Source organism: Fringilla coelebs, assembly GCF_963513975.1.
Source record: "Fringilla coelebs genome assembly, chromosome: 2".
Classification (NCBI taxonomy): domain Eukaryota; kingdom Metazoa; phylum Chordata; class Aves; order Passeriformes; family Fringillidae; genus Fringilla; species Fringilla coelebs.
Genome location: NC_140029.1, coordinates 42,638,958 through 43,792,390, shown reverse-complemented (window position 1 = coordinate 43,792,390; position 1,153,433 = coordinate 42,638,958). Strand labels below are relative to the sequence as shown.

At 36.0% G+C, this 1,153,433-nt stretch overlaps 1 protein-coding gene across 1 annotated transcript; it reads left to right on the top strand.

Moving 5' to 3' along the window:
- Nucleotides 1-572,716: 572,716 nt before the first annotated feature.
- GPC5 (glypican 5) lies at nt 572,717-1,153,150 on the top strand (the record flags this gene model as incomplete). Its single annotated transcript, XM_084226708.1, has 8 exons — nt 572,717-572,882; nt 581,038-581,199; nt 664,116-664,810; nt 682,032-682,165; nt 686,226-686,351; nt 763,645-763,765; nt 875,783-875,945; nt 1,152,993-1,153,150. The coding sequence occupies 8 exons, from the start codon at nt 572,717-572,719 to the stop codon at nt 1,153,148-1,153,150; spliced, it is 1,725 nt and encodes a 574-aa protein (XP_084082834.1).
- Nucleotides 1,153,151-1,153,433: the final 283 nt, after the last annotated feature.

Genomic DNA, 1,153,433 nt, shown 5'->3' with positions numbered 1-1,153,433 from the left:
CTACAATCAGATGACAAGGCTGATGGATCAGCCTCAGCCTTGTCTCCAGAATCTTGGTTACTGTCTACAGTTACCTCATCTAAGGACAGAGAGGAGATGGAATTCAGATTTTCCAGGTTTTATCTGAAGCTGTCAAATGGTCTGAGGAACTGACAGATAATCTACTACAGTTTCGTGTTACAGTCAGATTGGGAGCTAAGTGTAACATAATCTAATTTGCTCTCATCTGCTTTCGACTGTGATTTGTTTCCAATTTTTTTCCTTTAGTAAAGCTACTGGTCTTGTTTATCTGTGCAGATAATTAATTACTGCAATATCAGAACAGCTCTCACCAATCAGTGGTTCACAATCTGCAATTCCCTGGTCACAATATCAAAAAAACCTCTGGCAGATTTATGGAGTCATTAATTTGAGGTGACCCCTTTGGTTTTAATAAGGTTAAATGAAAGGTGGCAGCGCCAAATGTAGAACATTGAACTTGATGTTTCCTATACAGACATGCACAGCAAAATATGATAATGTATTTGCTGTCAAAGTTTCTGGTAGACATTGGGAGACACTCATGTGTGTTTATCCAAGGTGGACTTGGGACCAAAGTTCATAACGTAAATAAAAATCACTAAATTTTTAAGGTGTCAGATACTGATAGGAGTTTTAGTAAAGAAAAATTTATTATCTAAACTGCTACATAGTTTCCTAACTGTCTCACTAAACTTGCTTTGTTTATAAATAGCACATCTAGGTATATGGATTAATTGCATTCAAAAAAAGATTGTTCTTGATATCTCATTGGGGTCACTCTGAAAACATCTATAAAGTTAAAAACAGGACACAGAGTGGTGATCCACTGCATTTTGTATAAAATTACACTTGTCTCTGGAAGGCTGCTTTTTTATCAATTGCTGAGTTCTTAAATATTAATATGACTATATTAACTTCAACAAAAAAAGGAGCAATACAAGCAGGAAATTAAAATTGCCTAAAAAAATAAAACTAATCTAAGAAGAATTATGTTTGCAACTGCAGTGAAGGAGGCTTTCAGATTTACAGAATATTTTGATTTTGGAGTGAGTTGTTTGGGTTTTTTTTTAATTAAACGTTATTTAATTTTCTTTTAGGAAGTTGCTTAGGGTTATCACATTAACAGTCTTATATAATTTAAGACCATTACCATTAGTCATTGTGTATGTCTTTTTCCATATCTTGGAAAGTCATTCAGCTGTATTTACTTGGAAAATTGTTTCATGTTCTAGTTCTTGGAAAATACATACATATATGTATATATATATATTTTTAAATTGTTTCTGAAACACTGTAGACACAAAAATCTGAAAATAAATGCTGAAGAAGAATTAAAGGGATATTACTCAAAAGAAACTGGAAACCTGCCAGTAGTAATGAATAGCTTTGGAATACTGGAAGTTAAAGGGAATTTATATGATTTTTATGAGGTCTATGCTGTATATCAAAAAATACATAACCAAATTCCATCTGTAAAATAAAGTTACTGTCTTATTTTTCCTCACCTCTTTTGATCACTCAGCTGGGAAGTCATGTGGTATGATCTTTAACTGTAGCTGAGCAGCCTTCTCTAAAATAAGGAAGAAAAAAGAAAAGGAAAACACTCATTAGAAGAATGACATTTTTATACAACTATGTTTATACAAAGTTCCTAGGACATTTTGATTGATATCTTGACTTTGCCTGTACCTTACTCATGTACTCCAGAAACTTATGTATATTTTATAAGGACTGAGGATGGTGTTTGTTAGAAAGACATAGAACTTTCTTTATATCCTCTAAGATTTCCTTTAACTCAGGAAAACTCTCCACCAAAGTTATTCTTTGTCTTCACATCACCAAAAGAGCATTTTCACAGTGACCTCTTGGTTAAGAGACTTGTGTAAAGTAGTGGTTTCATGTCTGCATTCAACTGCATAACTAAAAGTATTATCCACTCACCCCCACAAAAAAAAATCAGTGGTGACTTAATAGTTTTTGACCTTTCAGGAAAAGATACATTCCACTTCCCTGCTGGAAGCTAGACTCTGTGACACAGAAGATGCCTGCCAGGCTTCACAGTTTCCTAAGATTCAATATAGCAAATGAAAGGTACTGTGAAGAATAAAGAATTCTTAAGATAGATATCAAATATAGGTATATTGAACCAAGCTAACACTTGCAAAATCCTGGTAGACTTTATCAAAAATCAACATTATATTACTTCTGTTTCCTACCCTATATATATTAAGCACTTAATTTGTGAACTGAATACAAGGTGGTAGAAGCCCTTTGTAATGGACTTTGTTGGTCCAGAGGCAAGAAATTGTGATTGTGATCCCTGTTATCTCAATGTAAATATGAAATAATGTATATAGGTTTTAAAACTGAAAACATTTCAATTACAGTTATGTATGTCCTAGAAATTTGGAGTTCTCTGCTTTTATTTACCTAATCAAATCTTTCAGTTGTCTCTGTAAATAATAAAAGATTAGATAACCCTTTGGGACTTTAATTTAATTAGAGCTTTTGTACAAAATGATGCTACTGTTTTGGAGACCACTTCATTGACGACAGTTAACAACAAAACACTGATACAGCTGCATGCTGCCTCCCCCCTCCCATGGAACAGGGTAAGAATGGAACAAGAGTCTTGCCTTGGGAGTGAGAAGTGTTGTGGGTCAGGTTGGGTCCTTCAGGTCTGCCCCCAGCCCATCTCTTGCCCACCCAGCCTGTTCTCTGGGGAAGTGCAGAGCGGGGACAAAGAGAAAGCCTGAATGAGGCGCAAGCACTGGTGATGACACCTCTAGAATACTGCACTGAGATTTTGGATCCCTCACGCAAGAAGGATTTTGAGATAAGCAAAAGATACATCCTAAGGCAACCCAAATCATCCACTGTGTATATTGTGTGTTCTACCTGAGACAGGGAGAGGCAGCAGGGGCTGCTCGGTCTCCTGAAGAGGAGGTTAAGGGGTCATTACACAGCAGTCAGGACCTGAGGGGGAGTTACAAACAGGAAAATGGCCAGATGATACAGCAAAGAAAAATGGCCACAACCTGGGGCTTGAGAGGCTCCTATGAGGCATTAGGAAAATTATTGTAACCCAAAGGGTAGTGCAATACTTAAACTGGTTGTCCTCAACAGTCCTGGGCTCTGCACTTCTGGAGGTCTATGAGATTCAGCCAAAGTTATAGCCAACCTGATCTCATGTTGGCAAACATATCTACTTCAAACAAAACATTTAAAAGATGGCCTTTAGAGTATCATTAAAACAACTCTTTTTATAATGTCATGACTATCTGTTTCTTGGGTTCATATTACAAACATCAAGAATTGTTCATTTCTGCTGAGAGCAGCTTGGAATCTGTTTGCCTAATATTTGCTTTGAAAAGAAATTACCAGTTTCCAAAGAGTAAGGTATCTAAAAAGCCATAAATTTAAAGCTTTAAAACTACAGCCCTAAATGTATCTAAGCATAGTCAAGAACTGGGAATTATTTCTACCATTTCAGTTTCAGAATGTTTCAATTCATTAAAGTCAATATATGCTGTCAGGATAGTGCAGGATCACCGATGCTGTCTAAACAGTCTGTGTTATCTGTTGTGTCAATACAAAAGGAATTTCAGCTCATGGGACTCCTAAACAGGATCATTCAGAAGTGTAAATTGAATAAAAAATAATTTAAAAAATCATAAAAAAGAAGGAAAGATTGTTCAATGTCAAGTTTGTCACTGTCACATTAGTTTAAAGCTGATTTATTTTATTTCATTAAAAGGATGATCATATGAGAAGCTAATTCTTTTTCTGGATGGTTTTGAATGGAATCAACTTGAACTAGAATTTGAGTTGAAATAAACAAAAACCTATCAACCTATTCAACAAAAATTTGTTGAATCTCAATATTTTGTTTATTTAAACAAAATAAATGATGATGATCCTTAATCAAAACTTTCTTCAAATTAGGGTAACAAATCTTTTCAAGAACGTGTAAACAGTTTGTTTATAAGACATTTCTAAACAGCACTGAAGATCTAAGGTAAGAAATCAAATATGCCACTACTACAACCTGTTTCTTACTTTAAAGATTAGGCTGTATCTTGCTATGGAAAACTGTGAGGTTTATCAAAAAAAAACAAAAAAAAGAAAAAAAAACATGCAGTGTTCCCAAATGATGGGAAAAAATATACAAAATGCTTCAAGCTTTTTTTTTCTGATTCATATCACTTACTTTTGATTAGTTTGAATGGATTAAATGTAACCCTTAAAAGCAGAAGTCCTCTAGCTATATGAGCATCTATTCTCCATCAACGAGGTCTTCTGTACCCCCGGTGGATGCAGATGGCTAACGTGGAGAGGAATGCATGGGGCATGGTGCAGTGGAACTGAGCCACAAGCTTATTGTCAGAGAAATCTGAGGGAACACAGATATAGTCCTGCTACCACTGTTTTCTATTTACTAGCTAAGATCAATTATCTGTTTGCATATAGAAAGCCAAATAGCTATGAAAGTCATATTGGCTCCCTGTAAAGAGGAAAGACTTCTGAATCAGGTACTCTTAAACCCTTTAAATTGTGTGATACCTAAATGCCCATTTTTAGAATTCTGAATTACCCAGTAATTGCAATGCTTACACTCAGCTCTGAGAACTGAACCTGACTTCTAATGGCTAATCTGAAAAATTGATGCAGTTACCTCTTCCTAGAATTAGAGTATTTGATTGTCAAAGAAGAGGATTTAAAAAAAAAAAAAAATCTGTGAATTTAGACTAGCACAGCTGCTGCTGTTGTTAATGAGGAAAAGAACATGAAATGCAAAAAAGGATGGTGAGTTAGTTTCACTGACAGGGCATTCAAGCTGATTTCCAGTTGTTCTGCCCTGAATAAATGTACTGATACTGCAGTAAAGACTTCACAATGATTTCCACGTCTCATACTTGGCTTTGTCACCCATACACATCAGCTGAATGCTGGAAATAAAACTAATTAAAATCCTGCCCCTTTTCACAGTAAGAAAAGATTTCAAACAACCATTGCAGTCTTAAGCCAAAGTAATTATAAAGTACAAACCTGTATCAGATATATTGGTATCCTGTAGTTATTAATGTTTATAGCCAATAGAAATTTAATTTCAAAATCACAGTTTCTTCCATATTAGTTCTACTTCTCAAAAAGAATATCTTTCATGTGGAAGTCCTAGCTTTCAAACTTTTCAAGCCTTACAACCCTGACATTATCATGCTTCCTGCAGACTTCTGCTCCTATTGTAGTAACATGGAGATGAAAAAGACTTCATGGATTACTGAGTCTGGTCCCCTGCTGTGTATATAATCCTGAGCCCACTGAAATCAGTGGGAGTTTTAGCTTTTTTTTCAATAGTAGCATGATTAGGTGTAGAGTATCTCAAAAATGTTCAAATTAAAGTCAGGGGGGTTTTTGCACATTTCTCTAATGACTTGTTAAAGACAGTATTAAAAGGTCTTAAGTTCCAAATGTAATTGGTTCAGTGTAGTTGCAATTTGTTTCTAAATTCCTTATTCTATGAAGAAAATCTGAAAATAACACTAAAGAATTTATTCCTATTCATGTCTACTCATGAAAGGTCACACTGAGCTTATGTGTCTCAACCAAAGGACAGACTAGAGGCAAAGGGCCACAGCCTTTAAGCTGATTTAACTCTTCATAACCATAATGATCCAGGGAATTGTAGTAACAACAGATACAGATGATATTCATAGGGGAAATAAATGCTTACTGCCCCTGAAGATCTGTATTTATCCTGTTCTGTTCCCTTAATAAGGTTAAAGACAAAAGATTAGTCCAGTGGATTAATCTTCCAGATCCACATTTTCACAGAGTGAAGAGGATATATCTGAGGTACTATCTGATATCTTCAAGCTGTGCTAGGAAAGAAAGACAGCAAAGTAGAGCCAAAACATATGTTAGCTTACAAAACCTGCTGAAACAGTTAGTTTTTCCCAGTTTATTTAAAACTAAAATTTATTGAGCCAACATCAGTTATCCAAAGTTACTTATCTGGTCAGAGGCAGTGAAATTTCCTTTATATGATCAACAGAGACAATTGAAGCACCTTGGGAATACAAATTAACATAAGCACCTTTATTAAATTGCAAGGATCCATCCTATGAGAGAAAAAAACCAAAACAAGCAAAAAATCAAACAACCAAATATTCAAAATCAACAAAAAAGAGCATCAGACTTTATTAAAGGTTTTCTTTTTTGTGTGTGTGTGTGTGGTTTTTTTTTTTATTTTAAGAATGTAAAACAATTGAACTGATGAAATATATTACCTTGTAGGGTTACTTTAACCTTGATTTTAAATTATGCCATTATATTTAGGACATCAACACCTTTAAAGATTTTACAAAAAACCTAATATAAACTCCCAACAAATGTGTGTCTTTATTCCACAAAACTGAAAAAAATATGTAGAAATATAGCTAGTTGAGATGTCTTTAGTATAAGAACAGCTGTAGGTTAATAGCCACCACTGATATCTCAACCAGCATGAAAACTGATTTACTTCAGTTTGTAAACAAGCAGTTTATGGAGGAATGAAAGTAGCAGCTTTAACTTAGAAGCAGACTTCAGAGAAGTGCTATGGGCATTTAATGTCCCCAAAATTCTAATCATTATAATTTCCAGCTTTTTCCTTGCAAATATTTTCTTAAAAATCAAGCTTTGCTTTATTTTTTCTGTTGAGAACCCATAAACTCATAATATATTTCCTTATTCTATGAATTTTGCCTCTTTTCTAGGCATGTCCAATGATTTTTTTTGTCTTAAAGTGAATCACAGTTGAATGCTGGGTTTCCTGACCCTGGGTTTTTGCCTTTGTTTTATTTTGTTGTTATAACCACTATAAGAAATTGATGGTGGTACAGTCAGTCTGGGATGAACCTGTGAATAAAAGCAATAAGAATTTAGGTACAAGTTTACCTTCTAAACTAGGTGATTTCAGAGTACTATTTAGTAAGTTGTGAAGAGGTCTACTCCAGGAGCATACAGTGGAAAAGAAAAGGAAAAAAAATATCCAAACAAACACACAAACACACAAACACAAAGCTGAAGCACTTACTAAAACACAAAACCTCATATTGTTTCATACCCCATTACAAGTCAATTTTCATTTACAGGATAGATCCTTTAAATAATTTTTTTAAAAGAAAAAAGAAAATATTAATTTTTCTGTGGTGAGTCACCATAAGGGTTATTTTTAATGATGAAAATATACTATACCACAATGAAAATATTGATGGAACTAATGCAAATATTTTCTGACTTCTGCAACTGGATGAAAATTACTGCATAAATCTTTTATCTGTTCACAGGTAAGTTCAGATGCTTTCTTCTCATCAATAACACATAACATAAAATCAACAATTCAAATTTATGCCATTTATGCCAGCTAATACCTATGGGTACCCATATAAAGCAGCCATTTTTTAATATTTTGGGTTTCATATAAACATCTGCTGTAGAGATGAATATGAGAAGTACAAGATAAAAATCATAAACTACTTATCTGAAGTTCCAGTTAACACATCTAGGCCTACATCATTTTGAGGAAAATATTCTGTTGTTTCTTTTCCACAATAATGCACTCCTGGAGGCAAAGATAAATGAAACAAGACTCAAAATAAAATTGCAAATCTATATATCACAGGAAGAAAACAAAACTGAATAGAACCAGGAACTGACATTCATTAAAGACTCAAATATATGAAAGATAGCAGTTTATAAAAGCTGTTCTTTTGCACTGGGATTTGACTACCACACAACATATTTATCTATCTGAGTTCCTAGCTGCTACTGCCCTTCATATTCGACATTAAGAGAATTTTTAACAATGTTCCTGAACTAAAACAGTAAGTTGTGAATTGGAAGCAGATTATATTGAAGAAGTTTTATTTAAGTCACTGGTTTTGTGCCTCCTAATCGAATTTTTATTTATAACCTTTTTGTAAAGATATTGGATCTGATCACAATAATTTTACCCCTTTAGACTCCTAACTTTTTAACATTTTAGCTATTTTTTAATAGCATGTGCTTTCCCTTTATATGTTTTAGACAATTGCAATGATCTAAATTGCATTTTATCTTTTTATCTTTTGCTAAAGCATAGAACACTACACTCTGCACAGACAATGATCCATCCTAAAAATGGATCATACTGAAATATATTGAAATTTGGCCATCAGGGACATGAAAAGAGCCTCAGCTGGGTGTTGCAATCCACACCTCCCAGTGAATAGACAGGCTTTCCTTAAACTCCATCAGTAGACTGAAACCTGAAAATAAAAGGGATTAACAAAAGCTAGAGTAATCTTCAAGCCATTTAAGCTAACTAGTCTAAAACGTTTCAAGTCTAATTATCTGTATGTCTTCTAGAGACCTCTTAAAAGAAAATTAGCCTTTTTTTCTTTAAGTACAGACCTCATTTCCACCAGCTCCCTTTATTTATTCCTCTCTCTGTACCCGCATTATAGCCTGTAATAACTTATTAATTAGAACAGTTACCCAAAATGATGTGACAATTTTGCATTCTTCCTCTGAAAGAGAAATTTATTTATATACTTGCATATTTTTATTTATTTATTAGTGCTGCATGAAATATTTTTCAGAAAAGAGGACCAGGCAGGTTTTATTAATCTCACACTATACAATATGGATCCTCAAATTAGGCATGATAAATTTAGGTCAAACTTCACTAGCAGCTTCTTAATGTGAGAATTAGTAAATTTGCTCACACCTGGTCTCTTCCATCTTTCTAAAAGTCCATTGGAAATTTTGTAGTTCAAAACTTCTAGCTACTACCATAGGGGTTTGCAGCTGAAACCATGACTCAGTGTCTGTTTCTTTATTTCTATTTTCTGTCATAGTATATTCATTTTGGGAATATGTTTTTATAGTCAAGTCTCATTTTTCATACCATTAAAAATATTTAAACCTGAAACACTCTGTGTCTCTGAAAGTAATTCCAGCAGTTTCTGCATTGATTAAGGAAAAGGGAAAATTATATTTCAAAAAGCATATATAATTTGACCCATTGCTATACATTTGTTTTCTCTCAGCAAGTGGTTTCAAATTATATAAAGCAGCTCAAAGGAAAAACTGTAATAAGATTCATTCAGGTATATTTAATTCTTTCTAATAAAATGCCAGAGTAATTCAATAAAAAGTATTCCTGGTCTAATTACAGAGTTTTCATGATTGACAGAAATCCATATGATCACTTTGAAATATAACACCTTTATTTGAGTAAATTAGAAAAAATCTAAAGCACTTAAATATATGCAAATCCAGAGTTAAAAAAGGATTAAGTATCACTTACAACTCCCATGAAAAATAACAATTTTACCATGCTGTAGGAAGATTTCACCTTGTATGAATCAAGTTTTGTATTTTTCATGTTGTTGGAAAAGGAACTTGTTTCTCCTCCAACCATTCCTGTAATTTCTTTTGCTAATTGTGACTGACCATTTTCAATGTTGATTCAGTTTTTTAACACAAATCTTTTTCTCTTTTCTTTTTTAAGTAGTAAGTTCTCTCAGTGTTGACATTCTAATGTTAACACTATCAGAAGATTGCTTCATATGTTCCTTTTTTTGATAGAAAATGTCTTATGTTGTTGTTTTTATGTTGTCTTATGTTTTCTTCAAATCTTTTTATTTTGCCTTTACAGAATCACACAACCATTTAGATTGCACAAGACCCTTAATATCATAAAATCCAACAATTAACCCAGCAGTGCCAAGTTCACCTCTAAGCCATGTCCCCAGATGCCGCATCTACAATATCTTTTTAATGCCTCCAGGAATGGTGACTCAGTCACTTCCTTCAGCAGCCTGTTCCAATGCTTGACAATTTTTCTAGTGAAAACTCATTTTCTGATATCCAACCTAAATCTTCCTTGAAACAACTTGAGCCCATTTTCTCTTGTCTCTGTATCTCTTCCTATCTGGGAGAAGGGACTGACCCCCACCGTGCTACAACCTCCGGTCTTGTAGAGCAATAAGGTCCCTGATGAGCCTCCTTTTCTCCAGGCTAAACAACCCCAGCTCCCTCAGCCTCTCCTCACATAACTTGTGCTCTAATCCTTTTACCACCTTTGCTGCACTTCTTTATTCCATAGATATGTCTTGATCAGCAAAATTGTTGCAGGTATATTTTAAAGGCAGCTGTTGGATGGTAAGATAAATAAAATTAATTATTTTGATAGATAGTTGCTAAGATGAAGATTTGTTTCTTTGACACCTGAATTTGATTTCTTTCAGAGCTCACACGAGTCACCAGGAATTGCTAATATTACATCTGTGGTGTCTGTATTATCTTTAACCTACTGGAAGTTTGCAGCAACATACGTAAATTGCATAGCATTGTGTGACATAGGCATATACAGAAAACCTCAGGAAGGGAGCTATAGCAACCAGTACTTGTGCTGAAATTAAGACATTATCGCTTCACTCAGACCATTTGCCATGTCTTGATTTGGGCTCTTAATACGGTGATATGCTGAAAATCTTCCCAGGCCAGAGAGCATTCCTGATGCAACATCTAGATTGCTTTAGAAAGCATTGTGTTAATGGAGCCATCCTCTTTTTATGTATTTATAAGACACTCAGATTCAATTCATTGCACTTCTTTAGAAGATTCAAACTTACTTTTCTGGCATGAAAAATGTTTTAATCATCAAGCTGTAGGTGGGGTTAAATTTAAAATAAAGTTAGTTGTTTCCAGAGTACTCAGAGCACTTACCATCTAAGGAGTTACCTCAGGGACCTCAGTGTAGTTCTAAACAGATAAATGGAAAAGAACTAAGATAGCAATGTCTTCTCATTTTCTGCATTTATTAATTGCAAGATCACTACCAACAACTGCTGTCTCTGGCACAAGCTTATAAGGAATGCTAGCCTTAAACAGTGTGGTGTGAGGTAATCAATGTCATTTGGCTTCAGGTTCTTTTTTATTTGCTAGCAGTAAGACAGCTCAAGTACAAACAAATTATGCAATGCAGACATGCTGTTGCACTGAATCTGAATGAAGATTTCCACAGCCAGGGAATACATCACTGCATATTACAATAGAAATAATATTCCCTTTCCACTTGGAGTTTTCATTTGCAATAGAGTCCTTAACAAAATAAGTCATATGCAATTTCTGGATTTTTAGAGGTAGAAAACATAAACCATAAACCAAAAAACTTTGTTTTCTTGGATTACCTATTGCACTCATGGAAGTAATCCCAGTTCTGCCAAAAATTCCCTGCAATAATTAAAAGGAGATTTAAATTATGTGAGATTTGATTATTTTATTTACAAACCATGAACAACTGAGGTGTAGATCCACAAAAGACTACAGGAAGCTCTGTGTATGCTGAGTTAAAAGATCATAGTACAAGGAAATACCTAATTTTTAGGAGTCCTGCTATTTGACATTGTCCTAAATTACTTCCCTAGGCTACTCTTGCACTCATGCTGAGGGAGGATTAAATGCTCAAGTCCAAGAGTCAAAATTAGCAGTTAAGTGTGAGTCACATACTATAGATTACAGGATAAATCATAAGCTCTTCTCTCTTCAACGTTTAATTATGTAACTGTAGGAATGCACTTATCTTCAATCAGGATCCCCAACAGAGTTTATGTAGTCCTTAGCTGCTTAGACCTAATGGTAAAAATGAAAGGTCTCAGACTATACAGAAGCTGAATAAAAAAAGGTATTTGCCATTTAACATCTTGTCTTTATTTCATATGCAACTGCCTACAGGGACAATTTATCAGGATTTAAGTGCCTTTTTTTTTTTTTTCCAGACCAATTTCTTATTGTGTGATATCTAAAAAACAATGAAGAAAATAAAGTGTAGAAATGCACTATAAAATCTAACAGTCTTGAACATTACTGTTTTAATTGTATAATAATGCTCCATGAGATGGAACAGGGTCATTCTTCTGACACACGTTTCAACTCCACAAGACTGCAGTTCTTCAGATAAAATAAAAGCTGGTCAGTTTCCTCTTCTAATTCCATTAAATGATTCTGATAAAAAGATATATGTCTATATATTTATGTGTTTATGTGTAGTAAATATTAAAAAACCCCAAACATAAAAACTTTTATTACCAGGCTGAAAACCACTGTAAGATATGCAATAGAGCCACTTGCATGATTCTAAGGGGAATAAGAGAGGGAAATATGGATAAAATACCTGACCTAACATCTTGCAAAACACAAAAAGTCCCTTTCAGATTAAAGAATTCCAAATTTTTTCTAGTCAGAATGTCTTTTCATAAACAGTCAGATACTAAGTTTTTTAAGTGATCAAGTAAACATACCCAAGATTTATTTTTTGCACCCCATGCACTTCATTTTAATCTTGAAATAAAGCACATTTTACAAATAAATGGTCCCTGAAAAACTTCGATATTATATCCATAGGAGTTATATATTACAGCAAAAATTACTTTGGATAAACTTGTCAGTGAAAATTAAAATGCTATTTTTAAAACCACTAATTTATCTCTCTTCAGAATATAGGCACTTGCACTAATCAAATACAGTGTAATACAACGTGATGCAATGACATCATTACCTCTCCTGTCTTTTTCTCTGCCTTTCCTTTTTTTTTTTAAACTGAAGATTTTAAAAAAATTTATAACCCATAGAAAACCCACAGAAATGTGAAAGAAATGTGTATACACCTGTCTGCTCATGGGAAGCAATGAAGTAATTGCTTTTTTTGTTTTGCTTGTGTGCATGGTTTTTCCTTTCCTTACTAAACTCTCCTTACCTCAATCCACAGATTTTCTAGCTTTCAGCCATCCAATTCTCTCCCCTATTCCACTGGTGGGGAAGTGGGGAAGTGGTTCTATTGTGCTTGGCTGATGGCTCAGGTTAAACCATGACACTCATATTTGATATATCATGTAGTATGGACTCACAGAAACACAGAACAGGTCAGGTTGGGAGGGACCACAGTGGGTCATTTGATCCGACCTGTCTGCTCAAGCAGGGCCATCCTAGAGCACATTGCCCAAGACTGCACCCACGGTGTTCTTGAATAACTCCAGGAAAGGGGAATCTACAACACCTCTAGACAATCTGTTCCAGTGAGTGGTCACCTATTGGAACCCTGGATGCTGAGAATTTTAAACTTTCTGTGCTGAAAGGCACAGATCCACAAGAGAATGCTACATTTGACCTGAGGCTGTGGAGGAAGCTTCCAAAATTAATTGGTAGCATTGGGATTATAGGTGTGTATTTTGAATAGAAGTGTGTAATATCACAGGATGGAAAACTTAGAGTTTAAGGAATATAGTTAGAATATAGCAATATATATAAGGCAAGATGGAGGTTTTAGGCCTGTGGCCGGCCCTTCTTCTTCACCTTCTTCTTCATGGGTTTGGGTGGTATTTTGTAACTGGACAGAAAAGTCCACATTGAGAGACACAAGTGGGTAGTTATTCAGTTAAAAGTGAGTAATTTAGGTGTAATTTCTTAATTGGATAGCTTTTCCTTAAAAGATCTTGTAAAGATAGGTACGGGGCCATTTTTGTTGCTTGTTAGTGAAATACTGCAGAACTCATGGCTTGTAAGACTGTGATATAGATAAGAAATAGTAAACACCTGAGTCTGAGCATGGAATACCATCTTGAGCACTTTCAATCCCGATCCTGACAAGGAAAAGAAAAGAAGATAGAAATGCAATAGTCACTTCCACAGTAAAGAAGTTCTTCCTCATGTTCTGGTGGAACTTCCTGTCCATTGGCTTCTGCCCATTGTGTTTTGTCCTATTGCTTGGCACCATCAATAAGAGCCTGGAAACTCCTCTTGTCACCCTCCCTTCAGGTACTGATAGACATTGATGAGCTCCTTTCTCAGTCATCTCTTTTTGAGTCTGAGCAGGCCCAGCTCCCTCAGCCTTTCCCCATAAGAGAGACGTTCTAGCCCCCAATAATCATCACAGCCCTCCCCCGGACCTGCTACAGGAGTTCCATGTGTCTCCTGTACTGAGGAGCCCAGAAATGGGCACAGCACTCCAGATGTGGCCTCATCAGGGCTGACCAGTGTGGCAGGATCACCTCCCTCATGCTGCTGACAATGCTCTTCCCAATGCACCCCAGGACATCATTGACCTTCATGGCCACAAAGTCACACTGCTGGCTCATGGACAGCTTGTTGTACACCAGGACCTCCAGGTCCTTCTCTGCAGAGCTGCTGTCCAGCAGGTCAGTCCCCAGCCTGGGCTGTTCCATGGGGTTTTTCTTCCCCAGGTGTAGGACTCTGCATTTGTCTACGCTGAATTTCAGATGGTTCCCCTCTGCCCACCTCTGCTGACTGTTGGGTCCTTCTGAAGGGCTGCACAGCCCTCTGGGGTATCAACCACTCCTCATAGGTTTGTGTCATCAGTGAACTTGTGGAGAACACATCTGTCTCTTCATCCAAGTCATTGATGGATAAATTAAATGGTTCTGGACCTGGCATGGAACCCTGGGGGACCCCAATAATGACAGGCCTTCAGCTAGACCCTGTGTTACTGACTGCAACACCCTGAGATCTTCTGTTTAGCCAATTCTAAATCCATCTCACTGTCCACTCATCCGATCCATGCTTCTTGAGCTTACCTATGGGTATGTTGTCAGAGACAGTGTCAAAAAACCCAATCCCACAAAAAAAAAACAAAACCAAACAACTCCTCTCAACAAACACCTTCTGAGTGAAAATGGAATGACAAAGCTTCAAAATGCACGAATGGAAGGCAGTGAGGATAATGATACATTGCCTAAACTCTGTCACCAAAGGTTCAGATTATGTGGGCTATAAGAAAAAAGGCAAACTAAAACTGCAAATATCTTTAACAATAGTAAAGCATTAGACATGCAATATGTAAAGTCTTCTGTTTTGATCTTCATAAAATCTCAGGCTCAGTATCTCACTGAGCCAACATTTCTTCATGTAGTATCTGCAGGAATATTTAACTTTGTGCATGAAACAACTTTGTCACACCTGCTAATTCTCCAGGCCTTGAAAAAGTAGAGTTAGGCCAAATAGCAAAGACAATAATTAACACTAGGCAGAAATTTCTTTGATTTTATTAGTCTGAAGACAGAAAAAAAACCCCAAAACTGGGCATGCTGAGATATTTTCTCACAAACAGTAAATGAATTTTTAAAGACAAATACCCTTAACAACATAAATGGAAAAAATTAAACCTAACTAATTTTTTAAAATTTTAATAAGATAATTAATAGTCCTCTCTCTTTCTGTCTTTCTCTCTCTGAGCAGTATCCTTAAAATAAAAGTATCTTAAGATAGGTAGAAAGGAGATGGAGAAATGTAAAGACAGCATAGAAAATCATGCACCTTTCCCCAAGAAACTCACTTTCTTAGTAGATATTTCTTTGCTCTCGTGTTTCATTAAGGTTATTTTAGAGCAGGGGAAATGAAATCTTGTACTTTGGTAATAATCCATAATGAAAGAAACAGGAGGAAGGTGTTTTCTTGCTCCTTTTCCCATTAAAGTATAATATTTCAGGCTAGCAAACTTTTTCATTACAATGGATTTTCTTCCCCTGCAAACAAATGGAATATCTCATTTGCTCAGACAGATCTGTGATGATGCACATACAGCTCTACATATCTATTGTGTAGGTGTTTCCAACTGAATATAGCAGCTAAAGCCAGTAAACAGAGCCAGAATGTTCTGTGGAATTGACTCAGGGGAAAAAGGTCAGCACAAAGGGACACCCCACATCATTGCCCCCGTGTTTCATCCACCACTTTGAATTTTTGTTATATTTCTGATTTATAATTACCTTCTTTACCCTTAGAAACTGGTTAAGCAGGAGATTGGATTATGGCTGGAATAATACGGGCACATTGTTCTTTCATAATGCTCAGAGCCTGCACCTGGATGATCTGAGTCATATTATTTGGTAGGTATTATTTATACTAGAGATGTAAGTGGTTTTAAGAGCTTTGGAAAGAGAGAGACCAGTGGGGGGACACTGGTCCATTCCTTCATATGGACATGGGTGATTTTATTAAGTTGTACCATAACGATATAAAGCATTCAGGTTTTCTTTTGCATGACACTAATATTAGCATAAGGTTATTGCTTCAGCTTTAGTGAAGCTAGATTTGGATTTATCACTCCATGGTATTTTTATCTCATCTAATTTTATTTATGATATGAGTATCAGTCTGGCTGTTGCCATAGGCATAAAGGATTAGAAGCAAAAAGGAGCAGTAAAGAACATATACATGCAGGCTCATCTGCAGAGTTCCAGCAAGAGCTTATCTGTATTCAGTGACTTCAGCCAAACTGCTTGTCTGCCAGTCTCTGCTTCCAGTTTTGGCGTTACTAGCTCATAATGCCACCCTAAATACATTAAATTACTGTTGTAAGATTACATATCTGATTTGTCACTCAGTCATGTGAGTTGTGGTGTTGAAGTGCATGTGTTGCCTCTGGATATGTTTGTTGTATCAATACATGCAAAGTTGTTTCATTACCAATTTTAGACCCTAATATTTGAAAGGAACTCTACTTATGTAGATAATAGCATACATTCTACTCAGCATTGTTTAAATTAGGTGCAGAAACGTTGAAGGATTAAAGTTTTTAAAAGCTTAGAAAGAAGATACTTGGATCATGTAAACTGTCCACTTATAGTCTATATCTAAGATTGTTTTATTTGAGAAAATAAATTGATGTCAGGGAAAGGAAAATGAAACAGACTTTAAAACACCAAAAAAATAATAACTGAAGTTCAAATTTAAAGCCATTTTTTACAGGTTTGGTTTGGATGTTGTTTGCCATTTTTTGCAGGTTTGTTCTGGATGTTGGTTTTTTTTTATTCAGAAAATTCATTTGGAATACAATACAAAATAACCAGATTCTTTATGTAATCTCATTTTAACATTTATAGTATTCAAATTATGAATCTAAGATGATGATATTTTCAAAACCCAAGTTTTTTTCAGAATTAAAATATCCAAATTTTTGAAATCAAACTCCTCATGTAAAAGCTTTTACATGCATAGCTTATCAAGTTAGGTGTTATACAATGGATCTCAACAGTTTATTACATGAGGTGATTGGGAAAGCTATTTGTCAGTAAATATGTTGAATGCCTTCCTTTTAAATCGCACATTCTCAAATCCATGTAAGACATTAATGTCATTGATGAAGTCTGGTGCAGAAAGTGGAACAGCTACTATAACTTAATTTTTTTTAATGCCACAAAGCACATATTTATTACTGACCCCCAGAGTTTGCCATATCCATTGTAAACAGATGTAACCAATCTTTTCTGCTTTTCTCAGGTACATTTCTGAGCTTTTATAAATAGAAAATATTTTTGGAACCATATTTTTGGAAACTTATCAGCATAGATTATGTAGCAGACTATTTGAAGGAAGGTTCTCAGGCATGAGAAATAGGACACAATGATTACATGGATGATTATGATTAGATGTTTGCTATTGCTGATACAGGATCTAAATGTTGCTAATGCCATATCTAAATAATAACTCTGTCATCTGTTACATCAGATTATTGTATCCTCAGCTCTTTATCCCTCCTGTTGTGTCCCAAGCTTCAGTGAGACCCCCTTGCTTTCTGAATTTATCAGACAATGAGGTGCAGCTAGGTTCACTTAGTCTCAGATTTGACTCTTAGGGCTTATGAGTTGTATTTATAAGCATGTTTGGCTAGAAAGAATTTCACTGTCTGATCTTGCAGAATGCACAATTAGAAAGCAGCAAAACTCCTGTGTGGCTATTTTAAGATTTTATCTCTGTATTTGACCAGATCTTAATGCTTTTTGTCACTCATTCAAAAGTGAGTGTTCCCTGTCTTTGGGCTGGTCACACCCAGCAGGCATCCCTCTGGGAGTGGGTATCTATCCAGAAGCTGCCTCCAGCCTCAGTAGGCCAGTTTGCCCAGCTAACCCAATCTCTAGAAGTATTTTGTACACTTTTGCAGGCTGAAATGCACCAAAGTCACATCTCAGCCCTCCCAATCCCTGGAATACATGAATTATGGCAGGGTCCACACAGTTTCTCCTAAAATACCCACCTGTTATTCTTGTTTTAGGTTGCTGCTCATCAGAGATAAAGATGGACCGGCGTGTGTGGAGGGGGTGGGGGTTGTGTGTGAAGGACACCCTTGAAGACTCAAGTCTCTTTTCCCACCAACACATACTACTACTCTAATGACATTGGTCAGACACTCATAATGTATTTTTGCTATTTCATCTGAAATAGTGGTACTGTAAGTGTTCATAATAGGATGTATATCAGTCCAAAAATGTTTCCATAGCAACAGGATTAGAAACAGTCCTCAAGAAAATTGTCAAAAATCACATTCTACCAACTGAAATTTTCTGAGGCAATATTAATTTAACAGTACCTAAATGGCTAAGTTCCTAATATCTAATTATTTAAAAAAATTTTTACTAAAGATAAAAACAAACAAATAAAAAATTTAAGATCTTTAAATGTTTTATAAGGGTTTTTTAAGAGCTATACTAAAAATCCTTTATCAAGTTTTAGATATCCAAAAATACTTATTACAAAAGTATTTTTTAAGGTGGATTTCAATAGTGATTTAATGTCCATGGGACTTAAGAATTTATCATACAGACACTACTATATTCATTGTATTCTTTTGAATTTTTTAGATTTTATTTTTATATTTTTGGTCATTCCCAACAAGAAATCTGCTTGTGCGGGAAAATGTGATAGCAGATTCTTCTGTTCATCTTCTCAAAATAACTGTAATCTTTGTTATAGCAGCATAGTTCCTCCAAGGTTAATGAGCTCAAAATCTACTTTATGTTAAACAAAAACAAGTGCAGAAGTACACACCATCTCTTCTAAAGCCCAATATGTCATCTCTGCTTTTCAAAAACACTACTTGCCTCAGTGAGATGAGCAATTAGTTGCTCCCTCCTGATCTGCCTTAAGTGACCAGAAGCTGGAAGTACTATCAAGACCTTAATTCTTATGTTCCTTGCGCCTGAAGGCAGCCTGGTTTTGATCCTCTCTGACTTTGCAGCAGGAAACATAGAGGACACTCCCAAGAAAGAAGTGGATCTTCTTCATTTGTCTATTGCAGCACCTCACAGACACATAGACACAGGTATGGCCAAGACCAGTTCTCAATGCCAGGATAATGCTGTCCTGTGGTGCACAGGGCATACCCTCTTCCTCACTGTCATGGTCTGCTTGTCCTTCAAGAGATAAAAATGTTAGATACTTGATGGGAATAATTTGTAAGGTCAGTAATGTTGCAGTTTCTGTTATAGTATCTGATTGTTCAGTCAGTTCACTTACATATGCAAGGTTGATAATAAGCAGGTTTCCTGCATATGGGAATTATTAAAAAATATATTTATTATACCCTTATATTTCACAATTGTTCACTCAGACCACAGCAGTTACAATTGCACTGGATATTCACCTGGCAAGTAGGCATCTAACCCTTACTATTATAGAAAATTATTTAGTTCTCTTTTGTTCTGTAAAGATTAACAGAGAGCAAGAACTATGAACCAAACTCACAGTTTAACAAATATGGATAGCAGTATTAAATAATTTCTATTTTTGATCATCATTGTAATAGATCAAAGAGTTAGACACATTGTTTTCAACAGTCATTCTTATCAAAGATTAAGTAATTCTTGAACAGGCACACTCAGATTAATTTTTAATATCACCTTTGAGGAAAGCTACAACAGTAGCTGTCCTCTTTTCTGTGTCATCTGAAAATCAGTTAATCTAATTTGAATACTACAGAGAAAACAGAAATCAAAGGACACATTTTTGGTGTGGGGATCAACTGATGTCTTTTAAGTTTTTTGTAAGGATGCCTTGAGAAGTAAACACAACAAAAGTCAATCCAAACTTGAAAATGACACTGTAATTGATCAATTAACATCCCTAGTCACAGAAACATGTCAATATCTCTTTACAGCAAAAAAAAAAAAAAAAAAAAGGCAAATTAAAAGAAAACTCCAGCTGATGCTTGTAAAAAATTTGTATGTTTAAATGAGGTTTCTGTTTGCTTATTTGGTTTTCTAGAATTAGCATTACTAACGGTGGGATGGAGGCAATATTTCTGGTTGTATTTTTAAGCCCCAGGAAGCTTTATTTTAAATGTCTGCTATATTCTTTGTTTAAACTTGCAGAGCTCTTTGGCATCATGATCAGATGGAATCAAGTTCTCTGGAGGCAATTATTTTTCTGTTTGTTTTGGAGGCTTTTCTGGATTAACAAACATAAAAATCCTTACTTAAACATGTAAATTGGAAGCAAATTTTTTATTTTTGTCCAATTGTATTAGTCCATATCTTGTGGTTGAAGAATAGAATATGTGCGAAATTTTTGAAAGTATATTGTAAAAAAAAGTATAATAATGATACTTTGCCACAAAATCTTGAGGATTTTGGAGGACTGCACTAAAAATATACTTTTATGAGGGGAGGGGGCAGCCTCTCCTTCCAGGCAATGAATGATGCAACAAGGGGAAATAGCCTTAAGCTGCAGCAGGGTAAGTTCAGGTTAAATATTAGGAAAACTTTCTTTGCTGAAAGAGAGGCTAAGCAGTGGAATAGGTTCCCCAGGGAAGCGGCAGAGTTACCATTCCTGGAAGTGCTACAAAAATGAGTGGATGTGGCACTTCACAATATGGTTTAGTGGGCATGGTGGCAGGTCAGAGTCTGGATTTGATGGTCTTGGAGGTCTTTTCCAACTTTAATGATTCTATAATTCTACTGAATGCTGTGTCTGCAGTTGTGAATGGAAAAATGCCCACACACTGTTATTAGTAACAAATTTTCTCAGCCTGGACATAGTTAAGTATGTGCTACTTAAGCATTTCTAGAAATCAACAACAACAAACATAATAATTATTGAGAACGTTTAGGATCTTGAAGTCAGGATATTAAAATCCAAAGTATTTCTGGCTCTGAGAAATTTAGCAATGCTAAAGTTTGAGGGACTTGGTTTAGATGTTGTCAGTACATTATTGTTGATGAAGTTCATTATGAACAGGCTGAATTATAACCTCTTATACACCAAAATACTCTTGGGAAAAAAGAAAAAGATGGTTTGTTGTTTTTTTTTTAATTTGCAATGGGAGCTTGTGTAACCCACACCACTTACAAAACTATGAATTGTCTGGAATACAGGCAGTAAGACTGCATTGCTGGAGAACTGCTGCAGGCATGCTTTCTGAAATATAAAGGACAGATTAATCTTGCCACCCGCCTTACAAGCTTTTATGATATGTCCAAAAATCTGTTGTTAAATTTCAAGTAAAAATGTATGTAGATTATTTACACAACTATCTTAAAATACAATGCAATATTGAAATTATCAATTTTAATTGGCTGAAAGTGTTAGATCCCTGGCACAGAGCCTGAGTTGCTTTTCTTATATATGATTTTCTGTTGCAGTTTTGAATGAATCAATCAAAAAAAGTAAAACTGTTAAATAATTTATAGGAGACTAAATAATCTTTACAAAAACATGCAACTTGAATGCTGAGGTATGTTATTTGTCCAAATGCAGCCTGTTACAATATGTCCCTCATGTGTACCTGAAAATTAAACCTGTTTGTAAGTTGGGAGTCTAAATGACCTTATAGAAAGGAAAAATGGGGTTTTTTGTAGTTTTGGGTTTTTTTGGTTTGGTTTGGTTTTTTTTTTTTTGAATAGTCACTATCATCTAGTTTAATATCATGGGCAATCATATCCCAGTGTTGCATCAGCCAGACCACCAGGGGGTCTCCTGACTGGTGACCAAAATCTTTTCATACATCTCTCAGCTCACCCAGGGATAGGGATCTTTAGGTAAACACCTTGAAAGTATTAAGGAAGACAGAACTATTCTTGCTATGGGTATTTGCACTGGTAATTAATATTATTATTTTTATTTATATCTACCAGACCCTCTTTTTCAATTTAAGAGAGTTCAGGCTCTCAAAATATTTATTTCCATCATATTAATTGTTTAATAGCCTACATTCATGGTTAGTAATCTTCTTTTACATATTTTCTCTCCTTTTTATTTAAGCTGAACATGCATGCTGTCAAGTCTATTGACATGTTTCTCCTTGAGACACAGACAAAATTAATTGAAAATAATTATGTCTGGGTTTTTTTCTGCCTCACTTTTTATTTATTTCTCAATAACAGAATTGTTAAATATTAAATTTTATGCATGTATTCCTTCACCTCCATCTCTCATCACCTTATTAAGCAGAAATTAAATACTTATTTGGAGGTACTTAATTTAAATGGCTGTCCTTTTACTTGTTCTAATTGAGTTCCCAGATGCCAAATGTAATTAATAATCAAAGCCTGTATTTTGACAGGGTGCTGCACAATAAGTTTGTTTCTATTTTCATATAAAAATTGTTTTCCATTTTAAGTCATTATTGTCATATTCATTAAATTTATTTTCATGGCAAGAGGCAGGAATTACAGTTTGTTCAGAGATTTGCATGCCAGCATCTAATGGGAGAAAGCAAAGACACCCGGGAGAATTGGTTGATCTTCAAGAAAATCCTTCTCAATATTCAGGGAGGAAAAAAAAATTTCACTCTATTGAGGGGGGAAGTCAAGGGAACATCTCACTGGGACAACAAGAATGTGCAGAGAATGTACAGGTATGTTCAGCATGTCTGAGCTTTCTAGCAGAGAAAATCTGCTCAATTCATAGTACAGATGTGGTTTATTACTCTATTAACAGTCGTCGTTCAGAATGAATGCAGCATAAACCAAGAAATTCTGCCTTCCCATCCATATGTAGACCTTTGCACGCTGGTGTGCATATTTACCCACCCCTTCCAGCCATCCAGGTAAGCACATTCACATCGCCCCACACCTGGGAATGGGGGCTCCCCTGTGTGCACATCCTTCCTCTTGGCACTGTGGGTGTGCCAGCTCAAAGTGTAACTCTGATTTCCTACCGTGGAAGGGATGGTAGGGAACCATCAGGGATGGTAAAGTATCATCCTAGTAGTTCTGCCCACACAACAGCAAGTATTTGTGCCAGGCTGTGTCCTCTGCAGCCAGGGTGGAGCTCCCTGTGTGCAAGACCCCCTGTGATGGCCGCTTCTACCTCCATCTCTCCACATTGTCACAAATATTCATGCTTGTTTTAGTTTCTTTTCCTGTCTACTGTTTATTTTTTGTTGTCCCAACAATCTCTTGGTCATTCCCTCATCACTGCCTGCTTAGTGCACCTGATCAACAATATTGCTTTTTCTAGGAGCCACTGTTTCCTGCATTTAACACACATAACTCTGTTTGCACTTTTGTTTCTATAACAGATGCTGTTTGCTAGGCTATTTCTTTATCATCTTCAAGAGAAAGGCAAACCTTAATGGCAAACCTTGCCATACTGTCTTCAGTATGGCAAGCTGGAGGATTTAAAGAGCTACTGTCTGGAGTGCTGCACCTCAGTCCCAAGAAGAACATGAAGCAATTTCTCTTGAACATCACTTCCACTCACATAAAGGGCAAGAAGATGATTAGGAACATCTAGAATAGATTATCTTTTTTTTTTAATGTTAAAATATTTATCTCAACAAGCAGACAGCCAAAATTACAACTAAAAAAAGTGACAAAAATATTTTATGATGCAGAATGAATTTGTTTTAGGCAGCTTTCAAATTGTGTCTTGAGTGTCTGGCTCTACAGATAAACAAGATTTGCTGACAGAAAAATCATAAATTTTATTGAACAGAAGGCCTATAGTCACTGATGTGATATTTCTCAATTTATAACAGACTAACGAAAAAGAATGATTTTCAGGCAAGTTGGTCCTACCTCGCTTAGGAGCTGGGTATATTCAGTTTATCGACTCATATTTTTCAGGTAGAATGAAGTCTGACCAGATAGATAACCATTAAACCATGATCATATAACCATGTAAAAGTGAATAAATTTTGATTTTTATTTTTAAGACAGCTGATAGACTTTGCCTAATTGAAGTCATGGAAGATACATTGTACTGTTTTGTTATTTTCTGATTTGGGTAAGAAGTAAAATTTCTTTATTGAATCATTTGCATAATTGAAGGATCTGTCATCAGATGTAAACTTTTGGGTATCCCTATTTCTTTCCTCCATGCATTATGATTTCTACTTAAGGTAGGGCGATGATTCCAATTTCGAATATGACATTTTATGAATTACCTAGAACAAGAAAATTTGAAACACAGAATAGCTTAAAACTTAAATGACATTGGTCTAATTCCCTAGATGAGTGTCACCTTATTCAGAAATACTTTTGCCTCTTCCTGATAATTTGTAAGCAGACAGCAAGTAGAGATTCTGTGCTGTCTCAAGAAGAGTGATCTTATAAGTATATGAGTTTTTTGAAGACAATTGAGTGTTGTTGTGTGTGCCTTTGAACACAATGTTGTTCACGTACCACATCTCTGATTTTCCTGAGAAACACTGACATATATCACTAAAGTTAATGTTAACTTCTGTCTGTCACCAGATGGATTTATTTTGTTTTTCTAGCAGGGTGTAATGATAGATGATTGGTATTAAAATACATTTTATATTTACATCTTTCAAAATACACTACAAAATCAGCTTCTTCATGTTCACTACATTTTACATGTTGTTTTATGATACTTTTTAATGTGACTCAGGAAACCCCATTTTATGAAAAAATATCTGCACCATTGATGTCAGTGGGAGCAGTGAATACAATTGGACTAGACTTCCTAAAAATGTGAGCGTCAGATTTTTAGTTCCGTATCTTTGCAACACTTCTTCTTAGGTGTCTGTTTTTTAAGCTTCTGGTTTTTTTTTTTTTTTTTTGACAACTATGAAGATTGACTACACATTTGTATATAATCTGTAATTATAATTTATATTCTAGCCTGGCTTCATATAATGTAGTAATTCCACAGTGAATGTCAGGGGCCTTATTTACCATGCAGTGCAGCACTACTTTAACAAAAGCTAAGCTAGCTGTGAATAAGATTTTCTACCGGGCAGCTAGAAGTCTTCTTGCTTGCTTTACAAGGCAGAGCAAGTTAAAAACAATGTTAGTTGTGCATGTGGAAACCATATACTCTGTCAACACATCATTGTGCCCAGAGTGATGAGCCTTGACTTCTCAGATTAGATCTTGTTTCATTATCTTTGTATGGCTTACACCGTGTATGTCATGTCAGTAAGAAAACTGAGGAACAAGTGTATCTTGTAGCATAGCATGTTCTGAGGTTACCAGTCCGTGTCTCTCCAATCACAACAGATAATTAATGCATGGACTAGAGGTATTGAACTAAACAGGACTCTTCACATAACTATTCTAGTGGAAACTAAGTAGGAGAGGGCATAGAATCACTCCAGATATGTCTGTGTGACAACTTCTGCATCATCAGAGTAGACCAATCTCTAGTCTGTCATTATTTCAGTCATCATTTGATTTTGAACTTTTATTATGTTGTTTAAGTCTTTTAGGACCAGTTATGGAAAGAATGTATTTTTGTGTTCCCTTCTCAATTAAAAAGTGCTCTAATTTCACTGTATTTTCAATGAAGGCTCCAACACCATGACCAGTGTCACTGTTTGCACGTTGAAGCTGAGCCAAATGATAGCAAAACTAACACATGGCATGTTCTCATTGACAAGAATCAGGGTCAGGCCTTGGAAATCAGCTTATAAAGCAACTTTTTTTTCTTTTTAACATATATTTCATTATATGCATCCACCTTCACTGTCAAGGATTTTTTTTCAGTAAAAACTTTGTGCAGAAAAAAATGCACAATTTGGTGAACTCCCCAAAGATTTGGTTTTCATATAAAATGTACTTTCTTTTGATTTTATTGAAAGCATCTCAAATACATGTGCATGAAAACGAGCTCACCTGTTCTCTGAAGTTATCTGCATCTAACATCACCATTTTTCATATTACTCAATCAGTATATTGTCTTTATATTTCCTCCAAGACTTACTAGCTTGCAATTTCTATTAAAATTTAATTTTACTGTAGATGTTTTCAATGCTTATTGCTCTTCCTCTTGTGATTATTTATATATCACATGCATAATCCTTTCAAAAGTTTAATCATAATCCTTTTCCAAAAGTTGCCCAAATATCACTAATGTGAAGTTGATGCAATGTACAATACTGGAAAACTTCAAGTCCTCTCATCCACAACAGAAGGACATCAAATTTTCACAGAAAAAAAAATCTATTTTTTTTACCTAAAGACTCTGTCGTAATTATTAATTTACTGCTCTTCAGTACTTATTTTCTGATTAAAGGGTTGTGAACAGTTGTTGAAATTGTATTTTGGATGGAAAGATATTTCATGAACTGGATAATATGTGATGGCATCAAAAATAGAGCTCTAGCATTTTCATTTACTCCGTACAAGCAGGACATTGTAGAGAAACCTCTGGCTTCAGTGAAGCTCTGTGTGGCTGTGAAAGAGCCTGAACAGTCAGAACACTGTTGAATCCATGATGAAAAATGCAGCCTACCATAACTATCAGAGAATTCCACAATGCAAGTGAGACAGTTGGCTTACAGAGCATTTATCACGTGCAACATTGCAGATTCAGAGCTGAACTCTAATTCTCCAATTTGAAATGCTCAATCCTGTATGAGGACCAATTGCCCCAGCATGAAAAATTGTGAGAAGCCAACTGTGCAACTCAATATGATCTTCATATATGGCTACTCATGTGGAATAATCTCAATTTTTAAGATATTAAATTGTGAACATATGGTCACTTATGTAGATGCTAGCTGTACAATGCAACAGATTTGCAAACTTTAGATATCGGGAAGGTTTTTTTTGTTGTCTTTAACAGAACAGTATTTTTTTGTTTGTTTTTGAAGAGGCATGGCTTTTATTTTTCTGTGCTTTATAATTAAGTAAAAGCCTTAAAGCATCAACAACTATATAAATTCTGATATGCTTTGAAATTAATAGCATATTAATGTGTTAAAATAGTCTCTTTTACTGAATTTAACTAAGTAATTCATAGCAGTTATTCTCCATTTTAAAGTACATTGCTTTAATTAAATTATGTGTTGTTTCCCCTTTTTCAACTTTGATTACAGCAATAGAATCAAAAATGTGTGATGTGCTTCTATTTTGAAACATTTGAAGGTCAAATATGGTAAAAAATTATCATCTAAGTGATCAGTGGTATTTGTTGTTCAAATAATGAGTTTAAACAATTAATTTGTTGTCAAGTACACTACACAGCATTAGTCTAAGTGTGCATTTCCCAGCTCACTATGCGAGCTAGATGAGAAGCAGGCATTCTGCTCTTCCTCCAGTATGCACTGGAGGCTACAAGCTGTAAAACTGGGTGATAAAGTGGCAAACCTACATGATTGCACTGGAGAGCACACGGGTGTGACAGCACTGTTGCCACTACTCCTGTCCGCTGTCCATAACACATCAAAAGTAAAAAGCATAGGAGAGATAGTTTTGCACTTCCAGAACAATATAAGAAGGTGACCTGTACTTCCTGAGAGAAGCTTGAAAAAATGTTTTCGACTTGTCACTGTAATTCAAGACTTTGTTGGGTTCGTATAAATTTTCATTGCAAGCTCAGATCCCAAAAACTTTGTATTTATGGTTTCATTTACTACTAAGCTCTTAAAGGGATACAGAAAATACTTATGTGAAAAAATATTTTTACTAGAAAGCTTTCTCTGTATCTTAAATACCTCTAGAACTTCATGAAATGTTACCACCTATTACATGCTTGTCAGATGAAGTCATTCATTTTCATGTAATCTTTTTACCTAATATCAATTTGTAAGCATAAAAAATGTCCTAGCTTCAAAATATTTCTGTGCAAGAAGACAATTCAAGTAAAATTAAATGGGCCTTGCCATAAATAAGTGTTTATATAATAAACAATCACATATATTTCTATTAGTTTCCCATAGAACATATATTTTATCTCTCACATTTTTTCAGTGGTCAGTACTAAAAACCATGTGTTAGTGTCCTAATCAAAACTGGGACTTAATAAAAATAACTTTTTTGGTAACAGATAAGGTTTTTAATAAAAGAAGATAAATTTGAGCTCATCGGTTGCATAAGTTCTAGTGCATTTTTTAAAAAATACTTATGTTAAAATATAAAGGACTTGAATTATTCTGGTTTTTAACAATTTTTCATTAATTTTGGCACATGTTTACCTTTCACAATGTGATCTTTTATATCTTCCTGTGCTAAGTTTTAGTAATGAGAACAATGGGGAAGACAACATAATGGGGAAAAAACAAAACCTTTCTCATTGTTTTTTCCTCATTGAAATCAAGTGCAACTAACCACCTGAAAAAATTGAGATAAAATGAGGCATTTTACAGAGTAGACATTGTTCTTTTTTTCTTGTTCAGAAAGAGGGTTACTAAAAAAGTGAATTATGGTCCTGGTTGATCTCTGATCTTCAAGTGAAGATACCATATATGTTTCTTCAGTAATTTAAAGACCGTAACTTGATCATCACAAACCAAAAGTGAGATACAGAGTTGTTAAGATGTATGATATTGTAATTGCTAAGTTTCACCTCCCAAGTGAAAAGATTTAGGAGAAAATTTTAATTACATTTTCCTTAAAAAATAAATTCCATGGAAAATGTGATCTAAAGTAACCAGGCATAATTCACCAAAAAAGATGTGTGTCATATACAAAAACCATTATAAATTTAATTATTTCATTCAATTTTTATAGTATAGTTACAAGATAATTTAGGGAGTTACCTAAAGTTATTTTTGCACTTACAAAAGCTGCATAACTGAACTTCTTGTTTCTCATATCCATGGGGAAGTCTTTGGCAGCAGGAGTAGTGAGTGTTCCACAACATGAAACAGAGATACTTGACTAGGTCAACAAAGAAAACGTGCTTCCATAGGAAAGGTTCTGTATCCAGGCTAATTAACCCTGTTCTTCTACAATTACCTGTACAGGATAATTAGAGCTTCCAAGTTAGCTCATTTATTGCTAGCCTAGATACCTGTGCTCCCCATAATTCATAGTTCAGAGAAGAAATGTTTATTAGCATAACTAGGCTTTAAAATGTGCAGTGATTTAGCTAATTAAAGGACTTCCAATATCTGTACCTCTGAAAGTCAGGTCTTAAATCAAAAAGAAGATGATACCATTGTCCAGAAAATATTTTAATGAGTTTTTTTATAGATCACACAATAGAATGTTTTAACACATAACTTGTTGAATATACTTGGACTATTTGAAAACATCTGAAACTCTTAAGGTTTCTATAAAGTGTTCAATGCATTTAATTGGAAGCTATAAATGTATTATAATTGCTATACTTAAGCTTAAGGGAAATTTTGAATACAGTCATTAAAGAAGCACTGTCATAGGTTGGGCAAGCATTCAAGACCAAAAACAGCTCAAAAATAGATTTACATTCAGACCGTGTATTTTGAATGCTATTCTCTAGCTTTGAGAAAAGGCTATAAAGAAGATTCCAGGCACCCAGAAACCCTGAGAAAAACCTGTCTTGACAAGCAGTGAAAGGATGACAGCAGTTGTTTTGTTTTCTTTGATCTGTGTAGTCATGAAACGAATATGTTTTTCACTTACAAAATATTATGTGAAAAAAGGACTTATTAAATAACTCACTGAATTGAGCAAGAAATAGTCTCTCCTCTCCTTTGTTCTCCTTCCTCACCACAGTGGGCTCATCACAGACTATCTTTTCCTCTTCTATAAGCAGTCACACTCTGACAGGCCAACAGAAAAAAGAACAAAGAAAATTATAATGATCATACAGAAAAACAACCTCCTAGACCTGACAAGTAGAAATTCAGCACTTAATGGAAAAAAAAAAAACCAAACAATTACTCTGACCGGTAAAAGCAGGCGACCTTGAGGACTCTAAACAGGCTAAAATGTCATAGGTCAGAGTGCATACTCAGACACTTTGAAATAATGTAATTCACATCTTGTTCACAGCTGTGAGCTCAAGAACGCAGCTGTACTGTCTCCTAGTGAGCCACTGTCCAAAAGCTCACTAAAAAAAGAATGACAAAATTGAGTATCTCACAGTAGTTCCCTAAAGATTTATATGATTCATTAGATACTATTCTTTACCCTTTTGTATGGTTCTTGGCCATCTTACCTCTATTAACCTGTTTTCAGAAATGCAAATGAAATGCCACCAGTTTAGTCTACAAGTGCTTCTTAATGTTCATGCTTTTCTTTCCACAAATGGAAGGTAAAAAAAAAAAGAAATCTTTCCAGATGGGCTGAAAAGGCTACATTGATAACACTAATATAATTCCTCTCTTTTGATTTTCATTCTTCTTATTCAGATACCTGAAGAAAAGAGTCTGACTTTTTTTTGTTGTTGTTGTCTTTTAATTAAGAAAGAAGAGTAAATGATGGGGAAGAAAACAGTATAGTTGGTTATAGATGAAAAGGTGTGAAGAACGTGTGTGATTTTCCATGTTAAAGGGAAAGAAGCATCTTGGAGCCAAAGGAAAAATAAAAGACATTGGAGAAAACAGAATTTTTCCTTTTTGAACTTTGGTAGCAGTTGCATCAAAGTGGTAACTGCTCCATTTGCACGTTCTTAAAATTCTTTGCCTAAGTTTTATGTCAACATGCACTTCTAAGTTTTAATTATAAAAAATGTGAATTCATCTTTGTAAGAAAGATACATTCTAAGTTTATGCATACAGAATTATAATATTCAGATTAAAATTTAAAGGGATTTTAGCTTCCTACATAAATCCAGATTAAATTATATATATGCTTAATCTACTCAGCAAGTATCTTTTTCTCTTTAACCTGCATTGAGAAACCCACAGTTTTTACATCTTCAAAGAATGTCATAATCTTAGTTAGGTTTCCAATAGACCTACCAACTAACTTACTCTAAATGTGGAGGTGATGATTATGGAAATAAATTTTGCATCCAGAAAACATTTGGGCCAAATGAAGAGTGTATAGTGGTGATTGAGATTTAGAATAGACAATGCAAATTGCCTAAGTTTTTATGTATGTAAACCAGTTTCTATTCTGTGCTGTTTACTTCAAGAAACAACAGAAAAACCTAGTGATTGATGTGATTGTGGACTGTGGATTGTGGCAGATATTTCATCTTTATTTCTCAATTGACTCTGACTCTGCTCCCCAGAATGAATGACTATGTAATCTAGAGCCAGATTACTGAGGAATTAAGCAATTTACACCATTCGGTGTGACACACCTAAACTCTGCTCTTTCTGCTCACTTCATATTCAATCCTTCTCTTAGGAGATGAAGTACTTTTATAGTTTCTCTCTGTCTCCTTTCCCCTCAACATCCTGTACATGAAACTGGTACTAATGACTTTTTGCATCACAGACAATCTACTTGACATTTGCTGTCCTGGAGGAAATGATCTCAGCCTGGATAGGTAAAAACCTGGAGAAATTTTTTACAACTTATATTGACTTCTGTCCATTTTTCCTAAAGGTTTCACTTTGCCTAATAAAAAAATATTAACCTTAATGTACAAACAATGGATTACTTCACTCATTACATTATTCTGGTTCCGAGAATTGCATTTTAAGGTGCCTAACTCTTCCCACTTACAATATAAGGATTTTAAATTCCCTATCCAGATCTGAAATTTCTACCCACCAAAATGAAACAGAAGGTGTTACAATGGTCAGAAATACTTTCAAACCTGGAAGGGTTTGAGAATCTCCTTCTAAATTTAAGAGTTAAGGGTAAAAAGACAGAAGGTTATACTGTATAAAATGCAAATGTTTTATAGTGTACAGAACAAAAATACAAAGGCATGGATTTTCATATATGCAAAACTTAGGAAAATAAATATTTGCAGAGATTAACAGAGGGATTATTTGAAAATAACAGACAGAGTCTGAGAAAGCTTACAAAATAATAGGAAAACTTTTTTTATCAACTACTATAAGTTATCTATTGAATGCTGTATTTAAAAAAATGTTAAGACAATCCACAAATAGCAATGACTTATGCATGTCTTATAAATTCTACTTATGAAAATATAAATTACAATATATCTAGAATAATATAAAAACAACCAAAAACATCACCTCATCCATATTAAAAATGTTTGCATGCTTACATAATATTTAGTTCCTGGTACTGTATTTTTATTATATCTATTATGGGGAGTAACTTGCATTTTTGTATCAGAAGAGGAAAACAGATGATATAAATACTTAAGATCAAAGTACAGCATCAGAAAAACATGCCAAAATCAAATCAACAGAAATGCATATAAATACTTGAAGGCAGATTGTTTCTCTGATGAATTGCGTCTCACAGACAAGAAAAAAACCTTTGTGAGATAATTAAGCATCAACCAAATGCTCTACTTTTCTCAAGACTGATGTTGAACAAATATGAATAGTCTGCCGAAGGCCACTCTTCTGGCTTCAGCAGACGTCTCCCACTTCTGTCAGCCTTCTGCCTCGTGACACAAATGGCTCTTGCTGTCCCCACCTTGAGTCTGCAGGGCTGTCGTGTCTGCCTGCTTGTTGGGGACCCTGAGCCAGCAGCAGCTCCTAGGGGCTAGTGACAGCCACAGGAATGTGGGGGAAGAAAACTGTTTTCAATGGGTTTCTGCTGTCTCCAACCAGCCAAGGCCACTCCAAACCTCCAAGAGAGACACAGAGACCTGCCCTGTCCCTGCTACCACAGATGTTTAGCACTTGCTCTATTTGGCGATCAGAATTGTCTGATAAACTGCAGAACTACACCATAAAATAGTTATGCATCTCTGAATAACTTTTACCTGTAAATAAACATGGGATTTGTTTTCACAAACCATAATCCTTGCATACTCTTTACCTCCCATGAGAAAGAGGGGCTACACTGAAGTTTGTTTCTTATTCTCTGAAATCTGACACTGGTGCTGACAGAAAGAAGCCCTTCACTTCCAAAGGCATAACACTGTTACAGAGTGTTATTTCTACTCATAGAAAAGAATAAAATTAATGTCCTGACATCTGATTTTATAAGGGCTCAGTTCTGTGTGAGGTTATGGTGCCTTTCCGTGCCCCTTATCTCTCCTAATAATTAGGGTTCCTTGCTTTGAAAATGCAGAGGGGGAAAAAAAACCCAGGGCAAGAGAGCTGCAAGGATACAGAAATTGATGCCATGGCTTGTGAAATGAATTCTCCTTTCAACACCTCTTCAGGATGAACTGCTCACATACAATATGAGCCAAAAAGCCCACTGAGACTGTGATGCCAGATCAAATAATCTACTTGCTTCAGAACCTTAGCTGAATACTTCTATTTTTATCTGGTGCTGACATGCTAGAAATGTGGTGAGGGGGGAGAAGGGGGAAGTGTTCTTCAGATTCAGCCATTATATTTATGAATATTTTTTTCTTTCCTTGATTAGGTATCTGATATTGGCAATTTCTAAGAGATGCGTGTCCTAAGTAAACTCTTGTCATGAATAAAACCTCTTGTGACTGATACCTTTATTTTCAGTATCATCTGATAAACCTACAACTAGTGTGATCAAATAAGAACTCACTCTAGAAGAGTTTAGAGGAATTTTTTTTGTTCATGTGATGAAAAAAGACTCAAGAATCACTATGTCTGTTCCAAAAGCTTCCTTTCATTTTTATGGTAAAACACTCAGACCTAAATTGTTGAAGACACTAAGGGCAATGACATTATTTCACAGTGCAGTGCTTAATGGGCAGGCTAATGACCCAGACCTCAGTTAAGGACTCCAAGCAGTATAAGAGAAGCATATGAAATAAATAAAGGAATAAATAAATAAAATCTCAGCAGAATGATGAAAAAAAGAGTGCAGTACAGTGGAAAGAGAAAGCTGTAACCATTACAAATATAGAACACAACTGGTGATTTGATTTTCACACACGTTCACACTGCATGATTTTTGATATTTCATTTGGTCACTTCTATTAGGAACAGAATTGTTTGTGCAGGCAACACAAATTTCTCTGAAGAAAAGGAAGATAAGGTAAAGGAAGATCTCTATCCAAGCATACCACACAAAGCATCTTACATGCTTCTTTGGTTCTTGATGTGAAATACTGGTGAAATTTTCAAAGCAAATGGGAAATTTGCTTGTGAAACTCCAAGGCTAAGAGCTTTCGTAAGAAGCATGACACAGGCTGTAATCCCAGACATAAAGGTAATTTATGTATCTAAATTTTAGTTTCAGGAGACCACTTTGTTTCCCTTTGTTCTAAGAGAAGGCTTTCTGCTTTCCAGATTTCTAGTGAGTTCGGCTAGTCAACTGAACTGCCTGCTTAAATAAGAGAGAAAGCAATCTTTAGAAGAGATGCCATCATTCAAGATTTTAGGATAAAAAATAAGTCTCTGCATTTATGAGTTGTACTGTGGGTGATTAGGATTTTATTCTAACACAATTTATAGAAGTATTTCTACTTCAGTATTCTATTGCACGCATAGGAGGTCTAACAAGAAATGTACTAGAGACAGCTGAAATAATTTCTTGGGCTTCTACCTACAATTCTCACACATAGTATGTAAGAGCTCTGAAAAGAAAGCTTAGGCAGTAGAAAATTATGAAGCAGGTCACCCACTCAGAAGGACAGTGTGGTCCCCTTCTTTCCCTCTCAACCTGACCTCTATTATCCATAACTCTGCTCAAGGGATAATCCCCATGGCAGTCCTAATGAGTGCGCCCAGTCATAACGGCTGCATCCAGCCCAAAGTAAATTCAGGAGAGACAGGTATGAGTGCAGTATCCATGGGCTAATTTGGGCAATGAACCCATCTAATTGTATTGCTGGTTGAGATCTGGCTCAAAGCAAATTTAGAACAACCTAATATTTGTAGTCAGGATGCAAATATGACAATAAGCTCATTGTCTTATACCATACATACTGAAAAGCCAAGGGTCCATTGAGGTCTTCTGCACAGCACCACCATTCCTTGAGAAGATATGCATCCCAAGGTTACTCCTTGAGATTGAGAAGATCCTTATCATGTCAGATACTCAGTAAGTGAATTTGGAATAAGTACACTGGCACTTTGAAATTTAGCTAAGTGATTATAAGGGATTGATTGTGCACACATTATCCTTCAGACATATGTATCAGGATACATAAATTCTATCAGTACCTTTGTAGTGGTACCGTACAATTAATGAGTAATTGCTATGTCAACCTGCAGCCTCCATTTTTCTGAGCATGCATGCAAGAAATTGTGAATATTCTAGAGATATGACCTCTGGATTTAATAATTCTAGTTCAGCCCTTCAGAAGCTGAATCTTGTCCAAGAGTTCCAAGGTGCTTGTGAGTAGATCAGTTTCATTTCTTAGACGGCTTCATACACAAGATTATGAAGGAATGGAAAAGGTAAGGAATGCAACAGGTAAGTGATGGGTTTAAGAACATCAATAACGTTTAAATTAGGGATTTATATATGAATAGAAGCAAGGAGAAGGAACACATAATTTTAAAAACTATCATGCATTTTAGATAACAACAGATTGCATTTCATATTGGGTAAATTTGTAACTCTCTAGTTTCTGAATTATTTACTTAAGATATAATTATTGTAGCAAGCTATGTATACTACTCAAAACATCACTTGTCTTAATTAAGATATTCCCATTCAACCTGCCATCTGTACTGAAGTCTCCATCAGTTCCATCTGTGTGGAAGTATCAGACATCTCAGGAGCTTTCTCTGTAGAAGCACTGGTTTAACTCTCAGCTGAGTGCAGACATTTATAGAAGCAATCTCTCATTCAATATATTACACATTCCATAGAAAATTTGCTACTGTTTGTGGAAATTGACACAGCTAGAGACAAAAAAATGGGCACGACAATAAAATATTTAAAATAAATTTTCTGTCCTATACTTCAATTACAGATTTTCCTCCTCCTGAGGACAAGATATGTCACAATGCCATTACTTCATAGTGAGATAGATCTTCAGAATTCCTGGCAGGTCACACAGTCTCTGTTGACATGAAAACATAAAGCTGTGGCTGCAACTAATGTTAAGCGCTGTCCCTCAAAGGGAGGGAGACAAAGCCACCAAATTGTTCACAGAGTTACTGTCTCTTGTGGTGCCCTCAGAATCACTGAATCCTTTCTACATAAACTACCCTGTTACTTTTCCCAGAATATGATATGAAGATGCAGACAGACAGCCTCAAAGGCTACCTGCTTTCCTACTGAGTCCTGGATTTGTGCATTTGTCAGATCTATTCAGGGTTAAATTATTCTTCATTTCATCAATCCCTGAAAGTAGCTTGGTAGACATTACTGTATTTTTTTTTCCACTGGAAGTAGCTAAGAGGCAAGAGGTTATGTATGCAAGTCTTAATTGTTTGTCTCTTTTACAATGCATTGAAAGGTGTATTTAATTGCTAAAGTCTGATACTTGAACACCACAAAGCACATATGGTAAATAGTACACAGCAGAAAGCATGTTTGATTTATGATGCTGATTAAATTGATGTAGAAATGTCAGCTACATCTCACAGGCTGGAAGGGATGGGATTCCTTCCAGCCTGTGAGATGTACCTGACATCATGCTGTGGGTGTTATACTTCATTTGCTGTGATAAGTTTAGTTTTCAAATGACAGTAAGAAAAAATATTGGAGTGAGGGAACACACAAAAGAATAAATTCAGTCATTTTAAAGGCAGATGCACTGCATCTAGAATTTTCAGCCAAGATCAGTGTTCAGTCTAAGAATGCTTAGTCAGTAGAATTCAACTTCTTCATCTTCTAGATTATTTGAGGATTGATCATGACATATTTGACAAGTCACACTTGGAGAACTGGATACAGAAAAGATTATAAAAGTATTTAAAATATGAAGAAACGGTACAGAAGAAAACAGAAAACACTGTGCAGTGTTCTGCAGAAAACAGAACTGTGCAGAAAGAACAGTTTATTGGATTCTTTCCTCTGACATTTTCTGAATCAATAAATACATCATCAAAGTAAGGCATCAACTAAACCAATCTGTTTGACAAGACCATAGTTTTTAAAGTTGATGCTTCTTGGGCATTCATCTGCAAGTTAAAACCAGTGCTTCTACAGAGAAAGACCCAAACAAGTCTAATGCTTCTGCACAGATTAAACTGGTAAGGAAAGATACTTCAATACAGATAGCATGTTGTAACCAGTGGCCAGACCCTTCTTGTGGAGACAAGGTAAGTACCTGCAAAAGGTGTGCACAGGTTGATGATCTGTTGGTGAAAATCAAGACCCACCGTCAGTGAAGGAAGGGTTGGTTTGTGAAATGTTACAGGCAATCGTTTCTGACAGAACCAGCGGCCCTAATAATATCCACCCAAGGGTGGACTGATGCCACTGGAAGGCTGCTTTTCCTAACGTCTGAGAACTTGTGGAGATCTTTGAGAGAAGTTGTAGAGATCAAGAGACTTCCTGGCAGAGTGGATGTAACAGGTTGACTGCTGGCTTAGACAGTCAACAAGGCTAAGGTCAGCCCTGTCTACAAGAAAGGCATAAAGGAGGATTCAGGAAATTATAGGCTCATCAGTCTTACTTCAGTTCCCATGAAAGTGATGGAACAAATCCTTCTGGGAGCTATCACATGTCAAATGAAGCACATGACTGGGGAAACCAGCATGGAATCACCAACAGAAAATTGTTCTTTACAAAGCTGACTACCTTTTTAGACAAGGTGAGCCACTCAGTTGGTATAGGGCAACTGGTGGACATTGCCTACAGTATCTTCTCCAAGGCCTTTGATACTGTATTCCAGAAACTTCTCCTAGAGAAACTGATGTATTTGAGTTTAGATAAGTGGTCTGTGGGGCGAGTGGGGACACGGCTGACAGGCAGCACCCTGAGGTGGCATCAAACCGCTCCTGTTCAGACTGGCAGCCTGTCATATGTGGGCAGAGACTAAAATTGGACCTAACACTATCTAATATCTTCCTAAGTGACCTGGATGATGGGATCAAGCATATCCTGATGGAGTTTGCTGATGATGCCAAACAGTGGGAAAGTGGGCACTTTGGAAGGGAGAGCCACCCTGCAGGAAGATCTGCTTAGACCTTAAAAGTGGGCTAACAAGAGCCTTATGAAGTTCAACAAGTGCAAGCCTCATACCCAGGAAAACAATCCAAAATTGTAGCACAGGCTGGGAGTGCCACCCAGTTGTAGAGCAGCCGTGGGGAAAGGGACTTGGGGGTTCCAATGGGCGTCAAGCTCAATAAAAGCAAGCAGCATGCAGCTGCTGTGGCAAAGAAAAGCAACAGGGTTCTGGGATGCAACAACAATGGCATGACCAGCAGAGATACAAAAAATATTATTCTCCTCAATGCTTGTCAGGTCATATGTGAAATACCTTGCTCAGTTTTGGTTCCTGCCATAAAACAGATGAGAGGAGGCTGAGAGTCCACAGAAGGGTCACAAAGATGATCAAACAACTGGGAAACCTGCAATATGAGGAAAAGCTCAAAGAACTGGGTTTGTTATACCTTGAGAAAAGAAATCTTATCATCTGTATCATCATGCACCACTAGTTACAGGGTGACTGCAAAAAGAATGGAGATTTCTTTTTCTCAGTGAGCAACCTGGAAAAGATGTGGCGTAATGGTTACAAGTTACTTCTGTTGAGATTCTGATTGGATGCAAACTTACATTTTTTTTTTACAATGACAACAAGAATCCATTGGGATAATGTCCCCAGGAAAGTGGTAGATTGTCCAGGAGTAAGATTTTTTAAAGATTCATCTGGACAGATTGCTGCTCTCTTGTCTAGACCATGTTTTTGCCAGGAAAATTAGGACCAGATGGTGCATGAGGTCCTTTCCAACCTGGTACTCTATTATTCAACGATAGAAGTATTGGGGTACATTTCTGATGAAATTAGATATTCTGCTTAAACTATTGATTTCTAGATCCCCACTGACTGCATTTGAAACTTATATACCTACCTGGTATTATTATGCCTGCATTCACTCTTCAGAATTCAGTGTCTACAGCCAAAAATCACACACTCCTCTAACTTTTATTCAGTTGCCTGAAGACATCTGAGATTCTATCAGCCATCTAAGACATTGAAACAGATGGCTGTCAGATATGATGTGATCAGTGGGAAAGCCAGGCACTTCTGCAGCAGCAGTTAGAGGCCAGGTGACCCTAAAAAGCATCTATATTTTCTTTAAATAGCCAAGTTTAATCAGCAATGAATCAAGGGCACGGTGCATTTGTTTGTGAATGACAAACAGCGGGAACAATTGGGGAACTGATGGATATTGTGTAAAAGCTCTAATTATAAGCATACAGATGAGCAAAGCCTGCGTACATAAAACCTTTTTAGTCTCATTATTTACAGACAGCCTAGACCTGGAGGAACTTTGTAATACTTTTTTTAGTAAGAGCTATTCTCTGTCTGACTTCACACAACCATTATACTCTTACAGTACTGACCTCAAAGAAACCATTGTTCAGTTCATATCTGTGAGTTGTATTCTCACGAGAAGAAAGAAGAAAAACTGATGGACTCATTCCTAAATGCATATATGATGTGCATGTTAAGTAGAGAAATATTCTGCCAAACTCTACTGTGTTACAGAGTGAACCCAGCAGCTCTTTAAATGGCAGAAATGTACAACTGGGAGGCCAATACCACATCCCAAGACTGCCTGCTCCAATGCTCAATTCTGAATTATCCAGAATCTAGTAATATTCTATTACTAGAATATCTGCACTGTTGTCATTTATTTTATTCTTTAATATTTCAAAACATTAAGCAAAAGAGCTTATCCTGGCAGGTAATTTTTCACAATTTGCATCATTGAAATCATATGATGTCTTGAGCTGGAAGACACATACAAGGATCATTGTGTCCAATGCCCAGCACTTTGCAGGGCTACCTAAAAGTAGACCATACGACTAATACGTATAGATGCTCCTTGAACTCTGGCTCACTTCTTGCCATGACCACTTCCTTGGAAAGCCTGTTCCAGTACCCCACCACCATCCCAGAGAAGAGCCTTTTTCCTAATGTCCAGTCTGAACTACCCTGACAGCGCACCAGAGAGGAGATCAACTCTCCCCTCCACTGCCTGTCTTGGGGAAGTTTTAGGCTGTGATGAGGTCACACCTCAGCCTTCTCTTCACCAAGGAAGTTTGTACTTACAGGTCTTGCCCTCAAGACCTTTCACCATCTTGGCTGCCCTCCTCTGGACACGCTAGGAGACAATGCCCTTATTTTGAGACACCCAAAACTGCACACAGTACTCAATGTCAGGCCATACCAGCACAGAGGAGAGCAGCACAACCACCTCCCATGACCAGCTGGTGATGCTGTGCTTCATGCACAGGACGCAGCTCACCCTTTTGGCTGCCAAGGGCACACTGTTAAACTTGCCATTCACCCAATTGCACAGATATTTTTCTGTGAGGCTCCTCTCAAGCTCATTATCCCTCGGTTTGTATCGTAACCAGGATTACCCCATCCTAGGTGGAGAATCATAGCTGATATAAAAGTTTGGACTGAAAGGGATGTTTAAAGGTCATCTAGTCCAATTCCTCTGCAATGAGCAGAATCTGGTTCTTGCACTTGTTAAAGTTCATACAATTGGTGAATGCACAGCTCTCAGGTCTACCCAGATCTCTCTGTAAGGCCTCTGTGCCCTTGAGGGAATCTGTCACTGTTCTTAGTTTAGTAAAATAAGAAAATTTCCTTCTTGTACTTTTGATTCCTACACCTAAATAAATTACAAAAACATTAAAGAGAACTGGCCCAAGGGAATAACCAATAACCTCTTCATCAAGTCCTCCTTTGCTCATAAACAGCAAATCTGGAAGGGTTCCTTTACTAGTTGTCTTCCTTAATCCTGCTCCATGAAGTTATCCTTGACACGCTTCAGGAATTTCCTGAACCTGTTTGTGTCTGCTGTATGATACCCCTAGGTGATATCTAGGAGGTTAAAATCACCCATGAGGACAAGGCAGCTGATCTAGAGACATTCCTTAATTCCTTGATGAAATACTCAGGGGCAATTCAACAAAATAAAACCACGATACTTTAGAGACATTATTTGCAAAACTGCATATATAAGTAATCTAACTTTCCTAGGAAAGGGAAAGTTAGATTTAGGCAAGAAAAAATGTCTTTTGACATCTCTGATCAAACTTTTTATTTGAGCAGTAATAGCACCATGTAAAATTGGACCAATTATCTACTTAATTCATAGTTGCTGTAATGTCCATCACAATTTGTATTATTTTATCACTTTATTCACTGACTCCTCCCTACTGAAATTTTCCCTGGTTTCTTTTCAAAGGTGGCTTTTAAGCTTTTTTTTTTTGGTGGGGGGGGGGTTAAAACTTTTCCTACCCTGTTCTTAACAGTGATAAGGTAAAAGTTGGTAACATGAGATAAAAAATGGACCATCAGAAAAGGCAGCAATTAACAATCAAAGGGATGGTCATCTTAACCTTATTTTATATTAGTTTTGATAACTTAAAAAAACGTTTTTTTAAATTTATTTAACTTCAGAAACTCCAAGGGTTTGCAATTTTATTCAAAGATCTCTGCATCAGACCTATTTTTGCTAAAAAAGATCAGTATTTGACCACTAACTATTTGCAAAACTACATCTTACTTGGTCTGCTACCTTCTGTGATTTTAATAATCCAGTACAATAGAAATACAAAGTTAACACAACTTTGGGCAAGAGGCACATCAAAAGGCAAAGCAAGGGATAAGAGAAAAACAAAGCAAGGCAAAGAATCCTTTGGTTGAAAATCCCTGCTAGTAGTGGGAAAATGGAAAACACACTGTGTGTGTATATATATATATATGTATATGCAGAAAATTAAAATTCTGTGACTCTCTAGAGAAGCTTGTATCTGTACAGCTATTCTTATGCTCATTTTGGAAAAACACTTTTGATTTTACATTTCTACTTATGACCACTGTATAACCTTAGGAATTCATTTTATTGTAGCACTGATAATTATTTATAAAATATTTGTTATCTCTGTTTTCTCACATTTTCTCATATTAATAATTTATTTTTCCAAAAGATTTTAGTGTTTCTGATGAAGCCATTATCAACATGACTTATTAATTGAAAACTTAAAATAAAAAGATTTTCCATATTTTGTCTTCATGTTTAGGTATTCACTTAAAATATTCCTAATGAGGTCAACAAAAATAGTCTCCAGGCACTCTAAGCTGGCACTTTCTGGACTCTCAGTCATAATTGCCAGGTAATTTACATTTGACCTGTACCTCTAAGTCAGAATGTTAATGCGTTTTGCAAGGTGAATTCAAACTTGTCCTTAATTAGGGTGCCAAATAGGAAGAGTTATATTTTATCTGGTATATCACCTCAGCATTTCTGAATAATGGAATTAATGTGCAGGATCATAAAAATATGCATTAGTAAGCACTTCCTCTGTTATAGAATAACAATGAATTGATTTTTGAAAAATTGAATAATTTCTGTTGCATCATCAACTATTGGTTTTTTCTTTTACTTCAGAAAAAAAAAGACATACATACATATAAATGTGACTACACATATAGCTAGATATTACAGATATACTAGGAACACAAAAAATGCAGATGAACTGAAATTCTCTGGTCTCAGAATGATAATTTTTATTTTCCATACTTCATGTTCATCCCTCATTCATGTATATCCAAAAATCTCAGTATCTGGAATTTCCACAGAAAGTAGTAAAAATGGTTACCCAAAAATTAAGAGAAATTGAATTACTTTTTTACACCTAAGGAATTTAATTTCTTCATTCTGAAGTGTGTTTCTATGCATCCGTTGCATTGCTTGACCACAAATTTACAAAGCAATTGAGAGCATAAAATATCATAATTAACCAAATGCCTACAAAAAATGGGCCTACAATCTGAGTGTAATCCAGTAACTGGTTAATATATTTCTTCAAGATGCTGTTATTGGTCTAGCCTTTCACTCAGCATCTTCCTTCCAGTGATTATGATCTCCTTGCAGGATTTATGAACAGCAAAATCTTCACTTAACTAAGTGCTTCTTTTACTCTACATCCTGACCCAACACAGAACTAAACTGGTGATTTTCCCTTACTTTAAAGAATTTATCCTGTTACTATTTGTAAAGCAATTGTCATATCCCACAGTAAAGGATGGTTCTAGTTGGCATAAATTATTTCTAGGAAAAGATGGTCTTTTTTCCAGAAACTTTATTTGCAAAGGATTTATGTATTTTGTGAATATTGCTAATTTTTTTAGGATTGAAAAGAAATAGCTAAACAAACAAACACCAACATAAAGTTCCTCTTGCTTGGCAGTCCTGTAAAGCTCAGTTTTGTCAATATACCCAGAGGTTTTTTATTGTCTGACTGACCAACTCTGGCTTTGCTAGGCCACTTCCACATGCAAAAACACTAAAAGGAACAGAAGATCTTATAAACTACCAATGGGAGCCATAAAATTTGGGACACAGATGGGAGAGAGAGTTGTAGACCTACAACATGAAGCAAGAGACTGTTTCAGCATAAAGTCGAGCTGTTTTTTTAAAGAGATCTATCACATCACTGAAATACAACTCTTTTTTTTTTCTTCTCCTTTTTTTTTTCCTATGGGTTCCTTCCTTTGAAGTGTCTCTGATTGATCTTTCCCTTGTAGAAACATCCTTGTCCTTCCTGGGACTTGTGGAAGATTGAGGAGCTGTATTCAGGAATGATCATTAAAATTGAAGTTTAAGAACCAGTAGCTCTGTAATGGAATAATACAGCCCTTTCCTCTGATGGGAGCAGATTATCCCTGTGCAGCCACTGCAACGATGGAGTTAGTTAAATCTCCCCCTTTCAAAGATTCAATTAACCTTAAAAGGTATAAATTCTTTGGGACTACGTCTGAGCATTTTTGTCTTCCAGCATTTCTATGGATTTCCAATATTTCCTGTTCCCCTAAATTTAACTGTCTCTAAAATGAATGAAATCCATTTTAATTTAAAGAAATTTATTTTAAAAACAAGAGAGATAACAAAACCCTTTAAAAGGTTTTAAATAGAGCCAATGTTTTTGGGGCATAGTCTTTAAGTAACACTATAAAGACCTCGAATAACATCAAAAAGAAGAAACAGCTGAACAATTACACGTCTCCTCTTTGACAACACGGTAATCTCAACTAATTTTGCCAGTGAAGTATCACTACTCTGCAAATGCCCCCCTTCCTAAATCTCTTGACTTTGACCTTAATGCTTCAAATGTTGGATCAAAGACTCATTGTATTAACAAATCCCTTGAGGAAAGATCAGCTTCTAAAAATATCTATTTTTAGGTTGACATTTTATTAAATGAGTTTACATCAAATACTGGCATTTCATAAGGATAGAATTGGGTACTTCTAATACCTAATTCTCTGAGATATTTTTGTTTTCACCTTCATGTAATTTTGTATAGATCTGAACAAAGGAAATAATTTCCCTGTGATTATTTTGTTTGTTTTTCTAAACTGCTGAATTAAATTAATTCCAGCTGTTCCAAACATATTCTTTTTTGTCGTGAGTTCTTCATATAAATCATATTCAGATCTCTTTTTAGATAGAATGTGGAATTCATCCACTAACTGAAGAAAACATTAAGTTCAGAATTGCAAAGTGGAAAGGGCAGGGGAGCTGGACCAGGAGCCAAAAGTCTTAAATGAAGAACAAATTATTGGTTTTCTAGTTTGGGAGATTTTCAGGTTCAATTTATATTATATAATCCTATATAGGTCTGAACATTAAAAACATATTAGGTCTCCACATATAACTGACTCGGCACAAGTCACTGATTTTTAATCATATGCATTTCTAAGGCTGCTTAGCTGCCCAAGGAATGATTGCTTCTAAATGAAATGGAGGTTGTCATGGTTGATTTCACTGAACTCAAAGATAAATTTTACCCAGCTATCTATCAAAGATTGATCTTGAAAAGAGGTTGTTACATACAGAGGGGAAAGACGACATTAAATTCTATACAGCACAGAGCAACACGTGGTGTTGTGTGGTTTTGTCCCTCAAAGTCTAACCTCCCACGTCAAGACACAATTATTTTCTTTTTGAATGAGTAGTTTGAGCCAGAAATAGTAATCAAATTATTATGGTAACTGAAGCAGCAATAACACTGAAAGGAACAGATCATTTTCCCATCTGTTCATCAGGACATGAATACAAGTAAGAGCATCATTGCACATGGGTATTTCATAGCTCTAATTTATTAATTGGAAATGTAAACAAAACTGCCATTCTAAAGGATCTTGGTGTTATAATCTATTGGTCTTCAACCTTAAACTGAGGTGATGAAATGCATTTCTATGAATACAAAAATAGCAGATTTCCATGGAAATTTCCTTTAGAAGTAAGTATGCAAATAAGAACAAAGCCAATATATAGGAGCTGATTATTACTTTCTCCCCTACTATATGAAACATTAAAGGATGAACTACTACTGTGCTCACTGCCTTTGTGACCCTCTGATGTAGTAAAAATCTCAGGTGTTGTAAAAGAGGTCATGTGTATGATACTCTGGAATGTAAATCTGGCTGCAGGGCATTAAACTTCTGTTATTCTCAGCTAGTGGACTTAGAGATGACTGCTAGAACATTCACAGCACCACTGCACTGATATATTGAGCAAAGAATTGAAATGATACATTATTTTCTTGACCCACATAATATTTCAATAAACAACAGCTGAGCAGAAAAGAGAATTTTGCCTTGCATATAAAAAAAATTTGCAACACTATGCATTGTATATTAATATTTTTTCCCCTCAGATCCTGGAGTTAATATAATCAGCCAACATTACCAAAAATAATATGTTTTAAGTTTTAATTTGTTTAGATGAAGTACTCTTAAAGCATTTCCTCAAAGGCTGCAGCAGAGTAACTAGTCTGCTTGCCATTACTAATTCTGTCCTTTACCACAACAGAGAGGATAAGTTTCAGTGGAAAGAGATTGCAACCAATGTTTTTTATCCACACCATGCCTTTAAGAAATTGAGGAAAATTGCTCATGCCAGAAGGCTCAAGGCTTGTTTTTCACATCATATTCAGTGTTATTTGGCTGAGTATCTATGTTCTGTTGGATTTGAAGGGAGCTAAATAACTAGTTTAAGGACCCACTGTCTAGTATAGATTAAAACAAATGCCCTCCAAATGTTGAAAAACTATCACAGCCAAGGTTTATTTAATGTAAAAAATAGAAATGTCTATTCCAGCTAGATAGCCAATGCAGATAAGCATATACTCTCAAGAAGGTATTTATCAAACTTTTTTTAAAAGTATTGTAAGGTGAAAAAAGTTCCCAGCTGGAGGTACCTATTTCTCACTACTGGCAATAAAAGACCAAACAGCGAGTAGCTCATATCTGGATCTCTAGTGTCTGGATGTCTAAATTAGAGCAGATAATTAAGCCTTGCTCAGAGATGTCAGAAATTCTTTTAAGTTTCTAGTGTAATATACTACATGATGACTAAACTTCTTTTCTGCATTTGCTTCCTTCCTGCTCCACAGTCGCATGAAAATTTCATACTTTTTTGCTACAAACATTTTGAAAAGCCTCAGTCTAGAACAGAACTGATACTATTATTAAATTTGAGATCAGGGACAATTATAGAAATTTATAAGGGAACAATTATAATTTTAAAGAAAGCAACCAGAAAGAGAAAACACCAAATACAAAATATTATTGTGGTCTCGCATTCATTGCCAGAGGTTTTCATGAATGCTAAAACCTAAAGTTGATTCAAACAAGCATTGAGTCATGTGGAAGGAAGAGATTTTCTCAACCCTTAGTCTGAGGAGATTTCTTCAACCATTTATTGGTTGATTTGTCTGTCCACAACCCAGGAAAGCTGAGACCCTTTTGCCTGACCAGACTGTCAGTGTCCTATTATGGGCACACTTCACTGGACAATCCCAATTGATTGGGGGATGGTTCGAGTGATTTATTCAGGGACACACAGCAGCAGCATAAGGGAGAGCCCTCAGTGGGTCTTCCCACAGTTCTGGGAATACAAATATGCTGAGGATTGTCAGCAATAGTACCTGATTTCAAAAACATATTCAAAGTAATACACAGACAAGCTCTAATCCCCAATGAAAGTGTTCAGCATGCATAAAGTGTGGTTCTTACCCAACAGGTCGTCCCTATGGGGGAAAAGACAGGTCCAGTCCTTTAACTGATCCCAGCACTTAAAATGGAGCCTTTATTTTTCCCCATTCTCAACTTGCTTTTATACTATTTTGTCACGTTTAGGTGGAGCTTGAGTCACTCTAGCCATGCGTACCTTTGTTACTGATGGGTGTAAAATTGTCCCACTTCAGTTTTAAAGATACAGTAAAAAAAAAATATAGCAGGCATGCCCAGTGAGGTGTGGTCATACCTTGGAGGCAGGTAACTTTGGCATAAAGTGCATTATTATTATAATTAGGTTATAGTGAAACAAGTTCATCTCAAGAGAGAAATTCTACCACAGGTGCCAGCTCAGCAGCAGGAAATCTTCTTTCTCCCCTGGTTAACAGATGCTATGCAGTTCATCCTCTACAAAGTACCTTTAACTTCCACTCCTTGTAGGGGTTTCAACAGAGCCTGGCCAAGGTGTCTCCACTCTGCTCCAGCATTTATTCCATCCCCATGGCAGGTGCTTGCAGTTGCATGTTGCATGTATGAAGAATCATCATGGAATAGGCTTTGAGCATGTTCCATTTCGGGAGTAGCAACTGTATTTCTCTCTATAATTCTTGTACCACTGTAACTTCTGTTAGGGAATGCTAATTTTACCCCCAGTCATTTTTTCACACTGGCATTTGACAAATTCCTGAAATTAGATTTTATTTAAAAAAAAAGATGGGAAATCATCTCCAGTTCAACTAACTCTTAAAATATGTGTTTCTTAATTGATCAGAAATATATGTCATGTGTAGCATCAGTATTCCAAGAACACCTCATATTCTGATGAACTTCAGCTTTAATAGGCTGCTCACTGAGCTATGTATTTGTATTGCATCAATAGCAATCATAATTAAGAGAAAGGAATAACCTCCAGAACATTTTGATATTTAAGATTGTGGTGGGTTGCACTTGGCCAGCTGCCAGAGCCCCACCAAGGTGGTTTCTTCAATAAGATGGTGGGGGAAATGAGATGGAAAAATTCATTTGTCAAGGTAAAGAAACAGTATTTACTTACCGATTGTCATCACAGGCAAACAAGACTTGACTTAGGGAGAAGTAATTTAATGTAATGCCACTTAAAAATGAAGAAGGATGGTAAGGGAAAAAAGCACCAAAACTCAAAATCCATTTTGGTTTTCACCTGTCCTTCTTCATTTGGTGTCACTGCTGCATTTCCTACACTTCTTCCCCCTACCGTGTGGCACAGGGTGATGGGCACTGGGTCTGGCAGACAGTTAATACTATTTCTTCTGTGATGCTCCTTCAATCTCACACTTTTCTCTACTCCAGCATGGAGCCTTTTCCCCCTCCTCTGACATTAGTGATCACAGGGTTATGCACTTTACTCTCTCACAACCAGTGCATACCGATTATTACCTTTCTTTAAGTATGCTTTGTGGGCTCAGATGTGTCCTGAGGTATGTCCATTAGAGCTGACTGGAACCAGCTGTGTCCAGTTTGGGGAACCTCTGCCCTCTCCTTTCAGAGGCCATCCCTGCAGCTCAGCCACTGCCAAAACCTTGACACCTACACTCAATAAACAGCTTTATAAAAAACAATAAGAAATCTTGCTTCAGTTAAAGAAAGCATGCTGGGATTATTTTACTGGTATATCCACATTACAATACCAGTATTTATCTTTTAAAGTACTACTTTTTGGGGCTCTATACCTTAAAAACACCGTGATCAATCTGGCAGCCTCAGAGGACCTCTCCAGGTATATGTCTAATGTCCTCAACAAGCAATCAGTTGGCTACATGCAAAGGTGTAATAGAAATGTTTATTGTGTGGTGGGTAGAAAACGATTAGAGAAGCAGAGACTGAAACCAATTTAGCAAATGCATTGTACTTGAAGTTTGGCTGGCTGTTATTCAAGTCATTGATTCTTCAGGAGAAAACTTACATCAATATGGCTAATGGAGAAAGTACAATAACCTAAAGCACAGCTTTCACATTTCCAATCTTTCCGTCATAGAAATGGTGCAAGTTTGAGCTACACAGGCAAAATTTCTTCTCTTAAGGAAGCAATAGATTTATAATGTTCAGGCATTTGAGGTTAACATCACTTTTATCAATCTCTATATCATCTATGTCATCTGTTGGGGCATTATAACCAAGGTAAAGAAGACATATTTTTGTTTTCCATTTCACTCTGAAAAGAAGAAGGAGCAATATAGGACATAGGAGCAACTTCCTCCAATGCCAGCTGTCTAAAAATAATTGGTATCTCTTTCAAGTAAGCCGTCCATTAGTTAAACTCGAGAACCTGAAAGGTTTTTTCCAGCCAAAATGAATCTATGATTCTGTGATCTAAGTTCGCTTTCCATCTAGTGGAAGGGAAAAAAAATTTTCTGAATTCTTCCTGTTAGAAGAGTTTGGCAGTCTAAAAAATGTAGCATGGATAGCTTTCAGTGTCTCTTCACCCCTTTATATGTAGATGCAGGTTCCAGAGTACTACTGAAGTGTAACTGCACTGTGAAATTTGACAGTCTATTTAAAATGTGGTACTAAAATCTTGTCCTTTATATTTATCTACTTATTTTCTGTTAGACAAAATATCAAGAACAACTAATATTTTTTTAGAGTGCAGTAATTTTCTCCCTGTTCAAATTCAGTTTCTTTTTTCCCCTTCCTCTCAATTCAACAAGGCTTAAGCAGTACTCATTAAAAAAATGGCTTTATTTATTTTTCTATAATTTTCCTTTTCAGTGGTGTATTATATAATCAGTGGTGTTCATATAATCTTGATGGATTTCAGTAAAACATTCACAAAATGCCTTTCACAAAATCCCAAACAAAATGTCCAGTCCACAGCTGGATAAACACATCATGTGATGGGTGAGCAAGTGGCTCATGGGTTGGGCATAAGGAGTTTTAGTGAATGGGGTGACCTTAGATTGGTGACCTGTCACTAGTGGGGTTCCTCAGGCTTCCATCCTCGCCCCTGTGTTGTTAAATATCTTCATAAATGAGCTGGATGAAGGACTGGAGAGGTACTAAGTAGGTTTGCAGATGATAAAAATTGGGAGCTGTTTAGTCCCTGGAAGGGAGGGAGATCCTGCAGAGAGACCTTGACAAATTAGAGGGCTGGATAATCACCAGTTGTATGAAGTTCATCAGGGGCAAGTGCCAGATTCTGCATCTGGGAAGGGGTAATCCTGGATGTATGTACACACTGGGGATTGCAATGCTGAAAAGCAGTGTCATGTAAAGGGATTTGGGGTTGTGGGTTGACAACGTATTAAAGAGTTCACAGTGAGCTCTGGTAGCCATGAGGGCCACCTGTGTCCTGGGGGGCATCGGGCACAGCATTGCCAGCTGGGCAAGGGAGGAGATTGTGTTGCTCTGCACTGTGCTGGGCTCCCTTGGGTCCTCTGTGCAGTTTGGGGTGCCACTATATAAGAAAGATATTAGACTATCAGAAAACATTCAAAGGAAGGCTCCCAAGATGGTGAAGGACCTGGAGGGGAAACCATATGAGGAGCAGCTGAGGTCACTTGGTCTGTTCAGGCTGGAGGAGACTGAGGGGAGACCCCATTGCAGTTACAGCTTCCTCAGGAGGGGAAGAGGAGGGGCAGGCACTGATCTCTGCTCTGGACAGTGACAGGACTGAGGGAATGGCCTGGAGCCATGTCAGGGGAGGTTTAAGCTGAATATTAGAAGAATGTTCTTCACCCAGAGGGTGGGTGGGCACAGGAACAGGCTCCCCAGAACAGTGGTCACAGCACCAAACTCACAGAGTTCAAACAGCATTTGGACAACACCCTCAGGCACACGGTGTGATTCTTCTATTGGTCCTGTGTGGGGTCAGTGGCTAGACTTGATCCTTGTGGAATTTTCTAACTCAAGATATTGTATGATTCTCTGGATCTGTGCCTTTGATGTTTCAGGTGGAAGCTCGTTCATCTGAGCAAGTTGTCATATCATGAGAAGAGTCATTCAGACATTTATGGATTTATGTGAACTTATACAGGTATTAAAAGCATCAAAAGACTGCAATATTAAAACAAAGTTACTCCTCAGGCAATAATTTCACTAGATAAATGGTGCCTCAGGGTGAGTTTTTACACATTACTTATATTGTGCACTTTCAGGCTTTTTTGTAGGGATATGAAAAAGAGGTTCATGAGGAGATTTGGATGCTGCAAGAGTATTTTAAATTTTACAAAATTTGAGCCCAATACTTTCACTGTGAAAGAGAGAAATTTTGTCTCCATTCAGCATCTTTTCTCCTTGCATTTCAAAAGTTCTCCAGAATTCTCCTTTACCCATATGAAGAGATACTTATTCAATCTCACAAGTTATTCTTCACAGAGCAAATATCAATTTCTCTATAAGAGACATTCTCTTAGGCTGAAGTTCTGGGACAAAAAATAAACCTAGTTTGTATATATTCACACACCCATCTGGATAGAGGCACTCTGTTTCCTCCTTTCTGGGGCAGGCCTTTCATGAAAGGTTTTAGCTGTTTCCCAGAAAAACCAGAACCTTAATAGAAATTGCATATTATTTTTTCTTGCTTGATATATTAAGTAATTATAAAACTAATCAAAGAGAGTGTTATTAATTGATTTCTTTTAGTGCTTTCAGTAAAGCAAGAAACTATAATGAATATATATATATATATATATATATATATATATATATATATGTATGTATGTCTCCCTGTTTTTTACTGTTCCAGGAAATCAGTTGTAGTTACTACAACTGTGTAGCTACAACTGTGTCAGGACAAGATAATATGTTAAATGAACTTTTGGACTCAGCCGGTTGTTTGCTCTTAGTTGTCTTCATTACTCCTAAAATGTTTTTCAGAATATATATATATATATCTTAATATATATAATCCCAATATTAAAAGCTCAAGACAAAGTTAATCTACCCCAATATGTCTGACTCTGGCAGTATGATATGATTCAAGAAACTGTAGAAAACCACAAGAAATACATTGCAATTCTTTCCTCCAGGTCCTCCAGGATCCTCTTCTCATTTCATTAATAGAGAGATTAGAACTTCCTAAAATAGATTTTACATCTATTTTATATATATGTATATTTTATATATATGTATATAAAACATCTGTATGTTTTAATATACCCGCCTTCATTGGTTCAGTCTTTGTGAATATTTCTAGACATTTTCTACATACTTTGTTTTCTCCCCAAAAAATGAGTTGTACAATTTCAACACAAAAAGAGAAAAAATACTTTTTTTATTTGAATAAAGATCACTTGGGGGAAGAAAGATATTTTTCAAACAGTCTAAAGAACAAAAAGTTTGTAGTGACACTCTTGGTGGTGGTTGGGACAAAAATATTTCTTAGAAATGTCACAGAAGAAAACTAGTGCATCAGTCAGAGAAAGAAAACATACCCTGAGGCAGGAGGACTTGTTCAGTGAAAATTTTATTTTCTTTCATAAAATATTTACAATACACTTGAACAATAATGTTTACGGTTAGTCACTAAAGAAAAATGAAATTACTACTTAGGCAAATGTGGTTAATAATTTAGAAATAATATTTGGGATGAAGTTAGAGTTTAAAGTTGGATATTAACAAAAAATGTTTAAAATAGTGTTCATCACCTTCTGCTTGTACTCACTTTTTGATTTTTATTGTTAACAGGTAGTACTGTCAACAAAGAAAAAATAATTTATTTTTTTAAAACAGATTTGAAACTGAGAGTTTAAAATATCATTGCAGCAATTAACAAATGTCTTAGATCCACCTTATATTGATTATCAATGGAGGCCTAATAAAATTTCTGTGCTATTTCCACCTCATCATGAAATAAACAAGGGTCTTCAAAGGTGGATGTGTCAGGTGCATGAAATATAATTTTATTTTAAATAAAATGGTGTTGCAAGACACTTGGGATATGAAAATAGCTTTCATAATGGACCAATTTGAAGTAGTTATTTTTGCCATCTGAAATGATATCACCTATTTTAACTGTGTGTGCAAAATTAACATTAGTGATCTGACATAGTCTCTGAATTTACCTGGCTTCAACTCCCATTTAACTTTTAAATATAGATTAATAATGAATGTTCAATCTTTCCATACTAAATTAAAAATGCATCGGTATATCAACTTTAGTTCATGTCTACTGAAATCAGGGTTATTTTAATAATAAAAAATTAATCACATGTCAATAAAAAAGGAGTTTTTAGAATGTGTTAATATTGTGCCCAGCACCTTGAATTCACTACTCCAGAAATGCCTGGTAACTATTTGCCAGTGATTTGTTCAGGTAACCTTATTTCCTGTTCTTTTTCCTTTATCTTTCACCTTGCATTATCAGTTCAGTCTCTAAATATCACAAACCAGATTCTACTACTTAAAAACATTTTATAATCATGAGTAGAAAGATGTTAAACCTTTTGTTTGTAAGTAATTTTTTTAAGGAAAACCCTTACACCCCCCCATCCCCCAGAAACTTTGCAATATATTATAAATATTGTTCTTATAAACTGGGCTCATAGATATAAGAAATATTAGTCTGTGAAACATTTCACATGTTCAAAATGTGTAGAAATCTTATTTTTTACAGATTTTTTTGTTATTTTTTAACTGGAATATATTTATTCTGATAATGTGCATCAAAATTTAAAACTAATATTTTATAATTTTTTAAAATAGATGTGTAAGCATAATCTGAATATTTGTCAACTATATTTTGTATGAAAAGCCTACACAAAGGACTTTTTATAAAAACAGAATTTTCTCTAGCAATTTTTTCCTTTAAAAAAATACAAAACCAGCTTTGAGTCCCTCATGCAAATGCATCAAAATGCAGAGCTCTTATTTTAGTATTAAAGATAATTCCTGTATGTCTTTGGCAACACAGTCTTCTCCTCTGCTTCCTAAGCTGAATTATTTCTCTTTTCTGAATTCTTAAACTACCTTCTCACTCCTTGAGTCTGGTCATAATTTCCATTCTTTTCTTAACTCCAAAACAGCTTCAACATTCATTAATTCCATTTTTGTTGCATCTCTCTCACACAATTATTAGCTTAGCAAAGACTGAAAACATTTATTCTATCATTATGTCTGATATCCAGCAAGAAACCCTGATGAAGAGTCAGGCTGCAAGTAGCTTAGACACAGTGAAAAAACCACACCAAAACTGCCAGAGTCCCTACCCTAGAAATATTCAAGCTGTGTAAGAGAATGTAAGAGAAATAAAATTGCTTTCCACCTCTAGTGAAAAAAATACAGCAAAAATCTTTTCCTTCATAGAAGCTATTGATTTATTCTAGTTGGATAATTGGTCCCAAGAGTCATGATCAGAAAGTGAAACAATTCCTGTGTCTTATTAAGTGAATTAATTTAGCAAACTTGCAGTACAGTTGTGAAAAATTACCTGTCTTCGTATATAAGCTACTTTCCCCCCTTTACCTCAATTACTGACAACAATTAAAAAAAAACCAAAACCAATCTTTATTCCTACTTTATTTGTCTTTAAAGAAAAAAGAAGGTAGACCTTGTCATATGCATTCAGTATCAAAAATTCCTTTTAATTTAATCAGAAACTCTAGTTTGGACCTGGAAAGCTTACAGAAAATATTTGCATTAAAAGTTTGAGTGTCCTTACGGGGGAGGAAATGGCAAACAATTGTATCTTGAGCATCTATTATTTATTAGACCATTATAAGAATAACAAACCCAGAAAGAGAGCCAGAACTGTCCTTTTGCGTGTGAGTGCCTTAGCCAAAACTTTGTGAGTAATTTATACGATAGACTTTCTTTTTTGGTTAAAATTCTTGCATCATTAAAAAGTCGCTGCACTGGATAAAAAGGTTCCCCTTTCCTCATTTATTTCTGGTCTCAGTTACCCTTGGATACTTGATTGCTCAGTGGCTGGGTTTGCACATCCATTTTTACAGAATGATTCTTTTTAATGAAATTCTCTTGTCCTGAGATGTGTGGAATTCATCATTAAAACCCATAAACACTGTTTTGATCTCAGGAAAAAATTCTTACTATTTATCTCCTATACAAAAAGATCACCATTACTACAACCAAAATGCAGTCTAAAAAAAAAAAGTGTTATGCGGAGGACAACTGGCTTCCCACAAATTCTTGAATGTAACAGACCTTGTGTGAGAAATTTAATACATTCTTATAGCACAGCTTGTCTAAGCATAGGTATTTTAGCAAGATATAGACAGCTATCTGAAGATCTAGGCAAGACTCCTGGAAATAGAGCCAGGGGGTATTTTGATTCCTAAGTCTGCATGTAAATTAACTTTACAGATCAATATTTGTTTGCACATGACAAAAAGAGGAAAAAAAGAGCTTTTAAAGCATTCCTTTGAGATTCAGCCACTACTAAAACCACCAGCAATCAAGTGTTGCTGCATTTATGTATGCTGGAGTCTTTGTAAATGTTTTATTCACAGAAAATCAAGAATATTAACTGAGAAAATAAAGCACAAATTACCTGAATCTCACTTTCTATTGCAATGTTTCTTTTATAGACTCAGATTGCTAAATGGCTTGTCAGATCATGATAATGGGATGAATTGACTACAATTTTATGGCTTGGTTTAAGGAAATTTTCAACTTCAGACCCTACACAAAGTTTTCAAGCACTGAGCATTTATCTAGAGATTTTTTACAAGGTATTGATTTTAATTATTAAAATGGTTGAGCTATTTAGTCAAGACATGGACACAGTGATACCCCGTGACTTCATTATGAAAGACACAAAACAACAAAATAAATTTTATTTTTCTTTTCGTGCGAGTTATGATACCATTTTAGAAAAAAAATAAAAGCTGAGAAGAATTCATGTGTGAGACTTGAAAAAAAATCTGCCATAACAGAGTTCTGCTGGGAGGTACACACACCTTCTTTCTGTGAAAACTTCTAACTTAAGAAAGTGGTATGTTTTCATAAGACACTTTCTGTGCAAAGACAAAAAAATAGGAAAGGTTTTTCCAACTGCAGTGTTTAAGCTCCCTTTGTACAGAAAGGAGTTTTATAGTTTTTTGTTATCTGCAAATCTTGCCCAAAGTGCAATTTTACACCAGCAGTATCATAACCTAATAAAATTCAGGACTCTAATTTTTTTTCATCAGTAACAGTCTCAGCTCTGTAAGCCAATTAATTCAGAATGATTTACCGGGCCCATTTCTTGTCTAACACAGTAGAATGTATCCTATATGCTTTTAGTTCCTTTTGTTATTTTCTCCTTTGACTTATTGATAAAACAGCATCCCTCCTTTCTCCTACTTATTTTCCAAAATTTTTTACATATTTTTATTCAGAACTGTTTGCCAGATTTATTTTGATGACTTTTATTCACATTTTGGTCTTTCTGAGTACATGGACCCTGTAATTTTTAAGGTCAAAAAAAGAATATAGATAATTTTTTTTTAGTTTTAGTATGGCAACATTTTATATAAACCATACATGTGAGTTTTTCCCTGTTGAAAACAGGCAAATAAAGGATTGTTTCTTTATAACCATCAGCTACAGCAAACTTGACCCCATAAATGAAGGTCATTGAATTGATTAAAACATCAGAAGGTGATCCACAGAGCCTTACACTACTAAACTGCAGTTAATATGCTCCTAAATGCATTTGAATCTGGGTGCTTAAATTGTATTGCTCTCACTCACATATTTCATTACCACTGAAAATTTCAGATAAAACTAAGTTCTTCTTACTACTACTGATAAGCCCTTAAATCCAAGCTCTCCTACTGATAATGCTGGAAGGTTATTATTTTATCCTTCTTTATGATTAACCTTTTTGTCTTTAAAACTAAAGGTGTTTCCCCAGAGACTGGAGGACAGCTGTGATAACAGAATGGGAAGAGTGTTTTGCTTTTGATTCTACAATAGCTTGTGTGTAGTGTTCAAACGTGCAAGTTGCAGTATCAGATATTCCGCCCTAGCAGGAGACTCTACTCCTCCTCAAAGGTCTCTTTGATACTGACAGCAAACCATTGCCAGAGATCAGCTCAATAGCTGCCATGAAATACTGGGAACCACTTCAATGATTGTTAACATATGAATATCTCTGGAAATAAGCAACAGTTTATGTAATATCAGCTGTTAAACATTGACCACCTAAAAAATATTAATGAGAGTGTAATACATTTCACCTACCCCTAACTGAAAATGCTTTATCTTATGTTCAGTTAAAGAACTGTAATAATCACATATAATTTCCACATTATTTCACTGTTCTCCCTTCTGTTAGCAAATTATTCAAATGAGCTGTGATAACAGTGCAAGATTAAAATGTTTAGAAAAGGAAATAAGGTGAAGTTTTGTCTGTCTATAAATGTTTCTGCCTTCCTGTTATATCACCTGAAGTTGCAGTAAAAGAATGAGGCCAATAAAATGTGCAATCTTGACACAAATAACCTACCAGCTGAATTATATTTGTTAGCTTTCCATAGTTTCCTGTGTTTTTGTAAACTCAATAAACAAACAAAAATTGTAATAGCTCTGTTGTTGAAAGGACTGCATAATATATCCCTGCTTAGTGGGTGATCATAATATTTTGCTGTCAATCAGCAGTGAAGAGTAAAGCTTCATAACATACACATCAATATCTTACCATTTGTTCTCCCCGTGTCTGATCATTAAAGAAAACAGAAAAGCAGCAAGGGTGCAGTGGTTTGGTTTGGGGGTTTTGTAGCTGTTTTATTCAGCTTTCACTCACAAATATCAAGAGTCTGTGATCAAAAACTTATTAACTTTCTTCATTTGTGATTAAAGTGCTCTTTCATGTGGCCATATTCCCTTATGCCTGTCATTTCTGTTGTATTTATATACTACAGAAAAATTATTAAAATTCATACCTAAGTGCCTTAACTTTGGTAAGCCTGACCTGGAAAACTACTGTGTAAGATCAAGTTTTCTCTTGCCAGCTTTGTCTTGCTGCTTGAACATTTGATATTTTCTTCCTTTCTCATATGAATTTGCTGTCAGCGTTATTCCTCCTGAGAAAGCCCTCTATAAAAAATCAGCAAAAACATATTCAAAGAGTAGGTCAGAACTTCGGTGTCTATCAAAATCTTCAGGCTCCCTCCATTCCCATTGTTCTACAAGGATGGTTTTTTTTCCTGGAAGAAAGCTTTGTTCCTCTCATCACAGTTGAAGTCAATTTATCTTACTATTTGTTTTTGTTAACAGTTTTCTCTAGCAAACTGACTGGCTTTAGTATATTCACAAAAAGCCTAGAGGTGGTCTTTTTTTTATGTTTTAGAGCTCTTAAATTTCATGCATGTTTGACAAAAATGCAGAGGCCAAAACTTTTCAACAAATGATGGCTTGCTGTGCAGAAATCCTTTATATCCTTCTAAACATAAGTGGCTGAGAATGTCAAGACCCTATTCTTACTCAAGTGAATTATACTTGCCCTGAACCCCTGGAAGTGTGATGTACATTTTCAAGTAAATTTTTAAGTATACCAAGACACATTTTATTGGCATTTGCAACTATTATATATTTGATAGGTGAAGTTTTGTTAAGCCAACAGCATTCATTGAATACATAAATGTAATAATTTCAAGTTTCCATGTACTTCCCTCCTTAAGTTTTCTGTTTTTTTTTTTATTATATTCTTTATGCATATTTTCAGAGGAACATTTTTGTTAAATAGTAACATGAAGTCATTCTGTTCTGTCTATACTCCGCTGGTGATAATATTTGTTTCCTTACACTGTGTCAGATTTGCTGAAACCAATCTCAAAATGCCAGAGATGATAAAAACTCAGGAAAGGATCAGAAAATAAATTCTTGACAAACAGTAACCCTAAATCCTGTGGTTTATTTTCTTCCAAAAGTCTCTGAAAAGCAGTAGTATCAGAACAGAAAACGTGGAAATAGAGGGAATAAAATAAAATTCTGAGAGGGAATAAAATGTACTTCTTCTGTTACACATACAGATAGCCACAGTGAGCTTTACCCAATCCAACTTCAGCCACCTAAAGCATAAATTTTAAGATGGTATCAAGCTGATTTGACACAGGAAGTTCTAGAAGATTTAATTTTCCATACAACTAGATTAGTTACCCTTTGGAAGCACCAATTTATATTGACTAGGAAGAAAATCTGAACAGGCTGCCCTGTACTCTAAAGTCTTCTCTTAGAAACCTGTAGTAATAGTAAATACTTATTTGTGGAGAGAGCATAAGTAGTATAGCTGTTCTAAAATACATGGAGCTATCTGATTTTACAGCAGCTGTAGAAAAATCTTCTTCATCCTAATTTTTTTACAGCAGCAGGCTTGTTATAGGGGTAAGCTGAAGCAAAGTACACTCTAAATTATAAACTGTAGTTGATAAGAAAGAATGCAAAGATCTGTTGGGAGATATGACTAAAGAATATGTAAGTATAAAAATTAGAAAACCTTAGAATTATTTAGTAGCAAGTCTTCATATGCAAAACTTGTAAATTGCTTACAGGTAACACAGTTAAATATTTTCTCATATTTTAAATGGCCAAAATAGACTGAATAAAATAGAGAACAATTGTCCCATACTATTTGGTTTCTTTGGACTTTGATCCAACTGCCTCCTTCTTCCCAGTTTGGCTTTTGTGCAAGCTATTTGAGATTATTTTCAAGTACATAAAAGATTATGGTATTTGAGATGCTGAGATTTCATTGGTACTTTTCAGAAGTAAAGTGTAGTTTTTAATTACTTTTTCTACTGGTTCTGACCAGGAAGGAGTTAACTTTCTTTACAGCAGGCCATATGGTGCTGTGTTTTGGACCTTTGGAATGTTGCAAACACATCAATGTTTTGGTCATTTATAAAGAATTCTTGTAGTGTCAAAGTTTTCACTTTTCCTCCCTGCAACTCTGTTTCCTGAGTGAACAGAATGAGGGTGTGTTTTCGTTTCAGCCAGGACAGAGATGATTTTCTCACAATTATCATGAGGGGAGAGGAGCCTGGAGGCGTGTGGGAATGTAGAGGGTGTTATTCTCTACCGTGCTCCTTTATCACCAAAAGAAGTGGGGGGGGGAAGGGAAGGGGCTGCTTGGACTTTAATTTCCAGCTAGTTTTAAGCCACAACATGACAATCAAGAAGCTGGTAGAGGATGCAGATGGGACAGTTGACACAAATGGGACAAAACAACAGTCCATATCACAAGGTGTGATATTTAGCAATAAGAACTGTATATAAAGGAAGGTTGTTGTCTTCCAAATGGGAAATTACTTAGAGGCTGTCTGGGCATCATTTTGCTTGTGGGAGGTGCTGAATGATTTTAGGGTTTGGTTTTTGGGGGTTTTTTTTTGCATTACTTGTTTGTTTTTTGTGTGTTTTTTCCTCCTTCCTCCACTTAGGGATCTGTATTTATCTTGATGCACAAGCTTTTCTGCTTTTGCTCTTTCTATTCTCTCCACCACTCCACCACCCTATTGGTGGTGAGGAGAGAGAGCAAGAAGTTGTGTGGCTGCTTAGCTGCTGACTGTGGTCAACTCACCCCATTTCTATAAACAGTTTTTTTCATTCAGTAGTTTATGTTTTTTTCTGAATCCCTGCTCTTAAGGAACTGAGTTCAAAGGCTGTCATCACTATCCAAAGAATGCACTGAAAATTGGTTCATCAAAATAATTGCAATTAAAAAAAATAATTGCAATTAAAAAAAAAATACACAGAAGTTTGAGAAGAAATTTTAAAAAAACCCCATAGTCATGATTTAGTCTGTCTAAGGTTTCGAGTCCTTAGAAACAGAATTTGGATAATTTAACTCTAACATATATTTTCCTTCTTAAGAAACAAAAAGATAGAATCAAGATGTAAAGTCACTTTAAAACAGACCAAAGAGTTTCTGTAACACTCCCAGCATTTCTTAAGGGTCCTGTCTTGTCTCCATGAAGAAATGACTTTGTTGATAAACTCTACTAGTTTGTGTCTCAAAAAGAACATCAAGACTGCACTCAAGACAGAGATCTCCAGAGGTCCCTTTTATCCAAGCCACTCTGTGATTCTATTATATAATTAAAAGAAAAAATACAGAGCAATTTTTAGGATGAAGAACTTTACATTCATCACAATATTATAATGCACTCCCGTGACTTTTGTTCAAAGTTCTGTCTTTGAAATACATTTACGGGGACATCTTGCAGGTTTGGAATTTGGAACTACACCTAAACTACCTGAGAACAGGAAATGAGAAAAGTGTCGGATTTAAGGTGTTTAAAACTTTCTTAAGTGACTGTAGGTTTTTAAAGTATTTGGGGGTAACCTTAAGAAGCATGACTTGATGCAGGTTAAAGAATTAATAGTTATTTAGCATCATGTGGTTATTATAAGCACATATATATTACTCAGATCCTTTCTCTGATTCCATAATGCATTTAATATTCTGGCTGCTCCTGCTGAAGTCACATATATTTCTGCAGTGTTGAGGTCAAATTAAAATAAAAGACCTCAGGACATAAACATGAAAAATGCCTGAAGTTAGCTGATCACATTTAGAATTAACAAAGTGATACAACTTCTAAATTAAGCTATTAAATGTAAAACATCTGCTTGTCTTAGGCTGAGCCATCCAGTAACAGATTTGGTTCCATTCATCTTTGTCAAAGTGAGCTACTTTTGCTTGCATACCCTAGAGAGCTACCCCCGTTTTTCCAGCTGTGCTAACATTAGTGCTTTAACCAAGATCCAGGTAACTCTTTACCGGGAGCCTTTTGTTTTCTCCTTAGGAGTCAGCTTTTTTTCCAAAGTTATTTTTAATTCAAACAACTCTTTAGTCACAAAAAGAGCAGTGTCAAGCACAGAATAACAAGATAGAGGCAGAAGCTCAGCCATAGCACCAGGCTAACTTGCCTGCAAGGCTTTCCAGTTGGAGCTGACAAGCACCTGGCTAGTGACAGGCTGGTCTGCAACACTGCATGAGCTCGCTTGTTTCTGTTTGCAAATTACCATGTAAACATGGGTAAAGTAAAACAGCAAATTGTTACTGCATCTTGTCTGTCAGATTTAGTCTCTCTGTGGATTCACTGGGCTGATAAATAAACAAAAGCTTTTAAGATTCTCATAAAACAAATAAATGCTCAGTCTTACAGCATTTTTTCCATCTCCAGCATCCTCAGATAGTAGAATTCCAAACACACATATTACATTGTTTTTTGTAAGTGCTAGAACTTCAATCATAATGTTTGCAGAAAATTAATATAAAATAAATTCTGATTCTTTTTAGATGGATACAAATTTAAATTACCATAGATTGTAAGGCTACTTTATTTTTTCTTTCTTTCCAATACTCACTTTTTTTTTCTTTCCAATATTCATAGTTTTTTTCCTATCATTAGCATATTTAGGTTATAATACTTTTGGGCTGACTAGAACTCAGTACTTGTATTCCTTCTGTATGCAGCTGGTTTCATTTTTATATTCAAAGCAACAAATTATGTTAATTTCTTCAGTAACTTATCCCACTCAAATTCATTTTAAAGTTCCATGTTGTGAACAGCAGGAGTGTGATCCCTCAGCTAGCAGAGGCCAGGAAACAATAGTGTTATTTGAGTGCAAATGGTAATTCCTTTTTTCCGTCTTGTTTTTTTAATTTCATTTGGCTTGGATTTGTGGCTAAAGGCAAACAACATTATGTTTTACTTACCCAGAAACCAGCTGATATTGAAATAACCATTTTTGAAAATATTTATGTCCTTTGTTTGCTGTAAACAAAACAGGATATTGACACTTAAGATATTGCTGATACTTATATTGCATCTCCATCAGAAGTGGGCACATTGTAGCCATGCAAACACCCAACAAACTAACTAAGACCATGCCATTAAAATTGATAACACATGAATTCATAATGTCAGAATATTTTTTATTGTGTCCATATTTCATTTTAAGTTTCCCACCATTATCAATAGTTTTGATATTCACTGTGTAATAGTGATCATTACTAATTTGTTCAGAACTGTCCTGGAAATTTCCACCAAAATCTGACCATAATTCTTATTTATGAAAACATTTAAGCCCTATCCTTGAATAATTCTGTCTGATATTACCGACGAGTTGAAGTTAAACAGCTTAGTTAAAAAATGTCACTTCTGTTCTGATCTTCGAAAATATGTTATCACAGATACAAAAAACTTCAGACTACAACCATGAAATAATAAAAGTGATTTTTCTGCAGTCTTGCAGATTTTCATACTTTAACTCAGAAAGATAATTTTTAGTCTTTGAGTGTAATGTAATTATTTTCTGATTTTGTAGGAGGCAAAAAGAGACCAGTAAATTTACAAGACAGGCAATGATAATTTTCAAGTTTGTTTGTGTTATGTTTATGTAATAATAAGATGAAATAGGTAAATTAAAAATGCATGAATGTATGGAGGTGCAGGGAAGCTTTTTTACCACATTTCCTGATTGCTGTTGTTGGCAGGAAGGATTATACTATTCACTGAAACCTTGGATTGGATTTTATTAGAATTTATTCAGTAGGATCTTATTTTGTAAGTAGCTATACTGGTTACACTGTTAAAAACATCTGGCCTTAAACAGATCCAAAATTACATCATAGAATGCGAAACCGCATGTCAGATTAAAAAACTGAGCCTTTATAGGTTTTGGTGCAGCTAATCACCATAGAGCTGCTCACTTACTGCCCAGGTGGGATAGGAAAGAGCATTGGAAATGTAAAAGTGAGAAAAGCCATGGGTTGAGATAAAGACAGTTTAATCACCAAAGCAAAAACTGCATGCAAAAGCAAAGCAAACCAACGAATTCATTCAATACTTACCATGGGCAGGCAAGTGTTCAGGCATCCCTAGGACAGCAGGGCTTCATGATGTATAATGGTTACTTGGCAAGATAAATGCCATCACTCTGAACATTCCCCCTTTCTTCTTCACCCTGTATTATAGATAGCACCACACCATTCAGTGTGGGATACCCCTGTGGTCAGCTGGGGTCAGCTGTCCTGCCTCTGAACCCTCCCAACTTCTGTTGAGCCCCACTTGCTCGCTGGTAAGGGGCTGTGAGAGGCAAGAAGACCTTGACTCTGTAGAAGCACTGCTCAGCAATAATCAAAGTGTCTCTCCATTATCAACTCTATTTCCACCACAAATCCAAAACACAGCCCTAGAGCAGCTACTATGAAGAAAATTAACTCTTTTCCAGCCAAAACCATCGTAGTAGGTAATTTAATTGCTAAGATGTTCAACAATGCTTCTTTTTTTGGTAATAATGGGCCAAACAGGCTTTAATTATTTTGCACTTGTTCAACATATGTGTGCTGTGCTATCACTGAAAATAACTCACACATTAGTGAAAGATGCATGTTTGAATGTGTTGAGAAATAAAAGATACTTAAACCTGTGAATTACACATCTAGGACAAGGTTCATGTATACGCAGGTGTGAATAAAAGTGAGCTTAACACTTTCAAGTATGTAAAAACTCCAGCTATTATTCTAGAAATATTTTTGTTTTCAGTAACATGTTTTTTGCTAGCCCAAGGCATCTCAAAAGATACCAGATATTAAATGAAGACACCTGAATTTTACTCTTAGAGTGGTATTTATTTGCAAAGAGATAGGTATCTAATGTAATTTCAGTTTTTGTAAGATATTCCTTCTGGCCTTGAGCAGTAGCAAAAGATGACAATTGGTCATCTCATATATTCTATGTCATTTTCACTGCCTGGTGTTCTTATCTCAGATATTCTGGGGCATCTACCTGTGTTTAAGTAACTTAATAGAACTCTAGACTTCCACTGACAAAAATGAAATTATGAAGGTGAATTTGAACAACGTGTTTTCATTAAAAGCTCACCTATATGCTCCTGTATTTAGATACCTACAACCTGGAGCTGAACTGTGCCATTGTGTCTGGATTTAAAATTATTCCTTTCTGGTTTTTCTCATTGATTTGAATTATATTTGAAAAATACAATCTAAAAGTACTTCTGAGTCTAGGACTGAATAATTTAGATCCTATTCAGTGGCACCCAGATCTTCTAAAAGCACCTCTTTAAGATTTTGGACACTCTTTTGGCAAGCTAGATGAGTAAGTATGTGAAATAATCAAGGAGAGTAAAAGGCCTAATAGTGGTACTTCTTAAATAAACTCCAGTAATCCAAAGCCACCAAAGGTTAATCTGTGTCACCATAACAGAAGACAGATACCTGACATTGCGATTCTGCGGCAACTTGTTGTTCCAAAATGCTCTCCAAACTTTTTGTGGCAGTGCTTTGCATCAAATCCAAAAGCTGAGACCATGTAAGTATATTTGCTTTTTGGTGTGAGAAAAGGGAAGAGGGAACAGATCTCCTGATTCCAAAATTAATCACTGGAGATGTAGTAACCTCTGGAATCCCTTTAGTTCAGAGTATTGACTGACTATTCTCTGTCACATGAGGAACAGTTCAAGTAAGCAATCCCACCTTTCATCTCACAACATCCATTCTCATAGGACTTACTGGTAAGGTATTTTTAAATTTCATTTATCATTCTCATTTCAGGTAATTTAATTTTCTCTTCCCCAATGCCATCATTGTCTGCGTATGAATGTACATGCTCCATGGCTTCTTTGAAGAGGAAATTGCCTTTTAGCTTCTTAGTCTTGATATGACATCGCATTTCTTTTCTTTGAAAAGTCTAGGGGCATATACCAAGGCAAAGTGAATCCAATTACTGCTGCAACCTGATCATTTTTTTCTTGCCTACATGCTCCTCCAGTGCATGTTGAGCATATATTTCAGGCATTTCTAATTTATTAGAATTGCATGACTATTTGTGCTACCAGTCTGAACTTGTCCTTGAATTTGTTACAGGAGGGCAGCTGTGAGGAGTAAAAGGATTCTTATATTGTATTAGGTGTAGTTTTTGCCTTCAGTGATGGAGTCCATTTTCCTTAGAACCTAGTTTAAAACAGCTACAGTATTCTTCACCAAAATAAAAGATATTAGGAATACAAGTCATTTCTATGTTAGAACACCAGCTAGTACATTAGGAAACAAAGATCTGATTCTTTCCTGCATCATACGTATTAATCAAAATTTGTTTTAATGATATCTAGTTATGAAAATGCCGTAATCACATTTAAATTTGAAACTTTGATATCATTACTTTAAAAAAATTAATTAGAAGTCTGTTACTTAAATATTCTTTATTTCTCTATATTTAATATTTATTTGTAGTAGAATGAAAACATTCTTTCTTCCCTGCTCTTAAGGAAAGTTTTGTGGTTTTGACATTCTTCAGTTATATTATCATGCCTTCTCAACAATTCCTTTCTATTAAAGTCATCTTGTTCTTTAAATTTTTTAATACATAATTTTTTTCTGTGTCAGCTGTTATTTATGAAAAGAGTAGCTTTAATTTCATTTCAAAATTTCTAGATGCTTGTCTTTTTTAGAAGCAGTTTCTTTTTCCATGACAAAACGTTGATATTTGCTTTAAGATTAATGTTTTTCATATTTTGAGTAAAATCAATATTGCTGTTTTGATCACATGTATTTATTACATATACAGGATACTTAATTAATATCTAGAAAAATATACAACCAAAGAGTCAGTATGTATCTACCTACAATTACTGAAAATTGGCTTTGGCATTTTTTCCTAACATATCTTTTGTATAGTTCAAGGCAAAGGCCCCTGTCAATGTTGTTTTAATTATCTAAATATCATGATCTCTAAAAAAAACATGTCTAGTATTTTTCTTCCTTTGAAATACTTTAAACTATATCAATTTTAAATGTAGTAGGAATATGATTTATAACCAAAATACTGAATATAATTTAGTATTGAAAGAATATTTTTTCATTTTTTGAATACTTTAAAATTTTCAACCTGAAAGGGAATATATGATCACATTAAAAATAACAAAAAAAATATACAACCAAACAAAAATTTAAAAAATTTCTCTGGAAATATTCTAAATAATGTTATTTTGAAACAGCCTTTCTGACACAAATTGTGATGTCAGTGCTGCACGTGAACAAAATGATTAAATGACTGAAATCAAGAGAACATTTCAAACATGCTTACTCATTTCTAGTGGGAATTAAGTTAAAAACATTTTTTTTTCTTAATTTTATTATTTGTGAATCAGGCCTTTAACTGAGATAAAAGAGTCAGATACGTTCCATGAGACTGAAACAGTATAGTTAGACACCAAAAAACCCCAACCAACCTATTACCTTTGGCATTCAATCTTATTTACAATTAGTTGCCAAAAGACACCAGTGATCCATGTGAAGGTAATGTTGAAATAAGGAGCTTAAACTGGCATCATAGATTTTTTTTTAATTAATGACTTTTCAGAGAATAAACAAAGTACTATTTTGTTATTATCTGTGATGGTGTTTGCAGGGGTCTCAGGATGAGGGAAGAGATGAGAAATTTGACTCAATGCTCAGAAGGCTGATTTATTATTTTATGATATCTATTATATGAAAAACTATACTAAAATAATAGAAGAAAAGATTTCATCAGAAGGCTGGTTAAGAATAGAAAAGGAATGAATAACAAAGGCTCAGACTGACTGAAACAGTCTGAGACAGGTGGACTGTGATTGGCCATTAATTAGAAACAACCACATGAGACCAATCACAGATCCACCTGTTGCATTCCACAGCAGCAGATAATCATTGTTTACATTTTGTTCCTGAGGCCTCTCAGCTTCTCAGGAGGAAAAATCCTAAGGAAAGGATTTTTCATAAAACATGTTGGTGACAATTATCCATATAGAAAAAATTAGCAAAGTTTAAATAAATTTAGCCTTCAGTGAATTACGTAAAAAAATTCTTTCAGGGAAACAAAGGCAGAGCTACCAGCCTGTTTCAAGAGTGAAAGTTTTTTCAATATTCTAGGCTAGGTATATAGGCAAAGAAATCCTAAAACTCAGTAGTGTGTTATTAAAAAACCCAACCAAACAAAAACATGATAAGTAGGGGAAAATTTTCAAGTTTTATAGAATTCAATCATATTTAGATGCAAAAATTTATAGGAAAATTGCCATCATATTTCAAGTCAGCTTTTATTGGGCCTATTTATCTTCCATGTTCAATCTCAAAGCCACTAAAAATTTTAGATTTTTCTTTTTTTTTAAATAACAGTGGAAAAGTAGACCAACAAATATTTTTGGCTATAGTAAGAAGTGCATTCTTGACAAGAGCTATTTTGTAGTCAAATTTGCTGTTTCACAGGTGTTTATTTTTATGTTTTATCAACATAAGAAGGAAATCTTTCCTACTGCAAACACTGTGCACTACTAAAAAATAGGCAATCTTAACACCTTTCCACATTAATTTCTTGTTTCTTGAGAGATTATCTAATTTGCTTAGCTGAGTATGACATGTGATAATGCAGCTCTTTTTTTGGTTTGTTATATAGTTGTCCAACAGACAAAACCCTTCAAAAAGGAAAATATTGAAAACTTTAAAGCATTAGGATAGATTGAAATGGATTTGAATGTTAATCAAGCTATCTCAGAAAATTGACATTTTTCCATTTCTTAATGCAAGGTCTTTCAATGTCTAGAAATTGGGGATTCAGCTGTTTTGACACTTGATGTTTTGTATCCTGTGATGAAATATCTAAGTAGATTGAACTTGGTTGGGTGGCACATGCCACCCTTTATGCACCTTTATGACTCCCTCTTCATAAACAGGATAAGGGGAAAAATACAACAAAAGTCTTGTGAATTGTGATAATGAATGAAGTATCTGTAGTGATAGTACAAGGAGTAATGGGTGATTAAAAGAGGGGACATTGTTTAGAATAACAGGAAGAAATTCTTTACTGTGAGGATGCTGAGATATTCAAACAGGTTGCCCAGGGAGGTTGAGGATGCCCCAACACTGGCAGTGTTGGATAAGGCCATGTTGGATAAGGCCTTGAGCAACCAGGTCTATCGGAGGGTGTCCCTGTCACTAGAAAAAAAATCTCTTCTCCTCAGAAACACAGACCTTGTAGAATCTCAAAGAAGAAACAACATTTGTAATATCTGGCAGATGGAACTTAATCCTATGTAAGAAATAAAATCTGAAATTATGACATTTTCTTCATCTGCACTTTATAACTTACAACACTTGTTACTTATACCTTTGTATTGGGAGATCATTTTTGTAATGCTGCAGATGTTTAGCATGCATTGGATGCAACAGTATTGCTACAAAGCAGAAATTAAATCACAGCAAAATTATTAATGCAAAGTCTGGATCAAATGGCAACAATAAATCATTTTCAAAAACATTTTTGTCACTTCTGTTCTTCAGTTTTCATTAAGGCCATTGAAATTTTAAGTACAATCTTTTGCAAGTGAAATTTGTCTTTTACCAAGTTTTAACTTTTGAAGGTGATCAGAGTTCCTGGAAACGTTAAATTATAGCTATAGCTGAATTGACTAGTTTTTGAAGATGAATGGAAATCATAGACTTTATGCACTTATTAGTTTCTCTTTTGCTTAGATATGGAATATGGCAGAAAGTTTTAATTTGTTCAGATTCTTTACTTTATCATTAGATAAGAATGTAAAATGAAATCTTTGGAGTTTTCCATGGTAAATCCTAAACAGTGTTATAATGATGAATGTACTGCACTTCCTCATGAACAAATTGATTATCACAGACTCATGGATTCAGAGAAGGTTTGAGCTGGAAGACTATTTAAAGATCATTCAGTTCCAATGCCTTTGCCATGGGTGGGGAAGACTTACACTAGACCAAGCCGCACAAGGCCCCATCCAGCCTGGTCTTGAACACCTCAAGGGATGGGGCATCCACAGCTTCTCTGGGCAACCTGTTCCAGTGTCCCACCACCATCACCATAATGAATTTCTTCCCGATATCTAATCTTTTAAATGATCCTCTTTCAATTTAGGGCCATTTCCCCTTTGTTATTTCACTACATAGTCTTGTAAAAAGTCCCTCTCCAGCCTTCTTTTAAGTCCCTTTTAGGTACTGGAATGTGTTTTCTCCTCTCCAGCCTGAAGAGCTTTCTCCATGACAGAGGGGTTTCCAACCTGTGATCAAATATGTGGCCCTCTTCTGGACTCATTCCAACCTGTCAAAGCCTTGCTTGCATGGGGGGCTCAAGACCTGGATGCAGCGTTCCATAATGTAATTCCTATTTTGGAAAAGTTTAAGCAACATCTTGAACATCTGAACATCACTCAGTGTGTGGTTGTTCTCGCTATGACCAAACACTTGTGAAGGGAATATCCATAGTGCAACTATGACAACAGAATAATTTTTCTGAACATAATTGGATTTTCAGCCAGTGCATTGCTTTCAGCTGGGAGAAGAGCTGAAAAGTGCAGTGATAGTGACACATCACTTGCAAGACTGTACAAAAAAGAAGTGTTGGTGAAAGGGGACTTCATACATGTTAGAGGTTTTTTCTTGACTTCATGGAAATTAGAGATAAAAACAAACAAAAAATGTGTTTGAATATTTTGTGTAGTATATTTAAATTCATTGGAAGAAAATATCTTACATAATTAGTACAGAGAGGGAATTGTGATTTTGAAATGTCTTTTTGCTGTTTCCTACTCTGAGAAATGGCCATAGTTATATTCATGTTGAAGAAGACAGATTTTGGTCATCATAAATACTTGAAAAACTCTTCATGGTAATTTCCTGCATTTTCAAGATACGTTTTAATATTCAGTTGCTTTGCAATTATCTGGGCAGCTAGGCTAAATATCTTAGAGTTCTTAGTTGTTAAAAATTTAAAATTTTTCTCTGATGGTAATATGCTATTAGTTTGCCATCAGTATATAAAAATTTTGAGAGACTAACACTCAAAATGGGAACTTAAATTACATCCTTCCCATATAAATATATATTATTAAATTATATTTTCATTTGTCAAGTATTTGTCAAATTTTTAATTGTTAATACTAGCACATTTTCTTATCATATCTGTTAAACAGCTATTACAAACTGGAAACTCAGTAAATTCTTCATTTTTTCAGAGAATGATGAGTGTCATCAAAGAGATGAGGTGTTCTAAAATTTAGTAATTACTATCCCTTCTCTAATTTTTTAGAGACCTATAAAATATTCTAAAAGAAACTGTCCTCCCTTACATTCCAAAGGAGAGAAAATAATACCTAGATAATTGACATAATTTTCCATTACTGTCAGAGACTTTACAGAAAATTGAACAAGTGAAATAATGCATAATTACAGGTCAAAAGCCATATGTTATCCAAGGTCTCTAACTGCCTCAGACAATCCCATTTCATTTTCAGGTTTCATCCCAGTTTTTTCTGCATGTGATTTTACAAAAATAGCAGTATCCCTGCAGTTAGGTTTTTCTTCGATGATACTTTAATGCACTCTCATTCTAAACTATGACAGGAGAAATGGCATCAAAGATTAGATGTCAAATTTCTCTTAGTGGTTACAAAAAAAAGAAAACTCACTCCAATTCTATTTAAATCAATCAATAATAGATCATGAATCAGCAAATATAAAGATATGTATATTCATTTTTGTTTTCCTACCTACAAATTAAATCTTTGGCCCAAAAAGCCACTGCTACTTTCTACTCTTCTTCATTAATCACAAATGGTTTTTGCTCATATTTTATTCGTGTTCACACTCTTAAAATATTCTGATCTCCTGATTTAAAGGGTCAATTTGCAACACCCTTTATGTCAGTTCTTGAATGTAGGTTTCCATGGAATCAGAAATGGAAGATTCAAAAACTCAAATGAATAGACAAAGGTCTGAATTCAAGTCAAATCACTACCCTATTATAGAAAAATTGGCTGCTGCTCCCATAGTGCTGAATCCATCAACAACAGTGCTCAGTACAATCTATGCACCTTAAGTAGAGTTGAGGTCAGTTTCTCAAAAGGAAGATAAGTGCTTTTTTTCTTCCACATGGCACATCAGGGAATGCTTGGACACCCACAGTATGGTGCTTTGTAGGACTTAAAGGTCAAATTTGCTGTAACTAGAAAATGTAACTGACTTTTACTGCAGGTTGTGCTTGAGTTGCTGGTTGAGACGGAGGTGAGTTTTGGGTTTATTAGCAACCATTTCAGCAGACAAGACTTGGCTAATTGGTAGTACTTCACTTTCAAATCTAAGACACTAGCACACTAATCTGGTCTGTGAGCCCTTCTGCTCCACACTGGTGAGGTCACACTCAGCTTCAAAGAGATAATTAAGTGAAGGCTGAGGATGTTGCTACTGTCTAACGTAGAGGGCAGAAGGTTTGGAAAAGGGAGATCTCATCAATGTGTATAAATACTGAATTATGTTTGTTAAGGGTCTGGATGATGACTCAGCAAGTTTGCAGATGACACTAGACTATGATGAGTGGCTGAATGATTCCTGAAAAAGTCAGATAAACCAGAAATTTATAGTATATTGCTTTCACATATCTTCAGGAACTTTGCTAGTAATATACATGCCTTGATAGTCACAGGGACCATATGTGATATAGGAATCCCAGCACAGGCTACTGCTCACTGAGAATAAATTCTCATGGCTTAGACAATGTTATTGGTGAAGGGTTTGTCTGTGTGTTAAAGTGTAATCTTTATTGCAATGCTGGTATTGTGCCAACACTAATCATCTTAAACAACATGTGCACGTTCAAGATTAAATTGAAAAGTATCTCAGAAATAGAAAATAAACAGTTCAGATTAGAAAATAAGAGCCTTTAATAGCACAACAGTTCATATATTGATGACTGGTTATTTTCAAAGCTGGAATGTTGAAATCACTTTCAAAGAAATAAAACTCCTGATAGAGCTATAAACTCTAATGTAATTTTATGTTTAACAAGTGCCTATAATCAAGGTAAGAGAGGGATATGAGTTATGATGTGAGACATTCAGAACATAGGAAACTCTCCAAACAATATTTGTTAAACCCTAGCCATTTGTGTCTAACAGAACATTAAAAATTTGAAAACAAAATCTTTTGAAGTACCAGGAATGATACCTGCAGCTGAGATATACTAGGATGCATTTATAATTATTTAACTTGTAATCTTTTGTTCCCCACTGTTAGCTAATTGCTGACCTTGCCTCTGGTTAAATTACCCTTTTTACTTTTTTGTTTAGATTGTCTAGCTGTCTAGACAACAAGATGCATCTAGATGAAACTAATATAGAAAAATATTGAATCTCAGCTATGATCAAAGTCAAATCCTGTTTTTGAAGAATATTAAATGGCACATTTCAGGATAGATTTAGAAAAAATACGGGTCTGCCAAGGTGAAAAGATGTGAACTTACATCTCCTTCTTGTAAGGAAATCCCTGATTTCTGAGTGAACCAATTTTTCAACCTTTCTTGGAGTAGCATAATTTGATTAATGAATTACGGAGTAGCATAAGTTTATTAAATATTTTTGAGCAAAGTATTCAAATTGATGAAACTAATTTTCTAATGAAAAACTAGCCATAATTCCCCAAAAGAAAAGAGTCAAACAAAAGAAGTGGTTTTCTTTTCTTTTATTCCTCATGATATCTATGCGTCCAACACATATCTAATAGCTAATAGAAAAAGAGATTAAGAAAAGGTTTTAAAATGCTATGATCAGAACTCAGGATGTGGTACTCAAAACTATTTTTGACACTAGAACTTGATAATCATCATGAAAATTCCTCAAAATAACTTGCATAGTTTAACATAGTAGGCAAAAATAGAAAAAAAAAATTAATGCAATCTATCTCTGTACCACAGCACTGAGCTATGCCATAAATATGTACTTGTAAATCAATGTCAGTTAGTTGCACCATTAGCATATATTTTTAATCTGGCTCACTGAGTTGGGTTACTGAAGCATATGACCAAAAATATTTTCATCAGATTTACTCCCATATGCCACTGATTTCTTCAGTCTACAAGCATGTCACACAGTTTCTGGGCGTGCTGATTTGTCCATCTTTGCTAAAATTTTATCTGTGTGTCTAGTGGCATTACACACAAAAGTGAAAATGTTTGCTCTAGAAATGTTCATCCTGGCTTAATGTGCTGCAAAAATGTTGTAGATTATCATAACACTAGCACTTCATGAATGTTATGAAAACTAATTAATTATAGTTCATAGAGTATTTTTAGTTCTTAAAAGTGATTATTATTCTTATCTTCTCCTACTTAAGGACTCCCTTACCAAATACCCAATTATTTCAGTAAAAACTTAATGTAAAATCTCACTTTACATTATAATAATTTGAGCCTTTTAATTAGTAAATACCAATATAATTTGTATAGAATATACAAACTAAAAAGAACTAAAACTAAACTGCAAATGAATGGGTTTAGTCTCCACCAGTATTTCTGTATTAGTATGCTAAGACTTAAAAATAATATAGTCATGTTTTACATGAATTTAACAACATAAAATATTTACACAAGGGAAATTAATAAATATTTACTTATCTGTGGTTCAGACAAGATAAAGGAGCACAACAATTAATGAACTGCTATACTTAATACAGTGCATTTTTCAGAGGAAGAGGAATCACACTGTCACAGTAAAAGCCCTCTAGTTTGTCTTCAGACAGATATATAAATGGAGTGAATAAATCTGGAATTGAAATAAACAAGTTTCTAGAAATTTCTACAGTGATATTCAAGAATAATCTTTACATTTGATAGTGACAACCACCAGCCTTCAGTAAACTTATGACAGGGATTCCTAATATGATAGCACAGAGAACAGGGACTCTCTTCTGTGCTTATATGGATGGTGCTCCCATTTCAAATATTTTCCTGAAGAACTTTTGAGAATTTTCTAAGCATCATGTGTCTGAGGTTTTCACTAACATAAAGGACAATGTTGTTCCCATGAAGAAATTAACACTTGTTTATGTATGTTAGTTTTAGACCTAGTTCAAAGATGAGAAGAAGACAAATCAATGTACTAATAGAACTGCTTAGTTTTAACTACAATTAAAAAGAAATAGTTGAAAGTTTGTTAGGGAATGGGATTAGCTTCTGACTTCATGCCTCAATTTAAGTCTAGAAAACTGAGAAAAGAAGGACAGACCCTTAGATGAGGTTTGTTCTTCCAAACACTCATGCACTTTTCCAAGGAAAAAGAGCTGATGTTTCAGGCACAGTTCCTTTGATGAAGCATGCATTTTGGGAGGGTGAGGACATATGTGAACAAATAAATAAATATAAAAATAAAGTTTTTTTTTTTCTCAGCGTGCTACAATCCATTGAATCAAATCCCTGGACAGCTGTCATGCATTCCCACTAGGACCTTTCTAGGTTTGTTTCCTTGAAGAGCAGCAAAAGAAGTACTCTCTTCTCATTACCAAAGGTCAGATGATTTAAACCACTTTCCTAGATTTGGGACATATGAGTTAACTTTTGTTAATAAGAATCTACCTGGATAAGAATTCAGAACACTTTAGGGTAAGAATCTATGTAAAAGCAAATAACTGCTGCCATCTCTCTGGTAGCACCTCTGCATTTGGCTGTTTGACCATGGTAATCTGATTTATGATAATCTAATTTATGCTAGTGTCTGGAGTGAGAGAGAAGCTATCACTACCAGAGCAGTTTCTGAGAATATAGTGGAAAGAGGTTATTAGGAATGTAGATAAGGTGACATTCCACTTTTCATGCGGCACTAGTAAAACCTTTCTTTTCTTTTGTTGAGGAAAAGAGGGAATAATATTGTCTCATCTGTGCTAATATGATATTGTGTCAAGTTGTAGTTGATTACAATGGTGGCATCCCTTCTTTCAACATAAAAGAAAATCCTCATCTTTAAAAGGCAGAAATGCAGTACTGCCTCTTAGATACTAGATATTAAGGCATTATTTAAAACATTCTTGACACTATGCTATGGTTTTGCACTCTATAGTGTTTTAAGGTATATAATTGACAGAATTTTAACTTGGAGTATTAAGGAAATACCTTCTAATACAGCACTATTGCAAACTCAGATCTATGAATATTAATTTCTTTATGCCAAATTTTAGGTTTTAATAAGTTTCTTTCTTTTTTGCTGTAAACCAGATGATACTTTTGATTTGTTTTTTCTATTTATGAAAGAAAATAATTAATGACAGAGAAAGGAAAGCAAATGAACAGATTTTTAGCAGTCATATGGTTTAGGTTTATTTTTTCTTCTGATTCCAACACATGGACAAACTGCTGTCAGCAAGTGCCAAGCTGCCTGATCATGGGTCTGACTAGCTGTTACATTTTTCGTCTGACATGGTAGGCATCTTCTTGCATCAACTTCAGATGTCAGCAGCAATGAGGCCCCTTGCTTTTTCTGGAACTATAAAGTTGGAAAAGACCATCTGCTCAGCCTTCTGTTATCTGAACTCTTCCCTAGAAATAGTTTTCAAGAGTATATTAAGAACTGCAATAAAAGAGATAAAGTGTAAGATGTTGGTAAGATAATTTTAACCCTTTCCTTTCACTTCATGAGATATATATTTTGTTATAGATGTTTCAGCAATGATAACCAAAAAGAAATTTGTGCAGTTAACAGCAATTTGGTGTAGAGCATTGAATTATTCAGCACTACTATTTGTACCTCATAATTGTTTTCTGTATGGCTTTTAATATTATTGCAATATATTTAATAGTTAAGATTCTTTTGATGTTCTGCTCCAATACAAAGTTTAGAAAGTGTGTATTCAGCAGTAGTTTGTGCCAGAACAAGAAATCTACTAGAACACTCCAAAATAGCAACAGATGAAATATACCTTATATATAGAGCTTTATATAGAAAAAGGAATGAGTATGGATTTAATGAAAATTGTTCTGTACAAAGCATTGGCTTTTCTTTCTTAAAAAAAATCCACTCTACAACTGCTTAAAGTTAAGCTTATATGCACAGTTTTTTTATTGACACTTTGTGGGCTGTGTGCCCTGTTACCAAATTCAGCAATGACAGCACAACATAAAAGTTATCTAGCTGTGTACAGAACACTGGGGTCCCAAATATGGGTAGTGCCAAAAAGGAAGTTAATTTTGAAAGCCAGCAAATGAGAGCTCAATTTTATGACAGTTGCAGAGAGTATAAAGAAACTTTATTTTAATTTTCCGTATTCATACAGACAGAAATCTCTAAAAGGTTTCACATTAAAAAAAAATGAAGTTTGTGGGAACATTCTCATTGTCTTGAATGAACAGTGGATTAGGATTTCCCTTCATTAACCATTCACTGCTTGGGAAACAAGAAATACCATAGGCTGTAAAGCTATTAGTTTTTCAATATTGTCTTAGTGCAATGGTTTCTAACACTGAATATTCTTAATCTTTTCTTTCTTTTGAAAGCTATTATTACTAGGAAAAAGAGAAAAATTGTAATTACATTTTCCATAGAATAGAATTAGTTTGAAATGCACTTTGGCAACAATTCATTTTGTAAACTTTTAATTAAAGAGTAAGAATTATTATCTTCTCAAACAAAACAATGAGTGCAGTAGGATGCAATGATCACCTTATCAGTTTTAATTGTCCCAATGCCTCACACTTATCTTTTCCTGGCACTGACATGTCATTCTTGAATTGTACAGATCAAAAGAAATGGTATGCTTTTTTAGACAGTTCTTTTACTCTCAGCCACAGCCAATGTTTTTGTTTCCTTGGTAATACATATCTTTATATTTAAAAACTCATGAAAAATTTATGAAGTTCCCTCCTGGTCACTGTGATATTTGAAATTAAAAACTCCTGCTTAATTTCCAGTGTAATGAATTATCCTGATGTCATGAATTGCATAAAAATTATGGAAGTACCAACAATTTTTCCTAAAAGTATGTTCATAATTTTTCTTTAAATCCAAAATCCCAACTAACTGTCCCCAAATGCTGTAAAATTTATTGCATTAAGTTGGTCCTACGTTCTATTTTGACTTAAACAAGATTAAATTATCAAAGAATTTACTGTTTCACTGGAACAGTTTGAACTTGTGAAGTAATTATTTTGAGTCATGAAAACCCACTGCATTCCCTTGCAGGTACATAAATAAAGCTAAATGAAATCAAACTGCCAAATGATAGCAATGTGAAGTCTGACATGTCTGGCCTCCATCTCCAGAGACCTTCATTGTCCTTTCTCTTTGGGAATGTCATATTTGATAGCATGAACATAAAAATGGAATTTAATTATCATCCTTAAGAGGGTTTACAGAACCAAAAATTTTCTGTATTGGTGGGTTTTTATGAGAGGGTGGCTTGTTGTCCCCAAAATGTGTAATAGTAACAGGAAGAAATTGTCCAGTTTGTGTATTTGTAGTTGCAAAGTACAACATTTTTTCTGTTCAGAGATGTCTTTAATGTGCTGGCAATTAGTCCAGGACATAGTGGCTAATTTTCCAGGGAACTGGAAGGCCACTGGGGATCGTTCAGGTTAGCAGCCAATGAAAAATATAGACAATCTATGCGTTTTAGAAGAGAAACTTAATATAAACAGAAGACAGTAAAAAAGGCAACTATTGCTTTAGTCAATAACTGTGTGCTTCTCCAGTCTTCTATTCCATTTTATTCTTTTAGGTTAGTAAATGAAAACAAAAAATAAAAAAAAAAAAAAAAAAAAAAAGAAAACATATAAACTCTAGTTTCTGGAAAAACAGATATTAATTATATAAGCCCACCTGACAGGTAAACCAACACAATTTATTAATTTAAATGTCAAGACTCAGATCAGGAAATTTCAAGGAAAAGAGGGAACAGAAAAAGGTATGGTGTTGCACAGGAGAAAAGACATCAACTGTATGTTTTCTGCATTCTGAATACAAACTTGCCACAGATTCTACAATGTCAAATGAGCAAAACGATTATGAGGATTACAACTTTCTCCTGACATTACTATCATAATTTTTCCTGATGAATAATCCTTTAGATGTCTTTAATTTATCAGTGTCAGAAATGTGACTTAATTCTTCTGTTTCCACTAGTGGTATTATGTCTGATATGTCACTGAGTCAGTGCTTTCAGTGATGCCTCATGCAGAAACACCAGAATGAATAATATAATCAATACCACTCCAGCTGAGCGTTCACCCATAGAAAAGAGTATTAGGCATTTACCTTGTGTGCAGTCTTCAGTTGTTTATTGACTTGCTTTAAGGCTTAGTAGGAAGTCAGTGACTTAGGGGATACATAAAATACCCAGCCTTGGTCGTATATTTTTCCTATGCTTGAGGAAAGACTGAAAAGAAACGTAAGTATATGCAACTTTTAATTACTTTTAAGAAGTAATATACCAGAGTGAGGCATGCTGCGAAACAATTCACATGAACATTGTTAAAATTATGAAAAAAAATCTAATTACTACTAAATATTAAAACTAAGTTCAGAAAATTTAAATAAAATCTGATATTCATAATTGTATGGCTTTTAATAAGCCCAAGATATCTGAGATCAAAAAGAGTTTGAGAAGTCCTTGGCAATTTTGAAATAAGCCCAGAATATTGCAGGGTACTTAATGTAACTGTTTCATGCCTGGATTAAAAAGCTGTAGGTATCATGGAATAAGAAGCAAGCTAAGGGTAAATTAATCACAAAAAATTTGCTGTTTTTAAACTGCAATTTTTTTCAGTAGTATGCTCTACAGTTTAGGGAATTGTATTCCTTGACCTTCCTCTTTAGAAAGAGAACATATAATAACAATGTTGGAAAAGCATTAAAGAGGTGCACGTTCTTGAGCTTTTCCATTTTTTTTGTCTTTGATATAATGTCAGATTATAGTTACAAACCTTTACTAGTCCTCATTCCCAGGAAATTTAGGAAAATATATATAAAATAATAAGGTCAGAAATCTAATTTGCCATTGCAGTGGTAGTGCAAAAGATCTTGTTGTGTTTTTTTTTTTTTTTAATCTGAGCTATGTCTGTAGACTCTGTTTTGATACTTCAACTTTTATGTAGTGACAATACAGGAATGGTAATTTTGTAATTATAGTCATCATTGTCCCACAAGAAAGTAGTCACATTTTTCTAGTTATTTCAGAGTGCCATAGAAAATGGCATGCTATTTTCCATGAAAAAATAATTTTGGGTACATAATAGAGCATTTTTTAAAAATTACATGTATATTTTTGCTGTATTAGATGCCTTCCTTCTCTTCCTTCATTGAAAAAACCTTATGTACCATTTTCCTTTTGAGTACTATCCTATGGTTACACCTTGAATAGTTCAGTCTCTGATTTGGCAGAACTGATGAATTCTATGAGTCCAGAAAAAATTTTGGATATTCATTATCCAAGTTATTGTTTCTATTTACTTCAACAGTGATTGTCCAACCACAACCTGTGAATCTAGAATAGAAAGTTCTCTCCACAGTGAGCATCACTTTCACAAAGCTTCTTCCTAAAATCCTGCTTGTGTTCCCCTGTTAGTGATTCCAGTAAGTCATGAACAACTAGTAAGGTTGATAAATTGGTCTAGCTGTTTGTAACTAGTCTTTCCAGCAGAACCTTCTGTTTGGCCTTTTAAACATTAAGACATCAACAGACCTATTATGGTTTATTTATAGTTATTCAATTGTATTAAGTCTTTCAAAATCCAAAGGAAAACATTTCCCTGTTCAGCAATAAGGTAACACATGTCTCAAAGAGTTATAGTTTGAGACTGAATACTGGTTCTGCTGCCTGGAGTATGAGATTTTTCTGCTGTCTCCTTAAGGTACAGATATAGTGGGATATTTTTTTTACAAAATTATAAAAGGATGAGAGACTTCCATGTATTTCCTTTAAAAGTTTTTCAGTAGATAGATAATCAACTAACTGTATACAGTTTTTCAAAGTTCACCATATATAAAAGTCCAAGGTTTCATGGGATAAACAGAATTATCATGTAAGAACATTTACTGTCCATAACAATAACAGCAATGCTTTCAGCATTCATACACATACAGATAAAATGCCACTGTCTCATAGATAAGGTTTATTTCAGAGATTCAAATGAGAAAGTATGAACTTCGCTAAGTGCCATAAAAATTCATCACAACCACTGCTAATACATTTAAGTGAGCATTTTGAGTTAGCAAACTTAAAAAAATATAATTCAGGGAGACTCTGCAGAGAGACCTTGACAAATTACAGGGCTGGGCAATCACCAACCATATGAAGTTCACCAAGGGAAGTGCCAGATTCTGCACCTGGGATGGGCCAACCCTGGAGAATTGAGATGCCCTCTGGGAAATGAGTGGAAAGGGTCCTGGTGATTGATGAGTTGAATGTGAGTCAGCAGCACCATGGCAGCCAGGAGGGCCAGCCTGCCTTGTGGTGTGTCAGGCACAGCTGGGCAAGGGAGGGGATTGTCCTGGAGTATCCTCATCTCAAGTGCTGTGTGCAGGTTTGAGTGCCACAGCGTAAGAAAGATCTAGAGAGTGTTCAAAGGAGTGCAATAAAGATGGTTAAATGCCCTGAGGGGAAACCATATGAGGAGAAGCTGACATCCCTTGGTCTGTTCATCCTGGAGGAGACAGGGGAGTCCTCATGGCAGTCTACAGCTTCCTCATGAGGTGAAGAGAAGGGGTGGACACTGAGCTCTTCTCTATGGTACCCAGTGTGCAGAGCCAGGAGTTGGACTTGATGATCCTTGTGGCTACCTTTCCATCCAACTCAGCATATTCTGTGATTGTGTGATTCTGTGAAATATAAGCAACAGGACAAATGCAAAGAAAGCTTCTCTGTGATGTTCAAACTTATTTAATTTTTTACCATGCAAAGTTCATCTTGAAAAAGGCCACTCATGTAGAATTATTACTACTATACCAAAAAAAAAAAAAAAGCACACTCTTAAACACTGTACAAACCTAACAGTTTTCTCTGTTGTAAGATGATATCAATTTCATTTCATCTAGGTTGCAGATTGAAAAGTATCAGTTTGAAACCATAGAACTGATCCGGCATTTCTCCTTGTTGAAATCATAAATGTGATTACAATTTATTACAATTTATATTTTAATAGAGACAGCATTTAACTACAAAAACCTTTGAGAGAGCAAGACAACAGCACACACATTTCACAATAAGGCAAAAGCCATTATTTCTCTAACATATCAAGAACAGGGCATACAATTCTTGATGTCCCAGATCCTCATGTATTTCCTTTTTCCACTTGTCAAGTAGTCAGTGAGAACAAATTAAGGCCAGTATTTCTTCAGGGCAAAAAAAATAATTACCTGCTCAATTACTCAAAAGTGATATAGCTCTCCATTCTCGCTTGTCTTTCTATTCTTTCTGTTTTATATTTAAAATTCCCTGATAACTCAGTCTCCTCTTTACCTGCTTTTATGTTCGTTTGGTTTTTTGGGGGCTTTCTTTAGCAAGGAAAAGTACCAAATTCTGATCCTAATTCTTTTTTCCTCTTATTAGTCAAGTCAGTGTAAGTCTGGGGTTCATTTTTTGTCTAACAACATTATTCATCTTTTTCTCTTTTTTCTATACACAATCTTATTACTTTATTTCCCTGTTATTTTACCAATTTTTCTCTAATTTATTCTAATATTTAGATATACAGCAGCTTAAAATTTTACAGTGAGGATACAGTTGCAAAACAAGAGAAGATGACCATGCATATTTTTGTAAAAGATCTGTCCCTTAGAGTGATTGTACATCTTGTGTTTTAAGGACAAAATTCTTATTTAATTCATTTATCACAACAAGGGAAAACTTCAATCAATCAAAGCTTCACATGGAAGCACTAAGTTGTAACTGGTGATTGAATCTGTCTTCTTTTTATAGTATTCAAAGAAAAAGAGGGTTTCTTAATAAGAAATGCAAGGTAAAATACTTTTTTTTTTTTTGGTTTCTTGGACATGGTCCAATAGCATATATTGTAAGTTAAATATTTTGCCATTTAAAATGTGACATTAGTCTAAACTTTTGTATTTCCTACTTGAAACCTTAAGGTAGTGAAAGAGAATGAGAGAAAAAAAATGGAGATTCACTTCTTTCCTGGAAATGTTGAGTGAGTACTGAAAGCAGAATGCATCTTTGTTTTTCATTAACTATAGGTTCATTTGTCACGGCCAAGAATTCTCTTATGAAGGCTATAAGCCTTCCTAAGCTGGCTCTCAGGAAAGTACATTCCAGTCTCACCAACTTTTAAATAGAGGAGGACTGTGTTCTTGGCTACTGAGGAGATGAAGGCGAGCTTCAGAGATGCGTGTGGAACAAAAGGCAAGGCGGTTCTTTTGAGCTTAAGAACAGGCCAGCATGACTTTCAAAAGAGAACCAAAGAGGAAGACTCCTGCAAAAACGAACCACTGTGCTGGTATTACTTTCAGAACCTCTACTAAGATAATTTTTTGATGGATGAAGAACATGAGACGGAGGTAAAAATCTGGAAATTACAGAGTGAATAACATTATTACACATTCTGGCGTTCCTCCAAAATAGAACATGAACTGTCTTTGATGAAAGCTATAACAAACACTATGCTCTGATCTCAAGAAATGATAGTATTAATTTCTTTAAAACTTTTCATACTGGAAGATGTTGAAATTCTTTTAAAATTTTATCAAAAATTTCTTCTCCAGAAAGAAAGAAAATAGAGAGCAAGAAAGAGATCTAATTTCTAGGAGAACTGTAGATAGAATCATCCCATATGTTCATACATTTGTCATATAAAGTTGAAGTTTACAATTTAAAAAGTCATAATTCTCACAATAGCTATCTGTCAGGGTGTAGTTTGCATCCGAAATTCATGTTAAATTGATCAAGGTGTAGCTGTAACCTTTATGAACATTATAATTATAAGTATATCACCAAAAGCTAGCTACTTTAATTTCCTAAAATTTTATTTTCAGATCTTAAAAAAATAAAACAGCTTTAGCCTTAGCTTTGTCTGAAGGATTTCATAAGCTGCATTCACTACACTCGTACCAATTTCCTCAGGTTACAGAAGCCATGCCAAAGAAATATTCAGCAAAAGTTCAGCACACTGGTTAAGTGGTCTTTCTCTGACCAAAGACTGCTTGTAGAAGTATCAAACTGAAGTGTGTAGTTTATGCTGAATATTTATGCTAAGTGACTTGCCCTAAAACTGGCAACTGCTACCACCTTAGCTCCTTTTTAACAAGTGTTTTGAAGTAAAGACAGTGAGTAATTAGAAAACCAAAGTGGAACAGACACAGTGAGTACAGAACTGCAAAGATACTGTGAATTCTTATAAATCATTATAGAATCATTTGGCTATGTAAAATGTTTAGTAGCTTCTTAATACGAGTTACCCTCAGGTAACAACTGGTAGTTTGTAATATCATATCAGTTTTTCAAGAAAAGGGAGATGGCAAGACATATATTCTTTTAATGTAATTATCACAATATTATTTATTGGGTAATTGAAATTCTATTGTCCTGAAAACATAGAGTTTTTATTTTCTCATCTCAAAATCTGATGTGAATTTTTTTACAAATACAAATCCTGTAACCCAGTAAATGTCTGGATCTTCATGCTCTGATTCAGCAAAAATTCCTGCCATAAAACTTTATAAAAGAATCTTCATATCTGAAAGGAAAGAAAATTTGAATATAGAGATTTAAAGCACTCATTTTGGGGTCCCACAGTGAGTTCAGAAAAAAAAAAAGTTTGTTAGTCTGTTTAAGACTTTTCTTTGACTAAAGTGAGATTATTTGTATTAAGATGAAAATAATTTGGACCATGAATATGCAGAGTTACTGTTACATTCTCGCTTTCATAATTTCTGGTTTTTGGTGTCAAAAGATCTGTTGGAGTTAGAGCATGCAACAAGGGAGAAAACTGAACGATGTATTGTGTTATAGAGTCATAGAATCATTTAAGTTGGAAGGGGCTTGCAGAGGTCATCAGGTCCAAACTCCAGGTCATACCAGGTCGAACAAGATCAGGTTGTTTCAGGACGTCTCTGGTCAAGCCTTGAACACCTCTGAGATTTCACTATCTTTTGAATGACTTGCTGTAGTGCTTTTCCCCTCTCTCAGTGATTTTCTTTTCTCCCTTAATCATGCTTTCCCAAGTTCTGACTTGTGTCTATTATCTTTCATCCTATCACTATATACTCTCACGAAGAAGAGTTTAGCTCCATTTCTTTATATATTCACACGCGGGAACTGAAGAAAATAAGGAAGCGTTTCTTAAATTTTTAAGACTCAACAAAACCAGGCCTCTCAGCTACTCCTCATTATAAGCCTGCAGTTTCTGACATCTTCCTTCTTTCTTTTTCTGAAATTAAACATGGTATTTGAGATCCTTCTGCCGTCAGGTAACTAATCACCAAGAGCTTTCAGAGATGACAGAGGCCTCATACCATCATCAGCCACCTTCTGTAGCACCCCTTGTTGTAGCCTCTCTGGACTTAAGCACATTAAATTATAAGTGCTCCCTAACCTTATCTTCCTTCACTGTGGGCAGTATTTCACTCCCAAAAAACACAATTTTGTCAAAAAATGCCTGAGAGCAAATTTTATGGAAAAAAGAAAGGTAAAGAAGACACCCAGTATGTTCTGTTCTTTGACACTTGGTTTCCTGCCCTGTTGAACAATAGGCCTCAGTCTTGATGTAGATTTCCTTTTTCTGTCAATGTCCATACTGAAGTTCTTTCAATTGTATTTTCTATAGTTTCAGCTTCAGTTATTTGTTGGAATTTTGACAGTTTTTCTAGACACCTTGTTCCTTAACCTACTTCCTCGCAGTTATCTCTGTCTTCTCTTCAGGTCATTTTAAAATCCTTCTCACTAGAATTTGCAAGCCTGCTAGCAAAGGTGCTCTTTTCCCAGTTTTTCAGATGGACTATGTTGCAGTTCTCATTCTTGAAAGAAAACCTGAAGCCCTATGACATCACCTGCACAGCAAGGTGTGGAGCTATAAGGTGCGTGCAGTCGTACTTCGCTGAGTCCTTCTCCCTCACTGGAAGGACTGAGGAGAACATTATCTGTACCCTACCCCCAGAGCTTACCATTTCACTGGCTTTTTCTTTTCTTTGTTCCTTCCTCTGTTTCTACCTGTCTGAAATTTTTGTTTGACTGAGGTTTCTTTTACAATGGGGGTCAACAGCAGATCTTTTCACTCATCAAAGCAATTTTTTATTATTCACAGACTTATAGAGAAGGCTTAATTTGTAAATCTAAGGGACCTTTTTTTGAGAAATACTATGAATCTCAAATTGGAAATATTTTCAAACTATATTGGAACTCAAATTGGAACTATTGGAAATACGTTCAGGTATTTAGAACTATGTTTGAAATTTAGGGCTGCAAACAAGAAATGAAAGTAAAAACAAGGTAAAACATTTTCAGGAATACATTTCACCTACAAAAATTATGCTGTGATTTGTTAAAAGTAGACACCAGATCTCTGCAAGGATTCAGAAGATTTTTTTTCAAGGTTTTGATTTTCTTTTTTTAATATCGTTTTTTCCTCTCTTTTATGAGAAAATTAATGAATTTAAAGTAAAGGAAAATATTTTTTTCTTTGTTCTATTACTCTCAGTTTGGCATGTCTAGAGTTTCTAGCATTAACTCTTCGACTTAACTTTAAATGCTGATCTACTCTGCTTTTTATTATTTAGAGAAAAAAACTCCAGACTTTCACCCAGTGTATATTTTGAATCATAACAGTGGTTTGTGCACTAGCAATAAGTGACAATTTTTAGCACTATACATTCAAAATTTTTATAGCTATTTTTATTTCTATGAGTAGGGAAGATAAAATATGGGAATAGGAAAATGTCTAGATTAAATTAAAATTTAATGAATAGCATTGGTTTAGCTCCAATTATAAGGCTGGATTCAGCCTTCATAACTTCATGAATAGCCTAAGACAAGAAATTCTTATGAGATTCTCAACCACAGATTTATCTTGGCTTTGAAAGAAAGGGTATGTATTATGCTGAAGTCTCTCTGCACTTGTTTTCACAGGCAGAAGGAAACAAAATCCATTCTATGTGAATAATTAGGAAAAAACAGACAGCTTTATGATAGTGTTATTTTTTACCTCAGTCCCACACAGTCTTTCACATTGATTTCTTACATTCTTGTCCTGAAGCAGAAAAGACCCTGCTCAAAAAACTCATCAGCTTGACAATGTGAAAGCGATTCTGTACAAACAAACATAGTAAAAACACAAAAGGAAGGACGAATCATAGGGTGGCAGCAGCCTCAGAGAATCACAGGTAACAGGTTATCAAAGGAATTAAGGCAAATTGGAAGCAATACAGGGACAATTTTTTTTTAATGGTACAAAAATTTATTTACTTGGAAGTGTTTTATTTCTGCATTGCTCTATCTACTCTTATACTCTTGATAAGGAGACTTTGGATAGACCTTTATAAATCGAACCATACAGAGCTGCCATTTTCCTGTATGATCAGAGAAGAGTTTGAGCTGGAAGGCACATTTGAAGGTAATCTAGTCCAAACTCCTTGCAATAAACAGGGACATCTTCAACAAGATCAGGTTCCTCAGAGCACTGTTCAATCAGACCTTGAATGTTTTTAGACATGAAGCGTCTACCACCTCTTTGGGCAATCTGTTCCAGGGTTTTACACCTCTCATTGTTTAACAATCATTTCCTGCTGGAGAAATGTGGAAGGAGAATTCCTATATGTTTTCAGACTGTTTTTTAGAAAAATAATAGCTTCTCAACTTGAATGCAACATGTCAAAACTTATAAATAATAAGAGCACAAGATAAAGGGAAATATGTGGGAAACTTGTTAGATCAAATACAGAGATCCCTTCTTTTTATTCTTGATAATTAGGCAATATTGGGACACAGTCATCTTGTCCTGTTAGTTAGACTGTTCAAATAAAGCAAATGAATCCCACTGTCTCAAATGTTAATTTAGGGGTACTGATTTTGGAGAACATCTGGACAACTTAACTATAAATCCATATACTGTAGAAGTGTTAAATTATACAAAATTGACTTACACTCTGATGCAGTATTTTAAAGTGAAATCAAACTTTGGAGTAATATATCAGTATCTTATCTTGCAACATTATCTTTCCACAAAATGGATATAATTCATAAAACAAAAAACTTTAAAATCTATTTAATACTGTATTGTTTACTCCCAAATGAATGCTTGCAGAGTATAGAGGTTAGGTATAGTGAGTTGTATGTCAGTAAATAATGCAAATATTCTTCTTCCACTAATTCTCTTCTACCATTTTGGTAAATTTTAAGAAAATAATTTTTAGACAAAATGGCATTTTCCCGTCTAATTCAGAAGGCTAGCCAGCAACATAATTAGCTGACTAATTATTGTTTTATTTGTGAAAGAAGTCACCTTTGAAATGAATTTGTTCAAACATGAAAAGCTGTATATTTGACATTCACTTTTTTTCCCTGCTGGTGAAGTGCCAAGGACTCCATTTTCGTCTTGTTTCACCAGCCTACTTTAATCACTATAAAAATCACTCAAAGGATCAACCAATGTCTAAATGACATAGGGCAAATATCTTGAAACTTATATAGAAATTTTCAGCTGAAATACTACAAATAATATGGTTTTATCTCCCTTGTGTTTCTGTAATATCAGGCTTTCAAGTAATCCAGAAAAAGTTTTTTTGTTTTTTTTTTTTTTTAATATCAAACTACTAAATATAGAGAGCTTGTTTGCTCTTATTTGAAACGAAACCTCTTGAAATACTTACCAGAAAGTGTTTCCTCACAGTCACAGGAGGTAGATCTTAATTAACCTTTCCATGCCCTTGCACTGTAGTTAATTAAACCTGTACAAACCACACTAGTTTAATTCTGATTTACAAACTTACAATGATCAAAATGGTGAGTATAACCCCCTTTTGGAGCTTTCAACTGACCTTGCAATTTGGCATTATAAAGCTTTTATTAAGAAAACACACTTTTAAAGAAACAATACCTTCATATTAGGTTTCTCTTGGTGTATTCAGTCAGCCATTATTTCTAGAGCAAGTTGATGGCAGTTACTGCTCCCATACTGTGACAGGTACCTTGAAAATAATTAGGTATAATACATTTATACATATATGCACATTCATACATATAAACACAAATATAATAATAATCTTTAGACAGTTTCCTAGATGGGAATAAAAATTCTACTGACCACCCATACCATTACAATTAGAGGTAAAACTGGACATTTAAATCTTTATACTGAATCGCAAAACATGCCAAACCTGTATTTGGGACTATGTGAACAGGAGCATGTGTAAGAGCCAGTGAGATTTCAAGACCAAGGCAGCAGATCCACCTGAAGTTCAAGACCTACTGTATGCTGATTTGCAGCCAACTTCTCAGTGCTCACATTTTCTTTCCCAACATGGTGTAAACATGGCACCCCAGAGAATCTGGGAGTCACTCACTTAGCCTTCTTATGTACAAAACTTCTCATGTTCCTCTGCTTGCTCTCCCCTTGCTCCATTCATTGAACACTGCAAAACCTATTTTGTTGTAAGTAAAAGTAGAAATTTTAGGAGGAGATTGATGTATGCAAGCACAATGTTCACACCCAAATAACTATTCTTCATCGAAAAATATCGGCAAGCTATATGAAAAGACAGGAACAGAAGAGTTGTAAAAGACCTGCATTCTTTTTTATTTTATTCAAATTAAACATTTGAAGTGTACACAACCATTAGTTTACAATTCAACAAAGAAGACGTAGGGCACCTTCCTTATTTTTTAATCTTCTTATGGCTATCTTCCTGCTCCAAATCTTAAAGCAAAATATCTTACAAGCAATATTAGTTTTTTCCTTACATAAATCCTCAGCAGTTTCTGTTTGTTCATATGATGCTGATCTGTCTTGTTACCCCAAATGAAAAAATTTAGACTTCAGTTATAATTTAAATCTTAATATATCAGTAAAAATTCTATATTTCATTTAAGAAGGAGGATGTATAAAATGACCAGAGTGGCATTTAATGAAGATGGATTACAAACATGCAGAATTATACATGGATACAGTTAGGACTTGATTGTGTTAGGTTTTATTTCCATGACAATTTTCTCACTTTATCTCCAGGTCAAGGTATGTTCAGTTAAAGAATTACCAAGATCATATTAAACTGGTAAAATAGATCTTTTTAAAATTTACATTTAATTTTAATAAATTTTGAAGTTCCTGATATTAGGCATTCTTGTTTCACTTGTTGTCCATCAAATACATAGCCTTTCACAAAAAAAAAAAATCCCCCCAAGAAAACCTCAAACAAACCAAAAAAAAAAAAAAAGCAAACATGAAAACCCAAAACAAAACACCAAAATGACCCCAAACTTAACTCTTTTCTATCCAATATTTCAGGAGTCTTTGAACAGTAGCCACATAAGGACTTAAAGAGGAATTTATGCATATATAACATCTACACTGATACTCTGGTGTAATGTCAGGACCAGTGGAAAATTCTCTACTCAACAATATTATGTAGATTTCTCATAACAGTAATTTTTTTAAGATATAAAATATCCTGCACTGGTGGAAGCCAAGTAAAAGCCTGAGTGTATTTTATGAATACATGTCATCCACAATAAAAGCTTGGAGCGAAAGTGATCAGTCACTAGTAGTCTAGTCTAGAATGGAGTGTATTATTTACATTCCACTATATAAGAGCAAGCTCTTCTAAATATATTTTCAGCCTTACTGATAAGAAGGCCTCAGTTTCATGAGAGCTTCTAGGAAAGTCCAGGTCTGTTCCTTGAACAGCGTAATAGATTTAGACTGTTTACCACAAAATCTGCAAAGTGTAGTGTTCACACATTCCATGCTGGGGCACACCTTAATTAATGAGCAAAGATTTTCTTAATCAGCATTAGGAAACAGTGGGGTTTGATATTTTTTGTCCAGACTTCTGTAGAAGAATGTTCTATAAAAAATTCAGCAAGACTGAAGAATTTTCTTTTTCTCCTATAACATCTGCATGGGATTATAGGGTAGAAAAAAATCTAATGTACTTCATTGGATTCTAATCTAGTAGAATGAGATTGTACATTCATAAATACCTGTCATGCAGACTAAATTTTCCATGCATCTGTCTTTTATTTTTCTGCCACTGGGATGTAAAATGGATGTGTAGTCTCCCAGGCTACATTTACATTTACTTTCTGGACATTCTGCAGTGATCTGGAGGGATTGCATCCTCAGCTAGCCCATGCTGGTCACCAGGAATTACACTGTTTTATTAAAGGTTCATTCTAAGGCCAAATCTTGAAACTGTTGTGCCAAGAACACACAGTGACTTTGGCATTAAGAAGATTTTTTGCTCTGTTGACAAAAATAGAATGCCAATGAACAAGCTATACTGAGAAAGAAATGTAGGCAAATCGAATGGGGAGTAAAGTCTCCCATCGGAAAATACCCTCAAATTTAGTGATCACAGGACCTAATCTGATCTGTTTGGCAGGAAATTACTAATTTTCACACAACTTCTCAATGAGAAAGACAGTATTATGCCATCTTTCTTGCCTGCTCTGAGCAGAAGGAGTGTGCATCTGTCTTCTTTCACCTCCAGCTCGTAAAAAGGATGGGATGGACAGTTTCTATATTTGTTATGCATTAATTTACTTCAATAGAACAAGAGTTCAGGTGACCTCATTTCTCCTTTCATTAACTTATCAGCTTGGCATTTTTTCTTATGACATTTTTAATCTATGTGGTTTGTTCATTTGTGACTATAAATAAGATTATCTTAAAACAATGCTTCTTGACTTTCAGCATGGCCATTAAGTACCTAATTCACACACTGAGAAGCTCAATAAAAATTTGCATTGTTATGTTTAGGGCATTGAGCTGCTAATAAATTAATTGATAAAAGAATAGGAATATAATTTCTTTGCATACATATGTTTTCATTATCAGATTTCCCTTGTAGGTCAGTGAGTGAATGATTTTTTTTTTTATTTTCTGCTTTTAATATCCCTTTTGTATTTTTTAAAAATTAGGGTTCAACAAATTTTTACATTAATTTCTAGAGTTATCAAAATAATTTTATTAAAATATTGATTTGTCTACTTTAATTCTCAAACACATCAGTACTTTTAAAATATGAGGTATTTTAAAATCTTAGTGAAAAAAAGCAGTCATATAACTCCCACTTTCAAAATCCATATTTAGCAAGTTAAACAATGGGGATTTTGGGGGGAGACTTTTTAGCTTCTGTTTTGGCCAAATGAGAGACTTCTAATACAAGCACCCTAATGCTAATAGGGAACTTTCCAAACTTTTCCCTTTTGGTTTCCCCCCTTAAGAAACTTATAAATAGGAAATATTACATATTGAAAAAAGTATTCTATTGTTATCAATGAAATCTTAGTAGAAGAACAAAATCCTGTTTAATAGTGAATAGAGATTTTAAAAACCCCAAGAAATCCCAAAGAAATCAGAAATTGCATCTTGAAAATATAGTAAAAGGAAGTATTTTCTCATTTTTTATATGTGAAAAGAATAAAATATTGCACTAAGGTCTATCAGAGGAATTCTGTTTTCCACCTGTCAATATTGAATATCTTTACATGCAAGAAAATACCAAGCATAAGATATTAGCATATTTTATGTGTGAAAATTTTTAATTCTTTACTGTGTGATTGCATGGGAGGTTTTTGATACAGCATAAAAGATAAAGCAGTAGTTGTCAAAAGTTTAAATTGCACAAGTCTGTAACAGCTCAAATGTCTTTCATAAGACCCATTAGATATAGCCTTTCCTTGAGGTTTAAACAAATGTTAGGTTTTGCTGTGTGCTGGGCAGAAAGAATGTTTTATTGACCGGTTAGAAAAGCCACTGATGAGATCACAAAAGTTATGAAGCATCATGAAGCATTGTGTGGAGCCCTTGAACATTAGTGAAACTAAAAGAGTGTAAATAAATAAATAAAAACAGACAGAAAATAAAATAAATCCGGCAAGAGGAAATAGCATTGTTCCAAAAATCAACATCACAACAAAGCAAGACAAGTCTTGGAAACAAATCAAAACTGACGCAGGAAAAATGAGAAACACAAACACATGGAATGAATCATTCATAAGTTTGTTTGAACACACTAGGGAGCCCTGTGAGGTTTATAATTCACTTCAGTGAGGGTAGAATTAAAATTAGAGACAGGCTTTTAGATGTACTGAGACATTTCATTTGTTAACTGCCAGAATTTAAGCACTATACTAATATTAAATGTAACTGCCCTCCTTTCCTGTCTGAGCTGCTTTTAGCAACTTAGAGGCAACTTCTTTCCTGCTTTAGACATCTGAGTTCAGTAGATTATTATCAGGCTAGTTACAAGGAATGTTGCCTAGGTTTCTTTTAGAGTCTTTTAATTAAAAAAATCAAACAAACCTACCAAAAAAACCAACAGAACAAAACAAAGAAACAAAAAGAAAGCAAACAAAATAAAAAACCAAACCAAACCAACCAACCAAAAAAAAACCCCCAAAAAAACCCCTTCTCCCCCAGGTGATAAGCATTTGAGAATTTGTCAAGAAGCAATAATAAGATATCCCAAAGACACAGTTAAAACTGAACTTTCACTTCTCAGAAATATGTGGTCTAATTAAAGGTGACACACTGGGCATCTCCACCCTTCCACCCTCAAGATTTCTCTCAAAAGATGCTTAGAAACTGCAGTGTAGCTGAGTCTTTTCAAAATTCTTACATTTGGGGGTGAAGGAATGAAGCTGATCCTGAGAAAATGGGGAAGACAAGTGTTGATTTAGCGCTGATTTTTTTTGCCTACTTCTACTTGAAATGGTGATTAAAAATTTAAAGGGCAATAAATTAAGTTTGTTTTGCCCAAATTGATTTTTTTTTTTGCCCAACATAATAATTAGTAGCAATTTCATTGTCTTTACATCTACCTTTGTTTTTCCATTCCTATTCTTACTATTTTCTACCCTAATCCTGCTGAAGGATGAGAGTGAGCAGGTGGCTAAGTAGAAGCTCAGATTTTCACCAAGGCTAACTCATCACAAACAAATAAATACAAACCCCCACTGTTATTTTCCATGGATATATTCACTGAAAAGCAGGAAAAAGATATTTAATATGTATACAATTTATTTTTATCTTCCCCCTTACTAACAGATTATCTCTGAATTTATCCTGTTCATTAGCTCGATTTTGGCCAGATTGTGGCAAAGAGATGAAAGAATAATTTTGCTATTTTTCCTCACTTTCACAGTATTTTGTCCAATTTAACACCTCTTATTTTTTTAATAAATTTAGTTGAAATTAAATATTTACAAAACAAATCAGGTGATTGCAGACAGAGAAAAACAATTTGTTTCTCTTTGGACCTAATGATGTTTTGCAATGACCGTAAATACGTTACTCTTAACCTATCCAAAAAACCTCAAGTAAACTTCACATTTTATCCACTATCTACAAGCCTGCCACTTAGTCAATAAATCTTTTTCTAAAAGATTTTAGAATTCATCAGAACAGACTTGTTGAACATTTGGAATTTAGTAAATAAAAGGAATATCATGTGTTGATTAATATACTATACACAAAATGAATTTAGTTTTTCTGTTGAGCAACATTTTCCTTTATTAGCAGTGTGCAGTCAGAGCAAAAAAAAAATAGGATTACTTGTTTAAAGTGTACAATGTTGTAAATTATATTAATTTCAGCTCGTTTGTTTCACATTGGAGGAGAAACATGAAAAGCTAGTGACTACAGTAAACAGTTTTGGTTTGAATTAATAGATGAGTCTCTCAATATGCACAAAATGTAAATTTGAGGGGAATTGCTAAAACATGCTAGAGTTTTCTAATCTAGATACTGTCTCTAAGGGCGGAAATATTCTAAATGCCCTTGCATATATCATAGTCTAATGAATATTCAGTATACCTCAGTGGTCCAAAGAGTGAACAGAGTGTCTCAGTTATGTTGTAAAGAGAAAATCAGTAATCCAGACAGGCTTTCTTCATAAAACTTGATTTTATGTAGTCTGTTCACTTAGCCACCACTAAAATTTAGCTAAATTTTAAAATGAATGACTTCTTGGCATTTTTGAATAACTTAAAATCAAATAGGCTTAAAGTTTGCTAAATTAATGCTTTGAGAAGTGTTCTTTGTTGAGTGAATTTGCCAAAGCTCTCTGATTTTCTAGTTGTCAGTAAAGTCTTTTTTGTTGTTTTGACCTCTTGAGAATATCTTCTTGGTATTTCTCCTGTGTCTCTTACTCAGAATATGTAAACAGCCATAAGCCCTGTTAGAAGTCTCATCAAACGAGTTTTTTGGGGCCTTCCATGCTCCTTACCAGACTGTGTAATGCCAGCAGGGTACGTGAGCAGGGGCTGAGGTACCACTGCAGCCACTCAGGCTCCGTGCAGGCAGGAGCTGGACTCCCCCAGCCACAGCCTTGGACAGCCTCAGACACAGACCTGTTTGCCTTCTCCTCTCCTTGCACTCTTTAGTAACTGTGATTAAGCTGCTTATACCTGGGGAGGCAATAAACCCCCCCATCACTACTGGAGGAGGAAGAGGAGTATGCATCCCACCCAAGACCTCTGGTTCTCAGTGGGAACACTTCAGTTATTTGTGTGTTTTTCTGGATTACCATTTTCTTCCTCCAGTTTCTTTACTTTTTTTTTTTCCATGAAAATACAGCATAAAAAGGAACAAGTCCACAAAAATGCTTTCTATTAGGGAATCAGGGAGGTTTTTTTCTTATCCAGTTCATAATTTATTGCCTAAATATTTTGCCAAGTCTAATCCCCATGCACTCACATTTTAGGATTCAGCAACAAACCTGAGCAATGCCTGCCACAAGGGCACCCCTTGCTGTGCCAAGCCATTGTGGAGGGCAATGTCCTGATGTAGTCTCAAATCTCTGTCCCTAACACCCACAGAAATCATAGTACAGTTGACTTTGTTCGGAGAAATTGGAATCCCATTGCTAATGGTAAAATTTACTACTAATTTAACAGAACTCTTTTGACCAAGAGAGAAATAACAGAGGCTGAGAGTAAGGCTGGTTGACTCAGTATTTGTGTCCCCATCCATACAGTGCTGGCTGCTGGTTACTGTGAGATTTTCTGCACATTCTCTGAGATACTGGGATTGCCTACTCTGCATTGTTGTAGATCACCTTTCAGGTCCATGTTCTTACTATTATTATTTTTATTAAGTAAAAGTGGAAATGGGTTTCCTACACTTTATTTTTGTATCCTAGTGGGTAACTCTTCCACCTGGGATTTAAATTTCAAACAGTCTTTAGTTCAAAAGAACTGGGGTTACTTAGTAAAATGCACCATCCGTAGCTAGGGAGCTACAGCACATTACTTTCCCCTGAGTATAGTTTGGATTCTTATTTGCTGAATTTGAAAGTGCTTCCCTTATAACCCTCTGTTTGACTGCAGCTTTTGAAACAAACTAGGAAAAAAAAGCTCTTTCCTTTATGCCAAACTTTTGCTACAGCTGTAGCAAAAGTTTGAGGGATTTCATCTGTTTAATGATACTAAATTAACTACAACATTTTAAAAAGAATGGTGAAAATTGTATTGTTCAAGCTTGCACATTCCGACTGCTGAAATATTTTCCAACTTTTCAGATGCCAGATCTTGCAGTATGTATCAGTTAATAAAAAATGTTAGTATATACAAAAATAGAACTAGAAATGGGAAATAAACTGAGGTAAACAATGACAGAATTAAAAGAACAGAAATTAGGTAGAAACAAAATGAAAACAAAGTGATAAATACATAATAAATGTACTGAATATACTTGGATTTGATGAACAGTCAGCTTGTTACCATAAATATATTCCAAAAATAAATATTAAAGTAATATTTTCTATACTATATTGATTTATATGTAAAATATGCTTACATAAATGTTCAGACTATTTTTGTTATTTTGTTAGATTTATCATTTTCAGCTATTGAGGGAGAAATTGCTATTTCTTCAGTTATTCAGCTGCAGTCAGTTTAGAGAGCAGTCAAGAATACCTGTTAAAATTATGTCATAGTTAACATTAACAATCAACTGAGTACAGTTGTAACATATTTCTAAAAGTACTAAACTTTTAGAATAATACAGAAAAGTTCATATAATTTTTTCTATTCTGATGAGGTAATTAGCTCTTGTAAAATAAATTTCATGTAATAAATATTTTCTAAATATTATCAATTATGTATATCCTAGTAACACAGAGTTTTAAAAATCCCTTACACCTGGTAGTCCCAAAGGTAAACATTTTGTTCACTTCTAGAAGCATATGCCTTTCCTACTTTTCAATAGTTTATTTTTGGAATAATATTTAACCTACTTATTAAAAGCTGTATAATGACGTGGTAACACATTCCTTCAGAATAATTCTCTTCAAAATGATTAGATTAGGAATGAAATGAAGTAAACTGTGATCACATGAGTAACAGATAAAGTTCCTAGAGAATTACTGTTATTTTTTCTAAATCTCTTTCAAAGATGTTAATAATGATTTTAGTCATATTTGAAAAGCAAATAAAATGTTATCAAGAAATCAAAATATGCACAATATGGTGTATTTGAAAGTAATGGGTTTTGTGATATTTGAAAGCCAAAGCGTTAGCAATAAATAAATATATACATAATTTAGTGTATATGGAAGTGTGATATTGCTGGCATCATTCAGGGTAAGAGTAACAAATCAGACAGCTTCCTTCCTTAGTCAGAAGCTGAGCTACATGCTTTACTGATGAAAAATCATGTTTAGAATGTATTAGAAAATTGAATGTGCTCTGTGGTATTCCCTATTCTTTGATTTGGTTTCATTTTACAGTGGTAATGAAATTTAATTATGACAATAATTCAATTATTAGCAAACTCTTAGGTGACAGCAGGTCAGCTAGAAGGAACCCAAAATTTCCAATTCAGCAATTACACAGTTAAATCAAGATTAAAAGAGAAACAAACAAGGACTGCTGGAATTGACAAATTAAAGCTTCAAAAATTACTTACAGAAAAACTTTATTTCCTGGAATAAATTAACATATTCTTATACATATAATACTTTGGCCTAGACATTGTATTTTATTTTTTTCTTATAAGATTAGTATCTGTCTTATTTTTGCCCTGGGTATTGTTTTACCTTGGATGTTGTATGGAAACCTGGGAAAAGTGCCTACAGCACATTGAACCAATTACAGAACTGCCCCAGCTGGTGAGAAGAATTTTGTTCTGTTTCACAGCTGAGACTTAATGTAGGATGCTAATGGCTGCAGAGAAATGAACTTGATTTATAATCCCCAAATAAATCTCCCTCTGTAGTAGTTAATTAAGAGCAATGCAACTGCAAATTATTCTCATTCTAACTTCTATAAATCATACCCAGGATAAAGAAAACAATAATTATTTCAAAAACTGTACTTGGAATATACCATTGGATTCTTAAGCGAGAATTTAAAGTGAAAGATGTGATCTTTTCTAGAGAAGGGAAACTTCCAAAGGCCTGGTGGAATGGCCACCTTTCCTTTCTGTCTAAGCATGTCCTGCCCTTAACCAGGACAGCCCCATTCAGGTTGTACCATTCTTACAATGCATGAGAAAGACTAAAAAACTGTAGATTGGGAAATACAAACAAAGGAAAATTAGCATGCTTTGAACCATTACGGTAAAAATGATGTCAAAGTAGCTCTGTGTTTTGTTGTGCCTATATATAGTACAGTTTTGAGGAAAGAAAGAACTTGTTTAAGCTGAGTTTTATGCTGTCCTGAAAATACTTGGTGAATTTACAGGTGTATAGGAATATACCTATTAATAATTCTGTGCGATATTCAGTTTCTAGATATGAAATTCTGAATCACACATGCATTTTTGGGCCCATCCTTTCTATCATAGTCTTACAAATTTTTACAAAACAAACAAACAAAGAGGAGTTTGCAAGAATTATTTTGACATAAGGTTTTCAGTAAAAAATCCAAAAGTTTCCCAGTAAACTTCCTCAATTTTGGGAGCTCCCTATATCCTGAATCACAGCAGCTTTTAGCCTGGACTAGATTACTATCTTTGGGTTTTTGTAGTGAATACTGAATGTTATTATTGAAGTTTAGGACAAAGCCATTCTCTTAAATTCAGACTATTTTCTCCTTTTATACATATACACAAAAGGAAAGTATTCAGTGATGAATTGCACATTTGACTTAAATAACTGCCCTTGTAATATCTCTTCCTTATCCCTTCAGCTCAGACTATCAATCTGGTATCTGGAAAACAGGCTAATTTAATGATTTATATTAAATCCTTGTCCTAAAAGAATGACACTGTTGATGATAAAATGAAATGATAGGCCAGTTTTATGATGCATTGACAACTTTTCCCCCATAGTTTATTATGTACTTTTCTTATTTTTCTTCAAATTGCAGAAAACATCTTTGTAATGAAATATTTCTTTGCCACCTAATTATCAGTGCAGGTTTATTTGTTCTTCTGTTTTTATTTTAGTTTTGCATGACTTCACATAAAATATAGTTTTACTCCAATAATAAAACTATTAAATCATAAAGAAAGAGCTATAACTAGTTAGAAAAATACACTTGACCAAAATTAATTCAGCTAGATGAGACTGGATTAAATGCAACACACATTTAACAAAGATAGATCATGTCCAGTTTAACTACTATATCCTTAGACAGGATAATTGATTTTTTTTTCACAGTAGTAAAATATTCTTGATTTAATCTTCTGAGACATCAATAAAGACCTTGGTACACTGCCACATCAGTAGGAAAGCTTGGGAAAGTAGAGATTTGTAAAACAAAAACCAAGGATTACTCAAAGGGAAAGAAACAGTTGATAATGATGAAAGGGGACCACAAGTTTATTTGCTCAGGAAGAGGTTCCTCAACAGCCTTATTTAATATTTAATATTTTCACCAATGATTTTTACTAAAATAATGGTTTAAAAGTTAATAAAATTGCTGACAGACAATAAGGAAGCAGTAATACTTTGGATGATTGGAATATTATTCTATTATGTTGAGAACCTTATTTATTATTCAGAAATGTAGGTCACACATTTTGGCATCAAAAAAAGAGTTTCTGATACAATATGGAGCCTCTTCGTTTCGGAAAGAGAAGAAGAATTGAAGAATGTAGCTATGTGTGTAAATCATCCGGGGGATGCCACAGGTTTCAAGGTACAAGGTTGGGAAAACAGCAAAAAACATCCTCAGAATGTATTCTATATCATACCTAAGACCTTATTAAGATTTATAATCATTTAGTATAAAGAGCACTTGAATTTTTTTTTATCGGTTTAATGACTGAATATAACACAATTGCTTTTCAGTGTACTGATGCACTTTACATAATTTTTTCTTGCCACAATCAAATTTTTTTCAGATGACCTTTAAAGAAACCCTCTTTCCCTGTAGAGACTTTTTCTGCTTCCTATGGTTGAAAAGTCCCTCATTTAGCCTAACTGCAGTCCTCATGCAAATTTAATTTTTTTCTTTGATTAAATGAATAGTAATTATATAGAAATACAGAAAATACCTCATTATCATTGTTAAATGGAACATCATAAAAAGTGAACTGTTCAGAACCACCACCTACTTCTATTCTTCTAGTCTTTGAACTGGTTCCTTTTCCCCTATAGCTCTTCCTATTCTTAATACAGCAAGCATTTTAATTTTCTTCATTATAAACAGTAACAAAATCTTATAATTTTGTAGACAATTGTTAGATGTCATAAAACATTTCATATTCTAAATATAGATAAATGTTGCATATTTTAGCACATTTGGTATATATTTACTTCTAAATAATATCTTCCCTTGTGCCATTGGAAGATTCTTCTTCCCCCAAGGCCTCGCAATCTGTGTCTTCTCCTATCTCCTTTATGGAGTGAAAATCTTCAGAATTCAGTTACTACATCATGTTTGACCCATTAAAATTTACCGTGTAGAGTAATTGCTTCTGTAGCAAAATTACAATCTTCCTTCCTCAGGATCCCTTTAAATTTTATTCTTAGTCTGCAGTTTCCCATGTTATTTTACCCTGTAAGGTGACTAGCATTACCCAGAGCTAAAAAATTAGTGATTGTTTATTTGTGCTGGAATGTGTAATTTTAGTAATATTTACTTTTTACTGTTCATATCCATCAATGAGTAAGTAAGACTTGATTTTAAGTAATATATATTTATTTAATTTAAATTATATTATTATTATTAATATTATTAATAATAGTTATATAATATAAATTATATTTACAGGCAATAATAAAATCTGTCCTCTATTTTTTGCACATAAAATTATAGGAGGTGTCATTTCAGACTGCTTATTTGTTCATTTTGTAACAGCTTGGACCTAAAATGCAGTTTAATATGGAGCCTAAGCTTATTTGTTTTTGAGTTCTTTGAGTTGCCATTAATGTTTCAGAGATTAAACTCTCTGCAAAATCCATTTTGGCTGCATTATTTTATTTTTAATGATTCCTTAGGTTGTTTTTTTAATTATTGTTTCTATAGAAAACAGAACTGTGTTGTTTCATTTATCATTTCTTATTAGATTAATAACTTTTATTATACTGGAATTGAAATGGTAGATAATAACTTGTCCTCTGTGAGTTAAGTGCAAACAATCTGATCTATGCTTTTGTCATGCTTCAACTTAATTGCTAGGCTAAAGGTTTCTGCTAGCTGGCAGGTTTAATAGTGAATGTCCTGCCAGCTCTCATTATTCAGCAGACTGCCTGTATTTTTCAGCTCTGCAAAGTGAAAGGGTTGTTTTTTAAAATTAAATTATGCTGGAAAAAAAATGACAACTTCCTATTGTCTGTTGCTGACTTCCTTCCCAATCAAAACAAAATATTTTCCTTGTAAAGCCTGATGTAACAAACTGGATTTGGATGATTAGAAAATGCACAGAAGGAGTTAAACACTAGAAGAACAAAATACCAAATGAGCTTAAGAGGAAGTTTTCACTTTCATTTTACACCCAGTTCTCTTCTCATAAGTGATAGCTACAGATGTAGCTAATTTTTTTTTTTTTTTTTTGTGAACTGTAACCCCCACCCAAACATAAAAATTCTGTCATACTGTCACAGGGGAATAGTACCTGCCTAAGGTAAGAGCAAGTCTCAATGCATCATACAGTTATTTTAAAGACTGGTTAATATAACTGAGACATAAAAATCATGCTTGTATATAATGCTATTTCATTTTCTTAAGTGTTCTAGTGTCATGATGAGTTTTTGTTGACTGGCTCAGATTGTACTTCCTCTGTATTGATGGCTCATGTTACAAATCACCTGACGCTGCCATGTTTCTCCCCGAAGGAAATTACTGCCAGCAGAGATCACAGTTGTATTTGCCATGTATTCTTTACTCTTTCATGGCAAAATGAGAATATTTTCCCCATGACCACTTTTATATCACTTTTCATGAAAAGCATACTTACATTTGTTCTAATGTTCTTTTAAAATAATTGGTCTGGAATTGCAGCTTATGAACCAATCTTCAAATTCCAGTAAGTGTATGAGATGAATAGGTCTTTTTGAGGCCAAACCCATTTATCACATCATTGGTTTAATACAAAATCCTGTAGTCTGCTGGCTGATCACTTAGTCTGCAAGAGGAAGTGCTGATAAAAGCAGCCTCTGGTATCAGAAGGAGAAGCTGAAACATGGTCATGAAGCAAAGACATTTATATCACTATGCATGTCAGATATGGGAGGGGAGGGAAGGTGGGGGAAGGTGCCATAATGTGTTTCTATAAATAGTGTGGAAAGTGGAATAATAGACACTACACTTCAATGCCCCGCTGACAGAAATTATATGGGAAGCTGGGACAGACGGTAACTTTTATATAAGATAGATTAACCAAGGGAGATAAGAATGAATTTTCATAAACTTAGTGTTTCTCTCAAGACATGAAGGAGAACTGGAAAATAACCAGTCTGCAGAAAGGAGAAATAGAAGTCAGGAAGAAGTAATGATGAAAGTGAATGTCACTTCTACTTTGAAAAACAGATTAAAAAATGTAGTATTTAAATATTCAAGGCATAGAAAGAATAAAAAAAAATAGGTTCTCTGAGTCTTTAACTTAATAGACTTCACCCAGATTACCTAAATAATACTACATGATGCCAAAGTAACAGGTTTTATGTATTTAAGATGGCAAAGTAAATCAGCATCACCTCTGTGCCTCATGAGATCATTGAAGTGCTCCTTCTCAAAGACACATGTAAACAAGGGAGGCAGGGAGGTTATCTGTAACAAAGTGGAGAAACTAACAGGATAAAGGCTCCATGTCCTTTTGTATTGCATAATTCTGTGGACTCATGTCAGGAGCCCCATATGCCAAAAGCATGGTTAAGCCTTTAGGTTGTGACAAGTTGAAAATAATGGGGTGTTTTATTCCATCAAAGCTGGTTGAATAAAAAAAGGTATGATTACATCCTCTGCTGGATGAATATGAAACTTTACCTAGCTATTTCCATATGGGTACTAAGAAGAATAGGCTAGACCAGAGTAATAATTCCTAAGATAGTCCATACATACTGCACTTACAGAAAGGACCTAAACAAAATTTTCAATACTATTCTTGTAAAACCAATAGCTTATGCTAGGATTGGGCTTGCAGAGTAAGTTATAATTTTGAATAAATAAAACCACAGGAATTAAGACTTTATAAAACATGCCCCAAAAACTATTTATTGAACCATCTGTTTAATGTATTTTAACAACTTGTAAAATTATTATTTTGAAAAGATTTCTTAAACCAAGAAAGGCATAGCTAAAATCTGAAGAAAAACTGAACTACATTGTAATGACAAATAAAATAACATACTGAGTGATTTCTACTGAATGTAGAATCTTTATGTTACTCCAGCAAAGAGAGAGTGAGACATTTATCCAGTGAATGGGTTTAAAGCCATATCCTGCATTTCCTGAGCCTCCTATATAGCTGGGCTACATAGCCACATCTTCAAATAGCTTTTAGAAACTATAGATAAAGCAAACAAATGGAAACATAATTATTTATTATTAATTATGGTTTTATTATAATTAACGATAAACACTTATAAATAACACAGGGAAGGGGAACACACTGTTGTTTGGTGGGATGTCAATCACTGCTTTTAGACATGGCAGGATTGTATTGCTGATTGTGAATTGTTTCATCTGAAGCAATAGTACTAGGAGTTCTCCTAAATAGATACACAGAGGCAATATTCAATCTAGAGTATCTCTCTTTGTATTTTGATTTTCATGCATTCCAAACCTCCGACAGAAATTGCTCTGAAATATGACAAAAATTATGTTTTATTATCAATAATGCCAAAAGCAAGCTTTAAATCCTAGATATCTTAGTCTAAATTTTGATTCTGTCATTAAATTGACAGAATAGTCATGACTTTAAAAATATTGATGAACATTGTGGTTTTATACCTCTATTTTTAATTCAGTATGTCATGTTTTTATACCTGCATTCTCATACAAAGTTGGTAGTTTACTTAAAAAGGAATTATGGCCTAGTGTAATTACAAGGTTGTAAGAACTGAACCCCTGAAAAGCAGTGACTTAAAAAAATTTTGTAATTTGTGTGATATGGATACACTCCAACTCTGAAGGTCCTTCTCTAGTTTGTCTGAATTTGAAAACCATAGTCTACACTGACTTCCTGAACAGGCATGAATGCCTCCTACTAATTATCCCTAAGATAAAGCAAATAAATACTACATGAATAGTTCTTATTGTACTCTGCTTAATGATGTATCTTCTTAGATCTTTGCCTACCCTTCGAAAATTGGAAGAACAGCCATTTTTTTTTTAGAGAAAAAATGCTTCTGTTCTCATTAAGTAAATAGACCAAAAAAGAACAAAACATGCATGATAGAAAAAATGGCATGAAGTGTTACTGAAGAAGTAAGAGATAAATTCTTGTTGAGTTAGAACAGAAGTCTCTGCAAAATAAGAACACGAAGGGGAAAAAATATATTTTAGAATGCATTTAAATTCTATGTGATTTAGAAAATTTGTTTTCCCCTTGTCTATTAATTTCCTTACAGTACTATTATTGTGATTACTTGTTTTTTCATCTATATAAGTATCATGCTTAAAACAAGTAATTTTCATCCATTATGTTTATTTACAGAGAAAAACAATAAAATATTCTGCTTCCAGTGCTAATAATATTACCGAATTTATTTTAGTGGCACTTGCATGGATTGACATCTATGTAAATAAAATGACCATCTCACCCAGACCAGGAAAACTATTATCTTTTAATCCAAAATGTCTGCAGAGGACTGCCATCTCAAAATTGTAGGTAATATCTCTTTTCATAAGTTAATGCTGGCTCATTTTCATGGTAACATTCTATTCAACAGTGACCAGTTCTGCCTTTGTACTTAATTCTCTTGGCATTTTCAGTAAATGCTTGAGACCTGCCAAATGGGTGCCAAGATAAAAAGGTCTTAGCTCAGAGTTTCATAGATATGAAACTGCTACTCTGGTATTTAAGTATGTGCAAGGTTTTTTTGCCACAAATTATTTAATTCTATGTCTCTTGCCTGGACTAAATTCTTTTTTACAATTCAAATAATGTAAAGTAACTCAATAGTCTTGTTTTCTTCCCCCAACACTGTTTTAAGTAACCTCAGTGTATTGTGCCATTTTAGAAGCTGCTAAGTTATTTTTTTCATATAAATTCTCTACAAATCTGTGTCATTTATCTGAGTGGTGCTACACCCCTCAGAAATATGTTAGTATTGTTAAAATCAGGACTGAGTTTTTTACCTAATTGCTTTTTGCTCACAGAAACTGCTGTAGCTCTCTCTACAGACTGAAGCCCTTATAAGACATCAGTGTCAAAAATGTAATGAGCTCAGCTAACATTCTACCTTCAAATGTCACAGTAATTTACAGACATATAGGCCTGTTTAAGAGGTTCCTTTTTTCAATCCCATCATGGGCTTAATGTATTAAGGACAATAGACAATCTTCCAAAATGTATAAAATTTCATTTATTACAACATTCTCTCCATTCTCTTAAATCTCTAAAAGGACAATCAAATCAATATTACATAGCATATAAAGCTCTGACACCCATATCTCAGCTATATCTGAAGTAATCACAATTAACTTTTTATATTGTTTCAAAGACATATTTTTAGAAATGTCTGATTCATTTAAGTGTACCCTGGAGGGCAAAGGGGTTAATTTGCTCTATAAGCGTCTCTGTCTTCCCATTACCTATAAAGTAATCTGACAGCCTCATTCTCTCTCTCTACAAAGTGAGACCAATGAGTCATTTGTTTACATGATACTCATCCATCAAAACTCCTGGCAAGACAAAAATGTTGTTACTTGGCTTCAGTCAAACAAGTTAGGCAAGAGACCTAGTAATTAATAGTCCTGCCATGGCTTACATCTTTCTTTTTTAAAAAAATAAAGCCTTTGAAATTACTTGGTGTGAACAGGAGTGGTCATGCTACTTTCCTTTTTCCTGCTCACTCATTTGTTACGGTATGCTTAAAAGGATGCATTACAGGCTACAAACAAATTGGGCTCACTTGTAAGTTATGGACAATTAGCACAGGAACTAAACAGGAAGATGCTGAACAAAAAGGGGAGAGAACCTAGCTTTGAATTTCTTGTGTGGTTCTGTTGCAAAAGGACTTTTAAGACCCTTGTGAGCTGTAATTCAGCGATGTGACATCAAGGCTCACAGTCCCACAATTCACTGACCCATCATAACAGCTGTTTGCCAACCTGCTGTCAAGAATCTGAATGTGGGAAGTTACTGGTAATGAATCTATAACGCATTTGGAAAAAATTTCAGCCCCACACCTTCTCATTACATTATTGGATAAACTCTTATTTCCTTGGTGTCGATATAGAATGAGACTTGCTGGCTCAGGCTTCTAGTTTGCTGAACTGATGTAAAACAACAGCTACCTATTACTGACCACTTGTTTGGTTTGTTTGTTGAATTTTTTTGCTCTCTTCAAATCAGAAAGAAAGATGAAAGTCCATATTATCATCAGAGTAAAGACCTATTAGTTATATTAGCATAATATATGCTAATATAGCATAAGCATATTAACATAAGAGCAGTGGCTGTAACAGGATTGACACGATCTTATAACCATGCTGTTGAAACAGTCCAAGAAATATTTGTCAATTCCAAATTGAGACAGGTGGTGAGAAAAGATAACTGATTTTGGTTAAAAAAACAGGAGCAAAAAGATATCCCTGAATGAAAATTAGCTATTTAAGTATATAGCTTTCTACTTATCTTGAGGAAAGAAAAAAAGTAGATTACATCCTATCATCTGCACTACTGTGTCTTCCCCATATGCAGTTTGCTTTATTGATGTTGAGGGTGTTTAGGCAATGGCTAATTAGCAGATACTATTTCATGTAGGTAGTCCACTTTTTTTGGATAAACACAAGCTGCTCCTCATAATAATACCTGAACAATATTACTATCCTAAATTAATTAACTTTCAACTAGCCATGAACTGTATGAGTGTGTTGCAACTGCAGCAGATGCTTTTTTCTCTATTTTTCAGTACAGACAAGGGCACTGAAACCAGCCTGTCTCAGTAACAGACCAATGCAAAAAGGTCTTATATCAGAAGTCTGAGAATTGCCGTTGTGCCTGACCCTACTTAACACTAGTTGCAGAATGCTTCTGATGGCCTGTAGCGATCTAAATGTCTGAAGTACAAATGAGTCAAACCACAAGCCAGTATTCTCCATGGAATAGATGACTCAAAAACGAGGCCTGAAGTTTTCCAAAGCAGAAAGTTTATGATCTGACATGATCCTTGGGAGTGAGCTGTGCCTCACAGAAGAGAAGGAAGAAAAACTGTCCAGCAGTCTTTGTAGATATAAAAATTCCATCTTGATCCCAGACGTGATTTTACAACTAAGCTGACCCTCAGGACATGGTGACTAAATGCTTTAAAGATGCTTTGCAGCAGGCTGTGGTCCAGAACTATAACTGTCTATGACCTTTGTTTGCTAAATACCCATGTTAGCTATGGCTTTAACCTGTAGCATGTTGATTCCTTAACCTGCTACTAGGAAAATGTACTTCTATGCTTTAATATAATGTTTTTCTCATGAATATGTGTTTTCACTCATGGTGCCACCATTTCCTGTTGTAAATTGTAACTGTGAGGCTGTTCTCTGGGAGGTGAAAATAGTTGCAGCCCATTGTTAAAACACCCTTGCCATTTGTCAGTGGTTAACATCAAATTTACCAACATAAGCCAAGGATGTCCTTCTAATATTTTTTTATATCTTCCTGATCTTTCAGACTTGTTAATAAACTTTATTCTAGCAGCAATAATTGTAGGAATTTTAGCTGAACCTTTGAAAACCAATGTCTTAGAAAAAGAGTTTATTGTACTTATAAGGAAATTTGTAAGGGAAAAATCGTGAGCGTTCATGTTTAAAGTTACCATTACTTCACAGAACAATTTAATCATAGCGGTAACTGTGCTTTAAGGAAAATTTTTTTAATCCTCTGAGGATATTGGTTAAGGAGAGAAAAAAAGTAGGAAACCAGTCAACTGTATCCCTCAGAGAAATACTAAACCCTTCAACTGGATGATAATAGCATAAAAAAGACTATAGGTCTGTTAGAAGCAGCAGGTGGAAAAAGATGAGGTTACAATAGTTTTTTTGCAAAAAATCCATTTTTTTATACAGTGAGTGGGCATCACATTGTAAATACACACATTTCTTCAGCATCCTATGATCATTTATAATCAGTGAAGAGATTCAGGCACTCATTCTGTACAGTTTCACAGTAAGTAGAAGAAAAGTCCAGCTCAGATAACTCACATCATGAGTGTGAAATATAACCTCACTTGTAGACACTCCAAAAGCTTCAACTTCAAGTGTTAAACTTGCTGAAAAATATTTTTTAAAAACCCCATGTTTTCATACTCAAATTATAAGAAAGCATGTGAAAGAGTGAAAGAGAACTCTTTCTATGTGAAAGAGTTCAAAGAAAGCTTGTTGATTTCAAACAATTATTTTCTGTGTTTTGCTCCATAACATTGAGTTTTCATGGTTTTTTTCTTTTCATTACAGAATGAATCTGTAACTAGCAGCAGATTTAGAGCTTTGTTTAAGCCTAAAATTTGATTTTACATGGATAGTTTTGGTTTTTTTCTGTGTGTTGCGAGTCAACCCTGCTTATAACCTGGTATAATCTCAATTAAATCCTGAAAGACAAACAGACACTGTGTTGTTCTGAAATATTTTAAATAGCTTAGCTACATTTTAAGGGTTCAGATCCATTAGGAGAAAAACAGAGACTTCATAGTGAATAAGTAATGACTATGCTTTGGTGTACGCCAGTTTTCATGCTGGCCTGCAAACATTATAATTTAAATACTTTCATAATGGAAATGTGAAAGTTCATGAACTTTGCTCGTCTAAATGCAGAGTCTTAAAGTTAGACCTGCCAATGAAGCTGGAATTTCAATAAAGAATTAATTTCTTTTGAACTAAGGAACCCCAAACCTTTCAAATTTTGACACCCAAATAATAAGGTGGGAGTTTGAGCTATGTCTCCTATAGTAAAATACTGTAAACACCAATAAATGAAATCATATTAGTTTAGTTCAGATTATTTAAAAAATCATTTATTACTGAAACAGAGGCTATGAGGTGTTCTTATATTTCTACAAAAAAGAAAAAAAAAAGGCTGTAGAGAGAAGGAAAAGCAGAATATATTGCAATTTTAACTAGGCCACATAAAACTGTTGTTGAAGAAACAATATCAGCTAGTTTTTGTAGCAACATTATAGAAAACATATTAAATAAAAGCAAAAGTAAAATTTCTTTGCCAACAGAATCATTACAGTACTATAAAATACAGAGTGCAAGAGTAAACAGAAGGATTTGAATTTTAAAAAACTCCAGTCCTTCACACTTCAACGATTTTTGTCATAGAAGTACTTTGTGTCTGCTTTGCTCTACAAGTTCTAGGTAAGTTAAAGCACAAAATTATTAAAAACTAAGATTATGGTTTTTTTTCTGATAAATTTTCTTTCTAAAAAGAATTTTAAAATAAAACTTTATTTTCCACCACCCATACCATGGCACCCTAAAAGAAGGTCAGCTTTTCTCCTTTCTTCCAAAAATACAAACGTTCACAGCCTCCTTTATTGACTCACGTCCAAGCTCATAATCTTTGTTTGCCACTAAAACAAGACAACTGCCTTTTTCTGAAAGACTCACACTGTGAGCAGGTGTTGATCCTGCTGGGGAAAGAATTAAATATAATTTATGACAACCAGGCATATGAGCTGTTTTTACCTTATCCTGTGGAAAGAAGGCAATGGAAACTTTTCTGACAGAGAAGCTAGACAACTGGTTTGATTGCCCACAAGGAGAAATTCTTTGGATCAATCAAATATCAGAACATGAGTTCCCTGGATTTAATGCTATACAAGAGTTTGTTACCCAGGGTAATATCAGATAAAGTATTCTATATAAAGAATCTCTTGGGAACAACTCATGGGAAATAGTAGGTGTAGTCTCGGTATGGAATGGAGAATATAGATATAGAAACTTAGTTTTGCATTACTGCACAGGAGTGAATTCAAGGCAACTTCAGGTTGAGATGGCTGTAACACTCTGCCTTCTGATTAATTTTCTTTGACTGAAGGACTCAAATTTTTGCTCAGCATCCAACCTTGTAGACAGACTTACTCTTGGCAGAGAGGTCTTAGGTTTGCTACATTCTACAACTGACACAGCAGCACTTAGTATTCGGTACTCCTGTCTTGGTTTCTGCATTGCGTAGAGCTCAGGTGAAAGTAAGTTGACTGCTCTTTGAAATGTTTAGTAGAGAATTTAATACACAGTGATCCTATTCTGATGTCAGCTCAATTTTTTTTAGTTGCTCTCAAAATTATTTTGTTGGATGCTTTGAACCTTCTGATGGAGTCAATCATAGCTGTAGTAGCCAGACTATTGTGTGCTGTATATAAATATTTGATTATGTAAAACAATATTAACAAATTAAGGAAGTAGCACATATATATATATCAGAAAATTTTAACTATAGCATTTACCATACCTATGAAACAGAAACTCTTGTTACAAACTTGTATTTTAGTCTCATGTGTAAAATGGAGTCTGCTTCTGCATTAATCCTTATGTTCCTCAGATTGTACTAATCATAATCTTGGTTTATAAGAGACAATATGAAACTTGTTAACCTGTTTATGGTGAAAGGTGCACTTCCAGAGGGATGAAGTGACAGCAGAAAATCTACACAGAAAGTTGATAAATTTGACCTTTGCCTCAGTAATATTCTTGAGGTGAATATATAGTAAGGTCCCTTGAATAGCATTATCTTTTAAATTGATAAAATAAAGCAGTTACAATGAGAAAACAATTTCCATGTTTCTTGACTGTTGTGATTTTAAAATCTCAGTCTTGTGTTTGAATAAAGTAGACTTCTGCTGTGTCCTTGAAATATAAATTTCCTGATGAAATCAAGAGAAAGGATATACCAGTATGGTAGTTTTGCTCCTGCTGAGAAAAATAATCTTTACCTCAGCTAAAGAGTATTTTTTGGGGTTTTTTCATGTAAAAATGCTTATTATAGTATGCTAATATTCATAAGAGTTCTTTTAGCATAATTATAAATTATCTTATAGTTGGTTTAATTTAGCCAATAATTACAAGTCTGCTTCCCAATAAATAATTGCTCTATCAAATGGAACATAAAATATATAGCAAAATATATCAATGATTCGTTGGATAAAATATGACTGCATGATTAATGTATAAAAAGTGCATAGCAGAGACCTGTATCTGCTTTATGTAGGTGAACAAGGGAAATATAATTATATTTTCATATTATTTTTTTCAGAATTTAAAGGACTTAAATCCAAACATATGTCAACATACACACACACAAATACACATGCACACTCACAAACTTATAAATGACTTTGCCTGAACACAATGAAGTGAAATTTTTTTTCATTCATATTTTCCTTTATTATCTCAGGACCAGTAAATGAACAACCAAACCCTTCTTTTGCTAATTCTAAAAGTTACACAGATGCTAGCCAGAGAGGTTTACAAGGGAATTCCTCTCTAGCAAGACATTCCATTCCTAAAAGCTTTACTTATGCTTCTGCATCTCTTCCAGTAATTCCCTTTTGTTTGCCCATTTTTAGCCTTACACCTTTCAGTCTGTACTTACAGCCAAAGTACTGTTATTTTTGAGGAATCATTTGTGAACTGAGGTGAAGTTTCTCTTAACACCAATGTTTGCATTTTCAATTTAAAATTTTTTGGCCAAATGAGGTACCATTTCAGTTTAGTCAGTGCTTGTATATGTTAGTGTTTGCATAAATTTATGTGTCTGTTTGTGAGTGTAGGTATACTTATATATGGGATCAGGAAATGGGATGTAAATAATCTTGCCCCATTGAAAAAGCTCTGGAAGACCTCATATCATCCTGCTCTTCAGGGATTCTTGGAAAATTTCTCTTTACTGTAATGAATTTAAGATTATTAAACTGTGCTATTCTATTATTACTTTAAAGTTTGTTTACAATGCATTGTGTTCTTAGGACACTCTTCAGCACATAAACTCTGAAAGGCAATGAAGAGTATTAAGCAGGTGTCAATTTTCATCCTCTGACAAGCCACTGACTAGTGGGTTGTCTTTAAAAACACACTCCAGGGAAAGGGAATTTGAATTCATGCTTTGCAAGAAATTGATGGTTGGCACATATTTTGTATGGATTCTCACCATTTTAGAAGGCCAAACATCGAGCTGCTGATGGAGCAGGGGAACTGACTGTGCTTCATCTGCAGGATTTGCTATGACTTGTTTAGTTAGTGTATTTCCCTATTTTGTAAAATTTTATATGTATATTTGAAAATTCTAAATATATATATTTGCCTCAAACAACTTATGGTAATTCCCTAAATTTCAATATTACATTTATTCTCAAAATTTTTGACTTTTTTAAAATTCTTTTTTATTGATTACATCTAATAGAACAAATCAAATCTTTCCAAATTTTCTGAAAGATATCTTGAATGTTACTTTTATGTTATATTTTAGTGTTGCTGCCTTTTCAGGAATCTCTAGGATACTGCACCCACTTATGAAAATGAACTAATGAAAATTTTAATTTTATGTAAGTACAAAAAAACCTTTTTCAACAAATGTTCACAGTAAAAAAAAAAAATTATGAAATTCACTGTTTTAGGTACAAAACAAATATGTCTGTCTATTTTAAAGTAAATTAAAAAGAGAAAAATGTATAGGAGATATGTATACATATAGTCTCTCCACAGAAATATAAATGCTTGTTTCAATGGAGTAATTTTTGAAGTTGAAATAATGTTATAGCTGCCATATCTCTTATGAAATTTTTAGGCTTCTTGAGATTTTAGGATTTCAGGAAATTGAGATGATTTCTTGTATATATATATAGATGACATATGGATATTCTCACACAGTTCATCAGATGTATATACAACTGTCATAAATAACATCTGGAGACTGTAAAGCTATTAGGGTCTTTGAAGAGAGCAACATTTTCATGTCACCATTATAACTACAAGTACTTGAGGAAATTAGTTTTTTGGTCTCATCTCCCCTTAAACCAAGAAATCTGGTGTATAGGATTTATATAGGATTTTCTTTTCTCTTTTCATTTATAGAACATATGGAGAGAATTCTTACCATTTGGTGCTATGACTCTACCACTCAAAAGTAGCCAGAAAAGGTGAGACAGCTCAATTTCTGTTGAAATGCTTTGACTGGCAAGATAAGATATCTGACTGCTGCTAATAGTAGTGTATAAAACACTCTTGCTTAAATCTGTCTACTACAGTCCTCTCAGTGATAATGGGGTCCTGTAGATGGGTCTCCTGAGGCTTTTAACTCTCTGAATTCACAATAGTTAATATAATGAATTTCTGAAGTCTTTAGTAATAAAAATACCCAGGGAGATTTTTTTATTAAGTAGACCCATTTTACACTCTGATGTATTTTAATTCATATTGGGCTTTTTTTCCTTTTTTTAAAATCTAAAACAAGATAGCAGCAGTGCTAGCAGAATGTCTATCTTATATTCAAGTGTATTTTTCCATGTCTCCTAACACTCCTGTGTAAAAAAAGTAGTACTAGAAGAGATCAGAATAAATTTTCTCTCAAAATTCAGCTAATTATTAGGTAGCAGATTATAGTGATATACACAATATGGTCCCAAATCCTGAACTGAGGACCTACTATAAAGGAATATTATAGGGTCTTTACCAGAAGAACATTTTAGAAAATAGCAGAATAACTCAGTAAAGAGTTAGAGATGTTTACAGTTGGAAGGCTTGCTTAAAATAATGCCTCTTTTTGTAAAAGCATTCCCTTGGGAACTTTTTTCACTGCTGTTTAACCATAAAATTAACATCTCATGACATAATTTGGAAGCATTATAGCATAGAAGACGTCTCCCATTTCCAGATGGAGTATGGCTGTGAGCAGCTATTACTGAAAGACATAAAATGATGTCCAGAAACACATTTAATGAGTGTCCAAGCAGAGTAGATGGCTAATGTTGTTGACTATATGGTACTAGATATGAAATATGCATTAGCTGAATTGTTATGCGTACTAAGCTTTAATAGATTCAATTTGATGTTATCTGTATTCTACTTTATGTGGAAAATCAAATGAGAATGCATAGTGTTGAACTCTATAATGCATGACACTTCATTTTCACTAAAAAACATAATATAGTTTCAGTAATCTTGTAGGATTTTGTAATTATTTATAAAAGAAACACAGAAGACGCTATCCAGAAAGGGTATGCATAGGCAGATCATGAGGCCTGCTCTGGAGGAACTCAGGAAGACAGAGAAAAGTTGATGAACATCTTGGGAGATATCTTTCAAGTACTAGCAAAATAACCAGTACTTTCTCAGTACTGCTGAGAAATAGAAAGAAAAGCAAACAGGTTTGTCAGGGATATCGCATAATGTCTCATTTTACAAACCAGCACCTTCAGCCTCGTGTCAGCAAAAAACTGAGCTGATTAACATGGAAGTAATCTCTAGATTAAGAATTTATAGAAACCTATATTTTTCTCATTGGAGAGTGGGGAAATTAGAAACAACTATTTCATTGTATCTTTAGGACTAGAAAAAGGGGCAGTGAATGAAATTGAGGATGGCATGCTCAAGGAAAAATAAATAGCAATTTTCTGCTCATTCTTTTTCTTATGCTGTCATTTCTGTCTCATAAATTGTGGTACATATTATGTGTTTCTCATCCTCTGTGCACTAAATATGTACATAATTCCTCACTAATCTCAGGAAAATAATCTGAAATAATCATACTTGTATCATACGCACTGCATTTACATAGCTCTTTTTTTTTCAAAGAACCTTAATGTCACTAATAATCTGCTTTATGTAGATAAATAGAAATGGGGAAAATTAATACCAGAGAACCTTTGGAGCAAAGAAATTTGAAAAGCTGGGCATAATTCACCTTGTCACCCATTGTACCTTTCAGCACTGAAACAGAAAATGTCTTTAAAAACATTAACATTAATTTAGAAAAATTAACAGAATTAGGTTTCAGATATAAATCCCCAGATTCTTTCACATGAATTCAGGAATTTTAAAAATTTATCAATTAGACAATGATTGATCAAGATTCACATTGAACTCAATGGAACGAGATAAACATTCCCAAAGTCGTCTTATAATAATGCATGATTCCCTACTTTGACTTTATTATTGGCTGAAGGAAAGCTGTGAAGTATAGTTTAGATTTCAAAACTAATTTGAATGAAAAAAGACTTAAGTGTTTTTTAAAAAGACGGACCTATTCTCTTTCAGTAAGCGTGATTACTGACACATTTTCCAGTTCAATGGTACGATGCAAAACATAGAATGGCTTTTTTCACTTTTTTCATCAGCGATGACTGTTACACCAGACTTCTGAATTTCCTAGATACCCATATATCAAACTGCACAGATAAGAGAAACATCATTCCAATGTGTAATTTAATTCCTAATCTGCAGAATTTTTGCCATTAGCACAGGCAGATATGTAAAAATGTTTCTGTCAGTCATCTTGAATGATATCTTAAGAGTATGGAACCGAGGCAGCTACAAATTATGAGTCAATCTGATCATGGAATAGAATGTCATTTTACTCACTTTTTGAACTACTTGGCACATTACTTAATATTTTATTTTTAAATTTTTTTTTAGATGAAGGTTGTGTGAAAAAAAGGTGCTATTTGGAGCTAAGATTACATGTGAGCCTTGTAAGGCTGTAAGCAACAGTAAAATGTCATCATCTCAAGCTGTAAGAGAAGACAAGTTCAGTAGACTAAACAGACCCTAAAAGTACTCCATATTTGTTTATGCAAATCAGATAGAGAAGTCTTACTTGAAAGTTTTGACAAATTTGTAATCGTTTAACACTTTCAAACAGAAATATATCAGAGCAAGTACAATTATAGTTTACACCCACTATTTGAATAGTGGTAAAAATAAATGTTTGTATTTCCTTCTATGTTGCTATTGGACTTGTAAATTGGTCCTTTGTTTAAAAAAAAAAAAAATCCTGAGGAGAAAAGTTATTTAAATATACTTTTGTCTTTTTTTTTTTTTTTCTGTTAAGGGATTTTTTCCCCTGAGATTTTCTGACAATAAGGGTTTTACTGTACCAAGGGTACCAAGGGACTGTGTTATCAGCATGGCAAAATAACACACATGCACAGAACTCATGGACATCAGTCCTTTCTTTTTTGATCTTTTCTCTTCTCTTTTTCTAGTGGCTTTGTATCAATGGCAGACTTTTCTAGCATTTCAAATCTTCAAGCGCAGAATCTTGGTGGAAGTACATGCTATGCCAGTTTAAGTCTTCTTTTTTGCTTTGCCTTTGTCAGAAATATATTTCAGCTTATTTCAGCTGTGCTTTTAGAAGTATAGTATCTTACAATAGGAAGTGGAAAATTTTATAAAAGATGGGTATTTCTGGATGTCATTCCTAATATGCCTCCCTCTGTTCTGTCAGAACAGAGGTAACTTTTCAATAGAAGTATGCCAGCTTTTAAAAGAAAATGCACAGAGGAGATAATCTTAACAAAATAGTTACAGTCTAAGGTTCAGTGAATATCAACTGGTGTCTTAAATAGCAGCTTTACCAGAATACAGTAGGTGTAAAAACAAGAGATGTAAATTAAATGTAGGTAATATTTGCACATTTTGTGATATATTGTAATGGTCCTTCCATTTGAGTTGGATTCTGAGGAAAACAGTGCATGAGATTCTAGAAAATTACTGTTCTTTAAAATGAATTCAAGTAACTGAAACGAAGAGAAGTAGCACTGCATTATGACAGGATGATTCTCAAGTATATACAAAAGTGAGATGATCCTACAGTTTTCAATTTGGGGAAACTAGCACTCTATATAACAATATACTTCACTGAAGCAAAGTTACTACGTATTAAATCATTCTGTTTCTTTAAACTAGTCCCTTCATAAAGTCAGCAATTCCAAGTAGTTGTTAAATTACTGGCTATTTAGACCTAGGGATTATTTCAAGTCCTGCTAGGTACTGTTCATATAAATTACTGAGAAGTGACATTATCAATAATCAATTTTTCTAGGCTCTTTTACTTTCTTTTACGGTTTTTCATGGGGTTTTTTGTTTTTTGTTTTTTTTTTCTTGTAGTAATGTCTTTTTCTACAGAATTATGATTTTATAGTAGTATTCTCTATTGAGAAAATTGTATTTGTGGAAATATTTGAGATGAATACTGGTGGGACTTAACATATAAAGAACTTACCACAGAGTCTTCAGTGAGGGCAGAAAAGTTGTATGTATTACCTATAGTTGCTGGATATCACAACTTCTGAGTCTTCTTCCCTGGTATTCCTTTTTAATTTGGATCACAGCATCCTGTTGTTGAGTATACTGATCTCTCTTGATAAGGAGTATCAGCATTGTCAAAAAGTCTTTTTTCAGTATGTACCAGCTCTCATGAGATCATGTTCAGTTCTTGGAAGTATTTTGATGTGTATTCCAAGTCTAAATGCATGTAGTTCTGAAAATGTTATGCACAGTTCTGCAAGTTTCAAATGGCAGAATCCTTTTCCAAGGTAGAAAATTTTATTTGGTAGGTATTTCACTCTATCAGTTGTCTCTGTTAGCATATTATTGTTGTTTTCTCTGCTTTATTTATGATTTCATTAGTTCATTAGAAATGCCATCTTCAGGCAGTTTCCTCATAATTTTGAATTGCATCCGGATCATCTTAGACAAAACTGTTCTCTCTTCTTGTAAAAGGAACACAGGAAACTTAGTTTGAGTACAATCACTTAGTTCTCAACAATTAGTTTGAACAATTTTCCAACAATGACAGAAATCAAATAGTCAATATATAAATTACTTGGAACAAAAAAATAAGCATGCAAACCCCAAAGTGTAAGTAACCAGCAAAATCATCATTCTCTAAGCTTTTTCTAAGGAAAGCTTTTTATAAAAAGCATCTTGCATCAAGATGACCTGCAACCTATATGAGTGACAAAAACAATCACACTTGCAGTTGTTGCTATATCACATTAACTTCTCTCTTCTTTTCAAGGGACAGCATGCTTTTTCTTTTTTTTTTTAATGTACAAAGAGGATCATTAAAAAGAATACAGAAGAAAGGAAAGGGAACATGGAAATACCACTGATACAGACAAATGTAATGCTGGAACAGGAGGCTGCTGTAGGCTGCTTTAGCTTGAAGTGAATTTATAATACAGCATAATTAAATAGTAGTAGCAGTGGCGTTGGTGGTGACCTATTTGAATTGAAAAAAAACAAAAAGCCAAAAAAACCCAAACAGTTCTTTCTACTTGGATTCTGGAGCAGATGGTTGCATTTAGTCTGGAGAAGACATTTTAAAAGTGGTCTGTTTTTTATATCTTCTCTTGGTTACCTTAAGAACCCCCAAAATTATGTGCAATACATCTAGTTTGAAGGATCTTTTTCATTAAAAAGAAAAATGGTAACATGAAAATAGCTGAACTTCATCAATTAATTGTAGAATCATTTTGTACAGAAGGATTATACTGCGTGCTTAAACTTGAAATAAAAATTTTTCTGCTTTTGTTGTGTTAGAGAGGGTAGATTTATCTCTTGTTTAGAATCTGCATTGTCTACACCATTGATCATTGTATTTACTGTCTTGTTTTTGTAGGAAATAAAGAAAGAACAGAAATACATAAATATGCATATTGTGAATAAGTTTCTTATGTTTATATTGGAATTAAAATATATTTTACTACTTACATGAAATACTTTTATTCTGCTCAGAAACATTCTACACAGGAAGACAAACTCATGCGCACTTCAAGAATCTGGTTTAGCTACAGGTAGAGGAAGAGGTGAGAGGAAAATATCACAGATATGGAATGCATTGTCTCTAAAGTTAAAATTCAGATTTTTCTTCAGAAGTAAATAGATAAGTCACATATTTTTAAAAATAAGTATTTTATCTCTGCCCCAGCAAGCCATACTAAGAGTACATAAAATTGAAAACTGAGATTGCTAAGGCGATTCATGTGCTTAATAACCAAATTGAAGATCCCCAGTTGAATCCTTCTATGTTTAAAAAGGAATCATGCTTTTATGTGTGAATGTGACATATTTTTCATGTATTTTTTTAATACTAACAAATATATAATATCTAACAGTACTTGTATTCTAATACCTTTTCTTGTATTTGAACTCTTCATCTCATATCCAATCATCTCGGACAAAATCCCTATATCAGCTCACAGAAGTTCCAACCAAAATCTTCAATTATTAATATTTTTTTCAGATCCATTTTATTCTAATAAAATCTGGAATCCCTTATGTGACTGTTTTTGAAAGTGAAAAACAAAAGGAGCACGCAGTGCAAGAGTTAAAGGACCAGTGATATCTGAGGTAAACTGCTGTGTCTCAAATATTCAGTGAAGGTCTAACAGATATGAAACAAAACCTATCAGGGTCTGGTAAGGTCTTGGGGAGGCAACTGAGCAACAGATGGGAGACTTGGGCATCTAATGGCATTGAATTGAGTCAATTCAGTTATGCTCTAAATAAAAACTTGGCACATACAGAAAATGTGTCAGTAGCTTCACTGTAGTAGCCCTGAAAATTTTAAGAAAAATTTGAGGTTTTTTAAGTACAAAATGCTTTCAGTTCCCACTCAGTACAGCTGAAGTAAATTAAGATCTTATCACTATATGAATTCTTTTTAAACATATATGTAATTTCAGTGTATGCAGTATATTCTTCATATATGTGATCCCTGTACTTATGTACTTATGTAAAATAAATGCATAGGGACCTGCTCTGTTGCCAGGATAAACCACCTATATTAATATGCTGAGTGACTACCTAACAATTAAAGAGAACCAGAATAATACTAAATTGATTCTTGATGTAATTCTGAGAATCAATCTGTTTTTTGATGTATCAACCAGGTCATTATTATATTCTGGAAAACAAAAATATTCTAGGAACTCAAAGGTGCAAATGGAAGAAGTCTGCTGTGCTTCCTTTAAAGCGTTACAAAAAAGTGTTGCCAGAAAGATGTCAGTGGAACTGTGAAGACCTTCAAATAAGTTTTGAAAAGAATCTGTATTATGAGACAAACAAATTTCTACTATGAGAGTAGTTTGCATGGTAAATCTGGTGGAATGGACATATTATGGAGCAACTGTGGTGAATCATGTGTGTAGTAAATCATCAATTGCAGTAAATCGTGTTGTATTGTAATAAATCATCAGGTCAAGGTAGTAGTCATGTACTGAAATCCAAAGCAAACCATATTAAAGTAGATATGTGACTTCTTATGCAAGTTATAGGCCCTTGCATATTGTATTATTATTCACATGATTTTTTTAAAAATAATTTTTTTAGAGTTACTTCACATTTTTCTTGCAGTTGTCATAAAACATAAGGCATTAGCAACCTCCTTACATGTGTAATAGGAGCTGTCAGAGACAGCGCCCTTCAGCAACCCTTCATTTTACCTAGGCAGTTTTAAACAAAATAAAAGGCATAAATCCTAGTAGAATTTTCATCCCAGTTCCATACTTAGAATTTTTACCATGAATACTCTTGATTTCTACCTTTATCTCAGCTGCTATACTCTAATCAGTGTTTTTAAGCATTCTTTTTGCTTCTAGAAGGATATGAATAGGTGAACATAAACCACATTACCTACCAAAAATCGTACCTGAGTAGAATAACATTCGGGAAGCGATATTACTTACTTTTTGTAAGGATTTTCATGGGACTGTCATATGACATTCTTCCCTTTCATGGTAACTAAGAATTAAGGTAGATTCTGGATCATTAAATACAGCTGTGCCATATATATCCAAGGAATGAACACACAGTTCAAGATTTTGGACCCAAGGGACAGCAAAATGTACTTTAAGTATCACTTATCATTCATCAGGTACTTTATGCTCACTAATCAGGATTTACTGCCAAGTCAGAAAATTAAATTATGTGTATACAGCTGTTACAAGATACCTTCAGGTTCCATGGTTTTCCTCTTGAAATAATTAAATAGTTTGTTCCTGAAGATCGTGAAAGATAACTTTTTTTTCTGCATTGCCATACATTTTTATTCTGTTAAAATGATAAAATATTATTTTAATCAGTGTTAACGATAGCATGACAGAAAAATTCTATATTTTTACAGGTAAAGAACAAGAATTAAAATAGCAATGTTTGAACAAAACTCCAGTAAACCAAGACGGTTGTTTCAACACCTAATTCTTTTTTCAGTCAATGTCCTGGCTGGAATTCCATTAGACATTTTTCTTTCCTGAAATTGCTTGACTAAGTTACTTCTATTTTAAATCTGTAAGAAATATGCTGATTTTTAACACTTTTGCTGCTTAGCACCAAGAGGTTTTGATTTTTAAAAGTGAAATTTGGCAAGTGAGTCATACATATGTCCTGACTGCTTGCAAATTGACTCTGAAAGAAGGACATTATGCCTCCACAGAAAGTAAAAACTTTCTGAGAATGTTTTGAGGATTTTTTTCAGAGAGATCTGAATTACCTCCGTTTTGGTTAGGAAAAAAGTTTAAGGAGAAGTCCAGTGTCAAAATCCTTCATGAAACCAAATTATTATGATTATTTGCCAATATAGTGTCATGTGAAACTATTAATTTCACTTTCCCAGCATCTCTATAAAACTACTCAGAACTGCTCTTCTCCTTACAGGGTCTGTTAGGCTAAGGAAGTTATCAATCCTTTTAAATAGCATGGATATTATGATGGGCACCATACAGAAATCCTGTGAGAACATGAGTATTTGGCTGTTCAGAACAGAGGTAGAAAAATATGGACTAAGCAAAGGAAACAAAACATAAATACTGAAACCCTGCTTATGAGGGAAATCCAACATCTTTTTTATTGGCTAAGAAAATGGTACAAAAGGGGAAAATAATGATAATTATTAGGCTAATTCATAGGCTAGTTCATAATGAGCCTATACAGATGGTCACACGAACACCTAAAATGAGGGTGTGTGATCCCAGGTGTGCTCTACTGCAGTGAAACAATAAGGAACTAGCTTCTCCAAATGGCTTAATTGAAATTGAAGCCTTGAAAATAGATCATAAAATCTCAAATTTCTCTCTAGATATTCTGAGGCTAAGACCTACACATATTTTGCAACTGATTCATAGGAAAAGCAAAATTTTTACTTTAGATTGAAAAAAGACAACTTGATAAGTCTACTGAAGAATCATTTGAAGAGTCTACTGAAAAATACCAAGACAATGGAACATTATTTTTCATTTAAGTGTTTATACAAGAGACTCAGTGTTTGTTTGAGCTCACAGCATACACATTAAAAAGTATCCAGTTTAAAATTCCAGAAGTCTGTCTTTGTATACACTAATCAGAGTCTGGATAACCAGATGGTTTGATGATCAACAATCAACAAAAATCCCATGCCATACCCTCCCAACCTCACTAGGAGATAGGAGAAAAACCTTTTATTCAGCCTATATATTTCTTAATAATTTTTTTCTTGCCAGCACCAGTAAAAGACACCATTTTAAACATTTTATTCAAATTTTTGATGATGGACATAATACTGTTGCAGTTTCCAGACAACACGAAGAAATGCTGCATTAGTGTTCTTTTCCTCTGGTATTATGTTATTTGAAATATCATATTTCACTTGATGAATATAATGACTCAGAAAAAAACTGTTTTCCTTTTCTGTAAGAAGTTATGTTCTAAGAGATTTAATTCAAAACATAGATGTTTACAATACAGAATCCTAAAGCTAAAAATAATACAAAGGGATGTATGATTTTCATGCTTTGTGGAATAAGCAGTCTTGCTGAAATAAAAGATTTGAACACTTTTGAGAACCATTTTTATAAACCACTCCTTTTTTTGTTAAATTACAATATCTTAATGTTTCATATCTACATAAGTTAATACATTCTGGGGAGAAAAAAAAACCACAACTCCAAAAACCCACTGAAAATAGTGTCACTTGCTGTACAAAACTAAACTGTAAGACAGGTATTTTAAAGGATAAATTTATTGCCTCTAACTAGGTAAATGCCAAACATTTTTAGCACTTTTGGTTTTTCTGCATCTCTTAGGCACACAAGCTCAACCACAATCTCAGCCTTCAGATTTTGTACATAATTTCTTTTCTCTTTGAAATAAGATAAATCAGTCATTAAAAAGTGGAGACCTGCGAAAGTAAACCTTCTTGTTTCCTTCTGTGGGGACTGTTTCATAAGCATAGAGACTGAATAACATCCTTTGAAGGCAGAATTGTGTGACACAAATATTTAAAGGAGCACATTTTTTTATGTAAAATTTTTCCCATGTTGCCTTCAAATGGCCACTTGTACCACTTTTCATATCACTTAAAAGGATGTGAAAAGTAACACTGTGAACATACTTCATAGATGAATTTATCCTTATGTGCTGTGATTTAGCTGTTATCATTTCTCCATGGAAATAGGAAAACTGCAAACAAAACAATGTGCATGTAGATGTTTTTGTTTCCTTCAAACAGACAATTTCTTATTAATTGCCACTCATGATGTTATTTTCCATAATTTGTATTCTGAATAGTCCAGGAGTGGAAGAAGAAATTAATAAATAGGGGACTTCTGTTTTCATACTGAATGGCACTGCCAGAATACATTCCAGGAGCAAAATAAAATAACAATAAAATTGCAACTTTCCTCAGAGGCAACCAGGAGAGAATGTAATACTGTGCCAGTAATTCCCTTAAGTAAGCAGATTAACTTGTATATTACAGTCTAACTTAATGAAAGAACACTTTGTCGAAATTCCAAAAAAGAGGGGTAGATTTTTCTTAATGTTGTTTTTGTACTTCATATAATTAGGAGTTACAGAACCTTAACACTCAATATATAGGAAAGAGAGATATTGTTACAGGGGGCAGGAAAAAAACCCACAACATCAAAATCAGATTTACTACTATATGTAGAACAAATACAAAAGAGACAGAAACAGACATTGATAATGCTGCTTAATAATCTCAGTTTGAATTATTTATATGATGCTTTTTTTGTGTTTCTTACGGTAGTAATTGCAAGTTTTATCAATATTTTACAAACCTTCTGAAAGAAAGCAAAAAATATTGTATAAATTTTTTCAAGTGAATATCTACTGAGGTGTTTATTGGCTTATTGTGGGTTTTATCTAAAATATATTTAAAACACAGGTGAATTTCATGCAGACTGCACGGAGCCAAAGATAGATAGATAGATAGATATAGATAGATATAAATATAGATATAGATGATATAGATATAGATATAGATATAAATATAGATATAGATAGATATAGATAGGGTGTCTGGAGAAGAGGAAATTTTTATTTATTGCATAGCTTGAAAAGAAAAATGGAAAGAATTCATGGTATGCATGACTTCAGAGAAGATCCCTAATTCAAGGTATTGACAACACAAATGAAGTATCCTTGGGATCATTTCAGGAAAACATCATGCAATGATAGATTTTATACTGCTGGAGGAGTTTAGAGTTCTGGAAGTTACCCATGCATTTTGCGATGAGACCTTCTCACCTGCAAATATCCAACAGTTAGAAGCATTAGTTCTTGGTACCCCTACAGAGTGGAAGCATCCCATCATCCATTCAGCATAATTTATGGCACATTCAGAGGTGTACAAATGTAACTTATTTTTGAATGCAAAATGTGCAAATCTTTTAAAAAACATTACTCAAGAAGGTCCAAAAACATACACAGCTATATATTTATCAAATAAAAATAGAAGTACAGCTGAAAAAGAAAATACTTGAAAACTCATGCAGATTACTTCCCTTCTGGTTTAGTGTTTTATTCATTTAAAGCATAGTCATATATCAATGACAGCATGGCTAACTTAATTTAATCTCTGATTGTGGACTCAGCTGCATTTTGTGAAAAAGATCTTAGAGATAAAACAGGCTATGGTGCTTTTCCAAAGCAAAGTATCTGATGTCTTACATTCAGAAGAGACAGATATAAGCCCCAGTTCTCATTTGGACCGTGAGAGCTATTAAGGCTCTTCACTTGCTATATGATCCAGCACATTCCTCCATCACTACAGAATGCAATGTTCTAAAAGCAGTACCTGTCACTCACATGAGCTTACAAAGGACTACAGCATGCCTCAAGAAAAAAAGGATGCTTCACTGCTGTGGAAATGAAAGGGTTTCTTTCCATGTCTCTGTTGTGCTTCTAAACTGAAGAAAAGCAAATATTAAACTGACCATTTAAACTAAGATAAGCACTGTTCAGCAGCCTCTTCACTAAAGTAAATAAGAAAACTGCATGTTTTTTACAGTACTGTGTGTTGGAAGACCACTAGACATAGGCTTAGAAAATAGTGAGTGTTTGTCTTCTCTTTGCTATTTGTTATTTTAAAAACAACTCTTAAACAAGATTTAAAAACCTCCCTCTGGAAGAACTACCCTGTGGTCTGTGCTTCCCTCAATGTCACAAACCCCTATCTTACTTTAAGACAACAAAAGGGCAACTTAAGAAAACCATCCTAAAGCTTGGCAAATTTTTGCTTTCTCACACATGAAATTTGGAAGAAAAATTGTTGAACAGACATCTGTCATGCTGTTCATAAGGATATGCAAATTTAATTGGGAAAAAATGCCTTCTCTCATGCTACATAAAGTTTCCAATATCCTGGTTTATTAACATATGGAAAAGATTTAAAAGAAAAAGTCTTGATCATTTTTGCTCACAATATTTCTGTTACATTTTCTTACAGTATTTTCTACATGCATTTTTCATGTGAAATTCTCAGTAAGAGGTTTTGCCACCAAGTTTCAGAGAACTGATTGGTTTGGTATGGCTTACAAATTTATTGCTTATAAAATTTAAAGTCTATCATATTTTTTCAACTGGAAGACAATTCCTAAAAGAAAATTCCTCTGTTATCTATGCCGTCATAAGTAAGACTTCAAGACTTAGGCAAATAAAAGGAATTCAGGTGTGAGACAATTTCAGCTGAAATATCTCAAGATGGATGCTCAGATAGATTCTGCATTTTAATTCGCAATGTTTCTGAAGTCTGACTAAAGAACATGAACATATAAATTATATATACATATATATGCACATGAGCTAACTTTAAGGGACAGTAGCAAAAATAACTAGAGTATATATCAGAGCTCAAAATTAGAGCCAACTGCAATTTCTGCTTATTTGGTTTGGTGGGTGTTTTTTTCTGGTTTTTTTTTTTTTTTTTTTTTTTTTTTGATGTTGTTGTTTTGTTTTGGTTTGGTTTTGTTTTTTGTTTTAAATGCGGATTATTGCAAAACCGAAATGGGGTAAATCAGAATGCATACAAATATGCACCTAAGCTGGAGTTCAAACAATCTTCTATCTGCTGGGAGATGTTCTATAGAGGATGAAAATAACTACTTTCATCCCATTTTCCTAAAGAGAGAAGGCTGATGCTATCATCCTGCATGCAATCTACCTGCCATTACCTGTAGTACCCATTAGCAAACTTGACTAAAGCAAGGCTCTATGGTTACATTTTCTGTAAAAATGAAAAAGAAGTTAAAAACAAGAAGAAAGAGTGCACATGAGTGCACATAAAATGACTGACCAAGAGAAAAGCTTCAGAATGAGGTCATGTGTTCTTAGAAATCAGACAATTCAAAGAGGAAAAAGACTTCATAAATGGGGTACAAGTTCAGTAGACCTGTGCACAGTATTAAAGAACAAAACCAGCCAATGACAGAGCTGGAATTGGGTCGAAAACTTAAGAAGAAAAATTTTTAAAGTCAGTGTTAAGTTCTTATTTTCTAGAGTGGTGAAGAAATAAGCCCAGGATACATTCAGAAAATATTTTATCATTGATAAAAATAATTACTTATTAAAAATGTTTAAAGTATTTATAATTTTAGCACTCCTTTACAGAAAATTACCTTCAAATTATTTCAATCTTCCAAAATCAGTAATTACAAAAGCGGAGTGTAAAATTTAATATTGGGTTTTATTTTTTTTTTCACTCTGATTTTAGAATGGGATCAGGGATGGAGTTGTTCTGAAATTACTAATCAAATATTATTTGAATTACACTTTTTTCAGCCTTCTATACTTATACTCACAAGAAAAAATATTATGTGAGAGTCAGTATTTTCTTAAGTCACCCTCATGCTAGCAAGGTAATGACATACACAGTGCAAGTTCTTCTGACTTTACAAACATGCCAGTTTTTAAATACCTACAACCTGAGTTGGAATTAAAAACTTTGTTGAGGTTGTCGAACAGACCATTATAGTTAAGAAATTTACATACCCAAATTTTACTTGCTTTTCCTCCTGAGGTCTTCAAAGACAGCTACTTATTTTCTCTGATTCAACAAAAGAGTTAAACATTTCCCATTCTAGCTCGTTTTGGAGCAGGGCTTGGTGATGGCACACGAGCTTAGTGAGAGAGAGAAACAAGTCACAGAAAGACACTGGTGGTTGTATTGCTTAAACCAAAGAATTTTAAATTCTGCTGGGAACAGATATCACTATTCCCAAGGGAAAAGTTGCCCCTAGATATTATTAACTCATAGGTCTAGTTTTAAGATGTTGAAGAAGGCAAATTTATTTTAGTCTTTCTGATTTAAACATACAGATCTTTCTTATGAGTTATATCTGACCCAAATAATTCCCTCTTGGTGACAAATAATAGGGAATGTACAAACTACAAATCTCCATAGCGATATTTAGCTGTTAAAGTTATTCCTAAGACATTCTTCTCTCCAGGCAATCAAAGTTTAGAATGCCATGATTTATGTTGTTTTCCTTTGCTTGGTTTTGCCCCAATTAAAATGTAACAAGATTGTTATGTCTTATCAGTTGTCTCAAAAATTAGTTTTTAATGCCTTTTACATCTTTCCTAAATATTTTTTCTTTATTAATGATTCACGCTCATCCTATATGATCTTTTTGTCTATGCAAAGTACCTTGACTTTGTTTCATAAGCAGGTAAAAGGGAGAAATTCCTCTATTGCTCCATGCCTGAACTATTTGATAGGAACAGGAAAAATGCTAAAAAAGGAAAAAGCAATGTCATTGGCTCACCTGCTGTTTACCTGTTTAGACTGACAATATTATACTACTGCACCTCAAATAGGTTGTGCCCAGTATGTTATGCACTTACTCACCCTTGAATGTATCTGGTGAAATTTCAGAATCTGCAGATTGTGGTTTCCAACAACGAGTGAGGCTAAGTATGTCTTTCTCACAATATACAAATTATAAATACGACAAAAAATGCAAAATAAGGCAAAGCTCTGAGCACAGGTATACAAATTTGTTTTACTTTAGATTTGAGAACAGATACGTTATTTTGCAGTTTACATACCTCTCAGAAAAACTGCTGACATCTTACTGCTAGTATCAAAAGGAGTAGGTTAATCAGTTTTGAGATACTGAGAAATAAAATATTGCTTCAAAATTTGTGTTCTAGCTGTTTAAAAATTACCTGGAACCTATTTTCACAGGATAATTTTTGTTCACTCTAAAATAGGCAACCAAGGTTAGATAAGTTACCCCTTGGAACTGCTTCTGTGTTAAGGCCATCTGAGGTGACCATTTCAGATTTAAATACTCAGCCTTTGGACACCTAACGTTAAACTAGATTATTCGCTTCCTTAGACTACAAGGACAGAATAAAAAATGCCAGAAACATCAATTCAGGATAGCATTTAAAAATTCACTGATAAATAATTTTAGCATATATGATTTTATGCTATTTATACACTATTATATGTTATTCATACACTATTTTATGCTATTTAACTTCAGCACTATTAGTATACACTAATAGTGCATACTAATACACTGAGTATACACTATTTTGTGCTATTTAACTTCAGCAAAATGTAAAGCAAGCACATTCATGTGTTTGTTCAGTATACTCATTGTTATTGTGATCTCCTGATTTAATGGGGACAGAATAATAAACACTACTGATAGTGTGATACCAATAGCTAGGGATTTATTTTTTCACCAGCTGGAAGACAAAAAATTACAGATTACAGAATTTTATTCACTTCAGGTGTCCACAGAGAATTGCTTGTTAAACTGAAAAATGCCACAAACATGAGTGTGTTCCATGGCTCTGAAAAATATAGATATTGTTTTCTCATAGATATGTTAAATAAAATAAAAAAAAGAAAAATAGCCAACTGGATTGCAGGTAATTGGTTTTTTATGGCCATTTTCTATGTCTCCATTCTATTTTAAATTTTCAGTGTTGCATTAGTTGCAAATGAAGACAAATTTTATAAGTATACAATTCTTGATTCCATATTTCTCGGTTTGTTTGTTTGGAGTTTTTTGCCTAAAAAATTTAATACTACAGAACTTTTAAATTTCCTTCATGTTAGGTATTTGCTTCAGTGTCTTGAGACTTGTATCTTAGAAGAAACCAAATTGGACTCTGAAAATCCTCATTTCCACTGGGATTTTTATTTTTAGAGTTTTTTTGCTTTCCCTCCATCTGCCTTTGAGCAATTTTTTGTGCTTCAAGCATGAACAAGCAATATTAATCCAATTCCTAGTTTTTGTGAGGCACATTAAGTGAGATGAAATGTACCTCAGATCACCTCTTTAGGAGCTATGCATTTGTTTAACTGTTTCATCATCTCACTGACATAAAATCTTTGTAAAACCCTATAGAGAGCTATATACTATGAAAAATATGAATATGCCTGAAGTGGATGTGAAGATGAGAAGGAAAAGCAGACAAATAGGCACCATATTGCTTTTTGACAAGGAAGGGTTGTACTCTGATTTTCAAGCTAGCAATCAGTCAAATCCATCACATATTAGGATTATAATTTAGTCACCTCAATTTACTCACAGGTAAGGTACAATAGCAGACAGTTAGTACTTGCTCTCAAAAAACACTTCAAAGACTATGAAGAAAAAAAGGCAAACAATCAGTTTCTCCTTTCTCCTTACCTAGCTTTGAGTCAATTGCAGCAGAAAGAAATGAGTGTTGGCCTTTTCCTCCTGCCCATCCATAGGGCAAGGTATCTTCTGTACTCAGGAGGAGAATCAAGGTTGACCAAAGCATTTCTCACTTTACCCTGCTTCTATTAACTGAGCTTCACATTCCCTTTCTGTCACAATGTTGTTCCTTCGATATTTTGCATTGGTTTTTATTTACTGACAATTGCAGAATATTCTTGTAGAAATAGCTTCAGATGCTCTATTCCAAATGAAAGCAACCCTTCAACATACTTGCATTTCTTAGTTATTACTAATTGTTACTTGCAGTTGTATATTTTTATATATATTTACATGCTTGCTCTCTCTCTCTCTCTCTATATATATATATATACTGATTTAGACTTATAAATTCAAGCCAGGAGGGACTAATTTGTAGGTCACTACAACAGAGCAGTTGTTCTGGTACCGCTGTTTGGGACTTTTGTTAGATTTTTGCGACTAACCTGGATAGTTTTTCTGATTTCTTTGCCAGAAAAATAATTTCTTTGCTTTGTCTGTGTTCTCAGAATGTTTCCCACGTAACAATTATGTGTGCTTAGATTGTTTCCCCAGAGCACACAATATCCATCTGCTGAGACAGAGATGGGTAGATGTCTCAGTAGATGTGGCCAAGATTCTACAAACCTGAGTGGTTCTTTTGGGTGGGTTTCACACCCAAATACATTAATAGTTGTTCTGATAGAAAATACTTTCAAACATTTGCAGAAAAATTAGTCAGATCTTTGACATTTGAAAAAGGCAAATGGATATAGAAATAATACTGGGTCCTAGTATTTCAGTCAAAAAGTTATGCAAACTCATTCATTAACTGATTAAAATTTAAAAAAAACCCCAAACACTCAAAATCCAATGCTTCCCCTCAAAACCCTTGTCTTTGAGAACTTACTGTTGTAAAAGTTGGACTGCATTTGTGGATAATAACTACTTTCTTTTTGCTTATATTAGGATCAAAGGATAATTCAGACTGGGACATGAGGACTTTAGGACTTTGGCCATTTTGAGGTCAGACCAAAATGCTCAAGACTTTGTCCACCCTGGTCTTCAAAACCTCTAAAGATCCAGATAGAGACTACATAAGGCAACCTGGTCCACTGTCCTAAAGTGGATAATGCTTTTCTCCTTATAGCTAGATTGAACTTTTCTGGTTTTAGCCTCAGACTCAATATCCAATGTCCATACCATCTTGCTGACCCTTTGCTGAATTTTCCTATCTTTGATGTCTTTTTTCTTATATATGAACCCCAAAGTGGAGTGCTGAGTAAAAGGGGTAATCACTTCCCTTGATCTACTGATTGTGTCCCCATAAATACATCCCAGGATTCTGCTGACCATCTTTGCTATCTAGGCATACTGGCGGCTGATGTTAAACTTTTGTGCACTCCCCAGCTGTCATTCCTCAACTTGTATCACTGGTCAGAGGATTTTACATGCCAAGGGCAGGGCTTCACTTTGGTCCTTGTTGAATTTCACTGTGTCCTTGTCAGCTCATTCCTCCAATTTTCCATTACTCTCATAATGACAGTGCTATCCTCAAGAATATCTACTGGTTTCTGTGATTATTGATTTGAATATGCCTTCCTGTTATACATGACTTCATACCAATACTCTTGGAAATGAGGTCCTGTGCTTGTACAATGGAAGTAAAGGTTTATGGCTCTGTTGAACATACATATCTTGACCTGTCTTAAAAAGATATTTATCATTTGCTATACATCATCCTTACAACTTACCACCAGAACCTGGATTTTTTAGCTGTTTTAATTCTATCTGCATTCTAACTTAACTCAGAGATTCCTGTTATGAATACTCCTTCATGGTATGGCTTGTCACAGTGTTGAAGATGAGTAAGAAGGAGGACCCTGATTATTAACAGTCCTGTCAGTCTCACTTCAGTCTCTGGTAAAATTCTGGAAAAGGTTTTTTCAGGAGTTATTGAAAACCACTTTAGAGACACTGCTGTCATTGGTCATAGCCAGGACAGATTCACGAGAGTTAACCATTAAGTTGGTTCTGCTTAAATAAACTTAATTTCCCTTTCACAATAAGATCTTTCAACTAGTTGACCAAGGCAAGTCATAAGATGTGGATTTTTAATTTTTTTTTTTTAATTTTAGCAAAGTTTTAGATACTGTCTCTCATACATTCTTCATGACTAATGTCCAACATACAGATAGACAAATCCATAATACATTTGATGAGTAATTGGCTAATGCATTTGGCTCTTACACTGGGATGGTGGCAGTCATCAGTGGGGTGCTGCAATGTTTAATTCATGAGCCCTGTCCTCTTTAATATTTTTATAAACATTCTGGATGCAGGAATTCCGCATTAGTTTTGTCAGCAATATAAAATTAGGAGGTGCCATGGACTCACTCAAGGGTAAAGGCCTTTCAGATCTGGACAGACTACAGAACTTCAACCAACAACTCTACGAAATTGAATAAGAGCAAGTGCTAGATGCTACACCTAAAATTGTGTAACCCTTGTTGTACATATAAATGGGGGGATGAGAGCTTGGAAAGAATCACTCTGGAAGCAGATCTGGGAGTTTGGGTTTACTTTAGGTACTCCTGCAAGGGGCAGGGAGTTGGGTTTGATGATTCCCACTAATCCCTTCCAATTTGAGATATTCTATGATTCTACAAATCTTTGACTTTTGTATCATTGAATCAAATATCTATTTCTGCGCTCACAGCTATGGAGTTTGTTTCTCTGAGACTCCCATTCAAAGTTTCCCTGTCTTGTCATTAGCACATTTCAAACGTACACTCATGGTTTAGTTCCAAGATAATTAAAATATTATATAAAATTACTTCCTCAGTCAGTCATTGTGACTGACCAAATGATCACTTCTCATAAGTAGGAAATCTCATATTTCTCTAGAGTGTTTATTATGTATTGTGTTAATCAAGCGTTTGCTGTAATAGAGCATATTTGTAATAAATTTCTGAACAGTTACCTGAAATACCTTTTCAGAAATTCAGGAGTGAATGGTACTACAAATGAAAAGTAGGAGCACAATGCAAATACAGTACTAAAGTCACAGACTATCCCATTACTTAGAACACATCCTTTTGTTTGTTTCTGTGTACAATATTCAGCACAGATTTTTATAGTCAGGCAATTATTATTAACTTTTAAATAGTAGCAGCAATTTATTATGCATGTTGTTTCATGATAACACTGTAGAGTACTAAAAGCCAAACATTTTAGTTTCCAATAAATCACGAAGTCTAGAAATCCCTCTTATTAATACTGGTAATAATAAAAAGTTGCAGATTTTGATTAATTGTTCCTGCGTTGAAGTGGCATCTATTTAAACTTGCAGAGTGCAGCCATGCTTTAGCTGTCATAACTGGTTTGTTACCCACATTCACCAGATCTTTCTTTTTACATGGTACTCAAAAAGTCCTAGTTCAGATTCACTGAGATAAATGGAAATCATTATGTTGAAATTATTCCTTTAACTAAATATTTTATAATGAAGATACTGTATGTTCCATGAGGGATTAAAAAGAAAAAAGTAAAGTATCATAATTCCAAGACAAGCTACCATAACAAATTGAGAAGGGCATTCAGTGATAAGCCCCAATAATCAATCTTAAGTATTTGGGTGGTCTGTTAACACAACTTGTAGTGGCACCTGTGATCAAATGGTATTCAGGTTTCCTTGGCAATCTTATGTAAGCCCTTTCCTACCTTTTAAAAAGCTTCAATCTAAGAGTCCCTATCATACTGCTAAAAACAGATGTAATGACTGCTTTACTAAAACCATGAACTGGGAGATGTAAAAGCAGAAATTTGTAAGAGACACCTTGTTTCCAGTGAAATATATTGTGTTGTGACTCCCTTTGGGATATGCAAATTTACTGTTATCTTAAAACTATTTCTGGGAACTGGACAGAAAAGTCATATACAGCTTGACCCTTACTGATTCATGCACACTTTCCATGGGCTACTTGAGTCAGTTAATAAATTCTTTAAATCATTCTGGGAAATCCTATGGATGCATTTGGTGCAATACTCTGCTGTCTCTAGCTCTCCATAGAAGTTGAGCTCTAGACATAACAGATTAAGATAATATAGGCCTCCCAGCTACAACTTCTAGCTTTTCTGTGTCTACATGATTGTTAGGAAAGGTATTAAAAGGAAAGGCACATTAAATGTCTTTATACCTTTGTCTCTGAGACAGAAGCAGATACTGATTACAAGTCTCTGATTTCCCAGGCGGCTTCTCTAACAGTAAGAGATTCCTGTAAAGGGAGTAACACCATTTCTTCTAGTCAAATTCCTATATTTCTTTGCAGCTGAACACAATTTGCAATGTACTTTACAGAACCAGGGGAAGACATGATTATACAAATACTCTATAAACTATAACCATAATGGCTACTTAGCCATTCTAAGATTCTAACCCCCTGGTTAGATTATTGCCATGCAGGGATCTAGCAGAAAAGTAGTTTTTTAATAAAGAATATGTTAGTTGTTTTTAATCTGTGTATTATTCTGAATTATTCAGGCAGTTTGAAGGAAGCAGAAAAGAGTGTTTTTTTCACTGAATAGAAGAAGTTAATTCTGCATATCACCTGAGAACCTAGAGAGTGGCAGATGGAAAGGGTTTAAAAGTCACAGGCCAACACATGCAAACAGACTTCTTTGTGCTGAAAAGTAAGCTCTGGTCAAGTCTTGTTAAATGTGACTTTATTTGTTCATTATAGATGTTGAGTAATTCATCCTCAAAAATTATACCTGATTATGAAGGTAATATTTGCCAAGGAACTTGGAAGACTAAAAGACACAGGCACCAAATGAAAAATTTGGCACACAGTGAAATATAAATAAGCTTAAATATTAAGGATTTCCCAAGAAACATCTACAAAAAATGAAATCTTTTGGTATGCAACATAAGTGTAAGAAAATGTCTTAAAATATGTCTGTGTATACAGATATAAATGTACATAAGTATATACATAAGTATGTATGTACATATATATACATAAGTATATATTTGTAACTGATACACTACTATAGCTCAAGTAAAAAAATAAAGCAGGAAATTATAAATGCTATAGAAGTACGTTTTGGTTGGAAATATTAAATACCTCCACAGGAGACTGCTTTAAAATATATAATACTCAAGCACTCAAAGAGGAAATGCAAGAAATATATGTAAAATAACATCCAAAATATATAACATCCTAATTTTCTTCTCTTCCGTGCTGCCACATATCACAGAAATATTACTCTTCTTTATTTTGACATCTTATGTTCTTGAGGAAGGAGACAGGAACAGAGTTGTGGGAAATGCTCATAAACAAAATGAAACTCCTTTTAAGTTGTGTGCATTACTTAAACCAATACTTGCACATTTGAAATTACTGAAGAAAATATTTTTTAAAATAGATGAATAGGTTTAATTTGCTGTTTTGGAATAAGTACTTGTGTGAAGTGTCTGTGGAATAAAACACCAGAATCTTCAGCTAAAGATTCTCTTCATCAGAATTTCAATATAGGGAAGAGACCCTATTAGATATATTTACTTCTGTCTATAATTCTTACATTTTAAAAATCTAATCACCCTATAGAAAGTAGTTTAAAAATGCAAGAAAGAGAAGAAAAAGAAGAAGTCCAGAGAATTTTTTTCATTGTTCTTGTTGCAGATATTTTTAGAAGTTATGACCTTAGAATCATGTAATCAAAAGAGTGTTAATACGATTTAGAAGATCTGAACTGTACAATGTTTCTAATACAACAGTTTCTAACAAAAGAAAAATTATCCCAATAAGAGATTAAATTACTTCTGTTAATAAGTATGAATAAGTACTCTGATGCGCTCACATATTTTAATGGTCCCTAGCATTTATTTTTGTTGAACCACAGTATGTCGTACCCCTTCAGCTACTTAGGTCTATTGTCCACAATTCAGTCACACTTCATCTTTATTAATAAAGCTTTATTAATATTTAGGCATATAGGCTAAGGAAAATAATCTAGACTTCTTCCACAGTCAGCGAAGAATTAAGTCTTTAAAAGGCTGCTTCGCCCTAAGGTTGTTATTCAATTACCTTAAGAAGGGGCAAAATACCCTCTGCAGGTTCAACTCTACTGATTGGAGAGCTGGGATTAAATGGCTGCATTTGTATGCCTGAAAGAGATAAATACGAATTGCATCCTTAACCTGTTGGAGTCTAACAAATGTTTCTCTTCTGTTTGCTTCAAATAATTTTTATACAGTAAAATTGTTACCTCCAAACCCATAAATTTATGGTAATGTTTTAATAAATTAAACAGTATTTGCATAAAAAATAGTATATTAATATTTACTGTATGTATATTACTTATCTTGGCACATGAACAATAAAACATCTTTTTTGTGGTTATTTTATGTCCACAGGAGATAATTATGAAAACGTTGTGAGTATAGCAAACATAATGCTTATTTTAGGATTTCCTGTATTGTCTGTTAACAAGTCATCAGGTAATCATCACTGATTTATACAATATGTAAAGGAGTTTTAGAATTCCATTACTTTCCTCTGGAGGAAGAGAGAATTTCTTATTGCTACCCAGGCAGACCAAACTACATGAAATGGTTTAAAATCACTGAGCTATCATGACTCTATATCCTAAATCTGGTGTTCAAGATTTTATTGTAGTGAGACTGAGTTGTCAGAACTACAGAGTAGATATAGCTAGAAAACTAGTGATGAGCATATAGATGGTTTGCAGGTTTATCTTGTTCTTATTCTAAGAATAAAATTAGTGTCACCTACAGTACAAGGTACTCTTTTTTAATGCACGTGGTTTCCAATTCACTAAATGCTGTTAATTAAAATGAACGTGTTTATTGTGCATGGTGTATAAATGGGAGAAAGGAGCTTATTAACTTGAAATATTACACCTGAGGTAATAGGCCTTTGAATCCTTAAGCAGCTTTTATCTGATCAAAGTACATTTCTATATTATTTTCTGTATCCAGAGACCGAGTCATATAAGAATTGGAGAAGCAATTTTTTTCTTAAAACTACAATCTATTATAATAATGATTCTAGAGGTCTTAGTTTAGCTTTGCCAAAGAGATAGAAAACATTAGTGCAGACTTTTGCTTCACTCAGTATCAATGCCTGGAACCTGGTTATTTTTCAGGTGCTGAACTTCTCATCACCTAACTTAGGCTGAAGTTCACTAATGGTTACATGCAGATGTGAAATACAGTCATACACCCCTGTAATTGGCTTCAGTCACTCATCATTTCCAGTAGCTGGATCTAGACCCTACTGTCCTCTGGTAGCTGGCTTTTAAACTTTCAAACTCCCTGGCCACTCTGCTCTCTTGTACTACCTGCTGGCTTGTGTGACTTGTGAACTCTCTAGCAGCTCATGAGGGTGAAAATGGAGAGATCATTACTGTAGATGATAGTCAGAATTAGAATTTATTTCAAAGCCAAGCTAGACTGTAGTGATAAGGTGTGAGGGAAGCCAGCTATGTAATAAGAATAGGTCATAAAATTGTACAAATGGATAAAGTAAAATCTAAACAAATCAGTCTTGTCAGAATTCTACACTTAACATTTTACCTGTTACAGCAGAACTGACACCATACAGATTAATGGACAAAAGACTCATTTGTATCAGAGTCAAAATTGTGATATAGAAAGTTTTTTAAACAAAATATTCTCTTGGATATGCTTCTCCTTCCTAGGTCATTTTGAGTGCTAAATTTAATAGAGACAGTCTCTTGTAAGCAGTGAGCTGGTAACTGTCACTGCGTCCTCAGCATCTTGGTTTGCTCAATCGGGAGAATGTAGGACCAGGAAAGATCCCTGTCCCTTAATCTTAGATATACATGACCTTGTATTTATGCACTCAGTGGTCACAGTCTGCTCAGCTCTCTGAGGCTCCCAGCTAAACTGTGAAAGCCCAAACATTTCCTGAGATTTTGTAGTGCAAATCCTGTAGTTTTTACTTATAATGGGGAAAAATTATCTGATTTAGTAGGTGACAGTGCTTGGTTTTATTTTATGAAGTTTGCCATCAGAATATTACCTTTCTTTATAACTTATCATGAAGAACAGAATGGCCTATATGAGAAATGTATAAACTTAAAAAACTTAAAAATCTTTTCATGTAAGTTTTTTTTTAAGTTTTAAGTAAACATTTTAAGTAAAAAATGTTTTGCATTGAGGAAAGTACTTAGGCAAATTCATCATTGTCCATAGTTCCGGGAAGTCAAATCCCTCAGGTAGTAAACCCTCAGGATTTGGCAAGTTAGTACAGCTGATATACAGGGCACTGTTGTTAAGAGTTCAGTCTAACAGTGGGAGAACTGCATGATTCCACTTGAGAAGAGATAAAGGCAAAAAGATTGACATTTGAGAAGTATAATTAGAGAAACTGGGAAGAATTGCAGCCAGACCATAACTGTGATCTCTCTCTAAAAAAGTGTAAGAATCCTTTGTCTATAGAAAACCACTTAGACTGTCAAGTCTTCAGGGAATAATGTACCACATAAAATTTGCCTTTTTTTATTTGAAAAATATTTCAGGCCTTCCTGCATGTCTGGTCATTTAAATGTCAGCATGGTGCTAAAGGTTCTTCTTGTATTACAAAGTGAATGGAAGCTCCTAAAGGAGCTGCTAGACTTTTAGTTTGGTTTGACAGAATAGTTATAATCATTAAATGAACCAATACATATCTACTAAATTTTATTCTGAGCGGTTACTTGTTAGTTCACAGCCCCCAGCTACCCTAGACATATTTTTGTGATTTAGCAATTAATTCATTAGTATCAGTACTATTTTTGCATTAACTTTCAAAGAAATTCTTATTGCCATTTACACAAAATCAAGGTTCCTTAGATTTGCAAGCAATGACTCAGGAGCCATTCATGTGCCATTCAGCTATTCAAGTCCCCACTGAAGCACAACTCACTGTATTTCATTATTTGATACCTGTTCATATTAGAGCATTTTATTTTAGGGGAAAAAAACTCAAAACCACAAAAGACCCCCATCCTTTTTTTTTTTTTAATGGCCATTATGTCAGATGAATACGCCTTCTTGGATTCCTTATATGGCAAATAATTTTTATGCAAAACCAAATTACCCTCATTTTCATTTTTATTTTCTTCTTCAGTGTTTAAAATCTCTGCTGAGAGCTCTCAAAAAGTTTGCTTCCCCTAGTAGGTGCCTACTGTTCAGTGATCATTCTTGCTTAACCTTTATGCAAGAGACAAGCTTTGCCTTGCTTCTGTTTCTGTTAGTGCATGACAAACGAGAGCTTCACAATTTGTGCTTAAAGACTTCTTAGGAAATCTCTACTTTTCTCCTTTTCCTTCTGCTATCTGCACATAATCTTTCCTAAGCTAAAACAAAGCAATGTTTCCCAGATATGTGTTTTTACTCCTATACATTCCATTAACATTTTATATATTATTATAAACTTATATTAGACACAATTTTTTGTTATATGCTTTTCCCACTGAACTTGGAGGGGGGAAGGGGAAGCTTCTTCTTGCAACTTTTGTAATTTAAGATCAGAATCGTTTTATAAGAAAAATGCAAAAGTGATTTTCTCTCATTTTGGATTATGTAAAACTTGTTTCTATAGATTACATGATAACTGTTGATTGTTTCATTTTAAATTTTAATACAGTGATGAACTAATCCACTAATTCTTACTTAAGGCAAGGGTAGGAACCTTCATTTATACATCAGAACAGCAGTTCAGCAGGCACTCACTATATGTCAAAAACATAAACTCCTACAACCACATATAATGATTTACTGATTTATCAATCTTCAAATGCCTAGCATTGGTACTCCTATTTCTGTCAAAATTAATTATAAAGCACAGATCTTATTCATTTGAATAAGAACACTAATCCAGCACAATATTATGTTCTACAACATTTGTAAAACATTATAGCTGGATAATTTTCTGAAGAATTCCACATTATGTTCAGGAATATTTAAATGCCAGAAAAGTAAGGCATGTGAGAAGCTCCCTGCAATACTGACAGAAATAAAATGTAACATTTTATGGTGAATTTTCAGGGAAATATACTTCATTTGATTATTTTGGGTTTCAAAAATCTCACTGAAGTTATCTGCTACTGAGGAATGAAAGACTGGCACAGAATCAATAAATATTCAGAGATTATAAAGACCTCAGCTCTATAAAGAAAACATTTGGCTGCTTAGCATATGCATGCTTTGAATACCCATTTAAAACAAGGAATTCAAATCAAAATGTAGTTTCTAGAACTTACAATTTTTCTAGGCTTCCTGGGTTTGACTGGTGAGTTAGTGGGTACTCAGCTCATTGGTAAATAAGATCTCAGGAAAGGACAAGAGTCTTCTTTGATTGTAAGATCCCTAATTGTGAGAGATGCCAGAAACCAGTAGCATGACATTTTCCGCCTCCAGTATCTCCAGGCACAGTTTATTTGCAGAAAATAGATTGGCCCAAACTACAGCATCTAACACAGCCTACCATAAACCAGGGGGACACAGTGCGTATCTGTAAGATGCAGGTGTAGACAGGGAAAGAAAAAGTAAGAGAAGGGTCAGACTTATCAGTCTTATGTCTGACATATACAAAGTGACGTGATGGTTTTGGGGTGTTGGTTGAGGCTGTATTATGTTCAGCCGGAGGCAGGGACTTAGATCAGTAAAGTTGTGTTTATATAAGGTTAAAAGTTGGAAACCACACCTAATACCCATTCAGAGCAGTTTAGTGGCTCCCAGGATGAGAATTCTTCTCATACAAACTTAATATCTACAGTCTATTTTATTGCATTTCATCTGGTCAATTTCACCTGAATTCCTAATTCATGCAAATAATGAAAACTTTAGAATGTACAGCTAAAGTATCCATTTTGATTCTACAGTTTAAAGGAGAACATCTGTAATTTAGCTTTACACAGGTAGCAAGATAGCTGAGATTAATTTTATCTCTAAAGGCTTCATTGGGCAGAAAAGTATTACTCCATTTATGTCCACATAAATAATCTGTGTAAGGATTACTCACTTAAAGTATACAAAAGTGGTAAAGACATGAGGACTGATTACACAGAAATGTGAGAAAACGTAACAGATCATCAAATCCCTGACTCCACTGCAGTATAGACTTCTCCCTTGAGATCTGGGTTACAGTGCATCTACTACATAGGGACAGATTACATAGCAAAACAATCCTTAAGTTCCTATACTGTCTGCCCTATCAGTTGAGAATATGGTCTCCCCAAAATTGCCATGCTGGAGCAGGTGGATTCCTGAAAGACTATGAACCCATGGGAAGCCCATGCTGGAGCAGGTTCCTGGCAGGGACCCAGGCTGGAGCAGGCTGTTCTTGAAAGACTGCACCTCAGGAAAGAGTGATGCACACTGGAGCAGTTCATGGAGAACTGCTGGCTGTGGGATGGACTCACATTGAACGGGTTTGTGGAGGACTGTCTCCTGTGGATGGGACCCCATGCTGGATCAGGGGAATGACTCTTCCCTGGGGAGCAGCAGGAACAATGTGTTAGGAACTGACCATAACTCCCACTCCCCGTCTTCCTGTGCTGCTGGGAGAGAGGAGGTAGAAGGAGGAGGGGGTAAAGGGAAGGTGTTTTTAAGACTTATTTTGCTTTTCATTATCCTGCTCTAATTTGCTAGCAATTCATTCAATTAATATCCCAAATTTCAGTCTGCTTTGTTCACTCAACATGCTTGGTGAGTTATTTCTACCTGCCCTTATCTCAACCCATGAACCCTTTGTTACATTTTCTATGCCCTGTACATTTGTAGAGATGAATGATTGAGTGGCTTTGGGGGGTGCTGAGCATCCAGGCAGAGTCTGCCCACTACACACAGCATAATATTTTTGAATCATTCTACTGGTATAGTTTGATATTAAAAAAGCACTTGCTTTTAACAAAATAGTGATAACAAAACAACCACAGAATTAAAGGCAGATAGTATGTCTTAGAAAATTCCTGTTTAAAAAAATATTAAATTGTTAAAAGAATGTTTGAATCCCATTCTTATACAACACTATAAGTTAAAAAACCAAAAATCTTTGAAACAGTTATTTGACAACTTGTTTTCTAAAATAATAGCTTTTACAATATTACCCACCTACTACTCCAGTTATATGCCATTTCATAGATTAGCACAAACCAAAACTAGTTACAATCAAAATAAACATGTTTATATTCTCCTAAGTAGATTTTATTGATATTTCATTGCTGCTAGATTAAATCAGTTCTTAACCACTGTCATTAGGTTAAATCTGTTCTTAAAGAGATGTCCCAACAAAAATTGCACTTGAATTATTCAATGTCTTTCTCTTCTCTTTTTCCATTGGAAATGCACATCACACAATGCAGGTATAGAGTCTGTAAAACATAAAATAACCTCCACAATTTTAAAAATGCTATCAAGTAAAGCGTTGAAGAATTTTATTCCCAGTATTGGTGGGATTTCCTTGGACTTGTCTGCCAGAGGGTCTGTGAGCCACAAAGATTTTTTACCACCATAATCCACCCTGGGATGAGTCTGCAGACAGCATTCAATGTTCTACACTGTGTTTGCATACGTAAGGCTTATCAGCTCTAACAGGACTTCAACACTGAACATATTTTTGAGGTCGAACCCTTAACGTATTCTGAGTATTACCAACCACAAGAGATGAATGCTCTTGCTCTTTTATAGATTACTTAGCACAAAAAAGAATTCATAGCCATAGCAGTAGAATATGTACAACAAGGTGGAGAAGAATTGTTTGCTCACAGGAATTGTTCTCTATATTTAAACACAATAGCCAGGAAACATCAGAAGGAGGCATAAGGAGGGACAAAATACACTGGTTTTTTTCCTGCACACACACACAATATGTTTTTAGACTGGGAAACTTTTTCACAAAAGTTTACATCATTCAAAAGAATGCTGTGTTAGCTTATGAAAAAGGGTGGTTAGGTTGGTGCCTAGGGGTTACATAGGCACTTAATTAGACAGATGACAATTTTTTGGAGGAAGATTATTAGAGGAAAATATGTGCTTTCCCTTTCCTTATGCCCTTTATGGTAGGTTGACATTTGGCTGCTATCAGAGGTAAGATGTTGATCTAACCCAGTACCTTTGACCTCATGTTTTTTATGTTCAAGAAGAAAGGTACAGGCCAAGAACTGGAAATATCCCAGGCATTATTATGATCTGAAGACCTCTGCAGAGTGTTAGAGGAGAATACTTGCTGAATAGGCTAGGAATGTGACTGTGGTGATGAAAGCAAGAACTATGAAATTTTAAGTTTTACTCCAAAAGAGTTTCAGGAGTTTTCTCTAAACAGAAATGGCTTAAAATTTACTTCCTTCATATAGGGCAAAAATAGATGAAGTATTATTATACTCAAGATTTTATTTGAAAATGTCCTATTTCTGACTGAAGATTGGCACATTGAATGAAAACTCCAGAAAAACCACTGACATGCATACTATCAAAATTAATCTTCTCCATGTACTCCAGACAAAAGCACTATGCTACCTAAATCGAATTCTAGTTTTCACGACTGTATCTTCTGGAGTTTCAGTATTTTTTAAAAATCTAAAAAGATTAATTCAGCATTTTCTAAAAACTTGCATTCAAAAATGTAATTTTCATTCCTGGAAAATGCCTTTTACATGCAAAAATCCTTTTAAGATTGGAATTAATTACCCATTTTTAAGGTTTGAAAATTCTTCTTGTTATTCTGTGTTATTGTTCCATTTCTCTTTTAATACTGGGAACATTAGGTTTGATTCTATATCTTACACAAAATCTTATGGGAAATAGTTTTCATTTCTGAAGTTTTTGAGACAAGCTTCAATTCTCAAAGAATGAAAGAAAGAAATTATTTGTTTTCTATAAAATAAAGTTCAACATAAATAAAGATTTACCCACAATCTAAATTATACTTGAACTGCACCTTACTTATCTATCATTGAGTAAATACTAGAATTTTATCTAGCAGACAGTCTGAATTTCATTTTCTCCATCCCTCCTTCTGTCCCTGTTTCCCTCCCTTTGGCTCTGCCTTCTCCATCCCTCCCTTCTGTCCCTGCCTTTCTCCCTTTGGCTGTACATCCAACTATCACATCCTTACTTCCTTTCCAGAGAACCAAACAGCTGATCTTGGTAGGAATAACCCTAAGTCTGTGTAAAAAAAACCGTTTGTAGAAATTGTTAACATCATGGTCCCTCTCCTTTTTCAGTTCAGCCAAAGCAGAATGTTACAAGTGCTAAGGACATTTATCAAGACAATCTGCAGTTGATGCATTTTTATATCCTTTTCTGTTTGAGCTCAGCCAAGAAATAGGATTTGCTCTGAAAATAGTAATGCCAAATAAATCAAGCTACACTCTTTTGCAATGTATTTCAGTATTTAATCCACTATCAGTAAGCTTATACACCATAAAACTTTCTCCCCATTGACAGCTCCAACAGCAGAATTTGCACAAAGCATAGAGCATAAATTTTACATTATTGATATTATCCCAATTATTTGCCCAAGGTTTTGCAACCCAATAAAACAATGGAGTTCACAGAGAAAATGTTTCCTGTAAAGAATACAGAAACTGCCAATGTAATAATTTTAATCACCAAAATAACTAGTTTAATAATTTCATAGTTTAAAAGTTTATAAAATCTTAGGGTGTATTCATGTACACATGAACACATGCAAATTTCTGTTTTAAACAACATGGGGAAAAATAATAAATTATCATGAATATATGAAACAAAATAGGTACAACTTTGAAAATTCTTTGGCATCTTGCCAGGACATAAAGCAGATTCCGAGAGAGTGTTTATACAAGATTTCTAATATACTTTGCTAGAACTGATCATGAAACTTGTTTTTGAAAAGTATGTTCTAAAACACAATAACTAGCAGTCCTAAGTAATGGTACCTAAGGATGCACAGTTTGGCTTGAAAAGGTGTAAAGGGTCTTGAGAAATGGTTATAAATTAGATTGCCCCTATGCTGCCATCCATTAAAAAAAGCCAAACCTATGTCCCAGGCAGCAACATGCATTAAACTATACAAGCACAATTATAAAGTCACAACCAAGTAACTGCAGAATTTTTCTGCTATCTTATTTAGGATATATCTCTCATAGGATGCAATGGCTCTCATGCTCACGAGGAACACAAAATAACTGTATTTTCTTGCACTCATTTTATTTGTGTCAGAACAAGCCTACTAAATTTTTTATCCCAAGTAGCTATTTCTTTACATTCTATGAGAAAATATGGTAAATTCAGGAAAAATCAGATTACCAAATGTTTCACATTTTAATTTGCTTCTTTCATGATCCTGAAGCCCAAAATGTTAAGTAGACTTTACTTTGTGTTGCTAAAGCAATGGGGAGAAAAACAGTGATGTTCAATTTGGTGTCTTAATAAAAAAAAAACCCTTGGGCTTTCCATGAAATTAATTATGGTTTTGAGACAGCTACATGTTGCAACTGATGTTAAGAGAGTTCTAAAACACATCTTGCTGTAAAAATTAGCTTCCACTAGGGATACATTTAGAAGCCCATCGTGTTTGTTCTATTTTATGCAATGGTGCATTTTTTAATATTTAAACACATAGTTGGCTTGCTTCCTGAAAAGCTTTTAAAACTTGTCTTCTGTTATTTTCACTGTTACAGTGTAAGTGAATTACTGTCTTCCACTTCTCAAATATGAGATTTACTCATGGTGAACATTTTGATCTTTCAAAAGACAAATCCCCTGTACTATTGTTATCTCTAAGGTTTAAAATTCTGTAAAGCCACTACGTAACTTTGCTCAGTAATTAAAATGGGTAGTGCAGTTATATTAGTATTTAAGTAAAGTATCCTGTGTTTTTGCCAGAAATAATTAGCATGTCAATGTGATAATTAATAATTAAAAATTCAAATTGTCATATTTAATGCCTTGCATGTATTCATAATTGTCATTGACTGTTTCAGGACCTTAATTTTAATTAAATATAAACAAAAATGAAAGTATGTAGCATTTTCAGATAAAATATTAATTAGTTTGTTGTGAATTACAATGTCCAGTGGGAAATAAGGAATTTGCTAAGCTGCCCTAATTGCCCTACAAAGTGTCTGTAAAAAAATTAAGTTTTATGAAAGACATTCCTGTTATTTGACAAAAAGCAGCCTCTACTGGTTTATTCAGTGCAGCAATTTTTAGCAGTCTAGCAGAGAGTAATGGGATCATTAAAACTAAATTCTCCTCTCCTGTCTGCACAATAGAGCACTTATTATCTATTCTGCTCCTCTTCCTTGCAGAGAACTCTTATTGCTGGCACTGGTGTTTCTACACATGCAGGAAAATCAGAGTGGCCCTATGAATCTGTTCTGTTCACATGAAAGAGGAAAATTTGGACAGAAGATTTTAACAAAAGATTAGGGCTGAATTTTTCTTTTAGACACTGAATAGAATGCCTGTTGATACCTGTTGGAAAGTCACATAAAGATTGACAATAAACAGCTGGGACTATATGTCCTTAATTTCCATGAGAAAAAAGAAATTCGTTTTTGTCTGTCTCACAGGTTTTTAACATACCCCACTGCTGTAATAACTTAAGGGTCACCTGATTCTACTTCTCCTAGATGCTTTGTGATGCTATAGCCTTGGCTCAGCATATTACCATGAAAAACCAAGCCAGGCTGGACAGAAAATACTGTCCTGATTTCTCAGACAGGGTGAATGTGTCTAAGCAGAGAGCCTATGAGACATTTCTCTGTTCAAGGGACACCACTGACAAGCTTCAACACATATGAGACATGGAAGCACATATTTCTCTTAATTTTTTAAATTGCAGTCAATAAAGATGCAGGGAGTTAATAATGAAAGATAACTGAGTGGCTAATTGAAGTGTTCAAAATTTTTCTCATATGCTCTGCTCCAGCTTGGTGTAAGCACTCAGTGTGGTCTGTCATAATACAGTGTTCAAAATATCTCACTCTCCCATAATTCAGAACATGTTGCTTCTTTTACTCAGATTATACATAGTGATTTCCTGTGGAACATACAGTATTATGTTCCTGTGGAACATTCTCTTTGGTGTCCATCCAACCTGAAATATTTGTAACTATTTCCATTATTTACAGTTTTCTCTATTGATTTTTTTAATACATTTGCCATGACAATTATTTGTTCTGCATTTTTTTCTCTCTCCCTCAAACCCCTAAAAACCCCCAAAACTATAAACACCATAAACCTCATCCAAACCACAAAAAAAAAAAAAAAAGAAAGAAAAAAGAAAGGCAGTCTTCTGAAAAAAACATGGACATAATGAAAGATTTGGTTCTTACAGAGAATAATATAAAGGAAGTTTATATTAAGAGAAAATTTATATTAACAGAAAATACATTGACAGAAAATGCATTAAAAGAAAAACAATTTCAGCACAGGATGCTGTCTTTAGCATTCTCTATAAAAATCAGAAGGAAAATGCAAACACAATTATTTCCTGTATGTTCTCAAAAAATAGAATTTGCAAGGACATCCTCCAAATAAGTGTCTTTTTAAGTGAGCTGGAACATCGGTTTAAAACATATGCAAAGACAAGGCTTGTTGGTGTGTAATTTTAGCTGCACTGACGGACAATGTTTAGGCAATTGTATCCTACTACTTAACTCATATGCAGGTATGTATGTAGAAAATTTTAATCTGCTCTTTGAATCTAGATTCCATCCACAAAGTGTGACATCATCACCATTCTCTTACTTAATGGATACTTAGAAGGCCGAATGAAAATTCTGACTAATGAATCTAAGCAGCAAGTTGCATAAACAAGGTGAATGAAATGTGAATTTTTTCTTTCCTTCTCCCTTTTTTATGGCAATCCTGAAATAGAGAGTGTGATCATATAATTAAGGACTATATTATCAAGCATATGCACAAGAACCCTGAACTAACAATTTCATCTGACCTTAAAGCTAATATTTCCTCCATGCAAATGCTCAACAATTTACCACTCTCAGAGAAACTAAGTGTACTAAAATGTACGAGACAATCTCGTGTATCATGACAAAGCCATGTGGATCTTCCCTGACTGAATTCAATTCACAAGTTCCATTCCCAGTTCAATTCATAAGTCCCAAAAGCCAGATACCAAACCAAAGACCCAAGCAGCTTACCTGGGATAAGGAAACATAGCTAATATGTACAAACAAAAAATTGTTGATAGTGCAAATAAATCATTAAGAATCTGACCATGTCATTAGGAATGAAGTTATCACTATACTAACACATACCCTCTCCAGTATTCTATCAGTGCTACTTCCCAATAATAACAATTTAAACTCATATGTGCGAGCCTTCCAGTTTATATCCCTATTTCTGCTATTTTACCCTTGTTGAGCTGATCTGAGTCCTTAAGAAGTTGGGTGTTGAAAGGGTTGCAGCAAATTTTCAGTATGACAAATTCTTTGCCAAGGGATATAGAGTAGTAATGGTCAGGAATTCTACCTGCTTCCCCTAGAATTCACTGAGGACTACTTTAAGACATTTTCTAATACACAGTATGCCTTGCTCTTTCTTCATACATGATCTTTTTTTTCTCTTTTCATCCCCATAACCTCTTCACCCGTCACTTTAAGTTGCTTTCCTTTGATGGCAAACAACTGGTGATCCATGACCTGCATGAAGCCCTGGGTTTTCCAACTTCATCCTGTGCCTGCATTTTAAAGACTGCTCTCATGTATTATATTCTACGGTCATAGGTCGTTCTGCACTGAATGCCTCCTGGTTAGTCCTACTAGTGAAAGTTATGGTGGTAATGGTTTAACAACAAAACTGAACAAAGCTAACAACAACTAAATAATTTAACAGTCATCTGTATGTAGTACAGTTGCTGTTAACTAACCTAAAACAAATGTTCCTGGCAGACCAAGACATGTCTGTACAAAGTAAGCCTCAAAATCCTAGTCCCAAGTCCATGCAGAGTTAATGAAAAGCCTGAGGTCTGTTACTTGGAATGGAAGTACTATAATTACAGGTCTACAGTGTTATGGTCCACATTTCCACTTAAAGATTAAATTTTTTTTCCCCAGGAAAGTTCCTCTTAGGAATTGTACTTCTAGTTAATGAAGAGAAAATCATTGAATTGACAAAATTGTAATTATTTGACGATTTTCTTTTGTAAAATCTTTAAAGAAAATTTAAAAATTGTCCAGCAAATGGAGACTTAACTGTTCAAGTGTAACTACTACAGAAAATTCATGGTTTACCCCAGAAAATACTGCAGAGTGATTTGCCCTATTCCACTTAATGAAAGATCTCAATAAAATTGTATTCAGATAGCTGGGTTGGGGAAGGAAAGATGGAGCAACAATAAGAACTAGATATGTTTGCAAGGTTTATGAAATTTGTCAGAGACTCAGAACTTTATGTGACTTTAAATAATGCAGCAAATTCCATGACATTTCAGGTTATCAAAAAGAAGTATTTTTCTTAATTCTGGTGCAGATGGCTTTATTTTGTACAGTATAAAGCTGTTATCACAATGTATGCATTGCTTTTGCAATTGGTTTTATTATCTGGGTATCTGCTTTGACAAATATTTTCAACAGCTATGTAACTGCAGTGGGTAAATGCAAAATGCAAATAGCTCTTTGATGATGTGTTACTAGGTCTTCATTTGAAAATCTTTGCAGTGATAGTGCTTTAGTAGAAAAATATATATTGGATTCCTTGTATAGCTTGTCTCATTGACGGTCTAACACTTTCTGAAAATTTCCCATGCTTTATGTCTTTAAAAACTTAAAACAACAAACCCGAAAAACAACAACAAAAAAACCCACCAACTCAAAAAAAAAGAAATTACAGTCTTTTATAACTATAGCTAGCCTATATATGGAAGTTCAGTAGTATCAAAAAATAATTTTGTTCTGAAAGAGCAAATAGTTGGTTGAGGTTGAGATTTCTTGATCCTTAGAGATCTTTATGAACACAACTGGACAAGGCAGAATTATCTTTCTGCAACTAGACCTGCTCTGAGAGGGAAGTTGGACTAACTAATCATACAGATTGCCTGAGGTCTGTTAAAAAAAAAATTTTATGATGAGCATAGGTTTCTAATGTGATATAGAATCATTAAGGTTGGAAAATACCTCCAACATCAACAAGTTCAACCTTAATTAATATGAGACCTTTTGAATTATTCAAGATATCCATATACAGAGTATATACATAAATGGCTTCCAGGACATATAAATACTTCTGTAGGGTAAACAAAATAAGGAAGCCTTAAAAAGGGAAGCAGAAACTTAAGAGTTTTCTGATATGGAGGTTTCAGTAAAAAACTGTGAGTTTGGGAAGCTATGTGTGGGCAAATTGTAACTTGTCAATCTGTAATTCCAGATAATAATTATGTCTTGGGTGATTACATGTCTTCCCCAAATAATGTGCTTTCTGCTTAAGACGATAGCAGGCATCCTTTAAAGAACAGATGACACAGATTTATTCTTCTCAGCATCCCACAGAGAAAAACTTATTATTTTTTAAGAACTTAAACTAATAGTTAGAAGTATGCAGAACATCATGTTAATGTGTTCTAGATATGCTGATAAACCCTCATACAAATATATTTCTAAACTATGTATGATATTCTCCACAGATTGTGTATTTCAATACTACCATCCATCAAATTGGTCTATCTTGGCTAAAAGGAGCAGAAAGTAAAATGTCAAACCTACATGATCAAGCCTTTGTTTTGGAGGAGACAAAAGGGCTAAATGACCCAGAACTGCTTCGGGAGAAGCCAGTAGAAAAAGGACAATAAAAAAAAAAATTAAAGGTGAATGTAGAAATGTACCCACTATTCTTCTGGGTTTCTCTTAAGGGATATGTTTATTCTGTAATAATCTGCTTAGCTGCTCTTTAAACAACAATTTTGTGGGTGTTTACTTTTATTTTTCATACTTAGCAGTGTCAGTATATCAGTATATCTGAAATATGTAGTTGCCATCATATCACCTCTGTTAAGAACAAGAGGTAACACCTTCTCCTCAGTCACACTTTCTGTAGAAACCCTCATGTTATCCCTCATTCACCAAAATGCAATGACTCTGGGGAGCCACTAAGCTGTGGCAATAAAACACAGCTAAAGGGGATATTAAGCAGAATATCTTTTTGCCTTGGAGATAAAAATCCTCTCATAATCTGAACAGAAACCAATGCCATATACCAGAGACATATAAATGCATTTTATACACCTGCCTGGAGACCAGGCCCTGTACCTGGTATGTTTCTTTCTTTTATAGGTACCTCTTTACCAGAAAGATAATCAATAGCTGGAAAGACTTCAGAAGGTGTGAGGAATTGACACATGGGCATGAGTCTTAAATAAATTAGGCATATAATGCTTGTCTTGAAGATTAAAAAAAAAAAAAAAGTTACAGTATTGGTATTGAAGACAGAGAAAAATATCTTAACCATGTGAAGAGAAATTAAAAAAAAAAAAAATTGATACATTTTGAAAGAAGTTGTTACATAAAATAGTTTTCACAATGAAATATAAAATGGCTCTGCAAGGGAAGTAGAAAAATTTCTAGAGCCTTGCACACTTGAAATAACAAAATAAAAATAATATTTTCAAGCATCCAAAAAATGCAGCATCTATGCATAAAAGCTTTTTTTGAAGCTGTAGTCCCATTTGCACTCCCATTTAAAATAGCTGTAGCACTAGATTCAGCTGTACATCCATTTTTCAAATATTTTGTTATACTAAATGCATATTTCATGGTTCTGCTTATCACTTACAGCAGATGGGGAAGATTTTTTCCTGGCCTTCATATACAATGTTTAAGGTTTTTTCACTTTCATATCAAACATTAGATGGCGATCACAGAAAAAGATAGCATGCACAGCAGAACGTATAAGTTTTTTCACTGCTGTTCAGATCTGGAATTTTGCTTATTGATGTCTTGCTCAAGTACTCAGTGTTTACGTGACTTCGGCACAGGAAAAAATTCTCAACACATTCATTTTTGACAAACTGCTAGGGATTATTATTTTTCCCCTTTGGCATGGAGATCATTAAATTGCATACTGATAAAAGTAGAATACTTGCAGCACACTTGATATTTCTTGCTCCCTTTTCCTAGAACTCCACAGCTGCGAGTGCTAGTCTTCAAGTATATATATATATATATAGATAGATAGATTTTCTCGGTTTCAGAAACTGCAAAGTACTTTGTGAGCTGTAGTTTGTCAGTTTTTACAGTAGATACTTTACACACACCTCAGATAAAATTTTGAGTGCTTGGGTGTATGTGGTTGCAATGGACAAAATTCAGTGACAAGCTGACACCTTATTCTATTTCAAATACTTTCTGACAAAATCATTATTCTTCTTTTTCAGTGCAACAGTTCTGCAAGCTTTCACCAAATATTCTTTGTCTGGAGTTCTCTAAGATTTTTTTTTTGTTACGTTTCTTTTCTCTTAACTTTCCCTCCAATCCAGCTTCCATCACCTACTTATCCCTTTCTATGCAAAAACGTCTGATTCCATTTATTTCAATGTTTCCAATTAAAAAAAAAAAGAACATGTAAGCCTGTCATTGCTTCATTTTGGATATTCTCACATAGGTACTGGAGATCCTGACTTTGTCACATTTCTGAAAATATTCTTCCTTTTCCATCTTTTTTGATAGTTTTCAATCTGCCATCCAACCCACCTTGTATGAACACTTCTCATTTCCTATACATAATATAGTTTTCCTTTTGGCTGCCATACTTTCTGTTGATTATCTTTGGGTTTGGTTTTTTTTTCATTACACATAATTTTATTTCTGACACAATTCTAAAGTACACACGATGCTGGTTTTCTTGCCTGTTTCTGTTCGTTTGTTAAGCTATCTCTGCATGCACACAGCTGTATCATTGCCTATGTTTCAATAGTTTGACTTTAGGACCAAGTTTCTTGAGCATGGCTGTACAATACTCCTACATTTTTCCTGGTCTAGTTATCAAGCCAGCTGAGCTGAAACCATATTCCCAACATGGGCAAGGGATGGACCAGAGGAAAAAGTAACTTCAAAAGTACATCAGGACACGGTTTAATTCAGAGAGCTATGCTGAACTTTCAAGTGACATCAGGGAAAAGATGCATTTTACCTTGGAGCATCTCTTGCTGCTGAGTCAAATCCAGCCACCTGAGTCAAGACTTACACAGCTCCATGTTCCCTGGACCAAGAATAATGAACTTGAGCTCGTATTCCCAGTAGGCACAAAAACTCACATTTACAATACATATGCACATGAAAACACCTTCAGCCACACACATCACACAAAGCACTCACATGAACACAGCATCAAGGGCCTCATCCTGTGCCTGTCTTCTCCCACACATCCATTAGTGTGAGATCTGTCCGTACGTATAATACAGATTGCCTCTACAAGCTGGACACAGACAGTCTCTCTACCTATCACAGGGACAGAGCAGAGCACCTGAGACCATAGTGCTGCTCTGCCAAAGTCCACTGGAACCCAAGCTAGCTCTGTACACTCCTGTAGCTCTGACAGGAGTGGGGAATAGCTGGGGACTGGGGTTTGCCCACAGCTGAACCAGAAGAGCTGCAAACTCTACAGTGCCTGCTGTTACAGCCACAGCAGGGACCACAGAAAAGACTCATGGGCCAGCGCGGTGTGGTGGATTAGGAGATTTCCAAATGGGTGTTTCAATCAGGGATTGGCCCAGGAGGTGAGTGGAAAGGAACATTCAGGATAAAAAGGGGCAGGCTCACCTTGATAGGCAGGGAAAGAGGGGCAGGGTCACCTTGACAGGCAGGGAAGGGACTAGAACAAAGCGAGGGGAAGAGCTTGAGGGACAGCTTTAAGAGAGGGTGCAACTTGGAGAAGAACCAATTTGGAGAAAATGTGGAGGGATAACACAATGAACCATTTAACAATAACTTAAGGAAATAAACACAAACCGCAAGACCACTCCACTTTGCTAACACACTTGTGCACTTGTACACACTTGTACAGACATGCACACCCCCAAACTGACACACCACAGATTCCTCAGGAGCTGTCCTTGAACTCATGGTCCATGCAGCAGGTGGTCCCAGATCCTTACAGTCCCCATCTGCCTCCCCTAGATACAAACATGCACAGACTCCACAGTCCCCCCAGCAGCTGGCTTTGGTCCCACAGATGGCCAGCTCCTTCTGTAGTCCTGGTCTCAGAAACATCTCCCCATCTCCTAGGCCACTTCACCTGGCCAGGTAGTCTAGTTTGATCTAGCTAGTGATCACGCAGTTGGCAAACCTTTAAACATCAATCTCTTTCATTTTTCTGGAAGCGATTCCATCATATAGCTATGATGACTGACAGTTTTTAACCTTACAGCTCTCAGCACTTTAGGTTTATGAGATCAGTTCCTGTCATTTCCCACATTGAACAGTTTCCATTTCTCTATCTTTTTTATTTCCTTCTCAAAAGTGTTTCAGAGATATGACATTAAAAAAAAAAAATGGGAGTCTAAGGCAAAAAATGAGAATAAGGATTTAGATATACACATATGAACTAACCTGACATTCACCAAATATTTTTTAAAAATAAAAACACTTTGCAAAAAACCCTCTAGCACCATGCATTTTATTTCTACTCCTTTCCCTAGTTCTTTTGTTTTCTGCTTTATTAACATGAAAAGAAGTAAATTGCAGACCTTTACTTCACCAAAGCCATATGCAGAATATAGTACTTTAGATATTATGAACAATACCTAAGCATTCTTTTTATGTTGTGAGTTTTAAACAGCATAAATTTCCTCAGACCATAGTAGTGAATTCATTCTATATAATTAAAGAAATCAGAATAGTATTTTAAACCCTACTTCTGAATATATTAATGCTTAAGTAAACTGATAAGAAGTATTATAAATAAGAACTTCTAGAAAGTAAAAAGTTCTCTTTAGACTTTGCGGAATAACTTCATGGCTTGAACAATGGAAGCCATACCAAGCTAAAACAATTAAATTTCTGTAACCTTTGCAACTGTAAAAATAAATTAATACATGAGAAGTGCGTACCATAGTTTTAACCAGCTTCTGGAACCTTTATGTTCATTTCTTGGTTACCAAGTGTAAGAGATAAAACAGAAGAAATATTGGAATACACATTCACCCTACTGGAATGAATACTGGAAAAGGGAAGGGAAGGGAAGGGAAGGGAAGGGAAGGGAAGGGAAGGGAAGGGAAGGGAAGGGAAGGGAAGGGAAGGGAAGGGAAGGGAAGGGAAGGGAAGGGAAGGGAAGGGAAGGGAAGGGAAGGGAAGGGAAGGGAAGGGAAGGGAAGGGAAGGGAAGGGAAGGGAAGGGAAGGGAAGGGAAGGGAAGGGAAGGGAAGGGAAGGGAAGGGAAGGGAAGGGAAGGGAAGGGAAGGGAAGGGAAGGGAAGGGAAGGGAAGGGAAGGGAAGGGAAGGGAAGGGAAGGGAAGGGAAGGGAAGGGAAGGGAGAAGGTTTTAAAGAGATAGAAAAATTACTTGTAAAGTATAGTATGTCCCCACTAAATCTTTTGATAACAATTTTATAAATATTAAAAGAGAAAGTAGGAGTATTTCCAAATTTTTAAAAGCAACTTCTATGACTTCTCACTATTTTAGAGCCTAAAAATTAAAACATATTTTTTCATAGGTCATTTTTTGTCTACAGTAAGAACCAGAACACCTCAATTTCTTATTAGACCTACACAGTGAAAATTTATCTATTTTCACTAATACTGTAAAATTGGAAGTGTAATTTACAACTTTTCAGGAGATTAAAATCTGCACAATTGGAACACTTTCCTATAAATCTAGCTTTAGTTACAGTGCTAAAGAAAGTTTCTGTAAAGATTACAGGCTTTTCTCACAAGTCAGCATATGACACAAATAATATGTGTTAAAATGTGAATGAAAGGTAAAAAAATATGCTCCAGCAGCAATAATTCCTTTATCCTAAAACAATAAAGCCAAAAAAGAATAGAATATTTTTTGCCATTGATTTTTTACTCATTTTAAAAAAGTGTGGTTATATTTCTATATTTTCCTTCAAGAAAAAAAGAATTTAATTTATATGAGGTTTATATCTGCAACTATCAGCTTCTACATGTTAGTATTATTTTTAATGGGTTTTTTTTATCATTGAATTTTATAAAATCAGAAAGGTTTCTGAATTAGAAGGGACCCATAAACATAATTAAAATCCAACTCCTGGCCCTGCACAACAACATCCCCAAGAATCACACCATGTGCCTGAGAGCATTGTTCAAATTTTTCTTGATCTGTGTCAGGCTTGGTGCTGTGACTGCTCCCCTGGAGAGCCTGTTCCAGTCCCCAAACACCCTCTGAGAGAAAAACCTTTTCTGAATATCCAACCTAAACCTCCCCTGACACAGCTTAAGACCATTCCCACGGGTCCTGTCACTGTCCAGAGCAGAGATCAGTGCCTGCCCCTCCTCTTCCCCTCAGAAGGAAGCTGTAACTGCAGTGAGGTCTCCCCTCAGCCTCGTCTTTTCCAGGCTGAACAAACCAAGTGATCTCAGCTGCTCCTGATTCAGCTTCCCTTCAAGGCCCTTCACCATCTTTGTTCTCCTCCTTTGAACACTAATAGTTTTATATATATATACATACATACATATATATATATACACACACACATACATACATACATATATGTATGTATATATGTGTATATGTGTGTATATATATACAGATAGATAGATAGATAGATAGATAGATAGATAGATAGATAGATAGATAGATAGATAGGCAGGCCCCCAAAGCTGCCCCCAGCACTCGAGGTGAGGCCACCCCAGTGCAGAGCAGAGCAGGACAATTCCCTTCCTTGCCTGGCTGGTGATGCTGTCCCTGATGCCCCCCAGGACAGGGTTGACCCTCCTGGCTGCCAAGGCACTGCTGACTCAGATTTCTCTTGCCACCAACCAACCAACCAGGACCCCCAGGTCCCTTTCCAAGGCATTGCTCTCCAGCATACTGTAATATGGACTGATACGAAATGTAAGAAATTGAGAGGTCTTAGAAAAGTAAAAATGGCAAAAGATTGCCATTAGAGGTTGTCTCTATCTTGACCCTTTGTAAATATAATCATAATTTGTAAACATAATCATAGCTTAGTATATTCAGGCATTGGAAGAAGACCCAGACACGGTAGTTGTAAATCTGTAGCATGGTAATTCGATATTCCATTTAATACTGCAACAAGATATAAAGGAGGACATTATTTATACAAAGAAGATGTAACACTGTGTTTATTTCCTTCAATTTTACATGTTTTTTTAAAAAATCACTTATACTTTGTCTTTAATAAGATTTATGTAAACTGCTACCAAACCCTTCTGTTAACTGATTTTGAGGAATCTTTCCTTGGAATGATGAAATAATCCTTCAAGTTTAGTAAATAAAAAATATTCAAACATTGACATAAAAGACCTTGACATGTTACAGGGGAAAAAAGGATATGTATGACTTGCTATTCACTGAGAAGTTCAAAAATACTTTCAGCTCATGAAAATTCTTTCATCATATTTCTGAAGCAATATGTGTTTTTGAAAGATACCTTTTTGCACATTATGTTGATGCATAAATGTATAAAACCTCTACAAATAAGAGTTCTCTTTCTGATGCAATCTCATCTGAAATTCTTTGAGATGACATAACAGCACTAGTTTGAACCCATAGAAATAGCAAACAGCTTCCAGCAGTAAGTGCAAAGCAGTAAGCTGATTATTATAATCACGTCTTAGGGTTTCAGGAGGAGCTATGCAGTCTATGTTTTCTGATATGATGTCTTTTGAAACACTAGCTATTTAGACCAGCCCATCAACTTAACATGTGAACAGCTATGACTGTCCATCACATCACATTATTAACTATTGTGCTCTATTAGTATTGTTCAATCACATCAAATTATCATTGCATTACACTGTGATGATATTAAGGCTTTTAACATACTGCTAAGAAAGAAAAGCTTTTAAATAATAAAACACAGCAGAGAAATGTTTCTTGAGCTTGCCACAAGAACCAGTACTAGAAATATGTCCATATATTTTTTCTTTCTTTTTTTTTCTTTTTTATTTACTTTATTGTACATATAAGCAGGATCTGAATTCTTTTGGGATTAGAATATTTTTTTAAAGAAATGGCAAGTAGATAAATATTTCCTGTAACCTCACAGATAGTAGAAGACTTACTGAGGCACACTGCTGCAGAACCAGTTTCCTCCCTCTGAAAAGGATGGAATAGTGGCAGCAAAACATGCTATTCCTGAATGAATCAATGAGATGTGTTTTGAGAAATGTCCATTACAAAGAAAAATACTAAAGCATTAGGTGAAAAAAAAAATCAAAAAAATCCCAAATATATCAGACATAAAAAGAGTACAATAGATACAACATTCAAGGAATGAAGTATCCATGGAAATATACAGATATGGAGGAAAAAATGCCTCCCCCCCACAAAACAAAAGTGAAAAAAAAAATTTAAAAAAAACCCAAACACTGTCAAGAACTAATCTAGGAAATTGATACAGAATCAGCATTCATTAAGAACTGAGATATCTCTTTACTTTTCAAAAACAAATTGAGGAAAAGTCTAAAATCTAAGAGAAATTTCTATATATATTTGATCATCTCACTTAGAGAATGTTTTTCTTCTACAATGACAAAGTCTATGAAAAAATACAGTGCTCTCCATTTGGAATTTGGAAATTTGGAATTTTTTCTAGAGTAATTTTTTCAGAACTGTCATCAACTCCAGTAAATCCTCTGGCTTCTATGAAAAGGTGTAAAATTTTTCATTGAATTTTTGTTCATGGATTTGTTAGAGAGTTTTCAGTATCACTGAAATACTTTGCATTTTGAAAATGTTGACTCATGGATTAGGCTTGGCAGAAGAACTCACACAAAGTGCACAGTGAATTTAGATATAAGTAAAAAGTCCCATTTGATCAAGACTCAATAGAAAATTGGCCCAGACCTTATTTTCAATCATTTTGTCATTCTGTCTCCCACAAGTTCCACTTGCAGACAGATGAGAGAAATGAAGTGCATTTATCATACAGGTAATTCTTTCACTACTTTGCTGCTCACAAATGTGAAGAATTTTATTCAAAGCACTGCATCCTTCACAGAAACAGAAAAGAAACAGTGTATTATATATTTCCTCTTAGTTATACTTTGCTCACAGAATTATTTTTATTTTTAATGAAGATTAGGGTGTTTCTTAATTCACATTAAAAAAAAAAAAAAACAAACCTAAACAAACAAAGAAAAAAAAAACCAAAGAAACAAACAAAGCAAAACCAAAAAATCAAAACCACCTTACTTCCCTTTGGTTAAGCTGATCACTTCTGTTCATTCAGATTCAGCTAGAAAGATACTTTAGATGAGGTTAGTAATCACTTTCAGTCTTTGAAAGTAAACAAGTTCCTTTATAAGACAGAAAATTTTTTGTATGATATAATGGACTTTGAAAACAATGCAATTACAGGTTTCCTATGCTTCATGAGTACCACTCTCAATCCAGCTCTCAAGGGAGCAAAGAAAACAACACCAGTAAATTTGAACACTTCTTGGCTGTTTTTTGCATTCCAAAAGCAGAGCCATATTTTAGAAAATGCCCACTAACTTCATACTACTGATCAATATTTTTTGAAAGTTTTTGGTTATACTATTCTTTCCTTTAATCAGTTTGTCTGCATTGGAGTGGCCATGATTCATGTTTTACCTAGAGAAACCCGAAAGAACATAGAGTAGAAATACTGTCTAGGGAAAACTAGTAAAGGATAGTGTTTATCTCACCCAACTTCAAGTCTCCAAGTCCCATTGTGGACAGACAATTCCAGTGGGTTCCAACAGACCCATCCTAGACACAGCTGAAACCCTCGGCTAAGATGGTGGCGCCTCTGGGAAAATGTATTTGAGAAAATGCTGCTCCAGGAGGGAGAAGTGGAAAATTTAAACTCAAACAAACTAAAAGAAACCAACAAACAATCTGAAAAGAAATAGCTCTTCAGACATCAAGGTGAGAGGTGAAGTAAGGGAAGGAGGTGCTACGTGGAGAGGACTGCATCAGCATGGATGTCCACACTGCAGACCATGGAGGTTCCCACACCAAATTGGGTGGATACTTCCTAAAGGAATTGAGGATCAAGGAGAATACATCTGCTTGGGCAGGGAAAAGGCGTAAGGAGGAAGGAGAGGTGAAGTTGAAATGTTATGAGCGGACCACAACACTATTTCTCATGACCCCTGTGCTGCTCAGACTAAGGGTAGGTAGACAAGTCAGAGGTGACGGATTAAAACTGAGCTGGAGAAAAAAAAGGATGGGTTTGGGAAAAGTGTTGAAATTATTTTATTTGTTTCTCACTATCCAGGTCTTTTCTATTTGGCAATAAATTGAATTTATTTTCCCAAAGTCAACTGTTTTGCCTATTACAGTAATTGATAAGTGATCTCACTGTGTCTGTCTGGACCCTTAAGATTTTCCATTTATTTTCTCTCTCTTTCCTGTTGTGGATAGAGGGTGAGAAAGCAGTTGGGTGGCAGTATGGAAGGCTGCCTAGGTCAACCCACAGCTGTTTTTCAAAGAATTTGTTGATCGAAGCTTTTCATAAAAGAAACTCTAAGTATTGGTATCTTACAGAGAGCTGGTTTTAGATTAAAGGTTTATGTTTTAGCTGAAGAATAATAATTAATTGTCCTTCAAACACCTTTGAAGAGTTGATGGCACAATAAATCAATATTCTCTTAATTTATCTTTTATTGATAATCTCATTTCTCAGTTCTATCTTGTTTTTTATGTCTTTTGTATAGACTATTGCTGTGATTTCTGGGGGAGAGGGGTGTTTCTTTGATTGTTTATTTTATTTAGGTCTTGGTGTCTTTAGTTTATTTGTTTGTTTTCTCCTGTCACCTCTCTTCTTCACATGTAGACTTCTATAGCCCTATACTCAGAATCTTCCTGAAAATGGTATTAATACCTCATAAAACAAATTTTCATGATTTTCTAATTACTAGAGCTGCTTTATTTTAGTTTTGTTTTTTACTATTTGTGCTGTTTTTGGCAGAGGTAGGTAGATTTAAATTTTTCACAGCAGCTAGCATGAGGCTATGTTATGGATTTGTGCTGAGAACAGTATTAATAATGCAAAGATGTTTTGGTTAGTGCTGAGCAGCACTTACACAGAAACAAGGCATTTTCTGTGTCTCATACTGCCTCACCAGTGAGGAGGCTGGGGGTGCACAGGAAACTGGGGAGCAGCACAGCTGGGACAGCTGACCCCCAACAGACCAAAGGGGTATTTCACACTATATGGCATCGTGCTCAGCATATAAAGCTGGGGAAGAAGAAGAAAAGTGAAGGAGAAGAAAAGGGAAAATCTTTGGAGAGATGGTGTTTGTCTTCCCAGGCAATTGTTACATGTTGTGCATCCTTGCTTTTCTGGAGATAGCTAAACACCTGCCTGACCACAGCGATAAAATAAAAGACAATTAGCTGAAAACTGTAGAATATTTTCACTGTGAGAGAAGGATGATCAGTCTTAAGTTGGTATCAGCTTTGAACTTTGAAGTGCTAGTGACAAGGCAGAGTCAGACCATGGTCAAAGTTGAAATAAATTTTACCTCTAAAACATACTTTGTAAAGTCTTGGTAGAACTGAAACTATTTACCACAGAAATAGGCCTGGAAGAACATATGTGTGAAGTTAAAACAATCTGAGAAGAGTCATTGGTATACAGTAGTGACCTTAGTGTTCTGCAGAAAAATTTACTAATTCAGTGACAGTTTTTACATTTCCTATACCATCTATATATCATTTATCAGTGAACAACTACGCGGTGTTTACTGGTGCTGATTATTTTCTATTTTGTTTGTTTGATTATTGTTTCTTTATTTTTAATGTTTTCACTGTAATTGCATACCTCTTACTTAAAGCACTTAAAAGAACAAGCGCTTAAAAAAACCCCAGTCTATCAATACATGGATCCCTGGTGGTAGAAAGGATATTTTTAAAGGTGTGAGCAGATGTTAAGCTAAAGCGGAATAGTTAATCATGCTAATTGCTCATTTACCTAATTTCTACAAAAATATATCTAACATGAATATCACTCATGACTCTGTACACATTTCTGGCAGAAGTTCAGGTAGTCCTGAATTTCCATATTAAACTTATGAACCTATGCCAGACTCCCCTCCACTTTTTTTTCCTAACACAGAAAGAGCAAAAGGGTAATAAATTGACAATGATGTTCTTTGCCTTACTGTTTTCCTAATTCCTCTCCTGTTGTTTCCAGCAACCCCTCAATTCTCTTGCAAGTGTAAACTGTTGCTGAATGAATATGGATTTACTCAAATAAACCTACACCAATTTTGTATAAGATTCTACTAGAAAAAATTGCAGTCGTGAAATGTTAGGAATAACTGATGTTAATAACTAAAAATAGAAGGAAAATTTACATATTTTTATGCTTCTCCTACAATTTCATTACATATACCTTTAAATATCCATGTGTTCCCTTAAATACTAATGATACTTTTACAGAGATAGCCTTTAGAAATGGTCTTGTTATGTTATAATAAAGATTGATTTTTAAATGAAATTTACTGTTGAATTTCTGTTGGGTTTTGTTATTACTGTCTCTAGTACAGCATGTTGACCTTGGTAGAAGTGAAGGAACAGGGATGTGAACAAAAGAATCATAAATGAATCCTGGCACTGTGCAGCACTGATGTGGAAAGTGGCAAAAATTAAATAAAATGTCTGCTCTCAAGTCTTGTTTCTGCTAGAGATGCCTAGTGTGCTATAAAGTTTTGTGATTTACATGGAATCTCATTTTGGTCAATGTCATTAAGCTTATGTTCAGTAGTTCATTGCAGAAGGCCATGAAGTAGGAAGTACTCAGTTTTGGATTGGTTGAATAAAGGTCCATGATTATTGGAACTTAATTTTCTTTCCATTAGAAAAACCCTGAGAATAAAATATTATTATTCCTTTCACTTTATTAATAATAATAACAAAGGCTAGTATTTCTGGTGTTGTTCCATTTATGGCTAGAAATTCTGCAATAAAAGCCTTTCTATTAGTATTTTATCATTTCTGGATCTGGGTTGCAGATAGAATCCTTAACAGGAAATTAAAAGCAAAGGCAAAGAATTAAGAATCTCCAGACTGCCCAGTGATTCAGAATTAACTTAAACCTTGGTTCAATCTTAATTTACCCTGTCTCTTTCTATTATATCCTGTATTTAAAAGAAACTTTGTTGCATCCTCTCAATATTTAAATATTACATTAGAGTCACTCAGGAAAGGATTAATTTATTTTATCTTGAGTAGCCTCAGAAGTAGTCATCTTGATTCTGTCTTCAGTCAATGGAAGAAGTTAGAAACCAAGGTATTGATCTTATTCTGTGTTCTGAGTCGCTGTCTAATCTAATTTATGATCTAAATTAGATAAACTGAATCTTGGATCATGGGTTGCTGTTATATACAGTTAACATATTTAGCTATATGTAAGTCTGCAATCTCAGACTTTGAAAACTAATTGCTTAAATTCTTTCTTACGCATCTACATTCAAAAATATTTATTGGGTGTTCAGGATTCTGGAATTTGTCCTAAGAGTTTCTAGGGTTTTGAATAAAATTGTACTCTAGAACATGAATTGGCAACTATACCTGAAAGTCTGTCTTCTATAGTCCTGACTTGAAAACTTTCTGTGATGTTGATATAAACATCACTTTCTGTAATGTTGGTATAAACATAACAGTTAAAGGTTGTGTGCCCATTGAGATACACATGCCCCATAAAAAGACAACAGATACCTCTTAAAGTAAAGAATTTTTAAGAAAACTTAAGGACAATCATTACAAATGCCAAATGTCTGCATCACTGTAAAACTCAAAGGAAATAGTTCTTCAAATTAACAACATAGGAATAACAAGTAGAGCAAGCTGACCTGCAAAAAATTCCCACTTCCATCACAGCAACTATTAAAATGACACCAGTCCTGCAAAAGAATTTGTCAGTTTTAGCAGCTGCCAAGCAATGTACTTTTCCTGAAGTGAGTTAGGTACTCTTGGGACTCGGTAGTCTTCTCTACAATGTTTCCTTTATCTCACAAGAGTGTTTGCAGTTGCATCACAGAGATGTTTCTGAAAATGACAATGGTTTGGGTTCTAAATCCTATACATCGTTTCTGGACATAAAAAGGGAAATTTTGTAGGAAGTGGAAGTTGGAAGCATCTCACATGATTTTTTTTTATTTTGTTGTGTAAACAGATAGGTCATTAGTCTAAGCCAGGTATAGCTGTATCTGATGAGGAGAGATAAGGCACTTTTAAAAGTCCTGGATAGATATTTGAGATAAATGACGAAGTTACTAGATATTCCTGTTCACGTTGGAACTTTTTCTTTACATGCCTTTAAAAGTACAATGTTTTATTACGATATCTGTTTTCAAAAATCATTATTAAATTGCCACATAGAAAAACACAGGAATATCTTTGGCAGTGGTGGCATTATGTGTTGCAAAAGCAAAAAAACCCAAGAACAACAACCAAAAAAATCTTACTTACTAAGGCAGCATATATGTACAGTGAATACTGGTCTGTGGGAATCCTGACTCCTGGTGAGGAAGGCTCTTGATTGGTTCATGGGCCTAGGTGGTTTGGTATAAAGGGAAAGTAGGTCTGATTTTTTTATGAGTATAATCCTGAATCCTGACTGTTCAAAATGGGGAACTCTGATTTAATTTTCTTTCCATAAGAACCATAAGACATGAAGGAATGTTCTGTACCTAAGTCTTGTCCCAACACAGATTCAAGCTAGAGTCATAGTATCTGTCTATCTAGATGTGGGATCTGGACAACCACCAGGATTTCCCTGACATCTTGAAAGCATAAATTAAGACTTTGATATTTCAGTGGCAAGTATTCAAATTTTACAACTCTTGCTATTTAAATTAGCTAAGAGACATTGCAATTAAAAGTGCATCATCACTAAAAAAGAATCAAATTAATTAAAAAGCAAAAAGTCTTGGAAATATCTTTCTATTGTAACTTGGAATCCAAAGGCATTCTAATTCCTTGCTAATAGGTTCCATAAATAAGACTAGTGCTTTATCATTTCAGGGTTAAAATTGCCTAGAAAAGGACACTATGCACATAAAATTAAAATGGCCTGATTGAATTCAAATATAATGCAAGAGAGAGCCCTGCTGGCCAAGCTTAATAAATACAATCCCTATTTTAGTAGCCTAAATAAATAATTTACCTTAAAATAAATAAGTGAAAAGCACATTCTGGAATATTTACCTTCAATTTAAATGGTTCATTGAGAAATCCAAAAACATATTCATGCAGTGTAGCTGCCTCATTATCCCATTGCCCTTGGTAGTGGTGCTATTATGTAAGATCCTCCTCAGTGGAATAAATGGACTATGAAATGTTTTACCACAAGAAAGCAGGCAAGCCCCCTCACTCCCTGCTTCTGGGTGCTCTAAAAATGTGAGAATAAATATGAACTTTTAAGTTGCTAATCACTCTGTGTTGCATACCCAGGAAGTTTTAGTTAAGAGAGCAAGAATTATGCACCCAGAAAAAAAAAATAGAAGGCTGAAAAGGAAATCCTTTTCTGCTTCATTTGGGCAGCAAGGAATATGAAAATATTTATGCAGCTTGACTAAACATCTAAACTATAGCTTTCTGAAATATACTTCTGTCATATGTGGGTGGTGGTGGGGGTTCCGGGTGTTTCAGCAGATTTTCCATGTACTTAAATTTGTTCTCCTGTATAAAAGCAAGAAAAATTCCAAAAACAGTTGGATTTGAATAAAGCTGTGTTCAGCAGACCAGCATCAGCTCTAAATGAAGTCAGCATCAGCAGGATACAATGCATACAGGAAAGACTTAATTACTGGAAGAAAATAAGAAAAAAAAAGTCTCAATTTACTTTATAGTTTAGTAGATATATTAATCTCAGTCATCAGCTTATGAAACAATCACTACATGAGAAAAAATTGAGACTGGAGTAGAAGCAAAAAGAACTCTTAATGCCTGTGCATGTTTTAGAGAAGACTTTTCTTAATCTTCCATTCAAAGCATCAGTGATATCCCAGTGTAAAGCAGGTGCAGCACTAAATACTTGTTTATATGGAATATTAAGTTCCTAAACTAATTCCTCCAGTAGTTCAAACTAGGCATCTAGTGCAATACGAGGCACAGTAAGAAACCCACAGCACCTGCACGTGGTTGGCAGACTTGACACAGAACCTACAGCAGACCCGCAGCCAGCTGGAGCAGCAGGTGGAGGTCATGTAAAATGTGTTACAGCCTCCCAAGCTGCACTGAAAGCCTTTGATTAAGGCATAAGATACTTGTGCACAGAGGTGTCCAGGTTCTTGCTACAATTCAGGGGAGAGCTAAGAGAAGAATCAGTTACCCCATGAAATTTGCCTCAGGGAAACCTGTCTGGCCTGTGAGTGCCAGTTTGTTGGATGAGGATATCCCCGGATCATACCTGTTTGCCTTCTGTAGATTTCCCAGACGGCCTGAAACACCTCAAATAACACTAGAGGTCTACACTTAGGCAAGAGGATCAAGCTCCCTCTCAGTACTGGCAGTAAAGACTTGAGAGCAATCCAGCTCTTCATGCAAGAGAAATTTACATCTCAATTGGAGAAAAGCCTTCAGAATCAACAATTGTATTGGCTAAATTGCCCCTGATTATAATAGTACTTTAGATGAATTAGTGGCTGGTTAAGTAAACTTTTGTTGTTTGTTCATAAGGAAAAAATATTAAAAGTTCATACTGATTGCAGTTTTTTCCTGGGAAAATATAAGTCAAGAAGCATACAAGGTAATTCTTTGAAATGTTCATTTTGGGAAAAGATTAAATAAGCCAGACAGAATAAAATTAAAAATAGAAATTAAATTAATTTCACTTATGGTTTACAGATGCAGACCTCTGGTTGTTTTTAATGAAAGGAGTCATGCCAAGATTATACATGATGCACGTTTTAGATGTGTATGACTTCGCACATAAAACGAGGAATCCAGAGTGTGAATAAAGATGAATACCTACTTGAGCGCAAAACAGAAAGAATGGTCTGTACAGCCAGTCTATACATCTTGTACCACAAACCCACATATCAGGTTTTGTGATGTTATGCCAGGAATTTAAATAGGAGATTAACTGTGCTCCCAAACAATATATACAGGAACTAAAAAACATCATTAGCATTTCCAAATACACTCACCAGAAGTATATTTAACCACCTTCTGTATTTTAGCAAGCTATCATTGGATGCAATCCAATTACTTCCTGCACAGATGCTGTGCAGGTATACAGTGCCCCCATGACAACTGCTTTCCCATTGTTGCTGCTGACAGGCTGTGTATCCATAAATTCACAGGAAAAATGCTGGCAGTTTCATCTCTTCTTTTCATCCTTCTTAGTTTCTGTATCTTTTGAAATAATGTGACCAAAAAAAGAGAAGAGCAAACGGTTTATGTATTTTTAATGTATAAAATGGCATAATGATGTTCTTACTAGCAATTCCCAATGTCCAATTTCTTTTTTGATTTTCATTATGCAATGAGTTAATATTTTCACAAAAGCATCCACAGTAAATTCAAGGTCTTTCTTTTCAGTTATAGTGGTCAGTTCTGAGCCCACGAATACTTTATGAGAGATATAAATAAAGTAACAGGAAATTTAAAAGCTAGGTCAGATTATGTCACTAATACAAAGCTTAGTTCTACATATGAATGAACCCCTACAGAGGACCCAGCTCAAAGTTTCTCAGCTGTGTAAGCAAAAGTGAATTTACAATAGTCTGGCTGGATAAGAAATGTTATGTGACATTTGAGTTATGGTCAGGTATACATGAGAAGTATCCATCGCTGCCACCACTTCAGGATGGAGAGTCTGATTCTCAGTAGAGCTGATCATCCTTCTGCTGCACAGGCAGGAGAATACTGACAGACCTCAAAGTCCAATGTATTGGTTTTCCTCACCTGGAAATACTACTATAGCTTAGTAGCAGAAACTTCCACCTTCTTCTGCCTTTTTTGTCTGCTTTTTTCTCACAGTCTCTTCCAACTGCTTCACACAATTCCAGCCAGCACCAACTGAGCATACCTTCTGTGCAGGAACAGCATGACTGCACACCAAATGAAGAGTATGGCTGGTGACCTACAGGCTGGCTGGCTGAGGGAGTACTTTGAGCTCATTCACCGGTGGATCCTTAAAGGTGGGGGGGAAAGGAATTTGTGCAGCAGGACAAGAAGGTATTAAAGCTTGCCATATAATTTCAAGATACAAATGAAGTGCACTGTAATACCCAAGGTGGGACTTAAAAGCTATATGGGATAGAGCAGATCAGTCCCACATCTACTACAAATAAGTAAATCCATGGTTAAGTGAGGTTTAATCAGATGTTATGCAAATGCTTTGAGAAATCCAGGCTTTACTCCAATTCTCTACCTTTAGTGCTATTCTTTGATGATAGACCAAGAAATTACTTTTTGTTTGCTTGTTTTGTGTGCTTTTCCTCACATTCCTAAATCATCAGTCACTTCTTATAGAATCCTTCATGTTATACAATACTGAATTCTTCTATACCTTTCAAGCACACCCAGCACAGCCAGCCATCACATCACACTCTGCAGAGAATGCTGCAGCTTACAAAATTATGGCTGACCATATTAAAATAGATTCAGTATTCCTTGCTCGTCATGTTTTTTGACCAGGTCAATCTTGATGCCACTTTTGTGATCTGAATGATAACATTTGCCACTGACTACACTTCATTGGTTATTTACCACATGCTCTTAAAACTTTTTGGAATTCCTAACTGCGTTAGCACTGTCTTTAAACTAGATATGTGGAATATCTTTTTTTATTATGAGAGTGGTGAAACACTGGATCAGGATTTCCACAGAAGTGGTAGATGCCCCATCCCTGGAAATATTCAAGGTCAGGTTGGACAAGGCTCTCTGAGTAACCTATTCTAGGTACAAATGGCTCTGCTGATTGCAGGGTGTGGGGAGAACAAGATGACTTTTAAAGGTCACTTCCAACTCAATCTATTATGGTTGCCTTGTGTTAGGGAAGAGTCCTCCATGGCCTGAGTGTTGTACTGGATCATCATGGCTTTGTACAAGATAAAATACTTTATTTTCATTTAGACATCTTCCCTGAAGATCTCAAATGAAAAATTAATTCCTTTCTGTCTACCTAGTGCAGCTAATTAATCAGTACGTCGGGGCCATTTAGTTTACATGGAACTTCTAAAGAAGACCCAAAGGTATGTTGTGCTAATTAAATGAGTTGCTAAAAGCTTGCCTCCAAGAACAATCTCAAGTGATTTTAGTGGGAAAGGTGAGGAAAATGTAAAGGTATGCCCACATAATGTGTATTGTGTAAAAAAAAGGTTTGGGTGGGAAAAAATGGAAGTTTTGTGGATTTTGCTATCTTCTAGTCCAACTAAGCATAGTATCTGTTTCAGGTTACCCTGGTCTTTGAAGAATGTCTTTCCTTTCAACTGAAATCTATAGAAGCAAGAGGCTTAACAGTGTGACAGGTTGTTTCTAGTTCATTAAAATTTTTGATAAAATATTCTCATTATTTTCTAGTTCCCATCAACTCATTGTTATACAGGCATGATTTTTTTTAGAAAATTGAGGAAATCACTGAAAAAACCAAAAAGCTCAGTAAAGAAAGGGAAAACACATATCTACTCTGAATGTCCCCATCTTGCAGTCAGTCAGCTCTCTAATGAACACTTCTGAGATAACATCCAATGCTATTTCACTGTTAGTGCACATGAAGATGTTCTTTCTTAACAATTTCATGTCCCTTACTCTTTTTTTTTTTTTCATTTCATTCAGCAGTAATTTTTCTGCTTCGGGAATTTGTGCCAGAATTACCTGCAAAATTGTATGAAAACCTGCTTCTTAGATTTGTTATTTGCTCGTTCCTGTTCAGGTTTGATGTTTCTTTTCATCATACATGCCTGTGCATTTTAGTGGGGCAGTCAAGTGTGTTGACACTGATGAATAATTTAAAACTCTCAATATATCTCTCCTGCATATTTCTGAAGCCTGCTTTTTGCATCACCGTACAGCCTTCTCCTCTGCTTCTGCCATACCTGTTTGCTGCATGAAATACAAAATGTGTAGCAGAAATTTCAGCCCCATAAATCTGACTTTCTGCCATAGAGCCCCAAGCATTGTGGGGGCTCTGCCCTCTACACCCCGTTTGCCCCATGGGCTCCCCAGGAGGAGACAAAGGAAAGTGTGGGGGGAGAGATGCAACCCCAGAACCCCATGCAAGACCCCGTCTGAGGAGTCCACACTCACCATGGGCATGCTGCTCCTCAAGGACCTGCAAGCACCACAGGTCAGCTGTGACTCAGATCCCTGCATGGGTAATGTTGTAAAGCAAACAAATGGTTATTGAAGATATACAGATTTCATGAAAACTTGCTGGAAAGCCTAGATGTTCTTTTAGATAACAATAGATGTCTGTCTACGATGAAAAGCAGACTATTTTAGCACCAGAAGAAAGATATAGGCAGTAGAGAACTGCCTATAAAAAAACCAACAAAAAACAAACTAAAGAAATTTTTAAGCTATAGCTATAGGTCCAATGCCCTCAATTCTTGTAGTAAGAAAAAAAAAAAAAAGAAAAAATTAGAAAAGAAGTTACAAACTCTCATATTCTTGCAAACAAATCCATGTGAAGTCAGTGAAAACCATGAAAACATGCACGCACAGAGCTTGGGACCTTGCTGTTATGTGGCATAGGAATGAGAAGTGGGAATTAAATATTTGAAATGTATAACTTTGTTGTTCCCTACATGCATCTCACTGAGCCTTAAAGGAGCATTACAGCTGATCAGGAGCAGTCACTCAGTACTATGTGGTAGCCTATAGTACTTGAGTTACCTGCTCAGGGCTGGATAGTATAGTGTGGGATCTTGAGACCAAGGCTTAGAGCATCACAAATGGCACTGGGCACCTATGAAAAGAGAAAGCTCACCTGGGGTGCTTAAAAATGAAGGATGGCATTCATTTTTTTTATCCAGGTCATCTGAATGTCAGCTTTCTAGTCTAAATTACCAAATAGATGTAGATAAGATCTTCCAGAAGTAAGTAATTTATTTTTCTTAGAAACTTGCTATGTGATAGAAAATTGAAGATAATCTGTCTCATTTCTTTGACCTAGAGGGAGCATAGCTTATAGATGTGCATATATATGTGCATACATTAGCTACCATTCACCATAAAAATGGCATTTTCCTATGAGGGACAGTCTCATGGAATCGTATAAACCATAGTTTTGGTTGGAGGGGACATTTAAAGGCCACCTAGTCAAACCTCTCTGCAATGAGCAAGGATATTTTCTAATCCAGGTTGCTTAGATATTTACCCAACAAGACCTGTTGGAACCCAGGACATTCCTCTGACTGCCCTGGATGTCTCGAGCCCCTGGCTGGGGGCTCAGAGACCTTGGCATGAAGCCAAAGACACCTGTGTCCTTGATTTTAACCCTTGGAGAAAATTACCAACTTTATGTGAAAATTTACAAGCCACGAGAGTTTAAGTAGAATGATAGTTAGTTTGCCACAAGGTAGAAAAATAGAATTTTGGGGTTTTTAGAATGGTGGTTCAGAGGCCAAGATGGGGGGATTTGGACGTGCCTTGTCCTTCTTCTCTCTTCATATTAGCCTCCATCTTCTGTGTGATGGTGGCACTTTTGGATTGGTTTAGAGTAGAAACTGACTGTCTAACACAGGTGATAGGTATTGGGAAATTATTGTAAATAAAGTACACATAGTTTTTAGTATAAAAAGATAACAGCACCCTGAAGGCAGTCAGTGTGCCATGGACCGACTTGCTAGACACACCTCGGCAGGTCAGAAAAAGAATGTTATAGATAACAGAAAATAAACAATCTTGAGAACCACAGCTGAGGAATCCTGACTCCTTCTTCAATTGCGAGACAATTGAAGAAAAGAGGCAATCTGTTCCAGTATTTTACCACTCTCAATGCAAAAAGCTTTTCTTATTTCCAATCTGAATGCATCCTTTTCCAGTTTAAATCCATTAGTCCTATAAAAGGTCCCTCTCTGGCTTTCTTTTAGATCCCCTTTAGATACTGGAATGCTGCTTGAAGGTCTCTGCAGTCTTCTTTACTTCAGACTGAACTACCCTCTCAGCCTGTCTTCATAAGAGAAGTGTTGCAGACCTCTGATCATACTCACCGTCCTCTTCTGGATGCACTTGAATAGGTTCTTCTTGTGCTAGAACCACCAGAACTGGATGGAGAATTCCAGGTGGGGTCCCAGAGGATCCGAGTAGGGGGAGAATCATCTCTCTGAACCTTCTGGCCATGCTTCTTTTGACCCATCCTAGGATACAATTGTTTTTCCAGACTGCAAGCACACATCATTGGGCCACATACAGTTTTTCATTGGCCAGTTCTCCCAGGTACGTCTGCTCAGCATTTCTCTTGATCTGTTCAGCCCCCATTCCATATTGAGAACCGGAGTGCACCCACCCCAGGTGTACTTGGCCCCATTGAATTTCATAAGGCTGCCATGGGCCCAGGTCTGGAGATTGTCCAACTCCCTCTAGAAGGCACTGTGGGGTATGAATGTAAGAAAATAAAGGTAGTGAAGAAAGCAATCTCACCCCTGAGGAGTTGCAGCTGTACTAATCACCAAAGATTAGGAACAGGCCTGCCCTTAGCAGGCCACAGCTGTGTCCAATAAGGATCAGTGCTAAAAAAGAGTGGGTTAGCTAGGTGGGGAGAGAGTGGGAATTTCTTGGCTGTACTGTGAAGAAGAAGGAGTCAGTGCTGTGAGGAGCTGCCCATGAAAAATCACCAAGAAGGTATGGAACTTTTGCAATAAGATGACAACAAGATACCATGTCCCTCAGGTTGTCAACAGCTTGTGTCATCTGGTGGTACACTCAATCCCACTCCATCCATCCTGTTCTTTGGGTATTCACACAAAACCTTTGCCTTACAGGCAATAATACTGGAGTTAAGTTCAGGATTGTGCACACAACCCTTTAAGATGACAGTACTTTAGCATATCATGGACTTGCTATCTTATATCTGATAACTGTACCTTGGCCAGCATTGCCCATTTTGCACTGTGTAGTCATCCTTGTGTCCTTACAAGTGTACACATAGGAACTTGCCTGTAACAAGAGTAGGACCTCTGGTTTTCATTTAAACAAACACATTCAGAAATAGTTTGATGAGAAGTACCTTAATAGCACAAAACTGATACCATGTCTGACATTACTTTTGCCTGACCCACGGTTGCAGAATGGGTTTGTGACTAGCAGTGGTGGTATAACATAGCAGTAAGTGAGGTTGTAACACATCATATTTTATCACTTTTGAGAATTGGTGAATAGATTGTTCATAAATTTTCAGCTTTACTGTAGTTATGACCAACACCATTAGGTTGTGTAGATTATTCTCTCAGCTGCTTACCTTTCATTTTCTTAAGGTCATGAGCATCCACTGCATTGTAAGTCTGTATCTCAGCTACATTCAGCAAATGTTTCTTTACTGTCAGTATATTTAAATTAGCAGAGTCCAATAAACATTCACAACCACTAAAATTGCTTTTTATCTAAGTAAGCAAAGATCAAGCTGCCTCTTATCTAATGAAAACTTGTTTGGAATTTTGACCTTTTAAATGGTAGTAGCACTTCAATTTTTCAAGTCAGTGTACTGCTTTTGATTTGGAACACTGTATTTATCTCCTCACAACCAGTGAGAACCATCTAGCAGCTTCCATCCAGTTGTCATTGAGGGAAGTGTTTTGGTTTTTTTTGGTCTTAAACCCAATGAGCCAAATTTTTCATGCTATAACTCTAGAAACATTTGCTACAGACTGACTTTTGCTGAGCACACAGCGATGTAAAAGACACTTAATGTCATGTTTTATAGCTGGCGCCTTTATAGCCTCTGCTTTTTTTTTTAATATGCAACATTTACTGTTGCACTTTTCTACTTCAATATCCAGCAAAGAAATTAACTGAAAATATTACAGACATACCATAGTTGATGAGAACAATAAAGCAGTGAACTGTGTAAGTAATGTGTGAGCTGTGAAGAGATAGGTTCAGCTGTAACTTCTGAAGGTTTTGTTGCTTGTTTGTCTCTTTTAAATTGAAGAACCATTAGTATACCCAGACAGAGCATCTATGTTGATCATTAAAATAAATCAAAAATTTTTGAAACACATTTTAGCACTAATGTTTTCCATGCAAAAACCTTGCGTAGGATTGTACATATCCTGTAATCAGGCTTTTCTGACATTTCTGTGCTTCTGCTTCTATCCTGGTCTGCCATTCTGCCTCATTCACAGAAGGGAAAAACTACAGCACATAACAAGACAGCTGCTTAAGGGAAATTTCTTTCTAATATTGGATATAAGACTGAAGTACTTGAAGATCATAAAACAGGGAACTATTATGGCTCAACTGTATTTTTCATTTAATGAAAAATTTTCTTCATTGCTCTCTTGCTTCCAATTTTTGGGGCAGCCCTCCAGAAAAGGATCTGGAAGTCCATCCTTATATGTAGCTTTCCTTTAAGAGTCCTCTGACACTAACTGAAAAATTTTTGCATAATCACATAAATGCCCACAGGTGATTGCATGACTATAATCCTCGTTGACTGCAGTCTCCTTTCCCATTAATACTTGCTTGAGTATATTTTTGTCTTACATTAACAAACTATGTGTGCAAACAAATTATCTTCTTGCAAAGAAGTGATTGCCAAATTTTGTTTAATGTGATGATTACTATTTTACTCTCTGTAGACATTATTGTTTCTCCACAACCAGACTCACTTGGGTCTTTGTTTATTATTGACATTTTAAACACACACAATAAAAGTCTTTTTGTTTAGTTGATTTTATGTATCAAATTTGTATTGGAGCATTTGAGACATTAGAAAAAAAAAAAGGTAGTGAGTTATTAAGCAAACAGAGATGCTCCAGAAATGTTATCAGTATTAGGCTGGTAATTTCCATATGAATATGTGTACATAAGGGATCTTCTCTCTACACCTACCCGACAGTTACAATTTTAATCCAAGAATTTTCTTTGCTGTTTTAGTTACAGTATCACATAATGATCTATTAACTGACATAAATCAATAGCGCTACTTGGAAGAATGGCTTTCTTTATATGGAAAGGTGGTGCAAGTGATGTTTCTAGGTGACTAACATATATAATGTTTCATAATTCTGCAAATTTTGGAGGACTTTCTTTTAAATAAATATAGAGACATCCACATTTAAAACCATGCTTTTGTCACACAACAAGAGTAGCCAGAGGATATGTATTCACATGTAGGCAATTAGGTTTTAGTTGGTCTGAAATAAAATTAGTTCAGGTAACTGGGTTTTTAAAATGTTAATAATTGTGTATCACTTGTAATGACGTTACACAAGGCACAAAATGAGACTTCTTGTATTTATTGGCTTCCTTAAAATTGAGTAAAATAAAGTCTATTTTTTAAAAAAATCCTTAATTTAATGAAGCTTTGATTACTTATCTATCTGCCCATCTATTTATCATTTGTTTCGCTATTTTTTTTTTAATGATTAATAATTTCTGTAACATTTGAGAAGAGTGAAATGCTCAAAGATTATTTATTTTGTGTTTCATCAGCCAGGTGGCTGGAAAGGAACACCTGGCCTGTGTATTTGCAGCCTGAGAAAGGCTTAAGCTCATCAATTTTCTTTTCTGTTTGACCTGTTAGCAGCCAAAAAATAACAAATGGATCAAGATGCACCCCTTCTTATATAACAGGTAATTAATGAGCGAATGAGTGAGTCTGAGTGATCCTGGGAACCATGTGCAAGGTCGGAGAGAAACAATGTAGGGAAGTGTGGGAAGTAATTCAAGGGAAAATACAGATACAGGACATGTCATGGAATCTGAATTTTTTCTGTCATTGAAGCACAGTTCAACAAGCTATAGGAAATCAAGCTGCACCTTTTTCACTGCTCAGAAAACAATTTCATCACTCTTGTTAGAAATAAATGCTAGAGAAACTGCTCATCCTGTTGCTTGTCTGATTTGCCAGTCTACAGATGACCTCTGCCAAAGTGCCATTGTGTGCCTTGTTCCATACTGTATTTATATCGATTTCCACTCACAGCACCCCTGCTCATTTCTAACTTCTCTACAAAGCCTATGTCCCTTTCTTAACTTTCCAGACAAGGGTAACTGAAGGCATGCATTCCTATGGAGTAAAGAATAACTGAATTACACTGTGTCCTGGAAAATAAGAGGTATTTTGATTTTGCTTCTTCCTTTCTTGATTATAAGCTCTTACACTAAGGGCATTCACTCATTTACTTTTTGTTTATATGACAATAAGTAATTAGAAGCACAATATTTTTAAGTGACAACAACAGCCAGCTCTAGTTAAAAGGGAGTGACCATGAAAGCAGTCAGATGTTGCATTCAAAATTCTGTAAAATATAACAATATTTTAAACAATTAATTTTGAAAATTTGTGCCCATTGGCACTCTTGCATTACCCATTTATTACATCTATCGCATTTGTGAGTGGCATTGCTTAACCAACAAAACTCCTGTACAGGAGCTTCACAATATCCCCATTGGGACACGTATGTTAAAGAAAGGAGCAATTTAAAGAAAAGGGGAATTTATCTGAAGAGATGGCAGAAAGTTAACAAGCTGTAGTTAAAACATAAATGCCCATTTCTGTATTAATATAGAGGCTTCACTACTTCACATGTTATAATACTACTAATTCCCATACTTCAGTGAATGAATGTTTTTTGTGGCTTTTAGTCTTCTCACTGTAATGAGTCCATTTCTTTTTCGTTTTTTCACCCTACAGACAACACTGCTGCAGGAGTACAGCAGTGAGTAGGAGACTGCAGTAAATAGGTCACAGCAATTATTTCACAACTTTCCTTTCAATCTCCTATGACTTTAGGACATTAGGTGTAGACGTGATGATGAAAATATCTTTGTCCAGCTCAGCAACATGCTGTGAGAGGCAGTTTGTGGAACAAGATCCTGAAAAAGACAGCAGCATGAGAAAGTGTAAAAATATAACATGAGGGACAGAAAAAAATTGTCTTTGACATTAAAGCAGTATAAAAGGGTAAGACCTGATTCTCTTTGCAGTTGCTACTCTAAATCAAGAAAAATGGTATCAAAGCAATAGAGTTAACATTAGTTTACCTGAGAAGATATGCAAAGCTTTAACTTTCAGAAATATCTTCTCTTTTGTCTAGAAAAATAAAATATGAAAAGAAAACATCATGAGGCAAAGGGAATTCTGGAAGCAAAGGCACAAAAATTAATTCTTTAAGTTTTGACCTTATTGGTAGCATATAATAAGTTGTTTGCTTGTGAAACTTGCAGGTCTGTACAGTGTACACTCTGAACTCAGTTATCTTTTACTGTTTTACTTACAGAAGCAGAATCCTGTGAATTGTGATGCATAAAAAGACATAATAGATAGACGACTCCAGGCTAAAGCAGAATTATTTTTGCTTTTTTTCATAACTGTGATGAGAGAAAACAGTCAACTAACTTGAGCTGAAAGTTAGTGGTTTTTTATGCACAGAAATAAGCATTGAGCAATTCAATCAACAACTGAAACTGATCAATCAACCCAATTCCAACATCATCAATATATGAAGCCTATTAAGAATTCTGAAACCTCAGACATTACATTTATGACACTTTAACCAGAAATACATTAAAAACAGTTGTATCTCTTTCACTGACCCTAGAATAGTTTTTGCCTTGATATGTGTCCAGTTTAATGCGCTTGGGTTTTTTAAAATTTTTGTTTGTTATGGGGAATATTTTTTTTCTTTTTTTAGCAGTATTGATGAAGGGATAAATATTATCACAAAACTGAAGGATTTTTTGGGTGACTGTCTCCAGTATTTGCAGCCGAAAATTTCACCTATTTCCAAAAATATTCATAAAAGAGAACTGGTTAAAATTCAAAACCCACAACAGTATCAAAGGGAAAAAATGAAGGTAAATGGTCCACTATATTTTTAGTGGTTAGGAAACAAAAATCTCAGATTACCCTAAGGTTTCATATTTGTATTATACATGCTTGTTGTCAAAAATTTTATTAACTTATTCCAGGTCCCTGCAATCAATTTAAATATATATATGATTGTTTTTTTCAATACGCTTTCTGAGAAAAGCCTCCTGGTCTGATTGGAAAAATTTAAGAATGTACCTAAAATCTGCTTATTTCAGTATGAACTGCCTCATATCTCTCTATGAAAGAGTATAAATTCTGAAATTGTGGCCCTCTGCAATTTTTTTTATTTACTATTTTTTACCTGTTTTGAATGCTAGCTCAAGTAGTCATTAGACATACTCCTGCTGAGCAAATGTAGCTGTAACAAATAAATATGAAATTACTCTCCCATTAAAGCTGTTGTGATTTTCAAATTGAGTTTAAAGAACTTATCTTTACTTCTTGGGTTGTTTTGTTCTTTTTTTTGAAAAAAAAAAAAAATCAAAGAAAGGTTACTTAGTCAAAGTTATGACAGCCACATAGAAGGCATGTTGTGTGGTATCTCTGAAAAGGCCTGGGGACTTTGGAGCTTGAAGCCGAAGTCTGCTATCTGCTAATTGCATAATGAAGTGCTGACTGAAAGTTTGAGATTGACTTGATTGGTTGATCAAATTTTTGGTTTAAAAAAAATAAACCGGAAAATAAAGATGAACAGGACAGGACTCGTGTAGATTTACTGGCTATACCGGCAGTATGAACAATCTAGACTCAAAACTAACTGTGTGGTGAGATGAAGTCTAATGCCTTATCTAATAGTGACTGTACATATTCATACATGTGCTTTACACTGGATATCAGTGTGCAAAGCAAAGCTTTTAGAGAATAATATCCTTCTGGATATTATTCTCTAAAACCAAAAATAGACATCTTTAGGTCATTATTCTTGTTTGCTTATCTGTTGCCCATAAGCTGAAACTGCTTCACATTTGCCTGTTTATTAAATGAAGACTCATGCTCTAAGTAAAGAAGTAGAGCAGCAATGGGTATTAAATGCCTGTTGCTTTGGAGCACTCTCTGTTTACCTATGCATCTCTTATTCCTGTCAGATATCAAAACCCCAAAACTTTAAAAGCTTTAGAAACATAAAAAGCAAAATGCCAATCTCATTACTTTATCAAGGATCTACAAACTGAGTTTTTAGGTATTTTGCCCCCTATGGGCTAAATAACACCCCACATTTAAAGACAAGGCATAAATGTGTTAGATAATCTAGGGCACAAAGTGAGCATGAAGAGCAAAAAAAAAAAAAAAAAGCAGTACATTTCTCCCGGATCTGGTGCATCAGCTCTAGTAATACACTGCTGAGATGTAGAGGAAACTTTGAACAAAGTGTTAATACCTTCTGTAAGTCTTTCAATAGTGCAAGCTGAATCTGATCATTAATACCAGGAATATTGCAGACAACCAAGTATAAACAAGAAGGACAGAGTCCCATCTTAGAGGTGTAAATATTTTTATGTTGTGCGATGCTAAGTCATGTCATGTTCTGAATGGCTATCCTTTACTTTCATAAACAAAACAAGGATGACTATTAGATTTAGTATTTTTCTCTAGAATGAGACTGTAGCTACCCAGGACAGGATTTATTATTCACTCTTCTGTTTCAGCAGAATATTGGCCAAAGATTGTTAAAACCAAATCATTTAACCTCCTCTGTGAGATATCTTGGATGGCTAAGAGCTATACTTCTTATGTCTCAGAAGCCTAAGTCAAAGTGATATCCTTTTTTTGTTTTTTTCCATAATAGATTATCTGTCAGGAAGCAGAAGACTATTATTCAAGATCCAGCTCAGAAAAAAGGGGCTTAAGCCAGCATCCAACACACTCAAAAAGAAAACAACTGTAAGCAGAGAAGGCATTTGGATGGCAACTTTTCTTCATTAAAAGCTGGGACACTGTTTAGCAAAGAGGGAAGAGGATGTTCAACTACTCCGTACAACTACTTGAAAACAGGTTGTAGCCACGTGGGGTTTGGCCTCTTTTACCAGGCAACCAGCAACAGGACAAGAGGACATAGCCTCAAGCTGCACCAGGGAATGTCCAGCTGGAATATCAGAAGGAATTTCTTCACTGAAATGTTTTTCAGACATTGGAACAAACATCACAGAGAGGTGGTGGAGTCACCATCCCTGGAGGTGTTCAAGAGATGACTTGATGTGGCACTTAATGCTTTGATGTAGTTGACAAATATGATGATCCATCAATGGTTGGACTATTTGATCTTGGAGATCTTTTCCAACTTTAGTGAGCCATGCTTCTGTGATTCTAGCTTGGCAAGCTCCTAGGTTAGTAAGACCTATATCACATTGGGAAATTATAAAAAAGAAGAATCGTTCAATTTCTACTAATAACTGCATTTTGAGGAAAATTGCTCTAGGCATATTCTCTTCCATGATTTTTCATATAAGCTTTAGGACTGGTGTTCTAGTGCAAGTTCAGTAACGTTCTCAAAGAGGAGACAAGAAAATAGTGATATAGTAACTTCTCTGTGGGTATTGCTCTTGGTGAGTGTAGCTAAGAGATATTATTCTGCTTTTATTTATCAGATATTGTAGTACTGACAGCCACGCTTCTCTTGCTTTGACCAGATGGAGCCAAACTGCAGGATTCTTTAGACTTTACATTTTTAAAACCTTATGTCTTGAAAGATTAATATTATTTTCATGATCAAGTTCAGTTTTGCCTTTGGCATTATGTGATTTGATAAGTCAGCACTTAGTGTGTGACTTAAATTAATGATTAACACAATATAAAATGTGTTAACTTTTCAGTTGTAATGGGAATTAATGAAAATTAACAGTCCTATTGGTTATAAATCAAAATTACCACACAGAAGAATAATCATCTGGTTTTTGGTTTGGTTTTTTTTTGATATGTTAACTATATTTTTATGGAAAACTGTTCCACAGTAGAAACATAACTGCATAATGTGATAAGAAAGATTGTAAAATTGCATAGCAGTGACTTATAAGAGTTTTCAAAATTACTTGTCCTTACCAAAGTCAAACCCATAATGTAATATACAGGATGCAATAAGAAATAATATGGTCTGCCTTAAAACATTTTTATACCTTTAATTTAAAGTAATGTGTATTATAGTCTTAATAAAATAGTAAAAGAAGTCTCTTAAATACAATAAAACGTTACCCTGTGTGTGCAAAAAGAAAACACTGGTCAGCATAAGGCTTGCAGAATTAAAAAAAAAAAACAAAACCGAACAAGCAAACAAAAGAAAAACCCCCATAATAACAAATTACCTAAGATATTTTAAATATAGAAATTATTAATATAAGTAAACTGAGATACTTTTAGCATTTGAATTTCCAGTTGCTCCAAATTATTGATTGTATAAATTCTGCTTGTTTTTCTGCTTGTTTCATATTTGTGACAACAAGTAAACACTGAAAATGTGGCCTCATCTTTGTGGTATGTCAAGCAAGGACACTATCTTATGCATATGTCATAATGATGAATTAATTAAAACTTGAGAAGTGCTCATATTATGTTGATGAACTCTGCTGCCAAAGCTAAAAATAAACAATTTCAAAAATAGCCATTTAAAAACCTTTAGAGTGGCAATTATTTAATTATAGGGCACCTTTAAAGAACTGAATGATAACTCAGGTGACTATAAGTATTTATCCAGTTATGCAACTTCAAAACAGCAGCTAAAAGCAGCATTCAAAGTGTAGAGCTTCAGGTGACATAGATCAAGGCAGTTCCATGGACTTAAGGTCAGTGACAACTGTTTGTGATAATTATGCATTAAGTTTTAATTGTTTAGTTGCTGTAACTGTCTTTGACTTTAGAGATGTCACTCAGCTTTCTGCTAAATTTATCATTAAAAATATCATGAAGGTGTCATGGACTAAGCTCTTAATATGTTATCACACATAAAAGCCCTGACTGTATCTTCAGAAAGGTCCCAGTAGAGCTGAAAGATGCATTAAATAAAATAAGGATAATGCTCAGATATTATGATAGTCCAGTTTTAATGGATTATTGATGATGTTTTACACCGTTAATTTCTATTTGCTGCACAAGGGACCAAAATGAAGCCCCACAGTGTCTTCAATTTAGGTCAGACTGAAAGAAAAAACTTGGTTATATCTAACTGTTTCAATCCACCTTTTGTGATTGAAGACACCTGGTAGCTGTCTACATAAATTCAGTAGGTTCTACCCTTTTTGATCTGAATTTTTTTCTCCAGAGCTTTTGTAGCAGTAGATATAGCTTCCCCTATGACAGTAGTCAGATTATTTACTCTTGAAACAAGACCCACTGGAATTAGAAAATAGGCTGACAAGATCTTAATGTCCTGAGGGACTCAGCTGACAAGCAATGCTCTAAAACCACTCTGCATTTACAGACTTCACTGAGATGCCAAAAGCAAACCAAGAAAAATACAAGAGTTAAAGTCTCTTTCATTTAAGAAGTGAGAGGTAGAGATGCTCTCTTGTAATATAATATCCTACCAAACAGCTTGGGTAGATTTAGGCACCCCTCAGCCCAGCATGATTCAGACACGTTTTCAGCACTTAAGCACTTGACCCATCCGTCTGACCTGGTCAGAAACTAAAAGTGCTGCAGGTGTTCTGTTCTAGTGAGATCGAGCTGCTGTGCAGCAGTCACTAGGAAACATGGCCAAAAGACAAAGAAGAACTCCTCATATAGGGGGCCTTCATTTCCACACCTTCTGTGCTGTTTCTTGCACAACATTTGACCATGAGCATTAAATACAATTGAATTTGATGGTTTTGCATTGCAGCAGTATTTTCCTCTATTACTGAGCTATAAAAGCCAGAGATGTCAAAAGGAACAAGGCAGACAATATTATTCACAGTTTAAAGCTCAGAAAACTCAGCCTTTTATGTAACTCCAAACCAACCAACACATTTCTACACCATGGAAATACAGCAATTGTTCTTAATGTAAATAGGATCAAAACAAAGTGTACTGAAATTCCTGAAGTTGCTAGAAGAATAATTATAAATATCTAAATTACTTGAACTGATAGTAAATTTAAGGATTCCATTCTAGAGTCAAAAAAGTATTTATGTTACACCTCTAGATAGTTCTGCAGTAGATTCCTGGCCTTCCAGTATCAAAATAAAACTGAGTTAAACTGTCTGTGATAGAAAATAATAGTCCCTGAGACTCATTAACATCTGTTAAATAAATGTACTGAACTCAAAGCTTTTACTGCAGTTTTTAGAATGCGCTTCAGAGAAGAACAAAGAAAGGGTCATAGGGAATTTTGCCGGTTGACATCCTGTCTTTTGGGGGTGACTGCATTTTCTTAGGTTCAGCAAGCAAACAGTGTAGTACTGATAATGTATGTATCTCTCAATAAGGGGTATTTTTAATAATTTATTAAAAAAAGTCTAAACATTTAACAGTTATTTAATGTTTGCCACCTAGCTAGTGGACACTTCTCTCAACACACTATCCATATAGTTCATACAGCCTCCTAAAAATGAGATCCCAGGAGCATCAATAGTATTAAATGTTTCCAGTACTTTAGGAATGGGCTCAAGCTTATTTACTGTGTTTTGGAGACTTTTATTTTGTTTTGTATTTTTTTCCCCATTGTCATCTCTTTTCAGGAGTTCCAAACTGCTAAAGAATCTCCAACATCTAGATTTATTTGTAATATCTACCGTCATAAATGTTAACATATCTGTTCCTAGCTAGAGATTCTTGTAAGGTGTAAAAACAACACAAATTCTCATTAACAAGTATAAAGACGAGTTTATTATCCTTGTGATTATTGTTTATCAGCGAATTTAGCCCAGTATTTTAATTGTTAGAAACCATGGATTATGGGCCAGATTTCAATACTGACCTTAGTATTTTTTTACCTTGATTTGCTAAAAATATACAGTCACTATTTCTTCCTTTTCTTTTCTGAGCAAACCCCCCAAATTCTGCTAAGAAAATATATGATGTTATTTTCTGTCATTCTAACCAGTGGTATTGTATACTGCTGAAAAATATCTCTCCTGCTTTCTTAATGTCTTACATGTCAGCAGTGCCCTACTATACAATAGGTGTCTTCTACCACACCTCATGCAAACCTCGTGCACATCTGTAAAACATGACCTTTAATCTTTTCTTCTCACATTGTGCTGTCACAGAGACTACAGATTTTCAGTTGACTGTAAAACTTCAGATTCAGAGACAGTTTTGATACAATGACTAGTTTTATGCAAAATACATAGAACTGCATCACAGCTGAATCCCAGGGTTTGTATTTATCGTTAGTAGAATTTAAACAAAAACTCCAAGTGGTGTACTTTTTAATTAAAAAAATCTAAAATTAAATCTACAGTCTAAAAAAACTAATTAAAATTAAAATCTCACTGAAAAAAATCTTGATGTGGGCAATAATGTTAAGGTTCAGTATGCAGTAGCTTTCTATTCCTTGCAAACTAATTTCAGGATAGAGATTTTTTATTGTCTTCCTTATAATAGCGGGTAAAATGTTGGTTTTAACTGAATTTTCTCTGAGTTTTCTATGTCTATAAATGTTTAACTAAAAATAACACTTTTTCTATGAACCTAGACTCTTGAGCACTAACTTCAGAGATAAAAAATAATTTTGATAAAGTCTGCAGTAAAAAAAGGACCAGTTTTCATACAAGTTTGAGAATACTTTCTGGTTGGATGGATGGATAGATGGATGGAAGGAAGGAAGGAAGGAAAGAAGGAAGGAAGAGAAAGAAAGAAAGAAAAAGAAAGAAAGAAAGTGAAAATGAAAGAAGATAAAAAAAAGTTAAAAAAAAAAAAAGTAAATTCTGAAGACCTTTATTTGACTTACCTGCTAGAAAAATGCTGAGACTGACCCTGTCAGCATTCATAACTACCTGGAATTCTCCAGATGTGCAACTTTTCTGTTGCAGGCTGACTCAGTTTTAAAAGGAAACTGAAATGAGTTTTGAGGATCACAACAATTGCATTGAAGTCTGAGGGTGTCTTAACCTAATGCCCAATATTTCATTCTTTAGAGCAAAGAAGTAAAGAGGGATATGGTATCTTCTCTACCACAACCATGTCTATATTCTTTAATCTGTATGTAAAGAGAGTAGCATGTAGTCATTTTTGTATTTTGTTTTGTTATGATAATAATAAAAATGTAATTAAAAAGAGAGTCAAAGTAATATGTCATTAAATTCATGATTGTATCATAATCAGTTTCTTTTATGTCATAAGCAAAAGTATGATTTTGCTTAGAATAGATTAAATATTATTTATTCTTTTTACTTCAAAAAGAGCAAAATCTTTAAATAAACTACAGACTTCAAAATGACCCTCACTTCAAATGTCAGTTACAACTAACTTCTGTTTCTTGTGTATCATCTATGACTAATGCATTTGGCATAAACACATATTTTTATTCTGAATATCAGGATAGGTGAATTCTTTGATCCTGGAAATTGCAGAAAAGCTCTGTTTTGGTATTATTGATTTTGATGAAAATTCAAGAATTTTTTTTTTTTTCACTGGTAAAGAATCCTATGAAAATGGCTTAACTCTTCTTTATTGAATTGGAAAAAAAACCTGAATTTTTCGTGATAACTAGTTCAACACACAAATATAAATTCAATTATTTACCTTTTTTCAGCCTTACTGGGGCAACAATCTCAATAATTCTGCTTTCTAGAAATAATTATTATATCTTTCCTCATGCTCGGATATTTGTAGTATAGAAATGAAATAAGATTAAAAGAGCTGGAAAGTAAAGACAATATTTTGAACACACCTGGCAGCAACTTGAAGTGAGATGGAAAACTGTAGGTCAGGGTGGACTCTTGCAGGGAATAAACTCTTGTAAATTAAAGACTCAATTCCCCAATTATATTCCACCAAAAGCATTTCAGTATCTCAGTCATTCTCCTTCTCCCACCTCTAGAGCCTAAATACTATTTTGATGATAAATTTGTTTGATGTTTCAAACACAATAACAAAATAAAACACTGAAACTCTATTTTGTCTATGTTCCTTAGAAGTCTTGAGTTCAATCTGCTTTCTATATTCACATATGTTCTACTTTCATATTCAACAGTGTTTCATCTGTGTCTCATGAAACCTCTCTTTAGCACATCAAATTTCAGTGAAGATGTAAATTGAGTCCTGGAAATAAGTTGGACAAGAAGCTCTCAGTATTTTCACTCAGTATTTTTACTTGGCATATTCACTCCTTTTACTTTTTCTTCATAAATTTTAAAGATTCCATAGCTCAATCATGTGTGGGGAAATTTTTTTGGAACTCCCTGATTTTTTGCTCACTGAAATCCATTGTGTTTACATGATCAACTTTGTGTCAAAACCACAGAATCCTACAGTGCATTCTGGCTCTCACTGCACTCTGTGTGTGTATTTTATGGACAAAAATAGAGTTTCATACCTACTTTTACCTCCATTCAGAACATTCTTTAGTGTCTTAGTCTGTGTGGGCTTGTATTTTCCCTAAAGAACTTGGACACTACATCTAGATGTGAAAATACAGAACGATCTCATCTTCTTGATAACTGAATCATCAAAATAAATAAACACAATCCCCAGGATGATAAAAATAATCTGGCTTGAAAGAATTAAATGATACTTTCGAAACCTTCTCATTTTTTTAATCCCACAATGTCTGATTTCTGTACAAGTATGGGGAAAATTGGAAAAAACATGTTAAGATCTTTAGGAAAAGGGCCTAAAACAACTTTTCATGGATTTGTGCAGCGTGAACAGAGAAATTGAAAAATTCAGGAATAAGCATATCTACCTAAAAGAATTTGAGCCAAGTTCTTACTCCCTTGAACACTTGACAGTGTTGTGTGATTGTTTCTTAATTAGCAACTCAGCTTTAATAGTGAAGATACATAAGATATTGAAAGTCAAAAGCTGCCATTTATTCTGACTATATGTTAGTCATTGTAGTTTTCATTGTAAGTCTGTTTAGCCTAGTGGGTTTTTTAACTGTTTTGTTGAAATAAACACTGCTGAAAAAAAAATAATTGAAGCATGAAAGAGCTGAAAGAACATTGATGACTAATGTTTCAAGGTCTCTAAAATTAAGAGAAGCTAAGCAACATGCAGCACTGGAGATGGGCTTCTAAAGTGGGAGGAAATTCATATCCCAGTATGCATGAATGCTAGCCCTTTCTTTCCAGCCCTGCTGGAAAATCATGCTCCTTGCAGGAATATTTGCAAATGAATTCACTCTGTCTTTGAAAGATATGCTTTACCAGCCCATGAATGATGAGCAAATTATTTGGTATCTGAGATAAAAAATGTCTCAAACATAGCTGAAGACTCCACAAAGGTGTTAAAATGAAAAAGAAGCAGTTTGTAAAAAAAAACCCATATAATGACAGAATTCCTCTAAAAATCTAGTGTTTTAAATTCCTCCAACAGCCATGTCATTTGTCTGAAATAAATCAGAGAAACAGAGATGTTGAAGCCATTTCAGGATTTAAATTGAGATTTTTCAGCTAATATCTATATGCCATAAATACACATTTCAGATTATGCTTTCTTAGTTCTTCAGTTTAGAAGAAGAAATTCCACAAACTATCTTTCTGATTGTTTTCATAGAAATTTTAAGTCTTTCCTAGCATGAATATCTCTCATAATTTTTATCTCATAAGAATTTGTTCACAAATCACAAATATTTTTAAGTACAGTATCTGCACCTTAAGTTGTTTGCCAGATTTATAGATGTGAGACATTGCTAACTAATAGCACTAGATGTATTGGAAAATAGGTAAATTAGGTCTTAAAGATGGTCAAACTTAAACCTAAAAGTGCTTGTGACTTTAAAGTTCCATATTACAGCCTCATATTTCAAGTTGAAACAAATTTGTAACTGTCTGAACATTCAGGAATCTATTTAATTTAGTAACTTAACTCTATTTAATTGTTAGTCCGCTATATTACCTCAAAATTTGTACAAGATTTCCTCTGGTAAAAGAGATATGTTTAATGCAGTTAGGGTATATTTTCAGCTTGATTAACACATCTCATAATCCTTAAAACAAATTAGTCTAGAGTACCTAAAGTTCTGCCTCTGGATATTCCCCATAAGCCTTCAATTGCTTTACATCTGGGGCAAAGTCATTAAAAAGCTTTTATGTTTGAAGTGTAAATTAAGCAGAATTTCAGAGTCAGTGTCCAAAGTAGTGTTAATGTTCTGCCTCCTGCAAATGTTGAAGTACTTGACAAACCTGAGTTTTTCACAGAATCATTAAGTCATGCACCTGGAGTTTGATTTTGTACAAGTCTACATTTACTGAAATGTTGAGTGACCTTTGAAAGTGGTCTGCTACCTTATTTTTGAAGTTATTTGGGCATAAAAAAAACCTGCTGTGATGTAAATTTAAGCTTCTTCCTTGTGAGGTTATTTATACGTTTAATCATAGGATCAGAAAAACAGGGCAGGATAGGATTACAGAAGGTCAGCCATTTTCTGTCAGGATCACCTCTAATGAAACCATTCTTGACAGGTATTTACTGAAGATGTATTTAAAAACCTTGAGTTATGTAAATTTATCAGCTATGTAGGCAATGTATAATTTGGAAATAGTTGCAATTTGTGCCAGTGTACTGGACATAGTGTCAGTGTAGTTGAGCTTATTGTCCTCAATTGATCTGCTCTGAGTTTCTGAGGTCTCTTCTGGAATGCAGTTCTTTTAGGAGGAGAGAAAATCAGGCCTCTCCCTACGAAGCCTGTATGACTATGGTCCACAAGTAATTTCCTTACAGAAACCTCTCTATTGTCCACTGATCATGCCAAGTCATTCTCTTCCAGGCCATGTTTGTTTGCTGGCACCTTGGTATCTTGACTTAGAAACATAAATGTTGTATATGTGAGACAACCAAAATAATATGATTAAGTTGGCCACATTATGAAGAATGTAACCTCAAAAGAACAATACTTCTCGTATTGAGCAGAACTTTTCTTGTAAAGTGTTTTGAGCTATTCCAAACTGAGTAGGAGAAGGGATGAAGTAAAAACTATGTGATTCTTCCTATCCATCTAACAGGACACAGAAGGACAGCTTCCCACAGGGGGATTTTTTTGCCTCTTTAATCATTGCACAAAATTAAACTCTCCCTTCCCACTTGGTGAAATCTTCCACAGTCATGCCATGAGCGGGAACAAACAAGGGTGGTGCACACCATGCACCTGACAGATTGATCTCTGAACAAATAAGTACAAACAGTGGAACCAAGATTTTATGCTAAGCAGTGTGTCATGGACAGTACCAAATGCTAGATGTGAATACCTGGGTCTCTGTGTGTCTTCTAGAAGGGAACCAGGGACTTCTTCCTGAAGCATGTTATTGGAACAGTAATTTACACTATAATTTAATACTCGTTATTCTGTCAAGTTGTTTTGGTTTTTGTTTTGTTTTGTTTTGTTTTTTAATTTAAACCCAGTATTATGACACCTAGTTTATTATCATCCTATATGCTTGAAAAATTAGAATGTATATTAAAGCAGTTAACTTCCTCTTTTCACTTTGGTCACATTTTCCCTAAACTCGATTACTCCAGCTCTATCCAACTGTAAGCCCTGATAAGAGTTGTGTTATAAACCTTTCAGCTTAAAGAGAGGCATCACTGTAGTACAGACTGAAGTAGATTAAGTCCCCTGAGTCTTTGTCTCTTGATTATCCATATGGCTTAATTTTTAAATTACTTACAAGCTCTCTTCTCACAGAAACTTCTAGATCCCTCTAAGACAAACTTGGATGTAATTCTGCTGTATAGTTCACACCAGTGTGAACTATATGGTTTACTTCCCAAAGCAAATTTCAAAGACTACATGAGTCTTTGAAAAGACATAAAAAGTCAGTAGACTCTTTTGATTCTGACACGCTGTAGGTAATGCCACGCTTAGTAAATTGTGCGCCCTGTAACTTCCCCATTAACACTCTCATGTCATACCATGGGGCACACTATATAGACTTTGAATTTAAAACTGCAAAGACACTATTTCTTTTAACTAAACTAAGTCCCTCACATTGCTTGAGAAACTTTTTACTAAAAGTCCCATTATGCACATGTAAGAAAAACAGTAATTAGGACCTAAGGCTAAAAAGACACTGCATGGAAGCAAAAGTGGAGCTAGCCAAGTTCTAGGCAGTGCAAATATCATCACTCTGCTGTTGAGGGTCGGTGTTTCCAGATAAATACAGACGTGAGACATCCTGCAGCACTAAACTTCAAAGAAGCTGCTCCCTGGAGATCTCTTCAGTAGCATAGATAAATCTAGTAGATCTGGGATGTCTGCACTTATATGTATGTATTTCCAATATTCTGTAGAGTTCATAGATGAAAATAATAGTTTGCACATGATAATGATAATAATTTACACAACATTAATATATGTAGCAATAGTAGTGGGGCTTTCGGACTGTAGGGTTCTTTTTTTTCGTAATAGATAGGTCTTAAGTTCATCATAAAACAATTGCAAAAAGACTATCATAACTTTTGTTTCTTACTTTGATATAAGCATCTTCAAAATTTGTGGAGTATTTTTTGGGCTTTCCACAGGCCAGTCTTGCCTTCTACTTCATGATAAAGTGAAGCAGAAACTGTTACCCAGCAAATAACCCTTCAACTTGACACTAATTTCACAATGAGAAAAGTGAAAGAATCATGAATTTGACTAAGTTTCAGGACAAAATTCCTTGATTTTTTACAGTTTTCCAGTAAACTTTTGTTGTGATTTTTACCTCTTGAGAATATCTGGTTGGTGTTTCTCCCATGTGTCTACCCAGAGCAAAAGAACCTCAGTTTAGCCCCATACATGAAGTGTCCAGAGTGTTATAGGTGGCAATATCTCTTTGGAAACATCCTTAAGACACCATTGATGGAAGTTTCCCCTAGATAAAAAGATGCACTAAAAAAAGATTTGGTACAGTATTTTCAAAATCTGTTTGTACTGTTTCTTATGTTTAGCATAATAAAACTGAAGACAGTCTATTTCAACCAGGTATTGCGTACCTTTTTCATAAACATTACACTTAATAGTACAACAACATTCAAAATATTACAATGGGAAAAGTTATTTTATTTTTATCCTTATACTTGCATGTTCTTATTCTGTTTTTATCATAGTTTCAAGTAATGGGATCTCTTTAGGTTTATATGGAAAATGTTTGAATAAACCAAAGACTGCAGTCTATTGTATTCCAGGAAGAAAAATCAATGGGCTTTCTGAAGGCAAGCTAAGATATTGGAAAGGATGTATTTAGGATAATGAGAAATTTCTGCCACAGCTCATATTTATTGAAATTTGCAATTCAAGCCTGATGCTGAAAGTCATATGCACACCACTAATCTTTATTTTGTGTCTTATCCATCAGCTTCAATATCACTGGATACTGAAGCTTTAGTATTATTAATCTCTTTAAAGATTAAGTAATCAGCTTTATTAACCTAAAAATAAGTCACAGAAAATATCATTACTTCTTAGCCAGAGGTGCTCACACAGCTGCACCTGAAGAATTTTGGAAGTGTGATTCAGAACTGTGAGGCAGCTCCAAAAACACACTGAGATGTCTGTGATTTAGGTGTCTTGCTGAGCCAGATGCTTAAATCTCCAATGGAGATAATAGAGAACTAGTCACTGGGGGGATGTAGTCATTCAAAGGTAGAGAACTACCCAGTAGACCAAATTCATGTATTTATTTCTGCTCTCTAGTCTCCATTTGATTGTAGTTACAAACCAAATAAAATATGAAGAACAATATTGGTTTTAAAAGAAGATGAGCGGTACCTAGTATATTTTCCTCAATGATCATGGAATTAAATAACATGTCCTATTTCTACATGAATTTGACATTCTTCTTCTGCTGCCAATATTCATATCAAATATCTTCAGCATAACTGAAAAGTTTTTGCAAACAAATACCTCTTTGCTGCACTTATTATTTAGGAAAGAAACCAGATGGAAGTAAAATATGTCCAACCTTGGGTCTGTGCTACACATCCAATATTAATCTTATTTAGCTTTGAAAATGTTATTAAGCAAAATGTCTATGGGTATCTCTTCCAAGGGTAGTTAGGCTGCCACCACCGTTTATCTTTTCTTATTAATTTAGACTGTGGCTGCTTTGCATAACATTTTAATCTTTAGTGTGGTTTTGCATAACTCTCACATAGTGCCAGCAAGGTCAGTGCAAATTCTCATTCTTTAGTACTCAGTGTCACAGAGTAGGCAATGTCTCAGGAATTTCCTGCTCTTGCTGCATCAGGTCCTTCATCACTATTAATCCACATGTGTTTCAGGAAGCCGTCAGAGAGCATGGGAGTGAAGAAATGAAAGCATCAAAAAACTGCTAAAATGAAATTCTACTTGTTTATATAAGAGAGGAACTTTCAATTAGAATAAAACTTTAAAGGTTGAGTATTATGAAAGGTGAAGGACTTCCTGGTCACTGGGCATTTCTGACCTTAATTCTTTTTTTAATGGGTACAATACAAGACAGGAAGAGTAAAGAATAAAGGAATCCTAATGCTGCACTAAAGACTGAAAAATAAAAAAAAAAATCTAAGTAAGTTTTGGCAAAGAGGGATGGTCCTAAATATATACAAGATGCATTTTTTTAAGATGCTTTCCTGAAAAAAAAAAAACATTACTTAGAGGTTAGTGTATTTTCTATAGTGACAAATACTTACATGGCTTGCTTTAGATTTTTTTTTTTTTTTTATTTTTTGTCTCCCACAAATATCAATGATTCATACTTACTTAGAGCATTTCAAGGAAATAATTTTTTTGTGTGCATAATTTTTGTTGGTTTGGGGAGCGGTTGGTTGGTTGTTTTGGTTTTTGTTTTGCTTTGTTTTGTTTTGCTTTTCATTAAGTGGTTTTGTTATTTCCCCCCTCCCCCATCCCAGCATTTTGGTAATCACAGAGGAATATAATTGTGCATGACATAGTACTGAATGAACTCCTATATAAAGGGAGTACATAATTTCTCATCCTTAGCAAGGAGACGCAGCTGTGGTGCTGATACAGGTAATTAGCTGCTTCTTACAGCTGGCATAGGGTGCATTCACTGATGCCTGGCTGCTCTGTGCTACATGAACAGACAGCTCCTATTCGAACAAGGCAGAAATATTAATGTACAATAAATACAGTCTGGAATTCTACTCACATTAAACAATGCAAATAGCTTTGTGTTTAAATGGTTGTCATAAGATCTGAGAAGCTGGAAGTGTTTTTCAGAGTGGCTCATGTTGAATTTGTCATATAAACAGGCACAACTGATGTCTTTGAAATTATTGAATAAAAATGGTTCAACATTTTTTAAATCTGTAGAATGTAAATAAAAGCATTACTGGCAGTTAAATATAATGTTTGCATCATACTTTTTATGTGTTGTAGCACCTGTGGAAGACCTGTGTGGTAAATGTTAGAAATCTGAAATTTGGCAGGGACATTCATTGACCTGTGAAAATCTGTTTGCATTTGGTCAAGAGATTTTGAAGCAATCCTCTGTATATGACAGCTGTTTTTATGGGCAACTGAAAAATGACAAATGTAATGACCCATCAATATTTTATCTCCCTTATGCCACTGTATGAATACTCTTAGTGGAAGTTTTCAGTTTGTGATTGTCCTGCCCCTATCAAACTGGAGCAGGAAAAGAAAACCATGTTGAGATAGAGGAATGTATAAGTTGTTTTCCAGATGGGAGAAAGACATGATGAAATGTTTCAAATGAGCGCTGTTATCCCAGAGTTAGCAGGGCATTTATTATGTAGTGACTACCTTGATACAGCAATCATTTGATATGGCAATCAGAAGGTAATTTCTCATGCTGTGAAAGTGGTATGGAAAATGTAAGAACTTCCTCTGGTGAAAGAAGCAGACTTGTGTCAGGCAGGACTGGAAATCCATCTGCACATTGTCCTCAGCAAATCGGGAACATACAGGGATATACACAGGAAGATCTGTGCAGTCAAATTAGCACCTATTGCAAAAGTATAAATCATAAATATATTGTACAATTTCAGAAAAGCAATAGCACATAACTTTCTTCAGATAAGCCAGTACCTTCCATGAAAAAACTTCAATATGGTTTGATTTGTTCGTTATGTTCATTCTTTTTACCTGATTTAATTACATTCTATGAAATTAGAAAACAAATAATATCAATCTATAAACTAAAATACAGCATGCAAAGGAGAGAAATAATTATAGTGTGGATTTTTTTCTGAAATCATATTGTCTTCTAGTGGGCAGACAAAGTGCTCTGGGTGCATGTGCAAATATGTTCATATTTGCTGTTCTATTCCATACAATGGAATGCATTTTATTTCATAAAGTATTGTCTGCAGTTTCTTCAAATTACAGTACAGTAGAAACATAGTAGAGTAACAGAGAATTAGAAGTGCTGCTAATAAAATACAGTCTAATATAAAAATTTTCCTATTAAAAATAAAATTTTTTAAAATGAAAGAGTCCCTTTGGTTTTCTTATTATAGGAGTATATAATTTTGTGGTCTACATACACTTTGTTCTGACTAGATTTTGTGCCTCTCGAATTACATTGTTGGTTATGGATAAAATTTCAGCTGCCTCCACAAAGTTCTTAATAAAATCTGTGTCAATGAGAACTGCCATGTGTTTCATTCTACTTCAAACTTCATATTTATATGATTATGAGAACACTTGAGCAGAGCCTGCACAGGTGATTTTTAATCTCCAACTATCATTATGTACTTCCCAGGCCAATTCACTAGACAGCCAATGAAATTTTTGTTCAGTGGAAAGGAGATTTTAATAATCTAATTGCATTCAGACTTACACCCTCTGCATTATTATTCAGTCAGGTACAGTACAAAAGGACAGAACATCCTGCTAACAAATTATATCCCTCGCTCTGAGTAGTGGTATACTTGTATTTAAAAATGAAGCTTTCACAGTTCTTGCAAGAAGAATATATTTCTACAGAATCTCCAGCTTTTTTTATGTCTTAATCTTTGTGTGGATGTCATTTTACAGCTATTCTACATCTAGTCTTCAATTCTTATTTTTCTATAAGACAAATGTTGTCTGAAAAATGTTAGGAATATTTTAGAAGTGAACCCCAGTTCCAATTATCTTCAAAAACCATGTATTTGATTGTTGTAGATGAATGTCCAGATACAATAAAGAAAGATACATGCTTAAAAAGAGGTATAAATGTCCTTGATATCAACATGATGCTAAAAACCTAGGATGCTGGAAGAATGTTGGGATGCAATGGAAGATCCAAGAAATAAGGCTTTTGAAGACATGTTTCTTTTTGTTTCCCTTTCCATTTCTGTCTATATTTTTTTAAGTATTGAGAGTTGCCTATGAGCACTAAGTAAGCACTGGGGAAACTGAAGGAGGGTGGAGTTACTTAGGAATCCTAAATGCTGAGTTGATGGTTGATGTTTTCTAGATAAACAGCTTTGTATAGAAGGGTACTTGAACTGGATTTGCTTTCTCAAAATTATACTTGCTTGCATTTTATTTTCAAGAATATTCAGAAATAGTAGCCCAAAAATACAAATTTCAAAGATGCTGTCATTTGTTTCAGTAGTACTACTACTGAGCTAAGAAAGGAAAATATTTTATCTAAGTGTATGTCATAAGAGCACATTCTTCTTCTTCTCTCACTTGCTCAAAGTTAGACAAGACTACAAATTCACCAGCTTGTTCATAGGCAAAATCAGACAACACGAAGAAGACATGGGACCATTCTTTTGTAGAACCGTTTCCATTTACTCAGGACTCTGAGGTTCACTTGCTGTATTGGAAATTTGCTGTAAGGGTTTAGCCTGAAACTGGTGATGGAATTGTGTACTGAGCTTTAACAGATAACATGAAAGTTCTCCAATGTGGGCAATTGCCCAGTAGGCACCAAACCACAAACCCATTTCCAGAAGAACCTGCAAGCTCATTTTCAGCTGTTAATTAAGATAGAGCTCATAGTGAAAGAGGGCCCTGCATGTTGCATTTTCTGTCATATATCCAAACCTCACTCTGATTCAGTCAAAAGTTTTTAAAATCTTATGACATAATATCATTGCTATATCATTAGATTATTGTGCAGGCTGTCTCACGTGGATGACAGTCAATGAGCTGCATTTCATTACTTTATGCCTTTGATTTTCAGTGAGCCATTATGAGTCATTAAGTGATCAGAGTCATTTGTGCAGAACTGCAGCTTCTACACTTTTCATCTCACTGTCTATTTTTGCACACGGGATATGTTTCCACATTTGTGTTAAATATATATATAAATATCTATGCGCATATATAAAAACACTTTGCAGTAAGCCATTGTGAATATATTAATATAGATTAATGCCGAGTTTATAATTACAAGGAACTTCAATCCATGAGAAACAGGTGATAGTAAAAATTCTCTCTTGCTTTGCATGTGCAACTGATGACAGGGAGGTGGTATTTTTGACATGATTACCTGAACACTTTGCTTTACAGCTGATGCTAATGAATATAGCCCAACTCAGCCATGCATTTGGATTTTACATAGTCCTCTAAGAGTCCTTGAGCATGGGAGTGAATCCTAGCTCTGAGTGAAAGTCAGGGAAGGCAGTCAATGTTGTAAATGCTCAACACTTCATGCAGATCTCTGCAGAACTGAGCCAAAAGTGAATATAACCCAAAGTATTGACTATAAAATTGCTTTGTTTCAAATGCATTTAGTCATGGCACCCTAAGGAGAAGTAACAGATTCTTTTCCTCAAAACAGCAAAACATGTGAATATATGTTTATTCATATATATGTATGTTTGCAAACCTTTGTAAAGCTGATGTTTAGAACAGTGCTAAAACACATATTTTGAAAAATCAGTACATGAAAAATACAAGAGTTCATACACTTTCATCCAATGGTACAGATGAAAAAAAATTCTTGAATTTAGACCTTGAAATGTGTAAATAATTTATATAACTTTTTTTTCTAAGTAAAATGAACAAAATTCATTATGCTGTTTTTTTAATTACCAAATAACAAGAATTTCAACAACTAGATGCTGACCAGAAATTTATCCATGAAGAAAATGTAGGGCTATTTTTTTTTTAAACAGAATTAAGTGTAAATTATTTTTTTCTAGACACAATCTATTTCAACCTTTTGCTAAGCTCCAGAGTTCCTTCTGAGTCAACATTTATATCTTAAGTTTCAACAGACTGGAAAGCAGTGTTCTAGACTCAATAACACATTTCCCTGTCCTGTTTTTATGAGAAGGTCAGAATCAAAACAGGAACAGGGCAAAGACAATATAAAGAAAAAGAGGATCTCTTGTGATCTGAATAGTAGTAGATGCTTTATTTGAAACTTTAAGCACAGGATATAATGTTGAAATGTTGCTTCAAGGCTCATTCTTATTGACTACCCTTGCAGTCTAAGACATTTCCTTCTTTAAAAAAATAAAGGACAATTTATACATCAAAGTGAAGGTGACTGTTTACCAGGACACCTTTCTGATTGCATTGTCAATGCAAGAGGAAATAGGATCTGTGCTCAGGATCCAGGACCCATTCTGCTGGTAATGTAAAGGCTTATCCCTGTAAATGTGGGGCTGGGACATAAACAAATGAGGTTTATTTTGTCAGGCTGGCCTCTCGGTGTGTCTTGCACATGGCTATTTTTATCTTCTTCCATCAGCTCTTAATCTTAGCAAAACACTACCAAAAAGCCTTCATCAGCGTTGGGGGAAGGTATTTTTTGCATAAAGAAATTAATCCCAAAACATCTATTCTAAAACTTTCTTCTGCCATCTTATTCACTGTTGGAAATAGAGAAGCAATATACCATCACTAATAATTATTATGGTTAAGCTATATTGGAACAGCACCAGAATTTCCAGATGATCTTTACTTTCTAAACAGCCCTACTAATTTCCCAGTGTACTTGAATAACATTTGTGCATGATTTATGTGCCAGATCTTCAGCTGGTCTAAAGCAGTGCAATTTTGCTAAATCCAGTGGATGTATGCTGTTGTACAACAGGGGACCTGAACAGTGTTCTGTTCTTCAAAAAGGATCCAAATGGATTATTGAGTTTACATGAAATGAATGGAACTACTTGCAGAACAAGGTGAACTGTGGGGGGATATTAGCTGATCCATGAAACCAAAAAGCTCCTTAATAATTAATAAAAATATACTTGTCTTACAAACACTCTACAGATTCTCATTGCAAATATGCATATGACTGCTTTTTTGTAGTATCTAGATTAATGTTATTTTAAATGAGAGGAATGTCGCTTGAGGATGCAATTAAAAAAAATCGCTGAGAGGAGAAATAAAAATGGCTCTTTTTTCAGTGTTTATTTTCACAGAAATTCGCAGCACCAATCAGTCACTGGACCTAGCTTACTTAAACCTAAGGCATTAATGCAAAAAAGATGAAAAATGTTGGCACAAAATAAAATTATTTAAAACTCCTCACTAAACAGCACTCTGCCATAAGTGAATATACTCCTAGAACATAATATTGACCCCTCAAACAGAATCATTAATCACAGAATCATAAAATGCTTTGGGTTGGAAGTGACCTTAGAGGTCATCTACTTCCAATCCCCTCTCCCATGCCATGGCTAGGGACACCTTCCAGTAAATCAGGTTGTTCAAAGTCCCATCCCACCTGGCCTTGATCATTTCCAGGGATGAAGCATCCACAGCTTCTCTGGGCAACCTGTCTTAGTGCCTCACCTCTCAGTAAAGATCTTCTTCTTAAAATGTAATCTGAACATATTGCTTTCTGTTTAAAGCCATTCCTACTTGTCATATCAATACATGCACCATAAAAAGTCCCTCTCCAGTTCTCTTGTAAGCTCTCTTCAGGCACTGGCAGACTAATAGGTCTACCTGGAGTCTTTGCTATGCTGAACAACCTCGCCCCTCTCAATCTCAATTCATAGGAGAGGTGCCTCAGCCTTGTGATCATCTCCATGTCCCTTCTCTGGATACACTCCAGCACGTCTGTCTTTCCTAAGCTGCAGTCCCTGGAGCTGGAGGCGGCACTCCAGGTGAGGTGTAACAAGAACAGAGGGGGAAAATCACCTCCTTCCACTTGCTGACCGTGTTTCACACACTTTACAGACAAAGATTGGAGAAAATCATCATAACATACCTGTTATCATCATAACATACAAGCAACAAATTTTGCTTTATGACCAGTTTTTTAATTCCTAGTATTTTATTTATTTGAATGCTTTCCTGGGGTTCATGAGAGTCAATATGTGTTGACCTTGTAAGAACATCAAAGTCACCTAGATAAGGCTATGTAAATCCTTCTTGTTATGACTTAGGTCTAGAAACAAAAGCTTTTGAAGCCAATGTATGTTACTCAAGGCTGTCATTTATCTGTAGGGTTTCATAGTTCAGAAGTAAGACCATATGAACATTCCCAGACCATTTCAATACAAACTAGTTGATAGATGAATAACTTTTTTAACCGCTACATCTGAATCTGTGAGAATACATTTGTCCAGCCCTTAAAGGTAAAATATCATGAATCAAGCCCATGTTATTGAGTAAAGGAGGAAAGTCACCACCCTAAAGCCCACAGTGTTTTGAAAGACTGTAGTAAAATACATTAAATTTTACCTTCAATTAACTATTAGTCCTAGTGTGGTTTATTGTCACTCAAGGTCAATACTTTAATTTTAAATTAATTAATTATAATTTCACCTCATCAAGAGTTATTACCTAATTATTCTTGATTGTGTATTACTGTTACCTAGCTTAATAAGGCAGTTGAGATGAAGCCCTTATGTAAAGTTGAATTTAACTGTTTTTTAATGAATTTTGCTTTAAAAGAATATGACAACAATAGCTAATAAATGGTAAGTAAAAAAAGTGAGATAAGATAGGTTTGTGAGGAACCAAGCTGTGCCTCAAAATATTCTTTTTTGCCTCAAAATATTAGAACAGAAGTTCTAATTCAGGGGTTTAAAATACAGCTTAAGTGTAAGTCTTGCATGGGTATGTAACTGTCAGATGAAAACATCTCTGCAGAAAGCGGAAGGATGAAGGGGTACAGATGTGATTTCATCTGTACTATACCTTGGATGATTTGTGATAGAAAATGCAGATACATACCAGCCTAAAATCCATGGTCCCTGTTGAACTTTTGTGGAGGGGTTTTTTACCACACCTGACTCTATCTGTCAAGATTTAATTGGAGTTAAAATGCCTTGGGGAAATAGACTCCTTTTTTCAGAGGGTTGGTCTATCAGAGTTCTAATTTGTAATTTTCCTTTTGAGACTGTCAGAGGCCCTCTTTGCAACTCAAAAGTTTAATTACTACATTTGCAAGGGTCATCACTCAGTCACTGCAGGGAAGATGAATTGTGCAGCGCTATTAAATAAAGGATACTTTCTAGAGCTACTTTTAAAAGCAGTTATGACAAAGGTACCACTGTTCTTTGGGACGATACCTTGATGTCTCATCTAAATTTCTACAGTCACTTAGAATAAAATGATCTTCTATCTATTACATGGACTTATCTTTTAAAATGTTCCACAGTTCACAGCTACGGCTAATGTCACCTTAGCTGGTATCTGAAATTTTATAATAATAAATTAAATTGTTAATTCCTTATTGGTTTTACTATATTCAGCTAATTGGAGGATAGAAATAAGATCTTCAAAGACACATTCATATACAGGTCCAAATCAAATATGATTTGCTGGGTAGGTTCAAAACCTTTTTGTGCTTTCCCTCTGTGGACATTTAGATGTTCAAACAGAACAAACACTAGTACACATACAAAGGACTGTATTTCACCTCAAATATTTATCAGAAGTTCTCTTCTGGTGTTTTGCTTCACTTGTCTACCCAAAGAACAGCAACAGCAAAGAGTAATGTACTTTTGTAACTAACCCAAACTCTGTCAATTCTAACAACGGCTTTGAACTCAAAATTCTTATTTGTAAATTAGCTACAAAAGTCAAGAAATATTTATTTTAAATTTTTGTCACTTAACTCATATCTTTATTTAAAGTATTTATTTTGAGTTTATCATATCACTTAAATAAAGCACCTACCTGGGAGATTAACCCATAGGAAACAAGTTTTTCTTTGTGTCAGGTGTTTCCTGGAGAAGTCAGTGCTTACATTAGACAATGATGATGTGTTTTTTGCATGACCTCAATTCCATAAAACTTTTCCCCAACATCTATAAAAATCAGATATTCCATCCACATGCTATATATTTTAACACAATCTCTGCAATGAACCAAAATATCATGATTTTGTTAAAAGTAATATTTCCTTCATAGGGCATTTCTTCTTCATTTTCTCAGCTTCAAGGAATTTCCTCACTTTTGACTTTTTGATATATAATGTTTACACTCTCTAAATTAGTCATTTTTAACTGATAATTAGCTAAGGACTAAGATGTGCATTACAAATCGTACAATATGATGGAAATTGTACTGTCACTGACTGTCATTTCTATCAACATTAGAAAAAAAGTTACTTTTTCCTGGCAATTTACCTTCAAATAAACTGATTAAAAATGAATTAAATTTCCATAATTTATAGCTGGACATTTTAAAATATCTGCAAAATAATGCATTATATTGATTATTTGATCAAATTATTTACCTCTTTAAAAAATTTCTCCTCTCTGACCCCTCTCTCTCCCACCCCTGGGTAATTCACCGTGATCACTCCTCTAGGTAGTCTGTGAGAAACACAATTTTTCATTTTCGTGTCTCTCACTGTCTCTTTCTTCTTAACACCATTTTATTTCTCAATATTTTTAAAGACTGATCTTGAATATTGATATAATCTGCATTTAATAAATATCACAATCAACTCCTCTCTTAGTGTAAGACTACTTTAATTAAAGTGCAGTTGTGCCATCTTGGAGGTTTGCAGAAAAAAAAACACTCCAAAACTTAATCACATTGAAAATCCAACCACTCATTTTAATGATGGAAAGAATCTTAAATTCTACCTGAACAACCCCAGTCGAAGCATATATCTCTTAACTGTGATTTCATGATTTATGGTTTCAAGTATACTCTGACATAGCCAAGACCTAGAGTAAGTGCTAACAGGTTTTTCTGTTTGATTATGTTTTCCCTATGAAAATCAGTGAAATTTTGTGGTTCAGTTTAGCCTGATCCATAAGTTACTGTAATCAAATGTAATCCTTCATTACTAATATAATATCACAAAGTTTAGACCCTCATTTAAAGCTGAACATAGCATATATATTTGAAAATTTGATTAGATACTTCACTGCTTGCACTCTAGTATTTTTAACAAAAACACAGTTGTTGTATTTCACTGAAATTTGTTTAGACTTGCTGTACAAGGAGACTTAGCTTGAAATACAAAGAGTTTCTGTTCCAGTTAAAATATATGAACAAAAAAAACAACCAAACAAACAAAAAAAAAACCCCAAACAATTTTTAACCCATAGAATGCATAATCCCTTTGTAATGATGAAAGGCATGGACTAGAAGTCAATTGAAAGACCAAGGTTTTATTAGGTATTTGATTAAATTCAGTGTTTCACATCCATTGGAGAGTGTATGTGAAGTAAAGGTAAAGATAAAAATACCTGTTGGTAATATAGCTGGTTTGGCATTTGTGTAGAAGCCTACTGAAATGGAGCTATCTTAAAAAGAGGGAGTTGGAAAGGTTGATAATTTTAGAGAGTCTGTTTGTTTACCTATTTTAGGCTCAAATCAATGACAGCCATATTATACTTACTCTATCTCACATTCTCCTATTCCAAAATTTAATTCTTCTGCAGGTGGGAGCATGGGAAGAACTTAATGAACTGGTGGTAAGCACAGAAAGAGCCCCAAGAGACTAAGCTGACATCCAAAATCATGTTTGGTTTATTTCATCTTTTTTTTTTTTTACAAAGAATGAAAATAAAATCAAGTAATTGAAATAAAATTGCCGCATCTTTTATTTACACTTGAGAGACACCTGGAGAAACTGTACAGACCACTTAAGATTCTTTCTGTACGTTATCACATTTCCTTAGCAACATACTTGAAGAAGAATTGAAATTATAAACTTTTAAAGACCCCAGCTACAAGTTTGTAGAGGCAGAATTAGATACAGACAAGGGAATTCTTCAGAGTATTTTTTGTCTTTTGTTGCTCCTGTGGAGATCTCCGTCGTCCTTCAGGCTGTCATCCCCTGCAAGACATTTTCTCTCCAAATAATACATAATTTAGTGAAGTACTAAGTCAGAGGTGTTTTGTGATCCATCCTTGATATGAACATGGCAAGGGAGCCTTGGAATTCAGTTTGTATATATATATATATAATATCCTACAATATTTGTAGTGAAAGATGCACATGACATGCGTCCTGTTGAATTATAGGTCACACATATCATCAAGAACTATCTTCATATCTTCCTTCAGTTAAAATTTGGAGACATTGAAATCAATTAAATCACAAAATGTTAATACTTAAACAGGTTTTCTCCAAACACTACCAAGGGTCATCATACCTAAATTGAAAGCAGGTGAGTTAAAAAAAATAGCTGCCATACACTGTCTTAGGAATCAGTGAAGAACAAACACTGAAGATTAGCTGCAATTAGACGCAGACAATAAAAGGGGCACAAAGTTTGAGGTTAATATATTTTATTTCAGGGATCCACAGGACTAAATAAAAGAAAACCAGGGAAATTCCACTGGATTCTTATCACTTATGTTACATCATTGCAAGCTGTCTGACTCTATTTCTGTCTGTTCCAAACTCTTAAAAGCCATTATTTAGACATAGTTTAAGAGATAGTGGAGCCAAAATCCTTATCCAGAAGGCTGCATCAAATACACTGTCAATAACACCCCACACTGGCTTTTGAGTATTCTTTAAAAGTACCCTGAAGCACTCCAAACCATTCTTAATGACATGCAACATCTTCAATTTCACGTTAAAAGGAATTCCACTCTGTTGGATGGAGTAAAAATCCTCTCTATTATTTCAGACTTTGAACACAAAAAAGCAGTGTTCTCAGAAGAGCACAAGGCTCAGAGGAGATTCATGTGCTGCTCAACACTAATATTTTAGTATGCCTTAGCTTCAGTTCTACTTGTCCTGGAACCTGTGATAATTCACTATCTTTGTTTAAGTTAGCAAATTACAACTGAAAATGCATAAATATAGAATACAATAAAAATACAAATACAACAATAATAATAAAAAATCCCTCAATAATATCTTGGGTTAGACATTTAATGATTTCTCACTGGAAGCATGGTTTCATCTTTCTCCCTTTGCTATAACCTCTTTGGAAATAAAGAAGGCTTCTGACAAAAGAGGCCATTTTAAAGGCTAGGTTAGCAGTAGGACACTCTTACAGCCTGCTTATTGATCACTCAGAGAGGTAGAATAGGTAGGATTGGCTTTGCTTAGTGTCTGCCATGCTCACTAAGGCAAGTCTGATTTAATGTGAATTCCTACTTCTCACTTAACCATTCTGGGATACAGAAACAGGCATTTCCAAGGAACAATGGATCTGCCCTGTTCTGAGCAGTCAAAATAGGATGAAGTGCTCATTACCTTCTGTCCATTAAAAGTGAAACCCATCTCAGACACTGTAAAGCCAAAGGCTGAACATCTTAATCACAGTGTGGACATTGGTTGGCATAATGGTAAAAATCTGCTCAGATCAGTTTTATAATTTTAGATACTCAGGAATTGGCGCCTACCAATTTTCGAGATAAAATTCTCCATTTAAAAACCCCCAAAACTAAGCTGTGCAGCCTAGGGAAAGTCAGCAAAATACATTCAATTGCCCCCAAGCATTTTTAACAAACCTTTGTCATATATTTACATACGACAGGAAAGAACTAATAATTGAATAAGCCCATTCTCTTGTCATTTCTTTCAGCACCACTGTATTATTTTCTTTCTTATCAAGTGAAATAATACTGAAAAATAAATGGTTACATTTGTTAGAATCCTAGCAAAACCAAGAAATCTTGTCTGCCAACATTTACTGCTTTAACACAAATTTAACCTATTTACCACTACATCAGGATAAGTTTTTATTAAGATAAATTTAAAAAAAAATCAGAATATATTTAAGCTATGGTATAAAATCCACACAGTCTTCTAGTCAGTTAATGAAACTTTCCAGTGCAGCATGAAAACACTGTGGACATTATTTGTCTAATCTGTCATACCCACATCACTTTTGGTAGAAACATTAAAATTAATTAAGATTTTAGTGTTTGTTTAGATAAGTATTTTTAAGGCTTTCCTACTTAATTTCATTTTATTTTTTTATTGAGGGCAGCGAAAGTCCAAAATATCTCAGAGAAATACTGTAACTTTTATGAGACAAATAAAATTTACAGGAAAGAACAGCCTGGAAAATGTTTTATTTTTCTTCTATTTGTCTATATTTGACAAGAGTAAAAATGTACATAAGAATAACTCTCACTTCTTAGGCATTGAAAACTTGAGTAAAAATTGTCAATATATAATTAATGGATACATGAAAATATTATTACACAGGTGGCACAGGTTATCTTTTACATATAGCTTATTGGGTTTATTTGAAGATATTAAGTACAAGGTGCTGTTTCAACCTTTCTTAGCTTTAGCATTCAGTAACCATTCTGGAAATTGTCTTTGACAAAAGATGTCCTTTCAAGCTAAGTTTCAAACAAAAAACTGTTTCATTTTTTTGTTGTAATACTAAGCTACAGTGTCACAGAATTTAATGAGAGCACTTCTGTGGGAAGGTACTATCCAGTAAATGTAAAGCCTGAAAAGCTGGTTTTACAATTCGTAGCTCTTTATCCCACGTGTATTTGGATTATAACCACAATCTACAAAAGGTGAATAACTGGAACTTTCCAGAGGATTAGTGATGAGCATTTTCCATTAAATGGTTATTTTCAAGTATCTTGCCCACCTTGCACTACATCAAGTGCATCAAGTATCATTCAGTGTCTCTACGGATTACAAAAAATGAATTTTCTTGCTTTTCAGATCTGTAAGCTATGGTAAGTATTTGAGTAACCAATACCATCTTCATACTTTTTATCATACTAATTTCAGGGCAGAGCAGAATGTGGGTGCCAAAGCATGATGAAGAAAAAGTGCTTATAGGGTTTATAAAGTTACCTCTACTCAAACTAATACATTGTTGAAACCAAATAATTCCTAAAGTGTAGTACCAGCATGCAATTTAACTGTGACTATTATCCTACACATAGGAAAAAAAACCTACACAGAGGAAAAAAAACCCTGTGGTTTTGGTGATTTCACACATATAACAAAAGGGATATAAATGATAATTTAAAAAATCTGCCAATCTCAAGCTGTTCTAAAACTTAAAGAGGAACAAGTTTAAGAAAGAGGAAAAAGTTAAGTTACTGTGAAATGTTACGAATTCTTTTGATTTTGTCTCACTGTAAGAAGCTTCAGAGAAATATGCTAATTTTAAAAAGTTAAGGAAAGACACTCTTTTATTCATTAAGTGACAATCAAATATCTCTGTTTGATAGCTATGAAGGCTTGTAACAGATTGCTTGCCATGTTGCTGTCCTCCTACTTCAAGGGCAGTTGCATTACAGGATTCCACCTCTGATTGTATTTTATGGTTTGCCTCAAGCTGGGCAGCATTGAAATTCAGGTATTGTCATATTGGATCAGGGCATCTGGGTCCACTGTCCTAACCCTGACTGTAAGAAGTTCGTAGAATTCATACTCAAAAGTTTCTGAAGCAAACTTCTGATCTGCTATACAGAGAGAAATGTTTCCTTACTTTTTCTCTAGTTAGTGGTTGGCTTAAGATCTGAAGCTTGGAGGTTTTGTTTCCCTCTGTGCATGTGCTTGCACAATACCATATGTGGAGTTTGTGAATGTGTGTATATGAAGGTGTGGTATGATGGGATAATTGGTACCTTATTACCCCTCTAAACAGACAGACAATGATTTTTTAATAAGATGGTAAGGCAGTATCTGGATAGCTAAAAGAAGAAGGGAAGGGCAGAACTGTGATTTTTTTCTCACACTGTAGTCCTTTCACAAGGGGAACATGAGATGGCAAGTTATTTTTTCAGCCTCTAGATAAGGCTACCTTAAGAAGACCATCTGTGGAAACCATTGATACATACATGTGGCAGCAGTCAGAGCAAGTTATCTGGTACAGATAAATGATTTCTGGGTGCAACCTTAAAAAACCAATAATTTGGTTTCAATAACTTGGTGTCAATAGTCTCAGCCTGTAGAAAAAGTTGCTATCCCCTTAGCAAGTATGTATTCTTTGTGGTCTTGGAATACACTAAATACAAGACATTAGTCAAAAGACAGAGTGTGTACTTTGCTCTGTCAAAGCCCAGTAGTCACTGAAACAAAAGAAAAAGAGGCAGAGCTCAAAAGCTCTCTTGACACACGTTTGTTGCAAATGTTATATTAGGGTTATATTAGAAATACCAGCTAGATATTTAATTAAGACTTTATCCTGTCAGCTATTAAACCAAAGAATATAGTTTGAACAAATTAAGAACCCTGGTTGCTGAGAATTTTAAACTTTCTGTGCTTAAAGGCACAGACCCACAAGAGAACACTGCATTTGATCTGAGGCTGTGGAGAAGGCTTCCAAAATTGATTGATAGCACTGGGATTATGGGTGCGTAGTTGGTTAGAAGAGTATAATATCACAGGGTGGAAAACTTAGAGTTTGGGGTTTTAGAATATAGAAATAAATATGAAGCAAGATGGTGGTTTTAGGGCGCAGAGAAGTTTTTCTTCTTTGCCTTCTTCCTTCTTTGTGGGTTTGGGTGGTGTTTTGTAATGGGACAGAAAAGTCCTCATTGTGGGCTTCGAGGGATTAGTTATTGAGTTAAAAGGGAAATTAATCTAGGTGTTGTTTCTTAATTGGGTAGGTTAGTTTTAAAAGACCTCATAGCAAGAGATAGTTAGCCATTTTGTGCCTTGCTAATGAAAGAGCAAAGTTGTGAGGCTGTAGCACTGATAGGAAACAATGAATATTGGAGCCTGGACATGAGCTATGGTCTCAAGTGTATTCAATCCTGACTACGACAAAGGGAGAAAAAACAAGCTGAGAACCCACAGGAAAGTATGAGTACAAAAGCTAAACATTATAAAAATAGAAGTGCTGTCCAGAATCTTTTGGAAATACTTCCTTGTAGCAGAGAGCTTAGTATATTTTTTGTGTCATGATAGTTTTACAAATTTTAACTTTCTTTTCTATAATTGTATATCCTTCTTATCTAAAAATTGTTGTTATCTGTTAACATAGAAATGGATAATTTCTATAGTTTTCTTTGATTTATATAAATCTTTCTTCTCATTCTCCATCTTTTTAACTGCTTAACTTCAGATAGCTTTTACTGCACTTACTGCATCCCAGTATTTTATGGAAACAGTCTCACTGTGGTTGAGAAACCTCTATTTCACTTTTTTTCTGTTGGATATACTTCAGCTGAATCTTTTGACTGTCATATTTCTTTTCAAATCTGATTTCTATTGTGATTAATAATGTAGCCTACATATTCTCTTCTTTATTTGCTGCCAGATAACTTGCCATCTTGCCATCTTATAGCTGAAATTCATTTGATATTTGTCCTTGTCAGTGTATCCTTGCATGTTGCCCTGCTTCAGTATCTTCAAGATCAATTGTTGCTTCCTATGTGATATTTCAGTCCTTCTCCATGTTAACATTTTCTCCCAGCTTTGATGCTGTTTTTTCATACAGATTTGTTTATTGACAACACTATGACCCTCCCCTCCTGCTGAATTACCCAGCACACTTAAAAAAAATCAAAATTGTCTGCAATGTAGGTATAAAACCTTATTTTATTATAAATTAGAATGTTTATTTCTGAAATGCAAAGCATCTGGCGCATGTAATTAAAAATACTAAACATTTCAAAGCAGTCCTGATATATGACTAGTCAAAGAGCTTAGAAGTCTTGTAAATTAATTTTTCCCTATGATCTACTTTTTTTTTTTGAAGATGCTTCATTTTTAATCCCAGCAAGAAGTCTTAAATGTAATATACTTGAGATTCTCTTTGCAACTGTCTTTTCAAATGCAATAGCATCTGGACATGTCTTAACAAACATTTTTAAAGTCCTTGATTAAGCTTTCACTAGATAAGTTCAAAGACTTGTAGCATACAAAAACAAAACTCCATGTAAATATTATTCAGTCAGCCATATTTTTTACTCCCCAGTGACAGCTATGAAATGAAATTCCTATTACATTTTTCAGCTGGGTTGTATACTGAGGAGTCCCAAAAGACTGAAGCAAACACATATTTTACAGTGTATGCATGATAAGCATTTTGCCTCCAGGATACCTGCCATTTGACTACAAAATGTATTAGATTTGCATTCTGCATATCTAATAATTGCTATAATGTTTCCTATCAATAAATTAAAATATAAAAGTTCTGATAGTAAAGGAGTAAAATACCATTTCAAAGTCAATTTATTTTCATATTTCTCTAGCCAAGAAGTACTCAGTAATAAACCTTGAGGAAAAAACCCTAAAGGCAAATAAATAAAACAAAGGATTGTTCGGGTTTTTTGGATTTGGGTTGTTTGTTTTTTTTTTTAAATAAAAGATGTACTTGGTGATATGCTTCCTCACCCTGTGATAGTTTCCTCTACTCAGAACACAAAAAAGAAAAAAAACAACAATTGATGCTGGAATTAATGTATGCTCTACTGACACAGTTTCCACAAGAGAATGCATGTCTTTGCTAAATTACTATGTGGACAATTCAATATCTGTGTGGTCTAGGCAGTTTTATTTAAAGTACTCACTTCTTTTACTATCGACTGGAGTTTAACTTCCTTTTCTAAGCAGTAAATTATCTTGGATACCAAAGAGAATCAGTGATATGATACAGATATGTTGACATGTCATCCCACTGGAGAGAAACAAAATGAAAACATAACTCGGTTCCAGGTTGTAACCCAGTGACAAAGACTCCTCCATTCTGTGCTCAGCGATGCATTCTGGAGAATTAGCCTATCAAAATTTCAGTTACAGAAAAGAGCTCGGTATTACTCAGTTCATTCTAAACAGAAACAGATAAAGAATTTAATTTATCCTTTTTTTTTAATACATGAGTCCATTAAAATGCATTTGTTGATTTACAACCAAGTTGGAACAAAATATTTTAAAAATATTCAATTTGGCAATATTTTTCAATATATATATATGCAAGCTTTATGTACATATTACATCTGTTTTCTCTGCAGCACTGTACATTTTGAAATAAAAGTCTACATAAATTATAGTAAAATGATCATTTATGGAAAGCGGAACATTTGGCAGGAGATACTTTCTGACTCTACCTTTCCAGAAAGGAAATCCCACGTTATTGGAATATATATGGAAGTGTAAGGGAAATTAAAAAGATGAAGTAAAATAACAAAGAAAGTTGGTGGCAAAATATAGTACTTGACTGCTTTCTGTGTTTTGTCTCATTGTGGACTCCAGTCACACAATTCTGTTACATTGCCTAGCTTTTTCTCCTTCTTCTTCTTATTCTCCTTCTCTGGGCTTCCAAGTGGCTTTGGGCGAAGCTGTAACTGTCTGTGCAAGCCAGCCCATGGCCCCGGGTCTGAAGCACCAGGTGGAGGAGCTGTGGGAGGAGTTGAGCAGGTTGTGTAGAAACAGGGGCTTGACAGAGTCTTCACAAAAACCCAAGGATTTGAACAGCTTGCTGCAAGAAAACAAGGACAGCAAGAGGCTATGGCTGAACAAGTGGAAGAATGATACTCCAAGGCTGGAAGCTCTGGGAAGATTTTGACTTCTGGCGTCAGGAGACAGGTGGAGGGGAAAATTCCAGACAGGACTGGAGCCAGCCTGTAAATTAATAGCTACTGGTACAGCTGGTGGTACAGGTATTATTTCAGAATTTATCAGCATGGATCCCTCTTAGAAGTATAAGGAATGCTAGTGAGAGACAAGATATATTTGTCACATTGAGGTAAAGGGAACTTTGCTAATAGGAGGAGGGCAAACTTTAAGTATATCAGGGATTAGAATGAACAGTGAGGATAACAGTCAGGAGAGCTTAATATAGAAAACCAGTCAAGGCAAGGGACTATGGGCAGACTTATCTTAAAACTTGAAACTTATCTTAAAACTTATCTTGGACTTGATGAAGTCTCTTATGGGGACTTGAAACCTCCTGCTAGGTAATCAACAAAAACAAGACAACCCTGAATTGTCAGAAAACCACTGCAAAACTGACTAAGTTGATTCAGCAGAAAAAAATTTCCAGGATGCCCTGTAAAGTAAGACAGTTAATGATTTAAATTACTATAGATTTTATTGTAGCAGGCAGGGGAAAGAGAGTTCTGGCATGGAGCAGAAAAAATTTTTGGGACCGTGTAAAATTTACTATGGGATGTTTTAAGGAACTCTTTCAAATGGATTATGAGATGTATGGAACAAAGGAAAGGAAAGAATGATGATGCGTAGGGATGGAACGAGTATGGAAAAATGAAGGGGCGAACTGTTATACATTCATATATTCTTACATTTTCATTTTCATGCTTCATGTCTCATTTGGGCTCTCCAGTGTTCCACAGTCACTCTAGCCATATTAGGCAGCCAGTCAAAAACATCCCTACTAGTAATCCATCCCTATGAAGTACTGGATTTGACTTTCAGTGTTTTTTCAGGAATCCAAGCACTTTATTGTGAAGAACTGACATGCTTCTTTCTCCTTAATCCATTATTTATTTATTGCTAAGGTTAGTTGCATTTTTTATAGATTTGGGGAACACATCTTAATCTTCACATGGCAGAATTCTCTTTTTTTTAAAAACTGTATTCCCTGTTCAAACTATCCTTTAATTTGTTGACTTTTTTAAAGCTCATATTGAATTAGAATGAGACTTTTATTTTTTACATCATTAATTTCAAGATGTCGACAATATAAATCCTAGTAGAAAAAAAAAAGGAGTGTATTTACTGGAACACAGAGTAGAAATTACTCATGATTTAGTCCTTAAGTGGGTAGAATTCTATACTTAATTCAGACTATGAGATTAATGTGCTAAAATTTGATATCTTTAAGCAAACAAACAAAAACAACAAAGAAAAAATCCAAGCTGACAAAAATTCTTAGTAACTTTCATTTTGAAACAAATATGTACATTATACTGAAGAAGAAAATTAAAAGGAATATCTGAAAGATTAATGCTAGCTTGCAGACAAAATGAAGGTACTGTTAAGATTAAATTTTAGAAGTACAGAGCAGATATATGGTACCTATCAAAAACCATTCAAAAGCCATTATGTTTCAACGGGAAAGAAAAGACAACTATTCTAACTAAGAAGTGAAAGTTTTAGCCAAATGAAAAATTAGACAGGATACCAACTCTAGAGCTGGAAAGTATGGAAAAGTTTTTGAGAAGAACTGGAAACGCATTCAAGTGATCTGCAGCTGAGGTATTGAAAAACATATATTAGTATACGTGCACTAATTATTGCTTAGCCTTGTGTGATTGATAAGTAGAACATAGAATCATAGAATAATTTGGTTTGGAAAAGACTTCTCGAGATATCTAATCCAACTCCCTGCAATGAGCAGCAATATCTAGATCAGGTTGTTCAGAGCTCAGTCCACCCTGACCTTGAGTATTTCCAGGGATGGAGCATCTGCCGCCTCTCTGAGCCACCAGTCTTTTACCAACCTCATTGAAAAAACTTCTCACTTACATCTAATGTAAATTAACCCTCTTTTATATTTATGTGTTTGGTTAACATAGGTTTGTGATAGACTTAGAGACACACTATTGAATATGGTTGAGACTCCTGTCCTACTGTGGGAAAGACCAAAACACAGTAGTAAATTACACCTGCCAAAATCTCTGAAAAACAGCTGATAAACAGCAGAGGTGGTGATCAAGCAGAGCACAGACTGAGCTCTGCTGTGCCTTTGATTTCACTTTTGTGCCTCTGCCTGGGTATTGCTTTGGGGATCCCCCAGCTGGTGAGGAAATGAAAATAAATTTTCTTGTTGCATTTCATCTGAGGTTTCAAGGTTTTTCCTGCAACCTGCCTATGCCAGCTCACGTATCCAGGAAGTTAAATACAGAATCATAGTAAGATGTTTCAAGAAATATTTGAGCAAAAGTCTGCCAAAAGTGTAAGAAAAAAAAATCAAAAAACCTCTTAAGTGCTTCAAAATCAGGAGATCTTCCAATGAGTGGGTGCAGCCACTAGATGGATGTAATAGAAATATCCTAGGAAGATAAATCAATACCAAAAGTATCACATTATTTTTTTTCACAATATTGTTGACTGTGGAATATTCTCATACTGAAGGCATTATTTATATGGATGAACCAGGTGGATAATTCCAAACAAAATCTAGGTAGCAGGAGTTTTAGAATAAATCAATAGAATGAACAACTTGGCCAAATGCCATTTACCCAAGTAAGGTACTGAAGGGAGTCAAATACGAATGTCAACAACCCATCTGTTTAAACCAGCCTCAGCAGAAAGTGAAAATTATTGCATTTAATAGCACATATTTGAAAAAGGCCTTTATCAGTGAAGGAGAAACTACAGCAGGTAAACCTGTATTTGATTAAAGATCAAATTTATAGACACATAACTATATGCAGCATACAAAGGGGAAAGGACTACAAATATTATGTGTCAGAAATTGTTACCTCAAAAACATGTGGGAATTTTAAAAGAAATCAAGTAGCATGTCATCTGGTCATAACGCATTCAAATTTCAAAAATCTGGCAATGGTCTTCGTCTCCAAAGGCTTTTAAAGAAAAAAAAAATGAAAACAGGAGGCTGTGTAAAAAGATGGTCACTTAGTACTTGACAGGAAATAGAAGGTTTAAACAAAAGTTTTCACTCTCAAGGAAATTTACAAATGTTGCTATTTGAGGACAGTGTGGTTCAGTATATTTGTAAATATTCTAGAAAAAATGAATAACAAGATGACTAAGCTTGCTGGTAATGTCGAATTATTAAAGATATATGATTAGAGAGAACTTTTAAACAAAAATCCCACTATATTGACACAGTGTGCAATGAAAATGATATCCCATGTCAGTGAATGCAAAAAGTTCTAGAGAAAAATGTTTAAACTACACAGATAAAATATTATCTGTCAAATTAATTAATATCACTTAAGGAAAGCGGCAAATTTATTTAATGGGTGTCTAAATAAAAATAAAAATAAAAGGATGTGAAGGTCTTTCTTCATTCTTTGACATGATTAAATTGTGAAATTTGTCAGCATCTATACAGAGCAAAACTATAATGGAATTAAAACAGGACTAGAAGCCACAGAGGACAGATTTATTAGTGGACTTCAAGAATAATAAGTCCAAATAAAATCTATATCTGAAAAAATCCTTAGAAGAATAATTTCCAAAAGTAATGACAGTAGAAACACTATTCTTCATTTACTTTTATACTGATCATCCTAAGTGTATGCTAATAACCTTTGGATTGATTTTATCAACTTTGCATTACAAGAGCAATAATTCATTTTTAGTTTTGAACAAGCTCATACATTGTCCATATGAGCTAGCTTGAACAAAATAGTCTTGACTGATATTTTTGTATTTTTATTAATATACATAAAATCATTTTTCCTTTCTGAAATTGTCTAAGTTTTATTCAATCTCTAATTGAATTGATGAGACTTATAATTTAAAACTAGTTTAGAAACAAAATTAAGAACTGTAATTTAGCATATTCTAGGTAATTGCTGTGATTTTTCTTTTTTTTTTTCATTAAACAATAGCAGAAAGCTAATTTTTAGACTTGGTCCCAGACTACTCACCTTCCCAGTATATCCCAGACTGTATGTTTGCACTAATTATGTTCATTTTTTAAAATAGATATTTATGTTTTCCTCTTTTAAATGGAAGACATATAGCCTAAACCACAACACCTAAAGACTCTACACACTGAAATACTAAAAGTTATTTCTGCTCATGCTGCTCAGAATCCTCAGTTAATAGTTTACCTCTTTAATTCAAGGAGAAACAAAACTTACAGCTTGTACCTAGAAGCAAAGAAAAACTGATTTGCATAATGCCCAATTTTAATGCAAAATGAATTTTGAGATGAAAATTTTTTACATAGCTATTCAGAACCACTCAATCACCTGGGAACATCCAAAGGTATTATTGAGCTCAACTCATCTTTCCATGTGAAATTCTGACTAAACTGTGTTTTATGTATCTCATTCTTTTTAGATTAAAACCAAATTATACCTCTTACAATGTTCATCATTATCTGCTTGTTCTGGAATGTAAGAATTTATTTCTGTAGGCTTTAAATGTATTTTGCCAGTAGGAACAAAAGCATTCAGAGAGGCCCAAACAGATACATTTAGATTTCACAATTACTCCATTTTATGACATTTCATCCTGCCCTGCACATAATCGAACCCTTCCTGCCTCTGGTTTATATTAAGGATTGATTTGGGGTTTTTCTCTGCGGCTGTGGCTGTCACTCAGTGGAGAGTTCACTGTTCATCCATGCTGACTGTCTGCTGAATTTGCTCAGCTTTCTCTCCAATTCAGTTTTCCAATGGAAATTCAATGAGCAAGCTGAATTTTACTCTCCTGAAATCCAGGGCTGTGGCTATGCTATTGATTTTTCTCACTTCTTCCAGGATTTTAATCTCCCTAATCTCATGGTTATACTGCTGCCAAGGCTGCCCTCAGCCTTCATATCTGTAGTGAGATACTCTTTCTTTGTAAGAGATCCAACAGAGTACCACAACTATTTGACCCATCAATCAAAAGCATAAAGGAATCAATATTTTATTTTAGAGTAACATAAACCTGCCTGTTGACATTAACTTGGCTGTACATCTGATGAGGTTCTAACCCAATACATTCTCATAGAACTTACTTTCTTAATGTGATTTGATCACATGGTTATATCAACTACAATGCTGCTTTTAAATCTTATGCAAAAGTATCTACACAAAATATCTACACAAAAAAAAGCTTTTTAACATTATTACCTTCCAAATCACGTGTAAGCATATTTTAAAGGACAGATCATGAGCTGGCTGACAGTGAATCTGAGAAAGCCAAGTGATTCAGTTCACTTTAATGTCATATTTACTTCAAAAGCTTCTTTTAAGGTAAAATGGCAAATATTTTTAGTCTACAGGTGAAAACTCTAGTAAACTATTCCAGATCAAATAAATCTCCTTAACAGTACTAAACTCAATTTTTTCTTATTGTTTTACTGTTTTAAATTATTTAAAAGACTACTCCATTTACTAACCTCTCCAAGGAAATTTAAAATCCCTGATTAAATTCTTCCCCAATGTTATCATTCTTATCACCTTGAAATAGCCTCCTGCTAGACTGTCATGCAATCCCTTAAGGGTTATCTAATTTAATAATCTTTCAGAATTTTAATATTATATTTATCAACTCCATTACAGAAACTGTTGCTAAAATGATTCTCAATAATAAATCTGTGTTCATCTTTTGTATAATTTAGTGGCTGGAGAGTAAAATTGCAAAAGATCTCTTTTTCAGGACCTGTCTCAGATGTGTATCCAATTAAGATACTATTCTGCTCTGCAATTTATTTATTTATTTATTTATTTATTTATTTATTTATTTGCTTTGGCACTTCATTTGGATTTTAGCACTTATTTTACTCCGTTTGTAATTTGCCTTATTCTTTTGTGGAAGATTTGGTCTTCTTATTACTGATACGTCCCTGAAGAAATTATGCACACTCATCTAGGTTGTTTATCACTGCTTAAATGGAGAGAGTGACCTGTGGGAAAACCAGTGTTTCTTTGCTTGAAAACTTTAAAATATTAAAGTTAATATTAAGTCAATCGCTACTGCTGACAATGCTCATTTTCTTTTAAGAGTTACTTTGTTTGAAACAACTTTTTCGAGGCAAGGAAAAGAATTACAGATAGAAGGAAAGAATTACATAAGGAAAAGAAGGACAAGAATTACATATTCTGTAACCTGGTTTCATGCTTAGCCGAGACTGAAATTGCCCTGTAAAAAAGAGGTATCTTTGACATTGCATTGTTTAAATGTGTTAATAAATGCAAATGTATCCAAACCAAAAGAATAAAAATGCTAATGACCTTCAAATATTTGCAATAGAGCATCAGTGATACATAAAATTAACAGATTTGCAATCTGAGTGCTGTTTATATTTATATGTGTGGTGAGAATAGATGAGATTTTGCAGCAAAATTTTGCCTCTGACAAAAAAACATTCTCATGTTCTTGGAATATTCATGTAAGACTGCACATAAATACATATTTTTCAAGTATAAAACAAAGCTTTGATATACTTGCATCCTCTGTTTTGAAAGAGGAACCTATATAGGCTTGTAATTTCTAAACCATTTTTAATGCAATTATGATTGTCTGGAATAGTACAAGCCACTGAAGATTATCAATGCCTTTAGCAGATGTGATGTGGTGTATTCACATGGGTGTATGATATTCAGTAATGGGTGTATGATATTCAATATTCTGAATCTTTTCACTAATACCCTGGTGTTGAAGAATTTTTTTTTTTTTAATAGGGGAATGGGGGAAAAATGCAGTTACACACACAAAAAAAGGACAGAAAAAATAAAACGCATGCTGTTTCTTTCACTATATATGGATCATTTTCACCCCTTCTCACAATCTCTTTCCACCTTTTCTTTTTCACTCTCTCAGAGGGTATAGGAGATTTCAACAAAAATTTTCATATTAATGGAAGCAGCTTTTTTCCTGCATTTTTTTTCTTTTTCCAATTTGTTTGCAATATTTTTAAAATTGTATATTTATAAATTTTTATTAAATTCAACCTTAGTACATCTTAATTTTTGATAAATAGCTCTTTTCTGGTTTTAGGAAGTTGAAGGAGGAACTGTTGGGTAGAGTAGGTTTGTTAGAAGCTGGTGTCTTTATTGTATTTAACTCCCCCATTTTGAATCACCTCCAGTTCTAATCTCAAATATCCACCTAGCTACACGATGTCTTTACCAAGAGACTCTTTTAAGGGAAAAAAACTTGGAATATGACACCTTGGAAAAAAAGTTATAAAAACTTAACTGCAGGAAATTATCTGGGGAAGATAACAGCAAGATGACAATGAATATGCTTGCATAAAGCACAGATGGTGAGAACTTACCCTGATGTCTTCATTGCCCACTCCTTCACTTTGTTTGCCTAATTGCAAATCAGAAGATAAAGCCCTGAGTTGCATTTTAAAGAGAATTTAGTGGTCGTAAAAACAGTGTGAAGGTTTTTTGTCTTTGTGTTATCCATCTGCATCTTCTGTACCATTGTTCCACTATGGTTTTTAACAGACAAAAAAAATCAATATATGCATCAAATTCCTAGCTGAAAGATTTTATAGAGAGATTTTATATAAAAATATGCAAGCACATAGAATGTAAATTTCTCTATTTATTCATATTAAATATGGGTGTGTATTCACACATCCACTCACACACAGATATTGGGGGCCTTTTAAGAAGGTCTCATTTGAATTTCCACAACTTTTTACCATCTAGGCTTCAGCTTAAGGAATAGGACAAGGAATAATTTCCTGTGGTTTTGGCTGAGGTAGAGTTAACTTTCTTCACAGTGGCTTATATGGGGCTGTGTTTTGGATTTGTTCTGGGAACAGTGTTGATCATTTAGAGATGCCTTTGTCATTGCTGGGCAGGGCTTGGACAGAGACAAAAACTTCTCTGCTTGTACTGCCATGCTGACAAGGATGTTGTGAAAACTGGGAGGAGACACAACCAGAAGAGCTGACCCCAACTAACATATGTCCATATGACATCATGACCAGTATATAAAGCCAGGGGAAGAAAGAAAAATGGGGCTAGGGAGACATTTGGACTGATGCTATTTGGCTTCCCAAGTCACTGTTACCCATGATGGGGCCCTGCTCTCCTGGAGATGGCTGATCCCCTGCCTGCCTGTGAAAACAAGTGAATTAATCCCTTGATTTTGCTTTGCTGACATATGTGGGTCTTTCTCTCCCTATTAAGTTGGTTCTATCTCAACCCACAAGTTCTCTTGCTTTTACCCTTCCGATTCGCTCTCTGAGCCCTTTGCAGGGGAGTGAGCAAGTGGCTGTGTGGGGCTTGGCTGCTGCCTGAGGTTAAGCCAAAGCATGTCTTTAAAAAACTAAACTTATAAGTTGTACTCTTCCTGGAATCTCTCAGTGCTAAGGGGAGATAGGAGAATTACTGCAAATAAGTGAAAAGCGTTGAAAATTCAGAGAAGCTATGCAAGCTTTTTACAAAAGAACTCCTATCATTCATAGAAGAATCTGATATTTCTATGACACTGAAGCTGTCATGAACACAAGTGCACACACAAAATATCATGTTATTTTAAAGTATGGTCTTGGAAAGGATTTAACAAAGGGACAACAAACATCTTTGCTATATATTCTGGGTTAGGAATATTCTGAACAATGAATACTAGAGAAATGAAATTACTCTGTATTTCTCAGAAATAGAGATCAAGCTTCTTTCCTTCTCTCCTAGTATTTGCCTTCCTTTCCTAGTTATAGGTAGATGTGTAACAAATATTACAAACCTTTTTGTTAAGCATGTTCTGTATTTTCTGAATGAACTCCTCTATATTATTAATTCTTTATCTCAAGTCCTCAGAATCATCAATCACACTGAACACTCAGACACATAGATGCATATGTACCTATGTGCATTGTTTATCTGTCCTTAATCAATATAATCAATATAATCAATATGTACATAAAAACGTACCTATAATATTTTTTTTTTAAATCTTATAAAATAGTTAATATAGACAGTCTTCTTTCAGATTCTGGGATAGTATAACGATCTGATATTCTAAATTTATAGTTGAGATTCATTTTTATTTGGCTATTTTCTCTGTAAATCTCGAGCTAAGTTACAAGTTAAATGTGAAAAAAGAGCTAGAAATACTTTTAAAAAAGGAGAAGTTAGCCTTTATATCAATAACATATAGAAAATATTCATCTTCTGAAAGTACCTTACGAAGGAACTGGAGGTGATAGGATGACTAGCTTGGATGAAGACCCCTGCTCTGTAGATAAATTTACTGTGCAATATGAGTTTCTCCTGAGTACATAAATAGTATTTACAAAGCTAACTTAACTAGTGAGATTTGCAGCCTGAGTCATAATAATTATACGCAGAAAATCTTCTCTGAGTGCTCTATCTTAATGTAATATTACTGTATTGAGTAACTGAAGTATTGCAAAGGAATTGCAAATAAATTATTGTCCACATGGCCTAATAGGTTCAAGAGAAAAGTGCTGGCAATAAATTGTTATTCATTTACTTGACACACATTAAGAAAAAGAATAACATGGATAAATACACCTTTACTGTGGAGAAGTTTTCAATACACCTTTACTGTGGAGAAGTTTTCGCTTTTTATCTGATGACAATTGCCTTAATTTTTAATTTTTTTAAAATTTGTTTGCTTGTTTAAGTAGCCATTTAAGTAACATTCCCTTCAGCTGGTCAGAGAATAAAGATGGCTGGCTGAAAATTTATCAAGTCTGATGTGTAACGTAACAGCAGCATTAAAGTTATTTCTTGAGTTACTCTGCTAAATTCCCATAGTAAAATTGCTCATACTGAAAAAAAAAATCAGACATATAGTCAGTATGATCTTAACAACATAGATACATTGACCAGTAAATGAATTACAATGCAATGTGTACACACATCTTAATTTTCCACAGTGACCTGGATTCACTCCATCCTCATTTTAAAAACTCCTTTGAGGCTAAAAAGTGAATTTCTATTATGCTTTCTCAGTTTAACAACCATTGAATGCCAAAACTAGATGATTCCCAGATGAAACAACGCAGGAAAATGCAGTTTGGGAGAGCACCTGGTGTACTGCAACCCCTATGCAGAACTTAGCCATGGGAGCACTCTATAATCAGCATGCATCACAATGCCTAAAAATAGTATGGCTTGGGCTGCTGGTCCTCCCACCAAATATTTCACTCTTTAGGTCCACTCTAGTGGTGCTGCACTATTTGTTAATGTACACACAGCCTCTCTTTAGAATTTTGAGTATTGCCTTGTCTTCCTACTGGAGTCAGCTGGGAAGGGTGGCTGCCTTCAGAGTTTTTTCCTGTCCTGATTAGGTCTGTTACCTTTCAAGTGACTGCAGTCATTATGGGAAGCTGGGCTAAGGTTTAGTGCCAATTATAAGTGATTCAAGTGAAATGTCTTGAAGGTGTGTCTCTTTTCTCCCTTAGACCTCCATCCTGCAAGACCCTTTCTTAAAATGAAATCACCTACTTGCATCACCTACTTTGACTTTAAAGTTTCATAAGCACATTCTGCAAGTTTCTGTAAAGAACCCAGTATTAGGAAAATTAGAATTAGTGGTGCTCTCCTACCAAGTGGAAAACTTATATAGGCTGACCATCCCAATTATATTCTACAAGCTAATTTAATTTTTGTATTTCTTCTAGAGTAAATAGTGCCACATACCAAAAGTATAAGAATTTTTCTTTAATAGCTTTATTGAAAGCTGAAGAAAAATCCTTCAGCAAGAATTTGAAGTAATCTGCAATTAAAATGCTGCATGAATATAAAAAATTTAAAATTATTAGTGATGTTAGAAAAAATAGAATGAAAAGATAATTTTTGAGGTTAAACTTAAGTATAAACTAATAAAAATTATCAGAACTGAGCAATGAATAAATCAGCCTGCTTTGTTTAGTCAAGCGTTCATCTTCTATGTTAATGCTTTCTGAAATGCTTAAGGTACAAGTAGCAAGAAATCAATGGATCAAGGTTTTTGTTGGGTCACTAGGTATTTTTTGGCTGGGTCATGTTTTTTGGGGTGTATGTGTTTTGTTTGCATTATTTTTCCACCTGAAAGAAGTTATTTTATTTTTTTACAGGCTCTAGATGAAGCTGTTAGAACAAAAAACTAAATATCTTTTTTTATGATGCAAAATTCCCTGCATAAATATCACCTGAACATTAATTTTTCTCACTCATAATAGTTACTTATGCAAGTGAACTTTCAAATATTATATATTCAACTGGGAATGCCTCTGGAAGTACAACTCTCATAGTCTCTCCAGCCAATACAATCTTTACTACTTTCTGTGGATTTCATTTTTATCTATAATTCATTAATTCATGAAGGTCAAAAGTCCTTCAGCTAGTATGAAAAAACTCAAGAGTTTAAAATCCCACAGCAGAAAAAGTAAAAAAAAAACTTAAATATCTTTAACTTTCCACTTCTGCCTTTTAGAAGGTTGATCAGTCCCTATGTGACAGTAATAATAATGGTGATTTCTTGAAGAGTAAATGTCCTCAATTATGCAGTATAAATTGCAGGTAAAAACAAAACTCTATTAGTATGCATCCTTGTATTTTTTTGCTCTTTCACAGTTCCCTCATTACAATGCACTTTCTCTTCTACTTATTACAAAGAACTATTCCCTTAACTACTCCAGAGTCTTTCTAATAGTAATACATTAAGCTCAAAAGCACCTGGATTGTGGTATTTGAATAGCTGAAGGGAATTTTTATTTTCCTTTAGTTTTCGTCTTAAACAAAAACAGGATAATAAATTAAAAATGGGAATGTCACAAGTATTGAAAAATTATTCAAAAGCATCACCTGGAGAAAAACGAAAATTGCCATCTGCATGCAATTTGAAAACCTTGTTCCTTTGTTATAATGTATCTTGTTTTATTCTATTTTCAGTAATTGTAATTAAAACATAGTAGCAATTGTAATTTAGTAACGCTGATAAATTTCTGGACACATCCATGCAGTGAACTCATCCCTGTATATTGTTCTGTGATGGTCCAATGTAAACTGGGAAACCAGTCTCAAATAGGAGAATTTGGATGCTGAAGCCATGAGAAAAGAACCGCAGTACTCAGTTTTACACAGTCTCAAATTTATTTATAAGCAATATGAGTACAACTGTTGGTTAGTGATTTCTATGTTTTGATGTGCACAGAGTTCACACTAGTGAAAAATTATGGCTTCGTCCCCCCTGGTCCATTTTAGACCTCTATGAAGGATCCAGAGTATCCCCCTATTTAGAGCTAATTAGTGTTTTTTAGTTAGTTCATAAGTACAACTCCAAAATGACACAAATATAAAACTGTTAGCAGTTGTTCAACAACTTGTGTCTTTCTTTCTTTCTTTTTCTTTCTTTCTTTCTTTCTTTCTTTCTTTCTTTCTTTCTTTCTTTCTTTCTTTCTTTCTTTCTTTCTTTCTTTCTTTCTTTCTTTCTTTCTTTCTTTCTTTCTTTCTTTCTTTCTTTCTTTCTTTCTTTCTCTTTCTTTCTTTCTTTCTTTCTTTCTTTCTTTCTTTCTTTCTTTCTTTCTTTCTTTCTTTCTTTCTTTCTTTCTTTCTTTCTTTCTTTCTTTCTTTCTTTCCTTCTTTCTTTCCTTCTTTCTTTCCTTCTTTCTTTCCTTCTTTCTTTTCTTCTTTCCTTCTTTCCTTCTTTCCTTCTTTCCCATATATATACCAGATCAACCTAAACAGACAGAACTGAATAGGCTGTACCCCTTTGCAATAGGAAAGTTAAGACTGACTTAGGTCAAAATTCAGTATGTAAGGCTTGAATAGGGAGTGAGTCCAGTGAAGGCCACAAAGGGAATCTAGGACTGAGGCATCTTTCATTTGAGAAGAGATGGAAAGGTCTGTGACTGTTCAGCTTGAAGAGAGGCTTTGGGAAATGTAAAACAGAAAGACAGATTCTTCTCAGTGGTGCCCTGAGACAATCTGTGTAAATTGAAACACAAGCTATGTTCAAACACTGTCTGAACATAAGAAAACATTTGCTGAACATTTGTAAGGGGGGGTGAACACTGGAACAGGTTTCTTAGGGAAGTTGTTGTGTCTTTATCTGTGAAGATATCTAAAACCTGACTGAACACTGTGCTGGGAGACTTTCTGTAGGTGAAGATACTCTTATTTGGGTAGAGGGTGGCTGAAACAATCTCCAGAGGTGTTTTCTGACTCCAGCCATTCTGTGATTCAGTGATTTGACTTTTAAGGTTTCCTTTTCAGCCATCCCACTACTTGCATCAATGCTCTTTGCCCTGTCTCAGGGAGGTATCATACGCCAGGTGGACACACATGCATGCCACCTCTAATGAGCTCACCCTTCTTGGTGAGATTAAAAATAATACTGTGGAATGAGTAATGAGTAGGTCACTGTTTATATGGTCCACATTATCTGCATGGGTTTTTGCATTTGCAGCTGTGGAGTGAGTCAGCTTCATGAAGAGGGGTGCTCAATGCCCCTTTCAGAGCCCTAGAATTATTCCTACGATAAATAGTTTTTTCTGATCACTTTTTAATATAAATTAAGCATCTTAAAAACGTCCTGTTAGGCTAGGCAATACATGAAAGAGAAGATTAATCTTCCCTTAAACAAAACCTTATTTAGAGTTAGATAATCAAGTTTTTCTGGTTCTCATAGGTTAACTTTAAAGTGAACAAATGGAGTTAGCTCTGTGGGGTAGAAATTCCAATCAGGATCGTATATCAAAGAAATGGTTTTGAGCTAACATTGTGAACAAGCTATACATTAATATCTTGCACTGCATTTTTTAAACTCTGCAAGGAAATTATTGTTCTCACCCAAATGAGGCTGCATAATCACAAAAAAAAGGAAGTCACACTAAATCATATTAAAAAAAATTTATGTTTTTTATGAGAGTTAAAATATGAATCCATCTATTAGCCATTATTTAGTTATAAATTCACAAATAAGTTGCTTATCTGGGTCACTTTATTCATAATTCTGTTTGGGGTTTTTGCTAATTTTTTTTAATTGGATTTTACTTGTTGTTTTTTAGAGGGAGGTTGGTTGCTTGGTTGCTTGGTTGGTTGGTTGGTTGATCGATCAGTATTTTTTCAGGCATGTTTAAATACCACTACAGCTGGCTGAAAAATCTAGAGCTTGATTTAGGAAAGTCTTACTTCTTCAAGCAGCTTCACCAGTTTGAAAATATATAGGTTATGAAAAGATAGTTATGTGGTTAATGAGTTCAAGATATGTCATGGAACAATGGTGGTGTGAAGTGAGTGCTGAAAATAATTAAGTTTTCATTGTAATGTGAGTATGGAGTAGTAGTAAAGCAGTAAAGTCCTAGAATCTAATTGCCCTATTTAGGCCTCACCGTCACCTTAATTGATATTTAATCATATTTAATCATAGATTAAATATGAAGCCCCATCATAGATTAAATATGAAGTATTGCCTTTTGAAGGTTAAGCAAAACAAAATCTGTCTAATTGGTTCAAGTGTAATAGTTTTTTAATCAGGAAGTCTTAGAAAGAAGACAGTTATCTGAAGAATACTGTGTTACTGTTAAAAAATGTAAAAAGCCAAGAACAAAAGAGACACTGTTACGATGGCTGAATCTGTCTATAAGTAACGTAAATCTGTTATGTCTTTAAGAATTTTTGCTAAATATGGAGCTAAAGAAAGTTCCAAGTTAAACACTAGGTTGAAATACATTGACAAGGTTTGTTTCAACAATGAGAACCCCTACTCCACGATCCCAAATACTTATTACTTCCAAATTAACCAGATATAATTCTTCCATAGAATGAAGTCCAATATTCATACATGAGCAGTATTTATCCGCTTTAAAATATGAAACAAAATGTTCTTTATATTAGACAAAAAACTACCTACAATTAACCAATTGGAAATGTAATTTTAATATTCACGTAGAGTTGGGTAGACATACATACAGATTGTTGACAATTGTTGACATCCTCATTCAGGTGGTGGAATATTTGACTTTTTCTGCCTTCCTCAGACTGAAGAATCAGGAATGCTGCTAGTATCAAAAAGAGTTGTGTGAACTTCTGTCACCTTCAACAATTTGGACAAATTATACTTTCATTTTTAAAAACTAAATTTTAAAGTTCACATCCAGTGGGGGTTTTACTACAATGTGCATAAATAAACCAGGCAAAAGAGCAATAAGAGGTACAGTTCTTGCATGATCTTTCTAACTGAAAAGCCATTTGTCTTTTTTTTTTCTATTTATGAACCTTTCATCCTTTTCTAGATGTGATCTCACTTCAAAAGAATGGCACAATGACTTTTCGTTTTTAAACACCCGTCTAGAGCTACCACAATGAACCAAACATTTATAGGAGACTAGAAAGACAAAATTAAACAAGAACAAGATAACTGAAGAAAAAAAGCACCATTGCTCGATTAAGCACTGTCTAAAGGTAGATAACAATCAGACTCAACTGTATTTACAGAGGCAAATGTGAGAGATATACAGGCCATTGCTCCTTTGCTTCTCCATTTTTTCACACATCCAATTTTTTTCCTGAATTAGTTTCATTCGCAGACATGCACTACCAAGGAAATCAAAGGTGTTAAAGGACTGCCAGGTCACCTCATATGCAGAGAGTGTAGGCTTCTTAAGCACAGCAAAGCAGGGCCTGATTCATTCTAGCACCTGTATTTTCATCTATTGAGTGTTACAAAAATTCACAAGCAGTGAATAGAATGTTTCATATTAGAGAGGAAAAACCCCTTATGGTGGTATTTATTTTTCTTCTGTTTATTTTTCTTCTACCACAATAGAAAACCTTTTTTTTTCTTCCTTAAGATTGCAGCGCTCTTCAGAGAGCAACGATGAAAAGACCTCTTTTTCCTTTTTAAGTATTCTATGGCTTGTCTCAGACTTTTGTGTGGTTCATCCCCCATCTCTATTTTTATCACTTTCATGAAGAATTAGAATAACCAGTTTAATTTTGAAAGTGCTAAATGTTCCCATTTGAAATCTAATTGCAGTCCATCTGGCCTTAGTTAAAGCAACTGCTAAATAGAAGATATTAAGTAGAACATAATTACATATTACATTTCAAAATTTGAAAATTAGAAAGTAACTTGATTGAATAAACTGTGTTGCAACACTATATATCACAGAGAATATGCATTCATTCCAAAACTAACTGCTAACTAGGATAATTTATATAATCATTATCATGTGCTTCCTCTTTTTAAATTTTTCTCTTTGACATTTTTACATTAAGAAATCATTAAGTTTTGTATTTTAATGTAATTTTTTCATTTAAATTACCCGCAGGTACTCATTATGGTTATGACTATGCATGGCTTTTAGTACTAATATATCTCTGAAAACACACTGTTTATAATTCCAAATCCTCAGCTTTATCACTTAAAATTTTAACTCCTCTCTGAAGCTGGACTAATATGGTGCCTTTTTCTTCAGCAAAGCTACTTCAGTTTAGAGAAGCTGGAGAATTTTTTCCCTTTTATTGCCCCTTCCTTTCTCAGAGGATTCAATTCAGTTATAGAGTTAAATATGTATTTCCCATACCTGCTCTAGAACTTCCTGTTTTCCTTTCCAGTTATGAGTGTGGACAGTTTCTTACATCAACATATCTGACATGATGGTGACATTAGATTGCCTTCCCCTTCACTACTGCCTGCACCAGCTTTTCCCTTCTGCACCCTTTCAGTTGTGTCTTCAATTGTCCTTTATTGTCTCTTGCCAGTGCAGACTGTTACTTGGTTTAACCTCCCCCTTTCTCATCATTAACTGCTGTCATATTTTACTTTTTCAGAAAAATTGCATGCAAGACTGCATACTTGGCCCTTGCCTGTCCTTCTGCTGGCCACCTGTTTTCCCATTTTTAAACAGTAGGAGCTGGGGACAAGAAACAGCGGAACCAGTTTGCTCTTCTCTCATGCAAAAGGCTAAAACCACTCTGGACACTAAATCACAGCAGACTGGTTATAGGACACTATGTCCACACCTGATATACTGTGCTATTTTCATTAAAAAATTCCAGATAAGTGCATGTCCACAGTCCCAGTATCTTTAATAATATTAAGGTTTAATCCTAACACGCATCTCTACAGTTTGGAATTTAATGCCCAGCTATGTCTGCAGTGATCTTTATATCAGGTAAACAACAAAAGAGAAGAAAAAAGAATGCAGAGACCTGCAAATGTATTGTTGACATATAAAGACGTGAAGCAAATACATATGAGAAACTGCACCACTTCCTGAAGCAGTCTGCTTTAAATATATCTCATAAAACTGAAAACAACCCCAAACCTCTTCACACTGCACCAAGTTTATTAAATTGTGTATTTACCAAAGAAGGATCTGAAGACATGGCAATTCACATACATATTTCACATAAACTAGTAAGTAAGTGAATTGCTCAGTAGTAGGTGCTCTTTAGCTTCCTTTCTCTAGCTGAGAAGTTGACTAGAGCAAGTCTATGTAATGTTTAATGTTTATAGAGTGCTAGAAATGTCTATTTTCTTTTGTAAAATGACGTTATTCCTCTTCAAAATAAAACGTTCTGTTCACCATTTGACTTAGCATAAGGCATTAACTGCTAATCTGAAAACGTACATAAGCAACAAGGGTTGCTAAAGTTATCTCTAAAAGTATATGGAGTTCAGCATTATGAAAGAAGTATAGATAGCATGATATTTTTCATCAAAACTTTTAGGAAGAACACTACAGATACGAAGTGACCAATGATATCAAATAAGGGCATTTAAGGCATCAGTAGTATAAGTGCTTGGCTTTGGTGGATTGTTGATGAATTTAATGCTATGCTCTGCTGTCAAAGGAGAGAAAAGCCCTAAAGCCTGTTTAGCTATGCATAATGATCTGCTTTTGACTGCAATTTTTTGCTGTTACTGAGGAAATCTGTGGTGGCAGGATCGCATTTCAACATGGAGTTTATCTTTTTGCTATAAAAAATGGATGTTCTTCAAAGGAGTACGACAATTTAATTCAAGTTGCTCATGCTGGAATGTTGTGGGTTTGGGTGGGGTAGAGCTCATTTTCTTCACAATGACTAGTATGTGGCTGTATTTTGTATTTGGCTTGGAAAAGGTGTTGATAATATAGAGGTGCCTTTGTTATTGCTGGGCAGGGCCAAGGCATTTTATTGCTTTTCTGTACTGACACGCTGGCAAGGAGACCGGGGGTGAGTGGGAGGTTGGGAGGAAACACAGCCAGAAGAGCCACCTGAGCAAAGGGATATTCTGTATCAGATATATCATGCTCATTATATAAAAGTGGGAGACAGAGGAAGAAGGGGGGACATTTGGAGTTTGTCTCCTCAAGAAACCATTGTGCATAATGAAGCTCTGCCTTCCTGGGAATGGCTGCATAGCTGTCTGCCAAAGGGAAGTGGTGAATCAATTCCTCGTTTTGTTTTTTTTTTCATGTATTATCTCTGCCCATGCATTTTCTCAGTTTTAGTCTCCAGAATCTCCACTACATCGCATAGCTGGAAAAGCAAGGAGGGGGCTGTATGGAGCCTTATTGCCAGATGGGCTTAAAGAATTTAAAGAGGGGTTGAACCACATTCTCTGTTTCTTTCAAGATAGCCATTGTTCACTTTTTGCAGTATCTCCTTGCAGACATTATTCCATTTATTTCTATCAAATGACAGACATGTAATTACCTCCAGCAAAGATTCAATAAAAGTTTGAGACACCTGAGAAAATATGGGTTTTTATGTGGAGTCATAGGTTAGAAATAATATCAAGATTAGGAATGTGTCTATAGAGAGGTAGGGGCCTGAATCTGAAGATCCAATTACACATAGAAGTCAACAACTCAGTTACTTATCTAAAGTTATGTTTGTGCTATTTGAGATCACAGACTCATAGAATGGTCTGAGTTGTAAGAGACCTTAAACATAATGTAATTCCAACCCATCTTGCCACGGCCAGGGACACCTTCCACTGGTTGTGGGAAAGATACTTTGGCAGATTCCTCATGCTTGAGGAATGATCATGCCCTCCTTCAATGGCAAACAGGAGCTGAGCAGGTTCATAGCCTGCACAGATGAAACCCACATTTTAAAAAATGCACCTCCTAATTTATGCACAATTTATTGAAATGGAGACTGCTAAAATGGGTAAAAGAAGTGTTTTCCTTTGAGCATTTAAAGTGCTCAGGAAAAAAACCTAAGCGCTCCAAACCAGTCAGCTTCTTAATTCAAGTCAGAATTAAAATACAGAGATTTAATGCTGTCTCTCTTTTTATTTTCCTATATCAGAAAACAAAAGCAAAAATAAACCCCCAAACCTATGAAGAAACCAAGTTCAGGGATATTAAATATAAAAATACACAATAGAATGAAACATTGAGTTCTCAGCATGTGCCTTACTTATAAATGTCTCTTTTTTCTTTTCTTTTTCTTTTTTTTTAAATTTTATTCAAGGAGAAAAGAAAAATGACACAGAAATTATGCAAACACTACCTTAATTTCATTCTAAGGCAGCTGTGGACAGAAGACAAAGGAGTATGCCTGATTAGACCACTGAATACCATAGTAAATCCTAAATGTCAACCAGGCCATATGAAATAGGAACCTTTGAAAAAATTATTTTGTGGAATGGTTTAAATGTCTTCCAAACATCTGTAATTATAAGAATGAGCATGTGTCAGTGATGGAAGAGCCATCTCTGTTTCATGGTTATAGCATGAATGGGGTGAATTGTCACCCTATCAATGTATATTTTTTTTTTACCCTAGCTACCTGAAAGTAGAATTTGTTTAGCTACTAGCGTATATAGATTTTTAAATATTAAAATACTGATATGAAATTTTAGGAGTGGAGCTAAAATACAGAATTTGCTGATACCTTTCTTGATCTATTATTTTTTATCTCCTTAATGAAGAAAGAAGTCACTCTCAGAATAAAGCTAGTGAAAAGAAAGACATTTAGCCTTCATTACATCAGTTCAGTTAGAAGGAAAACAAACATGATAATGTGGGCTGTTAGTTTTCCTCTCCATTGCAGTTAATACAAATGTGTCTTTTTAAAATCTCTGTCGCCTACCGCATTCCAATCAGCATTAATGTTAGGCAAAATTACTTAAAGCACTTGAAAATGAAAGAGAGAAAACACAGTTAAAAAGAAGTAACAGAGGTTCTTTTTCATGATGAGTATTGGAAAGTACAGATGTCAGAGAACGTGAAAAAGATGGGAACTTTTTCACAATAAATGTGTTCTCCAAATTTGCTGAAATTAGCTTTTTGTTCATATACTTATTTCTAAAGTAATTCAGATTTACTGGCCACAATTTTCAACTTGACTGTAATTGAGAACAGCAAGACAAAGTCCCCTAATGGAAAGAGCACTCAAGAAAAGCTCCTAATAAGTAGCACAGAACATTCAGGGGTAAAGATGTGATACCTAGTGCATTTTCCTGCACTTACCAATTCAAAGTGCTGCATTTATACCACTTCCTAAGTGGGAAGAAATTATTATGTCAGAGCATTTGGTTATCTAAGATGATAAGTCTTAAAAAATAAAAGTCTTAAAAGTGTTAAAAAATCAGTCATAAGTTAACTTAAAAAATCAATAAAATGTATGTCTGAGTAAATGACAGAGTTGATGTGCTTAAGCTATGCCTCAGGACGCTGCTGCTGATGAAGGGGTTCAGCTTCACACTTGTGTGAGTGACTAGGGAGTCCCCCTAGGAAGACATCCTCCCAATGTGATAGCCAACAAAGAGAAAATCCAGCAAATAGGAAAGGAAATTTTATTTATGGCTATGCAAAGAAAAATATTTCCTGGAATATCCATATCTTGAATAGCTTGATTATGAATGTTTGAGATAACAAAATCCCTCCCACAAGTACAGTCCTGATGTAGATATTCACAGGAGAAAATTGTGGACTGTGAATCAACAGCAAGGCAGAGGCTTAGTAGTGATCTTCTCTCTTTTGAGTAGACTAAAAATAAGTAGTAGGAAAAAGAAAAGAATGAAATAAGAACTTATTTACTTGGGAAAAGCAAGTTAAAGGAAAGTTTTCACCAGAAGTGATAGTAATGGAAGGAATGGATTCTCATGTTGGCATAAAATACTACCATAGACAATAAATTTAATGGATAAAAAAAAATGAAAAGGATATTTTTTTCAGACAAAATCTATTGCTCTTGGGGGAACTTATGAGAAAAACTGACAATAATTTAAATACAATTACAAATATACCGCCTATCATCTCTTCAAGACTGATTTCTACATAAGACAAGCTGAATCTGAGATCTCAACAGTAAAAAAAAGGGCAGGATAAGAAAATTACATGTGAGGAATAAAGAAATAATTAAAAGTCAGAGAACCTTCATAAAACTAAGAATATACAACTTTGGAGAAAATATTAATCAAATCTTTTATAAAAGGTACAATGAGCCATTGCTACCTAAAGGTTTTCAGTCAAATTTGGCTCCAAACTTCAGTGATACAGAAAAAGAAAATATGAAATAGGTTTTCTAAATTGTCGCTTAGTGAAACAATGCTGAAGAACAGAAAGCTTATTTTGAATGACTAGACAACAGAAACAAAGATATTTCTTTTTTATTTGAGACTAGATAGTGCAAGAAAGAACTATCATCTGAAATATTAGCAGGTTTCAATCAAACACTATTTTCATCCACATAAAGAAAATTGTTTGAGGAAAAAATATACCATTTTTATTATAAAAATTGAGGTTAGCTCTTCAGATATGATTAAAAGAAGATGGACAGAGACAACCAATGTGAGTAATTCATATTTTAAATTATTTCTGAACTATGTAGTTATTGGTTTAATGAAGGAATTTATCAGCATCATTCACATGTCAAGTGATCCTTGTAGTGCTCTACCAAATTTTACATAACATTCAGCTGCCAGTCCAGAAAGCATAGGTTTTCCCTGTCTTATGCTTTACCTCCCAGTCCAGTTCAAGTGTCTCTTATATCTGTGTAGCAATGGCACTAGACACTGTTCAAGGAGGTGAATAAATCCCCAAGTGTTTTCTGTACCAATTAGGGACAGAAAAGCATGGAGGACCAAGATTATTATGGCTGACATGTACAATCATTATCAAAATAAAAGCACTTTAAGTGCTTCAGAAAGTAGAAAACTGACCTTTTCACAAATGTTAAGTCTCATGGCAGAAGAACCTCTATCGTAGTGCAGAGTGCTTCTGTAAGTCAGCATTTTAATTACCTGAATGATTTACATTTCCAGTTTACTTGCCTGCTCTCAAGAGCCAGCTCATCTTTCATCTTATGTGTGCAATCACAAGCAGTGTGAAATGTTATTAAAATGCTTAGGCATAATTGATAGAGTCAAGTACCCAGCATGCCTAAATTACTTTCATCAGAACATTTTTTCTAAATTTATTTTTAAGATCCTGCCCTAAAGGTTTTCTAAAGCCTGGCCTCCAAACTCAAGATTGCTGTGGTTTCTTATGAAAGACACTGCTTAATTCTATGAGCCAATGTAAGCAACTAGTGCAGAAAAAGATACAGAGGCAGGGAAGAAAGGAAACACAGAATTAAATGTGTTGGTTATCCCTATTCACTTTCAACAGAAGAAATTGGGATAAGTGCCTTCTTAATAGTGATTTCAGAAAGGCAGTCCTGCTTTACCTTTTGCATAAATGTCCCCATTCAGTCAAATGTAGAACATGGACTTTTCTGATCACCCAAAGACAAAGATGGTAAACATACTTAGCTTTCTTCAACTACTTGAAAACCATTTCCCCCCAATATTAATTAAAAGGAAGTTGATTTTTTTTTCCAAGGTGATTCTCTTTTTATGGGTCTATAAAGTGGCCATATAACTAAAGGCTTTAATCTACACATCTTATTCTGAAAAGCCTTTTTCTTTTAGGCAAAACTAAGCTCCTGTTCCAAACAGCCTAATTTCTAATTACTCCATTGCAAGTAAGAGGCTGTTTTATTCTTATCAGCAGAATTTTATTAAAAGAGAATCTGCAATCTTCAGCAGACAAGATACATTATCTGAACTCTGCCTTCATCACCTAATCAAAGCTGATTTATAGAAAATTGTGCATCTCTGTGGCAGTGAGCATTTTGTTGAAAGACCATATTGCAAAGGGATGATACCTACATCATCAAGGACAGAATGTTATTGGATTTATAGGCTCCCAGGCACCACAAAAAAACATTGCTGGCTGAAGCTGTGCTGTTTACGGTGTGATGTCACACTGGATACAATGTAACAGGATCTGGTGATGTCATTAAAGAATAATGTCCCTTTTTAACTAAGAAATAATTCAGTTCCTAGGTAGCAAAATGAGGCTAAATAGCTAATAGCTTATTTCCTGAGATTATTGCAAGGAAGTGTAGTTCATGACTCTCCAACTCTGATTTTATGAATAGGCATCAAAAATTGTTTTGATAATTTATATTTGCAACTATTTCTGAGGTTAAATTATGCATTTAGAATTTGCTTATTAATTACCCACCCTTACTTAAGATAGCTGTCTTGTTAAACTAAAACATTCATTTTAGGAGACTCAGTGCTTAGAATGTCACTTCAAGAAAAAGCAATTCAGTCTCCTTCACTCAACAATTCTGATTATAAAGGGATCAGATTACCCATCTGTGTGTCAGCTCTTCAAGCTGATACCTGCTTTCTTTTTTTTCTGAAAGGCACAGTTTTCTTGAAATGAATTACACTAGCAGTGTCACGTTTCTCGTAGGTAATTGCTTACTTCATATATTGCAACATAAAACCTTAAACCATAAAGCTGATTCTCTCTCTCTTTGGTCTCCATATAAATTTTGCCTTGTGTTTCATGCTTACAGCTGTAGAGACAGTATTTGATGTGCTAATAATACAGATAGCTGACACCAAGGGCTTTGTTGGAAACAGCTTCTATATTTTACTGAGAAAATAAACTCCTTAACTTCCACTGCCAGTATCTCTCATTCTGGAAATGACTTAACCCCAGAAACTGAAACTGAAGTACTAACATATTGGTGGCAAAACTGTATCTTCAGTGAATCTAGGAATTTGTCTTCTTTTATTATTTTTGCTTTCCAAATGATATTTTTAATAATCATACAACTCAGAGTGTAGTTCAAGAAACATTATTTGCAAGGGACTGTTTTTCATGGGTAACCTTTTGGGGAATCACATGGTGGGGGTGTCTGGGATGTAGGAAAGAGCCTGGAAGGGGAGTTGTGTATGCTGTTCTACCCCCATACCAGCAAAAATGTTCCTGGCTTGTTTATTTACCAGTAAAGACATAGCTTGGAATTAGTTTTAGTTCCCCATGTTTAAGATACTACTACCAAAGCTTTTTGCAATGCATTTTGTTATCTAAGTAGAAAAACATATACTTTAAAAAAAGGAATTTTATTATTATGCTCTTTAGACCAGCAAGCATTCTATTCTGGAAAATCTAAGTTTTTTCATTTTATTAAGGTCTCCCATTTTCAAGAATTTTCCCAACTCAATTTACCCCTAATTACAGATTTTCATCTCATATCTGTTGTTGCTTAACTCCAGCTGGCAAATGAACACCACATAGGTACTCACTCCCTTCCTTCTAGTAGGACGGGGGAGAGAATGCAAAGTGCAAAAATGGGAGAACTTGCATGTTGATTTAAAAGACAGTATAATACTTAAAAGCAAAATCCATGCAGTCAAGTGGAGCAAAACAATTGGTTTATTCTCCACCTCCCATAGGCAGGAAGGTGTTCAGCCATCTCCAGGAAAGCTGGGCTTTGTCATGCATAACAGTTCCTTGGGAAAAAAAACAAACTGAATTTCCCCATTCCATGAAACTCCCCCAAGTTATATACTGGTCATAATGATCTATGATATGGAATATCTTTCTCCAGTTCTGGCTCCCTGTCCTGGTTATTTTCCTCCCAGCTTTTTCTGCTGTTCCTCTCTAGCAGACCATGAGACACTGAAAAGTCCTAGGCCAAAGGCTGTTTTGGCTTGGAAACAGCTGAAACATCAGGGTGTTATCAACATTGTTCTCATACTAACTCAAAAACCCTCAGCATTGCAGCAGCTACTAAGAATATGAACTCTGTCCCAGGACAATCTCATTACCATCAATGCACTGCCTCTGATCTGCAGATAATGCCAGCCTTAGTTGGTTTCTCACTTTTCTCTTGACAAAAATCTCCCTGGGTCTCCTACTGAGGCAGTGCTCTAGACCTGGCTGATAAATTTAATATATTCCTACCTTCAGTAATCTGTGAGGGCCCAATTTTATGCAGTTTTTACAGTAAATCACCAATACATAACTTAGAAGTGGACAGCTCAAGAAAATGAGGTATTTTTTGTAAACAGCAACTAAAAACATTATTAAGAAAACATGATATATATAGGGTTTTTCCCTCTATTAAGTCCATTCTTTCTTTTTCAATTTTATTTGCTTTTAATTAGACAGGTATTAAACCTATCTCTTTATGTTTATAAGTTTATAAAAGTAGAAGCCCTAAGAAAAGGGGTAAAAGACAAACAAACATAAATTACATCATAATCACTTAGTGCATCTAAATTATTAGTATGCAACCACACCTGTATGGTCCAGTTCTAAACATAACATACATTCTGTTTGTGCTTGTGAGAGCAGGTATAGCTAAAAGACAGAAACTGAAAATATTGTGGGACTAGGTTTATTTCAGACTTTTTAAACTAGGGTGTGAACATGTTTATAATAAATTCAAAATCAATAATCCCTTTTATCAGCTGAGAATAGCAACAAGTGTAACTTTTTTTGTAAATTTCCAACAACTTTCCATTACTTTGTTTATAAGTTACATAAAATGTTATTACATGTTATAATTTATGCCTGCAGTCTGGTTCTTGGTACACCTCAGTGTTTAATATCCCTGTTTTGTTTCTCTAAAAGGTCTCCCTGCACATAAGGAGTTTTTATTTTTCGTTCTTAAATATACTACATCTCTTGGTTCAATAGCTGTGTTTCAAGTTTTGCTGATATTTTAATTTTGTCTACATAATTGCTTTACTGTGAGTCTTCTTATAAAAGAAGAAACAGAAGGTTTTATTTAGGGAGCCAAATATTTACTTTTCTTCACAATCTCATAGCTCCTCTATTACATGCATTTGTCATAATTTGATCATAACTAGTCAAATCCAGTAGTCACTCTGAGCAAAAGGTCTATAATTACATATAAGCTGATATGTTATGGAATACACAGAATTCCAAAGCATTATTGTTGGCCCCAAAGCACTGTTATTGACTCACACCTCTAACTGTGAAATAAATATGCAGTTACTACATCAGTTAAAGTTACCTGCCATATCAGTTCTCCTTCTTAAAAATAGGAGTGAGAAATGGAATGATTCTTGTTTTGAGCAGAAAGGCAGTAGAACTATCCAAGGATAGCTTAAAATGTCATGGGAAGTTTATTTCAGGTTAATTGAATCTAAATCTTATTTGGCCTTCATTTTTGCCAGGTGAAGATTCTTTCTGATATTAAGAAATCTAAATCCAATTATTTACCTGTGGGTCAGGAATCTTTTTCTTTGAAAAAAAAAAAAAGAAAGAGAAGGAAAAAAAATTTTAAAAAGAAAAGCTGTCTCTACTCTCATGGGCAAAATATAAGGTCTTCTGGAAGAAAGCATCTATCCATAGCATCTCAGGTATGAGAAAAAAGTGGATTTATATTAATATTTAATACTTGTTACTACTGATAACTATCCTACACCTCCTACTGTGTGATCATATGTCTAATATTTTTCCTTGTTTAGTTCTATGAGTAAAGAACACATTTCTTAAAGTTAAAAGTCTCTTTTGTGCTTTTCAGAATGCAGGATGTATATCTTCTTTCATAAAGAGTAATTGCATATTCAGAAACAAGTATGGCTCTAGTATTTTAACAGAAAATTCTTGAGGATATTTGTTTAACTGCTACTTTGCAGATCCCTGTTTTAGGTCAAAAAACTGCAGCCACTGCATAAGTGCATTAAAAGTTCAGGTACTCAGATATATCTAAAGTAGCATGGCAGCAATAATATTTATGCCTATTTATCATTTTTGTGCAAAATCAGATGCTCCAACCCTCTTGGTCAAAGCCAGTAGTAGTAAAAAAAAAAAAAAAAGTAACATGCTCTAAATATATCCAGTGGATGGCTGCTTAAAGATCTCTTAGAGGATGTGAATGAAGTAATTCCTTTCACCTCTGGGGATGGGATATGAACCACCTGTCATCACTGAAAACAAATTTAAAAAGCTGTCTGGGGTGACAGAGGTAAGAAGACTCAGTTCCCTGCAGCTAAACAGAAGTATTTGTATTATGTGTTGCTGGAATAACTCACTGTGCTCTATACAACTGCACGTCGGATAAAGGACTGCTGAGTTACAGGATATATTTCACTTACTTTAAAAATGGAATTATTTATAATAATTTGGTAGTGCAGGAAATGGAAGCTTGAGCGTTCCCATAGAGGGACACTTGATGCATTGTCTGCTTTAGCAAACTGAAAAGTACTGCAGGCTTCTAGCCCAGTAACATTGTATTGCCATTGCTAGAAATGAGTTTGTAGGTCCTCCTTCAGAACAGGGCCTTGTCACACTTGTCTTGTCTGAACCTGTTATGAATATTTGCAGCTTCATTCTTTTTACTTTATCTGTGAAAATATTTTTCTAATTTCTTTCTTTTTCTAAAATGTATAACACAATTTTTTCTTTCTCATGACTGTGTCTATCTACCTTTGCTTATTTCAATATGTAAGGCTTCCAGTTTTTGTACAAATAGTAACAGTAAGCATGATCTCTTTTTATAGCAAGCTACTTATGGCTGAGGTATTGATGTTGTGCAGAGAAATACAGTCCTGGACTCATAGCAGAAGCTCTAGGAACTAGGGATACACAATGTGGAGGAAAGAACACAGGTACAGGATGATGGGAAACAGAGACAAGGTTGGCACTGGACACCCTACAGTTGTGAGAAACACACTCATGATAGGTTTAAGCAATGCAGCCCAGGATCTGAACTAGTTTTTGTCATGAGAGAACAATAGACAAATCTCTGGCATAAAATGCACCACATTTTAGTGCAGAATTGCATGTAGCTTGCAGACCAAGAACAAGGTATAATTTTATTAAATCTATTAAAAAAAAAAAACAACACAAAGGGGAATCCTAAAAGATAGAAAGGGAAATAGCTGACAAAAAATTATGCTTCTTTCAAGCAAAGAGGGATGCTGATCATTCCCCACACACAACCAAAGAGATTGCATTAACCTTAAGACCAAGGGAGACAGTGGAAGAGTGACATAGCAAGAAGAGGACTGGATACTGGGGATACACACACATAGTGTGTGCATCCTGCACTTCCCAGGATTTGCTGGAAACACATCCCAGAGGAGTTCTTCTGCATTAGGTATAGCTCTCGTCTTGCTGTATGCTTCCAGCACACTGATTGTCCCCAGGAGACATCTGGGACATCATCCAACATAGTCCTGTGGAACTTCGTGCATGAGCCACCTGGAGAAGAGCACCAGTGCTAGAAAAGAAATGCCTGCAGCCACAGGAAGAGTATGGTGCCCTCTAAAAGGGCCTGTACACAGCAGAGAGTGTCTTTGGTGCAGCTGGATTTGCTTCAGCTGTGTTGTTAGAGTCACACTTAGGAAAACTAGGAAGGGTGAAGCCAAGCATTTATTCAAATTAATCTGTGCTGTCTTTTTTTCACTGTGTTTGGTAGAGACACTGCCAATGTTCTTTGAAAAGGAAGTGCAGACAACTGTAGCCACTGCAGGGCTCGATGATCATAAAGGTCTTTTCCAACCTTAGAGAGTCTAGGATTCTGGCATTTGAACTGAATTAATAAACAGAAAGTATTTGAGAAAGGGGGATATTCTTTGGAAATTTAGTCTGAAGCATATTGCTGATTTTTCAATTTTAATTTCTCCTATTAGGGGAGAAAATAGCAGGGAAAATATATTCAGGTAGACATCATACTTAACAGCTGAAAGAGATGGCATTTGAAAACAAATAGAAAATATGCCTTTCATTTATATGCTGGTTTTTTTCAGGGTTATATTTCTCTTGAAACTAGATTGATTGCACAGACTTCAAATATTAGAGTTTCACTTTAAAGCAAATGAACAAATGATTTATCTTTGCCACGTACAGAAAACAGTTCTGAACCTTTTCAGAAATCCTATTTTCAAAGTGATAAAGAAATCACCAGAAAAAGAAAAAATTTATACCCCATGGATCAATTTATACTATCAAAAATAGAATATTTCTCACTCTTGTCTGAAAACCATGGTTTCTTTAGATAAAGGACTTTTTCTATTTCCAGAACTATACATAGTTCTAATCTAGAATTTTAAGAACTCTCATGTTGCTCTCTTTTTTTGGGTGGGTATTAGGTACCATATGATCTTTTCTTTAAATAAGTACAGTCTGAAGGATGCTATTTTCTCCTGACAAACTAATATAAAGTCTGAGACAATAAGGAAATAAGTAAAGAAGTTGGGCAAATAAATAATTTCAGTCATTCACCATTCTGTGTCAGTAACATTCCAGTTGATACCAGAAAAAATTATAGAATGCTTTGATGTATTAAAACTAGTAGAAAATAAGAGTACAAGCTGGTAGTTACTTCCAGCAGAGTTCAATACCTTAATCATACTCAATAATATTTTGTTTTGAAGATACAATCAATAGAAGAAAAATAACTAATTATTTGAGTTAGTTGCTGCTCAGCGTGTGTAAATCTTCCACAATTTGGTCCTGCATATTTATTCTGAACTTAAAAAATATGTCATTTCTAGAAATATTAAATTAAATTTATCACATTAGCGATAAAATATTTTGAAACTTTGAAAAGTTATCATGGGAACTGAATTTCTGCAAAGAAGGTATTACACAGTGTTTCATTTAATAGGTAATGCATATCTTACTGGTAAAAATAAGGAATAATGAGATTCTTCCAGTAGGGTTTGATCATCTGGACAAAATAAATACGCTATTTGCAGACATCACTTGGATTAATTCTGCAAGCACATGTCTTTGAGAAGGAATTAGTTCATTGTGGTGACTATATTTTTTTTTTTTTTGACAATCCTTGATACAGGGCAGAATCCAGGTTCCTGAAGCCTTTGAATGCTATTCTGTACATTCTTGTAGTTTCTCGGGGCAGGAATGACATGCCCAATATATATATATATTTTTTTTAATAAATCCTTTGAGTTTCAATCTGTTTGCCTTATCTAGAGTGTTCTGTCATTGGTTCTATGATTCTGCGAGTGATCAAATTTCCCTCCACCACAGCTTCATCCATTGTTAGAAGCAAAAAAACTTTGGCCACTCTAAGAATGTAGAGTAAACAGCAATTTAAGAGATAGTATATAAATATGACTCACCTTTGTGTAGACATAAAGACTCAGCACTTTTTCTACCGTGAATTTTATAACATTAGAATGAAAGGCGTGGTGAAAAAATGGACAAGATTTTTTGATCCTGGAAGTGAAGGAACTTCATCTGTGCCTCCTAAAATATCTCCCCAAACAGGAGGATCATGTCTCTAACTGTTATCATGCCTTTGACATATTGCAGCTAGATCAATATTACAGACTTGCTTTAGTTTTGTGCTATATCTTCCAACCCCACAAGAATATTTTTATTGTTTCTCTGTATGATTTCAATAGCTGAATCTAATCTATGATCTCCACAGGAGCCCTGACATTTTAATAATAGTTTGCATGAAATTCCCTGTGTAGTAGGGTTCAGCTCTCGATTTGGAACAGAAAAATATCTGTGACTGAAGACATTACAATCTCTTCTACCACATATAGTATAGAGAAGAGCAAATGTCTGCAGTCTGATGAAATCATTGTTGGGTGAAAAGAGTCAGGCATGCAAGACACATTTTGTAAGTACCTCTGCATATAAAAAAATAGTAGCCATTCCTCTGTGTTCTAGCATAGCATACAAAGCCAGAAGTCCAGCAGCTGTGACAAGCTGCTTCTGCTAAGCAAAAAAACACCATAAAAGCTATGTGTACTTTTGACAAATGGAAGATAACTTGGAACACTGGGAAAAAAAAGTGACATTTTTTCTGTCTTATTCAGAGTCCTGGGATTCTGAAGTCAACCCGTTGATATTTAACTAACTTGCAGGGCATATGCTTTTTGGAAAACAGTGTATGGATTCTGTATAAAAGGCATTCCAATATTTGGATTTTATTTCCAATACCACCTCTGGTAACATTTACAAAGGTTTAGCCTCTAGGAAATATTTAGCACATTATTTAGAAGGAATTTTTTTTTATCACTGGTCAAAATCATATACTCATTTTTGAAGATTCAGGCTCTTATTCCCTATTTTTTAATGTCAAACACAATAATTCTTTCAGACACCTCATATGCTTGAAAGTAAGTATTCAACTAAATACTTACTGTAGTAAAAGTTCGATATTTAGCAATCATAAGAGTAAATCCCCTTTCTTGGTTTTTTCTGCCCCTTTTTTATTCTTTGAAATACAGGAAATCTTCCTCTCTTTCATTCAAAAAGTGTCTTAGTCGAACATATGTAAAATTTTTTAAAGATATAATTGCTGATGTGTTTATTACTGTCTTTTAAATGCCTAATTGAAAGTTTTTTGTGGTCTTTTTCTCTTTTATTGGAGGAGGCAACTATACAATGCAAAACTCATTATACAAGTCTTTTAAAAAAGTAATTAACATTTTTTCTTCTCTATGGCAATTATCATGTATTTTCTTTATGTCATTTGTCCTGCATCTATAAGTCACATTAAACATCTCTGTTGTATTTCTGAGCTGGGATTGCTATAATGAATTTTCACAATCAGGTTTTTATGTGAAATCATTCCCTCCTTTGGCTATTTTAGGAGTAATTGATGTCATAATAATGACATTAAATTTGGAATAATCTGTATATATTTTATGGCTGATATATCCAGTATTTTCAAGACATTTGTGTATACCATATTATTACAACTGCAGAAAAAAAAAAAAACCACAGCAAAATAACCAGAGGCTTTTTTAATATTATTTTTAAAAATATAAAAGGTTTAATATAGCTCCAAAAGGAGTGCAATTAGTTAGTTATTGAGTTTACTTACAGTTAAAAAATGTAAAAATGGGATCTAATCAATACTCTTCAGTATTTCATATATATTATGAAGGCATTCAGATACATTAATAATCACTGTGAACTTTATATATATATGGAAAATCATAAAAGTTTTAAAAGGAAGGTCTTGAAAGCCCTACATTCATATTAAAATAAGTAGGAAAAAAACCTCAAAAACCAGCAAAACCATCTTCGTTGCATCATTAAAATGACACACAAAGACTCAGAAATCAAGGAAGAGACATTTAATGCCATACATATAACTGAGAGAACTTGGTAAAAATATTGTGCAAAAAAATTAATTTGAAATAAATTCCTTTTAATTGGAATGACTTGAATTTCACTTCAGTAAATAACCATGCTCGCAGCTGTGGGAGCATCTGTAGACTTTACTGAATTATACAATGCAATGTGATACAACAGAATAACAGAGCTCTAGAATTAAAGCAGTAGGCAAAGAGAAGAAAACAGAGAAATATGGTTTCAGGAGGATAATATAGGACAGGAGATGATAATGGAGATAGATATGAGTACACAGGTAACTGGTCTAAGAATCTCAGATTTCCTGAGAATAGTCTATGGCAAAAGAGAGGATAGTAAAAAAAGTTAATTAGGGAGAAGAAAGAGCACATGTGCATCATCTGGTATTTTTGCACAGCCACTACAGAGTCCTTTTGCTGATTAGAAGAAAAATACAAACAGCAGGTGGGTTGTTTCAATTTTGACTACATTGCCACAGAAAAAAATAGGAACATGCTTTTCTCCATTACCTTGCATCATCTATAGTTTGCCTCCACTGCTGGTGACTGAGAGTTATTTCTGTATTATTTCTCCCAGCTTCCGTCTCATCTTTTATGATTCTACTAACTATCTTACTCTCTCAGATGCATCAAGAAATTAACTGAAATGCAATACTGAAACAAGGGACAAAATTAATACTAGCAAGGTGAGTAATATCACTTGTTCACAGAAACTCGTAAACATTCCTCTCTATTCTCCCTTGGCTTTGTTGTATTGTTTTGAAAAAAATTATTTTCTTTTTCACAGGGCAGGATGTTTCAGTACATACCAGTGCCTTTGAGCACTACAGGGATGAGTGGCTTTGTAAGTCTGCATGATAGTTGCTGGTAAATTAAAAATCCAGATGATCCATTCTGCACTTTAAAACTGATTCCTTTCCTCTCATACCCTTCTGGTTTCTTGCAAAGGACATGTTAGGGTCTTTCAGAGGTGGAACTTGTGTCTGGATCATGAATGGTTCTGGTTCAGGTAGAATAATCAGAACAAATTAATTATATGCACAATTTAACATTAACTTATGTTGAATTTGACAAGCTATATAAATTAAACATGCAAAGTTTTTTTCCTAATTCACATTGTCTTCTTTTGGGAGATCTATATATAGGCTTTTAGTAGCCGAGCAAGATGATACAGCATGTAAAAGTACCTAATGTGTACTTGCTTCTTAGAGTTTATTTTGCCCATTTCTGTACAAGGTATAAGCGGTAATGCAAGCTGAAAAGACAAGATTATTGTATTATTCTGGCTTGATTTGAGCATTACAACAGTGATTACACATAGAAATTCATGTATTTGTACGTGCAGCTCGGTAGCTTGCTAAGTTCAAGCACATGATAAAATGGAGACAGAAGTCATACTTAGTCACTCACCATAAAAAATATGCAATGATATTGGAGTAACTTTGAAGATACTGACTCATCAACGATTAAGTGACAACTGTGAGCCCACATTTCCCCCATTTGTTATGTTCAATAGCATCTCTAAGTGTTCGTTGATTTGTTTTTATGATGAAAGCTGCATAGAAGGATTATTTATTGCCTCTGTGTTCTGTGCTGTTATCCTCTTTGCTCTTCAAACCTTGCCAGGCCAATTAATATTCCTTATCGCTAAGAAGGGTAGTTCTTTTTATCCCTGAATAAATGTAGCTTTACAGCAGCTCCCAACACACCAATTATTCTAGAATACCAGTATGATTCCATTATATTATGGATAAATGCAGACTTTGCTCTACTTATCAAACTCAAGACACTCAGAATATGTTATATAAAGCATTAATAATACTTTTTGCTTTCTGCCTCAATTTTTCGAGCTTATCCTTTCTGAGAAAAATTATTTCTCAACATGGTTAAAAGGAAAAATCTTAAATCTAAATATCTATTGACATGATTTTTTTGGTTTTCACAAGTAATATTTTCATTTTCTGTTTACACTTGAAGCCTAACTAATAAGAACTTACTTACATAATTGACTGATGGAGAAAAGGAACCTAAATAACTCAAATTATGCGCAGGAATGGATACCCAGCTTCACACAGGTGATGTTCAACCCAGTGACCTGGATTTTCAGCAGATGTCACATGGGTCTTCTAGACCTGTTCTAAAATAGATCTATGTTAATATTTCATTGCTGCCTTTCTTCTTTAGCCACTACAGCTATATTATAAAACTCCAAAGTAGTACTCCTTATGGCACCATATTTAATTAAAAAATGTACCCAATTTCTCCAGGTCCTACAACTGTGAATACCTTCTCTCAAACCAAAGTATCTTGCCTCCTGTCAGGAGTGATGAGAATTAAGATTGCTCAGCACTATCACACAATAGTAGTACTAAGTAAGGAATAAAACAAGAATTTGATTATATTTTCATACCTTTTAAATTATTTGAACCGATAATTAAGTTTGTGAATTGATAAAAAATGAAGACAAAATGCCTTTCTGACATGGGCAAAGCAGTCCATTTTGCAAAATCTGTTATGGTGGTGTCTTAGGCACCATTTTACTAGACTCTTATCTGCAGTCTTCTCAGAAGGCTGCATTACAGCATTACTTACAAGCAGAAGAGGATTTACCCTAAAATGCGAACATTTCAAGTAAAAACCATACTTAACTTGTGTAAAAAAACAGTCTGAACTACAATTTTCTCATTGTGAAAGTTCCTATAAGTAATTTTATGACACTAATTATTAAAATTCACATTTTTTCAGAAATCTTAGAAAGTATCTTTTATTCATCAAGGTATAACTCGATATATATCAGTGCTGTTTCTTATAGACAAATCATTGAAAAAGGTCAGACTAAGATTCACTGCCCATTCTTCTAGTTCTGAAATATTTCAAAGTAATTTACTCTTGTGACTTTTTGCTTACCTTTAAGTTTTAGGTATGATTTCCTAGCTATTAAAAAAAAAAATCCTTGAAAGGTATTTCGTGGGTTTTGTCACTTCTTATGACGATATAAGGGGATGATAGACCTTGCTGTGCAATAAAATGCATTTAGTTTTGAGAGTTCTCTGGCTTATGCAAAAACTTTTTAGGACAAAAACTATATATATTTAAAACAGTAGTAAAAAAAAAAAAAGAAACAAATAAGACAAATAAAAACACCACAGAAAAAAAGAGAAAACAGCCTTGTTTACATTTATCTTTTTTCACATCACCATAATTTTACCAAAGTTTTTTGTGTATGTGTCTTGATGGAAACTGCAGAAAGAAGCTTTCCTCACAAGAGTCACAAAAGATATGATCCATTTCAATCGATTTTAGCATATAATTTCAGACTAAGTGTACTGATTCATCAAGCTCCATTTGTAATAAATAGAGAGACCTTTGTACTTCCATTTGCAAAACAAAAGGGATTCCATTTCTCTTGATTGTCTTTCTCACTCCATTTAATAAAGAGTGCTAGTTTATATTACCTCAAAAGAAGAAAAAAATTTATTTTTAAAACAAAACATCAGTATTTTGGTCTAAATACATTTCTTTTGCCATTAAAGGGCTTTTTTAGAATTTCCTTCTGAAATAAAGAATGTGACAGACTGTCTTTCTCTATGTATATTTATATTTTGTTATCTTTTTTGAAAATATTTCAAGATCATGAAGAATACTCAGAGTCTTGACAGACCAAGTTAAAAATAAAATCATAATGTTTTCACACATTTTCTGTATCTGTAGCTGATTTGATATATACATATCTGTGTAATATATGAACAATGTCAAAGATACATATTCACTTTTGTCCGCTCCCCTTCTCCTGAAATAACTTGTATTCTATTTATCTGAAACTGGTCCAGAGATAACTACAGGATTTCTGATAGTACATCCAAATCAAAGGGAGGCACCCCTTATAATTTTGATCTTTAAAGTGGAACAACTTATTTTACAGCAGAACATTCCTCTGACTTCTGTAATATCTTTATAATGTTATAAACTGCAATGTGGGTTGTTTTAAATTTTTTGTGTTCTTACTCAGGGCATAAATCTAAAGGTTTGGGCTACAGAATGCCAGAAACAATATGATCCTTTTATTCAGAAAAAAGTCCCAATGTCACTTGGAAGCATGTGGATGGTAAAAAAAGGAAACATATCTCAGTAGCCATAAATAGAATTCTAGATACCTTGCTCTGCATCATAGCTGCATTGTTGTATTCCATGGTTAGGGAGAGAGGTTCAAGTGGATCATATTTTAGACTGGCATAAATAGGTAGCCCAAATCTTCAAGGATCAGGCTGGAGCAAAGACTGACTTAAGGAGAGGGAAGACAAAGTCATTGATGGGGTGAGGGGTTTGCTTTGAAATTTGAAGAAGATGCTTTTTTGGAAACCTTGTTATGAAGTTATGTAAGTAGAAGGAGAAGAGAGATGAAAGTGAAAAACTGGGAAAACAAAGTTTTTCCAGTATTTTCCATTAAAGAGACAGAACACAGGCAGCATTCTATTTCAGTGTCATCAGGTACTTAAGATTCCTGGTAGCGTTTTACATTTTCTGTATTTGTTAAATTCTTAACACTGTCACTGAGTGGTTGGAATTAGGAGACATATTTATATGTCTCCTTTTATTGAATTAATTTTTTAGGAATGAAAATACAAGAGCAACATATCACATGATTAAAATATGCTCTCCAAGGAAGAAAATGCAATATGTCCCAGTGAGGATATTAAAGGCTGAATCATAGTCTAGTTCAACGGCAATCTGTATTGTTTCCATGGGTGTTAAATTTGCAGCTTTGAAGGGGTTTCAGTTTTAGAGATGAACTAACTTTTCAGAAACAAAACTATCTATTTGGAATAGTTGTGGTAGATTTTTTTCAATTTCTTTGTCTTTGAAGATAAAAATTGTGACCGAGAGAAGTTCTAAGTAGATGTGATTGCTTATGTAGAAAAATGCCTTCACTATGGTTTGAGCCATGTTTCCAAGGAAAACTACACAGGATGAATCAAAATTTTTGAGAAAATGGAGTACAGAGGGAGGTCACTTTATGCTGTCCATCTTAGTCATTTACTCATTTAGCTGCCTTTTAAAATGTTGCCAGGTACTTAAATCTTCGTTTGGGGCTGAAATGGCTAATCCTAACTGACCCAAAGTTTAATAGTTCAAGACTAGGTCTCAGACTAAAATGTAATGTACACAATGCTTCATTTTACAGGTGTACATATATATCCAGTTTTTATAAGCAAAGTATATATAGCAGAAATATTTCAGAAATTTATTTTAAAAAGAGGATCAAAAGAAAATTAATACAGGAGAAATGCCTGTGTCAAAAATATATGACCTGGAGAGGGCAATCAGGTTTTATTAATTTTTTTGGCAATTAGGCATAACCTGTAATAATAAGGAGAAATTTTTATTAGAAATTGGATTTGTTTGTTAATTATGAATCATTGGTGTTAAATAATGTACAGGTTAATAGCTGTCAAGTATGTCCTACATTCAGTAATACTGAACAGAAATTGTTCTTCCATTTAGAACAGAAATAAACTACATTGCTTATAGCCTGCTTTTTGCTCCTACATACCTTCATAGACGTGGTACTCAGAGTAGCCATTATAATGCCTTTTGCATTTGTGAGGGTGACAAAATCCACATCTCATAATGCCATAATGCAGAGTAAAGAGACCTGCTCTCATGAAATGGTAAATGCTGGAATAGGCAGTGGGCAGGCTCTTGCTCTTTGACTGGCTGCTGCTTGAACACTGTTAACACCCTCAGTAATTCAGTTCTGACAAGTGCTACTGTCATCCTTAGTGGGGCAGATAGACTGGAACTGCAGCAGTGAGCAAACCTGCTGATATGTAGAAAAAATCCTGTTATTCTGGATTTTCTCTCTTCCATTATAAACCAGGAAGTTATTTTTAAAGTGTGCAGGTTCCCAGCTTTTATGCAAAGGTATCCTTCAACAGGTCCTGTCACAGTTAAAAACCACCTCAAGTTCCCACAGCAGCAATATACACCAGCCTTCTTTCTTCATATGATTGACTGTAGTTGGGAGAAACATGTGAATGTGAAACAGCAAGCATTGCAATTGATTTTTTAATATATAAAAATGAGGTCATGTGCTCACATAAAAGAGAAGTAATTCTATTTTTCATCTACAATTAAAAATATACAACAAACAGCAGTTGATAGTAAACTCTCTCCATGAGACTCAAAATCTGATACATTTAGTCTGTATTTTACTCATTGTTGCCCATGCAAAGAGGGAGTTAGTAATAAGTAGTGCTCTCACAAGTAAAGTCATTCCTCAGGTTCATTCAAGAACACAAAAAATAGAATCATATGGTTAATGCATAATATCATCTTGGGGCAAAGTCAAGTTGTATAGATAGTTTCACTTTTCTTCTCTATGCCTTAATATTTTAAAAATTTTTATGTACTCTTTTTTATAGTTTAGTTTGCAGATAATTTTAATATATTCCAATAATAGATTGCAGGGAGTGTTAGTAGTTTTGTTGGCTTTTTTAAATATAAATTATTCATATTGTTAGATATAGGCTCTTATATTTAAATCTTTTAGAGTAAAGATTTTCTGTATGTTTTATTTATTTTATTTTCTGCTCTTCCTCTTAGAACACAGAGGATTGTTTGGGTTTTTTTTTTTTTTTCCCCTCCAGGGCTTTTTTTTTTTGTTTATCTCTCCACATTATTGCTTCACTTGAAAATGTTTTTACTCCTCTGGGCTTCTGCAAAAACAAGCCTAGAGCCTGGCTGTAGAACACTTAACCTCTGATTCTGACCTTTCACACACAGGATGAAATTCTTACAAGAACTCTTTTCTAACTGGAATTGTCAGTCAGGTAGAGTTATAACTTATGCTGAAAACAAAAAGAAAAAAAAAATCAGTGTACATTTTCTTCTTGACTAAAGCAGGCTGCTGTGTTTATCTCTGTGGGATTTAATACCACTGAGATTGCAAGTCTCAAAGTTTGTGCACCACATACCAATAGACCACATGGGGAATAATTTTCTTTTTAAAAAATTAAAAGCTATATCTGGAATTTAATCAAAGGATGGATCCATGCAAGAAAGAATTGTAAGGTCTTACTGGGCATGCATGATAAACATGGAAGCTATTTGCAATCAGACAAATGGTTATATGTCTGCTACTATAATAATATGGTTTAAGTATCTCTGTATTGATTGTATAGTCTGGTCACTAAATAAAATATGGGGGTTTGTGACTGAGTCTGGGAAGGGAATATTTCTTTCTTCTCAGCTGTAGGGAATAGAATCCCTGTAAATAAAACAGAACAAGCTTTATTCTGTGAGAAATGTCAGGGTTCAGATTTTGTGCCTAAGGCTCTTTCTCCTAACTCAAGGTGACCTCATCCAGACTGCATATAGGAGAAAATTTCCAGCCTTTCCTGAGCCCTTTATCTCTGTGCTGGCAGCCTGCTGTCCAGCACAAACATGAGCTGTGCTTCCCCACAATTAACAACACCCACAACCACAGGCTTGTGCTTGAGTTGAATGCCCTGACTTTGCTAGGTGCTATTATTGATCACACTGTAAATGGACCCCACCCTTTAAGCAAAGGCACAGCTGCTAGTACCAGAGCATTGGTTCATGTTAATTTTTATATGACACCAGAGGAAAAAAAAAAGCACAATAAACTTCAAGAAGATTCACACAGCAGGGAGGAAGCCTTGAATAACGTTCCTGTGATTCCCTCTGCAATGGGAAGGATTCTCTTCTCCTTTAGGGAAACACTATTGCATCACAGAGGATTAAGACACAGCTTTTACTTGTAAAATTTCCCAGCCTATTATGATGTACTAGGCTATAATATGCTAGGAAAAAACAATGTTAAAATAATCCTCAACACTCTGATTTCCTTTGGTAACTGCAAATAAGACAGCGTAATGTAGCCATGATATTTTATGAAAAATCCTTTCTTTGAGATTTTTCCTCCTGAGAAGCTGAGAGGCCTCAGGAACAAAATGTAAACAATGATTGTTTGCTGCTGTGGAATGCAACAGGTGGATCTGTGATTGGTCTCATGTTGTTGTTTCCAATTAATGGCCAATCACAGTCCAGCTGTCTCGGACTGTTTCGGTCAGTCTGAGCCTTTGTTATTCATTCCTATTCTATTCTTAGCTAAGCCTTCTGATGAAATCCTTCCTTCTGTTCTTTTAGTATAGTTTTTAACATAATATATATCATGAAATAATAGACCAAGCCTTCTGAACATAGTAAACTTTCTTGTCTCTTCCCTCATCCTGGGACCCCTGTGATCACAGTCACAGTGCAAGGCAGTCACTACCCCTGAATCCAAAATATTGTCCAGAAATACAACATCTTTTCAAGGAATATTTCGGGCCCTGGTATTGACATAATCATCCATGTTTGAGAAAAAGCACCATATTTTCCAAATACAGGGAACAGACCCTTCAGAGAAGGATCACTGGGTAACAGCAGGATGAGGAATCATAAAACACTGCAGGTTTCAAACTGAGGGCTGTCTTGGGAAGCATTTGGAAGATCATTTCTCTGTCAAAGAGGAGCTCATTATTTTTTCCACAATGTTATTCCATCTTTAAACTTAATATATATCAGCTTTACTTTTAGGTGAGTCATTTCAATTGTCTCAGAACTTTTCCCAAACAAAATTCCTACTGTTCTGAAAAGAGTACAGAATTCTAAATAGACAATAGGGTGTAATTTCGCATTTTCTTACCTCCTTTGAAATATATTTTAGTCCTTGAACAATTAAAGAGTTTAAAAGAGCCAAAAAACCCTATCTCTTTGGTGGATGTGTTACAGCTTTGCTTGCAACTAATGAGAACAATGAGATGGAGATTACTATAAACAGCCACACTGAGAAGTTTAAACACAGTTTGAACATTAGTGACATGACTCTATGACTCATTTTAGAATGTAGTGCCCAAGGCTGTTTAATTAAATCCTCAAATGGCAATAGTAGTGTTCTCCAATGTTATCAAAATAATTGCTGCCAATGTAAATTAGTTCAAAACCTGAGAGTCAATGAAAATACAAAATGTTGTCAGGGAGGTCAAGACTGATAAATGCAACTTTATGTGCAAGATACGTCACAGTTCTGACCCTTTCCTTAAAGCAAAGCTTTTTTATTTTTTTTTAATGGTTATGTGAATAATATTTTTACCTTTTTGTTGTTTGCTTGTTTGTTTGGGGGTGGGGGGGTGGGGAGAAGGGGATGTGATGGTGGGGGTTTGAACATGTGTGAATTATAACTCCCTGGAACAATTGATAAAAATAGGCAACCAAGGTTGCTTCATATAATGATAGAAAACAACAGACATAAAAATACATGGATTGCTGATTTGCCAATTAAAAAAATTAAATGTTTAAAGACAGATAAACTTTGAAAAAGGGAAATTCCTTAAGATAATCAGAAAAGACTAAATTAAAACTTAAGATCTTATTACAACTTTTACTTACTCAATAGACAAAAAAATCTAGATTATCCATATGCCAGGTAACTGCTTATATCCAGCCTACAAGGCGTAAAATTAGCACCTCCTTCCGTTTTGTATAATATGTTTTGTATATTTGTATATATAATGTGTTACAAATATGTTTGGTTTAAAATCAACTCCTATGTTGGTTCCCATAGACAAAACTTCAACTGTCCACTAGATAGAGACTTGAGAAACTCACCATCACCTTGAGCATCAATCAACAGTTGAATGAGTTTTGAAAATCAGCCTTCTTGATTTTTGACCTACAATGACAACTGGGTGTTTTATCTATCTACTTTTGGAGGTCTTGCTCCTTATACTGATCCATTAATATGCACTAAAATCCTTTTTATGTCACCATTTAATTTCACAGTCAATCACATGCTGCAAATAGATCGTCTATGTTTAAATATGTATATGGATATATTTCTTCTCCAAGAGGCACTGAATGCTAATGTTACTTTCACTACCATGATATAAGGAGCACTAAATATCTCTGTCCCTAAAGGTGATTGCAATAAGAAAGTCTTATTTTGACTCAGAGGAAATCACAGTCTCTCTTTTGTTTCCCAGTTATTATGCTTCTGTGAGTGTTTTTCTTCAGGTATAGTATTTTCTCTTTTCCTAACGATATTTTGTGATCTCTGCTTAATAGTATGACAAAGCACATTGCAGATTCTGATTTATTTAAGTAAACTACAGATCCCTTTGTCAAGATTTTGCTGTGACTTTACTATTCCTGCTCTGCCTTAAAATTACTCAAGAAATATTCTGTGGTCCATTATACTAAATCAATAGCTTTTAAAATGTGAGTTAATAATTCCCACACTGTATTTTCTTCTCCAAGCAGGAACAGCATATCCAAATATCCCCTCATAGACCTCTTCAGATTTGGATTCCCACAGATTTCTACATTATTATTCATTATCTGTTTTAAACTGCTTAGTAGAATTGTTCTTGCCATGCTCAGCTTGAGAGAATAATGTACTTTCATACTGTGTAAAACCTCTCTGTATAATAGCTGAAAAGATTTTTTTCTTGTGAGGAATATGAAGCATTTTGGGTTGATTGCCAGTGAAATGCAGAAAATACACATATAACTATTTGCTTTTTAGGGGGCTGGAGTCAGGGGATTAAGCATCTATGAAATCAATTGCATGCTTGGTATCTCTACTATGCATCATTCATTTCCCCTGCTTCTGTATCATTAGATTGCAGGATTTTTCACCTCATAGTAGGGATATTAAGCATTTCATTAGCAGTAGGAAAAATACGTGGTATCTGCATTATGTTGAATTCACTCTCTAAATTGATTCAACTTACAATAATTTCAACATAGTCAAAATCAAAATACTTCAAAATTCTTCCAAAACCTGTCATCAAGGGGAAGGGGTGGGGGAGAAAAGGTGTAGGAGAGGGAGAGTAAGAGGAAAGAAAAATGTGAACATCCAAAGAAAATTTTCTGAACAATTTCTGAGTCAGAATCCAACACCTAAATTCGCATTCTACATCAAGCAGGGACATCTAACTTTTCTTCAAGTAAGTATTTGTGCAGAGAAGAAAAATTGACCTGGGATCATTATTAGCAAGAACTGTCATTGTTATTGTTTTTCTCTCCAGGGTTTATCTCAAAATGGAAGCTTCTGCTTGAAATAAAGAAATTAAGAAATCACATATGTGAGTCTGAGGCTATGTAACATAAATAATCCAAATTCATATCCTTATGTAAGTTCTCCAGAAAAATACAGGGAAGAAGATTTCAATTTGGTAAAAAATATAATTAAACAAATTTCCATTTCAAGCATAATAACACTTTCATATCACTATATTGATTTACTTAAAAAAAAGTAAATCAAAAATGGACAATGAGTATACGCTTAGGATTTTGAATTTCCATTATATCTTAGTCAGGTAACTAAACAGCAGGCCATTAAAATTTACTCTTTATTAAAAATAAGCTTTTATACAAACTTTTAATTCACTTCCATATTTTAAAAGAAATATAGAATAACTCTCTCTTTTGTATAGTAACATCGTTGTGACCTTTCTCTCTGGGTTACATTATATAATACATTCTAAAGTATTATTTTCTAGCTAAATTGAATAATACCAGAGATAAAAGGTGTTAAACTGTTTAGAGAATTCTTTATTACACCTTAGAAGGTGAGAGAGCAGGAAGTTGGCAATTCTGGTCCCTTAATAATTCTGCTTTATTCCATGGTATTTCTTCACTAGACTTTCATTTTTTTACTCCACTGCTACCAACTTCTCAATTTTTTAAAAAGAAGAATGGGCCATATGTACCTGTGTTATCTTCAATTTCTGCAGTAAATTACTACTAGTCCTTGACATGTATTAACTTCTTGTTATGGATGCATTTCTTTAGTTTCTAGAAAATAGTTTTCGTTTATTTTAGTCTTCTACAGGGATGACAGCACTGTTTTTGCTTTTTAAACGATCTTGATTCAAGCTCCTGTTCTTTAAGCTCTTTTCTTACTTGTAAGTCACAGTTTATGGAATAAAGGACAACATAGTATGAATGATTTGATTCGTGAGGGAGCAATGCAGTGAAACAAAGGATTACATTTCAAAGTCATGTTCATTTTAACATTTTTCTATGCAGTATTTCACTATCTTTATATTTATATAGCAATCAGTTGATTGAACTCCCCCAGGTTTTCTACTGCAACTCAAGGACTTTGAAAATCAGAGACACATGAGATGATTCTTCTCATCTGACTTTATGCACATAAAACCTAGGGAGCTTAAAGAAATACTTTAAACTGTGAAAATCACTCTAGGTTTTCTATTTAATCTTCTGGGAAGAAAAAGGCTTCTGTGCAGAAGTGTCATCCTGGACATTTATTTTGGGATGAAAACAGAATAAACCCATTCTAGAGGTATGCTTTTTCTCCACATGCTAAGAAGACAACCTGGTATCTCTAGGTCAAAAGCAAATTTCTGACAGGGTATCTCAAGGAACTGAATTACATGTCAAGATATTAAAAATTTGTGCCTGTGATTTTCAATTCTTTGGTTTAGTTTTTTTAAGCATCAGTTAAATTTCATGGAAGATGTTTATAGCTGCAGTTGATATATGTGCTTCTAAGGCTTCCATATGTAACTTTTCAGACTAAAACTGGTTAAAAATGTCAGAACATCTTCATTGACAGTTGGATTTTTAAAAGCCTGTTCAGAAGGAAAAAAATTGAAAGATTGGTGTATTTCTATTTAAATCTGTCATTAGAAAAGTTATTTCTTAATTGAGATCCAATTTTGATGTTTTTTTAGAAGGGTGAAATACATAGAATAATAATACATATAACTTGATAAGAGCATAATCTGAGTGAAGGATGATTAGTGAGGATCCAGTTATTGATCTATGTCTGAAAAGTACTTTCTGTACACCCACCCTTGTAATCCTTGTACCAAGCACAAGAATTTAGGTGATTGATACCAGCCTAACTGTAGATGTTCATTAATTCATCCTAGATAGCCTTAATCACTTAGTCTTGATCTGCTCTTAGACCTCATCACCTTTGACTATCCTTTGCAATAAGATAGCATGGTACAATTCTGTAAACTGTTTCTTTTGCTATCTTTACCTCTTTTTCTTGAAATATCTGAAGGAAAAAGCTAACCCTAGTCAGAGTGGTCTTTTCATTAAAAAAAAAATGGAAAAAAAAATTATGATATATCTGTAAAGCTGCTTCCCTTCTGGCTCTGTGTTTCAGAGCTGTTTCATGAAAAACAAGGTCAAGTGGATGGTATATAACAGAAGTAACAAATTCCTGAGTTATGGGAGACAGTGAGGTAGAGAAAAAAAACAAGGGACCAAAGAAGAATCTAAAAGTTAAGGCTATTAATGGCTAACATACAAACAGGTAACTACAGATTAGAACACAAATAAAATCAGTAGACAACGAATAAAGTTTTGTGTATCTTGATCAAGAGATTTCATTACTAGATATAATTAATAGGCTTTTTCTTACTTTTTTATGCCATAAGGATTAAGATTTTCATATTGTCTATTACAGTTTTCAGTGTGTTGCTTGGAGAGGATAATACTTCTCTTGTGTTTAAGAACTGGTTCATTTTTAGGGTGTTTTTTAAAGGGAAGAAATATACAGTGAGACTTAAGAGAAATACCGAATGTGTGGGCAGCAAATTAAGAATGAAAGACCCAAAATCAGCTCTTTAATCAACAAACTAATACTAATATTTTGAGATAAAAGTGATATCTTCTGAGTCACTGTCTGACTCGTGATATTAAAACTAATTATTCAACCAGGAAAGTACAAAGAATATGAATATCTAAGGTGTTTTAATTTGTATGTCATAAATAATTTTAACAAGTCCTTGAGTTGTTTTTTTGGGTTTTTTTGAGTCAGCATAGAGAAAGCTTTCATCTATGTCCATTTAAACTATAAGAAAGCAAGAATTTACTATGCTTACTTGAGCAGTTTCACTGACTTCATGACTTTTGATATAAGGAAGCTGAAAAGCTCAGCAAACTTTAGAGCTAAACTCTTTATTTAGGCAATTTGCCAGAGATGACTACTTTATATTGTGTCCATAGGAAACAGAGTGGAAATGTAAGTAGGAATAGCAAAGGTAAAGATTTCAGATATTATTATATAAGTGAACACCTGCCTGCAAATTAAAAGAGCTTAAAAATTCTGATTCAGTTTTCCTCTTCTGTTATAAAAAATGTCTGTCTCTTTACATCTGAGTATAAAGTTGAGAAAACAAAAGCAGCTCTATGTTACTTTACAACTGAAAATATGTGTGTGTTTATATACACACAGTTAAAAACAAAGAAAAAAACTGATCTCTGTGACAAGAGTGCTTAGAAAGCAGACGAGCCAGATTGCCTCTAGACTTCAAAAACAATGTCTACTAAATTCATTCATTAACAGCACACTTCATGATAGTGCTTAGTTATTGCACATTAACAATCAATAATGTTTTAAAGTTTATTCCATTGTCTTCAACAAAGCCTCAACACAAAGTTTACAACGTGTTTTCAACACCCAAATTCTGAATTACCTGTGTGTGTGTGCAGCTCCACATCACTGATCAGCCTTGAGAGCTGTTGGCAGCATAAGTCAGATGGGCATTGTTTTATCTTCTTTCTTCTGCAGTTTTTCTCACCTGTGCCTGCTGTTTTCATGCTATTTGCTGCTACAGTTCCCTCTCCCATCCTCAGGAGGAAAATCATCTCCTCCTGATCCTGCTTACTTGGTTGGAAGTTCTTGTGTTGTCCTCTGCAACTTTGTCTTGGATGGCTCTTATATGCAACTTCTCTTTTCCCCTTTGGTGGTCACATTATTCTCATAAATTGCTGAATTGTCTGGCTCACAGTGTTATGCCCTGACAATGCTGCAAAATGCTTACATAGTCTTCTTGCTTGCACTGTTTCAGTGTGCTTATATGCAAGTTAGAATTAATTGTATGATGATCAATTTATTTATAATTCCTAGATGTCACAGTGGCTCCTAGTACTTGTAAAATACTGTCTCTGTGCCTGCTGTGAAACATACAGGCTTCTCACAACGAAAGAACACCCTCTGCTTTCTCACTATCCACTCACTACATAAAGCTTTTCTGGCAAAGGAGTTCCAGCCAGTATGTCTCTGAACCTGGTTGTCAGAAAGCTCCAATTTTTGACCTTCCATGTTCAGCAAACACTATTTATACTGACTTCCTCTTTGCAAAGATTATTTCTAGGATTTTGTCCAGAGCATAGTGTAAATTTTGAGGAACAAACATACTGAATAGATGTGTACAGTTCAGATGTGCTGAGGTCTTTTGTGCCTTTTTTCCTTGCCACAAAACCTCAAATCTTGCTGGCTTGCTGAAATCATCTTTGTCTATGCTATTGGGAACTGCCTCCTGTTCTTCCTAAATAAAAAAGCTGATTACAACATTAGGGACATTTCAGCATTGAAAGCCAAGGAGATTAATGTCTGCACTGAAAAGTCTTGGCTAAGAAAAGGTAAGTGCTGAATGAAAGAGATGTGGCTGTTTGCAAAGAGAAAGAGACTTAAATGGAGCTCAGAAGTACTGGAAGCACACTTTAACCATGATGGAACAGAATTCTACTGACAATTTTTCTTTCAGTTCTTCCAGCACACAAAATCCATAAATCCTAATCAGAAAGCCACATTTGTCAGGTTGTCTATCCAAAGTAATTAGCTGCTAAGTGGTGACATCAGCTAAACTCTTTCCTTTGTAATTTAATAGAAAAAAACATTGAATTCCATCCTGCAAGTCATCAACAGAACTTTTTGTATAACCAATTCTTGCCTATATTATCAGTTGCAAATAAATCAAGTATTTATCTTTTTTTTCTCATTTGATAAAGAATGGCAAAAATTATTCTGATTTCTCCATGCATGTTGGAGAGGTTTTTTTGAAACTATTCTAGTGTGCATTGGAAAAACATAGTATGGGTTAATTAAACTGAAATTCTTCACAAACTGTGCATGCAGAGTTCTTGCAGTCAGTGTTATATGGTTTTGGTATCTGATGACCTATTATATTTAATTGTTTCCACTTCTATCTGCTGTCTCATTTAGGTGAAAAGTAAATACTCAAAAGTGCATGAAGAATGCTGTGTCCAAAACAGAAAGCAGTTTTGTACCATAGGACAGGTCTTCTATATCAAAATACCATTTGAAAAGTGCCTCCATTGACAATATATGAAATATTTAAGATACAATATGGCTTTTACGTCCTCTAGGTTAATTTTACTCAGTTTCACTGGGTAAATGTCCCTTCCATCCTGATATAAAGATGTCCAAAAGGAGAAATCGTTTGTTCCAACACTTAATCTGCCCCAGCACTTTAAGTGCATCCAAGGCCAATCTGAGCCCAGAGCTCCTGTACTGGTTAACTTTAAAAATAATCAAATGCTTTTTAAGGCATATCCCTTTCAAACTGAATCAATGCTCAGGGATAGCCAGAGGATTCACTTTGAAACCTCCTTATTGCTCTTAGCAAGCACACTGATGTGGACACAGACATTTAAAAGATGTCTGTGCTTTTATTTTTATAACTTTTGTCTAGAAATGCAAGTTATTGCACTTAGAAATACAATAACAAACCATGTTAACACATATTAAAAAAGCCCAACCATTCCTACAAACATACATTATTTATAGGAATAATATTCTTAGCAACAAAGGGATGTTGAGAGAAAAAAAAGTGCAGTTGAAACAAAATATTCACAAATAATCTGTTTTTTAAGCTTCCTTTCCTCTTTGTACTTATTATTTTTTGGTTTGGTTTCAGTTGTTTGTTGGTTTTTTTAGTAAGTGCAATGTTATTGCTTGTGACATACCAATAGCTAATTTAGTTTCTTTTAGTTTAAAGCAAGTTCACATCTTTCTTCTTTTCTTTTTTTTTTTTCCTGTAGTTTCTTTTATCTTGGAAATAATTGGGGCTGTCTTAAGACTCTTGCTTAATTTTGTCTGCTTTGACCTGTGATGATTAGTACACATATCAGTCATTTAGTCAAACATTGTAACTCTGCCCTGAAAGATTAAGTGAATTTCCATCATAGAATACATTTCTTTTCAACTAGAGACAGATTTTATTCTGCTAAAGACACAGATGTGTGTTTCATTATGCAGTTTCTCAATTAGAAACGCATCAATTACTTAAATATAGCACAAAACATACAAAGTATATCTACAACAGAATTTTGTCCATTCTAAATTGATTTTTGGATCTGAATTAGCTTTTTTTATAAGTAGCACTACAGTAGCATTATTACAATGGTAATCTATAAATTAATAAATCAAGCTGCAGCACTGAAAAAACCCTTAAATGCAAAATTTTATTCAATAAAAATAGAGGAAAAGTTTTGTTTCTATGGTTTCCTAAAAAATTATTAAAAAAATGAATGTGTATTGTGGTGACAGGGATAATGTAGCTATTAAAGATATAGAGGCACTTGAAAAAATAGGTAAAATAGAAGTATGTATAAAATGAAAGTATGTATAAAATGCTTTATTGTATTCAGTTATATTCCTTTCTTTGTTTCCTTTTTTTTTTTTTAATGGGTTTTATCCCTTTGCATTTTTTTTTCTGTTCTCTGTCCATGAGATTTGTATTACTTGCATGATCTCCTGATACGTAATGTTGTCAGGTATTTCAGCTTAACGCTAGAAAAGATTGAGTTGCTAATAATTTTAATGCCTGTGCAAATAATTCTGATTTAATCAAACCCATGTATATTTAGAAAAAATATACTCTAGATAAAAACAGACTTTAGAAATATTTATATCTAGGCTCCTTCCTGGGCTGACTATGTTATGGCTCTCATCTTGTCCTTTCCATGTTCTGCCACCACTAACTTGCTTCCTCTAATAGTGAGGGGAAATCTACCAAATTGTTTCACTAAAGATTTGAATGTAAAGCACGTGATCTCAAAAGGATGAAGCTGTTTCATGTGGAAATATCATATTTCCTCTGGAAGAAAATAAGATTAAATAAATGCACCCTTATGTCTTCCTCTCTGCAGTATAAGGCTGTTTAAAGACTATCAAAATTATCAAATTATTTACCCATAATTCTGTAACAAATTCACTGAAGACTGTTTTGTTGGAGGGGATTGTTTTGGGGATTTTTATCAGCTCTTCTGATAATGACACTGAGGAATCATTCTTCCATTTGTTTTTGCCAACTCCCTGCTAGTTTTAACCTTGTTTAGCCTTACCTTTATCATATTTAGTTGCATCAGCCCAGCTGCTTCTGCTTGCCAGGTTGTACCGTTGTAGGTGTAAAACCATCTTGATAATGTAAGGGAAATGAATCCCCCTGACTGAAGCCATGTAAAATGTTGACAGTCAGTTTAAACTCTCATCAGAATCATTGCTGAAAGAGAGAAAGAACAAAGCATCTATAATTCAGACTGCTTAGCAATATATATCTCTGAGGGAAGACAGGAGTCAGCCTTTGGAATAACCTTCGCTGCAGACTATCAAGGGAACCAAGATGATCATATCAGATAAAATTCCCAGCTTTTACAAGATTAAAAGAAATGACTTGAAATTGACTCTTTATTCCAAAGCAATCATAACTGTAGGTATTTATTGTCTTAGTTCTTCCCATGCCTCTTCATTATTTTAATTCTTAAATCTCTCTCTGTCCTTTTGTTGTCTCTCCCCTTCATCAGCTTTCTCCATTCTCACTATTCAAACAGGTGATTAACAAATGCTGGTTCTTCTTTCCAGCAAAATGTCCTCCTTCTCTGACCCTTGAAAAGTTTTCCAGCTGCTGTAACAGCTAGTTTAGTTCTTCCTCGCAATTTTGTAACCTAAAATAATTTTGATAATCTATTTTTTGCAATTCTATAATTCTTCCTTCTAGAATGCATTTAGTTCTTCATTACACCGCTATTGAAACTGAAAAACATTATGCTCTTCAATTTGACTTAGTGACCCGAATACAATTTTAATATACTGAAGATAAGCATGCAAAAAACTATATGTTTGTTGAATGGCATTTTCCCTGCAACATTTTTAGAATAAATGGTGGCATAAATGTGTTGACAGCAGCTAATCTCAGAGGATGAAGTATGCATTCCTAATAAGCTCTTTACTCATGTTAAAGGAGAGTGAATGACAGGCAGTGCAAGATCTTATCTAAAAGGCAAAATACATTGCAGTGCATAATAATGCACGTAACAGGTCTGCTCACTTATGAGCTGTGGATAAATGCAAGAAATCACTACAATAATATGCCTGAAGACAGAACACTTATTCTCCTTGTGTGGGTGAGTGTGCTGTAGAGATCAATTAGATCACGTAACTCCTGCAGACAGTAAGAATAGCAGTAATAAAACCTAAAGCAAAGAACATATTGCACAGTGTGCTGACAAGGTCAAATTGATAGTAATGATGTGTGGTGGCAGCACTGCAATAAGGTTGTCTTATACTGTATGCATCTGATATTGGCTTTCATTACCAATATCCTGGAGTACAGTCAGAAGCTTACTAAAATGATAGTGATTACCCAAAGGGCAAAAGCAAATAAGACAGGCCTTTCAGTTCTTGTGCACCCTTGCAAACTTCATGAAGGCAGAAAAAATTGTCCCTCATGCTAGATCTACAGTGCTTGCTACCACTGGGATCAAACTGAGTTTATACTGCCTTTTGTCCATTTTTAAGCTGATGGAGTTCTTTAAAGCATGTATGTGCTTAGTGAGCTTATTAAGTTAGACTATCAGAGACAGTGATAGCTCTCTTCATTCAGTACAAGTCTACAATTATGTACTCTAAATCAGCCTATAAGACATATCATACTCAAAATGTACTGTTGTTCTGGAAACTTCAATTCATTACTGGGTGGGCACTTAAAAAACTTAGGGTTGGGCCTGGTTTGAATAAACCCCAAATATTTGGACGAGAGTCTAGTATTTTTGCAACACAGCTTTTTTTTTGCAACAAAGCTTATTTTCATAGCTTTTTAAAAACCAAACCAAAACAAAACTAATCCTATACTTTACATAAGATAAAATACCTTCTACCACTCCCTGAAATTCATCTTCCCTTACAAAAGAAGTAATTTAAACACAAGGAACTTTAGTCTCTACTGAAGAAGGCATGCTCATAGACAGAAAGGTTAATGAAAAACAGTGTCCTTTGGAATGATATATCAAACATTCCAAAGAAATGCATCTGGGAAGTTACTTCTGGTCTTATCTGATGTCCTCGCAGCTCCTACAAAATGTGAAGGGCTAAATAAAATTTTACAGAGAATTTTTCCATGAGGTATTTCTCTGGCTCATTTAAGCATTTAGGTGAATATTAGGTTTTGTGATGTGGTAATGTGCAATGCTCCTATCCACACAAAGAAAAAAAGAAAAAAAAAGAAAAAAAAAAAGAAAAAGGTTTAACCCTGAAAATATTGAGGTGATATTCAAAGCAGAGGTGAACATTCAGAAAATGGGAATTTGTGAACTTGACTGCTCTTGACTTTCCTTCTCATTACAACATTAAAATGAACAGCTGCTCTTTTCCTAATGCATGACATTTTCTGGGTATTATGATTCTTCTCTTTTGTGGTGTTAACTACTCAAGGAATCAAGGCTGGCATAACAGGACTTCAGTTAAGTATGTTAGTCAGGTCCGCCCACATACTCTGGATTTTTCTGTTTGTGCACTTGACACTGCTTTGAATTTTTTGAGGAGGATTTTTTGGCTGTGACTTCTTGTACAACTGTGTCATGTTGGGGGAAAGACACCTGTGAGGAAAAGGCTGGGTGTTGACTATGATTCAGACATGGTGGACGTGGGTAGGAACAGCAAGGAAACAGTGCCCCTGACGTTTGGATTAACCAGATGAGTCACCTCAGGTATTCAGTTATTGCAGAAGGAAAATCATAGAATCGCAGGATGGCTTGGGTTGGAAGGCACCGCCTTAAAAATCATCTAGTTCCAATTCCCCTGCCATTTAAAAAGGTTGCTGGAAGACCCATCCAGCCTGGCCCTGAATACTTCCTGTGCCTGTTCCAGTGCCTCATCAGCCTCACAGTAAAGAATTTCTTTTTCAATTTAATCTTGATATTATCCTCTTTCAGTAGAAAGCCATCAATTGTTCTACTGCCACTAAATGCCCTTTTAAAAAGTCCCTCTCTGGCTTTCTTGCAATCTGGCTTTTTGTGTGTTTCAAACACTAATTTAATATTTCAAATACAGGTTTCTGTGTATCAGATGCATGATTCATAAAAACTAGAGACTTCTGGGGAGCTGGTCTTTAAACCAGGGCAAGCATATGTGATGGCCCCATTGCCACCCTCAACATCCTCTTACTATGCAGCACTGCCATGGCTGCAGCTATAATGCTATCTCCTACTATCATACTCCTGGTTCCTTGTTCCTGTCAATCTCCTGTCCCTCACTTCCTTCAAAAGCTTATTTTTTTAAAATGTGTGGGCCCTCTCTTCTGTCATTACTCAACTGAAGAATTATATCCTCTTTGGAGAATCATTACTGGTTATACATATTCAGGAAAACAATCTCATTGTTATTGGTATATGTTTGGCCTTAAGCATGTTTGATATGCTTTCTGAATACTGATTAATTTTTTAATTTATATTATACACTTTTTCCTCCCAAAAGCTGGATTTCTCACAAGACTTCTCAGGAAACAAAAAAGTCATCTTAGAAAATGCCACAGAATTTTGTCCTTGCAAATAACTTCCTAAGAATTCACGTTCATGCTTGCAAATGTTTGGGAAAGTTGATGTAAGTTAATAATCCTTCTGAAAAAGTATCTAAGCTCATAAGCACCTAAAAACACCTTTTAAAAAAATCTTAACATCAATTTTCCAATTCCCGTTTAACCTATGCACGACTTTTGTAAAAAATTACACATAATGCACTTCAGTTGCTAAGCACAGTATTTTCTTTTTCCCTATGTTTTCTTTTTATAAGATGAAAATCCATTTTCTTAACATGTCTCTTTTATTATATTCTTCCTTTTCAGATTAACTGCAAACAGCCAAAGTGATTTCTTACCTAGATACAACAATTTGGAAGTTTGCTAATATCAGTTTATTATTAAAAGAATATTATCCTAATACCTTCTTCTACATACATTATGCGTCTTTGATCAAAGAGCCTAAAGATTTGTCAGTGCTTCAGTTATTCCATACACTCTCCTTGTAACAGCAGGTATGATTATGACTAATGCAGCCTGCATCAAGATGACTTCCCTAATATGCTGAGATTAAAAAGGAAAAACAAAAACACATTCATTATGGTGCAGCCCTGAGTTTTTGTGCTGAATAGGAAAACATATACGTGTAAGCAGTATTACAATGGTTGTAATTACTTCTGCAGTAAAAAATGCATTACAATTTACTGTTCTTTATCAGCTGGAAAACCCTTCCTTTTGAAACACTGCATGTGCTTTCATGAAGAGCAGAACAAGAGAGACTCCTGCTGGTTCAAACTCTACAGATATTAGCACTTTTTTACTAACTCTCTTTTTTCTATTCCTTATGTACTTACACTGTCATTCTTCCATAAAACCAAAAGGCTCTGAAGCTGAGTGAATGCACTAGACACTCTCCTGCAGCTCAGAAGAACTGACTATTTGATTTTTTTTTTTAATTTCTGAGACATATAAGTAGGAGGAAGAAGGCCAGAAGTTAAGGATACACACATACAATCACACGAAGTACCACATAGTAGTTTATGTGGTTCTATTTCGTCTAGCAAATTATGAATCTACTTATTCAACAGGTGCTCCTCTTAGTTGAGAAAGTGGTTATTTGGTGAAAATATTTATGTATGTACATATCTCTTATGCAAAAGTAAACCAAATCAAACCATCAATGAGAGCACAATTCACAAAATTGTTTCAATAAGCTCAGCTCTATTGTCAGGCAAAATTTCAAAATATTGTGACAAAGTATTCTGAGTAACAATGACTTATACTGTTGTTTTTCTCACAGGATGTTTGCTTTGTTCTGTGCACGGGAGGATGGCCACTTCCTAGAGAAGGAAGAAATTGTGACTCAGTATTCCCCAACCCTCCTCCTGCAATTGCCTACATTCTACACAAACCTGTACTGGAAGGAAGTTTAGACTTTAATTTTTATACTGCTCACCTTTGTATCTGAGGGTTAGATATTTAAAAGGATTTAAGGGCTGGACAAACGTGCTTAATATCCAAGTCCCAGCTGATGTAGTGAGAACTGCACAATGTGCAGAAATACTGGTGTGTCTTTGAGGACCACAGCTCAGGAGTGTGAGTGTCCCCTAGCACAGCCTATACTGCACCACAGGGTCAGCACTAAGACACCTATGGAAGCCCCAGATTCAGGTGGTATTTTGAAATAAAGGAACAAAGTCCTGTGCAAAGATAGAGCTGCATTCCACAAAATACTGAAAATGACAGTCCACCTGAGCCACCTCAGAAGGATAAATGACTTCAGCAACTCTTGTTTTTGGAGGTAGCAAGTGTTTCTATCCCTTGCTTTGTTGTGTACACTACCAGGAGATACTCTAATTCCAAAATGAATACTCTAATTCTAAAATTAATATTGCCAAATCTTTTGCCGTTGCCCTTCCACCTTTGAGGTACCAACCTTTACTGGTAATAATTTTTTGGGGTGCTTAAGTATCTGCATCAAATTATGGTGTTTTGTCAACAATGAACAGACCTTTCCTGATCTCAGCAACCACTGGAATTTAATATCAAGGGTTTTCCCTATTATGTCAGCTAGGGTTAAAAAGGAGTTTTCTCAGAGATTATTAACCTTACAGAAAATATAAATGGAAGAACAGTAACATTTTCTTTTATTGAATAAATTAGCAGCTATACACTCTTCTTGGAAATTGAACATTCTCATTAAAAACCCTTCTTTTTAAGGGAACTTGAATAATCATATTCAGGGCCATCCTGGCTCTCACTCTTTTCAGATTACAGTTGTCAAGATGAGACATTTCTGGAAATAAATTTTATGTACTTCATCTTGACAAATGCTCCTGTACTACATTAAAGGGAGAAATGTCAGTGATTTTTTCAGTATCACAGCACATACTTATAATAGGTTTTACCATAGCATCCTTTTTGCAGAATTTTTCAAAAACTTTCATAAGTCTGAGTCATCATCTCTCCCTCTCTCTCTCCTCCCTTTATCTTTGATGTCTTTCCTTCCTTCTTCTAGGAATAGTAAAGGTCTTCACCAACACATGAAGCGACAGCAGGCAGCAGTCAGAAAGGAAAGGTGATACAACACAATGCAATCAGAGTTGGCATTGAGGTGCACAGGAACATCTAACTGTAAATGGCATGGTGCAAAAGGCACAGCACAGGAGATGTTGCTGTCAGGTGAGGAGACTCAGGCTGTCTCTGAGGTCACAGGCTTTAGCTCAGCATGATGTAGCCCAGCTGGGAGATCTCAAAGCGCTCTCAGGCTCCTCTGCTGGGGGCTTAGAGCACATGCCTCCTGTTAGAATGTACCTGCCACCTTCCTTCCTGGCAATGAAGCTTCAAGCCTACAAAGAGCCTCAAGGCAGGAGTTCCAGCTCCCCAAAGGGAAAGCAGCCCACAACTCTATAGCACACACAGCCCAGCTGAAGTTGTGCTGCCATCATGGAGGGTACCAAAGCAGGGGAGGATAAATAGGAAAACCCCAGCACAAGGTGAGCATGCTGACAATTATCTGCACTAGGGAAAGCAGCTTCATCTCTCATTCATCTGAAGTGACAGGAGGCCAATTTTGTTTCAAGGTGCTGATGCTGATTGAGTTTTAATCTGTACCTGTGAACCAGATACAGAATAGAGTTTTGCTTTGTGGGTACAACTGCATGACAACTTGCTACAATATATGCTTTCTGGATAACTACAGGCTGTTCTATTATTCAGTATCATCAACTTTTTAGCAATCAGTTAAAGTGCTAACTCACACTGCATCTGTGGGCTAGACTAATTTTCAGCTACTCAATACCAGTAAATTATTTAAAGCGCTACGGAGGGCTTGTGTTTTCTTACTGCTTGACAACTTGCAATACATGAGCCAAGGATTTAGAAAGGCTGGGAACTTCCACAGCAAAAGTGGATGATTGCAAGCATTTTCCTCTGAAGTCTGAAACAGCAGGGTATAGGGTACTTGCAGTAGACAGCTGTCACCTGCTCGAGTACATTTATGTTGCTTTGCCCTGGTGACACTGGAGATGTAAGTCAGTTCAGAGAACTCATGTTTTTATTTAGGTTTTTGAGGTATGCTATTTAGAGCTTCAGCTTAGCCTTCAAAGCAGAGATGAAGTTAAATGTATTTTACCACCTAAAGAGTTAGGTGGGACATTGATGTATTAAGTTGAAAATACAGAGCCAGGCTGGAAGAGAAATTCAGCTTGCTCTAGGAAGTCAGGGGCAAGGACAGGACGGTGGCAGGACAGAAACTCTCTTTGGTTCCTTTCACATCATTAAAATAGGACATGAAGAGAGATTCCAGGTATAGTTATTTCACTCTTCATTTCACAGAGGTGGTTGAATCTCTTCAATACTATGATGGAAAGGTTTTAGTGATATCAATATTGGCATAGCTACTTCAGAATTTGCAGCAGCAAAGTGATACTCTATGAGGATGTAGCAAGGAGTATGCTTGACTTTTCTGAGCCAGGTGCTAATTAAAGATAAGCAGAATTTACCTATAAGTAAAAAATTATTAATCTTGAAGTTTCAAAATCTCTGCTTACCTTTACGCAATCCATTAAATTTTCTGCAGCTGGGCCGTGTAAACAGGTTCATTAAAAAAAATAATTGTATTTCACAAAACTAAGCTGATTTATCAAGTTCATTAATATTGTATTATTTCTAAATTTATCACCACAGTTACAAACAGATGGTCTTGTAATGCTTTTCTACTTTTGCATGGCGGAGATAACAGCAAAAACTGTTATCGGCTGTTATAGCTGTCTAAATGTAAATATAAAGCAGAGCTAAGTCTCTTATATAAATAGGAACTATTGTTTTTGACCCGGAAACTTTTTAAAATATGCCCAAAAAGGTAAATATTTTTCTGTTGCTGCTGTTAGGCCTGATCTTGAAGTTGTTAATCAGAACAAATAGATCCTTTTCTCTACTCTGACTGTATGTAGTCAATATGTAGTATGATGCTGCATGTGTTTATTAATCTCTGTCTTCCTCTGCATTAACACTTTGGACTCATTAAAAATAGAAATCTGGCTTTTAAGTGGAGCTGTGAAAATTAGATAATAAGTGCTATTGCCAAAGAAATGCAATGATGTATTTATTTCTGTGTTTGACCAAGAGGGATTGGCATAAGTTTTCAAATTAATTAGCATCCCTTAGGTCACCATAAATTTAACGCTCCCTTGTTTCTGTTGAGAATATACTAATTGCAGATTTTTTTGCTGATGAGCATCATATTGTATAATAAATATATGGAAGTGTCAGTGAAACATCCTTTCTTTTCAGCATATTTGCATGTAGAGGACATTCCCTAAACGTACTCATTAAACTTTTTAAGAAAGAAAAAATACAAGTTACTTCTAGATGGAGTTATTTTATAATAATTTTGATCTAAAATTTCTGAACAAAAAAAAAAAATTGAAACAGTGGTTCAAATGCAGATGAATAATAGATAATTGGTTTAAAAATTTTGATTGTCCTGCCTCAGATAATAACACATTTGTACAAAAATAGTATGACTGACATTGTTAGGGCAATTTGCAGGGAATGGTACTATTAAGATGACTTTGTGAAATAATCTAATCCAAATGTATTTTACTTCAGTGATGATTTTCAAATATATTTGTGCTGAAGCAAATATTCCAACTACGTAAAGAATTTATTTTTAATCATTTTTTCTCATTCTGATCACTAAAATGCTGCATATTTCATTCAGGCATGAAAATCTTAGTGATATTGATGGGTTTTATATTTAGGAGAGACTGTATTACCTTCTGCATCTGCACATTCACAACTCATCTTCTCAAATAAATCTGTAGTGATGTTTTCTATTACATTTGTACCACAACATTAGGGATTCTGGAAGCAGTAAGAGAAGATGAAATTTGCGATAGAAAGATTTTGATAAAAAACTCAGACTTCACAAAAGCAGAAATAGACTTGAAGTTGGTTTTTGAAGAGTCATCACAAACTAAATACTAGGTTTCAGTATGTGAGCATAAGAGCACAAAAATCAAAAATAATAGTTATGCTATCCGTGCAATTGTTTCCCATTTTAAACTTAAATTTTGTTTGAGAGAAAAAGAGAGAAAAAGCCTCTTTTTGTATGAGAAAAAAAAAAAAAAAAAGAAAGAACCCACCAACCCAAAGCCCAGATTATCTTATTATTATTTTTATGATTGGTACAGTGCAACTTTTAAAACCAGGAGATTAAAAAAAAAAAAAAAAAAAAACAAAATAGAAAGAGGAAAGAAGCTTTTTTGGTTTTTTTTCTTATTACACTTTATTGGTGTGCAGTGTGTTTAAAAATGCTACTTGTATCCTATTTCAGGCATAGTGCTGTTTGATAAATGAGTTTAATACACTGATGTTTACCTCAGAGAAAATTCTGTCTATTTTTCTGAGAGGCTTTTGTGCATAAAATCTGTTTATCACATTTTCTAATAAAGAATGTGGTCAGCATTTTTACCATGGGAAAAGCTAAAACATTTCCCATTAGTCTTTACAAAAAAATCATTTATTAATTACAGAAACTAAAATAAATGTAACCTAAGACTTTGTGCATTGAGAAATACCATGATACTTTTACTTATATGTTGTTTCAGGAAGCTGACATGTATGCAGATGACAACACCTTCCTGGCCACCAACATACTAATCCAGCTCTCATTTCACAGGAAACCTGAGTAAGGGGGGTTTCTTTGTTTTATGAGGGTTTAGTTAGGTTTATGGTGGTTTAGTTTGAGGGGTTTTTTTAAAAATACAAGGCCAAATTCCTTCAAAGAAAGACATTTTTATTACAGAGAAGCTACTGTTTTTCTAACGTGCATGCCAGCATTTCAAGGGATGGTCTAATGACATTGACATCTGAGAGTGATTGAATGAATGAGCAGACTTGGAATTTGCCCAAATCATGTTTTTCCAGAATTACCTATCACATCCAATACTAGTGCCATCCATTACACTCTACTTCATTGCATCTTCACATCACAGTCTGCAACAGAAATATGTTCCACAGAATCTGCATTTTGTTATTCTCCTTTGCTAAAGACATTATTACTTTATACAGTTCTTGATCATATATACTTAGTGTAAAATCCATCAAGACTTACTCCATGTTTTTCAGTTTTTCTGCAGTGATTGTGTCATGTCTATGAAAAAAAAAAAAGAAGCCGTTTTGCCAGTAATTCTTATATAGAAATGAAAAAACATATTTCTGCAAAATCAGAATATTACCATGCATGCCTTTATGCATATTAATGTGACAGGCATTGTTTTTTAAATTAATGGTAAGGGGACAACAGAGTTAGAGATTATAAAAAAAACTGGACATTGTATATTTTTACATACTTAAAATTTTATAAAACATTAAAAACTACATTTGTAAAACATAGATGACCTAGTGTACTTATTTTTAGGAACTCTGTGATTTGATATTTTAATAGGTATTGATTCCCATGCATTTCAATCAACACCATATTCAATATTTTTTCAATATTGAAATTTTTTCTTTAATTGTCTATACTTTTAAAATTGATTGATGTAAGACTGATTGTGATCTAAATAGTAATGGTGTATAACATTGTAAAGTATAACTTTATTGACACCTTTATTGAAAGTTTTATTGTATCATGGTGGGATTCTTGGGCTGTTCTGTGCAAAGCCAGGAACAGGACTTGATTATCCTGGTGGCTCCCTTCCAGCTCTGTGCATTCTGTGACTCCGTGAAGCTGTGAGAAAGACAAGGCACAGTGTGCTCACACAGTGACTGACTCACTCCCCAGGAGCAAACAGAGGGTCACAAGTGATGCCATGGCTCTGCTGGACTGCCTGGGACCCTGAGTCTGGGTCATCTGGCAGCAGCAGTCAATGACACAAATGACACATGGAGGTGAGTAAGTGCCACACCAGCCCTTGGCTCCTCTGATGTGGAGACTGTGCTTTGAGACAGGCATGACCTTCCTGGATAATAGGGGCAGCATCCTGCCTATGCTGCTGATATTTGCCAGGGAACAGGGTGCCAAGAATGAGTATAAGCTGGGAGGAGAATAGATTGAGAGCAGCCCTGAGGAGAAGGACTTGGAAGTCTAGGTGAATTAAGAACTTTTCATGAGCCTTCAGTGTGCATTTTCAGCCTAGAAACACAGTAATCTCCTGGGTGGCATAAAAAGAAGTATGACCTGCAGGTGAAGGGCAGTGGTTCTCCTCATCTACTCCCCTCTCATGCACTACCACCTGGTATCCTTCCAGTGCCTAAAGAGATCCCGGAGAGAGCTGGATGGAAACTTTTCACAAGATCTCAATAGGATCGGGGTGGTGAGGCACTGGAGCAGGCTGCCCAGAGAAGCTGTGGATGTGCCATCCCTGAAAGGGTTCAAGGCCAGGATGAATGGGGCTTTGAGAAGGCTCCTCTAGGGGAACGTGTTCCTTTCAGTGGCAGGGAGGCTGGAACTAGGTGATCTTTAAAGTCCTCTCCAACTTTGCATAGGTGAAAACCCTGGATCTTAATTTTGTAGAAATGTTTAACAGTGACTAATTGCCAGTTGATTATGCAAGACAAACTTCAGGAAAGCAGAAATGGTCTGGTATCAACACTCAAAAATTAATCTGACTAATTTTCTGATAACTGAAAATTGCTATGCTCAATTCAGAAGCTATAAATCCACAATACTGTAGGAAATTGTTCATATGATTATATTTAAATGTTATCTTGTTTAGAATTAGGATTGCAAGGTGGTTTTTCTCCTGTGCTAAATGTAATAGCTTGTTCCTGAAAATGCAGAATTTGGTAGTTCCACTAAATGGAATGAAAATGTAAATACGAGTTACTTCCCTGAATATACGATCGCTGAATTGGCTCTGAACATCTCAATTTTCAATGTAGCGTGTGTTCATTTAGGTATGTGATATATTCTAATAGGAGACACACTACTAAATCTCTGTGAATCCCCTTGAAAATTCAGATATGTAAGAAAAGGTATTTAAAGCTTTTATTCATAATACTACCATAGATATTATGATGAGTAAATGGCTTAAGCTATTTGACCTTTTCTACAAAGAGATGTAATGCTACTTTATTCCTCAGCTAGACAAGAAAAATGATGTGTTTTTTGAGGTTTTTTTAAAAAACAAGTTCTTAAATTTAACAGGAATATATCTTCACATAATGCAAATTATTCTGTACTAAAAATCCTTCTTTTATGTGTTTTTGGATTCATAGAGGGCTCAGAATTTTGCATACTTTGAGTTAGTTCACCATTTTTCATTATAAAATCTGGAAACTTTGAAGACAAAGACTAAGGTAATGGAAAACCAATAGTCTTCTGAAGATATAGGGAAGCATTCCTGTGTATTTCTCCACTTAAAAAAAATATTAGTTTGTGACCCCTGAGAAATAAATAGTATTGAGGGATTGGGGGAGGGGAGGTTATATGTTTTTTTTCTATTTGGAATGGAGTTCTTCCAGGGTTGCCTACCAAATAGTTTAGCTCAACTCAGAAAATATTCTGCTGGATGTAATTTTATCATATGGCATCAAGTTTCTTTTTCTGGTATCAAATTAATTTACATTGAAACCTCTCAATAACATTGATTCCATAGCAGCTGATGTATCTTTCTGGCATATATACTAGCTAGTTTTAAACACTGGTGACTTGTATGTTTTGGATATTGAAACACAAGCCTCAATAGAAATAAGGTTAGTAACTTTTCTTCATGCAGGACAGGTAAATGGCAGATTATTTCAGCAATATTTTCCATCTGTGCTATTTCTTCTACTACAACTTGCTTGACATTATCAATCTCCTTATACCTACAACAAGGCTTTGGAATTTCTTTACATCACCATCCACACAAAAGAAAATTACAACAATCTTCAAAGGCATAAAATATATAAATGCTGTAGTCATATTCTTAGAAATATTGACTCCATTTCAACTTTTATTCCTTATTCTATTTTTATTATTTCCATTTGGTTAACACAGTCCTATTGGTCTTACTTCAGAAATCTCATCTGTAGCTTACATTGTTTAAAGAAGATCACATTTATTTCTTATTCATTTATGTGTCTTTATTCCCCTCATAGATGAAAATATGTAGGATACTTCAAGTGAATAAATAAATATTCTTTCTCTAGAATAACACAGGTAAAATTAAGCTTTCTCTAGGAGTATTAATTTTCCTCCAATAGCAGTACATTGGCCTTGGGTGAGTCACTGAATTGAAGGTTTCCACTGTAATTCTATGATTTATTTAAAATTAATTTTACCCCATCTGTCTTTCCAAATCAAAAACAAATATTCCATGGCAGTAAAGCTTGATGAAGATGCACAATAAGATAGTGCTTCTTCATGCCCTTTTCCCTTACATTTTTAAGATTTCAACTCTGTAAGCAAATTGCTTTAACTGAGTTCATCTCTTGACGCTTCTGTTTTAGTCAATAGTTAGACTAAAAGAATGTTTTTGGGAATACTAGAAAATACTGCTAAAACATGGATTTTGAACTCAATAACATGAATATTCAATACAGAACTGCAATCCCAAGAGTTTACTTACTAGTTTAGTCAGTGACTTCCAATACTTGCATAACTGAAAAAAATCATTTAACTCCAAGTTATTTATTTTCCCTAGAAAAAAAAAAGCTAGATTAGACCTGTGAAGAAAGGAAACAATGAAATCCATGCATTCCTGACAGTGCAATACTCATTTATTGAGATAAAACCTGTCCTCATCGCAACTTAAGTATAGATACACCTATATGTGAGAACATAGAATGGAACATTTGATCTCGGCTTTTCTGGTATATTTTGCTCCTGAGCTTCATTACAAGCAAATTGAAAATGGGGGAAATAGAATCTAAATCTCTAACCACTGCAAAACACTCACCACAGGAACTGGTGTGCCACTAGGTTACAGGGAGGTTTTTATTATTTAGAAATATTATATAAGAATTTTTGCAACATTGATTAATTTTGACTGCATCTTCAACAGCACAAAGGGCTTTCAGTTTATCCCTGGACACTTTCCATAGGCTTATTTCTGCTGGGTTTGCTTTCCAGTATACACTTTCCAACTTTGACCTACCCATTGAGACAAGGACCATATCCATTCCCCTCTTGTATTCTGACTACCCTCACTCATCATAGGTGTCCACGTGCAATTTTCATGTATATCTTTCATCCATGCTTCAATGCCAGAACAGCAGTCTCCCTAAAATAATAATTTAAAAAAAAAAAAAATTGGAGGACTAAGTAAAAAAAGAAAAGCATCCTCTAATTTGTGCTACTATGATCAAACTTTCGCCATCTGCACCATTCAGCAGAACAACTTTGATAGCCCAACTGAAATAAAAATACTTTATCTGAAAAAATTTTATCTGACTTCTTTTACTGAAATGCAAACCTTTAAATTTTATAATTACCGACTAAATAATTACTAAATAAACAAGACTCTTTCACATAACATGATTATTACTTCAGCCCCCAGAAAATGCCTAAAATATAGTCTACATTACTTTAATTTTTCAACAAACTTATTTAATGTTCATTATCTTTGCTGTTTTGCTTCTAAAAGGCTGAGCCACTTGATTCATCATAAAATAAATTTTTGAAGCACAGAAAGGAAACAAAGCAGGCAAAGCACTTTATTTAACACTGGATAATTTTTTTAGGAAAGTTTTTTCTTGCTTGTTAAAGTAAGATGAGACGTTTTCTATTAACTAGGCTGGGAAGCCTTGGGGGCCACTGAAAGCTTTTTAATTGCATATTTAATTAGAAATGTGCTAGAAAGCTGGTGTTCAGCTTTTCTGAAGCTCATGGTTCCTGACAAAATGTCTGCTTTTAAGCCATTTTGTCTCTTGAAATGTTTTCTAAAAAGTGGGTTAAACAGAAGAAGCTTTAATTTTGCCTATTTTCACTTCAAAGGGATTTTACTGTTTTATCAATCCTACTGTAAAACCAAGGTGAAATGACATCTTCAAAAGTAAGCATTTTCAGGTAAAATAAATCTCTTAAAAGAGCAAACTTTAAAGATTCTAACAATTTGTTTCTCTGCCTATCCCACCAGCAGGATGGAAGATGAAAGAAGGAAAGAAGAGGAGGATTATGTCCGGTTACTACAGGTGCAGAATTTGCAGAAGCAAACCAACAGCCACTTCATCCAGTAGCCGGTGTCTGGAGGTGAAGCAAAATAAATTCATAAATATTAACTCTATATCCTGGATTGAGCAATGCTGACAAGGCTGCCTGCAGTGGTCAGGATGCACAACATTTGCTCTAAACCTGGACAAAACATGACAATCCCAGTATGTCTTATGCCCAGTGCTTGGTCAGGGCGCCTTTTCCAAGTTTTCTGACAGAAGTTTGCTTGGAATTTACGTTGCCTCAGAAGTCCTACCTTCCCCTGAGGTAATTTAGTGGATAAAGGAGGGCAGCCCCAACACAAACTGACAGCACTTCAACCCTTAGCATTGCAGGTATGAATACGCATTAGTTATGGCTGGATAAAAATGCTTCTGAAACACAGGCTATAGCCAGTAAAGTAAGCTGCTGACTTTTTAATGAAACACAGTATTTGAATAAGCATAGTCTCTTGGAGGCAGAATGGAAAGCCTTTTTTTTAGGTTGTTTTACATGAAAAGCCCTGTTTTTTAAATAAGTTGCATTAAATAGAAAAGTTAGAAATACATAAAAATTTGTTGATTAAGTGTGATCTCGTACAATGAAAGCTAAGTCTATGCTGAAAAACAACTCAGTGATTAAATAACATGTTATACTAAACAGTACATCTAAATGAATAGAATGTGGAAATGCCTTTTGATACACTCAACAGAGAAATTTACCAAATTTGACATAATATACAAATGGTAATATATAAATGAAAATGCATCGGTGTCCTTATATCATTTTCACTCAACAGCGCAGCCAGAGACGTGAGACTCCCTAGACTACCCTACTCACATAACTTAATCTATGTATTTTATGGCTAGTAAAATACAGCAAGTAGCACCCAGGCCTTGTGTTAAGACCAGAATTGGAATTTTTCTATTTTTTGAGCAAATCAGATCCATGCATCATGATAGTCCATGTATTTCATGACAGAACTTGGCAATTATATTTGAAGGGTAGGAAATAATGTTTGTAGGAAGTAACTTGATTTGAGGAAATAGACTTGCATATCACCCAAGACTAACTCTTATGAGGCACTGTCATTTAATTTCTGTCATCCATGATTAATTATCAAGTTTTTCCAAAACGTGATCCATTTAAAATTGTTTCAACTTTACATTTAAATTCTCAAAGAATATTTGACAGTAATAATATTTCCAACTTTCTCTAGCTCTGCTACCTCACTTTTTTCTCATTTAATATTTTATTATTTATTAATTAATTCATTCATTTCTTTATTTATAAATGGGGAAGTTTTTAGTATGTGTTTGCACACTCATTCCAGTAGCATAGGCTAAGCAAATGCTTCAGACCTGGCTATGGAAAAGAGAGCAATTCAGGTTAGCAAATATGTTCCTGCAATAACCAGAAGTGACATCACTCTTACTATTTGGTGCAAAAACAATACTTATAATTTAATTGTTACCTATTCAAATAAAAGTTGCGCATTTGACACAGTTTTATGAAACGAAAGTACAGTGAGTTCATTCACACCTTATGTTCTGAAACCAGAGTTGAATACATGGATCAATTTGCCCTCTGTTCTTCAGATTAACACAGACAGAATTTGGTCTTGTCATAGCTGCACAAGCCCGTAAAACAGAGGTGTGAGGTAAGATGAGTGTCATTATCATCAGTACTCCATCAATGTTCAGCTCTGTGTTTCAGCATCAAAACTAAATAGAGCGGATTCCTCAGTAACTCTGTGTTTGGCATAGACAGGCCTGAGAGGAAATTGGCTGATTTAGCCTAAATCCTGTTAAATACTGATGCAGTCTGGCAAGAAAAATTCTCTGTAGTCGTGGCTGATGGCCATGACTGCACCTTCTGTTGAAAGCACCTGCCAAAGGAGTTCTCAGGTTAGGGACAGTCCTAAACTCTTACTAGATTATTGTTGATATTGGCACAGACAGCCACAACATCTGAGAAAAACCTGAATGCCAAGCAGCCAAGAGTGACTCAGATTTTGCCATATCTTTCCTTCCTCCCTCGAGTTCCCAGGCAATGCCAAACTTTTCTAATTCAGTCTTAGTTGGATAACCCTTCTAATTACGTTTCCACATGTGGGGATCATTTTACACTAGATATCACACAAAGAAAAATTGAAAGAAGGCTCAGGTGATTATGTTTGCCTTAGAGTTTTCTGAGAGAAAGAGAAGAAATTTGTCTTAGTGGCCCTTCAATCCAGGGACATCCAGTGTGTCTACTGAAAACCCATTTGCAAAAATTCCAAAAGACTGAAAAGGCAAGCACAATAAAGTTGAAGCTATCATCTGTCACTATCATTTTCCTTAAAAGCTGTGGTGAATTAGTTACCCTGCAAAAAAAAAAAAAAAAAAAATCAGCTGGGTATTTTGTGTACCACAGCAACAGATTTAAGAATCAAACTCAATGTTTTTATCTCAAATATTTTTAATCTAGATTGACTTTTTAGAAATGAACAATGGAGAATGAGATACAGTTGAAAGCACTATGAATAAATGATAATGTTTTACTCATTTCATATTAGTTCCACATTCTTAAGCTTTTTAGTATCCAAATTAGTTAACATGTCTCTGCAGATACGCTTAATCCATAAAACTTAAAATAAGAAATGTCTTAAATGGAGCAGGGCTGAAAAGCAATCTGGCTATTTGCCATATTGATTTGCACTACTGACATATTTTACCCAGTGTTGTAACTTTTTGTTTCACCAGTAACAAATGAACAAAAGAGTGCCCTTACTGAAAACAATTCTTCTTTCAAATACACCCTTGTTTATTTCCAACATGAAAACTCATAACTGGTGAAAAAAAACCAGATTAAAGGACATGTAATTTAGGTCTTCTCAGATGAAGTCATTCTCTTTAGTTTAGAAAGAAATACTGTTCCTACCCTGGATGAAATCCTCAAGCAAAGTCTGTGTAATACCTTCAAGGGTTTGCTCATCAGGTTTGAGTATCCTATTTAAATATGTTGGCATAACCCCTTCAACTTATCAAATAGGCTGAACACCATTGTTTTCTTCTTTAGGTTTTTCCAAACTGTTCTGGATAAATGCAAGTTTCTTTCTATTATTTTTATTTCCTTTTGTTTTTTTCTTGCTGTCTGTGAAGAGAGAAGAACTCTTCTGATTTTTAATGATTTTTGTTTTTTTCTGTGGGCCATAAGACAGCTCCAGAGTTTCTGGAACACACTTCTACTTTTAAGAATTTTCAGGGAAGACAGAGTTTGCTTTGAATGCTTGCTTATTGCTCAAGGAATGATTTACTAGTAGCAGCAAACAAAATACTCTAAGGCCATAGCAAGTTTTTAGCTGGATGGCATCTACAGAAAAGTAGAAAAAGTGCAAAAAGAACTAAAATTAGAAATGGAAAAATCTTAAAGGCTTCAGAATAGGAGATGAAGCAAAGTGAAATGTCACTACAAGGCATTTGCGAACAAAGATTTTGATTCTCAAGAACAATTTCTGTATTTTTCCTTTATTTTACTTTCTGACAGCACAAAGCTTTTGCCTCACAAAGAGAAAGGCAGTCTGCTTCATTGAATCTGAGAGAACTCAGCAAGATTAGGAAGGCTTTCCTTTTCCGAGAACAGATGATTGTCTACATGTAACAAGGCACCTGCTCCTATCTAATAGTTTCTCTGAGTTCCCATTTTGCACAGATTGACAGCTTGTGCTATGTAAGGCGGCAGTATTCCCATCATCAAGAGATCAGCAGGAGTCCTGCAAGGTAGATACTATCAATCAGTTGATCATGAGTCAGTAAGTGCCAGGGATACCTCTTTGCACAGAGCCCAGTGCTGCTTTCTAGCAAAACAGTTCAGGAAGCAGCAGGAACTCACTTCTCCATTACAAAATTCATTGGAATTGCTAGAGGAATTACAGCAAGATGAACACATATGTCTGTGTCTGTGCATACCTTGGCATGCATGTCTGTGTGTGCAGGTATCGCTGTACATAGATCTGTGCTTCAGGATGTGATGGGAAGGTTGATTAGGGGTTTTTCCCAGTTAATTTCCTTGAGATCAAAACAACTGTGTAAAGTCCAAGTGGCCTTTTGCTCTAACCATGTCCCCTGTGTCTTAAAATCACTCTGAATTCAGCAGATATTTGCTAGGAGGAAATCAGAGGAGCCAGGGATTTGCTTTTCTCCATCTTCAGCAGTTTATCAGTGTTGGATTCCTACAGTGCTGGATTGAGACAACGAGGTGCAAATACTTGACTTTTCATTAATTTTGAACCTTGACTATTTAATTAAAAGAGAAACTACCTAATGCACAATTGAAAATCTACTAAATGTAAATACGTTATTAAAACTGGTTGCAACATTTATGCTTGTGATAATATATTTCTGTTTTGCATTGCCATATTAATTTCTTCCATCTCTCCCTCTGGAAGTTTTTTATTTTATAATGATGTCTAAATTTCAAATTTAATAATGTTTTTCAGCTGCAGAGTCCCATTTTGATCATTCTCATGGATCATTACTTAACAGTTTACACTCAGCAATTATGCTCTTTGCCTAGTGGATATTTTGTATAAATAGATTGCTTTAAAATATATACCTATATATATTAGATAGGAAATAGGAGTCTTTAATAGATTTTTTTTTCTAATTTCCTGATGTGTTATTTAAAACCAAGAAGAGTAATTTTAAAACTTAGGAAAATGTTGGCTAGATAGACAGAAACTGATACTGGCGGTAGCATTCTAGTGGTGCATTTATCCACTATAGTCCTAAAATGAATGAGAGTTGCACTTGTATATAAAATAAGAAAGACAAATATCATATAATCTGATTACTTTTGTCCAAATATGAATCTTTTAAGATGATTTTATTGTTCTTTCACTTGCTAGCTCACTCTTCTAATTTCTCTTATCATGCCATTCCGAAGAACCGAATCAAAATTATGTATGCATATAAATTTTCTCAAACTGTAAATGCTAATTATTTCTTTGAGTGCAAAGTGTTTCTGGAGGGTTTCTTGATGAAGAACCAGATGCTTATTATGAAAAATAAATACTGTCTATTCTTGTAGGAAATTCCAAAACAACATCTAAAGCCTTGGGACATCTGTTTTCTAAACAGCCAAGAACTGCCGCAGAAAATCTGTGCCCCCTTTATTTGCCTCAAACTGTGACACTAAAACATATTTTGTGTATAAGTATTTCAACCTTGAAATGTACCTGTAAGGGAAACGCCTTTCCCCTTTCCTCCTTGTGACTGAAATTTCAAGAGTAACTGATGGCCAAGCATCTTATCAGGACTAAGGACATTACAAAAAAACACATCAAATTAATAATCTGCATTCTAGTACCACTATACAGGGTACTGAATCACACTATAAAACATTGCACTTCAGGACTTCTTTGATCCTGCCTGAGACTCCATACAGAGAGTAAGAAAAAAAACATAATTGTACTTGAAAAGGAATAAAAGTGATTGCTTATGCAAAACAAGCCTTTAAAATTTCCTACTGTGACAAGCCTAGAAGCTGTGATATATTTAGGAGCAAATTAATAGTGACATGGCCTTCAAACTCATCTGAATGCGCAGTGGGAAGCAACATCAATCATTTTTCTTACTTCTTTTCACTCTCAGTTGATTCCAAAACATGCATCTAATCCATTTATATCATAATTAATCCTGGCCTTCCCTTAAATGTTGCCCTTTTCTGCTTGATGTCCTCTGACTTCCACAAAAGTATATTAAGATGCATCAGAAAACAGTATTTTGATTGCAAAAGGGATCACTGTATCTTCATGCAGTCTACATATGGACAAGTCTATGGGAAATAATATTTGTGATGTTACCTTACAAAACCTAGAATGGCAGAATGATAGAAGAGGTTGAAAGGGACCTTAAAGATCATCTAGACTAAATTGCCTATTGTAGGAAGGGACATGAGATTAGACTGCTCAAAGACCCATCTAACCTGGTCTTTAACAGTTCCAGGGATGTGACATCAAGAGCTTCTCAGAGCAATCTGTTCCAGTGCTTCATCACTCTCACAGTAAAGAATTCCTTGCTAATATGCAGCCAAAATCTATTTTCATTCATTACAATCTAGTGCCTCTTGTCCTGTCACTAGAGGAGTTGATAAAATGTTTTTCTTCACCTTTCTGATAAGCCCCCTTTAGATACTGAAAGGCTTTTGAGAAATCCAGGTAGACGACATTTGTGCTTCTCCTCCTGATTCAAGAGACAAGGGAAAATGAAAGGGAACATAATTTTATTTCTAATATTATTTCTATGTTTGGAGGTAGATCTATAAATTCTGTCAATTAGAATGGGGTAATATTGTGCAACCCAGCAAAGAACTTATGCCTAATTAATAGAGATGGTGAATTAATTGTGCAGGTACTTTGTGTGTTTGGGGATTGTTGTTTATTTAACTAGCATATCAGGAAACAGGTCAGAGAAGAAGCACCAAATCTTTGAAGTCAAAGTTTGCATATCAAGATCCTTTGGATGCTCTCTACACTGTCTTAGTTTTCCTTAGTTGAACAAAGAGCTCTTTTACATTCTTGGCATCACCGTGGTCTGCTTCTAACTAAAGGACTAAGGTCTCTTCTCATTTTCTGTGGTAATGAGAAGAGTACTCAGGGAAGGAAAATGTGTAGATTTCAACGCTATCAAGACTGTTAGAAAAAAACCTTCAACACTACCAACTGCTATATTTATGAATGGTATTTCTGTGCAGAACTTCAGACACCTAAAAGAAGGATCTCTACTCAGTGGATCCCAAACAAAGACAGAAGATGTTTGTCTAGATATCCACTTAGCTCCCTCAAAAATTTTCAGCAGAAGCTTCCTCAGATGTCAAAAAAGGCTGCAAAGGTCATTGGGAGGGTAGGGAGGGTGTTCACTCATCTAAAACCACACCAAATTTAAATTTAGGTATTGAAAAACTATTTTAGTCTTGTCATCAATGCAAAGATGCTTTATAATTACTGAAAGTTACTTTCAAAATTAAGAGAAATCAGGTAATTGCTTAGATGTTTAGACTACTCACCAGGTCTACTGATAAATCTTAGTTCTCACTGGAACACCATTACAGACTTTTGGGATGTATTCTTTATTAAATCTCTGAATAAAATTCACCTGTTTTGAAATCTTTAAGAAACCTTGCATTAAAATATTTATTTATTCTCATTTCCCTAATCTGTGTTTAAAATATTTTTCTGTATTCTTTTTTTAAGATAAATAAAATTAAAGGATTTCTATTTACTGTAACATCCACAGGTCATAAATCTTGTGACATAGATCCTATGAGTAAAATGTATTGATTCATTATATTTTGATTTAAAACTTAATACAGACACTGTATGTATGTCAAGTGCAATGTCAAAGCACTCTCTGGGCTGAAATGTGAATGTCATGCAGAACCCATATTAGACTTTATAAAAATTCAGCTATATTAACAGCAGTATTTGGACATTCTCTGAGAATTTTATTTCTAATCAGGCTTTAATGTATTCAGAAAGACTAGTCTGCAGTGCGTGCATTCACGACACGGCACTATAGATTCAATCCCCTTTTGTATGTCCAGAACAGAAGAGACAAAAATGCAATATAACAGGATAATACTTCTCTATTCTAGAATGGGTTGTCATGTAAAAATCAAAAGGTTTTTAATGCAGACTTAAATTTAATAAATGCCACCAATATTTTTGATGTAAAAAAGGATTTTTTTTTCAACAAATGCAATGTTATTGGAGAGTATTCAATATTTAAAGACCCTGGCTGCTTGCTGCAAGAGTCTAAGAAACTTCACTCCCTCCCCCAAAGTCCATCATGAACTGAAAGATGCTTGGAACCTTGAAGAAGCAAGCCAAAAGCAATTACTTAATATAAAATTTGTCAAACTGCCTACCAGGGATGATGGGGAGTAAGATTTATTTTTATGCTGTGGAAAGTGTGCTTTGTGCTTTGCAGACAGAATCAAGAAAAACTGTTTGCCCTGAGGATCTTGCAGGCTCCTTACAAAAAGCTTTCAGTGTTGCACCTTCTGTGTAAGCCCTGAGGAGCAAAGATCTTTAAACATTTGAGAAGAAAAGAAAATATATAAAGTATGTCTTCAAAAAAGGTCAAGAACAGGAATTGATATTGTAAATGCTAGAAACCCCTCCTGTTCCAGGTTGGTAAAGGAAATTGAACATAGGGGGCAAGAAACATAGACTCTTATATAAATTACAGAAAGATAAATAAATATAACTCATTGATTTCTCTGAGCTTTGTAAGCAGGCTACAGTAACCTATCTAATCAGTTATTCTTTCTGCTAGTCCCTCTGGGAAACTGAAAGCAGTTCCACATCTATCAGTAGACAACTTCAAGTTCTCCTAACTGATCACTATTTTTCTCAGTGCTCCAGAAATAAAAATAAATAATTCCGTCATCTTTCTTTACAAAATAACCCTTGGTGTCTTTATGATCTTTCCAAAAAGAAAAGACCTAAAGAGCTAAGAACATACAGGCTTTCACACAAAATTTATTACCTTACATTGCTAAAGGCTAAAAAGGCAACTTCAACATTCCTGAACATTTATGAAAATATACTCACACTTTGTCTATTTTAAGAAAGGTTATTGCCTGTGAAACTAGTTGAGTATTTTACTTTGCTCTAGAAACCTCTATTAAAAAAAAGTAAGGCCTCTTCTGAATTTTGAAGTCTTAAATGTTCTTTACTTTTCCACAGTTACACCATCATACATTTTTTACCATACATATTTTACTGTATTTTTAAAATACCATTCTATCAGTTTCTTCAGTATTTGGCCTGAGTAAAAGATGTCAAGCATTTTATGAGGTGTCTCTTTGCAGTTTGCTATTGGCAACTTAGTGAAGGAAAAGTAGAGATAACTCACATTACTTCAATCTGGATATAACTTTCTTTAAAATAGTCTGAACAGTTAGAAAGAGGAGGTCTCATTTTCCCCCTTCCAAATCTGAAATTAGTAAATTTAAATACTTATATTTTCTGCTAAACAAAACCTCAACACCTAAGTTCTACATCTTTGTAAATATCTCATAGATCCACTTGCATGTCATGGTTCAGTGTGGGAATTGAACACAGTGTGAAACGCAAAGCTAAAATTCAAGGGGAAATATTTTACATCTAGATGCCTATTGTTATTACACTAAACTAAATAGATGCCTATTCTTCTTCTTCTGGCAAAAAGAGGAAGCAGTGTCTTATTTCCATCTTAAGGCATATTATGTCAGGTCACAAAGCTTATGGCATTGTCCTGTACTTTTTTTTTTTGTTGTTTCTTTTAACCTTTCAAAGCTGAAGAACAGACAGTCATTAAGTACATGTTTTAGATCAGAAGGAATGTAATGGAAAATGGTTGATTCCAATAGCCTTGAGTATTTCATCCTGCTACTCTGCAATGCTCAGATGTTAACCGTGATGGTAAGGAGTTATCAATTAGTTAAGTAAAAGGAAAGAAATCCCCAAACCGTAAGACCTTTCCTATACAGGAGAGATTTTATATCATTATTTTTGAAATATGACCTTCTCAGCAGCATCTGTAATTTTACTTCAAATTAAAACTAATATACTGTCAAAACCAGTCTCCCAGTTACTGAGCATAGCAATTCCATTCCATGGACAAAAAAAAAAAGCTTGAAAAATAATGTTGGAAACTTTATACCACAAAGAAATTCAGATATCCTTTAATCCTAAATAATAATAAATACCATCTATGCACTAGCAACAAATATTAAATGCAGATTAATCTTGCTGTCGGACTTGAAAATAAGATGTAAAATGAAATAAAATAGAATTTACTCATATTAGAAGCATTTTTTACTCTTCTGCCTACTTCTATAAATTAGTATAATAAATAGTGAAATAAAAACATCCGTACTGCTCATAGGCTATCAGTTATTTTCTGCTATGTTTCTTTTGACAGATGATTTAACTTATATTGTGTTATATTTATGGTGTGAAGCTACATCCTGAATCATAAGTTAGTTGAGACCTTACAAGAAGAAAAGGACAAACACAATAGGAAGAAAAGTGGAATATTCTAGAGGTTGTGACTGAACTTCCTATCTTCATTGGTAGTGGATCTTTAGGGCAGCAGAAAAACAGTTCAGGCTACTGAAAAAAGTCTTCGTTGTGACTCTGTGGTGATGGATTGCTCCAGAGTGAGGGTAAATATTTCTGAGAGGTGTACAAACCACTTTCCATCTTCTTTACTTTTATTTCACCTTATAAGATTTGGTTCTTTTCTCTAGAAAGAGAACACCTCTGTAAGTATTCTCCAACATTAAATCAATTCAGATAGAGATTAGAGGTAATTATATATTCAATCTGTGAGGATGACCTCATGTTCAGTTTGCAAAAGCCTTCATCTGAGTACATGACACACCTAATGGCATTCATCCAGCTTCCAAGCTATTTATCCAACACACAAAGTCACACAAACTGCACGCTGAAATTATATTTTGACCAAATACATATACATCTTTTCCCTGTGGCCCCCAGAGACACAGTCTTAGACTAAAAATGATACACCTGAAAGGAGGACCCACAACTTTCCTCAGTCGCTGAGCCTAAGCTGCTTGGCACTATAGATCAGCGTATCTGCTTTCCTGCTAATTTAAATCTTATTATTCTTACATTTTTATGATTACTTACAAAAGAAAAAAGGCAGAAGATTATTTTGTAGTGCACAAGGCTAGTCTTTTAGCTGCCAAGGGGTTTTTTGGAGGATGGCAAAAATTGATGTGGGGGTAGAATCAAGCTGTTACTCTTCCCAGGAGAATATTTTTACCAAGGATCACACAACAATATATAATCTTTGTTTCGTGTTGACAGCCAGTGCAGCTGTTGGGCACTGAACTCAGCTCTGCCTGCTCTGCAAACATCTATGAATATAAGTTCCAGAAAGATTATTTTGAAGCTAATTTCCTGATTTCCTCCACTTACTATGCTTTGTATCACAGAAATGGTTTATTCTTCTAAGTGAAACTAGAAAACACCCTCCAGAAGAATGCCTAATTTGGGACTGTACTCAGCACTGGTGAGGTCAGTCCCTGAGTCCTGTGTCCAGTTCCAGGCCCCTCACTTCAATGAAGACATTGAAGTGCTGGAGCAGTTCCAGAGAAGGGCTGGTGAATGGTCTGCAAGAGTAAGTCTTATGAGGAGCAGCTGAGGATGTTTAGTCTCCCGGAGGCTCTTCTCCAGACTAAATGGGAGCTATTATCACCCTCTACAACTGCCCAAAAGGATGTCACAGCAAGGTGGGGGGCAGCCTCTTTCCCAGGAAATTACAAATTACAACGAACAAGAGGACATAGCCTCAAGCTGCACATGGGGAGTTTCAGGTTGGACATCAGGAAGAATTTCTTCAATGAGTCAATGGTTAAGCATTGGAATGTGCTGCTAAGTGGTGGAGCCATGATCCTAGGAAGTGTTCAAGAAACAGCTGAACATGGCCCTTGGGGATAAAGTTGAGTTGACATGTTGGTGTTTGGTCAAAGATCAGACTCAATGGACCTTGGATATTTTTTCCAATTTTAATTATTCTGTAGGTCAATTTTTTGTAAGGGGAACAGTCAGTAACAAATTGCAGCATCCAAAGTCACTGTAAAAGTAGTTTGAGTTATCAAAGGATAAATCCATACTACCTTATATTCTGAGGCGTGCTGAACCAGACTGTGGTGTGACTCTGGCTTCGGATGGCACAATCAGACCTTGGCAGAGATTTTTGGAAACTGAATGATCTGCACCACCTGTGCTTGGGTGCCCCCCAAGAGACGGGCCTCACATGGCATTATGCAGTCATACATTCCACTCCCTGAGTGAGTGCCTTTAACACCAGCTGAGAATGAAAACTGTGGTCAAACATGGAAAGAACCACCACTCCTTTATAGCACTGTTGGCTGAAAAATGAAAACAGAGGATATGAGTAAAAGGTGCATTGTCTCAGTGCAGGGAAGCCACCTGAAAAACTTCTATGCTATTTATTATACACATATAAATAGCTGCATACATATATGTGAATCTATATATGCATGTATATGTGTATACACATACATATGATATATATTTCTGTATATATAAAATATTTGGAAAGATGAATGAGAAATGAAAAGTTGACTACTTATATAGAGTGTTCAAAGGACTAAGGACCCAGTAGATTATGAAGGATGTTATAATATAGGGCAATAAGTTAGAAGATGAAGTTGACTATAGATTATCACAAAATGAAGCACACACAGAGAAATTATTCCACATTGATATATTGAAATCTGGGCTTAGTAATGACCATTAGTACTCAGAATCAAGACAGTTTAATAAAAAGACCTGCTCAGTGCTTGGCAGAAGTAAAAAAAACAGCTGAAGTGTAAAGAATTATTAGGAAGGAACTAAGAAACATATCTATACACACCAAAATGTTTGGTAAATGTCCATGACTTAATCACTTGGTATATTTATATTAGTCTATTTTATTTTTAATTTAATATTAATCATTTTTAGTCTATACAATACTGTACCCTTAATGGCATCCATAGTTATCTTCACTTTCAAGGAACAAGGAAAAAAACTCTTAAAAAAAAAATATTGTTTTCTCAGTTGCTACCTCAGATCCAGCAATACAGCCATTCAAAAATATTTGACCATACCTAGGCTTAACATTTTGATGCTCAATCAGTTTGAAAAACAATTTCCAAAGACTAATTTAGGTAGAGCATAGATAACTAAGTCAGTACTCTGATTCTCAAGACTTAACATGCACCATTGGGAGTTCAGATTCTTCAGGTAATCAAAATTCTGCTTATTTTTATGCTTAAAGGCACTCTGAAATTGACAGTTTTGATTTATGGCTTTATGATTTTGATTTTTGGCTTTCTAGACCAACCCTGTCTTCCACAAGAATCCCAAAGCTCTTTATTCCCATTTTTAACTTTTTTCACTTTGAAGGTCAGAGGTTTGGAAGGAGCACAAGTAGAAGGGTTTTCACAGAATACATTTATTGGATAAGTACAATAACCCCCCTCCCACCCAAAACTTTATTACTATTTTCCTGAAGAAGGAGGCCAGAAGAGTTATCAGTGTTCTTTAGATAAGGATTTAGTGCTCAAGACGTTTATCCAGTACAAGAAATGTTCTTGGTTTATTTCTCCTCTGTGTGAGGAGACTTAAAACCAGGGTTTCTATTTATGTGCTTTACATTTCAAATACTTAATCAGCCCTCGAAGCTGAATGCAAACTCCAGATGGCCCAGAGGAAAGTCGTAAGCACTAAATTACAGTGCTTGTTCTCTTGCTTTTTCTGTATTCCATCTTGTCTTCTCCAACAGTCCAGAGCTGCTTCAGACCACGCAGAAAACTTCCTATGGTGCAGATGGAACTCCTCACATTCTCATTCCTCAGCCTAACCTGGCTCCATCTGTCCGTCACATGGCTCCAGATGTGACAATATGGCAAGATCCAAGATGTACAGTCATTGGGCAGTGCGGTGTTTCAGTACTTGCCTAACTAGTGAGGCTAAGAGAGTCTTAGCCTGTTCCTCTTCCACAAACTATTTTAGTTTAAACTGTATCTTGATATTACAAAAGTCCAGCAGGTTTTGCCTAAGAAAAGCCCTGCTGTGCCAGAGGAGAGTGAGGAAGGCTGTTCTTCCCCTTTCAAAGTTTATCCAGCAGTTAAAAAGAAAAAAATCAGGTTGTTTTAAGAAAATATGACCCATCAGCCACACTGGTGCAGGACTACAGTGGGATAGGCCCGCAGAACTCCTCCTTTGGATACCTGATGACCTGTTGTGTTAAGGCATCTCTTTTCCTGAGGAAGACAGTCTGCATGGATCTTAATTAAGATTGAGGGAGTCTTTGGAAGGGTGAGCCTAATTGCAGAGAGAATAAGATACAGTCAGTTGTCCTGTGTAACATTTTCAAAAGCTTTATGAAGCTCTTACGTATTAATACAGGTTATGGCTGTTAGTGTTACTGTGCCTGGACTAGTATCTCTAGTTTGATTACCACTAAAATGTTAACTAGATTTGCAACAAATTCCTAAATGCCTATACATGGGATGTTCTATTTCATCTATTAAAAGATTTTGTTTATAAGAAAAAGAGTGACTATTGTCAAACTTCTTAAAGAAAAAGCCCACTCTTTAGCTGTAGAAGGTTACAAGCTGTAACGACAAGTACAAGATGCTAAATTTTCAGTGTGCAAAATACCTAATCCAAAAAGGACAGGGTTTAAGACAGATCCTTTCCTTCTTACTTTGCTTTTGGATTTCCAAACAAAATGGAAACCTTTTGCCAGTATGCCATTTCTTGAACTTATCATGTTCTTGTGAGAAACCTATTCCAACAGTTGGGCAACAAATATTTAAATATTAAAAATTTTTCAAGCAGCCTTTGTTATGATGTTTTCTTTGTTTTATGAAATGACCTACTGAAAAGTAGTTTTGGTTAAAGTTTTCTTTACTGACCTTTCAAAATCCTAAAAAAATGCTCACGATTCCAGAATACTCATCAGGTCCTCTGCTGCACAGACAAATGTAAATTAATTACCTTATTTTGCAGTCTAAGATTAAAGGCTAGTGATAATAAATGTCAATATAAAAGAACATTCAGATACTCAACAAGCACATAAGTTAATTAACTATTAGTTCCCTTCTTAAGAAATTGCTTCTCAAAATCTGTTACCAGCAGTTAACAGCCGGTATAGTAGCTAATGGGGAGAAGCAATTCCAAGGACAAAGATAATATAAAAACAGGCACTAACTTTAGTAGAGATTATTTTTTTCCCCAGAAAACTGCTAATATTGTACAAGGTAGCATTTATACTGTAAAATAGGAGAATTGGACAGCAAGCAATACATCTACATGGCATCATTAAAAATTTTTAGTTACAAATGTATAAATAATTTTATTAAATTTAAGACAGCCTCATGTTTCAATTACTATTTAAATTTGTTGCATAATCTTGGGCATTAGTCTAATTCCAACAAGAATATTCAGCTCTTTCACACACACAGAAAAATTATTTCTTGAATAACAAATGGTATTACTATTAATGCAAACATCATCAAAAAGGTGAACTTATTATCAGTGTATGTTTTATCAAGCAGAAAATGAAGTGAATTTGAATTTTGTCCTGAATTCACAGTTTGGTACATTTTAGTGATTACAAGAAAATGCAATTGAAAAAATATTACATAGAAATCTGTTTTCATCGCTCATGTGAAAAAGAGGATAAATGGAAGTAAACACTGACATTCTTTTTAGAATCTGCTTGTGATTTTGCTTTTCAATTTTAAATTTTATTTAAGACCTGAAAATTGAGCTACTTCAAAAGTTCTCATCCTATGACATTAAAGCAGTACAATGTTTTGTCTTGTTTAAGAAAGCACACATTCATGTAAAAAAATAAATTACGCTTCAATTAGCATTTTACTTCATCCTTGAAAAAGGGGAGAAGAATTTTCAAACATGAAAAGTCTAAGAAGCAATTTGAAGGTAATCTTGTTTTCCCAAAATGAAAAACTACATCTTTCCAGAAAGAATGCCTTGTTTTGCATATTTTGACCTCCGAGGTGGAAATAAATAGGTAGCCATCCCTGGAATCTTTATGTCAGGTTTATAATATAATTGCATAATTTTGTTATGTTCAAGAAACCTAATAGAGTTGCTACAACCTTGGAATTGGCATTTTGTTTTCATCAATGTTTGTATATTCCTGGGAAAAAAAAATTAAAGGACAGCAAAAACTATTATATTAACAATAAATTATTTGATCTGTGAATTTCTGGCTCATACACCTGTATAGTTCAAGAAAGAATATGCAAAAAGCTCATGTGAACATAAGGCTTTCATGATATGGCACTATATATGTTTTACTTCATAGAATAGAAACGTAGAATGGTTTGGTGTGGAAGGCGCCTTAAAGATCATGGAGTTCCAAGCCCCCTGCCATGAACAGGGACACCATCCCCTAGACCAGGTTGCTCAAAAGCCCAGTGAAGCTGGCCTTAAACACTTCCGTGGATGAAACACCCACCAACATGTTCTGATGTCTCACATACTTTGCAGTTGAGAACTCCTTCCTGTCACCTAATCTAAACCTACTGTGTTTCTTCCTATTCTTTGGAGGTCTGATTATGGAATGACAGTATGACATTTGTCATTCAGCAGCAATGGTTTTGGTTTACAGTAGTCATTTTTTAAAAATTAGAAAGACAAGCATCATATTATAACCAATATTGTTTAATCAGTCTATATTAATAAATTTAAGTGACTGTGATGGGTAAAATGGTGAGTCAGATTTGATTGAGACTAAACCAAGAGAAAAAGTCCTTAATAAATCAAAGAATAGAAAAATGTCCATGAATTAATTTTTTGTTTCCTACACATTTCCAAAAATCAGTTTTACTTTTCTTTTGCATCATGCCCTGAAACAAAACACAGATTTTCAGTATAGCCTGTAAAATATTTTCATGGTGTATCTACATAATCATGTAGGCTGTTATTTCAACAGTGTGTAAAAACAAACAAAAACAACCCAAAAAAATAAAAACATTGTCATATAGAGAAAAGACCTAAGTGACTCAATTTACTCTAGATATCACAACTGATAGTTGATTTTTTTTTTCTCCAGGGTCTACCTCTGGCTTATTCCTTGACATAAGCAAAACACTAAGAAATATCTTAAAAATGAAAGTCTGGATACATTGACTACTTCTAGAAATAAATATAAAATGCTCAAAAGTGCAACAGACAGCAATGAATTAATTAATTTTACCCTGTTCATACCTTAATATATCTGGAAGTAGCAGAATTGTGGTAAGCTAAAAACCTAAGGGGAAGAAGAGAAAGGATGGAACATTTTGGGTGATGACATTTGTCATCCCAAGTAACTGTTGTTCATGATGGAGCTCAGCTATCTGGAGCCATACTCGCCTGCCTGTGGGAATGGTGAAGGAATTCCTCACTTTGCTTTGTGCATGTGTTTTTTTGTTTTACCTAATAAAACGTCTTTAGCTCAACCCACAAGTTTTCTTACTTTTACCCTTCTGATAAAGGGTATTTTTCTCCCTATCCCTCCAGGGGAGAGAGACCAGCTGTGTGGAGCTGATGCACCTACTGGGGTTAAATGGTGACATTCCCACTCTTTGGGAGTGTGAAGCATTTGCACAGTTTATTTTCTTTAGCAGTGATTTAGACAAAACAGAAAAAAAGATAAATGCAATATTAATAGATATGCATGACACAAAGGCAAATATTTCTTAGGAAGAGATTTTTTACTGTATAAAACACACCAAGTTACAAATTGCCTTACTGCTTAGTGATGAAAAATTCAGAGAAACAATCCCAAGGTAATTATTCCATAAACAATATGACTGACAACAGAGCGCTGCGACTCCTCCTAGCACCATTGGCTGTTAGTAAAAACTCTAATTTCCCTTCAGAGATAATTAAGAAGATAATTTCACATTCCATTGAAATTAAATTGGAGACTATGTGAAAAGACCTGAGAATAAGTAAGTTTATTTTATTGGGTGTTATCTTTATAATGGACATTTTTTATCTGTTCTCACTTAATCATAACATAATGAACTTGTATTAACTTTTAGCATCTTCAAATCTTGTGTTATAGGAGCTGTGTATATGAGGTCACCTATTGTTATCATCTTATCACAAAAGCTCCATACCTTCTAGGTGAGCTCTCATGGGCAGCTCCTCACAGCACTGACTCTTCTTCCTCCTTCATCACAGCACAACCAAGCAACTCCCACCCTCTTCTCAACCCCCTAACCCACTCTTTTATAGCACTGATCCTTATTGGACACAGCTGTGGCATATTAAGGGCAGGCCTGTTCCTAATCTTTGGTGATTAGTACAGCTGCAATTCCTCAGGGGTGAGGTTGTCTTCTGCACTGTCTTTATTCTCTTACATTCCATCCATCCACAACCTATATGTGCAAAGGAAAACAAAAGAAAAAGTTATTTTTCCAAGAAGGGTAACGTAGGAGTTTGAACTCCAGATGGTAATTTTCACTGGGCTAGATGTCAATTTCTCTCCTATATGGTCTTATGGGTAAACGAAAAAAAAAAAATTCGTTTAGCTGCAATATTCCACTCAAATATGCGGAACAATTCCTGGTTGTATATGAGGTTTTGTGGGGTTTTTTTAACATCTGAATTTTCTGTCTCCATCTTCCCTGTTTTACCTCAGTAAACACAGTATATCTGTGTGTTAAATCTTTTGCCTTTAAAACATTACCGTTAGCAAAGCCTACCTCAATTTCTACATAGATTAAAATTATATCAGTCTTGTCCTTTGCCAATTGCACATTCTGCTTTCCCTTATATCCAAAAAAATCACAGAATGGGTCGGGTTGGAAGGGACCACAGTGGCCCTGGCTACTTGCTCATCTGGTCCATCCTTCCTGCTCAGGCAGGGTCATCCTAGAGCTCATTGCTCAGGATTGTGTCAGACTGGCAAAGCAACTTTTAGAACGAAATGTTGGCTTTGGCTCAGTTGACAACCTGAGGCCTAGAAAGCCTTTTTAACACCTTATCAGTTGTTCACCACTTTTTTTGGTTTTTAAATATATGTTATGGCTAATGTGTTTGAAGAAAAAAAAATAGAAAAACTCCGATAAAAGATATGCTCAAACTTATTTGTTCGCATAAATGAAAACATATCTGAAATCACAAATATACATATTTAAGGAGTAAATTTTTCAAATAGCCACATAACCTGATAAATCACATGACTTCAGACAATATATTTTGCATTATTTAGAATAAATATATTTTCTCTGATATCATATAGAGATATCCTTTCTCTAATTTCATTTTCATTTGAAAGAAAAAGAAAACAGGTCTTGATACACACAAGTCCCAATGTATTTGCAGGTTTACCTAAAAGCCTGATTAAAAACTCATCTAGAACTTTAATCCCAGGTCATCAATGCAAAATATGAGCAAACTAAAATATAAATTTGTATACATTTACTAATCTTTTCTTTTGTTCCATTCAATCCTATAATTTATTTCTGTCAAGACGAAAACACTTTTTTCTCTTTTGGAACTGTTTCGTTTTGAGAATGCATCTTGTATTACATTTCAAGAATTTTGATTATTTTTGTAACAGTGGTAGAACTTTATTATTTTTTGAAAATCACAAAACCCTTTTGAAATAGGAAGTAATTGTATCCATCCTGTGAGATGAATGATACATTGGGGTCTTTTTACACAGCATCATGTAGAACTAAGCAGTCATGGCTCAATATGCACCAACAGGTTGAGATGAATATAATTCATTCAAGGATTATGATGCTATTACCTGTAATATCTGCAATAACATCCCTGAAGTTGGAGAATGAGTTGTAAATAGAAGTGAACCAGTTGTTCACACACACAGACAATTTTTTTTTCTGCTTCAGAAAGTGAAAATTTGATGCCTTTAATGAAAAATGGTGATCAGGATCTCTTTCATTCCTACCAAATACAACAGTAAAGCTATACATAGGTGCATCCTATGGTAATGATTAACATTTAGAGAGGTACTTTGACTATTGTGTGACAAATACTTGTCCTTAATGACAAATATAAGGAGAATACCTCTCTTCTAAGTGTGAATGGGGACAAGGTCAATGCCATCACCACTGACACCTCTTTACAGTTCTGCACTTTACCATTAGGATTTTACAAAGAGCATTATTTTTCCAATGTAGAAGCTATTACAGTATTTCAACGCGCAGTGGAATATGTGAATTTTATTACTTATGCATAACTTATGTTTGCATTTTATCTTCTGTTCCTAACAGGAGAGAAATTGCTACAGAGCAAGAAGAATAACAGAAAACATTAACTCATAAATATCATTACTTTTTTATTCTTCTCACTGCTATATAAAAAACAGTTGCAAAGTTATTTGATGACATACATATAGAAATAGTACAATAAAAATCAGTCTGATGGTTCTGAAGTTAGCAAAGTAATTTTAAACTGCCAGAAAAAAATGCCTTGTTTATTCTCCTGCAACACTCAAAGTATTGAATATCACTGGAGTATACTGATATAAGACTGAAATTGGTGAGTAACACCGTTTTAATAGAATATTTTTATGAATCTGCTTCCTGAATGCACTGAGGACTTGGAAAAGTAGAAATTTATAAGGATGCCTAAATAGTATTTACTGATAGACACCCTACAGAATCAGTTAGCACAATAGTATGCCATTTTTTTCAGAAAAGTTTATAAAATTGGCAAGATAATACAAATTTTAATATAGAATTCCAAATAAAAACTATTGAGAAAAATACTTAGGACTTAATATCTGAGAGAAGGGAATAGAACTGTTAAGCATGCTTTAAGTCATTTTTATCATGTCAATTCTGATGTTGTCTCAGAAGTATTTAATCATTGTTCTAACATTTTCAATTCTTTCTGGTTCTTTTGCTTCAACTTAAGCATAACTTTTACTTCCTGGCTCTTTTTTTCTTATTACAGTAATTTACCTTCCTTCTATTTTTGAGAGCAGTCATGCCAGTTTTTATGAGTTTTTGTCCTGTAGTAGATACTTTAAATGTATTAAATCCTATGAGTAAGTCAGTAGTGGTCTAGAGATTTATTTATGCCGTTCTAAAGCACACATATTATTTGTGTACATATTACTAATTTGGTACACTCCAATTAGCAGTGTAGCAGTGCAGTGTCACTTGTTCTACTCAATGTTTGCAAGCTTAAGGACATCAAGAAATCTGACTACTACAAAAGATTTTAAACACCCTCTACCATAATATTTGAGTATATAATGCCTTAAGTATAAATGTTTGCTATTGGTGTCAAACTGCTTTCTAATTACCAGGCCAAAGCCACAAGTCAATTTTATATCTCCCAGGGGCAGCTGCTGGCCTTCGAGGCACCTCATAGTCAGACCAAAGTGCTGGGACCTGTCACTGTCTAATTACCAGAGTGTGTTGGAGGACAGCTTGTATTCCTTTTAACTGATGCAATGAGGGCTTGGCTGGTTGGCTCATTTTCTTCTGCCAAAAATCTATGCAGCTAAAATTAATTCTAAACTCATTGAATTATTTTGAATTTGAATTTTTGTTCCTTTTTCTTTTAACAGTCACAAAACTATATTTTTTTCTATTTCTAGCCTTGTGTTCTTTATTTTCTAAGCTGTATGGAGCAGGCCACTCATTCTCACTATCTGGGATAAACCCCAATGCCTGCATAGTACTAACAAGTGTAAGAACTATATGTTTGCACTCTGTTAGTTGAAAAGTAAAAAGACTGAGAGAGCCTGGTCTGTGAGTCCTGTTTGACCCTGTGGTAACACCCAAGGCTAGGTTGTACTACAGTAATTTGGAAGAAGTTTTATCCTTTCAGTGAAAACCTTTTTATATTGTTTTCTCCTCTTTGCATCTCAAATTAGAACTTATTGACAAGCAGTGTGAGAAAATCAATTAATATACTATATGGATTGACTAAAACCCTGGTTTTTCTAAGACTATTTAGTAACTGATGTTCTAAAAGAGACAACAGTGGCTCTTATAAAAGAAAAGTAAGAGAAAAATAATTAATGCAAACAAAAGGGTATCTATGGGTGTAGAATCAGTGCTTAGACACAGTGAGTCCTTCAGCATCTTCTGATGTAATGTGCAGTATGATGAGGCCAAAGCATCTTGTTTCATCCACTTATTTCACAGTCAGTATAAGACTCTGCAAATCCCTGTTCAAGGCAATATTTTGCCATTGTCCTAAGATGTGATCTTGACCAGCTTGCTGTGTTTCTGATTCCCTTCCTGTTCTTTTGAGCTTTCTAAAATGTATCAGTTTATTTATTTATTTGTTTATTTTAGTGACTGCAAGGACTTCAAAAAAAAATAATTTCCTCATGTCTTTCCAATGTTCTTGACAGTAATAGAATTGTTATGTATTATTAAGTGAAATATACTGGGGACTCAGGAGAAGATAGACCACCAGCTGATCTACTTAAATTTTGTACAATAGAGGGAAGGAGATAAAAGCCCTCATCCACCCATGTCCTCAGAATAAATACTTCTAAATACATTGGGAGACACATTTATGTATTTGTAGAGTTGGTAAGAATCCAGTTTATAAGAAAACGAAAAATAAATTAGTCGTGTGAAATACTCTGTTAAGAGTCTGATAAGACTGAAACGTGCACATCATCTTGTGTGGAGATTCACACAAGCAGCCTAACCACTGCTCATAAACTTGCACAGGTTGATATTAAATGCAACCTAATCTGAGAAGTCCTAGTTTCATGGAACTTGAAAGTATACAGAAAAGGCTGTGTATGCACTTAGAATAACTGTACAAGTCTTATTTTGAAGTTAATTTGCTCTATTGTATTTGTTTGGTTTCTGTTTAGTAACATAAAACGTGTAAATCCCTGAGGATTATTTTATTGTTCATTGTCATTTTGCTGCCTTGCAGCACTTTTTAAGTCTTCTTCTGAACTTCATTCTTGACATTAAGGAGAGCTCTGAAAATTGGATGCATATTATCTTTGAGTAGTCTCACATAGGAGCCAATTGATATAACAACTTTAGGTCCTTGGTGTCTGTCAAATGACATTATTCTAGGAAAAACACATAAGGTAAAATCACTTGACATAAATACTTAATCAAGAATCAGAGTCTTGGCAAAGTTTTACTGTGTTCCTAGAAAATTATTCTAACTTAGAGTATGGAAGGATCATCTTTCAGAAGCTTAAAACAACTGAATTCACTAAAGAATGACTACCAGCAATTCCCTGGTTTTGTTCCCTCCAATCCTTGGCAGAAACTATCAATATTGGCGTATCACTTATTGCAAAATATTTCCTAAGATACATGTGAAAGGCTGTTGTAAATGTTCAAAGTGCTAGGTTCTAACCTTCTCCTTACATATTTTAGAGGTTTTCTGAATGGTCAGTTTACCCTGCTTCAGTTCTAAACCTCCTTTTCCCAGGACATGGCCAGCCATCTAGGTCTCAGACTTTCCCTTCTGATAGAACTGGATTTAAAACATAGGAAAACACTTCGTAACATACTTCTATAACTATTTATCTCTTCAATTTTAACTGTCTTAACCATGTACCTGTTTTTCTAATATTCTTTTTTATATACCACATATAATAGTGGTATATGTTGCTGTGGAAGCAACATTCTATGCAAATGTCAATAAAATTGTCCAAGTCAGTGTTTTTAACAAAATGCTTCATACTACAAAAAGATAGCTCTGTTATGGTCATTATTCTCCAAAAACATCATCCTTTCAATGACAAGAGTGCACAGCTTTGATATTAATATATTTTATATATACTTGATCTTCTTTCTGTTTTTATTTAAGCTTCCAAAAGAGCTAATGTTCCTTTTTCAGCCCTGTTGGTCTAATGAACTATAAACCAGAGACTGTGGATTTATATCTTCTTTGTAATATACAGTTTTTCGGGTTTTTTTCATAATAATATGGATTACTTTCCTTGTTCAATCAAGCTAGAGACAACATGCTTAAGTGAGTAAATCTCATGTTTATTGCAGCCCCAGTGACCACCCTCTGACCACTGTTAAGCTCTTGTCTAGTCAGACACATCCCCGGGTAGGCTCACTTACCAGTTACATCAGGAAATTCTTTTTCACACTCTCCAGGAAGTTCCTACACTTGATGCTCTCTCCTGTGCTGTACCTCCATTGGGCATCTGGCAGATTGAAGATCCCCGTGAGTAGGAGAGCTGGTGATGATGACCATTCTGCTAGGCACCCGTAGAACTTATCACCTGCCTGTTCGCCCTGGCGAGGACATCTGTAACAGACCCCTACCAAGACATCCACCCTGCTGTCCTTCCCCCTGATCTTCAGCCACAGGCTGAACCTTGTTGTCAAATTCATCATCATCATCATCATCATTGATTTCAATCCAATGAAAACGTGTGGCTAAGATGCCACTTTAAATTGCATTTCTTTATTAGTGATATTTTCCCCTGTCTTCATGAATATTCATATTTCATTTCTCAATGCATGCTGGCCTTTTTGGCCAATGAACAGCTAAAGCCATCAGAAGTTTCCAGAATAGTAAAAATTACAATAGCCACTCACATCCAAAACAAGTAGTCGGAAGCTAATGCAAGGAAGGAAAGTTTGTACTATAGAAACCGTCACATCAATCTTGACATGTGTATGCATGTCTTCTAAAAATCATATACTGTGCAAATTCTACACTTTGATAAGAGCTACCAGATAACCTTAAAATGCTGAAGTTTACCTTTCTCATCTCTAAAGGCATTATTTCCCAAGGCAATTATTACATAGAAGATGTATGTTTATAAGTTTCTAAATTCATTTATCAAAGTTTAAATATGAGCACAATGTAGTAAATTTCACATAATGTCAAACCACTTTTCAAAGCAATCTTTATGTGATTGCTTACTAATGGTATTTAAATTTTTAATTGCTAATAAGAGTGTTTTAAGGAGGTATAAAATAGAAGTACTACTATTGGTTGGTCAAACAAAATCGCCTGCAGATATCTTTCTACATTTGCTCCCTACTAAATCAGGAAACACATTTAAATAAAGATTCCAGTAAAACTAGCAAATCCTCCTTCACAATTTAGGAACCCTATTTTCAGCAGTGATACATATCACCCAATCTGATATTGGTTTTGAAAGCATATTTTATTTATATTGTTTATTGACACATATCCACACTCATCCTCATGGCAATACACCTATCTTACTCTCTGCAAATAGAGAAAATTGACTAAAAGGAAAGTCATTCAGTATCCCAGGCACAGGAACCAGTACAAAGCAGTAATTGGGAATGATGTGTTTGCTTGGAAACTGCTGAGAATACTGCTTTGTTTCAACTGAAAAGAAAAATAAACTACGCAATAAAATAGCAAAATCTTTTTCTTCTTAGGTGTGATTGATCTCAGCTTGAAGAAACAGCATCAGAGAACATTAGATACTTTCTTCAGTCTCAAAAATCTCTCCCACAAATATTAGAAGACATCCAAAAATTAGCTAGATAGCATTAGACAATTCAGATGGAGTTATTAGGTTATGGGCGCATAGATTTAAACTCAGATTAACAGTAATGAAATATGCCTACTAAGAATAATGGCCCTTTCAGAAAAGAGTACATCTAATCAACTGTGTTATGCACCATTGAGTTTTTGTTCAAGGGGCTTGCTGTTTAATAGCTGTTTGGTGGCATTTGGAGCTGGATGCAGTTATTAAACAACGTAAAAAGCTAATTTGTTTCTTGGCAGGAGGAGTTAGCCCTTTTGCTCTCACTCAAATTCAGATAAAATGACCCACAAGTAAAATAACTGCAGAGAAGGAAGGGATACGCATGTGATAATGAAGAAACTGACAGCCTATTATTTGCAATCCTGCAGTATTCTGTTGGAAAATTAAATTTAATAGAAATGTAGATGTATTTCCAAGTACCCTGAATCTGAAATAACTCTGAACAAAATATGGGAAATGGAGACAAAATCAAGAATATTTTCGGTAAAACAGGTTTGTTTTGCTTATTTTTCATTTGTCTGATGACTGTATACTACAATGTAGCCCATGATTGTATATCATAAGATATTACAATGGCATAAAAACTATAGGATGGCAAGATGTCCCTGGCCTGGCACCTTTATTCAAGAAAACACTTCCTGAAATTAGTTTAGAATGATATAAGAACAGTATTCATAAGAAGTAGGCAACAGGTTCATTAATGAATCCTTTCAACAATTATGAGGTTTATTGTGATTTTACCTGGTTTCACAATATCAGGGATACCCAACATACAGATGCGATTAATTAAATAAAACAACTAGCTTTTGCTAGAGATTCAAATGGAATAATTCCCAATAGCTTCTTTATAAATAGTAAGAAAAATATAATTACTGCAGATGTCTATGACTGTCTGATCTGTTATACTCAAAGGTGGTGTACAAAGACAATTTAGAAAGTTAGGGTAGGCACTCCATAACTGCCACACCAGAATGATTTATTGCATCCATTTTTGGGAAACTTGAGATTCATCTGACCGAACAGGTACATATAAATAAGCAAATACACATCATTCTAACATGGATGTGAGCCCACAGTGTCTATTCATTTATATTGTGTACAAAAAATTTAAAACACCTGGCACAGATTTTGCTACCCACATCCTGTTAGATGACTTCCAGACACAATGATTGAGTACATCTGATCATGCTATGGGCCAGGTCAAAGATGGAGAGTTTAAATTGCCTATGAAAACTCTCATTTTTGATTTCAGTTTTTGAAATAACAAAATTCATAAAATAGTAAATCTGGTTTTGTATCTGTGTATACTTAACTGAACTGGGTCCATCTGATCTCTCTGTTATTCCAGCCAATTTAAAGCCCATACTGACAGAATCAGTCTGGCTTTATTGTAGATGACCTGAGAGTACAGGACTAAAATTTTGTTGAAGGGTTTAGAGCTCTATTGTAGTGTAAATGTGGATGGTCATAGAAATTTCAGTTCAACTTGGAACAAATTAATAATCTAGCCACTGGGGTTTGCCTTTGTTTCTATGGATGTGTTTGCAAACTAAATGGGGACGGATTGCTTTTGGCACCAGTGTGAAATTTTCATACTGTTAAATTATTAGCATTGTCTTTATCCTGTTTTAGACTGCCCTAACTTGTGATTTTGAACAAATGCTCAGGCAAGACAAACTCTGCATCTGTAATCTCTCTGTAACTGAGATTATTCTCAGTAGATAATTTGGTTATGGCCACCCTCTTTGATCAACATGGACAAAAAAATGTGCCCTGCAACTTATTTTTAAGGTCAGAGAATCACTTCTAATCTTTTTTTTTTTTTTTTTACTAGTATAGGTGTATTCTGCATGAGTAGCATGGTCCCTGGATCATTTTAGACCTTTTGAACTACTACTCTAAAAACTACTACTGCTCTCTTGTATGGGCAAGGCTGTATCAATTTATAGTCCGTCCTGTGTAGTCCTCTAACTCTGTTCCAGGAGGCATTGGTCTATGGCTCAGCTTTCCCTTCCTGCAGACACTCCAGACTAACATGCCCCCTCAATTATACTTACTTCTGCCCTGGAAGAAACCCATACCCAAGTATCATGAAGACATTCAGACTTGGGCTCAGAGTTAAAGGACATCTACAGCCTTTGTTTTACATAGCTGTCTACTCAAGCTCAGTTACCATTCTTCTACCCTGAATTATGTCGCTTCAAAGGGATGGACTGCTACCTCTGTATGCTTGTCAATTATTGTGATGAGCACCATAAAGGACTTGAGTCAATGATTCTTTTTCCCCATATTTCAGGATTCATATTTTAACTTTATTTTTCCTCCAAAATTTAAATGAGCACTCAAAATATCAAGATTACACAAAATTTAAAGTTTCAGAAAAATTCTATTCAACAGTATCATTAATTTCTTTTTTTTTTTTTTTTTTGAATTAGGAAAAAAATATTATGAGATAGGGAATGTTTCAGTCTTGAAGGAATTGCATGGAGAAATTTCATGCGTCCATTTCATGTGTCACACAACTGTATCTATGACCACTCTAGCAGTATGCATGTATTCTCATTTGCATAAATCTATATGAACCCATATGGGAAAAAAATTCCATATGCTAACCTAAGATTGTTATTAGTTTAGTTGATAGGATTTAGAGCATGATATTTTCTTCCCAAGTGCTTAAATGGATGTCTCCAAATAAATTTCTGTCTGAGATAGATGTGGTACAAAGGAGTTGATGCCACAAGATGACTTTTAACAATCACCAATTAAGTCCTGATAGAAAAAATGCCAGAACTGCAGACTCACATAGGTCTGAATTAATTGCTGTCAATGCCTCAGATGTTTTTTAATGAAAAAACTAATATTGAGGAAGCCTGTTGAGGAACAAGTACTTATGGGATTTACAAGCATTGTTTTAGAGGCAGATTTCAGAAAGTGTAGACTAGTTTGGAAGGACACTTAAAGGAACCCATGTATGTGACAGAAAACCAAGCACATCATAGCCTCTGATTTGTGGCACAGAATCATTTCACATATAGCCTATTCTTAATTTTCTCAGTCTTTTTCAGTCTTGTATAGTGCTTTGATAAAATGTTTGGAATATTGCAAGACAAAAGGGGCAGCATGTCAAATAGTTTACATCTTGTTATCGCACTGTTCTTATGGGAAATACAGTTTCTGTCATTGTGAAGTATTTATCTCAAGAGGTATACATACAAGATTTCCCATACAATAAAGCATGGCATTTCTAAACGTGTCACTTCCATTTCAAAACAAAAGGAATTAAACATAATTAACCTGGAGAATAATTTTCTCTCATTTTCAGCAAGCTTTTCCTGAAATTTATTTTATAATTTTCTCCAGAATTTCCACCTAAGTTTCTCTTCTATATGAAGTACCAGGAGCAAATAAGCAATTTTAGCCACTTCAGAATCTAAGAATTATGAAATTTGATATCATTTTACATAGAAAATCTATTCTTTTGTAAAATATGAAACACTTGGAAAATAGTTTCAAATTCTTGATGGAAACAATATTAATATTAAATCCTCTGAATGGTTCAGAATACTTACAATAATTAATTCCTTTCATAATATTTCAAAATATCAAGAGAGACTTTGACAGTGAATTATGCTGTTTGTCATACTGCTATCTATCACCACAAATGAAGTTAAATTTGGAGAAAATCAAACATAATCCTATTATTCTAATCAACCTGTCCTTTGCTGTACTACCTACCTTATTTTATTTTAGCACAGTTCTGTGAATCCACATAATGTGTTAATTAGGATGTTAGGTGGGTTAGGCTATATTAAGATTATGATATGTTTAGTAGGAATTCAATGTCAGCAAAATGCAAAAGAATTTATAATAATTCTTAACTGTCAGTTCTGTTTATTTTATTGTTTCTGTTAAGGGATGTTTCTGTCAAAATACAATTTCAAATGGAAGATAATAAATTATCTGATAAAAGTACATTAATTTTACAGACTACTTGAAGAAATTTGGCACGAGATTTTAATGCTGAATTCTGGGTGCACTCAGCAGTCATGTTCTTAGGGATTTGATCAATGTTTATCCCCAGAAATGAAATAAATAAATGAGCTTTCTGAGGAACTTAATTAGAATCCACCTGTAAAGAGAGAAATATTTTTCCTCTTAAACATAATATGCCAGACTTTCATATCAGGTGGCAGCTAACAACACCCCCGGTGTATAAATACTGGTCCTGAATTTGCTTCAGACTAAGTTATGTTCTCATACCAAACACAGTCCAGTAGCAATCCTATTATAACTCTATTTTTCTTTTCTAGGTCATGCCCAAAATTAACCACAGACATGGCATGTTAGGATGCTGACGCTGAATCCCATACACATAGTATTTAACTGTCAGCTCACTGTCAGGATCATTTTGTGCTGTCCTGAGGAGCTCTCCTCAAAATAAATGTGCCACAGAAAAGCCCACTCCTCAGCAGTGTGGGTGGAACAAAATTGTTGTCTCTCGGGCTTGGGCTAAGGACCAATCCCCTTTTTTTTTTAGCAATATCATCATCTGTAGGATTCTGCTGTCTCTGAGACATACATAGTGTCATGGTATTTCAGTACATATCTCCCACACCCTAAGGGAAGACTCAAAAGCATTTCTTTCACTTGGCTTTATATCATCAGCAATTTTCATTTTATAGAGAGAGTTGAAAATAGGATTTTTTTCTGGTGGCAAGTTACAACTAGAATCTTGATTGAAGAAACAAAGATGTTGGAACGCAGTACAAAGTCTAGGTGAACTAGGTCAAGAAGCTTAGGTTTTTTTCTTTCATCAGGTCTTCAGTAATTTCCTGCTCTTTTGTGAATAAAATATCCTTTTTTTCAAAATGTAAAATTATTGATATCTTCTGTTTGTTTCTCAAGATAAGTCTATCTTATTAATGATTGTATTCCACAAGTATTCTCTTTTCAATTTTTCCTGAATTAAGATGAAACTGTTAGCAAAGTAAAATACCATAATTTTTTTTAAAGTATTTGAATCTTCAGTCTCACAGTTTTGACAGTCCTGTTATCAGGATTTAAGTGATGACTGCTAGAAGCCAAAATACTTGATTTAGAATAATGTAGATTAAGTAATAATAGAAGCCAGTAATACATAGAACGCTGTTTTAAATAAGTCAGCAGACTTCAAAGGCACCTAAAAAGTTGTTGTTACTGGATTATCATTTTCATGCTGAAAACTGTTTCACACCTATTCACCAGTCTTGTGATGACATGTCATATTTTGTTTCTGTTCTTTTCCAAATTAATTTTGTCCTCATATGTGCTTCCCTTTTAAAAGAATGAAATCACACTGGATATTGATTAATAAAAGCCACTAGGGAATTTAAATTTTAAGCAAAGGAGATGTTTGTGGGAGCTTTTGCCAAAACAAAATGTTAAACCATTTAAATTTTTCAGACTTAAGGGGTGCTCCACCCCCTATCACTGTAAGCAAACATTTTTAAATTGTAGATAGAAGCAACCTACTTGAGGATTTCAGTCTGGATTCATGGTGCTGAAAATTATTAAAACACAATAGGCTAAGAGGTTGGCAAGAATAAGAATAAATCTTTGCTCAAGAATCTTTTAGGAAAGATAAAATTGCATAATTATATGAACATAAGTAGAACAGGCATAGAGGATTAAAGGTTTTAATTTTTCTATTGTACTTTCTATTGTATCTACCCTACATTTTAAAAGATGTCTGTTAAACTCGTTACTCCTGGAAAAGCCATTAAACAGGAAAAATTAATGACTTTCACAAACAGCACTCACTTTTCTACATTTCTATCCATCACCCTCCATTAAAATGGTGAAAATAAGCAAATTGTACATTTTGCAATTTTTTTTTGCCCTGTAAGGTGTTTTGCAACTTCTAGAAAGCTGTTTCAGGGAGCTGTCAGTCTGAGGGTGTTCTACTTTCACACAGACTGGGCAGAAAAGCTATATCCACAGAAGGAGAAGACACTGCTAATGTATGTAAAATAATCTGAGAAGGACCATGGGCAAAATTCTCAGAGATTAGCAAGATAATTGTTACACTGCTACAGAAAAGTATATTAAATATTTCCAGTTGTTTGTTTTCCTTTGTTGTTTAGTATTTAACCCTGAACAAGTGTAGTGATAGACATGTTATGCACAGAGCATGTTATTTTACTCACAATACTTTTTCCTATAGTAAAACTCCTCTGTAGTATCATTATGGTATCATAGTATACTAATTTCATCTTGAATTGGTATTTTTGATGAAAATTTATTTGAGATTTCCTTAATATATTAGCTCATTGTGTGATTTTCTTTTAAGGGAGAAAATTTCCTTCTTTTAGATTTTAAAAAAAATATTTTAAAACAAAATAAGAAGAACTGGTAATGTAAGAAGAACTCTGCTATGCCTACTGAAAGAACAGAAAAAAATATATATAATGCTTTAGTCTGTCATGATGATTCTTTCCAGACTGCTTCTTCCTACAGGTAATTGAACATGATAAGCAAAACCACCTCTATGTAGCATAGGAGTCCCAAAAAGAAAAAAAACATGGGGATGAAAGGATTGTCTTTATTCATGTACTGCAGTACAAATTAATTTATTAAGAATTAATTTTGGGTTGTCCAATAACCTAATCATAATTGTCCCTTCTTATTTGTTGGGTTAGGAGTACACAAGCATAGAGCAGTTTAACAGATGTCCCGGCTTTGTATAAAAGAAACTATCTGCCATATATTTCTAACAGTGTCAAGAAAATCTGCAGGGAAATGTCTGGGCCGTATGTTTGATGTAGCATATCAGGCAAGAACTGACCTTCTAGATAGAAATGTTCAAGCCAAGAGCCTTAGCAATGTCCTTTTCATTTGCTTTGCTTACTCTGTATTCAGTGTACAATAAGTACGCTTGGGGATTGAGAGCTGATGTCTGTCTCGTGAGAGGCAGTAATAGCTCTCATTACATCTGCCACTGCAAGTAAAAATGCAGATTCAGCTGACAAACCATCTAAATTTGGCTGAAGGATGGAAAGCAACTTGGTGAATCAGAAATTAAAACTACTACAAACCTTTCTTTGGTTACTCCATCTTTACACAAGTACTGAGCTGAGTTCAGCAAACTAAACTTGCAGAAAATCATAAAATAGCAAGTCAGGCCTATATATTTTATTATGAGAAAAGTATTAAATCTCTTAAAATATACACATAATCAAAGACAAGTGAATGTTTTGCAGAAATTTAATTTTTTTCTTTTTTTTTTAAATTACCTTTTCCATTGTAATGTCACATAATTTTTTTAAAGCTGTTTCTAGAAGTGCAGTTTCAAAGGCCTGCATATTTCAAGTTGTCATACTCTTAAAGATCCTACTGGGAAGAGTCAGGCTGATGGACAGACATAAAGACCCTCATTTCAGCTTGGCAAAGAGGTAATTACATGGCTTCCAAATGCTTCCAAATGAACAAAATGGACTCAGGTGAATAAAACCCACCTTCTTTTAGAGCAATGTTATATCCATTTAAATGGAGAGTACTGATTTTTGTCACTGAGAAATCCTAAGTCTATAGACTTTCAACTATATTTCTACAGTCTGACTATCTCATATTCAGTAATTTGTTGTCCTGAGTGAACTCTGCTTGAGGGGTTGAGGGATGACGGAGATATTTCTCTCTCTGGGTGAAATATTTCTTACTGGGTACATGGAATATTAACATGTCTTTCATTTCTGTCAGCCTTTCTTTACACCTAGAAAAGAGAATACATTAAACATAAAGCATACCAAATGACCAGAAGGACTAAATACATGTAAACCATGTTTCAGGTTTCAACTGTAAGCAAAACCATCCCATCCTCCAACACGGCAAGAAAACCATCCCATCACAGACATCCAAAGAGAGCAACCCTGGAAAAGGAGTCGTTTAAGTGAAGATGCAGCTGTGAAAACAAAAAAAATGGAAAGGCCTTAGATATGCTTGGATTTGGTAGTGTTGTGTCACTACGTTTGTAAGATACTCCTGTTAAAAATCAAGCTATAGCATAAGAGTATGTTAGCAGTGCACAGAAATCTAAGCCATCTAACTCTACCTAAGTGTGGTAAGGTAGGTTCAACCAACAGAAATAGCTTATTTTATTGACATACAAGTTTTCAAGCGGCAAAGAATTCATCAACTTTTCTGTAAGGATCCTTCAAAATAGGTGGAAATGGAAAAAGCTGTGAGCACACCTCCTGTGTAGCAGGAGATAGCATTTATTTTCCAACTTATTTTCCAATTTTGTGTGTATCCTTTCCAATAAAATATAATAATATCCTTTCCAATAAAATATAATCATAACTTTTATTCTTAACTACATAAAAATTCAAGCACACATTTTGGAGTTTTTCAGAGTGGCTGGGAGAGTGCAGTGCTGACAGAGCCAGGGCTAGAAGACAGAGGAGCCCTATGAGAGGTGGGTAGTGATAGTTGCTAGTGGAAGAAGGACCTTCTGGTAGAAGAAACAATGCACATGCAGCAAAAACAAGTCCCAGTAAAAGATTTTCAAATAATTTACATTATTTCAAATGTAAATAAAGGTTACTGAAGGAAGGGCAAGTCAACTAAATGGTCAATTTTTCAAGGAAAGACTATAAAACCATTATGATTATATACTAAGGATTAATTATTATTAGTGTTCTTATTTATTTGTACTCTTATGAGTTTTTTAATATCCTTTGAATAAAAGCATTATTTTTTAAACTTTAATTCATGCCGGCACATGGAAGAATTAGATAAAACTTTCCCAAAAACTTAATACAATTATCTCAGGTCTGCTTGACCTGGTGTTTAAGAAGTCCTTAAATATCATTTCAGTTTTTTGCTGTCTGTCAATTCTTGCCAGGAGGATTACACAATCTTTTTTAGAAAAAGGATTATAACAAACTACAAAATAAATCCAATTATCAGATTGATAAGATTATTTCTAAATTAATCCTTAGGCTCCATAGAAAAAATTTGGATTGTGATAGCTCTGCTTAGCTATCAGTCCTCCGAATAAAAAAGTATTTTCTATTCAGTGGCATTTGATATGGGAAAGTACAACTACATAACAGATGCAACTTTTGCAGGTTATAGTGAATGTTGATACTATGGTGTAAAGGTAGCCTGCCTGAATTATATGTTGATTAGTGTGAGAAAACGACCTGATTCCCAACACTGAACTTTCCTACAAAGGATTTAATATAGGTATTAATTAAATTAAAAACATCAATTAAGGAAATAATCGATGGGTACAGATTAATAAATATCTGCTGTTAAATACACAGAGACAGTATTGCATACAAGTGTTGAACACTTTTCAACAATTCCTGTTGAGATGTCTTAAATGAAAAAACTCTTTTTGGAATACTGGTCACAGAAGATGAGGTTTCAACCTAGTTGAGAGTTGATAACTTAGAACTTAAGTTAATGATTTTTAAGATTCCAGGATTAAATGTTGTAGAATATCTTGATGGGTTAGAGGTTACTTGCTTGTGATTGTGTAACTATAGATGTTGCTGAAGCCATCAAATTCTTTTAACAATGCAAAAAAACCACAAGTCTCTGTATCAGGTATGGTAATTTTAAGAGGCTAGAGAATAGAAATCATTGCAAAAAGAAAAATAAAATTTAAAAAAAAAACAACCAAAAACAACAACAACAGCAAAAAACTAGGATTAAAAAAGGGTTTTTAATAAGAGATTTAATTTCTCCCTGCATTTCTAAGATGATGGTTTCATTCATTTCTCTCCCTCATAGTCCTTCAAAAGCTGTTTATGAAATGAGGTCACTTTTCTCACCCTAATAATTTCTTAGAAGATAATCTCATTATCAAAAAAGGTCTTTCCATTTCAGATATTTTGAGTAAGAAATTTTATATATATAATCAATACATAGACCCAATGGAAAAATCAGATGTCACAGAGATGTTAAAAATTGCAAAGGTAAAGGCATTAATTTGTTTCCTTAAAAGTCCTAGTTCAAAATTCAAGACTCAAAATAAATTTTAAAATACAAGTTAGAAAAAAAATTACAGCAGGAAGAGTACAGCAGTTATGTTCCAAATAAGGAGATATATATATATATATATATATATATATATCTCAGTGTTAAAAGTTTTTTTCATCAAAATTATATTTTGAGGGTTTAATATTTATATGCTTTTATGATTCAAAAGGATAGATTCATGTCTGCTTTATCTCTTGTAAAAATTTATCTGCAGTTCTCACATCATGGTTCACAAGAAGTTTTTTTTCAGGTCTTAAAACTTTACTTAAAACTAAATCTTCAGATTTCTCTTCCAGTACTTTATATCAAGCATCATTATGATCCATGAAGCATAATAAACTTTTAATATTCCCAAAAGGGGAAATGCAAAATATGAATCTAAATTGCCATCATGATTAATATCTATGAATATATAAACATTTAAAACTACAGTGATGTTATAGAGAAAAAGATATTTCCCTAGAGTATATGTTCAAATAAGGAAGACTGGACAAACATGTTATCTCGCAGAGAAGATAGGAATTGTGAACAGCTTTGGAATTAAATAGTTTCCCTAATCTGCAGGAACCTAATAAAGCCTCTTGATGAAGCCAATTGCCAAGACAATCTCTTCTGTGCAAGTCTGTAAGAAGTTAGACTGGAAATAAGAGAAAGGATCTTCTTTCCTTTAAGAAGAATCTCTGCCCTTTTCATACTGCTATCCTCCTCTGCACATTTTAGTGGGCAGCTTTTGTCTTATCAGTTTCTCCAGACCTCCATGACTTTAGAGGTCAAGCTGAAACACTTGCTAAATTAATTAGTACCATATAAAAATGTTCCTGTCATAGTGAGGAGTAGCATAACACTCACCATTTAACCTAGTATTTGGGGTAAAAAGGAAGGAGCATCCTTTCCTTTCTACCCCATCTCTGCTTCTTTCTTCTCATCTTTCTGTGTTTAATGTAGCTCTAGCTAGAAGGATTTTTGTGCATATTTACCTCTCCCCATAAATTCTTTTCACCCTATTTTCATCATCTGGAGGCACCTGACTTACTTGTTTTGTAATTCATGTAAGTAATGAGCAGTCTGGATTTCTATCAGCACACCAAGTCCAAGATAATTTCTTATAAAACTGGGAAATACATTTTCAAAATTTTCTCATATTCTCAAAGACATGCTTGATCCCAATGAAGTTAAAAAGAAAAACAGAAAAACCTTTAGTTTAAATTGCTGCAATTTGGACACTAGATAGATTTATTAAAAGTACTGTCAGAAATTATTTGCATCACTGAATTTTAAAAATCATGCCTCTGATACTTGTAACTTAAAACACTTTCACCAGTCTGAAAATTTTTGCTGCTTCAGCAAGTATTTTCTATTGCTACTTGCTGTAATCTTTGGGAAGTTGTAATTCCCTCCCCCTTTGCTACTACCTAGCACAATATTATGCAGATACTTCATATGATGGTTAATTCATATATAGTTTCAAAGTAAAATACAATAAACCACAGAGTCACAGAATATTCTGATTCAGAATGGACCTGCAAGGATTATCGAGTCCAACTCCCCAGAAGTCACACCACATGCCTGAGAGCATTGTCCAAATGCTCCTTGAGCTCTGTCAGGCTGGTGCTGTGGCCACTTCCCTGGGGAGCCTGTTCCAGTGCCCAGCCACCCTCTGGGTGAAGAACATTTCCTGATATCCAACCTAAACCTCCCCTGACTCTGCTTGATGCCATTCCCTCAGTCCTGTCACTAGTCACCAGGGAGGGGATCAGTGCCTGCCCCTCCTTATCCCCTCACAAAGACGTTGTAGTCTGCAAGGAGGTCTCTCCTCAGTCTCCTCTTCGCCAAGATGAATGTGAAGGATCCAATTGACCTCAGCTGCTCCTTGTAAGACTTCCATACGGTTAAATGCAAGAAGAAAATAGGTGGCTGACACGTCAAAACTGATATTTCTATCCATTAAAAATGCAAGTCAGCAAACATTAAAAGGCAATCTAACACTTTTACATTATTAAACTGTTTTGCATATTTATACGTATGCGTGATTTGCATGCCAGATGAATGTGGAGTTATGCACATAGAGCAGAGGCACATCTACTAACCCAGAGTGGAAATTACTGGGAAGTGCTGTAAAGGTCCCTTTCCAGAGACAGCTCTTTCCTGAGGGACTAAGACACTCATTCCACACCATAGGAAGCGTTATGATGATGCATGACCCCCAAAAATGCCAGACCTGTCTGCTTCTGGTCCTGCTCGGCCAATCTATTACAAAATTCTAAAAAATGCTACCAAGAAACAGTCTTTTAGATTTGATAACTAAGATTTTTTCATTTTCTTTGTGTCAAAAATTAGAAACTTACACAGAAACTACCCTTAGTCCCATACTAGAATTTCAGTTAGTTTCAATGAATTCATAAAGAGAAATATGGTATAAAGGATATATTTAGCACATCAATAAGAATACACGAGTACTGACCATTGTGACTGACATTATGTAAAACTGATTTTTTCTTATTATTTTTCTTCTGAAATGCTTTTAGGTGTAACTTTACCATTCATAATATTCAGTCAAGTAATAGTTTTGGAAACTTTATAAAAAGCAATACTTTTAAAAACTTTAAAACAATTATGAAAATTTTCTAAAGTTATTGAACTGAATTCTGTGAAGTTAACTAGCCTTCAGATGCTTTTAAATATAAAAAACTTATATTGAAGGCATCCAAGATTAACCTGTATCAGATATCAAAGAGAATTTCATATATAGTCATACATATAATGTCAAACTTATTGAGAATAAGAACTTCTAGTGTTAAGAACTTCCTGATACCTTTTTTTATCTCTGTAACTTACAGTCATTATAGATTTTTCAATGATTTATGAGTCACACACAGACCTCAGTTTCCTTACATCTCCAGCCACTCATTCAGAGCAGGTGATGGTTGTGTGTGTTTAGTTGACAGTAATATTTCACACCTTGGATAAAAGTGAAAGGTATTATTTTAATGAAAAAGGGTAGGTGGGATTATTAGTTTTCATATTATGCAGTGGAGCAAGATTGCTTTTGCTAGGCTTAATAATTGCTCTGTTTAGGACTCTTTTAACCATAAAGCCTCTTGTGTTCAGTAAGATGTGTTTCACTAAAAAAGCATGTGTCCTATAATTTTTATCAAACCTGTTGTTCTCTTATTAGTCGAGTACAAACAGTCCTGCACCAATTGCGTCCTAAGTTGCTATGTTTTATTTAGAGCAGTTCTATACACACTTCCATGAAACTTAAGGGCAACTGAATCTATTAAATGGCAAATTCGTCACAAAATTATGAGGATTTTCTTCATTATTCTTTCTAGGAATTTTCTAAAGGACTTCAGGAGAATTTTTGCTGGGTTTTTTTATTCTTGCGTCTTTTTTTCTCTGGACTTTTTTTTCTCCTGAAAGAACTGGACTCTCTTACTGTAGAATACACAAAGACACAAAATAAGCACCAGCTTATTACATTAGGATCGCTTCTACCTGGAAATGACAATTACATTTGCTCAGGAGAGGCGGAGAGAATTGTTGGAATATTATTATGAGCAGTCATGTAGCAGTTATCATAGTCAGGACAAAATAACCTGTTATTTTCCTTAATTCAATTTTGGATTTTAACACCAGCTGTTCAGTAGAACCTGCAGACTGGGTCTTAAGGATATTATTTTCATCTGCAATATTTTTATTTCAGGTGATTTGTAGCAATCATTTCAATTCACATCTCTTATGTCAGGGCATAAAAAACAAGCACTTTGCTGTTTTCTGATTGGAATAGTTGTGATTTCTATTGGTAATATTTCTGCCCTTTTTCTCAGAAAACCTACATCCACGTTCACAATCTTTCATAGGCAGCGCAGGGTTCTGAATATTGCTTTTCCAGTTCAATTCGGTACAAATGCAGAGAATTCACTAGTTGTTCAATAGTGTGACCTCAGCATCCAAATGTGCACTGTAATTAGTGGAGATCACCAGTACACCCAATGTAGTCCAGCCTCATGATAGACACATCTCTAAGCTCCATTAAGCTGCATTCCCAGCCTCATAGGGAGATATGTTTTAGATATTGAAGGCAGGACTCAGTTCTTGAAAAATTGATTTCTTGCACATTTTGTGTACCTTATTGCATCCTGTCTCCAGCTGCCACCAAGAAAGCCACAGGTCTTCCCCAAGTTCTGTATTTTATCTTTCAAATGTCTGCAGGTGCCTCAGAACTATTAGGGCATAAATAATGATACTAGACAGATATGCTTAGACAGGTGAATCCCTCATGAGGCTATCTGGATATGAACTCTATTATTCTGGCTGAAAACCTCATTCCCATGCTCATACTGTTTTCAAAGAGATATTAGAGCATGAGGAGTACAGCCATACTTTTTCCGAGCACAGGCTGACAACACCTGTGTTCTGATGACAGATAGTAGTGAAGGCTTATGGAAAACTACAGGAAAAAACTGTATGATGGAAAGGGTACTGAAGTACTACTGGTGGAGCCAATCTCAATCTTCTTTACAAGACATTTTTAAGGCACAGATAAGTCAAATGTCTCAGACAGTGACTGTAGTGATCCCGAATTAATGCCTGAGCTTGGGTTAAATAATATCTTGAAGTGCATTCCTGCCTTTCATTCATATGTTGCACAAATTTTAGACAAGAGAACAGCAGAAACTAAGAGAATGGATTTGGGGTTGTTTAGGGTATTCTTTTCTTTTGGTTTTTAAGCCAAAAAGAAAACATCTTTATCAGGTATTTGCCACTCCTGAATACCATAGCAAGTAGCCCAATGCTCTGAACTTCTATAAAAATGTAGATAAAAATTATCAAATTTTAATATTAATATATGGATATTAAATTTTACCATTATGCATCTATAAAATGAAGGTAAGATCTACCAAAAATCCTTAAAATTTTTGATAATCAATGGAGGAGGTTAGTCTAAAAAAAAAAAAAACAAAACTTCAACAACAGATCTGACCATAATGGTCATTTACACTTATCACTCCTGAAAAAGAAGTAGTTATTCACCAAACACTGATAGGTGGAGGTTTTTTTCCTTTATTTCAAACACATACTTAGAACATATATGAGTACAACAAGCATAAATTATTTCCTCATGAGAAAGGACTCTACAAGTCTGTAGATAAGCCCTTTTCTTAATTCAGACTGGTATCAAGATTTCACAAATGATGTAAAATTTATCTGGCCTCTTAGAGACTATCAGCTAAAGTATCAGCCAAAGAAATTTCTTTCTTCTCCTCAGGGTGCCCAGTTTTGAACACAATTACATTAAAAAAACACCAGGTACAACACAACATGTCCTATCTTTAAATATGTATAAATACAACTTCCTTTTACTTGTTTCTGGTCTGGCTTGTAGGAAAAAACCTACTCTTTTCTTCTAGAAAACCATTTATGATTAAACATGAGAAATGCTTATGAAGGACTACTGACTTTTTAATTTGAACATGGTTTCACCATACAAAGGGAGAAGGAGAAATTTTCAACATAAGGGCTCACCTAAATAGGGAATCAATCAAGTAATATGCATCAGTTTAGTCAGAGACCTGTCTGAACTCTTGGTCCAGTAACTGTGTCTAGGCTTCAAAATCCCAATTTGAAAAGTTTCAGTGGCTGTTATATAGCCATCAAGCCACCCTCACCACAGCTACCTAAATAATTAGTAAATTCTTAGGAGTGAGTTAAGATTCCAATAATATTCTCAGTACCACTACTGATTTTCTATAGCTGGAAAGCAATCAGTTTTCTTCTCTCATGGAGAATCTCTTTTTTTTTATGAAATATTTTAGTCTATCTCACAACAAATTAAATTCTGTTTCTGTATAGTACCCTCATTTTTCACTCTGAAAATGAATCAACACAGTCTCGCCTTCACCACTGTAAGCGAGGGAGAGGGGGCTCATGTTCTTTAATCACTTCTAGCTCAAGGTGCTTGACAGAGATCCACTTTATCTTTTTACTTAGTCAGTATTAAATACTGTAACAGAAAATGTGCTTTTTCACTATTTTTTCTTCAGAACTTTCTCTCTGATATGAAGCTTTATCACTTAAAAGTGCAATTCCCAGTAACAAAGATAGCACCAAAAACCCTACAGCTGTATATTCCTTTAAATGGATTCAAGTTCCAGCAAATCCTTTGCTTTCATTTTGGCGCTGGTTTTGTAAGGGGTATCTCCCTAGCCTGGAAGTGAGCAAAGCAGCTTTTACATAATTACAGAAATGCAATGAAGGGTTTGTCCCCTCCTATGAATCTATGTGGAGTTGTCATACTTGTCAACAAACAGAAACTGTTTTGCAGAATTAGAAAATAAAATATCTTCAGGAATTACAGGTTTGTTTTTTTTTTTTAAATCAGGGTGGGGCAGTAGCCTTGACCTATCACTGATTTCATATATATATATATATATATATATATATATATATATGGGGAGGGGGGTGTATATGTATATAGATATACATATATATATGTGCATATAGGTCATATATCTATGTGTAAGAATCAGCTACTGAATCTGACAGTCCTATATGCAAATCAAAGAGATGGAGTTGGACTCTGTCTTTACAGCTCTTTAGGAAAAGGAGGGAAGGGGAAGGAGAAGGAAGGAAGGAAGGAAGGAAGGAAGGAAGGAAGGAAGGAAGGAAGGAAGGAAGGAAGGAAGGAAGGAAGGAAGGAAGGAAGGAAGGAAGGAAGGAAGGAAGGAAGGAAGGAAGGAAGGAAGGAAGGAAGGAAGGAAGGAAGGAAGGAAGGAAGGAAGGAAGGAAGGAAGGAAGGAAGGAAGGAAGGAAGGAAGGAAGGAAGGAAGGAAGGAAGGAAGGAAGGAAGGAAGGAAGGAAGGAAGGAAGGAAGGAAGGAAGGAAGGAAGGAAGGAAGGAAGGAAGGAAGGAAGGAAGGAAGGAAGGAAGGAAGGAAGGAAGGAAGGAAGGAAGGAAGGAAGGAAGGAAGGAAGGAAGGAAGGAAGGAAGGAAGGAAGGAAGGAAGGAAGAAAGAAAGGAAGAAAGAAAGAAAGAAAGAAAGAAAGAAAGAAAGAAAGAAAGAAAGAAAGAAAGAAAGAAAGAAAGAAAGAAAGAAAGAAAGAAAGAAAGATGCCTATAGTATCCTTTATGTGACATTGCTCGCAATGTGACAAACTGTGAGCTGTGGTTCAAAGGTGAGTAAAAGATTTTAGTAAGACAAACAGGTATCTTGAGTCCTAATGGAAATAACTCATATTCCTTCAGATAGTACCAGAGATAACCCACTAAACACACAGTATTTGCCAAAAGAAAAAATGAGGAAACATGGCTTTAAGCAGTATATATTTCCATGTGATAATCACTGCTGCCTTTCACCGATAGCATGCAAGCAAACAAGACTAATCCCTTTGTTCCAGCTGCCCAACCCTTGCACAGTTGCAAAATATCTGTACTTTCTACAGTGCTTTTTGCCCATTCAAGTAATCTCTTTTTAGGGTGTGGGATTCTGGGAGGTGAAGAACTGGGTGTGAAGGTGGTTTATTATTGTATGGGACATGAAGGAAAGATTGGAAGGAAAGATAGGAACGCAAGGAATATGATGATAGAATCATAGAGTGGTTTGTCTTGGAAGGGTCCTTAAAAATCAATTCCAGCCCCTCTGGGATGGGCAAGGATACCACCCACTAGATCAGGAGGCTTGGGGCCCCATCCAACCCAGCCTTGGACACTTCTGGCTTCTCTGGACATCTGAGACACTTCTCAGAACCCTCTGAAGAGCTTCTTCCAAACTTGTAAGATCCTGGATCAACTGGACCAGATGTCACAAAGGCACATGAGAGGAACAGGCCAGACAGAAACAAGATTAAAACTGACAGGAGAATAATTATGGACATTGACAATGGATTGTTGTAAATGGAGAAGCCTGAAGAAATTAGTATATTTCTAGGGAACAAATATCAGGAATTTGTAGGAAACTAGAAACTGTAAATTTTATTAAAGATTAAATAATTTTGGGGGGTTTTTTAATACTATACTTCTTTACAGAAAAATCCCCTGATCTTTTTATGGCCACTTATGGTAACTAGTAGCAGCTTTATGTTTAGATTACTATAGAATGCATAGATCTGAATTTATATTTTATCATTCTCTTCTGTCTTTATCCATGATGTCTTTTTCTGTATGTAATGCTGAAGAGCATTTTGTTTTGGAATACATTTTACTTTAAACAGAAAGTGAGTTAATAAAAGGACAATTAGACAGAAAGATAAAGGACTCACTAAATCACCTAATGCATTGCACTGCTATTGTACCACTGAAGCCTGAAAGATCTGATACTTTTTGTTCAGAGCAGTAATAATAGTCCTGAGCAATTCAGTTTCTGTGACTGCCTTAGAAAGTTAGCCCAGAAATTGATTTATTTCTACCAGGAAATTTTATACACTTCATTCTAGTTTTTCTGCCCTTTTTTTCACTCTGTTATTCCATATTAACCTTCATTTATTACCCTAAATAATTCCCCTTTCTTCTTTGAATTTTGTCGTCTGAATATTTGTAGATAGTAAGAAATCTTACTCTTTTCTCAAAGTTAATCCCTCAGAAGTCATTGTTTCTACTCCACTGATAGTGATTATTTTCTTGTATTCTGAACTCTGTCTAAACTGTCAGTATCATTCTGGAATGAGGTGGCAAATAGAAAAATTCAGCTGGAGGAAATCATTTCAGTTCTATGTTAGAAACTCAGTTTTTTGTTACTGAGTCACCAGGATAGAACATCTCTTGCATGAAGAAAGGCTGAGAGAGCTGGGTTTGCTTGAGAAAGGGGTTGACCTCCAGAGATCCCTTCCAACCCCAGTCATTTTGTGATTCTGAGATTCTACACCTTTATAGATGAAAAAGCATTATGTCCTTTTTCTGATACAAATGTGCGCTTGTACAGACCTTGTACAGAAGATTATTTTTCATGTTTCTTCATTCCAATTTTTTTATTCCTATTTTCATACTGAATATCAGTGGTTTAGGATCATTTATGTCACATAATTAATAATTATGTCCCAATCTCTTCTTTTCCAGAAAAATATTTGGTTGCTTTAATTTCTGATCTTTCACATTTCTTGTATTGCTTCTTCATTGACATTTTTAATGTTTCTTTAATTATCATCCAGAAACTTGTATGAGCATGTTCTATTTCACATTTTAAAACTGAACTGCATTTCTCAGCAGTGAATCAGGGTGATCTTAAAATGTTTCTCCAAGAACTACCAGCTGAGACTACAGAAAGGGGAGGAAGCAACAAATTCCATGTCATCTTCTGCATACTCTTGATCTTTGGTTGTCCCAGGACCTGGATGCCAATATGCACACAAAGGAATGTTCAAATATTTTCTTTGGCAGCTCCAAAAAATACCATTGTAATTGGAGACCCACGGCATGAGAGAAGAACATACTTCTCAGCAGAGAGATTTGCTACTTTCTTATTCTGTAATATATTTAGTTGACAGATTTGTCAGTTCTTCATCTTTTCTTTGTCTATCCATTTTCTTGACATTTAAAATAGAGAAAATATCACACATGGAGTTTTTTGAGTATATATTTGAAAAACCCATAATTACTTGGCATACAATGTCTTGCAATGATGCATTCTTTTTTTTTTTTTTTTTTGTGATTTGGAACTAGCTTTTTTATTTTTAATTTTTATTTCTGTACTAATCTTCCCTGCTAGCATATAGTTTAAAATTTTAAGAGTCTGCAGCTTGATATTTCTTTTTATTTTCCAATCTAAATTGGCCTCTGTTGTCTTTTTATGTCTCTTCAGAGTTCTCTGGGTTACATTTCAGCTTTTTCTATAATCAAAGCTGAAGTCTCCTGGAAAATGTTGCAATGCATTCTATTAAAAATCAGAATTTTATATTAGTGTTTGGAGACTCCTGCTTTGTTAAAAGCATTTGGATAAACATGATTTCTTTGCCTTCTATGCTTTCACTTTTTCTTGCTTTCCCATATGCACTTGTCTACTCTTTCTCTAGCTTGTAGAAATAAGCATCTTACAACCAGGTTTGGGGTTGTTTTTTAGTTCTTCAGCTGTTTTCCCGTGGAGATACTGGCTCCACAAAAGGCAAAGATGCAGGTCCTTGCAGATTCTTTCTGCATCTTAGTTTCTGTACAAGAAAATTTGAACACGTTTTCCAGAGGATAACCATCATATGTTAAAAAAGACACTTCATCTTTTTTTTTCAGGCTACTCTGTAAGTTGCCTGAAATATACCATGATATATAGACCCTGTGTCCTTGTCTTCTTCTTGGGCATTATTTTACCCTTTCCTCTCTAGATGACTGCAAAAGACATCTATTTTGCTTTCCAGAATATAGATGATATAGATATAGATAGATATAGATATAGATGATATAGATAGAAATAGATAGATATAGATATAGATATAGATATAGATATAGATATAGATATAGATATAGATGATATAGATATAGATAGATAGATAGATAGATAGATAGATAGATAGATAGATAGATAGGGGTTTTTTTAGTTCCAAACTATTTTACTGCTACCTGTTTTTCTGACTCACTTATCTCTTTCTGTATAATACTATTCTATTCTAATAATACCATTTTTGGAGGGTTTCCCATAATATTGCCTTTTTCAGAAGTATTAAAAGCCACTCACATAAACAAAGATACAAAAGATACAGTAAGACCTTTTAAGGCATTGATAAAACTTAGTAGAGGGCATTTTATTTATTTTAAAAATTCATTTAAAGTAAAAATACAGTATTCATTATGTGAAAAAGTTCTGAGAACTGACCGCTATCTCCACAACAGCCACCCATGCAAAATCTTCATCAATGGCTGGTTTCCCTGGGTTCCAGAGCAGTAAATACATTTTCACTGTTGTCAAGGAAGAAAACACAGTAACAATAAACTTTCTGATGGCTAAACATTGACAAGAAAGGTAAAGAGCAAAAGAACAGAAAGTCCACCTAAATGAATTTGAAAAAAATGTAATTCTTCAAACAGAATTAATTCTAGAAGATCAGGTACAAAGCAGTAATATTTAATGACAAGTAATGCCAGCTAATGGAGTACATATGCTGGAAATACCTAAATTAGTGATGTAATAAACTGTTAAGTCAATGCCATACTCACATGATTAAATGTCGTACTTATTTTAAAGCAAGGGAAAGAGCATTGATTTTGTATTCTATGCATCACTGATGAGATAGTACAGAAAAAGTCTTCTGAAGTTGCCATTTGTGGATAAATATCAGTCATTCTTCCTAGCTCAGTAATTAGGAATTGATAAGAAATTTCTTTTATTGTTCCAATGCATCTATGACCAGAAAACAATTACTAAAGTTTTTGCTCAGAAGTTGAAAAGGGAATAACAAATATACCAAACCAAAAGGGAAGAACAAAAAATCACTTTGATTATAATAATGAACAGAGCCCTGGGGGGCTTTTTGGCTGCAAATGCGCCATCATTTTTATGCACATATATGGTAAAGAAGAGTTTAATGGTTCCATGCTCTTCTTTTGGGAGAGCAGTGAGATGTCTCTATGGATGTTCTGAGTCAGCTGTTCTGATACTGAATACTATAAGAAAACATAGAAGTTTAGCCTGAGGAACTATCAAGAGGGAAAGGCAGACAACCTTCAAAGTAATCTCCTGATAGTTCTCCACATCAAAGAGTACGAAATTAAACCATGTATTTCTGAGTCACAGAATCACAGAATCACAGAATATCCTGAGTTGGAAGGGACCCTCAAGAATCATCACATTCCAACTCCTGGGCCTGCACAGCAACAGCCCCATGAATCACACCATGTGCCTGAGAGCATTGTTCAAATTCTCCTTGAGCTCTGTCAGGCTTGGTGCTGTGACCACTTCCCTGGGGAGCCTGTTCCAGTGCACAACCACCCTCCAGGTAAAGAACTTTCTTCTAATATCCAATCTAAATATCCCCTGACACAACTTCAGGCCATTCCCGCAAGTCCTTTTACTGGTCACCTCAGAGAAGAGATCAGTGCTTCACCTCTTCACCTCCTCAGGAGGCAGTTGTAACTGAAATGAGATCTCCTCTCTCCTCTTTTCCAGGCTGAACAGACCAAGTGACCTCAGCCTCTTGTCTTACAGCTTTTCCTCAAGACCCTTCACCACGTTTGCTGCCCTCCTTTGGATGCTGTCTAATAGCTTAATGCCTTTCTTATGTTGTGGTACCCAAAGCTGTCCCCAGCACTTGAGGTGAGGCCACCCCAGTGCAAAGCAGAGCAGGATAATCCCCTCCCTTGCCTGGCTGGTGATGCTGTGCCTGATGCCCCCCAGGACAGGGTTGGCCCTTCTGAATGACAGGACACTCCTGTTCAAGTTTCCACTGACCTGGACTCCCAGGTCCCTTTCAGAAGCACTTCTTTCCAGCATCTGATTCCCCAGTCTGTACATGCAGGATTGCTCCATCCCAGGTGCAGAATCTGGCACTTTCCCTTCTTGAACTTCATATGGTTGGTGATTGCCCTGTCCTCTAATTTGCCAAGGTCTCTCTGCAGGATGGTGAGATACTTATTGAGAGTGAGGATTTAAAGATGTTTTGCCTGTGCTGAGCTTGGACTTTCAGGTGGAGGGAATTAAAACTACACTGTGTTTCAGTCTGCTTTATTCTGCTCATCCCATGACAAGTTTTCCATCTTTTCCCCTTATTCACTTTCCAGTATCTCCAACTGAAACACAATATGCTATCCATGTTTGGAGGCTTTAATATTAGTTTGATCTCTGTATTACTTTCTCATTTACAGATTTCACTGCAATTTTTACTCTTTGTTTCTGCATTTTTTTTTAATCTAGTCTATTAGCCCGAATGGCTTGCATACTGGTTCCCATTCTTGTCAGCTTCTGTTTCTCTTGTTTTCACCATCTATCGAACATGTCAAGTCTTGTTGAATGCAAAACAAAATAAAAGAAGATTGTGTTACGTGCCCAGGAAACATGTTAAGATGTTTTTTAAGTAATTTTGCACACAACTTTGGTGTTTTTCCAAACTGAAGAAAACTCTATATTTCTAAATGAAGTCAGCATATGGTCATGCAGAAAGAACTTTTCTTATATACTACCTATAAAGATGGATTTATTTGTCTACAGCCATGATTGTGGGTGGAGAATGGAAGATGGAAAACACACTTATTCCAGTTCTTTATTGCCACAACTTAACAAGCAGCTGTAAGGCCTGCAAGTCAGACAACAATTCTGGATATATCTGTTTGGCATATGTGGAAAAAATGGAAATTGGCAGTCGGAGTAAGGACCAGTTTTAGTGCAAAAGTGGCATTGCAAGAAAGAATATCCTGGATGAACAAAAACCACGTTCATAACTCACCTCACAGTCACCCGGATACCAATCTGAACTATCATCCTTGTTTGTGTCCCATTCAGAATTGAATGAAGAGGTGGCAGAGCAGGCACCTGCTCCGAGGAATCCCACAGGATAGGGCCCTAGAGGAGAAGGAAGTCCAAGAGACCTGGTCAATATTTAAGCACCACTTCCTCCAAGTTCAGGACCAGTGTATGCCATTATTATGAAATCAGCAAAGGGGGTGGGATGACCATGGACCTCTAGCAAATATCAAACAGAAGAAAGGAAATTATGGGATGTGGGAAAAGGGACAGGCCCACATGGGAGTACTATAGGGCCATCATCAAGGTATGCAGAAATGCAATGGACAATGCCAAGGCCCACTTGGAATTGACTCTGGCAAAGGATATCAAGGGCAACAAGAAAGGTTTCTACAAGTACATCATCACTAAAAGAAAGATTAGGGAAAATGTGGGGCTGCTGCTGAAGCATGTGGGTGTCCAGGATAGAGAAGGAGGACACAGAGAAGGCAGAAGTATTGAATGTCATCTTTGCCTCAGTCTTTACTGCTGAGCTCAGCCCCCAGGACTGCCAGATCTCAGAGGTAAGAGAAGAAAGTTGGGGAAAGGAAGATTGCCCCTTGGCAACTGGGAGCTGTGTTACAGGTTAGCTGGGCAGACTAAACATCCATAAATCCATGGGCCTCGGTGGGATGCATCCATGGCTGCTGAAGGAGCTGAGGGCTGACCTACTAGAGAACAGCTCTACAGAGAAAATCCTGGAACTCTTGGTGAATGACAAGTTAGCAACTAGCCAGCAGTATGGCCTTGTGGCCAGGAGGACCTGGACTAAATTGGGAAGAGTGTGGCTGGCAAGTCCAGGGAGATGATCCTGCCCCTCTACTCAGCCCTAGTGAGGCCACATCTGGAGTGCTGTGTCCAGTGCTGGGATCCTCAATACAAGAGAGAAAAGGAACTACTGGAGAGGGTCCATTGGAGACCACAAAGATGATGAGAGGTCTGGGGCATCTCTTATGAGGAGAGACTGAGGGAGCTGGGCTGGTTTATTCTAAAGAAAAGACTGAGAGAGGATCTCATCAATGCACATAAATATCTCAAAGGGGTGTTCCAAGAATATCATGCCAGATTCTTTTCAGTTGTGCCCAAAGACAGGATGAGGAGCAATGTCCATGAACTAAAACAGAGAAAGTTTCACCTCAACATGAGGAATAACTTCTTTACAATGAGGATGGCAAAACATTGGAACAGGCTGCCCAGGTAGGTAATAGTCTCCCTCTCTGGACATTCAAAGCCCACTTACATTCCCATGTTCCCTGCTCTAGGAGACCCTGCCTTGGCAGAGGGGGTTTGAGTGAGTGAGCTACAGAAGTACCTTCCAACCCTAACAATTCTGTGCTCATGTGATTCTGTCAATATCCTTATTCAGAAGTTTAAGCATTAGTTTTACCTTTTGTATGGGGCATGTGGTCAATCCCTTGTGAAACCAGCAACACCTTAGAATTTGGTTATTGTGTTTTGCTTAATAAAGATGAATTTAAGAATATGCTTAAAAGATATGAGTGAACTGAGGTCCAATATTGAAATCAAAAATTCTCATAATGTTTGAAGAGTTTCACTATTAAAAATGGTAGACATTACTCTGATAATGGAAGACTGTGTGCATGCTTCAACTGTCTGTACGTTTAAGTCAAAAAAATAAAATATTATCAGAATGCTCTAAAATGAAAAATTGTCAAAACAGAAGAGATTGGGCAAAGGAAAGATAAAAAAATTTTATTGAAAGAGAAATAAAGGGAGGCTGTAAAAGGAAACTGCAAAAACAAGGCTGCCACTACATAAATCAGTGGAGAATGATTTGAGATCTAGGACACAACCGTATATAAGGAAAATATAGAATAAAAATCTTTTTTTTTTCATAGAACTACTTTTTCTTTCCTTTTTTTCCTTTTTTTTCCTTGTTCATTGACTACACAATTTCATATTACTCTCTTTGAGTGGGAAGTGTGGCTTACTCTCTGACAAGACAATTAAAAAAAAAGAAAATATAACTTTCTATCTGAAAATATGGGATGTCTTCTGTAAGTTTGAACAACATGCAAAAGCTGGGTTCCCAAGTTTAAGTTTCCCTCATTTGGAAAGACATTGAAGTATTGTTCCTGAATTCTCATGTGACTTGCACATGTGTCCCAGTATTGTTGAGTTTAAATCTAAGATCCTGTTTAAGTGTAATTCCCAGTTTTTCATGTATCAAGTGAGTGTCATGTTTTGCATAATTACTACTGCTTCCATAAACCCAGAATAATTCTGTTAGATTTTTCAAACTTTCCTGCTGTAAACCAGAACTGGGAAATAAACAAGGAAGAAAAGATTTCTTTAAAAACAACAACAAAAACAATGACCAAAAATAGAAAAAAAAAATGCCTCAACGTCATGATTTTTCTCTTCCCCTCCTATAGGTTTGATTTCTGAAAATACTCTGACAAAATTTCTCTACTAAAATTACTGAGAGAAAATGAAATGCTGTGGGAGGATTTTTTGCAAGAATTCCATTTTAAATCATCATAAGCACTGTGTCATATATGTCAGAAACTATTTATCTTCTCAGTCATAACTATGAAACAAAAACCAAGCTTTGAATCATCACAATCAAGGCAGAAGTAAAACACAAAGCAGGCAGTCAGTCCCCAGAATAATGCTGTGGCTTTACATAAGGAGAAAGAACCTGAAAAAAAATTGAATTTATTGCTTCTTGTGAATTCTTAGTGCAAATCTATCAGCTCTAAACCTTTCTCCAAATATAGACTACATATTTTTTCTTATTTTTGGTTAGGTTTTGTTTGGTTTGGTTCGGTTTTTTCCTAGACGGTTAGTTAACAAATATATCAGGTACTGTGTTGAATGTTTCATCTAATTAGAAATGCCTGACAATACAACCTTAAAAAGAAAATGTGGACTGTGGGGCAAAGATGCCCGGTTTTACTGCCCTTCCAACTGTATTTTTTATATATTTGCAAAAGTAGCTTACAACTGAAGCAGTAGAGAACTCGTGATAATAAAAACTTTAGGGCTTACAAAATCTCGTAAAAAGCTCATGGACTATTTCTAGAAAAGTCATGAATTATTTATGAAGCAACTTTCAGAACTAGGTTTTCTGTTCTGCTTCCATTTATATGTCTCAGGGTCATCAATTTCAGTTTATTTTAACATATCAAAGATAATCTTTCATTTTTTCACTAGAAAGTAATAAACTTTGGGCATAGTTTCAAATAAAAAGAAGCCAGTAATTTATGATATATACGTAAGGCATGTTTATTAATTAAAAATAGACATTTAAAAAGAACAATCTTGAAGTGTCCACAGCTTCAAGACAGTTTAAATCTGTGAGAGCTTAAATTATTCTTTCCTGTTTCATCTGAAAATTAAAGTTGTATAGATAATTTGCAGCTAATATTTTTTTTCCTAGCAAAATCATCCTGTTCTTCTCTTTGCAAACTGAGTAACAATTTTTGGGTCCTGCAGTTGGGTTGATCTTAGCGGGATTCCAAGCTGCTCTATCACTCCCCCTCCTCAGCAGGACAAAGGAGAAAAAATCCTTGAGACAAAGGCAGCTTAACAAAGAAAAGTAAAAGCAGTGGTTGGAAGCAAAGGAGAAAGAGACTAATTCTGTGTTTCCCCAGTCACTTCCTGGGAAGCAGGGCCTCAATATGCATAGCACTTGCTCCAGAAGGCAAATACCTTAATGACAAATGCCTTACTAAAAAATGCCCGCTCCAATCTTTCTTTCTCTTAATGTTTCATGCTGGGCACGATGTTGTCTGGTAAGGAGCACCTCTCTGGTCAGCTTGGGTCAGCTGTTCCAGCTGTGTTCCCCCACAGCCTTGCTCACCCTCAGCCTACAGGACATGGCAGGGCAAGCTAGAAGGGGCAGCACTGATCTTGTTATGTGCAACACTGCTCAGTAGTCACCAAAACCCTGGAGGGTTACCAACATTGTTCCTGTTACAAACACAAAGCACAGCACTCTAAGTGCTGCTATGAGGAAAGTTAACTCCTTCCTAGACAGGCTAAATAGAGTTTCCTGGCAAGAGAAATAAAAGGTTGTGTGCTAGAGACTTCCACCATATCAGCGCATGAATAAAAAGGGCAGAGTTTCTGTGGATTAAAATGATATTAGCTCACATACTGTTAGACTGATCAACCACATTCCACCCTCATAGCCTACAAATATCTTCAAAAATATTTATTCTTCTCTAGCAGAACTTTGGAACCAACAAGTGCAGAGACATCTCCAGCAGACATGGGCCAAGGAGTAAAAACTGATCTAGAAGGTGTGTTCATCACTGAAATGTTAGCATCTCCATGTATGAGGCAGTTTTAAAGTTGTTTCTTTGAACCAATCTAGGGGTAGTTAATGAAGGAAGGGAGGACAAGGGAAGCCTAAACTGGAGAAGAGGCTCTCTGTCTCAGTGTTTGTGAACTGAAAGGGCAAACTGATCAGCTTTGTAGTGGGACGGGTAGGAGGGTTTCTATTCACATTTTAGTGCAGACTGTGTATCTCAGATCATCTGTCTAGATTCCCCTTTATAGGACATGGGGAGAAATTACAACTTCTACCGTACAACTTATCTCATTTTAGGGGGATCAGCTAAATTTGATCAGTTGAAGTTTGCAACAGATGCACACATTTCTCTCAGTTGAACAGAAACAGAGCTAAGGGCAGACATCCCATCAATAGATGTTGAAAGCCAAGTAAGATGAATCCTGCCTGGGGTCTCTGCCTTCAGAATATTCACAAACTCATAAGCTGTCTTTTGAGATTGGATCAAAATTCTCACCTAATAATTGCCAGCAATTGTGGAAATTGTAGCATATGGTAATGAATCATCAGTTGCTACCTACTGTTGAGTCACTGCACATGTAAACAACATACTGTTTACCAGTTCTGGAAAGACCGATTCTTAATATCTATTCAAATAATAAAATAGTTTCAGTAACGAAACAATGAAGCTAAATCACTGAATAATGTCAATTTTATGGGGTAAAACTCATGGTATGAGTTGGCTAAGCTAAAATCACTGGCCAAAATATATTTGGGGACTCAAATAATTTTCACCTATCTGTCACAACAAGAAAATATCAGGTTATACAGCACTGAGCAGATTGTAGAAAGAAGCTGAATTTTGTAGCTGAAATACTGAATTTTCTGCCTCAGTGCTGCAGTTATTTACCTACATCTAGCTAGGTATTCTAAAGCCATTATAAGAAATGGAAGGGCAGGGAAAGGAAGGAGGGAAGAGAGGGAGGAGAGAGGAGCCCCCAGAAATTAAAAACCTATTGCTAAGCTTAATACAGTCACCTTTCCAGCTCAGCACAGGATAGAATTTCTCTGAGCAAATATGTATTCTTTAACAAGAAAATCAAACTAGACCTGGTATGAATCAAAGACTATCGCAGGTTGAAGGGGATCTGCTCCTTGCAGGGGGGCTTCTCTCCAGCCTGTCACCCCCAGTTTGTGTGTACAGCCAGGTGCAGAATCTGGCATTTTCTCTTGTTGAATTTCAGATGGTCATAGAATAATGGAATCACAGTATCACAGAATCATAGAATGGTTTGTGCTGGAAGGGAACTTAAAAGTCATCTAATTCCAACCACCCTGCTATGGGTAGGGATGCCACCTCACACAGATTATAGGGATATATGGATGCCACCTCCCATACTAGATTATATCATTGCTCACCTTCCTAGTTTATCCAGATCTCTCTCTAAGGCATCTTTATCCTTGAGGGAATCTGTAGCTCCTCCTCATTTAGTATCATCAGCAAACTTCCTTAATATACATTTGACTCCAACTTCCAGATCATTTACAAGGAAAGAGAAATAAAAAGGGAATGGAAAAAATTAAAATAAAAAAATTCTTGATAAATATAATTTTTAAAGGCCATGAAAAATGAAACTTTCAGTCTTTGGGTTGAAGAAAACAAAACAATGAAATTAATTTATAAATTTTATTACAGGTGGTGTTAATTTCATTTAATATAACAGGGACTTTACCTAATTTCTTCAGCTATTTCTGTAGTCATTTGACTATACACACTATTTCAAATCAAAAGTAAGCCTTTACTATGGCTCTTTTCATAATACTGTGAAGGATGTGACAAAGGTTCTGTTTCTAACTGAGGTTACCTTCCTATATTGAAGTCTTTACTTCTGAAATGAGGGAATCAAATACTGTATAGAGTAGGTAAGCCACTTCTCCAGGGAACTTAGTCCAGCATGAGCATTCAGTTTTCAAGGAAAAAAAAAGCTGAAAAAATGGCTTGAACCACATAGTAACACTTCTTTCTTCTACTCTTTTAAATAATTTTTTCACTTGGAAGCTTTTAGGTAGGCAGAAGACTTTCTAGAAATAGCATGACAGCATGCTAAATAACTTACCCATATACCCACAAAAAGAGTTAACTTTCATGGTGTTAAATGTTAATGCCTGCTAGAACCACAGATTGTCAAAGAACATTTCAAACAGTGTTGAGATGCAAGCTTAGGCAGGGTCCTTCCAGCCTCATGGATAAAAAGGATTGTCTGGCTAAAGAAATTGAATTCTGCATGCACATACTATAGTATTCTATGGATCTGCATTAAATTATTGATCTCCCTCCTTTATAAATAATAGGCAGAAATATATCCAACATTTAATATGGACCTACAAACATTATAATAATGAATAAAGTTATATTTTGGTTTTATATCTCCATTCAGAATTGCAAACCGTTTTTATCCTTCTACATTGATGAACTACTAGAGCATACTACAACAAGTACCACTAGAAAAAATTCTAGAAGTTGATCTATTTGATTTTTTAAAAAAGTATTAATTCTCTTTCAGGGTAGGGAATCCTTAATATCAGGTGATAAGTCTACACGATTTTGAAATTCATGCAATCCAAGATCTTTAAACTGTACTTTGCTCTAAAGCTCTATTTGATGTCCACTGCAACTACAGAGTCTGAGATCCATAAACTGCACAAATTTGCTCTGTAACGCTGCAATACCCTGTAATTACTTCAGACAGTTTCATCAATGACTGCAAATCAGTTCTTTTTCTCAAATACTTCTTTTTTTAAATCCTGGCAGGCACATGGAAGTTTGTTTTCAGTATAGCAGTTTAGGCTGTAGACAGTTTCTAAAAATCTGCATATTCAATCACTATTTCTTTACTTTTTGATATACTGCCAAAATATCTCTAAGACATCACTATAGAATTCTAATGACACTGTCAACCTGTTGCATATAACTGACAGTTTTAACCTTTATGTTTTGAGAAACATTCAATAGTTTTTCCCATAACACTTCCCCAAAATAACTGGTTTTGTATTTATGGATGATGGGCTTCAACCACCCTCCCGCATGCCAGGTTATTCAAAGCTGCAATGTAACACACAGTTAAATAGAGAATTATATGACATAGATTTTGCCATCTGGCATAGGAGCATAATTTTGTTTTTAGATGCTCTAAAATTATTTTTCAACTAAGATTTCATTAGATAGTTTTTATACAGCCATGACACTCTTCATTATATGCAAAAATAACTCCAAAGTTCAAGCCATACACACTTTAGGCAAATTTATACAGGAGGAGTATAAAGACATTTTGCAATGATTCCAAAATACCTAATCTTTGGGGCAACTTAGTCCTGAAAATACTATAGTTACATTTAAATGATAACAAGCTGAAATCTGTAAGTTCAATTTACAGGGAAAGCTTACAAGAGTGCCCAATAATTTCATGTTCACAACAGTGATTAATATGTAGACTTCAGGTAGGAGGTGATCCAGACATTCTTGTACAATGTCTTTAATACATGCCAGCTCTTCACTAATTCAGAAATTTTTCTACTAGACTTCACTCTGTCTATTTGTATTCTGATATCATTCTTAGTTGGTAAGAGGAATTAAAAAGATAATATGGTTTGAAATTTTTGTTAAGGTAAGGTGTCACATTCACATTTTCTGGAAAAATTCCTTTGCCCAGGATTTTTCTCCTGGGAAGCTGAGACGCCTCAGAGAAAAAGGAAAGCAATAATTATCTGATTTGCTTTTCCTGTGTTTTGCTCCTTTGGAATGTGTTTGGAGACTGTTTACCACAGTGATTGTTTCATTGGTTTCTGCTGTGGGTTGTTTTCTCTCATTGGACAATCAGTGCCAAGCTGTGCTGGGACTCTGGAAGGTGTCATGAGTTTTCGTTATTATCTTTTAGCCTTCTGTAAATATCCTCTCTCTATTCTTTAGTATAGTTTAGTATAGCATTCTTTAATATAATATAGCGTCATAAAATAATAAATCAGCCTTCTGAGAACATGGAGTTAGATTCATCATTCCCCCCTGACACGAGGGTCACAGCAAATAAAATAGTAAGGTTCTTGGCTCACATAAATATAGTAACCCCTTGAATTTCAACAGAGCTGTATCAATTTGGTTCTGTCATTCACTTTCTGAAGGAGTATACCTATTTACAAGTTTATTTTAATTTGTATTACCATAAACAAGGTTTTGCATAGAAATCCAAACTAGAAACAGGTTGTCACTGTTTTTCATTAGCATTACATGCTTTACTGTAGTACACTTTGAGGAATTACAGACAGAAAGTGGAATAAATTGCTGAAAATGTTTTTTCATGCGGTTTTAGTGATTTAAAATAGACTGGCATACAAGAAAAAACAGTGATAGAAAAGAATCCAGGGACAGTTTTTTTTAAAAAAATGCAAATTCACTGAGAGATACCTATTAGAACTGGTCAGGATAAAACTTGTAATTCTCAAGGGGTCTAGTGAAAACCTCAGTCAGTAATTGTCCATGTCCTCTTATGAGTATCTTTTCCTTTAATCTGGCTCACAGTTCTTAAAAACTGTGACAATTTTTTTAAAATTAATTTTTAAAAAAGAATAAGCTCTGTTTTAAGCTCTGCGATAAAGAAAGCCAACAGATCAGTGAAGTTACCCTGCTGCTCCATTGTTTTGACACTGCCAGACTGGTAGTTCTTCTCTCACTAACTTTGCAACAGTGGCTTCTAACTCAGAGTAACCAGAGGGGAGGCTGAAGAAACACAATAAAATAGGAACACAATAAAATGAGGAAAGGAAGGTAAGCTTCAGGCAAAAAGGCTTGAGTGGACAGTTGCTTTTGTTCCAGGAACCTGGTGTGCTGATGAGCCACTGGTGCTTGAACAGCTCATGACTGATTGTGCACAGGAGAAGCCAAGTCATTTGAACTCTGAGCTGGCCACCTAAGAAGAAAATCTGAGCACAGATATGCTCGACTGCTCAACTGCAGTGCAGGGAGTCCTTCAGCTCACCAAATCTGTACTCTGTAAGCAAATGGCACCGAAAGCAAGCAAACATGATGGATTCTACCTCTAACCTTGCCACCTCTAACCTTGTCAGCTACAGCTGGCAGATGGATTAATCCAATCAGTGTATTTTACTGGAGCCTAACACTGTGGGGGTAAGAGCAGTGTAACTGAATGTCTAAAATCAACCCTTACTGGAATTGTTGAATTATTAGGACAATAATCCACAGTAGCATTTCTGTGTCAAATTATTTGATAAGTGTGTCGTCAGGAAAAGTGAAAGGAAGAATACCTCAATTTTATCCCTTTTCTGCCAGCCTGCATATCTTATTTCTGCTTAAAAAAAAAATCTATAGAATACTTTCTGGTTGTCTACAGAAAGCTTAAGGCATTTTTATGTATCATTAAATAATCTAAAAACCTATTTCCACATGTGATGGGGAGGTCAGTTGGGCTCAGTTAAAACTCATATCATTACCTAGTTGTACTTCCCAGTACTTCCCAGTACTTGGAGTGACTGTGTTATTCTATTGGCTTTTTTCTCATCAGGATTTGACATGCTTCAGTGTGTGAATGCAGTCAGCTAAATGTTGGTGTTTTTTTGACAGGACATGACTAGTATTTGCTTAACCAAAGAAAATACAGTTAGAAGTCATAGACTGTGTTTTAAACACAGGGTAGTATGGTTTCAGCTACACCATTTTAGCGAAGACTAGTTGTTCTTCTATAATCTTGGTCCTTTAAAAAGGAAGTTGTCAATGCCCATACTGAGGTAACTAACATGAGTAAGGTAGTCAGCATTTGGTCCTCAATCCAAAATTATATTTGAATCTGTACATTTTTGCTAATGGACCTGTCAAAATCCATGTGATGCAGAAAAAGAGAAGATATTGTGTACAAATCTGAATTCCTTCTTCTGGCAAAAGGTCTTATAACCCTAATGAAAATATCTGAGGGAAAAATGCAGTGATGGGCCTTTTTAACTTGAATATTATGGATTGATAAATATAAATCACAAAACTATTACTCATAGCATGTATACTTTTTACTGATAGAACTAATCTCATTTGTGCAGGAGGGTGGGGCTGGAAAGGGGCAAAGCAATGGACTACCTTCATTTTTGTGAACAAGTCACAATCTGTCAAGAGCTTGTTTTCCTTTGTTGAAGCATGGCTTTGCCTAGTAACTATTGTTATTAGACTATGTTTCTTTCCTAGCTTTCAAATATTTTATCCAGCTCAGCACAAGCTTTAAGGCCCCAGAGGGACCTAAAACTTCTAAGAGCTTTTGCAAAAATAAATGCCTCAAACCAAACAGCACCTCAACAGGTAAGTTATTTGAAGTTGGTTTCTCTCAAAGAGAATTTCAGCTCTTAAGGTGAGCCAACATTTTAGAAATATCTTATATATCCATCATCAAACTCAAATTAATAATTTCCCTAACATCTCTGTAAAACCAGGGCAAATTAACTCTTGTTTCTATTTGGAGATACTTTCTTCTTTTTTTTTTAACATTTGTTTCATTTTTTTTTTTCATTTTGCAGAACTGTGATTTTTTTTCCTACTTACTTATATAGATATAGAATGGACACAATTTTTTTCATTGCATATGTTTCAGAATCACTTCATTGTTATTGTGGTTTTTGTTTTTCCTCAGCATCATTGAAAATGTCAGAATTTATTTGGGAAAACATTAATCAGCTAATGCTTCAAGGGCATAAAAGGGAAAACTAGTTATTTTTTGTTGATGAACTTTCTTCCTCCTGAGGAAGAAATTAAGTTGAAATATTTAGGGAGGAATTTCTTTTTTCTTGGTGATATAAGAATACAAAACAATATTACTGAAAATAAGAGGTATATTCTGCCTGAAATGCAAGCACAGGATAATCTGAACTACAAGAAGGCATTGAAGAACAGTTCTCATCCACACAGGAGGTCAAAGAGACAAAGGCACTTCATGCTTTAACAGATCCATGCAAGAAAACCCCTCATCCGTTCCTTTGTGAAGAAGCCATCACCTTCAGTGGATAGAGAGGCAATCAGATGTAATTCAGGAAGTGGAAAGCTTCTTTTTCTCTGGCAAAGCAACTCTGTCATACAAAAGTAATGGTTTTATTCCTCTAAAGTAAAAGAGGAGTCAGTTTTGCTCAGATAATAATGAAATGGTTTTTTTAACCCACTCTGGTTTTTTTTGGCAAAGGCAATTAGCATTTTCCAAAAGTGGAATGCTTCGTCATAGGTCAAAGAAGGTCCACACATATAAGACAACATATTTACAAAGACTGGACTAATCTCATCCACCTGGTTAAAAAAAAATTTAAATTAATGTCTTTATATATATATTTAATTAATATGTATTAGTGAATATGGCTTCATTTTTATAATTGTTTTGTAGGAAGCTGAATTAAAGAAAAATTAAACAAAAGAAAGAAAATTATAAGCTTACATTTCTCTTCCTCAAAGTAGAATAACCTACCCTTCAATCACATTTATAGGTTTATAAAAAGTGTCCTGGATAATTCCAAGGAAAACCATGTTTTGGACAATATCAGTATTACAAGAAAATCCAGAAAAGTAAAGCAAGTGAGCCCCCTTGTGTCCTGATTCTCCTCTAACAAAACTGCCATTCAGAGGTTCTAATAAAATACCTTGGAAATAATTACATTTTCTATAAGCAAGTATGATAGATAGTACACAATCCTAAATGCTCATAAAATCAATATATAGATTTTTGGCATAAGTTAGCATATCTTGGTTTTACTCTTGGATTAAATAGAAATATATGGTTCTCTTCAGTCTCTAAAATTGAGAGTGCTATCTCTCAGATAATTCATGGTCTAAAATGTCTCATTGATTTTTTTAACTGAAAATGAAACCTATCATTCTACTTTCAGAATATTTTGATGAAAAATGCAGTCATTTCTAGGTGGATTTTTAAACTGTGTTGAGCCTGTAAGCTAAAATTATTAATAATTGCTTGTTAAAATTCCAAATATTATTTTCTAACTTTTGTAGAAAAAATTGTGCATTAAATTTTTCTGATGCCCTAATAGACATAGTCACTGATTTTATTTTTTTTCTTCACAAAATACTTATTAACTAAAAAAATAATAAAATCATAATTATCTGGCAATCAGTATGGTAAAGTAGACTGTCTAACAAAACTGTTCAAATTTTTGGATTTGGGTTTGGTTTGAGGGGGTTTTTTTGGGTTTTTTTGGGTTTTTTTTTTGTTTGCTTTGGTTTTTTTTTATTATTTTAATGCAACTGAAGAGAGTTTGCTGTAGAGAGGCTGATAATCCATAAGCACTCAGACAACCTCAGGCAGAACCCAAGATCTCTGGAAGAGAATGAACAGAAAGAGAGAGGAAAAAGATTAGAAATAGACTGTCAGGCCCTCAAAATGAATTCATAAGCAATAAGGAAAGGGAATTAATTACTTTACAAGATGAGGAAGTAGCTTATACATAAAGGAGCAACTATCATCCTATCTCATTTAGGAGAAAAATTATAAAAGCCTGGTGGCAGTGAGAGATCAATGACTTAGCAGTGCTAGTGAAAGATACAGCTGCTCTAGATTCCTCAGCAATGTGATTTTCTCATGAGGGAATAGGGGCACAAAAGGAATAAGGGCATAAGAGCAGCCACTCTGCTCTTAGCAAAAAGGGTTGATCTCCACTTGTCTTCTCTCTATGCTTTTGTTGTAATTAATTCTATACAGACGCAAGTAAAGCAAGCCACAGGTGACAGACACATTTTGTAAAGCACAGATCTCTTCAAACCAAGGTTCTACTTACAGCATTAACTACCCCCTCTACACAACTTGAAAATTTGGGATATTTTCAAAAGTAAAACACTTTAATAATTCATGGGGCACTAGTAAAAGAAACAAATACCCCAATTCTTGGTTCCTAAGGAAATCATGCAAATATTTTAACTCTTTTTTCATATTATATAAACATTCTGATGAGAAGCTTGGCTGCTGTAGCCACACAGACCTGCAAAAGGAACACACATATCTCAAACAGGCAGATTACCTGTTGTATCATGTTATCACCAAAGTACCCAGGTTGCTCCTGTAATCATCTTAAAACTCAGTTGCAAAGGCCTGGAAGTGTAAGGCTAGATGAAAACAGAAAGACTGGCCTCCAGATTAAGACATAAACTGAAGTTCTACACGGTGAGAATTGAGAACTTTCTTCAAGATTGCCTCTAAGAGATTTTTATTAATTATTAATGCCAGGACCTATGCCAGTGTGAGGTTACAGCCCCTGTAAGCACCTTGTTCCCCCACCAGTGCCCAGCCATGGACTTGGTGACAGCAGCCCTATGGTGGATCTTCTGCTCTTGTGGATCTTCTGCTCTTGCAACTTTCAGAACCTCATTATGGCATCAGCAAAACACCTCTCCTGTCAGCCAGGACCTTATCACTAGTCCAATTAATATTTTAACAGTCTAAGAGTCCACATAATCTAATTATTACAGAAAGGCTCATTAATCATCTTCTTACACCTTTTAAAGAGAAATCCCTTAGATTCTACCACTTTTTTCCCTACTATTGCACTTCCCAGTCCAGTACTTCTTGGGAGCATTTTATGCTGAATATTTCAGCCTTCCAGGAAGGTCAGGGTCCCTGCAATGAGTGGAGCAAATGCAGAGGGTATGGTCCCATGACCACTGTCCTCTTTGGGTCTCTGAAGGTACATTTCCCTCCCTGCCACTTCCTTCTGGACACCCCCTGGGGGACTGCAGAAAGTGCCCCTTCACCCAGTAGCACAAGGGGCAGATTTTCTCTCTGTTTGTCTGCTGGCAAGAGATAATTAGCTTGGCCTCCTTAAACTTCAGACTTCTTTATGTGTGATATGCATATCTTTGTTCCTGGGAGTCACACCTTGCTTTTTTTCCTGTAACTCATGTCCTCAGGACTAAAATTGCATTTGTACATGTATGCCCACGCTGGATCAGCCCAATAAATTATCTCCATACGTGACTCCTTGAGGACTCCTATGATGAGCAATGTCTAGATAAACAGGTAATGCACATCCCTCTACTCTGACAGTCTGATTGTTTTCAGCTCCCAAACACACCATCCATGGATTGGGGATTCTCTTAGACCTGTTAGGTCTTCTTTGTAGTGACCAACATTTGATCAGTCCTTGGATGCTTGTCCAAATATCTTGAAAGCTTGAATCTGCAATTCCCTTTGGCAGAGTTCCACAGGCCATGGACAGGCACTACCCTTCAATGCTTTTCTAGTTCTTGTCTAGAAAAGACAAATTACATTTTACCCACCCTCTTCATGATGCTCATTTTTCATTTATTTGCTACATGCTTCCAAAACTGGGTCAGGCTTCAAAATATTGAAGTAGATAGAAACTCTCTAGGCATTTAGAAGTTGTTGTGCAGGTAAGTCATGCCACAGAAATCCCACTAGATGACTTGCTGTATCTTGATATGTCTAAACACTTATAAAAACCTATGGAAAATTATGAAAAGCAAAAACATACCTCACTTCTGTTTGCAGTATATCTTATTCTAAACCATTTTAATAAAAAGGGCTTGCATCAGGCTGACTGAATTTACAATGTGACTGAATGGTTGCTGGGGTCAGAAAAACAATTCTTCTCAATGAGAATATTGACAGATAATATTTGTGAGCTTCCTTTCACTATGGAGGCATGTTGTATCCTCATATCATTTATAAATTACATTGATTTAAAACTGAAACAGAATCATGACCACTGAGTTGTACCATGCCTTGGCCCTCATCCCCTGTCCTTCCAAGTATAAGTTACCTAGGAATTCTGATGACTGTGGTGCCATTACAAAGTACAACTGATAGTGTTGTTTTGGTGATTAAGTGTTGTTTCCTTTTTTTTTAATTTAGCCTGGACAGATATTCAGAGCTTCACTTTACCAATGCTGAGCCAAGGCATAACATCTAATAAAACTTTCTTTTCAAGAGATTTAATGGTTCTGTAACCAGCATGTAACTTTCTCTGAGGCATCACGTCTAGAATCTGTCTTTTGTCGTTATACAGTACTTTGTATGCCCTTTTTATGACTCCAAATTAAGAATGATCTCATATGACAATTCCTAGTTTCCACAAGGAGTGTAATGTCCCAAATACTACTTTTTAGGTTACACATTACCTGTGTAAGTCTCATTAACCTTTCTCACTGGTAATTATTTTTGTTCTCCACTTTTAAGCCTTTAATACCATGACAACATGCTAATGTAATTCCCAGTAACAGAATTTAGTAATTGTCACAGAATTCCACATTACCTAAATAATTATGCACTCTGGTAGGCCATCTAAACTAGATTATTCTCTGTATCACATACATAGCTAAACCAAATTTTTAAAATCTCCTTCAGGGAAACATTACATAGAGAATACCACTGTTTCTCTTCCTTAATTATTTTTATAATCTTAATTGCACTACATTATGAAAAAAAGAATATATGCAAGCTGTTAACATGTCAATCATTAAGAATGTTTATAACCAAGTAAATATAATAAAACCTATGTTACTTTCTTTTATCAGAAACTAAATTGACAGGGTTTTTTAAGCAGTCACTAATAAAGCAGTGATAATATTTTTACTCCCCTCTTTCGTTTTCTCCATAAGGAAAGCAGTGCTTACTGGCCAAGGCATTTGACCTTTAAACACTATGTTCTGTCCTAAACAACACAAATAACAGATACTAAAACAGAAGCTGAAGACATCTGCAATGGTTGAAAGAATTGATGGATATTTCAGTATCCAGAAAACCTGTTGGATCCCTGTGTGCAAAGAATATGAGCAATAGTACAATGTCCAGATGACAGCCACGGACAAGCAGAGTGTGCAGGGGTCAATAGTGAGGTCTGTTTTTTCAGCATCTTTATCAGTGAACTGAACAATGATGTCAGAGCAACAGCAGGAAAGCTTTTAAGGACACTAAAATGGGTGGAGTGGCTGACAAAATACATGGCAAAGTGTCAATTCAGTGACCTCAGAAAGTAGAGGACTTGATCCACAGAAACACCATGAGGTTCAAGAATGATGGAATCACAGAATCATGTATTTTGGAAAGGACCACTTGAAATTATCCAGTCCAGCTCCCCAGTTCAGGCAGAATCAGATTGAGTATGTTTTCTGAGAGTCTTCCTTCTCCAGGCTGAACAGTACCAGCTCTCAGGTTCTTCTCATATGAAAGATGTTCCAGTTCCTTACCACAAAGGCTTTATTCTGGACTAACTTCAGTAAGTCTATGTTTTTCTCACTCTCAGCAGCTCAGAACTTAACATGGTACTCCAGGCACAGTCTCACCAGTGCTTAATAGAAAAGGATTGCCTCTCCTGAACTGATGGTAACACTTTCCTTAATGCAGTCCAGGAACATTTTGGTCTTTGCTATGAGAAGGGATTTCTGCTGTCCACCAGAACCCTAAAGTTCTCAGTAGGGCTGAGAAGTGCTTTCCAGACACATGGCTCTCAGAGAACCCTGGGATCTGGAGTTATTTAACCCAGAAAGAGAACTTTGCTTTTCGTTTTGCTGAACTTCACAAGATTCCTCTCAGCCCCTTTCTCCAGCCTGTCTAAGCCCTGCTAGATGGTAACGCAACCATCCATCAGCTGTTCCTCTCAGTGTTGCAATATCTGTGAGAACTTGCTGAGGGTTTGTTCTGTCTCAGCATCCTGGTCTTTAATGAAGGTATTGAAATATTGTCCTCAGCATCAACCCCTAGGCTATACCACTAGTTACTTGCCTCCAGCTGGACTTTATGATTCTGATCAAAACTAAGTGGATCTGCTTATTTACTCAATTTTCAATGCACCGCACTGTGTACTTATGTAAATCAATTTGTCTGCTTATATTTGAGGATGTTGTGGGAAACAGTGACAAATGCTTTACCAGTCAAGGTGAACTTCATGCAAAACTGAATTTGATCTATATTCAAGAGGCCTTTTTGTTTTCTAGAAGACACATATCCAGTATTTTTTGAAATTCTGGTTCTTTTATTTCCTTAAGTTTCTCAAACAAATGTCAAGGAACTTCCATCAATAGGCAATTGAGAAACTTTTGAGCAAGACATTCTTTTATCTGCAAAACTCAATCAGAATTTGAATATTGGTATTACAATAGAAAAGTACATGCACCACATCTTAAGGAAAAAATAGATCATTACTATTATTTATATATATCAGCTTAACAATTCAGGGTGTTTACGATCCCATTGAAATTACAAAAGAGTACAAGTACACTTCTTTCTCTTACTGTTTATCCAGATATAGGTAACTTTCCAAAGATCACTAAGTTTCAGCAATGACCATCAAATTCTGTCTTCAGTTAAGGACTATACATGGGACGAGATTCCCGTGTAGACAGAAGGAGCTAACACTGATTCCTACAGACACTGCATGCAGTGTGCAATTCATGTAGAATTCACAGTTGCAGGATGCTGTGAACTCTAAAAGTGTGCTTGAGTTCAAGTAAGGACAAGTAGGCAAATAAATGTAAGAAAAAAACAAGTAGATAAAGACAGTGGGTAAAATGAAATATCTTGCTCAGGAAAGCAAGAAACCTCTGACATATACAAATTGAAAAGTTGTATGATGTTCAGGATCAGTCTGTACATCTTCTTTTGGTTACAATATTTCTCTAAAAATCTACTACCATCCCCAGTATTATTGCTAATACTTCATACCAGCATCATGGTTTATTGTTGCTATGCTTAATAAAAGAAGAAAAAAAAAAGAAAACAAAACAAAAAGCAGTACGAGAGCTTGAATAATATGGGTGAATTCAGTAGGACTATTCAAATACTACAAGTTAAGAATGTGCATAAATAATGCATGGGATATGAGCCTTTCTCATGTTTAAAGCGCAAGTATTTATTTGTTCAAAAGGTCAAAAGTTTTGTGACATCAAAATTCTACATCATAGATAGATGGTGCTTCCTTTTATTTTTTTTTAACAGGGAAGTACTTCATTTGACTTCATGACCTTATACTTTCATTTGACTAAATGAATAGGGTTGTAACTGCAGCTCCAATCAGAAATTATATCACCTCTGTTGAAAGTAATAGGGGTTTCCAAGGACTAGTTCCACAGATGGCTGAACTCTGAGTGGTTTGTACTGCTGTGTTGTAGGAATTTTGAAAACAATCATTATTTCTTGTTAGCATTCCGTGACAACATTTTACACTGCCTTCAAAATAAAGACTTTGGTTGTCAAGAGGTGATTTGATTTTTTTTCCAATTGATGTTCACGTAATATTCCTATAGAATAGTCTCTTTCGAAAAAAAAGTCTCCATTTTCTTACAGTGAAGGGCAAGATTATATGTTAATTAAGGTCATATATTCTGTTATTTAAAGATAAAACTAAGAATGGTCTATGTCTTATGTTCTATCAGCCATTAACTGATATCTGGATTCTGCACACATCTACATGGATTGATAAGAGAAGCAAATATTTAGGCTGCAAGCAATGTAAGGTTGCTTATAATAAGATTGACAAAACAATCGCGACTAAAACTCAAGTGTGAAAAGACAAGGAAAAACAACCTATATTCTTTCCTAGCTTACTGGTGAAACTGTTAGTAGAGGCAATGAGTATGTATGTTATTTGCAGTTAAGCCTACTTATGTCATTTCAACTTGTTAAAATGGCAAGGTTTTCAATATTTGTTACTGATGTTAGTACTTATGCAGAAGGAATAATAGTAGTCTATTCAAACTTCAAGTCACAGAATTATTAGTGAGAAATAATTAGGCAGGTTATGCCTTTTTTGTCTCAATGAATTCTTTATACATTGATGTAACTTTTCATCATCATTAATATCGTTGCAAATTTTCATTATTCATAAACTATGAAATGATAAGAAGGATGCAAAATTGTTCACGTCAGTTACCAGTGCATGAACGAATCATTCTTGGAGAATTCAAACTTCATGATAGATTTTTCTATACAGAATATCAAAACCAAAGTAGTTTCTGTAGTGCTCTCTTTCTATTATTTGTATTTTGTTCAAAAAATAACAGGAGTATTTTTTGCAGGAGTATTTATACTGCAGGAGTATTTTTGCAAAACAAACCATTTATTTTTGTACATGATTCAGTGTTCTTTTTAATGGTCAGTTTTAACAAAAAATTTAGCTCAGCATTTATAACGAAAGCTTGAGGAGTATGTTTTCTGCCAATCAGTGTGGTCACCAGAAGCATATGCTTAAGGACTAAGATAAGTAAAAAAGTAGTTCTTACAAATATGCCAGTAATAGCTGAGCTTTCTAACTCAATATGAGAACCTCCACATCTAAATTTACATATGAATAAACGTGACATAAACTTATTATGTAAATGCAACTCTGCTGATCAAGGATAATGTCTGGGCCATACTAGTTCATTTTACTCCTGAAATCAGGTGTTTACTACAGTTATTCTTTGTCCTAATAGGGGGGGAAATCACAGAATCACAGAATGACTAGGCTGGAAAAAACCTTCAAGATCATCAAGTCCAACCCATATCCTAAACACCTTAATTAAATCATGGCACCAAATGCCATACCCAGTCTTTTTTTGAACACATCCAGGGACAGTGACTCCATCACCTCCCCAGGCAGGCCTTTCCAATATTCTATCACTTTTTCTGTGAAAAACTTCCTCCTAATATCCAACCTATGTTTCCCCTGACACAGTTTGAGACTGTGTCCTCTCGTTCTGACAGTTGTTGCCTGGAGAGAGACCAAGCCCCAGCTGAGCACAATCACCTTTCAGGAAGTTGTAGAGAGGGATAAGGTCACCTCTGAGTCTCCTGGTAGAGTAAATGCTGGTACACAGTCCACTTACTCACACTTACACTGTTTATGATTCTTTAACTCTCTTTAACATTTCCAGGTGTAAAGTAAGTTTTTGGTTAAAAGTGAACGTATTTGGGCTCCTGTCTCTTAGATTTAGTTTTTATTGTAATATAGGATGCTGTTTACTGCTCTACAAGTGTAACTTATATGGTTTTCCTTGACCTACAAGGTCACCTGTATTTTCCCATGAAAGTCAAAACATGAGAGAGAAATTCAAAGGTACCATGAAATGTAACATTACATGGGATTTTCATTTTAAGTATTTTTGGTTTGATCTCAATGAGAGACACAAACTGCATTTCTCATTATACAGATACTAAATTAAAAAAAAATAAAGAATTTGAGAAAGAACCCTCAATGGAGCAAATTTAAGACCTCTTTCTCATGTGAATTCTTTATCTACTAAGTTAGGAACAGATTTTTCTTCTATTCTCACTTCATGCTACCTTCAACTTTGAATGTTCATCTACAGCAGTATAGACAGTCCTCAATCTTGATGATCTTTTCAGCCTGAACAGGGAGGGTACAAGCATAACCTTGAATCCTCCCTTTTTCCCATACTCAGGAGAAAGAAGCAATTTACCCAGACTTTGCACTTCACGCTCACATTGATACTGGTGAATAAAAGGAATTGATGTGGGGTTTTTTTCAAAGTGGAGTGCAAATGGTTCCTTTCTCTAAAAGAGTGGTTATTAAATGTCCATGGTCACAAAAAGATTCAAGGTAAATTGTGCCAAATAATTTAAGTGCCTAAACTTTCAGGAGGGGTAAGATTTCAAGGAAACCTGAAAAATGCAAACTTAGCATTTTTTCGTGACTACCACTACTGCACCTAATATCTATTATGTAATTTGGACAAGAAATTCTCCTTATACACTGAATAACATACACAGGCAGCAGCATTTAGATTTTGGACTCTGGCTTTGAGGTGTAGAAAATGAAGCACCAATTCATTTGTCTTGATGGCATCAACTTTCCGTTTTGGATTGTCAGTTATGACTTTTTAGCCAAATTTATCTGAATTTATTAAAGAAAAAAAAGTATAGAGCTGCAGTTAGCATTTTTATCAAATCAGTGAATGAAATTGGGTGGGAAAACAAAAGAAAACAAAATGACATTTTAAGTTAAGATTTTTCACTTCCAGCTGTATAATCACTCAGTGAAGTAAACTATGTAAATAATTTCCCCTGAAACAGACATACCAGGTTTCAATTTAAATTACATAAGGTGAAATAGATTTAGATTATTCAAAATCCTGCCTTTTTTTTCTTATTTATTTGTAATGAATTATGTTGGAAAAAAAACCCCACAGTAGTCTATGCCTCAGCATTTTTCTTTTGCTTTTGAGAATTTCTAGCATTTATAGTTTCTAGCAGTTAAGTAAGTAAAGCCAGAATTATTTATGTTTGTGAGTCTCATTTAGTTATTCTGTAACAGTAAATTGATCTAGCTCTTGAGGGAAAAAGGTGCAAATAAGCAAAAGTAAAAAAAAAAACCTCCTTCCTGTTGGGTTATTTCCATAGACTAATTCTAGAAAATTCTATGCCTTTTTCTTTAGTTGACTTTATTGTGTTTGTTTTGTATGTCACCTTTTCAAAAGAAAGAATATTTTCTTCCCCATTTGTTTGTTCTGCCAGGAGAATAGCCAAAGCTTTTTTTCAAGTTTAACTATATAACTTGTACAGTCTTGGTATAAGGCTTTGATTCTTTGTTTGATTCTTTTTCAGTTGTTTTCTGCATTGTTTAATGCCACTAGGAAAAAAAGAGGAAACTTTAATCACTCACTGAGATAGATTTCTATCCAGCTGGATCTCTGACCAGAGACATCGCCTATCAAAGACAAGGCAAAAAAATTGTCCTGGAACTGTCAAAAATCTTCACATTTGCAATCAATCCTTGAGGGAGAAACCTTTTTCTCTCTCTTTTTAAAATGTTTTCCTCTGGCCTTTCTTGTTAATATATGTTCTCTGATCATAGTTGACTTTGAAAACTGATCTGAAAAAAAAGGGAAAACATTCCTCTTTGAGTAGGCTAGGACCAGTTTGCTGTAACCCAGTTTTCACTTTTACCATTGAAGAAATTGCTAGGACAAAAATGTAGGTTTGTAATTTGGGTATTCTGTTCCCAAATTGCAAACTTGTATTTAGAAGATCATTTAGAAAGAATGCTCATGCAATGAGGTGATAGTAACACCAGCTGATACTGGAAAAACAGAAATTTCTTGTTGGGTAAGTACTATATGATGTGATAAAGACAAAAAAATAAAAAAGATGCCAGCCCTGCCTTGATTTAGCACTGCTGAGGCCAAACATGAAGCACATTGTTCTGTTTTGGGCTCCCCAGTGTTAGAAAAGTAGGGAACTACCAGAGAGAGTCCATTGAAAACCCACAAAGCTTACCAAGGCACTAACTTATCCTCAATGAGCAAACGATGAGAGTGCTGGGATGCTTCAGCATGGAGAAGAGAAGGACCATGAGGAATGACATCAGTGTGTACAAACAGCTGAGGATAGAGGCAGGCTCTTTGCAGTGCTGCCCAGTAACAGGACCAGAGGCAGTGGCAACAAACTCAAAACCAGCAGTTTACATGTAAACATCAGAAAACACATTTTCACTGAGAGGATGACCAAGCAGTGGGGCAGATGGCCCAGTGAGGTTCTGGATTCTCCATCCTTGGAGATACTCAAAAGCTGTCTTGACAGGGTCCTGGCCAACCAGCTCTATGTGCTTCTGTATTTTGATATTTACCTCTCTTACACCACCACCAGCACTTAGATAGTTATACATTCCAGGAACTGACCCAGGTGAAACACAGACCACCAAAAAAAAAAAAAAAAAAAAGAAAGAAAGAAAAATAAGAAAAGAAAAAGAAAAGGTCCTGATTCAGCTATCTTGAAGCCACTGAAATATTAGTGCCCGAAGAAAGAAACCCCCGGCTAAAGGAGAAGAGGAAAGGACCACTTAGCAACACAGCTAATTTTTCTGTAGCCACAGTGGGATCTAACAGGCAGCCTTATCCTTTACCACCCAGCTATTCCTGTTGTAAGTGTCCTGTACAATGAGCATATTATAAGTCAGGGGCAGAGAATAAAACCATCCATAACCATATAAAAGACAGTTTTATTACATTCCCAGACCCAAAAGTACTGTAGAGTCAGATGTAGAGACATCCCAATACATACAGTCAGCTTCACTTTAGCAAGGGTTATTAGTTTTGCCTCAGTCCCAGCTTTGCAGGGCTCAGACAACTTGCACAGCAACTCAACTGTTTCTCCTAAGCTCCAGAGTCAGAAGGGCTCATTACCTGGGACACTGGAAAAATACACACAGACAGCTCTTGCCTGGCACTGTGACTGACCTAGTAAGCTTGATCAAGTAAGCTTGGTGCTCTGGAGACCTAGGCCAAGAGCAGCTGACATTGAACCAGAGCTAATAAGCTGTGCAACTTTGAAACTGCTGGGGCATTTGGATCTCTTTCTGTCATCCTCCTCCATGCTTATTGCAAGAGCACAATGGAGTGCTATCAGTGTCTTTTAGACCTGAGCTATCTGTGGAAATAATACATTTCTAAGACATTATATATGCACATATACTGCAGCTCAGTAGCAGGACATCTAACTCCCCTAGGAACTTACCTATTGTTTGTTAACTGATCAGATAACTCAAACAAGACAAGCTGTCTCCCAGTGAGATTTTTTTGGCACCATGGGGTTAACACAGGTGTGGCATTTTCCAGCTACCAACAAACATCTGACTCTTGAATGAGATTTGACCAGGTAAGCTGGATTTCTGACAGACAGCCATTCACTTCACAACTGTAAAAGTCACACCAAACTTCCACAAAGCTGAAGGCTTCTATAGATTTTTCTGGAAAAGTGTGAATTTTCTCCCATGAGTGGGAATTCCTATTTCACAGTTACTTTCCAAGGGATTAAGTGAAGCAACCTGTTTATACTATTGTCATTTCAGGGGTAAGTTATATTTGATTCCTAATCAATACCATTTCTTTTGCTAGCTTTAATATAGGTATCTTCATATAGTGCACTATTTTATGTAATACTGTAACATAGTATTTCTTTTCATCTTATACAGTGCAGTATTATGATCCAGATCTTTCATCCATAATCTTTTGTCTGTTCAGTTGTCTTAAGAATTAGCTTACCTTTTATATGTGATTTGGCATCATTAAAACCTGTGGGACAAGGTTAAAAAACCTAAACCATTGATAATCTGATAATAAGATCCAGCCTCCCCTAGACTTTTCCCTCTGAGAAGAGTTTTAGAAAGCAAGGGGGTATCCTTGGCCTCTCATGACTCAGTGGCAGTTTATTATTAAATTTTGTCCAGAGCCCTCACTCTGCCCTTGACAGACTCCTTTATAAAACAGGCCTTTTCCATGCCTGCCCTGAGTGTTTCTTTCCATGTTTGCCGCATTACCATTGGCTTGTTCCCAGAGCAAGAAAAATAGGCAGATAGAACAACAGTCAAAAGAAGGAAGTTTCAAGAGCAGGTTTTAGGGAAAAAATGTAACAAAAGAGGTTGAGCTGCTGAAAAATTGTATGCAGAGTGAGAAGCCCTGAAACTGGCATCTGACACAAGCACGAATATGCTAAAAAGACCTTAGTGGATGAATCTGAGAGAAGCTAATCCCATATAATTCCAGTATTTCCACTAATGCAAGCAGTCCTGATAAGGTGATAATGTAATTAACAGCTATTATTAATTTCATGCCTTATTTTTATTTTGTCTAAATACTTTTATTAGTTTCTTACTTACTGCACATAATCCTCTTTCTTGGTTCGCAGAGGTCTGTTTTTTTTCACTTTGGTTTCCCCTAATCTTTCTAATTACTTTTTAACTGTCTTTGGTTTTATTTTAGAAATACTCAGCTGTGGCCATTTTAACTTTTTCTTTTTTATTCTATGTTTTCCTATACCACTTTATTTTTTCTAGTCTTTCTCTCCAGTCACTTTTTCTGTTGATCATCACATCTTTTGTCCTTGCCTTTCTTCAACCTCTAGCTTAGCACCCTTTTCCCCCTACTCCTTTTCATTTTTGAAAAGATTCAGGAATGAACTAGAATGCCTAGAAAAAAGGATTTAGCAGTAGAGATGAAAGAATAAGGTGTGAAAACTGACACAGACCTCTAATGTTAGTTTCCCTAAAACCAAGAGACAAAAGTATATCTTACCATGTGCTTAATGTGCTTCATTAAAAAAAAAAATCCTATGTTCCTGTATCATAGGAACATTTTATATTTCTATTTATGTGTAGATCCTTAAGAACTGAGAGCAGCAACCTCCCTAAACCAGCCAGTTAGAGAGTATGAATAATAAGAAGTTATGTGAAAATGTCTGTATCCTTGGGGTTTTTTCCCCACTGGTCATGAGACAGAGGGACATCCAGACTCCTTACAGTATGTAAATATTGTATCTGAAGATGTTTTATCTTCTGTTCTGCACTCATGTGCACTAGCATGTAGCCAAGATAAGTAAAATAGGTATCTAAGTTTCAAGAGTGTAATTCAGGCAGCTGTGACTCAAGGCAAACACACATAACCCAAATTTCAGCAGGAAAATGAATCAAGCATATAAGTGAAGGCTAATGGGAGTCACCTTTACATTCAAACATCTCAGAGGCATTTTTGAGGAGCTAGTAGCCCTGTCAAAAACCTTCCCACTGCTGTCTATGAGTTTTTAAGTCAGTTAGTCTATCAAATACGCAGAAAAGGCTACAAGGAAAATGTTTATTTTAAGCTATTCCAAGATACATGTGGCTTTGTGTGAAAAAGAAATCTGGTATTTGAGAATTCTTTGACCTAGAAGACAAAGGCAGAGAAAAATTCTGTGGGCATATATCAATAATGAACTTGCTTGTCTTTCACAGAAGTTGCCTCTGTGTTAAACTTTGGAGTTGGTTCCACCAGCAGGGTGGAAGTTGTTGGCAGGTGATGCATCCACAGAAGGATTTACTGAGAGAGGATATGAATAACTGATGCAACAGGAAGACTAAGTACATGACCATGCACTAGATTACACAGCATGAGATCAGACTTCTGGGAGGACAGAAAATATCACTGGATGGGAATACACATGGATCAAAACTAGGTGCACCGCTGGAGAACCATTACATTCCAGGAAGATACTTTCTTGGGAAATAACTTGCAGATAGCATCAAATAATGCACCCCTAGTAGGACACATTGTCTGCCTTGTCTTCTGATTACAGGCATCAAACAAAGAAGCAAGCCTAGCTTAAAATTGCTAAATAGAAATTCCTTGTCATGTATAAATAGTTGATTAAATTGAGTTTGTTATGTAATTTTCCATTTTCAAAGATAATGCAGTAAAACAACTAAACTTAAGAATCAACTCTAAGTTCAGATAGCAAACATCATCTAGCATTGTATTAACCATAACTAAAATATAAGGAAGAAGGAACATATGGGTAACAAAACGTATAATACATAGTCTAGATACCTCAATCATTTGAAAATAAGTTCAGAAAAAAATATACCTATAGTAATTAATTTATACTCTTATGGTCAAGTTAGATAACGTTATCAGCCAGGCCAAAACAGTGCTAGCAAGACTTACAAAGTGCTTAAGATGATGTAAAATAATGTCAGGGTCAATGGTATCTGGAGAAGATGTTAAATTGAGTAAAATGAGCCATGAAAGAACATTGTTAACAGCCTGAAGATGAAGAACATTACAAATGTTTTCAAGGGCAATGTTGACAGAGCCTTCCCATTTTAAATTAGCACTATTGTCAGGAGATAGTAGGCATGGAAGTGAATCTCTGTGTTGCGATTTTTTTTTTTTACTTTGAGCACCTCTGCAGGAAGAATAATCAGTTCTCCTTATGGCTAAGTCTTGAAATTATTAAATAGCATATAACACTTAAATTTCAAAAGAGAATTTGCCTGTAACTATAATCTATAAGGTATTACCCCCACTGACAGGAAAATAAAAATTAACACATTACAAAGTAAAGATAGATACAATAGAGATAAAAAATTGTAGCATCACATAGTAGAAGCACAGGAAAACCTTACTTCCTTCTTGGAATAGCTTAAAATAAATATTATTGAGTGCTGTTTCAAAGGGGAAAAAAAGATTTATATTAGAAATGTAAAAGATGTCATAGAAAATAAATGGTTTAGCACTGATAACAGCTTTTTCTGAACAGTAAAAAACTTATATGTGTTGCAATCTATGTTCTCATAGAGAAGAAAATATTAAAATCTGGTGTGTAGGTTATGCTTGTCACTGTTTACAGCAACATGGATTATGTTTTCACAAAACCCACAATAACAGCCAATATTCTTACAGAGTAGTTGGCGAGAATTTCCTTGGTTTCAATTGATTTAGACACTAAAAATTATTAGTGAATTTGAAAATACTTATCATTATCCTCATTTGGAAAATTGAAAATAAATATTTAGAAAAAAATATCATCCAGAACGCAATCCACACACATAAGCCAGAAAACCTTTTCTTAGTTACATATTCCCACTTCCAGAATTTTGAAGAAAATGCAGGGTTGAATTTATTCTGAAACAGAGCAAATTGCAGTTCCTTGAAAAAATTATTTAATATTGGTATCGTAGTAACCAATTCATAGTCAAAACACCAGAAAAATTAGAAAATATTGTGTGAGACGATAGTAGTAGAACAAGAGCAGATATTTTAAGGATTCATACATAGTAATCTGAAAAGAAAAAGGGGGCTGGGGAATGGGGGAGCTGTGGTCATTTTTAAAGTTTTTATCTACCTTTCTTCCTCCGCCTGCCTTTTCCCTGCTCCAGTGTGGGCTCTCCACAAACCACTGTTCTTTCAGGGTATATCCCCCTGCTCCAGTCTGGAGTCACCCACAGGCTGCAGTGTAAATATCTGCTGCACTGTGCTCCTCTCCATGGGCTGCAGAGGCCATACCTACTCCACAGAAATCCCACTGAGAAATTCCTGCTTCTCCACTTGTATATAGCTAGGGATACGATCACAATGTTTGTATTCTTTTTTATATTGTTATTTCACACTCATATTCTTTTTTATATTGTTGTTTCACACTCATGTGCCAGTTTGAGGCTTTTTTTTTCCATAGCCTACTTATTCAGTATAAAGATAATGTGCATGTAAGCCCAAAGAAAGAAGCATTGAGATTGAAACGAAGAAAATAAAAATCTTCTCTTTATAATTGTGTTAACAGATATGAGGGGACCCTGAGGAAGCAAGGACCTTCAGTTCCTTCTCCAGTGGTATCTATAAACAATGGAAATAAAAACAATAATACTTGAAAATTTGTGTAAATAACTATTTGTCATAAAATTAGATTTATATTATACACTTTCCACACATAAGTTCTTTATGTAAATCATACCTTAGGACACGATAAGTATGCTTTTTAGCAGTGTTGGCTTTCATTAATGATGACAGGGTTCACAGAACACTCATACATTGTTTTGACAGTAACAGCGTTTAATGCAGTTATCACTGAATTCTCAGTCTTACAAACCTTTATTGAAGTACCTGAGTTTAGTAGTGAAAAGCAGGTTTCTGTATCAAACTGGCCACACAATAAGGCCTGCCATACTGATTTTGCCCTACAATAAATAAAGATCAGTACACAATACATATGGTAAATTACTGGACTTTCTCTGAATCCCTAACAAGTAACTGTGAGATTAGAACAAGTGTATGCATTTTCTCCAGTGGCAATGTTCTTTGTGGGGAAACTTAATAATATTTTTGCCTAGTAAATATTTAATTATTGGAATTTTATTATCTCCTGTTCTTTAATGTCAGAATAATTTTAGAGATTGTCATGCTTTTTGTTCTATTTAATTAAAGTACATCTCATCTGATATCCTCAGTTTCTAGTAGAAAGCCAGGAGACTATCTGGGTTTATAATAGAAATGTTGACAAACCATTAAATACAAAGACACTGTTGGGAATCTCACTTTTTCTTTTAGACTTTCTCAGTAATAATTTGTCCTTTACCAAGGAGTTTTACTATAGGAAATAAATCTGAAATGCGTTCATTTTTATTTCAAAAAAGAATTTGATATCGAGACTGCAAAGGAAACAAATTAAACCAAAAGATGAAATCACATCATGGCAACTGGTTTTCTCTTCTTTCTAGTTTTATTACACATATTGAGATCTGAAATACCTTTGGAGTCAGAAGTCTATTACCCAAATTCTTCATGAAGAGCCAGCTATCTAATCCTATTTAATACTAGAACAGAATGATTAGAAGACAGAAAGGTCTGAACAATTTTGTTATTTCTCAGTGAACGCTGTGTCCTCTACTATACCTTTTTTGATAATTTTTTAATATAATTTTGAACACTGGTTCATAAAGCAATGATTAGCCTCACTTTGTGCTGTGGTTACACTTGTGATCTGCCAGCCCAATAGTCCATCCCCACTCCAGGTCTGCACTGCCTTTTCCCATTCACTGCAATTATTTCCAGATAAAGCTCCAGCTGGAGCTCCTGACTGTGCACATGCTAAATGCACAAAGCACAGAACTTTCCTGTGTACCTGTATGGAGACATCAGGAGACCACAGGACAAAACAAAAAGTAGGCAAGTAGTAGGAATAGTATGTCAGCAATGTACCAATAATTTAATTAATTCTACTGCATGTACAAAAGGAAACTCTGAAAACCATGCTAGTGTGCAATTTGAAGTCATCATTCCTATTACTGGAAAAGCGGTTTTTATGATTTTTTGTCATATGTTCAAAGGAATTGCACTGACCTGAGGAACCATCATCGCATTCATCTGAAGAATAGTTAGAAAAAAACATTGTATTTACTAAATGAGCTTTTCTTCCTGCATAACGATGACAACAGGATTGTAATTTTACACACATGGGAGCTGTATTACAGCTTATACCTTTCTTGTAAACATGCATAACCTTACCATTATTCATCTTAAATATAGGAATTTTTTAAAGTCCAAATTCCTTAAATTTAATGATAAGTTAAAGTCTTCTATGTTGATTTATTTATTTGTAATGTATTAGGTACAAAAGAAACCCTGGGAAGAGAAAGAGCTCCTATGCTTCCCAATATCAACAATTAAAAGAAAAAATTGAACTATCAGAAATTAGGGAATTCTTATATTCTTACTATTTGATATTTCAATATTATTAAGTAATGTATCTCAAAGAAAAACTTAAAACATTTCTGAAAAGCAAAAATTATAGTAATACGTTATCAGAATATTTTTAAATTATTTCTTTTTGATTTAACGTAGTTTGGCATGTGCAGTATGAATTTCACCTGATTCAGATGTATTACTGGCCATTGTTGGCATTACTCTTTAATTAATCTTGGTTCTTTTCTTAAAATACATTAGAAATTAAAGATTTCCTCTGATTCTTTAATGAAGGTTTGATTTTAATTATATTCACTTATTATGTAAATTAGGTCTAAATTACTCAGTTTATTAATAACATATCTGGATATGCAAAATAAATGTCATTTAAATTTCATTAAACATGCTTGCAGTTTTGAGCTTTTACAGAAATGCATATTTAATTATGTCACAAATTAACAGATTGCTTTACTTGGTACAACAATGTTTCTTGTTAGCTGATTTAAACGTTTACAAATGTGGTACAGATGTGGACACTTTTCTTCTCTCACAACTAATAGGAGAAAAAATCTATGAAGTTAATTTTCATTTCAAAATGCAAATTAGGCTACACTGATTTCCCCATTGAATTGCAATCTGTAATCATATTAAATTTATACCCTGTTCCTTCATGCTTTTCTGAACTGTATTTTCTGATGCAAACTTGTTTCTTGTGTGTGAATCAACAGTTTCTAAAGTTTAATTATTCTAACAATCAACAGTTTCTAACACTTCTAATTATTTTGACTTTTAATAATCAAATATTTAGAATTTAATTTTTTAGGCCTTCAGAACACTTGAGTTGCATTTCAAGAATTGAAAATGAGGACAGATTGCATGTCAACGATGCAGTACATACAATTCAAAATAAAGAGTTAACAAATGTCATCTTCTGTTTGCTTATTGCAATAAAAAAATGATGAGGAACAGTAAGTCTTTCTCTCTCTATTGCAGTTTCTTTTTAAAAATCTGAACTAAGCTGATAAATGTTACGTATAACTTCTGGTTATATTCCTATTCTCAAAAACCAGAAAAGATGCTCAGAGAGGTTAAGAAATTTGTTTAATGCTTTAAGGGCAACCAGTAGCAGAACTGGCAATAAAATGCCCAAGTTCTTTAATTGTTAGGTCATAAAAATGTTTGGCTAAAACAGGAAAACTTCCCTCTGGTATATGCAGACAAAACTGCCCTTTACATATTTGAATCTGTTACAGAAATAAACCTAAATATTTTGTATACTTTTCTTTAATCTTTTATTCTGTCTGTAATGGGGAAGGACTTAATCCTGCAAAGATTTTCACAGGGTTTTACACAGCATTAAGTACTTCAGGGAACTAACTGGAACAGGTCACAAACAATAAAGCTCAGCATATGTAAATCTTTTATAAACAAAGCTATAGTATCAGTACCCCAATCTTCTGTGTGCTGCAAATTACTTCTACTTTTATTAAGATATTTTCAGAAAGTAGCTATATTATAGTGGAATGGTAATTGATGTTTAATTAATTTCATTTGATTAGAAACAGAAATGAGGTATCTGTTATATATATCTGCCTTAAATCAAATGAGTTCATCATGATAAGTACTATTACACCACATGACTAATGAAGGCAGAATTTGAGGACAGAATGAAATTCTGGTGATTTTTTTTTCCCATTTCAAAGCAAATGGAAGAAACCTGACAAAGCTTTTATATCTCCATTACTAATATTAGTGTAGAACTGATAAGAATTATTCAGCTACTATAATGGAGCAGGGAAGTGGCAGATAAAGCAGCTTTTCTCCTATCTCACAAAGTATGTTCCAGTCCTCAAATCCTCCTATTTCTAAAAACTCTCCTGTTCCCTGATGTATATATGTGATTCTGCATAGATAAAGGGAAGTTCAGTCAGGGCATGTCTGCCTAAAGCTCACTGAGTGTCAAGCAGCTATTCAGGCTGCCTGCTTTTCCAGCTCAGTTGACTCTGGTATTTCCTCCATTTTAGCTAAAAGTTAATTACATCACCCAGGCATGATCAGACCTACTTGTTCTGAAGAGATGGGCCCCTGCCTCTTGAAGAGAGCAGCACTGAAACTCTGGGCAGGCACCTACTTTGTGGACTGTGCTTTGGAAAAAGTCTCATGGTAAAATCTGCAGTGTGGGAAAACCTTAGTTTGTGCCCTAAGAGAGTGAAGAGAGAGCAGAATGCTGACCTGGAAGCACCAACAGCACTTTCCTGAATGCAATTTGCATTAGATGAACAGTGAATTAAAGAAAAACATTTTCAGGAGTCATGATTTATCTGTGGACTAGTTCTGTCTTTTTTTTTTTCCTTTTTTTTTTCCACTCCGTTATAGTTGGTTACAGAGAGGCTTTGATTCAGTGTCAGATAAAAAAAACAGACCAGAATAGAAGTTTTCAGTTTCCAGGAGGAAAGCTTCAAAGAACTAGATCATTATGCACAAGTTGGGCAGTCCTGCCTTTGTGCTGTTTTATTACATCGCTCTCTTTGGTGTCCCTCTTCAGAACAGGACTCATTCCCTACATGCCTACAAGACTATTCTGACATATCTATGTTCCCAGCAGTCAATGCAGAATGGATGAATAAGGAACAATTATTCTCTGCTTTTAGATGTACCTTCTTCCTTCCTTGGACTTTACAGGGATTTAAGTGGGATTTTTTAGAGGAGGTTGAATCACCACTATTTGGGAACATTTTATTAGATGCTAAACTTTAGTTGGTAATCATGAGCAATGATTACTTTCACTACTCGTGTAAAATTGGATTCTAAGACTTCTTCAAGTCAAGTCACAGCAATATAGATTTTCTTATTTGGTGTTTACAGCAGAAGATATGCAGGTTTAAGTCCAATTAGATTTTAAATAGAATCTCCCAGTAATTACAGCAGGAAAAATTGCTGCTGCACTCAAGTGCTTAAGTACTGCTGTATTTAAGCAACTGAAGAGTAATTGGGAGATCTATATACAGGCAGAAGAGAATCAGAACTATTGGAGCAGGTTTTTAAAATCTTTACTTTTCACATTATTAAAAGAAGTAAAACTAAACTTCAAAGTTTTGCCCGATTAATTTTTTAAAACTAGTATCATTTTAGAATTATTTCTCCTAGTATTTAATTTTGCCTGTTCCACTATGGTTTTGGCTACTGTTTTAGCTATTAATTGCAACACACTGAAAATTCTTGATGGAAAACTCCTATGTGAAAATAATCTAAATGTCAATAACCTGTCTACATATCTCATGTGGTTAATATTGTTATGAATTTTAGCTGCCAGGTGACAACATGCTCAGAAGTAGTTGCTGTCCTTTTCAAACTGGAGATTTACCTTAATAAGGCTTTGCTTAACACCCTTCTCTTTCATTTTTGTTCTTGTCTGTTCTATTGTCATTATGGAAATGTCAGATCAGAAAAAACCAAAGCAAAACAACACAAATGTATCCATCTTAAAAAGTGTGAAATTATTCCATCTAAAAAGTCTGTAAAAGAATTTCAAAGGAAATCAGGGTGATTTTTTAGATTTTATCAATTTAACAATTTCACATTTAACAATCAAACTAGATAAAGCTTCTAAGAAATTAAAGGAGCCATGACTTAATATTAATACAGCTTTAGATTCTGCACCTAAAACTACATTTCAAAAATATACATTTTTCACCAGCTGGAAAAGGTATTGTGGTGCAGCACATTATTAAGCAGCCTTTCAGATCCTAATACTGCTAATTTGTTACAGATGTTACTTTTGAAATGTGTTATGTCAGAGACGGTTTTTATTATTATTATTATTATTATTATTATTATTATTATTATTATTATTATTATTACCACCACCACTACTATTTTCAAAAATATGCAGCTATTTTTCCTGTCTTACTTTGTGTGGGGTCTGCTGTTTTACCTATTTTTTAAAGATGTTCCACGTACAGGTGATGCTGGTCCCAGCCTGCTGCAATTCAGGAGAGCACAAAGGCCTTCACTTAGGACCAGTGTCACAAGACAATTGGCTTCAGTCATCTGTCAGTTTCCATCCTGGCTGGAACCCAAGATGGTAATGCTGGAATTTTTCAAAAGTCTAGTAACAAAAATACTGTTCCACTCTGGGTATGACTCAGTAAAGCAATGTTCCAAGGCTAGCAGGGGATGACTGATTCTGTCTCATCCCCTTCCTTGGTTAGGCAGCAGAAGTTCCTGGTACAGACAGTGTTTCTGATAATCTCAAGAGGAAGAGCATCATCTGCAAGCCATTTATCAAGGCCCAGGCTAACAAGAATTTCTGACACTGTAGAGCAGTCTGTGTTGGGGGAGGTGGGGATGCACCACCACAGTGCATGAAAATAGATTTTTTTTTGTTAGACAGGATACCAACATAATTATATTCTATTGGGAAGTGATAATCAGAATCGACACAAATGCCCTCTGTAGAGTAAAAGACATTAACTATTTTCATTTCTGAAATTAATCTCCATCAGTGTTAGACCCATAATGGCACGTGCCCTTAATCACTGGCGCAGAACCTCCCCAAAGACTTATCGCTTGAAAGTGTTAGATGAGAGCAGGATGAAAATAGATTTCCTTAAAAGGACGGCATAGCCATCATGTCTTCTGGATATGAGCATATCAGTTCTGCAAGGACAAAGCTGTGATCTAATAAGGGCATTGGGAGGAATCAGGGAAGAAAACTCATCTATAAAATATTGCTCAAAATGGGTAGCCCAAAGGGGAGGCTGTAGGACATAGATCTTTGGCTTTGTCCCTTCATTGGTAACAGTCACAAAATAAGCGTAGGAGAACTCCATGTGCCTGTGAATTACCAGTTTAGGGAATTGCTCTTATACAGGTCCCAAAAATGATAGCATAAGGAACAAGGACAGAGGCTGAACCAGGAGCTGAATGCAGTTGACTCCAATTGTTCTACAGGAGTGGGACATAAAGGGATGTTTTACTCATGCCTCAAAAGAACACTTATAATTTAAAATGTATATTTAGGTGGAAGGGATGGGGACTTAGTTTATTTGTATGTTTGTTTCTGGATCAAATTCTGCCCTAGTTACTGCTCTAGCAGTTAGAACACATTTGTTGCAAGTAGTTTGGTCCAAAGATTAAGATATTATTTTTCATGTACACACATAGATTGACAGATAATTGGAAGTGGTCACTCACTACTTCTCCAGCACAGTTGCAAGTTTTACAACCACACCAGGAATACCATTGTCCAATATTACTGGATGTCCAAGCTACATCCTTCATTTCCTTTCAGACATTTCTTTCCACTCCTTAGTGTTTTTCTCTTCATTCTAACACAAGAGCTCAGTTATCTCATGGAACTGGTTCTGGAATATAGAATCATTTGTTTTCAAATGGCCTTCTGCTGTTCAGTGAGCTGTGTGAAACTAACCAGTAGCTGAAATTCAATTCCTGCAGCACAATTGCTTCACAAAAAGTGCAACTATCATCAATTTTATTAGAGGGATTAGGCAAACCCTTAGAGACAGGGTTAACACTGAGAAATTTTTCTGTCAAGCACCTTGCAATATTATTTCCTCTTTGTATTACTCTGTAAATACACGGAGCAATACAGTCACCAATGCTGCCAAGGTGACAAACTACAAAAGCACTACAATAGCTTTCTAATTACTATATATTAATTATCAGGTAGCCCCTAATCAACATTTCCATGCAAGAAACTGAGAGAGAACACAGAATGCCACATAGGTCACTTCTATGTTCTTGTTACTAGAATTACTTTTAGTAGAATTACAGTTTCTTGGGACACCAGCTGTTCCAAAGACCTAACCCAGGTCCCTCCTTCTGTGCCAGTTATGTCCTCAGGAGAAGTGCAACTGCTCCATCCCCTGTTGGCACTTCAGCAGCCTGTTTCCATAGGCTGTTCCTCAGGCAGGAGGTTTGCAGCTTCCATGATGACACTGTGCCCTGCTGCTGGAGTGGCCCAGTCATCTAGTCAGAGGGGCTTTTTGAGATCATTGTCAAAAATTCTTCTCTACACATTTGGCTGCCTAGCAACCTGCTCCTCTGGAAGAGTCTGAAGCCTTCTATAGCTCTGCACCATATCTGTCAGCTGCATGTGGATTCCTCAGATACCTTAGATATTTAGAATATCATTCAAAAGAACATTTTTAAAGTAGATAGCTTCTTATCTGACTCCTCATTTTCATTTGAAGATTTTTTTTTAATGGTTTTTATTTGGTGCTTTCTTTACTTATGTCTCTGCTTTTATGTTAAAATTAGATTTTTGCCTTGGGGTTCAACTTGGTTTTGTTCCTAAACATGAAAGAAAAGCTCTTGGAGGTCTGGATAAGAAGGTATGGATACTGTCCTGGTATTATAACATCAAAATTCTAGCAATAATCCTCGTCTTAGCATTTTTCTTTACACTTAGTTTTTAATTGGTCCACACAACTCCTGAAGGCTTTTATTACCTAATCTAAAAATGTATTAACAGTTCAAAATATATTTGCTTCCAGTGATGAAGTATGCATCTTGAAGGCAGTTTATCTTATATAGGCTTAAAGATTTGTGGATTTTTGTTGATAGGTTGCAGAGCATGGAACATGCAATGAAAAATTACTGCAACATGACTTTTGAACTGTTCTGTCAAAACACTTTATCACTCAGCTACTGGGACTAGCTTTGCTGCAGTGAATTAGTGCTTCTTTCCTCTCTTCTCCCTCTTAAAGCCTTTTGATGTGAAAGGGTGAATGTTGCCACTCTAGTTATCACCAAAGGAAGGATAGAAAGCCTAATATACAGTGTGAGACACATCAGGGTGACAAGTGCTATTTCAGCATCATTAAAAGGAAGTAATTTTCAGTTGTTGAAGCGCAGGGTAGAACAATTCAGTAACTGGATGGCACAAGATAGCCTGAGAGCACATGCACTTGACTTGTGTTCTTGTCAATTTCTGACCTCAGTAGGTGTGTTTGATAGACACACAGTCATCTAGATATCATTCATTACCCATCTATCTAGCATGAGTTGGGGAGGGAGGGGGTGTTATTATTTTTTTCATGATTGACAGGCAGACATTATTTTTCATGCTTCTGTGAATCAAAATTAAAGTCAGATATCAGAAGCTACATTGTCCATGGCCTGTTTATTTTAAATTATTTTGTCAGTTATGCTACTGCAAACTAAATAGTGTTACACTATTGAATATAAAGTATTTTGGGTTTTGTAGCAAGATTATAAAAAAGTACATGGGTTAATAGGCTTGGAAAAATACAGCAGGAGTGGTACAAGGCCTTCTGAGAAAAATATCTACATTCTGTGATTCCAATTTTTAGGAACTTTGAAGAACCCAGGAAGAATCTAATAACTTTTCTCTGTGCAGAAGTCTTGGAGATCCAAATCTATAATAACTCTCTTTGTGAAATTCTCATTGAAGTCAATGTAGTTTTGAACCCTTATCAAAAGCAAGATTAAGGTTCATTGCCTTTCAATGTTTTCTTTTCTATAATAATTTCTTTTTTATTTATTTAACAGGAGTACTGAAAATACTGAATTTAGACATCATAAGGAAAAGACAAATTAAAATGTTTGGTTCCTGCAAAGTTTTGGTAAATGCAAATATCATTACATCTGATATCAGGATCCTAACTTAAATGTCTAGAAATAGTCAGAAGAGTTATTCAGAACCCTTCCTACAAAGTGAAGCATTGTGACTCCAGTGGGATCAGAGCTTCAGGGAGCACACCTTGACACCACTTGGTAACAAGGACTCGTCCTAGGATTTACACCTGTCAGGGAAGAAAAACACTCCCAATGTCAGCAAAGCAGATATTTCAAACACAGTTCTTTCCATTTACAAGGAAGATGATAAAAATGATGGGAATGCTGCTTAACCCTGTATCACTGTTTCCTCATTCTCTTTCATAGAAGGCAGTGTTTTAGAAATCTGCTGCCTCCAATGCTGTTACATTTTATTATGTGACATCAGCAGGACATGTGCTGATGATACCTTGTGCAGTAACCTAGAAAGAACATATATTGGGACTTTATATGGAAAGTCTATAACTAAAATGCTTCATTAATTGATTAACTTTGCTTCCTATCACCCTATAAATTGATTAGGCTACAGTATTTGTTCCTTGTTTACTGTGGTGCACAAAACAACTTCTATTTAGGAGTAATCTGGGGTTTTTTCTCCCCTTTCTGGGAGGAGGGATTTTTAACTGTTTTTTTAAAGATTAGGAAAGCTAAGTGTATACCTGTAAAACAAAAAGGACACACACACATGGACCTTAGCAATCATACATAATTTTTCACATTCTTTCACACACAGGCCATGTCATACTTTTAGCCCATGCAGACTAGCATATTCTAGATTAAGACAGTGGCAGGTTTGGGGTTATCTGTTAGATCTAATCCTAATAAACATTTAAATTTCCTTCCTTATTTGGGGAGGGGAATAAAAGATATGTGCAAGATGTATGTATGTGAGTTGAATGGATATGGGCTTACCATGCCATTTGGCCCCATAAATCAAAGATAATTTCCTAGATCATTTAACTTGAATAAATTTAAATTTTGAGTACCACATTATACATTATAAAATATCATTTGTATTCATCTTAAAAGCAAAGACAGTTGTGACATAATCTATGATAAATTTCTATTCAAAATCAGTTATAATGAAAGACAGTAAGCAGAAAGATCCAAACTGCACCAGTGTTATTATTCCTGAAAATAAGCTATTAAGTCATTTTGTCTCTTTGTTCTCCCAGGAGTTTGTTTGCAAACAGATGCTGATTTCTACGAATGTATTCACAACACATTTACTGAAGAACTGAAATTCACAATACACTTAATGCACACAATATATTTACTGAGCAGGTGAAACAAAGTACAATTTATGTCATGATTAGCACGGCATATATTAGCACATATGACTGCTGATTTGTATTAAAAATAGTCAGGTATACACTACAATGAAAAGAGTATCTGAATTACAGATTAATGTCTCTGTAGCAATGGTTTACTGCCTTTCTGCTTTAACAAAATGCTGATACAAATGCAAATGCACTGATGTGTGTTATGGGGTGTTCTATGAAAGCCGTGTCCTTCTGCCCTCTAGTTAAACCTGGGATCCTGTTTCCAGTTTATAATGATGAATTTGAGATATCACTGCTTTCAGAATCTAGGCGGGGGACTTAAAATTTTATTGCAGAAGAAATAAACTTAATGAAATTTTCTGAATATATCCTTTTGTGATAATTACTTCATGCTCTAATTTTCATTAAACTTGGAGCTAAAAAGTGCTGGATTGAACTCAAAAAAGGGGATTGAACATAAAAGGATGACAATTTCTCATTTTTACTTCATAGAAGTGAAATTTGATGCCTCATTTTCTCAGGAGTTATGCTTGTACATCTTCTGTTAAAATGTTGCTGACCATTTAAAAAAATATTTTCTGAGTCAGCTTCCTTAATTTCAATCCACTAATTGGCATGAATCTATAGAAAGAGATGGGCTTTTTCACACCACAGTTTAGCCAAAGCACGTTCTTAGTAAATCTATTTATGTTGTATTTCCTCGTAATAAAAACGTTTCAAAGAAATGGAATAAAATCTGATATATTTTGGGTTATTTACGATCAAATTCTGTATGATTTTATACAAGATTGTATTTTTCACAAATTTTATGGGTGCATTTAGAAAGCAGAGTAAAATTAAAATGCCTGCTACTAATAAAATAGTAGAGGAATGCTTTTTCCTGTTCTAAACAGAATGCTCTTTCACAAACCATTGCTTGCCTAGCAAATGAAATTACCCCTGTATTACTTTCTCAATATTTCAAATAATTTTCTAGAATGGCTTTACTAAGTAGGAAAGTTTACAGCAAGGAATACCTCCAGACACTCTATATAGGAAGAGAATTACTGTTTTCAGGGCCTGTATTTCCACAACTCATTTGCATTTAAGCTGATGAGCAAGTTCAGCAGGGATTTAGGACCAAGGGGATTAACTATGACTGGTAATATTCATCTTCTTGCTTAAGTTTTTGTTTACTTTTCTACAAGGTTTTTTAAGAAGCCTGAGTCTGCACTAATCCTTCAGTATCTACTTTGGACAATCCTTGACAGGGAAAGGATAAATATGAACATAATAATTGGTGTCACTGGCACCCTCCCACGGATAACAATCTGTTGCTCCTCTTCAACACTGTAGGGAAAATTGCTGAAAAACTTGAGTCCCTACTAAGGAAGTTAAATGTTTTATAACCTGCATCTGTTTTCTTGGTTTCGACACCAAATTATTCTGGCTATTTTCCTAGTTTGATAAGATTTTTAAATTAAGGTATTTTCAATAAGACGGCAGCAAATATGAGAAGGATTGGAAATTTTGATTGAAAAAGCTAAAAATAAAAAATAATTTAGCAAGTCTTTCCAAAATATTAACTATTCTACTATCTGTATCCAAGAAGAATCTTTTTTACATATACTATTTTCAAAGCAAACTCTTCACTTTGTTTCCCTACATAGCATTTTCTTCATATGTAAAAAAGTACACAGAACAGGAAAAAAAAATTCTCGAATATAAAAATGTACATGTCCTTTTATTAGTTGTGAGAATTTTTTGCCAATTAAGAAAACATATTGGAAGTAGAAATTACACAATAAAAGTGAGGCAGCAGATAAAATGAGGACTCTTCAAAAAAGAGATGGTGGGACAGAATGTAGTGAAGATGGTTTGTCTTCCACAGAAAAGATGAGTAGTAACAGTTTTGAGGTCTATTATATTTCACACTGAACTATGAATTAGAGAAACTATCACTCTGCTCAAGGAAAACCCACGAGATCCAAGGAAGTGCCAAGGCTGAATAAAGTGCGAAGCATAAAACCCACATATTTCTCTCCAGGACAGGCAATCTGGGAAACAAACACTACCACAGGGATTGCATAAATGTTAATAAGTTATATATTAGAGAAAAAACCTGTGGATCCAGAATATTTGTGCATGAGTCTGCATGAGTAGGACATGAGAATTTCTATAAAGATCTGAAGCCTTGACAAGTCTTTATGAAACTACATCAAATAGCAGAGTTGAGAATCAAAAGGAATTCAGAGAATTCCCAATTCAGTTATTTTCCAGCAAACAGGATGCCATATGGCCAATTCCATAGCATAACCTACTTCATTTTTAAAGCTGTTAACTTTCCCAATTTCTGACCTTCCAGCACTGTGTTTGAAAGGATTTTCTAAAAACTTATTCCTTTTATTATTATAGATCTCTTTTTATTATCTTACTCTAACATTTCTTATCATGTTGAGTTGACTGGGTTAATTTATATGCAAATTATTCAGAAATGAAATGGCGATAGATAAATGTTATAAAACCATCATCAATTTCACAGTTAATGTAGCACATTTGATGTAGGAGACCAAGGAGGTGATAGGAAGCAGGGTGTCAACTGTGGTTGGTCTTAGACATGGAAAAAGCCCAAGAACTTGACCTGGGTTTATGTGATGGTGCCTTAAGCTGCCTTTGGTGGCTTAAGTTAAAAATCTCATTTATAAAAAGAATAAATAGATGAAACAAAAGGTTCAGAGAGGAAGTGGCTTTACACTTGAATACCTGACGCTGCATCAATGGCTCAGTATGAGGCAGATCCTGTGTACCTATGAGGAAAGGCCCCAAGGCAAGACCTGCATGAACATTTATAGAAATATTCATAGACCCTCACCTGCGCCTCACAAGTTACACAGCAACTCACAAGGCTGTTGACAACTGCACATAACTAGTGGAGTATCAAAAAATCCAATATTCATCCATTTGTGGATTCCACAAGTAGTTGACAGGTGTCTCTGTTAGAGCAACACTCCTACCCCTTCTTTCTGAGAAAACTGAAAGAATGTTCATGGCTAATCACATATTCTATCCATAGATCAGTTGTACAGAATAAATTTGTTAGTTTTTTTAGGAATTCAAATAGATGTCTCTGTGATGCTGCTCATAAATTTTTTTTTTTTCCTAGTCCAAGTAAAACAAAATTATTTAATACTTATGATGAGTTCAGGCCTTCGTAGGATACTATTAGGACATTAAGATTATGGTGATGGGAGGGGAGAGCTGGTCCAAACAAAGCTCTGCCAATGGTATAAACCTATGATCTAAATCAAGGTTTCATTTTCTTCTGTTCTCCCGTGGATTTTTATATACCATTCCTTAATTTTGGGCATGTGTACCTCCAATTAAATTTCATTGCTCTATTTAATTAATTCATTACTCTATTTAATTAATAATTTTACTTAGTTGCCTCTTATAAGCATTTCACATCTTTACTACCATTCCCACATTTGTCAATAAACATGGAAAAACTGTATCCTCGGTATCTCTGCTGTGCTCTCAGCAACTGAACAAACCTTTTTGTTTTTTTGCACAAGCCTCCCCATTATCTGTGCATTACAATTATGAAAAAATTAACTAACAGGTGTCTGTACTTTCAGAAAGCAAAAAACAAAACCATAAAAACCCAGAAACACTATTCACCAGTATTCTCTAATGAGGATTGAAGTTCTCATTTTTAATGGGACAAGAGATGCATACTAAGCTGAAATGTGAGATAAATAGGTAGCAACTAACTTTTTTATTCTGAGAAAAGTTCATTATACATTTTAAAGGACAACAAAATCTCTCATATCATCCATAAAAGGTTACTTTTAATTTATTCAGTAAGATGTCATGGTTAATAAAAACAAAATTATTTTTCAATATCCTACAACTTTGAGATGTGCTTAAAGCCTTCATACAGATATTCACCTGATAATTTAAAGTTCATGGTTTATTCATCCACAGCAGCTGTTGTAAACCCTAGGTTGTCATTTATTTTACAGCTCTAGAAAAAGATTTATAGTCTGATTTTAAATGCAACAGATATTTAGCCCTCAGATCTGTTGCAAAAACAATCACTTCAATACTACTAGATTCAGAAAAAGGTGGGGGGGGGGGGGATATTGTCATGATAATAAAGAAACAAAGTAAAAATGAATGGACTTTCCTCTCTTTTCTTTTTAAACACCCCTTCCGAAATCTTCAGTAAAAAGACAGAAAAAGATTTAAAAGCCCGTTGAGATATTACCAAAAGAATTTATTTTACTTATTGTTGCAAAGTACTAATGAATCTGTTTAAAGAGGGTTTTCTTTGTCCCTCTAAGAAATTGAGAGATTTGCTCAAAAGCACAGTGATTTAGAATGGCATTCATCACAAAAAACATGATTTCCATATATATAAATATATTAAATATATATCCATATATTTAAAATATACTTTTCCCTGCTTTCATTAAGAATTAAACCTCCATCACCTTGTCTGATGTCTTTGGAAAATTTTAAACATATTTTAAGGAGTAAAAAAACAGTCTCTAAAAAACATTTTAAGAGAACAGACTTTCTTAAACCCAGCAGAAAAAACTGAACAGGAGAAAAAAATATCCCTTTTCTGAAATAATGAATGTTTGGACATGCCTTATGTTATAGGTCATAATTTGGAAGCAGAAACAGAGGTAATGTACTATGAGCAGTCATTACAGAACTTATGCACAGCCATCACTGTGCATCTGCACGATGCATATATTATCATTCTTTCGAGTCTTGGCATTATGGTGTTAAAAGACCAGGCACACCAATTTAAAAATATTAAATTCTCATATATTTATGAACCAATTTATTGCATTAAGACATTCTGATGAGTCTTAAGTACATGAAAATTATAACAGGCAGCAAGGATCCCCTTTTTACAAGAGTCCACCTCACAGACTAGCAAACAGGTGGAAACAAAAGGACTTTTACACATTGCTCTTCATGTGGAAGCCCCCGTCCCAGTGACACTACAGTAGGGACAGTTTCCAACTCCCCAAAGTCCTGCTCTGCCTGGGCACCCATAGACAATGTCCCAGCCCAGCCTTAAACTGATCCTGTCCCCAAGGAGGGGACCAAAACTCATGGCTGCAACCACCCCAGTGTGCCCTGGCTGCTTTGCTCCTCACTGGGGAGTGGGACAGGCTCTGGTTCCTGTCCTGACACCCTGCAGGGACACCCCACTGCTCCCAATACCCCAGAAAAGGCCAGCAAACAAGGTACCTGATAGACTAATAATTACTTTGATAGGAGGCAATCTTAGATTTTAATTACAGGATTTATAAACCTGCAAACCAGAATTAAGCACGTGCAAAGTCTTTATGTTTGTATTTAAAAAGGGAAAATGCCTAGAAAGTCATATCAAAACTTTCCCAAAATATGCTTTTTGCTAATGTAGATATACTACTGTAGCAAAGTTACATGAACACTGACAGTAACTGTTAAATTTTGTTTGGGTTCAGGATCAAAAAACATGCATAAAATAATAATGTTTTCACATGAATAACAAAAACTTATGCTTAAATATCCTTTCTGTATCTACCACATGCTACAAATATATACTTTTCATCTATATCCCAAATCACTTACTCTAAGCCAAACCTCAGATCCATTCATGTGAGTGACTCACCTGTTTCCTCAGGCCAAGGGAAAGTTAATGCACACCAAAATTTACTCTTCAGATATGCACAGTCATACTTCCTCATCTTCCTGTGCATTCCTAGAAGTGTTGTGGTTTAATTAATACTCACTGTCTGAATGTGTTTGGCTTCTGTGAAGCAGTAGCTCTATAAACAAAGTTACTAGATTTTTATTCATTTCCAAGAGATAGAGGTTCAATAGGTTGAAAGAATATAATGCACGATATTCATCATAATTTCTTAGCATGACTCCAAATTGTATGCTTGCCTCTAAACTTTTTAAAAGTTATTTCAGGCCTCTAGGTAAACTGACCACTTTTCAAAGACACTAGAGATTCTAATTACATTGCAGTATGATGAAATTCAGATCACTAACTTAGGAGCTTGGATACAGATATACCAGAAAAAGTCATAGAATGCACTCATTAAAAAACTAGATTATGATCTTCCTTTATCAGTTTGAAATAAGAAATATTTTCTGTACTATTTTATCAGCCATGAATGAATTAGACACTCTGGTGCTGACTCTTCAGGTCAGTCAATGAAGAAAGTTATGATCATTTTAGTTAGAGTACTTTCTTCAGCCAGTTAATAAATATATATTAAACTTGCTGATTAAAACAAGTATGTAACACCATTAGATTTGCTCATTGGCTTCAGCTACTTCACAAGATTTGCCATAAAATTACTTTTCCATCCTCATTTGGATAAATTAGGCAGATTGTTTTACAGTCTGCCTAGTGTCCAGAAGTTTTTATACTTCTTTTCAGAATCTAGGTGCATTTTCAGTCATCTTCACATGTGCAGCCAGAATACCCTCACCAAGACTAGAGGCAGTGCTTTTGACACCTTTCTTATGCTTTTTCTCCAATATCTATTTGCACATTTCTGTTATTTAGAGCGCCCGAACAAGAGATCTTTTTGGAGGATTTATTGACAATGTTCATAATCCAAGATACAAATTTCTGTTTTACAAAATGTGATCACCATTCTTAGATTGGATATTAGAAATTGCAGGCAACATTCTACATTAAATCTCGTCTTTAGAAGGTTGGATTAGGTAAGTATAATGCTTTCAGCTTCTCTCTGAACCTCTGAATGAAGCCAGTAGAGGAGTCAGAGGGAACCAGGATATCCTAAAGTGCTTCCACTGCATTCAAGTATGCAAATAGGCAAGTATTCATCTAAGCATATAGCAGGTAGTAGTACATTCTTGATGTATTAAATAGTTGAAATATTAGCTATAATAAATCATGTTTGAAAGATCACTTTGGCAAAGCCAGTGTTGGGCTACACCCCATGTCCTTAACATGCCACAGGAGATTACTTGATAGTTTTCTATTCTTTGTTCTCCTGTACAGAATGAGAGAAGCAACAATCAAATCAGTCACACTCTTCAGTAAAAAAAATGTGAGATTCCCTTTCTGATTGATTCTACTCTTATCATCTTTCAAAAACATCTGTGGCCTTAGATGTTCTTCAAGCCTGAAATCAATATAAAAGCTTAGCACACATAAGTATTAGTTCTTATCTCCTGCTTTCCAGGTTGATTATATGACAGTATTGCCAAGGCATCTTCTCTAGTGTCTTAATCAGCACATACATACAGCTGATTTTAGTGCTATCTTTTGCCATTTTTTGACTTGGGACCACGCCCTCATTCTCCCTATTTTTCTAAGTCATTCTGAAATATCCTCTATTGCATACATGATCTCTCTCATTTTCTGGTGAGATTAGGCATAAATATTTGATATACATTTATGTATATTTCCTATACATTTCATATCACTTCTCTTTCTGAATTTTTTTAAATTACCCAGAAATATGCTTCAATATCCTTTTTATTTTTATTATTCCTTTGGAGCTAAAAATTCACTAATAATTTTAGAGCAGGAGGGAAACCAACAAAAAAACCCCCAAATTTTCCAGAATTATCATTTCCTGACTGGAAGTGATTAGTAAATGCAAAGGGAAAAAAATTAAAGCTAACCTTTACATATCCATGATGGTTTTTTCCCCTGATACACCAACGTAGTTTTGCTGTATTGCATTAAAATTGATGAATCTTTATGTCATGATTTATGTTAATTAGGACATAATTCTGTTCTTTGGCATCTCTATGTTCTCACTGTCTTTTCCAGTTTTGAAAATTTTTATTGTTATCAGTAGGCTCCTTACCTATTGTTGACCTTTTGTTCTGTATGAATGCAATTATCAGGCACAGGAAAAACTTTTGGTGTCTTCTCACAGAAGCCACTCTTTTACCAAAACCTTACCCTGAAAATCCAATACACTGTGTAGGAAAAACAGAGAGCTCAACTAGAATGTTAACTTAGGTCTATGATTTAAATGCCTGAATTTAGATCAGCTAACATTTGATCAACACAATAACTTTCACATGAAAATTGGACTGATAATAGAATTGATGCTGGTGAAACCAAATAATACTGATATTTACTTTTAAATTACATGAAGGAAAAAAATTGTCCTTGCATAGAAATTAACTTTTAAATCATTTTTTATAAAAATACATTATTAGAATCATGATTCTCATAACCTGAAATAAACTATACTTAACAATCATTAAACTTATCATAAAAGCTTTTTTAATCTTCCTAGGAAATTTAAAATTCTAATTCCTTGCATCCTCCTTCCACAATTTTCCATGCCAAGGATTAACTCACCACCAACTTCTCTTCCTAGGTGAAGTAAATAGTTCTTTCTAGGGTGAAAACAAAGCATAGCACAAAAGACAATATATTCCAGAGAGGAATGTGGAACAAAACTACAGCATCTGTATCCTATCACATCCCCTCATTCTACAGAATGTTGTATCCTGAAAGGTCCACACATATCCCTTGTGCCATGCTTTTGCAAATTCATTGCATGCCTTCAGCTTCATAGTATATCAACTTAATTCTGATAAGCCAAAAGATACTCTCACATTATTTCAAGCACTTTTAACAGATAGAAAGAATCAACACATTAAGAATTGTATCCTAAGGCCAGAAGGGTTAAAACAAGCCCCAGGACCAAACACTGTGTACACAGATATGACAAATTTCTGCTGGACTGTGTTAGCCCTGCAGGGTGGCTTACACTAAACCAGTAACTTCCTGGTAGTGAAATCAGAATTACCTCAAGTCATATTCAAGTTCCTTCTTCCCTTAGGAAATCAAATTATATAAATACTAAACGGCAAAGAAGCGAACCTTCTGTTTCCCTTCTGTTATTGCTGCATTGAATCGAGCCACACTGACTTTCACAAAAGTCAAAAGGTACCTGCCATGACTAGTGAGCAGGAGGGAGGATACTCTTCCAGGTAAAATGCAAGAGAAAATTCTTGATATTCGTAAATTTAAGTCCCTTGGATTTTATAAATCCACTTAAACTCCAGATTATAGACATTAAAAACATCCTATATAGTCAGTAAAATGCGTCTTCAGATTTCATTCCCTGTGTTGACTGGGGACTTTATTTACTTCCATTCATGTGGGCATTTAGTGCCAATTCATACAGTCTGAGGAACAAAAGATGCAGAGATAGCACTGGCAGATGCAAAATAGCACCAACAGAAGCATGGCTGTTCAGAATATAAGGCAAGAGAACAGTCAGGAGGATCTCCTGAGGCCCATCATAGAGCATTGCACGCCTGTGTTTGGGCAAGTTAATTAAGTCATTGACTTCCAATGACTACAAGACCTTAGACATATAATTTGAATATAAATGATTGTGTATAATCTTCTTAACTTGGAGCCAAATCCCAGCCTGGGCATCTGCACTCTGAAGTCACTTTGAAATCCTCCATGCTTATTCCATTTGCATAAACATAGGTGCCTAGACTATTTTCAGACATCTAAGGTCTCCAGGACACCCATAAACCACTGGCAAATAGAGTGCCTGAACTAAGGCAATACAAAGTCTTTTTGGGATGCAAATAAGCAAGGATGAGCAAAATAGCACCACAAACATTATTGCATCCATTAGTAGAAAAAGATCTTCGAAAAAGTGCCATAGGAACTCCACTAATAACACCTGGCAGGGTTGACCTAAGTTTTGGGCAGTTAAATTAAGTTCAGTCAATAAATATAATGCAAGGTGACTGTCATAGATCTGTTTATTTTTTTATAGCAATGTCATTATGTTAAATGAATTCCAATTCACTAAATTGTAAGCTATATGCCTAAAACCTTTCTGGGTGTTCTATTCAATGCAACTGTTTTCCATTTCCTTCCTAGCATTGTTAAAATATTATTTTGCATGCTTTATTTATTCAGCTGCAGGTATCACATCACTGTAGGCTGAATTTCAGTAATACACTCCATTATTTCTATGTGATCTTTATGTACCTCAGAGTGATGCTGTAAAAAATAATAAATGGGTTTGAATTATTTGGAAAATTTTAAATTGAGACCAATGGAGAAAACTAGAAAAACTTAAGGCACAAATGAGAGAAATCATTGGACCATAGAATATTCTGAGTTGGAAGGGACCTGCAAGGATCCTCAAGTCCAGCTTCTGGCCCTGCAAAGAACACCCCAAGAGTAAACCGCATGCCTGAGAGCGTTGTCCAAATGTTTCTTGAACTCAGACAGGCTGGTGCTCTGGCTACTTCCCAGAGGAGCCTGTTCCAGTACCTAACCACCAAAGAATTATTTCTGAAATTAAAATAAAACTTACAAAATTTGGACTTCAGCAATATTTAATACAAACGGTGGATTGGTGATAACATTATCAGGCTAAACTAAGACTGTCAAAATCAACACAAGATAATGAGTGGTGAGGGATTTAAGTATATAACTAGAAAGCCTCAACTCTTTGTGAGGCTTCAGAATATGTAATCCTGTAAGAACAAGGATGAAGTGAGATAACATTGCCGTAAAAAATTTAATTTTCCCCCAACTATTCAAATTACAGGAAGAAATCCTTTTTCTTGTAATCCCTTGTAATCAGGGGAGATCCCATTGCTTTCTACAGCTACCTGACAGGAGGCTATAGCCAGGAGGAGGCTGGTCTCTTCTACCATGCCTGCAGGGAGAGGACTGGAGAAAATGGCTTTAAACTGAGAGAGGGGACATTCAGATTTGATATTTGACAAAATGTCTTTACTCTTGTGGTGGTCAGGCATTGGAATAGGTTGCCTGGGGAGCAGGTGGAGTCACTTTCCCTGGAGGAGTTCAAAAGATGTCTGGACCTGGCATTGGGCGATATAATTTAGCGAGTTAGGTGTTGTTGGGTGGACTTGATCTTAAAGGTTTCTTCCAGTCTTGATTCCACGATTCTAAGTGAAAGTAATAGAATAAAACAATGGGAAATCTCACAGAAAAAATTAAACCCTCTCATATAACTTGACCTAGTCCTTCTCTCTGTGTACTCAACCTTTACAGAAAGAAGAAAACATCTCATTGCTGTAAAATCTCTGAAGGAAAATAAAAATGCAGTACAATCAAGTCTTGATGATGTAACTGCTTTCATTAAAAATTTCACAGATATTATACATTATATTTTAAGTGTATATTTTAGGGTAATTTTAAAAAAAAACAAACAAAAACCACACAACCCCCTCCCCCCAAAAAAAACAAAAAAGAACCCTGAAAAATACTCCAAAACCACAAAAATCCCCAAAACAAAGCCAACAACCAGAAAAAAAAAACCCTTGTCTTCTTGATTTGAACTTACTCATACTCTCAAAAGGAAATGTACTTTTCTGTAATCATCTTGGAAGACATTCATGTAACGACAAAGTTATTGCTAGAATGTTGTAGCTTGCTGTAAGAAAACTTCTTTCCCAGTCATGTTAAAAGCAGGTTTCCATGGCTTCCATTACCCCAAAAATGAAAGCAGAAAGTCAAATAGCATTCAAAGACCACTCTCTCAAAAATAATTGCTAACATGGTAAATTACTCTGAGTAGTTCTAAACTTCATCCTGTCAATACATCCACAAGTTTTCTCACATTTAAGTTTATATTTATTGCTTTTTTTTCTCTGTAGGCTTAGACAAAATGTCAAGAAAAATCAATGTGACAAAATCAACTTGAATATAAAGATGAACAATTTCCATTGCTGTAAAAAAGTCATGAATACATACATACTTACTTGAGAGTAGATTTTGGCTCACTGGATATAGAAAAAACCCAGCATTATAAATTTTCATGGACAACGAAAATAAAGCAGTAGCAGCTCATTCCTTTTCCATATTCCACTCATTAAGGTGATATTCTAAATTAGAGTGCAAAAACTGTAATGAAATTAGCATTTCCCATTAAATACCTTAAACAATTCCCTAAGCATCTGTTGCTTCTCTGTGCCTGATATCTAAAGAACCTAAGCATTTCATCTGAAACAGTAAAGTAATTCCATTATTCGTATGGCCAAGTACTCAGAAGTCAAGCGAAGTCTGTTTATTGTGTCACTGACTCCATATGAGAAGGGCTGAAATGGGAGAGTGCATTGGCAGCTGTTATTATACAGGATTGATGAGGGAATTCAAAGGAAAGAAAGGACCATTCAATTGCATTTAGAAGGCAAAGAGCATAGAACACTGCCCGTGAAGCTGGCCAGAATGGCTCAGATAAAAAAGATGTCTGCTATGTATTACTTCTGCTGAAAATAGATTAATTCTGCTATGGCGTGGATTTTTATTGCTCCCAGACACAACACAAATGACATCACTTTAAGATGTGCCTAAATTTCTGCACAACTCTGACATTTCATCTACCTGTTTGAAATATTTAAGTATGGATCTGTTTACAGAGCTTTGGTGTCCTTTTCCACAACATTATTCACCTACTCTATAATTAACCTTTTGTTTAGCAATAGCAATTAAAATTAAATTAGCATTCTGAACTATATAATATTTCATGCTAAGCCTACAGCTCTTGACTTCATTTTAATTTGAATTTAGGCAAGGTTCTGAAATAGATTTTCCTCCATATCATCCTATTAAAATAATTATAGGCATCTTTAAAAAAGTATAATCTTAATGAACTTAAGCTAACTTTAATTTTAACATTTGGCCTTGCCACTAATATATTACAGGTGCTATGGCTCACCAGGAAACATCAAATATTTAAGGAATTATATGGAGTACTATTTTAAGTATATCCTTCATACTGTTATGGTATTTAATTGAGTCTGATTGTTAAAATCTGTTATAGAAACTGTTTGACTTTTGTCATATCCCTTATAATTTCTTCTTGTTCTTTATTTTTCACTTATGGCCTTCTTGAAACTTACCCTTTCCACAGAACTCTTTGTACATCTGTTAAAATCTCTACCAAGCTGCTAACTAAAGTATCTCAGCTTCAGAAAAAAAATCCACAGCACTCCAAAATTATATTGTTTTCTATATGTTTTTCTAGAATAAATATAGCCTGCTTTGGGGGTAGTAGTGTTAATTGCATGAAACCAAACTGAGCTCTGTAATTCCCTTTTCTAGTTCTTCAAATCCTTAGTGGTGCTCATCTCCAGCCTAAACAAAAAAAATAAAACAAAACAAAATTTTAAAAAAATTTAAAAAACAAAACAAACAAGAAAAAAGATGCTTTTCCAGAAGATTTTCCATCTCTCTGCAAAAATTTCCCATCTATTTCCTTTGGTTCTAAGTTACCCCTTTTTTTAAAATCATTTTCATGTCTATATTACTACATGCCTTATTTTCAGACATTTAGTGGTCTAGTGCAGTGTAATTTGTTCTGATACACCCATAATAATAATAAAATAAAAGTTAATTGGTTAAGAAAGGAAAAAGACCCTGCATGCAGTAGGAATGGAATTTACCTGCCTTATACTCAAGCTATACACCCTTTCTAATCATTGGGAAGAGGTAGATATGTTTAAAGAATAATTCACCTGTCCTATCTTAGCATCTTAGCTCCCCAAGGATGATGATTTCTATCTTTTGAATATGAAGATTGACAGGAATGACCAAATAACTTTTAGTTAATCAGAACAGAGAACTCTTGGGCTTAAGAGTACACCTTCCAGTATGCTCCATATGTTCTCAGAATTCATACTCTTAGAACAGGACTGCAATTGATATCTCAATTCCTTCTTCTAAAGGGTGACTAATTTCTTCCAAACACTGCAGGAGCATAGAAGATTTTAATTCCATGCCTTATTCTTTCCCCTTCATTTATTTATTTATATGTTTGTTTGTTTATTTATTTATCCCAGAAGCATACATGTGTAGTGATGTTTGAGTAAATATATAATGTACCATAAAAGCAAGGACTTGAGCCTGTAAATCATACTTCAATTACTTAATGAAAGCAAAATAATCTTGCCAATATGAATCTGAATAGATTTATGACAAAATCTAATAATGTTATGAGGTAAGAGGGTGCTGTACTGGATCAAGTAGGTTCGACCAACCATACTCCAATCAGGAAACTGGAGTCCAGGTTCTGGAATTGTAAGTCCAAGTATTTTTTTAGCTGTGGCACATTTTGTTCCAAACAGACCAGTAGTCCAGAACAAAGCACAAATCTGAATGTGAAAAAGACTGTGTTGGATGCTTCTGTAGTCATTCCTATTGCTTGAGTCTCCACTTGGCTCTTTTCACTGTCTCATCAAAAGCCTGTTTTATTAGCATCTGGGAATGCAGGACAGATCTCAGTTGGCAGACAAGGCATGCAAAGGAACAGGCTGTAGATTTTACAGTAGAAGCAGACCTATTATGCTGCGCTTGATGTAAAATGTTTTTGGCACACTTAGATTCTCATATAAAAAATCTCTCTGTTTTGCACCAATAAATGTTTACATGGTCAGTCAGCAGCTATCAGGCTTGGTATGAAGGCAGTTGCAGTTTTGGATTAGGAAAATATGTAGAGATAGTCAGACAATTAAAACTCATGCAAGTCCTCATATGGACCCAGAGAGCAGATATGTTTTAATATTTAACACATAGAGGCAATTTGCTTTTGTCTGCATTCACTAGCAATTTATCTATTTCCATCTAAAATACTCCTCAGAATTCCTTTTGAAGACAAGCACAATAACCATTCTGCCAAATGTGGATTGACAGCCAAGCTGGCCAGGATCAGTTTCTGAGCAGTCTTTCCAAAAAAACAAACAAACAAACAAACAAACAAAAAAACAACAAAAAACCAAAACTACTTAAAGAAACTAATCCAGTTCCTGGTTATGCACAAAGACATTATTGGAAAGCTTCCCCTCCCTCAGACAAATCATTACTTTCTAGACAGCACAGGATTTACACATATGTCACTGAAATTTATAGCTTATGCTATGCCTTTTGGTTAATCAATTTATTAATACATATTGGATGGCATCCTTAAGCCAAACTGATGATTCCAGATATACCATTAATCATTATTTAGAATTTTTCAGTGGTCCTGCAGCTTCAGTGACTTGATGAAATTATCCATTATTTACATCAGGATGACAAATTAAAGTCAGTCTTGGATACCAAGAGATATAAAGACCAGGAGGACAAAACCCTATCGTTGTCCAGTTCTTCAAATTTACCTGAGCAACAGTGTATAAAGGAACCTTCTTTACTATTTTTAAGACTAATTATATAATATAGCTAATTAGAACAGCTGATTGTATAAACACAAGAGTTTTAAATAGCCCTTCATACTGACTATCTGCTGTACAAGCTGAGAAGCATTATGGAAAGGAAACTCAGCTTTTCAGCTGGTGGTAAGGAAACTTCCCCCTCTGGCCATTCTCGGGCTCCCCACCAGTCACACTCCCAGGGCCAGACCTCCACTGTGGGACTGAAGCCCCTTCCCAGCAGGCAGCTCCAGTGACCTGATGGGAGCCCTGCTTGGCTCCTGCTCACCCCACTCACAGTCAGACCAGGTTTCCATGTTGTCTTGGATGTCTCATTCCATTATTCCTGGAACACTACCACAGACACAGCCCAAGCTGGTAGCTCCAAGGAGGAGCCTCAAACAAAGGACCCCCTGGTCTTTTATTCCCTTTTATCCCCTCCAGATCCAAGCACACAGGACTCTTGACTCTCGTTCATCTTCCCAAGTCTTCGGCTCCTGCTGTGTCTCTCAGGGTCCATTCACCTGGCTGGCAGCACCCATCTTCCTACCCTTTGTTATCCCAAAAGTTGGCAGCTCCCAGCCTCTTCTCTCAGGCTCCCACCGAGAGCTCAAGCCACATTTCAAAGTGCATCCCAATGTGCTTCTTGCAAGCCCAAATGCCTGCACCAGGGGTATTCCTCAGCAGTGTGTCAATCATTGTGGTACATTAATGTCAGTACAGATAACTCTGTATAGATTGCCAGATTTATACCAGCTAAGAGTTTTAATTTCCTTTTTCTGCCTTCACTGATATGTGTTGGTGCTTTGGATAGATTTGAGGTTACTACCTACCTCTGCCTTGTTTACTTTCTGAAGATGAGCTGCACAGTACAATGAAATTATGCTGATAGAAAAGTGACATCAGACAGCCCTTGGGGAAATTTCTTTGTTGTGCCACCCAGATTTAATTAGGCAAAACTAGAAGATGGGGCAAAAAAAGAGCTTAGCTGACATTGATTGCCATTAATGTATTTTTAAAGATTAAAATTCCCTGTGACTTGGTACAGAAAATATAAGTCATCTTATACTTGATTATAAATCAATTTTAAGAAAGCATTTTATCTTTCAATGTAATTAACTGAATAATGAAAAATAAATTAATCACTTCCAGAGTGAAAATGTTTTTGCAGGTCTCTCAGGTTCTTTTTATTTTGCAGTATATGATGCCATTTCTTCCTCCTTTTTTTTTTTTTTTTTTGATTAGGGTACAACACACAGTATCTACAGAAATAAGTGACTAGTTTTCTTTTTCACTCATGTGGAAAAAAGATGACAGTAAGAACTTTGATTCTGTTCAAACCACTTGAATTTTTTGTTTCATGTAATAGCCTGATTAAATTCAACTATTAGCACTGAAATTCAGGGTAGATAATATTTTGTAACTATAGCTATACACAAAAAAGAATAAAAAACCATCCTTGCACAGTGATGATCTCCGAGCTGACCGTGCTATTCAGGGAGAAGATCCTAAAAGTACATTTGATTCTCTGAAAGATGTCTAGTATTCAGTAGTACCAAAAAGTTCAGCTGAATTTTAAACTTTATTAGGAAAAATTACAGATAGCAAAGGAAACAAATGCTGCTGCAAATCATTATTGCAGTGGATCTATAAAACTTTGTACAGCTCTTGTCCTTCCATTTCAAACTGGATGTAATTAAATGAATCTTCAGAGAGGAGAAAAGGCATCATCAACAAGGATCTGAAGGAACTTGGAACTAAGAATCTACAGACTGGAGAAGCAGAAAGCAGAGCACAAGCAAGAGAGAGAGAGAAAGAGAGATGATGTTGAAGTAGGTGGCCATGAACATTGCAAAGATGAACAGTGAATGATGAACTGCTCATTGTCTTCACTTTTCAAAAACTAGAGGCACATTTCACCTGGCTTTTTTACATCATGGTCTCATGCAGGGCATGAAAAGAAAAAAGAAAAAATCCAAGCAAAGAGGATTTAATTTATAATTTTACATTCTAGTCAGCAGTAAATTTCACAATAGTGCCACTGGTCTAGTAAATAATGAAATTTTTCATACATGGAAACTATGATTCTTGAGTTCATCTCTGAAAGTCTGACCCCTCTGTAGGAGCCTATGGAATGCAGATCAGAGATTTCAGAAAGTGCATGAAGATCTTATATATTAGAATTAAATTTTAGTAACAACTCTTTGCAAGGTCTTTCTTCTTTACAGTCTCTTCCTCCATTTGAAAGGAAATCACATTGTGTGATTTCTGTCTAACACTCTGAACATAAAAAATGTTCATATTACATGGTTTGACATAAGGTACCAGAAAACTAGGACATACTAGAGGAATATAGTTTGGGAAGGACACTGAAAGAGTAAATTCTGGAAAACAGATCGTAGTATTTTAAGTGTTTTGCCTGCAAAAGTTATTTTTCCTTTTATTATTCCTTTATAAGCAGTACTAAGTGTCATGATTATGGTTCCCAGCTCAGTCTTCCATGCTTCTGAAGCAGATGGTGAAAGAATTCAGGTTACTTACATCACAATAATGTAACAGTTTTATTTTCCAATACTAAAACAGCATTTCAAGAATATGTTTCATGTTATATGAATCATAGAAGGGTTGTGAGGCCTTTTAAGAACTACTTTATTTCCTTTAAGTATTTTCAATGTAGAAAATTAATGAAATAAAACTAGCTCATTGAAGTCATTGAACTGAATGGTTTCTGCCATAAGCTATAGTAGTTGCTGGATAGATAATGCAGTAACAGCCATTCCCATGGTTTCAAAACAGCAAGTGCAACATTTTGCAGAAGGGCTCTATTACAGGAACTCTCTTATCACATTCAAACACTTGGGGGTTTTATTTGTCTGAGTAAATTGCCTGCACTGTGTACCCCATGGACTTTACATATAAATTTTTTTAAAAGCCAAATTCACATTTAATATAATATTGTGAAACAACATACTCTGCTCAGATTTCAACAAAAACTTTTTTAATTCTATGAGGATCAGTTCTAGCTAAGCAATATATTAGTATTTTACTTAGATGTTTCCTTCATTATCTTACAACCTTTCCTAAAGACACTGAACTATTATGAATTGTAGGTAAAAGTGTATAAAATCATTTACAAAATGTGGTGCATCAACCTTTTAAAAATGACACCTGTATGCTCACAGGAGTTTGCCCTTTTTTGTCACTCTGCTATCTAGCAAATTATTTCTGTTACTTTTAAAACCTGTGTGAACTTAACAGCTTTGCAGTCAGATAATATTGGGTTGAGATTTGTTAAAGTAGGTGGCCATGTTGTAAGCTTTCCTTGCAAATTCTGCTTGTACTAGTCCATTCAGAGTGGCAGACCCAGAGGCTTGTTGTGTGTTCAGATTCCAGGCTGTCCTCTCTATTTAAAAAGGAAAGCAAATCAGAGATTTAGACATGTGCATAGCAAAGAATCCTGTTGACTTGATGTACTTTTTGAAGCTAAATATGTAATTGGGAGGAGTGAGCCATGTGTCAGTCTAATTAAATTTATTAATCAGTCCTGTAGACTGTGTTATGCAGTTTTGAAGAAGTTCTGCAAGTATGTAAATTTTCCTGGTGACTGAATGAAGTAGCATTATTTTACTGCTCTTCCCCATATTCTTCTTAGATTTAAACAGTTTAGGTTGATAACTTCAGTTTTGGGTAATCCAAGGGTCTGTTTATTGTGATAAATAAAATATGATCAAGCCTGGAATGCTGATCAGATCCACACAGCATTTACAAACTGGATTAGTCCATTGTTTGTTTTGAGATGCTCAAATGACTCTTCTGTAACAAGCAGGGCATATTCAGGAGTAAATCCATCTCACTCGTTTTTTCAGAAAGGTCAGTTTGCAGAAATCTGATCCAGTGTTGATTTTCTCTGCCTGCAGTAGATCTCCAGTACTACTCCAAAATGCTTTTTTGTTGCAAACAGCCTGTGTGCCTTAATGCCATTGCCAGATAGAACTGTTTAGTAATTAAATCCCTTCTTGAGTTCAAGCATGGATTTCAACTCACTTAAATTTAGCTTACTATGTTTCTATCACACTCAGTGAAAATCTCATAAGTACAATAGGTGAAATTTGGGCAGATTGATTATACACTATGATACACTATGTTTATCTGATTTTTTGTTACCTGAATATCCTTCTAGACTCACGATTGTATTGTTATGGGGATTATTTCCATTTCCTAAATATGGGAGTCTAACACTGTACAAAATACTTGAAGCTTTTAAAATCACCTGCCTGATGGCAGCTGACATAAGATGGGACCTGTAGGAAACCAGTGCCTGCAGGTGGGCACAGCTCAGTGGTGCCCAGAGTAGGGGAGGGCAGGGCTGAACTGGAGGCCAGCCCTGCTCCAGCATCACTGGGATATGGGCTGGTGGCCCTGGGAGGGAGTCACGTGGAAAAAATCTAGAAAACAGTTACATGATCATGGTATCAACATAAGAGATTCATACATCTATTCATCAGTGAAAATCCAAAGAGATTTGCTGAAGTAAATTTAGACATGACTAGACTCAGATGATAGAATTTTAAGATGCACGTAGACAAGAATTCTTACACAATTATTTTTCAAAAGCATTAAAATCACTAAAAACATTCAGAGAACACCAAAAAAGTATATTCCAGACCTATCAGTCAGGAAGCTCTGCTATATTAATCAGTATCTTACTCAATGACAGGGCCACAGTATTAGTAGTTTTGTATTAAAATATTATCCAAATTCTTAACACACCCTTGAGGTGCTGAACAAGTTATTCTGTTACAGCACAAAAATAATTTTTGTTCAGGTACCCACAGGCAATGCAGAGTTAAGCAAGAAGCAGTGAATTGCAAATATTACTGAAATACCCATTATGCAGATCTAAAGATAATTTACAGTTTAAATTAATTTGAAAAGATTCAGAAGCAATTTCTGAAACACATATGAGGGGATTCACTTAATTCTAGATTCAACACTTAAGTGCTAGCATATGGCTTAACAATTTCTCTGACATATACAAGTGCTGATTGTCCAAGAAAAAGCCATTTTTTATTCTTCACTCATTAATTTCAAGCAACTTGAATTCCTCAGCAGAAGGGGGACAATAAAAATACATATGCCATTAGCAAAAGACAATCTAGAAATAACATTGGTGTGTCACTTGATGACAATGGCCACCTCACAAACACGACAGAAAAGGCAGAGAAATATAATGCCTTCTTCATTTTGTTCTTCAGCACTTATGAAGGACTAAAGGGGTCTCAGTGCCATGAGCTGGAGGACCAGAATGATAAACTCCCAGTGGACCCTGAAGTTGTGCAGGAACTGCTCCTCAAGCTGGGTTCCTATAAGTTAAGGGTCCTGGTATGATTTATGTAAGAATATACCCAAAGAGCTGGCTGATATAATTTTGAATAATCTCTATGATTCCTGAACAGTCTTGGGAATCTCAAGTGGTTCCAATTTATTGGAAGCTGGCTAACATTGCCCCAGTTTTCATGAACGGCAAGAAGGATGACTCTGGAAACTACAGGCCTGTCAGTTTCACTTCAGTGGCTGTTAAAATTATGGAGATGATTATACTAAAACACCTGAACAGCAACACAGTCACCAGAGCATCTTCATGATGGGAAAATCCCGCTTGTTGAGCTGAATTTCCTTTTACAACAAAGTAACACACCTAGCTGATCAAGAGAAACCATTTGATGTAATCTTCTTGGACTTCAGTAAGACTTTTGTTGCTCTCTCAGGATCCTTCTGGACCACATGTTCTGCATAAACACATCATGTGCTGGGTGAGAATCTGGCTCACGAGTCGGACTGAAGGGGTCACAGTGAATGGGGTGACACAGACTGGTGACCTGTCACTAGTGGGGCACCACATCTTCAGCATCTTCATAAATGACTGGGATGCAGGACTTGGAGAAACACTAAGTTTACTGATGGCACTAAAATCTGAAGAGTTGTGAACTCCCTTGAAGGCAAAGGAGCCCTACAGAGAGATCAAGACAAATTAGATGACTGAGCAATCATCACCCTTATGAAGTTTAAATAAAGGAAATTTCCACGTACTGCACCTGGGACAGAGCACCATCAGAGCACCATTGGATGCATGCACAGACTGGTTAACTGGGCTCTGGAGAACAATGCCACAAAGAGCAGCCTGGGGTTCCTGGGTGCTGACAAGTTAAATATGAGTCAGAGGTGCCCTGGCAGCCAGCTCTGTCCTTGGGGGCATCAGGGGCAGCATCTCCAGCCAGGCAAGGGAGGAAATTGTCCCACTCTGCTTTGCACTGGGGTGGCCTCACCTTGAGTATTTTGTGCAGTTCGGGCCACCACAATATAAAAAAGACCGTAAGCTATTAGGCAGCATGCAAAGGAGGGCCAAAAAATGGTGAAGGGCCTTGCAGGAAAGTTGTATGACAAGTGGCTGACTTGGTCTGTTCAGCCTGAAGAAGAGCAATCTAAGGGGAGGTTGAAGTCTACAACATCCTCGTGAGGAGAAAAGGACAGACAGACACTGGTCTCTTCTCTGTAGTGACCAGGGACAGGATCCAAGAGAATGGCCTGAACTTTTATCAGGGGAGGTTTAATTTGTGTATTAGGAAAAGGTTCTTCCCCCAGAGGGTGGTTGGGTGCTGGAACAGGCTCCCCAGGGCAGTGGTCATAGCACCAACCTGTCTGGGTTCAAGAAGTTTTTGGACAATGCTCTCAGGTGCATGGTGTGACTTGGGGGTGGTTCTATGCAGGGCCAAGTGCTGGACTTCAATGATCCTTGCTTTTACCTTCTAATTCAGGATATTTTATGATTCTTTGAATTACAGTTTATAATTCCTTTTACCTTTCAGTGCGTAGATGGAGAAGTGCTTGTCATAATCCAAAAAAAAAGGTACCATTAGAAATTATAATTCTTTTTGTGCCCAGCATTATCGTGGCAGGAGTGAGTTAATTGCTAGCTAGACAAAAAGAAAACTAAGAAACCTCACCTTATAAAATTGAAATTTTGAATTATTTATTTCAATATGAACTATTATAGAAGCTGTCATTATTGTAACTTATTTCTAACTACAGCAGGGTGTCTTTTCTTTTGTAAAATATTAGTGTAAATTTTAAAATTGAACATTTTCTGACACTTTTTCTGGTTGGGTTCATACAGTGTCTCTTAATTTGCAGTGCATTTTTTCTACTGGCTCTGGAACACCTTAAGTGGATATTAAGACTGTATGTGTAACACTTTGTTTTTCTTTTTATTCGCTATTGATCCTTTATGTTACTTGAAGTCATTCTGACCCCTCAAAGACTCAAAAAGCAGACTTGAAGAATTTATTATAAGTGATGTCTATTTGAGGTAAAAAAGAGCATGTCATTTTGGCAGAAGCACAGTGTATTTCTGTTGTTGTGTCACAGGAAGAGAACAGTCTCTTCTCAGGGACAGTAGGGGAAGAGAACTGTATTTTGCCTCATAGCTATCTCTTCTGTTGATCTGTTAAAAATGCACAGGCTCATAAATATGTAAGATTATATATGTTTGCAGGAATGAACCTTTGAAAAACACAGCTATTGTGCTTTCTTCAGGTCTTATTCGATGAGTTAAAAATTATTTCAAAGAATTATTCTAAATGAGCTCCATTTTTTTCCAGGTGAGGACAAGTAAAGTGTGTGAAGTCTTAATATGTGGTTATTAGACTCAATCAGAATCTGCCCTTTCCTATTCTTTCCTATATTAACTATATTCTTTTTCCAGAGCTAATAATTTCAGTGAAATCATAAAATATAACCTCTATTTTTTCCCTAAAATTAATGTTAAATTATTAAATCTCATGTTTTTGTAAAAAGGAAAATTAAATAAAGCAACAACCTAGTCTTCCAGACCTTGGGTGCGCTATGGAGATTTCCTACTGTCAGTATTTTTCCTTACCTTCCTCCTGTGTCTTTCAACAACTCAGATATAATCTCGTGACTTTATCAGGTTGCCAAGTGACAGATTTTTATACCCCAGAAAAATTCTTCTCAGAAACAGCATGAAGTTTAGCTGAGTGAAGGAGTTCAGAGTCTGTTAGCTTTTTGACAAAACCTTCCTTGATCTGCTTAAACTCACTCTTCTGAGTCTCTGTCCCGAGGTTAAGGTCTGCAACTAAAAAAAACCATTTCACTGAAATAATTTAACTCTCACTTCCACCTGCCTGTAAATCCTTTTATGGCACTAGCATCGATCAGCACATCAATAAGTGTTTTTCCCAACTATTGTTTGCACCCCAGTTGCTAATAATGGCATGAGAAAAGACATTACAGAACAGAATGGGATTCTTTCATACCTAGTCATTTCTCATCAGTTTGAACCCCAAATACATGATAAGTGAAACATTACATGGAAATCATTCAGCTGGACAGCATAGTGTGTCATTTTTAGTATCATTTTTAGTCAGCACTGATTAACTGTGGGTGAGAAGGGTGGGTGGGGTGTGGCATAGATACAAGATACTAGTACAGAAACAAATAAGTTTTTCCAGATCCTAACATATCATTACTTTTTTTTTCTTTTCCTATAAAAGTGTGGATAAATTCTACAGTGATATCATGAATATGACCTCTGGAATTGATTCTTGAAATCTGAATGGAGCTTAACAGTGATCTTGCTCTGACCTGACTTCTCTTTCAAGAGTTAATAGTGAAAAAATCAATACATTAGCTCTTTGCCCAGCTTTTACAGGATTTAAAATATATTTCTTTCAGCACATTTATGTATTTCCAGGTGATAGTTCTTTCACTGATGACATTTTAGAGATATGAGGGTCTCTCAAAAAAGCAGACTGGAGTTTTAAGTCTGAAACTCACTCTCCCAAGAATAGCTTGGCAACTATCTCTGGTCTTGACCAGCATCTAAGACATTTAAACAAATGTCTTTTATATCTTGCAACTATTTAATACAATCCATTTATAAATTTAAGTATACAGAATAGGCTAATATGATAAGCAGTCTTCTCTTCCACACCGGTGAATAATACACAGTATTCAAGTTACATTAGAAATTTGGTGTAGTCCAGTCAATTATCAGGACTATTAACGACAATTTTTATCTGTGATCAGATTGGGAGCTAGACCTACTTACTAAAGCCTAACTGACATTTACAGTGGAGTGATAATGTCACTTCTGGAAGATAAGAAGTGGCTGGGAATAATCTTTCAAGAAAGCTGCCAGAGCTTATATTCAGGCTTAGCTGCAGAAAGGAATTTTTAATCTCTGTATACTATACTACATGAATTTTCAAATCCAGGCCATATTTAACAAAACTATACATAAGACAATTTATTTTTTTCTATTTTATAATACAGATGAAGCAGAAGTTTTAATGAGCTGCTAAGATCCAGGTAGCTATGAACTTAATTCTATACTCTCGATGCATTAAGTGTAAAACAAAATATTGCCTAATTTCTACTCAAGTTTGTCTAATGCAAAGAGTAATTTCAGACTAAAAACAGAAAAAAAATATTATACCTTCCATTCCTTAATGTATAAAATAAAAATCTCAGGAAACAGGTTGCAAACCATCTTATCAGGGCACAGTGACCCAGCAATCATTGAATGTTGCTCTGTTTTCTTCTCTTAGTCACGATGGACCACTTTGTGCAGAGGTAATGTAGCACAATCCTCTCAAACAGATGTTTGCAAGTGCCTGATCTTAAATACAGGTTTTTAAATGCCTTTCTGGACACTGAGGAATATGCCTAAACTTCAAGATCTCACAGGGAGTTTGCAAACTAAGTGAAAATCAACCAGCTTTTTTATTGTTTCCTTAAAGAAAAGCAATATTTGTGGTAATGTCTTTCTTTACTTTTAAACTGTCAGTTTGGGCAATTTATTACAGTATATGATATTAAAGTGGACTAATTGCCTGACATGTAACACATTCATTCTTTTTTACAGATTTTTTTTCTTGTAGCAATAAACCTTTTTACCAAATTTTATTTTAACATAACTATGTTGTCTTTATGACCACAGAGATGTGAGTGATAGTGTTGAAAAAAATCACTGAGCATAGTAAATCTTTTGAATTCTGCCAACACCCTCAACATTTCCCTTAAGTTTGGGGTTTTTTTCATTCAGAATGAAATTTCCTAGTCAGCAGCAAACAGCCAACACCTGGCTTAACACCAAATTGCTTAGGCTGGTTGCGAATTAAATCATGCTAACAGGTTCCTTCCTATGCACCACAATAAAGATAGCTGGCAGTATTTTCAGATTCAGCACATTCTCTTTAATGTTTCTTCTTGACCTTCTGCCTCTACTAGGTTTCAATGCTTTCAGAAATATCACCACTGCAGTTACATATGTTGTGGCCTGCCATTTGTCTGCATCCACAAAAATAATTCTCCTACCCATTTACATTACATCCTACAATATTCATTAGGTTTTGTGTAGGCTTGCAGGAAAAAACTTATTGAATATCTCATGTAACTCGAACTGGAAATGCTCCCTCTGCAACTGAATTTATGCCATTGAGAGAACTGCGGCTATAAGTCTTCAGATTAGTAATAGGGATAGCTTTGAGGTCCTCTGTAGGAACATTTATGTATAGATGTGCCACAATATGAACATGAAAAAGCCCAAATTCAAGGAAACACAAAAATTTTACTACAAGATGTTTATTAGAAGCGACATGATTTTCTTCTTTTGCATTATCATTACTTAACGTGCTATTGCACAGGTATGTGCATTCATAAAATTCCATAGGTTCTTTATTTAATTAAATTATTTTGGCATGCCTTCTGGAACAGATAGACAATGACTTACTATTCTGTACTTTTGAAGTATGAAATGCTCTCTGTGCAAATGGAGAAAAACTTACCCAATTGACTAAAGTGATGCTGATAAATCATCATGCAAAGTGAAATAGGTTATTCAGCTCTCTGTGGGAGGTAATCTTAGAATACTGCTCCATGTTAAAGCAAACCTTTTTCAAAAACAGGGACTTGAAGAGCCCTTAGAGACAGCAAAACCCCAATAAAGTTCTCTGTCTTAGGTAACTTCTTTTCATTAATGAAGATCATCCAATCAATTGGGACATTTCTAAAAGATTTTAAGAAAAAGAATTAAGATTTCAAGGCAGATATAGTACTTGCACTAAGCAAGCACTTTCTAATGTCTAGATAACAGTGATGTTAGTTTCATAATAGTTTTCAAAACAAGTCTTTTGGATCTTTCAGAAATTAATCTCTGAATTTCTCTTCTGTGAAATCTGAAGAACTTTTTTTTTGTGACAAGTTCCAACTTCTTGTAAGGCACAGTAATAATCATATAGAATTGATGAAAATATTCATATAGAATATATGAAATAAATTATTGGTCTACAGGATAGAAAAAATATAAAGCTTTAAAAAATTCCCATAAATGTTCTATAATAATCAGAAAAACTATGGAAAAAAAAAGATATATTGATGATTTTTAATTTTTTCTTAAAGTAGATGATTAGTGGATGCTTTTTAAATGAAAAATACTATTACAAAACAGCTGTAATACTGATGAATGGTAAAATGTGCATGAAAATAGTAATATCATAGATATCAGTGTAAGAAGAGGAACACAAACATAGGTGCAAATTTTAGCTTTTTAAAGACTTGGTCAGAAAGTCTAGTCTGGCATACATTTCAGCTCAAGTCTGAGACAAACACAGTCAGGTATTTAAAGGTTGTAGCTGAACACCATGCTAGGAGTCTTCACTCAAGCACATTTTTAGGTAGTTTCTTTTGCTTTTGGGGTTTTTTTTTTAGATTGTAGGTAAAGAATTTTGATTTGTTTCTATCCACCAAGCTTTTCATAGGTTGTGGCTGCAGATCTGAGTTCAGAGACATGGATTTTTTTGTAACACAGAAACAAATACCACTGACTCTAGAAGTCTCCAGCTCAAATTCAGTGTCTGCTAAGACAAAGGTCCATACAGGTAAAATTATCCAATGAGAACACATAGAACCTTACATACATGCCCGGGTTTTGCAAATTTATGTAAATTTTTGTAAATCCATTCTCTCAGTGAAGTTAAAGGTGAGACTGGAGGGAAACAACTTGCTCTGCTTCCTTCATCATCTGGAAAAATGTTCCAAAGTTTTTTCACCAACATACTGAGTTTGCTGCCACTTTACAACAGGTTTTTAAGACAACAAAATAATTTAATGAAATAGCACTAATAGAGACTGAACAAGAATACTTACCTTGCTACTCATGCACACTTACAACTTCTTTGCACTACTGAAACAGAAGATTCCATCCAGCTTTACTATATTTCACCTTAATATGCCTTCTCACCTTCCTAAAACATTATTAAAAGTGCCTGCCAGCAGATCCATCTCTTTCAGACTGGAGCATACTCATCCTGAACAAGCCAGCTGATTGATTATGGTGATCTGCTACTGAATGGGAGCAGTTACCACCTCTCAAGTAATTATGTTTTATTTACAGTGCAGTTTGAATTTTATTTTTGCATTCTTTATTAGCTATAAATTGATTCTTCAAGTTAAAAAAAAAAAAAAACTCCAAAAAGGGGGTAGAGCATGGGTTAAAAAACATCTTCTGTGTCTCTGTATAGAATATATGGAAGGAAATGCATGCATGGTGCAATAGTAGTTGCAATATTCTTGTTTAGGTATTTATCAAATTCAAGGAACATCCGTCTTTTAGCTACCTGAAAGGTAATGTAGAAAAGTGGAACATGTAAACAGCAAATTAATCAGTGAGGGGTCTGGGAGCCTGTAACTCACTCCAGCTGACAGGTTCTGGTAAGGGAACATGCAGAACCTCCACTGTCATCCTACACATCCCCTGCAGCTCTGCCCACAGTGTGCTACACAGATTATGGATACAGCTTCTGGGGGCTATTGCTATGAGAACGTTCACAATACAATTCTAAAACTATATCCACACATTCATTAGGGAGGAAAAAAAAAGGGGTTTTTTTGGCAATCAGAATGAGACCTAAAGGTCTTCAGATCCTGAAGGGACACTACAAGAAAGATGGGCATTTACAAGGACATGTAATAGGACAAGGGGGAATGTCTTTTAACTGAGAGTGGTTAGATTTAGGTTAGATATTAGGGAAAAAAAAATCTTTACTTTGAGAGTGATGAGGCACTGGAACAGGTTGCCCAGAGAAGTTGTAGATGCCCCATAATGAAGACAAAATCTGTTAAATCATTTCTGTTCCCAGCATACTTTAAAATCAACAGAAAACCTACTCAGAAAATCTAGAGAGGAGCTCTTCAGATAATTCAAAATCTGGTTTGCTGCATTCAAAATTTTCTCAATCTCTTTTTTTTTTTTCAAATTCTAATTTGGTTTGAAATGCCAAAAATAAAAAATTTAGAAGGTTTTTATTTTTCCCCCTTGGTACCTTTAAAAAATTGTCAAAGGGTATTTTTTTCTGCCTTGTAGCATTGGACCAAAAATTCTGATTACTAGTATTTGTCCAAATAGAATTGACCCTATAAAACTGAGTGAAGATTTACAATAGCATTTAACTTTTCAGCAATTTTTCAAATACCATCTAATAATCAAATACCATCAAAGAATCAAAACTTTGGAGCTCTATATTAAAGTACTGGGGAGATGATCTCAAGAGAACAATATTGCATTATGCAATTATTTTTCAGTTTTTGTCATTGGTTTCTACACAATGTTACACTTTACAAATCTCAGCCAAATAGATCTCCAAGCAAAGAAGCTGTAGTAAATGGAAACCACTGTCCAATGGATTTCACACTGACACAAGACATAAAAGAAAAAAAAATTATATGCACAGTTCTGCCTTATTTTGGGACAAAATCCAGCTGTTTCTGAAATCTGTGGCGATTTTTCCATAATCTTTTGAGACTTTGGAAGAAAATTCATTATGCCTTTGGTATTTATAATATTCGTAGCACGCTGGCACCCAGGACTCAAATTTTCATAAATGCATTAAATCTATTTTCCCTCATTCATTTTTGAAACCAGGGAAAGTACCCACAAAATTAGATGCAGTTTCTTATAAGGATAACAAAGTCTTGGCATTTTACAAGTTAAAAGCACTAAGTAGTGTGGGCTGGTGGTAGTGGGTTTGTTTCCAATTATTATTCTGTAAATAAAATGTGATGGTTTTATAATTAGACAAGATAAATATACTATTCAAAATCCAGGAACAAGAAAATGAAGTACTAAATTATGATCTTGCTAAACTAGTTATTACCTACAACCAATGTGAGCTTGACATGAACAAATTATCTTAAACAATATTTAATTCAATTAACTTTTGTCCTCTGGTGTATTTCCTATTACACTGTAGAAATATCATTCTTCTAGACACGTTATTTATTGTTCAAGATTTGGGTAACTCAAACAATGAATTCTCAAAAGAAAATCATATAGCCTTTTCATGGGTATTAACTTTCTAGAATTTGTTTAATCTCTCCAATCAACACTACTTCTACCAAAGAAGCAAAATTATGGTTAAGGGTGGAGCACACACAGATATGAGCAAGGGCATAAAATAAAGACAGAAAGCACTTTGGCTTTCTGTGATTTCCACTGTGCTTTGATATTTGGCTCAGAAAATCCAGGCCAGTATTTCTTCAGCATATACGCTTTTGTTTCCATGTTAATTATCTGTCCTGAGCAACTTTGCTGCTGGTAAATGCTAACTTCATAGTGATGGGTCCATAACTTCTAGTAGTATAGACAAATTTAAACTCCCTGCTCTGTCCTGAATTTTCCATGAAAATGCATTGCCAGTCTAGTTCATTCTTCTTAACCCATAAATAAGACTGCAGTCCTGGGAGTTCAGCATGCACCACTGAATTTTAGCCTAAGCCAAATGCTCCACAAGTATTATCTAGATAATTTTCATATTCTTTGCATTTTTCAGTGTGAAAGAACAATAAGGCTACCTCTGCCTCCATCTTTGAATATGCTTTTAGCTTGTCATGTTATTGTTTATGCTTATAAATTAACTTTGGAACTTAAATTTTTTTGTTAGGTTTAGACCCTTAACTAGAATTCGAAAAGTGATCATAGTTAATTTAAATCCTCAAACCCTCAACTAAAGCTTCAAACATCTAATTTTGTATTAAATCTGCCCTCACCCATCTAGTCATATAAAACTCTTTTGTTGTAAGAGTTGTTGTTCAACACAAATTGAGTGTACTTCGAAGTTTCTCTGAGAAGCTCAGTCTGGATTCTGCTGAATCCATCCTGCTGTACACTGTGTTTAAAATGCTTTAGCACTTCAAAGGACTTCTGTTTTAGTCTCCTTTTTCAATTTCTTGAGAGTTTGCCACAGCTATCAGGCATTCAAGCTTAGTGGGATAGCTGATGGACAGCACTGCACAGATGGGACACCTGATGCCCACTGATCCAAGGGGTATCCCAAGACATCATGTTCAGCATTGAAAAGCAGATGAAGAAGGAAGAGGGAGTAATGGAATTTGTCTTCCAAAGCACAGATTGTGTGTGATGGATCCTTGCTTTCCTAGGGCTGTCTAAACACCTTACTATCCTTGGGAAGTGGTGAATGAATTCCTTAGTTTGCTTTGCTTGTGTGTGTGTCTTTATCTATTGAATTGTATATATCTCAAATCATCAAATGATGATATCAGAAAGCAAGGTAAGGTGTTTGGCAGGAAAAATTACCCTTCACCATGCCAGAAACTGCAGTGATGTCTCATAGGTGCCAGAAAGGAGAATCAGAAAGGGATGACGAAAGATGCCTCTGTTTTCCAACAAGAGCTGAGATCTTGCTGAATTTTTTTTTCTTCTTCAGAGAGCTGTCACACAACAAATGTTCTTTTAGGTGCCCAGCAGACTAGGCACCTTGGCACATGGATATTAGTAAACTAAGCTGAAGAAAGATCCATTCTCTGTCCCCAAGGCAAAGTTGCACAGTAGAGCCACCTCCTCAGAGCATAGCACTTGGCTACATATCTTTTTCAGGCCTTATGTAGTACATGTCTGGCAAGGAGACCTGGTTGTTATTTCTATCTTTTTTTACCAGTTCAAAATCTCTAAAGAAAAATCTACAGCTGACTCTGAGATTACATGACACATACACTAAAGATCTGCAGTGAATCATAAAAAATATATGGGGGAGTATGAGGATTCAAAGTCTGCTGGGACAGTGCTAAGGAAGTAAACAGAGCAGAGAGACCCAAATATGGAGCAGCGCTGTCCATAATGCCTTATGGGAGTGTTTCTTGGCCTCTTCTCTCATCAGTTTGTATTCAGGCAAAATTAGAGTGAACAAATTAGAGCCAAAACTGTACCAATGATGACACTAAGAATTCAGTAGGCAAAACAATCACAGGTTGGTGCAGAAGGCTATCTCTTGGGGATATCTTTTTGTGGTGGTGTTTTTTCTTTGCGCTCATGTTTTGTTTTGGTTTTTCTTAACACAGACATAATCAGCAAAGGTTTAATTGAAATCATAATAAAAAACTGATGAGAGCTGTCCTATTTCAACTAGGAATTAAAATAGAGTTCCTATGCCAAAGCAAATATAATTCCCACTGATCTAGTAAAGTTTTCAAGCTAAGCCAGAGACTCACTACTATTCACCAGACACAGCCAGAAGGACAGACTGGACACATAGAGGCAGTTCCTGCAAGCATCACTGTGCTGGCCTTCTCTCACAGTGCCCAAGTCCATAGTTGTTTCAACAAAAAGAGGTCCCACAGGTCTAAGGTATTTGTTGAGTTCCCTTGTGCTTCCCTTCCTTCTCTTGATGGTACCCTCAACTTTGCACTCCTTCTTCTGTGCTCTGAGTGTGAGAAGTTTGGTCTAGATCACAGACTCAATCCTACCCTCTACACTTATGATAATTTTAGCTGTTGAAATCCTTGCAGTAGTGAAACAAAAGTAAGGTGCAAAAGTTTTTCAGGGAGTTTTTCCATCTGTATTTAGGGCAACTGTGGGGACTAACTGGATGTGCCCTCTACTACAAACCAAAAAAATAGAGACTAATATATATTTTTTCCAGGTTCTAATGTGCAATATTTGAAAAGATAATAGATCACCTGAGTTTCTAAAGCTGCTTAGGACTGGCACAACAAGTTCAAACTAAGCTCTTCAAATACAGTTCTAACATATGTTGATTCATACACACTAAGCTGACAAACATAGTAGAAAGTACCTTTGATTTTAGTTGTCCTGTTAAATATTTTGGGAAATTGATCTGTTTGTGCACAGTATCATTGCTAGCTTTTTACCCCTTACAAGTTCATCTTTGTGTTTTAAATCTTAGTGTACAGTTTTTGGGGATTCTAAAAGCATTTTTTATCACTAATCAGATCTTTATCTATCACCAAATGCTTTCCTTCTGCAGTAACTGTCCTTGAAATTTGAAAAATAAAGTCTGTGCAGCAGCCTAGACTAAAGTAGTACGCAGCATTTTTTCCTTTTCATTTAGCATTCCCAGTAGACATCTCATTATTAAATTTTTGCCCTAAACTTCTTAGAATTTCTTCTTCTAAGATCTCTCTGCTTTATCTCAGCTTTTTTTTAACATAAGGGAGAAGCTCATATTACTGTAATAGTTTTGCCCTATTAACTAGGACTTCTTCTTATTCAGCTGAGCAACAACACACTTCTTTTGATTTATTCTTTACATTTCTCTTATGCTCTTTAATAAGTTATAACAGTTGTTTTCTTTTATATATATTTATATACAGTTCCTCTAGACTGCATGTTCTTTAAATTTTTTTCCTCCTCTGACAAGGAACTATCCATTTCATTTTCATTTTCACTTACTTCATTAAGCACAACTACTGTTGGCATTTAAAGCACTAGCTTACAGCAAAAATTAATTACAATTAGTCAAGCTGCTTTGCCAAAGGACAGGAATTGCTCAGTTTAACCAGGGGACTAGACAACGAGGGCAACTGGTACTGCATAAGCAGATCATCTGTTCTATTGCTTGAGATCATTTGCATTAAATCTGACTTTCATCATTTTGGAACAAGATGTTTTAGGGTCTGAAGAGAAAGGCATCTTAGGAGCAGCCAGGCATCTGGTGTTGTTGAGCCTGGAGGAAAGGAGAGTGTGGGGAAACTTTATCACTCTCTACAGCTACCTGAACAGAGGTTGTAGCAAGGTGGGAATCGACCTCCCAAGCAAGGAGTGACAAGACAAAAGAGGAAATAGCCTCAAGCTGCATGAGGGCAGGTTCAGGTTTTTCACTGAAAGTGTGGTTAAGCATTGGAACAGGCTGCCCAGGGAGTTTTGTGGAGTCACCATCCCCGAAAAATTTTCGAGAAATTCCAAGACCGGACTTTTTAATATAAATTCCTGACTGGTATTTAGCTCTATGGTTTAATTGATATGGGGGTGTTTGAACAAAGCTTTGACTTGATGATCCTGGAGGTCTTCTCCAAACTTAAAGATTCTATAATTCTATTTGGCCTTTCATTTTTTCTGCTATTTCTGCCTCAAAGAAGGTGAAACTATTACACTTTCCAGCACTTCTACTATCTTTACCAATAGCTAAGTGCTTAGAAGTATATCAGGTGTCCCAAAAGTCAAAAAAGTCACTTCCATTGAATAACTACCAACATGAGCTGTGTTTTTCTCACAGAAGCTATGCATACACTCTTTCAAAACGTCCCTACACCTCACATTCTTCTTTCTTCACCATCCTAGACTACTCATGAAGATGTTGAATCCTGATCTGGTCTCATTTCTTCTATCCCTCTCTCCTATCTATTACCAGGAGTGACTACTTACTGCATGAATAAACTCCTCCCTCCCCTGACAAAAAAGCAGTGAATTTGTGAATTTCAAAGCTGTTCTGCTACTCAGTAACACGAGTGTGAAAACTTTCCCTTTATCTAGGACTATGCTTTTGTTGTTTCTTGCTGCTCCCAATCTGCCACTGTTTTGCTCCACTGATGTCCAAGGTTTAGTTTTAGTAGAATTCCTTTCCTGATTCAAAGGACACCTAAATGTAATGTAATAAAGCACAAAATAAAGAGCTAAACCCAGGATCTAGAAGGCAGTGATTTGACCTATATTCGACTCAGTTCCATTCACGTTCCTTATTCCCACAGATTTCATCGAAAAGTTAAAACCCAAATTCATGGATTGATGGTCCTGCTTGAGCAGGAGGGTTGAAAGTAATTCCTGAGGTCCCTTCCAACTTCAGCTGTGATGCTGTGATATACATGGCTTTTGACTACGGGATTTTGGGGCTTTACTATATTAAAAAGAAACAAAATTGTCTTAAAGAAAAGAAAAATCAGTGAAAAACAATGCTCTAGGTGAAACTGGATGACAAGAAACTGGGATATCTAGATTTCCAAAGCAACAATATTTCAGAATAAATTTTTCAAGTAGAGCTGGATTGTAACCTCTCTTCCTCTCTTTTGACAAACAATTGGTGAGACAGAATTTTTAGCTTTTGAGTGTGGTTTCTAGTTGGCAGAAAAACTGCCATTTACAAGTGGCCTCTGTATTGGAATGCTTTCTTAAAGTGACTGGATTCTTCCAAAAATCAATTTTTAAGCTTTATGGGAATTTGAACTCTCATCCATCCAGTCCAGTCAATACCAGTGGGATGTCCCAGAAAGCTTCTAAAATGTATTGTTCAGCTGTGGTACATTCTAAGAAAACTGCAGCAAAAGACATTTAAACTAATGCTAGTGTGGAAAAGGACAAGAGTTCAAAACTGCAATTAATATAATATGGCTAGTGTGGGGGCTTTTAAACATTTATAAGAGAGCTTGTTCTTCCAGCTGGTTCCTCTTCTATCTTTCCAATAAAATTTTGCCTAAACTGGAAATTAGAAGTAATTTAAATTATTTTTTATCAAACTAAAACCTGGGAAATGTGTAAATGCTGATAATTTCTGTGTCATTCCTACAATGTCTCTAAAATAAAACAAGAAACACTGCAGAACTTTAAATGCTTTAGTAATGGGTCTTTTCTTTTTGATTCCAATAAAATTGTTTCAGGTTAGAAACATAGAATTGTGATTTTGTTTTTTTAAGCCTGTTTTAATGGTGCTTTTTGTACTATACATAGGCTGGTTTTCTTCCTTTCCTTTTTTAATCAGGTTGCTTTGTTTCAGTGTTTCTTCAGAGTGCAAGAAAGATATATTGTTTTATGTTCAGGAAAAATATTTTCAGTCTTTTCAGATAAGTGGCTTATATGTGGAAAAAAAAGAGCAGGATTAAAGAAAAAAAAAAAAAAAAACAAGGACAAGGAAAGGGAATGCATACTAAGTGGCCTTCCATCACACAAGAGATAGAAGAAATCTCCAAAACCTGCAAGTCAGAGAAGCAATAACGCAAACAAGAGAAAAGTGAACAGCAGAGCACATAAACATCATGAGTAAATACTGAGAAATTAATGAAATGCTCTTTTAGAAGAGGCTGAATTATAAGTGCTATTCATATTTGTATTTATCTCTGAAGAAAGCTTACTGGAAAGGCAAAGTAACAGTGGGGAGCAGGGAGGGTAATATAAGAACTCAGGCTGTTATAATAACTATTCAGGTGGTTAAGAGAAAAGCCTGTATAGGAAAAAAAATGTGAGGTTCTAGTGGTGGAGAAATTCTGAAGAGTTGAAATTATTCTAAACCTTAATAAGGGCTATTATGTACCACCACTATAAGGTTACAGAGAAGACTTCTGAATTATGCAATGTTTCAAAGTATTTAGACTCATTTTTGAACAAACATCTATGCTGGCTATATGCTGACTGTTACAAAGATATAAAATGAGATTATAATCTGTAGAGGCGTACAAAACGCATGCTTCTACCTTCAGATAAATCACATTTCTAGGAGTCTCCTTTAAAAAAAATAGTTGCCATTTTGTGGGTAACAGGGACATGATATCTTAGAGCAGATACAGACTATTGGTCCCTAGATTACATTCATTTCCTGATTAATTTGATCTCAGGCCTCAAGCACACAAAATAAGGAACAGGGAGGGTGACTGATTGCTTACCTGCTCCCCATACACCTGACTCCATTTAAAAATGACAGACTTGGGTATGTCCATGCTTATGTCCTCCACTTACTGATGCCTACTGGACTGTCCTTTATCATCCTGACAATGCTTGGAAAGAAAGTCATACAAGTTTTCAACTCGAAATGTCTCTAGCATCATCAGAATTATAAGGGACATTTCATGCAAGTGAGGACATACTGACTATCTACAGTGATAAGTAGTAAAAGAGCAAGGGAAAAGCCTAAGCAAAGTGACACCATCTGATTTGTACCCATATTGCTTTGATTTAGATCCCTGTAGGCAAGTGTTACTTTAGAGAGAGCCAGCCCAGCCCAAATCCAGGGAGCAAGCTGCCATTTAAGCAGTGAAGGCAGTCATGGCTCCTGTCCCTGACCATTCTCCATCTAGTAATACATGCATACTCTCTTGAGGGCAAACCATTTGCCTTATAATGTTTCATCTAACTGAAGGACACCCGTAAACAACCCCTTTAGTGGTTGTCAGCTGTGCTGTGTCACAGTGCCATTCTCTCCTCTTAAAATCATACTCCCACAACAGCTGTTTTCCTAGGAATAAGTCCTGTGCTTTTCCTTCATTTCAATGTACAATAGATTACATGTCCATTATTTTCAGACCCTTATCACATCAATGAATTTGTAACTAGCAGAAAAGGAGACCAGAGGATTTATATTTTTAGATACTGGAACAATAAGTTGATTCAAACTAGAGGAAGCTGAAGAACTGGATCCATACACTACCCCCATCAGAGCTGGATAGTAATTAGTGCCTTTGAAAAATTCAAGTGTCAATGTGTAGCTGAAATATAAAACTCTGTCTTATGCGATAGAAGGAAAGAAAGCGTAGAAAAAGGTTTTCTTTTATGAACTTTATCTAGATTTTAAAATAGACACAAAAGTTCTGACACTGGACAGCACTCAAGTAATCTTCAAGAATTGTGTCATTATCTGAAGTGTGCTACACCATAAAGACAGTGTCAGGCTTCATAAATTGACCTTACTAATATTTAAAGACACAGTTTTATTTATGTATTTATTTTTACATGGGAAAAGGCTTTTTAAATTTTATCTGTGATTCATCATTATCATCGATATAGCTATAATTTAAGCTCAAATATTTTTCCCAACAAAACATTTTCTCTGAACTATGTACTTTTCCATGCAGTGCAAAGGAAAATTGCCTCCATTCTTTTCAGTTCCAGTTCTCTATATCACATGATTAATGTACTAAAGTATTGACCAAGACTCAGAATCTTGCTTTATAAATTCAACTTGAATGTTTAAAAATAATCTGTTTATATTTCGAGTGCCCAATAACAACAAAAAAAAATTATTACCCATTTTTAAAACAATAAAAGCTTAGAGATTTCTTTCTCTGTGTAGCCACACTTACTCATTTCATTGTAAACAAAGTTTCAATTTTGTTTACACCATCCCATGGACTTCAGATAGATTATTCTTTTCTGCAAAAGTATCCATAAAATCAAGCATTTTTGGGATTGAGGACAGAGTCTATGTATTTTTGACAATTACTTTCCTTGTCTTTTTGATCTACTCTTTGTTTATTTTTGGCTATTAATTCAATGTTTGAACAGGTATTTTTTCTGAATATATATATATATATAAAAAAAGCAAGGTTATAACTTTACAAGAAAGTTGAATTTCACAAGGTCTTAAAAATATCATGGATTTTACTACCTGTCCATCTAAAATATGAAAGAAAAGCAATTCAATTGCATCTCCATCCCAGATGAAAGTTGGGGGAGGGGAAAACAATGTCATACACATTATTAAAGAGATTTCATCACGGCAGATTTAATGAAAGATGCACCAAACTGAACCCTAGCATTTCATTACTTACAAAAAGCTCCATATGCTTACATGAGGCAAATCAATGAGACTTAGACAGCCAATAATGCTGCAGCTTTAAAAAGTCTAGAGGAACAAAATTACTTTTGTTCACTACAGACGTATATACATAACAATGGTTTTTATCAATATTGCATTAATCTGTGCTTAAAAAGAATTCATTTCCTGAAGTGATAAGAAAAGTGATTGTTTTCTGTCAAGAGTGAAAACATAATAAAATGAGAGAGAAAACACATACTGCTAAGAAAAAGCTTTTTTTTTGGCTGCAAAGCAGCCTTCTTGAACATGAAACTCAGTTAAGGATCTTTGTGGGGTAGGGGCTGAATTTGTTGCATCTGTTGGGATGCATCTCTTTTTCGTCTTTTTATAAAAATGAATGTGTAGAGCACACAGGTAGAAACTATCTGTGTTGTTCTGTACAAATATTTGGTACACAGAACACTTGGTAAAATTCTTATTTTAAAGAGAATAAGCTGAAAGACTTGAAATTCCTCTTGTGCTCTATGCTTCATCTAGATTCTTCTGTAGTAGACAAGAAGGCCATAGTAAGTCCACAGGGAGCAGTGTTTAGGATGATGGGAAAATCTGTTAAAATTTGAGGTCATACCATGGAAACAATGTACAACTAAAACGTTGATTCTTAACAGAAACAAAATGCATTTTTCAGGAGCAATTAAATAACTAAATTCTCAAAGACATGAATGAAGATATCGTCTGCTGCTCTGGTTTGATTGAGATGTGGAAATCAAATATGCAGGGCAGTTTCTGTAGTGGCCACTATGTCATGCAATAGATATTATGGCATTTCATATGCAGAGAAATAGATCCTCTCAAAACATTTATTCTATTACTTGAGAATGATACAGTATAGGATTAAATCCAGAGGATTGGAAGCTAGACTTTCTTTTGAATAAACTGAAGAGACTGGCAAAGAGTTTTAGCACTGCTAAATCTTATCTTGCCATCAATTAATCAATACTATCAGGATTATTCTTAATAAAACCTTTTAAGTACACTGGATTACTGAACATCTTAGCCTGTGGGGCTCATTGGGTACAACTCGTGTCCATGCAATCTTACATTGGATTCTTCTTCAGGAATCTTGTTTAATTGTTAATTGTATGGAAAATTTGGGTCCTGAAACATTGACACCTGAGGTAAAACAGGTCATCAATACACAGACCTGATTTATTCCTACCAGTAAATTCTTCCCACTACCCACTTACCCACTACTTCATGCATTAGACTGGCAACTTTTCTGGTCCTCCTTATTTAACAATTAAAAGTCACTTTAATTTTATATGATTTTATTCCTTGACGAAAGTTTTATGCCTGTAAATTTTATCCCTATTTTCAGACCCCTGATTTATTTCTTACACTTGATAAAACAACTGTCTTCACAAATTGAGGAAAACTGCAAAATGTTGTCAGGACATTCCTTCCTTCTTTGGGAGCTTAGTAAGCAACCACGTTCTATTGAACTGATTCTCTTAAAATTACAGGATTGTTTACAGATAATAAATCAATTGTAAATTCCTAAATATCGCTAAAGCTTCTTCCTAAACAAGCAAGACAAACCAACATAGCAAATACCCCCCATTTGATCTGCAGTTTCTACACCCAGACCATTCACTGCATTCCTGTTTCTGTATTTTCTTCAGTGAAATCATTATTTTTTCCTCATTGCCACGTGTTTTCTTCTCTCATCTGGGTTTAGATTGACTGTTAGGAAGAAATTCCTTACTGTGAGGCACTGGAGGAGATTTCCCAGAGAAGTTGTAAATACCCCATTCTGGAAAGTGTTCAAGGCTGGAAATCTGATCAACCTGGTCTGGTGGAAGGTGTCCCTGCCCAGGGGAGGGAAGCTGGAACTATATGGTTTTTAAGGTTCCTTCCAACCCAGGCCATTCTATGATTCTATAGGAATATTTTTTTATAACACTTCTACCAAAGGTTTGGGGAGGGTGTATCTGCATATGTTCTTTACTGGATCTGGGTCTTGAACTTTTGCTTTGATATGGAGATATCTATTCTTTCACATTTCTTTTTTTTTTTTCCTCCTTTATATCAAAAAGTTCTTTGAGGCATAAGCCATTCCTCTAAAAAAAAGCAAAGCCCAGTGAGAATCACAACATCTGCCAGGGCTTACACATGCTGTTATACACCATTTAGTTAACACTAATTGTAACCAGTCCATGAGGCTCAGTTGTTGATTGATGGAATTAATGGTCAGTTTCTGGCTGATACCAACTGAAGCAGTAGGATTCATATGTATCTATCCAACTACAGGACTAATGAATCACAGGTCACAGCTGCATTGCTACTACATGCTTAACAAAAATGTATTGTTAACAGGGCAACTGGGGAATGTAAGGGATGGCTGCTTTTTACTACCCACCTCTTTTTGAAGAACAGCCAGGGCACTGGAAGGCAGTAAATTGGCCTGTTCCCTCCTTACAAGAGATCTTTTTTTTATCAATGGTACTTGAAGATAGCCTGCTGTTGTGGTTTAACCCCAGCTGGCAACTAAGCACCGCAGAGCCGCTCGCTCATACCCCCACCAACAGGACTGGGGAGCAAATCAGAAGAGTGAAAGGGAAAAAGCTGATGGGCTGAGCTAAAGACAGCTTAATAGGGAAAGCAAAACTCATGCATGCAAGCAAAGTACAGTAGGAAATTCATTCACCATCTCCCATGACAGGCAGGTGTTCAGCCAGCTCCAGGAGGGCTGGGCTCCATCATGTGTGACAGTTACTTGAGAAAACGAGTGCCACCACTCTGAATGTTTCCTCCTTCCTGCATCCCCAGGATTTATATGCTGAACATGATGCCATAAAGTTTGGGAGGTCTCTTCAGTCAGATGCAGTTACATGTCCCAGCTGTGTCTCTCCCAACTCCTTGGTGGGATGTCAGAGAAAGAGAAAAAACACTGTGTAAGCACCGCTCAGCAGCAACAAAACCATCCCTGTGTTACCAACACTGTTTTCAGCACAATTCCATAAGACAATTGTGAAGGACTCTTACTCTACCCCAGACACAATCAGCACCCCCACTGAGCTGATTTCCCGCATCTTGTCTCTGCTGGTCTCTGTCTGCACAGAGGACTGGCCACAATTTTGCTGGGGACAGCTCTCCACTCCTGCAGAGATGGCCTATGTCAGTGCACATAACAAAAACACTTTTGCTTCAGGCTTTTTAATGTTGACCTCTCTTTTTGATGAAATTATAAACATCAAGACATGCCTATAGAGATTCTGAGCACTGGTCTAGAAGGCTTCACTTGCCTATTTTCAAAGGGAAGGGACTCTTCTCCATGTCATGGTTTGACCCGGAAGTGAGTTTTTTTTTTGGAAAGTTATGGTCAAACCAATCAGTGGCCAGATGTGAAATTGGCATTTGGTGTGGCCACTGAGGATTTGGGTACGCCTCCGAGAACACACTCAGTGGGTTAAAAAGCAGAGGATTTAGAGAAGACCTCCCTCTTTGGAGTCCGGCCGGTGAGTTGCTCTGACCTCTCCCCTGCCCAGCGGCGTCTGGGCGGGGGAGGGGAGGCCATGCGGCCTGGGAAGGAAGGCCGGAGCCCCGGCAAGGTGCAGGGGTGGAGGAGTCCTGGGATGGTTTGGGCAGCCCCCCCTGGGAGAGAGGATGATAGAGACTGTGCAGGCTGGAAATTTGTTATCTTGTGCTGGGAGCACAGCCAGGAGGAGAAAGTGGGGGGGGGGCGGCAGGTGCCCAGCTGCCAGCAGACCGGGCCGAGTTTTTAACCTTTTTGTGAATTTTTGGAAGCTGTAAAAACACTGATCCTCCCCAGCTGAGGAGTGAGAGGGGAAAGAGGATGGGAAAGAAGAAGAAGTTTGACTAGGTGAAGGAATGCTTGCAGATGAGAGTGCCCTAGGTGGAGGAGATGATTGGAGTGGCTTTGGGCTGGACTTTTCTCTTACACAGCCACGGGCGAAACCAAGTTCTTCTGATAATACAGAGACTGCTCCTTGGGGGAGGCGGTTGGCTAGAAGCCAGGAGTGACAAAGCCGCGAGGAGAAGCGGAGAGAACAGAGACTGAGGGGGAGAGTGTAGTGGAGCCCTCTGCCTCCAGGGAAAGATCTCTGTTCCTGAGAACCCCAGGCCCCAGGGGAAATAATATGGGGGGGACAGGTGTCCCAAATGGTGAGAGGCGGCCACTTCTTGGAACTGGGCAAAGCATTCTTAAAAGGACCTAAGGAGCAGTTTGGATCCATGGACAGTGGTGAGAGCGCTGGACATGGAAGGAAGATGGTCACCGCTACAGATTTTCTTCGGGCGGCTGCAGCGTGTGACATGGAAGCACTGGGAACTTTGCAGTGTTTCCCTGGGGAGGCCCATGGTGTGAGAGGAAGACTCCTCTCTCCTGATGAACTGGGGAGAGTGTGTGTGAAGGAGGGTATTGGATTGAGAATTGATGTGTTAGAAGGGATTTGTTTGTTGGAGAGGTGGGGGGAGGAGAAGTGTTTTTGAAGATGTTTCCATTGTGGATTGTTGTGTGTAGTTTTTCCCTTTTCCCCTTTTGTGTCTATGTAGATTAATAAAATGTTGTTTTTTTTTTCTCCATTCCCAAGTTGGAGCCCGTTTTGTTCTGTTCCTGGGTCACATCTCACGGTAACCATTTTGGAAAATCCACCTTTCATGGGGGCGCTGGCACTGTGCCAGGGTCAACCCATGACACTCCATTAACTTTCTTACAAAGAAGCATATGTACAAATCTTTCTTGCATAAGACAACTCCGACTTCTTGAAAGATGATGTCGGATCACAGCATTGCCTAGTCATGTCTAATAATGAGTAACCAGCATTGTCTGTTTAATTTTTGTCAGGTGCTCATGGAATTTCTCTGTGGAAGTTAAACTTCCACTTATTTATTTTCAGTAAATAAGTGTCATTAAATAAAAAGAAAACTTTTGAATACATTTCGAAGTTTTGTTTTTAAACTCCAGTCAATACAATTAAGGAAGCAAATAATTCTTCCTAGCTATATACCTCCTGAGGATGAACAATTAGTGAAACCGATTATTTAGTGAATTTATTTTTTTTTACCTGCAAAAAGATTCTTTGTCTTTCCAGAGACAGTCTTCATGGATTGAGCAAGAAGCATGTACACTGTAATTTTTCACTATATTATAATAAAGTGAACTTTTTCTAAATGTCACCATTTAAATTTCATGGGGCATGAAATCTACTTTCGAAATGAAAATTAAAGTCCTTTCCCAAATAAAAAGTCTAATCTTATAGCCAAAACCACTTCATATTTCCTGAAATTATTAACTTTGGAGGGCTGCCTGTAAGATGATAAAACTATCTGACATATTAAAACTGAATTTCCTTTATATAATTATGTTGCAGAATGCTTTAAATATATAAGGTTCTAAGACTAATATTAATGTGAATTTAGCAGTATTTTCATTTACTAATAATAAATCTAAATGCCCTTCATTTAAACATGCTAATGGTAACATAAATACTAACATATTACTTCTGAAGAAAACTATTTTTGGACTTAAAATGATGCTTAATGTCAAAAAAATATAGCACTGCAGTAATCTCAAGGAAGCTCAACATCAAATATACTCACTTGCTATTGAAGTTATAATACATGCTGTATTTTCTGTTTGAAAAGATGAACAAAGATTTTTATCACATTCTAAACAGTTGTAATAGCACTCATACTTTATAGCAATCCATAATCATTTATTCATTATTGTGACACCTAAAGCCAAGGGTTTTTACAGGGATTTAAAAAGAAATATAGAAACAGAACTAAAGATTTTCAAATGTTCTCAGTTCAGAGTTTCTAAAACACAAACTAGATGGAAAAAAAAGAGAAACCCATAAAACACAAAAATACCCCATAATATCTCTTTGGAGGCTATTAGGTTTTGATTTTTAAAAAATTGCCTTTTCTGTAGTTTGGTTTTTGAACATAAGACTTGGTGTTATCTCTGTGTTAAAAGCAGAACAATAAGATAGACAGATGTATAAAAATAAAGTTTACTTTTTATGTCAGTATAGCATTGTCCCCTGACGCAGAACAAATACTGAAGTCTGATCCTGTGTTATTTAATATCTTTATCATAAAGCCCAGACATATATTTGAGGATAAAACATCTTGAGAAAATAAGCATGAAATATCAACTGTGTTCACAGCATCTTTATAGTGCAAAAGTATGGAAAATTTACCAATTTTTTCATAGGTAGCAATAAAATATGCTTTCAGATGTTTAATTGGAAAGGAAAAATAAGTCTGATGGCTTAGACACTGGGCTGAATTTTGAAAACTCAGTTTTAATTTCTGAATTCAGAACTCCTCTCTGCTTGTTAATTTTATCATCATCTAATCTACAGTGAATTTTACCACTGTCCCAAGAACTGGCCCTAGATCAGTTCCTTCACATTCCAGCTGAGAGATCTGTGCTTCCCCTGACCCTTTAAACTTAAAAATCTTCTGTTTACCTTTTTTTTGCAGGTAATGCATCTTCCACAGATTTGTCCAGGATAAATCCACGCTCAAATCAATCTGTTGGCACCAGGTGCAGCGGTCAGAAAAGCTGCTGCCAACCAAACATTTTTTTTTATCTCAGTTGTACCTCTTGCCTTGAGTGTAATGGGATCCATCCCCATTCAGTGTTGAAAGTCCCCTGTTAAAACTTGTTTGGTTTCATTTTCCTGTGGGGCTAAGGGCAGGGCACACATGCTAGCAGCAGTGCCAGCAGCGTGACACACCACAAGAGGAAGTGCACAGCAGCACAGGGAGCACAGACCACAGCTGGGATTCCCCCGGCTACCCCCAAAGCCAGGGAGCTGGGTGTGCTGTGACATGGGCTGAGCATGAAAAACAGGGAGCTGGTCGGGCCTGCTACCTCTTTTCTCCTGTGGTTTCATGCATGAGGTGATTTGTGAGACTTTATTGTGTAACTGTTTGCTTTGACCCTCCTTTGCATTGTGAAATTGAAAGACAGGTGTTTAGTGCTGAAAAAACAAGTTCAGTTACAGCGCTGCTGAGTCCGCATATTTCCATGCACCTGTGCCTTAGAGCTCAGTGTTGTCAAGTGCTCAAAGTTCACAGAAACAGAGAATGAAAAGGAAGAAAAAAGAGAAAGTAGCAATGCCCTTTTACCTTGATCAGAGTAATTTTGAGGTGTCTCAACAGAGAACCTTTAAATATCCTCCTTGATCTAGTACTGTCATGATAACTTAGGTAATTTATACTGTTCTTGTTTTGTATATAGTGTTCTCTTAAATTTCAAGTGTGTTATATGTAGGGATGCACAGGCACATACACATGCTCACACCTACCACAAAATATTTTTTTGACATTCCCACTAGATAAAAAGCACTCAAGTCACTGCTTCCTGCAAACACCCAATTGCAGTTGCCAGCTATAAAAGAGCATTAGTGATCTCCCTCTGAGAGAGCTACTTATCTCGTTTCACTTAAAAATTAATTAAAAAGGCATAAAATCATCTTTATCAGATGTTTAAACTGTATTTTATTTGACATGGACTGTTCACATGATCCCTTTTACCATCTGAAGCCTCTGTTGTCTTTAGGTATCAAAATCTTGAAGATCTCAAGGATAGGTTTAAGCATAATTAACTTCAGACTTGAAAAGGTTGCATTCACATCTGAAGCCAGAGAGTCCTTTACTTGGAGAAAGACACAGTCCTAGACAATTCAAGAGACATATCTTAAACACCCCTTAGGAATGAATCACCCTTAGGAGGTTCATAACTTTCTTACTTGGCTGACAAGGGAGTCTAGGCTGACTAGATCATATTTCAACTTCTGACTTTCAGACATTTAACAGAGGACAGAGGAAGCCAAACACATTAGTCTGTGGGTTTCATTGTCACTATGAATTGTTACAACAGAAAAACTTAAGTTTCCTGCCATTAACAATCTTACAGAGAAGGGTTATCATCCATTAAAGAAAAACATTTTGTCCAATATCCTTGAAGATTTCCTATGTGAATCTGAGATTTGAAGCCTGCCATATGTGCAGACTCCAGATGTCTTTTTCAACTGCCAGATAAGGTAATAAAAGACAGCAAGGAATATGGAAAGCCATTATACCTACCTGAATACTGCAAACCTGCAGGAAATGTAAAGTTGTTTCTACTGCAATACACACCAAAAATGCATGTGGCATGCCACAGCATATCTGTAAAGAACAGTAGCCAAAAAATGTTTTGAAGATGTCAGATCAAGGAAAGTACATTCATTCCTATTTTATTGGAAGCATTTTCAAATTACAGTGCTGTCATGAATATAAAGCTGTGACTTCCTTTAGTTTTCTGTATCACTTCATGCAGACTTTCTAAAAGTGCTTATGAGACAAATGTTTTCAGAGACTAGCCCTATCACAGAAGCTCCAACTGAACTTTCATGCAGGCTAAAACTAAGATTTTATTTGAGCAGCACTGACTTTTATTACCTTTGTTATCTGTTATCTTTTCTGTTGCAATCAATATGGTGAATGTCTATTCAAATGAAACATTTTCAGTGCTGAGCTCAGATGTGTATCCTGCAGGAAGCCGCTGCACAAGTCTTTCCCACCCTATACAGACTGCAGCATTTTGCTTTTGAAATATGAGGTGTCTCTGAACCTGCAACTTTACCAGACCATGCTGAATAAGGAAGTGAAATTAAGGCAATATTTTGCCAGAGTCCAGAAAACTTTAACTCAATATTGAGAATAATAGATTGTTTCTAACCTGATGTAAAAGTAATCACTAAAACCTGCAATTGTTTGTTTGCAAGGGCATGGTAGAAATGAAAAGGGAAAAAAACATAGATATTACAAAAGAAGCAGATAAACAGATCAACTTGAAGTTTCTTTAAACCTTCTGAGAGGACTTTCTGTGGAACTGAGAAAGGAAATACTTCTTGATTTATGTTTTGTAGGATGCAGTTCCATTTCCTCTCTTACATTTTGAGGAGTCAGAAAGACAACTTATCAACAGAAAGACAACTGATCAACCTGTGATGAGGGATCTTGCTTTCATTAGGCATGAATTATCTAAAGTCTTAAATTACTACTGTTTCCTACCCTGGTTCTGAATATGCTACCATAATGATATCAGTATTCAAGGCTGAATCACTTTTTTCCATGTTCTTTGAGAACACAAAAGGTCCGAGAAAAGTCACTAATTTGCCAAAAAACCTCACTGAGTTAGATCCTCCACAGGCTCACTCAGTTCCAATTAATGTTGTGTGACTTGAGTATACAATAATAACTTTTCAAGGCGGGGTTTTTTGACAGTATGTCTTGGGTTTTTTCCTATCATGTGATTGAAGGCTTAACTGCTGAAAGCTGTTAGATATTGTACCAACAGATTTTTATAGCTAGTCAAACTAAAGTTAAATTACTGAATTAATGAATTTTCAAGTGAGTAAATTAGAAACCACATTAACAATTATCCTCTATATTCTGGAACAACACCAAAAAGACAGAACTAAAGCTCTACTAAAGCCAGAGTGATGTGCATTTTTGAAATCATGGCATTAGTCAACTAAAATAAGAATTAATCTTGTACTACCTAAAAGTATACCTCTCCTAATCAAATCACACCAACAGCTTCTTATGTTTTACATCTGTTTATACTGAAAGAGAGGCTGTGTGTTTTTGTAAAGCCTGGAAAAATGAGGCTGTGAGCTCAGCTGGGGACTCCAATTGTTCTTGAAATATTTTTCAACATATGATCGTAATCATTGATATCAATAATAACAGCAAATAATTGATGCCAGTAGTATCTCTATACATGTAAGAACTCAGTAAAGCATTTCAAAACATTCTTACAATTTATGATTACAATTCTAACAAGGATAGTTACAGCTAATAATAATAATATTAATAGCAACTAATTGTAACAGTAAGAAAAATGGTACCTCTTGATGTGACTCTTATAGAAGTTTTATAAATATTTTTGTTGAAACCTAAAATAAACCTCCTTTAAAACTTCAAGTAGTTGGACTTGATGCCTAAGAAGATTTGTGTGTGCTGAAGTCTTCAACAGCTGCTTAAAATTAAATATCAAGAGTTTAAGGGTCTCCTTAACACTAATATCATAATTTACAGGGCAACTGAGGGAAATAAGCTGTCACCTAAAGACCCTTATAAAACACCATTACAGAATTCCAAACTGAAGAATACTCTGCAGGCTTCTACAAGTATCTCTTCTGACTTGTATTTTACAACCAATTTCATCTTGTGCCAAAAGCAAGTGGAAGCAGCTTATATACTGGGATTTCATGTAAGTGCTCCTTCTTCCTTGAATAAAGCTCATAATTTAGAATAGCTATATGGAAATTCTAGCTTTATATATCTGCCAAAAGCCCAGAAAGACTTTCAGTTCCTAGAGAGAGACAAGTTGTGAATGTCCCAGCCTTGAAATGGTTTAAAGCCAGGTTGAATGGAACACTGGCAACCTGGTCTAGTGGAAGGTGTCCCTGCCCACAGCGAGGTGTTTGGAACTAGATGATCTTTAAGGTCCCTTTCAACCCAAACCAGTCCATGATACATGATTCTATGATTCTATGCTAGTGATGATGGGCTTGGTGTCAATGCATCAGCTAAGAGCAAGATTCAAAAAAATTAGCTTCCCTTCTTTCCCTTCTCTGACTTTTCTAATGTATTTCTTATTATTATAGTTCTTATTATTTCTCTTATTTAGGTAGGTCAAAGTCGGCTCTCAGTGAACATAGTTTATTGAACTAAAGCCTTAGTATGTTTCCTTTTAAATAGATAGGTATTTAGAATTTAAAATTTATATACAGGCAAATAAATCCAAAAGGTTTTTTAAACATTATCCCTAAATCCTTTGTGAATCTTAAGTTTGATTTTGATTATCAAGACCTGATGTCTGAAGACAGTGAAAAAAATCAGTCAAGGGCAACAGGTGACAAAAGAGGCATAGCCCCTTTCTAGCCCAGATTTTTCATTCCTTTTTCCTTTCTCACCGCTAAAGCTTTACCTCAAAATATACAGAATGATCCCAGAGCAATACCAGGCCAGGAGCTTTGTCTCATCTTTTCCAGAAGAAAGGTCTGACTTTAAGACCACAGACTTTTTAGCATTCCCTCTCAGTGGTTCATTGCCCACATTTTATTTGTCTCTGAAACAGCTTCCATCAGGACAGGAAAAAAATATCCCCATCTCATCCTTGCAGTACCTTACATTTCCTATGACAATCTGAAAAATGTGAGAAGCTGACCAGTCTCTGCAACCACTACTCAATTTTCAGAACAGCAACCTTCTCTTGGCAATTCTGAAACTCTTCCCTGTCCTACCCTGACTTCTTCCCAATTGTTCCCTCAGCATTGGAAAGTTGCCTATAAAGCCAATCTTTGTTCTTCATTTTTATTAATATAACTGTCTTTCATTATTTTAAACAACTTCTGGATGAGCATATTTTGGTTTTCATTATGATTTTAAAAAGTAATGTGTCTTTCTGCAAATACACAAGCCATAAGTATCCTTCCGGCTCATGGTGAGGTCCTGGATTACATGTGCCTTTTAGGTCATGTCTACTATTGAATTAATTTGACATTTGCACATGTAAGAGCAAGCTGACAGTCCTCTGTGAACTGCAGAGGACTCAAGGAGTCGAGCAGTTTGGGTTCACCCTGCCCTTAAATGTAAATCTAGGATCATTTCTAGCTGCAATTTAGACACAAACACAGTCTGCTGAATTGACTATAATCAGTAGCCATCCACTCAGTGTAATTGTCTTACCTAGCAGAACAGCAGCACATAATATGTCTTACAAAATAAACCCCAAAACAAAGTAAAACAAAACCAAAAACCTGTGTAAACATTTGAAGCCCTTTCCAAGACCAAATTCAGAATAATAGCTCAGGATGTTTTCAGATTCACCAGATAATTATCTTCTTGCTTGAAGGATGATCATGAACAAAATACATTCAAGAATTTAAATACAGTGAGCAGAATTTAATTAGTCTGACTCTGCTAATGAAAGCATCAAAGCAGATGGACTAGATCTACAGGAATCTGTGTTTAATTTTAAATAAATTGTATAATTCCAATTTATTTTGACAGTCTCAAGTTATTCCAGGCCGTAGAAATTTAAGACATCAATACAAATTGAGACAGTTAAAAATAGGGCATAAAGGGGTCAGACAAATTTTTTAAAAAAAAGAAAAAAAAAACCAGCAACCATTGCACAGTAATCCAAAACAATAAAGCAGAATGCAGGTTTGAATAATGGTTCACAATTTGAATAAAGCATGAGAATTTTAATATGTATTTAAGTGCAAAACAATAGTGTGCAAGGACTAGATCAAATTCTTTGTCTTTGGGGACAAGATAAGTGCTTTTGTATTTGATTTGGTTGACTGTCGGAAATTTTATGTCTGTGAGGCAACCAAAATCACCAGACATTTTTTTAAATGCAATTACAGCTTTTGGCCCATATTTTGATTCATCATTACTGTAAATTACTAATGGCTGAGAACTACATTCTGTTAGCTTAGTAACAAACTAGAATATGTCTGAGGTTTTAATGAAAGATAGAATTCATAATCCAAAAAGAAATTGGGTGTTTCTTCTACCCTTTCTTAGGACAAATCTAAGGTCAGCTTCCTAAAAGTCTCATAAATCATGCTGAGGTGGAAACCTAGACAACAATTATTATTTATTATTTTAATTTCTTCTTAGGCCATTTTATGGTTTATAAGACAGGATCCAGCTACTTCATTATAGTTCATGGCAATGTTTACCCTGTCAAGACTCCAACATCCAGTAAAAAGTCAGCAAAGCAATCAATACACAGAGGTGAGACAGCATCTCAGTCTAAGTGCCTCATGAAGGAAGGTTTGGCATTATTACAGACAACTTTTCCACTGTGTGGTTTTGGGTGTTTTGTGGTTTTTTTCCCTACTGTGGATGAATAAAAAGCCAGGATTGCCTAATTCAAAATGGAAATCTTATTTTTCTTTATACAGATTCACTTCTTGTTCCTTGTTGTATATACTGATGAATGTATATACTGATACTGTTGTATATACTGATGACTCTGAGAATTTTTGTTCTGCTTTTACAGTACTGCACCTCATGGAAGTACTGGGATTGTGATTCTTAGATTCTATGATAATACAAACAATTATCTGTAAAAAGAACAGAAAACAAAAAACCACTTTCAATTGTTCTATTTTTCTTATGAGGGGTAAACAAGAGTTTTGCATCTTTGTTCATTAGCTAAAGAAAATTATACAGCTATTCCAGACTCTGACTAGCAGTCTAATGGGAATAAGGGAAACAAATGATCACAGAATTTATTATTCCTCTCTACTTGGTATTGCAAAATATTGGTAATTGGATACAAGTACATTCCACTAATATTAACTATGATCAAGCATCAGATCAAATGGAATCGTCTGTAATGTCAGTCAGAAGAAGGTATGGTGAAGAGTGGAATCTGTCAAGGGAGAGATAATCTGCTCTTTATTTTTAATGTACTTAGAGTAAAATCCAGAATAGGTTTGGATAGGATCCGACATCACACTTAGCCAGATTTCATTCTCAGTGGCAAGGGCTCTCATCTATTCCATCCACACTGGCAACTGTTATAGAGATTGGTCAGGTGCTTACTTATAGGAGAATTTATCATGCACACAGGTTCCAGTAAATAGCTTGATTCCCTGAAACAGCAATCATGAAAACATGTATCACCCTTGGCTAATCTGTCAATACCACCATCTGATTAGCAAGGACAGAGGGAACAAGAAAGAAGAAAAGAAAGACATGAAAGAAGAAAAAAAATAAAAAGAAAGAAGAAAAAAAAAAAAGAAAGAGAGAAAATGGGATGAATATCAAGATAATATACTTACTTCCTACAGAAGAACTTTAAATAATTCTTTAAAGAGTACTGGCGCAGTAAGACTGCAACAATTAATGAGTTATAAATTGCACAGAGAACTGTATAGGAGTTCTTTCCAATTCCCATTGTAATTCTACTGATTTCATTGCAAACCTATTAAATAAGCATCCACCATTTCTACATTCACACATGCAAGCTAAAATTTCTACAAATATGCTCTCATGAGACAATGGTGCTTCATCCTTTTGCAAAACACCCAAATGTAGAGAAAATACAGCTAACAAAACCACTAAAAGCCCTACTACAGGAACTAAACAATCATCAGATCTCTCTAATTACAAGCCATATTTCTCAGAACGTGCCCTCTCTCACACGTATCCCTGTGTGCCTGTGCATTGCTTTAATTGCCTGAAAAAAGCCCTCTCTCACACACACTTGCCTCCTTGGGAGAAGCTGACAGCACAAATATGCAGTGGATGTTAATTATTCAATGCACCCACCCTAAGACACTCGGGTATTATGACGATAAGTGCAGTGTAAGAGCACGTATAAAAAATAATAGAACAACCCACACTGCAAGAGTCTGACAAAGCTGGAATAAATTAAAAGCTGGAGCAGCAAGCAAATATTAATCATTCCACTAGAAAAATGTTCTTTAGCAGATTTTGGAAACCTATGTCCATGCTTCTTTTCTATTATTCATATTAGCACTAACCCATATTGCTTTTCAGACTGATTGATTTTCCCTTGGTCTTCCAGAGTACTTAAGAATTGTGTGCCTCTCTGAGGTCATCTGTGCCTCAACAAGGCACGTACAGTGTCTGGCACGCCTTCAGCAGCTGCCACTGAAAATACCTGTGTAATACTTTAATTTGGCCTTTAAAATTCTATGACTGCAAATCTATTCTAATCAAGAGAGGCTCTGTATTGTTGCATAAAGCCACTAGAAGAAATTGAAACAGCTCCAGACAATGTATTATGAGATCCAGCAGAGTGTTTGTTACATATAGGAAAACAACTGTTCTTTTACAGTAGCTTTTTTGTTCACTCTTAGCTCCAGGAAAATGAAAGCATGAGAAATGAACAAGTTTGACTTCAAGGTTAATGCAGCAGAAATAATTTCATTCCAATCCGTTCTCTTTCTAACCTGTGATTTACTTATTATTATTATTAATATATAAGGGATTGTGAGAGTTCAGTGGTACTTAAAACAAAATGTATTAGGAAGGAATAACATTTTTAACATGCAGGTTCTCCTAAACATCAATACAGATTTTTAGAAATTAGAATAATCCTCTAGTTTAGGTATTTACAAAATTACAAAGAAATATGTAGTCTGCATCTGCCACCTACTGCAAGAATAAAATACTGCAGCTTTCCTGCCTGAACAAAAATAGAGATTAGATTGTTTTACGATTTCAAAAAAAAGGCAAATAAATAAAATAAATTTAAAATTAGGACCAAAAATTAAAAAAACAAAGAATTGCTAATAAAAATGTGATGAAATCATAGGTGTACTCTAAAAATGTATAAATCTATAGTTTGGAAAATGCATTTGTTTATTTGCTGTAATTTTAAAAATGGGGGTTCAAACATCATGAAGAAAATGAGCCTATAATTTTAGAATGTTTAGCACTACTGGGTAATTGTCTGTGAGTAACAACTGCAAGCATCATAGTGAAGGTATGAATGTTGGATTTTCTTCAGTGTTTGCATAATTCTCTTAATATATAAATATAATCCAGCTTTAAAATCTCATTAATATATGCAGAAACAGTGTAAAAAAAATAACTCTTTTTTACAACTCAAAAAAACTCAAAAAAAGTTGTGGTGGGATTTTGTTATCGGGTAACCCCTATAGATATGTGTACATTCAAGCACTGATTTCCCTATCATCTACATCTGTTTTAACTTTTCCCATAGATCTGAGACCAAATTTGCATGAAGAGACTCCAGAGGTGCACAGTCATCAGCTTTTTTTACCTAATCAGGACAGTAATAACATCACCTGGGAAAAGAGATGGTGTCAAAGTGATATTGGTAGAGCTGTATTAGTCGAGCTCTCTTTAAAGCACAGGCAAATATTTAATGTTTAACTGGGCAGATTTGGGGACATTCCTTGTTGCATGACCATCAACAGACCCAGATCCTGAATAGTAAAGAAGGATTTTCAGTTTTTCACAGATTCCCAGAATGTTCTGAGCTGGAAGGCACCCACTAGGGTCATCAAACCCAGCACATAAGCCAGCTCCTCCTTGTGAATACTAACCATCAGCTTTGAGGAAAACCAAGATGGCTTCCTTAGGCTTCAAAGGCCAATTTTGGAATCCCATATGAAAAAGATTTTTAAAACAAAATCAAGTCAACTTGGAATAAGACTGTGACAAGCCTTCACAGAGGCATTACTTCACTCAAAGGCAGACCTCTTCATCTTACCTCTCAACAGAAATTTGAGTGCTACCCTTTAACAGACTAATGCCTGAAGAAAGCCATCATCTGCTAGCAGAAGAAACCTTAAGCCACATTACAGATGTCAGAATTCTTTTATTTTAATCACAAATTATCCTTCTAATCTATTTATACCTGGGAAGATAATATTTTTCATTTTCAAGGCATCCATCTAAATTTATTCAGCATTTCTTATGCCCACAATACCTACAATTTTATATCATTCTTTTTTTACAAGGATGTGCCATGAATGAGACCTCTACCTTCCAAAGGACAATGCTATTGAGAATGTGGAACTTTTACAGAATGTGTTTCATTTGAAGTATGTCAAGCATTCTAGGAATATATATAGAATATAGATTTTTCTATATAAGCATTTAAGTTCATGTTCCTTTTCATAATTTTTTTTTTTTTAATATTGTTTAGAAGTTCTTTTAAACTGTGAGCATACAATGTCCAGCTAGGGGGGATTACATCATGCAAAATTTAGTCTGCTCATTTTCTCTTCTGTTCTTGGTTAATTTTCAGTTCTCACCCTCCAAGTCCAACTATCACACTGGTCTCTTTCTCTAAAACACCAGAATGGGCAAAGTTACTTTCATTATTTACTTCTGTTTTCCTGGGAAGGAAAAAGGAGCTGGGGGTTTTGTTTTTGCTAACACTGTTGGCAACAGGACTGTTTTCAGATGGGCACTTCATCCTTCAGCAGGGCTGTTTTCCACTCGGATCAAGGAGATGCTGCTGTTTATCCCGAGCTCAGATAACCATCTACTTCTCTTTCATGGAGACTGGGGAATAGGCGAGTAGAGGATGATACACATCCTACATCACCTGAGTTCAAAATGTAGTCTCAGGCCAGGCAGCTCAGTTCAGTCCCACTTGCTGCTTTTTTTTTTGGGGTACTCGCTGTAAAACTCAAGCCCTCTTGTGTACCACTGCATCCAGTTCTGCTGAAAAAAAAAAAAATATGTGAAGGAAAATAAAAGAGGAGAGCATACTAATGGAAAAAGGTCTATCTTTTGTTGAAAGGCCAAATATGAGCAGAGTGTCAGAATTTATTCTGTTTGACAAGAATCCCTCCCAAACATGACAGGAAGCTACATTATCCAAATAATGAAGATTCCAGCTGAGGTAATTCAGGGAAACGCATGGACTAGTTTATGCAAATACAATGCCTCATTTAACACTTAGGATATACAGACAAGTTCAAGAAGGCCTAGTGTTAATAAAAGCGCATTAGAAGATTTTGAGCATATTCAAAATCCAGTCACATTTTGCAATAGACATACCTGTCCTAGAAACTCAGTATGGTCTCTAGGGGATTTACTGCATATTTTTGAACAGCAGAGCAAGTGCAGCATGGTTTAGAGAGATTTGCTGCTATAAAAATGCAGAAAGCAGCAACCTGTATAACTGCACATAATGCTGCTATCCAAGCTTTGCATTAAGAGGAATTTCTTTCTCTTACCCTACCCCCTCCCTCTGCAGAAGGGGATTGCAATTGGAGATAGCATCAGTCATCTTAATGCCACTTTGTTAACCATCTGTGTGTTTCAGGTACTAGACAATAATTTCAATAGGAAACTACTGTACCAGAAGGTGTCTCATCTAAGAAATTACCTTTATTTTTCTTATATTTTCCTTATTAGCTTTTCCTTATCAGGAGTTCATTTCTATCTGCTTTTTCTATTTTAGAAGAGCCCTTCCTTAGACACTGTGTGACACCAAGTGGCATTGGAACTTCAATACTTGTGGAGACGATTGCTCTGAAAATCACAGCTGAACACAGTCAAAATGCTCAGGGTCATGGCAGGGGAGTGACTTGCTCTGTTCATATTTCAAGTGAAGAGCATGCAGATGGGAGAAACTACATATGCCCAAGCTTTTTCATGTCTTCATACACACAGAAACTGAAAAAACATTTGTCAATTTAAAGTTTCTCTTACTTTAAGTAACTGAGAACACTCTGCGTCTCTTTTCTTCCTCAAACAATAATTCCCAAAATATAGTTAAGATTGCAAGACTAGATAAGTAACTGCCTTTTTCATTTACCACTATGAAGGACTGTTATAGCACATCTTGGTCTGGATACCTCCTGCTATTTATTTTATTTTTTCAGCCCACACAGCGAGCACACAAATACCCTTTCTTTTATGCAGTTGCAGTATCCCTCTCAGACAAATAAGGTAGCTTGCACAGCCCACTGCTAAGTTTCTTAATAATTGAAATTAGGCAAAAAAAAGCAGGAACAAGTGGATTATTCTCCATTAAAAGCAGTGTGGCAGAGAGGAAAGTTGCTTCTGTTTTCTGTCTTCCAAATATTGATCCAAGACTTGCTGTCTCTGTTTCTGACACAGAACTCAAATTTGTATGCTGTGTGCATGTATAAACTTTACTACTAGTTTTGCCACAGAGACCTATTCTGGTTCAATAAAGGGCTAAATTTGCCCCAGTAATTTGCTGCACATTATAGCAGATGACTTTTAGGAAACTGGTGACCTTCTGACACCTCTGTATTTGGAGCCTTTCTCCAAAATTGAACATAAAACAAGTGGGTAGTGCAAGACAAAAATATGCTATAGAAAAATTATATTAAAAAATTACATATTTCTGAATAATCAGTCCCAGGCTGGCTTGTGGTTTAAATATGTCAGTTAAATTAACCTACAACTGAAAAAACCATGAGAAAAGGATCAACCTGCTGAGTGTCATGCTGTCAAAAAGACAGGACTAAAGGAAACTTTGCTAACAAATTATCAGGTCTCAGGGTTGCCACTGGAGAATGCAGCAAAGCCAGAGATCCTTTGAAAATAAATGTCCATTGTTACAATCACAAAGAATGGACTAATTCCCTCCACTCTCTTTTCTCTAATCCCTGGTCAGTGAAACTTATTGCTTCTAGTTACAAGGGCAGTATGGCAGAATCATTCACCTTATGTTGCGCTATGTGACTGTAAGAAAAGAGAAAAAAAGGTCAAAAGCTGGATTCTTCACTTTATTTTCAATACCTATTGTCAAAACAAGCTACATAGCTACTTTCTCAGGATTCTCTAGAACCCCTATGAGTATTTTATCAGATTTCAGATTAAATGGATTCTCACAAGCAAAACACAAATATGAATCATGGTTTCCTACTGAAAACTAACTAACTAACTAAATAAATAAACAAATAAATAAATAAAGTTGCTTTGTGTCCCTCCTGTGGAGAGAAATAATTGTCGAGTCGGTGAACCTGTCTCTTTTCCTGTCTCCTGTCTCTCCTTCTTCCCCTGGGACAGTATGGATGGCACACATCTACTGCAATTATTCCTAGACTGCAAGAACACCCCTTTTTCTGTTGAGGGTGGCCCTATGAGGAAGTACCCAGCTGCTTATGCACCCGTATTTTAGAACATGAGGACTCTCAAGGAGAAAGAAATACTTCAAAAACTATTAGACTTGTCATCTGGAATTTGATATCTGTGTTACAAAAGGTTTGCCTGGATTTTAACTGAGAAAATTACCTAGAAAATTCACGGCATAGGAAAAAAAAAGCACTTTACATAGTCGTAGGAGAGGTGCTCCTGAATTCCCTTGTATTTCATAGTGCTCTCATCCCTAAAATACAGTCTTTAGGTGCTACCCACTGGGAACCAAGGCCGTGTGAAAAGTGATCCTGCACCTACCAGCCAGCAGAGGGGGCAGGATGAGTAAGGAAGAGTCAAATAGAGAACAGGAAATTTGCATTTTTATTTTTTAGGGACAGCACTGAAAAAGTTAGCAAAATCAGTTTTTAAAAGTAATTAATTCCTTCCTTCTAATAGTCTTCTCTGTGTACAGCTTTGATAAGTGTACAATCTCATGTCAGAAGTTCTTTCAATGAAAATGTAGACACGAGGTGGTGGATTCCACAGCAGATCAGTAAATCTGCCCCATAAAAGAGCCCACTTTGTAATGGTGTATTAAAGAGAGACAGCTAGTCCTGCACAGTCCCTTACATGGATTAAAACCTAGGTGTTTCTACTCTAAAGAGAATCGTTACAGCACGAAACGCAACTAGTAGTACAAAAAATGTGCAGAAGGATGATGTCCCATGGCAGGTAATGCTGTGTAAACCCTTCTGCCTCAAAATGAGTATTTTTAAAAGCCTAAAATCTGTCGTTACTGATTAAAAGTCAGTGATGTAACACCCACATGGACTGTGGCCTCTGAGTAAAAGTGCAAAACACAACACAAAAAAGGTACTTTAATTATTGTTGTTGTTGTTATTGTTAGTGTTAGTGTTATTGTTTTTATTTTATTTTATTTTATTTTATTTTATTTTATTTTATTTTATTTTATTTTATTTTATTTTATTTTATTTTACTGTGCAAATGCTTACACACAGAGCAAATCAGCAAGGGGGTAAAACACACGCAGCCTACAGCAATGTCTAGCTATCTCAAAGGAAGTAATATCTATTACACAGCACTGCAGCAGTGCAGCCTCCCCCTGCACTGAGAGCTGTTCCTTGTGTGCATTGTGCTCTGCTGTACCAACACAAAGGACAGGGCTTGTCTCACCTAACCTGGGATGCCCACGGCATGAGCTGCTCACTGCAGGATCCAGGGAGACAAATAGGCAATTCTAGAGTGCAATCCTCGCCATTTATTTCAGACCTGCAAATTAGGGTAAGATGAGCTGCACCCTAGACAGGAGCCCAGAGTGATTAGAGCACATGTGGAAGTCTGGATTTGAGAAATGAACCCCACCCACGCTGTCTGCTCCCGAGGGCCCATTGTCTCCGCACACTAGGCAGGCAAAGAGCAGAAGCTGAAGCACTGGCAAATTGAAGAGTGCTCTTATGGCTCACTGCTCTACTCCTTGGGAAAGCTGGCTTTGGGGAGATTTTTTTGCCCATAGTGCTAGTCTAAATTTTAGTTAAAATATTCTAAATTCAATGAGCAAATTCATCATAAACCTCAAAGAATTTTAAAAAACCAATAAATCAATATGATCTCCAAAACTGAGGTACACTCTAAAGCTGCCTTCATGCTTCTTCAAAGAGCCTCTGACTAGAATTTTTCTCCAAACTGGCTGATTTCCTGATACAGCTGTACAGAAAGATTACAAAACTGGTCACAATTTGTACTGTCATTACCCCTCAGCAACCAGCACATTAGGGTTGCAATTTACCTGCTATGGTGAGACTCAGAACATTTCAGCCACTATTTTAGCAAACTACCTTAATCACAAAAGTGATGGAGTGATAACAAATGAAAAGAGTTTGTGATTTGGGGATTCTAATGGTCATTTTTAACTCAAACTGAATCACAGCAATGATAGAGTGAGTGGAAGAATGATATCGGTTCCTGTGACTGCAAAATATAAGAGTTGTATTCTATTTTTAAGGGTTTTTTTAAGGATGAGAAAGAATATTTGATGCTAATGTTGAGGTAATAGTTTCATTGGTTTGTTGGTTAAAATTACCTGAGACATCCAGACATTCCCATTTTCCCTCCAGGTTCTCTGAAGGGAATAGAATAGCAAGCAGCATCTTGTGTCATTTGCTGACTGCTTCCCTTTTTCTTTTTCTATTGCCTTTAGTAGTTTATTTTATTTCAGATGGTTTATGCCTGCCTAATAAACTGTTCCAATAGCAGTGGCCTGTTCTGTAGGACTGTTTTTTATAATAATATAATGGAATACAACACTCATCTAAGAGTAAAGCCTAACATTGTTGCGTTCTATATAATCTCTAGTTGTAAAGTCATTAAAAGCATTTTTAACTACACAGGAAATATGTCTCTTTGCATACAATATTTCACTTTTAATGCTCCTGTATCCATGACTTTGAGGATGCAGAAGATAAATGAGTTTTGGTCTAGTTTTGAGAAAAGAGGACCTGTCAGAGTTCTTTCTGATTTGGGCACATCCCATATAGCAATCAAATTATTTTCTCAAGCTGCATTATTCCAATGCTGCATTTCAATAGTACTCTAAATTTGCACAGTGGCATAAAAGAGGTTAATTATATACAAAGTCTCTCCAAAAGCAGCTCATAGTCTAAGATTCTCCTCATTAGGGAATTTTCACAGGTAGTTAATTTCAGGCATACTTTCTTTAATTTCATGGGGACTACTTGAGCATTTGAAGCAATGTATCTCCTTCAGTACCCTGGTGAACTGGGACCTAAGTGAATAAAAGGCCATTAGGGAATAGAACATACCAAGGTTATCATATGTTCTTATAGAACTGATTTTGAGGAAGGCAAATATTCTGCTCTCCCTAAGATCAGTTTCGTGGGTGTTGCATCCACAGTATAAGTGAAATTTTATAGCTCTTCTAAAAATTCTGGAACTGGAGTTTTGGTCTAAGAATTGCAAAATCCATCCATTGACTTTTCATGAGGAAAATTAAATTTGCAACAGTCTATGTTCTTAAAGAGGCATGTAAGGACATTTTAGTTTTAATGTACTGCACAGTCATATCTGTATGTATATAAGGCAGATTTAGCTTTACCAGAAACAGTTACTTATTTAAATTAGGGCAGTTGCAATTCAAGCACACATCTACAGACAAATGCCACTAGGGCTTTCCTCAGACAAATGTTCAGTACTAAGCAAGTTCCTCAGACAATGCACCATGCACACTGACATAGCACATTCATGCAGTCCAGGAGTTCATATATAATCTCTGCAAAAATTATTTTTGTAATAACAAAAATCCCACTGTTAACTTTAATATTTTTGGTGCTGTTTAAGTATCAGAAAATCCTCACTGCAAGCATCAAAGAGTTAAGTCAGGTATTCATGGCTTCAAAATCCTGTAATCCTCCTGTTTGAACTCCTTTACCCAGGTCCTGCAGACACATGTCAAGCAACCCATCATAGTCAGTTCTCATTGCTGGTACCTAAAAGGATTCCCTGCTGCAGAACAGCCCTGTGCTGCAATAGGAATGGCAGGATACTGAAAACAGACTCTTTTATAACAACAGGAGCTTCATTTATAGTGCACATGTACTGTATGAGCAGTCCTGGGTTTCCTACCAGCATGCCTGAGCTTAATTACACCTGCTGTAGTCCTGAATCACCAGGCAAAGGCCTGGAGTAGCACTTCAGTGCCTCGCTGAATTCAAAGAGCAGCTGAGATGGAGCCTGCAGACAGCTAATGTGCTCCAAGAACAATGCACCAGTCGCTTCATGGGGCGAACTGAGGGATTTCAAAGGAGCTGCCACAGAGACTACACATTGTTGAGAAGCCAGAGATACTGTTTTGTGTACTGCTCTTCTCTCTAACACTTGCACTTGGAGGCAAGCTTTTCAAAACGAAATGAAATATGAAGTCTCCTGGATTAAATTTTAACATCGGGAGGTTATTTGTTTGTTTTTCAGCTGCTGTGTTGGGTTTTATTTCAATGTATACATCCATCATTTTTCCACCTTGTAAATAAGTCTCTTTCCAGTTTTCCTTCTTTCTGCAGGTTCCAATGTTTCCTTCATCTTTTGTGTGTTCACTGTTGCTGTCTGGCACAAGTGAAAATTGGGGTCAGCATTCTGGTTACCCCCCAGAGTTATTTCTGTAGTCTGGAACTTCTGCTTCTTCTGCAGTCCACCTTTCTTGTAATGCAAGGGTGGAAATTCTCTGGCTCCTGGGCAATTTCTGACTCTCAAGACTTTCAAGGCACAAGACTTGCTCCTGTCACAAGCAGCACATCTTGCTTGAGAAGGGCTGCACTCTTCATGAGCCAAGGAGCCTTAGCTGGCTTTAGAGAGGAGTGTCTCTTTCTTCACGCACTCATTGCCATCTCTGGTGTCCCTGCAGCTGCATTCAGCATCCAGAATGTGTTTAAAGGCTCTCAACCAAATAAAAATAATTATTTTCCAACTAATTTTTGGGAAAGCTCCAAAATCTTACTTTACTCTGCCCTTGTTTATAACTACTTCAACTATATTCCAGCATAGGTATTTTTTCTGCTACATCAGATAATTCATTTTGTCCACAGCTGCACTTACACACTCTGCTAAACTTTTAAGTTCTTCATCCTTGTTCTACATAAAAATTAACAGTGTCTGTTGACTGAAATCTCTCTTCCACTGAATAAAATAACTGTTGAAAATGCATTGGAATAGAAATACAGACCATAGTTAAAGTCACTGACAATTTACACAAAATTTCTGGTTTCATATGATATTTTAGGCAAACTACTATTAGGTAGTCCAGCCTGTATACGATACATCTCTAAGACACAAAAAAATGGAGAATGCATATTCAATCATCTTTCAAGGTTTTTTTTGGGACAGCAGACTTATAAAAGTAATATATTCGATAGAAGAAACAAAGAAGGTGCTAGGGGGAAATTCCTACAGGGATTTAAACATCTAGAAATAAGGAACTTTGTGGTTAGCTTACCCTAACTTGAAACAGCTTCAAAGAATAAACATGTCTTTATGAATAATATAGTATTCAACCATGTTTGACCCCACCATAAAAATTTATGCCAGGATTTCCCTTTGGATAAAAAGTAAACACATCACATTTTCAAGTTACCTTTCCCAGAAACTCAAACAGAAACTGTGCTATAACCTCACTGGGAAGGCAAGGCATCACTCTGTGCATCTGAAATACTGCTAAACAAAAACACTCAAGGCAAGAAGCTTGAGCAGTGGTGCTTCCATCACCTGAACTGCTTAACTCTTAACTACATAGGTCAAGTTTAAACTGTGCCAAGTAGCATCCCCTGGGGCAGTGTCTAGGCAAAGTGCAGGAGACACTGCGTGCCCGTCTGCCTTTCCCAATATGTGGTCTGGATTAGACTGCATCAGCCTTGGCTCCCTTCACACACTCCATCTCAACAGGGCTTGCAGAGCCTGAAGTGTCCCTGCTGGCCCTTGTGACACATCCCAGACCTTGCAAAAGATGTTCTCAGACTTTTAGTATGAATTTACCAACACAGTGAACTTCCTTCATGTTGTTTCAGACACTTTGAACTGAAAAACAAAAAGGAAAAAAACCCAAACAAACAAAACTCCCACAAAATTATAACTATTTTCTAAGAACAAAAAAGCATGGCATGAAGCCCAGAAGAGATCCAGAGCCAAGTGAAGTTTGGTTTCAGCCAAGATGTAATACTTGGCCTTAAGACCAGAGGAAGGTCCCTTATCATGTTTTATTTAGCAGTAGAGAAGCAGTCATTGCATCCTTCTTTTCTATCATCTTCACAACATTAGCCAGTACCAGATGTTAAGAGGAAATATGTATGAAAAGGTTCCACAGGCACACCTTTCCAAATTGTAGAAATCCTCTGGTTCAGGATTTCCAGGTTCAGATGTTGACTCCAGAACACAGTGCTTGATAGAAGATTTTGTTCTGTACTATTATTTGGACTAACACACACTTTCGATTTCCAGAATGGCTTGTCACAGATGAGCCCTACAACTTAATGTTCTGTCTCTGTAGAGAAAAAAACCAAACAAAACAGCTTTCCATAATTTAAAAATCTACTGTGCAGTTGTTTCATTGGGTAACACCTTGAATTTCTTTTCACTAAAGACAGTTAATCTGCAAAGATCCTTCTCTCTGAAACTCATCCATGTCTTGGCCCATCCTGCCTTACGTTTCTTATCTTCCCTAATTATACTGTGGGCCTTTCTTGTCCTACTTAAATCCTGTGGACTTTACTGCATACCTTAATCAAGATGTAGATAATTATATATATATATATATATATATATATATAGCAACATATATACATTATATGCAGTGGATACACCATAGCAAAATAATTTCCTTTCTTAATAGATCTACCATTTCCTAACATTGCACTGTGTTTTGACCTATTGACCATTGAGTTGATGTTGTCAGAGAACTACCACAAAGTCTCCAGGACTTCTTCAAGGGAGTCACAGACAAATTACAACTCAGATGTGTACATATGGAAGTCAACAGACCATTGTCTGTTTTTTCTGTTAATTTTTAATAACCTGTAAAGAAACTAATTATTCATTTTAAAATAATATTAAGGTACAATAATATATAGATTTATCAAAAAATATTGATTTTTCTCATGTTACCAACTTCATTGAATGAATTATACTTACCTACAAGAATAAAACACAAACTTTTGTTCATTAAGTAGTTAAACTTCTAACTCTTTCAAATCTAGGATCCTATGTTGTGCTGATACCTTAAGGCCGATTCTGCACTAGTTGCAAACTATAAATCAAGAGCAGAATAACTCAGATAACATGACTAATCAACTCAATATACAAGCTTCTACTTACACAATATAATAGTGGCTATGAAGAAGCACAATTCCCTACCATTAATAGCAGCTGCACCAATTTATTACTCTGTATTACTCATAACAAAACAGTAGCATTTTCTGCCTCCTTTACTCTCATGTAAATTACTTCATAAGCAACAAGACAATGATGAAAAAGCACTCTTTTTTTCTACTCACTCTAGTTTAATGCCCCCTGAGGCTGTACAAGGCAAGACTTTTATCCCACATAATTTACTTTTACACTGAAAAGACAGTAATATATGGAAATAAATAAATAAATAAATAAATAAATATTTAAGGAGAGTGTGTGAAGCAAAGATTATAATCTTAAACAGGTAAGAGCAAAGAAGGAACTTTCTGTCATGCAATCAGCCTCCCCTGGCTACTACTTGAATTTCTTCAAATAAACATTGCTGCAAAAATACTACTTCAACAGCAAAGAAATAACAAAATTCCATGTGGCAACCATTTCCCAAATAGAGGATCAAAGAAGTCTCTGTGGACCTATACAGTGCATTCCTGACAGAAAACAATAATATAGCATGTATTTAAAGTAACTGAAGAAAGAGAACATCCAACTTTTATTCAAAAAAATTAATAATATATTTAATTATTCATTAAATCTTTTCCTTATCAAACTCTACAATTTCTTATCCTGAAACTATAGTTCACATGTAAAAGGAAACTTTTTGTAAATCATCATTTAAATATAATTTTATTTCTCTTCTACTGAACTACACTCCATCCAACAATAATAGTCTTTACTGTATCTTTACTTAATAATTCATTTTTCATATTATTCAAGTGCTTTCAGGGCTTTGGAATTGTGTTTCTGGGGTTTGATTTTATTCATTTCTAATATATCCATTTTACAGAGTCTCCAAAGAAAAAGTCAGAAAGGAGTTGGCACAATAAAATAAAAACGGCACCATAATGTAAAGAGCTGATTTTTGGAAAGGACCACTCTGTAAGATTTGAAAGTTATCATTATCCCCATAGGGCAATTCAATTTGAAATTTCTGAACTTAGTTATACACTTTATAAGGCATTCTAAAGATAAGAAGAAAGACTAATTGGAGCTTTAAGAAAATGTTGGTGGCATTTAAACGAAAGACTACCCACTCCTTTTCATATATTTGTTTCACCACATTATCCTTGCGTAAACAGGACTACTAATCTCTTCTTAAGAGTAGGTAAGTACTGAATAAGTTTTTTTTTAAAAATCAGAGAAACAGCTTTGTACAATTTTCTAGGTGACTTTATTGGATCTTAAGATAAAAAGGATCTAGGCAAAAAGAGTGGGTTTTAGTTCAGTCTTTCCCCACTCTTTCTTGTAATATACAAATGTGCTATTGTCAACTGGGACCACTACTTGCTCTTGCAATACAATGCATAGCCTCATCCCATATTTCTTAACATTTAAAGGAATGTTTAAAAAGGGATCAAAGAATACCGAAATCCCAGGCCTGAGGTCAACACAGATGCACCCAGTAAAGACTAGTTTTTATTTTGGCTCACAACCTGAGGAAAAATCCACTGTTTGTCCTTGATGAAGAGAAATTGCTGCATACCTGAGTACACCATTCACAGTTCTGCCAGTAGAGCAGAGCCTGGGAAGCTCCCAGACAGGCAACATGTGCAGAATTGCAGGATCTCCACTTCCATTTCTGGATCAGAAGCTGTTTTATGGTTTGGTATACAACATTGATAGGTACACACCATTTAGATAAGGAGAACAATTGCAATGGGTTCCAAATCCCATTTTCTACTGACCTTAAAGCACCCTTTTTCTTGCAGTTTTAAACACTAGAAATTTGTGTCATGGGTTGATGCTGGCCAGATGCCAGGCACCCATAAAAGCCACTCACTGACTCCCCTCTGCAGCTGGACAGAGGATAGAAAATTTAACAAAGGGTTCAAGTGTTGGGATAAAGACAGAGAGAGATTGCTCATCAAATACCATCATGGGCAAAACAGCTTCAGCTTAGAGATGTGAAGGGAATTTCTTACTTAAAAAATCGGGGCAGAATAATGAGCAGTAAAATAAGCCCTTAAAAAACACCTCACACCCACCCCTTCCTCCTTCCCAGCTTTACCTCCTACTCCAGAGGCACAGGGAGACAGGGCATGGAGGTTATGGTCAGGCTCCTCCTGCTGCTCAGAGAGAGCAGGCGTTCCCCTGCACCATGAGATCCCTCCCACAAGAGACAGCTCTCCATTAACTTCTCTGACGGGGCTTCATCTCACCAGCAGCAGCTCTGGGCAACCTGCAGAATATGGGTCCATCCCATGGGTAACAGTCCTCCCAAAATTACTTCAGTGTGGGTCACTCTTCCACTGTAGTAGATGCAGTCCTCCAAGGACAGGCTGCTCCAGCCTGGGACCAGGGACCTCTCTCTCCTCTGTCTCCCATGGGGTCACAGCCTCCTCCAGGTTTCCACCAGCTTCAGCACGGGCACCTCCCCGGGCTGCAGCTGGATCTCTGCATCTCTGTGGACCTTCATGGGCTGCAGGGACACATCTGCCTCACCATGGTCTGCACCACAGACTGCAGGGGAACCTCAGCTCTGGTGCCTGGAGCACCCCCTGCCCCTCCTTCTGCCCTGACCTTGGTGTCTGCAGAATTGTTCTTCTCAAATGTTCTCACTCTGCACTTCTCTGGCTGCACATAGAGCTGTCCCCTCACTTTGTGTTTTGATATCACAGAGGCATTGCCACCATGTATAATTGGCCCAGCCTTAGTCAGAGGCATGTCCATCTTTGGAGCCACCAGGGACTGGCTCTGCAGGACACTGAGGAAGTTGCTGGCAGCTTCTTACGGGAGCCACCGCTGTAGCCCCAAACTCATGGCCGTACAAACCCCATACAATTTGATTAAATCAAAATCATGACAACGATTTTAGGCTGCATAGGGAGGTTATACTGTAGGTTATAATGTACATAAAAGGGTATTTTCAGTCCAAGGATACTTAAAACTCTGACAATATTATACACGCCACTATTTTTAATGCCCACAACTTACAGGGTTTGGCTGGAAAACAAAGAAAAATAAATTCTTCACAGCAATTTGTCTCTAGGAATTTGATGGCTAGAGATCTATCCAGCATGAAGCTCCCATGCCATGGTCTGCATGTTTGGAGCTTTCCTATCAGTGGAAAGTTAGCAGTGAGTTTGTCACAGTCTTGTGCTCTTAGGCTAAACTAAAGACCCTACACCAACACACATTTAAATATTTCCCAGAAAAAATTATACTGTTTCTTCATAACATAAGAGAGACAGTTTATTGCCACCAGCATTCATCCTCCTGTTGCTTCTGAAAACATTTTTGCCATAACCTTTAGGAATAGAAAATCACATGCAAGCTGGAGAAATGAAGGGTCAAATCTAAGATGGGGAAGGAGTTGCCTTTAGTTAGCTGCTATCTGATTATGTAAAAACAGACACAATATTCTTACCTGATGAAATAAGTACTACCTTCCAGAGTCTTTACCCAGGTGAAATGGCTAAATTATCAGACTCCCAGTTTGAAAATTTAATATTTACATACAGGCATCAGACTTTTCTAGGCATAGATTAACAGCAGAAAAAAACCTGCCCAGAAATAATTACCATATTAAAAGACAGCAGGTAGCAAGCTTTTGGAAGCTTTTTTACTTAGAACACAGCAGAGGGTAAAATTAATTTCTCAATTATCTTAAGTCAACCTGTTCGAGCACACTTCTGAGTCACAGGTACACTTATCAACAGCATCAATTTTTCACTAGATTTCTCAATTTTTTCAGTTCCAGAAAAGTTAGCTAGACCTACTGGTGAGCATTAATCACAGTTAACACTGCACATTTTTTCAAAGTATATTTTTTCAAAGCTAAACTCTATTAGGCAGAAGTAGGAGTGAGAAAATGTATCAAGAGGAATTTTTTATTATTCCATTTCCCACCTCCTACTCATCTCTCCTCCTAAGTCTCCCTCTCACCCTTCCCCTCCTCTTCTTCTTGGAAAGTACCACATATAAAATTCCACAAGTTCTTAATTAAATGGAACTAGGTTGATAGAAATTATCAAAAAATCTAATATGATTTACTGACAATTTAAAGATCACTAAATATACCGACATACATTTAGGCATTTCTAAAGCTGGTCAATTAATTGTCTCAGAACAAAACCCCACATCCCACAAGGTAAGGTGACTGACATAGTACCCAGTATGTTGGCAGCTTATTCAGCACATTGTTCACTGAAACAGACCAATTTAATGTTCTTTACAAGTTCATTAGTATGTTCAAATGAGTAAGCACTTGGCAAACCAACGTGTTGAACCACATAGTGATCACCACAATATCTAAAAAAGTGGAAACAACGGAACATCTGAATTTGTCACTCTCTGTTTTAGAGAAGCAGAGTGCTAAAGATAGTAAGTCATCTGGCTCTAGCAATACTTATCTGTGGAGAACTCTCATTCTGACCACTGGCAGTTAGATAACAGTACAAGCCACAAAAAGAGAGAGAGAAACAAACAAATCAAACTATTTTCAGAGGCACCCACAGGCTATTAGAGCTAAGATTTGCCAATGTTAGCTCTGATAAAATCTCAAACTGGCTTGTATAACCATCACACTAAAGACTTCTGATTTCCTTGTTATTAATAATGAAATTGCCATTAACATCTGAAACAGAAAGACAGGAAAAGAGGAAAGATGTACTTCTGGAAGGAATTAAACACTTCTGAAGATCATTAGAGTTGATGTCAAGCTTTTTATTGGAAACACCGAGGCTGAACTTTCAATTAATAAAGCTCTGCTTTTGGATTTGGGCTTGATTAATTAAGCCTGTAACTGAACAAAAATAATAGCAGCAATGAAGAAAATGCAGAGCTCAAAACCAGATTGTCAGCGGCAGAAAAGGCACGAACACTCTGTGAATTCATTTGGAAATTTAGAGAAGTAGAATATCAATAAATTCAGTCAAGATACTGAACTTTTGTAGAAGGACTCCTGATTTCAATATAACTCTGTGGTTACACCTGAGCAGCTTTGTGTGCTACAGGTCCAGGGCGGGGCCCTGTATGATCTATGGCTTTCATGGCTTATAACTGTGGGTTCAGCTCTGCAGTATTCATTGTGGGGTGGCACAGATGTGTGCCCAAGTGGCCTGACACAGGCTCACCCAGGCCATTCCCAGAATTTGCTGCTCTCAGCCAGTGTTTTCTACCCTTTATACCTAGAGCTGATACTGGAAGACTCATAATTGCAATGAGAACTGCAAATGATTCCACTTTGAGAGGCAACTCTACTCTTCTGACAGTTTTTCCATTTTTCTTAGCTGAGAGTGCAGAAATGCTGACATTCCTCTAGCTTACCTTTAGCATGCATAATGTGAAAATTCTGCCATCTTTTATTAAAACACTTTGAGATCTAAAAACACAAACAGCTATAGAAATGCATAATTGTGTTGTGCAGGTTGTTTACATGCACGAATGTCACAGGTATCCATAAGAACATAGAAGGCACACAGCAGTAAAAGCAGCATGTTTGCAGTTGTAGCCCACAAGCCTTTCTCACTGTATGCCTTGAATTTCAAGTCATGAAAATGATAACAGAAGATCCAACAGTCTTTTTCTTGAATAGATATATAAATATTTAGTTTGAGAAGTTTTGATTTGCAAATCTTCACATTTAATAATTGCATGGCTACTGATACGAAATAATAAGCTCTGCTACTTCTGTTTCTGTAGAATTCTCTCATACATAAATATGTGGATGTACACTCATACCCTGTAGAGACAATCTTGCTACAGTACCAAACTCCATTTAAAAGAACCAAAAGAGATAGGATTTATAAAATAGAAACTAATTTTCATTCTTCCGGGCATATAATAATAGTGAGATTAAAAGAACAGCTTTGTCCCCTAGACACACTGTTCCTGTTGACTGAAAGATTTTGTGTCAGGCATCTGGGATGGGCCAGACTTGTAACCATCTTTAAGAAGGGTAGAAAAGAGCATCTTGGGAACTACTGACTGGTCAGCCTCACCTCTGGGAAGATCATGGAGCAGATCCTCCTAGAAACTGTGCTGAGGCAAATGGAGAACAGGAAGGTGATTCCAGAGAGATAGCATGGTTTTTTCAACTACACGAATGGGTGGACTAGATGGCATCCTCTTCCAATTCAAACTATTCTATGATTCTAATAATTACTATGCCACTCAGTACGACACTTTCCATGATCCTGATCTCATGTATAAGTAAGGAAGATCTAAATATTGGTTGTTTTGAGGAAGCAACTTATCAGCTTTTTTTTTCACACATACCAAAGAGCAATTATTTACAGTAGAGAATCAGTCTTGTTAAATAACGTCATTTGGAATACCAAATTTGTGTGCGGTGTCATGGTTGATGATGCAGAAGCCAAAACTGACTTCATGGGTTAGTATGTGACAGAAAGTGGGAAGAAGATGCTCAGAATGAGTGAGAACAAGGCGTCACATATACTATTTCCATGTTGCTCTTTATTGAAAGAAGGGGTTACGGTAGCTCAATTTTATTTCTTGCTTGTATTTGCAATATTCAGACATTTAATGTGTTCAGCAATGACACTAAGTAGTCAGTGGTGGTACTGTAAGAAGCAGGACTATATTTGCATCCTAATGGCACTAGAAACTTAATTTTAAGGATCCTTTCCTTTCCTTTCCTTTCCTTTCCTTTCCTTTCCTTTCCTTTCCTTTCCTTTCCTTTCCTTTCCTTTCCTTTCCTTTCCTTTCCTTTCCTTTCCTTTCCTTTCCTTTCCTTTCCTTTCCTTTCCTTTCCTTTCCCCTTTCCCCTTTCCCCTTTCCCCTTTCCCCTTTCCCCTTTCCCCTTTCCCCTTTCCCCTTTCCCCTTTCCCCTTTCCCCTTTCCCCTTTCCCCTTTCCCCCAGAGAGACTGGAGAGCAGGTAACTGGTTTACACTAAAAGGGAGAAATATTACTTTCCTGCACAATTAATCCCATAATCATTTTTAGGGCTCTCTAGATTAAATAGAAGAATTGAGGTAATAAACCATGTAAATGGGCATTATAGAAGTAAAACATTTTCAAAATCAGATAAGAGACTGGAAATTAAATGAAATTTAGAATTGCTATCAAATATAATAAAAGACAGGTGCTTAGCAATTAAAAAGGATGATCATTGTAACTGGGGCAGCTGAAAATGGTAAGAGAACAGATGTTCCTTAATAGTACTTCCATATTAGTTCTATTTTAACAAAGAATGCTTGATTTTCATTTACTTCCTTTAAAATACTGCTCTACTGCTAACTAGTAAAAATATTGGAAGCTCGAGATAATAGTTTCATTAGCAGTTTCATGATACTATAAAATTGCACAATAAAAATAATTGTGCAATGGTTTTACACATCAGTTAGGAGGCTATTGAACAGTTATTTGCGAGACTTACTGAACATTAAATAATGCTTCTCAACTACAATTTCTAAAAAACCATCAGACGGTGGAGGAAACGAACAAAAAATTCTTCTGGAGAATCATCTGTTGACTTGATGAAAGTGCTTTCCTACTTCATTCTTTCTGATCCTAGCAAGTCCTAATGATAAAATATCTCACTTAATATTAGTCTCTCTTTCCAGAAGACATTTTAATGACCAGGTATTTTACTTATTTATTTTCCTACTGGTGAAATATTTAGAAAAATTATATTTGCACTCTAGCATTTTCATAGCACTAAATTAATAAGGATGATTCACATTTTTAACAGGGTAATTTTAGAGAGATTTTCTAATGACCGATGCTGGCATTATTCACATACAAATGTAAAACAGGCATAAGGTTAGATTTTTTAGATTTAGCTTTTTATTTTTGCAAATGTCATTTCACACACAGCTGGAGTGAAGAGGCATGTTTATATTCTTGATTGAATACCCTACCACCAAAGAAACTGACAGAAAGCTGAAGAGAAAGGTTTCCCACTTCTGTAGATTTATGTCTATATCCAGAAGTTATACTGTAGGTAATGTATTACAGATCACAGAGATATGTCAAAACCCACTTTCAAAAATACCTGAAATATAATGATGAAAAATACACATGAAATAAAATATTTACCTCAAACTTATCTGTACCTGATGCAAAATTTTCTTCTCTTTTTTCTCTTTTCCCAATATAATTATCCTCTGCCTTCAGCGTTGCTGCCTAGTTGGCTTTCAATAAGCATGTGAACTGACTGCCAGGATTACCCTGACTACTCAGAAGAGGCCTGTGCTGCTCTCTGATAACATGACCTAACACCCAAGTGAGAAAGTACACACTACAGACAGCAGCTGAGTCCACTGGTTGATTCAAAGTGCTCCTGGTGGGACCATAGCAACCATTTACTGAGTTTGCTCTGAGCTGGCCAAAAGTACATCATTTTCACATTGTTCACAATGTTGTTCACAAATTTTAGAGAATTAGCAAAAAACTGTAACTGAATTTGTCATGTGTTTATTTTTTATGCAATGGGAATTTATTGTAGATAAATTAATTTGAGGGGGAAAATACTAATCTTTCTAGAAGATACACTAAACACACATGTGCAGAAGTAAAATATCCATACTGGGTCTTAACCTGAAGACAGAGATTTCTGTCTTCAGTGTTGTTACTAAGATCTAATACAGTTCTTATGTGCCTAAAGCTCAGAGATGACAAAGCATAGCTTTTAGATGCCTCAGGGGTGATTTAGGCTTATATACTACGTAGAAAAAATATTGGGACAGGGGAAATTATTCTTGTTTCTATGTTGAACTCTTGTTTTTTAATTTCCTGAAATGGGATTGAAAGTTTCCTTCTGAAAAAACAGAACTGACTGATGTGGAGTCAAAAAATGGCGTCAAACCAGCATCTAAATAGCTTCTAATGTCACCTTTTGAAATGAAGATAAAAGACAATGATAAGATAATGGAAGACAGGGAAATGTGAAAGAAAGGTGTGAATAATATAAAGCAACAGATAAATTTGTCTAATAACTGAGGTAAAACTGTAAAGTGTCATGGCTTATTCTGTCTGCTCAGATGAATGTGGTCAAACAAACTGCATAATAAAATTAAGATGCATTTTTGCTTTCAGTAATTGAATTTACTAATAATTATTTGGAGAAAAAAGCTTATCAAAGCAAAGCAACAGTATACTGTTTACATCATTATTAGCAGTGTAATTTGGCACTTAATTTAAACATTTAGAAGGGCACAAATTGTTCCAACTGTATAAAAGGTTTTTGGTGTGAAGTGTAACTTGGTACTGAGATTAAATTATTCTGTTGTCTAAGATTTCCATTTTAATAGTCCAATTTAAAGAGAATGATTAATACATTTTAGTGGTTCTAAACTAAGTATAAAAGACAAACCCAGCATATTCTCACAACCATTTCCCATGTGTTTGGCATTCTGTCCATATAATTAATGCCTCATTGAATTTAAAAGGCCTTTCATGCAGTGACTCCAGTGTATTTCACAGTTATTAAAACTCCCAACATTTCATGACACCATATGAACAAACAAACATACTCAGATGAAGCTGTTCTTCCTCCTGCAGATTGATTTTACTCGTTTTGTACCACTGGCCTAAACGGGGCAAAAATTTTGCACTTGCAAGTTTCCACACAATTTCTGCCTATTCAAAGCATCTGTCACAGAATCAGAAATTGGTGTGGGTTCTTCACAAACTATTTTAAGGCACTTTACACTCTGAATGCAATAGGAATGAGGCCTTTCAGCAACTGTATTTCAGCATGGTGATTTAAATGTTTTAATGATTTCATACTGTTCCTTTCTCTGTTCCCAGTGTATACAAAAAAGTGAGTCTATGCCAGAATAATATTTATTTTGCTTCACCAGGAGCCATTCACTTAACAGCAGGAGAGTTACCTATATGAGGTATTTGGAACAAAAGTTACCTCTAGGGTTATGCTTTGTGTGGGGAAAATCTTAATTAAGTTACATTGCAATATTGAAACTTGAGAATGAGGTCGTAGCCTGCTGCAGCATGAAAGCCTTTAATTTGCACACTTCTGTTGTATTGAATAATCAAGGAAAGTTTAATTGAGCACTCTAGAGCCCTGGGTGTTCAGGGTTTCAATGCACTTATATTGTGCTCTCTGTGCTGTGGTTTAACTCCACATAGTTATTTAGGAGCTCATTTAAGGCAATTAAAAACTACAGCTGGGTTTTTGTTGGACTGGCTGTGCTCAGCCTAGTTGGGCAATTAGACTCAAATGGATACCTTTGCACCCACTTCAGCCCAGAGACATCTGTGAAGCAGAAAAACATTTTTTTCCTCAGATTTTTTGCTCTTACAGAGAACAAACAAATATGTGTGATTTACAGTAGGGTCATAAAATTATTTCTTCATTGCTAATAACAATTTCACAGTAAGGTGACATTTTAAAAAGAATCCAAGGTAGCTTATATTCAAAATATTTTGGCAGCTCTTGGGATTTCTTAGTATTGGCTTAAATCCCATTTAAGATTCTTTGAAAACCTTACTAGCCTCAGACCTCATAAACTTGAAATGTTTGCTGGGGCTCATAAAACCACCTAAGTGCCATTTTTGTGTCAGTAGTTGCCTAGGTCTGAAAAGCAGGTCCTCAGGAGCCTGCCTCAGCTGCCAGGCATCCTCAGGGCTCCTGCATCACTTATGCAAACAGCTTCTGCAAAGCAGGTAGGCTGGCAGCTGAGCCTCTGCCTCCAGACGTGCCCACAAATCCCCAGGTGACATCCTGTTCGGGGCCATCAAGAGTATTTCACAGCTGTGTCCTGCAGGGAGTTACAAAGCAGGTCCTGCCTGCTCTGCCTCCAGCAGCTGGAGGCTCAGAGAGGCGCTGCAGGGACATCTGTGCTGCTTGGCACGCAAGCACCAAGGAGCTCAAGCGCTGAGCGCTTCAGCACAGAAACTGCCCCTGCATTTATTCCTTGGACATGTTTTGTACCATCCCAATTCACCCCCTTAAGGATGAGGTGCTGGCCCTCTCTGGCCTGGAGGCAATCAGCATTACACAACTTGTAAGGCCAGGGGTCAATTTTTTGACTCCATAATCACTGGTCACGGACAGCGAGACCCTCTGTATTGAACTGTGCTTCCTCCAAAATGCAGCCTGGTCTATGATAGCATTCAGAGGTTTAATTCTCAGCTACACATGAGGAGATACAGAACACCCTCAGCCTACAAATACAGCATATTTTAAGGCAGAAATTACTTTCTGAAAGTAGTGGGAGGGGAAAGTCATACAAGAAGAAAAAAAAAAAAGGAAACAAAAAACTGATTCTGCAGTCTTGTAGTCTGCCCTTGAGTTGACAAAGATCAGCTGAAGCAAAGAAGAGTTTAAATCATATCCCCAGATACCATATATTTTGTATGAAATAGAATAAATTCATCCAAGAAGCTACACAAGGAATATGCTGCCTCAAAACACCCCATAGAACAGCAAACAGAGAGCAGTTTTAGAAAGCTGGAGTTAGAATTCAAGAACCTACTCCAAATTAGTCAAAACAAAGGCTGAAAAGCAATTTTCTGCACTTCAGACATGGACATCTTAAATTCCATCGTGCTGCTTCATTGTGAAAAGCCTGAGGAAACTGTTCTTCTCTTTAATATTTACTGTTGATTAACTTATAGATCCTGGTTCTCAGTAAAATGACCCCTGCTAAAATCATCATCAGAATCTGAATTTCCCCATGCATGCTTACAGACATGTGTATCTCTGACCCTTCCAAAGGCAGAAAACTTGTTTGCAGAAATTCAACATTTCCATGCCTAACTACACTGAGTACAGGAAATACTATGGGTGTGTTTTTCCCCATTTGGATTTACACTACACCCTGCACAGGGTTGGTTACCCTGCACAAACTCTTGCAGCAGTGTCACTATACTGCTTCTTGATCTGAGCTCCTTTATGTTTTTCCATAGTGTTGCTACAAGGTAGGAAGAAATCTCCAAAAATAAAGCATCTGCGTCTTTATCAAATTCAGGCTTCTATCTTCAGTTTTCAGAAGAGCATATATTTAGATCTAATAAAACATGTACATGCCTGTGCAGAGCTAAAAAGAGTCAAATATTCAAAGAGATGGCAAGGAGAAATATGGTAAGAGCAAGAAGTAAAAACTTACTTCTAACTGGAGATTTGATGTCTTCTGAAGACAAACATATATTGGGGGACTAGAAGAAAAAAAAACAAGGCATCTGCAACAGTAGGACAGAAAGAGAAAACTTACTCATAGAATCCAGGAGAGGAGATGTGAGAGTACCACCACCTTTTTTTCCTTTTCCTGTGAAGCGCTTGCAGTTGTGACTTGCATAATGAATGGCATCAGAAAGAGAATTGGGTATTAAAGCTGATTTTCTCTATTGAAGAGGTTTAGGCTTTCTGCTCCATTTAGTTATCTTTATGATGCTGAACTCTGAAAGTAGAGAGCTGCAACTACTAATAGTATTATGCAAGATAATATATGAGTAGTAAATATCTGCAGTAAGGAAACTATAAAGGAAAAATATTTTTCTTTAAAATATTCTTCAGTGATATCAAAGAAATATAAAGAAGCTGTGTTCTCTCAAAAGCACAGAATTAAACCAATTCTAGAGTAGTGTAACTACAAATGTAGTTTTGCTTACTCGTCCTGCTACATACGTTTTCTCCATTTACATTAAGAGATGCATATCAATTTTATCAGTTGCAGTGTTTTTCTTCCTCACAGGAAATATTAAAAAGTTCTGATTATAGCCTTCATTTTTATGTTGACAAGTTAAAAGAATTCTGAAGGGAGATTAAAAAGGATATGTATGCATCTGCATGCACATGCACTGTGACCTACTTAGTTATATTAATAGGGCAGAATGTTGCAATAAAACTGAGGCAGATCTGAAATACTCACAAACTGTCACCAGTAACAAAGTCCTAAAGCATTTTATTTATCTATTAATTTCGTACTTCAATAGTATTGTGTGCTTGTTTACAGTTGTGTAAGTGTAACTACAAATACACAACCTCTTGGATTTAGAGATAACCAAAGAGAAGACAATGAGAAATTAAAACTTCTATGGAAAATGGTCATGAAGGGAAATTTGACCTTCAGGCCAGCAGATTTTTTCATTCAGCACCATAATAAGAACAATGTGCATTTTTAATTGGCTTGTGACTCCTTTCCAATTTCCTGAAATTATGTTGATTGAGACAGTTAAGAATATAATCAAGTTTGCAATAGTAGCTGATAAATGACCTGTATTATTGCTATATAACATTAGGATTAAAATCTTAATTAAATTGACTCAATTAAAAAACAGTTCGTGTATGCCTCTGTGTTCCACCAGTGAAAAAGGAATTTGCCAAATGTGTTCAATGAAGGAGAACTTGTGTTGGGAAAAGTAGTTCAAAACTTGGTTGATACTTTCTACAGTTTTAATTTTAAGGTCTTGAAAATGGATAGAGGAAACCTTCAGAAAATAAGTTTTTTTTTAAAAGATTCAAAGTTTCTTTACCTCCAATTTAGTTTACTTCTCAGTCGTGCCTTTCTCCTACATGGTTTAACATATTCATACTTTATCCCTGCTTGCTTTTGGCCTGTACTGAGAAATGAGCTGCCCATTAAATAAATCTGGACTTTTTTCATATTTAAGAAAAGCACTCTATGTATTCATGTCTTTATACTGTTTCAGAATCCATTTATATATATTTTTCAGTTCAGGATGAAGCAACAGGATTGATATGCAAAAAAGAAAGAAATTTCAATTTAATAAAGTAAAGCATTTGAGAATGGTAGTTCCATCAAAGCAACTGACCTGCTCAGGACAGCAATCAAAAATTTTTAAATTACACACAATGAATGCTAGGTAGAAACAAACAAAAAAAAAAAAAGCAAAATCAGATGCCATCATAACAACAGTCTTTTGCTTTGCTACACTTCATATTGCACTACAGTGAAGTTAGACCCCACTCCAACCTCACTCTACCACATCCAGAGGTCTGAGTTCACATCCTCTCCTTCCCTGTCAGTAGTGTTAACTTCAACTGGAAAATGCATAATTGTGACAGTGACTTCAAAAGATTTAAACTTTCACAGAAAAGTTCAGCACCAATGTAATTTTATGGTTTTTGAAAGAGTTGCAGAATAAAATCTTATGACCTGCTCTGTGCAAGAGGTCAGGCTATCTGGCCTTGGAATTTATTATTTCTTGAATTCTTCTTATCAGGATACATTTGAGACATCATGTATGGTGCAGAGGTCAGAATTGTTTTGATCACAACTTTTCTTTCCTTGGGTAAGAAGAATACTCGCAGATGTCATGAGTCAAATCCTGTACAAGCACAAGATATTTCCAGACATGTTCACCAGAAATCCAAAAGAGCAAAAAGTCCTCAGTGTATCTTAAAGAGCTTCTGCTTTACAGACCCTAGGGAGCAGAGGGCCAGGGAACAGTCACTTCACAATGTCATGAGTATATCCACAGATACATCCACTGTGGCTGGAGATCACTTATTCGCACACAGCCCTTTGCTGAGGCAGTGCTGCCTGAGCTCTGAGCAGATCTGCAGTTATTCTTCTAATTTTTCAGAGAAGAGGTGGGTCAGCTCCAGTCCTGAAGTCTGTATTAGCTGTAACTTTATAAAACCATCCTCTTCAGGTATGATACCAGCCTGATTGATGTCAGGTTTTTGTAATCATCTCAGAATAACCCTGCACTGTTACTGAACTCCCATTTGCCTTACACCTGCCCTCTGTACACTGTGCCACACTTCACACTGCAGAATAACAAGGTTGTCCTAAAAGGCCGTGTCATCATCATTTACTTTTAACTATTTATTTTTCTGCCTAGAGAATGCGTTAGTGAACATTACCTGATAGAGAGGATAATTGTAATACATCTTCCCTCATCAAATGCAAATGTAAGAATATTCATGATTAGAAACCTGCTGAATTACATCAGTAATTACAGGAAGTTAGAATCACAGAATCACAGAATCACAGATTCTGGGAGTTATAATGATTTAACAGGAAGTTATAATGATTTAACTGAAGAATGGCATACAACCATGAGCCACAAGTAAGACAGAAAAAGAGGTCTGGTTGAATACACAGAACTCCTAGATGCAAATCTCCCATAATTGTGAAAAAAATGAGTGAGAGGCAAAACACATAAATATTGGGAGTAATCCATACTTCTGCAGAGGTAGTACAATCTCACAACTGCAGACTTATTTTTGTTAAAATGAAAGAATTCTGCAGGCCATAAGGGAAAATAATGGGGCAAATACATGAAAAAAAGAGATGGAAATATCTAGAAGTGTCTGAAACTCATTAGCTGAATAACAGTTGAAAGTAGGAAAATTAGAAAAGAAATTTCTACTTCAATGTGCTATAGTTAGGGGCTGTTCTGAAGAAGGAGACTATAATGCAATCTCCACATTTTGAAATATACAGGAAGACAGATGTACATTTTAAAACCATTCCCTAGTCATGACTATAATTTCTGTTCTGTGCTTTGGTGTAGCATTAATAATTACTAAGAAAGTCATAACCCAAGAGAGAGTATTTAATAAGCACATTTTTCAGTTAGTAGAGCTTGCTGAAAATGAACAAGAAAAAGATCAGTCTTTGGGAAATGGAAAAATACAGGGCTTCCTCTGTTTAAAGATGAGTAGTCATCAGGGTTTAGATCTGAAATGGCACACAAAAGACTGTGTGACTATAGTATTGACAGAACTAGAGAATCCAATAACATTGCAAAATCAGAAACAATAGTTAAGACAAAAAAAAAAGGGAAACAAAAAAAAAGCTGGTGACAACAAGGCTAAAATTTTAAGTATAAATGTGGAAGTACTAAAAGAAGCCTAGGAAGGATGATAAGAGTGACAGCAAAGCATTTAAATTCTTTTATTTTTATAATTTCCTAAGGTGCTTCCCTCAGCTTCATCTGAACAAGTCAGTATTTTATCTGGCATAAATCCCAACTCTCTTTAGGGGATGTTTTTAGAGGACTTTGAGATTGATAGCTCATCTAAATATATCAGCATCTGGTATTCTTGATCAATTTGAACCAAAGTGACTACCCAGAAACATCAAACAATCAAGTTTTAAATGTCTTTGCTATTTTTTCCCCAAAACCCGAACATTTTCCAGGTGATCCTGGGCAATGGCTGATTTTCCCATCCCAGTTTGCAGATTTCTACACTGTTCAAATTACTATCCTGTGCCAAATGCCTGTTTCATCATATGCTGCTGCAGAAGGAAGATGAGAAATTAGATCAGTGTGGAGGTATGGAAGAACAGAAAAACAGTTTAGGGCCAGGCCATGTATCCTGCAGCCATCAGGTGTGGTACCTCTGTGGTGGATGCAAGCTGACTGGTTTTCAAGTGCATGGTATGAAAACTTCACTTAACTTGTTCTATTTATCCATGCATAGGTTTTTTGCCTATTTAAACAATTAAGTTAATCCTCTGAATCTTTCAGTGCTTCCTGCCTTCTCTGTGCTCCTTCAGTTATTTTCTGCTCAACAGTGGACTGTATTGGATTGTTTACATTTGCAGTTCAAGTAGAACTACAAAAGAGAAGAAAATCTCAGAAAAATCCCAGATCATCCCTATCACAAAACTTTTTATTTACAAATATTATAATCAGTATCATCTGATTTTTACCTCTTCTGCAAGATTTTAAGGTATTTGCCAGGTTTTTATACAAGCAAGGGGAACAGAGATTGCATATGTAGTTATTTTATGTGTAGATATCGAAGTTTTGGCAATGGGGACTGCAGGATTTGCCTCTGTGAAATGGGAGCAGGGACTGACGAATGCCAGAACAGCTGACTGCAGAATGGACCCACCACGCTGAGCACTGTTGAGCTCATCAGCCAAGCCTGTGGTGCCTTTGTGATGACACATTTCAGAAAGGGCAAAGACACAGAAGAAGGAGGAGCTGCTGCATGCCCAGGAGCACAAACTCCCCTGCAGCTCATGTAGGACCTTGCTGAAGCAGGTATTTCTCTGCAGCCAGTTGAGGATCTCATTCTGGAGCAGGTGGATGGATATCTCTGAAGGAAGCTATGGACCATGATGAGGCCTCACACAGGAACAGAGGGAAAGTGTGATGAGGGAAGAGGAGTACCATGACGCCTATTTGCCAACCCCCCGCCCTGATCTTCTCTGGAAGAGATGGAGAAGTTTGGCATGAAGTTGAGCTTGGGAAGACAGGGTGAAGAAAAATTGCTGGTTTAAGGTTTGTCTTTTTTCCTCACTCCCTGAATCTATTCTAATTAGCAGTAAATAATTTTTTGCCCACAATACGAATTGGCAAATGTTCTTCTCCCTGTCTTTATCTTGACCCATGAGCTTTCTTGTCCAATCTTCTCCCACTGCCCCACTGAAGAGAGTAAGGGAGTGTCTTGGTGGGAGTGCAGCCTTAGCCAAGGTCAGCCTACCACAGCTGTTGGACATGGTAGGCAAGACTCCTACTCCAGTCTCTGCTATGGACAACAGTGAAACTGCAGCGAAATTGGCTGTCAGCCAGTCACTCTGCTGTCTTGTCCACTTTTCCATCTGCCATGTTTGTTCTTAGAGCAACCTTAGCACTTCTCCTCACTATATTCTCAATGGGGTTTTCCACTGTCTACAATTCTGCATAGATAATTGAGTCGAGTGGTAACACAACAGAATTTTGAAAAGACAATGATTAGCTGAGGTTTGCATTCAAAGACAGATTTTCTTTATACTGTTTAAAATGGGATAGAGTGGAACATAATAGTAAAAAGGGAGCATAAGGGTAAATAGAGTTTATTGAGAAAATCTTCCATTTGGAAGAGCCAATGTATGCTTGTGTGGCACTAATCTATTTTTTTGATTCAAGAAGCATAAAATGTTTAGATTTGATGTTCTAACAGATAGTTTACTTAGCCATAGAGAAATATCTAAGAATGGAAAGGTGATAAAAAGATGATTAAGAAAGCAAAGATGATAAATAAATACTATCTTGCATAATATTGTATAGACTGTATTTTTGTCACCACAAATATACTCAAATATTGTGAAAACAGTACAACATAATTTCTTTGATTTAGAGTGTCAATAACCTGATTTATTGAGCGCATCTAATGCAGGTCTCCTACCAACTATTACTGCAATTATTTAAAGATTAAGACTCCCTAAAGGTACACAATATGATAAACTACAACAAATCCTCTAAAATGTATGGTCTGAAGATATCCCACTGAACTACAGATAATGATTTATGGTCTGTTGGTAAGAGATGCAATTTAATTGCGCTTTGAAATATTCCTAAAGCAGCAATCATCATGTCACAGAGTACCTGCAAAATGTCAAACTCTAATTAATTTTCATGAGAGTGTTTCTCTAATTTGTCTGTGGTAATCTTTCACTCTGAAGGCTTACCCACGGAAAATGAAATATCAAAAAAATTATGCTCAGCTGTCATCGTTACCATGTGCCATTTTGTCTGAATTTTGTCAGAATGTGAAAATGGAGAGGTGACCTGGACTGCTATGGAGCTAATCCTAATTTCCTTCATACTTACCAAGCTACAGCTAATTTAGAAAATTATGCTTAGGGATTTACAGGTAGATACATAGATAGAAGCTATATCTATTTCGAGAAAAAATATTAACTAATTTTTAGCCTGTGGTTAGACTCCAACCTGCTTTCCTGTATTTTGGCACCTGTGGAACTGTAGTGCTTTTAATGGAATTAAGGTATACATCAGCATACATTTGGCCAGAGTGAAAGCTGTCTTCCTCAGTTTCACCAAGGGAAACAAAGCCAAAAATACACCCCCAAAAAAACAACTAACCAAGCAAAAAAAACCCCAAACCCCTCAGCCAACTGCTAATTAGGTATTCTATGAAATTCTTATTCCCTTATCACAAACTCTAAATTTGCAAATACATTATTTCACTCTATCCTCTTCAAGCAGATCCACTCTCTCTCTCCCTGTGCTTCTCTAGCTGTTATTTGTGGTGGTGTCTCTGATGCTTGTTTTACAACTTGGAAGTGCCACAGAGATTTTTCCCTTTATCTCATAGTTGCCCTCTGATCTTTATCTCACAAGAATACCTCCTCAGCTGGTCCTGCAGGTCCATGCTGTGATTATGTCTGGATACACTCCCCTCTGGAATCCACAGAGAGGTTGTTCTTGGCTGTCCTAGAGGCATGTAAGTCAATCCACTGCAATTCAAACAGAAGCCTAAGGGCAAATCTTAGTTTAAAATTCAGTAATTGTGAGTCTGAATGAAGTTATTACTCATTCCTATATTCATGTCACGAGCCTCCAAAAATCTCTTCTTATGGGCATGCACCATAAAGTTAGAACATGAATAACAAACCCGAAAGGCCTGCAGTCAGAAAGTATGGGGGAAGACAGGAAACCTTATCTGAAGGTCAATAAAAAACTGTGGAAGAAAAGTTGAAGGACTTCATTGAAAGCAGTGGTACTGTGTGCCTGGGCACTGCAAAGCAGTGCACATGGCTCTCTGGGGAGACACTGGCCCTGCATATGCCCTTTGAGTCCAGGACTGACTTAAGCACATATCTCAAAGGGCAGAGAGACTTAGTTCCCTTCATTAAAACCTATAAAAACTACAAGTGATTTGCTTTTTATACTATTCAAATTGTATAGAGAAATTTGGTAGAAATGCAGAGATTTTACTGCACAGATATATAATTATAACAGTTTGCACAAGCATATTTCCAAGAAATTGCAGACACAATTTATATTGTATTTCTCATTGTGTTCAGTACAGCTCAGTTGCAAAAGTTTTAAAGTTATTTTGCATATAAAGCTTTTGTAATCAAAGATAAGTAAAATGCCTCTTTTTAATGCAGAGCTTAATGCTTATGTGCCACCTAAGAATTTTGAGTGAAACTTTTGCATTATTTGTTACTGCTCTACCACTGGGAAGCTTTGAGTCATACAACAGAACCACTGAACAACTGAGGTCAGAAAAGGCCTCTAAGACCATTGAGTCCAACCAATAATTGATCCACCATTAAGTCCACCACTAAACCCCTTGCCTAAGTGCCACATCTACATATCTTTTAGATACCTCCAATGATTGTGACTCTACTACTTCCCTAGGCAGCCTGTTCCAATGCTCAACAACCCTTTCAGTGTAGAAATTTTTTCCTAATATCCAGTCTAAACCTCCTCTGTCACAACTTGAGACCATTTCCTCATCCTGTCACTTGTTGCCTGGCAGAAGAGACTGACCCCCACCTCAACAGGAAGTTGTGGAGAACCATAAGATTTCTTCTGAGCCTTTCCTTTTCTATAAGCCAAGCAACCCTAGCTCTCTCAGCTGCTCCTCATAGGACTTATGCAGTAGACCAGAATTTGCCTTTTTTCATATTTATCTGAACCATGGGCTCAGCCGGACCATGCAGGTGACAAGAATGGAGAAATCATCCTCTTTCTATATTCTGCATTGTTTTGGGCATTGCACTGGCCCATAGTGAGTTGCACAGGAACAGAAATGGTTAAGCACAGAGAATTTTACCATTCAGTGCATATTCAATACTGTTGCATATTCAAGGTAGTCTAGATATTAAATTAGATGTTAGAGAACCTACCTTTTGAACATCAATTGCCTAATCTTCTTCGTGAGTCTTCCCCTTATTTCTTAGTTGTAATACTGTCCAAAGACCTGGTCTTACCTCGTAAATGTTTCCCTACGCGGAGAGAGAAAGCAAGTCCACGCTCTCAGATGTATTAAACAAATGGCTTTCTTATTATCCTTTTATGGATGAGCTACCATCGTAACCCTTAGAAGGAACAATTAAAACAGTTTGAGGCAAAAGAGTTTTGTTGCAAGACAAGAGGATATGTCACTGAAAAGTGTCCTATAATGTAATATTAAGCTCTAAAATTTATGGCTGTTTTCTTCCTTCGGGTGTTTTTCAATACACTTTTATTACAGGCTCTAAATTACACTCTCACAGAAAAGGTCTCTCTTTAAACCTTAAGGTCAGAATTGTTCAGATCTTTTCACACTGAATCAAACAGTTTTAAGCTGGCACAATCCTTGGCAGGCTTGTAAATCTTTCAAAGATCTTATCCAATTACCCTTCATGGTCCATAGGCTTCTACTGTGTGATTGTTTCCTACCACGTGAGGAATTAAGTGCTCATGAAAGGTTAGGAACCAATAGAATTGAAAAGTAAGCCAGGACATTTTTCTGTAGTTCAGATACCATGATTGGGCCTTGAGAGACAGTGTAGAGATCTCTGAAAAAAACCAGTCATGATCAAGAACACTGACTGTTTTGTGTGTGGAAGTTAAAGGCCAGGAATTTTCAGGGTTTTTTTACTTCTGACAAAGGATATCAGGAGAAACCCAAAGCTGACCATTAGGGTCTTGTAGCCAGGGTTATTAAGGATCAGAAACCCTCTACACTCCAACTGAAAAAGAAATATTAGCATCCTATGAGAAGGTCCAAACCATCTCAGAAGTTGTTGGGAAGAAGCCTGTCTCCTAGGGCTGTGATTGCCGTTCTACTCTGGGTGCTCAAAGGAACCATCCCCTCAACACATCATAACCAGTGCTGCGCTAAGTAGCATTAATTACACAATGAGCCCAAATGTGAAAACCCAGTTCCTCAGGAAGAGATTATGGACTAGCCAGAAGGAAGAGATTTTGGAATATTGCATAAAAAGGTGACTTGTGCCCAAGAAGCCCCACCAAATAACGAGTTATCAGAAAATGAAAACGGCTATGCTCTATTTACTGATGGCTCCTAAGATGAAAAGCTGCTGTGTGGAGTCCCACACAATGAGTTGTTGGGGCTGCTGAAGAAAAAAAGCAAGTCAAGCCAATCTGCTGAAGGGACAGCCATCCAACTAGCCCCAGAGATTGCTGAATGAGCAAAGTGGCCTGTACTCAATACTGACTCCTGGATAGTGACTAATGCCCTGTGGGAGTGGCTGCAGCAATGGAAGAGCAATTGGCAATGCAGGGATGAACCCCTCTGGGCTGCTGCATTATGGCAGGACATCGATGTAGAGGTAGAAAACATGACTCTGAAGGTACTCATGTGCCCAAACTTTGGTGCTCGTGCCCAAAAGTTGTGTCACTGAAAAATGTCAAAACAGGTAGATAAGGCTGCCAAAATTAAGATAGCTCAGGTGGACTTGGATTGGGAGTGGAAGGGTGAGGTATTTATAGCCCCATGGGCCCATGGAATATCAGGGCATCTAGGAAGAGATGCAACACACAGGTGCGCTTGTGACTGAGGGGTAGACCTGATCGTGGAGGCTATCAAAGAGGTCATTCATGAATGTGAGATGTGCTGCAAACAAGTGAGCCACGTAAGTGAAACCTCCTTGGAATGTCAGACATCAAATCTAAGGGAAAGGAAGAGGAGGAGATGCTGTCATTCATTGTTTACAATGCTTCCCTTCCAGAGAAACAGCTACAGGTTCTGAAGCCCTGCTTCCTGGGAAGGTGCTGAACATCATTTGCTGATAGGAAGTAGAGAGGAACTTTTTTTTTTCTCTGCTTGTGAGCATGTAAATTTCCACATTTGCTTTTGTAAACTGCCTCATCTGAACCTACAAGCCATTTTCCACATCATTTTCTCTCCCTGGTCCAGCTGGGAAGGGGAGTGATGGAGCAGCTTGGGCACCTGGCATGCAGCCAAGGTCAACCCACCACAACATCTAAGGTCTTAAATCTTGTCTAGGACCACAAAATAGATCTCATTTTATCTGTACCTATCATAAAGCTTAGTCTTTGTTATATGTAATATACTTTCTTCAGGAAAAGCGACAAGAGGTCACAGATCTCCTAGGGTTTTTAAACACAAAAAGGATTTTAGTGAAGAACGATCTCTGAAGAAAGTACTTTTTTTTCTTTATTTTATATACTTTTGTAACATCTTCATTAACTAAGGGAATATAAAAACTAAATATTTACTAAGGTTTTATTAAAATCAGAAGGAATTTTGATGTCAGCAGGTTTAACCTGCAGTATTTATTCCAGTGACCTGTAAACTGCAATTACCAAGCTCTTGCAGACGTAGAAGAAAATCACTAAATCAGTTTCACATGTAGCATAAAGAAATATTATTCCATCTCACTCTCTTGGCCAGTATTACTAGAAAAATGCTCTTCCAAAAACATGACATGGATAATAAAATCACAGTTAAGAACAAATGAGAAAATGCATGCTGTATCTTTGAGGGAGAGCTTAAAGAATTATTTTTTGTAATTAAAAAAAAAAAATATTGCACTGAGAGAAATCCAGCTGCATCTTCAACCTCTGTTAGTTGAACCTCTCTTAGTGGCCTGTAACTAAGCTCTGACATACTGTAATTTCATATTTATATATATACGCACATATTGAGATATATATATATATACATTCATTTTGTTAGGTACATATCTGTTTATTTATATAAAATTTTCTCTTTTTTTTTCACTTCGCATTAAATAGGACTGTTATTTCTCAGCTCAAGAGTTATACGGCAATCAGCTGATATTCCAGGACCTTTCTTTGGTACTCCAAGACCTTTCTATGTCTGATTTCAATTGTATCTTTTATAATTATTCATTTTTATTGGTACAAGACAGCAGGATCTTGAAATGGGAAACTTCACTCTATGGAACTAACTGAAAAGCAATCAACACAAGTAGAATTAGCTCCTTGTTAGTTCATTTATTTCTAACACATTTCCATTCTGAATAGGGAAATTAAGTTAAAAGAAATTTTCCTATGCAGGTCTTAAAAAGCTTTCAATTTAACAGATTGTGCTTCGTTGTATTGTAACCTCACCAAAACTTGTACTCATTTCAAACAAGAGTGTAAAATGGAGGGAGGAAATAAAAGCTCTATATGATGCCAAAGTCCATAATTAGAGGGCTTATATATGTATAAGAAAAACACTGTCAGTCATTTAAAGAAGAATATTAAGGTGGTCTGGGTTTCTGCAGAGTTCAACTTTTCTGGGACTTTCATGTTTAGAGATAAAACATATTCTACCTAATGACACTTTGTCCAGTGCAGATTCTTGTGAGCTTGTCAATGTCATGTCACCTCAAACCAAATTTCATTTATAAGCTCATCTGTCACATAAATAAAAGGTCACGTCTTCCTTTGCAGCAAGAAATTGCTTATTATTTAAAAGGAATTTTCCAGATCCAGTGAGAGACTAGTGCTTCATCCTAAAGAAAGGAAAGTTCATTACTAATTGTACTGCTTATGGTTATTCCACAAAATTAAAAAAAAAACAACCCAGAGCTGGAATTAAGCAGACAAGTTTTTTCTATGTTTTATTTACCAGTGCTGTACTTTACAATTTGAGTACCTACATAAGTTGTTGAGAAGGTCTTTTTATATGGTGTTTAACCATAGCCTTGGAGCTTTCCAACTTAATAGACATACAGGGGAAAAATGGAATAAAGAAAGTTGCATGGGAGCACTCAATACAGATAGTAAATCTGGAAGGTCATCAGCGATGTGAGGTATATCAAACTTCTGTATAAAAACTGCACTTCATTCAAATCACATGCATAAATGTTTCACCTCAACTGGTAATGCCTATTAGAGCAGGATAAATAATTTTGTGTACCATAAACATAATCAATGTCTTATAAAAATTGGTGTTTGTTAAAGAAAAAGAAAATGAGAAAAATATTTCACTTTATGAATTCAGAAAGGAACACAATTTTAAACATGAAGCAAAAAAATAATGCTGCTCTAAATAGGTATATTGGTGCTTTTGAACCTCTTCTATCTGTTTTTTACTAAAAGAAAAAAAAATCTTTACTAACTGAGTTCCATAAGCATTTCCTCAACATTTTCTTGGGTTTGATTTTTAAAGATTATTTGAGTAATGATTGTTATTAGAAAAGATTGAAGACCAAGTAAGGGTCCAACAAGGGAAACATCACCCCTCTTCTTAAAAAGATGAGAAAGGAAGGTACAAGTAACTGCAAACTGGTTAGCATCTCTCCCTGGGAAGATCATAGAGCTGAATCTCATGGAAACAGTGTTGAGACACATACAAGACATGGAGGCAGAATGGCTTTTCTGAGGCCAAATGTAAAAGAGCCTCAGAGAGAAAAAACACCAGAATGTAGTGAGAAACTGAATATTCTAGCCTATCATTTTGATTTTGATACTTTCAGGCTCTAATTCAACTGATTCAACTTAATATGAAGACCTCAAGAGTAAAGAAAACATTTGTTTATATCTTTTATCTACAGTCATTGTATAATACTTTTCTGGAATGAAAAAGGTTACATATCCTCAAATCACTAAAACTTGATGTGAAATCATGGCACCATCCAAAGATTATATTACTGTGTTGTAGTTATGTCAGTCATTAAGATGGAAAGTGTCTGCTCTTACTGTTAGCTTTTGTTAACACTTGAACCATTTAGAGTCAGGTTTCTCTTTCAATTGTGGGTTGACAATCATTATTGATGAAAATGTATAAACTGCCAGCTCAAGCTGTTATGTCATGAGTAATGTTTCAAACCTTGAAGGATTAGTCATTATGAAGAGGGAAGGCACAAAACAAAAGGCATATCTATCCAAGCAAATGAGAATTATTACAGTACCCAGTATAATTCAGAAAGGTTTTTGAGCCCATTCAACTTTTGAATGGCCACTTACAGCTCCAGAGGCATTCAGTGATGGGCTGGGTTTTTGGAAGACCTATTTGCATGATCCCTGGCTGAGGGAAACAGCAGATTGAGTCCTTCCTGAATTGTTTCTGCAGTGTGAACATTCCCTTTGAAAACAGAGATAATCAGGGCTTCCACAGAGACTTTCCCCAGACGGGGAACAAACCATTTTATTGACACCTTCTACATTTTCAAACCTAGCTTTTATCATTTTTTTATTGTCAAGTTTTAATTAAATTTAAGATAAAAAAAATCCTTCCATATTTTGCCAAAATTATGACTGATTTCAGTAATAATATGATTTTTTAATTTTCTCATTTCATCAGTCTTTTTGATTTATCAAACTGTGACTAGTACAAAATAGAATAAATTTGTAAAATGTCAAAAGCTTTTAAATAAGGTCATTCAGGTAAGCTCAAAATAATTCATTTATTTAATTCTTAGTACTTAAGATAGGGTGTTTATTTATTTTTTTTAATTTAAAAGTGTCCAGTTCCTGTGAACTTGTTATTCTATTCCTCATGCTTGTCAACATATATCATTTAGATTTCCCAGGGTTCACATGAGTAACGACTAATCTTCACTTCTACTTCAGAATCACTCTGTGGTTGAGGTTGGACAGGACCTCAGGAGGTCATCCAATTAAATCCTCCTGCTCAAAGCAGACAGCTAGAGCAGGCTGTCCAGGATTATGTCCAGTTGAGTTTTTCGTATCTCCAAGGATGGAGGCTCCACAGACTCTATGAACAATCTGCTCCAGGGTTTCATGGCCCTCACAGTGAAAAAATTTTCTTATGCTTAAATGGAGTATGATGAATTTCACTAATGCTCAGTGGGGTGAGTTAACTGACATTGTCTCACACATTCTGACCAAGCCCCTCTCACTCCTGCTCAGCAGGATGGAGAGAAAATAGTATTTTTAATCTCATGGGATCAGATAAAGACATGGAAATCCCTGACCTTAACAATTACCATCACCAGCTGCACAACCATTTTAATGTAAAGGGTCCATCCAGTTGTCCACAATCCTTCCCCCTTTGCCAGAAAGATTCAGAATACAAACATTGCATTAAGAAATAAAGCACCAGTAAAATGAAGGCAGCAGATGTTCTAATTTGAGTGATAAAGCTGCAAGTCTCATTTCAAATAGAAAGGCTTTTGAACTTGGCTGTTGTAAATCAGAATCTGCCCCATGAAGTAACAAAGAAAACAAACTAGAAGTTCTATTTTCCTCTCCTATTCTTAGTCCTTTGCTCTATTTTTTTCCCTTGGACTGTAAACTTCTTATTGATTTTTTCACTATCTGCACCACTCATTCAATAAGCTTATCACCAAACATGGCCTTAAAAACGCTCATAGCAAAAGAGAAAGTGCGATATCTATTCTCCTTCAGTAATGACTAAATTCTCCTTAGTTACAGAGGAGCCCTTATGGAAAAAATTAAACTCCAGCAAAAAATTAGAAGGGAGTCAAGCATCATATTTACCAGCATGAGCACATAAGATCTGGTCAAAGGACAAAGGAAATGATTTGCTGGGATGCACCCTTGAAGACCATAGTTTGATAGTTAACGTTCACTACTTCTCCCATACGTTTAAAATCTGGAAATGCAGGAGTGGGTAGATTCTTTATGGAATGAGATACGCTTGAGTCATCCCTTCATAACCTAAAATGGAAAAAGCAATGACAGACCAAGATTTTCTTGAAGGAATCCTCTAGGACCATTGTAGAAGAGATGATATACTGTCTTCTGTGGAAAATTTAAAAACACACCAAAAAAACCCCAAATTGACTCACAGTCCCATAATCCTACAAGGATCCACAAGTCTTTTTTGCCTCCACACAGGCACTCATAATATCACTGTGATATTCTTTGATTTAGACTTCTTTTGTTCTTTCTACATAGTCCCAATCTTTATGTTTTCAGTGTATCACTGTATATTTCATAAAGATACTCTTTCAAAATCCACTGTATCTAAAAATATTTTTATAAAAATGACATTAAAAGTAACAAGATGCCAAAGTTTATCTCTTTGATCACTTTTCTATACTTGACAACATCACAGAAAATGAGTTATCTGTGTTACTTGAAAATTGACTCAGTTTATCTACTTTAAAAAATGTGATTTGACTGAAAGGAGTTGTACAAAAAGAAATAAGCCAGAAATAAATTGTATCAGATAGAAAAATCCAGAGGCCAAGAAACCTTAAGGGATGAAAAGGGTGAAAGTTCCTTATTTGTGTTTTAGTATTAGGGCAAACATCTCTGAGATGTGTACTTTGTGAGTATAGCCCCATCTCACTGGCTGCCCTCATTTGGGTGAATAAATGGTGCATCCATTTAAAATTAATCTGAATCACTTTTAATCAGCTCACAGGACTCAGGAAAGAGGTGTCATAAAGATGATAATTATCATTAGTAGGCAGATATGGCATTATGTGAGAAGATGGAGGAGGGCAATGATATCTGGCATTCTTTCTATTTAAGCCTGACAGAAGAGCAAAATTATTTGGTTTGCAGAGATATGCCCCAAATTCAACTCATCTACAAAATGTGCAGGAAAATTTTTGAAACTTGGAGGTAGGGTTCAGGGGGACTAGGGAGTATTCACACACTAAACTTTCCTGTAGGTCTTTACATGAACTGAAAAAATATCTTATTTGTCTGTTTCTAAAAAGTCATAGAACTTTAAGTCATTCTTTAGTACTCTTGAAGAAAAGGTGTCTCATATGCAGAAAAGCTTTCTATGCAGCTCTTTTTTGGGTATCTCTTACTGTTATTAGCTTCTGTGTTCAAAAAAGCAGTGATTCAGCAACAAGCCTTCTAGAAGCAAACGCTTTGGGATTTGTCTCTGTAGGATTTCTTACAAGATTAATTCTGGCTTCTTTTAGTGACTATTCCTTTGGTTTGCTGAACCTATCTTTAACTACAGATAATATTCTATTTTAAAAATTAATACTCTGAAAAAACGTTTCTCATTTATTTCCAGAAGTTGAAGGAAAACTAGCATTTTTAATGTTGAGTTGAGAGTTAAATGTGAAATTCTTTATTATATATTTATTCTGAGATAACTTTCAATACCTTTTTACCTTTGAATACAAACAGTTTAGACTTACTTATACGTGAAAACTTTAAAGACAAAAAGAAAATACATTAATTCTTAATCTGGACAGAAAGTTATAGTAATGAGGCTTTCAGGCAGGATTTTCTACAGAATTATAATTGTATTTTTTTAATAATATTCTACTGATATGCTTCAATATCAGAGGCACCAATTATTTAAAAATACTGCAATAAGTTCTGCCTTGATGCTGTAGAGACAAACCCACAGACAGGAAGCTAACAATGCAGAGCTCTGAAGTACCTCTGTTTAGGTAATCATTACTATACCTACTACTGGCTTTCACAACTTCAAAGGAAAATCTGGTCAATTATTTCCTAATGGGTAGACATGGAAATCTAAAGAGTTATAGGTATGCAACCCCTCCATTATGGTATTGATCCAAGTTTGACAAGTCTATTGCCAAAGGAAGAGCGAATCAGATAAACTGTCAGTAGCATAGAAGGTTTAGGGCTTGATGTCAAGACTTTTTATAATATTCTTTTCTGTCCAGAAGCACCTGCTGAATGACATAAACTTTTCACATGAGGAATAATTTTCAATATCTTTGGAGAAAAAAAAAAAAAGTCTTTTATCCTGGTTAGCAAGGTAAACTCTGGCCTAATTTATACTAGGAATTTGCCTCTCTCAAGTGTCCAAGGATGCCCACACTTGAACATGGATTTGTACAGTATCAGTGAAATCATCAAGAAAAAAAAAACCAAAGAAACAGGGAAATGAAGTAAAGTCAATGTTTGTATAAGATAAATTTTCCAATAATCATGTTTCTGATAATATAATACTAATTTGTAATGTTGAACTGTCTAAATTCTCTCTAAAGAGGTATGTAAGAACAAGTCTATTGTGCCAGGAACAGTTCCAATTTAAAACAAGATACCGTCACCACTTCAGATAATTTTCCACTACAAAGATTGAATCAATAATCTTTAATCCACTTGTCTCACCTTAATAATTCTGTTGAAAACCTAGTAAGAGGAACTATGCACTTAGCAGAATTACACCAGCTGAGCTAAATTATCCTGTGGCATGCCAATCATTTTCTCCCAACAAAGAAATAACCCACTGCTGAAATGTCACCTGTGATCCAGGAAACTGCTATCAAAAAATGAGGCACTGAATATAATACATCACAGAGGATAGAAGAAATTGTCCAGGGAAGGATACCTTAGGAAACACAGATGAATGTCACCAGAGATCATCACCTCCACCTGTCCTGCTGAACTTTCCTCTTTCACCAATTTTAGCCTTGGATAACTTTTTATATTTCCTGCTGAACTTAAAAGAGATCCAGCTGATGTTAAAAGACGAATTTGAATTCTTTGCTTACTTGAAAGTCCTAAAGTGGAATGGTTGCATTGGGTTTAAGGCAGCTGAAAACTTTGTTTTCACTGACCATTTCACTAGGACACATTTTCACAGTGAGTACTTTTAAATTCTTCAACAACAAGATTATAATAATAAGAGTTACTTCTTGATATGATCTTTTTCAGATTACTTGAGATCTTCCCTGAATAGTACAAGAAAATAGTCACTAAATAATATATTCTATTTCTCAGGACAAACCAGCACCACATCTCAGATTACTTGATATTGATTATCTCTCCTAATTTTCTGTACGTAATTAAGGCAGTGGCATAGAACACAGTAATAAAACATGCTAATAGCATTTTATTTCCCCTAAATTTTTTACTTTGCTCTAAGATTTTACTTAGACCAGCTGGAAACCTCTCAGATTCACAGGAATAGATAAATCCCATTATTTTTAAGAAGGTTATAAGCTACATACAGATTTCATTTAGATTTACAGGAGTTTTTTCAGTGACCTTAATGCAAAACAGAATCTACAGATTAGTAGATTATGCAGATTTGCAAGATGAACTGTACACTTTCAACACACATAAAATAGCATTATTTTGGAGAAATTCTTCAAAACTAGAGTGTATATAGTCTGGGAATGCATTTGCTTTTCCAGGGAGAAGCAGTGGCAAAGACAGTTCATACATAGCCAATTATTTAAATCTACGTTGACTCCTTGCAGCATACTTTTGCTTGGTCATTATTCTTGTGATAGTCTACCCTTAATTCCATATATCTGAATATTTTAATGGACTTTAAAGATTTTGAATAACCAGAAATAGGTTTCACAGATTTTCAGTCCACGAGTAATGACTGGACACAGCTTTGATCTTTCCTTAATGGTAGATCACTAATTTTTATCTACTTAATTCCGGTCTTAATAATCTACCTTCATTATATCACCTCCTTGGAAGTTCATTCCAATATTCCTATACTCTTGCAAGGAAAATCTTCTGCTCATCATTTCCTCTGAATTTTCCCAGTCATCTACAGCACAAAATTTCAGACTGCAGGCTATCTTCCTTCGTGTGCCTGGGTGGAGAGTGCCAAGCAGTATCCACGGTCAGCACTTTGTGAGTCTGCTATCAGCAGTGACAAAAGGCAAAGCTGTGCCTGAGTGTGTGGGCTACCTCCAACACGAGCTCTGCAGTCCCTCCGAGGGTTAACTGAAGCCGGAGGAACCCAATTTAGCTCAACTAAATTGTGGGTGTGCTCATTTCCTGGTGCTGAGCATCCTCACTTGGGCTATTTCAGTGAACACAAGGCTGCATTCAGGGTGTCTTGTGATCAGAGCAGTTCTGGAGAGGTCAAACCCCCTGCTGCAGTGTCAGCCTTTGAAACTGCAAAGCGCAAAGGAAGCCGCAGGGAGTCGGGCCACTCCTGCGGGGTAGGCGGCAAAATGGACTTTGGTGTGTTTGATTATTGTGTCTTTTGTTCTCCTGTTAGTGGGCCTGGTCCTGCCCACCTTCCCAGAGAAAACTAGCCTGATTTCCAAGAATTTTTTGCTTTTCAGGACCAGCAGGTTTGGGCTTAAGTTTTCTTAGTGGAGTGGAAAAAGGAATCTTGATCTGTTTTCCGTATCAAAATGTAGCTTAATTTTATTATCCTTGAGGATACTTTAGAACAGTACTTAAGGAAGAAGTAGAATTATCAAAAATTAATCAAAATTGTTTGGATAGTGTCTAAATTCATTACTTTCAGAGAGTGTACATATTTTATAAAACAGAATACACACCGACTTGTTAGGAAACCTTAATGACCCATGAATATATCTGTGTGATGGTATTTGAACTCATTTTAATTTTTTAATTTGAATTAATTACCATTAACTGGAGTGAAGTTTTCTGCTACCTTTGTAACAACCCACAAGAAACACTCCTGATGTGACAAGCCCTACGCTATCTTTAACCTTTTTTTTTCGAAAGGGTAGCTCTACAGCAAACTAACAAAGTGAAAAATTGTAAACCCTACTAGCATTAGTTATTTAATGACAGTGATTTACAAAGCCTGTTGCAAAATTATTGTTGATTTGCTGAAAAACTTGAAGAGTTTTACTACTTGTAGTGAATTTCCAAAAAAGTCTGTGTTTCTCACGGGGGAAAAAATGTACAGAGGGAAGGGAAGGTTATCTTAAAGTAGATTTGAAACTGTTTTAACTAAAAAAAGAGACAGTTTGATTTGTCCCTGGAAATTAAGCACCAGTACAGTAGTTTTTGTATTCATAAATGTAAAGCAAAAAGATTGATACAAACATTAATGTAATTCAGAAGAGGCAGCATTAATAAAAATAAGAATTAAAAAATGGAAATATATTCTATCTAAACTCATTAATAATACGTTTTCCTTTTAGAATTCTCCCTTAGAAAATATTAAGAGAATAATTCACATCTCTAACTAGGAAGAACTAAATACGGAAAACAAGGCAGAAATACAAATGGAAATGTATAGCTGGTGTGGAGGGAGTGCCAGAGGATAAATAGCATATCTGGGAACTCTTTTGGCCCTAGAACCTCTCTAGAATGCAGGAACAAGCAAGCGATGGGTCACTCAAGGAAGTCAGCAATGTCACAGCCTTTTTTTCTTTGGTCCCCCAAATGGAAAATTTTCAAAGGCAGTCACCATTGCAAATCCTGTTTCCAAATCAATTTGAGAGGTTCACACTGTAGGGACCCCAAGAGTGAGAGACTTTAATCTGAGTCATAAGCGAGCCACCAGCAATAGAGAGAGAAATTAACAATTGCACCATAAAAATACGTTTGCTACTTCAGCTGCCAAACCCTTAAAAATGACATTGCTTCTGACCTGAAGTAAAGGCATCTTGAAAGAGAACTTGATCTTAGAACAGAAAAACCCAATTAGCAAAGTAGAAGCAACCTGTTCATGCATGAAGACTTGAAAGTAAAACTTCTGTGTGTCCGTTCATCACGTGGCCCTTTTACCAAATGAGAGAAGTAGGCATTTTCAGGAAGTGATACATGTGATTTTAGACAGCTATGTGAGAGGTGTCCTGACTTTTAGAGGTGACATTTTTCTCTCCATTGATCACCAAGGTGACCTAGCATGAACTAGATCAGGTTTTGATGTCTGCTTTGTAGAGAAGTTGAGAAAAATTGTTTCTCAAGTTAGATTTTTGCCCTTTCTTTCTGAAATAAAATGTTCTGGTCCCTCCAATCACAGAGCAGGTACAAGAAATATTTTTTCTTCCAGACTTATATTTCCCTTTCCTAGAAATATTTTTAAATGTCTATTTGATCTTTGGGAATCAAATCACATTAACTGAAAAAAAATATATATTAAAAAAAATTTAAATGCTCAGAAGTAATGGAAAGTAGAGAAACAGATTTCACCCAAACAAAATTTTATCAATATTAAAAAGCCTCTCCCTGTCTTTTTTGCCATGAGCATATTAACAGCTTTGAAAGACCAGCTGTGACAGTCCTAAGATACTGTATCTGCTTCCCTCATTCTTTGAGAAAACAAAGAAAATGATGTTGTGCCCTCATATTTAAAAAAAAACTTATACAAAAATGGAAAGTCATATTGAAGAGGTAATTCATTTACAGCTATCACAGATTCACTAAAATAACCCATTTTTAAATAAAAAATATGATTTACAAAACGAGGAAATGTAAAATATATGTGCTATATATTTATTTTTTTTTTCTTAATGTATTTGCCAAAATTATGGTGAAAGACAGCCAAGGGTTTAGGGGTTTTTTTTTTCCCCATAATTTCCTGAAAAAGCAGCTGTTGAAACTGTGTTAATAACCTCGGGTGATTTTTGCTTGTTAGAGAAGTGTGTTGGGTTTGGCTGGGATAGAGTTAATTTTCTTCACAGTAGCTGGTATGGGCCTGTGTTTTGGTTTCATGCTGAACACAGTGTTGATAACTCAAGGAGGTTTTTGTTATTTCTAAGCAATGCTTGCACAGTTTGCTGGCCTTTTCTGCCTCTCAGCTCACTCCAGCAGGCTGGAGGGCGCAAGGATTTGTGAGGGGACACAGCTGTGACAGCTGCCCACCACTGAGCAAAGGGAGCACAGCAAATAAACTGAGGGGAATGAGCTTTGCTTTGCCCGTGCACACAGCTTCTGCTTTCCCTATTGAACTGCCTCTATTGCAACCCACGAGTTTTCTCATTTTTACCCTCTCTGTTCTCCCCTCTGTGATAGACGAGTAATGCGATGATTGACTCTCACAATTAATGGACAAATATCATGTATATAGGTCAAGAAAAGTTTATAGATTTATTGTTATGTTGTACCTCCTCATGTGGTTATCAAGGGACAACGGGAGTTGGGACATCTGGGAAGGCTGGCTTGTCACTATGGTGACACCTCACCTCCATCGGGATTTGAGGAAGAGATCTCCACCACTGGACAGCAGAGAGGTTGATGGACAGAACTTAAGGCGGGATTAAAGGGTTAAAAAGGGTAAAACCTCCATTGTGAGGGGACTGAGTACATGGCAGGGAAAATCTTTTGCTCCCAGCACCAAAACCTTTTTTTCTTTATTCAGTCTTATGTTGTATTTTTGATAAGGTTTCATAAACCATCCTAAACTATGAGGAGTAACTTTCTCACACCTCCATCCCACTGGCCCAGGGGAGTCAGCAAAGAGTTGCATGGGGTTTAGTTGCCAGCATGAGGTTGTGTGGCTCCGTGTGGAAAACAGTGATTTCTGACCATGTTTTAGTTTTAGCCCCTCTTGATTCCACCATCTTGTTCAGTATCAGGGTGAAGTGAAAACAAGGTCCAGAGCACAATCCATACCCATCTTTCTTCTTGTCTGAGACTTTCTTTTGAAATCCTGGGACCAGTGCTAGTGCAAAATGCAGCAAGGAAAAGAATCTGTTAGAATTTAGAGGGTTTTAGGCTGTCTCTTTCAAAGCTTCTTTCTAGTGACATAGTCTCACAGGCATTTCAAACTCAGGTGAACAAAAAAGCTGCTGTTGGTCAGCACAGTAAAAACATACACAAGAGGGACCACAAAGACCTTTTCTGGCATAGCTCTACACTGAAGACAGAGGTGTATTATAACAAAACAAACAACAAAACCAAACCAACAAACAAGTGAAAAAATCTATTTTGTGGTATTTGTTTTCTGGAAAACCCGAATGTTTCATGTCTAAGGCAAACTACCAGACCTTACCCATTTCCTATGCGGTGATCATTTCTGTCCACATTTGATGTCTCCATGTCAAAGTGCTAGTGATGGCAATGGGAAATCTTTATAGACAGCATTTGAAAGGTATGGTGCAAAGGCTCCTTTCATGCAAACTGTCACAGCTATAGGGTAAAAAAAAAAGTATTCATAACAACTGAAGAGTTGTTTCAAAAACATATGTTTTCCCCCTTTCAAATGGCTTGATATCATGGATAAACCCTGTATTTCTTTAAATTTCTGAATAGATAGGTTTTCTTCTCTCTGAACAATTTGAACAGTCCTTAGGCAAGAGTACCTTAAGGAACCTCAAGTCCAGACTCAAGTCCACATGGTATGTCTCCAGCACCAGCATATTTAGATTTTAACTACTAAATAATTTTCCTGATGAAATTATTTAGTTAATTTAGAAAATCAAAGGTTGAAACTAGTTTCTTTTTTATTTCTTGATTTAGAAGGTTCATTTTATTGTATTAAGTGCAGAAAATTTCTATTCTGACAACTGAAATATCCTGAAGGGGAAAAAAAAAAGTGAAGTGCTTAATTTTCATTTGCAGAATGCCTATGGCATTCCCCTAACCAAGATACTGCTTTTCTTAAAGGAAAGGAAAATTTAGGAGAAAAGCAAAGTCCAATGAGCAGGGTCTATTTAATAGAATTTAGACAGATAATATGTGCGGGAGAACACTTAGCCTGCCTAAAAGAAAGCAAGAATTTAAAAGTATAAAATAGGGAAGTCAGTAACAGAAAGGAAGGACCTTGATACTTCTTTCTTTCACCATGCATTATTCTTCCTTTTCATAGTCAGAGGTTGAATAGAGTCATATGATGCAAACAATGAAATGGGCTGTCTTCCTCTTCCTAGAATAATCTAATTGAATTAAAATGTTAGCATTGAATTATAATTTTTAGAATATAGACATAAAAGTGATTATTTTAAAAGTAAAACTACTTTGCAAATTTGACTAAATTAGCCATTTAAAATGCAACTCTTAAACAGAACTTAAAAGCTTTCAAAGAATCACAGAATGAGGTTGGAAGGGACATCTTGTGGTCAGCTTGTCAAACCCCCTGCTCAAGCAGGGCCACATAGGGTCTGGTGTCCAGGATGATTTTTTCACATCTCCAAGGACAGAGGCTTGCCAACTTCACTGTGGCATTGCTCAGTTACCCTCAAAACAAAACAAAACAAACCAAACAAACAAAAAAAAACCCACAAAAAACAAAACCAAACAAAAAATTCACTTCCTAATGTTCAGAGGCAGCCTTCTGTGTTTCAGTTTGTGCCCATTGCCTCTGGTCCTGTCAGCGGGTACCTCTGAGCAGAGCCTAGCTCTGTTGTGCTTATACAGACTTTGATGAGATTCCCCTGTGCTTTCTCTTCTTCAGGGTAAACAGGCCCAACTCCCTCTGCCTTTCTTCATTTGTGAGGTGCTCCAGTCCCTCCATCACAGTCTATTTTCTCTCTACTTATTCTGTAAGAATTCTAAGTGTATTAGCACAGACATGCACAATGGGGACGCCACACTTAGACATGCATGCTGAAGTGGCCACCCTTCTTAAAACAGCATTGACTTCATTCTATTCTGAAAGTATTCATTTCTGCTTTGTCCTGCAGACCTATTAAAGTATTTAACAGAGAAAGCTTCACTGGAAGCATTGGTAAGGGACTGCTCTCCTTATGTATTGAAATGTACTACCTTTTCCTGGCTCTAGGGGATTTGCTTTCTGAATGATTCCAAAATGTGATCTTTTCAAACCATTCCTTTCTGATCCCTGCAAAAAATACTCAAAGCTTATTGCCAAAACACTAGTTTGTTCTGCATCAGTGGGTGATGTGGTCCCTTCTTTGAACCTCACAGGCTGAGCCTTAGACAAAACACAGCCAAGCAGCTTAACGTGACCACTCGCCTCTCCAGAAGTTCCACTGTAATGACCTGGTAGAGAGGACAGCGTGAATCCTGCTATCAGTACGATAATGTCTTTGTACTTTATGGCATGTATAAGGCAGAAAGAAGCAACATACATACAAGTCTAACACAGAAACTTTTTGGATTAAAATTTAAAATAAAGACCTGACAGATTAATAATAACAGTAGCATTTTAGGAGAAAATTAGGTGCAATCAAAGAACTTCAGAGATACACAGGATTAGTTCACCAGCAATATTTTATTATATTTTCAAAATATTTTTTTAAATTGAAGGCTCAATATAAAGCTCAATCACATTGAGATCTAAACATTAAAATTCCAGCTTTTAATTTCTTTAAATGGCTATCTTGTTTGCATTATAAAGAAACAGATGAGGTGGTGATGGTCTTTTTCCTCATGCCTCATTACAGAGCTAAGGTGTGCATAAATCTGCACTACTTGATGCTCTGCCTGGCCTTGCCCTGATTACTTAAATGAAGTTTTATTGGGGTAACTATAATGATAAAGACTAAGCTGCAGCTCTGAAGCAGTCCTGCAGTGTATGACATTACAGGAAGAGAACCTCAGGGGTTTTTTTAATGTCTGGTTTCTTTTAGCCTTGTATTAAAAGGAATAAGAAAGAGGAAAAAAAAAGTATAAAAGTGATAAAACACTAATGCTTAGAATAAGAAATAAACGAATGTATAGAAATACACAATGCCCTAAAGTTTCCAGCAGTGCTGCAAAGGTACTGCCATGTGAACATTGCCATCTAATGGCTTATTTGAGATTAGTAGCTAGAGCAATTCAGCAGCATTCCCATGTTGAGGCAGAGTAAATATCTAAGCAATATTAGGAACATTAACAAAATATTTATTGGCAGAATCCTGCATTGTCATAATTTAGAGAAATGACATTTTAATGTTATTTTTATTGGGTTTGACACTGTTCTTATTTTAATGTATAACATTTAGAGTTGATTGCAACATGTAACAATCACACAGGTATTTGTTTTAAAAGCAAACTGCAACAATCTCAGTATTGAAATCATAAAAATAAAAATATCTTTTGATACCGTATATTAAAAAATTTTTAACCTAGAAATCAAGAAATAAAAGGTCAGAATGAAAAATAAAGGTGGTACTGACAAAGCAGAAAAACAGGAAGAAACCTCTGAATTACAGTTTTATGCCATTCTTAGCTGAATGCAAAAGCTGAACCACAAGAACTGAAGAACTCTTATTTCTCTAGTCCTTTTGATCTCTGGCTCCTTATTCTATCTATCTTCCTTTAATAATAAAGTATATATTGGTATGTTTTTAATTCATGATTTTGCTTCAAGTTAATTTTGGCTATGCAGCAATATTTTCAGTGTAGTGATCTTAATGGAATCTAATGTTGAAGAACAACCTTTATGTACAGCAAGAATTCTACACGAGGAATATGTCTGTCTTTCACTAAGATGGCTTAGAATAAATAGAGCAAGAATCTTCCTATGGAACTTTAAATCATCTTATAAAATCCAGTATTCCCATCGTGGTATTCTGTAAAAATCTATAGGGATGACAACATACTCTCAACCCATACAGTATTTTTTTTCTACAGAGGAAAAGAAAAAAACAACTATAGTCACCAAAAAAAAAAAACAACCAAAAAACAAAACAAAAAAAAAACCACCCACCAAAACCCAAAACAAACAAAAAAACCAAACCAAGGATGATTGCTGTAATAAAGCTACAGGCCATGTTTTATTAAGCTATAAACACAACCTTCAGCCACAAAATAAGCTAGGTGTCTTTAGCCTGCTCACCAAATATATGACACGTTTTCAGATGCTGTAAGGTAACACTGAGCTTCTAATTATCAAAATTCCAAGCTATAACCTGTGCAGTTCAGGTAATGCAGAAAACATCTCGTAATGATGTGTACTTGATGCTACTGATACCTATGTTACAATATCCCAAGGAACTTAACAGCAGGTAATGAAGGGTAATTAAAGATGACCTTGCTCTTGAGGGCTTGAGCTGTGCATACATTCTAGTGCAAAATTCCATCTTACAGTTTCCACTTCAACTACTCTGCTCTTCTTACAATGAAGAACTGCCACTAATGTTAGAAAAATAAGCAAAAAAAATTAAACAAATAATAATACAAAATTTTAAAAATTAGAAGTGGTTCATATCTGCCATGCCATAGAAATGAGGGTCCAGAAGACATTTCAAGAGATCAGAAATTATGGAGGCAGATCATTGTCCATACTTACTGTACAAAAATTCAGTGAAGCACATGCCACAGTCTCACAGTGTTGCACCATTCTCAAACCTAGAATAACATTTCACATACTAAAAATAAAGCTGTTTTATTCTTCCAATTAAACTACTGTCATAACTTTTCTCTGTTTAACTGATCATTTCCTAAAAATTCCATCTTAACTATCTTCAAGATCAAACAGCGCAGAGCAGCCTTTCCCCCTGCCTGCTTCATGCTTTCCAAACCTTTTAGTATATCTTTTTTTTGTCCTGTGAATTCTGTTTAAACCATTTTTGTCTTCTTTAACACCTGGTGCTGAAAGTGGAACGAGTACTCTGTGTGAGGCCTCTCCTGCTCTGGTCGGAGTGTGACAACGAATTCCTCCCCACAGTTCATGAGCAGTGTTGCTGCTAATGCACTTCAGAGTGGGAATTGAGTGGCACACAGCGTGGACAACTCAGTTTTGTGTTCAAGCATGATTCCAAAAGTACTTTCCCCAGTACTGTTGCTTATCCAGGTTTTCCTCAGGCTGAGGGCTCCCCACCAGGCAGTGGGGAGTCAGCCAAGGATCATTACAGCCCCCTGCCAAGAGCAGGACAATTTAGGATGCTGGGGCAGCCCCAGCCCCTGGCACTGGGCACATCCCTGGGGCTGGAGACAGAATGGGGATGAGGACAGGCTGGGGCCAAGCCAGGGTATCAGGTCAGCAAGACAGGGTCAAAATCAGCAGGAATGATCAGAGACATGACAGCTCAGGTCTGAGCAGTTCCTTAGGGTAGGAAGCAGGAGCATCCCCATCTCTCCCTAATTTCTCCCAGCTCTTTCTCCTCCCACACTTCCCCAGCAGCTGGGTTCAAGGCCACAGACCCCAGGAGTATCAGAGCTGGCAGTACAGGCTGCCAGCACAGCTTCTGGGAACAGGAAGGGCAGCCACAGCCCAGGATCCTGTCATTTCCAATCCCACTGTATGAGGTTTGCATGGCCAAGCTTTGGTAGCAGGGGGGCTACAGGGATGGTTTCTGTGAGAAGGTGCCAGAAGCTTCCTCAGTGTCCGGCAGAGCCAATCCCTGACTGCTCCAAAGATGGACGTGAAGCTGGCCAAGGCTGGGCAAATCAGGAATGGTGGCAACGCCTCCGTGATAACACAGCTGAGAAGAGAAAAAAGAGTTGTTGTGCAGGTGTAATTGTGGCCAAAGAAGAATGGAGTGAGGATGTGCAAGAGGAAGAACTCTGCAGACAGCACGGTCAGTGCAGGAGGAGGGGCAGGTGGGGCTGCAGGTGCCAGAGCTGAGATTCCCCTGCAGCCCGTGGGGCAGCCAGCCCGTGGGGAGGCAGCTGTGTCCCTGCAGCCAGGGAGGGCCATGGGGACACGGAGATCCACCCTCAGCCATGGAGGGCCATGGGGACACAGAGATCCACCCTCACCATGGAGGGCCATGGGGACAAAGAGATCCACCCTCAGCCAGGGAGGGCCATGGGGACACAGAGATCCACCCTCACCATGGAGGGCCATGGGGACACAGAGATCCACCCTCAGCCAGGGAGGGCCATGGGGACACAGAGATCCACCCTCACCATGGAGGGCCATGGGGACACAGAGATCCACCCTCAGCCATGGAGGGCCATGGGGACAAAGAGATCCACCCTCAGCCAGGGAGGGCCATGGGGACACAGAGATCCACCCTCAGCCATGGAGGGCCATGGGGACAAAGAGATCCACCCTCAGCCAGGGAGGGCCATGGGGACACAGAGATCCACCCTCACCATGGAGGGCCATGGGGACACAGAGATCCACCCTCAGCCAGGGAGGGCCATGGGGACACAGAGATCCACCCTCAGCCATGGGGACACAGAGATCCACCCTCACCATGGAGGGCCATGGGGACACAGAGATCCACCCTCAGCCATGGGGACACAGAGATCCACCCTCACCATGGAGGGCCATGGGGACACAGAGATCCACCCTCAGCCATGGAGGGCCATGGGGACACAGAGATCCACCCTCACCATGGAGGGCCATGGGGACACAGAGATCCACCCTCAGCCATGGAGGGCCATGGGGACACAGAGATCCACCCTCAGCCCAGGGAGGTCCATGGGGACACAGAGATCCACCCTCAGCCATGGGGACACAGAGATCCACCCTCAGCCAGGGAGGTCCTTGGGGACACAGAGATCCACCCTCAGCCAGGGAGGGCCATGGGGACACAGAGATCCACCCTCAGCCAGGGAGGGCCATGGGGACACAGAGATCCACCCTCACCATGGAGGGCCATGGGGACACAGAGATCCACCCTCAGCCAGGGAGGTCCTTGGGGACACAGAGATCCACCCTCAGCCAGGGAGGGCCATGGGGACACAGAGATCCACCCTCAGCCAGGGAGGGCCATGGGGACACAGAGATCCACCCTCACCATGGAGGGCCATGGGGACACAGAGATCCACCCTCAGCCCAGGGAGGTCCATGGGGACACAGAGATCCACCCTCAGCCATGGGGACACAGAGATCCACCCTCAGCCAGGGAGGTCCTTGGGGACACAGAGATCCACCCTCAGCCAGGGAGGGCCATGGGGACACAGAGATCCACCCTCAGCCCAGGGAGGTCCATGGGGACACAGAGATCCACCCTCAGCCATGGGGACACAGAGATCCACCCTCACCATGGGGGACACCCCCAGCAGGGCAGGCGGGTGCCTGAGAGGAGGCTGTGACCCTGGGAGGAACCTGAGGTGGAGCAGGGTCCTGGCAGGGCCTTGCAGGCCCATGGAGAGAGGACCCTGCCAGGAAAGCACTGGAGCAGGTTTCCTGGTAGGACCTGTGAACGCACAGGGAATCCACGATTGGAGCAGCCTGTCCTTGAAGGGCTGCACGCCATGGAAGAGTTGGAGCGCCCACACTGGAGCAGTTTGCAGAGAGCTCTTGCTTGTGGGATGGATTCATGCTGAAGAAGTCCATGGAGAACCATCTCCTGTGGGAGGGACCTCATAGTGGAGCAGGGGAAGAACTCCTGTCCCTGAGCAATGGGAAAAACAAGGTGTGATGATCTGACCATAACTCCCATCCCTGCCTCTCTGCACTGCTGGGGGAGGAGGTAGGGCTGGGAAGGAGTGAGAGGTGGGGGGAAGGTGTTTTTAGGACTCATTTTACTTCTCATTATCCTGCTCTGATTTTATTAGTAAGAAATTCAAGTCGTGTCTCTACTTCGAGCCTGTTTTGCCCATGATAGTAATCAGTGAGTGATCTCTGTCTGTCCTTATCTCAACTCATGAATACGTCATTATATTTTCTTTCCCCTGTCCAGCTGCAGAGATGAGTGAGAGAGCAGCATTGGTGGGTGCCTGGCTTCCAGCCAGGGTCAACACACTAAAACCACCTAAAACTAACTCCCACTTTGACCAGAAATAACCAAAACCTCTTTTTGGTCTTTGGCTTTATGACCATGTTGTGTACAAACTTCATGGTAATTTCATCACTGTTGTAAAATTTTGATTCATCACCACCACTTGCTTTTTCTACTGAGCAGGAAAAACAAGCTGCAGAGACCTGTTAGGTTGAATAGGGCATTTCTTCTTTGCTCTCCACTGAACAAGGGGGTTATGGTCTCAAAGACAGAGGTCACCCTGGTTTGCAGACAGGAGTTCACAGAATTTTGACCAGTTTATCAGGCACCAGCTGCACAGAGATGATGGCTTGGCAGGCAGCTTTAGCATCCAGTTGGGAATTAGTCTGACCAGCAGATCTGTGAAAGGTATGCAGACAGATGGATTTCAAGGTAAAAAGCTGTCCTGAAGCAAGTGTTGCTAAGATTTGGGAGTGACTCAGGTGGGTGAGTCGTTTTGCCATCACCATCTCATGAGTCAAGCAAATAAACTGTAATGACTCATTCTGAAAACCCAGGCACTGGGCAACGAGTGCACAGCTTATGATTTCATCCTCGTCACTTATAGAGAGAATACAAAGCTTGAATTCAAAATGTCTTTTAAAATAACATTAGGGCACTGAAGGTGAGTCAGTTAAATGATCAGTAATTCTGATATGTAAAAAGCGAAATCTGTTGGTTTGATGCCCAGATCCTTTACTCAAAATCTTATGATCCTCCATGCTTCTCCACTAATCTCCACTGCTTTTTCTGGCATTCCCTGTGACCTCTCTAACCTTTACTCCTCATTTTGAAACGTGTGCATCCTTGATCCCTTCCACCTATATCAGTTCTATATCAAGACTTTCCCCACATCCCTCTCTTTATTCTCATGGGCTTTTAATTAATCTCCACTTCAAAAGCACTATTTGCCCTTTCCTGTACCACTCACACAAACAGATTTTAAGAAGTCATGAGCCCTGGAACTTGCATACGTTTGCAATAAATATTTAATGCGAATTCTTGTTCAAAAGGGGAAAATAAAACTAAACGTTTGACACGATTCTCCGGGGGTGTCTCGCCCTTAGCGGAACGCCCTGAAGTGGAGCCGTACCTTGATCAATGCTGCCATCTCGTGCCCGTCGCTAAAACTGAAATCCCTGACCTACTTTAGACCCATTTAGCTCTTTCCTTGCCTCAATTACTTCAGAGCAGGCATCCAGTGAAGTGTGTAAGGAGATAGCTCCGAAACTGTCATTTAACATTATATTCTAGTTTCATGGGATGAATTTAGATTTTGTGCCAAATAGTGCACTTACTAGAAATATTTGGGGGGTTTTCTCTCATAAAGAAATATATAGAGACCAAACAAAACAAAACAAAAAAGTCAACAATTTGTTATTTAACAAGAATAAGAGTTATTATTCAAATATTTTGTAGATATTTCATTTTCTCATATATGTTTTCCAGCATCAGTTTATCTGACAAAGGATTTTTTTCTATACTCTGAAAAGAAATAAAATTATAGAGAAGTGCCATTGACTTCAGGGGATGAAGACCAGACCTATCTCAAAAGCTATAAAATAACTGTAAGGATATAGTTTTATTTTATAATAAATCTAAAGCATGAGTGTTCAAGTATTTTCAGGGTAAAAAATCTGTCTTAACAATTCATGAAACATATTCCTTTTCTCCCAGGATAGCTTCATTTGTGTCTACATTCAAAGTTAGAATACTGAACAAATCTCTCTCAGGAGTCTTTCAATGACATCTGCTTTTCTCCATTGATTTTACGGGTAGTTAAATGTTAGCTTTCAGAGGACTGGATCCTAAAACTTGAAATGCCTTCCTCCAGCAAAATCCCTGCTAGATTTTTTTTCCATGAGTGAGAGACTGTGCCTTAGACTAAGAGCATTTTTCCTAACAGTCAGTCTTGCACTGCCTGCAAGTGTTTTGTACCAGTGCATAGGATGGCAGGCAGACAGTTTGGGGAACTGAAGAGGGATGGCAGTGCTAAGCTTCTTGGGCACAAGTTAGATGAGAGATAATAAAAAAATTACAACTCTGAATGAATATGAAAGCCTGAGCAGAATCTATTCATTATCATTCTAAAGAGGTTATAATTTGTTTATTCCAAAGCCTTCTCATCGCTAAGAATATTATTGGTCTTCCCCCTATATTTCTGTGACAAATTCCCTAAAAATTCAATCTTTACTCCAACAGTGGTATTAATAAAAAACATAGATATTTCCAGTGCAGATACCTACCATAAATTCATCTTCCCTAATTCATAACCCTGGAATGGAGAGGGAATCTGTTTTCTAAAAGCCTTGTTTCCATACACTTCTGTAAAATAAATGGAATTGTTCTATAGAATTACACCATGCTTTAACTTAGCTATAAACCTATTTTAGATATTTTTATACCTAGTCACAATACTGTGAATCATTATCACTGTGCTGAGCAGCTCCTTCAAAATAGCAAGGGTAAAATAGTTCAGTGCATTTAATAACGAAGCTTTCATTCAGATATGATGTTTTATTCCTTCCTTCTTGACAATCATCAAAATAAAGCTAGCATTAGGAGCAGTTCACAGAAAAGGGGAGAGTGAAATGGCTAGATCTGTGCTTAACTGTACTATTTTGTTCACAGTGATGAGAATCAGCTGCCAAATAAGAAAATTGTTGCAGGCTCAAACAGAGGACTGGATGAAAGTGGTGAAAAAGATCTCACCTCTATAAAATGTAGCAAAACATTTGATGTTAGGCCATATTGAGAAGCTTGTTATTTACACAAGGATACTGAGATTAGTAGATTAATTTGTAAATTAGTTGAGCTTAGTAAATTACTTCCTAAATGTGAAGGGGGCGACAAGTTATGCAGAAATGGAAGTTTCACCATCCAGATTGAAAACAGGGGAAAAATACATTATTCCAGAACATTCTTGAAACGGTTTTATATACAATTGTGGTTATAGGAGCATCACACTAAAAGCTGGGAGATGTAGATGGATTTTGAACTTGGTGTAATGGGTATGTTCAATACTGGAACCAGTATTAAAGGCTGGATTCGTGAAGTGGGAAGAAGTGAAAAATAGTAGATGGCATTCAAAGACCAACTAAATCAGAACATAGAAGAAAATGAAAATAACATTATCACTCAGAACATAGAAGAAAACTGACACCCCAAACGGAAAATTTAGCAGCCTTAAAATGAAAGAGGACAAAACCCAGTTTTGTTTCTCCCATCCTGAGTTGCCACCATAGTACAGCCAAAGCAAATATAATCCTTTGCAGCTAACAAACTGGAAGTTTGCTCGTTCTGTTGTTCTGCTGAGAATTTGAGGAACTGTGCATAATTCTGATGGACCTGTTAAAGGAAGGGGTTGCTCACAAAACAAAATTTCAAAAAGACATAGAGGTGATCATGTGGGCTTAAGAAGAAAAGGAAAGAAGCCCCAAAGACCAGGCTAGAATTGTTAAGTGAAACAAAAAAAAAAAAGGATATAATTAATGGTCCCTTCTCCTACTGAAAAAAAAATGAACTTTTTCTAAGTGAGAACTTAAGTTAGTGTCATTTCTTGTGATTAAAACCAGATATATTATGTCTATTCTGCTTTGATATCTTCCAGTGAGGAGAGAATTAAAGGGGAGAAGAGGAAGGAAAAGGCAAGCAGTTTTGGCCCAATGGAATGATCCCTGAGTGATCATTCCACCCAGAATGACTTTAAAACTACTTGAATTTTTCTATAAAGCTATTTTTACACTGTACTACTAGGATCTTGGGGCTTTCACTCGTCAGCCATGCCTACCATGAGTTGAATCACAGTGTAAATGTCTAATTATATCAACTAGTGTCACATATTCAGACTTCAGATCTCTCACTAGTCACCTAAGGCTCCCTTCAGAGTCAGCAGGAGAAAAGTGGGACTTACAGGCACATTTTATCTGCCTTATCATAAATTTATCAGTTAAATAACATCCCAGAAGCTCATGCGGAATAATTAGCTGAGAAATTGAGTTCTAAAACACAGCAAGCAAGAGGAATCTCACTCTATCTTTCTAAAATACACATATTAAAACACAGGCTGTACGTGGTACCCACAGTCCCCAGATACCACAGACTCAGGAGAAAATGACAGCCACTCTGTCTGTGATAAAGACAGAACTCAGAACAGCTGTGGTCTGAGCCATTTATTTAATACATATTTTAGTAAGAGCTGCGCATGCTAGAAGCATTTCTCACAGAATTAAAAATAATCTCCAGAATTAATGCAAGGACTGAAATTATTTAGGGAGTCCTTTTATTATCATTATTTTTATTATCATGAAAATTCAACTGGAATCATTTTCTGTGAGTCAGCAAATCCAAAGCAATAAATGTAGCTCTGCATGCACTTTGGGATTGTACTATGCCTTTTATAATTTTTGTTTACAACTTGGCATCCTGAAGTATCATGAAAAATCAATGGCCTTCACTATTCACTGTGTAGGGCTCTGAAATGCTGCTAAAGACTATGATGAGCAAGAATGAATACTGCCCAATTACCTTCCTTTATAGAAACATTCTGTCCTTGAAAGTCCATTACTACAGACTATGGGTTTGATATTTTCCTTCTTTTGCACACAAATTGCAAAGGAATGAACATTTTTCTGTGTTTGTAGCTGTGATTACAAATCATTTTAACTTCCTTTTGTTAGTTGAATGTAAACAATGATGCTTAAGTCTGTGGGGTGACAGACAAGCATATAAATGACAACTTTCCTCTGCTATTAACAGTTGTTTAGTTGATTCTAAGATGAATAATAAAATGACACTGGATAATATAGTCAGTTAATATTCTATAAACTATGTTTAACTAATGATCATCCCTTCTTATAGCATATATTATGTAGGTCATGGGAACTCTTTTTTTGTTGGTTTCTTTTTCTGAATTCAATACAAAACGAAATAATCACAATTATCACTGTGAAATCAGCATATATGCCTACATACCCTTGCAGATAAACAAGATTTAGTACATATATCTCCATTATCTGTTTCAGAATTTTTCAAGGGTCAGCAAAGCCAGATTTTCTGCACTTTATTTTTTAATTTGAGTAACATATGGATTGGCTTTGGGCAATTTATTTTCCGAAGTTAATTTTTTGTAATGTCCGATGAAGCTCAGAGGGAGAAGTCATGGGTTTGTGAACACAGTGGCTACCCAAGTCACCTGTGATACATTTAATTATATAAAATCCCACAACCTAATAAATAAGGCAGCTATCCTTAAAATGATACTCCTTGAATTTCAAAAAGCTTATTGCCTTTTATTAAATGAACTGGATTAAGATATACTGCTTTACATAGACACAAAATATGACATATATCTGAGTAGAATATGACATCTGAAACAAAAAAAAAATCTTAAGCATCCATGTGTTTATTATTTTTGGAAACACAATTTTCTCGTACAGTTACAATGCACCCAAGAGCTCAGCTATCAAACAAGCCATGTTCTTGTGAGATACTGTAGCAGTGTTGTACAGCAGTATATCTCCATAAGCAAAGTGATCCAGACATGTAATTCCTCTGAGATCTGTAATAAAGTCCTTGTTCACGTCAGTTGAGGAGTTGATCTAATATATGAAAGTCATAAATGAAAATATTTAATTATCTCCTCCTAAGTTGTCTGGTTAACAGTGGCCTCATATTTTTTTTTTTTTTTTTTTAAACCCAACAATATTATTCCTTGTATTCATGAGATGAATGCTGTGGAGTGTTTTTTAAAAGAACACTTGTGAGAGACCAGAATGCATCATAGAGGACTATGCTCTTCTAAAATTTCCTAAAAACACCAGCTCCTTAGTTCCAAAGACCAACCCAAATGCATTTACATGAACATTTCTCCAGATTTCCTGTTGATCTACAAATTCAGTAGGTTTTTTGAGATTTTTAAGAAAAATAACTTAGAAAAATTTTATGTGTGGGCATTTTCTTCACCATTTACTGATTAATCAGAAGAAATTTAGGGAAAACCCCTCAACTTTTATCTTAAAGTTAAATTATTAAAGAATAAATTATTTAAAATTTTGCATACACAAAAAAAAAAAAAAGCCCCTAGGAACTCACATATCAGTGCTCTGAACTGATTACTAAAGCTGTTGGTGATATCTTGGATCCTGGAAGTTTTCCGACCCCTACTTTACTTTTGGGTGTTATGCTAATTAATAAAATGGTATTTGTTGTAAAATGTAATGTCTTATCTAACTTCCATCATTATTCTGTTACTTTTGCATGATTGTCCCAAATGGAAAAAAGGGAAAAGGAAAAGGAAAAGGAAAAGGAAAAAGGAAAAAGGAAAAAGGAAAAAGGAAAAAGGAAAAAGGAAAAAGGAAAAAGGAAAAAACAAACTCTGGATCAATCCAGTCAGTTACAGTCATATTTCATAGGAGATCTGAGCTAAATTCTAAGAAAATTCCTCTTTGATCTCCCCTCTTGTCCATGTTACCCTGCCTAAAATCTTCACAGCTAGGAAAAAATACAAGTTATGGCTGATAAAAAAATATGGGCCATGAGTTTACATGATTATAAGCAACTTGGATGGTCTTTTTTGGCACTTGGTAGGGAAAAGAGAAAAGACTTGCTTTTCTCAGCTTTTTTTTCAGTTATTTACAATTTTTAACAACTGGAAAGTGTGTTTAATACAATCAAGGACAACTCTTCAATTTAACAATGAAATTATTATACCGGCCTTCCACATGTTAAATGTGATTTTAAATTCCTCTGAAATAAAACATGAAAACGAATCAGTAGATGGATAAAATTATTATTTTAGACCCCAGTGAAAAAATATCTTTTTTGTTTTAATAGGAGTTTCACAAAGTGAAGACTTAGGAACAAAATACAATTCAGTTGTCTTACCACTGTTAACACAAAGTGCCGGCTTAGAGCAGACATGGCCAAATCCATAAAAACTTCACAGTCTCATGTCATTTACTCCATAGAAGCCTGAACCATTGTTTCAGCAACTCTTAATAGTGTAATTTCCCTGGTTTGCAGTTTAAAAAGGACAACTTAAAAAGAACATGTGTTTCTTTTAATTCTCTCAGGACTTAAAACCAACCACAGGGACTTTGCTCTTGGTACAGAGACCAAGCACAGAACACTTCAGCTCCAAAGGGAGATGTGTCAGAAAGCTGTGAGAACACCAGGATATCATGGAAATTGTTCTATGACCTTCACAACAGTGGAGACAAGTAACAGCTACTGCAATTAAGAAGTCCTGTGGAAGCAAAGTGACAGAAGTCAAACTGTGTATCCCTTTTGATCTCTGTAAAGTCCTGATGCAGAGATAATACGAATGTAGACCAAATTCTATCACTGTTGAGTTTCAGGAGAAATTCACAGTATAGATACCTGCAGGATAATAAAGACTTTGTGTCACTCTGCCAGCATCAGCTCTGACTTTAAGGTAACTATTTGGTCCATTATCCTCTGTGTGATGCATTATGAAAATTATATTTTCATGAAAAAGTATTTGTAGATTGATAAACCTATGCACACCAAAATCGCATCTCTGAGTTTGTTTTTTTTATTGTACTCTAAATAAATATTAGGGGTATCATATTTCTTTTTAAAAGAATATGCAAATTATGCTTTGTTAAAAAAAGTGAATTAGAAAAACTCTGACAAGTCAGAAGAACACAAAAAACATAATGAAAGAGATGCAAATTCCGAGCAGCTGTTTCAGCATCTACCCAAGAAATTATTTTCACTTATTCTGATAATTAGGGGCTTCTTAATTGCTAAAAAGTTTAACTGAAACTTTCTTTTTTTCCTCAATTCTATTTAAACAGAATCCTGGAATCACTTTATCTCATGTTTTTTTCTTTAACCAAATTTTCGATGTTTTCTCTACTCCAATTCTTGGATTTTTTTTTAATCACATGCAAATAATCAAATCTATCCAAAAGCATTAGTCATATTTATTATCCACGTGATAAATGGAAATTAGGATCTCTCTAAACCACTCAGTTTTGAGTGCTGTTCAGTTATGTATCAAATCTAATATCTCTGCTACTATCTCAGCCCATCCCTGAGGTCCCACAGCTGAGGCTCTGTGCAGGTAGTGCCTGAATTGTATTTGTAGAGCTGCCAAGGACTATTTTGGATGTGCTGAACACATGTGCCTTCATGTACACACAACTCAACAATTCTAGAAAATGTGATCTTGCACTGGCATTCTCAAATACTTTAAAAAATTATATTTGCAAATACTTCTCAAATAACCTAGAGTCTTGGTCTGAAAAATGGATTTTTTTTCAACACTGCTGTTCCAGAATATTTTCCTAAATGTAATGGTGGGGGAGGGGGGTTGGAAACCCTCCTAAACTCTCTCTAAGTGGCAGAAATCCTGAAGTTGCAGCGCTGATGCCCTGGATTGCCCTGCTGGTCTCTGCGTGTTTTCCCTCTGTCCCGGTAGGTGGCAGCCTCAAGAGGCTCTGGTTTGTAATGATCATCCTTCCAGGCTCAGAAGGAAGTTTCATTGTTACATAAAATATTGTTCAAATAGCCAGATGTAAACGATTTTTTAAGACATCCACTTAAGCTGAACAAATTCATGAATACTCAGCCTCAGGTTGCTGTCAATTATTTAACAGAGGAACTTCCCAAGACAATTTATTACATCTGGTGGATTTCTGGCATGTGTCCACTTCACAAATCCTGTGCTAAAGACACAGTCTGTACTACATCTCACACAACATAGTCAGTCTTACCCTTAAATAACTAAATATACTTTCAGCACTTCATTAAGGGCTTTCAATCTCGTGTGTAGACAGACTGGCCTTAAATGATGCTGAAATAATAAAAACTGGGGCTACTCTCTTAGCTGGAAAAAAACAAATGGAAAAACTTTTTTTTTTCCCTATTCCTATATCAATTTTAAAAACTTTATTATTGAAAAGAAAACACATTCTGAACTTTAAAAGAAAAAAAAAGTATTAATAAATTTGCTTCTTGCAAAGACTGTGTGTCTGGAAAGGTGGTGTGTTAATTCAGTGCTCCTGTGCTCCCACTCCCAGCCTGCAACAAGTATCTGATAAACAGGTTTTAAACTGAGGATTTTGAAAGTTGCAACTGTGCCCGAACTCCCATTACTGCTAATGGAAGCTACCTACACAGTCTCTGGATATTTTTTGATGTTTTTCTTAATTTCCTTGAAAAGTACATTATCTAAAGCACTTAGCACTGTGGAAGCTAATGGCAAGCACAATTTAAACAGAGAAGCACTAGTGATGTGTAAAGTAGATCTCAGTTTGTCTGCTTGACATGATTTCTGCCGTCTTTTCTCAATTTTTTTCCTGTGATGTTAAACATTTTAATTTACACTGAATGCTGCAAAAAAAAGCAAAATTACCCAAGAAATAGTTTATTGCACAGTTTGGAAAAGTGCTAAGATTTATGGCCATGGGTGTTAACTGTTCCCTATTTAAAAAATGCTAAACTCTGAGAGCAGAATTTTTGGCATTATCAGTAAAAGAGGAGCCTGACCCTGTTTGTTTAAGCAGAAAAGCTTTGTCCTACCAGCCTCAGCCAAGGAGGTCTGTCCACATGGGGACTCTGCTCTCAGTTATACAGGGCATTACCTAAAAATTTTCATACACCTTGTGCTACACTAGACGTCCAAGCAGAGGGGATAAACTACTACATCACCTTCAAGACAACATGTTTTTACCAGAACTTTTAGGTTAATACACTTATTTAACATGTTTGTATGGGTCCCTTTTTCTAGTACACACTTGTATCTCTGATCTTCTCATTTTCTGCATGCACGTAGGAATCAGCAATGCCTCCTCCCAAGCCCTTGCATGGCTCAGCAGAGGTGGTAGTCTCTTACTGTGTGACATCTTTCCATGTAAATCTTTATAAAACCATCACACAGGCTGGGCTGACAGGATTATTTCCCCCAAAGAACAATGCATCTCTCTATAAAGAAGCATGATGTAGGATCTGTAAATGAGTGAAAGAAAAAGAGGCACAGAGAGAAAAGATAGTTTATTCAGAGGAACTGGACACTTTTCATACCATGCAAGAACATGCTTTGGTTCAAAATGACATAATAAAGTGTGTATTGTTTAATAAAAACTATTTTTAAGTCATATTCTTGAAAAGTGATCCTTTGCATCTTAAACCAAATGTAAGTAGATAATGTTGAGATATGCAAAGCTATTTACAAAGATAACTTCCCAGATGAGCTGTGGCTGCTGCTGGGAAACAGCCAGTGTCATGCTGTTCACAACAGCAACAACAACAAACCAAACCAAAGGAAATTATTTCAGGTTTCTCTTTATTAAGACTGCTCATTTTTAAGGGAGTATTACAGATTCTCCTTTTTTCAGAGAGAATAAACAAGAGAAGACTACCTCTTTATTCATAAATCCGAGTCTGGTGTTTGGTCAGCTCTGAGTCTAAAAGGAGCTCTCCGTATCTCTCTCTTGGCTTCTTTCTGAAGCAATGCTCCCACTGCTTCCCTCACTGTAGAGTTGTTTTCAGACCTGCATTAATACACTTGATTACTCATGTCTGTGGATTTGTGAGAGCACGTGCATTGCTTTGTTCATTTTAATCCAAATACAGTAGTGATCATCTCCATTTATGCAAAAAAAAGCATTTCAGTTACTTGGGCCAGCTAATGTTCAATGCTGACCTATGACTGGGCACAAGGGTCCAAACACTTCAGCATGAATTAAAAAAGGTGCTTACCTACACCATCGAACTGCTTGAACAAGACAGAAATTAAAAAGTTATTCTCTGCATGAGCCTGGCAGCAACATCATTTACCATCATGATTTCAGGTCAGAAGAAGTTTGTTACATTATTTAGCTCTCATTTAGTGTCTTCATCTTTTAGGCAGAATTAGTCTAAGGTGATGTGTTTGTTGCCTAAACTGAACACTATTTGGGGACACCTCACCTATCCTGGTCTTGTTTTCCTTAGATTTTTTTCATATGCTGCTATGATAGTTTTGTCTCCATCCTACTCTCAAGTCTGTGTACTGGCACAGCAGTCACTGGCCTTTAACTCTGGGCACATGAGCTGACTCCAGGATGCTTCTCCTAGAACAGCTCTGCTGGAGGTGTCTTTACAATGCCTTTACATGTTTATGCCTTCTGAGGAAGGATGACTCTCCCTGAAATGGTTTCCTGACATGTAGATTGGAGTGGATTGAGACATGGATCATCAAGGCAGAAAAGGTAAATTACTGCTATCAGAGTTGAAACAAACAAACAAACAAAAGCAAATTGTAATAATAATAGTAATAGTAACAAGAGCATCAAAGTTATTATTTGCAGAGTTGATTATAGCATGCAATCATTTACTTTTCAGTGCCTATTATATTGTTTTAGCAACACTCAGTCTTGGTTACAGAATTAAACTATTTCCTTGACAATGTTCTAGGCCTAGCCCTCTATTTTGATATTGGTTTTGATTCAACATCAAAGGATCCAAAAATTTTTGAGTCTTCAGGCAATCTTGTAGGTTGCCCAACTCAAATATAAACTACCTACTTACCAAAAAAAAAAAAATCTCCCTTCTAAATACTGAAACTTCTGTAGTGGTGGAGGGTAAGGGAGATGACCAGAAAAATATTTAAAACAAGTAATTCTTTGGAAATCAGTTTTTAAAACTGAATATAAAAATTAGCCTGAACGATTCTGTCAAGAATATCTAAGCTAGGAATGAGAGAGCTGCAGACATATTTAATTTTTTTACATTCACCTCTACATGTGCAGATCTCCTCTTTGGCATATCCACGAAAGCCACTTTCATGACCTTGTTTCAGGCTTTAGTTTTATCATGTCCTCAGTCTTCAGCTGAGAACTGTGGTAAATGGATTAGCAGACATGATGAGAATTTCTTTGTGTTTAGAAGCAGCAGTTTGTCAGTCAAATAAAAAACAGACAGTTAGCAAGTAATGAAGAAAGAGATGATAACAAGCAAGTTTTTAAGCCCTTGAGTTTTGCTGTGATGCATGTATCTCACATGTGATGCTGTAGTGATTTTCCATTCTCACTTTCATGATCTACCTGCAGGTAATACTGTATTTCCAGGGACACCCATGGCTTCAGAAGTTTTGTAAAGGAAAGTTCTCCATCCTGGCAGTGATAGGACCACCCAAAATGCCTTTGCTACATCAAGTGACAAGACTTCTTTACTGGAAGACAAATTCATAGCAATAAATACCTTTAGTTCTATGACCATAGCTGATGTTTGTATCTTATCTCTCATGCTACTCTTTTAGGAAAATCTGACAGATGATGAGCACAAATTTTATCCTTCAAAGAAGCTTTGTCATTCAATTCTGAGAACCTAAACCAGCTAATATATTACCATGAGGGTCAAAGAAGCCCTTCACATTAAGGTATCAGCCTGTTTTTCAAATACTATTCTCCTGATGGAGTTCCTCTGAAATTCACATCTTTTTGACTGCCCCAATCTGAAAGTTCTCATTTAATTTTTACTCCATATCATTACTTACAATATAGTTTTCCTCTCTTTCACAGCCTTGCACTGTTGTTGGAGGACAAGCAAGTTCACAAAAAATGGGACAAAGCTAGTGAGATTAAAAGATATAAATAGCTGTTTAGCAGAATGTCTAGCAGTCAATATTGAATCTATAATAAACATAGCATTCAAGTCACTAAAGATTTTTGCATCAGTACAGAAAATTTTGGTGTGTAAACATACCATCATTTAATCCAAATGTCAATGATGAAAAATTAAATCCTTCCCTTATCTAGAAACTGGAATTGCCCTATGGATAAAATTAGGATTAAGAGTATCCCAGAATGTCTCTTGCCAATGTCTTGTCCCTCGTCAATTATTTCCTCTATCCTTGCATTCACCATTACACATATAGACAAAGAAAGGCTCCTTCTTTATTCTGTAAAATGAGAGAATTAATATCTTCTAATCCCATATGGTACTGGGAATTAGGGCTACTTCTCTACTTTAACTTCAAAGTCCTGGATTCTGGTAAAGTAAGGAAAATTACTTTTGCATACAGTAAAGTAGCCTATGTAAATGAGGTTTTTAGGTTGCTGTCATCAGGCTTCTTCTGATGACCTGTGTAGGTATGTATATATATATATATATATATATATATGTGTGTGTGTGTGTGTGTGTGTGTGTGCGTGTGTGTGTAGCTCTCTATCTCTCTATAAATGACAGGATGTACACAGATTACACAAAGTAGTCAAAACAATCCAGCATCATATGCTGATTTCTTAGTGTTTTTACAATGTACTCATTGAGCTTGTTTTTAATAAATTCAGCTACTTTTCATGAACTGACCCTTGTAATTTATAGCATTTTCATGTGCTGTTGAAAAGCAACCACTAATTTAGCTACTGTAACTGTTGGATGCTATATTCATCTAAAATGCCCATTATCCAAGCTGTATTAGTTAATTTTACATAGATAAACTAAATATGCTGTTTCTTCCTTTACCATTTGCTAAATATACAGGATGTATGAGTTACTGATTATTGAAAGAAATGAGCAGTGCAGGACAAGTTTGTGCAGTCTTGCTTCATTTTATGAACACTTAATAAACTACACAGTTCTTAAAAGCTGCTAGGTAGTTAATTGTGAAGAGTCCACTCTTGAGGCTAGTTACAAGAAACTGTTCTCTTCATTTGTTGTGAATGCATTGCTCTATGTCCCATTGAAGACTTGTCGACAGAAGGGAAAAATCTTAAAGGAATCTCTAAATTTTACTTGTTAGGTTTTGTTTTGTTTTGTTTTTTTTCTCTTTGGCAAACTAATAGTGAAATCCTTCATTTTTTAAGGTATTTTGAAATGGAATATTTTTTTAAATAAAATCTGGGATTTACAGAAAAATATTTCAACTGACCAAAAAATAAAAGTGCTTGTTCAAAGAATGTCAACACACAACTTTTCTGTTTTCTTTAATAGGAGGAAGTAGTGGTTTCTTTTTGTGTAATATATTTGTAGAAAATTCTTGTTTATTCACTATTGTCTCATTCTGAACATACAACACCGGATGCAAAAGGAATGCAGATTGGATACTACTCACAGTCCCCATATCATCGTGTTAACTAGATTATTTATGAAAAACAAACAAGCAAACAAACAAACAAACAAACAAACACCCCTCTTAAACATCTTTCACCATGTTTTTTTAAATAAATTAGATTTATGCTATTCTCCCACTTTTCAGAACTTTGAAATACAGTTTACTTTTGCTTGTCTATAGGACATATATATGTAGATGACTAGCCTGTAGCTGATGTAATGTTTTCATTTATTCCAGAGTAATCAAAGGTCTGCATGTGTACAACAGCAGTGGTTTGGAACACTACAGTAGTAAACTAAACTCTTCACAAAACAGGAAAAGAGAATAATGATTCTTTAATATCCATGCAGCTTATTTGAAAATGTCTCTGGGAAGTCCCTTCTGTGAGTCCAGGTAATTGTCCATGCCTCACTTCCTTCAGCATTAAAAATCAAAGAATTGTTGCTGCCGTGCTATGCTCAGCAGCAAGTTAAAAAGCCCAGATTCTCATTTTTATCTCAACTACTGTATTAAATTCTTACTCAATGCCTAAATATCTATTCAGAGTTAGTAAGAATTTTGCTTCTGATTCAATGAGATGTTAGTTCTCTGTAATTTATTTGAACTGAAACCCGCTGTTCTCCTGGAGACAACGGCCAGCAGTAATCAGATCTGGCGGTAACAGTGATCTTCTGGCTATGATTGACATGCCTCTCACCACATCCTTCAATGTTTCCAGGTTATAAAATTATTTGGTTTTGAGGGTTCAGTTATGAAATTAAAGCAACAATCTTTGTTTGTGTGTACTTGGTTTAGCTGGAGAGACTAGCTAAGCTAGTTAGATACCCAGCTAACTAAGGCTGAGTCTTGTTAACATTTTCAAGATTAAAAGGGTCAAAAGGCTTATGGATATGTAAATATACCTAAATATAGAAACAAATAAGTATATATAGTTCAAAAGTAATCGAATGATCATAGTGGTGCCAATGGAGAGAACATGGTCCACAAGACCAATTAAGTGTACTTACCTTTAATTTATAAAGGACAACAGAGAACAAATTATTGGGTTTTTTAACTAGTTCTAGTTACAGCAATTAGGCATGGGAGCAGGGAGGAAAGAGATAAACGTCTCCAAGGACAGGAAGGGGAGTACACCCACATTTTACTGCCAAACAAACATATCAGAAACTAAGGGTAAACTAGAGTAAAAAAAATCTGAAGCTCTAATTCTTTATTGAATAGAAAGTTTTCAGCTATTGAAAACTGATGAAAAACAATACCAAAATGGAAATGAGCTGATTTATTCCATTGTAGTCCATAAACATAAGAGCTAAAGGTTTCCATAGAGTCATTAACTCATAAATGCACAAATTGTTCAGCGAAGTACACAGTAGTCCAGTCAACAGTTGCAAATGCTTCAGATACATAATACTGGCAAATTACTATTGCTATGGAAACCTTAATTTGTATTCTCCATTTATTTTTACTTTAGGTTTACAATGCAAATAGCCTCAAATATCATTTTCTATTGCACTTTCCCTCCACCACCTCCCCATTTAACTTAAAAGGAAAACAAAAACTGGACTTAAAGATTGTTTACCACAGCAACGTATGTAAGTACTTTTCTTTAGTGTCAGATCACAAAATATTTGAGTTTTTCTTCTTTGTTACTTCAAGTCTGCCTCTTAAAATTCATGTATTTCTCCCACTTAAAACCAAAAATATTTAGAATAAATATTCTGGTAAATTGCAGATCATGTGCAGCAGCTCCACCAATACATGGCAAACCTGAATGTTCAAACTAGATACGTGTTTCCCCTGTGAGTAGGTTGTAGAGTTAGACCCTGATGGTCCCAGGAAATTTTGTTAGTTTGCTTGTTTGTTTTGTGTAGTGCACAGGTTGCCTTGCCATGCACTGGGAGTTCAGCTTTTCCAATATGGATTTACCAGTCATGAAGAGAAGCCTCTGTGTACTGCACACCCGGTACCATACATTGAACTAATGCCATCTGTAACATCACGATTTCTTGGTCGTGATTTTATAAAGCATTCAACGCTATTTCCATCTGGGAGTTCTCACAGGACACATTCTAGCTTAGCCTATGCCAAACACTGTTGCACACATGCAAATCAAAATCTATCAAATTATGTCAGTGCAGAGACAAACCTTAGCACCCACTCCTGGTTCTTATTTCATTAATTAGGACACATCCCTTATGCCTGCTAAAATCGGAGCATAATTTAAGATTTAATCCCACAAATTGCTATATGTATCATGTCATTCATGGAAAAATTAAGGAAATAAAATCGGTTGTCTCCGGCCCATGTTCCCAGCACTTCTGGTTTTGACCTCAGGATAAACAAAAGTTTATTTAGTGTCTCCATCTTGGTCAGTGGTATCTTTTGCTTCACAGTGCACTGGTTTCTTTGCTTTCATGTTAACTAATCCCTAATTAATGAAGAACAAGTAAACTAGAGAGTGCCTAAGTAAAATAATGAAATGAAATCTAAAAGCCTTCTTGAAGTCTTATTCAACTATAATAAGAAAAGGCTTATTTTTTCTGTTAAATCTGAAATACCATAACTGTGAAACTCTCATTTTACTCTGACATTTAGTTTTCCAAGACGAAGAAATCTACAATTTGTGAAAGAGAAATTAAAGTATTGTTTAGCTCTTCTGCTTTCTTTATACTCATTGAAATTCACAGCCCTAAAAGAATTCAGTTCCACCTAACTGCCTGCTATTTCTCCTAACCATTTCACAAGTTTCCTTAACCTGGAGTATCACAAACAGGAAATGCCTTTGCACTCTGTACTAAATGTGTTTTGGTATCTGGAGGCAATGATGTTGGCAGATAATACATCAGGGGCAGATGGCAGTTGGTGTTCAATGCAAACCACAGGTCAATGTGCCACACTGTTAGTAGCCATAATAAATTATTAAGAGGAACTACCTATGGCACTTTCAGGATGTGTGTTAGCCCTACATGGAATGTTTTTATCACAATTCATAAATATCTTCTTAATTACATGCAATGTGACACAATCTTGCAATAAACTATAGCTGCTTAGGATTTAACTAGAAATTATTGAAGGAACAGAAAAGAAAAGCCTTTCTGGTTTTTTTTTTGCCCCTTTAACCTTTCAGGCTGAAATGCTTATCTTAGGCAATTCATTTTAACTGCTAAAATGAGTTCTTGACCTATGTGTGAAATGTACAACCTATCTCCTAATTTCTGCATGAAAACTAATAAAATGTAAATTTATAAGAACAATTCTGGTATTTTATATAAAAGTTTTGTGTGTGAATTCATCCAAGACTGCCATTCCATTTCTTTTAGAATCAGAATGGTATTTTAGTACCAGGAAAAGACATTCCCAGATCTTATATTGTAGATGTGTTGTTATTATAAAGTAATTTCTTTCTTTGAGCAATAGCAAACACTCAGTAGGTTTCTAGACTCTAAATAGCTCAATTTTACTATTAATGCAATGCAAAACAGCTGCTGTTCACCTAAATGAAAGGGCTTTTCAGATAAATATGCTTGTTCTATACAGCATTTGGTCTGTATGATCCCATGTGTGTATCCAGTCTGGGTGGATTACCTTTGGTGTGAGGGACATCCTGAATCTGATTGACTCAAGTGAACCCTGCAACCTCTTCAGTAGATTTTATCATCAGCTAAATATTGACTAAATATTTTCTGTAACCATTCTTAATGGATTGAGGAGTTTCATCACTTTGGATTGCCTGAAAACTTGTGCTGTGCTACTTGAATGGTTGTTCATTGTTACAGACATTTGTACTTCAGTAATATTCTGAGGTACAGCCTCTCCTCACAGGGCAAGTAATCCACTTCCAACCAGCCTGGTGACCACCCTTAAGGTTTGCCCCAGCCTGATGATGTCTTTCTTGCTTTGGGAGAGGAACTGTATATGCAGTAGCCTGTACATGGCCTGAAAATTGGAAGCCTAAGGGGGATATTCAGCCTCCTGGCTACATTTACTTCAGGTCACTCTGCTCACATCTGTTTGAACATCTGTCAATGCCAGACTTCTCTGATTTTCCCAGAGATCAAAGGAAGGAAATTCTTTTGTCATGGGAGCACCTTCTAGCTTGCCAGATACTGTCCTTTTTCCTCCAAATATCATTGTAAATTATATCACAAAATAAGAAAAAGGTTCAGAAAGGAAATCTGTTTAAGTATTACCTAAAAGATTCTATATTCCATTTAACATTTCATCATCTAAATAGGTAAATTTCACAAGCTAAGTAATGGACTTCCAATTTTAAAATTCTCCCATTAATCTTCATAAAAGTCACAGCTACTGCTAGTTATTTGTTGGATGAAAAAGTTTATCTAGATGCTTATGTGGACTCTAAATTGATTCTGCATACAGCATAAACAGCACGCTTCTTGGGCATCTTCCTGGAAATCATTATTACTTCTTTGCATCTCATGACTTTATTATGCTGAAACTATACATTTGGCCAAAATTTATCATTAGTTTAATTTTCTTCAGATCTGAAGTACAGATTTGAAAAGGATTATAACAGAAAAATCACAAATCTTCCAGAAGCATATGGAATAAGGCTGAGCCTTGCCTTCAGTAATTTCAGTCTTTTGTGACTCACAGAGACAAAAGACTTGCACAATGACTACAGCGAGTGACTGGTCGAGGTCCCAAACACATTGTGCTCTCCAACAGACATAAACATGTTCCTGCTTGCTCCAAGGATGATAAGGGCAATAGGGACTGCTCATGTAGGTTAATGCTAGAAATTGCAGTTTCTTAGCTCTCTCTCTCATTGCATTAACCCTAACAGCATATTCACCTCTTTTGCAGGACTGCTTTTCCTGCTCATTATTGTAGCATTCAACATGAAAATATTGAGTGTTTGGGTTATTTGCATACACTCCAAAACTCCAAATTCTGTCAATGGGCTTTGGATTGCATCTTTTTCTCCCAGTTCCAACTAAATTTGGTGTCATGCACAGTACCCTGATTTTCTAAAATATCCCTGTTCAATCAGTAAAAGAAAGATATAATGTCAGAAAAAGAGTGCATTTTTAACTGAAGGGGTTTTGTTCCCTGGAAAGAAGAACTTGTGCTGAAGAGCCTTTTCAATTTGCTTCAGTTTAGCTAAAGTGGCAGATGGCAGCTATCTCTGTTCTTCTCCCAGTCCTGCTCTCTGTATGTCTTCTCTCTGTTGTTCAAAGGAGCTCCACACTCTATACAATTTTCAGAAAAAGGAATATTAAGGTGGTAGCTGAAAGAAATGCTTTCATGAAAAGCAGGAAGCCGCTCTGTGGAGAAAAAACAAGCTCCTTGTTGACGGAACAGGATGGGGCAGGGGGCAGAGCAGCCCAACTTTGAGTGGCAACAGAATGCACCAGAATTTGAGTATCACCCTCCAGAACTTACTAATATTTGATTCACCTCAATTGCAATAATACTGAAAGAAAAATGGAGGCAAGTGTTTCAGAGTCTTTTACTACGTTAAGAATAATTTCTCACCTCACATGGTATTTTTTGTTGAGCAGAAAATTCAGCTTGTGAATTTCCCAGGACCAATTGTATATCAATACTTTGTGAATGCTCATTTTATTAAAAAAAAAAACAGTTCCATGTGATTCTTTAGTCCACTTTAATTAGCATAATAAATCCAAATTAATGGCATACATTCTGGTATGAGTATCTAGTGGCTTGACATACTAATTTCTCAGAATTTAAGTAAAACCACATAATTTTCTAGCTATAAGTTTTTTTCAATTTTTAAAGACTTTATGCATAGATAACTATACATATTTTCAATAGGTAACTTCCACATTTTCATTTCAATCAAATTTATCCACTGTAAGATAATTAAAGACTCTGTCACTTCACTTACGAACAGTTTGCTTCTGGCATATCTAAGGTTTGAATATCATTCAGATTCCACTTTGCTGGGTGCTGTGCATATGCAATAATAAGACATCCTGAACTACCAGACTTCCACTAAAAATAGAAAAATTCTAAGAGGAGAACGGCAATTTATTGGTTTTAGATTAAAAAATAAAATGGCTAAATGCTTATGTAAACTTAATTTGAAAAAGGTCATGAATTTTAATTATTATTTTGAATTTTTATAATTTAAAAACAATAATGCTTCAAAGGCGATTTTTCCCTTCCATGTTCCCTTTCATTTAAAAAAATTAAATTGGAGAACAGAATTAAAATACTTATTTATTCTCTTCCTTTTTCCTCACTGAAAATTAAAAGGAAAATTTTAATACTCAAAGAGAAATGAAAGACAGGATAAGAATAAGAAGTGGAAGGTAAAAGTGGGATTCAAAAGGATTTTTTTTAATCAATTTTACAGAAGAAAGGAAGGCAAAAGTGTGGAAAGAACTTTTAAAACCTTCAGTTTGACTCCAGTTGCTTTTTTCCACAAATACAGCTTCTTCTCTAAGATAAACAACCATGAGAAACAAGGAATCAGTAGAAAGACAAGCCCTGAAATCCCAAAAAGAAGTTAGGATTTTGGGAATAAGTACATATCTCTCTTTCAAAACCATTTTTTTCTTTTACCATTCAAAGCAAAAACGAATTCATGGTCAAAGTGTTGACTAACATATTATAGTGGGATTCAGCTTTCTCACTAAGTTTATACAGCCACACTCCTCCAATACCATTTATCTGTGCAGTTGATCAGCAGAGATGTACCAGAAGGAGCACATAGAACTGCTTTACCACCCATCAACTGGAAGAGTTAGAGGCAAATAAACCCAACACTACCAAACAAAAAAAACAAAACAGGTTTATATGTACCTTTATCTGCTTTTCTCCACATGAAATGTCCTAATTATATGAAGAGAGGGATCAAATAAACAAATTCTGAAATAGCAAAGCTTTTTTTTTAAAGCTGTTTAAGGAAGACAAGCATGAGTTACCAACATTTTTGTCTATAGTTTTATCCATAAAGAAAATTCACCCTTTATTTTATCCAAGCAATGAGATGAATTGAAAGTTTTATGAGGGATTTTTTTTTCTATTAGGTAAAGAAAATATTTTTGTATCTTTCTTTCCTCTAAATGCCAACAAATTAAAACAACCACAGTTGCTTAGAACTCCAAATCTCATTTTCCCAGCACTCTAGTCCCTTGTGGCTAAAGCAATGTGTTGCAAAATAAGGGCTTACATTCACAGATTCACAGAATATTCTGAGTTGGAATGAGTCCACAAGGATCCCTGAGTTCAACCCTTATGTAAGTGTGTACGGGGATTGAACCCACAGCCTTGGTGGTGTTGGTACCATGCTCTGCTCTGTCTCTGGCTCTTTCTCTATGCCTTCCTCAGGTAGGTCATTTTCTTAGTTTGTCACACACTTAGCTCCAACCAATATTGGCACAGTGCTTCATCTGAACTTCTATCTTAAGGAAATTCCTTCTAACAACAAAATTTTACTTCCAAAGGTGCTCTGTGTTTTGGATGCTGGCTCCTATTTTTCAGTTATACCACAAACCAATGTATTTACCTTTCCCATCTATCCTGGATAGATGACAAAAGTTATGTCCATAAGCTTCAGAAACATTTCCATTGTCTCTGAGAGCAAACATCAAGTTGCCCATAGGGCTTCAGGGTAGGCTTCAGGAGTAAAGCAGGGACTGAAAGTTTTTTCTTTCTCAAAAGAGAAACTTTTGCTCTTCTTTCCCATCTGCATAAGCCCACACTCCTACAGCTTACTTAAAACAAGTGCTGGTGATAATTTGATCACAAGACAAACTGATTTGTCTCGTTAAATTGGCAAAAAAACCCCTAACTTTGCAGGAAAAAAAAAAAAAAACAACTAACCAAAAAAAACCACCTAATACCAACAAGCACTGCAGGGAGGGCTTAGCCAGGTTAAAGATGCAGAATGTTAAAGCCAGTACCAGGCAGAAGTAAATAATTCAGCTGACAGCAGGAACAAGTACAGGAAGGAAACAAAGAAAAGATGACTCAAATGAGCTTATAAAAAAGTAGATTTTTTCATTTCTTTTTTCTTTTTCTGTTACTGCTATCCAGTAATTTGGCACAAATGCAAAGAGAAATCAAAACAAATTAAACTGAGCAGGCATTGTCAACTCATATTTAACTTTGAAGTCTGTTGCTTCTACAACAGACTTAAGAAGGGATTGTATGTTCTTTTTCCAACTATACAGGCTATTCTAAGAAAAGATTTTGCCTCTACAGACATGTCATATCTTTCTCAGTACAACTGACTGCCAGATTTGTCTATTATGACTCCTAAGGCTGTTTGTAATATGGCGATGTACAGATAAGACATTAAAATTGTTAATTTTTGATAATGTGTTTGTTTCAGTTCAAGGCAGTAAGACAGACAGTAGCAGCTATGCTCTTCCTAGCAGAGACAAAGCCTCTGTCAGAGGCAGATCCTGTGTCTCAGGATTAGGAACTGTGACAGCTTGCAGAGGCTAACCAGTACTGCATAGATCTTCTGTGAAAAGCTGCATCTTGTGTCACCAGTGTGTTAGAAAGCTCCATGCTGATTGCCAGTTGCTAAAGCTTCTGTAAGGAAGCTTCAATCCCATCTGAAGTGTAACAGAGGAGCTCTGGAGATGACTAAGGAAAAACAGATGTAAAATGGTTGAAGATGCAACTGAGATATGGGGTGCTTTATAAATGGGGAGTTAGTTAGGAATCTACAATTAAAAAGAGTGCATCAAATAATTGCAGAAGCCTTGGCTGACTGACAAGACCTGACAATTCAGCTCCTTCCAGGAAAACTGTTAATACTTTTCTACGGTAGCAAAAACTGGGATTTGGTGTCAGGCAAAAGAAACTGATGGCTCTGTTCTCTTTGTCAGGAAGTCTCACTGAAGAGAAATAGTGACAGTCTCAATCATCCCAAAAATGAACTATTTTAACCAAGTATTCCACTCACCTCTATTGCCAAATTAATTTGACATATAGTCTTTTCAGGAAATGTCACAGAGAAGACTGTGCCAGTGCTGAATCCCAATGCTTTCCCACTACATCATAAAGCCAAAAAAGTTCCTAAGTCCTGACTATTAGGATGCCAAAGGTCATTCTTTGGAAAAGCATGTTTGAGAATCTCTGAATTGTTGGGATTGGAAGGGACCTCTAGAAATCATCTATATATTTTATAAATGATTTCCCAAATCACATACTCAGGAGAAGGAAATCTGTTGATCTAGGACAACAAACAAAAAGTCTTTTATGACCCAGAGAGAGTGAATGAAACAAAATTTCCAGATTCTTCATGCTTTTTTTTTTTTTTTTGCATGTGTAAAAAGCACCACTCCATTTGATTTGGTCCATTTTATCCATGCTATTTCAAAACTGCAAAATTCATTCGTAAGGTCTCAAAATTGCATTACTGAGCAGTTGCTTAGTTGAGCAAAAGCTACATGCTGAGGCCAGTGTTAAACAGAAATGGAACCCATTAGGATTATGAGATTGTTTGAGTGACAGCTATAGTCTTTCTGTTTGCCAAAGTAATTGTTTGCTCTTGTACACCCACTACACATTTGCCAAACCTATTTCAAAAATATCAAATATTTGAATTTTCACTGCTTTCCCTGAGAGACCATTCCACAGCCTAATAAATTTAGCTGTCAAGATGTAAAAGACTAATGCTGAGTATTTTCACTTTCTTATGTGCAGTTCTGCCTACATTCATTCTCAAGCCTAATTCAGCTATTTTTTATCCTGAAAATTTGCTTCAGATTTCTGCTAGTCTAGGCTTGCAAGTTTTAAATGATACATGACTAACCTACATCAGGGACCAACTGGAAGTACTAAAGTTGGAACTACTGACTGTTTCTAAATATTGTATAATCTTGAGAGAATGAGAGGAAACACATTTTCTTTCAAAGGCCTCTGCAGAGAGAGCCCTCTTAGCATGTGTCAGATTACATCTCTGACATGCCTCTCTGGGTGAGCCTCAACACTAACTTCCTTCCAGAACAGTATGTAGCTTGATGTAAATGTTTACTTTTTTTTTCCTAATCAAATTGTGCGCAGTTTTTTTCCATACATTTCACTACAGTGTTTTTTCTACTGTATTATATTTATTATATGTTGAGAGTGCTTTGGAAATGAAGTCTAGCCAACTGGAATGAATTGTTATTTCCTATTTTATTTCTCTCAGTCTGAAAATAATAGCCAAAAATTTATACATATATTCAATACGATCTTCTGTATCTTCCAGTCATCCTTTTGTCAGAACAATACCCAGAACAATTTTTCTTTTTTGTTTTTGTTGTATTTTAAATACCTTGGGTCATTCACTTTGTGCTTGACTGCTTTGCCTTTTACTATTTGGCACCATTACTGCCTACTCATAATCTGGCATTATAAATTCAGACTTCATTGGTTGAATGGATTCTTTTTTTAGTACACATATTGGAAAAGTAAACAAATTATTCTATCATATGATCCTTTCAACAAGTCAGAAGAAGATCATCAGGAAGTAAAAGGATTGAGTTACACTAATGTCTCTTTTGCTTTAATGGTTAAAATCAGATTAAAATCTGAAAAAATAATAAAAATAGAAGGCTACCTGAAACATAGCACAGACACGGTGCTGTGTCACTCCCAGCTCTTTGGAGCCTCAGCGGTATGAGAAGGTTCAAATTTCTGATTTGATAGATCAATAAATTAATACATTTCAGCTGGTCAGGTTGATCCAATTTTAGAAATTAGGGTCTGTCATGAAGACCAGTTTTGGTTTATCTAGAAGGAGCTGATTCAACTTCAGAGGATACAAGGAGGTTCTATCAACTGATTAGCAGCTGACTCTGGTTATTGATGGTTCAAATCTTGAAAGGTTCACCATTAAACTGCTCCTTGCTTAAAAGCAATTATATCCTTTCTGTGGGTAGTGAGATGTCTGTTCTCATACTTTAGTTCAGCAAATTAAAGTTATCAAATGCATTTTTAAATACTCAAAATATTACTATTGCATTAATACTTTCAAGTATTTCTGTCTTGTTCTAAATGCAAAGAATATTGTCTTATCACTCTGCTGTGCCTGAACTGAACTTGTTTCTTCACAAATCTGTGGGTTTGAACCTACATTTCAGTATTTAGTTTAACTAGAGGAAACCTCATATTTTCCTGTGAAATAGGATGCCCCAGTACCCTGTTAAAAATAGTAATTTAAACTCTTGCCAGTAACTGATATTAAGGTTAACCACCTCCTCAGGAATTGCATTAAGCTCGAGGATGATTGATATAACCAAACCCAATTTGAGTAAAGTAATTTAACATGCAGCAGATGATAGTCACAGATGGGATTTCCCACTTGTGTCACTTTGGGGATAGAGCAAGTGTTATGGAAAAAATAAATCATACCATTTTTTACATACTTACTATAGGAACTCCCCTAAAGAACACTGAAACTGGCAAGAATTTTGTTTCAACACATTCAATCAATACTTTTTGAGATAGAGGCAACCTTTCAGAGAAAATCAGAATTTAATCCAACTTAATTTATGCCCTTTTTTTGGGTAGTAATTTGTCAAAACTGCAGACAAGCTTTGAAAACATATTGATTTAGTTGCCTTCTTTGATTACTTTTTTCAATCAACCTGTTCACCCTTGTCACACGCTAATGAGCAACTGTTCCACTTAAACTCTTAGCAGATCATCTATAAGCAAAATTAAGAACTAAAATTACATAGTTCAGAGAAAATGTGTTCAAAACACAAACTCATGTTTTATTCTAGATATATAAATTAATATGAGGAAAATTATAAAGCTCATTGACTTTCAGTGTTCTTATGTTAAGGCTGTGAATAGAAATATGAACTGGGAATTTGTATCATGAAACCCAAAATACAAAGGTAATAAATATTAATTGTACTTAAGTAAATTCAATTGCTTATGTGAGCAGCAACAGAAGATCAGGATCCCAGTGTTCACAGTATTCAATAAATGCAGGACAAAATACATGGCATAGCCCCATTCCCCAGAAGCCAGAATATGAGCATGCCTTTGTAATTTTGAGTATTTACAGTTTTATCAACAACACTGTTTGTTTAGGTATTTTTGTTTTTAAAACCACATATGTAAGACAAGGACATTGACAAAAACATCGTAATATACCCTAACAAAAAGAAGCATATATGTCTCTTCTTGCCTGACAGCTGAAACCTACATGTTCCCAAAAACATACCATCCAGGACTCATTCACACTGTGGGTTATGCATTCTCCAGGCTTCCCATAAAAATGTTCCAGAGAACATGATCAAGATTAACCTTTAAGATAATTTTTTTTTTCAGTAACAGTTGGTTTGGTTTTGTTTTTTAAATCATTAACACACTCCAATTTACAATGGTAATACTGAAACAAAGTACAAAACAGGTGAAAACTACCTTATCATTATTGTCAGCCATCTATGGGCAGAAACAGATCATTCATTAATTCCTGGCAACCACTCTTTTGTTCATATTCCAGATAAGGTTACACTACTCACGTGATTTAACTTTAAAATCCTGCTACAGAGTTGTATTTTCCTTCTGTCTGAAGTAGACTGAAATACTGAGACTGCTTTACATTAAAAGTTATGCAATTGTTCTTCAAGCATCTGAAGAACTTTATTATACCACCCTAAGAACTCTAGAGTTTGCTTTTCCACACCTTTCACTGCTTTGTACAGCAGGACAAGTATTTGAATTTTTCAGTGACAGAATATATGGCGTTTGATTTCCAACTGAATTTCCCAGTTTTATGACAGATTAGGTTTCACTGAAATCAATGAGATCCAATTGCAATTCAAAATAGCTCTTTGGTGGCACAGTGCCATTTGGAACAAGCAGACACTAGATGACCTGTTTTTAGCTATACTCACCTCTGAGGGGAAGCAATATGGGTGAATTGAGTATATGTAACTCAGAACTTGAACTGAAAATTAGGTGTGTTATGTTTTACAGACTTGACTGTAAACTGCACCTGCTCAGGTATGAGTGCAATTCTTAAAAATTGGCTTAGACCCAACTCAGTTAAATCCATGCACACATTTGAGCTACCATCCTAGCTATTAAAACTAACTCCCTAGAACTCAAATCTCTCCCAGTCTGATTCTCTTGCATAGAGCCAAGAAACTTCTTTTATAAAGCCATAATAGATTATCCTTCTTTTCAATGACCAAAGCAGAAATCTATCAAGTTAAAATTTGGTGTGTGGAGTGTGCAATTGGAAGATAATGTCTATAAATATTAATTTTATCCCATTGAACATTACTATGTTTCAGGTAAAAAAAGGAGGGAAAATAAAAAAGACTTAAGTACAAAAAAAAAAAGGGATGAAAGTTATAATTAAACACAACAGAATGAGAATGAATTAGCAAAATGCTCTCAGTGTACTGTCTTCACAGCAACATGTTCATTTGAGTGAGGAGCTCATTCTGCAGCCCAAACGATGTGAGGGATATTCAGTAACCTTTTTGCGCAGTGGTGTGAAACTGGCACCAGTAACAGACAGTACCGCACTGTGCCATTGCAGCTGGGTAGGAATCCAAGTGCTAGCTTTTTCAAAACCTAACAAAGATTCTTTTGGAGTCTTTACATTTCTGTGTAACTGAATTAAAGTACTGACACATTCCAGTTTATCTGTCATCCTTCTGCCAATGCAGAAGCCTAAACAGTAATGGATACTGCATTTTCCCTGGGTAGTTGCTTAGAAAACATGAACATTTTCACTGATTTGGGGGTTTAATAAGTACTGTATCAACCAAATATGTTACAATTAAGAACTGCTTTAAAAAATTCATAATCCACTATATATGTACTATGCCTATAAAGAACCTATGATATTGAAAAATTTCTCCTCTCCTTAGCTATAGCATAAAGAATTTATTGTAAAACAATTGAAAAATTATTCTTCTGATAATTTTTTTCAAGGTAGGGAAAAAATAAAAAAAATAAATAAATTGTGGAAAATATACATATTAGGGAAAAGATTGCAACACCCTTACTCGCTCTGAATAGTAATGTTGATCATAACTGGTTCCACTGTAGTCAAAGAGATTGCTCACAAAAAGAAGGCAGTTTTTATATGAGGAAGAAAAATCTAGATCTAGGAAAGTAATAAGATTATGTGATTAAAAAATATACACAGATAAATATCATGGTGACATTTACTGTCTTCTACAAGCTGAATCATAAAAAGCTCCTTCTGTCGGCAACCAAGAAATATTGTGACCAAACAAGATATTTAGAGAAAAGAATATGTGTCATATACTCACCAAAGACAGCACAAACACATTTTGTTTTGTTGCATCACAAAAGGAGTGCACAAGTATAACTACTGGGATAGTAGACACATGCTCTTAATATTTTAGTCACAACATCTACATTTTATCTCTTACACACCAACCTATTTTAATTTTTTTAATGATGATGTCATCACTTATCAACTCTCAAATATTATGTTCCCATTACTGCTATATTCCCTGTTCCACAAATTGGATTTAGGATGATTTCTCTATTCACTCAAAAGCCAAAATCATTTAAGAAGTGCACAGGGCTGCGCTTCTAAGGCTTGCACCTTCACAAATTTCAGAACTCAGAGGGATCTAATCTTATTTTCAAGCAATTTCAAGTGCAATTACAGTTCTACCTAAATATTTAAAATAGATTCACTGCAAATTGAACCTGTTCCAGCAAAGTCTCAGTTTACAGAAAGTAGATAACAATTGCAAAAATACCCAAATCCTGTGCAAATTCTTTGTGTGGTCCAATTATAAAAGCAAGATCTTTCTTCCTGGAGATTGATGACTGTGATTTTTCAAGTCTATCAGACTTTCCTACAGTTTGTCTTTGGAAGCAATTTGACCAAAATTTTCTTTGGAGGACACCTTTTCTAAATAAGAGTTAGGTAACTGGCCACCTATTCTATTTGCCTCTTTTATTCTGGAATCTTTTTTAGTTGTGCTTCCCTAGACAACTAGAGAAAATCCTTACAGTGGGCCAGAATTCTCAAGCAATTTATTCTTAAAGAAAATACATCTCTGATCTTACTGTAAAACCAAGTAGAACAATGTATTTCATGAAAATGCAGAATCTATCCAATAGGACAGATGAGATACATGTGGAAAATGTTGACATCTTTCCAGTCTTGCTCTCCATCTAGCAAATTTCAGTGGGGTTTTTTTGGTTGCAAAAAACCATACTTCACTAGAGGTCTTCATCTCCAGGAAAATCTCTTGGTCACTGTCTGGAGTTTGGCAATTCATGGCAATTCATCTGTTCCTGCCTTAGGGATCACCTCTGTATTTTCTTTTACTCCTCTCTGCCATGAGACTATACAGTGAAAGTTTCCCACCAAGGCCTACCCTGAGCTGTTGGGTGGCATTTTGGGATGGTGTTCCTTGGCACACCACCTTGAATTTACACAATCTGCTCCACCTGGAAAAGACAAACAAGCACACTGGCTTTTCTGAACACCCACAGAAATTCTTGGACACAGCACGAAACACATGTCCTGGTTCTGGATTTTGTTGGGTTTGGGTTTTTTGGGTTTGTTTTTTTGATGTTGTTGTTGTTGTTTTTGGGGTTTTTTTTTGGTTGGGTGGTTTTTTTGGTTTTTTTTTTGGCTTTTTTTTTTTAATTATTGTATCAGATTGTCTTTAATTTTATTTGACCTTCATTTTAATACCTAGGGGTTTTTTCCATTTTATATTTCTCCAGGTGTTTTTCCAGAATCACTAATTCACTTTGGTTCTGCAGAACTTGCTTCTATTTTGTTAAAACCCCTCCCATCAGTGACGATTTTGCTATGCCTTCTGTGAGCTAAATAGCCATAAACGATTCACAAAACATAAACTGTTTCCTTTCAGAAAAGAAACTGATGAGTCACTTATTTGGTGTAATTTTATTATTTTCTTTAAGGGGTGTACACAGTAATCTTCCCCAGAGTTAGAGTTGCAACTATTAGCATTTCACATAAATGCTCACTTTCTTCAGCTTTTACTCAATGACAGATACATTATCATAGAGGTTATGTCATTCTTTGTATCCTTCTTTTTGTTTTTAGGGATTTCTCTGTTTCTGAAGGTGTAGTTCAGTGACAGGTATGAGCCAGCTGTTGCTACAGGAGGTGGCTGTGGACACCAAGCCCTTCTCCTCATTGTCTACTTGCATACCCAGCTGTGCAGGTCACATTCCTCTCCTGCTATGTCTCTGGCTCTTCCTGGAAATGCCCTTTTGATTGATTTCAGCCTCTGAAAGACCTGAAAACTAAGATTTCCTTTATCATGTTAATTTTCTGTTCATTAATCAAACAACCCGTTCAGCATGCCTGCAAAGTGCTAGAGTGGATGCAGAGGGGGACCACCAGGATGGGCATAGGAGGAGCAGAGCCATCTCAGCACTCAGGTGGCAGTTGGATTTTGCATTAGCCATTTTGTTGATCTGTATCTACACATGCAGCACTTCACTAGAACAAGATTCACAATCTCTACCCCTGCTTTATTTACATTTCTGTCAGATAACCTCACATTTGTGTCCATTTGGGGTACTGACACGCAGGTATGTTTGAGCCATGGAGTCTTGTTTTACTATTGGGAGGTAATTATGAGGGATTGTAAAAGGCCCTTAAAATTAAAACTAGACATTTAAATGAAGAGTAAAGACTTCACTCATATGCCTCATTCAGTGCATATTAACATATTCAAAATATGTTAAAATTTTGTCAACATTTTAACAAAATTTTGACAAAATTTGATGAGGCCAATACTAGGCATATGCTACACATATTTCTTGATAACAGCCCACCACTAACAAAAAAGGGATTAGAATAATTACAATAGTAACCTCTAAGAAGCATAGAAAGAAATAGGCAATGTCAAAAAATGAATAACAGCACAGACACAAAATGGTATTTGGTGGCAGTATAAAGGATGATTTGCAGAATTCTCCACTTGACCACAATGTGAGGTATAATGCCTCTCCTACTTCCACCGGGAATATTTTATCTCTGACCATATTTTACAACCTGTTCTGGGTTTGGATGTGGTCCCTTGTCTTTTATTCATTTTTGGACCATATTACCCCGTTCCTTGCTGCTGTTATTTTCTTTGAGTGCTATTGTTTTTCTTCTTCTGCCAGCTTTAGCTCCTGCTTGATGTTAAAATTTCACTGTTTGTTTCTTTCTATTCTGCAACAAAATATAGCACTTACTTACTCTATTTGTGCCAGGCATAGGTGGAGAAAGCTAGCTGCTGGCTGCTTTTTTGTTCCATGAACTCCTGACAAACTGGGGGTTCATCTGCATGCTTTTGAGCTGTCTGCTGTTATGCCATTATGTATAAAACACAAAGAGAACTTTGGCACATTCATCCATTGCTTATACCGTTTATTTTAGTGTCTTTACTAATTTACCTTGTCATGAACAGGATAACACTATAAATATAAAGTATATCTTAATAACCAGAAAGCCAGCATTTTCTTGGGGTTTTTTGTTGTTGTTTAACATTCTGTATTTTGTTTTTCTTCTTTCCTAGTTATTTAAAGCAGAAAGAATAGCTGGACTTGCTAGTAGCACTGTTGACTTCTCATTTAACAGGTGATATCTTTCATTACATAAATTTAGGCATCATGTTAGGACTATAGTCAAACACAGAAGGAATGTAAGTTCCTTTTTCACAGAGTAAAACAGGCTGCAACCTACAATTACTCCTGTCCTGAGAGATTTTTACTTCTCTTAAGTGGATATTCACACAGGTATGAACAACTGCACTCTTAACTGGGCACTTCCCTCCGAGTTAGCTGCATCAGTCTGTATTTACTGCATTTGGAGACAAAATGTGTCCTTGCCTACTCCTTTGTTAATCAGATTTAAAATCCTTTCTTACAATTACGTGTCCAGATCTTGTCCCATTATGGTTGTTCTGTAAAGAAAAACTCATTCTTGACATATGGAAGATGAAGTTTGCTTCAACATAATCATGTCAGGTAGTTTCTGTTCCATAGCAGGAGTAAAACATTCCATTTTCTCTTAATTTAATTAGTTTCCATAATGTACTGAGTTTTAGCAATTCCAAATTTGTTTTCACTCTTACAGATTGATTGATACCTACATATTTGGCAGAATATTTTGCCAGAATATTATCCAAGTAACATACACAGATCTCTGGAACACACTTCATGTAGAACTAATTTTTTTTAAATTGCATCTGTGGATTTCAATGTATTTCCTAAATATTAGTTAATTGCATCTCTTTAAACCTCTTTTAAAATTAAAACCATTTTACAGTTGAAGAAACCCAGGCCCAGATCATTACAAAAACTTACAGAAACATATTCAAGTATTCTGACTATTAAAATAGGGAACTTAGTGTATCCAGATTTCTCTTCCCTTCAGCAAGCAAAAAAAGCTGCAACTGATAGCAACTAAATGAAAAGAAACTGAACTATTCTGATACATTTTATTTACTGTTTCTGTGTCATGTCACAATAATTTGTAAGTTATTATCTGGCTCTTACTACTGGAAACAGAATCCCTTGGCAAAATCTGTCTTAAAAAATATCAGAAGTTACAACATTTTCTATCACTCCTTCTAGGCAATCCTAATGATCCATCATATATAATTACCCCAGAAAATTAAGAGTTGATTATTAATCAACACCAGTAGATGGAAGTCCAAATAGCAAAACAGAGGAAGAGGTTGCTGTCCGACCCAATGGGTTTGGTTTTTTTTCTTTAAAATAGAAATACCCTGACAGAATGTTTGACTGATTAATCTTCCTTTTAAATGTGCAAAAGAACATTATTCTGAAAGTTTTAAAATCTTTATTTCTTTCCACAGGGATTTTTAGTAATATGATGAGAGGAAACTGGCTGCCAGTCTCCACTACTACGCAAATACTTTTTTTTCCATATGGTTACAGAAATATATTTTAAAATATTAGGGGTATGAAATAATAATAATCCTTTCCTCAGTGCCAAGGGCAAGGTTTTTTTAAGGAGTACAGCAATGTTTACTTCCTACCAAAAGGAACAAGAGCTGGTTGTTGCTCCTAAAGGTAAATATGGTATTCCTAATGCACTACAGTAAACATTTAAGGAGTTTAATAAAGAAGTATTGCATAAAGCAGATTCAGACTGCTGACCAAACACCAATACCTTCTGCAGAAGATGCAGCATTGCAACAATGCCACGCTCTGTCTCTTTCCATAACACATCCAGGATTTCACCACATAGCTCAGCCCCAGTGTTGCCTGCACTTGAAGTATTTTGTGGCTGGACACTACAAGCAGGCTCCATAAGTCTGAGTACACCACAGTAGTGTGATATTCTGAATTTTGGTGGCAATTTCTGAAACTGCCATGGTTCAAACTGGGAATTTTGCACTCCAAGTAGCTAAGAGGCATCCTGGAGTTCTGTCTTTTTCCATTCTTCCTGCACTAATTTCTTTGTTTCACAATTATTTGTAGTAACCTCCCTAGGGTATTTATGCTTTACAGCTCAGCCCTTCCACTAGTCTTTCAGCCTTCAGGATTTTATCTCAAAGAAACCAGCTAGCAAACTCCTTACTCCACTCTTAACTCTCCCATATCTGCAGCTTTTATCTATTTGGTACAGTAAAATCAGGTAACATTTTTTTCTACTGTCTTCCTTGCTTGAGTAGTCTCAAAACCTGTAGTCAACAGTGAGCTCATCTTCATCCTTTTGCCATCTCAAAGGAAATGCCCACAGCTTCTCCACTATCAGTGCTCATCAAAGCCCAGATGTCTTGATCTGCGCCTTCCCTTTCCATATTTATTAGCATCAGGTACCCCTGCATTTCTCCTAATCATATGCAGAAGGCCAAAAATACCAGTTGAACACTTCCTTTTTAAGAGGGTAAATATACAAGTGCTAAGAAATCTATCCCTAAACACATAGAGTTATCCTGAGGCGAGCTGTGTGAATAACTTACAAACATTTACAGACGTGTTGCCATAAAACTGCCATTTCTGCCCCCTTTCACTGCCCTCTCCCATTTTTTCTTAGGGCCACACTTCCCAGCTGGTTGAGCTCCCCAGCTGCAGAGCTTATCATCAGCATACTCAGAATCATAACACCAGATCATCTCTTCATTTAACTAGAGTTAGGGGGAAAATATTTCTTTTCAGTAATTCCTCAGGAATCCACACTGGAAGTTTCAGGGGAAGATACTATGAATAAACCTTCTGGGCTGATTTACTGATCTGTCAGATTCTGCTGAAGTGAAAGAAGGTTAAAGTCTTCTAATAAAGTATCAGTATTTATTTTTATAGAGAAAAAAGTCAAGCTTATGTGTAGAAACAAGGATATCTCAAGTGTGTTATATGGTTGAAATAGTGTCTCAATTCATATATTTTTCAGTAGGTGCACACAGTATTTTCTAAAAGAGTATATAAAAATATATGAGCTCCAGATGTGCATGAAACCCCTGAGTTTCTACTTAATGTTTTCAAGAAAGTACAGTCTATCTTTTTATTATGGTATACTAGAACAGAAAATGATTAAGCCAGGTTTAAAATGTATGAACAGGGGAAAATACAAGTTTTTGACTGAGATGCCTGAAAAAATGTCTATTTTGACACTTGGCTTATATCAGCTGGTATATGAAAGATACTACCTATTCTGATTAGGTCTTCCTGTATTCTTTAATCATCACTTCTACAACAGCAACTCTACCTCTAATATATTATAATTTTCCATGTTAGTATTGCTCATTGTTACGGAAAATTAGTTTTGTTATACTGTATTTTAATTTGTGATCAAATCAGAAAATGTCAATATGGAATTTTAAAGTCTTGATGTGGAAAAGTAAAAGTCACATTTCCTACAGTAATTTATATTAAAAATACTAATATATTTGGGAAATCCTTTTACAAGTTATCTTAATGTAAAAGCCCATGTGACCATTGGTTATAGGCAAATATTTACACACTGAATGTAGTACAACTGACTATTTTTTGTTTAACTTATTTACTTCCAATTTTATAGGATTTTCTTAGTTATATATTATGTTACACTTAACAACCCTCAAAAAAATTCAAGTGAAAAGAGTGAACAATTTCACTTTAAATACCTTCTGGAGACTGTCAAATTCAATCTTCATTATAAGTACTGCAAACAGATTGACAATATTTCTTGCAATACATTGCCATCTAGAGGAAAAAATGTATGTTGCTTCAAAATAAATATGAGGGTTTAGGTGCTATTTATAATTCCAACATTTTAGTGTGGAGAACACACACTGTGTTTTTTAGGCAAACTGATGCGTCATATTCACAAAGCCTGCTGGATACAAACACATAAGCACAAAATATGCTATAAGACATTAGAATGCAGTTGTTGAACGCTGTATGTGATCCAATCACACACACACATGTGTGTGTGTATGTGTGTATATATATATATATATATATATATATATATATATACACACATATGTATGTATATAAGCCAAACAAATATTATTGGAAATTTCAGTCTGTCGCAACAAATAAAACAGTTTCTAAATAATTCATTTTGTGCATCCCAAACCTGTAACTGAATTTCTAATCAAGGCTAAGTAGCACTCTTTTCAGATAGTGGCACCAAAAATATTAAATTTACTGATTAGATTAATAGGAATAATTGAGATGCACTGCAGGGTAGCTCTGTAGCTCCATAGTTGATTGTACCTAGAAATAAATGGGATATATGAGCCTAATACAAATAACTGAGGGTATAAGGTCTGAGTTCTTTCATGTAATATATAATAAAAATATACTGTATACGTCACTGAAGCAGCTTAGATGTTGAATTCATTTGGACTGTCAAGGTCTCAAAACTAAATTAGGCATTAAATACTTTGCTGAATCAAGACCACTATTCTCAGCTGTCATTCTTATCTTAAATATGACTACTCTATGGATATTTTAAATATGCACTAATGATAAAAAATATTTTGTTACACATAGAATTCATTTTTATTAAAGGTTTCTAGCTATGTTTCAAATATTAAAATAGTAAAAAAGAAATACACTCAAATACATAAATGAGGGAAATAGAAATTGGAGCTAAAAACCCTCTAACCCAGAATGAGGTCAATTAGTACAACTAAATTCACCCATATCAAGCACCATTGCAGGTACTCCTTATCTCAGATTCCTCAAGTGCAGTTAAATACAGACTGATCTGTACACCCAAAGCAGTGACCTTAGTTTTTCCAAAAGGTGGCAAAAAATATTAAGAACGTCAAAGAAGTAAGAATGTGAATTCCTTCTTTAGAAGAATAATAAAAATGCAGACACTGGCATTAGAGGTTCCACCTGAGAAGGAACAACCCTGGGCACCAAGGACAGGCTGAGGGCCACATAGATGGAAAGAACCTGAGCGTCCTGCTGGCCACCAAACTGAACAGGAGGCAGAGATGTGCCCCTGTGGCAAAGAGGGTTATCAGTGCGCAGGGATGCAACAAGGGTAGTGTTAACAGCAGGTCAAGGGAGGTGGTTCTTCCCCTCCACTCAGGGCTGCGAGGACACACCTGGGTGCTGTATCCATCACTAGAAGGGATACATGGACGTGCTGGAGGGAGTCTAACAAACAGCCACAAAGCTGATGATGGACTGGAGAATCTTTCTTATTGTTATTCAGCTGAGAGAGCTGAGACTGCTTGGTGTGGAAAAGTGTCAGGGGGTAACTCAGCAACGTGTACAAATACCTGCAGGAAGGGTGCAAAGAAAACAGAACCAGGCTCTTAGTTGTTCCTGTGACAGAACCAGAGGCAACGTGTGCAAACTGAAACACAGGAGTTTCCCTCAGAACATCAGGAAACACTTTTTCACTGTGAGGATGACCAAGGACCAGCAGAGACTGCTCAGAGAGGCTGTGGAGTCTCCATCCTGAGAAATATTTTAAGAAGCCCATCTGGACACACACCTGTAAACCTGCCATAGCTGGCACCGTTTGAACAAACAGGTTGGACCTGCTGGCATACAGAGGTTCTGTCCAACCTCAGCTGTTCTGTGATTCTATGATATGAATACATATTGCTGGTATTCAGACACTTCAAGATGGGAAAAATATATATATATTGACAACCAGTGCAGACAGTGGGGGGTACTCCATCCTCCACTATTTTATTATTGTCTTTGTATATCCTTCAGGAGATGGAAGAGCAGAAATCACTAATTTTCACTTCTGGTTTCTATCTGAGATATACTCTATACTTATATACTCTAAATTTACTAAATTTGTTTTTCACTGAAGCAAATCAATACAAACATATAACTTTATATTTTGTCAGGAAATAAAGGAAATCATGCATTCACAGCAAGGAGCTTCACTGAAGGTCATTTTTCTCCCGAAAAACAGAACTGATGTCTTCCTATAGATTGCTTCCTTGCATTGGAAACTGACTAGAAAATTAAAAGTCAGGCCAAAAAGAAGTGTGGGTCTGGTTATTTTAGCAGTACACTAAGTGAATAAATTTTTAATTAAAACACTTAGACACTTTCAAAATGAAGGGAAAGAAAAACTTTCCTTTGTTGGCATGAGTGCGGCATTTGGAATTTCAGTGGCCTCTGGAAATCAAATTATTCCAGTAGTGTTTTGTTTGCTTTTCTTAAAGCTGTAATTTTTGTAAGATAATAATATGTATTAGGTAATATTATGACAATAGTACCTATAACAGAGACTTAAGTAATTTGTCAGTGTCTGTTTGTATTATACATTAGTGTTAGCAAAATAAAAAAAAATATTATTAATGCTCTAATTTTATTCTATTTTCACTTTTCATCGGGTAAATCAAATCTCATGTTTAGTTATCTAAAAATATATCAGACATGACATTTAGTGGGAGTTTTACTGAAAAAAACTTGAAGCTAATAGTATAGCTAGTAAATAATATACTGCAAGAAAATATCATAAAGAAAATGACAAAGGAAACTGAAAAACTAGTTTTTTATACAATATGCAGAGGCTTACTGGCTGGTGATTAATATGTATAATAAATATAAACTTTTAATAAAAGCCAGCAGTCTACAAGACTAACAAAAGGTACAATTTCTCTGAAATCAATTGCTCTAATTATCAAATTTTGTATATATTCAGATATATTAGATATATTTTCTGTTACAATTCTATGGACACAAATGACCACAGCACCTACCTAAACCATAAGACAAGAAAGTGAACTTTCATAAATGCTTGATAATAGTTTGTTATCTTGCCTACATATGCTTTGGCATTGCTGGGAGCCAGCTTAAACACACCCTGATAGGAGATTTGAAAATACTGGAATTGCTAGTTTGTTTTTTTTTCAGAATTTTGTCACCCTGTTTAGAAATTAGGTACAGTCAGTTCCTACTGCATCTACCATCAATACACTGAGATTTGTTAAAAACAGATGGAATTTGTTTTGATTGCTGTAATTTGTACACTTGAACAGAAACATGAGAAAATAACTGGTTTACACTCCAATACTGAGTGAATCTAATATCAAAGATTAGCTAGTCTTGGTAATATCCATTACTTTAATACTTCTTTTTTTCATTTAAAAAAAAAAAAGAAACCACAGCCATTAAAAGCATCACTTTGCCAAGTTTAAAAAATTATTGCTTACAAAGCGTATTCTGGCAGTCAAACCCAAGGCTTTCAGAAATTACTTTTGGCTGTAGTGATGCGGCTGTTCAGTCCTGAAACTGAGATGCTGTAACAGGATCTAACTAAAACAGATAGAGAATGAATTCTGAAAATCAGGGTCCTCTTACAGGCAAGCAATCACATATATGGAAAAGATGAGGATAAGCACAAGGTTTGAAAAACTAGTATGTAGACAAAGTGTACATGGCTGAAAGCAAAGATGCATATAGGTGTATGCAGCCTGTGACAGAAGCACACTGAGAGTAAGCGCAAGTTCAAGCCTCATCTCTGAACCTGCATCCCTTTGCAAAGCTTCCTAAGGCACTTAATTCCTCATCAGTTATTTTAGTGATTTGGAAAAAAATAAGAGAGCTAGCATGTTTTATATGTATTTTTAAAAAGCAAACTCATTATATTCCATATATTTCTTCTTTTTTCCTAACAAATCTAAAATAGGATGAAGGCAATTTGTTTTGAAGTTAGTGCCAACTATTATAGTAATTAGTCATTTGATAATGAGTAACTAGCTATAACAGAGAGTGCCAGTAAAAGAAGTGACAGCCATAAAATATTTTTCTAAGAAAAACTTTCTTTCCAAGAGTCCCAAATGACTCATGATGTATTATTCCCTCATAGGCCTATATTTCACTACAAGCAATTTTCCCCTTGCAGCTGTCCCTGCACAATCTTCCTTAAAGTGCTTCATGGCAACCTATATTTTGTTCCTTGGCTTCTTTTCTGTATAATTTCTATACTGTGTGTGCCACCTTCCATTTGCACTGGCACTCTTCCTCTGGTACTATATTTGCTATAAAATTCTACCAGCACTGCTGTCATCACCATGCATCAGCAATTAGGGACTGTCTGCTTCCAGCTTACTGGAATCAATTGACCATAGTAGTCACTTTTCCTAGTAGAAAACCAATCTCCTTCTCCTTTGAATTTGGAAAAAAATGCATCAGTTTAATCTGAAACCTTGTTCTAGCTCAATTGAAGTATCTGCTCTAGTAAAGGCAAACAGGAGAGATCTTGCCACTTCCTCTTATACTACAATCATGTTTAAAACAAACTCAAACCTCAAAGCTGTGTTACTCACTAGAGATAACACTGAAGCCCATTTTGCAGCTACATTTGAGTATTTTGCCAGCTGTTGTCATAACAAGCATGAGTATTGATCTCTTCAGAAAAAAATTCTCTGAATTTCATATTCAGTGTGGAAGGGTGAAAGAGCAGTATCTTCTAGACAGACAAACACATTAAAAATTACAGTTTATTTTTATTATTATTTTATTTAATACTATATTTTAATCGCCTTATTCAAATGAACAAGAAAAAGCTGGTTTCAGTAATAGAACTGAGCTCATTCTTATTGCTGCCTCCATGCTAATTGGCATTTCTGTGCACCACGAGAACTGCATGTGACTGAGATCATATTGAGTGAAAGAAAACATAGCACTAAATTATATCTCTTTAATTGTCACATATAAAAAATGTCCGATTAAAGGAGATCATATCAGAAATATCGGTTAACATTTTTAATTATGGCTTGAACACTTAATGGAAGCTCCTTACTACTTAAAGAAAATTTAGCCAGTTTTAACAGTTAAATCTAATCATGACTTCTTTGGCCATTGCTAGAGTCTGAGTATCTAGCCATATTTCCAAAGACAAATCAGTAAATAGTATGGTAAATTAAATAATTAGTATTTCTTTTAGTGTTAAGATAGACAAAACCACTGAAAAATACTATCCTGTAATTTTATAGAAACAAAAGCCATCACAAATTGTTATCCAGTGTCCAGATTCCCTTTGCTGGGCAAGTGTCAGTGAGCACATTCAGTAGCTTCTGTCCTTTCTGTCCTTCTGTCCTTACTCCTTTTTTGTCAAGGCTGAAGTCAGGACATGCCAGAATGAGCTCCTTGTTTGCAAACTGCAGGTGTGAAGAGACATAGTCCTTCATTATTGCAGTTCTGTGTGTCTCTGTAATTTATACAAATTTATGGAAGGAAATAAAGCAGTGCTCTGGTATCTGGAGTTTAGTTTATTTCAGGAAGATTCCAGATTGTCAAAATTCTGGAGTTTTACGAGTATTAATATTTTACCCATTTGTACATACTGCATAACATGCACAGCTTAAAAAGAACATGCAATGTAAAGAACTTTGTTCATACCTTTAATAGAGTGAAGGATATAGACCTTTCTTGTTTGATACATTTCCTGCATATTCTTCTAAAACCCTTTTTTTTGGTTTTTGGGGTTTTTTTTTGTTTTGTTTTGGTTTGGTTTGGTTTTGGTTTTGGTTTGGTTTGGTTTGGTTTGGTTTTTTTTTTGTTTAAGAGAAATGAGCAAAACCAAAGTCAGCTTTTAAACTTATGAAGTGCTAGAGTTTGGAGGTAGCTGCCATCCTAAAAGATTGCTATTGCAGCAGTTACACTTTCAAATGGAATTGGAAAGATTCAGAGAAGAGACAAAGATCCCAATTTGTAACAGAATATTTCCACTTCGTAAAATAATCTACCTTTCTAACTTTTTTTTTTTTCATTCCTAAGAGCAGTAACAAAAACTTTTAAAAATACTAAGTTTAATGAAAATCTATGAGAGAAGAAGCAGAAGGGGAGCTGTTTCCAAAGTGAAACACTAGTGCACATGGTTCCTGGGCATTCTTCCCTCCTGAGTCAAACTTATAAGTCCTTTTACTCAGTCTTTCAAATCACCCTAGGTCTGCCTGAAAAATTAAGAATTAAACTCCAAAAATAACCAAGGAGATAAAGATGCCAGATTCTCACTGTTATATACCTGGTGTCCTGGTGTGTGTGTCTCTGTGTGTGTAGGATGTTCCACATGGCAGGACACCCGTTATGAAACTACTTACTGAAGCATTACCACTTACTTTTATCTTGAGCATGTTCAGATCAAGAGGCAGAACCCACCCCCTTTTTTCTTCTGGTTTCCTGTTATTGTTGCTGCAGCTGTATATTTTTTCTTCCATTGCACTTTTTGCCTTCAATAAAGAGCTACGCTGTGACTCTTACCTTAAAATTCTGTCAAAATTGTGAATGCTGGTTTTGAATTACTTTGCTACCTGAAGATTGTTGTCAAAGTGACTGCTTCTTCTTAGGAAAGGAGGTAAGAATATATCTGTTCTACCTATATCATGTTCAGATTCTTGAAGTTCCAGGCATCTCTCTTGGGTTTGACAAGTTAAATTTGAAGTGATTGATGAAAAAATAAGGTGATGATAAAATATTTAATCCTTCTCAAAGTATTCAAAACATCTTTCCTCAAAGTTTTTAACCATAACAGGTAAAAGATTTCTTCTCCTGAGGATTTTTTTTCACCTTACTGTAGAACCATGGAAATTGGGGAGGTTGCTAATATCCATAGGAGATTGCTCTCATTTCCACTGTATTTACTGACAATTTTTCTGGAAGATAAAAAATGTTAGTTTTAAAGCAAACAAAACACGCTTTTGTAATCTTTTGCTTGCTACACGGTTTTTTTAAGCAAAATGGTTACATTTCCTTCTAGACTGTTCTGTTCTACCATAATCTTGATAATTTCACATTCTTCAGTTTATAATACAGATGTCTTAAATGGTCAACTGAAAAATCGGATTTTTTTTCTTTCCCTGCATAGTTGAAAATACATGTCCCATTTTTCACAGCTAAAGCATCCATCTGCAAGCACACATCCATGCACAAATACACACATATATTATACAAATGAGAACATAATTAACATTTAAATTTTAATCACTGTAGGAAAATATTTGTGTTATACTTTTCCTTGTATTTTTGGGGGAGGGCGAGGGGGGCTGTTGGTTGGTTGGTTTGGTTTAGTTCTTTGGGTTTGGTCTTGGTTGGTTTTTTTTGCTTTAATTTCTTTGAATATCATCATACATAGAGCTTTTTACTAATCTCAAGTTAAGTAGAAGTAATTTGCTGTAGAATGCTGTGGAATAAAATACTCAAGCTTCATGACTGAAAATAATTTCAAAAGGAGACGAGTAGTACTTTTTAGGGGAAAAGCATTACTATGTGTTTCCTAAGTGATCAGGAACGTGGGATTTAGAAATGCAGTAACATTTGGAGTCTAAAGTAAAAAACACACCACCTCCTGTTTGGATACAGCTGAGCACTCAAAATAATTTTTTTTTTATCATTCCTTCAACAGCTATGATTTTGTTTCCCTTCCAGATTATTCATCCAAGGGGAAAAATACAATCCTTTTTAAACTTGGTCTCCTTCTTCAAATGCTACCCTCCTCTAAAGCAGACAAGCCCCTTGCAAGCACAATCCCTCTTCTCATTTTATTTTAGCCTGGGTCCATATTAACAAGCACAGTGTGAGAAAGAATCATTTTTTGTTGTAAGATTTATTATAATATTCTGAAATTCAAATCCCATGAATGTGAATCTCCAATTCATGAGATGAGGCTGTTTTGTGTACTACCTGTGCAGCTGATACTTTGTTACATGCATAACAGGTGGCACCTATAGCTGATATGGGAAAAGCTGACTGAGTTAAGAATATTGAGCCATGAGAGGATCTGAACAGGTTGTTCTCTGGCAGGCAGCTGCCTCTGGATACTGTTCAAACTACCCAGACTAGGCTCTGAATTTTCACTTTTGCAGGATAGGAAGGACAGTCAACTAAACCTAGCAACCTGATTCTTAGGACATGAATTAGAAGCCTGTATTCTGAATATAACTGGTAGAAAAAACTAACACAACTGGTTCTTGAAGAGGCTGTGGTTGAAATTTATCACCCACTATAACAAAATATGGTTTGCTAACATCAGAAGCTGGGATGACTGAGACATCTTTCTCCTCTCCTCACAAGCAATTTTTCCTAAATGTTTTTCTTCTACCTGCTGTTACCTGAAACACTCATCAGAGTAAAAAACATTAATCCTAGCTCTTTACCAGTCTATCAGTGAAGAAAATTCAACAGCTTCCTCATAAGGCATCTCTGTGATCCTACAAAGAGTAATTTGGTGTCTTCATTCTCTCTGCTTAAAGCCTCAATGTCTTTGCAGAAGGATGGAGTCACCTCACAGTGAGTTTTCCAAAGATCAGCAGGTGATGTTGGGAGAGAAGTGTGAATGAAATAGGTTCTGACCCCCAGGCTTCACAGCATTTCTCTTTGTTCAGGAGGCATAATCCTCTTCCCAGGGTGCAGTGTGGGAAAAGCAGGAGCACAGGTGAAGAAGACTTACTCTCCTGGGTAAATCCTAGGAGAGGACTTACCTGAGAAATGAGGGGCCTCAGATGCTGGCCAGTACCTGACCCTTCAGAGAGGATTTCAAGCAGTAACTCTGTTTTCCTGGAAGCTGCCTTAAGAGCAAGTATGGCAACACTGCTAGTCACCCCACAAGTACCATGAAGTCAAAAGAGAAAGCCAGAGAAGGGGCAGCTTTTTTCTCCTGTCTCTGTGGGCAAGCAGAAGCCCTGGGGTCTGCTCACTGTAACTGAAAGGAGCGAGTAGGTTGTGACTGGTAACAAAAACAAGATAAGTGTCAACCATGGTAGGTGGCATGAGAAATGTGAGCCAGGGGGATCAGGGAGCACAGAACAGATTGTGGTAGTTACTACACAGCTCCAGGGGTTGGAATGAGAGGGTGAGTTTTGGCTTCCCTGAGTTCCCAGGTGGTGATGGAGTATCGCTTCCTACAGCAAAAGGGTGATAAGAGAAGCTGTGCCCCCACAGACAGTGAAAGCTTTTCCTTCCCCAACCTGAAGCTTGAGAAAGATCTATAAGCTCTTTCCCACCACATCGGCAGATTGCATAGGAATTAAACAAATCATGAAGAGCCTTTACTCCAGTTGTTCTCAAGGGTTTATCAAAAAAAGGGAGAACCATAACCCTAATCAGTAAGAGCACACAAACTAGATTCCAAGCAAAGTTATAAATGTTGTTTACTTTCTTAAAAACTACCTTTCCCCCTAAATTGCATACATAGATTTCTGGATTAAATAGAGATTTAAATAACTGTATGTAGTAGGGCAAATCTGTGACTTCCCTATTACAGAGGAATAAGATATCATAAAACACCTCCTACTCGCCGGCTGGAAGAAGAAGAATACGTGAGGCAATTTTCCCCTTTCCCATGCATGTGGGCAGAGGGTGGGCTGGCAAGAGGAAAAAATAGGAGAAAGACTGATTGATACACTACTGAAAAGGAAAAATAGACTAAACAGGACTGAAAAAACCACTATTAGCCCAGAGGTAAAGACAGACCAGTCTGCCTAGTGAATAATAGCAAGAACAGAAGTGGTCCATTGGATATTTCTTATCAAACAGTAATGAGAAGCTTTACTTAAAACTTGAGCTTCTTGAATAAAATAAAAAGACCTTCAATTTATCTATGAATTATAAATGAGTTAACAATTACTTGCTTATCCAGCCACTCCAAAAAGAAAAATTTGCAATAACTGAAGCAATATAAGACAAGGACAAAATGACTCCAACACACTTCCTTAAAAATCATTTTGGTTTCCAAAATTAATGTTCATTTGAGTAGAGTACTATACTGTAACACTGACGTTAGGCAGGATTTGTGCTGACTGATTGATGCCATCTGTTCGCGACTCGGATGTTACTTTCTCTAGCTTTCAAATGGGGAAAACAAAAAGCAAAACTAGCTCTTCCCATTCTCAGTTAAGGTGTTTAGTGAATTTAGTAGAATTTTCAACATTTACTGCACCATTTATTTGGGGGAAAAAAAGGAAAAGAAAAATATAGCACTGGTAGCATAACGTTTCGTCGTGGTTTAGCAAAAAGGACTCTTTGCAAGTTATCCGCGCTATAAAGAGAAGGAAGCATTGTAATTAGCAAGTGTTTTGCTAACAGCTAGAAATGTACATCCACTCCGTAGGCTTGTCGGAACATAAATTGCTTTTTTCTCCCGACATCTGGTATCCATTAAAAGAAAAAAAAAATGGGGGGGGGGGGGGGACCTAGCAACGAAACTTTGCATATAGCATCTTAAAGAGGCAGCACAGAATGGATCACTCCCTTCCTTAAGTAGCGGGGAACCCCCTTCCTGAAACAAACGGAATGAGCAGAGCTGGGGGCATCGGGAGTGGTAATCAATTCAGGTATAAACACACTGTGGGTTACAAATCTGCTGTCAGCGGTGTGAGCCTGGGATTATTGACATTCACAATTTTCAGGCAAAATTGCCTCCCGGTTTAATTCCTCTGATTTCATCTGATTAGAGCCCGCTCGTGGAGCCTCTCCTTGAAGCCCGCTCTCCTGCAGAAAGCCGGGCGCACTCGCAGCCTGTCCCTCAGCGGGACGGGGAGCCGCTCCTCCCCGCACCCGGGCAGGGCAGGGCAGGGCAGGGCAGGGCCGGGCGGGACAGGGCAGGTCTGTTCCGCGGGGTGTCCCTCACCGCCCCGGGGAGGAGCGGCCCGGCCGTCCCGGCCCTCTCCCCGCTGCCGGCGCTGCGCGGGCCCGACCCGCGGCCGCTGGGGGGCACCCGGGCGCTCGGCGCGGCGGCGGCGGCAGCGGCAGCGGCAGAGGGAGGGGCTCGGTCGTGCCGGCGGCTCCCCTCAGGGCCGAGGGGCGGGGGTGTCCCGGGAGGAAGAGAGCTGAGGGAAGCGGGAGCTCGGCGGCGATTCCCAGTCCGCGTTCCTCGGCGAGTGGCAGCCGGGGGAGGCCGAGAGGAGCTGAGCGCCTGCCTGTGCCTGTGCCGGTGCCTGTGCCTGTGCCGGTGCCGGTGCCTGTGCCGGTGCCTGTGCCTGTGCGTGTGCCTGTGCCTGTGCCGGTGCCGGTGCCTGTGCCGGTGCCTGTGCCTGTGCGTGTGCCGGTGCCTGTGCCGGTGCCTGTGCCGGTGCCCGCCCGGCCCGACACCGCGGTGCTGCCGGGAGCAAAGAGCCCCTTACCGGCACTCAGAGGTGTCCCGGCCGCTCCTGCGGCTGCAGGAACACCTTGTCCCGCTTGGGTCACGGCCAGAAAGCTCCCAGGAGTGGTGGGGCTGGCAGTGACTTGCTGCGAGGAAGGACCAAGGTCTGCACCCGCTATGGCATCAGACTGCCCCGGCAATGGGCCCGGGGCTGGCACCAAGGCAGCACCAGGCGGAGGCCGTGGCGCGGGTGCGGAGCATCCTGTCACTGCCCCATCGCGTACAAAAAGGGTGGCCAAGAGACTGAGGAAAATCACGGTGCCTCTCTTCTGGACACTGGGAGCTGACAGATGACAGGGAGTGCTGGGGCCCCGCACTTACAGGAGAGAGTGGTCTGGTGATGGTGTCTAAGATAGTCGGTGCCTAAAACATGCCCTACAATAAAGATGGGGTGGGGAAATGAACTTTGGTGGTCCTAAAGGGCTTAGGAATTGCTTTGAACTACTTGAAGAGCCACTATGAAGGTGACAGTAGGGCCAGATGATGTAGCAAGAGTGCTCCATGTGCAGTCTTGGGAGGAGGCTCAGTCAGGAGGGTTGTTCAAGGCTAGGAGTTGTCAGGACTGTCCTTGGAGTGCTTCAGACATCACCTCTGACCTGGGAGGGGAGTAACAGTCCCCCTTCAGGTAGGAGATTGGACTCCTAACACCTCCAGAAACCTTCCAACCATTATTTAGTGACTCCATGATTTGTATGCTCATCAACTTTGACATCTGTTTCTCTACACAAATTAAGAACATACAGAAAAGGACGCAACTTACCAATAAAGTTTTGTGTTTGTGCTGTACAAAGACTAGAGTACTACACGTGGTTTATTATTTTTGCGCATTATTTCTGTGTGTCCCAGCATCTGTAAGTCCCTTTATAGTTAGGGGGATGAGATTAAGAATTCATTTGTTTCTATGATGGAAGAAAATTCCTTTGAGACAAACCTTATGTCCTGGTTTAAACCACTTGGTTAAACTATGATACCTTAATACAGTAATTTTCAGCTTGTAGGCATCCCTGTCCTGCAGCTACTTACAAAATAAATTAGTTGACCCATTTTGAATCTCTCGGCTCACTAGGTTTGGGTAGTTTGAAAGCACTTTATATCTTAGTATTAAGCAGACAAAAACTTTGCCTCTCAGACATCAGGTGCTGCTGCTAGAAGATAATAAATCTGTGAAGCAAGTGTTATGTTATGCCTCCTCATTGTGTGTGGACCTTTGGATAGATACTAGGAGGAATCAAATGATAAATCCGAATCTAAAGAATTTTTTTTCCCTCAGTAGCTCAAAGGAGCAGCGCTACCAATGAGAACTGTATCTATTTACTCCTGACTACAGAGTCTAATTTATATAGGTACCATATAAACAAAATTAAAATTGTCATAATACGCTTGACTATATTCAAGTGGCCTCCTCTAAAGCAAACATGAGTCTTAACAAAAATTTAATCTAACAAATTCCATTGTAGTCCCAACGTGTGTGGGTTTTCATGCCTTTTTTTTTTTTTTTTAAGCAAAACTGTCCTTTATTTTCCTCAGAAACTGTAGCTTTAGGCAAAAGTAGAAATTTGAAGCATTACTGGTAGCACCTACAATGAGAAATACCTAACTGCAGTATTTAAGGAAGGAAAGACTAAGCAGCTGAATTCTCCTTACATTTTTGCAAACCCTGTTTAGATTGGGATTTTTTAATAATTTTACTGATTTATAAGTAATCAGTATATTTCAATACATTAAAAGAGCATCCCAGGTTTCCTGCTTTTTAGCCAAGGAAAAGGATGCTGTTTTGTAGGATCCAGAAGAGTGGGATTTGATCCGAAAAGTTATCTCTTTATGATTCAGGAGTCATGGACTAAACATACATTTCAATGTATTAATAAAAAAACCCAAAAAATAAAACCTTATAATTCAATCTTCAACTCTATATCTTTTTTCTCATTCTTCAAACATCTCATTTACATAGCTGACCTAACATAGTTCACAATATTTGTTTCTTCAACAAAATGCCTGCTGGAATTTTTTTAGGGTTAATGTCTCTGTGTCAGTTGGGATGACTGGAATTGAAAATGAACTCATCTTACACTGGATCTCATCCTAAATAATATTTACCATTGCATTCTACATCATATCTGTGCTCTGAGCCCTCAGCTGGCTTCTGTCAGGAGTGCTGTGGCTCTGGTGGTTAACTTCATCCACTGAAAACCGTGAATGTGAGGTTTTCCTTAGGAAGCAAATGCTATCTATACACTTTTCAAAGTGTAAGACAACTAAGCAAGAAACATGTACTAACACACTAAGAGGTGAAGCATGGCCTCAGGGATTTCCTTTCCCTTGAGCATTCTCAATCCTCTCTGAAGGCAATGGGGCAATAGAAAGAAAGAGGTATGTCTGAATGACATTCTTCTTCACCCTTATGACCTTAATATTGTTTTACAGCCTGTACTGAAGCACAAAAAAACTGTGAGAAGGTCTTCACGTACTCAGAGAATGGTTGAGGTTGGAAGGCACCACTGGAGGTCATCGAGTTCAACCTCCCCACTCAAGCAGAGTCCCCTAGGGAATTTTACTCAGGATTGTATTCACACATCTCCTGAGTGTCTCTGGGGAAGGAGACTCCACGACATCTCTGAGCAGCTGGTTCTAGCACTCAGTTTACTGCATGATGGAGAAGTTCTTCCTCATACTCAGGTGGAACTTCTGTGCATCAGTCTCTGCCTGTTGCCTCTTGTCCTATAGTTTGGCACCACAAAGCTGAACATGAGAAGGGGAGTGTAGGAAAATTTTATCAAATCTTTTACAAGATAAAGGCCAAATGTTATGTTTTCCAACATAAAAAAAGCTGAATGTTCTCAAGTTTTTAAGTGTTGTGATTATAAGCAGTGATAATAGATAGAATAACAAGTACTGTTTGTGCATTGTACAGATTTGTTTTATCAAACATCTAGTGTGGATATGCATTTGCATGCATGCACAAGTAGACTACAAAGGTTTCTGCTAAGAGCTATATAGTGTTACACCTAAAAAATATGAGAGCTGCCAGTAGAGTGAACTGTCCCCAAAGCTGTTAGCTTTGTTGCAGAAGAGACTGGGCTTGTGTGTTTAGAGTTCTTTTTTGTCCAGAAAAATAGACCATAAATGCATTAATGCTTATATAGTGTGAACGATAAGGAGGTGAGGCTCAGAAGTAAACGGGGGAGGTAGGCAGATGTATGTTTTGAAATCTAATTTAATTTGAGATTTACACCATCATCCAAAACAAAATTTAAATAATATTTAATGGTTGATATGGATTGGGGTGTTTTTTTCAGCTTTTCAAAACAGAAAAGAAACATGAATGATAAAGTCTACACATATTTTTTATAATGGAATTGTAATAGAATTGGGCACTTCTGGAATTCGTCTTAGACTGGTGCTTTTAATGACATTTGGACAGAGCACTTCCCCAGTTACACCAAATGGCAATTATTTCTATTTATAATATTGGATTCTGCATTTTTTTTCTATGAGGGTGTGTTTTTGAGGAAAAGCCATAAGCAGAAGGGTTTTGTTTTACCAGTGCTTTGGTGGTTACTTAATAATTGCAACATCCAATCATAGATTAAACTTTGAACAGCTTCATCATAATCAAAGAGTTCTTCTTATTTCAGAATGTGCCAAAGGCCTTATATTTCCAGCTTAAGAAAGTAATGAAACAAATACCTTAGTAAATAATATTGCTTTACTAAGAGACAATATAAATAATAATATATAAACAATACACACATAAAAAATAGAAGAAATTATCCTTAATACAAATATAATGTTAGATCTCTTCAGAATATAAAAAGAATATAAACAATTTTTAAATGATAGAAATAATTTTAAAGACTTTTAAGGCATGAAAATGGTGTTTATGAAAATTAACCAAACAGTCCTTATTCATTATGTGGACAAAACAGTAATTAGGAACGAAATTTTAGAAAAATACATATTTGGACAAAGTATTTCAGCTAAATTTAAAATTGCATTGATAACTGTATAAATAACATGGAGTCAATACTCCCAATTCTCCCCAGCTGCATAGAGAACATGAATATTCTAATGCATTACTTTGAAAACAGATGGAAATAGTACCAGCAAATTGCTTTTTACAATTAAAACTGGAAGACAAACTATTCTTTCTATGAATAGGTTACATTACATGTGAGATTAATATCTGCAATAACAAATTCATGTTCCATTTGAAACCTTCCTCAAGGTGTCAGTTTTTTTACACTTAAAACTTTCAGGTATACAAAAGCGATTAACCTTCTTCATTTCACAGTGATTTTTAGGGCAAAATTCCTCTCAGCATATTGTAGACATCAGTCATGTAAACAATTGCACCTGAGCCAGTCATCGTAGGCTCTTCTTGGAGAGAACTCTTGGGATACAATTCATCTGACCAGCTTAATGTTTCTTTTGTAATTTGTGATAAATTTCACCAAATAATCACCTGCTTCTTTCCACCAACTGTGAGAGAAAGGACTGGGACACATCCTACTCTTTGCCACCCAGCTGTCCTTTAGAGCTTTGCCTTCTATTTAAATATAATCAGCAGAGTAGATTCTGCGTGCATTCCTAAAATATTAGATGTATTGGATTATATATTTTGACATGTAACTGTTTCACCATAATTTGATTTCTCTGAGCCTGAATAACCCAGAAAACATACCAGAATCAGTTTTATCTACAATACTTTGGATTACTGAATATTAGCCCTTCTTTTTCTACTTGGCTTGTTCAGGTTTTTCTTCCCCTGATTTTCAATAGCTGTTTTGAAATATTTACAGATACTGTAAAGTTGGGTGTCTCAAATTGAAATTTTCATCACTCCAAAAGAACAAATATGTACATAAAAACCAAAATTTATACAAAAATTGCTGAACAGGAAGATCCATGTATGTAACTGGAACTGTGCTACATGAACAAGCATTTGAGAGTGTGTTGTACTAAATATTGAGTTTAGGAAGGACATAGAATACCATGAGCATGTTTCAAAGCTGCATTTACCTGGTGGTCTTCTGCATGTAAGATGTCATCACTGCCTCAAAAACATACATAAAAACCCAGTACAGCACTCACAGTTTGTAATTTTAAAATCTTATCTCATCTGCATCACTGACAGATATATCAGTTTACTGAATTTTACCTCATAACTATACATTGTGTGCAAAGCTAAATAATATGAGCAAAACTATCTGACTGGTAAAGTAAAAACTAGTTATATATATTGATAAGAGCTGATGAGGACAGTCAGCATCAATTTGTACACATCAGGGATATTCAATTCCCTTTAGAAGCCTGAAAAATGAAAAAAAAAAAGACTGAAAATTTAAAATATAACAGAAGATTTTATTTTGTGTAAATGTGAAGTTGTATTATGGTATCTACATCACCAAAACCTAAAAACATCAAAACCCCTAGTAAAGCACTCATTGACTTAATAACAGAAAAAAAAAAAAGTGGTTAATGTAATCTGACTTTCTAATGCAAGTAATTTTAAACAGATTGTTAAAATTCCTATCTCCATGTTTTTACAGCAGTATGGAAGGAAGAAAGAAATCTTCAACAAAGTAAATCTAACTTTACAAATTAAACATTCATCCTTGATGGATGAGGGAAACTGGCAGGGGGAATTGGACTAAATTATCTTTATAGGTCCCTTCCAATTGAACTATTCTCTATTCTATTCTCACATTATTCCCCTGTCTACAGTCTCCTCACAACTATTTCTATATCTGAGGTTCTAAATGCATTGTCTTGGTCTGCTCTTCTGTTTTATCCATTTTATATCAGAATTATTTCAACAAAATCTCAAGCTGAGCTTCCAGGCACAGGGAAGCCTTCACCTTCTGAAGGATTTTCTCTGGTCCTTCAAATTTTTAGGAGACTTGCTAATCATGTTCAGCTGTTCCCTAATCAGAATGAGAAGATGTTTCAGTCTTTGTTTTACAATACATCCATTCTGTTAATATTTTCCCTGGTGGAAAATCCTGCAATATTGGGTGATCATTGACTGGAATCTATTATTGAGTTAGTTATAGCAGAGGTAGAGTGATGCATCAGATGTCAATTTAAAACAATTATTATTGCATAATTAATATTTTCATAGATAAATATATGTCTCTTCTCTAGGCTGAGCCTTTAATTTCCCACCACTGCAGCTCTAAAATTTTCAGTAGCACTGTCATCTTCAAGTGACACCTTTATCAAAATATTGCAAAGAGAAACTTTCAAAAACTATTATTTAACTTACTAGCATTCCTATTTTTATAAAGTAAAATTATAGAACTGACAAAGTATGTGCAGAAACTGTTGCTATGTGTGTTTGGAAAAGTAATTTCATTTTGGCTGACTTTGCACCCACTTTCTTCACTTACCCTAAAGTTTCTTTGTATCTTAAACAAAAGGTTCTCCAGTAACCAAAAACTACATGGCTCAGTTTTATTCCTCTTCAGACTCCTTGAAATTTGTGCAGTGGCACTAGTAAATAGTTTTGGCTGAGGAATTGACAGCCTAATATCATATTTATCTGTGAAGGATGCTTGAACTCATTAGAGAAAATATTTGTCAGTACATTACAGATAAAACTTTGCCAACTAAAACTGAATTTTGGTTGAGTTATTTGTTAGCTATTCCTTTCCAAAGAGTAAAAGAAAGATCACAGAATTAGAGATTGAAAAATCTATTGAATTCATAAATAAATGTTGAGAACAATAAAATCATGTTTTGTGACTTAGAATCTCAGCCTTCAAAGAACACTGATGGTGGCAGCTCCTCTGAACGAGATTCTTTAGAAATCCATGATGATTCAAGAGAAATCCTCTTGATTCTTGGTTTCCAGACAAAACTGGAAAACTGCACTACTGAAAAATTTGTGTCAAAAACATAGATCCACTTTCCAGCATGTCTGTTCTTCTATGTGTTTCAGTACTTTTTGCTAAAGTACAGAAATTGATGAATGCAGCCACTTGTGAATATTTACAAATATTCTAGGTACTCTGTGACATACAATAGCTAAGGCTAGAGATATGTTGTGTGCTATTAACCAAAGTGATTAATTATTCTAAATGTGTTAAGAACATAGCTTTCTATAACGCAATGTATTTATTATGTAAGGTTTTTCCTTAGTACCCCTACTTAACAGAGGGGTATGTTTTAAGTAGGACTTTCTACATAACTGCACTTCTGTTCTTTTTTTAGAGGCTGGTTTTGGTTTTATATTGGAAATAGTGACTCTGTATTAAAGGTTGCTGTTTCCCTCTATTTTCTTCTAGCAAGCTTTTGGAGGAAGGAGATGGAGGAAAAAAACAGGCTTGGAAGGAAGCCTAAAATATACAGGGGGGAAGTGAATGGTATTGATATTTTTTCTTTCTTTTTAGCTCTACTTCCTAACTCCTAATATGGACAACTTTTAATATATGACAGATACAAATTCTTTAATAACCTAAGATAATTAAGGAACCAGAATTTTGAAAAATGCTATCCCCTCAGTCATGCCTAGACCCTGCTTTTATGCCTGTAGTACCAATAAACAGGATGAGGACTTATATACTTAAGCGCCACCAGCAAATGGTCTCCTGTACAATTTGATTTGCGCACCCAAGCTTCTCTGCTTTTGGTCCTTCAAGAGACTCTGTCAGACAATGTTTAGATGCTGTCTAGGAAATACCACGGGACAGAGACTTCTCTCTGCTAGCAGTAAGCAAGAGGCTGTCTTGTGTGGGAATGAAAAAATATTTTATCTTTGGGTGTGTTTGCTGCTGCCATCAGGAACAGCGGACCACCCCTTATCCCTTTCATTTATTCATATATCTGTAGCCTCAGGGTTTGCCCTAGATGATTGGCAGCCAGATGATAACCAAATAAAAGATCATTGCTTTAACGTGAGTTCCATTGGTTTAATGGGCCTATGACCTGTTTGTTGTTCTGCTAAGGTTTGCAGAAAAGCCGAGAGGAGGACAAAAGATTGTCCTAGCAGAGTAAGATAAACTATTCAGTGAAATAATTGGAAAAAAGAATTAGAAAGTTAGAAAAGGCACAAAAAAAGTAAGAGGGGTATTTAGAATATGACTTTAAATAAGTCCTTGAAGTCTGCTCGTGGTTGATCATAAGGATTTCCTCGTGTATATGTTAGCCATAGAGACCGAGGAAACAATTCAGCTATGGCCCATCCCTGAATACTGACTTTTGGAATCAGTTCCAAGCTTTCCCAGGGACAGGAAAACACTACCATTTCTCCCAAGCCTCCACAGTGCTGCAGCCTTGAGCAATTTTATTTCTGTCTGGTACAAATGCGTCCTCTCTTCCCTATTTTTTTTTCTTTGTCTTCTGCTGTTATTCTCAGTCTGACTTATCTGCTGTTCAGAGCAAATCCATCAAGTAGACCTCATTGTTTTTTCAGGGAGCTTGTTTGATTCCTAGTGTATTAATTATTTGCATGTTTCTTCTACCTTAAATGATCTTCTAGTTAACAAACTGTTTGCAAAACTCATATAATGTTTTATGGATATTCTTAAAGAAGTATTTTTATATATGTATGCATATATGTGTGTGCATATATACACACAGACCCCCGACAAAAATTGCTGTTCTTAAACTTCTGTTTAAATCTTCATGGCATTAACTATGACAATGGTGTGCCAAGCAAGGGGTCTTACTGAATACACCACAGTTTCTTCTCTACTCATCCAAAGAGCTATACTTGCTGTCATCCAGCTAAAAAGCAAATGGATCATACACCTGGATCCACTAGCTGGAAAATGTTCCTAGGTTCCTCAATTTAGACAAGTTCTTAATAATAACAAATTATATTACCAGTATAGGTGAAAAATCAGACATGTTAGAATCGGACGTGTTTTGCCTTTTCCTCCATATCTTTTGTAATTTTTTTGTAATCTTCTCCTATTGTGGTAACAGATTATAAAAATTACAGTATGAACATTAGTTTTAATACTAAATACTAAAATTTAACAATTCTAATGTTGTTAAGGTTCTTCAATATACACAAGACTAAAGAAATTTGAAAAAATAAATCTGCTCATCTTTATTAGACACCGAAATACTTTGAGTTTGTTGAAGCTATCTTTTAAAGCAAGTGGTTAAGTTTCCTGGATATTCAATAGTTAGACTTTGTTTCTCTGTTTGCCTCATTCAGTTTAACAAGCAAAGTTAAGCTAATTGGATTTCCTTATGGTATCTTCAAAAAAAATCATCATTGACTCCTTAAGGAACTCACGTATTGTGAGAACAGTTTCAGTAGCTTCTAGGATAGGATTATTCATACCTGATTTAAAATGTTTAAAATCAGATTGTCTAGTCTAACCTTTTTGTGTACATTTCAACTGTCACCAACAGCAAAGGTCTTTTCTAGCACAATTTATCTTATCCTCGAGATGTCTGTTAGCTCCACTGACCATGGATAGCCTTTTGTGAAATAAAAAAAAATCCCCTGGGAATTAGTTCAAACACTGGATAAATACTTAAAATGCTTAATTCTTTGCTGTTTGGAAGTGCCTCAGATTTATAACTTATTTTCTCCTAGCCAAAGCCACGATATAAGATTTGGATGCTACTAGAGACATTAAAATTGTTAAGTGAGCACCAGAATCAATGAAAATCTGAAGCTGAACTCTGTCGGTCTTTACCAGATACCTTTCACCTAGGTTTTGTGTGTTTGTAGAAGCAGATCTCAAAAAAGTACCTAAGTTTCCTGGAGAGCGAACAGTGCTATTAGTCAGGGCTAGTCCTTTGCCGTGTTTCACTCAACACTACAGACACAGCCAGTACAACTAGCCTGGGTAAATAATTCTCAGATGGCCAGTATTGGTGAGGTAACTCTTACCTAAGCTGTAGGTGGGAACAAGATATCCAAGTCAAGTAAATTGAATTCCTGTATTGACAAGTTCGTAGCAGGCAGTGAATTGCCCTACCAAAGCTGCTTGTTTGGTCTGATTTGTTTTTACAGCTCTTTCCCCTCTGCAGTCCCTGGCCTTTATGATGGACTGAATTTATGCTGAAGATTTTCTTTTGTGTATATTAATAGGGTCTTCTCTTCCCAAGTACCAATTTTTATGAAAACTCCAGGAGCTTGCATATCTTTGGTACTCCCAGCTCTCTGTCAGAAGTAACTGATCAAGCAGAAAGTTACTGAAATTAAGTTAGTAGTGTACACATACCGTTCACACACAGCCAGTGTCACCACAGGAGTCTTGTTTCCTTAGGGAAAGGAAGGAACATCATCTGAAAATGTTTTACTAATGATCAATAAAGGCAAAGACAATGTAATGTCTTGTCCCTGGTTTTGGGACAAGAATTTGAGATATTTGTTAAAAAATAAGTGGTCTTCCCATATGCCTTAAGCTTTTATGAGAATGCATGCACAGTTGGCCTGATAATAATTTATCATTGCACATCATGCTAGCTTACTTTTATTAATATTTTTATAAGCCAGGTTTATTAGGAAATAATTTAATAAGAAAAAATATTGGAATAATAAAGCATGTTATGGCATCAGACATAATGTAATACATTTTTCCAAAATTTATCATCATCCACCTCCATCGTTAGAGTCACAGGACTGATCATTCTGAAGGTTTTCTACATATATTCTCTTAGGCTGACTGTTTGCAAACTGGTATAAGTGAGAGCCTGACAGAGTGATAACAGACTCAAATAGCAGCATATTTTTCCCAAGAGTTGCAGCAAAATGAAAGCTTCATAAGTATAGTTGTTTAATGTATCAAAAAATAGACAAAGCTCTGAAATGTGCTTTTCTCCTAGCTTATCATGCTGTGAGGTTACTGACTCTCTTTGAGACCTTTCAACTTCAGCTAGTGTCATTTATACCATTTCATAAGACCAAAGGCCAAAACTGTTGTAACCAGCTGGAAGAAACAATACCCTAACATAAACAGAAAGGAAAAGTTTTTTTTTCTTTCTGCTCCTTCCCATAAAACTTCTGTCTAAACCAATTCATTTTAAAATCTCTTACCTTCAATTTCATGGTTTCTTCTATGCTGTCCTTTAAGTCTTGAAGAAAATAATATATATCCCTGAAATATTTCTGTAAGACAGCCTTTTATTCCTTTTGGCAGAAATCCATGTTATAATCAAATTTAAAATAAGATGCACACCAATTTAAAACTTCATCTTTAAACTGGACAGCTGGGAAATTTTCTGTTTGGACTGCATTATCTGTCTAATTGAACTGCTTTCTGAGCAATGCAGATTGTGTTGAAAGGTGCCCTCTAGCAAGATGGCATTTCTAATTGACTCATCTGAACTGTAACATTATTGCTGCCTTTCATTTGATTGTGTCATGATGAGTACATCATGATGTCTGCGATCTTTAGGGAAGGTGGATCACCTCCCTAAATTTAGGATGCTATGAATTACGGGCTGCAAAACTGTCCTTTGCATACAAACAACCAACTGAATTTCTTCCTGACATGGTCTGTTACTACAAAGACATTAGAGATGCTATTTTAAGTCACATGTGCAAGCTGCCTGGAGACTATAATCAGGTTGACTAATCAGGTGGCATGGCAAATTTGGCCTGTCATATGGTACATTGAATCCACTGTCTTTGTATTCAACTCTAATATTTTTTACTTACTGAGAAAATAAAATCTCTTTTCTCTTCACTTCTGCTTAAACTCAACTCATCCAGAAAAGTGGGTATACAGTTGCACTAGACTAGTCAGTTATGTGTAAGCATTAGATATAGGGTAAAACCTCAGGGTTTTTTCCTATATAATAACTAGGGGGTCTTACAAGCATCATTATATTGCATCTGCTCTTGTTTCAGAGCCTTGATTAAAGACAGAATGAAGTCTGTGTTGCTAATGGTTTGTCGGTTTGTGGCTCATTTGCTAGTTCTTCCTTTCCAAAATATTGCTTGCATATTTTGTAGTCCATGATTATGCAGAAACAAAACCACAGATGTTTGTGTTACTGAGGTTTCCCTCTTCTAACTGCATACTCTCTTAAGCACAGCCCGTGAAAAATCTGTCTTACCCATTCATTTCATAATCACATTAGAGATCTTCTAGAAGCAGCATTTTATGGGGTTCTTTGTGATTCTCCTCAATCTCTTTGCCTTCCATTCTTCATTTCTTTCTTTCCTGCATATCTCCTATCTCATTGCCATGCCTGACTTTTGGCAATATTGTTAAGACATCCATCCGCTTCTGTTGTTGTGCTTCAGATTCATTAATCAATCACTGGAGTGATTATCCAGTGGCCAAACCTCAGCTCGATGCTCTTCACAAAGTCAAACTAGTCCCCAGTGGCACAGTCATACCAATGGTAGAAACTTTGGAACAAAAAAATATTTGTTGTCTTTCTGCAAAAGTACAATACAAAGACATGAAATTTGGTTTGCCTTCTATCTAATCAAAATATTTCTGTAGAGAAAGGGGTTTGGGAAGGATAACCAACAGGAAGATCAAATTAAGAGATCTGACTGTAGCTGTCTAAATCATAGCTGGCCTATATTTTTCATCTAGGCTTCTTACTGTAGAAAAATAGGAATGTAAGGATGGTGCATGCCAGTTGTCCTAGCAGACAGGAGTCATTCTTTTGAAAGACCATGCATCGTTGCCCATAAAGGGAAGCAGCTTATAATTTTAATGCATCTGCAATGTTAAAAGGATGTTCTGCTTCAAGATCCAGTGGAGGAAAGGCTCCACAACAAGACAACTTCTACAAACCTTGGAAAAAAAAGTAACAGGAAGGGATTTCAAGCTACAATGAAGATACAAAGGAAGCTTGATTTATCGAATAATTTCAGAATTCATGTATCTCTTACAGAGTTAGGAAAGAATATTTCATCATTTCCAGAAACAGGCTAAAGTGGGAGCAATGATAGAGCAACTGCTATGCCAACTAGAGGCTGTTGCATTATTCAAGAAGCTTAAGATAATACTGACTGTGTTAATCACATTTTCTCATTATTTTTTGTTTGTTAAAGATGTATACAGAGATGTATACTCTTAAATATTTACATAAATACTGTTGCTCCATATAAATATTGCTGTTCTCTCCATTATGGCACTGCTGTTCTCTTTGGTTTCAAAATAATCGTAAAATACATTTTGCTTTCCCTTGCCACAAGAGCATAGCTGAAAGCAAGAATTCAAAGTAAGTAGAACTGTGAGTGAAAGGACAAACTTGTTGGTACCACAGCTACCTTCATCTGATATTAAGATTCCAGGCTGGTAACAAGTAAAATATTTCATAACACAGTCCGTGATAATTATAAAGAAAATATCTTCCTTTTATGAAAGTCCGGTTCCAAACCACTGTAATTTTTTTCAGAGCAATTACTATCAAGTTATGTCCAATCACATCTTCACAATCATTCAAGTTACAAAGCTACATAATTCCTTGCTTTAAGCAGACTTCTTTGCTCACATCAAAATTCTCCACAACTGATCCTAAAATGAACAATGGTAAGGCACCAGAATGTCATTATTTCTGTCTCTACTCTGTTTCTAGAAACATACCTTGAACCTCTTTATCTTCTTTCTAGAGAAACATCCAGACTGAAACTGTGCAGGTATGCTTTTACACAATTCAATATTTTTTGTGAACTTTTAAAGTTATACCATTTTCTCACTTCAGTTTGAACTCTTCAAAATTCTTCTATTTGCAGACAATAAATACACCAACATAGCAGTAACAACCCTTTACAACAGATTATTATGACACTAATAATCCTGTTGTTCCAAACTCGAGACATAAAACCCAAAGAAAGATTGAATAAGAGGGGAATGTAGACACTAAGGAACTTGGAAATTGGATCATGTTTAGACAGAGTTTAGATCAAGAATAGTGTGTATATGCAAAAATATGGAAGACTGTTGTGCAACAAGTGTCTGGAAGGAGTTGGATGATCCATCAGTTATTGTGAATGTCACATGCAGTGCTAACTTTTGGGGTAACAAAGGGTGATCAAAGGTATTTGTGGCTTGCAAGACTCCTTTAGATTAGGTCTTAGTGGCTGATCTGCACATATATGAAGGCATGCTATTTTGAGCGGAAAAGGAAATGAAACATTTGCTAGCACATAGTACATACAACTTGGGTAGTTTTAGGTATCTGCAATACCTAAGCTTGAGCTAGTCAGGGTAGACTTCATTTATATGTAGATGAAAGGAAAAGGCACTTTTAGGAATTTATTATGGACTTCAGCATGTAAAAAGTCCATAGTAGAAGGAACTGTTTTCTACAGTGTAAAAAAGGAAGGCCAGATGACTACGTCAAGTCAAGATGTACAAGAGTCCTACAGTTTACATATGTGCATGTGCTAAGCAACTATTTGTTTTTACTAGCAACATTGTTTAACTTGACTTCATCTATGGCCAAAAAAGGTCTTGACTTATATTGGCTGCCCACCCCTCAATAACTAAACACTGAAATTATTTCTCAGTTAGTGTCTGATTAGGAAATCAGTTGGAATTCACATTAACTCTTCAGCTATTTTTTGGTTCCGGAAACATGTAATAGAGTTTTTGTTTTGCTTTAGCTTTTTTGTTTGTTTTCTTTTTTTATCTAGTTTGTGGTGTGAATATGAGTAGACAGTCCGTATTAAAAACCCAACATATTCAGCATGTTTACATAAATTAAATTCATAAGAATATTAGAAGGTAGAGATAAACCCAACAGATTTTAGATAAAACTCAAGATAAGTTCTACATAGGGTGGAAAAACATCAGGACCAAAATAGTGAAATTTACAATAAAAGAAACAAACAAAGGAACCATTCTGTAAAAAAACACACAATGCTTCCCAATTTGTGCAGTAGCATAAAAAATAGGCAGAGTAGAAGTCATTGAGTATTCAAGATCCACATCGAAAAAAGTAACTTTATGGGGCAAAATTTAATGTCTTCCTGTCTAACTATTAAATGTGTGAAACAATTTTGAATACACTAAGCCAGGCTTCTTTGATCTTGATCAGTTTGACCTAGAGTCCTATGAATGAGGACTATCTTCTACATTAAAGGGACATTTTGACAATGTGGAGGTGTCTCATACCAGAACCATTCAATTATGTAATAGTTCTTTTCTTTTTCCTTCCTTTTTTACTTTTTTTCTCTCCAGAAAACTGAGAATTAGATTCTTAAACTTAAGAACACAAGTCTCTCACTCTGTCTAGCCTCTCACCATTGACTAGTGGTGTAGTAACTTAGCACTAGCAAAAGGCGGGACCCAGCACCCACAAAGAATAATAGAAACCATACTCCTAATTACTCCTGTTTAATGTAACGTCATCTATCCATGTAGTTTTTCTTCTGGCATGTAGCTGTGGAGATACTTTGAATCTTAAATGGCTGTAGACAAGATGGGTGACTGAAGATTTCAGTATTTTCAGTTTTCAGAACCTGAAATCTGAACTTCAGCAATAACAGTACATCTGGCAGCAAAAAATGAAGATGCATTTTTGCATTTCACCTTTATCTCTGATGGTGCTTGCAACAACTCTATATTGTTATGTCTTGTTCCAAGCCGATAAAGACAGGATATCCTTTCTGTGAAGCTTGGCCCTGAGAGGCCCCACATTGTCTTTTGTACCAAACTAAAACGTAACATGCCAAAAGCTAACAATAACGTAGTACATGATACACATACTTACAGCCAACTGGAAGCTAACCATGCTAACACTGCAGCAAAGTGGTCATTATTAAGAGCCCTCCAGAATTACAGACTTGCTGTAACCTGGAGAGGTTCAGCCCTGGTGTACTGAGGCTGTGCAGTCTCACACGCTCTGAAACTTTAAGGTCTAATTTATTTCATTCTTCCACTTACCCATCCACATGTAGAGATGACTTTCCTTTCTGTTTCTGTTGAACAAATATCAAGACAAGACAAAACATGCTGTGTAAGTACTATTCAACAAAATGAATATGGAGATAAATATGGACTAGAATTTGGTTTGTCATCATTTTTTACTAAGCACCTTAATAATGATCCCATTGTATTATATAAGGTAAATGTAGACCCTTGCTTGCATATCTAAACTTATACTTCAAATCAAAGAAAATTCATTAAATCACAATCAAACAGTGTCAAGCAAGGATAAAAACAGACCAGGCACACAATCACCATCTAGTTTCTAGTTGAGCTACTGTTTGAAAATGAGAAAATCTAGAACAAAAAAAAATAGTCAGATTTCTATTATATTTTAAGAAACATGGACACGCTTATGCTTTGAGAGCATTTTCCCCCTGTCATCTACGCAGATTCTTTCACTTCATTTCACTTTTATGTAGCCTTTACATTCTGTATTTATAACTATGAATAAATAAACTCCATATTCTCAGGGCATAGCAAAGCATTTGATAGATCTTCTTTGCCAATGGTAGTATTGTTTTCTGATTAATGTCAATTAATAGCACATGCCCCTCCATAAATAAAGAAACAGAAGCAGTTACAGGCATAACATAAAACCAAAATATCCTTCTTGTTTGCGCTTGCTGATGCTCAGGTGTTGTTAATATTGATGCATAAACTGTGTGTTCCATTTCATCCATACAAAAATGAACCAATTTCTAAACATTCCTGGAGTCAACAGCAACTTAGAGAACTGCACACATTTTCATATCATATCAGTATTTAGGCATCTAAGCTTTGCCTTCAGTTTGTCAGCTTTTCCTAACTGAATATGTGAATCTTGCTGTTTGCCTTTGATTTTTACTGGATATCTTTGCACAGAAACAGTGTTTGGGTGCCAGTCAGGATACCTATATTGCTAGAACTGAATTTATAGCATAGGTTAGCAGTGCAAGGATTCATAAGTAGTTCCCAGTATCTAATGCCATACAGTACTTGAGATGGTTTTTTATTCTCTATCCATTTCCAGCTAGGTATGTATGTATAAAACAGAGTATTCAAGCAGGGTGTCCAGCATGTCTGGGAAAGTCAGTTCTTAATGGCAGTTTGCCTTATCACAAGCAGCAGCCTTCTCCCATTTTTTCCATTTTCTACATTTAAAAGTTTTGAACTATTACCAAATTGGATATGCATATCTATCTATTAAATAATCATTTATAAGAAATGAGATATCAATAGCAAATAAAAGATAAAAACACACAAAGATGAAACATGAGTCAAAACCTAAAATTGTACTGAAAACCCAATTAAAAAAAGAAACAATACACAGAATCAAAATACAACCCCACTGAACCAAACTGAAACACTGATTCAAAGTAACATGAAAATGTAATTTTCTTATTTACATTCACTTTTACAGCATCCATGGCTTCAAGTTTTACTCTGCATCCAGGAAGATGAAAACATTTTTAAAAGAAAGTTGAACTGTTTTGTGAAGAGGCACCTAAAAAAAAGACCCACAAAAATTTTCTGCATTTGGTAAGACATGGAATCACATAATGAGAGAGCACACTGTACAAGGTTGAAATTCAACTCTACTTAGCAACAATTTATAATGGGTGAACAGTTAATTTTCAAAATGATGAACTGTGAATACAGTGAATTTGGAGAAAAGCCCTAAGCTCATACAGCAACTTTTATGCATTTCAAGGAAGTAGATAAATTAGAGATTATTGTGTGAAAGAAGAACAAGCAAATTTTATGTGTGGGAAATTAAAATAGTTATATTTGGAAATTTAGCATTGAAAACCTTGAGAAGTACAGATTTGTTTACAATTCATTATTTAAGGATTTCAATAATCAAGATCAAGAGACCAGGAGAAGTAGTAGCATCAACAAGAAGAGCTAAATAATGGAGATCATGGATACATTTTGTTAATGTAATGAAAGAAGACAAAAGTAAAAGTACTATAACAGATAATTCTGTTTAGTGACTTTTTAGGTCAGGAACTTGTATTTAACCTCCAGGCTTGCAATTAATTGTATCACTTATTTGTTCTGCAGAAGACTTCTTGTAAAACAATGGGAAAACAGATGCTGGCTTTGAACTCAAACAGAGTAGCAAGCCAGAATGTGAAAAAAAAAGGCTGTGTCTGAAAGTCAAAACATTTCAATTAACAAGACAATAATACATTTAACTATTTGAATATTAATTTCATTACAAAAATTTATTTATGTGAAAAGAAAAAAACATTAGCATTTTCTAGGCTATGATGATATTAAATAGAACACTATCATAATATGATTCCTGATGTCTTGAAATATAAGCATATATGTGCATACTCACATACATAATTTCCCAAATATACTATAATTTGGGATTTGTTTTCCATAAAGCTACAGTATGGTCATTTGAAAAAGATCCAGCATGGTGGTTTGGTTTGTTTGTTTTGTTTTTTTTTCCAGAGCAAGCTGTAGAGGTTAATATCCTAGTGTATGCAAAAGTCTATGTTTGTTGTTAATTTTTATTATATCTATTTGTGTTAAGAGACCCATAAATGCTGTCATTCTGGATCATTTGATTCATCTAGCTCATCTATTTGCCTGTGTTAGTGACAACAGATGTTATTTCATCGTGTAACAGATGTTGTATTTACTGTAAAGTACAAGTGGTAACGAAGAAATCATAAAAACAGAAAGAGAAGGTAGAATCCACCTTTCCCAAAGAGAACTTCTTGACAGGTCTGAACAACAGCACATGGCAATAAGGACATTTATTTATCCACTCTCTGTTGTGGATGTCTTTACAGCTCTGTTGCCCAATTCTGGCCTGGCATTATAATCCTGGTTTCGTATCACCTCAGCTGTTTAAATCATGTTGTCCTGTAGTGGGGGATTTTTCAACAGGATCATCCTATCTCAGTGTTGTGCTATCTTCTTACCAGAATCGAGAACTCACAAACATAATGAAACTCACATGAAGTCCAGTTAATTAAGTTTTGTGCTGAGCTTTTAGTGTTTAAGGGTTTTTGTTGTTGTTTTCTTTGTTGTTTGCAAGTGTATAAACACAAACAATTAAATGCTGTTTAAAAAAAAATCTGTAATTAAGTGGGAAATTTCTGGAAGACAGATTTCAACAGAATTTTCCAAAGAGCTGTCTCCTCATTTCTCTTCCCCCCTCAAATCAGCATATTGGAAGTATGCATTTGTGCTGTAGTAATGAGGAGTTAATTTACAGATTCTTCATTCCTTATTTGGAGAAATCCATATGAAGAGGGGAAACTATTTTTGCTGTAGGAACATATGGAAAGAAACAGGGGAATTCACATCTTACATTATCCATAATCTTCAAAATCAGAATAAAGACAATGATATTAAAGATTAACTAACTGAACACCTTTGTATTTTTTTAAAGTATGAATAAAAAACATCACATTTCTCCCACTGTTCTATTTCTCCTTATTATTATGATTACATCTACAACTTTCTTATTCCTTTCTGTTGTCTATGAAAGTTGCTTCCTCACTTTGATAGAGCATAAGGTCTTGGGTTATAATTCCCTTTATATTGTCAGTATCAGTTTGACTACACCCTCTTCTTTTCTGCAATGAATTTGTTTTTATCTTCAGTCTTGCATTTGTTGGATCAAGTTGCTAGCTACCATAAGGTGTCAAAATCTACTAAAATTATGTTACTGATAAATCTGTCTCATGTTTACTGGCCAGAAAAAGCTATTGAGAAGAATCAATATTATGTTAAATATTTTGCTTAGATACTGGGCTGCGGAAAAAGACAGAGTAGAGCAGAGTAGTGCAACTTTTTTTCCCCCTTTTAGTAAAGCACTATCTTAAAAAGGTTTAGATTACAAATTTTAAAAAATTAACAGTTTGTACATATTGTACAAGCTCATTATTTCATATTGCTTATCTTTCTTATTCACAAGAGTTTGAGCCTGATATTCTTATTTTAGAGCTCCTAGAATACTTCTGCCCCATTGCGATAAAAAGTAAACTTTTGTGTAGGTGCCACAATGGCATAGGTACATCACAACCCCCAAAATATCCAATTCATCCAACATAAAATGGAAGAGTTTAAGGTCAGGTTACTTTTAAGCGATTAATATTGCTTGTCTGCTGATCAGATAAGATTACTGGAAGGACATTGACTGGTGTAACTGATCAAAGCTGAAATTGTTTCGTAAAAATAAAAGGTACGGGTAGTTTCCTGTGCTGCATTCATCAGAGAAAAATGATACAATATATAAAGAAATATTCACCTAACACAAGTATCACTGCAGATTTTTTGTCATGAATATCAGTTGACCAATAACATATGCGTATGTGCACTATGAAAATAAATTTGTATGGTTTTTTTTTTGGTTTTGACATTACAGCAAAACATCATTTTCAGTCTCTAAGACTGAAAATCACAATAAAGCATGCTGCTAATATCAGTTTGCAAATACAGCTATACAATAAATATTTGAAGTACGTTTTTGAAATTCATAACAAAGTACAATACCATGGTCAAAATGTTGCACTCATATTTCTGATTTGTTCTTATTTGAGCACATAGGGAGGCAATGAGTGTATTAAAACTCCAGCAGGAGCATTCAGGGCATTTAGCATCTTGCAAGTTACTGGGGCTCAGCAGTTTTAGGGGAAACAAAAAAAGCACTTTGCAAGTGCATCCACAGGGTACTACGCTGCAGCATGGTGCGGTCATACCTAAAGGAGCTTCCTCTGAGTACCTGAAATGTGTTCACTACGCTTTGGCAAATTACAGCCTGAGAAGTCTCGAGGGAAGAACCTAGAGAGTGATGCAGATGGAGAAAGAGATGATGGAATAAAACAAAATGAGAAAATATTTTGAAGAGAAGTAGAGAAAGTATACATCTGAGGCTTTTCTTAAAAATATTTTCATTAAAACAATTTTTATTTTACAAGGTGGAACAAGATTTGCTCATTTTAAATAATTTTCTTTTTTTTTTCCTTTTCTTCAAAGAAATAAGTAAGCTGTTTTTTTTTTTTTTTTTTTGACAATCAGCATTTCATCATAGCTAAAAATAGAGATTATAATATTGTTTGCTCATGTAGGGAAATGGTGCAGCTGAGGTCAAAAATAGCTCCTTTACCATTGCTCCAAAAGGAACATGACTAAGCTTAATTAATGTGTAATTCTGCGAAACATTTTTAAACATATATCTAACAGTCATAACTGTTATGTCTCTTAATGACTACAATAAATTCTTACAGAAGAATGGGATATTTTTATTTGTTTTTCTTAATACAATTCTTATTTTACCTCTTAATTTGTCTTGTATTTGTTCCATTCCAATCATAATACTAGGTCAAAGTATTACCAATTATTTCACATATCAACAAAATTATTTAGCATATTTTTAATTTTTAGCGCATCATTCAATGGCAAAAAATTCAATTTCTTCACTGTTCAATGTCTATGGAGTTTTTTTCATTTTAATAAATCTGAAGCCATATTCCATTGATTGAGCTTAGCATTACTGCCAAGTTTTTTTCACTGTAAAAATGACCAATCAGCTAGCTGAAACTGCAACAGATCTTTTATTTTGAAAACTATTAGATACTTATTTTTACACACACACACACCTGTACAACACAGATAATTCAACACTACTGGCTTCAATTTTTAACTTGTTAATTAAATTAAGAGTTGCAATATGTTGTTGTGCAAGTCTCTAACTTCACACTCAAATTCTTGTGTAGCATAAGCAAACTAAAATTTATACACTTCATTCATATTGTGTAACTTCATTCACATGCTTTCTTTCATTTAAGGAAATCTGTCACTTAAATTGTATGTAGTTAATTTATCCTAAATAAAAAGATAAAGATAGTAAATGCTAATCCAAATGGATTTGGTTTTTGTTTTTTTTTTAAATCCTAATGTAGTGGCTTCCGAACATTGAAATAGCATGAAACTATGCTGTTTGTTTATGTCCCTGAAGAAATAAAGAGCTTTTACAAATTAAACTCATTTAACAGGTCTATTGATGATGGAAACAGAACTGACAAAAGTTCTGGACACTCTTTTTTTCCCCTTAAGTTTAAAGAATAAGGACTAATCGAACAGATTTTTTTAATCAGTAGACTAGATATGACATGGATTAAATGCAAGGAGCAGATCCACTGAATAAGCAGAGTCAATTTCTACAAGCATACTTCACACAATAACACACTTGATCAACTTCAATTCTATTGTAACAAGAAGTCCCTAACGGAATTTATTTCATTAGAAGAAACTAGGGGCTCTCTCATTTAAATGGTATGCATATCTTACCCATACGCATAATATTTAAAAGTAAAAGTTAAGTTTATATTAAAAAGATATTACTTCCCAGAGCATTTGAAGGAGTCTCATAATGCAAAACAGTCACTACATTTGAATAAATAAAGTTATTTTTTAAATTAATTCCTATTGTAACTTAATTAAAAGTTTTCTGTCCTCTGAATATGAAAGTTGTGATTCTCAAATTTTTAATTTTTAAATAGTATTTGTCGGATCCTCCAGAATTTTGTTCAAATCCTCCAGCATTTATTCATGACATTTTTATACCTATATTTTCATTCACTTTTTACATTTCTATTTATAATTGCTTCTACATTTTGCTAACTTCAGATAAAAATATGAGATCTTAAAAAGTGTGGATTTATTTTGTTTTGAAAAACGAGTATTAATTTTTTTTAAGATTTACTCTGCTAATGAACACTGTATATCAACGGCATGAAAAGTGATTTGTAGTATATGAAAGCTCAGCAAATGTGGCATTTGTTTTGCTGTAGTTCAGTATTTTAAGTTCCACGCTAGATTTTAGCCCAGCTCTTGAACACGATATATTCAGTTAAGATAAATCTCTGTTCATGAAAGAATCTAGATTAGCTTCAAAGTAGTTGCAGACAGTACTGCAAAAACACAGCTGAGATACACACAACTGGAAAAAGATTTAAGAAGCTGACAAAAAGGTGATGAAATTTGTCTAAATGTAGTTGAAAACACATTTATTTGCATCTGATAAGTATGTACCTATCTGCACAAGAAGACTGCATGTCTCAAATATGTGTCACAGATGGTGGTCAAACTAATTAATCACAGGTCCTGACACAGAACCATTTTTTCTTCTTTTTCCCCACTCTATCACTACTCTGCTACTGACCATCACTCTTGTCCAAGTCTCCATTTCTGGAAGAAATAAAATTTTCTTTCCTATTGATGGAATATGAACTGTAGAATAGGAGACACAGGGAATGGTGGGTTTTGCTGTCAGTGCAGGGACGGCATCTATTATATTATCTCACTTCTAAACCTCTCAGTAGCTTCCCCACCACTTTCAATAGGAGAAAAAAATACAATATTGAATAATCACAAAATTCAGCTAAATGTTGCCTACTCTATACTTACTGTGCACTATGGGCCAGTCAGAAATACCTTCCAAGCAACAGAGCTCTCTCCATCAGTCAGGGGCACCGATACATTCATCTTCTTGCTAGCAACATCTAGTGAAAATCACCATTAGAATAATGGAAAGATTTTTTGTTCATTGCTTGCCGACATCTAAAATGGGAGGTAAGCAATTTGGGAATTCCTCTTAAAAAATGTCCTATCACTTTTCTGGAACCAGCGTATTCAACCTAGCTTGCAACTGTTGAAAATTTTCACAGGTCGCTGACCTGACAAAGGATTTTAATCAGTGTGCAGTGATGTCACCAAGAACCACTAGACCCAAAGCTATGGAGAAAGGTAAAATCTTGGCCGATATTCTACAGTAGACTAGGGCAGGTTGAACGCTTATGACATCATTACCATTTTTATTGGTGGATACATGCATTGACACATATGTTTATTTTTGTATAGCACTTTCAGCACAGTCTCACAATGAAGGGTAGAGTCACTGTGTCCTTCACTACATGCATATGAACGGCCATATACTTGAATTCAGTGACTATTCTCACTAATAAGAAAGAATGCGTTTCAAAAGTCTGCACACAGCTAGCCTACCTGCCCAGATAATGTTGGAGAAAAATGAAACTATTATATTTTGCTGTGATAAAGTAAGTGGTTTGAGCTAAAGCTACATTAAAAGGAGGGAAAATAAATACCTGAAGTTTGTTCTTACCTTGACTAATGTCTTAAAAATATTTAAAATGAGAAGAGTATGCATATCCTTTTCATCTTTATTTTTTTCAGTTTCTCACCTTAGAAGAAGGGATGGCTGCTCCAAAAGCTTTGTAAGAGCTGAGGATGGCACTGAAGAGGAAAAGAAGGACTGAATGTTTGCAGAAGCTCTAAATAAATGCAGGGGCCTTTATGATGGAGAGCAGGCATCTCTCTCAGGCTGGAGAGCTTCATTCTCCCTTGGGATGAAGACATGCCAGGTGAACCCAGATCCAGACACAGTCCAACGAGGGGTTGTCAAAGGATGTCTTTGATGTGTAACGCTCATTGTCAATAGATATGCTGACAGTAAATGGAAGTATAATGTTTATTACTATACATTGTCCATAAACACTTATTTCTCAGGTATCTCAGTCCAACGTGCATCCCAAATATTCAGGACTCTGACTGAACAGCAGGGTTATGTTTGGTCAAAACAAGCTGCCAAATGCTTAAAAAAACATTAGCATCAGATCCTCTGAGGTATTACTTTGATCCTGGTGCTGGGGTGGTCCTTTACACACTGACTTATTTCAGAGTCAAAGGCAGAAGACCTAAAGTACAATCTATCATCAGTACTTCAGATTCTGGGGACAGACAGAGGTATAAATTTCTTAAGTACAAATATCAAGAGTTTGCAGATATTATTCTGAAGAACATCCATAATATCTACAGGTGTTACTGTAACATTCTAAAGGTCTCACTGTGCCTTGGTATTCAGCTCACGCTCTCACGTGAACATAAAAAGTCTCTCAAATTCCCAGTTTTTTCACCACTCATCATTTTCTCTTCATTACTCAGTAATTCCCTCTTCCATACTAATTCTCTCTCTCCCTTAGTCTATTAATCGCCATATTCCCAAATCCCTGCAATACATACGTTGCCCCAGTCCTTCTATCTACCATAGTCATCCTTTTCCACTCCTTCATTGCTAACCTTCATTCTCTAATTAATCTAGGCGACAGGTGGCTCTATGAAGCATTTGGGTTAGCTAGCCCAGGTACATCACTAAAAGATAGCCATGTCTCTATAACCACACACATTTCACTAACTGCACTTACACACCTATGAAGGTATATCACATAATTATTTGCATTAACATGCCAGGATTCACTCCTACACAACAGTTTAAAAATGCTCCCATTGAGTGTGGAGAAGGGATTTTGGGGAAGGGCACAACAGCCGCTTCGCTTTGTCTCTCCTGGCATGTTCATTTATTTAGCCTCAATAAAGCCACTGCGAGGCTTGAAACCATGTTCTTAGTAATTCTGAATGTTTGCAAGCAAAACAAGAAGTATCTGTTTTTTGCATGGATGCCAAGGGAACAGAAGACAAGAATTACATCTATCAGTACCGAGAAAGGCTGAAGGATAGAGTAACTTATCGAACATTTATAAAAACCATGTCAGAGCACCACTTCATCCTGGAGAGATCCTGTCCAAATCACTCTCAACATTTTTCTCTCCCCTCTTTTCAGAGTCTGTTCTTAAGCATCTTTCTCTTGCTTTCCAAATCCCTTCTTACCATGCTAACACCTTTGCCTTTCCCCTCCCTCTCCCCCCACAATATTTTTAGATCCAGTTTGGTCTGAAGTAAATCCTGTGGCTTCTATTCTCCAGCTGTTCAGCGTTTTCACGATAGCTCCCTCTAGACTGTGAAGAACACAGGTAAGATACTTTTCTCTCAGGAACTGAGAAAAGGAAAGGCAGTGAACAGGTTGAAACAGTAAACAAGAGAGAGAGTTTCAACAGCCAAGAAAGTAAGCTTGTGAGACAGAGGACAGAATACTTGAAGATGAGGCAGCGTATTTTCAGTCTTTCTCTCGCCAGCAACGTTTGCTTCCTGTAGCTGAGTCTGGATCACAGTAACAGAAACATCTCTCCAAACTATTTCATAGTAGCACAACATCCTATTGGGGAATATTTCCAGTTTCTTATTAGCATTCTTGGAAACCTAAGGCAGACCTTGCAGCAAAACTTGGCTGTGTAAAACAACACAGTGGCAGAGGCTTTTGGCCAGCTTGAGAGGGAGAGGGATTTAAGGGTCCTCCTGCCTGTACGCAGGCACTCCAGCCTCTGAGAGCATAAAACTTGAACTGCAGAGGACAGAAGTAAGGCAAACTGCTGCAAATGCAACACTCTCTAGTTATAAACATTTCTTTTCACGCTGCTTCAGCTCTTAAATTTTCAACTCTGCAGATGGTGAAAAATACCCACAGATTAGAGACTTCCATACCTCAAATGAAACTAACATATAACGGGGAACATTTTTACAAGTGAAATGAATAGCTAGTCTGTGCAAACACTGATCTCCAGATAGGATAACATCATAAACACTGGGAAATAAAATTAATGGTTGAATGATAGCAGTAAGTACTATGCTCCCAAGAATAATAATCAGATAGAGATGTTTAACTGCCTGTGACTGAGGACTCCTGTATCTTGTTATAACTCACCTCCCTACAGAGTACATGCCTCCTTCTAAATACAAATATTTGAAATTATGATTCACGTGTATTGAGTATGATAAAATGAGCAGAAATTTTAAAGGTTTGATTTTTTAAAAATGGTATGACTGAAAAGGATAATCTAATCCTAAAAACAAGCCTCTTTGCACCATTTTATGTAGTATTTTTGAAACTGTTTTTGAATAGCAATAATTAGCTCTGAAAAAATCAGTAATTCCAAAACGTTTTACTTTAGACGAGTTATTTTTTTAACTGGCTCATGTATTAGCAGTGCTAAGTAAATATAAAAACATATTAAGGAATTGTTTGTCCCGTTTTCTCCTTTTTGAGTAAAATCTACTAAATCTGTCATCTCTGTTACAAATTAACAGTTTGCAGTACTTTGATATAATAGCTTTTTTTTTGTAAGTGAAATTTTTAAAGTTGGGAGTAAAATACCAAACCAAAGCACCTTCTGTTGGTCTGTCGTTTATTTTTTTTAGAAATAAAAGACCCTAAAAGTACTAAAATGTTATAAATTCTACTTAATAAGTCTCACTCTAATGAAGAGTGTAAGGACAAGGAGCTGACATCACTACTGTACCTCTCACTAGATAATGCTGGTTTTTAACAGACTTATGAAAGTTTTACTTTTCCTTCAGATAATTTTTCTTTTCTTTTTAGAGGTAGCTTGATAAAGTAGCAAATTCCTAAGATTTCTTAGCAGTGTGTACTGCATAACATTCACATTACCTGTGATCCTGAGTGATGTATAAAGGATATTAATTTATTCCTTATTCTTTTTATCAATTTAAATTGAACAAACTGGCCTTTGTTAAGGAGCCAGTCTTGGCTATGAATATACTTATTTCTGTACCTTATTATATCAGACTCCTTATCTGTTACACAGGCATATTAACTGCCATGCCATACTATTGTGAAAGTAAATATCATGATGTGATATTCTCACCTACTGTAGCAAAGAAAAATTAGATGGGCAGTGCTTTATAAAGGACAAACAGGTAAGTTCATACATGTTAAAGGACAGTAACCTTAGGGCCTTAATTTCCGAGTGTTTTTTCCAAGATACAGAACAGTATTTACTGCTTTAATTTTTTTTTCCTTAAAGGGCATTTAGAATTGTGTCATTTTTTTCCTCTTTAGGAAAGCTGTACTCAATTTAGTAGATTCTACTCCGAAGTTACATTTAAGTGAAGTTATCTGTAGGAGAAACCACTAGAGCTATGAAACATAAAACACAAAACAGCAACATGTGTGCTCATGGGATGACCAGTGGCTTTATGAAGGTAATTCCACTGGTTTCAGTAGCAGACAGATTGGATTCTATGAGCCCAACCATTTGAATCAGTGAAGTAATACATTTTTCTTCATCAGTCGCCTGTTTCTTCTAGCTGTGGGGAGAACACAAGACACTTACTATCAGTATCCTCTCTGAATAAAGTCACTGGGAAAAAAAAAAATCAGTCTAGTCTTCTTCCTCTTTTATGCTTTTGTTGACTCTTTTGAGCCAGTGGAAAGTTTGGTATGCTGTGATGTTACTTTCCCTATCACTTCATTTACCCTAGGTTCTGAGAATACCTGCCCAGCTTTGCAAAAACCATTTGGAATCTTTGGATGTAAGACAAGGGTTGAAACTTTACCTGTTCAATCAGTGGGACTATTGTCACTAATTTTGGCAAAGCGTGGAGTTCATCTAAAGCAGCAAGACAAATATATTTTTCTATTTGCATCTTACTATCTTTTATTGGCCTTTTTGCCAAAAGTTAGAGGATTACAGAGAAAAAAAAAAACAAAGGAAAAAAGAATTTGAAATTATAGAAATGGTTTTGGGGGTGTGGGGAGGTAAACAGGGCCAAAGGTGCAAGAAAGGAGCCTCAGGTGCAAGGAAGAACAACTTCAATTTTACCAAAATAAAATGTAAACCCAATTGCATTTTCCATTACTGTGGTTTTAAAAATCAGCTATGGTACTGAAAAGGTCATTTATCAAACACAGAATTGTAAAATATTTTTTGTGTACATCAGTAAATATATATTTAAGAGAAACAAAATCAAACCAAAACTCCAAGGTGTGGATGAAAAAAAACTTGCAATCTACTTCTGTGACATTTGACATCACATATGAATACTAAAACAAAACACCAAACACAACTCTGGTTTATTACATTCCTAAGGTTCAAACACAGCAAAGTCACCTAAAAGATACTGTTGTACTTTTATTGAAATATATTAACGACCATAAGAACTACTGGTGTCCTATTCTGAAAAGCTACAAAATTAGACAAACTGAGAAGAGGCAAACTTTTTCTGCTATGTGCGGAAGGTTACTAGAATAATTTATAAAAACAAATATGCTACTGTCTGCAGAAATCACTGGACGACAACATAATATGACAGCAAACAAACCCTCGAAGTGCGTTAGAAATGGCAAATTTAGGCTACGTATTTTCTGGTGTTTTATTCAGAAGGCAAAGTGATTTTTCTGTTTATAATGACGCAAAGAACTGTAGATCTGTAAATGCTGATCTATAAAATATCACTGTTGTGCAAAACAATGTAATATCAGCAACTAAAGGCACCTTCACCTTTTAAAATACAGGATTGATCTGGTCTGTAAAAGAAGCATCTATGTGATGGAAACGTATGTTTATCAACTATCATTTCCTATCACAGTCCAGAAAACTGAGCCGAAGACTGAAAAAAAAAAAACCAAAACAACAAACCGAGGGTCATAAGAAATCCTAGACACACACTTCACTTAAGCACTTTGCCCCGTCATCTACGCAGCTTTATGACAATGAACACCCATCCATCCCCACAGGTCCTGGCACTGCTGCCGGCCCCGGGTCTCTGCGGGCCCACGGGGCAGCCGCAGCCGATGGTGGCTCCGAGCGGGACTCAGCTCCCGCGGCTCGCCCGCAGAGCGCCTGCCCAAGACGGCGGGTGACACCGGCCAGAGCCCAGCGCAGCCTCCGGGATTCGCACCTGGGTCCGTCTGTCGCGAGTACGACCCCCATCCGAGCTCGCCGGCCGGGCATGCTGCTGATGCTGCCCGCCTTCCCACAGCTCTCCCACTCGCACCCTCACGACTCGGGTTTCCTATCCTGCCTTTCCGCCAGATCCAAGCGCAGGAGTTTCCTCCGGACAAGTGCAGCCACATGCGGCACCACCCCCTTCATCCCGAAGCTCCGCGTGGGGCCGGGGACGCGGCCGGGGCGGGACGGGCGCGGCGTTCCCAACCACGCGCAACTTCGCGGGGCGGCGGCGGGCGGGCCCAGCCCTGCCCCGCCCGCCCCCCACGGCCGGGCCTCCCCCGGCCCTCCTGTGACCGCGGGGCCACCATGTGCATCTCCCACCCCGTGCCTTCCTCCCTCCCTCCTTCCCTCCCCTTCCCCACCGCCTGCGCAGGCAGGATGCGCGCGGCACCGCCATCCCCCGGCGGGAGCTCTGCGCGGTGCGGTGCGGTGGGGCGGGCACCCCGCTCCCCCGCCGCGGCCCGGCCCCAGCGGAACCGCGGAGACAAAGTTTGCGGCGGCAGCGGCGGTGCCCGTGCAGCGCGGGGCAGGCCGGGCGGGCGGCGGGCTCGGTGCATGCCTGGTGCGTGGATGAATCGCAGCAGGCGGCGGCGGGCGGGGGCGGGGGCCGCGGCCGGCGATTGGGCGGCGCGGCGCTCGGAAGCACTTTGTTTTCTATTCTAATGAGGGCGGAGCGGGGCTTGTGGATATTTACGTTGAGGCGGGAGCCGCCGCCCTTCATTCACCCACATGGTCCCCGAGCCCGACCGCTGCTGCCGCCGGGACCTGCCTTCGCGCCACTTCCCTCCCCACCCCCCCGCCTCTCTCCTCCCCCCCCTCCCGCCTCATCCGCCCCGCCGGGGAGCGGCGCGGAGCGGCTCCCCTCGACCGGGCCGGCCACGCCGCGCCGGGGCCGCGAGAGAAGGAGGAGGAGGGAAGATGGTGGCGGCGGCCGCTGGCTGGTGAGTGTCGCTGCCGCGCGCGTGTCGGTGACAGGAAACCTGTTGTGAGGCGGCGGCGGCCGCCCGGCGCGGGGGGCGAGCCCGGGAAGGCAGCGCGGCGGCGGGGGGCGGGCGGGCAGCTCGGAGGCGGCGGCGACGGTGGCTGGTGGGGCCGCTGCGAGTGGCCGGGGCGGTAGGAGGGGGTGTGGGTGGGCGGCGGGGGGAGCCAGGAGAAGGGCGCATGGCGCGGCGCCTCCCGAGCTCGCACACGGGGCGGGAGGGGCTGGAATGAGGGAGATTTGAAAAAGCGTGCGCGCCGCTCGCCGCTGCAGTGAGTCCCGCCGCCCCCTTCCCGCCCGCCCCCCCCTCCTCCCGCCGCCCTCCGGGCCCGGGGCGCCTCGCCGGGCCAGGGTGGCGCGGGGAGCGGCCGAGCCCCCGGGACGGGCAGGGCAGGGCGGCGTGCGCGGCACAATGGCAGCGGCGGCCGAGGGTGGGCGCGGGCGGGGGTTCTGCCCCCGCGGCCCGCGGGGGGAAGGCCCGTCCGGGAAAGTTTGCGCCGTGCCCGGCGCGGCTGCGGGGGGGAGCTGGCGGCGCCAGAACAAAGCCGCACGTGGGGCAGAGGCCGCGGCGGCGGCGCGGGGGCTCCGCTCGCCGCCCACGCCCAGCTCGGGAACGGCAGCGGCGGTAAAAGAGGCGGCGGGCGGGGAGGGACGGGGGGTAGGGAGCGGGTCGGGGGGGGGATCTCGGGGAGTTCCCGGCGGAGGCGCTTTTGTGCTCCGTCGCCCCCCGGGGGCGGGGGCGCGGGGCCCCGGGGAGGGGGCAGCGCCGCGGGCTCCAAGCGCGTCCCGGGCCCCTCCGCATGGGCTTTTGTTCGCAGGAGGGGCGGGGGCGGCGGGCCCGTCTCTTCCCCCCTCCCCCCCCCACCCCCCCCCCCAGCTCTCCGCCGAGGTGCGGGACCTCCCGCTTCTCCCGGGCAGGCGGACGGGGGACAGCAGGCGCGCCCCGCGCCGCCGCTCGGGAGCCGCGAGCTTCATTACGAAATCGGCGCGGCGGCGGCAGCTGCGGGCCCTCGGCGGCGCCATGTTGCTGGGAAGGGGGAGGAGGCGGGGGACATGGCGGCGGCTGCGTGCTGAGGCCGATTGTTCCCTGTTAGGCCCGGAGCCGCGTGTGGGCAGCAGCGGCCCGGGGAGTCGCTTCCCCTCCCCCCGCCGCGGCCCCTTCCCGGCCCGGGCGGCCCCCGGGCGCAGGCGGGCCCGACCCTTTCGCGTCCGCCCGGGCTGCGGGGCTCGGCGGGGCCCGGGCGGGCGCGCGGGGGGGGCGTCACGCCGTAGCCGGGCTGTGACCTCCGTGCTGCCGCCAGCGGCGCCCCCTGGCGGCCGACTCTGTGTTCTCGGCGAGCACGTGCTGCGCGGTGCGGGGAGCGGGCCCGGCAGCGGCCCCGGCCCGGCCCGGGCCCACGGCTCACAGCCGGCCGCACGGGAGGGATCCTGCCTAGGCGCACAGGGGAGCCACTCACCGGGAAGAAAGCGTGAGCCCGCGCGCGGTGTATCGCACGGGGCGGTTCGTGGCCGCCCGAGGGGGTACGGAGCGTTTCGCGCCCTCCCGGGAGGGGTGGAGTGGGGATGGGGAGCGCTGCGTTTGGGAAGTTCCTCGGTGACTTTGTTCATTCCTCAGGAACAAAATGCAAGTAACTCGGTGGTTTTTTTCGCAGTATCCCCACGTGCAGCTGGACGTAATGAACCTTTCTGTGGATGTTGCAGCAGTGTGTTTGCGGAGGAAGTTAGTTTCAATGGGTGATGGTAAGTTTTTATTTTTAATTTTTTTTTTTAAGTATAAGGGCAGAAGCAGTTCTTTTGAGGCTCAGGCTTAGACTTAGTTAGGATCACTAAATTCGAAATAGTTCCTTGGGATTGCATGCATGTGTAGCAGTCCACAATTTCACTCATTTAGAGGAGAATAATGTAAGTTTCCCAAGCAATCATTTGTTTCACTGAAGCAGTTTGACAGTGAGGAAGTGATAAAATTGTTTAAATTTGGTATCTTAGATTTTTCTTTTTTTTATTTTAACTAAACTCTTTTTTTTTTTTACAGTTAGTCTAACAGAAGCTAGTTTTATTGTAGTTTTAAAGTATTGTCTTAAATTGGCTGTAAGTATCACGTGAGACATTATATTTACATGTTCCTTCAAGTCTATATTCCTGGTAAAGAAGGAATTAAATACATTTTCAAGTTTTGACTATAGTGCTGTCCTTCCTTACTGAACCTCAGGTCTGTAGTAAGGTGAAATTTGGTTGTGGTAGTATATTTTACAGCTATCATTAGAACCTGCTTTTTGTTGCTAGATAGACTAATCTAAATGCCACGGTAGAATTTGTAATTTGAGACAAGGTGTCTGTGGCAGTAGCAGCAAATATTCTTAACTGGACAGCAAAATGAGTAATTGGAAAACTTAGAAAGATGCCTGCCATGTCATAAGGTAGCTTCTGGACATTAGAAAGCCAGTGGTAGGATATGTTGAATCTAATTTTTAAATTCCTGATTTTCTGGAATTTGGGTGTAAACTTTGTAAATTCAAGAGATTTGGTGGGAGCTCATCACTAAATTTAGGTTTGCTTTTGAAAAGTCAGGTCTTTTTACCTCTTCAAGTTGTGGCATTCTGAAAATAGTGTGAGAGAAGTATTTATTTAGTTTTCACATTTGGGTCTTCTTCTGTAAATCTGAATTGGATTTGATACTGCTTAGTATTGCGTAGGAGTGTCCTGGATTGGGCTGATGGGTTGCTTCAGTTAACTCTGAAGGAGATCTTTAGCCCAGAAATGTGAATATTTGTTCCAAAACTTGTAATTCGAAACCTGATCAAATACTCACTTTGTTCTTTTCTTTCAGCAGGTACAAGGTAGACAACATATCTTGAATTACTAAAAAAACGCTGTTTGCGTCAGAGTAATGTCAAAGTGCTTACAGTGCAGGTAGTGATATATAGAACCTACTGCAGTGAAGGCACTTGTAGCATTATGTTGACAACTGCCTCAGGAGATCTTGCAGGACTTCAGAGAATGGAAAGGTACAGTGTGGTGGTGTCAAGTGCTTTTTGTACTAAGGTGCATCTAGTGCAGATAGTGAAGTAGATTAGCATCTACTGCCCTAAGTGCTCCTTCTGGCATAAGAAGTTATGTCTTCATCCAGTCACTCAGGTTGAGACTGTAGATGTTCCAGTAGTTTTCTGCTTTGCAGACTTCTGTTAGTTTTGCATAGTTGCACTACAAGAAGAGAGTGGTTGTGCAAATCTATGCAAAGCTGATGGTGGCCTGTTATAATCTACATCAAGGACTTTAAATGCTTTCTGCTGGTTATGGGATATTTTGTGGCCTTTCTTATTTTAACAGCAGTCTAGTGAATGACAGCTCTTGTAGCACTAAAGTGCTTATAGTGCAGGTAGTGTTCACTAATCTACTGCATTATAAGCACTTAAAGTACTGCTAGCTGTAGAACTACATGTTAAGTATGTCGTACAATTTATTTGTTGTTTATTGAACACTGTTCTCTGGTTAGTTTTGCAGGTTTGCATCCAGCTGTATGATACTCTGCTGTGCAAATCCATGCAAAACTGACTGTGGCAGTGACAAGTCAGTCAGTGAGTGTGGAAAAATTATACCCCTTTCTACACAGGTTGGGATCAGTTGCAATGCTGTGTGTGTCTGTGGTATTGCACTTGTCCCGGCCTGTTGAGGTTGGTGGGGATAGAGGCCGAAACACCCTTGTAGCTTTAAGGAATTTCTCCTTCACTGATCCATGAAATTTAAAATTTCTAAGTTTTTTTTTTTTTTTAATGCCATGTAATTCTCTGTGTAACCAGACTTGAATTTTTTTGTATTTCGCTTTTTGTTTGTATGTATTGGATTTGTTGCTGACAGTATGTATTCACTGAAATTTTTGAGTGGCTTTTTTTTTTTTTTTTCCCAAAGCTTATATCATTACTTTTCTATTAAACTGAGGTGGATGCTTGTTTGCAGTTTCTTCATGAATTTGTTGGGAAGAAATGGATCTTGAGTATCAAAAAATCTGCATGAAAGTTCAGACTTTTTCAGGATAAGCTTGCTTTGCGGTTGCAAATTACATGGAGGATTCAGCAGCTTCCTTTTGTAATGCTTCTTACTATATTGAAACTGCATTTTTTGAATGATAATGGGGTGCATTTTTAGCCTTAGTTCTTCGATCCAGAATGTGTCAAATTAAAGAGCAACAAATGAGGTTACAGGCAGAGCCTTAATCATTCATCACCTATGGAATCTTAAAATGTGTCCCCTAATCGTGGAGTGTCTACACTGATGAGTGTAACAGTGGTCAGCTTGTAACCTTCTATGTGAATCACTTAGCATGTGACACATAGCAATGAAATAAAGCATCTCTTGAGCTTCTTGAAGAACTTACCTGGAGGAAAACTCATCCAGATATCTGCTTCAAAGAAGCTGAGATTGATTGTTAGAGAAGGATACAACTGGCTCTATAAGAAAGGGTCACTAAAATCTGGGAAGTGGAGCGTTCAGCATATCTTGCATTGTTAAATGAGCTGCCTAGTAATAAACTACACTCATAGCTCAAATGTTGATGGGTTTAGCTCTCAAACAGGCTCAGAGAGGACTAATGCTATAAATTCAAATTACTCACTTTGCTTCTTTAGCTGCCAGACCCTATATAGTACTTTTAGGTAGACTAGAGTTCCTTTGTGGTAGGAAAATATGGGTCAGTGCTGCCCTTGCTCTTCTTACTTCAAATTCATATGGAATATGAAGCTAAATGGGTCGTTCCTAAAGAGTGTTGAACACTGCGTATTGCAGTGCTATCTTTCCATGTTACTATGTCCTCTAGCAGGAAGTTGAAAATATATAGAAGCCTATGAAATCCCTAAAATTCTTTCTGAAGTAACCAAGCCATGTTGGACTTGTGCATGCTGCTCAGTTTCCACTGCTTTTGGTGTCTGTCTATTCAGGAAGTATTGCTCAGATATGTTTCTTGCCCCAAATACTCTATTCCCAAGCTTAAAATTCTCTTCTTAGTCTTGCTGATTAGAGGAAGCTTGTGTCTGTGGAGTCAGCAGATGAGGTGTGTGTCTTGTCCTGATTTCTGGATGCTCAGTTTCTGCAGTAATCTGCTAGTGATTTAAGGTTTAACGCCTTAAATTGTAAAAGCAGTATTCTCAAAAGTTCAAATGCAGAAAATGTTTAATATGTGATCATGTTTATACTGCCATGTAAGTATCAAGTTTTGAAATGCCTGAAGATGTTTATTAGTTGGACAATGAAGCCTTGAAAAATCAAGTGCTTGCACGAGGAAATTTTATGTCAGTGGAGCCTTGTCCATTGAGTGTGTTGAAGTGTACGTAGTTTTAATGCCTTTATGTGAAAATGGAAAACTTTGTGACATTTTTTTGTGTTCCATCATAAATTCTTTTAATGCCTGGACTCAAAAAAAAAAAAAACAAAACTTCAAAATGGTGCAGGTATGAGAAATGATTTTGTAACTTTAACAGCATCTTCAAGATGTAGTAAGTTCTGCTTTAGTCAAGAAGCAGTTATGGCACTGCCTTTCTAATACTAGTCTTACTTGGCATGCCTTCAATACAGCCTTGGCTTATTGGTTTTAGAACTTGAAAGTTTCAAGTTAGTCATATGCTCATTTTGGAAAACACCTTCATACTCTGTTTATACTTTTACACTCCAACTTAGTGTTCTCATTGATATGTTATCAATAAATCTAGTCCTGTCTTGAATTAAATTCTGTGTAAACGGGGCTTTTCAGTCATTTGAATGTTTCCTCATAAATAATCATCAGCTCTGTACATTGGTTTCAGTGTAGCTGAGACTGAAGTTGACAGGAGACTGTAGGGAGAGAAGTAATGCTGCTAAGTTCAGCTAGTTTTACTGAATTAAGTTGATCTTTGTCTTCAATATTAATGTAGAAGATGTGACTAGAGAAGAGTGGTTAGATGGTTGAAACAAATACCTGTTGTAAAATCCTGCAGAAATATCAAGAGGCATTTTCTGCAAATATATGCAGCTTTTCTGTTAAAAATGTTGCATGTGTGAGAAGCATATTTCTATTGGCTTTGATACAGGTATTCATTTTTACAGTGAGCTGTGAATTAGTCTGAACCATACCAACTTCTGGGAGATTGGGCTAATGAAGATAAGCCTGCGTGGATTTTTAGGAATAAGTTATTTTTTCCAAATGTATATGCTGGAAGAGCATAGCTTACACTGTCTTTCTAGACAAAAATTAAAAAATTCCAAGCACTATTAACACTTCCTGCAGTCCTAGTATAGCACAGTTAGCCTTATAAGTAAAACCTTTTCTGTTAACCATAGAAAATTCTGTGTACTCAGTATCTGAAAGCATGCTGGGCAGTGAAACATTTTTCCACTAATTTGTCACTGGGTGATACTGAAAAAAAAAAAAAAAAACCTCAGTTCTTTAGAATTGACTTTCGTATGCTGACATTTGAATATCAAAATTGACTAGTGAGATGACTGTCAGGCACAGACATTTTGAGCTTGTTCATAAGACATTAAATGAACAGGACGAAAAAGGAGTCTCCCCTGCTGTGGTTGCAGAGTTGGATTTCTCTGGCATAGCTGGCTTTCTACCATAGAAAATTTAAGCAATGCTCTATGTTCTGTAGTACATCACTCGTATTTTTGTAGTTATAAGTGGTTTTGTGTACAAAGTCTTGGCAAAGACTTGGCTTTCTTTAAATCCGGGATTATTGGAATTTGTTTCCATACCACTTTTCCCTATCAGGCCTCAATCATAGAATTCATTCCCTGAAGCTTTTTCTCTTTTTGGTCCTGGTGAATAGCTTCATGTGAATAGACTAATAGCATTCAGTGTGTGAAATGCAGATCCAGAATAGGAAGGAGTGGACTGCATCATGTTCTGACTCTTCATAGAAACTTTGCTATAAAATCTGCAGTTCTCTGAAGAGCCAGTTTCTGCCAATATCCTTTCCTGTTCCTATTTTTCAGTGATGTCTAAAGGAAAAGATACTGGAGGGAAATAAATGTTTGCTGTTGGAATTCTCCATTTACTGCATCTGTTCTAAAGGGTATCTGCTGTGCATGTGTCTTGTATCTGTGTAGCATCTGTCTCTAATGATACAGCAAGAGAAGTGTTGAAGCAGGTACCTGTTAATGTGTATGGGAATAGTCTGGAATCTGAGATGATGCATGTGTTCCCACCCTGCCATTGTTGCATGCTACACATTCGAAAACTCTGAATGCAGTATAAACAGGACAAACACTGCATACATTCGTTCCAATAGAGTAATACAAGACACTTTAATACTACAGCCATTTGGGTTCTTGGTGGGAGAACTGACTAGTAGGTAGAGACTGAGGTTCATTTTATAACTTATTCTGGATTTTTCATTGCTGTAAAGACAAAACTTAATTTGACTAGTTCTCCTTTAAAATGAGTGAGCAATTCTGTGAATTTTAGGCTCAAGTGTTGGGGTTTTGGGTGTTTTAATGGGGATGGAATGTTGGGGTTTCTTCATTTCTGCATTAGCTTACTAGAATGACATGACTAGGATGCATTATTCTATCTTAAATGGCCCAATGCTCAAACATAAAATGCTTGATCAAAAAAATTTATTACTAAATAATTTCAGGCTCTGTGAGAATGAGTCAGGTTCTTCACATTGCTAACAAACTACAGGCAAAGCTGTAAATGCAAATAGTTGTGACTTAGGTAAACCTTCAGTGGCATTTTATGACTCAAGGAGATTAGCACTTGATGGACCCATTCCTTCGAGCATTACAAAGTTGTACCAGGTTCAGACATCCACTTTAGCTGAGGGAGGCAATCTCCCTAAGTTAATTAAAGGGGAAAAAAGTGGCTTTTACATGTGGCCAACGTGCTTTGCATGGAAAAATTTTGACACAAGTTCTGTAAACAGGCTGAGACTTCGAAGTGAAGAAATGCTTACTTGGATGATTGGTGTTTTGGTAGTATCTGGGATTTGGACTGGTTTTGGTTACTGTGGGCTGACCCAGCTAATTAATGCCTGGCTATCAATGTATTGCTTGAATTAATGGGGCAATGTTTGGAAAAAAAAAGCAGTCTGTGGTGAATGCTTAAGATTATTATACATATAACTGTAGTCAGTGCAAAATACACCTCTAGTGATTTAGAAGTGTGTTGGAGGAATCTGACCTACAGGTAAGTGGTAGCTAGTCATGCCCCACTTTTAATAGAAAAATGTTGGCCTATTTCCTCTTGGAAACAGTGTGATACTTTCTGGGAGGTGGAAGGTGATCAAGGATGCAAGTAAAGGAAGGGAAGATGAAAAAACTGAATGGATGGTAAAGAGAGTAGAAAGCTCAGTTAAGGCAGAAGAGTAGCATGACTTGGGTTACTTAATCTCTGTTTTGTATGCTGCTGTGACCGACAAAAATGTTAGAGCAACTGTCCTGCTGTGGGACATGTCAGCAGTAGGACAGAAATGATCAGGAATTTAACAATGGGTAAGATGCACAACAATAAGGAATCCCTTGGGTGACGTGTTATAGAATCTTAAAAGATTCCAGATACCCCCATTTTCTAAGTGTATTTATGGCAGTCCTTTTTCCTGCTGCAGAACAAATTAACTAGTCCCTGTTTATTGTACTTGATGCAGAGAGAAAGCTTCTTCTGTTGCAGAGGACTGGCATTTTTCTAGTTACTTCTGTAATTCTTTACCTGTCCTCTCTGCAGAGATGTAAAATACAAGCACTTAATGAGTCACTAGTTATTTGTTCTGATATATGTGTATCATTTTATTTTCTCACTTCACACTACTTTGGCAAAGGCCTATGTTTTATGTGGGAAATAACACTGTAGTTCCTGAATATTACTGTAATAATTGGAAATAAAAGATACTTGTGATAAACCTTGTAAAACTGTGAGTTCAAGTTGGTTTTATTTTTTTAGCTTTCCTAGTAGATTTTTTCCGAAGACCAAAAAATGTCTTGAAGAACTCCTTTTCCACATATGAACTTGAGAACTTGGCACTACTAGGTGGCTGATAATTTTTTTTCTAATTTGATAAAAGGTTTCCTAATGAAACAAGAATGTCTTAGTGACAACTTTCTTAACTGCAGAAAAGTGTCAGTTTGTGCGATAAGCTCTGCTAATAGGGTTTTAATTTAGGTAAAATCTTAATTCTTACCTAGCAAAAGGTTTTGAAAAACTGGTTGTACGTAATTTATACCTAGGTTTTATGATTGGAATTACTCCATGTGGGGTGAACGTATGGTAGTGCTATATTAAATCATTTTTGATAGAATGTAATTTAATGAGTGACATACTACTGTTCTGGGATGTAGTTTTGTGCATCAGTGTTATCAGATAAAGCATAAAAGCAAATCATTACAACTTTGTGTCTATCAAAATAATGCACTGTAAGTCACAAATATCTTTGAAATTATACTATGCTTATGTTCTCAAGGTTTGTGGAGGATTTTGTGTTAAGAAGTACTCTCTTTTATCCATCACTGGGAAATTTTGTGGTATAATACTGTATAGGGTGGTTCACTTCCATGAGCAAGTTGTAGCCTCTGAACTGCTCAGTTCATAATTTAGTTCCAATCTGAAGATCCCACAGCTGGTTTTAAATCTTCTGTATGTCACCATGGTGTACTCTGTATTTGCCAGCACTTTCTGGTGGAGCTTAAGCTCTGATCTTGCATTAGCAGATATGTGGTGCTTCTAAATGTATTGGACTGGATACGTGTGCCGGTGAGTATGCTGTTAGAACTGACGAGGTGTTGGAAAGCCCAGAGATGCTTACTTACATAATTATGAGAATGAACGTAGAGTATTTTGTGGTTGCTTGATTAACAATCCTATCAGAGGTTCCTGGAGTATTTTCAGTGGGCAGCCAAGAAATTTGGAATACCTCACACTTAGGGGAAAAACAGAACTAGAGATGCTAAAAAAAAATTAGGCTCACTCTTTGTACTTTAGTTACTGGGTGCCTGGGGAAGTAGTTCTTTCCAGTTCTCCCCATTCACGTGTTTTCAAGAAATTCACTGATCCCAGCTTAAAGCCAAATGCTTGAGTTATGAATAGATCCTAGCAGGCAGCATTGAGAGGCTGCTCTAGCAGTATAGTGAAAGGAGGTTTTGCTCAGGGAGATCGCACGAGCAGTCTGTAATATGGGTTATCCATGGAGATCAGTGCAAACAGAAGTGAGCATGTTCTTTGTCTGGCCAGGTCTGAGTCAGCTCCTGTTTGAAGCTGTATTCTGAATGAGGATGATTCTTTTTACCTTTATTTCCTAGCAACTCACGTCCAAAGATTGTATAGATCACTTTGACAACAGGTGTTCACTTGTTGGTATCTACTATTCAAAGATATTTTTGTCCCTTTTGAAGGTTTGTTTATTAAATTCAGTCAGTAATTAAACACACAGTCAGTAGAAAGGTGCAGTTACACATGAATTCAAATATCTACTGCACTTGAAATTTGGAAAGGAAAACACATACCATATTTTCATGTGACTGACATGTTTCTAAATGGGAGGTTGGGGTGGATGGAGGTTAAAACATAAGGGTAGAGTAGGGGAAGAAAGGGAGAAAAATAATTGCTGGAAAAAAACCTTGTCTGTGGAGGTGACTAGAACTATGATCTCTCCAATAAAGTCTAGGTAAACTCTGCTTGGAGTGATAAATAGTGTTTTGCCATTCTTGCATTCATAATACTGCAATAGTGGTATTTATTGCAAACTAAGTTTCATTCTTAGAGTGGAATAAATTTTCCTGCTTTTTGTCTAGTGGGTTTGGTTTGATGTTTTGTTTTCAAGAGATAAAAAAAAAGCCTGCAGAACTCTGCTGGACTGGTAGACTAGTCTAGTTTCTTGTCTTAATTCTAACACAGCTCTTGAGTGTGCCCAAGACTATTTTGATTTTTCTGAGGTAGTTCATTCCACTCTGGTGATGAATTTCACATAGGGAGGCTTAGTAGTTTTGGGGGGAAGGGGTTTTTTTGCATTTGTAAGAGAAAATGCAGGAGTGTTAAGAGTTTTGAACTATTTCACTAATAGGGTAAGTGAAATCCTCTTCATTGTAACATGAGTTTCTTGATTACAGACAATAGAATATAGGTCACTGTTTCAAATTGGTGGTTTTCAAATTGTTTTTCTTTTTTTGTAAAAATAAAAACTTTTATCTTAATAAATTTTCACTGTGAGAACGAAGAGTGGTTAAAAAAGGAATCAGAGCTTTGGTGAATCCTTTCTGCAGTATTTCGTGGTGGAGTATTCAAAGACTCTCTTGGATTCTGTCTGAAGATGCAGGTACTCTTGTATTAACACTACTTTCTTTTCCTCCCCAAATCATGAAGTTGTTTCCTGGCAACATTCCCTAGTATATCAAGAAGTAAGTCTTCTTGCAGTGATTGGATGTTCCTCTGGGTTACTTTCATGTAGCAGTTGTCAAAATAGCATGTCTGGACTTGAACTGTAATTTGAGCTCTATCCTTCATCTACTGAGAAAATTCCCATCCAAACTTAAGCAGCATCATTGGCCATGACAGACATACTTCATGCTCTGACATACAAGTGGTTACCTGGGAAAATAGTTTGTGGGAGCTGCCAAAAGTGTTGTACATACTGAGGTATTCAGTATTGACAGCTGGGAGCCACATTCTGGTATCTGCAGCCATGTGGAGTTAAGTTTGAAAATTATTTGCTCCATCTGTGCATGTATAGTTCACTTGCTAAGTGCCTCTCTAGTACTAAATTAAGAGCTCAGTCTAAAGTGTACAGATTTGGAGGCCTGTTCTCGTTTGGGAATAGGAAAGCTATAGGATGTTAGGGATTACCTACTTCTAGAAATCTGATTTCTAGGACACTTAAATTAGGTTACATTCTACCTTATATTCTTTTACAAGAGGTGTGGGGAGCCAACTGTCTAGAATTCAAGAAAAAATTAAGGGATTATCTGTACAAAACATGAACTAGGTATTTCAGAGTTTTGCTAGCGATAAACTGAGCCTTCCCTCTGTAGCCTAAAGGGAACCTTGGCCAAAGAATTCAAATAACAAATGGGTAAAATTAGTTCACTAATAATCTTCTGGGGAGTTCTAATAATGCACAAAACAAAACCTAGATCAAGATTTTATAGAAATGTGCAGGTGTATGTCTTGCCCGTCTGTATTGGCTCCTCAGAAGCATTCATTTGGATTAAGTGGTCCTTGGTGTGATAAAATCAGTCCCTTGCATGAACGTGAGATCTTTTTAAAGTCTCTCGCACTCCCAAGTTGCTTTGAATGTCTTCTTTATGCATGTCTGGTTTTGATGTGGAGGTAGCATTGCTGAGGAATACACCTGGTGCAGGTAGCTGGGCTTGAAAGCTGCATGTTGAGATGGGAGTTGAGCTCCCAGGACAAGAAGCCAGGAGCTGCCAACCTTTGGGATAACAAAGGGCATGAAAATGGATGCTGCCAGGTGAATGGACACAGACACAGCTGGGAACTGTTTGGATGACAAAGAAGATGAAGACTGGTGACCCAGTGAGGTGGATGCACACAGTGATGGGGCAGGAGCATGGGAAACTGAGGGGATAAAAGCCTGGGGGTTCCTTAGTGAGGAGTTCTTCCTTGGAGGTGCCATTTGGGCTGTGTCTGTGGAGCTGCACTGGGAATAAAGAGATTCCTGTAATGAGGCATCCAAGACCTTGCTCTGGGAAACCTGGTCTGACTCTGCGAGTGGGGTGAGCAGGAGCCGAGCAGGAGCCAAGCAGGGCTCCCATCAGGTCACTGGAGCCGCCTGCTGGGAAGGGGCTTCAGTCCCAGCAGTGGAGGTCTGGCCTTGGGAGTGTGACTGGTGGGGAGCCTGTGAATGGCCAGTGGGAAGTTTCCTTACCAGCGCTTGATAAAATACATGATGCCACAACTTGAGCTGCTGTGCAGTGTGCTCAAGAGACCAGTGCTGTTTCCATAGGGCAGCAACACCACCATGTGTTTGACTGGCAAGGCAGGGCAAGTGGTATTCTTTCATGTGGTAGCTGTAACTTGTAGAACTGGTGCATTAATCAGTATTTGAACACCCTGTCAGAGCTGCAGCTCTCTGCTCCACTAGTTTTTTCACTAACTAGAGATTTATCTCTGTTTTACTCACTCAGAACATCCTCATCGATTGGCTTTTTATGGCCCCAACAAAATCAAACTTCCCTGGTGTCTGGATCTCTGGTGTGCTCCTGATTGATAGGTGGAAAATTGCACATATGTGGCAAGGATATAGACATTTATAATCTTGATTAATTTGATTGGTCAGTTCTAGTATCAGGGTTATGTTTGTCTTTTGCGAAGAGTTCTCAGGCTCCTTAAAGATCTGCCAACAAGTCTGAAGTGCAGCTTTTTTATGTCTTCCTAAGCTTTGTTTAAAAGTTTTCTAAAAAAGTTTATCTCTGTATGTAGATAATTAACCTTTCATATAATTGTTTAGAAATATTACAATGTTAGTTTAAACATGCTGTATTTTAGTCAGAATTTTAATAAGTACTGTGGATTTCAGGGAACATTTTGGGGAAGCTTTCAGTAAAACTATAGATATTTGCAATTTTTCTGATTTCCTCTGACTTACCTTTAGAGCTAGCCTTTCCCTAAACATACAAGGTCAAAAAAAAAAGTAACTATGCTCCCAAATAACTATGCTCCCAAATAACATTTCCTCTTTGTCCTTGAGGGGCCTAAGAAATGGGTTATAGACAAACCAGGAGCTTTTTTTACTTTCTTCAAACTTCAGGAATTATTCTTTCTTCATAGCTGCTTCTTGTTTCCCTATAATAATTAGCTTCCTGTAGTTGATTTAGTAAGATAGTTGCTGTGGAGTCTGCCTCAGTATATTTTCTTAAATGCTTGAGCTATTATTTTATAGTAATGAGTGCAACATTGCATTAAGATAAAGTAAAACTGATCAGAGTTCTGGGTTTCTTATAGTTGAACGGTGCAGTTGACTTACCTTGTAGCTTTCTTGCTCTGTCTTCTACCTGGAGACTGCAGTGGTGTAATATAAACTCATCTTGTTCCAAGGTACCTTGCAAACTGAAATTTGCACTGTGTACTGTTGCCTAATGGTTAAAATTCTCAAACTTTGTTGTACTCATTTTCTGGTGTTCCTTATCTTGTGCTGGTTGAATCCAGGTAAAAATAGAATAGTTCAGTTGGAAAGGACCTAAAACAATCACCTAATCCGACTGCCTTGACCACTTCAAAAAATTAAAGCATGTTCCTCAGGGCATTGTCCCAGTGCTTCTTAAATATTGTCAGGCTCAAAGCATTGACCACCTCTTTCTGAAGCCTGTTTCAGGGTTTCACCACTTTGTCAGTTATGAAATGATTCCCTGATGCACCTCTGAACTGTTCCCACATGTCCTATAACTGATCTCAGAAGAGATCAGCACCTCTCTCTTCACTTCTCCTCAGGAAGCTGTAGAGTACAATGTGGTTGTTCCTCAGTCTCCTTTCCAAACTAAACATCCAAATCCTCAGTCACTCCTCATCCCTTTCAGCCCTTCCATCAGCTTGGCTGCCCTCCTCTGGACACATACAAGGACCTCAATATCCTTCTTAAGTTGTGGACCCAGCACTCCATACAGCAGTCAAGGTGGGGCCACACCAGTGCTGAATACAGAGGCATAGTCCCCTCTCTTGACAGGTTGGTGATGCTGTGTTGTACCAAGAAGTGGTTTCACGTCTTGGATGCCAGGACACACGGCTGACTCACGTTGATCCTCCTGCTGACAACAAGAGCAGACCCTTTTCTACAGGACTGCTCTCCAGCCACTCCTCTCCCAGTTTGTCCTGGATGCAGAATTTGATATTTGGACTTGTTAAATTTCACTTCATTGATGATTATCCAGTGCTCCAATCTATCTAGATCCTTCTGCAAGGTCTCCTGTTTCTCTAGAGAGTCAACAGCACTCTCTAGAGCGTCCCAGTTTGGTATCATCAACAAACTTGCAGATACTGTGTTCAACTCCACAGAATGTCAGAGCTTGGGACAACTGAGACATTTGGCTGCCCTAACTGAGTTGATAGAGCTCAATTACAGAAATTTATGGTTAAAGTGGGCACTGTAAGGAAATTAAATAGAGTGAATTAAAACATATGTGTATTTGAAAACAAAAGTTCAAGATCAACTTAAAAAACAACAAGGTGTTCTTTTGGCAGAACATGTGATTGTTTAAAGAGTGTGCTCTGAGGTAACTCTGCATTCATTTTGCTCATTAATAATTACCTTTAAGTTTTAAAATTCTGGATATAATGCTTTGTAGTAACAAATGTATAAAATTCATTATGAAAGGCTCACTTGAACTTCTTACGATGTAGTGTGTATGCATCTGCTGCTTAGTTATATGTAACTTTCATTTGAGTGTCTAATTGAAAGGAGAATTGCAAGAGCATCTAGGGTATTAAATAAATGTATCTTTAGAGATGGCAATAGAATAATTTAAGATATGAAATATCTTTTTATGAAATCATGTTTTCATAATTTTAATGGGATAAATATGATTTTATGCCTTTAGTAATGAAGGAAACTCAGTGGTCCCAAAACTTAGCATGATGTGTTCTGTATTTACCATTCTGGAATAGAAGTTAGGTAGCTGTTGCCATGTTTGAACAGTTGGTGGCTCCAATGCTTTGCAGCTATCACAATACATACTGCTGAAACAAGTTAGTTCGATTCTAGCTGTACCAAACTAGTTAGAAGTGTAAAAGGAAAATTGGAATCAGGAGCTTAGTAAATAGCTAAACACTTGCAACTTGCATTTTATGCCACTGGGTAAATATCCTCTTTTTAGCTCTTAGATAAGCATAAAGTCCACTATTGATGTCTAGCTTAAGATAAATTATAAAGGGGCTCCTTTACAAAGTGCCAGTTAATAATCAGTAGCAATATTATTAAAAACAGCACAGCTGCCAGCATCCTTGCTCCATCTTGCTTTATTATACAGGCAGAACAAATTATAGCTATCCTGACCAAGAAAAAGGAGGGAGAGAAATCAGTCTGTTTCTGGAAAAGAGGCAGAGATGAGCATGAAGGCAGTCTTTAAACTGAGACTTGCTCAAGTGCTTATGTACCTAAAAGGGAAAGTACTTTTGTTTGTGGAAGTAAAGGATTTGGTGGGCACTGGTACTTGATAAAACAATATAGCAACTTCTAACAGAAGAGCAGGTGCTACTTTTAGCACCTGTCTTTTCAGCCATTGCAGGAATATTTAATAAATACAGAACTTGAAGAGGATGAAAAAGGTTGTGAAAAATGTTAGTCCTAGAAGTCTGGAGAAAGTCTCAGATAAATGTGTAGAGATGAGACCAGAAATGTCTGGTGATGACTACTAGCTTTTTGACCCACAAAAATATGACTGGAGAGGTGGAACATCACAGGTTTTTCATGTTCTAGAGAAAAGGAAAATGTAGAATCTTTTTTTGTTCACCACTGTTGGAAAACTACAGTCTGTCTGTTTTTGATTAAATAGTTGTATTATGCCATCCTGAACTAGTATAGGTACTCTGTTACAGTATTGTGCCTTGTTTTTCATCTGGATTGTTATTACCGTGTTTTGTTCTTGAAACTTCTGCAGTTTATGGTAGAAACAGCACTGCAGGACAATCACAGGTAATGCAGCCTTGCAGGTACAGCATGGCTCTCCAAACCACAGTGAGGCAAAGAGCAGTTTGAGAAGACACAGTGAGTGAAATCATATAGTGACCCAAAGTTACATGCAAGTGCAGTCTAGATGTAGCATTTTCTTTCTGTACAGTTGAATGTTATGTGCTAAAGAAATTCTGTTTGGGGCTGAAAAAATGGGGGAAAGGATTTGAGGAGTCTTTATAATGTGCAAACTTAAGGCCCTTCATTTTTATTGCCTTCTGTTTCTGGAGGAGATGAACAAAAATTAGCTCTGCTGATCAGAATTTTTGTGTCCGTTTTGATTGCTATATAGCATTATACCATCCCAGCAATATTTCATCAAACAACATATACTAGCAAGGTGAAGCAAAAAAAGTATCAATTCAATACCTACCCTCACTTCTATTTTTATTTTTAAATTAAAATTTTTGAACTAATTTCTTCATATTCAAGTCATCTAAGAGCTGCACTTGAAGACAAGGCTGGAAAACAGTTAGAGATACAACATGTACTGGAGAACTCGCTTAGCTTTTCTTCTAAGCCTATAGCATTCTTTTCAAGTATGTTCTGTGATCACTTTTTTGTATTTTAATTAATATTTTAATTAATATTAATTGTTGATACATTTTATTCTAACCAGGTAGTACTAAGATTGAATTTACATGCTTCTATTATCTACAGTATTCTGGAACAGCCAGTGGACAACAGCTGACCAACATCTTGAAGTATTTCCATGCTGCACAGATTAATTCTTTTTCCTACAGTGGACTCCAAAGTTGCTCACATGTAATATATTGAGAAGATGGGAAAACAGATTAATCTGAACCCCTCATCCAGGACTAGTCAGCTCATTAGGGGGGATCAGTTTGGTTTCAGCTTGTGAAAGGATTTGTGTCTTTAACAAAAAATTTAGGTCTTCTGTGTGGCAGTAAGATGTAGCAGTAAAATTTATGCTATGTATCTCCTTAAGCACACTTTTTTTTTTTTTTTTAACGAGGACCTTGGCCTTACTTTTTCCAGGTACTGGTTGCATTTTGCTGTTTAATACAAAATGAGAAATATACTTGAAGTGTGCTTCACAAGTAGTTCAGGGATAAGAGTGTTCATGAAACTTTGTGTGGTGGATGGCTTTGGTATTCCCATTATTTCCACCTGAGGATTTTTCCTGTAACTGAAGCATTTTGGATGTACCATACCTATAACAGCAGAGAAATACCTATTAAGAAATAACTATATGCATTGGGCATATAGCCATTAACATCATTATGCAATTGCTGTAATTGATATCATTACAATTGACTTCGCATTGTGAATTTCATTATCAAGTTAATGAAGTTTCTGTGCTGATGGAAGTTGTGTCCTGATAAATATAGACTGATCCATGAAAAGAGCACATGATGTGGTTCAGCAGGAGGTTCAACAGCCTTTGAATAGAAAGCTGTAGCTGTGTTTTGTATATTTATAATGCAGGAAAAAATCAGTGCTAGCATTTTTAGATTAAATTCTTGGCATGTGTAGCAATGAACACCAGTCTACTCACTTGGTAGGCTGGTGTTCTTGTTTTCCCCAGACCAGCTGCTACAACTACTACAGTGCATGTTAAGATAATACCAGAGATTGATTGCATAGCCTTGCCACTTAAAAAAATACATTAATATCTTGCATGTTCACTTGGGAGGTGGGAAAGTTTGGATCTGTGTCAAGCAGACAGACAGCTAGTCACTTGGATGTGTGAATGGTATTAAAGAAAATGAAGGTGTCTGCATTAATTTTCTTTGATACTTAGTTACATCAGGTGTAAAAGACTTACTGCGTTTTCATCTAAATTTGGGACTTCCTATGAATTCTTTACCTTAGTGTGTCAGTTCAGGGGGTACCTAATGGTGAGGTAGGTCACCTGTTCAATACTGGCAGCCTGTAGCTCCTAGTAATCTAAAAATAGATGCATGAGAGTTGTTACTAATGGAAACTTAAACCTTTACTGCCTTTCAGGAGTGCCTAGGTTTGTCCTGATTTTTAAAATGAAAAGAAAATAAGAGATTAAGAGTGTTCACCCCAGAATATCTAAGGAAGTCTCCATGGAAACAGTGTACCTAGCAGTAAGAAGTACTTTTGAGAGTAAATGGCTGACTGCTGAGCTATGTTTGAAGTATAAATTATTAAATGAATAAAACCTTTATGAAAATAGATGTGCAATAACCTTCTGGATACAGTACTCTGAAGTGAATACCGGAATTTGAAATTACTGTGAAGAACGGAAGCTGTGCCTGTGTAGGCAGGATCCAGGTCTGGACTTGTGCACCCTTTTTAATTGAAGTGAGAAGTCAGTCCTGCAGAGCTCAGGGCCGGGGGCTGTGGTGGTGTATGGCGGGGAGAAGACTTATCCCACCACCCCCGTGTCCCCAAGCCGAGGGTGCGCCTGCGGCGGTCCCCGGGAGCAGCGGCAGCAGGCAGGGACAGCGCTGCCAGGGTCTGCCTGCCAGCGGCTTTTCCTGGGGGGCAGCGGCTGGCTGACTTCACCGGGAAGATGAAGAGCGTGTAGAGAGTAATGGAGAGGCCGGGAGCTGGGACAGAAGGGATGCTGGGACCGTGATGCGCGGGGGAAGCCTCAGCTGAAGTGAATGGAAAATAGCATCTGCTGCGTGCTTGGGGGCGGGAGGAGCAATGCTGGTGGTCTGTCATTGTTGAAGATGTCCCTGCTCGTCACTGGGGAATTGGACTAGAGGACTTTTAAAGGTCCCTTCCAAACTTTACTGTGATTGTAATATACTCCTCTGTGGTCTGCTTCTGTTTCCCCAGTGTTCTCTCTCTCATGTGTCCCTACCCGAGTTCTCAGCTTACGACTCTTTGTCGTTGCAAGCATGAAACAATAATACAGTTTTCTCATTAAGAGTTCAAAAATATTTTCAGTTAAAATTAATATTTCCCCTTTAAAAAAAAAAAATCAAAATATCCCAACCAGCATTTTTGAGAATTTATCTCAAAATCAAGTAAAAATTTTGCAAGACTAGTATAAACTCTTTCAGCTCTACTTTTAGTGAATGATTAGATGAAATAAACTTAAGAGTTGTATGTGAAGTTTTACAGGCCTCACTAAGTTTATGGTATCATTGGTAAGTGTGGCATTGTTATGAATACAAATGCTGTGTAGGTTTTAGTCCTACTTCACCAGCTTTATTATCCCAACCTAAAATTAGGTAACTGTTTAGGGTTTTTTTGTTCTGTTTTGTTTTTCTTTTTGGTTGTGGTTTTTCTTCTTTTCCTTACTATCTATAGAATCATTATAATAGCTCTGTTTAACTGAAGAAAAAGTTGGTGATTGTGTGTTTTTTGTTTTGTTGTTGTTCTTCCCCATGCTGTTGCTGTAACTTCAAGAAGTTCTGTTTCAGTCCTAGGATCCCCACTCTGTTCAAAGCTATATAAAAATCAAAAGGATGGTATTCAGAGAGCATATATTAGATCAGAAATAGAATTTGACACTGCGAGATGATGTGAACATGGGCGTCAACACAGACACTAGGCTGTCTCCTTAATCAATAAAGATTGATTTCCTTTCTTTGCTGTGGTATGCATAAAAATAATAGCCAAAACACTTATTCTTCTAAATCACTCTTCAAATTTTTTACTATGAGGCAGCTTAATAGATATTTTAACTACTTTCAGTTACATGAGAATAAATAGCATGAACATATATGATCATTTCAGAATGTGGAGACAGGTGCTGTAGTCCTTGGGAAGTAGAAACTCCCCTTTGCATCCTGAGAGGGGACCACTTAGAAGGATATGCAACTTGTGTTTGACACAATAAGGAATATGAGAAAAGTGAACATAGTCTAAGCAACAAGTTGGAAAGGGTTGTTTTTGTAGTAGCTCTCTGAAGCGATGAAAACAGAAAAGGTGGCATAGCCATTTGAAGTGTTTTCAGTCATTACAAGATGACAGTCCAAAGGAGAATGTCAGTTGTGTAGATGAGGAGGAATCTTAGCTGTGTTCCAAGAATAATAGAAAGCTTCATTTTAGCTTCCTGTGATTTAGAGGGATAAGTTGAAGATCCTCCTCTGGCGTTGTGCCAGTGTTTCAGGTAATAGAGCAGTATTGTTTGTGATTAAGGAAAACAGACAGAAGGAGAATTTGTAGAAGGGGTATTCTTAAGTCATCTTGTGCTGACAGCTAGGTATCCATGAGGAGCCATCAGCTGTGTATGTTCAGGCTTTGGCCAAGAAGATGCAAGTCTAGCCAATGCTAATGTTCTCTCATAAACTTCATACATATGTATATATATTCTCATGTTAAAAGGAGAGGAGTTCCTTTTTTTCTGCAATCCTGCTCCATTACAGGCATCTCACAGGGTCACATCCTCCTTCAGGCATCCACCTGCTCTGGCATGGGCTTCTCCATCAGGGACTCATTCACAGGTCACAGACCTTTCAACTCAAGTTCAGACTGAAGTTCCAGCCTGTCCAGTACAGCAGGACAGGAACAGCAGCCACTACAGTCTGGCCTCTTGCCATCCCTTGGAGGTACATCTGAATGGCTGTTATCAAAGTATTCCCAGGCACAATACAGTAAGGTGATAAAGCAAAATACAGTAAGCAAAAGCAAAATGTGCCCACTAAAAAGCAGTAGAGTCAAAATACAAGTCACAAAAGGGAGTCCCATGGCAAGAGACAGGAGCCTGCTCATTACTAGCTAAATAGCATTAGCAAATATAAATTCAGTCTAGTATATCCCAGAATAATTAATTCTTGAAACTTGTTAGCTAAAATACACATTTTAAGACTAAAATCAGGGAAGCCTTGAAGCATAAAACCTAAAATTAAATTCAATATTCTAATGGAGCAAAAAATAATTATTTCCTTCACACTTCTTATGCTAAAGCTATTCACAAAAAAAAAAAAAACCAAAAAAACCCCAACTCTCCAAATCCCCCAATAAACAAAAACCCACTTCACCTTAAGATCTAGTTAAAACATGTACATTCAATTTCTCACCAAAAACCTTCCTATTCCCTTAAACTGTAGAGTAGGAGGATAGGGGTTTCTCTGAATTGCTGTTAGTGGAGGACATGAGAAAGTACTGGTTCCATTTGAAGCAAAGGGGTTCTAGAGATTTCCCACCATCATCTATTGGTATAGGCAGACTTCCATGTGGTTGTGGCGTAAAGGAGAAATCTGCAAGTAGGAATACTTACATTTTTTTCTTAACTTGCAAGAATTTTTCCCTGAATACTAGTACTTTATTTTCATAAGTTTACTGTGAGTGCTGCACATCTTGTATTCGGTGTTGAGGATGGCATTTCATCATTTCCAGAATTTGCTCTACCATCTTCAAATTGCTGGATAAGGTCCTGCGTTCTCTGGCTCTCATGTTCAGGTTGTTTTCCCCAGTGGTATTTTTCAGTATCTTAAAAAAGACTATTTTACTGAATTACAAGGGGTTCACTGCCTAATACCAGCTTCCATACAATACATTGCAGTTTATTTTTTTATTTATTTACTTTAATCTAAACCAAATCTTAATATTTGCATTGGACTCACTGTTTTCTTCCCTCCATCCCCCCTTTTTTTCTCATGGGGACTAAAATGTCTTTAGCTGTAGGGTGCTTTATCAAGAAGATTGTAACCTGTCATCTGTGTACACTCTTTATACATCAATGCATAAGAAAAGTACAACAAATTCTGTTAAAGGACATTTCATATAATGTAGGTTGGAGCTTGCTGACAGAAGGAAGTTGCCAAGCCCAGGAGTGTGGATGATTGAGAAACACTAGTCCTCTCCCCTTCTTATGAGCTGTTATTCAGTAGACTGGATAATGACATTGCTTTACTGCTTTGCTCAGTAGTGGTTGATCTCTAGTGCAAATTTAATAACTTCTGTTTTGTTAACTGTATTTAAATGAAAGTGTGGAATAATCCACACTTAGAACTGGTTTTGCAGTCTTGTGTTGAAATTGCTGTCAAGGGTTAAAGATTTCTTTTAAATTGAAAGCCTTATGTTTTACAGTGCTGAATGACCACTTGCACCTTTGAAGCACACTAAGAAAAATTTCTGGCTGTCAGGGGTAAGGTGTGACATTTAAAATTTGTGCATGGAGAAAATTCTTGATTTTGGTATCAAAGAAGCTGTTCTTAAAGATAACCTGATGCCTCCCAGATGCTTCCTTGGCTGCTCTAACAGCTCCCATCGGTCTTCAGCTTGTAGACAGGACAGGAGTTTGTAAATTGGTTCCGTGTCACGTTTGCCTCAGGAAACTGAAACTTCTGAAGATGCCCTGAAGACTGCGGAATTCTTGGAAACTTTTGTCAGAAAAACAAAAGTTTGGGATTTCAAACCAAACTGAACGGCGTACCTTACTAACAGCGTTAAGCCTGTTGCTAGCAGTTCCCCAAAGTGCTGTAATTTCTTTTTTTTTTTTTTTTCGTGTTTTTGGGTCGAAATTGTTCCCCTACCATGCCTGCGCTTCCTTTGCCTCTGTGTTTCTCCTCCGCAGCCCGCGCTCCCCGCATCCCGGGTGTACGTGGTAGGGCAGGGTTTCCTCTCGATCGCAGCCCCGACACGGGCGCTGGGCAGCGCCCTCCCGCTGCCGCCCTGGGCGTGGGGCCCCTCCTCGGGCGGGGGCCGGGCCGGGCCGGGGGAGGGTCCCGGCGGGGCGGCGGGCGGTGCCTCCCCCGCGGCGGCGGCTTGGGGCGCCTCGGCCGCGTCCCTGCGGCAGCTGGCGGCCGTCGCGGGCCATGGGGGGGAAGAGCTTCTGCCTCGGCGTCCTGACCGTCGCCGTCCTGCTCCCGGCCGCCGCCTCGCCGGGTGCGGAGCCGCCGCCGAGCTGCGAGGCGGTCCGGAAAGTTTTCCAGCTGCGGCGGCTCGGCCCGCTCGGCGGCGTCCCGGAGTTCCCGCGGGCAGGTAAGGCAGAGCTGGCGGGGCAGGAGGCACCGGCAGCGGCGGCGCCGCCGGGTTTGAATTCGGTGCCGCCGGCGGCGATGGGTGGGTGGTGCTGGTGGCGCGGCTGGGCACCGCGGGCACATCGGGTCCCCCCCTTGGCAGCGGCATCGCGGCTGGCCCCTTACTCTAGGGAGAAAACGCTCTTCCCGGGCTGTGGGCGCTGGGGCACCCCGACACCTGCCTAAAACGCCCTTGTGCCCACCCACTTCCCCTTCGTGCCGCCCGGAGCAGAGCGAGCGGCTTCAGCTGGGGTCATCCTGCTTCCAGCCGGCCGTGGGCAGGCACGGTACATCGGTGCCAGCCCTGGAGGCTGGGGACAGCCACCGGACTGCGTCTGGGGCTGCTAGAGTCACTCTGCTCGGAAATGAGAAGGACTTACACCGCTGCCAGTGGTCGGGCTGCGCATTTTCCGTACTGGATATCTGCCTGTCGCTGGAACGTAATGGAATAAAATTCCCGGGAAAGTAGTCTTCATGGCAATTTGAGTATATCTACCATTTGTATCAGCAGTGATTTTTTTTTTAAAGTAGATGCTGAATAACATTGCAAAGCACGTATGTAGTAAGGTGTACGTTTTTAGGTTTGAGGTTTTGGTTCCAGGTTTGTGAGAACCTCAGTTCTCACAAATGCAGGTATTTTATTATTCAGCGATATAGGATGAATAAACAGCTTTTTTAACACATCTGTAAAGTGTGTTCATGTTTGGATGACAAGTGAACTAGTAAATCTGAGTCAGTGCTTTTTAGACAAAAAAAACTTAGCAACAAAAGCTGAGTAATGTCCCCCTCACTTTAAAATATCAATAACTAACCTCATTGGTTTTTTAAAGATAATTCATGTGGTTTTTATTAACTCTGCAAGTTGAGATAAGGTGTACTAGGTTTATTTTAAAGGAATCCCTCCAAAATCGAGCTTTAAATAACTCTAGCTTTAAATGTGACAGATAATGCTTAACACAGTCAATATTGCAGTGTGTAGTTTATAAATTGGAGTACTGTATTTATTACCAGTACATTTATCAACATGCATGGTTTTCTTCTTGCATTGTCCTAACCTAAAGATTTTATAATTGTCTTTGACAAAAAGAAAATAAACATTTCAGTTGGAAAGCCTGATGAGACAGGTACTGTGCAAATGAAGGTGTCTGTAAAGTGAAATCTGAGTTACAGTCCTGTAGGCGATTTAGTTTTTCTGTGCTGATCATTTCTGTGAATAATCTCAGTATGAATGATATGGTATCCCTTTATCTATTCCTTTATCATTCCATAGTCTAGTGTAAATTTTATGTTTTCTCTGTTATTATTATTTTATTTGGTTACTATACCGTTCATTTATGTACTAGGGATAGGGAGGAAATATGTTGACTCAAGAGAAAAGAACTATAGTGCCATATATATGTTTCTTCTGCTCTACTCCTCTGATTTCCTCCTTTCTCCTATAATATTTTTTATACCACCACTCTTTTTTCTTTTGATTTTGACTTTTCTGCATTTCCTACTCATAGGAAAAACCATGTTTGAATTGTAAGAATATAAAAGAATTCCTTTCTCTGCTGCCCTTGCAAACAGTGAGCAGCAGGAGGTGTGGTACAGCTGTATGGTCATCAGCCTTTCACTCTTTGAAGGAATTACATTGCTGTGGGCTGCCAAGGTTCTTGTTCTGAGTAGCATTGATCTCAGATATCATGAAACAAATAATTGCAAACAATAAAATCTGTCCAGAAGTGCAGTGACAAGAAAATGGGGATTAAATGAGTATTTTAGAAGGTTTAGGTGTGATTAAAGGTATTAGTAGGCTCGAAGTGTAATGTGAAGAGAAATGTCAGGGTTTTGCTGCTGATCTTCTATATTAAACCTTCTTTAAAGCAAGATGTAAAAATATTTTAAAACCTCTTCTGATGACACTAAGAAATGTGTTTATGTATAAGATGCACCCGTACAACACACACATTTCTTGTAGGTGTCCACTTATGAAAATGGGTGTCCAAGCTGCCTTTGCAAGGTTTAATTTTAGTGCTGAAATGTAGGCATCTAGCAGCATTTTAATTTTCTTGGAGTTCCCATAATGTGGGGCTGACAGATGCAATAACTCTGGGAAACTCACATCTTTCTGGTAGTGGAAACTTACATTTTTCATGTAGTGCAATGTGCAGTGGGTGGGATACCTTTGGCATCTCAGGTGCTCCTTGTGGGCAACCACGGTGGACAGCCAGTGCAGCTTGTGGCATCTTGGAGCTACTCCATTATCAAATGTTCAGAATAAGTTGCATAAATGCTTCTACTGCGTTGCCTCTGTGTCTTTATTTTAGTGGTACCTTAGATATAACTTAAGAGCACTCATTTAAATGTCTTAAGCTGACTCTTTGGGGTAGAGCATGATCACCAGCTGAAGAACAGCAGGAATGCTGGTTGATGTATGGTTTTGTATGCAGCAGAAGTCAATAAAATTATAGGGTTTATATTTGCCTTGTTCTTGTTGCATGTATAAAAAAAGGCTGTACCATTGCCATTCTTTCTGCTTCTTAGTAGGAACAAAACCAGCAGCCTTATATCAGTAAATCATGCAAATTCTAGTTCTGGAGATTGTAATGTGTCTGTATTTTGAATATATGTTAGCTCAAAAACTTAAACATTATTTTATATAATTAGTTTTGCAGCTATTGTATATAGGTTGTGTATCTTTAAGGGAGAAAAAAATACCTCTGTCATCCTATGCAGAAATGTCATATATATGTACATGAAGGTGATCCACATAGGACAGGATGTTATAGAGTTGAAAATGGCAACTAATAATCAAGATAAATTAATACATTTACCAATCCCAAGATACTTATTGCTGCCCCTAGCAATCAAGACATTTGACTAAATGTTCTTGGTCTTTTGTAAATGTGATTTGGGAACTCTAGTACAGACTTATGCTCAGCTTCATCACATGCTATATTGGAACATTAATTGCATTCATGCTGATTTTAAATGTTAGTTGCAAAAATACTTTGGTTTTTTCCTCTCTGGTTCTGTGCTACAACTACATTTTTGGTGGGACTGTACAGAATAACCTCAGTAATTAAAAAATCCCGAAAGACACTTTTTTGCTGTATGAAAAATGAAATAAATATAAAAAGTACTCAAAGGTTAGGTCTGGAGTTTTTGATTTTATTTTTGTTCATCAATATGACTTGCATTATTAAAAAAAAAAAAGAAATTGCTGTCTGCAAAATACTTTTTAGCATATTTTTATTTCCTATGTTCAAGGTGTTGTATATCCTTTCTGGTATTGTAACCCAAGATTTCATGAAGATTTCCACTCTTTTACCCTGTATGCTAGTAAATCTTGATATTTCAGCTAATTTCAGCAGCTCTTTTTTTCCAGACAGATTAAATGGGAGCTCTCAGCTGTTCTTGCTATCTTGGTTGCAAATAATATTTATTTTTCAGTTTCTTTCTCTCAGAATACCTAGAACAGAGAAGTCGTGGATCCCCAATCCCTGGAAGATTTCAAGACCAGGCGTGATGGGGCTTTGAAAATCCTGGTCTAATGAAATATGTCCTTGCCCATGGTGGAGGGTTGAAAGTAGATATTCTGTAAGGGCCTTCCAACCCAGACCATTCTATGATATGATTTTACCCACAGCAGAGGAGGATGGCTGGTAAACCATTCACTCTTGCTTTCCTAACAGAGACCCTCCAGTAGCTATGTCAGTGAAAAAAAATTCAGGCTTCTGTTTGCACCAAAAAGCTGAATTCTGTGACTTATTGAAAAATGTTACATTTACTGTCACTGTAGGATCAAGCAATTCCCTGTGAAATGGGGAGAAAAAAGTGCTGGAGATATTTTTTCTAAGCAGTTTGTTTTTGGTTGGTTTCTGATTGTTTGCTTTTTTGATTTTGGGTTGGTTTATTTTTTCAGGGATCGATCTAGGCTTCTTTTCAGCCAACATTGGGAGATCATGTGTGAACAAGAAGCATAAAAGAGAGTGAAGACTGTGATTATTTAAAATTTTACTGTAAAGGCTTTTTGGTTGAGAACTGTTAAGAATATGAAATTGAATAAATGAGAAAAACCTTGCTGGAAAGATAATGTCTGAAAAAGTTGGTCTGTGGTACTACTGTTAAGTCAAGTTAAAAGATTCTTGCTAATTCCCCTTAAAGTAACAATAGAAGTCAGTTTAAAATCCAGCAGGTTACTTTAATGCAATTCCAAGATCATATTTGAATTTTAATTTGGGTTTCTAGTATAATTTACATTCCAGTAATTCAGATCTTGGTTCTACTTCAAGTCAAATTAATTTTTTTTCTTTTGTTGTATGGAGACAGGGACACTTCCAATTACTCTATTTGTTTAACAGGCATTCAGAGCTCTGGATTATGATTTAGTCAGAGACAGAATGTGAATTGCTTTGTCAAATCAGTTACTGATGTTCATTATATCACATCTGTTTTTGTAAGGACTGTTGCCAACAGCATAATTTTGTGTCTGTGTGAACATTTCACCTCTGGATCCACAAGATGATCACTGTGAAAAGAAATTTGACAATATTTTGAGATTAAAATCAACAAAAAAGTGGGCTCAACTATATAGCAGTTCTCAATATATCTCAGTCTCCAATCTTTCTGCTTCTCTAGGGAGTCATCAGTGCTCAGTAGTCTTGATCTGGCTGGGTTGGCTTGAAAGGTGGTGCAGCTCAAGGAGTGCCTTCTGTCTCTCATGCTGAGTGGAACAGAGCAGGGTTATGTCTACATTGCTTAAGGCTGGTGTCCTGTAGAAGGAATGGACTGTCCTCATTCCATGGGATTTTCTCTTCAGTCTTCTTGGGAACCAGTACGATGCTTTTGTAATGCCAAGACACTCTGTGTTTCCCTGCTCTGAAATTCAGGCAGTCTCAAAAATAGGAGGGCTTTGGACAGGATGACATGTTTTGTTCTGTGAACTGTAAGCGTGGGTGTATGAAGGGATGGTTTCACCTTGCTGGAGTGCTTCTTAGTAGTCAGGAAGATGAGCTTAAAGTGTATAAGGAAGGAGCCAAATTTCTATTTCAGTGTTGTCAGGAGTGCCCTTTGAAAGTAGTATATAGAATTTACCATCTCTTGAAGTGCAGGTGAGAGAAATACTGACTCCTGCTGAATAGAGACGGAAGAAAAAGTGAGATGTTAGTTCAACAGTATCCCCATCTCTTTTACTGAGCAAAGCTGAAGTACTTTGCAACAATCATACTGATAGCAAGTAATGCTAAATCTGGAGTGGTGCTTGTAACAAAAATAAGTTAATAAATATTAAAGGATAAGCATGAGAAGGACTTAGGCCTGACACAGGTTCCAAATCCATTTTGATATAAACCACTGATTTGACAATTGCATCCAAGCCATATGGCATTTCAATGCTGGCTTTTGAAAGACAGTCATGACAATCCTAAATCTGTTTTGGGATTTTTCAGACCCTGGATTTAATCTCTTGGAAGTCTAAATAGGCAGAAATTTACCACAGATCTGGCATTTGCTCTTCTTGGCAGTTAACGTTCTCATCCTGTCAGCATTTGTTTATCTCAAGGTACTGAAAATACAGATTTGTACAGCTGAGATCATGAATAAAAGTTTGAAATCAGTTCCAGATGGGTAAACTTACACCTTAGAACAATTACATTTTTCTTTCCAAACTGTCTTTCTTAGACTCATCTAGATAGGTTTTAGAACTGAAAATATTCTTATACCATAAGTGTTTACTTCAATATATTTTATTACAGGCTAAGGTATTTCACTTCTAGCTGTCTTGTGATCTTGTTTCAAAATGGATCACAGTGTAGAGCTGTCATCTTAGACAGCATGAGTTCTAACATCATTGTAGTGCAAGGATTTTGTATTGCCCAGGCTTCATACCGCCTCAAAGTTTCTGGCAATGCAGCTCCTCTATGCACTGCCTGTCCCTGGTCCTTGAAGCAGCCATCTGACTCCTCTTCTTCTAAATCTCACCAATCCACTCTTTTATACCACTTGTTCTTATTAGCTACCAGTGTGGCCTGTTAAGATCAGACCTGCTTCTAATCTTTAGTAATTGATCCAGCTGCAACTCATTGGGGGACAAGATTACCTTCTATACCACCTCCTTTTACCCATACTGTATCCCCCTACATAGAGCCAATATGTCTTTTTGGAATAGAAAGTGGGTTTTCCCTCTATTTCATAATTGGTTATTGATAAAGCAGTTCTTGTGGAAGATGGAAAGGTTTTTAGATGTGAAAACTCAAAAAATAATTGTGTGGGGTTTTCTTAATATTGCTTGTACTGAAATGGAAGGACCTGTTTCACATTCCAGTTTATGTGTCTTCTGAAACATTATCAGTAAGCTGTTCCTTGTTCTGTAGATCTCTAAAATAACAACTGGAAAACCACTCTGTGAGTTTTGAGCAACAATTCAATTTTTGGTCAGTTGTGTTCTTTGTGTGTTGTATTTGGTTACGTTTTCCTGGCCAGTGAAAGCAGCTGTGTTTAATGAGCTGGAACAAAAGTAGATCAATAAAATGTGCTTCATATGTACATGATTAGTAGTCTTAAAACTATAAAACAAAATTCATTTAGAGCTGGGAATGAGATCCATGTTCAAAAGATGCTGCTTAAAAATACTTTTCATAACATCAAGGAAATAAAATAATACTGAAGTTTCATCTGAAGCCATATACAAATATTCATTATAATTTTAGGGTTTTGCTGAAAGTGTGTCTTCTTGAAGCTATACTCAAGTCCATAAAGCCTAGATAAAGTTTCAAATTAGTTTCTGTACCAGTGATACCTATATCTTCTGCTTTACAAGTATATCCATATATATATATACTTCTGCTTTACAAGTGGAAAAGGTTTGAAAGCTAGGCAGTGCCTAACAATTGTTTAAAATACAAGAAGAGTTTGGGTAATAGACCTAATTTTAAGTTTTTGCATTTTAATATTAGACAAGTATTATTAATGTCTATGCCTGTGTACACAGGGAACTGCATGTTACCCTGTATATTATTTATTAATAATGAAAATGTAGAAGTTGAAAGGTCATGCTTCTCACTGTTTCCATGAAATCTTGTCATATCTGTCAGTGCAATAATGTATTTGAGAACCAAATTTGGATTGGACTGTTAAGTTTTGTATTAATATAACTTAAATTCTCATATTTATTCTTTCATGATATGTTTGTTCTTTATATTAGAAAGCATTGTTTAGATACAGTATTGTAAAAGAAAAAGATTGTGAATACCACATGATAACAAGGAAGGTGAATCATACTTTTTATGCTTGATTATGCTCCAGTTGTGAAGGTTTAAAAGTAATGAATTTTCCCTCTGGAATTTCAGCATGCCCAAAATGAAAAAAAAAAAAAAAAAACAACAACCACTTATAGAAGTGTCTCCCAACCTATTAGGGAAGTAGGGAGTTGGTGTCAGGGATTTGTGGGAATGTTTGGCGTTAGAGAAAGACACAGTTAGGGAGATTAGACTGGAAGTTAGGATTGCTCCATGTAGAAGTTAATATTAGCATGTTCATCATGCTCCTGTCAGGAATGAGCTTTCCACTGGTGTGTTTGTAATGTTTGGAAGTAGTTAGCTTTTTTTAGTCCAAGATTTACAGAAGCACAGGAGTGACAGCCATGAGCTGCTCCAGCAGTTCAGTATTCTAGAGGACCGTAGAATCACAGAATAGTTTGTGTTGGAAGGGACTTCTAAAGGTTATATAGTCTGTAATGAGCAGGGACATCTTTAACTAGATCAGGTTGCCCAGAGCCCCATATAAGCAGATCTTGAGTGTTTCCAGGAGTGGGACATCTACCACCTGTATCGTGATGTACAATGCATATTCAACGTATTTGACCAACATTAGTTAGCAATATTCACAGCTGGAACAAGATTACATTGTCAGGGAAATTATATTATGTGACTTTAATTAACTGTAATAAGTGTACTCTTCCCACAGAACTTTAGTTAGTGTTCCTTTCTCTTGAACAAGACCAAGTGTTTTAAAGTTTTGGGTATTTCTTCTGAGTGTCATTACTCATGTAAAAAAAAAAAAACAAACAACTCTTTGGTGTTTGTGTTTTGCATACTTCTGTTTTATATTAATCAGTGTAACTGCCTTTTCCTTAGGTATTGATCTCCAGGTTTGTACTTCTAAAAATCCAACATGCTGTACCAAAAAGATGGAAGAAAGGTATCAGATTGCAGCAAAGCAAGATATACAGCAAGTGCTTCAAACATCAAGTGCTACATTAAAATTTTTAATATCTCGTAATGCAGCTGCTTTTCAAGGTAAAGCTTTCTGCTTTTTGTTTGCAAACTTGTTCATACTTTTCTTGATTTTAATGTTTGATTATTTATGATGCAAAGTTATCTATTAATTTTTAGCTTCTCCCTATGCTTTTATGCTTTCAAATAAGAAGTACTAAATCATGCAAGTGATTAGAAACTGCATTGCTTTTGGAATTTGGCTTTTAAAAAATTATATTTGATAAAAAGTAAGAAAAAATTCTAGTAAGATGCTTTGATTTTAATTGTAAACATGTAACTTCACATTCCTTTTAACTTCTTTAACTTGGGCCATACTAAAATGCAAAATTAATGCCTGGAGTGCTACAAAAGAGAGATTTTTTTTTTTGTACCACCGTTTCTACCCACTATATTCTTTGTCTTTTTCTAGTAGACATCCTTGGGTAGTTTGATTTTGAGATTTTGAGATTCTTTTTCCAGATCTAATTTTTCAGACTCTTGAGTTTATAAATATGATTGAAAAAATATTGTATGTTGAACCATAGTTGTTTTAATGGACAACAGGAGGTTACCTGATAAATAATAGTTATTTGGACTGGTGGTGGGGTTTCCTTTTTTGCAATTACTCTTTGTATACTGTTAGTTTCTTTTTGATTTAATTAGGCATAAGTTAATGCAGAAATTGGTTTAGGAGCTGAGAAGATGTGAAAATGGTAGAGATATGAGGTTGTATGTGATGGAAGGAGATACAGAATTTACATGTGGCAAGGACAAAGCCCTAAAGTCTTGTTATTTGTCTGTTAATATGTACTTATTAACCTTTATGACCACTTCATTGGAAAGGTTAACACGGTAGCTTCATACAGGCTTGGGAAGTTGTCCTTCTGGCAACTCTCTTGCTTTTAACCTGTGATGCTGAAATAATTAGCAGAATGGGGTCCTAAAATGCAAAGTTGACTTTGAAGTCCAAAAGCCTCCTTTTAATTTTTTTTTATTTATTTATTTTTTTTTTTTAATTTAGGCTGTCTACTGCTAAAATCAAGCTGGAGTTGTGAGTTACTCTCCACCTTCTGTCAGTTTTGCCATTTAGCCTGCCTAACACAGATGTCAAAGGGTATTACAATCAGGGAATCATTGATAAAATGTACAGAGAAATGTTCCATTTCTTTTCTGCGTTTGTTCTTACTTTCAAATTCTGTGTATTACCTTTTTCTTGCTACCATAAGAGTTAACCTAGAGTTTGGTACATATTATATTTTAAATTTGGTCTGCTGTCTTTGGTGCATCATTTGGATTTAAAAAAATACTTTTCAAAGCATATACTTTTATATCTTATACACTTCACATATTTTTGAAGTGCATGCTTTAGTAGTTTTTTCTATATTTTCTTTTAATATAAAGAAGTATAACAGAGAATGTTGCATGGATTCTGGTATTATTTGGATTTAAAACCTTGTTTAAATTTGAAGTAATTATTTGTGGAAAAGCATGCTATTGAATATACCACTAAGTTTTGAAGAATTGCAACCATTGCTAACTAAAATTGAAGCTAAATTATTTCAGATTTAGAAACAATAGTAAGATGCTGCTGATGTTTTTTCAGCTTGGAATTCTAGGTACATAGTAAGACAATCTATCTGAATTCAGTTTTGACCCTGCTTTGAGCAGGACTTTGGTCCTTTCCAATCTGAATTGTAGTATGAAAGGGTGCCTGTCTCACCACCAAATGTTTAGGCATGCCTTTTGCATTTAGATGCGGCTGGGCTGGGCAGATAGGAGTGTGATTATCTCTTCTGCCACTTTGGCAACTGGACAGACATCTCAGGAGTCACGCAGAAAGCTTGAAGGGATTGTTGGGGTGTAGAGAACAGAGCAGATGTCATGGATTTTGTCACTGCTGTCACCTGCCTCTTCTCAAAGTATGTTAAGGTTGGCCTTAAAGGGGTGGACTAGATCCCAGCAGAACAAATAGCTAATTTTTTGTCTCAGTTTCTTATATATTCAGTAGAGAGAAGTAGGCAGTTAAAATAAGTGATCTGTGTCTGACTCTGGAGGTCTTCAGAGGTGTGTTTCCATTCAGCATTAAATACAGTCTAGAGATCCTGAGTTTTCAGGGTGTTTAACTACCAGGGACTTTATGGTGACTGTGTTGGTTAAATGAGGCAGCTGTCTGCCTATCTGTCTATTAACTTGTCACGTATGTGCATTTGTCTTTATATAAGAGTAAATTAATCTATATAGATATCGACATATCTTTGTCACCTTGTAATGTTTATGAAAATTCCATGGTTCTGTATTGTGGTAAGTGCTGCCTCCTGACAGTAACTATTGGCAATTTTCAAATGATTCAAAAATTCCATGCCTCTTAGGACACGTCAAGCTACATGATGCAAATTGCAATACTTGTGTACTGAGTCCTACTGAGTGCTGTTAGTTTTTTCCTTATGTTTTGGGGTGTTTCCGAATGTGTGCTTTCTTTTTTTTTGTGAATCTTCTATTTATTTTTTAATATTTATTTTTTAAAAATTAAATAAATATTTAATATTCTTAATATTTAATATTTTAACATTTAAAAATATAAAATTTTTTTAATATTTATTTTTAAAATTTTGTTTCAAGACAGTAATTTTGATAGGATAACATTATTGCACATTTCTGATTTTTAGTAGTTCTTATCTTAATATTTGTGGAAGAGATGTAGGTCCTGTACAGGGATTGCTATAACATCTCCATTCTAGTAACCATAAACCCAAATCCTTTTTAAACCTTACATTTGCATGTCATAGACATATCTCAATATGTACACACTCATTTTGTATAGTTCTTAGATGTTACTCAGAGTTTACACTGGCCTCTGTCTATACCTGTAATCAAAAGATTAACAAGTACCACCAGGATTACAGTGTAGTGACATTGCAGTGCTGGTTTTTGTATAGAGAAAAAAAGAAATCCCTAAAATGTCTAAAATTTGGAGGGGATTTGAATAGGCATTTAAGAATCTGGTGAACTGCAGTAGGATGGAGTGCTGTGCAACAGAATAGCAGATCTTGTGTCACTTCACTGTTTTTCCACAAGAGAGCTCATAACCCTTTAAAAAGTGGCCGTGTATGACATAGAACAAGATAACAGCTTGTCTGGTTGAAAGAGAAGTTAGAGATAAGAATTCAGCTGTGGAGTCTAAAGCAAATGGACTTTGCTTTGTGCTACTATATTTGTCACCTCTAGTAGTGTGGCATACTTTTCATAAATATGGAAGCATCAATCATTTCTGAATGAGGCTGCCTGTCACTGAAACAGAGGACTTGGCAAGTGTGTGTCTGCATGCAGTATGTAATAAACTGCACTCTTCAATAGAGCGTTACCTGACACTTCCTACTGTGTAGAAAAATTTAATGCCTTTGCCGTGTAAGTTCTGAAGTATATTGAATCAGGCTTTCTTGATGCAGTTTGATCCTTTTCTATGAAATTATTGCTACACAGTAGATCAATTTCCACTTTATCCTAGAGCATAATTAAATGAAGTCAAATTGTTGCATCATATTTTTGAGATCGCAGTACAATTATTACTTTTAAACAGGAAAAAGTTTTAGTCAGTAGCTAAAGTAAATTGTGTACTAGCAAATGGGTTGAAATCTTCTGAGCTGCTTTCTCTGCTAATCCATAAGAAATAATGGGATTTCTGTTCATCTTTGTGAAACTGAATGTGCCCTGGCACTAATTCAGTTGCTTTTCAGTTGTGAAATTTTCTGAAGAATGATTTGAAGATGAAAAAACTTCTAGCTAGAGCTGCTACCTCTCATGGTTTCAAATGATATGTTGCCTGTCAGATCATTTGCAATACAAACTGCTTTGATGTTCTAACATCTTTCACGTCTCCATAATCCTTTATATTTTAAGTGTGATATAAATAAGCCTAAATCTAAATACAGGTGAATCCCACTTCTTTTAATTAAATGAAGTTTAGGGATTCTGTTAAAGACAAAAATGTGGACAGGTTGAGAGACTCCATTTGTCACTCTGTTATATTGAGAGATGAGAGTCTCAAAAATATCTGTGGCTCACCAGAGTTATGTTCCTCTTTCTCTATTGCTCTGCAGCCCTTCCCCACAGTTATGAGCATGCTTCCCTCTGGACTAAAAAGGTTGGGAATTTTAATAACACAGAAAAATCATCTTACCCACTGATGGGTCTAAGGAACAAAGCTGTTATACAGACTTTATTCTTCAGAAATCATCTATTCATATGGTATTTTGAGTCCTTTATAATAAAAAAGCAGGATAAACATTTTGCTAATATAACTTAGATTTGGACCCATATGTCTGTATATACGTAAAACACAGCACTAAGGGACTGCTCTAAGTGCAGAAATGTAGAGATTTAGATTAATACCTAAAATTTCATTATTAATCCTGAGTTTTATTTCTGTATTACAAGCAAGTCTTTTGTCATTCCAAAGAGTTGGCTTCTAGTCTATCTCATTCTTATCTTTTTGCCTTTATGTGGGCTGTGCCTGTAGGCACTCCTGGGGTATATGCATCTGTCTATATATGCACAGGGATTTAATGGGCTTCTGTAAGAGTTTTCACCACATCAGTCTTTTCTTAAATTCTTCTTTTCAAATGCTCACTTGTGCTCCTGTATTCTAGTCTCAGCCTGTTCATTTACCATCAATTATTTTTCCTAGTTACAATAGTGTCTGAGTTACAATTAAGCTAATGTTGGTGCACTGTTCGGTCTCATACTCGGTGAGTACTAAGATTTTTTTTCTCATATTTTTGTTAGTACCCAGCTAACTTCTATTTTGGTTTATGTTTCTGTAACACAGTGATCCATAGAGACATATGCTAATTTAGATTTTTTTTTAGCTTTATGTAGTTCTTATGCATTTGAAAAAAGAAGTGAAATACAAATTTAAACCATTATTCCTTTGGGAGCAGTGGCCGTAGAAAATTTGTATTTTCATGGATTCCTGTTTTCTGCTTATTCTGAGAACTTTGGGAAGCTAATAGCTGACAAAATGCAGGAGTTTGAAAGACTGAACTCCAGCAGAGAAGATAGTATAAAATTGATGGTTTTGAATGAATGTTTAATATTATTTCGAAGGTAGAATTGCCTGCAGCCTTTTAAATTTCCAAGATTTTCAAATACGCATGGAAGTTTTCACTTTGTGTTTTGATTCTGTGTTAAGAAAAAGTAAAAACCCAAAAAGTTAGCAAGTCAAGTCTTGTTGAAAGACAGAACTCAAAATGGTCCTGGCATGATGGAGACAAAGTGTGAAAAAATTGTGGTTCAATAGGGACAAATGCAAAGTCCTCCATTTACCTGGGGAGGAGCAGTGGAAGACATAATAGTATGGGGGATATCGTGCCATGGATTTGTTCTGTAGGAGAAGTTCTCTGAATAATGATAGATCAAAAGATGACAAAAGTCATCAGTTTCATACTGTTGTTAGGCAGGCAACTATTTTAAGATTCTTAAACAGAAAGACAGCAGAGATCTGTGGATTGAAACTTCTGTTTTGCAAAGGTCAACTGGAGAACGTTGTTCATTTTTGCGCAGTGTACTAGAAAGACACAGACCAGTTAGAAAGAAGAGAGAAAAAATATGCTCTGAAATCTACATAGAAAAACCTACACATAAGAAAATGCTTATCTGTACTCCTTTATAGTAGATAAAGCCCCAGTGGTGTTGTACTGCAAGAAAATACAGGCAAAGAAAATTCATGCTTAATATTAGCAAATATTTTCCAATGACGATATTAAAACGCTTTTGGTTAACAATTTTGGGAATTCTGCATCTGATAAACAAGCTGGACAAGAAAATCGTTGCCAAGAATTATGTTGTAAATAAGATGAATTCTGCTTGCAGGCCAGGGGTTAAATTGGACTGCTCAACAGACTTTTCGTGGCCTTAGGACAGGTTTAAAATGTGATTTACAAAGAAAAGCCAAGTGATTTGAATGTTTTAACTAGTTTTACGATTAATCTGTGGGTGTTATGCTCTAGCAGAAAGGGTTTGTTCATTAATCTCTCTCCAAGAAGATTACACAGTTCTTTACTATAACATAATGGGATGGATTGCTTCAGTCATAAAGACTCTTGCAGAAGGGGTTTAGATTTAGAATGTTATATGTCAGTATTAAAAGAACATGAATTTGTTCATAACTTGATACATGATTTTTTTTCATTATTAGTTCTACAGTGGAACTATTGTGTATAGAACTAATGGACCTGTACACTGTCACTTCAACAGATACTTATGCTATTACGAACTACATATTCTTCATGGGAAATTCAAAGAATTGTGCAGTTTTTACAGTACAGACAGTCTTATTTTTAACCTTTTTTAGTTTACAAATTGCATCTTGGCGAACTTGACATACTGCTTAGAAGTGGAGTCATGTACTGCATTTCAAAGGCTTTGTGAAAGGTAAAATCAGTTTGGCTTCCCAACAGACATAAACCTAAAACCTAATGTTATCTGGTCAGACATGGAGTTTTTAAAGATATGTATATTTACATCTAGAGTGGATAAATCTGATTGTATTTTAAAGTGACTTTTTAAATTAGAAAACGATGTTGTCAAAACAGCAAAAAGGAAAAGTGAGGAAGGGTAGAATTCCATCAAACTGGAATTAATCAAGCATTAAAATACATTATTGCAAAATTCAGAAAAGCAAGCACTGATTTTTCCTGTTAAAAACTTATACCAGTACTTGAAGTAAATGAAGTATAGTAAAGGGGGAATTAAAAAGGCTGTACTGTACACATAAACCTGGGAGAAGAATATTGATCCTGTGAAGACAAAAACCAAAGGTTGTCACTGAAGACCCCAGGACTTGCCAAATACCACTGGAAACCTACGCTTAGACAACTGAGCTAAGCCCAGCGTCACCATTGACTGCAATGACAGTTTGGAAACTTAGCTAAATTTCACGCTTTTAGATACGTACACTGAGGTGTGTCTGAAGCTGTGCCCCAGTGAGCCTATTCTACACATCAAAGTAAGAGCCCTCAGAAGTTCCCTACTGTCTGAAACCTTCCAGCCGCCCTATCTGACAGTGCGAGCTGTGAGTAAAGCTTGGGAACAAAAGCAGGTTATTGAGCAGTAAGCTCACCCTTGAGTTTCCAGCCTGTCCGCTGCTTGGAGGTGATTGCTTTTATCCTGATATAAATGAAAACTGGCTTACTGCCTCCCTCCTGCTACCTGTAGAGGTAGAAATGTGCAAGAAGATTCTGTAAACGTAGTGTCAAATCTGTTGTTCACTCTTTTGCTTATCATGTGGCAATTTGCTTGCTTGCAAAATAAGAAGAGAATATCTACTTTCTGTTCTTGAATTTAGCAGAAGGGTGTGTGTGTCGTGTAATGAAGTAGGTGATAGTGATTTAAACAGTGGTAATGAAACAAACTTACTAATATAAAACATGTCACCTAGTGTAAGTAGCTGTACTTTGATTCTTAAAAGAGCTATTGATACAAATAATATCCATTTTTAATAAAGCTGCAGATTTTGTCTTGTATTAAAGGCTTGAACTTAGGTCTGTGCAGACTAGAGGAGTGCCATGATAGAAATCTGATCCTCGAGTTCTGGAAGAGAACATTTTGTATTCACTATTTCAGTGCATTTGAAATGTATATGCATTGCAGGTTAAATTCAGCATGCTACAGATCTGCTGTAGATCAGCTGCATAGCCATTCAGTACTTGTACAGTAGCCATTTATCTAGGGGTTTTCAGTAGTGTCTAAAAATGCAGCAAAATTTACTGAGGAGAGTTGGCTGTTTTCTGGGTTATTTATCTTGCAGTGTGTAACTCTTTCCTCTTCCAGCTGTCTTTGTACTTCATATCCACTGTGATAGAAGCAAAGTGAAAAAGTAGCCCTGTAGTAGTTTAGTGATTAGGGTACTTGTGTGCCACAAAGCAAGGGTACTGCTCCAGTGAGTATTTTAAATTATTTGTATAATTTATAAATATAGTCTGCACTCTCAGGCCTGAATCACTTTAGAACAAGTGTTTTTCAAGATATGAAGGAGATCCAGGCTGGATATACTTCCAGTGTCCAGATCTCATCTATTTTATTGCCTTTTTCAGTGAATCCTCTAAGGTCACCAAACTTCTGAAAAAAAGGAATTAATTTGCTGATTGGGAGACAATTAACTAATTTCTCTTAAGATTGAAGAGTTATGTATCTAAATTCCAGTGGACATTTCCCTCCACTGCTACCACTGGGATAGCCATAGGCTGGCTTCTTGTGGAAATAAACTTGTGCAAACGTGTTCTGCAGGGCCAGTCTTGCTAAAAAGATTTCTTTCAAATCAAGTGTGTATGTTATTTTTAAACTGAAGTGTACCAATCTTTGTTTCATACTTGTGTAAAACACATTATGGATAGATAACTATATTTATTTATTGGTAGGTATCTGAAAATAATTAAATATTTGAAGTATTCCTTTTTCTTTATGTTGTGCCTATGAGATCTTTTGAGTTTTGTAAGATGGGATAATGTAGTTATAATTTACAAGGTTTAGAGATGTACAGAGACGGACTAGAAATCTGAAGTTATAAAATGGCTTTCCTTTGTGCTTGCATTATGTCATAACAATTTCAAACTAAAATAGTTTACAAGCAAATTTTCTTGGTTTTACCAACACCATTTTAATGTCACGTTATTTTAAACAAATTGCTGGTACCATAAAATGCCTGATTATCACCAATGAGTAGTTTTTTCACTCTGGATCTGTTACTTAAAAGCTGCAAGCCAGGATCCTATAAGCAAAGTAAGACCTAGTTCAACCATATTAAAATTCTGTGTACATTTTAATTTGATTTTGGCTGTGTGACCATGTTATACTGAAGCTATTATCTGGCTCAGTGGTCCCACAGACAATTTCCCTTTCTCATTCCCATTTTATTGTAAATGATTGCCAGCATAGTACAGGAGACTGCAAATTCAATTTTGATCAGTCCCATGAGAGACTTGATTCTTCATGACTTACTCTTGTTGTTTTGAAGGTAAATTGAAATAGCCATCTAATTTAAGGATTTCCTTCAGAGTAGAGGATTAAAATCTGTAATTTGTTTTATGCAAGGTCTTTTTCTTTATTGTGTTATTAGGTAGAAGCTAATATTTAAGGAAATTTTGTAGTGATTGCTCCCATGGGAGAGATGTAGTTCTTCATTTAATAATTCCATTTTATATTTAATGGTTTATTAAGTTGGCTTTTTTCCCTTTCTTTTACACCTGGGGATCATAAGCCTGCTGTTTTCTTTTAAAGACAATGTTTTTGGAGTACTTACTATAATTTAGGATTTAAAGATAGCTCTTCCTTCACTCACTGTGCTTAGTCCTTACTGTGAGGCAGATTAATGACCTCTTTGGTTTAAAGAAATTTGATTTTGCTTCCTCTTTCAGTGCTGTTTCTGTGGTACAAACTAGCCCAGAACATGGAAAATGAAATAGTGAGAAGTTAGAAGGGCACCATGAAGAGAAGAAAAGGTAACTGCCTAAGAACAAAATGGTTTAATGGCATAGTTTAGTGTGACCCTCTCAGAGGCAAAGGTGTTAGCAGTAGGTCATTGGGATGAGATTCAGGGCTTGATTCAGTTGCACAACAGGCATCTCTCTAGTGCTGTTTTAGCTGTCTTAGGGTGTCCTTTCTGTTCTCCAGGCCAAACACTACAGCAGGGTGCTGATCCCACAAAGGATATCCTGCAAAACCTTGAAAAAAGCAAATTACTGTATTCTGGACAAAAGATTCAAGTTTGCTCTTTCAGAATGTAGAAGTCAACAATGCAGTGTCTGCATATGAGGTAGGGGCGTTTAGTCCCATTATGCTCAAAGGAAATGAGATCAAATATGTCTGTTTTAAATGGAGTCAAGTAACTCCAATGATGACTCCTTTTTACTTACAATGAACTGTATATATGTATATTCTGAAACTAAGGGGCTAAGTTATGTTGAAGCCCTAGGCAATGTCACTGCTACAGAAGCATCGCTAGAGCCTAGGGAAAGAAGATTAAAAAAATTGCAATGAAATTGCTGCTTTTGAGGAATATCCCAGTTTTTGAGTTAAGATGAAGAATGGACCAGGTAACAGGTTGAAAAACAAAAATCATGATCATAGGTTTGGTCTTGCTTCTAACTACAGATTTGCTTTACTAGCTGAAGTAGTTCTTTGATACTCAGCTTCTATCCCTGTAGTTGCTATGGTTCCTAATGCAACTGGAACAGAAACTTACTGTCAAAAGGATTTGGTAAGATACACAAAGGTGCAACCTTTTTGCATATTTTCCTAAAAATCAACACCTCTTATAAAACCAATAAAGAGTATTTATACTAGTGAAAAAAATAATGAAAAATATCCATGTCAATTAAAGATCTTCCGAAAGAAGCCAAATAAAAAATCTGAAATGAATAAACCCTAAAAAGCCAATCTTTAGAGAAATAATAAGAGAAGTATAAAATTAGGACATTAAGCAGAAAGAAGAGAAAAGGGGAAAATAGGTGTGTCTTTTGAATTTCTTAATTTCTTTAGAAATTTACAATCTCAGTTCCCTCACCTGCCCAGTGCATAACTAAACCCAACAGTGCTTTCTTGAGAAGATCACAACCTAAAATGATGGTAAGTATCAGAAAGGAAGGTGAAAATTGAAGGCAGTATTAAGAATTATTCAACTACTTTTTGCAGAGAATACAGGAAGTCTCTTTTCTGCTTCTCAAATGAGGACACTACTCTCCTCATGTAACCTAAAGAAAAAAAAGTTTGGCTTTTATTTAGGAGGCTATGACTCGCCTTCTCTGCTTTATTTTTTAATTATTTTATTTTTTAATTATCTAGCTTTAAATTTCAGTGAAACACAGTACAGCTAGAAGCTGCAGTAGAAGGAGCAGTGCCGTAACTTGGCTCATTTGCATGGAAGTAACTTCTGTGACACGGAAAGAAGTCCAGCCTTGGCATCTTCTCACTGTTCATGCTGAGAATTCAGAACAAGTGATAGTTTTTAACTCGTCGCACCTGAAAATGTAAAACCTCATACAGTGTGAGAACAGCATTGCAGCACTTTTCCTGAAAACTTGAAAATGAAAATTCTGATGAACAAGAAAGCTCTATTTAATGTTCTAGGAAAATGAAGCAAGAAAAATATTCTGAAGAGAGCATGTAGAGTTTAATTCAAAATTTAAATTATTTCTCAAAACAATCTTCAAACTCACTTCTCATAATAGCATAGGAGAAGGTGGTAGTGGTTACTCTTGGCTCAAAGCTTCAGAGCATGGACAAATTCTGGGGAAAAATGTACTGGTTTGTTCTACAGCTATATTTTCCTATTTTCTTTTTTTCCTTTACTTCTCAACGTTTAGAAGTTGACTCTACCTATTTAATATGAAGATATGCAGTGATAGTGGCATTCTTTTGCTGTTCCTTGAGTCCACATTGACAGAGTAATACTCAGCATATGAACCTGGTAAGCTACCAATTAAATCCACAGTGGTGAATGCATCTTCTAGGCAGGGTGATCTCTGGCAGTGAGGAGGTACTCAGCTGGTTGAGATGCATTTCCAATATCTAGGCATGAGCAGTATCTAGTGCAGTGCTTCCCCAGTTGGTTAATATACATGAACCAGATGGACTCAGGTAGGAAATAAGCCATACATTTTAACAGTCAAGGGGATTAACCACTGGAACAGGCTGTTTGGAAGTGATAGAATGTCAATCCCATCTCAATTTCTTCACTGCAGTCAAATGCCAGCCACTGCCCTGTTTTGTATTGAGTTATTTTGCAGGCCCAAGGTGTGTTACAGCAGTCAGATCTACAATCCTGTTCCAGTCTTAAAAATGGTAAGTGTGAATGTAGGAAAGCATTCATCATAGTACAGTTTGGCACTGGAGTGATTCTTTGAAAGATGTATTGTGTAAATTTAATCAGAAAACTGAATGCAGTCTGCTCCACACACTTCCCCCCATGTTTCTTCCTCGTGCAGAATTTTAAGGGAAGACCCCTGAGCTATTCAGTCTCTCCAAGGAGCTTTGCAACTAAATTGCACATGAATCATGAAATTAATTTTTTGTTTTCTTATTTAGACAGAAATGTAAATATCATGTCAAGTGTTTATGGTTGATTTGGATACTCTTTGCAGGCTTTATAAATTTTTTAGGACCTTAGGATTTATGTGTTTTTTTATCCTAAATGAATACTTAGTTGGTGGTTTGGGTTAGGAGTATCAAGTCACATTACCTATTTAGGGGTTGAAGTCACTAATTTCTTTCAGCATCACAGGCTTGTACACCATTGGCATTATTGCTCTGCTCAGTCCATTTTTTGCATAGTTATTCATTAAGGTTTTTTTTAAAAAACAGATAGTAGCCAAAATTTCTTAATTTTATTTCTCACTCTTCTCTGTGATTAATACTACCTAACTAAATTTGTGCCAGGTTTTTAAGAAATAGTAAAATCTGAGATCCATTGATGGGACTTCAAGCTATCAAGTTTTACAACAAAACAGGACTTTAAAGATTTTGTCAGAGCTTTTGTTACTTGATCACAGAGGGGAAAAAGGTTGTGCATGACAGTTACTTATTTTTACAAAACTGAGATACTTTGAGCATCTTGACATCTTATAACACTGCTATTTTACCATGAAGAAACAATTTCTGCCTGTTCCTGCCCTGAGTCATCTTCCCTTTATCAAATTCAATCTGTAGCATTATGCAGGGAAAGAATGACATTGGAAGCAAGCTTCCATGATTTATTATTAATTGCTAAATGAGTCTTTACCTTATGTAAGTAATATTTTGCCTCCATTCTTTAGCAGGCTAAAGTTTAACATGCCATATTAAGTGAAACCGGGTTAATTTTACTGTGGTTCTCTAGTAAATATTATTTTGAGCTGGTTTTGGGTTTGCTTTCAACAATCTCTTGACTCATGACTATTGCTATAGTAAATATATAGGATGAGAACATTCCTAGCTGAAGGAAGTAAATGAAGGGTAGGAAAAAAAATAGGACTTGTATAAATCATCGTTAAAATTCTGTTTTGACTGGGTTTTATCATATAAAATAAGTTAAGCAGAAGTTTGTAGATGAAGATAGTTTCTCTTATGATCTGTATTGAGTGGATAAACTTCAGCTATGTTTTTTGAACTCATAAAAAGTTATTATCTGGATTTACAAATCTTAGCCTTATCTGTGTGGTGAGGTCACCAGAGTTATAAGAACAGTATAATAGTACATAGACTACTTCAGATGTAAGAAAAGTAATCTAAAGAGAAAATGCTTGTATTTCATGCGGTCTGAAATGAATTCTACTTGAGGAAATTTTCTTTTAAAGAGTCTTTTCTGTTGTCTGCTCCCAGATTTATTCCACCACTTTCTAGTTGCCCTTTGAACTTCAAGGCCTGTTCTAATCTACTTGTTGTTACTACCCTAGTAAATTATTATTACTAGTTGTTACTACCCTAGTAAATTATGCCTTGGAGGATCTCTGAGGAGTGGATTAAATGAAAGCATTCTCACTTGTGTTTTATGTTTTTCTCTTGTTGCCTTGATGAGTTTTCAAAAATTAGGTGTAGCAACTGCTTCCAAGTATTTACTTTGTGAGAGCACAGTAGCCAGAATCTTTCCAGTAGCTTTAATTGTGCTACTTTTTCTGCAGAACTTTGTGTTAGTTCCCTCCCTTTCTATTGAGGGAGGGAAACGGCATCTACCTAGAAATGGACAGTAGGGGGTACTTGGACTCTGTTCTCTTATATATTTATGTGCTTTATTTTAAACAACTGATGGATTCAAAACCTAGAACTTCAAGCACTCAGAAGATATCCTTGTTCTGTGTCTCCACAGCAGGGCCTAACCCCCTAGCTATTTTCTGAGTTTTTGATGATAGTGCTAGAGATATCTATCTGTCTGTCTATCTGTCTGTCTATCTGTCTGTCTATCTGTCTGTCTATCTGTCTGTCTATCTGTCTGTCTATCTGTCTATCTGTCTGTCTGTCTGTCTGTCTGTCTATCTATCTATCTATCTATCTATCATCTACCTGTATATCTGTCTTTCTGTCTATCTATCTGTCTTTTTTTCCTGCTCTCCTTCCCACCCTGAGAATTTTACATGCCAGGACAGAGGCCAGCTAGCTGACCAGGACTGGTGAGAGGTACTTGCTTCCACATGGCTTGTTAATCCCAAGGAGAAGGCCCATCTGTCTCTTTCCAGATTTAAAGAAAATAATTTGAGATTTGGAAAAATGTTTGGGTTGTTGTTTGATAATTTAGATCAATATTTATGTATGTATACTTTAATAATCTAGTTGCTTTTCCTCTGAGTGATGTTTGGTTAAAATCCACTTTTGTTGGGTTTTAATACATCTTAAAGAAAACTGTAAATGATTTATGTGTTAGATATTTTAACAACATGGACATCTGGATCTATTCTGTTGCTGATTTTTTTTCCTGTCTATGTACAGCACAGATACCATATTCTTCCTTGCCTGAGGAGGCCACAGAAAATTGGCTTGGCTAAGGACAAAGCCAGGGCCTAAAATACAGAGGAGCTTTAACAGTGAGCTAAAAAGTGATTGAAAGGCTTGTTGTGAAGCTGGTGGGAGAAATGTGTTCATCAGGGAAGAATTTTAAACTTTATTCCCAAATTTTGTGCTAGGAAATTCTAGCATATATGATGTCAGGAGAATGCTGCATATGTGTACAGACCTTTTGTTTTAGTAATTTTGCTTTCTGTCTATGGATAAGGTTTTTTGGGGTTTAATTTTTTTTTCCCCCTTATTTTTCTTTAGACCAATTTCAGAAAATTAATCTGTTTCAAAAATAAAGCCCATTATTTTGCCAAGGAAACACAGGTGGTAGTTATTCTCATGTTAGAATCCCTGATGATGCTTTTGATAGATACACCAAGTTTCTCAGCAGATAAATGTGGAGAAAAAAAACATATTCAGTCATAGATAACAATTCATAGCTAGCTCATAGAGCAGGCAGGGTCCTGGTTCTTTTTTAATGTACTTTTCCTTCTTTATATCAAATTTTATCATTCTCTTATTTATCCATGTACATTTCCTGTCTGATTTATCTGATGTTCCTTCTTATGCTCATAACTTTACTTTCTTTATCTATTTTTAGTTTGGTTATTTTTAGTTAGCACTTTTATTTGCGATTAAAATCAGTAATACTAAAAAAAAAAAGAGCTGTTCTGTTCCTGTGTATTACACAAATTAATTTTTTTTTTAAATTTGGTTTTATAAGCATGAACATTAATACTGTATTCAGTGATCTGAAACCTCTTACCTGGCCTCAGGGTTTCTTCTGGAGAAGCACAGGTCTCCTGTGGAGCTTATGCCTATCCTATTCCTATCACAGACATATTCCTATCACAGATACTCTGGGGCTCCTTCTGTTGCTCTGTATAATTATGGTTATTCAAGTTGCTTTTAAGCAGATTTTATTGATATTAGTGTTGACAGCAGTTGAACTGCTGGACAACAGCATTTTTTAGCACTGCTGTTTCGAAATTAGCTGAATGCGATGAGACTGGGAGAATAAGCTATTTTTTACTTAGGAGGCATGAGAAGTTTAGTGTGTATATATATATATATGTGTGTGTATATATATATATAGAGAGAGAGAGAGAGAGAGTTTACTATGATGCATGCAGAAATCTAGCTTTCCAAGGAAGAACCAGCTACATGATACAGTTGCATCCTCTTAGGGCCTTTACTGAAGTTATGCAGTTGTTTTGCCATGTAACGCTTTCAGCAGCCCAGTCATGACTAGAGACTATCTTGATTCTTCCAAAGAGAGAATTGATGTCAGTGGTAGAATTACACAGATAGGCTAACGTCTAGTCATGTATTTTTTGAAATTTTCCTTTTTCTATTTTAGATATTGTTGCTCATTAAAATACCTAGGAGCCGGGTTCAAATCCTGTTGGGGTAATGTTGGACAATGCTTTGATGTGGATCAAGACTTGAAACATTCATTCTGTTTGATATGCCATATATAGAGATAGAATTACATGCTCCCTGTTTTCAGTGGAAGCTGGGGCTGTTGCTGAAGGAGCTGGGGATATTTAGCCTGGAGAAGAGAAGGCTCAGGAGTGACCTTACTGCTCTCTACAACTGCTTGGGAGGAGACTGTAGCAAGGTGGTGGCTGGTCTTTTCTCCCAGGCAACCTAGCAACTGGACAAGAGGAAATGGCCTCAAGTTTTACCGGGGGAGATTGAGGTTGGACATCAATAGGAATTCATCAGGAGGAATCTTTTAACTGAGAAGACTGTTAAATGTTGGAGTGGACTGCCCAGGGACCTAGTGGGGTCATCATACTTGGAGGTGTTCAGGAAATGACTGGAGGTATAGTCTAGTTGACAAGGTTGTGTTTGTTCAGTCAGAAGTTGGACTCAGTGATTTCAGAGGTCTTCTCCAACCTAATGGATTTGGTGGTTCTTTGAATGTTTAGTATTAGGTTGCAGAGACTCAAAATCAACTGATAACATTCATTATTTCAATGTACTTTTTTCCTAACTAGGCACCATCTGTTTCATTATTTTCATTGTCTTCTGATGGTGGTACTTATGGTTTTTACATCCTTTCCCAGAAAGGCTTAGAAGTCAAAAAGAAGCAGCATTTTCTTAGGTGTCTCTGAAACCCTTTAAAAAAATAAGGAGCTCTCTTATTAGACAGTGTGAGTACTTCAGTCAAAACTAACTTGATCAAACATAACAGATGACAGAGATTTTAACTGCGCTGTCAAAAGACAGCTTTGTTGATAATGTCAGAGTTAAGCAATTAGTTTGCTTTCCAGACTTCTCAGCTGTTACTCACAAGGAAAGTATTGTGAGAAATTCTACTCTTGCCTTTGACCCTTTCCTTCACACTTATAAATACATGAAAGTGAAAACCAATGTTCTGTTCTTTATAAATTTTTCACTTAAAACTCTCTTAAGAATAACCATGAAGGATTGCAAGTAATGGTTTATATATGTAGTTACTCTTAATAGTTCTCTTTCAAGAAGAGTAAAGAAAATCATTGTGGTTACATTTGCTTTGAAAGTTAAAATTCTTTGTATATAATAACTGCAGTATCAGTTTGAAGGAAAGTAGTTTAAAAAAACATTTTATAACTAAAGAGTTTTCTGTTCTGTAGCTCAGAACCTACAAGCACAGTAATTCACTAATTTTCGGTTTATGTTATCTTTTCTGGTACAGTAAAAGCAGGAGGTTCTGCAACATACGCTAATGTGTTCAGGTTATAGCCTTTTTTCTTTTTTTACAGATTCTTAAAGAAAGGATAGGTGTTTTTCCTACCCTCCCATTCATACATTGAATATGTGAAGACCTTGAAGTCTGGGCTTTATATTTGTCATCTGAGAGGTGGCAAGTGAAAAGTACAACTCAGGGAGATCTGTTTCATAGCATGGTGATTTGGCATTGAGTTACTCAAGACAGCTGAGTGGTGAAGTCACTGAGGTAATTAATTCATCTGTTGAGGATCTGCTGAAAGACTTTGCCAGGACACAGCATCTGAATTTGCCATTGAAAGGTACCTATTTCTTACAGTTGTTCACTCATACTTAGCGATTACAGGTTTTAGAAATTCTGCTGAAAGTTCTGTCCTAAATTAGGCAGCTCAGCCCTCAGTGTAGGCTGTGGAGAGAAAGGATGGTGAGGTGCGCCAGTCATGACTCCTGGAGGTATCTTTATTAGCAAGAGAAAAAGCCTAGAGCCATGAGACTCCTTGCTATCTGTACTTAAGTGGAGTGCATTTGAGCAGCTCGATTAAATCCACGAATATACCAAAACCCATCTTCCTTCTGCGTTATTTGAACAACTAAGTTAGGAGCCTAGCTGTCCTGAGTTCTTCTGTAGTCAACAGTTGGAGAAAGGTACTTGCAGAGGAAAATTAGCCTGCTTCTCATCTTCCACCTCAGTTGCTCCCCAAACTTAGACAGTGTCAAATGAGATGTCAAGTCACATCGATTTCAGTAGGAATTGGGTTGCCATTATGAATTTGAGTATTAAAAAACACATTCATTGTATTCAAGTATTTTGTTTTCTAGCATCTATGTTCAAGCTTCTTGTACAAATAGAGGTTCAGTGGATTCAGTAAGAATCTGCTTCTCTCTGTTGGATTTGTGGGGTGCCCTGTAATTCCAATTTCCTTATTTAATGTAGGTTCCTGAATTAAAGTCAGTATGAGTTTTTAAAGCATTGCTTTTATTTTCATGTTATATGCTTGCACACCTCCTAATCTTTTAAGTATCTGTGATACTGGAAGGATAAAATTTATTCCAAGGTTTGTGAACCAGCTATATATTTGAGATCACTTAAATTTTCATTGATTTGTATCAGAAACATTTATGCTGAGGAATAGTTAAAAGAGAATGCGATACCTTTGTCTGGCAGTTTCTCAGTTAAGCGCCAGTTTTCATCATGGGTATTTTTAAAGCTCTTTCTTATTTTTCTCTTTATTTATTTTTAGCCTCAATATGATCTTTAAGTTATTCATGTTCCTTTCTTGCTGACTGTTTGACAGTATGTGCCATCCTCTGCCCTTTGTAGTATCCCAGCCACTTCTGTGGCTTCTTAGTGAAGTACAGTGGGAAACTAACACTAGATAATTTTTCCTGCTGTACTGTGTTTAAGTTGGATACTTTCCCTGATCTGCTTCATGGAGCAGCTGCACAAACAGTTGTGTGTCTGTCTGGTACTGCAGCCAGAGACTTGTGAAACCATAGCCGAAGTCATGGTGCTTTTGAGCTACCTCCAGTGCTTATAATTAAAAGGCAGCTATGATTACATGTCTGCCATAACTTCTGTTTTTGTAGTCTTTCTTTCTTATTAGAGTAGGTACTCACATACATCCCAATGTAGTTGTTAACCCCATCTGTTTTACTGTAAATCAAATGGGCTACTTTAAGTTCAGGAAAGGGAAGCAGTAGGGCAGTCTTTTAACTTCCAGTGCTTTGCATAACTAATGCATTATTATTAGTTATGCAGTACTTTTTATGATAATGCATTTTAGCAAATGCATTATTTAATTAAAAGGCTGACATAATATGTCTGTAGTATAGCATAATTGCTGTTGATTATTTATAACTAAGTAAATGCATCAGAACTGTGTTCTACTTCATACACGTTTTTTGGGAAATATTTTGCATGAGTTCTCTACAGTACAGACTAAAAATATAGTGGTATTTAATTAATCGACAAACTTCTCTCAAGACAATTGACAGAAACAATTCTAGTATAAAATGGGACAACTACACAAATTAGATTTATAAGTTACTGTAGAATTTCTGAATTGAATTCCGAAATTCAGCAGAACTTAATCTGGGAATAAATGTTAAGGTGCATTGAAGTTACAGAGATGGAAGATATAAATAATATTTAATTTAAAATATTATATTTTGTAAAGTTGCATCCATCTGAAGAAAATACAGTTTTGAAGTTTGACATCTGTCTCAGCCACATCTAGAGATGTGGTTTCTTGAGAATATTCATATTTAAGGTGATAATTAATAATTCAGAAGACAGTTATTAATCAAAAGAAGAAGGAATATATTTCCTTACTCTTATATCTTACTGGCAAAATCTCAGAACAGGGAATTAATCTATAAGTAATATTTATTTAGAAATTAGCTCAAATACCATCAATTCTTTCTCTATTTTACTTTTATTTTTTTCCAAGTCTTTCCCATCCTACTCTTGCTTCACATATACTCTAGACATTTTCTGGGGACTTTTGGAGAGAATAAGCTTGGAACTGATCCATGTTAAGTATGTTCAATTTTTGCATTATGATCTGAAAGAGTTGTGTTTTCATTTTATCATTAAATAAGCATGAATATGTTGTTCTTAGTCAAGTGGGACTACCTCTCAGCAGATTCATAGTACTCCTTAGTCATGTTGCACTCCGACTCTGCTAGATTTTATTGTAATTGTTTTCCAATTATTGTGTTTCTTATCAATGAGGAGTGTGAAATATGTCTTTTTTTTTTCCTGGGGAGCAAGTATTACAAAAATGTGGTGTAGAGATTTTAGAAGTAAAGGAAAAAAAAGAGGCAAATGTTTGTACTAACTGGGGTCACAGACATTCCTTTTGATCCAGATGTGGCAGGTCCTTCTGAAGGTCTTGTTCTAACCAAGGCTCTGCTGCCTGCAGATGCACCAGCTCTCAGCAATTTGCAAACAAAGTGTAGCAGAGGAGTAAAATGGGAAATCAGCAGGCTTTTGAATAAAAGGAGGCCTAATTCATCTAGTAAGTGTAGGGGTAGATTTAGGTGAGAGAGGGGGAACTCACATTTGCTCACATATGATCACAGAGATGAGACATCACACCATGGCCATGCCTTCAGCACCTAGTTACGCTCACTCAGAGTAACAATACTAAGATCTTGGGCTAATGTTCATAATTCCTAGCTTAAATTTGAGCTGCATCTGTACTGATAAATAGTACATTGCCTGGGAGGAAGATGGAAACTATTGTTCATTTGTGTTGCCTGATCATTAGTGTTTCTTCAGATAATGTTTGACTTGCGCCATGTACTTGCTAAAATGTTCAGCCCAGGGGCAGACCCCTAAATGCCATTTGGATGAGGCTGTGGTACATTTGGCTGTATTTATCCTGCGTGGACCTCAGACATTATTGTCACAACACATTATGTTTTGTTACATGCTGTGGAAAGGTGCTGCAACTGACCGTGACACACCTTCAGACACTTTTAAAAAAAGGAAATGAAAATTAGGTGCTGATGGCATATGGTTCACCAGCTACTTGGCGGGCTGAACCTGTGCTTCAAAGGTGGTACAGGCCACCCAAAGCTGACCTGATCTCCAGGATGTCTCTCTTATTGGTACAGAGTATGAAGTAGCTTTGGTTTTCATTTAGGCACTTAACCCCAATTTATTCTAAGGTCATCTCTGAGTTTTCTATATCTGAACATGGTGAGTTTTATGAAGAGCTCCGAGTCCATGGAAAGTGGAAGATTGAGTGATACTAGTACATTTTCCATGTCTGTCATGTATAAGAGCTTTCTGGTTCTCTGTAGAGGCCTGTACTTAAGGTATCAGCTGAAGAGGAAAAGGTATCTTGCCATGAATATAATTTTCATGGAATTGCTCATACACTATGGCAATGAGTATGATAGAGTGCATGACACATTTCTTTCTTCTTACTGCATTTTGTAGCTGATGTTTTCTTAAGTATTCCCTTAAATATTTTTGTGTAAGGTCAGAACAATCTGGTCTCTTGCAGTTACTTACTTTACTTTTGTGCTTTACTTTTCCAGTTACTCACCATCACACCTAAAGAGATGCATTCTGTTGTTTACATCTGTTAAAGGTTTTTTCCCTAGTCAGTTAACTGACTTCTAGTAATGCACATTAAAAAAGATGAATCCAGAATCCTAACTTTTTTTGTCTGTGTAGTGTGCAAATTCACTCACACTGCAGAAATTGATTTTAAAGGTGTCCTTCAAATCACAAATTATTCCTATAATAGCTGAAAATACACAGAATCTCTTCTTGTTGTTTTCAATTTTCATGCATTAAAATACATATCTAGCAAATGAATGAACATAAGAAAAAAGCAACATTAAAAATATTACGTGATGGATTAAATGTAATAAGCTCAAGGAAGCTAATTTCCATTTTCTGTTGTAACACCTGCAAGTGTTAATATAGTTGTAGTTTTAATGTACAGGTCCTGGACAGTGAATTGGAAAGGGTGAATGTGCTAAATGAGCTCAAGCCTGCAAGACTGAAGTATTCCTCTTGTGCCCACTACTATTTCTGTGGAAATCCAGATGTTTTAAGACACATGATACTATTTCCTGTGTCAGCTTGGGTGTCTTGCAGTATTAATGTATAACTCTGTGATGTGTGGCTGGTTTGTACTTTCTGATTAGCAGGGGTAAGTTCAGGAGAATTGCTATCACTTTCACCAGCTGCATGTGAAAAAATGTTATTATTCTTCTACAAATCTCTTAATGCCATTCCTTATTTTTGACAATTGAAGCTCTCTCCATACTCAGACAAAATATTTCCCTAATATGTATCAGTAGATCATCTAGTCAAACATTGTTTTTACATCTCTATTGAGTTTAATAAGTAAAATTTAGTTAAAACTATTTTCCAGAGAGGTATCTAATTTTGTTTTGAAACTGTAAGGAGGAAGATACGGAGCCATTTTTTTTCTTTGATAATTTGATTCAGTAGGTAATCATACCGCAGGTGAACATCTTTTCTGTTCAAGAGCTCTTTAATATCCAGCATTTTCTCCATATGAATGCAATTATATTGTTCTCAATAATTGTTTCACTAAGTTAATCAACCCATTAAGTACTTTACTGTAAAACATTTTACCTAATTATGAAATAGTTTTAGTGATGGAAATTATGTATCAGTTATGTATACAAATCCCCATAGCGCTGTATACAGAAGCTAAATATTCTCTGTTCTGCATTATTAATAATGCGTATTTGTATTGGAATTTTTCCTGAACCTGCCTGTGATATTTGTTACCATATCTTACACTGCAGCTTTTCCTTCCATGATGAGCTGAGTGTGATTAGGGTGACTGGCACTTCTTCCTCCTCAGTGTCATCTAGTGGTGTTACTGTCCTAAAGACTTAAAGCTTTCACCTGCTGCTCAGTGGAGCTTTTGGAGAATTTGTAAGGAGCAATACCTAGAGTGTATAGATAATATTACTCTACTCTGATCATGAAAATTGTATACAAAGTAGAGCTGACACTAATAAAAAGTTAAAGATGGAAAGTTGAAAACTCAACCCAGCTAAATAAAGTTATCACAGTTATCAAGTCCAATAAACTTTTTTTTTCCTATAACCAAGAAGCATTAAGCATCCTGAAAACACAGAGAATCTAGGGGTTTAGGAAAGACTTGGTTGTAAGTGTGTGCAGTCAGGATGAATGCAAGATGGAATGATAGGATGATAATCCTTTCACAGCTAATCGGGGCAGTATCTCCCATTGTCCCTTCCTGACATGAGGAACAAAGCTCACTTGCAATCCAGCCTTCTTCTTCCAGTGCCAAGAGAATGTGGAGAATTTCCTGGGATTTTTTCTCATAGTTTCCAACATCTTGGAAAGAGAATTAGTAGAAAAATGGGGCCCATTTTCTTTTTTTTCTTAGCCTATGTGAGGAAAGAGGAAGGCCTCCATGTCCCACATCAGCTGAGGAGAAGAACACAGGGAATCTTCCAAGACTTCTTAGGCTGAAAATATGTAACAACACGTTCTGGCACCCTTGGTGTATAAAAGAAATTTTAGCTTCCATGTTACTGGAATGTTCAGCAAAGCTGAAAGATAGAGGAACACTGTTGGGGTTTTATTTTTCATGTGAGGAGTACAAAGATGAGGGCAAAATCAAGCTGTAAGCCAAGACTTTCAAAATATGGACAAATACAGAGTGCAGGGAAAGGCTGCCCTGCTGAGAGGCTACACAGGCAGTTGAACAACTTGTAGATAGAAGCCTGGTCATGTGGTATGTATGTGGGCTTAAGTCTGTAGGCAAAGCAAGCTCAGATCACTGCAGGTTTAGATCACTTAGTGTCCTTCCACTCACATTCCTCCCAGTTCTAGTCCCATAACTTGTGAGGTTAAAACCAGTGGCCTTACTTGTTCAGCCCAGGGAGAGACTTGGACTGGACTTGGGCCCTTGGGGCTATGGGAACATAACTATTCCCTGTTCTGAGGTTGAAATAATTAAACAGTATGTTAGAGACTTCTCAAAATGATATGAGAAATAGATGTTTGTGACAAACGAGAGTGCATGACAGAAACTGCAAATAAGAAATAGCTGGATTTCTTAGGTAGTGAATGCCACAGGCAGTGGGAGGGGAGCATTGGAGATGGTTAGAGGAGCAGAGTCTTGCCAGGCTGGCACTGCATACCAGTGACAACTACTTGGTAATGGTATCACATGTTCAGAATTTGAGTATGAATGTGGCAGAACAGGCGCTGAAGGGGGAAAGCTAGAGATGGGTTGTGTGAGAGGAGACTGGGTGGAGGCAAGGTGACCCGAGAGTGGCGAAAGGGCGAGCGCAGAAGGACAGAAGCAGTAAGATGCTGTTCAGGCTGCATGGTGGATGATGGCCAAGAGCACCTGTCAGGTCAAAGCAGATAGGGCAGGACAGCAGACTAAACCTCTTGGCCTGACTGTACTGTAAGTTAAACTTTTATGTCATGGAGGATTGGATCAGGGAAGCATCCTATGTTTAATCATTATTTCTCACAGATCTTTCTTAATGTTTACAGTCTGTTTATTGATAATTTACTTCTGCAAATTTAGTAAACTGAATTCTGATGTTTTCAATGACTGAAAGATGTCTCTGTGAACAATTATGCATCTATTGGTCTTGCATGGTAATGGCAAAACCACTCCTTTTTAGATCCCTATTACAAGTTTTTTCCAAAAAAATGTATTCTATCTGCATCTGATATATTCATCTAATTCCCATTAATTTGCACTTTGTTTTACTGAAAGTGTAGCCTTTGCCCTTAACGATTGCTCATCTTCCTTTTAACAGTGTGAATAAAAGACACTTATTCATACATCATAGTTAATTAAGAAGCCTTTCTTTTGTAGGAGCATATTAATGTCTTCTATTTATTAATTTACAAAGCTATTCTAATTCCTTTGGGAAAGTATGATCTTTTTATTGCAGTCTTGCTAGGTCCCTTTATCTTCTGACAGCTTAAATCTCTAAGGGGAATGTTGTATAAACAGAGTCATGTTTGCTTTTTAAACATTCTCATGGTCATTTCCTTCTGGAGTTTTTGATATTCTGTATTTGTTTGTCATATGCAAGATGATTTAGAAACAATTTGGATCATAAGCTAATTGGTATCTCTGGTAACACAGTTGTTTGGGGTTTTTTTACACCTGTATGTGGCTTTTTAAAATTTATTCTAAATTTTTAGGTTATTTATAGTAGCCTAAATGCTTGTACCCCAGGAGTCCTATTAGCACACACACACACAAAAGTTTTGTAAGGATTATACCTTAAATAGCATATGCATGTGTTTTCCTTTGCATGACTGGAGAGAATTCTTGAAGTATTCATAACCATAGACTATTTATCTTTACAAAGGTTAATGAACACTAGTTAACAACTAAAAAACATGTTTCCCTGGCATTTGGCGTTTTTTTCTTTCTTCTGAAATACTACATATGTTCAAAATGGCTGTGGTTTGGCTGTCCATGGCGATTCAGTTCATTTCTCAGTTAAGAGAAATTTCAGAGATTAGCTAATATATATTAAAACCATTCAGGAGGGAAGAATAATCAAATGTTACACAGGATATATATGTACAGGATGTATGTGCAGGAAGGTCTTACTTAGACTTGGATACGCATATATCCTGTTTGTATGTATTTTCTTGACTTTGTATGGTGTTAGCAGTTGAGAAAGTGTTCTTACTATCATACACACAAATAGCAACTCTTTACCTTAGATCTTCCCTTTAAAATAGAGCCATCAGTGCTCCAGCAGACTTCTATTTCCAGTTCTGTTCAGCCCATAATGATTAAACCAAGTATGTGTTAGCTTGAAATTTTATTGCTTGGGGATTGTGTCAGTTGTTTCCACAGAGGGCTAATTAAGCCATTTTCAGACTCTTCATTGCATTTTTTGAAATATTTTTCTTGAGATGATAGTCCAGTTTACATAGTCAAAGAAAGCAGTACTTGAAGATAAGCTGGTAGAAGAGTGGCAATTGGGACTTGTTACCTCAAAGTTCATCAAAGTTTTTCCTGTCTTTTTATAGGTTAATAGGCATTAGAAAAGATACAATGCATCTTCCTATATATAACAGGAATATATTTATTGGTGCTGCATGTTAATAAAAATATGCTCAATGAGATGTGACAAGTTACATTTATTACAATATTTTCCAGTTGCTGTGAGAATGAATCTAGACTGATAGGATTTCTGAAACTCATGACAGTGTGACCAAATAGCTTTTAAGATGAGGGAGAAGTAGTGTAGCTTTCCAGAAAACATTGCAGAGAAATGAGGATGGTGTGAAGGTGGCAGATTGCAGCTGTAAGTAATATGAAATTTGATAAAAAATATGAGGATTTTCAGGTGTTGAATCAGAATAAAGGAGAAGCTTGTTTTCCTTTTAATCAAGAAGAGTTTGAAGGAAAGTACACAAGGAAATCAATCAAGAACTGCAAACTGTTGTTGATATCTCTGTTCACACTTCTGTTGGAAATCCACTGCAATAGTTTTCAGTGATTTACAGGATACTCCTGTTCCATAAAGCTGGCTGCTATTACCACTCAATGAAAGCAAGATCAAGTACTAGTATGTATTCTAGAGCTGCATAAAATAGTATGTGAGCAACAGTTTTCCATACCTTTGTACTTATTCACGTACCGTGATTTTTCTGAGAGATCTACAACTGCAAGTCTGTTAATATAAAAGATGGGGAAAACATTGAAATTTCAAATGTCCTAGGTTTCTGAGTGTAAAATACCATTTTATTTGTAGATAGATTTGCGATTTCAACCTTCTGGTTTGAAAAGAAGTTAATCTGGTCTTTTAATATGGGAGCATAGGTTATAGATGCCCTGAGGGAATTCATTAAGGACAACTCATGAAGCAAGCCCTGCATCAAACAGTTTAGTTTTATCAGTGCAATGCAGAACACTTTCAAGGAACAAACACTTCACATCAAAGTGTAAAGAGAATCCTGGATATTTTCATAGAAATGCCTTATGCTGTGCTGCTACATTGAGTAGCATATAGCACTGTGCTTCTAAATTTAATACGTAATTGCTTCCCTAGATGCTGGGATTTTGGATTGTTTCTTTTTGTTGGTTTTGATTTTTTTGAGTTGTGTTTTTTATCCAATAAATAGAAGAAGAATGTATCTTCTTGAATTGTTCTAAAGTTTTATATAATTGTATGAACAGTTAATATAAGAATGTGTTGTCTGTACTTTTATTATATATTTTTATTGCAAAACAGAGCATATAAAATGAAGAACCCCATTAGTTTGTTACTTGGAAAGGATTATTTATTCTAAGGTGACAGCTCAGTTTTGTCAGCAGAGCTTTATGGGAAGGATCACATGCCAGATATTGACCTTGCACATCTTGGTGATCTAAGCAATATCCTTTAAAGTTCATAAAATTCTTCCCTTTGCAAAGCAGTAGAGTCTGATTATTCTGTTCACCAGAGAGGGTGAATAGAATAATAATCCACACCACCAGAGAGGGGAGCATTAAAACAAAGGTTTGGGGTTTTTTTCCTCCTCTATGAAAAAAACTCTTTCCAGATCATAAAGTCAAGGGGCTTTCCACCAACATCTTTGTATGAGTGTCTTAGGATGGAAAAACATTTTATTACCAAATGTGCAAAAAAGGAAGAAAAGACAGTGTTCACTTTTTTAGTACACTAGATTGTCCACAGCCCTTTCAGTTATGCTGGAAAAAGGAAGGAGCCAGCCATGCTATTACAAAATTAAATTAATCAAGTTGCCATTTATGTTACTCTGGGAGGAAGTATTAATATTTTCCTGTAAGTTTCACACTTGTGAGAACTATGCTGAAAAGCAGATTTCATTTTCTTTCTGTTCAAGTGTGATTATGTTTGCTATATGCTAGTTGGGAAAGTTCAGTGTAATTTAGGATTAAACTATGATTAAAACAGGAGGTAATATGGTAAATATTTATGATTTTAAAATTTATGTAGTTTTTGAAGGATACATTTTAGAAATTTAGAATTAAATTTCTCCTCTTTAAATTTGCTGAATTCCCCAAGAAATCATTTCATAAAATCACATGGAAGTCAATCCTCTGTACACTTACCAAAATTTACACTTCATATGTTTCACTAAAGATTTTAAAACCAGAACATGGCAGTGATAGATCATGGTAAAAAGATTGTTTTGATTTGCAAGCATTGTGTTGTGTGTTTACAAAGAACATCCTATATTAATATATTTTTAACAGATGTACGTTGTGCACCTAAAAGCATTCAAAGGATTGTTGTGGTGAATGATATATTCTCTTGCATTTATGTTTCGATTTGCAGTGTTGTAGATGCTCATAACTGTTAAGCCAGAAATTATTGTGAACTAAAAAAAATCTGTCCAGTAAAAAAAAATCTGTTAAAGCACAACTTCTTTTTATTATGTCCCAGGTCATTACATGCTTATTAATGGAAAAAAAAGCTAAAATGGCACATTAGAATCCATTTGGATTGCTAATCTCATGCTTTGATCTATTTATCTTTACTTCCTTATGTATTATTCAGTAAAGGAATTCTCTTTCATCTGACTGGCTATATCCTGTGTATGTCCTATGAATAAGTTTCTTGAGTATGAGTTTACATGTACTTTTTTCTCTTAGTGGTCAATAATGACCTGTTTTCTTTTGGTATATTTTTTTTATTTTATTTAAGGTTATCCCTAAGTTTTAAGCTGTATATTTTGCTATTAGAAACTATTAGATTTATTATTATTAATAAGAATAATTATAAGAATAATTATATTAATAATTATAGTAATTAATAATTTATTTATAAGATTATTCTATTTAGAATTAGAAACGATAATGCACTGTCTTCAAAATAAAAAGTTATCAGTCACCACAGCTGACAAATTTTTGTCTTTATACATTAAAAACTATGATTTTCCTTGAAAATTAAATCTAAGAATTTTGAATATCTAAGTTTCTTACTTTCTAGAGCACAGAGAGTTAATGCGACAGTGCTTCTTCCCTGAAAAAGAAGGAGGTTTGTACACTGCTACAGCCACCACTAGAGACATTTTAGGACGTAATCATTTCAATTCTGAATTTCAGAGTCTGATTTTTTGTAAAGGAGAGTTGAATAGCAAATAATTGTGGCAAGTAGACATACTAAGGCACAGAAGTTCCACAGAAGATTGGAACTCCAAAATAAGTTTGTGTTCAGCATTTTCAGCATTTACAGAAGATAATTTGCGAGTTGAACAGCAGCAGAGCTTATCTAGCCAGCCTTACTAAAAGATTAAATCCATATTTAATAGATCATTGTACAGCTCAGAGGTTTACACCTAGCCCCATTTGTGTGGGGTCTTAAGTCACTTACTGCTGTTCCTGTGAATCACCTTTCCAAAGGCAGGGACCTAACTTTCAGATATTTTCTGATCTAAGTTAAAGATGCTAAAGCATTTGCTCTGCATTCATCAGCACTATATGTTTATTAATGGCTTTCCACTTGTCACTGCTGACCTGTGGAAGGGTCAAGCTCCAGCTAAGAACTTTAAGTCTATGAAAATATGAGCTGTGTTTTTACTAATTAATCAGTAGTAGAGTATCCAGGCAAATGCCTGTGTTCTGGAATTGACCATTCCTATGTTTGACAATTATGTCAGAACATAATTGCTGGTTAGTCATCCAGCGCAGTATCAAAAACTTACTGTGTAGACTTCTGGAGTAGTTATTGTTCAAGAACACCGACTGCCAGAAGCCAGCATGGTGGTTCAGAGTGAATGTGGATTCCACACAAATTGTCTTCCATGACAAAGTATACAGCCATGTTTAATTCATTTGCACAGATGAAGCTTAAGTGTCACTGATATCTGTAGTCTTGAAATTCTCAAAATTATGTTTTTGCCTCTTTGATCAATCTGTTAATAGTCTGCTTTTAATAAGCACTATTGTACCAGCACATAATAATTAGAATTCTTGGAAAGTTTATCTACTAATACTGGCATTTGGGGATTGTAATTTTTTGGGGTTTTTGTGTGGTTTTTTTAAAACCACAAAAGATTTGAAGCTGTGTTTTAATATTGTGCTGAAGTGAGCTGTCTTTTTGCCTGTGATATCCAAAACAAAGAGCTTTTATGTGGGTTTTTTTATCAGGAGCTGCATCTGAGTAGGAATTGTGTTAATGTGAATTTAAGATTAGGTAAAAGACCTTTTTTGTCTTTGCTTTTTTGACTCGCTGTGGTAGAAATTGAGTACAATGATGGAATGCTCTAGTTTTAATCTTCCCAGTAAGAATCAAATGATCAAGCTGCTACCAAGCAACATGTTGGTCAATTGAATAAGTCTCCTAGACTTTGTAAAAGAATGTGCTGAGCAAATGTGAAGGTTTCACAAAGCCATTTAATAGCAAACTGCTTGCAGAGCAGTTCATTATTGTTCGAAGGAATCACTGCTGAAGTATGGGAGTCATGTGCTTTGTATTTCATAAAGGCTTATAAAGCAATCCTCAATCCAAAGGTGAACCTGACATTGTTCAGAAAAGATTAGGGAAATAGTATGTGATAAACCATAGTTTCAGTAATTTCAGTGGAATCCTACCATAAAAGTGATTAAGTTTTTAGTTTCATGCTAATGAAAAATTAGCTCATTAGCAATGGCACTACTTTATATCTGCTTCAGAAGTGAAGAACCAGTTATGGCCGAGAAAAGTAGGGGAGCATTCAGCTTGTTTTTTCTGGTAAGTTCTTGGAAGCCTGGTATATTCTATTTATTCAGTTAATATATATTGAAATATTTAACTGTTTATAATGATCTAATTATTTGTCAGTACAGAGTGATGACTTAGGTGATTCTGGAGGTTCTTAAGAGGCTAGGATCTGTGTAATGGTAAATTTACCCTGCAGATTGTGCCAAAGAGATGGAAGAATAAAAACATGCATCGCACTGAGAATGAAGAAAAAGAATTGTGAGAAATCCTTTGGTTTTATCACCTCTACAGTATGTATAAAAAGAAAGCAAGTAGCTCTCTGAACTTTAGCATGTATAGGATCTGTAATGTTTTCTCCTGTGCATGTTCTCTTCTCCATTGAAGTTAGCTGAAGCACCGGACATGACTCAAGTAGGATAAAGTTACACATTTTATTTGTAGCTAAAGGATGTGCCCTCTGAATGAAAATAAAGGAAAGAATGGAACTGAAAGTATTTGCACTCGCATAAGGGAACGTTAATAGATTCTCCAGGTACATAATGGCAATATAACATATTGCTATTATGCAATTATACATTTAGCATTATTATGTAATGCTATTATGCATTATTAACATATAATTTAGATCTTCTTGAGAATAGTTAGGTGCTTTTATAGCCTGCAAAGTTTAAAAAATGTTTTTTTTCTATTTATTAGCTTCTTTATAACTGTCCTGTGTAATCGTTGTTGATATATAAATATTTCATAATTATAGCATCCCAGTACTTTATCAGAACTTGCCTGTTTGCATATTTCAGTATCATTCACAATCAGTATTGAATATACTCAGCAAATACAGTCTAGCCAACTAGAATAAAGGTAACCAAACAGGATGAAGTTCATAAAGCTATATTTATACTCATAAATTGCTCTTAATTATCATAGTTTAAAAAAGTGACGAGGTTTTCATAAAGATTGTTTAAATGAGATAAGTTCACACTGTCAAAGGAACCCAAGTCTGCTCATAAAGCAAATAAAATTTTACCAATAATTAAAAAGAAACCTGCATTTTTTTAACTTAAAAGGAGTTTTGAAGGAAAAAGTATGAACAAAATCAGTTTAATTGGGTACTGTGAGCTAGTCCTTAAATGCCTGTCAATACTACATGCAGAAGGAGTGATGACTTAAAATGTCTTGCTTGTTTTCTTTGTAATCAAGATACTGAAATGATATGTTACTGTCATCTACACAGAGTAATCTCTACCCAATTAATCTGTTGTCTCATTTCTGTATGTCTTTGACAATGGTTGAAGCAGAGGTTTCTGCCACTGTTAAACACTGCAGAGAAAACATAGAACTTGTCAGGAGAGACTGTCAGGTACCTGAATTGTATGTTTCACTTCTTAGCCTTGAACCCCCAATTTACTTGTCAGCTTTGTCATTAGTATCAAAATTTGGATGCAGCCAATATAAGATATATGTGATTTCTGGTATTATCAGTTAAATTTCTGGAATTGTTGTGTGAGGTTACCCATTTGTATATATTTCATCAAAACATGTTTGTTCTTGTATGTGCACATAAAATCTCTCATGGGTTATCAGTATTAAATTCAACTTCTAAGAGATTACTTCTGGAGTTATCTTGTCACACTTTGCTTGTTGTGGTGTTTTTTATTTGGATGGTTGGGTTTTTTCTGTTTGTTTTGGTGGCATTTTTTTTGTCCTATGGTCTTCTTGCATTTCTCTCTTTGTTAAAAACAATTTGAAGGGTAATGCTCAAAACTGAGTTCTCCCCCTTTGTTTTAACGAATCCCTTTCCACCAATAAGGAGAAACAAAATACAAGTAGATACAAGCAAACAAATAAAAACTTGCTAAAAAGTGAAACTGCAGCCGGAGAAAATAATGGTAAATAATCCCTAGATACAAAATTCCCAAATCTCACAATCCGCCCAAGGACAGAGAGACACCCAGAATGGCAGAAATACCCTTTCCAAGGTGGCATCTACCACGGACAGCTGTGTGTGGAGAGAGGGAAAATGGCATCAGACCTTGCTCCCAGGTGGTGACCTTTGCAGGTGACTGTGCCCTCTGGGAGACAAAGGGAAAGGATGGCAGCAAACCCTCCTGGGAATGCGGGAGGTTACAGAGGAGGTCAAGTGGCCCATGAGAGGTGCTGGTGTGTGTGGGGTCAGTGTCACTGCCTGCTGCCCCCTTCTCCTGCTGCCTGCCAGACTCTGCTGGTGCTGCCACTGCTGGGCTTGTGTTGGGTCTGGGGAAAAAATGTGGGTGCCAATGCAGGGTGACCTGGCCCCAGGGACTGGCTGGAATAGATGACATTTTGGGTTACCCACCACAGGGTCTTGACCCAGAAGAAACATAGTTTCAGTTCATGTTACAGCTTCATTCGTATGATTTTTAGGAAATTCTGAATTTTGATTGCAATCTTAGGCCAAATTAAAGCAGAAAACAAGAAGCATAAAAAGTATGAAATACAGGCAGACGTCTATCTGGTTCTGAGAGCATTGAGATACAGTTTCTTTGAACAGTGTATAAGCATTCAAATATATGTAAAAAATTTTGGAAACATTTTGATATTACTAAAGGATCTATTAATCTAATGACTATATACAGGGAGCTTTTAAAAGCCAGTGGTAATCGCATTGGCATGGGTTTTTTTGACCTTTACCATATCTTCTAAGGAGATTTCCAGTCTTGAATGAAAAGATTTAAATTATAAAGGATTTATGGTATTTTTAAGGTACATTACATCAGTAATTAGTGTCCTCAGTCGCCAGAAAGGTATACTTTATTTCTTCTACTATGTAGCCTAGTTTGAGCTTTCATTCACTCAGTCTTATTTTCAGTCACTTACTGTCTGACATCTCTTACCCATGCAGGTTGGGGTAAGACATTTACTAGCCACGCTTGCCATGCTTTTGCCTGGAAAATTTTTGCAGGCCCTTTTGAAGATTCTGTACTTTTACCACCATTTTCAGGGGTTTGGCATTCATTTGGTGTGTGTATATACATGAAGAAATAAACTATTGTTACTGCACTGCTAATGAGTGTGCTTGGTTTGTAATGAGTTACTGTGACAACTTAGTGCAAATGTCCTTGACCCTTGTATATGAGGGTTTCAGGAGCCATAGCAGTCACTATTCATGCACAGCTAAAGCTGTAAAAATATGGAAAACCCTATGATAACGTATTACTCATTAGCATGTCACTTATTGACCTGTCTTCTTAATTTGGGCTGAACCTCTTAAATCTCTTGCTGTAAAGTGTAGATTGTAGAACTGATTTGATGTTCTTGTTGTTTTCTGAATTGTTTCTAACTTTTCTGCATTCTTCTCGAAAAGATGGCGCAGGATTTTTATACTGGTTGCACTGGGTTTATGTATGGGTGCATCAGTTCTGACACAATATGATCCCAAGGACTGAGTTAGAAATGCACTGTCATAAAGGCAATTTGAACTCAGCTCTCTTTATGCCAATATTTCTAGGTCCCTCAGTATCAGATTATTGAAAGGTATTGCATTACCTGTCATGTATTCATTTGAACTCTGCATTTGGCAGCTATATTTCATCTCAGTACAAATGCCTGCATATTACAGAAAGATCCAGATTTAGCTGTATCATTGATTTTACTGCATCATTTCCTCCAATTTTACGTCATCTGCAAATTGTATGAGCAAAGATTTTATCTTTGTTCTAGTAAATGCAATTAATCACAGCACAGGATCTTAGAAAATCTTTAGTGATCCGAGAGGGGTATTTACTTCATTTTTACTTCAAGTGCTTGTTCATGTCTTAATTATTAATTCAAAGGTTTTAAGTTCTCATCTCATTTACTTTTGTGAACTGAAAGATCTTGTGGTCTCATTATAAAGTAGCAATCTTGCCAAGAAGATCTATCTTGTACAAAGCCACACTTCTTGTGTGAACTACTTGTCAAGTACTACTTGTGATTTTACTCTTAATTAAAAACATTTTGTTTTTCCAGAAAAGCACTATTTTGCCTGTGATCAATATCAGATTAATGAAACAATATCCAGGCAGCATACATAGTATTTATGAGCTCTTTATATTTTAGAAAATAATTATTAATACAATACACGTTTTTGAATCTTTGAGAAATTCAGCAGAATCAAATATTTTTGGAAGATCAAAATTATTTCTTCCAGTGGTAATTTGTAACAGCCTTGGATGAACACTATGATGTTTTGTTCATTTAATAAAATTGAATACTGTCTTGTATTCACACAATAAAATATCTTTCTCAGCTGCTATTTCTGTAACAGAACTTTCCTTTTCCCATCAGTTTTCTTGAAGTCTCTCAATACTCTTCCTTAACTCGTGATTGTAAAACCTTTTGGTGTTGCTCTCACAGGGAGGTTAACCTCTCCCAAAGGGTCTGGGTTATTTTGCATTTTTTGGGGAATTAGAACTTTGTGCAAATTTAGGTATCAAAGCTTTGAAGGTCTGTATCTGAGCTAGGTACCCAGGTATAACATTTAAAGTCACTGGGGAGAAAAAGACACAGAGCAACATGTTCATGCTTTAGGAGCAGATGAATGGTGCTTTAGACAGCCAAGTTCTCCATATAGATTTTACAAGTAGGAGGATTAGTTCAGGTGCAAAAATTTTAAATCAAGATGAATTTTAACGTCTCTCATAGTTTTCATGTATATATATGAAAGGCTCTTTTGTGACCTACAGAATCATCAGGACTTTGCAGTGGTCAATCCATTTAACCTGTTTAGGAAAGGAGTGAATTGTCTTCTGGATTTATCTCTTTATTTCATGTAAAGCGAATGCGTAGAATCTATTTGAAGTAAAACAATTTTATTTAAAACAACTGTGTTAAACTCAGTGAGATGAAAAACTCATCGTGTGCAGCTAATTTCCATCAAGGATGGACACAGTTTGTGTATTTTTTGCTTAAGAGCTAATTCAAATGCCTGCTATGAAGGTGGTTCTTGAATTAAAACCTAAGCATCCAACTCTCTTCAACTGAAATTAGTCTAGTGGTAAAATGTGGCACACAACACTAAGATAGCAAGATGCAGAGGTATCAGAACAGAGAAAAATAAGTTAACAGCATGTTGCTACCATATTTCATGTTATGAAGCTGCAAGGGATACCATTCTCCTTGCTAATGGTTAAGATAGAAGAATGCTTTTTTCCTGTAATCAAATACTACTTCTAACACTCTTCTTGCTTAAAAATACTCAAAAGCAGAGTTATCAGAGGGAGCAGAAGCTGTCAGAACATCATTGCAAGTAGCTCTATGAGTAACTTTGATCTGCTGCGGTTGAAAGATAATTGTATGTTTGCCACAGAGAGGAGAACCACGGTTTTACACATCCAGCAGTATGTGAAAAGACACTGAGAGGCAGAAGATTTAGCAGATACTACGTAAGATTTGCTAGCAAAATATAGAAGGTGCTATTTTAGAGGCCTCTACAGTATACTGTCTGACCATTAGCTGTGCCTTCAGAAAGGGCCCTTCAGGCTCACGTCACACCTGACAGTCTCCCATGGGATTCAGTCCTAAAACAGATTCTGTTGTCACTCAGTGCCTTGGAGAGCTGAACATAACCTCGTGGGCTGTTTAATTAGGGATCCATTTTCCGTTCCACAGGACAGAATCAAATCCAACAGAAATAAAATACAGGCAGAGGTTGGCATGTAAATACATTTTCAAGATCTGTTATTGTATATGATGTAAATTATCACCTCTTTTCAGGACTTTGGAAAGATTCTGTATCAGGGTGTGAAGAGGGAAAATGTGAAAAGCACAATAGAAGTATGCAATAGCTGTGAAATTTGACCATTGTGCACTTAAGTGCTATTCAGGTCACGATTTTCTTAATTCAGACTTGAGATATATTGACTGTAATGGGCAGCACAAGGGACAATGGTTTTAAATTAAAAGAGGACAGGTTTAAATTAGATTTAGGAAAAAAAAATCCTTACTCAGAGGGTGATGCAGCTCTGGATCAGGTTGCTCAGAGAAGTTGTGGATATTCCACTTCTGAAAGTGTTCAGGGCCAGGCAGGATGTCACCTTGAGTGACTTGATCATCATCATGTGAGTGGCATCCCTTTGAGCCCTAACCTTTCAGTGATGTGTGACTCTATATCTGGATTAAATAGAAAAAAAAAAAAGAAATGGAACGTACACTAACTAGCACTGATATTTGCATCTTATGGAAGTTGTTTGTAATTTCTGTTTTTATGATACGAGGTCAAAGAATCCCCAGTTTTCAATAGGTCATGCTTTGTTTTTTAGGTAAAGATTGTCATTTTGGAGCTGAGGTCATCTTACTGTGAATTTTTGAAGCATCAGTTGCAGTGTAACAGATTGCTTACTCTTGAGCATCTTCTCTCAAACACATTTTCTCTTCCAGAATTTAAATCTTACTCTTTGGCGTCAATTAGGATTAGAGTTGAAAGGTTAAGAAATCATGAAAGCAATCACAGTTCAGGCAGCTGAACTCATTTTATCATCTTAATAGAATGTGTAGCAATTGCATAGGGTTAGCTTTTCAGCAGATAATTTTTCATTCTTCAAGTTATCACCTCTCGTGTCACTGTGTGGCTCTTCTGTCCATGTTTTCCAAAGTCCATCACTACCAGGTCTTCAAAGAAATAGATAAGGACACTAGTAAGTCATCTTATCTTTATACTTTCAAACAAATGTGTGACATTGTTATGAAAAGTCAGTGCTATTCAGAAAACTGTGGTCATGTTATTTAGGCTTCACATAAGGAGGTAAATAGTAATTTATCAGAACAGTGACTCCCATAGGCGTAATTATTGTTGAGATCACAGTAAATCAATTCCTGTCAGTTACTGACAAAGGTAATTGCTCTCAGCTGTAAGCTCAGGGAGAAGATTTACTGTATATACCTGTTCTTGCACTTCTTGGTGTTAAAAGAGACCTCTGCTGCATGCTCAGTATCTTAAGAAACATTAAGGAATCTGTCTTCACCCAGCAGCTATTTGAAAGCAGTGATGACAGTACAACTTTGGCTTAGGACTTGGCTCATGAAGTTCTCTAGAAAAATAACTTGCCTTGAGAAGCCTATGTATGTGGATGATGTCACTGAGGCTGCTTCTCAGTGAAGAATTATTCAACAAAGTTATTTTTTTAGTTCGTGTTGGTCATCTTATTTGTGTCATAATTTAAGGTTTTTCAGTGCAGTATGGAAGACAAATACAAGGGTTTAGCCTGTAGAAGAGAAAAGTTGTCGAGTGAATTAAAAATGAAGTAGTTAAGGGAATTTGTGCTATTTCATGTCACCCTTACCTGACTACAATTCATTCTTGAGCAGCAAAAACAAACTTTGAAACCAATGAGATTTTTCATCTAGGGGAAAACTAGAGGAAAATAGCAACATCTTACAGTACTTTGATGTTAGAAGAATTTATTGTACAAAATATCTGGGAAGGTCTTTGATCCACTTTCAAAAAAATCCAAAGAGAGTTAGGAGCACTGAATATTGCACAAATATTAGTGCTGTCATTTCCTTCCCCTGAACTTTTTCTTCTTTGTTCCAGATGGTTTCTAATTTTTGAGAGAGGAGTTTTAGGAAATTCAAATGAAACAAAAGCTCTGCATATAGCAGAAGACTAAAATGAAGGAAAAAACCCCCAAGGAATCCTTTTTGGTTTTGCTCCTCATTGCTGTATACATTGTGATTGCTGAAAAAAATAAGGAAAACAAGAGTCTTTAATTCAAAGTAGCAAAACGTTACAGATTTGAAAGATGGAGACGTAATCCTCATTTGGTAGAAACATACGGCTGAAATTGGTTTAAATGTACTTCATTATTTTGATCCTCAAAGCTTTCAGTGGCTGTACAAATGCTTAATCTTCAGATGGGTTGTAAAGCTTCTCTCGATCTGGGATTTTAAATTAAGCTGTATCTTCAAAATTTCCTTGATGCTCAAGATAACATGTACATTGGTTTGGATTTTGATACCTTTTTTGGCTTAGGAGAAATTATTTATGAATATGATAATTTCAAGCATGAATTTAAAACTTGTTTAATTAAAACTAATAATAGTATAGTAATAGTATTTGTTTATATAGTGAGCTTTTTTATTCGTTTAAGTGATTACCTTGGGATAGCATTAGTTTGTCATGGAGTTTTTAATCTTCATTATAAACATGCTGTTTTGCTAAACTTTGATAAAAATCAAAATTTCTAAGATATTTCCCTGATTTTTTTGAGATTGTTGTGAGTGAATAGGAGTTGATTCAGATGTGTGCAAGATGTTCTATTTGCTTATTAAGAAACAGTTAAATCTGTATACATTAGGTTCTTTCTTCATCTAAAAAAACACAGTCTGTCTTTTCCTGTTGCAGAAAGATTAATTTTCCTTTGGTTTGCTGAGGAGTTGACACCTATTTCTGGTATCAAAATTATTATAGAAAATTTAGGTAATACCTGTTACCCTGCAGGTACCTGCTGCAGATGATCCAAGTTTCTGGGGCTTCCCTAGGGTTCTTTTGTGGGATTTGGATGCCCATCTATCTAAAGAAGTATTGAAATGCTGTTCTAGGAAGGAGAAAAGTGCAGAACTCTCAGAAATAAGCAAATGCAGTGGATTGTAATTAAATGGCAAAAGACCTTCCAGAGCAAAGAGGATGCTGCATGAAAAGGTACTCACTAAGTTAGGCAGACTCAGAAAGTAGGGGAATGTATTATGTTCTGAATTAATGTTGGTAACCCTGTAAAAACAAAGGAGATTTACATAAACTAGTTCCCATACTCATTTTCTGTCATAAAGTCAAGTAAGTAAATTAATTTAAAAAGTAAGTGATCCATTTCAGGACTGGCCACTTGGCTTCTATGAACGATAGTTAGTATTCATGGCCATCCTTTTAGTAAGTAACAACTTTTTAGTTTCCACAGACAAGTGTATCATAGAAAACAACATCCCTCACACTCTTTTTCCTGCCTTTTCTTCTCCTTCACATTTTCTGTATTTTCAAAATACTGAAAATGCATCTAGAAACAAATTTTATTACCAACCAAACTGATGTAAAAATGTGTTATAATGAGATTAAACTACAATTTTCCTTTTCTGTTGCTCAGACTGATCTGCAGTTCATTGCCTAAAGCTAAGTGTGAAAGTCGTGTCTGTATTACAAGGATCTCTAAAGAATTTCACTTCCTTGCAGGCTTTCACATATGCACTTCTAAAAGATTTTGATGATAATTCTTGTTATAGTCAATCAGATCCATATATTGTTTAGTGACACTACTCACTTTTTATTTTCAGTATGCAACATGAGATTACACAGTATTTATTTTTTATGTTACAGAAAGTACACTTCAAAAGTCTATGAAGACAAAAGCCTTTCAATTTGCTGCTTTGTAAAAAATAATGGATTAGACTGCAGTACAGATCCTATTCTCAGTTTGCTACAAGCTCATAGATTTACTTATTGGTGATGAATAACTATAATATTTTTATATCACATTCTTGCTGACCTCAAGCCCCAGTGAAGCTAAAAGGCATCAGTTTTTTTGAACAGGCCTCCAGAAGACATTAATACAAAGTTTCCTTAATCTTAAAACCTGAAAACACTGGCTTGAATTCTGTAGCATGTTGTGTAGGTTTTCAATGAAGGCAGCTTTCAAAAAATTGGCTGATTTTGCTCCCTGCAGTGGCTTTTGCTTCAGCCAGTGGGAAACTATTTCAGAAGGATTTGGATGGCACAGGAATAATTGGTTTAATAAGAAAAAGTAAGTCAAAAGTTAAAGAAGTCAAGCACTTTCCCACTACATTCATTTATCTCTTCTCACATCAACAGTTCTTTAAAAGGAAAGTATTATACCTTATTTAATTCTCTTTCCTGCTAACTTAATGGCAGCAGAACCAAAAAAAATTTCTGTTATTACAGAGTAATGGTTTTACTGATGCACATTCTGTAGTATTTTCATGATAATTAATTTCTCAATAAGGAATACTTTCTCGTTTTAATTTTTCCTCTTATTCAACAAACAAAAAATGCATAATTATTTACATTTTACAGAAAATTAGTCTTAACATCTGTTTTAAAAACTGAAAAAACCCTGATTACTATAAAAATGTAATAAGATAGTGACTTTAAAATGCAATGTACTAGTGGGGCAGAGAGAGATTGCATTGGTATAAATGGTTTAAATGCACAGATTAATCTGCTACAGTACAGAAAGTTCTGCAATACCAGATTATTTTTTTTAATAACATTTACTGGTAGGAATCTGAAATACAACATTCCTCAAGATTCACAACAATTCCAAGCCACCTGAACATTGTTTATTTGGGTCTTGGGCACCTGCAGTGTTCCCAAATCCTTGTCAACAGTTCAGTCTGTCTCCATTCCAACGTTCTGTGTCTTGACAAATTCATTAGGCACTTTTGGATTTTGGCTGGTAATCACTTGTTAGCAAAAATTTAGTCTGTAAATGAAGTGCCTATTTTAGGGAAAGGAAAGCACCTGCTTTACTCCATAGATGAGTTTTGCAGACAGCCTGAAGCAACCTCACACATGCAGGCCCTGTTCCTCATGGGGTTGTCATCCATCCCAGTATCTGCTGAAGGGACAGCACAGCAGGACATAGGAAATCTAGAAGGTTCCTCAAGAGGACTGAAGACCAGTTCCTGACACAAGTGGTAGAGAAGTGTGTAACCAGACCTCATGCTCTAGAACAAAGAAGGGCTCCTTTGGGATGGGGTGACAAAGCAACCTTGGCTGCAGTGACCATGATGGGATGGTGGAATTCAAGATCCTGAGAGGTGAGAGCCGGGCAGAAGGCAAGATCGCAAGTCTGGACTTTAGGAGAGGACACTCTGACCTCTTCAGAGATCTTTTTGAAAGAGTCCTCTGGGATGAGGTCCCTGAGGGCAGAGGGGCCAAGGAAGCTGGTTGATATTCAAGGATCAAGTTTAAGAGGTGTCCATCCCAGCAGTCATGAAGATAGGAAAAAGAGGCTAAAAGTGTTTGCTGGCAAAAGTCAGATTTAAGAAAGAAGTATCCAGAATGTGAAATCGTGAACACATAACCCATGAGGAGCACAGAATTGCTGCTGTCCAGTCTTAGAGGGATGAAGTTAGTGAAGCCAAAGCCTACTTGAAGTTGAAACTATGGAAGAATGACAAAGGCAACAATAAAGGAGACTATGAATATATAAATAGCCAAATGCTAACTGGGGAAAACCTGTACCTGCTGCTGAACGAGCAGTGGCCATGGGGCAAAGAACATGGAATATGCTGAGGTATTCAATTCCTTCTTCTCCTCATTCCTTACTAATAAGACCAGTGTCCTGTTTTGGCTGCTCCCCTTGGCATGGATGAGGCCAAACCTGGAGTACTGTGTCCAGTAGGTGCTCTTTAGAGTGTTGTCATCTTATTGCAAAGCTCTCATACCTTCTCAGTGATTTCTCATGGGTAGCTCCTCACAGCACTGGCTCCTTCTTCACAGCCTCCAACTCTCTTCACAGCACAGCCAACAAATCCCATATCTCTCCTCAACCAGCTAACCCACTCTTTTGTAGCACTCTGCTTATTGGACACAGCTGTGGCCTGTTAAGGGCAAGCCGGTTCCTACTCTTTGGTGATTAGTACAACTGCAACTCCTCAGGTGTGAGACTGCCTTCTGCACTATCTTTCTTACATTCTAGCCCTCCACACAAGAGAGACGTGTGTATATTGGAGAGACTGCAGCAAAGTGCCACAAGGACAATTAAGAGACTGGAGCATCTTTCATATGAGGAAAGGCTGAGAGAGCTGAGACCATTCAACCTGGAAATAGAAGGCCTTGGAGGATCTTGCTAATGTCTGTGAATACCCAAAGGGTGGGTGCAAAGAGGAAGGGGTTAGGCTCTTTCCAGTGATGTCCGTTGATAGCAGCAGAGGGAATGGGCCCATACTGAAACACAGAAGGTTCCCTCTGAAAATTAGGAAATACTTTGTCATGTTGGGTGGCCAGACGTTGACAGAGGCTGCCCAGAGAGGTGGTGGAATGTCCATCCTTGGAGAGCATGAAAGCTATCTGAACGTGGTTTTGGACAGCTGACTCTGGGTGGCCCTGCTTGAGCAGGGGAAATCAGGCCTGCTGAACTCGAGAGGTCCCTTCCAACCTCAGCCATTCTCTGATAGGCAGTTTTAACTAAGTGTCACACCATTACTGCGTGTTTTTCCAGCTTAAGGCAGAGAGATATGAATTTTTTCAATTCCGACTGGAGAAACAGGGAAGTGTAGTAGACTGTAAGCTGTTTCAATTTATTTTCTTTACATCCTAGAAAAGGTCTCTCATCCCTGATCTGGATTATACTGGACATAAGTACTTGAAATATGTTTTTCTATTTCATTTCCATCTGGCTGTTTTACGTGGCAGTATAGATTGTGTAGGTAAGTACAGAACTCCTGCACGATTTGGTTTGAAAAGGGAGGTGTTCCTGGAAATGATAATATTTTCAGGGTGCCTGCATTCAGAGAGCAAAGATGCAAGCCCACTTCCATCCTGAAACATCTGGATTATGTTTTTAGTGGAGATTTCTACTTAATGAGACAGCAGTAGTTTTGGCAAGAGGTGAAATATTAATTTCTGATTTCTTGAAGTAAATGGAGATGAATTACATTTGGGAGCATTTGTGTGACTTTTTTTAGGCATTTCTTTGTATTAAGTTATAGTAACAAAAAATAATCAAATGATCAATCTTGAAAGAGATCATAAATTATACTGTGGGTTTATGACTATATATTGGGATCTCTTTAGACTCAGTCTTGAGGACGTCTAAATTGTAAAAGGAGAGTGGTATGGTTGAGAGCTGCAAATTTGGAGCATTTCCTGGTAGGGCTCCACAGTCTCGCACTTAGGTAAAACTCTTCAAAAATTACATTACTCTATATATGTCTTATTATATGTCAGTTACAACAGCTAAACAGATAATGAGGGGGTTCGTGGTGTCTTATATGACTTTGGAAGTGTTCAGAAGAGGTTGTAGCACAGAAATGACATAGTTCTTGGGGTTTGCAGAGATCATGGCATGCTAAGCATTTAACTGCGTCCTTAAATCCATTCCAAAGTGGCAGTATGCATGAGGCTGTATTTAAATGCTCAGTTGTGTTGAAATTTTAATCCTGCCAAATCAATGAACTTAGCAGGCTCGTGTAAAAGTTGATGGAAGCAAGTCAGATAGTAAAGCTAATGCACCTGAACAGAGTTATTGGAGGTTTCCAGGTGCAGCTTGTTGCCAGTGTTTAGCTCTCCTTAAGGACTGCAAGGATGGTTGGAGTCCCTTTATCTCACATCCCTCAATAATTTTTGAGTGAAATTGTTCAAAGCAAAGTAAGAGGGCTGATTTTTTTATCTATTGTCAATCAAATGGGTGGGTTTTTAACCTTAGCTGAAGTCCAGCATAGCAGTACTTAAAGAGCAGCTACAGGGAGGACAGAAGCTCTCCGTGAAAAGCCACCTGGAGGTGACATGAGGAAATGGCTCCAAGTGGCATTTGGAGTGCTGTCATCTCAGTATAAGAAATAAAGTTTTTACAGTGAATAAATGCCCTTTTTAAAGATGAGTACCCATCATTGGAGGGCTTCATGATTCAATTGGATAGGTTGCTTGATAATCTGATCTAGACTCCCTTTCCCACAAAAGGTTGGACCACTTGATCTTTCAAGAGCCCTTCCAGCCTGGGCTGTTGTAGGATGGTATGTCTTATTCAATTCTCTTTTTCCTCTGTTCTTTTATTTGACCTTATCCAAGTCACCATCTTAGGCAGAGTGAACCAAATTAAAATTTACTGCATTATCGAACAAAACATGGTATTTTCACAGTTATCTGAAATACATACATTACCTTCCAGGATGATTAAACGGTACAGCTTCAGTGATTTCTTTCCTGAGGCTGAAATGAAGAAACCCCTATTTTTCTTTTTTAAAGTATTGTCTCTTTGAGGGAAATGAGAAAAGCATTGTTAAAGATTGTGAAGAAAAACATTTATTATACATGTTCATATTTGAATTTTTAAGTCTAAGATGAGTTTACCTGTCTTAATTGGCTTATGGCAATAAACCGTACATAATATGTACTTCACATCCCTTCCACAGGGTGAAACAGATGGGGATGTTCTAAAAATGCATCGTTGGCACTATTTTACATGGTTTTTCTCTTGACATTTTTGAAGTATCTGGAAGTTCAGATGCTGAGCATCATATATATATTTACCTGAATTAGAAACCTTATTTTGCATGTATATATGATTTGATTTATTTAATTTATATTAAAAATAAATGTCTATTTCCCCTTCAGTCTCCCAGCAAATCATAAGCTGGTAAAACCACACTTTGTTGTTGTAACTTTTAATTTAAAAGGGATTTTATTTGCTAATTTTTTTTTTATTGTTTTCATGAGAAATAATATAAAATAAATATAAACTGCAAATGAGAATGGCAAAATTCAAAATTTAAACTATTGCCAAGAAAAAAAAAAAAGAGCAAGAACATTCTAAAGACAGATTGCTGGTAGCTAGATTTCATTCCAGTCTGAGTGGAAAAAGTTAGTGTGTTGATAACCTGAAAAATGCTTTCTTGTCAAGCATTCAGAAAAGAAATTGTGAGGCCAGAGGCAGACATCACTTTCTACCTGTTGAGTGCTTGGGCATTTTACATGATTTTGTGGATAGAAAGTAAATGAGAGTTTTAATTTTCTCCCTTTCAGCTTACTACCCTTGCGACTAATTAAAAGTCAGGCTTCCTTTTTGTTGCTCTCTGTTGGAACAGGATTGTTGCATTTCTGCCTTTGTTTCCAGTGACAAAGGGACTGTTGATGGATTGAAGCAATATGATGTGTGTTAGGGCTGCTAAGCGTTGTTAGGTTTGCAGGTTCAGCCCCTGGTGAAGCTGAGTCTGTGTCTGAGGGATGCAGGAGTGAGGGGACACAGGTGCACCAAGGACACTGACACGGCTGATCACCCAGGCAGCCTCAGGACATCACCAGCAGAGCGCACACACAACACTCTCCAAGTTCACAAGCACATGGACATTTGTGAGGTACCCTGGGGCACCTTTACACAACTCTGCCTGGATCCCTGTCCCACTTACCTGCCCCACAGGCTGGTGCAGCTGGGTGCTTGCTGCAAACACGCAGCACTCACACTCTCATTCCACAGATACCCCACATTAAATACCAGCATGGATTTTCTGCCTGTCTGAGACCTAAGGCCCCTTCACAAACACACTACCCCATCAGCCAAGACCAGGCACATGGGTTGTGACCCAAGACCCACTCCAGCCATCAGCTCTGAGCTCCTCACTCACCCAAGGACCTCAAGCTGATTTTTATATGTACACCATTCACAGTGGTTGTAGGATAAATACTCCCACTGGCTCTGTCCAACACTGATCATGCAATGTCTTGCTTATACCCCTCTATCTGTTTTCTCCTGCTCCCCCTCCCCCTGCTCATTGCCCACCACTTGACACAGTCCCACCAAACCCTTCAGCATTGCAGGACTCCCAGGTTTGCATCCTCATCTCCTGAAAAGTACAGTTCTTTGATAGCCTATCAATTAGTGTGACTGAGCTGGTTTGTTTCTGGTTCTTGTTTGCTAAGGCTTATTGGCTGGATTTATGTCTCTCTGTATTTTGTCTCCCTTCCTTGCCTTATCCTCCCAACTGGAAGAATATTCTCACACTACTCGTATCCTTATCAGCTATGCCACTGGCACACTTTGTTCTTAACATGACTGCCCTTACTATGTGTTGTTCATGTCTTTATAGCTTCTTTGGCCAGAAACTCTCAAAAGGAGCAGACAGTTGTTGCATGTACCCTGAAAAGAACCTCCACCTGAGATGGAGCATTTGTGTTTAAACTGTATCAACTTGAACATCTAGATTAGAATTGTCTTACTGGCTAGGAAAATGGTGGTAAATACTGTCATTAAAGCAAAATTATGTCTTAACTAGCAGCACTTTGCAGGAGATGTAGGTAGCTGCAGTGAAGACTCAATAATGAGGGTTCTTTCAGACCTTTGGGCAGGAGGAAGATGTAATTTAATTTGACCTTAGGTTACTTAGGAGTGTAAGAGGGAAACAGCTGGCTGTGTTCTTGTCTCAGGACACTTCTGACCTATGATATGTGAATATCAAAGTATGGCTATCTAGAAAACTGTCAAGACAAGCGAGGAAGTATGTAAAAGAGTGTTTAAAGCTGTAAGAGTAAGCAGTGGTGGAAGATAAATGTAAGAGCTCATTATGACTAAAATTGCTTCTGGATCACATTGAAGTATATATTTCTCCAAGTCTTCCATGCTACTGGTGCTGTGCTGAGACATAACAAGGAAAGTCTCAACATAAGAAGTTTGTAGTGTAAGTAAATGAGAAGGAGAAGCAAAGAACAAGTAGTAAATTTATTTCCTTTAAGTCCCACAGGTGATCAGTGGCAGATGAAAGAACAAAGGCAGTCTTTTTTCTGAATTTTGATGAAGAGTCCAATAGTTTTATTTCATTGCATAGAAGGTATTATTGTTATTCCATTCCACTCCTCATGTTCTTAATGAATGATGCAATATAATACGAGATGCAGTAGAAGTTCCCCCCAGTTGTTTTGAGTCATTTACTTCTTTTGAAATTTTGTTGCATACATATCAAAAAGCAGTGTTTTAATAGTAGCATAGTTTGCTGTTTTGCATGCCTTTGTGGTAGGATTTTTACTAATCTTTCCTGTCGCACCTTGGATTATACCTGTCATGCTTCATGTAGATCAGCAAAGACATTCCTGTAATATTGTAGAATCCCTAAGCATTTCTTTGCACCTTTTGAACTGCATTCGGGTGTTTTTTTTAGTTCTTTTGTTCTTCAGATTTTCTATTGAGCATGGATTCGTTGAATAAGCAAAGATTTTGGTCTAATCCCAGGGGTAGTAGTGAAATTCACATCATTGTGGTTAACCGTGAGAATTTCCACTAACTATTTGTGACTGTGACTTTTAGAAAAAAGTCTTACTTTGAAAATGTTGAGAATAGTAACTTGTAAAGAGTTAGCTTATTATCAAGTTTTTTGCATCCTAATGCAGCAGTGTTTCACTGCCGGGGAATCTGTATGGGTGTCCAGTCCTGTCACTTGCAAGACAACAGATGCTTGACCTTCTGCAATTGCAAAGCTCTAGAAATTCAGAATATTTATGATTAATGCAAAACTCTACATAAAACATTCTTAAATGGGATATAAATAGCTAGATTGTAAGGTAACTGCCTGATTTAGACTGTTGTAGGCTGTTTGCATTTGACAAACAAGAGGAGTGTACTGTGACCATGAAAGCAGTTGGCTGTTAGCTCTTTCAGAGAGTTCTAAACTTTAAAGTTTATAAAACTTTACAGAGTTTTCATTATAGTAATAAGAAGGAGGACTGGAATCATTGGTGACATTTTGGATGTTTGGGTGACAAAATATCCCTCTTTTGCTGTTAACTTGTCATCAGCCATTTATTAGTCATAGTTTTGGTTTATTGTGTGATATCCAGAGACCTGTGCTATGTCATGGACCAATCTGTAGTGGCTGCAGCTACATGCATGTGTGAGTTCCTTGAACTCAGATGTGGTGCTTAGTCCCATCAGTCTGGCACAGGCACAGCCAGCAGTGTGGGCAAGCCCTCTGCCATAATGTGTTTGGAAAGAGCATTAGCTTGGAGTTACAGGAGTAAATCAGCCTGAGTCAAGCTTTGAGTGATTCAGACCATTAGAAACACTTTATTTTGAGAGGGTTTTATTTGATCTGCTTGTCCAGAAAGAATGATGCTTCATGAAGGAAAAGTGTAAGAGTATGGCTTATTTTCTTTACATATGTAATAGTAATGTAAGATTTCTACCTACCTATCTCATCTCTTGTTTACATTCTTAATTCTGCCTTTGCTTTCATACACCCACAGAAAATCTCTCAACCCTTATGCTATTATTTCTGTGTCTGTTTTACCTGGTTTGTATAATCTTCACACCTGTTTGAACCCTGTCTACTTGCCATCCTTAATGCATCCTTTCAGTGTCAGTCCTATATTGCTGCCCCGCAGCTGCATTGTACTGGTTTTATAGCTCCTTAGACAGTAGCCTCTTTATTGGTTAGAGATGTTACTTTGGTGTTCTTTTTCTCATGTGGGAAATTATGTTGTACCTTACCACTAAAATTATCTCATGGATTTGAAAAAAAAATTAAACCAATCACATGAAATAAAACATAAATTTGATATCAGAAATGGTGGTCAAAAAGATGTCCCTAATGCTTGCACTGGAAAAGATAATATACTGCTTTGAAACCCTAGCAAGAGGACACGGGATACAGGGAGTCTGCACATCTTTACATGCCTTTGCAAGGACACTACAGCTCCAGGGCATTACTGACTCTGGGGCTAATCTCTCCCAGCAGAACAGACTTAGCACGATAATTCTGCACACCTAGAAGTATCCATGACTAATGGTATATATTTAGGTAGTTTTCACCTCTTACAGGTTAAATTCCTAGCAGAAACGAAGTATATTAACATTCCAAAGTCTGTGTAAGAATTATGCTCAACATGTGAAATATTCTCTGTTAGAGTGATGATAAGATTATTAAATACAGACAAAGTTAATTTTTAAAAGAACAAAGGGTCAGGTAATTCACATCTATATACTAGAACACTAAAGAAATGTATAGATAATTATTGTATGAATCACACAGTATCAAATCTCTCAGCTGGTTTAAATTAATATTTTGTTGTAATGATAAATAAAATAAGCCCTAGAGTTAAGCATATTAGCTAAGTGCAACAGAAAAAAAAAATCCCAAATCAGTCAACCAGATTTTTTTTGGACATTTTTTTTTCCTTTTAAAGATTATTACAGCATTGGCATAGGCGGTCAGTCTCAGTGGGAAGTATTCCTACTTACCTTAAAGCACAGACTAGAGTTAGCACTGATGCCAGCAGTCATCTGAATTTTTTTTACATGGTACATAAGCTCTGTGAACAAAGACAGTACTTGCCTGTCTGTTTTCATTATTAATTTTATAGTTGTAACCTTAGATGGATGAAAATGCTGATTTTTTTTCACTTTTGAAAAAAAACCTGTGTCTCATAGTACACTTGTGGATATTGTGGGATCATTGAGGCTTTGTAATGACATTATCTGGTTCTGACATATTAGTGTGAATTTAGAATAGATGTTACTTGGCTTTTTTGTTAAGTGTGACTACTTAGAAGAGGTTAACTATGAAATGCTGGATTCTCTGAAGTCAACTTTCTGGTCCAAGTTTAAGACCAAGTTTTCATGCCACACCTCTGTCATTCCCTAAGTTTTTTTATCAGTTGGGCCTTATCTATCAATTAGAAAGTGAGAAATACAATCAGTTGTATTTTCTACAGTGGTACTATGATAGTCATATTCATAGGAAATAGAACTGGTATTTCTGGTGGGATTATGTTTTAGTAGGGCTGTTATTTCTGAAGCTGAACGTGAAACATGTTTATGCCTTTTTCTGCACATGAAATCTCTTGTTAAATTTTTTGCCATTCTGTTCAAGGTTTGTATGACAGTATACAAAAATTTTTTGCATTAGGTATGTGCAATGATCAGGGCAAAGTGAGGGCCAACTTCTCCTTACTGCCCTTCCAGTTCAGTGTTGCAGGTTTTTTCCAAAGAGAAAATGATTTTATTGTCTTACAAGCTGCTGCAAGTATCTCTTAAAAATGGAAGAAAAAAGTTTTTGTATCTTGTGCGAAGAGGTGTGTGCAGTGCCCAAAGTTTTCCAGATCAAATAATATACTTCAGAAAAGAACTGTTCTGTAAACTACATCTTAATTCCTGTAATCAGCATACATTTAAACCTGGAGAGTTGAAATCTGCATTAATTTCATGTTGCTTTTCATCACTTACATATGTTACTGTAGTAGTAGGTTTTTAAAAATCATTGTGATTCTGTGATTTTTTTTTTGTTAGAAGATTCTGCTCATTTATTTATAGCTTGCTTGAAGAATGGATCCATAATTGGATCAAAAACGAAAATGCATTAACTGAAAGTTGATCAAAAGTGAACTAAACTCTGTGTTCAGTGTCACATTTCAGCCTTACTTTTTTATAGTTCCAGTCTCTTCTCACAGGCCTTTTCAACCATCTGTACTTGCTGCTCTCAGCCACCCAGGCTGCAGCTATTTCTGCAAGTACCTTTCTGAGTGACCCTCAAGTAGATAACCAGCAGTGAAGCAATTACTGCATATGCAGTCTTTCACCTTTTTATTTAATATGTAAACATGAGACTGTGCAAGAAAGAAACCAAGTGGTGTTTACTTACTTACAAGTCATTTTTTGGGGTACATTTGAATGGACTTTAGGTCATTTATAATTCAGGGAAAAGGTAAGGATAGCAAAAGATAAGAACAAATTAGTGGCATCTGGGCCAGTTGCAGTCAATACCTTTGCAGGAATATCAAGAGAAAGTGGAAGGCTAGAGAGAAAGTAAGCTTATTTTTAAATAAAGGAGATTAAATTAATGATTAATGACTCTTAAGTAGCCAAGTGCTTAAGTGATTTAAAAAACCAAAATCAATCTCAGGGAAAAAAAAAAAAAAGAAAAAGGAAGGGAATGAGCAAGGATGATCAGGTTGGCACATCAGGATCTGTTCCAAGTCTCAGGAGAGACACAGCTATGCAGTCTGGGTGAAAAACAGGCATTGAATCAGGAGGCATAGATCCACACCTGACTGTGATGTGCTTTTTCTGCTCAAATCATGCTCATGTTTATGTTTATCCGCCAGTGCGCACTATTTCTTCTGTGCAGTGAGGAATGGCAGCTGTGAGACGCTGCTTCCTCTGCAGGGCTGGCTGCTCCATGCCTGGCTTTGCTTGGTCAGGCAAACTCCTCACTCTGCTTTTCTCTCTTACAGCCTGCATTATGGCCTGGGCATTAGTAAGTAGCAGCTGGACTTAAACCAAGTTAGACAGAAATTTGCAAAGTGTAAAAATATATATAGAATTTAAACACCATTTATTACAACTGTAATTTATTCTAAAAAAGAAAATTAAGAAAAAATGCATAGGCACTGGAAGATTAAGAGAAAAAATTAAGGTGGAACTGATCTTCAAAAACTGAAGGCGACAGGAGGGAAATGATCATTATGAATTCTGTCAGTCTGAATTAAATCTTTAATGATGAGAAGAATACCCTTTGAAACAAATAGTCAACTAAAGTGTAGGAGCAGTTAGTTTAGCAAAAAAAAACCCAACCCTCTGCACTAAGTAAAATGATATTTTAATTATTTAATCAGATTACCAGAATGTTATTAGTGTCAGTGATTAAAAAAGAAAGAATAGGGGAATAGATCTGATACATGTAGATGTCCTTATCCCTTTTGGATGCAGTTCCAGATTCTGCTAATTGTCTGCTGAGCCCTAACAGTCTACAATGTAAAAATCAACCAGAAGGCATCATTCACCCTGTATCCACTCAAAGGAATTCTTTCTTGATACTAGCTAGGTTTGCATCCATGTATATATATATACTTATATCTGCATATAGATTAGCACTGTATATTTGCTGTGTTTGTCTTTTTCTGCATGTGTAAGTACATGTCCTTGTGGGGTTTTTTTCCCTCTTCAATTATTTCTCAGTCTACACAGTTGGAATAGGACAGAATTATAATAAGTAATAAATAACCCACTCATCTACTAGGAAGAGCACAGGGTAAGACAAATGGGTTTATTTTAAACAACTTTTATTTTACATATTTAATAATATTTAAGTTAGAGTATGCTAGGTTATAAACAATTCAATGGATGTGAGAGAGGTTAATTTGGAAAGAAAAGGAAAATAAAACGGTAAAAAAATCTTTGCAATAAAATCTCAAACACAGCCAAGAGTGAGAACAGTTTCCTTGGAATTGTGCCTCTTTTTCAACATTAGCATCTGTACAGTTATGTCACATGGTTTGATGCTTTAAAAGGCTTGAATCTACATTTATTTCTATAATATTTTCATTAATATTGAAAAATATTTATTGAAATGGATGCCAGTTTTGTAGCAAGTAATGCTGAAGGACATCTCTTAGAGATTTCAGAAATATTGAGGAGTATTTCTAGGTATGATAAATATCCAGGAAATTCAGGTATATGTCTGAATTTAGCAGAAATGCTTACAGTGCCAAGTTTTACAAGAATACACAGCTAGTTTTCTCGGTTAGGCAGCCAAGTGTATGACACAGTGGGGAAATCACTAGATACAGTCACTAGCCAGTCACTTATGGGTCAGTCCTACAGAATGACTCATAGGGATTTTCTTTCTGTTTCATCTTTGAATTGCAAAGGCAGAAGTAGAAATCATACCTATTGCCCAGTCTGCAGTTGTTTCATCTTTAACATATTCCAGGTATTCTCTTATTTCCATTCTGTGAGAAGTGCTCCTGAAAACTGACAGCAGTGCACTTGTTGGTAAAGCTATCAATATTACCAACTTAACCTCACTTCAAAGTACAACACGATATATTTTTAGGTACAGTTATACATATGTATCAAATGGCTGAAAACCCTTCTGGCACTTGGGTCTTATTACCTTTCTTGATTATTATCAGTTTGCTGCATGTATAGTTCCTTCTGAATTTTATTCATGGACTTAAGGTCATTACCTTGAGCAATGTATATTCAGGGTAATTTAAAATTAAAAAGAGATATAAGGCATAGGAAATTAAAATAAATAGCAGTTGTGTTTAATGTATTTAAAATTTCACTTCTGCAATGAGATATTTACTTATTAAAAATGCACAGAGAAGTAACATGAGAAGGAATATATCAATTGATGTCCATGCTGCTTTAAACATGGCTGCTCTTGTCTTGGTTGGGTGCAGTTTTCACTGAATGAAAATCTTAGTGGGTAACTGGGCCTAGAGAGTGTTGGTGAGTGGAGTTAGACACAGCTGATGGACGTTCGTCAGTGGGATTCCCCACAGCTCAGTATCGGGGCCAGTCCTGTTTCATATCTTTATAAGTGATATGGATGAGGGACCAAGTGCAGTTTGTAGATGTTTGAGGGGATCCTCAGTCAGTGTGTAGATGACACCAGGTTTGACAGGAGTGTTGATCTGCTGGGGCTAGGAGGGCTCTGCAGAGGGATGTGGAAAGGATGGATCAGTGGGCTGCAGCCAGTGGCTTGAGGTGCAGCGATGTGAAGTGTTGGATCCTGCACATGGGTCACAGCCCCAGGCAGCTCCACAGGCTGGGGGCAGAGTGCCTGAAAAGCTGCCCAGTGGAAAGGACCTATGGGTGCTGTTTGGCAGTGGCTGGACATGAGAATGCCCAGGTGGCCAAGAAGGGCCATGGCATCCTGGCCTGTGTCAGCAGTAGTGTGGCCAGCAGGAACAGGGCAGGGATTGTCCCCTGGTGGGCAGCAGTGGTGAGGCTGCACCTTCAATCCTCTGTTTGGTTCTGGGCCCTCCCTGTAGGAAAGACATTGAGGTGCTGGAGTGTCCTGGTTTAGTGAGGAAACTTCCAAAGGGGTCCCTCTAGGAAGCAGATTCAAGCAGCCCCTCCCCCTACTGGTTCAGGAAAAGACTTCCGTGGAGAAAAGTGGGAAAAACCTGTTTATTAAACAAGCAGAGTATTCACAAGCTTAAAAAATGAACAGCATTAAACAGTAAAACCTCTAGTTGTTCTGAAGAGATGGCAAATTCAGAAAGTCCTTTTTGTGGGTTGTAGCTCAGCTCTCTCTGTCTCTTATCAGTCCCTCCAGCACTGTAAAATGCCATTCCCCAGGCCCCAGTGGGCTACAGGTGTGAGCTCCCAGTGTTCTTCTGGGTTTTCAGTCCAGAGCTGGGCTGATCAGTTCCAAGTAAAGCCACAGTCCAGAGACCTTCTCTGCCTCAGCTAAAAAAGTCTAAAAGCAAAGGAGAGCTCTCTCCCACTGTCCATGCTGCAGTGGGAAGGAAAGATGAAGCTCTTTATGTTCTTGAATACAGCCACCTCAGACATTCCACCACTTCTCCTTCTCCTCCCCTTCACTCTCAGATCTAGTTTTAAAGGTGCAAAACTTAGTCCTGGGCCAAACAGATGAATGGGGATACAATTCAGCATCATAAAGTCACACCAGAGCAAGGCAGTGGAAGAGGTGAAGGGTCTGGAGCACAAATCCTGTGAAGAAAAGTTGAAGGAGGTTGAGTTGCTCAGGCTGAAGAAAAGGAGACAGCTGTAAGACTTTATTACTTTCTACAACAATCTGAAAGGAGGCTGTAGCCAGGTGGGTGTTGGCCTCTTCTTCCAAGCAAGAAATGATAGAAGGAGAGAAAAGGGCTTCAACTTGCATGAGAGGAGGTTTAAATTGGATATCAGGAAAAAATTTCTGCATGGAAAGGGTTGTTAAGCAGTGGAAGAGACTGCCCCCAGAAGAGGAAGAATCACCATCCCTGTAGGTGTTTAGAAGACTTGTAGATGTGGTACTCTGGGACATGGCACTGCTAGGTGAATGGTTGGACTCAAAGATCCTAAGGCCCCTTTCCAACTGAAATTTTGATTCTATGATTTTTTTTTCCCCAGAGGTCCCTGAAAACAAATATCTTTTAATGAACTTAATAATTTTTCCTGTTAAAAAATTAAAAAATGTCATTTATGCTAAATAGTTCTTAATTTTTTTAATGTAGTAAGTAAGCTAATTGTTTCAGAGCTACATAGGTGATTTTTCTTTTCCTAAAATAACCCAGAGAAACTGATAAAAGTTTCAGAATAATGTCTATTCTCAATTTCCATGTGAAACCATAAAGCTCATTTATAATAATGTTATTGAGTTTATTATAAAACTGTTAAGCTTCATTAACTTATTACAGCTTATTTACTACGTATTACTCAGAGCTACTGTATACAAAAACCATCATTAAGTCAGCAGACTTGTTTTATTTGTTGCTTGTTGTTGTAATTTAAAATGAAAAATTGAAGAATCTATTCTGTATCATTTCAATTTCTGCATATACACATTTCAGTAAAATCTGTTCTCTATCAGATTTTTTTTATGATTCATATGTGGGGCCAGAGGACACTATAATTTTACAATCAATGTCAGAAGGCAAATCTTTAGAAATTAAGTTGTTAAAATTGACATGACGAATTGCAGTACTCACTGAAAGGTAATGTATTTTCAATATGTAATTTTGTAACTCAACTTTACCTGTAGAGATTGCTCTGCAGGGAAAAAAATAATTATTTGCCTTGCTAATTAAAGAAATTGACAACCCTAAGTTTATGCATGATACATGTGCTGTATAAATTTCCTGTGATCCCAGTTTCAGATAGATAGTTCATACAACACATAGAAATTCAAGGGACCCATTTTTGCACTGAAAAATAAACTAGTCTTCCTTTTACTTGCTTAAACATCTCAGTCTTTCTAGATCTAATACTGACTTAATTTTTTCATGAGAAAATCCGTGCTGGCCAAAGTAGTAGAAGATGTAAAAACCTCTGTAAGCTAAAGCCTAATTTAAATAATTCATTTTCTTAAGCAAAATCCTTTGTTTAATGTTCAACTTTTCAGCACATAATTTAGATTCTATTTTTGGTAGCAGCTTGAAAGAGTGAGATATAGGTGAAAATACGAGACCACTTGTATATGTGTATTTGAATTTTGTCAATACCGGAATTCAGATTCTGAATCTGAAACATTAGCTAAATAATATGTAGCAGACGTAAGAGATATTGAATACGTGTTGGAAAAGAAGGGCTGAAACAGTAGTATAGCCTGGAAAGACAACCAGCTAATAATGACACAACCTAAACAGTGGAGGTGCTTACATTTTTTATTTAAAAAAATAGCTGTGCAGCAGACCAGATTATTTAGTAATTTTGCACTTTTAAATCTCCAGATCATGCAATCAGTTCATGCAAAGAAATCCACTAAGTTAAGGGTATTAATCAAGAATTATTAATCAAGGACTGGGACCCTAAACAGCAGTTTCTTGCTGTCTCACTCTTGCAGCATTTAGTGTGCAGCTAATCAGTGTTTTGACTGAGTCAACATATGAATGGTAACACCGATGAATCAAAGGAAAAAGTTCTCATTAGGATGTGGAGCTAGAGAAGTACTGCTTTCCAAAATAAATATTATTCTCAAAAAATATTAAAACAAATTGCCCTTTGTGGCGCAATAAAATTTGTGTAAAGAGAAACATCTGGCAGAAATATATAACCTACTGTAGTGTAACATTTGGAATGAATTAATTTATTTTACTATCATAAACTGTTTTTTAAGCTTCTACATATTTTACCCAGATTTAAATGCATCGGTATGTTGGTTTTTATTATATTCAACTTGTAATTCCTCTAAAATAATTTTATTCTACACATAATGACCCCTGAAAAATGGGATATAGTTGTAGTTAAAGAAACTTCAGGCAAGGTTTTAGACTTTGTGTACAGTAGCACATTTCATCACTAAGTATTTTATAAGGCTTCCAACATCTGGAGGCACTAAAGTGCAGGCGCCCCAGTGCTGACAAGAAAATTTGCCTTACAGTAGGCATGAGAAAAAATCATGTTCAGGAACTTAATCTAGAGTTTCTTCACTTTAATGTTTATAGTATAAGTATTTCCACTCCTTTTATAGTCAATGGAAAAAATGAGCCATAGTCCAGATTTACTCCACTGGAACAATATTGGATGCCTTTGTAAAACCAAAATCTAGAATTTGTATCTGAAATACACACCTACACTGAAGGTGTCTGTCTTTCCTTAGATTAATTGTACCATGACTGGTAAACTTTGATGAAAAGATGAGATGAAAAAGTGACTCTGATTTTTTACGTTGTTGTGAAACCTGCTCAGAATGGTCACACATTTTTCATCATGTCCGTGTAGTTCCTGGACACTTAAAAATATATAGTTCATACAGATCATAAAGATACCAGAACATAAGCTGAATAGATATCGAAAGTGTTAATACACAGTAACAGTATGGAATGCAAATAATGTAGAATAATATAGATGCTGAAGAGATGCCAAATCAACCAACTGAATTTTATATCTGATCTTCTCAGCATTTCTAATCTGAGCCTGCAATTAGCAGGCTGCCCACTTCAGAAGCAGGGCATGTTGCTTATCTATCTCCATTGTATGAAGCAATGTTTTTGTGAATTAAGCACTGGTTCATGGTCCTCTAAGTACCAAGAGAAAAAGAAAAATAAACAAAACACCACTTTTATTTAAAAGAGAGAATGATGGGTTGAGACAGAAGAGAGAAATACAGAAAGATTTCAATCCAAAATCATCTAGAAAACCAAACAGGGCAACACTTTCTAGACCCACCTGCTCTCTGAATGCCCAAGGAATGTTAGCTCCATCTGTTAATTGGAGATAAAGAGAGGTTATTTTGAGGAAAAGAACTGCAAGCTTTAATGTTTTCTCATTAAGAAACTACATTACAAATTTCACACGAGGACAGTATTTATAACATATAAATGAAAGATTTGATATAACCAGTGAATGTACAAAGACATCATAAAACTTCATATGCCCATCAGAGTGGTGGTATATTAGTTCCATGTATAAGTGTTACAAGCTCTTTTTCCTCTGAGTGTGCATACAGCAATATGTTCAGATGTTGTAAAAGTTCTAATCTAAAGCTGTTTCTTTGAGAGGAATGAAAGGGAGTAAAATAACAATATTACATTAAATGAAGTAGAAATTTTCATCTATTATATATTCTTTTTCTATTAAATAAGTCATCTGTTTTCTTTCCAAGTATGTAAAAAAATTCTGTCTTGCTAACAAAGCTCAAGAACCAGAGAAGTTTCTCATAATTCAAAAGATATATATAGTAAAATATTTCTTCAAAATAATCGTACATGCCCAGATTCTAAATTACTTTTCGTCCAACAAAATTCCTTTGATTTGCTCTGGGCAGCAAAGAAGGAAGTGAATGTGTATTTTCTCAGATTTGTTCTCTGTCAGGCTGCTCTGAGTTCTGCAGCCAGCCACGTGAGAAAATGAATAAGCATGACAGCTGTGATACAAGAATTTAAAGGTAAAAAAACCATGCATCCAGTTTTAAGGTAATAATGTTTCTCAAGGACATGCCAATTATTAAATCCTATTATGCATATACCTACAAACATACATACATACATATGTATACTTTTTTTTTTCTTTTGATGATCAGAATAAGTAATTTAATGCCTACAGTTTTGTGCTCTTTGCACTTTAAAAAATATTTTGAAATATATTCCTGGAAGCAAATTTGGTCTTCTGACAGTATTCCTCTGTTGATGTGTGCATGCTGAATATTCAGTGTATACAGATAGATATAGAACATAAAGTAGTGTTATTGTCTACTCCAAAGTCTGTTTAGTCAGCAGAATTCCAGCTATTTGTATGAACTCTGGAGACAGAGCCTTCTTCACATGTATTTTTGATCTGAGTATCTAGCATATACAAACCTTACTCAAATCATTCTTCCTAGGAACATGAGTCATTTCTTCAGTAATTGTGAAGTTTTTGAGGTTATTTTTTTTTCTGGTTTGTGATAATTTGACCTTGATCATAGAATCTTCGAATTGTTAGGGCTGGAGGACACCTCTAAGATATCTAGTCCGCAAGTTGATCTAATGTTGCCTGATCTATCAATAAACTGTGTCCCTAAGCAACCATCCCAGTCATCTTCCCATTCCCCATCTAAGAAGTCCTAAGGAGCACTTTGAAGTCACTGAAGTAGTGTGAATAGTTTGTTATGGGCATCCTTGGTAGCAGTAAATGCTTTTAGCAGAGTATGGCTTTATGTTCAAGCATGTTTTGTCTGCTAATCAAAATACATGAATATGGAAAAAAAATTGATGTGAATGCATACTCTTTTTTTTCAGTAATTGGTTTGTTTTGGAGCTAATTTTGTTGTGCTTTGAACATTACTTATGAAGCAAATCGATGTATTTGAGGCATTTAAAAGTAAGGTAGTGATGTTCTTAATAATTTATTGGGTTGTATTTATTGTTAGTGTACTTGTTATGTCTTGGCATCAAGAACGTGACTGCATGAGACAGAGAAGTGAGGAAAAGAGAATGCATACTTAAAGGATTTTTCAAGATGAAACACCCCTCTTCCACCAAATATGATACTGAAAATTCTGTTTGAAAATATCACCTATGCTTAATGACTTGCCTGTTGTAGAGAAGTTCTAGAAATGCGATTTCTCGACTCAGATGTGTCCTTTAAAATGGCTGGTATAGAACAATAATTGTAGATGAGGGACTATATAACCTTGTGAGGTTTTTTTTTGAGTGCATTGTAAGTAATAAATAGAATATTTACTCTGGTAAAGTGATTTAACTAAATATTGCAGCAGGCTCCCATGAACAATTCTGATAATTGCTTTGGTGTTTTCTGACAAGTGAGGGACAGGTGTAGGACTCTTAACCTCAAAAAGGAGTTGCCACCCTTCAGTGAACTGTTTGTATATACAACTGATTCCACAGAGCACAGCAGAGCAGTGTTTCCAAATAACAGTGATACAACAAACAGCATGATGTTATTAGTTAATGAGGGAAATTTCAGTCCAATACTGTGGTAACAAATGCATGATGGAGCACTGGCTGCTGCTCTTGGAATGCAAAACAGGGCAGCTCCTGGTGCACAATGTACTTACCATCATTGACTTTTCTGGGTGATATGGAGAAGTTGTGCTGTACTCCTAAGGTCTTGCAGGGATTCATTTATTAAGCTTTTGAAATTGAGGCATCCTTCTGGGAGTGACATCTATCATATTCCCTACTAAAAAACAAAAAAGTTTAAAAAATAAGAAAAAAATAGTGTGGAAAGGAGGTAAAAATCTACACAGTTGTTTAACCCCAACTTGAGGATGAGCTGTGTTTGTTGATCACTCAAGATCAGGTTATAGAAGTTTAGAGGGAGGAAGAAGTTTTTAAAACTCATTATTGTCCTGACTGAAAGCCTTTCATGTGCTAAATCATAATTCTTGTGCCCAAAATTGAATTATTGTCACAGCTGCAGTAGAACCTTGAAGATTTCTCAGTGCAGAGGTTCATTCTCACGTAAGTCTCCCTCTCATGCTAGCTCTAAAGCCTAAAGCCCAGAACTCTTTATAATTCCCTCTCTCAGACCACCCCAAATTCCATCTTATCTGAGGCCCCAGCTCTACCTACAGTCTCCCAAACCTTACCCAGTGAGTCCTTGTCGCCACATATCTCTTCACAGAGAAAAGCAAGGGACAATTCTTCCCAAGAATATTTCTGGGTTTCACATTCTCTGAACCTCAGAGAAAAGAAAACACAATTCTTATCTTATTTGCTGTGCCTGTGTAAGATGCAATATGGAGATTGTTTACCCACAGTGATGATGTTTTGTTTCCTTGGCCTGTCATGGCCAAGTGTGTGTGTGTCTGGGTGGGGACTGTCGGCTGAGAGTCACTAGATGCCGTGCAGTTGGAGCAGAGCTGAGTCCTTGGCAGATTCAGTTTCAACGTGATGTAACATAATGTAATATATGTAGTACAGAATAATAATATAATTAAGTAATTAATTAGCCTTCTCATATCAATGGAGTCAGATTTGTCATTCTCTCCCCCTTGTCAGGGGTTCCCTGATAAGTGCTACAGCGTGTTCTGTCCTGAGACCTTATTTCTTGTGAACCCGCTTAAGACATTACGGGGCTTCCCCATTCTGAGTGCATGTCCTGCCTGTGCTGACTGCTCACCCCAGATTATAGATATAAATAAAATAAATACCTAAACATATTTTACAACACTAATGTAAATGTTTATATTGGGTTAAAACATTTTTAACTAGTAGGACCTGAATTCTGCAGGATATTGTGTAGTGTCTTGTTTTAAATAACACTTCTGCCATATTTTTACATCATTTAAGCCTTTCGGTAATAAAACCTGCAGAATTCACAACATATTATTTGAGGTTAATCTAATAAGGCAGGATTTGTGTGAGTCTGATTCAGCAATGTGAGTTTTGGGGATGCAAGCTCAAGCATCAAGCCTCAGCAGGGCTGCTCTGTTCCTTCTGACCTGTTGCCAACATCCATGTCTGTGCCCTGCTGTCTTGCTCAGAGCTGCTGTACTCCCCCATTGGTGCAACCATTGGCAATAGTCATCTCTAGATTTGGGTTTTCCAGCTGAAATTCTGGGACAGATAAGCTATACAGCAATACTGAAGAGAGGGAGCAAAACATCTGGGTGAAACGTGGCCCAATCACCCCCGTAGTTATCTTCACGTGAAAATGACATGAGTGAGAAAGAGGATCAAGCATTAACAGTCAAAAGATCTTTTTCATTTCCTTACTCAATGTTACTCACTTAACCGATACTCCTGTACTTAAAAATATTATCACTTCATTGTAGCCTGAACAAGTATTTAATCCTTTTTTTTTTCTTTCTTTAAAATTCTAACACAGTCCCTTGCGACTTGGTGAGATTTCATTCCATTACAGAAAACTGCTTTTCAGTATTTTGGTGGGTGGTGCAGTTCCACTGGAAAATTCTGAGCCAGTGGCAGTTCACACATTCCACTGGCATATACTGGTAGGAAAAAACCTTTCATCATAGAAACCAGTAACTGTTGAGTGTTTCTGGTCTCATTTTCTACAGACCTGCCATATTCTCTTGGGTCTTTGGATCTTGTGAATTTTTCCCCCCTCTTTAGTGTTTTTCTGTCTTCCAGACTCCTTCCTGTCCTATGATTATCCGTGGTGAAATGTTCATTTATCAGGCATCCTGGCTATCAGACAGCTGAGCTAAGGTAGAGCCTTGGTTCTGTATTTGCTGGGCTATTTGCCAGGTCTGTGAACTTCCACTTCTCATCTCTTGCCTTTGTGACCAACAGTCAGCATTTCCTCACCGCAGCTCCTTTCCCATCTTACCATGATCTTGGGGAACACCAGACTTCTCTCCTGATTTGTCACAATGATGCCAAGTATAATAAGCAGCTCAAGAATTCAGAAAACTCTGAAGTCTGGGAAATGTCAAGACAGAAGCTCTCAAAATGTTTTAGGTTGCAAACCACAAAGGACAAAACGAAATAGCTTTTGTGTAACTTATGTTTTAAAGTCTCACTGATGTTTATTTGCACTCTCATAAGGCAATCTGTTCTGGACCATAGCTATCACTTCTAGTAAGCTTTTCTTCATGCCTAAATTAATCTCCCTTTCCAAAATTGAAGCTTATTACTGCTTGCACTACCCACAGTAGACATGAAAAATATTTTTTTTGTTCCTCTCTGCAGTTACCTTCTGTCCTGCCTTTCCTGTTTTAGGCTGGATTTAGTTTATATTACTTATATGTTTCATTACGAGTCTTATTTAAATCATCATCTCAGATTATTTTTTTGTTATTGTCCCCTCTATTTCTTCTAGACAATCCAGATACTTTGGGGATTCTAGTTCCAAAATCAAATTTAATGTTTCAAGGTAATGTATCTTAAAGCCAGCTACAGCAGAAAGATTATTTACATGTTTACAGAGTATGTTCTCTTTTTTAATACACTAGTTGTCCAGTCTTTTCCTTTCCTGCATTCCTACATGGCATAGAGGACTTTTGTTCCACTTCATATGCACAAAAGCCCCCAGTTGTTTTATTTCTTGCAGGCAATTATTCTAAAGTCTGGACTTGTGCCATTGACTACTTCTGCCTGAGTGAAGTATTTTTCACTTCTCTTTGGGGAAATTAATTCTGTTTTTGCAGAACATGTATCCAATATGTTCTAGTCATTTTGAATTTTAGTTCTGTGAGCAAAAATGCTTACTGTTAGCTTCAGCTTGCCAATACCTTTCTATTTCATAACTTCACATTTATTAAAAGTATGCCAAAATTGCTTACTAAGGAAAATACTGATTTGGCCAACAGTAGATTCCCAGGAATCACAAATCTGTATATTCATGTTTATCAGGGAACCATTTTTATCTCTCTCAGTATATTGCTTAACAGGGAACCATTTTCATTTCTCTGGAAATATCTGGCCAACTGGTTTTGCTAATTAAGAGTAAATTAATTTAGACTATTTTAAGTTATCTTATGAGAATTTAGAGAACATTATGTATCAGAAGCTTCACTAAAGCTTGCTTTTCTCAACTAAACAACTAAAATCTTGTTTTGCCCCTTTGCCCCCATAGAAATCTGCTTAAAAAAATTGATTCACTCTTACTCATCATCCCTTCTACTGATGCTTGCAGTTTTTTGTTTGCTGATACAGTCCAGTGTTTTTTCTAGAAATGAGTATTAGTCTGAGTGATACATATAGTTTTCCAGCTTTTTTCTGCTTTCTACTTTTCAAGGATAGGTAGGTGGCTTGCTTGTTTTTTTCACAGTCTTCCAGAATCCCATTCATCATCCTTGAGGTTTTGAAGTGCCTTTGAAATTGCCACAGCAAATTCTCTGTACTCCCTGAATTTCATAATTTCGCAATTATTTAAAGCCAACTAATGGGTGTGTTCCCTAACCTGCTTCCTTTCTTCTGTCTTGGATGCATTGATGTTTGTGTTATTTACATTATCTGCCTGATTACATCTAACTCTGTTAGTGAAGACTGAAGCAGCAAATGCACTAAACGTTAAAGTTTCCTGAGTGCCATGACTTGATAGCTTTTTTCCATTTTGAGTAATGGAGAAACTTTCCTTTGTCTTCTCCTTGCAGTTAATGTTCTTACTGATCTTTTTCTTTGTTTACCTTGCATGTTTCTTGCTAGTTGTTTCACAATTTGTGCCTTCACTTTTCTCAGCGTGTGCTTCTGTTTTCTTTTGTAAGGTCTATGTCTTTTTGTTCTCTGTTTTGTGTAACCAATTATTATCAGTCCAACCAGAGAGATTTATGAATAGCCTGCATTTTGCTATATTACTTTCCCGAAAGATATTTTGTTTGTTGGAGATTGTAATAGTCTCTGATTTTATTTTTCAGGCCATGTTTCTTAGATGTGTGTAAGAATTATCTTGATCTATTCAGTCTTTCTGGTTTGTCAGTGGTGCAATAGCCCCCACCTTTCTTTCCTCATTGTTATAGAAGATAATAGAACAAGCAATCAGTAATAGAAAACAGGATAGTCACATATAACAAGTCATATACTTTTATATATTTTTAGAATATGTAAACAAAGATGTAATATTAATGATGTCTCAGACAAATTTCCTGTCTTCATTTCAGTCATAAGTGTAGGTAGAATATTTATGTCTCTTGATGTATAAAACATGATGATCAAATAATAAATAATCCTTATAGCCTCCTTCTATACAAGTATATTGTCTTAACATTGCCAAATAATAGAATGGGATGGTTTAGAGGTGGACACTGCAGTTCTGGGTTAATGCTTGTACTTGCTGGTCTAAGAGCTGTCTTCTAATAGACAGAATTACAGGACTGCGCCATATCTTCACAGATAGTCAGCATCTCAGAATTTTGGGGATTTGAGTCTTTGGAATTTGAGGCTTCATGATTCTCAGTACTATTCAGTGCTGCAAACTACCCTACATTATTGTGGGAAATACTATTTTACTTCTATTTCCATATCTTCAGTTCTCAATCCTAAGTAACATAAATTTCAATCTGTCATCTCAGAATACAGCATCCCACTATAGTTTGACTGTATTGTAGTACTATGAAAGAGATTCTGTACAATACCCTATCATATGAGCATGGATGATGATATTACCCATTAGTTTTATATGGAGTCTCCCAGTATTTCTGTTACTGAAACACACATGACTCAGAAGTAGACCTTTCCTTGAAAATGGAGCCATTTTTGCATGATGTAGAAGCTGGTCAAATTTTTTTACAAAATACTATACTGTTAGCACCTATCCAATAATCTAGTAGATCTGGTCTTAGATTGGATAGCTTTAAATAGCATAAGCAGTCTAATCTGTTCACTCAATTAAATACACTATTTCAAAGCACTATTTAATTGCTCACTATTGCTGTAACTATGACTGACAAGTGATTTGTACACTGTATTATTTATTATCACACAGTAAGAAAACTAGAATTTTTTGTTCAGATTTTAGGGCTTGACACTCAGTGAAAGCAAATCTTCTAAGTCTGCAAATCATCTTTAAAACATTAGATCAAGAAACTAAGTCTAAAGAAGCAATTAAACACCAAACATGGTAGTTAAGCAGCAACCTCAATGGGCTCCCACGTTAAGATCTGACACATAAATTGCAGTGTGATGTGTGACTGATGAGGCATAATATTCTGTATCAACCTGTAAACTGACATTCTTGATACAAGTGAGTGAATAGGCTTTGTGTGTCCAGCTAACATCTGTCTTTCATGCGATGCCAAGAAGTCAAATTCTGTTGAACAGTAATATTCTTTGATGACTCATTGACAAACTTATCTTTGATAGCAAATACCAGAAGCTGGAGAAAACTTCACTGTCTACCTTCAGAACTGTAATCTGAAAACATGCCATTTAGCTGGTACCTAACTCTACAGGCACTGCAGTTTCTAAATTCACAAAGGTGCTCAAAAGTGTATAAATATGTAGGAGTACTTCAATTTCAAATGTTTCAGTTTTTAACTTAGCTGTGGTGACAACACGCAAAAATTAGAGGTCCCCATGCCAAAATGTCACGTATCCTCATTCTCACAGAGTGTGCTAGATTTATCTCAGCACAAAATACTGTAACAGCCCTGGCTTTTCTTGGAGTCTTGCAAGGTGCTGATAGTCTTATTTTCCATACTAAACTATAACATTGAACCGAGTATAAAAAAATCCAGCTGCACTTGCTTTCTACCTGAAGGAATTAGATACGTTTATTTAATAATTTTTAACGCTTTCAGCATGAAAATATAAGCTGCAACTTAAGCAGCTTTGAAAACTTTTCACAATCTCTTCTCCAAAGTAGATTTCTTTCCTGCTTTCTAAGTAATAGAACAAAACTGTTCTCACTATTAAGCCAAATAATTGATTTCCTTCAGATAAGTGTACTTAACACATTATTTAAAAATGCAGTTTTGTTATTTTGTTTTGGTTTTTTTTTGTCAGCATTTGATCCAGGATCTCTCTGACTAGCTCAGGTTTTTCCTTCCTGGGAAGACATAATCACTGAGTTCCATAAATTCACAACATGAATGAATTTCCTGTATGTTTCACAGGGAAGGATCAGGCGTAGTATACAGCACAAAAAAGATCAAGGGCCAGTAACATCAATAAACAGTAACTTCTTATCACTATGACCAGCATGAGATTCTAAGCTCAGTCTCCCTTCTGGCCTTGATATCAAACATCAGCAACTGATCATGTGATAAAAGAGAAATAGGTGATCCCACACAACATTGTTTTTATTAGAGGAATTTAGAAATTGTCACTGGGTAATTTCTCTTCTGGTGTGAAAACTATTATGTGTGGAGCATTAGTGGAACTAGGCTATTTATTCTGTCCCATGCTGTACTGGAAGCCACTTTGGGACACAGATGGATGCCACAAACTTGTGCCACATTAACAATATATTATGTTGTGTGTTATTTTCAACTGATGCTCAAAAGTAGCTCTCAAAATTTTTTTAGGACTTAAGCTTTTAAATAATAATTAATCTTCCTAAGGCGAGATAGATGTGCATATCAGAAAAGGAGATACTCCAAAGAATAGGGTGAGCTGTTTTCTCCATCTTCCACTGAAGGGAGGAGTCTCTGCTGGCCCAAGTGCTGGTAAAACTCAGACTTCTCTTTAGATTCTAGCTAAGTTAGAAAGACCAGAGAACATCAGTGTACAAAAAGATTTTTATTCACCTCCAGGATGCTTGGATGCTGCTTAGAAATCTTTCTGTAGAGCTGGCTCAGCTTTGTATACAAGCATTCTTAAAAAATTGCAGTGTTATTATTTAATAATATCTGCATTCCTACTTTCACATCTTGCTTTCCTAGGTGTTTTGATCACAGACCTTCTGAGGAAAATTAACTTTATTTTCTGGAAGAGGGAATTGCTGCATACATGGATTTTATCTTAAATTCAAGAAATTAGCTGGTCTTGCAGCTAGACCCAGGAGAAAAAAAATCTGGAATCTTAATGTGTATAGAGATCCAGGTATTTAGCATACTTTATTTTAGGTGAATTTTTGGAAATAAAGATTTGGTTCAGAAAGTTGTTTCAAGTGGGACTGCAGTGGAAATAGTTTGCTAGTAAAAGTGTCTTAAAGTCAGCAAAGCACTGACTTCACTGCAGTATTGCTTTTCTATAGGAACTATTCTATGGGAGCATATCTGTTTCTATGTCATAAATTTAAAAAAATCATGTCAGTATGGTAGATTATTCTTTAGGGAAAAAATGTATTGAAATAGCAGTGCATTGCATCCTTACTGTAAGAATGGAAAATGGGTGTTATTAAATTCTTAAATGGCTGGTATCAGACCATATCAAGCCACACATATTTGTATGTGTGACATTAAAAGCAAATGTATTACTGGTAGATATAAAGATATTTAACACCTAGAGGTTCCCAAACAGTAAAGAATCCTGTAAAAAATTGTCACCTTTTTTATTTCCTCTCCCCTCCCCCAGTGTTTTAATTAATAGAAGTTATCTTTGTGGCAATTGAAGACCTATGAGCTAGGTAAACTCAGTACTAAATCCACCTAGAACTGAACCCAATTGGATATGCAGACTCTAAGAGTAGAATTAATCTTCTCTAAGTTTAGTCACTGTAAAGTAGCTAAAAGAGTGTCTATTCAATTGCCTCGTTTAAGCTCAGGCTAGTTCATAAAGGAAAGGAATTCCAGAGTTCAGCTTATCCTATCCTAAGGTGGATGGTTTGAGGATGAATCAGGATGAATTGTTTGAGCAGAAACTATGGTTTGCACAGTTAAGACATCTTTTAATGTAATCAGTAACCTTAGATTTGCCTCAGGGATAAAACACGATGAGGTGCCTGTCTGATTATCCACTGATTATCCAAATAGATGGGGTAGGTGAAGTGTTTGACTTCTGTATTAAAGTAAGATTACCAGATAACTTCTGGTTAAAGTAAGATGAAATGAATCCTGTTTTAAACTTTGAAAAAAATGACTTTGCATTGTTATCTTATTGCAAAAGTTCCATACCTTCTCTGTGATTTCTGCTGGGCAGCTCCTCACAGCACTGACTCCTTCTTCCTCATAGCATAACCAACAAACTCTATCTCTCTTCTTAACTAGCCAACCCACTCTTTCATAGCACTCATCCTTATTGGACACAGCTGTGGCCTATTAAAGGCAGGACTAGTCTTAATCTTTGGAAATTAGTACAGGTGCAACTCCTCAGGGGTGAGATTGCCTTCTGCACTCTCTCTATTCTCTTACATTCTATCCCCCCACAGCTTTTTGGCAGTAATTGTCTCATTATTTTGATATTACAAATTGCAATATTATTCATATAAAATATTATTTACTTTATTTTTCCCCCATCCCAGTACACTGTTAAGAAAGAATACAGCTGCATTGTTGTCTTAACTGCCCATATAAACTAAGCCATATGGTAGTACTTATTTGTTTACTTATTTATTATTGAAAACTATTGATTTAGTGTAACAGCAAGTTATAAATGATGCATAAACTGTATCAAGAGATAAAAGACAGAATAAAGCCAGAACTTTGCAATTTTAGAGTTGTATTATTATTTATTGTGGGCTTAGAAAAGCTAAAACCAGTAAAGCCCATGAAGCAGGGAACATTGGACTTGAAACAGAGAAAAAAATTCTTTTATATGGATTTTTTTTTGGCCTTTTTTCATTACTCCTCTGAGTCCTTTTTTGTGTGTGCCATCTATAAAGACATATGACTGTAATATGAGTGCTCACAGACCTGTGTCTGCTCAGTGGAATGGTTTATGGGATGGTGTGTTTTTCCACAAAAAATATACATGGGTGTCATCTTTTCTCACGTAGATGAAAGTTTCCTAAGCCATATTTTCAGTTGATCCGCAGTGACCTGTTACAATGCTGCTTCTTTTTTCATGCTTCCTAAATGACCCATGATTATGGCTCATCCCCTACAGAAAGCCAGTTAATTTGTGCACCTGGAACCAAACCATGCAGCAAAATGTCAGGTGAAAAAAAAGTTTTGAAAAATTCTAATGATAGGAATAAGTCAGAGAATCTAAGAAATAGCTGTTTAAAAAATGTTCTGAGACTCAGCTTCACATAGGTTATGCTCATTGAAGCTTCCAAAGCGCACTTCTGAAGTGCTGTTCCTTATATATGTGCTCTGGTTTTGAGCCTCCTGCTATGTGATCAGTTGCATAATTATTTTAGGGCAGCTTTAAGATTTATTAAGGTATATTGATTTGCATTATCTGCCAGCTAGAAGAGAAGAGAATGCCTTCCTTGCTGTTTGCTCTGAGTCAAATGACCAATTTCTGAATGCAGTCTCTCGTCTCAAGGATAGTCATCCATCGGCAGTCATACTGGTTTGAGGAGTCTTGTTGAACCACTGAGAGCAAGACATAAGAGTCTCAAGAAAGAACAGGATGATCCTCTGTCTCTGCTGTAAACGTCATCCCCTTTTTTCATTACTCCTCTGAGTCCTTTTTTGTGTGTGCCATCTATAAAGACATATGACTGTAATACAATATTCAGAAGTTAAATGAAAGGTACACAAGAGGAAGAAAATTCTACAGCACTTGCCCTCAACATTACAGGAGGAAGATTGCCCAGAACTGAATGTGTTTGCTGCATCGGCATTGCTGACGGCACAGTCTCAAGAAATATCAGACTGCAGGCCAAGTAATGCAGTGTGGCTCATGTCCACACCACTTAGGACTTCTTTCTAGAGCAGGATGACCACATCCTTTTCATGTACTGCTTGGCTGTGTGTGCACTCTTGATTTTACATGATATTTTTTAAATGTATTTTTTTAGTCTGCAATAATGGGAAGGCTGCACTGCGCCCACCAAAATAAACCCAAGGTACTTTGCTATATGCCATGGGGTGTCAGAAAGATTAAGGGAATGGGAAGCTTTAAGGAGCAATATTGAAAGACTGTGGAGAGTGCTGAAGCTTACACAATTTCAGCTATGCTGTTTTTTCAGAGTGGTCCCTGTAGTAAGCCAGTCTATAGAACCACACAAGCATTCTTGGAAAGAACTAGTAGGAATAATCTGGAACAAATCTGGAGTAAGCTGTTAGTTGTATGTCTAGTGGTAAATATGCATAAATAAAAGAAGATGCATACACATTTATTTCATGTGACTACTAGGTCAATATTAAACTAAGTGACATCAAAAGGAAATGGAACATGATGTCCAAGTTGCAGAGGCATATTTTTCATCATCTGTACAGTTTTTTTAAGAGTTCATTACTTTTACCAGAAATTTATTCTATGATGTAGATTGCATTAATGCAGTGGGAGTTAGATGAATACATAATAAAAACCATTTTATCTACTTGCAAGAAAATAATCTCTGGACAAGTGAACCTCTGGAGCAAACAGAGTTTGATCTAATTTTCTAAAGCGGGAATTCATTTACAGCTCTTCCAAGACAACAATATGGAAGTTACAAGTAAATTTGTAACTGAGATAACCAAGATGTACATGTGAAATAGCAAAACTAATGACGATTGGTATAATAGAGTGGATTGATGAGCTTGTCCCCATCAGCTCCCACAATATAAAATGGAGAGAGGCGCTTTTTTTGCCTGATTCATGCCCACATAAATATTTTTGCATGATTCATTTTCCCATAAACATCTGAAATATGGCAGATGAATCATACCTTAAACATCCCATAAGTTTCTACTGTTGAGAAAAAGAGAATATGGTATTTAGCTAAGGTGGTAGCTGAGATGAATCACTACCCTGTATACTTATGTGACAGGTGTGATAAACAGATGTGATCTTTATCTGCTGTCATGAGAATTTTTGAGTTTGTCATTATTTAGTGAATATCAACTGCTTTCATCAGTATTGACTTGCCTGCATTCAAAGGTACATATGAACTGGACAGTATAAAATTGAAAGCTCTATAATGAACCTTTTACTTGGTATTACAGAGGTGAAATGTGTTTTAATAGATGATATCACAATATATCACTCCAGGGGCATAAATCAGATTCTCATGCAGATCCAGTGAAAAAAGGAGGAAAGGGCAAAATGTTCCTATATGTCCTATCAGGATCCCCTAGAAACAGTTAGTTTTGTTCAAGCTCATCTATCACCCATGTTGATCAGTCTATTATCAGGTAAAGGATCCCTGTGTACAGCTAGGGAGCAGCATTTGTAAGATGTAAGCATGCTCACTTCAGAATTGTTTTCCACATGGTTTTCATTGATTAGTTTCTTTTATCAATATACACATTCTGAAGTGCCCTAGTGCTTGTCTTTAGATTTCTAGATGTAGCAAAAGACTGAAAAGGGCAAATGTTTTATTTTTTGTTGAACAAAAAAGGGGGAAACTAGAGCATTTTAGACTTCTTAGCCTAATTTCAATTATTGGGAATAAAAGGATGAATTATTTAGAAGCTAAAAACAAGAACATACCAAACAGTAACAATGAAACTGTATTTACTGGTGACAAGTTGGGTTAAACTAATCTAATTTCCATGTAGGGAAATGGATCCAAAATGTGGGTATGTGAAAAGCACAGGTGTTAAGTCAACTGGCTTTCCTAAGTCTCTTTATGATCTTCAACGTGGCATTCACATAAGTAATTTGGGAATGATCTTGATTAAATTACCACTAAACAGATGCTAAAGAATTTGTAAATGTTAATTTGATTGGTTAGCAAGTGTTCACATTCAGACAAGAAAAAGGCACTTCATGTGGGGTTCTTAGGCAGGTACAGACACCATTTTCATTCCTGTGTTGAATGGTGAAATAATCAGTGTGCTCTCAACGAGGGAAGGCAGCAAGAGCTCTTTCATAGGGTGGAAAATAGAGCTAGAATTCAAAATGGGGACATCTGTGGATTCTGCACTGAGGCAGGGATAAGATTGAGTTGAAGACTGAAGAAGAACTGGCTCAGCAGTTGAAATAATGTATAAAGCTTAGTGTTTCCCACAGTAAACATGACTTGGAGAAACCATGCAATTCTGAAGTAGTTTATCAAAACATTTTTATAGCAACTAGTCAGACAGAGCTGAATTTGGAACTCCTAAACATCCAGCTTGTCCACTTAAACACATAATTTGGGCAATTTAGACTTCCTTTTGGTAGTATTTAGAACTAAGTTCAACTACATAGGGGTGGAATGTGCCCCCCTTATGACTGGAACAAGATTGATTCTTTTAATAAAGAGGAAAGATTTTTGTCAGTTTTCAGGAGTAAGATTCATCTCCCAGTTTCTCTGATCTAATCACCCTCTTTCTCTCAATAAATAGAGGAGAAAGCAGTGTGATTCATCTTATTTCCATGTGGACATCTAAACTAGGTCAGATGAATCATGCCATCATCCTCTCTTCTGGTAGCTGAGATGTGGACAAATCTGCTTTGGAGATGTATTTGGTCTTTAGAGATGTCTGCTGTCATTTGCAGAGGATCTAATCTGAAAAAAACTAAGTGGGGGAAGAAGAAAATAATTTGTTCTCATTGGTAAAAGCAAATGAGAGTATGGTGAAGCACTGGAATGTTTTTCTTGAAGGTTGTGGCTTCTCTGTTAATGTGCATATTTTAAGGATAGTTTAGATGAAGATGTTAAATTATAAGGTGATAAATCAAGTTGAACCTGCTCTGGGTTTAATGGATGGATTAGAACACATCTAAAGTGCCTTCTAGCCCTATGTTTCTACATGGTTTCATTCTTTAGTGATGGATCTTCCAGTCCTGTGTAATCTAGGATGCAGACCTGTGAAGGGAGTAGGGAGGTAATGATCCAGTTTTGAGTGATGCCAAAAATGCATACCACTTGTCACATTGCACAATGGGGCAAATCACATGATGGGGTAGAAGTTACTGTGGGCTTATAGTTTGTTAGAGACATGTATTTCCATCAGCTAATATCTGCAGCTCCTTCCTGGAAAGCATTACATGCCTTGAGAATGTGTGAGTCAGCAGTGCTTGCAGGACAGGGCTTAGCAGAGCATCTGCAAACAGTGTTGGGGTGAAAGCAGGTAAAGCTGTACTGTGAAAGTGGATAATGCACTCACTATACTCATAATCTCTCTGAAATAAAACAAAGTAGCATCATTTAAAAAGGCAAATTATCTTTTGGAACCTGGTGAAGTCTAAAAAGCATTAAGGCATAAATTTTAAGGGAATAATTTAATTATATTCTGCCCATACTCAACCCATATTTATGCAATTACACAGTAAGAAATTGATATGCATTTAAATCTAACATTGTTTGTTCTCTGGTCCATTGAGTGAGCTCTGACTGAATACTAATAGTCATAAAAAGGCATAATACAAAACAAAACCAGAAAATAATAGGTGGGATAATAATCTCATTAAAAATGTATAATTGTATTAGTATTTAAAAACAGGATTTAAAATTTTCAGAGTAGTCTGCTTCTTGAAAGTGTGTGTAGACTATTGGAAGAAATCCAGACTAAATGAAGAAATCTAGGGTTTGACTTCTTCCCTGTTGCCATGAGGTCAGAGAGCTGGCCTGAGAAATCAGATGGGAGATCCTTTGTTCTGCTGCCTCAGCAGAGGGAGGGCTTGGAGATTCATGGCCTGCAGGAGACAGAAGGGGTCTCAGAGGGACCTAAACAATTCTGTTCTTTTATTCTAAGTGCCAAAGCTACTAGCAACTATGGATCATTTAACATGTATTATTTTATCCTTATTTTCTAAAGATGAGTCATTAGTTGGTGTAGAAATCAATTGTATTAAAATCAGGATTCATACTGGATAAGGAAGGATGAATTGAAGTAGAGTGAACTGTTCCAATCCATATCAGTATTTGATTTTAAGATGTTATCATCACAAGCAGCTACACGGAATATTCCATACACTTGTCATTTTAGAAGCAATTACTCTTTCCGGGAATTTCCCTAGAGTACAAGTATCTTCTGAATTTCACTTTACTTAGGTAAACTGTATGTCCTTTCCTTTCCCAACCAGTTTAGAGAACTGGAGTTTTATATTTTTGACAGGTGCTATTTTCTGCTTCTAATTGTGAAAGAGGACATTTGGCTGCCTGTTTATCCACTTTCTTTGGCTTGCTATCTTGTCAAGTGAGAAATGCTACGTTTCCTTTACCTGTCTGAAACTTGAAAGTGCACACTTCATTCTTTTTTATAGCATGTGCCAAAGTAGGTACTGAAATACATGGCATAGACCAAAATGCTTTTTGTATCACCTGTGTTAAGCAGAATTTTGCACATATCAGTAATCACTAACAGTGATAAAGTCACTAATCACCAGTATACCAGAGCTATACAGAGGGACATGCAGTTTTTCTTCTTGATATCCAGTTCTTGCAGAGGAAAACAGAACTAACTTCAGGACAGAATAGATGCAGTCCTAAAATTCATTATTCCTGAATCTTCCATGAAAACTATGGATGTTTGTTTAAGAAATGCAGACTTTTTTCATATTTTTTCTTTTTTTTTTCCCTCAGTAAATTTGAAGTTAAGCAAAGTAAATTGAAAGATAATAAATGCATCTAATCCCTTACCAAACTGTCTGGAGGATCTTTGAAACTCATTGCATGTAGTCATATGTCAAGTAAACAATCTCCTTAAATTCTTTTGACTGACTGGTCTGATAGTTTTTAGTGTGGAATTCCTCAGACTATCAGATGCAGGAATTCACCAAATCTCAATCAACACTTAAAAAAACCTGTGAGATTAAATATGCAGTGATACAAAATGAATATATTTACTTATTTGATGTGCAAGAAATGTTGATCTTGGTGTTGCATGTGCTAGAACCTGATTAACATTTCACTTTAATTTGTATAAACCCCCCCGCCCCCAGCTTACTGAAGATGAGTGAATATTGTCACCATAAAACTGGGAAAATTGGAAAAAATAAACAGAAAGTCAGGTTTTAAACTTTTAAACAGAAAGACAAAAGCTTCATCTGATATCAGTTGTCATTGTAGCTTTATGAAAATCAATTGAGGTTGTTCTTTCTTTTCAAGTGTAATTTCTCTGTGACTCCCAAATAATTACTTCCTCTAAAGGTAGCATGTATAGACATAATGCTCTGCCAGCTCCCTGGAACCAACCATATATTTAATTCTAAGAAGAGCAGATTACAGGTGTGAAGAGGGAAAAAAGATTTGCATAAACACATGAGAAGTTCGTAATATATCTACCATTAAGACCACTCTATAGAAGCATGAGCATCTCAGCTCTTTATTTGTATAAATTGCAATACTGAATTATGTTTAAGGACACTTCCCTTAATACCAGTTCGCTACAAAAATCTTAGTGCTTCAGTGTCACATCCCTTTATAGTAAAAGTGAGAGGAACAAGCTGTTCCAGTGAGCACTTCATCTCAGTCTAAAGTAGTCAGAAAGATGAATCATGCCTTAGAAGTGCTTCTTAACTCACATATATAGTTTCAAAATTATGTGAAATGAATTTATCCTTCTAATCTGTTAATTTTCTGGCCCTCCTATCTCAACATCATCCTGGTATAAATTCTGAATAATACCATTTTCGTATATCTGAGATGACTTGCTGTCCTTATTTACTATGGCAAATGTGTAAAAATGGTTATCTAAAATCAGTGTCAATTTAATGCCCTTTTGCAAACCATGCACAGCAGTTTACGTCAAAATATTTTCAAACAATTTTGTTGTAAGATACGAGTTTTAAAGCTCTGATTCCCTGGAGTGCCCTGCTTGCAACTCTGAGCATATTTTGTTCCACGGCAGTAAGCAATCTCTTCAGAATTTAGAAATCTTTCCTCTGGAAAAGTACTGCCTGGAGAGCAATGCAAAATCAGAGAGAACATAAGCAGAATTCAAGAGGAATAAAAAATGGTTTGGTCGAGCTCTGTTAATTGCTGGTTATTTCTTCTCCTGGCACCATAGAAAACAATCTGCTCATGTTGCTTCATGACAAGATGAATGGTTCCATAGTCATCACTGTTGAGAGGATAACACCAGACTGAAAAGAAAAGGAAAGAACAGTTTTGAGAGAAAAGTGGAATCACTGCTTATAACTAGATGAAATGATAACCTTGCATTATTCATTCATTCTTTCATTCATATGACAGACATTCAATATTAAAATAGGATCTGTTAAGGTAAGATTAAATACTTTACATTCCAGTTATGACTTAAGAGTATGTTAAATAGCCATTTCAAAGGCTAGATATTTTAAAATCAACAACATCAAGTTTCACTGAAAAGTTTAAAAATAATCTTCTGAATCAATTGTGATGATTTACATTAAGTCATAAAAATTAATAACTCCAAAGAACTGGATAAAAAATAAATTTATTCCAACTTTTTATTGAGAAACAAAACAAAAACAAAAACCAAAACAAAAAAAAACCCCACCAAACCTACAAAACGCCCCCTAGAAACCAAAACAAAAAACCCCTAACAAACAAAAAGCCACAAAAACCCCAAGCAAATGACAAGATTTGGATGATTGTGTCAAATCACCAGAACTTGAGAACTCTTTCACTGTAGGGCCGTTTCTCAAATGCATAGCTAAGAAGATGGAGAAGGAAAGGAAAACACACCTAGATTTGTTGATTTAGAAAGCAAATTCTACATAGCAAAATAGTTTGTGTCAGGTTTAGTCGGCAAAAATTAACACTGTGTGATGATATTGAGTTGATTATAAAACAAGAATGAGAAGTACATTTGCCAGTTCAGACTAATGAAAAGATGTAGCATGAAAATGAGGGACATTCATCTTGGCTTTGGACATTCTTCTAAATTCTATGTATTGGTTAACTTGGGAATGAGTTTCTTATGAGTCCTCACAATTTCTTTGGAGGGAAAAAAGAAGAACACACCTTACATATGGATTTGAGACAATTTGCTCTTTCATTTCAAAGTTCTTTTTAGTGTAAATAATGCTTATAGCCTGAATTATGTATGATTATATACGATTGCTAATTCCTATTAATATTCCAACTAAAGCTGTCCTATGCCAACTTCCTTATGTCCTGATGCCAAAAAAAAAAGCGCCCCAACTAAAGAAAAAATTACAGTATGACTAAACCAAACTCCACATCACAGGATATGTCGGAAACTCCTTGAGTATATGAATAATATGCCACTGAACACAGAACAACTTAGGCAATGGTCAACCAATAATTCAAGTTTGTTGAATGTTTGTATTTTTCTCAAAGAGAGCTAAATTGAATTCAAGAGCAGACAAGACCTGGCAAACTCTGAAGTCTGTTATGAGTACTTTGAGCTATAAAAGCCTCAGGTGCTTCGCTGTCCTTCGGCAACACAAAGTTGGTTATGCTTCATCTGTTATACCTGTTTTCTTACTGACTTCATTGGTGAGTCTGCAGTCTGTGAAATAGATTAATTTGAAATATCTGTTAATGAGGAGCAGTTTCCATGAGTCCCAAATCTTTTTGACTGGCCCTTACCCTGTTGATCTCTCTCCCATATAACCTTCACAGGTAATGCCCTAATGAGTTCATTCTTTATAATTCATTTATATGTCTTGAAGACATGCTTCTTCCACCTCATTTTTCTGATATGGTAAATTATTCAGGGATTTTGCATTGTATCTGTCACTTGCTAAATAGGAATAACTACACTGAATTTCCCACCTATCCATAGTTCTCTGATGTATTTTTAAAAAAAGATAGAATTAATGTAATGCTGTGTGGATTAATTTCTTCTCCACTATTTTTTTTCATAACTTTTGAATACCTTTAGCTTACCTGGCTGTAACTTGTACCTGAGACATTTGTTGTGACTAGAAGGACAGTGCATGCGAGGTACATTTGATTGTGATATAAATCTTCAGAAGAAGGAGTATGATGCTTCTGGTTTATTTGTGCTACCCATAAACCAAAGGAAAACCTACAAGATCACCAAACATCAATGGCAGCTGGCAGTACTTTCCCATAGAATTTTTTCAAATGATAATAAATTTATAACATTGCTAGGTTTTCCAGGTTTCATTAGATTTAGTTATTATATTATATTGTATATTGTATATTGTATATTATGGGCTGACCTTCAGATAGTCCAGGCTTATCAATTTTGGATCTCCTCTGCACTGTAAAAGGCAGTCTTGCTAAATACAATGTCATAAATCAAGGATGGATTTTAACCTGTCTGGTTATAATTTATTGAGTTCTTCTATATGTTACCCTAAATATGAATTAATTTATAATATGTAATTTAGGCTGGTGAATTGTTGCCAAATTATAAGACTTCAGAACTTGTTGGACCGCTACTAATACTGGATTTTTAATTTATGAGACTATATCTGCCTTAAGTACCATATGTATTTCCAAAGGTAGTGCTCAGCATTTAGAACCATGCAGTGTCTCACTTAGCAGATTTATAGAACATTTGTGTAAAGAAAGGGTAAAATAAAAAAAAAAGGAGTTGTTTTACAACAGCATGGTTCCATAGAAATGTATTTCAAATTAATTTTCTAAGGTACCTTTAGTATAAAGACACTTTGCCAAAACTATTATGGATGAGAATTGCAGGGCTGATTCAAAACCTAATCCAAATTCTATTTCATTCTGTGCAGTATTTCCATTAAATCTGATTAATGTCCAGGAATAAAAAACTGGACTGGTTCTCTTTGTTCTAGTAAACAAGTCATGTGTATACTTCTGATTTTTATTTTAAACCCATTTATCCACTGGACTAATTGATACCTTGGAACTTCTTTGTAATTTAGAACTCCCCGTGGCTCTAAGGAACTGAAAGGCTAAAGGAAGAGAGCAAACCCTTTAAAGCAATGACCTGATAGTTATTTTTGCATCACTTTGTAATCACTTTGTTAATACACTATTATCAAAAAATAATGTTTATATGTACTGGTATGAAGCATCAGCTGAAAAAATGCTATACATAAAACAAACAAGTTCTCATCTACAAATTTCCTAGCCTCGTGTTTTGTTCATAGTAAAATCAGGAGGAGAAATACTACTGTTCTTTAAAAAAAATTAATTAGTTAAATCTTGACAACTGAAATTTGATTTAGGAATGTACAAACAACACAGTTTTAATTGTCACCAAAGAAAAACAAAATTGACATGTCGTCTGTGGAAAAACTAGACATTATTAATAGTAGGGTTGCACAAAGTATCTATAGGATATTGTATAGCAGTTAATATGAAGATCTCATAAATTATGGAGATAAGAGACACTGACCCTGAAGATTAAAAAATCATTTGATAACAATAGAGAGGGCTTTTCTAGCTCATCTTAGTTATACTTAAAATGTATTTTATATGTATTACATTTATACTGATTGAAAACTCATCACTTCTTTTATGTTGCTGAGTAATTAATGCTGATTATGTTGGTCTCAGTCCAAAGATTTAAAAGATAAACACATTGCTACAGTTTGCAGTATTGAGCCAATATAACTTGACTTGTCACTGAAGTTTCAGAATGTGCTGTAAATGACATAGATTGCCATCTTAAGGTGTTCACTGGAGCTGTTCAATATTAAAAGTAAACATAGGTGTGATTTGCTGTCTGTCAGCAAATTTACTGACAGCAAAACAAATCTCTGAAATAGCCATGGTTATAAAGTATGTGCCAGTAGAAAAAAAAAAAAACTATTAACAAATTCTGTAAGAAATCATAAAATGACAATTAAACAACATGATGCAGAATTGAAAACACAAGTGGCCAGTATCATAGCATTCTATTTAGAAAGGCAGAAATAGTCAGTAAATTATGTAGTTGATTATGGTACTCATTCATCTGGGGGTTGCTGAGGCACCAGCAATATAGTTCAGTATTGAAGATTTGTTATTGTTTAGACCACATTGTAAAATCTATTGATTGTCCACATGCAGCATGATTTATTCTTTCAACTAATATTTGTGCACTTGGTAATAGGATACTGCAGCCATGGATTGTAACAGACATTTAGATCACAGACTTTATGGTTTCCATCTAGGAAAAGTAATAATAAAAAAAGCTTTCATATTCTTCACATTTTATTATTTTAAGCCATCTAAACCAAGAATCAATTTTTAGTTAATTTTTTTTTGGTCTTTCCTCTTCTCAGCTGTTCCAGGATTTTATATGAAGGGTTGTCAAGTCTGTGATAACTAGGTAACTAGAATTTAGTTCTGTGATCTCAGCACAGCCATCAGTGGTCTCATCTAGCCATCTAGTACCATTTTAAATGCAAAATGTTTATAAAGAACCTACTGATATGACACAAGACCTGCAGAACACACATGCCCTTTTGGACAGGCAAATAAAAAATGGCATCTACCATTAAAAATGCTTTCAAACACTCTTAGGTGACTAAATAAAGTTTCTATAGTACGACTGTTTGTTCTTTGCATTCCTTATTTCCCCCAGTAAAAATGAGATGTATTATAGTTAGATATTTAATAATTTAGGGCTGTAATTTATTTTCCCATGTACCCCTGCCTCCATGGGAGTGGGGTGTCCAAACTGCCTGTACTGCTGGTGGAGATCTCATCCTTGGGTCAGGTGCCTTAAAGTGGGCATCTTGATCAGTTTAATCTGCCCTGTCTTGTTTGTTGTGGATGTGCCTCACTGTCTGCTCCAGAAGGAAATGGGTCACCTGTAGCTCAGGGATGAGGTGTGAGGGGCTGGTGGAGGTGTTGGGAGCTGCAGAGGTACTCAGCTGGCACTTCTGCATGTTCACTCACAGGATAAACCCAAGAGGCTTTTCTGTGTTGAACAGGTCTCGGTTGGTGGGAACATAGCTCCATGAAGGGTACTGACTTCAGGAGTATGACTTTTGAAACAAATTAATCTCTTTGATTTTTGACATTATCTCTTTGACATTATGATATTTGGCGTCTATGAATGATTATAGTGAAATTCACTTAAGGAGAAGTTCACATATGTATGTGACATAGCAATTAAAAAAACCCAAATAACCACACAAGTGAGATGCACTTTCTGACTCTTTACTGTGAGCTGTCAACACTTTCTTCTTACTTGTGTGAATTCTAGAAGAATAGAAAAGAGAACAGCAAATTCAATTTAAGAGTGGTGTGAAATACGAAACTAAGACTTACAGATAGCAGAGGAATTACTGTGATTTAGAAGCATGTATCTCTTTTTTATTGGAGACAAGACAGACTGAATACAAAGTGTATGTGATCTTTTCACAAAGCATGCAATTTCAAAATCTCTGCATTCAGCAAGAATCCTTTCACTAACCTGAACTTAACCAACTTTCATCATAATATAAGGCACTTGTGTGTAGGCATTTTTTAAATATGCGATAGCCAGTCTTGTCTTTTTTACATTTATTCTGGTTTTTCTATTATTCCTTTCAGTTGGTGACTGACCAGCATACTTCAGATGCTTCAGAAATTGCTTGACATGGTTTCACACTATTTGACTCTGCCTGCACTTAACATCGCTGTTTAGACAGTATTAACTGCACTTCATGCTTTTCCTCACTTTATTCTTACAGTCTTATTTAAAAATGAATGTGAAAAAATAAATACATGAAAACTTGTAAAACTTGAAATAAAAGTTACTGAGTTGTAGCCATTCAGTGTATAGAATGGGTTAGTATTTGTAGTATGTCTTTCTGTGCTTCTGTTTTCAACTCTAAGCCAAGTTTCTTTTTGATCCGTATATTGCTTCATTGACTTCTCTAAAGTGCAGCCTTCTCAGGCAGATCTAGGGAATTCCTCAATGTAAACACTCATTTTCTGTTTTGAAAGCTGATGGTTTTTCTTGCTTGCAAATCATGGATCAAGTCAGAAGGGGATATTTTTCCAGTATACTTAAACTGCTTTATTAAACATTATTCAGTGTATTTAAGGATTACCACCTAAAGTGTGAAATGCAAGTTTGTCCATTCAGGCTTTATTCATTATCCAGTTCTTGAGGCTCAGCAAGGGATTATCCATCAGTTCCTGGGGAAAGCAGTTCTTGACCATACCAATTGCCAGACCAAACAGCACTGTTTAAAATCATGTTCTCCCGTGTGTTTGGAACATCTGCTTCCTCTGGAAGACCCAAAATAAAAACTGAGTTATTAAGTTGTGATAGAATTGAAGAAATGTAGAATTGAAGAGTTGTTCCTATTGCTTAGTATTAATTTTGCTCATCCATTTAGGATGGTAAGAGGAATGGCTTGGAGTTACTGAGAGCATTCAGCTGTTTCTTGCAACTTGCAAAATGAGTCATGAAATGAGAGCTCATGTGTTTATATACATAGATACAATAGGAATTTTCTGTATTTTGTAACGTAACGCGGCTTACAATTATTTCCTGTTATTTCTTTTTTTAGGTTGTGTTTAATGTAACCTGTAAAGAAAATATGGATTATTAATTGTGTCGTAATATTACATGTAAGGTGCTTCCCTATACAGAATAGACAGCTGTCATAGTTTGTGAGAAGTTGTCTCCTCAAAAATTCTAACACAAAAATTAATTTGGGATATATATAAGTTGTCCTAATATAATTGTTTTATCTTCTTACTCTAATTTCTATTTTTTAAAGCTTAAAAATAATGATTGATTGATTGATTGATTGATTGATTGATTTATTGCAGAAACCTTTGAAATGCTCATCAGACTGGCTGAGAATTACACCAGCACACTTTTCTGCAATGCTTACAGAAACATGGCTGCTGAGGCTGCTGTGCACGTGCAGGAGTTTTTCACAGATGTTGGGCTCTTCTTATTCGGCACAGAGGCCAGCACAGAGGAATTTGTGAATAGATTTTTTGACACCCTGTTTCCAGTAGTCTACAACCATGTGATTAACCCTGGTCCGACGGACATTTCCCTGGAGTACGCGGAGTGCCTCCGAGCGGCGAGAAGAGCCATCAGGCCCTTTGGCAGCATTCCCAAAAAGGCCGTGGGACAGATGGGAAGAGCGCTCTTACCCAGCCGGGCTTTCCTGCAGGCTCTGAATGTGGGGGTTGAAGTGATCAATACGACAGATCACCTGCGCTTCTCCGGAGAGTGCAGCAGAGCTTTGCTGAGAATGCAGTACTGCCCCCACTGCCAGGGGCTGATGCTGAGCAAGCCCTGCATGGGCTACTGCCTCAACATCATCCGGGGCTGCCTGGCTGACCTGGCAGAACTTCATCTCCACTGGCAGAGGTACGTCCAGGCCCTGGAGGAGCTCTCGGGAGCCCTGAGCGGAGCGCACAGCATCGAGCACGTGCTGCTGAACTTCCATTCCCTTGTCCATGACGCTGTGCTACAGGCTCAGATCAACGGGCCAGAGTTACCTGAGCAGGTAAGACGTGGGTTTTATCCACACTCAGGGCAAACATGAAATAGGAAAGGTGTCGCTGATAGCAGTTATTTGTTTGGCCATTTTTATGGTGAGGTACACATTTGTATCTGAGTTCAGCTTTATTTGATTAAGCAGTTTCTGGGAGCACAGAAGATACTTTTCATGAACATAAAAAAATTGTTTGGTTGTTATCTTATATGCACATTAGGATAAATGTAAACAATACTTATTTTAGATACCAGTGGCCTGCCTTAAAAAACCTATGACTTTGCATATATTATTTCCATAATTTTGGAAATGGGTGTGTTTTAGAGAAAGCAGCACAATTCATTTGTAACATTAAATAAGTCCTTTCTTACACTGAAGAGAAAAACAAAAAGCTGTGCGAGAGCTCTGTTAGCTGTGAATGTGTGAAGAATTTTAGCATACTGCTATGGAAAGTGGACACTGTTTAACTACACTTAAGGGAGAAAAGCTAGTACATATGGTAATTTATGAGGGTAACTACCAAAATCCAAATTTTTCCTGTATTATATTTTATCCACATTTGTTCTCTGTATTATTACATGCAGACTTCACTGAGAGTGGCATATTCTGTATTAGGTAGTGGATTGGATAGCTTGCTTTGGGGAGATGCCTTTAGTTCTATAGTACACCCCAAAGAGGGTGTCTGGGTGTCCCTGTGCTGTGACATCAGCTGAGGTGCAGGAGCACTTCTAGGACTGCCTCAAAACGTGATTAGCTGAAGTTAAAGCTGTGTCTTCTGCTCAGCAGCTGACATGACCTCTGACGATAAACAGCTTGGCCTAATATCAGAAATAGAGGTTTCTTCATTTCTTACTAAGACCCAGAGTCTGATAAAATGGGTTCTTCATCCTGCTGTAATCTGTGAATAACAGGGTTCATTTCTACAGATTTCCCACTATATCTGCTTTATACCAGCCAGCTTCATGAGCCATAATACAAGGCTGCTCAACTTCCTTGAGAATAGCTGTAATTTTTTTGTAAAAGGGCTTTTCACTAACATTTTTACTCAAAAGTGGTTCACTGATGTCTCTCTAATTCACAAGTTATTTCAGATCTACAGTTGCCTTTTATGGAAATAACCTGTTACTTCTTTGATTTCTCTGTGATCTTCTTTGCCTACCATTTCCAGGAACAAGCTAGAACAAGCAAGTAAAGGTTCAAGAGAAGGATTTGTGTTGCCTACTTCATTCTGTGTCATTTAATTTGAAAAGTTTTAGACTTGGATTTTCAACTGTGAATTATCATTGGCCCAGACTTAAAAATCTCTCAGTACACTCCTGTTTTCAAAATGAAAGTTTTTACAGTTCAAAATAGTATATTTCACTTAATTTTAGTAAAAAATTAAATGGGTCAAGAGCCCTCCTCTTAGTTTGTTTGCTTAATGAAAATTCCATATTGATCCAAACTAAAGTGCTTTATTTTGATATTCCTGAAAACTCCATGCCTTCCTTCTCCCCATCCTTCATTCAGTGTAAGGAATACTAAAATTTCTTATGTAATGATATTTGTTGCCGATGTACTTGTTTGAAGATCATGTTTTTACTAATGCTACATTAAAATCATCTGTGGTTTTAATGTGATGTGTGTATAGAAGCATTTCCCAGCTTCAAAACCCACATACTTCATTTTTGACTCCAACTGCGCCAGACCTAGACATCTCTTTCACCTAATTTCTCTGTTATAATTGGCCAGTCCTTTCTCTCTTTGATCACTAATTTGGTCAATTAAGACTATAATGTGATGATCCCTTGAACATGAGGATCTAGTCAGTATATTTCATATTTTCCCATTTATTAGGTGTCAAGACTAAATTCTGACATGTAATAAATATAGTATTTCGGCTTTAAGAGGCAGAGGACGGGAATTTCATTGAAATTGGCTCATTAATATTTATTTTATCTTCAGAGTGACTCATGAACTGTTTCAGGTTTTGATAAGCAATTAATGCATCAGTGACTCTAACAGACAGGGAAAAGATGATTATGAGCAAGCAAATAATGGTTTGCTTAGGCATGCAGCAGTCTGCCGTTTTAAAAGAGAATTTCATTACTTCTTGTGAGTTTTAAAGAAATGAACAGAGAAAAGAAAAATTGAATGTTTGGAAGTATCATATATAATTATGCAAGTGTCAGTGTGAGAATCTATAGAGTGTCCTGTTTAATGATACATGTAGCTGTGTAGTCTTTTTATTCATTCATGGCTATGTTTGTGTAAATAGCCATATGTAAAGGATTTTTTTTAACACTTTGCAGGAGTATTTAAATCTGATGTATATTCATGCTCTAAGCTCTGTGTGGTGTGGAAAGAGCACTAATGCCTATATAGCATGGCTTCCTTTTACAAAACTCTTTTTTTCTAGTAATTTACAGCTTGTTCCATTTTCTGCTTGGGTCTGCAGAGCTCTGCCAACTCTGTGTCCATCTGGAATTTATCTTTTGCTTTCTTGTTACTGTTACAAAATCACCTTTAATTCTGCCTCCCACAGCTCTGCTGACTGACAAATAAATGCAGCACCTGTTCATCATCTTGATACCTGTGCATTATTTGATGCTATTCTGTAGTGGAGATGTGTGGGCTGTGCAACTATTCGTGTATTTCTGTATTTTCACACCTACATATTGTCATATATTTAATGTTCCTAAGTCTATGTCCATATATTGCTCAGTGCATAGTGTACCCTATGCTTTTTAGCTGGAACAGAAATTTTTTAGCAAACATCTGTGTGAATGCTTGTGCAGATATAGTGTTATAGAGGTTTGAGAGCTGCACCATACAAAAGAGGAACAGTTGCATTATTAGGATAATCTGAAGAAGAGGTTATGTAATTCTTGTAATTCTTACACTCTGGATAGCTGCTAAAAGTGCCCATTGTTAACAGAACACCTTGCAGACTCATCCTGTGCTTCTTTTGTGCTCAGCCCCAGGTGCCACACGCTGGTCTCTGAGCTTGTGTATAGGCAAGGAAATCTCTGTGGAAGACACTGTACAGCCTGATGAATGCACAAGACCTTTATGGCACACTTAAGCCTTACTTACATACATGTCAAAAACCCCAAACCAAACCAAAATACCACAACAAACCAAAAACCAAGCAAACAAAAAATCCATGGAATTTTTTTTACAAGTTATAATAAATTGTTTCATGTCATCCCCATTCTGTTATTGAAACCACTGACAATGTTAAGACAGAAGGACAAAGAGATATTTCAGCAAGACATACAGAGTTTTGGTGGATGGAGCCTACTATCCCCAGCATAGGAGGATTTTCCCACTCCCTTTATGTGTGGATTAATGTCACCACCCCAGGCCATGGAAGACACACTCAATGTCACTTACAATGTGATTCAACAGCAGTTTAAGCCAGTGTCACCCTGGATTGCCCAAGTCCTGCTCTGGCACCATCCTCAGCTCTCTGTTCCCACCCTTTTGCCTCTATGCCTGCTGCCCTGGCAGCTGAAAGTCAGGCTGGTTGAGGGAGTGTCTGTGCTCTTAAAGTTTCATTTTGCTGTTTGAAGACTTGTGCTGCCACGCATTGGGTAACCTGCAAGGGAGAGGTTCATTGGAGTGGAACAAACAGAGGACCTGAGAGGAGTGGAAATGGATATGAGGTCAGGCAAAAAATGAAGGAAAAGGGGAAAGGAAAAGGAGAAAAGAGAAAGCTGAAATTCACAGGGCTTTATAGTTAAATCTTCCCTGCAAAATTTGCATATGAGTTTTTTTCTCGATTTCCAAAAGATCAATGGTGTCTGAGTTTAATATTGAGTAAAAAGAGATGAAAAAGAATATTGATTAGTTGTTCATTGGCTATTCTGAGCACTGATGATTTTGGGATCTGAAAGAAAACGATGTATGTGACCATGATACTAAAAGATACATATGCATATAAAAATGTGGGAATCCGAAACGCAAAAAAAGATCACAAAAGTTCTGGCATTTCCTTATTTTGAAAGTGAGGAATTTGTGCTACAGGTTTGGTAAAATTCTTGTTTGTGTTTTTTTCATATAATATAAGCCTACAAAAATTCAGAATGGGATTTTCAAAAGTGCTATGTCTTCCCTATGTTCTAAGAAATTTCCAAACAGTTGGAGACAACAAAAATACCAATATATCCAAATATTGTGGAAGCTCTCAGTATGTTCTTCTCAGTCTAATCCTGAAAGAACATCTAAGTTATGTCTCTTTGAAAAAATAGGCTTAATTATATTCTATTAAGAGAGACTTTTGTTTTGGTTTTTTTTTAATCAGCTGTCTAATATTGGAAAGAAAGCAAGATCTTTCTTGGGGCATAGAATGCTAGCAGAAAGAAGAATTTAATAGACTTTATTTTGATCCTTATTTTTCTTCCTGGTTATTTTTGCTGGAATTGACTAGCTACAAACAGCCAGAATTGCTATAATAAAGTGATATCTTCAAAGAGATCATCATCAAAAGGATGAGACAGGAAACTACAGGTCAGTCAGCCTTACCACCATCCCTGGAAAGGTGATGGAGTACTTATCCTAGAAACTATATTCCAAACAAATGGAGATAAAGTTGAGTGGGAGTAATGGTTAACCTACTTGACATCCTTAATAGGACAGCCAGATTGTTAGGGTATGGGTAGGGCATTGGATAATTGACCAAAGCCTTTGAGTCTGTCTCCTACAACATCCTTAAGTATAAACTGTCAGAATGCGCAGTGAGGAAGACTGAAAAATGGATGGGTGGCTGGGCCCAAAGGATTGTCACCAGTAGCACAGAGTACAGCTGGAGGCGAGTCATTAGTGGTCTGACCCCAAACCAGGGGTTGATACTGGGGCAGATACTCTTTAATGTTTTCATTAATGGACAGGGTGATGGAACAGTTTATCCTCGGCAAGTTTGCAGACAGAACAAAACTGGGAGGAGCGGCTGATACACCAGATGGTTGTTGCATTCAGAGGAACAGACTGAAGAATTGACCTGAGGGGAATCTGATGAAGTTCAACAAAAGGAAAAGTCTTGTACCTGGGGAGGAATAATCCTGTGCATCAACAGCTGCTGGAGGCTGACTGACTGGGAAGCAACTTTCGAAGAAAGGGCATGAGGCTCCTGGAGGACACCAAGCTGAACATGGGAAATGCACCTGTAAAGAAGGCTAACCTCTTGGGTTTCATTAGGAAAAGTGCTGCCAGCAGTTTGAGGGAGGTGATCCATCCCTTCTGTGCACTGCTGAGACCACATCTGAGATGCTCTGTCCAGTTCTGGGCTGCCCAGTATGAGAAAGTTACGGAGTGACTGAAGTGAGGTCAGCCACAAAGATGAATATGAGACTGGAGCATCTTCCACACATGGAGAGGCTGAGAGATATATAGGTGTATATATAGAAGTATTCCATATATGGGGCTGTTGAGCCTGGAGACGAAGAGGCTCAGGGGGAATCTTATCAATGTGTATAAATACATGGTATAAGCCACTGAAGAGGAAAAAGCCAAGCTATTTTTAGCTTTGCTCACTGGCTGGACAAGAGGCAATGGGCAGCAATCATAACCCATGAAATTGCATGGAATGGTTTGTCCAGAGATGTTTTGGAGTTTACTTCTTTGGAAATAGTCAAAACCCAACTAGATATGAACCTGGACAACCAGCTGTATCTGACCCTGATTGAATAGGGATGTTAGACTATATGACCTCAAAAAATCCTTCCTAAATAAATCTGATTCTGTGAAAGGGTTTAGAAGGTGGGTGCATCAGAGGAATATTCTTACTGAGTAGTCAACCATCTTTTACTCAGTAGCTGTGGTGGCATAGGACCTGCATGAAGATTCATGGAGAGGGCAGGAACATATCCTGTTCATGGTGCTCTTATAGTGCAGGATGTGGGCACTGGCTTCATCTTGTGGCTGGTGAACATTGCCATGCAAGCATGTTGCTAAAACTCAATCTTCGCAAGTCTGTACTATTTATTTCACAGATCTTTAGTGAAAGCAGAAGAATGAGTTACTCTTTATACAGTCTCCAAGTGTGGATAAAATTCCCCACAACAGGATGATAAAATTAGAGACTAATGGAGTGATAGCCTGGAGGTTCTCAAAGGAAGTGGTAGCCAAGCTGCCACTCAACAGTAGTACTTTGGTTCTCAAGAGAAGTGGAAGGATTGGTAATAAGCTATGGAGGAAAATTGATCTTTGGTTTAGAGCTTGGACAGATACTACCTGAATTTGACATTGTGGGAAAATTAATTACATTGTTCCTGTCACCAAACTATCTATATGGACTTAGCCTTGTACTACTATAACTTTCTGCAAGTGTGTATTTCCATTACTAGTTTGTACAAGACAACCCCCAAGTGAGCCACTTGCCATAAATTTCTTTCATACTTATAAAAAAGACCGAAAAAACCCTGAACCCGTATCATTTTCAGCAAAGACGATTTTGGAATAAAATTTTAGAATTCTGCCTGATGCTTTTGGCATATTACTGTGCCATCATAACTTTGCTGAATTTAAATTACTTGATACATTGATGAATTTAAATTACTTCACAAGATCAATAGAAACTGATTTGTGAAAACTGCTAAACAGTAATTGGATTTAAAGTCTAATACAACTGTGTTTGAAAAGCAGATTCCTGTTTCAGCTAACACAGAATTAAGACCATCACCTTCCCTTTCTCTCCATTCAGATACGCATCCAGCCGTAGCTGTGAAAAGCTGTTCTGCTTGTATGGTACAGTTTGGCATATTTTTTTGTACATAAGTAATTTTTGTAATGTAACATGAAGTATTGCACTCATGACCTCCATCAAATTCAGATTCTTCTAGTGGTGTATTTCACTTCCTCATTGTTTCATCATGGAAAAGCTCCTTGCGTCTATCAAAAAGTTTTCTTCTGAAGCTAAGCTGGGTTTTGTTCATCAGAAAAGAGAATGGAGAACTTTGAAAACAAAGTGAAAATCACTAAATAAAGTGTTTATGGCTTGTTTCTAACTAATGAAAAGTTGTTTTCATTAAATAGTAGACTTTATTCCTACCTGAACATACTTAGCACTTGGACAGCTCTTTCCATCTTTTTTGTTTGATCCATCCTTTCTATGTATTTCAGCAGCTTGCATTTACTGAGGTCTGAAGTATTACTGTTATTTCTGGCATTTATACCACACATTATATATTACTATGCTGATTTTTTTTCACTGAAATCAGTGTTTATCCAATAACAAGAAGATACCTGCTGCAACATTTAACATAGAAATCCGTGGCAACCACAACTCAGAGCATTCTGTGTGTTGGAATGGCAGTTGCATGCCTAAAGTTTCTGGATTATCCTCAAAACTGGTATCTTTTTACAGTGCAGTTGTTCTACTTTTTTCTAATGTGTAGAAACAGGGCTTGAAATCATGCACAGAATATTGGCAGAGGCAATAATACATGCACAGTTATGTGCACATTGTGGAAAAATGGGTGTTAGGGTTATGATCTTCTCCTTTGATATATCCAGGCATTGTACTCAAATGCAAATTGGAAAGACGAAATATTTACACATTGCTGGGCATACACTTGATAATATCCTGGTTGTCTTTTATTTTAAGGTTTATGATACACTGGGAGATGTGTGGGAAATACTGGAAGCACTTGTTTCCATCAAGGACTTTTTAAACATAAGAGCAGAACATGAAACCACAAAACCACGTCTGTCTAAAACAAAATCAGTTGCTATCTTCCTTAGCTCCTCAGAATTTAAATATATGTTATCTCAGCTTTTGGTCCCACTTTCAAGGTACATCCTTTTCTATGCCTCTTCTTTTTTCCCAATTTTCTTTTTTTAAATGGAAATGACAGAGGACATATTTCTCATCTTCAGTGAGAAGACATTCAAATCCAGTGTCAAGTTCACGTCTCACACTTTTCTGAAAAGTGCTTTTTTAAAATTCATTTGCTGAATTGCCCAGATTCCTCCCCTGTGCCTCCCACAGTGGAGTTACTTGTGTGGGCTGCAGTTGCACTGGCAACAATCCCCAGTCTCTGAGCCCACTGCAGTACCTGGGGGACTGAGGGGTAGTGGAAGAGCTGGAAATGAAGGAATGAGACTCACCTTGAGATGAAGGAGAGAGAAGATAGGCAGAGGGTGTTTCTAGTCTGAACTTTATTTCCCACCGTTGTAATATCTTTTTGATTTGCAATATATTAATTAGGCTTCCCCAAACTGAGGCTGTTTTGGCCATGGCATTAATTGAGTGATATCCATGTCTTAATCTCGACCCACAAGCTTTTTCTTCTTATTTCTCTCCCCTTACTCTTTAGAGGAGGGGGAGTGAGAGAGCAGCTGGGTGGGCCTTTGGCACTTAGCCATGTCCAACCCACCGCAGTTACAAGCACACATGCATGGCTTTGGCAAGCAATGCTGAGTAGTGCAGGTTTACATGAGATATGTTCAATCTAGACTGCCAAGTAAATAATGTAGGAGTATATCATGGCATGCATTATGCATTCATATTTAATGTGTTTTGAATGAACCCGCTTCACAATTTGAAATTATTGAAACTTGTTTAATTTTGCTGCTTTTTTTTTTTTACGATTGAGATCTGGTATGTCAGGAAAGTGTAGGATTTTTAATATGCCTTCCCCTTTTTATCTTTTTTAGTAACAGAAGATTAGGCAAAATTTGGGCAAAATGCACAGATCTGAAATAGCTTTTCACTTTCCATTGACTGCATGGAGTCCCAGAGGCCTGAAAAGTGTAGAGTGAGAAGTCTGGGCTGCCATCATGGTCTGGGTTTAGGTGATATGATGGATATCTAAGTCTGCATTGGCACAATGGCAGGTTTGCCCCAATGTGCCTACTGGGCCCTTGGACTGAAGGTGAGAAAGATTCTCTAAGAGATGGAAAGTACTGCAATCTGATTCTTCATATGTGTGAAAAGAGAAGGAAGGAGACTTTTCACTCCTTCCTCAGATCTGAGTAGAAGGCATGAACAAGTGTAAAGAAGAACACTAACAATCCTTTCTGTAAGCTGTGTATGTGTTTTTTCTCTGCTCTTCATTTTTCATTGTGAAACAGAGTGACTTCATGAAGAGAGAGGTACTGAGCTGAGCAGACTTCTGGTATCTCAGCTGGCTTTAAATTGCTCCCAACTCTTTGTAAGGGAAAAACCTTTTTCAGGGCAAATCCAGGGATTTTGAAGCAAATGAGTTTTCTGGACTGTTTTGGTCCCTGAAATGATATGAACATGTATGAATAAATGACAGTCTTGTACATTACAAAAAGATCTTCAAGGAAAACTGTTTTCCCCAGGTACAAAGAAGAGAGTGAGGAGGCATTGAAACACGTAATACACAGATAAAGGAAGCAGAAACATTGATCTTGTAAGCTGCAGTTTGGAATGGGGAAGAAACATGAAATATTAACTAAATAGTGGGTTTTTCCCTGCTTTTTTTCTGACTTTTTTGATTCTTACTATCATGAAAAGGTGACCCTCCAATTGTAGAAAGAGTTATTGACAGTGTCTAATGCTAAATGAAATAATGTATTATGACTGTTAGGTTAAGTGAACATGATTTTATTTGCTTACCTACTTTTGTTACGGAATTTTGCTAACAAAACTGCTCTGCTCTGTTCACAATTTTGGAACATAAATTGCAATAAAGTGTAAACCTGTTATGCAGATATGCTGATGCAGCCAGCTTTCACTAATTCTTTCTGTATTGTAAATTGAAATGTATTTTTTGGTTTAAGTGAGTTTTGTGCCTGATAAAGGTTCTAGACACCCAGTTCTGCTTTCATTGACAATCACACTTCTACTGATTTTTTTTTTTTTTGTTTACACAGGTGACCCTGGATAATTTTAGACCTAGATTTAAAGAACAATTCTGCCTGTATCCTACAAGACAGCACAATGTTAGCTCTCTGTGTCAGAGCTGTATTTGCTGGGCACACAGAAATATGGAGTAATAAAGTATATTTGAACCACAAGAAAGCACAAATAAATCAGTCAAACTACACACAAGCAGCTGATCTTTGGAAAGGGCTACTGCCGGTTTTACATAATTGTTTTTTTGGAGGAGAACCACAGAGTGTTTTCACTGATCATAAATGGAACACCTTGGCATCCACTGAAGCAGACTTGGATTGGGAGAGCTGGCAGCCTCTCATACGAAGCAGTTTTTGTTGAACTGCCTTTGAAGAGTTTGAACTGGCAGTGCTGTGTTCTGGCTACAGGGTAACTTGGCTGAGAACATTTGGATTTCCCCTGACATTAAGTCATTTAAAGTAAAAAAAAAAAAAAAAAAGAAAAAAAAGATTTCCTTCCCTTCCAGCTCCATTCAGGAGGAGAAACTGTTTTTACTGCCAGACTTGCTGAGTGTTAGTCCCTCATGAATGGAGCAACAGAATTAAATCCATTTACAATTTCAGTGATTAAAGACCAGAAGACACAAATTAAAAGTATATTAAGTAGCTTATATTTAATGGGCTCTTAGATTTCATTTTGCAGTCCCCAACATTATGAAGGAAAGCAGAGATAATTAAACATTGATAAGATATGAGAACAAAGCTTTCAAGAACTTGGACAGGATTACTGATTTTGATAAATGTAGTAGTAGGAGGATGATATGCTTCTCAGTCATGTGAAAGTTAGGGACTGTGACTCCTAGAATCCAACAGCTTGAACAGCAGTCTTTTACAAAACCATATGAAAAAGTTCTGATTATAAGAAGCTGGTTTGCGAACTCTTTGCATTTTTGTCTCTTTCCTTGGTCTTGACTGAAGATTTTGTAGACTCACAGAATGGTTTGCATTGTGAGGGACTTTAAAGATCAACTAATTCCACCCCCCTGCTATGGACAGGGACTCTTTCCACCAGACAAGATGTTGAAGGTCCAATCCAGCCTGGCATTGAATATTTCCAGGGATAGGGCATTTCCCCATGGCAGTGGTGCTGCATAGTGCCAAACCAAGTGGAATTATTATTTCTGTATCTCCAAGTTATACTTCAATTTATATCTCACAGAAAAATACTTTCCTTTTATTTCCAACATGTAATCCTTTCATTTTTTTCCCTGAGGAAGCTACCATTGCCTTGCTGGTGGGTGTGCATTCTGTACATCTGCAGTTTACATTTATTTTTCCTCAATATCACCTGCTTGGGTGTGAGACAAACGCTTATATTTCACAAGTTTTCTTTGAATTGGATTTGTTCTTTTTGAGCTTGAAACCACTTGCAGCTCTATCTCTGTTGAAAAATTACAGCTGCACATTTTTGTGTATCACCTGAAATTTCAATTTCAATTTTGAATAAAATTTCTTGAAAAATAAGCTGGCAAGTCTATTTGAGATTTGTCTTGCAAGGGATTCTAAATTGTTTAGTAATTTTAGCAGGTATTATTCTAAGTGTCTAATTCTCTAGGCTTTTGTTCACAATGTTTTCCTCCTCACTTGTCATGGACTGCTTAAGCGTAGGTATGAATCTTGTAATTTGCCACTGTAACTCCAGAACTTGCTTATTTTCCTCTGTCTGAGACAAACTGTTAGAGTCAAGTAGTCACAGAATAGGAAGACAAAATTTTGAAAGAAAGCAAAGAAAATAATACAGAATTTCTTCATGGTGTTCCTGGGTTGCATATCTGGTACTCCACCAGCCTCTCCTCACATTAATGGTTGCATATTAACATTTTTCCTATTCTGAAGGAAAAGCAGATGTTTATTATCTCATGCTTGCTCTCCTTGTTTTCAAAACCTTGGATTTTGTCTTGATAGGGAATACTCCAATCTCCTGTGCCATGTGCACCCTCTCATATATCAAAATGCATTTTTCTTTGAAACAGAACTTTGAGATTAAATGAGCAATTGTTCCAAGCAAAAACAAAAACAACCCTAAAACCCCCCAAACCAATAGAAGGCTGCTGAAGAGCTTGGGAACACTGAAATACTGATGCTCCCTCTTGTGGTTTAGTTGAAATAAAACAAACCAGGGAAACTGTAACAGTTAAATGCATTATTTTCCTTGTACAAAAGCTTTGGTATTTTTGATTAGTAATATGGTGCTGGAAATGCTGGCAACTCATCAAGAATCTGTTTCTAGAAGAAAGTATTCCTTTTGTATTTATAGAAAGGAAAATAAAATTAACCACAATTTTATTTGTAACAAATGGGTTTCCTAGCAGCATGATATTTCATTCTAGCTTTATTTTAGTGTTTTTAGATTTCAGCTGTCCTTTGCTCACGATTGTTTGAGGGGATTTAACTGTAAGGAATATAGCAAGTTTGTGATCTGACAGCTAGAATTGAAAGCCACCAGACTAATCACTAGCTAAAACATGCATTAGATAAAATCATATTATGGCATAGCTAGTCACTTAGACTGTGCTGTGCATCATGGAACAGGAGAGAAGACACCTCTCTGGGTACAAAACCTCTTGGTCTTTTACTCAGATCTGGCTGGGTATCAGAATGAGGAGTCTGAAAACTGCTGTTTATTTAAAGAATTCCTTTAACTCTTTCATGGTTTTTTTGGTAAATTTAACAAGCACTGTAAGTTTTTGATACATGTATGTATATATCACTAGGATTTCCTGTAAATGGAGTATGTGTTAGGTGTTTACTAGATTGATCCAGTCTCACAAACCTCCAGGGCATCAGTGTAGCCATGGTCCATGCAGGCATTTAAAACTTGAGTCTGCTGAGACTCTTCAAATCTCGTTTGAAGCCACCACCAAAAGAAGGCTGCATCACAGGACTGTGCATTGTTTGCTTCAGTCATTTGATGTAAAATAGTTTCAGTAGAAGTGCTGAGGTCAGAAAGAACCGTTTGTGTAGTGGGAAAACAGAGTAGAAGGGGCACAAACCAAAACCAAAACAAAGAATGTGACACATTTCTCATATTGAGTGTCTGAACTTAGAGAACAGTGTCTGACCATTATTGCTATGATGCTCCCATCATTGTGCAGTCCTGTTTAAATACAAAGGTTTATAATGCTCCAGTTTTCCAAACTGTGAGTAATCATAAGTAGGCATTCTAAGGAATTGCACCAAGGAAAATCAAACTGCCATAAAGTTCATGTGTGGCACTAATTGCAATTTAACTGCATGGTTATTACAAGAGCTTTTAATTAACTCAGTCATCATACTGTGGCATACAAATTGTGTGTAATAACAGCGTGCTGACTATAATGACAATAGGTTTGTCTGAACTGTGAAAATCAGGAGTTTTATAATTTCCAGAGGTTTCTTTTTATGCCCTTAAATATTGTGTGGTATTTAAGAACATTTCAAAAAAGAAAAAAAAAAAAAGAGAAAAAAATCCTTGCAAGTTGCTGAGGCTTGCCTGTTTTAAAATTTTGTGGAAGTCTTTAAGTCTTCCTGAAATTCAGTGAGAGGTATCTCACTGAATTATTTTTCTGATGATTTTTCAGTTTCACTTTTCTATTTTCATCCCCTTTGAGGATCATTTTTCACACTATCTTGTTTTTGAAGACAAGAAAATTCTCAGTTTATGGAAACATTCAGAGGAAATCCCATTTCAGTGATGCTGGCAGATAGTAAGAATAGATTCTGATCAGATATTGGTGCAAAATGGTCATTTATTAATTCAGTAGGATAGTGAGAGCATGGCTCTTCTCTCAAAGTTATGATTCCAGTCTCTCAAGACTGGCAATAATAGCGCTGAATGATTTCTCAGTTGGAATGTTAATTTTGCAGTCCAAAGACTAAAAATTAGGAAACAATGTAGCTAATGGATATAGTTGAAGTCCTTCACAAAACACAAGAAATATGACTAGGTGGTGTTATGTTTGTCACATGTACTTCTTCCTGTAGATATAAAGAAAGCATAAAAAAAAAAAAAAGCAGAAATTATAATGGGAACTGTATTTATCTGGTTTTTAGACTGTCATCAGCCCCGTACTGGGAAATTAAATACTGGAATATTTGAGTTATAAATTATTTGGCTCACAGACAGAACAGGCAACTGAAGGCAAGGCAAGAGTACATGACATTTTCATGTGCACAAGTTTGCTGCAGAAACGAGGTGATAATGAAGACTGGGCTAGGGTGGGAGGCAAAAGTAAATTTGTTACGCACATAAAGTTAATGACATAAATGTGACAGACACTTCTGCGCAGTTAAAAACCCCCAGGATGGGTTCAGCTGGGGGAAAACAATATGAGCATGGTGTACCAAACACAGAAAGAAGAACCAACACCATACAAAGCCAGTGGTCCCAGAGGTTTAAATATCACAGATATGAGAAAGGTTACAGAGATGCTGACATCACCATGGTAAATGCTGAAGTAGCTCATCCTTCAGAAACTGTGTCTGAATAAGTAAGTGGCTGCTAAAGAGTGAATTTTGTGCTGCTGCCCTCATTAACAGAACGGAGTTCTCAGCAGTATGATTACTGTCATGCATATATTTGTGAGAATGGCAGAGGTGTATGCGGTGCTGTGCAAATGCTTTTTATTAGAATTTTTAGAATTTTCCAACACCGGGAAAAGATCAGATCTTAAAAACGCATTTCAGATAATTGCTGGTTTTTAATGTTATAAAGTTTACCCAAGATTACTTTTTAAGAAAGATTTTGTATTTGAAACTAAGGTTTGTATTTACATGTATCAGTGAATGCAAATTTCCTACTATTGCAAATGCATTTCTTGAGACATTGACTCAAAGAGAGCAGAGAAAGGCTGTAAGACAGAATTTTGAAACAACTGTCTATGTAAAGCACATGTAAAACAGGCATCATCCATATTCCAAGGCACTATGACTGTAAAAATTATTGATCATCTTTTTTTTTTGTTCATTTTAGAGCAAAATATAGTGAGACTTTACTGTAAATTCAAGAAACATGGTTAGCTGTGGATTCTCTTGTTTTCCTAGTGAAGGTGAATGTATATGAGGTTTTTTCAGTTTACTATGGGTGGAGATAATTTATTTATTTTTGTCTTCCTTTTTTTTTCCCCTTGACCTGAAGAGCTGTTACTCATCTGCTCAGGGGCTGCATTAGCCAGCAGGTCACCACCCTCCACGCTGTTTCTCCCCTCCCCACAGCCTCTCACCCTGCTGTCAGGCTCTGCAAGTGCCTGGACAGCAAAGGTGCCTTGTTCAGGTGCGCAAGGCGCCTGAGACCTACAGCACCCTACACACCTGACCCAGGCCTGTCATGAGACAAAACATCTGGATATGACTCCTTCCCAAACATCTGGATATGACTCTCACTCTCTGTTAGACCTTCTTTTTCTTTTTGGCAAGACAAAGAGTAGCTGAAGAGTGTATGGGAAGCTGAACTGAGGCAACTTGAACAATCAGTTGCTTTGTCACAGAAGCTGATCATAAGCGTAATGCTCCCTGTGTCACATCAGTGAGCATAAAAGAATATGATGAAAGTGAGGCAAATAAAATGATGGAAACATTTTGTGTCTCTGGTATATCTCCATTATGTTGGCATAGAGGGGCTGATGTGATAAGCAGCTGCAGAGGCTGGCACTGAGGGAGCAAACTTGCATGAGGATGCATGAAGCATAGAAAAAGTGTAAGGATTTGCAAGGGGGGAAAATGGGGAGTCCAGTTAAACTGGTGGAATATGCTTTAGTGTATTCTGAAGAAGAAGTACTGGGGGAAATAGAGTGAAGGAGGTTTGAAATTGAATTTGAGGACAAGAAGGAATATAGTAAGATGCTGTCCAGAGAGACAGTGCCTCTAAGAAGAAACGGTGAGATGAATGCCTGAAGTGATGTTCCAAGTGTAATCCCTTAGAGGACATTAGTTATATGGCCAGAGATAATCATCTTGCAGGTAAATTCAGGCATGTGCTTTGAAGAAGGTCTAAACTATAACTTTGCTGCCTGCATTGTGACTTGTGAACCACTTCCTTTTAAGGGCTACTCACTTTCAATTTTACCTTCACTTTCAAATCCTTTCAAATCATAAGGTGAACACTAGTTCTTATGTAGTAATAATGCTGATTCTTTCTTTTCACTAACCTCACCAGTGTTTCATTAGCACCATATACAACATGCATGCCAACAAACTCATTAAAATTAAATGTGTTTATTCTGTTTTAAATTTTAAATGTATTTCTTAACTAGCTCTACAGGAGTTCTTAGTTGGAAAGATGGTCCGTAAGACTTGCATTTCTCTCTTTAATCGTGATGATGACTTGAAAATGAGATTTATTTGCTGTCTCTGTTCTTACAGGTGGGAATATAAAATAGGAAACAATAATCTTTGTTGTGTAGCATGCACACTGCTTCCTTCACATGGTAGCATTTTGAATATGTTTCTGCTTCAAGACTGGATGTCTGCCTTAGAGGCCACATTGATCTCCTCTCTCCCTCTTTCTCTCTAAAAGTTGACTTCCTAATGACTACCAAGTTTTCATGTCACATACAGTATTAGTTTTTCACTGGTGCCAACTCACACAAATGCAGGCTGTTCAGCCTGCTTAATATATCTTGCCAGATGTGATTACAAGCATAACTATTTCTTATTTAATAAATATATGTATATGCCTAATTTTTTTTTATTCAGTGACTAAGAAGATTAATGAGCTATGAATGTGATGTCCTATGTCATACAAAATGCTCAGTATCACGTTTTACAAAGAAGATGGTGAGAGTTCTTGTGAATTTTTATCTGTTGACATCTAGATCAGAAAGCTGGACATAAAATTCCTTGATATTTTCAACATCTGTGGTCCAGTATCATTAAACTTAAATCTTGGGCCACTACCTTAACGTCTTTCAATGTTGCAATGTAAGTTTCCACCATGCTGTTCACTCTGTCTTTGCGTAGCTGGGCTGAACATGCCATAGTAATTCATCAGCCCTGAAAGAGGGCACAAAGTTCAATGCATATTAAAAATGTGATTGGGATACATTACAGAAAAAATGGAAATATGCTGCTGTTCACAACACATCATATTCTCTGAGGATTCTGGTACAGTCTACATAAAAATGCACTTCCTTATGGGAAAAAAAGCACCACAATCAATAAAATATGTGGTGACTTTCTTACACACTTGGTATCCCTTAAAATGGAATACTTTTACTATTTTTTCTACTATAAAATGACTAATTATGTGTTTGCTGCATTCATTATAGATACAGTGTTACACAGTATGATAATTAATTTTTGTAGCTTAGTCTTTCTTTCTTTTTAAAATGGAGGGAAACTGAATTGAGAGATACATAACAATTGTTGCTTATGTGTGTTCTTTCCCTCTTCTTGTGGCTTTTTTTCCTTTTAGGTGAATAAGATATGTGGTCCTCCTGTAAGGAAGCCTAAAGAGTCTCCAGGTTGCTCCTTTGATCAGAACAAAGATAATCAAGTGTTGAAGATGTTCTCCAGAGACAGTGAACAAACACTCACCAACAGAAGAAAGTAAGACATTAGTTTTACAGCCAGAAAGAAAGAATAAAGTAAGCCATTAATTTTACAACAGAGTAGATTATGCTCAATGCAATGGCATGCATTACTAGAGAATAAAGTCTCCAAAGAATGATGAAACATTTTAGCAACACAGTCTACTCTGTTACATTTTGGAAAGGGTAATTTCATGACTAGATTTTGTTTTCAGAAGTAATGGACATATGACCAGAGTAATTTGGTGTGGTTTAAATTGTTTAGGAGGGTGGATAACATTGACAGAATATGTGCGTTAGATCTATGTGCAGTTTTTAAAATTACATTTACCTTTACATATCAGCAGGCATTACTAAATCTGACAAGAAGTGATAGTAGCTTTTTACAGAAAACTATTTGGACAAGCTGATGAGACAGAAAAAATTAATTGCTTTTCTTACATACCTTTCTGCTGTAAAAAAAGAGACAACTAAACATTTGGGACTAAATCTTGAAAGCCTCGTTCAAGCAAAACCTGCTGATTTTTTTTTCTTTGACTCTTTTGCTGGTATATAGTGAAGTGACTGCAGAGGCTTGGAGATTTCATTGAAACCTGGCTCAGCATTGCAGGGTGAACTTTGTGTAGCTGTGTGAGTTAGGTGTTTGAGCTGCTGTTACAGTCTGTGGGAAGGAGAAGTCATTTTAGCTGCCCACACACCTGTAAGCATCCAGTCCACTCAGAGATGCCCTGGGTACCCCAGCTCATCTTCTCCTGCCAAGAAGGATGCAGCTGTCCCATAAGTTGTATCATACAGTTCAAGCCTGACAGAGTTGAAGGAGTGTTTGGAACATACTCTCAGGCACATGGTGAGACTTGAGGGTTGTCCTGTGCAGGGCTAAGAGTTGGACTCAAAGATCCTTGTGAGTCCCTTCCAAATCAGCAGATTCTGTCATTTTTGGTGGCTTCCAGCTTTCTGCAGATATCTTAGGTAGCTGAAGGAATCTCAAAGGCCAGTCTATATTTAGACAAGTTAATCAGGTTTTTAATGACCATATAGCACTCTTAAGGCATTAGGAATGTTGCAGTTAAGATTAAAGCTCCGTTATGCAAAAAGAGTACAAAGTTAAAATCAGAAATTTCATTTCTGTCATAGCGTTTGCTAAAACACAGAGAAGTTTTCTTTGTTCTCTTTTTCCTCTCATTTCACTTTGTAGTGCAGAAGGAAACAGAAGTGAGAGAATTACAGGGAATAATTGCTCACTCCTGATGTCTGGAGAAGAAAAGGTGCCTCTGAGCTTCAAAGGCACACCATTCTTCTCAGTGTAAGGACCTTCAGTTACTAAATAGTGAAAAAAAAACCCAAAACAATGCAAAATATAAATAGAGGGTTTTAAAAACATTGTGGTCACAGAAAGAAATGCAAACCAGAAGTTTGCTTTAGCCAGCACAGATGTTTTTCAGGGAATACCCATTACATGGGTGCATGTTTCTCAGTTACATGCAAGTTCTTGATGTTTTCTGATTGCTAACATTCTTCAAACACAATACCATATTCTAAAATCTCACTTAAACCAGGACTGTTCCATGTTTCAAAGCAGAACACTCTTATTGACCTCAGGGAGATTGCCTGAGAGACCTTCAGGGGCATGAAAGGCAGTGGGCAACACAAAGCAACATTGTCTTTCCCTTTCCCTTTCCCTGTCACCTGTCTGAGATTCTAGAGACACTTCTTCATGGCATGCAAGCTGCACCAAAGGCAAAGAAAGTTTGGAATTAACTGATGCATATTCCAGTTTAACAACTTCCTATCTGCTCTCATCTGCAGTTGCTCCCTCCTGGATCACCTCCTTCCTTATTAGGCACAGTCACTTTACATTTCACTTTATATTCCCATAGCAACTGTAAGAACTGTAAGAACATGGAAGTGTGACTTCAGCCTGCTTTTAAGGAAGTGCTCTTCTCTAACTCCACCTTATTTACCTCCTGTGGCACTTCTGTTTTCCAAATGCATGTCCAAGTGAAAGTTTACATTTTAATGTACACATTGGGCTGCTGCTACCTGAACTTCTCCTGAATTATTTTTACCATTAGACCTAAGCTGGTATTTTCTGGTGCTATTTGGTACAAGAAGAAAAAGAAATTTCTTCTTTCTTTTGATGCCAAAAAATTGTGAGATGAATTTTAAAAAATCTAAGGAAACCTTCCCATAGCAACATACAAACTTGGAAGTATGTTATGCTTTTTCCTCCTGTAAACAGCTTCTAGAATGAAGTTGTAAAAAAAAAAAAATAAAATTCTGAGTAAACAGATAAAAAACCAGACAAAAAGTATCTAAGTATCATCAGCTTCCACTGACTGTAATTGCACATTTGTGGTCAGCTGCCTGCAATGACATGCTATCTGGTCTAGAGGATGATCCTGTAAAAATTAGCATTCATACCATTTGCCCTTCTAACTACTTTGGTCAGACATTAACAGGGGCTGAAATCAGTTATTACTTCTCTATTAATTTTTTCTTCGCCTCAGGACATATTTACTAATAAACTAAATGACCTTTCTGTTAGAATGCAGTTTGTGACAAGATATTATGACAGCTATATTTATTTATTTTTATTTCTTCAGAAGAAAAAATTCCAGCTGTTCACTTTGAGAGGACTCTCTAAACACTATTTTTCAGCCAGAATGTAAACATAAAGCATAGACAAAATCAAAATCAATCCACTCAATGGCATTTGGAGGGAAATTGCAAAGCCACTGTGCACACTGGATTCAATTTTGGGTGTGGAGAAATAAAAGATATAATTGTTCATGGCTAGGAGAGTGTGGATGAATCATTTAAAACCTAATGCACATAGGCAGTTATATGTTGCATAGTGAAAATTGACCCTACATGGGATTTTTCAGAACTGCAGTTTTAGAATTAGTGTGGCACTCATCACACTTACTAGACATAGTAAATCAAAACCACTGTAGTATGTGTAAAATATTTTCCCTATTACATGAAAGATTGTATGGCTTTTTAAATGATGGACTGTATAAATCACTGATGTTTTATCTGTTTTAATTTGAAGTAAACAATACTGAACAATTAAATTCCCTGTGGGATATAGTCCTATGGTAACTAAATATAGGGAAATGTATATACTATTTCTGGCATTTTTCACAGCTCCAGACACTTTAAAAGGAGTTAACATAGAGTGGAGCTTGTTGGGTTAGAGAGCAATGAGTACAGCATTTGGTAGGGCTTTTCTGTGTGCCTGCAGGTCATAGATAACTCAGTAATGTGTCATGTTCCATTTCAGAATGAATAAGTATTTTAATTTTTTCCAGTAGGAAAGGGTCTCCCAGGAAGAGATTTTCAATTCATAAACAAACAACTTGTATTAAATACCACAATTCTGTTAAGAACATACCAACTAAAAAGTAATTAATTTGTTTTGAATTAAGTACAAAAATTATCACTACCTCTGGGCATCTTTAAAATTATTTAAAATTACAATGCATAATTTATAACCTGCCAGCACAGTGCATGGTAGAACTGATACAATCCTTCAGATGGTTATTGCTAAATACTGAACTCCTACATCTTAAACCCATTTTACCTGAATCTTGATTTGCTTCATAACTTTAAAATTTTGTAGTATTTGTGAAGATAAGTAGGGGACTTTTTGTCAGCACTTTTGGAAAACAGGGGACTTAGTCATCTGGACCTATTTTTTTAATTTGCTGTGCTTTTTTTTTGGAGCATTTTTTCATCTATTTGTCCAACTATAGCATTGCAGACTGCATCACTACAACGCAAGAAAATTTCATGTTGAAAGAAATAGTTCCTGTTCCAGAGCATGTGTAAAGTAGGTTTGGTTTTTTTTTTTTTTTTAATTTGACCAGTGGGAGTATCAACTTTGTAAACTAATGGAGCGTATCTAAAAGAATCAAACTCATCTATTGACAGATCGATTTAAAATATCACCAGAACCGGTGGAGAGTCATGGACTAAACACATTCCTTATCTTTTAGAAATGCACACCAGCAAGGCAGCTCAGTGCTGTTGGTTGGCACTGACAATGATTTTATTTTTCCTGGTGTTCCCGTGTGCAGGGAGTTTGTCAGCCACCTGCGGCCGTACAGAGCCTTTTACGGCAGCCTGGCGGATGGGCTGTGCGGGAACGAGCTGGCTGCTGCCGATGGGCTCCCCTGCTGGAATGGAGAAGATCTTGTGAGAAGGTAGCTTTCTGGCTCACTTCTGTCTGCTTTCTGTTGTAAGTCATGTTTTGCTAAAACAGCTTCTGTTCCAGCCAGCTATGGTGTTTCCCTGTGTCTGTGTCAAGATTAGTTGGAAAATTAAATAAGCGTGGGATCCCTTCTCTCAGGCTTCACCTGTACACAGTAAATAAAATCTCCCTGCATCTCGGTTTAGGAAAAAGAAAAAAAGAATTCCAGTGTTCTTCAGACATTTTTTCTTCAAGTTTGCAGCACCTAAACACTGGAAAAGAAGCTGGATTGGCATTTACAAAGTACAGTTGGATAAAAAGAATATGGAGTTTTGTTTGAGCTTGGTCTTTATAAAATGCTCCTTTTAATGCAGCGTGTGGTAATGGACCCAAGCTTAAAATGTTCTCTGGCTCTGAAGTTTGAAGTAATCTCTTACTATTTATTGTTTCCCATGAGAGAACTAAAAGTTAAATGTGAAGATAAAGCATTTTTAAAATGAAACATGTATTTTTATTATATGCAGCATCTTGGGAGACATCATTCAGCAGCAGTGGCAAAGAAGAGATAATAAACTGCTACAGTCCTCTATGTGTGTCTCTGGAATCAGTATATTACACAGCTTATAAAACATTTTTGGATGGCAGAAAGATTTTCAGAGAGCTGATTTCTGTGTTTTTGCTTTATTGTTTTGATCAAGTATTTCTCTGAGCAGGAAATCCTTCTCTTCCTGATGACCGAGACCAAAATACTGAGAAGTTTGTGGCAGCTATTTGTAATAAAAATCATTGTGTTAATGTGATGGGGATTAGTAGGTAATATCAAAGGTGATGTCAAAGAAGGCTGTGAGGAGAGTTAGTAAAATGTGAGCTAGGAAATGGAGAGAGCAGTGGGCAATATTCATCTTTAGGTATCTCTAAAAATTTAGGTAGGAGCTGTCGTTTATTGATTGATACATGAGGAAACTTAGTGGACATCCTTTTATCAAACAGCTACAGGCCCACTTTTCTTTATCTTCTCGGGCAGTCCTGTGCTTTGGCAGCACCAAAGTCCAGTGTGTGGTTGACTCCCTTGACAGTCTCACTAGCAGCCTTTGTCCAAGGATTTCAGCAGTCCTCTGAAGAGGCCATGTTCCTTCTTTAGGTAACTGCATTTGAGATGTAATCTCAACTGTGCCTCCTTGCTTTTGTTTTTCTGACCATTCACTAGTTCACTTAAAGTATTCCTACAAAATATCACTAACAATATGAAAGGAGGGTCTTGTAATTACAAGATTTCCTAAGAACTAAGTTCTTCTATCATTCCTTGTGGCTGCTTGTATACTTAATTAATACATTAGATATTTTCAAACCCTTTCTTCTTTTATCATATGATACTATTATACTGTATCTATTATTATATTATTATACTATTATTTGGTTTATCCTATTATACTGTACTGTTTGATTTTGATTGATTAGACACCAAAGTCCTGATAAAGAAATCAAGCATTCTCTAAATTTTCTAAATTCATCAGGTTTTTTTAAAAGCAATTTAATAGTTATGGTTATATATATATATATATGCTTATAATACATGCATACAATGTATTTAATATTGGATCCACCCAAAAGATATAATGAGTGACAAAAGTGCTGTATCTTAAAAGTAGGGAAGTAGGGAATAACACTTTGTTATTAGTTAAACCTAAAAATCTCCTTAACTAAAATATTTTGTCTTTGTATATATATTAATGCATATATATTATATTTTTGGTCAGTACATGTCAGTGTCAGTTTCCTGAAAGAACTGAGATGTAGATAGTAGAAGTACAGAATTATTATTAAAACCAGAAGAGCAGGAAACCCTGAGTTTCTCTGGATTATCAAATGGATCTGAGACCTACAGATTAGTTCCTACATCTCAAGACCTCTGACTGTACACCAAATACATTGTGGTAAACAATCTCCTGTTTCACTATCTTCATGAAGGCATTCAGATTCATCCTCTTCCACCCTTTCATTTTGCCTTCTTATTCAGTCAAAATGCCCTTTGTTCAATTTTATTTGTTTATATTTGTTCTTTTGTAACTGAAGGGGGAAAAGCTGTCCTGCACTTTGCCCAAGATAAGGGGCTTTTACTGTTAGTATTGTCATTGCAGAAGTGATGACCTGAGGAGAAGTGTCTAGTACCTGCTTTTGTAATGGCTGGGATGCATAGCAAGCATTTAAAATATATTCTGCTTAAATATTAGCAAGGTTTTTCTAGTGACAAGGACAAAAATAAGTACTTTTGTTGTCCAGCATCTACATAAAGATTTTTAAGAATAGGTAAGGCAGGCACTGAGAAATTATGCCACAAAAGCTGATTTTTCTTAGTGATGTGGAGATAAATTGGATAGTTTCTTAAAAATCTCCTCTAGCCCTATGATTCTGAAAGCAGGATTATCTAAATCCTGTGTTGCTCAACTTCTATTGTCATGATGCCAGGATACTGTGACATTTTAGAAGCAATAATGACTGAGCAGGCATTGCTGCTTTTCTCTCTAAATACTGAAGAACCTGTACATTCACTCTCTTTACTCTATTTTTTTTTTCTCCCCTCATCCTGCTTTCCCACTAATATAATAATAAATTACAATACTGATGAACTCAGTGCATCTCACCAGTATTTCTGGCACTGATGGGGAAAAGTCTCCATTGTTCAAATTAGTTAAAGACAAATAGATTTTATCTGTTTTGAGATTCTTCATTCTTTTCCATCTGTTTTTGCCTTCTGTTTCAAAAACATGTGCCATAGCTAGCTGATGACTGAAATTTGGGCTTGACATGAGAAAACAATAAAATGAACTATGTATTGCTGGTGTATCAGGACCTGAGGAGATTGCTTAGACTGCTTGCTGTGTCTGTGTTTCAAGCTGCAAGTAGCAAAAAGCCCTGAAGACAGACGAATGAGGAAAAAAATCTTTGCAGTTTTTCATTTTCCTTTTTTGTGCATCTTTCTAAAGGAAGCATTTCAAAGGTTTTAACACTGACAATATTGGGTATCAGTTAAATCTTATAACCTTTGCCTTCTCTAATGCTATCCAAGAGATTATCAAGCTTGGATGGGAAAAGGTCAGAAAATGAAAAACGGTATTATTGAAATGAAAGCTTACTTTACAGTTTACATTTCATATGCTTCAGCCGTTCCATTTTTAATTTAAGCAGTCTTTTCATTTTCTTTTTTGCTTTTTTTTCCCCAAATCACAATGCCATGGAAATGTGGCCCTTGATTCTGCAATTCTAGATTGTTCTGGATCTAGCATTTCACACAGTAAAGGCTCATGCTTTCATGAAGACCAGACCAGAATTCCCACATTCCTGCTCTCATGCCTGGCAGGATCAGTAGTGGCCAGGACTTGCAGGAGCAAGACCACTCTCATGAGCTCTGTGTCCCTGCAGCGTGAGGCACATCTCAGAGGAGTCCTCAGCCCCTCCCTCTCTTACCCACTTGTGTGACTGCAGTGGTCTGGCATGAAATTGAAATTCAAACTTCCCTTTCAAAGCCACAGGCGAGTGTTGTGATGAAGTACCTGGAATTTAGTGTTATAGTGCAATATAGTGTTATAGTGTTCAATGGAAAAAGAGGAATTGAACTTATTAATAAGTTATGTGCTACCAAATTGTATGAGTTTGGAATTTCAGTGGCATCTTAGCATTAAAGCTAAAATAACAGAGCTATGTAAATAGACTGAGATTGTTCCACTTCACAAACATAAAGAGATTTAACTGACATTGATGCAGCTTTGGTTGTCCAGAGAGCCTGGCTAGAATGTGAAGAGAGACAAATTGAAAATACACAGAGGAGAGCATAATATATACTGTACATCTCGGGACCAGCAGTTTAACTGAAATAAAAATAGATGTGAGTGAAAAAAATAGTAATATTTTGTGTGTTGAAGGATTCAGGAGTAATGGAGATTATTAAAAACAGCTAATCAGGTTTTGAAGGAAGAGTTTCATATAAAGCGTGTATCTGAAGTATCCAAATTAAGAGAAATTAAACAGCATGATTGATTTTAATTGCTGAGCAAATCGTTAAAAAGTGATTATAATAAGCATCTCTCATCAAATAAATGCTTAGCTTTAGCACAGCTCTTAGGCTAAGGAAATTTTCTTTTTTGGTTCTTAAATATTCTGAAACTACTTAAATCCTGTTGCTGTTCTTACCCAATAGAAGAAGAGAAATGGTTATATAAAGGAAATTAATAAACTGATTTCAGTTTCCTTCTATTTGAGCTAATCTCACTTTTTAAAACAAGGAAATCTGTAAACTGCCATCTAAGGCACCACTTGACACCTGATGTGCCTGAGCAACTTAAAATGTAGGAACAGCCCATTATGACTCTTACTGCTTTGCCCAGTAGTCTGCTGCCAACAAGGACCAGCGAAGGATCATAGAGAAAAAAACAACTGTATGCTTGTACTTCCACAAAACATGCAAATTTGCAAATGCCTGGCCCAGAACTGTGAGCATTCAATCTTCCCATGAACTCAAAAATCTTCACACCACTAGCTTTGCACAAGAGAACCAGAAGTTTTCAGATGCCAGAGCACTGAGTCAGTTTAAGAGGGGCTTGTGATACATATTTCTGTGTCAACATAGAAAAGACATGAACTGGCATAAGATCCCTTTGTTTATAATAATTTTGGGGGTTGATTTTGCTGTGAGTTATAACAATAAAAGCAATTTTTGCTTAAATATTGGTAATATCTGTCATCGGTATATGCTTGGATAAATCTCGTGTTGCTTCAGGATGGAATGGATTTAATTACATAAAATCGACAAAGAATGTATTGCATTTGATAACCTCAAAATAAATGTTTTATTTTTCCTTTTGTTTGCTCAAGCAAATATATCATTTTCTGTAGTGTTTGCCCTAGAATCATTACACTTGTTTGTTGTGCACAGCAGAGCCTCTAATAGAAGGGTTCTGACAGTGGGTGAATTAATTTCTATTAGGTTGGTAATAGTTTACAAATTGTATTGACTTTTAAAATTAAAAACGTGATTAGCACCATGCTAAATAAACTGTGGCATTTATAAAGTCACAGAAGACTATTCAAAGGTAGGCATGAGAAAGAACAGTAACAAAGAATATTCCATGTTTAAATTATTGCATCATCATGCTTTCATTTTTGAAGGTTTTGGGTTTTCATTTTGTACAATCATAGAAAAATAAGAAGCACAATTAAATATTAGTGATTTGAGGACTCTTAAAGGTTTTCCAGGTGAATTCAGGACTACTTTACTACACTTTATAACATGAAAGAATGGAGGCAATAAAAATGAAAATCTCTTGTCTCCTTTTTATATAAGGATTCATATTAAAACCAAGGTTCATATTAAAATTCATTCAGGAGATTTTGATGCATAGTTAAAAAATAAACCTTGCATAGAATAAATAACTATGAATCATTGTAGATTGTACTAGATAGAAAGTTTGTGCCTCATTGAAGTTCTTATAGAAGAAATATGCTCTTACTGAATTCAACTTAGATATACAGGTTCTCTTTCAAATAGTAAGTTCAGTGATGTTTTACAATTTCACACACTGATACTCTGAAACATATTTCTAAACCCAAGTAATTTATCACCTCTATCTATGGCAATTATATACAGCACCCTCAATGACTTATTTAAACAATATTTTGGAATTGTGAAATATTGTGAATATTTTGGAATATTGTGAAATATTGTCCATGGGGTCTTCTTTCAATGTAATGTCCACAGCAGTTTCCTATAAACTCTGCAACTCTACCAGTCCAGAGAGGAGACTTCAGTGCCCAGCACTGCTGCATTTACAGATGTTCCTTTCAACCTTTGTATTATTATGTAACCTCTGCTGAAGACTTTTTCTCTTGGCAGCTTCAGGTCAGATTTTCATCGAGCATCCTGCACTGGCTGAACTTAGATTGTGCTGAGGGTTTTGCTTTTGACATTTTTACAGATGACATAGACACTCAAGCAGGGTGCCTTTAAAGGTCTGGAAATTGGTTGGGAGACTTATGTGAAAACCACAAATTTTTCCTATGAGTCTAATTGTGAAAGTTTTTCTTTATCTAAGAAAAATTTTTGTTATGTAGTCCTATTTTGATGAATATTCTATAGATTTTTATGTGTACAGATTAGTATTTTTACGGTCATTTATATAATACAGATGATAAAAAATTGGTATTCATATAGTTTTATTGATGCATTCAAAAATAAGTTCATTCATTATTTTTTCTAGAAACAAATATTATTCTTTCCAGTTTTATCAAGTATTTCTTGCTTTTGTAGTCAAAAGAATCATTATATCCTCTCTAACGAAGTATAACTAATCTGCCATTTAGAACTGTTAGTCTACTAGCATGTACTTCAGAATATCATTTTGTCCTTCTTAATAGAAGTTATTGCTTCTTATCTTCTTTAGCAGCTCAGCTGCTACTTGTATTCCTTTAGAATTATGTGATTGGAAGCACAAATTGTCTTATATTCATTAAAATTACTATTTTGCTCTGTTTCCATTGTAACACTGCATTTCTAGGGTCAAAGTATTTTAGCACTACTCCACAAGTGGGCTCTCAGGAAAATTAAGCTGCATTAATGAAGACTATGAATTTAGAAATCAGTGATGTAAGCTCGTTTTTTTCCTCAGTTCCTTGACTAACCCAAACTGAAGCTACTTTAATTCAGAAGAAATTTTAATTTTTAAAGTGTAGTATTCCACACAGAAGTGCAATGAGGCAATCCAGTTAATGCCCCAGCTTCTATGAGTGCTTCTGTGACAGCTATCTCTGAAAATCAAAGACTGAAGCAAAGCCCAGTGCAAAGGAATGGGTACACCCATGTAGGCCATGCTGCAGCCTTGGTAAATGATCCAGTCAAGCACTAATGTGAATAGTCACATCCAAATCTGAAAGGTTTCCATGCTCAGGTAGCGCTTAAGATACCAAAAGTTATTATAAGAGATCAAAGCAGCTGAACTAAATTGTTACACTCCTGCAACAGGAGACTGCAGATTCTTCCTAAAAGCATTCTCTTATACCTATGAGAGAGAAAAAGGAAATAAGAAGCATAAAAGCCAGTCCAATCTCACAATAAGTTGTCTTTCTTTGAGAATAAACAACATATCTCTGCTATCAGCAAGACTTTCCTTCAAACTGTTGGGAATCTTTATGCATGTTTGAGAAAATCCCTTGGATGGACGGGATGCATTCTAGTGTGCTGCTGTGTAATAAGATGTAGCTTCTCTTCCTTGGTCTGAGGAGTGAATCTCTCTCATGTTAAACATATTTATGTCTTATGTTAATAAGAGCTTGCCATGTTGAAACTTGTGTTATTCTTGATCTTACATACTCCAGGAATTTGTGTGAAGAAAGGCATGGCTGAATGGGCCTCTTGGCCTCTTTTTCAGTGAAGAGATAAATGGAACCCTGTAGGATGCAATTAGTTTGGTCTCCCAAATATTTTGATAGAACTTCCTGGAAGGACTATTTCTCCCCTTCGTAAAGGGCATCAGTCTAAAAGTACTGATAGAATTTATGTTGTAAAAGGTTAAAATATCCAGTAACTCAAGCAAATACAGAGCATCTATGCTGAGACAAAAAACCAAAATAACCTAAAGATTAAATATTACAGGTGGTAGACTAATCCAAAGCAGATATGTCTAAGTGTTTGCAATATTTCACTTGAAAACTAGGTACCCATATTTATCCATATGCTGCATGTACTGTTGATCTATTTTTGCTAATACTGATCTTCTGGTCAAAGTTATGTATTAAGCTTACTGAGCTAAGCTGAACAAAATAATTACACAAGACAAAGCATCAGTTTAATTCTTTCTCAGTGCTGTAGGTCAAGGATGGAACATATTCTTGAATAAGGTACCAAACATTGCGTTTCACATAGTTTCTCAAAGTTTTGGTTTAAATGTAAGATGAAGTTGGGAGGGGATTTGGAAAGAAGTAGAGTGTTTATGAAAAGAAGAGTAATTTTCCATGTTTCCTTAGCCTGTTTTCACTGTGGGTTATGTTTACACTCTCTAGAACTCCAGGTTTTAAGTCTTCAGCCACAGAATCACGGAGTTACAGAATGGGTCAGGTTGGATGGGACCACAGGGGTACATCTGGTCCAGCCTCCCTGCTCAAGTAGGATCCTCCCAGAGCACATGGCACAGGATTGTGGCCAGAGAGTTCTTGAATATCTCCAGGGAGGGAGACTCTGCAATGTCTCTGGGCAAGGTTCAGTTGTTATAAACAGTTATTATAAACTGTTATTAACAGTTCTTAAAGCAGTTCTTATAAAGTGCTATAAAAACCTGTGTGTTCATGTCATTTTTGCAAATATGGCAATGACAATATTTGAGAGGTGCTTAGGTTTCTGTATAATGTTTCTGTATAAAATAGGTTCCCAGCAGTTGTTATTTTAATATGCGTCCCTCTCCTACCCTGATATCTTTAAAACATCTGAATCATACATCAGTACAACAGTTACAGATGAAGTAACAAGTCTAGCCTATGTTACATCTAATAAAAATGCGTTTTTTTCATTGTTTATTTAAGTGTTTCTGGGATCTACAAAGATAACAGGGCAGACAGCTAATATTAGTCAGTACAAACACTAAAACAACTTCCTCTTTTCTACTTAAGGAAGAAAAGTATGTAAACAGTTCCTCCTGAAATCCTTGAACAGAAGATGTTTAAAATAAATAAAAACTAATAAAAAAATCCTAACAATATTTTTGATATAAGGATGTTTCATCTTGCAGTGAAAAGTATTAAACATTGTCAGTTAACACATTGCAATTTCTGAATGGTTGAAGAACAACACTGAATGGTCCTGAGGTGCTAGACAGGAGCTAGGTGTTGGAGAGAGATGGCATAAACCATTGCAGGGGTTTATTGAACAAGAATGTCTAGATAAATGTTACTAGCCCTGGACAACATATATTTCTAGTACAGGAAGGTTTTTACTATGATCAAACCCAACAAAATCTCAGATTAGAAAGACTGCCATTCAACAGTCTTTCTTTTGACAGCACAGACTGTATTCACAGAGATTCACAGTAATAATTTCAAATAAATATTTTAATATAGAGAGAATTGGTTTTTCAAACAAGAATTTTTACCAGTCAGTTCAAGAGCTATAGCTAGGCTGTACTCCCTCTCTGTAATTGTAATTGCTTTGTAAAGGAGTATATTTATAGCGAAAAAGAGTTGAATCAAACAGCCAGAAGTTGTTTATTTACCTTGACACCTGTGAAGAATCTAAAATGAAAATTATTTTAGCTAATGTTTCAGTCAATATAGGTAATTCTTCTATATTCATATGTTGACAATGCCATATTTGAGTGTACAAGGAAGTGTACAACAATTTGAGTGTACAGCTTCATTTTTTAGGGCGAGATTCAACTGGCATCTCTAGCTATGCAAACTCAGGCATCTGGTTTGGACTTCTGGAGTCAGTGCAGTCAGTGGAGTGAGACACGTCCTGCTCAGTGCTAGCAGACTGGCTGCTCCTAAGCCCTGCAATCACCTGGGAGTGTGCAGCACAGAGTGGTTATGTAGCTTAAATCATTGGAATCTTGTCCTCAAGAACATGTAAGTCTGATGGTAAAACATCCGTGCCCTGAGGGATGATTGTCACATTTTAGCCCCAGCCAGCCACCGAGTTTCACACAGCCACTTGCTCGTCACCCCAATAGCAGACTGGGGACAGAATCAGAAGGGTAAAAGCTAGAAAACTCAGGGGCAGAGATAAAGACAGGTTAGTAGAGAAAGCAAAAGTCATAAACACAAGCCAAGCAAAACAAGGAATTAATTCACTGTTTTCCATGGGCGGGCAGGTGTTCAGCCGTCTCCAGGAAAGCAGGGCCCCATCACATGTAACAGTGACTTGGGAAGACAAAACTTCATCTCTCCAAACACCCTCCCTTCCTCCTCCTTCCCCCCCACTCTATATACTGAGCATCATGTCCTATGGAATATCCCTTTGGTTAGTTTGGCTGTCCTTGCTGAGCCTCCTCCCAACTTCCCATGCACCTCCAGCTTCCTTCCACCATGGCAGTAAGAAAAGCAGAAAAGGCCTTGACTCTGTGTGAGCCCTGCTCAGCAGTAACAAACACATCTCTATATAATCAACCTTGTGTAGCACAAATCCAAAACATGGCCCCATACCTGCCACTGTGAAGAAAAATAGCTCTACTCCAGTTAAAGGCACCACAATTCAGAGCATATTTCACGGCTACCAGAAGGAAAGTACAGAAATGAGTCACTTCTACCCTGTGCCTCAGGGAGCTGTAGTTACAAGTGCACCACTGTGCACCACCCTTAGATGTTATCAGAAGGAAAAAAAAAAAAACCCAAGTTTCCTGGCTCCAGCTAGAGCTCCTTGATTTGCTGTTCCCTACTACCTGTCAGGTTCCTCTAGGCTCTGAATTCCTCTGCAGAGAGCGCCCCTGTGGCAGATGCTTCAGCAGTGCCATTGGAACATTTCACAGTGGTAGGTGCAGCACACACCACGGGTCAGGCAGATGCTCACGACAAGAAAAACTCTTGTCTCAGCTGTGTACACAAATTGTGCTGGAATACATGAAGAGAAGCCATATGTAAAGAGATCATACAGTTGTTCAGATGAGCAGTTTAATAATTGCATCAATCTCCAAAACCTTTTAACTGTTTCAGATTTACACTGAAAGAGAGCATAATCTTTCTCTAGGTACAGAACAACTCGTGTCCTAGAAAAACATCTTCTGATAAGTAGGCAGGGTATTAAGTTCATTGTTCTCATTTATATGTGTGTTTGAAATAATTCTGAGCTTACGCATTTAATCTTGTGTGTATGTGAGAGTAATGCTCCATCACCTTCACCTGTCTTCTGGCAATTAAGAGGTACAGATACATACTGTAATTATGTTCTAGGGAATTTTGTAAGAAAAAATACATTCTGGTTTTTAAAGAAATCAGAGGCATAGTCTTTGTGGTTTTTTTTTTAAATCTTAACTTTTTTTTATCGTATCTTTTTAAATATTTTTAAATACTTTTAAATCTTATTTGTGTCTTATATTATCTTGCTACTACTTTAAATGACTTTAAAAATAATTAATTAGAAAAAAATTGCAGAACTGTAGCCATGATGCGTGTGCAAAACCACTTATGGGAAGTCAGCATTAGTTTCCAGCACATCTAATGGTAACTTTAGTTTACATTTCATTATTACAATCAAAAAGAAACAAAACATTGGAGGGGGCAATATTAATACTTGTTGAACTTCACCAAGTCTGATTAGCTCGTCGTCAATTAGCAGTGTTCAAAGCTGCCTTCCCCCCACCCCCCCTTCCACATGTCACAGCACTGCGAAGTGAAGCAGCAGCAGGAGAAAACTCCCTCCCTTGTTTTGGTGGTCCTGCGGGAAGAGCTGTTCTGTCTGTTGCTGTATCCTAGGTTGCCACCCAGTGGAGAAGAGTGTAACTTGTCCTGCTATCAATCCCAAAAGTGACAAGCCTTATCACAGAATCATAGGTTGTCCTGAGCTGGAAGGGACCCACAAGGATCATCGAGTCCACCTCCTGGTCCTGTGCAGGACGCTCCAAGAATCACACCATGTGCCTGAGAGTGTTGTCCAAACACTTCTTGAACTCTGGTGACCACTTCTTACCCCTGCACAGCAGCCCTTTATTCTGCAAGCAAATACTTGGGGTGGTCTTTTTGGGGAAACATTGATTGCTTTTGCTGTTTTCCCTTGCTCTGGTGTTTGCCCCTGCTCTGTACATATTTGCTGAGTTTGGCGGGTGTGCTAACGCCATATAACATGGAACAACAGTGCAGTTCCATTTACATTAATGTAAAAACTGATCAGTGTGGCACTGGATCAGAGCTGGGATTTGTAACAGTGCCTTATATTTTAGGAAAAAAATAATCTTATTTTTGACTTCCTTTAAGTTATGCCATGTGCTGTTAAAATGTCTTTTAACACAAACATCTTCTAGCCTTAGCTATGTTTAAACAAGCAGCTCAAAACTTTGAGGAAAGAAAAACAAACCACCCAAACTCCAAACCTGTTTTTCACTTCACATTACTGAATTTTCTGACTCATTCTGTACTTATTTCATCTAAGTGTTTGCAATTGCTGTACAAAGCTAATATAGGCAAGTTTTGGCAGCCACTGGTATTTAAGTAGTGTATCATAAGGAAATACTCTGAGTATTTAGCAGAAGGAGGACAGAAGAGAAGGGTGAATTAGAGTACAGAAAAAAAAGGAAGGGTGCTGATGGACTCTGAGGAAGAGAGATATATGGATGGAAGACAGTGACCAGTAGGTTCTATGACCAGTAGCTTCTCTGAGCAGCCATCATTTTGCCTGGTCCACAACCCCAGCAGAGACCAGTTACAAATGGGGAAAGATATCTGGTATATCCTTTGTCTTTGGAAGTCTGTAGTAGGCCCATGCTGTGACAAAAGCCAAGCTACCAAGCAAACAATCTCAAAGAGTGCTTCCTTTCTTTAGAAAGATTAAAAGCAACAGAAACTCAATGTCTTCAGCTGACCTTATTTTCACCCTGTAAAGAACCCTCCTTATCTAGTCTGCTACCTGGTATCTCAAATTTTCAGTTTCTTCCCCCAAAGACTTTTTCAAGAGTGGGAAGGAGAGGAGGGCAGGGCTAATTTTCCCCACAAATGCTCATGGAGGGTGTTTAATCTTCTTGTGAGATACTCTGTTTCTTTAAAGCCCTCTTAACATTAGCATTCTCCTTTTATCAGTCCTGAAACCAGGTTGTAGCAGATAAGGCAGAAACTTGGAAGGATATAAAACCTACGTCTCTGTATTTTTCTCATTGTCTGCAGCATGAATAAAGAAAACCAAAAAACATGCTATTATTTATAATTTTCAAGGTAAAAATATGCCTAAACTGCTGCAGTTCAGGATTCCAATGCGAAGAAGAAAGATAATATTTTTTCACCTTGTGTATGGAATTTCTTTTTTTAGTCTGGTCTCAGAAGCACAGAAAAGCTTGCATTAGGAAAGGACCTCTGGAATTGCTGGTGCAAGTTCTGTAACAAGTCAAGGCCATAGATTAGTATATTCAGGACCCTGGCAAGCTAAGTGGCATTTTCAATGGCTGATATTTCACTCATTTTTATAGCAGCCTATTCCAATGCTCAGCTGCTTTTTCTTTCCATATGTCTAGACAGCGTTTCCCATAAGCAACTTGTGCATGTTACCTCTTGTTCCATCACTGTGCATCCTTGTGGAAAGATTATCCCCTCCTTCTCTGTACCTGTTTAGGTATTTTTATAAATTGTGTGGGGAGATCCCCTCTCAACCTGGTCTTTCTCCGGCTGAATAAACACAATTCATTCATCCTCTCTTTATATGTCAAGTTCTCCAGCTCTCTTAATATCTTGGTGTCATCTTAATGGATTCACTTTTCTTTTCAGGTCCTAAAGGCCCATATACAGCTGTGACATTTGCAATTTCAGTTTTGGTTTGTATTATGTCCTTTTTTTCTTCTCTTCAATGCTCTGTCTTGAGCCTAGGTTGGGCAAGATAACAAAAACACACTCTGAAATCCACTGCTCACCCTTAAAATGACCTTTGTGACACTTTGGATATAGATCTGAGTATTTTTCTAAGTACAATCATTTTATTGTTCCATTTTATTTAATTTCTGGAACTAGTTATGTCATTATTCAGCCTTCAGACTATTTTTATTCTTATATATTCTTTAAGATGATATACAATCAAAGGTGTGCAAATTGTGGCCAGATGTTATTAATGTTTGATATACAGATGTATATAACAAATGATTAATAGAAAAATAAACAGTCAACAGCTAAGTTTGGGGAGAGTTCTCAGACTAGAAAAAAAATCCCACCCATTTTAAATCCTGAATATATGTGCAGAAACTGGAGAGGGATTAATTTCTCCTAAATGATGGACTTTTTACTGCCTTTTTACTTGAAGAATCAGACACAGAGGCATCTACAGCAGCATTTTAATTTGTATCAAGAATGTGCTTTTGACATAAATCTCTCAGTCATCTCAGTTTCTTCAGTTCATGTTGTGAAACTGTCTTGGGCCAAATAAACAGGACTCCTTTTAGGTGAAGCTAAACAGTAAGGCGTGCCTGAAGATCACATCTAACTCAGCCTGACTACTAATGGGCATTCAGTCTCTTGGGATTAAAATACATCTAATTGAGTATTCTCTCCCCCACACATATCTGTAGTGTAGATATTGGGCCCTAAGCATCAAGTTCTGACAGAAAAAAAAAACCAACAACTGTAAATTAGTGGTTACATAATTTAGCTACTTGCTAATATTGGACATAATTTGGCTTGTTACGGCTCACCACGGAGCTGTGCATGTGTGTGGGAAGAAGGGAGACTGGTAGGAAAAGAAGTGTACAAAACCTGCTAAACCCAGGCACATGAGGTGAATAGCTTGGATTACATAAAAAAAAAAAAGGAGGGTCAATGTGTGATATATTTGTATTCAGCCTATATTGCCTGTTCTTTATTCTAAGACTCATTATTATAATGGATTATATAACAATTAACATTCTTTTTTTAAAAAGAACCTTGTTGACACTTGTATTGAGAAGGGAATTGTTAAATTATGTGCTTGATATAAAGGCTTGTGATTGTTTGAAATAATGATGTTTATAGCAACACAAATCTCTAATGAGGCATGATGAACTGGGGCATCTACTTCAATGGAGGAAAATAAAGTGAAACACTTTTCCTCCAAACAGAGTACATGCTCCGTTGTTTCAGTGGGACAATCATCATGTACGAAGCAGTGTATTGGGATGTTTTTCAGCCTTAATTGCCCTGTCAGTTACAATTAGAGGTGTTAATGTAACTGTGAAATGCTACAAATTACTCCTAGCTTTTGCTCCTTATGCATTCTCAGCCTGTCTTGCACAAAAGGGTATCAGAATGACTGAGATCTCTTGCTGAGCCTGTTATTAAGGTTTCCTTGTTCTGCTCCCTGGGTACAGTTATTCACTCAGTGTGGATTCAGTATTATGGGTGTAAAGATGCCGGCAGCACAATGGATCCTTTTAACATAAAGGGAAAAACCTTAGCACATTAGGCATTTCTTCTAAAATACCTGGAGCTATAACAGCAATTTTTATAGCTGTACTGGTTAAAAAATTACAGTTTTTACAGCCAAAGTTGTTATTGGCATGAAATCATATCATTTTCAAGATCTTACTTGTCCTTACTGATTTATAGGGTTTCGACATTATTTTTCTATTGCACTCAAGGAGCAGATGTATTTCATAATCCTGCCAATGTGGTTGTCTAGAACAAAGGGATCATCTCAGCAGAATGACACAGAAATTTTTGACTCTTGGAGGAAACAGGAACTTGAAAGGGAAGGTCTGAGGACAGTGTATTTGCTAGTCCTCTCATTCCATTAAGCAGTATCAAAAGGTTGTCTGGCCCAATGCTAATAAATAGACTAAAGGGGGCAAATCAAATGAGCAATGTGACACTGTACTCTGTGATAGACAGAGAAAAGGAAGAAATGCAGAGGATTCACAGAAGGGTGGCCAAATGCTCTTGGTAGGTTAGATTTTATTTTCTTCCACTACTGAAAACTCTTTAGTGCAGCAGTCATTCAGGGGACTGATAGACTTACTTCATCTTGGTTTGAAACAGCTGTTTTGCATTTCTGCAGTCTTAGAGATTGCATTGCTCTTTGAGAGGGCAAATGTCTCTGACAGTGGATTAAACTCCCTAGTGTTTACTTCAGAGCTGGAAAAAACCTCGCACTGCAGGATGGTTTTATCCTATTGCCTGAAATCTTGGAACACTGAATAAATTGCACACAGTCAGGGACACTTCAGTTTCATCATCAAGTGATGGATGACTGGGTAAAGTGACAGATGGGTTCAGATTTGAAGTATATATACTGCTTAGTGAAGGAATTGAAAATAGAACTCATCATTCTTGTTTGTTTCTATGGATTAAAAACTGATTACCATTATTTATATTTATATTTATATTTATATTTATATATTTATTAACTGAAGCCCATTATTTATAAGGTAACACTTTAAATGGGATTAATCCAGATGAAATAGTTACTTCTTAATATTTTTGTTCTTTTACCCGTGCAGTACAAGAATCCTGGTAAAATAAGTGTAAATTTTAAAGACTGTAAAGCCTGCCTATGCTTATAAGGGAAGATGTATCTGGAAATATTTTGAAAATAGGAGAAAAGACTTCATAGTCTTTATCATTCTTCAAAGACATGAACGGTTTTCAAAAAGGTGTTTTGAATTGTCTTGGAAATTTGGAAATTTTGAGGGTGAACATGTTTTGTATGTTAGGGAAGTTTTTATTTTATACCATTTTCCTCAGCAAAGCAAATGAGCAATTGGCTAAAATGGTTAAAAATTGTAAATACATAATTTTTTACAACAATTAAGCCATGAGAAATAATGATAAAATTGGCAACTACTAAGACTATTTTTTGTATAATGACAAATATAGATTCTTTTAGAAATATGATGACCCTGACTTATGCACCTATTTTCTTTGTGTGTGTGTGCTCTGACGCAAGTGGGATAGGAAAAAGAAAAATTCTGTAAACCAAAAGCATAAATGTGTTCTCCAAGCAGACTAAAAAGATTGCATAACCAGTATGTAACATAGTATGTAAATGAAACCTAGCATGATACTTATCAACAAAAACTTAATTAGGTAGATATGTCAATCCCATACATATGTCCCTGTGTGCATCAATTTAGCATATTAAAGACCAAGTAGCAGATTTGTCAGATCTACAACATGTAGTAATTAAAATTGCCTAATATTGTAACTTTATATCATAGTTTGATTTTCAGTGCTTCTTAGCTGTAGAAAGTGTTTTGGGGGCTTGACTGCAACACTACCACTATCACCACAAATACAGATTATGAAATATTTTTCTTGCTGAAAGAAAATATTTCTCAAATTGGAATCTCTGTATGCCTGGCCTAGGGAGAAAAAGCAAGCTGAACCTTTTTCTGTCTGAAATATCTTGGGGATGAAGCTTTCGTATTTGCTACTTTACATTTCTAGTCTTGTCAGGGAAGTGGATTTAGAGCCTAAGAAAATACATTTTATTGCTGCCACAACATGGTGGATTATGTGCTTCAGTTCCTGGTCTGCAAACAGTGGGAATAATGGAGCATGGTTTTAACCTGGGCTTTAGGCATCTGACTTCGGGCTTTTTCATAGGCTAATCTCCTAAACAGCAGCCAGAGCTGGACAGACTGCAAGAAGGTGATTGGGAAGCCCTGAGTTAAGCTTCTTCTCTAAGCAGCTCTTTTGGAGAAGCGGCCACCTTTCTCCCATGATAACATAGGAAGCCTTGCCCAAATCCCTCAGATTCATCTTTCTTGCAAGCTTCCTTTGCCTTGACTTTGTCATCTGCTTAACTCAGACAAGAAAAAGGCATTAGGAAGGTAAATGCAGTCAGAGAAGTATTCCTGAAATCAAAGGAACTACTTATGTGTGTAACCACACACACACACAAAATACTTGCAAAGCTGGGTTGTTAGATAATGAAGTTTTTGAGGAATATGCTCTCTGTTTGGCAGAGTTATTTGTTAAATAAATAGTAACCAGACAGCATTGCTTTTGCACTCAGTAACTGTAGTATTTCTTCTCGTGTTTGTGTTTAGATAAAAATGTATTTATGCTGAAGCAGTTGCAAAGACTGATGGAGACTTTAAAAGTGGCATAGTCACTCAAATATTTCACATGTGCTTTTCACCATGTGTTTTATTTTTGTATAAAGGCTCTTATGATAAACAGAAAGAACTATGCTGCTATATTTCATAGATATGGCTGATTTTTAAAATAATTTTCAAATATATTTTCACATCAACATGCAGAAACATAAAGACATTAATTCTTTTTATTTAACACTACTTTTTCAGATACTGGACAGTTACACTTGACCCATTTCTGATCTCTAGAGAAGAAGGTGATTAACTGCAAGTTTTGCTTCCCTTCTTCCGTGTAGCTATCTAGAAACAAGCTATAAAAAGGCCTATTCAAGGGAAAGAAAGAAGGTCAGGCACTCAATCAGGCTGTATAGCTGCGGTTTCTGTGAGAATGGAAAATCTTTTCTATAAAATAATAACTTTCTGTAATAGTTTTTTCTATTAATAATATAAAATTAGAATAGGTTTTGTACAAGGTTTTTATTCTCATTTGAATCTGTAATTCAACTATTACCTGCGACAGAGCAGGTTAAGCTGTGGAAGACCAATAGCACCCTGAAGTAGAATGAATGATGCAGCATTTGAGGTTTCTGGGTTTTGGGTATTTGTGTAGGATCCCTAATGGCTCATGCAGTGGAGAATAACACTAAAATTATAAAATTACCTTGACATAGCATAGAAAATATCTGAATTAAAAAAAATTATAGGGAAAGCTCCAATTAGCAGTTGTAGGTAGACAGAAATAAATGCCGTGTGCTTACTGGGTGAACTGATTAGGTAGCAGCTCTCTGAGGAAAGGTGAAGAAGCTGTGCTGCATCACAGTCAGAATGTATTCCAAGAGAGATGTGCTGTTGGGAAAGAGGAAAGCCTACATCACAGGATGTGAAACAGTTGTGTATTTTCAGTTCTATGAGGACAAAGGAAGGGTCAGCCAGAATGGCGTGGCCAGCCAGGGCATGGAAAGAGCAAGTTCCTGCTGAGAGCTGTGTGACACAGTGTTCATAAAGCAATGTTGGTCTGTGGCACACTCACAGAGCTTGGGCTCTGTTTAGTTGTTAGTTCTTCTGTGTCATTTTGTTATGATATTGTCACCATAATACTGACCAGTGTTGCTATAAAAACAGGAAACAGCAGGATTACCATGGAAAAGATACAGGAAGAAGTAACACTGGTCAGAGATAAATCATCATAGTTATGTCTGAGATAATAATTGGTGATTTGTGGAGGCGTCACATATCTCAGGTCCATCTAATTTATTCTGGCAACACTCCATTTACTCCACATTAAATTAAGTGTCTCCATAATGGCATTAATAGGTAAGGGCATTCTCTTTCTGCAAAGGTAGAAGTCTTCTCTAAGTTCTCGGATATTCACAATAGTAAAGGTGCAAATTGCTGTTTTTGCACAGGACAGAAAAGTCTTTATCTGATTTAGGATAAAAATTGTAGTTAATATTTAACACTTCCTTTGGAAAAGAAAAAGTGAGCAGGAATCCTCCACTGCCAATGACACCTGATGAACAGGACACAAAGTCCTTTGTGTCAGCTATGTCTCAGGGATTTTACAGCAATATAGCAGACGAATATGCTGGGTTTGTCACATGGTCATAAGATGGTATCAGGGGCTTCTGAAGAGCATTCAGTCTAGCTCTCTGCTCAGAGCAGGGTCACCTAGGGCTGGTTTCTCAGGGTTCTGTTCTGCCCCACATTTTCCTTAGGCTTTATTTTGCTTATAATTCTCCTGTAGGAACTTCCCTTCTTATCCTTTGTGACTCTCTCTCCAGATTTAACTCCAGGTGGGTTTTGACTTGCCTCCATCCTTGTACCCCATCTCTATATTTGTCCTTGGTGCCTTGACTCTTCTTCCACCTCCTACAGACTTCCTCTTGTGTGTGAGGGTATGCTCAGATGCTCCTCGTTCATCCATGTAGGCCTCCTGTCTCCTTTGCATGATTTCCTGCACAAGCAAGTGGGCTGTTCTCGAGCTTGGATAAGATGAACCATCTTTTTTGGAGCCGTTTTTTCCCCCCAGAACCATCTCCCATGACAATTGTCCAAGCAGATCTGTGAACTGGCCAGAGTCTACTGTCTGTTCCTTTCTCCCCTATTAAGCAAGGCTCTTTAGAATAACAGAAAATATTTTTAAAGCTACTTTGAGGTCTTTAAGGTGTCACCTGGGAGGTGAGCTTCAGATATTGCTATGCAGCTTGCAGAATATTTAGTCTGTGTCCCGTTCTTATGCCACCATCTACCTGACTTTTAAATTGCAGTTAAGTACCTCATGTCCATTCCTGATTTTGAGCAGTGTGTCTGTATGGAAGTAACCATCTTCCCTTAGCCTGTGTGTGGTTCTGGTAAACTAAAGAAACTCTTCCAGGACGTATCTTACCTGCCTAAAGGAGAGCATTGCAGAAGGTTCCTAGCTGAGCTGGCATGTGCACCCTGCACTGTGTGGAGGTGCCATCCCCTGGCAGCAGTGCAGCTGAATATTGTCACACCTAGCAGTGTTTGTTCTGCAGTTGCATTTGAAGACCCCGTTTTCATGGCTGCAGTGTTTGGTAGCCCACTGCGATTATGTGATCAAGTACACTTGATAGGGAAAAGAATTTCTGTTAAGTACATAAACATAATCTTGGGAAAAATGTAACTAGTACAAAGTGTAATGATACAGAGCTCTGTCACTTAATTTCTGACTCCTTCTACTGTACTTGCATTAACCGCTCCTGACAATCTCTGGTACAAATATCAGACACATGATGAAGGCAAACTGGGTACAATAAAGTAATGTTTACATTTCCATTATCAGGTCATATTTTTGTGGCATGAGCTGGTTGAGCTTATCTAAAATATACCTATTTGGCTATCTGTCAAAGCAGTTTTAGAGCACTTTAAAGATTCTTCTTTTTATTTTAGATTAAATATGCGTTTCAGGACTCCAATACCATTAAATTATCAAAAGCTGTTCAGTTACAATGCACATTTGGTTCACAAGAGGAATAATTTCTTTTTTATTGTATTGATAGACTTGTCAGAATTAAAATCAAGATTCAATTTTTTTTAAAGCATAACCTCTACATTTTGTAAGATGTGAAGGAGGCTTGGAAGTGATTAAAGTGATAAATCCACAATTTAGAATTATTTTCCTTAGGAAGCTCAATGTCTCTTTCTTTCTGTTAAAATCTTGTCCTTTTTGTTCTTGCTGTCACAGAAAACAAGTAACTTGTTTTTCTGAGGTTTTCTCAGCATCTTTACTAGTAAGTAGGTGATATACATGTGATTAGTTTGAATTTTTAAATTACTGTTGGTAAAGATATTAAAAGATGAAGGATTTTTGAAGGCAGGTAAACATAAAAATTATGGAATTTGAATGTCAGTCTTCTTGGGAAAGAAATACTAAGTGCAGTGATTTCTATGAAGATTCAATTAAAATTTAGAAGGGGTTCTAAGTATTTTCTATGTCATTGCAGGGAGTGAATTTTACAGAGTAGTAAAGTATTACCTGAAAAATTGCTAGCAATGGAAAATTATGCCCAAATCAGATATTAATATTGAAGATGACGATTTGTCAAACTGTGGGCAAAAGCTTTTGCACAAAAAAACTGTCTGAGATATTAAAATGTGCTCAAAATATTCCTATTAAAACATTTATTTGTCTGCAATCTTCAGCTTCTAAAATTTTCATAATCTTTTTCTTAGTCCATATTTTTTTTTAAATTTAAGATCTTTTTGGGGTATAGAGCACTACATTACTCTTTATATTTTGCTATAATTATTTAAATTTTAAGCTGTGGGTTTTTCTTCATTCTAGAAGGTATTATAAATCACTAATTACCAAAGGCAGACAAGCAAATATTGAGTGATAAGATTTAATTCTAAAACTCATTTTCCTTATCTTCCTTCCATTTATCTTGCGAATTGAATCTATTCCCTTACTTAGATAAAAATAAATTTCTATACATATTAATGTTTCCTGACCATTTCCCCAAAATACTAATTATAGAATCAAATAATAAACTGCAGAAAAGAAAAAAATAAAATACCTGCAAATTATTGATCTCTGCAATGTTCTTTTATTCAATTATAGTCAAGTATATGAATATTGGGAATGTCTGTAAATCTTGTGAAACAATTGCCTATGTAGAGCTGAAATAGCAAAGGGTATAAATTTAATGATTATTGTGCATAAAAGTCATTACTTGTGCATTTATACCTGTATGGAAATTATTTACGTATTATTTATGATTAAGCTTGTAAGCTTGTAGATCCCATAAATTTTTCTATGAACTGTGGTTTAAACCCATCAATTGAGCAAAAAGGTTATTAAAAATACCTCCCAGATTCCCATACCAGCTGTTTTCTTCCTCCCTGGCAATGCCATAAGACCCCAGTGCACCTACTGATGTGCAGCAGTCACAAGAGCTATCTTTGTATCAATCTGTAATAATTCAGGCTCACCTCACTGAGGGAGTACAGCTGGACATGGATAAGTTTATCTAAAAGAAGTTCACATGAAGACCCTTTACTCAACTCTCCATAACTGTGCAGAATAACTTACCAGACCCTATTTCCCTGTTTGTTTAGAAAACCAATAATACAAATCAGATGAGCCAAGCAGAACCAGAATGGTTTTATATCTAATCTATCTATCTATCTATCTATCTATCTATCTATCTATCTATCTATCTATCTATCTATCTATCTTATCTATCTAATCATCATCCACCACCACTGATTGGCTCCCAAATTCCTTGGAGTAGGCTGATGTGTCCAGCAGGATGCCATGCCCTGATTAAAGCCCAGGCCAGTGAAAGCAGTCCAGTGAGTGTCTGATGATGTGGTTGTGAATCAGCTGTGGTCAAGCTTAGCTCCAGTCATTGGATGGAAGTGTGCTGAGGAAGGGGCACTGTTTGAGTTTGAGCAGAGCACAGGTTGTATGGCAAAATTAAAGAACAGGATTTAGAAAAAAAAACAAAACTGGAGACTGTTATCATGTTGTAACAGGCAGGAAAAACTGTGCATATGAAGATTTTTCACTCCTGCTCAGTTAGGGGGACAAAAGATGAGAGTTACCAGGAGAAAAATTATTAAAAGGACAAAGGGACTAACTGTATAGAATGGGGGAAGAAAAGGAAAGGAAATTCATTTGAATAAGGGCCAGAAAGTCAGCATCTGTGTTGGACAGCATTGCATAGTAGTAACAATTTTTAAACAAGTTTAATTTTCTTAAATGTGGCATCCTTTCATGGTTGTAACTAGCCTGCTGCATCTGAAACAGGGGGTCACATCCATATTTTTAAAACTACAGAAAACTCTGAGTAATTAATTCAACTTGTCAACATCTCATGGAGTTAAATATACATAAGCTTTCTATCACAGTTTCCCAGGGAGTATCAGAGAAAAAAAGAAATGCAGGAAATGCAGAGGCTTTGAGCAATTTTCATAACTAAACAGTCAGTGATAACTACAGTATGCAGCCAACCAAATATTTACCCTTCTCCTAAAGTATTTGTATGAGATAATATTTCATAATGACTGTTTTCTTTCTTCCTGTTCAAAGATTCCTTAAAAAATTGGAAGAAATGGCATGGTATATATTTAAGCACTCATTTGATACATGAAATCTCTTTTATTCACATAAGTGTAAGCAGAATTGTGAATTATCTTGAAAAATGATACTTCCTAACTGACTTAAGTCCTATTAATTTTCTTATCAGTTTGCATGTTTCAGAAGTAGCCTTTTGACATTCAGCTCAAGATTTAAAGTGCCCATCTGCTCTGTTTGGTAGCATCAGCTTATGCCCTAGACCTTCATGAATCATTGAAAATGACCCATCAGCTTTTACAAATATATATTGTCAGAAGATTTTAAGAACATTGTTATTGGTTCTGACTATTTTACCTAAATATAGTGAAAACACATTCCATAGCGTAATTTAAGATATCTTAGGGTAATGTAATTGTTTTGTGGATTTGCAGAGCCAGTTTTTTTCCAAAAGGTGTAGAACACCTAATTCTTTCCAAAACATATTCAATTCTTGTAAGTCTGTCTTTTTTGGGAGTATTTTCCTAAGCATAAATTCTTGAGTTTTATTATAATTCATAATTTTTTCTTGTTGGTTTTTTTTTTTTTCCCCATGTATTATTTTTTCCTTGTAACCTTAAGGGTACCACCATGTGAATATTCATTTTTGTAAGATACTACAGATGTGGGAGATGAGGGAAATGGGGATGCTGAACACATGATGTGCAGCTGTCCCAGTAAAACTGGGTCTGACTCCAGCTGTGAATAATACATTACACCTTAGGCTGGGTTTGTTCTGATTTGAAGCAGTCTTTGATGATGCCAGGGAAAGTATCATAGGAGGGAAAAAGGGATTGATTAATTCCAGAGGTTAAAAAATTAATTTAAATGGCTCATTTATGATCATTTTCCTACCGTATCCTGTAATGTTTCTTTTGTATCTGAAAGAGCATGCTAATGAATGTGCTCTAAGCTACACTATGGAATTCTCCAGTGTGCAATCTCAGAAGAATCACCCTATTCCCTTTCTGCTTATAATGCACTCAATTCACAAGAGAATTAGGAGAGGGTACTCAGAACCCATCTCTGCTTTCACTAGCATTATCTCCAAGGCACCTTCATTAGTAACATAGTGCAGTCATGCATTTTAAAGACTGGTTTACCATTGATCAGTTTTTCTTTTTTATATGTCTTCAAGCAATTCTGTATATTGGTAGGGCACCTGTCACTCTGATATCCAAATCCTAAACAATATTGAATGCTGCTCAGCCACAGTATAAGTAGCACTTTTATCTCTTCTTCTGTCATGAGGAAGAGGGAAGTATTGTGTCTGCAGTTTGCTTAGTTGCACTTTTTAAAATAGCAGCATCACTCTTAGGGATGCAAGCTGGCTCGAGGTTGTTAAAGAATGTAGAGTCAGGCCGTTCTCAAAGAATATTTTGTGGATAAAGATGTGACACAGTTGGCCTTTCAGTGACCACTGGGATTTCTAGGCCCTCCCTTTACCCAGGGAAGGGGCTCACTAGTTTTCTTAGAAAAGTTGCATTGTGCTATTATCCTCTAAAATCTAGCAGCATGGCATTAGAAGTATGGCAAGTAAATCTCTTTAGTGAGTGTTCAGTGTCAGCATCCCAGTAAAAGAAGGTATGTATTATCGATGAGATTTGTGGAAATTTCATTATAGGAATGCCTGAAAACTGAGCAATTTCCCGTTTCTTGCAGTGATTTCACTATCCTGATAGAAAGGAAAACAAACCTATGCAAAAAGAATAAAAAAGTACGTTAAACCCCATGTCTGTAAAACAGTCTGTAAATGGAAAGGTGGTGCTGTGTTTTAAATGTCCTCTTGTTATTGAAATCACATCTTAAAATTAAAAATCTATACCAAAAATAGATTAAAACATTCCATAAAACATAGATTAGAACGTACCATTATAACACTTCATGGTATTTTTAGTAAAATGTCAAACTGCTTTGGAATGTTGTGGGCAGCTGTTCTGGTGCTTACTGTACCTACACAAGGCACAGATAAATGGAGTAGCAAAATGTGCCCTAGGGCAGCCTAAAAATTTATAAATGGCATATTAAAATCTTGTTGGGGGGCCAAAATGGTTATTGATGCTGAAATGAGTTTTGCTCAAAAAATTAATATTATTTCTTCATGGTCCAACCTGTGTTGATGGGATAATATCTACTTAATAGGAAACAGATGGAATCATGCATCTGTGCGATATGAAACATTAATTTAGGCATATTTTCTTCTGTAGATAATGTAATTATCTGCATTAGAAAGAACTTTATGATTTGCCCTTATACAAGGACCCTCCCTCCCTAACAATAGTATTTTTAAAGGTGAAAATAGTTACTTAATATATTGCGATTAAAACCAGAAAGTATGATATAGAATACCAGCTAATTCCAAATCAAATTAATTTGCAATCCATCACTTTAAATCCACATTCTGCCTATGAAAATGTAGAATTCAGTAGTTTTTGAACAATTTGATGGAAAAAGACAGGATTGAAAATACTGAAAAGAGACTTTGAAACCTGAAGATAAATAATAGAAATTAACTTAATGGGTAGCAGGAAAAAAGTCAAGTTTTCATCTGTCTGTACTCATAATCAGAGATCAAATGTCAAAAACATCTGATACCTTCAGCTCCCAATAAAGTCAGTGCAAGTTTCTTATAATTGCACTGCAGCACTGCAAACAGGACCTTCCAATTTTGATATTGAAGTTTGGAAATACAAGTTTTATCCCTAAGCAGATAATTTTGAAGTCAACTAAAGTTAAACCTCTGAGAGGGTTGGAAGTTGAATGAATGCACAGCAGGGAACAAATTACAGAGACTGAGAAGAATCTGAAGTAATGAAGAAGTAATGTAGGGTCTTTAGTAAGACCCTGAAGATGTCTAAAAGAAGGGAGGAAAAGGAAGATCACAAAGATGACAGGAAGTCCAAAGAAACCACTGTGTGTCATGCAACAAAACAGAGTTGAGCTGAAACTTCTAAGATTTAAATGTATGAGACAGGAGAATAACACCAGGAAATATACATAGAGGAGAAAAGGCAACCTGTCAAACAGATCAAATATTAATTTACCTCTGAGTGACATACTTTATGCTGTTTGAAAAAAAACACTTCCCTACATTCACTAGAAGGCAGAGAATAAATCTGCCTATTTGCTCAAATGCATCCCTCCTTTGGCCCTAGTTGTATCCTCAGGCATATACAGGCATCTCAGCCTTGCTAATTCTGCTGAAAATATTTTTCACTACTCAAGCAAGGCTGTCATTTCTATCCCCCTGCCAGCTGGCCCTCTGCTGATATATTGAAATAACCTGTCATCTGAATGACAGCTGGCAGTAAGAGGACTTCTGGTGACAGAGTTGATTACTAAGCCTCATTGACAGAAATAGGTGGTTTTGCTCAGTCTTTCTTCAGCCTTCCTTTGAGGCAGAAGAATAAATACTCATTGACAGACTTTGAGTTTAATGAGAATACTCAGCCATGTGGATTTATTTTTTCCCCTTCTTTTCTCTTCTCTCTTTATTTTAATTGGTATGATTCTTGGACACAGTTTCCAAATGCTTTAAAGGTGATTCCTTTCTCTGAAGCTGTTTTTATCCTATAAGAATATATTTACATGCTATACCGTATGTTACTATAATACAGTTAAAGTTACTTGAATTTTTTTCCTTTGTCTCTGAAGCATAGAGACAGAGCCTGAACTGATAATATTTTATGCTTTCAGATGAAAACAAATGTTTCATTATTCAGACTATAATATTGGGTATATTCACAGCCTTTGAAGGCAAGAACTGACAGTGGAAGATAAAAGGAAATAATATGCTCTTTGGCACTAAAAGATGCTCTCAAAAACATACAAGCAGAGAGCATATTAAGAAGGATAAGGCTGCAATTATCAGTGTAACTTAAAAGACACTCTTTTCAATTACTTCAGCAGCTGATCGTGGAGAAATAAATCCTCAGATACACAGATAATAATAATAATAATAATAATAATAATAATAATAATAATAATAATAATAATTTGAAACTCAGCAAAGCTGCGTGTTCTCTTGGCTACATATCATACCGGCAAGCATTGTATAAAAAAAATCCAACCAAAAACTGGTGTAAAATTTTCAGGACTTTATTCTTCTAAAGAAATGTCTAATACATTTCTTTTAAAAACTATGTCTCCTTTTCTGACATTCTTGTCCTTCAAGAAAAAAGAGTTAATTCTTTCTTTTAACAATACTAGATTTCTTAAAAACCTTTTGATAATTAAAGTGTTCAAGCAAATTCGTTGAAATGAGGCAGGTGTGAGAGACCACTACACCCTTTAAATCTGGGTGGTGAGGGAGTCACACCACAGATAGCAAGGACCATGCTGCAGTGCAGAGGATAAATGCTTCTTAGGAAGGCTTAACTCCTAGGAAGCCTTTGTGGCATCAGATAAAGTGAAGTGAAATGTCTATTTTCATACAGCACATGCTTGTGAAGACTGAAATTTTCTCAGGTATTTTTTAAAATTAAAATACAAAGTTTGGACACATATAATGAGTTAATAACTTTAAGATCTTGGATGTTTTTCTGGGTATTCAGTTCAATGTAGTCATAGAAAGAGCAGAAGGGGAGATGACAATTTGTTACAATGATCCTGCTAACAGCTTTTGGGTTTGGTAATAACAGCTAAACCCAAAATACCCAAAGCTTTCTCAGAACTATCAGACTTACTTAAAAAAAACAGTGTTATTTCTCACTATCTCTCTCATATACAATTACTTCAGATGCTTGATGACTGGAAGGAGTGTGTATTTGATGTTGCCAGCATGTCTTTAAAATAGATATTTGAAACTCTAAGTCAGGACCAGTCTTTAATTGATTTTAATCGCAGAACTAACTGTGAATAAAAAGGTATATTCACACCAGCACACTTACATTTATATGTTGTAAAAATAGTATCCTTAGTATCAAAAACTTTTATTATAAAATCACAGAATCATCGCATGGTGTAGATGGGAAGGGAGACTAGAGATAATCTAGGTCCAGCCCTCACTACCATGGGCAGGGACACCTCCCAGGGGATCAGGCTGACCAATAAATGTGGCAGGAGCTGGAATCCAGAAGAGAGGAGGATATATGGTTAGAAAAGTCTTGGTCTTGTGGCTATGCATGAAATCATTGTACAGCCTTTTGCAAGTCCCTTTGCCTTTTTCTGATTCCCCACAGAAGGGTAACATCACTTAAACTAGCTGCCTCATGGGGGTATAATGAATATAAATTAAATCATGCTTTTAAAGTATTCTGATAAATCATCATTACTGTGTTAGTTATCATGAGGGTAATCAAAACTGGGTGAGCAAAATTCTGCCGTGCATTGTCAATTGATATGAGAAAAGACAGGATAAAATGTGTCATTGGATTCTTAACTTCATACACCCTTGTCAGACTTTGCACGCAGACTCAGGATAACGTGTGATATTTCTTATCTAGACACAGCAAGCTGAATAAGGAACAGATTGTCAGCCTAATATATGTATCACAGTAGCCCCAGGGCAGAGCAAATCTTTATGGTCAATTTATGAATGCCTGAAAGGTTTAGCTAGGAATAGAATAATGCAAACTGGCAACCTTAACTGTACTGTAATTTCCCAGTTTAAAATCTTCCTTGCTAGAATGAATCAGTTTGGAGTGGTAGCACAGAATTGATTGTATTCTTAAACTCTCAGAACAGTCATGACTTTTGCAGTTAACACTGAATGAACTTTTAATGCATTTATTCTAATAGTTCATTTCAATAAGTACTTGTATTGAATGAACAACAGATCAGTATTGTCTCCAGTCACCCTTAGGGAATGTTAGATCTGGATCTGTGGTCCAGCTTTAAATTAAACAAGCTTGTGCATGCACATAGACAGTACAAGAAATAACCCGAATGGTTTTACCTTTAAGAGTATCAAAGAAATAATTCAGCATAAGACAATAATTGTAAGTGAAGTTAATAATCAATAACATGTAATTCAATGTAATGTATTTATGTCACTTAGTAATTGTTCCAGCAGAAAAAGAAATAATGGCTAAAGTGTGTTTGTGTCTTATCAGAGCATGTATTTGCTTTAAAAATGAAAAGCTGTTCTATTAGGCAGATATATCTTTTGTCTTTGTCAATACTATATAAATAGTATTTATTTTTTTTCATTATAATGTTTGATATGGAAGCCATCATTTTACAGGCTATAACAAAGGTGTTAAGCTTCCTGAAATGAATGTTGGGAAAGAAATTAAATCAAACCCATTAGTACCCTGTAGTCTCTCCTACTGGGAGAGAAGGCTGTGGACAAAGCTGTTGATACCTAACTGAGAATGAAGGCACATAGCAACTGGAAAATTCTCTCTCTCCTTCAATATATTCTCACTGATAGTTCTCTCTCCTTCAATATATTCTCACATTGGCCACACCGTGGAGCTACAGCTAAATGAGTGAGAAACTTTGATGCACCCTACCAGTCCACTGAAGCAGCAAACGTATAATTGAGACAAAGCTGTAGTTAATCTGCAGAGTGCGCAAATGCATTTTAATTTTATTCAGATTTTTTTTTCCCCTTAAGAATAATATGCTAATAGGAAGGCATCCTGCTTGTTTCAAGACTGAGATAAAACATTATCTGGAAAAATAAGATACATTTCAACTTTCCTCCTGGTTCATGCAGTTACTAGAGTTTAAAATTAAGGCGCATTAGCAACTATTAATGGAGTACCATAAGAAATGTTCCTTATTACCATCAATCTGTGTCCAGAGAAAGGAGGTTAAAGAGTCTGTGCCTTAATTGCTATAGTTACTGAAATTGAAATTACTGTTCTTACTCAAACATTCAGTAATGTTTTTTAAGAGGTTTTAGTAAATCTTCTTAGATAATGTCTTAAATGGTCTTCCAGGTTTGTTTGCCTTTCTTGTTATTTTACTGCTTTTCAGTGTATGTGCATTGCTGGTTTTCATAGGGTGTACTGAAGATCTTTAAGCAACTTTCATCAAACTTTCAATAAAATAATCAACTTCAATAAATTTTCAGTAAAGAGGCCAGTCAACCTGAGAGGCCCTAGCTCAGTGCCCAGATTATTGGCTGAAGTGATAAAAGCTTGGAGAAATTCCCGTCTGTAAAGAGATTCCAGGTGTTTGTTCTCAGAAGATTCTGGGGTTTGATCTGGGGCTGAATAAATGATTCTGACTTACCAGACAGGCTTTCTGAAGTATTTGCCTTGAGGAGGTCCTTCTCCCCAGTCTGACTGCTTCACAATGGCCTGCTGTCTAAGCAAGTCCAGTTTGGCTTGAAGTGGATGACTTTGTAAGGATCCCAACACACTCAGTTTATATATTTTCTCTTGAAATAAAGAACTTGGAGTTTAGGTTTGTATTTTGGGGCGGGGTGTTTTTTGCCTTTTTTTTCTTTTTTAATTTGCCTGGGTTTTTTTCCTCACTCATACAGCCTCATAGCTACTTTTTTCCTTTTATTTTCTTTTCCAAGAAGTATCAGAAGTGACCAAAGTGGTTAAAATTTGTGTAAACAAAGGGGGGAGCTCTTGCTGCACTGGTAGGTGCTGCAGAGATTGCTGCAGGAAGGTTTCTGCTTCTTGTTTAAGCCACATATCAGAAGGGGAGATTTCCTAAAGGGCTTTGGAGTGATCCTCTGGCTGCTTCTCCTCTAACCCTTGCTTTGCCCGTGCCACTACAGGTGAAGTTACTAAAAGATTCGTGCTTGAAGCAATATTTTAGAGCAAATGCCATGCAGGAATTAGTTTTTTCCTCCTTTGGATTCTTTCTTGTATCTGCAACTTTGTAAATATTGTATGAAATGTACATACATATGTAGAATTGAAAGCATTGGGTTTTGTATTCTTTGTGATTTGTCACTTTCTTTTTTGGTGCATGATATTAATATCAGAAAGCTTGACTTTTGTTTGAGTATAGCTTTTTGTATACAAAACTTAACATATAAAATACAGCTTCTGTTTCTTAAGCAATTTTTTCTTGATTGTTAGGTTAATATATTAAAAATTTTAAACTCTCAATAATTTAAAAATGATCATGACAAAGCAATCCACATGTACATGGAAATTCATATCATTTTAGCGCATTTTTTCTGAGCAGGACAAGGAAATATTAAATGTAAAACACAGTACATATCCAAGCATGGCATCTGATTCCCTTTAGGTCTGTAGGCTGAAAATATAACTCTCCTTTTAAAGACCAGACTATGGAATAGCTAAATATTTGCAGTTCAAGAGGCATTTACACTGCAGGAACACAGAATGCCATCCGTGTTTGTATGTTTACTCTTTGGTCTTGACAGATTATAAAATGTTTAATGTTAGAAGTATTTCTTCTGTCCTTAGGAAAAAAAAAAAATCACTTTCCCTCCTCTGCTAGCTCCTTTAATAGAAATAATCTCCTGAGTATTGGGAAAGACTTTTTCTCTTAAATTACATATATAGTATTTTTAACCTTCACTTTCAGTTACCTCCAGAAAAAAGGCCTTCTGTTTTGTTGCTGTTATTGGTGGTGTTTTTCTTTTTACTTAGGTGCGTCTGTTATGATTCCTCTGACAGCTCTGTCATTTCTGCAGCTCCAAGAAGAACCTTGTACCTTTGAAATTGTCATTACCTTTTGTCTGGCTGCCAAGATTTCTGCCACTGTAGTCTTGTGATGCAATAGCAGTACGTCGTACTGCCAGCCCAGATACACCAGATTATGGGGAGTGAAACTCCAGAATGCAGCAAAGGTATCAACATCCTTATTTTTTAGATATATTTTCACTGTCTTGATAGGTTACAGGGGTTTCTGGTAGAGCAGGGACTCAGCCTACTGCTGGCAAGGAGTTAGCCAAGAAAAAAAACCTGCCCAAAGCCCTCTGGATTTAGCAGTCTTCTTCAGCAGGTGTGGACCAAAGGTGAAAGGAAGGAAAAAAGGGAAGGACTATTGCCATCTAATAATGGCAGCGGTCCCTGTATGTTGCATTGAATCAGATACATATTTAATGCCTTCTTGAAATGGATGGATTAGAAACACCAATATTGTTACAGAGGTCTATACCTGTATTACATACAAGGACTGTCAACTGAAGAAAAGGCAACTGAGAGGGAACCTTAAATATGTTAAGTTTGGGCAAGACTATAGGGCCAGACTTTTTTCAGTGATGCCCAGCAATAGGACAAGGGGCAGCAAGCATAAACTGAAACACAGTTTCATCTGAACAGGACAAACAATTTCTTTACTTTGAGGGTGACAGAATACTGGAACCAGCTGCCCATTGAGGTTCTGGAGTTCCCCTCCCTGGAAATAATCAAAATCTGTCAGGATGTTACCCTGTGCAACCTGCTCTAGGTGACCCTGCTCTAGCAGGGGGTTGAACTGGATGATCTCCAGCCTTCCTTTCTAAATCCAACCTTTCTGTGATTCTGTGAAATGACTGCAGCTCACTGTCCACTATGTATGTTTGCATACATACTGAACTGATTTAAAACTAGATGGTGTGGAGTCCAGGACACATTGGACTGATGGGAACCTGGGTGAATAGTCAGGCTTCTGGCTGAAAAAAACCCTCCACTACAGACAAATTCCTGTCAGGATTTCAGTCAACTGAGTACAGACAAGCTGTAGACATGTCTGTGGTTACACTGAGTGGTAGCATTTTATTAGATAGTTATTTGTTAAAAAGCATCACATGGAGGTTTCCCCCCACATACTGCTATTAAACATGACTTGATTCAGAGTACTTTGTCACTGTTTTGAGGAGGGCTCTGTCCATTCTTGCAGAGCTGAGAGAATCATGTATGCAGCCCTAGTGCCTTCATCTGTATGTTGTAAGAAATAATGATATTGGTAATAGTTGCCTTTCATATGGCATATATAGTGGTAACTCAGGGAAATGACTTATTAAGGATGTTACTAGTAAGTTCACTTTTCTTTTTCTGTGTTTTTTTAAAGCTTGTTAAGTGTTATTTTAGAAGGTCCTCTCCCAAAAATTGCCAGTCCAGGGTTTGTGTATCTCCCTTTTCAAAACACAAGAAAAAGCAGGTACAAACCAAACTTGATCTAGCCAGCAGCTTTTTGCTTCCTTCCAGCCAGATGGTACTCATTAGCAGTGGACCAACTTTAAAAATTTCCCACTGCATCCCTTTTTTCCCCCCATAGAAATTCCACCCAGCGTAGACTTGATGGACTGTGCAGCTTTTATGAAATATTATGGAGTGTTTTAGATCCAGAAATAAATGGATAATTTCAAAGGGAAGGAGTTCACATGTGTGAAGCTGCCTTGGCAGCCATTTCTTTTACATATACAGTAATTCTATTACACCCATTGCTCATCATTGCAGTGCTGCTTAAATTGAGGAGAAGAACAGTCTGCAAAGTGAGTTGCAAGAATTTAGTGAATTTATAGATCTAAAATAAAATTATATACTCAGATCAGAGTCTGGATAATTTATGTCTAAATATTCTTATAGAAGCCAACATGCCCTTCGACTGCTGATAATTTTCTTTTTTATTTATTCACAGTGATTTCTCATTTGTTATTTAAAATTCAGAAACAAAGAAGTTTAAATTTTTGTTATGTGCTGTACCAGTTAGTTCCCCATCCAGAAATGACACTTCTATAAATAGAAGTTCCCCATTAGAATGGGCTGAGCTTGTATCCATTCCCAAAAGTGCTGTTTTCATGTAGACAGTTTCCAGTGGGGTCTGACAGGAGAAGGTGGGTTAAGCAAAACAATTTTTTGAAGTTTTTCGCTAGGGTTTCTGTGAAATAAGGAGTGCCTAGCCAGTCAGAACTTCTGGTCACATGAGCAACCATTTGAATATGTTTTTATATGTGTATATGTACATATTTATTTTTTTATATGTGTGTATAATGTAACTAATGCTCAGGAATGTATCAGGGCATTGGAAAAATATCATCTGTCCTGTTAGGTTATTAGAACAGTCCCTGGAAGAGTTTTGATTTATATCAACTGGCACTTCCCCAAGCAATTCCCAGGCATAATTTGGGAGTTTGAAGGTTCTAGGCACTGTTCCCAATAAGCAATATGCTGCAATCACCCCGTTTTGAAGGCTGGGACATCTCACTAGCATAGGCGAGGGCTGCTTCACACCTGTTTGTCTTGGTGTCAGGAAATGTTCCCAGCACACAAATGTCAATTTAATATAATGCAGATAGATCACATATACCAGATAATAAATTGAAATATTCAGGCTCTCTGTGTGTTGGACACTCACCATTTCAAAGTAATTATCTTTCCTTCAATTTTACATCTCTCAAACTAACACTGTCTTTGCTGGAGAGTGTAGGGTTTGGTTTGCTCATTTTCTCATTAAAGCAAATTATTGAAGTGTATCCTAAATTGAATATACCTAAACAGATGCATTCTGCATGAGGTTCTAAACTGAGGTGTGGTAACAGCATCTGTGGTATCAGTATTAGAGAGCTCAGAATCTTTTTTGTCTTTTTCTAAGTGATACAGGGAATACAATTGCGTGATAACAAACTGATGTTGCATGTTTAACATATTGAGCTCCTTTTTTGAGGTTTTCAACACAACTCTTCAGCTTCTGAGCTATATCTATAAAAGCAAACTAACTGTCCACATCTGCACTTTGCTGGAAAATGCCATGATTGCTATTCTATGGCATGTTCCTGGACATTCTTTGGGAATGATCAGGTAAGGAAGCAAGAGGATCAACAGTGTGCCCTTTTGTCTTACTGACCTTGTAAACATTTGCAATTCAGACAAATACCAAACTGCACTTGAGAACTTAAAAGTGTTTGTGGCTTGTGCAGTCAGTCAAGTATTGTTAGGTGATCATTTATCCATTTACTGATTTGCTTCCCAGAGTTTCAGTAAGAGAAAGACAATATTACTGCACTCAACAAATGGAAAATAAAAACAATAAGAAATGAAAAAGTTTTCTGAAACTGTTGAGCTGTGTTACACCTGCCAACATATTTCTGGAATTTAAAAAAAAAGTTTAAAAGAATGCACATGGTCTGTATGTGTGTCTGGTGTATCAGTTCTCTTATCCAATTACAAAATCCTCTGCTCTGGCATTCACATTCTCTGAAGAGAGAGAGACATAATTCTCTCTCTCTCATGTTTTTTCCTGGAGAAGCACAGAGGGAAAACAATTTTTATCTCTGCTTGCTGCTCCTGGTGTTTTGCACATGTGGAATGTGTTGGGAAGATTGTTTACCTGAAGGAATTTGGTAATTGGATTCTGGTGAAGATTGTTTATGTTAATTAGCCTATCAGGTTCAGGCTGTGTGGACTGTCAGTCTGCAGACAGTCACGAATTCTTGAGTTAGTAGTAAGCATGATATAGTATAGTATCTCTCTTTAATATAGTTGTAATGTGATATAGTATAGTTTAATAAAGCAAATTTTCAGCCTTCTGAAGCAATGGAGTCAGATGCCAATCAGTCCCATGATGGAGGCACCCTACAACTTTGTACTCCACCCTCCATCCACATCCTAAATTCCAGTCTAACTATCATGCTTGAGCCTCAACTTCTTTGTTTTCACCTTTGGAATTCAGCTTTACTGGATGTAGTGCCATGGTGTCAATACCCACCCCCAAAAGTGAAGGTAACTGAGGTTCCTGTTGGTAGATCCCTTGGGATGGATTAGGGTGAAACAACCCTGAATGATGGCTGTTTATATATATATAGCACTACTCCAACTCCAAAGGGTCTTCCTCTTATCACCCTTTTCTCTTAGATGGCTGAAACCCAGGTTGCTGCAAAATGAAAATTGGTTTGCCGTGGTCGTCCTGTGGTGGCTGGAGGGCAGCCCCTCTGCACCTGGGCTGTTCTTGTGCACACCTGAGGTTTTGCTACCACCAGCCCAGAAACTCTTCTTCCCTTTGGCTGAGAGGTACAAACCTGCCCTCTGCAAAGCACCTGCTGCTCTTGCAAATGGCTGATTGTTTGACTCATTAATCTTTAACATTTTGGTCGCTCACACACGGGTGCTCAGTGCAAACTGTGCAATAGATGTATACAGCTGACACTTATGTTTCTTGTTCTATTCATTAATCTGATATTGAGTTTCAACTTCAGTTGCCTGGAGGGTTTTTTTCTCCCTAAATCCTTTCTTCACCATATTTAATAGACTAGGCAGGTTATTTGTAACTTCACATAGACTTTATGCTGCAGTGACCTCTATATCCAGCTGAGATGGCTCCTGTTTGGTAATAACCAGCTAGACTTTCCCCTCTTCTGCCGCATCTGCTTTTGTAATAGCTCCTGACTCCAAACAATATTACAATGTTTCAAATTTACAAAAATTGGAAATTGGTCACCCTATGGATGACCAATTCTCCTAATCTGTCTTTTGGGGACAAACAGTTAGCCCTTCCTCTGGCTGTTTAGTGGTTATTTGCATATCTAGGTTGTAGTCTTCAGCACAGAAGAAACCCAGGTGCTGCAACAAGTCTGAAACAGCCAAAATATGCACACCAAAATACCTTAAATTCCTGCTAACCTGTTTCCAGTCTCTTGCTCACAATCCAAAAGACATAGGCTGCTCATATTTTGCTTCAGTTTTTCAGTTGTTAAATCTTTGGATGACTTTTGTTTTGATAGCAGTTACAGTGGAATTGCAATTATTTGTTCATAACACTGAGGCAAGAAGAATTTTCCTGGTGGTATGTGAGCCCCCCAGACAGATTCAGCATCATGGTTTCACCATTTTGGTCTCTACTTGCTGTGAGTGAGATGCTAACTCCTCAGCCTGGTCAAGGTAGCCCTTCTGCCTTTTTGGAGAAAAAATGTTAAAAAATGCTTTGGCTCTGGAGCCACTTTGGGAAGCCAACATGAGAAGCCTAGGGTTGGAGCAGGTGACTTTGATCAACCTTTTTTGTCAGCAGCAACTGTGCTATGTTATTCCTTTCATAAACTTAGTAAGTTCTATTTAAAGTTGATTAGTCCTTATTCCTGTTTCTCATGTTTGTGTTTTACTAATGGTTGATAGCACCTTCGTTTGTATTCATTTATTTTTTTCATTGTTCAGTTTATCTTTTTCTTTTATTTAAGTAATTCTCTTTTTCTAAAGAGAGAACTGTAATATCCTGTTGTAGTTTATACAAGTATATTTACTCCTTTCATCTTAGATTGTTGCTGAGATTTAAAAAATGAAATCTTTCTTGGTGTGTATTCCTGTCTGGTGGTATTAATCCTCACTTTATCATCATCCAGCTATACTCCAGCATTCTGATGACTGGAACTCATCTTTCCAAACTTTGGCACTGTACACATTTTTTAACACAGAAAGACTTTTCATGATCTTATTTTTTTTTCCTCCAGTCTTATCGGTTTTTCTTTCTCTTTCCTTGTGATCCCCTTGTCTAATTTTTTTGTCTTCAACTAATGTATTAAGGTTTTCCTTTTATTTTCAGATGAGTTCTCAATTTCATACATCTTAAATCCAAGAATATTTTCAATTTCAATGTTCTCTATTCCTGTTTCCTTCTTTCTCTCCTTTATTCCTTTTGCTTCCTCCCTCTTTTTTTTAAAAAAAAAAAAATTATTTCATTTCATTACCTGCTTCACAGTTGATGGTTTGCTTCTCTTGTGTTTCATGTTAACTCCATTTTGGTTAATACCATTCTTCCTAACAGCACATATATATGTATTTAAATACATAATTTCTGCATCTAGGCAAACAATTGCTGAGCTTTTATATTTACCAGGGTTGTACCAAGTAGTGATGTCAAACAAGGATCTAACTCTTGCCTGTTTGCGGTATCTGACATCATGGAAAGTTCACCCTGGCTTTAGATGTTCCTAAAATTTCAGAAGAAATCTTCTAGTCAAAGTGCTGGATTAGTTCTTGATTGTTCTTACTATTCTCTTCATTTAAAAGAGAAATTTAAGTTAACAGTGGGGGTTTTTTATACATATTTTCATATGTCTGCAATGCAAAATGTCAAAAATTTAGTCTTTTTCTAGAATTTTCCTTTCTTTGTAAGCTACAAAGCTGACATCAAAGTATGGCAATATGGATTTCTGTTTTGAGAAGGAGTTAGCTGTATCCTTTACTGTTAAACCCAACCCAGAATGAGACAAAGTATTTCATGAAATTAGGGTAGTCCAAGTGATTAGGGTTTTAATTTTTTTATTCTTCTAGTTTTTAACCTCCTGGTATTGGCATTTAGTGTAGAAATCAGCAATCCTGCCTAATGTGTGCTTTCCTACTACAGGTTCTCACAGTAATGCTTGTCTGCTCACAGTAGGTACCAAGAACCCAGATGTCACACAGAGTTGCCTAGCTAGCAGTGTGGGAGTAGGACTTTGCCTTTCGCTTCCTTGAACTTCAAGGGATTCCTGCTGCCCCATTTCTCCAAGTCAGGGATGCCTCTGAATTGCAGCCCAATTCCAGCCTGTTGATTGCTCTTCACAATTTGACATCACCCACCAACTTGATGAAAGTGTGTTTCCTTCTTTTGTAAAGGTCATTAATAAAGCCATTAAACAGTACCAGCCCCAACTCTGACTCCATTGAAGTGGTTTTCAATTAAACATTGTTCTACTAATCCCAACCCACTAAAATTAGTGATCCAGCCAGTTTTACAACTACTTTACAGACCATTTACCCAAAATCTATCTCATCAGCTTGGCTGTGAGAGTATTATGCCAGGCCATTTATTTCAGAGTGTCTGCTGAAGTAGGTTGTACAGTTTGTCCTCCCCTCACCCACAGAGCCACCATGCCAGGTGATGACCCCAGGAGGATCAGGCACTTTGCCTTCCCTGGACCTGTGCTGCCTGTTCTCAGGGCTGCTTTCCTTTCTCCTCTTTCTACCCATTCAGAAAAAAAAAAAAGGCTGTGAGTATAATGAACTTAAAAATCTTTGAAAGCATATCATGATGTGTGATTAAGACTGTTAAGTTTCTATACATTAATTTATTTCAGAACATACAATCTCAGAGCAGGGAGAACACTGCAGTTACATTCACCCTTTCAGGTTTGTGGTAATTTCAGTTAGAACCTCCTTCTCTCATCAGACTTTGTACAGGAGGCAGTACATTTTCAATGCCAAGTCCACTAGAAATGCAAATAAAGCATAGCTGTTGGAAATGAACTAGTGACTATGTCTGGATTCAGGATGATATTTGCAGAAATAGAGAGTTGCAGGTTTTGGACTACAAAGTATATCTTGAACAAAATTTTAGTGACAGGTGAGATAGTGGAATTCCCTAGGGGATGTAATGAAAGCAAAGAGAAAGGGGAAAAGAAAAAGGCCCCGAACCAAAATCCAAATCAGATTGCACTGCATTTGTTTAATCCCAAATCAAGAAAAACGAGTAGAAGACAAACCTCCCAAAGGTCTGGATGATCTGTGAATGTAAAAGCAATATAGGGCTGTACCTGACTGGAGGAATTACACCTCTAGTATTTTCCTGGAATTGCTCAGGAAAAACTGTAGCAGAACAGTTTGCCTCTTATATGACTTTGGTAAGTCTGTCCAAATCAAACAAAATATATCAACTGGGCACAAGGGAACAGTTTGTCTTGTGCAGCAAAATTTGAGGAAATAATTTGGTTTGCAGAGGAAGGGGTGGTGTGTGTGGAGGGGGTGTGTATGTGTGTGGTGAGATGGTGGTGTTAAAAAGAAGAACTGTTTCAGGGCCTAATTCAATTTCTGCCTAACTGGTGAAAGCCTGTTACTTGATTTCAAAAATGGAGGAACTCATCTCCAGTGGTTAAACTATTAGTATTCCAGTCTTAGTGAAATAAACATATTAATTAATATCCAGGAGATAACCTTCATAGATTGAATTGGATGCATTTAGGAATGCTTTTATACATGTCTGTAGATGGCATCAGTGTACTGTATGCAAGGCAAAAATAATTAATTACAATGATAAATCTTTCTTTCCTGTCTTCTGTTACCAAGTAATCAACCTGGACAGTTGAGCAAGTGCTTTAACATCTAGGATAGCCATCTTCTGAAATAGAATACAAGGTAACAGGAAAAACAGTGCATTCTTTCTTTTGTTACAGATAAGCATGGACTCCCTCCATATTGTTGGAGTCAGCATTTTTCATAACCATTGTCTAGCAGGCACTCAGAGAGACATTCAAGTTCAACATGTATTGATTTTTCTCCTGTTGGGTTATAATAGAAAATTCTTCCTGGGCTGGCTCTGATTTACAAAAGCAGAAGGTGGACTTGATATTCTAAATAAACTAGGATATAATGTAAATATGTTTATAGAACCTAAGGAGAGAAGAAAAGCTGTTTGTGCTCTTTCTACCCTCCCAAAAGTAAATATTTTTTGCAATAAGTAAAATATTAGAGAATAATATTTTCAAATTAAGCTTTTAACAGTAGAGATTATGCTGAGGTAGAGCCTTTATTGCCTGCCCCTAAGCAGGTTCCAGGCATCAATCTTTTTCTGCAGCAGCTGAGAAATCTCCTCAGCAGCACAGAGTATATTTTACCATCAAGTGGGAACTAGTGACCTGTCAGGATCTGCACTTTTGACCTGCAGTGCAACACAAAAAAGATTTTCAAGCTTTATACTAGGCTGAAACATGGCACTTAACCTCTTAAGGGCATTGAACACAGGACCTATAAAATTGTGACTTAAAAAGTATACACAAATGTGCAGCTTATCTTAAAGAAATCCCACAGTATGGAAACTATGTGATGGGCAGACTAGTTTTTCTTAAGCAGAGACCAGAAACTGCAAAATGCTGGAATAAATGACCAGTCTTTTTATATTAATTAGATTATTTGGAGAGTTTTAAGCAATCCTCTAATACTCTCAGAGCAGGGTCCCCAGTATTGTCATGGAAGGGTTCAAGGCCAGATTGGATGGGGCTTTGACTCTGCCCATGGCAGGGGTATTGGAACTAGGGGATCTTAAAGTCCCTTCCAACCCAAATCTTTCTATAATTCTGTGATAGCCAAGATGACTGGGATCTCTTTATGCTCTCAGCTGCATAAAGAGGATGTATTTTACAAAATCTTCTAAAGGCATTCAGTAAATCCATTGCCATATTTAGGTTGAATTCTAAGAGTAAATATCTGTAATTGTGCTGAACTCTTATGTTTAGGCAACTTAAACAAACCCCAACTAGCCAGATATAATTAAAAAGACTTAGAAGAAGTCTGCTGAACCCCAGCTGTGCTCTGCTATCAAAAGAAAATCACACAATCACTCCTGCATGTTTAGTAAGCTTTGTGCTGCAAGTAGTTTGGCTGTGTAATCTCTTCACTCTCTTGAAAAGCTATTTTTTTTTTCATTTCCTCATTCAAGTTATTTCCAGGAATATGTCTTGGCATATCAAATTATGCAAAAATGCAGTATTACTGATGCAAATTTCAGTGATAAGAAATGCTGATAGTTTTGGGTTTTGCTGTCTCCTGTGCCTTCAGCTTTTATTTCCTCAGCTTTTTTTAATTTTAAATTAATTTCCTTTGCAGACATGGGCTTCATTATCACTTTTCAATAATAAATACTCAATGTTGTAACATCACTTAGTTCTAAACATGAACTTAGTTTATGTGGCTTCAGTCATTCTTACTAGGTTAAGGTGACATTTTTTGCTGTTTCAGGTGTGATTTTTAAAATAGTTCCCTCCAGTAGTAAAGCCATAACCTTTCCTAGGTTTACCTGTTCTAAGTTACCTAGGTTGTGTCCATTCCTTTTTCTATACAGGAACAACACTGTTTAGTGCCAGATTTTCCTGTTTATATTTTCATATAGTTTTTACCACTCTGAAGTGTCTGAATAGCCAGGGCAACTTTTTTCTGATCTTCCTTTTCCCTCCCCTGGCAGTTAACATAAATTACTATAATTTTACAGTAGAAGATAAATGAATTCTAAATAGTCAGCATTTGCTCAGTGAGTTGAGGCAGTGCAGACTTTATTTTTGTGGGTTATTTCCATGTACCTTGAAGATGCTTTAGAATTTTCAAAAACAAATGCTACACTGCTTTCTCTTGAGTACTGTAAATACACCTGCTGGGTGTAGTATCAACAAATGCCCGGTGGCTTATACAGAACACCAGCTATTTCATATAAATTTGTAATAAGCGATTTTGGGACAGAGATTGCTGCAATCTTAAAGAAAACAATCCCCATATGATGTCTGTGTACATTCTAGCACAATGGAAACCATCAGAGTATTCCAGTCACAAGTTGCAGAATAGTAGAAGAAAAAAAATTGCAAAATGTGGGTCTATTTATTTTCCATTCTGCTTTTTTAGTCTGTTGCAGTTTTAACTTGCTTGCACTACAAAATACTGTTGTCCAAGAACTTGATGTTTTCAATACACTCAGGATTTTAAGAATGCCACTGTTCCAGAGAAAGAAGGCCTTCAGTCACACCTGCCATCCTGCAAAGCTCATAGGGGATTTATCAATACATCCACATTTTCCATGGAGCACATTCTCAGCTTTCTCTTTAACTGCTTTATTTAAATCACATACTTCATCTCTCTATCCTCAGATAGAGGGCTGTTTCTGTTTTCACAGGAAAGTAGCCAAGGTCACAAATTTTATTTTTCTTGCTAATGAAGAGTATGGAATACACTCAACACAACCAGCTGGGTGAGTTAATGCCTTGGTTTAACCCCAGCCAGCGTCCTTGCCCCATGCAGCCACTTGCTCACTCCCTCACCAGCAGGATTGAAGAGAGGATAGGAAGGGTAAAAGCTGGAGAACTCATGGGTTGAGGTAAAGAGAGTTTCATGGGGAAAGCAGAAGCCACTCACACAAGCAAAGCAAAAACAAGGGATCAATTCATTGCTTCCCATGGGCAGGGGGCTGTTCAGCCATTCCAGGAGAGCAGGGCCCTACTCAGTGGTGACTGGGGAAAACAAACATCACCACCTCAAATGTCCCCAGCTTCCTTCTTCTTCCCCCTGCTTTATATGCTGAATGTGATGTCACATGGTCTGGAATGTTCCTCTGGTCAATTTGTGTCACCTGTCCTAGCTATGTCTCCTCCCAGCTTCTCATGTACCCCCAACTTCCTTGCCAGCATGGCAGCACAAAAAGATGTTGTCTGTGTCTAAGCACTGCTCAGCAATAATTAAAACATCTCTACAACCCTGTGTTCAGCACAAATCCAAAACACAGCCCTGCACGAAACACAGCCATGGTGAAGAAAACTACCTCAGCCCAAACCAGCACAGCCAAGTAGAAAGAATTTGCACAGCCAGGTGAAGGGAATTTGCTGTAACTGGGCTTGGTTCCCATTTGGTGTAAACTGGCAGTGTGGGTTTATGGCATCACAGAAAATGCCCCAAGTACTGCCAAATTCTCTCAAATGTATTTCCAGATTGCTAGTGACCCAGTAAGATTATGAACATAGCTACTCTGACTGGGCTCACTGAGCTGGCTTGTCCAATTTTACCCCAGTCATTCATCCTGAATAGATAATTTTCTTAGACCATCCTTTGGCTTGGTCACTCTTTATCAGTCTTCCACCTTTATGTCAGTTCCACTTACTCCATCACATCTCAAATGATGCTTGTATTTATTAGTGCTGATGTTCAATTTTATTGGAAAACTGAATATGCTGATAACAGCAGTTTACCAAAATACTTAAATAAAGCATAATTGGCAAGTTGCTTGGAAAAAAAAAAAAAAACAAGGTCTGTAAATATTTCTATGGTTGGTGTTTTTCTGTGACCAAACCGTGACTTAGTGATGGCAGAATCTGTGCTGCATCCAGATATCCAGATTAAATTCTGTGAGAGAAACCAATGCACCATCAAAAAGGAAACCTGGGAATGTTACCCAGGTAAGCACAACACTGCAGTCAATTGCTTGAGTGATCTGAGCAGCCAGGGGCCTGAATGCACTATAGTGTGGGCACATCTTCCTGTAGTACCTGTGGGGTTCTAAGAACGCTTGATTGTTAGATTGAGGTGAGTCTCAGAGTGAAAACAGGGAGTATTTGAATTAGGATTTAGGGTACATGCATCTCATTTGCTGCTTAGAACTGCAGTGGTTCTGCTGCTGTCCACTCTCATCCTGGTTGAGAGGATGTCAAGGGGAAATTACATTAAATGTTGTTGGTGTCTTCATTGCTCATGCTTCAAAATCTATATTCATGTTGACTTCAATGGATTTTGGCTGTTTTCTTTAGCTCTGTCTCCAGCATTTTGCTGTATTGCTGACATGAGTGTGTATGGCTCATAAAAACTATGAGTGGATCTGAAAAGTGAGTAGTGTGACTATTTGAGTCTTTGTCATTAGCATTGAATAGACTGTCTTGGAATACAGAAAATAGATTTTGTGTTTAAGCAGTTGTCTCAATAAGGCTTTGGGATGAGTTAAAGTTTTGTCATAGCAACAGCAGGACAAATCCTATTTTTTCATCTCTTACTATCAAGTGACATTTTTTTTCTGTTTTCTGACTGGTTTTGCTTTGATATATGGAAATAGGTCAAGCAGTATGGAAATAATGCTGAGCAGATGGTGTCACAATGATTTAGTAAAAAAGAAAAATTTCACATGTTCATGTTTGCACAGCAATCTCCGTACTATATAATGGATTTTCCCTCTGCTTCAAGTTGCCATTAAAAAAAATATTTGGGACAGAAGTGACAAAAAAGATCTGGATCAATCTCATGGCACATGTTTCAGCTCTTTCATGCTTTTCCACAATTTTGAAAATAGAGCCAGTGGAAAGCTGCAGTAAAATATAAAAGTATCTAAGTGGATTAAATAGCAGATTTTCTATTGAAAAGCTGCTGAGTCTACTACTGTATAAATTTTCAAAGGTCTTCAAGCAGCTTCTTTCAGGCATCCCTATTCACTTTCCAAGCTAAAAGTTAGGGTTGTGTGCCACTCCTGGTTTTGTGTGTTTTCTAACTTTGTTTTTACAAAACTTTATGTTCTATCTTTTGCTGTCTTTGTCCAATGATCAGGTCTCTAGGGAATGAGGAATATCCACAAATACATGGATGGGTTCTGTGATTAGAAAGGAGACCAAACTTCAGGCCTATCAGCAACCAAAACTGACTTCACAATTTGCATTTGCTTATTTATTTATGTTTGTAGTTTGTCATATAACTTCTGTAGTTCTTGTGATTTTTCTTAACACTCAGCATCATCTTCCAAAAATAAATAATTTTTTTCTCTCAGTCTTCAGAAGTAGAGCTCAACTGATTTAATAAAGCAGAATGAAGTAGCAAGAATCTAAAAAAAGTTTCTCAAGTGCAGTGGAGAGGATTAGATGTGGTTAGTATGATCTATTACCAAGCTGTTGGGTTTTTTTCTTGGATGATATTTGCTGAAGGACAGCATCAAGTGTAGTAAAATCTGTGTTATTGCTAGGTACTGATGAAAAGTTATCTTGTTATATTTTGAAGAGAAAAGAAGCTTTACGCTATTCCTACCAGAAATATGCTCATCCTTTGAACATCTTCCCTGGCATGAACAACTTTTTAATTTAATTGGCAGATCAAACTGCACATTTACCAGTGGAAAAGGTTACTGTACATCATATAAATTAAAGGCCACCTAGCAACATCTTTAAAAATGAAGCTTGGTACTAAGTTTATGTAGGATTTCAAAAATTAATTATTTTAGCTGACATTAATGATTCAGTTATATGTAAATTATGCATTAGAATGGAACTGCAGAACAGGGAGAGATCAACTCTTCGTTTTTGGTTGAACATAAATTACATTTACACTCATTGAAACTCCCCTTAACCCTGCCAGTTACATGTAGATGTATTCAGTATAAATGAGAAGCAGGCTCACTATGGGATCTTGTCATAAGGAAGGGAAAGCTTTTATTTTTTTTGTTTGTTTGTTTGTTTAATTTTTACGTGAGAAACTAAAAGTACAAAACCCGTAATTGTTCAGTGGCTGTTTTATATTCACACACTTAAGATATTTAAAATGTAACCTTTAAATACTGTCTTGCACTGGTATCTAAGTCTTTTCACTTTCCTTTTCCCTCTTCAATTATGAATTTCAATATTATTACAGAACAAGTAATTCAATATTGTTACAGAAAGAGTATTTTAAGACAGTCTCTTTTAGGAATCTCCCTATATACTATACAGCATGCTGAAAGCATTATTTAGGAACCAAGAAGGCTAAACTGAGTAGTACACTGCTGCATTTTAATATGTGACAATGGCATTGGAACTTAATTTGTAGCCTATCAATGGGGTTATTGAAATCTGTCAGGAGTTATTTTTATTTTTTATTTGTTTGTTTGTTTGTTTGTTTTTTTAATGTGAGAGAAGGCATCTTTTTATTCTTGTGAAGATTGAAGTAATTTGAAGCATGGCTTTTCCCAAGCTTTTGTCCTAGGGATCAAAAAATTTTGTTTCTTTTTTTCAATGATTAGAATTTTTAGATCATTGAAAGAAGGACTACATTGTGAGGCCCTTTCAGTGTAGGACAAAATTTGTTAAAAAGTGCATTTATTTGTTACACCCGTTGAAGAGAAGGAGTGTGTCTCTTGAGTCACAAAATTCATGTTAATAGTTGCAGTCTGCATATCATAATGGAGTAAATATGTTAATTTAGAACAGACTGAAATGTTCCATAAAATTCTTACTTGAGTTTTAAATAAATGAGAATATGCTGTACTGGCAAGAATTTTAAATGGCTTTCCTAGGAGACTATAGTTTTGTCAACTCTTCCATTTTATGTGACTCAGAAGATTTAAAATTGGATATTCACAGTGCTCTGTACAACACTTTACAAATCATTAGTTTCTCAGATGAACAAGTAAAAAAACATCATTCAAAATTTGTGTTTGTGGACAAAAATGATATATTCTGCTAAACCAAATTACTCACCTGAAAGAGCTGACTTTTTTTTTGAGGATACAGATCTGAAAGAGTTGATCAAGTAGAAGTTTTTCTCCTTCAGAGAAAACCCAGGACTGATACCCATTTGGTTGTCTTGGTCTTCACCACACTATCACCATAATATGGGAAATATATTAATATAATTTTAGAGAATGTTCACTTTCCAACTGATAATTATTACAGAGACAAAATAAAGTACTCAGTGTTAAATCTCCAGTGATCTCCCATTATTTAAAACACATATTTTAATAGGCTGTTGTTTTTCAGAATTGCCTGTCTTGTTAAGTAGTTAGAAATACTCAGGAGTACCAATATTTTTATCCAAAGTGCCAATAAAATTAATGATATTTTGATTATTTACTAGATAATTGTCTATCTATTTATCTATCTGACTATGCATCTAAAATAAAAGCTGAAGATTTTTTCAACAAATATTTTCTGTCAGATTCCAAATAAGATTATTTTATTCTTTTAATTAAAAGTTCATTTCATATTTTGTCTTCTTTCTGGTTCTCAAAATAGAGTCTTCTGCCAATTTTGAGCACTTTTCATTTCAGGTTTTGGTCTTGTGGGAATATTTTCAAACATTTGAAGACAAAGGCAACAGCAACTGTGAGTTAAATAACTGCAGGCATTTAAAGTAGGTGTAGACATTCTTTTAAGTAGAATGCACTTTATTTGTACCCTGGCTACTTTACAAAGAAAAAAAAAAAGATCAATAAGGAACTCATCTGCCAGCAGTGGAACTGAAAAATATTTAAGTTTTTCAATGTTGGAGGAATGCAGTTATGAATATAGAATTACCCATTAAGGTAGTCTGAAACAAAATATGGGTGAAACTTCTCAAAAAAAAACAGGTGAATTAAGATATTCTCTGACAGGATTGTTTCTACACTTTTGATAATAAAAATGGATTCTTAGTGCAGGGTTAAAAAATATGTGGTTTGGGTTTTTTTAAAATCACAGATTAGGTGTAGAATTCAATGAATCTTGTCATAAGTTGAATGCAAACCACGTATAACCATGCTGTGCAACAAGAGAAGTGAAGATGGGGCTCTGCAACAGTAAATATAGTAAGCAAAGAGAAATGTGTTCTATTTAGCAGAGTGGACTTTGGAATTAAAGTGGAAAATTCAATGTATACATTATAGTTTATTTTACATGTCATGGAATTCGATTTATTAATGTTGCCCAAGTGCTTTTGGATTCTGCATCTGAAACACAGATGTGGTGCTTAAGCAGTGTGTTTCATGCTGCCTAAATTAGAAGCCTGTGCTCACCTTGTTTATTTTCCTAGAAAGTGAAGTGCCTCTGACAGCCTTCAAAAAGTAATCCACAGGGCTTGGGTCGGGAGATTTCTTCTCCTGATTGTGTGTAACAGAGCCTAGTGGAAGCTGCAGGACAGTGCCAGGTTTCTTTCTCTCAGTGGGGAGCCAAGCAGCGCTAGACTTACAGAACATTACTAATGATGAGCTTAAGAGAGCTTTAGCATTTGAGCCTGAGCTAATGAATATTATATTTATATTTCATCAAAAAACTTAACAGAGTGGCCACCAGATACTTATGGTACTTTATGGAAAAGAATATACAAGTGGGAGATGTTGAACTGTGGCATGTCAAGGTAAACAGCATGAGCTGTGCACGAGGTGTTATTACTCAAGGCTGTGGAATATTTATACTTATGGGCAATTCAATTAATCAGTTGGAAAATGAGAGATTTACATATGAGCATAATATAGAATCCTTTGTTGAACTGATTAGAAAAAAAAGTTATGTATTAGATTACTTGGTTTGAGATTTCCTGTCATCTATTTTTCATTTTTTTTTTAGTACACGGTAGTGTGCTTATTATCTTCCAGATGGCTCTAAATAAGGAAGCTTGTGAGTGGGATTCTGTTTGATAGAACATTTAATTTAGATACCTATATACATGTGTTTATTCAGTTTTTACTTTTCTTTACAAGGGTTGTATTTTAGACAGAAGATATTTTTATCCATATAAAAATTATGATGATACAACTATGCCTGAAATTTTTTGAAAAAAAAATGTATTTTTTATCAGCAGAAAAATGCAAGAGTTGCAAAGCAAAGGTCAGTAGCAAAATGTGGGCTTAAGAATACAATGAAGAAATAAACAAGTTCAGGAAATCATGCAACAACAATAGGAGTGTAAAGAAAACCTGAGGGAGTGGGTTAAAAATGGATCATCTAGGCAGGAAGCAACTCTTGTGCTCCATGACCATATTTCTTTCCCATGTGGTCAGACATTCAGAAGGAGTTCCAAAGGCTGCTCCTGATATCTCATGTAATGAATAGGTCAAAGGACAGAAGAAGCCTTTTCAATTCTGCACCTCATTGTAGTCATTGCACCATGAAAGACTTCTGATGAAAGATGGAAAGTTTCAATTGTTCTGTAAAGACTGAAAAAGGTCTCAGCAGGCATTTCAAACGAATAGAACTGAGGGAAATCATAAGTCTGCTAAAGAGAAGATTGCAAACTCCAAATCCTTGCTAAGGAACAATTCAAAATATAACTTGACTCTTCACAATATAAATATTCCTTTTTCTGTTTCTTTTCCTATCTGGCTAATTATGTATCACCTTGGAATTTGACATGGTAGAAGCAAAAATCTACTGTGATTATCTAAAATGCATGGGAAGAGAATATGAATATGAAGCTAGGAGTCTGTGTCCTTCTTTATGTAATGTAATGATATTGTGTTCATTTTTTTCAATACCCACACATCAAAAAGATATGACCAGTGTACAGAGAATTCAATTTAATTTTGACTAATTGGATGTGATAACAAAATTTTGTGTTGAAAGATAAAAAAGATTCTCTTCAATGTATTGAAAGCAATGTAAAGACAATGAAAGTAAGAAATGAAATATATTCTCACTGAGAGAGGTATCCTGTTATACTTTATTTAAAAATTAAGGAATTTCATTAGGTAAAATACTGTTAGCTAGGGTCAAAATAGTACAAACAAACTATTTTAAATAGTGTTCTTAAGTTCTCTTGATGGATAGTACACTAAATTTTATTACAGGCCCAACCTGTTCCTTTTTTTTCATTGTTTTTCCTTTTAAACATAATTTTGTGTTTTGTCATTTAAAATAATTTATTTCAAGATAATTTCAATGTAGGTTAATTCAGAAAAATTTTTTCCAATTGCATTATTGACCTAGTAGAGTTCATGGTGGTCTTGCCTGTAAAACAGATGGCCTTTCAGATTTCTGCTGGATCACTAAATGAAGAATAGAAGATGAGACAAGAGTCAAATACCTGCATAACCACCAGAGCACAAATGATTTCTTTTGAGTATCTACAGGGAAAGCATGTGCTAAGTGTCTTTGGGGTAAAGAAATGCTCTAGAGTTGATTTACAAATAATGCATTTTTAGATATAGATACTGACTTTAGTTTTGGCAATATCCCAAATAATTTTTTCAGTTCTTAAAAATTTTATTGCCAGTTGGATTAATTTTGTTAATCTTCCAAGCATGGGAAACGAGAAGCAGATGAATCCATGATGTGCCCAATTATCTCCTCCTTGAATAGCTCTATTAGTTGAAATAATAGCCAGGAATACTTGATGACTGTTCTGTTGAAGCTGTTTCTTTATGAGGAAAAGATGACACACTGGGATAACTTTTCTTCCCCAAATGAGACTTCCAGACTTGAATGTGGGTCTAGAGGATTGTTCAGTAGCTGTGGCTTTTGCATAGTGAAGAGGATAGCACAGGATTTTTGAATTATACTGGATGGAACTATGATAATTGGACAAAAAAAGGTCAAGATTTTAAAATAAAGTCTTTTGAATTTCTGTACCATTCCTAAAAGTTCTTTCTGCCACATTTCCTTTCTGAAGTTTACCTGCAGATAATGTTGCCACACTCTCATTGGCAACTTTTATGACTTAAGTGTGGCAAAAACCAATGCCAAATTGGCCTCCATACAGTGTTCAGTACTAAACTGGCTACCAGATTGGAAATTATTATGGAAATTACCAAACAAGCATTATGGAAACTAGAATTCTTAAAGGCTGGCACTCTTTTTCAAAAATGTTTGTCAACTCATGAGTCTGCAAAATTCAGATTATTGCCCCTATTCTGTCAAGTGGCAAAATAACAGAAGGAGAAGCAGCTGGAAGAGGAGGAACAACAGCAGGAGGGATCATAAAAACACCAGTTTGGGGGTGATTTACGCCCTGCTCGCTGGCTCCAACATACTACTAATTGCAGAGGGGACTTGAAAGGAGAACATGAGCATGAGAAGAGCACTGGGAAGCATTAAGCCATGACCATATGTAGAAATGCTTTGAATTGACAGGTGATCCAAGGCCATGTTTTTGTAATGATCCTCTTGGGTGCCTGTTCTTAGCCATGTCTCTTTGCAATGTATCTGAACTGTTCTTGGCTTGGTAAGACTGGGATATACACAAATGAAACCTTACTGTAATTAGAAGTCATAATTGTCTGGGGCAAAGAAATCTCAACAATTCCTGATTAATTTTGTGACATGAAGAACCTCGATTTACTTTTTTCGCGTAATAAGTTTGGAAAATGAGTTTTCATTGCTTGTAGGATATGCTATTCTTTTGGCTTAATAGCAAAAATAAGTGATTTGCAGAGTAGAAAAATTGATTTTGTCTGTGAAGGTACTTTTTCTAATCAAACCTCTGTTGTACTTCATTTGTATTTAAGCCTATAATGCAGTAGAAGGTGGAGATTGTAGTAAGATGGAGTGTACTGAAATATAATGAAGACAGGTGTTCTCAGCATTTGCTTTTGGGGACACTGCTACCTGGGAGAGCTGTGAAGATGTATCCAAGTGTCTGTAGTGATGTTCACTTCTGCTTGGGTTTGTCATCCTCACAGAAGAACCTGCTTTAAAAAGAACTGGCTTAGCATCAAGGTCATCCAGGCTTTATGTGAGCTTAGTCTCAGCATTGGTATAATCTCTAAGGATTTTGTGTCTGAAGTTGATGTCAGAATTTTGCTGCTCAGACCATGCACTCAGCTTATCTGCAGTGTCCAGGATACTGCAAAAATCTGTAATGCCAAAAATCTGTTCTTACTTGGGGAACAACAATTCTTATGATGATATACATAGATAATAGGTAATTGATATTATAAAGGCTATTTCTCCTCTTGCTTTTGCCTTTATTTCTTTATGAAAGACAGTGTCCATTCTGTACTAATTCTTAGCCAATTTAAATTTCACCCAGATGTCTACCCAAAACCACACCACTCAGAACAGCCTCAGGGGCACTCCAGAACAATGAAGATGTATGAGCTTCTCAAACTCTGCTGGTCCTTGAGTGCTCCTAAGAAAAATTCAGCTATGCTTACAGATTTGGTTGTGTCATACAGCCTTCCACTTCTGGAGTGTGTAAGGTGATAAGGGGGAGACTGCTAGGAGGAGGAGGAGAAAAAAGATGTGAAGAAGATAGGTGGGAAGACTGAACTCTGTAAGGAAAAAGGACAGGAGCCCACATATGTTGAAGAAAGCATATCAGGTGTTTGAAAAAAAAATTCTATTGTAAGCAGCCAGCTTAGCTAACTGGAAAAGGCTGACAGAATATTTGTTCACATGGCCTGAAGCCAAATGATTTTCTGGCACACCACTGAAGATAGGATTTAATGGTCCTTTAGATAACATGTAAATGTAATTTATTTATTGCAAACATAATAAATTTTTTAAAAAGAGACTAGAAAGCAGAAATACACAAACACATAAAATGTGAGTTTTTTCCATCCCAAAGTATTTACTGAAAGTGATAAGTAAAAATATAATCAAGGTAAGATAGAAAGGCATGGGAGTACCTGCCTTTCTTGGCAGCCAATACTTCTAACAAGGAATGTGGAGGCAGCAGGTGAGAAATGAATCAGATTCACTCAGCAGCAGATCCATGCTTGGACACTAGCAATTTTTGTCACCTGATATATGACTTTAGAGACAGAGGTGGAACATGAACTATCTGGAGCAGTTTGGAAGATATACTTAAAAAAAATAAAAAGAAGAAAGAAGAGGCAGTCCCTATAAAGTCTGTTCCCAGACTTTGAAGGTTCTTACAAAGTCTTCTCTCTAGACTCAGTTAAGCAATGAACCATTCTTCATAAGCTGCAGAACAGAGCAGTTCCTGTGGATAGAGGCTGTAGGCAAGTTATGGAGGAACAGGAAGGAATATGCAGATTTTACTGTGAAAATCAGAAATTATTAAGGACAAACTGTTCAAGGAAACATTCTATCCATGCCAAACTTGTTTCTTTGTTCGAAACTAAAACACATATAAAAGAAAAAAAAATCATGGGGTTGCTGCTCTTCTTGGTCACCTTTTCTGACTAAGGCATTGAGGCATGAGTGCCTGATCACCATGCAGACTTTATGAAATAAATAACCTGCCTTAGATCTGGGGTTCCTTCTTTAGCAAACAACCCTAACTGGAGATTGTTATATGATTATAATTATATATATCTATATTATGTGATTATACTTCAATTAAATATTCAAGTATATCTGCTTGGCTGTGCAGGAGTTAATGCACTGTGTAGAAATTTGTTTCATGTTTGTTTCCATGGTTTAGAACTGTGAATATAGCATTCACAGTGTGTCCCATGAGTCAGAATAGTCTACTATGCAGCTCAGACATAATCTGCATTTTTTTCACAGCAACAACTGATAGAGAAGGCTATTTTTACTTGAGAGTTTAACTGAGGTATGTCTCTGAGCAAGAAGAGTGGATTTTTTTTCCCTTGCTCACTTGAAGTTAATTACTGGCATAGCAGCATGCATGAATTGACTGTGACAGCCAATAATACCTTCAGCATCTAATGAATGAATAGAAGAGTTTACTTTGGTACATTTTTAAAGGGCATTACATGGCATTTAAGCATGTTTTCATAAGACAAAACTTTCCTTGAATTATTAGTTTTCTTTTATGCTTTAAAGTGTCTGTGCTCTTCAGCTGACAGTACTTTATGGATTTCTTTATATTAAACATTTTATGTTGTATGAGTATTATAATCTTCTGAAATAAATTTCAAGTGGTCAGTATTTAGCTGATCCATGTTGGAGTCAAGCACATTAAGTCATTCAGAGGCCTGTACCATAGAGAGCTGTTTCTAGGTCATAGAGTTTTATTGTCTACAATCACAAAATGTGGTGTGCTTGGCAAACCCTGCGCTGGTTTTTGAAATTACTATGCTACCAGTATGTTCCAATCAATGAGAACCTCTGAGCCATGAACTTTATTGATTTGTATTCTCCTGGGTAACATGAATGGCCTTCTTAAGTCTTCCAATTTCACTATCAAGATTTTTTTTTTTCCTGAAAACACAGCTTAAAAGAATGACAGGTTTATTCATGCAGTTTCTTTGTCACCCAACTCTTGCAGAGCCTGAAACAAAAGCAAGTGCTGCAATAGGAATAGAAATCAAACAGTAACCATACTTTTGATTTTGAAACCTTTGGTAAGGACATTTTTTCTGTAGTTTCTGACTTCTGTAAATTTGTAACATCACATTCAACCTCTTCAATCCTTTTTTGGGTTAAATTCTTTGGAATTTAATATAATGTTTTCACTACTTTGAACCGAAGAAGCAATAAAAACAAAATTCTAGTCATCTTGTTTCTTTATTAAAGGTGTTTGAATAACAAATTTCAACTTCATATCTCAAGTCTCATCAGTAATGCCAAAGACAGGGGAACCATGGCTATCTGTGAAATTAGCAGCTTAGTGTTCTGTACACATGATTCAGTGAAGTTTCCTTCTCCATTTGCTAAACATACAATATTGAAGTAACAGCTCTGTAAGGAGTAAAATATAACCAGAAATACCATCTGGATTGTGTCTGTATCAGAGTGATGGAATGTCTTTAAATAAATATTTAGTTCTTGCTGAGCTGGAAAGAAGTAGAAAAGAAGGTAATGAAATGGCTTACTGTTTTTTTTTTGTTTTTTTGTTTTTTTTTTTGAGAAAAATCTCATAGCTGCTAAAACTTAATTATTTTAGATATTTTCAGTCCTGAAATCTGGCAGATAAGGAATTACTGGAAGAGAATTGAGTCAATTAGCTTCCAGAGTGCCATGCTTCACAGATCTGTGTGTATGCAACTGTGCTGCTTCAGAGGTTCACATTGATTCATTTAGAAAAAATCTGGAGATAGATACACATATAAATAGATGTATCCAGTAGGACTTGGTGAAGGTCACAGAAAGTTTGTGACAGAGCAGGGAATTAAACTAGCCATTTCCCTTAATTCCAGATCAGGTCTGTAATCATGAACTGCCTTTGCTTCCAGGAACCAAGTCATTGCCTGCCTCTGCCAGAGATTTTCTGCATCACAAGTTGGTTAATAAATTTGGCCCTGGTCCACAGAATTTATGTGCACATGGGAAGCTGTGATCATCAAAATGCCTGCCTCAACACCAACAGTCATCAAAACATTTAACAGGGAACCAAAAGTTCTGCTTCTGTGTAGGCAGAATTATCTTAGGCAATTTCAAGTGGAGCAGCTACGTGATTATCTCATGTCAAATCCAAGCACTGATCATTAAATTAGGTTTTCTTCTCACTAAGTCCCCCACAGGCCTATCTGAAGGCACGTTCTCAACACACCTATCAAACACTTTCTGGATGAGATCCACACCTAACATTCTAATGATAGCCAGTTTTATTTTTAAGAAAGGTGGTAACTGACACTTGCTCTGTTAATTAATTCTCTTAAGTAATTGTTCCATTGCTCAGCATTCCAAAAAAACCCTGTTTCTAGATGGGGAATAAAACAGTGCTATGCCCACTGCATAAATTCTTTAAGCAATGTTCAGTCTTGTTATATTTTTGCTTTATGCTGTACATAGGAGAACAAAGACTCAGTTTGCATTGAATTATTTAAGGTGCTTTAATTGATGGGCTGAAACAAATTGTGACAGTGTTTTTAAGTCTGAAAATTACTTGCTACAAGATGTGTAAGGCAACATATACATATATACATGAGTTTTTAAATTGCCCATAACTGTAGACTTGAAGTAATGCCACAGATATAGGTGGTTTTGTATAGACTTTGGATCAGAGATATTTAAAATTTTCCTCAATTATGCCATGTTTTTTCAATTCCTTTAATACCATTTTCCAGTTCAAATGATAGTTGTTCTCATTTTCATGTCTGTCTTGGCTTTTGAGCTCTTATACATATTAGCTTTGCTTCCATTGCTCTTAAAGTTTATATGTTAGGTTTCCTTCTAAAATTAAAATATAAAATATAAAATTATATTTTATACCCTCATTAATATTTTACTTACATGATTCTCATTTCAAATTACTTTCCTGAATATTTTAATTTGGAAACAAGAAATCTACCTAGAAAAGTTTTTACATGTACTTCTCTGTCCTTGAACATTTTTTTTCCCAAATGTTTATTTCAGCAAGAATATTTTGTTTATATATCTGTTTTATATATATATATATATTGTTTATACATCTCTTCCTAATACCCACACCTGTTCATGGACCAAGTGCATACTTTAGAAACATGAATACACAGAGCCAAGTTTCTTTAAACCTCACAAGTGACTCAGCCAAGCGAGTAGAGTTCTCCTAGATCTCCATTATCTGAAAGTGCACAGAAGTGGAGTGGCATTTATGTGAGGTAACATATGGTGTTGGCATGAGCTACAGTGATTGTACTGACAGCAGACAAAATTAAAAATTCAGGAACCTGGGACAATCAATTCACTGGTCTGTAAATTACATGATACTGTGATTAATTTTTTCCTTGCATAATATATGGTTGCACTTTCTCTTCTCTGTTGAATCTTTCTATTAGAATCAGTTATTTTGACAGCCAGAAGTGATTACTGAAGTGCAACTCCTGTACTGATAGTACTGTCTTCCTTTTTTATCATTATATACAGAACACTTGTATTTTCTTTAATGTGATTAATAGAGTTACATATTCTAGAGGATATACATTGGCCATCATTTGCTCACAGAACTACCTGGAAATTGTCTATTACTGGGTAAAGGATAAAGCCCAGATGTGAAATAGACTTTTTTCCTTATTTAATTTTATTTTTTTTTCTGCTTACTGGCAGACAATCACCCACAGAACATCCGAAACTCCCCAACCATGCTAGTGTAGCCAGTATATAGGGAGACACCCATTTGGAAAAATGCTGCTCAAAATGGAATTATGTTGTGTTCTTTCCTAAATGACTGTCCTGTATTGATTAAAGTCAGCTGTGTGTAGTCCCTGAAATCCTATTAGGTGCCATGCTTCTTGAAATCCAGTGACCTGAATCCTGAACATCTCATTTGTCCTTTATTCATCACATCACAATTAAGACTAGCCTGTCTCCTAAACAAGGAGTCTGTGTCCTACAGCCTCCTATGTTCAGTCAGAGTCCAGTACTGTTTGACTGGATTTTCTTAAATGTTTCACACAAGGAGAGCTTCATGTTTAACATCAGATTTACTTGTGTGAAGATAGTTGGCATTACCTGTGATTTTGACGTAAAAAAGAAATCACAACAAAACATAGCAGAGGGATTGAAATATACAGCTGAAGCACAAAACAAGCATGATTCCTGTTACTGATCCCTGTATCCTCCCCAACATGTCACAACACCAGGTGTCCTCAGTTGCTGTCAAGGACCATGTGGGTAAAAGCCATCTCAAGCCCATTTCTCTGTTTTAAGTTCCTTTCATTAGCTGTGCAGCTTTTATAATTTTTGCTGGGTTAATCCATTGTTTGGTGGTCTGGCTAGCTCAGAAAGCATTGCTGTCTCCGAATTATTGTGGGGAACACAGTTTGTAGCCTGCAGACATGCTGGTACAATAGATATCTGCCAGAAATGTCACCCCCCTGTCCCTGCCCCCGTGTTGAGATGGGCTCAGTTTTCTCTACAGTGACTGGTGTGACCAGTCCTTACCTCCTTTCCTGAGGTAAGGGAAGGAGGTAAGGACTTTCATCTTTCTTGCCCTCCTTCTCAGTCTTCTATTGTGGTGGTGCTTTGGTTGTCACCAGTGGAGAGACCCAGGCTCTTCAAAAGCTGAATCAGACCTACACAGGATAATTCTCCCTTGTAAGTTGCCCCTGTCTCTCCTCTGACTACAGAGGAAGTCAGAAACTGAGCAGTCTCGGCACTTTTAAACAATGACTTAGGCAGAATTAACCCAGGCCAATCTACCTACTCCCAGATAATATCCTGCCAGTGGAGAGCTGTCTGATAGCTGCTAAAGCCATTTTTTAAAAGCGGATCAAAAGTATTTTTTCCCTCTACATTACAATCACTCTGACCACTTTATCGCATACATTGTTCTGCTAAAAGTAGATTATAGCAAGCTATCCCAAGAAATGGTGTGTAAAATCCCACTTTGGGGATTTGATTGATTGCTGTATTTTTAGTTTGTTAGACATATGTGTCTTTTCATGAATATATAAATATGCATTCTCCAGGTATGGAAATGTTCACTTTGTGTATGGGTGCAGAACAGTTTGTGTGGGTGGTAGATGATGAAAATATCATAGAATTACATCACAGATGCATTGCACATTATGCTACACTGTAAGAAGTGTTTGAGCAGCATAGGGAATTTTCATCTCTCTCTGCATTGAAATAGATGCATATTTTATTTGGTACTTTTCCTGGTTTATTCACTTAAACAATAGTCAAAATCTGCAGGCTCTTTTTGGTTGCCTAATAAGTATGAAGAAGCTGATTGGTGTGAACTCAGTTTTGCTCCAAACATAACAAGCTCTAGTCAACTGGATGTTGTTAATATAAAATACACGAGTATTATAACAAGCAGAAAAAGATTCTTGATTTTTTATTCTGTTTTTTCATACCGCATTTCAAAATGTGGTATGTGCAAAATGTGCATTTCAATATTTTTAATCCCTGCTTATGTAAGAACAAAAATTCTTGTTCTGTTCATTCCCTCTATCCAAATGTACATAAAGCATAACAGCAGGAAAACAACCTCTTTGTATGTATCGGAAAAGGCAGCATCAATAAAATTAATATTGAGGAAGTCCTTAACTGATTCTGATTAGGTTAAATAGAACTATAGACTTTTTCTCTATACATCTTTTTATCAGTCACTAAAATGATTGTAAAATATCACACATTTCACATTGTAGAAATAAGAAGTCATGAGTAAACATTATTTTGTTTGAAGTTATTATCTTCCATAAAAAACTGCAAAACAGACAAAACAACAACAGACAAAATTTTCTCAAATTCTGTTATTTATACTTATATATAAAATCTTATTTTCTCATGTGATGTGGCTTGACAAAATGAGTTGCCATGATGGTATAAATATAACTTGTCATAACCACCTGTATCATATTTTATGTTCTAAAAAATTTTCATTTTCCAAACATTTTTAAATTGTGTAAGTATGAAATTATGGAATTGCCTTCATATTAGTTGCAGAGGTGTCTTTTCAAATTTATTTGAAGGTGTTGTCTGGTACAAGTAGAAGCCACTAATGATTGTTTTAACATTAGTGGCTTCCAAAGGGCCCACATGTGAAACAGTCCAGGTATTAGGTCTAGACCTCTAACGAATAACCATTTTTATCTTTGTACCTCATCCCCAGTTATCATTGTCCCTCTGGGTACAAAAACCTCTGCATGCATAACCCTGATATCAAGTAGACCTTTCTAGTTTCCTAGATCTCACTGGGACTTATTTTTTCCTTCTTGCATTTCTGCATAGTTGGCAGTCTTATCATGCCAACAAAGGTCTCTCGATGTATGACATATTTATTCAAACATCAGCCACAGATGTTTTCAGAGATTCTGCCATTCAACACCAGGCTGTGCAAAGTGTGATCACTCCATGAGGTGCTGGGAATCTGGAGTGCTGCAAGTCCCAGCAAATCTTCTGGCCTTTGGCAGACACACCCACACTCGCTTTCCTGCGCTCGGAGCTGCCTGAAGGGCAGCCTGCCCCAGTCTGAAAGCTCTGCATCTTCCTTAGCACCCTGCTGTACTCTCCTTAGGGTTACTGAAGGAGCTGGAGCTCACATCCCTCAGGTCAGGATTGGCTGGCATCTATCCAGCTTGGAGCTTGGCTAAAAGAATGTCTCAAAACTCAGAGGTTTTTAGAAAAATTCTTAAAATTGGAGATTTCATATGAAATAAATACATAACCCATAAAAGCTCAAACCCCAACAGAATCAAATCAAGAAATCCAAGGGCTAAATTTATATCTGTTTTATGTCCAATTGTTATTTCAATACAGTCATGATTTAAAGAATAAAAAAAATAAATAAAAGAATAATAAAAAAAGAATATTTAAAGAATAAAAAAACCTGTCTCATTCAATATAGATGTTAGAAACCACTGCATATATTAATATTAGTGTCAGTTTACAGCTGTGGCTAAGCATGTTAGGTTTTCCCAATGCAGTCCAGGGATTTATAATACTGAATTTTGTTTAATAACGTACAGTGCTTGTAATGTGCTTTTTTGCAAGACCCAGAGTAACTAGAATGACCTGTTTGGAGCAGGTAGACACACCGTGGGGGATTTGCACAGGTCTGAAGCAGCAGCTGTTGGCCAGCTGTGGTACCTGACAGCATCTCAAACAGCAGATACATAGCTGAGGGAGAGAAGAGTCCTTCTGGACGTAGTCAGTGTCTATGAAAGTCTAGTCTAATGAAAGGAAAAGGAAAGCCTTAAGTGAAATGAACTAAAAGCTTTTCAGAAAGAGGTCAGCTGTTGAGAAAATCAGCCCCTTGCCCAATGTGCTGCCAGGTTTATGGTCCATTCTGTTTTCAAGATAAATCTGGAAATGAAACTTTAAAAAGCTGAGAACATCTCAAAACTCTTCTATGCCTTCTTGATTTTATTTTGCAGAGATCTGTGGTGGGCTGTTCCTGGCTGTACTTGAGATGCCCACTAAAATTTCTCTATCACTCCCCTCCTCAGCTGAACAGGAGAGAGAAAATATAATGAAAGGTTCCTGAGTTAAGTGATTTTGGTGATTTAGTGAAATATGTCTCCTGGTACTATTTATTGATCACTGTCTGAGATTAATAGTTAATCAGAATGAGGCGCAATCTAAAAAAAAAAAAGGGTAAATTCATTAAGCTGATATTATTCTTAGGAGCAAACTGGCAATCCCCTCCTAATCTACAGATAATTATAGATATGATATGATATGATATGATATGATATGATATGATATGATATGATATGATATCATATCATATCATATCATATCATATCATATCATATCTTATCATGTCATATATCTTATCAATATATTGTCTTTTCCTGACATTCAGTATAGAATTTAGTTCAAAGATATTTAGAAATTATATAAAAATAGTTATAGAAAATCTATTAAATATTAAGAATGAGAAACATTTTTAAAATATAGATAATATTTTAAATTTTATTTTCCTAGGGTTTGAGTATATTAAATCCATTTAAAAAAAATTAATTTAACCATGCCTGAGGATTGGCCATAAATCTAAATTTTATTGAAGAGCTAATTTTTACCTGAATATTTGGTAAATAATTGATGCAATTAATATATCTTTTTCTCTGGGAAGAAATAAGCTTCTGTTGATATTCAGATTTCTTTCAACTCAAATGAGTTTTAAAATTACACAGCTAAGTTCCTTCAGAGGAAAAAAATTAAACTTCATTCCCATGGTGCACTAGCCAGTAGTTTTAATTTTTTTTTTTTTAATAAACTAGTGAAATTCCAGAGAAGTAGTGGAATAATTGTCACAACTTGAGAACTGAAAAATATGAGTTCATTTCTGTGCTTTAGTCTTATTTTCAATCTCTTTCTTCAAAATAATAATTTAATGGTATGTTTAGTTTTCAAACTTTGTCAAAGGGAATTAGTGTTCAAAGTCACTGATAACAACCACCCTGCTTGCCTCCATTAAGTGTTAATAAAACTTTTAGAAACAGTTGAGCTGGTAGATCTATAGCAGACTGTCTAAAAGACTCTGAAACTGTTTCTTACTCTGAACAAGGGTTCTGAATTCATATACTTGAATGACACTTGCCAAAATTCATCTAAGACAAAAGAGAGTTAGGGTCCCAGGGCAAGATATGCACATGCCTGTTGGGGTGAGCAACACACTCATTTGATAATATTGGAGGCTCTTTAGGAAATTCTTGTTATATCCTCTGGCTCACAATATTGCTGCCATATTCTAAAAGCACTACAGTAAATAACCCAAAAAACCAAAATTAAACAAACAAAAACCAACAAAAAACATGACACCTTTTTATTTTAATATTTTTCTAAGGTGTACAAAACAGTGATATTACAAAAAATAATCCAGTTTGCAGTTGAGGTCTCCATTTTCACTGCCCGCCTGGACAGAGGCCTCTTTGAATAAACTCATTAAAAGTTCAAGACCTTAAACTGAAAATTCTTTTGAATGAAGAGCATAATATTGTGACTTGATTAAGTCAGAGAATATAGTTTGCATTAATACTGCTCTCTGTGAATGCTGCCAGTTGAAAAAAAAATTCAGTGTTATTTGGTGACTCAGTCCTATTCTGAAAACAAAGCAGTAACATCAATGACCTGAATAATGAATATTTCTGGGATGTGTTCTGAATACTTTGACCCAAGTTTTTTTTCTTGACTTGACTTTCACTTTGTTCTATCTATATTGGTGGAAAAGATGTATTCTAATGAAAAGTACATCCTAATGCTTACTCAAAATTAAGTAGGAAGAGGCCAAAAATATTTGAAGTAATAGACTATGTTACTACATTATTCACAATATTGGGCAAATTAGAATTTTGCATTATTGTGTGTATTGCTTCACAGGACTTGTGATAAACTTTTCCTAATAATTTGTATTTTAGGGTTTCAACTCCTTTGTAGTGAAGCATCTTCTGTACAATTAGTCCAATCAGGCCTTGTGCTATAGGGAGGGTGCTTAAGGAGAAAGAAAAAATACTTTTTCATTTGTAAATTAATATTTTTAATGGTCAGGGTACTGTTGTTTCAACAGTTATTTTACTGACAGACTACAGTCTCCTAAGGAAAACATAAAATTTGGAGAGGAAACCCCACAGTCTGAAGAATGGCCTTAAGATATTGATACTAAGGGCCACTTACACAGTAGTTTTAGCTCACAGAGAGGGGAGATAATTATCAGTGGCACTGATTTAAAATTAAAAAAAAGCACAACCCCCTTCACATCAGAAGTTGGCGTGGCTATTCATGTTGCTCCGTATATTTATTGCTTGACTTTATATGGCTCTTCCTCTTTAATCTGCTTGCCAAGTTTGTTTCATCCCTGGCTATTAAATGCCTATTCCAGGAATAAGAGTGTGGAAGAGCTGAATTCCAGCTCAAGCACCAACCTCTTTGGCCTTCACATTTCAAAGGATTTGGCTGTTTAATGTACAATAATCAATCTGTTAAGTGTTATCAGAGCATGTGTAATGGATTAGGATGCATTAGAAAATACCAAGCCCCAAATCAAACCAAAACACCAAAACAAAACAAAAACCTGGCAGTTTGCTGCTTCCTTTAATTCAGCAGTTAGAAGCATACTACCAGGGTATGACTGAGGGTTCAGGGCTGCTGCTCATCTCAAAATCCATTGGGGTACAGGCCATTGCAGGCATCACTAACACAGTTCTTAGTCTGTCCCACTTATATTTCTTTAGGTTATATGGAATGATTTGAGATTCATGAGTTGAAAAAAATATTTCAGTAATGACTAGGCCTTGAGTCTAATGATCAGGATGGCTTGCTAGGAATTAGATGTCTTTGTGCTGTCATGCACATTTCATCATTTTATCCAGGAACTGTAAAAGAAAGGCTATGTACTTTTATGTAAAGATATGGGAACTTTTATCTTCCTTCATTTCCTCCCCAACTATTTACAACAAGCCACAGTCTTTTTTCTCTCTGATCAAATTAGTCTATAGGTGAATGGCCTGCTGATGTGACTAACACTCTGTCAACAGAGAGGAGAATTTCCTGTTACCAGCTCTTTCTTGTGTTACAGCATGAAATAAATCTGAGGCACATCAATCACTTGAATCATTATGTTTAATCCTATCAGTTGACAAAGAAGTAAACTCCACAGAATTGATAGAAGTAATAAAAAGCTACCCACTGAAGAGAAATATTTTTAAGGTGACTTGAAATTTTTGTGTATTGGTAAACATGAAATAATGTTTGGCTCAAAAAACATATTAATTTCTGCTACTGTGCTAGTTATTGTGAATCCTTTTGTAAAGCTTTTCTCTCTCCCTCCAGAGATTTTGCATAAGAAGTTAGTCTGTGGTTTTCCTGACATCAGCCACCTACTTAAAACTTATGACTAAAATGTCACTGTAACACTCTTGTAGTGTGGAAGACCTAGTTTCCAGTTTTCTGTTCACTGTTAAATCAGGAATACGTAGAGACACAAGTGAAACCGTACTTTCCCAAGTCCCATGATACAGAAGCATGTTTTTATCTCTCAGTGAAATTCCTCACTATTACAATGCTTTTAAAATCCAGCCATTTTTCATAAACATTCTGACTATTTCATGATACAGAACAGGGATGCTTGAGTTTGGCTTAGTATGTAGATTATAGCAGAAATGAGATGTCTGTACGTATACATGCATACAAATACATAACTACACAGAGAAACTGTACATATTTTTGCAACACAAGGTCCATTTAGTATTTTCAGACGTGAAATATTTGCTGTAGGGTACTGTTGTCCTGAAGAATGTTTCTTGGCAACACTTTGACTGCCCTTTCTTGTCTTCCTTTGGCAGCCTTTCCCATACAGAAGATAGCCTGCTTGACTTACATTATCCTTGAACCCCTTGTTGCCTACTTGACATTAATTTCTGTAACCAAGGCAATATCACAAGTGAAGTTAAAAATCAAATCTCTGAGAATAGCCTTATCTAGATTGATTCCCTCTTCAGACTGCATACTAAGCAGTCGCACAGAACTTCCAAACTTATAATAGATGATAAAATTCTTCTCCTTTTGATCCCAAAGGAAGAAAGTGGAACCCTTCTTTTCCTTGCTTCTAGCATTTCATTACAATCTGTATTAGTTCCTTATAAGTTTTGTCCTTCAATTTGTCTGGTTCTGCTGAATATTTCAGTAAATTAAATACTTTCAGCTTCTTTAGAAACAAAAGGGAAGATAAATCTTTTCATTATCTGTCCTGTTTTCTAGAATGCACTGAGCTGTGTGTTCCAGAAAAAAGTGTAAAGTTCTTTGACATTTTATTGATGCTTAGGTATACAGTTCCCATTAATGAAATAGCTGGACATATCATAAGGTTTAGCTCTTGCCTTCTCATAGAGCTTTCTATGATGCAAGTTGGTAAGAATTCTAATGACTTTAGGATGGAAAACTGAAAAACAGAGAGAATAATAGGCTTGCTTCAGGAAGCTTACCACTTCAGAAAGCAGTACCCCAAGGGTAAGGCAATCTAATTTGAGTTTAGTTATTTAAAAGTTCAGTATTGTGTCTAGACTGGTTGTCTAGGAGGCATGTCCAATGGAGAGGACAAGTAATCATTTCATCCTACACTATTGCTTTATTTCCCAAAAGAAGGAGGGCCTTCTTTTTTCTTTCTTTTTCCATACTCTCTGGGAAGTAAATGCATACGCAGTAGATGCCTAATTTTTCAATAGCTAAAATAAGTAGGTGGAGTACAGTTGCTAATTATTTCTTGTTCTTATGGGGAGCATTCTCAGGGTAAGAATTTGTGGCATTTGTCTAAAGGCTGTATTTTGTTAAGATTTGATTGAATAAGAGTCACTGCTGCTTTTTTATTGTAATTTTTTCACAATGGGGCCAAACAAAGAGCAATTACTGTGATTCATGTGACAACAGAACTGAACCAAGGACCTGCAAATATGATCTTCATAAAATTTAGTTAAAATATTTTTACCACTAGAGTCCTATGAACCTTTTCCCACTGAAGAGAAAATAAATGTATTTACATCCACTCATTTCTATCTAAAAGAAAGCAATACCTGAATGTGATGAATATAATTTATAAAAAGACACAAGAAGGGGTGGTTGGGAAGAAAAGGAAACCCAGAAGTTCATTAAAGCTCTTAAACCTCCAATACAATCTCTGTCTTTAAACACATAAACATTATCTATGTCAGCTTTCTTAGCTCATCTATTTGCTGATTGTGCCCAGGAAAGATAAAGAGTGAGTTCATCTTTTTAAAGAAACATTAAAAGATGGCTCCATATGACACATGAATGCAAGAACTGTTGGGCTGAAATGTTGTGGCCAACACTGGAAGATCCTTGAACGTGTTTTTATCCCTGCTCATGTCCCCTGTGTCATGATATGCTTTGTGTATAGTGTTTACATTATTCCTTTTCTGTTAGATATTAAAAATGTGCATCTAAAACATGCTTTTGTGGTACTGATATAATTCTGTCTAACAGAATTTGAAATAAAGGACACAAGTCTTAATAGGCCAGTCCAGATAACTGCATAGTGACTTTCCAGAATATCCTTCAGCCTTCTCCAGAAGTTTGTTACTTAGAACAGAAGTTCAGCTCATTACTCTCTTACTAATGGCTTCTGAAACTGAAGTTCTTCATGCATATGCCACTGTCTTTGAGTACAACTTTATTTAAAGTCCATATTCTTCGTGACCTGTCCTGAAATACTTTAAAAAATATCCATCATGGCTCTCATGGAGGGTGAAAAGCATCAAAGGTTAAGGCAACTGTACTTGTCTTTAGTATAAGGTTAGTTAAGCACCAGTGTGAAATGAAAAGTTACTTTACTGTAATTGCTAAAATATGGCGTTGTACAAAATGCTTAATTTCCCATGAAGATTAAGTAACACTATGACATAACTGGCATTATAGTGTAATGCTTGTTTCTATTATTTAATAAAATACAGCATGCTGTAGAACTTCTGATACATAACTCTATATTTGTTCTTCAAATAGGAGCTATTCACGGTGCTCTGAGAACAGGCAGTGCAGGTAGTTTGCAAATCAGGGAATGCAAATGCTTCCAGCAAAGGTGCTGTGAATAATAAAGCTGTGAAATGAAGAAAATTTACAGGTTAACTCCTGAACAAACTTCTAGTTGCTGAGAAAAATTTTCCTCAATCCAAACTGTGGAGTCATCCAGAGGACTGATTTTCCTTCCACACAGATGTACATGATGTAAGTGCGCTTGAGTAAAAGTGTAAAACTGTTTGAATGAAGAAGCAATTACATCCTCAGGAATCTCCTGAGGAAAATGCTATATTCTCCAAGGCTTGGTAGTATTGAAAATGGGAACAGACTAGGCTGAACTGCTTTTTCTGGAGAAAAAAAAACCCCAAACCAGCAAAATAAAAACAACAAACAACTAACCCCCTCCCATCCCTCTGTCCTCTCTCCCAATTACTATTAGGCACATAGGTTTCAAAAAACATTCAAGATAAACAGTTTCATCTGTTGTGTACGAGTCATCGAGTCCTAGTGTGCATCATTGTCATTCATCCACATTTAGATAAATTAGGAAGACAAAAGGAGTCCAAAGCCACAGAGATGGATTGGCCACTTACACTGATTTATTAATAATCACCAATATTTTTCTAACTCAGGGTGTACTCGGACAACAGAGAAGGACAGTATAAATCAGCTTTTTCACATGGGATTTAATTCTTTAGAATAAACAAGAAAAAAAATCTATTGAGTGGCTCATGTCAGTGAATTTGCTGAAATAGCACTTCACTCTTAGCATTGCACAGTGACTTAGGTTGATTCCTTCATATGACCTTTATTTCCTGAATGACCTTTTTTCTTTTATCAATAATCATATTCAAGTTAATTATCTGCTTGATAGTCCTTCACCAGAACTTTACTCTCATTTTGTGCTAATTTTCCATAAATTACCTCAGAAAAAACCCCAAACCATTCAATAATAAAGAACAGATTGTAAAAGTGCACTTTTGATATCATTTGCAGTGGTGTACTTCTTATGAGGCTGAGAGATGAATATTGGCTGTGTCAAGTATCAGTCCCAAAATTATCAGGTGCATTCCAGGTCCCCAGAGGACCCTTTGGTCTCTGCACTGAAACATTATGTTGGACAAAATATGGCATGTCATACTTCTGTCTTCAGGGTTTGATGTTCTACATAATGCCATGGTTGCATGACCCTTTTGTCATTTCCAAGCAGAAATATTTCAATATCCTACAGGGGAAGCAGGCTTCTCAATTTTACACTAATTAGGCTTGACAGGTTTGTATTTCCAAGTTGCTTGAATTGTTTTTCCAAGGTAATTCCTTTTGTTTTGCCAGCTATTTGCTGTAAACATTTATGTGCTTGTTTATGGTAATTAATATCTCTCATTTCCTTGCTTCGTTAAATGAAGGTACAGTAGAATTATTACTGTTGTTAGAGGATTTCCAGAATGCTACAAGAAGAAGGAGATACTGTTGTCCTCATTTATATAGATTTAGTGCACTTGCATATGTCTGCTGTTTAGTTATTTTCTAATGTAATAAGAATTTATTTTCTCAATTTAAACATGTGACTTACCCAAGGCACCTAGTTTAAATGAAATATCTGTCTCAAAGCTCTTCTTTGCTCTTTGACAGACCTTGCAATTACTAGAACACATTTATTTTTTAAGGTGCACTGCAGACATGTTTTGTCATGGTTTTTGGGGCATTCATTTTGCATCGCATATAAGAGTAGTGTCTCTGTCCAGAAAATAGCAACATATTGCAGGGATAGGTACAGAGAGATAACTATTACTATGATTACCATTAATTGACAAGGGGACAAATTTCAATGGCATCTTTCGAGTGAGAATTCTTCAAAAGTTCTGGAATTTTTGAAACAGTATAAAATTTGCTGTGGTAGAAGAAAGCTTTAAAAAATGAATTTTCAATATGTAGGTTAAAGCATTTTTTCTTCTGACAAAAATGTAGCTTTTAATAGAAGTTAGATTATTTGCAAAAAAGGATAGTCTGACTTAACAGACACACATCCTGTAAAGGTTTTCAGATGCATAGTAAAACAATCCTTCTAAATACATGTTCCATGCATAGCAACTGGAGACCAGTTGATGCTTTTGGAAGTCTCTAGAGGGAGACCTGTCTTCCTAAGGAGGCCTTTGGGGCATCATTAGCACTTCTTAATGCCTATTAAGAACTAATATTTAGAAGACACAGCCAACATTAAAACTTTGGCTAACTGGCTTCCAACCACATACAGAATCCTCTCAAAAATTTTAGTACTCAAACAAAGGCTGTGATGGAATGTTGGCATTTTGAGCTTTAGAAGAATGCAAAAATGTTTTGTAGGATTAGAACATAATGGAAATTATTGATGATAAAAGATTATGTACTGTACAAAATAAAAAACAGGACTGGGCCACACTTGGAAATTCATTGAAAATAAATACTCTGAAAAACTCTGTAGTGCTTTATTACATACTTCAGTATTATTTGTTTTATTCATGTGAACCTAGTTTCAAATAGCTATGTTACAATGGAATATCTGTTTTAAAAACATTATTTTAAAAACATGTCACTTAGTCTTCAAATGTAGAAAAGTCTTAAAGAGGCTGATCTGCTATTTTTTGTTTTCCTTTAACAAGGCAGGTCTGGTCAATGATAAAAATTATATACCTATCTTTTTAAGGACATGTTTTAGCATAAATAACGCAGGAACACATTTTTTTCTCGAGCACAAACAGTGGTACAACTTTACTCCATTTTTTTCCACTCTTCATGTTTAACAAGTGTATATGCATTCTGGTTTTTTTTAACATATACTAAACTGCAGGTCTAAAAATAAATTCTCACTGAAAAATTCAAATACATTTTATTTTAAATTTTATTTGACTGAAATTTTTATCAATTAAAATACATTGAAAATGTCCAGGGGAAATGGGATCTGTCCTAGAAGTACTACAAATACTGTCTCTGATACCTAGGTGTAAGGGACTTTTTACAAACTTTCTTAAACTAATTTTGCTATGTCTACTCTTAAAAACTATGTAAGACTAAAAAATAGCCAGCATATCTAAGTTCCAAGTAGTTTTTATTACTGCAGTGATTTTTTGATTTGTTCATCTTTGCTAATTAAAATTTACACCACTGAGCACTCTTACTCATTTGTTGCTGCATATGTTTATTTTTTAGTTGTATTCAAGTAATTGTTAATTTCTCAATTAACATTACCCAGAATTTTGAAATGCCCAGCCATGATGAAGATGCTAACAATAGCAGGTGTCAAGCAGTAATTATCAACAATCATAAAGCAAGCAAGCTGAGTTATTAAAAATCATATCCCATGTCTGAAATAAAACAAAATGTAGTGGGAACACTGTGGTATTTTACCATTCTTAAACACAGTGAGACTATATAAATACAGGTGCTTGCTCGAAACTTGTAAGTGCCAACAAGCCAAGTTCTGAAGTAATTTAGAATTCCATTGACATGAGAAGCTAAACAAAACAAATCCCTTAACAAAGCCAGTTGTAGTACATGAAAGCTTACTTTTAAAAACTAGAAGGTACAAATAAGAAAATCCATTTCATGAAGGAGAGAACATTCTGCAGAAGTTGCAGCTTGGTTACTGTATTAATGGCAGTTAAAGGATATGAAAACAGGGAAAGTAAATAAGTATACTACTTTAAAAGTTGTTTGGTCTCTTGAGCATATAGTCTCATCATCTGGATCTTCCCAAAGAGCCCAGTAGAAGCAAACACTTACTTTAAAAAGAGTTCTCTAGCATTTCACTGCTTACTTCAAGCAGATGAAAGCCAGCATTGCATCATTTACACCAAATTGGTTTCAGATGCAGAAAATTAGGTGGATGGAGAGAGACTTTTCCATTGTTACCAGATGAGGAGTTTGTGGTTGTTTTCTGTTTACTGTCATGAAGATTACTCTACTGCAGTAAGATCTCATTTGAGATGAAATATCACAAATGAAGATGAGAATTCTATTGCCACAAAGTGATTAACAAAACAAGCCTTGTCAGGCAGTGTCTCTGTACAGCTGCAGCAGCTCTGGCCCCACTGAACATCCTACAGCTGTGCACTACCTGGCACACACCAGCATTTCAGGGGTAAGGCAATGCAGCCCACTGGAAGCCTTTCACAGAACAGCCGTCTCAATTTCATGACCCTGTAACTTGACAACTTAATGCAGAGATTCCTGAGTAGCTCTTGATAGTGGCAATTGTCCCAAGCACTGAAAAGCACAAGAATCACACAGAATCGTAATCAAGGTTGGAAGAGACCTTTGAGATCATCTAGTCCCACCATGAAACTAGCAGCATCATCACCATAAACTATATCCCCCAGACTCCTCTCAAACACTTCCAGAAGTGACGACTCTACCACCTCCCTGGGCAACTCATTCCAATGCCCAACCACTCTTTCAGTGATTTGGACTTTTTTTAGGTCTAATCTGAACTTCTCTTGTCACATCTTAAGGCCATTTTCTCCTTCACTTGAGACATGGCAGAAGAAACTCTGCCATGAGTTGAGACATGGCAGAAGAAGCCTCCTTTCAGGTAGTTGTAGAGAGCAATGAGTTTCCCCCAAGTCTGCTCCAGACTAAACAGGCCCAGTTTCCCCAGAAGCTCCTTATAGGACATGTTTTCCAGACCCCTCATAAGCTTTGTTGCCCTTTTCAGGACATGTTCCAGTGCCTCAATGTCCTTTTTGACATGACCACCCAAAACTGAACATAGGATTTGAGGTGAGGTCTCACCAGTGCGGAGTACAGAGGGACAATCAGTGCTTGGCCACCTGGGCACGTGCTGGCTCCTGCTCAGCTGTGCATCAGCCAGCACCCCCAAGTTCCTTTCTGCTGATCAGCTCTCCAGCCATGCTTCCTTGAGCCTGTGGTGCTGCATGAGGTTGCTGTGACCCAGGTGCAGGACTCAGCACTTGGCCCGGCTGAACCTCCTGCCGTTGTCCTCAGCCCATTGTTTGAATCTTCCCTGATCTCTCTGTGGAGCATTCCTACCCTCCAGCAGACCAACACTCCCACCTACTTTGGTGTCATCTGAGGCTGTATTTGAGCTGCTTCTCCAAAGCATTGATAATGGTGTTTAACAGGATGGACCCCAGCAGTGATTCCTGAGAACACCGCTGGTGACAGAAGAAAGCTGTGACAAGTGGTGGTGGTAGCAGTTGAAAGAGATACATCAGGATGGAGTGACCAGCTAAACTTGCTAAAGTGTAGAATACACCAGGTCTCGGGAGAGGCTTAACTGCCAGTGCACTTCGGGATGTTCTGGACAATACCTTTTCTGTCATAGTACACCTTTCATTACTTAAATCTCCCACTTGAAACATGGTCATAGTGCCTAAAAGTACCTCAAAAAGAAAAATCATAATCAGCTGTTGACCATAAACATGATGTATTAGTTGTCATCACAAGATAATGCAGATAATGCACAAGATATTTTGTGCTGGAGGGATATACATGTACAGATCTTCCTGGAGCACCACATCCAAAATGGCTGAATCATACAAGAATTGATGTATTTATTAATACTAATAGCTTTTCCAACTGCATGTACCAAGATGTCAGTGATAGCAAATAAAGCATGATTTTCTCTTTTATCAGAGATCTTGAGAAATCAAAGGTAAACCCCACCAATTGTATTCATAAATACAATAGAGAGTAATAGGTAATTTATATGAATATTCATATATTGAGCTCAGAAAATGGGCACCTTGTTATTCATCACTTTAAAACATGTTTGTAGAATACAAATATATTAGTTCTTGGGTTCTTTTCCTAATGCTGATGAAAATGAATAGTACTTGGGGACCAAGTCTGCCTATTAAAGTGATGTGATACATTACTGTGCTTGTACAGAAATGAGCACAGATGGCGGGTCTATTATTTCTCTAGCAAGAAATTTGTCATCTTTTTTTCCCCAGGATTCAAATCTGAGCAAGACTTGCTTGAGTCAGACTACCTCTGTGGGGATTCTTAAAATATTTTTGCCATTACTTGTACATTAGGAGTTAGAGAAACAGAAAGTGATTAATGCCATATTAAAACTTTAAAATGAATGAAGTCTCTCAAACCAGGAGTCTGAGATTTTTATATTTCCCCCCTACCCAAATAAAGGGAAACAAATTTTGCATGTAAATGTGAGCCTACAGGGATGAAGTTTTGTGTACCATGCTCAAATTCCCAATAGCCTTTTTAGCTTCGACAGATCATTTAATTTACATTAGAATACTTGAAGATGTTAGATTTTTAGACATTTGTTAATTAAACACAATTACATGGGGTATGAAACAACTTATGAGTCATTTATAATTTTTGTAGGCAAAAGATACCATTTCAAGCAGACAGAGTAGATTAAACAAAACTATGTTGACTTTCATAATCTTACTTTTATGATAAGAATCAATAAAGCAATATTTCATAAGGTTTTGTCAATGCCTTATTATAGCCAAAGAAAGAAAAAAGGTTTTCAGTCTGCCTTACGATTTGTCAGAGCATATAATAACAACAAACTCAAAGTTAAATGAGAGTTTTTGATGTCAGTTGGTCAAAGCTGGATCACCTTGCAGTGAAAGCAAATTTAATATGGCTTAGGATTTCCAATAACAAGAAAAATGCAAACGTACACATTAATTTACTTCAATACATTGAGTGTATTCACATTTGGGCATTCATTACACACTGTCTCTACCACTCCTTCCTCCTCACACTCTTCCCCTGCTCCAGCACGGAGTCCATCCCATGGGAGTCAGTTGTCCATGAACTTCTCTAACTTGGATCCTTTTTACAGGCTGCAGTTCTTCACAAGCTGCTCCAGCGTGGCTCTTTTCCACAGGGTGGAGTACATCAGGAATAGGCTCCTCCAGTGTGGATTCTTCCAAGGGTCACCTCCCAGCAAACCTGCTCCAGTGCAGACTTCTCTCCATGTGGGTCTGCAGGGCTGTTTCTCTCATGTTCTCAGTTCATCTCATCCACCTCCTCTTGCTCAGCAGTTTTTTCTCCATTTTAAATCTTTTGTCACAGGAGTACTACCACCATCACTGACGTGCTTCAGCTTGGCCAGCAGTAGGTTGTCTTGGAGCTGGCTGGCATTGGCTCTGCTCTGGGGAGAGCTTCTGGTGTCCTGTCCCAGAAGCCACTCCTGCAGCCACCCCTGGGCTTTGCTTTTGCCAATATATTTTGGGCAAAATATTCTCCCAAATCGAATTCTATTTAAATGAATCTTAGTGTTTGAAATCCAGCTTTTCATTTTCCATATGTGATGGTTACTTCTGGTATGTTCCTGTGGGAGAAATCATATCCAGAACCTGGAGGATCAATTTCAAGACTAAAGTCTTGGAACACAAAATTAAAAACTCTCAAAGGAGTAAAATCTTCTCAGAACTTGAATAGCAACACCTCACTTCAAAAGTGTAAGGATTTTTTAAAGGAGAGAAATATCAACTCTTTTAAGAGTTAAGGTGGGAATGTGGTAAATATCTAGTAAATTTGATGAACCATAAAACTTTGGACTATGTAGTGATTATACCATTACTGGGTCAAAAGTGTTGGTATATAAGAATTGGTATTTCCTCTATTGACATAAACTTGTATGTTAATTGGGATCTTCTGGAGCCTGTAACAGACAAAAGTGTCAAGAGAATGGGATGAAATGTATCAGTTTTTACTGAGCAAGGTTTGAAGAGTTTGGGGGTAGGCAGTGTATTTGGCAAGGCTTTAGGTGGAAAAGTGTACTGTTCAGTTAGAAAATGAAGGATGAGGAAGCCCACGGGCAGCAGAAAGCAGGGAAAATAAATTAATTCTGTTAGCCCCAGAAAGGATCATGCCAGCTGTTGGTGAGAGAAGGATCAGTAGTGAGAAGGAAGGTGGAAATATGCTAAACAGCTCAGGGAAATAAGAAAAAGTAATACCAAGGTTGTTACTACCAGTACCTATTGATCCAAGTATTTTTTAAATGCAAATAGACTAAAAGATGTGGTGTTATCAAGCACTAGTGTGCTAGTTGTCACTGTTTCAATGCATGTCACCTCTGCTTTGGCTTCTTCCCCTTCCCCACTCTCCACTGAAAAAAGGTGAAGAGGAATTTAGAGAATGTTGACTCTGAAGAGGTTGGAGAACATGATTGGAACTCCTAATATCAGGTCCACTCTCAAGACAGCATTACTTTGCCAGCTACTTTCTCTCATGTGAAAGAAGGGAGTCAGTCCTACAGCAAATACCAGCTTTGCAAGACCTCTGATTTCATTGTAGAAATAGCTGAAAAGGAAATGATAGTCAGTCTTGAATAAGTCATTGCCAAATAATTCTCAGGTGAGTGAAACTAATAAAATTGTAGTCTAGGGAACTTTCAGCTTCTGCATGATTTATTTCTTCTTGCATGTTTAGAGAAATGAGTATCATTGAATTAAGAAAAGAGAAAGGGTATTCTTTTTCACAGTTATGCAGTTCACAGGAAAATGTGCAGTAGTTGGATTTGCAGCATTTGAAAAAAAGGTGTTAATTGAAAAATTCTGAGTGACAGAAAGTGAGAACACAGATTTTGCATGCTGTGAAACAGAACAAGACCATTGGATTAAAAGAATAGACATAACCTTCAAGATTTTTTTATAGTGTTATGGTGTGAAGAGAAATTTTGGTGTTGCATTAAACTAGTATGTTGAGTTAAACCAGTTGTGTTTTCTTCTCACTGCAGCATTGTTCAGCTGGAATTAATTCCTTATTTATTTATATATTTTGTTTCATGCAAATGACCGCCAAAGAAATTTTGGAAGGTTTTTTGTGTTTTACTTTAAATTTTTTCACACTTAGAATTACCAGAAGGTTTGTTGCCCCAGCCCAAATTGCTGCATTACACAAAGGCCCAAGACTAGCAGGCAGGCTGTGGATTTTGTACACAGCCCTACATACAAAGCTTTTCCCCATCACTTCAAGCTGGCAAATGGCTCCATTGCTACAAGGCAGCACAAAAAGCTGTCTGCTGTAAATCAAAGTAACACCTTTTCAAGAATATGAGCCACTCATTTATTCACTATGTACACTTCCTCAGGAATATCCTAAATCTCATTTAGGGTGAAATTTAAGTAAAGATCAAGGACAAAATATTGTTGTTATGTGGCAACCTTTTTTTACTGAACTGCATTCATTGTTTAGCATATATGCAAGCTTTTCTGCAGAGCTAAGAGGACCTGTAATGTTTTTCATAAATCAAATTTTGAAAAATTTGAGTATGCAGTGTTGTCTCTGCCTATATGTGGATCTAGCAGGCAGGAATTAGATATTTCTTTACTCTGATAAGGTTATTTCCTTTCTTTTCCTTACAGCATAACAGCTGGCAAAATACTTTTGAGACAGAGAGCTATAGAGCTATCCTCTTATAGACTACACTCAAAAAATATAGCATATGGAGAGTATTTGCATAATGTACAGTATCTGTGATGAGAAGGTAGATATTCAGTTTTTCTTGCATAACTTGAGTATTACATATAGTAAGTTGAATGAAGAATTGCTTCTTAATAAGCTATAGAATCCTGCTCAGTTGTTAGTTTATTTACTGTATTTTGAATTTTGATGTATTATAAACAATGTTCTATTTACTCAAGCAGTTCTTTTTTGAATCAGCTTATATCTGGTTTTTTACTTTTCTTTATATATCTACATATCAAGTACATTTTGGCCTACTCTCACTTATATAATTTATGTAATGCTAAATAATTAATGCACAATGTGGCTGTTTTCTTTCAATAAATATTCTGTCTGTGCATGCACTCACAAAAACACAAAAAATCTTCAGGTTTATTTCTGAGCATACAGTATGTATGGAATCTAGAGTTTGTTTTAAGACCTTTAAATGTCACACATTAAGGCAATCATGTTGTTGTATTTAGCAAAACCAAAATGGACCACAGTGTTTTTACACACATGCAAAAAGACATGCACAGGGCTGAATGTTTCATGCTACAAAATGTAGATAACTTTCCTTATTAAAGTTTGCAGTAAACTTAAAATGCTAATAAATAACAGAACTTTGAGGAAGGCAGTAATTGTATTTTGTTGTATTTCTTTTTTGTGAAAAACGTGCACAAAATTAATGCATCTCTTTAAAGAGGTATGCTGGTGCCATGAGAGATAATACAAGCTAGAAGATGACTCTGAGAGTAGAGTAAGTTACTAAACCCTTTTTATGTGTGTTTCTGTATTAAACTAGCTATACGCACCGTGTGGTTGGCAGTGGAATCAAAGCTCAGTCTGCAAATCCAGAAGTAAAAGTGAAAGGAACAGATCCTGTAATAAGTCAAATTATTGACAAGCTGAAACATGTTATTCAGGTAAGGAGCTTTTTCCTATGGATACAGTCTAGTTCTAACTACCACTCTAGTAATGAAAGTATTTATTTACTGCACCATAAAGATCAATTCAAGTTTCTGCTGAGTGCACATCCACAGCAAAACACTTGTTGCTCTGTGCCTCGCTTCAGTTATTAAAAATTATTTAGTTAAAAAGCTTACATATGGTAGATAAGTGTAGGAGGTGAAGCTCTGGTAGCTGGACCATCTGTACCTGCAAGTACCACAACTCAGCATTGCAGTGAGCATACAGAAGCACCAGCAGGATGATTCAGGGATATTAAGTGGGTGCATATGTTTACATAACAATAAGACATAATTTCCCTCTTCCCTCTTTAAATCTAGGATCTTTCTTGTATCGCTGTGAGCTGTTTTGTTTAGATGGCAGATAGAAAAACTAGGAAGTTTGAATGAAAATCACATGCCTGCTAAATGAGTTGGTGTTAGTTACCTGATGTGCATATCTGTGACTTACTAAATTGAAGGCTTACAAGGAAGTCAATTCCAATATGGTTCTGGGCAGTTATATTATTGCAGTAGGTTTACAGGATTACAGGTATCTCTGGTTACATGCCACATTTATATGCACAGATAGCCAAAACTAGAGGACAAAAGCATAATTCTGTTGAAGACAACAGTTATTTTTCCAACAAAAAGGAAGAAAAACCAAAAAACTCTGTATTTCAGTTTAAAAATACAAGTTTTCACTCTGATCTGAAGGCTCAGTGACCTGAAAGGTTCTACAGGCATTTTTTGTCAGTGACCCATTTAACCCAGTGTCCTCTCCTCTGCACTGTTAAAAGGAGAGGCTACTTAGGGAAGCCATGGAGCTTCTCACTGTTAGTGAGAAGTTGTCTCAACTTCCCTTCTCTACCCCATTCCCCAAACAAGAGAACTAGAGATAGTAAATGTCTTCTCCTTGCCTAGTGCATTTATATCCATCTAAGGGCTTGCTTTAATTCTGTTTTTACGCCTTCTTGACAGCTTTTAAGTACAGTTTTCCACATGGTTTCTGGAGTTGAAATATTACTGATAGCTTCACAGTAAAGCCTCTTGGTTCTTATATTTCTAATTGTGAACAATAACTCTCCTCTGACAACAAAACAAAGAGTGCTGAAATAGAAAAAAGTAAAAAACCAGAAAAATTTCTTTTCCATCAGTAGTGTTGTTTTCTGGGAGAAGTGGCATTAGATTTGAAGTTCAAAAGCAATCATTATTCTTTCCTTCTTAAAAGAAATATCTTTTTTATCCCTCCAGCTTCAGCATCATGCTTTTGTCTCTCTTCTTTATTAAAATGCCATCTACAATGGTGGGAAAAATCAATGCAATTTTCACTACAAGAGATGCCATGGTTTAATTAATAACTACAAAATACTATACAAAGATAAACTTTGTAAATATTACTTGGTAAGTTCCATCTATCAGGAGTGCTTTCCTCCTTTTATATTAAAACTGCTCTGTATAGTTTATTGTGTTGGTTGCCTCTAGAGACTTGAAGTTGTGTTGTTTTCTCCTTGAGTGAGTACCTAAAAGACTGGAATAGAATATTTCCATTATAAAGTATTTCATTTTGAGAGCTTACTTGCCCTTGTCCCTAAAGGCTCGAGTGGATCTTGGGGAAAAGGACATACAATTTACATACTGATATGCTTACCAACCTCCAAGTGCATTTTCTTTGTGTGGGATTGTATCTTTCCTTGTAGCTCTGAGTATGAAAATAGGGTCAAGGGATAAAGAGAGCATCAAAATCCTTAGAGACCTGACATATAACTGCTTTTCCCCAGCTGAAGAAGCTGCAAGAAAGCTTTCTTCTTCACCATTTACTGCTTGGGAAAAGAAGATGAGGAGTGTAAATCAGAGATTCAAATACAAAAGATCACCTTTTTGTCCTGTGTGATATGAAAAAAGATGTATCACATACTAAACTTACAGTGGGGCAGAAAATAAGGGAAGCTTAATGGATTGTAGTGATGCCTCAGAGACAGAGTCATACATAAACCTAACACACTATCCAAGCTGTATTACAGAACTTCAAAATTTTAAATAGCTAATTTAGTAGGAGACATATTGGTGAAGCTTTTCAAAACCAATAATTTCTGAAATTTACAAACTATATACTTTAATTTATCTTTAGGGTGAAAATAGAAAAAGGGCAGATATTTTTGATATCCTTTTCTGATCACATTTAATATTAACTTAGGAAAACAAATCAAGACCATTCTGTCCTGCATACAGAAACAGATGGATTTCTTAGCATCTCCTCCATTTTTTCCTGTTGGTTATACAAAGGCATAAAAGTCCCAAGCAAAGAATTTGTATATATCCAGTGTTTAAAGTGTATTTTCCAGGTTGTCTCCTGTTAAAAACTTTAAACCCCTGAAATCAATCCCTGGCTGCATAAGTGACAATATCTCTTTTCAGCAGGCTGTGTTTTCTGGGCAGTTCTCCTTTGTGAGAGGCTCACAGTAATCCTCCTTTTTCTGTAAATAGTGGATTTACCAAAACAATCAATAGAAGTTTTTGATTCTGTTGGACCCCAACGCCTGTAATCTGTGCCCTGGACTCCACAGGTTCATATTCACAACAACAAAGTGAAATTAGAGGAACTGATATGAACTGTGCTGAATATGGCTTGAAAAAGTCACCTTCTTCTGTAGAGCTCCTTACTTGTACAGATTGGTATTTTCAAGAGTTTTAAATGATGGACCCTTCTCATTCATTTATCTTCATGGCAGACAAATTATGGGCTCAGTGCATATAATTTTATGTACTGCAGTCTGCAACTATCACTCTAATAGGTAATCAAGGCAAGCAAAGTCAGTTTCATATGGTGTAAATAGTAATGGGAATTCTTTTCCTTTCTTCCCCAATAATTTAAAACCGTGATTAACTCATCATTCCTGCAAGTACAAATACTAAGGTTATGAAGTAAGAATGGTATTTTGGAGCTGTGATTACAGGCAATTGGACCTTGGTCTTTCCAGTGTGTTCCTTCTTTCGGAAGAGAATCTCAAAAAAAACCTGCTTTTGAAAGTAATAGACATTACTTGGAGCTTGTATTTACAGGTTAAGTAGAGTCTTCCTCATGTTAGGAAATCTTGCCATGGCAGAAGATACTCATATGTCTGCCTGTCTAAATTAGGCAGACCAATTCTCCCTCTGGAGATCTCCAGAGGCACCTACCATTAGTGACTATACTGGAAATTTAAGTGCTTCTCTCAGGATAAATGATTTCCAATTTCTTGGTGCAGTAAAAGGCATGTCTGAACTTATTTGGAGAAGATCCCATCTTGCACTGCTATACCACTAGAGTGCTAGCTGATATGCATAAAATAATATTTACCTTCTCAAGAAAGGGCTGAAAACTGTCCCTAATGGAATTGATGCTTCTATTCCTTAAAGGAGTAAATGCCATTACTTCATATGACATTAAATGCTGATGACAGTCTAATTTTTCCTTTACTACTTGTCATTGTTATTGCATGGTGAACGCTCTGTTTCACCATGCTGCCATTTGCCCATTTACCTGTCTCAAAAAGGTTGCAAAAATAGTGAGATGAGACTTTGTTTTGACACTGATTTGGCATGGTGGCAACTAAATTTCCCATCTGCATTTTTTAAAGCTTTTATCCATGTACCACAGCACAGTCAAGTTAATATGCATTTTTGTAAGAGCTGTTCAAGTATGAATTGGAAATTGGGATGGAATATATTACCTGAATCCTCATCTGCTCATAAAAAGAACCATGTTTTGAAATTATTCACACACTAGGTGTGGCACTTGCAATTGTGTCTACTTACTCTAGTGTTACAATAACCACCTAATAGTTAAAACCTCCTTTCCTCTTAAACTACTGCCAACAGTCGTATATATGTCACAAATTAGACATTTTGATTACTTTTTTAGTGACTGAAATGCAGTTCTTTCTCCTGGAATGAAGGAATTCTCAAGAGTACAGCATTAGACAGATACCTAGTTTGACTCACACTTCAGTAACATGTTGTTGGAGACTCGCTTTCTAAACTTTTCTTTCCCTTTCTCTTCTTAAATGCTTTTTGATGATATAGTGTAACCTGCAGTTTGTACCTTTCAATAGCAGGCAAGTGGGAAGCAAAATTTCTGTGCACTTCATGCAGCAGCCATTCAACATTCACTGGTATTAGAATTGCTTTTGGCTGTGTTTTCTCCTAAACTGCCTATTTATTTTTTTGTTGCACTAGGAAAGACTCACAAGTTTGTTTTGCATTTCATATTAAAAATGCATATCTAAATGTTAATTTTGCCTTAGATTTTGTTTTTATTGGGGTTTTTTAACACTTTTTGGTTTTATCCAAAGTTAGAACAAATCTGCAGGTCAAGAATAGCTCAGTATGTTGATTGTGTTAATTTTTTCCCCCAGTGATTTGTTGGCACTGCTTCTTTTTTTTATTATTTTTTTCTGGGAGTAATACAAAGCTACTGTCTTTTTGAAAGCAAACTCTTGAACATATTCTTGTTTGGCAAGTCATGATAGTAGAGTACTAGTGATGTAGGGATATCAGGATATTCCTGCTTGACAGAGAAGTCTATTTAATATTTTATTGTGTGAGCTGTTCCAGTCTTTTATCCTCTCTATGGAAAGCTTCCTCTGATTGCTTGCTGGTGCCAACAATATGTTAAGTGCTTGACTATTACCACTGCATGTAAAATATGGGCAAAATTCCTGTAGAAACGTTAAAAGCAGTTAGAGATTAGGTGGGAAATTATTTTCTGAGATTCATACTCCTCCCTTTAAAATGTACTTCAACTTCCAGCCTCAAAAGTACACAAAGGAATGCAGGATTGCTGATGCTTTTGTATTTCTTGGGAGTGAAAAGGTTTTCTTCACAGTTTTGTGATGATAGCGGAGGTACAAACCCTTTTTGTTGCTCACAAAGGTGGTCTTTCTGTATTTTTAAGTCAAACACTAAAAGTTGCATGAACATTCTGAGATGACTGTATGTCTTGGAAAATTATGTGTAAACTCAAACCTACATATTGTTTACAGGTAGAAGGCAGAAAAAAAAAGTGGTTAGGAGGGTATGCATTTTAGCTGATGCATCTCCCACTGCTGGGATGCTTAGGCGGTAAATTGAGAAAAACAGTCACCAGCCACATAGTCCTTCTGAGCAGTAATTTAATTAAAACACCAGTAATAGTTTCCCTAGATTACTCTGTTTTTCACTAACTAGATTACCAGAGTTATTAAGGGCTAATCAAAGTCCTGTTTATTTAGAACAAATGATTATTTTTGTGAAGTACCTTTTTTAAAAAGGATTTATGCTGAAATGAAGAGTATACATTGCACAGGGCTTTCTGAAATTGTTTGTTGTTCAAAATTGTATAAAGCTTTTAACAATGAGCTAATTAAAAAAGAAAAAAAACCTTAACATTTGATTTCATGTTATTTTTCTTCTTGCATTTCTTATAAGCCTTTGCAGAGTGCACAGTGAGAAAACATATTAGTTGATACAGCAGGGAGATACTGTCAATTCTCATCCTTTTTTAGAAGAGAGCAGTAGCAGAGAAAATAAAACAGCTTTTTCTAGCTACCTAGGTGGATAGTGACACTAACTGAAGTACTCATTATGGTGCAGATCCTATCTACAAAAGTCTATTTTGCACCTAAATTGTTTGCTGTTATAGCTGGTAAAAATTGCTTGTGTTAGGTTTTTTAGCAAAACAGGACCATTGTTCTACCTTTTCATTTTTAAGTACAATATAAAGGGAAGAAGTGTTTTGAGATTTTGGAAGTCTGGGGTAGCTTCACCTACTCCTCGTAGAGACCACCACACTGTACACTGTTATCATACATACTTCTGAAACCAATATTCCTATTTCAGTAATAACAGATAGAGGAATATTCTCAAACTGACATGCTTGGAAGACCATGTTTGGTAAAAAGGGAAGAGAAATGTAGAGCAGTATCAAATAGGACTTTAAAAGATTTAAGTTAAGCAGGATATCAACTCAGGAAAATATCACATCAGGATGGAAAGAATCAACAAAAATTTGGGAAGCCACTTACTGTTCGTGTTAGTGCTAATTAATGACAGATGTAATCTGTCAGCATCTCAGTAACATTAAGAAGATACTTTGTGTTCAAGAAAATGCATTAAAAAGGAAAAAGGAAGTGGGACAGTAGGTACCATTAAGGTGTAAGTGCCATGTACATGCTCTTGCAGTGGTCTCCTCAGTGCCATGGAAATTCCCATGTGAGGGGTTCCTCTAGGCTGACCTACCAAGGCAGTAAGCAGGATGGCTGTGCTGGGTGTCCATTTGTGCACTGGTGCTGGCTCAGCACTTGTGTCCCACCTTGGTTTGCTGGCTCTGGGTTTTCTGCAGGAGCAGAGAGTGTTCATATACAGCAGCAATACCGAAAATACTGATGGGAATGCATTGCCTTTTGTCAGTCCAGGTGTCACAGCTGAGGAGAGTGCTTCTGGGGGGTTGAGGGTTGGGCTAGAGGACCTTTAAAGGTCCCTCCTAAGCTGAACTATTCTGTGGTTCTATTGACTCCATGACTACACTGTGTGAACTCATATGCTATTAACACCAGGTAATACACATGAGAAGAACTGTCATAAATCCTATTGACATGAAAAGATGTTGTCAGCAATTCTAAAACAGCACAAAGGAAGCACGATTCTTTATCATCAGTGATCATAAGACCATTTCTTAGAATATGTGCAACAGTCATTATACATAATTGTGACATCTGAAACAAAACAGGTACCACAACAGCACAAAACACCTAAAAAAAAAAAAAAAAAGGCATTTCAAAAAAAGGCATTAACTGTTAAGGGAAAAATGTTGGTGGGCACAGAATTTCTGGCCTGAAAAGTAATGCATCCTTTTTTTTTTTGAGCATGTTGAATGTTTCCTGTTTGAAACACGCTATTTCCTTTTGGTCTCAGTCCTGGGAAATCCTCGGAGGCAGTGACCTGTGGAGAGCAATACAGAGCAAGTCATTTGCTGCAAGCATCATCGTAATTTGTTCTCCTTGCCAGTTTGTAAAATAAGCAATGTGTTCTGTAGGCACAAGAAAAATCCGTCTGGAAAGCAATCTGTTGCTCTGAAATCTTATAAACAGAAATCTCATGTCATCTATGAGGGCTGTGTGTTGCCTAAAGAACTCACATGCTCTTTGGAAGTTTTGGAATTGTGAAAAGCAGCTGCACAGTATGGAGCATTCAACTGCTTTTGAACACTGTGGGTCTGAAGTCCATGTGGATAACACAAACTGTATTTGAAACAGTACCATATAGCTTAAGGTGACAAATTTTGCTCAGCACAGCCCTATTTTTGTCTTGAGAGACTTAAGTCAGCGAGCAGTTGAAGAATCAGTACCAAAGGTGAAGTATTTAATTTGCATGAAGTCTCAGCAAAGCTGTTCAGGATTATGGAGTAAAGGAAGTGTCAGAAACAAGCTGTGCTGTGCATTTTTTAAAGCAGTTTTTGTTTCAAGAGAGAATACAGAAAAATACAAATATATCCTGGCAGACTGTGGTTATGTACTAGGTTTGTGGGTAGGTTTCTTAGCTTCTCTCCAGTAAAGAAATATTACACTGCTCTGCATTTAACTGACTGATACATTTAAAAAGCAAAACCCAAAAGAAGCCTGAAAAATATGCTGATTCTAAATTCCTTCTAAAACAAGCATATAATAAAAAAGACATTCACAGAACAAGACTTGTCAAGATGGAAAAAATAATAACTTTTATAGTAACCTGATTGAATAGACATTTATATATTTCTTTACAAGAGAGGTCAGCTATTACTTTGGAAAAATATTTTTCAAATTTAATCCTTAAAAAAACAAACCAATCTTAATATACTTTATTAAACAGGTTGAGCAGTCTAATTTAATTTTTTTGTGTTCATTTCTTTAAATGACTTTTCAAAAACTTACATCTTAAAAGTAATATTATCTTATTTTTTGGCTTAAAACCAGCACACTTACCAGTCTCTTAATGCTGTGTTTTGGCATTTTCAATGCTTGTCCATGTCTGATAAGCTTCATCCTTTAAGAGCAGAGTGAGGAAAGCTTTGAAGATCTAAACATTTTCTGCCAAATACCCACCCTGACTTGTTTGCAAAGCTCCATCCTTGTAGGTCATACATTGTAGAGAAAATGGAGACACCTCTTTCTCATTCCTACTTTGGAACCAGTGATAATTGTAGCAAAGTGCTCTTCTGGTAGTGGGACACCTCTGCTTCCTCTTTTTCCTGCACTTTTATTTTTTCTCCTAGTGAGTCATTCAGCTTGATCTGTGGCCTGCCTCACTGCACTGATATAAACAACTGTAGGCTAAAAAAACCCCAAGCAATGAACAATTCATTTGATCTCTAAAGAGAACCCAAAACCAATCCTGTATCTGTTAATTCCTAAAGAAAATATACAGAGCCCAGTTCTTCATATATGATAATGTTTTGATTAAAAACTTCTTTTCTTGTAACTTGTCACTTCAGTTGAGCAAAATCATTAAAAGTAATCAGTATCCTCAACTAGTTTATTTGACATGTGATTACTGTATAAATATCCTCATAGGAACACTGGCCCACAGTACAGGCTGTGCAAGTGATGAAAAGAAATTTTGTGAGGACTAAAGGCTTTTGCTGATAGAAGTACTGTAAGCCAATTTTAGATAAAAGTGTTTTCCTTTATTTTCTGCCTGTTAATGGGATGTATATTTGCAATGAATACAGAACAGTCCTATCCTCCTTCTATAATCCTTTAAGTATTATTTTGCCAGGTCCAGTTTCTTTGTCAGCTTCTTATTTCTGCTTCCTGACCCTCCCCAGTTCATCTTCCTCTTTCAAATAATCACGTGGTTTTCATCTTGTTCCATAAAATACTTCCCTGTCATATTCAACATTTCTTTTAACAGGTATCTGACCTGCTATGTTTCCCGTTGGTATGCAGGTCTGGGACAATGACAAAAAGCTCAAAAGCAAGAAAATTGTTTCCCATTCAGTCAGGACTACAACTGAAAAAATTAGTTTAAATATCTGAGTTTAAGTCTTACTGTTAGGTACTAACTATTCATGCAGGAAAGGAATAGAGAAGTGTATTATAGCCTCTGTGAAAACTTTTGTCTTGATTGTGATGAAAGATAGGGAGGCATTTCAAAGTGCAAATAATGAATGACTATGATAAAAACACAGTGATAAGATTGAAAGGGGCTGCAAAATTCCGATTCTGTTACCTTGAACTGTAATTTCCTTCATAATGCAGCTGCCTTGCCCTAACTCTGCCTTGCAACAGAACTATTTATTCAAGTCTATGCTCAATTTATCGAAGCACACAGATCTGGGCAGACAAAAACCTGCAGCATAATTTGTCAATAAATATAGCAACATTAATTTTTCATGGAAATTGTGCAAACTTCTCTACCAGACCTGCACCACAGTAAGGCTATTATTTATAAAACTATCCATTATTTATTTCTTTATTTCTTCGTCCCCTGATTTTACACCTTGTCATATACAGAAATATAACAATCTGCTTTCCAAGTAAGTCTCATACAGATTTTGAAGAATCAAGTAGCATCATAATCATGGAGCATGGTATTCAATAGTTGCATGGAAGCACTTTGGGAAGTGCTTTTATTTATTGTAATAATTTAATCCATTTCATCTGGTTTTTTCCACCTCTGTTTGTTGTTCTCTATCATTTCATTCATTGGAAGTCCTTCTCTAAACCTCTGTACCTCCATGACACAGTTAAGTGTTACTTACCTAGTACATATTTTATCATAGCTGTCAGTTTTCCCCCATTCTTCTGTCTAAGAACTCTTTTACAACCAATTTGAAGCATTGTTTGAAGTGCCAGCCATTGGGTTCCTTTACAGTTCAGCTGCAATTAGTTCCTCCTATAACAGCTCTCTTAATTTCTACTGTCTATTGTTCTTAATTAATCAGATTTTTTTTGTATGCACTTTTTCTTCAATTTTAGATTAATATTGTTCCTCTACGTCTGTTTTTGGGGGCATGTGGGATTCTAAAAGTATGTCAGTAAATGCTTCTATGGAGGGCTTGGGCTTCAATTTTCCTCCCAGCAGCTTAAATGTTGTCTCTAGAGCTTTTTTGATTGGTTTGTATAGATCTACATGTAGCCTTAATATTCTTTCATATTCAAAAGTTATTACATACCTTATCTACACAACTCACAGGGTTCACCACAGCCAGGTAAGGCACTGTGATTTCTTTAGTTACTGCATGTAATAAGAGTGCATTTGTTATTGCTTTTATTGCTTATACTGGCATTCTGTGCAGATCCTTCAAAAACCACTTGTTTGAGTTTCTTTCAGCACTTTTAAGGAAGTTTTTTTGTGAGGAATGTGCTAAAAGCAGAGTGTAAAGTTAGGATTTAGCTGGTGGAGTATGGACAAATCCATTTAGATACTTTTTAGAGCATACCATAAAAATCAAGGAACAGACTTTTCTCCTTTTGCAATCCCAGACCACTGGGTTGGTCAGATTTAAGCATATTTTTCTGCTGTAATTAAACACTGTAATTAAACACTGCAGGTGTTGCAAACAGACACGTGTATTTTTGGTGTAAGTAAAATTAAATCTCATAAAATAGTCATCTTGGTATATCTTGGGGGCTTATAGGTGAAGAGGTCACCTTATAAAACATCAGTTTTAAGAAAATTGTTTTGGTGCACATCAGTAAAAAGATGTGTATCTTCCTATCTAGGAGGAAATCTCTTCAGTTAGAAACTTTTGTGTGACAGAAGTTTCATCAAGAAACAACAGTTTATGAAAACATAGCAACTAATAAAATAGACAGTTTGGGGGAATTTTGAGAAAGCATTTATTTGGAAGTTCTAAAAGAGAAAAAGGATTGGTTTTAAATAAAACTTTTAACTGAAATAAAATTGGTTTAACATCATATACTTTTCATTCCTTCTTATGTTTCCTATTCCTTGGCTTAAAAAGGTGGTGTTTTATAAATCTGGAAATTACAAGATTTGGCAATCTGAAGAAAAGTCAGATGATATAGAAACTATTGATGGCCACAACAATAGAATTATATACCAAAATGTGAAATGAGAGCTTTTGCTGGACAGGCTTCCTGTTACAACCCAGAAATTCTGTGAGGCTGAAACACATCAGCTGGAAGCAAATGAGGACACTGATCTGGAAGCTCAAAAGATGAATTTGAGCCACCTCCATTTCCCAGTAATTTGGAATCATAGAAGGTTTTATTATTTTATTCACAGCTGCGGGTCCAGAAACAGATTCTTATCCCACATTCATCTTCCCAATTATTTTCTATACAGAATTAAAATATGGTGACATATGCACTCAGAGAAGGATGGAATGTACCTGGGTTTTATTGCTTTGGTTTTTAAAAAGCTATTTCAAATATTCTTCTAGAATAACATATATTCTTCCAGAATAACAAACTAAATAAAAATGAAATTTTATATTTTTTTCTACAAATTCTATATGCTTGTTTTTAGATTTTTTTATTTTTAATCCTTATTCTATAAAAGCTTGAATAATGGTATTAATATAGTGGTATATTTCAGTGTGATTGATGAACCTTTGGATAAATATATTAACTGCTTATTTCATTAATCCAGTTCACTATGGTATTTTATTCAACATTTCCTAATTCTTTTTCAGACTCTATATTTGATTTTAGTATGTCATGCTGTCACAAGAGAGATGGTAGTCAGAATTTGTATTTTCAGTTCTTTCTGCTTCGCTTAAATACCTAAATATTTCCAAACCATCTATAAATTTTAAACTGTTCTGTTCTAAAGCTGGATATGATAGTCTGATTCTTGAGAGTAAGATTAAAAATCTCTTACCTGCTTTTTCAGTACTAGCAATGTAAAAAAATGTGGGGTATTTTTTAGAAAATGAAGATTGTGTCATTTGGTTGAGGTTGTAATGAAACAAAGTAGATACTGCTGAGACTTAGAGAAAAAGGAACACTACTTTAAAAATTATTGTAGTAGTATCTCCTGCTTTCTATTGAATGCTTCTGAGATGCACTGATCATCAGTGCATCAGTTGATGAAGTGATTTTATTTCAGAGTTTATTGCCTTGACAGGATCAATAATCCTACTATTAGTAAACTCACTAGAACTAAATGGCTCAGAGTATTCCCAAACTCCACACACTTCACTAAAAGATATTAAAATTTTTATTAACATTGAATTTCTGCTGACTCTTTAATAGTTGTAGATTCATTTTAACCATTTTCTGCTCTATTGATATTTCTACATCTAATTGCACAATGACATAATTTCAAAAGGTAGAAGTGAAGCATAAGGAACTTCTCTGTATATTGAACTTTCCATGCTAAATAATTGCAATCAAAAAGTGTTTTGAGAACCTTTCTTTGCTTTTGCTATCCTGATGGCAAAATAACATTTTAGATTGTAGAAGTGGTGGAATTTGAGCCATTTTTTTTGTAAAACTCTTTAAGAGACATGACTCTTTGGAAAACAAAATGAAAAAAAATTAATCTTGCTTTTATGCCATGTCCAGGTAAGCCAATATTTTTTTTTTCTTAGCTGGATGTGGCAAAAAAGACTTCTAAAAATATCCCCCTCTTTTTTTTTCATTGTAGAAATAGTCTCTTAGAAAAAAAAATACCTCTTGATGTCCTAAGATACTTCCCAACACTTAATTGTTTGGTTAAGCAGTTTTAAGATTTAAAAAAAAGTAGAAGCACGCTTTGAAAAAGATGTTTAAATACTTATTACTTGTGTCTTTTTCATTCATATTAGACTTGATCAAAGGTCTTTCTCTCCCCTATTTTAGAAAGTTTAATAATAATGAGAAGGGCTGACTACAGTATCTACATCGATTATTGGTATATGACATATGGCATTCAGATATTGTTTTATTTTTCTTCGTATTATGGTAAATGTAAATCTGGATTTATTTTTTTAAAAAAGCTTGTATAATGCTGCTAATCAATTTACTTTTACAGAAAAATATTTAAATAGCAATTTGAAAGAATAGTTTTGAATTATGACTTACTCAACTTTTGAAAATTATTTAAATTATTGTTATTAATACTATAATGAAAAAAATTAGTAGCATTCTTTGGTTTGATTTAGTGTCCTTTTTCCTTAGGCATAGATTTACACAAGAATCTGCGTTTATAAGTGTTAAATATTCTTGCCAAAAATATTTTTTAATGTTTGTATTTTTTATGTTTTTTTCCAAATAGCCAATGAAATTTTTGTTTTAAAAAAGGCTGAAACTTCATTCATAAATCCCTTTGCCACTGAAAATTGCCAAGAAAGTGGTTTGGAAAGTTAACATAGCATTATCATAAAATGATTGGTTTTGCAGACTATCCTCAAGAAGACCTCTTAATATAAAATTTAAAAAAAGAGAAAATAAAACCTTATATGATTTTTTTTCATTTTCTAAGTGCTGATTAGCTGGCACATATTGTTGCCTCTGTTGGAAAAAGAATTACTCAGATCGATCTGTATAGTCACACCTCCTTTATCCTATTTTTTCTTAAGAAATAATATTTTATTTCACCTCAATACTAGTCATTATTAGATAACAAAATTAATATAATTGTTGGTTTTATCTTTAAAATGTTGACTATGAAGCTATTATTTGTGGAAAGGCACAACATTTCCTGTTTATCACAATTAATTGTCTACTGATTAAAAAAGTTCAGCATTTTTCTTTAATTTCTGATTTTAATGGGAGTTTGGTTTAAAATATATTCGGTGAGACAACATAATGTATGTGTTAGGAAGAAACATTAAAGGACAGTTTTCTTAACAAGGTCTGGAAGATGGGAAATGATGCGTTCCTAATTGTTTGTGAAATGTGTTTATTGTCTATCTGTTATATTTTGCTTTCTTTTGCCATAAATTTTAATTTAAGCTTGGTTCTTTAGGTGCCATAAATTAGCTTAAATATATATGGTGTTTACTGCAAAATGCTTTACAGTGACATATCTTTCTCCTTCCCTTGGTTTGTTTGCTTTTCTGAGATGCTCTTCAGAATATTAAATCTCCTTGTGTTGTGAATTCTGTCTTTCTGCAATTAGAATTTATGTTGGGGATTTTGGTATGGATGGTATTCAAATTTGGAAAAGAGTTTCTCCATTAACATAAAGGAAATGAAGTGATGACAATGTTGATTAGAAAAAAGATAAGCCTTTATTTTTCTCCCCCATCGTATATTTAAGGTGGGCATATAGATGCAAGTGAGACAGTATTAGATCAGACTCAAGAAGAGTTATGAGAAATGAAAACTGCAAGCCAATGGCTAAGAATGGGCTCCCACATACCTCAACCATCCTGCAAGCAGTGTTGAAAGTGCACAGCAGCACACACAAAACAAGAACAGCTCCAGCTGAGAGCATTGGAGCTTGAAGACAAATTATCACAGAATCATGGACTGGCTGAGGGTGGGCAGGACCAACCCCTCTGCTCCAGCAGAGTGAGCTGCCCAGGACCATGTCCAAACAGTTCTGGAATACCTCTGAGATGGAGACTCCAGAACCCCTTCAGGCAGCCTGTGCCAGTGTGTGGTAACCCTTACAGGAACAAAGTGCTTCCTGAAGTTGAGAGGGAGCCTCATGTGTTTCAGGGCGTGCCCATGGGCTGCCACTGGGCACCATCCAAAAAGAGCCTGGTTCCCTGTTCTTTGTACCCTTCAGGTCTTCGTGCACATTTATGAGATCCCTTGAGCTTTCTTCAGGCTGAACAGCCTCAGCTCTCATAGCCTCTTCTAACACAGAATATAGTCCAGTCACTTAATTACCTTAATGACCCTTCCCTGGATTCTCTCCAGGATCGCCTGCCCTGACCTGCTGGCAGCACTTGTAAAGTGAAAAAGAGTACTGGTGGTCTTTGCCACAGAGGCACATCACTGGCTCCTCACTGGCTTGGTGTCCACCAGTACCCTCAGGTCCTTTTCGGCCAAGCTGCAGAAATTGTGTGGTCCCCAGCCTATGCTTCTTGTTCCTTGAGTAATTCCTCCCCAGGTGCAGAATTTTTTTCTGTTTTTGTTGGGTGGGGTTTTTTTGGGTTTTTTGTGGGGTTTTTTGTGGGGTTTTTTTTTTTTTTTTTTGTGTTGTTGTTTTTGGTTTTGATTTTTTTTTAAAGACTGTGACTGATACATGCTTTGATACATACTTTGGAGCATTGTATTGCTGTGGATTCATGGGTTTCATACAGGCATGTCTTGGCAACATGTTTAATTGCGCTGTATTATTGGAAATGAATCTGTGCACTTGGACCGATAAATAACAATAAATAAAAAGTACTTGAACACAAAATGTAACTCATTCAAAATGTATATGAAAATACTTGGGAAATAGTGAATATAGATACTGTGCCTTCAAAAAGGAAGGTATTTAGATCAGTCTTCAACTTTTAAACTCCAAAACTGTTCATAAAAATTGCGATTCCAGCTCTCTAGTCCATCACACTCCTGTCTCTCCCAAGTAGAAGAAAATAAAAATATCCAATTTCCAGTGCACTAGTAATAGAAAATACTGAGAAGTGTCCTCCAGAAGTGTTTAGTATAGCAGTTGTCTCTGCAATATGCTATCTGACATGAAGTGGCAAAAAAATGCATTAGTAAGTGTTTATAGCACAGTTCTTGCCTAGAAATATCCAAATGAAATTAAATTGCTATCTTAAAAAATCCTTTATTACAGTGACCACAGTAAGCAATCTGTTTCTGTATTAGCAAGAAAAAAATAGAGTAAAATGAACAGTAGAAAATAAGTAAGAAAGTGCAGCTATTATCAAAAGACCTTTGAAAGTATTCATTCTGAAAAATCATTAATTCAGTACTTCATGCTCCCAAATTTTCATAAATTGTACATCTATTTCAGCAAAAGAAGAGAATTTTATTCCTGTCGTGCCATTTTTCTATTATTTTTTATGGTTTTTTTATAATATTTCTGAAGGCACTCAAAATGTATGTCTCATTTTATGTAAGTGGTAAATGGGAAACCAAGTGGTGGTGAATACTGAGGAGGCATCCAAACTAACCAAGAGATCAGCATCAGTAGCAGCTTGCAGAGTAGTCTGCAAGGATAAGGCCATGATGTTCCCAATAAAGCCTACTCTCTATGGAGTACTGCACAGCATAAAGCCATGGCAAACAGAAGTGAGAGAACTTTGAGAAATGGGAAAAGGAATTCCTGCCCAAACAGCATTTGCCAGCTCTCCAGCCATACTCTTTGATTTAAAGTTTGGAAGATCCCTTAGGCTTTGAAAGACTTTTTCCTCAGCTGATGCCTCCTAATAGTTTGCCAAAATAGTAGAGGTCTGCTCTCTGCATGAGCTTTGTTAGGCCCTTAATTGATTCCTCTGACTTACCCACCTGCACTCTGGAAATATAACTTTTATATTTCCATCCGTAATACAGTCTATGTGTAGCTTTTTTTCCAGCCAGTTTAGCTGACTGGAAGAAGTCAGTGTAAAAAATACACTGGCAGTGTAGAATAAAGCAAACTATAATCTTCATAGAGTTCTTTAGGTTTTTTTGGGAAAGAAGTTGCAATAATTTTATTGTTGGTGATACCTCTGTATTCCAGTGCATTTAGAAAAAAAGAATGTTCTATCATTGGTCATAGTGTTTTGTAACAGTAGTGTCTTTAGTGCTGCCTTTTAAAGCTCAAATTTAGTGAAGCTTTTTAGAAGTCAACTCTTTACTCTTATACATCTTCATTTTCTTTTATAAGCATCTGGAAATTATTCTCTTGTTTTAACCCAAAACTGCTCTAAACAGCCCATCCATGGTGCCAAATAGAAATGATGGTAAATTTGGCATTTATCTGCCATATTCAAGGGAAAACAGAACCATTTTCATTTTTGCATATGTGATTGCTGGCAGGAATGTGTACTTCCAGGGTGTGAAGAACTACCCAGGGTTCTCTTTGCCTTTTTCTGTAGTTTTCTTAAGGTAACACAGTGAGGTGCTTGGTATTTATGACTTTTTCCTCTTTGAAACACAGGAAGCAGGGAAGAGTTGTCTGGAAAAGTCTGATGCCATTGTTTGTGCTTGCTTATAAATATGATTGCATATCGATCTTGCTTCACTAGACTGTACCATTATCTATATATCTACCTGGGACACAGCAATCAACTTAAACAGCTGGCTTCCTTCCATGCCTAATCATGGCCTTATTAACAAAATGAAGTAGAGAAAACTTGTACTAGCCATAAAGCAATCTGGAAAAGCAAAGAACATACATGTTGCACTCATCACAAACAACTGAATAATTATATTCATTCATCTTACTTTACTCTGTTTCTGAACTTATTAAAGTATGCATATACTGGTTGTTTTCTGAGTATGATGTAGGCTGTTTGCCAGGATCAATTTGCTGTTCAAGTGTTCTGTTCATGTCATAGTATCACTACTCAAGATTTTGAAGTAATATTTTACTAGGTTTTTTTAAACTATGTTGTCTTTAAAAAAGAATCATTTCTAAAAGGGACTAGCTGATCATAATCAGTTAAGTTGATCCCAGGAAACAGATGAAATATCAATTTGTAAGCTGTAAGTTCATGAATCATTACAATATATGCTATTATTAACAAGGTCCTATGATACAGACCTGATCATTACATTATTTTTCATTTAAACTAGTTGTTTTATAGATAATTATGGGGAGAAATACATGATAATATATACCAGCGTAAAAAAATCTACTAAATGCCTGTTTCTGTATAGGTTTTCTTATCAATTTCTTTCTTCCTTTTAGCAAGTTACATAAGTGTATACACTTACACACACGTACACAGAAAACATCTTTATGCTTAATCACTGAAATATCCTATATCATCTGTCTGGTTTTGTGACTAGAGAAAAATATCTATGATGGGATTGTCCTCTGCTTGAAGGTAGCAGATAAGAGGGACCTCTTTTGTCTCGTCGATAAGTGAAAAGAAACTAGCTTTGTTTGGAATTTTTTTTTGTGGTTCTGTCCTGTAATAGTTCCAGTCCAATGATATGAAAGTAGATTAGTCTACAGAAATTTTGGCACAAAATTGGTTTCTACTCCTGTATTCCAACATTTCCTGAATAATTATTTTTTAATAGAGAAAAAGCCAAAAAACTGCTTGTTTGGCTCACTGTCCAGTAACCTCCATTTCAATCACAGCTTTCCTTAGCAAGTCCAATAATGTTTTGGCCCTTGCTGAGATAGCATTTATCTACATAGGAAAAAAAAAAAGAGAAACTCAAAGTCCAGTAGGGAACAACTTTATGTGGTGATTCTTGTTAAACTAGTGCTGTGTACAGTGGAAGTGTTTCACTTGCTGAATACCTGTCACAAATTCCTCAATTAATTTCATTATTGCCTCCTAACCAATTTTTTCACTTGCTGAAAGTTAATTTCTGCAATAGTTCTCCTTTCTGAGCTGCTCTGTCTGAAATGGAAAATGTTTTAATTTCTGCTTGTTTACTTTATAGGTTCCTGCAGACTTTCTTACATTAGATTTGATTGTTGCATTTAATTTCAGGAAGGCTTTAATTCTTTAAAGATGGCGTCACTTCTCAGTCACTCCTAGTTACAGACATTTAATTATTCACCTCAGTGCAAACAGTCCATCAGGTTTTTAACAACAGAACAATGACACACAAAAATGGAAATCCATATTATGAAAGAGGCCCTAAATCAGCCCTTACTGATTAATTTCCCCTTTATTCACAAGGCCTAAATCATTCTGACTGAATCAATCAAAAAGCTATTACCTTCATACTTGCAAGTGTTACTTTCAAAATCAATGAAAACTGAATTTATTTTTAAGATGTGACATATTACCAAAATAAAAGTTCCCATTTACTTAAGCTAGAGATTTCTCAAAAACTGTTACAGTTGGTAAAGTCTTAGGGTTTGACCCTGTATTTTTTTTGTGTTCTTTAATTTTCAATTTTGTCCATATTTTTTCAGTTTCATTTACTTCAATAGCTGAATTGCTATTCAGCTCTAATTTGATGAAAGTATTTTTATTGCTTCTTTACATGAAGGCTCGCAGACAGAACAGATATTCAGGAACAGGAACTTCCTAGGGATGTGTCAGTTGGCAGTAGCTTTGGCTGCAATCACCATAAAATCAGGGAGTTCAGCATCCTGAATGAAGTAAGGAAGGATAGAAGCAGCATAAAGACTTTGGAGCAGCAACCAAGAGAATTAAGAAAGTTGGCTGATGTCCTTGTAAGGCTGCTCTCTGTCATCTTTGGAACATCATGGAGATCTGGGAAGGTACATGGTGACTGGGAAGAAATAAAAGCCTGAAGGTCAGCCCAAGGAACTACAGGCTCATCTTTACCTCATTCCCTGGGAAAAGCTTGCAGTCGTCTTACCAGAAGTAAAATATATCTGACCACCCTACTGTGATAAAATGACCTTACCAAAACTTCAGAAATCACTTTGTGCAGTTGTAAAGGCTTTGGGGCTTCTTATTTTTGTATGCAGAGTCTTATGTGTATCTGAACCATCTTATGAATGCAATAATACCTTTTAACTAGCAAACAAGCTGAGATCTTTGACAGTGAAGTTTCCTTCCAGCATGCTAAACCCAAGTTTTTTGTTTTCAAATAAACACATCCAACATCCTTGCCTGTATTATATTCAGTTATATTATATTATATTATATTATATTATATTATATTATATTATATTAATCATCAAAATATCAATATAATGAGATTATATTGAATTTAAAAAAAAATTACTATCTACTTTTACTGCAAGAGGGTGGAGAAGGGCAGCTGCGAGTAAGCAGTCTTGTTCTGATAGAATCTCTTGCAGGGCAAGACAGGTAAATTCTTGTGACCAATGGATCAAACTCTTGCAGAAACTGAATTTAAGCTCTTCAGTAATGAATTTATTAGCCTTGTCCTCTGCTTCCTCCTTAGCACACATCAACATGGTCCTTTTGCTATACAGAACTTGGTCATGGCTGCTGCTTCTGCTACAGGTGTTCAGAAATTAAACTTCTAGATTTGCAACTTTATGTCCTCACTGGTATTACTCCAGTGAGGATGGCAGCTTTGCTTCCCTATCCAGAAGGTATTTTACTGAAATTTATTCCACTGAAAGGAAACTGTATGTTCCTGTGTTCTCATTCACATTCATATTCAAGGCAGCAGAAACTCAGGCAGTATTTGACTCACATTTTGAAGATCTTTTAATTTGTGTTTTAAAATAGAAAGCATAGAATTTAGTGCAGTTAGTCATGCTTATTTTGAAAAACTATCTTTCAAATTCAAACAATAAGATCCTTCCAATCTTCCTAGAAGACTTCCTATCAGATATTCAATTTCATTGCAATTTACTCTTATCAGACTCCAATTGACCTTTTGGTTTCTAAGAGGCAAAAATTAACAGGAAATAGAGACTTCTGAAACATTATTGCTATCCTTTTCTGAGACAAAAAACAAGAAGCTGATTTTCCATATAAATTGCAACTTAGTTCTTTTTTGGTAAATTGAAACATGAATGATTTATACATTTTTTTTTTCCTTTTTGCATTTTTTGGGGGGTGGGACAAAGTGATTTGGTGGGGTTTTTTTGGTTTTTTTAGTGTATTGCCTTAGCAAAAATATCGATGTAGCTTTGAAAACTTTGTAATAATTGCCTCTCAAGAAAGAATGCTTTTTCTTAATTTTTTTCACACAAATTCTACCTCCTAAATTTCTTGTACCTCTAGTTTTTTTGTCTTTCACAGCTGCTTGTTTATTATGACTGCTGCCTTTTATTCAGTGAACATTTTCCAACACGTAGAGGAAATATAGAAAGTGATATGATGAAATTATAAAGAGATAAGCATGTATGTCACATATGTAAGAAAAACTCTGCAAAATCAGGACTATATTTGAGAATAATGGTTTTTTCCTATTTGAGTGCCTGCCTATTGCTCTGGAAAACTTTTAATCTAAAGAAAAATAGAGATGGACTGTATTAAATTTGTTTCACCTCTAGTTCTTTTTAAAGGCAGGACTATAGTAGAGATTCTCCTAAGAAAAATCAACCAGTTATCTCTCCTAAGAAAAATAAACTAATCACTGAGATTTATTTTATAAAGTAGACCAAATGCTGTCATGTATATTTTCCTTCCCGTCCCAATGCTGTGCTGATTAACTTTAGTTTTTACAATATTAACTGGATCTTGGTATGGCTTAGTGATGCTGCCTGGGCAGACTGTTCATTTGTGTGCAATCCTGTTTTGTCCTTTAGGAAACATTATTCTAATGCTAATACTATACTAGTTTCTTTGATCAATATGATGCCACATGCCACATTTATTATACATAAACCAGTTTCAAATTTATTCTAAGAACCAGCAAAGTTTTGGCTTCTCTATTTATTTAAAAAAAAAAAAAAGAAATTGTCTTGGATAATGGCTTTGGTCCCTCCTGTGGAATAGTGTCTGACTGTCTTGTATCCTAAAGGATCTATACACATGCTTGTGCAGTAGAATTATGGAATATGCAGCAATTAGATGAATTCTTAGATAGTTGTACATTTCTGTCATTGAATTAGCAATAGCAAAACCATGAATTCAGTTTGTACATATGGGATTTTAGCCAAAGTAAATAAATCAGTGTTTTAATTCACTTGGGTTCAAATTTATTTAGACTTGTCATATTTAACAAAAGAAAATCATAAGCTATAAAGGAGCAGTCAGGCATGATATTAAACAGCTGAACATGTCAAAATGATCAGCATGTAGTTATGAAGTTTCATTCAGTACATCACTACTCTACAGTTATTGTTATTGTGTTTGATTTGTACATGCTTTAGATAAATTGATGTTGGGTGTGGAAGGCAACCTTTACTTAGCTTTTGTCCACTGAGTTAAGGCATTGATTGGACTACATTCTCAGGGACATGGTGTGACTCTTGGGGTGTCCTGTGTAGGGCCAGGAGTTGGACTCAACAATCCCTTCCAACTCAGCATATTTGTTTTGTTCATTTTATGAATAGTTCCTCTGTTTCCTCAAAGGCACACTGATGTAAAGATCCTTTTGTTCTGCTGTCATTTATTGATATCTGTGGCCAGTAAATAAGGTATTTACAAACAATTTTTTTGCTTTTCATATTTCTCCACTGATTTTTCCAGCAAATGAAAAGTGCATGTGTTGCACATGCATGTGCCAATCAAATTGAACTCTTTGTTCTATGCAACTGTATAAGAAAGAATTCAGTTCTAGGCCATTTGTTACTAATCCTTTTTGATCTTAGTGCCCTGTTAAAACCTTGACATTTGAGTTTTCATAAGCAGGCAAGTAATATTAGTAAGTTACTTCATGAATGGCAAATGCCTTCACAGCAGTTACAAAGCATGTATTTTCCTGTCAATACCCTTTGCAGCATGTTGTGCTCTGCCTCATCAGAAGAAAGGAGAACAGCTTATGTATTATTAATAACCAACTAATTTATAGATAGAAAGTTGGTAATTCTGAATATTAATTGGAAGAATTCTAAAGGAGTTATTATAACAGAGACACAGAAAGCAGATTCCTTCCTCCAAGTGTTGAACAGCATATTATTTTTGGACTATAAATTATTTACATGGAGTTGCTGCTTAGAACTAGGAATCTTTTATCTTTCAGTCCCTGTTTTAAACCTGATCAGCAAAATGACATCTATCTTCACATTTCCCCTAGAGCCTGACAGTCATGAAAGCATAGCCATTTTTAGGCAGATGTTTGCCGCTGATAAGATGCATTAAAGCACGGACCATTAGCTGAACTGTTTTGTAAGTCATCAAAGATTCAGATTGTTTAACAAATTGATATCTATGCAGAAAACAAAAGACAGAGAAGGTCTGTGTAATGCTGCAGTAGTTCTTATTGACTGTCTTGAAGATCAACAAGAAGTGCTACATTGGGCAGAGTACGAACAGAATGACAATGGGGCCTGTTTCAAAACAAGCTTAAAACTGAATGAAATACTTCATTTATTAAAGTAATAGATCCCACTCACTCCATCTCCCACATATGCTGAAGCAGACTTTTTTCTTCTGCCTACTCACTATATTTGTGTCATATTTAAATGAATTAAAATGCAACTTAAGCTGTAACACATCCTAAGACTATAATGCAATACTTGTGTGTGTGCTGCATGCAGTTTACAGCTACACAAGGTAGAGTGTGACCTAAAGATAAAGATTACAAATGAAAGCTGAATAGTAATAACTAAATAGCTGAATGGAGAAACAAACAAAAAATAATGCAACAATTGGTCTAGAGGGAAAAAAAACAAAATATGAGATATATATTTCATGGAGAAAGACAAGCAAGAAGAAAAAACATTGGAAAAATGGAAGACAAGAAAAGAAACCAACAAAGGAGGAATTTAGCTGAAAAGAGAGGCAAGGAAAGCAAGAAAAGAATAATGTTACTCTGTGTGCATGTATCTAGAGATGAGAAATTTCCTAATTACATGCAGACTATGTATATATATATGTATATATATATATACACACACACACACACACACACACACACACACACATATATGTAATTTCATGGTATCAACTATCAACTGTGATTGTATATATCTAAATTTTTTAATGTCACGGAATCACAGAATGGGTAAGGTTGGAAGGCACCACAGTGGGTCACCTGGTCCAACCTCACTGCTCAAGCAGGGTGATTCTAGAGCATATGTCACGAAATTGTGTCCAGACTGTTCTTGAATGTCTTCAGTGGGGGAGACTCCACAATCTCTCTGGACAATCTGTTCCAATGTTTGGTCACCCACACAGTAAAGAAGTTTTTCCTCATATTCAGGTGGAACTTCCTGTGCATCAGTTTCTGCCCATTGCCTCTTGTTGTATTGCTCAGCACTACCAAGCAGAGCCTGGAAATACCATCCTGACACCCTCCCTTCAGATACTTAGAGATATTGATGAGGTCCCCTCTCAGACTTCTCGAGGCTAAACAGGCACAGCTCCCTCAGCCTTTCCTTATAAAAGACATGCTCCAGTCCATTTCCCATTGCAACCATCTCCATTGCCATCCACTGGACCAGGATCTCCATGTTTCTTTTGTACTAAGGAACCCAGAACTGGACGCAGCACTTGATATGTGGCCTCACTAGGGCTGAGTGGTCCCTTGATCCCTTGATCTACTGTCAAAGCTTTTCCCCAGGACATCATTCACCTTCATGGCCACAAAGTCACGCTGCTGGCTCATGGACAGCTGGTTGTACACCAGGACCTCCAGGTCCTTCTCTGCAGAGCTGCTGCCCAGCAGGTCAGTCCCCAGCCTGGGCTGTGCCATGGGGTTTTTCTTCCCCAGGTGTAGGACTCTGCATTTGTCTTTGTTGAATTTCAGATGGTTCCCCTCTGCCCACCTCTGCTGACTGTTGGGTCCTTCTGAAGGGCTGCACAGCCCTCTGGGGTATCAGCCACTCCTCTGTCCCTTCATCCAAGTGATTGATCAATAAGCTAAGCAATACTGGACCCAGTATGGAACCTTGAGGGACACCATTTTTCACAGGCTTCCAATTAGATCCTGTGCCAGTGATTATGACCCTCTGGGATCTGCCATTGAGCCAGTCCACCTCATTCCACCTCATTGTCTACTGCCCATTCTGTCCACACTTCCTCAGTTCATCAGTGAGACAATAAAGTTGGTCAAGCACGATTTACCTGTAGTGAATGCATGCTGACTCGTCCTGTTCTCCTCCTTTATCCATGTGGATAGAGTTGAGGCTGACTGGCACATAGTTACCAGGGTCCTTCTTGCCCTTTTTGAAGACTGTCCTCATACAACGTCCTCTTGGAATTGTCTGATAGATCTTATAGATAAACTTGTTCTGCCAGATGTTTATCTAGATCAGGGTATTTTCATGTCGTGACATTTTTAGATTTGTGAACTTCAAGTATAGTTCCAAGTGCTTTCCATGACAGTGTAACTTTGTAAAAAATTGAGCTAGTTAGGAGATTTAAAGAAAAAGATCTTGGACAAAGAATCAAGTAAATCTTTGCAGTTGTAATCTAGTGAGGGTTTTGTGGTAGCCATGATAAACTCAGCAGTACCAAATCAAAATTTTCTTTTTCTTCCTCTAAGCTTTGAATTGCAGCCTGTGACTGGTAAATAATATATGTTAGCTGTGGAGTTATTCTTGTCTTATCTTTTAACACTGTATGGTTTTTCTTTCTTGTCTTTTTGCTACTGGACTCCATTATTGCAGATAAGGGGATAGATGTATTACGCTGGTTAAACATTCATTAATGTAGACAGCATTAATTAAAAACACTTTGAAATTTACTGCTGCTTCAGCAGGAATGGAATGGAACCCCCTATACTAGTTGTATGAAGACTTTATTTACCTTAATGAAAAAATATTTTAATATATATATATACTTAGCAGGTTGCTGTTTCTAACTTAGAGGCAAAAGAAATTAAATTATGTGTAAATATTAGAAGAAAAGCTAAGGCTGGTATGAGGATTGGAATAAAGTTCTGTTCCTGCTTGCAGAACGGTATTATGTCCTTTCCTTTGTCTTTTCAAATCTGGACAATCCCCAGTGAACCAAATGTGTAAATTTAATTGAAACCTGTATTCCACTTCTCTTCACATACTTTTTACCCTATGTACTATGCTCAAGTTTCTGCAGGCTGTCTCCATCTGCTGCCTCAATATCATTCCTCAGTTAAAAATTGTTTTTTACCCTTCACATCACTTCAGTCCATAAAAGTTTATCAGTCAGGCCATCCATTTAAAGACATCTGATGTGTTAGCTGATTTTTTCTTAGATCCCAGATTTCTCTGAACAAGGTTTTAACCGATGTCAAGGCACAAGTCCTGTTAACCTCTCATAGAAATGTCCACTCTAAATAGTTTTGTTAGTCAGTGATTAAGGGAAAGTTTCCTACGCATTTTTAAAGATTCTCAGTCTAATTTTTTGCCTGAAAGTAATTTTCTAACTCCAATACATGGTCTCACTAGACATTAGCTTGTTTTTTATAGCAAGCATCTAAAGGAAGTGCACAGAGGGACTTCATGTCTAAAATGCCAGTCTTCTGACAAAATTTCAAAAGAAATAGAAATAACAAGAGGATCCGATGCAGAGTAGTATAGTTCTAAATGCATTAATAAAAACTGCCTTGGAGCTGATAATATGTGTACATATGTGTCAACATCAATTTCATCTCTATAGAAAAAAAAAACCTAAGCCAAACAATCCCCCCCTAAACCTTATACAAGTTTTAGTGTGTTTTCCTACAGATTTCAAGATCAGTGAATGAGTATTTCATAGTGCAGCTGACACGGGCTGTACACTAGAGGCTGTAGATCAGGAATTAATTGTCACTTTGCAAGCAAATGAGGTAACAGTCAGGCTTGCACAAAAATTACACTGTCTCAAAAAAATAAATGATTCCTTGGAAAGCATAAATGAACTAATAATCAGGAAGCTAGATATTAGTGGAAAGAAATAAGCTCCTTGAAACATCTCTACTTTTAAAGAGAAAGTAAAAACTTTGGTAATGATCATCTAGCTCTGTCTGGAGAAAAGCTATGGAGATTTCTCACAATATTTCTTGTCCCCTATTTTAAGTACATTATTGCAAAGCAAGTAAGTTGCTTAGCTCTACCAGAATAAGATTGTTTTTAAGTTTCCATTCACTGAAGATTTTATTACTCTGGCATAAACTCAGGAGCTTTTCTTATAGTAGATGTGCCAGGAGAGAGAGATAAATTTTATGGCAGAAAAAAGAAAACTTGCTTTGTTTAACACTTGCAATGTCATCATGCAAACTGGCTTAGAAATCGGTATGATTCCATGACTACTGAAAATATTATGGGCCAGATTCAGCCTCACTGAGGCTGGATACGAACCTCTTTCCTGATTTGATAGAAGCTCTAAAACCTTCTATAGAGCTACTTAACTGAAACAACAGAAGCCTTGCCCTCAACCCCAGGTTGGTATCACTTCCCAGAATAAACACATAGGCAGGCACTTAGGGAAGAAAATTGTCTTTGAGCAGTTATTTGCAGCCCCCCCCCCCCCCAAAAAAAAAACAAAAGGGTAGAAGAGAAGGAGAGAAAAGCCAACAAGACTGCAAGACAGAGAAAGCTAGAGAAGAAAAATGTTGGACCAAGTGTGGCCTGAAAGAGATTTATTTTTTTATTTTGTAAATGAACTGGTTTGCATAGGGACTGTTTGACCCCACACAGCCCCCGTGTTTGGGTAACCAAGTAGCCAAAAAAGACACTACTGATGGCACCCATAAGATTTAGTTTCCATGGAGACAGTGCATATGCTTGTACCTTGCTAAACAAAAATGAAGAGAAAAAAAGAAATTAAAAAGAAAACGGAGGATGAAAAAATCAAGTATGTCCCAGAAAATGTAAAATGAGACAAAGTTAGCTGAAAGCCTCACAAAAGGAATTAAAGCAAAGCCTATATATTTTTCTAGAAGGTGGCAAATAACTCCAGACAAACTCATTCTTCATGCAATTAAAAAAACCCCATTTCCTCCATCTCTTCTGCCATGTTTTTCTTCAGAACTTGTCAAAATCTTGGAATCATAGAATGGTTTGATTTGGACCTTAAAGATAATTTATCTCCAACTCCCCTGCTGAGGCCAAGGACACCTTCCACTACACTAAATTGCTAGAGTCCATCCAACCTGGCCTTAAACACTTCAGGGATGGGGCACCCACAAGTTTCTGGGCAACCTGTTCCAGTGCCTCAATCCCTCCCACAGTAAAGAATTTCTTCCTAATATGTAATCTAAACCTACTGTCTTTCAGTTTAAACCCATTTCCCCTTGTGCTGTCGCATTTCCCCTTGCACTCTCGTGTAAACAGCCACTCTCCAAAGGAAACCAAGGTTGTCAGAAAGAAGCACATGCCAGCTACTCCCAGCTTGTGGATTGCTATTTTTATTTCAAGTAAAACCAGTGGCATAGGAAATGAATGTGCCAGGCTGTGAATTTGAATGCCTGAGCAACCAGCCCACAATCTTTAATTGCCAGTAATTTAGGAATGGTAATCTGTTGCACAAGAATAGATGAAGCCTGGGGGAGAAATTATTCCAATCAGTCCAATCCAAACTTGGCTGGGAGCTTTGTAGTAGGTAACTTACATTCAGAGATGAAACCTTCATTGAAGCATCAGTTATAAAATTCTAGTCACTTCAGGACACTCATTGCTTCACCAATGTCCCCAGGAAACCAGGATATTTCCTGGTATATCTATTCTGTGTCAGGGACTTACAGAACTGAGAAATCAATGGGAGAACAGGAGAGCAAATCCTAGAGGTGAAGGTCAACAAGGAAATTCATTTTAGGATGAAAAATTGAGTCAGACCAAATGCATAGGTAAGATTTACTGTTTGAAGCAATTTGTTATCTTCATAGTTGCAAACAGAAGGACTTGGCCAAACCCCACAACTTTTGAGAAAGAGCATAGAATGTTTGAAATTATACTGATAAAAATCAAAAGTGATAAGATGACAATTTTGTGTTCCATGAAGCAAGTTTTTCGTTTTGGAGCTTACCCTGAGGAAACAGACCAAGATATCTTGTCCACATACATTTTCAGAATATATCATCTGGACCTAACCATAACTTTTAAGTTGCCTAGCCAAATGATGACCATTGAAAAAAAAATCCTGAGTTGGAAGATCATATCTCTCATGCAACCGGGTATTAATGGGGTCTTACTAACTGTAGACAGCTAACTCAAAATGAATATACATCTTAAGACTAAAGAAAGCTGAAAAAACAGCATTAAGAGTGTGGTAAACTTTATGTTGTGGAGTGAACCAGCAAGGAATGCAGTGATGAGTGAAGAAGATGGAAACTAATGCCTGAGAATGTTACAGATACAGCTCTGATGTCAATATGCAAGAGGGCAATTCAGAAGCTACTAGCTACTTATATTGTGATAAGGGAAAAGAATGCATTTAATTTGTAGAGTAGAGGAAGTAGGCATTAGTCCAAATGCTAAGATAAGCAGTTCACTGAACTGAAAATTCAGTAATTTGGCTGATATTTTAAAGAGAATTTCACAAGAGACAGGATCATTCCAAGTACAAGTTCTGCTCAGTTAGCAGAGCTTAATGACAGTTTCACACTGTAATCCCCCACCTCCCAAACAGCAAACCCCCACCCCTCCAAAAAAAAAAAAATTGTAGAAGGGAAGCAAAAGGGAGACCTTTGGTGCTTACAGAAAAACTCCTCTTTTGTTCATAAAGGCTAATAAAAAATAAAAACAAGGGTTTTTTTAAGATGTAAAATGTGGCTGACACTGGTTCAAATATGTGTCCTGCATAAAGAAGTGATTAAGAGATCACAAACTGTATGATCAATTTTTGTCAGCATAAAGAATAATTGATGAAGTTTTGCACATACCTTAAGGTGTCTTAAAACCTTGGATGCTTTTCCAGTAAATTCCATTGTAAAAGTGCACAATGCACAAATTAACAGTAAAAAATAAATAATGACATAAATAAAATATACGATTATTCATTTATGTGTCTGTATAGCTTGTAAAGAAGGTTTTAATACTAAACTTCTATTTTCTCCAACACATTCTTAACATATTCATAATTCTTTTATCTTGGTAATGCTCAGCACCACAATGTTGCCTGAATAAACACCCAGAAACCTTTTAGAATTAATACTGCAGTATGATAGCAACTTTCTTAGTATGACTAGAAAGACATCTATTTAAGATTAAAAAAACAAAAAGGCATTTCTGAATCCTTTGTAAAATCTGCTCCTGCTTTTGTGTGATCAAAATAGAAAATAATTAGAAAAAACATATTGAGCTCTATTTTTTTAAAATTTATAGATAAATACAGCCCTTGCAAAAAAAGTATAATTTTGGACCCACAAGTCCAAATACTTTTATTATTCATTCTAATTCCATTTTGCAACCTAAAGTGAGACACAAAGCCAGCAGTTAAAGACTCAAACATAGAAGAAATAAATTGGCTACTTAATTTGGTTTCATTGTCATAAACAAATGAGAGACAAATTCCATTAATTCTGAGAAAAAAAAATAATAAGGCTTCTGAAATTAAGTTCTAATAATCTAAGTGCTTATTAAAACTTTTTTAATATTAGATATTGCTAAATCTAATAATGAGGAGGTTTTAATGGGTGTTTGGGAAAGCAGAATTGTTTGGGAAAAACTAGTTTTGCAAAAAGGTTGGGAAAAGTAATTGAATCCTGTTGTTCTGTTTTTAAATCAATACTCAAAGTACACCTAAAACTTCGACATTGCGAGTTATTAAATTTGGAATTGAAAATTGCCTTTTTAAAATCCTCTAAATAAAATTTGCTATCATATTACTTTATACCCATCACATAGTTCTTAACTTACTGAAGCTTCCCAGCTGTAAAAGATTAATGGCTGCCTCATGAACTGTGTGCAATGTAATTCCCAAATATAAATAGCTAAAATCCCACTTGTGTCTGTTCCAAATCACACTGCAAATATTTAGTGTAAAACTAGTAGAAATAACTGATTTAGCTGATGGAATAAAAATGCATGAATTTTGCATTGACTTTATGTCAGTCTTGTAACTACTTAATCCACCTGTATTTGATATTTCTGTACCACAATTACACTATTAATGTGCTAAAAGAATGCTCAGACTAAGTGTGAATAGTGTGAATAGTATCACTGACCTTGATATCTAGGGCTGTATCAAATAGTGTTAGTTAAACAGTTTATACTGTAGACTGTTGTTTGTGACTCTGATCTGAATAAATGTTTTTTTCCTTGCCTCCCAAACCTTGATTTGATGATGGTACTTAATAATGAAGGAGCTTCATTGTGTCCCCAGTTATTTTGCTCTAGATGATGGTGAGAAGTGCAAGGAGAAGTTTGGGTATTGCCATTGTTCTGATTCCACTTTTGACACCAAAATAATGTGATACACTGAAATAATGTTAGGGTCCAACTATTATAGGATGTCTCTGCCCAAATTAAGGTGCAAATGAGACAATTAGTATGGATTTTATTTTAAAAAAATAGTTAGAGACAGATAGGAAGAGAGTGGGGAAGAAGAGAAAGAGGATGAGTAAGAGAGAGATATTAAGCAAAAAATGTCATCGCCACATGAGTTCCTGCAGCTTTCTGCTGGCCCTTCTTTACCCTGGTCTGCTCAGTGGTGTGGGTGCCCGAGTGTTCTGCTGGAGGTACTGCTCTTGTACAGTCCAATCCCAGGTATCCACGAGGTCTATGTGCCATTCCCATAACTTGGGATGGCGTGTGTGTAAGCAGTTGCTTCCTTTTCTCACAGTTTGCCATGGTTGGAATTTTTGTCTGGAGAAGTTACCTGGATCTGCTTCATCAGGCCTGGCATCTTCCTCTTGTTGCTCCCTGTGCTTTTCTCACAGTCTGCACAGAGGTATTTTGTCTGGTGGGCTAATGCCAAACCTTTCACTTTGTGTAGGCCTGAAATTAATGCCTCCCTTTTTGACATCTGTGCCCATTGTGGTGGTTTCTCTTACGGGGACTTCCTTTGAGAGTGAGCTGAGACATTTTAAATGTATTCTTGAAGTCCTGGAATTCATTCCCCTCCTTGGCAGTTCGCACACTGAGACGGTGAAGCTCTGTTCAGTTGCTCAAAGACTTCTCTGAAATGCCTTCGCCTATCTCAGGCACCTGCATGTGGCTGGCAAATGTGGCATGGGACCCACAGGTGTGACAGGAGCAGCAGCTGGAGGCCCTGCAGGATAGACTCTGCTGTCTCAGACGACACTAAATCAATACCTGCGGTCAGGTGCATTGAGCCTCTTGTCAGCACTCCGATAGTGTCTCAGAGAACCAGCCGATCAAATGTCAGCGTCTGGTTTCAGAGTGACACAAATAGCTCTGTAGACTCTATTGACTGTGTTTAGTGGATCTGCACTGACTGTGATGATAGTTTAGATGCCTATCTTAGAGATAAATACGTGCCTGTCGTGCGAGCATTTTTAGGTACCCCAGAATCTTTGCATAAGTGAATTTTCTCATGTAGAAAATGGAGTGAGAAAGACTATTGCTTTAGCCATAAAACACATTGGTTTTTCATGCCAGTTTTCATCTTTTGCTCCATCCTGTAGCAAAAGCAGGGCTTCTGGCACACAAAATCTTTTTGTTTAAATTAGGCATCTTGAAAAAAAATCTTTGTGATCTGGGAATGTGAATGGTTCCGTGGCAAGAAGCTGGAAGATGTGGGTTAAATATTTGCTTCTATCTCCTCCTTCCTTTTACTTTCCCTAGGAAACACTAAGAAATTTTTTGTCTTTTCATTTGCAGTTAAGTTTTTTCTTTTTGTTTGGGTTTTTGTTTGTTTCTTTGTTTTTAAAATGATGTAGTGGCCTAAGCAATAATATATCCAACTACCACTCCCAAGGAGCACTGAGTTAAATTAATCTTAAGAAGCTGCAAAAAGGTGAATTATTAGGCCATTAGCCTTAAAACCTATGTCCTTATATATTACTGCTGCAAATAATCTGTGAGTGAAAATGAATTGCAGTGTTTTCACTAGCTAAGGTTGTTTTATTCATTGCTTGTAGTAGAAAACTGCTAAACTATGCACTGACATGAATTGGTTTCAGTACTGTTAAAGAAACTAAAAATTCAGGTCAGTGTCTCACTTTTTAGTTGCAAAAAATGAAAAAAAATTAAAAATAGATGTGCATATAGTTATGTTTTGGGGGTAGGCCATACCTACAGAAACCACAGCCTTTGCAGGCAGTACTCCTGGAAATTGTTCAGCAGTCTGAGACTACAATAAGTGCAGGCACGTTTATTGCCATCCTTGAAAGGTTAAACAAAAGTGTGTACAGTAGAGACAGGAAACACTGTTTTGCATTTTAATCTGTCCTTGAGGAGACCAATACTACAATGCAGACCTGAAGTCAATATTTTAAAGGAGTGTGGAAACATACAGAAGATACAGAGAAAGCTATTGTGTTTAGAAAAGATAACTCAGTCACAATCTGCTATTTAAGCATCTTTAACCTGTTCTTTAAAGCAAAGAAATATGGAGGATGGTTTGGAAATTATTTTCCTGGTTTATAATAATTTTCAGAAGGAAAATCTGGAAATTCAGCTTTAATCTGAAATTTATGATGAGTAATGATGAGAGAAAATAGTTAGACATGTTTGAAGAGAAAATAATTTTTACTCGTAAGGTTGGTTACCAGTGCACTAATATGAAGATTAACTCTACTGTGAGATCAGGAAGTCATGACTAAATGGGTTTTTGCATTGTATGCTTCAGTCACACCATGGTGCGTTCCATGCTCAACTGGATGATTCTTAAAAGCCTGGTTAAAACAAGTTTTTTTAACTGCAGAGCTATGCATTTAGATGCCATAACTATTGGTTGTTAAAACTGTAGGAATGCATTGTGAAATAACTCATCCAAAGAAGTATGCTCCATCTTTGTTTTACTGGAGTTTCCTTTCCTCACCCTTCAGTTCTCTCAGCAGTGTTGGCTCATTATCCAAGAACCATCATTATCCTATTGCTAAATCCTTTAGATTTCTCATTTTTAAGAGATATTTTGAGGTCTGTGGTTCTTGAGTTGGGGCTTTCTAAACAAAGTTCAGTAACTAAAAAGGCATGGTCTCCTGAAAGGTTGATCTAAAAGCCTAAGCAGTGGGAATCAGAAAGAGGGCTGTCTAAATTTGTTTAGTGTTATTTGCTTCCCGAAATATTTTATAACGGTTTGTTATACTTAATGAAAAATATAAACCACTCCTCCCTATGCCCCCTCACCCTCCACCCTCTGAAAGTCTATCACAGCACTTCCCAAAACGTTGGCAGAACCTCTGAAAGATTTTTGACAATTCTCTTTCTGGCAATTTCAAAGTCCAGTATTCCTTTGTCTATAGTTAATATAATATGTAAACTTTTACTTTTCCTGTCTTACCTCTTGTACTTTCAAGTAATATTCGTAAAACTACGTAGTATTCCTCCCTCCCTTACTTCATAGCTATAGTATTTTTAATCACTCGCCAGTTTTGTGTAGCAGTGAAAAAAAAAAGGAAAAATGTACTCTCAACCACCACTTTTGACAAATCCCATCTTTCTTACATTCCCTTCTCTCTGGCATCATGGTTTTGTCATACACTCACTTTCTCTTCTATGTACTACATGAGCTTGCACTTCATGCTCAGATAAATGGGCTAGAATTGTCATTCAAAACTACTGGCCTCCCAAGTTCTTCTTGTTATTCTATAAAATTCACAAAAATGATGGTTTGAAAAATGTGTGGGAAAAAAAAAAGTTGAAAAAACATTAAAAGAGTTAGATACTGATAAAAATACTTTAACTTTCAAAAATAATTTAAAGTAGGTGTAGCTGTGTTTGCCCCAGGGGGCACTGAGAACATGAAAACAAATTTTAGAAACAGCTATGGAAAATCCAAGGAGCAGGCAACATTATAAGACACCACCTGTGTATTCAGCAAGCATGAAAGATTAAATTTGATCAGATCAAAAAGCACAATGTGGATGACACATAAGAGATGCCCTTGGGAGTTCATTCTTTTTGACTACAAGGGAATGGTTTTTCATTAAGGTTTTTCATATCCACAGCTAACTGCACACTACAACAAAAACAATAGCTATGTTCTGGAGTTAGAAGTTTCATGTTGTTAGACTTCTCAGATCAAACTATTTCATTTTCCTAATGGTTCTCCTGCTTTTTGAAAAAAAACTAAGGAAAGAGGTAAATAAAAGGGAAAATCTGTATTTATGGTGTCACATATTCAAAGATTTTGTGAGAACAGCTTTTTGTAGTTTCTCATTTATTCAGCATATCAACGGAATGATTATACTATAACCAAACTGTAAAAGTGTTTGCAACAATATTTTTTTCCCCCCCTGGGATAAGCTACTTTTTTTTTTCTGTGTTCATTTTTCAAAAGGAAGCAATTTTCTTGAAAAAAAAAAAATCCTAAAGGAATCTTTCTTTTCCGGCACAGCTATCACTTATAGAATCATAGATTTGTTTAGGTTAGAAAAGACCCTTAAGATCAGATTGAGTCCAGCTGTTAACCTGCACTGCCAAGTCCACCACTAAACCATGTCCCTAAGTGTCACATCTACATATCTTTTAAAAACATCCAGAGATGGTAACTCAAACACTTCCCTGAGCAGGTTGTTCCAGTGCTTGACCTCCTTTTCCATGAAGAAATTATTTTTAATATCAAATCTAAACCTCCCCTGACCCAAATTGAGGTGATTTTTTTCTTCTGTTTCTTGTTACCTGAGATGAGGGACTGACCCCTCACCCCAGTACAATCTCCTGTTGTAGTAGAAGGTGATTGTTGTAGAAGGTGATGAGGTCCCACCTGAATCTTAATTTCTCCAGGCTAAACAACTCCAGTTTCCTCAGCCACAGAATCACCAGTGCTGAGTACAGGGGGATGATCCCTCTCCTGCTCCTGCTGGCCACACTATTGCTGATACAGGCCAGGATGCCATTGGCCTCCTTGCCCACCTGGGCACACACTGTTCCTTGTTCAGTGTCTGTTGACCAACATCCCCATGTCCTCTTCCTCCAGGCAGCTTTTCCACCACTCTTCTGCCAGCCTGTAGCGCTGCATGAGGTTGTTATTACCCAGTTGCAAGACCCAGCACTTCACCTTGTTGAACTTCATACCATTGTCTTCATACAGAGCCTTCCAGCCCTCTAGCAGATCAATTTAGTGGCATCTGCAAACTTACTGAAGGTGCTTCCAAGCCCCTTGTCCAGATTGTTGGTAAAGCTAATTAACAGGGCTGTCCTCAGTACTGAGCCCTGGGGAACACCACTTGTGACTGTCTGCCAACTGATTCTAACACTATTCACCATCATTCCAGTTTCTTCAGGAAAATTGTGTTGGAAATGGTGTCACATGTTTTACTAAAGTACAGAAAGACAATATCCACAGCCTTTTCCTCATCCACTGAGTGGGTCATCTTGCCATAGAAGGGACCAGGTTATTCAAATAAGACCTGCCTTTAGTAAACACTCACTGTGTGAGTTTATGGAAGGTTCAATGGTTGGACTTAATCTCTTCAAACCCTAATGATTCTGTATTTCTGTAATCCTATTCAGCCCCTTGGAACTGTGTGTGCCCAAATGGTGCAGCAGGACACAGAAAATTTTACCTTGGATTATGGGGTCTTCATTCTGCTCTCATCCCTGTCTTCCAGGTCAGAGGGCTGGGTATCCAGAGGGCAGATGGTCTTTGTATTAAAGACTGAGGCAAAAAAAAAGGGCATTAGGTACCTCAGCCTTTTCCTCCTTTGTCACTGTTTCCCCCCAAGTTCAACAAAGTCTGGGGATTATCGGGGTTATCCTTAGCCCTCCTTTGTTGCTAATCTATTTATAGAAACATTTTTTAATTGTCTTTTAGGGCTATAGTAAGTCCTTGTGGGCCCAGGGTTACTTTTGACATGAAAAGAGAAAAGACAGTCTTATGTCTCTTTTCATCATGCATAAAATCTTCCAAGTTTTCATTGCTTAATCGAATTTAGTTTACAGTTAACTAGCTACAACAAACCCCAAAAGAATAGAATCTGTAGTACTAACTGGTTAAATTCTCTAGGCAATTGATATTCTTAGAGCTAGAGTATTTATCAAAAACTAAAACTATTCACTATTTTCTGTCATTTTTATTATTTTTTTCATGGTTGACTTTACCTAATTTCTTTGTTTTTCTATTGATCCACAGCTTTGAGTTTCCTCTGGGCATCATGGAGTGAATGCGTGCCCAAAGACTCAAATAAAAAGGAAAACACTATTTTCTTTTGATATTACTTCATTCCTTTTATATATTCTTGCTGTCTTAACTATGTATATAGTTAGCTTAATCGTGTGGTTTCAGGCTGCAGTACATAAACACAGAGGGATCATAAATTATTAAAATCAATGCATCTCAATACTCCAGACAAGCAATAAATTATTGTTCATTTTTTATTAAAAATATGAAATGAATGGAAAACTGTTGATTTGCTTATGCTACACAACAGATTTAATGGAAATGGTCTTGTTGATTTCACTAGGACCTAGACCAAGCCATTGGGAATATATGAGCATAAGGACTGTGTTTGTGTAATATGTATTATGAACTTAATAGAAACTTTTATTGTATATTATACCATCTGTCAGCTCTTATTTATTCTTGCATGTATTACAGGAAAATTATTCCCTTCCATGTAAAAAGCATGGGGAATTTTTAGTTGTAAAATAAGTAGGATTTTTAAAAGTAAATCAAACCAGAGTACCACAGTGCTTTATTTTAAATTACAGGGGTGTCATAAACATCCCTTGGTGATCCAACACAAAACACATATCTGAAATTTTCCCTTCCTCTTCACTGTGTAGCAATATAAAAAGAAAAATAACGACAGTAATTGCTTTTGACTGGTGTGCTTTCATTTTTTGCATATTATATGATAGGCTCACTTGTGGCATATGGGTCAAGCACACCTTAGAGGAGGTTTAGGCTTTCCAGTACCTAAAGGGGAGCTACATGAAATCTGGAGAAGGACCTGGAGATGGTCCTTAATACAAGCTGGGATCAACCTAAAGAGGGTAGGTTTAGGTTGTATATTAGGAAGAAATTCTTTACTGTTAGGTTGGTGAGGCACCGAAACAGGTTTCTCAAAGAACCTTTGGATGCCCCATCTCTGGAGGTTTTCAAGCCCAAGCTGAATGAGGCCCTGAGCAACCTGGTCTGGTGTAAGGTATCCCTGCCCATGGCAGGGGAGTTGGAAAAAATGATCTTTTAGGTCCTTTCTGATCCAAACTGTTCTGTGGTTCTGTGAGTATGACATGCAGATGAACTGTCCCACAAAATTTAATATGGCTATCCCAGCTCACACTAGAAGATGTAAGAAATCCCATCTCCCCATCTCGAGTATTACCTAAAACAAATGCCTGAAGAAGAGCATTTCCTTAATACATTCAGTGGCAGGGTCATTTTTACACATTCAATAACCATTAGATTCCTTTAACTGGTCATGTTTTCCTGTGACATCCGTGTAGCATTCACAACACGGATTTTGTGCCTCATTCCACAAAGTACCCCATTTGCTTGTTATGAAACTGGCTTCAGTTGACCTTATTTGATGTTCTTGTTTCTTCCTTTTGAAAAGATGAATAGTCTGTTTCAATCTAAGCCAGTCATTTTTTGAATCTCTATCGTATCGTCTTCCCTGACATTATATATTTTCTTTATTGACACGCCCTCTTAATCAATTGCTCATAGTACAAAATTCTTTGCTTACTTCTCATCAAATATCTTTCATTGCTTTGGGGCTTCTCTTTGTTTTCAGATAAGAATGAGCCAAACTGCACACAGGTCTAAATGTGAGTGTGACTTGTGAATTTTGATGCAGTGAACAATGTTCTCTAAGACTCTTTGTGGTTTTTCTTTTTTATGGCTTCTTAATAAATTCTAGCAATTTGTATGTGTTTCTGAGGTATTCTGTTTATTGGTTTGGTGTTTTGGTGGAAATAGCTGTCATGAGCCCAATGTCCTAAACTGGAAATGATCATATCAAATCCTTTTGTCCTAGATATTGTTAGAATTCTTTTTCTTCCACATTATGAAACAATTTATATTTGTTTGTGTTAAATTCCATGGTTTTTTTTATTGGTAAACCACTCATAAGGTTCTTGCGCAGGTCATCACAGCTGAACTCAGCTTCTGTTACTCTGAGTAACTTTATAACATGAACAATCCTTAATCTTCCACTCCCATGCTCTTTTCAAGGCATGTATACAAAAGACATGGAAGAACATAACCCTAACTTGGGTTGGCAGGGTTCTCCAGGGGTCAATTCATTCAGCTGCCTTCTCACAGCAGGTTTCATTAGACCTGATAGCTCGGAGTAAACATCTAGTAGAGTCTTGAGTACTTGCAAGGACAGGGATACCACAAGCTCTCCGTGCAATCTGCGCCAGTACTTAAACGTTCTCACGGCAATTTTAATACTTTGTATCTAATAAAAACTGAGTGTGTTCCGTCTCTGTTTAAGCCTTTCCTGCCTCAGTGAGAAGTTTAAGGAGAACAACACCTTGGCCCACATCTTTCCACCCCGGAGCTCTGTAGATGGTGTCAGTATGATCCAGGTTACTGCTGGCAGTATCACTGGTGCCTGTGCTGAGGAAGAAGGAACTTTCCATAGGCTGAGAAGCCTTGAAGAGGGACTGCACTGAGCTTCACTAAACTTGGCCCTAACCAAAACATCTCCCAAGTCATGGGGTCTGGTTAGAATATTGGTGCCTCTATCACATCTGCAGGAGACAGCCACAGTAACTGCTGCTCATCTTTTCTTTTCCATGCAGACATGATCTATGACTTTGCAGAAATCACACTGCCTTTTCCTATAGCAAAAATACCACAATTCAGAAAGAGACCTCAAAATACCCTCATGAATTGTATGTGAGTAACAGTGGTGAAAATAAGAAGAATAAATAATAAGAAAAAATAAGAATTTGTCTTTTATAAGAAGGTGTTTGATATGTAACTAAAGCTTGTGATTACTTTTAATTGATTTTTTTCAGCAATGTTCTTCAGTAATAAAAGTGATCTATAATATATCAGCACTAACAAACTGTGACACAGTCACTAATTAAACACAGTATAAACACATCAAATATGGAAAAGAACGGGTGATAACCTACCATGAAAGATCTGATTTAAAGTAAATTGTGGAGAAACAAGTTCTAGCTGTATTTCTGCTATCCAAGTAATATATTCTCTCTAACACAGAGTAGTTATTCTGGCATAGAAAGAAATGTGTCTTTTGTTGACATTTTAAAGACTGTAAAAACAAAGAAAAAAAAAGTCAGAAAAGTGGCAGAAACCCCAGTGATGAACAGGTAGAACATTGTACCCTGTAATTTGATTCTCTTCCTAATACTCATGTATTGGCTCTAATGGAAGCACTTATAGCAACCCTATTTTAAATGACCAAGTAAGTACTACTTGAAGTAAGCATGTCAAAACAACATTTGGATGCTACTTGGAGAACTGTGATTATTTGACCCTATGAAGATTGAATTAAATCAGTTTGGGATAATTTGTAGTTGTCCAATGCCCTAATGGTAGTCATGTTTTATTAACTGAGCTCTATTACTGGATGAATATAAGAGGAGAGAACTCAAAATGAGTCCTAATTTCCTCTCCTTTGTATTTTTATGGGAATTAAGATGCATGATATAAAACTTCTATTTATGGTGAATAGATAAATTGCATTAAGTGGGATATATGGTGGCTTTACCTATAAGTAAGATTAAAAGAAAAGAAGAATGGAAAAGAGAATGACTATGGTGGAATTAGTTAGTATTTTATATGCACATAACAAGCAATAATATAGTCTTTACCATTAAATAAATTAGCATTTGAAACAAGAAAGTCTTGGTGATTTTTAACTAATTTAAATGGCAGACTCAGAAATGACTGCTGTACAGCTCCTCCCTGAGTGTGTTAATCAGTAAGAAACAAGAATCATGCTTTTTCTAACTCAATTCATATTTGTGTTTGTTATATGTTAATGTGTGGAGGATGAAATTCACATATAAAGTATATAGGTACCTTCCCTTCCACCCCCAATACTTAAACCTGATCATTAAGCTTAAGCATTCTAAGGGAAAAAATGTGCATTTGAAGCCATAAGGTGAAAAAAAAATATGTCACAACGTTTTCCAATGTTTTGGAACATTAAATTGTGGATTTAGGATAGAAATGGCCCATATAGTCTCTTTCATGGCAAGCAGTCATCCTGTGCTGCCAGTTTACTCTGAAAGAAAGTAGTATTTTCTTTTGAAAATAAAATGCTTAACCAAATGTGGGTTAGAATTTATCAGTAAGAAAACAGTGTTTTCTGGGAGATTTGGTGAATATGACTTTGTTCAAAGACAGGACTGATGAGTAAGAGGCTGTTGTGAGTGAGACAGAGAGTTTCAGTAGAATATTGTTGTTTGGTGTTGAAAGTATAGAAGAGAAATCCTGTATTAAGATGTCTATTTGACCATTTCATAGACTCTCAGTTTAATTTTTAATAGATGATTATAATAGCAGTAGGAAACTGAATTATATGAGTATGGCAGCCTTAATTCCATTTGATTGTGCAACTGCAACATTTAAGTAAGGTTTATAATATATAATTTTATTTACAGTACCAAATCTAAGAATAGATGGAATATCTGACTGCTAGCTCCAGAGAAGAGCTAGGTAGTAAAAATTCAGATTCTTCTATGTGGAATATTTATTTAACTTTGCAGTCTCTCATTACTGAGAGAATTAATGAATTGTCAAGAATAATGAATTGAATTATTTTAGCATTTTTCCTGAGAGTCTGGAAATCTGCGCGGGAAAAAAAAAAAAGGCAAGTATTAATTTCTACATAAAAATAGGCTAAAAATGTCTTTGCTTACAAAATTGCAACTTCAGGTTCATTGTGCTGCAAATATAATAAAAACCACAAGCTTTACTTGAAAGTGTGGACATAAATTATGTGGAGGCCTAGAGATGGCTGTCATTTTCTAGTGGAACTTTTTGAAATTAAAAACTATTGTTTCCAAAATGAACTTCTCAGGTTTGAGATTTCAGTTTTGTCTGCTAGTTTTTTTTCTGTTAAAATATCAATTAATGTCAACAGTTATTATTCAATAGAAAGCCAAAGCAAGTGTTTGGGGACCACAGTAATAGAATACAAGACTCTCCAAATCAGTGTACTTTGTACTGTAGAATAATATGCTGCATACTGATAGAGGTGCCCTTGGTAAGAGTGTATTTTGTCTGAGATATTAGACTATTGAAATTCAATCCTCATTCCATCCACAGATTAATTTTCTTTTAAATTGGCCTCATCTCACTAATAAAAAAATTATTGTTTTAATGTGCTGAGCCTATCCATTACAAGTATAACATTTATTACAGAATATTAAGTGGATTTAAATACAATTAACTGAAAGTGAATTTGATAATTAAGATAAATTTAAATTCAAGTTACATTTTACTAGTAGATTGATTTCAGCACTAGAAAACAACCCATTTCCAAGGTTTTTTACTTAATTTTGTACTAACATCACACTAGACTGCAAAATTCTCTATTTTGTCTCTTTGCTTAGTGAAACCATTTGAGTTGCTTCAGAATTGAATATGATCCAAAAGATTTAATGGCGCAGCATTTATGTACTAATAAAGTCACAGGATCATAACAGTCCTGTCAGGCAGAGACATCATCATTGTCTATCAAGGCGTGTTCAGCACTGCATGTTCGTAAACACAAACCAAAGTGCAGTAAGCTGTAATAGAGCATGCTTGGTTAAAATAGTCTCAGTAGAGAATTCAATCAATCAGCTCTTATCTCTTCTGAGAGTAAGTTCTTTCCCAAACAGCATGACTGTGTATACAAAATGTTTTCTGAAGTGGTGATTGTGAAATGCAGGATGGCTGCTGTAATTGCCTCATTGTTCAGCCTATGTCACAAAATTATGCTCATCATGCACCGTAGGTGCCTCTGTGAGCATCACGTGTGCACAACAGCAGCCTTCATTCTTTCCTCTGACGTGTGACATTGAGTGTATTTCTGTGCTGGCACTCCTAGAGCTGTTCAGATAGGGAGCTAGAAATGTATTGCAAAAAGGCAGACTGATGAAACTTTTCTTTCCTGCAAAATTCATGTGAAATAACACAAGGACACAATGACTGGAAGCACTGCCAAAATGATTATGGGTGTGTTTGGGCTTAGGGCCAGGTTAGTGATTTTGTGATGCTGTTTCATATCAGCTTGTCCCTCTGATTTTCTAAGAAAAGGAAGGTATATAGGCAATATCTGGCTGTGCTTAGGGAATTTCTAGCAGCTACAACAGTGTTTGGAGAATTATCATTGGGCGCTGTAAATCTGAAGACTTGTCACTGCTCAAGTGAGCACTGGAGTGAGCTGCCTTCAGGTAGCCTCAGAATCTATGGGAACATAAACCTACCTTATACCTATTTATTCCCTCAGCCATGCTAAGTGGAATATGTCACTTTTGCTTTTCTGGTCCCTACCATATCATTCTCTACATCATAGCTCTATAGAAGCAAGGATGACATGGGATGCAGCAGATGAGAATGCAGCAAACAAATGAAGCAACACTGTTGTCCCAGTTATTGTGGAGAACAGTCCAGAGGGGGATCATTCAGAGTATCATTCCTGTATCTTCCTGTATCTGCCTATATTTTGGAAGTTCTGGTCTTTTGTGCTTGAGGTTTTGCTATGTGTCATTTGTGGAGCACAGGAATTGATATTCCTATGACATGTTCTGGATTTAAAATCTCCCCTGCATTCTCACACTTCCTAGTGCCATTTGTTCAGGATGGCCTCGGCTCTGACATAAGCAGACACAGCTGTACAGCTGTGGCTGTGCTTTGGTGATTGGGCACCATGACAGCAAGTGCTTATGTGTTACAAGGTTTTCAACCCCAACTTTTGCCATTAAGTACATATTTGATGCTGTGCCTTACCTTTCTAAGCAAAACCAGAGCAATTTTCTTGTCCACTAAGTTTAGCATCTCATTTTGTGACACAGAATCCTATATTCAAGGCAAAGCCTTGAAATTAGGTGTGTACACTCTACCCTGGAAAAAAATTTGTCTCTTCAACCATTTATTTCTACTGATTCAAGTATGTATAGAGAAGTTGGTGATGTTCCTTAATATTTAGATTACTTAATCAACTGAATTGCTGTGATATTATCAGTAATTCTTCCTGCAGAAGAGCTGTATGTTAGGCAATGCTGATAAAGAAAATATGTCTTCTCATGAGTTGTTTCACTAACTTACTGATAGTAATTTCTCAACTGCACCTGAGAATTCTGTCAGCATTTCACCTCACTTTCTTTTCTGTAACTGCCTCTTGCAGCTTTTTCCATGCACTCTCTGTTTTTCTGTCCAAGACAAAGAAAAAAATGAAGGCCCCTTCTTTTATAATCAAGTTGTTTATGGGTTTGAAGATATAGACAAAAGTAATCAATAAAACAAATGTGTTTAAATCTCTTTTTTGCCCTTTTATGACTTGACTCCCTGCTATTTCTCACTTCTACCTGAAATCGATGATACATTTTCTATTGATTTTCTATAACAGGGAAAAGATCTAGCTGCCTGTTAACAAAGTGTAGCATATTGAAACTCAGGAAGGTGAAACATTGGTTAAAGAGACACTATCAAAAAACCCTCTTTATTTTCCTGCAATATTTTTAAAGAAAAATAATTTATTGTCATAGGTATATGCTTTTATAATACTTTTAATTAATTTTAATTTTTTTTTTTTTCACGTTGCTGAATTTAGAAGCAACACTTCAGGAAAAGGTCCTACTGTTCTTATTCAGAGTTTGAGTTGAGCTCAATGATGTTAGTTAAGTTTTTCCTGTGGACTTGAATGGTTTCAGATCCATCAGATTTATGGACTTTCTGGAGGTTATTAAGAATCTGGTAAAACTCAGAAAAGCTATATGAAGAAGGTGGTACTTTTAAATCTTCAATCTTGATTTCCCTAAACTGAGAGAGTCCCAGCAACACTCACTGTACACCCCAGTGTATCTGAGACTCCTCAGTCAGGTGAGCCTAAAATCAAATGGCAATGACATGATTAAGTAGTGTCTAGTTGAAAGGTGTAGCTGTTTGCCTTACAGGGAAAAAACTGAGGGTAATTTGCATTATTAAAAAATACTATAGTTATTGAAAAGTAAAGGGAATAATTAGTGGATAAAGTGGTGAGAACAACGTGCAGTGAATAAAATATTACATTACTTAACATAAATTTTGCAGAGCTTAATTGGGATGATTTTTCACTTTTATCATTAAAGGAACTGGCAAATTAATAGTCTACAGTGCCAGTATTAATTTTTGAACATTTTTTTACATTCTTTTTAAAAAAAGTTAAAAGCTGTCTTAAAAAGTGTAGTGGTTTTGTGAATTCTTTCACATTTTGTCTATTGAAAGTGTGTTTTCCCTTTTCTGGTATACAGTACTGGAAAATGTTCCTAAGCTGCCACTGAAGATTTGTATGTCCTTATAGTACAGTGATCTTGACTATCTCATTAAAGGTAACGAGGCTTCCTTTGAGAATTTATGTTTGTCATTGCATGACCACCTCTTAGTCATTGGCCACACCCAATACAATAAAGAAGTTGTGGACAAGTATAGTTCATTTGCTAAATTTCTCATTTTTATGGATCTGTGATGATTTTCCTCCCCATCATTATTGTACTGAGCTTTCCCCAACACATCTGCAAAAAAACAGAACAAAACAAAACAAAACAGAACAAAAAAACCTAAACAAACAAATAAACAAAAAATAAAGGGGTGGGGGGAAAGAAAATAATGTTTTGGGCTTTTTTTATGTGTGAAGAATGAAATAGTGTACATTCATTTTTAATGCCTTTAATTTTGTTTTATATACATAGACAAAAGTTTCTGTGCTATTGAAAAGGAAAAAATTTATTTTCAGCAAGGTTTGCATGTTTGAGTTCTTGTCTGATGGTTTAATGGTGACAAAATACTGCAATATGACTGTTCCTGAATGTATAATTTTCACTGCCTTATTTTTATTGATATAGCTTTTGAGAAACTACTATGTGGATTTCATGTAATTACAATGTTTTTGATACAGAAATCTGCATCAAACTGTATAATTTTATTTTGTTTTTGGTAACTTTCACAATTTGCAAAGGCTGAACTGATATGGCCAAAACTGGCTGTAAATCACCTTTTTACAGTAATGTTTGTCAAAGAAAAATCTCCCAAATATCTCTCTGTATAAGACTATGAGGATAAAAATTAGAATACACTGATACATATTTTAATTATCCTCTTTATAAATCTGATATAAAAGAACACTTCAATGAACCGCCTGTTTCTTCAAAATCTGATATTCTTAAGAAGAGGCTTTGGGTCTCTACCTTGGCCTGGATTGCTGATGAACACAACACTGAACAGATCAGTCCTTCAAATGTTATTTCAAATTTGACTTTTGTAATGATGCTAATTATTAAAAACCCAACACTGTCAATGACACCATATAAAATGGCAACCAGAGGTATGGATTTCACATAAAAGTTGTCTCCTTTCCTTTTTTGCTCAGCTATTGAAACAAATAATTGCATGGTTTTTTTGGTTTGGAAAACAAATACCTTGTCAGAAAGTGCTGGGAATGCTGTTTTAAATTGCAAATATAAACAAAATGTTTGAACGCTAAAATAATCCTGTAATACATGTTAAATCCCAAAATTACCTATGTAATTAAATCTCTTTACCCACAGAATATATTATTTATTGCACAGAATAAAAATTAATGAAAAATTAGTTCATTTCTATTTAAGAGTAATATGAAGTTGTGAAATATCTGCCATGTGATATATTGTTTTGTTTTATATTGCTTTGCCAGTTATTTTTATGAAAGATTGTAAAAGTTGTATCTACATTTTTTTCTAAAAATAAGGAAAAAAAAAGAAAACCAACTGCGTGTACACAATATGAGCAAGCCTTTCTGCTTTTATAAATAGCTGTTGGTGGCACAGGGAAAATTGAAAAGATTATCTGTCCTGCTGTTATGAGTAAGTGTATTCTCTTAAAGGACCTTCACAGATCAGTTTCTCAATTCTATTTAAAAAAAAAGTTTCAATTTGCTTTTGAGGCAAGCTGATCCATTATGCAAGATGCTTCAGTACTTGTTCATTGTGAAAAAAATTACAGTATTCTACATGAGATCTTCAGGAATAAAAAGAACCTGTACATGATAGCAGGTTTTTCCAAGTTTATCTCACATTTGTCCTCAGGTAATTCACATATTCTAGATATGAAACAATGCTTTATGATTTCTAAATATTCACTTTAAAGAAAGAAAAAATGAACTGAACACAAAACTTATTCTGAGAGAAAGCAAAGATCTCTAAGTTGATTTCTACATAAATTACTCAGACTGCACTTTTTCCCCTGAAGCTTTTTTGGTCAAACTTGTTCTAAATGGAAGAGAGATTGAATGAAACAACAGGAAGGCATATAGTGAGGGTGAGAAACAAGTAAGCTCAACATTTATCTAAAAGAGGATATAGATCTAATTTAGGATTTAGAGGAATCCTAAGGAGAAGGAAATTAGAGTCTTCCTCCTGTGCACTCTTTGCTGCAGAGAACCACTGCTGGATAGTCAGCACATATTTATTTCTCTAGAGTTGATACTCCTTCTCCTTATTTTGTGATGATTTCTGCACAGTTTTTTGTCTATAATACCCATAGTTCTAGGCAAGCTCCAGGTTATTATGGTGCTTCATTGTAATCAAGAAGGTTTTCACTTGAATGCACAACCTCTCCTGTTCCTACTTCCCTTAGTCCTGAGAAAGGAATTCCCAAAACCACTGCAGTATTAACTCTCTAGCAAGTAAATAATATCTGGTTTCTATAAAGCTTTTAAAGTTTTGTTTTTCTAGCAGAAAATGGTGGAAATATAGATTTGTTGTGTTTGCACTTTATTTTTTAATGAAAAAAATAGGAAAAAAAGACGCAGAGACCCAAAACACCTTTATCTCATAAGAAAGAAAAAAACCCTCCATATTACTCTCATGTAAGAATTTTTCCTGACTTTCAATAGACAGCTAAACAAATTCCTCACTGAGATATCAGCATAAGAAATTTTAATATCTTACTGCTTTGTTTGAATAGATGATTCAGATATTTTAAAATGACAAAAAATGATTTAATGTAAGCTTTTTAATGTTATGCCATGTGACACTGAAATGGAAGGTCGGTTGGTTAATAAATACCTCTGAAACTGGAGTACTTCATTCCAGGGAAACCTAATTTTATGAGTAATTTTCTTTGCCTTGAGTGATAATTATGCATATATATATATATACACCCTTATAAATGATCATACATGCACACATAAACATGAGTGGATATTAGAATGCACATATGTATCATTCATGTCTGAGAAGACATGTATCTTTATCTATCTATCTATCTATCTATCTATCTATCTATCTAAGCTGTGCCAAGTTTTTAATGATTTCACTGCCATCTGTTAATTATTTGTAGATCATATCACATATACATTTTTCTTGGGTTTGTTTGGGTTTGTTTGGCTTTTTTTGATGGGATGTGCATTGTTTTTTTGGATTTTTTAAAAATGAAACTGATGTGGAACTAGCAGACCTATACTTCCCTTAGTCCACCAATTTCAAAACACTGGGGAGAACATTAGCTGGTCCAAATTCCCCAGGCCTTGCACTGTAGTCTACCTCTGTCATTTATTGAAGTATCAACACCAGTCATCCAGACTGCTCCTTGATCCATAATTTCAATGTTCTTCCCTGCAAGTTATTTGGATTAGCTTGTATATATATTCTGTCTATATATATATATTGTCTACTACAGACTTTCAGTTTGCAACATAGTGATATTGAAATTTTGTTATTTTAAAAATGGGATCTAAACTGCATTAAAAAATATTTATCAGGTGTCATTTGAAATAATTTTGTTTACTTATGTGATAGAAAGTGTTTTCACTTACAGTAAGATATTTCACCTTTGCTCGAAGTACAGGAATATTCTTATACTGTTTTGACATGCTGTATTATGACTGATTGATGAATTGGCCATCTCTGTCAAATTCAAGTCACACATCTGTGTTAGAATATTTTGTTTTCACTGTCGTGTACTACTTATAAACTTTAATATTGGCCTGAGAGCTTTCACGAATACCTTTGGTTTCCTTTAGCAAGTTCTTGTATTTCCCAGCTGATAATGTAAACCACATGGCTGTTAGCTTCTTCATTTTTCCATTGGTGATGTATGTTGTTGGTGGCTCCTTGTCATTAAGACTTAACAGAATGCAACCTCTGTAAAAGTGCTCATTGCACATTGCTCTGCTCATGGTTTCCCACCAGAAATCCTGGACAACAAATCTTTGTTTCTATTGATAGTTTGAAGTGTCTCAGCAGACATCCACAAAGGCAGAGTACTGGAATGCATGGGTAATTGATATGCCAAAGGGCCCTACAGAATAGCTGGATTTAGGATCAGTGTTAAAAGCAGGTGTTTAAAGAGCACAGTAGCAATTAATCTACCCCAGTCCAGTCAGCTATTGGTATTCCACGTTTTTGTACTTTTCAGTTGTAATGCCCTGATAATTTTTGTAAAAACAGGTAAAATAAAATCAGACATTGCTATTATTACTTATTAAATTTTAAATTTTTGTGGCTGTGGAAAGTGTAGGCAATCAATAGTAAACTAGAAACCAAAATTAATGGTGATCTCATAACCAATGATAAATTGTATTTCCGATATAGAAAAATGTGCATAATCTCAAGGAACAGTCTGCACACAGTTTTAAGGAGAGTTGATAAAATTACTTATTCCAGATAGCATTTGACTCCATAAGAAAAAGGACAAATGTACACAGAAGGTTTCTAATCAGTTGTGATAACACATACCATAGTCTTGCTTTCTGTTTTTGATTTGCTCATTCTTCTGAGAAATACTGTTAAAAAACTTGTATGTAAAACTTCTGAAAATATGAAAAGAAATTTTTAGGATTTAATTGTCATGTAACACAATGAAGTCATTCCATATACCTACACAAGCATTTATTTTTATATGTAAGAAAATTTAAAGTCCATATGGTAAGTAGACATGAATCATAGATATTAAAGTTATGATTTTATTTATTTTAATTTAAATGATTGCTCAATATTTTTGATTAGGAAAAAGAAAAAGCAAAAAAAAATCAGGGTCTAGTAATTTTAACCCTTTGTGCTTAACATGAAATAAAGGGAAGTCTAGCATGAGGGTTTGAGAAAATCAGAAGTTCTAGAAGTTAAGAATAGCAGACAGTCATTACTGCTTTATCTGAGTATTTGAGCAATGTATTTCTGCAATTTGGTTAGCTGTATTATTTCTAACAAGTAATATACCAGGCATATTTGTTATATTATTAGTGCAATAACCAGAGAACATTATATTGTGCAAGAATTAGATTTTTATTGTAGTTTCTGGTTGAAATCATAGTCAGGCCATAAATGGTGGAGAACATAACAGTTCAAAACAAAACCAAACCATTTGAAGCAGGTTAGCAAACAAAATGGGAAATGAACAGGACAAATAAGAAACTTTAGATCTTTTTTTTTTATATTACCAGCTGCATTTTAGACAATGTGAAGCAGATTAGCAGAGGGAGGAAAAGAGAAAGGTCAGAAATAGCAGTGGGTATAAAACAGAGAGGAAATAGTTTTTAATGTATTTTCATGTAAATGAAGTCTTAGGTTCTGCACAGAGATGTCTTTCATGGGGATTGATCTGGTTAATGTAGCGTAAAACATCCAGTGTCAACTGAGATTTTCTCCTGGCTTCCATCTCGTCCTGCAATAGGTTGCAAATTTCATTTTCTTCCTGTGTCATAACTTTCCTCTCAGTTTCTGTGTCTTAGACATCCTGGGACTTCTTAAATAGTGCAGAACACTTAATTTAGATAGTTGAGCCCAAACCACTGGACCAAACACTACTTTTTTATGACTTTTTAGGTATATTTTATAAAGTCATTTATTATAATAACAACAAGAACAAATTCATCAATAAAATGGACCAGCACATATTATATAGAAAGAATATAGAAAGCCTGGTAGAAAAGGACCTGTGGGTCCTAGTGGACAATGTATTATACATAAGCCAGCAGTGTCCTCATTGCAAAGATGGTATCCTGGTATCCACTGGTTTCCTGGGCCATGTTAGTATGTTACAGCAGGTCTAGGATGTGATTCTTTCCCTCTGTTCAGCAGTAAGGCCACCCCTGAGTCCTGTGTCCAGTTCTGGGCTCCCCAGTATGAGAGAGACCTGCATTATAATAGCAGAAGGATAGTTTAGCCAAGATGCTGAAAAATACTATTTCCTTGAAGTATGCATTTTATTCTTTACACTTTTTCCAATGTACTTTAGATAGATGTAAAACAGTTATTTAATTCAAAGCAATTAAAATGTATACATATATGTACACACACACAGAACAAACTAGAGCAGGATATGTTTCCATGTCAGTATATTTTGCTGAATCCACAAGTTACTTCAAATGTTTCCATAAATTCCAGCTGTTAGCCCCAGTCACAGCAGCACAACTACTGTGCAGCACCACTCTATGCACAAAGGCAGTGCCACACACAGAATCTGCTCGCTGTTCTCCCTTAGCCCCTCCTCAGTCGTAGTTCCTCTGCTTTTGTTTGGGCCAGTTCTTAAGACTGAGAGGAGCATCTGTTTTTTCCCTGAAGCGAACAGCAAAATCTCTGCAGTTTTTTCCCAAGATCTCTGAGTTAGATGATAAAGCTGTTAGCAAAGCACTGTGCAAAGTCCTGTAAGCAGTAGTAGTCGAAGTCCCCAAATCAGAGTTGGTAAAAACTTCCTTCCTTATTCTGACAGCTAACAGCATGCAAAGTGGCTCCAGTCAGCAAAGCTTATACATTAAAAAAAAAAAGCTACAGATACATCCAGGGTGACATTTTTCAGGCTACAAATTTATTTAGATATAAAAATTTATTTTGCCCATACATTTATTTAGATTTATTTTTGTAGGAACTTGTTTCAATAGAATTTTGGGGCCAAAAAAGGATGAGAAATTATGTCAGCAAATGTATGTATATCTATCCCAAACACATGTATTGGATCAGAAAAGTAGAGAAAGAAGTGCTGCCCAGAAGTTTAATCATTTACCTAGCCAACATGAAAATCAACATCTCCCTTCCTGATGAGGACAGGAACACCAAGCAGAAAGGAAAAAGAGCTCAATAACTTTGTCACTGGGATAGTTCCTGAAGATAGAAAATGCTGAGCTTGATAAAGATGTAACAGGTCATATCAAACCAAGGATTTTGAAAGCAAAGATTCATTTCCTTGTGGTTTGGAAGGGGAATTCTGAGCTGATGCTGCATGTCCTAAATTTTATGTCATGGTATCTTAAACAAAATATATATCCTGTGAATACTTAGGTGCCTCAGAATAAGATCTGTTATTTGCAGCACAGAGGCTAAAATGCCTCAAAGTACCTAGAGCAGAATATGTACACTGACAGTGCTGTGGTTTCAGTCTGGTCTTTCTGAGAGCCTAGGGAACCATATTTATGGGTTTTAAGTCTGCCCTGGAGACAATACTTATCCTGTCTTTCAAGTCAAGAAAGTGAAATGATCCTTTCTTTCTTGTAAAAGACAATTCAGCCTCTGTGGAGGTCTCCTGTGGGGAGATGCAGGCAAAGTTATTATTTAATCTTCTGGTTTACAAAATACATTGCAACCTGCAAAGATGAAAAGGTACATTTAGCTTATCTGCATTTTAATCTTATGCATTTCAAGAGAATTACTTATCTTTTCATACTCTGGCATGCAAACTCAAGAAAGTGACTATGCTTCTACAGTCATAAATATTAATTCTTTTGTCCAGAGAAATGGGTATGCTTTTCAGAGCTAGCAGTTAAAAAATAATTCACAAAGCTTCTCTATGTCTTGAGTCCTAGATTTTTTTCTTTTTTGAGTACTTCATGAAAGAGAAAATCCTGAAATGGGAGAGTCTTGAGAATACTCTTTGTTCCTGTACAGCTACGTTTGCAACAAATTGGTATCTTAAATTCCTGAAAAGTAATTACACTGTATGTGAACAACCAAAAATTCATGATGCCTCAGCATTTTGTTTTTTAGACTTTTCTACAGTAGCTGAAAAGCAGTGTGGGAAGTAAAATCCCTAAGCAAAAGTAAGTGCATATGTGCCTGACCAGAAAATGAATGATGATGGATGTCAGTACATGGCTGTAACTATAACTAATATATGCTATGACTGGAAGAAAGAATTTCACTTTTCTATATAAACCAGTTAAGTCACTGACATTTTACAAGAATAAACATACTTTGAGCACTAGTTTTTCATAAATCTTGTCTGTGTTCTGCTAAGTAGCCATTGGATAACTTCCAGCCATCTGGCTGGCATCTCAGGTCCCATGAAGGCACAAATCAGCATGATTGTGTGAGAATAACGACTCAAGAATTAAAGTAAGTAAAATATTAAATATTTTGTATGTTGCTGAGGGAGGGGCATTTGGAACTTTAAAGAAAGCAAATACCTTTCTGTGATCAAAAAGATACTTTGGTATCAAAGAAAGTTACCAAGCCTTTCTGTTTTCCTTTGGATTTTTGGAATCTTTGGATGTTCTTCAAATGGATACTTTTTTCCAAGTTCATAATTGTGGATGAGCTAATTACATAAAGAGCATTAAAGATGATCTGTGGTATTCCCACTGTGTACTAGGATTAGATATTAAAGTAATGTTGGTCTTCTAATTTTATTAAAGTGGTCTAGTATTTTAAAACTACCTGGTGGGAGAGGGTTGGAGCTTAGCCAAATGCAGTGAGAGATATAATTTGCAGACAACATCAAGAGTATTCTTAAAAAAAAACATTAAAATGCATTCAGTCTTGCTACTAACTTGGTTTATTGAAACTATTATCAGAATTATTGACTTGAAATACAGTGAAAGAGTGTTGCCCCTCAGTATTGCAGTTTCTAAGGAAAATGATCCTTTGTATTAATACAAGGTAAAGAAAAAGATGTGTTTTCCAGTTTGCTTTCTCAATTGGTGTGCTTTGATTTTTGCATGCCTTTTTCCATGTAATCTATGTAAAAAAAACCAAAACAAAACTCCATTTTTGCTAGCATATCTAGTACTAGCACTAAGAAATGCTTTCCTAGAGCATTTTAATCTTAAATTCAGAACCTATCTTAAAAAAACAAAACAAAACACTTCCAGAAATTGAATGTTTTATTGGTAAACAAGACCAAAAAGAACAATGACTGCCTTGAGGTTTCTGTTTCTAGGCACTGCAAGAAACTGAGCCTGGCAACAGCAGGGGTGGGAGGCTGGAGTAAAAGATGTGCCATCACTAAGGCAAAGACAATTTTTGGCCAGTCAAAAGTGTTGTAATTCTTTTTTCTCTCTTTGTACCACATTCAGTACAATCCTCATTCTTCCAGTGCTTAGACACAGAAATGAAGAATTTGGACTGTATTTGTTTCTGCTCTGATTCAATGAAAAGTGCTCCAGTGAGACAGTGTTTAGTCTCATCATCTGTGTTAGGAAACTTTTCAGCAGTAGAACATGCCTTGATCATAATCTGTTGCTTTGGAGTTGTTTGTTTCAAATAAATAGCTGGACTAACACTTTAACTGCTTTATTGCCCTTTAATTCAAAGAATGACGAGTAGCTGAGTTTGGAAGGAATCACTGGAACCATCTAAGCTGACATGCCTGCTCAAGGCAGAGCCAACTAGAACTGGTTGCCCAGAACTTTGTTCAGTTGGATTTAAAATATCTGCAAGGATGGGTACTCCAAACCTTTCTGGGCAACCACCTCCAGCCTTTGATCACTGTCACTCTTAAATGGTTTTTTCTTCTACTTAGATAGGAGTTACTGAATTTCACTTTGTTCTTATTGCCCCTCATCTGTCACTGGGTGGTACCAAGAAATGTCTGACAGCATCTTTTTCACTCATCCCCATTAGGTATTTGCACACTTGGATAAGTTACCATTGAGGCTGAGAAAAATATGCCTTAGAACACAGTGAGAATTTTTCTGTGTTTTCTATGCTATAGGAATTGCTGAGGTAAAAACAATTTTATAAGTTTATATGGCCAACGTATTTGGTCACTTTATGAAAATCTCATGAAAAAATAATTCAAGAAATACAGATGAAGCAAGTTAAAATTAAATTTTTAATAATATTTTCAATATTAAATACAGTATGATTTTTTAAGGTAAAACTATTCCGTATTTATGAAGTTTAAAAAAAATTTCTGAAATGAATTGCTGCTCTTCATTACAGTTTTAAAAAGTCTAAACATAGAATTACTAAACATAAAGACTCATTTACTACATTCTCTCTACACCATTAGAGACAAAATATACAAAAAATATTAGAATCTGAGTCCCTTTTTGCTCTGTTAGAGTGAAATCGTGCTTCTATAAATCAGAAGAAAAAGACAAAGCTATCCAAAGTTTGGGTTTTTGTATACCACTATGAAAACACAGTGCAAGTGTAGGAGCTTTGTATTCATTATTGCAGTTGTAGGGGTTTGTTTGGGGTTTTGTTTGGGTTTTTTTGGGTTGGAAGGTTGGTTTTTTTTTCAGATAATGGTCTTTTACATTTCCATTTATTGGAACTTTTTCCCCCAGAAGTACTGCTTTATCAGACTGGTTCAATATTCTGACAAGGCTGCTGCTATTAGTTTCTATATTATTTTTTTTTAGCACTTGCAAAAGATTTGATTCAAACAGAACTTCAAAACACTTTTATCCTATTGCTTCTGGAAATTTAAGGTTGGTGATGTCAGGTCTACAAAGTACAGGATGAATAGGTGAGAAATATAAGTAGGAAAGATATGCACCTTGAATGGGAGCTGTTGAATCAGCTCTGTAGGTGAAACCATAGATCTTTGTATACTGACTTAAAGCCAGCTGTATGAGAATCTGTTGAAGACCAGCTAGCTTAAATTGTAATAAATGCTGTGTAGCATTTATGTTTGCAGCTCAAACAAATCCCATCTTTGTCCATGTTTGTCCATTGGCTCAAACAGCCTCTCTGTGTTCTATATTGCTGTTGTATCTTACATATAGCATCAGTTAAAGATCATCCACAAACACTTTCAGTTGGGTCTAACTTATGTTAACTGTGACAAGCAGTATGGTAATGCCCATCCTTAGTTTTGGTAAGAACTTGAGGCACAATTCATCCCAGTTAATATTAGAAACTTAATAGTAATCCAAATTGTCTTTAAAATAACTATTTCTCTTCACCAACTAGAAAATGAGACTTTTTCAGGTATAGATAACATTTAGGTCTCACAGATCCCATTTTCTGGTTCCCTTTATTCTTAAGGAACAACTCAGCAAGGTGTTAATCTAGAACCCAATATTTAGGGTTCTAAGGAAACAGCTGGATTTTTTGTTCTTTGGCATGCTCTAAACCCATGAAATCAACCTTTCCCTTTTAAATTCCATTGTTTCTTCTTGTATTTTTAAAGCACATATTTGATATAATTCATCAACTCTTCATATCAGTTGCTGACTGATTTCTAACAGTCCATTTTTGCAATTATCCAATATTTTTGAGACCATTTTTGGAAATAATTACTTCCCAAGTTGACTGTTTACACACTGCTCTCTCCTAAAGATGGCATCTTTCTGATGCTTTAGGCAGTAACAAAACAAACATAATAATATCCCAATTTGTCCTTTATACACATGCTCACGTTTGTGATAACCTACAGAAAAGAAGAATATGATCATGAGCTTTCATGAGTCCACAGTGACCAGCACTCACCCTGTGCCATTACTTGCACATACTCTTTCTCCTGAGTTGCTGAAGTCCTAAATGGGAAATATTTAAAGCATTTTTCTTCTCTGGATAGAGGTGGTGAAAGCTTATGCGTAAGAGCTTTAATGCCATCCCAGAACATCATTTACTGTATTCTCCTGGGCATAATTCACATTGTTTTATTCAACACATTGTTTTATTCAACAAGGACCTTCTCTAATTCTACACTAGAGCCATATTTTTGCACATTAAAAAAAAAAGTGTTTGGCATTTATTTAAATAGTTTAAGGCTGAAAATGTCTAGGCTCGTGTTATATTGCAAGTGCATGATTTGGCACTGAACTCTTACCTTAGTTCTTGAGATTTAACCTTCTACCTTGTGTGTTTATTATGAATTTGCTGCAAAGGAAGAGAAGCTAGTGTCTTTATACATTTGATGAGTGTGTGTGTAAAAAGTACAACTGCACACATTACCATTTAATTTCCTCCAAATGTCTACCAGTTAAAGATCTCTGAGGATTTTGTGTAATTTGTAAGTGAAAGCTGGAACCATTCTGCTTTAGCTGTGTGTATTCTCCACACCAGAGTTCAATTAAACATCTCCCCCATGGTTTCCTTCACCTGCAAAAACAAAGCAAATATACCAATAGGAAGGCTGCCAGCATCTGAAATGGATGCATGTTGGTTAGGTGATATATATGCAAAGGTGTCTTTCCTCACCCTTGCCTCCAGGGAAAATAAATCTTCTCTGTTTATTTCATTCATTGAATCATCCAGAAAAGCGCTTTTTCTGTTGATTAAAACAGTTTTTCTGTTGATTAAAACAGTTACATCTTTCTCCTTTGAGTGTTGTGGACATTTTTTTTTCTTTTGTATTTGTCATATGCTTTTTAATCAGCAGAAAAACATAAAATGCATTTTCAGCATGGAAGTGCAGCACTTTCACAGATTGGCCTCTTATATTTTCAGATGCTGAAACACAAGTCAAAGTTATGAAATGAAAATTGATCAAGAAAAGATATATTTGTTTTAAGAAAACTGTATTATGTGACAAGAAATTACATTTTTTTTCAGGTCAGACAGTTTATTCACTTTAAAAAATAATCTGATTGAGACAATAAGAAATAAAAATGAAACTTTTAGCATGGTCAAACTTATGTCTGTTTGAAGTATATGAAAATGTGTGATTGCCATGTAGCACTGGCAATCACCTTAGCCACAACAGGATAGACAAATGCTTATTATTTTGTTTTGTCCTCTGACAAAAATAATAAGCAACCTATGATTGTTCTATGCAGCATTCTGAATTTTGAGTTCAAATGCTCTGTTTGTATGTTTAAGTGCAAAATTGTGCATATAAATATATAAAAAGAAGAAAAAGAAGAAATTAATGTAAATCATGGGTCATAAAATGTTAGTGGGTTTAAAGATAGCCTTCAGAAACAAGTAGTGAATATGATAAGGATGAAAACACATGCTGTGGGAGGAAAAAAGGTAATTATATTACAAGCAATTTCAGTAGAATTTTATACTGAAAGAAGAGGGTAAATTTTTAATATTGCACTAACACTTTTCAAAAACATAAATTAGGTGCCATAGGGGATCGTCCAGATAATGAGACCGGACAAAGACTTGAAATACTGAAATCAGACATAGAAAATTAAAAAAACAAATATCTGGTTTAAGTTTTTAAAAATGAGTTTGGTTTGACTTTAAAAAAGGTCTTCAAAAGGATCTTGGCATATTTTAGGAGATTAGTCTCCCTGCTGGAAAAGGTTATTAGGTCACACATGCCCAATACTGGATTTAGGTGCTAAGGCACAATGGTGACATTTTCTTTCAAAAAAGCAGTCAGAGGTGTGGCTTGAATAATGCCTCTTTCCCAGATTCTCAGAGATGACATGGTATCTGGAGTATGTTGAAGCAAAATACCAGGAACCAAAGGCTAGGAGCAAATTTTTGTTCTCCTGATTGGTCTGCACATCACTGCACATCATTCAATGGATGCTTTACAGTGTGGAATCTTACTGTCCCCAAACCTTCCTTAGACATAACTTCTTTTTTTTTTTTTTAATACCACAATCTTCAGATTATAATAACAAATTATTATAATATCAAATTCTTATTTGGTTTAAAGAGAAGAAAAATATTCCATCACTTTTCAGTGGCTATTTTTGTTACATTGCTGCAGAGCCAAATAACCCAGTAATTTGGTTTCCCTACCAGTTTTGCTTGACATCTTTGTGTCTGATGGAGATTTATCAGTGTGTTTAATAACCATTCTTGAGTAAGGGATGCTTGAGCTCTTTCTTCACCTCAGGTCTAATGGATTAAAGGTTCTCACCTTTTAGAGCCTTTTGCTGTTTCTTTTGTAATCTTTTTTGCAGCACAGTTCAGAGCTTAATGTAACCAGCTATAGCACTAATTCTCCCTCTGCCCTCTGTGTGAGCACTTTTCATTATGCTGTTCTCTCCTCATTGACAATGTCTGTGACAACTTCCTGGATTTTATACATTATAACCAACCTTGGAGGCTGAGGTAGATGGGAGCTATTAGGGTTTGATACATCTCCAAAGCACATTCTGTGTGTTTCAAGGAATGGAATGAGACTTTCAGACAAATTATATATGTCCTCAATAAATGTATAAGAAAGTAGCACAAATTCACCTGCTGATATATCTTACTTAAAAAAGACCCCAAACACAAACAACAAATAATCAGTTTTGAATGCTGCTGTGGACATCTTGAAATGCTGTCTAAGAGGGAAGAAGTTATTGCCAAAACTACATCCTGTACTGTGTAATATATACTAGAAATGCATTGGGAAGTAGGGAACCACAGAATCAGCATCATGAGATGTTATCTGGAATGTGCACAACCCACTGATAACAGGGCAGATAGGAAGAAGACATGATTTCAACTAGGTTGCCTACTATGTTTCCAAGGAGAAATTATGTGTAATTTTTACCTCTAATCTTGACAAATCTCCATCCAAACAAACTGACATGTTAAATCCCATATTTGCAGACACCACTTGTCTTTATGGCACATTTTTAGGCTGCTGTTCGCAATTAAGGTGTCAATCTTAAGCCTGAATTATCTTGCCTTTTCAGTTCTTTACAAAGTTGCTTTGCAAAATAGTTATTTCTGAAAAAAAAAAACCCCAAAACCATTTGTGATTTCCTTAAAGCCACCTCAGATTAACAATGTTGGATTCTCTATGTCCACTTTTAGCATCTCATGCCTTACATGAGCTACATATGTGACAGAAATAGATGGCAGGCCATCTCCACGTGCTTGTAAGACTTAAGTTTTGCTAAATTATTTCAAAGTTAATGAGCAAACTGTGAAGCACAGGAATAGTTATAGGAAAGAATCGTGGTTTGAGTTGAGATTTATGGAGGGGAAGCAGGTCTCTGGGACAGTAGTGTGAGAAAAGGAATATGTGCAGCTGAGTGGCACATTGCAGGACCGAGGACAAATGCATTGTATCAGGTGAGACAAAGGCCACAGATGCTCTCACTCCCTTTTCACTCAGGACAGTCTGTCCCTAGAAGAAGTTATCAGGGCCTCAAATGACTTCAGCCATCCAATCACACCAGATCTTAGAAATCTAATCATCCTTTTTTTTTTTTTTTTTTTTGACCTCACTTCATAGGAAAAAAGCAGATAGCCTATAGAGTGAAATACATCTTTTAGGAACCATGCAGGTTTTTTTGACCAAAAAAATGAGGTAAAAATGCTGAAATTGAGCAGTATAGTTCTTTACATTTTCCATTTTTCCATCTTACAAGAAATGATCCGGACACATGATGTTCTTTCCTTGCCAGATTCCTTTTTACTTACACACCAAGCTGTCATTTATGCAACGGGAAATGAGAACATCCCCAGCTGTGGAAAGCAATGAAGCCTAAAGAAAGGCCAGGAGAAGGTCTAATGTTGTACACAGCATGGCATTTTCTTTATCAGTGAAGAACCTGCAAAATTATTTGGCAGAAAAATTGAAAATTAGAAGGCAGCTAAGTATTCATGATTTAAATTTTAAAATACCTGATGATTTGTAAGACTTATTGTGATACCTGTGATTGATATTGGGCATTTTTTGTCGTTTACATTGGCAAAATTGGTTGCAATCTGCAGAGTTTTGCTCTGAAGGATTATAATTTGCCAAAATTATTAGCACTTGAAAACTAATATAAAATCAAACTCATATAAATCAAACTTATGTAAAATCAAACACAAAGTATAAGAGCTGATAAGGCCAAAACTCACTTTGTTTTTATTTGATTAGTGTAATCCACATACCTAAACAGAAAAATTTGTTTGCTCTGTAGAGTACAGTGAATACTGTTTATGCCAATGGCATATTTGCCTTCTGTCTTGAAGATCATTCTTTCTATCCAGCTACATGAGGAATGCAGGTTTTACACCGTGTTTGTGCTGCCAGTCTGGAGGACCTGAACTGTCTGCAGAAGTAGACTGACAGAGCCCTGACCAGGGGAAAGACATCATCCTTTACCTGGCAGAGAACAACCCCATACATTAGGGCATGCTGGGGGAAGGCCATATGAACAGCCGATAGCTGTGAAAAGAACTCAGGGTTCTCATGTTAAAAAAGGGGATATCTCCTCAACCCTTAGTGTGGGGTTTCCTCTGCCCTTATCACTCAGTCTGTCTGTCAGCTTTCCAGAAAAGCCAAGAGCCTCGTGTCCAACCAGTGTGTCAGAGCTCCTTCACTGAGCAGTCCCTCTGGATCAGAGAGCAGTTTGGCTTTGGGGCACACACTCCTCACACATCATCTCATGGCCCCTCAGTGTCTCTTCTGCTTTATTCAAGTGTATCACCCACTGGGGTGACTGCCAGCACACTTGCAGGACTCACACTAAAAATTTACAGAATAACACTCTTTGTTATAAAAATGGGACAGGTTAAGGGTTGAGGATTGTTGGTGAAAGCCTCTTACTGCAAAGACATGTTCAAGGCAATACACAGACAAGCTGTAACCCCAAAAGTACTCAGCATGCACAGAACATGGTTCTAACCCAGTAGGCATCCCTGTGGGGGAGAGGACAGGTTCAGCCCATTGACTGATCCCAGCAGTTATGATGGAGTCTCACATAACTTCTCCCCCATTCTTTACTTTATTATTTCTTTGTTTTTAGGTGGAGCTTGACATACTCTAGTCATGCATATCTTTGTTACTGAGTGGTGTAAAATTCTCTTGCTTTGCTTTTAAAGATAAAGTCAAAATCAATAAAGAGGGCATGCCCAGTGAAGGGTGGTCACACCTTGGAGGTGGGTAACTTTAGGATGAAGGTGTGCATAAATATTAGAACTAGGCTAAAATGTACCAAGTTTACCTGAGAAGAATGATTTCACCACAGTTTTTGATTCAGCAGCAAGACGTCTCCTATCTTCCCTGGCTGACAGGTGCTATGAGGTTTCTCTGCTGCAAAGTACCTCTGGGTTCCCATCCCTGCCAGGATTTCCACAGGTCCTTGGCCACAGTGTTTCTGCTTTGCTCTGCCCTCCATTCCATTTCCCTTAGCAGGTGCTTATGGATCATAATGGATCATGCCAACTGCATTCCATCCAGGGAGCAACATCTGCATTTTACCCCAAAATATCCATATAATTGTAAATTCTGTTATGATGTGAATACAACTTCCCAGCTGTCTCTAGTTTTAATCCCTGACATCTGGGGGACGTAGGAGTTTCCCTCTTAAAATGAGGAGACACTTTTGTACTGTGAGGATGATTGAGCTCTGGCACAGGTTACCCAGGGAATGGTAGAGTTCCCATCCTTAGAGATATTGAAGATTTGTCTCAACATGGTCCTGGCAAACCTATTCTAGGTCACCTGCTTGAGCAGAGAGATGGACCAGTCGAACTCCAGTGCTTCCATTTAACCACAACCATTCCATGATTCTGTGACTCTTCAGCAATGTTTTTTCCTAGTAATTTCAAAATAATTCCATCATCTTGTTTGTCTTCTTGAGTTCAAGAATCAGTAATGCATAATTATTCTACCACTACTTTTCTATGTGTTACAAGCTAGTATAGATCCCAACTAACTTAGGAGCAGCTTGCTTTTTTTTTTTTTTTTTTTTAATATTTTTCAAGATTTTAGACATTTAATTCATCTGCTCAGTCACCATCTTCAACGCATCTGGAATTCTGCATGGTAAGTGGTTTGGCCTTGACTAATTGATGAAGAGTTGAAGAAATATGTGACTACTGAATATTTTAATACTTGATATTTTGCCATTTCTTAGCATAATGTCATTAAACACACAATATTTTAAAAGTTGTATATCCTTCCTATGTTAATCAAATTAATCTACTCCAATTTTCAATATATTTTTCAAGCTATGTTAATATGCTTTGTGTTTTTAAAGGAAAGTTTGATGTATTTTTGAATTTTAAAGCTCCCACATTTGTCTAATCCTATATTAAATTTTATAAAGTTGAATTGTCCTTATGACTGTTTGCTAACAATTATTTTTATGCATTTTTTATGCTTTGTTGAAAAGAAAATGTACTTGCACATAGAAAGACAATTTTTAACCATTATTAATAATGCTAAAAAATACTAAATGGCCTTCTGTCCCTATACATGTTCAGCCAAAGAGCCAGTTGCATAATGTAACCATAATTAAAAAAAAAATCTTGAAGAAAGATTATTTTTTTAAGAAGTAAACATTGAATTTTAAAAAGTCGAGACATCCTGGTACCTGAAAGAAGAAAAATTCAGTTTATCTTCCAGGCACAAAGAGACAATCAGCTGAATTTTGGATGTCTTGGCAATGTGAAATTGCTCTACTTTTGAATATTAGGAATTAATTACAGCTGGTTTTCTGTTTGTTGTTGTTTGTTTTTTTTTTCCTTTCATAGTTGAATAATAGTTCAAAATTGCTAATGAGATCTGCCACTATCTAATTAAAAGCAGCACAGTTAAATAATTTCTTCATGCTGATTTTGATTTCTCTTCCAAGTGCACAGGAAATTTATTCCCAGCAATTGCATTTAAGAGAAATTCTATGGAATAATAAATTGGGGGAGGGGATGTTTACTTGTTTTTTTGTTTGTTCAGATATAGTTATTATTTGAGCATATTATGAGAGGAAGAGCTAAACTAATGAGGTAAAAAGTACACAGAGTAATTTGGGTAATCCCTAAACATTGCTTTATTTTATGAAGTACTATTTTTACACAAATTAAAAAAAATTCTTTCAATTTTTCCCTATACAGCAAGAAAATATACAGCCACTAGTGAAGGATTGCTAATGAAGACATGTTCAGCCCAATGCAGTTGTTAAAACGATCATTTTATGGTAATTTTTTTACAAAATACAGGCCATCAGCTGGTATTGCCACCTCCATTGTGTGCTTGGCTTTGGGATGGCATGGGGTTTTGTGCCTGCTCTGTGGTCTACTGCAAATTTTCTATAGATGTCTTATTTATCATGTTGGATTCACTTGGTTATCCTACAGACCTGTGGCATGGTTCTCCCTGGTTCATTTTGAAATTAACATCTGGGAAGAAAAAGATATTCTTATAAAAGAAGTGTTGATGGCCATACTAAAAATACCAACATAACCATTTATGTTACGTTGGTATTTTTGTTCTTTTGTTCTCTGCCTTCCCTCACCCGATTCAATCAATGAAGATACAAGATACAGCAGTGGCCTTTTTTCCTTAAAACTTTCCACAGTGGATTTACCTGAAAAAGCCTAAACTAGTACTTGTCTTCTAGGGAGGTAATTGTTTAATAAGATCTGCTTATCTAGATAGAAAAAAAAATTATACTACTATTCAACAAATCAGGAGCATCAAAAGCTCAACATCAGTGCATCTATTATCTGCAGAGCTAAGGCTTTATAGTAAAAAGTTTAGATTTAATGGTTGAATTACTTATTTGGAATTCAGGAAACATGAATTACCAGTGCTGAAATTCACATTGACAAAGGCCTGAAGACCCTAAATGTAACTTAGATCAGTTTAAACACATAAATTCAGGTTATTCTGATGGGAGTCCTCGCCACAGGCATGTCTTAAGAACCTAGACCTCACAAAAAAATGTCACTTTAGATAGATCTTCAAAATTTCTTTGTGGTTGATTTCTAAGGCACAGAAAATTTTTGGTGATTTTCAGCCTCTGCAGTGTCCTGAGAGTCCAATGCCTGATGAGGAAGAAGTCACGGAATTCAGTAGACCAATGCTTCAGGCTCTTAATGGATCAGTCCTTTAGGAGAGGATGATTGACCTTTTACTGTACTTACTGATAGGAGTACTTTATCACATCCTGTTCTAGTAAATGTTTAGTAAATGGTTACTGAGAATCTCATTAGGTCTAAATTCAGGATTTCTGAAATCCGGACAGTAGAGGTTTTCTCCTATTTTTTTTTTCTTGCACATATTTTACGGTCTTTGAGGCAGGACTTTTGCGGAGTATGGATTTCTTTTTTATGTCTGTAGGATAAGAGAGCTCCAGTTCTGATATGTAAAGTCTACCTTTGAAAAAAAATTTAAATTTAAAATCTGACTTACATTGTTTCATCTCATTGTACCTTTGGTATTTATTGCAATGGCTGAGAGCTCAGTGGCAGCTTGAAGCTTCTGAATTATACTTGTAGTTGAGTTTGTGATGAAAGGAACCTGAAAATATCATCAAACTTACTACGCAGACTGTAAGTTATCATTCTTGAAAGTAGTAATTATACACAATGTGGTTTTGTAGAATAAGCCTTTTTGATGCCACTGCTTGAAAGGGGCAGAGATGTAATTATAAGTGTGGATGTGTGTGGGTTGTTTGCTCATTTGTTTGTTTTGAATTTTAAAAATTATTATTTGTTAGTTGGGGTCTTTTTTTACTAGGCTGGAACTTAAAAAGAAGCACATCACTCAGTTATGCACAAGTCTTCAGTGCGTCTTTTTACTTATTACATTTTTGTCTTTTAAGAAAAAGTGCTTAAGAGGGAAAAAAGGCTTCTGCTGTAAATTCTACTTATATGTCAAGGCCTCTAGAAGAAACACGCTGTGTAGAAGAGGTCTCTGCAGAAAACTTGAATAGCCTGAGGTCAAAACTATCATTGTTAGAAGATTTGGTATGATTCATTGACATTTCAATGAGATAGATATGTAGAGCTATCATTCTGTCTTCGAGTTTACAGAGAATACAACTATTCATAAAAGAAATCTACTCCAGAAGGAATACAATTTCCAATTTTGAGAGCAGGAAAGGGACGTTGCACATTGTATAAATGTTATTTAAAAACAAAACAAAACAAAACACTTTGTTCTCTCTGGTCTTGAAGAGGGGTAGTAGGGAGTACTTCCTTTCTCAGAATCATTTATCTTCAGGAATTGATAATGGTGATTTCAGGTCTGTTCACAGCAACATGCCTCAGTTCATTTGCAGAAAATACTGAGCTCAAATCCTGAAAATATTTATTCTATTTTTATTAAGACTGCGTATTTCTCTGTCTCAGTTTCATTTTGGGCGATTTCAGTAAATTGAAAACATGAAAATCTTAAATGAAGCTATAATTCTGTCCTCTATTTATAAAATCAAGGTTTAATTTTTCTTTAAAACATCTATCCTCTATTTATAAAATCAAGGTTTAATTGTTCTTTACAACAATGGATATAAGCACAGTTTTGCTGGTGATGCATGGATGCAGCATGTTGAACAGGGTGATGGCCAAAACCATTCTTCCATAATTGCAGAAAAGAATGGGTATAGCAGGGGATACACCTGTACACTAAGGGAAGATTTTCCATAGAGTAATCTAAATGTCTGAAAAGCACACCACTGACTTTCACTGGGAATGAAACTCCCACAGTCTGATTTTGAAAAATCCATGTACTATCTAGGTTTTGTAAGTTTATCAAAATTACTAATTTTGGAGTAGAATGGCAGAACCAGTCAGTGGCTGTCAACATTTTGAGCTGCTCTTTTGTGCATTACATCAGTATTATGTTTTAATTTCTTGGCACACGCCCTCTGTGAGGACTAGTTATTTCCTCAGTGTTCACAGAATTAAATATCTTCAATATTCTGGAGAGACTTCTGCATTTGAAAATTTGCCAAGGTTACTTGGTGATCTCTTCTTGTACTTGTTCTGAAAGCTCCCATATGCTATGTTTATTGCTTCTTTATAAGGAGACTTCATTCTTGCAAGAAGCTCCTGCAAGTGAATGGGACACAGTATTTTTTGCATTTTTTAACATTGTGAGATTTTGATAGTCTCTTTAGTGTACTAACTTTGAAAAATCTCTCTAACAGCTAGGGATAAATATGAAGCTTTTGCCCCCAAATAAATGCAATCCTTTTAATTTTGAGATATCTCTTTAATATATTTTACACAATATTTGCTAATTGATTAATTAAAACTGCTGAGACTGGGTCCCAGTTGTCTTTAGCTAAGGGATTGTTGTAGATGGCTGCTTCACTGCACAAAATGTTTTTAAGGGAAATGCTTTGTTAGGGTTTATTTGTTGCTAGCTGTCATTTGAAGAAAGCAAAAAAATGGTTTTTAACCTAACAAGCAAACTGAGATTTATACTGGATTTTTTTTTTTTTTTGCTTTGATTTTCCAAACAGAGAATTTAATCAAGACACCAGGCAGGAGAATTCTACAATAGGAATAATTGAAAGTTTTCTTCCAACTTACACCCGGAATGTGAGGCTTACTTGGCCTAGGAAATATCCTACAGGCTGGCTTTTACCTCCACTGCCTTCTACATTATGGTCTCTGACTATTTTCCCTCTTAAAACAGATGTGAAGCCTGTGGCAATTACAAGTACCAGCATGTGGTAATCTAAACTGAACTTTAAACCACTAAGAAGCCTGCAAGAGTAAAGTGCATAACTGTAGTGAAGTTGCAAAATAGTTAGTAAGGAGACAAGAGTAAGAATTCAGAAGCTTAGCTGTGACATTTCTCTCTGGCCCCCAGCACACCAATTCCTTCTCTATAATGTCATGCTGCATTTAGCTTCTTTGTGATTAAGGAAATTTACATTTTTCATATTTATAGGCTGATACTGTAGAACAGATTTGAAGGCTATGGGTTATGGGAGGTCTGTTCAAATTATGCTATAAGTAACTGGTTTCATCCTGAACAATCACATCCTCAATTGCTAGGTTTTCTTTTTTTTTTTTTCCCTACTTGTTGAAAAAGAAGTTGTAATACTGGTCTGAAGTTTGGCACGACAAAAATAGAATTTATCTAAAACAATAATAATAAAAAATTCATTACTAATAGTTAGCAATCAAATGAATGCTATATACTATTTAGCAATTTAGACTAATTTTCCTATTAAATGTAGGTGTGCAATCCTGCCTGTAAATGCCAATTATATCCCTTTATTTCCTTTAGTGCAGACTCAATGAAGTCAAGAGAATATGCCTATTAAATTATCAGGGTTTAACTAAAAACCTTAATTATAAGTAAATGTATCAGTTAACTTCAGTAATGCACTTTCATATATCACATAATCAAATTAAAGTGTTTTCCAAATAAAGCTTAGCTGATATGAAAACCTGCAATTACTTCAATAGAAAGACTGTGATTCCCCAATGATTCTGTTATAATATTTTAATTACTGTGCCTATTCACACTGAAATATGTGCAGTATTTTTTGCATTATGAAAAAGTCTATGGTAAAAATAATTTTTGCATACTAACATAGATTGAAACTGGGCTACAACTTAAATAATTTAACACCACTCTCTTATAACCTCATTTTCACTGCTCCAGAGCTGATAATGCAAAATATGTGGTTCGATGTTTTCATAAACTTTTACACTAAGACTTTGTGGTGGTAAAAGGTGAATTAAAAAGTGAGAAGTGGAAGGAAGTAATCTCTTGGGAGAAGTTTGTTTTAATTTCTTTTGACAAATTTCTGTGTCCCAATTATATTATACAAAACCTGAAAGTCACAACAGATGTTTTTGTCCTGGTTCCAGCCAGGACAGGGTCAATTTTTTCAGTGGCCCTAGGCAGCGTGGTTAGGACACAGAGGTTGTTCTGTATCCCCTACATCATTGACAGGGGCAGGGAAAAGGAACTCTCTTCCATGGAGGAATGGTTCCTCCCAGTCCAAGAAAACACAGTGGAGGAAGCTGTCTGGTGTTGTCTATTACCAGGAGGTGTTTTCCCATGTGAATAGTTTAGTTTAGTTTAGTTTAGTTTGTTTGTTTTGTTTTTGTTTTGGTTTGGTTTCATTTCTTTGACCTTCTGTCATTAGTATTTTTCCTGCTACTGTTTGCTTTCTTATCTCTCTAGTTTCCAGTAAATTGATCTTATCTCAACCCCTGACCTTTGCCTTTTGTGCCTCCAGTTCTCAACTCCATCCCACTGCTGTGGGAAGGGGGAGGGTAAAACAGGTGAGGGAGAGAAAAATTCCCATGGTTTTGGAGTCTCAGTAGGGGCACTGAATTGTGGAGAATCATTCCTAAACCATGAGGATTTGCAAGTAAATCTCTTCTATATGTACCCATTTAAAGCATTACAGGTCTTTCATATGTGAGCTCTATTCCATTCCCCGTTGACAGCTAAAATTACAAAAATTGAATCTTTTTGGCATCAACAGAAACTTCAGTACTATTACCTGCATGATATTTGCTCAGTCTTTGACTATACAACTGTGATTGTTATTTCTGTTTGAAAATAAAGGCTGGGAAGGTGTCATGTGGATCACAGAGCTCTGATGCCCTCAGTCCACAACCATGCAACAGATGTCTGAGTTAGATCTCACAGACCATTCATTCCACTCTACATGGGACCATAATACCAGATTAGAAGTAAATGTTTCTGCCCAAAAACTCTGATGAGAGTAGCACTATTAAATCATTAAAAACAAAAACAATAAAAAAACATAATCCCTAACCTCTGGAAGTGGATTGGGCTTCTTATAATTGGCTGAAAGTCTCTGTTAATTCAGGAAACACACCTCTTACATCTTCTGATGCTTGTCTTTCTTTTTGGTCTCTAAATAATAGAAATAATTAGAAGCAGCTTTATGCTATAATGCAAGTTCTGGTGAAAACTTTTACTAGTTGATTTTATTAATTTTAACAAAATCTCATAAATGTTAACAATTTTAACAAAGTTGTGTGGACTATTTCAGTTTGTCCACACAAACAGATTTCAAAGAGCTCTGCACACTCTTCCAGGTTCTTTTATTCAGCAGCTTTTAAAGCATTTTCACAATAAATTGACTTTATCTTCAAATCACACACACCCCATCACATTAAATCTGTTATTCAGTTACTGCATTTCCATTTAAGTTTGTATCACAAATACACAGCTCTTTTTCAAAGAAGTTTCTAAGGACTTGTCTCATTGGGCTGGTCTGTCCAACAGAACATGCACTGAATTCAGATAGGAGCTGGGTGTGAAGTGTTTGGAAGCAAGGCCTGGTGATAGACATTTCACCATAAAATGGGTATACTTGCAAGGATGCAAAATCATATTTTTTGTTGGTATGTCGGATGAAAACATCTTTGAGAGAATTTCTGGAACAAATCAGTTTAGTGAGGGATTTCAGAGCTTTTGGATTATATTTTACAGCAACAAAAAAATTCCTGAAGTTATCTATTTTTATCATTAAAATACAGGAAGGATGGTAGTCTTCTAAACATCTTGATGCTTCTGTTATCACTCCAGTGTTCAAAGCAAAGGCAGTCAACTGATAAAAGTTTGTTTGGCTTCCACTATCCTTTCACATATCTTTTTAGTAGACCTTAGAGGTTTTCCAATGCCCATAAGAATCTCTGCTATTTAGTCATCAAAATAAATCAAAATTGCACTTGGACTCATTAGTATCACAGTGATTTCAGAATGATTAAATACTGTATAGTTTTCAATGGACTGAACAGATTTTCACACTTGAAACTTATATTTGACTCTTCCTTAGGCTTGCAACAAGGTGCTGAAGCCTAACCACATTTTCCTGCACCTCCTGGATATGTAGCCTAACTAATTACTAGTTAAAAATTTATGACTAGTACACCTCTTATCCCACCTTTCGTTGGGCTGTCACATTTTAAGTTGCTATCAACTGAAATGGCTTCTGAAAGAGACAGTTTTTCCACTTCCCTGTCCTGCACAGCTGGATGCTTTTCACCTGCAGGCATGTTAGCATGACCACGTGGTGCACAGGATCAGGCAACTAACACAAGTCACACCTGATGTATTTGGAGGATTTCTTTTAGCAGTAGTTAATTTTCAGATTCAGCTCCCTGCCTGGCTGCAAAAGCTCTGTGTGAAAAAGAATTGGGATAGTCACAGAGGTGTCAGAGGCAAGATGGCAATTTTTAGTAGCGGTGCAAGATGATGATGATTGAAGTGCCTGTGATATTGGTATCAGCACAAAGATTTATAGGGCCTCTATTAACATCACTTTCTTTCCTCTTGCATTTTACTGAATAGACAAATCAATTTGTGGTGGGACACAGGGAGCTGCAAAATCAACAAAAAAGGCAGAATGCAGAGCTGAAAGCAGAGAGGAAGAGTGAGTGTGGGACCACAGCTTTTTAGATATTCCTTCTTTCATTGGAGCAAGCCAAGAGCTCAGATGTGCCTTGCACCTTTCTTATTTTGAGTCTTGGAGAAAAGAGAAAAACTGATTCTAGTTATAACATAAAAAATAAACCTTGTGTCACATATACAATTGAACCTGTAGACTTCATCCAGTGCTGTATGAAAACAGCAATAAACCTTGAAGTTCTCTCTCTCTTTTGTTCTCTACTCAATAGAAAACAAAACTGTCCCATCTAAACTAAGTTTTGAAAGTTCAGTAATCATAATAGATGTAATTAGTACAACTATCTATAAAGAGCAGATAAAAATCCCTGAAAGAGCTATCCTAAAACTTCAGTGTTTTCATTTCATAGAAAGGCCAATGTCTTTATTCAAGCAAAGGTGACTGATGATTTTGGACCTGTATTATATTAAAATATTGTCTTTCTATATGACTTTTGACTACATATATTTACAGACACTAGATGCAAACAAGCAAAAAATACATCTCTTAATGGTTTTCAGGTTCCAGTGCAAATGTTTTGTCAACTTTGTAAAGAATAAAGGAAGGGATTTATCATTTCCTGGCTTCAGGCTTCATACAGCTTCAGTCATTTTCACGGGATGAATTTTTACATACTGTGTCTGTTTAAGACTTTTACTCAATTCATACATACAGATTATACAGAGGATCTTGGTGAAGAGAAACTTCTTTGAGGATGTCATTCCTCTGAGAAATGGGTGATAAATTCTAATTACATAAAGTAGAGTAGACTGTAATATGTAGGCTCTGTGATCATAATCACCATCTCAATCATGAGCTTTTGCATATTTGAGATTAAAACTGGTCAGGTTTTAGTGTAAAAAATATAATAATTCAGTTTTGAAAATGTCATGTCAAATCATCCCTGGCAATGATTAAACACCATTTGCTTTGCAAATAACCAGAAACATCATTCCAATATTTATCCTTGACAGCATCATTTGAAACTCCACTTAAAAAAAAAAAAAGAAAAAGAAAAAAAGAAAAGCTAGCAATGTGCTCAGACGAGCTAGCTGTACTGGGAGATAGAACAAAGCACGAAAGCACGTGGCAGTGAAGGACAGGTAAAGCTGCATAAGATTATGCTTTTTTTTTTTTTTTTCTGATAAGTCCTGCATCTCAGGGACTTTGTGAGGCCAGACTTCTCTGAAGTTAAGGCTTATCCATCAACCTTTTCTGTAGATTTTCAGGTTATGTGGCCAAAGGTTAGAGGATAATTACCTGAGTTGGATAATTTTCTGCTTTACTTTTTGACGTGGAACTCAAGTCATTCACCCTAAAATTAATTTCATTTTCTTCCCTTGCTTCAGTCTGGACTATTTCTTTAATTTTTACATTGTGGGCACAGGGGAGAATTTTACTCAACAGTGCCTTTGCAGGGAGCAAGTACTGAGGTCCAGGAAGGTCCAAGGCACTGATTTCTACTGGGTTTCTACATTTTCTAATGCTTCCTCCATCTTCATGACTATTTCCTAGCATCTGGAAAGCTCAGCCCTGGTGGCCACTGGCCAAGGGATGAGGTATTCCAATTCAAATCTATAGAAATTTAGGGGTGTAGGGAAAAACCCCTCTGAAAATTGCTATATCTAAGTAGATAGTCTATATCAACTTTTGTCAGGCCTTTGACTGTAAAATCATTGCCAAAGCCTTACCAAAGCCTTTAAAAACAATTGGATATAAACTAAGTTTCACAGGACACTATAATCTCATTTTGGCAGTCAGGCTGATGTATCATATCTGCAGCAGGTAGGCAGACTGTCCCTTCCCTTCCCTTCCCTTCCCTTCCCTTCCCTTCCCTTCCCTTCCCTTCCCTTCCCTTCCCTTCCCTTCCCTTCCCTTCCCTTCCCTTCCCTTCCCTTCCCTTCCCTTCCCTTCCCTTCCCTTCCCTTCCCTTCCCTTCCCTTCCCTTCCCTTCCCTTCCCTTCCCTTCCCTTCCCTTCCCTTCCCTTCCCTTCCCTTCCCTTCCCTTCCCTTCCCTTCCCTTCCCTTCCCTTCCCTTCCCTTCCCTTCCCTTCCCTTCCCTTCCCTTCCCTTCCCTTCCCTTCCCTTCCCTTCCCTTCCCTTCCCTTCCCTTCCCTTCCCTTCATTTTCTCCCAGTCAGACTGGCTGATCCTGCAAGTCAACAACAGATTAATTAGTGCCTTCATTTTAAGATACAATATCCTTTTAGAATGGTTTATTGCAAATCAGTTTGCATTTGGATACTATGTGCTGTGCTGTCTTTTCTTGTCTGGAAAATAGTGTGGCTCATCTCTTTCTCTCCCTGCAGTTCCACTTCTCTGCATGGATGGGCACTCTTCTGGGAAGGTGTGAGCTCTTAGGGCTCGACATTCATGCATTTCATAGGACATTAATTTGTTCCCCTTCCTGAGTACTAGGGACATGGCAGCAGTTGCCCCAGTCTTTATGAGGTATTTTGAACTTGTGTACGTGATGTGGTTCTCCAGACTTCTCTCAGAGCAAGGTGCAATAAACCATGATAACCCTCATGGTTTCAGGGATGTAGGTTTCTAGGTTTCTAAACTGTCCCTGGAAGTCCTTCAGCATCAAGTCATTTGCCTGAAGGTATATATCCATCTTTAGCCTCGCAGGGTTCAGTAGTGGCTGAAAATTGCAAGAATCCAGACAAGGATATATGGCTCAAAATAGCAGGAGGGTAACACTCACAGTGCACACTGGCAGTCTAGTAACATAGAGATGGATGTTTTCTGAGGCAGGTGGAAGCAGATGAATCTCTTTTGGAAGACCTACATGCTGAAGGAAACCAGGTATCTTGAATCTGGCTGTAGATTGTGTGCATAAGAACCCTAAGTCTGATGCTGTGGAAGTGGTTCATGCAAACCACAGAAGTCTGGAGTAATGAAGAACAATTTTTTTAGACTTTGATTACCACCAGGTTCATATTAAATTAGGAACATACATGTGACAGTTTGCAACAGCGGGGAGCATTTTCTGGCTAGTCAGATGTTCTTGGAATGCTGAAGAATATGTATTGAATCCTAGGGAAGGCCCTTGAATGCTGCTATTCCTAATTTAAAGCATTGAAATTGATGTTCTTCTCAGCATAGTAGCACAAGATGAGATCCTACATGTAGCTACAGATGTCTCTTGTGCCAAATCTCCTGTCAGGGGTAGAGGGAATTCCTGACAGGGGGGGTAGTGCTCTGCTGTGCAAAGGGGAAGCTCTCTGTCTCTTGGAGTAGGCTTGGGATATATCTGAAATGGGTTAAGGAGCTGGATGTGTGGTAGGACACTGGATGTGGGATGCTGGACATCAAGCTCTAGCATCTTTAGGGAAGATAACACTGTGGATGAATAATGAATGATGTGAATTCTAGATGGGGCTCAGATGTGATTTTAAAAGAAAAAGGAGAAGCTAAGTATTTCAAAAGTAAAAAGCAGGGCTTTATATAAGTCTTGGTTGTGGCCTCACGTTGTCTAATATTTGTTCTGGTTGCCATGGTCACTTTCCATTTTTGTGGTCCAGGGTAGTTTTTCTGCAGGAGGCTCTGATTACACATCAGCAGGAAAGAGTGTAACTTTTTCTTTTCTCAAGAACACAGAGGGAAGAAAAAAAAAGTGAAAAAATTCAGATTTGCCTCTCTAAACTCATATTGTTTTATCCAAATAGGACCTATTAATGTTGAGTATATACTATTTATTTTTGGGAATATAGTTTTAAAAACCTTGTTGTGATGTAGAGAACAAGCTGTATCAATAGCAAAAAGTTACTTGCTTCAAGCATAAATCATTTTAAGATCATTATTTTTTCTTTACAAACAATTTTAGCTCTGTTGTATTGCTTTGAAAGGATTACATGGTGCGCTATTTTTAATCAGATCTGCAATTCCATTTTACTTTGTGTAGAGAGGATGCAATCAAACATATAATAGACAGTGTCACATTCACATTAATGATGATCCAGCAAATTGAGGTATTTTGCTTTGTAGTTCTGTTGTGTTTTGAGGTTACACAGTGAAGTCTTATTTGAATTGATAATATTCTCAAAGCTTTCTTCAGGATTTATGTGTTTGCCAGCAATCTTGACTTGATGAATTGATAACCAATGGTTAAAAACAAATATCCTGGGTACTAAGATTATTTAAAGCTACTTGTAAATCTCTATTCATTTAATTTTATGTACAGTGAACTGATGAGAAAGGTGTGCACAGATCATCAAAAAAATAAATTTTTATGAGAATAAGTAAGAGGAACTGAGAGAGGTGAACATGAATTTAATTTACTGAATAAAAATCTTGGGAGAAAATCTGTTCCTCTGCAGTTATGGTAATGTGAATGGGAGTTATTTACATATATTAGGAGGCCTGTTTTCCCCAGAGATCATACACCTTGTATCAGTTTCTGCTTAAATAGGCATCTTAGAGTAGTTCTTTTTCCTTATTCAGATATGGGAAGGCAGAGAGGAAAATTAATTTCGGATGGCTTTAAGCAAATGTTAGAAAGGTTAACATTCACAGACTTCTAAATATCTTTTGGGCAGCTGACATTTTCAAATACTAAGCTTTTTCCTTTAGCTGAATTACTGTGCTGGGCAGAAAGCAATGGATGTGTGAATGAAATATGCCATTCAAATACTGAAAAGAAGGGGAAAATGGCTTGTAACTATTACAGAGAATAAAAGGTAAAATTGAAAGCCTCTGCTACAAGCTGAGTGTTCTGTTTGAGGCATTTCACATGGACTTGATATATTTTATGCATGAGAAATGCTTGGAAACTTTTTTCTCTCACTAAAATACCTCCAAAAGTAATTTATTTCCACATAAAGAAATTGGCTATTCAAATGAGAGAAAGATGTGGTTCAAAATTCCACAAAACCACATTGCAAGATGAACTTGAACAGCAGGCATCATTACTAACTTGACTAACATGTCTGAGTACCACTTTGGATTCAAGAGGGAGACAATCTGTTAATATTTTTTGCTTTTAAAACTGAATTGCCTGTAGTGCACATCCCAGACACTGTGGAAACTGAGTATGCATTACCAACATGCATTCATGTATGTAAGATATGCAAATATTGTTCCATACAACAGATTGTGGCCGGAATTAAGAAAAAGAAGATATTTCTTACTGCTGTACAGATACTTGCCCATCATTGACCTAGTTTAAGATGACATGATGAACACTTTCCCAGCAGCACTGCAGCAAAATATTTTAAATAAATCAATTTGTCCCATGATTCCAGTCACCTTTGCAACACAAAATAGGTTTTGCCTGAGAAATATGACTATCCAAATGTTACCTCCAGTAAGATGGATTTGCTAATCAGATGTGAACATCTTTTCAGCCTCCTAAGAAACTAAAGCCTGTGCAGTGGTGGTGTGTTTGCCAATGCTCCTGATAACTTCTATACCTTTTACCATTCTTCATCCGCATTTAATGAAGAAATAGGTGTCACTCAGCAGTGGGACATTGCAGTGATTTTGACTTAATTCATCCATGTACCAAAAATGGAGAAAGGGAGCTAGTACTACTGGAGGAATGTGCTGCTTGGGGAAACTGAGGGGATTTTAGGGAGGATTGTGATGAAAGTCTGCTAAATTATGACAAGCAGGTGATAGGGATGTCAGAAGAATCTGTCATTACTGTTGAATTGGGAACTGCTGGAGGAGAACTGAAGAATTGCTGTGGGGTTGTTTTAAAGATAGGATGGAGGTGAGATGATGTTTCATTTCAATGAAACTAGGCAGAGGAAACATATGGGAAGGTGGAAATATGTGACAAACCAGATTTTGCTATAATTTTATGATTAATGGGACAATTCAGTAATATTTAATTAATAAGATAGTTATAATAACAACAGTGGTGCTATCTGGGAATCATAGAGTGACTTGGGTTGGAAGGGACATTAAAGATCATCTAATTCCACCTCACTGCCATGGGCAGGGGCATCTCCCACTAGACTAGGTTGCTCAATATTGAAAGCAGTGAACAAAATAAAGGTGAATTTCTCTTCTACATTCATGAACTGGGCTGTAATGATACGTGTCAAATCTAACACGTGGGCATTTCATTAAGACCACAACATAAACTCAACTTGGCATTTTATTTCAGGAAGGACTAAACCTCATTTTAAACACCTCCGCATAAAAACACATCCTTTGTGGCAGGTATGCAGAGCAAGAGCACATACCAAGTATCTTCTCAGCCATAATTACCAGGCTCCCAAAGTGGCCTTTTCATCTGGCCTTTTACTCACCTTGTTCATTAAATTCTTTACTGAGCAGTACAAGCAGTTCCCACAGGAGACTGGGGAGCGCCATGCACATAGGAAGGGGTATCAGTCACAGACTAAGTGTGGGTGGGTTCTTTGGTTTCTTATCCAAAAGAATGGTTCTGATTCTTGGTGATGGAATCCTTAAACTCTGGGAAAAAGATGGTATTTCACTCCCCTGTTTTTCTCTGCACATTTTCTCCATGAGCTGCACTTTCTGCCAATGGATATCTCCATGTTTAGTATCAAAGACATCTCTTCATTACTGTGAGCAGTGTAGACAGCCCTGTTACCGAAGCTGGCATTGATTCTGCTGGAGGCATAGAGACCTTTGCTGAATTTGGCCCTGTATGTCTTTTCCAGAGCTCCATTCCTATTAAAATTAGATGACCCCGCTGAGAAGAATTTTGTTTTCTATGAATTCACAAATGCTTCCAATTATTTTTATAGGAACCTGTTTCTTAAACTTAATCTTAAACTGTTAAGATTATGAGACCAGACATAACTTCTTTCCTTCCTTCTTATATGTATCAAAATGAAAGATGAATCATGGTGCCTATAGATGTGAGTAAAAGACAATTAATAGTTATCAAGACTTAATTAATTAATATATTTTTATGGATAATCATGACTGAGTGTTTGTGTGTTGACTTAGAGATTAAAAACTCCAGGTTTTAGCTATGATTTGACAGTATGTCAACTAGCATTGCCTCTTCAGACTTTCTTTTCAACAGTGCTAACTGAAAGGACAAGATCTGATAAATACATATTTAAAAGAAAAAGAATTTCACATAGAAGGTGAAGAATAATGTCTGTATAAAACCTGAGAAATACTTTAAACCCCATATCTTCTAAGTGCATAACTCATAGCAATAGATTTGAACATGCAGTTAAATATTTTGTTGAATTGTGCTCTAAATATAACAGAACATATGTCTAGTTCTTCAGAGGAGAAGCATTAAAGAGTGACAGCAGGCTAGACTTAAAAATTGCATGCTGTCAGAACAGCATAGCTCAATGAAAACAATATACAAGAAGCACCAAAGCAGGGTTGTGTGACAAAAGCCTCTGTGGTGTTGTTGGGGTCTGAAAAGGAAAAATCAGTCAGAATACTTTGGTCCTATGGCAAATATAGACCTACTGGGGCTGAAATATTTAATGATAAAATGTCCAAGATGAAAATTGTTATCAGTGTAATCTATACCTCAGTGAAAAATAACTAAGGTTAATTTGGAGCATAAAAATTTCTCATTTTGTACTGCAATAAAAACAAATGTTTCCATGGGATTCCCCTGTTCACCTTCTTGTTTGTGCTCTGCTCATCTCAGAGAAATCTGGAACCTCAGTCCACATTCTACCTAAACACTGTAATTACCAGCTCATTGACTATCACAGGGTTTATTTTGAAGTTCCACAGTGAAAACTGAATAACTTAATTTTTCAATTATTTTAATAGTGATTTTGTCCCAGTAGCTAAGATTTTTTTATGATTTTGGCATTAAGTCTTACATATGGTTTATAAAATTCAAGGATATGAAAGCACTTGTGGAGGAGAGCTCTAAGTTTGAGCATAGTGGCTGCACCTTGAAGGCAAGGAATGGTCAACTTTTCTTCCACTCCAAAAGTTGCATATTTTTATTTGTTTAGATTTTCCTGTCCCTTTTCCTTTTGCAGTTCTGTTTGTCTGCTTGGATTTCCTAACTGCGGGGATCTTACTGCCTCCAAGTCCTCTGCATTCAGTTACACCTGTGCTTTGTCAGACATATTCTACTCATTGGTACTACTTGAAAAAATATCAGGAGACATGGGGCTAGGCTTTGCTGTACTCATTTCTTAAATTCTTTCTGAGATCAGTGAGAACTGATGTGGAATAAGAGCATTGGAGAGAAAAGGACTTTAGCTCTGCACTTGCTTTAAAGCCCTTTCAAAGTTGCCATAACTATGCTGAGATTATGGAAATTGGATACAGAATCTCTTATGCTGAAAAGAATGCAGTCACTGCATATTTGAGATCAGTTAGTAATTGTAAAGGATATCCTGCATAGTTTTAAGACCAGATTTACTCGTTTTTACACTTTGGTTCAGCATATATCTGTCTTGATCAGCCTTTCATGAGGCTTTTTTCCTGTGCCATAACCACTAAATGTGCTTATAGCTTAGCAGGATACTATCAATTTTAAAATCTTTCCCTGCATTTTACTGCTACCTTTGCCAATGGCACTGCAAAAATGCTGAAATTTTATGAGACTAAGAGAACAAGAGTTCTCTTTGGGATAAGTTTTTATTTCTTGAAATATATAATGTATCAAATTAACAAAGTCTTGTCTGACAAGAATTCTCTGTATGAGGTTGGAATGTATGTTGTCAAGGAATTGGCACAGAGTGAATGTACTCTTCTATTTAATTTTGAGTTCCAGGGCAAAATTAAAACAATTTTAACTCTTAATTGACTTTGTATCTGATGCAGGATTTTTTCTTGTCATGTTTTACTACATTTTATCTTTATAATTGTATATTTCTGTTGAGTTAATATAGCAAGTTTACACCATCTAAGCCCTTTCCTGTTTCTGCCTTTTCTATTTCTGTCTAGAATATTGCATTTGTATATCTGTAAGTTAGAGCAGTTGAGACACTAAGAACCAACATGACCTTTTAAGTTTTATTTTTGTTGAAAAGAGTGCAATACACAAAATCAGATAACATTATTTTAGAAACAGTGATGACTTCAAATTTATTTCTTTTGAGAATATCCAAGATGCACATGGCTTCACAAGGGGAGAGTCATGCTTGTCCAACATAGTTTCCTCCTACAACAGGGTAACTTGATTTAGGAAGTCCAGTAATCTAATAATTTTGGACTTCAGCAAAGCTTTTGGTACTACCTCTCACAGTATCCTGATGTACAAAATATCCAGTACTCAGCTGAATAGGTTGCTCCCACAATGGGTGAGGAACTGGCTCACAGGCTAGGCACAAAGGGTTCTAGGGAATGGAGGATATCAGGCTGGCATCTGGTCGCTGGAGCTCCATCCTCAGCCTTTCAACATCTTCATAAATGACTTGGATGTGGGACTTAAAGAGATTCTAAGTAAGTTTGCCAGTAACACTAAACTAGGAGGAACTGTCCACTGCCTCGAGGGAGCTCAACAAATAAGAGAACTGAGCAATCACCAATTGCATGAAGTTTAACAAAGGCAAGAGCTGGGTTCTGCCCCTGGGCTGGGGCAGCCCTGGTTGTGTGTACAGACCAGGGAAAGAGAGGCTGGGGAGCAGCGCTGTGGAAAGGGACCAAATCAGCTTATTCTAAGATTCTATGACTCTGTGATCCTGTGATCTTTTTTTCTTTTTTCTGTTATAATTTGTACTTTTACACTTTTCTTTGTTATTAAAAATCGTTCTCATGCTTGTAGATGGCTTGTGAATGGCACTGATTACTGGGCTATAATATTAGGATCATAATGTAGTATATAGTGTGAGGATGCCTGGAATGTCTTGGTGTCTCAGAAACTTTGAATTGACACAAAATAAATATGCCCAGAATGCTCTGTGTTTGTGAGAGGAAAAAAGAACAGAAGGTTTTAATTTCTTGAGTGGAAATGTTAAACTTTTTGCTTTAGAACATATATAGTGGCTATACAAGCCCATTTAAGATTAATAAATAATATTCAAAGTAATTTATATTTTGATCTAATTTCTGCTTAGGGATAGGCTAGAGGGCTAGAGACTCTCCTTATTCTGGTTGTGATATAATATGGTAACTTCCTTTTACAGTTTACATGGCAGATCCATGATTTTTCAAGTTATAACAGAAAGATATGGTTATGCATTCAAATGTAATTGGAAGGTCTATTTCAACTCTCAACAAAGAAATTGTCTTTATCTTAAAGCTATAGGGAAATATCTCATATTTTCACATATTTTGTATGACTGTCCCTTGTACAAAAAAACCCTCTTAAAACTTCTGAATTCTTTAAGAACTTCTGGGTTTTTGCTTAGAGTTCAAAGTTCAGAATGGACAGATTTTGTTTTGGTGCACACAATTACAAGCACTCTCTTTAGTTACTGTGTAGGTACACAGTATCATGATTTCAATTTTTCAGTGAGCTTGTCCACATGTTTGACACCAGGCTTATGTGTTTAGTGATTGTATGTGGCAGCAAGTCACTCACTTTCCTTTGGGTATTTGAGCACTGTTCAGACTTGGGAGTTTCTGCCTTTATTGGTTTCCAGTAGGTGGCATCAATGCCTAATAAAGCTCTGTGAACCTTTTCTAGTCGGAGTGGTTTTGGATTTCATTCAAGACAAAATGTTATTTCAGTACCAACCTGCATTACTAAATTAAAAAAATGAAAACATTTTTCTTGAATTGCAGCTTCTCAACATAATTTTTGTTTCTTTTCCTGCTAGATTCTAGCAGTTTTATGAATAACAAAATCCTTTGAGGAAACCTTGTAATCCATCCGGATCTGTAACACCAGATCTGACATTCTCAAATAATAGTCTTGTTTTCACTTCACCATTTCTAGATGTTTCACAGTTACCAAACACTAAATTTAATGGCAAAATTAAAGCAAACAGTGGAGCTAAACATTTGTAAATTCAAATTCAAAATTAGAGATATGGAAGGAATAAACTACACTAGTTCATTAGATTGGCTAGAGATTTTGATTATTTTTTATCTAGTCCAGATGAAATTATAATCAATAATATAGTCACAGTTGTAATCCACTACCATCACAGGCATGTTACTAGTGTATAGTGCACACATGATTTCTAGACACTTGCACTTACTTCTCCTAACATCTGTGATGTCAGATTGCTGATTCCACAGCTGATTAGTTAATCAAATACAACTAAGCTTTCCCTTCTTTTTTGAAATGTTTCTTAGTCATTGATTCCCAAAGATATATATAGAAATGGTAGATGCCAGTCCCTCTATGAAATTTTTCTGGAATTCATTAATTCTTTTAAAATATTTTAGGAGTTTTCTAGCAGGCAATGAAACAACACAACCTCATTATTTTTGTCTTCCAGGACAAAAATTTCAAGTGCTCCAGTCCTTGGGGAAAAAATTGACACTAGCAAATACAGCTCCCTGAAAAACACTTGGAAACTACTAGTTTCAATATTCTGGATTGGACAGGTCCTGATTCTCAGGAAAGACATTCTGATTAGATTACAAAATTCTAGGAAATGACAAAGACGTATGGCACCACTGATTTATAAATCTTTTATAAAAGCTAATGCTTCAGCCACCCTACAGACTTCCTAGTGCGCATAAACCTTGAATTGTTCTTATGGGAAACAGATCCATATGATTCCACTGCCTGTGTGGAGAAGCTCACCTTAGTTGCAGGCTATATCCCTTAGATAATAAAGATATCAGTGATTAACAATTGCCTCTGTGGAGTTCTTAAACCTAAATCTCTGGCACTCAGCAATCTCGGAGGTGCTGACTTCTGGCTGTGGGATTACATACATCCCCAGACATGATTACAGCTATCAGTTACAAGGATGTGGCAGGAAGTTAAATGGATGGATAGGGTATCAGCTTGAAGGAGTGCTAGGAAAAGGTGGTGACATGGTGTTATCCTCTGAGTTGGGGACTATAAAATGGAGGCTTGTTGAGGCTCGTAGTGCAGCTAGAGAGTGCAGGGCATGAAGGCTGTGGTTTCCATAAGTGTGGGAAAAGGAACTGCTCTGGGACCCATATGGTCAGAATTTCCTGGTACCGTGAGCTGTGAACGCCAGTGTTGTATGGGAAAACTGTAGTGTTTACTGTAGGCTCATAATTTACAGAAAACCTTGGAAACATACATTAGAATTATTTAATCCAGCAAGCCTGGTTTTTATAGCTTTTCTGATTGCTTCATGGTTTGGCATCTGAAATTTTTGACATGCTGATCTTTAATACTTGCATTTTTCAGTTTTGCTGACAAATCAGAATAAGTCAAACGATTGTAAAAACTGCTGGTTACTTTAAAAGTGCCATTCTGAGCCCAACTTTTTCAACTTTTATTCTTGAAACAAGAGGAATTTCTAAAAAACTGTGATAATAATAGCCCTATCTCTCTATCTGTCTCATGTCCTGAATACAGACTAATGCAGCAAATGTGTCATAGGGAGTTAGATTTAGAACACAGCATGAAGGAAACACTTCAAAGAGTGTTATTACTCCTACATGCATATTCCCATATACAGTGAGTACTGTGAGGCTGCCTTGTACATTATGAGCACTTAGGAGATAAACTACTGATAAATAATGAAAATCCATCCTCAAGTATGTGCAAAGTCTTGAGTGTAATTAGGAATAGGGATGACACTGGTCAGAGACAAGGTAGAACAAGGATGGGAAAAGGAAAAAGAAAATGAACACCAGATACTGAACTATAAATGTAATGCAGTAGCTGGCAGAAAAGACACAATAATTCTGTCTAGTGCTCTTATGTGACAGTGATTCTATCTGAAAATCAAAGGGAAAATGTAAAGTGAATATGGAAATGCAGAGATTGATTACATTGTTCAGAGCAAAGATAGGTGGGAGAGCCTCGCTGAATAATCTGCTGGCTTTTTCTCCTCCCCTTCCTCCAGCTGGAATGGAGTTTGATTTTCATTTTTTATTCTATATTTAATTTTCATTTTTAAGTTTTGTTTGAGGGAAGCAGCAAGAAACCTTTTTTCATTCAGAAGCTCAGAAGCTGTGTTTCTGCTGGTGAAAGGTTCCAAAGCTCAGCTTCTGCTCTCTTGGAGCACTGCTGATTGATTACTCAGAGTATCTGTATAATGGTGTTACTCTTCTGGTAGTACACCAGACTAAATCAATTAAAATTTGCAGGAGTGCTATCTGTTGCACAAGACAGTTTTATAGTTAAAGTGAATTAACAGACCAGATCTGGTCCTCCATGTCTTTGAAGGTACTAGTAGTAAAATAATAATAATTTAGAAAGGAAAAGCTACTTTGTTTGATGCAGGAAAAGTTATGCAACTGGATAATGGATCATTTTAGATTTCTTAGGAATTAGACTTAGTGATCTTTTAAATGGTGATCAACATGATTATATGAACCTCTCTATTGACCTATACTTCACAGCATTGAAGAACCACAAGGAACAAGTAGAATCAGACACATATTTTGTCAGAAGTTCAGTTTTTTAATCATAGGGATTATTTGAGGCTTAAGATAAGATTTAATATATGGAAATAAAATCCTGATATATGGTTGCTTGGCAGATCCCTAAACTAAATCCAAATATCAGGAAGATTAAATTTGGAATCTGCCAATGAAATATGGAAACTATTCTCTACTGAAATTGACTATATATGCAGTTTCAAGCAGGATATCTGGAAGAAGTATGTATGTTGTTAAAGTGAATACATGTTCAATGGCACGTGGAAGGCTGTAAGCACAAGTGTGCTCCACTGAAACCAAGTGAGTGTATTGTTACTGTGCACAAACAGCAGCAGCATCACCTGCATTGATTCAGAATCCCATGTCTAAAAGCAAAACAGAATTAAGGCAATGACTGTGTTTATATGCTGTAAAAAGGTTTTCCTTCATCAGTAGCATGAAGTCAGCATCACATATCATCCCTTTTCATCCCCAAGGATTGAGGCGGTGTGGCTGGTGTTAATGCTTGAGTCCAGGAAATCAGAAGAGTTCCCACATTACATAGTCTTTATTTACCCTAAAAGTCTGCAGACTGTGTTAGGAGATAAGATAACATAAATAAAACACTTTTGTTCCTTTCAGCTTGCTTATCTGATAAAGTATAGGTCAAAATTTTCTAAGTGATTAAAAAATAAAGAACCACAATGTTCAACTGCTGAGAGAGCACATCAAGACATTTCTGAAAGACAAACATATACATGACATGGAGAAAGTCAACCCTCTTTGCATATAAACAAGCATCTGAAACACCTAGCTGGAATGCCTTCTTGAGCAGCTGTCATTCAATAATCATAACTTTGTCAGTGCTTTCTATCACTGCTCATTCTTGTTGCTCCAGCAGTTTCAAGAGGAGGACATGCCTCAGAGCATTCTCCAATGCTTAACACTTCCATTTCACAGAGTTTTACTTCTCTGTTCTTAGATGTCAAAAGTGTGTGCTTTCCATCAATAGTGAAGGGATGAGTGACAGTCCTTCAGCTTTCCTCCAGTCCGCGAGAAGTTCCTCAGCAGTCTGTCAAAAATGGTACCACTATTGGTACCACTATTGGGCTCCTCCTCAGCAAATGGCCAAGCTGATTCTGACAAGATGGATCAGGCCCCACTTCCCATGTGTCACTTCTTGTGATGGTGTGTCCATGTCTCTCTGTTCCCTACGTTGCCCTCTAGCTGCTCCGCCACTGGGTAAATTCCCTTAGTGGAAATTCTCCTGCTGGATCTGAGACAGAGTGACTGATGTTTCCAGACCACAGAGGTGAAGTATCAGTTCTTCATGCCTGATATGGCTGTTGCTTTCTTTGCCTCCAGCTTCTTTTTGATACTTGGTTCCCTTTTTGGGAAGGATCAGGTGATGGGTTGCCATATTAGTATCTTTTATGTTCATCCCTGGTCTCAGCTTTTTACTTACCCACTGCTCTCAACTTGTAGGTGAGGAGCCAACAAAAAATATTTTTCTTAGCAGTTGCTGCTATGTTTTTTTTCAGATTAAAAATTTAAAAAACCTCAAACCCACAAACCCAAGCTCATAGCAGTTAGCTCAGAATGCAAACCACACTTGACTTAGATAATTTTTTTCGTGATTATGGAACTCAATTTTCATATGAAAATCTTTTGCATACCTTCTCTCAGCTCCACTTTACATGGTGTTTACATTCACCACTTTACATAGTGTTATATATCTAAAGGACAGAATACTCTTCTAACTGTAGTGGCAGCTCTGGGCATAAACACTTTGTCAGTTTTTTTTCTGTCACTATCTGTGTGAGACAGTTTGGATTTAAAAGCTGGTGCCATTCTCTTTTGGCAGATGCCAACAGTGGTTTTTAATAAATCAACTTTGTAAAGTTTGTTCTTCAGCTTTCCAGGAAGGCACTTCCCTGGCTGCAGCATCCTTTTCCTGCTTGGGTAACATAATTCTGGTGTGTTTACCTTGATGCCAGCAGAATGCTCAGTCATGTGTGGTTCTTTAATGATTGGAATGGATAAAGTGGTGTGTTTTCTATAAGTTACAGTTCCTGATTCTGTGTTTCCTATATTCATCTCATAAATTGTTATGTAGCATCAGGCAATGAAAGAGAAAGAATTGAACTCAGTGCTTAAACATATGAAGTTTAAATGTTCACAGTTTTGGATATAGTTAATGTTTTAAAGCATTAGTCTGTTAAATGGGAGTAGATTTTGATAGAGAAAGTTTTATATGGCACTTTGTGATGGTCCCATAGAAACTATTAATGAGGGTTTTGCTTGCATTTCTGTATTTGACCATGCTAGATGAGTCTGTTCAAGGTATGTTCATGATAGAAGGGAACCAGAGCTGCTAACACAACCCCAGAACCCTTTTTCTTTTCCTGTAGTCTAAAAAGCAGTGATTATTGAAAGATAAATGTCACATTCATTTATTGAGCTAATTTACAGGGCTCTCATTACTAAAAGGCACTACAGGTGCAATGCATAAAGTAATCCAGTCTTTCAGCCAGATCCAGTTGCACAGCTCATGACACAGAACATTTCTGTGCCATCTGGTAGGGAAGTAAATCAGATAAACTGCTCATGAATCAATTATTTCAAACTGGAATTATTTAAAGCATGACATGACTCTAAAAGTAGCATTTAAAATGTCAGTAGAGGCCAGATCGTATATTTAAGCAGAAAATAAAAAAGAAATAAATTCAGAATAGATTTTATTCTCTGAGGTGGTTTTGCACACAATTTATTTCAATGCTTAAATAATGTAATTTTCCAATCCCTTTTATTTGATTTTTGTATTTTAGCATCTTTCATATGTTTAATGTTTTTGGGTCTTTGAGAAAAACTGTAAGATGATTATTTCTAAATAGCTTAATTGTTTTTCTTTATTTTACTGTATTATAAAGTTTACAGAATCTATTAGCTCACTTTTAATAGGTTATTTACCTTAAATGCTATAAATGAATGGAATATTATTACAAATAGCTGTGCAAACAAGGCCTTATTTATAACATTCTAAATTATCTTTCCACTTTGTTAGAGATAAAATAATGATTAAATGCTTGCACCTTATCCCAGAAGTTGCATTTAAACAATTTAAATGCCCCTACATCATCAATGGCTGTAAGTCTCTGGAATTAAAACAATTTCAGGGGATAGTAGGAATTTGTACTTACTGAGAATAAGGTTCATAATGTTTAGGCTATTCTTTGCTCAAGCTGATTTTTCAGTGGTATAAAGGGTTCAAATACTTGTTTCATTCTGCAAGTGCTTGAATTATCTCATTGACTTTGATGGAAATATTCAAGAAGCTAAGCATGCAGAAAGCTGTTTTGCTATATTAGGACATGTAGTCAGATTGCTGAAAATCAAAACCTTTGAAAAACACTACTGACTTACTGTTTTCTTCTGGACTTGTTCCCTTTTCTGCCTGGAAGGGTTTTGCCTTTCAGTCATGTTGTAACTACAGCAAATGTCATGGTAGGCAATTTCTTCCTTCAAGTGAAGGACTCAAAGTGTAAGCAGAACTTTTGTGCTAAGTTCTGCATGAGTTAATAACTGCATTTGTACCTAAATTCTGTATGGCCCAAGTTCTATTAAGAATTAAAGCTCACAGCACAAATGAATTTTAATGGGAGCATTTTACCTCAGATGGCCATTTCACTGCGTGGTTTCTGTCAAAATGAAATTGGGTCATATGTCTTTTTCATAAAAAGCTATTATGCACAAAAACTTTTAGTTTTAGGTGGCCATTTCTTTCCTCGGTGTAAATGGGTTCTTGGTGCTACACAGAAATGTGGCTGTCTTTCTATGACTGAGGACCCCATTATGTCATTAAAAGCAATGGAAGTTTGGTTGTGGAATCTGGATTAACATTCATGTTGTTTTGGGAAAAGGCAGGTGGGGCTTTTTTACTCTCTTTCTCTTTCCTTTCTTTTTTCTCTTTCTTTCATTCATTCCTTCTTTTCCTTCTTTCTTTCACTCTCTCTTTTTCTCTCTTTCCATCAGTCATATTTCTGGTCCCTCTGACAGCTACCACTCTAACATTATTGACAAAATATTTGTTAGCAAAAATATTTTCATTTATAAATGCCAGACATATTTTAACAAAAGCATAACTGTATTTCCTGTCTTGCATGTCAGGAACCACCACCCAGGAGCAGACCTGTTTGGAAGGTTGACTTGAGCTTAAAACAGTCCTTCAGCCTGAATGCTAGCAGCATTTCTGTCTGCATTTTAATATGACAACCAGTATCAGAGGTTATCCTGTACAGAATGTTTGGTCATCCCTCACAGATATTACCACACTTGATATACAGCTGCAAAGGTTTTATAGCCAAATGGAGTTTTGTTTTGTTAGTTACTGTATCTGTTAGTTAGTATATGTATGTCAAGATAGTGACCAACAGTAAAACAGAGAATGCCAAAAATCAGGATTTTAATATTTTGACCAATTTTACTAGATTTTAGTCTGGTGGAAGCACTGCATTATACTTAGGAATAATAAATCTTAGGATATATACTTCTGAATCATCTGGAGTGTGCTTGGTCATGCAGCCAAATAGCTGAATAATCCAGGAGTTTGCAGGAAGGAGTGCATGAACTGTCATGAACCTCCCAATTCAGGGGAATGCAGGAATTCTTTTTTCCTTCATTTTTGCATTACATTAAAAAATGACATGCATGTGGAAAATAAAATATGACTTTTTTTTGTATGACTAATCAGTAATTTGTTAGAATAACACCAGTGTATCTAACTCTGTTTAAAAATTGTAAGCAACTTAACCCTTATCCAGTTTCTTATAGTATTTAAATCAGACTTTTTGTGTAATGTAGATGTCTAAAAAGATAAATGAATAATATTTTCTTGAAAACATTTCTCCTAATCAATGCACTTGTGACTGTTGTACAATAAGATTTATTTTTTTTTAAACTTCAGTTTAAAAGCTGAAGGTGGACAAATTAATATGAAGACAATTGTGAAGTATTCAAACGAAGTAATTCCCAAGACCTGGTCTTTTCTTTCAGTTTTCTAACCAGGTAAAGTGTAAATTCACAAATTTTGTGGTTATGCATCTCAAGGCATATTACTGAAAGACATCTGTGTCTGGTATAATCTGTTTTCATCCCTCCCACTCAGCTTTGGTTCTTAATCCAAATGCTCAAAAGCTATTTCAAATACAAATGTTCCTACTGAGCCACTTCTGTGCAAATATTTGCCTTGTATTTATGTCCCCATGAGCTTATAATTCATATGTCTGAAGCTTACTAAGGTGCTTATACTCAATGATATCTATGTCATCAGATGCTGTATGTATTTGAAAGAACACAGTATAGTCAGACTCTTTGTATCCCCAGGCTAAAAACCAGAATGTGATGTTAGTCAGAAATAGGGTGTCTTCACTGACAAATGCAAAATATAAAAATATATTAAAATATAACATCAGACTTATTCTAGCCTGGATCAGAGCAGTTCATCTACCTTCTAAAATTTCTTTTATTCTTTTTTCCCTTTACCACAAACTAATACTAGTTATTTTACATAAAGGGTATTAAGTCCTTTCCATTTAGATTAGTGGTCCAGTGAGTTCAGTACTCTTGCCCTTACAGTAGCACTGGGAGATACTGTTTAGGGAGAATGTGATCCTGGTAATAATCTGTGCCCTGTTTCTGTTGTACTCTGCTGCACTCACAATAGTTGTATTAAAATTCTTAGAAGTTATTCCTGTCTCTCCCTTTTGATTTGGGCATGTTGTCACTTCTACAGATATGTGTCTCTAGCTTTGTATTCCAGGCAGGAATATACGACCCCAATTAATTTTCATTGTACTGAGAGATTTAATTTTGAAAGTACCATATTCCTTAGCAGTTTTCACAAGAATTTTTGCAACAAGAATTCTGATTGCATTTTCCTTCAGATATCCTTTCTAAAGAGTGTTTTTCCTTAGGCACTGCATATGATGCCTGCTGAGTACAAGAAACTGTAAGGGAATTCTGATGTCCTGTGTAAACCCTAACATGATGTGCAGTCATCTCAGGTCAGTTTTGCTAAATAAGAAGTAGCAGCTGTGTTCTCTACACAAGCTATTCATGATGTCTTCCTTTCACATGGATGGCCTCTAAATGGCTTGTACTCAGATGTGTACTGCATTGCCCTGATTTATAATCAATGCTTTCTGTGAGGACTGTAAAAAACAGCAAATGTATGTGTAAATGCTATTTTCATGAATGTATTTTATGTATGCAAAACCCAAGTATTTAATTCAAGATTGCTTCACTCTAGGGAAAGCTTTGTTTAGGTAGATTTGGGATTCAGCTGCACTGAGCTCCGTGGGTCTCTGCAAACCCTCAGCAGTACCTCAGGCATGCCACAGCCAGAAAAGTTGCCCCTTGTTTTTGCTTCTAATGATAAACCCCACATATCTGATGGGCTGGCACAGCTTCCTCATGCTAGTCTGGACACAGAAGTTAAAAAACTCCCATGAAAGAATTGTTAGAGCTCGCTTAGAGTCAGAGCTTTTTTAAAGCAATATCAAGCTCACAGAAAGGTCTGGTTCTTTGTTCTCACTAATAAGCCTTGCCAAGGTCATAGACATATCTCTCAGATAATTTTTTAATCAGTTGGGAGATTCTTTTTCTGTTTGCTTTTTCATGTGCCCTGTGAAAAGACAGGCTCCAGCACAAGCTCAGGTGAAGTGGTCTGTCTTTTTAGTCACAGTAACACAGGGGAGGAAGGGAAATAATTGCAGCTGAGATGCTGGCAAGGCAAGCTATCACAGTTGCCTGTATGACCCTGGAGTGCTTCAGAATGGGTCAGTTCCAAATGGGGCAAGGAAACGATTCTGTCAGCCTTGACAACACCCTGTGCCCTCTTCTAATGCCTCGGGCCTTATGCAATCCTTCTAACTGGATATTCTAAAGTGTGGGTGAACCAGGAAATAGTACAAGTGGCAGAGATGGAGGTTAAGTTTAAAATTTGTATCTACACAAAACCAATTTTTTTTTTGCCAGGTTAGTTTCCAGGGTTTTTATCCAGAATGTGTCTGAATGATCAGGCAGCTGGTCCAGTCATCAGCATATGAATCCTTGTGTGTTCACTTTGAACCCTGCATACATCATAAGACAGTTTGGTTGCTTACTCTGTCCCCTGTGCTCCCTTGAGCACCAGCAGATGTAGGAAAAAACCCCTGAATGTCTAGGAATGCAATTCAGAATATGCAGGACTCTGGAACAACAGCTTTGGAGCTTACATGTTGTTTGCCTCTTTCTCTACACTCAGGGGGAAAATTGCCATTGGAGCATATGTTTCTCCTCTAAATTTTTGCAGTAGCAAAATCACCAGTTGTCCATACTTTTTCCTTAAATATAGCAGATGGTTTAAAGGTCCTCGTATTAGCTTCACTGATAAAAAATTAAAAAATACATTCTACTGTGCTGATTCCTTTTTCTTCATGCTGGTAGGCAATAATGGCTGACTGGGAAATATTTAACTGACAACGATATGAATCATGAATTCCAAGCTGAGGGGGATTTTTTTTGTGCTATGTGTTTTTGTGCTATGAATCATGAATTCCAAGCTGAGTTGTGCTGTGATCTACCTGGAGCCAAGCAGTGAATTCAAAAGAGAAAACACTTGTTTGACAGTGAACTCTCAGGTATTTCCTTGTATTTTGCATGAAAATTTTCACATAACTCAATTTTCAAATTTTGTCGAAGGAGGTTGTTACATATTTTTAATGCAATGTATGTCTTTCAGTGATTCTTATATTACTGATTTTTATATCTGACAATTACTTCTACTCTAAGTTCTGCATAGGAAATAATTAATGTGTTTTTACAGAGGATAGATTTAAACCAATTATGCTCTTCTACTTAAAACTTTCACTTTTTTGGACTACACCTATTTCAGACTTTTGGAGTGATTCACAAGCCTCAGTAACCAGATGAAGCCTTCTAATTGATTTAAAAAAAGATTTATATTAAGCTCTTTGCTTTTAATTTTTTTAGGAATAGAACTTCAATGAGAGTAATTATTGCAATAAAGAGTATCAACATTTAGAATAGAGTTGCTGTTCAAATTTAACATGTTCCCTTTTCTGTGAATTTGAGGTTGGAAACTGGGCAGTCTAATTCTGGGTTGCAACAGCTACATGATAACTGCTGAACATCTCAGTCATCTGTTTGTGAATATTGCTTTTCTAATAAAGGATTCATGTTGAAACACAAAGTATTGAACCTGCTAGATTGGATGGTTGTATCCACACTAGGAAGTTGCATGGAGACAACTGGAGTGCTCACTTTAGACAAACTACAATTTAAATATTATTTTCTTCTTTGGGAGTCATGGCCCATGCCAGCTGATACAGGCTAGAGGATATTCTAGAGGATATTCTGCAACATTCCCAGGAAAGTAGGGATGAATGGCTAAGAACTGAGCAATGGCCATAACTTGTTTATTAAATGATATGGACACATTTGTCTGGTCTTCAGAATGCAAGTAAATTGCACAAGTAAAACTTTGCAAGACCTTGACTTGAGAGAAAATTCCTAGACTCAAAAGTGAATTAAGAATGAAGACAACATCTATTCCAAGCTTTTTTTGGTAGGCCATACAAAAATTTCAGGTTTTATTTGTTTTAGCAAAATTCATTTTACAGTTTTCATGGCTGTCTTTGTAAGTGTTCTGCTTATTATTTGTGCCAACATTAAAATGAGTCCTCAGTGTGTAGACTATTTAATATACTGTTGGTACAGATGAAATGCAGCTTTGTCAATATGTGGTGAGTTTTCTTTTAAATTTAGAAAGGGAAATAATAAAAGTGCTTAGTATCAGTGTTGAGATATTAACTTTCCATAGCATTCTATACATGTTGTCATTGTCTGTACTTTCTCTTTCTGTCTCATCTAAAAAATGTAATAATTCCTTTACATGGCTTGCCTTCAAAGCAGAGGAAATATAGTAGCTCTGGATTAAGCTGCAATCTTTAATATTTTCCCATGATTTCCTGGAAGAAGCAAATTAGTCCTGTACTTACTTTTGTTGTTGTTGTTGTTGAATCTCTCAGCATGCTGATTATTTTGCAGAGAGACTTTCAATAGAGTGTGAGTCAGTTTCAGGGAAAAGAGATTATGCTATATTTTTCATCTGTGAAGTTAAAGATTTTTGTTGAAATCTAAGAATTGCTTGATGTGAATGTATTTCATTTGTGTTTTGGGGGTTTATGAACTGTGAAAGTGCCTGGCAGGAATGCAGCCAGCTGTTTTTTATTCTGTTTTGCTTCTCAATAGCTTTTTCTGCTATTAAATCAGACTCCTGGAATAAACAGTATCTCAACAGATTGTTTGCAAGGGTTAAGAAAAGGTTCTGTATGTGTTTTGTTCCAGTACTGTGAGATACTAATATATTTGGCTTAATTTTTATAATCTTCATGTTACAGGAAGAAAAATCTGAATAGAAGGGTAGTAATTTGCCACAGAAATATTACCAAAGCAAATTGGTGGTACTTTAAAGCCAGATAACTGCATAGAAATAACAGAATAAATTTAAAATATATACTCTTGCAGATATTGGAGCATTTGGCCTTGAAAAAGTATTGTCTGCATTTAAAGAATTATTCCACTGATGTATTTGGCTGCTGTTAGGATTTTATTTTTTTGCTAGCTGAGTGTTCTCTTCAGGTCTGTTTTTGAGGTTCTTTTTAAATTTTGTTGTGCTTTGTTTTGTCTTTTTTTGTTTTTGTTTTGTTTTGTTTTGTGGTGTGATATGGTTTACGATTCTGAGATATTATGCCAGACCTATTTCTATTAATTCATCCATATCCAGGAATATTTTGTAGTTCCTACTGAAAAAAAGCAGTTCTGACATCACTGTGCAACCTTGTGAATGCAAGCAGTGGTTGTTTATTTATCCAGTGTGCGTGCCAGTAAATGTACATAATTTGTGTCTGTCCTGCAATAGTCTGCATCTACTATGGACTCTGAAGGTATTGGAGGGCAAATGTTATTGCTTTTAGAGCATTCTCTAGCAATCATTTAATGAAGCAACCAAACAAAATGTTGTGTAATGTGCTAATATCAGCATTTACAATGTAATAAAGTTTTTGAAAACGAATGTCTTACAGTTTTGTGTCTAATTACTTTTTGCTGATTATCAAAAAACACTTAAAACCGTAATAATTGAATAATTGAAAATTAGGCCTCAGTGTACAAACTATATAGGTGAAATTATGTACTCTTGGATCGTATATTGCTCTGAATTCTCTTGATAGAATATATTTATCGGCTGTAATGGCTGGCCCTCATTTCAAAATCCTGACTTAATGCTGCTTGCAAGCTGTAAATCAGAGAAAAGTGATCTGGTAAAAGAGACAGTGACTCAATGAAATAGTAGAAGTAGCAAGAGAGTGAAAGCAGATGGGTTTTATTACTGAGAATATGTTTTATCTCAAAATGTGGTGAGCTACTGCAACCTGCATTTCTTGCCACATATGTGATTATCCTCTTGGAGCTGAGTATTTGAATGGGGTTTTTTTGTGTATTTTACAGTGTCTCTTCACAGTGTTCTGTGTAAGTTAGAGAGTAAACACTTTTTGTTTAAATGCAGTAAAATATGGCAAAGCAGATATTACTTTCTTTCAAATTGTGCCTGTTTTTGCAAGTCAAGGGAAGAAAATCAGGAAATTTGCATTAAAAACCAATTCAATCTATGCTTTTTCAGGTTAAAAAGGACTATGAAAAGGTCAATTTCAGATAAGTAGGGCTGGAATGTAGGCAGGGACACAAACGTGTCTCTGGAACTTGTGTAGTATCTGTAATCTACTCTGCCAACATTTACATTTTAATTAGTTAGGTAATGGGTCTTCTCAAAATTATACATCAAATAAATTATTCATTCTATGTCCTATTTGGCCTATATTTTATATCCTATTTGGATAGTAACCCTAAATTATGTTGATTTGGTGATATGTACCATATAGTGCATAGTTGAGGTTTGGTTTATGAAGTAGCAACACAACAGTGAGAGCGTGTTCTAAAGGAATAAAAAGAAGCCATTAGAACTCTAGCATTCATTTATGCTGCAGTAGAACAGGGTTGATGGTTTATATCAAAACTGGTTTAAAACAATAGAAGTATACTGAAGAATATCAGAGGCTAGCCAATATACAGCCTTTGATATATGATGCAATTGTTAACAATTTGCATGCATTTTTCATAAATACTGTTTTGTATATGCATGTTTTCTTGAGGTTGTGGCTTGGAGCCTTTGCTTATTTGTGGGAAAAAAAAATAAGTCTGAATTTGGATTTCAGCATCAGGCATTGAAAGTAAATGCTCTGTGGAATGAGGTTCAAGGCAGGAGGAAGGTCATGTGGCTCACAGGGAACAGTAATTTTTAAATGAGGTTGACTTTGTACTGCCATCTTTTATTCACCAATATACACAGGGCTCTGACAGAATGTGGAACTTTGACAGCCTTCTGATCAGATAGGGGTATCTGCTGTGATCACTGCCATTCTTCAGGATTCTGTTCATCTTCCTTAAAAAAGTAGATGGACATCCTCTAACCCTGAAAAAATAAAAGAAAAACCAAAAATCTATAACCCCAAAAGCGAGAAGGTGCGAATCTAAATTAAAATTTAGAAAAGGAAACTTTCTGCATGTGTGAAGTTGTCTTACCCAGAAGAGCTTTGTGACAACCACAAAGTTTTGCTATTGCAGATGCCAAAATATGATGTCTATCTGTGCAGCAGTCCTGGAAAGCCCATTTTTGCAATCATTCTCAAAGATTGCTGAACACGCATGGACCAAGAGTGAGGTCCTTAAAAAAACCCTTTTAATGTAAATGCCTAATGTTAGGGCTTGTCAAACCTGCTGCAACATCGTGTCCCCAGGTTCAGTCAGTACCAAGGCTGAGCACGTATTCCCAATAAGGAAATGTGTATAAACACACAACAGAGCTGTATACAACATGTCAACATAGATGGCAAACACAGTGGTCATGCAGCATGAAGACACAAACTGCACCAACTGCCTCACTCTTTTCACTTGTCTGACTGGTCAGGACAAAAACCAGCTAATGAAAAAGACATACATACATACATACATACATACATATGTACTCTGTGTGTGTGAATGTGTGTGTATATATATATATATATATATATATATATATATATATATATATATATATACACACACATATATATGCATACACATGCACACATACATAATACTCCTTCAATAACTAGCCTTTGGACACACCTATCTTGCCCACTAACTGGAATTTGATGTCCCCCAGTGTCTGGCACTTGAGCATGCTATTCCTCTCCATGCTTACAGCCTGACCCCTTCTGGCCCTTTGCCCATCCATGCCTGCAGGCACACAGACTGGAGATCCTTTTGGTGACTACCCCTAGGCATTCAACATCTTCCCATCAGTCTGGGATCCTCTGGTCTCTGGTGGCCTCACACAGTGACATGAATGTGCAAATGGCCTCCTGGCCCTTCTACTAACCAACTCATAGACCCTCTGAGCTGTCCAGTATCTCACCCCAAATAACACTTAGAGAGGGAGCCAAATGGAATTCAGGGCAGGCTGTGTGGGTCATATATAGAGCATAGCCAGTTAAATGTATAGATGAGATTCTGTTTAAAATTAACAGGCCCTTTTAATCTCTTTGCCCCTTTATTTTCCCATGTTTGTTCCTCCTCAGAACCCCTTGATCTCTGTGTTTCCCCATCTTTGGTTCTGCCTCTAAGCATCTCATATTAAGCTTTGTACAATTTCAAAATGCTCTTCCCCTGCATCCTAGGAGTGTCTCACATTTCCTAGGAAATAACTCCTTCAGTATAAGAAGTGATCCATGGAGGTCCTTCCCCATAGAGTCTGGAAGACAGATAAACCCCAGCCTGTTGGTTAAGGCTTTTATGGAATGGCTGGGATGGAGGCTCATCTCTGGCTTATTTTGGTTCCCCTCCAGCAATTGGAAGGGGTGTGCTCCTCCATATTGGCAGTGATGATAATCTAATAATTTATTCTAAACAGTACAATCTTTAAACAATGATCTAAGAGAAAAAGCTGCTGCTTTTTTCCTTCTTTCCCCCCAAATAATAATTTGATGATTGAAGTACAAGTTGAGAAATCCTAGTTCAGCATATTCCAGAGAGAGTGTCTCTGTATCAAAACTACAGGATCTTTGAGGAGGAAGAATTTATTCTTCAGTTAATATAACTTTCAGGTCTTTAAGAGGTTACAAATCTCAGATTTCTCTTTAGTACTTTGGGTCCTTGAAATATTAAGAATTCATTCTTCACTGATACTTTTTTTGTAGGAATATCTTGAGAACATATCTTTCTTAATGGAACTAGACTGTAGTATAAAAGTTAGGGTAGTAGAAGAAAATATAGATAGGATTCACTGTGACCAGGGTGTGGGTTCCAGCCCAAGTCTCTCATTATTTGCATTAAAACCTTAATAAATAAGTTATTACATGAAAGGAAATAAGTGGTATCTGTTCTTCTGTTGGCAGATTTTTAACATAGGGTGAGGCATGTAAATTCTTGATTTCTGAGCTGTATCTTCTTCCCTAAGCCTGTGTTTGTACAAATAATCTTTGCCTCTTGGGGACATTTACCTCTTGGGGTGGATGTCCCATCCCTGGAAGCGTTCAAGTCCATGTCAGATAGGGTTCTGAGCAGCTAGCTCTGGTGAAAGGTGTCACTGCCCATGGCAGGAGGATTGGAGCTTACTGATCTGTAAGGTCCCTCCCAGCCCAAACTATTCAATGTTTCTGTGATTAGGGGGGTATTTTTTTTTCCCAGGGTGGAGCACAACAGCTGGCAGCCCCCAGTACTGCACTGTAGTGCAACAGCTCACATTAGAACTGCTCTGCTTTCTTTGCAATTTATAGAGCAGTATAGCCTGGCTCTGCCTGCCAAATAACACTACAGTAAAAGAAAAAAAATCAAATTTCATTATATGTGGTGGATTGAAGCTCTGTTATTAGAAACACAACCGTATTTTACTAACATTTATACTATGCATATCCAGTTGATTGTATGTAAAAGTCTTGACCTGAACAACTTCTAGGATTGTGAATTATTACACATTCAATTTTTGAAAGATATAAAGAGAAATGGGAGCACTGAACTCTAGAAAATAAACTTCAGACTAAACATTTTTATATATTGTGTCTTATATCAAATGCATTCTATATTTTTTTGGCATTAATACTTCATCTCTTAGTGATTACTCTTTCTACATGAATTTACATTACAAAAACTATGCAGAAATGAACACATTGTAATAATGAAATCTGTGTCAGGTTAAGTACAATATATAAGTTTTACTAGCATTTGAAACAAAATTCAGACTCCATCTGTGGTATATTATCTCCAGAGAAGTTAGGAAATGCACATATGTAGTTGGATTATAAGAAACTGAAGAACACCCAAAGTGCCTTACAAAGAGTATATGATATTTATGCTTGGCTCGAACAATGATTTTTTTTTAAATTTTGTATGAAATTTTTTAGTGGTAGAAATCCATACTTCTAATAAAATGAAAAATGTATAACTGCATTGAATAGGAGTTTGCAGTATTTCCCCTATTAGATGCTCTGTGTTAGAGAAATACAATAAATATGGCTCATCTCAAAGGAATTCAATATATTTTTGCATTTCTTTAGAATTCATCTATTTCTGATGTTTGATTGTTGACACACTTTGTGTGAAATATTTTTGATATGAAGAAAGTAATTGAAAGCTTACTGTTACTGTGCTAAAATAAGCACAAAAACTTGCCATAAAAATTTCTATTTAGCAAATAGCTTTATAATTTACTCTCAACATTTTAAAAATAATTTTTCTGTTTTTCTAGTTTTTCTAGTTTTTCTATTTTTCTATTGCAACAGTTGGAAGACTGATATCAAATGGCTGACGTTTATTTTCTTTCCTTCCTTGCTGATTTATCCCTTCACCAGGCTTTCAAGGAAGAAATTATCACACCCTCTTGAAAGGACTTAGTATCCTATCACTTTGTGGCTACAGTTTTTGAAGTTATTTTCTAAGGTTTCTAATTTTCACTTTGTTGTTTTAAATGGCTTCCTCCTCCCTCCATTTTCTGCAGGACAGCAGTTTGTGCCACAATGGGCTTTTAGTGAAAGAATCCAGGCAGAAAAAAAAATTAACCTTCTTTGGAATATATAGCAGCATATAATGCTCTTCCAAAATCAGTAATGCATATGTCCATACATCCTTGCATGATTTGTTTTAGTAGGAGGTCAGGCTTTCGAAGGTGCTTGTTTCTTTCCATTGACTCTAAAAGCTCTAGTGACTCTAAAAGGTGACTAGTGCCACTTAAATAGCCTGGAGGTGTTTAAGTTGAATAGAAATGTATAGAAATGTCATACAGTGGGGGGAAAATAAAAAGCAAACCTGCACAAGTTTTTTTTGTTGTTGGTTTGGTTGCCATTGTTTGGCAGGACGGTTGGTTGGTGGGTTGGGATTTTTTGCAAAACCGCGTATCAGCAAAGAATCTGACTTTTGACTTCAATAAACATCTTACAGATAACTTTAGGCTGAGATGAATTACCCACTGGACTTGCCTGTCTTTCTGCAGAGACAGATGCCTAACCGTAGATTTCTAAAGCTACATGAAGTGAGTCCCACCCTCACAGCTGGAAAGATGTGTAAGCAGTTTTTCTGACTTGTGGGATCCCTCAGCCTTCACCTCATTCATTAGTTTAAGCCTACCCTTGGACATCTCTGAAGAGCTCAGATAATGTATTTCCTAGATAGTAGTTCTTGTAAATGTTACCCATTTTCTACTTGCTTTGGGTGTTTTCTTAATAAACAGCTAGATGAGGATTTCTGAGCTCAAAACAAGAGGAACATGCATTAGATTTGCGTGTTAATGAATAGTCTTGCTGGATTGAGCCTGGTTTTATGCTCTGTTTGTGGAGATTTTAAGGTTTCTATTGATATCTTCCCTGTAGTGATGAGAGAAGATGGGTGATTATGAATAAGCAGCACAATGGTTATATTTAATAACTGTGAGCACATGTGCTAACACCATACAATGCACTGATGAAAAAGTACTCTGATTTCCACAGTAATCAAAACTGCCTGTAATCTATGCAATATTCATTTCACTTTTAAAAGAAAATGGTCCTTTTATGTCTTCAGATAACCTAAACAATAAAATAGTTATTAAAATGGAAATCCTGAGTTTGCATGTGCATATAAAAAGATTTAGAAAAGACGGTCTAATATACCTGGAACTTTTGTGTGTGCTAGCTATAGGAATATGTGTGACTTTATAAATATTTATAGATGGTTCAAAGCCATCTGTCAACAATTAAAATATATGTCACGTTTAATAACATAGTCTGCATAGATTAGGATTACTATAATTAGACTTTTGCGCACATATTACAGCTGCAAAATGTATGAGCCAGGCTTTCTCAGGAATTTCAAAAAAGGCTTCTTCTATTTTATAATATTCTCCATGGTACTTGATTGCATCTGAATAAGTAATGCTGCAGAGAAATGGCATAGGCCGCTACTTGAACTTGAAGCTAGCTTTTCTGAGAAAAGTTGTAATCTTATCACACATACAAAGACCCAATGGGATCTAAAGAATTGTTCTAGCAAATCTTTCTGAGAAGACTCTGATTGTAAATGGTCCACTTCTTTATGCACCAAGAAACCTGTTCTCAAGTAATGTACATGTCTGCTCCTCGACCACTTTCGTATTTCAAGGATGCCTTAATTCTCTTGAAGATTTTGAAAAACAGGCATGATGCATTTTGACAAGACTAGGCAATGGGAACTATTTTAAGAACAGTTTGGAGGCAAAGAATATTTAAAAATACAGTCTTTCATAAGAATATTTAAAAATACAGTCTTTCATATATGATAAATCTCAATTTATGCAAAGCAGCCTTACTACACGAATATAACCAGAGAAGTATAGTTAGACAGAAATCATGAAAACAAATGACAACTTGAGAATAGGGACAAAGGGCAAATTGTGTGGCAGGAAGGCCTTGTTTTAACCTCATTAAGAATTCACTTGTCTTCTGGAGAGTGCTGGCACACAATCTCAGTGACTGGAGAACTTTCACTGTAAGAATTGTGTGGCATAAATTATGTACTAAAGCTTATACTGGCATTCTCTCTGAAGGATATATTCTGAAAATTAAGAGTATATATTGCACCTTAAGAAGAACTTGGTAAATAATGCAGAAGATTCTGGATCTGTGTTTTTTCTGTGGTATGTTTTGTGGCAATCTCTTATTACAGGATGGGGCCAAACAAAGTCACAGATAAGGACTGGAAGTGAGCTTTTGTGATTGATACTTGGTCTCACTAATGTAAGGAGATTCCTGGCTATAAGTTATATTAGCTATATTAAGGTTCTGCATAATATCTTTTGTATTTTGGGGAGAGGGGGAAGGGGAGATGGGACATGACAATATTTTTGCACAGAGAATCCCTCCCCACAAAAACTGTTCTACAGACAACATTGCTATAGTCTGTTATGAGATAAATGAATACTGAAGGATTTTGTTTCATACTGAGTTCTGCATTAAATTTTATAGGTTTCTACTGTCATATCATATTCTAGATCAATTTAGAATGCTCTGATTTAAGGAAAAAGGACATATGCAGCTGCTGAAGAGGGAAATGTATTTTTAATGTTTCAATTTTTTGAGTATATGGGACCATTTTTCACTTGCATTATCTACAGAGCAATGCCTAATGCAAAAGTAAAGGCTTCCTTCTGTTTTATTTTTGTATTTAATTTGCTTTTAAATGTTGCTAGGAGCATACTGGTTTTATGAAGTTACACAATATTGGCTTTGCTGTCAGCTTAATCTTCATGAATTTTACACAGCAGATGTTGCTTTTCCTCACTCACTCAAGTCCACTGATGTGAGGGCTAGAAATGTCACCAAGTAGAAGACAGAAGTAGCTTTATCATGCTGCTTGTGGATAAGGGAAAGCAGCATGTCAGTCAGCACTGCTGGTGGGTCACCTCCACTGACTGTCTACTGAATTCCATTCTCTGAAATCAGTTCACTGGATAAATCACCAATTTATTCACTCACAATAGGGCAGCAAAAGAAATGTACCTCTAACAGTATAGTCACAATTTTGCTCATGATGGCATCACAGATTATTTCAATGCAGCTTTTCCTATAATGTCTTCTGAATGGCCCTCCAGAAGAAATGTCAAGTAGCATATTCTTATAAAGTGAAAAGTGTTCCAGAAGGTCCTTCTTCTAAATGGCTTAATATTATGCCCTTTCACTTGCAGAACTGTGAAGTATAAGAAGAAATCAAAACCTGAAATAGCCTGTCTGTGGTTTTCATTATCTATCATGATGTTTAATTTATTTCAGCTGTAACATCAGACTTCTGTTTCCACTGATAATGAGAAGAAACTAGGGTTTACAGATTATTAACTCTTGAGTAAAAAACTGTGTCAAAGGAGTAAAATGAATCTTATGTCTTACTTTTGTAGGCATAAGCTCCAAATTGCCACAGACTGGAAATACACAGATGGAAAATTGATGCAGTATAGATAATTTGCTGTAGAACCCATTTATAGCTTATTTTTCAGTTGTAATTTAATAAAAACATGTTGAACCATGGGATAAACTTTATTCTTAAAAAATAAAATTGAACATTTACAATTTTCTAATGCCATGATTTTTATTTCTAAGTAACAGCCAGACTTGATGTTACTATCAGTAGAAATCAGTGCATGATAATGAGTTAATGATTGTGTACTCATGTCCATAGTGTCTGTATATATGGATCTTGCAGGTTGGTGAATTCTCTTCCCTTCCACAGCTTCACTGGTATGCATTGGTTTCTTATTTTACTTGAAAAACTGTCCTGTGTAATGATAGTCATGAGATTACTGAAACTGGCTGTAATTCTGATTAATTCTCCATATGATTTTCCAGGTTCTAGTTGGTAGCACTGAAAATGTTTGGTTCAAAACTTTCTTTGAGAAAATTTAATTCTTAAATTGTAATCAGCATTTTTCCTCACAAATAATTTGATTTTTTTTACTTGCTGTTTATATAGAGAGGGAACATACAGAGAAGCAGTGAATTTTACATCTATAGCATCTAAATAAATAGTTGGGATCCCACTGTGCTTTTATCCAGTGTGCCTTGTTGTGCTATGAGCTGTGTTGTTACCAAACAAACAAAAATTGCACTGCCTGGCTAAAAGAATTAAGAATCCTCTTGGTAAATGTGTTTTGTTATTTCTTTTCTATAACTCTGTTTGGACTCCAGCCTATGCTTAGCTGAATATTTCCCAGCTTTAACTAGGATTATGGTTCAATTGCCTGTGCTCAGGTGCCTGGAACCATTCCAGCTGCTCAGTGTTCCTTGGCCTCCAGCAGTTGCTTGAGAAGGTCTCCAAATTCTCTATCACTCCTGCCTCTCTGCCCCAGATACTCTAGGTCATATCAAAAAGCACTAGACAATGATCTTCACAAAACTGAATCCAACTTCTAACGACTGAGGACTTTAGATACTTCACTTACATAAAAACATGTCAATTTTTTGACATCTACACTGATGTGTATGATTCTGAAGCCCCACCCCACCCAAAATCCTGGCTCTGTTTGTTCAAATGAGTTTTATCTGATCACAGTATGCCAATATTTAAATCAATCATCTTTCTTTTTTTTTTGCTATACCTTATTAATCATTCATTAAAGCACTCAATATTAAGCTGTCTAGTGACTCACATATTCTGTTCTGGAAAGATATACTTATAGTCTACTATTAGGATCAAAGAAAACTGTCTAATATATGTCATATATGTCTATGTCAATCCTTGCCAAGGAAGAAAGGTCCAAAAATTCAGATAAGGATAAGATAAAGGATAAAATTATTTTAGACTTATCTGAAAAATTATTTGTAATATCTAGTGTAGAGGGTTATAACCAATGACCTTGAAATAACTAAGAGGAAACAGATGAACAGAACAGTGACAAAAAAAAAAAAAGCATATGCGTGGATGGGTGAAACAGGCAAAGAATATTAGTCTCTAAACATTAATCATATAAAATGTGACTTTTTTTCTCTTTTTTCAACTACTAGACAGAAATAAGAGTACATGCTATTGTTCTGGGGTTTAGTTTTGCTCTTATTTGTTATCTCAGAAATGTCTAACTCATTTACTTAATTTTCTGAGGATGATTTAAGCCTGCAGTGAAATGTTAGCAAGACATGCATTTTTATGGATGGAAACATATAAATATTTTTAAACAAATCAAGTTGATAGTGTGCATGACTGTAGTGGCAGGGATTGCACCAAGGGATAAGGGCCAAGCTGTTGCTCTTGTATTCACTCTGAACCAGTAACAACTGGAAAGAAAAGTAATTGCTCATGACAGAACTCAAGTGATAACCTGAATTGGTGGGTTTAAGTTGTAAAATGCCATCCCAGATACAAAGCAAGATTTCTATACACAACAAATTAGAAGAAGGGTATTTGTGAATGGAAAATTCCATTGAGGAGCTGTATTATATTACTAAGTAAAAGGAGGAAAAGGGGTGAGAGCACACTGCTCCACATCCCCAGTGCTTACAAACAGCCTCTTAATAAGTGATTACTTAGGGAGGACTGATTGGTGAACAGATGTAAGTTAGAAAGACTGAGAATTCAGTGTCTATCACTGTACCTTATTGCCTGGTTCTCTTTTTTTGGCACTGTAGACATCCCAAAAAACCTGCATCTGTTGTATTAAAAAAAAATGTTCAGGGACTTCATGTGTCCTACAGCAGAATAACCACATCCAGGCTGCCTACTCAGAACAGTCTGTAGACTATGCTAAGGCTCAAATTGGGGTCAAGCATTTTTTTGGAGAGTGCTAGTTAGGTCAATTCAACTTTGTGATGGTCAGGAAGCATGCTAGGGATGGAACAAAATGTACAGTGTGTGCTTGTGCTTGAACCCATAGAACCACTGTGAGGAATTGTACCTTCAATGAAAATTGCTAGTCACTGCTACCTGATTTAGCAATTAGCTTTCTTTGAAAATTTAGTTCTCTTACTAAGTGGTTTTGAATGCTACCTAACTCCTGAGAAGGATTTTGAAGTAGTTTGTGTAATAATAAGCTGGGATGATTCTTATTTTCACTATTCAGGCAGCAACTGATTTGATCCTGAGGTAGTAAAGGTATATCAAGAAAGCACAAAGAGTAGGTTAAAGCTGTGTTGTGCAGCGCTGGTGCTCAGCCACATTTCTAATTTTTGCAGTTCAGTAAGCAGAATGAATGTCTATTTCTTTCTTTGTTCAGCTGAGTTAGCTTAGACTCGAGAGAAGTATTGTGTTACTTCCATCAGAAATTCAGGCTACTGGTGATTTTATGGAGAAGAATGAGTTTTCAGGCTTGAAACACAGAGTTGTAGCCCTGTATCTAGGCAGGAAACAGCGAGTTTGACATAGCAATGTATACATTGCTTGTACTTAGTATCATCTCAAGGGTATAAAGGCTATAGCTGATTAGAAATCTCATACTCTTTTTGAAGATATACCAAAAAAAAAAAAAAAGAAAGGAGGTGATGTACTTCACACAAAAATACAGCTATTTATTAAAAAAAAAATCTCCACAGAGCACTCATTATTCATAAGGGACTATGAATTGTCATACTAGTGATCTAAATACCAGTCTCCAATATAAGCTGGATTTCTAATTTGGAATGCACAGTTTTGTTATGGAAATGAAACCCTGCAGGACATTCTGGCCTACAGGTGTACAAATAATTTTTTTTAGAGATCACCAAAGGAAATTTTCTTAGTATTCGGATATGTAATGCTAAGCAGAGGTAAAAAAATTAGCAGTTTATTCCTCTCATTTGAAAGAGTTCAAGGAAGTAATACTTCTAGAAATAATTCTTCTGGATCTGACTTGATTAGCTAAATTGGATACACTGCTGAGCTCCTTTAAGATTCCCTCCAAAAGTACTTATGATGTGCACATAAATGAAAGAGAGGAAATACTATGACTGAGCTTAGTTCACACTGAACTGCAATAGAGCATCAAGATATTTTCATTGAAATACGATGCAATAAAAGTTATAGAATATCCATATTTCCCATTAAGGTCTATGATGTAGAATAAGTGAATAGGATACTAGATTTTTGTATTACATAATTTTCAATCATGTAAACATAAATTTCATTGCCTTTCAGTGTTCATCATTCATTAGACATAGTCCTTATTTCAGAAGGGATAGAGTTAATTTTCTTCCTAGCAGCTGGTATTATGCTGTGTTTTGGATTTAGGGCAAGAATAATATTAATAATACAGTAACATTTTAATTTTTGTTGAGCAGTGCTTACTCTGTCAAGGACTTTTTTCTTCTCTTGCTGCCCGGCCAGTGAGCAGGGCTGGAGGTGTGCAAGAAGATGGGAGGGGACACAGATGTGACAGCTGAGCCTAAATGACCCAAAAGCTATCCCTTACCATACAAAATCACACTAAGAATATAAACTGGGGAGAGCTGGCCAGAGGCTGGTGGTCCACAGCTCAGGTCATCATTTAGGGGGTGGTGAGAAATTGCATTGTGCATTGCTTGTTTTGTACATTCTTTCATCATCCTTACTCTTATTATTTGCCATTCCTTTTATGTCCTACTATACTGTTTTTATCCCAATCCATGAGTTTTACTATTTTTCTGATTCTCTCCTTCATCCCACTGAGGAGGAATGAGTGAATGGCTGTCTGGTGTTCCTGCTGAGATAAACAACAGAGATTAAATCACTTGTAACTTCCTGCAAGCAGAAAAATGCAAAACAGAGTACACTTGCCATTTGTTATATGAATTAATACATTTTTGAGAGGTAGAAGGGACCATTTCAGTTTTTTACTTTAATCTCATACATACCATGTCCTTGAACTTCTGAATTAATTCCTGCTTTAAGACCAAAATCTATTTGAACCAGGAAAAAAAAACCAAAACAAAACAAAAAAACAAAATCCCAAAAGCCCAAATAAACCAAACCAAACCAAACCAAACTAAATCAAACCAAACCAAACTAAAAAAACCCCTTACGCCCAACTGTTGATAATTGATATTTATTGTTGAAAAATTATTTTTATATAGACCAACCTGAATGTTTTTAAATGTATGATTCTGGTAGCATAGAAACTTTTAAGTCACTTTGAATGTTTAAATAAAAAAATTTACTTATTTGCCATTTTCATATGCTTTGGCCTGCCAAATCTGTTAAATCTGTATTTGCCATGTAGGCACTTACAAGGCTTATAGGGCTGGTTCAATATTGAAATCCAGGGTTTTTGAGTGTACTAAAGGATGAGTTCCATGGCTAAAACAAAAGGATTTTTGGTTCCATTTTAATCACTGTAATGGAATTAACTTCTGGGCCATCCTTTCCGAACAAAGACAATGAGAATGGGATTTAGGAGTAATATAACACCCCTAATCTGACTTAGCATTCCTATTTCTGTCCCCAAAGATGTTCCATTAAAATCTTTGGCTAGAACACTGCTCTGGGTAATTCATATTCTGCTGGCTACACAGGACACCCACAATTAATTTATGAAACAGAATATTTTGTCTTTTATTATGCACGTAGTACAATATTTAGACTTGCAAATTTACTTTTGTCTGTATTTTATTATAGTATGTGTTTTAAAATTCACTCAATTGCCTCACTTGCCAGATGAGATTTTCTTCCTTTGTCACTTCTTTTTGTTATTTAGTAGTTCTCCAGTTCCCGTGGCAATAAAAGATTTATCATTACCTCTTTGTTTTTCATTTTGCTTTCCAGATCATCAATAAAAGTCTCAAATAATCTTGAAAGATTACAAGGCCCTTTAGGATTGTACCATAATCATACATCCTTAGTGATAATTTTCCTAATTATACTTAGACTCTGAGATTTGCTGAGAAGCTTCAAGAACCCTCATAAGGTGCCTCTGTAGCTGCTGCAAGAAGTTCATTTTCTTTCTGAAATGTTACAGAGCAGAGACATATATTTACAGAACCCTGCAAGTACTTTAATACGACAATGTAACTTCTGTAATGCAAATATTTTCATTCTAAAATGTGAAAAGTCATAAAATTTATTAATGATACTTTTTGGTATTATAACCTTGTTCAGAATTGCTTTTGGGTCAAAGTAACCATTCCACTAAGCCATCAGTCCGAGTCCTGAGAGGTATTTTGGCAACTGAGCACTAAAAGATCCAAGGGGGAGGCTAGACTCCCCAAAGCTATGTAGGGAAGCTGTGAAGCTGAGGACTCCCAAGGACCTTTCAGCTGATTTACACCCAAATCATTCCCCCATGCACATGTACCACAGTAGTGGTGCACAAATTTTCTGGGAAAATAAAATGCTGCTAGCAGAGGACATGCTTTTGATACCAAAGTCTTAGTTCAATAAACTTCCATCAACATTTAGAACCAGCAAATCTGGAATATTGGTGTATCTACTGCAGTCTCAGAACAGTGGTGAACTAACTCTTGCCATAGCTCATTCAAATAAACACAGTTGCTAAGAGTATTTGTTTCCTCTTTCATTGAAATTGAAAGACAATAATGTGTGATTAAACTCATCTGGTTTCGGGTTGCAGGGTTTTTGAGACAAAAATTTGATAGAATGGAATAACTTTTAGACAAAATAAAAAGAAAATTAACTATTTTACACTATGACACAGCAGGAAAACAGTCATTGTACTTTTTGTACAGATGGTATACAGCTAGTAACCCTCCTCATTCAGCTGAAAGACCCAGTAAGTATATACAACAAAATTTTCCAGTTATAACATGTACTTATTTTCATCTTAAAGAATAGGTTTATAAAAAGTGCAGCAGAATAGAACAATTCTTTTAAACAACTTTTATCTTCATTTATAATGTGAATCAATTTAGCTTTGAAGCACTACATGGATTTTTGTTTAATAAAGAATTTACACTAGATCCAAGTCTTGCTTAGTAGGGAACCAGCACTGAGACTTGTGAACTTATATGGAGACAATATTTCTTCTTGTACAAGTAAGGAGACTGAATTGAGAATAACAAAGTCCAAATAATGAATGAGCTCATTTTTTAATCTCTGCTTTTTCAAGCACAGTGAAAAGTTTGACAAAAGTAGGAGGACTTTTTCAATACTGAGCCTACCTTTAAAGCAACTAAGTGGGATCACCTGTATTTTTAGGTTTCTATTCATAAGTCAATAATGCATAATAATAAAAAAAAAAGGAAGAAAAAGGGAGGAAAGAGAAATAACTAAGTTGTGCTGAAATTTAAAGAAGCAACAAAATATAAAACATTATTAAGCCAGTATATTTCTAAGACTGAGACAGATATACAGGAGGATGCATGTACTCTGGCTGAAAAAATGTGTGTGTGTATGTATGTATATATATATATATATATATATATCTAAATACACACAGATAGGTGTGTGTATGTGTATATATATGTATATACACACGCCAGATATATGTTGTATATATGGCATATATGTATATGGCATATTGTAGAAAATTTGGCAACACATTTTGTTTGAAAAACTGTCTTGTCTTGCTGGAAGTTCCTGCCCATGTTTATGCCACAGATCTCAGGGACAGAGTACCTCATCATACAACTGGCCCAGGGAATGTGTCACAATATGAATTGGGGTGAAAAAGAAGTGTGCTTTTAAACTGAGTGTAGTTCATTAAACAGTCTGTGTTTTGTTTCAATAAATACTATTTTGTAGAAGTATGGCATGGATTACACAATGAGCAGGGAGCAGAGCAGCAGTACCAAGGAGCTTTTTTTCGTCTTTGCTAGGTAGTTTGTCTTTCAGGTAGCATATAAATGTCTAATAAAACTTTTGAATTAAAAGTGCTGCATAAATTGGCTCTGCTAATTCATTGGTGAGTGGCATTCTCCTTTTCTTACACAGAGGAGCAAGTGGATTTTATGGAAGCACTGAGATTTATCTGAATGATCTCGTTGCAGTAGTGATTAAAATATTTTTTGTTGGGCACTGTACAGCACTTAAGAGCTCCTCTTCTGGGAAGTGACTCCATAATCTGAAAATAAACTCAGTGTACAGATGAAAATATGAACCCAGCATCTTGTTAAACAACAAAGCAAACACATTTTTGAAGGTATAAAACAGCAGAGTCTGTTTCTAATTAATTAATATCTTCTTTAAGGATAAAGTACTATCTGATTTTTAAATTAAAGTATCTGAGACAGTGAGGTTTCAGCCACTGTAAAGTCTTCCTAGATTAAAGCATGAGTAATGCACAAACCTGTACAAACTGGCATTTTGGATGAGATGAGGTTATAAGAATTATTAACATTTGTAAGGACCTGGGTTTTTATAGGTTATGATGTTTATATTTATCTGACAGATAAACTGAACTGAATCTGAGTAGGGAAGAGGGCACATTGTTTGTGTGTATATGACAGTTGTACCACCTAGTATTTAAAAACTGTGTGGCAGCACTTGTACAGTTGATAAATGAGAGACATTAACATTATTCAGATGACTGCTCAGCACTGCTCAACAGAGTGGAGAAATGTTTTAAACAGAATTCTACTGTTATTTTATAAACCATGCAGATATCGTTGGCCATCTCTATAGTGAGAAATAAAAAGCAGGCAGGAAAAAAATCTTATTTACTGGAACCAAATCATCTACACTGCTTAGGCCAGTACCAGCTATCATCCCTTTTTTTTATTTTACCTCCCTTTTATTAGTTCTACCCAAGTAATGCCTGGATGTCCTTTGGAAATAGTTCTCTCCATGCTAGCCCAGCCTCTGAATGTATTAGTTTGTCTGCTGTTCCTTGGTCAAGCATTTGATATCATCCCAACACATTATTTTTTCTTCAGCTTCTACCACATATCTGTATGACACACCCAGAGCAGACTAGTGTGTTTTGGATTCACCAATATAGCTCTCGCACTATTTCAGGTATCTCAAATGTGAAAAATTTACATAAAACAATAAATGTATTTTAAGTCTCTATAGACATCACATGGGTCTTTAAAAGATCCAGGTCCAACTGTTAAGTGGCACAGATGCTGTCTGCTCTAAGTGGGCCTATAAGAAAGGGGCAACTAACATTTTAGTGGGGTTTGTTGTGGTAGAAATAAGGGCAATGGTTTTAAACTGAAGGAGGTTTGATTTTGACCACATATAAGGAAGAAGTTTCTTGTAATGAGGGTGGTGAGATGCTGGAACAGGTTTCCCAGGAAAGGGGTAGATGACCCAGCCCTGGAAATATTCAAAATCAGGTTGGGCTGGGGCTCTGAGAAACCTGATCTAGTTGAAGATGTCCCTGCTCATTGCAGGGGAATTTGCACTGGCCTTTAAAGGTCTTTTGCAACCCAAACTTTGCTATGATTCTGTGTACTTAACCATTCTACTTGGCCTCTGGGCAAGAAATTGGTGATTTTCTTATATAGTGATAAAGACATTTTGTGGGTTTTTAATTAAAACTAAACTATACATCTCCAAATGCCACTCTTTTAAATCTATCTGTAAGTCAGGTTTAAAAAAAAAAATCAGGATTCTCATTCTGTTGATCCTGAAATTTCCTTTTCAAATCAGGTAATTACTAGGGCCATGTATGAAATTTTGAGTACTCTCTGAAGCTCTCCATATGTACTGCTAACTCACGTAATATATCTTGTCTTCAGCTGTTGCAGAGCAAGTCATTTCCAAAGCATGACAAATGGGATCTCCAACAAACAGGAAGTGGTGGAGGTGTAGATGAACAAATCAGTGGTGATTGTGATGATGAAGATGGTTGTGGAGGATCTGGAAGTGGAGAGTTCAAAAGAGTCCTGAAAATTACAGACCGTAAGTCCATGATTCTGTTCCCTTCATGCATTTGAAGAGTGAACTGGTATGTTTTCCACTAGTACATGTCACTGAATTATCTCAGAAAAGATGTGAAAAGTTGCCTGTGTAGTGCTCCTGAGATTTACAGGAACGGGCCTGCAATTATAGGATTTCTGTGAGCATGGTCTCAAGGAGTATCAATTTTATCATTACACATGTCAAAATGCACAATACAGACTTAACACAGTATTTTAGTCAAGTAGTAGGTATAAAGTCGCATGTCCCTCTGAGTCATTACATTAACAAAAGAGATTTGGTAGTTAAAAAGAGAAACTGTACTAATTTTTCATGGAACTGTGGCATACCATGAGGTTTAGTGGAGGTAGCTGCATTTCATGGAAAACTATTTGAACCAAAGCACTAAAGCAGTCAACAATAATGTCACTGCTGTTTCTTATGCATCTTTCCACTTTTCTTACAGTCTTGTTTTTTTGTAGGTTGGGGTTTTACTTGGTTGCATTGTATTTTTGTTTTGTTTATTCTCTGAAACATATTTGTAATAATTTTCATTAAAAACCTGTGGCTATCCACTTGATAGACATAGAACTCCAACCATAACCAAAGTAAGTTACTGCTTCTCTGAATCAGGACATTTTTCAGCATGTCTTATTTCTCTTCCCAGTTTAGAAATATCGGCAGATATGGTGGCAATAGATAAATTTTTAAATCTAAACTCTATTTCTCCATGTTGAATTTTTTTTCTGCATTTTGTCTTATCTATATTCACTGAATTTGAGGGTGTTGCATGTTTTCAGGTTTAGATGTGAACCCCAGGTCCTTTTTGACTTGACAGTAAAGAGGCAATTAAAAATGTGGCTGTAGAGAACATGTAGTTTCCCATTTCTTTTTGAACTGCTGGAAAAATGTGAAAGAACATTCTAGGGCATGCCTTAATTCAGTTTGGAATCACCCTAAAATCCTCTTGCACTGACACTTAATCTATACATTTTCAAGTCCTACTAGAAGTCTAGATGGGATTTTGAGCAATATCCAAAAAAAGTTTGGACACTTACTTCCTTAGCGTGCCCTTGGAGGTTTAACTTTGGAAAAAGGAGTTAGGAGTTCAAATATTTAAAACCAGATGTTCTTTGTAATACTGCATATATCTTATATCTATTTGATAATGACACACTGTGGTATTGAAGTACTGTAAAATAGTCTTAGAATGTGACTAGAGCTATTAAGAAAGTATTAAATGACAAAAGAATTTCAAGAACAGTATATTTCATTTCACTCTCTTCTACTGCATTAGAATTTTCTTAATATTGATATATTTAGTGCAATCTTTTCAAAATGTCAAAATTATAATTAGCCTTCATATCCTCTTTATACTACATCTTCGAAATTGCTTGAATTATAAGCTGTGTGCTAGGCATAGTGAAATTTTCATGTAATTCTGTTTCACTTGAACATTTTCTAAGATATTATAGAACAAAGATATGAGCCCATACTGTTCGATATTTTGACTTGTGCATAAATCTTGAGCTACTGGTACCTTCCCTGAGCTTTTGTGGATTTATGCTGGCATGCATTTCCTTTTTGGAATTCAACTTAAAATTGTCTTTAATGTATACCAGAAAGTCCTACCTTGTTCTGGGGCATCAGATATGGGTGATCCAACAGAACAGTTAAAACATTCCATTTTGTAGAATTTTATTACAATATAGATCAAGATTTATTGTTTTTTCAGAAATCATTTGTGTCTTTAAGTATATGTTAAAGTGTATGTTTAAGATAAATGAAAGAGGTGTTTGAAAAATTCTTCTATCGCATCACTGTGATATATGAGTAGGACTTTGGGAATTTAAAGTTAGATTTAAAGTGAAAACCAATATATTTTAGTAAGAAGAGCAAATTTTCTTCTCAAGATTTAAGATTTTATTTGAGAAACTAGAGTTGAAAAAAAAATAGAAACATAATAAAAATTTAGGCTTATATTTTTAATATCTACAGTTTACATATACTTACGCAACATCTATAATTTTGTGTAATTTTCTTAGCTTTGGATGACTGGCATCAATCAACAGCTAAGTAAGATTTTAAACTCCTTGTTTTTAAACTGAAGGGATAGATTCACTATGATGATACTGCTTACAGCTACTTGAAAAATATGCCTGAATTTCAGGCAAGCCTATAAGCTGACCACAATAAATTTGATCCTCAGCGCTAGCTTCTCTACAGAATCACAAAGTTAGTACTATTTTTCCTTATCAAAAAACTTTCTGCATTCTTTTACTTCTGGACAAGTTTGCTTTCGCTTATCACCAGCCAGGAAAGAAAAGGGGATTGCTATGTATTTTTTTCCCATAGTTGAATCTAAAGGTCCTAGCCATAGCCCAGGCTCTCTTTTTGGTATCTTCTGCAGACATTTTCACCAAGGAGATAATCCTGTGTGCAACAAATCAATTATCTTAAAAAGCTATTAAAGTATGATACAGAAACAGCCCTTTTTATTACATTGCTGTGTATAAAACTAAAGACTCATCCACTTCTTTTTTTGATGCCATGTCATTGCCTTTTGGATGTGTGTTCGGAACTCAGAACCAGAAGGAGCAGAGAGGAAGGGAGGGGATATACTTTTGCCAAACAAACTTGTACCAATTTTATGTGTACACGTAGCTTGTGAAGTGAAAAATTCCTTGTTTCCACATTCAGTGCTAGAGATGTAAGAATTTATTTCATTTGGTGCTGAAGACTGACAAATGTGTGGCGACAGCCTTTGGGCTTTAGAAGGCCAGTGAACAGATCTGGTATTTGTAATACAGAAACTATAGCCTTGCATTACTAAAATGTTTAAAATGTATTATATTTTGAAAAAATCTAGTTTTTCCTGTATAACAGTCCAATCATTATATTATATTTAATGCTTCAAAGTGCTACAATTGCACTGACTGGTTTGCTCTTTCAAAAGTACTTTTAAAATACGGTAGATCATGCAGCTATTTGATGAAATGGTACTAGAAAGGATAGTGTACTTTAAATGTATAAAATAAACAGTAGTATAAAGTCTTGACACTTCATTTGCTAGTTTTATTCTCCTCTAACCTGGGAGCTCCCACAGGACTATTTCACGCGTCACAATGAATTACCTCTTTGAAACCCCCTGCGGAACACAGCGGTAATAACAACAAATACTCATCACCTACATATTGATTTGAATCTGTTTTCAAATAGCTCTGTGAGGAGGGGCTAATCCCAATATCACTCCACTGAGGTTCTCAATACCATCTATCAAAATTCTCATAATGCTTCTAGCACGACCACCGATTCACTGAAAAGTGCCCTACCACTTGTTTGTCGTTCTCTGCTCATTTTAACATGCAACACTCATGTTTCTACACTGCAGCCAGGGCTCTCCTAGTGATATCCCTGAACTCAGGGCTCAAATATGCAGAAATATTGAGAATATCTTTGTGCTTAAGATATATATGGGCAAACCTTGTCTCCCACTTTTTTTTTTTTAATCTCACCTGATATTCATCCTCTTTGAAGAAAGAACTCTCTTAAATGTTTTATTTCTCAGGCTTCTTAATCTGTGGATTATTATTTTCTTGTTCAAATCATGCTGGAGAGGTAAAATACCTTGGAAAAGGCTTTATGTTGTGATCTCTATATAAATAAACCAATCTGTGTCTCTTGCCTGACGTTATACTGCATTCTCATGTCTCAAATGTCCTTTCTCCTCTTTCTGCTCCTTCACCCACTTCAGTATAGCTGCTTTTCTCATTGTTAAATCTGATTCTGGTGGCATATTCTAGGACCAAAACTACTTAAAGCTGGCAATAAAATCTCCATTATGATGTTTGCCATCTGTTAAATTCTTTTTAACTCTCATCTACATTCTGTTGCCTCAGTAAAGTAAGACGTCCCTTATGTCTGAATAGGATTTCAGGTTTTATTTACACACAAGAGTATTCTTCCTAATTCCTAAATGTTAATGTGAGGTGTTATTCAGGTGTCTTTGGAAGGGCTACATGACTTCACTGTTCATAGTTCACTCAGTTCAGAACATCTCAATTCTATTGAAAATGAATAAAAAAAATAGAAATTCTTGCTGTGAATGCCACGTTTGGTCTAAATATTGCAATAATAATTTTTAACAATAACATTCTCATAGGCTATTGTTAGTTGAGAGGCTGGGGTATCTCACCTTCCTTTTCACATAAAGACTATCATAATCTGAGCTCTTTTCTTTCATAGCCTTGTCTTTTGTGCAGCTGAAAGTCTGTTGAAGAGAAAGATTTATTGCAATTAGTATGTTCCCGTGAAAAATTTGCATTTCCAGAATTAGTAAATACTAAGCAAAAAGATACGTATTGTGAACACATATGAAGTTCAAAGATTTTTCTGTGTGCATGATCAAGTGTTGGCACAAAAATACGTGATGATTTGAATTATTGAAGCATAAACAAATGATGAACAAATTCCGAAGATTTCCACCAAAAAAAAAAACCCCAAAAATTCCAAAACCACTTTTGTGTTCTTAAGCATAGACTTTCACCAGCCAGTGAAGTTTGAGCAGGTAAAGTTGCCAGATGTACAACAACATGAAGCACTGTGGTGGGTTGACAGGTGCCAAGTGCCACCAAACTGCAGAGCACTGTGGGGGCTGCTATGGGAAATGAACTCCAGCTCAGCCAGAACCAATACAAGCAGTGAGAAAAAACCAAAAGGATTCCACTTAAAATGCCTTGCAAAAACTGCAAAAAGTTGCAATACAACTTTCTTATGCAGTGTTTTGCAAAAAGGTGTGACCTGCATAATGATATTGTGCATTTGAAAAAAGTAAGAGAATATCTCAATTTTTGATTGTTTTCTATTTGAAGAGTATCATCTCTCTCTCAGCACATTGTCTCATGAGTCAACATTTGTACTTTTAGAGTGATTAATTTAACCTGAGTAATGGATTGAAACTGTACTGTCAGGATGGATTGTTAATTCAAAAACAAATAAGGGGAAGGGTTATGTAAAATTTACTGAGGGAATTTACACGAGACAGAAATAAGTCAGATAATATAAAAATTCATATTTTGCTACAGTGGGGTTTTTTGCCTTGTATTAATATGTTACATTGACATGAAGCTTTTTATGACAGCAGCTATCACACACAAACAAAGAAGCACAATTGCTCTTCAAAGGTTTTAAGTTATCATGAAGTGTTTAGTGAGCACACTCACTGGTCACAGCACATCAGAGCAGTGCAATTATTACAAACAATCTGCGTTAATAACATGGAGTTATATTTTGCTGGGAATTACCTTATAATAATACCACTAATTCTGAAGTTACCAGAAATCTGGAGCCTTTTACTATGTGTATTATTTCATTGAACAAATGTATAAATATTTATAATGTACAAATGTATAAATATTTACACTCACAGTTACCAGTAAAGAAACAAACTTCTGGCAAAGTACTAATGTTTATTGCTTTCTCATCCATTCTATAATATTTCCTGATGAAAACTAATAAGATAATAGGTGTCATAGCTACTTATCAGGATAAAGAATGTCCTAAATTTTTATTTCCAAAGCAGTAGAATCAAAGTAGCCAGTGCCACTCTTGGAAAAGTGCTATTGTACAACACCTACCTGTTGAACAAATTCTGGTTTATTACTTATTGCTAGTTTTTAAAAACTTCCAAAATCCTGTTCCTGCCTACTGCTTTATGCCTCCCAAACTTAAGGACAGAGAATATACTCCAGCATGTCCTTCTCTGCTCTGGATTCTCCTGTGAAGAGAGGAAAAGAAAATAACAAAAAAAATATAATATTTATATTATATTTATATATAAAATACTATATACTAAATACTATAAAGATTATAGCTCTTCAAGAGCTCCTTTTTGCAAATATCAGGGAAATACAGAATATGGAATTGTGTGGTCAAGGTATCATGAAGGTTGTGTATCATCTGAATGGTATGCTATACATCAGAATGAAGTTAGTATCTTTGTGGAGATAGACACTTTATGTGGTAATAGATTAATAAAAGAGTAATTTATCAGCCTGAAGAACACTAAGGCTCCAATTAACTCCTCTCCATGGATTTATGCATTTTCTTCAAACTTTTCACCAGCATCGACATCTTTCAGGCTATTTCCTTGGATAGAGAGAGTGGGGAAAACCCCAAATTCTTGTGATTGGTCTTCTGGATATATAGAAATTTCAAGGCTTTCAATCAACAAGTTTCACACTGATTGAATAATTAATACACCATTTCCTTATTTCTCCTAAATTTTATGCCAAAAAGCACAGAAGCAATTATAGAGGTAAAGAAATCCAAATACAGATACAGCCCTTGCTCAAATTGACCTGACAGTGAATGTCAAGTTTCCTACTGTGGACTACAAGATTTAATTCTGAACGGTACTGTTAAGAAAGGTGGAGAGTAAAAACACCTTCTGTGTGGAAGTTTTTGCCCTACAAAAGGCAAGGCTGTATTCCCTCTTTCGAAATGGGGTGGATTGTTTTGTGAGTTCTCTCATTTCCTACTCCTCCTCTACAAGGATCTTTCAGACATATCTCAAACACAAACCACCAGCTAGAAACAAAATTTTGAGATGGGGAATACAAACAGACTTTTCCTTGACTTCTTTGTAAGGTTAAAAAAAGTCGACATTGAATTCTTTAAAATGTGTCAAGAACAATCATTAAGTGCCACTTCTAGCTAAGCAAGAAATGGATAACCATATCCATTCCACAAACTCAGAATAAAATGTGACTGTAAATGCAAATGGTTTATGTGATACCATAGAATTTGTGTTATTTACTAATCCAATCCCCTGAAATGAGCCAGTGGCAAACCAGTTAAGGCTAATCCTTCAAAAAGCAGCATGCTATCCCAAGTACATTCTTTCCTACCTTTACCTACTGTAAGTGCCTCTCTCTGGGGCAAAGACTGTTTAGTCATTTGGATAGAGTAGGAGATAATAATCAGGCTAAGTCTCTATAGCTATGGTTAAAGCCATTCAGCTGGCAGATAGTCTAAAATCAGAATAACCACTTCATCAATGTCTGACCTGAACTTAGGTTTTTTTTTCCCTAAAACGTCTTCTAAAGGTTTGTGATTCATCCTGTTAACAGAGAAGAACTTTGAGAATTTCATCAAGGGAACAACTCGTAAAAAACTATGTGTACCATCTTTTTTTTTCCATACTAGACAATAAAGTTCCTTATCTATTCTATATTAGGTTATGGACTATTTATTTTTGCATGTGCATCTAATATATGAAAAGTCAAGTCAAAACACACTGCTAGTTTATGCAAAGTATGGTTAATTGGAAAATAATAAGGCTAATTTGTTAGGTTTGAAATTAGTTCTGATTGACTTTATTCTGAGTAGGCATCATTTCACTGACTTCATATGAGTTTGTATTTTCCAGAGAGACCACATAATAACTTTCAACGGAGCTAAAAAGTTCTAATTGTATTTTTAAAGGCATTACCTTCTAATAATACCACTACTTCTGAAATTAGCAGAAACACATGTAACATTTAATTGAACCAATTTCACTATTATGTTTTTACAATTTCTGATTAGTTCTTGATTATAATTCAATAAATAAATAAATATTCATTATTTGTTAATGTGTTCTTTGAAATGTGTTTCATAATAATGTATTAAGGATATGAAGAGAAAAATTTTTTATAACTCTTGATCCCTGTATTCTTACCACATTTACTGTTTTGTCAAATACTTACATTAATTCAGTGGATGAGAATTTATAATGTTTTCCTTTATGCAAAACAAAAATGAGCAGGTGTTTTGCTGCAAAAATACATTCCTTTTAATTAATTGTATTTTAAATCAATCCCTGTCTCTGAGTAGTGATGTCTAATCCTCAAAGATGTGAGAGTTTTTACTTCAAATAAGCTCTCAAAAGTCAATGCATTTTTAAAGAACAGACCTTCTGAATAGTCACTTTGATCTCCAGTTACACTTATGACTGATTTTATTGTGCCTAGGAGATCTTTCTATAAGAAATCCTTCATAATTTTGAAGTGTTCTTTTTAAATCTGTCCATGTTTTATCATGTTTTAATTTTTTTTTTTTTGCCAGGAGGAGGGGAAGAGCAGCATCTCTCTCTTGATGTTCCATTTCCCATACTGACTGTGATAGCTTTTATTATCCACTATGGATGATTCTTTTACTCTTCCAGTTTTCTTCTATTCTACTGACCAAAAGCCTAAAAATGAGTTGCCCTTTTTTTTTCTTTTTGTAGAAATTAACTGGTTTTATATCTTTTAGTGAGAGAATATATTTGAAGTTTGAAACTATTTGAATATATCTGTAGTGTGAAACTATTATTTTATTCTAGTAACAATTCCTTTAAATGATCAGATTAACTACTTCAAGTTTACAGTAAAAATGCTACCTATTACCAACCAAAATCTAAACATGAATATTGGAGGACAGCTATAGCCTACTGTGAATTTAATTTTTTCCTTAGTATGCAATCCTACTTTAGTAATGATAGACACAGAGACAGGATTTTTCTTCATGAGCTAAAAAATTTAGGCTTCTTTTATAGTCACTGTATAGAAATTAACATGTATCACTGAAAATGAGTAAGCACATGAGGGCACAGCCCACTAGGCATGCATTAAGTATGTCTGTTAAGATGAGAATTGTGCACTACAATCCTTATTTCTCTCAGCTGACTGTAAAAGGACAAGCTTCAGTAACTTAAGTACAGATATCTCAAGTTAGTTAGAAAACACCTTCCCAAAGTTAGGTTCTTTTGCATTCACTCTGGTTCTGATTCAATATTATTTTTTCTTTTTAGATAAGGGTTAAATATCTTTAAATGTACTTCACAGTCTTATTGTCAGTGTCACTAATGACTTCTTGCAATAAAAAATAGAGGGCATCCTTCAAATACAACTTATAAGACCTGATAAAACAGGTCTTATAAGTTGTATTTGAAAAATACAGGTAAAACAAAATTCATGTTGTCTCAAAGCTCTAGTTTGCTGGGAGAAGAAATCTTTCCTATTCTCCATCATCTGTGATGTAGAAAATGGCCACTGGTGAAAAAATAATTGGGAATGTCTGTAAATCCCATGGCGTGTTTTGTTATCAAACTGTCTTGGTATCTTTTTTACCCGTTTCTCCTTTTAGATTTTCAACACAAAATTAAATGTAAAACTGCAACAACACAAAACTTTTATAGCCATTATATGAATAAGAAATTACTCCACTGAATCAAAAAGGAATTGTAAAACACTACTTATGAAAGAACCTGCCCTTTTTTAAAGTTGTGAATGATTTCAAACTGTTATCTTTCTATTTCTTAAACAGACTGTAACCATGATAAATGTCACGCTTTGATTTACTCAAAGGTGATTTATAGTCAAAGGTAGCTCTTCGGCCTGTCATGCATCTCCAGGCTTTATTATATTCTTTTAGAAAATCAAAGTGTATGTGATCTCCTGAGAGTTCCCTTTGCAACCTGTGCAGAGACTTAAATTAGATTAGTTTCATAGTTGTGTCTTCCACTATTAATGATTATAGCTCCAATGCCTTGACTAATCTGCTTCTCAGTAATTCATGCTCAAACCATTTGCTAACTTTTAAATAAAAGAGAATCAATTAATTTTTGTTTGCTACAGAAATTTAGCACTATCTTCTTTTTTTTTTTCCCCCCAAGAAACAATGTAAGGGAGATACAAGCCTAAGAAAGATCTAGATCTTCAAATCTGCAAAACTTGTGTGAGCATATATATATATATATTTATATATATATATATATATATATATACACACTTATAGAAATCATCAGAAGTTCCCTAAAAAGAGTGAAACTATTCAAACTACTCAATTATGACCTGTATTCTGTAAAATAATCTATCTGGAAGATGGTAAGTGGACTTTTTCTTTTGGTATTTTGAAGGGAAGTGGTGAGGTATAATTCCATTCTGGTTCGGGATTGTGATGTCTCATTTCTACAAGTAGTCTGATAATAGGCACTAGTTTCCAGAATTTAATGTAAGGAAAAGGTTTTTGCAAGGCTGTGTGGAAAAGACTTTGCAAGGCAAAAAGCTGTAGCAGATACCTAATTGGAGGGGTGGGACTCTGTTGCTTGAGACACGCTGTCATTGTAGCAGATCATTTCAGGGGTCTGTTTCTGTATGTCGTCACTGGTTTATTTTGATTGTATGAACTCTGTTTCCAGTGTCTATAGCAGAAGTTAGCTCATATTTATTAAACCTTATATTCTAGAGACCTATATTTAGATAAATTAAACTGGATGTAAATTCCAATTGTTGGGGTTTCAAAGGCTGGCTAACAAGAACAACTTTCCCAGATATTGGCCAGTAGCAGTGAGGTTAGACATGCTTAACTTAAGTTATTTTCTATTTAGAGCCCCATTAAGCAGACACTTCTCAAGGCCAGTAGATGTGCTTAAGGAAGGGAAAATCTTCTGCTTCAATGTGATATGCAGAAAGAGAGGGTTACACCACAGTTCAATAGACACAGACTTCATCAAAGCATCCTTTGTGGAACCATGTAGTCACTAGCATTTTTTATGTCAAGCCCATTAGGTCTCTGAAACGTGGATCTTTTCTCCCTTTTGGATTCCTTTCTCAAGTTCATGCTGCCTGCAGTCATCCTCAGGTAAATGCTTCTACAGCACAAACTGAATTTAGGGCCTCCCGAGTAGCTGCTGTGTTTCTCATACAGGCATATGATTTGGGCTTGTTATAAACAGGGAGAGACTATATAGAAAGATAGGTCAGATTTCTGGAAAGGACATGAAACATTTGTTTTTATTTTCTTATCACTAATGCCCTAAGGATTATGGACATAGGTCAATCAATGTCATTTTAATTCAGGGCCAAAATGTCTCTGAGACCTAGCCTGGAGAAGCAAAAATGTAGCCTTGAGAATAGGAATAGGATGAAGTAAAATGTCTAAGAATTAGAAACTACCAAAGAGGATTTTTTTGAGGAAAATGTTTGATTGAGACGTCTGAGTGAGAACAAGTCTGAATAGAGAAGGATGTAAAAGAGAAATGTAGAAAAGTGCTTGTACACTACCTTTACCATGTCTCTTCCACCGTTTTTCATTTTTTTTCCCCAGTGTTCACAGTCTAAAGTAGAAATATACAGCAATGTAAGTCTGCATCTCTGAGGCTAAGGAGTAGATCCTGTGACCAGCTTTGGGATGTGAGAAACACGGTTTATGGCACTTGCACAGCTGAGAGTGATGTAGAAAGTATAATATTCTTAAGAGAATCTTATGGATTGTAACAGTGACATTTGGAAAATATGTCAGTTGCAAGAGTAGAGACAGCTAGCTGTTAAAAAAAAACTATTTCTTAAATGTCAGGGAGCAAAACCAGAATGTGGGAGTTGTTCTAAAAGGAAGTAGCTACATATGAACTAAATAGCTGCTAAATAGTAATTTACTACATATTGTGTTTTTTCCTTACATATATAAACACAGTCATTAGCAAAAAAACCCAAAAAACCTGAAAGGACTGTTAAATATTTCCTAATAAAATTGTTCATCGAAAACTAGTTATGGACAAAATAATTGATCATATGTTATGACTTGCAGAAGATCTTGAGATTAATTAAAGTATTTATTGTTTGTTAAGGATTTGCTAAGTAAAAGTGCACATCAGGGATTTGGTTTTCAATAACTGAAAATAATTACTCATGTATTTAAATGAACTGAATGATGATAGGGAACTTTAATAGGTTTGTTTCCAGGTTACAACTTGCTTCTCTCTGGTAGTTCCAAGACTTAGACACCTAAGACATTTAGACACACCTCAAATACAGGCAAAATAAGAGTATGGACTATCATTTGCAAATTAATTTAGCTGAGAAGGTGGTCTGTGCTTCCCACCTTGCCTATCCTCTGGAGCTGTATCTCTTCTAGTCACTATAGCTGAACCACAAATGATGCTCTTTAATACAGACCAAAACTTTGATGCAAACTGCATGTGCTTCTGCTATATATTAATATAGATGTGCAGGGTTGATTTGGTTGATTGCCAGATAGCTACTCAGCTGCTCTCTAGCTCCCAGTCCTCAACAAATAATAAAAAAATAGTGTGATAAGACAAAAGCTTTCTTGTGTTAAGATAAAATCAGAAAGATCACTTGCCAATTAACATCCCAAAAATGAAAATACTCAACTTGAAGAAAGTTAATTTCTTGCCAATTAAAATAGAGTCAGATGGTAAAAACCAAACTGTTTCACCCCCATCACCCACTTCTTTTCAATCTATGTTACTGCTTAATTCCCTGCTCCTTTGCCTCCTGACACTGGGTGTTGCAGGCATGACAAGGAAAAGGGATTGATTGCAGCCAGTTCATAGCAGCTCCTTTCTGCTGCCTTTTCTCATATTTTCTTCCCTGTGCCAGCGTGGGTCCTCTCCAAAAGCTGCAGCTTCCTTCAGGCACATCTGTCTGCTCAGCACGAAGTCCTCCTCAGGCTGCAGTGTGGTAACCAGCTCCTCTCTAGCGCTCAGGGGAGGCTCTGCTGTGGTGCCTGGAGCACCTCTTCCTCTCCTCCTTCTCTCACCTTGGTGTTCAGAAGGTTGTTTCTTGCACTTTCTCTCACTTCCACCACGCTCACCTCCTCCTTCTCAGTGCTAAGCAGAATTTTGCCCTTTTTAAAACACATTTTTCCTGGGACACCACAGTCCTGGCTGGTGGGGCTAAGCCGTGCCTGGATGGATCTGCTGAATCCCGCTGCAAACGCCTGTGTCAGGCATGGGGCATCCCAGTCTGTTCTCACAGATGCCAGCCCTACAGCCCCCACTGCCAGCACTGGGGCACACACACCCAGTGCAGCTGCACACTGGGCACTGGTGTGTCAGAAAACACAGGGCAGCCCTGTCTCTGCCAAGAGGGAATCACTTCTGGAAGTGTGGCCAAGGGGACAGGCTGAGGTCAGTCGCTGTCTGGGGTCATGAGCAGTGAGCTCTCTGCCCAGTCCCGTGGGCTCAGCTGGGAGCCCACTGCTGCACACACACACACACAGACACAGACACAGTGGTTTGGCCTGTCCAGGGCAAGATCTGTTATTTTTTCTAAGTTGCCAAGTGTTTGCTTGTAGATCTGCTTTTGCACACTCAGGACTTCAGCTGCTCGTGCTCCTGTACCAAGTATTTTGATAGATTTGGGATCAGGTCCTTTGAGAAAGTCACTAACTACCAAAATCCCAGAAGCTTGCTATTGTGAAAAATGGCCCTGTGATTGATAACCTGACACTGGTGTTAACAAATTCCACAAAAAAGGGAAAAATTCAGCAGAGAGTAGAAAAAATGTAACTTTTCATGACCTGCGTTCAGAACCTGTGTGACCTTCAGACTCTTATGAGTAGACTAAGGAAGCTGATGCTTCTATTTCTCAAGATTCACTTCTTATTTGAATGCACTTAGCAAGACATGTGATGCATAATGACATAGAATATATCATAGAAAAGGAAAATATAATATATAATTAAAGAGATTCTGATTAAAAGCTGTGAGCTCAGTAACATTTTTATGAAGTTATAAAGTAGTTTTCTAGTAAAATTTCAAATGTAATATTCAGTTCATTAACAACTCTCATCATCCCCAAATCCATAAACATTAATTTATTTTACTGCGTAGCAATTTCAAAGAAATGTAAGTCATAAAATGTAAGAGAAAGTGTTTAGCTATGGATTCAAAAAGAGAACCATCAGATTTTATTTCTGTTCTAGTTAGTGCTATCTATTGCCTTTTTTTCTTCCTTTTTTATTGCTCCTTCCTTTTTTGTAATTAACTACCATTTGTCATTTTATATCAACTGACATAATTATAAGTCATTATGTAGGATACTAATAGCCTTAGGAGCAGTTGACTCACACATAAACTCTGTGTCCAAACGGCCACTTAGCAAGGAAGTGGATTTTAATTTCTCACCATTCATTACTATTTCAATTGCTCTAAACAGAATAATTGAAGAACAGCAGGTGCTTTTTATTTCAGTTCTTCAGTCTTGTTTCCTAACTTACCTTTTTAAATAGCAGTGTTCTTTCACAGCAAGAAGGCAATTAATTCTTCTGTATGCCAGAAGATGCCACTGTAGCACTCACTTACAAACAGTAAAGACTGATGACAGGGGAGAAGGACATGAATATTATCAGATACAGCACCTGATTGATTGCACCTGAGAAGGTGCTACTGTGAGTATCCTAAAAGTAAAGGGTCAATCTGGTGTGAGAATGAGATTCTGCAATATTTTTTTATTAAAAATAAAAAATAAAAAACAACTACATATTGGGAATTAATGGAAATAGTTATTTTATGGGATAATTTCATAAACTGCAATCCTGTATTTGCTGCCTTGGATATTTATGTGCTGCAGCAGTGTACCAAGCACTAATAGGAGTACATGCTCTTTCTCCAAAGGATTTTTCTAGAAAGGATTTTCCTGCTGTTTAATATAACATATAAATCACTTTGAAAAAATAGTGTTCTTAGGTTGCTATTTCATTTTCTTCTGTATCCAGTTAATCGCAGAGAGGTTTGAGATAGTCTGTCTGCTTCAGTGTCATGGTGCTCTTTTTTCCTTTCTTTTTTATACTTTAAAAATTCTCATAGTGGGCAGTCCATCACTAGCTTTAGAAACTAGGTTTTCCCCTAGGTGATAAAGAAACAGGGCAGCCAGAAAATATTTCCCCAAAAGGTCTACCTAAAAGGATGCTTTATTTTATTTTGATTTATTTATCTTTTAGGAACAATTTAAACATTTTACCTCTTGAAAGCTGTGCTACTTGCTGGTGACAGGGGAGAAGAGGAAGGAAGGTTGCTGTGCAATGCTATGATTGTCAAAAAAATGTTCAAATTGATAATCTATAAAGAATTACAATAGGAAGCAGCACTTTAAAAGCACTTCCTTTGAACAAGCTCTCTATTAATTAATTGTTTGTCCTCAGGGTGCCTACATAAGAAAGCGAGCAAAGTGTGTGTGCACTTAAGTTTTCCAATGGGACACTGCAATCCACTGTCAAATGTGAGTGCCATCAAATAGACAATCAGAATGCTGTTGTGGAGTTTAAGTTATGCAGGTTCTTCTGCCACAAAAGGTGGAAAAATTACTCACAGGCACTGCACAATGCAAATTTTATGACATGTATTATCAATATTCTCTTTTTTCAGTTAATATTTAAAGACCGCATGTCTTGAGATCAAGCAGGTCTCTCATCCAGAATTTAGAATTTTTCAGTTCTAGTGACTGGCCACCAGAGAGGTGTTACCTCATTTACTGTAAGTCTTTGAACCTGACCCTTCAGCAAGTTGTTCACCCATCATGTTGTGTGCATGTCCAGCTGTATGCTGGACATTTTATTTATGAAAATACTGTGAGAGATAGTATCAAAAGCTTTTCTAAAATCCCAAACACCCATGTTTATTGCTTCCCCTTTGTCTACTGGTCAAAAGTGGTTTGTTTCCACATCCAGCACATCTATTCAGCCTGTTCAGTGAACTCAGTAGCTCCTCTGTTTGTAATCATCTCTTTAGTGAAACAACAGGATTGTTATCAGAATTCATAAGTTTCCATACAGACTAAAAGCCTGGTCTCTGTGCTGTGGCTTTGAAAGGCACATTGTGCTCGACCTGGTGGTGGGGAAATTGGGGATATCTTTTTGGGGACACTGTAATTTATGCCTTCTTACCTATCTTCATGAAACAGTAGCTGATCGTTCTGTCCTTTCTTTCAAATTTCTCAAAGAGTATGTAGGGAGGAATGAGAAAGGATATTTGGGCAAGTGACAGATTATTGAAGAGCTGATTACTATGAGGAAAAACACCAACTCACATACCTGCCTATTGTTATTTTTGATTAAACATCTATCAAAGGTTTTTGCTGAAACAATCAAATGACTTGAATACAACCTATGAAATTGGTCTAATATTAGCAAATGGTCAGTCCTAGGGGCAGAACATAAGTGTTCTTACTGAACCCACCAATAAAATGTTATATAGTAATTACACTTTGAGACTTTTTGTTTTGCTTACTATCATTGTAAAACTTTCTTCATTATTTCTCTATAGCAACTCATCTTTGCATCTTTTTGTTTTGTGAATTCTAAAATCCACGCTAAAGTTGAGTACTTATATTTTTAACTTATAGTTGTATAATTAAAAGGTGAAAGTGCATGTTAAATGCATCAGCAGAGTGCATTTTGGCAAAGAAGGTGAAGTATATAAAATGTGTATTCCATCTGTTACAAATGCATGGTCTTTTCATCAGTAATTACAACAATTTTATCTGAAAAATAGAATTTATTCTACCCTAAATACAGCTAAAAATAACTGTGAATAAACGTATATTTGGAATTAAATAGAACCCACAGCAAACCTAATTTTGATTTTAGCAAAAACTAACTCAATTTCCACCACAGTCCCTGGGTTTCATGTTTACTGATGTTCACATGCATTATTCAGAGGCACCAAATATTAGGTGAGAGACAAAGCACAGTGTGGCTGAGGCATTTAGTATGCAATAGAGTATTTTTTTGATGACTCATAGGTAGGGACAGTGATATAGGCAGTGAATATTATGTGAGTGTGCACATCAGTGTTGCAGCAACAAACTGCTTATTCCTGTTTTGATACATTGAATTAATCTTTATCTTTAGAAAAGTTTGATGGATCCAAAATATTTTGTGATTAAGCATTTAGTCACAGCTGTGCCCACATCTCTTTTTAGAAAACATCACTGGTAAATATTATTATAAAATGTTGAAAGTAATTAAAATTAAAGACTTTGTTGGACCACTTCTGAATATTCCTTTTTATAAAATAATCGAAATTTCACTATGTAATGAGTTGATTGTGCCTGGATGCCATGTGCCCACCAAAGTCATTCTGTTATTTCTCTCCTCATCAGAATAGGACAGAGAAAATAAAAGGAGTCTTGTAGGTTGAGATAAGGACAGGAATAGGTCACTCACTGATTACCATCAGGGGCAAAGTGGACTTGACTTGGAGATACTATTAAAATTTAATACCAATGAAATCAGAATAGGGTCATAAGAAATGAACCCAACCTTTAAAACAGACCCCTCACACACTCCTCCCTTATGCCTGGGCTCATCTCCATTCCTTATTTTCTCTACCTCTCCTTTCCCAAGCATGCAGGGGGGACCAGGAATGGAGGTTGTGATCAATTCATCCCGTGTCTCTGCCACTTCTTCCTCCCCAGAGGAAGGTCTTCTCACAGACTTCCCCTGCTCCCTTCCATGCATGAGTCTCTTCCATGGGGCATATTCCTTCAGGAACAGACTGCTCCAGCATGGATTCCCCCAGGGGATCACAAGTCCTGTCAGTAAACCTTCTCCAAAGGGGCTCCTTTCTCATGGGGCCACAGCTCCTGCCTGTGGACCATCACCTCCTTCAGGTATCCATCTGTTCCATGGGTTTTCCACGTGGTGCTGCCAGTGGATATCTGCTGTTCCACCGTGGGCTCCGGCAGGCTGCAGGGGCACAGCCTGGCTCACAGGGTCTGCCCTGCGGGGTGCAGCAGGGCAATCTCTGCTCCAGCACACAGAGCACCTCCTGCCCACCCTTCTGCCCTGACCTTGGGGTCTGTAGGGCTGTTTCTCTCAGATATTCTCCCTCTTCTCTCTGGCTGCTATTGCAGTGGGGTTTTTTCACCCTTTTTAAATTGCTTTATCCCACAGCTGCCAGCCCAGTCAGTGATGGGCTCTGCCTAGGCTGGCTTGGAACCAGCTCACATTATCTCTGTCAGACAGTGGGGGAAGCTTCTGGCAACTTCTTACAGTAACCACCCCTTTAGGCCCCCTGCTACCAAACCCCCGTGATGAAAAGTCAACATATACTAATATTTTATTAAAATACTACAGAAATACAAAGCAGAAAGTAAGAGAACATGAATGTACTTTTAGTTACATTTTGTAGTGTGTTTGGGAGCTGATTTTGAGGATAAGCTAAACCAGTAGTTTACATACAGGACTGAAGTATGATCATATAGCATATTTTATTAAGGTTGTATGAGGCAATATCTCATGGCATCGTGTATTGAAGGATGCTGCTTTTTCAGACTGTTATCTTTCTCTTTTTTTTTTTGGCTGTTTGTTTTGAAAAGTTCAGTATTTACCAAGAATGCCCTTTTCCTTAGATTTTTCTTTGCATTGAAAGATATCCTGTAAATGCATTCTTAGGTTGTATACAGTTTTTTAATCCAGTAATTAAGTGAATATTTAAAATGGTAAATATCAATTCTTTGAATGAATATATTTAGCATACTACCAATTAGAAAGTTATGTAATTGTCAATCTTGAGTATGGCTGTTCCCATATTAAAAGATTAAAGAAACATATTTTCTCTAATTATCTCTTCTTGCATGAAATATGACACTTTGATCACAGAAAATGTTCAGTCATTAACATGTTAATTTTCCTTATATTATCTGTGATTCATTTCTACTGTGATCTAAGTATTTAGTTAGTTTTTCTTCAGGTTTGTGTACACTTTCACAAGGAATAGAAACTGACACTGACATAACCTCTTTTGTTTTTAATTTATGGAAGTACATCTCATTATTTTCCTGAGTACAGTAAGAAGCAAATAGCAGATTTGTTTGTTTTGTCCATAATTCAGAACATCTGTCTTGAAGATGCTCTGTCCCTTGGTTCTTTTTGATGAAGTATATTAGCAGTATTTTCCTCGCCATATCCTTTGCTTTCCTACTATCTTCTCTGGCTGTTCCTGGCACAGAAAATTTCTGTTTCACCCATCTGAAGCCAACTACTAGCTCTTCTTTGGTCTGGGCATAATCTCTATGCTGTCATGTTATGCACAAGTAATCCCTCATGCTGCTTTAACGAGGTTTCACTGAATATACATTGCAAAAATTAATGTCTCAAAAATTGGATTTTGAATAGGTTTGAATTTCCTCCTGAGTATTTTAATGCATTTTGTTTCCTTTTATTCTACTTTTGTTGTCATAACAATTTAAAACTTTCAAATTTCTTTCACAGCAATAAGAAATGCTAAAAATATATTAAAGGCCATCTTCCTGTAACCCCATGACTCATGAAGCTCTGCCTTTTACAAGGGCAGCAAATATCCAGAAACTGATCATTTGAGACAGCTGACACAACTGCAGCTGCCTTGATCTTTTCAACAGACTTTGGGAGCAGAGAGAAATACAGCCCTGTTCATAACCCTTACTTTATATATTCCTATTCTCAAGTTTACCTTTACAATCAGTGAGAGTAAGGACAAGAAAGGAGGGAGGGGATATGACGTACTGTGGTATTACCATGCATTCATATGTGGGCAAGAACCCCCATTCCTCAGCCATCTCCAGTAAATATTGGTCTAAAATGTTGTTATATTGATCATATTGTTGAATTCGGTGAATATAGAACACAAATATCTGCTTTCTTCCTTCTCTTAACCTGTATAAACAAAAAACTAGTTTTCTGCCAAGTAGTTTAAGAACTGAAGAAACAGCTAATGGATTTCTGCTCCTGTTTTCATACTTTTCTGAGGCAATGAAGAATGAAAAAGTACTCAGAGGTTGGAGACTGGTTTGTAAAAACAATAAGATCTTCTATTTTTCTTTTATGCAGAGAGTATTTAGCTGAGCCATACATTATGTAGAATGAAAATTGTTGGCTCGTTTGGTCTGAGTACCCTTTCCTTTGCAAAAAGCAATCAAATTATTTTTTTAACACATTTAATATCAAATATTGATTTCTCTACTAAATGAATTTCAACTACCAGACTCTTATTCTTTAATTATGAGGACCAGTAAAAAAAAAAAATCAATAAACTACTAAAGATTTAATTGAATCAACTGTATTGGAATTATTTTATTCTTTACATTGAAATTAATGTCCTACTTATAGTAGTGGTTTTGCAGCATATATGCAATAGCATACATTGGCTAACAACATACATCCTTTTTGTTTTGTACAGCTTAGTTAAACACATAGCATGATGTCTTATAATAAAATTAAGACAATACCTTTTTTACATGAACTAGATCCACACTGATCAGGAATGTATTTTTTAAGAGAAGGCAAAGACTGAAAATAAGAGTGGCCTTTTCTGTATTTTAAAATTATGTGAATCATCTAAGGCCATATGTTGTCTGATGAAACTGCATAAGAAAAAAATGATGAAAAAAATAGATAATAGATAATTCTCTTTCACTAGCTGATTGACAGGAAAGCTTATTATGCTTTTAGCTTTTACTCAGGTTCTTGTATCATGGTTGTCATCACAGGGCCAACAATAATCTTAAGTAACATGGCATCATCTGTCACATCATGTTTGCTTTTCCTTTCTCTCCTCATGGATGAATTATGTGTGTACACCAGAATGTTTAATTCTCTGCAGACCAAGGTCAAAGAATTGTGTCTCGCATCTGAAGTGTGAGAAGCTGTGCTTCTGTCGCCCTTTATCCAGCTTGGCTAAGGACATCAGTAAGACTGATGCTACTGAGGGGCCAGACTAGAACTGCATATTTTCTTCTAACAGCTCTCCCCTGCACAGAATTAAACCAGTTATCTGTTGTGCTGTTTTGGGCTGGGATAGAATCAATTTTCTTAATAGTCCTTTATAAGGAGCTGTGTTTTGGATTTGTGACCAAACCTACGTTAATAACACAGCAATGTACTCGCTATCAAGCGTCAAGGCCATTCCTGCTTTTCACAGTGTCCAATCACCCTGGGGGCTGAGGAGCCACAGCTGGAACAGCTGTGACCAGGGGACCAAATATTCCACACCCTTCTGGTGCCATGCTGAGCAATGAAAGCTGTGGAGGGGAAAAGAAGCAGGAAGTGGGGGGGACTTTCAGAGTGATGGTGTTTGTCTTGACACTGCTGCATGGAATCCTGCTTTCCTGGAGATGGCTGAACACCTGTTTGCCCATGGGAAGGGATGAATGGGTTCCTTGTTTTGCTTTGCATTTGTGCATGGCTTTCACTATTTCTATTAAACTGTCTTTCTCTTAATCCACGAGTTTTCTCACTTACACCCTTCTGATTCACTCCATTCTCCCACTGGGGAGGGGTGAACTAGGATCTGTGTGGGGCTGTGTCTGCTGGGCAGTGTTAGACCACACATCTGCAAAAAATTTTGTCTATTTACTCCCTAAGTGAAAAAATTGATCTTAGCTTATTTTTTAGAGCTCTTTAGTGTGTCTTTTTGAATTTTTTTTTTTTCATTTGAAAGCTTGAAGAGTGATAGGAATGAATACAGGGTTTGTGACTTTGTTCTGTGTTATCATTAAAGAGAATTTTTCAACGGTACTGGGCTTTGTGCAGTTTTCTCGGTTGAAAATAAAATTATACTTATCCACAATGTATGTATCCAGGGCTTAAAATAAAAAAGTTTGAGGAATACTAAGCCTGCTATCCATCACCTCTTCACATTACTCTGTAAAGTTCAGTTTAACAGTTTAACATCAAAAGAGAAGATATACTTTTAAACTCCTGCATAGCAGAAAAGTGATTAGAGAAAAAACTACATTCAGATAAGGTCATTAGAAACAAGAGTAGGAAAAATGGCTATGAGGAAGTACTATGGCCCCTCTAAGTTATTTCAGAGAAATTACTGTTCCTGCCTGTGAGTTTCCTATCCAAAAGCAAATGCAACCAAATCCCTCAAATGCAGTGGGATATGACATTGTCTAACATACATCATTAAAGAAATAAAGTCTTGAATAATATATTTTAGATTTATTTTTATCTTTTCTGGTAAGATTCGTAGAGATTTTCAAATCTTCCCTTCCAAAGTGTTAACATTCATTCCCTACAAAATTAAGAGCTGATCTTTCCTTGGAATAAAATTGAAATAAAATATTTACAAAGGAAAATGTAGAAACAGAAGATGTGAAATTACTAAGCAGTGGATTTTTTAAAACCAAATCAGCAGACATCTTTTCTTTTAGTGACATTTATAAGCCATAATTGAGTTTGGAGCTTGGCATATTATCACTTCACATCTGAGTCTTAGCAAGTATTTTTTAGAGTAGGTTGTAAGCCCTTCCCAGGTACAAGACAGTATAAATTGTTTTGAACTTAGACTAATTTCAGAAACATCCTTCCTCTGGCACATCATCTTTTATAAGTTAAGAAGAAATCTTCCAAGTGGATCTACTACCAATAAGGAATGGTTCCAAAGAAGAGAAATTCTCACCTTTTAGAAGGAATCTTTGCTTTCTCTAGAGAAAACAATAACTTTTCATTATCTGCCCTCCAACCCTTTCCTGTTTTATTTGTTGTTTTATTTGTTTGGGCTTTTTCTGTCCATTTATGTAACACAGAATGTGCAACAACTCACTCGTACAAATGCTTCAATGTTGTGAATGCTTTCATGTTGTGAAAAACATTCCAGTCAGAATACAGGCTTTTTCTTCTAGTAAATCACTTTATGGATCTCACCATCTCACCTGTAATTCCAGTATCGATGTTGGTTCTTCACAGACTAATTTGCATGCACACATGAATACATCCCAACTAGAAATTAAAGAATGTACTTCCTTCTCTGTTACCCCTTTGTTTCATTTCAAGTACAGTAAAACAGTGGCAACCCTTTACTCCCATGGTATTATATCACATTTCCTACTTAAAACTTACATAAATCACAAAATGCTTCAAAATTTTTTATTGCTTTTCTTACTTTGCCTTATCCTTAATAAATAGCTGTCTGTTTTCCAGGGTATTACTACTAGATCTTCCTTTTCTGTAACATCCTTTCCTATATTCCAGATTGCTCTTAAAAAAATAGCCCTTATTCTTGAGCCCAATTGAAAGACTTCTTCTGAATCTGTTCCCACTTGCTTTATCTTGGGTTCTTGGTGACTGTTGTGCCTTTGGTATTCTGACATTTTTATTTTGCTAAAGTGTGTCAGTATGGAGAATCATAGGAAGGAAGTAAACCTTTAATAATTAATCAGAACTAACATCTAAAGGAATAGAACCACTTCTAGGAACACTTTGTCTTCAAATTTACGTGATTAGATAAAATAAATGTTATATATTTTTATAATTCTTAAAGGCACATATGGTGAACTTCAGTAACAGTATTTTACTTCTGTAATTTCTGAAAAGCTAATATAGAGCACTGTAGTACCTGCCTATATGCTGCATCATTAAAATATAGGAAGACACTCCACAAAAAGTATTTGTTAATAAATATTCAGTGAGTGTAAATAAGCCTTTTTCCCTATACCAGAATTTAGGATTATTACCTTGAATATTTAAAAATTGTCTGATTGAATGCATATATTTTTCATGGTAAAATCATCTTGCCCATCACCAAACCCAAAGAGTATCAGACAGATCAGTTTGAGGGAGACAGAAATCTCCAAAATGTAAGTAACTGAATCTATCTTATTTTTGTGTATTTCAACATGGCCCTATCCTTACAGAACTTTTTAAACCTCTCCATATCCCAGGGAGAGATCTTCAAACAAATGAAGGTGTAGAAGTCCTGAATTAAATCTCAGTATAACAGTGCCATGCTTTTTTCTAAAGTATCAAAATTGAGAGAGAAAAAAACATATGTTAGCAACTGTGTCAAGAAGTATGAGAAACTTATTTTTAGAATGAAACATTTATTCACATGAATGTGGATATTCTGAAAGGAATAGGTATTTATATTTATATGGATATGAAATACATTATTTGAAAAGAAACATCCTTAATTTTCAAAACTGTGACCAAACTTTATAGTCCTAGTACACATTATAACTTGAAGAGCATTGTCTATTCAATCTTTATTTATTTTTCTTTCCATTTCTTTCTTTATTTTTCTTTTCATTTATGTTCTTTATTGAATAAGAACTGCATCAGAATAAAACTAAAAATCAAATAATCATTAAATTATCTTGTTATTAAAGATATAAACAAGTGTATTATAATCTACAAATAAATATGAATTTAAGGATATTTTGTATTTGTCTATCAGAAAATAAAAACATAAATGGGGGATATTTTTTGCCTTTTAATTTGTAGGTTTTTTTCCTCTGTTTTAATGTGCTGGGTAATTACATTACAGAAATCCAGTGTGACAAACAATACTCTTTGTTTTCCTCAAGAGTTTATATATCAATGATTTATTTTTAAATCTAATGATACAGAATAAGAAAAAAAATTGTGAGATTATTTAAGAACAGGTATTTTTTTTGTATGTGTTTCCATTTTGACATGCATTTAGCATAATGTCTATTAGCTGCAGGTGCTAATCCAAAAGGAAACACCATGTAATAGCATACTCAGAAATATATGTCAAATTGAAGTCAGTGAAAGAATTTTGTATTTTCAGTTGAAAAGTTTGCTATAGATAGTTTTCTTTTCACTTGGATCCATGCTGATCTGTAGATTTAGTAGACTTGAGGACCTTGATATAACCTGCATTTTGCAAACATTAAAAAGACTAAATTAATTCTGACTTTTTCTAAGGTTGCTATGAACTCATATAATTTAAATATGAATGAGATGGGGCATTTGGTATAAAGCATTTTGCAGGCTGAAAGGGAAGATCTTAATTTAATGTGCTACATTTAATATCTAAAAATTTTCAGCTTGTAAAATTCTTTTCTTTCTTTCTTTCAATCCTTTAAGAGGGGAAATGAATGGGTTATTCAATCACTGGTGCTATAATTGTCTCAGATTCTATTACAGAGAATTTTCTATTTGCTGCTTAATCTCCGTCAGGATTCTTTTCTAAATCCTTGTCTTTCAACAAACTGTTATATTTTTTGTTATATTTTCACAGGTCTTTAAGTGCCATTAACCTGCAAAGAAACCAAATATATTTGTAAATATATTTGTAAATATATTTGAAAATCTACTTTTCATGTAAAAGAAATATTTCTGAATTAAATAAAAATAAATCCTTCCTAGAACAGTTTTCTGACTCTTGAGTAGCTCAGTATTTGTCACTGTATTATAATAGTCTTAGTGGTGTTTTTCCCAGTTTTTAGTTGCTGTCGTTTCTGCTGATAACAAGTGGGTTGCCTAGAAGTTGAAGTAAGAAAAAGTCACTTTTATGACTAGATAGTCATACAGACTTGTATAGACATGTTTAAAGAAACCAGTTTCATATATTGTAATTGTCTGGAACCCTGAGCCTCCTTGCTTTCCTTCTATTTCCTCTCTGTCCTGTGGGAGAGTGAGTGAGAGTCTTGGAAGGGGTTTGGCTGTTGCTGAGGTCAGCCCACCACGTATACACTGTCAGATAATTACACCTATACACTCCAGTTATAAATGCTCCATAACATCTAAAACTCATTCCAATGAAATTTCCATTAATTTTTTTTATTCTTCAAGGTAACTTGTGTGGGATTTGTCCCACAAGAAAAATTCTGACGAGTTTTGCATGACCACAACACATTATTGCCTGATTTTTTTTTCTTTTATTAATAAACTCTGAGTTCTTATTAAAGAGTGACTTAAGATCATACCTAATGTTACTATATGTCTTTGGCTATAGGGAAAAGATCATTTTCTTGCAGGGTTTATTTGGCTTACTAAATAAATAAGCCATGTATTATCTCACTCTAGAATTTAACTTTGTGTAGCCACTATAAGCTATTATGCCCTCATGAATGCCTAAAATATAGAGAAAGATCTTTTCCCTGTACTGTAAAAACAATGTCCAAACTTGCAATGCCTCATACAATAAGGGTCCTAAGTTTTTATGCTCAGAGAAAATGGATTTTTTTCACACTCATCAGCATTTTTATTAATCCTTTTCTCAGATACATAAGTAAAATGCAGAGTCCAAATTTTATTATTAGCCAGCTTATTTTTCAGTTCAAGTATAAAACAAAAAATGGGAGAAATACAGATTTTTTAAAAAAATCTTCTCTTATAAAGACAATGAAAATAAGTGAAAATGGGATTTGTCTCAATTTAAAGGTTAATTCCTAAATCTAGATTACTCTAGATTCACTTTATATTCTATCAGGAAAATTGGATAATTTCAAATAAAGTTTTCTTGATCAAAACTATGCCATTAATAAAACCTGGATTAATTTTTCCCCATATGTAGCTATTTTTTTATGATGACACGAGAGAGACTCTAGATCACTCAGAAAATTGAGGGATGTCTTAATATATTTCCGTTAAAATATGGCTTCATGCATAGACCTGATTTTCAAAAAATATTTTTGGCATTTTAGACAAAGTCATCTTGACTTCTAAATACCCAAGTTTTTGGTTTTCTTCATGGAAACTTTGACTACATCCTCGGAGATAATTATGTTCCTACATATGATTTAATTTTCAAAAAAGGAATCAAATTTCTTTCTGAAAACTTTTATGTGAATTATTAAGTACTGTATAGTAAAAAAATAGACCACACTGGAAATATTGTATTTGAATTTCAGATGAACCAAAGGCATAAAGAAAATGCCTTGCAAGAGGGTTGAGTTCAACTGATAAACAGATAGAAATTCATTTTTAGAAAAGAATTGGGAGATTTGAACTTCCAAATATGTGATGGGGCTAGTAATACATAACAGAATATATGACTGCTTTTTGCTTATTGTTTTTGGTTGGTTTGGCACTGTTTTTTTGTCAAAGAAGTTGATGCTGGTGGAAACTAACTTCTTGTAAAGCATTCTACTGGTTCAGTGATGACAGATAATAATAGCCTATGCTTTTCCACCAAAGGAAATTTGCATATTTAAAAAATAATGACTATAATAACTTCCATGCAGTATATTACATAATTATGCATATAAGATTTCAGTCTTCCTTTTTTAAAAAATAACTATATTTGTATTTACTTTATCAAACTCTGATAGTGGGGATGCTGGCCAAGTTTTCATTAGTAACATCTTAGAAGTCCTTTGAGAACTCAGTGTTTATGTAAATTTTCTTAGCAACACTGGAGAGCTAAATCTCAAGTACATTCATGAGGGAAATTCTAAGAACATAAGTAAACAGATGGAAAATTATTAATATCTCGAGACTGTTTAATGTAGTATAATAATGGCTCCATGTTATACCAAACTTTTGGTATAATTTTTCATTTCTAGTCTCACAGTATGAACATGTATGTTTTCTGTCTGTTCCAGTAAGAACAATTATTACAAACACCAAATAAATCTAATCCACTCCATTGCACTTTTTTATCCTGGACAATCCTATCCTTGGTCAGAACTCAAAGCACTCACATAATTGAACAAAAGAGATTTCTAACTTAACCAGGAAATTATTTTTGCTGCTCTGCAAGGATAAACTAGGTATTAATATTACAAATGTAAAAGAATGTTTTACAACCTCTAAGGAACTCCTACAGATTTGACCAGTCAATTATCTGCAGACTTTTTACTGTCTAGAACAGTTTCTCAAAGAAAACAGCTGTCTCATCTTAAGAGTCAGGATGCCCAATAGAGGCTGTGGAAAGAAACATGCCTTCTGTGAATAACATAAATTAATTAACTATGAAAGAAATAAAGTCTTAAAATATGTTTATTTCTCCACAGTATTTAATTTACTGTCATGTATTTTTTAACTAAGTTTTTGTTGAATACTAACCTTAGCCTCTGGTGAAATCTTTTCTCTACTTACATAGACATGATGAATTTACAGTGTCTCAAAAATGTTTGCATTAAGTTTTGCAAAGCAGTAATATGTAATTTTTTTGTTTTTAAAATTTCTTTCCTATTAAAATATCTATTTAAGAGCAAAATGTCAGGCAATGCTATGAGATTAGGAGACTAAAAACATTCCTATCAACTAAATTTTAGTCAGATTTCTTTAGCCTTTGCTCTGTAACCAGCAATTGGACTCTGTTTAGAGTCAGAATGGGTCTTTTGGACAGAAACTTTATTTTTATTGCATTTGCAAAGGTTTGCTACATTATCTCTTTCTGATTGGGTGCTACTCACTCTTTCATAAACCAAGTATTTTTCTAAGTCTAAGTCTTGGCACTTTGCTCAAGTATTCTACTTTAAAGTGAGGTGCTGATGTAGGCACTGCTCTCTTCTCTCTGGTGACCAGTGACAGGACTGAGGGAATGGCCTGAAGTTGTGTCAGGGGAGGTTTAGGCTGGATATCAGGAAGTGTTCTCCCCCCAGAGGGTGGTTAGGTACTGGAACTGGCTCCCCAGGGAAGTGGTCACAGCACCAGCCTGACAGAGCTCAAGAGGAATTTGGGCAAGGTTCTCAAGCACTTGTTGTGGTTCTTGGGGCTGTTCTGCTCTGGGCTAGGAGCTGGACTTCAATGACCCTTTTGACTGAGGGTCATTGAATGACCCTTTTCCAACTGAGGGTATTCTATTATTCTAATATAAGTGTCTGGTCAAGTGAATTGAAATATCCATTCTTTCCTGTAGCAGCCCATAGTTGACACCATTACTCCCAGAAGCACTAGTGCTCTGTAGAAATGCGTAGAAACAATTTGAAGCACCAGACTTTTCGTTTGTTGTCTCTTTAGTGAAGAGCATTATCTTCTTCTCTTTTAGGATTAGTACTGGTCAGGTGCATTTCATTCTGTCTGGATCCAGCTATGCTTTGCAGTGATGTTGTGAACCACTTCATGTCCTTGTGCCTTGCTTACGTACTCTTGCTGTGCTCCAGCAGCATTGGTCTCGCTATGTTCCTTCTCTCCACTTTGTAGCCATGTGCACCTGCTGCCAAGAGCTCTCATAAATGTCTGGTTGTGCTGTCATCTTTCCTACTGCTTGTATTGACTGCTGTACCTCTTCAGTAGAGAAGGGAATATTTAATGTGAGAGTACCCTGACACTTCTGAACAATGATCTGAGGCACAGTACAGATCAGAGGGTTGCTATAATAGATTTTGTTGGCTCTTTTCAGGGTTACTATTTAAGCACTGAACAGCAAATGAAATATTTTCTTTGCATTTAGTTACTATCATCTGCTGTAACACTAATAATGATAAGTAGTCAGACAGCAATAAGATTTCTTTCAGCCCCAAATGCATTTGTTGTAATCAGAGAAGATAATTTAGGGTGAAGTAGTGATCATTAATCTATGATTTCTAAACTGTCTGAAGACCTCCAGCTGCTGAGAGAAAATGGAAGAGTTATTTTGCTGGAGTAGTTCTTTTGCTGCAGAAACTCTGCTGAGATGAAAAATTTGGCAATTTCCCTTATTTGGTTAATACCAAATACAAAGCCCTGCTGGTTCCTTGTGGAGATGTGCCCTGTACTCAGTATGGTTGCTTTGTATCACTCCAAGGCTCAGTACTTTACAAAGCTGCATCTCTCCTACCCCTTATAAATTGTGTCATTGGATTATTTTTTAATGCTATTTTATTTTTCTGGAATTGTTTATGAATTGATTTACATACTACCAGATGCAGGTAGATACTGTGCTGTGAAGAGACTGACCTTTGGCAATATACAAGACAAATGGTGAAAATTAAATTACCTTTACCTCTCTCAGTCTTATAAATCTAATGTTATTAGTAGCTAAGGAAATGACATCCACTACAAAAAAAAAAGACTTTTATCTTGCTAGTGTCCTTTTTAACTTTGTATTTTGCAACCTTTCTTTTTTTTTTTTTTTTTTTTTTTTTTTTGGGAAAGTGAGTCTCATGACCTTTCTTTTGGGTGATTTTTTTACAGTGAGTTTAATGCAGTAATTCAAATGCAAACCTATAAAATAGCCTGAAAATAAGAACTGCTCTAAACAATGCCCCCTTTTCAATTTGTGAGGTGCTTGCAATATTCTTTGCTCTTATAAAATGAATAAATAAACTGAAAGGAGCCAGTTTATAATTGTGAAGGTCCATATTTCTTTGGGGACAGTGCAATGTAAATCTTGTTGAGAATGCAATGGCTGTGGTGATATGACACCCCAATAGCAATCAGTGTCCTCCTCAGAGAATATGGGACTTACAGCTGTGGGAAAAACACCTTGAAACTGATAGGAAATCCTGCTGCAGGCACAGGCCTGTGGCAGCATATGTTTAAATAAAAGCCACAGACTCGCTGAACTTTCATATTACAGGAGGACAGAGGTGCATCACTTTGAAAGAAAATCCCTGGTGCAAGTGTTCACAAAAGAGAGTTACTGGGCATTTTGCTTTGGCAAATTGCGCTCTTTTCAACAGAAGAGGTCTCTTAATAGAGACTTTAGGAGAGTGCAAAATAGGATCAGATCCTTTATCTTCCATTCTGCCCAATGTAAGCCTTCTAGTGAAGCTGGACTCACTCCACATCCACTCCTTGGACTCACTGAGTGTTTCAGGCCATATTTAACTCCTTTTAAGGTAATTATTCACTTTATTTAGGTTGAATTCTCATCTGTGTTATGGTATACGGTACAGTTATTCTGCTATATATGATGAAGCTTTAGCAGCCCTGTGAGGATCAATAAGGCAAAACAATAGTAATTATTCTGAAAAACTATTATTCCTTCTGTAAAGCATTACATACATCTTTATCTCTACCCTTTATTATTATATAATTAATAATTACAATAATACCCTTTTAAAAAATGGTTGATATGAAAGGACTTAGACCTTTAATGGCTAACCTTGAAAAAACACTCTTTGTACACATGGACATGTTTTTAAAGTCACTGCAGATTTCCTGACACAAAGTTGTGCACATGTTTAGAAGAGTATGGATAATTTAAAATACTTCTGACAATTTTTAAAATATGTCTGTCATGATGAATCTATTCTCATTCAAAATGAGGACAACCATAAAAAGGCATGCTGAATCTTTGTGTATATTTATTTCCAAAGTGTAAAAGAATTTTTAGACTGCCATGCTTATCTAAACTCCTTTTCTTTCAAAATTCACCACTGATTCTTGATAGTTGAATTACTTCTTCTATGATTTCTCTTTACTATGCTGAGCTTCAGACTGAAGAACATGTTTACCGTAGAGGTATGAACCTGTGAAACCAAGGGCTACAGTAAAACTGCTGATGCAGTGTTAGCTACAGCAGCATGAACAATTTAATAGTTATTTTATTCACAATGAAAGTACTTCAAAGTACTTCCTAAGATATTTGTAAATGTGGCAGATAGAGGGGGCCAGGATCATGAACTTGATGGTCTTGTAAACTGCAGCAATACCTTTGTTTAAACTATGATCTTCCTTCTATTTTTTCCTGATAATTATTTCTCCTAATTGTTAAACTTCTTGTATGCTTTGTCCATAAGTAAATATTTATTCTATAAAATAAGAACTTGAATTATTTACATCTGCTTGCTTGGTAAGAACACCACAACATAAATGTCTGTGGTTCTTCCCTTTATGGGACATGAGAAAAAAACTTAGAGATGGTAACTTGAAAAGCTTAAGGCACATTATTATGTTAATCAATTTGTCCTGATCCAAAATAGCTATTTTACAGGCAAGTTAAACTAAAATTAGAGGAAAGAAAAATGAGAACAGTGTCAGAACAGTTCTGGAAGGAACGGTGTGGTCAGTAAGGTGTTTGAGTTAGAGAAGGAAAGGAAGATGAAGAGAAATGAACCATGATGGGTGGGGGATTTTGAATACCCTGTTAATCAGTCTTGAAAAAATAATCAGAACTAATGTCCTTTATGTTTTTCCATATATTTATTCCTGAAATCATTGGGTCTGGGAAACATCCTTGCTGGCAGATAACTTGAGCTTGTTTTGACACATATGATCAATCACAGGACTGATACAATGAAATACTTCCTTTCTGTTTTGTTTAATGTATTTCAGTGTAGAGTCAATGATTATCAAAACATAGGCATGTAGAAAAAATATACACATAAGAAGATATAATCAAATCTGCTTAGCCACTCTTCTTACAAGTTTTAAAAATTGATGTTTCTCCACAAATTTACATAATTTCTCCAACAACATCTTTTGCCTTAACTCATCCTTCCCCTTGCCAGGATTTCAGTTTTTTTACTGACATCTTAGTATGTTAAAATACAATTTAGGCTAATTTGCTCTTATTTGTAGTTCATTAACCTATACAAAATGATTTTAGGTATAGTTTGCTTAATTGCAAAAGAAAAAGCATAGTAAAAGATTTCAGAAAGACTGACAGTTTGATTTTGAGTAAATACATACATGTCAGTGGCATAACTATCAGCTCCTCTTCTCTGTATTTCTACTTCAGAATGAGGCTAATTTACCTTAAAACCACTCACCTGTTTAACTGATGTAGCAAACTTTTACTGATGCAATCAGAGCTGCCATATGTATAGGCATAATGTGAATAATTTTGTAGGGGCAAGGTGGATCTAGATTAAGATAGAAATAATCCTGTACCTATTTTGATGGCTTTCTCCAAAGGAAGGAGAGCAATGTGTTTCTGGTCCAAAAAGTCATACACTTTTGACAGCATAAACAGCTAAACACATGGGAGGACTGGTGAATGGTTGATGCTACTGTGATCACAGATTCTCAGCCTTGTATGACTTTCATAAATCCTTTCACCAGATTTTTGATACAGCCAATTTGAACCAAGAGCTTACTCTGTGTCTGCCCCATTTGAGCACCTCAGTACTGGGAAACTGAACTGAAAAACATCAGTATCACCTGTTGGGCAGGCTTGGAAGAAGAAGAGTAGACTTTTGTGATTAAGTTCTTCCTTGGAAGAAGATGCAAGAACTGCATGTCTTGGAGATGCAGGAGGAGCTGAAATGACTGCTGGGAAGAGGGCTGCCCAGGGAAAGAGCTCCCACAGCCTGCAGGAGGAGCTGAAATGACTGCTGGGAAGAGGGCTGCCCAGGGAAAGAGCTCCCACAGCCTGTGGACTGGCTAATACCTCTGAAACCTCTCCTAGCCACATGACATCTCACTTGCCTTGAGCAACAAGGCTCAACCTAAAATAGGAAGCACAACCAGTAGAACCTACATGGGATGGCAGAGCTCTTAGAAAGGAGATGCAAAAATAAACAAGCAAGAAAAACCACCAAAGAAAAATGAACACCAGAGACAGAGGCCTAGAGAAAGAACCTAAATTATGAGCACTGAAAATAAAACTAATAAATGCAAAGGCTATCAAAAGAAAGGAACAGGTCTCTAAAGAGGGTCAAAGATCCAAGCAGGTATGAAAATTCAATTTGCATTTTGAAAAAAAATTTCTTTGTCTGTTTGAAACCCTAGTTTCATGCTGGTGAGGAAATTGCAAACTCAAGATTGTGTTTTTATGATAACGACTGATTTGCATGCAATAACAGTATTCTGTATTCTGTATTCTGAGGACAGTGCAGGTCCTTTACACAAACCATGTGGCAAAACTTGTGATTATAAGCAATATTTTACCAATATTACAGATGGATGATGCACTAATTCTTGGGTATTTCTGAACCCTTTCTTCTTGTGCAAGCAGAAATTACTTTATACAATATGTTCTATATTTCTGTTATACAAATCTCCTTCAGTTAGATATAAATATTTTGATTTTTTTTTTTTTCTAAACCCCAAGCTGGTCCAAGGTGAATTAAGGAAATTGAAGTCAAACCAAAAGTGATTTGATGTTAACTTTTCCTTCTTAGGTAACTTTGTGCTTCTTCAATGTCATTGTATTCATTGTATTCATTGAAGAAACACCTGCCCTCAAGCATGACAGTCTCCTTGCTCCTCACAGGTACAGATTACACTTCTCCAGTCACATCATAGGACCAAGTAGCTCCAAATATGCAACCATTCAGCACCATCTCATTTTTAAAAGTGGACTAGTATGTTCTTGTGGATTATGTTTTACATGCTGCTGTAGAGACCTGTAAGAATCTCAAACACTAATAGGCTAGTTTAAACAGCAACAACAAAAACCTCAAACCAAAACAAAAGCAGTAACATAAAAGAAATTAAGAGAAGACAAGAATAAGAGAACTTTAGGTCCCTTAGATTCTTGCCATTGGCAAATATCTAAAGTTGCAAGGTGTGTCTTACTGTGTCTTTTAATTATATGAATGAATCCAGAATGACAGAGAGTTTTGTAGATTATTTATAGTTTCAAAGGTCTCCTGAGTCCTTTTGGTGCATAATTACTGTGCTTCATTTGTTCTCCTAAAAAAATCTCACAGAAAGCATTTTGAACAGTTTTTGTATACTGCAATATTTTGGTAAGAAAATGTACAGCCGAAGACGATAAGATAAAAGGATAATATTTACAGTGGATGGGGTATCAAGTATTGCATTTGCTATTTTTCAATTGGTGCATTGTATTAAGCAAATTCATTTTTGCAGTGTCTCAAATGTCTCATTTTCAGTGTACAATGAGAAGTTATATTTTCTTTTCATAAAATAAATCACAATATAATTTCTCAGTTCCTACTTTTCCCCCTCCCATAGGCCATAGTTTTGTATTCTCCTGTCTCTCTCTCTATCCTAAAAACAAAAAGAACCAAAAACTCTGAATAAAAACACACAAAGAAAAAACCCCAACCCTTCTGTAAAAGGGTTTATTTTATGAGCTGATAATTTTAATATATTCAGGGAATATAAATAATTATTTTTTCTCAGATTTAAAAATAAAGTTAAACAGCAATACCTTTGTCAAAGACGAAGTTGATAGTCACAAATGAGACTCAGATAAAATATGTGGTTCCATGTCATCCTGTCTGTCCTCCTGTTAATGCAGAAATGTTTCTCAAAGGGTATATAAAATAGTAAATCACATTTGGCTTTAATAATTTTAGTAGTGTAATTCCTACTCCTTCTCTTCTGGGATCATAGCATAGCAGAGGAAATCTCCTAGGACCTAATTCTGCCAGTTTTACCCTGAACAGTGATTTAATCCACCATAATCCCATGGAAATAATTTTAGGGATTTGTAAAGGAAGGTGCTAGTCAAAATGAAAGATATGTCCTATACAAACAAGTTATGATTGCTATTTTTACCTTTCTAAAATAATTTTACTTCTAATGTGTAGTCTTAATTCAAAATGTGCTGTGGGAAGAGGAGGAAGACAGGTTATTAACTTTGATTATTTACAAATCTTCATAGTTTTCACTTTTGCAAATTGTAGATAAGCAAGGTGATGTAGCAATTTCTCTTAAAAATCACTGTTCTTCCCTGCTTATTGATTGGCCAAACATTATACTTCTTTGATTAAGGTTTCTTTTTCTGTGTTTTGAAATCTGAAGGAAAAAGAATTACCTCAGTCATTTCCAAAACCAAGAAAAAATAAGGGAATTTTTCCTGTTCATAAGAAATGTCCGTGAAGAACTTCCACAATTTGAAGCAGTTTGTGTGTTGATTATCAGCAAATTCTGTGAGTGTCAACTCATCCAGATCTGACTTATTTGAAATACTAAACCTATTAAAAAACCTATTAAGTCCCTAACCAGTAAATTTCATCACAGTAGGGCGATTTTCCTGGTGCACTGGTGTAGTGCAATGCTAATTCTCCACATAGAGCATGGTGAAACTTGACTAGAAATACTTACAATTTCTTTTCTGGGGGAATACTTGTTGGATTTGAAGCAGGAGACCAGAACAGGAGACAAGATAAGATAATTATTCTTGCATTTCTCCCTTTTACTACTCATTAAATGCTGATCTTATTTCATTTGACAAGGTAGGCAAGATACAGTCTCCCATTTTATAAATGTTGCACAGGCATTTCTCATTTTTTACCCACACTATTTCTGAAATTAAGATACTCATTCAGAATACTTTAGAAGATCTCTTGATTATATTCCTTTTCAAGGCCAAATAAACCTCATAGACAAAATTCTGCTTTCTAGAATTTCTAGCTTTGGAACATCAGTATATTTACCTATAATGTACAGAGAAGAAGATGTCCTCAAGTCATGATCCTGTTTCACCAGGGGGCTTTTTGGAGGAAACAAATATGTTAAATGCTCATTTAATTCTGCTGACATTTTGGTTCCAAAACCCAGAAAATCTACTTTCTTCTTTCAGGCTTGAGTCCTTGCTCATAGTTTTCCTGAATAAAGTGTGTAATTACTTTTAAATTGCTGCAGTGATTTCCTTCAAGAACCTTTCCCTGTAGGGGCAGATAAATATGAGGTATTCCCCTGTAGGGGACACATAGGCAGAATTACACTTTACCTATATAAGGATTCCTGTTCTGCACTACTCCAATATATAAGATATTTTCTCAGTGCCCCCATAGAACTTAATATCTCTGTCCATCTTAAACACAGAACAGAGATTTCGAGTTTTCTAAAATAGAAAACTTGCTTGGAAACAGTAGGTATTTGCATTTTCAACAACTATTTCATTTTAATTTTACTTGAATATCTAGTCCATCAAAACATAATCTCTCCTTTCAGAGGCTTTCTTCTCAAAGTCTTATTAGCCATGAATCAAGTACTACATTATTTCCTCACACAAATAACAACTGAAGTCATTAGTGGAAGAGAAAGCAGCAGAATGAAAACAGAGATTGGCAGGACAGCAAGTTAGAAGGTTAAAAATAACCATGGAAAACAGCATAGCTACTAATGACAAATTACTAGAGTGGAGCTTGGAATCTGGCCTTCTCATTCCACAAAATTAAGAAAGCTTGGCAAGACCTTTTAGCTGCAGAGCTAGTTAAAAGTGGTCCTGTGCTTTTATTCTGAAAGAGTGCTAAAAAAAGAGTGCTTTACCTTTCTTTTTCATTATTATGAACTGTATTTTTCCATTTCATAATTTTTCAGCCATAGGGCCTTCAAAATATCTTTTCATTAAATTAAATCAAATCAATTTAAATTAAATAATGTGTCTTCTTTTGAGGAAATTTATTTAATTATACATGGTTTTAAAATATTAATTACTTGGAGCCCAGATTTTAAAGGAGTAACTGGCATTTGCCATAGAGTGATTATTTCATAGTCCTACTTTCTCTCTCAGGAAATCCAGAATTCAGGTGGATCCTGCAGCCTACCCCCAAACACAAGGAGATAAAAAATTAACTCACTTGTTTGTTGATCAAACTGGATTAAATAAAAAGGAAAAAAAGTGTTTCTGGATTACCTGTCTTGGGCCTAAAAAATAACCTACTTGACTGCTGTCATCCAGACTTAGTTCAATCAAAACTTACCTCTGGAGTGTAGTTTTGTTACAAGAGATAATGAATGACCTAAGGATGTAAGAAAGACAGAATTGTAGGTAGATATAAATGAATGAGATCTATTTGGTAAATTTTGAATTACTTTACATGTGGCTGATATAAAACCTACTGACTTCTGACATAGTGTGTTTCCAGCATAGCAGTTTCGGATTTGCAGAAGTCAATATGTAGCCAGGCATTGGCACTGTCTTGTTTGGTGAGGTCCTTCTTCAAATACCTGTGGTGAAACGGGGTCCATCCTAATACTAGTGGGGAAGTTGTTTTGTCTGGAGTGTCTGTGAGTGCCAGTCTTGGACTCACACTTGAAGGAGCAAACTGAGGTCAATGTGCTGAACATGTGAGTCTAATGAAGACTTTATTTTGCTGAATGCTGGATCAGCATCTATCAGAAGTCATGTGAATATTACAATTCCTGTCAGAGGACTAGGCCAGTCACTGATGTTGTTTATTCTATTTCAGATCTCACATGGATTGTTAATTTTCTGACTGCCTCTGCTGAGGATAAGAAAATCATGTTTAGTTTGAAGTAAAGAGGAGAAAAGTAAAGCTTCTAAGTGTTATTGGGAGGAGCTAAATAAGATAAATAAAAAATCATTATTTGTATATTAGAAATATAAGATATGTAAAAAAATAATGCTTGTATGATTACTTAATCAATTGAATTGTTCATTAATAGTGGGATTCATTCAGTAATAGGGTGAGCTGTACCACATGCCATAATGAAAAGAAAACTAAATTAAACTATTTCCATTTTTGCATGCAAAGACTGCCCAGAAGCAAATATGTTTCATTGTAGTTATTAGATCCTTCCTGACCCAGTTACTTCCTTTATATTGTATTGCATTCAGAAACAAATTAAAATAATTTAATTGAGATTTTTAAAATCAAGCATGTGGAAGTTACGGAATAATAGAGGTGGACCTTAATTTTTGTCCTATGAGCTTGAATGAGCTTGACTGTTCTAGGATCCTGTGGAAATGCTCTTAAGGTAGGAACTTACTACCCTGTACCACAAGCTTTTATAATGTCGAATTTCAGGACAATTTCTTAACACTTAGTCCTTCAGGAAAATAGTAAATATTTCCTATGTGTCATTTAAGAGTCTTCTTGCCCTACAGACCACATTGCTTTCGCATATATAACAGCAATATTACATCTGCCATCTAAGTATTGGAACCAAAGGACTCTCCTAGCAAACCAAAGAAAGATGGTCAGAAAAAAGTTTCAGTTTGCTCTAAGTTTCTTTTTTTCTGACCTGAGATTTAAATGATCTCTTTGTTCCCAAAATCTGGGTACAAACTAACTGTGACCTATGGCATTTGGAAAGAGCACATTGTTCCTTTTATGCCTTGCTACTGTCCCTTTGAGTTTCTAGTTTAATAGGCATAGTTACTGTCATTTGATTGGGAATACAAATTGAATCCCTAAATGATGTATTTGGCAGTGCTTGGCATACAGGTGCCTTTTTCTATTAGTACAGGGACTAATGGGGAAAAACATTGCAATTTAGCTGCATCTTAGAAGAAGCTCAAAACATCATGGAAAAAATGGCATTTCTGTAATAGAGAATCTCCATGCAAAACACAGAAAACTTTCATACTAGAACTATGAGGTGAGGGTCTAAGTACAAAGTTCGTGGTTAGTGTCCAAAGAAACATTGCAGTAAACTGTTAAAAATGTTACTGTGTTCTTATTTGCTGCTTTCTAGAGAGAAATGGGAAAATAAGGTTCACCATTAGGCTGAAGAGGAGGGGAAAAAAGGCATCACTGCTAAAAATGGTACTAAAAAAGAAAAGAAACTTTTTTTCTTTAAGTCCTACTACTAGATATTCCTGACAACATTCCTTGAATTTCTCTGGAGCGCTTCTTAAAAGTAGAATTCTAAGTTTGTACAAATGCTGAGAATTCTGTATTGTTTCTTGGCTTTCACCTTATTTACCAAGATTAAATATATGCTCTGGGAAGGAAAGGGCAAGAATGCTGTCACTATATGTCTTTATGTATTTCACTCATATATCTAAATTAACAACCTTAATTTATTGCAGTGTTAATGAGGCTTTCATGTGATTTCAGCTGTAACACATCATTAACTTTTTTTTTGGTGTCTCTTTCATCCTGTGAATCTCTGTTCCATCCCAGCTACCTCTTCCTGCCCCTGCATCATCTCTGTTCTGGCATGGGCACTTGTGCAGCTCTGTAGAAATCAAGAAATCTCTGAAATTACAACCATTCATATAACTTTTCCTTCCATGTACTCACACAACTTTTCCAGATGAGCACAGGGTACTTCCCCCAGCTCAGCAGAAAGAGTAAGGGGCAGTTATTCAGATTACCACTGAATGTAAACCTGTATTTTTGGCGCACCTAGTGTATAGGTAGAGAATTCTGAATTCCTAGCTTTGTAAAGTCAAAATGTGCCAATAATGTACTGTGTTTGTTATTAGCACTAATTTATTGTATACCTAAATGATCTTGATATTAGCTGTAGAGGAAAAATAGATATTTTTCTAATAGGATATTAGTTCTGTGGAAAAAGATATTTTTCCACACAGAAATTTTGAATTATTCACTAACTTTGAACATGGTCTAATGCCTAATGCCTAATTTCAGTAATCAAAAAGTAGTGTTTTATTAAACTAAGATCAGCATTTTATTTAGTGTTACATATACATTTTTAAGCTCCCTAAACCCTCTTCTGTTAAATGTTCAGAAAATGCTAATTTATAAAATCTCTGGTTAGAAGAATCTATTTTCCACTACATTTCAAGTTTATTACATTATTTTTCATTATTGATTTCTAAAATAATTTATCTTAATTAAAGAAGATTTGCTACACTAATTCTTATCTTTTCATTAAATGGCAACACTAACATTTTTAGTGTGTGGTGTATAGTTTATTCACCATGATAATGGTATGATATGAAGATTCCTTTTCTGTGAGAATGTTTTACTGAATAGTCTGTTAAATTGTCTTGCTTCCATTTATTTCACATGCATTGAGAATCTTTAAAACTAACTGCTTGTGATTTTTCATGGAACTTCTGAACCAATGCAGCCAACACAACAAATATAATTACCCCTGAGCTTTCAGCATTCTAATTCTTGCACTCTAATTTTATGACTACTTAAAAAAAAAAAAAAGAATAGCATTTCAATGGTTTTTTAAGCAACATAGACATTTATGTCAACAATAAGGCATTATGAGGAATGATAATAAGATTTATCTTACCTTCCTCATTCAAGTTTGAATTACCCTGCTGTTATTAACCAAAATGACTCTGTACAAAGAAACAAAAATAATGAAGAAAATATTGCCCCATATAATGGAAAATAAATTGAAATTATCAGTTCAGAATGCTAAATGACATTAACAGTTTATCACTATTTACCTGGGAGAATCAGATTAGAATGTTTATGAATCCAGACAGAATTGAAGCTGTGGGGTTTTTTTATGAATTGTTGCATTCTGAACAGATAAATGTCAGCCGGATCATTGAAAGTCTAGTTCTTAGAAATATCCATTTCAAATGCATATCCTTGTGTCTATTTTGATGCTATGTTGAACAGCTTTATATAGCTTCTAGAATATAAAGAACTTGAAATCAGTATTCAAAACATTGCAAATAAAACTGTAGAACAACAGAAAAAGAAACAGGTAAAGAGAAGGCAGCTGAATATGTTTGTTACTATAATTTTCTATATGCTTATTACTATAATAATTTCATGTTTTTCCAGTTATACTGCTATTTGAAAAAAAATATAAAAAAAGTAGGATGGAGTCTTGGCCTTTTCTAGATTGTAGTCTTGACATTGCAGATGGCCCTGTATAATCAAACTTCATTCAAAGAATAGCTCCTCATGAAATGGACTTCAGCTGTAAGATGGTGCATTCTTTTCTGGATTTTCTATGGCAGTATGAAACTTCATCTTTCAAAAACAATCTGCTCTGTGTTGATGCAGCAAGCTAATAAAAGCAAATAAAAGTTCTGTTTATGAAAGCATATGGCAACCCTTATTTTTGTAAGATAGCAAAACTTGCTATGAGGTTCATATATAAATAAAAGCTTAATTCAAGGAAAATATGAACAGTTGAGAAGAAATAAAACATGGAACATCTTTGATTTATAAAATCTGATAAAATATTATCTATATTGAAAATGTGGAAATGGGAACAATTTCCCTTCCTCTCTTCCTGATTCATATACATTTATATGTTCCTGAATAAATGATCACTATGTATCTTCTAATAAACACTCACCTATTAATAAAACAGATATGATATGCAAGTTGAAATAAGAAGAATTTACTTTCCATGGCACAAAATCTTTTTGCACATAACAGTTAAATTAGTGAGATGTATTAGGACTTGAACACTGGAAAACAGAACCTAAACAAGCAAAAGCTGGAAAAGAAGAGGCTGCTGAGTCTAAATGCTTCAAAAATCTTGGTGGATATTTCTGTCCACCTGTGACATGGTGATTATTTTGTTTAAACAAGCAAACTTGCATAGTGGATTGTACATATGGCCCCCATCAAATGATATCTTCACTACTACAACTTCAGGCTGCCTTGTTACCAGATGCCAGTGGATATTTAGACCCATAGGAGCAGGCCAGACAAATAAGATAGGCTAGTTCAATTTCAGGATTGCAATCTGTCTTAATGGCTTCTATATTTAGATAAAAATATGGAAAATTACAGAATTATTAGAAGGGAAAAGTGGCAGTGAAAAAAAGGGTGAAAATAAATGGGTAACAGGTAGAATTTAAAAACAATTTATCCTCCAAAAATTTGCTTTGTTTTAAAAACACATCTATTATAGGGATTATTCTAATTAATTTCTTTATAACAGTCATAGGTCTGGTTTATAATATTTTAAAAACAAAAGTTTTCCTATTTGTATAATTGAATAGTACACTGAAGAGAGGAATGTACTCCTATATTATTAGGTTATTGATACTGCAGAATGTAGTAAAAGGCATAATAGAAGGAAGAATATAAAGCATATATTTTATCCACGATCTTCTTTAAAAATGCATTTTATCTAAGTCAATTTGTCTATTACTTCTTTTAACAGGGATTTTATTACAGCAATATGTATAGGAGTTTATTTGGAGTACTTGCTCCAAAACCAAAAGGCAAAAATGATAATGCAGTTAGAATTCATTGACTGCAAGAAATTAAAAAGATATTTGTTCTTGCTTTACAAAAGAAGTAATCTCTTTTATACTGGAAGAGGCTGAAGTGGTTCATGTTCTTTGGAGCTGAAAATTCATTGAATTAATTGTCAATTCAGCTTCACAGTTTCCAGCTACCAAAGCCAGGCATTCAGCAGGAGTCTGGTGGCAGAGGAGCACTTTTCAGTGTAGCCCCTATCACTCATGGGCTTTTCTAAGTTACCAGATGTATACAGTAAATTGTCAGTTCTAACATCTCCTGGATCTTAATCTTTTATAACATGAACTTAGAGGCCAACAACTTAGCTGAAATTTCATATGAATCATGACTTCATACTACATATAGCTATATCACTGGCTGGGGGCTATGTACAAATCACAAACAGGACGGGACTGCTGTGGACGTGCCTTGAGCTGTTGTATTTTCCAGCATCAATCTCATTACATCAGCTCACATCCCAGGCAGCAGACCAAGAACTTAATGTTACAACTTACTTTATAAGTTTTTTGACCAATCACACAAAGCAGAAGCATATTGACAGTAGTTCCATCCAACCACTATGAGCACACGTACCTTTGGTTAAAACAATGCTTGCTTATTTTGAATACAATACCTGCTTGTAAGCCTTAAAACACAATGCACAGAGCTCCATTATTAAGCTTCAAACTTCCTAATATCTTGCTAGATAAACTTTGCTGTAGCTATGGGGAGTTATTCTAGACAAGTGTTAATAGACCATTGTTCTATTTGTCCTTGCTTTTCTATTTTTCAAATAATTTTTCTGCTGACCTATCTCATGGCTACTGCTTAGCTCTAATCACAGTTCTGCTGTCTCTGAAGCCTGCCTTTTGCAGCTTTCCCAAAACCTTCTGAATTTATGCATTCCCACATAGCAACAGTGATATTGGATAAGTGAGGATGCAAAAGCGAACTGGGCTTTGCCCTGTGCCTACCTACTACACATCTCTTGGTAAAGTGTAAAGTAAAGGTGTCATGTTAGTATATGTGACACACTCCAGATATTTTTAGAATCCTCTCCATATTTACGCAACCATAGTTAAGACTGCTCAGTCCTGTTACTTTAGAGCTCCTGTAGCAGTTACTTGCAGGGCTGTAGCTCTACTGTGAAGCAAACCACATCCCCACTCTACTCCTTGGTCTATACTACAATTCACCTTTACCTTACCTAGTCTGGTACAGACTGCTTAACTCATGTAACCCAGTTCAGACATCTATTAAAGAATGAACTGGACTCCAGCAATCTCTGTTTCTGTCTATGTACTGTACAGCAAGCTATCACAGTGACACGTAATATATCACAGAGATAATGTAATATGGCCACAGTTGCTCAGATTAAGCATTTTCAAAGTGATGACATTAAAAAAATTAGAATGCTCTTTCACTTAAGGAAGCTTTTAATCATAATTGAGAGAGCAAAAGGAGCAATTTAGACATAAAATCAAGGAAAAAGGTTTTAACTCAAATGCTAGCTGAGGGCTGTAAGTAACTGAGGGAAGGAACCTGAGAGTTATATGTGATATAGACAAGCAGAGACATTACCAAGTGTCTTGTGGTCTAGACCTTAATGGAAACAAAAAATGAGTTTGCAAATACACTGTCTTTCTACCTGAGAGGCAATTTGTGAGGGAAGGATCTATAAGCAAAGAAGGAGTCTGAGAAAAAGGGATAAGAATGCTTTGGGATTCTTGAAGGTAAGAGAAAACAAATTTGAGGAGTCCAATTCCAGATCTAACAAAGTCAGTGGCAACATCCCCCTTTATTTCATTAGGAGTCAGTATGAACAGAAATATGAACAGAATATGAATAAAGGAAGATTTCTCCAGTTTTGTGATGCAGTATCTTATGTTTATGTAGTCTGTCTCCCACAGGGAAGGGCTTTAGAAACTTCATACAATAAATAGAGTTCATGTTTCTCTGAAATGCAAGAGCATCAAAGATGAAAGGTTTAAACTTTTCAACACAGCAATCCAACAATACATAATTGTTTGCTACAGAAAACACAAAGTTGTTTCAATGACATATTTTGAAAACAGTGGAAATCTCCTTAATAAACTCAAGTGATCACCTTTGAAAGTCTGCTTTTGAAACAGTTCATGAGCTAATGCTGTAATTTACATTGCTATAACAGCAGATTCAGAGAGAAAAAGGTCTTCTGAATGTCAACATCTCTTCCTTTATCATGCTTTTTTCCTTCAAAAGATGTGATTCCCCTATAATTATTTATTTATTTATAGTTTAGAGTCTAATCATACCTGGAGCTCCTAGACCCAGTAAGATAATAGAGTTGTGTCACTTAATTTTTTTAACTGGTGCTGTTTACTTCACTCACATATCTATAAAACTATATATTTATAATTCAGGCTGGATGTGTCCATGCATGAATATATCAAAAATATAGCTATTTTTTTCTTTCTCCATGGAGAAAAATGTCCTTGTATTTTTGCTGGAAGTTTTCCAACTGATGTATTGTATGAAAAAGCCCCATAAACTGTGCTATGTCAGCCGTTTCTTCCCTTCCTTTCCTTTTCACTGAAAAACACATGAAATATACAAATTACAAAACATGAAGCTGATATGAACAAGCCCTTGGTGGTCTGGGATATGGAGCTTTTTACAAAAGAAATCTGTGAGTTTTAAAAGACCAAAAAAAATCAAATTAAAAAAAATACTGTTTTGTAGTAATTAGTAATTACTGCATCCTAAAAAAATGTTTTAAACTGTGGCTATATCAATAATTAAATATCTACTGTTGATATTTTATCATATAGATAATATAACTTGATTCCTAATGAATCAACATGTTGCTCTTAACCATTGTGTGCCATAAATAACTACTTCTTTATTAAATATAGAAGTCACCCAAACTTGATTAGATGCATTACATTTTGTGTAGGAAAAATTGATTTTAAAATACACTTAGAAAAGGGCACAAAACAGCACAGCTTTCAGTGGCTTCACAGAACTATAAACCAGTAGACCTACTTAAAGTAGAGCTTTGGAAAGCATGAAGTCATGCTGAGGAGGGGATATATTTGATTTCAAGATCTCAGGCAATATCTGATTGCAAAGCTTACTCCAACTAAATTAAAATGGAAAACTTTAACTATGTAAGACTCACTACCTGAGAACATTGATTATAATTTTTTTTCTAGCCCATTGTCGGCAACGCAGAACACCTATATTTTAAATAAAATTCATTATTTTGTAGCCTATAAGCCTAAATAAGTATTTTAGAGAATTATTCATCTGACATATTTAACATCTTGTGAGAAGGACAAAGTTTTAGACCAGTTCTTGGGAGAAAAGATGGAAAATTTCTACGTATATGATGTGGGGCAGATTACTTGTACTCTTAATTGTTATCATGCAAAGTACCACTGCTTGCTATGTAGTATTTTTGTGAAGTGTGCTATGTATTATCACCATTGAATTAGTTACTCTAGAAAAGTATGATTTGCTATTTAAGATAAGTTACTAAATTCCACAAACTGTCCTGATTTAATAAAAGTTAGTAGGTGCATTATCTTTCTGATTTTTTAATTTACTGTTATTTCTTATTGGTACATTTGTATTAAAAATGTACTCAGTTTCTGCTAGAAAAGCTATTTTTGATTACACTTATACTCACAGAAACATTTATTATGTTTTCTGAAATGCTGAATATAGCTGTTTGAGAAAAGTTACAAACCCATAAGTGGCTTATATTTAGTGTTAACTATTTGGCTAAAAAGGAAATGTTGTGGTTGGTCTTCTTTGATTGCAGCTGTACCCCAACCAGTGTTGCAGAAAAGCTCCTGAAGATGTTGGGTACAAAATTTAAGGAGTTTTTGAACATCCACATTCTTCCACTCAGAGAACTGTTAAAACGCAAGAACTGGTAAAGCTAAAAAGGCAACCAACCACTGAGCACTGCAGTAGATAGAACATGTCTGAGAAATACTTCTTAAGGAAATAGTAGCAATGGGATTTTAAATGTGCAAATTCTTTATTTAGCTATAGTTTACTCTAAATATGATTATATCTGTATTAAATATATATGCAAACTAGATATATTTTTGGAAGTGATGATATAATTTCGTTTTTCTTTTCTACAAAACTGTAAAATAACTGCATTCCTTTTCTTCAATGAGAGATTGCTTAATCATAAAATTTGTACTTCAATTAAAACATTGAAATTATTCCAGGGAAGTTTTAGTTAATGACTTCTGACTTTGAAGGAGAAACCTACATCTTTAAAGAAAATAGATGTAATGGATTTTTTTCAAAAGGCTGTTAATTGGAAATATGTTTTCCCTGTGCTTATATAAGTGAAGGTGAATCTCATTTTCTGAAGGAAGAAATAGCAAAAATGACAGAAAAAACCCCTGCGTTTTCTTCAATAAAGTCAAAAATATTTGCAACCCATATAGGCATTCATAACCATTTTACTGACTACAATTTTTAAAAAATTGTATTTGACAGGATGCTGTGAATTCCAAATGTATGTTTATACAGATTATGCCAGAATGTCACTTTTAAATATTAATTAGCTGTTCAAACATGTTGCATATCAAAGCACATCTGGTCTGTGGCAAAATGTGAAAAGAAATGGCACATCAGCTTTTAAGATACATTGATAGGGTCACATAGATCAGCTTGTTCCTATCTCCACTCAGGGAGTTTCATCAGCATCTCACTTTTTATGACATAGTTTGCATTTTAGGAGACACTATAGTGTATGCTGACATGCCAAAATTTTCTCAACAAAAAGTTGTTATCTGAGTGGTGAAGTAGAGCTTCAGGACTGGAATATCTGGAGCTTGTTGTTCCAGGGGCTTTAAACTTGTATCCTCATGAGAGTTGAGAGTTCTCAAGCCCAGAGTACACAGGCATGATGTCCTTGTGTTAGAGCTGTGCCACTGCACAGCCAGCAGCGTGAAGTACAAGGGGCCAAACTGAAATCAAAGAACAGAAGTTCTGGTAGTTCTGCTGGATAATATAACTGTTCCTGGGAAGATGGAAAAGCTGAGGTTTTGTTTCTGTTTCCATGATGACTTTTTAGTCTGTTGACCCTGGCTGGAGGCCAGGCACCCACCAGAGCCACTCTATCACTCCCCTAAGCAGCTGGACAGGGGAGATAAAATATAACGAAGCGTGAGATAAGGACAGAGATAGGTCACTCGCCAAATACCATCATGGGCAAACCAGGCTAAACTTAGAGATATTCATTAAATTTATTACTTACAAAATCAGACCATGATAATGAGTAGTAAAATAAACCTTAAAAACACTTTCCCCCTTTCTTCTTCCTAGCTCAACCTCCTTCCCCAGTGGCAGGGGGTTATGGTTCATGACCTGAGGCTTCTCTGAGGATCAGGGAGAGGAGTCTTTCCCCTGCTGCACTGCGGGGTCCCTCCCATGAGCAACAGCTCTCTGCAAACTGCTGCAATGTGAGTCCCTCCCACAAGTCCTCCCAAAACTGCTGCAGCATGGGTCACTCTTCCCTGGGGTGCAGCCTTCAGGCACAGCCTGCTCCATGTGGGTCCCTCCACAGGCTCACCAGTCCTGCCAGCAAAGCTGCTCCAGCGTGGGCTCCTCTCTCCGCAGGTCTGCAGGGCCCTGCTCCAGCACAGGCCTCCCACGGGGCCACGGCTCCTCTGAGGGACCGCCTGCCCTGCTGGGGGTGTCCTCCATGGTGAGGGTGGATCTCTGTGTCCCCATGGCCCTCCATGGTGAGGGTGGATCTCTGTGTCCCCATGGCTGAGGGTGGATCTCTGTGTCCCCATGGACCATGGGCTGAGGGTGGATCTCTGTGTCCCCATGGCCCTCCATGGTGAGGGTGGATCTCTGTGTCCCCATGGCTGAGGGTGGATCTCTGTGTCCCCATGGACCTCCATGGCTGAGGGTGGATCTCTGTGTCCCCACTGACCTCCATGGTGAGGGTGGATCTCTGTGTCCCCATGGACCTCCATGGCTGAGGGTGGATCTCTGTGTCCCCATGGCCCTCCGTGGCTGAGGATGGATTTCTGTGTCCCCATGGCCCTCCCTGGGCTGAGGGTGGATCTCTGTGTCCCCATGGACCATGGGCTGAGGGTGGATCTCTGTGTCCCCATGGCCCTCCATGGTGAGGGTGGATCTCTGTGTCCCCATGGCTGAGGGTGGATCTCTGTGTCCCCATGGACCTTGGGCTGAGAGTGGATCTCTGTGTCCCCATGGCCCTCCATGGCTGAGGGTGGATCTCTGTGTCCCCATGGCCCTCCCTGGCTGAGGGTGGATCTCTGTGTCCCCATGACCCTCCATGGCTGCAGGGACACAGCTGCCTCCCCACGGGCTGGCTGCCCCACGGGCTGCAGGGGAATCTCAGCTCTGGCACCTGCAGCCCCTCCTGCCCCTCCTCCTGCACTGACCGTGCTGTCTGCAGAGTTCTTCCTCTCACATGCCCTCACCCTGCTCTTCCCTGGCCACAATTACATCTGCACAATGACGTTTTTTCCCTTCTTAACCATGTTATCACAGAGGCATTGCTGTGATTTCTGATCAGCCCAGCCGTGGCCAGCAGAGCTGTCCTGGGGCCAGCTGGCATTGGCTCTGCCAGATGTGGGGGAAGCTGCTGGCAGCTTCTCACAGAAACCACCCCTGGAGTCCCCCCACTACCCAAACCTGGCCATGCAAACCCAATACAGTCTTGTTCATCCAAAAGCTCCTGAATGCAGTGCATAAAAGCACATGTTGGACACCTTTGTTGAAGATCAGATGAACCACACACTTGTCTGAGAGGTGCCCTCTTCGACCCTGGTCTTTATTATCTAAGAGTCAAAATTAGATGCTCAGATACTAGAAATAAAAAACCTACCTTTAAATAAATATTTCTTTTAAAATGAAATTATACAACATGAAGTACTAAGAAATTGATATGAATTAACACAAAATTTTTCTGATCATTCACTGAGATTGTAAAAATTCCCTTGTGGCCATAGATAGACTTAGAGAAGCAAGAGTGTTATTGACAAGGACAAAAATGAAATAAAAATTATACAACATGAAGTACTAAGAAATTGATATGAATTAACACAAAATTTTTCTGATCATTCACTGAGATTGTAAAAATTCCCTTGTGGCCATAGATAGACTTAGAGAAGCAAGAGTGTTATTGACAAGGACAAAAATGAAATAAAAATAATTTCCTTTACAAAATTCAGCAATACTAGTGCATAGCAGAAAAACTTCAGATTCTCATAGCTAATTAGCTACTACATCAATAAACTGTCCAACAGTAAATAATAGAGATAGTCTCTATTTTATGTGACTTTAGAAAATTTTAGGCATCATATTAAGTTTGTGCCGAAACTTTATTAAATCAGATTTGTGTTATCACTTAAATGCATTTTTCTACTTCATGTATGCGCTAAAGTTCTGCTAGAGAAAGTGCTGATAGGCAGCTTTTATAACTTATTTATGTCTGTAAAAAATGAACAATGATGACTGTAAAATTTGCCGTGCTTTCTATACAGTGTCCTTCCACAAATCTGTGAAAACATTTCATAAATGCTTGGAAATAAATGGATACTTTCTTGAAGAATTAATTCCTAAAATCTTTGAAAATGCTTTTCTTAATATACTTCCTTTATTTTACCTCCCTCTTTTCTACAGAATTCCAATTTTCTTCTAAACAAATTCTAAGAGAGAATAGCCAGAATTCATGTGTTATGAAAGAAAGATCAGTGATCAGTCAAGTGATTGATTGAGCTGTGCCCCAAGTAAAGCTCCAGATTTTAGGCATTTACAATGAAGTAACCAAATGTAGGCCCTTTATTCATTTGTCCCGAGCTAATCAGGTAGTGCCCACATACAATGTCTGCCTGTGACCAGCTGAACTGGGTTCTGAGGGTCCCCTGATTTAACTCACCTACTGACATTTATGTCATGGTCCAGTTGTTGTAATTATGGTGTTTAATGCATCCTGAGATTCAATTTTCTTCTCCTTCTGCTGGTCCAGAAGTACACAGGCCTCTCACAAGACTTCTGCAATATCTGCCAACCCCAATGGAGGTTTTGGATAGTCTCAACTTCTCAAAAGGTGTTTTTGTCTAGGTATATGGCAGGTTTATAAACTTTTATCTGAATCAATGGACATCAGAGGCTTAATTCAGCCTGGAATGGGCTTTGCCACTAAAGGCAACACTATAGGCTAAATGTTGAAGTCCATTCCTGCTTTCAGCCTTCCTAAAAAAAAATCAGTTTTTGCAGTGAACAAGCTGCAAATCTCAGGAATTACCCTTGGGGCAACAATCTTCCTCCAAGTATGCATTTTCTATTTCCTGAGAGCTTTCTCTTGCCTTCCACCATCTCATGCCTGAACCTTTAGCTGACACTAGAGGCAAAGGGGGGCACTATAGAGCTGGGAATAGGCTGTTGACCTCTGAGAAGGGCAGGTTGTCTGCCTGTCATTCAGATGAAGGACTATGAAAGAGGCACATACACTCAGCTATGAGGAGTGAAAGTCATTGCCAAGATGAACACAACCAATTTTCTTCCTTGGGCCTGCCTTTCTGCCACAACTGAATTTTTCCCTTTGGCATCTCATTCCATCATTCTTTCTCTTTTCAAAAGTACTGCATTGAGTAGTGAAAAGTAGTAGTTCAATGTATCTAAAAGGTTTTGACAGAGGCAAAATGTTTTGAGGGGGTATAAACTAATAATATAAATGCTTCTTCCAATAAGCATTAAAAAGCTGCTTGGAACAATAGCAATTTCTCAGTAAATTGAAAATGGGTGAAACCTTTGAGAACTATTAATGAGAAAGTAATTAGTTTCTCAATAGCCCAATAAAGTTATTATTCATTATGTGTTGTGCCATGTATGCTTACAAATGCAAAGAGAAAGTAATATTCAGACTAAGAAGTCACAATTATGGTAGTAGAATAAGTCCTATTTGAGGAATCTTATTTCTGACTATTGGACAATTGAACACGCTTCTTCAACACAGTGGCGTATAAAAGCTACTTTTAATTCTGTGATTATCATTCTCAATGACAGAAAATTACTCCTTGTACTTTTTGAAAACAGATGCACATACGGAATATTTTTTTTTTCCTTGTAGTAAATAAGCTCTCTTTTTTTAAAGAGTTAATTATTCTTAGGGCACTTTCTTAATGGCTGCAAATTGCAGTTACAGTATGACATGAAGATAATCAATGTATTTTCTACTTATATTTATTGAATGTGTGTTCCTGGTGAGAAAAGTGAAAGAAAGCCTTATTTACACCATCAGGAAGAACTTCAGGATTAATTTCACTGCTAAGAAACTCAAGAACACCATGAGTTTCTCTAAGGTATTAGTATTTTTTTTTCTTCTACCTCAAGGAATAATATTTTGAGGGCACATACTCATGTTGAATGAATTTTTTTTACTCTAAATATGCTGAATGTTCCAAAAACAGTCTAGGTACTTCTGGAATAAAAATATTTTTCTTTCAGATTATTTACTTCCTAACTCAGGGTAATGATTTGTTGCTTGATTTTTTTTTCTCTCCCTTGGATGCTTGGTTTGAAGAATTATGGTTGAAATGTATATTTTTTTCTTCTCACTTTTTTCTTCTCCTCAAGAACTAACTTGTAATATATCACAGCTGTCATTATAATGAGAGAAAACGTCATGATGCAGCAGAACTTAGTCAATTCAATTATATAGAAAATGCAGTGAAATTATTTTGATAGAAATGCACCTGCTGAGGCTGCCTGCTAGGCTAGTCCACAATTAGATACTGTGTAAAAAGTTATTAAAAAGTTCATTTAGACAATTTATCTCTCAAGTGTTTCTGGGGAATATTTCCCTGAAGAAATGGTCAAAACTCCAGAGAAATGTTTATTTCAAAAGTAAAGGTAAATTCGGCAGCCCTGTACTAATATGGTGAAGATAAACACTGCCTTAAAAAGAAATTCAAAGGTTTACAAGATTTTGTAGATGGATGGGATCAAACCATCCATGAACTATATAGCTTTGGTTCATAGGTCTAAGAAAAACATGAAAGACTGAGGATTTCTTATTAAAAAAAAAAAATCTCTAATGAGCATTTCCACTGGTTTTGGATTGAATTGGTAGTAATAGCACAATAACACAGGAAAAAAACGTTTACTTTACAAAATGACCCAGAAGAATGAGTGAAGGCATATTCTGCTTTTTCTGAAGAGCCATACTGCTAGCATTTTGGAGTCAGCTTCTCCACCCCAGGACTACCAGGAAAAATAATATATTTCCCTCTGTGAATAGCTTTTTGATGCATATCTCTCTGTTCCTGGTTGGTTGTGTCACATCAGCAACTGAGGAAACAACATATTGAGCTGACATGAAGCAAAAGCTTCCCATAAAAATACTCATACTTGCAATTGGTTAATCACACTTTGCCCATTCACCTGCTCAGAAAGGTAATAAATCACTTCTGGAGCTTACATCTTCATGACTGCTAGAATCATTAATCTGTGATTTTTTTTTTTTTTTTAGTAGCTTATTTTTCTTACAAGTTATGACAGCTTTGTCCCATTTTTCTCCTAAACAAGAGTGATTGCTTTAACGAGAGGAAACTGCTGATTGTTTTAACAATGTTTTATAAAATGGCCCTGTTTCAGTGGTGGTTCTCAGGAGTGTGAAAAAGACGCACAAATAATCTTCTCTAGTATGGTATTGTAAACTACCTGTTTTAAATTAATTTAAATATAGTCACTGTAAAAAGTGATTTGTTCCTTTGGTAGTTGTCCTAAATTTTCAAGAGTATTTATCCATGAAGGAAATATCAGGAAAAAAAAAGATATTTTCTTGGTTTTGAAGAATGACAATTCACTTAAAGCTGGACAGCAGATGGCCAGCATGCCGTTGGCATTATTGCTCTATAATGCATGTATAAAATCTAGCAAAAGATATCTACACAGAGCTGTTTAGCAACTTTCCTCAAATTATATAAGCAACCAAAGAAGGTTCTCATAGAAGTCTTTCTCCATTACATCTTTTCATCAAGTATATTGAATAAATGAATTAAAATATATTTATATATAGTAAACATTTAGGTATACACCTAGCAAAAAATAATCTTTATATGTTGCTTATATAAGAATAATTATAATGTAATAACCAAAAGGAAAACAATATGTTGTCTGCAGAAACCATGTGGTATGCAGAGAAGTCAAGAAAAAAAAAATCTTGAATTGACTTATTTAGAGAATTAAACTGTGTGAGTAGACGATGGAGTCTGGGTTCATACCTTCTGCTCTGAAAGGCTTCTCAGAAGAATTTTGGTTCCAATTCAAAGCAAACATGGCAAGCATTTGAGCACCCTCTTTGTTGTTTTTTCTTCTCCTCAGCTGGTGGCTCAAAATTATGCTGGGCCTGCAAAAACTAATGAACTTAGTAGATTTTTGGTTTTGGGGGCTGCAGTTATATAAGAAAGTGTCATAATTTCTGGCATCTTAGAATGCCTATCATGTGATGTATTTCAAGCATAACCTGAAGTTTGCAGTTCATTCATATCTGCAAAATATCAGGATGCCCCATTTTCAAACACATATTTTATCAAATGTTTTAGTTTACAATTGAAAATGAGAAATATCTGTCATTTAGCCTTGTTTTTTAACAAACACGAAGGTGTGTGTAACTGAAGAAGATTCAGGAATGCTAATGATAGGCCAAAAAGCCTTATTTTCACTTAGGAAAAAATAGGATATCACAGAATAATTGGTTCATAAAGCCATTTAAGCTGGAAAATATGTTTCACATCAAATTCAACCACTAACCCAGCACAGCCAAGTCTACCACCAAACCACACCCACAAGGTTCCATGTCTACCCATTTTTTAAATACCTTGAGGGAAGGTGGCTCCACCACTTCCCTGGGCAGCCAGGGAATGTTCCAGCATTTTGGTGAAGAAATTTTTCCTCGTGTTTAAGTAAACCTTCCCTGTTGCAGCTTGGGGCCATTTTCCATCTTACTCAATCCTATGCAGTTGTGTAAAAGTATAGAAGACATTTGAGTAACTGTTTGTGCATATACAGAGCTCAAAATTATTTCTTCACAATGATGAAGGAGACTCAAACTGGCCAGTGAAAATAAATATGTAAACACTATTAATGATTAAATCATAGTTTCAATAATATGAATAAATCAATTAGACTTCATGGCTTTTTATAGCATAATATATGCCCTTGTGTTCATGAATAATTGATGTAAGCAACAACAACCATGACAAAAACAACAAACAAAGATAAATAATCCCCTAATATATGTTGGTTAATTCCTGAAAAGGTTAAGAACATCAAATTTTCAAATATCATGACCTGACTTTAATGACCCAGTAACAGGCTGACATTTGCAGTACCGTTTTTATGCAATAACACATCACATGCAAAGATCAGCAAGTGCAATGTAACCGCTTATCTCGAAGGAGAAAAATAAGTAATAATGGTACAAGAGAGGTTAATAACAGGTACAGGTCCAGCCTGGCTTTTATCAGTCTCCTTAGAAAACAAACTGGGAATTGCTGTCAACTTGATTGGAAAAGGGAGAGGAGAAATAGATACATACGGGAGACATCAGTCAGAGTGGAGAAGACTGGTCTGTGTGAAGGTTGTTTGCAAGGTTACCTGGTCTGACGCAATGGAAAGATGGAATTTGCATCTCAAAGCTTTGTTCCTTTCTCAACATAGTGTCACATAAATTGTCCGCCCTGGGGTTTTAATTTCACAGATGTCTAAGCTCATTTAGAAATTAAAGTGCAATAATCTGTGATCCACACTGTATCTCATCATTCTGTTTTTTTCTCAGGAAATGTTACATGGTGATTGCTTTGTTTACACATCAGAACCATACTCAAAGTTATAGGCTTGGGGTTTGGGGTTTTTTGGTTTAATATATCTTTGCTTTTAGGCAAAGGTTTGACCATTATATATGTTTCGCTAATATTTCTGTTTTATTTTGGGGAGAACTTTAGATTTACTTTTTTTTTTCATGTTTTATAATCTGTGTGGTTTTTCAATCCCCAGTGAGTATAGCTGGATGACAGATGATTTATAAAGGTTTTAATTATCTCCCTTTTTCTTTTTTTTTTGTTAACAGGGATATTATCCTCTAAGGTATTGGCTCTCAGTTAAAGAAAAAATGTGTTTTACTGTTTAGTATCTTCTCCAGCAGTTTAATTGTGCTTTGAATCCTACTAAAATAGTGTATTATTGATATAATGAAGGAAATTCTGTGATTAATTTTCATTTTACACTATGTACTTAGATTTCAATTAAAAAAATGTACATGTTTATTCCAGATTGTGATTGGCAGGACTGAAGACAGAAATAAGCAAGCAATTCATCAGCAGAACTTTCATGAGCAAATATTAGCATGTAAGGCTACAACTGCAATCTCCCCACATTAGGAGCATAATTATAAAAAGAAATTAGAAATACAGTATTATATAGATATGCCAGTTCCAAAAATCCAATGAAATAAAGATTCTTTTGAAATTTCTTTTGAAAGTCTCTTGATTTTGCCTTTGCAGATCATGTGCAGCAGTTCTAGAGTGCTGGAAACTATCCTGCCAAACAGGAGCCTTTCTTATTTAAAGCTACTTTGAACAATGCTCTGTCAACTCTGGCACCACTTCATGGAGCAGATATGACCTCTCCCAGTAATCTGGTCTTCCATTCAGACTTCATAAACTGAAATTACATCCCCAAAACATAATACAGGTTGTGAAACTCCATTACAGTGTTTAGTTGGCACACTTCAGTTTCTGCAGGGTTTCCAGTCTCACAGAGATGCACAAATAGACCTGATAAATGTACCACTCCAGGTCACCCTTTAATGTGTCCTTAGACCAAAAGCCTTTTACATGATTTAATATGGTCTTAAAAAGAGTAGAAAACCAAAAATTAGATCATTGTCTATAAACATCCTAATTAGCACTTTTAAACTGTCTGTTTGACTTAATTTCAATTTCCTTTCTTTCTCCTGTCTATGCTGTTTGTTGACAGCTGGGCACACAATCTTGTTAGATCACTGGAATTTTGCAGTAAACTACAATACTAATTCAAAGCAGCAGTGAAGAGCATTGTATTTATTACTGATTTAAGTTTTAATTTAAAAAGGTAAGGATAGAGTGAAAACGAAAAAGGAGAGTTCTGACTGTATTTTTATAGCCTGGTTATTGCTAGTAAATATCTACACCATTCTTGCATATCTGCAAATACAGTTTGCTTAATAGAACCTTTCCCTAAGAAAGAACTATGGGTGGTACTTATGCCACTTACAGGATGACTATTATGAAATGCACCATATCAGAGGCCAGTTGCCCCCAAGCCAGAGTATTCAGACACCCCATGATTTCCCCAGCATATAACCTAGAAGTTCTGCAGTTTCAGCTGGTACAGCAGGCAGGGTGGGAGAGGAGTAATAGAAGCTCTCCTATACATTTTGTGGTTGATGTTTTTCAAAGCAGTACCTAATTACCATTGAGAGTGGTATTCATCTCACTTGACTCCAGTCATCTGTATCTGATGTAATTACCCTTGAATATCTTTGCTAAGGAAAGGAGCAAGCATTGCTAGGGCATATCTTATTCTCATATAGACATCTAGGGCTAATTTGAGGCCTTTAAATGTATCTAAGATGCTTTAAGGAATCCAAAACTTAGGGTTTGGCAGATGTTTGAAACTGCTCTCCTGATGCTTCCAAAAAAAACTCCCAACCCCAATATTAGAGGTTCTGTGACAGAATTTTTCCCTTCTGGCACATCAGTGGAAGACCATGTGGGATATCCTAGCCCAAATTTCAGCAGACTTATTTAGGCAATTTAACTGAGTCCCTGGAACTGAGGTGCATAATTTCCTAGTTGAGAACACTTATCTCCATTGTCTGAGGAAGCAGCCTTTGGAGTTAGCTTGGATGTGTATTTCATCCCAGGAATCCTCCTTGGAAGCTGCAAAATTACCTTCCTTAACACTAGTGGACTTAGAGTTAACCTGGAGTATGCAACTCCTCAGTTACACTCCTTGTACCCCTCAGAGTTACCTTTGTGTTTCTCCCTGACAGCTGATCAGGACTATAAGAGCACCAGGGGCTGGACTAAAACATGAACCCAAACAGGACCAAGTACTTGGAAACTTGTGTATGGAGTTTTATAAAGTGATGATGTGGTGGTTCAGCAGGATAGTGACAGCAAAGGGCCAGAAAATTGTAATCTTATTCAATGTGAAAAATAATACCTGAGGCCACACCCTGATAGTTACTGCTTTAAGGCTTTATTTTGAACACCTTGGTTTTTCCTTGACTGTACTGAGAACTATAAGACTCCTCAAAGCACAGTACTGTGTTAAAAAGGCTTTTAATGAAATTTGGAGCGATGGCTCCTGGAAGATATAGTGTTCTAAACTGCTATTAGAAATAGTGAAAGAAGATGGTGTCTCAGTGCTGTGAGAAATGAGCTTAACTTGCCACAGGATCCTCCTACAAACTGAAGAATTATTCTGTTTTCTTTCACAAGATTTATTGCTTTTGAAGACAGAAGGCTCTATGGGCATTAATGAAATATTGAGTACCATTTTTGTATTCTTTGGGTACTTATACTGACTACAGCAGTAGAATCTACTGTAAACTGAATAATTCATTCCCTACTCGCAGTGGGCAGGCAGGCATTCAGCTGTCTCCAGGAAAGCCTAGCTTCATCAAACATAATGGTGACTTGGGAAAAAAAAGCCACTATCACTCAAAACTATCACTCCCTTTTTTTTTTTCCCCACCTTTATATGCTAAACATGGCACTATATGGTGTTAGATATTCCTTTCATAAGCTGGGATCAGCTGCCCCAGCTGTGTCCCCTCCTAGTGTCCCCACACAGCCACAGATGGCTCACTGGTGGGGTTAGGGTGAGGGGCAGAAAAGGCCCTGACTGTGCAAGCAATGCTCAGCAACAGCTGAAACATCCCTGAGTTATCAACACTGTTTGCAACACAGATCTGAAGCAGCCCCATTCCAGCTACTATGGAGAAAATTAGCACTGTCCCACCCAAAACCAGCCTATGTAAAACAAAAAGATAATACTTCAAATATAGCACAGTATAGTCCTGAGAATGTGCTACAGTTCATTTTGGCAGGACCAGATAAGGATGCAGTGCAGTATGTTGGAATACATGTATTAATGTATTTTATTCAGCAAATGAATAAACAGAACCTGCTGTGACAGAAATGCACAGGCCATGTCACAGGGGTTAAATTAGACCAGATGATGAGGATAGCATTTGTCTGTCTGTAATATAAAATTTGCATAAACTACCAAAGATTTTCTCTTTACAGGGAAGAATTCCCCTGTATCAGAGCATGTATATGTACAGCGTGTATATGTTCTTCTGTATATGCAGGGTATGTACATGTATCAGCTCTTGTTTCCACACAAGATCCCACATGGATCCTAACAGCGTGACAAGCTTATCGCAGTTTGTTAACAGAAGCTTTCTATGAGTAAGAACAACAACCATCAAAGGCATTAATTATAATTACCTCCTTTGCTTATCCTTTGCTTCCCCACAGTCTCCAGATTTTAAAGTAACAAAAGTCACAAAAGTTTCTACTTTGCAATTTTCAAGTACATTATGCAAGTTGACAATATTCCCTTCTTTCCTTTTCACACACTTTAATAGAGGTCTCTGCAAAGATACATTTTAAATGATGCCTACCAGCACTTCAAAGCCATCTCTTGCATGGTAGACCTAAGTTTAGCTTAATCAATGTTTGATGTAATGAAAATCTCTTGACAGAAGTTGATATGCTTAGAAATAAGTCTCTGATGCTTCATTATATATTCACAGAAAGGTGAAATTTGTAGTGATTATGCACACCTCTGAAATGTGTCTCATTGGATTAGCAGCTATAATTAGCAGTCACTTTTATGAAAGTCAGCTTAATAATATTACTTTCCCTACCACAGGTAATATTCTTCTTGGTAATAATATTTTATTCCATGAGCAAAAATAAAGAAAATACCATTATTGTGCAGAATAGCATGTACTTCATTTATTTATCTCTATTTTTAAAAGCCTAGATTTTCTATCTACCCAAAATCCTTTGCTGATCTGTATAAACACACATTTTTTTCCCAACAGCATTCTTAAAATGTTGAGGAAAACAGGCTTCCTCAAAAGTAGGGAATCAGCTGGGGACACTGGGGGCAGTCAAAGGCTACCTTATATTCCATTCATAATGCATTGGTTTTGTAGTGCAAATTTATTCACTACCTCTATGGGTAGATTGGTAGTACCAGATTTTTTTCATTTGTCTTTGTATCAAGTCCAATCTGAGGTAATATTTTGTATGTTTCAAAGTGTGGTTTTACAGAAGTCCTGTAGAACTATGCTAAAAATACTGTATGTGATGCAGCCAGCACAATGCTGTTCTCCACCATTGCCTTATCTTGGTGGTTCATAGTCATTGTACAGCCAACTAACCCAGGAAACAGTTCTTTTTGTTTCTCTTCAGTCCCTAATTATTTCAGTCAGTCTATACTATTGGTGATTTTCATCCAATTACTGTTATTCATACATCAGAAAGATCCAGTTATTCCTGTGAGAAGTTCCAGTCCTTCTCCATAGTGATGAGAATGTCATCAGCAGACCTCATGAATATGGTCCTGGTCCTTGTGCCAAGGTGATTTAATCAAAAATGTTAAATGTCTTCAATCATAAGGATGATTGCTGGTAAACGTAACCAAACAATTCCCTGTAGGGAAAGATTTGCATACCTATAGCACCCAGGTGTCTTCTTGATGTGTAATCTACCTGTTTAGACAGATCAAATGAAATGAAGAAGAAAACTGGTAGTACTCATATTTCCAGTAAATCAACAATAATAGATTATTAATTAACTCTCACTATAGAATGAAAATTGGAGGCTGTAGTTAGATTATCCTTTAAAGAATAACTTTCAGCACCATAACTTCATTGTGTAGCAGAGAGTAGGTGAAAACATAGAGAGATCCTGGAGGCTGTATGTACTGTACAGGTTTCTACCAGTGCTGCTCAAGTGTAATGGAGAACCAGATCAGATACACAGCACTTAATTGCTATCACAAATATATTGTGCTTTTGCTAAGTTTAAAAAGGGGAATATTAGCTACACTCATTTCAATGTGAAAATAATTTATTGTCTTTTTCCAGGGTTCCTATCAAACAAGTTTGTATTCAAATCTACATGCTAGCAATGCTTTATAAACTTTTTGATTCATATTAGACCCCCTACCAAAGTGTTCCCTTAAGATGATTGCACCTATTACTGGAATTCCTGGATTGATCTCACTTTTATGGCATTTTCCTGAAAACTCTATTAGAACAGGTCTTTCTTCTAGTCCCTTTACAGGCTTTCATCTTCTAGCACACCCTATACTTATATACAATGCTATAAAATTATATCAACAATTAATCTCTTATAAAAAGCAGCTACTATCATTTGTCCTACCAGTAAGTGTCATGACCCACAGGTAGGGGCTGTGGTGTTCCTTGTAAAGTCTCATGAGGCTTAACAAAGACATCAGACCATGTGTCAGGGAAACCTTGTTTTATTTTACAGTCACCAAAACTTTGGCAACCAGCCTACTATTTAGACTGAGAAGGTGCTGGCTAACAAGCCTGTAAATTCATACAGTAGACTTCCACAAGCAACAGACAGCAGACAGCAAGCCCTTTATTTTGCCCACTACACTTCGATAGGCTCTCAGCTCCCACCAGAAACTGCTCACAGGTCTGGCTCACAAGCCACACCATACCATTACACAAGCAGTGTACTCCCCACTCCCACATTAGAGTATGGAATATGGAATATACTCCCACATGGAGTATAGAATAGAATATGATTGTTGTGCTTTGCTGGGCAAAGCAAGGAAAAAACCAAGCAATAGCACCAGCCCTTAGATCCTCCACTGATGCTGCTGCCTGGATGATCCGGAGCTGGGGCAAACAATGAGATGAAGAATGCAAAAGAGAGGAGAAGAGAGAAAAAAGGAGATTCCAGAAGTAAAACACAGCAAGGAAGCATCTTTCTAAGCTGCATCTTTTTATAGTTAGCCTGGTGCACGCCTCTTACGTAAATTAGACTTCTCACACATTATGTCTATCATGCACAGACAGCCCTTCTCCAGGAAATGACTTGGGAGGATGGGGCTGAGCACCAGTATCAAAGCACAGCAGGAAGCTGGATCACAACAGCTCTCCCCCACCTCCATGGGACCCTTCATTTTGATCATCTCTCCTGTAGCAGTACTCAAAATGTTTGAGACAAATCATTCTGAAGTATGGTCCTCTACAGAAGGTTACTGCATATTTAAAAGTGTGTGTGAAATAAATTACTCTTGACAGAAAACAAGCAGTTTGTTTGATTGTTTAAAATAATTGCTTGGCCTTTTTTGTCATATGACTAGAGGATTTTTCACTTTCCATAGCCTTTGCAGGATTTTAAGTGCAATTTTTGTCAGTGAACTTCTTGCTTTTTATCTTCTTTATTAAGTTCTGTGTTATTCTCCATTGCGCTGTATTTTTAGACTAAAAAAAAGATAAATCTCTGTTTAATGTAAGTTGCCAAATAAGGATATATCTCTTATACATAAGCGGTTTAAAGTCTGTACAAAAAAAGCAGTCTTGAAAGAGTAAATTTTCAAGTAACACTTATGGAATAACATTTAGGACAGTGTTTATCACTTTAGCTCCAACTCTAGAAATGCCCATGCTCTGTGAACAAAAAAAAAGATTTATGGAGTGCTTAATCATACTGAATGGAGAAATAGTTCTCTATCCCTTCTCTGTAAGGCATTTCTGGACCCCCTGCAACACCAATGTTCAGCAAGGTGCATTTAGATTGCACATTAAAGTTTCCATATGGAAAATCTCAGCTCTTAAGATCTCTGTGAACAGCTTGTGTTACTCATCTCATTAGAAGCAAACAACTCTGAGATGGCCAAGCTGTGAAAACACTGGTATTTCACTATCAGGCACAGAGGATTCATTTCAGATTATCATTCTAGGCAGAGTTGAAGGGGGATCAGAATTTCAGTGCCTGATTTCTGCTATCACTTTTTTAATTTAGTGGCGTCTTAATGTGCAACAGTAGCTTAATAAAATACACTAGATAATTGGATGACCACGTCATGTAACAGTTTCTTTTTGCACTGCATATGTTCAATCAGTTAAGATAACTGAGCTGCTGAAAATATATTCAGTATATAAATACAATAAATACAGTAAAAATAAGATAAATCAATCCTTGTGTAAATCTGTCTGGTATTTTTCATTTCCAGAATCCAAAATGTCCCATTTTCTACATTTCTGGGGTATCTTTTTAGCATATTAATTTGCAAATTTTTTGCTGTCTTTAAGACTTTACCTTTTGTTTTGTGTCAAACATTATTTATTTCATATACCCTTATTAGTATGCAATAACTTACTGGAATGGCAAATTATATTAGCTGTCCTTTATAAAAATTTATTTCTAAATAGCTGTATAGTAGTGATGACTATATCATTTCATGTTCCCCCAGTACTGCTTTAGGAGTGGCAGAAATCATACCCCTATCAGGCACTGTAGTCTGTTGGAGACACTTGTCCTGCATGACTTCAGAGGTTCATTGCACTACAAAATCAGTCACTGCCTAAACAGTACATGATAGTAATGTGTATAGGGTTTGGTTTTTTTTTAATTTTATGTACAGCTTATTCATTAATGTCTATGAAGACTTTTTTTCCTATTAAAATGTACAATGACATTTGCAGGAAGCATGGATTGAATGTCCTTTTATTTCCTTTCATTTTACTGTTGCTTTCTGGTAAAGAACAAGCTATGGTGAAATTGACTTTCTGTCAGCTTAATAACTATTAATATATTGGATGCGGTGAAGCATCACCCTACATGATCCATCTTTAAAGGTAAAGTTGTTTTTGAGGAAGGTCACAATTTATTTATTCTCCATTCATTCTTTCATCTTTGAAGAGGAATCATTATATAAACATTGAGCACATTTGTGAATTCATAACAAAATTTTGTGTGTTCTCTACTTGGAAGTTTACGCTGGTAAAATTCACAAAGCTTTCAGCAATATAGTGAGGCAATTTTTTAAACTTTTCTGCAGTGACTGATACTTTTACATATTTTTTTCAACATGGAATTTTTCAATTAAATTAAATGAGTCTATGGAGTCATCTAATGATGTGCTTATTTAATGATATTCTTTAACAATTATATTTAGTATCTCTAGGTTTTCCCAAAGTTAAAGGGATCTGAAATCTAACCTGTGTCAACATTATTCAGTTGGCAATATAATAATACTTCCAGGCAGATGCAACTGCAAATTCTTAACATTTTGGAACAGTTTCAGAAGTAAAACCTTTATTAGGCCTTCAGACTGATTGCAAGTCAAATGCATTCAAGGTTCCAAAATGCAAGGTTCATCACAGTTTGACTCTCCCTAGGTCTGATATAATCTAAGTGATAGAAGAAGAAAAAGGACTATGACAGCAGGCTTTTGTGATATATTTTGTAATTTAATTTTTCAAGTACCTTCATTAATCCATATCACAATTAATCCAAATTAAATTAGTCCAGAAAGGTAGAAACAAACTTCAAGTTGGAATGTAACAACAGTGTTGCCTTTGGCTGGCAGTCTTTAAATAAAAATTCCTGCAAGCTTCTATTAAAAAATGACCATTACTGTTTAAATTTCTTGTTTTGAACTAATCATAATTAAACATAATCAGTTTTCCAGGACATATCCAAGCATACGTAAAATGGTTTGAGAAGGGTGAAATATCTGATTTGTCCTTGCTGAGATGAGTTCTTTGTGTTCATTTACTGGATTTTGGCAAAAAAATTATATGTTGTCTTAATATCTTTTCATGGAAAACATGGCAGTATTAATTTCTATTTTCTGCAGACTGAATGCAGTAATCTCACTTCTCTGGTTTCAAGTCCAGCTCAGTTTTCATGTACAGCTGTTTATCATAAAATGCTTGTTATTGGGCCACGGATACTGCCCAGTGGATGAGAAGATTATTGAAAAGTGTGTTGCAAGAGAAAACAAAGTTTTCAAATAAAACTTGCTATAGAATTCTGTAAGGTAAAACCTTTTCCCCCATAACTTCCAGAACATTTTGGAATACCTTTGTTTAAGACTGTTAAGAGCTTTCTTTAATTTCTTATGCTATTGAGTAGTTAGTCTTTAAGAATTTTCTTTAGTAAGTAATTTTAAATCCCTATGTTTTTAACCAAGCAGGACCTTCCCACAGTTTAGTAATGCATTATAACCACCACAGATACTTCAGGGGAGTAGCCATCAGCAGTTGCCTTAGAAAGGATCATTCCCTCTATATCTGAGCCTCACATCTCTGTTTTTCAATGGGATGTGCCTGCTCTGCACCAAGGTCAAACAGAGGAAGATTGCTTTCACTCCCACATGCAAACGAGAAGGGTGCAGCAGCTGCAGGGTTGCCTGTGCCTTTGGAAGTTGTTAGAATAATATTAACAATATCCAACACAGAGCAGTGAGCTGTAGAGATGAGTTTATTGGAAATGGTGAGGATGGTGACAGGAGTGTTTGCAGCATCTCTCCAGGGACCCGATTCAGCAGATAATATATAACCCTTATTTCTTGCCTGAGTGTTAGCATTTGAACTTTTCAGAGGAGGAGAGTAATACTTTATTTTAAACTTGCCTCAAAAGAGTAGATGAGACAAAAGGCACTGGAAGCACTCTTACTTGCTTGGCAGGTGCTGGGGATGTGATACCAAAAGTCCAAAAGCTGCCTCTTCCAACACTCAGGAGAGTGAGCTAGCCTCCCTCTTTTGCCCTTCCTATTCTGTCTTCAGTAGTTTTAACTAGACTTTGCTCCCAGGACTAAGAAACATGGCATTTTCCCACCAGAAGTAAGTTTCCCAGGTATTCCCAGCCAGTTCATTATTGCAATGCTTCTTATACTGACCACTGTCTGGTTTTCTGTAAGAAATAGCAGTGCACTACTACCAAGACTTGAAGTTGCAAATGTTTCATAAAATCTCGATTTTCATGTCATACCTAGAACTTATTAAGTGTGAAGGGACATGATTTAATAATTCTTTATACTTTTACCTTTGGTGTTTCTTTTTCTTAGTTACTGCAGGGATAATAAATGGTTTGCAGCAATTTAGTTAGGCAGACATTTTCCTGTAAGCTTTGCTCACCAAACTTCATAGTTTTTCATTGCATGAAAAAAATATTGAAAAAGATTTGGCTATGATGTCTTATTTTGACTGGTTTAAAACTAGTTTCTGATTCCCTCTATGTGCATTTAGACTGCAAAAGTAAGAGGGGGAAGACACATGACAATCTTTAATTTAGCAGTGAAAATTTGGTAGTGGTTCAATTTCCCTTTGACCAATCAATTCCAACTATCTAGGTTTCAATACTGCACACAATATAGCCAATTGCTGATATACCACATCACAAATTGATCTATTATTGTTCATGCCTATATATTGTATCTTCTCATATATGGCCTTACTACAGTTTATGGGTTTTTTCTTCAATATTTGTTCTAACTTTGAAAAATGTAAGAGCTTAACTGTCTTCATTCTCTTCTTATATTGAGACAGTATTTTTAACCATTATTTTAACCTGTTTAACCTTATTATTGTTTTCTTTCCTCATCAGAACCCTTAATTTAGCAAGGTATGACATTCATAACCTGTTGGCTTCTACTTGCAGATAATTTTACCTTTCCAGAAAGAGCAAAAATAAGTTTGCAATGGTGTCCCAGAAATTCAACCAAAAATCCTTAGATTTTGGACATTGATGAAATAGAAACTTCATACTGAACAGTTATGCAAGAACAAAGAAGAAAAGAACATTTCTCATTTGTTAGCTTGAAGACAGAAAAAATTGAATACAAAGAAAAACGAAAAAAAGATGTGTTTATATGAGATAAACAGAGCATACTGAGCTAAATAATGTTTGTACAAATAAACCAGTTTAAAGGGAATCAAAAGTAAAATGTTTAAATCGGGAGTAGTGATACATTTATAAACAGCTTTATTTTCCTTTCTATAAAAGTTCCTATAAAGGAAATATAAAGAAGTTGAAGTAAAGGGTTTCTTCAGTATATATTAAATTATTTTTGAACATAAATTTCCATTCAGTCTGAACTCCAAGTATTTTCAGCTTGCTATCTAAATGGCTGATAAATATTTCTTGTCAAAGCCCTTCCTCCTTTTTTCATGTCTAATTGGCTTTTTTTTTATGTTCCAAATAATGAAATAGCACATTAAGTGCGGGGAAAACTATGTCAAACTTCTTACATTGCAGTTTCCTTAGCACGAGATGCAGTTCCCATGTGAGTTAACACCAAATACATACTAAATAAATCAAAGACCTCATTTCCTCAGATGAAACTGCAATATGACCATTAATGGTACTCCAGAATTGTCATTGTAAACAAATGAGTTTCTCTTTTCATGTATCCTTCTTTCCACATCTTTATAGATGTCATAGCAATTATCAGTGTCCTGAATACAGCTATTAAACTTTCTGATTGTTTTTCCATGTTTTTGAAATCTCAGAAACACATATAAATCTGCAGTACTTGTTTGGCCTTAAAATAATGACTATCAGATGTTCAGAATGTATCTAGTTAAAAAAATGGGATTTTAGGGATTATCCTTCCTAAAATGAATTACCATGTATAATAAGTGATCCTAGCTGCTTGTCAATATTCTACTGCCCTGCCCACAGAACCACAATGGGTTTATTTTACTTAATCTGGCAATTTTTTTCACTTCAATTTGAGTTACAGTTATTTAGTGGGTAGAAATATTATGCTTTAATTCCAATGTAATTAGCTGTGCTCTTCATCAGAAAAGTATTTCTCCAAGGCAAGGCTTCAGAGAGTAAATGAACTTGATTACACCTGGATTGCAGACAGAATAATTTAGATTTTTTTCTTGCTGAGAGTCAAAGCAATTCCTTCCAGGTATGAGGGAAAGCTGATATCTCATGGTATTATTTTCCCTCTCCAAACTACTATCAGGAACAGAGCTTTGAAGACCTTCTAATACAGTCAAGAATTTAGCAGGTTCATTTTTTTAAGGAAGAAGTGCTATCAAAGATGAAAAAAATCAAATACATAAATTGAACATTCAAATACTTAAATATGAGCATTTTCTAAATATTTTGTCTGCAATATGGCACATTTGGTTTACCTTAATCTCTGTTGACCTGCTTTCAGGAAGACAGATAAATTTTGTATGTGTTGTTTCTCTAGCTAATTTTCCTCCTTTAGAATTTCCTCCAGATTACCATTAAATCAGGTTGCATGTGTTAGAAAAGAAAGACTGTGGAAATGTACCCTTTACTTGAATATATTTTTCCTTCTTGTAAGCATTTTGTTAGGGTTGTAATGAGTAACAGCTTGAGTGCTGTAAGAAGCTTTTCCTTGTATGTTGACCCTTGACACACATGAAACCACATTGTCTTGAATCCCTCTTTAATCAGAGGAAAGGCCTCCTCATCCAGTCATCCACCAAATAATGGCATGTGGTCAGCAGCCAGATTAGCCTGAAGCCAGTGCTCTGGTTTCTCTAGAGGCTGCCACTCACACATGAACACACAACAACCCTAAGCCCCAAACCAGCCAAAACTCATTTCAAGTGTTGAAGCTAAAGTGAAAAATTGAAGTTGTGGGATGCTTTTCCTACTTGTCAATAGAGGAGGGAAGGACTAAACCTGGTTCCCTTAAATCCTGCATGACCTGTACATTGGAAAACTAAATTTCCATTTGGGTCCCAGCCACCACTTCATTCCACTTACTTTCTAGCAGTACCCAACCCTTTAAGCACCTACCAGAAGGCATCTACCTCACTGCCCCAGAAGTGTCCCAAAAACCAGCTTTCAATCACTACCAGGGAGCACAGATGAAACCTGAACCTGTTCTGTCCATATGAGGTGAGGGTCCCCAGTGGATCACCAAAATATCTGCTACAGTGATTTACACCAGAGACATCATGAGAAGAGTCCAAGTCTTGAGCTGCTGGAGCATGAATAACCACAAATACTGTTTGAGATCAAAGCCAGCTTTAAACTGAAAGACCGTACGTTTGGATTAGATATTTGGAAGAAATTCTTTAAGGGTGTCAAGACACTGGAATAGGTTCTCCAAACAAGTTGTGGACCCTTCATCTCCCCCATCCATGGAAATGTTCAAGGCAAGGCTGGAGAGGGCATTGAGTAACATGGTGTAATGAAAGGTGTCCCTGCCCATGGCAGGGGGTTCAAACTAGATGATCTTTAAGATCTTTTCCAACCCAAATGGAATTCTATGGGTCTATGATTATACAATTCTAACCTGATATATGTTCTTTTAAAGGGAAAACAGCTTTAATTATTAATTGTCATTGTGGAGGCATTGTAAATGTCTCTATATTTACAACTTTAGTGGAAAAGCCTGAGCACTGCTGCTAAAACCAAAGAGCATATTCCACAGGGTCAACATAATTAAAGACAGATTATATTTTGAAAATTTGACACATAATATAAACCTTTGTCTTGAGGTTGTAATACCCTATTTTTGTCTTTTGCAGTGCCTTTATGGTTAATTATCTTCTTTAATTTTAAAATAGATATTTAAATTTCAGATTCTCATAGAAGGAGTACGCTTCATGAAAAGTGTTGCTTCTTTAAAAGGCATTTTCTTTTTTTTCTTTTTCTAAATGGAATAGTATTTTTTCCACTGCTGTTAAAGTTCTACACAAAAGCCATACATACTAAAAATGAATGTGCAATAAAAAAAGATAAGTAAATAAAATAATAATTCTCTTTCTTGATCAAATGAAAAAGTTTATTGGTGACCTGTTACATAGGTTTGCTGGCCAAATGGTCATTGACAAAGCAGTCAGTGCTTTTCTTTCCAAAAGTGTAAGTCCTTTAGATATTAACAAATTAATTGGTACTCACTCCTGGGAACCCTTCTGTGGTTGCTTTCTCATGTTGTATGGATATTGGGCCTGTGAAACTCTAACTCTGACTCTCTTGGCTCTCCTTTATTTAAATTGGTATTCTCTTTGAACCCTATCCCATGTTAAATGATTTGAGTTACAATCAAGTCTCTACAGCTGGATGGAGAGATGTGCATGCTCAGAGTGTGAGGGTTGTGAATTTATTAATTCACATTATAAAGAACCATATGAAGTAGTAAATTAAGCAGCCAGATACACAAACTAAGTATCAGGATGAAACAGAGTCAGGGGAAAAGTCCAGAGCTGTGAGATCACTGACCAATAGGCCTTAGAAGGAGCCAGCCAAAGCCTTGAGGATGCCCAGCCACAACTTTTTGACTGGTGAAAAGTAGTCTCATAAAAACCTGTCTTGGAATATAGGAAGGGGTTTGTTAGATTGAACAAAACTTTACAGTGGAGTGCTTATGGAAAAGGCCAAAGGCAAGGTAAAAGAGAGGTCAAGCTACACTGAGGACAATGAATATGGGAGGAGATGGGATAAAGGTATCCACAGGCACGTAAGCAAACTGCTGATTGATGCTCTTTTCTGGCCAAGACTTTGGCCTAATCACGACAGCTTGTCTTCTGTTTCCAACTTTTTTCCTGTGTGTGATAACAGAAAACTTCAAGCCAGAGTAGATGTTAAGTAGTCTAAGAGGTCTAGGCTGTTATCATAACTGTATCAAGTAATCAGTGAAGCACACAGTACAACTCTTGGTTCAGAAATCATTGTATTTTCAAAATAATTTTGATATTTATTTGTTGGAAGAGCCTCTAAATAGTTTCTAAAGCTGAGCAGTGATCACAACATTTTTTTTTTATGTGTCTTAATTCTCTACTTCACTGAAGTCCCATTTACCCCACTTCAATATCTGAGAGAATCAGACCTCACATGTCTGGAACTATTTCACAAGACCATCAGTTCCTTTCCTGCTCCTTCTGATTCCCTTCCTTTGATAACATCACAGTCCTTGTAAGATGCTGATTGTGAAAAATGTTAAATGAAATTTCTATCTTTCATTCAACATATTGCTTTGTAACTGGGAAAATGGAGTTCTAAGGAGTATCAGCAGAGCTCTCATGGTACAGATATGGATCCACAAGGGACAGCAGAGAGGAGTTTTCTTGAAAAGGAGGCTCACTTGGATTTATGCTCTGAATTTTCAATTGCAAGTCTCTGAAACTCACTCCTATATTCTGACAGCTATGTTCCCTGACTCTTCTCTTTTTCATTGAAAAGGCAACCTTTTGGTCCTTACAATGCCAAAATGTAGTGTATTAACTGTGCATACAGCAGTTTTCCAAGAGCCTAAATCAGTTGGAAATTCCTGCTTTAGGTTAGGGTGAAGTGGATGGGAGTTGCCTCTTTATTTCCTGCTGAAGCCAAACTTCTTTGCATACAGGAAGTTTAGATTCAAAATATTCTGGAGAAAGCTTCATGAGACAACACCTGCAACTGTTTCTGCAACTGGGAATTAGGACTTCTAGCTGCACCCTAAAAGACCTAATGTTTCCACCACTATTCTTTTGAGTATTTTATATAATTTGAATGGTAAGGAAGAGATTAGTGTATAAAGCTTTAAAAATAATTCAGAGTTATTAGTTTAGGGCCATGATCCCAGTTTAACATTTTTGGATAATCATAGATTCATAGAATTTAATGGAAACAAAAGAGCGTAGTGCAGAGATAGAACAATTTAGACATTGCAATAATATCAGCTCGATCTGAATGAATGATGATAACTCATTAATGTCCCGTACACTTCAGAATAATACTAAGCTCAACAATGCAGTATAATCCTAAGATGAGCTCCAGAATGGATAAATACATGTGATATTTTATCAAAAAACAGCAAAAAAGAGTTAACAAGTTAAAAACAGTGCAAAAAACAAGTCATTTTCTAAGCTTAAAATTAGAGATAGCTTGCAAAATTACATTTCTTACTTTACTTCTACAGCTTGTCCTAACAGCCAAAATATAATGCCTAGGGAAACATGTAAACATGAAGAAAGTATTGCTCTGAAGAATTCTCTTTGCTCTGTCATTCTTTTTTATTGGTCGTTACTGCAGGGTATTTTGACTTAAGCCTCAGTGAATATTTAAAAAACTTTTGGGCTAAAAAGAACCTATCAACTCTATATTTTGTTTTTTTGAAATTGAGATTTTGAATTGAATTGAAAATATTTATTTTGAGATTATGAAACTGTACAGGGAAAAAAAATAATTTATCTTCTTTTATTGTGGAAGTACCTGATGGACAGCACCGGCTGGATTTAGCCACAATGATGGAAAGCTTTGCAGCAATCTCCTGTTAATAGTCCTAAACACGATAAGGAAGAGTGGGTGGCTTCAGGTCTATTTATCTCTTTCATCTTTGGTCCTGTAGCAGATCCCCTGATTCTTTAGTGTCCCTGTTACAGGCACCACCAGTAGAAGCAACACTGAAAACTCTGCTAGGCAGTCATCGTGCACATTGCATTTGTCCACTAATAACAACCATTTTAGCTGACAGTGCTTAATGCCCTCTGCTCCTGAGTGTCCTGCTAAGTTCTCACAGGTCATGCAACCATAGAATGGCCAGTGTTGTAAAAGACCTCCAGGATAATCAAGTTCAGCCGTTGAAACTCCTACATTATTAAGACTAATCATGAGGCTAAGTATAAATCTGTCTTTAGGAAAGTGCAGCTCACTACTCACATTAACTTCTTTCTGGAACTGGAAACAGATCTTCTGCCAGCCCCTGATGAATCCTTCCCAACTGGGCTTCCTTCCTATCATCATGAAGTACATTACCACAGCTAAATCCAGTCCAAAGCCTTTTTTCAGGGTTCCTGGGAGTGGGTTTGGGGAATTTTTTAGTAACAGGAATTGATCAAACCATCCCATTCTCTGCAGTCAGATATTTTGGGCACTCTTTGATATAATATAAAATATTCACATACATGGATTACTTTTCAGTGCCTGTGGAAGGAGAATGAATATGTTTTGTAACTTGCACTATTAAGCTTCATGAAAAATAACATTTATCTCAGGTATGCAGGGCTACTCAAAGGACTGGGAAAAGGATCACTGAGATAATAACAATGCACAGCAAGATGTGTGTGGACCTTTATTGCTAGTTTCATACAAAGATGAAACTTTGTCTTTGCCAATAGTCTTTGCTCAAGGGAGCATAACAACTACAAGACGAAAAGCAGACTCAGAGTGATTTTTTATGTAGTATTCTTTTGCAAATTTGTTAGAGCTAGTTCTGGGAGCTTCTGTTGAGATTTAGCAAAGGCATTTGCTGTGTACCACATTCCCCTTATTGCACACAAAAGAAAAATTGCAAAGTTGTGCATTGTCTTTCAGTGGAATGAGCAAGCTTCTTACAATGATGAGGATTTAACAGATTGCTGAGATCATGCTTCTTTTACCAAAAATTAGGATGCATTACTCTTCTGTTTATTGTGACTATGGAGGAAAATAGGGATGAGATAACAGCGATGTCTAGGAGGCTGAATATATACCAAGTCTTTGTTACACTGTTCCTAGACAGGCATCTACTTTCAAATGAAAAGTGTATTATGTGCAATTTAATTACCCACAAGAAAGAATAGTGGGGTGGAGGTGTGGGGAAGGGGGGCAGGGCGGGGTAGTAAAACGGCTATATATAGTCTATTTTGAAATCCATAAACCTAATTTCTGAAGTAGGGCAGTACTTTGGTACATTAACTTCAGAGTGATTATTTATTTATTTATTTATTTGGTCATAAGAATGAATAGATCACTACCTGCCCCTCCACTTCCCCTTGTGAAGATGCTGAAGACCACAATGAGGTCTTTCCTCAGTCTCCTCCAGGCTGAACAGACCAAGTGACCTCAGCCACTCCTCATTTGGCTTCCACTCCAGCCTCTTCACCCTCCTCATTGTCTCCTTTGGACACTATCTATAGCTTAATGCCTTTTTTTTTTTAATTTTGTGGCGCCCAAAACTGTCCCCAGCACTTGAGGTGAGGCTGCCCCAGTGCAGAGCAGAGCAGGATAATCCCCTCCCTTGCCCAGGTATCAGTGCTGTGCCTGATGCCCCCCAGGACATGTTTGGGGCACTGCTGACTCACATTTGTCTTGCCATCAACCAGGACCTCCATGTCCCTTTCCACAGCATGGATTTCCAGCCTCCATCCCCTGGTCTATACACACAACCAAGATTGTCCTATTCCAGCTGCAGAATCAAAGGATGAAATAGGAGGAGACAAAATGCTTGAAAAAAATGTTCAATGTATTTTAAATTCTAAATTGAAATAGTAAAGCAGAATTCATAGTAACACCAGACTGCAAGTTTGAAAGAAGCTCATCTTTCTAGAACAAGGCAGAAAATTAACAGTATATTTCTACATTGATAGTCATAGAATGGATTGACAGATGACATTAATGTCAAATAGTAAATTTGAACACAACACACCTAAATAAAACAAAGAAGTAAACAGTTTATCTACAACTCATGGAGTTATTTTTTCGTGTTGGAGCAGGTGCAAATCTTCAGATGCAAAATAATTCATCATTATTTCAGTTTTGATTCATCTTGCCTACAGTACCTTATATGTATGTATGTATCATAACATAACTACATATGTTATAAATTAGGTACATTTGTCAGTGAGAAAACACCAGGGATCTTCCTGTAATGTTTATCTTAAGGAGACTAGAGTAAATGGTTCTCTTGGGTAAATAGCATCACTATATTTTCACAGATGAATTCAAGTGTGTGGTCAAGTAGTAGGTACAGTTAAGAATTTCACATATGAAAATAAGCTGATGCATGATAAACTGCTCATCTGTTTCCAATAGAAAAAAGATTATTTATTTACAGAACATCTAAAATTGGATTAGGAGATCTTTTGGAATATTGTGGTCTAGGAGAAGTAGAACTCCTTGGGTGATCCAAGAGGCCAGTAATGGGACAACATGCTGACACTATCTGTAGGGCTCTTCATGAAATCCAGTCCAGGTCAGCAGTGATTTAGTATGGAAATTTATATAAAAGGAAAATGTATTTTAAACTTCATTTCTAAAACTGTAGTATAAAAAGTGCTTCTTCAGGACCTCTTACAAAATGAGTGAATAGTTTGCCCTTTTATTCACAGATGATTGAGTGTCATGAGCCATCTAACCTTTCTTTTGCACCTGACAGCAACCACTCTTTTGACCCTTTAGAAGTGCTACTTTGTATTGGAGCAAGTAGTTTGGCTTGGTGGGATTTGTGGAGTAAAACGCTTGTTTTCCAGGATCAGCCTTGTAAATATGTGAGGGGTTTTAATGAAGTCTAGCTCCAGTCTAGTTTTTATCATCATCACCATCATCATCATCATCATCATCATCATCATCATCATCATCATCATCATCATCGTTGTCATCATCAACATCATCGTATATTATTGTTATTGTTGTTATTATTCTTATTGTTGTTGTTTTTATTGTTTTTTATGTGATTATTTGTTGGAATGCATTAGGTGTACTCCTAGAATGCCTCCTTCAGTTCAGTTCCATCCTGGCTTGATGTCAAGTAAAAGGCCTTTGAAAAAACCCCAAAGCTAATAGTAATCTGTCTTTCAGGTATTTGGAATATCATCTCACCCTTCATTTCACAGTGAAAGAGTGAGAAGGAAAAACTAGTCAGATATGCTGGATGTCAGAACTCTTCTGCTAACCCTTAGCTGGGAGGTTTAGGAAAACTGACATATTTCTGACAAAATCTAATTGTAAAAATGGGCAGACCTGAATGAAAGGAAGACTTAAAATTGCATTTTGTGGTACAAACGCTGTGTTCTAGACACGCTCATCTTTACAGAAGTCTTGATGGACTGAAACGAGGCTGGCTGTAACAAGATCAGCTGGGTAGAAAGAAATAAATTAATATAAACAGACTTTATTTCTACTGCTAGACTGAACTGTTTTGTCCCAGAATGGTTGAAGCTGGAAGAGACCCATGGAGGTCAGTTGGACCAACCCCATTGCTAAAGCAGAGCCACCCAGAATCAACTGTCCAGGACCATGTCCAAACAGCTCTTGAATATCTCTAGGGATGAGGACTCCACAACCTCCCTGACAACGTGTGCTTGATCACCTCCATGGTAAAAAAGTGTTTCCTGATGTTCAGAGGGAGCATCCTGTGTTTTAGTTTGTGCCCCTTTAACTGCCAATAACTTCATCACAGAAGGTTATCAGATTGGTTTCCAGGATTAGTTATTTGATTACCTCCCCAGGGATAAAGCTGGGCCTTACCAACCTGTAATTCTTACTAACATAATTTCTCTGAAATAGGAAATTAGAGAGTTTATTGAACTTTTTCTTTTTTTTTTTTTTCTGTTGCCTAATGGACAATGGACAAGAACCCAGCAATCAAACTTTGAGTCTTGACTGGAAATTGAAGTTGAGGCATCCAGATTTCCAAGCTCTTATGTAATTGCCAGTTTGTTGTTTTGGTTTTTTTTGTTTTTGAGGTACTACTATTTTCAGGAATATAAACAAGTGTTTCATAGTAATGCTGAACAACTATGCAGATGTCTAGTGAAACAATTCAATTTTAAAAATATCCCTATGTGAAAAATCCACCATTTTGTGAACTAATTTAGCATATTGGGTAAACACAAAATATCACTTCCTAAGCAGATTTTTTAGAGGAGTTAAATTTGAAATAAAATAGTATTCTGTGATTAAGTTTAAAACCCACCATACAGTGAGCTCTCTCAATACAGACTTAGATAAACACAAGTATGGATAGATAGATAGATAGATAGATAGATAGATAGATAGATAGATAGATAGATAGATAGATAGAAAAACATTTTTAGTCAGCCCTCTTTCCCATTTTACTTATAAATCTTATAGGTTACTGTTAGGCTTTAAAAGTAGGTCTCCAAATTTTCCAGCATTATACTTCTCAAGTACACTGTTTAGTTTAAATAAAGTAAAAATCAACAGGTTGGTAAAATTGAACATTTTGTGTCTCTAAACTGGATAATATAAAACTAGATGAGAGAAAACATTTCATAGCATACAGCTCACTGATGCTCAGTAACATATAGGATATATTCTGAGTTTATTGAGTTAGGAGATAAAACTTGTAAGTCATTGCAACAGAGGGAATATTTTTATTCATCTTGTTGGAATCTGATCAGCAGAATATCTGCCAGATATTGAAAGAATTGTTTTTAAAATAGGAATAAAATACTCTCTAATCCTTAAGGTGCTGTAAAAAGAGTTCTGAATGCATCTGTTAATGTTCTGGGCAGATAATACAAAGAGTATTACTTTTTTTCTAATACATAATAAAAAAGAGGAAAGAAATAGAATGAAATTAAGAAGAAGCAGGTGAGATAATAAAATCAAGACACACAAAATTATTTCTGTATCTCTTAGGAAAGCACTGTAACCCCAAAGAATTGCACTATTATTTTATAACAACTGCATTTTGATTCCATGCGTATTTTACATTACATTTGCAAAACCAGAAAGAGCTTCAAAATCCTGTCCTTTGGTAATCTGTGATCTACAGTAGTTTTAAAAACTATATTGGTAAATGAGAAAATGCATACCGAGGACATGCTCTATTACCTGAAAGTTAAATATTTGTTGGAACTTATTGCTGTTAAGAGCAGTTTTTCTAAACCAGGGAATGAATTCCCGAAAGCCTGTATTTTTAAGCCTTTTTTTGTATCTCAGTGTAGTGGTTGTTGCATTTGCATTGTATTAACAAACAACTGGGAGTAGTTACTGCTTTGTTCCCAGTGGATACTGAAAGTCCTTCCAATCTATTTGGAAGTTCCCTATCAAAACAGGACAGGAAATTGACCTTATTTTCTGTCCTCCAATAACAAGATGCAATGCAAGTGGAAAAGTGCCATGTGAGGTATGATCCCATAAGTCAGATATGCCCAGCTGTAAATGGGAGTTGTTGGCATGCTACTCTAGCCGTTCATGGTGTTATAAGTACAAAGAATAAATACCTTTTTTTTAACAATTTGTTTGTGACAGAAATATACCAAAATTATTCTAACAAAAACCATTGTACCACGTGTCTACCAATCTAAGCTAAAGCTAAAACAATTTGGGCAATAGCCAGCTCTAATTGTCATAGAGGCTGCTAGCAATGAGAGGACTCTTTTTGGACCCTGTAAGGCTGCAGAGTCTGACATTATCAGAAAGCTGAGTCATATTTTCTGCTTGGCTTCTAACACTGTAAGTCACAGTGACGGAAAAAGTCACATTACGTTTTCCCTGCTGTTTAATCACCTGTAATTCATATCTTTAAAACTGCTTAGCAGTTCTTAACTTTTTGAAGTACAAAATAATATAAAACACTGCTTAAATTATTTGCTTTCTTGTATAACTCCTGTAAGATTTTACATTACAAGTAATTAATAGATTTTATTTTTGCAAGCTCTACTTTTTGGCTTATATATGAAAGATTGAATAAGAATACTTTTGTTTATTTCAGAAAAATTTTGGTCAGGTAGGAAACTCCTTTCTTTTTCCACCTCCCTCTGAATCTGATGAAAAGGGCAAAGTGTTTAAACAGCATCCAAACATATCTTGCCAACTGATGCTTTAGTAACATTTTGATCAATGTGTCTGCCTCTTCATCCAGGAGCCATTGGGGGTAGGAAATTGATAATTGGTGATGCAGCTCAAAAGATCACATGAAACTCATAGGAAAATGAGCACTTTCTATTTTACTGCTGCTGTGAGATTTGCTTAAGACATACCTTCTCAAACTAAATTGCAAAAGGTTTTGGTTTTGTTTCTTTTTTTTGTTTGTTTTCAAATAAATGTATTTTTCTCTATTGTTTCTCTGATGGATGTGCTGGGTGATAAGCTGAGTACTTCCCTGACAGCGAAGCACCACGGATACACATTAATCCATAAACCTTAATTTACAGGCATTTCCTTAGAAGTGCTGTTGAAGTTTTATTTGTTATTGATGCAACATGGCTGCTTTAGTTATAAACAATTAATGTTGTAACTGCTCAAGGGCTGCACATGCTCATTGTAGTTATTTCTTTCTCTTAGACTTGAATTTTCCTTTAACAATTTTTTTCATGCATAAGCCCTAAGTAGACTAATATTTAATTGCTGCATGGTTTACTCTTGATGTTTTGTTCTACTGTCTGGAGTTATAAAGAGTTAATAAATCTTTCATTAACTAGAACTATTTTCCATTAATAAAAAACTCACTTTATATAGAAGTATAAAATTTTGGAATTTCTTATTGCATTACACTCAGCTGGCTATTTGAAGGAATGAGATTAGCTAATGTGATTTATATAAGGAATCAGTCTTGCTTATGTTACCTTATTGGACAATATTTTATTTCGGGGTTCTTTGGTTTTGGTTTTCTTAGCTGTGCTCTGAGGAATCAAAAGAAGATAAGTTAAAATTTCTTAGAGACTGAGTAGTGATGGAAAGTGCTTTAAGGACAATCATTGTCCTAAATTATCTAGTACAGGGTATTCACATGGAGCACCTCTTAATGTTCAGGTCACAGTTCAAAATACTGTTAAACTGGGACTTTACATTGAGTGCTTGTGTGTCTGTGTATTTAAAATTATTATAATAAATTTAATGTTCCTTTAATAACTGAAAGGTAGCATCAGTCCAAATTGATGGAAGTTTGTTGGAGTACTGCACCACTGGTGCTGCTTACTTTCCTTCAAAGATATAGGAGAAAAGCATGGATAGTTACTGACTAATGAAGAAAACCAATCTATGCCAAGAATATTTTACTGTTGGTACTTTGAATCATAGAAACAGAATAGCCATATAACAGAATAAACAAACAGTTGGAAGGGACCCATGAGGACTATCAAGTCCAACTCTTAGCCCTGCGTAGAACATCCCCAAGAGTCACACCATGTGTCCAAAAGCACTGTCCAAACACTTCTTTAACTCTATCAGGTTGATGCTGTGACCAGTGCCCTGGGGAGCCTGTTCCAGTGCCCAGCCACCCTCTGGGTGAAGAATCTTGTTCTAATATCCAGCCTAAACCTCCCTCAGCTCAGCTCCATGCTGTTTCCTCCAGTCTTGCCTCTGGTCATGATTAAATATCAGCTGTGCAATCTGGAAGACAGAGAAATCCCCTAGGTGCTGAGTCCATGGCAGCATGATTTTGTATATCCGTATTTCAAAGTTACTTGGAGGCAGTTATTGGTTTTAGCACTTTCACATCGTGAAACACTTTCACATCATGAAACACCACCTTAGAAGTAAGCCATGGAAACTCACAGTGGCTTTGTCTACAGAGCAAACCTAGATGTTCATTTTAGAACAGGTAGTTTTGTTTGCACATAAATGCCATCCTGTGCTGCTCGGTTATTTCAGAGTGTTCTTCCTTGAGTTATGTTGTACTCTTGCACTTGGATGTCAGTCAGTCAGTGCTTTCACTGTCTCATTCCTTTCACAGTCATATAGGTTTGCTTGGCAGGCCTAGGGACAAAACAGACCCTTTCAGAGAGTGATTATTCCTCCCAATTATTTTATATATTTATCTTCAGATTGAATGAATCACACTCTGAAGGTATATGTGTATCTTTTTATTGCATTTATAAAGCCCGATGATGGATTTAAATTAGGTTGTTATTTCAGCAGCTAAATATGTTTGGGGTCAATTCCAGTGAAGGTAAAATAAATCCAGATAAGAGTCATTATATCTAAAATCTGTTTGCAACCTTGTTGTTACATGCAGATGGAAAGATTACTCTGGCAACCACATGTCAGCTGGAAGTCAAAATGAACCTGCAGATTATACTCTGCAAAAAGATATGAATGTTAAAAAAATTAATACCTATCAATAAATGAAAAAACTTCATACCTACCGATAAATGTTGGTTTTAGAGTTCTAGGGGTGATTAAAACATAGATTTTCCAACTTCATCAGGTGAAAAGATGAAGTCATCTTTCATTCAAGAACTGATTACAAAGTCCTTTCTAAGACACAGAAACTTAAAAAAAATATATATTTAGTTCACTTTTTTGTGTATTTGTGATATTTTGTGGTATTTGTGATACAATTTCTATTGTATCACAAATTCTTATAGCAATACTGTCTGATTCCTTTAGATTTAGAACTTCTCAGCTTTTCACAACAGTTTTATACTCAGTTCTAAAAATTTATAGTCAGCCATTTTCTGGAGGCATGTAAAAAATAGCAAGCTTTATGACCCTAGCCTCTTCATTACTGCATTTGTGTACCTTTGAGTATTTTTTTCCTTGTGCACATCGTTTTTGGAACAATTTCTCATGTGAATTGTAGGATTTTTGTACTTTTACTTTATACAGGAATATTTGTATCTCCACAGTTCTCTATGTGAAAGTGAGAAATCTGAAATATATAAGGACACTTTTAAAATACACTATTAAGATAGTTATGTTGTTATATTGAATATATCTTTATCATATTTAAAAGTGACATGTTGAAAAAAAGTCATGTTTACTAACCTGGACAGTTTTTTCAAGGGATCATTCATGACATTTGCCATAGATGCATGTCCAAGAGCTTGGTCACAAAACTAAGATGTGAGATAGATGGTGACCTGGAACCACACTGCAACCTTCACTGCAACCTTAGGGTACAAAACTATGACATTTTAAGAAAAAGAATAAATAATATTTATTTTTTAAGAATTCCTGGGTTTTGAGGGAGTGTTTACCAGGGAATCAAATGTAAATGGCACTGGTAAGGGACACAAATGTGAGCTATACTCTGACAGCAGTAATTGTGTGAATTATATAGACAAGCATATATTACAGACAGACTTGTTTATACTGGGATCCTGCTGAGTTGGGAATAGTCTCCTTCAGTTGGAAACATCTACTCTCCCCACTGTATCTAGCAGGAACTGAAGGAAAATGCTAGCATAAACACTCACTTTTCTGACAGCTACATTTATCTGAAGTAACTCCTATCAAATATAAGAAACATACAAGGTTTTCTAAAGATAAAGAAAGCTGTAAATGTGTTCACCTATCACTCAGTTACATAAATAATGACTTTTCCTTCCCCCATTATTCTTGCTTAGTTTTTAAATCCTCTAGAATATCTCAAACTCTGCAACGCGTGTGTTGATTTTTTCCTCTCATCCCCCCTTGACAAGGAGCAGCCTAGATTTGCCCAGAAAGCTCTTGTCACTCATCTTTAACCAGACAAAAAAGCAAGATAACTTGGAGTATTATCATGAAAATCCCATGTCCAGAGTCAAAAAAAAGCACCATGAGACAATTCTAGATAAATTGCTTGTTTCCTTAACATTTTTCATTCTCATGATGGGTTGTTTTTTTTGTTTATAACAGGTCTTTTTTTACAGTGCTCCTTCTGAAAATAGTACTCAAGGTATTAGAGCCAAAAGGAATAAAAAAAGATTGTGGTTTTCTTCTTTTTAACTACAATTTTTTTTTTTGGTCAGGAGAACAGAATACTTGGGTACCATTTGTCAATCTAGCCATAATCCATCCTTCCTTCCTTCCTTCCTTCCTTCCTTCCTTCCTTCCTTCCTTCCTTCCTTCCTTCCTTCCTTCCTTCCTTCCTTCCTTCCTTCCTTCCTTCCTTCCTTCCTTCCTTCCTTCCTTCCTTCCTTCCTTCCTTCCTTCCTTCCTTCCTTCCTTCCTTCCTTCCTTCCTTCCTTCCTTCCTTCCTTCCTTCCTTCCTTCCTTCCTTCCTTCCTTCCTTCCTTCCTTCCTTCCTTCCTTCCTTCCTTCCTTCCTTCCTTCCTTCCTTCCTTCCTTCCTTCCTTCCTTCCTTCCTTCCTTCCTTCCTTCCTTCCTTCCTTCCTTCCTTCCTTCCTTCCTTCCTTCCTTCCTTCCTTCCTTCCTTCCTTCCTTCCTTCCTTCCTTCCTTCCTTCCTTCCTTCCTTCCTTCCTTCCTTCCTTCCTTCCTTCCTTCCTTCCTTCCTTCCTTCCTTCCTTCCTTCCTTCCTTCCTCCCTCCCTCCCTCCCTCCCTCCCTCCCTCCCTCCCTCCCTCCCTCCCTCCCTCCCTCCCTCCCTCCCTCCTTTCCTTCCAAATATTCTTATGCCAATCCACTAGTTTTTCTTGCTTTTGCTCTTCTAATTCTCTTTACATCCTGCCTGGGACAAGAGGACTGAACAAGCTGCTGGCCAGGGTCAACCCATCCCACCCTGCTATAGTCAGTGAAGATCAGCAGTATAAGGTGGGATTTAGTTTCCTGAATTTGCCATTCCAGGTGCCCTAAAGTATCTTACCTGGACCCTGCTACTTTTCTAGAGAAGTTTGAGGAGTATGACTTCTAGAGGAGTATGTCTATCACATCCTGCTTTCCTTATCCATTCCCCCTCTTCCTATGATGCTGGGGCTTTTATTTGGTGGAACCTAAGAAAATATTAGCAGGTGTGCACAGCACAGTTCAGAGAGCTACTCCTTCATCCCTAAAGTAGGTCACCTGAACATGGAGTCCTTGGGGTCCTTAGAGCCAATGAGCCTGGATACAGTGATACGGTGCCAGACCTCAGATATGAGAAAGAAGCTGTGGTGACAGTCAGGCATGGAAAATTACACAGTGTGCCTCTATTAAAGAAATTGAATAGATCCCTAGATGCCCTTTGACTGTGATAGATGCACAGATAATTAGTGTATAGTCAACCTCCAGGCATTTAGATGTTGAATGCACAGAATTGAATCTAACCTTGTACATACTCACCATTCATCTAGGACCAAGAACTGGCTTTAGATTGCTTTTCATTATTTAATATTAGTTTTAAGGAGAGAATGGCTAGAATTAACTATGAGGTTTAAAAACTACTTTGCTAAGGCCTCTACAAGGAGAAACTCATAGCGCTCTTTTTCATTGTGCACTGATATATGACAATATATACAGCATAATAAATTGGGAGAAAAAACCTGCAGAGGCTGGCATGATAACTATGCATATTTTATCTACATAATCTATGACTGTTCTCTGGGCCACAGAGTGATATTAAATTAATACATTAGAATTTACTGCTAAGATTCGTAATGGAAGACTATTCAAAGTATCTGCCCTTTGTTTAACAGTGCATTGAAATCTTTTACTTTAATTCAAAGGAACAAAATAAAATCTCTTTTAAAAGACAGATGAGAAGCATTGACATTGGTAATAGGTGAAGGGGTTATAATGGGAAAGTAAAATTTACTGGACTGCTTCTCTTTTTCCTAGACAAAGTCCATGCTAAATGTAGAGGTAGGAGAATATAAAACCAGGAAATTTTGCGAGAGAATGTGAGGGAGTAGGCAGAGGATAAAAGCAAATTTTTTAAAAGATCAGAAGCACACAGCTCAATAAAGAAGTGTGTACAAGGGTAGTCATGGCAGAATTAACTCAAACCTTCATAACAAGTAAACCAAATACAGACAAAACAGTAGGAATCTAAAATTTTTATTTATCCACTAGTCCAATCTGTACATGAGGAGTATGAAAGTTTTAACCCAGAGTCCCTTTAACTTTCTGAGGTCTAAAAGTATTCAGACCTAGTTAAGGTATTAGTATGTAATTCATTAAATAATATACTAGAGAAGATAAAATGAAAAATTATATTTTTTTTAAATGCATGTGATTTTTATTCAAATTACTCAGGAAGAAGGAGGAAGAGATTTTTATGGGTGATGTGAAGCAAATAAAACATTAAGCTCGGATGAAAAGTGAAAAAGTATGATACACTGGACAACAGAAACAGAAGTCAGCTGCAAAGCACATGACTGTGAGGAGAATATACAGAGAAACTGAAATTACAGAAGGGTTTTCTTTGGTGAAAATCAAAACCTAGGAAGTTAATAATTTCATGTACACAAGAGTGGATTAGGCAAGCAAATTATCATGTAAATGAGTTGTTAAAACTGAGGCAAGAGCACAGAAGACAGTGCTTATGTCTCTGTTATTATCCAAATGACTAAATAGATGGGGTTCCAGACAATCTTCCCTGAGGATTCATACAGAATCTGTTCATGGACTGAACTTTGGTGGGCTTGCTTGCAGGCAAGACTCTGTTTTCTTGGTCTTTTTAGTCAAGGGACATCAAAAGAAATTAGCTCTTGAGCTGGATGTCATAGGGAAAAATGCGAAGGCACAAACCAAAATCAAAATGGCACTAAAGCAATGTCTGCTTGTTTGGAATGCCTTCTTTTTGCTAGACAAAAATTTTAACAGCATTTTTTCCTGAAGAAAAATTAAGCAGCATTCATTATCTTTTTCATCCAAAATATAATAACTGACTTTGTAGAAAATAGACTTCATCTGTGGAAGGACAAAACATGTATTATTAAAAACACTTAATTGGCTAACTTGTTGTACTGTATGGTCTGTAATTCCATATTCGGTACTCAGAGCTTTTTGACCTTTGAAAATGTAGCTCATAATATATCACAAAACCTCTTGCAATATTTCAAACATTTTTGTGCCATTTGTTTCTTTGCTCTGCCCATGTGTGTGCACTGGTAAATGTTAAAGTGTCTTGCTATAAGGATAGCACTCGGATTTCATTCTCTGAAGTGTGTGAACAGATAGACGCTGCATTATGGTGCTACTACTGACATTTCAATTCACAGCCAAGGCCACCAACACTCTCAGTCCCTGCTGTTCTGCTAAATATTTGTCAGTGAAAGAGACTGAAGATTGCTTTTCATATTTCTTGTACATGCTGAGCTGCACCAAAGGCAAAATGTCAGGTAAAAACCAGCGCACAGCCTTTTTCTGATAGCAAAACTCTTCGCTTGCATATAGAGGCTGTGGCCTTTCAAGAATACGCTATCGCTGTGTGCACTGTGATCCCTTAATTGAAAATCGGTGTAGGTAGATAATTGTGCAGATTAGAGACAGACCCATGATGTGTGCCAATTATGCATGAAAAAAAACTGAGACTTGGTGTGACGAGGGGAACAAAATCAGGCTGATATAATCATAGTAGAGACAAACTTTCCAGATAACTCCCACATGAAATTAGAACTTGTAACTTTTAAGTGACGCAGTGGGGGCTGGTTTATTGCTAATGCTTTTGAATAGGCCCTGCAGGGCTTGTTCACTTTTAGTTTCTTGGTAAGTACTTTGAGCATAAATGGAGCTTAAATGAACTGGCATGATAGACTCTCATTTCTGTAACACCTGTAAAATTTTCACTACAGTCATCCCCTGCTCTGTCTTGTCCTCTTGATAGTCCTCTGTGTGACAGTATAAAATTCAGAGACAGGATTTATTTATTTGTTTAGAAATCTGGAGGAAGAGGAGAACAGGAGTTTCAGAAAGCAAGTTATTTTAGAGGTAGAAACCACAATCTGCTCAATGGACTGATAGCCTTCCAGTGAACAGTTCTGTTTTTACCAGCATCCAGCATTTCAGCTAATCACACAAACTATTATCAATGCAGTCAGCCATAAAAATCAAGTACAGATAAGAGTGTCTCAATGATTTATGGCAATGATGGCATTTGTGGTTTGCAATACGACTGATATTAAAGCGGTTAGGCATAAGCTATAATTTTCAGTTTCTTTAGTTTGGAGATATTTTAATTCTTTTCTTCATAAATAACTTCTCTCCATCACCCATTCAAAGAAAAAAGTATGGACTTTTTTCTTCTCAGTCTTATGGCAGGAAGACAGATTTTAAGTGTCTGCTCTGTCAAGGAAGGATTGAGTGAGAAGCAATCTGAAAGTCTCACTGCGACAATTGGAAAAGCAGCTGTGTGTGAGATAGGTTTTGGGGGAAATGGAAAAATCCAGAGATTTGTTATGTTTCTCTTTGGCACAGTTTGAATGTGTATTTCTCTGCTTAGCTGGGGAAAGAAAGCTTTTTATCTTAAACTTATGCTGTAATTTTGGGGATAAAGTTGGAGAATTTTCAGATGCCAAGAAATATAAATTTTGGAATTTTCTGAATATTCCTTTTGTCATTAACCATAGTGAACCTCCAATCCATTTTGCTTCATGCAGCTTTGTGGGAGGTTGTCTTCTGTGCTTCAAACTTCTTTAGAGTGTCTATGACATAGTGTATCTTTATTTTAGTGTTTCTGGTTTGCTAAAGCAGGAAAGAGGCCATGGACAGGGGAAACACACTTTAAATTTAATGCTTAATATGGTAACGTCATAATTTTTAGTAATATAAAGTACATGATGCAAGTTGCTGACATAATCTGCCTCTGTACTGGAAACTAACACAATGGCTGAATTATTACAAATAATGAGTAATATGTTGAAAAAAACCCATTATTTTATTTTAAATGTTAAAAACCTTTTGAAAAATGAAAAAAATTGTGTGGGTCTAAAGCAGTTAAAATCTGGTATCACATGGTAATATTTGAAAGTTAACTAAATGAGAATATGAATGTGACATGAATCACAGTGGAAGAATTTAAGAATAATGGGTTTGTATAACAGCATTTTATTTTGGTTTAGAATACTTTGCTTTCCTTTTATGAACTTATAAACTGCAACTGTTAAACAAACCTGTGATTAAAGCATATTTTCCAGAGGACCATGATAGCTATCAGGTCCCCTTCACATAAATTGTTTAGCACTCATTTCCTTCAGAGGTAGTTGTTTAAAACAAATAGACACAATGAATTATTGCCTAGCAGGGAAAAAATTTGTCATATGGTGCACCACACTGTTTTGTACACAGGCATTCATTTAAACAGACATTATAAGATTTTAATGTGTCTTCTGAGAACCAGAGTGATACATGTTTTTAGGTAGCATCAAAATAGCTGCACATTTTTTAAAACCAGATTATCATATCACTAAGCATTGAACTGCATATTTTTAGGTATTTCTTGTTAATTCATAAACAATCTCTAGGATATTTACCTTGTTTTCAGAATCCAAGGAACAAAACTTTTCCAAAAGGGCAATTACAACTGTGCAATATGTAGATGAGAAAAAAGCACTCAAAGCCTCTGCTTATTATTTTCAATATGGTCCCAGTATGTGATGGTTTAAAAGCTGTTTCACCCCAAACCCCTCCCATTCTACTCTCAGAGTTGGTTTTTAATACACATTGGTATGATTCCATAGCAACACCAATTTTAAAGGACCACCTTTCATACTAATGCTCATGGGGCTCCGGTGCAACAAGACCATCTTCAGGGTGAAAATCTAAACAGAAACATAATAAATACCAATGTGTAAAAAGGAACCTCACATAATGTGGTTTGGATTGCCTTTTTTTAATCAGAATAATGGAATTGTTCAGTTTAGAAGAACCTCAGGAGCTCTTCAGTCCAGCCTGCTCCAAGCAGTGCCAGCCCCAATGTCACACTAGGATAGTCAGGTCTTTATCCTTGAAATTCCAGAGGAATGCAAAACGTCCAGGTCTCTCTACAGTCACTAAAGAAAGGTAGGCCAATTAGTTAATTGTCCAAGATTTGGCAAGATGAATCTCAAATATTGTCTCAATTGGTTTAAACTATTATCAGAGTAGCTTTCATGCTTTAAATTCAGGTAGTACCTTAAAAACTACTCACCTGCTAAGGTAAAAACTAATTCAATATTTCTATGGGGCATTAGAAAAAATATTTAGCATTTAATTTTTGGTCTATACACAGAAAAGTATATTTCCTTGAATAATAAGTCAATGTTGTAAAAAAAACACTTGAAGCACTGGTTGATAGCTTTCCCTTTGACTTTTAAAATAATTTGAAAACTATATTAAAAATTTTGCTGATTTATTGAGCCACACATCTCAGAGTGTTCTGGTTTATCCTGTATCATTCTACTTGATCTCATCAAACAGCAGTGGTGTTCAAAGTTATAATGATGTATAGTAGAATTGCTGTAGTCTCTGAGGAAAAATCATGGAGATAAAAAATTGGCTTTCCACTTGCCTACCATAACCAATCAAATTTTAATTAAAATTGCTTTCAATTAATTGACTTCAGTAATATCTTTCAAAGCTCATATATCTATGTCATAGACAGGTGAACTGAAGATGGTCTTGCAATGTACTCACAAATAGTACTTTCCAAATACAGTGCAAGCTCTATTTTTACTATCTTCTTTTCTACTGCCACAGGTAGAAAGAAAAATTTCTGTGAAGAAGCTTATTAGTCTGAATGCAATGAAAAAGATCCTGTGGGAAATTGCTTTTGAACTGTAGCACATCTATTGTCAGGAATCATACATTCACAATTTATCTTTGATAAACAAATATTTACTTCATTCAGATAAGTAGGTCTGTCAAACTGCAATTCTTAGGACTAGCACTTCTGAAAATTGGCTTATGCATACACAAGTTCACTGGAGACTCTTTGTTCTTTTTTTCCCATTATATTATTGAAAATACAATGTTTGACATATTTGTGCACAGAGATTTTTATGTTACCTGGCACTATAAAGGAGTTGAAACATCTGTTGGTTGAATCTAGTCTCAGCTTTGCTCACATAGTGAAAAGGGAAGAATGACTAGAAAAGCCATTTTTACAATAATAAGTGTAAGAAGACAGTTCATATTACTACTACCTTGAAGAGCCTGAGTATTCAAATAACACCAGAACATTTTTTAGCTGAAATAAATACATCCATATCACTTAGAAAAACCCCAAACCCATATATATTTACATGCTGAGAGAGTATACTACACAAGGGAAAAATAACAGAAGTATTCAAGGCAAGAATCCTGTTTACCCAAGTGAAGCTTACTCAGAATGGGATTTTCAATGTTTTGACCTACATCAAGTTTTGTTTATATGAGATGGGACTGAAAGGTGGGTCAAAAAGTGAGAGGGCTTGCTCTGATGTCTTATTTTCTTTGCATAACCTGCTGAATTTTCATCTCCTGGAATGTGCTTTTAATGCATTTTTGACAAATGATTTCTGGTTGGTAGGTTCTTTAGGGATGGATGTAAGATGTAGAGATACACGTTTTCTTCTTCTTCTTCTCCACCAAAACGGTTTGAATCACAAAATGCTACTTTGTGTGTTCTGGACTGCAATATTAACTGCCAAGGTGAGGTATCATATACAGTTTCTATTTTAATAGAAAATGTCCCATTTTTAACCTTCAAAACATGCCTCATATAAATATTTATGTTATCACAGTATGCCAATATCCTACATATATTTTTTGTCTTTTTTAAACCAAATAATTGTAAAATTCAATTGCAAATAATTTCTGGCCATTCTAAATACATCTGTTTTTTTAAGATCAATATACGAGCATGAGGGAGCATTCAAACAGTCCATGGCCATAGCATAAAAGAAATGTTGGTGTTTTTATTCCTTGATCCACACAGAGAAGCTTGGAGGGGTCCCAAATGAGATGTGAAAAACAGCAGAGATTTTGTTTAAAATTGAAAGATGTCACTGGAAGACACTGCACAACAGTCTGACAAATGAACTGCAGCAAATTACCAGGACCACATGCTAATCACCTAAAAATTTTAAGCATTTAATTGAAAAAATAGACATGGACACTTTTACTTGAAACAATCCTGGCTGTTGCCAAGGTACTGCCACAAAAGGGGCAAATGCTAATTTTTAAAGGGCACTTTAAAAGAAATCCTGAGGGAAAAAAGAGCCTGATGAGTTTGTTAAGATGTAGAGACTGTTTAGAGGAGTGGGTTAACTAGCAGACAGACTGACATGATACATTGAAAAACAGCTGAAATGCCTTTTGTAAAATGAATCCATGGTTCACAATATCCATTAGAGTGCTCTTGGATTTAAAAAAAAAGGCTGACAAGTCCCTACTAAAGACTTGCAAAAAGTTTAAGGATGAAGTTTTGAAAACAACAAAAAAAAAATAGGGAACAAACAATTAGATGATGAGGTTGTTATGGATCTGGATGTAAATATATCATTTTGTTCATAGCATTAATAAAACATTTCAATAAGAGCATGAGTATTGAATATGTTTATTAATAAAAAAAGTAATATTCATGGTTGACATGTGCAAAATGACCACACAGTACCAAATAACTGGTGATATTACTATGGAATTAGATCTTAAGGTTTTTATAGGCAACTTCTTGAAACTAGCAGTGCTTAGTAGGAATAAACGTGAAATACAATAAAATACTGACAATATTTATGAAGTGAGTGGAGTAAAAAGCAGGAAACGTCCTTAAGGACCTTGTGCAAACCCACTGGATGAGTAGTTAGGGGACTACTTCACAACCTCTCATTACAAATGTTTATATAATATTCATAAAGGCAGCTAGACAATTAAAGCAATGGTGTATCTTTTTCACATGTCATCAGTAAATACACTTCAAGGAAATATGTGGCTGATCTATAGTAAAACAAAGCATTTCCCAGAGGAAAAACATGTCTTGCTTTCCTTAAAATTAATTTCTCTGTGCTTCTCTTTCAAATATCTTGTCACAGCTCTTTTGTAATCCATGCTCTTATCCATGATGCAAACATGCTATAAACAATCAGTTTGAAAACTCAAGTTATAGATAAAAATCTTGCTAATTTAGATATGCAAGAAGTAAATTAATTTTAGATAATAAAGTAGGTCATTTTTAAAGGATAATTTTCCTTAATTTTGTAGCAAACTCTAAAGAGGTCTTAGTCTAGCTCTTACAATTTGCACAAATAACACATAGTCTTAGGTTGTTAAAGCCTTGGTAGACCAAATTTGCACCAATACCAGAAGAGCTGATGGGCCACTTTTAATACCTGAAAGAAAAAAAGGATTAATTTGTTGTTTTGAAATGTTTTGTTTGTTTGTGTCTTTATTTCTTTTATGATTTTATGTCAGTTTCATGCTGGAACAGAATGATCCTGGAGCAGATGAGCCACAAGGATTTCAGGGTTACAACAGATCATCATTTTATTTCAGAGAAGACTGAAACATTATCAGAGAAAAATTATTCCATACTTGTTAAAAATACAAAGAAAGCAACTAGCATTACTAACTAGATCAATGTCGCTTGTCATGGGTACCTGTGAACCATATCAGTTCTTGAATTGCTGCTTTTAAGTGCCCATCAATTGTTTCCTGTCACTTTTCCTAGTATGGTACACATCTCTAAAAACAAGCTTTTCAGTGGTTCAGCCTTTGTCATCATGACTGTAAAGTACAAATGACCATTTGTACTTTACAGTCATGATGATAAAGGCTGTACCAAAACCAGTGACCAAACCCAGCCTTTGCCTCATGCTTCATCATCATTCTACTTATTAAGGATGTCAACACTTTTGTCAAAGGACCATCCCTCCAGAAAGAAGATGTGAAACAAAACCACAACACTTAGAAAACTGATAGAATGGGTAACAGAGTGAGAAACAGAAGAAATAGAATTTCAGCAATATCCATGTAACTTCATGAGCTGATGGACAGGAAACTGACCTTTGACAATGTCAAGTTTCACCTCAATCTCAAGGATATTAAAACCTGAGAGAGTCTTTAAAAAATCTTCTTCCTGTACTCACTGCTGGTTTAATACAAGAAATGTTTTCAGCAGTTCAATATACTTATTTTTCATTCAGTGTAAATCAATGAAAAAAGAGCACCTTAAAGATCATAGGACCTTAACAACAAAGAGCCTGGACATTTCTAAATAAGATTGTCTAATGATTTTCAACTCAGAAAGCTAAAAAAAGCATCAATACAAGATTCAAGGATGATCTCAACAAAGAGATCCTGCTTACTATAGAGACTAGCTGATGACTGCGTTTGTTAGGCAGAGAAAGGGATTTGTAAGAAGAACACAGAAATTTGTTTTTATTTATTTCTGCACAGATACTTTTGTAAAGAGAAATATTATCCTTGGTATTGTCAAGACTGGAACTTTTCTGTGGTGCAGCTGATAATTAAAGCAGTTAGAAATTGACTTTCCACATCTCAGGTACTGTGTTTGGTTTTGTGTCCATCACTAAAAGAAAGACATTGAGACCCTGAAGGGAATCCAAAGAAGAGCAACAAATCTGGTGAAAGGACTACAGGACAAGTCTTATGAGGAGCAATGAAGGAACTGGTAATTTTTAGCTTAGAGGAAAGAAGCCTGAGGGGAGACTTCACAGGTCTGAAAAGAGGTTGTAGTGAAGTGGGTATCAGTCTCTTTTCCCAAGTAACAAGGGAAAGGATGAGAGAAAATGGCATCAGGTTCACCAGGGAATGTTTATATTAGATATAAGAAAAATTTCTTTACAGGAAGTGTTCTAAACCATTGGAAGAGACTTGCCAATAAAGTAGTGGAGTCACCATCCTTTGAACTGTGACTCACATCCCAACTTTGTGCTTCCTTCTTTGGGATTTAAAACTACTTTTTTACCTTATAATTCTGAGGCTTGAAGTGATATGTTTGTAAATGGAGACATTCCTACTTAAGGAAATCATAATAAAGTGTAATACTGATTTTTCTTACATAGAAAAAAGGCAAAGTATCAGTTCAAAGTCTGAGATCCATTCTTTTACAAACAAGTATTGTAGACACAAAGAATAATCTTCAACTGGCCAAGTGTATCTCTGTACAAAGTAGTCTTTTACCTCTGAGCTGACCATCTGGACACTCTTTACAGGCAATGAAAAGAAACAGGTTCTATGGGGCATGATTCACCTTCGAAAGCAGACTTACAACTGACGGTAGATGTTTTAGAGGTATCTTAATCAAACTTATTACAGGAAATTGCCTAGTACACTTTAATACTATAAGATAACTCCAATTAAATTACTGTAATTGCTGAAGAATATGTCAAACCTCTTGCCAAGAGCTATTAGACTTCAAATGATCTTAAATTTAGCCCACAGTCCGGTTGTTTAAAGGGTTGAAAGAGCCTTTCAGCCTGCTCATCCTCTCCTAATTTTTTTTCTGAGGCAGATTTTAGAGCTTACTCTTTGTCAGACTGTATTCAAAGCGCTCCTTCTGCATCCTTAATTATCAATTTACAAAAATGGTGATCAATTATTATCAAAACAAATTATCCCTTTGTTTTGTGGTGTGCAATAGCACCAGCTAGGTGGAATAGGAAATAACTTTTGCTCCACAGGAAAATTAGAAACCAAAATCAAGTCGTAAAATCACAGAACATCTCAAGGTGGAAGGGACTCATGAGGATCATTGCATCCAGCTCCCTTCTCCTGGCAGGACTACCTAAAATTAAGTCATACGACTAAGAGCACCGTCCAGGTATTCCTTGAACTCTGACAGATTTGGTGCCATGACCACTTCCCTGAGAAACCTGTTCAAGAGACCAATCCCCCTCTCAATGAAAAACCTTTTCCTAATGTCCACTTTGAACTTTCCCTGATGTAGCTTCATTCCATTTCCTTGTGTCCTATCCCTGATCACCAGAGAGGAGCTCAGCACCTCCTGCTCTGTTGCCCTCCTAACAGCAAATCATAGGCTGCAATAAATTCATCCTTCAGCCTTTTCTTCTGCAAGATGAACAAACCAGTTGGTCCTCATAACTTTTGCCCTAGAGACCTTTCACATTTTGTTTGTCCTCCTCTGGAAACACTTTGCTGTCCATCTTGCATTGTGTCACCCAGAACTGCACACAGGACTTGAGGTGAAGCCCCACCAGTCCAGGGCAGAGTGGGACAATGCCCTCCCTGGCCTGGCTGGCAATGCCATGTGTGATGCACCCCAGGACACAATCAGCCCTTTCTGAGATCCATTTCTGGCTTTCTTCCTCAGTAATTGTTTAACCATACAGACCAAGGAGGAAATTACTGGGATTTTTTGAGGTGCTAAATACAGTTTAGATTCAAGCCAATGATCCTCTCATGAAGCATGCAGGTCTTCACTTCTGCTGTAAATATTGATTGCTTTCCTCCTTCCTCTTTCTAAAAGCATTTCTAATCAGGTGTCTCTGTAACTGGAATGCTACAAGCTATAAAACATTAAAAAGTTTCTAAAGAGAGAAGAGGATAATTCAGTCCTTCTTTTGAACTCTGATTTTTTTTTTTTCTCATACCAATATGTCAAGTTCGTGTTATCTGACTATATTTTCCCTTTCTTATTTGGTCCTGAATACTTCTATCTATCAGAATCCTGCATGAGTCTTATTCTTTCTGGTGTTACAGGAATAGCCTGTGAGTGGCTGTAAAAAAACTTTAAACACGGCAGAAGGAGCTAAGCAGTCATCGCAGTGCTTTTGTGACAAAGAAATACATGAGCAAATAAACACGTAATCCTGATTTAATTAACTTGTATAGAGGAGAAAAAGGATTATTAAATGTCAGCCAACTGGAGTGGTAAACTGGAATTTAAAAATTATGCTTACCACTAACGTAGCTTCATGTTTTCTGTCAGAGGCACTTGGTGCTAATGCGTTAGTAAACTTTTTTTTTAAATTCTAGCTTTCTCCATCTCATAACATATTTGTCTCAGAACATTTGTTCTTACTTTGTTGTAAAACCTCTTTTGATTATCAGTATAAAAATGAGTCTCAGGATGAGAACTGTCTGGGCAAGTACAGATGTTAAAGTTTTGTGAGGCATGTCTTTTAGAATACTTGAAAAAGACAATTTAAGACCAGAAATTTTCTGTTTTCCTTGTGGGGGGAAAAATAGTTGTTTTGCTATCTCTTTCTAGCCCAATATGCAGCTCCTACTTTTCATGCAATGCCCAATCCTGTACTTCTTAAACAATAAAATGTCTACAAACTATACAAGATTTTTGTCTGAGAAAGGGCCATAGTTCTGGTGCTCACAGAATTCACAAGCTGTTTGACATTGTCTTATAATAATTAAATTACACTGTTGACTTTTTTAATAAACACAATCAATCTCTTTCAAAATGTAATGGGTTTGGTGTGGGGGAAGGGTTGCAAGGTGAATGTGCTTCTACTTCTTGATTAATTGGTGTCATTACTGGTTAACTGCCCTGATTAAATATCTATTTAAATACTTCATTTTAGAGCCGGAATAACTTGTATTTTTATACACCATTCTAATTCCTGTTTCACTTGGTTTCTTCACAGTATTGTAGCTGACATTTGCACATTATTTTAAATTGACTGTCTTTAGCACAAAAGTAATTTTTGGGGGTTATGTTAAAAATTAATCTGAATTTTAAACCCAGAGTGTTTGTGCATGGTGATCCCTAGAGTACTGACTCATTTTGTCTTGAGGCACTATTTGGAAACAATCTATGCATGTCTGTACATTCCTTGTACTTCTGAATCCTTTGGGAAGGTGTTTATTTTAATAAAAAGAGTGCCTATCCCTCAGTAACCACAGTTCAGATAACTTATCTCTCCAAATAGTCACCTTAGTCATAAATCTAAATTTAGGAAGAATTAATCTGGAGGTGATACCTAAGGAAATATAATCCTTATTCTGTGGAATTCTGTGCCAGGCTGAATTATGTGAATGTTTTGAGAGCATTTCAAAGTATTTGTGCTACTTCCAAAGCTGCCTGTTGTATGAAAGGCTGTCTGTTCATGACCATTGTTTAGAGTTTGATCTTTCCTTAACACTGAATTTTAAATGATTCAGAGAGATTTTTTGACTCCTTTCCCTCCAAAAAGGTATAAGTTGTAATATGATTTTAGGGACCAATATTGAGTCTCTTTTGAAAAGTAATCACTGGTGCAAATATAGTCTTCTACAGGGATTCTACAGTGATTTGAATACCTGAGCAACACTTCTAAGTCAAAAGGCACAGAATAAGGAACTCAGAAAGAATGCTAGGAATCTCTGTGGGAAGAAAAACTTCCTCCATTATATTGCAAACTTTTTGGAAAATAAACAAGCACAGATAAGAAGGCCTTAGGTTTTGGAAAGAGTAGGAATGCTGATGGGATTTTGATGGACATAGAGTTACAAACATATGAGATGATTAGGTCTATAAAACCAGGTGAAGAGCATTAGAACATTCAAGTTAGTACCCAACGAACCAGCAAGAGGAGAGAATGAGAAAGACTGAAATTCTGAAGAGGATTTTGTCTCATTCACAAAATGTGACCATTTGCATTACCATGTATTGTAATTTATACTGACTTCTAACTGCTCATTACATAAAATGCTTAAGTTTGTTCCAGTCAGAGAAAAATATGGAAAGGAAGGAATCCAAAATCTCAGTTATTTGAATATTAAAGCAACTGTTTGTGTCAACTGAAATGAAATAGTTTTTTATTCAGCTTTAAACATGGGATGACCTAAAGAATGTGCAAGCCTGTGTTTTCCTCCATAATACCCTCAGACTATTTCAATATTTTCTTCATATTCTTTTAGTCATATAAATATATAGATACATTCTACTGTAGAAAGAAACACACATTGTCAATCCCTATCATCTGACTGTATTTTACTATAGAAACATGCTTGTAAATGCAGAAAGATGTTAACTCGATTTATATATAAACTTTATATATATATATATATATATATATGCATTTGGTATACATAAGGAAAAATAGAAATATTTTTATATAGATATATTTAAAATACACACACCTATATATATATAAATAAAATATCTATGTCAATAAATGAGTACATGCTTGGTATATATTTCTAGATGAAGCAATTCATGTTTGCATTTTCTAATCAACATCCTGAGAATGAGCTCGCAAATAAACCAACTACTTAACAGCAAGTATTATCCAAGCAACATGAAATATTTTTTCAGCCAATTCCTTGCTGCATGCATTCTGTGCTGAAGCTTAACACAAAGGACAGGGGACACTGCAAACACATCGAACAAAAATGGCAATGTTGTGCTGAAATGCACTAAAGGATAGTTATGCATATAAATTGTTGTCATTAATTCAGTTTCTGAAATCGATACAATTGCTCCCTCCTGAAACACTAGAGGTCAAGGGAATTGTATTTACTAAAATAAATTGAAGACAATTTTCTTTTCCTAACAGGGAAAAACTTCTATTAGCCAAACACAAAGCCGAGGGGAGCAATAGCTTTCCTTGATAGGGAAACATCCTGATAGCCTGTGTGAGATTTGCAGAACTTTAGCTGTTATAAGCTTCCTCATCTGTATATTATTTACATTTTTATACAGGCTGGTAAAGTGTTGTTATTATTATTCCAAATAAAATCTTCTGCAAATGTCTGAAAGGTTTTAGAGCTGTCCTTCTGTCATTTAGGTACTGTGCACACTCAGCTGTTCTTCATATATGTTCTTTTGACAACTTAGTACTTCTGGGAAAAAACCCAATGTATATATTCTGAAAATATGCTGTGGCCTAAAAGACCACCAAACAGGAACATTCAGGAGCTGTTTTTATGCCAGGGATTAAAGGGGGCCATTTTTGTTTGAAGTCCTCAGACTCATACAAAGTGTATTTTACTTCTATTTAAGAATATCTCTTCTGATACCACAAAGTATTTCATTGCTTTCTCCTTTTTTCTCACTTTCCAATAAACTGGCAAAATGTAATGTCATGATCCTAGAAACTTTGTAGTTATTTTATTTTTATATAAAAATGAAATTATTTTCAGTGCAAAAATGTTAGGCTTCATGATTATTTTAAAAATACTCCCATCTCATAATAATTTATAACTTCATTATTAAGAATAGAAAATAATATAATGAAAATTAATAACTAATCAATAAAGAATAGAAAATAAATTTTCTTTAAATGGATAATATACTTTAGGTCTTAAAAACATATTTTATTAATCTTATCTTTCAAGACCATCAGTTTCTCTCATGCATCATATAGTGTAACATCTGTCTATTTTCATATTAATTTACAACTCAAGATTTCAGATCCAAGCAGGTACAGAGGAAATCCCTATTTAATACCTATACAGATTACAATTCCATGGCTTTTGAAGGAAATTTGTGTTTGACTGTTATGACTTTGTCCTAAGGGAATGCTTCCTGTTCTGCAAAAAACAAAACAAAGTGACCACCAAGACACCAACCACCTCACACCCCAAAACATCATCAAGTCAGGGGTCTTCAGTTCTACTCTTCTGATGTTGCTTTGGCTGTTATTTATCCAAGGTTTCAGTATTATTTACTTGTATGATGGACCTTACCCTTTTATTTGTCTTTAAAAAACATCCATATAACCTTATGCTAAGATAGTCTGATTCATGTCCAAGCATCCAGTGCTTGAAAGTGTCTTTTTCTAGAGCCCAGACAAAATCAAAGATTTGAAACTAATACATTTCATCAGGCTAAAATGTACAAAAATAGGGATTTAGATGGGAAATCCATGGTGAGGAGAGTAGAAGTGAGAATACTAGGTGGGAAGAGAGCCCTTGAATAAATGATTCCAAATTAATAAATCTCAAATGAGTAGATCCCTCTGACAATCAGACATAAAATTCAACTGCTGTTGAATTACTTTTTATTACTGATAACAGGGGAGCCAAGTGAATGAGGAGATTATACTCTAAAAATTATATTGAAAGAACTGAACATATTTGTTTTAAACTGAAGAAACCTATAAAAATAGAAAGTAAATCCAGACTCTGAACCTGGATTTCCATGTGGGATTTTTGAGCTCAATGCCCAGAGCCTGGCCATAGCAATGTAGAAGGAAAAGTACTGAAATAAAGATTGCCTGCTCTAGATGTCTGAGCAGCTGGAGACCAGCTCTGCAACCCAGAATCCCACCGCCGTCCCTAGTTTCTGCTGCCAGAGCACGTTTTCCTGCTGCCACAAAAATTAACAGCTGATTTTTAGCTCTTGCTAAAATACTGTCCTGCTTCAGTGCTGAGGGAGAAGTTGGGCAAGAGATAATGCTTTGAGTAGGAGGTCCCATTTTTCATGTCTTAAAAAAAGAGAAACGTTTATTTAACTTACTAAGAATTCTGCGTTTTCCATTATTTGTTCATGAAGTGCAGCGGGACCAGATGACCTCCAGAGGCCCCTTCCAACATCAGCCATTCTGTGATTCCATGATTCACTGGGCTTTGGTTCTGTCAGAGCATGGTATGCAGCTCCTTTTGGCTCATTCAGGACACAAAAATAAAAACCAAACCTTTAAATTCAGGCTTGACACTGACACTAAGGGTTTGTTGTGGGCACTCCACACATTTTAACCTGCTGATAGTGTTTCATTTTTTCTTCCATCTTGTTCTTTCTTAGTTGATATGAAAATGACTGAACAATACTATTATACCAAACAAAAAATGGTGCAATTTTGCATGAAGGCACCTCATTGGATATACATGACCAACAGCCATTTAGGGCTAGTTTCTTCTCCAGATTATTAATACCTATGCAATACAAACTAAAGTGTGAGCAAAAGTAGAAATTTTTGGTTTATTCAAAGACAACGCCTAGATTTTTTTTTCATCTCAACACCCCTGAGACTGTATTCCTGAATAAATATCCAATTACCCTAAAAAAAGATTAGAGCTAGTTCACATGAGAACTTTGCACATATATACTTAAACATGGGCGGTGAAAATATGGGACCAAATTATTCATGTTAGTTGTATAGGCAATGGAAGGTATATTTAAAAAAAAATAAATCTGTTTTATCCTGAACAAGGTACCAGCTATGTGTCAGAAAAATGCAGCTCAAGAATGCAATTTGCATTCTCTGTAGGGAACGAGCCCAGGTACAAACATCCTCTCTGAAAATCCACAAAAAGCTAAATTGCTGTTATTTGATAATTGGACCAAAAGACATATAACTGGTAAACTACAAGGAAGCACATACTGTACCAAATATCCTTGCTAATGCTTGAAGCCCAATATTATTAGCAGACAAAGAAAAAACAAGCAAGCAAGTGTAGTATATGATAACCATTCAATCCCTGAAATAAAACCACCTTAGGGTAAATATTTAAAACACAAATCATTTCTCAAACTCTTGTCCAGGGAATGCAACATGTCAAACATTGTTCACAATTAAAGAAAGTAAAATCTGAAAGTGATTTACATGAGCTATTTTTCATAGATGCTAACAACAGGGACAGTATCTTTTTTTTTTCAGAGTAATTTGTTTGATGCTGTTTCAGTTCCTTGCTTTTGAAGTGTCTTATCTAAAATGAGTACTGATTAATATAAGGCTATTTGCTGTACCCAAGGTCAAATCTAGAAACAGGTCTTTGAAAGATTATTGTCAATGTCTGAAAATCTCTCCTCCTTGTGCAAGACAAAAAAAATGTCTATGTTAGTTTTGGTATCAGCCAGTTTTCATTTTTCCTAAATGTGTATTTCTTTATTCATTCTTTTCTCCTGCTTTCTTCCTTCTGTCATGGTCCCCTTTGGTCAGTACCCCATGTGCTTCAGGATGCTCCACTTCTCATTTATGCAATTTCCCTTTTCTTATGACTTGTGTGGCTTGCATCTGATATATGCTGTGTAATCTGGAAATCAGTGCCCATGTTTTCCAACCTAAAATATGTCCCAGTGCCTCACCAAGGAGTTGATGTTAGATATGGAAACAAAGGCAATAAAGGTAAGATGAATAAATATATAGAAATGAAAAATGCCAGTGCTATATCAGAAATAAAACTAAAGAAGTGCAATGCACTTAATTCAGTTTTCTCCAGAAAAGTGAATTGTATCTTACTGTTATTCTGATACAAGTGACATTTCCAACCAAAAGAAGTTTGAATAGAATAATTTTAAAATCTAGAATATTATCATATATCTGAAGAATGGAAAATGCTTAAAAAGTCAGGAAAAACAATCCAGGCAATCTCACTAGGCTATCCTCCATAAGATTTAGATTACATTAGAAAGAAAAGAGTAAAATACTGCATTGATTTACAAATATGAACAATGCCAGAATAATCTAATTTTTTAAATATATACAATTATGTATCTCATATATATAGCTAATATATCTGTATCTATTTCATCTGAGCTTCTAAAATAAGAAAATGCAGCAAATTTTATTTTCTGGATTTCAGCAATATGATATATTGGTGCCACATGAGAGTTCATGTCTCATGGTGGAAAAATGGGGATTAATTAAAATATTATGAAATTGGTAAAGAGCTGAAAATAATAATGATAGCAACTGGTCCATCAGGAGAAATACAGAACTGAAATTCTAAAAGTGGCATTAACAGTGGGGTTTCTTAAGATTATCCTTGAAACTAAACTTATGTAATTTTTAAAGTAAGAATTTAAATACAATATACAGGAGAACTCTGAGGAAATTTCTGCCAAAGTTGGAAGCACCATTTATATATAAGACAATAGGAATATTACTTTCCCTGAGTAAGAAATCAAGGAAAGTAATCAAGTGACAATGTCATGAAACTTGATGATATTGAACACAGCACTGAGACATATCTACAAGGAACATGCTTGGCTATAAACAGATTCTTTTTCAGCTGGAAATGAAACAATCAGAAAAATATTTGGTATGAAATTAGTCTTATGAATAGCAAAGTGCAATCTGAAGGTTATTAGAGGAAAGAATTGTATTCAAATTTTTTATTTCTATTAAATTCTGTAATACAAGGCATTGTACTCATAAGATATCTTCTAGAGTCCTGTGTGTACTCCTGCTCATTCTTATTTTAAAAAATTTATTTTTAAAAGGAAGAGATGCAGGAATGACTTTTAACAAAATCAGGAGAATTAAGAAAATTTTATTTTATGAAAGGCAAGTAAATGACTTTAATTTACCAACCCTACCAAAATTGAGGTTAGGAGAGGAAACATATTACATTATAAAAGCATTGGGAGAATAAGCACTGGGGAAAGAGGAAGAGGTTAAGCTGAAGGGTGGTGTTGATGGGAACAAGCATTTGTCACTGATCAAGAATAAATTTAGACTGGAATTTTAGCAGACGGTTTTTCAGGGATATGTAAGGAAAATTCCAGAATATCCTTGCAGTAGAAGTAGAAACAACTGAAAATCTAATTCTAATTCTAATTTCCATGTAATGCCTGACAGATATTTGATGGCTGTACCTGTAACACAAAGGAACTGTATTCAGCAATCTGTGAGATCTTTTAAAAGCCTATGATCATGATAAACATATAGAAAAATTACCCTTTTCAATTAAATTTCATATATTTCATTATATCTGCAGCATAATAAATATTGATGTTGAGTACCACAATGACTTCATCACAGTTCAGATACTGGAAGATAAAACCTTTGCTGAGTGTAATGCTAGGTTTTGAACCAAATAATGACCATTTAAATCTTTTATAAAAGCTTCTCTGATTTCTTACTCTCAGAAGACAGTAAACCTTAATATTTATTTTATAACATTTTAGTATGTCTGCAGTCCTTGCCTTGCCACCATTTAAATTAACATAGATTATTCTAAAATGCTCTTAATACATGCTGTTTACAGGAATTAAGCTTTTTAATGAAAGGCTAAAATAACTAAGATTACTGTCATGAGCTATGTATACTGATTTTCCTAGATAAACTGCCAAAGTTGTTCTTTGGAGACTGCATTAAAAACCTATACTGTTAGCAAACTGTGAATGAAAAATAATTACATGTGTGATATGCAGAGGAAAAATAATCTGGTATTTATTACTCTTTAAGCTGATGAAATTGGGGAGGATAAATGAATGTGTTGAATAAAATATCACTTAGCAGAAAAGTAATCAAAGCAAATTTCCACTAGTATTAACCTGCTTGAAGACAAATTATTCTGAAAGAAATAACTAAAAAAATTAACTAACTAGCTAACTCAAGATTTTCATTATGGCATTTTTTGCTGCTTCTTTGCTTCCTTAGTTAAAATGATAGCTTTATGAAAAAAAATTTTAAAAGTACAGGGTCGTTTACTTGCTTTTGTCAAACCAAAATTGCCTATTTCTATTGATGAAGGGGTTACTTAGAGATACAAACTCAGCAGATCCCTACTGTTTCACTTTCATGAAACTTTATCCTACCTAAATTTTGACACTTAAGGTAGAGGAGCCAGTCTCCTTCTGTGCTATCCTTGTTTGACAAAAGCTTTCCTAAAGTTGGAATTACCTTACTCTATTTTGAAGATTAAGTGGCAAAAAAATGAGAAGACATTAGGTGTTGACTCAGCAGAGTGCTAAAGTATATCCCAAAATGCTTTACCAAGTAAGACACAAATGCCTTGAGTTATTTAGAACCCTAAGTGCCCTTGAAATCCCTGGGAATTGCACAGTCACCTTCCTTTATGGAGTTCTACCTTATGACAGATAGTGCAAAGAGATAAAACACTTTAACATAAGGCTGAATTGCCTTAGAGTTATGTGGCTCCCAAATGTAACAGATCTGTAAAGCTCCTTAAGGTAAATGGCTTAAGAGAGCTGGTGAATTACCATCTTCTTCATAAAAAATTAAGGCTGCAGGTACACCAAGGCAGATGCTGTGTATTGCTTGATAGTATTTAGATAACTGAAAAATAAGTCTTAGAAGATGCAAACTTTGGAGCTGAAAGCATGGATTTAAAAATATTTGCAGTAAATTAAGTTGGGGGTTCTTTTTGTTCAGCTTTGGTTCAGGGTTTCTTTTGCAGGCAGCGTGAATATAATTTGAAAAAAATACAGGGTTTGGAAAACTTACTCATAAATCTTTATCCAAGAGGCTAGGAATCTGCTATTCACAACTTAACAAACTCATTTCATAATTTTCTTGGCAATTATATTCTGAAAGCATAACACAAGTACAAATATCATTTTAGAGGTGTGCATTCATGGCACATATAGTATATATGGTGATAGCTGGAAACAGCTGGCTTTTATCAGACACCATATTATTTTTAAGTGCATTTGAGAAGTAGCTGGCTTATTTACTGCTTTCTAAGAACTGGTGAGCCGAAGGAAAAAAGTCAAACAACATTAATTACACTTTATAGTTTTTATATATATATAAATAATATATATATATAAATAATATAATTATTAATAAAAACTAACCCAGACACCAAGTGTTTAAATCAGGCATACGTTTATTAAATATGCAGACAGCCTAAAAATACTAAACACTTTTTCTATAAAACAACATCCTGAAAGTTGATCAAAAAGTAAATTAGGTAGATCTAAATACTAATATAACATAACACTAGATGCATTACTTATAGTATATGTACACCAGCAATACCTTGACAAAGTATCCAACACCCAACTGATCATTCAAAATTTTGGTCAAGCTTTTTCCCCCAAATAAGTATTTTTCTTTTATTGGTTGCACTGTAGCCACATGTAGTGGATAAAAAGCATATCAATTTTACAATATAAGGTGTCAAGGTGAAATGCATGCCACAGCTTCTTATAATGCCTGTGAACATTGGACATGTTTTTCATAGTCACAATTATGTTTCCTTCAAGAGTGAAAAAAAAAATCCTCTTTATATTTTTACCTCTAGCTTCTTCCACTGGAGTATTTCAGTATCTGCACAGGTCCAGAAATGGTAAAAAAGATGGTATTGACTATTGATGGATAATTTCTGTTTATTTTTTTCACTTTTGGGAGTCCCATGTGCTGAGTGCTCTAGACCACTGAAAATAAATTATTCAAGGGATTGCCATGGACATTTGGTTATTCCTGTGGCAATGGCCCAAAAATGCCAGACAGGATTGAATTTCCAGTTTGCATTTTAACATACATGCTCTCCTGCCTTAGGCTATGGGCAGGTTACTGTGGTTTTGCTAAAACAATTTAATTGCATCTCCTGATCGCTGGTGTTCCTGAAAGCACAGTTGCCAAGTGTGGGTTTCTTACTGGTCTGCTGCTTTGCAAATAAAATGCATTTATTTAAACCACCTTTGTAGTGCTCTGATAATTTTAGATATACTGTCTAAACTACAAATACAAATCCAGCCCTGTTAATAATATTCTAAAAATAATTTCTTATCAAGAGTTACTGAGAAGTTTGAGGGAGTTTCAGTCCAAATTTGAGATATACACCATATCTCCTTGGATGACTTGCATCTTTATACAGTGAGGTGTCCCCACAGTCTGAACTGCATTTTAGTATTGCCTGACAGACAGACCCAAGTAATGAATTACAAAATAATTCTTATTCTCACAGAAAGATGATGAAATTTAAATGTGGTGTTTCTGTCTAATATCATCTCTAAAGGACATTCTTAAAGGGTTTCTATTTTTTAGTTTTTTTGAAACAGAAAACTGTGACATTATCCACATTATATGATACATGAAATTTAGAGGACAATCTTTGTTAAAGCTAACTTGTGATGTGCTATAATCTTTTGGACTGAATGAAAGGAATATTCTTGACTTATACACAGAAGAATTAATTAAAGCATTGTACACAGTGTACGATGTAAAAATTTTGAAATAGCTAAAAAGTACCTTTACTTTTTCTCTAAAATAAAGTGCTTTTCTGCAACCAAGCAGTACAGTTTAAAAAAAGGTATTTCTGTTCAGTACCAAGATACATATTATTCTGCAAAATAGCAATGAAGTGGAAAAACATGAGGATATTTCTTTTGGATCAGACATATCTATTTTTAGAGATATGGATAGTGTTAATCTGCCCCTATTTAGGCCTCCTAAAGTATCAAAACTGTAGTCTTCAAAAGTATTTTTATTTTCTCAACAAAAAGACACAGTCATTTCAAGAGTAAATTTCATTCCAAGGGAAATAAAAGGAATATTCAACTGAAGATTCTTCTCCATTGACTGTAAAATTGGACATTATCAACTTATTCAGACTTAAACATCTTATTACTATAATAATACATAACTTTTAATATATAATTATATATATATGAGTATATGTGTATGAGTGTATCTATTATTAACATTTAATTTATTGGAAATTCCTAATAGATAAAAATCTAATTCTTTCAGTAAAAATCATATGAACTTCAAGTAGGAAAGAAAATAACAAAAGGGTTTATTGCTTCCTTAAGTTCTTTTCCTAATAAAGACCTTGTCTTAATAGTCTCACAACACAGATCTTTGGATAAAATGTGATCACAAGAGGATAGGTATAAAAAGCTTTGAGAAGTAAGAGTAACTGTGGCTATATCAAATGCCAAAGAAAATGCCCTCTTCTCTTTCTATTAGAAGTCAAGTCATGATACACACACTCCAGATAGCCAGCTATATTGGATTAATATCACACATCAATGCTAAAAGTATTTTTACTTAACTTCTAAGGAAGATGAAAACATCTGACATGGGTTTCCTTTACACCAAACAAAATATTGCTCCCAGTTTCAAGTTGTAGTAACTCTTGACGGACTGTAAATACGGTTACGTAATAATCACTTCATGTTGTAGAGTGTTGCTTGAAATGACAATCATAAAGAAAGTCTGAGAGGAAATTTATAAAGTCAGTCATACCAGGAAGGGACTGGGATGGGGGAGTTTTTGGTTCAGTTCCAGGGTCTGATGTATCCTTAACTGTGTGGTCTTGGGCCACAACTGTAGAAATGGGGACAATATTTTTCTGTCACCATTGGATTTTGTAACAATAAATGGACTAATGTTTGGGAAACATGGAAATAATGCATTGATGGTGGTCATGCAGAGTAATAAATAGAATGTCAGTTTGTTAGAAAATGATTCAGCTCTAATCAAAATAAATATCTACATGAAAACCAGGAAGCAAAAAATTCAAAATGTTTTGTGTGTGGTCTAAAACATATAGACAGCATAGAAAAACTTAATTTTGTTTTATATTGCTATCACAGATTATAGTTATTATAATCCTTTGTTCTATCTACTACAGAAAAAAGAGCTGCCTTTGTTTTGTATGACAGTGATGTTGACAATCAAGTTTCTTAACTGATCTAACTATTTTAGCACAGGAATAGAAACTTGGTATCTCTTTAAAGAGCCAAAAGCAAAAGATCCTTAACAGAATTAAAATGTTTCTTCACATTTTGCATATTTTATACATAAAACTGCAGGGGATACTTGTTTAAGCTTGTTGTCACAAAAGACAGTGAACAGAGCTAAAGGACTGAGCATTTAAGTGGGGGAAAATATTTTATGCAAAAAGTGTACAACTGAGCCATGTTTTAGCAAGGACGTACTTATAATGACTCTTGCTATGCATTTCAAGTGAAGTTTTCCCTTTCACATTTCTCTGAATGACACAGAGAGAAATTACCCCATGTTTCTGTAAAAGCAAAAATACCAAACTTCTCACAATGAAAATACAGGCAATTTTCTTGTCTGTGAGGATCAGAAGCCTATTTCCTACAATTCTGCATCTTGTGGTTGATTGACTGCCATTGTTGGCTGAAGTATTTATAATGTGTCTCTGGCTGTGTCTAGATGATACCTGATCCAGCAGCCAAGAGTACCTCCAAGACTGCAGGCCTGGGTTCATCATCTACCTCTGTCAGGGCTATATGCTTTCTTCACACTGTCATTCACACAGATGAAATCTTCTTGTGCATCCTAAAGAGCTTCCATGAGCAGGGAATCCAAATTCCAGGGTTATGTGCCAGTGTGCATCAGAGATCAACTGAGATGTATCTAAAGTATGAACCTTCATGAAGAAGGTATTTGTGCATGCCTCAGCTCTTCTATCAGAGAGGATCTTCCTCCTTTTTCCATTTCCTATATTTACAAAACCCAAAACCAACATATTTTTAAAATCTTCTCAACATTTTTTTGTTGGCACTAGGATTGGAATTAAAAATTTACTGTGAACAGCTCAAGGGTTTTACACACGTACACATACACAGAGAGAGAGCATAACTGCATGGACCTAGTTTCTGTATAACACCAGTCTTCAAAAATGGGTGAAAAAAACAGAATGTATGTAATTGTGACCAAATACTTGCCTTCCTTTTTCTACTATTCCTGAATTTTGGGGGTAAACCACTTCACATATAGGTCTAGCAAAAAACCTCCATATAGCTCCATCCAGAAAACTGGTCATGCAACTGAGCAATACAAAAGAATGGAGTACAATGGACCATGCAAATGCTGGTATCTTACTGATAGAGAAAAGTATGGGTATGTAGTTATCTGTGTCAGAGAAAGTTTCTGCAGGAAGTACTGAGTCTAGAGACAGATTTTACTTACACTTATTTTAAAAAATAAATTTAAAAAAATCATCTACTATGAAATTTTTCAATGAAATTCTTCACTGTCCCATTGATGGATGAAATTGATTTTAGGCTTTGTATCACAAAGACGACAAAAGAAACACTGGATTGTGTTTACATTAGAGATGCCTATGATGTTGACTGGAGTGGTGGAGTGCATATTGTGGATATTTACTTAATTTCACATTTATTACTTAGATGCAGATTTGTCTCTTTACAAGAACAGCTGTGATTTCTGAATGAAATACTCAGTTCTATAGTAGCAAACACTTCTGGGAAAGACAAGTGCTAAAGTAACGCAATTCCATGAAAGATAGATAGAGTGTTTGCAAGCACTTGTTAACATTGTTGAAACTACAGAATTCTCATATGTTTGTCATAGAGACCTACCATTATGTCAAAAATTTCCTGCTGGTTCATCATTTCCTAGAAGGAGTATTTCCTCTGTTATGACATTTATTTATTTATTTATTTATTTATTTATTTATTTATTTATCTATCTATTTATCTATTTATATATTTATAAAGAATTCTCAAGACAGTAGACAAATGAAATTATATCAAATAAAATATAAGCCTTCCTTCCCATCGTATTCTAACTCTAGAAATTATTACTGACAAAAACATGTAAATGCTTGTCGACAAAAGGAGATAAAAAGTCAGCTCTCTGAGAAGCTGCACATCTGGGATAGCAAATAAGAATTTTGCTGGTTTGGCTCTAGTCCTGATATTTAAATCCTCTCTGGTAAATGCAGTTAGGTTTTATTACTGTCAAAGGATGGTTTTGAGGAAGTACTTGAGTCTACAACCTGAATTTGATGCACCTAATCTAAAGCAGAATATAAAGGGGAGGAATAGCAGCAGAGGTTGAAAGTGAGATGTGAAAAGGGTTCTTCGTTCTCTTAATCTAATCTAACACAGATTGCAAAATTCTAATTAATTGTAGTAAAAAGTAAGTTAGTGAAATGCCTAACACATTAAACATTGTACTAAAGTGGTTTAACACTATTTTCAGTTTTAATGCTGTTCTTTCTGCTAGGGGAACAAGAGTTAAAGTGTAAACCAGGAAAGTTATCTTTTTTTCTGCTCACAGAAGAAAGTGAAAATAAAAATTTGTCAGTTTCCATGAAAATAAGGACTGGGCAATGTCATAGCCCCGTTCTCACCAGATTTTAGTGGGGTTAACCCTGAGATAAAGACAGGGAATGTGCTTGCATAGGTCATGATGGACTAACTTCTCTTAAAGGTCAGTACAAAAAGCTGAGTTAGGGAAAGTATGATAAATTGAAACTTAATTGATTTGATAGAAAGCCCCTATGATGATATACTTTGTTGCCAAGATTAAGAATGTGCTGAGGCCATATATTCTAAGGGAAGTTCTCCATCTAGAATTACAGTCTGTGACTGTCCAGCTTCTTTTGCATTGTTTCCCTAATGAATTTACACATCATGTGTGGTACTAAGACTAATTAAGTAGAAAGACCAAATTAAATAGAAAGACCACAAAATGTAACTGAATACAGAATCTGTATTATTCATAAAGGTTTAAGATACAAGAATCTAGGATTAGACTCAGTGCAAGCTTGTATGGATGTTATCTAAATTTGAAAATAGCACCATTCTTTTCTATGCTTCCAAATGTAAGATGAAGATGCCCAGATTTAGGTGTATACATGCAAACCAGGTGTCAAAATCAATGGACGTCTACAATTTAATGAAGTAGCCTCAGTTGCGGTGTCTTGGTGCATCTCAGATATCCTGAGGTAGCCTATTAGACCTTAGGGTGACCTCAAGTAACTTCCAGTCTTCACCTCAAGAAAGTCAAAGAATAGCCCATACATCCTCAGCAAAACCTGGTAGCCTTAAGTGGATATCTTGAAAGCTCACAGATATCTCAGGTATTGCTATATTTAAACATCAGCCTTTCACATAGAACAGGAATATGTCAAGAAATAGGTTTAGGGTCTGAATAATCAGGTTTTCTGCTCAAATGCCTTACACATTTCTTGTGCTGAGGATGCCTAATGCAGATTGACAAGATCAGGTTCCAGAAAATGTTGCAGTTCCTGCTTTTCTTTTTTCAAAAAGGTAGAAAGAGAAAAGGAAAGCTTTCTGCTTCAGCATGGTCTTCAGTATGTAGATACTTGGGTCTCCTGATTCCTACCACTATGCCCTGACCTCCAACAGCTCATGGTGCACTCCCCATCCATCCACTTTAGGATATAATACATAATGAAACATTATGGTAGCCAAAGAGATTCCATATTGCCATTAGGGAGCTCATGTGGCACTTATTCCAGATATGGCAATTTATACTGCTAATTATGACAGGATAAAACACCTTTTCTACCTTTCCCTTGGAAAAAACATGTCCACAGCTGCAGGAAACTGTTGCTGATGTGTATTAGGCACTCTGAAGAGATAGAGGAAGAATAACATCTAAGGTGATATTAATTGACCAAATTTATAGAGCAGATATCTGCATCAAAGTCAGTTACCTGAAGTTGTCGTTGTTGTGAGTAGGAGGAAATATATTGATCTAAGGCATAGTTCACCACCTAAAAAAAAAAAATATATATATATATATATATATATATATATATATAAGTCATTTCCAAAATAAAATCCAGTCTATCTAACATTAGAAATCTAAGTCAGGGGAATAAATCGTCTCTCTGGAAGGATTAAAAGGAATCCATTAAACTGAGTGTGCAAGGAATGGATAATTGTCTTCAACACTCTTAGGCCCCTAAAATCAAGGCACGAATTAGGCAATATTCCTCTCCCCACTGCTACATCTTAATGGAATCCATTTAGATGGGAAACAAATAGTGAGATTTTTAAATTGGGACAGCTCAGGCCATAATCATAACATAACTCCAGGTTTCTTAGGAAGTTCAGTGAAATAGTAAATAGAGGGTTTTTCTTGTGAGAACTGTTTTGGATACAGCCTTTGGACTCAGTTCTCACTAAGGCTTATGTTAGCTGTGCCTTACTTTCTCAATACAAAACAGCAGGAGCTTACTGACTGCTGCAGGATTCTAGGTGACTGACTGCCAAAAATATGAGATCTTGATTTTAGGTATTGATGTCCTTGACTGGCTATATTTCCAATATAAGGAAAGTGATATGAAAAGTCTCAGTCACTGAGGAAAAAAATATGAGACTATTACATACAAATGAAAACAGGAGGCTGGCATAAAGCACAGCTTTAACTATAAATTTTATTATCATATCAAGTAGGGAGTTTTGTCCTCTGAAAATATGAATAAGGATATCAGCTTCTTCCTCTGGCATTTCCTCAGGAGTCTGATGATAGAACAGTGACTTTTTATATGTAAGGTCCTTTTGGATGGCTTCTTCAAAGGCTCAGTTGCTTGTAAGGGTACCAAGACTTGCAGTAAATTACAGTTGCCATGCCAGTCTGCTTCTTGGATGGTGTGCCTTATATGTGTACGCTTGCACAGTAGGCTGAACCATAGAAAATTTCTCTGCCTGTTTTATTTTAATAACCCTTATGAACTGGAGCTGTTGTGTAGGTTTGAGGCTGTTTGTTGCCACAGGTTGGCTATTCCTGTAAGACAATATGAGCGACTGATAATCAATTAATATTTACTTGGCTGTGCATTTTGCCACCTCCAACCTACTTGCAGAATACTAAAATAAGTCTTGACTTGCATAATTGTATTCTGCAAGTAGCGAATTTTGTTTCCCAAAATGCCCAACACTGTCATACAAAAGTGAGGAAAGAGTCCATTTCCCCAACTCACAAGCCTATTAAAATAATAGATTGAACTCCCTTTGTTTTTTGTTTCATGTTTGCAAATTTTTTCACCAAATAATTCTGCAGTGAGGAGGCTCTTTGTACTAGCTGATCTCTTCTATAAAGGGGCCTGGATATTAGATTCATCCATTTTTCACTTAATTCTCAGTATGGAGCTCTGACCTGATAAATTAATTTTTCCTAGATGTTGACTGGCAATTCCTTGTGTACCCTTGAGGATATAGCCTTTGTGGTGACACAAATGAAAATCGTAAGCTTCCGGAACAGCCAGACCTAAACATCTGTCCAAGTAATACAGGAAATTATCCATCTCCTCTTGTTTCTAGTAGTTCTGGGTAAATTCCTGGGCAGAATTTGGCTTCTAACACCTGGAGTGCATTTGTAACATTAGATATGGCCCTGTTCCAACAGTACAAATCCATCATCTTAGAGAAGTTCATGCAGCTAAATGTAACTGCTTCTGATAATAAAAATGTATCCACATTTTTATTGGAACCATTTGTGTATACAAAATTCGGTTCTGTTGATGTTGAGAATAACTATACTGTTATTTAGTGCCTTGGAAATGTTTTCTTTCACACTGTGTAATAACCTTTTGGTTGATTTGGCCCCAATGGAAGGTTTAGCCCTAAGTGTATACTTTGAAAAAATAACATCTGTTCCTGTAAAAATAAATTTGCGAAAAGGCAATTAAATAACAGAACATTTGTGACTATGTTAACTCCATGAGGAATTCCTGAAAGGATCAGCACCTTTGTGACATAATATTATGGTGATATATATATAGTCTTTAACCAGGAATTTAATAAAAACTTAAGAATGTGAGTCTCAATAAAGAGGAAATATTTCAAAGTAGCATTCATCCAAACAATTAAAATGTTTAGTTAGAGAAACAAGGAATAATTGAAATATCATAACAGGAAGAAAGATTATTATGCATCTTCATAGAAATGATGATTTACAAGGAACATCAGATCCTCCTGACAAATAAACTCAGGAGTAGGCGTCTGACTTGCTAAGGAACTGATTCATGCCTTTTAAAAATATATGAAACTTTGAAAATACGTTAGCTTCTAAGCTTACTTAATATAATTAAAGCACCTATGAAATTGAAATTCATGTCAAGAAGTGGAAAAGGTGACCATTTTTGTCTCATATAGAATTTGCACTTGCATTCGATAGTAAGAGGAGATAAATTTTAGTGTATCATGAAGAAGTCTGACCCCATTACTTTACCATTTATATAAAAAATTGCTTTTTAGAGATATAGTTCAATCTACTAGATTCCTTCTCCTAATTTAGATTTCAACAAAAGCGATTCTGAAACAGTAGTGCTTATTGTGATCTCAAATTTGCAAGATATTACACACATGGATAGCTTCAAGCATATAACCACTCATGCTGCATATAAACACACCAATGTGTGTATGTCAGATAAAAACTTGAATGAGTGCAGTGGGACTAGTTCTTAGTTAAGTTTTGGCACAAAATATTTGCATATAATATATATTGTAGGTATATTTATGTTCATAAAATAAATGTCCTGAGCTAAAATCCTTCCCAGCTAGTTGAAAAAAACTGCATATTATAGAATCATGGCAATCGAGCATCTCTTTCTCATCTTTTCCATTTAATTCACTCCTATTTATGAGGAATAGAAGACTTACATGGGCCTAAAAAGTTGAAATTTCTAAAATGAAGGTTAGATATGCTCTTCAAAAAAGTGTTCAAATCATCGGGTAGGAGATGAGATTTAGCCATCTTTTTGTAGGGCACTAGTACTGCTTTTAGTGTCTTGGTGTATGGGCATGGCTTCTGTAGCTCTAACATCTTTTGTGCTGCCTGTGAGTATCTCAGACAAAATATATCACTTCAAACTACTAGACACCTATGATTAACTGGCTGAAATAAGCTCACTATTACACAGGTACCTACAGTGTAGACATGTAAGTTAAAGCAAGTCAAATTGTATCCAGAGTTATAGAAAACTTAGAAGACAGACAATGAAGAACAGGCACCCCAAATCGAGGGTGGGTGATCTCAAGCAAGAGCCATCTGTGTTGCATATGCTTATCCTATTTAGATGTTTATATGTTGTATATCATTAATGTCCAGATGATACAGAAAAGAGTATTCAGTGGAAAAGTCACTCCTGAAACAGGAAAAATAAAGCTGTGCTTTCATGGGTCAATCAGCAGCTGAGGCTCTTGTTCTTCCTCTCTCTTTCCTTGTACCTGTGCCCTTCCACTTTCTCTTCTGCTTTTGCAGTGTTACCTTTTCCTCCATGCACAGTATGTGCAGCCGCTGCCAGGGATTGTTCAAAAATACTAATGCAGCTGAAAAAAATTCCAGTTTGATTCTCCACTTTTGTTTTCAATTGATTTAGAGAGCTAAGAAAATGCACAGAGGAGTTCAAAACAGGTCAGATGTGGTGGCTGAAGAGGAAAAGAAAAAGAAAAAAAAAGAAAAAAGAAAAAGAAAAGAAAAAGAAAAAGAAAAAGAAAAAGAAAAAGAAAAAGAAAAAGAAAAAGAAAAAGAAAAAGAAAAAGAAAAAGAAAAAGAAAAAGAAAAAGAAAAAGAAAAAGAAAAAGAAAAAGAAAAAGAAAAAGAAAAAGAAAAAGAAAAAGAAAAAGGAAGGGAGCTGGAAGGGAGAGAGAGAGGGACAAAAACTAGAAAAAAAGAAAGAAGCTGGGTTCAGGAAGAAGGAACAGCACTTCATTTTTGTTGTCAATAATTCATGTACCTAGATCTCATGCACATGAAATCAGGGCCTTTTTTTCAACCTGTTTTGTGAAACTTAGTTTTCATTGTCAAAGGAGAAGGAAAAATGAGATTTTTTTGTAACTCATTGAGGAAACATTAATTAGTCGCTAAATTACAGGACATGTTATCTAATCTAACAAAGAGATATCCCCAAGCGAGTAAAATGATGCTTACTTTAATTAAGAAGAATAAGCAAACTGACTCGAATAAGGAGGAAATAAGTTTCAGGTAGAAAGATTGAATTTGTCTGGACCCTTGGAGGATTTCAAAATGAGACTGGTTACCACAATTCAGCAAGAAAATCTAATCTATAGTTAGTTCAAAAAGTGTTAGTGCAGAAAGAATGCCTCAAAGCCATGAATACTGGCAGAAAGTCAGATGGATAAAGGTGAGGCAGAGTGCCTTTCATATATGTTTGTAACATTCTGATGTGTTTTAAATATAGTGGATAATATCTTTATTTACTTGTGATATTAATTTAGTTTTAATTAGGGATAATTTTACTGCAATTACATAACAGTATTTTCAATTCAAGAATCTGAAAAATCTATCAGTGATGCTTCTTCGACATTTTACCAAGTAATTGCAGCAAAGGTTACTTAAAAAATAACTTTCAAGTAACTTTATCTAGTAGAGTTTCTGCACAACTCATAGAGTTCTCAAAGAGAATTCTCCTATTTCTCTTGCATTGGCTGGCTGGATAACAACAAATCTGGAGGGTCAGAAAACCATCAATTACTAAGAGAACAGAGAGGCATCAAGAAGATATTTGGCTTAACATTTGAAAGCAGAGGGTCTTCTAGCAGTTTGCTTCAGACTTTATTTTTCTTTCTCAAATTCAGAGAAGAAATGAAACACAGGATTTGCAAACATTGGGTTGAAGATTAACTTGCAGGAACAAATTGTCATTCAGCTTAGTGCTCAATATTTATTAAACCCCAGTTTAGATGCTGTCTTGAACTCTGAAGAGACGTTTTCCAATTCTCAGGCAACTGACATCTTGATTTTGCTATGAAAGCCTATGAATTGTACCAAATTCCCAGTAACAGTACTACACCCATTGTGAGGGAAGCCAACAACCTTAAGATCACTATTCTTTTTCAATAACTGCAGTAAGAAATATTTGCCAAGGACTATATTATGAAGATTTGTGTACCCTACATGTATTTCAGGATATCTAGCACATCTTTTACTTATTGAAACCATTTTCTGTTGCAAGTATTGAATGATATTGAAGATTTATTCAGTGGACCAAGCCAATGGTATCCAAGAATTCCGGGCTGAAAACCAAGACTGATGTTTGCACAATTCTTACACTCAGAAACCTTTCAAAAAATAAAATAATTTCTTCTGGGTGTAAAATTTCCAGACATTCTGGTACTAAATCCTGGTGGAGCTACACATCATCACAAATTCTGTTACCCCTTCCTGTAAATGAAAGTCCATTGCAGCTCAGCATAACTTCTCCAATGTAATAGTGTGTTTGTCTTGCTGATTTGGAAGAGAAATGAAACTGGAAACAATCAAAACAAAGCAGCATGTGTGTTCTCCTTAAAAAGAGGATGAGAGAACACAAATGTGAACAACGCATTTGTGACAGGTGTTAGTACTATCACTCAGAATGCTATTGAACATACTCTGATGCAAAAAAATAAAGAATTATGAAATAAGAATATATACAGCGTAGAAAGGAAAAATTTTTATTATTACTGCTCAATAAATATTTTTTCAAATCAATGACCACATGTTTAAAGATTGGATAATGCTGCTTAATGGACTTAGATGAAAATTAGTTTAATATTCATAAAATTTTTTTCAAGTTCTATATGCAGTCTAAATAAATACTTGCAATACTTTCTGGCAATTCTGTATCTAAGCATTACTTATAAAATTTATTTTACATATACAAAGAAATTAAAATACTTTCAGGGTTTGGGAGTTTTTTTGGTTTTTTTGAGAAGAAACTAACATCCATTATTAGGATTTTAATTTAATTTTACTCAATGAAGGAGGTAAAAACTGAAAACATTTCCATCTCTTAGGGAAGTATGTTTATTTATATTCTTTTTTATTCTTTAATATTTTTATTTTATTCATTTTCTGATGTAATTTTTTACCAATTGCAGTTTCTATATTGGGCCAAGGGCCAATGTTTTTACAAGTTATAGGTCAGCCCAATATTTTAAAAGGACATGTAACTTGTTCTGTTACATCATAGAACTAATTGCTTATCTCTTGGTCATAAAACCTTGTATCAGTGGATACCTCCATTCCTCAGGACTCCATTCAGAAGCTAAAAGGATGAGTTCACACACTTTTGTAGCTTTACAATCCAGCTAACTATATTTCAAATCAGCTTATAATTTTTATCGTTTTGTAACATGATTGTTTGGTTGTGGGTTTGATTTTTTTCCCATATTGTTACTCCAAATAAATTACTGATGTATTTTAACTATTTTTTGGGTCTAAAAACATGAAAGCATACAGTGCTTCTCAAAGGGCTGAAACAAAAAAGAACCACTCTGTGTTCTCAGCTTGATCTTTGGGCTGTTTATCCTGTTAATTCTAAACAGTCAGTTGATAGAAAGCAGAAATAACTGAAAGCACAAAGAATTTAGTGCAATGCTCTGGTTTTTTTTTCTAGATGTATTATTTAAATATTTTGTTACTAGTCCTGTGTTTCCACAGCAGCCTAAACTGATGTAAACACTGGCTGCTGCAGTCCCATCCTCTGCTGCATTTCTAATTCACGTGTTCCACCTCCCTTCTTTACCTGGCTTTGGGGTTTGTTGCGCCCTTCATTTACCCATCTTGTATCAGTGACACAAAAAAAACACAATTTGGGTTTCAGAAGGAACCTATGACAACTGTATTGAGTCCCAGAAAAGATATATCAATTCATATTTGAGGTTTTGGTTAGTGCAAAATTACAACAGCTGCAGCTATAGACTCATAGCCTGCATCTGGCTCTTCTTGGTTGCTCTTCTCTTTGCTCTTTTCTCCCCTTGAATTTTTAACTCTATGGGGATCCAAAGTCAGTTTAAAGAGACTGTCATTATAGAGGCTTATCTGAATCTCCCAAGCTGTGGTAAGAATTTAGCCTAGGAAATTAAATGGTGATTCATATAGCAGGATATAAAACATAGTGTTGATGAGCAGGTTAGTTCATTTCATTCAAAGGAGACAGCTTGCTGTATCACTGAAAATTGTTTTAAATTTTTTTTGTGACACACCATAACAACCATAAAAGCTCACATTGATGAAATGGCAAAAGAACTGCACTCATAGAGTTATTTAAAACCATAAATACAAACAAATGCATACACATTTGTTTTTTTATATAAAAAGCTATATACACATATAGGTATACATTAGTACAGCAGACAGTTGTTGTCTCAATACTCATTGCATCTGAACTGTGCCTGAACTGTGTCTGCAGTTCTTACCATTTGAGGACAAAGAAAGTAACTTCTCACAGTGTATTGGGTTTGCCTTTGAAATAAAAGCACAGAACTATTGACAAAAGGCTCACCTAACAGCAGAGCTGAGATTAGGTGCTGAGGGTTATTGTCTTCCTCTAGTCTCAAAGCTATGTGAAATGTCAGTTAATTGAAAATGGTAATTGTTCCACACAACAACATCAACTGTTTCATTCCAGGAAATGTGCTGCTCTTAAATTAATAGCCATTGATCCAGAGGTATTTCATGATCCTTCTCCATCGTTTTCTCAAATTATCCAGCTATCAGTCCTTGGGAGAAAACCTATTTCACCATTTTTATTGACCATTCTTTACTGAGTGACCTGGCTTCCTGTTCAGATAGACTAAAATAGGTCTATCCATCTGAATGTTTGTCAGGCACACTGAGACAGCTAACTTTCAAAACACCCACTACTTTTTACTATAAATACTCAGAATGAAAACCATTAAGTAATAGTACAAAGCAGTTACATGGTTATTACTGATTAATACAATGAAGTACACTCTCATGCTGGGAAATTGCTTTTGTGATAGTAAAAATAGTTCCTTTCAATAGTGCATTTCAGTAAAATTTAAATTCCAGTTTGATTTCTTATGAAGGAATGCAGGTTATTTGGGTTTCTTTGTTTGCTGAAGGAATATTTTTTTTTTCAACCTCTTTGAATAACAAATAACAATATGTCTTTGTTATTGCACAGAGAAGAATTGCAAAGGCTGTTGCATTCCTTAGCTGTTCCTTTGAAAGCTTAATAGAGAAATTAAGTGGTGCGAAGGTGTTCCATTAAGTACACAGTTAACCTTCTTGAGATAGTCATTAAAAAAAAATCCAAAAATGCCATTTAGATAAGCAGTTGAAAACGTTAATTGAGATACAACTCATAATGCTTTCTGTGTTTGCAGTTCAGTAAATTATTTTCTAATAAATTTAAAATTTAATTTCAAAATAAACTGTAAATTCTACCAATCAATAATTTTTGGAAGACAAATCATATTTTTAAAGCTTTGATTTCCGTTTTACTTGAAACAGTTTCACCTTCACTGATATATTAATAAACTGTTGTCTCTTTATTCTCAATGTTTAGATTTCAAAGTGAAATTTACATATAAAGAATGATGGTAAAAATTGCACAAAGGATAACATTTTAAAATAAATGTATATTAATATCAGTTGCGTAGTAGCCTAGAAAATGCCTCCTTTAATCTCAGAAGAAAATACTCTACTTTTTCTCTTCAAGGGCTTTTTCTTACCAGAGGATTAAATTTAATGTAAACTGAAACAGTTGCAGCAGGAAAGAAAAAGCAGTCTTGGGTAATAGGAGATACCTTTCTATTGTTTCAAAAATAATAGGCTGGTTGCAAAGAGTTCCTCTGTGTGATCTTAAGTTGCTGTATTTTTGTCTTCTTTTATTTATTAATAGACAATTTTATATTAGAAATGGAAAGGGAAAATCGGATTAAAGTTTCTAGGACAGCTACAGTATAAAATCAGTTGAAATTACATTTCCACATAACATACGTAATGACTTCTGATGTTATATACCAGTTCTAATGCTCAATCTGGCTTATAGTTAATAGAATCAAAAGGTATGTGAGCCAATAAATATTTTAAGAAAAAATTTTTAGCAGCTCAGAGGGAGTGGAAAAGATCCTTAGGCATATGGGGCTAAGCAAATGAAAGTGAAAATTACTTTTGTGAAGCAACATAAAGGAGTCAAAAGAACTAATTATAGAAGGTAAGCACGTTTTTGCATCATTTATACTTGTGACAGTGAACATATGCACAGTTTGCACCCCCTTTCTTGCCATTTTGTACATTTTTTCTTTTTCAGTGAATTTCAGCTGCATAGTTGGAAGGTAAGTGTGAATCAGAAATAACTGAATAAATTATTTGGTGGTTATGCAATGAAGGGTAGTTCTGGTCATAGAGGCAAAAGCTCCTCCTCCAAATAATTTTTTTTTTCAGATCCTGTGTCAGATTTGTCTCCCTCCTCTATTTTATTCTGTTTCAAAATCTAAGCTTGACCACCATTGTTTCATTTTGGTTTTTGTTAAAAGAACCCAGGAAACAAGGGTCATTTGAAATTATTTAATCTTCAACATCGTCCCTCATGTGCCACTCTAAGCCCATGTTATTCCAAAAGGTTACCTGTGTTTTGAGAGCTTTTGGAAATTTGAACCATTTGGACAAATTTGTACAGCAATGATACTCAGTTTGAAATATATGAAAATATTTGAATATGTAAGCATAGCTGTAAGTGTGTTGCTGTCATTAATAAGCCTTGAAGATCCCAGCCACTTCCAGCCTTTGGAGCTTTATCTCTTTAAAGCTTATATTAGCAGCTAAAGGCTGTCTCTCTCAAAGTGATCTCACATTAAAATATCATAAAAATAACATTAATTATAGAGATGAGGATTACAGATGTAGATAACAGCTGAACATTGAAAGTGCTAAGCAGATCTGCAAGATAGCAGTAATGACTTAATTAAAACAAAATGCATCTGTATCTGAGCACAGCAATAAAGGAAAAAGAGGCAATCCACAGTAACAAAAACATGAGCGATTCAGCTGAAGTATGTAAGAGTAGTGAGCAATAGATTGGCTCATGTAAGTCTAATTTATGCCAACCTTAAACATTAGCATGCTAATGGCTGCCAGAAATTTAGAATATGTTATCTTTTGAGTGCCAGGTAGTTTAGAGGGTAACTACCAATTACCCATAAACTGAGTCATATCAGAAATGACTTAATGTTTTATTTCCTCCCATGGCCAAGCTGGCTCCAATACCTTTGCAACAGACTTCACTAACTCTGCTTCCTGATCTAAAGGGAAGCTGTCCTTTCCTGCTTTTTAAATGGACTGAAATGATCACAACAGGGAATAAAGTTGGTGCCAAGAAGCAGAGGAGCATCGAGGCCTGTTCATACCAGGTGATATTCTGTCTGGGGCATATGGCCCACACTTGGCCCACACAAAGATCATCTCCAGTTCTAAGAAACCCTCACAGGCTGTATTCTGCACATTCTGAAAATCCAGCCATCTGTAGGTTATATGCACCAGCATTAGTGTTTTAAAAAATATATTCAATTCCTGTGACAAAGCTTAAAGGGAGCTGTATTTTCTCTCCCTGGTGTGGAGGGGACAAAAAACAGATTCTGCTTTCTACAATTTTTTTTGATGGAAAAGGCCACAGAAAAATTCTCACTGGAGGTACAACCAGCAGTACTTGGAGTTGTTATAATAATCATAACTACCATTTTTACCACCCTGCTTCTGTCACAAACTGTGAAACCTGATTCAAGAAAGTGCCTAGTACAAACCCCTTTATTTTTTTTGAAAAATTGGAGACCAATTGCTTTCTTTTGACAATGCAATATCTTCCTCTTCATGAAGAGAAGGAACAACAGCCTGACTGAATCATGGCAGCAGAAGGCTTTGGCTACACTAATCCACGTTGTGTGCTGTCTGTAAGGAAGTTCATTATCTATTTTATGTCTCAGATTGATGTTGGTCAAGAAGAATCGATAGACTGTAGTAACATCCAAAATGGCTGATTCTGCATGGATATGTGTTGATTTCAAGCAAAGAATAAAATAATCACTTAAAATCATAGAAAATTAGTTAAGATTAAGTGGAATTTACATCACTCTGATGGGACTCTACAGATGTTTACTGATAAGAGGCTAGAAAAGGGAGCTTTAATTTGAATGTCATGTACACGTTCCATTTCTCCAAAAATTAGTTTTGAATATTATTGAATATTATTTTTAATATAGAAATCTGGTTTTAATATAGAAATCTGTATTATTTTTAATATAGAAATCTGTATTGGCTAAGGGATTTTTTTTTAAGTGAAAAGACTACACACTGTATTTAAATCACAAATTTTTACTATAGTGATACTAATACTTTTCCCTCCCTGAAATATTTATCTTCACTGGAGGAAAAAAAAACATTTCCTTTGCTTATATATGTGTCTGTCTATTCAGGATCTCATATAATGTTCTACAACCATTAAAAATTATTTTAATGTGGGAAATATTTAATTGCCTTTGCAAAAGATAATGCAATTTTCTTCCCCTGCTATAAAAACTTCACTATTTTATTTGAAAGGCTCTCTGAAAAATATCAGTTTAAAATTACAGAAAATGTTTTCATGTAAATAAGGAGTTACTTTATCTAACAAAATAACAATTCAAAAATTAACTTTTAGTCCATCAATTTTCATAATGTTTGATCTTGCAGTCATTATCTGGACTCACACAGTTACTTTTAAATTCAGCTCCGTATAATTTAAATAAAGCTCCGTATATTTTAAATAAAGCTCCGTATGACTAGGTGAATATAAAGGAAGTTTAGATCACTAGCCAGTAAATAAAGTGCAGATGCTGCCTACACAGCTAGGTCTGCATTTAGATAAATAAAAGTCCAAGTTTGAAAGAAATATGAAAACTGAAAATATTATTTTGGCTGCCGTCTGTAGATGAATGAGAAGGAAACCAACTGTGTAGAACATGTGCCCAAAATAATGAAAATTAATAGTAACACACATCAATTCTGAGAGAGACTGAATATGCAAAATATGCAGCATTTCCACTGTCAATGAGAGCTCCTGCTCTGGAAGACACCTACCCTTAAGTAAACTTTAGTTTTCCATCAGTCTTTCCTCTTCAGCACAATTACTTTGCTAGGGTGTCTGAGCTGCATGGTCTTTTTCATACTAAGTAGGAAGGTCCAATTTTTCTCCTTTTTGAAATTGAGAGTGTCATTTTATTGAGAGAATGAGATTTTTGGTGCAGTATAGTCTGGTAGAATATCAATTGAATCCCATTCAATGGCTACTTCAGAGCTACTTCATTTTCAAAATATCACTGAGGCATAAGTTAATTAAATTACATAAATTTAAGTCAGTGATGGAAGAAGTAATATTTGATATAAATAGCTGTAATTTTTTACTGAAATCCCTATTAGGATAAAGGTATGATGACATATCACCAATGTAATTAACAATCTTTTTATAAGTCATGGGAGAAGACATATCAAAAGTAACTTAGCAGTTCCTGGGCAGGTAAGCAGGATCATTGTTGTTTCTTCTTTCTGTGCCTGTAGGGCAGAACTCAGTCAGACAGTAAAATTTAATGTACAGTCTGATATTAATTGTGCATGTACTCATGGGTCATGGTAAAGAGCTTGTCAGAGGTGGCAGCTTGCTGCAGGTGTTTAATGTCACATGATCCATAGTAAATGACTTGAAGCTCCCAAGTATCTACAACTAAAAATAATTCTGGTCTCTGCAAGTGCCCGCCAGAGCAGAATGGCTATCTGTCAGCACGAGATACTGGATAGTAATTGACTCTAGTTAGCACCATCTATGAGCCATTTCTCAAGGATAAAAAAGTGATAATGGCCAGCTCTGTCATTAGAAACCATGTTCTTAGCACTGGCTTAATTTTTAATATTTTCCCTTACCAGCAATATAAAAAACTAGCTTCTATCTTTACCATCCATGTGTAACGTAAAATTGCAAAAGCCCCCATATGTCAGACTTTAAACGCAATAGCAATATTTTTAAGCTTCTTTGCATGTGTTTTCAAAGATAGAAGCTCTCTTCTTTATTCTATTTATTCCCTTAATTGGGACTGGAAGGTTTTCCTTTGGCTTCCATGCACATCATACCCAAAGCAAATGATGGGGTGGGGAACATTGGAGATTTTGCATGATTGACAGTGCTGAGCACAATTGAAAATTCAATATTTTGAAATTTTACAGTTGACCTAAAACCTTCATGACAACTTTCATGCTTCTAGAACTTCTAGTGCAACTTCTTTCTTCCAGTTCTGCTTAGAATTGACAGGAACCATAAAACATACTCTTACTTCACACTATCTATCTTGCTCAGCCCAGCACAGAACACAGAATAATTTACTGTGTAAGATCCAATTTCCAATTTATGATTTAAAATTTAAAAGAAACTTAACAGCACAGAATAATTTTGAAATCATAACTTTCTATTCAGAAACAAAACTACTAAGTTTAAAAATATGCTAAATGCTAGGCGGGTTTTCAGTGCAAAAACTTCTAAAACCCATAAATGATTAACCAGATTCCAGCAATGTGTCTAAGACAGACAAGTACTCCTTGTTGAGCAAACCAGCACTCACCTCTGTCATCCCAACACTGGGAAGGGGAAATAGAGTAGATCAGCAGCATCTTTGGCACTCAGTGTCTGCAGAAGCATCACAAACTGGTCAAAGGACGTGGCTGTCCTGCTCTACTCCATGCTGCTGTGCCCTCATGTAGCATCCCAAGTGCAGTTTTGGGAACCACAATATATATAAGATATAAAGACATTAGAGAGCATCCAAAGGAGTGCAGCAAAGACGGTGAAGGGTCTAGAGGGGAGGCTGTGTGAGGAGCTGCTCACTTGATCTGTTCAGCCTGGAAAAGAGGAGACTGAAGGGAGACCTCATTGCAGTCTGCAACTCCCTCATGAGGGAAAGAAGAGGGGCAGGCACTGATCTCCTCTGCAGTGACCAGTGACAGGTCCCGAGGGAATTGCCTGGAGTTCTGTCAGGGGAGGTTTAGGTGGGATATCAAGAAAAAAAAGTTCTTCACCAAGAGAGTGGTTGGGCACTGGAACACGCTTCCTAGAGAAGTGGTCACAGCACCAGCCTGACAGAGTCCAAGAAATATTTGGACAATGCTCTCAGACACAATGGTATGATTCTTGGGCCTGTGCAGGGACAGACTTTGATGATTCTTGTTTGTCCCTTCCAGCTCAGGACATACTATGACGCTATGACAATACAATAAACCTCTATAGCAAAATTGACTGTCATAGTTGCAGTGAGTTAACATGTCAGTGTCTATGAATAGCATGAAATTCCTTCTCCATCTCTGCACCATGTCCTTTCACTAGAGGTTATTTGGACCTTGCTTGCCTTGTTTCCAGTGGAAACCTAGATATCAGACATCCTCTGGCATCTAGAAGTCTGGCAGATCTCTTCCCAAAGACCAGTGTGTAAGGCTGTTGTTCTTTTTAGCCAGGGAATATACTGAGTGACTGTATTGACACTCTCAAATTTAAGTGTCAGAAGTTGAATGCCTGTGCACATGCTCAGTCACAGGATGTACAAATGTAGGCTCCAGTCAATGGGAAAGGAAAAAAACACCATCAGAAGAAGTCTAGATTCAGTGCACTGAATATTTCTGACTCTCCTGAGCAATGTTTTAGCAGTTAGTGTAGTAAGAATATAAAGAAAGATTATTGTCAGTATAAAGCTTCCTACCTCCATCTGGCAAGGAAACCTTAAGGTGAATATTGTACCACAAAGCTCTTTCAAGCAGAGCAAACAGATTCATGTTTTCCTTTTAATGTGAAGGCATGAACTGATGCTACTCCTTGTACAGCACATGTAATTTAGGAAAGTTTCTTCTTTCAGCTGCCTCAATAGCTAATTGGAAGTGATAAACCACTCCAGAGATTTTAAGTCTATTAAATTATTCCCTTAAGGGGTGACTGGCTAGGGAGGAAAACCTTGGTAATTAAGACTGTGAATTAGACACTTCACTTAAGAAGATTGAACACAAGCTAAGGTGATTTAAAGAAAAGAAGTATAAAACATAACAGCTTAGAGAAGGTATTAATACTGTATATGGAAATATACACATGACCTGGATTCTTTTTCACCCTAATGGAAAAAAAATTCCTAATATAAGCATAATGCATATATTTTAGTGATCCTTCAGGCTGCCAAAACTTTTGAAATGATATCTGTATATGTACCTAATCTTTAATCTGATTTGTAAAATTTGTGTTACTGAATTTCCAGTCATTCTTTACTATAACTGTGAATAGGGTCAAACAGACTGTGAAATTGGTTGCAAAAGGTTTATGCTCTGAGTAACAGGGGAAAGGTAAATAAGTACTGCTTCGTCTTTGCTAGTGAAGTTTATGACATAAAACATGTTACTTGCAGATTTTGACAAATTTTACACATGCAAATATATATATTTATATATATACACACACATATATAAATTTAAGAAAGGGTCTTTTTCAATTTGAAACCAAATGTGACCTTTAAAAAAAAGAGGGGAGGTGGGAGAAATGATTAATGGTCTTAATTAATATGTAGAATAGGCAAGCTGGAAAGGTTACAAGTTAAATCATTTTTCTGCCTGTAAATGCAAATAGTTCTTCACATAGTTGGTTATACAACACTAATGCAGGAATATCTGCAAATATTTTCACAAATCCTATTCAAAAGCCGCAAAATGCCAACACATACAGTTGGTCAGTAAACAGACTGGAAGACACAGAGTGCAGTGTGCAATTATAAGTCAAGGAAAGAGTCAGAAGGCTGATGTTAGGAGTGAGAGGAGGCAGAACAGAGCCAAGGAGCTGCAGAAAAATCATATATTAACATATTTGAGACCTGTGGATAAAAATCTTGACAGTCTTCTTTCACAACTTCTGCATGCTAAATTTCTACCACTAGTCTGTTGCTATTGGAGATCTTGCTTCCTGTAAGTTCTTGGAAGTTGTAAAAAACCTTCTTTATTCAATCAACCACTTTCAGTACTTTTTGATAAGGACAATTAAGTGAAATGAACTATTATATTTTGACTAGATCTTTTGTTCTAACACTGGGTTGTTTATAAACAGGCTTTGCAGATGTGCTCGTAATCTAATATCAAAACAGAAGCAAAAAGTTGTATAGACCAGCTGCTCCATAGAAGTGCATATAAAAGTAGTAGTTGCTACATCAGAATCTGGAGAAGTGTACAAAGATTTCAGAAATATTCTGGAGAACTGGTAATCTAATAAGGAACATTGTGGACTCTGTCTGTGATCTTCTTCTCTTGAAACACACAATAAGGCAAAGGTTTAAAGACAATTTTGTAGATTGTCTTTAAGTGTGCATGCATTTGCATAATGTAATTTTGAAGATACTGACTATGCAACTTTCTTTGCTCTAAATTATTTAGATCTCCGATTAATATACTGAATCTTTTACTAATGATTTCACTCTGCTTGTATAGTTCTAACCTGTAACTGTAGTTCAGTATACCTGAATTTAGCAGTGGGGTGAGAAGCAGATCTTTCCCGAAGATAAAATACAATCTGAGTACTGTGTTTAACCTGACCATGAATTTTCTCAGAAGTCTTGTAGGCAGTTTTTCTCTGGAAAACATGTTTCTACAGTCACATACTCTATTATTTACAAAGAGTTTGAAAAACAAACCTAAGACTTCTCTGGGTGCAGCAAAATCAGTTGGCAAAGAGATACTGCCAGGGAATAGGTGTCAACTGGTAGGAAAAGTAAAGACAGAAAAAAGAAGGCACTGCAACCTAAATGTCTAATTACAGATGTTTGTAATCAACAGATCTGTTCCTGACTTTGATCACATGTGATACATCCTTACCCAGCACACCCCTCTGAGTGGTGAGACTGCTATTTCATCTTTGTACATTTGCCTGTGATGATGCAGAGTGACACAGAGTCCACAGGCAGCGCAAAGGAGATCCCCTTTATTGCAAAAAAGCAGACCTTTCCAAGCAGTTAGCCAGTTACCAGTTTACATAGTTTTAAGGCACAACAAACCCAACCACCATGATGTGGACACGTGGCAGTCACGCAGCACGTGTCTCACATCTCTCGTGTCTCTCTATCCCTCCCTATTCCATCTGAGTCGCTCTCCCATAGTTCCCTTCTACTTAGCCTAAGTAGCAGGCTTTTACAAGGGTAACAAGGCCCTTATTTTATTAGGCCTTACCTATATGTAACACTAGTCTGATTAATAAACCGAATAAAATTTGAGTAGAGAACTTATATGTTCAATTTTTTTTCCTGGTTTCCTAAAACTTGAGTTCAATTTCTCTACTGGTGAGTTTTTCCAGGTGACCAAAAATTCTTCATTGGATCAAGCTTTCCCTGCGTGTAGAAGGGGCATATAAATATTCACAGGAAATTTATGATGTTACAAAACTTTTCTGTCTTCTGAGCACCAAAATGAGAGAACAGTTAAACTTGATATTCCTACCTGACAACAGTTTTAATTTCACAGTTAGCAGCCAGTTTGAGAGCCAAGCTTCAAACCTTCTATTTGTAGTGATACATGAGAGCTACTTCAGGGAATAACGTGCACATGGACAGAATAGTTTGGTCTTTGGATGTCCTGACAAAGTTACCTTGCTATGATGGTGGAACCAGTTCACTTCATAACCATTTGAAGAAGAAATAGACAGTCTAAACATTATACTTGTACTACCTAACTTACACTTCATTAATTGTTGTATTAAGTGTTCTTAAGTTACTCTTCAGCTAGAACATTAAAGTGAGGACTTCATAATGACCATACGGAGGAGTTCTAGAAACCAGTTATTTGACATAAGCATTGAATGAGGAATAACATATTCTGTATTATTTCTCTTTACATAAGCAATCAGTGAAGACTCAAATGTCATTCATGGAGACCACTCTAGAGGGAAAAAGTGATTTCTGTAGTTGAAAAAAAGTTAGAGTAAGAAAAAAAAGAAATTTTTCTTAGATACTTTATGTATTATGGCTGAATACAAAGGTTGACTGATGGCTGCATAATATCTTGGAAATGACAATTTAATAAAAACATTTTTCAGGCTGTGAGCAATGCTTGCAACTTAATTCTGAGAGACTAGAAAACTATCTATTATAATTAATTTAAGCAATTTTCTAGTTAGCTAACAGAAGTGGAACAGATTTTAGTTCATGTGAGATATTTATTTAATAGAATAAATATGTACTGTTTCAAAAAAATTTTAGCCATTGCAGATGTTGCAACTCGCTCTAAGAGGTTCATCCTGTCCTTAAGCATTCAGAGGTCTGGTTGCAATGCATATACAAAGGCTTCCAGAAGAAAACAAATCTATGATGTTCCTCTATTATCATGACAAGTAGAAATAATATTCTTCTCACTAAAGTAAACTTATACATACTCTTACAGTTTGTGAAGGATTTATTATGCTTGGCTGAACTTACATGTGTAAAGTCAGAATCCGTCCGAATTTTATCTGAAACCTGAACTGAATTTTCTGCTTTTCTTTCTTATATTGACTCAGAGTAGATTATCTACTCTATACATGTAATTAAAGGTCTATAACATATTCTTATAAGTCTATAGTTGTTATGAGTTTAAAATATTGTTGTGGTCTATACTCATTTTGGAATCTACACCTTTGTGCTTCCTATCATTATGTATTTTAAATGGCTAATCAGGAGATTTGCTGGTTGAGATCTGCTGGTTCAAGTTTGCTGATATCATAGTTAAAAGAAATATTTTATAAGCCCTCATAGGTATGTAAGGGTACTAATAGGAAATGCCAGAATATATGTCTTTCAACTCTGGATCTATATATCAGTGTATGTCCTGGGGCCCAAGCAAACGAATATCCCTTCAATGCTAGCAGATTTCACCTGTGTTTTGCATATTGCTAAACAGATAGGGAGCAAACTCCCTGTGCTTCCTTCCTGAAAGAAGCACAGAGGAAGAGTCTAATAATAATCATATAAATGAATGGCATTCCTGCTGGAAACATTTCCGAGAGAGCACTACACACAAGAAATAAACTGGTATAACTGACTGCAGATGGTAATTTAAAAAATGAATACATTATTAAGTAGACTTGTCTTTCCTTCTTAAACTGAATAAGGAGGTCACTGAATTAGTTTTCTTTAATGAAGTCTGTGACAGGTATTTCCGACAGAGAGCTAGTAATATCATCAAAACCAAATATTAATATTTAAGACTTTAGCTTTAATCACAGTCTGGTTTTTGTCCTTTTTTTTATTTTTAAGTATGGATCTGTTTCTTGTACACTATTTTTAAGCAATTGGCAGAAAGATTAGTCTCTGAAGCTATAGGACCCACTACCATTTACACCTTTTTTTCAGCAGGGAAACTTTGAGGTAGGTATTTCACAATTCAGGGAATCATGTATGTTTTTAATTTGGTTTTTTTTCAGCTTCTTACAGAGTTTTTGTTTCCTCCACCATCCCCAGAAAGTCAAGTTCAGGGGCCTACCGAAAAATATCTTCACTGCTACCCTGATAAATTTTAAATTAAACATCATCATTGTAAGAAATTCTTTACTAGGAAGATAGTCTTTACTGTGAGGGTGGAGAGGTACTGGAACAGATTGCTCAGGGAGGCAACTGATGATCTCGATGATCTCAAGAAGGAACCTCGATGATCTCAAAGGTCTGTTTAAGCCTTACACTGTGGTTTTGTGAACTAGACGGCATTTACAGTCCCTTTCAACATAAGCCATTCCATGATTCTATGATCATGTAAATCCTGGATCAAGATACTACCCAGCAAGAAAAGACAAGGACTGTGGCCACTGTGCCCTGCCAGAGTCCCTCAGGAATTCTGTGGTCCATGTTATTCCATTCACAGAGCGATTCTGAACACTGTTCTTGTCATTTACATCACTTTTAATGTAAACAGAATATGCTCTGAATTTTTTCTTTGCCAGTTGCAGCATGTACATTATGCCAGTTTTGTTCATCTTGTGTCAAGACTTAGCTGATGGGTCAGAAACATCAGCCATTTTTTTCTTTCAGCTGATAATTCAGAATGATATTTGAGTAAAATGATTTTTAGGCAAATAATATTTTAAAATTAATTTTCAGCTTATTTTCTACGCCTAAAAGTACTTCATTAGAACATGTGCTTACTTCAGAGATCCTTTTTGTGCCTTTAAATCTCATACTGAAAATAAGCAGCCCCTTTTAAAATCATGAACAACATAGGAAAGGGCTTGTTTCAGGGCAAAGATCATGGGTGAATAGATTAATGCTGAGCAAGCAGGGCTAAGCATTTAAATACTTTTTACCAGTTGGAACCTCATTACCTTTTTAGAAAATGCAAGTCTTGTTTCAGAATTCTGATTTATTTGTTATTTTTTTTCCTGACTGAACATATTACTTACCTGTATTCACCTTTATGTGTGTGTGTTTGCTCCTGCTGACTGAGAGTTCCATGTCTGGCACATGTTCTCTCACATTAAAGCCTATATGAAATTGTAATAAAAGAGTAAATGCATCTGATGCATAGATCACACATTGCACACTTTTATATAGACTTATTTGTTTTGTATCCCATTACTAAGAAGCATAGAGCTTCATGATGAGTTCTGTAACAAACAGAACTAACTGGATATTTTCTTGGAGACAGCTGGAGACAGCTTTCAGCAAAAAATCTATTTGCCAAGCCCAAAATATTTTCATTCCTGCATCTTATTACCATATTTACTTCCATAGATTTTATAATAATCCTCTGAAGTCATTCTTGGTTATATTCTTGCCTAGCTACCCTAGATCAGATACTCAATATCTTTTTTTTTTTTTTCAGTCTTGGGTGATGTCTGGTCACTACAAGTTTCTGGTCTATGCAATCCTGAAATTTTTGATCTGTGACCAGATCTAGACAGACCAGCTAGAAAAATAACTTTGGATAAGTATGCCAGATTAACGGCTTGTAAGATGTCAGAAGTAAATATGTCTAATAAAGCCAGGAATACCTGAATATTTTTTATCATGGAAATGGGAACTTAAAGTACTTTACAGACTTAACCTTGGTTCTGGATTCTACCAAAGAGAACTTGGACATCAAGAAATTTCTCTCATTTTCATCACATTATGGAAGGTGTTTTGTATGGTCTCTGTAAGAGGATATATTTACATGATAGGGAAACTGGATATGGATTATATGGAAAATGCATTAGCCAAGTAAATCTAACACCCTGATCAATCAGTGTTAGACTTGAGTATAACCATGTAGGTATGATTATGACCAGATATCACTGAAAAGGTAGAAGGAAAGTACCAATAGCTTTGTTTTGACCTAAAAGTTCTGTCTATAATGCAATTCTTGCAGTGAAGAAGCAGAATGCCTTCACTAAATTGAGAAAGATTAGAGGATGGACAGCTCTTCGTAAAACAGATTAGCAGGGCAGTAGCAAACATCTTCAAGTTATCAAGAGTGCCTTGACAATGGAAAAGAACAAATTGCACTCTGTGAATTTGAAATTGCTTTCCTAATGTTCTTTTTCAAACATACCTGTTTATCTCCAGACTGTAGAAATTAACATCGCACTACTTAATAACAGGCTGACCAGTTGATTTATTTGAGGGATTAATGCCAATGTTGCTATGACTTTTGCCATAAAAGGAGGAGCTGGAAGGGTAGAAGAAAGACTTGCCACCCTCAAAGCCAAAACAAAATAATCTTAAAGGTACTATAGTCATTGCCATCATAGCTTTTGTGGTCCAAGTTTAAAGAACAAAAATTATCTTTCCAGGATTGGCAGTCCATAAGAATTCATTACTTGTTCACTTCTCTAATTTTGACTGACATATTTACTAATTTGTTTTCTCTAAGGTGGTTTATTTAGAAAAACTTTCAATGTATGATGAAGTGAAAACTTGGTCTTATACTTGTGGCCTCAACAAAAATTCCTAATTATGTCTGATCAGGAAAAATACTTTTGATTAAGTAATAAGAAGATGAAGCCCAGGGGTTTATGTATAATGAAATAATGTACCAACATATACTATTTAGGAAGCTGGAATGGGATGTGTTTCTCAAACCAGATGTGTTTTTCAAAATCCTTGCCCAGGAAGACTGATTGTAACTAGGTAACTCAGGCACCTGATGACATGTTGGCACAGAGAGGCAGAGGCGCGACCCATGGTCTTCACCCACACTATGAGGAGACTGGTATAAGATAGATCCAATCCAAAAATAGGTATATACATTATGTCAAGCCTATGCCTTCATATAGATCCATCAGAGTGGCCTTAATAAGTCACTATTATGGCTATCACCTGCAAGAGTGCAGCTGCAAGGCATTTGCAGACTGAAAATAGCTTGTCTTCCACCAGTTTGGGCTGCTGTCATGTTAACTCAGCTTGGCTCATACTGACGTGCTTCAGAGAATCCTTTTAGGTACTGACAGATGGTTTTCTACATTAACTGTGTGGACATGGAGGAAGGATCAAAAGGTCAAGTCCTATACCTTCTCTGACCCAAATCTGCAAATCCTGCTCCTCCACCCAGAGTACAGACTGGGATGGATGCACACTTCAGGTTGAAGCTGGGCCATGTTACCATATTGCACAACCAAGAAGAACACAAAAGTTTAAACCAGAAGGGAAAGGGAAAGGGAAAGGGAAAGGGAAAGGGAAAGGGAAAGGGAAAGGGAAAGGGAAAGGGAAAGGGAAAGGGAAAGGGAAAGGGAAAGGGAAAGGGAAAGGGAAAGGGAAAGGGAAAGGGAAAGGGAAAGGGAAAGGGAAAGGGAAAGGGAAAGGGAAAGGGAAAGGGAAAGGGAAAGGGAAAGGGAAAGGGAAAGGGAAAGGGAAAGGGAAAGGGAAAGGGAAAGGGAAAGGGAAAGGGAAAGGGAAAGGGAAAGGAAAGGGAAAGGGAAAGGGAAAGGGAAAGGGAAAGGGAAAGGGAAAGGGAAAGGGAAAGGGAAAGGGAAAGGGAAAGGGAGGGGAGGGGAGGGGAGGGGAGGGGAGGGGAAGGGAAGGGAAGGGAAGGGAAGGAAAGGAAAGGAAAGGAAAGGAAAGGAAAGGAAAGGAAAGGAAAGGAAAGGAAAGGAAAGGAAAGGAAAGGAAAGGAAAGGAAAGGAAAGGAAAGGAAAGGAAAGGAAAGGAAAGGAAAGGAAAGGAAAGGAAAGGAAAGGAAAGGAAAGGAAAGGAAAGGAAAGGAAAGGAAAGGAAAGGAAAGGAAAGGAAAGGAAAGGAAAGGAAAGGAAAGGAAAGGAAAGGAAAGGAAAGGAAAGGAAAGGAAAGGAAAGGAAAGGAAAGGAAAGGAAAGGAAAGGAAAGGAAAGGAAAGGAAAGGAAAGGAAAGGAAAGGGAAAGGGAAAAGGGAAAGGGAAAGGAAAGGGAAAGGAAAGGGAAAGGAAAGGAAAGGAAGAGACAGGAGACAGGCCTTGTGGGCATACCAGGAACAAGAAAGATTCCAGTATTGGGACTGGTTTTTTTAATCCATTTTTGAATTTTATCTTGTGACTCTTTTTGTGCAATCAATATAAGTAATTTGATGCAGTAAGAATTGAAGCACCTGCAAATACTCAAACAAAATGTAGTTGAAGGCATCTGGATCACATTTTTAGTGTCAAATTTCACATGAGTTGCACTTCATGATCATAACACATTATTGAATATAGCCCTAAAAATCTTCTGAATAATATTGCGCTCAGAAATTATTTTCAAGTTATTTATGACTTCTGAATACTATTCCCTTTTGCTTTCCACCCTATACCACATATGCTTCTTAATTAGGGCTCTTCTTTCTAGAAATTACAAACTCAATTTTGTTTGGCCCAGGATTTTGATTTTTAAGGGAAAAGGTAATGTCCAAAGTTATTACTCAGTAATACATACATAAGTGGTAATTTGATGTGAATGACTTTTTTTTTTGATAAAAATTCTTGTCATTCCTTGAAAGTTACTATACAACTTTTGGAAAATATAATTTAAAGGCCTCTAGTCTCCAAAGATTTATTGTCATGATTAATTTTAAACATCTGCTTAAGTCATTGGTTTTTATGAGGTTACTTGTGCTCAAAGTTAAGCATGTGAATATTTTATGTAAGAACAAGGCTGTGATTTGCTACAGCCTAACAAGGTTAAATAAAGAAAAAAAAAGTTTAAAATAGAACAGTTGCAAGAGCTACATTACAAGAACCCCAGTAAAATCTGTTACTGCAATATTTGAAATACTTTAAATAATATAATTTTTTACAAGTGCAAAAGACATATTGTTGCTATTTAAAAAATCAAATAAAAATTTAAAATGTATGTATAAATATGATAAGTGAATGCATGCAAAGAAATGGGGTTTGTCTAGGAACTGAAGAATTTCCCCTACATTCTTTTGGTCAAAATAGGGTTTGTTGTTATATATACATAAATGCACCCATACATATGCCTGTCATAAAAGTGAATTTTTTTTAAACTTTTAATTCTCATTTTTTAATAAACTTATTGTGGGTTAACCCCATAGTCAGCTAAGCCCTGCACAGGCTTAACAGGGCTCACTGCCCCACTTTGGGATGCAGGCGAGAATCAGAAGGGTAAGAGTGAGGGGGCTCATGGATTGAGGTGAAGACACTTTAATAGGTAAAGCAGAATTTGCACACCAGAAAGCTCAAAAGAGGGCAGGTTAAATATCAGGAAGAAATTATTTACTGCAAGGGTGGTGAGGCCCTGGAACAGTCTGCCCAGAGAGGCTGTGGAGTGTTCCTCACCAGAGATATTCAGAATCAACATGGGTGCAGCTCTGCCCCTGTGCTCCAGGACGAGCCTGCTTGAGCACGGATGTTGGACCAAATTACTCCACTGTGGTCCCTTCCAGCCATACCCATTCTGTGATTCTGTGAAATGAACAATTCCATATCTGCCAGAAAAGATTCTACTGACTCTATAGAAATCTCCTAGGCACAAGCAGAAGGACCTGTCTGAGAGAGTTTCTGTAATTGTCCCCAGACGTATTTATCAATACATCTATCCCAGGGTGTTTATCAATACATCTATCCATACAAACAGTGCATATCAATTGGTGTAGGTCCAGAAAGATCTTCCTAGAGTAAGGACATGATGATAGGGCTGTCTGAAATTCCTACCTGAAGATCTTCTGTGAGAATTTGTTGAATGTATTCTTTGAAACCAGATAGCAACTCAGTCAGCCACCTTGTCTCACATCAGTTTTTTGTCTCATTGTTCATAATAGATGTGACATTCTGGACCGCTCCAGGAACAGACTGAATGTGCTGCTTATGTGCACAGGAACAGACCTGACATACTGGTGGTCCACAAGAATAACTGAATTGTCTTGTTATATTGCAATTATTATTGTCATTCCATACATTTTGCTAGAGGATCAGCCTGTTTACAAATAGCACTTTCTTTTCAAAGAGACTGGGATTTTTTTAATGCACACAAGATAAAAAGTCTATCCCCATGTAAATAGATTCATTCTCTTTTGTGAAAGCTGAATAAAAGTATTTAAACATTAAAGTCTTTTAAGCCTTTCTTAACACCATCTTAATAGGCATGTGAGATCTACTCCCAGGTGAAATAATGAGCTACAACTGGAATTACAGCAGTTGCAGGGATATCCTTCCACTTTATTGAGTTAATCTTTATCAACTCCAGGAAGGTCATTCCTGACAGATTTTGTCAGATCTGGTCTTAAGGGTTGCCAATCTTGAGTCTCTACAATTTAGTTCAGTAACCTGTTTAGTTCTAAGAAGTCCTTCTGATAGAAAATCTTTCTCAAAGTCTAGCATAAAGTTTTCTTTCTTTATTTTTAAAGTCTGATACTTTTTGGCTTTTCTACTATGGACTTTGAGAACAGAAGATTTTACATAAATTAAGGCAGTTATTATGTCTTCAGTTTTCTCTTCAGGCTACAACTCCTGAAAGTGCTCTTACAAAGCCATAGGTGTTAGAGCTCTGTCACTGTTATGGGGTTTTTTCTGGGTTTTCTCAAAATGTACCATATCTTTTGGTTCTGCAAACATCATGAACATTTTATCTTTGCAATAGAGGATATGTATTTTGAGAACAGAAAGCAGATTTCTGAAAGGTTAAATTGCTAAATGGAAATCGAGTGAAAAAAGTTACAGATTTTCACATGGGAAATCATCATAAAATATATGTACAGAAACAGTTTTAATTTTGTGGGTTCTGCCAAATCCAGCTTTGATTTTTTATTCACTATAGCAGAAATTCAGGGAACATCATCCTGTAGTCACAGATTCAGCAAAATTACATAATCATGTACATCAAAAGTTACATGGGAAAATTTATATTTCATTAAGCAAGTGGACTGAAGAACTGTTCATTAAAAAATTAGGCTAAGGGCTCCTGGGTACAATATACCAATTGATCCCATGCCCATTGGTTTCTTTTCATATCTTGGCCACCCGTGCCACTGCAAAACTTGCGCATCACTCCTGATTATTCTTCCACAGCCAGTTTCTGGTTTCACTTCGTGATTTAGAATTAAAGCATAGAAGAAAGGAAAGCTAGACAAAAAGATTTGCATTGACCCCTTTTTCTGCCCAATTTCTCCCAATTGTTTGTGATCACAAAAGCAGCAGCACCTTGCACAACAACGATATCAGGCATATAGTTTGTTGCATGAAACTCTTACTGAACACTTGCTCTTCAATTAGGGACATTTCAATTTTTACTTGCCCTGTGTCATATATTTTTTTTTAATCTACATATCTGCAGCTAACCAAAGAATTGTTTCTTGCTCTGATTCAATATCATGGTTCTTTATTACTAGGTTGTATATATTTGTTTTAATTGCAATTAATTTTGTACCATTAATTTTTCCATAGCAAAAATCAGAATCTATAGCTATTGCATTTCTTAACATCTTAAGGATTTCTCTTCTGTCACTAAATACCTCTCCTCATTCTTTGTTATTCTTTGTCTTTTCTCTAGCAACTGATTGTATTATGCAGTTTCCCTTTCTTCCATTACTTCTTCTCTGTTTTGTTTCACAAAAAAAGGAAAATAAAGACAAAGACAAAGAAAAGTATTTTCACTTTTTGCTTGGGCTGTTGTGTTTATGTAAGTCCCTTGCTGTCCTTATTCTTCATCTCTCTATCTTTCTCAAGTGTTTTTAGGACTGTGAATGTTCTTTGTTTGCTGATGATGCTAATGTTTATAACAACATTCCTGAAATTTTACTTCCCTTATTGTATTCTTGTATTAGAAAAAAACACAGTAATAAAAATCCCACATTTGTACTGCCCCTTCCATCTGCCATGTCACTGAGATTCTACTTACATGGCACTTAGAATAGGCAATGTCACAATGTGTAAAATTCAGCAGGAACCAGCAATAATTAGGGTAATACTGTTTATTCCTCTGATTGAAGTACTTTTCTTGTTGGGCTGTCTGTGTTGGGATAACTTGCTCATGTTTTCAGACTCTGTGCTAGTATGGCTTTGAGTAACTGAAAGAATATTTCATGGATATAAAAAAATTAGAAGGTAGCATGTGCTCTTTATGGCTTTTGATAATTAGCCACAGCCACTGTAATGTCCTTCATTTTACCTAAAAGTTTGTCCTTGAACAAATTCTAGGCCTCTTCTGTTTTCATTGTGCTTTGTGATGATCTTTGCCTTTTCATTGATTCAGCACTTACCTTTGAGCCTTACTTTTCAAATATGTTGAATTTGCCTTTTATCAGCTTAAAAATGTGAATCTCATGCATATTTACATTGCAAGCTGTGACAGCTCTGGAAGAGGTCAGTTGTGTCAACTGCTCTATACATCCACAAGAAACTCTATTATCTCTTGAACAGACACAGCTTTACAATGTGTAAAACTAAGCATATTTTTCTGATAATATTACCTTCTTATTTTGAAACTCATAGTTTGGGGGTTTAGTTTTAAAGTTTTAAATAAGAATGGTCTTAAATTAATACTGTAAAAGAAACAAAAAGTTTGAATCAAAAATCTTTCTTTTGTTGTAGTTTTGTGGCTGTCACCAAGGAACAGTGTTAGCTTGAAAATTATAGCTGTGACTTCCTTTTCATTGAAATATCAATTTGTCTAATTATGGGATGATAAGGGCAGACAATCTTAACCAAAAAAAAAAACCCAAACCAAAACAAAACAACAACCCAAAACCCAAAAAAGTCTGTTGATTCAGATATTTCATAGGCTAGAACCTGATTGAAAACTCTTTTTTGCAGACAACAACACTAAATATTTGCATTTTTTTGCTTTTATTTTTTTCTCCTCTTTTTTGTAGCTGGACTTGATCTGTAAACTCATTTTTAAAATATATATCACTTTATCATGATCAACACTGGGTGAATTATTGGTGAAACTGAGTTTTGTCTTGAATTGGATTTAAAGCTCATGGGAAGAGTCAGGACAAAGGAAAAATTACACAAGTACAGTAGGTGAACTCAATCCTGACATTTAACATTTCAGAGGAGGGGTTGTATGAAAGATTAAAGATGAGGCTAGGACAGCTGTAACCTAAGAAAAGAAGAAACAAGGCAAGGGTTTACAAAAATGCATAATAAAACTAACCTCTGGTGGGAAGTGTTTTATTTGTTTCAGAGAAATTCTAACCTATCTGTACATATGTTCTTAATTGAAATTTCAAGGTTCTGCCTGCACAGTTTCCTTTGCTGCCATTTTGCTGGTTCCCATGATCACTCTGAGTGATATTGGTCACTTATTCTGATATAAACACTTTTACCCCTTCAAAGTTCCAAGACACTCTTTTTACAGTATTTATTATGTTACAAAAGAAGTCCTACAACAATATTTTTGGAGCCTTATGTTGCTCTGAATATGACAGGCTGAATTTATCCAGAAGGAGACTCTAACATCTAATAAAAAAAAAATCTCTAGCTTTCACCAATGCTAAAAAAATATTTAGAAAGTAGAAGTAATGGTAATTTATCATTTATGACAGCATCTGGCAAACATTTTAAACCTTGTTGTAAAGCTTTAAATTCTATACATAAATTGGCATGAAAAACTGAAGTTACTATCTTCAGAAATGATTAAAGGAGATTTTTCAATGCAAAAATACAGAAAAGGAAAGAAGGCAGCACATGACATTTTTACTTTGAGTTGGAACTGACGTGCGAAATGAAACTTTCATGAAATATTTTGATAGAAGGAAGAACACTTCCATCCATCAAAAATGTTTCATTTCTTGAGTGCTTATTAATATAAGCCTCAATCTCTTGTTAGACTATGGAACTATATGTTCCGTAGTCTAGTACAGCAGAATTCAGACAGGATTTCTGTGAATTGTCACATGCAACATCCATTATTTTATATAAGATTCATGTCTGGGGAATTACCCTTCATTTAAATATTAGAAAATAGTCACAAACTATAGGAAAGAAATTGTCATTCTTCTTCAAAAGGATATGTTCAAAAGGACAGCACAGGAATATCAGCAGATATTGTTTCTTGTGTTACAGAACATACATATTTCCAGTGTTATGTCTTCCATTTCTTCAGCCAAAGAAAAAAGAGAGAGGAAAAAAGGGATTTTTCCCAAGACTTTGACTAAAAAGTTATTGTGTTTGGAAATGCACGTTTTCAGATTTCATTTGGGACCTTTTTATTTCAGGAGATGCTAGGAAACAAGTCAACTAGAGCTGAATGTAATCTCTCTGCCCAGGACTCTTCACTGCACTGGGCCACCTCTTCTGCCTCCATTCATATTCTCAGAATTTTATCAGACTATTATAGCAACAGGGAAAGCAGTCAAACTGATACAAAAAGCCAGTAAGAAAGACATCAGCATACTGTTCCTCTTTCATATCTATCCAAGGTATCATCCTGTCACATTCTGATCTTTTTGGTTTGTTAACAAAAGATAACCAAATCTGGTTTTTGCCTCATTGCTATTAAACTATAGGGCATGGTGTTTCGTATGCACGGGAAGAAAACAGATGTACTTGAAACAAACCAAGAAAAAGTGTTGTTCCAAATATCCTTCATAATTGAAAAAAATTTTTTTTTACCTAACATTTACGAACTCTTTTGAGCAACTTTTAACACTCTTCCATACTGAATAGCATTGCCCTTGCTAAATGGTGTCAGTGAAAAATCACTGAAGGTGGCTTTCATTATCAGTAAGTATAAAAATATGGTCCTTACAGCTCTGTCATTTGTTCTTAAACCACTTGGTATCCTTAATTAGCATTTAAAAATGGATTACATTTTAACCTTGTTTTGTAGACTTTTCATTTTTAATGAGGTAATTCTAAATGGTCAGAAAGCAGGCTGTTGTTGCCAATCACATGCACACTGTGCCATAAAAATAACAGAAACATGAGCCAGATGCAGATTGGGAAAGGCAGCTAGTTTAAAGTCACGTCTTTACTTCTTCAGCCTTTATACACACTTCCACTAAACTACACGCTTTAGGGAGAAAAAGAAAAATTAATTTGTTTTGTTTTGTTTCTATGTTAAGAAGAAAATGGAAATGGTATTGAAAACTCTGTAGATATGCAATAAGGGCTCCACTTGGCCACTGTATCTTTTCTCTCTGTTTCTTTCTGTATTTTTCATTTGTATTTTTTTAATTTTCAGGGCACTTTGAAAAGAATAATTCAATCTGAATTAGTCCTCTGTTGGAGTTTCCACACTAAGACCGCAGTGAATGATGTTCTTTGTAGCCCAGGCTCTATCACAAGGCAGAGCAGTTTTATTTCTTTGTGTGTGTGTCAATTGAAACAATTTATTTGAAGACTTTGAGAGTGAAAGAAAAAGCTAAAAAGAGGCTAATAAAAGTCAATATCTTCCCTTTGAGCAGTGTCAATCAATTTGAGTGAAACAGATTCCCTGCTTGTTCAATAAGAAAATTACTTTGTGCCACAAATGACCTGGAGAACTCTTGGGTGTCCTCATTATCAAGAAATACCTGGTGTTTTGGTCTAGCATTACCTATTTAATTGGCAGTGGCTTATTTGTATTAAGTTATCTATTTCAGACCACTTAGAAGAAAATATAATTTTATTAAATTATGTCAAACAGAAAGATAGCAGTTCCCATGACAAAAAGTGCTATGATAAGTTTGGAATTATTTGGCATTAAAGCAGCTTGGTAAATTGATAGTGTGTAGTGGATACTGAATCAACTCGGCAAAAACATAGGTTTAAAAGTTTTGTAATACTTTTGTAATACTTTTTGTATCACTCCTATTCAAAGAGGGCTTCCATTATATGCTTAGTCTCTCTTATCTAGCTCATATTTTAGTGGTGATTGTCATAGCAAAAATTAAAAAGGAAAATGTAAATTTGCTTAAAAGGTCTTTTTTGTTAAAGTGGTAAAAACATTCAGCTTCTACATTGAATGCAGCTTTCTGGACAATAATAATCAAAACACAGTGAGACCTTAAAACAGTAGAAAAATTATTTTTTAAATAAAGTTATTATTTTTATAATAAATTATTCTAATTAATAATTTGTGTTTAGGTAGCTAATTTGCATCTAGGTACCTAAGAATTTTTTTTTTGTTTTTAATGGAACATTGGGTTATTATATACTTATCACATCATGCTACATGGGGCTTCAGTTGGCGAATGCTATTTTGTCTAAACTTTCATAACAGGCTTGTTTCATCTACCTTCTGAATTATATATATATTTTAGTTCTAATTTCCAGTCTTTAGGCTTCTTTTTCACTCTTTACCTTACTGATCAATAAAAACATACAATCTCTATGCTAAACAGTGTTAGAAACATATCCTCTGAGGCATCTAATGAGCTTTTTGCTTGTTTTCAAGGATATTTAGAATGCTTCTTAGTCCTTGTTCACACCAATCTTCTTGAGGGAGACATGTTAAACACCCACACATTCTTTTCTATCCCTACCATATATGTTGTACAATACACACATTACAATACACAGCCTGACTGTAATTTGGTCCCTGGCTGATGGAAGGCTCCAAAGATCTTGTTTCTGCCAACAATCTTTTGAAAAACTATCCTCTTCCACCATAGACAACTTCTCTGCTAAGTACTGTCTTATTAATACCGGGGTGGGGGTAGAGAGCAATAAGTGTCTGGAAAAATTTCTGGTTAAAATTCCTTATAGAAAGCTTTCAGAAATTAATGAATTTTATATATGGACAATTGCAGATAAGATCTGAATTGTCAAAAATACTTGTGCCTGTTTGTGAAGTACTAAAAATGTATTCTTAGATGACTTATGGTTTTATCTTCCCTTTTTGTGGTGGTGCATGAAAGATGTTTTATTCTGGACTATGTAATTACTCTTGTCCTTCCTTCTACTGTGTTTTGCCAATACAATAAAGACAGGGAAAGACAGCTGCCCTACACAAACTATTTTGCCGTAAGTCAAAATTAAGTTAAATAACTCCAGCTTCAAAGCATAACTGAAAAGCATGACATTCTTTACCCACAAGGCTCCAGATGTGGAGCCACACCTATAAAGAGTAGAAGTAGATTAATTAGAAATTCCTATTTTCTCAATCAGTCTCCATTTAAGGAAAATTCCAAGGTGGTGTTTCTAACTCATTTTTCTCTCTACCATTCACAATGTCTCATAAAGCACTCTATTCTTTCATTCTCTTCTTCACTGAGAAATAAGGATGCAGTTTGCCACACAGGCGTTATAAGTTTTAATTTATATGCTTCTGCATAGGTGATAACTGAAGAAATTATTCAATTCTTGTTTTCAAAATGGGGGGAGGGGATGGGGAAGGAATGCTTTTGCACTGTTACTGTGTGTCATATAAGTATTTCAAGGAGCTGTTAGTATGCAAAACAAGAAATCTTTATTCTAGTTTTCTTTAGGGACGAGAAACAAAACCAAACCAATCAAACAAATATCTGTCACTCTGTGCAGAGCTGTAAAGAAGAGAGAAAGTTCCTTTGCAAAATGCTCTACCTACCCTCCCAAAGAATTGAGGTGTGCTTGAAAAGAAAAACCACTTTAAGAAGCTTTTTGTGGCTGTTGTACTAGCATGTCTCATACATTCTTCCAAAGCAAGCCCCAAAGCATGGCACATCACTAAACCTAAATTTCTATTTTAGTATTTATTATTGGATTTTCCAACTATATGCTTTCCTTCAGTACCTTAAATTAACTTTTGTAACCAGGGAATAATAACATGTTTCTCTGTTACATTGACTCCATCTCACAACATAAAATGATGAGAAATTGAATACATAAAATTAAGTGACTCAGTTAGTATGAGAAATTGAAGGGTGACTCTGAAACCTACCATAAGAAATAAGATACCTTTGTTCATTCCTTTTGTTAAGACACTTGACATGCCTTTTAAAAGGATGAACTGCAGGATAATATTTACACCCTCTCTAGTTGAGAATAAAATAGGAATTCTGTTTTCAAAATGTCTGAGTGTATTACTACTCCCTGCTTAAAGAAAATAAACAAAGTACTTGACAAAGGAGAGATGGTATCATACAAAATGATGAGGTCAGAAAACATGGAAATTCCAGGAACTAGAAATTAAGTAATTGATGGGAAATCAAGAAAAGGTTCCAAGAGGAAAATCACAGATCTCTGAATGTATCTAAGATGCATGGGAATAATGATGAAAACTTGAGAGTGACTGCAGTGAAGAAAAATGTAGGTGGATAGAAATTTACCCTTATTAAGCTGACAACAGAGAAGGAAGAAAAAATACTGGAGGATGAGCAAAAGATTCTAGAGCAAATAAATCAGAAAAATACAGAGAGATTCTAAGCACAAAGTGCATTATTATCTAACACTGAAGAGAGTATGAGATGGCGAATGTCCTCAGAAGCTGAAAGTTCACATAGCGACGCTAAGTAAAAAGTGCAAGAATTTAAAAATACTTGTAGAGATTGCATACCAAACTGCTGTTTGATTTTAGCTTGGTTGGGTTTGCTGGTTGGTTGGGTTTCTTTCTTAAAGGGTCATTTCTACAATCTCAAAATTATAAAAGAGTATAGAATGTTGGCGAGGTGTTGCTTGCTGCAACTTATTCTTTAAATATAGAGTCTAAAAAAGACATATAGTGAAGCTTCTTAATTTAATCGAGTTTAAAGCCTCCCTTTTGCAACCATTGTACCATGTTTCTCTTCTATATATCCTTTAGAAACCATTCCACGACCTTGGGTGATGTATAAGAGTATTATAAATTACAGAGGTGAGTTAAGAACTATATCATACAATATGAGAATGTGGAAAGAGCTAAAAAAATTCTCAGGTAGCAGGTTTAAATAAACAACTGTAATAGTTTTTCCACTCAGAGCAAGACTTTCTAAAAAGTCAACAATTATTTCAGCAAGTTCACGGAGAAATCGTTTGTCTGTGGCCATCAGACACCACATTTCAAATAGATGTTCCAGCTGTAAAAGGCACATGCTGTAGTTTTCTGGAAGAGGAAAAACCAAGGCAAGCCCTGTGAACATTCTGTCTTATGTTTTCCACACATACAATTATGGACTGCCATTAGTGGTGCTGTACTTTACTCTTCCTGCACTTATGTTACTATAAGTGTGATGGTATCTGCATTTCACTTGGTAATTTTAGGTAGCTCAGAATCTGAGAAATTACTTAATTTGGAAATACCCTATCTGAGATTTCCACATAATATTTTTCTTGTGCCACTCTCCTTTGGTTTTTTTTTTTCCCTACTAGAGGAAGTTTTTCTCATTATTTTCTGATTTAATTCTGTTCTTTTTTTTTTTTAATTTAAATGAGCTCTGTTTTAGCAGTGACTGATCTCGTGTTTAAATGCTTTTTATTAATAGTTTTGTTTGTCTGTAATGTCTCTGAATGCATGAGTTCAGGAAGGAAAAGCCTGATGTCTTTCACAAATAACATCTGAACTCTAATAGAAGAGCTAAATCAGGTCAAGCTATAAAACATAGGCAGAAGCATGTTTCATTAGGTAATGAATTCATAGCTCTAGTAATAGAGGAATTTGTAGCATGGAGTTCCTATCATTCCTAAAAAGATAGAAATGTATATTTGCAAATATTCCAAGGACTGTGAAATACTTAGAATAATAGACAACAGACATTATTCCTGTCCTATGAGTTACCATTTAGTGCTAGAAATTTATAAAAAATGTTTCTGAAGGAACAATGTTAAGGGTAATAACAAGCTTTTCTCCAGATTGCTTGCATAAATTGAGATAGCTTTCTTAAAATAACAGCAACAACAAAACAAAACCACAGCCATATTTTCTGGGTTTGGCTTGCCTTTATGTAGTTTCCCTCAGTATCAAAGAACAAATTTATGTACTCTGAAAGTGCCAGGACTCTATAGCTTAAAAATAAAATGAAAAATTATGTCAGACTCAGTAAAAAGTTTCTCACACAAAACTCACGGTCATGCAAAGCTGAAGTGAAGAGAGTGAAAAAGCAGCCTAATTGAGCATTTCATTTTATAATTGTATTGCTAAAGTCATACAGAGAGAGAATATTTTCTTTCTAAAATAATACCTCATTGGTTTAGCTCACCCTTTCATTATCTCATAGAAAGACGAGTTTCAAGATAAACCTTAACAAGTAGATAAGAAACTTGACTGTACTTGTTCAAATAATATAGAAGTACTAGATGTTCCCAAGAAGCATCTATTTTCCTAACTTTTTTCATTAAACATGCATCTTTCATTGTGCCAAAAAGATGAATGGTTATCTTAATATTTCAAGTACCAAAACGAATATACAATCTCATTTTATGAAAGGTGAAGCAAAATGATAACAGATATGATTTAGAATGATATCATAATGTATACAGATGTAAACTTATGAATTTTTGTATGATGAATTTTACTTCTGTTCCTACGTTGTCCTTAAGAGCTTAAAGCCATCTCTGTTTTGTTTTGTTTTTGTGACATTATGTTAGTAAATGTCTCAGGAGGTAACATATTTGCAGTTATTTTCTGAATTCAAAAGAGTTTTGGATATATGAACAGAGAAAAAAGTATTTAGGCAGGGAAGAGACATAAAACTTGCATTAACTTTCTTTTCACAATCACTTGATGAGGAATACTGCAAGCTTCTGGCTGAATTATATTCATCCTGCTTTTCCTTCATAATAATAACCAATAGGATACAAAATCCCTAGTAGGAGTATTGAATAGAGAAACTCTCTGGTATCTCAAGATGAGGACTTAAATCGTAGAGAGTTCAGGAATGTTCCTAGATCCTGGTACATTATGCTATTGAGAAATATGGGGTAAAGTTCTATCTGTAGGTGCCTTTCAGTATTCCAGTCCTTCCATTTCAGGAAAAGGCACACACATGTGCCTTTCCAGTATTTGAATAAATAGTGCTGGCAACACCACAAATGTCAGTGTTTGCCTTCCTTGCAACTCTGTCTGTCCATATGTAGGGCAGGATCAGGAATGTGTATTCTGAGAAACAGAGCTCTAAATCAATAGACCTTGAAATACTCTGGTATCCTTTTAAAGCAATGGACTTCACAAGGTGAGTCCTCTGACCTGCAGAGGGTAAAGACAATAAAACTGGTTTAAAGAGAGCTTTATAACAGATGCTTGGTCAGGTCAGGAGTTTGGACTGGGTACCCTGTGATGTACAGCTTTGTATTGGGTGTGGGTGGCAAGGTTTTGGCAGCAAGTGGGCTACAGAGTAATCTCTTTGGGACCAGGGGCTATCCTGTGCCAGGCACAGCTGTGTCCAGCTGGCTCCACAAAAAACACCCACTGCAGGACACAGCTGAGCCCATCAGCCAAGTGTGTGGTGCCTCCATTTAAGAAAGGGAAAAAATGCCAGACAAAGAGCAGTGTGATGGGGGTAAAAAAGAGAGAAACAGTGGAAATATCAAGGTCAGAGAAGGAGCTGAGGAGAGGGTGCTCTGGGCACCAAAGAAGAAATTCCCCCACGGACAGTGGGCGACAATCCAATGAAGAAGAGTGTCCTACTCAAACCCATGGAGAACTGTGCTGGAGCAGATATCCACAGTGTGGCTGGTGGGCAACCCTATGCCAGAACACATGGAGGTTTCCTGGAGCCCCTGGAAATACCCCTTAGAAGTGGAGGAAAGGTGTGAGGAAGAAGGATGGGCATGGAGGTGCTGCTGACTGATCATGATACCCCATTCCTCATCTCCTTGTGCTGTCACTGTCATATTTTCTGGAAAAATTCCATTGCCAGGATTTCTTCTCCTGGGAAGCTGAGAAGCCTCAGAGAAAAAATGGAAACAATAACTATCTGGTTGTTTCTCCCTATTTTGCTGCTTTGAAATGTGGTCTGGAGATTGTTTATCCAAAGCAGAAGTGTTCCAGCCTTCTGATAATTTTCATGGACTCTTCCTCAAGTGAATTCTATTTTGCTCCTTGGTAAGTGATACTCATTTGTTTACCTTACATAATATTTTCTCTCCCTGTCCCATTGAGGAATGGGAGTGAGAGAGCACTGGCATAGTATCTGACATGGTTCTATGTATCAGGATATTAAAGCTAGCAAAATTCCTATGTTTTGTTCGCACACACATTTGCATTTATTGCATTTAAATAGTATTGTTTATAAGTACTGATGAATTATTTTAGTAACTTGATTCCCAATCTCAAATACAAGTGTAAATCATAGGGGGAAAAAAAAAAAGGAAGGTAAAACTGACAACAATAAGAATGTTAAAATCACCATTGTTAGGTAAATTGTAAACACTGTTCCCTCTGAATGGGATCTATATATTTTCTGGTAGAGGTCTTTCCAGATCATTTTACCACCACCCCTGCAGTTAATACAGACTAGAATTATAGTTACATCAGTAAAGAATTATCTTGATAAATCAGCATGTTTTATGAAAAACAATTTTATATATGTCTTGGTTGCCCATTTCAGCCCCTTGGACACCAGTAGGTGTATTCATTGCCATACCATTTGAATTGTTATTCCTAGGCAACATCTATCATTATGAAGAAAAGCCAGATCAGAGGTGAGGTTTTCTAGTTGCTGTGTGGAAAGCAACAACTTAAATTTTGGCTATTTTTGGCTACAGCTCAGTCCTTGTTATTAAGCTTGTTGTGCTTTCTTTTAAGTGTGGTTAAATTACTAGCCCTGGAACCTACAGTTGAGCAAAATGAGTGAAATGCAGATTTTTACATTATTAATCTCATGTAGCAGCTCTGTAACACATTAATCTCTGAATAACCTTCAATTCATACTACAGCATGGATGTTAATGGTAGAAATTAGAGCTGAAAACAGCTATTTGGTTTTCTGTTTCATGTAGTTACAAGATTGTTCCCTTAAGAATATTTTCCAGGGCTTTGTCTCATCTAGACTTAAGTGTACTGAGCAATAAAGCTTCTACTACTTTCCTTTGGAGACTGTGTCACTATGTGATAGATTTCACCACTGGGATTCTTTACCCTATTCAATTGCAGTAAAATATTTCACCTTCCCTGAAACAGGAAAGAAGAAAAATATAGGAAAAGCAAAAATATTTATTGGCTAGAAACTAGCAATAGGACTCTTGAAAAACCAGGGATGTTGCAACTCTTAAAATCTCATTCTTTCTATTTTAATTTCCTGTGATATGAAACATACCATTGCATTTTTTAATCACATTTTCCTAAGGTAAAGGGAAATCCCACCTGTTCCCTTTGGCTGTATCAGTTAGCTCTCATTTTGAATGTCTTATTTGTAGTTTTACGATTGTCTTACCCTTGAAAGTGAAATGCTGAAATTGCCCCATAACCACTAAATTTCTGTAAGTTAGATTTATTGAAAACAGTGAAAATGGATTGAAGACAAATAAGTGTATCAAGAAGTCATCGCCTTTATGAGGCATTATCTTCTTATTCCTCAAGGAAGGAACAAATTTCCATAAGCAAGAAAACAAGTTTTTATTTTTCAGATTAATGGATCAGGGGCAAGGATGAGGATGGTAGTTACACACATTACTAAGGCCACTGGCTAGAAAATACCAAAATGACTGAGAGATACATACAGTCACTCCTTCCTAATATGTTCCTAGCAAACAGCTAGTTCTTGGATTCAAAAAAATATATATTCTGGGTTGTAAAATAATATCAGCACTGTCAAGCAATATTATATGAGGCTACATGAAGAGAACAGATTACAGTCAAGGGCAGCTGAGGAAAGAATAGAACCGTTTATGTGTAGTAAGGCTTAACCAGCAAGATAGAGTTACAGGGAAAAAATACATAGAAATTGCAAGGAAAGACAGACACACACACATGCATGCACATGCACACCCTCCCACATACAATCCTGGACAACTGCAGGTCAAAAGAATGAAGGGCTTCTGCAACAGGCAGAGAGAGAGAGAGAGAGAGCTGCTGCTCTTGGAGCAGGCAGCAAAAGGATGCAGCTCTCTCACTACTCCAGTGATCTGACCAGTCCTGCTGAAACAATTCCTGTCATAAATTCTTCTTCCCCCATACCCCCATATCAAATCCTGTCATTTTACACAACGTTTGTGCTTCTTGGCAGTTTCAGCCTTTAGCTTCTGCTGACAAGACTGCAATGTGCACGGAGGGTGTTACTCTCACAGGCAGGTGCCTTACCCTGTTGCTCAGCTATTTTTTTTTGCTTACCTGCTTCTTTTCTTTAGTATGCTGAAAGGAGTCTTTTCCCCATCGTCAGTGTGGTACGTCCCCAGTGACCAGGAATTAATTGACATCTGGGGATTGTTTGCAGGTCCTCTGTTTTCCAATACATTTTCAAGGCACTTGCTATTATCCCATGCTTGAACTCGACATCATAACAAGAGACACCTGCTATCAAGCTCAAATTCACACAGCCACTTCTTATAACAAGTTGGTAACGTACTTCAAAGGTCAGGACACTGCACAGTCGGCATAAGCTTTCGTTTGCATTTTTACTGGGCCACTGTACAGTGTCCCTGTTCTGAATTTCCTTTTTTTGTTGACTATGTAGATGGTAAGAAGTGTGAGGCAGATGGAAAAATAAGAAATCAAGTCACCTTCACTGCTAGTGAGTGCATCCCTTGCAAATTTAAATGGCTTTTCAACCTGTTTAATCAGGTCAAAATATTGTGCTTAAAAGATCTTTAGCTCTGTCCTCAGAGAAGGCAGTTTCTTCAGGCTGAAGTTCTCTATTTTACTTAAGTTTTGTATCTTGTTTAAGAAATTAAGAAAGAGAAACTGGTGTTTCAAAAATACATAGTTTTCACTTTAGCTTTCAAAGAACTGAGACTTTTGTTTTAGGATAATTTTGCAATTAAGTTCAGATCAGACCATAAAATAGAAGCGTTATGTGTTTTATGTATTTTCATATAGGGAATTTTTTTTTATCTTGTTTGATGGCTAAGTAGAAAACCTTACAGCATCCCAAATAATTGTGTTCCAGCTTTGATATTTTGTAGCTGTCAATCAAAATTTCTTGACATAATGCTACATATGTAAGTGAAGTTATAGCTACAGTAAATGTGTGTGTCTTATTTTCTACTTAGCAGTTATGTGGTTATGAGTAGATGCAAAATATATATCTATGGAATATAATTCCAAACTCATTACTTCCTTTATTTTACAATCTATTTAATAAAAGTTTCCTCTAGAAATCTGATTATAGTTTGTTCTAGTAACTTTGGCTCCTTCAGTGTGCTGCCAAATGCAGTGGGGATAATTCTGGCATATTCAAATTACTTTCCTGTCAATATTTCTAAAACTTAAATAATATTTTTGAATGTCATGTCTGTTGGAAAAATTGTTGTTACTTTCACATTTACATTGCCAATGCACTTGGGTGTTTGTGATCCCTCAATTCACTGAATAGCATTTCTTTTTCAATATAACCAAACTGCTAATATAAAACAGGATTTTCTTGTTTTCTTTTTTTTTTTTTGGTTGTTGTTGTTGTTTTTAGGGATATATTTGCCTTGACTTTTGGAGGACTTTAAAAAAAAATCAGCCCACTGTAAAAGGAAACAGGGATTTTTCAATGAGGTAGGATATGACTTATCTCTTTTATCTGAAGAAGGGAGTTATAATCTATACACTACAAAGCAGTGTGGATAGTGACAGTTTAGTTATGGCCTTGAATGCCTAACACTGCTCTCAAACCAAAAAGGATTATTTAACATGTTAACCTTGTAGTCATGCAGGACTGATGTAAGATATAGTCCAAGCACACCAGGCATACCAGATTTTAATAGTATTAGATGTGTTTAGGACATGGTTCTGTGGGAATGAGATTGGCCATGCTTTTTAGCAGAGTGAAATTATGTTCTGTGCCTGCTGAGACACAATCTCTAGGATTTATGGTTAGCATAAAGTGCCATTATGACTGTTAAATTCTAGACTGCTCTGGCAAAATTGGATGTGTTGCATAACTAGGTCCCTAGAAAAATCTTTGGTGTAGAATTGCTAATTTTCTCACTGATTCAAAGCACCAAAACAGTTTGAGGATGTTTTGTTCCTGAGAATCTTTTACAGTAAGAGGGATTGAGACAGCACTGACTGATGTCCTCTGGCTTTCAATAAATACCTCTAGGCCTGCAAAATACGTAGTCTGTCCTCATGCCATATCTCCAGTGCTTCCTTCATGTCCTCTGTTTCACACAGTAAATCCTAGCTTGGTAAGCCTCATCACACTGCTCCCAGAGCCTCACAACTCTTGGAGAAGTACACAGAAATATTATTGTTGTATTTGAAGCCTGCAAGACACCCAGGAGAAGTGCTGGATGATAGAGAAGTGCCTAGTCCTGGGCAGGATGCTAAGATGCCTTCTGGAAGGTAAAGGTTGTGTACTGTCTACTGCTTGTAGTATGGAAGAAGTGCAGAAGCTGTAACCATTCAAAGTGCTCTAGTGAGTGGCTCTGCATACTGTGATCCTACTCAGTCTTGCTTCTTCAACCTCTGAAGAAGTCTTAAGAGCAGCAGCTCTCTTGAACTATTATTTATTAATACTCCCATCTAATTTTCTCATTAGTGTGAAAAAAATCCCAAAAGCAATGAAAACCTAATTCCTGTGGTTTAAGACCAAATCACAAAGTGAATGCTAAATGGCTGTGGATCCCAAAACTGTTTAATCACAGATATATGCAGCTTTGAGAATTACACAATGCCTGTGTTCCATGGGAGAGACGATGCAGCTGTGAAGTCATGCAGGTTAGTGCAGCAATCAAAGCTGTGGTACGTGTGTTTTTGGGGCTGGGCCACAAAGTCTGAAGTGCTGGAGTCATGGTCCCAACTCATGCTCCAGGGTCATGCATTCCCATCAGACCTTCACATGATTTCCTTTTTCTGTGTCCCAGCTGGAATCTCTTCCTTTGGCTTCTCTGAGTATTCTTCAGTGTCCTCATTTGTAGGATTGGGTGGAAAATATCTCATTGATGATCAAAATGAGATCAAATTGCATTCTTTCCCAGTTTGCTGTCACTGTTGTCTACTTGTTCTGGACACTCCAGGACGTGTTTGCATGTGATAATCTACTTTTATAGTTTGGCTGTCTATCTAATTGAGCTCACAAAGCAAATATTCTCTTGTTTGGAACAGATGGATTGTTGTATTTTGCTTACTTCTACTACATAAAAGAGTTGGTACACTGCTTTATTCTACCAGCTAGGCTAACTAGACTAAATTCATGAAACCTACCTTGGTGGAAGGGGAGAAGAGAGATTGTTTCTGTACAAAAAATTTTTAATTTTCATTTTTTGGAGTAAATATATGTATGTCTTTCTGTGAGTTGCGTTCCCACTCTTCTGCCCAAAATACATAGACAGGTCTCTCAATAAATGGAAAAATTTAAATGTATCTGTATGCTTTAAAAAGTATCTGTCCATTAAAAAGTCACTGGTTGTGAAGTTTTCTGACATTCAGAGGTCTTTCTATTTCAGAATGTATTACTGAAAGAAGCACTGCATATTGCAGTGAGACATGTTCCCACTTATATAAGAGTACAGCTCTTAAAGTACTTTATGATCAAATGTCAATAAAATTTGGAATTGAAAAACTTTTCTTTTAATGTTTAAAAAAATTAAGCTTTATAGCCCCCTACTTCTTTACTAGTTCCACAAAACTTGAAATGTACTTACCAGAAACTTTAATTAGGCAAGACATTGCTTTGGATATTTTCCACTTACCTATACAGGGCATCTAGCATAGAGGACTCATACCTTATTGTCAAAAAGTTTGTATACACTAAGATAAAAAAAGATAACATTTTATGAAACAGTATAAGAAAGCATATCTTTCAGTGACTTAAATAATTGTCTAAATGTGGAAGAGTGTGCTGAAATAAGCTCATAAATACTAGATTTGAAATATAAAATTGCTCACAGAGCTAGTGTTAGTAATTCTGAGCAACAGTTATCTAATATATTTTCTTTTAATCACAGGGAATTGAACCTTGTTATGCAGGGAACCCAAATTCTTTTAATTTAAATGGCTTTTTCACAACTGTTCAATCTGCAATAAAAAATATAAAACATTAGTTAAGGTAATTAAGGTTATTAAGGTAAATAAGGTAAATTTCTCACAATTCTTTTCCCATTTGCACTCTCTGATTTTTATGATAAAAATTGTGACACTTCAGTGGGAAATATTCTCATTGTGCCATTATAATAAATCCAATATAATTTTCATCAAACTATAAACGGACCTTCAGATGGTTAGTTCAGAATTTTGATGGTATCTCTTTTTTTTTTTTCTCACTCAAAGAAATGATGCTGATGTCTTGTTTTTAGAGTTCAAGAGATGCAAATTTTATGGAAAAATATTTGAAGCAAAGGAAAAAAAAACAGTATGGTCTCTGTGTGATTTGTGAAAAATGTAGTACCTACCAATCCCAAGGAAAAATTTCTGCAAATAGAATTAATCTTCAATTTCATCCCAGTGGTATGAGGTACCCCATCTGGACTATTGGGAGCTCAGAAATCGTGGCCATTAGCATCAAATAGGTGGAACTAAAAATCAATCCAAGCAGAGTTATGATTTAATCTTCCTAAAAGCTAGAAGATTTTTGTTCTTCATTTCTATACTTATATGAAATTTGACACCTTTTCTTGCTAAATCAATGGGAATTGCAGTACCAGGGCAAAAGTGAAATATCTGGACTGAGCATTAAATACTTTGTTTCCTCAGTTTTTGTGAAAGTCCAGTTATTGATTCTAAAAACAAAACAGCAACAAAGCATTTTTGCTTCCCCAAGCACTAGTTCTAATATATTTTCATGTTATTACTTTTCACGCCCTGATTTTCAGAGACCAGTCACCTAAGTTTTAATATAAATACTAAATGAATTTTTCTTTCCCAAATTCATAAACCTAGATTTCTCTCATTTAGAATAGACTTCAACATTACCCTTTTTAAAGAGTGAATCTACCAAGCAGGTTTTGAATGCCTGAAGAGGAGCAGAAGGAAAAAGTAGAGAATGTTCTCTCTAAAATAAAATGAAGAAAAGAATAAAGGTAAAAGTTTTATCACAACAGTAGAGCTCACACATAAAATCACTGAAAGTGTTTGGGATCAGCTTGCCCTTGATTAATCTGAACTAGTGGAAGATTTCCCTGCTTGTGACAGGAGAGTTGAAACCAGATGATCTTTAAGGTCCCTTCCAGCCCAAATAATTCTATGATTTTGTGATCTAGACATACTTCTATTGTAAAATGGCCCACACCCTGGAAGCAGATGTAGCATGGCAGCTTGGATTGTCTTTTACAGTCTCAAGCAGGGATATCAGGCAGCACTGCCTAACTTACAAGGGGTGAATTCTCAGCTGTCATTTTTCAGAAGCTCTGGGGATGATGTCTCTAACTGGCCAGGTATGGAAGCATGTCTGAACTATTTAAAAGAGTTTGAACCATTTCTGACATAAATACTACCAAGGATGCCATTACCCACAGAGTCCAGCATTTTTCAGTTAAAACAGAGGAATAATATTAGATATTGAGCTCTTGGAGAACCCAATGAAATATGTCTATAATTTCAACATTGATCAATACTGATGCCATCTGTCCTCACAAAGGTAATGCTGCAAGTGGCAATCATGCCTCAAGATAGGATGATCTGTGCTGTATTATACCTACCTTATCTTTTTTTCTTCTGTCCTCTCTCCATCTATAAAAACAGTAATGTACTTCCAAAACATAGTCAGAAATACATGAAAACTCATTGCATCTTTACAAATTTGGCATCACTTTTTTAAAATATTTACTGGAAATTTAGGATGAACAAAGAATATATTGTAATACAGATAAAGATATATATTCTCTGTATTCATTCAAAGAGCAACAACTCTTTTCAAACTCTGATTTTTTATCATTTAGTTCCTCATAAAATAATACATAAGAAAAATGGGAGAATTATTATTTTAGCACAATCATAAGAAAATAAATATCTTTTTCTGATGTTATGGTTTGGGGAGATGTTTGGAGTTTTTTCCCCAAAATATCCAGCATTTAACTCTATAAAGTTGCATTCCATGGTGTAATTCAGATGCTCATCTTTCTTGTTGGTAAATAGTTTTTGTTCCTTTTCTATGTTTCTAGGGTTTGAAAATTTTGAAACCTTTTTCCATGAAAGGTTACATTGTGAAGAGTTCAATAACATTCATATGCAAAACCGGAACTTGACAAATAAAATTGGAATAAGTGTTTTCTCAGAATGTAATTTCATAGAATGTATCATTACTGTTGCTATTCCAAAGTGATCATGCCCTGCTCTGTTGGCATCTAAAAGTCCCTTTAAACCCAACAGGCAGGAATGTCCTCTGAGCATGTAGTCTTGATCATTTATCTTAGCTAAACATTTAGATAAAGATTTTAAGCAATTACAGTTCACTTCCTTCTGTAGTTTAGGACCCCTAGTGATTTCTTGGCAATTTTTGTGTGTGCTCTCTGAAGTTTCTTCCCCAGATCCTTCATTAGCTTCAGAAACCATAATGTGTGCTTTAGTTTAAATTTTATGGCATCTAATTTATTGTAGACACAGTGATTATGGTACATAAATGGGTAGATTTTATAACCTTGAAATAAAAGTACATGTCGTGCTGGGTTTTCCCCTTGTATTCTCCAACAGTTTCTATCATTTGCATGCAATTTGGGGATTTGAGTATAAACATTCAAACAACTTCCTGATAAACTTTCTGTTGAAAATGCCTACCTGATAGGGTCTAAATTTTAATAAATTAATTTATTATTTTATATCTTTCTGCTGAGTTTAAGATTGACTCTAAATTTCATATCGTATTTGTTTTGTATCCCTGTTGAATCTGTAAATAGCATTATAACCCTTGGAGTCATGCAAGATGTGAGTTTTAGTTTTGTTAAAAATGTAACAAATTTTACTTCTTTCATAGTGCAGAGAAGTAACATTAAGGACCAAATGCATTTCCATAATAGTAAATGTGTATGTTTGTGTACAAACATACACATTTGTGTTTTTGTAAAACACAATGAGAAGAAACTCATTGCACTTTTAAACTTTGCAGGAAATTAAGGCTATAAAGCAATTAAGAACACAAAATCTCTTCAGCTTTCATGTTCTTTTCTAGTATCTGTTTACAAGAGATTCAATTGCATTGTGCTGCTGCTCACGTACCACTCAGGAGGCATATATTTTAAAAACACTTCTGTGTCTTCTTGGTGATGGAACTACTTTGTCTGGTTCTTGCAAAAAAGGAATTATCTACTAGATTGTATTAATTTATCTGCAGACATGTCAGAAACTGAATATTTATAATGGATTTCAACACAGTTCCCTGAGGAAAAACTGCCTGGCAAAGTATCATGCATCAGACTAAATATGCATGTAAGGTAGATTCTCTATTCCTTAAAAAGTCTGCTCTGATACATAAAATTCCCTGGCTGTGAAAAATATGTCACAGGTTTATCAACAAGGGAGCTTGTTCCCTCATCTTTAGTCTTAGAATGCTCATTAGGTAATTCCAAGGTTTCAGTATTACTTTATCTCATCAGGTGGCTAACTAAGGTCATCAGCAAATTAGTTGAAATACATTTGGTTTAGCCTTGTGCACCTTTTGAGAAAATGTTTAGCCAAAATCTATTTTTCAGTATACCCAGGGACAGTCTAGGCTGCCACAATGGGTTTTGGGCTTTTTTTTCCCCTAAGTTGTGAAAGTCTTTGTCCAACTGTTTGAATGAATCACCAAGAGAATGGTGATCAGATATATAATTCTTGTCTGTGTTTAATTTGAATGGGGAATAAGCTGCAACTCAACTGAGATGTGTTTTGAAATAGTTCCCAAAGTATAAAACACTTCTGAAACCAGCCAGCAATTTTCTGTGTGGATAAAGGACAAAGGAAAAAGGCTGGAGGGGGATCTTGCCACGGTAGGTTTCCTGATATAGGAAGACTGGGATGACCAAGAAGTACACAATAGGGCAGAAGTCACTGAGGCCTGTTAAAGCCAATGAGCTGCTTTCCAGACCTCTTCCTTTGTCCTTGCCTGTACTTTAAGCTATACCTCTCTGAAAGGGCATTTGTTCCTCTGGGAAAAGACTGTTTGGTCTTGAAGATGTCCACATCACTCTCTTGTTTTCTGGAAGCTACAGGAATGATGCAATCTACAGGTCAATGGGTTTTGGGCAGACATTTGGCCTTATAGACCTTTAACCACAAGGCTGCAGTATTTTGTGGCCAGGAAATATTTCCACATCCAGCTCCTGTTTTCCTGGCACTGGAGAAGAAGGGTGATAAAGGGAGGCATTAAACGTCTTCTTCTTTGCCTTGTTCGTGAAGGGGAGCAACCTTCCTAAACCTGCCTGTTAACATCTTGATAGCCCCAAAAGCACCCTGGCCACATGGTTAAAAGTAATCATCCTAAGACTTGGTCCTGGGAGCTTCTGGTAGAACAAATATGCCATTTTGCTAATTAGCAAAATACACAGTGATTCAATTTGTAGGTGTCTTTAACAATGAAAAAGTACAGTTCAGAGACTCGTTGAATTCTTGGATGTATTAGGGGGTTTTTGAGTTAGAAATTATTTTTGCTCAAGTGAATCTCAAGACTACATGAACAGAATGAACTAAATTCACAGTGAGACTAAGAGCAACAATAGAACTCCCACATGGATATCTAAATTATTGAACACAAAGAAGAGTGTTTTGCAACTTTGATTAGGGAATTGTTAATCAGGCCCATAATAGAATGTAGGTCAAAAACCAATTAAAAGAGTCTGACTAGAATTTATGATTAGACAACCATTAAAAACACTGAGTATTAAAAACAAATTAAAAGAGGGAATAGATCCACAAATATGAATTCTTTTTTTTCCTGAGCTCTGGATACAATGTGACAGTTTGAGCATCAATAAAGCAGTTAAGTTAGCGATCAATTACTAACTTCAGGAACACAGAAATTGTTTGCCTGATAAAAAGCATATTCAGCCTTTGACAAATACTTGGCTGTCACTATCATTTATTTGAAATACCACTGTAGCAACCCTAGCTCTGGCTTTTATTTTTTATTTTATCTTCCAAACAAATAAACGGAGTACGGTGGTTTTAGTCAGGCTTTGAAGTTCAATCTGTTCTGGCAAGGAAGTGGTACTTCACAAATAGTAAAAATACAGTTCCTGCTGTTACTTACCCTGCAGAACCATTCTCTTATCAGAGGGTCTTGCAAAACAAATGAGCAGTTGGATCTCTGGTAAGGTTTTGTAAAAGTGCAACAGTGTGACAATAAAAGAACATAGCAACAACTCCAGTACTTCAAAGTGCACAAAAATTCCAAAGAAGAAATTTATCTGATTTTTGATCAACAAAAAATAGTGATTGGCGTACCTATTCATCCCATCTCCACTTGTAACTCCAATAGTAATAAATTTCATTCTATTAGGACCTTGTTTCAAATAATGTTTTGCCAGTCAAACCTGACTGTGTATGCATAAAGTATTTAAAATTCTGTCTTTAAAATTTAGCAAACACCATCCATTTCATCTAAAAAGAAAGCAACAAACAGACCAAACCCCCTTTTTTTTTTTTGTTTCTTTAAAGGTTTTTGTGGGGAAAAAATATCAAAGACAAAAGGAGTGTTTGATATTAGAAAAGCATTAAAGTGGGAACATCCTTTTAAATTACAAACTAAAATTAAGTTTCAGATTAATTCAGATTAAGACATCTCAAATGGAAGTGAGACAATGAAGTGATTGTCATGCATGATCTGTACTCAGTTTAACAGGATCACTGATATTGATATGCTCATGTTCTAAAGAGAAAATTGCAGAGGAAACTAATGGAATAAAGTGGGCATTAGAAGAATTTCAGGGCACAATGTATGTCTCAGCTCTTTCAGTGTAGTAAATTTATTCTGTCATAAAATCCAATAAGAAAAGTTTACAGTGTTGTCCCCTCATATATATATTTTGGCAGTAAATGTATAAAACTTCAAGAAAATTCTGGTTTTAAAGAAATAAATAGACTAATAGGAGGAGAGATATTATGAAGGCAAAAGGGGAAGAAGTGCACGTCTATCTTTTAAAAATAGTTTTGAGGATACAGTATTTCTGCACCCTCAGTATAAGATACAGTATAAGATACAGTATTTCTGTTACTAGTTTTTAATAGACACCTCTATGCATTTATTCTTCAAATAGAAACCTGAGATATTATGAATATACATGTTCTTCAGTGAAATAGTTCAGGAACCAAATCAAACCTTCTGTAGAAGGTAGCTTCCAATGAGCTTTGTGGGAAGAATTGATAGCAGTGATATTGGACACAGCCCTGAAAACACCTTCACAAGGTCTGAAATCAGTGCAGCACAAGTGTTTCAATTTGTGTTATAAACAAGGAGAACAAGCATGCTATAAATGGTCTGCTTTATCAAGAATAGAGTAGCCTGGAAGTTAAAGGAGGGGATTAACAGCGTTTGAGCATGATGGATAAAGCACGTGAACTGTTTCTCTGGCCTTGAAGAGGAGGAAAAATCATATTTGTTGTGTTCTCCATTCATAGCATCTAGCCCTGGACTGCCTCTGACTCCAAAAGTTACAATTATCTTTTGTGGGAACTGTTTTTAACAAGGCAATATGAATATTGCTCGCCACAATGAGATTTTTCACAACACGAAGCTGAGGGCAGAGTAGACATGTGAGGGGTGGTCTGGACATGGCATGAGACGTTGGAACAGCTGAAGTGGCAAAGAATGCTATAATAGCGTTGGAAGACTGGCGATGGTGCCAGGATACCAGTTTTGACCAAAACTGCCCATAGATGCTAATGTCTGCCAAAGAGGTTCCTCTGAACTGTGCCTGAGCTTTGCCCAAAGCATCATCAGAAGGACCAGGACTAAGCCTGGAACTTTGGCAGAGCCCCTGCTTGATGTTCCTCCTTCCTCTTTTATATGAGTACAGACACGACTAAAGGGGCCAGGGCCAATCTCAAGGAGCTGATCCTTCAGGCTCCCCTTTTGATTAATGAAGAAAGAGTTAATAACTTTTATCTGAGTCTCTAGAATTGTCTTTCTTCATTGACTGCAAGGAATAGTATTTGCATATATTTTTCCACCTCTCTGAAGTGTCCTCAAGATGTATGCAAATTATAAATGTAAAAACACATCATGATGTTGACAAACTTAATTTAAATTTTTCATAAAAATCAGATGGGAATAAGTAGATTTTATAATATACCCTATTTTACCTTGAAGGAAGCAGGACCATATTTACGTTTTTGGCTAATTCAACTGTTACAACTAGCAGGCTAAATTTCAAGGAAGCTGTTTATTTTTATACCATGTTTCAAGCCCTTTATCTATATTATCAACACAGCAATGATGCCTAGGACAATTCTGACTAGGAGATGCCGAAGTTATTAGACATGGTCTAGAGTTTGGTCATGACAATTCCAGAAATTTATGTAAATCAAAGTAAGGCATGTAGAAAGAGAATATGCACCACACAATATAGGATGAGAGATGTCTATGTGTATCTAAAAAGCTCCTGGTATTTGGTTTCTTTTTTATTAACATTAAATAGGGCTAAATAAGCCTGAAAATAGCCAGTTGCTATTTCAGTTTTTCCCTGTGGTGACTATGAACCTTCTTTTATATTCCTCCAGAGACACAGCTGGAAGCCATGTGGACACCCCAGAATCTCTAAAATTGCACTCAAACCCTATTCTTAGGCAACTGAACTCACTATTGGATTAATTTGATTTACAATTAGAATTTTATAAGAGATGCCAAACAGACCACAGCGAGCATCAGCTCAGAAAATGAGCTATACATCTCCATTGATCTTTCTTCACATACATGAGTTATCCAAGGGAAATGTTTTGGTTACAACCTCCTGGCTATATATGTAAATTTTCAAATGAGATTTTGGCTGCCTTTACCCTTGTAATAAAATTAAAGCTGTCGAGTCACACAGAACTCTATTGTTTTTCATTTTAATGTATTAACACAGAATCACATAATTGTTAGGATTGGAAGAGACTTCTGGAGATCATCCAGTCCAAAACCTCTGCCAAGGCAGGGTCACCCCGAGCAGGAGACACAGGAATGCATCCAGGGAGGTTCATAATATCTCCAGAGAGGAAGACTTGGTGACCCACAGAGGCTTGACAGCCTGTTCCAGTGCTCTTCCACCCTCAATCTAAAGAAGTTTTTCTTCATTTGAGATGAGGCTTCTTGTGTTTTGGTTCATGGCTATTGCCCCTCATCCTGTTGCTGGGCACCACTGAAAAGAGTCCGGCACCATCCTCTTGGCACACAATGTGAGATATTCATGTGCGTTGATGAGATCCTCTCTTGGTTTTCTCTTCTCTAGACTAAACTGGCCCAGCTCCCTCAGTCTCTCCTCATAGGAGATGCTCCAGACCTCTCATCATCTTTGTGGTCTCCAATGGACCCTCTCCAGTAGTTCCTTTTCTCTCTTGTACTGAGGATCCCAGCACTGGACACAGAACTCCAGATGTGGCCTCACTAGGGCTGAGTAGAGGGGCAGGATCCTCTCCCCGGCCTTGCCAGCCACATTCTTCCCAATGTATCCCAGGATATCGCTGGCCTTCCTGGCCAGAAGACCACACTGCTGATTAATTGCTAACTTGTCATCTGCCAGGACTCCCAGGTCCTTCTCTGCAGAGCTGCTCTCTAGGAGGACAGCCCCCAACCTGTACTGGCACTTGGTTATCCTTCTCCAGGCGCAGGATCCTACCCCTGCCCAGTATTTATCCCTGGGGAATGCAAGTGACTGCAAGACTACAGCCAAATCCCACTCCACTGATCACAGCCCTCTGAGCTCTGCCATTTAGCCAGTTCTCAGTCCACCTCACCGTCCATCCATCTAACCCAAACTTCCCGAGCTTACCTATGAGGATGTTATGGGAGACAGTGTCAAAAGACAGACAGCATCCACTGCTCTGTCCTCATCGACCCATGCTGCCATATCACCATAAAAGCTATAAGATTGGTCAGCATGATTTCCCCTTGCTGAATGCATGCTGGCTACTCCAATGGCCTTCTTTTCCTCCACATCCTTGGTGATGACCTTCAGAATGATCTGCTCAATCACTTTTTCAGGGATGGGGGTGACAATGACTGCTTAGTAGTTTCCTTTATCCTCCTTCTTGTCCTTTTTGGAGATGAAAGTATCATTGGCCTTTCTCCATTCATTGTGTACTTCTCCCATTCTCCATGATTTTTCAAAGATGATGGAGAGCTGCAGAGAAGCAACATCTGCCAGCTCCTTCAGCCGCAATGGGCGCATCCCCTCAGGGCCGATGGATTTATGGATGTTTAGTCTGCTTAGCTAACCCATAACACAAACCCCTACGACCAGGGGCAAATCTTCCTTTTTCCAGCCTCCTTCTCTTACCTCTGAGATCTGGGATTCATGGGGGCTGAGCTCAGCAGTAAAGACTAAGGAAAAGAAGGTACTCAGTAATTTTGCCTTCTTGTATCCTCCCTTACCAGGATGCCCACATGATTCCCTGCATTTTCCTCAATCTTCCTTTTACTGCTGATGTTCTTGTAGAAGTCCTTCTTCCTGTCCATGATGTCCTCTGCCAGACTCTATTCCAAGTGTGCCTTGGTCTTCCTCATCATATCCCTACATATTCTGGCAGTGCTCAATAGTCCTTGCACATGGTCTCTCCCATTTCCCACAGCCCTTAATGAGATTTACTAGAAGTTCCCTATTCATCCATGCAGATCGCCTGCCCCCTTTGCTTGATTTCTTGATCATTGAGATGCGCTGGTCCTGAGCTTGGAGGAAATGGTGCCTAAATAATGACCAGATCTCTTGGATACCTTTCTCTTCTAGAGCCCTGGCACATGGGATTCCTCCAGGTGGATCTTTGAATAGACCAAAGTCAGGCTCTCTGTAAATTTAGGTTTCTAGTCCCGCTTACTGCTTTGCTTCCTCCAAGAAGGATCCTGAGTTCCACCATCTCATGGTCACAATAGCCAGGACTGTCTCAACCTCCACATCTTCCTCCTGATCAGGTGGACTGCAGTGAAAACTCACAACAGTGTCCCCCATATTAGCATGTTCCTCAATTCTTACCCATAAGCTGTTATCTCCTTCATCTGTGCCTGGATAGAGCATTCCAGTTGTTCTCTAATATAAAGAGCAACTCTACCACCTCATCTCTCTGACATGTCCTTTTTAGAAAGTACATGGCCATCCATGACAGTATTCCAGTCACATGAGCTATCCCACCATGTCTCTGCAGTCAACCTCACAAAGATTTGTAGTTCTTCCTGTTTATTCCCCATGCAGCATGCATTTGTGTAGGTAATGAAAGCATGAAGGTTCCATAGAAGGGTGTAAGAGGAACAGCAAAAATGGTTTTGCTCCCTGAATTCTTTACCATACTGTCTTCTGTGCCTTAATTTATTCAGATTGTTCTTATTACTATTACCTCCTTCAGCTTTCTTGACAGCTGCATTTTTGTTGTTCAGTAGGTATTTGAGTACATATCATTACCTGTAAGAATCCACAAATTACCTTTCTGGTTTTACTATTTTTAAAAGTCAGCTCAAAGTTTTGTTACAAGTATTCTGGACTATATGTGTGGCTTTTTCAGAAACAATTATACTCCCTTTTGGAGGTATTACTGTCTTTTTAGACAGTATGGTATGAATGGATAAATTGCTAGTGTGGCCTCTAACTATCACACTGCGCATAGGCTATAGAGAAGGTTCCAAGGGAGAAATCACCTGATTCAATGGGAATGAATTTTTTAATTCTCAGTAAAGATACATAGGTCTGGTGATTCACTGAATTATTTTGCAGAAAAAATACAAAGCCAAGGCACAAGTAATTCAAATTCATGTGTCTTCAGTGAAGAAAGCAATGATAAAATTTCTGATTCCTTAGAAAAAAAGAACCCATACAATTATAACATAACCTTGAAAAATCAATAAGTATAATTTATTTTATATTAAAAATATAGGATACAATACCTACAACATTTCTGTTGCAATAAATTAGATGCAGAAAATTTTGATCTAAAAGTTGCTTATCAATAGCTATTTCTGCTTTAATTTTCAGGTTGATGTTGCTATAGAGACACAACCACTCTTTTAAAGCAATTTAACTTGCAGATCATATACCTATCTCTTCTGAAGTCTGTCTGTAGCAAGACTGCTTGCTCAGTCATCTCCATCAGCTGGTGCACATTGAATCTGCCTTATCGTGCTCCCTTCCTCACCTACAGGCAGGGGAAAGAGAGGGCCCTTTTTATTCTTAGGCCAATATGCACAGTGGTGTCTAGATTTGTTCATGTAGAAAGGAGGGAACTGAGCCAGAAAGTTTCTCTGGTGCCTATGAGTGAACCCAGAGAAATATTGCCTATTACTCTTGCCTCATGTGCATGCTTAGAAAAATTAATATTTTTGGATGTAACGTATGCACATGAACAAACACAAAAGGTCAAGTATACATCTGGCAAATGGAAGTAATGTAAATTCAGCAGCTTGGATCCATCTAAATAATATGCAACTTGGGGATACTTTGTTAAAAAAATATCCTTTCTCCTCAGTGTTATGAAAACTCCCAAGTCACAGTATGGTACTATTCTATGGACTCCTAAGCTTTGCATTTTCTAAGCAGGTAGATCTGAAAAGAAAAGCAGATAGGGAAAAAAAAAGAAAAGCAGATAGACATCTGAAAGCCTTGAAATAATTGCAGAGGCTTTTAATCAAAATTTCTTAATAATGAAGCATATTAAAGAACACAGAACACTACCTATCTGCTTTAATGTAATTATTCATACCTATCCTGTCTTACTGCACTTAAAAGCAACATGCTGTAAAAATAATGATTCTGATTCTGGCTGATATATGGTATGCTCTACGTGTGCTTTAATAACACACATGCTGTGGTAAGCTATAGTGCTAGAAACATGCTGTGAACAGTTATGATCCTTGTCTGAAGTTGGTAAGGTCTGACACAAATACCAGCTGTAGGCAGACCATGTGGAACCAGGACTTTAACTATTTAAACAAGAGTAAAAATTGCTTCCTATTTGTAGCATTGCAGAGCTAATGCTAATATACAATTGCCTGTTACATGAGTATGCTCACATCTTCATCAGTATTGAGTCACTCCCCTTCTTCATTCTTTTTTTGTGGAATTGAAGTGTACATCCTTGCAGCACTATTATGCTACCTCCACCTGAACTTACACATATTTATACTTCTTTTTCCCCCCACGGAAATTTAAATAGCTGTACTTAACATCATGCACACCAACATGTGCCTATGAGCCATGGCACATGCATTTACAGGGTAGAAACAGAAACGCTATTAAGAGTCCACATAGCCTTAGAAAAATTGTTGTGTAAGACAGGAGATAAAAAAAGGTGTAAGCTGTTTTGAAGATGCAATTTTTCACATCATCCCACAAATTGCTTAACTAATAATTTTTGCCTTTCAGTATATATTAGAAATCTGAAAATTATGTAAAAATATTATTGTAATGCTTAGGATAAATAGCTTGAAGCGCCCTGGTTTTTAAGTGCTGAAAATGTGATAACGTTATTCTTTTACTCTGATTCTTGTTTTGTTTGGTCTCCTTTTTTTTTTTTCTCAAGGAAGCTTCCACCACTTGCATATATAATAACCACAGAATTTTATTTCTGTCTCCAGTGCATTGTTTAAACTCATTCATTTTTTTCAGAGTGAGTAGAGTGTGTCCCTGTCATAAAATCAGCTTTGGGCTGGTTTTTTGAGTACTATGGGGTTACCTGCCTATGTTTAGATGCATGAATCCCACCTGTGTCATCAAAACTCTTGCCCTGTTTAGCCAGAATCTAAAAAAGCATGTGTCCAAAGAATCTCCTAGGAATCAGCTATAGAGTCTACCAGTTTGCTAATTTTAACAAAAGCACAGTTTTTCTTCAAAAGGAATTAATCTTATGACCCTGAGCTTGTAGGGATATTATATCAACTTTTAAGTGTTCTGCAATGAAATATCTTCTTGACTTGAAAGGTTTTATCTGGTAAATTAGTCTTGCTCTATTTCTGAAAGATTCTCATATAAAGTCTTGTGGCTTTCATGGAAAACAAAAAGGAAAAATATTTCAAGTTATCTTCATGCGTATGAGACTGACACCTTTGCTTTAAATGCTAGATCAAGGCTATTTGATGTCCAACCCTGACTGTGCTTTCAAGGGACCCGCTGACAGTAAGATGAGAATCCCACACTGATGTTCTTCAGAACCTGAGGAGTGATAGCATATTGTTGAGAAAAATGGAAGCACATTTTTGTTGAGTGCAGAAGAGTTCACAAGGTTTGGTGACGCTCAACCCCTGAGCACTCTGAGAACTCCAGGGCCTATGAACAGCCTTCAGCCACTCCTGAGAGAGCATTCCTGGACACCGAGCCTTCAGACATTCCTTCCTTCTGCTGCAAATTTAACTTTGAACAACCATATATAAGAGATCATGATCATATTCTTTTTAACAAAGACACATTTGATTTTGAATGGAGGGACACATTTTGTTATTTCATCTGGTATGGCAGAATACCTGTTCACTTACTTGCTTAAAAATGACAGAAGCAAACTCACAGAATGGTTGAGGTTGGAACGGACCTCTGGAGATCATCTGGACCAACTCTCCTGCTCAGGCAGGGACATTTAGAGACTCTTGCCCAGGACCCTGTACAGACAGATTCTGAATATCTTCACAACCTCTCTGGGAAGTCTATGACAGTTCTTAGTCACCCTCACAACCCAAAGGCATTTTCTGATTTCATTGCCTCTGGTCCTGTCACTGGGACCACTGAAAAAATTAATCAGATCCACCCACAGGCCTTCTATTCTCCAGTCTGTACAGTCTCAGATCTCTCAGCCTTTATTCACAGAGGAATACTCCAGCCTCTTTGTCATCATCTTCATGGCCCTATGCTGGACTGCCTTTGTTTTGTCCATGGCCTCTACTGGGAACCCCAGAACTGAAAACAGGACTTCAGGTGTGCCTGCACAGTGCTGAGTATAAGGGCAGGATCACCTTCCTAACCTGCTGGCATCACTCATCCTAAGGCAGCCCAGGATACCATTGGCCTTCTTTGCCACAAGGACACATTCCTGGTTCATGTTTAGCGTAATGGGCAGAAGGACACCTAGGTCCTTTTCTGCCAAGCTGTTTTCTGTCTGTTCCAGCATGTGCCAGTGCCTGGAGTTTTCCTCCCCAGGTGCAGGACTTTGTGCTTCCTCTTGCTGAATTCTATGAGGTTCCTGTTGATCCATTTCTCCATCCTGTCAAAGTCCCTCTGGCTGGCAGCATGTGTCTCTGATAAATTAGCCCTCCTCCCAGTCTGATGTCATTGGTAAACTTGCTGAGCATACACTCTTACCCACATTCTGGATCACTAAGGATGTCAAACAGGACTGTGCCAGTATTGTCCCCTGGTGAACACCACTCTACCTGGTGTCCAGCTGGACTTTGTGCTGCCAATCACCACCGCTCAGACCCAGCCACAAGGTCAGTTTTCAGTCTGTCTCACAGTCTGATTTTCCATCCACTACATGAACCGCCTCTTGATGCACATCTCGTGGTGGACAGTGTCAAAGATCTAACTGAAGGCCAAGTAGTATCCACCACTTTTCCTTCATCTACCAGGCCAATCACTTCATCATACAAGTTTGTTAAGTAGGTCAAGCATGACTTCAACTTGAAGAATCCATGATAACCACTCCTGACGAATTTCCTTTTGTTAATGTGCCTGGAAATTGTTCCCAGAATAAGCTACTCCATCATCTTCCCTGGGAACAAGGTGAAGCTTACCATTCTGAGTTCCTTGAGTCCTCCTTCTGCCCTTTCTTGAAGGAGGTAATATTTACTTTCCTCCAATCTTTGGGCAAAATACATTTTTAGATCTGGACCTGAATAAATGTACTCCGTATGGTCTTAATAGAATATATTTCTGAATGGATTATGCTCAGACACTAAAATAACACAAAGGTTAATATTTTGTATGCAACATTTTATCATAAGTGAAATTTTTGTTTGGTGTGCTAGTTTGCATTTCAATACTTCTCTTTTTACTATGTTTCCAAATTATTATCTGCATGTGGTTCTGTGTGTCACTCAATGCATTATAAAAAATCCTGAAAATAAATACATTTAGAGAGTGCTGTAGTGTCTTTTTATCTATGAAAACTACACTTTATTTATTTTTCTAATTAAAGCTGTATTAAGAACAAAGCTAATATATAGTCCCTGCACAGTACAAGCCAAGACTTATTCTTGCAAATGTCTACATATGTGTTTAGTAATACTTGCATGAGAATAAATATTTATCAAGTACACTGGATTATTTTTAAGGATAAATTAAATTTTGTCTTTCCAAAAATGTACGTTCTGAAACAGTGTTCACATAAAATTAGCAGAAACAACAAAGGCAGTTGGTTTTAAAAGAGTTTTAATGCTTTTCAGTTTGACTAATGTAATTGCAGGCGTATAAAGTACTGAACTCAGCCACTCAGGACATGTCCTTTGCTCATATTTAGTAGACTTGGGCACATTTATGATAAATAGGTTTATCTTTGTCAGTGTTTGTGGGATAAAAGATTTAATACTTGTTGAATAGTTCATTTTTAGGAAGCCTGCTGTCTTAACTTAAAAACTAATTTAAAAAATTTGTCCTTCCTTATGTATGTAGAGGTTCTCTCTCATTACATTTTGTAAAACACTTTTCAAACTACTTCTAGAAAGAAAGTACATAAAAGGTTAACACAATAGTTATTTTTAGCTTCACATTCCTATGAAAAAATGGCAATTTGACTGTATTCATTGCGATTTGAAATCAGATAAATAATAAATAGTTCAAGTGATAATTACCTTATTTCAATATTTACAGAAAACTAGCACTTCATCATCATCAAAGCACATTGAGAATTGTCTTATTATCTACACAAGTGCCTGGTTTCTATAAATATTGAAATTTGGTAATTATCTGTAGCTCTATTTCTTCCTTATCTACTTTTCAGAATTGAGCAAATAGAAATATCATTTAGTTATTAACATTTTCCAAATACATATCTGGTTTCTTTTTAATGAGAGTGCATATGTAAGGAAAGCTAATTGCAAAATAAGATCAATGAAATAGAATGGAATATCTTTGTATCAGAGACATCCAAAAGAATGGGTTAAGACCTTCTTATTAAAATAGCTAGATTTAGCCTGAGTCCATTTCTAAAAGGTAAGACCTCTTCACTAAGGGACCTAACTTGACAAAAAGGAGTGATTGACATACCCGTATCATGAAATAAATGCTTTTTTTTTCTCTCTAGCACGTATTGAGCCAGGTTATGCAGAGCCATTCAGTATGCTTTACTGAGTCAGTCAAAAAGATTACATTTCCCCAGGTTGTTATCCCTTATAAATCCCTTTGGGACAGGGCAGACAGGACCTGCACCTATCTGTATGTTTCAATTGTGTTTTTCCTTTATGTTGGTTTATGATCACACTGATCTGTACCTCAAATTATCAAGAAGAATTTATCTGTAACAGAAATCTGTTAAACTCTCATCCTTCATAACAAAAACTCAAGTAATGGAATATTGTGAAAGAATTTTTGTACGGTCTTAAGGGAACCATTCACAACCTGGAAAGAGGGTACAGGTTACTCCACATCAGTATTAGGTGCAGTTTGTTACAGATCTTTTAATTGTCCCAACTTTAAAATCTCTTTTTTTGTCACTGTATCTGGGCATGCTCTGGAGTCCAGCTCCAGTCTGGAGGGATCTTTAGACTCGTCTGTATCAGGCCTGTGAACAGGCTCAAACACTGTCCAGTGATTGTCCATACAACTTAATTATTTACCTACTCCTTATTGGGTTTGGTTCAGGTTTGCACACTCCTTTACATGCTGGGGCAAAGCATGTAGAGAATGCTCCTGAGAGTAATTTAGATTGTTTATTTACAGCTTTATGTACTTATTATCTGTATTAATTTTTGTTCTTCTTAAACTAGATGCACTGACCACCAAAATTTTTAACGAGAATGATTGGATGGGACTCACATTATCTTCTCTGTCAAGGCACTTTATTATCTTAGCATAACTGAATTGTAACCAGGAGTCCCTTTTTGAAAGGATATAGGTAGAATCAAAACAATTAATCTGTATGTAGATGTCAATGACTCATAATATGTACTTTGAGGGTGGATAAGATAAATCCCACCCTTCCCCGTTTTCTTAGCTTCTTCTTTTACACTTTTATTCTCATTATGATATATACAATTGTTAGAGATGAACACCCTTCACATCCTTCAAAACTGCCTTATAGAACAGTTCAGTTAATCTGTACTTCTCAAATTCTTCTGCCCCTAAAACAGAACCACTTGAAATAAAAGAAGTTATCTGATCTTTTTTGCCACCTTTCGCCATACAGATACCATAAAAGAACTGTAATGCTGTCACAGCAGTGCTGATGTTATAGCAGTTCAGCATGAAATGATGCCATAATTAAGACCACACAAAATAACACTAATTCCCTTCCTTCTTTAAGATTCAAGTACCTACTGACCTAGATAAGACAAATGTGCATTTTTGGCATTTATTGTATCTTTCCATTAGAAAGAGCAATGTAGGTAAAAACCCCATTATTTGTAACTTAGTGATGCATTACCAGTCCAAGCTGTCTAAAGAGATCAAAAATTGTGGAATTATTTTCCCAAATCCCTGTCATGGTGAAAATTATTTCTAAGTCTTTATGCAAATATTGTACTGGTGAAATTGGTAACAAAATTGTTTGGGTATCCCTTTGCTGTCATTGAATTTTAAGTCTTCTACTGTGGGAAGGCTGAGAGGAAAGCTACTTCCCTGATTATTCCATATATTACAGTAGATAAATAGTAATATCAGTCCCTGTGCACTTTCCAGCAACAGGAAAGGTATGAAATCCCTGCATTTTCTTCAGTGGCCTTTGAGGCAAGAGGAATGAAATCAGGAAGACATAATTTTCACTTAATATATGATGAGCAAAATCAGAGGTGGAATTTATAAAAGAAGTGAAGAACAAAAAGGGTTCTCTTTCTATAAGCAACTCCTGCTATTAAAAATTACTTAAATATATAAACCAGTAATATATCAGGTCTAGGATAATTTAACAAGTAATAAGGCTGAAAAAATCAGCACTATGAAAAAGAATACATATTACGTTTTTGCAATACCTCTTTTTTATAAATAAATCTGTGGTTTTTATTCTCAAATTATATGTAAAGCAATGAAGCCTTTCTTTTTCTCTTTGCCTTGTTGCATCTTTTATCCCACAGTACCAGAGATGTACATAAAACAGGCTCTAGATAGGAAGTATAAGGTGGAAAATAACCCAACTCAGTAATGTTATGTCTTGCATACAACAAACATAGTAACCTATTGCATAGCATGTGCCCCTCTCAGTACTCCTACAAGTTTCTCACTCTTAATTCTGACATGTTCTTGTCAAACAGTGGCAAAAACTGCCCTGTCAGACAAATGTCTCTGCAGAGCCTTCTAAGAGGGGCCTCACAAACAACATCTCTTCAAGGGCTTGGGCAGAACAAATATCTATCTGTCCACCATGGCAGGCAATCCTGTCACAGAAATATAGTCCTGAAATCCAGTTCCTGAAATTCTGCATCCACCTTAATCCACAAAAGTCTTTTCCAGACCTGCTAATACACAATATCTATAGCAAAGTGTAAAAGCCATCAATTATAATGTGCCATAAAAAGAGACATGAACTTGTGGGTATATTCAGCAAAGTCACCTAATAAAAAGTGACATATTCCAGATTTCTATATAATTTTCCAAGGTTCTCAAGGCAGCTTTATAAATGTGGTTTTATTACTTTGGCAAGTGAAGGCTGTATGTTCAAATAAAGAACATTGCAAACATTATGTGTTTTTATAAGGAATCAGAAGGAAGTATGCCAGAGCATCCTGACATCAGAATCTCAAAATTTACCAACATAATATATATCCTTCAGAAATGGAAAACCTGACTCGTACCATGAAACTGATGACAAAAATTATTTCTTTTCAAAGTACAACTGCATTATCTTCCTTGCTACAAATAATTTAAAAATGTGTTCTAAGCTTCATATTTAATATTTTTAAAATAAGGAGAATCAATTTCAAACAATTTCGGCATTTTAAAATGTTACACAAGAAACAGTCTTGATTTAACTGCAGAACATAAAAGGCTTAAATCAGAAACAGATATCTCAAAGTATATTAAAGACTTATTAAAGACTTGTCTGTCAGTGACTCAGGAAAAGTTAATACATTATAAGCATGCATAACTTACATCAGGTTAAGAGAAAGGAATAATTTTAACATATTAACTACTGCTAATGCATTCCCTTTATTTAAAAGATGTATATTTCATTATAAATTGCTTACTGAATTATGAGATGGCTTTTATATCTCTTTACTTCATTTTGAATGCGTTAAACTTTATTGTATGCTGCCAGCAACTACCACAACTATCCTTACTTCACTTTCAGAAAATGTTTTAATTACACACTGCTTCTAAGTATATTTAAAGTATATACAATGAATTTTGAAATATGAAAATATATTTTACGTTATCACATTGGGATTTTTTGTCAAACAAAGGTGCAAATGTATACCTGTTACTAACACTGTAACTGATGTGTGAAGGACTGGCTGAAGGGCAGAGTCCTTCACAGGGGCCACGGTCAGTGGGGCTACATCTGGCTGGTGACCAGTTGCCAGTGGCATTCCTCAGAGCTCAGTTCTGGGGCCAGTCCTCTTCAATCAGCAACCTGGATGCAGGACAATGGAACATGCCATTAGGAAGTTTTCTGTCAGCACCAAACTGGGAGCTGCTGTTGACACCCTTGAGGGACAAAAGGTCTTGCAGAGTGATCTGTGTACATTGGAGCATCAGCATGAAATTTAACAAGTCCATATGCTGGATTCTGTACTTAAGACAGAGTAAAGCTGGGCAAAAGTAAAATTTAGGAGAACAGAGGCTTGAGGCCCTCTGTATTCAGCACTGGTGCAGCCTCATCCAGAGGCACCCACGCTGCTGTGTGCACTGCTGGGTCCCACAACTTAAGAAGGATGCTGAAGTCCTTCAATGCATGGAGAGGAGGCAACAGTTCCACTGAAAGGACTGGAAGTTGTGTCCTGTGAGGAGTGGCTGAGGACTTTGGGCTTGTCTAGTTTGGAGAAAGGAGGCTGAGGGGCCATCTCTTTGCTCTCTGCCTTCCTGGGGAGGTGCAGTGGAGAGGGAGGAGCTGATCTCTCCTCCCTGGGATGTGAGGATGGGATGTGTGCGAATAGTCAAACCCTGGAACAGGCATCCTAGACAGGTGGGCAGTGCCCCAGTGACTGGGAGACATTTGGCCAATGCCCTCAACAGCATTCTTAAACTTGGTCAGCCCTGAAATGCTCAGCTAGTTGAACTAAAGGGTTGTTGTAACTTCCGGTCAAACTGGAACTATTCCATTTATTCTATTATAGGCTATGCTATGCTACTCTAAATGAATGAAAATACAGTTGGTACTGCTGATGAAGTGTAGAGGCTGACCACATCATCATCAGGGAAACACACAGGATGTGTTTAAGTTGCTTAAACACTTGAGATTCTTTCCCACATGCTGCCAAGCCTCCAGCTGTGAGTCCAGAAGAATACAGTTCTGTGGGTCTAGCATAATCTGTCATGTCTGAGAAAATGCCTCTGGGTGCTTAAAATGGCATGATATCCTTTGGCTCATGTATCTGAATAGCCCACCCATTGAATCATTCCCTTACTCCCCATGGAGGTATTCCTTGAGTCTCTGTTGAATGTAGTGGTAATTTAGACACAGCTCATGTGTAAAATTCTGAGTCTTAATAGTAGGGCAGGTTGAACCTCATGCCCACTGCTTCCCACTGAGTGATTTCCCTATGATTGTACTCTTTCATGTCACCTAGAATTGAAGTCAGATGTTTGAGTTCTTTGTCCCATGAATATGAGGTTATCATTAATTTCTCAAATACCTACAATACAAAGCATTTGACTGAAAATTTGGCTGGGTAAGAGTGATTACCTGTATTAGACTACAAAATTTTATCCCTAAAGCAATCCTGTAGATATAAGGTGATTTGAAGATAACTCTAGGTGAAACAGTTCACTCAAGACAATTCAAAAGGGAGAGAATAATGAGTTTTATTATTTTGTTTTCAATAAATGCCTCTGTTGTCTTCAATCTCTGATCATAGCTGTCTTGTTAGGTTTTGGAGATTTTAGCATCACAGTGCAATTAATACTAGGACATCAAAAAAAATCAACCAAAGATTAGGTGGGCACAAGAGTTTTTTCTGACATGTACTAAAAGTAAATGCCCAGAGAAAAACCCAACAGCATATGGTAATACTTCTTCAAGCCTACAAGATTTCCTGAAGCAGAAAAGGTTTGTATGGATTTTTCTGACATGAATTTGTCTAGTCTTCCTACAAGCCCATTTACATTTTTATCATCCACAATACTTTGTGTCAAGGTGATACACACTCTATCTGTAACCATGTTTTGAACCTGACAGCTGACAGCTTCATTTGATGCCTACTACTGCCTTTGCTGTCAAGGGCCAGAGAACAACAGATCAGTTTTCTACATGCTCTATCATTTCCCCCTCAGTCATTTCTCTTCAAGCAGAAGAGTCCCTGACTACTTATTTATTCCTTGAAAGACACTGTTTCATACTTCTCGTGTTCTTTGTTGTCCTTCTTTTAACCTTATCCAGTTCCTCTCTATCGTTTTGTTTTCTGGGTACTTAGAGTACAGACAGTAGGCAAAATGCTTTATACAGCTTTATAATAACATTTTCCATTTTTGTATTCTATGCTTCATTTCTAAAAACTCAGTAGTTATTGTTACTGAAATTCACCTAACATCTTAATGATTTTTTCTGGTATAACTTCATCATTTCTTTGACTGATATTTTAATTAACTCAAAATTCAAAAGGGAAAGTGATTCTTAGTCACAAATATCACCTTATATTTACCTACCTGGTTGTATTTTGCTAGCTATTTTCTTTCCTAATCCCTTAAAATGCTTTGTTGGATCCTTTATAGTTGACCCCAGTCTTCACTCTATCAAATGGCTTAGTAATAGCAATATTTTCACTTTACTTTTCCCCTCTTTTCTAGGTAATTTATGCATGTTTTGAATGATATGGGGCCCAACACAAGTCTTATGGAATATCACTGATGTTTTCCACCCACAGTGATAATTGGCCATTTACTGCCTTTTTCTCATTCTCTTTTTGAGCCGCCTTTAAATATTTACCAAGATCTTTTAATCTGTAGTTTACCTAATAAACTTTTGTGATACACATAGTGAGCCAGATCTCCTTCAGTGCTTGCTTGTTATAACCCCATAAAGTCAGTTGTGACAACATAGGGGTTAAATTCAGTGTATATTCACCTCTAAGAAGCAAGACTAGGTGATAAAATATCCTCCTTGGCCCACAGCTCTGTGAAACTCTGAAGACAGCTGCCATCTGAGAATGAAGAAGAATGTGAAGAGCATGAACATAGGGGATTCTGTTACTGTAGCTAGATTGTATTTATAAACTAACAAGCTCATAAAAGTATTACAACTACTACATTTTAATATTAAAATGCAATAAAATCATACTGAATCCTCACATTTTCCCCACATGTCCCAGAAGGCTTTCTACAGAATGAATACAAGAACAGCTATGAATCAAGTATAATTCTGGCTGCAATAAATAAGATCAACAAGCAGCCCTAAGGGTAGCTGCAGCACAGTAGTTTACCATCTTTTTTATTAGTTATATAAACAGCCTCAAGATATTCTGTCATGTGATATCCCCCTGGCATCTTTAAAAAACCTGAAACCTTTTAATCTGCCTGTAAAAGCTTGTAATGTGTAGCTCAGTCTTGCAGCCCCGTACCTTATCTCCGTGTACAGCAAAGGCTAATTTGTCCCCTTTAAGCTTTTCATTGCAACCTGATGCTCTCTTAATCACCCCCTGAAACTCTGCTCTGTTTATCCTCTTTTACAGAGACAGGTGCAAAGGATTTTATTAATGCAATACCTTCTTAAGTGGTTTAGTTTATCCCTTACTATTGATCCAATGGTTTAAATCCATTAAGAGGGTGCGAATGGACACTTTTCTTTTTTGCTTAATAGAATCCATTCTAGAAAAAATAGGGCATAGTATTCTGTCCTCTTCTATGCCATTTTTTCTCTCTCAAACCTGAGACCAAAACCAAATTACAGAACATCTAGGTGCTATGTATTTTGGTTGACATTTATTTTTCTGTCGTAACCTCCAAGTAATTTATTCAGATTTTAAAAATTCATCTATAACATTTTTGTAATAATGTTAATATTCTAAATATGACTGCATACTAAAAACCTGCTGAACTTTTCATACAGGCTATATGTTACGCAAGACATGGACATACTGGAGAGTCTGCACTGAAGGGCTACAAAGGAGATTAAAGGTCAGGAGCATCTCATTTGTGAGGAAAGTCAGAGACAGCTGGACTGCTCATCCTGGAGAAGAGAACCCTTAGGGGAAACGCCATCACTGTACACAAAAGCCTGAAGGGAGGGTGTGAAAAGAACAGAGACAGGCTTTCTTCAGTGGTGCCCAGTGACAGGACCAGAGCCAATGGGCAGAAACAGAAACTCAGGAGATTCCCTCTGAACACCAGGAAAAAATTTTGATGATGAGGGTGATTGATCAATCACTTGCACAGCTTGCCTACATAGGTTGTTCATTCCCCATTCTTGGAGATTTTCCAAAGCCTCCTGGGCGTGATCCTGGGCAACCATCTCTTAGTGGGTCAGCTTGAGAAAAGGATTGGTCCAGATGACCTGCATTAGTCCCTTCCAACCTTAACCTTTCTAAATTCTGTGGAAGGGTTATTGAAAATTCAGTCTTTTGTAATCTGAGCATGTGAATTTTTTTGCAAATGCTCAGAGATCCCATTCATTTAACATAATACTAATTTTTATCAGTCTCGAGAAGCCTTTGTGGTTTCCACACGAGTTATTATACCTAGCAGAGTCAATCCAAACTTTTAGTGTGCTCTGCCCTGGAAAGAAATGCAACCATAACTTCCTGCCATGAGCATTTTAGCAGCTAAAGTAAACAAGCATAGTAAGAGATGACATTAAACAAGACAGGTGTAATTTTTCTTTGACTTTTTAGTACCAATAAATAACAGTAATGAGGTTTTGAGTAGTATCTAACCCCTTTCATGCTTAGCCATGGAAAACACCCAGTCTTCATGACAATGGCAGTAGAACTAGAAAAGCACACCGTCTCCATTAACAAGATCTCAGGGATGCAGGCTGGTTCACTGCCTTTCTTGATGACTTTTTAAGCAGTTATTCCAGCATGACTGTCAAAGAATGAGGCATCTATATGTGTAAAGAAAGAGTGTTTAGAACCATTCAGGCTATTCTAATGAAAAGCAATATTAAATTAGCAGCCAAGAAAAATACTATTGTGCTGCTTATGGATTCATTGGAGATGTATGGGATGTGTGCTTGTTTGCACAACAGAGATACATCTGTTAAAGTAAAACAGTTCACATACACAGCAGTAGGGAAATAGTTCTACCATAAAATATCTATGGTTTGAAAGCTATCTATTTTTTTTTAATATGTAAATTTGCTCTTTAGAGGTGAAAATCTTATTCTTTACCCAAGTTTCATATTTATCTAAGTTTTCCGTGAGTTTTAAAATTTTGCTTGCTCTATAAGGAATTTAACAACCTCCAGGTTATATCATTCAGAAAAAAAAAGTACTATTTCCACTGAAAGAGTAGTACTCCCTTCCTGTAAGACAAGAGGAAGTTTGCAGTCTCTTGCACTTTAGTACATGCTCTCAGTGAGGTTATTATGCTGCTATTGGCTCTGCAACAAAGTGAAACCTGGTTAAGCATGAAATAGTTCACTTTAGCTTGTGTGGTGGGCCTACATTTCTGAAAGACAATATGGTGGTATTTTACATTCCTGCTGTCTTCAGGAGCTCTGTTATTCAAAATCCTCTCAACATCTTGCAGTTTTACAGATGAAATAACCATATATTTATACAAGTGTTCTCAATACCAGAGAATAGAATGGCCTTCAAGTATGAACAGAAGAAGGTGAATAAGATGGCAGACAAAGGTTTTGTGGATATAGTCTTCTTTCCCCTCTCTCCTTGTGTCTTCTCACCTTGCAGTCTGGTTAATGTCAGTGTGAGCTGACAACAAACAAATGGCACATACCTGCTGCCATGCAGTCACCACGTGCCAGCTGATTGCAGCTGGTGCCAGCTCTAACTGAAGGCAGGAGAAAGAATCCTTCCAGCCTATTTCTCCTTAAAGGATGGGGTTCCTGTCCTGTGAGGATTCAAGTACTTTAAGCACAGTCCAAAAAGTTACAAAGGAATGTTTTACAAAGGCACTGCAATCTGAGTCATTAATAGTTGCAGAATAAAACATGTGAAGGCTTATGCATGAAGGAGCTAGTGAAAAGGATTAGGGAGGAAGCACAGGTTGTTTTTCTTTCTCTCCCAATATCCTTTTTCTCAGGTTTCCACTTGTAACTCCTGCAGTATTTTTTTAGGGTGCTGACAAGGCAGTGCTGGCGGAACTCTATGAAATCTTTTTTCACTAATGCAGGAACCAAACATTATATCGGCTCTTTTTTTTTTTACCAGATGCCAAGGGTATTTGGTTATGCTCCCAGCTATTGGAATTGGAGGGGTTACTGTCTGGTGTAATTGCTGCCTTCCTCCATTCTGTTATTGCTGCCAGTTTCTACTGAGCCAAATCAATCCTGACAGCTGGCCAGATGCTTCTTGTGCCAGTCAGCAGGATTCTGGTCTCAAAAGAGCATCTGGTTATAAAGAAATTTCGCAGCAAACTATACAGCCAGTTTTGTTTTCTAAAAATATCAACATAAACACTGAAGAAAAATTATTTAGTAGCTTCACTAATACACTGTGTTCTTTAAATGTGGGGGTGAGCACTCAGCTATTTTACTACAGATTCTATTTATATCACATTAATGGAGACTAGTAAAAAGTTGCATTTTTTTTTGTGGGTAAGCTATGTATGTCATATCATTATTACAGTCTGTGAAGTCCATAGACTCAAAAGCAGCTGCCTAAAGTGTAAGCCAACAGCACAGAACACATTTTCTCTAGTATTTGTTTAATGAGGTCACAAGTTATTTTGATTTGGAAGAGCTTTGGGACGTGGACTCTTCAGATGACTTAGATATTTTTTCTACTACCATATAAATAGCAAATGATAGGAGGGTTTGGGTTTTTTGCTGATCAGAGCAGTCATAAAAGTACAAAACTTTCCAGAGAAAGAATCATTGTGTTCTCATGCAGTTTTTTAGGCAAACCTGGATTCATTTTCTTACAGCTTATTTTCACTCACAAAACCTTTGTAAGGGAATAATGAAGAATGCATTATTTCCATATTGTCTTCACTGCTTCTGCTTGACAAGGTAGAGTGCTTCTATATTTCTTAACACAGAAAAAATACTAAGTATGGATAGGCTGACTAGTTTTTCATTTAATCATTTTCTTTCCTCAATGGAAGCAGTTGGCATTATAATCTAAAACTATGCCTGTCCATCCAAGGAGTGAAGAAGAGGGAATAAAAGTTCCGTACAGGGCAGAGGCTATTTGCGCTTCCAAGTGTGTTGGTCCATATGTAAGAGAGTATGCTTTGGATGCCTCTGCATGTGCTGGAACATACCCACATACATTTCTTGCAAAACTAGAAAGCAGGTACAGCTGGTGAAACCCCACTGAGCCCTCAAAGAGGCCTCCCACTGCCACTTGCATTCAATTGTTCCCACAATACCACATACGATGGCTTGCTCTGCTTTCATTTTCTGTCATGAAAACAAGCTGATATTCTCCATATATAAATTCCAGCATCTGAAGTCCACATGCTGGATGTAGTTGTTTCTTCTTTGCTGAGGATATTTCTGCTGGGGAAAAGAAGATGCCACAAAGTCAGAGCATTTCTGAGATAATTTGTTTATTGAGTTAACATGATACTTCTTTCAACAAAGGTATTTATAAATTGCAGCTTCCTTCCAATGGAAGCCTCAGGTTTTCAGCTTTTCCCTCTTTTGGACTTATTTTGTCAGTATAAAACGTGCTTTAGAGTCATTATACTAAATTAAACCTCCACTAAAGAAACTCTGGTAGAGTTCACATGTATGATGCACTTGAGCTAAAAGCAGTGGCAAGAAGAAAAGGGTGAAATAAGGAATTACAACTCCTGGTTTCCTATGGGACTTCTCACCATCTCAGTCCTGAGTTATTTCAACTTACTTTTACCATATTCAAGAGGCAGTTACCATATGTCCCCATTTTTTTTCCCTTTAGTCACGCGGTTTACACTGAGAACATATGTTAAGTGATTTTTTTTTTTTTTTTTGCTTTCTTTTGTACTGTAAGTGCTGTCTGGTGCTAACTTTTATATGACTACCTAATGGATTCCTCACAGTCATTGTTTTTTCCAGTTAATGGAATGTCCTGATTTGAAAAGTTTAAACATCTTGCATTTACATAACTTCAGAAATAAGGGCACAGGAGTTAAATATCCTGTTCACTTAACTTCATCTTTATTTCTTCATTTTCCTTTTACAATTGAAAGTCTGGAAATTTTACATCTGTTTACCAATGACCACACACCATTTAACCTTACAATACCAGCCAAAATAATCTCTCTTAAGCATAGTGCTGTTACATATGTCAGAACTGAGCAGCAGCCATTATTACCCTCAGTTTAAAGGTAGTGAAATTATCTCCTGGGGATAAATTCCTTTAAAGCACCAATTAGTATATATCTATTTTCTTTGCATTGCTAGTGCAATCCACTGCGACCAGTGAAAAGCAATTCAGAAGACCTAAACATTGTCCCAACCTTTCCACCGATTGTGTTGGGAAACAGAAATTAAACTTTTGCATTTCCTCTCCTTTTTGACAAAGTGATTTGAGCTTTTATCAAAGAAAAAAGTCCATATGAGCTGTGAATCCTCATTCTGAAGTTAGCAGGAGATATTTCTGGTTAAACATTTTGCCCACAACCCTTGTTCTTTCTTGTTTCTTCAATGCCTCACCTCTGTGCTACCCTTTCTATGTGTTTCCTGCCCAAGAATAATCCCAGGATTAATCTGTTTACATGTTTTAGATGAGGGCCACCAGCATCCAGAGCAGCACCAGCTGATTTAAAAGCCTATTATTGCTGCTATGGAGACCTGGTTGAAGAAAAAATACTAATTTTTTGATGCCACACAGAATTGGAGGAAGATCTATGTGAATAGACTAAAAGGCAAGCTAACACAGGAACAAAAGAGCACCTGTGCCTACACTTGAGGAGATTGGGAAGTTTGGATGTATTGCTAGGAATGCTATGCCAGTACCTGAGAAAGCAAAGTGTTTGGGAGGACAGGTTGTAGTCTTGAAGAAATCCAAGGGATCCTGAGTAAGGTGTTGAACAGAAAGATTCAGTACTGTTGTAACCAGCCAAGTGAGCATGAGTGACACAGATTTCCACTTTTTTAACCATTTTACATCCTCTCCTTACAACCTCAATTAATCACAGCCATTTTGCACAGTGGTTCATTGAGGTGGCTGGGCTTTCTGCATCTATTTTTGTCTCTCTTTTCCCTAGGACTGTCTGATTCTGGGGGAGCATCATGCTTTCTCCCCTCCTTGTTCAGGCATCTGGCCTGAGCAGAGAGGCAGGTTTCTCTGCTGCTGTCACAGGTGTTTTGGACAGCAGCAACCAGGCCTGTTAATTTTCTTTCTGCCTATGCCTTTGCTTGCTTTCTAGAAGTTCAGCAATAATCTCTGCTCCACATAGCATTGTCAACATGCATGAACAGAGCATTGCTTAGGACTATAATATCTGTTCCAGCTGTGCATTTTCATAATTTGCATAAAGCTTCCTGCCTATGGAGATCATGTATATTTTGCATGCGAAAACAGTGTGAAGTGACTTATAAAAAGATCTAGAAAAATTATCTGAAAAAATAACAAAAAACACCGCCAAACCCCAGGTTTCCCTTTTTGCTGGGCAAAGGGCTTTCCTGGTTAGCATAAATTGAAGTCTAATATGTTCTGTCTTGACAGAAGTCATTATACATAATACAAAGTTTAGTTTTTGCATCTTGGTGCTCATTTCCTTAAAAGTAAGGCTCACTCAGAAAATCAGATTATTTCAACTTGACTACCAGTTGAATGACAGGCAAAAACATAGAAATGTTGAAACAAGCATTTTTGTAAACTGTAAGTTTTATTTCAGTTTTTTTTCAAAGCCCAACTCAAATTCTACCAAGTGCTCAGTGGGATATCATAGTCTTTATTTAGGTACCCTTGTTGTGAATTACAACTCATAAGAGAATTTAAAGTGACTGAACAATAAAGGTCTTTTTGGTGGTAGATATTTAAATCAGCTGTCTATCCAATTTCGAAGAGAACTATTTCTGAAATGCATTTTTTAATGCAAAAAAGGTTTTTGTTTAAATCTGTTAAATGATTTTTATATTCACTCCTTATATTATTTCTTGATGCTTATGCTATATATACAGTCATTAGGTAACTCCTAATATTGATTTTAGTTTTGCCTGAAGATGGAAGAAATCTTGCAACAAATGTTGAAAATATAGCTGAAACATAGATGTATAGGCAGGTACTAAAAGAGTACAAAAAATTTCTTAAAATGCTTTTACTGTTTTCAGTCAGTTTCTGTGCTTAATAAACTTATAAAATTTAACCATGTGTTATATAGAATTAATTCATTACAGTCCTACTTAATTCAGTATATACCATTTTGCATTAGCATAAAATCATTGGGTTTTTTAATCTCAAAATTAAATTCCACTTTAAAATGGATTCAGATTTTTTGGACAAAGAAAAAGCTATGAGAAAAAAAAAGTGCATGACTCAAAGTCTCACTGCTAATATACAAAAAATATTCCATTGAATTTCATTTTGATTGACCACCACAGATAAGGCGGTTTGACATTCTGTAAGTGAGGGAAAGATAATGCTGGGCAGAGAGAGTTTTGCTGAGGAGCATCCAAATTCTTGGTATTGTACCTCCCTTCTCTGTGTCTTGCTGGTTTATGACTCTCTCTTTTTTTTTTTTAATTGAAGACTCTTATGATGTGACTTCTAAGGAAGGTATTCCATTGTAGATATGAAATAAAACATTCAGTACTGAAGCTGTCATCATAATCTGTAATTATGATTATGTAGTCAGATTGCTGGAGTGACTTGTTAAGAACCATAATCTCCATAAATAGAAGGATCTAGCAGAGCAGTGATGCAAACCTGGTCTTGTCAAATGACTACCACAGAGAAAAAGGCACCTCCAAAAAGTGGTTCACTTTTGTATGGACACCTTGGGTCTATCAACAGCAGAGTTAGAACAGGAGCTCATCTGACATGGGGCTGGCCCAGGCTCTTCAGCACAGCTGCAGCCACCCATCTATGGAGTTGGTGACAAGGCTTCAGCTTCTCTGATGGAGACAGAAGTCACAAAGTTCTCCTGATGCCCAACTGATGTGGTGACAGCATTGATTTGGGAAGAGGAAGCTGGGTGCTTGAGTTTCCCAGAGGGATGCTGCAACCACGAGCTGGACAGTAACTAGCTGTGGACAGTCAAGTATTTAAAAGGTATGGAGGCAGAAAGGGAGAATAAGAGCAGTGGTCAGACATTATTAACTCTGCAGCACCTGTAGGCCAAGCTGTGTGTCTTCCTATGATATTATATCTATTCTGGACCAGAACTTATTTCTATTTTTCCTACTTTTTTGTGAGGTATGTAAGGAAAAATAGCAGGAGTGCTTTCAATTTTATGTCTATTTTTACAAACGTTTTCAGACATGTTTCTGTCAATTACCTCTTTCATATAAATCAAGCAAGAATTGCATTTCCAATTCATATTCAGATATGTTAACACATCAGATCTCATCATGATTCATCTCATCAGAGAACAGAAATATTCCATGAGACCTACCTAACCTTTAAAAAACAGGTTGTTCAGAAGTTCAGAAACTTGCTGAAACTCCCACAAATGATTGAAAGAATAATTCTAATTTTTTTTGTGTGTAATGGTTTCTGATAATTTATATCTTAAAAAAAGTTACAAGTGATTCATGTAGCAAAATGGTGACATTTGTTGAGTATGCTTTGTGAGTTACTCATCTATGCTAACTTAATATGCCATTTGAATAAAGTCATCTGTTCACAGACTGTTAAAACAATAATTTCATTGTTAGGAAAAAGAAACTTAGTAAACCATACATTTTAATACAATGTCTTGCTATTTTTTTTCTGTAAGTACATTTTGCTTTCAAGAACCAAATTTTACAATTTTCCAGAGACTGTTGATTTTTGTATGATTCATTTCACCTAACTTTAGATGCCTAGATTGCCTAAGCTTCTACAGCTAACAGAAAGAGCAATTCCAAGGCATCCAAGGCATTTAACCTATCTTATGGATACTTCTCAAGATGACCTGGATTGCTGTGTGCTTTTCTCTACACCTAAGTTAAATTTGATTTTTAGATGCAGTCTAAGTGAAATTAATGAAAGACTCTTTTCCCCCCTGTGCTGCAGAAAGTGGTCTCAGTTATTTGAAGTTGCAAGAGTAGGATAAGTAATATCCATGGTGTGTTTGATTCTCTTTTCCTAAACCCACAATAGAAAAGATAAACTTATTTTCCTTGCAAACTCTTCTAGGGGAGTTCATCTATATTCAAATGTAAGTTCAGTTTTCATACTGCTCCAATAAATAAAGCTCCTCTAGCATGGCTTTCATAAAGCTTATAGAGAAGCTGGGTCACTCAGGAGTGCCACGTGGGAGGACAAATGTATATTCCAAAGGCTACATATATTCATCCCTAAATCATAGGAGAGAGATAACTTCAGCAAATTATGTGAGAGAAGAAAAGCAGTCTTTCACTCCTTAATGTAGGCTTGATCTAAAGCCTTATGATGCTATATTGAATCTTTTAATATGAGTTTAATGACAATCCAGACATAATTGAAGAAAACTCATTGAACTGGAACTCAGCTTCTATTTTCTGGCACAGTAAGGGCTTACAAAGAAGATGAAAGGCCTCAAGTAGAAATTTATCTTAACTAAAAGCATTGTTTTCCCTTACTCGTGTTTAGTTCTCATTTTATTTGTTATAGCCTTTTCTACTATAATTGAAAAACTAATGAACATTCAGAAATAAATTTAAGTGATTGACTCATTTTCTCATGGAAAAGGGATGGAGCTTTTCTTTAAGGATCTCTGGTTGTCTTTGAAAACCAAGTGCTGTAACTACTGAGCTTCTTGCAGCTGTTGAAACAACCGTGATCTTTGAATTGTTACAAGTCAGCCTCCAAGCAATTGGAACTCCTTGCTCATGCTGATGCAATATCTATTTACTGTGAGTTCAATTAAGAGACAAAATTAGAGAAGACAAGATCCAATTTCCTGGTTTTCAAAAGTTTAATATATTTCAATACCATAAGGGTAACTGGCAACCTTTAATTCCAGAGCTTGTTTTCCAATGGTTCTGCTGCTGCACACCAACCGTAGACAGATTTATGTTCCAATTTGATATAGTGACAGAGGTTGATTTTTTATAGACATAATTAAAGAAAATGTTCACTGAGGTTTGTAAAGTCATAGATACTTCACAGTATATAAATTTATTTCATCAACAGTAGCTAACCCAAATTATTCAACAATATTTTATAGAAAAAGATCTGTTGACCCATACCAGACTTTGATTTTATGAAAAGTGCAGCAATGGCTGTCATGAGGTTTTACAAGGTATTCATTATGCTTTGTAACATCAAATCATCTTTCTGGATAGATTTTTCCATTGTTCTGTTTTCTACAAGTGAACCAGTGGCTGTATACATATCTACATCCATTGCTAGTAAAAGGAACACCAAAATTGTCCATTATTCTAGGTTTATGCAGACATATCCTTGTTTCTGTAAATGAAGTTATATCATTATACATCTAGTTTATCACAAGCATGAATTATATTTGCATTTTTAATTTAAATCTTATGGGATAATATTCATAGTTGAAAATGCATTCTCTCCTATTAGTGGTTAGATTCTGTGTACATGTACTGAACTGATCTTAGTTCTATCTAACAATACTTAACAGTCTGAATAGACTTTAAAATTCTGATTATCTGCTTGTTTTAAATTTTAATATTTCACATAACTAGACTTATTTTATATACTCATTATATTGGGATAGTAATTGTTCGTGCTGAGAAGTATATGAAAAGATTAATGGGTTGTGACTCAGTACCTGCTGAGGCTTCAAGGAAAATAATTTATGCATTCTTAACACACTTAACTTTGAATTTACTCCCCAGCAAAAACTATTATCTAAGGTGAAAGCATTCATTGACTTGTAATGGTAATAATGCTATCTGGATGTAAGGGTAATAATATGCATATTATTGGTATTGAGGATAAGATGAAGGCAGCAAAAAATCAAAGTATGTTGAGGCTAACCATAAAGGTCAATGGGAAAGAGACAGTCTTGCACAAATACATCAGTGGAGAAAAAATTACTGAGGAGAAAGTAGATCTATTAAAAGAATAAAGTAGTGCAGGCAATTAAAGAAATGGTAAAAATTGCTGCCATGTTATTTTTGTTCGAAAATTTTCTTCAGAAAAGAAGTAATATGAGTAATTAGCAAGGAAAAGTTGCCTGTAAAGGTAAAGTTGAACATGTGCAAATCAGTCAGCTGAGATACTGTGCTGCCCAAGATGTTGATATTTCTGTTAAAAAGGTAGAAGAGATTTTCAAAGCTGTGAAGGACAAATGGTGTCCTACTCTCTGCAAGTCAATGACAGTCAAGAGTCTCGTGGCTGCATGTTTTGCTATGGTCACTAAATGTGACACCAGCTGTCTTTTCACCCTGGAGAAGAAGAGGTCCAGGAAGGTCTTATCACAGTTTCAAGTACTTAAAGGCAGCTACAAAGATGGCAGAGGCTCTGTCTTCACAAGAAGCCATAGGGAGTACACAAGGACCATGGGTACAAGATGCATTGAGATAGAATAAGGAAATTTTTTACACTGACAGCAATTGATCACTGCAACAACTTCCTTAGGGATGAAGTCCTCATCACTGGAGATTTTCACAACTTTACTAGAGAGGATGCTAAATAACCCAACTAAGCCCCTTTTTCCATTGAATGTTGGACCAGATCATCTTCCAAGGTCTCTTCAGAGAGAGGGCTATTCTTTGGTTTTAGGGTTCTATTTCTGAAGAATCATGGACAGGGAGGAGCAGTAGCAAAAAACTAAAGGCACAGGTAGGTAGTCTCCTTTTTGCTTTTTCTTTTTAAAATTAGAAAGAAGTGAACAGCATGGACACGAGTCCCACACATGTGATTTCCATTTCTGCAATACTGGAAACTGCTCTAGGGTGAGAACAACAAGCAGCTTGAAGACAGTAAGGTCCTGGTAAGCAAGCAACATGGAATTTTAGTCATTTTATTTTGCAAGCTACATTAATTTCTTATGCAGTATTTGTGGGTAAAGCCACCTTATTTTATAAAATTATGCTGACCAGAAAAGGTCACAGCTGAAAAAAAATATTTCAACCAGAGAAGAGGGAAGAGTTGTGACCTGAGAAATAAGTGGTCTTTCTTTTATGCCATACTATTTTAAAGAGTTTTTTCAGGTATCTGTCAATAAGTTAGCTTTTGTCATTTGAATATATGCTTCCAACATTTTACCACTGACTGCAGTGCCTGCAATGGGTACCCACATCTTAGTCTCAAGAGAATATTTACCTGTCTCTCCCATGCCTTGTGGTAGCCATAAGTATGCACCACATTAAAGCCCTGCTCTGGATTTGAATCAAGCAAGGAATCTCTCTGAGGGGAGAAGAAGAATTGCAGCACAAATCAACTCCAATCACACCCAAAGGCTTCATTCTGAATCGATCCAGAAACTAACGCAACCCTCAAGATACATTAGTGATGTATTATCTTCTTATTCTCAGGTTTTCACAACCACACCACCAAAAGGGTTACCCCAGTAGTCAGAGTCTTCAGCCAAATGGCTCTGCTGAGAGCGAGACAGTAGCCTGTCCTGAAAAACAAGATCTCACTTCATGACAATTCACCTTCTGCAGCTCTTTGGAGTGTGAGCTTTCAGAAAGAATCTATAAAAAGATTTAGAAAAATGCAAAGGATTCTGAGAGAGAAAATATTTAAGTCATTTTGACTATTTAACTTAGGAGAAGTAAAAAAAACCTGGATAGATATATGTATTACACAGAGGTACTTTTTGGGTCATCCGGCATTCTTTGGTGCATGCCCCTTTCTGATGGTGGTAAAACAATAGCTGATAAGGAGCAATATAACTGAGGCAAGGGGGCTGCAACATGGGCATCTCTTCTGTTTCTGCTTTTTGGGTGTTGCTTTCAGGAAACCTGGGACTGTGTAATGTACAAGGCACACACAGTTATCCTGACACATTGCCTGTGAGCTGCACAGATGGCCAGAACACACACAGTATGCTTTACGTGTTCTGGATGCATTGCCCTGATTGCATATGCTCAGCAGTCTGTTATTCAAAACATTTAAACACTTGGCCACTAATCAAAGCTGTAGCTACTGCTCAGGCCAGGTCGTTGATGTTCACTAATCCTGGAGAAGTGTTCTTCTCTCACTGGTTTTAAAGGAAGGGTTAAGCCTGCTTTTCCCTCAGCATGATATTGTTGTGAGCAATAAGAACCTGTGGAATCCTCTGCTTCAAGCCATAAGGGACTGGAGGGGAGGCCAAGTGCGTTTGAAGAATCAAAACAAATTTGCATGTGAAGCATTGTCAGATGGACAATCACAGAAAAACAGAATGGGTCAAGTTGGAAGTGACCTCATTGGATCAAACAGTCCAACCTCCCTGCTCAAGCAGAGTCATCCCAGGGCATGTGGCACAGGCTTGCATCCAAACAGTGCTTGAATAACTCACTGAGGGAAACTCCATAACCTCTCTGGAGAGTCTGTTCCAGTGCATGGTCACTCACAGAGTAAGGAAGTTCTTCCCTTTGTTCAGATGGAACTTCCTGCGCGTCAGTTTCTGCCTGTTGCCTCTTGTTGTATTGCTCAGCCCCACCAAGAGAGCCTGGCTCCATGCTCTTCACACCTGTGCTTTAGGTATTTAGAGAAAGGACCTCTCTGAGTGGCCTCTTTGCAAAGCTAAACAGAGCCAGCTCCCTCAGCCTTTCCTTGTAAGAGACATTTTCCACACCCTGGGCTGACTTATTATCCCTCTGCTGGACCTGCTCCAGGAACTCCTTGTGCTGTGGAACCCAGAACTCTTCTCTTTTTTTTGCCTGGTAGATGCTGACATTACTACCTCTGTATCTCCATTGGAAAATGTAGGAGGATGCTCAAAGTGACATTCTAGAGGTTGGTACCTCTCTCAGCAACCGCAAGAGCACTCTAAGACAGCTTTAGACCCCAAAACTCATTCCTTTAGCTAAGTACTGAAAGTAATGAGGGTGAATCTGATAAGATATGAATTTAAAAAATCCATTGTAGTTAAAGTAGAAAAGACTTAATTTTTAAAAAAATAAATATGGAGCAAAGAGAGGATCCTTTATTCTTTGTGTATGGGAATAAACAGAGAATATTCCATGTAGAAGCACATTGATGCCTTTTTATGATGCTCTGAAGCTCTTAGAAATGGCCTCAGTTGGGCATGACATTCTGGTGAATCACTGCTACCCTTAAGAACTTTGGGGGTTAATGTACTATAAAATAATTAATGCTATTCATCAGTTGACTTGATAAATTTGGTTCTGATTTATTTATAGCAAATAGAGAATGAGGATTAAAGTGCCTAACACTGTAATTGAACTCAAGTCCTTTTCAAAATCCCTGTGAGAAAAGCACCACTGTACCTTTTATCTATTGTGATATAATCTTTTATTATATCTGTGCTGCACTTCACAGTTCTTTATTAGCTCCCTGTACAACTATTTACTGTTCAGAATTACTTCAGGTGCCTTTCTGAATAAAAGCATCCTGGCTCTGGTGAAAAGAGGAAAAAAATCCTCAGAGAAGCTTGTCATGTGTGTGAGGCACTTTAAAGACAGTGAGTCAACCAACACATCAAACACAGTGTTATGAATATCATTCAATTCTTGTATTAAAATATTCCTAAAGTAACAATGAATACAACTCCTAAAACTAGGAAATTAAGATAAATAATATTGCAAAATCACTTTTATTACCTGTGATTGTCACCACTTTGAGTTCATTAGCATTTTGATAATAAACCTGTATTTCAATAATTACTTTTTCTTCTTCTTAATTCTAAAGAGCACTGTTGATTTTGAAGACTGGTAATTAAAGGAATTATGACTTTTGTCATAAGGGCTAATTCTTCAACTGTTCCTGTAATTACAGGCATGAAGGCTTGGCCATTGCAATTTTCATAAAGGTCAGACTAATTCTCAGCCTAAGAGTACTCCTTTACTGGATGCCTTCCTTTATGCTTTTTGAAACAAGCATTGTTTGAAAAGTCACTGCTTGTCTCTCCCTCTCTGATATATTATGCAAAATACTTGCAAAGGGCAAATCAAAGTACTGCTTCAAGAAAGCTAAATATACAATAAAGGTGGATTTTAATTCTGCCTTCTTCTGAGGAAGATTTTGCCTCCCCTAGCACTAATTTGTAAGGTGGCCAACAGTCCTAACAAGATGTGGGATTCCAATGCTCTATCCTAGGCATCATATTTAATACTTTACAGATATCCAGCTGTATTTTAAGAAACAAATGAATTTGGGGTTTTGAACATCTTCATTTGCTGAATCACTTATCCTAGACTAGCTTGATCAGATACATTTTCTTATCAGTTCTCTCCTTCTAATCAACTCCCTGGATGGGAATGTTCCAGGGCTGAATTTTCATGGGGTTACCAGCAGTTCTGCCTTTTGCCCACATGTAGAGGAGCAATAAAATTATCTACATCTTTTCTTTCTTTGTATGATCACAATTTTAATTTGAAATCTAAGACTATTCATAATATCTGGGATTCAATCCTGCATGAAGCTGTGCATCATTAAAAATTGATTTTTCCTTCAATGCCTATTGGCTGTGGTTCTCAGGGTGTTTAATATCTGATAGGAAACACTTAGCTTTATACAGATGGGGAAAGAAGGCTGCATATGCTGATATCCCATAGGACAGTTCTTAATTGCCATCTATACTTTTATGTCTTTACTGAATATATATAAATCTCTTTGCATAGGTAAAGGTAAATCTATTAGAAGGTGACCTTCTAAGTTTTTAATTAAAAAAAAATTAAGTTCTGTAGTCCCCCACTGTCCCCTTTTTATGATCTTCAGGTAAGGGAAAATAATGCATCAGGGATTTGTGGTATCATAATTAACTTTTAAATGCAAAATTAGCACCTGAACTGTCTGAAAACCAAAGAATTCCTTATAAAAGGTAAATGAATGACTACATAAATGACTAAATTTAAGATCAGCACAAGGAAAAATGACATAAAATCGTATCTTTATATATTTAAACACCAAAATTGTCAATTTATCTATCTATACGGCATATTTTGATATGAACACTTGGAACATCTGAAATTAAAAAAATCATGAAATCTGAATCCTTTTGTGAGGTCTTGCTCAAAGTCTCAGAAAAAGAAAGAGTGGAAAAAGGATTTATTGACATCATTACACTTTTGATCTGTCTTTACAATATATTTTTATTCTTCACATGCTGTTCCGTGCTGCAAATATTGTTTGTGTGTTTATTATTCTTAAACAAATAAAACAGAGCTTGTGGAACATAGAACAGAAAACAGATTTTTTTTCTTCAACTTGGATGTAAAGGCAAATCTGCACTTATTTATTATATCCCTGGATTTCTGCATATGGCATCTATTTTTGTACAGTCTTTCAGCTGAAGTGAAAGGCTTAAAAATAGTCTCATTTGATCTTCCTCTTACCAAAGAGTGGGGTACATGAGCCTGCTTAAGAGAAGAAACACCTGGAGTGAAGGTTTTGCCACTTGTAGGTCAGCTCTAAACATGACTGTTCTTTGTTTCTTATTCTCCTGGGACACACTGATTATGTGTCTTTAATACCTGATGAAACCTTTTAGTGACCTGAACTAGTCAGGCCAGTGGAACACAGGTATTGTGGAGAGCAACTGGCTGCGTTGAAGCAGATGATGAAAACTGGTTTGAAATGCTTTTGCTTGCTTGTTATAGACAACAAGCATTTCTCATAGCTCAGACTGCTACCAGTAGAAAAGGGAACACTTTGGTATTTAACACCCTCGTTTTTATTTTCGTTATGGCTCCCTGTATTTTGGCTATTTTCCAGTGAAACATTAAAATCTCTTTCCTTTTTTTTTTTTTTTTTTTCCCTGTGCATACTGCATGAAACCAAGCTTATCTCCAGCCAAATAAGTCAAGACAGAGTTTCAAGATACTAGAATTTGGGTGGAATCTTCCATTTTATTTAGCAAATAAGTTATGCTAGTGGAAGTTGGGGTGACAGAGAGTTGCTGGCTCTGTGTGTGCATATGCTTAACAAGAGAGGAAATGGAGGTGGCTCAGTACCATGGCTTGCTTCCATGGTAAAGCAGGAGGTAAATCTGGTACTGTCCAATTGATTTGCTCAAGGTGTTTGCTGCTGACTTACCCATATATTACATAGCGTGAACCTTGTGTATTTGACAGAAAGATTATTCTGCATTTTCCCAGTGCAGCATGAGTTCTTTCCAAAAACAACTGTACTAGGCGTCCAAAGCAGATGGTGTCACCAGACCTTTGATTGTGGGCTCTCACTAATTTTGTTTTGCATTAAGTAATAAATATTATTCCAAAATGATGCCTGAATAGGGATGGTAAAAAAACATTCATGTTGAAGTGTTGTGTGGAACTAAAATCCTTTTTCTCTGGAAAGTGATCAGATAAAAAATCAGGAGCAATAAAGGCATAATATGACTCTCTTTTTGGATCCAAAGGAGTGGAGACTAAATTCAATTAATGTTCTCATTCTCCCTCTTTCTTTCTTAACATTTTTCAAAGAATTCACCCTAACCACAAAAGAGATAAGAAGATCTGTTTTAAATGTTGTGCAAATTAGCCAGAGGTTTAGATATGTGTTAGTAAGTTTCTGTGCAGCAAATTCCATAATTGTGAATATTTCTAATGGAATCAGAATTGCTGAAAAAAAGCAAAATGGTATTTCAAGAGGAACTTGGTTAAGGATTTGAAAGAAACAAAAGCAGAACAAAGAAATAAAATGGCTTTATGTGTCTAGCTTCTCCATATGCCAATTAAAAATGCATATAAAATACATATAATAGAGTTATTCACAACAACTGAAAGCAGAGCTCTAGAAAAGTTTAAGATGAGTTAAAGACGTGCTGCTGCTATCACTTCTTCCTTCCTGTACTTGCTCTTGCACTTCTGACCCTGCTTTGCAGTCTCTGACACTCTTTTGTCCTTAATTGTGGTGATTTCAGAGAACTAAACTAGAAGAAAGCCAATATCTGGTGGCAAAAGAACACACTGTGAAAGGCCAGAATGATAAACAAAGTGTTGGGAAGGAAGACAGTTTTGGAATAATCTAATTAATTAAGTAATGGTTTAGTTTTATTAAAACACCTAGGATTAATTACTGACACATACTATTTCTAGGAAGCCTCATCATGCAGGATACATTAAACTTTAAAAAGCAAATGTAAACATGATGTGGAGAAAAATCCCATAGAGTTGTGAAAAAATAACCATGCTTTTTCACCATTTTATTAACTTTTATTAATAGAATAGGTGAAAAATAATCAGCAAGATTTAGATATTTCCCACGACTAGAAAACTGGTGGAGGAATTAAACTAGGAAGAATCATTCAGTTCTAAAACTGCCATTAAGTATAATTTTTATATTATTAATAAAGAAATTTTTTAAAATAAAACCCTATGGAAAAAAAGCTTTAACAAACATCCCAAACTACAGAAACCATTGCATTGATTATTAATTATTACAGCTCTTATTATTTGCTTTCATTTAGAGATTTGTTTAATTAAAATAAGTCTTCCCAGTCCTGTGCATTAACATATTTATATTATGTGAGCAGCTTGCACCCATTTCTTATTAGTAGAAATGTAATACAGCATTGAGTGTTTAAAGCATTCAGTGGAAACTAGTCATGGAGTTAAGTTATTCTGGATATATACTGATATAGTGGATTGCCAATGAACACAAAGAGTTTGGAATCCAGCCACTAAAATCCATCTGCAGCGCATTAATTTAGTTCCTAAAGGGGAAACCTGGGAACTCCTACCAAGAGGGAGTCAGAGGATTCTGTGTGAATGAGTGCAACTGAGAAATGATTGATTGTGCTGTCCTTGAAAGGGAGGACTTATAGCTCTACTACACATCTTTGAGATGGCAAGAATTAGGAGTTTTTCTTGTGAATAAACTTTGAATATTTCTTTAGTTGCAGTTGCATTCAGGGAACCACTGGCAAACTCAGACAATTTAGATGTTTGCAAGCAAAATACTTGCCATTTCTATCTGTTTGTTTTCTATCCCTATTCCTTTGGTTATCTGAGTCCCTCAGGGCTGCTCCTCCTCTGACTTTTCCCTGCTGCTGTGCTCAAGGCACCTTGAAGGGTACCTCAGGCAGGGATTCAATGCCAGCTGCCTGGTAGATTCCCAGCAGGAGTTTTTTGGAATGGTGATGTGCAAATCAGAGCTTGTGCAGAACCCTAATTAATTCCTCTTAAGACTACAAAAAATTGGGGGGTATTAAGCCATTAATTTAGGAGAAGTCAGTAATTTCACTTTATTGGAATCTCTAGGCACCATTTTTTTATTTCAGACACATTGAGTTGCTTACTGTTTGCATGGCAATGGAAATTGTCTATTTTTTTAGTTTTAGCTCTTTCCTTTGGTTTCTAAGATTTAGTGTTTTATCTAGGCTCCATCAACAGACTCAGAAAATGATCCAGTAAAAGACAAAGTAAATCATATGCTGAGTAAATATTTTGTTCAATAGACTTCAGGCAGGTCTGTCAAGAAAACATGCTAAACTCCTCTGATACAGAGTTTTAGCTACCCAAAAATCTCATCAGCAGAAGAGCAGTTACAACTTCTCATCAAATATGCTCTGATACAATCAAATTCAAATTTGCAGTTGAATATTCCACCTTGCTGCTATTGGAAATATGGAGCATTAGTCACCAAGACTGATGCAGAGAAAAGTGAATAGATTCTACAAGTCAGAATATTCACAGATTTTCTACATTATCATATGCATTTTGAGAGAGTGACTAGGTTTTATTAACAATAAATTATCTTGTGCTGTTATTAAATCGTTCTCTTGGGCACAACACTGATAATGCCATATGTTACTTTTTTTGTGTTTCTCATTCTCAGGTTTTTTAATTAAAGGTGCATGGGTGAAAGGAGTGAAGTCTCATTAATTTAATTAATGGATTGAAAGGCCATATGACCATGAATTAACATGAATTACTCTATGGAGACAACATTATTTTTTTGAGGAAAGAAACATTGCACTGACCCCTTGTCACCTAAGTAAAATGAGCAGAGACAATCAACAATCTGAACACAATCATTAAGAGATCAGGAAATTAAAATAAAAAAAACTTTAAAAGAAGTCTTGCACATTAATTTATTTTAAAGTTGCTACTTCAGTGTAGTGAAGTTTGAAAAAAATCTGCTGATTCATTTTGGTTATCATTTATTAGTCACCCAGGTACTTGCAAAGGAGAAAAAAAATTGTTTTTTATTTGGGCTAAGAGAACAGAATTCAAGATATATGTGAGAATTTTTATTTTACTTCTTCTGCTAATGAAATGGGACATTTGTTGAGAGTTTTTTCTGTGCTTTAAGTTTCTCATCTGAAAAATTAGGATGTTCACTCACAAGCAGGCTTTTCAAGCACATAATAATGAAGAATGTGATATGTGGAAAAATGAGCACTATTTAGCATGCTAAGGAATTCTAGAGGAAAAAGTTTAATTTTTAAGGTAAGCATTTGAAGGATATTCAGAAACTCTAAGATTCTTCTTGGTAGTGCACTAGTTGATACCAGCATTTGATCACCAAAATAAGAGCTAGTTTTATTTAGGGGCTTTCACTGAGATTTAAACATTTTGTCAAAATGTGTCTCTAGAAAAAAGTAATTGTAAGAGATGAATATACACTAAACAGTAAAGTGGATATATGAAATAATTAAACAGAAGATATTTTTACAGCTAATCAGCAGTAAGTTATAATGATGTTTAGGATGTAAATGGTTATGAAGGACAAGTTATATTTTGTCTTCTCTTTCGTTTCTTAAATAAATAGTTCTATGTGATTTAAAGCATTTTGGTTTTTTGTGTGTGACATTTGTCATGGATTTTTAGAGGGGTGAATGAATACACTGTTATCTAAATATTTGGACATCAGAGTTTTTTATGCATCTGGTTCCTTATTACAGCATGTTAACATGTCTGCAGTAATACAAATGAAACAGACATGAGATTTATATAGATGTAATAAAAATACCTCTGTCCTGTCCCAGAAACAAAGAGAAGTCATATATCTAATTATAAAACAATATGAAATAATAATTCTTCTCAGTTTGCCTTATGACTTGAAGTACCTCCTATCTTTGGATCACATTCTGTCAGAATGCTTATGGTCTTGATGCAAGTACGTGTTGGAGATTTTCTATTTACAAATACTGCCAGAGGCACCAGTGGACCACTTATAGATGTATACAACTGAAGTGAAATCTGCATCTGAAAATCTTTCAGAAAGTGCATTTAAGAAAGAACATGCCCGTTCTGCTACTGGTAGTGTTTTATGTGCAAAGAACTACTGCACCAGTCTGGTAACATTTTCTGTGTCTTCTGATTTTTTTCTAAGTACAGTTCAAGGTCTGGTATTTTGCCCATAAAACCTTTTACCTTTTGACTCCTAAGTATTTTAAAGACCTGATCTGTCTTCTTGGCTTTATATCAGTAGTTGAGATCAACTCAGACATTTAAAGTGACAGCCTCTATATTTAGTTTAAATGTCATGGGCTGGGTGACACATTCTCCTTAGAGGAAAGCCTTAGATTTCTACAATTCACTTCTCCTGTTGTTACATCAAAATTAATTTTAGGCAGACTTCATTCACAAGCTGCATTCAGATAGACCATGTTGCTTAGGAAGGCTTCTACTTGACTGGGGAATTCTTTTCAGTCATTTGCCATTCTCACTGTCAATCTATATTGTTATGAGGCATGCCTTCAAGAAGTCTTGCTGTATTTGTGCCTACATCTTTTTTATCCCATCCACTGGGAAAAAGAGCAGCTATGCTGGGAAGTTGCCAGGACAGCAAGAATAGCCTCCTGACTGAGTACACAGAGTGTATTTTGAGACCTCTGATGAATGGGAAAAAAAAAAAAAAGCAGTAAAAAGCATTTTGTAATTTTAAATGTATAGAATAACTCAAAATATTCTCTGCAGTAGGCACAGAGAATGCCTCACACAAATGAACCCATAGCTTCTATTTTGATCATGCTTCCTTATCTATAATACATTTTCGCCTCTCTTACACCTTCCATTAGGCTCTGGAATATATGAAGTTCACCAGCATGTGAAATATTCTTCATGATACCCACTGAGCTATTTTAGTAACTCTGGGTAACTTTCAGCTGAAATGCAGAAAGCAGGCTGGTTAGAAAGTATAAATTCTCTATGCAGCCCATCTCTTACCACTGTCTGCAATTTCTGTTGGGCTGACAGTCCAAATCCTATTGAAGTAAATGAGGATGATTGATCAAAACCTCCCCGATTTAAAAGTTTATCTCTGACTTAATTTCTGACCTGCAGTTTAGGAGGGGCATAGCTGTATACTTTGTGAGTAAGTCATTTAAACAAGGAGTAACTTTCTTCTCTGTCCACTTGTGTAAGTCAACTTAGTTTCACTTGATGTGATTTAACATAATGAATCCCAACAGAAACTCCAGTTAAATTTATTAATATTGATTCACCTCAAGTAATTTCTACCCTGCACTTAGAAGTCTTTGTCATTGTAACTCCTCAACAGGTAAATGGGAACAAAGTTGAGCTGGGCCAAAACTGAAGTTTATAAATCTGTCTGAAGTTCCAGCCAGCCACTGGAAATACATAATATTAAAGAGTGTTCATGAACTTTAACAACTATTTTGGCTGGTTTATGTTTTAGTTATTTCTCTTGCTTTTGACAGAATTCATTTGATCCCTTCATTTTAACTTATCTACATTTTAAACAAATTCCCATGGATTAAAAAAAGAAAATAAAAAGTAGAATTTCTTCAAAATTCCTTGCAAGTTTACCTGGGTCCTCCTTCTTAAGTATCTTCTGCATTCCAATAATCAGTTTTCTTTTCTGTTTTTCCAGTGGTTCTGGTATAGCTTGTTAGGCAGCATAAAAGGGGGAACAGCAGGAAAAGAAAGTATTGTAATTTTTCTTGTGCTGGTAATCTAAAATTATGAAAGCTAAACTCAGGAAGGTTGAAGGACTGTGTAAACAATAAGCTTATGTATCCATATGACTGTATACATACATATGTGTCTATGTTCTCAAAAGAATCCAGAAAAATTTTTCTAACATTTCACAAAAAAACGTGTATGTGCTATATTAAAAGTATATTTTAAAATTATATTTGTAATAATAATTATGTATCATACACATAATACAAACTGCAGCTGATAAAGATAGTTATATTGCCTAAAGACTACATTTGAATCATAAATCAATTTGCCAGTGGAAAAAAATTGATTAGTTTTTTTTAAATATCCAGCATTACCCAAAGTTATGGATTTTTGGATTATAGGGCAGATAGTACTGAAATTGTGCCACAGTAATGCATGTGAGCCTCAAAAACAGTTACAGCAGTATCTGCCTGTATTTCTGATCTGAAAGACAATAGAAGGTTTGCTGGAAAGTTGTACCACGATCACAGTGCTCTAGTGCTTAAAAATCTTTTTCTGATTCCTTTTTGAATTTATCTTATGCATAGTCCAGTTTTCCTTGTGTTCTTCAACTAAAGTAAATCTTCTCCAAAGTTTTTGCTTCATTTGAATTCCAAAATATCTGTAGACAGCAAATATATCTCATGGGGGGTTTTGTTAGTCTAGATAAATTAAATTATTTTAGTTCTCATCCAGATGTCCAGTCTTTTGAAACATCCAAATTATCTTTCTTTGTAGCTATACCAACCTAAAGATGTATTTGACTACACCACAAGTGTTTCTCTGTGTATTAGTGTAGCTGCCAAGTGCATATAAGCACTACCTACAGCACTAAGCTTTTCACTTGATGTAATAATATTTCATTCTGCAGCCAATAGAGAGAAATAATCCAAATAAGTTCTAAATCACTCAAAATACCTCTGTCTCTACTCTGAAAAGAGATAGAATACTAAAGCAAATAAAGTCATAAATTAAGCATGTTGTGATCTTTACAAATAGAGGAAATTAAGGAGATGAGTACTCTGAGTACTGAAACTGACTCTCTCAGGTCTAACCAGGCAAGATTTCGCAAAACAGAGGTTTTAGTGAAAAAAGCATCTTCCTCCTATATTAGGATACAAATATCTTCAATGCCAAAAAATATCAAAATATGCATCTTTCAAGGTTAATTTTGCTGTTTCCCACCCTGCCTCATGTGGGTTTGATTAAAGAAAAACAATATATTCATGCAGCATTTAAAATCTATTATTACTCTAAACAGTAAGGTAGGATAAGGACCTTCTCAAAAGGAAGGAAAAGAAAACATTAATGAATGAATAATGTAAAATCTGATGTTACCTCTTTCTATGTTGACATTTATGCTTAGTTTTTTTCTTCAGAAACGAAAATATTGAATGAAACTTGCTCTATATCAACCTTAGTGCTTGAAGCTATGATTCCCAAGATAACATAATTTCATTTATTATCTTAACTCCAACAATATTTTTAAGCTGTTGTCTTCTTAGAATCAACTTGAATATCAATTATTTTATTCTAATTAGCCCAAGATTCTTGGGCTAGATTATTTTATTCTAATTTAATCTTGGGCTAGATTATTTAATTCTAATTAACTTCTTACTTCTCCTTACACAAGAAGTAAGAAGTGTGTTATTTCACTATTTTTCTTAAGAGTATGATAAAGAGTGCAGGATTTGTCACAAAATAAATTCTGGGATTCCATAGTTTATAATAGTGTAGGTCAAAGAAATTATTTTGGAAACCTCCAAAGTAGTTCCAGCTCTAAATCATTCGACTTATTGTCATGAAGTACATTTCATTCATCATATTTTGTAAAACAAAAAGTTATCCAACCTGTGCTAGCTCAGCAGCATTCTGATGACAATCACTAGTGGGTTGATTCTAGCTCAGAAACTTGTTGACTCCTGGAAGATAAATGAGTGTTCAGAAACAAAAAAAAATGAGCATTAGTGACACTCCCTAAACCAATATGGTTTTCTGACCTATGCAACACAACAGGTATTGTTCTTCAAATTTACTGTCCACTGCTACCTCCCATAGCAGAAAGCTTCAGGGAATGATAATGAAGTGTATTTTAGGGCACATTCTTAGCTCTGCCAGTGGGATTCATTAACAGCCACATGGAAATCAGATAACTGCAATGGGTTTAAAACTGTGGGAGTAAAGCTGTCATTGAATCTCAAGGTTATTGGAACTTGCTGACAATAAGTATTCTGCAAGAACTTCAATCTGTTATTTCCAAGTATCTATGCAAAGTCTGTTCTAAGTATTCTGGAAAACAAAACAAAAACAAAACACTCTCCCCCCCCAACAACAACACTAAAAACCCCAAAATAAAACAAAACACGAACAACAAAAAGAGAAAGAAAAAAATGTTATTTCATATTTGGCAAAAGTGGCCACACTGCCTGGGTGACATACATTTAGTGTCATAAAAAAACTGGTCAATCTGAAGGAGTTACCACCCAAGCTGCTCACATAAATGCACTTAGTGTGCCCTTGCAGCAGGCACAGCCAAGTGCAGATGAAAATGGGATCTCACAGCAGCCTATGCAAACTTGCATCAGGTTTTGTCCCTGCTACAGGCTTTTCTGCCTCCTAGAAAGAAGGGGTACCATCACAAGCCATCATACTTTCTGATTCCCCAGTTCAGTCTGATGTCCACAAGTGTTAAACATCCAAGGTCTCTTGTCTTCTGGAATGCAAGGAATTATAAACATTTTATAAACTAAAGAGAAATAAGCACAATAGACACATACCTACAGATCTAATATGAAAGGTTAACCTCAAGCTGCTTTCCCAAAGTTGGGTATAAAATCCATGGTGGAATCTAGAAAAAGGGATTGACACATTTTTAAACAGTGGCAAAGATCAATCACCTTTAATAACGTTGCTATTAGTATTTCATAATAGATCTCCCCAGTTCAGTCTCAGGTCCTGGTTTTAGATTGTGTATGACACAGTATCTAAAATCATTATGCAAAAAGGAAAAGGCAGTGTACCTAGACATAAAGTGAATTACGGGTCTGGAAGTCTTCCCAAAGCCAACGTAGAAATACCAAGGTTGTCAAAACCTGATGATGGGATACGAAGAAATCTTTCACCTTATATTTCCATGCTAGCATTAGTGAGTGCATTCTAAATATCTAGGGAAGCCAGAAACACATGCAGCACAATTTTGTATATCATACAAGTGACAAAGAGTAGCTACTGCGTTAAATTAATTGTGAAAGCAAGATTTTGTACATTTTCTAGGTGCTACCAAGCGCAACCTTGAATGTCAGTATCTTAGAAATCATTGATTGCACCCTATGCTAAATTATCATCTAATGTCAAGGAAAAAAAACAGGTAAATCAGATTTTATGAATTATTCATCACCTCCAATTCAATATGTACACTGTTCTAGCTGAGTGTTAAGCACTTTTGAATAGTATCATAGAAGGTGAACACTTTTCTGATAACAGAATACCAGAGACTGACCTGACCTTTATAAAATACAGGTCTCAAAGAATAAAGAGTATATACTTCAGGAGAAAAAAAAACCCTATGACTAAAGATATTAACTTTGTTAATAGGGTCATATACGTATTTGCATAACATGTTTCAGATTAAATCCAGTCACATAGAACTAAGACTCTCAAAAATAATGTTAGAAATCTCTTAATACATGTCTCTCCACTATCCCAACAGTTTCTTCAATTGTGTTTTCAGTTAAGGTACAGAGCCTGTTTGAAATATGCCCATTATTAGACTAACTTGCTTCTGGGGATATTCCTAGAACAATTGTTTCTACTGCCCTGGTTTGGTAGGATTTTGCCTCTACTTTGCTGAAGATGCATATGATGGGGGAGAATGGTGAATTGGGCTGCTGATTTTTTTATCTTTACATTCTTCCAGTAGCTATATTTCCCCAGAGTTAAATGTTTGGTGTCAATTAATGAAGGTGCTATTTGGATAAAAAATGATTGTCATGTGACTACTCTATAAGCTTCCACATTTCAGACTGCACACTTCAGAAGTTCCTTTTCCTATCCAAATAAACTCGGGTCTCACAAATCTTACTTTCTGGACTGATCATTTAGGTGTGGGCATGGAAGGAAAAGTTAAAAAAAACCAACTACAACACAAAAGAAAAAAAGACACAGCAAGAGACTGTTGCCAAAATCCAATTACTGTGTGAAAAGTGGAATTTAAGAGTCCTATGGCCTGAAAAGCCTATAGTGACCTGATGACCTGAAATTTGAAATTTCCTATCCAAAGTAAGATTATGAAACTTGCTTTCTTAAGCACATTTTAATATTTTTTAAACTTATATTAGTTGATGTATAGTATTAGTGTATAGGAAAAGCATCAGATGTCTTTAATTCGCCACAGTAAACCATGTTCCACAGAAGCTGCCTTAAATACTGTTTAGAAAGTGACTAACCTCCAGCTGGCCTATGAGTCCGCCAGCTAGAAGGAAAAACTGTAGAAAAGTAGAAGGATACAGCAACAACTTTATGAAGTACAGCAAGAATCTTTAGTCCAGGAGAAAGTAGATCTGTCCCACTAGCACTTGTGTTCTGTGTGTCATTCTACACATTACTCTCACTCTGAAGCTTTTTTCCTACTAGTTTCCTACTAGCTATCTGTTAATTCTAAATTAGTTTATTTAAAAGTTGATTGTAAATATTTGTGTGATAGACTTCTTCCTTTGCATTTCCAGATATCATGTCCTGCAAATGATATTTGCTTAATACAAAATAGTGAGACACTCTTGTCAACTGGAAATTTAAAATAATATCTTCACACAGGTTAGGACTAGGAAAGAAACCAAGAAGTTCCCTGAGTCATCACTTCCACAATAAGCTCAAAAATCATCTATTCCTGAATAGGGGAAGTATATGTAAAGAAGTATTTTTTTCTTGGGTTGGTTTTTTTTTTTTTCACTTAAAGCATTGACACAAATCTATGGTCCTTTCAGTTTCCTCACTAATGCATTCATGTATGCTGCTAGGTAAAAGAGACACAAGGAATAAAATTGAGGATTGGATGCTCAATTGAACTTGCTTCTTAACTGATAGCTACCTCTATATTTAGTTTGGACCACTCTGACCTAGATCTCAGGAAAAAAAAACCAAACTGGTGTAGAAGACAAAAGCTCTTAGTTTAGGTAGAAGTCAGTAGTGCAGATGTGTCAAGCCTGTTGCGCTTGACTCCAAGCTTAAGGACTCATATCTGCCCCCTTTCCTCATTAGTTGGACAGACAGAACCTATCCAGATTCCTAAGCACAGCTGCATCTTTAAAACAGAAGTCTGAAAGCTAGGTAATCGCAGTCACCTATTCATCTTACAAAGAGAATTTACTGAGGAATCTTGCCTGAAGATAGATCTAAGGTTATAAGCTGTTTTGCTCTAATTTAGTGTCTAAAACAAGACAGAAAAAATTTAATCCCAAAAATGATACGGTGTAGCCATACAGTGTGTATATTTATACCCATAATTTAGAAGTGGTGCTAGAGCTTCAGCAAAGCTCAGTTTGCAAGGGAGAGAGGAAAAGAGTCAAATTGGATAGTTCTTTAAAATAAATAAAAAGTTATATGTAATAAATAAAAAAATGAAGCAATACAAAATTATGATAATGAAATTTTGCTTGCTTCTATTTTATGATAATTTTCTCATTGTCCACTTAATGGAATTCTAGTTTGTGCAAGGTTTCCTTAAGATTTTTTAATGAATCAAATAGACAAATAAAAGGAAGGAATGTCATTTAGATGATAACCAGGCATTGCATGACGTATTTTGTCAAGTTACTGAATTTGTTTTAGGCAATTGTGTAAGACCAGGGTTATGCAGCATAAACCGATAGCCCATCTACTATGGTTTACAACTATACAGATAAATATTTATCTACAGTAAATTCTGGTACACTCTGAAATTTGAACAGTGTGGAAGTAAGAGTTCTATGTTAAAAGGAAAGTGCCAGAAAATACATTAATGGGTGAATTTATAGCTTTTTTTTTTTCTTTAAAAGGTCAAAGGTTTAAAACATATATAAAATGAAAACATTATGGTATTCCATATATCTTGAAAATAGAAACATTGTGTACACTGGTCTTTACATGATAATACAGCAATTCTAGCTGTCCTGGTAGAATTTTTTTGTACAAAAGAGTAATAAAAGCACTAGTTAAAAAGGACTCTGATAGGAGTACACAGAGATTTGAAGCAGCTGTCCATATGTAAGCATCTGGTAAAACCTGAGATGCCCAGGGAAGGTGACACAGGTTTATCAGCTGTGACAAAGGATCTACATGGGAACCTACCTATGAGAGGAGCATCTAAAGCTGGGCAGGCTGTTCCTGTGGATCACACCTTTAACTCTCACCTCTGTGTGGGCACCTGAGTTGAGGCCAGGGTTAAGACGTTAAATAGCAATGCAATAAGAAAAAGCAAAATGTTCTGGAGTGCGAGTTATTTTCCTAAATAAAAGCGTCATGTGCATTTTCATGTATTGAGAGTTGTCCCACCTAGTTTCCATCTCTAGAAAACTGCAGGTCTCCTATGGCTCCCAACTCAGGATTTAATATACATATATAAACAGCTTCTTCAGATGTCCCAAGCTGGTGGACACCTGTGCTGCACAAATGAATACAGTCCCTAAAATCATAGTCATAGTATAACTTTATGCCAGATCATCTCTGATGGATCTTATTTCCACTCCTGTTTTTTCAGGTGGTCAACTACTTATCTGTGTTTGTCAGCTCTTTTCTGAACCGAGACATCTCTCCAAGAACTGGAAGTGATGCATAGATATCCCAACCACTACAAAGGTGTTAAATCTTTCTGTGATTCAAGAATAAAAAATAGTTGCACCAGAGACAACAAGAGTTAGAGAAATAGAAAAAAAACCAAAAGCACTAAAATTACCTAGAGAGCTTTACTATTTCATTATCCAAAGGATTTCTCATCAGTATGCTGATAAGAAAAAGACACAGATGTGTGTTTCCCATATCAAATAGTGCTTGTTATTCTGTTCTTGAGGCTGCCCCAGCAACCAGTGACCTGTGTGAGAACCTGTGCTGACAAGCTCCACAGGTATCCAAGCTTAATGTAGCTCAGGAGTGCTTTTAATAGATAAGCATAGTCTATCTGTTCTGGCAAAGAAAAATAGGGCAAGCAATCAGACAACCATCTTCCATAACCTGAGTGGAATATTTAACACAAGTCAAGGGTAAAGAAAACAATCTTCCCAGAACAATGCCTTGAAATGCCATTGAAAAAAACCCACATCACTGTTTATATTCATTTGTGTGTGTGTATATATATACATACATGTATATATGCATGTATGTATGTATGTATGTATAATACTTAAAATAGGACTGAGAGATTGTTCTTTTGTTTGCTTAAGTATATTTACAAAACACAATCCCTTTCTACATAATAGTCTAGATATTCCACCTAGTAAAATGGCTAGGAGATATTATATAAAACCAGAACAACATAATGACAAAAAAACTGTTGACCCACAAGAAAATGAAGTTTTCTTTACTCATTCTAATTGCCTAAAAATAAAAATTCTTATGCTGCTGCATAAGATAACACACAGAAAAAACCCATAAGGTTTTATTTTTTTAACACATTTTCCTTTTTATTGAGTTTTATTTCCTTTTTATTGCCAATAAAATCTACAGTAAGATGATTCTGGTGTAATACTGTCTATTGAAAATTCCCTCCTACGGAATTGCTTTTTTCTTTTTGTTGATTTATACACACAGACAACTGAACATAGAGTACAACAAATTTTTAAAATTTTTTAGATGACATTATTGATTTTTTTTTAAACCCTAAATTTTAAAGGCTTACCTATTAATCTTTATTTGCTATTTTAAGCATGTTTCTGTAGGGAATGAAGTCTGTGATCATTAATTTAAAAGAACAGAAAACAGATTATTAGCTTATTGGTTAGCGAAGCTCTAATCATGTTTGAAGTACAAGACATCCTGAAAATTAGAAAAAATATCTCCTTTGAGCAATGGGGCTGGAATACCAGAATGCTGATAAGACAGAAAGAGACAGGGAGTTTGGATGTTCCCATTCTCTCTGAATGGTCATCTCACATGACATGATCCATATCTTATAACATCAGTATGAATGTAAGATGAATAATTCTGTGGAAGTAGATGCTGATACCTCATCAAGTTTTTGGAGTAATACTGAAAGAAAATGGTGTAGGGAGGAAAAAGAAGGAAAAAAAAAAGAATAAGCACAGAAAAATAAGAAAAAGCAGAGAAAAAAGGGGAAAAAAGAATGATCAGAGGAAAAAAAAAGAATAAGCAGAGAAAGCAGGAAAAAAAAAAAAAAGAAGAATCAGAGAAAAAAGAATAAGCAGAGAAAAAAAAGGACTGAAGAATTAAGTCAGAGTCTGACTGAAACCAGGGAAGATTTATTATATAGGGGAAGACTGCCCAAAGGTTCGTGATTTCTGATCCCAAATATCTAAAAATCATATTTGAAAGCTAGCAAAAGGCTCTAATGCCTCCTTGTAAGGTGGGGGCTCCTTAGGTTTTCAGAGCTGTAAAGATTAGACATTAGACATGCTTTTTAATAAAATCTGAAATTATTTACACAATCATCACTTTCAAGAGATAAATACCTATGCAAAACATTAGCTACTAAAAAAATTTATAACAATAGCATGAAGGCTGACCACACTGTGCAATTTTTGTTAAAAAAATGAACAAAGGAAAAATATCTTGTGTGAGTTTGTAGCATCCCTTTGCTGCTGTAATGTGAAAATCAAGTGGCATAGGAGAGTATTCTTTAAACTCACTGTCATTCTTGCCTATTTATGGACACTTAGGAAAGTACCACAAAATAAACACTTTGCTATCATCATCAGAGATGAAGGAAAAAATGGTGGGAATAGAACTTTGTTAAAAATTAGGGTTTTTTCAAATTCAAATATTACTTTTCTCTCACATTTTATGCTCCAGACAATATTTTAGGCTCCTTTTCAGTACGGCCATCAGTGAAACATATTCTATTGATAAAACAAAGATAGGTTAAACATTGATATGTAAAACTGAGTCTGAACCCTACATTTGTTAAAAAAAAATGTTTCATGTATTTCATTTTACTTGTCTCATAAATGCTGAAATCAGAGAGAGTTTTGCCATTCTTTTCCATGGTGCCAGCATTTCATTTGCAGATCCAACACCCACTCTATTTCAGATACAGAGTGTTGGCTCAACTTTTTCCTTTACTCTCTGTCCCATCTCCCAGAGATTGCTGTTCTCATAAAAGAAGGGGAAGATGATCCTGGACTACTATAGTCTACAGGACAATATTTCATGCAGTGGTCATAAATTCAGATTATGCCTGTATACTTTAAGGCTTTTGAAAGATAAAGTCTTAAGAACTTTATCTATTTCCAAAGACGTTCTGGCACAACAAAAATCCATGCCATATGAGACAGAAAAAAAATGGAACAGTGATGAGGCTTGCTACAAAAATAGGAGCGTTGTAATCCAGGAATAAAAATTATCAAAAATAAAATATTAGGATAATTATTTTTTTAACCAGAGCATACTTTCTTCTGTTTTTCTTTTCCAGTTTCACTTAGCGTCCCTTTTGAGCATCCATAGGAGAAGAAAAAGAGTACAGAGAGAATAAAAAGTAGAGTAGGAATCCAGTAGAAAAAAATAAATTTAAAAAAAAGGTGGAAGTATTCAAAATGAAGATATAAGTAAAGAAATAATTCATAGATTGAAAAAATCAAATTTTTAAAGGAAAAATAAATACCCAGACCACAAGAATAGTCTCTTACTTGTCTTAAGCGATAACTCTGAGGGGCATCTAGACACAGTCACCACTCTATGTTCTCTAAAACATGCTGGGACACAATTTTTATAAACTAAAATCCAACAGTTAAAACATGTTCATTTTCTTTCTAAGACAAATATTTCCAGCACAGGGGTCCTGAAATGTAATCGTGGTTCTCTGGTGAGGCTTTCAAGGATTTGTCCTGTCTTACTCATAAGTGTAAGCAAGCTGGCAAGGTCTGGAGCAAACCCCAAGGTGGTTTTGTGCTGTCTGCCAGGAGAGCATTTAAAACCAAGTGTATATTCTCTGGATAAATATTCTAAGAAATTTCTGTCAGTAAAAAGCCTGAAACATTTAAAGAGCTCCTGTGCTCACTAGTGCAGCCCCCGCAGGAGTGATGGGAAGCTTATGTGGCTGGCTGCAAGGGGAGGGAAAGGTGCTACCAGCTTACTCCATGGAAGGTTTATTCAGCCAGCTTATTTAGACTGCATGTGCAGCCAGGCTCTCCACATCCCTGCCTGGAGCACACTTAGCTTTAAGCTGCCCCTTGTTACTTATTTTTTTCCTGTAACAGTTTAATCTTAGGTTGTCCAGAGGTCAATTCAATGTGTATGTTCCTGAGATAGGGCTGTAAGCCATATTTAAGAAACAATACACTGGTTCATGATTATGGAAAAGCACAGTGTACTTTCTACCTCTTATTTTTCCTTTCAGCTTTAATAACAGCTGCATTGGTAAGAGCTACACATTAGGCTTCTCCTTGGGGAATGAAGTAGAAAAGTGAGATTTTAGGCATGAACAATGGGATTCAACTAAAATGAACTAACAAATTCCCTGACTTACATGGAAGTCATGATTTTTTTATAATATGTGTTCTTAAGGATTTAATATTCTCAATGTAAAAAATGTGTATAATTAGTAAACCCCATAATATATGAAAAAAAATGTGGTTTTGCTAGATGATTCTGTAGATCATATGTAAAACAAAGAGTTTATCACATATTATCACTCCATATGAGTTTCAAGATATTGATATAATCTCTGGGACAGAACTGGTCCTGGATTTACATCCTTCTTTGACATACCTTTCCTTATTAAACAGGCAACTTTGCTCTGACACAATGAAAAAAAGACGTCTCACTACAAATTTGTCTTTCAGCTACTTTGTATAACACCTTCAAATTATTTTTTGAAGTCTTCTCTCTGCTGGGCCACACTTGAACAAATATGGTCATTCTTCTTGCTGACATCAGTGTTCCTTTTGATAAAATGCAACTCATCCTGCTTTTCATTGTGAAACCAATATAAAGCACATTTTGCTACCCTTGCATCTTGACATTCGAAATTGCCCATTCCAAGTTACATTGTATAAGCTCATTATGATCAGAAACAGGAAAATACATTTATTTTTTTTCTTTAAAGGAATTATCCAGAAACTGATTAAATCCCATGCACTGCCCAATTGCTTCCTTCTCAACCACAACAGCAACTTCTACTTTCTCATCAATAAACTCCTTGCAAACAATCAAGTCACTCACTTGGAATAAATGATTGGTGGACCTCTGATAGCTGTGGAAGACAAATGCATCAAAACAAAGATATCACTTATGCTTCAGGAAGTGCCTGTAGTGCAGATTGTTTAAAGCCAGGATAATGGCCTGAAAAAAAATTTTCAATTTTCTTCCTAAACATCATCTATAAACCATTACCAGAATTATGATAATAAACTTTGGTTCATATAACATGCTACATGAACTTTGGTCTGACCTATGTAATTAATATTTTTTGTTGAGTGGTTTGTTCATTTTTCATGCGTCTGTTCCTTTATTATTTAATCTTTAATGTAGTAGCAGTTGGAAGGAAGAGGGGCTTGAGTAAAGAATTTAGAACCAGTCAGGAAGCAATAAATTCAAGTTTTCTATGGTTTTGGATAAAGACTAAGAAATGCAAACTGCTATGAAGGTGTCAATTGACCACACAGAGGGAATCTGGTGCTATTTGACATAACTTAAGGCATCCTGGACACCACACATGGGGGGGCAGATATGATACAAGGTTGGCCTATGTCCTTCTGGAGTTGCAGACAAGGGTCTAAGAATATTGCCCTGGCTGGCCCAAACAGCTCTAGGCATTTTTGGTTAGGCAAAGCAATTGAATCTGTTGGTACAGCACCTCCTTTTGCTCATTTATCTCTATGAACTTGGAGCCACTAAGTAGTTTCTACCTGAGCCCCATCTTGCAAATTTAGATGTTTTTCTTTATTTTTAAAGCTTCATTGATTTGCTGTAACTCTATCTGCAACTTCACCTTACTTGTATATTTCTATTATCACATCCACAGGTTATTTCAACAAGAACACTGTATGTTGCTATTTTATTCTTCATGACAAGTACAATACCTGGCAGTCCTGAGAACAGATTCATGTAGGGATTTCAAGCAAGGACCATCTTTGCTGAAATTGTGGTTTTTTGCTAGAGGAGGCTGCACTGATCATGGAATCAATAGTAAATTTTCGTTCTCTATATTTGTGTCCGTTAATAGATGATAACTCTGAAATTATGCTGCCAAAGCTAAGCACAGTATAAGAGACTTCTGGTAGCCTCAGATATTTCTATACTGAGTAAGATACTTGCAATTCATGTATCTTTACAGAGAGGAACTTTAGAATATTGTGAGAATTTTTTATATAACTAACTTTGTTCCCCTGAAGAGAGAGAACTACATTACAAAGCTGATAGTCAGGATTCTGAATCGCCTTTTAGTTTTATGTTAAATTTCCCCATGGTTTCTTTTACTACTTTATTTGGTTTAATTGTCCTTTTGCTCAGCTCAAAACACCACAAGCTTTATGACAGACAGCATCCTTCAGTGACAGCGTTGTTTGGTTTTGCTTGAATAAAAGGTGGCGTTTATGTTCTATTAAAGGAAGAGCAGAGGATAAAAAGAGGTTTTGTTTGCTTGTTTGCTTTGCTTCCATTTCCCAGAGTCCATTCCAGGATGCAAAATACAGAACACAGTGGTAGAGACTGCACCAACTCTATGTGGTGCATTATGAAAAATCTTTTATCACATTGGGAAGTAAAGGCAGGAAATTGTGTCACAGTTTATGGGACATAAAACAGTCAGCCGTCTCACCATGACTGAAGGAATACGGTTTGTAAGCACAAGTTCTTCCCGGTCTGTGTGCCATGATCTCTGCTGGAATGCCTTGAGCACTGGGAAGGCTGGCACCCTTCAGCATCCCTCCTAAGGGACTAAGGGAAAATACTGCATCAGGAGCCAATTGCCTTTTCCTTTTACCTGCTTTTATAGAATCATCTTTTCTTTCAGCAAACAAGCAATAATACCTTGCACTAAGACACTGCCATTTGAAATGTTTTCTGCACAAGCAAGCAAAGACAGTGGTGTATATACTATTTACTCACCCTCTGCTGTTCATTTATATGGAAGGTCAAGGATGATTCAGACTTGGGCACAGAAGTGTGTAAATCCCGGTTTTTAATCCCAGTTTACTTAATTCTTGGTTGAAAGACAAGCCAAATTTCAGGACTTATCAGAGCATTACATGAAGTTAACCTCCAGAGCTACTCCCCATAAAACTCTGATAAGCACATTTTAATAGTTCACAGTCAGCTAGAGTAAGATAGTCACAGAGAGTTTTCCTCAAGAAATTAATGTTCCCTGTAAATCAATAGCATTGAAAATACCAAAGATGAGTGCATAGAATTCACTAGTTGGGCTGTAAAAGTAGCTACAGTCCACTTTGAGAAAGGATTAGCCACAAAGTTTATTGGTGTTTTTATTCACACTCCACTGCTTTTATTGGTGTATAACAAGCATAGAGCACCACTGCATGCTGCCAAGTGTTTAAAGACAAAACAGCTGTATAGATTTACATCTTGCTCAAGAAATCTGCCATTCTTCTGAGGCATTATTGTCTAAAAATTCAACTTTCCAGTTATCATTATCCTGAGAAAAAGGGACGGCTCTTTTTTCTCAAAACTTTTGAAAAGCTTTGCTACAGAATTTGACAAGTCACATATATGTAACTGCCTACTCCTTATTTGATTCAAAACAATGCTAAAAACCAGCACCAAGCTCATTGTCTGAGTTTTAGTTCCTTTCTGATGGAGAATGTACATGAAGAGTGTGCTACACTTTTTCATAATTTGAATTAATAATTATCTGATTATTCAGGAGCTTCCAAATAACTGGAATATCTTGCCCTTTTGGGGCAAAAGTTGTTCATGGACTAGGAGTTTTCATTTTATTTATTTAAATTATCAGTGTTACAAGATTATCCTTTTTTTCTTTCAGTCATTCCAAGTTTTGTTATGCGTACCATGCTACTTCACCAGAAGTAAATGAGAGCTTTGCAAGCAACTCAGCTGTAAAATTTCTCCTGAGACAAAGTTTGGCTTCCACAGACTGTGTCAGCACAGGGGCTTGTATTTAAATTAAGCTACAGTTTCTAATGACTAATGACAAACTAAAAAGCTAAACAGACAACAGAAGGAACATACAGGAGCTGTTAACCTGCCAATATAGTATACAATAACCATAGATTAGGTTCTCACAAACTTTAGCATGAAAGAATCCCCATTGAAACATCCTTCTGATTTAAGAGAATTTGTGTCACATGCAAGTCAGGTATCTTTTGTAATGAAAAGTGAGATGATTATAAAACCTTGAGAACTACGGAGATAGCAAATATTGGGTCTTTATTTTTGGCATAGATTTGCTATCCCTAGAAGAGGGTTTTTATATGATCATGTTCTGAGTGACAGTATTTGTGAAATATGAGGCAAAAAGACTAAGAGTTTATGCTCCTCCCTGGGCTTAATTGTTTTCTGTCATGAATTGTAATATTGCCCAAGCTGCTGTAACATTATAGAAGAGTACAGATAAAGGATTAACAACTAAATATCACCATCTTCAAATAGTTGGCTTTTGGTGTTGAAGATATATTGATTTTCTTCTTAGTATTTCAGTCCTCTTTTTTCACATTATAACAACATTTCTTTGCACAATTTGTTTGGCGTGTTATTCTTGTCTTATACTTTACATAGTGTTTGTGGTTTGCTACTGCCCTATCAGTACAGGAGATTCAATGACAGAAATATTGCATTCATAGCTGAACTGTGAGTATATTAAGTATAGAATATCTGAACCAGTTTCATACTGTTACATTTAAAAATGCTTAAAAAACAAGCCTTTTCCTATTAGAGGAGCATCAAAAATGATGGATAAAAAAGAAATTTGGTGTGTAGAAAAGGTTCATAACACAAACAGGTTTTATGGTAGAACGTAAAGCTGTAACATAAGCATAAATGCAAGATAGTGCAAAACCCCAAGAATGTGAAAGTACATTGCCTTTTATTTTAAAAACACATCATTCTAGTTTGTTGGGAAAAGAACATCATCCATGCTTGCAGTGCATAGCAGAGTGCAGCACAAGAGCAGCTGAGCTACCACAGACTGATTGAATTTATTAGGCTCAGTGTTACAAGGTAGACTTAGCAGGAAGCACCTTAAATGTGTGCTGGCTGTACCAGGCTGTTGCTGCACCCTGCCTGGTAAATACACTGAATCCAATATTGCCTGGGCACTACACCAGCCTGCTACCATGTCAATGAGTATGTTGCATGTATGGATTATATTTCAATGAAAACTGGCTCACAGAGCAACAGTTTGATTTTATATTCCCACTCCAGGCTGTCTCTACTTTTGCCAGTAAGACTATAAACAGATTGGTCCAAATTGAAATGTCACATGAAACTGTTACACCAGGCCTCAGCGCAAAATTACTGTAAGTTTAAATGATATTGTCCTTAAGGAGCTGTTTGTCCCAAAGGGGCATATTTTGTAAGTTGTTTCTACCTAAAAAGGGGAATTTTATTAGGTACATTCCTAGGAATTTTCATCTGTGAAATAGACAAGTAATAGAATTTAGTCTCTAAATTCAGTTCATCCAATACAAGGCCAATTCTCTACTGCAGCTCTGTTGAAGAAGTGTTCCAAAATAGTACATTTATAAAATAAAAACATAGCTTCACTATGTGGAGTTTCATTTGTGCATGCTCCATTTTATATATCCATGTATTTATTTATACAATCAAATATATATTAAAAAAAAAACCTAAAATGGAAAAGTAGGGAAATGGACCATCATTAATGTTGAAGTAAAACAGTGTTTGTATAATAAACATAGCAGAATTGAGTCAGTGAAATAGAGGAATTAGTTGGTAGATTTAAAACAGAAGCAAAAGCAAAGCTTCCTGTTCTGGTTTCTGCCTGTAATAAGTACAGTGAAAGTAAGTACAGTGAATTAAGGTGTTTTTCCAGTTTAATTCAAGCATAAAGGAAGATCCATCAGTTGTTTTTACAAAGCAAGAAAGATGACATTTGTATCCCTATTGCTGGACTGCAGTGCTCCTGTGTGTACCACCTACTGGTTAATAGTTTGAGAGGACTCATTCTTTCTGGAAAAAAACAGTTTTTGTTAAAATAACCAGCACTGAGAACACAAGAAGCTTCTCTCTATGTTTGCAGTCTGCTTTCTGTTGTGTTTGCTACAAAGTAATTGCTGCTATAATTTGGGAGGCTTCCAGTGGGCAGGCTCTAATTGTCTGCTTTCTGCAAACCCTGTCATCCACCAAAGAGGTAGATCCATCCAATCTCTGACATGCATTCTGGTATCTCTCAGAAAAGGAGAACCTTCTGCAAACAAAGCACTTTGGTATTTCTCTGTGTTCATAAAGAGGGATAGTAAAGCCTTTTATTGAGGGCTCTGCTCCCGTTCCATGTGGCCAGCAGCGTGAGGCTGTGCAGCACTGCGAGTCTCAGCACTGGCATGGGTGTTGGAGGATGTCCTAATGCTCTATAGCTGGCCTCAGATGTGCTAGATATGCTTTCAGACCCGGGTACTGGGATGTGAAGGCAGCTTAAAATCAATTATGCCCTAAAATGAAAGAGGGATGGTGATCAAGCAAGGAAAAGCATAAAACAGGGAGGCTGAGATTTGCACTGAACAGAACTGCCTTTCACTCCTCCCAGGCCTTCCAGGGAGCTGGATCTGCTCAGAGTTGTGACAAAATAAATGAACCAAAAGAAGTCTCTTTATCATCACCATCATTTCCCTCACCTGAAACTTCTTCCTCAAAGAAAGAATGTTCTGTTGGATGGAGTTTTGGTCCAATTCTAGAATGGCCATCACTAAAATTTTTTCTGAATGCATATGTGAGAATACAAGAGTTTCTACAGGAGCACCACTCAGTTCATAGCCTTGCCCTTCTACTCCAGTAACTATCTCTCAAAAGGGTCCCCCTGCAAAGTTTTGCCAACTGTGGAGGACCAGAATGTACAGTCCTGCTTGCCTGCATGAAACAGTCTGTACTTTTGATGATCTAAAGCAGCCCAATGTTGTTTCTTAGTATTTAATTGTCAATAATGCACTTTTCTTTCATGGCTTTAATAATTACTTAACATCTTCTTTGTAATGACGGGTGAAATGGTTTAGTTAGGTTTATATGCAAGTTTTAAGTTTTAAAAAGTCCACTATCATGTCAAAAATCACATTGATCCCACTGTCTCCTCTGAATAAGGACTTCCAATTAAGTTTCTCATGTAAGTGATTTTATTTCACCTTATTCCCCAGCTCCCTCTTTCAATAAGTTCTAGTATATTTAATTTCTCTTTGCACAGAAATTACTGCATGTAAAGCTTCAATAAAACTTGTTTATTTTCTCTGTCTCTATGAGTTCTACTGTACTCTTTTCACAAGCCAGAATCAGAGGTCCATATAGTCAAGCTTCAACACATTATTTTATAAGGGTCATGTCATCTGTTTTTATGTTTATTATCAAATATTTCTTAAAATTTCCTCTTTTTTAAACAATGAACATGAAATCAAAATGTGCATGTTACCACCTTTAGTAAATCATAGCTCCTAGCCCTCTGTGGGAGTAGCTGGTTAGAATCAGTCATTGTATATAGTTTGGTTTGTTTTCCCACACGTGCTAATTTGCACTAATCAACACTGAATTTCATTTGCCACTTTATTACATAGTCAGTCAATATTTTGACACCCTACTGCATATCTTTACAGTATTTTTTTTACTTTTATAATCCTGAATCATTTAAAATTATCAGCAAATTTTATTCTCACTATTTATCTTGTCTTTCAGATAATTAATGAGTATGATGACCAACACTACTAGGAGAAAGAGGCTTCTAATTTGAGTGCCTTCTATTGGAAAAAAGACTATTTATTCTATGTTTTTTTCCAAATTTTTCTATCTGCTGTGACTGATATAATTAAAGGTGTTCTGTTTAGTTTGGTTTTCTGTTTTGTTTTGTTTTGCTTGGGATTTTATTATCCTTTCTAGGATACCCTGAAATTTAAAATGCATTATGCTAATATTTGTTTCTATGATTTTTTAGGCAAGACCTCCTTCTGGAAAACTTTGTTGACTTATCCCTCTTCAAACATAGTTTTCATTGTGATTTTTATAATACCTTATACTCTGGGATAATGCTGTTTTTTCTATGCAGTGTCCTGCTGTTACAGCAACATTTTAATGCATCTGAACCTTCAGTTCTCAAGGTAAAATGTTGGACAACTGTAGTTGATAATTATGTGGCACTCAAGGCTTCAATCCAGTATGTCTCAACTGGTTTAAAATATATGTATTGAATCATGCAGTTTCAAGACTAATGTTTTCTGAAATAATACAGCCATCATCTAAGTATAAGTATTTCTTTTCAAAATTTTCTCATCAAATTTGAAGGATGATAGAGGGCATTTAAGGTAGAGATCTGCTAGTACAAGTACTGAATACAAGACTGTTTAAAGCTATGATTTACTTACTGACAAAATAATTCCTGAACACCATTAATAGGTGTTGTTAGTCATTCACCTAAGAGTATATTAATACTAATTTCTCTGTACTTGTACTATTTGTGTCATAACCTGAAGTGGTGGAACGTGTTAAATGTTTACTGTGAACAGAAGACTGCAATTGAGCAGAGAGAATCAGTGCACTTTCTTCAAAGTGAATGGTAACCTGTGCTTGATAAAGTCAGGGTTTGCTTTATAAACCCCGCAGTACCGGGAAAAATTCATTATCTCATTGAGGAGGGGACAAGCTAAGAGGGATGGAATATTCTGTTTTCATCTAAATAGCAAATAATAGAGAAAATAATACATTTTAGGAAAAACAATTAAACACATCTTTGAATTGTACGAACGCCGGAATAGGTGGCTGGGATGGTTGTATAGCCTCCATCATTAGGCAAGTCTCCCAGGAAAATGATTTAAGGATACCTGAGCATAGCCTATGGAGAGAAGTTTGGCCATATGATTACTTACATTTCATACTAACTCATTTTTTTTTCTGATTCTAACATAACATTTAGCCACCCCCTCAGTAAGCTCTACTTTTTATGTTAAAAGTAGAATTATCACCTTAAGATAAACAACGTAGGCTGTCAAAAGGAGACAATGAGCATGTCACTGCTTTCTCTTTTATATGTAATTGTCACACCTTCTATTTGTTTGGAAGTTTAATTTTTTAGCATTTGTTTAAAACTGCATACACCAAGCTTTTAGAAAATCTTGTTCTGTGCATGTATTAAGCAAAAAACAAGTGTTTTGTCTCACAGCTGGAAATTCATAGACTCATTTTAGCTTTGCATGTTTCGCAGTATTTGCTCACAGTAATAGACTGTGGATTCCTGAACTGTTTCCACAGAAAAGGCAATACAAAATCTGTTTCAAGTAATTTTGGTGGGGGCTAAGTTGTCACTCAATAATATGTTTACCAAAGTGAAAGCCTTACTTGAATGAGAAATCCAGAAGCTTTTACTTTGCATTTTTCCCCTAGTATCATTCTAGTATTCCCTTGCATAGAGTGGAATTTTGTTCAGATACCTAAATACATTTGACTAAATGTATATGTCACCTACCACTTGAGATGTTACAGCATTTTTAGGATATCTGCACAAGCCTGGTGAAAATTACATGACTCATGGGAATTTGAAAGGAGCAGCTGAAAAGCCAGTGAGAATATCTTGAGGTATCTCAAAGCATCAGACATTTGTGGTTAGACATCAATTATCCCAAGATAACTGAGACATGCCTTTTTTGGTCTTCATTTTACCACAAGGTTGGCAAACAGCAGTCAAATGGTGATTTCCACAGCTGATAGAAAATCACTGGCTGAGTTCTGCTCTTCTTGCTTCACACTGTCACTCTGCTTATGCTGACAGTTTTTGATTTGTTGATATTGCTTTTGCATTTTTACAAAAAAAACCCAAATCTGCCAGTTGCGCTCTTCTTTCTTGACTTTTCTTTATTTGAGTCCAGGTGCAGTTTAGCGCAAAAGCTCTTTAGTATCCAAATATCCAGAGCCATCCGCAAGGTGCAATCCGCATTCACAACATGTCTGGGGTGATTTGCTTGTTAATTACAAGCAGACATAAACAAACTCATATTCCCTGTAACTAGCCCATGCACTAGGACTTCATAGGACTTCTCAATTTTCTCAAGCGCACAAATAGAAATGCTCTTACACTTCTGGATGAAATAGTTTATGAAATTATCCATCCCAGCTGCTTGTTACCAGCCTTGCAGCTGAGACGCCATAACTGATCATGTAAACTTCCAGTCCATTTTTGTGCAAAGTGAAATAGATTCGTTTAAGCTAACACTGAAGCTTTCTTAAACAGATTTACTCCTTTGCATTGAAATGGAGAATGTTTTTTCAGTGAAGCAGCTGTGACTAAAATCATTACTGTTACATGGAAAGGAGTAAAACTAAGAAAAGAGGAGACATTTGGGTAAAGAGTACGCTTCAAACTGAAATTTAGTCAAAAGTAATGAAAGTTTTATTTTAGAAAAAAAACCACTTCTGATTTCTTATATTGTTTGCCACACACTCTGCATTGTGCAAAACATGTTCTCTTTGACTCAGTAAATTTATTAAGCCAAAAACTAGCTACGATTTTTTTTCTCTGAAGCTCTCCTAGCCCCAGCATTTCCTTTACAACACTGACATTTGGAAAGTCACTGAATAATTACATCAGAATGTTTTTTCAGAGCTGTAAAAAATTGACAGTAGGTGGCCTGAACAAGTAGCCATCAATTGCCTTGAAAACATGTAGCAGAAAAAATAAATCCTCTGGGAGACGCCTATCACCATGGTTCCACATTTCTCATATTTTTCCTTTCCCTCTGGCTGCCTTGAATCATGTTTCCTATGCTGAGGCTATATATTCTGTAGCTAAACATCCCCATCTCTGATCAAGGAGGTAAAAGAAACTGATTTCCCTGCTTGCTTTCTTCCGGGCCTATTTCACAGGCTCAGTGATTTCCCTTTGGAAGCTGAAATTCAAATATTTCCTGTTCAAAAGGCATTAAGTGCAGCATATATGCTTCATCTTCTTAAAGAGTCTCTGTACGTGCATAAGTTTATATTCAGAAACATGAACACACACACACACCGTGGCAGCAGAGACAGCACCATTGGACACACGTAGCAACTAACATAATTTGTATTGTGAAATAATGTGGATTCCAGTGCGAGAATTCCTCACCCACCACAGACACTCTTGTCTGTTTTTCACAAAAAAAAAAACCCTCAACATCATCAAAATGATCCAGTCCTTACAGTTATCAGCCCCCAGATGAAGAAGTCAAGCAGCTGATACTGAAGGTAAAAAGGGCAGCTTTGACAAGTGCAGAAAACACTTGGATGTTCTTGCAGCTACAGCCAGGTTCCTCATGGCCACGATTAATTAGGTTGGCAGGGCTGCTGGATCGCTCTCTGAGGGAACTCAGCAGTCATAAGAATGCATTATATCCAGTTGCTCAAAGCCTAGCAGGCTATGTCCTGCTCTCAGACATATGTGTTTTGCCATCTGGACTAAGACAATGCAACATACCTGGACATCAAACCATCAGCCTGTAGGAAACACCACCTGCTCCACAATTTATAGCACGTCCTGTGAATAGCACGCCAAATGAATCAGCAGCTGCAAACACACCCAGTTCTCTCATGCATCTCTGCTTTCCCAGAGTACTGAAATATGACAGAGGTGAGTTATGTAGTCAGGAATTCCCAGAGCCCTGGGAGAGACACTACACCCGGTGAGTTAGCTATTTGAGAGCCCACTCTGACTGATCGTGCACAGCGCCAAGGTGACGACATCATCTTTGCAGATGCAAAGTTATGGGGTTTAGTCTATATATCAGTGGTCTGAGAGTATTTCTGAGAAGTTTACATGGTAAACTTCTGGGAGTCTTACAAGGGTACTGGATCCAGGAGGCTGTGATCTGCATACTTATATGGTGTGTATAAGCTGAGAATCTTGACCATTTCTTTCTTTGAAATTTTATTTCTCAATTTGATTTTTATATGAACAAAAGAAATTATCTTATGTTCACTAGAACTACCTAAAAAGGAAATAATTGCAGGAAAAGTGGGTAGTTAAGGGGATCTAAGCATTGATCTAATCATTATATGGATCAACTAAATGAAAAAGTTTTATTGGAGATCCCTTACCTTTCCCCTTCACTTTTTTTGCCTTGCAATAGAAAATAGACATGTTGGACTGAGACCAAGCCTAATAAAATGCTAGGGTAGTGGGGTTTTTTTAATTTTTTAATGAAATTACTTTGAGCAATGCTGGATTTTGCCTCTTCATAATCCTTGGCAGATAAATTACAAAAGCAAGACTTATATATTAAAGTATAGGGGATATGAATATCTTCCTTTGAAGTTTACTTCAGTGACCTCAGGAATGGGCAAGCAAAAGGTTTTCCAGAACACAGCTATTTTTCTTCTCTAATCTAGTTTCCCTGACTTCTAGGTTGCATCCACTCTGTGAAGAATAAAGAAAAACGGTCTCTAAAATCAAGCATCCACTTTTGATACACCTTTGAATAAAAGCACCCTAACCATTGTATTCTGTTTCTCAGGCTTGTAAAAGTTTCTGTGATGGAGCTTTGATCTTCAAATTTTACTTTCCCAATTTGTCTGTCTTCTTTCATTCTAAAATCAAATGCAGTTATCAGAGAAGTCCAGGGCTTCTTTTCATCTTGGAGATAGAAAAGAGCTCAATCTGCATCTAAAAGCATGCTCAAGCCATACAGTTTGTTCCTATTATAGAGACAGATACTGAATTATGCAACAAGTTCCCAGTGAGCAATTACATTTTAATCACAGTAAAGATTTTTTCTGCAAAGACACTTCTATAGATAATTTATTTCAAAAGATAGGGGTTGTGCCCATATAGCTTAACTGGGAAAGTGTTTAACTTCCCCAGACAAATTTCCTGGCAGAAAGATTCTTTGAGGAGAACAGCAACTAATTTTTAAACCACCTTTTTTTTAAATTTCCCTTTTTTTTTTTTTACAGTAAATCTTTAACACAACCTGACCTATGGTAGATAAGTCAGTCTGCAGTTCCATTTGATCACTCATACATTGCTTTCTTGGATTAGAAGCTCCATGAATTATTTTTACTTTTCATAAATGGATTGTGGTGTTTACAGTACTTGCCTTCTGTGCTCCTAAATTAAATAACCATCTAGTATTTCAAAGAATGGCTGAAAATAGAAGTATATTATAGAGGAATGTTCCAGTGCATTTACTATCAAAATGAAAGTCTCACAGGGTAAATAAATGTGATATTGTTCAGAATTAGAGATATACTTATCATTAATTAAGTATTAATTAAAAGATATAAGAAGTTATGTAAAAATTACAAAAGTAAATATTTAAATTCAAAAACTTTAAAGATGCATATAAAGTTCAAGCCACAGTACTGCCAGGAAGTTTTGGTACATTCAGCCAGAGGAGGAAAAACATAAAAGAGATGAGTGCAACAAAAGAGATGAGAACCCCTACTTTGTTGGTTTTCTTCCAAGAATTTGAGCATAGTTAATAATTGGTATTTGTGTTTCACTCATAACTGAAATCCCTGCATTCGGTTGCTTGCACAGTCCCTGAAATTCAAAATTTATTTTTGGTTTTGAGTGGGAAAAAATGTGCTAAGAAGCATGCAAAATGAACCAGTCCTTTTTACAGAACATGCTTTTCTAGTAAGTATAAACAAGCTTGCCTGTGATTGTTTAATCTCTCTGTGGCATTTTCACCAGCAGAAAGAGAAATCTGTGAAATGGCAAATGCCAGCCCCTTATGGATTTACAGGACACATTTAAAAATTTCAGCTACACTCAGGAAACCACTGTCTGCTGAATGTTGTACATGGGCTTCAGAATTCTGCCAGGCTGCTGCAGCATGCACCACCCTGAGATTCCAGGTAGATTTCCATTAAGTACTTTTTAATTAGCATAGGCTGCATAACCAGTTGCCCGAATGTGTAGGGCTATTTAAACAAACAAATAAGTGAATAGATAGGCAGATGCTTAATGTGGATCAATGTCATGCATGGCATGACTGTGCAGTCTCCATCACAAGAGGAGAATTCAGGACTTACATTTTACAACCGGTAACCAATTTTATTGAACTTTATGAAATATAAATGGATGAAGGAATTTTATAACCTGGACTGCAGGATGCCTTCTGATCTTCTCTTAATGTTGAGTATTTGTAGTGGTTTTGTACAAGGAAAAAAAAATGTTAAGCAAAAGCTTTGACAGTTGCAATGCCTAGCTGTAAACAAAACACACTGGGACGTTGGGGAAATCACTAAATTGCTTAGCACAGCTTGTTCCCATTCCTTTGTATCCTGGAAGAGGCAGTTTGAAAGTGCAACATAATAGATATTATTGTAGCATTTCTTTCTAGAATAATTTATCTCAGTATATAATGTTCAGTAATAACCTGAATGCAATTATTGAGAGGTGTACAGTAACTTCAGGACACGATACCTTTAGCAGTACATGTTGGCTTTGGTCCTTTCAAATATTATTGTCCAGCTATTAGCTGAAGTCTTCACAATTTCTTGATCTTTAAAATTCTTCAATATCTTAAAGAAATACCGAGGAGAAATGATAACTCTTTCAGTAATCTATATTATCCACACTCACAATTTTAATGTGTGAATAAAATTAAATAATTTTGATCAAACCACAGCAGTCCAAGAAGGTTTTTTTGTTTGGTTGTTTTTTTTTTATTTTTCAAATACACAGCCTGATGATAAAGCAAGTGTAATTTAACAACTAAGAAATGAGATGGCAGCCTACACAGAGACCTCACATTTACTTATGTCACTTCTTGACTATTTAAAGAAAATGTTATGATTTTTGTGCCACATTGTCTATTTGTGAAAGTTTTAGGTTGTCAATATGAAGCTGAATTAAAGCTGTGATGGAAGATTTTCCTGATAAGACCCATAACATTTGGTGTGCCAAATAAAAATACCAAAGTAAACAAACACACATTATCAGCTAGAAGTGTAAAAGAAGTGGGGGAATTGCATTAACGCACTCAGATGTGTTAGCAGGGTTTGTTATAAACAGGAATATTGAAGGTCTATACAGTATTTTTTTTCTCCTGTTTGCTGAAAGTACTCTCACTCTTATTTTTCACTCATTTTTTCGTCTGTCTAAAAATCTGTCTTGTATGGATTTTGTTCTTTCCTCTTCTACGGTGAACTTCTCCACCTTCTTTTTACACTCTCCAATTTTGACCCCTAGGCTCACACTACCATGACAATTTTCCTTCCATAAGTCCTTGACAGAAAAGCTATTCCTTCACTTATAACAAATTTATGAGCATACCTATTGTACTCAGTCAGTGTTAGTCAAAACTTTGAAGACAGGAAGTTGTATGCAAAGGCTTAGTGCGCCATTCAATACAGTCAGACTCCATTTGAATAATGCACCCACTGTACTGATAGAGTAATTCAAAGGTGCTTGGAGCCCTGAAATAACAGAAGCATGTTTCATTTTCCACCATCCCAATTAGAATATGTTATATTATTATAGGTAGACTATTTAACTTCACTGAAATGGGAGGAAACCTCAAGAGTGAAGCCAACACAAAGCTTGGTATTAGCATACCAATAGCCTCTGATAAAGGCTTGTATTGCTCATGGCACTAGTAAACCAGCTTCTCATTATGCTTTCATAACATGAGAGCTTTGAAAGGTAAAGGGTAAAATACTATCTGCTTGATAATTAATTGAGATTTTCCTGTTGAATATATAGGTATAGGATTTCATCCCAAAGGTTTAGTTGTGGGAAATTACCTGATTTATTTATGAAATACATTTTCATTACAAGTGTCCTTCAGATTAGTAAATATGAGGGCTACAATCAGAAGGACAACCCAGGAGGACAACCCTACAACATACAGCAATGCTGTTACTTTATTATATGAAGAGTATGAGCATGCTAGCTCAAAAGCTACAAATTTTGATCAGCCTCCTTAGTTTAGCATTGTTTTTCCATAGATGCTGTACTGTAGCCTAAGGAATGGGCTATTTAAATAGGTTTTCTTCTAAAATTAAAAGGTGAATAGTTATTATTTTCACCATAGATGATTCATTCTTCTGGAACTGTCAGCTTGTGAAGCCACAGTCACCTACCAGAAAACTTGCCCTTGCTGTGGATTGCCTTTTGCCCCAAGTCCTGCTTTATTTATAAAACTCCTGGCCAGTAAGCCCTTTAAATTTTTATTCACAAGCACACAGCAAAAGCAACTAGGAAATCTCTTTGTCTCTTCCTCTAGTTTCACTTTAATATATCTTAGATATGTTTGTATAGCCTCTGTATTTTGATAGGAATTTTTCTGCATATATACTTTTACAGAGCATTTCACTATTTCAATAGATAGCATCCCTTCACTTGCAAGGATTAGTTAGAATGAAGTTGTTATGTCACTAGAAACAGCAGCTTTGATTAACACTTTGCACTCATGAGAATAACTGCACGAATTTAATTTAAGGCACAACCCCTCCCCCCAAACAGCCAAAACTCCAAGGTACCTAGTATCAGAGCTGGTGTGGGAATAACTTGTAATAGAGTAGCCATTAAAATTAATTTACTTACAAAATTCCATTGTGACTTTCCCTTTACACATAAAAATTAAGTGCTTTTACTCTTTGGTCAGTGCCTTAGAATGGAGCAGAACATAGCATAATTTTCTCAACCACTGTCAAGATTTTGCATTTAAGTCCTTGCTCAAGAAAAAAATGTAAGAACAAGTCCAAAACCTGCATAGGAAAGATTGTGAAAATAAACATCGTTGTGAAAAGCTGGTTTTGTTTCTCTTTTTCTTTTAATTGAAACCTATTCTCCCAGTTAATTTCCCAGTCAATTTTACAACTATTCCACGACCTGAAAATGACAGAAAAACACCTGACAATTAATGGATTCACTTTCCTTAGAATTCTGAAATATCAATTTCTCATTACTAGAAAGACTAAAAAAAACACAGGCTTTTAAAAATATTTGTCAGATGATTTTTGCTGGGCCAGCATTTTGGCATTCTAATAACACAAAATTATTTTCCAACACTCTGGGTACTGCTTGAAGGATTTTGAGATGCCTGATTTCTTGTACATTTTCCCTTTTTAATATTGCTGAGTTTGTGGGAAATTTGGATTTCAGAGCCACTCTAACTTCCAAAATCTGTTTCTAGGCTCTCATTATGAGATTAGCAAGATTTATACAGATTGCTAATGATGCAACAATGTATTGCAAATAATACTGAGGTATTGAATCATTGACTTTACAGTAACATATGTTTGCTGATACTCTTGTGGTTTTCTCTCACTTAAAAAAATAATCAATTCAGATGACCCAGAAATAGTTATATTTTCTAGTAGAATATGGGGAAGGAATGTCATGTTTCCCATTCTTGCTCAAAATTTCTCTTACCTGCTAATGGCAAAGGAAAATGCACAAAAGTACCTGGTACAAGGGCCAGGACCTGGTGCTGTCCTCCTGTAAATAACCTGTCTTAATCATCAGGTGACAGAATCAGGCTCCTTATTTATGGTTGCCCACCCCTCCCAGACTGAAATGATGCCTGTCTGGAATGAGAAAAGGCAAGCATTTGGGCTCTGCACAGGCAGTTTGATGCCCTCTCAGTGACCATGAATACAAATTCTCCCAAGCTGAGAGAAGGTGGGGCAGAGCACAATTTTGTGTCTAGGGTGCTCACCTGAACCAGTTGGCCTAGGGATACTTCTAACAACTGATATTTAATGGTCATGCTTGAAAAATAAGTCACCCAAACTGCATCCTGCAGCTCTGAACTTATTTAAGCAACATCAGTTTTTCCAAGCTGGTTGCACTTCAGGGTATGGTTCGTGCTCCACACACACTGACAGCAACAGAGTGTATATTGTTCTCTGAGAGGAAAGAAGCGTTGTCTCAGGGGCAGGATAAATGCAACTATGACTTCTGAGCTGGGCCATGGTTCTTCAGCTCAAATTGCAGAGAGAGAGGCTTGTGTCCATCCTAACCAAGACAAATGTGTCTGAAGTCTGCCTGCACTACACTTGGGCAGGATATCATATTCTTAATGGCACCTTTAGAGATTTGGGATTCAATTTCACCTTCTTGGGAGTTAATATACAGCATCCATGGCTTCACTTAAACTTTTAGAATTTGGGATTTGGGAAAGGATAAATGGGATTCATGTTGAATAGTTTGAATAATTTCACTCAGAAATCATGGGAGTTTAACTTTAAAATGGAGGAAAAGTTACTGAAAGAGTTCAAATTTATTTGCAATTTAAAAACCCAGGTATGTGCAACTTACATAAGGCAGAATCAGAGGGAGAATTTTTGTTATACTAAAATTGTCAAGATAGAAAATGATGCTATGACCTCAGAGAGTAGTCTGCTTTTGGTCAGTAACATTTTAATTAGCATTTTTGGGGGATGAAACACGGAGGAGAGTAATCTAATTCAAATAGGAAAAAATCAGAGAGGAAATTGCGAATACTTTTGAGATAAATGCTTTTAATGAAAGAACTTTATAAAATTATTGTCTTGGTGAGCTGGAGGAATTGCTAATGTGGTGGAACATAGATTCAATTACAAATTTATAACATTCACTATTCTCTTAAAGGAAAATCAAAACCAGGGAAACTTTTCAGAGGAAGTCAGGGAGGAAGGAATGATTATGTATAATTTGATTTTTTTTCCTTCACTCATATTTAATAAACACTTGTTGCAATTGTGATCAAGGTTTCACTTTTTAAATAACACCTTATAATGAAGTGTTATGCAAACCATGCATACTACAGGAGCAAAACTGGGCTCTGAGAAAATACATGTAACAGCCACCTTTTCTAAAGACAGTATTTCTTTTACATGGTTGCTGCTTTTAAAGTAAGACATGCATGCATATGAAAAAATATTTTAGATATTAAATAAAAGATGAATCATCATCTGTTTTCGCCTTTGTAGCACTAAAAAGTTGCCACAAATTTTGAGATACTACAAAAATACTGACATCTGTAAACTAATCTCACTGAGCCATGTCATAAGTAGCAAATACTCATTATATTTTAGAAAGACAGCCTGCTTAACTAACAGAAATTTCACATAACCTTTTTCAAAACAGAAATAAGCATCAAGCTTGTACAATTAGTATTTTTACTAGAGCACATATTTATAGCTAAAAGCATCATTCTTTTTATAAAGCTGCAGCAAACCCTTTGTATTACAGAGGTGGTGAATACAAATTCTTAGCTACAGTATCACACACATTCTTTAACACTGTAACACTAAGCACATAATCAATAAAAGCTCATTAAATACTCCCAAGCAACAGGAATGACAACAAAAACCCCACAAAGAGGGCCAGTCTAATCGGGGAAATCTGCATGTTCTAAACAGCCAGTTGAAGGTCTTGTCCATCAATGTCTGTTTCAATTGCGAGGGCACCATTGACAAGCAGCTCTGAGCTTCACTGAGAGACACTGGTCTGTGAACTGATTTGGAGGTCACCTGTCATGTTGAAAACACGATCAATACCATCCCGAAACGGTCCTCAGATTCATTTAGTAAGTGAGAAAGGAATAGGTCAGTTATGCCCCAGTGAGTTGCCTGTTATTTTCTGAAAGGCTTTAGTTTTTTATCAGTGTGCGTCATATTCCCTTTGTGCTTTTATAAGTAATGGAATTTGTGTACTTTCACACTGAGAAAATCCCTGAAGAAGACATATTAACATGTTCTTTAATAAAATATGGGTGAGATTTCCCATATTTTCACATCCATGAACTTGTTTTTAGTTCCAAAGAGATAAAACAAGCCCTTCCACTGATTGCTTAATGGTTTGTCAGTCTTACACCAGAGAAAATAACATGAAGTGAATAGAAGGAGGCAAGGAGAACTTAAATGGCATTTCTGATTTCTTTTTTGAAACCACTGAAGTCTACAGGTAATAAATGGTGTTTAAAATAAAAAAATACAATGTCTTGCTTAACCAGTTGTCAAAACCATTATTTTCTGTTAAATGTACCTGACAAAAACAATGCTTTCTTTTCAGCTGAAAAAGTTAATTTAAGTCCGTTATATGAAAGAATCATTATTGCTGCTTTGTGACAAGAGGAAATAAAAGTTTGCATAACAGTGATGAAAAGTGGTTTTCCACCCATGATGTCTAACCATTAAATTGATTGCTCTGCCTATTTTTGCCTAGAGGTGAAGATTTAAAAATTGCACATATTTTCTTGAAAACATCGAGACTATTTTGCTGTTGACTATTTAACATGGAGGCTGTTAGAAAATAGCAGTAGAAAGTCGCCAAGCCCAAATGTGGTATTTTCAGGTGCCCCAGTGGCAGGAGGGAAATGATGAATCTGACTCCATGTTCTTAGAAGGTTAATTTATTATTATATTTTATCATATCATATCATATCATATCATATCATATCATATCATATCATATCATATCATATCATATCATATCATATATTATGCTATATTAAGCTACACTAAAGAATAGAGAAAGGATACAGACAGAAGGCTAGAAGATACTAATGAAAAACTCGTGACTCTTGCCAGAGTCCCAACACAGCTGGACCACAATTGGTCATTAAATTAAAACAATTCACATGTTGGAGAAAAAAATCTCCAACCACATTCCAAAGAAGCAAAACACAGGAGAAGCAAATGAGATAATATTGTTTTCCTTTTTCTCTGAGTCTTCTCAGCTTCCCAGGAGAGAAACCCTGGGCAAAGAGGATTTTTCAGGAAATATGATGGTGACGTCTAACTGAGAGGCCAAATCTCAGCAGAGAGAGCAGCCTTGAGCTGCACGTGTGGTCCCAGGTGAGCACAAATGAGATCCCTCACTTCCCACTGGCTCTGGGTGACCCAGCAGGATTGAGAACTAAGAGAATGAGGGGAGAAACCAAAAGAAGGTGGAGTTCAGACTGTGGGGCTCCGAAATGCAGTGTGCTCTGGACCACTGGAAGATGCTTGAAGTAGACACTATGTGGTATCCCTTCTTCCTCACCTTGTCCCTTTCAAAGGGGTATCAAAATGAAACAAACGTGTGCATGTCATCTTGGCAGATGGCAAAACACCTTCTTCACAGCTACCTGTTAGCAACAGCCTGTTTTCTACCTGGAATGCAGCTGTCTCCTATTAAATCCAATGAGATTCATCCTCAGCAACTTTTTAGCAAAGTCCAATCCTATACCTATCCATCATCCCTCATCTCTTGTGGCATTTGGTCCCTGCCATTTGACCAGCCTTGAACTTTTGCTTTCTAGGCACTTTGCCATCTTGCCTGCCACATATTAGAGGTGGGAATTCATTGTAACTTGTTGTCAGAGTTCTGCTTGTTCTGCAGAGTTAGCAGTTTAATGCTGTGGAAGAAAAATGGCACACACAGTGTACTGGCCACCACTGCTGACTTCCCTGGCCTCTGTCCCTGAGACTGTAGGTCTTCAGCCCCAGAGCTGGATCAACTCACATGACCTCAGCAGTGGCTTCATCCTGGTGTTTTCCAATGACTTTAGCTCAGTCTGCCTTGTGATGCAGGGCCTAGAAGAGGTGAGCCCAGGGCATGACCACCTCAGTTGGTGAAAATGTCCCCTGCATATGCAGGAGATTGCTGAAATAATTGCTAAGGCCTACAGCCTTAGCAATTTTTTGATTCAGGACCACTAGTACACTGCTTTTTAAGCCACTTCTAGCTGCCTGGCACTGTATTGGAGAGATGTAAGATTTCAGGACTGGTACTTTTGTTCTGACTTCCTTAGCTTCTTCTTCATCTTTTTAGGATTGGAGCAACATATGCTAGCTGCCTCAGGGTTTGCTTCAGGTGTGTGTGTCCTGTGGAGGATAGGTTGGCATCCTTGCTACTCACTGCATTCTCTTCATATCCTGTAGATGACACTTTTCCTTTGAGGTTCATGCAAGCCAGAGTTTCTCTGCTATGTAATATTACTGAGCATTTGTCCAAAATATGATCAGAGACCAAGACTTCAGCATAGCTGGGAATAAAGCAGCACCTCTTCTTCATTGTTCTATGGAGTAATCTTGAATCCATGCACACCTTTTATGACCTCTGATGTTTCATACCCTTTCAAGGCTTCCAGGAACACTTTGGTAATTTTTAACTCCTGAAGTTACTGCTCTTCTTATATTTCCCAGCTAATCATCTACAAAAGCAGCAGTAGGAGCCATGGGATATTTCTCCTGGCCTATGTCTAACTCTTCTCACTAGCAGCCTATTTTTCTGTTAATGATCTTCATTTAAATTGCAATTCAAATAAAGAAAAAGAAATTCCAAAAAACCCCCCAAAAAATCACATTTACTGAAAATTAATTTTTTTTGAAAACTTTACTAAATCATCTATCTAGACATTCTTGCAAGGAATTCTGTTAGGATAACCAGCTGTGGTTGCCTTGTAAGAAGAAATGGCACTGAGATCCCAAACCCCAGGCTCCCATACTTGGCATAGGACATAAACAGTTACTCTATGGTGTAGTTTTGCCTTGCTACACCAATTAGTTCAGAACCACAGACCAAGAAAGATGAGTCAGACTCATGACCAAGGACTAACACAATTTTGAATAAAAATTAAGACCAAGACAAGGCTTTGGATAGTGGATGCAGTATATCCATATCAGTACACACGAGACTCCATCTGGCCAGCTGCACAGCTGCCTTACTGGTCTCATTTAATACTGGGTCTCATTGGAAGCAGGGGCTTGTATTGGAAACTTTTTCACACACAGCAATTCAAGGGTAAGTTTTGTTCCCTTCTTCAAATTGTTTGTATGTCTAAGTGAAATTGCATGCAAATTAACCTACTATTCTAGTAGGAAAAAAATTAAAATCAAGCCAGTGGGGGTTTTTAAAGTTTCTTCTGAATCCACTGACACTAGCAGTAATTTGGCTTTCACAAGGAGAAAAAAGAATAGAATATGTAGACTGACAGTTCAAGTGAGATTTTTTTTTTGTTCTTATAGCTTTGGCAAGAATGTATGCCTTATGCTTGTAGAGCCTCAGAAGTTGTGTAGTGCTTTTTTTTCTTTTTTTTCTTTGTTTACTAGACAGGCAAAGCTGGAAGCCATATTATTTTCTGAATAGATGAATTTCTTCCAGTTTCAGCTGGAAACTTTCTTATCTTGAAAAGCCTTTATCAATTTCAAGAGCTATTCATATTGCTAAAGTAGGAATCTTTCTTCAGGTGACAAAAGTGGGCACATTCTGTTTGTTATAAGGAAAGGAATGTGATTTATATTCTCACCTTTTTGTACTCGCTACATTCTCTGCTGTTAAAGTACAAGTACTTTGTAGCTGTAGACATTTGCTCTTTCTATCTAAAATAAAAACCTACAGACACACTTTCACCACAGACTTCTTGTATCATTTAGTGATTCCTCCAGATAAAAAGTCAGTAAAAAAGGAGTAAGTGTTCTCTAAAGAAAGGCAATTGCATTGGAAGCAACATAGAAATACCTCAACCTTGGGTGTATCTATTTAAATCTACTTGATCCAGACAGAATTCTAAAGGTGCAACAAAGCTGTGCAACAGCCAGAATAGCTGTTGCAGGCAAATAGGGCAGGCACAAGTGAGAGGGAGGAGAAGGAGTGAAAAATCTCCAAATGACAATTGTTATGGATTTCTCTGCAGAGGTAGTTCTTATGAGCCTTACCCACAATATTGGCATTTGAAAATATTCTGACAGACCTACTTGTGTAGTGCACTTGCACCTCTCTCTACCTCTCTTTTTCCCTCCTTTTTCCAGTATCCAAAATATACTGACAAATTACTTACTTAGTAGTGGTTTGTGATGAGCCAATGAGCCTTTCTCAGAGCAGTTGCAAATCTATTCATTATTTCCTGATTCATGGAAGTAAACTCTTGCTCAAAATCTGAATACTTTATTAATAAATAAAGATGTATGAGATGGAGAGAAAATAATTTGGCTTGGTTTATTAAAACTCCAGGTGGCACAGTGTATTCATCTACAAATACATTTCAGAACTTTGTCTCACAGTGCGCTGTGTACTGTACGCATGAGAGAGATTGTTTTCTAAAAACAGCATGTATCAATTCAGCATGGATTTCCTGGTGTGGAGCATGGGGATTCCTATTATTGTTACAGAAACTTGGAGGCTCTTCATCCAGCCTTAGTCCTAGCTAGACTCATCCTTGCTTTGCCAGTGTCTGGATGACACCTAGATCATATCTAAGTGCAATGGTGCATCACATCCCACACAGCTTTTTAGCACACAGCTGTACCCAAGCTGCCGTCAGGAGCAGACAATTTGAGTTTTCCCTCCTCTTTGTCATTCCTGAGGGATAGCCAATCTCATGGGCCAAAGCTCTACCACAGAGCTGATCCAGCTGGCTAGGGACTGGTAGGGCAGATGTTCCCTGGGGGAGCCTAAGACACCCTTTGGCCTCAGGTTCTGAAAGCAATGCTCAGTTGAAAAAATTATGCCAGTATTGTTGCTTTCTGCTGGCTAAATAGCATATAACATGGAGGATCTGAATAACTTCCTTGGAAAAATAATATTTCCTAATAGTAGTGTTTCAGCTGGCGTAATACAAACATAAATGCAAGAAAGGCTGTAGGGGGAATATCTATTATTATGCCAGATGCTACCCTTGAGGAAAAGTATCCAGAAGACAGAAGTTACCCTCAATCAGTGGAGTCTAGTTATTTCACTGAATCCTTGTGAATCGGGACATGTAAACATCATCTGTCTATTACATAAGTAAAATATCAGTAGTACGAGATTTAAATGCTTCGGTTTTTTGTTTTGAGAAACATCAAAGGGTCTGGCAACTAAACACTAAAATGGAAAAAGATTTGTAGTTATTATGGATGTATCTTTTTTAGGACCTTTTTTAGGGTTTTTTTCCACACTCTTTTAATACTGTGCTCACTTTAATTCTGCATTTGACTCGTTTCGTGTTTTTTAACCACATTGTGCTTGCGTCTTCTGTGTGACATCCAGTACTATCTGAACATTTCCCAACTTCCCAAAGCAATTTCCACTTTAAACATTTCATGAACATTAAAGTTATTTTACAAAAGTTCTTTAATGTTTTGTCTTTGATTTTCAAGGCAAGGTGCTTTTTGTTTATTTATTTGTTCTGCAAGGGTTTTTTTCTTCACTTCTTTTAAGCTCTAATGAGGCATCCCCCTTCCTTTTTTATCTTTTTCCTTTTTATTTTCCTTAAATTGGAGAATTAATAAACTGGCAAAAGGATCACAACTACTCATTTTATACATTTTGTAAAAGGCTTTGTGGTTCTGATTACTAATTATCCTGAGAGTGTTCTCTGCTTTTTTTGGAACCTCATTTGCAGGGCACCAAGGAACTAGCAATCTCAGCACAAGTAAAATGAGTTACCAGATCATTGAAAATGCTTTCATTTGGGCTTCATCTGTTATGTGTTGATATTTCTAGTGATCTGCTGAGTAACTTGCACCTCATTCAAAAGGAACTGAAGAGGCTGCACATTTTGCTAGACCGCTCATTTCTTTGTGAGCCTCTGCCACTCTCACTGAACAGCATTAATGACATTCTGGCTGGGGATTTGAACTTATCCTTGACAAATATTTTCACTGAGAAGATATTTCTAGGCTGCTTGAAACTTGCTAAACACATCTCTTTAGAAGAGAAGAGCTATGCTCCTAAGTCTAGCAGCCTAAGATGACTCATATACTTCCTGAATAGAAATCAATGCTTTGGATAAAAGAGGGTGGGCTCCAGCATTCACTGTCAGTCAGACAATGAAACAAAGCAGGTGTCGGACAACACTCTGCATTTAGCCTGGCAGTTTGGGGCAGCTATCTTGCTTTTAACAAAATAAAATATAAACTCATAAGTGAAATTGATAAAAAGGAAATTACCTAAAGAGTATCCCTGTGTGCACACATATACATCTATTCCTAGGGTTCTGTAGATTATATAAAATAAGTCTTACTGTGCATATTAATCAGGAAGCTCATTTTTCTTTTTCATTTGTCCAGCCTTGTAATTTTGAAAAACAATGGCTTTATACATCATTAAATATATTTCAGACACAAGCATCTGAGTGAATGGTCAAAATATTACAATATGGTGAGATTGCTTCAGGAAATATATATTCAGGTAAATTCTCCCAGATAATAGTGTATGAACTGCTGTGAGTTTAATATCTGGCATTAATATACCTGAAAATGTTATAGTTTAGGTTGAGTCAGCTTCTGTTAAAAAACGTTTGTGGTACAAAAATAAAACATAAATCCATGCTGTATGCTTTTGGATTTTTTTACCCATTTTGTAGCAATATAAAAATCCCATTAGTTTATTTGTGGGTTTTTAAATTTTTAATGATAAAACAAATAAGGATACAAGTTCTAATAGTAATGGAAGTAGGAATAAGTAATGTGATGACATGTGGACAGTAAACTCCTAACAACCAAACAGATATGGTCATCCCTCATGAATATATACCTTAGGGCTGGGGACATAAAGGTCTGTCTTCGTTGTGTAAAGATAAATCAAAAGAAAATCCAAATCAAGCAGTAACTAGTATATTCATACCACTGCATTACAGGGATTTCACTTAATACTGCAGCCACATTAGGTTCTTAGATAGGCAGTGAAGAAAGAAAAGGCACTATTGTCTAAAAACCTCTTTTATGACATCCTAATTTGTGCTGTTGAGGTCTTTGCTACTTCCCATTAACTATAAACGAAGCCATGGGTGACTACATTCCTGCCTTAGGGATTTATATTATGTGCCAAAAATAGGTGAAATGAATCAGATCAGAGCAGTCAAGTACATGGAACTGGTGATGTGTTTTGAGACGTCTGATAACATCACGTACATAGAGCGCTTACGCATCACTTTTGGGAATCTCAGAAGCAGACGGGGAAGCAGTTCACTCCATGCAGTCAAACAAGGTTTTGGCAAGGGCTTGCTAGTAAGAGAGAGGCCAGGGGGGTAAGATGAAAGCATCAAAAGAGTGATTTTATCCAGTGAGCGCTGCAATGCCAGAGCAAGTATTAAAATGGTGGAATTGACATTAATAAGCGAGAAAGAAAAGTAAATATCAACATGCTGCAGAATGTGCCTGAGCATCCAAGGAAATCTTCAGTATGTTTACTTCACTTAATTGCAAAGTCAGCAGAAGTTACAAATTCGGAGAGGACACGCAGTCAACATTGAGAGAAGACCAGAAGCAATACAGCAACAGAAAGATCTCCTTTGTAACTTCAGTCAGGAAGAAGATGAAGGGAAACTTCACGATGCCAGAAGTGACTGGCAAGGGATTTTCAGCTCTAACATTTTAGCCCTGTTGTTAGTGGTTAGGAAATGTAAATAGCAAGGACAGCTCTTCAAGTCCCACACTCAGGAAATTATACCCAGGATTCATCTTTTTACACGAGTGATATATTTATAAAAATATTGGTTTTATCAGTACAATTTTAATTCTACATTGTGTAAATCAATTAGTCAAAGAGCATTACTTGAAATATAACATACCTACTTCAACATCGCATATTTGCTTTGAAATAATTACCAGCTCTAGGATACAATGTGTAGTTAAGGATACTCTGAGTGGATTCACCTTGAGATTGTGAAGAGTTAGCTCCCTCCATTGACTTTGGGCATGATTTCTTGGTTCATTTTCCTAGTATTGATTGGATTGGTATTTGTTTTTTGTGCTTTCAGAAATTTTGCTGTTTGCATTAAAGCAGGCAATATTTTCCCCCTCCCTGCATCGCCCACACTCCCTCACCTTTACTCCCAGCAAAAAACTGATTAATATAACGCTCTTTATATGGAACATTGGTCTAAATCTTCTGCCTTTAGAGAATTATCCTTAGGAAAACAAGTAGGATACATAAAAGTGTTCTGCCATAAAATACATGAATCACCACTAGACCTGTTAATTTTTTTTTTTTTTTTTGATTCTGAGTCCACTTCTTGCCAACCTCTATTTCAAATATGAACATAGGAAACAATAATCTTTTGGAAGAGTTGATTTTCTGCTTAATGTATTCATTCAGCTGAATCCAAGACATATGCCCTGTCCATAGCAGGAATCTTGTACCCAAGCAAGATTCTTTTCACTTTTGCTGGAGGCCTGAGACATCAGATGTTTTGGTACTGAACCTAAAAAACTGTTCTCCATTTCCCATTGGCGTGGTCCTTTGCTTTTGCTGTTGATCAAGACTGAGCCCAGGTAGCCCCTGGGCTCTGGACAGAGATCCCGAGGACAGTTTGGTGTTCTCAAAGACTCAGTGCCTACTGTCACTGCCAAGAACATCCTTACTCTTCACAGCAGCTTCCCAGCCTGGCCAAACACTTCTCAAAATCTGTGCGATTCCTTTCAGCCTTCACCATTGGCCGCTGATTTGAACCCTACACCAGGTCTGCTGCCACAGGCTTGTACTTTGTTTGAAGAAGAGCAAAAAAAAGCTTATTTGGCCTTTGTGTTGGAGAAAGCGAAACTAAATTTTTTCTTGTGGTGCTGACAAAAGCTTTTTTACTGATTTTAAAACTAAAAGTAATTGATCTGAATGTTGAGTAATCACTTCAAGGTTTAGTTTAAAACAAACAGTTTTCATCAGACTAGACACAAGCGTAAAGGATGAAAGGTTTGAAAAAAGAGATAGCTCATCTTGATTGAACAGAACATCTATAATTTATAAAACATTTGTCTAGACGGGTCAAGCCCTTTCTTGGGTGTTTCAGATGCCATTTGACTGTTAAATGATAAATTACAAAGTTTCAAATTTTCCAAATGTTCATTTGTTATTTAAAAGTGTGTAAGCAGTCTTCCCTGGAAGCTTCGGGAGAAGCTCATCGCACTGTGAACAATTTCCTGGAGCAAAAATACTAAGTCTCTGAAGGAAAGTCACAGCTTCCAAAATATACCTATGGTCTCCCTTTTACAATATTCTACAATAATGATCCTAGATTAAATTAATAATTTTATACAATCTGACAAAACAGTCCTTTGAAAGGTTCTGCTAGTGAGGAAGGGATATCCTGGGACATAAATCCAAAGAAATCAATAGATAAGTGACAAATAATTTCAAAGGGGCAAACATTTCTTCTTATAAGTCAGTCTAAAATCTATCTTTGGAAGGTTTTATTCCTTATTTTATGGGGAGGAAGTATCAATTCCTTAGACAGCGCTAACCCGCAGAGTTCTCTGTTATCTCAAAATTTTTCAGTGATTTTGAGACACACGTTAAAAAAAAGCTGAAAAATTCTAGTAGAGTAGGGGAACTAGCAATGAAACAATGATGGATCAAGTCTCTGAAAATTAAGCCTGATTCAGCTAAATTCAGCTAACAGCAGCTCTGAACAGTTCTGGAGAGGTTTTTCTGTGTAATTGGGAGTAGGAGTCAAACCTCAGTTGTGCAGCATCCTCACTGCTGGCAACACTTGAGACAATCCACTTGTCATCTTTCTGCCACATCTGCCTACAAGGAGATTAATCTGCTTTTTATATGGAACACATCACATCCATAGTTCTGTTATTCCCACCTTTTCTTGAGTAAGGAAGTTTTACCATAGTATTAAGCAATCTGGATATCAAGACATCTCATTGCCGATAAACTGGTGTCCTTGCACTTTAAGTTTACTTTGCTAAGTAGCATTCTTTAGTGTTGACATATATAGAGAAAACTAACAAGTTAAATTATAACATCTATTATCTTTTCCAATCTTTCCCCGTTGATCATCATCTGCAAACTCTTCACTTTATTCTTCCTTATGAGAATTTTTTCCTGCAAGCTTAAAATTATATGGGTGAAAATAGTACCACTTCAGACACTGGGAGCTTCTGGAGGTATAATGCTTATTTTATACAGCATTCTTGGAGCACGTCAACAACATCACATTTATAGAATCATGGAATCAAGTAATTAAAATTGAAAGAAATGTTTAAAGATCACCTAATCCAATCCTTCCTTGCCATGGAGAGGGGCATCTTTCAGCAGATAAGGTTATACAAAGCCTCATGCACGATGGCCTTGAATGAATGCTTCCAGAGATGGAGCAGCCACAACTTCTCTGGGCAACTTGTTGCAGCTTTTTACCATCCTCATCCTAAAAAAATCCTCATCCTTATGTTCAATTTAAATATACCCTCTTTCAGCTTAAACCCTTATCCTCTTGTTCTACCTCTACACACCCTTACAAAAAGTCCCTTTCCAGCTTTCTTCTTAGTTTCTTTTAGCTATTGGAAGGCTGCTCCAAGGTCTCTGTGGAGGCTTCTCTAGCTGAGGATGAACAACCCCAGCTGTCCCAGCCTGTCTGCACAGAAGGTCTATTCCAGCCCTCTGGCTCCTTTCTGTGGCCCTTCTAGGAAATCATTCAAATGGCTCCATGGCTTTCTTCTACTGGCAATCCAGGACTGGATGCACTTAGTATTTCAGTTTAAAAAAAACCAAAACATTACTTTTGGCTCAGTTACACTGCCTATGCCTTGTGTGACTCAATTAGCTATTTTGGTATGGATATTGAATTATGGGGTGGACTGTTTAATGCTCTTTCTTGAAATGTGATCCAGACACAACTGTACAGCACCATCTGGCTTTGAAAATTTAAGCCTGGTTTTAAAAACTGTTGCCAAAACCACCATTTGGTGTTATATAGTGCCACAGCTTCACTGTTTTTCTGCCATGGGACTTGCTTTCTCTGAACTACAGAGCAGGAAGGCAATAGGCTTGCCTGTGATCTTCAGAGGAGAATGAGGCTTCTGTGGAAGCAATGTGCAGAAGTACCTGACCACTGAGTGGATGGATCTGGTTTCTGATCTTTATGCAGATTTCAGAGATTTTCTGGTTTCTGAAGTGTCAGAAATAGAGCAAGGACTTGGATGGGAGAAGAAACCACTGGGGAAAACTCCTCACTTTCTCAAAAAGCTTTTCAGAAAAAAATGTAAGTGGTTCTCAATGATTATTTCCAAGTTATACTATCAAATGCTTACAGCTGTTGCAGCTGATCAGTGAAATCCTAACAAGGGTAAAATTAGAGCATTCTCCGTTTTCTTGTTAACAGGGAAACTGAACAGTACAAAATAGATCTATATTTCTAGCTCATCTTTATTTACTCCTTCTTTTTTTTTTTTTTTAAATTTGAATCAAGAACAGTTTTTTTTATAGTAATTCTCCATTTTTTATTGAGTATGTATTTGCCTCTACCAGTGAGAAGATTAAAAAACACCCCCACATCATTAAATGAATGCCTATAGGAGTCAGCACCCTATGATGTGTCAATGCTGAGCTGCAAAATGCATCCCATGAGCAGCAGAAAAATACATTCTTTCAGGTACCTTTGCCCCTATTACTCACTTTGTTCAGATTCATGTTTCTTCCGCTGTGAGACTGGGCTTCCTGGGGCAGGCATTGAACTACTCCTTGCAAAGCATCAGGAAGCCATTCATTGAAAATTAAGTGAAAGGAGCATTTTTCCTTTCTTGTGGGATCAGTTTTACTTATGAGGAAACAAACAGAGAAGTATCTCTGTTCTTTAACCAAAAAAACAACTATATTTCTGTGTTTGCCAACTCTTAAATAGAAACAGATTAAAACAAGAATAAAAATTAAATTGGTCTTCTCACATGTTTTTTTCAACAGTGTCAAAAAAAAAGTGCCATTAATTTTGGTATTTTTACCGGAATAGCTCTCAATAGTTTTCTAAAATGTTGCTTATATTTAGTGTGCAGCTTGTCACATTTTTTATTACTGCAGAGGCAAGCCTATTCTCCATTAAAAGCATGGGAAATCCTGTTATCAGATAAGACAGGTTATCACAAGTTGCAAACTGCAAAATTTTCATTCTGTTATGCTGTGGCAGTTTTCCTCAGAAAGCTTTTTGAAAGCATTGAATTGTCATTTGGATATACTTAGGCAGTAAGTAAGGAATTTTACCTCACCTGCCAAAGTCCTTTTCCTGTCTGTACAGTATTTGAAACTCTATCAGAATAGGGTAGGACATAGGTCTGGTAAGATGCAGGTGACTTGAGCAGAGTTGGAGATATGGGAAAATGCACCACTGGCACTGCTGAGAGTCACCTCATTGTAGCATCTGCAACTGGGAATGTAGTGCCAGGATGTATTCATATGTCCTTCCATCCCTATCAAAGGGAGATGGAAAAGGGCAGAGAATCAAGGAAATAATCACCAGGCACTGATCAGGCCAAATTCTTTCTGCCCTTATTATTTTAATCCAAGAGCAAACAGCCTCCTTGTTCCTTTCCTATGCCAAAATTTGAGCAGGGGGAGAAAAAAGCCCCAGCAGTCACTCTGAAGCATAGCTGCATTGGTAAGGATGTAGTTTTACTCACTACCTGTGGCCCTGCTCAGAAAACCACCTGACTTTACAGCATCTTTTGTGTGTTCCCCAAAGATTATGCTTTTTTTGGAGTTTGTTTTTTTTTAAGCAAAGTGAATTGCAAAGCAGCTCTCCTTCCTCTGCCACTTCTCCCAGTGGTGGAAAAATAGTTAAGCAAAAGCCCGAAGCACTCTCCTTCCTGCTCTTTCTTCCAGCTGCTTCTGAGTACTAACAAGTACTGCAGCTAATGGACATCGAGTGCTATGACATAAGATGTCTTTGAATCTTCAGAAATATTAATGTAGCTGGGGAAAATTACATATAGGGCCTCCCCACCAACAACATATGACACTGCAGTCTATGAGGAAATTATTTGGGATTTAGTGTAGTACAAGGAAATGGTTTCAGACCTTCAGTCAAAGATTCTGCAGTTAAATGATTTTATGACAAGTCTACCTTCTTTGTTTTTACTTTTCTTTGCGTGTCTCTAATATAAGTGGAGTTTATCCCTGTGTGCTGATATCAACAGTGTCAGTAGAAATTATTGGGTGTCTTTAGTCTCAGTGCTCTGCATACCAAAAATGTTTCACTCCAAGAAAACACAGCTTATCAGTTGTATGACACTGCCTTTGCTTTTGTTTAATTTCAGATGGTTAAAGTGAATAAAAGTGGTGTCAGATGTCTCTACTGCTAAATTGTTCTTAATTTGAAAAGAAACAGGCACTAATTTCTAATTATCTTTACCACAGCTAATAATAGTGAAATTTAGGCTTCAATTAAATACCTTGAATTTTCAGAAATACTGAACTCTACCACTCTGTAATTGGTAAAAATATAAATATGGACAGAAATTGGAACTCTCCAATTAAACATCTACTACATTTTAATGCTTTCTGTGGATAGAGGGAGAGTGGTGTTGCTGTGCCTCTATTTTAGAAGGATTTTGGAAGTTATCACATGATATTTTTATAAACAAACAATGGAAATACTGCCCAGATTAAACAGCTGTAATATGGACATGAAACTAGTGGAAAACCATTTTAGGAAAGAACTGTGACTCTTTGTCAGAGTTAAAAAATATTTGTTGTGGTATCACACAAGTCTGTCCAAGGCTTGGCAATATTTTTCACTTGTGATAGTGGAAGAAATAATATCTTTATTAAATTTTCAGATGCTATCAATCTCTAGGTGTGCAAATACTTTGGAAAATAAGATTTAAAAAAGTATCTCTTTTAGTAATGTGCTTAAGTAAAATATAAATCAGCAGGAGGAAAGGATTCCATGGTGGCAGAAGGAAAATCCCATGATACAAATGCAGACCAGGAAATAATGTGTTTTGCAGTAAAGGACCTGAGGATTATTATGGACTACAAAATGAACATTTGCAAACATTTAATGTTGTATTGTGAAGAAATAGCTTCTCTGTTCGGACATACAATCCACAAAGCCTCACAAACTTTTTCAAAATAGCTTTCACTTTCTTTACTTCCCTTCCAATTATTTACTTTGAGCAGTGATCCAAAGAAACAGAATAGTTCAGATTGGAAGGAAGCTGCAGTTGAACATTCTGCTCAGAGTCTCTGCCTTACCAGCCTCCAGGTAAGGTGTGACCCTTTAGTCCAGTCATCCAGATACTTTTTTTATCAACCTGGATTTTCACTATTCTGAACCCAGTGAGATGCAGTTTTAGGAATGGACACGAGCCAGATGGGCTTGGGAAGACTGGGAACCAACAAGCTCTAGAAAACAGGACCTAAGGAAAAAAAAAATTGAATATTTGGAGTTGCAGAGTCAGAGAAGGAAAGCCTAGAAATTGCTGTAATAACAGACTTTCCAATGTATTATGGTTGCCCACAGAGGAACTCTAACAAAATTAATGTAATGAAATTCAAAAGCCTTCTAGAAAATGAAAGTGACTTCCACCCCCCTGCCTCCCTCCTCCCCACCCCCTCAAGGTATGTCAATAGATTTATTTTTCACACCTTTACTTTCATAAATTAGATTTATTAACATGCAGTCATTCTCTAAGTGGTCTGTTCATGATTGCTTGTGTGCAAAACAGAACAGGATGCAAGTCCTTTTCCTGTCTTTGTTTTTCTCTATTTGGTAGCAACAAACCATTTTTTGACAGATCTTTCATGCACTGGAGTCAATAGTGGATGGTCATTTCTCCCAGAACCTTGTTTTACTCAGCTTCCCTAATTCTTAGGCCACTTTGCTGCCTATTGTATGTTTTTTCTTTATTGGTACACCAAGTTTTTCGGGTGGGCTAAAAGGAAAAGGATTGATATAGATGATATGCTGTAACCTTGTTGGCATCCTCATGGAGCTTGTATGCAGATTCCTCACTGATGAGACATCTGTTATCAACACAGGCCACTCTTACAACTCTGTGATGTGCAGTTTCTTTTTCAAACACATATTTCCAGTCACACTTCATTCATAACAGCCTCCAGATTTTTCTTCAAAAAGCTTTACAACAGGTAATCACAAAGTTGCATTTATGCTCAGTGTGGATAGAGCAAGAACTGGTGGGCTTTATGTTACAGCAGGAAGAATTAAACTAAACATCAAGAAAAATCCCAAAACTTTCTAAAAAGGCAGACCTAATCTAGATTGCTAGTGAGGTTGTACAAGTCTATCACTGCAGGGTATCAAAGCCAGTTGTTATGGGTTGACTTTGACTGGAAGCTAAGCCCTTACACAATTGCTCACTCATTCATCTTGCAGTGGGACAGAGAAAAGAGTCAGATGGGTAAAACTGAGAATAACTTGTGAGTTTAATAAGGGAATTAAAATGAATGGGGGAGTCATGGGGACCTCAAAAAACAGCAAGTGATGCAAGGGTAATCATTCACCACCTCCCACAGGCAGACTGATATATTTGGTCTCTTGAGCAATAACTACTTCAGAAATAGTCCCTGCCCTACACCCATTGTGTTTTATTGGTGAACACAGTACCCTGATGTGTGGGACATCCTTTTGGTCACTTGGGGTCAGCTGACCCAGCTGTGTTCCCCACCAACCCCTTGCCCTCTGTTAGCCCACTCACTGCTGGGCACAGTGAGGAACAGGGAAAGCATCAACCCGTGCAGACACTGATCAGCAATATCTAAAACACTGGGGTGGGATCAGCACTGTTTTGGTCATGAATCCAAACCACAGCAGCAGAGGGGCTGCCATGAAGTAAGCTACCTTCATCTCAGCCAGATCCAGCACATCACTTTACTCAAATACATTCAAGAGATATTTTACTTTTAGCTGTTCTTTTTTTTCAGGGTTCAAAAATTGAAACAAACTAAGAGCAATGCATTAAGTCACAGGTACAGCTAGGCTGACATCCACACAGCTAAATCCCCTGACACCGAAAGGAGGCAGCCACTGTGCCCAAATTCATGTGAAATATTCCTGCCATAAGTTATAACTGGAGCTATGCCCAGGCATCATGTGGAACTATAATAGCTGGCAAAGACCAAAACCATTAGCAGAAACCATGTTAGAAATTGAATAGCATGAGTAGTCAAGGACTAGGCCTTTTACTCAATTGTATGGACACATCTTCAGAGCTCTGATCAAGGTGCTTTACTGTATATAATGCATTGAAGTAAATATTTGTGTATTTTTACCTCTTTTGATAAAAATTAGGTGTGTTGAATCATTGTTATTTTGTCACAAGGAGGGACTTTACCTTAACACCATGATAGATTGTCCAGCAGTGACACATGGAATAAAATTGTGTTCTAGAAACAATTGTTCATTAACAAAAAAGAAAAAGGAGGCAACCCCCCCCCAGAAAATAGCTCTTTCTTTTCACTCATGTGGGAGACAAAGTATAAGTAATTTTATATGCCTCCCCCAAAGAAGTTTGTGCAGAAGCAGAAACAGTACAGCCCAGAATTGCTTCTGGTGGCATGTCTGTACCTCTGCATTCTGCAGGTGGTATTGACACATATATGGGAATTGTAGGAAAGAACTCCCCTCTGTGCATCTGATGATGAGATGATAATTACACAATGTTTTTACATGTAATTTTTTTTAGGTGTAGTAATTTCCTGCAGCTTTCAGAGGGGAATTAAATTTTAATCTCTTCTAAATATTTTATCCATTGTGTCCATATATTTCTAGACAGTTCAGTTTGAAGGTTCAGACTGTTGTTGTTTCTAAAATGTCCCAATTTCATGTACTGAATAGGACATCAGTACAGCACACAGAAAAAAATTTTGCAGTATATTCACAAATAAGTTTTATCCTCCTTTAAAAAGTTTAAAAAATCTATTTTTAAATTGAGGATATTTATATTTAAATATTTCTTTTGCTTATCAAAAAATAATTAGTTTATCACACTCTGTAAATTTGGCACATGCAAACATACAAGCAGTTTTCACTGATTACTTTAATCTCCAAAGTCTTTTTTCTTTGATTAACATCCAGATCTCTATGTAAACTAATATATGAAAAATTAATTAATGTAATTTCATCTATAACTTTCTATTTTACCTATTTGTATTTTGCAGTAAAAAAAAAAAGCATATACTATGCTAAATCTTGTTATAAATTACAGCTTTCTATTTCCTTTGAAATTAATCTCCAGCTCACTTTAGGTCTGGTTCATCTGTTGACTTGGTAGGTAGAAAAAGATTGTGTACTGCCTACGTGTCAGCTCTGCCGATAATATAAAAAATATTCAGATCAATGTTCCTTACATTTAAATTTCCTGTTAGTTTATTTGGGACTTGATATTGTCTAGAAGAAATGCCATTCTGTAAATTTTCTACACTTTTTTAAAATCTGCTTTTTCATAATATGACTTTCACAAAGAAATACTATGCCTCACTGAAAATGTTTGACTCTGTTAAAATGACACATGTTCCCTGTGGATCTAAAATGTACTTCACTAATCCAGCCACATAATTTCTCATGGAAAATAATTGTTCCAGTACTGTAAATGAAATTCAGCTTGCAAGTCACTAACATTTTCTCAGAATTTCAGTTTTGTCTGCTTTCAATTTTTACTTTCCTTGGTTTACTTTACTAATGGACTTGGAGACATTGCTGAATTAAAAACTAAGTGTAGTTTAAATAACTGTTGGCGAAAGCAGATGAAATAAGGATTGATCCTGTTAACTTTTCTCCTTTAGAGTACAGAAAGCCATAGAAATTATTGCATGTTGTTGAGAACTTTTGAAAGAAAACTTATTAAAAAATGAAATGAACACACAATAGGTTACTTAGTGTGGATTTAAATACAGTTGTCTTATAACTTGCAGTCACAAATTCATGTTTCTTGAGAAAAGAACTTGTGGCTTATGAGAGTGCAATTAGTAGGAAGTTCAGAAATTATTTCCACTATGTCAGGTTTTTAAGACTTTAATTTATTGTATGCATTTTAAGTATTGTTGGGCATTTAAAGGTTTCTTTGCTACTGTCAAATATGCCAATGGTGGTTGCAAAAATGGAAGTGTTCACAGACAATGGCATTAATTTATCAGATTTATAGCTGTAACATACATATTAGTGCATAGAACCCAGTGTACATTTTGGCATTTTAATACATAACTGCATGAATTTATTTCATCTGCATTCCAGTGGACATCAGAGAATTAGAGAATTTATGAGAGAAGAATAAAAATATGTTGCTTTCCCAAGTTTTTTTTGGGTTTTTATACTTCTGCAGATAAGGCTATAACTTTTCTGGTGCAGACTTTTCTAAAAATCCAAGCATTATTTACAGGAAATATTTTGTTTTTGTACTCCACTGTGATGCAGCTGTTCCTAAAAACTGTCTATGTTTGTACAGGGAGAGGATTACAGTCACAGAATCTGTAGGATCAATGCCTTAACTACCTGCTTCACAGAAAACATGGTAAGGTTTTATGTGAACACTAACCATCTGAAAATCAGCGTAAGGTCAGACACAGATGGTAGTTAAAATATAAATGTGAAAATAAGCACAAGGAAAGCACAAAAGTCAGAGAGAAGAGAAGAGAATATTAAACCTGTAAAAAAGGATAATGTTCTGGTATTCTGGTGGCTTGGAGCTTTGCAGGAGTGGTATAAACAATTTGGGGTAAAAAAACCAAACCAAAAAAAAAAGCAAAAAACCAATATCCAAAAAAACCGCTTGGTTACATCTGTATTAGTAAATTAAACTCGACAGTTATGATTAGAAGATAAATATCAAGGACTTGTGAAGTCAGATGAGCAAACTCCTCCTTATTTTCACTCCCAGAATGAAAAGATGTTAATCATTCCTTGTGTTGCAAACAGCATTGTATTGTCTCATTCATATGACTCCTAGGTTCTGTCTGGAAATGTGGATCAAAACCACACTGTGGAGTGTGCTGGCCATTACTGAGGACAGATTTCTGTGTCCGTGGTCAGACCTGCACTTTTGGTCTCTGTAAATTGCTGCTACAAACAGAGTTGGGGTGATCATGCAAAGAAAGTGTGGGAGAGTAAGGAAGTTTGCTAGATCAGGTAAGGGAAGTGAGACAAAGACACAAAAGTTTTCAGTATAGGGGTAACTGAGGACACAGAATGGGGAAAACAATCACAATCTGTTTCAGCTATTTAGACTTAGTAGTACCTTTATATTTGGCATGTGTTAGTGTCTTCACATAAAGCAGATTACACAATTCAAGGTACTACCTGAAGCAAGCAAGATGTTTATTTTAGCAAACCTCCAGTCCTTTCAGAAGGAAAAGTTTGTTTCATACAGCAGACATTAAAACCTTTTCTTCTCTACTGATCCCACCGGGATTTCATTGAATTTCTTGATAATCCTTTTTTTTTTGTTTTTTTTTTTGCTAGGCTGACTTGCCCTTAACTCCTAACAGCACACAACACACTGTGTTCCCAGAGAACAACACAAGGGCATCCATATTTCTGCACTGAGACAGTTCAGGGTCCCTCAACCTCATCTACTCATCATCTGTCCCCATTGACTAATAGTAGCTACTTAAAGAAAAGGATTTATAAAAACAACAAGACTAAAAAGTCATTGATCATTTCCTGGAATATTTTCTCTGTCTTGTCTGTCTGCAACTCAGGGCTTTCTTGATTCAGAGGCAGTTGCTTTCAGTAGTTAGCAAAACATTAATACACTTTCATTTGGATGTCTCCATGCAACTGCTTAGCTGTGAGCTGCATGTCTAAGCTTTAATTATAGGTAATGCACTGAAATATAGTTAATGAACTGTCTAGTCCAGACAGTCAATAGAACCTCAAGAGAGATTCAGTTCATGCTCAAGTAAACATCCGATGCATAAGCACGAATGCATGGTGTCACTTGAAGCACCCAAGTTTATCTCACCAGCTCTGGTCAAAAAGAAGGAAGGTGTCTTTCAGGTTTAACATCCACCTGCAAGTTTCTAGGGTGCCTGAAACAACACTAAATTTTGAAGTTAAAGCAAATAAGCTGAGGCGCTTTTTTCAATTGTTCCAGCTGAACTTTCCTGCAGTAGGTTTACCCAACTGCTTCTTGAAGTTAAGTAATTCATCAAATCCACAGCATCCCATGGCACGTATGTTTGGTGAGAGGATATACTTCCTTTTTGTTGTTGTTTTGTTTGTTTGATAGGTTCTGGTTTTGTTTCTATTTCTTCTTACTATGTTTTGCATCTAAAACCTCTTTTTCAGCAAGAAGATTGAACCTTTGCTTTCTATTCAATTGATAATAATTTTTTAGAATGCCTTATTGTCTAGTGATCTCTCTAGCTAGTAGGGCTACACAAGGATAACCACATCTAGTACATCCCAGACACATTTTTTAATAAACTTTGAAGCACATCTTGCAAGCTGAATTACAACTTTCCATATAACTTAGTTGTCCAAACACTGCTTATTCAGTCTTGGTCAATTTCCCGCTGCTTGATTTTTGAGTCTTTCTTGTCTTGCCAAACTCTAAGTGTCTTGGGATCTTTTACTTTTTGAGACAGTCTTCTACATTGTCTCATGCACTGTCTACTGTCTGCCTCGAATGAAGCTACTTTCCTTTTAAACACACATTTAAGTGCTTTTCTGAAATGATGCCCAAATTGCTAGTCTTCTCAACCAGCACGTTTTCTTTGTCTGATTCTGTTCTATTGTTGTATTTTTCTTCAATAAAAACTTCATTACATTCACAAGTGTTCAAGATAGGAACATATTTTAAATTAAACTAAAAATCAATTGAGTTTTGACTGAAAAATTTGGCATAGGTTAAATAAAAATTTTGGAAACTGCGCATCTTTGGTGGAAGCTCAAATTAAGCATAACATTTTGTTCTATTAAAGGAGCATATATCTTGGAAACAAGTGATTGATCTTCCTGGGAGGGGGGTGGTGGGGGGAGGAATATTTTGGAGAGCAAAACTTAGTGAAATTAACTCAGGCAAAGCATTTATCACACTCATGAAGGCTTGTTTTCAGGTAGTTATAAAACTCAAAGCAAAATTTGGACTTTAAAATCATTAAAGTTGTTACGAAGAGGAAAAAGAGAGGTTAAAAATTCACTCCTGCCAAGTTTTTGTACAGATTTAGTAAGAATTCATGCTGTCCTTTGGATGCCTATACCTCAAACTCAAAAAAACATTTTTAGAATAAACTATTTCAGTTGGAAGGGACCTACATGGATCATCAGCACTTCTTTCTCCACTTCCCCTCCTCAGGAAGCTGTAGACAGCAATGAGGTCACTTCTCAACCTCCTTCTGTCCAAGCCCAGACTTCTCAGCTAGTTCTCCCAGGACATTGTTTCCAGCCCTTTCACCAGTTTTCTTGACTTCCTCTGGACACTTTCAAGGACCTTCACATTCTTTTTAAAGAGTGGGACCCTGCACCGGCACTGCAGGTGAGACCACATAAATATTGAATACAGAGGGATGATCACTTCTTATGACCATCTGGTCATGCTGTGTTTGATGCACCCCAGGATGTGGTTTTCCATCTTGGCTGCCAGAGCACATATTTTCTAAGTATCTGAAATGTTGCAATGAGCACAGAGACATTTCATTCATGTTCTTGTACATAGATTAAAAAAAAAACAAAAACCAAAAAACCCAACCAAACATAAAAAGGATAAAATATTTTTCAAATGAAAAATACCTTATAAAATTGTGTAACTTTGTGTTGCCTAAAGAAAAAAACAAATTAAACACAAAGATTAAATGCCATGTATGTAAATATGTATGTATGTATGTATGTATGTACGTATATAGAAACATACATACATGCATGTACATAGCTACATATACACGCATGTATGTACATATATATATATACATATTTATGCGCATGTAGGTAAGTAGCTAGATTGTTATAAAAAATTTCCAAGAGAGACAAAGAGGATTCTTTTCATTAAATCTGTGTATTTTTTTTCATTCACCTTCCTCTGCTGCATAAAAATTAGTATTTAGTATTTAATAGTATTTGGGGAATACTCACAAGTACTCTTTCCCATGAACAGGCAGACAGCCTTAGAGATGGATCTCGCTTGGCATTTTGGACTAAAACATTTCAGAAAATTATGCACAACAAAGTGTAATGAATAAATATCTTAGTCTCAAATGAGATATTATCTTGACCAATGCTGAATTGATTTGTCACCTAATATTCTGCTTGTAGTAGCACTGAAATGAATGTAAACGCTTTTCTTTCATATAAATGTCTAAATTTACCTGGAAAAATGTAGTTCACTTTAACTGGAAATGTTTTGCTTTAAATTTCCACATGCAAATCTGATTCTTCTGGATGAGTAAAATTGAGAATAAATGTAATTTTCATATGCCTAGGAACAAGATTTATAAAACAGAAAATTGTAGAAACTCTTTGTGGCTTCAAAATATAAAAACCTGTATATAAAAACCTGCTTTCAGTTCCATTTTGAATATTTTTGTCTTTGATGTCACAGAAATTGTGATTTGCCATACTTTTGAAGAGTACCCTCAGTAAAAGAGCAGAGAAGTTAGCAGCAACACCTCGAAATATTTGATAAATAGTAGAAGTTCCTCCATTCAAGGATATGACTGGGGCAGATTGAAAAGTATTGTAGACTTGCAGAAAAGAAAAGAATAGAAAAGATTGATTTAAAAAAAATGTACTTTTCCAAAACACTAAGTATTTAAGCCACAGTGTATGCAAAAAAGATTAAATTAGGAGTTCTTCCAGTCTCTTATTTCTCCTATACCCTTTTAATTCACCTTCTGATGAACACAAACTTAGGGAAACCCTCATTTTAAGTGAACCTGTTTCCTTCCATCAAAGTTCTGTGTACTTTTATTCTCTCAAGAGATGAAGTTGTATTACTGAGAGTATTACATCAAATCACACTGAATTTTTGAACACTTATTATTACTGTTCCATGAAGCTGGACTAGAGTATGGAAAAAGGAAATTTTTGCAGCATTATTTTTTCCCAATTCTCCGTCTGGGATAATCTTTGTCTTTTTCTCCTTCCTGTAGCATTAGAGATGTGACAAAGTATGATTCCATCATTCTAAAGCCATGGAAAAGAATGCTGTTGATTATCTTGCCTTGGTGACTGATAATGAAAGATGTTTTCCTGTTTCTCAGTTTTGTGTTGAGGGTCTAGCCTTAGGAATATCATCACACCTGTCTACTGCTGCTCTGTAGTTTGTAGTTTTATTTTGTTGTTGTTGTTTTAAATCTCTGCGTTAAAATGTTTTTTATTCTATTACTTAGATTGGATATCTGCTTTGTTTAAAATTTTATCATTTTTTACTGGGATTTTTTCTGATTATGAATTTCTTAGAAATAGCAAGACTATGAGAACTGGTCCCTGTAATTTCTTCATGAATGTTAAGGTGTTGTGGCCAGAGGAATCTGTTGCTCTGTGAGGTTAAGCTGCCACAGAACTGCTCAAGTTGACTGTTTTACGAGTCTGCTCCTGAGAGAAATGCAATCATAATCTAGTTTCTCAAAAATGTGCTGATATTTCAGCCTATGATTTGTTTACAGGACAGGCTGACCAGTTAGGAAGATGAAAAAGTATTACCTCTCTTTCTGGAAAAATATCAATCAGTGTGACAGGGGAAATGATAGTTTGCATTTGAGAACTTACTTTTTTCTATGTTAAGGCAGGTTTCATACCACTACTTTTGAAGAGCAATGTAAAACCCATAAGCCGATTAAAATGGGCATTAAACACATCTTTCAATTTCTGAAATACATAATTCAAACATTTCTTTTAATTTTATTTTATTTTAAATTTTACTTCAGAAAATTAGCACTCCTCAGGCTTAATCTATATATCAGAGACTAGGTGATTTATTTATGGAAGGTGATACCTCAGATAATTTTTTGGGAAATCTAAATTTAGCATCCCTATTGCTTTCTAAAAAGAGTGTTTTAAGATTTGCCACGTTGCCTTGGTTGTGATATTTTCCATGGTAAATGCAATAGTTGAAGATATGATAGAAACTGTACCACTAGAGTTTTCATAATGGTTTAGAAGAAAAACAGAAAGTGGAACAAAATCTGACAGGTTAGGGCTCTGTAGAGGCTGATGGATGCTAATATTCAGGTCTCTGTTGTACTTAGGGCAGATAATTGAACCCGGCTTTACCCCTTTTCAAAAATTCAACCTATTTAAATTTGTTCTGGCATTTATGGCCTTGCTGCATTTTTGTGGTAAAAGCAACAACCAAAAAAGCATAGAATCAAAGAACAAAGAATCATAGAATCATTTATGTTGGAGAAGACTATTAAATTCATTGAGTCCAGTAAACCCAGCAGTGAGTGCCAATTCCACCACTAAACCATGCCTCATGGCAACGGATCTACATGTCCATTGGATACCCCAGGGATGCTGACCCAACCACTTCCCTGGGCAAGCTGTTCCAATGCTTGACAACCCTTTCTGTGAAGAAATTTTTTATAGCATCCAATCTCAATCACCTGATGCAATTGGAGGCTGTTTTTTCTTGTCCTAGCACTTATAACTGAGAGGGGAGACTGACATCCCTCTCACTACAACTTCCTTTTAGTTAATCACAGAATCATTTCATTTGGAAAAGACCTCTATGGTCATCAAACCCAGCCGTTCCCTGATCACCCCCTTGTCAATGACACCGTAGCATTAAGTGCCATGGCCAATTGCTCCTTGGACAGCTCCAGGGATGGTGATTCCAGCCCACCCTGGGAAGTAGGTTCCAATGCTTAACAACCCTTTATGTGAAGAAATTCCTTCTGATGCTCAACCTGAACCTCCCCTGACCCAGTTTAAGATTATGTCTTCTTGTTCTGTCATGAGTTGGGCCAAGAGGACGACCCCTGTCTGGCTACCACCTCTTTTCAGGCAGTTGTGGAGAATGATAGGGTCTCCCCTGAGACTCCTTTTCTTCATGTTAAGCAACCCCAACTCCCTCAGATGCTTGTTATAGGACTTACCCTCCAGACCCTCCACCAGTTCTGTTGCCCTTCTTTGGACACACTCCAGCACCTCAATGTTGTTCTTGAAGTCGAGATCCAAAACTGAACAGAGTACTTGAGGTGTGGCCAGACCATTGCTGAGTACAGGGGATGAATCACTGCCCTGGTTCTGCTGGCCACACTATTTCTCATACAAGCCAGGATGCCACTGGCCTTCTTGGCCACCTGGGCACACACTGGCTCATGTTCAGTGGCTGTCAACCAACACCCCCAGGTCCTTTTCTGCTGGGGCACTTTCCAGTCTCTCTGTCCAAAACCTGTAGCATTGCATTGGATTGTTGAAACACAGGGGCAGGGTTGGCCCCAAAACCTTTATATTTTTTCACAACACAGTAAAGAAAAAAATATAAATCTGGAATTTTTTTTTAAACAAAAGAGTATTCTGGTGGTAGAGACTGCCCTACTTGTTTTTTTACCATCTTGAGTGTTTAGCCAGATTTTTAAAGACATTTAGTTGCCTTAAGTCTGTTGCATCTGCAGGGGAGAGTTACTGCGTATTTTATAAACCTATTCTTAGATTTCTTTTCTCCTAAAGTAACAGACTCAGTTGGATAGCAATGAGCAATTATTCCTCCTCACTGAGTTTAGAAAAAGGCTCTTGTCCAATTTCTGCTGTTGGCCGACAGTGTCTAATCCATGCTTTCTGTCACTATTACAAGCATTCCAACTGGGTGCATTTTTTTCAGGCAGATCGGTGTCATTAATTGTCACCTTACAATGGCACATAAGGAACTGTTACAGAAGGCACATAACAGAGGAGGAGATTTATTTTTAGAGCTGCAAAGAAACTTCCAAATTTAAAATCTGATCCAACATCTAAGCCTTAAGTATTTTTCATACTTGGCATGCATATCTGCAAAACTAGTCATATCAGTGCTAATGTACAGTTTTTCTTAATTTCTGAGCACGTTTCATTATTAAAAATAAACTTGAATTATTTATTAGCATTGCAAACTTGTGAAGCACCTTTGTGGTGAGTTGTATATACAAGTGATTACTTATTTAGGACTGGTAATACTACTTATCCTTGCAATTTAAACTGAATTTGTGCAGAGAGAAAAAGAACAGCATGTGAATTTGAACTTAGAAAATCTTGGGTTAGATAGTAAGGGTTTGCCTATATCTGTAAAGTAAATGTGCATGGGACTCTTAAATAGCACTAAAGTCAACTGGACAGAAAAATTTAAGCCCTCTGTCCCTCCAAGACAGGGTGACTAGACCCAAAGCGACCATTTGCTTACATGTCTGTGCTTCCTAATACCTTACAGCCTGTGACTGGAAATGGGTTTAGACCATTTAGACCAGAATGGTCTAAGACCATTCTGACAATACAAAATTACAAATCTTCTACTTTCAGTCACCTAAAACACACTCCCTCACAGTGCTTTATTAGAAATAAAGATGTAATAAAAAGTAAAAATCAAGTCACTTCAGTAGAAGTGACTTTGATTATTACTTTTAATTTTTTAACTAGTTGACTTTTCAGTCAGATATTAATGCTAACATTTTTGCTTTTATGCATTTTGCATTTTTATTTTCTCTTTTTTTTTTTTGTCTTAAAAATAAGTTGAAGAAAGCACTCCAGAACAAAAAGAAATCCAAAAAGGATTGCTTTTTTTTCCCTCATTTTTCATACACATAGTTACAGTGACAATCAGTGGGTCTTGAAGTGAGTCTTGAAGTGGGTTTGCCAAAACTCTGCTGTTTCAACTAAAGATAAAATGAGAATGAAGTAAACAAATTCTCTAAAGCAGCTGTTATAAAATTCCACTGTGTCTCCAATTCCAAAATATAAGTCTCCTTCCTACTGTAGGTTTTGGTACTTATTTAACTCAGTGGTAACTGATCTTGACTGATCTCTCTTTTCAATTGTTTTATGCAGTTTTAAAAAATTATCTCTTTTTTAAAATACACTCTTTTAGTTTCCATCTTGTTCTCATTTTTTTACCTCTTCCTTTCTAGCTTCATGTTAAGGTCAATTTGCCCCACCAGCTGATCTATCTTTCATCAGATTCCACTCTATCATTGTTTGCTCAGCTCAGCTACTTTCTTCATTCACAAATCTGATTTTCCTGTCAGTCTCGCCATCCCCTTTGTCACTTTCTTCTTTTACCTGAATGCCCTTTTCCAGACAAAGTTTCCATTCTTCCCTATATTTTCTTCTTGTTCTAAGCTCTTCCTTCCCCTTCCCTAGTCTCATAGACAGGGTATAAGCAAATTCAACCAGTGAATTCCCTTCTCAACAAGATATTTGTTTCCACTGCATTTGAACCAGATTTTGTTTCTGTCACAAGTTTAGGCTGTCTGATGCCACTCTGTCAGAGAGGGAAGGCCACCCTTGTTTTCTTTGACAGTGCTCCAAGAATAGCAATTGGGAAAAAGTCTAGAGGAAAGTTTTGAACTTGTGCCCATGTTAAACAGGAAGCAAGGTCAGTTAACTGACTGTAACGATGCAGGAGGAGTTTAATCACAACAAGGAGAACCAAAGAAGTGCTTTCTTCAGAAATACTGAGGAAGAAAATTACTTTTCTACTACATAAGCATACTCAAAACTGCGTAACTGGGCATAGTTACAGTTATGCAGTGGGGACATTAAAGAAATATCATTTCAAGTCACTAAACATCCATTTCTTTAGCTAGTGAAATACTTTCATAACCAAATGTGACTATTGATCCCACAAGAGAAGATGTAAATGAAAAATGTGCAAATATTTGAGAATCAACGTCTATCTTTACGGGTGTCTCTTTCATGAAAATAATTTTTTTTAATATTTACAAATAAATAATTGAATTTTACTTAATTCTACTGTAAATACTTAGAGATTTTTGAGTATAAATAACCAAATTCTGGCAAGCAGGAATCTTGTCACCTTTAATGACAAGCCTAGAAAGCCTTAATTACAGATGACACAGTGCCTACACCAGTGAATATCTGATGGCAGAAAATATTAAGCTCCTTTCAAGATATGCATTTCTATCCTGGAATTATTCAGGATACGCAATCTTATTGGATAAGTATTCAAGAAATAAACTTTTACTCAGTTTTAATAAATATGTGAATTTTGATATCTCAATAAGGGCATTCTGTTGAACTTGAAATGTCAAATACACTTAAAATTGGCATGATTCTAGTAAAATAGTGAGCAAGACAGTGGAAAATGAAATACATTTCACCCCCTGCAGAGATGAAATTTACAGGAAATATTGAAGAAAATACTATAAACACAGGTTTGACCTGAATGCAAAAACAATTGGAGCAGAAATTAAACAAGATGCTCACTTTGCTCCTTTTTACATGCAGTATAGAGGAAGAAAGGAGGAAGTAAATCGGTTACTGTAATAGATGTATCACAATGTACTTAAAAAAAAAGAAGAAAAGGAGAAACAGATGTTCCTTGTGCAGGTATAAAATTCAAAAGAGTAATAAAGCTATCAAAGAATGTGTAATGAAGTGTAGATTAAGGAGCACAGTCTTGTCGTTACAACATATGTTCTGAACTTTCATGAAATAGGATGGTTTAAAACTAGACACGTTCTCATGAAAACAAGGAGATTGAAAAGACCTGCAAAAGAAATGTTCTTTTTATGTTCTGAAAGGTACAACCTGCAGAAGGAGATGAATGTAGCATTAATGTGCTGTAGGAATTGTAGAGCTGGACTGATGCACTAGCATCCATTATCCAGTTCTCTGCAACTGAAAGTCACTTTGATTGAAGGTCATTATGACCAAGATGCAGGTCTGTGCAGTTCTTGGAATTTTTTTCTGGTAAAATCAGCCAGTACTAATTCTATTAATTATCAGTTTGTTTTTATTAACACTGAAATGAAAGAACTTTTTTCAAATATCTCCTTCTTTTTCACTTTTTGGAAAGGATTAATTTCAGTTACAGATGGAATGATCAGTTCCTGATTTTTTGTGCCTAAAATCATATCTTCATGTACTTCTGTGTTAACTACACAGAATATAGCTCTCTAGAAATAAAGTTATTTAACAGGTAATGGTATTGGGATAAAACCCAGATGTCAGTAACATATGTACATCATGATGTTATTTTTCATTCTATCCTCATCAGACACCACTTAGGAAGTGGCAACAAAACCTGAGTTCCTAAGTAATGTCAGTGAATAACTGTAACTGTGTGGTGTGTGATTTATAGCAACTGATCATAAAATATAGACATGTAAAAATTATGTGCATATATTGCAATCCAAGAATGAGAAAAATATGAGCTAAAGAGATGTGAAAGAGATTGGTTTCATTATGTATGAAACATTAGATAGTCAGTCTTTTTGTACACACTGCCATATGAATGCAAGTGAGTATCTTCAAATTATTAAACAATCTGAAAATGAAGAAAAATAGGAACCCACCTTAGTACTTTCAGACAACCTGCATATTATTTTCTTTCATGACTTTTCAAAGGCTTCATCAGCATCAATTATACTCCCATTTATGAAAGCCAAGTACAGCAGCCATCAGACAATCACCAGAACTGCACATTCTCCCTGACAGATACTGGATCTGATAGACTTGGAAATATTTAGAAACATTTTGCTTCTGATAAATGTTTATTTGGATATTCATCTGGATGAGACACGGCTTTCTTTCAATTTCAAGTTGTCATTCAAAGAAATTGATTTTTCCACAGGCAAAGAGCAAGCCTAATTATAAACTGATCATGTCAAAGAGCAGGAATGTCTATGATACCTCTAAATATTGGTAAGCAGAGATGGACCATGCAGTGCCAAGATGACAACCCAAACCAATTTTGATTGATACTAGAGTGGAAGACAACAACAGTGGGATTCTTCTATGTCTGTGCTGACAGGTGCATAACATCTTCCAAGGAATACAAGAGTATCCAAGATAGGAGGCCAGTAGGTACAGCACAGATCTTACAGCAAGCCACCATTCTTCTCGACTGACAGTAAGTAGCTAAGCAGGATAACTGGCAGGGCCTGAAACATCCCTTACTAAGTGTATGCAGGAAACTGGATCACATATGTGTCTACATTCAGGAGATGAGTGCTTTTGTTATTCTGCCAGACAATTGGCTCCACAGTTGAGATGCACAGAATATCAGAAAGGCCTTAGGAAATTGTTTATTCCCTAAGGGAATTCATCCCTTACCCTAGTTTCTCCTATGAAGTGTCATTCTACATGCCAGGAATTTTCTGCAATACTATGAGAAAGACCTCCCACTGTAGCTCTATTACAAAAGCACAAGTAATGTTGAAATCCATAATCTGTTTGGTTCTGTTCTGAGCTCCATTCAGAATCCATGTCCCATCAACTCCACCATCATTCTTTCTAACTGCAACAGGCTGCTTGGAAAAATTAAGGTACTGCTTATGAAATAACAGTACTCGCTCCTGATATGGCAGAGAGTAAGTGTACAAGCGCATGTACCAGGGAAAAAAAAAGAAAAAACCCAAAACAACCACAAAACCACCTAGCAGTGAATTGCAGGGAAACAGTAGAGCTGGAGTAGATGTCTAAATGTAAAGCATGTATCATGTTCAGGTTCAAATGGATGAATCACCAAGAGGATTGCTTAAAAGCACTAAGTCTGGTATCCTTGTTCAGTGGTTTCAAGAGCTGAAAGCTCCGGTTGCTGGAGAGGTCTGACAGAAAAGTACATCCTACTCTTTGGCATCATGATATGAGAACAGCCACACTGGTCGCAAAAACTTAAAATAATTTCTGAAGATTCTATTAATCTAATATATTTCTGACCCAAACCTGCTTCAGTTGTCAATCATTTCCCTTTTTCTGAGCTATTATTTCACTTTATTCAGACTCACATATGCTCACAATAATGTGTTTACTTGAAAGAGGATTTCCTTCTCATCGAGGTACTTTGCCTTACTTCTGCATATGCTGACACTTCATTTATTCTTATTACATGGACTGGCCATCATGATCTTTTCCTAGTGTCTCTATAAGTCTGAGAGATGATAAAAAACCCCCTCATGCACTGAGAAGAAATGCTTCTTGAAAGCTGTTTTCTCATCTGGATTCTTGGACAACCAGCCAAATCAACAGTAATCAGCAACATTACTGGGCAGTGGAATTCGGAGATTAGTATTGATAAATTGTTTGAACAGTACTTAAAGTATAGTTATCCTGTACCAAACTTTTTCAATAGATTCAAGGATACCAGGTTGGGTGTGCTGTGCTGGAAATGCAGGAATTACATGTGCCATGGGAAAGATCTTTGGATGTTGGAGTCTAGAAATTATGCACATAATGCTGGGCTTTTTTGTGGATGAACACATCTCCCAGCTGAAAAGCTTCAATTTGTTATTTTTACTCCGTTACAGGGCCTTCTTTTGGAAATCTGTCCACCTTAGCCTGCAATGCCTGTATTTTATTCATCAATGGCTTTGAAAACAGTGGCCTGTAGTCAAGGCTCCAAGGCAACTTTACTGTTCAGACTACCTTCATTATTGATTGTAAAGGTGCTTTCAATGCTCGGGAAAAATTGAACCCATCATTCAGGATAATTTTGAAGATCTGAAGCTCTGAACATGTTGATTGTTCATCTGTCTCCCCTTATCTGTGCAATTTTTGCAGTGTGGATGGACTCCTGTCCCCATTACAAACCTGACACAGACAGGAGGCTTGGCTGGGGCTAATCATGCTCTGACTGGGCAGCCAGCCCCCAGCAGCCTACTCTGATTGCATATTTACAGAGCAGCTCAGCAGCAAGCACACAGGTTGGTTTTTTACCTTGTCAGTTTTCATCTATAAGTATTTGAAAGTCAATCATCCTCAAGAAAAAAACAGAAAACCCCCATAAACAAAGTAACCAACTGACCAACCAGCCAAAAACCCAACCTCAAACCAAATAAAAATATAGCACTTTTAAAAGATGAAAATCTATGACATTTGTATTCTAGTTGAAGTGGGGTTTATATCCATTTTCATTCAGAATTGAAACAAATGGAAAAAAAGCTTTACCCAAATATATTAATTTTTCAGACAGATATATAATTTTCCTAATGTACATGTGTACTCCCAGAAGTCAAGTTACACATAGATTTACACAATTACCTGTATTAAATATTAGAAATCCCTCTTGCCCTGAGAATTTTCCTCCAGATGCTCTGAAATAATTACATTCAGTTGAAAGTATCTGTAGTTGTACTGTTGGATAAATTGGTTTATTGCCTACTTTGAATTCATTGAATATTATTCCTGTTTCTTCCTCTGTGTGAATCCTTAATTTTATATTCCTTCTTGCCAGAAACAAATTGAAATAGATGTGCTGAACACATGGATATGAAGCAGTCTGCCCAGCAATAATTGCTTCATGACAGTTTTGAATTCTTCCAGCTCTTCTCCCTTTGGGATGCTTTAGTGGTTTGGATAGCATTAGTAGGAGATAGACAAAGTACTGTCTCGAGCTAGATATTATTAGTGCAGACTTGATAAAATCTAAACATTTTTGAAACAATTGTTCTCTGAATAATTAGTGGATTCTGAAAACCTCCAAACATTACTGACTTTTACTACACATTGCAGTTTTTAAAGGATCACAAAAGAATTCCAGTCTTGGAGAGAAGTCAGCTTTCTAATAAGACTGAAAATATTTCAAGAGCAGAAGATATTCAGGGCAATGGTTCTTTTTAATATACTTTTTTCAATATTTTCCATTCATAAATAGTTACATAAATGGCACTTATAAATAAAAGCTTTCTTAAAGTAACTTTCCAGCTTTTCTTTATATTTAACAGATATAATAGACTCAGGAAATTCTCATGTTTAGATTTCAATATGAAACAAAATGCAAACATTCAGTCTCAAAATAAGTAAATAAACAAGTCCATCTGTTAATAATTCTTGTATATCAGCCATAGTCGTGCAAAAAACAAATACATTTGGCAAGGAAATACTAAATAAATTCAATAAAGTATTTTATTTTTAAACTCTCATGAAAAAACAAGTTTTATTCTTTCACTAAGCAAGCTTTGCTAAAATTTCAGCATTTTCACATTTAATGCTTGGACACAGCCAGTGTATCATTGACCTTGTAAATCCAGTCTTGCCATCACTGGTAGACTCAAAAGTGGATATAATCCATCTTATAGCAGACTTAGTGGGACCTGCTTCGCTTTCTTTGTCTTTCTGTGGCTGCAGAGGGACCACTGGGCTAGGATTTCTGGGTTTTCAGTCTCCTGATGGTCATGCAAACATGTTTGGGCAGTATGTCCCTAAATAGCTGTGCTGTTTCTTTATGGGGAGAGTGTTGTAGGGGGTAGCCATAATTAAACCAATTAATGTGAACATGATCAAATGGTTATCATGCTATCCTTGCACCTTCTCAACACATAACATCTTTAATATTAACCTTGATTTTATAGCATTTTTTATTTTCCTTTTTCTTTTTTTTTCTTTTTTTTTTTTTAACAAAGAAAGTTTCTCTCTCCTTCAAAATATCTGGAAATATGCCTGGGAATGCTAAAATAATTAATTACATATTAGCATAAATAGTCTTCCTAAGCCAAATGACCACCTCAAGTTGCACTTCAATTTAAGCCAAATGTTTCAGAAAATCTAGGGTATGTTATAAATCATGGTTATGCTGGGACCACAGTATACTGGAAAAGATACTTAAAAAGTAATAATAAATTACATACCTTCTGTTATACAAGCTGAAAATGTGGTTTAGGGGATGCAGATTTGGATAGCTGTGTTTTCTTCTTTCATAATCACTCCACAGGGCAAAAATGCTGAGCACAGCCTAGCTGTAATGTTAATATTGTTATTGAACCTTTAGACCATGAACTATTTTAAGATACCCCTTTAACAATAGACAGAAAGGTCTAGAACACTGACAATATAGTCATGGAGGAAGGTTTCTCATATTTAATCACCTGTTTCTCAGGTTCTTATCACCAATAGAGAACACATAAAAATCATCTGCACTAACAGAGGTACAGCATCTTTCCAGGGAAAGTATTTACATACAGGAAGACTTTGAAAAATGTCATCTGAATACAAAACATGGGGAAGAGACAAGGTATAGAATTTCTAGTGGTGCTTGGGGACTTGGACAGTGCTGAGCGTAGTGCTTCGGGTAAGTGTCTGTCAGCATTCAGCTAGTGAAGCCCTATTTTCAGGAATTTATCTCTTTAGCAGTTATGAATTCATTTTGGTGCAAAAGTGCTCCCGACAAAACAGTCTCTTGTGATAATAAATAGATCTTTGGAAGATGATAGTCACTTGCAAATTATAAAAGTTCAACAAAATATGGCAAAATGTGTAAATGTGAGAAATTTATGGTAAAAATACATGTTGAAAATGTTGGCATTACTTTTGATTTTAAAAAATAAAAATATTTCAAAATAATCCAAGAATTAAAAGCTACCTTCGTGATTCTGGTCAAGCCAAGTTCACTAGTTAAGCGTATCCTGTTTGTGAGCTTTTATATCTGATTCCCTATAATTAGAGAGTTTTCAGTTGAAGACATAATGTGGAAGTCTGGCTAAGAAGTATTAATTCCAGTTCAAGAGGATTTCAATGTGCACATAGCTTATTAAGTCTGCAGCTAAAAGGATTCCATTTTGATCATTTAGTCTGATTTTGTGCATAGTGCAGGCCATTGAATTTTAATTTATCATGATATCCATACACAGCCCAGATGGGTCATCTGAAAGTATGCTTGGGAATGAATAATTATTTATGTCTGTGTGTCTCCATTTTCCCATTTACAACTCCTTTTCAAGTCAGACAAAAATGTGAATGAGACCGACTCAGTGTCTAACATGCTATTTTGGGTGATGCAGTTTAAGTGTAAAACAAAATGCAATTTTAAATAACTTAACAGTCAAAATAGAATGCATCTCTAATTCTTTATTCCTGAAGTTTCTATGTTCCTGATTAAATTTAAAAATCTATTTTACTGGTGGGTTTTAAAAGAATACCAATGTTACAATTCACTAAATATAGGAGTAAAAGAATGAGCTTTTTTACATTTAGAATTAAATCAGTCTTTAAATTGCAATTTTATAACAGTGCCTAATCATATTCCTTTGGATTTTTATTGATATATGGTGTTAAATATATTAGATATTCACTGTCTATTTATAAATCAGATCACCTGTGTGGAGAAAATCTCCTTTATTTATGCTTCCACCTTCCATATGCAGAGAAAGCCACCAAAAGTAGTTTGCAGCTGGCAAGCTGATCACAGTGACAATAAAAGGTTTAAACAGCAAGATATTTCTCTGCTTTCAGTAACATCTAGCAATTTTGTTCACTCTGTGTGAACATTCAATATTTTCAAGCATTTCTTCTTTTTTTTTTTTCCTCTGGAAAATTGATTACATTATTACTAAATTTGTAATATTTAATGTGTCATGGAAAGCAAAAACATCCCTGAGAATGCAGAAAACTTACACAATTTGTTTAAAATAGCCAATCATTCAGATAGGGTTTTTCCCAGGAAAACTCTTTAAAAGTCATTTAGTACCTGATATTTTAAGGTATAACATATTGTTCTGATATTTTTCCACCAACCAAAAATTGTAACAGGGATGTAATTCTTGATTATATTTTTTAAAAATTGAGATTTTTTTTTATTTTGTTTGCAACAACTTTATGCCGGATATTAGTGTGGTAAAACTTTACCTGTAGACAACTGCATAGTCTTATCTCAATCCTTTATTTTTTAACAGGAAATTTAAGATTTGAACTACTGTGTAGGTTCCCATGGAAAAGACTGGGAGTAATCAAGCAAGAGGCATTATATTATTTACAACACATTCATCTGTCTTTAATCTCAATGAAAGATGTGTCATACAAGTCAGATCTACACTGAATCATTTAAAGAGAAGCTTGAGGAATGCAAAGACTGCAGCGAGGGATGATTGGGTCAAGTGGCAGGTGCACAGTGACAATATCAGCACGCATTTGACTAAACAGGCTACTGAAATCAACTTTTGTTATGAATAAATATGAGGAATTACAGTAGTTCTGCTCAAATGGACAGGCATCTTCCAATAGGATTGTGTTCATTTGCCCATTTGGTGGAATCATCAAGTCAGTGTAAGACTCTGTAAGTTCCTCCTCAGGGAGTGCCCTACCAGCTGCTGGCACACACTCCCAATGCCACAGGAATTCCCTGGGTCTGGCAGTATAACTACCTGCTCAAGCCCACAATGCAGAGGGGGAGGGCTGAGCTGGCTGCCCGTACCATGAGGAATGGAGGCAGACTTCTGCTCTGGGAGGGGCACTGTACCAACTCCTCATCCAAGCCGTCTTGCCTGTGCTCCATTCAGGGACACAAGTGGAACAAGAACCTTCTTTCAGTGTCACACAACCCTCTGGAAAGTGGGTGAGATCTCAGGGTATTCCTTGGAAGATGAGGGTGCTGAGGAAATCTCACCAATTAAGAATTAATTTCAGACAGCTGCTACTGAGATTTAACCATGGTCCCTATTCCAAGCCTTGATGGTCCTGACTGGCCTCACCTGTGTGTCCCACCCATGCCTTCTTCGCCCAAGAGTGCCACAGCAGCTTTGTCCTGTGTACCTAGACCTTCCCTGAGCTATCCTGCAGCCACAATCATTTCCTGACCCCTGTCCCCCATATACAATCATAGTTCTGTCCCCTGAATGGCCCCAAGCCAATGCTGAAGGAAACCTCTTCTCCAGCGCTGTTTCTGGCCCAATTTCCTGCTCTAGCCCCAGACTAGTACTCCTTGATGGACCTTGGTCTCAATCAATACCTTGGTATGACTGAGCAGTGCACAGAAACTGGCTCAGTCACCCAGCCAGGACTTGTCAGGTGCTCAGGACTGCACCCCACAAGCCCCATCATGGCCTGTGCTAGGGTCACCCCCAGTGCCCAAGTAGACAGAGCAGTAAACCCTGGAAGAATTAATCCCATCTTTCTCTTTTCTGCAGCTCTGCTCCCAAAATTCAAGCTGTTTATTGATATCTTGCCTGGCAAAGTGAGGAGACATCATCTTGATCTGATGTCTGGGAGGGTGTTGCAGTTTGATACTTCTCTCCCTGCTGTAAACATTGAGAGTCTCGGCTGCTCCCAATTCCCTGCTGACTGCAGAAACCGCTGGAGCATGACTGGAGTGTGCTGAACATGTCCTGGAACTCCTCCTGTGTGGAGGAGAAGCATGACATGATATAACTCATCCATGAGACTGAAAGAAAAAGAGGGGGCTCTTAGGAAGAGGGCACACCACAAGGGAGGAAATGTCATGATTACCACTTAAGCTTACATGACATTCCCAGACTTGTAGTTTTATTGACTTATTAAAAACCTACAGTCGGCATTTTCAGCAGTTTAACTCATCTGCTTATTCTGCTGAACTATTTTTGGAGAATTTCCTTTGTTGTTTAACTCACATTAGCTTTTAAATGCATTCATTCTATTCCAATTCTGCCTCTTTAGTCATGTAATTATTCCCATGTTTTTATGCCAAATATCTAGTTTGTGTAAGTTCAGCCTTGGTTTTACACTGGTTGTAGATTATGATAGTACTTCAGTAACCTGCTTTTCTTAATGTTTCTATTGCTTCTTTACCTTAAGTTGTGGTCAGATTTGCCAAAAGTTTTTATATACGTGTATATATTTGGTAAAATAAAAAAAAAAAACCAACAAAAAACCAAACTTGGCTAAACCTAACTACCCAAAATCAAATGCTTTAAAGTAAACAAGGAATTATTTTAACACTTGAGTGTGTAAGATAAGATCTAGGTAATTAATTCACTTTTTTTAAGATGCAGGCTTTTTTCACAGTAGACTGAGCTTATTTTTTTTGCTTTAGGAGCCAGGCACTCCAATTCTTCACCTTAATGGTAATTTTCTTCAGAAGTGATATTTGGTGCCCCTTAACAGAGAAAGATCTAATCGCCCTGAGAAGACACCTTTCTTCAAAACTGTCTGTACTGCTAGAAATAGGTGCAATTTCAACCAGGTTTTGTTTTCTCTGTTTTGAGCATTCACCCAAACCCATGCCATGACCTTTAATCTCTCTATGAAATCACAAATCCTTGGAGTCAGACTGAAAAGCAAACCTGTGGTGGTCTATAAAGCAGCCATCTCATTATTCAGCTGCCATTTTTTGGAAGACTATTTAAAAGCAAAAGCAATTTCAGGGCACAAAGAGCTATTGTGCTTTAAAGTCCTTCATATCCAGGCTCTACTCCACGGGAATGATTCCCCTCCCTACTAATTCCTGAGAAATGATGCTTCTACTAAGGTAGGGACATCAAGTTAAAAAAACCTCCGGGTAACAAACTTTGGCATGTCAATTATTGTTCTCAGGTAATCTGGCATACATTTGTAGATTTTGGGTTCAGGCTTCTGGCAAAACTTCCTCTTCTGCACTGTCTGCGGGATCTGAATCCATTTTTCCTTCTCTTCATCTGAAAGAAGAAAAAGGTGAATATGTTGTCTGCCAAGGTCACCATCTCCCCTTCTTTTGCCACATGCTGATGCTTCAGAGGAAACAGGAGGTGGAGGAGGTGGTCTTGGTCTGTTGATACAGGGTTTCCCTTCAGTTCCCATGACTCACCCATGCTTGGAAAAAGCTTTTTTTGCACTTTGACATACCTTTTCACTGACAATGGTACAGCTCCACTTAAGTGCAAACCTACAGTGTCCTTAACTTACAGTCCACACAGAATAGCTTTAAATAGAGGTCACCTTTCTCTATTCTCTTCGCTTTTCAGCCCTCATCCATTATTTACTCAATTCTTTTTCTCTTGGATCAATATCTTCAGGCTAAAAACTTAAACTGTGAAAGTTCAGCTGTTTCTCATCCATCTGTGTTCTCTTTGAAGAGCTGTGTTGTGACTAAAATCCTGTTTAGAAAATATGTCTAAATGATCAAATTATCCAGAAATAAAAGTTCTCTCTTCTTGTTTATATTTAGGTTAATGAAGTGAGGTAACATAGATGGACACTCAGTTAGAAGAAAGGATCAGGCACAACTGACATACATTCAAGAAGAAACTCTTGAAGTCATATAGGTTTTCTTTTTATTTTGGCTTCCTAAATGTCCACACTACCAATTTGGGAAACAAATATTCTTCCCTCAATATTTCTTTTCCTCTTTCTGACATGTTATGTTTAGAACTGTTATTACATTACTCACACTGCTGCTAGCCCGGAGACTGATATCTTGCTTTTGTTGGTAAGTACTTTTGTCCAGTCAGTCAACCACAGCCAATCAAGTCAATGGTCAGCCTTGCTAGGCTGTGGGAGCACAGGGTGATCAGCAGCTATTTTCTGTTCAGGGATGGATGCTTGGGAGCAAAACAGAGGCAGCACTATTCATGCATTGCTGAATTGGGGCAGTATATTTGTGTGAAACCTGCATATTTATATGAATTCTGCAAGGCCAGCTTTCCTAGGGAGAGGTAAACTGCTGAAGATACCAGGCTGGTTCTCTGAATTGCCCAGTGGTTATCTCTGAACTTAAAGAAGACACATATTTTGGTGTTTAACTATTTATGTTTAGTGACTTCAGATCAGAGATCTTGTACTTGTGGGATGCACTGAGACACAAGACTTCCTATGGCATTTCATAACACTAAACACACTGAGGGATGCAGATCAATATCCATCAGTAAGCACCATAGAATTTATCACTGATATTCATCTTGCCTGAAAGAAATTGAAATCCTCTGCCAGAAAGGACTGTCTCAGAAATGAAAATCAGAAAGGAAAAATTTCTGTGAAAAACTGTGGTTTTTAAAACTTCCTAATTTGATTAGAAAATGCATTTCTAAGATGATATTGGAAAATTTATTCTTTTCAATTCTATGCTTTTGATATACTTTCAACATAGTAGCTGAGTTAAAACTTGTGGAACTGAAAGTAAACCTAGAGATGAAGAGAAAGCAGCAACTGAAGAGAATCTCTGTGTTGCATTTTATTTGTAAGGAGACAAGCTGTGCTTTTGTTTACAGTGAGGGAATGGAGACAAGGACATCTACTCTCTTTACTGTTCCACACTTCCTTTTTGAGTCAGTAATCCAGTCTTTGATGTGGGGTGAGTCAGACATCAACAGCAGATTTTACATTTTCTTAGTCTGCTTCTGGGTGCATTACAATGTTATGATTAGCTGAGAGCTTAAGCTCTTTTCCAAATTATAACAGCATGGTTCTTCCTCTTCCCAACACATACTAGATCCCTCTGTGGGGTGGTTCTAAAAGTGAGCTCAAGAGGCAGTAAAACCAACTCATGAAGAAAAATCACATATCTGACCACACACCTTTGGGAACAGGTTCACAAAGGGGATGTTAAATGTCCCACTGCAAGGCAACAGGTGAGTTTAGTACCTCCCATCTGCAAGCATGATAAAGAAATGACTGTAAAAATTTCTCCTTTAAATAGTTCTAAGTTCTAGAAATATGTCATTAAATCTGCTTTTCAGGAAAAACATAAGAACAACTTAATGTATCAGTATTTTGGGAATTAAGTTAATCTGCAGATGATGTTTCTTTTAACAGAGAGTGGAGTGACTGTAATGACTGGAATTCTAGGTAGACTGATCTGAAAAAAACTACCAAGTTATTTGAACATCTTGACAATGGAAATTGTTTTAGTTCAGATTTATTTTCCAGAAAATAGTGATTTTTTTTTTTGCTACTTCAATTTTAGAAATAGCAACAAGACAAACAGTAGGATAATGAACTGCTACAGTGAAATTGGGCCATAAATCAGGGGAATCTGAATGATTAAAAAAAATAAATTGAAAAACATTTCATTTTTTTAATGTCCCTAACTGGTAACATTCTTCCTCAAACCTAATTCACACATTAATTTCAGGAGTTTCAGTTCAAATTCATCTCTTTCTTCTATTCTTCTATTTGGTTCGTTTTGGATAAACAAGAATTGTTGATTATAAACCTCCTACAGCAAAGATGAAAAAAAAAAAAGAATAATGGGTGAACTGTTTCAAAGGACAGTAATTTATATAAGACATCTGGACATCTGACTCATAGGAAGGAAACTAGTACTAATAAGAAGAAAATTCAGAGACTAAAGAATTTGCTTACTTTTACACAGACTGATTTATGGGACTTTGGCCTTATTTTAATTTTGTATTGATTAAAAAGCCTTTGCATAGGTTAATGATAAAGGTTAAAGCTCCTTCAATAGTGAAAAGAATTGAAAAGATGGATTTCTTCATTTAAAACAGGCATTATTGGCAACGCTGATTCCAGCACCCTAGAGCCTTGAAGTTATAATGAACATGTCTTATAATGAACATGGATTTAGAAACTATGGCCCAAGAAAGCAATAGGAATAGATCTAATGAAGGTTACAGTGGTTCTCTCTACTTCAGACATAGTTATTTTTGGTCTCTGTCTGGAAAATAAACCCAAGTCTCTTAGGCACCTAAGACTTGCTATTTTAGCAATGTAGTTTTAACATATATGTTATTTATGCTAAAACTGACTTACAAGTTTAAAAAGTACATGTTAGCTATTTCAACAAATGATGTTATCACTTTTCTATTCTTAAGAATGTGAAACAAATGGAAATGTTTTGGTCTGTGACACCATTTGTTTGTGTTACATTAACTCATAAATGCTTTGTTTTCTCAATGGAAATACTGAGTTCATTAATGTATAATGGGAAACAAATGCCACTGTCAACTTTGAAAGAAAACTTTCAAATACTGGAGTAGAGACTTAATGTCTGCTGCTCTTTCAGTTAAAATGACTTGCCAGACTTATGGTAAGATCATTGGTTACAGTCTATTTCTTGTGTATACAGGTTTCATAAAATATGCGCAGTTAAACATGATATGTTGGATTCATTTCCTAATATATTGTCAACTATGCAGAATTTTCTTAGCTAATACCATTAGGCAGGTTTCTTAATTGGTTTCTAGCAATAACAGTAATACAATTCCTTTGTTTGTATGTGAGATTACCTGCATCTTGATATTCCCTCTACAGTTAAAATTGCTATTTGTATTGGTTTGTGTATTATTACAATGATTGTTAGGATTTACAAAGTTAAAAAAAAAAGGAGGATTTTATAAAAAATTACTTCCTCCAAATAAATATTACAGAAAATTTCTTGAGTATTTATGCAGTTTGGTTGGTTTCTAAGTGGGCACCATTTCTCTGTTCCACATCACCTTGTGGCATACAGCTCAGGTTCAGCTTTTTGGTACTCAGAGTTCTCCTTGGGATCTTGATACAGGTTGCATGGGTTAATTAGGAGCAGCAATGAAAGCTCAATGACTACGTTTCACTGAAAGAAATGACTGGCCAGATGCAGAGGTGAGACTAACGAAGACATTGAAAATTTGCTGCTGTTTTCTATCACATTATAGAACCTTCCTATGATACGAAGCAAGACTTCAAATTTAAACGATTTCATTGTCAAGTAACTTAACTTGTGAGTTGTCTCCTGGTTTCAGCTCTGCTTACCCACATCGCATGGACGTTTGTTCACTTGCTCAGGATTTAGCTTTCATATTTTCAGATTCTATACTGTTTTAGTGTGTAATTCTGAGCTTCATTTTAGGGGATAGTAAGCTCTCTTCACAGAGTAGGTAGACAAAACAATTCCTTCTCTAGCTGGGGACCAAGGACAAATTATCCAAATCTCAGCTCAAGAGCATAAACAGTGGACTGAAGAGAGAAAAAACAAGAAAATGGGGCTTCATAGGCTAGAGCTGTAACTGGACAGTAACTCCAATATATTAATGGACTTATAGAAGTGTGAGACCCCGTGACTGGTCATCCATTTTGAGACCATTTTGGGTTCACCTGGGGTGTAGCCCTGGCTGGGCTCTTGTGCTGCTCAAGGTGGATCCATTGAGGACTCCTAATAAATGCCTACTTTATTCTTTAGTTCTGTCTAGTCTAGTTCCAGGTCAGCCTTCACAAGGCATCACACTCCAGGGCTGAGCATAAAGGAAAATGATCTTGGTCACTCCAAAGTAAACTTCAAGTTCTGTGGATAATTCATTCCAAGGACTGCTTACAAAAGGCAATACAAACCAGGCGGCCGAAGGCTTGGGTTTCTCTGCCCTGCAGAGTCCCTCAACAGCAGGCTTTTTATTCTCAAACACTTTCCCTTGCCTGCATATCATATCCCAGAGTTTGTAATGTGTTCCTTCAGTTTCATGTTTTAAAAACACCACCTGGTGGGTTGCAGCAGAGCCCTCATATTTACTTCGGACACTTTGAACTAAAACAAACAAACAAAATGATAACTGGATCTCTGAGCCGGGGAGATCACTGTGTGTGGCTTAAAAGACATGCAAGGCATTGTACCATGTAGAGGAGGTCTCTTTAGCAGTTTGTTCTAGGTATTGCTGTCCCTGAGCACAGCAGGCATGAGCCACTCAACATACTTTGCCTGAAGGATCTCCTTCTGGGACACATATTTAACTATGTAAATGTAGCTGCAATGATGCTCTCTGTGCTTTAACAGGAAACACTTTCATGAAGTACTGGCTTCTCATAAATGTATGCACACATTAGGAATTGGCTATTTTCATGGCAATATGCAGCCCTCAATCCTGTCCTTCAACACCAGGTACTGAAACCAAAATTCATTAAATGCAAGGGTTTAGGCATTAAAGTGAAAATATTCTACCAGAGGTGAAAGAATATGAACTTGATTAATTTCACCTTTTTTATTATTTATTATTAATTTTCCTACCTAAAATGTAATCTATTTGCCGCAGCTACATGACTCAATGTTTAGTTTTAGTTTTCCATCTAAGATATTAGCTTGATGGTAGGGGATGTATTGGGAAATACTCCCTGGTCACTCAGCGTTGAACCTGTTATGTAACAAAGTGTAGGGTTTGTCTATTCAAATTCAGACCAAATATGTACATCTGAGTATTCCACCCTCTCCTTCTGCATTTCCTTATTCCTCTGTGTTCACTGTAATGCAAGCTGCTGTAATTAACTTTGATTCAGGTTCTACCTAGAAGGGGCAAAAGTCACTGGAGATGCTCTAAGATGTCCAAGACATCCTTAAAGTGTTTTATAAGAAGCAGGCCACTTTTGGACAAGCAGCTGTATGCCAAATGTGATACCTCTCATTCCTACACCTAAAACGCTTGTAGGCAGCTGTTTAACCAAATGAATCCAAGGTAGAAATGAAGACTCTACAGATACCAAGAACTGAGTGGAATTATTTGCACCTTCCAAATCTTACAATCTTCTAAAGCTCATCACTTCAGCATCAACATAATGCTACTTTGTGCTGCATTTGGGGTGGTGCTCACACTTACTTAACATTTCTGACACAAACGGAACTGTTTAAACAACACGGCAAACAGATGAAATTTTGCTCTGCCAAAGGAGGAACTTGTGTTCTGATGCTGTAATATTAAATCACAATGTTTGTGGAAATTCTTATGCTGATTATTTTTTCTAAACCAGAGCAGGACAATACTTTAAATTGCAGCTATTTACACAGTTTCAGAGCTGATTCTGGGGACATGACTGTGGTAATTGTCAGCTTTGTTTTATGCAGACTTATGCAAACATGGTATTTGGATTTTAATTCCCAAGCTATTTATCTTCTCCTCTGCTGAAATTATGAATTTCATCAGAGAAAATATCTCCCTGAATCTCAGATGATACTTCTGAATTTTACCATCTTTCCAGTCAAAATATTAGTTCTAGTATGATTTTATTGCTAAACTAGACATTTATCAGAGATAATTTGAAATACTTGGGAAACTTAAATGCCTTTTCTGTAACATAATTACAGCTTCAGACATGTGGGGAGACTAAAACAAAACAAGTTTGCTTTATTTCTGGTCTGTTCTGCTTAAAATGATTGAATATCTCTTATTGCAAGTATGCTGTGAACTATGAAAGTTTAATTCATTTACAGGGAGGGATCACTTCTTTTACAGGTTAGGATGTATGAAAGGTGGCATCTATGTTTAAATCCTGATTCATAATGGACAACAGAACCTACTAATTTAAATAAAAAGGATAGCCTAGGTTTAGGAATTAAGTCTACAGTTTTATTTATTAGAGCTAAAAAAACCCCAGCAACGTAGCACAGCTCTGTTCAAATAGGCTGTTTTAAGAGACTGCTTTTCTTTTCAGTGATTTTTTTCACCAGGTGATATCTTTTGGATGTCTTATTTCAATAAAGTCAGTGTGGCATGGACTTATGGGGCTGAATAGGTGACAGGCTTGCTGTATGATTACACTACAGATCTAACAGTGTATTCATTTAAGATCAGAGATTACACATAATGATTTATGGCATTTTGAAGGATCAAAGTAAAACATATAGGTGGGTTTGAACATTTTTTTAATAACACTGCTTTCATGGGAACTTCCAAAGTCTGCAGTTTTCATTTGAGGCTGGAAAGAAAAAAAATAATTCCCATCAAAAGAAATCCCTATTTTTGAAATACTGTAAATTAAATTTTCATTAGAAATTACACCTGAGTGTCATTGATTATTATCTAGTCACATTGTCTTCAGATTCAAAATACATTCAGGGGAAGCTGGTTATTTCTTCAACACCAAGATGTAAGAATATTTTTCATTTTTCTATGACTTAGTTTTTATAATTTATGTCCTGCATAAGGCCCAATCTTTCACTACTCTGAGAGTGTATCTGTTAATATTGGAAAAATCTACTTTTTTATACCTACAGCACTTGCTGAATTGCTTTGTTGTGTGGGCGAGAATTGAATTTTTCACTTACTGAAATTAGTCTTTTTAAATATGAGAAGACCTCACTAAAACTCTGAAGAAATTACGAAAACATATTTTTTTCTTTTGTTTTACTTAAAAACCTTCCCCCCCAAAAAAACTTTGATATACCTTGATAGTGATGATCCACCCAAAATACTCTCAGTGAAGCATTGGTTGACTGATGTTTTTCTACACAGGTTACTGAAAGTACATGATCAGGAAAAGTTGCGTTCCCTCCTTTTCAACATCTGTTCTGTCACTCTTCCTTCTTGTATATCCACTTGCATTGTATTCATACAGCTAACTTTCACAAATTCCAGGCAAGAGAATGGAATCCACATGAAATATCAGGGTACTCTGCTTAGTACAGCAACAAAGATTAATTCATTCTAGCAGGTTGTTTTCAGAAAGCATCCAGCAGGTTTTTTCAGACAGCATATTTGACTTTAGCTGACTCTTCCCTTAATGCTTTTTTTCAAGGCTGCAGGAAGGATATTTGAGTACATAGAGTACATAGTTCACAAAAAGCAGCTTTCCAGCTGCTCTTAGAGAAAAGAGTACTTTAATGCAAGTACCAAAAAAAATTTGTTCTTTTTAAGAATAACTGTCCTCTGCAGCTTCTGCTAAACCAGCTTAACAAAGAGTATAACACCATGACTAAAATATTTATACTTTGTTATAGTCAGTTTGAATAATAAAAAAAAAAAAGATTCACAAGTTTATTCAACTTTCCTAATGATACAGAAAGGAAAGAAGCACCTAAACAATGAACAGTGATGCAGAAACTTAGACTGTAAAATCAATATATCAGCTCAGTAGAGCTGAGCTTTTTTCTAATGCTGCTGTTCCAGCAGTAGAGTTTACCTTCTGAATTATATATGTATTGACCTAATTACATAAATATTGACTTTGCTTTATATGAAGCTTTTTTCAGTCTCAGTGTAATTACAATGTCAATATTTGTTGTATGTAATAACACTGAATTTAGACTTGTTAATTTTGATTGATAGTGGCATGCCACAAGTTATTATATGGGATAAGACAGTTAGTCTACAAGCATGCATAGCAGATACGAGCAGCTGACAATGCTACCAAATTTCAGTGGGTCTCTAAGACCTTCTGTTTCCCATGTTTAATCAGGCAGAGGAAATATAACAGGTGATTACACCCTTGTTCCATAAGAGTACTGTTTTGAGGTGGAGAAATATTTATCCTAGTAATAAAAAAAAGTGCAAATATTCAGCTGGGAACTTAGTAAAAGGGTTCCTGTTTAAAGTTAGCTTTAGAACTTTTCCTTACAATATTGTAAAGTCTATTTAAATTGTGCCAAAATGGAGGTTTTATATAGCAACAACTATATTTTTTCTGTATACCTTCCATTGAGTTATACATTATTTTGCAATAATATTGGCACCCAGACACAAGAAATTTCACATTAAATTATTTCCTTTTTCTTCAAATCCAAGAAAGATGTGAGCAGTGGACCTTTAGGTACTACTGGGACTTGCAAAACTGTTCACTTCAGTCTATAAATGTTTGTTGAGATATATTTCTACAAGAACAACTTTGTTCAGAGTTGGCAGACCTCAGAAATGCTTTCAAGGATGAATAGCCCTATAGTATAGCGCATATTTCTAGATGCAATTATAAAGCATTTGAATTTGGCAGTAACATGAGAATTAGAAACCAAACTGTGGCAGTCTGTGCACTGAGGATATTTAAATTTTTTCTAGCTATTATATGTTGCCAGTAGTGACAAGGCATGCATCATACTGTATTTTCTTCTTTGTCTCAGCAGGGATGCCAGACAAGACGAACCTCAGTGACGTAAAGCAAATCCATCAAACCAAGGATGGCAGCACTTTAGACACAACTGGAGCAGGATGTACAGCAATGGCCGATTATATGACATTTATGCTGATTAGATTGGTAATACTGTTTCTCAGTCTTTGGTAACTGCTTATTTCTGGCTTGATATATGTATCTCATTGTCATCTATTTAGCCCTACTCACAAGCCTGGAATAAGGGATCTGGTGAATACAGCAATATTTATGGTATCTTGTATAAGATCAGCCAGTGATCTTAGCCCTGAATATTAACAAAGACTTTTGTAATATTTTATCTGTGGGGTTTTTTTTAAACACCTGTATAGTCATAAAAAGTCATGTTTTCTTTTTTAATATTTTATGTTGAAAATAGATCGTCTATGATAATCTTTCTCTTAAAAGCAATTTGTAA